Source organism: Pinus tabuliformis, chromosome 8 (assembly GCF_031772625.1).
Source record: "Pinus tabuliformis cultivar Carrire ecotype Pingquan chromosome 8, CPIR1, whole genome shotgun sequence".
NCBI classification, from domain to species: domain Eukaryota; kingdom Viridiplantae; phylum Streptophyta; class Pinopsida; order Pinales; family Pinaceae; genus Pinus; species Pinus tabuliformis.
The window spans coordinates 1,822,589,124-1,823,742,556 of NC_142294.1; the positions used below are offsets into that span (position 1 = coordinate 1,822,589,124).

A 1,153,433-nucleotide genomic window follows, 5' to 3' on the forward strand; every position below is an offset into this window, starting at 1 on the left:
AATATTCTATGTAGAGATGCGCTGCTTCTCCAATTTTATTCACTGACTCAATTAAATTTATTCCTCATTGTTCTTTTCTTAATTGTTTATTTTGTATTGTGTTAAAAACTACAAAAGAAAGAAATTAAATTTTATTCTAATTTTTGTTTACTTTTTATGTTGCGTTAAAAATTAAAATCTTAAAAAAATAAAAAAATTTATATCATCCAAAGTTCATACAAAAGCAAGACAATTCAAAAAGATTAAATCATGATTAAGTGAATCAAAGCAATAGATTGCATGAGGACATGCAATAACATAAGTTGGGCGGTATGATGGACCACCAAATTAACATTCACTTTCACTCTATTTTTCACCTTTATTCTCATTTTGTCACCTCATTCCATCACATTATCATTACATAACCCTACATTATCATTACTACATGAGTTCACATTTATATTTTCCAAAGTTATTAATTTCATGTATTTAGAATGAATTTATGATTAAAAGTTAGAAAAATAACATGTATTTTTTTATACCTAAAAATGGCTTGAGTTTGATGACATATGTAGACTATTTGAAAGCTTCCAAGGCACCCTTATGTGGCCTCCAATGCACAAATTCGAATTTCAACTCAAGAGGCGGACAATATTCCAAGTAGAAAGATCATGGAGATCTTGATGTGTAATGAGATTTCTATGTAGTATTTAGGGATAAGTTGAGACAAGTATGGATCTAGTAGACATTTAAGCGATCTAAATTTATTGAGTATATATCCCTAATTCATGTATAAATAAGAGGAACATCCGTCAAGGGAAGGTGAGCAGTTGTCAGTTTTTCACTAGCATCAGATTTATGATTGTTCATTGAACATGAATAATATTATTTTCTTGCAATTATGAGTTATGAATATCTCTCGATTCTTAAGGAGTGATTGTTGTTCATGTGTGTTCATTGAGGAATGGATAGATACCCATCAACCACAATTCATATATATCTATAACATATTTTAATTTATGTTATTTCCTTTCATGTAGGTGTGATTTACTTTCCACAAGTGTGTTTTTTATGAGAAGATTGATTTCCTTTCAATATATAGTTTTGATGTGAGAAGGACAACTAGGACTCATGAACAAGAGACTCTTATCCATGAGCTAAGAAATGAATTAAAAGCAATATTTACTTTCTTTCATTTATATACTTTCTTTTCTGCTTTATTAGATGTTTGGAAATATATTATAGAAAGATTGTTCAAGGACAACCAGGACTCTTGAACAAGAGACTCTTCTTTATCTTCTAAAGTAAACTAATTCCTTTGATCAAACATTTTTATGCTCTCATCAAATAGATCTGAATATTTTCTTTTAAAAATAGTTTAGATTTGTAATATTCATTTCCTTTCTTTCTTTCCATCCTAAACAAAATTTCGACAACAGTTTCATCTAAGGTCCCATATATTTCGGTTTGCTTCTAAGTTTATGAAACCCCCAGGTTGACATATTAAAATGACAAGGGATTTAACATACCATTACATCACCCTACAACCCTAAAATGATGATCATTCCTCCTATGAGGCTCAAAATTGTGATGGTTACATGTTTCATTGTACTTATCCAGCGATGGCATCACTCTGTTCCCTTGCATACCTGTGATGATCCCAAAAAGGTAATTCTCCTAAAGGAGATGTTATAGACATATTTCGGCACTACAATCTCAATCTTATATGTCGATAAACCAAGGGCTCTTTAACCCCTAAAAGTGTTGTTTCATACCCTAAAATATCATGGTCAATTGATTACTTCATTCCCCAAAAGTTCCACCTGAAAACCACTTAGAACTAGCCAAACCTGAACCATACTCACTCCTTCACTATCAAGGTGCGATGCATACTGAATTCTACACTAGCCAGGTGCAATGCATACTGAAGAGGCCTTCTGTAGGGTGCGATGGGTGAGGATGGACAAATGTCTGAGACAGTTTGCTAAGTGGATGCTCATGGAATCTTCCAAAAACTTCTCCTATGACACTTGCCTCTCTGAATTCGCCTAGGGATGAGTAAGAGATCCAAGAGATCTCCAAGTGGAACCAAGAACTACAAGTGGAATGACACTAATAAAAAACCTAGAGATGACTCACACCCTTGCAAACATCTATAAATGGATCCCTCCTCTGAGAGATATAGAGGCTGGAATTTTGTAATTTGTAAGGAAGTGCTAATAGTTTTTCTTTGAGAGAAGACATTGTATTGTTGGGTGATCCTACTTTTCATGAGGTGAAGAGGGCTTTGATGTTGGGAGGATGATGCTGGATCAGATAGCTGGATTTTAATTCTCCCTTCTAATATTAATAAAGTTCTTTGAGTTTCCCTCCATACAATCGTGTATTTGTGAATGTTGTTATTTGTGAATGCCATTGTATGTTCAATGTATTTCTGATTCTGCATTGTTTATGATATAATAGATCGAGATACTTTGATGGTGTTTTGTTACTTTTCCTCTACATGTATTGATTGAGTGCGATAAGTAGGAGAAGAAGTGCAAGCTTTATCAAGGGGGAGAGGAATCAAGCAAGGAGTCAAGCGGAAGATCCAGGCTGGTCCCTTTTCTTCTCTCTTATCTATCATACCTAAAGGAAATCACAAATTTCCTTGATTGTTTGTTTCTAGGATAGCTACTAATCCTAGTGGGACTAGCAAATTGAATAGACACTAGTTTTCCCAGAAACAAAATGGCGACTCTCCTGGGGAGTGAATAGTTTGTTTTTGTGTTGTCGATTGTTTGTTTTATATAGACAGAGCCTGAAGTTATCCAGATAGCCTTTGAACCACTTTTCCTATGCAATTGCGAAGTAGATGAATGTTGCTTCAGTCAATCTCTGATTTAGTTTATGACTTGAAAATATAACTTACAAACATCCTAGATGCCCAGTTGGTGGCTCAATAGCCTCCCAAGATCATACCCCTATACTTTGTTCTTTACTATTCATAATAGCTCATCCTAAATCACTGAAATCAACTGCAAATTTGAGAGAAAACCCACCTCAGTTTCGTTCCCTGGCCCATTGCACCGTCTATCATTAGAAGCTAGTATGCATAAAACCTCATGTTTTTGTGAAGCATAGGTGCGATCACTAAGCAATCCTATTTCTCTCCTTGAAATTTTAGTTTTTTGTCCTTGTTTTCAGCTCTCTTTAGTTGTTTTGTTTCTTATGAACAATATCTCATTGTTGAAGCCTCCTTCCTTTACATAATTCAGCCTCCATTGATTAGGATTAGTAAATGTTTTTATGTATTTGTCCATCATTTGCAATCCTTAGTAAAAAAGTTGCTTAAATCAAACTATTGTTTTGGTGCAAAAAAGTGTCGTAACTATCGTTTTGTATCAAAAAGTGAAGTGTCGTTGAGTCTTCCTTCCTTGGATAGTTGATTGAACTTTTTGTCATATATTTTGATCTAATTTGTTGATATTTTGAAGTTTCGAACACATTTTCTATTCAAAATCAAAAAGTGTCATTAAGTCTTCCTTTCATTTTGAAAAAGAAATTGTCGAAATGTCGCTTTGAAGAAAATATTTCAGATCTATACTCGGTTTTCCTTTTTGGTATTTCTCACATTAAGGGAACGAAAAAAAATACATGCATTTGCATTTTCATTTAGACTATGTGTGAAAAATGATTTAGGAAAAGTGAATTTAGTGTGTGTTGTTAGCTTTCTGTTTGAAAGAATCGTAATCTTCTTCCCTTAGTAGCTAGGATTTTCATTGCTAAAAATAAGCAATGATCATTTATCATTTTAGATTGCATATTTAGGAATTTTACATCTACATCACACGGTGAACCTTGAAAGACAAAATTCTAAGAAAGATCAATTGTAAAATAAATTTCAATGAACTTAATAATGCTTTGGAACCTAACGCAACACATCTATAGGTCTAGGCTAGAGACATGTTCTGACATCGTAAAATCTAGTAACTATCGTTTTCATCGAAGGTTGGGTGATTCCTCCTCTTCGATACGACAAGTGATAGCATGGACTTGTGCTCCCCGTACCATCGAGTATATATTGGGAGACCACAATAGGTTGATATCCTTTATCCATAGGAAGCCGTGTCTACAAGCCTATCAATCACAATGCACTGAGCACAACATTCAAGAAGATTGACTGTTGTACATAAGTCCCTGGTAATTTCTCTTTAATTTATCACCAAGGTGTATTTTGTAGTTTTGCGATTGGTTTGGTAATCCCTTTGTCTAGATCTCCAGAGTAGTCACTTTCATTCCTTTTCAACTCCTTAAAAGAAAAGGTCCATCTGAGAACTTGTCACTTCATGCTCATTAAAAATCGAAGGGGACTAGAGACATCTTTAGTTTTTTCTCGACTCTTAAAAATTGAAAAAGAAAAAGTTGTGTCAAAATGTCATTAAAATTTATTTAAATTCGGAATAATATTTTTCCCCTTAAATTTTGAGTTGATCTAGTAATCCGCAATCGTGGAGGAAAGTCAATCGAAACCCTGTCGTTCGCAGATACTAGCGAGTCAACTGTCTTTGACTCTAGAAACGAAACCATTCCAGGAAAAACGGTCTCATTTAACTGAGTCCAATTCACCTGATTTATTTGAAACTTGTGTTTCAACATCATCAGAGACTACAGTTACTCGATCATTTCTGGCACATTTTCCTTTGGAGAAGGAATTCTTCAGTTACAAGAGGACATTAGAACTGATCCTAGTGTAACAGTAGACACTTCTATACCTGAAATAGCTCCGGATAGAGCTAATCCAGAAACTGAAGTTCACTTACCTGAACATCTGGAAGTTGATTTCCAGAATTTAGAAGGTGTCACCCCTCCGGCATCTGTCACTGCTGAAGCAATACCTTCTTCGGCTCCAGAAGTATTTTACAAACCTGATGGTCTACCTCTTCCACCTGGACTGATTACAATAGAATAGATAGTAGGGGATCTTCCATCCAGTACCCCATTTCATTTTGGAACTGGGATTCACTTATATCCTTCTAATCCTGAAGTTAGTTCTTTTAATCATCCTTCATCGCAAGTTCCTGTTGAATCGCTAGAAAATATTTTGGATAGACTAAATATGTCTAAACAACCATCGACATCTAGAACTGTATCATCTGATACAGTTACAACAGAGCTTCCTACTGCCATTCCTACAATGTTTTCTGGTATACCATCTCTTCCGGCTAGTTACCAATCACTAGTTGGAGTCAATTCAGGGACTATTTAGATGACATGGTCTATTCCTATTTCTTCATCCGGAATTCCATCTAGTATTTCTTATGTTGAAACACAACAAATTTATCCTGCATGCCAGTATCAATTTGGGTAGACCAGTATTCAAGGACTGATATATCCTTTGAACACTAAACTACCGCCATATGGAGGGCAGTATGCTTTTTCATTGTTCCCTCCTAGAGAACAACCATATCAGAGTTTACAACAAAATTCAGGTCAAACTAGAATTACATCCAGTGGTTGGGTACCAATACTACCTCAACAACCAAGGGTTGTATATTTAATGCAACCAACCCAACCTGTGTCAAATATTCCCACTACACCTACTATTGTGATTATGTCGCAAGTACAAGCACTACCCATTCTATGTGAACCTCAAGTCTCTCAAGTTGCAATACAACAACCTCTTGTCTCTACGGCTCAATCACAACCTCAGGTTAGTGCTTCATTACCTGGAATGACTCAGGCCCAAACGGGTATGATCACTCTGCATCTTGGTCAATCTTCCAGTATTGGGCAACAGCAAATGGTCCAACAACCATGGCTGGTATAATACCAACAACCACAATTACAGCAAACCTACAGAGGACTTGAGAAACAAAGCTTTGTAGGTAATGGACAACTGCAATTTCAAAACGGTTATCAACAATCATACCATAATGGTTATGTCCAACAACCTTATCAAAGTTACCAGCATCAGATACACTATGCGGGTATGCAAAGACCTACTACTTAGGCGATTCCATCTTATCCTGGGTATGCTTCGCCTAACATGAATCAACAGTTGCCTTTTGTGGCAACTCTACAATTACCAGATTTGAGCTGACTGACAAATGATCTAATTGCTTACGGCCCTTGGTGGCTAGCGATTCCTCATAAACTGCCCTCTGATATTCCTAAATTTAATGGAAATCCAAGTGAAGATCCATCGAATCACGTAATGACCTTTCATTTGTGCTGCTCATCTAACACCTTAAATGATGATTCCATTAGGCTTCACCTTTTTCAGAGAACGCTCACTGGTTCGACAACAAAATGGTATATTGAATTGCCTAGAGCTTCGTTCGATAACTTCAGCACCCTTGCCACTACCTTTTTAACCCATTTTTAGTTACCCATAAGGTACGAAATAGGGACAGAACTCCTTACCAATTTTAAACAGACAACAACCACTCACATATCTGATCATATTCATGAGTGACGAGATCGTCGTCAAATGGTAAAGACATATGTTCCAGATCAACTTTTAGCTAAATGGTTTATTAAGTCATTATTGCCCTCTATTACAGAGGATGTTGCTAAGGGAGGAGTTGTCATTGAAGAGCAAGTCATTGCTCATGCAAAATATTTAGACTTGACCTATACTCAGTCTGGCACGCTCTACGACAAAATTCCTAACACTCCTAGACCAGAATTTTCCGTTCCTCCCCCTCCTAAATCAAACAAGGACTCTCATGCTGGTGATGGTGTGATCGGTACCATGAGCATGAAAACCACAAATGCTCCATCTAAAAAAGCCCTTGAAATTTCTAGTCAAAACGAAAATGAAGAACCTCTTGCCTCGGAGATTAATGCCATGTCATCTGACAAGGGAAAAAATCCAAGGCAACCAGGGGGCAAGAAGAAAGTGAAAAATAATAAGAAGAAATAGGAAAGTTCATCTCCTAAACAATCTTTTGAAAACCATACTGAGCAAAAGAAACCTCATCAACCATGTTTCATATGCGACGATGAGCATTGGATGAAAGATTATCCACATAAAGCTGAGGTTATGAAATTTTAAAAACTTCAAAGGTCTTGACTGATCTGCTTTCGAGCCCAAAAACCAATTTGGTTGCTAACGATCATGCTTCCCCATCCCAAGTGCTTATGATATCCATCTCAAACTATCAAAATGATGCTCTGATATCAACAACGAATAAAGATTATGGGAATCCACAGTTGTCAAACAACAAGGCTACAAATCAACCCAATAGTTCGACAAAAACTTCGCCTGAAGTTGTTCCGCCCATCATTCCTGGACTAATTATAAAGCCGCCAAAGGGAGTAGTACATAAATTGACATTTAATCCTCATGCTCGAGCAGCACAGAATTATAATATAGTGGAGGATTTGGCTCAATCGCCATCTGCTATGTCGACACTAGAAGTACTACAGAATTGTCCCACCCAAAAGCAGCCTTTGTTATCAGCAATAGGTGGGATTGACCCAGCGGATTCCATTCTTGTGTCCTTCAACCATAAAGGATATGAACCTCAGTTACCAGCCCAACTCGCTTTCCTTATCATCAACGACATTAAAACTGCTCGATGGAAGAACATACACACCATATGGAATATTAAGTAACTTGCAAGTTGAACTGGGGGGCAAGACAACAGAAATGAAACTCGAGGTCATTAATGAAAACCTTGACTACAATATCCTGCTAGGAAGGCCCTAGATTTATGCTATGGCCGCTGTTGTGTCAACATATTTTAGAAAGATTGCATTTCCCTTCCAAGGTGGAATTATAATCGTTGACCAACTAACCTTTTTCCAAAACAGTTCACAAGGTACTGGAAGCATTCCATTGATCCATGGAAGTTCTCAATTGCATCAAAATGTTGGAGTAGGTCTCCTAAAAGACCCTTCCTTAATGGGTACTTTTTCCCTCTCGCCTTCAAGTAATCTGGTAGAAATGGCCATAGTAGAAACCTGTCATATGATCTCTTCTACATCATCTAAGATTAAGAAGAACTCTGACAATTTTGATAGTGTGGATCACCACGAGGTTTTCATAGTTGAAAATCCGACTGACTTAACTGAGCAGTTGGTTGAAAAACCTATCATTGAAAATAAATCTTCTAATTCCACACCAGACCAAAGTCAACAGGTCGAGATGACAGTTGACCAAGTCTTGACTTCAGAAGATCCACCTTCAGATGATATCATTCTCAAAGAGAGTGAGAATGATACTATTCAAATTCTTTTGTCAATTTAGAGCCAGATGAACTTGGGGGCAATCCACCAGTTCCTTCACAACAGGAAGGGAATCTACCAGTTCCCGCTACTCAGGGGGTTATTTTAATAGTTTATTTGGTACCCCCTCCAAGCAGTCTGATCGTTTCCTTTGATTGGAATCGATTAGAAAGATATCGCCTTCCTTATAATATACCATTCCAAATCATAGTACAAGTTTATAAAATGATCATGTTTGGCACTATCATATATGAAGGGGCTTCAGTGAGTATCCTTTCCTCAACTGCTTGGAAAGCACTTGGTTCACCAACGCTTATGCCTGGTAAATGAAATTTGTCAGGCTTTAACAAAGGAACCAGTCGACCGTTAGGGATCCTTCCTAAGTTGCCGATAACTTTGAGAAGGAAAACCGTTCACTTGAACATGATGGTGGTCCAAGGGCTGTTAGATTGCAATCTACTCCTCGGATGTTACTATGTTTATAACATGCAAGCTATTGTTTCCACACTTTTTCGGGTGATGTGTTTCTCGCTTGAACGCAAAATTGTCCAGCTTATTGACCAACTTTCATTTCCCGATTCAAACACAACGGCAACCCAATCGTCATCCCTAAATGGTATTTTTGAGTCAAGAGTGTCTCTTCAACCTTCATTCCATCCACCTATTATCACAAGTAGTATAGTGAATGTAATAAAGCTTAGGGGGCATGTACCCTTGTCTATTTTGTAGACAAACCCAGCTGTAGAGATAAGTTTCCCTATAGGTTATCTAATTGTTCTGGGTGACCTTTCACCTTTGTCTATTTGGCAGACAAAGTGTAGGAAGTGTTTTGTCTAAGTATTGACAGAAAATCATCTTGCTTAACCACAGTAAGTTTCCATATGGTTAATGAAGACTTTTTTTTTTTTATTCTGGGGGCATGCAAAACTTTTTATGCAAGCAAAAAATGACCAGTTTCATTTTTTAGCTTTTTAGATTTTTAGCTTTCTAGTATTTCAACTTCTTAGGTTAAGTGATTGGTCTAACACACCATTCACCTTTGTCTATTTTTCGGTCGAAGCAAAGGAAGGGTTTTGTATAAACAAGTTGATAAAACCATCCTACCTAACCTCAATAGTTCCTTAGCTTTAATAGTTTTTTTTTTAGCTTTGTAGTTTGGTCGTTGCTAGCTTAAATAAAGAGGAAACTAAGCATATGTTATCCTAGAGTTCAAGCTCACTAAAAGTGAACCTACCAATGAAGAACATCTTTGACTAAATGAGCATACTTTCTGCAAGGTTCGAGCTCATTAAAAGATGAACCTGCACTCCATGAGAAATGTTATCGTATGGTTCAAGCTTGTTAAAAAATAAACCTACCAATGAGCATATGTTCCCCCAGAGTTCAAGCTCGTTAAAAAATGAACCCACCTTCAGTAAATAACCTTTGTGATTGCCACTATGTTAGCCTTTTGAGCCTGGTTGTGTTCCTGCCATCACCTCCATTCTTTTGGCCGATAATTACGCTTCCACTTGATTGTTTACCATTTTGGGGAACAACTGCGATGAGTGGTTTTTTTAGCCACCCTCTTCACATCACCATGTTTTGAGAAGTTCCAAGATTACACGGAACCAGTTGCTACCCTGGATACCACTTGTTCCTCAAAAAATGAGTCCACTTTAATCCCTTTTCATACTCGCTAAATATGAAAATATTGTTGAGAAATTGGCCTCTCCAGCTCGCTAAAGTGCTTGGAAGTACCATCCCTCCTGTGTGTTTCAAAATTTTCAGACCTGAGGGATTATCTCATGAAAAAGTTCAAGCGCTTGTCTTTTTTGGCTCGCTAAAGTGATCGAAAGTCATCCCTTTTGTATTATTTTAATATTTTTTGGACTTAAGGGATTATGTTACAAAAAAGAAATACTAGAGATCTCTTTTTGTCCCTTTTTAAACTCTCTAAATATGAAAAGGATCGAGTTTTCTTTATCATTAAACTCGTTAAAATAATAGCGACAAACTTGTCCACTCAGATAAGAATGAGTTTCACTGTCGCTAGGCTTGCTAAAACATAGCGACAGGTTTGCCGAAAGGGAAAATTATAGAACAAGCATATGTTATCCTCCTCAAGCTTGAAAAAAATAAAGAGGTACTGGTCAGCAATGACTGGGGAAAAAGGGAAGAAAACTTGAAGAATTTTATGGTAGCAGGTCGCTCCTGAACATGACACTTTCACTCCATCACCATGATTGAGTTAGGTTAGGTTATTCCGTTCACCTGTCATATCACCATTGGTCCTCCATACCATCCATCTTTTGGGGTTAACGCTACCAATCCATCTTAGTGTCGTTGATATGTTCAAGAGAAGTCATTCAGAGAATTCACCATCCACCCAATGCCTCATCCACTATAATACCTTCACCCTCTATTTTTCATGGCCACCATTCCTAAACCTTGTATCACCAGATTTTTTTCACCTCCAGAAATTCATTTTCTCTGTTTCGTGTTGTAGATGTGGGATACATTAAGGCCTTCCTATGACAGGTCACTTCTTTTTGACATCAACTCATTATCCAAGAATTTGACTTAGAAACAACCCTTTCAGTACTTTGAAGCTTGCAAGCCTCAATGGCAAGTTTCTCACTTCCGGCGACAAGTTTACATCAATGGCCTTCGACCAAAGGATTTTTTGTGGTGTTTGACATCGGATCCTATATTCGCACTATGTGAATTGTACTGTAGTACCTTGAGTGTCATTATCATTATCGGTGATTCCTCTTGCGCCTGTTGTTACAGGGAAAGTGTCTATTTAGAACTGCTCTATCCCACTAAGGTGTGACAGCTGCCTTAGAAACAAACAGAGAAAAACTACTTTTGTATTTCCTTTATGAATTATAGATAGAGAGGAATAGAAAGAACCAACTTGTGTCTTGAGCTAATCCTTTTATCCAATCCCTCTCTTCTTTGATAGTCTCCAGCTACCTGCTCCCTTACTTGCCCAGCTTCACAAAGTACCTGTAAGATCACAGAAGAAGAACATTATACAAAGACATGGATCTATATTCATAAACAACTTAGGATTAGATTTAAGTTAACCATACAAATGTAACAAGCATCAGTGATACAAAATCATGGAGGAAAAACTCAGATGGTTTTTATTGATAAACAAGAAAAGATCCAGGAGGAGTTACAACCGGTGGTTCCTGAACCAGTATCAACCTCCCAGCAAAGAAGCCCCTCTTCACCTCAAACAAAGCATAGATCACCCAATACTCTGATGTTTGTCTCAAAAACCAACAACAATTCCTTACAATATGCAAATTTCCAGCCTCTAGATCTCTGGGATGAGGGATCCATATATAGATATCCGTAAGGAGGATGAGTCAGCTTGTGATTTGATTAGTGTCTTCTCTCTATCAGTTCTTGCTTCCACTTGGAGACTGAAGGCCTCTTACTCATCCTTGGTCGAATTCAGTGAGGCAAGTGTCACAGGAGAAGATTCTGGAAGCTTCCATTGTCTCTCCACCTCGCAGAATGACACTGCCATTTGTCATTTCTCGTCCATCGCACCCCACAGAAGGGACTTTTGAAATGTAACGCACCCTCACAGTGTATTTATGTGCAATGCAACATACCTAGCCAGTGGAGAAGCTGAAATGATACTGTTTTGACTTATTCTGAGCAGTTTCTGGTGGAGAACTCCTGGGAGAAGCTGTAATCTGTTGACCTTGTTCCTTTAGGGGTTAGAACAACAGTTTTAGGGACTTAGGAGCCCTTGGTTTATGGAAATTTCATGCTTGGAGTTGTAAGGCACAAAAATGTCTATAACAGTTGCCCCCTAAAGTATGAGGCCGTTAACCTTTTGGTGTCGGGTGAAATACTTTATTATGAGGATCCGAAGTTATTTCAATGCTGGGAGGAGACCTGTAATAAGATACAATACAATACATTATCTTCATACTATTTTCATGATCTAGCTGAGGCGGGCATTCCCATGCTCAGCTTTATAAATTCATTTTCATGTACATAGGATAGACAATCGTCTAAGGGTAGACTGATGATTCTGATAGAGCCATCATCCTTTTGGTAGGATGATTATCTGTGCTGCAATGTTGTACATTTGATGTCTTTATTTCCCTGAATATATATCGCAGCCCAGATGGATGAAACTAGATCCGGGGTCTTCAATCTCGTCCGATCTTTACTCGAAGTACAAGTCGATCCATGTGAGAAATGTTTTGAAGTCAAACATGGAAAGGCATCACCTGATTACCAGTCAATGATGTAAACTGTTAACAAGCGCGAGAGGAATCACCGATAATGATAATGGTCCTCAAGGTACTACAGTACAATTCACGTGGTGTGAATAAAGGACTTCGCGTCGAACACCACGCAAAATCTTTCGGTCGAAGGTCATTGATGTAAACCTGTCGCCGGAAGTGAGAAACTTGTCATTGAGGCATGCAAGCTTCAAAGTACCGAACGGGGTGTTCCTAGATCAACTTCTTGGATAATGAGCTGATGTCAACAAGAAGTGATCTGTCACAGGAGGGCCTTAATGAATCCCACATCAATGACACAGAATGGAGCAAATGATTTTGATAGAGGTGAAAACGATCTGATGATATAATGTTCAGGGTGGCGGTCATGAAAGAATGGAGTATAATGTATGGTAGTGGGTGAGACACAGGTGACTTCTCTGGATGACTTTTCTTGAACATATCAGCGACACTGATGTGATGGATTGTTAGCATTAACCCAAAATGTGGATGGTATGGCATGACCATGGCGATGTGACCAGTGAATGAAACAACCCAACCCGACTCGGACACGGAGTGGAAGTGTCATGTTCAAGAGCGACTCACTACCAACAAAATTTCTTTGAGTTTTCTTCCCAATTTTTCCCCAGTCATTGCTAACCAGTACCTCTTTATTTTTGTCAAGCTTGAGGAGGATAACATATGCATGTTCTATAATTTTCCCTTCAGGCAAACCCATCACTATGTTTTAACGAGCCTAGCGATAGTGAAACTTGTTCTCGTCTAAAGACAAGTTTGTCGCTATTAATCTTTTTAACGAGTTTAACGACAAAGATAACTCGGTCCTTTTCAATTTTAGAGAGTCTGAAAAGGAACGTAAAGGTAACTCCAAAATTCCTTTTTCGTCATCTAATCCCTTAAGTCCAAAAAAGTATAAAACAATACAGAAGGGATGAATATTTGATAGTTTTAACGAGCCAAACAAAACAAGCACTCAATCTTTTTGTGTAATAATCCCTCAGGTCCAAAAATATTAAAATCTAGATGAGGGATAGCACTTCCTGTCCCTTTAACGAGCTGGAAGGCCAAGGACTCGGCAATATTTTCATATTTTACGAGTCAGTTGAAAAGAGCTTAAAGGAGACTCGTCTTTTGAGGAACGAGTGATAAAATGGTTAGCAGCTGATTCCAGGTAAGGTTTGGAATTTTCCAATCACGGCAGTGTCACAAGGATGGCTAGTGAAATCATTCTTCGTAGCTATTCCTCAAAATGGGTAAACAATCAAATGGAGGTGAATGATCGGCCAATGAAAAAGTGGAGGTGACAGTGCAAACATGACCAAGGCTTTAATGGCTGAAGTACTACATTCACGGTGGTTATTTACCAGGGAATAGTTCATTTTTTAACGAGCTTAAACGCGGGTGGAAACATTTGCTCATGTCTTATGTTTATTTTTAATGAGCTTGAACTATGTGCTAAAACTGCTCGATTAATCCAGTCGTATGATAAGAATGTCTCATATAAAAACGACAGCTTTTAGAGTTTTGCCCCACATCCTTTCTTTATGCAAGTTAGGAAACGACCAATCCAAAAAACAGATAAATGATCACTCTTTGCTTGCACTCCAAAAGGTTTGCATGCCCCCAGGTATAAAACAGAGTTTCAAGGTTACCCCTTCTTTATTCCGTTAAAACATTTGTTTTACTGAGAGAGGCCTACCTCTTACAGGTTACCCAAAGATTGTTCTATTCACAGCACAAACAAAACACTTCTTCGGCGATGTCTACCGAGATAAACAAAGGTGAGCGGCGATGCCCGCCAACTCACATAACTTTGACAAGAGAATCTTGTTCTAGAATAACCCCCTCTTCCAATCACGGACGGGGGTACAGACTAGTCATATTCTCCCATGGAAACCTACCTTATACCCGAAGTTTTCCTGCCGAAGCAGACCAGGGTGCGTGCCCCCTAGGTTTCAGTCATATCCCTCCGAATCACTCACCCTCATTGGGAGGATGGACTAGAGATTGAGACATTTCTTGTGTGAAAAGACCATTCAGGGATGGTATATGACTATTTTCTATGCCTGATCCGGGAAATGAAAGCTGGCCCACGAGCTTGACCACTCTTCCTTTGTGCGGAAAACACATCACTCTAAAGAGGGATGAGACAATGGCTCTCATGCAATAAATATAGTCTCATCCAAGGAGTAGATTGTAATCCAGGGTTCCTTGAACTACCATCACGTTCATGTGAATGGTTTTCCCTCTAAATGTTATGGGCACATTGGGAAGGATCCCTAACGGTCGACTGGTTCCTTTATCAAAGCCTGTCAGATTTCTCATCTCAGGCAAAAGCGATGGTGAACCAAGCGCTTTCCAAGCAGTTGAGGAAAGGATACTCACAGAAGCCCCCTCATCTATGATGGTACCATCCATAACCATTCTATATATTTGAACAATAATTCACAATGGTACACTAGCTGGTAAACGAGGTCTGCCTAGTTGATTCCAGTCAAAGGAGACAACTAGGTTGCTTGGAGGTGGGACCGAATAGACGGCTGGGTACGACTCTGATGAACTTCCTTCCTGCGGTAAAGGAACGGGTGAATTGCCCCCATGTTCGTCGGAGTCCATGTTTATGAAGAGAATTTGGACGGTGTCATCCTTGTTCTCTTCAGTGATTGTATCATCTGAAGATGAAACCTCTGAAGGCAAGACTGGGTCAACTGCCGCCTCGACCTTTTGACTTTCATCTGGTATGGATCCAGATGGTTTATCTTCAATGATAGGTGCTTCAGCCGACCACCTGAGCGGGCCAGCCGGATTTTCAACTAGTGACGGACTCGGCAAGAGTTTTTTATATCCAGGAGGAAGTCGTGACGGTGAAACCTGACGATCGTCCAAAACTCTTTTAGCCTCATCTAAGAAGGGACAATGGTGGATGGCATGATCGCCTTCGCATAGTTTACAAGGAAATGTATATTTTCCTTTTTGTCTTGGGGCTTCACTTTCACTAGTTGACGGTGTGTTTTCAACATGATCATCAGAGGTTGACGACACTGGGTTGTGCAAACGGGGAGACCAGTCCCTTAAGATCCGAGGGATGAAAGGACAATATTTGTGATAGTGGTCTCCCTTGCAAATGACACATGGTGATTTAGGCCTGGTCGGTGCAGTGTGTGGATTTTCGTTAGATGACACTCGTTTGCCCCCATTTGCTTTTGGCTCCTTCTTCTTCTTCTCTTTCTTCTTCTTTTCCTTCTTCTCCTTAGGTACTTGACTTTTGGCTTTAGTAGCCCCATCAAGCGAAGAGGAAGGAGGAGAGGAAGAATTAGAGGAAGAAGAAGGTTGGTGGGTAACTCTGGACTCGTCTAATTGCTGATTCGATTGTTCAGGAAAAGTGGTGTTCTGAACGACAGAGGTTGAGAAGAGCCATACAGGCAAACCAATTGTCAGTCCTGGAACCGACAATGTGGCCATATGGGGTGCACCAACATCTCCCCAAGACGAGAAGGGACTAATATTTCCTCCAAGGGGAATTCCTTGGTTGGTGGACTCCATTTTCTCAACCCAAGATCAACGTAGGAAAGGGGTAATGAATATTCCGTTTAAAATAAATTTTAGACGCTTTGACACAACTTGTTTTTTCATTTTTTAAGAGTTGAGAAAAAACAAAAGATGACTCTAGTCTCCTTCGATTTTTAATGAGCCTGAAGTGACAAGTGCTCAGATGGACCTTTTCCGTTAAGGAGTGTTAAAAGGAACGAAATGGACTACTCTGGAGATCTAGGTAGAGGGAGTACCAAAACAATCGCAAAACTGCAGAATACTTTTTACGGTACGACAGTCAATCTTCCCGAATGTTGTGTTCAGTGCATTGTGATCAATAGGGCGGCAGACACGGCTTCCTATGGATAAAGAATTTAAACCTATAGGGGTCTCCCAAAATATACTCGACGGTACGTGGGAGCACAAGTCCGTACTGGCACTTATCGTCTCAAAGTGGAGGAATCACCCAACCATTAGTGAGGACAACAGTTACCAGGCTTTACGACGCCGGAATACGTCTCTAGCTTAGACCTCTAAAAGTTGTGCGTTAAGTTCCAAAGCGTTGTTAGATTCATTGAATTTATTTTAAGTTGATCTTGTTTATGAAGTTTTCCTTTCGGGTTCACCACGAGATGTAGATGTAATTCCTAAAATGCAATCTAAAGATGATAAACAAACTTTTATCTCTTTTGTGCAATGAAAATCCTAGCTACTAGGGGAAAAGAAAGACACAATCTGTTCACAAAGAGCAAAGAGCACACAGTAGATGCACTTTCCTAAATCAAGCCAAACAGACTGTCTATATGCAAATGCACATGCATGTATTTGTTTTCGACTTTCTTAGCATATGGATGCTAAAAAGAAAGTTGATGCACAAATCTGAATTTGTTTTCAAGCGACAAACACAAACAAGCTTCTTTTGGAAATCAAAGGATAAAGACGATTATGACACCTTACGATTTTGAAATGAATACTCGTTTTTGACACTAGAAAATCACAAATCCAGACCAAAAGCAATAGTAACAGGATAATCAACCATCAACAGCAACCAAACTCTTTCCAACGATTGAAATCGACACTTACGATAGATTCAAATCAAAGGACGACAGTACGATTACGCTACTTCTGCTAAGGAGAACTGTAAATGACTCAACAAACACACAAAAACATCTACAGTTCTTTTGTACAAAGGAGGTGAAATAACAGCAAAGAAAAGGGGTTTCAAACAGACATATACTGATCACAGGAAACAAAATTCAGAGATAGAACTGGAAAGAATGAAGCACAAGAACCACAACTGCACAGGGCTAGTCTGATCAGCGCACCTCTAACACAGAGAATCTGAAATGCAGTGCAGGTTACCCTTTTGGGAAGTGTGCTGAAATTCAGGATCTCTTAACAGTACCTGCGCTGGGCCAGAAACGAGAATCTGTCTGGGTTCCGGGTCACAGTTTGCAGTTCAGTCTTTGGTTTTTGGCCGAGTAAAAGCAATCAGTAATTCAACAATCAGGGGTAGATCTAAGGAGGATCTAAGAGCTATCACAAGGGCAATCAGATAGTTTGTGAATCAGTTGTTCAAATCATAAACAGATCCAGTGAATGGATTGAAGCAACAGATGTCTACTTTGCATTTGTTATGGCAAATGCAGTTCGAATGCCACTTATAAGTTTATCAAAAAAACAAACAAAGAATGATAAACAAACAAACTAATTAGCTCCCCAGCAGAGTCACCATTTTGTTACAGGGAAAAGTGTCTATTTAGAACTGCTCTATCCCACTAAGATGTGACAGCTGCCTTAGAAACAAACAGAGAAAAACTACTTTTGTATTTCCTTTATGAATTATAGATAGAGAGGAATAGAAAGAACCAACCTATGTCTTGCGCTAATCCTTTGATCCAATCCCTCTTTTCTTTGATAGTCTCCAGCTACTTGCTCCCTTACTTGCCCAGCTTCACAAAGTACCTGTAAGATCACAGAAGAAGAACACTATACAAAGACATGGATCTATATTCATAAACAACTTAGGATCAGATTTAAGTTAACCATACAAATGTAACAAGCATCAGTGATACAAAAGCTTGGAGGAAAAACTCAGATGGTTTTTATTGATAAACAAGAAAAGATCCAGGAGGAGTTACAACCGGTGCTTCCTGACCCAGCATCAACCTCCCAGCAAAGAAGCCCCTCTTCACCTCAAACAAAGCATAGATCACCCAATACTCTGATGTTTGTCTCAAAAACCAACAGCAATTCCTTACAATATGCAAAGTTCCAGCCTCTAGATCTCTGGGATGAGGGATCCATATATAGATATCTGTAAGGAGGATGAGTCAGCTTGTGATTTGATTAGTGTCTTCTCTCTGTTAGTTCTTGCTTCCACTTGGAGACTGAAGGCCTCTTACTCATCCTTGGTCGAATTCAGTGAGGCAAGTGTCATAAGAGAAGATTCTGGAAGCTTCCATTGTCTCTCCACCTCGCGGAATGACACTGCCATTTGTCATTTCTCGCCCATCGCACCCCAAAGAAGGGACTTTTGAAATGCAACGCACCCTCACAGTGTATTTAGGTGCAATGAAACACACCTAGCCAGTGGAGCAGCTGAAATGATCCTGTTTTGACTTATTCTGAGCAGTTTCTGGTGGAGAACTTCTGGGAGAAGCTGTAATCTGTTGACCTTGTTCCTTTAGGGGTTAGAACAACACTTTTAGGGACTTAGGAGCCCTTAGTTTATGGACATTTCATGCTTGGAGTTGTAAGGCACAAAAATGTCTATAACACCTGTTAACAACTTACATTATTGGCTGGTAATCAGGCGATGTCTTTCCATGTTCAACTTCAGAACATCTTTTCACATGGATCAACTTGTACATCAGGTGAAGATTGAATGAGTTTTGAAGACACCAGATCTAGTTTCATCCATCCAAGTTGTGATATATTCAAGAACATAAAGACATCAAATGTACATAGAAGCTGCATAGATAGTCATCTAACCCAGGGAAGATGACTCTTCATATGAAGAATCACCAGTCTGTAACAACAAACAGTTGTCTGTCCTATGTACTTGAAAATGAATTTATAAAGTTGATCATGGGAATGCCCGCCTCAGCTAGATCATGAAAATAATATGATGATGATGTATTGTATTGTATCTTATACAAGTCACCTTCCAGTTCAAATACCTCAAATCCTCATGATAAAGCATTTCACCCGACATCAAAAGATTTACGACTTCATGCTTTAGGGGAAACTGTTATAGACATATTTGGGCACTACAAAACCAATATTATATTTCAATAAACCAAGGGCTCTTTAACCCCTAAAAGTGTTGTTTCATACCCTAAAAGATCATGGTCAACTGATTACATCATTCCCCAAAAGTTCCACCTGAAAAACCACCCAGAACTAGCCAAAACTGGACCATATTGGCTGCCCTACTGTCAAGGTGTGATGCATACTGACTTGTACACTAGCCAGGTGCAATGCATACTGAGGAGGCCTTCTGTGGGGTATGATGGGCGAGGATGGAAAAATATCCGAGACAGTTTTCTAAGTGGATTCTCATGGAATCTTCCAAAAACTTATCCTACGACACTTGCCTCTCTGAGTTCGCCCGGGGATGAGTAAGAGATCCAAGAGATCTCCAAGTGGAACCAAGAACTAAAAGTGGAATGACACTAATCAAAAACCCAAAGATGACTCACACCCTTGCAGACATCTATAAATGGATCCCTCATCTGAGAGATCTAGAGGCTGGAATTTTGTAATTTGTAAGGATGTGCTGATAGTTTATCTTTGAGAGAAGACATTGTATTGTTGGGTGATCTTGCTTTTCATGAGGTGAAGAGGGCTTTGATGCTAGGAGGATGATGCTAGATCAGACAGCTATGTTGTAATTCTTCCTTCTAATATTAATAAAGTTCTTTGAGCTTCCCTCCATACAATCATGTATTTGTGAATGTTGTTATTTGTGAATGCCATTGTATGTTCAATGTATTTCTAATTCTACATTGTTTATGATATAATAGATCAAGATGATTTGATGGTGTTTTGTTACTTTACCTCTATAGGTATTCATTGAGCGGGATAAGTAGGAGAAGAAGTGCAAGCTCTATCAAGGGGAACAGGAATCAATCAAGGAGTCAATAAGAAGATCGAGGTTGGTCCCTTTGATTCTCTCTTATCTATCATACATAAAGGAAATCAGAAATTGCTTTGATTGTTTTTTTCTAGGATAGCTGCCAATCCTAGTGGGACTAGCAGATCAAAAAGGCACTAGTTTTCCTAGAAATAGGAGATGAAAAGCTTCATGATCTAGAAGCTTCTAGGGCAGTGAGCTAGAGGTTTTTTCGCATAGATGAGGTTGAATCCTCTCATATCAGCATGTTTGTCCTATCCCTATGGGCTACCTCCATGAGATGAGGGTGTAATCCTATATTTGGAGAAGTCCTAAGTCCCCCTCCCAGCCTATAAATTCATCCTCTCCCATTTCCAAATGGTTGGTCTATGTCTATTTGCACCCTTATGCTAAGCGTGTGCTTAGAGGCTATTCATTAGAATTGGAGAAGGAGTGCTTGGTGAGTTCTTGGCTTGGACTTGGACTACCACTCAAGGAGAGCCATTCAACATCAAGGCTTTCGTTGTAAGGTTCCCTTTATTTGCTAATAATATAAAACTTCTGGTTCATCTTCCCAAAATATATATGTTCATGTATTATTTATCTTAACATTCCTTGATGAGGTAAGGAGGTTGTTATTGGATTTTCTATTGGTTTTGGCATGCTTTGTTGTCTATTGATCACTTGTACAAGCACATAAACACTGAGAGAAGTAGGAACAAGTCCATGACACAAGTGTTTTCAGGCCCTCAACAAAGGAACTTGGAATATCATCAGAATGAGGTAGGTCATCTCTTTCATTATACTTTTCAATTCTATCCTAGGAATATGTCTATTTGATTGTCACTTCAGTTGCTAGACGAACTCATTGGGCTAGATGGATCGTCTCTGTCCACAGAGAGAATTAACCTTGTCAACAAAATGGAGACTCCGTTTGGGAGCCTATGATCCTTTCCTTCCCTTTCTTCACCTTGTATTTTGACGATTTTGATCAACCATTCATTCCTAGACTTCATTTCTTGTCTACAGTCAGTCTCAGTTGTTCTTGAAGATTTTGTGGTTTTTCTTTGCTTTTCTCGCCGATCGTGTTTTTATCCCTAATAATCATGATGATATCTAGGTTTTGTTGATTACGTTAGTGATGATCACTACTTTTCTCTTAACAGGTGCGATGATTTCAGAAGTTAAACAAATTTAGGGTTTGTCTTCTTGTTTTCAGTTCTTTTTTCCTTCTCCAAGTGATTTAGGAGTGTGATCTTAGTTGGCACTTTTATTGTCAGATTGCAATCACCTCTGAACTTTATCAGAGTGTGCTTGAATTTTGATTAGCATTTTTAGGGTTTCTAGGTCTTCTAGGTCATCCTTCATCTGCTTGTTGGTCTTCTCATGAGAGCTCAATAACCTGTATTAAAGAGTCTTTTGTGTGTTCGGACATCCTTTGTAGATCACTTTTGGTTCTTGTGTCTTAACTTGTTTTCATTAGTATAGATACTGTGAAAGTCACTTAAGTTTTGTTTGACAAACAATAGATTACAAATTGATTGTCTCATGTGAATCAAGAGGAAGTGTTTTCTTTGAATTTTGTGTTTCGAAAAGTGAAAGTGAATGTGTTTATCTTTTCATAGTTTTTGAAGCATTTTGGGTTACATTAAAATCATTAATGTGAAATATATTTTCATATTTGTTGGCTTTCTTTCATTCTCTTTTACTTTTTCACTAGATTATGTTGATTACATTTAAGTGAAAAATAGAAAAATCATCATTATATCTTAGGGTAGTTTTTCTTTAAGGTTTTTTTTGGCATTGCATTTTCTTATCATATGAAAGATTAGATTTCATATTTTTCATTTATCATTTGAAGATTGTCATGGATGCACTTTTTCATTTGGCTTGATGCATGATTTGAGTGACCTTCCTCCCTACGTAGATAGCTTTCATCGAATTGAAGAATTTCATTTCGTCATCTACTTGCATTTTAAGGCCTTGAAATTGAAACATAATTTCCAAGATCAACTTTAAAATATAACAATTAATATAAGGATAATTTGAAATATTAACATTCATACTTAGTGGTCTAGGCTAGAGACATGTTTGGTGTTCCGACATCTATAAAACTTAGAAGCTATTTTTTGCTTCAGCATTAGACAATGCTAGCACAGACTTGTGCTCCCTCTACTGCCGCATATATAAAGGGATACCCCCATAGGTTTTAAACCTTCATCCATAGGAAGCCAAGTCTACCACCCAATACATTTGATACACTGAACACAACATTCAAGGAGATTTCCTGCTCGTAAGTCAAGTCCTCGATAAATTTATTTGTTGAGGTGTATATGGTAGTTCGTCGTTACTTGGTACTCATTTTACCTAGATTCACCTGAGTAGTCATTTCAATCTTTTCTAACTCTTTAAATTTCAAAATATCATCAGGAAAATTGTCCTTTCAAGCTTGCTAAACCATCAAAAGTGACTAGAGTCACCTTTTCATCCTTTTCTCAACTCTTAAAAGATGAAAAGGAAAAGTTTTTGTTTCTAAAAATAACTACCCACGATAAACATGTTGAAGCTAAGCAGTTGCTTCTTGGACCAATATTGAGTAATTCCCTATTAATTTCAAGTTTTTTAAAAGCCCTAAATGAATCTCCTTTCCTTTTTTGATTTTGAGAGGAAGTCATTGTGGCTGAACCATTGATTTCATCTCATAGTTCCCCTTCATTGTCTGATACTAAAGGGTCCTCCCAAGGAGTTCATCTAAAGCTTTGTCAGCCACTTGAAGCTCAAGGTTTTAATCTTAGGATTATTCCAAGTATCTGACCTCTATCTTCTCATCCACCTCCATCCAATTCTTGGTCACTTCAAGAATCTGATCCTAATACAACTGATAATCCTATTTAGACCCCTGAGAGTTCGCCGACTCTTGAGAGTCTGCAGAGGCTTATTGTCTATTCATCAAATCCATTATTCGATTATGTTGTGATATCTCCTCAACATCCTTACAAACATTACGATTATCCTGGTATTCCTCTGTAGTTATCTCCTCATACATCGCGGGTTCCCCATCACTAGTTGTTTCCATCTATGGACTTAGAAGGTCAAATCCCAACCTCTTCTCTAGGTCATTTGAAAGTTTCGACTATCCATACTCGTCATGTCAATGATGAGAAAGGATATGAATTTCCTCCAAAAGGATTTCCTTATGTAGGGAGAGTCCTATCTCTCACCTTTCATTAAACTACTAGACCCATGTTACCACATGGTTATACCACCTTAGCTCAGTTAGTTTCGGGTACTCCTAGTGCTTCATCATTGTATCAAAACACCATTTGGTCTTCCCATGTTATGCCTACATCCAGTCCTTTCATTCCAAATGTGACCTCTCAAACTTTTGTAAAAATTGTTGTCACCTCATCTCCTGTTCAATCTATGATTCTATCACAACTATTTCAGGTTAGGCTTTGATTAGTTCTTCAACCTTTCCATCAAGTGGACAGAATGTGCCACCACCTAGGGGTAAATATCTAAATACTCTTCTTGTGTCAATCGAAACCAATGTGAGTGGATTACAAACTCACATTGTTGGAGTTAATCAACCTTATTATGGTAGTATTCCTAACCCCGTTAGTCCATCCAGGTCAGGAAACATCCAATATCACTAGCCTCATATGGCTGAGATTCCACTTCAACGAACTTATGTCCAATATGGTTCGCAAGCCTTGGTTAATCCATCTTACATTCCTCAAGCAAGATCCTATGTCTAGCCTGGTCAATCCACTATTCCTGGTGGGTTGATCAGATTCATTTTGGGAATTATCAATACCGGTAGGGTATATCCCAAGGAACCGTCTAGCTACCCTTGAAGCAATAAGGACAACCTTTGCAATAGTAAGGGTAACGTTTGCAACAATAAGGGAAATATTTGCAGTAGCAAGGGAAAGAATTCAAGCAGTAAGGGAAATTGTTATAGTAGTAGGGGCAACCTTTGCTATAGCCACAAAAGCCTTTGGAGTTGCAAACTCTGTTTGTTCAATAGTCTACTCAACCTTTGTCCTCACAAGGCCAACCTTTGTAGTAGCAAGGTCAACCTTTACAGCAGCAAAGTAAACCTTTGCAGCAACAAGGTCAATCTTGGCAACAAGAAGATTTATATGTGTATCAATAAGGCTAGCCTTTGGAAGCCCAAGGTCAACCCCTGCAACAATAGGGTCAATCTCCTTTTGTCTAGGGTCAACAGGTTCAAAAACCTTACAACCCATATGATGTGTAGAATTCTTATCAATGGCCTATGGTGGGTCAATATCAAACCTTCCTTGGACCAAATCCACCTTATTGTCAAGGTAACCCTCAGTGGGGAAAAGATTAGGTCCCGTATGGAAAAAATCCTCTACTGTGAGGGAAGAAACCTTACCATCAAGGATGGAATCTGTAGCTTGTGTCTCCTCAAAGGCCCTAAATGCCATTTAACACACAATTGCCTTTCTTGACTATGTTGGAGTTGTCTAATGTGTCGAGGCTCACAAATGATCCCATTATTCATTTGCATTATTGGCCTCCAGTTCCAACTAAAATTCCAAGCGATTGTCCCAAATTCAAGGGAAAATATAAAAAGTATCTACAAGCCCATGTGATGACATATCACCTATGGTTCTCCTCCAATTCATATGTTGATGATTTGATCTATCTTCACCTCTTTTATAGAACCCTAACATATGCTTCTGCAAAATGGTATATCGAGTTGCCTCAAGGTACCTATGCTAACCTCAACTCTCAAGCTATGGCCTTCCTCACCCAATTCCAATTGTCGGTTCAATATGAAGTTGCCACTCATTTTCTCACATCCCTTAAGCAGGACACCACGATCCATATTTCTAATCATATCCATGAATGGAGATGTCAGCATCTCCTCATTAAATTTGAGATTTCTAATGAGTTGTTGACTGAATGGTTCACAAAATCATTCATTAATAAGATTGCTAAGGATATAGCTATGGGTGGATGTGTTACTGAAGAGAAAGCTATCACCTATGCCTAGTATCTAGACTTAATCTATTCATAATCTGGTACATTGTATGAGATTTTGCCTGATGTTCCGAGGCCATCTTCGGATCTAACAACATCAAAGTCTCTTGATGTACCACCTGTGGATGGTTTGATTAGTTTCATGTCTCAACTTCCACAAAAGCTTCTTCGAAGCATAAATCTATATTGAATAATGGTTCCAATAATCCCTCGAAGAATTCATGTAGTCCTGGTAAAACCTATAAGGTACATGTTTTTTAGTCTATCGCAGCAAATAAGGCCTCTAAAGGTAAGAAAAAGGGCAAAGGTAAAGCAAAAGTAAAATCCCCAAAATAGTACCCTCCTAAATCATCTGTTGATGATGCTTCTAAAAGAAATCCAAAATATCCTTCCCTCATCTGTTAGGAACATCATTACACCAAGGGTTGTCCCCAACATTCTGAAGTTAACCGATTATTGAAAGGGACTTCGGCTATCTTAAAAGAACCTTTTCCATCTCAACAGGCGCAGTTAGTAGACAAACCACAATCCTCTGCTTCCTCAGGTTCCCAGGATTTCGTGTTGGAAAGCCTTTAGATTTCCTTCTCTTAACCAATCCACAAACACTTTGGAGGCCTTTGATGGTAGAGGCTAACATTCATATGATATTCTCACAAAATTGTCGATTAGATTGGAAGGAAAGATCGTTGAATTAGAAGTAGAGGTTGTAGATGCCAATCTCAACTACAACCTTCTTCTCGGGGGAATATGGTCCCATGCTATGTTTTTTTGTGGTTTCTTCTTTGTTTTGTGTTCTTCGTTTTCCTCATGAACGAAAATTTTCCTTACGTGGGAAATTATGACATTCCTTATGAGAGTGTGGGGGCAGGTCTCTTCAAAGACTCTGATTTAGTGGGTAATTTTATTCTCCCACCTCTGCATGTTAATTCAATCAATATGATATCAGTCTCTACGTATCCTTGGATTATCCCTACCCCAAATCAAATTGATTCATTTGGCGATTCTATGCCTTTAATTCCAGTGGAGAAAAATTATCGAGAAATTGTCTTGGTTTTAGTGGCCGCTTTGGAAAGTCATACTGTTTTCAGTATGAACCTAGACACTTATGTGCCATATCCTTGGCTTGGTTCTTAGGATTCTCCAGATCCTTTGAACGAAACACTCCCCACCAATAAGAGTATCGTGGCAGTTATGACTCTGGACAAAAATCTATGGAACATTCTAAATCATCTTTCTTCATTTATTCCCAACCTTGATGAGATGCCTTCCTATATAGAAGCGTCCTTTTCTCATTGTCTCACACCTCCACTTCAAAGACATGTGCTGGTGCATGAATTCCTGTCAGCGGATGTTATGGGGAACATTACTGCAACCTTGCTTATTGACATTTCAGTTCACCCTAAAATAATTTAAGTCTTTCAACTGGGGAAACCTTTTCCTTGTCATGAGATCAATTTTTGCTCACCTCCTTTCATGAGATTTTTTCACCTCGTCTCTATCATTTTCCCATTATCGAAATGGGATTTTAATCTTATGACTCATAACCCTAACTCACCTAGGGGGCATGGGGTCATATCCTTTTATGAATTTTACTCTATTATTTGGCAGAGTAAATCCTTACATGCCATGTGAACAGTGAGACTTCAGTATTATTCTCTGTTGATTGATTATACGAGTGTGCAAATGGGCTCCATCTAAATTTTTTACACAAGGTCATTCGTGTAATTACTTTTTTACATTAGTGTGTTAATTCAATGCTGTGCGTTTTTTATTTTTGGTATGTTTGTTTGCTTTGAAAACATGTGTCTTTTTGCTTACCCTGTGTTCCACTTAGTTTGCAGATGTCATCAACACATTAAGTTTGTTTTACTTATGGTGTTTGTCATAGCACACATAACCTATCTCCCACAACATAGATACTCCATGGCCCTAATCACGAGTGATTAACTTACAAGGTATCTGCCTTGGTCGAACAACCAATAATATTGTTGATGACAGTGTAGTTATTGAGCTCCTATCACAAGAAATTTCTCTTGGCATTTAGGGATTTATTTGTCAAGCTCAATTCACAGCTCATTGTGTTACAGTTAAACAATCATTACTCAGTGATAAATCCACAAATATTGCATATGTATTTAGGTGTTAGATTGCTAGAAAGAAATTTTGATTTCATCACATATCAACAATACATTAACAAATGCATTTGCAATTTTTTTGTTGAGAGGCATTTTCATCATTTATAAAAATAATCATATTATGGACACATAAGTAGAAAATTATCTATATCTCCCTCTCTCTCTATATATATAGACATTATTTTTTGATATATTGATGTAAGAGACTCTGATAGATGTGATATATATATATATATATATATATATATATATATATATATATATATATATATATATATATATATATATCATGTCTATCAGAGTCTCCTACATCAAGACATCGAAAAATAAAGTGTTATGAGAAACTTGGCTTTCAAAGCCTACAAAATGTGTAAAAGAGATAGATAGACTATCAGCCTCCACAATGCTCATGAGAGCATGGGATCGCTCTGATCACTCAACCTAACAACTGGTAAAGTCTCGCAAAGACTCCTACTATGTGCCTCTTCCAATGCAATGGAACATCATTAATAGTGGCATACTCTAGGACTCCTTGAGTTAGCGCCTCTAGGTTGCGCTCCATCTTAGTTAAGGGATCTACCCCTTCTTCATGATTTGTGGCCATTATCTGATGTGAAACTCACCATGATATTCGAAACATGCCTGGTGGTCTCTATAGTCCAACATCTGCACATTTATCACAAGTTGAACTTCTCAGTTTACACTTTTAAAAAAATCATAAAACTTGAAAAAAATTCAAAAAACAAGTTTTTACCTATGACGATCCACTCTTTTGGTGGCAAAGGTAGATACTGATCCCACCCAAAATTGATGCCAGCATAAGCATAGTCGTCTACCATGAGTAGTTGGTGTTCTAGACAAGAGAAAAATTGTGGTGGGTAATCCATATGGCAACCCGTTCCTCCTTAACGCATGAGATGACTCCATCTCACGAGTCTCAGATCTCGGGGGGCAGGAATTAGTACCTCGTCCCACTGATACTAGAATAAGGGCACTCTCTATAAAAATAAGGTAACAAATATTGAGCTGAAGCCGAATTTCTTCAGGGTCCCATGCTTCTCCTTGGTCAGTTGCATTTCATATTTTCCAAAAGGCGTACACACTAGCTAAAAATGGCAGGGGTCAAACATGCGGTAGCATACTGGAACTAGGATTTTAAAGCCTCATCTAGGGCTCGTGTGCCAGATACACATGACATAGTGAACAAGATTTTTCACAAGACGAGGTTGTTGGTCATTTTACTACCTTCACCTTCCCTCCATTGGTCATTTTGGCACCGGGACAATGCCTCTGGACTAGAGTCCTTGTACCTCCACCTCCTTTGAGAGATGCAAAGAGTTGGATCACTTCTACTCGTCGTTACAATCTTGCAATGAAGTAGATATCCATCTCATCAATTTCTAGTTCCTGTCTTTTTATAATGAATATCTCTCGATCTACATCCCAGAGACTGACCAAATAGGGCAGCAATTCCATCTGGGCCCGTAACCCTGTAGTCTTGAAGAACTTTATCAACCCGTAATTCATCATAGCATTTATGCATTCAGGATCCTGAGCTGCTTGGTGGTATTTAGCCTCATGGCCTGTTTCTTTCAATTCCAAGACCATGATCTCCTGCAAAACATTATTTAACACCAATTAATGCTTTTTTCATGGATTAAAATCATCATTTTTTTGCTTTAAAAGAGGATTTTATTTCCAAACAATTTGCCTCGGTACCATTGCACCTATTTTTACAAACAAAGCAATCAAAACTCGAGAGTGTCTGGGCTCGAGGGTGACCATCATGGGTCAGATGACCATACCCGCGATGGTCACCAACACCCTAAAAATTAAAATACTCACTTATGGCATAAAAATTACCACTTAAAATGCATAAAGAAGTGATAAAATGCAAAAGCATGGATGGGCCTCTTACATGTTGCAGATGGTTTACAAAATGCCACTCTGGATCTCCCATAATAGCCACTTGAAAATCGAGATAATTAGGGGACAAATGCAATTTCACAGCTTACTGTGGTGAAATGGTAAAAAATGAAATCACTTTTGGCCATTTATAAGTTTTGCAAGTCATTTTTGTCAATCTTTTCCTAATATTTTAATGTTTTTCTCAATATCAGTGATGGGTGTGCTTCTTGTGTGGTTGCAGGTACCTTCAAAGTGAACAATGATCATTATTGATTGATTCTTGTGAGTTTTATTTTATCTCTTTTTCAGACTCATTAAATAAATGAAAAAGGAACCCCCCTCAAGTCATCTTTGAGCTCTTTTCTGACTCTCGAAAACTGAAAAGAATGTCAAGTACTTGTCGTTTTGAAATCGTTAAAGTAAATAAATCAACGTCACCTCAGTATACGTTTACCACATTTTTAGGCTTAGATTGGCTATTTACGAAAAAGGTACACCTTGATCTATGTGGTCAAGAGGTTCCCTCAAATATTGTTTTCTAACTCTTTAGATTCAAGGGAAAAATTACAAAAAGGAACATGACAAAATTTTCTTTTTTGTCTCTTTTTCAAACTCTCTAAACATGAAAAAGATACTGAATTATTCTTATGTCAAAATTGTTAAAACTCTATGACAAAAGACTCACCACCATGATCAGACCGAGCTTCTCCTTGCTAGGGCTCGTAAAACTTAGTAGGATGGATTCATTTGAAGAATGATCTTACATGAAAATCATATGTTATGCCCTTCAATCTTCTAATAAAAATAATTAGGGTACATGCTAGAAATATTGGGGGAAAATGAAGATGAAACATCCTTTGTATAGGCAGCATGTCTCTATTGAACATGACACACTTCCGCTCTTGCGTCAGGTTATAGGTATCCTCACTCAGTCACTTGTCCACCCTGTTAGAAAATTATATATTAAAAAGAAATGGAGCACATAAAATATTGTAGAAATATAAACACATAAAACACATAAAACAAGAGAGACGCAGATATACATGGTTCACCCAGTTTGGGCTACATGTATGGAGAAACAACCAGTACTTCCTTATATATTATCTAGCAAACTAAAGAGATACAACCTACAACATATCCATTGTAATTCCCTCTTCACTTTTAATCTCCTCGCTCTTCCTCACTTAAAATACATATCTACATAGACGCAATACAATTCCCTCATATATAGTGAGGGGTTGCCTTCTAGGGGAAAACCCTAAATTAAACATAACTTCTACCATCAGATCTCCGCCTAATGAACAACCTAGATTTATGATGAAATTACAACCTTTTACATGGCAATCTTACATCTATTTTTAACTTCAAGGGCGCTGCCCTCGATCCCCCCGCCAAGGTGGGGCTCCAAAATGTCGTAGTTGACCCTCCCCAGACCCCCCCTCCAATGAATATTTTACAGGCAGTGTTACCATCCCATTATGAACTAGGGTCCAATGTAGTGATACCTTTGAATACAGAAGAGAATCAGGCTCCACACCCAACAATCTCCCACTTGGAGACTAATTATATAAAATCCACTGCTGCTTCATTTGCTTGACAATGACTGCACTTTGGACCTGGCTGTTTCTCATCTTCTTCATCATAATTTAAGACAAATTGAAACTGAGAATATCCTTAGTTTCTCCCTGGTTACAACTTTTGTTAACATATCTACAAGGTTCTTGCTAGTGCGTATCTTTTCTAGCTTCAACTATGCATATTCCAATGCTGACCATATGAAATGGTACTTGAGATGTATATGTTTAGTCTTGGAATGAAATGCAGAGTTCTTTGCAAGATGTATGGCACTCTAGCTATCAATGTATAACCTGCCCAACTCCTACTTCTTACCGAGTTCATCCAGAAACCTTTGTAACCAAATCATTTCTTTAGTAGCCTCTATAGCAACAACATACTCTGCTTCTGTTGTTGAGAGTGCAACAACACTTTGTAGTTTTGAGACCCAACTGACAGTTGCTCCACCTACAACAAACACATACCCTATTGCACTCCTCATGTTATCTCTATCACCTGCCATATCTGCATCAAAATATCCCTGTCGAGAAATGTTTGAACCACCAAAGCATAATGCTTGATTTTTGGTACCTCTCAAATACCTGAGAATCCACTTCACTACCATCCAATGGTCTTTTCTTGGATTGTTAATGTACCTACTTACAACTCCCACTACATGTGAAATATCAGGCCTTATGCAGACCATTGTATACATTAAGCTTCCAATTGCTGATGCATATGGAACTTTAGACATATGAGCCATTTCCTCCTGAGTCTTGGGACACTCCTCCTTACTTAATTTGAAATGGCTAGCCAAAGTTATACTAACTAGTTTTTCATATTGCATATTAAACCTTTTCAACACCTTTCTACGTACTCACTTGCAGACAATGTTGATTTGCGATTCTTCCTATCTCTAGTTATTCTCATACCAAGGATTTGTTTTGCAGCACCCAAATCCTTTATTGAAAATGAGTTTGCCAATTTTATTTTGAGCACATTTATTTCCTTCATGTTAGAACTTGGAACAAGCATGTCATCTGCATACAATAACAATATAATATAGTTTCCATCATTTTTCCTTTTGAGATAAACACAATGATCAGAGTGACATCTAGTGTAACCTTGTTCAGACATAAACCTGTCAAATTTTGGATACCACTACCTTGGAGCCTGTTTTAAGCCATACAATCTCTTCTTCAACCTGCACACTAGTTTCTCCTTCCCTTTTACCTCATATCCTTGTGGTTGCTACATATATATATCTTCATCCAAATCCTCATGAAGAAAGGTCGTCTTTACATCTAACTGCTCAAGATGCAAAACTTCAGCTGCTACTAGACTTAAAATAGTTCTGATTGAAGTCATTTTCACAATAGGAGAAAATATCTCATCAAAGTCTATACCATTTTTCTGCACATTCCCTTTCACCACAAGTCTAGCTTTATACCTTTTTCTACCTTCATCTTCTTCCTTCAACTTGTAAACCGATTTATTCTATAATGTTATTTTACTTGCAAGCAACCTAACTAAGTCCCAAGTCTGGTTATGTGCTAAGGAGTCCATCTCTTCTTTCATGGCTTGCTCCCACTTCTTCTTGGTTTCTACCTATACTACTTCTTCATAACATTATGGTTCACCAGAATCAGTTCACAATACATAATATAATGAAGGAGAGTATCGTTCAGGGGGTCTACTTATCTTGGTAGATCTTGTAACACCACTTTTAGGTGTTTGAGGTGCTTGTTTTTGTTGTGGTTGTTGTTATGGATGTTGATCATTATATTTTTTTAGGGACCATCACTTTTTCTGTGATCTAATAAAGCACTGTGTATTCTCTGTTTTTTTTTTCCTGTTTCTTTTCCTGTAGTTGATCCTTATACAAAACCTTTTCATTGAACATGACATCTTTGCTCCTAATGATTTTGTGTTTTACATAATCATAAAAGCGATAACCAAAATTATTAACACCATATCCAATAAAGGTACATTTTTTATTTTTTTTTTTTGCCTCAATCTTTGTTCCATTTTCTTTATTAATGTGGACAAAGGCTTCACAACCAAAAGTCTTTAAAAAAGAGTAGTTTACCTTTTTACCTGTCCATGCCTCCTCTGGAATACCACCATCCAAGGAACTTGAAGGCCCTCTATTTATTAGATAAGCATCAATATCCACAGCATTTGTCCAAAATTGTAAAGGCAATCCTGCATGTAATCTCATGCACCTTGCACACTTCATGATTGTCCTGTTCATCCTTTCTAACACACCATTTTCTTGTGGTGTTCCTAGAACTATCTTCTCTCTATGAATTCCATTCTTTGAAAAGTACCTATCAAACTCTTTGCTCTAATATTCACCTCCATTGTTTGATCTTAGACACTTCAACCTTTTTCTTGTGTCATTCTCAACCAAAGCTTTCTATTTCTTGAAAGTATCAAATACATCAGATTTATTTCGAATAAAATAAATCCAGGTTTTTCTGGTTGCATCATCAATACAAGTAACATAATAATGAGAGCCACCAAGAAATGATACCTTAGCGGGTCCCCATACATCTGTATGCACAAGCTCTAATTTTTCGCTCTTCTTTTCTTTCTCGACTCTGAGGAATTTGACTCTCTTCTATTTTCCATGAACACAATTCTCACGAAATTTTAAATCAACATGCTTCAATCCTGGCAACAAATTTCTTGAGTGCAGAATCTGCATCCCCTTCTCATTCACGTGCCTGAGCCTATGATGCCATAATGCCATATCTTCTCTTGTAGAGGTTAAAGCATTAACAGAATCAGAAATACCATTGTATAAATACAATGTACCAAACTTTTCTCCCTTTGCTTTTACCAGAGATCCTTTAGTGACCTTCCAAGTTTTATCTGTAAAGGTAGTCACACAACTTTCACGTCCCAACTACCCTATTGAAATCAGATTTTTCTTCGGATTTGGAACATGCCTTACCTCCTTCAATAGCCATTGATTTTCATTTTGTTGTTTTATGAAAATTGTACCCATTCCAATGATTTTACAAGGTTTATCATCATCTAATTGAACTTGTCCAAAATCTTCTTTAACATAATCATGAAAATGTTTCCTATGAGGTGTGGCATGGAATGAAGCCCTTGAATCTACCACCCAGGCATCAATATTGTTTTATAAAGAAAGAAACAAAGAATCTTGCAACAAATCACCTATCACACTTGCTTCACGAATGATTTCTCGCTATGTGTCTCCTTCTTTTCCTTTCCGATACTTGCAGTCTTTCTTTAGGTGTCGTTTCTTCCTACATTTCCAACAAACTATCCCCAATCTAGACTTGGATCCGCCTTTTCTTGACTTATTGCGATATCCAGGGCTCCTTCCTCTTTCCAATTTTCTTCCTCTAGTCTCTGGAATCAAAGCATTACCTAATGTCTCATCAGAGCTTTTCCATCACAATTCCTCACTAAGGATGGCACCGACAACATCATAAAACTTTAAAGTACTAGATCCAGAGACAAAGTTACTAATGGCCATAACGAAACCATTCCAACTTTCTGACAAAAAGCACATAAATAACAAAGCCTTAATTTCATCATCAAAAGTTACCCCTATAGAACTTAACTGACTGGTAGCTGCATTAAATTCATTTAAATGATCAACAACAGATCTACCTTCTGACATTTTCATATTAAATAAATGCTTCATAAGGAATACTTTATTTGAGGCCAAGTGTTTTTCATATAGTGTGGCCAATGTCGAAATTAAACCCTCTGTCGTGGTTTCCTTTAAAATATTAAATGCTACTGATGCCGCTAGGAACAACTGTATTGTTCCAAGTTCCTTTCTGTCGAGAATATCCCATTATGTGTCTGTCATACTCGTAGGCTTCTTTGCCTTCCCACTTAATGGTTGGTATATATCTCTCTGGTAGAGATAATCTTCCATCTTCATCTTCCTTAGCTGGTAGTTTTGGCCATTAAATTTTTCAACCCTAAACATACCATCTTCCACCATTGCTCCCACTTGAACCAGGAACCCTTCTCGCCTACAAGTTTATAAGCCAAATGGACCTTCAGCTCTAATACTAGTTGTTAGAAAATTATATATTACAGAGCAATGGAACACATAAAATATTGTAGAAATATAAAAACAAAAAAATGCATAAAACAAGAGAGACACAAATATACGTGGTTCACCCAGTTTTGGCTACGTCCAAGAAGAAACAGCCAGTCCTTCCTTTTATATTATCAAACAAACTGAAGAGATACAATCTACAGCAGATTTGCTGTAATTCCCTCTTCGCTCTCAATCTCCTCTCTCTTTCTCATTCAGAATATAGATCTAAATAGATGCATTACAATTCCTTCATATATAGCGAGGCGTTGCCTTCTAGGGAAAATAATCCTAAATTAAACATAACTTCTACCATTAGATATTCGACTAATGAATGGCCCAGACTCACTATGAAATTACAACATTTTACATAGAAATTTCACATCTATTTATAGCTTTGGGGGCACTGCCCCTGATCCCCCTGATAGGGGGGGCTCCAAAAGGTCGCAGCTGCCCCCCCAGACCCCCCTGCAGTGAATAGCTTACGGGCGGCTTTTCCACCCCATTAAGATCTAGGGTCCAATGCGGTGATACCTTTAAATAGAGAAGATAATCAGGCTCCACACGCAACACTCCCAGGTTTGCATGATCCTTTTTCCCTCTCATTTGACTATTCCATTCTGGCATCGTGACTTTTAGTCCTATGTCAAGTCAAACACTGCCACACTCTGGAGTCGTGTCACTAATCTTCAAGAGAATTCCAATCTACATTTATTTACGTATACATTGTTTGAGTCATTGTTATAGTCTTTAAAATTATTCCACTTTATTCCTTGTTTCATGTCGATGATGGGGGATTCCTCATTACCCTCATTTCCTGTCGACTTTAGCACATTATCAAGATGTCTTAGAAACTCCCCTTAAGTACCTTAGCGCTGGCATGCCCTAATGGTCAGTTCTTCGCATCTGCTGACAAGTCTTCATCATTGGCTTTCCATCGGGTGATTCCACGAGTGTTCGACTTCAGCCTCATTATCACATTCAAGGATTATACTATTGTACCTTGAGAGCCATTGCCATTATTGGTGGTTTCTCTTGTACCTATTAATGGTCGGCATCACTGATCGGTAATTAGGTGGTTTTCTAGCATGTTCGACTTCAACACCTTTATTCGCATGTTAGGATTTGTACGTTGATTATGTCAGGATGGGGGGAAAGACCCTGAGTCTTATCTATTATGACTCAGGCTACATGGAATTATATGTCATTTATGATTATTCACATGTTTCTACTATACAGATGGTTGTGACCATACCGTGGGACTTTATATTTATGATGATCCTTGTTATCTCGATGGTTATGCCCATATCATGGATCTTTTCTATAGTCTTCATCATCCAAATAGCTGCATCCATGTTGTGGATTCATGTCTTGATCTCATATATGTATATGTATATGTGTCCTTGACTTGTAAGACTCCTAACAATGCGTGTCCTCATCCTTGCAAGATGTTGTAAAGGATCTCAGCTATTACTCCTCATTCTACATTCATGCTTTAGGGGCCATCTGTTACACAGTATTTTGTCAGGCGTCCTACAATTCCCTGTGACATACCCCGAAGTGCCTAAAACATGACCATTGTACATATACTCATCCATGTATATAGCTCAGATTCCTCCTAAGACTTTGTTTGGAAAATGCCTTGAGATTTCCCTAAAGAAATAACTCTTAAAAGGCTAAAATGAGGATCATCGCTATTATGAGGCTTAAAATCGTGATGGTATCCTGTTGCATTGTGCTTAGCCGACAATGGAATCTCTTTGTTCCCTGACATACCCATGATGATCCCAAAAAGTAATTTCCGAAAGGGGATGAGAAGCTTCGTGATCTAGAAGCTTTCGAAGCAGTGAGCTAGAGGTTATTTCACATAGATGTGGTCGAATCCTCTCATATTGGCCTCTTTATCTTATCCCTATGAGCTACCTCCTTGGGATGGAATAATCCTAACTTTGCAAAAAACAATGTAAACTTTGAAACATGAACTATAAACTCAAAACAAGAACTCTGGCCAAAAAACCCCGTAAAAACATCAAAAACAATGCTAAAAATGAAAAGTGTTGATGCTAAAATAACACCTTTTTTCTTTTAGGGTAAATTTTCAACATGTTTTAAAAATGGCGGTGAAAACCAATTTTTTGTGCAAAAATTGTCCAAAAAACACCCTCAAAACAAAGTGTTGATGCTCTAATAACACTGTTTTTTTCATTGGTAAATTTTGTGCAAAAACCATCCTCAAAATAAAAAGTGTTGATGCTGGGATAAGACCCTTTTTTTCGAGGGTAAAATTTCAACATTTCTAAATAATTGCATAAAATATTTTATCATGACCCCGAAAACATTAAAATTTCTAAAAAATAACGAAAACATAAAATAAAATAAAAAAAAAAAAAAATTAAAGCAATTAAAAAACACAAAACAAAAAAGGGTTAAAAAAATAACAAAACATAAAATAAAAATAAAAGACAAAAAGAAATCAAATATATAAAAAGAAAGACCAAAAAAAAATAAAATCAAACATATATATATATATAAAATTGTACAAACAAAAAAAAAACCTATAAAAGATAAGAGTTAAAAAACTAAAACTAAAACTAAAAATGATAAACAAATAAATAGTAAAAAAACATATTTAAAAAAAAAATGGAAAAATAAAATATCTTGTAAGCCAAAAAAAAAAATTGGCGAAAGAAAAAAAAAATATGGCAAAAAAAAAAAAAAAAAAATATGGCAAAAAAAAAAATTTAAAACAAACTTCAAAATTAAGTACATAAAAACAAAAAATTAAAAAAAAAACATTAACAAAAAAAAAAATTAAAAACAAACTAGATTTAAAAAAAATAGAAAATTAACAAAAAAAAATAGATAAAAACTACTAAACTTAAGATTAAAAAGTTGATTACTTTCAAAAACAAATATATATATAGAAAAGACAACAACAAAAATGTTTAAAAAAGAAAAATTATCTCATAAACCATAAAAGAAGTTGGAAAAAAAAAATACAAAATATATATATATATATATATATATATATATATATATATATATAGTAAAAATAGAAAAATTAAAAAGAAAACATTAACAAAAACAAGGGAAAAATAATTAAAAACAAACTAGATTAAAAAAGTAGAAAATTAACAAAAATAAAATTAAAAACTAGTAAAATTAATATTAAAAACATTTCAAAAAATCTAAAGAAACCAAAAATAAACTCAAATTTAGAAAAAAAAAAAAAGGAAGGAGAGCAAGAAGAAGAAGTAGTATTAAAATTTAAAAAATATATGTGTTTTCAAATTAGAAAAAAAAAAAAAACATTTAAATTTTATAAAGAAATATCTATTTTTTAATATATATGTTTATATATAATTTTATTCAACTTATATTTTTTATTTAAAATCAAAAAAATTAAAAATTTAACAAATTTTTTTCTTAATTAAAAAAAAATTATTTAAAAAAAAAATTAAACAAACATCATTTTTTTATTTAAAAAAAAGAAAAAGAAAAAATTAAGAAAATTATTTTAAATAATTTTTTTTATTTAAAAAAATCTATTAAAAAATTCAAAAAAAAAATGTAAACGAATTTCTTTTATCAAAAAAACAAAAAAATATCGCCCTCTGGTCACTCGTGATGCGCGACCCTAGGCGGAGGGTTTGTATGCAGGCCCTCTGCCCAGGGTCATGCCACCACGGGTGGTCGAGCAAGTGGAGGGGCGACCACCACCACGGGCAGGCAGGCAAGCGGAGGGGCTATTTCCATAATTGCCACTCCACCTGGCCAGCCACCCAGGACTATGCCACCATGCGCGACAATTTTTTTTTTTAAATAAGAAAAAAAGAAATAATTCAAAATTTAGAAATATATATATATATATATATATATATATATATATATATATATATATATATATATATATATATATATAAAGTTAAATTGTTTAACTTTTATAATTTTTTTTAAATAAAAAAAAATTGTTTAATTTTTTTTTTTATTTTTTAATAATTATAATTTTTTAAATAAAATAAAAAAATTTAAAATTTTTTAATTTTTATTTTTTTTGTTTTTAAATGAAAAGTGTAAAGTTTATTTTTATTTTTTTAAATAAAAAATACATATTTCTTTATAAACTTTAAATGTATTTTAATTTTCTTTTTAATTTGAAAAGAAATATATTGTTGAATTGAGGCTTCTGTGATCCATATCAATTATAAGAAGAGTTTCGGCGAAAATCACATGAAGAAAACCTTTGTCGACGCGTTTCGAACCAACTAGTGTGGTTCATCGTCAGGACAAGTTGAAGAAAGAGATCCAGCTTTGCATGTTAAATAGTCTGAGCAGAGCCTCCAACGGCTAACTTGACCAACGGCTAATTTTGACTTAGGGACCAGAGTCATAAAATCATTTTTATATAATTTCAAGGAAGTTAGTTATATTCGGTGACCATACCTTTAAAATATATATAAAAATATAAAAAATAATTTTAATTGGTGTTTAAGTTAATAGATAGTTAAAAAGTATCATTTAATAATTAAAAATTATAAGTTATTTGTAATTTAAATTTAGTTATATGGGAGATCTTTCTTTTAATATAAAAAGTAATTTCAAGATAAAAGTTAGTTAGAATAAATATATATTAGAACCAGAAAACAATAAAAAAAAAATTAAAAAAATAAGAATAAATAAATAAATCTAACTAAGAACATAGTTGGTAAAGGTTAAATTTAGTTGAAAAAAAAAACAAAAATAAAATAAAATAAAAATAAATAAATAAATATATATATATATATATATAATATAATAATACATACATATATATATATATATATATATATTTTTTATATAATAAAAAAAGAGGAAGGAGGGGGTTATTTAAAAAAGAATAATAGATAAGATTATAATTTATTAATATCCAATAGGAAAAAATATAAAAAGAAAGAGCAACACAAAATAAAAAGAAGGACAAGGAGAAGAAAAAGACCATTAGAAAACCACAGAGCAAGAAAGATAAACCCTAGGAGGAGGGAAAAGACAAGGCTCTAGGGGGAACAATGAAAGCTCGAAAAGGATTAAAAGGGGGCGGGAAAAGAAAAGAAAGACTAGGAAGAAAGGGTAGGGATCCAACAACTACTGATCTTCCAGCCATAATCTCTATTGAGATTGTTAGTCGTTCTTTCAATCTCAATAGCTTCCCTGAATTTACGATGATGGAACTGAGCAACTTTGGCAATAACCTTGGCCTCCTCTATACAAACCTAATGCTTGGTCTTTTCTGCATGCTCTGCTAATGCTGAATACTTGGTTCTCCCATGTCTTAGGTCAGCTGCATGTTCGCTAATCCTTTGATGGATGGAGCACTCTGTTTCCCCGATATAGGGGGTCCCACAAGAATAAGGGATCAAGTAGACACCCTTCATGTCCTTAGAGTCAACAGGATATTTCACTGATCGGAGGGATTTACGAATGGTGTTGACGGGCCTAAAGGTTGAGGGAATATCATAACTCTTAAGGATCCGAGCAATCTTGTCTGTGGTTCCTTGCACATAGGGAAGATGGACCCCTAGTCGGCGCTCCTTCGGTTCTTTTTTCATTAACGCATTTTTAGAGGCTTTAAGGAAAGACTTCTGACCTAGGCGCCTACTATAGTCATTCTCCACAAAGACATTAAGGAGATGGGATCTCTCTTTATCAAAGCTCTCATTATTAGAAATCCAAAGGGCACGAGAGGCGAGGGTGTTAAGAACACCCATCTTTTGAGCAGGGAAATGATGGGAATCGGCATGAAGATACTGCTTAGTATGTGTTATATATATATATATATATATATATATATATATATATATATATATATATATATATATTATATATATATATTTATTATATTATATTTATTTATTTACTTTTATTTTTATTTACTTTTATTAATTAATTAATTTATTTTTTAAATCTATTTATTATTATTTTCTCGTTCTAATATATATTTATTCTAACTAACTTTTATCTTAAAATTACTTTATATATATTTATATTAAAAGAAAGATCTCCCATATAACTAAATTTAAATTACAAATAACTTATAATTTTTAATTATTAAATGATACTTTTCAACTATCTATTAACTTAAACACCAACTAAAATTATTTCTTTTATATTTGTATATATATTTTAAAGGTATGGTCACCGAATATAACTAACTTCCTTGAAATTATATAAAAATGATTTTATGACTATGGTCCCTAAGTCAAAATTAGTCGTTGGAGGCTTTGCTCAGATTATTTAACATGCAAAGCTGGATCTATTTCTTCAACTTGTCCTCACAATGAACCACACTGGTTGGTTCGAAACGCAAAGGTTTTGTTCATGTGATTTTCGCCGAAACTCTTCTTATAAAAGACATATATTTTCAAAATTTTCATACTTTTTTGGTTTTTTTTTTCAATGTTTTTAATATTAATTTTACTAGTTTTTTATTTTATTTCTTCTTAATTTTCTAATTTTTTTTAATCTAGTTTGCTTCTAATTTTTGTTAATGCTTTTTTTTTTTATCTTTCTATTTTTACTTACTTAATTTGATATATTCTTTTAAATTTTGGTTTTTTCTTCTTTTTTTTTCCAAATTATTTTATGGTTTATGAGATAATTTTTTTTTTTAACATTTTTTTTTCTTTTTCTGTCTTTTTTATATATATTTTTATATTTGTTTTTTTTAGGTAATCAAAATTTAAAACAAAAAAAATAAAACAACTTGAAAATTCGTTAAGTAATCATAATTTAAAAAAAAAATGGACATAATAAATTTTAAAGTGGGAAAAGTAAGTCCTCTAAAAAGAAAGTATGCTGCATCAACACGTTGCATCAACACGTTTCAAAATCAACGTGAAAATCACAAACATTTAAAAACAAATATTTATATTTGATACATAAGAAAATTTAAAGTGTCAAAATTATGCTTCAAAAAAAAGAAGTGTATTCTCCATCACCACTTTTCAAAATCGGGTCACGTTTTTACTACCCCTACGAAACGGGTAATCGTATCAGCTATTTAAATTGCCAAAAACTATGCTCTAAAAAAATGTGTGTTCTGCATCGCCCCTTTTCAAAATTGCGTCAATTTTTTGCTATCTCTACAAAACGGGTAACACTATCAGTTCACATTTCAAATTTTACGTTGCTAGAAGTCCCAACTCCCTCTCTGAGCCTGTAAATTCATCCTCTCCCATTCCCAAATGGTTGGCCTATGTCTATTTGTAGCTTTATGCTAAGCTTGTGCCTAGAGGCTATTCATTAAACTTGGAGAAGGAGTGATTTGAGAGTTCTTGGCTTGGACTTGGGTTACCACTCAAGGAGATCCTTTCAACATCAAGGCTTTGGTTGTAAGCTTCCCTTTATTTCCTAATAATATACAATTGTTGGTTAATCTTCCCAAAATATATATGTTCATGTATTATTTAGCTTGACATTCCTTGATCAGTTAAGTAGGTAGTTATTGGATTTGCTATTGGTTTTGGCATCCTTTGTTGTCTCTTGATCACTTGTGCAGGTACATAAACAGTGAAAGAAGCAGTAAAAATTCCGTGACACAAGCGGTTTGAGGCCCTCAACAAAGGAAATCAAAATAGCATCAGAGTGAGGTAGGTCATCTCTTTCATTCTAATTTTCAATTATAACCTAGGTTGATTGTCACTGCAGTTGCTAAACCCACTCATTGGGCTAGAGGGACCGTCTCTATCTGCAAAGAGGATTAACCTTATTAATGGGGGTAGGGAGGCAGGGGGAGAAGAGAGATACAAAGAGCGGGAGGGAGGGAGAGATTGATAGTTACGAAGAGAGAGGAAGTGTATGTTTGGGGGGTGAGATAGAGAAACAAAGAAGGAGAGACAGAGGGTGTAACACCCCACCCCATATTTACCCACTTTTACAAGATCTTAAGGGTAAACATGAGCTGAGAGTTACTATGCATGACCCAACAATTAAGTTCTAGTTATGGAAGTGGTTCCTAATGTCTCGAAACATTACTGCAACCTGTCACGGACACCAGATCACTGAGATGTTAGACAAAACTTAGTGGTGATCCTTTCGTAAGAAATAGAGTCTCTTTACATGACTTTATAGTCCACTGAAACACACAAGCCATCCTTCTTACAGATAAAACAAAAAATCCTTAGTTTTGTGTTTGCGACCATGGGTTCAGTGCCTGAATTTCTGGTCTAGCCTATAGGCCACTGCCCAAAATTTCCTAGAATAAAGTCCTAAGATAATCACAAGTCTTCATAATCTATATTAGGGCTCAAATCTTACCCAAACATTTATAAAAATATATGGTAAATGTAGTAAGTAAAGGTCATGAATGCGCATGCAATCATTTTCTCATTAGATTCACCAGAGAATCATCAAGAAGGCTCAGTTCCCTTTGAAGTTAGTATCATCAAACACTTGTTAGCTCATGGACTCATATAACCATTTAGTAACATATCGAATCATGAATAAGATTTGTAACAAGAGAACATCATTTAGCCATGCCCGTAACTAAGATTTAACGAGAATGAGACCCTGATAAACAGTAATAAAATTAACACAATAACTAATACATGTTCTCATTGATATCAATATGAAATAACACATCATAACATATGCATAAATCCAACCAAGTGACAGCTTTCATTTACCACTTGACCATATATTGGGTTGAACCAAATTTCTCTTTTATCTAATCACCCTAGTGCCATATTCCAAGCATGAGTGTGGGATGTCATGGGATAAAACAAATATAACTAAAAATGGAATCCATGGGATAAACCACCTCCACCTTCAAGCCATACTGACCTCACCTAAACTCGTTTAGAGATCACTAAACTAACAGAAGCTTGGATCTGTAAGAATTTCTTCACCATACCTAGAGGAATTTTTTTGTCTCCACTCACCTGTCATGGGATTTCCGGAGAAAATCATATGCACCACCAACAGTTACGATTTTCCTAATATGACTTCACCTAGATCCAAAATATTTTGGTGATCCAAAACTCAACCAAGAATGAATCCCATCACATCATGGCGATCTAGGAAATGACAAGGAAAGTCTGAACACAGTGTCAAAATAGGAAATCCCATGCTAATGGAAACAAAATAATCATGTGAAACAAATGCATGCACCATGCATTCAAATCCCAACAAGGAAATCACACATGCAACATGTGACCTACAAAAAATCAATTAGTCCTTGATTGAAAACCTCTTCTCTTGGATGCAACTCCAATTCCTACCTGTTTCTCCTTTGTGTCTTGTCATCCTTGCCTATTTTCTTTCTTGTGCTCTCCCCTCTCTCCCTTCGTCTTGGAGTACAATTTATTCCTTAACAAGTAAAGTTTTCAAAATCTAAAAATTGATCAAAAGTTGTCAACTATTTCGTAGATGCTTTTTTATGATTGATGTCTGGTGTCTCTTCATTTCGCCTTTCCTCTTTTGTTTCATTTTCCTTTATTTCTTCTTTAATTTATTTTACGTTCATATTTCTTTTATCTCCATATTATTTTTCTTCTATTTTCCCTTTTTTCTTGAATTAATTTCCATTTATTTCCTTTTCCTTTTGCGAAATTAAATTCCAATTTCCATTATCATTAATTATCCACAAATGATGCCCACTTTAATGTTTTCCCCTCCATTTAACTTGAAATACATGTGCCATGACCTTAGTATTATTTTTTACTTTATAATGTCCTTCCTTTTATATGGATAATCAACATGGGGTTGTTAGAAACCCCTCCCCCTTGGGAGAACACCATCCTCGTTCTTTTTATGCCTCTTATGACTAGCTAGAACTACTAAAACAAAATACACTGCTTATTGGATATTCATAAACACAACTCGACAAGTTATTTACAATGATATATATATATATATATATATATATATATATATATATATATATATATATATATATATATATATATATACCAAAAACTCTTTTGCTTCAACTACCAAATAAAGAAGGATATAATGCATGCATCGGATTAACCATCTACCATGTAGCTTCATTGGGACCAAAGTGCTTCAACTACACTTTAACTTTCTCTAGTGCCTAGTTCCAAAGCATGAGCTATTTTCACTGCAATATGTATTGTGGCTCTAGCTATAACTCTCCCTCTTGTTCCACATGCAACTCAAATCAATCAATCACATGATCAGCATCTTGTACATATATCTTAAGCAATGAAACATTGGAAACATAATGGAATTTTATGGATGAAGGTAAATCAAGCCTATATGCCACTAGTCCAATCCTCTCGAGGACCTTAAAATTCCCAAAATACCGAGGTGACAACTTGGAACATGACCTAATCCTCAAGGAGCTCTTCTTGGGCTTGATAACCAAGTACAAATGCTCCCCAAATCCAAAAATCTTTGAACACCCTATGTTGATCTACATAGTGCTTATGCTTGTCCTATGTTCCCTTTAAATTCCTTTTAATAACCTACATCTCTTGATCCATATATACTAACATATCTAGTCCAATCAACACCATTTTCACTAGATCACTCCAGCTAATAGGAGTATTACAACTTCACCTATAGAGAGCCTCAAATGGATTGATATTCAAGGATTCCTGATAACCATTATTATAAGAAGAATGCACCAATGGAAGATACTCCTTCCACTTCCTTTGTTGATGCATCACAGACATCATCAATATATCCTCAAGAATCATATTAACCCTCTATGTTTGTCTGTATCTTTTCATATGATAAGTTGTAATGAAATATGTATGTGTCCCCAAGCTTGCAAACAACTCCTTCCAAATCTTGGAAGTGAACCTAGCATCTCTTTCTTATACAATCCTCTTGGGAAGTCTATGCAACCTCACTATATCCTTAGTGAATATTTGACCCACTTCACTAGATGGATTAGTAGACTTCACTGCAATGAATTGAGCTACATTTCTCAACCTATCAACCACAACCATGATGGTCCCATGCTGCCTTGATGTCATTAAAATCCTCTAATGAAATCCATGGAAATGACCTCCAATTTCAATTTTGGAATTGGAAGAGGCTACGACAAACTAGTTGGGTGCTTACATTTAGATTTTACTTACTGACAGTCTAATCACTTAGCAACAAACTCAACCACCTCCTCTTTAAATTTGACCAATAGTAGAACTTCTTGATAATTTTTAAAGTCTTCTAGTATCTTGGGTGACCTGAATATGGATTAACATAAAACTCTCTCAAAATAAGCTTCTTCAACTCATTGTTATCTCACACATATATCCTACTCTAGAATTTGACCAAGCCATTTGGGATGAGGTGATACACATCATCCTGGTTTCCCTCACCTTGATGCTGTAATTTCTACTTCAGTTGTTAATACTTCTCATCATGCTTCCATGTCTGTAAGATCTTCTCTTGTAACTTTGTCCCATTAGAGCCCATAGTTGAAATATAATTCACCTATACTCTCCTACTGAGAGCATATTCAACCCTATTCTCCTTTCCCTTGATGTACTTGATATCAAAATCAGTGTCACTGAGAGTAGCCAACCATCTAGATTCTAATCTCTGTCCTTAGACTCCTCAATGCATCTAATAGATCAATAGAATATTCCTCTCCTCGCTAGTCCACCGACTTCGCCTATTCCATTGTTTTCACTTTGGGCTTGTACGAGTCATGTGAACTGTAATACACCATTCTTCTCTTCATCTTTTGTCCTTCTATTTCCTACAAACATACCATGTCAGATAAACCACATAGAAGACATAAGAAAAATTATACTTTAATGTATCTCAGGGGATGCTATTACATCTGCCCCAGTTAGTCTAGATTAGCATAATATATAATAATAGCAAAAACATCTCAACATCATGCATCAATCAAGATGAAAATATAAAACTAAAACAATTACTACATGCATGATAACTATAACCATTTGAATTTATGTCGAGGTCCAATATTGTAAACCTTGCTTTTATAGCACTCTAGAATACCCATACGAGAAGAATGATTACATAGAACAAAACTATTATGATACCACCTTGTAACACTTGACACCCTATTCATCCATTTTTAGAAGCTCTTTAGGGTAACCATGAGCTGAAAGTTACCATGCATGACCCAACAATCAAGTTTCGGTTATGGATGTGGGGCCTTATAATGTCCTAAAACTTTACTACAACCTCCCAGGGACACATGATCACCCAAATGTTAGAGAACAACCACTGGTGGTCCTTCACTAAGATGGAAACTTTGTTTTTATTTCACTTTACAGCCCATCTGCATCTGTGCCAAATTATCCATGTGGCTAAAAGGCTCCAATTGCACACACAAGGCATCCTTTGTGCATCTACAATCGAAAGTCTGTAGTTTTGTGTTGGAAACTGTGGGTTCAATGGCTGAATTTTAAGGCTAGCCTATAGGACATTGCCTAAAACTTCCCAAAATAAAGTCTAAGATAATCAAAAGCCTGCATAATCTATACTAGGGCTTAGATCTTACCCAAACATGCCAAACACATGATAAAGATTTTTACAAACAGATGGTAAACATAGTTACTAAAGGTCGTGAATGCATATCTGATCATTGTCTCATTAAATTAGATAATCATCAATAAGGATCAATTCTGTCTCAAGTTAGTTGCCTCAAACACTTGGTAGCTCATACATTTATATAACTGTTCAGTAACTTATCGAATCATGACCAACATCCATAAAAAGAGTACATCATTTAACCATTCCTATAACAAGCATTTAACTAGAATGAAGCCATGCCAAACAAGTCACAAAATCAATAAAATAACTAATACATGTGCCCATTGATCTCAATAAGAAATAAACACATAATACCATATGCATAAAGCCAACCAATTCATGGACTTCCACCTATCACCTAACCATATATTAGGTCGAAACAAATATCTCTATCAACCAATCACCCCCATGCCATATTCCAAGCATGAATGTGGGATCTCATGGGATAAACCAAATATAACCAAATAGCGACTCTAGAGATGAACCCACCTCCACTTTGAAGCAATAGTGATCTCAGCTAAACTAGTCTAGAGATCATGAAATCAACACAAGCTTGGATGCCTCAAAATTTCTTCACCATAATTAGAGGAATTTTTCCTATCTCCATCCACATGTCAAGGGATTCCAAAAGAAAACCATCTCCACCGCCAACCCTTGGGATTTTCTTGAGACTGTTAGCCTCCTATACCAATAGGTTTCATTTTTCATGATTGGCATGGGAAGTTCCAAATATGTTCAGCTTTGATGCTGCAAAGACTCCATATTTTTGTGCACAAACATTCCTAAATGGTTTTTGGTACTCTTCATTTTGTTAAATGGGTGATCCAATAGTTCAATCTAGATCATGGCCATGGTTAAATTGATGTTATAGAATACAGAAAGAAAATCTGTCCAAACAGTTTATACTTGGCAGATTAGTAGTTAGGTAGAGAATAAAAGCGCCCAAGTGTGTAATCTGGTTCCTTGGAAGTAATAAGGGTAGTTTAGATAGCAAGTCATTTGATAAATAGAAAGAAAAAGAGCAAATGAGGGTTTGCAAGTCTAAGTGCACCCTCCCTGAAGTAACAAAAAATGCTAGGAATGTTAAGATGGGTAGGTAGCTAGGAGTTGCAGAAGTCTGATTCTCTTCAGTTTTGGCCTTGATCAAGAAGGCACATATTGGCACTCACAGAGGTATCTATGCAGCATTTTGATGACAAAATATGGAAGCATGTCTAACTTCCCCTGTTTCCCCAGAAAATCTCTTTCTAACATCCCTCCAATGGACCTTGGGATTTACCCAACAAGTCCTAGCATCGCTTTATCTTTTGAGAAATATTAAGCCAAAATGTTGGTTTCCGTCACACAAGAAAGCCACATTTCTTGTGTAAAATTATTTCTCACTCTGATCTGCTTCTAAATCTAAGTTTACTCCTTAAACTTAGCTCTCTGTTCCTCTTTCACATCTCCAATTCATATTGACTTCTAACCTTATTATATAACTCCCTAAGTGTTCCCCTCCCCCTACTATTATAACATTTTATGCAAAAACCCAAAAAATATGTACATACCCCCCCCCCCCCTTGGGCATTATAGTCATATATTTTAAAAGTTCGGGAAGTGTGACAAAATCAAAGACTTTAATGTATATAGTTCTCCATGCTATGTTTGGGGATTAAATTGACACCTGGTTAATTTAATAACCCTCACCCGCTATACACTTCATAATGTTAATTCCCTCTTTTCCGCATCACTTGTATAAAGTTCCCGCAAACCCACATTTACCTTTATCCAAAGTTTCATGTCTCCGTGCTTTATCAAAAGAAAACAATATAATAATGGTTGGGTCCCGCCGTTATCGCGCTGGCGGCTTGTCCTCCCGTCCGTCGTCGGATCTGGGCCCTCCCATCCGACGGTCCTCGGGAATTTCGGAACCCCTCCGCCATCCGTCCTTTACCGCCCGAAATTGTCAGTGGCATGACGTAGTGCCAGGGACGCGTGTCCGCTTTCTATTGTGTCGGGCGGCCACTGACCATTACCAGGCCCATACTAAAGGCGGTCCGATAATACCGCTTACCACCGTTTGTTCCCGCCCCTACATCCTCGCTCACATCAGCAGTCACGTCAACTGCCATTTCACTCTCAATCCGACATGGCCGCCGCGTCATCCATCCACGTCAGCCCGGTCACGTGTCACCACGTCATCCCACCGTACCTGGGCCCGACCAGTGATGTCATGCTGACGTCATTTGCAAAAAAGGTGCCAAATCCCATTTTTTTATATATTCGCCCAAAATCATCGTTTTCACGCATTTCTATTGGTCAATTGTTGTACTCCCTTGCATGTTGTTTTACGTCGTCTGTCCGCCAACTACAAAATTCGTTCCCTGAGCTGCTGGCGCTACAAATTCATCGACCTTCAACACCTTCGGCCTCACAGTCCCCAGGTATTTACCGATTTCCTCTACGTACCCTGGTCTTCCGAGTTCTCTGCATTAAAAAAAAGAAAAAAGCATAATAACTGCTCAAATTCCTAAGTACTAAGACCCTCCATCTGCTAGCTTAGCCCCAAGTTCATCTGAAGGAGGTCCCATTGTTCAAATTTCGCTGAATTCCCACAGCTTCTTGCACATCTGTGGCTTAAAATCATTAGCAGACAAATTCCACTGTAAAAACAGCACTCACTCCCAACATTGGCTCCTTTCACTTTCTCAACAAAGCTGTTGCCCCCTGTTCACCTAATTCACCCCTTTCTCTTTCTGTAAATCACTCCACCCCTCATAAACCACTGTTCATGCTCTTTGTTGAAATCCAAGTGTAATTCAATTCTAAGTCATAATAAAACGATGGAGACTCCTGTGGTTCTAAACGTTGCCCCTCTAAATGCCCCACATAAGAGTTTGGAGTGGTTACCCCTGGCTGACAGGGATTACCAAATGATGGAAGTGATTGAATTATCCAGTAGATACCACATTCCAGTCATTACTGAGATAAGAGAAAAACACAGAAATGGTACTGACATCTTGGGAATCTGGAAGTCCCACTTACCAATCTATTATCTCCCTCAGGTGAATGTTTTCCCTGATTTGATTCACCAATGCTGCACAAATTATGACCCCAATCAAAGGGCTATTCTGAGTCCTTCAGGCTCTGTATTATTCCATATCACTCCTGAAGCCATCAACCAAATGCTACAGTTTCAGTCAGCAAAGCCACTAACTCCTCTTTCTATGCAACTTTTGCTGGAGCAAGGTGCCAAGCTGTCCAGCTCACAAATTACAAGAATTGCTCAGTTGTTCATGCGGCCAGATTCCCAACCTCAGCAGCCTCCTCCTTTCCTGCATGAATGGTTCAATGACATAGGCAAACTCCTAGTGAACATGATGTCCTACATCTTGGGGTACAACACCAGTGAACATGTGGATGAAACAATCTTGGTCATGCTATCTATGTTTACCCCAGGAAGGCCTCCTGTTGTCCAATATGACTATGCCACATTTATAGCCGACAAGATTCATGAACAGTTCATGAATTTGGAGAGGGAGAGGGTATTCAAATACACCTCCTATATATATCATCTGCTATTGTACAATCAGCCTGATAGCTTTCCTATTTTCCTCAAGAAGTTAGATGCAAAGGGAAACAGAAGATCTGTAATATTCTGGTCACCAGTCTTCCACCATATCTTTCACTCTCCATACAACTACTGTGAGTTTATTGATCGGTTCATCCACCCAGCCCTGTCCTTGCTGATGAGTTCTCCTCCTCCTAGACTCACAGATGAAATGCAGAAGATTCTCCAGCTCTCAAAGAACTATAGCATTGGTGATTGGTACTTCTACCAAGATCACACAGTAATCAGAATATATGGCTGTGAGCTAGCCCCATACAGACTGCCCAAGTATGTCCCCATGAGGCTTTTTGCCTTGGAATACTTTCGGCAATTTGGCAATGCAGACATGGTTCACTTCCATAGCAAAAATAAGAAAGCACAGCTCAAAATCAAGCACCAACTAGGTCCATTCATTTTTAATAAGAGAGAGGAAGCTTGGGAAGAGGCAGATAAAATCCTAAAAAGCTTCCAGCTGGAAACAAGCTTCTATTGGGCACCATATGACCCTAATCATTTCATAAGCCTTAGGAGAATCAAGTACAGGCTTGCTAGCTATGACCACTTTAGCATTCCACAAATTGAAAAATATGCTAACCAACTAGAGTGGATAGAAGGTACATTAGTTGAAGATTATTCTGCAGAGGAATTAACACAAAAAGCAATTAAGGGGCTTGAAAAAGCAGTTGACCTAGAGTATGTTGGACAGGTATTTTCCTCAGCCCCTGGGCATCTTGGAGAAAGCGCCTCCTCTTCCACCGTTCCCCAGCAATCTGCCCAAGCAGTTGCCCAAGCATCAGCCACAGCTAAAGGAAAGGAAATACAGCAAGAGGAGCAGCTCCCCAATTTGGAGCAACCAGAAGAAATGGCTGAACAACCAGCCTCCACAGATCAACAAGCTTAAGGGAAAGCCCCTCCAATGCAGGAAATAATAGTTGAAATCCCAATTTTGCAAACACCAATAAATGAAGAAAGGATCAAGAAAAGGGTTAGGCAAGAGGAAACTCCTCTAACTACCTCAACAGATCAACTAGGGGAAAAGCGACAGAGGCTAAATCCCTTCTCTGAGGATGAAATTCTTGAAAGACCAACTGATACTATGCTCCCTGCTAGCATTGAAACATCGGCCAGCTCCTTACAGCAAGAACAAGAAATGCAACAATGAGTAGAAGTAAGTTCTTCAAGGCAGTGAACCAAGGTAGACTCTAGTATCAAGAAGCAGTTCATAGACATCAAGGTAAGAAATGAGCCTCTCAGATACCATCTCTACAATCAGCTCTTAAAGATGGTACCAACTAATCAGCAGAGGCTAACGTCATCTTATGATATTCAAGAAGGAAAAATGACTCTTAGTCATTTTAGGCCTACTCTGCAGCAACCTCAATCAGCTGCAGACTATATTAGAACCAATTTGGAGGTTTTTGCTAAAGACATACACCCCATAGATCAGATTGAGCTACACAAGCAAACCGGGGAGATGGTCTACTCAACCTTGGCTGATAAAACTCTGTTGGCACACAGGTTACAAAATTCTCTACATAATATTGCTGGTCAGCTGGAACTAGAAAAGGCATCATCTCAAGCCAAGGACAACAAAATTAAGTCCTTGGAAGAAATTATTATAGAGCTAGGACATGATCCAAATGATCCTAAGGGTGTGCAGGCCTTGATGAAGAAAAAAGATGAGGATATAGCAGCTTTGAGAAAGCAGATCAAGCTACCACCTACCCTTCACCCTCAAACTGAAGGGGTTGCAGAACAAAAGAAAGACCAAGATGTGGTTGCTCTACTCTTGGCCTTGCATAAAAGATTGGTAGAAACAGAGGGAGCCTTGGAAGCAACATTAAAGGAAAAACAAGGTGAACAAGCACCTCAGCCACCTCTAATAACCACAGCTATTGATGATGCACCTCAAATAACTACTTCAGCAGGTCCTCCCACTGGACAAGCATCAGAGACAGGCCCTTCAGGCTCAGCACCAGCTCCAGAAGTGACAGCACCAGCAACAACATCAGAACAGACACCCAGCCTTAATATGCAAAATATGATGAAAGAACTTGAAGCTCTTGAAGCTCAGATGGCAGAACTAAAGGAGGCTAAAGAGAAATTGGCTATGCTTGAAGAAAAATATGACAAATCAAAACAGAATATTGCTGAGAAAACAAGAGAGGTAAGGGCTCTTGAAAAAAGGATAAAGGAACTAGAAAAAGAGCTTACTCTTGATAAGGCTATAATTGAAGTTAAGAAGATCCTATGGGCCAAAATTGGTCAGTCCATCACAGACCAATGGCAATCCATTGAGACCATCCATGAGCAAATAGATCTCATAAACAGGGCTCAATTTGAAAATCAAAAAGCCAGGGCATCTTTAGGGAGTATGCCTGAGCTAGCCAACAGAATGATCCAAGTCCTCAACAATCGTACTGGCCCTCAGCTAGTAGAAATGGGTATCAGAAACAGGACAGATACCATCCTACTGATAAAGAGGGTGTTGACCTTGAGGAATTATGTGCAGGCATTGGACAGAAAGTGCCAGGAAATGCAAGCAGAAGTAAATGAATTTATTGCCAAAATTACAGCATTACATAGTAGAGGGCTTCCCAGCTTGGTAACCAGTGCAGGAAGGTTATTATCACATGAACATTATGCCAAGAGGGTCAACAATTATGCCACCAATCAAATCACAACATCCTCAGCCACCTCAGAGGAAGCAGGGCCCCCATCTGGACAAAGTCTTTATGATAAGCTGGAGAATCTATTTTTTATTGAGCATGAAATCAGACATCTTTTTGAAGTGCCACCAAATTATTATAAATACACTGAGGCTGATGAAACTTTAATCAAATTACAGAGGCACCAACTCCCTACAGAAGAATGGTGGAAAGGCATGATAGAAACATTACTCTGATGAAACAAGTTTGTTGATCAAAATCCTTGGATCACTCACAAATCAGCATTTTCAAATGATTCATATGTTTAAGTCTACCTGGAGTGGCAATAAAAAAAGGGGGGGAGCAACTGAATGACAAGGATGATGACTAGGCACCAATGGATGAGTACAAATGATGTGACCACAACAGCAGCATCGTGGCAAAGCAGCAAGAAAGCAAAGACTCCCGAAATGAATGCAAATCAGTTGGCCGGCCCAGTTGGTTTCAAAGTCAAGGATCTCTGACAAAGATAAACAGCTGTTTATTAATCTTTTTAATAGCAATAACTTTTTGTATCTACTATTCGTAGAAAGTTGGTAAGGAAAGTTATGAGTTAATGACTCATCTTTCAGATATTTTGGCTCCACCTTTTGTATATATATCCCCTTGCTGAACGCATTTGGGGTTGTTGATTTTTCTTCTGAAGAGCTATACTGTAATTTCAGACTTTGAATACAAGAAGCTGATGAAGTTCCTGAAGTTCTGCGTTGTTTGATGTGTTGTGATGAGATTGCTTGCTGCTGCAGGATTCCTGCGTTATTTCATGATACAATAAGTTTTCTGAACCGTGTCTTTATGTTCTCTTCGCTTACAAAACCCGCATATGTTGTATGTTTAATGGTCTTAGCATCAGAGAAAAGGAATAGTTCAGGATTTGTTTATTAAACACCCTAAGCTCAATCTCTGCTGTTAATTATGTTTTCTTCAGAATTAGTTATGAATGTGAAATTCTTAATTGCTCGCATTTACACTGAATCTTCATGGTGAATACTGTTCAGGAATTCTGAGTTGCTCCTGAGCAATATTTCATTTCTCCATCTCACCAGCATAGTGAAAGAACCTTAATTGCCTCTCACTGACTGATTGCAATCCATACTACCCAAATTTGAAGGTTTGTTTCATGAATGCCCATCTGGCTCTGCAATATCATCATTCTCACCAAATACCTCAAGCAACACATAATCACTGACTCCAATGCCCAATCGACTAAAACCCTCTGAACATTGCATTTCCCTCTGTTAGAAGATATCATCCAACCAAACTTTAAACAAAATTCAGTGCATCATAACTAGCCTAAAGCATAACCAAAACAAAGCTAAACTCTAAAGAGAGAGCCCTCTCTGATTGCAGGTGGGCTAGAACTTGTAATCCAAAGATTGGTTTGTGGTTACCTCGGCCGTATTCCCTTAAGGAGTCATAGGGAACAACCTGAGTGATAACAGAGACCACCTCACCTGGATCCAAAATATTCAAGCAATCCAAATCTCAACCAAGAATGAATCCCATCATACCATGGCTAGCTAGTAAATGGCAACAAAAATATGAACAGACTACCAAACTAGGAAAACCCATGGCAATGACAACAAGATAATCTTGTAAACCAAATTCATGCACCATGCAATCAAATCGTAGTAAGGAAATCATAGATGGAACTTGTTACATGAAAATTGTCAACTATTCCTTGATTGAAAACCTCTTCTCTTGGTTGCAATTTCAATTCCTCTATGTTCCTCCTTCTCGTCCTGTGTTCCTTGATTGCTTGCTTGGCTGTCTTTTTCCCTCTCTCTCCCTCTATCTTAGAGTATGATTTCTTCCTTAAAAAAAATAAAGTAGTCTAAAGCTGAAAACTAATGAAAAGTTTTCAGTTATTTCTCAAATTCGTTTTTATGATTGATGTATTGTGTTTGTTCCTTCCCCCTTTCCTATTTTCTCTCGTTTTCCTTTATTTCCGTTTTAATTTCCTTTTCATGCATATTCTTGCCTCTTCGTCCTTCTTTTCTCCTATTTTCCTTTATTTCTTGAACTAGTTACCATTTATTTCCCTTTTCCTTATTCCAATGCCAATTTATATAGTCATTAATTAACGAAAAGTGATGCCCACTTTAATGTTTTCCCTCCATTATGCTTATAATACATGTCCCATGGCCTTGGTCTCATATTTTCCCTTATAATGTGCTTCCATTTGCATGGAAAATCAACCTGGGGTTGTTACAGAGGGATATCTATATATATATATATATATATATATATATATATATATATATATATATATATATATATATATATATATATATATATATATATATATATATATATATATATACATGTGTGTGTGTGTGTGTGTGTGTGTGTGTGATGGGGGGAGAGAGAGAGGAAATAAGAGGGAGGAAGAGAGAAGGAAGGAGACGTGGAGTGAGAAATGAAGATGTGGGAGAGAGGGAGGGAGATATATGTACATTATATGTATGATGTATGATGTGCATTGATTTCAATGTAAGCACAAAAAAATTATTGAAAACATGCATTGATTTATGTGTTACAATAATTAAATCATAAATAAAACACGTGAATTTTAATCTTAAATGAAATGTTCACTTACTTGAAATGATTTCTTCTTGAAACTATAAACTATATTTAATTGCCTACAATCATATTATTCCAATTTCCATCATTCATCATCGTTAGTCACTTTGCATTCAAATGAGGTAACATAGAAAAACTATTATTGAAACTTACTTCAGATTTAACACTCCATAATTCACAATGATTGACTATGGAGAAAGATATTATTAATATTGGAGAGAAAGAGAGACAATGTGTGGAATTTAATAAAATATATCAAGTTAAATATTTTAATGATCTATGTTTTCGATCACCCTTTTCATATGATCGATATGAAATGATGGTGAAACTAATAAGTTTGACATTAAGAGCAATAAAATAGAATAGTTTTAGATTCGTCACAATAAATACTATATGTTACTGCTTACATTCTTATTATTCACATTTTCTATCATTCAAGACTATTACATTGTCACTTTACATTCAAAATTTCTATTTCAACATTTTCCATCATTCAAGTTATGAAAAGTATCTATCATCTCAATAAATTGAGGTGATTGAGAAAACATGGTAGAAAAATGATGAGATTAATCTTACCCACATTTAAGATGTTTAAAAATATCAGAATAATTAGATTTTCAACAAATTTTTTTGGACCAAGTATGCTTGAAATCAACCTAGATCCATCTTAACTCTAGATATATCATGTGCTAAGAGGTATCAATCTCTCAAGGTGCAAATCTCTTTTTTGAGTGTAAAACTTGAGGAAAGTTTTGCACCTCAAAAGATTTGATTCCTCTCGCCACTTGATAGATCTGGAATTAAGATGGATCTATGTTTTATTGATAAATAATTTATTTATTAGTTATGTCAAACATTTTTATCGAGTGAAATGGAAATACACTAATAAATCATTTATTTGTGAATTGTTTTCAGTAATTAATTCAATAAATCATTAGTTTTGAGATACCTATTGGAGCCTCAAAAATTGGTGCGAAAACATGGGGAAAGCCACCCGGTCTTGACCTTGAAAGAAGCTCCTTTTCAGTTTGGTATAGTGGCTCCGACTGGGGATAATGGGACTAGTTTCCCATAAATGGATAATTTGATAATGTTGATGGAATGATATAAGATGTAACAGGTAATGATTCAGCTCAGTGTAATCTAATATAACTACTAAATACATGCATATATCTTAATCTAAAATTATCTAATTATAAATATACTCGAGAATAAAATACGATATGCGATCTACAATAATGTCTTACAGCAATTGGTAATAAAGGTCATTCAACTTCCAAAAGAAATGAAATTGTTTAACGATAGTTTTTTTTGATAAATAGTTAGACAAAACAATTGACGGAAATATATCACATATGAAAATCATTCATGTATTCAAAACAGAATCAAACCTAACATCATACAAAAGTGAAATAATTCAAAACTATGATTTTGACTTTCATACATAAAACAATTGAAAGAGTTAGTATTGCTTAATATATGAATAAAACACAAGCATACGATAAAAGTACTATATATGATATGTCTTTCTCATGTGATTCAGAAATATTCACCCAATTTCATTCAATCCAACACATTCTAAGAGTACAAAATTGCATTTCAGTAGAGCATGCTAGATATTTAAAGAAAAATAGATCTCGTTCCATTCATTTCATCAAAACCTCCTCAAAAGTACATATGTGTAATGTCTTGAAAATTGTTTTTATTAAAATTTATGGACACCTCTCTAAATGCATGAGAGGGTTTTAAATACTAAAATATATGTCTCAAAATATATTATTACAAAAATAGTTGAGGAGGTTTCAAACAACCTTCCTAAGAATGAGAAAAAATAAAACTAAAACTAAACTAAATTAATGACTAGCTCCTTTGAACTTGATCTTTGAGGTCGTGAATATCAACCATGGGCTTGAGCTAAGGAGGCTAGTTGATTATAGATTTTAATCTCCGAGTAAATATGGTATATGTCAATGTTGGCACCATTTTTTGTGTAGAGGTTGTTAAACACCTCATAGTCATCCACTGGCTGTGTGGTTTTACTAGAAACTACCAATATGCCTCTCAATTTAGGCTTGTTAACTCTTTAATAGCCTCTTCCTTTTCCTACACTATCTATTTCCATTTATTCTTGATGAGCCTCGGTATTGCAACAAGAATGTTGCAACTCCCAAAGCTACCGACTTCAATTATTAACCCAGGGTTCATACAAAATTAAGAGGTATCGGCGCTATATGTGTAGCATACAGTGTGTCCTTCCTTTGCTGTCATGAGAGAAAAGGAATGTTGCCTATTTGCAGTAATGAAAGGCTGAATTTAAAAATGCTTGTAAAAGTAACATGAAATCCTCTATCTACTTATTAACACACTTGGCTTCCAAAAGAACCCTATTTTAACCCTATTTGTCACATGTGATGTTTTGACTAATCTAAGCATGAAATCTGATCTAGAGCATAGTAACAATTGTGTGCATGTGTAAATATAAAAGAACACATATTTTTAATATTTTTTCTTTATAAATGCAAATGCTAATCTTTCCCTGATCTTCGGCAGGGGAGACAAGTGAGGAGGAAGAAAGGTACAATGATTTTTATGGCTTGGAGGTAAAGTAGGGGCCTAATCCAAGATTCAATGATGATCTTTCTCAATTCGGGCTCAAAACAGGCTGCTACAGGATTTCCTATAGGATGTACTAGTTCTCCTATAGGATCCCCTAGTTCTCCTACAGGATCCCCTAGTTCTCCTACAAGATCCCCTGTTTTACTACAGGATGTTACAGATTTAGTATACAAAATTATAATTCATGGAATGACCAAGAAAATAAAATCCAAATTTCATCGGAATTTTTTTTATTGACTAGGATGTCTTAGGTCCTCGTTCCAGGTGGAATCACTCAAAAATACCTCTATTAACCGATGCTAAAAAATAACATAAAATGACTAGGCGAAAATATAGAAATTCAAGAACTAGTGCGCTAGTAAATCTATAAAATTCCTAACCTAATCAACTGAAAATGCAATGGGGTAATTTTTTTATGAAGTAGAATGGTTTTTTATCTAATGCAAGTGGAATCAAGTTGATTGAAGCTCGTTAGCATGCTCTTAAAAAAAAAGCAAAAATTTACTGCTATTTGCCACAAAGGAGTTCCAGAAATATAGATTTGGGAATAAGAAGACTAATCCAATTAGATAAATGATTCTATGACCTTCCAAATATTTTCCAGGGATGAAATGATGCTTGTGAGCTTGAAAAATAACTTACATCAACCATTTAAACCAATCCTGCAACAATAAATCATTAATACTAAATGCAGAAATAGAAAGAAATGAAAACAAGAGATGCATGTGAATAAGAAGTGAAAAGAAGGAAATAAAATGATACAAAAGGGCTCCGAGGCTTCTAGGATGGTAAAACCCAAGGAAAATCAGAGACCTATGGAGGAGAACAATATTTATAAGCTAAACATAACACCAATATTTATTATTTTCATCAATACAATTATATCCATGTAAGAAAATACAATGGAACCGCAGAAATAGGAGTTCTCTCCACAAGAACACTAATGAAAATATCCCCCTAGAGGAAAATTTGACTTGGTACTTAGAAAAAATTATTGGGAATCATTTCCCATGAAATGAGGAAACTTTCCCCACTAAAATTGCTTGATTAGTGGATCTGGTTCCCAATACTAGGAATTTGCATTAAATGGCAATGAACACATTCCTAGATTTTCTTAATCATTGGAGTTCCATAATCTATGCCATAATTCCATAATATCCTGTTGATTTATTATTTAATAGTGATCCTAATTTGTAGAAGGAAACAAGTCCATAAATTATCTCCTCCTCCAAATCTTCATAATCTGCCCAATATTCTCATAATATTCCACAAAAATAAATAATATTAGGCACAATATGCAATTATTCATAAACCTTCCTAATGAATATATTAAAGTTAAAAATATATTATCTAATGCAAAAAGTGAGGTTTAATATGTTGAAGTATTGTTTGATGAGACTCAATTTATTCTTAATTTTAAGACATGGGCCTTAACTTATGTCTAATTTAGAGGCCCATCATACCTCCTTGCTGAAAGTGTTGCTCATCTTTTGAGAATTAGTGACTTCATTGTGCCTCATTCACGGCCCTGGTGGCCTGTCTCTTGTGCATTAAGTGTCTTGGCTGTAAGTTCTACAAGGACAAGCCCAAAAACATATTTGTCTAAGGAAAAATCATTGTTTCCTAAGACTACTAGCTGGCCTTCTTCTTTTCTTTTATGGCCTAGATGGTTGCCTAATGGCCTTGGAGTTATCTATTTTGATTAGGTCTCTCTTAAACACTATTATTTTTTGTTTTAGCACATTTTTTTCTTTCTTCCCTCTTGTAGCAGCATTCTTCCTTCCTATAGTAGTCATTCCTTCTTCCTTCAGAGTCTTCTAGCTGTATGGGAGTGATGAAAAATGATGTAGGTTTGTGAAAATGGAGAGGATGCTCTGTTTTATTTTTCAAAAAATTTTCAGGGTGAGATATGGTTTTTTCTTGGAATTATGAAATGGGATGGATTAATGATTCATATATAGTGAATATGAAGTGGATGGAGGGCTTGGAGTGTTGTAGTGACTTGGCCTTTGCAAAAAATTCTTCTTTTAATTGTTGTCCTCGTTCCTTGAAATCATCACCCTTCATAATTTGACGTTTGAACATTGCATGAGTGAAGGAGTGAGCGGAAAATAACTAGTTGAAGGCAGCTGAGACTGTTGACTGATCCTTAGCTTAAAAAAACTCATCTCTCATGTGTTGATGTTAGGTCCCTATAATACTAGTGATTACCCCATTACTATTGTAGTTGTATCCCTTATTAGTATTGTTGTGCCCCTATTGTCCCCATATTGTTATTAATGTGCCCCATAGAATCCCTCTGTTGTTATTTTTGTGGCTTTATATTATTATTTTTAGGTTGGCTGGGTTATATTGTGACTCCTTAGACTCCTATATATAGAAAGGAGGTTTTGTCATTTAAATCATCCAAGAATTCTTCATCTATGTAATATAAAGGAGGCTTCCCCCTCGAAGAGGCTGAATTTTAAGGCGTTGATCTATCCATTCTATCTTTCTTTGAGCTAGTTTCATAACATTTGGTATCATAACTTTGGATTCTAGGGTTTCGCTGCTCCAAACAGGTGATCGTGGCATTTTCGATATAACTTTTTTCTGCGACGTTTCAAAAGCTAAAAAAAAACCATTTGAGAATCTAAGATAAATGGCGCAGAATATAAGATAAAGTGCGTGGAGGCTAAGATGAATGGCATGGAAGCTAAGATGGACAATTTTAAGATAGATTTAAAGATAGACATGGAAGATTTGAAGACAGATTTGAAGACATATTTAAAAAAGTTTCTACAAGAAATGCTTACTAATGGTGAAAGGGTAGTAAAGGAAACTCATGATGAGAACAAAAGAAATGTTAGTCATGATTTCATAGACTCTAATGTTGGACCGAAGACCCACCATATTCCAAAAATCGATATGAGTAACTTTGATGGCAGGGATCCCGCAACATGGATATTACAAATGGAGCAATTTTTCGATCTAAATAATGTGCAAAACATAGAAAAGGTACGTATTGCAACTTTATATTTGGAACCAAATCAGTTTGTATGGTATCAATGGCTTTGCTCTCGTAAACAAATTATCACTTGGGAAATTTTTATGAAAGAATTGACAACACATTATGAGGATACAAAAAGCAACACTTTTTTTAGCCAATTGATAAGTCTCAAACAAAAGGGTTCAATGATGGAGCACATTGAGGAGTTCCAAAAATTGAACATAAGGGTAAAAAATATTCTAGAGGAGCATAGAATTGATGTGTTGATAGAGACTTTAAAGTATAATATCCAACATGATGTTCGCCTTTGGGAACCTGATTCATTAGAGAAGACATTCAAGTTAGCAAGAAAACCGGAAAGCAAAATTATGGCAACTAGGAAGCATACCACTCACAACTATAAAGATGGAAGTGTTGTTGCCCCTAGTCTTCCACAACCTATAAGGTTGACACCAAAAAATTGGAAGAAAAAATAGCAAAAGGAATTTGTTATAGTTGTGATAGAAAATACACTAAAGGTCATAAGTGCGCTAAGAAGAAAAAATTCTACACCGATTGTGAAAAGGAAGAAGAAAAGGAGAAAGAAAGGTCAAAAGAAGAGGATATACTCCATGAACAAAGCCTAGATAAAGAAGAAATGAATCCGACCATATCTTGTAATGCATTGGCTAGAATTACCACTCCTCAAACCATCAAGATAGAAGGACAAATCAAGAAGAAAAAGGTAATAGTGTTGATTGATTCAGGAAGTACCCACAATTTTTTTCATTGTAAGACAACAAAAGAATTGAATTGCTTCCTATATCTAGCACCAGAGTGTCAAGTGATGGTTGCAAATGGAGGAATGATAAATTGCTTTGGAAAGTGCCATAATATCAAGCTATCCATGGGAGAATATGTATTGAATAGCCCAATGCTTTCCATTCCAATGGGAGGTGTTGATGTTGTACTAAGAGTCCAATGGCTACAATCCTTGGGTACAATAGCTTCTAATTTTCAAGAACGTTTCATGAAATTTTCTATGGAAGGAAAGGAAGTTCAATTAAGGTGTATTGCAGGGAAACAGGGAAAGGTAATCAGCTCTAACAGTATGACAAAGCTTCTAAAAAAGGAACAAACAGGTGTAATTGCACAATTATGTTCACTAGATGTTTCCACATTGAAATCATCTATTTTTCCATATCTCCAAAAAGTCTTGGACAATCATTCCAAGGTATTTGAGATTCCCAAAGGTCTCCCACCTATTCATGATCATGATCATGCTATTCATCTAATTCCAGGAAGTGTTGCTCCAAACATCAGGCCATACATATATCCCTATGCCCAAAAGACTGAAATTGAACGCATGGTTGCAGAAATGCTAGAGGCGGGTATAATTCAACCTAGTCAAAGTTCTTTCTCTGCTCCAGTAGTATTGGTGCACAAGAAGGATGGATCATGCAGCATGTGTCCGGATTATAGGGAGCTCAACAAGCTCACTATTAAAGATACGTTTCCCATTCCTATCATTGATGAATAACTAGGTGAATTGCATGGATGAATTTACTTCACCAAGTTGGATCTTCATTCAGGATATCATCAAATCAGAGTGAAGAGTAAAGACATTTCGAAAACAACAATTAGAACTCATGAGCGTCATTATGAATTTCTGTTCATGCCTTTTGGCCTTACCAATGCACCTTCTACATTTCAAGGTTTGAGGAATTCCATTTTTAAACCCTTCCTTAGAAAATTTGTGTTAGTATTTTTTGATGATATACTAATCTACAGCAAGTCTTGGAAGGATCATGTTGAACATGTTGACAGGGTGCTACAACTATTGGAGGAGAAACAATTATATGCAAAAAGATCCAAATGCTTCCTTGGAGTACAAGAGGTGGAATATCTGTGTCATATTGTATCTCATGAAGGAGTTAAGGTAGACCCTAGAAAAATTAAAGCAAATAAGGAATGGAAAATCCCCACATCCATAAAGCATCTGTGAGGATTTCTTGGGTTGACAGGGTATTATCGAAAGTTTGTTAAGAATTATGGGAGAATAGCAACACCTCTAACAACATTATTGAAGAAAGATACATTTCCATGGACTCCAGAAGCAACAAAGGCCTTCAAACATCTTAAAGAGGCAATGTGCCAAGCACCGGTCTTAGCTACACCAGACTTCACAAAAACCTTTATTGTGGAGTGTGATGCTTCAGGTGCAGTTTTAATGCAAGATGAAAGACCCATTGCTTTTGAAATTCGTACAATCAAGGGAAAGCTTTTGCACAAAGCTATTTATGAGAAGGAAATGTTGGCAATACTGCATGCATTTAAGAAATGGTCACCATACCTAATGGGAAGACACTTCAAGGTAAAAACAGATCATGATAGCCTTAAACACTTTTTAGAACAAATATTATCCTCTGAAGAGCAACAAAAGTGGGTCACAAAGATGCTGGGTTATGACTTTGAAATCATCTACAAAAAAGGGAAGCAAAATGTGGTGGCAGATGCACTCTCAAGAAACGATGAGGATGTGGAAGCATTGTTGTGCGCCATTTCTATTATCCAACTAGATTGGATAAACGAAGCAAGGGAGGAATGGAAGAATGATGAAGAAGTGTGGGCACTTATTCGAAAGTTACAACAATATTCCAGTACATCTCATACATTTAGCTGGCAAAATGATTCGTTATGGTACAAATATCACTTATACCTCTATAAGAATTCCCAACTAAAACAAAAGAATCTTATGGAATTGCACACTTCTCCCTTAGGAGGGTACTCATGATTTTAAAAACTTACCACAGGGTTAAGAAGGAATTTTTTGGGATGGCCTTAAATTGGATATTCAAAAGTTTGTGGCAGAATGTTTCGTTTTCCAAAAAAATAAAGTTGAAACAATTAAGACACTGGGTCTATTACAACCTTTATCCATTCCAAGCCAATGTTGGGAGGAGGTTTCAATGGATTTTATCACAAGTTTACCCAAGTCTGAGGGAAAGAGTGTCATCATGGTGGTAGTTGATATACTTACCAAGTATGCACACTTTTGTGCATTATCACATCCATTTAAAGCCAATATAGTTTCTACTGCATTTATCGAAACAATTCAAAAGCTACATGGAAACCCAAAGATTATTGTAAGTGACAGAGATCCCATTTTCACTGGAAATTTTTGGACAGAATTATTTTCTTGTCTTGTTACTCAATTAGCTCATAGCTCATCTTATCATCCTCAATCTGATGGGAAAACTGAGATAGTAGACAAATGTTTGGATGGATATATTCGTTGCTTTGTATCCAATAAACAGACACAATGGGTCAAATGGTTGCCTCTGGCTGAATGGTGGTATAACACTTCCTTCCATACAGCAACAAAAATGACCCCATTTATGGCACTTTATGGATATCAGCCACCATCCATCACATCATATTTAAGATAAAATTCTAAGGTTCAAGCAGTGGACCATCACATTGAACATCAACAACAAGTCCTCCAACTCTTAAAGGATAACCTTGTGTTGGCACAGAATAGAATGAAACAATAGGCATATCAACATCGCAGTGAAAGACGTTTTGATGTAGGTGATTGGGTCTTCCTACGGCTACAACCATATAAGCAAATGTCCCTCACGCAAACTAAGAATGATAATAAACTATGACCAAAGTATTATGGTCCGTACAAGGTGTTGCAAAAGATTGGTAGTATGGCTTACAAAATGGAGCTTTTTGCAACTTCTCGATTGCACCCAATTTTCCATGTTTCATGTTTAAAGAATGTTATATGCGACAAGCTCCCAGTTCAAACAATATTGCCAGAACTTGACAAGGAAGGAAAAATTATATTGGAACTGGAAGCAGTCACAAAAATAGGAACTCGATAGCTACAAAATCGATCAATTTTGGAGCATATTATCAAGTGGAAGAACTTATCTGCTAAAGATTCCACATGGGAGGATGAAGATTTTATACAGAAGGATCCAGAACTACTCAAGCATTGAGGACAACACTTTTTTGAAGGAGAGGAGCATGCTAGGGCCCTATAATACTCGTGATTACCCCATTACTATTGTAGTTGTATCGCTTATTAATATTGTTGTGTCCCTATTGTCCCCATATTGTTATTACTGCGCCCCATAGAATCCCTCTATTGTTATTTTTGTGGCTTTATATTATTATTGTTAGGTCGGCTAGGCTATATTGTGACTCCTTAGACTCCTATATATAGAAAGGAGGTTTTTTCATTTGAATCATCCAAGAATTGTTCATTTATGTAATGTAAAGGAGGTTGCCCCCTTGAAGAGGCTAAATTCTAAAGCGTTGATCTATCCATTCTATATTTTTCTGAGCTGGTTTCATAACAATTGACAACAAATTTCTAACTATAATATGATCAAGGGAAGAGGTCAATAATATTGCATACCTGTACCTACTTGATGGTTGTTGGAGAGACATGCATGCTACTGCCAAGTTGATGTTCTTGTGCTTCTCATGACATGGGTACATCTTCTTGACTACCTTTTTCTTCCCTTTTTTTAATCTTATTTTTCTAATGGGTTGTCTTCTTGTTGATGTGCAAGTGATGACTTCCTCTGTTTCCGTTGGTGATATTTTTTGCTACTACTGCGCTCTGGAGGAGATTCTTCATCCTTGGAGTCCTTGTTATGAATATGGATACAAACTAGGTGGTTTCCTTGTGGCATAGGTTGCTACAAGATTTCCTATAGGATACCTACAAGATGTCTTGTAGCTGCCTCTGCCCTAAACTTTCATACTTTATCTCACCTCTAAACCATAAGGGATCTTTAAATGAGTGGATATTTGAGATGGATGTGGTTGTGGTGGAGGTGAATGATAGGGATAACATGGAGTTGGGTATGTGTTATAGACATATTTGGGCACTTCAACCTCAATCACATATATCAATAAACCAAGGGCTATTTAACTCATAAAAGTGTTGTTTCATACCCTAAGGGATCATGGTCAACTAATTACATCATTTCCTAGAAGTTCCACCTGAAAAACCACTCAGAACTGGCCAAAACTAGATCATACTGACTACTCCATGGTCAAGGTGCGATGCATACCTATTGCTACGCTAGCCAGGTGTGATGAATAATAAAGAGGCCTTCTGTAGGGTGCGATGAGTGAGAATGGAAAAGTGGCAGGGACAGTTTGCTAAGTGGAAACTCTTGAAATCTTCTAGAAACCTCTCCCATGACACTTGCCTCCCTGAATTCGCCCAAGGATGAGTAAGAGATGAATGAAATCTTCAATTGGAACCAAGAACTATCAGTGGAATGACACTAATCAAAAACCCAAAGCTGACTCACACCCTGTAAGACATCTATAAATGGATCCATCATCTAAGAGATCTGGGGGCTGGAAGTTTGTAATTTGTAAGGAAGTGTTGCTAGTTTATCTTTGAGAAGAGGCATTGTATTGTGGGGTGACCTTGCTTTTCATGAGGTGAAGAGGGCTTTGATGCTGGGAGGATGATGCTGGGTTAGACAGCTAGGTTGTAATCCTCTCTTCTACTATTAATAAATTTCTTTGAGTTTACTCCATATAATCGTGTATTTGTGAATCTTGTTATTTGTGAATGCAATTGTATGGTCAATGTATTTCTTATTCTGCATTGTTTATGATATTATAGATCGAGATGATTTGATGGTGTTTTGTTACTTTGACTCTATAGGTATTCTCTAAAGTGGGACAACTAGGAGAGGAGTTGCAATCTCTATCAAGGGAGAGAGAAATAAAGCAAGGAGCCAAGTGGAAGATCCAAGTTGGTCCCCTTTGCTTCTCTCTTATCTATCATACATAAAGGAAATTGCAAATTTATTTGATTTTTTGTTTCTATGATAGCTACCCGTCTTAGTGGGACTAGCAGATAAAAAAGACACTTGTTTTCCCAGAAACAAAATGGTGACTCCACTGGGGATCGAATAGTTTGTTTGTTTATTATTCTTGTTTGCTTTATAAACTACAGACGAAGCCTAAAGTTAGCCAGATAGCCTTCGAACCACCTTTGCTATGCAATTGTGAAGTAGATAAATGCTTCTTCTGTCAATCTCTGGGTTGGTTTATGAACTAAACATCTGACTTACAAGCATTATAAGCACCCTTGTGGTAGCTCAATAACCTCATAAGATCGTACCCTATACTTTTTTCTTTACTGCTCGTAATAGCTTAGCCTAAATCCCTGAAATCAGCTGCAAATTTGACCAAAAACCCAACTCAGTTTCGCTCCCTGACCCATCACTCTGTCTGCAAGTGGAAACCAGTATGCATCACACCTCTCGTGTGTAGAAGGTGAGATACATCCCTGTTTCTCTAAAGCACAGGTGCGATGACTAAGTGATCTTATTTCTCTCTTTGAAATCTGGTTTTTTGTCCTTGTTTTCAGCTCTGTTTGATTGTGTTGCTGCTTATGATCAGTATCTCATTGTTGAAGCCTCCTTCCTTTACATAATTTAGCCTCCATTGATTAGGATTAGTAAATGTTTTTATGCATTTTTTCATCATTTACAATCCTTTCTCAAAAAGTAGCTTAAATCGAATTGTCGCTTTGATGCAAAAAAGTGTCATAACTATCATTTCGAGTCAAAAATAAGAGTGTCGTAAAGTCATCCTCCTCTAGATAGTCGATTTTACTTTTTGTCATGTATTTGATTTGAATTGCTAATATTTGAAGTGTCGAAAGAAGTTTTCTATTCGAAATCGAAAAGTGTCATTTAGTCTTACTTTCATTTTGAAAAGAAATTGTCTAAATGTCGCTTTGAAGAAAATATTTCAGATCTATACTTAGTTTTCCTTTTTGGCATTCTCACATTAAGGAAACGAAAAACAAATACATGCATTTGCATTTTTATTTAGACTGTGTGCGAAAATGATTTAGGAAAACTGCATTTAGTGTGTTCTCTTTACTCTTTGTTGAAAGAATCATAATCTTCTTTCCTTAGTAGCTAGGATTTTCATTGCTAAAAGAAAATAAACAATTGTTTGTCATTTTAGATTGCATATTTAGGAATTTTACATCTACATCATGTGATGAACCTTGAAAGACAAACTTCTAAACAATATCAACTTTAAAATAAATCTCAATGAACATAAAAATGCTTTGGAACCTAACGCAACACATCTAAAAGTCTAGGCTAGAGACATGTTCCAGCATTGTAAAACCTGGTAACTATCATTTTCATCGAAGGTTGGGTGATTCATCCTCTTTGATACGAAAAGTGCTAGTACGGACTTGTGCTCCCCATACCGTCGAGTATATATTGGGAGACCACAGTGGGCTGATATCCTTTATCCATACGAAGCCGTGTCTACCGCCCTATCAATTGCAATGCATTGAACACAACATTCGAGAAGATTGACTATCGTACATAAGTCTTTGGTAATTTCTCTTAAATTTATCACCAAGGTGCATTTTGCAGTTTTTCGATTCGTTTGGTAATCCCTCTGTCTAGATTTACAGAGTAGTCACTTTTCTTCCTTTTTGACTCCCTAAAATAAAAGGTCCATCTGAGCACTTGTCACTTTAGGATCATTAAAAATCGAAGGCGACTAGAGTCATCTTTAGCTTTTTCTCAACTCTTAAAAATTGAAAAAGAAAAGTTGTGTCAAAGCATCATTAAAATTTATTTAAATCGGAATAGCATCCATGTTCCTTCCTTCATCTTATGTTGAGATAATGGAGTCCACCAATCAAGGAACCCCTCTTGGGGAGAATCCTTGTCCTTTTTCTTCTTAGGGAGATATTTGTGCTCCATATATGGCTACATTGTCCCTTCCAGGATTCACAATTGGCTTGCCAGTATGGCTATTCTCAACCTCTATCTTTCAAAATACCATGATTCCTCAGCAATCGAATCAGTAACTAGATGATACTTTTGTTGTCCCTTCACCTTCTACTTTGCTTGTTTCTCCCTCCCCTTCTTCCTCTTCTCTTGGTGAAATTAGTGATACTAAAAACCAAGTAGCTGAGAAGAAGAAGAAAGTGATGGAAAAGAAGAAGAAGAAGTTAGTTAATCAAGGGGACAACCATGCATTCCGGTGAAAATCTGCACACCAAAATTTCCAAGCACAGATCTCCATGCATAATTTGCAAGGGAGACCACCTTCATCGAGATTGTCCTTGCATTCTACGGATCTTGAGAGAATGGTCTCCCTGTTCACACCATCTAGTGTCATCAACCTCTGGTAATCAGGTTGACAACACACCATCAATAGTGAAAATGAAGTCAATGGACAGAAAGGAAAGGTTAGATTTCCATGTAGGTTATGTGAAGGTAATCATGCTCTTCACCGTTGTCCTTTTATGGATGAATCCAAAAGTGTCTTGGATAACCATCTTGCTTCACCGCAGCGACTTCCACCTGGATACAAGAAACTCTCACCAAGTCCGTCGCTAGTTGAAAACCCGACTGGCATAACTCAATTGTCAGTCAAAACGCCTATCATTGAAAGTGAACCTTCTGAGTCCATACCAGACCAAAGTCAATAGGGCGAGATGGCATTTGACCCAGCCTTGCCTTCAGAAGGTCCACCTTCAGATGATACAATTTCCAAAGAGAATGAGAATGACATCGTTCAAATTCTTTTTGTTAATATAGACTTTGATGAACTTGGGGGCAATCCACCCATTCCTTTACAATAAGAGGAAAGCCCCCCAGTTCATGAGGTTCATCCATCCATTTATCTAGTACCTCCTCTGTTATGAAACTAGCTCAAGAAAAGATAGAAAAGATATATCAACGCCTTAGAATTCAGCCTCTTCGAGGGGCAACCTCCTTTACATTACATAAATGAACAATTCTTGGATGATACAAATGAAAAGACCTCCTTTATATATATAGGAGTCTAAGGGTTCATAACATAATTAGAGCCGACATAATAGTAATAATGTAAGGGCACAATAATAACAATAGCGGGCTTCTATGGGGCACAAGAGTAACAATATGGGCACTACATGGGTACATAAATAAATAAGGGGGTTGTACTACTAACAATAAGGGGTTACACTAGTAGTATAGGGGCCTAACATGCCGCTCTCCTTCAAAAAGCGTTGTCCTCAATGCTTGAGTAGTTCTTGATGCGTTCTATAAAATTCTTGTCCTCCCATGTGGAAACTTCAGCAGGTAAGTTCTTCCACTTGATGAGATACTCTGAAATTGATTGATTTCGTAGCTGTTGGGTTCTTGTTTCTGTGACTACTCCAGGTTCCAATATGATTTTTCCTTCCTCTTCAATTTCTGGCAATATTGTTTGCATTGGAATCTTTTGCAACTTTTGAATAAGTGGCCATACTTCTTTGTCCTTCTTCCATTCACCCCTTGCTTCGTTTATCCAATCTGGTTGGATAATAGAAATAGCACAAAACAATGCTTCCACATCCTCATCTTTGAAGAGTCTTCCCATTCGGTAAGGTCGCCATTTGTTAAGTGCATGTAGTATTGCCAACATTTCCTGTTGTTTCATTTGATTTTGCACCAAAGTGGCATTATCCTTTAAAAGTTGGAGAACTTGTTGTTGATGCTCGATGTGATCTTTCACTGCTTGAACCTTTTTCTTCTTGATATGTCCTTCAAGCTTGATAGTTTGAGGAGTGGTAATTCCGACCAATGAATTACAAGATATGGTTGGATTCATTTCTTCTTTCTTGATGTGATCTTTCACTTCTTTCACCCTTTTCTTCTTCATATGTCCTTGTATCTTGAGAGTTTGAGGAGTGGCCATTATTGCTAATAGTTTACAAGATATGGTCTGATTCTTTTCTTCTTTCTCTGGGATTGAGTCCTGGCATAAACCCTCTTCTTTTGATGTTTCTTGGTCCTTTTCTTCCTCCTCTTCATACTCTATGTAAAATAATTTCTTCTCGGCACACTTATGACCTTTAGTGCATTTTCTATCACAATTGTAACAAAGCCCTTTCTCTCTCTTTTCTTCCAATTGTTTTGGTGTAACCCTTGTAGGTTGTGGAAGGCTAGGAGAAACAACACTTCCATCTTTATAGTTGTGAGGGGTAGACTTCCTTGTTGCCATAATTTACTTTCCAATATGTCAAAAAGCCCTTTTACTTTTTCCAATTGCTGTGGTGTTGCTCTAAAGAAGGTGTTGCTCTTTGTATGCTCATAATGTGCTATCATTTCCTCTGTGAGAATTGACCATGTAACAAGTTGTTTACGAGAACAAAGCCCTTTATGCCATAAAAATTGATCTGGTTCTAGATATGAAGATGCAATACATACCTTTTGTAATAGTGGTACACCATGTAGATCAAAATATTACTCCATCTGAAGTATCCAATTTACTGGATCCTTGCCATCAAACTTCCTCATCTTGTTTTTTCTTGATTTTAGGACCTCGATATTGAAATGACTGTAACTCTGTAATTTCGGATATTTAAGTTCTGAAATTGCTACCTGTAGTAGCCCTCTGTGTCCTTTTTCCAATGCCACTAGTCTGATCCAAATTGGATTCTCCAAGAAAGAGTTATGCACAATCTCCCACTGTGACCTGCTTATAGACTAGTTCAATAGAGCGAACTTGTACGACGTACCACGAGTCACTGTTTTGACCTTTGGATCTGAAACATGCATACCAGAAACTACAGTCCATACTCTTTCTGTAACTTCTTATGAAATTTCAATCCGATCTCCAGAGAGAAAGTTATGATGATTTTCCCGAGGTCACCTGTTTTGAATGTAATTCAGGAGTCTGCAAAAAGACCAACTTCCTCAGATCATATCTCCGCAAATATCGCGCTAAAAGCTCTGAAATTCAGAACCAAGGTTTAGCGCGATTTCTTCTCAAATGGGTTTTTTTGCGACTTCTGAAATGTCACAGAAAAAATTTATAGCGAAAATGCCACGATGACCTGTTTGGAGCAGCGAAACCCTAGAATCCAAAGCTCTGATACCAAATGTTATGAAACCAGCTCAAGAAAAGATAGAAAAGATAGATCAACGCCTTAGAATTCAGCCTCTTCGAGGGGGCAACGTCCTTTACATTACATAAATGAAAAATTCTTGGATGATACAAATGAAAAGACCTCCTTTCTATATATAGGAGTCTAAGGGTTCATAACATAATCAGAGCCGAGATAACAGTAATAATGTAAGGGCACAATAATAACAATAGTTGGCTTCTATGGGGCACAAGAGTAACAATATGGGCACTACATGGGTACATCAATAAATAAGGGGGTTGTACTACTAACAATAAGGGGTTATACTAGTAGTATAGGGGCCTAACATCCTCCGAGCAATCTAGTCATTTCCTTTGATTGGAGTCAACTAACAAGGCCCTGCCTTCCGTCTAATGTACCATTCTGGATCATAGTACACGTTTACAGAATGATCATGTCTAGCACTATCATAGATGAAGGGGTTTCAGTGAGTATCCTTTCTTCAATTGCTCTGAAAGTGCTTGGTTCGCCATCGCTTTTTCCTGAGACACAAATTTGTCAGGCTTTAACAAAGGAACCAATTGACCATTAGGGATCCTTCCAAAGTTTCCGATAACTTTGAAAAGGAAAACCATTCACTTGAACGTGATGGTAGTCCAAGGGCCATTAGATTACAATCTACTCCTTGGGTGTGACTATGTTTATAGCATGGAATCTATTGTTTCCACGCTCTTTCAAGTGATGTGTTTCCCGCATGAAAGCCAAATGGTGTAGCTTATCGACCAGCTTTCATTTCCCGGTTGAAACACAGCTACGAGTTAAACATCATCCCTAAATGGTCTCTTTGGATCAAGAATGTCTCTTCAACCTTCATTTCATCCACCTAATTACTGCAGGTAGTTCGGTGTATGTAACAAAGCTTAGGGGGCATGCACCTTGGTCTGCTTCGATAGGCAAACCCAGCTAAAAAGATAGGTTTCCCGACAGGTTATGTGATTGGAAGCTCACATCATTCACCTTCGTCTATTTTGATGGACAAAGCCAAGGAAGTGTTTTTTGTCTACCACTGATAGAAACAATCCTGCCTAACCCTAGGGACTTCCATATGGTGACCTGGAAACTCTCCTTTTCTTAGTACCTGGGGGCATGCAAACCTTTGTATGTAAGTGAAAAACGACCAATTCCATTTTTTTAGATTTTAGAGTTTTTAGCTTTTTAGCTTTTTAGTTCAACTTCTTACGTTAGGTGATTGGTCTAATCCACCATTCACCTTTGTCTACATTGCGTAGACAAAGTAAAGGAAGTGTTTTGCCTCGACGAAGGACAAAACCATCCTACCTAACCTCAGTAGTTCCTTAGCTGTAGTGTAGTTAGCTTTGTAGTTTGGTCATTTCTAGCTTACATAAAAAGGAAATGAGCACATGTTATCGTAGAGTTAAAACTCACTAAAAAATAAATCTACCAATAAGAGACATCTTTAAACGACTAGCATGACCAATGTTTCCACAAGGTTCAAGCTCATTAAAAAATAAACCTGCCTATGAGCATAGTTTCTCCTGGTTCAAGCCAATTAAAAATGAATCTACCCTCGGTAAATAACCTTTGTGATTTCTCTGCTATCAGCCTTTTGAACCTTGGTTGTGTTCCTACCATCACCTCCATTATTTTGGCCGATCATATGCTTCCACTTGATTATTTACCCTTTTGAGGAACATATGCGATGAGTGGTCCTGTTAGCCACCCTCTTCACACTGCCATGTTTTGAGAAGTTCCAAGCTTATTCGGAACCAGTTTCTACCCAAAACACCACTTGTTCCTCAAAAAAAGAGTCTCTTTTAAACTCTTTTTAGACTCATTAAATACAAAAATATTGTCGAGCTATTGGCCATTCTAGCTCATTAAAATAAAGGGAAGCACCATTCCTCCTATACATTTTAATCTTTTTGGACCTGAGGGATTATTAAACAAAAAGATCAAGCGCTTGTCTTTTTCAGCTTGCTAAAGCGATCGAAAAGTCATCCCTTTTGTATTATTTTATACTTTCAAACTTAAGGGGTTATGCTACGAAAAAGGACTTCTGGAGTTTCCTTTTCATCCCTTTTCAAACTCTCTAAACATGAAAATGAACAAGTTCTCTTTGTCATTAAACTCATTAAAACAATAGCGACAAAATTTTACATTTGGACAAGAACGAGTTTCACTGTCGCTAGGCTCGCTAAAACATAGCAACAGGTTTGCCCAAAGGGAAAAATATAGAACAAGCATATGTTATCCTCCTCAATCTTGACAAAAATAAAAAGTTACTGGTCAGCCATGACTGGGGAAAAAGGGAAGAAAACTTGAAGAATTTTATTGGTAGCAGGTCGCTCTTGAACATGACACTTTCACTCCATCACCGTGATTGAGTTGGGTTGGGTATTCCATTCATCGGTCACATCACCATTGGTCCTCCGTACCATCCATTTTTTGGGGTTAATGCTACCAATCCATCTTAGTGTTGCCGACATGTTCAAGAGAAGTCATTCAGAGAATTTACCATCCAGCTAACACCTCATCCACCGCAATACTTTCACCCTTCCTTTTTCATGACTGCCATTCCTGAACCTTGTATCATCAGATCATTTTCACCTCCAGAAAAATAATTTGCTTCGTTTTGTGTCGTAGATGTGGGATACATCAAGGCCCTCCTACGGCGGGTCACTTCTTGTCAACATCAGCTCATTTTCCAACAAGTTGACCTAGAAACAACCCTTTCAGTACTTTGAAGCTTGCATGACTCAATAGCAAGTTTCTCACTTCCAGCAACAGGTTCACATCAATGGCCTTCGACCAAACGATTTTGCATGGTGTTCAACAACGGAACATATATTCACACCACGTGAATTGTACTGTAGTACCTTGAGGGTCATTATCATTACTGGTGAGTCCTCTCGCATCTATTAACAGCTTACATTATTGACTGGTAATCAGGTGATGTCTTTCCATGTTCAACTTCAGAATGTCTTTTCACATGGATCAACTTGTACATATGGCAAAGATTGAATGAGTTTGAAGACCCTAGATCTAGTTTCATCCATCCGAGCTGCAATATATTCAGGAAAATAAAGACATCAATTATACACAGAAGCTGCACAAATAATCATCGAAGCTAAGGGATGATGACTTTACATATAAAGAATCACTGGTTTGCAACAACAAACAATTATCTGTCCTATGTACATGAAAATGAATTTATAAAGTCAAGCATGGGAATGCTTGCCTTAGCTAGATCATGAAAATAATATGATGATGATGTATTTTATTGTATCATATATAGGTCACCTTCTAGTTTGAATACCTCGGATCCTCATGATAAAGCATTTCACCCGACATCAAAAGATTTATGACCTCATGCTTTAGGGGGCGATTGTTAAAGACATATTTGGACACTTCAACCCCAGTCACATATGTCGATAAAACAAGGGCTCTTTAACCCCTAAAAGTGTTCTTTCATACCCTAAACGATCATGGTCAATTGATTACATCATTTCCCAGAAGTTCCACCTGAAAAACCATCCAGAATTGGCCAAAATTGGACCATACTAGCTGCTCCATGGTCAAGGTGCAATCCATACTGGCTGCTACACTTTCCAAGTGTGATGCATACTGAAGAGGCCTTCTGTAGGGTGCGATGAGCGAGAATGGATAAGTGGAAGAGACAATTTGCTAAGTGCAAACTCATGGAATCTTCTAGAAACTTATCCCATGACACTTGCCTCTCTGAATTTGCCCGGGGATGAGTAAGAGAAGAAAGAAATCTCCAAGTGGAACCAAGAACTATTAGTGGAATGACAATAATCAAAAACCCAGAGCTGACTCACACCCTTGCAAGACATCTATAAATGGATCCCTCATCTGAGAGATCTGGGGGCTGGAAGTTTGTAAATTGTAAGGAAGTGTTGTTGGTTTATCTTTGAGAAGAGGCATTTTATTGTGGGGTGATGTTACTTTTCATGAGGTGAAGAGGGCTTTGATACTGGATCAAACAGCTGGGTTGTAATCCTCTCTTCTACTATTAATAAAGTTCTTTGAGTTTTCTTCCATATAATCGTGTAATTGTGAATCTTGTTATTTGTGAATGCAATTGTATGGTCAATGTATTTCTAATTCTGCATTGTTTATGATATTATAGATCGATATGATTTAATGGTGTTTTGTTACTTTGACTCTATAGGTATTCTCTAAAGCGGGATAAGTAGGAGAGGAGTTGCAAACTCTATCAAGGGAGAGAGAAATCAAGCAAGGAGCCAAGCAGAAGATCCAGGTTGGTCCTTTGCTTCTCTCTTATCTATCGCACATAAAGGAAATCGCAAATTTCTTTGATTGTTTGTTTCTAAGATAGCTACCAATCTTAGTAGGACTAGCAGATTGAAAAGACACTAGCTTTCCCAGAAACAGTATGGAAGATGTTGAGGAAAATATTGAGGATATTATGGATGGCTCCCATAAGTTCCTTGCCAACCTTGTTGCAAAATTGGTTTTAGGGTTGAGATGGACAATGTTGCCAAGGAAAGGGTGTGTTCCAATTACTTTGATATGGATGCGCATAAGATTGAAATTGTGAATTAGGCTCTTGCATTATATCAGAATGAATAAAATGTCATGGTACTCTTGGAGCTACATAACATAGTTGCATTGGCAATTGACTTGGTCCATTGTCCTCTTGATGAACTTCCTTCAACCCTGGTAATGAGGAGAAACATTTAACATCATGTGATTCAGCATGAACAACACGAATATCACCATCTTCTTTTTTCTCATTTTGTATTCTTAACATTTCTACTTGTTCGCTTAGATTGCAAAAATTCCACTTCAAAGTTATCAAGAAAATTTCCAATTTTAGTTTGACTTACCAATCTTGATGTTGATTTACCTACTCTTTCCCTTCCACTTGATATGTGTTTGCATGCTTTACAAATTTCTTCATATGATAATTGGTATACATCACCTCTACTAATGAGATCAAGGAGATCAATCCACTCATCCCTAATTGTTCTAAGAGGGTTTTTAGTGTGTGGGATCATAAATGATGTAGTTTTTCCCTCTTAACATTATACATGAACCTCTCTATTATATCCTCAATGCTCTCATCTTCTCTTTGATTCATTTTAAATATTTCTTCTTTAAGATCATGATTTTTATATTTTTCTAAAAATATGTTTTTCATATCATTCCATGATCTTATTGAATTTTTCCCTAAACTCATGAACCATTTAAGAACTATATCCTTCAATGTTGCTAGAAACAATCTTAACTTTTGAGTGTTTAATAGGTAAGCATAACATCTACAAACAATTTGAAATTCAAAGAGAAAAATTTTCAGAAGCTCTCACCTTAGACCATGAAATTTTGGAATAAAATATGGAGGGATGTTCTTCATGTGCACACTACCATCAATTTCTTGAATGGGAAATATGAGAGAATCTTCCTCATTGTCATCATCTCCATCGATCTCTTCTACATTCTTTGCCATCTTCTTCTTCTACCTACAAAAGTCAATGGTGATGTGGCTCTCACTACACCACGTGATCAAATTGGGGGGGTTTGGTGTTGGAGATTTTCTTGTTTTTATGATTGAATGGAAACACTAATGCAATGCACTTTTCTATTTCTAAAATGAAATATGACTAATGAAAATATTGTTTGTTTATTTTTAAATTAAAAAGAAAAGAATGAACTAGGGAAGAAAAAATGCATACTTTGACACCTCCCTCGCAATGGCACCAAAAAGTGATGATCCTTGCTATTGCAACAAGAATGTTGTAACTCCCAAGGCTACCAACTTTGTTTATCAACCTGGGGTTCGTAGAAAATTAAGAGGTATCCACCATATATTCATAGCATACAATGTTTCCTTCCTTTACAGACATGAGAAAAAAGAAATGTTGCCTATTTGTAGGAATGAAAGATTGAATTTAAAAATGCTTCTAAAGTAACATGAAAACCTCTATCTACTTATCAACACACTTTTCTTCCAAAAGAACCTTATTTTAACCCTATTTGTCTCATGTGATGTTTTAACTAATATAAGCCTGAAATCTGATCTAGAGATTACTAACTTCTGTGTGGATGTGTAAATATAAAAGAACTCATTTTTTAATCCTTTTCCTTTATAAAAGCAAATGCTAATCTTTCCTTGATCTTTGCCGGGGGAGACAGGTGTGGAGGAAGAGGGGTACAATTATTTTGATGGCCTGGAGGTCAAGTAGAGGCCTAATCCAAGCTTCAATGATGATTTTTTTCAATTCGGGCTCAAAACAGGCCGCTGCAAGATTTCCTACAACATGTACTAGTTCTCCTATAGGATCCCCTAGTTCTCCTATAGGATCTGTTGTTTTACTACAGGATGTTACATATTTACTAAACAAAATTATAATTCATCGAATGACAAAGAAAATTAAATACAAATTGGATGAGACAAATTTTTTTATTGACTACAATGTCTTAAGTCCCCATTCCAAATGGAATCACTTGAAAAGACCTCTATTAACCCATGGTAAAAAATAGTAGAAAATTACTAGTTGAAAATCTAGAAATTTGAGAACTAGTGAGCTAGTAAATCTATAAAATTCCTAACCTAATCAAGTGAAAATGCAATGGGGAATTTTTTTTTATGAACTAGAATTTTTTTTTTGATCTAATGCAAGTGGAATCAAGTTGATTGATGCTCATTAGCATGCTCTAAAAAAATAGAAGAAATTTGCTGCTAGTTACCACAAAGGACTTCCAGAAATCTAGATTTGGGAATAAGAAGACCAATCCAAGTAGATAAATGATTACTATGACCTTCCAAATATTTTCTAGGGATGAAATGATGCTTTTGATACTGAAAAGTAACTTACATCAGCCATTTAACCCAATCCTACAACAACAAATCATTAATAGTAAATGCAGAAATAGAAAGAAATAAAAACAATAGATGCATGTGGATAAGAAGTGAAAAGAAGGAAAGAAAATGATACAAAAGGGCTCTGAGGCGCTTGGGATGGCCAAGACCAACGAAAATTAGAGGCCTATGGAAGAGAACAAGATTTATAACCTGAACAATACGCCAATCTTCATTATTTTCATCAGTACAATTACATCCCTGCAAGAAAATACAATGGAACTACAGAAATACGAGTTCTCTCCACAAGAACACTAATGAAAATCCCCCCTAGAGGAAAATTCGACTCGGTACTTATACAAAATTATTGGGAATCATTCCCCTTGAAAGGAGGAAGGTTTCCCCACCAAAAATCTTTGATCAGTGGATTTGGTTCCCAATACTAAGGATCTACATTAAATGGCAGGGAACACATTCCTATATTTTCTCAATCATTGAAGTTCCACAATTTGTGCCATAATTCCATAATATATTGTTTATTTATTATTTAATAATTATCCTCCTATATTTTGGATCAAGTCCCTAAATTATCTCCTCCAAATCTTCATAATCTACCCAATATTCTCATAATAATCCACAAAAATAAATAATAGTAGGCACAAATATGCAATTATTCATAAAACTTCTTAATGAATATATTAAAGTTAAAAATAAATTATATATTGCAAAAACAGAGGTTTAATACGCTGAAGGATGGTTATATGAGATTTAATTTATGCTTAATTTAGAGGCATGGGCTTTAATTTATGTCTAATTTAGAGGCCCATCACTGCTCCAGTTACTTGATATTTCGTAGAAACCCTCGTACACACTCTTTCACAAGATTGGCAGCATGAAGGTTTTCACTTACGACCTCTATTATGTTGCTTTCTACTCCCGTTGATATCGTTGTTTCCTTTTCTTCCTGCTTCAACCGAGAATCACAATCCGTAAACATAATATCTTTTTGAGACTCCTCTAGCTTTGGTAGGTCAGCTTTACTTCCATCTCTTGATTCTTGCCACTTGATAAATTCAGAAACCTTTTGTGTATTTATTTGTACTCAAGCCTCATATCAATTATTTGGTTCATCAATTTATCATTGGTTTTGTAGTAAGGATTTATTTGCAAAATGTTTTGGCAGAATACTTCCTCTTGTTGCATTATTAGGGGATCGAGGTTGTCTGCTTCTTTAATGAATTCGTCAATTTACGGGTTGGATTTGAATTTCTCTATCATGGCTTGTATTTGTGAATCATTTTCTTAAGCTAGCCTAGTGCTCCATCCTCATCTGCTTGAAATCTCTTTGAAGTTGGGCTAACTATAATTCTACTTACTGATTAATTTTTTCTTGGGCTAATTATTGTGCTAGCAACATAATTTCCTATTCCTTTTCCTTCAACAGCATTCAGACTTCAATCGCCTTATCGATGGTGATTATGGCATAATCTCTGGTGAACTGAGACAACTTTGTGAGATTCTCTTATGGGTCGATACACATGTCCTTTCACACAATATCTATTGGTTCATTTTCTAGAGTCGTAAGAGCAGTGGTGTCTAGTTTCCTTTTCTTCGTTTGTCTTTTTACTACAGCCTTGTGGGTAGGACTGTAGAATATATCTAATGAAGGTATTTCCTCAATTCTTAAGACAATTTTGGAAGTAGGAATAGCACGAATAACCTCAATGTATTGGGTACTTGTAGCTCCTTCCCCTATTGTTTCTGGGTTTTCTTTATGCTCGGTTTTCTTGGGAGTTTTTAGTTCAGATGTTTGCTCAATATTTGTGTTTGTATGGTGATTTTGATTGAATTGCTCCAATTCCTATTCTAGGTCAATGTTTGGAGCTTTTCCTCACTGAGTTGAAGTTAAGCTAGCCTCTTCCTTTTCCTTTGCCAAGGCTTTCTTAGCAATCTCCTCTGTACTTCTAGCACTGTCTTTCTCAACCCCTTTATTTGTGTTTCCTACCCCATTTAGAGATTATCTCTCTAAGTTGTTTGAATCGTGAGTTGAATTCTCTTGTGTTTGTCTTTCAAAATTTTCTTTGGAACTTCCTTCCAAGCTTACGCTAGGAGTTTTCTCTCTTGTTGGCTTAATCTATAATAGTTCCAATAGGACCTTTGACAGTCTCTTATTTATGTACACATGGAAAGCATTAACATCTTCAGTCATCAAAAGTAGTGATGCCATATGTAGAACTTGTGAAAAAATTTCTACTTGTAGGAAGATGTCATCAAAGGCATCCTCTTCATTAGTGAATTGCTTGAATTTTACCATAGTAGTAAATTCCTTAACAATGCCATTTGGGTCGCATTGCCTTCTTGGAACTATAGCCAATTTTAGAGACATAATCATATGTACTTCCTTTAATGCATGTCCATAATCGTGTAGTGCAAAAGTGCCACATTGTAATGGGAAGGTCAGCGAAATGGCTTTCTTCTCCTCTTTCAGTCCTCTAGTTAAGCCACCTTCCCTTTCAATCTGGTAGGCTATTTCCCTTGCCAAAATGTTGTCGAAGAGATAATTTGGGAGGACATGTGGAGAAGAAATGCTCACAAAAACTCTAATGTAGGTGAATGTCTCTTCCCCAAACCATCTGGCTACTAGAAAGATATCTACTTCAGCCTCTTGAGAAAACCTAGGTGTTATTTTATCAAAAATTGCTTTATGAATAGCGAACATAACACCTTGACAGATTTTATAAAAATGGGTGTGGAATTGGGATTCCCACAAAATTTTATGGTATATCTGGATGGGAAGCGGGTTTTGTACAGTCCATTTCCATCCCATATTAAGAAACTGAGAACAAAAACAAATTTCATCCATAACAAAAGAGATGATAAAGAAAGGGCGAAAAATCCTTAAAGAATGACTTCCTTTCCTTCTATATTCGACAATGGTCTTTGCCAAATTGTTTGATAAAATTTTTGCACAGTTCATAATCATTGCATTAACTGCTGCATCTATTAAGGGGAGCCATTCTATGTAAAATTTGGTGCTATCGGGTCTACCAAATAACCTACATATCATTTCTATTGCGAAACAATGAGGGGGAGAAATGAATTCCATTGAGTACATACCCATTTTATCCCATTCGAGTTTTCCTCCTCTTGATCATAAGGTCTACATAATGTCTGATGAGTCCTCATTCTATTTGGTGAATTGCTCAAATAATAGTTTGTTCTAGAGCTTTTGAGGCTTTGGTATCTGGTACATTATTCTTAGGTTGTCTAGTGAGAAAGACCCCATGACCTGTTGCCCTTTATTCTTGAAGGTTCTGTCTGAGATGTCTACCTCATCAATTATCCATTTCACCATATCCGTGTATGGTATTATCTTTGGTCTCGCAAATATTCGGTGCAAGAATGAACATCTTGTTTTGAAGTGGGAGGTGCCAGATGACTCCTAGGGATCAGTCATGGCCTTTGTTACCAGTGGCTTGGGCTTCTCTTCTTCTAATAATTTATACGTCACTTCCCATTTCATGGCTCCTCTATTCTTTCTTCATGTGGTATCAGAGAAAAGTGGTACCATGTATGATTTCTCAGATGCAATGGCCTTTCCCTTCTCACAATTCTTTCTAACGATGTTTTCTGTGGAGGTTTCCTGAAATGGACCAAATGGAAGTTATCGGATAAACACAAGAGAGAATGAAAGTGGGAATTAAATGATACAGTTAACCTCAAAAGGTGATAATAAAAGAGCTTTTATTTGAAATGCAGATGAAAAGATATATTATCACGTCGAGTCATTCTTAACCTAAATGTCATTAAACTTATTTACTACCCACTAAGGTCTCTTATCATTTCCTTTATTACTCATTAAACTACTGCATCGCAAATGCGAAGGGAAGAACTTTGAAGGTGGCGATTTTAAAATGAAAAAATGTTGATTTTGCGATTGCGATAAGATTATCACAATACCACGAATCACACTATCACATTTTGGTTGTGCGTTTTCCCAGAGCTGTTTAGAATTCTACGGGATGCAAGATGAGTGGCATATTCTTTATCGTTTAGAGCCTACTTTTCCTAAATTAAAAATTACTTTATAAAGTGATTTTTACTAAGTTCCAAACTTAACTTATAGTTTATAATATATGTTTTTATCAAGTCCGGGTTCTATCGGACTTCATAAACTCTTGCAATTAAAAGGATTGGCTTTTAAGTAAATTGGCACGGTGCGATAAGTATTGGCTCACTCTGCCGCAATATTGCATTTCTCAGAGTACGACATGCTTTTTGAGTTGCATATTTTGTGAAAGCTGATATGCGATTGCGATAAGCACTTCATTTTACAATGAATACCTTAAGTCTTAATTTGAATGAAAAGGCTAATAATATCATAATTTAAATGCGGTGATCGCTTCCATCACAATTCACAGATTTTGGTTGTTAATTAACCTTTGACACACTTGGTCCGACGATATGTAAAAAAAATTGAGAATTTCTAGTCTTGAAGTGATTTGACATGATATCTTGATTTATTTCTAGAGATTTAAAAGAAAGCACCGAAATGCTAAATTTTTTTTGGAGGGTTTTTAATAAAGGGTCCCCATTTACTAATAGAATATTAACTATTAAATCAATAAATTCTAGGGGGGTTGTTGAATAGTAGAATAATTGGCGATTCATTGGAAGAACCATTTATCTCTGATAGTTTCTTGAAATTTCTAAAAGTGACAAAATAAAGGTAGTTCAAAAAATAGGAAATACATGAAATATAAGATAACTAACATTTCTCTGAACAAGAAAAAAAATCCACCTAATTATAATCCATTTCATTATCCTCTTCAAAATGAAAATTCCTTTGTCTACATCAATCTTTACTTGGTTTAAAGATAAAGAAAGGGGCCCTTGCAAATTAGCTTTTAGATGTAGTCATTTGTCACAGGTAGAGCCTTTGTTGCTAGCAGTTCTCCATAGCCTCAACAAGGTTACCTTTTAACAAGCAATGATTCATTATCCCATCCAAATAACAATGCAATTTTTAGATATGACTTCAGATTCATATACTTACTCTTTCTTCTTTCTTTTCTAAACGTTTTACCTTTTCTTTCTTTTCTAAAGAATTTATTTTTTCTTTTAAATTTTTTCATTTTTTCTACTTAAATGTCACTGTCTTGGTTTGGTGGCCAAAATTGACAATGCCATTCAACGGTTGTAACTCAACTGAACAGGATGGATCATGATGAGACCCCTTGTCTCTTGATTAAAATAATCTCAAGCCATTACCCTGTTTTGATATGCAGTATTGGCAATGTCAGTTTATTACTTCCCTATGAACATGGTAAGTCAGCTCTTGATGAGACCTCATATCCTATAATTTTAAGTATATTTTAGAATTACGCTATAAAAAGAGAAACATTTACTAGATGGGGAGAATCATTGATTCCTTAAGAGATTATGGATGACAATTATAGAGTTGAATATGCTTATCCGCAGAAAGTCTTTGCTTTGTTAAAGATACATTTCTTGACTGATGGTAAAAAAAAATTTCTTTATAAAGTTGAGGTTTTGCAAAGCACAAAAGATTTTGGTTGAAAACAAGCAGGTTTCATAGAAAAAAAATTTAGTTTATGTCTCAAAATGTTAAATTTATCTTCTCAGTAATCTCTACTTATACAAGTGAAAAGTCAAAATGTAAAAGAGATTATTATTGAAAGGCCAAAAGTAAATGTAATTTAACTTTTATTTTCGTAGAAAAAGTAAAATTAGTAGTGTACAGGGACAAAAGAGGTTATATTCTATGAAAAATATTTCTTCAAAATCTGCCCATTGACAGGTAGAGAATCTCTCTTGCCTGATCATTCTTGGAATAAAAAGATTGATGGGCCGATTTGTTCTGTAATTTGAAATGGACCAAGCCACATTCTTTTCAATTTGCTATGCTTACATTTTTCCTTGTGTGATTTATCCCACATCAATACAAGGTCTCCGAGTTGAAAGGATTTAGGCCTTACAAAATTTGCATCAAATGAAGATTTAAGTAATTGTTGATGATGTGAATGTATGATTTTGTATTTGTCCCTTTCTTCTTCGAGCTTGAGAATTTACGATTGCCTTAATTGCATAGAAGAAGGAGCTTATTCAATAAACTGAACCAAGGTTAGAGTTGGAATTTCTACATTTGTAAGGAGAACAACCTCTTTCCCGTAGACCAAATTAAAAGGAGAAGTGCCTATTGAGGCCTTCTGCATTATTCGGTCTGCCCATAGAGAAAATGTTAAATATTTGTGCCGGTTTTTTTGACTTTAATCAACGATTCACTTGTTAATTCTTATGAGATTTTTTTTGTAGATTTGGCCAAACCATTTCCCTAAGGATAATAGTTAACATAATATTTAATTTAAAACCTCTTTTAAGAGAAAATTTTATCATAGCATTGCCTGTGAAATAAGATGCATTGTCAAACATGAGGGAAGTTAGTAGACCAAATCTGATGATAATAAACTAGTCAATGAATACAATGATTTTTTTAGGATTGGCTACCTTAAGGGGAATTTACTCCACCCATTTTTTGAAGTAATCAGTTGTTGTAAGGATATATCTATGCTAATTTTAAGAGTGAGGAAGGATATCACCTATTATGTCCAGCCCGCATTGTTCAAATGGTTGTTCAATGTTGACAAGATGCAATGGGTGAAAATTTTTAAATTTCCTTACATATTCTTGTGCATCTTTGAATAAGGTTGGCCAATAATAGCTAGCATGCAGGATTTTATGTGTTTTTGTGTCTCCTCTAAAATGTCGACCACCTGGTCCATCATGGAGTTCCTGCAAAAACTATTCTGCCTTAAATTTTTCAATGCATCTAAGTAAAACATAATCATAATTTCTCGTAAACAAAATACCTTTGATGATTTCATATTTCTTAGCTTTTATCCTCAAAGCCCTTTTTCTTTTGTAACTGAGTTCCATATGGGCATATACATTTTTCAAGTAAAAGGTCATATCAGAATATTTAGATTCAATATCGTTGAGGCTTACCTCACATATTTGTATATCGTCACCTGAGTCTTGTAGTGTTGGTAAGTTGGAGTCCCTCTAGCATTCTATAAAAACCTTGACCTTTAAAAATTTTAGCTGGTCAAATCTCAATGCCATATTCTTGTAGTGTTGTTACCCAATTTTCTCTTTTCTCACCTACTTCTCTTTGTGTTAGTAAATTTCTTACTGCAGAGACTGGGTCTACTACCTTACTGTGAGTTTTGAGAAGAAAGGGTCTAAATTTTTTTATTGATTTGAAAAGAACAAAATCTTGTTTTTCAACGTCTATATAATTTAATTCAGCCCCCATGCAAATTGGAGCTAAAAAAAAGAAATTGGTGCTTCAATTTTTTCATCATTGACCTGTGTCAATATAGTTGGATATGATGTCTCAGAAGAAAATGTATATAAAATGAAATGATTAGAAAACTTTGGAGTTGCTAAAGACAGAGAGTTTATGATTGCTTATTTAATTGTATTAAAAGCTTCATGCTCAGTATGTCCCCATTTAAAAACATAATTTTTCTTAATCATAGATTAGAGGGGTAAAACAATTCATGAAAAGTTAGGGACAAATCTTTCGACAAATTTATTTGGCCTAGGAAAGATTGCATGGATTTTTTGTTATGAGGAAAAGAGATTTCATAAATTTCTCTTATCCTCTCAGGATCGATGTGAATTCCTTCTTTAGATATGATAAATCCAAGGAGCTTTCCTTCACTCAAAGAAAAGAAAAACCTATTGGCATTGAGAGAAATTCCATATCTCTAACAACACTCAACGATTTGTTTTGAATCCTTTAAATGATTACTGTAGTTTTTTGAATACACATTTATGTCATCTAAATAAATTACCACTCATTTATTCACCAAACCTTTGAAAGCTATATCCATGGCTCTCTGAATTGTTGCACTAGCATTGATCAACCCAAATGGAATTTTTTGGTAGGCATAGGTTTCCCATTTGGTTCGAAATGTGGTATTTAGCCAATCATCTGGATGTACGAGAATCTGATTATAACCAGAAAATCCATCGAGAAAAGACATAAGTTCTGAGCCTGCAACTAATTGGAGTATCTGTTCCATAGGAGGTAATGTGAAGTTGTCCTTTTGACAAGCTTTGTTGAGATTATAAAAGTATATACATATTCGAATATCACAATTCCTTTTTCTCACTGGAACAAGGTTAGAAACCCGCCTTGAATGCCTAATCGAGAAAATTATTTTGGCTCTGAGAAGCTTATTCAATTCAGATTTGATCCGATTTTCTAAATTCAAATGAATATTTCTCAAACTCTGTTGTACAGGATTTTCATCGGATATCATGGGAATGGTATGTTGAATGATGGAATCATCATATGTATTAAGATCTTCATAGTTCCAAGAAAAAACATTTTTGTATTTCTTTAACAAATGAATAAAGGCTAGTCTATTATCAGGTGTAAGACCAAGTCCCAGATTAATATTTTGAGGTTTAAGGTCAGTTCTAATATTAAATAATTCAAACCTCAAAGTTGAACTCTGAATTTTTGAGTTAGTGGGTTTCTTGAATGTGTCCTTAAGACCATATAAGTCTTTTGGCTTAATCACAGATTTAGGTATGGAATTTGCAGTTATTTCTTGCTTAAGCTGGTTGTCACGCTGATCTTCATCTATTATCTGATCATCAAAAGAGCCTTCGGATATTAGAAAAATTATGATATCTAGATCATTATTAAAAATGTCCCAATTGGTGATATTGTTGGAAAAAGAACGCCTAAAAGTTAATTCAATAGAAAAGCGATCGGGGCTATAATCTCCCAATGGAATGAGATTCGATACAACATTAGCCAAAAGATTGGCACTTGTATTTTGAAGTCTTGGGATAGGGTAAATGTTAAATGCTATAAAATGGGAGGTGAGGTCTTGGACTAGTGATTGATAATGTTTCAAATATCTATAGGGATAGTGTATAGTGTTCCTCACCTGTTTAATTACAATTTCTGAATCTCCAAGCACTTGAACATATTTGATATCAAGGCCGATGGCTTTGTACAACCCTTGAACTAATGCTTCATGTTCGACAGTGTTATTGTTGCATTCAAATTCAAGCTTGCATGCTAACAAGTTTTTTCCCCTTCAGAGCTACCAATATGCAACCTGCTCCAGCTCCATCACTAGATTTAGATCCATCAAAAAATAAGTTTCAAAATAAAGACTCAACTATAGGTTTATCTAAAAAATTTATACACTTAGAAGAATATGTTTGATAATAATTTTCGACTTGCGATATAACATAATTTTCCAAAAAGGGTGAAGTATTTTCTTTGAAATTGCCTAGAAATGATTCAATTGAATAATTTCCAATGATATTGTTGTTGTATGTGATGAGCTCATTTTATCCCTCTCGTTTTGTAGCGATATAATTTTGATGTTTCTCACAGTCAACCCTTATTTGATTTGGATTATAATTATAAGGAAGCCACATATGGGACTAGTCGGTTACGAAATATGCATGAAGCTTTTTTGACCAATCTCTACTAAGGATCAAGCTATAGAATTCTGGGATATTGACCACAAGAATGTCAATCTCTTGACATACTTTCGGTTTTTATTAGAGTCTAATAGTGACCTGATTTAGTTCTCCTATAACTTCGACTTGAGATCAATTTAACTGATTGATGCGAAAAATAGATTTTTTAGGTTCCACATTAAATTTTGCACAAACTGTTTTTGGTAGAATGTTGGATGAACCTCCATAATCAACTAAACAATTGTGCAAATTCTTATTGAAAACGTCAAAAGTAAGAAGAAATGGAGGTGTATGGGATTTGGATCTTCCACCTATTAGAGCAATATTAGTTGAATTGATTTTCTTTGATAAGGTAGTAGGAGGCCTTCTCATTTCTTGAGCAACTTGTGAGATTACAACAACTGGAAGAGGAGAAGTAGGGACTGCTTTAGCTCTTTGAGAAATAGCTCCTATTGATGTTTTAACTTGCTAAGCTCATGGAATTTAATATTATTCCTATTATTTTACATATCTTCAATGATGTTGTATTCGATTTCATCAAATACTAGCGGGGTTTTAGCTGAAGGTGAAGAATTTGATTGAGGAGGAGTCGTTTGAGTGGATTTGGGGAAAGATTTCTTACCCGTGGCTTTATTTTTGGGAGTTGGAATTGACGTTTTCTGTTTTTGATTTGTTTGTGGCAAATGAATGGTTCTCCTTCTCCTGGTTGTGATAGGTAATTTTTCTTGTGATTCTTCACTAGGAAGAATGAAATCCCACATTCCTTGCAATTCAACCACTTCTTGGTCAACAAATTTCTCTTCAGCTGTTGAGATTTCCTCTTCCTCCACATCTAATTCAACATTTGATATTGTATTTGGAGGTTTAGGATCACAACAATGATTTCTTTTGTAAGTTCTGTAAGCTTTGCTTGAAGAAGCCTCAACTACCTATTTTTTAATGTCAACCATTTCATTGGACATAGTTTTAAGGATCTTTGTAGACCTTCAAGATTAGAAGGATCTTTAGGTGATTTTTTCTTGGATTCATCCATGAAAGTTACCTTTTTGGATTTTTGTTCTTCTAATGCATTCTTCTTATCTAAAACTAAAATTCATTTTTCTACAATTATGGCTTCTTTCATGTTTTCTACAAAAGTAGCTTGGGAAGCCCTATCGGCAAAAATAATTGCATTTGAGGGAAGAGAAGAAATGTACCATTTAATTTGAAATTCATAATTACGTTTGGATTCCATTGGGATCTTATTCAATAACTTATTAAAACAGGAATTTATGTCCTTAATTGGTTATCTAGGTTCAGCTTTCAAGTTGGAGAGATCATTGAGAAGAGTAGATGTCGATCGGTCATCTCCAAACATGGTTAGGAACTACTCTTGAAAGCATCCCAACTATTAATGGAACCACATGGTAATGAAAAATATCATGATATGGTTGATCCATGTAAATTATAAGGGAATTATTTGACAACTGCATCTTCTTCTACCACTGCATTTAGATTTGTGGATAACATGAAGTTATTTATGTGTTCTTGAGTGGATAGACCATCATCAGGGTTGAATTTTGGAAACCATTTCATTGGATGTGTAGGTAGTGGACGTAATGGTCTTGCCATTTTAACAACTCCTGGATTTTTCCATGGTATTTGAGCCGGCATGGGTATCTATGTAGAGGAAGATGTTCTAGTAGTTGAAAGTGATGGATTAGAGGAGGCTTGTTTTCTAGTACCAATGTAAATCATGATTTGGAGTCGTGAGGTGGATGACTAATTTTTTGAGGAAGTGGATGGAGTTGACTGATGGTGTTTCAGGTGATGATGAGAGAATCTCACTATGATCTTCAGATTTTGTTTTCTTAGTTTTCCTTCTAGGGTGAGGTAGAGGAAATTCAAATGGGTGAATCCCAAATTTTTCGCTCGGTGACCTGGTTAACCTTTGGGAGGAAGGAAAGTGAGAAGAAACACTAGCCTGGGATAATTCATATTCTTCTTGATATAGAGAAATCCCTTGTAGTTTATGGATTAAAGGTTGAACTTCAGGAGTTTCTATAGAAGAAGATTGATCTAATTCCTTTGGGAAAAGGAATAGTGGATTATAAAGATTCCTTTACAACTTCATGCCTAGGATTTGGGGACTTCAAATGTGACAGAGAAGTTGGAGGTGATGGTGAGGGAGTTTTACTCTTAGAATGGCTTTCCATTCATAGTTAGTCCCTCCTTCTAATGCACAAATGTTGAAGCCTCGGAAATCATTGTGACAACATGGAGAAAACCTCTCGGTCCAGACCTTGAAAGTAGCACACCTTTGCCATTTTGTATAGTGGCTCTAACTTAAGATAATGGGACCAGTTTCCCAGAAAGGGATGATTTGATAATGTTGATGGGATGATATAGGATGTAACGGAAAATTCTTCAGCTAAGTGTAATCTAATATAACTACTAAACACATGCACATATCTTAATCTAACATTATCTAATTATAAATATACATGGGAATAAAATGCAATATGAGATCTACAATGATATCTTACAACAATTGGTAATAAAGATCATTCAACTGCCAAAATAAATGAAATTGTTTAACGATGATTGTTTTGGATAAATAGTTAGATAAAACATTTGAGTGAAATATATCGCATATGAAAATTGTTCATGTATTCAAAACGAAATTAGAGCTAACTTCATACAAAAGTGCAATAATTCAAAACTATAATTCCGACTTTCATACATAAAACAATTGAAACAAGAAGTATTGCTTAATACATAAATAAAACGTAATCATATGATAAAGGTATCATATATGACAAGTCCCGCTCATTTTGCTTCAACAATATTGAGCCAATTTCATTCAATCCAACATATTCTAAGAGTACAAAAGTGAATTTCAGTAGAGCATGCTAGATATTTAAAGAAAAATAGATCCTATTCCATTCATTTCATCAAAACCTCCTCAAAAATACAGAAGCATAATGTCTTGAAAAGTGTTTTTGATAAAAAATTTAGACCCCTCTCAAAATGCATAAAAGGGGTTTAAATATTAAAATATATATCTCAAAATAGATTACTACAAAAATAGTTGAGGAGATTTCAAACAACCTTCCTCTGAATGAGAAAAAATGAAACTAAAAGTAAAATAAATTAATGACTAGCTCATTTGAACTTTATCTCTGAGGTCGCAAATATCAATCATTGGCTTGAGTTGAGGCTACTGGCTGATTGTAGATTTTAACTGCGTAGCAAATATGGCATCTATCAATGTTGGCAACATTTCTTTTATAGAAGTTGTTAAACACCTCAGAGTCATCCACTAGCTATGTAGTTTACTAGAAACTTCCAGTATGACCCCCAATTCAGGTTGGTTAGCTATTTAATAGCCTCTTCCTTTCTTGCATTGTCTATTTCCATTGCTGCTCTAGTTGCTTAACGTTTGGTAGAAACCCTGGTACACACTCTTTGAAAAGATTGGCACCATGAAGGTTTTCATTTATCGCTTCTATTATACTGCTTGTTGTTCCTACTACTATCATTGTTTCCCTTTCTTATTGTTGCAACTGAGAATACCAATAGGTAAAAAGAATATCTTTGTGAGACTCCTCTAGCTTTGGTTGGCCAGCCTTTCTTCCATCCTTTGATTCTTGTTAGGTGATAAATTCAGAAACCCTTTTCTGGATTTCTTCATACTCAAGCCTCATATCAATTATTTGGTTCATAAATTTATCACTGGTTTCGTAGTAAGGATTTATTTGTGAAATATTTTGGCATAATAATTCCTCTTGTTTCTTTAATAGGGAATTCAGGTTGACTACTTCTTTAATGAATTCGTCAATTTTCAAGTTGTATTTGAATTCATCTATCATGGCTTGTATTTGCGAATCATTTTCTGCTAAGATGGTGGTGTTGCATCCTCATCTGCTCAAATTCTCTTTGAAGTTGGGCTATGTGTAATTATGCTTGCTGATTATTTTTTTCTTGGGCTAATTAATGTTCTAGCAACATAATTTTATGTTCCTTTTCCTTCAACAACATTCAAACTTCATTTGGCTTGTCAATGGTGGTTGTGGCATAAGCTCCTGTGAACTGTGACAACTTTGTGAGATTCTCTGATGGGTCGATAGGCGTGTTCTTCCACACAATATCCATTGGTTCATTTTTTGGAGTCGTAACAATAGTGTTATTCTATTTTCTTTTATTCCCATTTCTTTTCACTACATCCTTGTGGGTAGGACTGTAAAATATATCTAATGGAGGTATTTTCTCAATTCTTAAGAGAATTTAGGAAGTAGGAATAGCAGCAATAACCTAAATGTACTGGGTACCTATAGCTCCTTCTCTTGTTGCTTCTGGATTTTCTTTATGCTCAGTTTTCTTGGGAGTTTGTAGTTCAGATGTTTCCTCAATATTTATGGTTGTATGGATCTTTTTATTGAACTGCTCCCATTCCTATTCAAGGTCAACGATTGCATATTTTCCTAACTGAGTTGAAGTGAAAGTGACCTTTTCCTTTTTCTTTGCCAAGGCCTCCTCGACCATCTCCTGTGTACTTCTAGCTGTGTCTTTTTTGGACTCTTTATTTGTTTTTCCTCTCCCATTTTAAGATTTTTGTTCTGAGTGCTTTGACTCATGAGTCAACTTCTCTTGGGTTTCTTCTTCACAATTTTATTTAGAACTTCCCTCCAAGCTTACGCTAGGAGTTTTCTCTCTTATTGGTCCAATCTGTAGTAGGTCCAATGGGACCTTTGACAGTCTCTTATCTATGTACACATGGAAAGCATTAATATATTCCATTGATCTAGGTGGATATTGGTGGGCACCCGCCAATTCCACTTGGACCCCCACCATTTCTTCTTTCAGTTTTTCAGTTTCCTTAATTGTAGCAAAATTTACTATTTTTAGTATTTTTTCAGGTCCTAAACTTTCGGAGCTATTTTGAGGCCCTAAATGATGTTCCTAAACAATGTTTTCTTGGAAATCCACCACTAGTGATTTTCTGTCTAAAATCGTCTTTTTCGTCATAGTCCTAGGAGATATTTTTCCAACGGGCTATCATGCTTGTCAAACGGAGATAATATGACCAAGTCACGACCCCGGGAATTTGGCTGTCCAAGTCACCCCAATGGGTCCCATAAACTCTTGGTGTTACATCTCCTTGGGTTAGGGTTTTGGTTGTTTAGGGTTTTCTCTTATTGTTCAATAATAAAAAGGCCCTTGAGCCTCATTGTAAGGTAGTTTAGAGGCATGTAGCCGCCACATCTCTTCTCAGATATAAGCTACCATCGCCCTAGCTAGTTTATTTCCATTCTTGTTTAAATTTGGATCAGTGGTATCAGAGCAATTTGCTTTTCTTCTCTTTTTTTCTTTGCATGTCCCCAATGAGATCGAGATATAAGTAGTTGGGGCTTGAACTGGTTGAACCTTTGCAAGACTAGCCTCACAAATCCTGACAGCATACCATGGCGGATGAAAAGAAAGACGAGGAGGCAGGAGATCCTATCAAAATCTTTCTCGAAGAAGCCCTCGAGCGACAAAGGAACACAACGATGGACAACTTTGCCGAGATCCTTCAGTGGCTACCCAGTGGTGATGCATTGGCTTCCAACAGCTACTCTGGAAACGCCACATTGTTTAAGGTACAAGTTAATTTTGAAATCCCCATATTCAAGAGTTAGATAGACACAGATGTCGTTGATATAAGGTTAAATGTGCTAGAGGGTTATTTTTCTGTTCATAATTTTTCCAGTCAGGAAGAGATTATTTGCGCTTTTCTCAAAGCAACCCCCCATGTCAAGGATTGGTGGGAAACCTACTACGAGCAAAAGGATGAGAGTACAAGCTCACTATTTTTAGGTGCACCCACTTGGAATTCATTCCATGATGCCATCAAGGAGCAGTACTACCCTATCGGAAGCTATGAGGATCAATACATAAAGTGGACCATGCTGCGGCAGGGAAGGGACTAAGACGTGCCAGATTTTACCAATATTTTCCATACCCTTTGCACAAAGTTGGGTATCAAGGATATGGAGCAGCATTTGGTACTCAAATATCATGGCTGCCTACACAAGTACATCCAAGAACAAATAGAATTCCTGATCATCTCCTCGCTCGACATGGCATACCAATATGTTGTCAAGGTCAAGAAAAAGTTTGAACAAAAGAAGCGAGACTTTGGATCTATGAATTTTAAGCAAGGGAAAGGTGCCCCCAAATTGTAGAATAAAGGACAAAGAAAAGGCGAGGCAGCCCAAGAAAACCTATGAAAGCTGCAAGCAAAGAACAACACAGCGAAGCCGAAAAAGGACACAGGAAAGTGGTCTGAGTTCCATAAGAGCTCCACTCACAACACAAGTGAGTGTCGGGCCAAGTAGTCATTGGTGGCTGAGCTAAAGGTTTAAGAATTAGATGGATGTTTTGACTCTGAGTCAGAACCTGATAAGCGGAATGACAAAGGGAAGCAGACTATTGATGCAGAGACCAACATCACTATTGCCACCACAAAGATCCAGAAGGAGGAACCTGAAGATCTAGAGGAGGAGGAGCATCTCTTCCACTCCCATATGTGGGTAAAGGGATCCTCGCTACAGTTCCTTGCCGATAGCGGGAGCTAAAATAACCTCATTTCGACAAAGGTTGTGAAGCAGCTGGGCTTACTGACCACAACACATCTGCAATCGTACACCATCGGGTGGCTTCACCATGGACGGGATCTTTGTGTGAGCTAGTAGTGTCGCCTTCCATACAACATCAAGCCCTTCACGGATGAGGTGTCATGTGGCATTTATCCCCTTGAACTTTGTGATGTATTATTAGGACAACCATACTTTTGGAAGCGACATGCTATGTATGAATCAAGGCCCCGTGCTCTTATTGTTACTTTGGGAAATACGTTGTATAGGATACCAGAAGTAGCACCACCTATTGCCATCTCTTTGGTTACTGCAAAACAATGGAGTAAACTCATTTCCAAAACCAGGAAATTTGTTTTCTTGATGATACACCCTCAAGGAAAGAAGAAGATGGTGGTGACAATATCTAGACAGGGTCCCTCTACATGACAACTACAGATGGATAAGGTCATGGAGGAGTACGAGGACATCTTCACCTCCCTCGCAGTGGTTCCTTTACACTCTCAGGTCAAGCACTCCATCATTCTAACCCCAAGTGCGCCACTGCCCAATGGACCAATCCATCGACACTACATTCTAGAGAACGATGAAATCAAGAGGTAGATTTAGGAGTTACTACAAAAAGGCCACATCTTTTTGAGTTCGTCGCCTTGTGGGAGCTCGATCATGTTGGTACAGAAGAACGATGGGACTTGGAGACTCAGTATTGACTATTGAGCATTGAAAAAGATCACTATCCATAACAGGTACCCGACCCCACTGATTGATGACCTCCTACACAAGCACAAAGGGGCAAAATATTTTAGCAAGATCAATTTGAAGTCAGGATATCACCAGGTACCAATTGAACCCTCCAATGTGTGGAAGACTGCCTTCAAAGCCAAGGAGGGAATTTTTGAATCGTTCATTATGCCTTTTGGATTGACAAATGCTCTTGCAACCTTCATGAGGCTAATGGATGACATCTTGCAGCCATTCACCAACACATTTGTAGTGGTACACTTGGATGACATCCTCATCTTCAGCCAGAGTTGGGAAGAGAACCTCTACCACATCCGACAGGTTCTCCAAACACTACGGCACCACAAGTTATGTTCCAATTTGGAGAAATGCACTTTTGGAATGACCCGAGTTCAATACCTAAGATAAATTGTTGATGAACAGGGGGTGCATGTGGATCTAGCCAAGATCCAAGTCATTCAGGATCAGCCATCTCCAACCACTCTGACAGAGCTTCGTAGTTTTCTAGGTCTTGCCATCTTCTATCGTAGGTTCATGTTGGGATTTGATCATATCATTTGGCCCTTAAGTCAAGTCAACAAGGGAGGAGAGAAAGAAAAATTCTTTTGGTCTGAATCTCAACAGAAGGAATTCACACAGTTGAAAGATCGCCTCTGCTCGGCACCAGTTCTCGCATTACCAGAATTGCAACAACCATTTTAGGTTGAGACAGACGCCTCTGACTATGCTATTGGGGCAATCCTTACTCAACAAGGGCATCCAGTGGCATACCATAGTGAGACACTTTCAGACACAGTCTAGAAGTATCCCACTTATGACAAATATATGTATTCCATTGTGTAGGCCTTCTAACAATGGAAGCATTACATTTTGGGGAAGGAAAAGGTCATCCACACAGACCACTGACCCATGCAGTTCATATAGAACCAAGGGAAATTGTAGAATGATCACCATCAGAAGTGGTCCACATACCTGCAGCTTGGCATTATGACACAGGCTTGGCACTATGGCATAGGTATTGTCCTTGATGGAAACTCACTTTGAAAATCACTTAGATGACAGTTCAGGATCACAGGCTCTCAAAATAAAGGAAAAGGAGGTATACGTAGGTTCCGTTGATCAAGCCGCGTATACACGTGAATTCATAGACCGAAATATGCGTATGAGTATACACGCACTTTCACGCACAGAAAAGCACGTACTGTTTGGAAAACTCAGTTTTTGGTCCTTGGTATTCGGTCTTATGGTTTTGGACCACGGTATCTCATCCGAAGTGTTGAACCTAGGTATTTGGTCCCAAGTATTGGTTCTAAGTGGTTTTTGACCATGGTATTGAGCAAGGCCTAAGACTATAAAAGGGGAAGGATATCATTAGGAAAATGTACTCAAGGATTGAATATCTTATGAAGAACAAGATCTAAAATACTAGTCATTGGGTTATGGTGCATAGCTGGATCTGAATCAAGGAGGAACCTGAGCGCAAGGAGAAGGATAAGTTCTATTGATGTGTCAAGATCTTAAGGCTTGAAGAGAAGTATCTTTGTGTGATTTTGATCTGTTATATTTTGCGCATGACTTGATCTATAAATATGATGATCTAGATATAACTGATGTCCAAATAGCTGAAAAGGATAAATTATCATTTATAGATCTATTCGCAGGTTTAGCATATGAAAGGCACGTATACACGCTGTTTCGGTAATTGAAAATCACGTATACACATGCTTGCCATAATATAACAACGTATGCACACGGGTTCTACATATTGAAGTAACATAGGTCTCATAAAATATGTTTTAGCTACTTCTGTTTATTGTTGTAGTGTTCTGGGTTCAAGATTGGCTTCTGGTTACTGTTACTGTATTCTAGTTACAACCTTCAGAGAAGTGACTGCTTGATTCAGTTTTGGTTAGTGCATGGGAGATTGATTGATGCAGATATATTTTGATGTTTGATTGATTGTATTGATGGATCCAGTCTGAAAATTTATGAAACATGGTCCTTGGAAGAAAAGAGAAGGATGTAACCTTCTGTAGGCCTACATCTACATACTAGTACATCAGCTAGTACAAGAGCTAAGGGGGTTGTAGCTCCCTTCAAGGATAATTTGGAGAACGAGAGACGGTTGTACCCTTCTACAGGTAGAATCTTGCATACTGGTATAAGACTGTACCAGTACAAAAACATTGTAGAAAGAAGTTTCTTATTAAAAGAAGATAGAGATGAATTGCAGCAAGTGGTTTTCACCCACATTGGGTTTCCACCTTATATCTTGTGTTCTTGTGTGTGACTGTCTGCACTGTTTTACTATACCTGGATACTCTTTATACAGTTCTGATGCATAGATTAATGATCAACATCTCAAGAATAAATCAAATTATAAGTCTATAGGTTATACATTAGTTTCTTCAACTACAGTTGCGTATATACGCAGTTTTCACTAACTGAAGTAGCGTATACAAATCTGATTGTGAAATGAAAAATAATTGAATTGCTAATACTAATTCACCCCCCTTCTCAGTATTATTTCCAACACAATTCCATTTGAATATCAAGAATAAGAAGGGCTGCACCAATAATGTTGCAGATGGCCTCAGTCGACCACCGATCATGGCGTTAACTACCGTGCTCAACTCTTGTGGGCACGAGACTTCTGATTGGCCACTTATCCACAAAAGCAACCCAGAGTTCAGCCACACATAGCAGACACTCTTGGAGGCTCAGCATGTTCCATATTTTCACCTCTAGGATGCCTTACTATGCCACATGGGTCACCTTTTTGTTCCTTCAAGCGACTGTGCCAAGATGATTTGGGAAGCGCACTACAGCTAGCTGATGGGCATTTCAGGGTCGAGAAAACGGTGGAAGTATTGCAGAAGTATTTATATTGGCTAAATCTTAAACAATATGTTGGGAAGTACATCAGATCATGCACTGCCTGTGCCATTCCAAAACCGCCATCAAGAAGAAAGGCCTCTATACCCTACTACCTACCCCTAGTCGACCTTGGGAATCCATATCCATGGATTACATGTTAGGCCTTCCTTCCACTAAGCATGGAATGACTGTGTTTCTATGGTCATCGACAGGTTCTCAAAGATGGTCATTATGGCAGCCTGCAAGAAGAATATCACAGCAGAAGCCATTGCTAAACTCTTCTTTGAACGAGTGTGGGTACACTTTGGGATCTGATAGTATATCATCTCAGATCGGGACAGCAGGTTCCTTAGTAAATTTTGGTCTTTTCTTTGGTCAACGCTAGACACCAAACTCACTAATTCCACGGCTTTCCATCCTCTTACTGATGGCCAGATAGAGTTTGTCAATAGAATTATCATACACATTTTGTGCATGTAAAACTCAAAGCATCCATTCACATGGGACGAGAGCCTCCCCTATGTTCAGTACAGCTATAACCAGGCTCTCCACAGCTTGACTAGCCATAACCCTTTTCAAGCAGGCTTGGGATTCTATACACTATGTCCAATTGATGTGGCCATGCTATTTGCAACTACTCATGTAGATTTAGCTCATGTCCAGTCCAAAACAGATAAGGCAAACAACTTCATTGAGCACATCCAACATATTCTCCAGCAGGTCCATGACATTATGGAGAAATCAAATGCCAAGTACAAGCAGCGACATGATCAACATCAGGTGCCACACAAGTTTCAGGTGGGTGACAATGTTTGATTGCATTTGCAAAAGTAATGCCTTACCAGAGCCTATCGGAAACTCAGACCACTCCAATATGGTCCTTACACCATTACCAAGGCTATGGGAGACAAGGCATTTGAGCTCAACATTCCCCCATTCCTTGGCCTGCACCTAGTGTTCAATGTGGACCACCTTCAACCATACTTTCCACCATTACTAGACACATCTGAGATTGCAGAACAACTCACACCCATAGAGTTAAATCCAGATTTCATGGAAAAAGTTACAACTGATTGGATCGTGACCACACAGATCAAGCACACTCACCAGCAGAATATCCAACTGTATCGAGTTGTTAAAGCATGCCAACTCCTTCACCAAGGCGAGTGCCTCACCAAGGACCAAGTTCAATAGAAGTTCCCTCATCTCATGGAGGACATCAACGCAATGGGGACCATTACCTCCTAAAGGGGAAGAATGATCCAGGTGGATATTGGTGGCCACCCACCAAATCCACTTGGACCCCCACCATTGCTTCTTTCAGTTTTTCAGTTTCCTTAATTGTAGCACAGTTTACTATTTTTAGCCGTTTTTCGGGTCCTAAAATTTCAGAGCCATTTTGTTGCCCTAAATGATGATTTTTTGGAATCTGTCGGCAACAATTTAGTGTCTAAATTAAACTTTTTGTCATAGTCCTTGGAGAGATCTTTCCAACGGGTTATCATGCGCGTCAAACGGAGATAATATGACCAAGTCACGACCCCGACAAGTTGGATGTCCAACTCACCCCAATGGGGCCCATAACTCTTGGTGTTACATCTCCTCAGGTTAGGGTTTTGTTTGTTTAGGGTTTGCTCTTATTGTTCAATAATAAAAATTCCCTTGATCCTCGTTGTGAGGCAGTTCAGAGGCATGTAGCTGCCACATCTCTTCTGAGAGATAAGTTACCATCACCCTAACTGGTTTATTTCCATTCTTGTTTAAATCTTAATCATTCGTGGTCAAAAGTAGTGATGAAATATCTAGAACTTGTGAAAATGTTTCTTCTTGTAGGAAGAGGTCATCAAAGGCATCCTCTTCATGGGTGAATTCTTTGACTTTTACCATAGTAGTAAATTCCTTAACAGTTCCATTTGGGTCGTATTTCCTTCCTATAACTATAGCCAATTTCAGAGACATAATAATATCTTCTTCCTTTAATGCATTTCCATAATTGTGTAGTGAAAAACCACCACATTGTAATGCGAAAGTCGGCGAAATGGATTTCATCTGCTCTTTCAGTCCTCTGGTTAACCCACCTTCCCCTGCAGTCTAGTAGGCTATTTCTCTGGCCAAATGTTTGTCGGGGACATAATATGGGAGGACATGTAGAGAATAAAAGCTCCCAAAAACTCTAATGTAGGTGAATGTCTCTTCCCAAAACCATCTAGCTACTGGAAAGATATCTACTTCGGCCTCTTGAGAAAATGTAGGGGCTGTTGGATCAAAACTTTCTTTATGAATATGCAGCATAACACCTTGATAGATTTTATAAAAATGGGGGTGGAATTGGGATTCCCACAAAATTTTATGGTATATATGGATGGGAAGTGGGTTCTTTACAGTCCATTTCCATCCCATATTTAGAAACTAATAACTAAAACAAATTTCATCCATAATAAGAGCACTCATAAAGAAAGGGGGAAAAATCCTTAAAGAATGACTTCCTTTCCTTCTATATTCCACAATGTTCTTTGCCAAATTGTCTGATAAAATTTGAGCCAAGTTCATAATCGTTGCATTAACTGTTGCATCTATGAACAGGAGCCATTTTATGGAAAAAAATTTGCTATCGATTCTACTGAATAACCTACATATCATTGCTACAGTGAAACTATGAGGGGGAGAAATGGATGCCATTGAGTACATACCAGTTTTATCCCATTTGAGTTTTCCTCCACTTGATCTCCAAGTCTACATAATGTTTGACAGGTCCTCGTTCTCTTTAGTGAATTTCTTAAGCAACTATTTGTTGTACAACTTTTTATGCTCTCGTAACCGGTACATTAGTCATAGGTTTTCTGGTGAGAAAGACCCCATGACTTGTTTCCTATTATTCTTGAGGTAATGTAAGAGATGTCTACCTCATGAATTACCCATTTGACCATATCCGTGTATGGTATTATATTTGGTCTCCCAGCTATTTAGTGCAAGAATGAACATGTTGTTTCAAAATAGGAGGCATCAGATGACCCCTGAGCATCAGCCATGGCCTTTATTACTAGTGGCCTAGGTTGCTCTTCTTCTAACAAGTTATACATGGCCTTCCATGTCATGCTTCCCTTGTCCTTGTTGGATGTGGTATCAAAGAAAGTGATACCATGTCTAATTTCTCAGATGCAGTTGTCTTTCCCTTATTCGCCAGTCTTTCTAACGATTTTTTCTGCAGAGGTTTCCAAAAATGGAGCAAATGGAAGTTATCGAATAAACACAATCTAGAATGGAAGTGAGAATTAAATCATACAATTAACCTTAAAAGGTGACAAGAAAGGATCTTTTATTCAAAGCACAGATGAAAAGATCTTATATCTGATCCAAAAATGGATCCTGGATAAACCCCTAGGTCTAAAAGACTTCATGTAAGAGGTAAAAGGTGCCAAATGGCACAATTCCTTTGTAAATCAGAGGGAAATGAAAGTCGTAGGTTTCTCTCAGACATAGTCTCATTGCAGGGACCCCTCCATTCTAAATCCAACGCAACTTGAATAGGCGAAAATAGATTTCAGATGGGAAAGCTATCATAAAATGAAGCTACCCTTTCTCAAAGGAAAAAGAGGCAAAATCCCTTGAAAATGGGTCTAAAAGAACTCTAATTCTTCCAAATCTCCCAAACGAGAAAAGCAAGCACAAAGGAGGAGTTATGGACTCATCGGATAACACTATCGGAGGCTTAAAACATGAGAAAACATTGAAATGAGGCATATCGGGAGGCTGACACAATGAATGTATAGGGGCCGTCAGATCTGGCCAATCAACGATCCAAATCTAATTGACGTATTGCATCGGTGGTGATCAACGGGTCTGATCGGGGACATAGCACGATGGACCGGGGTGATGCATTGGAGCAATCACCAAAAGTCAGTGGATCACCATTGGTGAACAATGGAGCGACCATATTATATGTATATGTGTGATAGTCCGATTACAATTGTCGATATTGGTAGATCGTCATCGGTGATACCAAAGGGGAAGCCAAAGCGTTGTTGCGACTAGTGATGTGATATGGCTGGACCCAATAGGGTTCCGGAATGGAAACATATATATTTTGAAATCCACCAAATGTGATTTTTAATGTATTTCGCCTGTTTCATTTATTAAATGAAAAACAAAGGGGCATGCCAGTTGAAATTGTGATAAGTGATCCCCAAGCGGACCTGATAGGGATATAAAGCAGGATTATAGAATATTGAAGCCCGAAACTGTGTGTTCTGCAGATTCTTCCTGTGTGTTTGTAACATTTTCCTATGTAGCAGAAAACAACTGTTTCAAAGGAATTTTAAGCGTTGATTGCCCTGTCCATTACCAAATAGGTGGCATCCATCTCAGGAAGCATTTAGCAATGATTGCTAATGCTCAGAGGAGGAAAATGAAGGGACTGTGGCCGAAAGTTGCAGAGCCTGAGAGGGGAGATAAACAAGTAGCGCGATTTGGCTTAAAAGCCACAGAACGACAGAGAACAGGGGCTACTAGGTTATTAAACGGTGGTCGAGTTGTTGTTGAAAATTGTTTATTGCTAAAAGTCAAGCCAAGGAAAAAGGAGTAGCATAGAAGCCAAAGGAGGCAGCGCAAAAGAAAAACGAGAATCTAAGGGAGCCTTTGGGGCCACCTGAAGTTCAAGGGGAAAGCTAGAGAGCTGAAGGTTGTAGAACACAGAAAGGAGCCAGAGCAGGAGAGCCAAAAACCAAAGAGCCTGAGCCAAAGAGTCAGAGCCAAAGCCAAGAGCCAGAACTAGAGCAAAAGTGCTAGAGTCAGAGCCAAGAGCCAGAACCAAGAGCCAAAGAGCCAGAGCCAAAAGCCAGAGCTTCAAGAGCCAAGGGATAAAAGGTGTCTGAACCCACTGTTTATGTGTAGAATAGTAGGAGTTGAGCCAAAGAGCTTGTAAAAAGACATACACCATAATCCCAGAGAGCCAAGTCAAATTGAGAAGAGCTCACGGAGACGTATCCCAAGAGTTGTGGGTGAACTCCAAATTAATATTGTTGTTTATGTGTTTTCTTTATTGCTGCATTATTCACTGTTATACGTATTTATATTTCAGTTTAAGCACATTCACATATCAGCACAAACAACAAATTTTAAAGTAAATAATCAGCTGAAACAAATGCAAGCATACACCCATATTTTCAAGCATTTCTTAATTCTGCATTGGTTAATTAAATAGACTTGGGAAAATTCAAGTTTTGGAAGTGGGAGAGGATCTTGTAAGCTAGACAAGAATCCTTAAGAGCCCCATTTTCAGATCAGGTGGTATCGGAGCTTAAGATTGATTAACCACACCTTTAAGAAGGTTATATCAGAATGCCTGATTGACAAAGCAAAGACTGCTTGTCTGAAAGGTGTTTAAACAGTCAGAGGTTGATTGTATCCATGTTTTACAGATTGATTATTGTTTGAGTTTGCATAGGTGAAAGGAAAGCTATTGATAGCTTAGTCTAGGAAGGACAAGAAGAAAGAAGAATTCATTGGCATAATGACAACTTCTACAAATGAGTCCTCGAATTTTGTTCTCTTCACAAGATTCTTTGATGAATACATGATGCATGAATTGTCCACCATGATGGATTTGGTGAGAGAAATGTATGAGGATGGAATAAGGAGCAGTATTCTTAGAAAGAAGTTGAATTCCATGAAGGAAGAGAAGCAGTTGCTTGCTGACAAATTGTAGGAAATGGAGAGGGAACTTCATATTGGAAATATGAACCTAAAGAGGATGCACGAGTTTGACACACAACTATTTGTTACGCAAGAAGCCTTAGTCAAGTACCAGCTTGAAGAAGAGGTAAGCCATTCCAGTTTGTATTCAAATTCTTCTAAAAATGCTTATGTTGGTTCTTTTGAGAAATGTACTAAAGGCATAGGTTCCAAGCTAATGTCCAAGATGGGCTATGAAGGAAAGGGCTTGGGAAAGCATGCACAAGGTATTGTTGAACCAATAATGGTTGAGGAAAGGCCTAAATATTTGGGTCTTGGCTATGGATAGTCTTATGGAAAGAATTCCAAAGCTACCATGAAAGCCATTGAAAAAATCTCGAGAAGGAGTTTCATTTCATGTCCTCTACCTCAAAAGTGTGAAGGTTGTTTCCAACAGGAATACAATAGCTTGAAACATCAATTGTAGGATGCAGGTGTTTAGAAGCACACAATTGAACCAAAGAGTTGGGGAGACTCTAACAACCTTGAAGAGTTTGATGGTGTTCCAAAGGAAGCCACTTTTTCATTTGCTTCACCTCTTTATGAGGGCAATAAAGGTGAAAAAGGTAGGTATAAATCTGGTTCTAATTATATTCCTTTTGATTTTGCAAAGCATGATAAATTTCCACATAAGTATGGGGAAAGAGTTGCATGTTCCTTTCATGGTTTGGATAACCATGATGTTTCTAGATGTTGGAAGAGGATGGCTTCATACAGAAAGCAAAAGAAGGAAAAGAAGCAAGAAACCAAAGGTCCATTGGACAAGGCAAATCATGTTGTCAAGAGGATCCACATGTAGTGAACTTACTACCATAAGTAAGGACATCTTGCTACAAAGTGTTGGACACTGAATCCAACAATGCTTCCACCAAAGCTGAAGAAAGTGGAAAGAGAAGATGGCAAAAATGGAAGTGAAGGTTCGATGAATAATGTGTCTCAAATGATTTAGATGATGATGCTAATGTGCAGGAAAAGATAGTACCTTTGAAAGGGATTGGTAAGGAATAGTTAGAGTTCTTATCTAATTAAGATTGCATGTCTATTGATGCATCTACATTATATTTCATTTCAGCTTTGAAAGTACAGTGTGCTTAAGTGAAAGTTGATAGATGAAATGCATGCATTTCATGTGATGCCATGTTGACTTGAAAGAAGTTAACTTGGTCTCCAAATGGAGATAATGATGAAAGTTTCATCTTTTGGAAAAAGAGTCCTAATGGTCTTTTTCTACATGCTTGACTCGAAGGATCATTTGTTTAAATCCATGTTTTGTGGGCTTGTTATATATTCATCATTTGTATGTACATGTAAGACATGGATGTGTTCACAAAATGTGAAATCTATTTCCTTTATTGAAGCAAGAGTTTAGGTCATCTAGTTGTTGTCTATATGCTTGTTGTTGTTAACAGTTGTTGTTGGCAACTTGTCAGACAGGTACAAATGAAATTTTTGCGGAGCAAATGTACTTCACATTTGTTGAGCCACCTTGGATCAATGATTAAGGCAAAGAAGCTCAAACTACCTTCTGTGACCATTTTGGTAGAAGTTCTACATGAAGGCAAGGACAAAGACAATTCTTCTCAGGAAGACTAGCCCATCCAAGAGAAGGGAAGTGGTAAAAAACTTTGGTTTAGAGGCACTATGCAAAGGCAAGTGTAGGGAGGTTGAAAGAAGAGGGTGAGTCACTCTTGTTTACTACTCAGATCAGTATATCAGTCTTTTGGAGACCATAATTTCTTTTAGTGGGAAGGCGTGACCCAAAATGGATCCTGGATAAACCTCTGGGTCTAAAACACTTCATGCAAGAGGTGAAAGGTGCCAAATGGCACAAATCCTTTGTAAATCAGAGGAAAATGAAAGTCACGGGCTGCTTTCAGACATAGTCTCATTGTAGGGATCCCTCCATCTGAATCCAATGCAACTTGAATGGGCGAAAATGGATTTCAGATGGGAAAGCTATCATAAAATGAAGCTGCCCCTTTTCAAAGGAAAAAGAGGAAAAATCCCTCGCAAATGGGTCAAAAAACCCTCTAAGTCTTCAAATCTCCCAAAAGGGAAAATCAAGCGCAAAAGGAGGAGTTATGGACTCATCGAATAACACTATCAGAGGCTTAAAAACATGAGAAAACAACGAAATGAGGCATATCGTGAGGTTGGCACAATGAATGCACAGGGTCCGTCAGATCTGGCTGATCAACAGTCTAGATCTGATCAACATATCAAATCGGCAGTGATCAATGGGTCTGATCGGAGGCATAGCTCATTGGACCAGGGTGATGCGATGGAGTGATCGCTGAAATTGGCAGATCGCCATCGGCGAATAATGGAGCGGCCATATTATATGTATATGTGCGATAGTTCAACTGCGATCACCAATATCGGTGGATCAGTGTCGGTGATACCAAATGGGAAGCCAAAGGGTCATTGCAACTAGCCATGCAATATGGCGAGACCCGATAGGGTTCCAGAATGGAAACATTTATATTTTGAAATCCGCCAAATGCGATTTTTAATGTATTTCACCTGTTTCGTTTATTAAATGAAAAACAAAGGGGCAAGCCCATTGTGATTGCGATATGCGATCCCCAAGTGGACCCGATAGGGATATAAAGCGGGATTATAAAACTCTGAAGCTCAGAACTGTGTGTTTTGTAGATTTTTCCCGTGTGTTTGCAGCATTTTCCTGTGTAGCAGAAAACAACTGTTTCAAAGGAATTTTAAGTGTCGATTTCCCTAGCCGTTACCAAATAGGTGGTGTCCATCCTAGGAAGCATTTAGAAATGATTTCTAACAATCAGATGAGGAAAATGAAGATACTATGGTTGAAAGATGCAGAGCCTGAAAGTGGAGATAAACAGGCAGCGTGATTTGGCTTAAAAGCCACAGAATGACAGAGACAGCTGCTAGGTTGTTGAATGGTGGCCGAGCTATTGTTGAAGACTGTTTGTTGCTAAAAGCCAAGCCAAGGTAGCAAGCCAAGGGAAAAGGAGCAGCGCAGAAGAAAAAGGAGCAGCTAAGGGAGCCTTTACGGCCACTTGAAGTTCAAGGGGAAAGCCAGAGAGCTGAAGGTTGCAGAAGGCCGAAAGGAGCTAGAGCAGGAGATCCAAAGAGCCAAGAGCCCAAGCCAAAGATCCAAGAGTCAGAGCCAAGAGCCAGAACTAGAGCCAAAGCGCCAGAGTCAAAGCCAAGAGCCAGAACCAAGAGCCAAAGAGCGAGAGCCAAAAGCCACAGCTTTAAGAGCCAAGGGATACAGGGTGTCTGAACCCACTATTTATGTGTAGAACAATAGGAGTTGAGCCAAAGAGGTTGTAAAAAGACTTACACCATAATCACAGAGAGCCAAGTCCAATTGACAAGAGCTCACAGAGATGTAGCCCAAGAGTTGTGGGTGAACTCCAAATTAATATTGTTGTTTATGTGTCTGCTTTATTGCTGCATTATTCACTATTATATGCATTTATATTTCAGTTTAAGCACATTCACATATCAGCACAAGAAAATCAACAAATTTTAAAGTAAACAATCAGCTGAAACAAATACAAGCATACACCCATATTTTCAAGCATTTCTTAATTCCGCATTGATTAATCAAATAGAGTTGGGAAAATTCAAGTTTTGGAAGCGGGAGAGGTTCTTGTAAGCTAGACAAGAAGCCCTAAGATCCCCATTTTCAGATCAATATCACATTGAGTAGCTCTTAACATAAATTCCATTAAACTTATTAACTGCCCACTAAGGTCTCTTATCATTTCCTTTATTACTCATTAAACTACCGCATCACAAACGGGAATGGAAAAAATTTTAAGTTGGTGAGTTTAAACTGTGAAAATGTCAATTTTTCGATTGCGATACAATTATTGCAATATCGCAAATCACACTATTGCATTTCCTTTTTGCGTTTTTCTAGAGTTTTTAGAATTTTGCAGGATGTGAGATGGACGTCATATTCATTATCGTTTAGAGTGTTCTTTACTTAAATGAAAAATTACTTTATAATGTACTTTTGACTAAGTGCCAGACTTAACTTATAGTTCATAATATTTCCTTTTATTGGGTATAGGTTTTATCACACTTCGCAAACTGTTCATAACATTGGATTTTAAATAAAGTTTCGCGATGCAATAAGTATTGGCTCGCTTTACCGCAATATTGCATTTTTCATATTACAACATGCTTTGTGAGTTGCGTCTTTTGTGAAAGCCGATATGCGATTGCGATAAGCGCTTCATTTTAAAATTAATACCTTAAGTTTTAGATTTTAATGAAAAGTATAATAATATCCTAAGATAAATGTGCTGATCCTTCCATCTCAATTCATGGATTTTGGTTGTTAATTATCCTTTGACACACTTGATCTATCGATATGTGAAAAAAAATTGAGAATTTCTAGTCTTTAAGGGATTTGACTTCATATCTTGATTTATTTCTAAATATTTAAAAGAAAGTTCCTAAATGCTAATTTTGTCTTGGTGGGTTTTTAATAAAGGGTCCCCATTTATTAATAGAATATTATCTATTAAAGAAATAAATGGGGGGGTTGTTGAATAACACAACACTACCTAAATAAAGGTCATTAACCATTAATTTATATATTTTCTTCATAGAAATAATAATAAAATACCAAATTTAATATATTTTGATTTCGTCCAAAAAATATTTTTTAAAATCTGACCTCATGAAATCTAACTAGCATTTTATTATAAATAAGAGAGACTTTTATCCTCACTTCACAATGAATCATTTTTTGCTGTCAAATTTATGATCCTAAGCCATTTGAGTTTTCTCCATAAGTGAGCTTAAATCTTTTCTTCTTCTTCTTTATTTTCAATTTACCTTTGGAAAGAGGGATACCATTACTTGCATATAGGATTTCTAATCAACCCTTTCATGTGTGAGGCCTTCAAAACCACCATTTAATAAGATCTTCTCACAAGTGAAATCTTTTATTAACAAAAATGATCCATATTTGGGTATTCATTATTTTTTTATTTTATTTTATATGTTTCATTTATGATCTATTTCTACAATAATTTCTATCAGAATTGTTGTAATATAAATATTTTAATGAAAAAATAAAAATAATATAGGGTTTAAATAATATTTCCTCAAATTTCCTTCTGGGTCTATTTTCAACCCATATTTTAGATCTTTTTGGTAACCCATGTTGAAGGAATACATAAACAATTGAATCAAAAGATGCATAGTTAATATAGTAATCTCATCCCCCTATGTTCATTTCTTAAAATTTTGACTCCTACAATTATGATTTTTGGGTTTATAGTATTTTTTTGAGAGTCCACATGTTGCTACCCTGATATTCATGAGAAAGGATGTTGGCAAGACATCGTCTCGTATAATGGTGCTCAACATGGTAGGTCAACTTGCAAGAGATAAATTTTTCTTATGACATTTTACTGACATAATTTTTGTCCCATTGGAAAGTTCACTAAGTTTCAATTTGTTTTAGAGAAAAATCAGAAATTTTAGACCCAAAAAAATGTGATTTGATATCTAAATATGGCTCTAAAATGATTCAAGTCACAATTTCCTATATTGGTACTTGCCACTAAGTCAACCCTCCAAGATAATTTCCTGCAATTGTTTCCACTTTCAAAGAATTAAGATAGATAAAAAATAATATCATGATCCAATCTATATCATACATATAACTCATGGTCATTAATTCTAATGGCTCACCTACAAAACTTCATGATGGACATGGGGTATTATTACCCAACTCCTCATTCCAAATATAAGAGTTGTTGGGCATATTCCTCTCCACATAACTAACATAAAACAATTAGATATTCATTGACAAATCAATATACTTAGTTTTTTCTTTCCACACAACTCTTTGGGTAGAAAGGTGAAATTCCTGGTACATCCATTGTCCATTGACCTTCATAATAGTTTCTGGTCCAAGTTTCATTTTTTTGTTACAACTTTGATTGTAATCCTCAAAATTTTCAAGCCATTCAATATTTTCCAATTATATTTCTAAATATTCCATTGTTGTTAGTATGTGTTCTAGTTGTATTATACCACTCTTAAAAATTGAGGATTCCATGCTCACAATGTGCTCTTAATGATGTGTGACAACATGAGGTTTTTTATAGAAGTGGCTACCTTAATCAACCTCACTAGCGACATTCTAGGGATCAATAACAACTTCCTCCTGATTGTCATGGGCACAAAAAATGTTTTACTTTTTCCAAAAAACATCAAACAATTCTAATGTGATAAAAGAATTACTTTATCAAGTCTAAGAAATTCACACTTGAATACCACACTGTGGTTTTCCAATAAAGCCACCATCAAGCATAAGTTCCCAAACAATACCCAACTTTCAAACAATGTTGAGCGACTCTCTCATTCTATAATTTTGACCTCTATGTTGGCCACCTTGAACATTGTCATGGTACTCTCAAGCTTAAGATGACGTGATGTAACAATCTCCTCACAGACAAAATTGTGGGCTGCATTGGTCTCCACCAATGTTACCAGCATCAACCCAATTACTACGAAACCCAAAAAACAAAGTCCTTATGTTCCTTTATATTTTGGATAATTTCCATGCTCTCCCCCCCCCCCCCCCCCCCATTGTAAATAATCTTAGACCTAATATCAAGGCATTCACCCCTTTAAAAATTTGATTGGAAGAATATAGTACTAAACTCATCACTTCTAAGTTTGCAATATTTGTTCCTCCTATCATCCACACATAGGATTCTTCCAAGTTGACCAAATTTTTGTTTAAGGTACAATTAATTGTGAAGTGGTTTTGATAACAAATAAAAAGCATTATGAATTTACATATAGATTTAATTTAGTTTCTCCATTAAAATGCTATTGAATTCTTGGGCATCCTTCTTCGCAAGGAATCTCATCATTGTCAAAGGTTGTACCTATATTTTCGATGATTTCAACATTTTCATTCAATATTTTTCCCATGCATGGATATACTATATCTTTAGCAAGTGAACTTGGTACAGAAAGTAAGTGTCATGTTCCCATCTTTCCAAACTCCTTGTCATAGAATTTATCTTAGACTACCACTACTCCTCATCTAGGACCTCCATTTCACATCTCAAAAGGAGTAATTCTTAAGAGACATCATAGGAATTGATATAGGTAACAAAACTTTGGTCAATTTTCTATGTACAACTCACCCAAGTATTTACTGGCTTGTGCCAAGGCCTATTGCTTGGTCCTAATTCTCTCACTTGTCTAGTGGAGAATCAAAACTAACATGAAAAATACTATGATACCCACTATAATAGAAGTGGCGTTAATGAAAAAAATCTCCACAATTATCATTGATGCAATTATCATTAACTTGTAATCACCATATATTTTGTTTTTCAACTCATTGTGCCAAAGTTGTTTTGGCACTTGTGGTCTTGTGGCACACCATTGTCCTAGGCACAACAACCTGACCAAATATTGTAAGTTGTAATAAGAATGAAACCCTTTGTCTAAGGTCTTTCCATGACTTGATCTAAACTATAGTGTCCCAAATCTTACTTGAATTAGTCTTGTGTCTCAAATACATATTGCACACATCCATCAATCACCTAAGCCTTCCCAACAATACATTTTCAATTAAGTCCTAGACACAACATAATCATAGTACAAAGACTAACATAATTTAAAACATAAAGAATATTACCATGGCTCATACAATGAGGTAGTAACGAGGTGGTAAGTAATGCACTTCTATTCAATATGGAAGAATGTTACAATGTTACAAGAGGGGAATTTATGATTACATGCAACTCACTATAATGTACAAAGGACTCCAACATGAGTCACGCACTAAAATTTCCTTCTTTATACAAACCAACCTCATTGGTACTTCGTGCAACCCACTACAATTTACAAAGACTGCATGGCAAGTCACCTTCGAAATTTTCTCTCTTATTTATACTAACAAACTTATTTGGTACATCCTCGACCCTCCTCCTATAAGTTTTATCCATAACTTTGTTACTTATCTTGTTCATTACCTAAAATGAAAATGTTTATACAAGACAAACACTACCTTTTTATTGGCCTCCCTCCCTCCCTCCCTCATCTAAGTTTCATGCCTTATTAGGTTCACCTCACAACTAGGTAAGGAGTGGATTTGGTTACTTGGTGTAGTATGGGTCAAGATCTGGAAGTCTACATAATCTATATTAGGGCTCATATCTTACCGAAACATTCCAAACACATGATAAACATTTAGGAAAATAAATGGTAAACGTAGTAACTAAAGGTCATGAATGCAAATATGATCATTGTTTCATTAGATTCGACATAAAGTCATCAGGAAGGCTCACTTTCATCTGAAGTTAGTTACATCAAAAACTTGTTATCTCATTCATTCATATAACCATTCAGTAACCTATCAAATCATGAATAAGATCCATAACGAGAGAATATCATTTAACCATGACTATAACTAAGATTTAACTAGAATGAAACCATGATAAACCAATCATAAAATTAACACAATAACTAATACATGTGCTCATTGATATCAATAATAAATAACACATAATAACATATGCATAAAGCCAACCATGTCATGGGCTTTTGCATACCACCTGACCACAGATTGGGTTGAACCAAATATCTCTTTTAGCCAATCATCCCTGTGCCTTATTCCAAGAATTAATGTGGGATATCATGGGATAAATTAACTATAACCTAACATGGAATCCATAGGATAAAACACCTCCACCCACAGGCCATAGCGATCTCACTTAATTTTTCTAGAGATCACCAAACCAACACAAGCTTCGATGCCTCATAATTTCTTCACCATACTGAGAGGAATTTTTTCTGTCTCCATCCACCTCTCAAGGGATTTCTAGAGAAAATCATATCCACCCCCAACCCTTATGATTTTCCTTAGACCACCTCACCTAGATCGAAAATCTTTTGGTGATCCAAAGCTCAACCAAGAATTAATCCCATCACACCATGGCTATCTAGGAAATGACAAGAAAAATCTGAACAAATTATCAAACTAGGAATTCCCATGCTAATGGAAACAAGATAATCATGTAAAACAAATTCATGCACCATGAGTTCAAATACCAACAATAAAATCACATATGTGACCTGTTACCTACAAAACTTCAGTTGGTCCTTGATTGAAAACCTCTTCTCCTGGATGCAACTCCAATTCCTACTTGTTTCTCCTTCATGGTTTGTCATCCTTGCATGTTTTCTTTCTTGTGCTCTTCCCTCACTCTCCCTTTCTCTTGGAGTACAACTTATTCCTTAAAAAATAAAGTTTTCAAAAGCTGAAAACTGATCAAAATATGTCAATTATTTACGAGATGCCTTTTTATGATTGATGTATAAGTGTCTCTTTGTTTCCCCTTTCCTCTTTCCTTTCATTTTCCTTTATTTCTTATTTAATTTCACTTACATTCATATTATTGTATCTCTATATTATTTTTCTTCTATTTTCCTTTATTTCTTGACTTAATTTCCATTTATTTCCCTTTGCCTTCTGTGAAATTAAATGCCAATTTCCATTGTCATTAACTATCCACAAGTGATGTCCACTTTAATGTTTTCCCCTCCATTCAGCTTAAAATAAGTGTCCCATCACCTTAGTATTATTTTTTCCTTATATTGTCCTTCGTTTTACATGGAAAATAAACACGGGGTTGTTACAAAACGCCCCCCCCCCCCCCGCCTTGGGAGAATACCATCCTCTGTGTTCTTATGACTCCTATGACCAACCAGAACTGTTGAAACAAAATACACTACCTATTGGAGATTTATAAACACAACTTGATGCGATATTTACAATGACATACATACATACATACATGCATACATACATGCATACATACATACATACATACATACATACATGCATACATATACATACATACATACATACATACATACATATATATATATATATATATATATATATATATATATATATATATATATATATATATATATATATATATATATATATATATATATATATATCTGTGTGTGTGTGTGTGTACACCAAAAAAAAATTTTCTTCAACTGGCAAATAAAGAAGAATATAATGCATGCGACTGATCGACAATCTTCCATGTAGCTTCATCGAGACCAAATTACTTCCAATACATACATACATACATGCATACATGTGTGTGTGTACACCAAAAAAAATTTTCTTCAACTGGCAAATAAAGAAGAATATAATGCATGCGACTGATCGACAATCTGCCATGTAGCTTCATCGAGACCAAATTACTTCCACTACAATTTAATTTTCTCTATTTCTTGGTTCCAAAGCATGAGTTATTTTCATTGCAATATGCATTGTGGCTCTGGCTAGAAGTCTCCCTTTGGTTCCACGTGCAATAAAAATCAATAAATCACATCACCAACATCTTGTAGATGTCTCTTAAGCAATGAAACGTGGGAAAAATAATGGAATTTCATGGATGGAGGTAAAGCAAGCCTATATACCCCTAGTCCAATCCTCTCAAGGACCTCAAAAGGCCCACAATACCAATGTGCCAACTTCGAAGATGACCCAACCCCTGAGGAGATCTTCTTGGCCTTTATAGGTAAGTACACATGCTCCCCAACCCAAATCTCTTTAAACACCCTATGTTGATCTACATAGCTCTTATGATTTTCATGTGTTTCCTTTAAATTCCTTTCAATAGCCTACATCTATTGATCCCTCTATGTCAACACATCTAATCTAATCAACACCTTGTTCACTAGATCACTTGAGCTGATAGGAGTATTACAACTTCACCCATTGAGAGCCTCAAATGGACTCATCTTCAAGGATTCCTGATGCCCATTATTATAAGAAAACTTCACCAATGGAAGATACTCCTCCCACTTCCTTCCTTGATGCATGACATACATCATCAACATATCCTTAAGAATCTTAATAATACTATATGTTTGTGTGTCTATCTATGGATGATAAGTGGTAATGAAAGCTAGATTTCTCCCCAAACTTACAAACAACTCCTTCCAAAAATTGGTAGTGAACTTGTCATCTCTTTCTGATACAGTCCTCTTGGCAAGTCTATGCAACCTCACTATCTCCTCAATGAATATTTGATCCACTTCACTAGCTAGATTAGTAGACTTCACTGCAATGAAGTGAGCTACATTGCTCAAACTATCAACCACCACCATGATGGTCTCATGCTGCTTTGATGTCATTAGAAATCCTGTAATGAAATCCATGGAACTGACCTCCCATTTCAACTTTGGAATTGGAATAGGCTGTAACAAACCAATTTGCTACTTGCATTTATATTTCAGCCACTAACAATCTAATTTCTTAGCAACAAACTCTACCACTAATTTCTTTAAATTCGACCAATAGTAGAACTTCTTCATAATTGTTAAGGTCTTCTAATATCTTGGGTGACCTGTATATGGCTTAACATGAAACTCTCTCAAAATAATCTTCTTCAACTCTTTGTTATTTAATATATAGATCCTACTCTTGAATATGACCAAGCCATCTACGATGAGGTGATACTCGTCATCTTGGTCACCCTCACCTTGATGCTAAAATTTCTTCTTGAGTTGTTGATACTTCTCATCAAGTTGCCCTGTCTGTAAGATCTGCTCTTGTGAATATGTCCCATAAGGGCTCACAGTTTAAATATGATTCACCTATACTCTCCTACTTAGAGCATCTACAACCTTGTTCTCCTTTCCCTTGATGTACATGATATCGAAATCAATTTCACTGGGAGTAGCCAACCATGTACATTACCTTGCATTCAGATTAAGTTGGTTAAAACAAGTATCTTAGTCTACTATGATCACTTAGAAAAGAAAACCTCTTGCTAAGGAGATCTTTCCTCCACATCTTCAATGTATGAATTATGGCTTCCAAATCAAGATAATGAGTCACATAGTCATGCTCATGCTCATTCATCTCTCATTATCCATAACAAACCACCCGCCCTTCCTTGATCGGGACTACATCAATTTTTTCATTTCATGCATTTGTACAAACCACAAACTCCTTATGAGGATCTACAATTCTCAAATCCAGAGTATTGGTAATCAATAGCTTCAACTAATGAAAACTAGATGCAGACTCAACAATCCATTCAAACTTCTTTCTCAATTGAACCCTTTTGTTTGAGATTTATCAATTGGCTAAAAAAAGTGTTGCTTTTTGTATCATCATAATGTGCTATCATTTCATCTGTAAAAATAGCCCAAGTGACAATTTGTTTACAACAACAAAGCCATTGATACCATACAAATTGACTTGGTTCCAAATATAAAGTTGCAATGCATACCTTTTGTGTGTTTTGCACATTATGGAGATCGAAAAATTGCTCCATTTGTAGTATCCATGTTCCAGGATCCTTGTCATCAAAATTCCTCAAAATGATCTTTGGAACATGGTGGTTCTTTGATCCAATGTTAGAGTCTATGAAATCATGATTAACGTTTATTTTGTTCTCATCATGAGTTTCCTTTACTACCCTTTCGCCTTTAGTAAGAATTTCTTGTAGAAACATTGTCAAATCTGTCTTTAAATCTTCCATGCTTTTCTTCAACTCTGTCTTCAAATCTATCTTCAAATTGTCCATCTTAGCTTCCACGCCATCCATCTTAACTTCCATGCTGTCCATCTTAGCTTCCACATCATTCATCTTAGCTTCTACACCTTTTTTTAAACCAGCCATCTTAGCTTCCATGCCTTTATTTAAACTATCCATATTAGCTTCCACGCCATACATCTTAGCTTCTAAGTCTTTCTTTAAACCATCCATCTTAGATTATGTTACTTTTTGTGCGAGTTACATTTGTTGCACTTGGTCTCGTAATTTTGATATATCATGTTATATTTCCTCCTCTTCTTCATGAGTCATGCTAGAGCTTTCAGGTTGATTACTAGGTGTTTCCATTTCCTTTCTTCGAGGCATCAATTACCGATAATAATGATTCACTATTCACTTTGAATTCCTTCAAACTATTTTTTCAAACCAAGCTTATGTAAAAATCTAAAAAAACACTACACACCTGTTTTTTCACTTTGTAGGATCTTGATATCGAATCTGATGTATTTATGTAATTTTGGATCTCCAAGGTCTAAAATTTCTTCTCTTGGTTACCCTACGAGTATTATTTCTAACTCCACAAGTCTGATCAAGATTGGATTCTCCAATGAAGAGTTATTCTAATTCTCCCATGATGACCTCAGTATGGACTTGTTCTGTAGAGAAAACTTGTATGACGTCTCGTGGGTCACTGTTTTAACCTTAGGTTCTAAAATTAGTACCCAAAAAGCTACAGTCTGTACTCTTTCTACAACTTCTTACAAAAATTCAATCTGATGCTCAGAGAGAAAGTTATAACAATTTTACCATGGTGACCTATTTGAAATGTAATTTGGGGCTCTAAAAAAACTGTAACTTCCTCAGATTATATCTCCGTAAATATAGTGAGATAGGATCTAAATTTGGAGCTGAGGTTTAGACCAATTTATTCCAAAATGGGCTTTTTGTTTAATTTTTGAAAATTCATAGAGAAATCACTATAGCGAAAATTCCACGATGACCTGTTTTATATGAAATTACGGAGCTTGCAAAATTCCTAACTTCCTTAGATCATATATCCGAAAATATAGCGAGACAATATATGAAATTCGAACCCGAGGTTCAGCAAGATTTCTTCTCAAATGGGTTCCTTTTCACTTCAGAAACATTGCATAAAAAAAGTTATATCGAAAATTCCATGATGACCAGTTTGGAGCAGCGAAACCCTAGAATCGAAAGCTCTGATGCCAAATGTTATGAAACTAGCTCACAAAAATATAGAAAATATAAATCAACGCCTTATAATTCAACCTCTCTGAGGGGGAACTTCCTTTACATTACACAAATGATCAATTCTTGGATGACACAAATGACAAAACCTCCTTTCTATATATAGGAGTCTAAGGGGCACAATATAACTAGGCCGACCTAACTATAATAATATAAAGGCAGAAAAATAATAATAGTGGGATTCTATTTGGCACAATAATAACAATACGGGATACAATGACAATATTAATGGGGGAATTGCTAGTATTATAGGGACCTAAAAACCTCCTCATTCTTTCAATATACCAATATATCATCAACAAAGGCTATCACAAAATTATTCATATAAGGGTGCGACACACTATTAATCAAACACATGGAGGTGGTTGGAGCATTGGTAAGACCAAAAGGGACCATCACAAACACATAGTGCCCATACCTTATACTAAATGCAGTCTTCTAGATGTCTTATTTTTTTATGTGCACCTCATGGTATCTTAATCTCATATCAATATTTGAAAATATTTCTACTCTATTCATCTAATCAAACAAATCATTAGTTTGAAGCGATGGATACATGTTCTTGATAGTCCCCTTGTTCATCTAACTATAATCAATGAACAATCTGAGAGTGTCATCTTTTCTATTTACAAACAACACTGATGCACACCAAGGGGACACACTTAGTCTTATGCATCCCTTATCAAGTATATCTTTAAGTTTCAACTTCAATTCCACCAACTGAAGAGTTCTCATCCTGTATGGTGCCTTAGATGCTAGTGTTTCTCCTGGTATTAACTCAATAGAGAAACCCACCTCTCTATGAGGAGGAAACTCTAGGATCTTTGTAGGAAACACATCCTGAAACTAATACAAGACATGATAATTCCTCAAGACTTCATCATCCTCAACATCGTTCCATTTGTCACTAGAATAATAAAATACAAATAATAGATGCCCTTTCTTGCAGTTGGGCTTACCTTGCATAGTTGTAACCATTCTCACTAATGTAGGCTTCTTTCTCCTATCAAGGCTCTCTTTTCTGTAGGTTTTAACCCTGTATAGAAATCACCTGCATACAAATTCTAAAACACATAATTAAACAATGTGAGAGCATAACACATAAAACACATATACATAGAGATTTTTCCCTGGATCCCAAAACCAGGATTACTAGCTTGATTTTTCATTATGTTCCTTTCAATGTTATAATACATATTTATACATGACGAAGCATCCAATACCATGGACTAAAAACCAACGCATCCAAAACGATGGACCAAAAAACCATCGCATCCAAAAAACATGTGTAAAATTCATTCACAAAACCATATATGGGTCTGCCCATAAAGTGGGGTTACCTGCACCCCTCAAACCCATAGTTAACTACGTGGGCTAGTCGTGGAAATAATATAACACAACCCAACATTCTCCCACTTGTTGTTTTCTTTACACAGGGGGCCACATCAGAGATTAGTAATTTATCTAGCCCTGTAATTCCCATTGTTTCTCTACACCAAGAGAACTTCTCAGAGCTCATAGATTTTGTCAATGCATCGACAATATTCTTCAAAGTGTCAACCTTTACCAGCAACACCTTTTTGTCTTTTATCATATCCCTCACAAGGTGATAATGAACATCAATATGCTTTGTCTTTAAATGATATACAGGGTTCTTTACCAAGAAAATTGCACTTTGGCTATCACAGTCTATCCTTATAGATCCCTGTACTAACCCCATACTTGAACACAATCTCTGCAACCAAACTGCTTCCTTGCTTGCATGAGTGGCTGCCATGTATTTTGCCTCTGTAGTTGATGCTGCCACCACAGACTATTTCTTACTCATCCAACTGACTGCACCTCTAAATAGGTTAAACACATACCCACTTGTAGATCTTCTCGGAGCCAGATCTCTACCCAGTCTGCGTTAAAAAAGCCATGAATATCCAACACTCTGTCCAATCCTAATCTTCCTTGGTAGCACAAACCATAATCACTAGTGCCACACAAATACCTGAAAACTCGTTTCACTGTTGTCCAATGCTCCTTCCCTGGTTTTGACATAAACCTACTCAATACTCCCACTGCATGTGCAATATCTAGTCTAGTACAGACCATTGCATACATCAGGCTACCGACTGCACTTGCATATGGAACACGGGACATGTCCTCTTCCTCTTCTTGTGTCTTGGGACACTGTTCAGCAAATAACTTCCCACCTATAGGAATAGTAACCTACACTGGTTTACTATCCTGCATATTAAACCTTTACAATATTGTCTCGACATACTTCCTCTGGTTTAACCAGAGCTTCCTCTTTGTATGGTCTCTTTTAATTTCCATGGAAAAAATACAGTTTGCAACACCAAGATCTTTCATGTCGAATTTGGAGGATAATTGGGTCTTCAAATATTGGATAATTTCTTTGTCATTTCCATCCAGCAACATATCATCCACATAACATGGTCATCAATTAATTTAAAATACACACAGTGATATAATTTACTTCTGGTGAAGCCAAGTCCCCATATAAATGTATCAAATTTCTGATACCACATCCTTGGTGATTTTTTTAACCCATACAGAGACTTCTTTAACTTGCATACTAGTTCTTTCTTACCTTCATAGCAAAGCCTTCAGGTTTCTTCATGTAGATTTCCTCTTACAGACCCCCATGAAGAAATGATGTCTTCACATCCATATGTTCTACCTCAAAATCAAAAGTAGCAACAACAGATAAAAGTAACATAATAGAAGTTACCTTGGCAACAGGAGAAAAAATATCACCAAAATCAATTCTCTACACCTGGGAATAACCTTTTTCTACCAACCGAGCTTTGTATTTCTCCACCTTTCCTTCTGCATTTGTCTTCTTCTTGAACACCCATTTGCTGCCATTGGGTTTCCTTCTAGCCAACAACTCCACCAGATCCCAAGCCTCATTTTTGTGCAAAGATGTCATTTCATCAACCATGGCCTCTTTTCCAAAGTTTTCCATCGTTTGAATCTACTGCTTCTTTCATAGTTTTTGGGTCATCATCAGTAATAGATAAAGCAAAATTTTCACAAAAAGCAGACGGACTATACCTTTCTGGCTGCCTTCTTTCTCGAACTAATCTTCTCATAGTCGGAGTTTGTGGCTCTTCATCTTCTGATTCCTCCTCTGCTGTAGAGTCTGATTCTTCCTCCTTTAGCTCAAACTCTATCTTCTTAGGTTCCTTTGGTTGAACTTCATGTTTAATAACATCTTTCACCTCTTTGAACACCACATCTCGGCTGTACACAACCTTCCTTGTTACTGAGTTCCAAAGCTTATAACCCTTTAAAACATCCTTATACCCAATAAGGATGCACTTTTTAGATTTACTTTCCAACTTCATTCGTTTCTCCTTTGGAACATGTACATATGCATCACATCCAAATACCCTCAGATGTGAAAGAGAGGGTTTCTTACTAGTCCATACCCCTTGTGGAGTTTTATCCTCCAACGCTAATGAAGGTTATCTGTTGACTAGGTAACATGCAATATCCACTACCTCTACCCAGAATTCCTATCCTAACCTGGCATCACTGAGCATGCTTCTTGCCCTTTCCATCAACATCTTCATTATTTCTGAAACTCCATTTTACTGAGGTGTATATGGAGTAGTCTTCTTCCGTGCTATACCACACTTCTTGTAGAATTCTTCAAATTACTTACTGCAAAACTCTCCACAGTTATCTGTCCTCAGCACCTTTATCTTCTTATCTGTCTGGTTTTCCACCAAAGCCTTAAATTCTTTAAACCTATCAAAGACTTCAGATTTCTTCTTAAGGAAATATATCCATGTATTCCTTGAGAAGTCATCTATAAATGATACATAGTACACAAAATTACCTAGTGATGGAACCTTGACAGGTCCAAAAACATCACTGTGCACAAGCTCTAATATCTGTTTCACCCTCTTACCACCAGAGGGCAAACTCACCCGATTCTACTTCCCATATACACAATTTTCATAGAAATCAAAATCGAGAGGGCTATTACTCATACCTTCTACCATACCTTTACCATGAAGTATTCGAAGGCCATTTTCTCCAATATGTCCAAGCCTTTGAAGCCACAACATGGTTTTTTCTCCAGAGACCACTAGATTTTCTGCTCCACTTTTAGGAACCACAGAACTATTGCACCCATCAATAACAATGCTACCTTACAGCTTGTATAGAGTCCCAATCGGAACTCCCCACATCAATACCAGTGCTCCTCGAACCATCCTGTAGGTATCCTTCTCCAACACTATTTTTACACCTGCATCATCCAGCTTGCTTACAGAAATCTGATTTCTGGCCAATTCAAGAAGATGCAGAACACCTGGAAGTGTTCTAACCCTTCTAGCTTGCAATTTCAACTTTACTTTTCCACGACCAATGAATCTAGCCTTCCTATCATCCCCTAAGAAAACATCACCGCCATCATATTTCTCATACTCGTAGAACCACTCTCTATGGGGAGTGAAGTGAAAGTATGCACCTGAGTCAATCAACCATGCCTCATGATCTACATGTGTACTTGAAGAAGCCAAGTACACATCCCTACCTTCATCTAAGGTGGTTTTTGGCTCTGCAAAAGGAGCATCATTAGATCCCTTTCGTTTATCAAGAGCTTTAGATTTACAATCCCTTTTGTAGTGCCCTTCCTTTCCGCATTTCCAGCACACCACCTTTACAGGTTTTCCTGGAGATTTAGATCTCCCTCTATATTTAGATTTCCCACTCGATGACTTATTTTTATTTCTGTTATGGGACTATCCTCGTATAAACAAGGCATCACCATTATGTCTCTCCATATTTTTCCATCTCATCTCCTCCTTCAACAAGGATGAGACTATTTCATCAAACTTCAAGGCAGTTGCATTAATACCTATTGCAATAACCAGACTATCCCATGAATCTATTAGAGAACACAACAAACTGATGCACTTATCTTCATCTGAAATTTTAATATCAATAGATGCTAATTGACTTACCATAATATTAAATTCATTCAGATGCTCTGTCATAGAGTCTCCATCTTTCATCCTCAGGTTATACAGCTTTTTCTGTAGGAACAGTTTATTCACCAGAGACTTAGATTGGTACAAAGTCCCTAACTTGTCCCACAAAGCCTTCATCATAGCTTTCCCTGATACATTCAACAATACTGAATATGAGACACACAATCGCATTTTGCTCTTTTCCTTTTCATCCAACTTCCTCCATTCTTCATCGGACACTCTCGTTGGTTTAGTACCCAAATCTACCACAATCAATTGATATTTATCCACCAACAGATCCTCCATCTTGAGTTTCCACATCTCAAAACTCTGACCATTAAATTTCTCTATCTCTATCTTTCCATTGCTCGCCATATTCTTTCACCACCAGAATCGATCTTGCATATCTCCCACTGAATAGGATCTACCATAGGATTGATCGAAACCCCTCAGCAACAAATGCATCCCCTTGAAGAAAAAACAACTTTGATAACAAATGTAGGTTTTAACCCGGTACAGAAATTACCTACATGCGAATTCTAAAACACATAAAATAAACAATGCAAGAGCATAACACATAAAACACATATACACAAAGATTTTCCCCTGGATCCCAAAACTGGGACTACCAACTTGATTTTTCATTATGTTCCTTTCAATGCTATAATACATATTTATACATATCGAAGCATCTAATACCATGGACTGAAAACCATTGCATCAAAAATCATGGATTGAAAAACCATTGTTTCCAAAAAAACATGTGCAAAAATCACACAAAACCATAGGTGGGTTTGCCCAACCTAACATATGTTCAAAAACCAAAATTTTTCGAAGCGTTGCCCCGGACCCCATAAAGTGGGGTTACCTGCACCCCTCAAATCCCCAGTTGACTAGTTGGGCTAATCATGGAAATAATATAACACAACCCAACATTTTGTCCATCATCATCTAGGCACTCAATGACCTTCTCGTTACAATCCACCTTGGTCTTATGAGTAAATAGTCAATCCATCCCCAAAAACATGCTATATGCACCCAAAGGAATCACATTTAGGTGTGTTGTTGTAGGCATTCCATTAAGATAAAATGCAAAATATCTCACCCAGTGCAGAAAAATTTTCTTGGTCATACTAGCCAACTTCACCAATCGAGATTATGCGTGCACTTCATTATTCAAATGATTCTGATCCACCAAGTTAGGACTAACATAGCGATAATTATATTCAGGATCAATCAACATGGAAACAAATAGATCAAGAAGGTTACCTTCCATCTCAATAATATATTCCCAATGGTATGTCTACCTGTTATCAAGTACTACAAGGATCAGGGGAATTCTTTGACAAACATTCCCAACTATCTGTGCCTCCTAATCACTATAGATTTGTGCCCTGCCACCCTGATATAATGGAAAATCCTTCTTATAATGGTTTTTACCACAAATCCATTACTTAAATGGTTCCCTACCATTTCCTTTATTCTACTTCTCTTCAAGATGAAACCCATGTCCTTTTTTAGCTACATTAAACTTCTTATGACGAGTTACATTTTCCTTCCCACATGCATCCTAAGATCTTCCTCACTTTATGGGCCATTTTCCTATAATATTTTTATTACCCTTCCAATCATGCTTAAACTAGGGCTTGCACTCTAAATACTCATAAAAATGATTTAACTTTTTAATAGCTTCCTCCAATGATCAAGGCTCATCACACTTGATCTGGTCTTTGAATGATAATGAAAATCCAATAATGAACCTTTGGATCTTTGCTTTCTCATTCTTGAGATTTCTTGAGATAGGGCACGTACCTCAACAACTCCAGAAATTTAGTTCTACACTCTTAGGTTTTCATGGAACCCATCCTAATCTCATAAAAATCCTTCGCTTTTCCATCATAATACCTCTTATACATGTACTTCTTCTTGAATATTCTTTCAAACTCATCCCAAGTTGGCTTCTCCTCTAATGCCTGTGACATTCATAATATTTTCCCAATAGATGATATTTTCTTTTCGTTTAAGACTGAAGGTGGCTCTCTTAGCTTTCATGTTCTCTAAGTAATCATGAAATCTACAAAATTTCCTCTTCCCAAGCCATGCCTTGGCATCTTCTGATTTCTTCATTTCCCAATCAAAAGTAAGAGGTCATGATTTCTTGAATTCCTATGGAAAATATTAACTCATTCTATGATTTCCAAAGTGATGACAATGATATTTCCTAGAAGAAAACATGGAATAAAAACCATGCATGCCATTCCTCTTCTCAAGTGTATCCAAGCATCTTCCACCCTTCATTGTATGATAATTTTCCATCCTATACCTTTTTTGAGACCTAATTCCATATGCTCCATTAGTCTTTTCTTCTTGTTTCTCCCCATGACTAATCCCTAGCTACTCCTTTTGTATGTGTGAAACACTTTGAAGAATCATTGCAGTGACTTCAACTTTGTTTTCTTGAGCATTTTAAAGTCTTTCCTATGCCTTAATCAACCTGTTACTTTTATTTTTTAGCTTCTAATCTCTACCCTTCGACTCCTCAATGTATCTATTAGATCACGAGAATATTCTTCTCCTTGCTACTCAACTGACTTCTCCCATTCCATGTTTTCACTTTGCGCCTGTATGAAGAGCCATATGAACTATAATACACCATTCTACTCTTCACCTTTTGGCCTTTGATTTCCTATAAACATATCATGTCAGATAAAAAACATAGAGGACATAACAAAAATCATACCTCAATGTATCTCAGGGGATGTTATTACATCTGCACAAGTCAATCTAGATTATCATAATTTATAATAATATCAACAACATATCAACATCATGCCTGAATCAATATGAAAACATAAAACTGAAATAATAACTACATGCATGATAACTATAACCATTTTGATTTACCTCAAGGTCCAATATTGTAAAACTTGCTTTGGTACCACTCTATAATACCCATAAAAGAAGAAGGATTATAGGGAACAAAACTACTATGATACCACCCTCTAACACTCCACCCCATATTTATCCATTTCTACAAGTTATCTAAGGTAACCATGAGCTGAAAATTACCATACATGACCCAAAAATCAAGTTCTAGTTATGGAAGTGGGGCCTAATGTGCTAAAACTTTACTAAAACCTCCCACGAATACCTGATCACCCAGATGTTAGAGCACACCCACTAGTGATCCTTCGCTTAGTTGGAAGATTTATTTTTAATTAAATTTACAGTCCTTCTACACCTATTCCATGTTATCCATGTGGCTAAAAGGCTCCAATCACACACACAAGCCATCCTCTGTGTGCCTACAATCGAAAATCCTCAATTTTGTGTTGGTGACTGTGGGTTTAATGGATGAATTTTAGGGCTAGCCTATATGCCATTGCTTAAAACTTCACAAAATAAATTCTTAGATAATCAAAAGCCTGTATAATCTATACTAGCATTAGATCTTACCCAAAAATTCCAAACACATGATAAACATTTTTACAAACATCTGGTAAACATAGTTACTAAAGGTCATGAATTCATATCTGATCATTGTCTCATTAGTTCGCTAGAGAATTATCAAGAATGCTCACTTCCCTCTCAAGTTGGCTGCATCAAACACTTGTTATCTCATACACTCATATAATTATTAGTAACTTATGAAATCATGAATGAGATACATAAAAAGAGTACATCATTTAACCATGCCTATAACAAGCATTTAACTAAAATGAAGCCATGAAAAACCAATCAACAAAATCAACAAAATAACTAGTACATCTGCCCATCGATCTCAATAAGAAATAACACATAATAATATATGCATAAATCCAGCTAAATTAGGGACTTCCACCTATCACCTAACCATAGATTCAGTTGAAACAAATATCTCTTTCAATTGATCAAACCCACACCATATTACAACCATTAATGTGGGATCTCATGGGATAAACTAAATATAACCAAATATGCACTACATAGGTGAAACTACATCCACTCTCAAGCCACAATGATCTCACCTAAACCGGACTAGAGATCACCAAAACAACATAGGCTTGGATGCCTCAAAATATCTTCACCATAATTAGAAGAATTTTTCCTATCTCCACCCACATGTCAAGGGATTCTAGAAGAAAACCATCTCCACCCCCAAACATTGGCATTTTCTTGAGACCTCACTTGGATCCAAAATCTTCCAACAATCTAAACCTCAACAAAGAATGAATCCCATCACACCATGGTTATCCAAGAAATGGCAAGGAAAATATGAACACACTATCAAACTAGGAAAACCCATGGCAATGACAACAAGATAATTGTGTAAACAAAATTCATACACAGTGCATTCAAATCGTATTAAGGAAATCACAGACGCAACTTGTTACATGAAAATCCTCAACTATTCCCTAATTAGAAACCTCTTCTCTTGGTTGCAAGTCCAATTCCTCTGTGTTGCTCCATCCTGACTTGTGCTCCTTGCTTTCTTGCTCGCTTGTGTTCTTTCCTCTCTCCCCCTCTCTATTGGAGTATGATTTATTCTTTAACAAAACTAAAGTTGTCTAAAGATAAAAACTAATCAAACATTTTAAATTGTTTCTCAAATTCCGTTTTATCATTGATGTCTTGTGTCTCTTCCTTTCCCCTTTCCTCTTTTTTCCCATTTTCATTTATTCTCGTTTTAATTTCCCTTGCATGCATATTCTTGCCTCTTCATCTTTCCTTTCTCCTATTTTCCTTTATTTCTTGAACTAGTTACCATTTATTTCCCTTTCCTTTTTCCAATGCCAATTTCTATAGTCATTAATTAACCAAAGGGGATAACCACTTTAATGTTTTCCCCTCCATTATGCTTAGAATACATGTCCCATGGCTTTCATCTTTTTTTTTCCCTTATAATGTGTTTCCATTTACATGGAAATTCAACATGGGGTTGTTACATAGGGATATATATATATATATATATGATGGGGGGGAGATAGAGGAAATAAGAGGGAGGCAGAGAGAAGGAAGGAGAGGTGGAGCGAGAGATGAAGATGTGGGAGAGAGGGAGGGAGATATATGATGATCCTAGGTATTGCAACAAGAATGTTGAAACTCCCAGGGTTATCGACTTTACTTCTCAATGTAGGGTTTGTACAAACTTGGAGGTGACAGTGGTATATGCACATGTAAAAGTGAAGGTACTGCCTAATGTCACTGCTCATCTAGCAGGGGACCCCAGGGGCTCCAAGCCAGAATTGTATAGGGTAAGAAGAAGCTTAACTCTTTGATGGAAGAAGATATAATATATCCTAAGGGAGAGCTACTTCTAATGTAGTATTGAAGAAAACACCACACACCATAGACTAACTAACCAATTAAACAACCATGCTAAGCAGAATTGCTAAAACAATCACTAATCCTAAGGCTTCTATCTAAGTTACAGAAGTAAATAGCATCAAACTATCCTAAGGTGCAGGAAAAAAAAAAAAGCTGAATTGGTTTTCAAATGCGAAAAGCTGTTGGAGATCGAAATTGGTGAAAGGAGGACATAGGGATGTAGTACCATATGGACCGTTGGATCTATCAACGAATAGAAGATGGATGATGGAGATCTTATCATGGGACTTTAAGAAAATAAATAGATGAACGAGGTGAATGAACAAGATGAATGGTGGAGATCGTATCGTGAAGGCTTAAGTGAATGGATGGATGAACAAGGTAATAAAGAATATGAATGGCCGAGATCTAATCATGGAGATTAAGTGAATGGATGGATGAATGAGTTTAACAAGGCAGATGAACGGTTGATATCTCATTGCATGGATGAAGTCAAAAGATCGAGGATGGAGATTGTATCATAGGAAAAAGAAATGTGTGGAAATGATGGAGTGGGTTTCTAAGGCGGTAAGTAGTTTTTCGTGTGCCCTTTAGGCTGTAAGCTTTATTTTGAAATTTCATGCGATTAGCCTAACTGCATGACACGTAGCATGAGAAAAGAATTTTTCTCCCATGCTCTCAGGTGGATAATGGCCGTGCACTAATCCACATGAGATTGAGCGATAGTCGTTAGATTAAGTAGGGCTAATCAACGGCAGAGATTGGCCAAGCTAGTTGGCGATCGGGTGAAGCGAAAACCATTAGATCGAGTGGGGTTGATCAATGGTGGAGATCGACTAAGCTAGTTGGCGATCGGGTGAAGTGACAGCCGTCGAATCAGGTGGGGCTGATCAATGGTGGAGATCATCGAAGCTAGTTGGTGATCAGGCAAAGTGACAATTATCAGATCAAGCGAGGAAAATTGACAGTGGGGACTTAAAGCGCATAAAGTAAGTGGTAGTTGCGAAAAATAATGGATCGGGCAGTGATTGCGAAGGTTTTTTGTGGATCAGATTGATGAGCCTCGTAAATTGGTAATTATATGGGCTCATTTTACATCTTGACTGAGTCAAACCAACCATTCTCTTAGCTTATTCCATGATTTTTTGATTATATTTATGCTTATAGAGTGAGTTGAGTTAGTTATTGTGCCATGTGGTCTAATGTGTATTTAATTCAGATTATTGATGATTTTCGAAGTCAAATTCAAGGATCCAGTGGAAAAATGGTAGAAATAACTTGAAGTGGATAGAGGAGAGGAGTTATAGGAGGGAATCCCCCTCATTTATTACTCTTCACCTTGAATTCCTCTTCATTCAGCTCGGAGTACAAGAAACTAAATCATGTACTAGAAGGCAGCCGAGCAAGTGGAGGAAGACTGAGATTATCTCTAGTTTTGGGAGCCAAGCCTCCCTGACTTTAAGGAAGATATTGGTAGCTTCATTTGTAAAAGTAGAGAGGCCTATGGCCTCACTAGGGTTAGATTTTAGTTGGATTTTTGTTTATGTAAACTCTGATCAACTTCGAGCTTATTATTTTGTGACAGCTTCATGTAATCTTGCTATTGTTTTTGGAAATAAAGATGGAATCCTTTTTGAGCTAGCACTAAGTTACCTTAGAGGGCTGAAGCTCTTGGGTTAGGACCCAATCCAAATAGCCAAGCTCCTCTTTACTTGTATTTGTATGTTTTATTTCAATTTGTAGATTAGGTTGTTGTTAGATGTATTTCTTTTATGGTTAAGAATGGGTTGCTTATGATGATTCAGTAGTTTGCTTCCATTTGTGCTTTATATAGTAGATTAAGTAGTGATAAAAATAAGATTCAAAAGGCTAGCAATAGTGCCTTCAGTTCTCTTCCTCCCTTTGCGACCATGATTTGAGGCAAAGACCCTCTTGCTGCCCCAAAAACCCAGATTTTCCTCATTCATAGGACTTCTAGTGTTTGTAGCTTTTTAGTAGGTTAATAGTCCATCTTTCCATTGCTTCAGATCTTCTTCATCATGATCACTTATTTATTTTCAATATTATTCTGTCATGTTTTTCCTTTCTGGCAACATTTCTCAGCATTTCCTTTCGTAGATCATAGTTTAGACTAGTTTGATGCAAAACTCTGTTTTTCCAGATGCACTCATTTCATTACTTGCTTGATCTTATTGGTGGATTGTCAGTTCCTTTGCAGCATATATCTTCTAGTAGTAGGCCAACCTATTAGCCATCACATCCTCCATCTGATCCATGCCCTACAGGTTTTCTAAACCTCACCTCAATTCTTCATTAGTTTCCTGCATTCTTCCTAGAACTTCTTCCTCTCTCCTTGAGCAAATCCAACCATGTTTCTCTCTCTTGGTGGTTCATGGTAGACCATAGGCACCATAAAACCTCATTCCAACCTTCATCCATATTCTTAACCCACTCTCACACCCTCAAAATAGTGAAAACTACTCTCAGCCTCCTCCTGTAGGCCTCCTGTAGAACGTTGTTTTTCCTCTAGTAGATTTCCTGTGTCCTCCTGTAGATTTTCCTATAGGCTTTCTTTTGAAGGCCAAGTGTGGGAAATGCCTCTAGAAGGCCACCTAAGACCTCCTACGACTCATCCACACCATCCTACATCCTCTCAAGTACCAAAAGCACCCTCCAACGCTACCTATTCGCTGCCACACTCACACACAATAAATTACATGCATGTCAATTTCACATAAAAATACATAAAAATCCAAAAATATGTTTTTTGCTTATTTACTTCCAGAAATAGTTTAGTTAGATGTTGTTTACTTCCTCGAGTAAGTAATGGCATTCCTTTCATGGTTTTCATGTTGCTTTCTGCAAAAGTAGGATTAGTTGGTTAAGTAGGGTTTACTAGGTTAGCTTTACATTTCAGTCTTTCTCCTTTTTGCAGTTAGAGTAGCCTTTGTAGAGTAATCTTCCTTTCCTTTCATCATATATAGAGCTTATTCTAGAATCCATAGAAGTTAGCTTGAGCTGCTAGTGATATTGCGCTGGCTAATCAAGTGACAACCTGCAATGAGAACTAGTACTTGTGCATACAACACCACTGCTTCCAAGTTTGTTACGAACTATCGGGTTGATAAGAGTAAAGTAGGAAGCCCAGGAGTTGCAGCATTATTGCTACAATACTAGTGCTCACCACTTTTTGGCAGCATTTCCAGGGAAGCGTTAGAGTATTTTGTGATTACTGCTTTCTTCTATTTTCTATTGCGACATTCTGCTAATAGTTTATTTAAGAAAAGGTAGACTAGTCCTTTCTTTTCCTTCATTTCTGCATTTCCTTGGTTTCGTTTTCAATTCTGTAAATTTCATTTCAGTAAGTTCATTTCAGCTGGTTGAAATTTGTTTTGTTCAATCAATTTCAGTTTCTCTAGGTACTATCAGTGTGGAAAAAAAAAAGAAACAAAAACCAACCAAAAAGATTTTCTTTCATGCCTCGTAGGAATAGAGATAACTCAGGAAAATTTTCACCCAACACCCCCACTACTTCACACAACCAACCTTGTCTCTTCTTCAGTGGCTGAAATCAAGAAGAACCCTTAGGTGAACAACAAGACATATTTGAAGAACTTATAGGAAAAGAAGAAGAAGAAAACATTCCTCTGGAGCTAATGGCTAAAAATAGAAATGCTGGGGGCAATACCTTTTCTTCCAACTCATCTATTAAAGGTGAAATTGGAAACATGCTAGAAGACTTCAAGAGTGAGATGTTGTAGGTTCTTACCATGAAAATGGATACCTTACATATCAAAATAAAACAAGAGGAAGCAGAGAGGGCTTTGGCCATTTTTTTCCCTAGATGCACCAAGAGGCATCCTAGGAATGAATGCCCATTGAATTCTATAGAAGTTTGTTCAGTCTATGAAGAAAATGATGCTACAGATAAGTGCCCTTCCTTGCCCAGACTTAAAGTTATATACCAAGGGGCCGAAGGAGCCACTGAACAAATCTATTACATAAACCAAAGGAGGCCGCATGGACCTAGACCATACCAGCAGGGGATACAAGGGACATCTCAGGTATACTACAACCCCAACCAAGTCACCTCCATACCTTCTTGGGGTCCCCCTACTCATACTTCATGGTTGATGCCTCCTCCTTGGTCCTTCACATCTCAATATGATGCCGAACTAGCCACCCATTCATTTCAATCCTATGCTCAGCCACAACCTCAATGGAATGCATCTCATCAGGGGTGGAGGCCCTAATACAACTCTCGTCCTACTCTTTGGCCTCCATAACTTGCCCAGCCATAACCCCATCCACAACTATCTCAAATATACACTCCCACTCAACTACCTATACCACCATTTCCAAACCCACACATTGAAGTAGCTCAACCCATTTACAATGCTGAGGTAAAACACTTCCAAACAACTCCTCTTAAGCTCAAAGGTATTCACCATAACTTAGGAAGAGTATTGAAAAAAATATATTATATTGATATCATTGAAGGACCACCTCCAGAAGAAGAAGATTCAAAAGAGAAGATCAAAGAACCATGGGCTACACTTGATGGAGAGAAGACATCAAAATCAAAGATCGAGGGAGCTCCCTCATGGTTACCATCAAATACTCCATGTATTCAAGAGAAAAATCAGCAAAAAGAGGAAGATGTGAAGGTCATGGTAGAATAAGACATGAAGAATGATTCAAATCAGAAAAAGGACCAAGGACATCACATCTATATTGAAATATGGTTCCAGACAGTCACTAACTTGCAACATCACTCTCTTCCTCAACTATGCTTGATCCCTTGAAAGTCAAATCATTTGGTCTTTGAAATCCAAGTACATGTCAGAGCATACATTTCAAGCCTCCACATCATTCTATCTATCATATTGATGTGCACATGCCTCTATTGGAAGTATTCTTATACTTGAAAGTGATTTTTCTTTTCAAGTAGGGTAGGGTAGGAGAAAAAAATAAAAATCTAAGGTGACAACCTCCTTAGAGGCCCCTCGGATTGGCTCGTTGATTGAAAACCTCCATGGGACAGTCAATGGGTTGGAAAGAAGAAAAAGATAAAAAGATCCTAGGTGAAAACCTCCTTTGAGGTGCCTAGATAGACCTACTAGTTGAAAACCTCATTGAGGCGGCTAATAGGCCTAGAAAAAAGAAAAAAGAGAAAAAATAAAAATCCTTGCTCCATGCATGGATGTACTCTCCAACATCTGCAAGTAACAAGAACAAGCTGGTACCAAAAGGAAAATTGGTCAAACCTAGTCAAAAGAAGTCAAATTATGACTTTCTCCTACTTCGCTCAAATTCTCCAACAAGGCTAAGGCCATGCCAATCCATCACCATCATCTATTTTCACCATCTACCCATCTTTCTCGAGCTTCTACCACTCATTTTCCTTGTTCTCCTAAAAACTACAGGATGCTCTGTTTCACTATAGGATACAAAAATACATAGATGAGAAATCTATTTTTTCCCTAACTTGAAAACCGTGCATCCATTTAAAAAATTGTTTCATGGGGAGATGCATATGGATGATGGTAACATGCTTAAGCAATTTCAGCAAATTCCAGTGCACGTTTACCAGGAAATTGGCCTCCATCACCTTCAGCCATTTTTTCATTTTCTCAATATCCGTGCATCCATTTAAAAAACTATTTCATGGGAAGATTCATATGGATGATGGTAACATGCCCAAGCAATTTTAGCAAATTCCAGTTCACGGTTTCCAAGAAATCAGTCTCCATCACCTTCATCCATTTTTATTTTTTTTCGAGATCCATGCATCCATTGACCAAAATTTTTCTATGGGGAGGTGCATAGTGATGATGGAAATATGCTCATAAAGTTTTAGGTCAATCTAGTCTACTGTTTGGGAGATATGGACAAAATAAGAGCTCCTGTAGGAATTCCAGTAGCAGCTGATCCCATAGAAGTCTAGCATCAACAGTAAGGGACAACACATGTAGCTCAACTCCAGCAAGAGAAGAACCTACAACAACACACAACAATACATCAGCAAGAAGAAACAACATGCATAAAAATAAATAAAGGCATGCAGTAGAGAAAGCCACAGCACCTCACAGCGAATGAATTCGGATCACAAGTAAGTAACTAAGTCACTCCTCTATTTGCACTTGTGTAATTAGAAGTCATGTAAAAGCAACGAGATGGTTGAGGTTGAATAAGGGAATGGTGGCCAGTTAACTTGGCCACCTTCATCTAGTTGACTCCACTCATTCGAGATGTCACCCACACATGCGCACTGTCAACTCGAGCACAAGATGCCGAGGACAGGTAGTGGAGGAAGTGTGAACTCCAATGCAATGGTGGGAGATGATTACGAGGAGAGGCCATGATGACCAAGTAGATGGGGACCAATGGTCCGAATATGGCCAACGTATAGCTTGCCATCTCACCCCTCATCACCAAAAATATGCATAAAGGGTATTAAGTACTCCTCGAGCATTCTCACCACCTCTTCCTTCATTCTCTCCTCGTAACTTAGCTACAACAGTCTCCTTGTGCCCCCACAGCCTTGCAACCATCGTCCTCCATAGATCTCTCCCATATTATTGCTCTCGGAATTTTCTACAAGAGCACCTACAGGTTCTACAGGAGCACCTACAGGAATTCTATAGGAGGGACAACAGGCTTCTACAGGAGGGGCAGTGAGTCGTTTTGAACAGAGAAAACAAAATTTTTTGCACGATTTTCAGTCTAAAGAGGTAGGGTTCATGCATGCCACCTATTGAATATCAAAATATGAAATAAGTGGGTTCAATTTGACGAGGAAATAAAGCCTTTAGGAGGAGAAAATACATAAAAATAATTCTACTTATTTAAAAAAAAAAAACACGGTCTCCTCTATTTCTCTGTTTTTCTCAAAAATTGTTGTCTCCATTTCCACATTTGGTTTCCCAAAAGAGTATAAACAAAATGACAGGAGGGTTTATGAGAAAGGAGCCCACCAACTCCACTAGGCTCCATGCACATCCACAAGTGGTGGACATCTTCGCAAGGGGAAATTGCATGAATCTCTTTGAGAAATTCTGAGGGTTTGATGAGGAGATTGCCTAAGAGTTTGCTCTCTCTCTCTCTCTTGTACCCCACACAAGAACTCATGCCACTGTCACCTTCAGAGGCCTTTCGATGGAAATAGCCACTGAATTTATCAGTAGGGTCACTACCCTTCCTCTTTGGGTGCCTTGGAGTAAGGATGAGAAACCAATTTGCCAGGCTACCATGAATTTTTTTTTCCAAAATAATGAAACCCCTAGAGAGGATAAAAATGGCATTAAAAGGGCTAGCATATCATATCCTTGTGATGATGTTAGCAATCAAATAATCAAATACATTTCTTGTGAGGGGAGGTACAACATTGTCTATGGTTATTATTTTAGAATCCTCCATCAATTAAGGTATGGCATGGGCACTCCAGCACCTCAGAAGCTCAGTATCCCCTACATCCTCTTGTAGTCCCTCACAAACTCTAGCACTAATGTTCAAGCAGGAAATTCAGAGTAGCTAGCTCACCATGCGTTAATCAAAATCCTAGTGGAAGAAGCTCTCCATACATTTACACTCCCTATAGCATGGGAAGTCATCCGAAACATGATAGCTAAGGATGATATAAAGGACTTAACTTATGATGTCAGACCTACTAGCAGTGAGGAGGAAGAGAAGCAAGGGGGAGAAGGTGAAGCCACTAGTGACTTAGTAGAACAAGAAAGGAAGGAGCAAGAAATTGAAATAGAGGAAGAGAGAGCTGAAGAAACAGAGCAGAAAGAGACAGAAAAAGAGACACAAGGAGGAGAAAAAGAGGCAGAAAAGGCAAAACAAGGAGAAGAGTCCCCTAAGACTCTAGAAAGGGAGGTAGCAGCTGCCCTTACTGTCCTCAGTACACTAATCAAGCCAAAGAAAAGGAGGAAAAGACAAGCCTCCATGTATTTCAGCGCTAGGAAGAGCACAAGAATCAAAGCAGGCAAACCTCAGCCCTCTTCAAAAGTGCCAATTACAATTGAAGATTCACGCTCTACCAAGGGGAAAGAATCCCCTTCCAAGACACCTATCACATATGAAAGGGGGACTACTAGATCTTCCACATGGAAGGAAAAGGTAGTACTACAGGACCCAAAGACAGTCCTACATGAGGCTTAGATAGTTGTACAGGAGACACTGTCAAAACTACAGGAGACCCAATAGCTTGAGAAAAGGATAGAAGAATAGTTGTAGGTGAAGGAGGAATAACTAGAGATACAAGAACTTGATCCCCAGCCCAGTCTGGCTTCCTATTACAATCTGCTTGAGGGAGGACCACAAAAAATTGCAACTCCACTATTCTTTGAATTAGAGAAAGAGAGAATAATAACAAATAGGTGGATGAAAATAGCTAAATCCAAAGGAGTTGAGCATGTTGGCCATATGGAAAACAAACTCAGAGAAATGGGCAGAGAGTTGAGTGCTCTCAGAGACAGGGAAGAAATTACAAGAAGCCACCTTCAAACCAAAAATGAATTGTTAAGGAGGCAGCTGCAAGAGAAAGAGACTCAGTTGGCATGCATGGCCAACTTAACCATGGAGGCATTGCAATGTAGAACACTAGCAAAATCCTATGGCCTGTATCTCAAGGAACAATGGTTACAATTCCAGATAAAGACTTTGGCACAAAGAGGCATAATGCCTATCTAAGATTACAGACAGTTTATGGATCTGTGTGACCAAAGCACATTAGAGGATAAGGCAAAGATGCCAGAATTCTCCCTACATAACATGGCCCTCACAGACATTAATGTGTGTGACCCCAATGCCAAGTTAGGGGACCTACAATTAATGACCATGGCCTCCTGGATGAACCATGAAGAAATGAGGGTAACAGAAATAAAAAGAGTGATGGTAAAGGAGCAGAATGAGCCACTAATGATAAGAGCTGAGCCATTAGATCTTATGGCACTGATCAACACACACAACCTACTTCCTAATGACCCTCAGATTGCTCATAGATATCTCACCAATTAGGCACATGCCATTGCACACTTTGAGGATATGTAAAGGCTACTTGGGGATGACTGTGTGCCTACATGCATGAGGAGATGGAACACCTTATTGCATAGTTTGTAGATCAGGGAATATCATTCCCCCATGAGGCTAAAGGAGACATTGAGAAGAGTACCAATGTACAAGCACTCCATGCAGAGGCCGAAGGTCAACTCGATTGGCCTCAAACTGAGTCCCCCACTATTGCTAGGCATGTTGGAAGGTGGAAGGGAAGAAGAAGAGGAAGAGGAGTAGAAGGAAATACGCAGGAAGGTAGGATTCTATGGTAAAGAAGAGAAGACCACATTAGAAGCCTGGGATGCTAGGGAGGCCACCAGGGCCATAAAACATGAGGAGATTGACTAAGTTGCTCAGAGGATGAGAAACACTTTCAGTAGGGGGTGATGATGAGCCTCATAAATGGGTAATTATATGGGCTCATTTTACCTCCTAACCGAGTCAAACCAACCATTATCTTAGCTTATTACATGATTTTTTGATTATATTTATGCTTATAGAGTGAGTTGAGTTAGTTATTGTGCCATGTTGTCTAATGTGTATTTAATGCAGATTATTGATGATTTTCAAAGTCAAAGTCAAGGATCCAGTGGAAAAATGGTAGAAATAACTCGAAGTGGACATAGGAGAGGACTTATAGGAGGGAATCCCCCTCACTTATTACTCCTCAATTAGAATTCCCCTTCATTCAGCTTAGAGTACAAGCAGTCGAATCATGCACTAGAAGGAAGTTGAGCAAGTGGAGGATGACTGATGATTATCTCGAGTTTTGGGAGCCAAGCCTCCCTAATTTTAAGGAAGCTATTCGTAGCTTCATTTGTATAAGTAGAGAGACCTTGGGCCTCAATAGGGTCAGATTTTTGTTGGATTTTTGCTTACGTAAACTCTACTCAACCTCGAGCTTATTATTTTGTGACAGCTTCATATAATCTTGCTATTTTTTTTTAAATGAAGATGGAATCCTTTTTGAGCTAGCACTGAGTTAACTGAGAGGACTGAACCTCTTGGTTTAGGGCCCAATCCAAGCAGTCAAGCTCCTCTTCACTTGTATTTTTATGTTTTATTTCAGTTTTTAGATTAGGTTGTTGTTAGATGTATTTCTTTTATGGTTAAGAATGGGTGTCTTTTGATGATTCAGTAGTTTGCTTCCATTTGTGCTTTCTATAGTAGGTTAAGTAGTGATAAAAATAAGATTCAAAAGGCTAGAAACAGTGCCTTGGCCTCTCTTCCTCCCTTTGGGACCATGATTTGAGGCAAAGACCCTCTTGCTGCTCCAAAAACACAGATTTTCCTCATTCATAGGACTTCTAGTGTTTGCATATTTTCAGTAGGTTAATTGTCGATCTTTGCTTTGCTTCAGATCTTCTTCATCATTCTCACTTCTTTATTTGCAATATTCTTCTTTCGTGCTTTGATTTCTTGCATCATTTCTCAACATTTCCTTTCATAGATCATATTTTAGACTAGTTTGATGCAGAACTCTGTTTTTCTAGATGCACTCATTTCATTGCTTGATGGTTCTTATTGGTTTACTGTCAATTCCTTTGCAGTGGATCTCTTCTAGTAGTAGGCTAGCCTACCAGCCATCACATCCTCCATCTGATCCATGCCCTACAGGTCACCTAAACCTCACCTCAATTCTGCCTTAGTTTCCTGCATTTTTCTTAGAACTTCTTCTTCTCTCCTTGAGCAAATCCAACCATCTTTCTCTCTCTTGGTGGTTCATAGTAGACCAAAGGCACCCTAACACCTCATTCAAACCTTCATCCATCCTTTTCACCCACTCTCACACCGTAAAAATAGTGAAAACTGCTCTTGGCCTCCCACTGTAGGCCTCTTGTAGAACGTTGTTTTTCCTCTTGTAGATTTCATGTGTTGTCCTGTAGATTTTCCTATAGGCTTTCTTTTGAATGCCGAGTGTGTGAAAATCCTCTAGAAGGCCACCTAAGACCTCTTAGGACCCATCCACACTGTCCTACATCCTCTCAAGTACAAAAACCACCCTCCAATGCCACCTATTCATCGTCACACTCACAAACAATAAATTACATGCCTGTCAATTTCACATAAAAATCCAAAAATATGTTTTTTTCTTATTTACTTCTAGAAATAGCTTAGTTAGATGTTGTTTTCTTCCTTGAGTAGATAATTCCATTCCTTTCATGGTTTTCATAGTGCTTTCTGCAAAAGTAGGATTAGTTGGTTAAGTAGGGTTTACTAGGTATGCTTTACGTTCCAGTCTTTCTCCTTCCTACAGTTAGAGTAGCCTATGTAGAGTAATCTTTCTTTCCTTTTATCACATATAGAGCTTCTTCTCGAATCCATAGCAGTTGGCTTGAGCTCCTAGTGATCTTGCACCGGTTGTTCATGTGACAATTTGCAGTGAGAACTAGTACTTGTGTATACAACACCGATGGTTCCAAGTTTGTTACAAACTACTGGGTTGATAAGAGTAAAGTAGGAAGCCCAGGAGTTGCAGCATTATTGTTGCAATACTAGTGCTCACCACAGACGGTGAGGAAGTGATACACGAAGAACGTGGTGAAGGATGTTTTTAAAGGAAAACGAAAGAAAAAAAAAGTGAGGTGAACAAGTAATTGCATCAAATGACAAAATCCATAGCTCATGCGAGAACCAGAAACCTGTGTTTTTGGGGCTGTGGAAGGGTCCCTTCTTCAAGTCATGGTCTCAAAGGGAGGAGATGAGACCGAGATACCTACGCACAACCTGATAGTGATTTTTTTCACCTAGCTAACCTATAAACTAAAAGAAGGCACAAATGGAAGTAAACTATAGCACAATTGATCTAACCTACACTACTTTAATGAAAATCTAGCTACCTAAGCAAAGAACTAGAAAAATCAATAATCCTACTTAAGTAACTGAATAGAACCAAAAATATATTTAAACAAATGAATAATGAAAACTAGGAAACTATGCTAGCATACATGTACAGTAAAGAGGAGCTTTGGATTCTTGAGTTAGGTAGTAACCCAAGCGCTTCAGCCCTCGGAGTTAACTCAGAGCTGCCTTAAACATAACTCAATTTTATTATAAAAACCATGGATTACAGAACAAACTATCACAAGTATTGCAGCTCATAAATAAAGTAGAGTTTTTACAACAGAATTCTGAATCCTACTGAGCTCCTACGCCTCTCTATTTATACATTTAAAGTCTCTAACGACTTTCTTCCCATTAGGGAGGCTTGGCCTCTAACTCAAGAAAAACTGGTTTCTATCCTTTTCACATGTTTGGCTGTCTTCTAGTCTTCAAATTGATGGTTGTTTGTAGTCCATGCTAGTGGAGGAATATTCGAATGGAGGGGTATTAAATGAGGAGGATTTACCTCCTATAATTACTCTTCCTTTTCCCATAGCTCCTTCCTTTTATCCTTTGTATCTACATTTTTCTTTACTTTTATCCTTTATTCCTGCATTACATGCACATTAGACCAGAAAGCCAAATGTCCAACTCTAACTCATTTCATAAGAAAAATATAATCAAAATTATGCCATAGGTGGTGAGAATAGTTGGTTTGACTAAGCTAGGAGGTGAATTAAGGCCAATTAATGCCCATTTACTTAATGATGAGGCTCATCATTACCCCCCTACTAAAAGTGTTGCTCATCCTCTGAGCAACTTAATCAATTTCCATGTCCTTCATGGCTCTGGTAGCCTCCCTGACATCACATGTTTTTGTTGTGGTCTCTTCTTCATGTTCATAGAAGCATGCTTTCCTTTATACTTCTTCCCACTACCTCTTTTCCTCTTCTTCTTTTCTCCCTTCTAGCATTCCTAGGAGTAGTGGTGGACTAGTTTTAGGCCTATCCAATTAACTTTCAACCTTTGTATTGATTGCTTCTACATGCATGTCCTCTTGAGTGCCTCTCTCAACCTTTGAGGGGAGTCATGTTCTCTGATCTTCAAGCTTTGTGGCAGTGTGTTCAATATCCTTTAGCAAACCTACATATTATCATCTCTTAGCAGTCTAAACATATCCTCAAAATGTGAAATTGCTTTCTCTTGGGTAGTAAGATATCTAGGTGCCAGCTAAGGATCATTTGGAATTAGATTATGGGTACTGATTAGGGCCATTGGGATTTGATTATTCAGCTCTGATGAAAAAAAGGTTCATTTTTCTCTCTGGCCAATATTCTTTTCATCATTGCATCCCTTGAATTCACATGGTTCATTGATGATGCCAAAGCCATTAATTGTAGATCTCCTACCTCTAGATTAGGATCCCAAATATTCATGTCTGTGAGGGCCATGTTATACAAGTAAAACTCAGTTAGTTTAGCCCTATCCTTTAGTGCACTTTGATAATAAAGATCAATAAACTATTTGCAGTCTTGAAATGGCATGGTGCCCCTTTGTGCTAGTGTTTTAACCTTGAAGTTGCTGCCATTGTTCTCTAAGGTAAAGAGTATAGGATTTACTTGGCATCCTACACTAGATGGCCTCCAAGTAGAGGTTGGCAATATATGCTAGTTGGTCTTTATTTTCCTGCAACTGTCCTCTCTGTTTTTCTTATCTTCTTCCTTTTTCTATTCTTTCGCATCTTCATCTGTTTCTTCCTTTGTTTCCTCCTCTTATTGCAACATCATCCTCCTTGTCTTCTTTCAGCACGTTCCTCTGTATTAGTTTCTTCTTCACCCATCTCATCCCCATCCATCTCTATATATTCTTCTTCGTGTTTTGACTCATCCTCACTGACAAAAGGATTAACATCATAGGTGAGGGTTTTGATTTCATCCTTTGCTGGTAAGTTTCTGAGGATTGACCATGTTATTGGGATCCTGAGGCTTTGGAGGGTATCCTTAATGAGGATTGTAATCAACCCATGGTGAACTAACTATTGGGAATTTCCTTCCTTTACTTTGCTGTTGGAGTCTATAAGTGATTGCATCAAGAAATACGGTATGCTGAGTCTTTGGTGAACTGGTGTTTCTACCCCAAATATTAATTCTTCAAGTATTCTAAAATGGTTTCCATAACAATACTATATCTATGGACTCTTGCATTCTCTTTTTACTTATTAAAGAATTTCCTTTTTGCCACCTTTTCACTTATAAACCAACTACCTCTTAACCTTTACAACTTTTGATCAAATGATGCATATGAGTGAGTGAGTGGGATACTTACCTATGGTCTTGGTGCCATGTTGCAGTTGTCAGAGATCAGAGGTGCTACTGATGTAGGTTTTAACCCCATACTGAAATTTCCTAGATACGAATTCTAAAGCACAGAAAATAAACTTTGCGAGAGCATAACACATAAAACACATATACACAGAGATTTTCCCCTGGATCCAAAAGCCAGGACTACCAGCTTGATTTTTTCATTATGTTCCTTTCAATGTTACAATACATATTTATACATGCTAAAGCATCCAATACCATGGACCGAAAACCATCGCGTCCAAAACCATGTAAGAAAAACATGCACAAAACCATAGTTAGGTCCACCCAACCTAATATAGGGTCCAAAACCAAAATTTTCCATGGTGCTGCCTCGAACCCCATAGAGTGGGGTTACTTGCACCCCTCAAACCCCCTGTGAACCACCTGCTATGCAATCAGTGCAATGAAAGGGGGGCTCTGTCCCCCTTCTAACCCCTGGTTAACTACGTTGGCTAGTCATGGAAAGAATATAACACAATCCAATAGCTGATGGTCATTCTTCTTCCTCCTTTGCTATCTGTCGATGGCTTCTTAGATTTTGGAGGTGTCTGTGACTAGAGATCTGATGTTTTTGCTACTGTGAAGATCATATATTTGATGTTGTTGCTTTTGTAGAGCTCCTAGATTACCACTTCGCAATGTTTGGTGTGTCCCTTAGAATTTCTTGATCATGTTGCTGGCTGGTGCTATGAGGATGCTGTAATGAATGGATAGAGGGAGTAGGAGTGGGTGTAGGGATGATGGTAATGGATGAGGTGATTGGTTAGATCATGTCTAGTATGAATTTTGGGACCTAACCAATCTACCATTCAGGGGATCCTATAGAAAATACAATATTTACCTGAATTAAAGCAATGAAGTGCAAAATAATGGAATTGATGGAGGGATGCATGGTAAGGAGCAGCGGAGATAAATATATGTGAGGCAGGGTTCCATTTGGATCTTCTCTTCACTCCATGATTGTCTTTCTCACCCACCTACAAATAACAATTACATTTTTTTAATTTATTCTTATATATATATATATGGATTTTAAAAACACCTAGACTGCCTCAAAGAGGTTTTCACCCTAGATATCTGCCCTGGGCACCTCAAGGAAGGTTTTCACCCAGGAATATTCTTATCCATTTCATTTTTCTCATCGTTGGGCCACCTCATGAGGTTTTCAACCCAAATATGGGACTCAGATGCCTCATGGAGGTTTTCACCTAAATCCTTATTCTTTCTTTCCTTTCTGGGTGGCCTGATGAGGGAGGAGCTAGAACTTGCTCCACCATCATCACTGTCTTATTGACATTGTCAATGAACTCTTGTTTTGATAAAGACCTCTTGTAAATTTTCAATCGATGTCCATTACCTAGCAACGGAATGGCTTCTTCATTAATAGTTCTGATTTGCACTGAACCATTGTCATGGCATCTTTCCACCACATAAGGTCTGAGCCATCTTGTCCTTAGCTTGCCCTTGAAGTCTTTATACCTTGAATCACATAACAATGCCAAGTCTCCCTCTTGAAATTGCTTCTCCTTAATATGTTTGTCATGCTAGATTTTCCTCTAAAGTTGAACTATCTATGCATGTAAGAGGGCCTACATTTTGAATTCATCTAAGCCATTCAAATGTTACAACCTTTTTTCTTATGCATGACTGAGATCCAAATCTAGTTGGGTTGCCATCCTCAATGTGTTATATTCAAACTCAATGGACAACAAAACCTTTTTCCTATAGACCATATCATAGCATGTAAATCAAGTGGTGGTCTTCCATGTTGTATTATAGGCCCAGGTAGCCTCAACTAGTCTTTCTGCCCAATCTTTCCTGATGTTACTCACTACCTTGGTTAAAATTTTCTCCACTGCCCTATTGGTCACCTTGACTTGCCCATTAGTTTGTGGATGATAGGGAGTGGAGGTCCTATGCTTGATTTTGTGATGGCTAGGAAGTTCTTCAATCATGCTGGAGGTAAACTGGCTGCCTTGGTCTGTGACTAGCTCTCTAGGGTACCCAAATTTGTAGAATACATTCTCCCTTAGGAACTATGTCACCTTCTCTTCTGTTGCTGCCTTAATTTCCTTGGTTTCAACCCACTTAGTCAAATACTTAGTGCACACAATGATGTGTTGTTTTTTCTTTGAAGGAGGGTTGATAGGCCCAATGAAGTCCATGGCCCACTTTTCCAATGGCTTGAAAGTCACTTGAGGTTGTAGGGGAATTTCATCTCTTGGAGTAGGCTTTCCCATCCTCTGACACCAATCACACTGACTAATGTACTTTTTCACATCCTGATGAACAGTAGGCCAATAATAGACTTCTTACAACACTTTGAATGATGTCCTTTTTGCTGCAAAGTGACCTCCACAAGGCCCATCATGACAGGGCAGAAGGATTTCAAAGAACTCCTCCTCCCTTAAACACCTTCTCAAGATTTAGTCTAACCCAAGTTTGAACATATTTCCACCAATCTAGGTGAAGGGGGCGCTTTCCCTGAATATATTTCTCTTTTATTTGGAGGGAAAGTTTGGTGGGAAATATACTGATACCAGATAGCTTGTTATATCAGCAAACCATGGGGAGAAAACTGAAATAGAAAACAAATTCTCATCTGGTAACTAGTCATCCACCATTACTTCTTCACCGACAGGCAGATTCATCCTAGATATAATGTGAGCCACAACATTTTCCTTACCAGGCTTATCAACAATAGTTAGATCAAACTGCTATAATAAAAGCAACCACGTTATAATCCTAACATTCACATCTGGTTTTTTCATTAACTATTTAATTGCAGCATGATCATTATGCACAAATGTTTGATATCTTGTAATGTAATGCCTAAATTTTTTTAATAAATGCACAACATCTAGGAGTCCCTTTTTGGTCACAGGATAATTTAGCTCAGCCTTTGACAGGTTCTTACTGATAAAATAGATGGCATAGAGAAATTTCTCGTCTTCCTGACATAAGGCTGCTCCTATGGCTTCATGTGAGGCATCAACATGAATATGAAAAGAGAGGGCCTAGTTTGGGCCTCTAAGGATTGGTGCAGTGCTTAACTTACCCTTTAGAATGTCTAAGGCCTCTTGAAAGCTCTTTGACCATATAAAATTAGAATCTTTGGCCAACAACCCGAACAAAGGAGAGGCCAACTTGCTGAAGTCATTTATGAACCTCCGAGAGTATCCAGCTAACCCTAAGAAGCTCCTTACATCTCTCTTCTTTTGTGGAGGTGGGACCCTTTGGATGATGGCTATTTTGTCTTTGTCCACTTGTAGTCCTTGCTGAGATATTGAATGACCTAGCACAGTTCCTTCAGTCATTAAGAATTCATATTTTTCTAGACTAAGAGACAGGTTCATTTCAATGCATTTGTGCAATACTTTGCCTAGGTTAGTTAGGGCTTCTTGAAAATCATAGCCATAAGGTGTAAAGTTATCCATATAGATTTCCACAACATAATGCACTAATTCAACAAAAATACCCAAGAATTCTCTCTGCAAAGTGGCAGGAGCATTGCATAGGCCAAAATGAAGGACCCTATAGGAAAAAGTACCCTAAGGATAGGTCAATGTGATCTTATCCTAGTCTTTTGGGAAGATTTGGATTTGGTTGTACCCACTGAATCCATCTAGGAAGGAGAATAATTCTTCCCTGCCAAGCCATCTAGCACTTTGTCAATGAAGGGTAGGGGAAAATATTCCTTCTTTGTAGCTTTTTTCAACTCCCTATAATCAACACAAATCCTCCAGTTACCATTTTTCTTGGAAACTAAAACTAAAGGAGAGAAACACTCACTGTTAGAGATAGGGTAAATGAATCCTGCATCTAGCAGTTTTTGTAGTTCCTCTTTGACTATGTCTTTAAGGGAAAGATTCATCCTCCTTTGTGGTTTCCTGACTCTCTTGCAACCTTCTCTTATGTATATGTGGTGAGTACACACTCAGGAGTGTACTCCCTTCATTTCCTTGTAACTCCAAGCGAAGGCTTCTAGGTTCTCTGTCAACATGTTTCATAGCTTTTCCTCTTCTAAAGCAAAAAGAGATGGATTAATTTTCAAAGTTTCCTCTAGGTCAAATTCTATTGTTTTGACATGGAGCGGGTTGGAATTGGCCAAGAATAAGTCAATTGGATGATTGTTCTGGGTTTCCATTACTTCTTCTTCTAATGGTAATGAAGTAGGAGTTGGACTTTGGAGTAGGTGTTCAATTAAGTCATCCTCATCTTGTTGTCCTCCTCCTATGGTTGCTTCCAAAGAATAAAGTTGGGTAGAATAAACATCATATTCTTCCTCCTCCTCCAACCATAAAGGTAAATCATGCTTTTGGGAAGGTTGAGCAGGAGGGTATAAGACTAACTGTTTGGACATATGCCCATTCTTGATGGTCATATTCCCAGCTTTGCAGCTAATGTAAGCATCAATTGTGGCCAACCATGGCCTCCCAAGGATGAGAGGGTAACTAGTAAGCTTAGCCTTACGTTGGAGAACTAGGAAATCTACAGGGTACTCCTAGGAGTCAATGGAGACTAGCACATCCTCCACAATTCCCTCAGGGGTGACTATGGAATGGTCTGCAAGTTGCAGAACTATTTTGGTCTTCATCAATGACCCTTGGAGGTTGATCTTGAGCATGGTGTCCTTGGTCATGATAGTAATGGTAGTACCAAGATCAATCAGGGTGTGTGGGACAATGGTGTCATTGATGTGCACATCTACTACAGGGCTTCTAGGGTCCAAATATTTTGGACATATTACCTACCCCAGCATTAAATCAGATAACTGCCTGATGAAATTAATGGTACGGTCATCCCTTTTTCTTCTTCCTAGATGCTTGAAGCATTTATGCTTAATCAACTTATTCTAAATGGGAACATCTTTGATTGCTTGGACAAGGGGGATCTTTACACATAGATTTTTCAATTCTCCTAGAAGTTCAATTTCTTCTAGGGTAGGCTAGATTGGTTGGGTTAATCTCTCAAGAAAGGGTGGATTTACTTTAAGGTTGCTTTCCTCTCTTTCTTCCTTAACCTCCATATGTGGAGAGGGAGGTTGGTTATCAAGGAGAATTCTCCTAGATCTTAGGTTGATCTCCTGGATTTCTATACTATAAGATGAGTATGATGTCTCTCCATTGTATACTTGTTGAGCTTACCTATTGTTTGGGTTCGTATTTTGCTGGGCAGGCATCTGGGGTTGCTTAGGTGGAGCAGCGTGCAGGAGTTATGGTTGGATAGGTGGTGGAGGTAATAGGGCTGGAACATTGTTGAATTGGGGCCTTCACCCCTGGGGTGGGTTATTCCAATGATGTTTTGGTTGAACATAAGGTTGAAATGACTAGTTGACTAGCTTGGAATGATACTAAGATTCATAGGACCAATGAGGTGGTGTAGATGAGGAAGGATGAGCAGGGGGTCCCCACGAAGGTATAGTTGTGGTTTGGTTGGGGTTGTAATATGCATGGGATGACCTTGGCATACCCTGCTGGTATGGTCCAGGCCCAGGAGGTCTCCTTTGGTTGATGTAGAAAAGCTTCTCAGTGACCGGTTCAGCTCCTTGATATACAGATTTGAGTCAAGGTAAATAAGGGCACTTGTCTCGGGAGTGGTTTTCTTCATAGATGAGCAAATCTTAATATAGTTCAATGGACATTTGTTCCTAGGATGCATCCTAGTGCATCCAGGACAAAAGATGACCAAGGCTCTCTCTGCTTCCTCTTGCTTCCTTTTGATGTTCATGGTGTCAAATGCAAGGCAAGGGTTTGTAGCATATCACTTTTGAAATCTTCCAGCATATTTCCAATTTCATCCTTGATGGATGAGTTGGAGGATGATGTACTGGCCATAGGTTGACTACCCCTACCCTTTTTCCCGGTTTCCCTAGAATGGTTTCTAAAGACAGTCTTAATATGCCCATAGGGTAATTGGTACATAAATCCTCCTTCTATCATATGTAAGGTATCTAGAAGATCCTCCCTTACTCCTCTACGTAGGACTAGCTTCAATGAGTTAGGGTCAAGTGTGCACCTGGCCCTTTTGTAATTATGTTGGAATCTTTCTTCATGGTCTTCTAAGGATTCATCCTGGCCTATGGTCATCCTGAAAATATCTTCTTTTGTGTCCTTTGACCTATAGTAGTCCATATATTTGTTGTTAAAAGTGTGTTTCATTTGAGCCCAATTTGTGATGCTATCTCCAGGTAAACTCGTGAACCAGTGCTTTGTTGCATCCTTGAGGGTAAATGGAAATAGTTTAAACTTTTTCTCACCATCTGTATAGTCAAAGGTTTGACATATAACATCAAAGTCAAATATAAAATTATCAGGGTCCTCTGTGGTCAGGTCATGAAAATGAGGTAGAGTAGAGGGGCTTATATTCTTCATCTTAGTGTCCCCATTGGTCTCCCTAATGGGGAAGGCACTCTCAATTCTCTTTTATTTCCTCTATCATTAGGTTTTCAGCCATTGGTTCAGCAAGAATGGGTTCTTCCTCTTCTTCCTCCTCTATAGGTTCTTCAAATAGGTAAGGTTTCTCACCTAAAAGATCTTCCAATTCACCATCACTGAAGAAGAGCGAAGGTCGATTGTTGGATGCAGTGGGGGTGTTTGTCAAGAATTTCCATAAATTGTCCCCATTCTTATGAGGCATGAAAGGAAATGTTTTTGGGTTGGTTTTTGTAAGATTTTATTTTAAAGCTATAAAGTACTTGTATAATGGAAAGGAAAGCATATAATGACAAATGAAAGAAAGGAAGTTAGTAGATTACTTTTGCAGAAATGAACTAATGGAAGAAAATTGAAGACTACAAGTAGAAGAAAAGAATGTTGGAGACTAGAAATAGATGAAAGTAGTAATTAATTCTACTTAGAAACCTCCCTGGCAATGATGCCAAAAAGCGATGACCCTATGTATTGCATCAAGAATGCTGCAACTCCCAGGGCTACCAGCTTTACTTATCAACTAGGGGTTCGTACAAACTTGGAGGTGACAATTCTATATGCACATGTAAAAGTGAAGGTATTACCTGTTGTCATTTCTCATCTGGTAAGAGACCCTAGGGTTTCCAAGCCAGACTTCCATAGGGTCAGAAGAAGCTTAAATATTTGATGGAAGAAGATCAAATATATCTTAAGGGAGAGCTACTTATACTATAGTATTTAAGAAAACACCATACACCATAACCTAACTAACCAATTAAACAACCATGGTAAGCAGAATTGTGAAAACAATCACTAATCCTAAGGCTGCTATCTATGCTGCAGAAGTAAAGAGCATCAAAATATCCTAAGGTGCAAGCAAAGAAACTAAGCTAAATCGGTTTTCAAGTGGAAAAAGCAGTTGGAGATCGAAATTGGTGAAAGGAGGATGTAGGGATGTAGTAGCACCTAGGGACCGTTGGATCAATCAACGAACAAAAGATGGATGGTGGAGATCTTATCTCAGGGCTTTAAGTGAATAAATGGATGAACAGGGTGAATGAATAGGATGAATGGTGGAGATTGTATCGCGAAGGCTTAAGTGAATGGATGGATGAAAAAGGTAATAAAGTAGATGAATGGTCGAGATCTAACTGCGAGGATTAAGTGAATGGATGGATGAATGAGGTTAACAAAGTAGCTGAACGACTGAGATATTATCATGTGGATGAAGTCAAGAGATGAATGGTGGAGATCTTAAAGCGGGAAAAGAAAACATGCGGAAATGATGGAGCAGGTTTCTAAGGTGGTAAGTAGTTTCTTATGTACCCTTAAGGCTGTAAGATGTATTTTGAAATTTCACACGATTAGCCTAACTGTATGACACATAGCATGAGAAAACCACTTTTCTCTCATGCTTTTAAGCAGAAAACGGTCATGCACTAATCCACACAAGATTGCACGATAGTCGTTGGATCAGGCGGGCTTGATCAACGGTGGAGATTAGCCAAGCTAGTTGGCAATTAGGTGAAGCAACAACCATCGAATCAGGTGGGGCTGATCAATGGTGGAGATCAGTTGCGTGAAGCAAGGGCCACCAAATCAGGCGAGGCTAATTAATGGTGGTGATTGGCCAAGCTAGTTGGCGATTGGGTGAAGTGATAGTCGTTAGATCAGGCGAGGAAAATCGACTATCGGGACTTGAAGTGCATAAAGTAAGTGGCGGTTGGGAAAACTAATTAATTAGATGATGATGGTGAAGGTTTGTTGTGGATTGGACAACGAGGAAATGATGAATGAAGAACGTGCTGAAGAAGGTTTTTAAAGGAAAATGATAGAGAAAAACAGTGAGGTGAACGAGTAACTACATCAAAGGACAAACTCCATAACTCATGTGAGAACTAGAAGCCTTTGTTTTCAGGGTTGCTGAATGGTCTCTTCCTCATATCATGGTCCCATAGGGAGGAGATTAGGCCGAGACACCTGTGCACAACTTGATAGTGATCTTTTTCACCTAGCTAACCTATAAATTGAAAGAAGGAACAAATGGATGTAAACTACAACACAACCGACCTACTCTACACTACTGTAATGAAAATGTAGCTACCTAAGGAAATAACTAGAAAAACCATGAATCCTACTTAAGCAACTAAACAGAACTATAAAGCTATTTAAACAATGTTGGGTTGTGTTATATTCCTTCCACAACTAGCCCACGTAGTTAACTGGGGGCTTAGGGTGGGGGGGTGAAGCCCCCCCTTCATTACGCCGATTGCATAGTAAGGGGGTCACAAGGGGTTTGAGGGGTGCAGGTAACCTGTCTCTATGGGGTCGGGGGTAGCGCCCCAGAAAATTTTCTTTTTTGGACCCTATATTAGGTTCGCTGGACCTACCTATGGTTTTGTGCATGATTTTTGCGCATGGTTTTGGATGCGATGGTTTTCGGTCCATGGTTTTGTATGCGATAGTTTTTGGTCCATGGTATTGGATGCTTTGGCATGTATAAATATGTATTGTAACATTGAAAGGAACATAATGAAAAATCATGTTGGTAGTCCCGGTTTTGCGATCCGGGAGAAAATCTTTGTGTATATGTGTTTTATGTGTTATGCTCTTGCATTGTTTATTTTCTATGTTTTAGAATTCATATGTAGGTAATTTCTGTACGGGGTTAAAACCTACATTTGAATGAACAATGAAAACCAGGAAACTATGCTAGCATACATGTACAATAAAGAGGAGCTTTGGCTGCTTGGGTCGGGCCTTAACCCAAGAGCTTCAGCCCTCGGAGTTAACTCAGAGCTGGCTTAAACATAACTCATCCTTATTATAAAAACCATGAATTACAGAATAAACTATCACAAGTCTTGCAACTCAGAAATAAAGCGGGGTTTTTACAATAGAAGTGTGAATCCTAGTGAGGTCCTAAGCCTCTCTATTTATACATCTGAATTCTCTAACGACTTCCTTCCCATTAGGGAGACTTGGCCTCTAACTCAAGAAAAACTGGTTTCGGTCCTTTTCACTTGCTCAACTCTCTTCTAGTCCTCAAAGTGATGGTTGTTCGCACTCCGAGCTGGTGGAGGAATATTCGAATGGAGGGGTAGTAAATGAGGAGGATTTACCTCCTATAATTACTCTCCCTTGTCCCATTCTAGTTGTACCAAGGTCTTTGCCATAGTTCCTTGCTTTTATCCTTTATACTTTCATTTTTCCTTGCTTTTATCCTTTATTCCTGCATTACATGCACATTAGACCACAAAGTCGAATATCCAACTCTAACTCATTTCATAAACAAAATATAATCAAAAAGTATGCAATAAGTTGTGAGAATAGTTGGTTTGGCTAAGCTAGGAGGTGAATTAAGGCCAATTAAGGCCCATATAATTACTCAATGATGAGGCTCATCAATATATGTACATTAACTATATGTATGATGTATGATGTGCATTGATTTCATTATAAGCACAAATTTTTTATTGAAAACATGCATTGGTTTATATGTTACAATAATTCAACCATAAATAAAATACTTGAATTTTAATCTTAAATAAAATGTTGATTTGCTTGAAATGTTTTCTTCTTGAAACTGTAAACTATTTTTAATTGACAACATTCATATTATTCCAATTTCCATCAGTCATCATTGTTAGTCACTTTGCATTCAAATGAGTTAATATAGAAAAGCTACTATTCAAACTTACTTGGGATTTAAGACTCCATAATTCACAATTATTGACTATGGAGAAATATATTATTAATATCGGAGAGAAAGAGAGACAAGGTATGGCATTTACTACAATAGCTCAAGTTAAATATTTGAATGATCTATGCTTTCAATCACCCTTTTCATATGATCAATATGAAATGATGGCAAGACTTATATGTGTGACAATAAGAACAATAAGAGAGAATAGTTTGAGATTCATCACAATAAACACTATATGTGACTGCTTACATTCTTATTATTCACATTTTCTATCATTCAACACTATTACATTGTCACTTTGCATTCAAAAATTTTATTTCAACTTTTTTCATCATTCAAGTTATTAAAAGTCTCTATCATCTCAAAAAAATGAGGTGACTGAGAAAATTTGGTATTAAAATGATGAGATTAATATTACCCACATTTAGCTTATTTAAAAATATTAGAATAATGAGATGTTCAACAAATTTTGTTGTACCAAGTGTGATTGAAACCAACCTAGATCCATCTTAACTCCATATCTATCAAGAGCTAAGAGGTATCAATCTCTCAAGGTGCAAACCTCTTTTTTCAGTGTAAAACTTGAGGAAATGTTTGCACCTCAATAGATTTATTTCCTCTCGTTGCTTGATAGATGTCAAATTAAGAAGGATCTAGGTTTTCTTGATAAATAATCTACTTATTAGTTATGTCAAACCATTTTATCGAGGGAAATGGAATTACACTAATAAATCGTTTATTTGTGAATTGTTTTCATTAATTAATTCAATAAATCATCAGTTTTGAGCTAGTTACCTAAATAAAGGTCATTAACCATTATGTTACAGATTTTCCTCGTACAAATAATAATAAAATACCAAATTTAATATATCTTGATTTCGTCCAAAAAATATTTTTTTAACATTTGATCTCATTAAATCTAACTAGAATTTTATTATAAGTAAGAGAGACTTTTCTCCTCACTTCACCATGAACGATTTTTGTTGTCAAATTTATGATCCTAAGCCATTTGAGTTTTCTCCACAAGTGAGCTTAAAATCCTTTCTTCTTCTTCTTTATTTGCAATTTACCTTTGGAAAGAGGGATACCATTGCTTGCAGATAAGATTTCTAATAAACCCTGTCATGCAAGAGGTCTCCAAAACTACCATTTAATAAGATATTCTCGCAAGTGAAATCTTTTATTAATAAAAATGATCCATATTTGGGTATTCAATATTTTTTTACTTTATTTGATGTGTTGCATTTATGATCTATTTCTAAAATAATTTCTATCAAAATTTTTGTAATATACATATTTTAATGAAAAATTAATAATAATATAGGGTTTAAGCAATACATCCTCAAATTTCCTTGTGGGTCTATTTGCAACCCATATTTTAGATCTTTTCACTAACCCTTTTTGCAAGAAGACATAAACAATTGAATCAAAATATTCATATTTAAGAAAGTAATATCATCCCCCTATGTTCATTTCTTAAACTCTTGACTCCTACAGTTATGATTTTGGGTATTATAGAATTTTTTTAGAGTCCAAATGTCTCTACGGCCATATTCATGAGAAAGGGGATTGGCGGGACATCCTCTCGTACAATGGTGGTCAATATGGTAGGTCAACTTGTAGGAGACATAATTTTTTCTTATGAGATTTTATTGACATAATTTTTGTGTCATTAGAAAGTTTGCTAAGTTTCAAGGGATTTTAGAGAAAAACGAAAAAATTTGGACCCAAACAAATGTGACTTGATGCCTAAAAATGGCTCTAAAATGTTTTGAGTCACAATTTTATATATTGAGACCTCCCCTTAAATTTACCCTGCAAGATAATTCCTGTAATGTTTCCACTTTGAAAGAATTAAGATAGATGAAAATTAATATCATGAACCAATCTAGATCATACATATAACTCATGGTCATTAATTTGGATGGCTCACCTACAAAATATCATGATGGACATGGGGTATTATTCCCCAACTCCTCATTCCAAATCTAAGTCTTGTTGGGCATATTCTTCTCCTGACTACTGACATAAAACACTTAGATATTCATTGAGAAATCAATCTAGTTAGTTTTGTCTTGCCACAAAACTATTTGGGTAAAAAGGTGAAATTCCTCGTACATCCATTGTCCATTGACCTCCATAATAGTTGCTAGTGCAAGTTTCATTTTTCGGTTACCACTTTGATTGTAATACTCAAACTTTTTGAACCATTGAATATTTTCCAATCATATTTTCCAAAGATTCCATTATTGTTAGTGTGTTATACTTGGATTATGCCACTCTGAAAATTCAAGAATTCCATGCTCACAACAAGCTCTTAATGTTGTGTGACAACATGAGGTTTTTCTATAGAAGTGGCTACCTTAATCAACCTCACTAGTGACATTCTAGGGATCAATCACAACTTCCTCCTCATCGTCATGGGCACAATAAGTTTTAACTTTTTCAAAAAACATCAAACAACTCTAGTGTGATAATAGAACTACCTTAGGATGTCCAAGAAATTCAAACTTGAATACCACTCTATGGTTTTCCAATAATGCCACCATCAAACATAAGTTCCCAAAGCAATACCAAACTTTCAAACCATGTTGAGTGAATCTCTCATGCTATAATTTTCACCTTTATGTTGATCACCTTGAACATGGTCATGGTACTCTTAATCTTAAGATGGGTTGTTGTAACAATATCCTCACTCATAAAATTGTCGGTTGCATTGGTGTCCACCAATGTTTCCACCATCAACCCAATCACTATGGAACCCAGAAAACAAAATCCTTATGTTCCTTTATGTTTTGGATAATTTCCATGCCCCCATCGTAAATAATATTAGAACTAATATCAAGGCATTAACCCTTTCAAAATTTTATTGGAAGAATATAGTACTATACTCATCACTTCTAAGTTTGCAATATTTGTTCCTCCTCTCATCCACACTTAGGATTCTTCCAAGTTAACCAAACCTTCCTTTAAGGTACAATTAATTGTTAATGGTTTTGATAACAAAGAAAACATGCTATGAACTTACATCTAGACTTAATTTAGTTTCTCCATTACAATGCGATCGAATTCTTGGGCATCCTTCTTCCCATGGAATCCCATCATTGTCAAAGGTTGTACCTGGATTTTCAATGATTTCAACATGTTGATCTAATATTTTTCCCACATATGGATCCACTATAGCTTTACCAAGCGAACTTGGTACAAAAAGTAAGCTTCATGTTCCCATCTTTCCAAACTCCTTGTCATATAATTTATCTTAGTCTATCACTACTCCTCATCTAGGACCTCCATTTCACAACTCAAAAAGAATAATTCTTAAGAGACATCACATGAATCTATCTAGGTATCAACACTTTGGTCAATTTTCTATGTACAACTCATGATGTGTCAAATCCAACTCACTTTTACCATTTTTTCCTTCCATATCTTGATGCCTACTACACCAAGGCACCAAATACAATCTTTACCTAGTTGTGAGGCGAACCTATTGTTTACATCTTTTTTCCAAAACTTTTAGCTCCATTTCAAGTCTATGAAAAAGGATTGTAGGACTCTTATGAAGATATTGATGTCACTTGCTATAGATATGTCCAAAGTAAATATGCTTGAAGTATATCATGTCAAATTTGTGACCCGATCTATGGTTACTCACCCAATCATTTGTTGGCTTGTGCCAAGGCCTATTGGCTGACCCTAATTCCCTCACTTTTCTAGTGGAGAACCTAAACTAACATGAAAAATACTATGATAACCATTATAATAGAAGTGACATTAGTGAAAAAAAATATCCACAATTAGCTTTGATGCAATTATCATGAACTTGTAATCAACCTAGATTTTGTTTTTCGACTCATTGTGCCCAAGTTGTTTTGGCACTTGTGGTCTTGTAGCACGCCATTATCCTGGGCACAACAACTTAACCAAATAGTGCATGTTGTAATAAGAATGAAACCCTTTGTTTAAGGTCTTTCCTTGACATGATTTAAACTATAGTGACCTAAATCCTACTTGACATAGTCTTGTGTCTGAAATACATAATGCACACATACATCAATGACCTAAGCCTTCCCAACAATACTTTTTCAATTAACTCCTAGACACAACATAAGCATACAGAGACCAACATCATTTAAAACATAAAGAATATTACCATGGCTCACATACTGATGTAGCCACAAGGACGTAACTAACACACTTCTATTCAATATGGAAGAATGTTACAATGTTACAAGAGGGGAGTTGATCATTACATGCAACTCATTACAATGTACAAAGGAATCCAACATGAGCCACCCACTAAAATTGCCTCACTTCTTTATACAAACCAACCTCATTGATACATCGTGTAACTCATTACAATCTACAAAGACTGCATGGCAAGTCACCTTCAAAAATTGTCTCTCTTCGTTATACTAACCAACTTCTTTGGTACATCCTTGACCCTCCTATAAGTCTTATCAATAACCTTGTTACTTATCATTTTTATACTAACCAACTTCTTTGGTACATCCTTGACCCTCCTCCTATAATTCTTATCCATAAATTTATTACTTAACTTATTCATTACCTAAAATGACAATACTTATACAAAACAAACACCTGTCTCCCACCCTCCCTTTCATGCCTTATCTCATTTATCTTTCTTATCCATCATTTAGCAAGTCAATTCTCAGGAAATGGACCAAGTCTCGTGAAGTGGACCTAAGCCTCTTGACGCCAACTCATTCTTGCTTAGCTCATTTAGGCATCTCTCTATACCTTGCCCATCATTTAAGAAGTCTCGTGAAGTCGACCCAAGCCTTCTAAAGCTAACTCATTCTATAGCATGTGCCCATCCACTATGATTCAGTCCAAGCCCATCATTTAGCATGTCTCGTGAAGTCGACCCAAGCCTCATAAAGCTAACTCATCGTATAGCATGTGCCCATCCACTATGATTCATTCCAAGCCAATTTAATGTATGGTTTGCCTTAATTAACAAAATTATCTATGACCAAGTGCATCCAAGGCCAACTAATTCACAACTCCATTGTCCACCTATTAGGGGAATAGGCTACCTTTCGACGTACAAACCCAACTCATGTGACTAATGTGTCGAACTGACTATGTGATCATGAAACTTGTGCCAAGGTAGTCCACCAAGTGAGTTTCTCCGTTAGCTTGTACCCATGAAACGTGTGTCTCTATAGTACTCCACCTAGTGAATGTGCTACATGATGATGTCCACTGCTACTTGTGCTCCAAGGCATCCTAGACCACCAGATTATACTTCTGACCGTGACGATCACTCAATTGGGACGTATAAGTGATGAGATATGAAGTCATTTTTCTTGCTAACTCCGTTCAACTTCCCCGGTGCGACCAACTTTGACTCATCCACCTTTCCGTCCCGCCTCTGGCCGACGGGCCAAGGAAATCGTTCGGTGCACACCTTGCAAGGGGCCAAGGCGTTTTGATCGACGAAACCGTCTGTCTGCGTAGGCTAAAGAAATTCCCTACCCACCTCAGCATTGATGTGATCAAAATTGATCAATGAATCATAATTTTATTCGTGATTTGGCAACTGTGAGAAAACAATGATTTCCATTTGGTTTATACATTCTCAAAGAAGTACATTGCATTTCTATGCAAATGGTAAATAATTTAAGAGGCGACATATTTGGGTTTTACCTCTAAGGGCGGAAGATTCAAGTTTCAGTTGATGTTCTAGTCTAAGCAATTCGTTGTCTACTTATATTTTATGGTTTTGTTTAATTATTTTAGTTTTAACTATTTTAGGTTTCGGTGTTTTTTATTGAAATTAGGGTGATATTTTATAGCTTTGTTTAATTATTTTATGTTTAACTATTTTAAGTTTTGGTGTTTTTAGCTGAAATTAGAGTGATATAATTGTGGGTGGGATTTTGGTTTTGGATGATTTAAAATTATTTTACAACTTTGTTTATTTATTTTATGTCTAACTATTCTAGTTTTTGATGGTTTAGTTGAAATTAAGGTGATACAATTTTGATTAAGATTTTGATATTAGGTTATTTTAAATAAGTTGACTATATAAATAGATTAGAGACTAAATATCTGAATTTTGCAAATTACACAACTCAAACATAATTCAAATTTGCGATTTTAATTTTTTTTTATTAAAGTCTATTATATAGTTTTTTTACCAAATTTCTAATAAAAATAAATTCATAATATACCAAAAAAACTCTAAAATTTAGAATACTTGATTTTATGTTATATACATAAAATCATTATTAATCCTATCTACTTCTCCACAATGGTTTGAATTAAATTTAGTTATATGTACACATTCATTTTGGATAATTTGGAATTGGAGTTGAACCCTAGCAAAGAGCTTGATGAAGTGTTATATTGGGTCCATATGCTAGAAGTTAAAAGTTTTGAAAGTTTTTATTTTTGGTTTTGTGCATAATTTGGAATATTTGATATACATGATGAAAATAAAATAATTTACTTTACTCATGTTTATTAAAATTTCAAAATATACTATCAATATAGAAATGTTTATAGAATGAGAAGGTGGAAAGACCTATTCATTATGAAACGCATAAAAAGTTAAGGAAGAAAGAAAATTAGCCTCTCACTTCAATAGAAAGGCTCAACTTGTATAGAGGGAAGGTAGACTCATTTTCTTACTCCCTAGTTTAGAGAGGTAAGAAAGCAAGAATGTTTTCCCCTCATACTTCAATAGAAAGCATGCTATAGAAAGCATGCTAGAAAGCATAAACAATGTTTTCCCCTTGTATAGCTTGTCTACAAAAGCTTAAATAATGTTTTATATGGAGCACGGCAGATGTTATTCAACATCTCTATCAATGCGTTGGGGCGGTTACTTGAAGCTTCTGAGTTTCACTGGAAGTACATTCGATCCTGCTTCGTGGTTTTGCCACCATTCTTGTCCAATTGCCTTTACATCTATGGTAGCACAGTCAAATTTTTCAATGTCCGTCCATCTTAATATGAAAAATATACTCATACTTTTGGTCCAAGAACCTGACATTTTGAAGTTGTCAATTGAATGTAGTTAGGTAGCTATTGAATGTAGCTAGGAGGTTAGAAAGAGTTTAATGATAACTTTCTTATTAAATAGGTCGTTGGAATTGAATGTAGCTAGGTGGTTAGAAAAGGTTTAATGATAACTTTCATATGCAAGTGCGAGTCTCATTTATATAACGCATGATGCTCCAAAAAAATTACTCCTTTGAAATTGGGTCATGTAAAGCCAGTGACCAGCTGCACTTTGGATATCAAAATTGGCCCTCTGAGTCGCGTTGCTGTTTGCATTCCCTGTGCATCCATAGTAAGCAAAGATCCATTGTATTTGAGATTGCCTCGAATTCTGCATTTTAATTTTGCATGGTTTGCCTGACTGTTGAAATCACTAAGTAATCACTTGAGGAGCAGCCGCCAATTCAGATTAAGGTTCAGTCGCCTTTTTTGAGAATACGAAGAAACTGGGCATTCGCTAGGATGGAGTTCGTGACAAGATAACATTGAAGTCTCACTTTTAAATCCAAATTGTTTTATACTTTTGATATAGTTTTTGTTAGTTAGATTTCTGAATTTTCTCAAATTTTGTAAGCTGATAAGTTTGAAGCTGTGGTAATTTAACTAGATTGTAAATCAGGAGTATTTCAAAATTTTATGGACAGTATTTCTCAAAATTAGTAATGTAAGTTGGAAGCTACCGTCATTTTAAGTAGATTGTAACTTCTAGGAGTATTCTAAGTTATGATCATTTTAATTTGATTGTATATTTCACAATTACCTGGTTTTAGATGGTATATTTCACCGTTGATAAGTTTGAATTTGAATTTATAAGATACCATAAAAGTAAAAGCTTTTATAAAAAAATTCAATTTTAAAAAAATTATACTGTTTTTCATGTAATAACCGTGCATTGTCATTTCCTTCTCATTCATTTTGAAATTTAAATATTTTTAAAATTAATATAAATAATTTTAAAACTGCAATTCACATACCAAAACCACAACGATACTCGTCTTATCTCGAAAATATCTTTCCTTTTCAGAACTCAAAACTTTCTTCCCTACTTTCAAAACTTATCTAAAATCTTTTATGATCAATAATTATTTAAAAATTAAATATTCAAGGCTCAAAACTACATCCTCTTAATTTCAAATTTTATCTAAAATCTTTTGTAATTAATATCTATTTAAAAATTAGATATTCCGAAACTTATATTTATAAGATTCCACTTCATATAAATATATTTTAAAAATCAATTATCTTCTATAAAGATTTTATAATTAATATCTATTTAAAAATTTGGCAAAGATTTTTGTAAATCCAAAAGCTACAACTGTTAAACTTCACAATTTTAGGTGTTCTAGATGTTTTTGATGGCGCTGAATCCATTTCCCCCATCAAAAACACGATTCAAACACTGTCTCTACAAAATTTTTATAATTTTATAATTATTAAACTGTCCTAACAATTTCTGACAACTCCTTTAAAATTAAATATCCAAAACTTATCTTTATAAGATTACACTTCATATAAATATATTTTAAAAATCAATTGCTTTTTATAAAATTGAAATTTACTTAACTTTCTTTCTTTCTGGTTTATATCAATGTTTGAAACCATTTGAAACAACACTGAAATTGAAAATTAGGAAATTTTGGCTACTCACAATTAGTTATTTCCTGCCGGCAATCCCTCAACCTTTCCATTTCCTACTGCGATTCCACAGCTATCTATTTTTTGTTTAAGAATCGCTCCACTTACTATTCCACAGCTATCTATTTTGTGTTCGAGAATCGCTCCACTTACTATTCCAGCGATGCAAATTAAGAAATCCCTCTAACAAAATATAAACGTGAATTTTCTGTCATCCACGCCCAACCACCATAAACCTAATCGATTTTTTTGAGCCTAATCGACTTTTTATCGAATTATTCAACCAGAATTTCCGAGACTCTGGCGAATTTCGTAGCCATGGTATATTCCAGGAGCATTTCAAGCTATGCCTACTTAGATTCTTAATTCCAGGAATATTTCGAAATCTAATAACCAATATTTCCAAAATTAGCCATGCAAATAAAGATAACCACTGTAATAACAATTTGGTAGATGCCCAGATACTAAAATGACTTGACCTCTTTTTTTGGGTTAGAAATATGTTTAGAAATCTACTTTACATGTCAGAATACTCAAAACAACACACTGTTCATGTTCTCCTTACTTTCTGAGTTATGGAATCCTTCGTTACAAATCATATAGGATTGATATGACGGATTGTACATTGGTGTTCAATGGTCTTCTTCTGTACAAGCCAAGTGACATTCTAACCACATATGCTCGCAACTTTACCCGCTGACCATGTAATGCGATAAGACGCACACATTTCACATTGCGACACAAACGAACAACTCTATATATATACGGACAATGATTGACTACAAATTTCACATAAACCAACCATATTTGAAATAATTGAGCATCTAAGTGCTCCTTTGCAATACTGATCTCTGTGTCTTAACAGTCGGAAGCACATATCAACTTGAGACATCTTGGGAGCATCTTTCTAGTCAGCAAATCCGTGATTAGACACTAAGCAATAGATTTTAACATTGGACATATACCAACAAAATTTGAGATAATTGAGATAACAGTGGTTGATTAGGTGCTTCTGGTTGACAGCATCAGTGTACTTTATACATTTAAATATAACCTAAAAACTTTATGTTTTTTCTATTTCTTGGGTCATATTTTACCTAGAGCTTACAGTAATTATGTTTCCCTTTATGAGAATATTAATTACGTTTTTTTGTAAGTTAGTTCGCTTGGCCAACGTGTTATGTAAGTACTGAGGTCTTTGGTTCAATCAATCCATATCGTGTTAGTGCAACACCAAGGCCATCTAAACCCACCATAATCGATGCTATGTTGTTTTCTATCACATATTTTCATAGATGCTTTTAAGATCATTGAAATGATGTTTTTCAGATCCTTCCTTAATCTCAAATTAATCATGAGTAAAAGGTGATTATAAATCTCATTTTGGCTTGACATTGAGAGCAAATTATTATTATTGAATATTTAATCATAATTTTATATTTAAATAGTTAATCATCAATTTATTAAAAATATATATATTTTTGGCTTGACTTTGAAAGTAAATTATTATTATTGAATATCCTGTCATAATTTTATATTTAAATAGTTAATCATCAATTTATAAAAATTTATATATATATATATATATATATATATATATTTGTTTTTTAGTTTGTTTATGACAAAACAAACCCTCTAAAACCGATCATACTAGATAGACATTTTGTTAAAGTTGCTTGTCTTACACTTACATGAATACTTCACCATAATCTTCGGGAAAGATAAAAACATAAAAAAATCATTATTTAATAAATTATTTTTGAAAAATATTTATTTATAACAAAAACAAATCAATTATTAAACCATTTAAAAATAAATGTAAGTAGTGTAGTCATATAAATTAAATGGTTCATAAATGTCCATAGACATATCAAAACACTTCATCATACATCACTTTGTTGAAATTAAAAAGATCATAAGAATTAAATAATTATAACTTTATTTAAAATAATATTAATTATTATTAATGATAAAAATAATTAATATATAAGTTAAACATATATACATTTTAAAAAAGCATGTAACAAGATTCTTAACTATGGAGATACTATGGAGATTCACCCCCGTTTATCATGGAAATTCTTAATCTATAAATAGGCTTTCTTATAACACCATTGGCAAGTACCATGGCTTATTAATACCACATGCCCAAAAAAATATCAGTCATTTCATATCACAATAATTCATATGATTTTTTTTTAATGAATGAATTTAATTAAAAGGGGAAAATGAATAACTACTTTGGAAATAAATCACATGATTTTATTTGTGTAAACCACCAAGAATATTCTATAATATTCTATGGAGATTGTTGTTGGAAATACTAAGAGGGGGTGAATAAGTATTTCTTTCCAATTAGTATATTTTTAACTTCACATAATATTAAATGTTATTAGCATTAGATAAATATAAACATTACCAACATTATTCAACAATGCACATTAATAATGACAGTGAACACATATTTTCAGGTGGAAAGCATTCCAGTTTAGAAACCATTGAACACTTTTTAATATTTGTCTTTAAAAGATTTACATCATGTTTTTAGCTCCAACTGCATAAGGACTTGATCTCATGATTCACAGGCTTCAACCTATAGCATGCTCTAGCACCCTATTTACCAACTCCAACTCGGAGAGAACTCTAATGCTTTGGTTCATAGGCTTCAACCTAAAGGTTCTCCAACACCATCTATACCATCTGCATCAGGATGGATGCTCTAGCACCTTCTGCAGGCTCTAACCTACCTTAGCACCCACCTGTTGCCCTAAAATGTTCTTAGGCTCCAACCTAAAGATGACTCCAATCACCTTCTTCACAGTACCCAACCACCTTGATAAGATAGACCACGTTTCACAGTTTTCATATTGAACCCACCTGTGCTCTGAATCAATCCAAAATATACTGAAATATGACCATTGTTATTTCAATTCAGTCAATCCTATTCAATCTCAATAATAATTTTTACTGTTAAACAAATGCCAACAAATAGATTTTCTTATGCACAATCTGTACCACAAACTCTCCTTGTCAACATCAACTAACTGTTGCACAACACTGCCACACTTTCCCTGCTCAAATGAAAAAAATCTCTATAAGCATCATTATCAAGTCTTAACACCATCACTCCCATAATTCCATTGGACACCATCACATAATCACTATGTATCATATATAGTGTCAAAGTTCATTGTGATGTCATCCACACACTATTATTTCAAAAATTCATTGTCTATTATACATCATTGACACACTCTCTGACTGTAATAAATGTACAAGATTATTTCCATACAATGTATAAACCATATGTGAATCTCTAAGTACAACCAAGTCAATATTTCCAAGCAGCCTGTGACAATTAAGGACTTGTTTTGTAAATACATACTTAGTCACTATCCAAAGTTAATGCCAATTCACTATCGAATGTTGTTTTCAACTAGAACCCAGCCTCAATATTAAAATACTACTTGATCGCTTAACATCAATATAGCTGTAACATTGTATCAAAATATTGCCACTGTTATTGTCAACTATATTCAAGGAATTGTCATGTCATATCAAATCAATGTCAAATTCATCAAGGTGGCTATCATACTATAAGTGTATAATGCATTTGTTGTCCCTAGTATGTTGCTAACTATATCATAAACATCAAGCTTCAGAACTTTACTCGAATGTCATCAAGTGCTATTCTATATCAACTTGAATTAGTGCCCCTTCAATATTTCGAGACCACAAAGGTTAGGATTAGATCATATGTCAATCCAACTATCCTTAGATGAAAGTGCACCAGTGATATAACCCTTCAACTTATAATAAAACTATGTTACAAGATGATGAAACACTCTAACCAAAACTACCTTAATACAATGAAATCCCAAAGTGATGAGATTGGTGATGATAAAAACTCCCTTGAAACAACTATGTTTGAGCTTGGTAACCTCCCTCATAAATAATGAGTTAGTTGTTTACTATGATATGTGTGCAAAAAGTGACTATCTTGCAATTCTTCTGCTTCTGCTTCAGTAATCATGACTAACCTTAATAGTTAAGACAAATTTACAATAGAATATCTAAAGGTCTACTTTTACTTCCTTTGGTAGGGAATGGAGCAATTATACCTAATAATGTGTTCAATAATTAGGGTTGAAACCACTGAATAGAGAAATTCCCTAGCTCCTGGAACAATTTATCAAATTGAAGCTCTAGAAATATGTCATACACTACTTCATATCAAAAATATTTTCACACCAAAGAGCTATGCCTCTCCAAGGTAGATGGTTTAAATTTGATGCTCGACATAGTGACATTGCCTAAGGCCAAGGAGTAGAGAGTAAATAAAATGATCCTTGTTTTGAGGTGCAATAATTGTGACTCTTCATGCATAAAAATAAAGCCTAAATGAGGACTGAAATTTCCAGTTTAGTGCATAAGAAAAATAACAAAGATTAGGGCACGCTCTTGTCAAGACAAACTTTTATGCTGGCTCTTAATTTTGCAATCCATAGAGACTTAAGAAACTAGCCACGCTCTTTTAAGTGTTTGGATGGAGTTTGTATAGAAGCCTTAGTGATCTGAGTCAAGCCCTAGTTGGGGGATAAATTATTGAAATTAAGGCTACCCAATAAAACCACAAAAAGGTAGGTTGCACATCAAGCCATTCTAAGCATACCTTTTCATAGAAGTTTTACCCTAGAGAGGGCAAAAAATATATACAATTGTGCAAAGGGACTTGTAACCAAATTACCTAATGAACTAGGATGTATGATTAAGCTTCTACAAACCCATGTTAGCCACAAATATAATTTCTTGCCTAAATGAATCCATGAACAAAATAAAGCATAAAAGATCAAGAATTCCCAAACCCTATCTTCTGATTTCTTCGCTAACTCAACGAAGGCCAAATTTCAAAGAAAGTGATATGAACTGATAATCACTCAATTCATACTTTTTGGAGGTGAATATGAATTTATTTTATAGACTTATAAGGGGATTTTAAGGGTAACCATTGGAGCTGTTTTAGGGCTTAATCCATTTCTGAAATATTAGATTTTCAAATAATATTTCACTAATTTTGGACCATAATTTAATTTAACACTTTATTAAGGATCTAGACCTTGGTCAACTCACAAGTTTTTTCTCAAGGATTACAATAATGATGAATGTAAATTTTGACTACTTCCTTCTTTATGTGTTATTTCTCAACCAAAACTAAATTTACACAACATTAACTAATCATATTTCTCCACCTCAGCAACCCCTTTGGGATTTTGAGCTAGAAATTTGGTCTTCAACTTTAACTAAGAATTTCTTTCAAAGCCTGAAGACCCACAATATGCTAAACATATCACTAGAATCAACATGATGATTAGACTCTAATCGTGATGTTATATGAGGAGAATTCAATAATATTCCTTTCCAAAATACTTTTACAGCTGTGGAATCCATTCATTATCTAAGGAATCCAAACCCTAGAGCTAGGGTTTCTTGCCTAGTTTAATGGAGCTTCCAACTTGATGCAAATTAGACAAATATTAAGAGCGTTCATTAACAAATGTTGGAATCAATGACAACACCATTTAACAATATTCCCCTTTTTCATTGATGGAAACATATGCATTCCCCTTCTAATCACTGGTCCTCTTGACTTCGTGCCTGAATCTTCTACTCTTGTTTTCTCTCCCCCTTTGACATCAACGGAAAAGGGTTACTCCCCCCGACAATCTACCAGATTTTGTGGACATGTAACCTACTTGTGCTCCCCCTATCATGTTATCCTTCATACATATTCCCACTGTTGACTCTACTTGTCAATATGGATCAACTTTTCCTACAAAAAATACTATACTAAAACTGTCTATAATAGAGAAAGATTTCATATTTCCCATAGTGTTAATCGAAATATGTCTACATTTCGAATCCCAAAGTGGATCTATCTGATCCTCATTGGGATGCGAAATGTCAACATATTTCACTTAACGCTGTGGGAAATCTAAAATCTTTCTCTATAACGGAGCCCCACAGAAGTTTAAAATTTAACACTATCTATAATGCTTCCTCATATCTACCTCTTGTCAACCTATTAATAATGGTTCTTTAAATGTGTAGCTACTACTACATAGACTCCCCCTCTTTAATATTCATGGAGTCATCATATTTGATTGTTCAAAGTAATATATGAGCTAGCTCTTCAATCAAATCATCCTGAATCTTGTCATCATCTAGTGTACGTGTTGATTCCTCATGATATTTTCCTTTGAAAAATATAAAGGCATTATTGTTGAGAGTTTCTCCTTTTCTTGGCCTTCTTGCATATGTTGTCCTTTTTATACATTATATTAGGTTTGTCATTCATGGAAAGTTCCATCTCATAGTTGAAATATTGAGCTACATGCCTATAGCTATGGAATTTGTAGCATTCAGTGTTGGGTAAAAATAATAGAGAATACGACACATATTTCCTACTATCAAAGTCATTATGAAACCTGTCTCATGATTTTGCAAACCGACTTCTAGGTTTTTTATTCCATTGATAATATCTTTGCTAATTGTACATTTCATAAGCTTTACAATATCTAGCCATATGTCAAAAGTTAGTACATGAAGAAAAATAACCATTAAATAAATTATCATATCTGAATGAGTTATCTTGTTTAGATGATATTCTATATCAATTCTTTCTTGGAGGAGAAATATCCTCTGGTTTATCCTGGTCCTTGATTGCTTGAACATGATTGCTTGGAGCACCACCATTTTTTATCTTATTTGATCCTTTATTTTGATTCACATTCTAACTATTACTGAGCTCATCCAATGCTCTAGAGTTTCTTACCAAGCTCTGCTCAACATTTTCATTCCGTTCTTTCATCTGTAGGTAGAATTAAATCTTCCCTTAATTTGTTACTTTCTTCAAGTTATCTTTTGAGTGAATATCTAATTTTTCTGGCTTCTTCCAATTGTACTTTAAGGTTGATAATGAATTCCTTTGATTCATCATTCTTGTTATTTAATCTTTTGGAATTTCATTTTTCTATCTCCAATTTGAATTTGAGAGATTTTATGTTTCCTGTTTCAACCTTAAGCTCCTTTATAACTCTCGCCATTTCATTTTGAAATTCAATCTTGTTCATATCCTTTTCATTTCCTTATCCTTTAAGAGAGATTCCTTCTTGTTGTCCCTTTCCATGAATAATACTCTTTGTATGTCATTTTATTTGTCATTGTCTCTTTCTTTTTTAGATGAGAAGCTATTTCTTTAGAGAAAAATGTTTTCTTAAAGCCTCGCCTTTTACCTTGCTTATTGAATCTTCTTTGACCGTTTGCTCCTTTCTAGCTTGTTTCATCTTTGTTACTTGAGTCCTTATGAGGGAATGTATCTTCAAAGTGACCAATATCACCACAATGGAAACATATTAATGGAAGTTTACCTTTGAAAATATGTGTTCCACTTTTCAATTATCTCATAAAGTTAGAAATTTCTTTATCTGAGTATTCTTCTTCTTAACAACAACTAGAGCTTGGTTTTAACTGATTTTTGTCTCTCCCGATATTCTTGGATGTTGTGAATTCTTCTTCTCTATTAGATGGAAACCATTTTCCTTTCCTCATTTCATATGTCATAACTATTCCATGAAATTGGTCCATGGTGAGATTGTCCAAATCATGTCCTTGTTCTAGCACATATACTTTAGCATCAAATATCTCTAGAATAGATCTTAGAACCCTTGAGACAACTAACTTTTTTTCCATTATTTCTCCCAATGCTTCTATAACATTCAGTATTTCATAAATATATAGGAAGAATTTTGAAATGTTCTCCACTTAATTCATTCTTAGTTGCTGAGATTGTGGATCTAGAGCTTGGCCTCCTTTACCTTCTTATCTCCTTCATATGTATTTTGAATCTTGTCCCAAACTCCTTTCACTGATTTAGTGCCTTATTTTGACATAGGAATTTGTGACACTAGACATAAAGGAATTCATAGCCTTAGCATTACCCTCATAAAGCCTTCAGTTGTCATCATCTGAGGAACAAGTTGAAGGTTGATTGTATTCGGTTAATACACTATTCCAAACATTAAATTATTGTGCTTAAAAACCAAAAACCATCGACCGCTTCTTAATAATTTTCTTTAAAATATTAACATCAAGATTTTAGTTTCAACTGAAGGATGCTTCAATCCCCTAATTTACAAGCTTCAACCTATAGGATGCTCCAACAACTTGTTTACCAAATGCAACTCGGAGGGCGCTCCAATGCCCTGGATTATAGGCTCTAACTTGAAGGTCCTCCAACACCCTGTGGACTAGATACAAGTGGATAGATGTTGTAATGCCCTGTGTAGGCTCTAACCTTGCTTAGCACCACCCTACCACCCTGAACTATTATCATGATCCAACTTGAAGGTACCTCCAACCACCTTCCTTACACTACCAAAACACCTTGATCAGTCGATGGACCATGTTTCATAATTTTCAGACTGAATCCACCTTTTCTCTGAATCAATACAAAATATATTAAAATATGATAACTACTACTTCTTAGTCAACCCTGCTCAATCTCAGTAACAATTATGACTGTTGCAAAACTATAAAGAAACAACTTTTCTTTTTCTCAATCTGTACCCCTATCAACATCAACTAACTACTACACACCACTTCCACACATTCAATTCTCAAATGTCAAAAATTACTACAATCGTCACTATCAGGTCTTAAAACCATCACTCCCATGATCCCACATGACACAATCACATAATCATTATATTTCAGATATATTATCAAGGTTCATTGGAATGTAATCAATAAACCATTTTTTCACAAGCCATCCATGTCTATTATATGTCACTAACACATTATCTCATTATAATATTTGTATACAACGAAGTTAACATTTCCAAGGGGACTATCATAATTAAGGACTTATTGTGTAGCAAGGTCAATACATACCAAGTCACTATCGAAAGTCAACACAAATTCACTATCCAAGTTTCTTGTTAACTACAAACTAGCCTCATTGTTAAAATATTACTGGAAGACTTAACATCAATATCATTTTAACACTCTATCACTACATTGTCACTATTACAGTCAATTGAATGCAAGTTATTTTCATCCATATGAATACAATGTCAAATTCATGAATATTTCTATCATACTATAAGCGTACAACACATTTATTGTCAGTAGTATGTTTCTTACTATAGCACAGACATCATGCTTCATATTTTTATTAGCATGTTATCAACTTTTGTTGTATAACAACTTGACTTATGGTCTCATTGACTCTATGATCAACACCTTCCAATTTTTTTCCTACACTAAAATTTTGGAGCTTGCTAGGGATCTTACAATATGTCATTCCATGGTTACTTCCTCATCAATTGATGTTTGTTAACTGTTTATGACTTCCTTTGATATTCTAAGTGTCAAAGTCACTTGCTCACACATGTTTAGCCTCTTATGAATCCATAAGGGCACTTCCTTTATGCAAGTTTGAACAAGCATAACGCAATTTTTAAAGATAACGATTTAATAACCTCCAATAGTGTGTACGGAATGCTTGGTTACAATCCTTGTGCGATCACTTATTATATTGATTGTGCATTTCACAAGCACAATAAACGGTGTAGTATATGTCAATAGTCAGTAAGAACTCTCCATCAAGAGTATCCCTCTCACATCGACTATAATTGTATTACTATTTCAATGAGTTTTCTCAACTGTCACCTTTGCGCACCTTCACTTTCACAAGTGTCAGTTTCACATTCGTGACTATCACTTTTATTATTTTCACTTTAACAAGTGGTGTTTACATGTTATCCTCACTCTATCATGTGTCTCTTTCAATTTCTTCAACTTTTGTAAGTGTCATTTTCAAATTTTCTTATTGTCAAAAATGTTGCATCTAACTATTTTCACTCCTCTATGTGTTGCAACTTTTCACATCACTAGAGGTATCTCCAACACACTCTTCTATATTATATGATCCAACATATCATAATAATATGTGTTATACACATTCCTACAACTTAGCACACTTTCTATTCATAGTCAACCCTTGTGTTGCAACTTGTTTTCTAAGTGTCACAATGTGGTGTTTCAACTATCGCACCTTGAAATAATTGTTGTTTTTTTGTCGTCTGAAGGTCTCATTCATGAACATCAGCCATGTACATATTACTAGCTTATATTGATGGCATTTAAGTGTGTGATATGTTTTTCAGTCTCATTTCAATGCTTCTCCATCTCTTACTCTATTGGTCTCACACTTAGAGAGTTTGGAGCTCCTCTTGGCCCTCTTGCCTAATGCAAGTTTTCAATACAAGGACCCTCTTCTACTTGATGACGAAAACGTATGAATGGGCCTCATTAATCATACCTCCTCCCTAATATAATTGTGCACTCATAACTCTTTATGTTCATCTACTATTACTAGTAGAAAATGAGAAATTAGTGACTAGGTGACTAAAAACATTAGTCACCACAACTTTTCCAAGTGAAATACTACCAAACATGAGAAATCTTAAGTGAATGAACTAAAAACAACTAACATAAATCACTAATTTAGTCATCGGTTACAATATGTGACTAGCTAATAAGTAATATAACTAAAAATGACTAACATGAATGACTAATTTAGTCTAAGAACAAAAATACAACTACCTAACAAGTACTACAATAATATGAATTGTTTTTTGATGTTAGTCACCTTAATTGTGTCAAGCAATCTAAACATACAAGTGATACGAGATTAACATGTTGTTAAATATTGGTTGAAAGTTTATCCTTCCTTAAACACTTCTTCATACTCACATGGTGTATAGGTGAGCCAACTTTGCATTATTTATCTCTAATAATTTGTAATTTTAAAAGTATGTTTTTTAATTAAAAAAACCATTCTATGTATATTTTAAAAATCTATTCATTGAAATCTGAAATTAATTTGAAGAGAACTTTTAATTTTTAATACTATAATATCAAATAAAAACTACTTTGATTCAATATTAACTGACCTAGAGCCATCTTAACCTCGGATCTGTCAAGCACCGAGAGGGATCCAATCTCTCGAGGTGAAAACTTTTTTTTCTAGTGAAAAACATGAGCAAATGTTTTCACCTCCAGAGATTGGATCCCTCTCGGCACTTGATAGTTATAGGGTTAATATATATCTAGGTTGGTTATATAATACTATATAATATCTATATTTATATTTATGTCTCTTTGTTACTCCCTCTCTCTATCTCACCCCCAAACATACACACACACTCTCTCCCTCTCTTCCCCTTCTCTCTCTATCACTCTCTTCCGCTTCTCTCCCTCTCTATCTATATCCTTCTGTCTGTTCCCTCCTGCTCTCCTCTCTCCTTTACTCTCTCTCCTTGACTCTGTTGTCACCCCCCCTCTCTCTCTCCACCTTTCTCCCTCTATGTTTTTCTTATTCCCTCTCTCTCCTCATCTCTATCTTCCTTCCTTTCTATCCCTTATCTCCCACCACCCTTTATCTCTCCCCCCAAATCACTCTCCCTCTCTCTATCTCTCTCTTCTGTCCAAATCTATCACTATCTCCCCCCCCTTGTCCTTCTCCATCTCCATGTCTCCATCTCACTCCCTTCCCCTTCTCTACCTATACCCATCCTCTCATCTTCCTTCTTTTCCCTCTTCTACTATCTCCCTCACTCTCTCGCGATCTATCCCTTCTCTCTATCCTCTCTCTCCACCTCTATATCTCTATGTTTTTGTTGTTTCCTCACTCTCTCTCCCACTCCAAATCCATCTCTCTCTCTCTCTCTCTCTCTCCTCTCTTCCTTCCTCTCACTCCCTCTCTCCTAGCTCACTTTCTCTTTCCCCCATCACTCTCTCTTTCTCTCTCTTTGTGCCCTCCAACTTTTTCAATATCTCCCTCCCTCTCTTGGGCCCCTCCCCAACTCTCTCTTAAATTTGATCACATTGTATTGTGTTTAAGAAATTATCTAAATTAAAAAAGCTTAATTGGTTGTAAAATATTAAACCTATATTTTGGATCAATCATGTCAAAGAAAATAAAACAATGAAAAGCTTAAAAAAATCATGCACTATATTTAATCTATTATAATTAGTCAATTTTCTTGCTCTCATCCCTTGGGTCCTTAGCTAAGATATATATATATATATATATATATATATATATATATATATATATATATATATATATATATATATATATATATATATATATATATATATATATAGATAACCAACATAGATCCATCTTAGATTAATTTTATTAAAACCTTAATTTAATTTCTATGGGAATATTTTTAGTAGTCCGGAGGGTAGAGGGTTTAGATATATCTCAATTGTAACATTTTCCATTTTATATTCAATTAAAAAAATGATGTAAAACTAAATTAAAATAAAATATTTTAACTATGAAATAAGTTATGGTTTTTTGGCATGTGGTATTTATAAGCCATGGTATTGGCCCATGGTATTGTAATATAGCCAATTTACAAGTTAATATTCATTGTAAAGTGAGGGTGAATATTCGTGGTTAACAATCTTGCCATATTGTTATAAAATATTTTGATTGTGAAATAATTTATGTTTTTTCGGGCATGTGGTATTGATAATCCATGGTATTGTTACAAAGGCTATTTTTTACAAGTTAATAATATTTACCATAATGTGGGGGTGAATATCCATTCTTCACAATATCATTTTTAACTTTTTCTCATTCTTTTTTATTTAGTGTGTTACGCAAAAATAACAAATTGATATTAAAAAAAATCATTTAACCCAATTGCAATTTATAAAATTTATTTTATATTATAAATATTTATTTTACTTTTTCCATTATAAATATTTCTTTTCTTTTTCATTTCCAGTTTAGCATTGGGTTCAAATAAAATATTCAAAGATTACAACATCACATTGTAGCACTACATTTTTCTCTGCCTTGTTGATATCTTCCTGAAAATGCCAGAAGAAGGAATACCATCTACGTGATCTATGGATTTCATGGGTTTCGAACCCCACATGGAGTTTGCATGGGAAACACCTTAGGAGAGCATCAACTATTAGATGGAGGAATGGCAAGGTCATCGGACATTGAAATTTTGGCCATTTGTACATGGGTATGAATTTTGACTCTGGAGAGTTCTTCCTTTTTAATAAAGATGATTTTTGTTCTTATGGGTAAGAAATTTCGAGGGTTTATATAATCAAAGCATAAATTTCATCTAGAGTTGAGGGTTTAATGATTATGATAATGCAGATCTTGATTACGGCCAACAATTCATCAAAAGACAATGCACAAGTAAGCATTTTGCATGTGCTTATTGTAAAAAGGGTTTAATGATTCTGATAACACAGACCTTGATTGCGGCCAAAAATTCATCAAAAGATGATGGAAAAGTAAGAATTTTGCATGTCCTTATTGTACAGATCAGTTCTCTCCTCCCTAACTTGTCTAGGGTTAGAATGCATGAAATTTTATTTTTTCTTTTCACCTTTTTTTAGTGGTGGATTGTTTGGGTAATGGACTTTACCGTGCACAAATTCAAAGGGCTCAAGTTATGCAAAAAAATTATATGGTAGGATGCAAATACTAGACCTTCCTCAAACTTTGTTATATGAAATTAAAATTTCTTGTTATCATGAACATAAAATCTTTTGTATTTCATCCTTAGATTCTGATCTCAATGCCCACAGTTTTGAACCATGTTACTATATTTTAAGTAGAATATAATTAGATCCATTAAACCTTACAACTCTCCAAAGCTTAGGCTAATTTGAGCTAAAAAGAAGGAACCTAAATGGCTTTTGCAATTTAGACTAAATGCTTACACGAAATGATTAAAACTTTGAAGAACCCAAATGGTCTGATAACTTTTACCCACCCATCAATTTCCAAGACCTTTTTTATTATTCTGATCCTAAATAGAGAGACTAGAAGAAGAAGAGAAGCCTAGATGGGGTGGACCCTGACCTGCTTGATACCTTTCGAAAGATGGGCACGCCCTTGACTAGAGGAAGAGATTGACCAATGTTGTTATAGATGTTGTTTTTCGCAATCTTTTCATTACTACCATGCATAGGTAGAATCTATAGGTAGTTGAGGTTATCTTTTGTTCCTTATAAGAGGTAATTCAGAAGTAGATTGATCTAGTTAGGAAGTAGCTGGAAGGGTTGTTCCTCCCGTTGATAGCTATTATGCTGCATTGTAATTATTTTTTAGTGATACCTCCTTCTATTAAATCCCATAGCACACTTTGTCACCCATGGAAATATCCACTTATTTCAGGATGAATGAGATGGAGACCAATCATTTTGAGAGGACTCTTATTATTGTAGATGAGAGGAGTTTTGTGAGCTAAGAGGAGTTCAATGATATATATGAAAGGATGCACTGCACCATTTTATGAGACCATTCATCTCCATGCCACAATAGTGGATCTCTATTGCACCAAGGGAGCAACGATAAAGTATTCCACTATAAAGAATTTGTATGTCGGGAATGAGGAATCCAAATATGAGATTTATAATTTTATTCCGAAAAGGGTCTTGTGCGATGAAGTCAAATCAAGCATTTTGTGGACCTGAGTAGAGACTGGTTTGACAATCACCTAGAAATACTCAAACATTGTTTTGAAAGGCGGTGATGCAATTGGAGAGTTCTATTATGCTGCCTTGAAATATAACTATGAATAGGGGGGGACAAAGATGATCCATATAGGGAAGAATTGTAGGTGTAGGATTGTTTCTAAAATTATATCTATAGGAAAGTCAAGGAACTACTACAGAGGATTAGTGAAGATGCAACCAAATTTTCATAATGTAAGGAATATTTGGTAGTGTGATTCGATGCTAATCGGTGATCAGGAAACTGAAAATACTTATCATTACATTTAGGTACAATTTGAGTTGCATTCTAAATTCTCTAATTTCATTTATTGATAGTCCTTCTTGTGTCCTTGTCTCTCTTAATTTCATTGTGGTAGGATTGGAATGGGTTAAAAAATCAAGCATATCATTAAGTAAAATAGACACCCACATGTCGCTACATTTCATTGTGCATACTCTCTATTTTTTATACAATTAGAAGTAAGCAATATGATGTGTGCACAGTTAAAAATCCTAGCAGGCATGATGGATCTAGTCTTAGCATGGAAATCGAAACCAAGAATCATAAAATATCAATAAATTTGTGAGATGGAGTAAAAAATACATAAAATATTCTATGCCAACCATGTTTATTTAGTGCAAGATACTACTAATATTTCATAATTTTCAAATGTGGTGGATGTCATGAAGATGCCCTCAAGCAAAGTTACTAACTTGAAGATAAGATGGTCAGTGAAACCCTTTACTTTAAATATGCTAAATTTAGGTAATTAACACAAGTTTGAAAATCACTAGAAACACCACCCCTGTTTATTTTAAACGAGCTAAATTTAGGTAATTAAAATAAGTTTGAAAATCACTAGAAACACCACCCCCACATCATTTTATTTCAAGTTGTACAAGATCATATTGAATAAAATTATGAGCACTTCCATTCAAATTGACCATACATAAAATAACAAACAAGGTTGATGCTTTTAAAAGCTATATCCATGATTAAATATAAGATATGAAAAGGATGGCTCATAATTTTAAAGGCTATATCCATCACAAATTTAAGATAAAAGTTAACGAGAAGATAAAAATTTTATCTTGATATAAAATGTAAATGTCATATTACTTATACCTCATGAATATTGTATCTTATTGTGCATATGTTAATTTTATAACTTCAATCTAGGTAATTTTTGACATTTAAATTGTCAAATATGTGGAAGTTACATTACACTAGCTTAAATCCGCACACAAATAAAATATTAGAAATATGGCAAGGGAATGAGTAAGCATTTTCACACTGGTTTAAAATTTCCCCTTGGTTGGTGAAGAACCACTTCAATGTTATTTTTGGTGGAGTATTAAATTATTAACCGAAGATAAAAAAATGTTAGTCTCTTAAATGACTGAAAAACGATATTTAGAATGTTATATAGAAGTTACATTTCACATAGCTATATCTACCGTAACGTAACTATAATATTCCAACTCCATTTTTTTATGTAGAAGTTACATTTCAGGTAGCTAAAGAAGTTATATTTATGTATTTTAGGTAGAAGTTAGATTTTACATAGCTATATCTACCTTGATATAACTATACTATTCCAACTCCATTTTTTCACACTTTTCAACCTTTTAAAGATTTTTCTATTTTAGTGTGATTATGAAATTAAATAGTTGATATTATTTAAGACATCTCCTATTTGAAACATTTTGAATTCTTCAATGGGATCTTGGATAGGTTTTTTCTACTACCATATATCATGTTTTAAGTAGATGGTGTTTTATAATTCACCCAAGAGACTTTAGGAGCAATCTTGAATTGCATGTTTGTTTCCATTATACATCTAATAGTTGCAACCTTTTCCTCGTGAAGAACCTAATAGCCCAATTTGAGCACGAAGAAAGTAACTCAAACATTGGGGAATATTAGTTCTTTTATTTCCATAGGGGGATAGATCTAGAGAAGGCAATTACAACGACCAAAAATGGCTTTTATCAAGTTGTATTTAATGAAATCCCACTAGAATTTGCTACTAAAGTAAATCAATTGATGAATTTGAAGCTTGAAGATAGTGTTGAATAGGTGTTGCAAGGTATCTCTAAAAAACTATCTATCTACATAATTCTAATGGCATGATATGGTGTCTCAATAACACTATTGTCCAGTGATGGGTGCTAGATCTAGATAGCTTTCTCATGTTCTACAAGTAAATTGTATCATTATATTTCTATGAAATCTTGGAATGTGTTCAAAGTTTGTCTCAAATAAGAAAATATGTATGTAGTCTTGAATTTATATATGTTTTATTAAGATCAATAATGTATTTGTCATAGAAAATAATTGGGATCTACCATGTAAGTTTACTTTACTACATGAAATTCTTGATTTGTTAGATCCCAACTTGTTAGAGTTGAATTTATTTTTGTTGTAATGAAATTCAGAATAATGTTTTCATTTTAATCTCTGAAATCTACCATGTAAGATTTATTCACTACATGAAATTGTTTATTTGTTAGATCCCAACATTAGGATTATGAAGAGTCATCTTTCATGACAATATTTATGAATTCTCTATTCTTGCTCAAAAAATTAGATATTACAAAAAGGTGAAAAATAAATGAGATGTAGCTGAATGGATTTTGTTTTAAAATGTGTGTAGGGAGTATAAAATCATTTTTAGTTGAATTCAAATATTTTCGAGCACCCACTAAAGTGCTTCATTTTGCTCCTAGTTAATTCCACTTCTACTATCCCAATGCTTCTAGAAGTCCTCCAAAGTGATCTCTTAACTATCTTGAAGGGAAATTGATTACTTGATTGGAACCCACAGATTACAATTTGATTAGGAGAAAGGGATGAGAAAGATTAATATTCTTCAATATATTCCGCAAGTTAAAAGCATATCAAATGATTTTCTTTCTGTTTAATTGATACAACAATCACTCGAGCATTTGTTAGGATTTTGAGTCCTTTTTCAATGATTTCTTTTTTAAAGTTATGTTGTCAATTAAATAAATTAAAGAAAAGGTGAAAATGATGCAATGAAAGGATTTCTTGTTTTAGTGCCTAAGAATGCCTTGCTAATGTGAAGGGCTTGGTATTTTCTTGACTCAAGATTAGTCAAATTTGACTTGCTAGCAATTATTTCAATTTCATTTTTTTTGTTTGTATTTCTATCTTTGAAGTTGGTGATCTATTGTGTGTGTAATAGGAATAATTAAATACTGAGCACTCTCAAAGTTGATTTTGACCGATGACTAACTTTAAATGTCCCTACTTGACACTTTAGTATTACATGATCATGCAAATAAATTATTAACCAATATTAATGTGAATATGATTAGCGTGCAGTGTTTCTTGTCTTATCATATAATTACTTCATTTTGGACCTGAATAATATATTTGGGACTACTTTTTGGTTGCTACTTGTGGAGCTTCCCTTTGGCTCAGAACAACATTGAGGATAAATGTCCATTGCATTTGCATTGGACATCATCAAAGAGGAATTCACCGAAAGAAGTAGAGGACATGGGAGAAATTGGTACAATGAGCGGATAACTGCTAGAGAAACACCGAGGCACCATAGTTTCTTGTGTATTTACATTCACTCGAAATTAACTAGTCACAAAAGGTACCTTCTTTTTCTTTTCTGAATATTTTCATGTATATAGAAATACTAAAAACACAATTTTAGACTAATTATTCAAACTAATAATTATCATATAGTCATAATTTATGATTAAATAGTATGATATGATTAATATTATATGACACAACTATATGGTCTGACTATGAGGGGAATTGTTACAATATATGTACTTCTCATTGTATTAGACAACCATCCCTCAGAGTCTGATATCCATCCAACAAAATTTACTCCTAGAGGCCATTGTGGGATTGAAACTTTTTCTTCCAGTGGAAAATTCATGATATATTTTCTTAGGCCTTAGTGTTCTGTTTCCCTAACGTTTTGACACTACTCACAGCTAGCACCTTCATTCAACCAAGTGAGGTTCTCATCTTGGAAAGTTGAATCATTTTGTCTCCACAATCCAATATGAAGTTGGATCAATCTCATGATCCTAAGAACATAGGTCATAATAGCAAAGAACTTTTACCGTGGGAAAAGTAATATCCAAATTTAAGGAACATGACTCTCTTAGAACAAGCAATAAGGATATTTTTTACACACATCTTTTTTTTCCATTTTTTTTCACAAGTTATATATTTCCTCATATTTCTAACATGTAACTTAGTTGGTATGATTGTCCCTAAGGTTTTGTTGAAGGCTAAATACTAAGTTCCTAGGGTCTTATTTTATATCGTGAATGTTGGCTTCGTGGGCCCTGACCCAAGTTCAACGTTAGTTAGAAAAACAAATCCCTACACTACTGGCCCTTTCGGCATCAGCCTGTGGAGCGCAAATCGAAGTCTCACCAGAAGAAGTATTGGGGGATGCTGGAACCAAGTTTCTACACCCTGAGATGGTCATGGTGTTGGTTTATACCCTCTGCCCCTACTTTCTTGCAAGTCGCTAAGCCTTAGGGCTATATCATTCTATGCTTTATTCCTCCCTTCAGTATCTCCACGAAGGTGTATGATTGACCTTCGTGCAGCCCTAACCCATGGTCCAAGTACTTTCACGTAGCTATGAAAATGTATTGTATAGGTTGCCAAGTTATCCCAAGTATTTTACTTATCTTACTATTTAATCACAGTTAGTGCCGCGTAAACTAATATCCTTACTTGCATTCAATTAACCGATACAATCACATATATTTGTGCATTAAATAAACATTGTAAATTAAACCCAAAATGCAATATAATTAGATGCTTTAACATGAGCTAAATACTTAGTAATTGGATAATGCTTTTCCTTATTGATATCTTCCAGTTTAATACAAACTCTATCCACCTTGTGCACACAGCTGCAGGGGTCCGTGCACTCAGCTGTGGACTTCCACCTTAGGCTTCTGTGCACTCAACTATAGAGCCTCTACCTATGCTAAGACTCGAGAACACTTATAATTCTCTACTCTAATTCTCTACTTTCTTCCTTCCTTTTCTCTCTCTCTCTCTCTAGAGCTTACTTAGCTCCTTTTTATATGGGTAGATCTTTATAACTAAATTTACACTTTACAAAATAAGGGCAGACAACCCTCTATGACTCTTGACACCTTCACGCTTCGCGACCACAAAATGTGGAGACTTTACAACTTTATTACAAAATTGTCCCAAAACATGGGCTTTTAGCCCCAAAACATCCCTTGAGGGAACCTGTTCCTAACAGGCCCCCAACACAAACATGGGAACTTGTCCTCGAGTCACTCTACAAGCATGGAGATCTTGGCATAAAGACATCCCAACTCGACATGTATGACAGTAACCGCGGTTGTGCACTGTGTGGCTGCCTATTTTACTTCTTCAACCAACTGCTTTCTCGCTGGTCTTGAACTGTCAACCTGAAGCTTATACTTGCTAATTAGCAAGCCTGCCTTCAATGGAGATGGCGACTGAATAAACTTCATCCAACTAGGGCTTCAACTGCTCCTTCAGCACTGCCTCTTCGTGTTGCACTGTATTAACCTGTTCCTTCAATGTTTTTCCTTCTTGCAGCTTCGCCAGTCTCTCTGTGAGAACGACGGTGCATGCTATAACGTTTACTTCATCGTAGTGCTGCTGTAGTTCTTATGCCTCTGTCTCCAGCTGCTGCACATTAGGATCCTCCTGCAGACTTGTTAGGACTCGAACAACTGTTAAAAAAGTCGTGTGCAATCTGCTACTGCACTGTCTACCACTGTTATCGCCTCTGTGACAGCAATTGTGCACTGCTCCTTTACTTCTAACAGAGTTCAAGGCTAGGCCTTTAACTATAAATCTACAATCTGTAGGTTCAGATCCAACTGAACCTTAGCCAACTCTGTGCGAGTTTTGCACACCCCTGTAGAAAGCCTGTAAACCTGTTCATCTACCTCTGCATCCTCAGGAATGGCCAATGTGGGGACCATTTGGAAGGCTTCCCTCATGGCCTTAATCATACGCATATTGGTGTTAGTAAGTTCCACCATGGATGTGAGGGCAGTGTCTCACTCCAGGGCCATCTATACATTATTAATCTTCTGCTCATTGATTAGCTGCAAAGCGCACTATTCACCGACCCTCAGCTTCACGATCACTCCATCATGTAGTAGGTGGAGCACCTCACCAGGAAGCACTGCCAAGTTCAACCCGACTCCCTTAAGGGTGCTGATAGCAGGCTTGTCAACTTCATTTTCTATAGTGATTGTTTCATCTCATAGAACTATCGTTCAGGAGTCCTTCGCACGTAGCATCTCGACAGATTCTGAAGTACTGATAGCGAGGTTGGTGGACACCATGCTAGCCTCTGATGCACGAATTTGTAGCTCATGCAGACCCGTTTGGATGGCCCACAATAGTTGTTGTTGCTTCCTCTTGAACTGCTGCAGTACCTCCATGGTTACATCTCGCACCGTGTCTCCAATATCAGTCAAATCTCCCTCTGTGAGGGTGATTGGGTCTAGAGACGTCTTACTGGCCTTGGATTTCCTTCACGACCCCACTTTTTCTTATTCTCTTGGACGTTTGATGTGGTATGATGTCGTCTATGCATCCACTCCATGTTTCTATGTTTTCTCGTCCGTTTCTTCCTCTATTTCAGGTGAAGGAAACCTGACAACTTGTTAGAGCCACGCTCTATTTTGCCTGTATACTTTTATGCCTACTGGGAAACATTGTGCTCTACCTGGGCCTTGATAGCAGCCTCCTTCTTCCTCTTATTGGCTAGCTGCACCATCTTGAGTTTGGCATCCTCCTTTTTGCACTACGCGGTGGACTTGATCGACCCTAGCACCAAGTCTGAGGCAGTGCACCACTCTACTGGCCAGTGATCAAGAACTGCATCAATCACGTCATCTGTTGCCAAGTAAGGCAAGTCGTGCCACATCTGCTTAAGGTCCTTTCATTCCTTGATCGATACACACTAAAAGTCTACCTTGAACTCTACGTACTCCTGCAGTTTGGAAAAAACAATAGGCGACAATTGCAGTTTGCGATTGATGGCCATGCATATATTCATTTCCATCAACATCCATAAGATCTTTCTATCCTTGATGCGCTGAGCATCCTTGGTTGCCCACAGTGAAGCATACTTCACTGCTTCTGGTAGGTCTAGTGTGACCGAGGTGAATTTACTATCTTTCGATAGCGCCCAAGCTACCAGCACAATGGAGCGTAAGAGCCACGCATAGTGGAAGTTCTTGCTGAGCTCCTTTGCCTCGTGGCAGTTCACAAGGAACTCACCGCAGAGGTAGCATACCCAGTTAAACTGGACTCCTTCGGTGCATTGGGTCGCTAGAGCGACGACTGGTGCCGGCACTTCATCTATGTGACACTTCCTCATAACTTTTCCTACCAAAATCTGCATGGCCACCTTAACCACAGGATCGCAGATACAACAGATGGCATAGCCTCGTGGCTTCTTCACGAGCTTGAATTTCTCCTTCATGGCCTCCACGAGGGCCTGTTCGCCACCTTTTTAGCCAAACATCATGGTCATATTTTCCCCTGTATAGGGAAGCCATGTCATCCTATGGATCAACCTGTTGGTGATGGGTATCGGCTCCTCCAGCCACAGACAACCATCGTGCACCAAGCATAGTAGTTGCTTGATAACCAATACTGTAATGGGTGTGTGATTATAGTGTAGCACCCATAGTAGATTGAGCAGACCTACCTTGTCTACTCCCCTGAGCCACTTCCATGGTTCCAATGTAGTCATCCCAGTGGTTGTGTGAATAACGTGGTGCATTAATTGTTTTGTCGCCAAGTGTGGGAACTTCTCATGATCAACTAAGTTCCAATCTTCCAGTTTCAACAGCGGAACTTGCCCTAACCGTGGTCCTTCAAAGACAATCACGTCTAGTAGTAGAAGTATGTGCAAGGCAACCTTGCTTTCGTCAATGCCCTTTGGTACCTTGGTGTTGCCCTTACACGGAGGGACGTACTTGGGAAACTTAGTGGTAGGGTCAGAACCCTCGACATGAACTTCCTCCACTTCCACCCTCGAATCCTCATCATCCATCAGGATGTCCTCAATTTCTTTCTCATCCAGCTCCAAGTTAATGGTTTTTCCCTTTTCCTGTGCGGTGGACTTGTCCTTCTGTGGGTTTCTTCTACGCGATGTGCACACCAGTATCGTAGCCTTCTTGTCATTCTTATCCTTCGCGCTCTCCTTGGTTGGGGTAGGCTTCGGCCTAGGCATCTGTGGTGACTTGGGGACGTTAGCTAGTACCTCTGCAACCTTTGAAGCAACTCCCTCTGCCTCCATAACAACCTCCGGCATAGCCCCCTCGGCCATCACTACTTTGGCGTCCATAGCTTCGGATCCTGGGATAAAATCACAGATGAAATTACAGTTGGACTCTAGAAACTGACCAAACAAAGGGTAGTCAAGAAATTCTTCGAAGAATGCATGGGTCATGCACATCTAAGAGCTCACAAACTCAATGTTCAAAATGCAAAGTGTTTTTTGTTAGGCCTCCGCCTATAATTTATAGGTCATTTTTAATTCAAATTTGACCATTCCCCCCACATTCGGTTCATTAATGCCGGATTGGCAGCAGATTTCCAAGGATTTTACCCATAAAATTTTTCTTAAATGCCAGTTGCCCGCTCTGTTTGGCCGCATTCTTATCATCAAATCATGAACAGTGACTTTAATAGTCACTTTCTGGCTGACCTGTGTGATTTCTCCCTGGGTGGTGCAGCTCACTCGCACTGTCGTGAACCTTGTGACATCTCTTCATTCCACACAATCCTCCAATCATGCAGTTCCCCAACCCAGGTAGTGTAGTTTACAATCCCGCGCCTCCTTTCAGTTGCATGGAGCACTAAGACTATGCTACCTTCATATAGTCACCTGGCCAGATCACCGGTGTATGGCTTCAATCGGTTGCCATTCACCTTTCTTGGGAATGGATCTCCGTTCAATTCAACCAACTAAACCGCTCCACCGTCGGTAATCTCCTTAATGACATCGGACCCTAGCTAGTGCATTTTGAATTTCCTTGTAAATTTATCAAACTTGTTGTCATATAACAAAATATGACAAAACCAGATCATTTACCTTAAAGGTACGCAACTAATGTGTTGACGCTGTCGTGCTTTTTCGTGCTGCTTTTGGACCTGTTGGTGAAATCCAACCAAAAATCTTTCTTCCTTAGGCTCATCAAGCTGTGCGAGCCTCTCTTCCAGGGGTCCACGATCCATCATACCCATGAGTGTCGCTATGCATAGACTAGGCACAATGTATTCCATGAACATCATTGCTTCGACACCATATATCAGCCTAAAGGGTGTTTGTCCAGTCAACTTTTTGCATGTTGTTCGATAGGCCCATATGGCGGGTATGCGCAGGTCCCAATCACTTCACTCAATATTGCAAACCTTGGTATGTGCATTCTTCAATACCTTATTGGATGCTTCCACTATAGCATTAACTTATGGGTGATAAGGCATGATTTGCTGGTGATATACCTGAAATTCCTCCATCAGCGCGTTGATCGTTTCGTTCAGAATGTGCATACCACCATCACTCATCAAAATATTTAGTCACCCAAATCATGTCAGTTCATATTCAAAGAGAAACTTTGTAGTGGTCGCACCTGTGCAGTCCTTCACAAGCTGTGCTTCTACCCATTGAGTCAAATACTCAGTCGTGGTGATAATGTACCGCACTCGGGTTTTCTTTCCTTGAGCCTGAATGGGTCCCACAAAACCTATTGCCCATTTCTCTAAAGGATATAACACCATCTGTGGGTTCAAAGGTTGCTCATCTCTCTGCGATGGCCTACTAGTCCTTTGCCACTATTGGCTTGATGGGGCCTGATCGAGGTTCAGAGTGCTTTAGCCAAACAAAACTCGAACTACCAGCCCTTTTGGCAACAGCCCACGGAGCGTGGACTGAGATCTCACCCGAGGTAGTATGGGAGGGTGCTGGAACCAAGTTTTCACACCCTGTGGATGTCTGGATGAGGTCTGGAAGGTTTGGGAATAAATCCCTTGCACTGCGCTACTTTGCCACACCTGTCTATTCAAAGCAACTACCTTTGCATGGCTTGAAGGACGAGCGTGAATTCTCTTTACCCTTTATGTGCTTAGTATTATTATAGATCTTGAATTAATTTAAGTAGGCACAATACTTACACTTACTAATTAACATAAACAGATATGCGCACAATCATAAATGGTAAACAGATGAATAAATAGCAATAGAGCAACAGACATCCGATATTCAAAACCCAATTTATCTTTATTAATGCTTTTCTCGGTTAAAATCCACTTTCTACCCTATGCACACAGTTGTAGGGGTATGCGCACACAGGTGCAAACTCTACTAGGCCTCTGTGCACACAGCTGCATAGCCTCTTCTACGACCTGCAAATCACACTTACAGAATTCGATCCAATATTACTTTCTAAAACCCATACATTTACTTATCTCCTTCCCTAAAGCTACCTTCTACACTTAAAACCTCACTCTATTTATACATTCCCATTGTTCACGGACCATGGGTAGGCCGACACATTCTAGATTAAATTACAATACTTTAGGGTGGACTACCCTTTGACTTGACTCATTACCATCCGCACTTCGCGGAGCTTTTACAATACCATTACCCAAAATTGTGGGCTTTAGGCCCCAAAACGGTTACGCGAGGGATCCGCTACCCAACAGGCCCCCAACACAAATATCGTGACTCATCCCGAGTCACTTGGCTGGTGTAGTGATCTTTGTACGAAGTTCATTCAACAATCTCTGCACTTCACTTATGTCTGCCACACATTCCTCCACCGTCTGCTGTACCCATTGTGCGTGTAGCTCCTATGTTTTGTTGTCCAGTGCAATTCCTTTCTTGATTGCATATATGCCCTGCATGTGTGCCAGCTTTGCCTTGATCTTGGCGGTGACTGTGAATGCTTCCTTGAGCCAAGGTTGAATATGTTCTTTAAACCCTGCTTCTTTTTGAAGCGCAGTGTCCACCTGGGTATTTAAAGCCTGGGCCTCCCTCATCTTGGTCACCCGCTGAGTAAGGGTGACTGTCTGCGCGGTCCCTTAGATATTATCATAAGCCCGTTGCAGGTCCCACGCTTCTGTGTCTAACCACTAAAGTGTTGAGTCTTCTTGTAGTGAAGTGAGGGTGATGAGTGACTAATCTAGCAAGCTGGTGCAATCCTGGATGGTGCACTCTATTGCTTCCAACCCTGCTTGAATGGCCTGCTACTGCTGCTCTCGGACCTTCGATGGCGTAGCAGGTTGTGCCTTGAGCCTCAACTTTGCAATCTGCGAGCTGAGGTCCAACTGGATCCTCGTTGCTTCCTCCTTTGCCTTGCAGAATCCACTGGCCTGCTTGTGGATCCGTATGCCTATAGGTAAATCTACTACAATCTCGAGCTTAGGGGCATGACAACATGCTTCCTTGACAATTTGCTCCAACTACCGAGTCTGTGCTACTTCTTCATCGTGTTGGAGGTTCAACTGCTCGATGTTTATTTTTTGTTCACTCAGCATCTGTACCACACATCCTTCCCTAGTGCGAAGCTCTGTCATTGTGTCATCCTGTAGTTGGTATAAGCTTTCTCATGGGAGGGCAACCAAATTTAATCCAAGTATGTTGAGTTGACCTACCACAGCTCTGTCCTCCGCGTTGTCTATTGTCCATGCTCCTACCAGGAGTGCGATAGTATTAGCTATTTGGGCCCGTAGCAACTGCTCAATTGCTAATGTACCCGTAGCCACATAGGCAGATACCATTCCCGGCTATGGGGCCCATGCTTGAAGTTCTTGCAGTTGCATCCTGAGTGCCCCAAACACAGTCTGCTGCTCCGTCATTGCCTCTTCGATTGCCTCCCCGGTGACTTCGCGAACTATATCACGGATGTCACATAGGTCACCCTCGGTCAGTGTGATAGGATCCCCATCCAACTTGGACGCCTTGGTCTTCTTCCGTGGCCCTGTTTGTTCTATCGCACGTGGCCATTTTAAGGGTGTAGAGGTAGTGCTTGAGTCTGCACCTTTCATCATTTCATCCATTCTCAGACTCGTAGTCACATTCGGGCCCCTTTCTTCTTTTGTCCAAGTAGCTCCTCATGCTGCTTTGTTTTTTTTGGTAGCCTTCGCTGCCTCCTGAGACGCGTGAAATTCCTCAGCAAGCTGGTCATTTCACTTTTGTTGTGTGAGAAACTTGGCGGCAGCCTTCTGTTTTTGAATCTTTGTCTCATCGCGCACCACCGCATCTGTTGCGTACCATTTTGGTGGCCAGGTGTCCAGCATGGCAAAAATAGTATCATCTATTACCATGAAGGGGAGCGTGGTCCAGTTCTGCTCTAGATCCTTCCGTGCCCTGATACACACATGGTGCATTTCTTCTTTAAAGTCTGCAAAACTCTTCACACTATCTTATACTAAGTTGTATAGGTGTGGTTGCTAATTCATCCACAGTCGTATGCTTGCTTCCATTAGTATCTAGAAAATCTTGGCTTCGTGGATTCTTGTGGCATCCTTTGTAGCCCATAGTGACACGAATTTTGTAGCCTCTGGCCACTCCTAGTCAAGGTGGGGGAACTGACTATCATCTGGAAATTCACATGTAACCAACAGGATGGATAGGAGAAACCACGCATAGTGGAAGGTCTTACCCTACTCTTGGGCCTCCCTGAAGTTCATTATGCATTCGTCGCGGAGGAACTGCGCCCAATTGAACCGTACCCATTCTGCACATTGCTCAGCCAGCGTGATGACCATTGTTGCTACCTCATTGCCCTGGCATTTTCGCATCACCTTTCCTGCCAACAACTAGGTAGCAATGCAGACCACTTTGTTCTGAATACTATTAATAGCGTACCCTCTCTACTTTTTCTCCAACTTATATTTCTTTTTCATGGGTTCCGCAATCGTCAAGTCTCCACCTGTGCCAATGATTTCCACAGGGTCCCTTCCTGCACAAGGATGCTGAGAGATCCTATGAATGAGCTCTGTCATGATGGGGATGGGCTCTTCCAGCCATAAGTGCCCATCATGCAGCAGGGAGAGTAGTTTCCTGATGAAAAATATCATGATTGGGGCCCGGTGAAAATGTGGAATTGATATGAGGTGGAGCAGCCCCAGCCTCCCCCACCCCACGCAGCCAAGTATGTGACTATAGTGTCGTAATGGCCCTCTTCATTCTTTGTTCCACTAGCTCACTAGTTTCCAAATGGGGAAACTTCTCGCTATCTGCAAGGTCCCAGTCTTCAAACTTCATATTGGGAATCCAGCCTACAACCATTCCTTCGAGTAGAACCCCCTTGGGGAGGGACAGGGTGTTAAGTGTGCTTTTAATGGCATCCAAGTTTTTAGGTACGTTTACCCTTCCTTTCCATGGAGGGACATACTTGGGTAGTTTTGTTGTAACATGTACTGGCTGGATGTCTTCTTCCATATCTTCCTCTAGTTCCATCTCTTTGACAAAGGTCGGATGATCCTCTTCCTCATCATCGCTCTCAATATTAACTATTTTTCCCTTTTCTTCCATCGAAAATTTGTTGAACCGCAGATTTAGTGGTGACATACTGACCAGTCCGCCTACCTGTGGGTCCTTCTTGGATCTCGATGTTTGGGGTGATTTACGGATTTCGGGTGCATCCCCTACCAGCGACGTAGGATTTTGCGTGGCTCCCTTGGTGGATGACATGACTCTGATCAGGGACTCTTGTGTATCCTTCGGCAATGCTTTAAACAATAGACTTGCTCTTACGACCTCCTCATTCATCCTGTTCATGCCCCTTGATAGCATAACAATTTTATTCTCAAGTTTCCAAGGGTTGTTTGGAGGAGCGCCATCTGCAATTTATAGGTTTGTCGGAATGCAAATTCAACCATCCCCTCATAGTTGGGCTCATTAATGCTAGAAGGTCGATGGACCTTTTCAAATCTAATTCTAACATCATGCCTTAAATTCCCACTGCCCACTTCTTCTTTCCTTAACTTGGATATCTTGTCATGAACAGTGACATCAACGGTCATTTCCTTGTTTTCCCACATGGTAGCGTAGCCCCTTCTGTGCGACCACGACTCTTGTGACCTACCAACCTTGGGCACATCCTTTTTGTTGTGTAATCCCTTAGTAGACTATTTTATAGTCCCACACTCTCTTTCAACTAGCGGGAGTGTTGAGACTATCTCCTCTTCGGCTAGTGAGGTGGTCGCACCTTTCTTATGCACCGCTATCATCCTGGAGAGAAACTCGCAACACAGTCTCTATTGTTGCTACTACACATACTGTTGGATGCAACGCGCTTTCCTGATTCCCCCCAAGAGTGAGGTGTTACCTTAACCACGTAATTCGATCCATTACCTCATGGTTATACTCCTCCAATTCATCCTTAGGTTTGTGCGTATCTGGCTGCGACTTTATAAGTTTTTCGTTCAGAAAGTCCTCCTTTAGTTCTTTTTCCAGCCGTTTAATCTTTGCATCCAGCATCATATTCTTCATTCGAAGTAGAATCCTGTCCTGTTCTGGTTAATGAAGTTGCGCACTCCCTAGCCGAATAGCTTTCTAAATCCTTTCATATTCTTCACAAGAGCTTATGAATTTTGTAGTCCGGACTTCACACGCTGCTTGCTTTACCAAAATTGCTACATTCGTAGCCATCTGTGGAGGTTCTTCAGGGACCTTAGTTCCTATAGCATTCTACAGCTTTTTCGTGGCCCGGTTCTTGCATAGCCCCGTGTATACCCCTCTAAAAACTGGGGTGTGTAGGTTCCTTTTTCTACCTTGTATCCATGGATCCTTATTCTTAACTTTGCGTATCTTGGTGAACGTTCCCCTTCTCGCAATTGGTAGTGCGATCCTATTCTTCCTGTAACATGTCCTGTCTGAGTCTGCTACTATGATACTGCAGCGCACTAGAACCATCCGTTCTATATAGGTCTGGTGTGCTTGCAAGCTGTTCTATCTTTTCCCACCACTCCAGCTTAGTTGGGGTCTGCCCAATTGTAAGTGCATACGTCTTCTACATTCATGCCACTTTTCGATATTTTTTTGACATATAAACCCCCATCGTGCAGACGTCGCCCGCAACACGCATTTGAACGAATCGTACTCTTGTCGTTCAGGCACATTACCTTCAACCTTGTCTACAGGTCCATTCATTCTGGGTTCCCAATCATCTGCCAACATTTCCCTTACTTCGTTTGCTACGTGCCGTAGTGATCGAGTCATCATATTATAATTTAGCGTTGTGACTTCGTGCAGCTGGTTCTACTAGCATTCTACTTCTTCATCTGAATTTGAAGTACAGGAACTGTAATGCTCCCATGAAATTCTCCCATCTTTAGTTAGGTTCACCTGATCGTGGTCTTGCACCATTATCTGATAAATGAAATCTAGCTCATCATCGCTATCAACTTGGTGCACAGGTTCAATGCAGCGTGCTCCATTGGCTAGGTCTAGCAGGACTACTACGCGTAGGGACGTTTTCTCAAAAATCATTTTCCGCTTCTTCAGGTTGATGACCCCATCTATATCCATGGCCCAGTCAATCCCTAACAGCATAGGGTAGGGGTTACTATCATCCAAAATATCTATTACTTCAAAATCGGTCTGTGTGCTCGCACCTTTGATATCCACTGTCACCCCTTGCAATCTTCCCATGGGCACAATCTTTTGTTGGTTCACCATTCATAATTAAATAGGAGACCATTGTAGCATGGGCTTGCCCATGTGTTCCCATGCCTATTTTGGTAACACATTTGTGTTTGAACCTAAGTCTAATATCATCTGATCCATTTCATACTCGCCAATCTGCGTTGTCAATCTCATTTCCCTCCCGGTGCGTAGTACATGCCTTCCCAATTTTTAGACTATGCGCGGTTCACCTGGTCTTGCACACCTAACAATCAGCTGTTGTAGTCCCTTAACTACCTTATTGTCATGTAGTGTCTTCATGCATGTCTCTAAAAAGGTATTAAGCATAGAAGGATCCATTCCTGTCTTTGGTTGATCCTTACTACCTAAAGCAGAGGCCTCTGCGAAGCTCTTCTTAGCTTCCGTAAACGTTTCTCTTGCGCGCTCCAAGTCAAACTCATGTTCTTTTGTAGGAGCCTTGCGTACCCAAGTATCTTCTTCAAGCTGCTTCCCCTTATCTTTCCCTGTGGTTGTGCCAGTTCTGAGCATCACGTTCATGTTGGGGTCTTCTTGGCATGGTTCAGACCTCATCATTTGGATATTTTGCGTCAGAGTAGGCTGCAACACCCTTTTTCACGCATTTGTGCGATCAACATCAGACAATCTATCATTTCATGATCAAACCGTTCACAGTAAGGGAAAGATATTCTTGTTGGGTTGGTAGAATCGCGAGCGTAGTGCTCTGGTCCTCTGCAAGTGTACTAGATTAGCTATCCATGCCCTCATCTAGGTCCCATTCCTCCTCGTCCTCATCCGCACCCTTGGAATCCAACATACGCTATAGCTGCAGCTAGATCTTGACCTCGCACTTCGATCTGCATCCTGTACATAGGCATTCGATCCATTAATAATTCATAGCTCTCACAGTTTTGCTTATCATGGCCTACTAATCTATAGAAATTACAAAATAGCTACTGCAGCGTCTGTGATTACTTCTGCAATAGGTGACATTTGTTCGTAGTGTGCTTTCCTCCCACTTGATAGATCACACACCATAGCATAGGTGGAACAGTTGGGTCTGCCTGTGCCTCTGGCCTCAATGGCATCAGTCCTCCTCCCATTGAATAGTTTGTAAATATGGGGCAGTGATCCTTATCATGACCCTAGCCTTTACATTTTACGCACCACACTTCTTCGCGTGCTTCCAGCCGAGTGGTCCTAATCTGCTTCAAACTCTACATTTCCAAGCATAGGTTTTGTAGCTGCACGTGGATTTGTTGGACTCCTAACCCTGGATCCTGTATCAGTGTCTCCTACAACCTCATCTCCATTTCCAATGCTTCTGCTTGGGTTGAGAGCTTCTGTTGAGACAGTGCCATTCCCAAGTGTGGTGTCAAAGACGCCACAAACCATGCGCAGTGTTGTGCATCTGTTAGTGTCATATTAGCCTCGCTGATTGTACTTTTCAACCTCTAATCCAGATCCCATGGGGTTTCACCTGGAAGCATTGTGATCTCCTTGAATCAGATGATCGACTGCGTTTCCAATTTTGACCGGCTAAATTCTTTGTTCAATGCAGTCTAGATCTTCACTATTCTAGCATTCAGGTGATCATTCGAGTGCTTAATATACCATGTTAGCACACGGTCCTGCAACGTGCTTACCAATTTGGCCTTCTTAATATCATCATCTGTAACCCCGTGTGCTTCCCATACTGCTCTTACTACAAACCAAAACTAATCTGGATCTTCATTCCCTACTCCTCTGAATACAGGAAACTTGATAGCGCTTGCCATGCTAAACTGTTGCTTCGGTGGAGGCGGTGAGGGTGATGTTGGAGGTGAAGAAGGTGACAAGAGTGGTGGCATTAGCAGGGACGATAACTGCAGAATGCGTTGCCTGATCAAACTGACCGCACTCCTTGGCGAAACCCGAGTGCACTCTTCGTCACTTGCTCGCAGAGGTGAAATTAAAGGATTGTTTCCTAACCCTTCGATCCCTTTGTAGACCTTTTCACTCCGCGTAGTTCCACTCATTAATGTATTCACATCACTTGTTTTTTCACATAACAACATCTTAATCCACGTATTCAAATACTTGATGTATTTACATGCGATCCCTTGAGAAAACGTCTCTCTACTTCACTATAGCTGACAGTTGTGTCTATGGAAAATTTAGTGATAAACCCTCCTATGATCCGATCTAGCCAATGGTCTTCAACCCAAGCGATCTTATCTTCACATGCCTCTAGCCTATGCACCAACTCTGAATTCCACACTATGGGTTGATCGAGCTTGCACCTTCCTTGGTTGTCTGCTAGCCTTGCGATCCAATCATACAGCTCTGAAGAGAAAGACGCAAAGAAGATCTTGTTGATTTCCATATACACGTAGAAATCCAACAACCTCTTCTCAGATATCTGTGGGGTTTTTTTTCCTGTACCATGAACTTGTGAAGCTTCTCTTCCAACCAATCTTCAATTTCCTTCTTCGTAGGGTTCTATCATTCCGACATCAGACATCCCTTAGGCAAATCCCGGTCCTAGCAACGGAACCATTTGTTGGCTTGATGGGGTCTGACCCAAGTTCAGAGTGTTTTAGCCAAACAAATCCTGAACTACCAGCCCTTTCGGAAATAGTCCGCAAAGCGTGGAATGATGTCTGTTACACTAAAATTTGTCACCATGACTATTTGCAGTTAGTATGGCTCCATCAACTGTCATACTATCCTCCTTGGCAAGTCTCATACCTCTGCTCTCCATGTCAAACTCCAAGAAAGAGAGAAAGTCTTTAAAAATCTATATATCTCTGGGTACGCAGTTTCTCTTAGCCTTACCTGCATGTATGCACCCCAAGTTCACAATACCTGCGTACTTGTACGCTCTGTCTATAAAGGGGAGGGTGCGTACTCCTGTAAAGGTCAAAAGGCGCAAGTTTCACTCCAAAAAAGTTACTTGTGGTCATTTCTAGAGCATTCTAGAAGCTTGTTTGACGTGTATGGAGCGCCTCCAGATGGTTCATGTATCCCTATGAAAGAGGAACTAATCCCATCAAGAGGGGAGCTATCCCACCCAAAGAGGGGCTTGTCCCATTGATGGTGGACCTGATTAACTTCCTCTAGAGCACTATAAATACAGGCATTGGGCCAGAGGGAGGGGAGGTTGAAAGCTGAACATTCCTAAGGGTAGATGCTGCTGAAATTAGGACTCCCTTGTAAAGCTTGAGAGGAGAGATTCCCATCCTTTCCTAGCCTTATTTGGAAGTGGGTGAGCTGATCAAAGTAAAGGAAAACTCTTGCTGGACCCTAGGAGGGACCTACACAACACCAAGGCTCAGGTTGTAATGGTTTCTTTTGTTTCCACTTAATACAAATGAACTCATTTTTCTCAACAGATTGTTAATCATGATTTGTTTCATATACTCCTTGGTCTGTATGATGAATATGTGTTCTTTTATAAGTTTATCAGGTGCTATTTAATTTTTTGGCTTGTTAGTGAATGCAGGTTTCAAAGAGAAGGAGGAGCTCATCCGGATCGGCGAGGTTGGACTACTACAAAGCGTTGGACTAAAGGTATGTTATAATCACCTGATTACTTGTATTCTAAATGCATGTTTAGAGAAAGGTAGTGTTTATTTGTCTTGTTTGTCACTAGAAAGCCTTAGCTTCTAGGGAGGTCGGTTTTGTCCGCAAAATCGACTCTTTCCGCATGACAAAATGGCGACTCCACTAGGGAATCCATTGGTGTGAATGATTTTTCCTTTGTGTGAAACTTTGATCTGAGAAAATTCGTTTGTTTTTTGGTTTTTGGTTGTCTGACTGTGTATTTGGGTGGGCTAGCTTAGGGCTAAATTAGATTTTAGTTTTTCTTAGTTTTGCTAGAAGTACGCAGGCACTGCGTTGAGCACAGTTCGTACCTGTACGCACTACAGCTTTGTGCACAGAGCATACACGCACCTGTGCAAACAGGTGGCCTGCGTACCCTGTCAAAATTGAGAAAATTTCAATTTTCTTCTTTTTTGCCTCTTAGATTTTGTTTTTAATTTGTTTTTTCTGCCCAGATCCATTGGTTATCTGCCATAAATCTTCGCCTAAGCTTGTTTCATCAGTGTCAAGAGTTTTAGTGAAATTAATAGAGATTTTGCCCTAGGGTTTGATTTTTGCATTGGTCCTGTAGTGACTTTGGCTTTAGAAGTTGTAAAACCTTGGATCTCTCTGGTTTTTTCAGTCTTCTTAGGAGTCGGACCTGTCATAGAATCCACCCTTGTGAGAAACCTACCTTTGTGTTGTCTCTTTGCCGAATCTTGAAAAAGTTTGGTGATTGAACTTTGAATTTTATTCTTAAGAAAAAGAAAAAAAGATTTTGATTTTTGTTTTTGACTGGTTTTTTATTCTGCATTAACTAGTCCTTAGTTAAATCTTGACTGAGTAAAACATCCTGGAATCATACTTAGTAGGCTTTTGCCTCATTAGGTTTATTTTTAGGTGAATTTCTCTTAGATTTGCATTTGAGTGAAATTGAGTTGATTTGATTTCCATAGATTTTTTTTTAACTTTGATTTCTGTTAAAGTAAGTTTTACATGCTTTGATTAATATAGAGAAAAATACAAAAAAAAAAACTCTTTTGAAGAAAAGTTTGCTTTGGTAGCATTTGAGTCTTTGAAAGAAAAGGAATTTTCGTGAAAGTAATTAGTGGTCATGTGTTGTATGTTTTGGAAAAGATAAAGAGTTTGTTTCTTTGATTTTCATTGCCAAGAAAGTTGTCATTATATCAATTTTGCATTCTCCAACTCTCTTAGCTAGGGAATTCATTGAAAAAGAAAATTAGTATAAGTCATCGTAAGTGCATCTTTTTAGTGGATTTGAGTCGATTCTACACACCATCAGTTTCATCTCCACTACCTTTTGTCTTAAAGAAAAGCCATAAAAATTAACGCTTAAAGTAAAGTCAACTTAGTAATTTTTATTTACTAGGGCTCTGAAACGCCAATATAGATCAGGCTAGTGTCTTGGAGTAGGAGAGTAATTAACTCTCCAAGACAGTAAAACCAAACAAGTAGCTCATCTTGTGGTAGGATAAATCCAACTGTTTCATTTGTACTCTGGGAAAGCTCCTCTTAAAGGAGAAGCACAAGACCGTGTCCGAACCAGTGAGGGGATCAATCCTCCTTCATTGGGAAAGACGCCAGATATGCACGTACTACAAACAGTAAACCTCGGATTATTGTCGAGGAGCCTGGGGTCACTTTTCGGTAAACCTTGGATTATTGTCAAGGAGCCGGCAAGGGGATTGAGCTTGTTACTCTACCTTTGCATGATATCGGGTCGTAGACTATTCCCCAAGGTATATTTGTTGCTGTTGGTAACCTTAGTGACCATTATCTTTAGGATTCTACCGAGGTGACGGTGGAGGGAAGATCCCACTGTACCTGGAGCAGACGTCGGCTAGACTCACTTGGATTTTCCGGGGGGTTCACTTCACTCGAGACGGTTAAAGTGGAGGAACTTGTGCTGGTCTATTCATTAAGCAGGTTTCCGGGGTAACTGTTCCACCCACCACTTCTGTATTGAATTCGGCGATGTTGGGTTTCATCTCCAACTAGTGTTTTCAGTCCGGAAGGCTACTGTTTGTGTATGGTTTGACGCCCTAGATTCTTTAGGCGTGTGATTCGAATTTGTTTGGTTCTTTAGAGACTTTAGGCAGTTTGCTTTGAGATTTTACTTTGTTTGCGTGTGCAGTAGTTAAAAGTTTTTAATTGTGGCTGAATTACCGAGACAGTCTCGTAGACTTCGGGGCAAGTCTCCTGAGATTGTTACCGTGGCCGATTTGTTGAGGAAGTCCCGTAGACTTCGGGGCGAACCTCCTGAAGACATCCTGGGTCATTACGAAGGTTTGAAAGTCCTTGTAACTCCTAGTGGCAGTAAAGTAGGTTCACCTAAAGAAGGAGAGTCGTCATTGGTAGTCCATCTAGATTACCAAGGTCTAGAAACAGGTTATAATCCTGAAGCTGTTGCAGTTTCCGAGCTTGCTGGTAGTTTTTCATCTACTAGTGATATAGGTGAAGAACCTGAAATATCTGAACCTGTTACTCCAACTTCTAGTGCTCCTGATTCACCTAGGGTAGAAAGAGTCATCACCGAAAATCTTCCTGCTGGTTTAATAGCTATTGAAGAACTTGCTCGAGAAGAAGAATTTGGCGTCTCTATCCTTGAAGATCAACCTACTATTGATCTAAGGGAGCGTGAATCCATCTTTTACAGTCCTCCTAGAAGTACTACTTGGTACCTTTCGTTAACCAATTATTTGGACAACTCAGGGTCAAGTTTTTCTCCACCTCGTACTCCTTTTCCACCTGGAGGTATTTACACTCCTGTAAATATGTCTGGTCAGTCGTCCGTGTTCACTCAATCTCCTGAATCTTTCTTGTACGGTGTTCCTTCTGTTCCCTCTGGGTATCAGTCACTTTCTGGTACTTTTGCGGGAGCATCTCCTCAACCCATTGAACATGGGTTATTAGTTGGAAACAATGGTAATAAACCATTGGGTGTAGGAGACATTTACATGATGTCAGGTTCAGTTCCCGGTTCTCAACCCCAAGGTGGCCAGTTACCGCCTAGGGGGCAGCCTCAATTAACGCCTGGGGGGCAACCTCAAGGTACACAAATTGCGTCTGGGGGGCAACCTCAAGGTACACAAATTGCATCTGGGGGGCAACCTCAAGGACAGTATGTACCCATAGTACAATACATTCCTCAAGGTCAACCCCAGCCTCAATATGTACCCCAAGGTCGACCTCAGTATCAATTTATCGCTCAAGGTCAACCCCAGTATCAGTACTTACCTCAAGGGTAGCTACCTCAAGGTCAGTACTCGAGTCAAGGTTATCAACCACCCCAAGGTGAATCTTATGTTCAAGGTACGGGAAATGTACCTTTCAATTATCAATCCTACCCTCAATCTAGTTATGGATCTCAATATCCTCAACCTGTCATGGGTCAGTACCCCGGAATGAACATAGTGTGGGATCCATCGCAAGTTCAACAAGTGTTGCAGCCAAGCGTAAAGTTGTCATCTCAAGCTGGACAACCTTTAGTTTCTGGTTCACCCCAGCAACCAGTCCAGTCTAATGTTCAAACTTCTGTACCTTCGGTAGTTACTCAGTCGCCCATTGCACCTAGTACTCCATCTCAAACGACTGCTACAGCTACCGCAACATCTGTTCCTTCCACCACACTTACTTCTGGAGTATCGATAGCTCCTGTTTCTACTGTCTCTGCAACTACTCCTCAGACATCTTTACCATTGTCTGGATCTACGATTCAAACTACGGTTTAGATGCCTGTAGGAAAACCTGGTTTAAGTACGGTTGTTACTAGTCAACCACAATTCGTTTACCAACCGTACCAGGGACAGTACCAATATGGGCCTGCTGTCCAGCAGCCAGTCTACCAGTATCAACCGTATCCTGGGTACACTTATCAACAACCTCAGCAACCCCAGTACGGTTCAGTTAATCCTGGTTTTCTAGGAGGATACAATATCCCGAATGCGAATCCTATTCCATGTTATCCTGGATATCCTCCTCCTGGGACTGGTCTAGTGACCCAGAGTTTTAGGGATCCTAATCGGCAATTGTCGTTTATCGCAACTTTGGATTTACCAGACTTGTCACGCCTAACGAACGATCTAATAAATTATCTTCCGTTTTGGCCGCCAATGCCAAATAAGTTTCCCAGTGACATTCCCAAGTTTGAGGGTAAGTCTGGAGAGGATCCGTCAAATCATGTGATGACTTACCACCTCTGGTGTGCTTCAAATTCCATCTCAGATGATTTGATCTGCTTACGTCTTTTCCAGCGTACGCTCATTGGTCTCGCGGCCAAGTGGTACATTGAGTTACCACTGGCCTCTTTTTACAATTTTAGTCAGTTAGCTACCTCGTTCCTAACTCATTTTCAGTTGCCGGTCAGATATGATAATGGCACGGAGCTACTAACTTCACTAAAACAGTCGATGTCCACTTATATTTCCGATCATATACATGAATGGAGACGTCGAAGGTGATTAGTGAAAGTTTTTATCCCGGACCAAATCTTAGCTGAATGGTTTGTTAAATCATTGTTACCGAAGATTACTGAAGACGTAGCTAAGGCCGGAGTAGTTACTGAGGAGCAAGTGATTGCTCAAGCGCAGTACCTTGACTTAGTTTACACTCAGTCAAGTACGTTACACAAAAGGATCCCAGATCTTCCAACGTCAAATCAAATCGCTGCTGCTCCTTCGGGATCTCATGCTGCTGATGGAATGATTGGTACGGTAAATACTAAAAGCAAGAAGAAGTCTTCAAAGAATTCTTCAAAGAATTCTTCGCCCATTATAACCTTACCAGATTCCCCGACAGGAGAGTCTTCTCCTGAAATTTCCGCTGATATCCACGCTGTAGAGTCATCTACGGCTAAACCAAAAAATGGTGGGAAGAAGAAAGGTAAGAAGAAGAATAAAGCAGACAAGACTCCAAAGGAGAAAACAGAAAAGTCGGAAACCAATGACGAAAAGCGCAAACCTTGATATCCTTGTCTTATTTGTGAAGAGGATCATTTTACAAGAGATTGCCCTCATCGGGCCGAGGTTGTGAAAATCGTCAAGGGTTCTCCAACTCCTGCTGTTTTGAAATATCCATTTCAAAGTAGGAGAGTAAGATGATAGGTTCTTCCTCGAGTGCCAGTGAAGAACCCATATTGATGATGTCTCATGTAAGGATTGTGACTCGATCGCAAGATTATGGTAGTAAAAGTCTTGTTGATGGATCGAAAGAAGCAGAATCTTCTCATTCAAATCCATCAACCTCGGCTCCCAGTTCCGATCCACTGCAAATCGAGAAACCTAACCCTGACCTAGTAATCAAACCGCCCGCCAAGGGTGTACTTCGAAGATCTGCTTTCAATCCACATGCGAGAGCGACCCAGAATTACAACATTGTTGAGGATTTAGCTGTTTCACCCTCAGCAATGTCGGCTTTGGAAATGCTACAATCATGCTCAGCACAATGAAAATTACTTTTGTCAGCTATAGGAGCTGTTGATGTTCAGGACCCGAACCTAATAATCTTTGATCTAGAAAATAGTACATCGCGTTTGCCTCATCAGATGGCTTTCCAGATCCTAGTGATAGTCAAAAACAGGCCTATTCATCGGACTAAGTGGGCCGAGGCGATGCCTACATTCGAGGCAGACGACAAGACAGCTGCAATTTTCGTATTCAATCACATTATTGCTAGGTTTGGTGTCCCACAAGCGATAATCACTGACCATGGGCGCCATTTTCGAAACGTTATGATGACAGAACTTACATGCCAGCTTGGTTTGCATCACGATAGCTCAACTCCTTATTATCCACAAGCCAATGGCCTGGTTGAGTCCATCAACAAAGTTTTAGTTATCATGATCTGGCGAATCATTGGTATTCATCGGTCGAATTGGCACAACATGTTATTTTCTGCGCTTTGGGCGTATCGAACCTCAGTGAAAACATCAACAGGGTTCACTCCTTTCCAACTTGTTTATGGTTTGGAAGCAGTGTTACCCATTGAATGTGAAATCCCGTCACTTCAAATGGCTGTCGAATTACTTCCATCTACTTCCGAAGAGGAGAAGCATCTATTATACTTAGCTCAATTAGATGAGACTCGACGTGACGCTGCATTGGCAATCGAGACTCACGTAAAACGGATGAAAGCTCAGTATGATCGCAACGTGACCCCTCGAAATTTTTCGGAAGGAGACCTAGTGCTATTATATGATCAAGCTAACGATAAATTAGGTGCTGGAAAATTCGTTCCTATGTGGCATGGGCCCTACATTGTCAAGCGAAAGCTAGCAAAAGGGGCCTATGAGCTAGTAGATTTTGATGGGGACTCTTTGGGTAAACCCAGAAATGGACTTTACCTAAAGAGGTATTATGCTTAAATGATGGGTATGGAGATTTAGTTAGGGTAGTTTTTTCTTTCTAGCTGGTGTGTTTGTTAGTATAAACAATGTGCTTAGCTTAGAGAGTGTGTTTTTCGTCGTTATTCTGGCTTATCTTGGTTTTACTCTTGATATTGCAGATGTCGACGCCTCTCCAAACGTACATTGGATTCGCTGATGGTGCTTGTCGTAGTACATGGAATATCTCTTCCGCAGCTTGGGTTATCTATTCACCCTCTGACGAGTTAGTTTCTATGCATGGGGTGAGCCTCGGTCAAACAACAAACAACATTGCAGAATACAGTGCAGTGATTGAGTTATTGTCTGAATCTATTTCGTTTGGGATTCAGAGTTTGATAGTGAGGTTAGATTCTGAACTCATTGTATTACAGCTTAATAGAGTATATGCCATTAGAAATCCAGTGTTATTAAGGTTATTTTTGAGAGTGCGCCTCTCAGAACGTGAATTTGATTACATTGAATATCAGCATATTCCAAGGTCATTAAATACATTAGCAGATGCAATTGCTTCTCGAATGTTAGACAGACATTTGCGATAATCATACATGTAAATTTAAAAACATTTCATCACACATGTTTAACAAGATAAGCCGGTAATAATGATATATATAGATAGGAGTGTGTCAAAAAATACATCGTCTTCGATCATAGGTTGAAAAACACCTTATGATCGGCAAAAATGATAAGTACAAAAAACCAAAATGTCACATGTGTCTACAAAAGTGACCATCCAATCACTGGTGGTGCTCTCTATACGACACCACTGCACGGGCTACCCTACACAAGAACCTCCTAAAAGGTCCTGGGACTGCGACCACATAGCGCTGAAGTCTGATAGGAATATCATCTATAGTCATCTCTGGTATGTCTGCCGTAAGACGCTCTAGGTCTTGTTCCAACTTAGCTAGGGTCTCTGCGGCCGTGTCCTGTGGGGCTGGTGCTGGTGCAATTGGTACTCTTCTCTTGAAAGGCCAGAGATTGGCCGGACGCTGTGGGCCTACATCTGCATTTTGAAAATTATCACTGTCAGTTTTGAGACGATATAAAAAAAAATATATATATATAAATAATTTAAAAAACTTGTGAAAAATGAAGTACCTGTGTCGTCCCACTGTTCTCCCGGTGGAAGAATCATGTCCGAATCTCCACGAAAATCAACTCCGGCATATGGAAAATCCTGTATCGAGAAGACCTGGTTCTCTAACCAGTGAAAATACTCCGGTCTAAATCGGACAACCTCTGTGCCCTCGTCAGGATGACGGGCCATCACCGCAACCCATCGCATCAACTTAGGCTCTCGGGGAGGCCTAACCTCAACAGTGAGCTGTTGTGGGATCAGCATCGGAACCCTCTCTAGGGAAAAACTCACAACTAAAGGCCCATAACCAAAAGTCTTCAGCTGTCCGTTTTTGGTCCTAGTCAGTTGGCCCTTTAAGTTGGCCAACACAGCATCGCACCAGTTGAAAATGGTGCCCTGATAGCAATCAATCGCCATCTGCATCTGGGATCCAGTGGAAATGTGCAAAGCGGCAGCCCCACAAAGTCTGGTAACTGTAAAGGCAATTACCATAAGTTCAGGTCGGGATATCTTTTTGATTTCTATCCCCTTATTCTGGTTTTGGTTATTACACCACTCTAGCCGGAGGCTAGCAATGGACTGGCCACCCGGCCTAGTCCCGAACAGAGTCAATTGTTCGCCCCTCTTGGGCAAACCAGTGAGAAAGTAAATATCAGAGGGCTCTATCTCGAGCTGGTGCCCTCCAATGTAGAAACACTGATCCTGAACGTTCCACCTTTCAACCAGCCACTCTAGAAAGCGCACTTGGGTGCTCATGCCAGGTATGGCCCAGTATTTGTAAAGACCGCATGCCTTCAAAGCATCAATGGAAGGTTGATGATTAATCGTGGCCAAATCAACATCTTCGTGTTCTCTCTCGCGCCAATCAAGCATGGTGGGCAATCTACACACCATAAAACATCTGTTAGAGTCCATAAAATTGAATGTTTTTTGTTCATTTTGGAGAAATGAGGGTTTCAAAATCCATTCCGCGGTGTACGCAGCCCGTGTTTAGAGACAAGGCGTATGTACGCAGGTTCTGTTAAGGAAATCTGCGTACGCCCGACATTTTCCAAACTGAGAAAATGTCGGGGTATGCAGGTCACCCATGGGGCACCTGCGTACCCCGAAAAGCGGACCTTGAAAACCCCAAGGCCTCCAAAAAACAAAACTAAAGCTTAAAAACAAATTCTAAACTGATGGAAATGCAAGGGAGGATGTTGTAGAATACCTGATGAGACGGCGTTCGATTTCGACGGTCGGATTCTCCGTAGTGTCCACGGGAAGTTTCTTGCCAAAAGCCCTTTTTCTCTCCTCAACAGTAAAATGGTAAAAATGAAATGGTAAAAGCCCTTTTTATAGGTTTTTTGAGTAAATGAATGTCAAATTTGTTTATTTTCCACCATGAAAAGGTATTTTTCAAGTATTTTTATCTATCTTTAAACAGGTATGAGTAATGTGTTGGTTTTTGTGCAGGATAAAAGGATTTTTAGGGAAAATTGTCATTTTTCACAAAACAAAAACATCAGAGTCATCTTTTAAGCCCTTTTCTGACTCCTAAAACATGAAAATATTGCCGAGCGTTTCTTTTACACTCGTTAAAATGGAATTAAAAGACGGTCCCCTTATAGCCCTTTTCTGACCGTAAAAACAGGAAAAGATTGCCGGATTTTTGTTGTTTCAAATTTGATACTGGAAATAAAACGACGTGTCCTTGATCGCTTTTTACTTTTCAGGTCAAAGACACTAATCATGAAAGTACTCCTTGGTCGCAAGATCAAGCGGTTCTCTCAAGTATTATTTTATACTTTTTCGGACTTGGGAGACACAAATTTACAAAAAAGTTCAACCTGGAGTCTTCTTAAGTTTTTTCAGACTCTCTAAAATTGAAAAACACCGAGTTTCTCCTATACTGGACTCGTTAAAATTTCACAGTAAAGGACCTGTTCGATTACAAACAGGAACGGACCACTCCTTCTTAGGGTTTGAATCAAAACTAAGTTGGACTCATCCGAAGGATGAGCTTATAATCAAGCATATGTTATCCTCCTCAAGCTTGTAAAAAATAAAGAGGTACTTGCCAGAAATGGTGGGGGAAAAGAGAGAAAAATGAGCCTATTTGTTATCCTTTGTCTCAGAAGAAGCCTTATCACCACTCTTGAACAGGACACTTTTCATTCACCTGGGTTGGGAAATCCTTTGCCTCACAGTTGATCAAACCACATTGAAAGTCTTCAGTCGGGCATTAACTTTGGGTCAAATGTCACCAAGACATCTATTGTGTTGTTATGTGTTCAAGAGGTCACTGCAAATAAACCATTCATCTGCAAACTACTCGTCATCCATCTTGACCATCCCTGAGTCAGTCCTTACAGCTACATTTCTTCAACTTGATCTATGATTTCGTGTTGTGGGCTTGCCTACATCGGGTCGCTTTCCATCGACATCAACACATTATCTAGAAAGATGACCTAGAAATCGTCAGCACCTTGAATTCTGCATGCATCAATGGCAGGTTTCTCGCCTTTGACGACGGTTTACATCATTGACTTTCGATCGAAGGATTCCGTGAAATGTTCGACATCAACAAATTCATTCACATCTCATGGATTGTACTGGGTACTTTGAGAACCATTGACATCACTGGTGGTCTCTCTCACACTTGTTAACAGTTTACATCATTGACTGGTAATCAAGTGGTTTCTACCATGTTCGACATCAACTCATTTATTCGCATGGATAGAATCGTACCTGTTCGGGAAGTAGAAATCAAGACCCTGGATCTAGTTTCCACCATCCAGGCTATGAGGAGTTTTGTATTCATTGTATAGTAGACCAACTATAAACAGATGGCTGCGTCCATACTGTGTCTACACAAAGTCTATGATTATGATGTACTGCAAAATCATTCCTGTATCAGAGCAGTAGTTAGTTTGTTAGATAAAGTTTTCAATCTGAGTATGGGAATGCCTACCTCAGCGATGATATGATCTTATATATGTATTTTGTATTGAATACTTGCAGGTTCCGACTGGGCTCTCCACAAGATAATCCTTGAAATGATAAAGTACTTCACCCTTCCTAGATGAAATGAAACCCTAATCTACTACAGGCTTCGCACTTTAGGGGGCAATCTGTTACACTAAAATTTGTCACCATGACTATTTGCGGTTAGTATGGCTCCATCAACTGTCATACTATCCTCTGCTCTCCATGTCAAACTCCAAGAAAGAGAGAAAGTCTTTAAAAATCTATATATCTCTGGGTACGTAGTTTCTCTTAGCCTTACCTGCGTGTACGCACCCCAAGTTCACAATACCTGCGTACTTGTACGCTCTGTCTGTAAAGGGGAGGGTGCGTACTCCTGTAAAGGTCAAAAGGCGCAAGTTTCACTCCAAAAGAGTTACTTGTGGTCATTTCTAGAGCATTCTAAAAGCTTGTTTGACGTGTATGGAGCGCCTCCAGATGGTTCATGTTTCCCTATGAAAGAGGAACTTATCCCATCAAGAGGGGAGCTATCCCACCCAAAGAGGGGCTTATCCCATTGATGGTGGACCTGATTAACTTCCTCTAGAGCACTATAAATACAGGCATTGGGCTAGAGGGAGGGGAGGTTGAAAGCTGAACATTCCTAAGGGTAGATGCTGCTGAAATTAGGACTCCCTTGTAAAGCTTGAGAGGAGAGATTCCCATCCTTTCCTAGCCTTATTTGGAAGTGGGTGAGCTGATCAAAGTAAAGGAAAACTCTTGCTGGACCCTAGGAGGGACCTGCACAACGCCAAGGCTCAGGTTGTAATGGTTTCTTTTGTTTCCACTTAATACAAATGAACTCATTTTTCTCAACAGATTGTTAATCATGATTTGTTTCATATACTCCTTGGTTTGTATGATGAATATGTGTTGTTTTATAAGTTTATCAGGTGCTATTTAATCTTTTGGCTTCTTAGTGAATGCAGGTTTCGAAGAGAAGGAGTGTTACACTAAAAAAATGTCACCATGACTATTTACAGTTAGTATGGCTCAATCAACAGTCATGCTACCCTCTTAGGCAAGTCTTATGCCTCTGCTCTCCATGTCAAACTCCAAAAAAGAGAGAAAGTCTTGTATAAATGTGTTTATCTATGGGGACGCAGGTTCTCTCAAGCCTTACCTGCGGGGACGCTCACAATGTTCACAAAGGCTGCATCCTAGGATGCTCTGTATGTTAAGGGACAGGTGCGTCCTTCTGTAAAAGGCAAAATGCGCAAGTTTCATCTTAAAAAAGTTACATGTGGTTACTTCTAGAACTTTCTAGAGGTCGGTTTGATGAAATGGATGCGCCTCCAGTTGGTTCATGTATCCCTATTAAGGAGGAACTTATCCCATCAATAAGGGAGCTATCCCACCCAAAGAGGGGGATTATCCCATTGATGGTGGACCTGAATAACCTCTTTACAACACTATAAATAAAGGCATGGAGCCAGAGGGAGGAGAGGTTGAAAGCTATACATTTCTAAGGGTAAATGCTGCAGGAATTAGGACTCCCATTTAGAAGCTTGTGAGGAGAGATTGCCATCTTTGCTTGTTCTATTTGGAAGTGGATGAGCTTTGTCAAAGTAGAGGAAGACTCTTGTGGACCCTGGAAGGAGCTTGCACAACACCAAGGCTCAGGTTGTAATGGTTCCTTTTGATTACCTTTAATGCAAATTGGTCCATTCTTCTCAATAACTTGTTGTTTATGAGTTATTTCATGTACTCCTTGGTCTATATGTTGAATATGCTTTGTTTTATGTTATAATCAGGTGCTATTTAATTGTTTGAATGTTGGTGATTGCAGGTTTTGGAGAAAAGGAGGAGCTCATCCAGATCAACAAAGCTTGGACTTCTACAACAGCGTTTGGATAAAGGTAAGAACGAAACACTTGATTTCTCATATCATAATGTATGTTTAGAGAAGGATAGTTCTAGTTTGTCTTGTTTGTCATTAGAATGTCTTAGACTTCTAGGAAGGTCGGTTGTGTCCGCACTTTTGACTGATTCCGTGTGACAAATTGGTGACTCCACTGGGGAGTCCATGAATGAAAAAGATTTTTCCTTTGAATGAACTTTGCTCTGAGAAAATTGATTTATTTTTCTGGTTTTTGACTGTGTGAATTTGTGTTTGGGTGGATTAGCTTAGCAGTAAAATAGATTTAGTTTTTCTTGATTTTTACAGTAGGACGCACCCTCTTAGTATTGCACAGTGCGTCCCTGGACGCACTGTTGCTGTGTGCACAGAGCGGGTACGCACCTGTTCTAACGGGTTGCCTGCGTCCCCTGCTAAAATTTGAGAAAATTCCATTTTTCATATTTTTTCCTCTTAAATTTTGCTTTTTTATAGATTTTGCTGCCCAGATCCATTAGTATCCTGTCAAAGATCTTCACCTGAGCTTGTTTCATTGGCATTCCTACTCTAAGCTTTCATCAATTGGGTGTTTTGAGTCTCTTTTTTGAGAAATTCTTGATTTATTTTCCTTTGGTCATTACTTGGAGGTTTCTCTCAGTCTTTTCACAATTTTGCATCTTTTTGCTTGTGTTTTTGCAAAACAAATTCCCCCTCATTCGCCGGGGGGGGCTAAATTGTGTATGAGTGTTAATCACCTTTAAGTGTTTTTTATTTTTTGATCTTTGGAACTCTCACCCAATTTTCTCGACTTGCACTTGATTGGTTCTTAGATTACATTAGAATCGTCTTGTGTTTGAGGATTCTCTTGCATAGATCACCTTTGCATAATTAGAATTCTCATTTTCGGAATATGAATGAAAAATGTGCATAGATTACATTTGCATACTTTTCAAGTGAATTGTGCATAGATTACGATTGCATAGTTTACATTCTGAAAAATCAATCGTAGATTTAGATCAGCTTTCTTTGATTTGAATTTAGACAAAAATAAAAATAAAAATTGGTTTGGAATTGACTTGCATTAGTTTTTCTTGATAAAATTAGTGCATTAGAGAATTTGTTATATTTTCTCTTAGTGATCAATTTTTTCCATTGTCAGAAGTGAATGGAAACTCTCTCCTTACTTTAGTTAGGATTCATCGAATTGAAAGGATTACATTATCATATTCGATTGCATTCAGTTGAGTCGGGTCATAACACCATTGGTTTCATATCCATTTACCCATTTGAGTAATAACAGCCTTAGTAACACAGCGCTTAATTAAAATTCATCTAGTAATTTTTACATTTCTAGGGCTCTGAAACACCAACATAGCTTAGGCTAGTGTCTTGGAGTAGGAGAGTAATTAACTCTCCAAGACAGCAAAACCAAACAAGTAGCTTATCTTGTGATAGAATCAAATCCAATTGTTACATTTACACTCTGGGAAAGCTCCTCTTAAAGGAGAAGCACGAGCTCGTGTCCGAACCAGTGAGGGGATCCATCCTCCCTCGTTGGGAACGATGCCAGACAGTACGTATTACAAACGGTAAACCTCGGATTAACCATCGTCGAGCAGCCAGGGGTCACTTATCGGTAAACCTTGGATTATTGTCAAGGAGCCGGTAAGGGGATTGAGCTTGATACTCTGCCCTTGCGTGCTGTCGGAGTTTAGACTGTTCCCCCAGGTGTACTTGTTGCTGTTGGTAACCTTAGTGACCATAATCTTTAGGATTCTACCGAGGTGATGGTGGAGGGAAGGTCCCACTGTACCTGGAGCAGACGTCGGTTATACTCACTTGGATTTTCTGGGGGGTTCACTTCACTCGAGACGGTTAAAGTGGAGGAACTTGGTCCAGTCTATTCATTAAGCAGGTTGCTGGGGTAACTGTTCCACCCGCCACTTCTGTACTGAATTCTGCGATGTTGGGTTTCATCTCCAACTAGTGTTTTCAGTCCGGAAGGCTACTGTTTGTGTATGGTTTGACTCCTAGATTTGATAGCGTGTGTTAATTTGTTTGTTTTTACTTTTAGAGACCATAGGTGTGAATTGTGAATTTTAATTGTTAGGTGTGAATTGTGAATTGTTAATTTTAGTTTTAAATTGTTAATAAAATTCACTGAAGTTGAATATAATGGCAAATGTTCCAGAATTTATCAACCTAGGAACCCCTCCTAATGAGAATCCTAGTACTTTTCCTTACTTTGGAAATGTTGGTCCTCCTTATATGGCTACTTTGTCATTACCTGGATTTACAATAGGATTACCGATATGGTTATTTTCAACTTCGTTGGCCCAAAATACTCCAATTGTTCCATCTCAACCGGATGCTTCACCTCAACAGAGTTCACCATCTCAACATCACCAACCTTCTGTTGACCCTTTACCTTCTTCGCCTAATTTTTCTTCCTCCATTTCTTCCTCTTCGCCTGGTAAAAGCCTTGATGCTAGTAACCAGGAAGCTAAGAAGAAGAAGAAAGGGAAGAAGAAGAAGAAGAAGAAGAAGCAAGATAAGAAAGGGGTCAACCAACCGACCATGGCTGTAAGTGTTGGTTGTGTTGAAGAAAATTTCGACATGCATCGTAAACCCAAATACCCTTGCAAGCTTTGTAAGGGTGACCACTTCCTTGTCAATTGTCCTGGTATTCCAAAGGTCTTGGAAGTATGGTCAGAAAAATCTCATCAACTTTCCATTGATCCATCAACCAGTGATAGTCAGGTTCCTGGGAAAAAGGGTAAAGTTAGGTTTCCTTGTAAGTTATGCAAAGGGAGTCACCAAACTCACATTTTCCCTCACATAGATGAAGCCTCAACATTGTTGGAAAACCTTACTATTCCACAGCAAGAATTTCCAACTGGTTACCGTAAACTTTCTCCCAACCTACCATCAACTGACGGAGTGGTCGATTCAATTTCACATTCGGTCCATCACACTCTTCCATTGGAGAGTGAAACTCATGTCACTCAGGTTGATGATCCATTAGTTGATCAAGTGGTCGATTCAACTTCACATTCAGTTGATCACAGTCTCCCTTTCGAGAGTAAATTTCATACCGCTGATGTTCTTCTTGTTACATCGGATTCTTCTATGCCGGGGGGCATTTCACCTGTTTCTACAAAACCCCCCCCAAGCACTGAGGTCTTTTCCTTTGATTGGAATAGACTGACAGAACCTCGTCTTCCTTCCTCCATCCCTTTCCAAATCGTTGTCAAGGCTGGTAGTAGGGACATACATCGTACTTAGGTAGATGAGGGTGCTTCTGTTAGTATTTTATCCTCAACTGTTTGGAAAGCTTTGGGTTCCCCTCAACTTGCGCCTATTACGCAGAATCTGAAAGCTTTTAACAGAACCATTAGTGAACCTTTAGGGATCCTTCCTAAGTTTTCTATTACCTTGGAAGGTAAAACTGTCTGTATTGATCTTATGGTAGTTCGAGGTCCCTTGGATTTCAATTTACTCCTTGGGCGAGACTATGTTTATGCAATGAAAGCTGTCGTATCGACACTCTTTCGCGTGATGTCTTTCCCTCACAATGGCAGTATTGTGACTGTAGACCAGCTTTCGTTCCCTAGTCTTGTTTCGACTACCAATAATATGACACCCCTAAATGTTCATGATTCTAAAGTGGTATCTACCCTGCCACGGGTTAATTATGTGGCAACTGGTCCCATGTTTTCAGTTACCGATGTAAGTGAGTCATCTTCCTTTGATTTAGATCCGATAATTGACATGGAAAACTCTATGGGATTACTTGAACACGATGTTCTTATCCCTTTTGAGTCCCTTGACATGTGCTCCTTCCAAAAGACTATTCTTCCTTCTGATGAAGACCTTTTGGAAGCCATGATCAAGGTGTGTCCATTGACATGTCTTTCTTCCAGTTGGAAGCCATGATCAATGTGCCGAGGAAAGTTCCTTTTACTGTGTCAACCTCGTTAAAAAATGAATCAGTGTGAGTGAGGATAGTTTCTTCTAGTCTCAACCTCATTAAAAAATGAAACTGGAAGTCATGAGCATAGTTCCTTGTCTTGTGTCAAGCTCATTAAAAAATGAAACAAGGAGTTGCGAGGACAGTTCCTTTTCCTGTGCCAACCTCGTTAAAAAATGAAACAGGTGTCCATGAGGAAAGTTTTTTCCTGTATCAACCTCGTTAAAAAATGAAACAGGCTGTCAGAGGATAGTTCCTTGTCTTGAGTCAACCTCGTTAAAAAATGAATCAGGAGCGAGGATAGTTTTATCCTGTATCAACCTCGTTAAAAAATGAAACAGGCTATTGTGAGGATAGTTCTTTTGCTGTGTCAACCTCGTTAAAAAATGAAACAGGGAGTAGCGAGGATAGTTTTTTCCTGTATCAACCTCGTTAAAAAATGAAATAGGCTGCCACGAGGAAAGTTCCTTTTACTGTGCCAACCTCGTTAAACAATGAATCAGTGAGTGTGAGGAAAGTTCCTTTTACTGTGTCAACCTCGTTAAAAAATGAATTAGTATGTGCGAGGATAGTTTGTTCCCGTCTCAACCTCGTTAAAAAATGAAACTGGATGTCACGAGGATAGTTTTTTCCTGTATCAACCTCGTTAAAAAATGAAGCAGGCTGCATGCGAGGATAGTTTTGTTCCTGTGTCAACCTCGTTAAAAAATGAAACAGGGTTGTCCGAGGAAAGTTCCTTTTACTGTGTCAACCTCGTTAAAAAATGAATCAGTGTGAGTGAGGATAGTTTCTTCTAGTCTCAACCTCGTTAAAAAATGAAATAGGAGGTCATGAGGATAGTTCTTTTACTGAGTCAACCTCATTAAAAAATGAATCAGCTAGATTTTAGGATATTTAGGTAGATTGTAGAAGCTAGGGTTTTGAGGATAGTTCCTGTTACTGAGTCAACCTCGTTAAAAAATGAATCAGGTATGAGGATAGTTCCTGTTACTGTGTCAACCTCGTTAAAAAATGAATCAGGTATGAGGATAGTTCTTTTCTTGTGTCAACCTCCTTAAAAATGAAACAACTCCCTTTTCAAGTTAAATATTGAAAGTAAACCTTCATTCCATCCAGCCGGTTGAATGCAATGAAGCCTGGGGGGCATGTACCTCGTTTTGCATCATTATACTGGGGGCATGCGAACTTTTTGAGCATAGTTCCTTGTCTTGTGTCAAGCTCGTTAAAAAATGAAACAAGGATAGGTTAAGTAGGTATATTGTAGAGAGTAGTCATGAGCATAGTTCCTTGTCTTGTGTCAAGCTCATTAAAAAATGAATCAAGGATTTTAGAGCATAGTTCCCTGTCTTGTGTCAAGCTCGTTAAAAAATGAATCAAGGTTTTTAGAGTAGAGTTTTTGTTAGGTAGATTGTAGAGAGTAGTTACGAGCATAGTTCCTTATCTTGTGTCAAGCTCGTTTAAAAAATGAAACAACTCCCACGAGTCTTTCGAAGATCTTGAAAGTAAAGCTTCATTCCATCCACCTCATTGAATGCAATGAAGCTTGGGGGGCATGTACCTCGTTTTGCGTCATTATGCTGGGGGCATGTGACTTATAACAAGCATAGTTTTTCGTTTCAAGCTTGCGTAAACATGAAACCGAATCCGAGCATAGTTCTTTTCCTGTGTCAAGCTCATTAAAAAATGAAACAAATCCTCCTCTACTTGAGTCGAGAGATTGACTAGATCTCATAAATGTTAAGTTTTTAGGTTAGTTATTTCAGTTTTTGCGTAATTTTCTTATAGTTTTAGGTCGAGTCTTTCAAATGATCTCATTCATGAACCTTCATTTCATCCAACTGGTTGAATGAAATGAAGCTGGGGGGCATGCCCTCTAGCAGTTAAGCTTAGGGGGCATCAAGCACAGTTTTTTCTCTGTTTCAAGCTTGTGTAAAAATGAAACTACTTTGAAGCATAGTTTTTATCTGTTTCAAGCTTTTGTAAAAATGAAACCTATCTCGAGTCAATTTCAGTTATTTTCAAGACTCGTTAAACTCATGAAAATCTCGAGATTATTTTGCTATCTTTCATTCTCATAAAACAAATGAAAATGCCGAGTTCTTTCCGTCTTTTCCTGCTCGTAAATTAAATTGAAAGTCGGCCATATGAGTACATTTTTATCATTTTTTCAAACTCATTAAAATTTATGAAAAAATGAAAACCATGAGTACATTTTTATCCCTTTTTCGAACTCGTTAAAACTTACAAAAAAGTGAAACCTTGGAGTTCTCTTTTAAGCCCTTTTCAGACTCTCAAAATATGAAACGATTACCGAGCGTTGCTTTTACACTCGTTAAAACGGAATTAAAAGACGGTCCCCTTATAGCCCTTTTCTGACCGTAAAATCAGGAAAAGATTGCCGGGTTTTTGTCGTTTCAAACTCGATACGGAAATAAAACGACGTGTCTTTGATCGCTTTTTACTTTTCAGGTCAGTGGCACTAATTATGAAAGTACTCCTTGGTCGCAAGATCAAGCGGTTCCCCCAGGTATTATTTTATACTTTTTCGGGCTTGAGGGATACAAATCTACGAAAAAGTTCAACTTGGAGTCTTCCTAAGTTTTTCAGACTCTCTAAAATTGAAAAACACCAAGTTTCTCCTGTACTGGGCTCGTTAAACATTTCACAGTAAAGGACCTGTTCAATTACAAACAGGAACGAACCACTCCTTCCTAGGGTTCGAATCAAAACTAGGTTGGACTCATCCGAAGGATGAGCTTATAATCAAGCATATGTTATCCTCCTCAAGCTTGTTAAAAATAAAGAGGTACTTGCCAGAAATGGTGGGGGAAAAGAGAGAAGAATGAACCTATTTGTTACCTTTTGTCTCAAAAGAAACTTTATTACCACTCTTGAACACGACACTTTTCATTCACCTGGGTTGGGAAATCTTTTACCTCACAGTTGATCAAACCACTTTGAAAGTCTTTAACCGGGTTCCGGGGATTAACTTTGAGTTATTCGTCACCAAGCCATCTGTCGTGTCGTTATGTGTTCAAGAGGTCTGCAAGCAAAACTTTCATCTGCAAAATACTTGTCATCCATTTGACCATCCCTGAGTCAGTCCTTACAGCAACATTTCTTCAACTTGAACAATGATTTCGTGTTGCGGGCTTGCCTGCAACGGGTCGCTTTCTATCGACATCAGCACATCATCTAGAGAGATGACTTAGAAATCGTCAGTACCTTGAAGTCTGCATGCATCAATGGCAGGTTTCTCGCCTTTGACGTCAGTTTACATCAATGACTTTCAATCGAAGGATTCCGTGAAATGTTCGACATCAACTCATTCATTCACATCTCATGGATTGTACTGGGTACTTTGAGAACCATTGACATTACTGGTGGTCTCTCTCACGCTTGTTAACAGTTTACATCATCGACTGGTAATCAAGTGGTTTCTACCATGTTCGACATCAACTCATTTATTCACATGGCTAGAATCGTACCAATTCGAGAAGTAGAAATGAAGACCCTAGATCTAGTTTCCACCATCCAGGCTGCGAGGAGTTTTGTATTCATTATCTAAGTAGACTAATCATAAACAGATGGCTGCGTCCATACTGTGTCTACAAAAGTCTATGATTGTGATGTACTGCAAGATCATTCCTGTATCAGAGTAGTTAGTCTGTTAGTTAAAGTTTTGATCTGAGTATGGGAATGCCTACCTCAGTGATGATATAATCTTATACATGTATTTTGTGTTGAAAATTGTAGGTTCTGACCAGGCTCTCCACGAGATAATCCTTGAAATGATAAAGCACTTCACCCTTCCTAGATATTACAAACCCTAATCTATTCCAGGCTTCGCACTTTAGGGGGCAATCTGTTACACTAAAAAAATGTCACCATGACTATTTACAGTTAGTATGGCTCAATCAACAGTCATGCTACCCTCTTAGGCAAGTCTTATGCCTCTGCTCTCCATGTCAAACTCCAAAAAAGAGAGAAAGTCTTGTATAAATGTGTTTATCTATGGGGACGCAGGTTCTCTCAAGCCTTACCTGCGGGGACGCTCACAATGTTCACAAAGGCTGCGTCCTAGGACGCTCTGTATGTTAAGGGACAGGTGCGTCCTTCTGTAAAAGGCAAAATGCGCAAGTTTCATCTTAAAAAAGTTACTTGTGGTTACTTCTAGAACTTTCTAGAGGTCGGTTTGATGAAATGGATGCGCCTCCAGTTGGTTCATGTATCCCTATTAAGGAGGAACTTATCCCATCAATAAGGGAGCTATCCCACCCAAAGAGGGGGATTATCCCATTGATGGTGGAACTGAATAACCTCTTTACAGCACTATAAATAAAGGCATGGAGCCAGAGGGAGGAGAGGTTGAAAGCTATACATTTCTAAGGGTAAATGCTGCAGGAATTAGGACTCCCATTTAGAAGCTTGTGAGGAGAGATTGCCATCTTTGCTTGTTCTATTTGGAAGTGGATGAGCTTTGTCAAAGTAGAGGAAGACTCTTGTGGACCCTGGAAGGAGCTTGCACAACACCAAGGCTCAGGTTGTAATGGTTCCTTTTGATTACCTTTAATGCAAATTGGTCCATTCTTCTCAATAACTTGTTGTTTATGAGTTATTTCATGTACTCCTTGGTATATATGTTGAATATGCTTTGTTTTATGTTATAATCATGTGCTATTTAATTGTTTGAATGTTGGTGATTGCAGGTTTTGGAGAAAAGGAGGAGCTCATCCAGATCAACAAAGCTTGGACTTCTACAACAGCGTTTGGATAAAGGTAAGAACGAAACACTTGATTTCTCATATCATAATGTATGTTTAGAGAAGGATAGTTCTAGTTTGTCTTGTTTGTCATTAGAATGTCTTAGACTTCTAGGAAGGTCGGTTGTGTCCGCACTTTTGACTGATTCCGTGTGACAAGGAGGAGCTCATCCAGATCGGCGAGGCTGGACTACTACAAAGCATTGGACTAAAGGTATGTTATAATCACCTGATTACTTGTATTCTAAATGCATGTTTAGAGAAAGGTAGTGTTTATTTGTCTTGTTTGTCACTAGAAAACCTTAGCTTCTAGGGAGGCCGGTTTTGTCCGCAAAATCGACTCTTTCCGCATGACAAGGTCTCACCCGAGGTAGTATGGGAGGGTGCTAGAACTAGGTTTTTTCACTGTAGGGATGTCTGGATGAGGTCTAGAAGGTTAGAAAATCGATCCCTCGCACTGCACTACTTCTTAACAACCATTTGTTCAGAGAAACTACCTTCACGTGGCTTGAAGGACGAGCACAAATGCTCTTTACCCTTTTTGTGCTTATTATTATTATCGATCTTGAATTAATTTAAGTAGGCACAATACTTTCAGTTACCAATTAACATAAATAGATATGCGCACAATCATAAATGGTAAACATATGCATAAATAGAAACAGGGCAACAGACATGCAATATTCCAAAACCAATTTATCTTTGTTAATGTTTTTCCCAGTTACAATCCACTTCCTACCCTGCACACACGGCTGCAGGGCTCCGCGCACACAGTTCCGGACTCTACTAGGACTCTCTGCACACAACTGCAAAGCCTCTTCTACTACTATGACTAGTGACTCAGACTTATATACTTCGATCCGATATTACTTTCTGAAACCCATACATTTACTTATCTCCTTCCCTAAAGCTACCTTCTACACTTAGAACCTCACTGTATTTATACATTCCCATGGTTCACAGACCATGGGTAGGCCGACACATTCTAGATTAAATTACAATACTTTAGGTCGGACTACCCTTTGACTTGACTCATTGCCATCCATGCTCCGCATACTTAGGGGAGCTTTTACAATACCATTACCCAAAATTGTGGGCTTTAGGCCTCAAAAATGTTACGTGGGGGATCTACTGCCCAACAGGCACACATCGCACACCCTGCAGTAGGCTTTTGAATCTTGATGGAGGGTTGGCCACCACAACCTTACGTGTAGGATATTTTGTGCAGTCACCCTTCCTATGTAATGCCCTCTCGCGGCACCCCCATGAGCTTCCATAAGGATACTGCTCCTTTCAAACTCTAGTACATATCATCGTAATACTTCATAAAACCCCATTTTGTACAGATGTCCGACAATGATGCAAAAGTCTGCACCGTGTACCACTAACTCCTTTTTCTACTCAGTGGTGTAGCCTTTCGATGTAATTCCTATTGTTAGGAAGTGTATGATGTCTTCAAAGTGACCATTCATGACGTGCACTGCAAATAGCTACATGTCAGGCAATCCCTCCTCCAAATTAGTGGGTTCTTCCCCCGTTTTGATGCACGATAGATGGTCTGGTCCTGCATTCAGTCATCTAGGCTTCATAATAACTTCAAAATCATACTCCTGGAACAATAACAACCACCTACAGATTCTCCCCCCCAATGCAGGCTTATTGACCAAGTATTTCAACACAAAATGATCCATATACATCTTAAAATGTCCACCTAGCAAATATTGTCTAAACTTTTGGAGCATGTATACCATGGCTAATCCTTAACACTTGGTGGTGGAATAGTTATTCTCAACCTTGGATAACCTCCTACTTATGAACACTATAGGATGGTCCAATTCTCCTCCACCGACCTGTGTCGGTATTGCTCCCAGTGCTATACATGACGCGTATACATGTACATGAAATTCCTTCATCCAATCTAGGAAGACTAAAATTGATGTGGTGACCATTTTTACTTTCAATACATCCAAGCTTTTGTGATAGTCCTCATTCCAATAGAACGTGACATCCTTTTTATACAAATTGTCCATAGGCACCGTGATCTAGGTGTATCCCTTGATAAACTTCTTGTAGTACCTAGTACGTATCTGTTTCACATTCCTTGACACCTCCAAGTTAAGTATCACTACAATCTTCATAGGATCTACCATCAGTCCTTGTCTACAAACGACATGGCCCAGCAGAGTCTGTTACACAAAAATATCGTCATCATGATTATTTACAGTCAGTATGGGTCTATCATCACTTGTACTGTCCTCCTAAGCATGTCTCAGACCTCAGCTCTTCAAATCAAGCTTTGGAAATGAGAGAAAGACATTAAAAATCAATGTAACTCTAGTTCCGCACTTTCTCTCATGGTCACCTGCGTCCCGCACCTTATGTGTACAAAAGCTGCATACCTACCCGCTCTGTCCCTAATGGTGTAGGTGCGAACCCCTGTGAAAGTCAAAAGGCGCAAGTTTTATCTTAAAAAACTCACTTTGGGTTAATTCTAGAGGTTTCTAGAAGAAATTTTGACGTGGATTGTTCGCTCTGAGGTGGTTCATGCATCCCAAAAAAGAAGGAGCTAATCCCTTGATGAGAGGAGCTATCCCTTTGAAGGAGGGCTTTATCCCTTTGAAGGAGGACCTAGTAACCTCCCTCCATTGCACTATAAATACAGGCATTGGGCTGGTTGCTAGGGAGGTTAGAAGCTGAACATTTTGAGGGTAAATGCTGGTGAAATTAGGACTCTTTGGTTGAGCTTGAGAGGAGAGATCACATACCTCTTGGTTCCATTAGAGAGTGAGTGAAACTTGTTAAAGTAGAGGAGACATCTTGTTGGACCCTGGGAGGAGCTTGTACAGTGTCAAGGCAAAGGATGTAAAGTTCTTCTTCTTTTGAATTAATACAATCAAACTCATTTTTCTCAACAAGTATCTTATGTTATTTGTTTCATAGACTCCTTGACTTTCATGTTAAATATGTTTTATGCAATTGGCTTTTCAGGTGCTATTTAATTTGTTTTCCTTGTTTGTGTTTGCAGATTCGCAAAAAGGAGCTCATTTGGATCAAAGGAGCGAGGGCATCCACAAGCTTGCGTTGGACCAAAGGTAGGCCCTAAAAACACTTGTTTGCTATTGTTTATCAAAGCATATTTAGAGAAAGATAGTGTCTAGTTGGTTTGCTTGTCATTAGGTCTTCTTTAGATTCTAGGAAGGTCTATCTTGTCCACAAGATCGACTCATTCCGTGTGACAAAATGGCGACTCCGCTCGGGACTTGATTGTTTTCCTTGGTTTTACTTTGACCTGAAAAACTTTGCTTTTTGTTTCTGTTTTTGGCTTGTTGTGTGTAAAATTTGGTATAGTTTGTAGATCCAGGGTTATTTTTCGTTTTTCATAGCTTTGGGAGAGGACCGCACCCTATCCTTTTGACACAGTGCGTACCTATCTGCACCTTTGATTTTAGCACAGAGCGGGACCGCACCTGTGTTAACTGTGGACCTGCGGACCCTGTCAAAATTTCGAAAAACCTAAGATTTCCTCTGTTAGTCAGCTTAGTTTTTTATTTAGATATTGTTATCCACTGCCCAGGCCTGCATATGACTTGTTAAGAACTTTCCTTAGGTTAATTCCATTGGCATTCTCGTTTTAAGCTTTTATCAATTGGGTGTTTTGAGTCTCTTTTTTGAGAAATTCTTAATTTTATTTCCTTTGGTCATTACTTGGAGGTTTGTCTCAGGCTAAATTGTGTATGAGTGTTAATCGCCTTTGAGTGTTTTTTTTTTTTTTTGATCTTTGGAACTCTCACCCAATTTTCTCGACTTACACTTGATTGGTTCTTAGATTACATTAGAATCATCTTGTGTATGAGAATTCTCTTGCATAGATCACATTTACATAATTAGAATTCTCATTTTCAGAATATGAATGAAAAATGTGCATAGATTACATTTGCATACTTTTCAAGTGAATTGTGCATAGATTACAATTGCATAGTTTACATTTTGAAAAATCAATCGTAGATTTAGATCAGTTTTCTTTGATTTGAATTTACACAAAAATAAAAATAAAAAAACTATTTTGAAATTGATTTGCATTAGTTTTTCTTGATGAAATTAGTGCATTAGAGAATTTGTTATATTTTCTCTTAGTGATCAATTTTTTGCATTGTTGGAAGTGAATGGAAACTCTCCCCTTACTTTAGTTAGGATTCATCAAATTAAAAAGATTACATTATCATATTCGATTGCATTCAGTTTTGAGTCGGGTCATAACACCATTGGTTTCGTATACATTTACCCTTTTTAGTAATAACAGCCTAAATAACACAGCGCTTAAGTAAAATTCATCTAGTAATTTTTACATTTTTAGGGCTCTTTCCACCAATCTAGCTTAGGCTAGTGTCTTGGAGTAGGAGAGTAATTAACTCTCCAAGACAGTAAAAACAAACAAGTAGCTATATCTTGTGGTAGGGAAGAAATCCAATTGTTACATTTATGCTCTGGGAAAGCTCCTCTTAAAGGAGAAGCACGAGATCGTGTCCGAACCAGTGTGGGAATCAACCCTTCCTCATTGGGAACGATGCCAGATATTCACGTATTAAAAATGGTAAACCTCAGATTAACCATTGTCGAGGAGCCTGGGGTCACTTGTTGGTAAACCTTGGATTATGTCAAGGAGCCTTCAAGGGGATTGAGCTTGCTACTCTGCCCTTGCGTGCGTATCTGATCATAGACTGTTTCCCCAGGTGTATTTGTCTTAGTTGGTAACCTTAGTGGCCATATTCTTTAGGACTCTTCCTAAGGTGACAGTGGTGGGAAGATCCCATTGTACCTGGAGCAGACGTCAGCTAGACTCACTTGGATTTTCTGGGGGGTTCTCTTCACTCGAGACGGTTAAGTGGAGGAACTTGTGCCAGTCTATTCATTAAGTAGGTTGTCGGGGTAACTGTTCCAACCGCCATTTCTATATTGAATTCCGCGATGTTGGATTTCATCACCAACTAGTGTTTTCGATACGGAAAGTTACTGTTTGTGTGTGGTTTGACTCCTAGATTTGATAGCGCATGTTAATTTGTTTGTTTTTACTTTTAGAGACCATAGGTGTGAATTGTGAGTTTTTAATTTTAGTTTTAAATTGTTAATAAAATTCACTGAAGTTGAATATAATGGCAAGTGTTCCAGAATTTACCGACCAAGGAACCCCTCTTAACGAGAGTCCTAGTACCTTTCCTTATTTTGGAAATGTTGGTCCTCCTTATATGGCTACTTTGTCATTACTTGGATTTACAATAGGTTTACCGATACGGTTATTTTCAACTTCGTTGGCCCCAAATACTCCAATTGTTCCACCTCAACAGAGTTCACCATCTCAACATCACCAACCTTTTGTTGACCCTTTATCTTCTTCGCCTAATTTTTCTTCCTCCATTTCTTCTTCTTCGCTTGGTAAAAGCCTTGATGCTAGTAACCAGGTAGCTAAGAAGAAGAAGAAAGGGAAGAAGGAGAAGAAGAAGAAGAAGCAAGATAAGAAAGAAGTCAACCAACCAACCATGGTTGTAAGTGTTAGTTGTGTTGAGGAAAACTCCGACATGCATCGTAAACCGAAATACCCTTGCAGGCTTTGTAAGGGTGACCACTTCCTTATCAATTGCCCTAGTATTCCAAAGGTCTTGGAAGTATGGTCAGAAAAATCTCATCAACTTTCCATTGATCCATCAACCAGTGATAGTCAGGTTCCTGGGAAAAAGGGTAAAGTTAGGTTTCCTTGTAAGTTATGCAAAGGGAGTCATCAAACTCACATTTGCCCTCACATGGATGAAGCCTCAAAATTGTTGGAAAACCTTACTGTTCCACAGCAAGAATTTCCAACTGGTTACCGTAAACTTTCTCCCATCCTACCGTCAACTGACGGAGTGATTGATCTAATTTCAAGTACAGTCGATCACACTCTTCCATTGCAGAGTGAGACTCATGTCACTCAAGTTGATGATCCATTAGTTGATCAAGTGGTCGATTCAATTTCACATTCGGTCGATCACACTTTCCCTTTAGAGAGTGAACTTCTTACCACTCAGGTTCTTTTTGTTACATCAGATTCTTCTATGCCGGGGGGCATTTCACCTGTTTCTACAGAACCCCCTCCAAGTACTGAGGTCTTTTCCTTTGATTGGAATAGATTGACAGAACCTCGTCTTCCTTCCTCCATCCCTTTCCAAATCATTGTCAAGGCTGATGGTAGAGACATGCATCGCACACAGGTAGATGAAGGTGCTTCTGTTAGTATTTTATCCTCAACTGCTTGGAAAGCTTTGGGTTCCCCTCAGCTTGCGCCTATTACACAGAATCTGAAAGCTTTTAACAGAACCATTAGTGAACCTTTAGGGATCCTTCCTAAGTTTACTATTACCTTGGAAGGTAAAATTGTCTGTGTTGATCTTATGGTAGTTCGAGGTCCCTTGGATTTCAATTTACTCATTGGGCGAGACTATGTTTATGCAATGAAAGTTGTCGTATCGACACTCTTTCGCGTGATGTCTTTCCCTCACAATGGCAATATTGTGACTGTAGACGAGCTTTCGTTCCCTAGTCTTGTTTCAACCACCAATAATATGACAACCCTAAATGTTCTTGATTCTAAAGTGGTATCAACCCCTCCACGGGTTAATTATGTGGCAACTGGTCCCATGTTTTCAGTTACCGATGTAAGTGAGCCTCTCACTGTTTGCTCATCTTCCTTTGATTTAGATCCGGTAATTGACATGAAAAACTCTATGGGATTATTTGAACCTGATGTTCTTATCCCTTTTGAGTCCCTTGACATGTGTTCCTTCCAGAGAACTATTCTTCCTTCTGATGAAGACCTCATGGAAGCCATGATCAAGGTGTGTCCATTGACATGTCTTTCTTCCAGTTGGAAGCCATGATCAGCAGGTACGAGGACAGTTCTTTTCTCGTGTCAACCTCATTAAAAAATGAATCAGTTGCGCGAGGATAGTTTTTTCCTGTATCAACCTCGTTTAAAAGTGAAATAGGCTGTCACGAGGATAGTTTTTTCTTGTATCAACCTCGTTAAAAAATGAAATAGGTTGTTATGAGGACAGTTCTTTTCCTGTGTCAACCTCGTTAAAAAATGAATCAATTGTCAGAGGATAGTTCCTATTACTGAGTCAACCTCGTTAAAAAATGAATCAGGTGTGAGGATAGTTTTTTCCTGTATCAACCTTGTTAAAAAATGAAACAGGCTATTATGAGGACAGTTTTGTTCCGGTATCAACCTCGTTAAAAAATGAATCAGTTGGTTCGAGGAAAGTTCCTTTAACTGTGTCGACCTCGTTAAAAAATGAATCAGTGAGTATGAGGATAGTTCTTTTCCTGAGTCAACCTCGTTAAAAAATGAATCAGGTGCGAGGATAGTTTTTTCCTGTATCAACCTCGTTAAAAAATGAAACAGGCTGTTATGAGGACAGTTTTGTTCCGGTATCAACCTCGTTAAAAAATGAATCAGTTGGTTCGAGGAAAGTTCCTTTTACTGTGTCGACCTCGTTAAAAAATGATTCAGTGAGTATGAGGATAGTTCTTTTCTTGTGTCAACCTCATTAAAAAATGAAACAACTCCCTTTTCGAGTTGAGTCTTGGAAGTAAACCTTCATTCCATCCACCTGGTTGAATGCAATGAAGCTTGGGGGGCATGTACCTCGCTTTGCATCGTTATGCTGGGGGCATGCGAACTTCTTGAGCATAGTTCCCTGTCTTGTGTCAAGCTCGTTAAAAAATGAAACAAGGAGTCTTGAGCATAGTTCCTTATCTTGTGTCAAGCTCGTTAAAAAATGAAACAAGGAGTCTTGAGCATAGTTCCTTGTCTTGTGTCAAGCTCGTTAAAAAATGAAACAAGGAGTCTTGAGCATAGTTCCTTATCTTGTGTCAAGCTCGTTTAAAAAATGAAACAAGGGTTTCGAGGAAGGTTCCTTTTACTGTGTCGACCTCATTAAAAAATGAATCAGTGAGTATGAGGAAAGTTCTTTTCCTGTGTCAACCTCGTTAAAAAATGAATCAATTGGTTCAAGTATAGTTCCTGTTACTGAGTCAACCTCGTTAAAAAATGAATCAGGTCTGAGGACAGTTCTTTTCCTGTGTCAACCTCGTTAAAAAATGAATCAATTGGTTCGAGGAAAGTTCCTGTTACTGAGTCAACCTCGTTAAAAAATGAATTAGGTTCGAGGATAGTTCTTTGTCTTGTGTCAACCTCATTAAAAAATGAAACAAGGATAGGTTATATAGGTAGATAGTAGAGAGTAGTCATGAGCATAGTTCCTTGTCTTGTGTCAAGCTCGTTAAAAAATGAATCAAGGATTTTAGAGCATAGTTCCTTGTCTTGTGTCAAGCTCGTTAAAAAATGAATCAAGGTTTTTAGAGTATAGGTCCTTGTTAGGTAGATTGTAGAGAGTAGTTATGAGCATAGTTCCTTATCTTGTGTCAAGCTCGTTTAAAAAATGAAACAAGGGTTCTGAGGATAGTTCTTTTCCTGAGTCAACCTCGTTAAAAAATGAATCAGGTATGAGGATAGTTCTTTTCTTGTGTCAACCTCCTTAAAAAATGAAACAACTCCCCTTTCAAGTTAAATATTGAAAGTAAACCTTCATTCCATCCACCTGGTTGAATGTAATAAATCTTGGGGGGCATGTACCTCACTTTGCATCATTATGCTGGGGGCATGTGAACTTCTGGAGCATAGTTCCTTGTCTTGTGTCAATCTCGTTAAAAAATGAAACAAGGAGGCTTGTGCATAGTTCCTTGTCTTGTGTCAAGCTCTTTAAAAAATAAAACAAGGATAGGTTATATAGGTAGATTGTAGAGAGTAGTCATGAGCATAGTTCCTTGTCTCGTGTCAAGCTCGTTAAAAAATGAATCAAGGATTTTAGAGCATAGTTCCTTGTCTTGTGTCAAGCTCGTTAAAAAATGAATCAAGGTTTTTAGAGTATAGTTCCTTGTTAGGTAGATTGTAGAGAGTAGTTATGAGCATAGTTCCTTATCTTGTGTCAAGCTCGTTAAAAAATGAAACAAGGGTTGTGAGGATAGTTCTTTTCCTGTATCAACCTCGCTAAAAATTGAAACAACTCCCACGAGTCTTTCCAAGATTTCGAAAGTAAAACTTCATTTCATCCACCTGGTTGAATGCAATGAAGCTTGGGGGGCATGTACCTCGATTTGCGTCATTATGCTGGGGGCATGCGAACTTATAACAAGCATAGTTTTTCGTTTCAAGCTTGCGTAAACATGAAACCAGATCCGAGCATAGTTCTTTTCCTGTGTCAAGCTCGTTAAAAAATGAAACAAATCCTCCTCTAATTGAGTCGAGAGTTTGACTAGATCTCGTAAATGTTAAGTTGTATATTTAGGTTAGTTATTTCAGTCTTTTTGCATAATTTTCTTACACTGTTAGGTTGAGTCTTTCAAATGATCTCATAACTAAACCTTCATTTCATCCACTTAGTTGAATGAAATGAAGCTGGGGGGCATGCGCTCTAGCAGCTATGTGTAGGGGGCATCAAGCACAATTTTCTCTCTATTTCAAGCTTGTGTAAAAATGAAACTACTTTGAAGCATAGTTTTTCTCTGTTTCAAGCTTTTGTAAAAATTAAACCTATCTCGAGTCAATTTCGGTTATTTTCAAGACTCGTTAAACTCTGAAAATCCTGAGATTATTTTGCTATCTTTCATTCTCGTAAAACAAATGAAAATGCCGAGTTCTTTTCGTCTTTTCCTGCTCATAAATTAAATTGAAAGTCGGCCATATGAGTACATTTTTATCATTTTTTCGAACTGATTAAAACTTACGAAAAAGTGAAAACCATGAGTACATTTTTATCATTTTTTCGAACTCGTTAAAACTTATGAAAAAGTGAAACCTTAGAGTCACCTTTAAGCTCTTTTCTGACTCCTAAAACATGAAAAGGTCGCCGAGTTTTTCTTTTAAACTCGTTAAAACGGAATTAAAAGACGGTCCACTTAAAGCTCTTTTCTGACCGTAAAAACATGAAAAGATTGCCGGATTTTTGTCGTTTCAAATTCGATATTGGTTATAAAACGACGTGTCGTTGATCGTTTTGTTACTTTTTCGGATCAGGGGCACTAATTACGAAAAGTACTCCTTGGTCGTAAAGATCAAGCGATTCTCTCAAGTATTATTTTATACTTTTTCGGGCTTGGGAGCCACAAATTTACGAAAATGGTTAACCCTGGAGTCTTCTTAAGTTTTTTCAGACTCTCTAAAATTAAAAAACGCCGAGTTTCTCCTATACTGGACTCGTTAAAATTTTACAGTAAAGCACCTATTCAATTACAAACAGTAACGAACCACTCCTTCTTAGGGTTCGAATTTAAACTAAGTTGGACTCATCCAAAGGATGAGCTTATAATCAAGCAAATGTTATCCTCCTCAAGCTTGTCAAAAATAAAGAGGTACTTGCCAGAAATGGTGGTGGAAAAGAGAGAAAAATGAGCCTGTTTGTCATACTTTGTAACCACTCTTGAACACGACACTTTTATTCACCTGGGTTGGGAAATCCTTTGCCTAACAGTTGATCAAACCACATTGAAAGTCTTTAGCTGGTTTCTGGGTATTAACTTTGGGTCAATTGTCACCAAGTCATCTGTCGTGTCGTTATGTGTTCAAGAGGTCACTGCCAATAAGCCATTCATCTGCAAAATATCTGTCATCCATCTTGACTATCCCTGAGTCAGTCCTTGCAACTAAATTTCTTCAACTTGATCTATGATTTCGTGTTGTGGGCTTGCCTACGACGGATCTCTTTCTATCGACATCAGCTCATTATCTAGAAAGATGATCTAGAAATTGTCAGTACCTTGAAATCTGCATGCCTCAACGGTAGGTTTCTCGGCTTTGACGACAATTTACATCATTGACTTCCGATCAAAGGATTCCGTGACATGTTCGACATCAACACATTTATTCACATCTCATGGATTGTACTGGGTACTTTGAGAGCCATTGACATCACTGGTGGTTTCTCTCACACTTGTTAACAGTTTACATCATTGACTGGTAATCAAGTGGTTTCTACCATGTTCGACATCAACACATTTATTCGCATGGATAGAATCGTACTATTTCGGGAAGTAGAAATGAAGACCCTGGATCTAGTTTCCACCATCCAGGCTGCGAGGAATTTTGTATTCATTGTGTTGTGGACTATTTATAAACAGATGGCTGCGTCCATACTGTGTTCACACGAGTCTATACTTGTGATGTTTTACAAGATCATTCCTATATCATAGCAGTAGATAGTTTTCTAGTTAGTTTTGATCTGAGTATGGGAATGCCTACCTCAGCGATGATATGATCTCATATATATATCTTGCATTGAATGTTTTTACAGGTTCCGACCGGGCTCTCCACAAGGTGATCCTCGAAATGATAAAGTGCTTCACTCTTCCTATATGATCAATGAAATCCTCATCTACTACAGACTTCGCACTTTAGGGGGCAATCTGTTACACAAAAATATCATCATCAGGATTATTTACAGTCAGTATGGGTCTATCATCACTTGTACTGTCCTCCTAAGAAAGTCTCAGACCTCAGCTCTTCAAATCAAGCTTTGGAAATGAGAGAAAGACATTAAAAATCAATGTAACTCTGGTTCCGCACTTTCTCTCATGGTCACCTGCGGTCCCGCACCTTATGTGTACAAAAGCTGCATGCCTACCCGCTCTGTCCCTAACGGTGTAGGTGCAAACCCTTGTGAAAGTCAACAGGTGCAAGTTTTATCTTAAAAAACTCACTTTGGGTTAATTCTAGAGGTTTCTAGAAGAAATTTTGACGTGGATTGTTCGCTCTGAGGTGGTTCATGCATCCCAAAAAAGAAGGAGCTAATCCCTTGATGAGAGGAGCTATCCCTTTGAAGGAGGGCTTTATCCCTTTGAAGGAGGACCTAGTAACCTCCCTCCATTGCACTATAAATACAGGCATTGGGCAGGTTGCTAGGGAGGTTAGAAGCTGAACATTTTGAGGGTAAATGCTGGTGAAATTAAGACTCTTTGGTTGAGCTTGAGAGGAGAGATCACATACCTCTTGGTTCCATTGGAGAGTGAGTGAAACTTGTCAAAGTAGAGGAGACATCTTGTTGGACCCTGGGAGGAGCTTGTACAGCGTCAAGGCAAAGGTTGTAAAGTTCTTCTTCTTTTGAATTAATACGATCAAACTCATTTTTCTCAACAAGTATCTTATGTTATTTGTTTCATGGACTCCTTGACTTTCATGTTAAATATGTTTTATGCAATTGGCTTTTCAGGTGCTATTTAATTTGTTTTCCTTGTTTGTGTTTGCAGATTCGCGAAAAGGAGCTCATTTGGATCAAAGGAGCGAGGGCATCCACAAGCTTATGTTGGACCAAAGGTAGGCCCTAGAAACACTTGTTTGCTTTTGTTTATCAAAGCATATTTAGAGAAAGATAGTGTCTGGTTGGTTTGCTTGTCATTAGGTCTTCTTTAGATTCTAGGAAGGTCTATCTTGTCCGCAAGATCGACTCATTCTGTGTGACAGAGTCCAAAAGGAACACAAAATAGACATTTCTTTAGACTGAGAATCTGGTACCTTCGACAAGTATCTAGCATTAAGCATAAACTTGCCACATGGTGTTTTACCAACCCAAAGACAGTCCAATCATCAAAGTACACCTATAGAAACATATGGACGAAGTCTTTGAATGCAGCAATGACTACATGCAAAAAAATTGTAGGCAAATTCTTGCATGCAAAAGGCATTACAATGTACTAAGAACATCGCCATTGAGTCGCAAAGGTCGTCTTGCTTCTATCTTCAGGCAAGATTTTGATCTGATGGTACCCAGAAAGCCCATCAGTGAAGGACTATGCTTTGTGGCCACCTACATTAACCAATACCTCATCAGTGAATGGAGTCAGGAAAGGATCATGCACACAAGCATCATTCAACTCCCTGAGATCTACGCATATTCTTCTTTCATCCTTCTGCTTCTTTTCCTGTACCACCATTGGGCTTACCCAATCAAATTCTTCTATTGGCTCAATGATGCTTGACATAAGCATCTTATCTAACTCTAGGTGGACCTTCTCCTTATACTTCGGATTGAGATGGTAAGGTCTTTCCTTAACTAGCTTTGTGTCAGGTTTTAACGTCATCTTCATAACTCCCAGGTCTCCTATTATCCCCTTTAACTCCATAAAATTGGTAGGGAACAAATCTTGGTATTTGTGGAGCAATTCAACAACCATATCTACTATTGTGTCATCCCAGTAATCTCCAATCTTCGCAAGTTTGGGCTCTGCCTCCGCACCAATATTTACCTCTTTTGTTTTGAGTGGCACAGTTATATCAGGATACTCGATCTGCGATCCCTTCACCTTGCGGTGACCCTCAGTTTTAGGGATATTAATATTTCATGGGTCATCTTCTTCTTCTTTATCAGTCACGTTATTCCATTCCAGCATGTGGCTCAGCTAAGTACTCCAATTGGGTTGAACCAGATCCAAAGGATCCTGCGGTATCCTAAAGATTACTGCTTTAACTTCTTGTAGTGCTTCGTCAATACAGTCAAACCCATCTTCGAAGTTGAGCATCATTATGAACCATTCGCGTAGAATATCTCATTTTCCTGTGCCATGGTGGAGCTTTGTCTCCAAGTACCAGTTCATCGTTATGACATTCAAGGTGTGATAGAACAAGTTAACCCATTCAGGTTGGGGCTTCACTCCATAGGCCTTAACCCATTTGGCCAAGTGTGCGTGCAGATCATCCTTCCTGTCATACTTGTCTGTCACTCATACCTTTGGCTTCCCAAAGTGTGTTCTCATCATCCTCCTACCCTCGTGCCAATCATCAAAACTACCTTTATGCGTACCCAACCATGTTGCGGGTGTAACGTGCAGTGCCCAGTCTAAAGTCTAGAAGCGTTGCTTCTTTGCTACTTCCCTCTCAAATGCATCCAAAGACACATCCACATCATTCAAGCCATTATAAGTGGGTAGCTTTCTTACATCTGACGACACGCAACACAGTGACTAAGTCATCATGTTACAACTCACCGTGATTACTTCATGTAGTAAATTATGCCAGCGCTCTAATTCTTCGTCCGAGTTTGAGTTGCAGGAACTCTTGTGATCTCATGTAATTCATCCATCTACTCTTGGATTCACCCAATATTGGTGTCACACTATTATCTTATATATGCAGTCCAAATCGTCATCACTTTCATAATCGCTGATTGGTTCTGTATAGCGTGATCCTTTAACAGGATCTAGGGGTACTATTATGCGAAGCGATTTCTTTTCAAATATAATATTTCGATATTTAGGTTGACTACCCTATTCATGTCAGTAGCCCAGTCAATGCTAAGGAGCATAGGCTAGGGTTGTTGTCATCCACAATTTCTATTACTTCAAAATCAGCTAATGGACTCGTGCCTTCAATATCTACAATTACTCCTTGCAGTCGTGCCATGGGGATGATATTCTGTTGATTTTCCATGCTTAAATGAATCGGAGGCCACTATAGCATGGGTCTCCCCATCTGCTCCCAAGTCTGCTTCGGAAAAAAATTTGCGTTTCGCCTGAGATCTAGAATAACCTAATCCATTTCATATTCTCCTATCCGCGCAGTGAGTCTCATCTCATGCCTTGTCCTTGCTTTATGCTTACTAATATTCTGTACCACGCGTGGTTCACCTAGAGAATTTCTGACACATCTATTTATAAGTTCCTATAACCCCTTCAGAGCCTTCTTATCGTGCAATAGTTTCATGCAGGTCTCTATAAAGGTCGTAAGCATAGAAGGGTCCATTTCCTAAATAAGCTTATCCTAGCTCCTTGAGGTAGAGGCCTCAGCGAAGCTCTTTTTTGCTTCCATGAACGTTTTGTGTACACACTCGAAGTCAAATTTAGCCTTCTTCGCTAGAGCTTTGTGAACCCATGCACTATCCTGAGGTTCTTTCCCCTTATCGTCGCCCATTTCAACTCCACTTCGGAGCACTATATTCACATTCGGATCCTCTTCACAAGGCCCAACCCTCATCATCTGCAGGTTCGGAGTCGGCTGCGGTGGTAGGATCCCTTTGTCACACATCCTCTCTATCAGTGTATGACAGTCCTCCATCTCATGATCAAATTGAGTACAATATTTTCATGACAGACGCGTTCGGTTAAGTGCATTCACAGGCATAGTGTCCTGGTCCTCCACAATTGTAACAAATCAGCTATCCCCAACCTCTGCTAGGTACTCCTCTACCTCAGCCTCGTCCACACCCTTGAAATCCTATTCACCCCATCCTAGCGCTCTAGTTAGGGGACCGCATTTCTTCGTGAACTCTATAGGTGGGTGTTCTGTCCATCATCAATTCATAACTTCGGCAGTTGCACTCTTCATGCCCTATCGACCTAAAAAAGTTGAAGAATAGTTGCTACAGTGTTTGTACAAACTTCTGCAGCAAATGAAAATTATCAGTCGTATGTTTCCCTACTACTTGCAATAGAGTGCACCACAAGGTAGGCCCCGCGCTCGGTCCTACTTGGGTTTCTGGCCTCAAATGCATCGATCCTCCTCCTGCAATATAGTTCACAAAGACGGGACAATGGTCTTTGTCATGCCAGTGACCTTTACATTTCAAGCATCATATCTCTTCGCATGCCTCCAGTCGAACTGTTATGTCTTGCTTTAAAACTCTAAGGTTTTAACCCCATACAGAAATTACCCACATACAAATTCTAAAACACAAAAACTAAACAATGCGAGAGCATAAAACATAAAACACATATACACCGAGATTTCCCCTGGATCCCAAAACCGAGACTACCAGCTTGATTTTTCATTATGTTCACTTCAATGTTACAATATTTATTTATACATGTTGAAGCATCTAATACCATGGACCAAAAACCATCGTGTCCAAAACCATGTGCGAAAAATCATGCACAAAACCATAGGTAGGTCCACACAACCTAATATAGCGTCCAAAAACAAAATTTTCGGAGGCACTGCTCGAAACCCCATAGAGTGCGGTTACCTACACCCCTCAAACCCTTGTGACCCCCCCCCCCCACCTCGCTATGCAATTAGCGCAACGAAGGGGGGGTTTCACCCCCCTTCTAACCCTCCAGTTAACTACATGGGCTACTCGTGGAAAGAATATAACACAACCCAAAATTCTCCCACTTGTTGTTTTATTTCCACAAGGGGCCACAAGAGAGCTTAGTCATTTATCCAACCCTACAATGCCCATTGTTTCTCTACACCAAGATAACTTCTCAGAGCTCACATATTTTGTCAATGCATCTGCAATATTCTTCAAAGTGTCCACCTTTACCAGCAACACCTTTTTGTCTTCTATCATATCCCTCACAAAGTGATACTGAACATCAATGTGCTTTTTATTTGAATGATATGCAGGGTTCTTTGCCAAGAAAATTGCACTTTGGCTATCACAGTCTATCTTTATAGCTCCCTATACTAACCCCATACTTGAACACTATCTCTACAACCAAAATGCTTCCTTTCTTGCATGAGTGGTTGCCATGTATTCTGTTTTTGTAGTTGATAGTGCCACTATAGATTATTTCTTACTCATCTGACTAACTGCACCTCTAAATAGGTTAAACACATACCCACTTGTAGATATTCTCTGATCCAAATATCCAACCCAGTCTGCATCAACAAAGCCACAAATATCCAACACTCTATCCAATCATGGTCTTCCTTGGTAGCACAAACAATAATAACTAACACCATGCAAATGCCTAAAAACCTGCTTCACTGCTGTCTAGTGCTCCTTCCCTTGTTTTGACATAAACCTACTCAATACTCCCACTACATGTGCAATGTCTAGTCTAGTACACACTGTTATCACTCAGGTTGTTCCCCAAAAGCTGTGAGAAAAGGGAATATGGCCGAGGCAACCACAGACCAATCTTTTAGATGCAAGTTCTAGCCAAACTACATCCAGAGAGGGCTCTCTCTTTATAATTTAGCTTTGTTTTTAAGGGTATATTGGGCTAGTTATGAAGTACAAGGGTTTGTTTTGTTTTTGGATGGTGACATTCAAAAGAACAGGGGTGTAAATATGAGAAGTTTAGTCCATTGGGCTAATGGAGTATATGAAGATGAACTGCTGGATATGGTTTCTTTGACAGAGGGAGGAACTACAGAGCAAGGTAATTAATCATGGAACAATTTGAAAGCTGGATTCAGGTGAAATGAGGTCAGGAGGTGAAGGGAAATCAAGAATCCTTCATCATGTTGACAGAGGGAAAGTGGATGAATATTACTAGGCAGCAGTTAAGAATTCCTTGGCTGTATTCAAGATGTAAGAACCAAGGAAAACAGGAGCAGTTAATTATTCTTGCTTATGCCAATTCTGAAGAAAACATAAAAAATAACAGAGACTGAACATAGAATACAGTTAAGCAAGTTCTGGGTTATTCTTTTTCCCTGTTGTTCAGATCATGAACATAGATGATATATAAAAACATAGAAACTATAAAACATGAGTTAAAAAGACCTATTGATCTATGAAATAATTCGAGAGTTCGTCAACATAGTCCTTTGCCACTAATTCCACAACCAGAGAGTTCAGTAACAATGCATTCCAGAAACCTTTTATTCAGAAGAGTTCTCAGAGTTACAGCGCAGTTCCAGAACCGTATCACCAACCTCTAATACTTTGCTTGGGGAGGTATTTGTACAAAAATGTTTACAAAATATCTCAATGAGATAATATCTAGCAATAACTTCTTCTACCTACTCTATAGGAGAAGTAAATGATCTTGAAAACCAAGAGAAAAGAATTCAGAAGTAAATGTTGCTTGTGCTGGACACTGAGTTGGTAAGATGCATTGACTGCTTGCTTAGTGAGTCAGCTGGCGGATGCTTTCGCTGATATCCCACGCTTTAATTCCTCTTTAATAGACCGCTGCCCAGTGCGATTTTCACCCGTTGCTTTATGATATCTATCGTGTTCTAGGATAAAACAAGAGTTTGAAATCTGCCTACAAAATTTCCAGCATACTTTGCCACCACTGCTCTTCTGGAAACTGATGTCTTTGCTGATTTATCAAAGTTTCATCAGCATCTGTGTACTTGTAGAAGTTCGGCTAGGCTATAAAAATATGTTGTACCTCATGCTTAATATAAAATAGACTTTCCAAGTTGCTGTATAGAGATTGGCCAGACGAAAGGGTCTTCTCTGCTGGAGTACTTGATGATGATGCACTTTGTTTATCAGCAACATGTCTATTTAACTTGATCTGGTACTCATCTTGTCTCAACATCCGTTCATTGTTTCCCACCAGACTTGGAAAGCACCTTTCCTACAAAACTGCAAATCTTTTCATAAAAGAGTCTACCTCCACCTGCATATCCTGGTTCTTTCTCTCCAAATTCTACATTAGATTTCTCATGGTCAGGACTCTTTTGATTGTTAGGATGGTGCTTGTCCTGTCTCTGATGTCCAATGCTGCTATTTCTTCCATGGTTTTAGTGTTCGAAAAATGAATTAGCCTGTTGGCCTGTTCGGGCTTATGTCCGAATAAATTTCTAGCCCTTTGAATTTCTACCTGGGTTGCTGCTATCAAATCAATCTGTTCATATATAATTTGAATGGATCTCCATACATTATTGATTAACTCACTAATATTACCCCACAAAATGCCCTTGATTTCTCCCAGAGGCTTGTCTAAAGAGAGGTCATTTTCCAATGCCTTTACTTTGTTTTCTAGTGCCTTCACCTCTCTTGTCTTTTCTGCCACAGTCATTTTAGATTTGTCATAGCTTATTTCCAACTTGGCCAATTTTTCTTTGGCTTCTTTCAATTCTGATACTTGGAGTTTTAAATCGTCCATAGCCTTTATCAATTCCTTAGTGGTCATGGTAGTGCTGCTGCGTGTTGTTGTTGTTGCTGAAGTAATTGGTGTTGTTGATGCCGGGACAGTGGGAGGGACTACTGTTGTGAATGTAGAAGAAGTAGTTGTAACTGTTGGAGCTGTTTGAGATGGCTGGGAGGTTGACACTCCCTGCTTTTCCTGCAATGCCTTCTCCAATTCCTGCTCTGTCTCATTTAACCTTTGATTCATTTTCATTAGCAAATCCATCATGTCTTCTTCTGCTTTTTCTTGCACAACCTCTGTGGTTTGTGGATGCATAGTAATTGGCAACTTCTATTATTTCTTGAGGGCATCTATGTCATCCTCCTTTTTCTTCATTAATGCTTTTATTCCCTTGGCATCCTTGGGATCATGTCCCAACTCAATGATAATTTCTTCCAAGGAATTTATCCTGTTGTCCTTGGCCAAAGAAGATGTCTTTTCCAAATCCAGTTGGGCAGATGTCTCGTTTAATGAATTTTGCAGTTGTTGAGCTAGCATTGCTTTGTCTGCCAATGTGGAATAGACCATCTATCCAGTTTTCTTGTGCAACTCAATCTGGTCCACAGGGTGAATGTCTTTGGCAAGAGCCTCCAGATTTGTTCTAATATAATCAACGGCTGACTGTGGCTGTTGCACTTTAGGCTAGAAGTGGCTCAAGATCATCTTTCCTTCCTTAATGTCATATGCAGACATTAACCTTTGTTGTTTTGCTGGGGTCATCTTGAGAAATTGATCATAAAGTTGCAGTCTTATTGGCTCATTTTGGGCCTTGATGTCCATGAATGTTCTTTTGATATCAGCACCTTGCTTGCTTTGCAGCCTTGAGGACGAAACTTCCACACTATGTTGTTTCTCCAATTGCTACCTATGAGGACTGGTGGATGTCTCTACCACTAGAGATGTCTGTGGGCTGGTTGCTCTCTCACCCCTTGGACTTTCTATGATTTACTCACTGATTTCCTCTTCAGGTAGAGGATCTATTCTTTTCCTTTTCGCTCCTGGTTGTTCTGCTAGCCCACTTACAGGTGTGGTCTCTTCTCTGTCCCTTTTTCTGCCCTTTTCCTCATTTAGAGGAGTCTGCAATGCTGGTACTTGTGGTGCTTTGGTCTGGGCAAGAGGAATTTTCCCTTTGCCTTGTTGTTTTGATGATGTTGGCTGATCTGTCATTTCGTGTTGCTCTGTATGCAGCACTTCTTTGCCTTTAGATGTTCCTGCAACTGGTGTAGCTCTCTCTTAGGCAGGTTGCTGTGAAGTTGCAACAGTTGATGTGCCCACTTCAGTTTGCTGAGGCAATTTGAAAGAGACCTGTCCAAAAGAGTCTAGGTCAGGAGTCTTTTCAAGATTTTTCATTGCTTGTTCCATTTTTTTTCATCAATAAGTTGCTCTATCAATGTGCCCTCTACCCACTGATCTTGATTAGCATACTGCTCTATTTCAGGTATCCTACAATGATTATAGGCTGATAGCCTATTTTTTACCTTTCTATCACAGATGAATCCATTTGGGTCATAGGGTACCCACCAAAAACTCCTTTTTAATTTGAGTTGTTCACCCAATATCTTTTCATCATCATGCCATCCTTCCTTTTTGTTAATGACGAAGGGGCCTAATTGGTTTCTTAATTTTAGCTGACCCTTTTTCTTGGCAGCATAAAAATGAGTCAAATCTGAGCTGATAAATTGCCTGAAGTATTCAAGAGCAAAGAGTCTAATAGGCACATATTTTGGCAGTTTATAGGGGCACAACTCACAGCCATATATCCTGATCTCAGTGTGATTTTGGTAGAAGTACCAGTCACCTATTTTGTAGCTTTTGGAGAGCTGTAAGATTTTCTGCATGTCACCAGAGAATCTGGGAGGAGGAGTTCTTATTAGCAGAGAGGAGACTAGATGTATAAATAGATCAATAAACTCACAGTAAGTGTAGGGAGAGTTATGGACTTCATGGAAGACTGAGGTCCAAAATATTAGAGACCTCCTTTCTCCTTTACTATCCAATTTTTTGATAGGAAACTGAAAACTGTCTGTTTGATAGTACAAGAACAGATGATAGATATAAGAGGTATATTTTAAGACTCCTTCTCTGTCCAGCTTTATGAATTCATCATGGATCTTGTTTCTAATGAGGGTAGCAAAGTCAAATTTGACAGCAGGAGAATGTCCTGGAATAAACATGGACATCAAAGCTAAAATGGTCTCATCAACATATTCACTTGTTTTAAATCCCAGGACATAGGATATCATATCAATAATCACTTTTCCAACTTCATTGAACCAGACATGGTGAAAAGGTGGTGACTCTCTGGGCTGGCAATCTGGTCTCATAAATAACTTGGCAATTTGGCCTATTTCTGCTATGGATAGTTTAGATCACTCATCCACCAAATGTCCCATGGAAAGAGGAGCCAGAGGCTGACTAGGTTTGAAGTGTAGCATTCAATTGATTGAGTCAGGAGTTATATAGAAAAGGACAGTTCCAGTTGGAGACATGACTGCTCTCTCAGTAGGTTCATAATTGGCACAGCACAGGCGAATGACATCTGGGAATACATTTACAGAAGGGAGATAGTATTTGGGCATATTGGATTCCCATATCCCATAGAGATTAGCTTTGTTTAGGTGACTATTGCTGATTTCACAGAATGCTTGGAGATGGTTGTTTTCACCAATTAAGTCTTGTATTTGAAAATCCCTATCAGCTAGGGGCAACCACTACAAATCCTTATGAGGAGCATTAAGGGGAGCAATATTCAGGGCCACTGGAGCTTCCATTGGTTACTTCTCTATGATTTTTCAGTTGAGATTTGGGCTTTTGCAATAAAATAGGTAAAATGACAATTGTGGGGCTTTTTTCCGGGAATTGCAAACCACAGTGAGTTCTATTTTTAGCTTGTTGGGTGAATTTTGTGGGGAAAAACGAAGTTTGAGGGATTTCTTGGTAAAATGGGCAAAAATAGTGGTTATGGTGCGCCTTTTTGCAGGTAATTTGATGAATTTAACTCAAATTTGCACGTTTCTGGAGAATTTGCAGAGGAAACTAAAAAGGAACAGGGTTCAAGAATGAAATGTATTTAAATACCTGTTTTAACCCGTGGACTGTGCGATTTGCAGGTGGGGGACCGAGCTAGAAGACCGGTTTGCTGGCTTTATTTGGCCTGGTGGCGGATGGTGTGTTTAAACACTGCTTTGGATGTGAAACAACATGCAGAGGTCACGCAGAGACAATAAGCAGAAATGAACAAAAATAACGTTTTTATGCCTTTTTGACGAAAAATTTGATTTTGGCGGGTTTTGGCGCATTTCGGTTGGGGTGAAATTAGCATGACGCGGTATTTTGTCGTGTAGCAGGGTGACATGGCGCTAATGTAGTGCTGATGTGGTTGTCACATCAGCAGATGATGCAAGGGTGTCAGTGGGGAGGGAGCATGGGCGTTAAGCGATTTGGCCCCCGCACCACTTTTGGGCAATGGTGGTATTGGAGGGGGGGGCAGTGCGCAGTATGGGAGGCTGCCACCTATCCCAGGGTATGGTGGAAAAACCACCATCCCTCGGGCACTAATCATCGGGCAAAGGAGGGCTCATGATATGGATTGGACTCAGCGGCGACTGGGATATGGCGGAGGCAATGGCGCGGGGACCCACCATATAAATCAACGAATTTATAATGTTTTGCGGGTATAACCTTTTGTTAGATATGTGGGTCTGGTTCTTCATTTAACGAAATGTTAAATGAATTCCAATGTTTTTATGCACGAAGGGTTATTAATGGCTGCGAATGGACCACTAACTCCCATAAACATTACCATATGGCTATAATAAGTCGGGGGTCGGGATATTTACACCTTTTGGGGTTTTTCAAATATGTTATATATAATACGGGCATGAGGAAAATATGAGGGTTTATATAGTATAGTGAATATGTTAAAATGGGTTTATGAGAGGTAGGCACCAAGTTTACATGGTTAAGTTAACTTAGGCTTTGGGGAAATGGATGGGATCCAAGCTATGGACTTGGAGAACTTAGCATAATGGAAGAAAGGCATTTTTACACAAGAAATGTGGCTTTTTAATGTCCTAATAAAAACAGAGTTTCACTTAGTCTTTTTCATGAAATGAAGTGAACTGGGAGAATTGAGTAGATCCCAATGTCTTTGTGGGGATGTCAGTAAATGTTCCTTGGAGAAATGAGGGGGGAAGTTAGTCATGCTTCATCTGTTTTCTAGCCACCTTGCCATGGCACTTATGATATCCATGAGATAAATCAGCTTTAAAAGACATAATTGCTCATAAAATTGCTTCTGCAACATCAAAACTGCGTACCCAACCTATAACACCTAACATTTTTTCTTCTTTTTGATTGGGTGCATTTGAACTAGCAACCTCTCTTCTTTTCTTTCAGCTGCAATCCTATCTAAGTTTGCCCTTATTTCCTCCAGGGGCTCAGATTTAACTGTTGAGCACCCTTTGCTTCTCTACCTAACTAATTATCTGCCAAGCTTGAACTATTTGGACAGATTTCACTCTCTAACTCTAAAACAAGAAATTTAAACATGGACTGGCCAAGATTGAGATGTCTAGCTATCCATCAACTGTGACAGAAGTCACCTAAGTGCACACATTGAACTTCTTTGCAAAAATAGGATAGTAGTTGTATTTTGGACTAGCACACTTTCCTGGTCCTTGCTTTGGGGTTCATTTTCTTTCTTTCTTGACCATTTATTCTTTTTTCCCTTTGATTTTTCTTTTAGGGCATACCCTCTTTTCATTTTTTAATCTTTTTGGTTTTTTCAAAATATGGAACCTTTGCAGCATGGAAATGATGAACATATTTGGCACTTCAACAGTCAATCATGAAATATGACACCTATTGGTATAGGAGCATAGCACTGGCTCCACTTGGGGATCGATTTTCCTGGTGGAAAGCCAAGAACAACAGGTCAGATGGCCTTATATTCAATTCTTGCTGCAATCTGAAATTTCTCCTTTGCTGTAAACAAACAACACTGTACCTCTGCAACATATATACATTTTTCATAAGCTGATTCAAATAATTGCAGCTCTATTTTTGATATTTTATCTGAATGCTTGCCATCATATTTACAGCTCCCAAGTCTTCTTCTTCAATTCTTCTGATAAACTGAAAGGTATTATAAAAAGGTAGCAGAGTTCCTTGCCTTTTTCTCAAAATTTGCTACATATTCCTTCTTATCTTGTTGTTGTAATAAACTACACAAAATAAACACTCTTATGTACAAGTTGTAGTCTTGACATCTCAACAAAGTGGATCAAAATAATGCTTGAGCATTCGACCATTAATTGGCCCATCTTCTGCTTCTGTACCATCCAGGCTTTTCAAAAAGTAAGTGTTGTTTCCTTGTGAAGCCTGAATAAAAAAAGGTCCCTTCCATAGGAAGTCAAATTTCCCATGTTTTCCTTTATCTTCTCTTCTGGAATCCCATTTCAGTACTTTGTCTCCTATGAAAAAATATTATGCCTTTGTCCTCTTGTCAAATATCTTCTTAATTTTTTCATGTAGAACTTGAGACCTCTGATACACTTCTTCTCTAGTTTGCTGTAAATAAATAGTCTGATAGATTCTTCTCTGAATGTCATTGGGTTCTGCTTGTATTTCCTGCAGCAATTTTATCACAGGGATTCCCAAAGATGAAGGGAACATAGCCTCCATGCCATAAACTAATTTAGAGGGGCTTGTTCCGATTGATCTTTTTGTGGTCAATCTGTCTGCCAAAAGTGCATTGATAAGCTTCTTATGCTAGTTTTTCTTGTTTTCCTCCAATATTTTCCTAATGATATTGATCAAGCTTTTATTGGATGATTCAGCTAAACCATTACCTTGAGGGTAGTAAGCTGTGGAGTGGCCTAAGGTAATATGGTATTTGTGACAAAAATTGATCATTATTTTGGATTTCAAAGTAGCAGCATTGTCAGTTATAATCTTTTCCGGACTGCCAAATCTAGATAGGATATTGGTTTCTAGGAATTGCATGATTACTGAATCATTAGCTTTTCTACAAGGGATGGTTTCTATCCACTTGGTGAAGTAGTCTGTGGCAGTCAAAATCCATTTATCCTGGTCAGAAGAGGAAGGGTGAATTTCCCCAATGAAATCTAAACCCGAATGTTGAAATGGTCTTTTAGTGGAAATTGGTTTGAGGGGTAGGGGTAAAAGCTTTCTCTTGCCTTCAAAGATTTGACATTTTGTTGGAAATAATACTGAGAGGGGGGGTGAATCAGTATTATTAGGCAATTTACCAAATCTTCCTTATTTGATCTTTTGAATTATTCTTGCATATCAGTACCATAAAATAATGAGCTTGAATAAAGAAAATAGACAGTCACACCAAAGAACACAAGATGTAAGGTGGAAACCCAATGCGGGAGAAAACCACCTGCTGCAATATGTCTCTATCTTCTTTCAAGAAATTCTTTTACAATGATTTTGTACTGGTGCAGTCCTTTACCAGCACGCAGGCTGCAACCTGCAGAGAGCTACAACTCTCTCTCGTTTTCCAGTTTCTCCTGGAAGGGAGCTACAACCCCCTACTTCTTTTCATGAAGAATCAAATGATCAACAAGTATATAACAGATACAGTCCACTACAGATATCAGATCAGTAATTACAGAAATAACCCAGAACACTTTATGAACAGAAATATACAGTCAACAGATCATCTTAAGACAGGGACGCATATTTTCTTTCTGTGGCCTGCGACTGGACGCAGTCTACCCTCCGCTGTTCTGCGTGCAGACGCACTGTTCCTCTATGCTTTGCTGCGACCGGCGCACCCCGAAACACTATCGCGCCGCGTCTTTTGCTTCAGAGACGCACCCAATAACACAGTCGCACCGCGTCCTTTGCCTCAGAGACGCCCCTGAGCCTTTACTGTACTGCGTCCCGGCGCACTTGCCCTTCACTGAACCTGCGTCCCTTCAGATATAAAAGATATGAGGACTTCAGAACCAACCCAAACACTCAGATCCACAGATCTGATCATGCGCCATAGAGATCACAGTCCATTAGAAGATTCGCCCTCATAGATCTGGACTAGATCTCACCAAAAGATATTCAACCAAGATGATGCTTAATCCAAATGAACTCCTTTGCTTTATATAGGCAAGCTTCTCCCCAAAACATGGAACAATACCACGAGCCGACACCATAGAAACACAAAACCGTCGGCTAGATACCACGCAAGAAACCCCCACGTGCTTTTCTCTGCCTTGAAATGTGTGCACTGGGCGGACGCACCTCCTGAACGGCTGGCCGGCGTCCCTGGACACGGGTTCTGTATGGTATACCTGCGGGGACGCACTTGCTGAACATATTTCCTGCGTCCTTCTTGATTTATCACCTGAATGGGTTTGCCATCAAGGACAACACCTGAATCATAATGCCAACACATTTATGGCAAGAAACTACAAATTTCTTTACATCAGCAAACAGGGAGGGCCAATAAAATCCAGCCCTTAGGATTTTATCCGTAGTTGATTTCCAATACAAATGTCCACCACAGTCCCTTGCATGAAATTATTTAAGCACATTGTTAGTTTCATCCCTTGTTAAGCAGCTTAGTAAAATGCCTTCATGATTTTTCCAAAATAGAACATTATCTACGATACAAAATTTTGAAGCTTTCATTTTCAGAAATCTCTTTTTAGTTCTGGATAACCCTGGAGGAGCCTGCAGGTTTAACAATACATAAATTTTATCCGCATACCAAGATGATTGTAAAAAGGCTTGATTGATCTGTGGAGTCGCCATCTCATGTTCGTTATCCAGTTCATTGATGTCGAGGGCTTGAAAGTTGGTTTCAGTCATCATTTTAGCTAATCCTTGGCCTTTTATCAGCTTTTTTGGTTTAATTTCAATGTCATATTCTAAAATGTTAGCTATCCATTTGCCTCTTTTGCCTTCAATTCCTTCTTGAGTTAGAATATCCTTGACCACAATATTTGGCACATAAGCTATTACATGAGAGTATAAAATGTAAACTCTGAAGTCCTTAATAGCTTTTACAAGGGCATAAGCTTGTTTTTCCATGATTTGATATTTTAAAGGTGCATCTCTAAGTGCTTTGCTGAAAAAAGCTATGGTTTCTTCACACCCCTGATCATCTTTCTGTAGTAAAACAACAACAATAGTATGTTCAGATGGAAAGGAAAAGATCATAAACTCTCTTCCAAATTTTGGGCTTGTAAGAACTGGTGTTTTAGTTCAAGCTATTTTTATTTCTTCAAAGGCTTGCTTGGCTTCTATTGTCCATTTGACTTTGGAATCTTTCTTCAGCATGTTATTCAGTAATCTTATTAGTTCAGCCAAGTTGGATATGAATCTTCTTAGAAAGTTAATTTTCCCTAGGAAAGCTTGCAGTTCTTTGATATTTCTAGGGTGAGGAACTTGTAAAATGGCTTGTATTCTATCTGGGTCAACTCTAATGTCATCTTTTGAGATTATGTGACCTAAAAGTTTGCCTTCTTCTAGGCCAAATAATGATTTCTTTGGGTTCAGTGATATGCCATAATTTCTACAAATTAAAAACACTTGTCTAAGATGTTCCAAATGCTCCTAATCTGATTTGGAAAATGCAGTAAGGTCATCTAGGTATATGACAAGAAAATCATGAATCTCCTTTGCAAAGGCTATGCCCATGGCTCTCTGAAATGTTGCCCCCGTTTTCTTCAGTCCAAAAGGCATTTTTACATACTTGAAGGTTCCCCAAGGCGTTGTAAAGGCAGTCTTATCTTGATCATCGGGGTGAACTAAGATCTGATTAAAGCCTGAGAATCCATCTAGCAGTGAAATTCTAGAGGCTCCCACTACCCTTTGTAAAATGTGGTCCATCTTGGGTAAGGGGTAGTGGTCTTTTAAAGAGACTTTATTCAGATTTCTCAAATCAACACATAGTCTTATTTCTCTTGTTTTCTTCCTAGTGGGCACTAAATTTGAGATCCATTCTGAAAATCTGATGGGTGCAATTATTCCAGCTTCATACATTCTCTTGACTTCTTTTTCAATGAGAGGAAGGAGTACAACATTGACTCTTCTGATTTTTGTTTGAAAGGTTTTTTATTTTCTTTTAAGGGTATAGTATGCTAGATCATTGAAGTATCATATGACTTAAGGTCTTCATAGCTCCATGCAAAAACATCTTGAAATTCTTTGAACAATTCAATATATTTCAGCTTTTGGATAGGTGGCAATGTGTTGGACAGTTTTATCATCTTAGGATTTTCTGTAGCTCCTATATTATAGTCCTCAAATTCTATGTTTAATGGCTGTATTTTTTGTTTTCTTGGAATATCATTAGAGTCAAAAATATCCTCCAGAGGAGTCAAGCCTGTGGGTAAAAGATTATCCTTTAAATCAATCACTTCAGACTCTCCTTCCACAGTTTCATCAAAGTCTATTTGTTTTAGCTCTTGTAATTCTTTGCTGGTAAATTTTGTTGGATGTAACATTTGATTTATTGTTTCAGCTGAAAGATGAGTTTCAATTCTTTCCATTTGATGATCTTCACAAATGTTGCTTGTGTCTATATTTGTACTGGCAAATTCTTCTTCTAAAGTCAAGAAATTATTGATCTAAGTGTCACTGTCAAACACCTACCAATTTTTTACATTGTCTGGTATAGTCAGCGTGTGTTTAATTTCAGCAGTAAAATGATGATTAGGCTCAAACGGCAGTTTACAAGTGCTGGCAAATGTTGCCAACTGTGAGCATGCAAATTGTGGTTCCTTGAAATTTTAGTAAGTTGTGATTCTAGGAAGGTATTGAGTATTTCAATTGCTGCCCCTCTATAAGCTCTTAACCTAAGATCATTTGTGACAAAGTTTCCTTTCATCTATTGAATAACAAAATCAAAGTCTCCTAAAATTGATATCCTAGCTGTCCCTAGACTTTTGATCAATTTGAATCCTAGCGGGAGGGCTTCATATTCAGCCATGTTATTTGTACATCTAAAATTCATCCTGTATGCATGTCCTTCAGCATGATTAGTTTGCATGTTATGTATCCAAATCCTTGCCCCTGCTCCTAGTTTACTAACTGATCCATCAAATTCTAAATACCATAGGATTTCTTGATTGAGGCCAGCATCAAGAGTCTTAAAAACTTTCCTAGTGGGCAAATTTGGATTTTCAAACTCATATGGTTTCCCTTGTGTGTCTGTTGTGTCAATTATTTCAGTAATTTCTAGATCTTGAGCAATAGATTCTTCATTTATGCTTCTTCCTTTTGCTGATTCTAGAACCTTGTCATTAGTTTTGGGACAAATTTCAGCATTGTATAGGATGAAAGAGTCCATATTAGAATGCATGGAATAAATGGGGAAATTTTGGGGTTTCTCTTGACTGCTGACCACATATTTCATCAAAGTTTCCTGGTACAATCTCTTCGGTTGGCCAAACTGAGATGGTAGCGTAAGACATGTCCAACTATAAAGATCCCTAGAGCTTTGCACCCCAAGATCTAGACAAAAGAATTCCATATTTTGGTGGGATATCAGCTACCACCACATCCATTAAAATTGTCTTGGCAGGGTATTGCACTAGAGATACACATAAATCTTTGATTATGCCTAGACATCTGACCTAGCTAGAATCAAAAGAGAACACGTCTTTGTATGGCCTGGTGATATCTAGGTCCAATTTTTTCATCACCAACTTAGGCATTAGATTATGGGAAGCTCCCGAATCAAACATTGGATTGTCAAGTACTTTATCGTGAACATTTAGAATTACATAGAATGGAGGAACACCTCCATCTACTGATTTACCATTTACTTCAGGGCCAAAAATTAATTCTGGCTGGTCATCTAGGATGTTCACCGCATCTCTGCTTTATGAAATTTGAAGTGACCTGCTGATTTGTTCTCTATTTACATCATGTTTAGCCAACTCGGACAGTGGAATGGCTATTTTTAACATGGCTATTTCGGTTTCAAGATTGAAAGGTTTTTCTATTTGAATTCTTGCATTTTGGGCAACAAGCTTTTCCTTTTCTGCTACGTTTTCAATGTTTTTTCCTTTATCAAGAGTGTTGTTAAGAACTGAATCTGCTTTAAAATTAATTTCAGGAGATTTTTTTGCATTTTCTTTGGGAGGAAATATGGTGGATGGCTGACTGTTTAATGGTAGGCCATTTGATAGGTCCTCAACTGTGGGTTCTTTTGGGTTGAGGTCTGTTCTAGCAGGGAGTTCTATAGGGGAAGTATTAACCTTTGCTTTTTTAGGCTGCTTGGTGTCTTACTTCTTGTTGGTTTCAGGGACATCTATTGTTCTGCTCCTTAATTTGTATTGTTTATGAACCTCATAGATAGCTGCATCATATCCCTCTCTAAAATCAAATGATTCCCCAGATTTGGTTTGAAATTGATTAAAGGTGTGAGCTTCTTGATCATGTTGCGTCAAAAAGATTTGTTGTTCAGTGTTTAGACCCATTAAGTTAATTTGGGTGTCCTCTGTTCGCTCACTAGAGATTGAAGCTTCAACATAGTTTTCCTAGAATGGAGGTCTAATGTTATGGTCAGGACCAGCCTTTCCAGCATTGGGGTTATGATTTTCCTGAAGTTTGGATTTCTTGCGGTGTTACTTGGTTGACCATACCAAGAGGGTTTCCTTTCAATTGTTTCTATTCTATCACAGTTTTTGCTCAAATGTAGAAGGTTCTTCTTTGAAGGGAGTCCTTCTTTCAGCTCTAGCACGAGCTCGTTTAGAAATCAGATTGGCCTCTACACTGACAGCTATGCTCTGCATGTCTTCTAACATTGGAGGAGCTCTTTCCCTAAGTTGGTAAGCCATGTCAGAATCAAATCCATCAAGGAATTTGATCAAGGCCAAGTCTGGTGGAGGTCTAAGGTTCTGAGGAATAACATTGTACACATTATTGAATCTGGCACAGTAATCTTGAACAGTTTCTTGTGGGCCTCTTTTCAAGCTTTCATATTTTGATAGGATGTGTAATGGGTCCTTCTTCTTTTCCCATCTATTTAAGAAAGTTTGATAAAGGGCATCTGGGTCAGCAATAGTGTTTACAGGGAGTGCCCTAAACCAGGTCCTAACATCACCATTTAAACTCCGGACAAAAATTTTCATTCTGACATCATTATCATCAATCTCATAGTTTTCAAAATAATCTGTCATTTTCTTAGTATGTTTTTGAGCTATATAGGTGCCAGTACCATCAAAATAGGTAATTTTTCTTTGATAATCTTGAGGCATAGCCCCTGGATTTGCAGGTAACTAGAGGGGTACATATCGGTTTACCATATTTACAGGTATAAATGGAACAGTTAGAAGAACAGGGATAGCAGCTGAGATATATGCAGTGGATGGGGGAGTGGAAAAGATGTTTTGAAGTGATGATGGTGAACTAGAAGAAGCTACAACAATGAAAGGAAAGACTGCTACTTTTCTGGGAGTAAGCTCATATTGGGTAAGGTTCTGCTGAGGTGTGTCAAAGTTTAAATCAGTAGAATTTTCTTGATTTTCTCGGCTCCTAATGCTCTTTGGGATCAAATTAGGATTTTCAAAGATAGGTGGAGGATTTGGATCTGGATTCGATCGAGTGTAATGGATTTTCTTCTTTGGAGCCAGCTTCTAAATATATTTTTGGTATTTTTTGGAAATATTCTTAAGAACACAACTTTGACAATATCTTTCAAGGAAATTATGAATTGTGAGAGTCTTGAATTTTCCTGAAGATCTTTTGAAAACAAAAGGAAACTGATCAAATTTTTGAGATAGCTATTCAAAGCCTAAAACTAAACTGGAGATAGACTGAAGTAGCGTTTATTTACTCCTGTAACTGCATAGCAAAAACAGTTTCAAAGGCTGCCTGGCTAACTTCAGGCTCCATTTGTAGCTTTAGAAAATAGACAGCAGTAACAAACAGTCATTCAGAATCCCCAGTCGAGTCGCCAATGATGTTATCACTCAGGTTGTTCCCCAAAAGTTTTGAGAAAAGGGAATACGATAGAGGTAACCACAGGCCAATCTTTTAGATGCAGGTTCTAGCCAAATTACATCCAAAGAGGGCTCTCTCTTTATAGTTTAGCTTTTTTTTTAGGGTATATTAGGCTAGTTATGAAGTACAGGGGTTTGTTTGGTTTTTGGATGGTGACATTCAAAAGAACAGGGGTGTAAATATGAGAAGTTCAGTCCATTTGGCTAATGGAGTATATGAAGATGAACTGCTGGATATGGTTTCTTCGACAGAGGGAGGAACGACTGAGCAAGGCAATTAATCATGGAGAAATTTGCAAGCTGGAATCAGGGGAAATGAGGTCAGGAGGTGAAGAGCAATCAAGAATCCTTCATCATGTTGACAGAGGGAAAGTGGATGAATATTACCAGGGAACAGTTAAGAATTCATGCTTATGCTAATTCTGAAGAAAACATAAAAAATAATACAGACTGAACACAGAGTACAATTAAGCAAGTTATGGGTTATTCTTTTTCCCTGTTATTCAGATCATGAACATAGATGATATATAAAACACAGAAACTGTAAAACATGAGTTAAAAAGACTTATTGATCTATGAAATAATTCGAGAATTCTGCAACATAGTCCTCTGCCACTAATTCCACAACCAGAGAGTTCAACAACAACGCATTTCAGCAACCTTTTATTCAGAAGAGTTCTCAGAGTTACAGCGCAGTTCCAGAACTGTATCGCCAACCTCTAATACTTTGCTTGGGGAGGTATTTGTACAAAAATGTTTACAAAATATCTCAATGAGATAATATCTAGCAATAACTTCTTCTACCTACTCTACAGGAGAAGTAAATGATCTTGAAAACAGAGAGAAAAGAATGTAGAAGTAAATGTTGCTTGTGTTCACCACTGCGTTGGTAAGATGTGTTGACTGCTTTCTCAGTGATTCGGCCGATGGATGCTTTCGTTGATATCTTGCGCTTTAATTTCGCTTTAATAGACCACTGCGCAGCGCGATTTTCGCCCGCTGATTTATGATATCTGTTGTGTTCTAGGAAAAAACAAGAGTTTGAAATCTTCCTACAAAATTTCCAGCATACTTTGCCACCACTGCTCTTCTGGCAACTGATGTCTTTGCAACTTTATCAAAGTTTCATCAGCGTCTGTGTACTTGTAGAAGTTCGGCTGGGCTGCAAAAAGATGTTGTACCTCATTGTTATAGACATTTTTGTGCCTTACAGCTCTAAGCATGAAATGTCCATAAACCAAGGGATCCTAAGTCCCTAAAAGTGTTGTTCTTACCCCTAGAGGAACAAGGTCAACCAATTACAGCTTCTCCTAGAAGTTCTCCACAAGAAACTGCTCAGAATCAGTGAAATCAGGATCATTTCAGCTGCTCCACTAGCTAGCTGCGTTGCACAACACCGCAGTACACTAGCTAGGTGCGTTGAAACGCACCTAAATGCACTACCAGGGTGCGCTGAGTGGGAAATGACAAATGGCAGTGTCATTCCGTGAGGTGGACAGACAATGGAAGCTTCCAGAATCTTCCCCAATGACACTTGCCTCACTGAGTTCGACCAAGGATGAGTAAGAGGCTCTTAGTCTCCAAGTGCAAGCAAGAACTAACAGAGAGAGGCTACTAGTCAAATCATAAGCTGACTCATCCTCTTTGCATACATCTATATATGGATCCCTCATCCCAAAGATCCAGGGGGCTGGAATTTTGTACATTGCAGAGAATTGTTGTTGGTTTTGAGATAGAGATCAGTGCATTGGGTGATTTATGCTTTGTTGGAGGTGAAGAGGGGATTCCTTTGCTGGGGGGTTGATGCTGGATCAGGAATCATCGGTTGTAACTCCTCCTGGAACTTCTTGTTATATCAATAAAACTATTTGAGTTTCTCCTACATGCTTGTGTATCAATGATGTTTTGTTATATTTGCATGTTTAGCTTAAATCTGATCCTAAGCTATTTATGAATGTAAATCCATGTCTTTGTGTAGTTTTCCTCTTCTGTGATCTTGCAGGAACTTTGTGAAGCTGGGCAAGTAAGGGAGCAGGTAGCTGGAAGCTGTCAAAGAGGAGAGAGATTGGATCAAAGGACTAGCACAAGACATAGGTTGGTTCATCCTATTCCTCTTCGTTTACAGTTCATAAAGAAGAATACGAAAGTAGTTTTTCCTCGTTTGTTTCTAAGGTACTGTCACACCTTAGTGGGATAGGGGTGTTCTGAGTAGACACTTTTCCCGTTAACAAAATGGCGACTCCGCTGGGGAATTTGTCTAGTTAGTTTTTTTGTGTTTCTATTGTTGTTTGTTTCATAAACACAGAAGTAGCAATCGAATTGCATTTGCCATTATAATAGACACCTGCTACTTCAATCCATTCACTGATTTGTTTATGATTTGAACAGTTGATTCACAAATGATCTGATTACCCTTTGTGATAGCTCTTAGACCTCCTTTAAATCCACCCTCTGATTGTGCATTACTGATTGCTTTTGCTCGGCCAAAAACCTTAGATTAAACTGCAAACCGTGACCCAGAACCCGGAAGGAATTCTCGTTTCTGCCCCAGCGCAGGCTCTGTGAAGAGATTCTGCATTTCAACGCAGTTCCCGAGAGGGATACCTGCGCTGCAATCCAGTTTCTCTGTGTAACAGGTGCACTGATCAGCCTTGCCCTGTGCAGCTGAGGTTCTTTGCTTCATTTTTCAGTTTTGTCTCTGATTTTTGCAGCCTGTAATCAGTGTGTTTCTGTTTAAAAACCCATTTTCTTTGCCTTAATTTCCTCCTCCTTTGTACAAAAAGGTTGTAGATTTTCTTTGTGTGTTTGTTACATCATTTACAGTTTTCCATTGAAAAAGTAGAATAATCATACTGTCGTCCTTGGATTTAGATCTGTCGTAAGTGTCGATTTTGATCTTAGGAGAAAGTTTATTTGTTGTTGACAGTCGATTATGCTTGTACTTTTGTCTATGGTTTGAATTTGTCACTTTCTAGTGTCGAAACGAGTGTTTATTCCAAAATCATAAAGTGTCGTAACCTTCTCTACCTTTTGATTTCGAAAAGAAGCTTGCTTGTGTTTTTCACTTGAAAGCAAATTCAGATTTGTACATCAACTTTCTTTTTAGGCATCAATATTAAGAAAGTGAAAACAAATACATGCATATGTGGATTTTCATATTGATAGTCTGCTTGGCTTGATTTAGGAAAAGTGCATCTACAGTGTGCTCTTTACTCTTTGAGAAAAGATTGTGTCTTTCTTTTCCCCTTGTAGCTAGGATTTTCATTACTGAAAAGAGATAAAAGCTTGCTTATCATCTTTAGATTGCATTTTAGGAATTACATCTACATCTCATGGTGATCCCAAAAGGAAAACTTCTAAGAAAGATCAACTTAAAATAAATTGAATGAATCTAACAACGCTTTGGAACTTAACGCACAACATTTAGAGGTCTAGGCTAGAGACGTATTCCGGCGTCGTAAAGCCTGGTAACTGTTGTCCTCACTGATGGTTGGGTGATTCCTCCACTTTGAGATGATAAGTGCCAGTATGGACTTGTGCTCCCATGTACCGTCGAGTATATATTGGGAGACCCCTATAGGCTTAAAACCTTTTATCCATAGGAAGCCGTGTCGGCCGCCCTACTGATCGCAATGCACCGAACACAACATTCGGGAAGATTGACTGCCGTACCGTAAAAAGTATTCTGCAGTTTTGAGGTTGGTTTGGTACTCCCTCTACCTAGATCTCCAGAGCAGTCCCTTTCATTCCTTTTCAAACTCCTTAATGGAAAAGGTCCATCTGAGCACTTGTCACTTCAGGCTCATTAAAAATCAAAGGAGACTAGAGTCATCTTTTGTTTTTTCTCGACTCTTTAAAATTGAAAAAACAAGTTGTGTCAAAGCGTCTAAAAATTTATTTTAAACGGAATATTCACCCCTTTTCCTATGTTGATCTTAGGTTGAGAAAATGGAGTCTACCAACCAAGGAATTCCCCTTGGTGGAAATCCTAGTCCCTTCTCCTCTTGGGGAGATGTTGGTGCACCCCATATGGCCACATTGTCGCTTCCAAGACTGAAAATTGGCTTTCCAGTATGGCTCTTCTCAACCAATGTCGTTCAGAACACCACTATTCCTGAACAATCGAATCAGCAACTAGAAGAGTCCAGAGTTGCCCACCAACCTTCTACTTCCTCTAATTCTTCCTCTGCTCCTTCCTCTTCACTTGATGGGACCGGCAAAGCCAAAAGTCGAGTTCCTAAGGAGAAGAAGGAGAAGAAGAAGAAAGAGAAGAAGAAGAAGGAGCCAAAGGAAAATGGGGGAAAACGAGTGTCGTCTAACGAAAATCCACACACTGCACCGCCTAGGCCTAAATCTCCATGTGTCATTTGCAAAGGAGACCACTTTCATAGAGATTGTCCTTGCATCCCTCGGATACTAAGGGACTGGTCTACTCGTTTGCACAATCTGGTGTCATCAACCTCTGATGATCATGTTGAAAGCGCACTGTCGACTAGTGAAAGTGAAGCCCCAAGACAAAAAGGGAGAGCTAGATTTCCCTGTAAACTATGCGAAGGCAATCATGCCGTCCACCGTTGTCCGTTCTAAGATGAAGAGAAAAGAGTTTTGGATGATCGTCCGGTTTCACCGTTACGACTTCCTCCTGGATATAAAAAACTCTTGCCGAGTCCGTCGCTAGTTGAGAATCCAGCTGGCCCGCTCAAGTGGTCGGCTGAAGCACCTATCATCGAAGATAAACCATCTGAATCCATACCAGACGAAAGTCAAAAGGTCGAGGCGGCAGTTGACCCGGTCTAGTCACTGAAGAGAACAAGGATGACACCATCCAAATTCTCTTCATCAACATAGACTCCGACGAACATGGGGGCAATCTACCCATTCCCTTACGCCAGGAGGGAAGTTCGTCAGAGCCATACCCGGTTGTCTACTCGGTCCCACCTCCAAGCAACCTAGTTGTCTCCTTCGATTGGAATCAACTAGGTAGACCCCGCTTACCAGCAAGCATACCATTCCGAATTATCGTTCAAATATATAGAATGGTCATGGCTGGTACCATCATAGATGAGGGGGCTTTTGTGAGTATTTTTTCCTATACTGCTTGGAAAGGACTTGGTTCGCCATCGCTTTTGCCTGAGATGAGAAATCTGACAGGCTTTGATAAAGGAACCAGTCGACCTTTAGGGATCCTTCCTGATGTGCCCATAACATTGAGAAGGAAGACAGTTCAAATGAACGTAATGGTTGTTCAAGGACCCTTGGATTATAACCTACTCCTTGGACGAGACTATATTTATTGCATGGGAGCCATCGTCTCCTCACTCTTTAGAGTAATTTGTTTTCCGCACGAAGGAAGATTGGTCAAGCTCGTGGACCAGCTTTCATTTCCCGGATCACGCATAGCAAATAGTCATATACCATCCCTAAATGGCCTTTTCACGCGAGAAATGTCTCAATCTCCAGTCCGTCCTCCCGATGAGCGCGAGTAATTCGGAGGGATATGACTGAAACCCAGGGGGCATGCATCCTGGTCTGCATCGGCAAGAAAACTTCGGGTATAGAGTAGGTTTCGGCGGGAGAATATGACTAGTCTGTACCCCGTCCGTGATTGGAAGAGGGGTTATTCTAGAATAAGATTCTTTTTTCAAAGTTATGTGAGTTGGCAGGCATCATCGCTCACCTTTGTTTATCTCGGTAGACATCGCCGAAGAAGTGTTTTGTTTGCTGCGTGAATAGAACAATATTTTGGTAACCTGTAAGAGGTAGTACCCTTCCTGATAAAACGAATGTTTTGTCAGCTCGAATAAAGGGTGATCCTTCCTGATAAAATCAATGTTTTGTCAACTCGAATAGAGGGAGACCTCGAAACTCTGTTTTATACCTGGGGCCATGCAAACATTTTGGAGTGCAAGCGAGGGGCGGCTATTTATTTCTTTAAAAATTTTAGGACCTCTAACCCTTTAAACTCGTACGATTAGTCATCACCTATCTTGCATAAAGAAAGGATGTGGGGCAAAATTCTAAAAGTTGTCGTTTTATATGAGACATTCTTATCATATGACTGGATTAATCGAGCAGTTTTAGCACATAGTTCAAGCTCGTTAAAAAATAAACATAAGACATGAGCAAGCGTTTCCACCCGCGTTTAAGCTCATTAAAAAATGAACTATTCCCCGGTAAATAACCACCGTGAATGAAGATTTCAACCATTAAAGCCTTGGTCGTGTTTGCACCGTCACCTCCACTTTCCCATTGGCCGATCATTCGCCTCCATTTGATTGTTTACCCATTTTGAGGAACAGCTGCAAAGAGTGATTTCACTAGCCATCCTTGTGACACTGCCGTGATTGGAAAATTCCAACCATTACCTGGAATCAGCTACTACCCATTTTATCACTCGTTCCTCAAAAGATGAGTCTTCTTTAAGCTCTTTTCAACTGACTCGTAAAATATGAAAAGATTGCCGAGTTTTGGCCTTCCAGCTCATTAAAGCGACCGGAAGTGTTATCCCTCCTCTAGATTTTAATCTTTTTGGACCTGAGGGATTATTGCACAAAAAGATCGAGCGCTTGTTTTGTTCGGCTCGTTAAAACTATCGAAAATTCATCCCTTCTGTATTGTTTTATAATTTTTTGGACTTAAGGGATTAGATGACGAAAAAGGAATTTTGGAGTTACCTTTACGTACCTTTTCAGACTCTCTAAAAATGAAAAGAACCTTGTTATCTTTGTCGTTAAACTCGTTAAAAAGATTAATAGCGACAAACTTGTCTTTAGACGAGAACGAGTTTCACTATCGCTAGGCTCGTTAAAACATAGCGATGGGTTTGCCCGAAGGGAAAATTATAGAACAAGCATATGTTATTCTCCTCAAGCTTGACAAAAATAAAGAGGTACTGGTCAGCAATGACTGGGGAAAAATTGGGAAGAAACTCAAAGAATCTTTATTGGTAGCAAGTCGCTCTTGAACATGACACTTCCACTCCGTGCCTGAGTCAGGTTGGGTTGTTTCATTCACCGGTCACATCACCATGGTCACGCCATACCATCCACATTTGGGGTAAATGCTACCAATCCATAATATAAGTGTCACCGACATGTTCAAGAGAAGTCATCCAGAGAAGTCACCCGTGTCCCATCCACTACCATACATTATACTTCATTCCTTCATGACCGCCATCCTGAACCATATATCATCAGATCGTTTTCACCTCCATCAAAATCATTTGCTCCGTTCCGTGTCATTGATATGGGATTCATCAAGGCCTTCCTTTGACAGATCGCCTCTTGTTGACATCAGCTCATTATCCAAGAAGTTGATCTAGGAACAACCCATTCAGTACTTTGAAGCTTGCATGCCTCAATGGCAAGTTTCTCACTTCCGGCGACAGGTATACATCAATGACCTTCGACCGAAAGATTTTGCATGGTGTTCGACGCCAAGTCCTTTATTCACACCACGTGAATTGTATTGTAGTACCTTGAGGGTCATCATCATTATCGGTGATTCCTCTCGTGCTTGTTAACAGTTTACGTCATCGACTGGTAATCAAGCGATGTCTTTTCATGTTCGACTTCAAAACATTTCTCACATGGATCGACTTGTACTTTGAGTGAAGATCGGACGAGATTGAAGACCCCAGATCGAGTTTCATCCATCCGGGCTGCGATATATATTCAGGAAAAATAAAACCATTGACATGTACAGCATTGCAGCACAGATAATCATCCTACCAAAAGGATGATGACTTCATCAGAATCATCAGTCTACCATCAGACGATTGTCTGTCCTGTGTACATAAAATGAATTTATAAATCTGAGCATGGGAATGCTCGCCTCAGCTAGATCATGAAAACAGTATGAAGATAATGTATTGTATTGTATCTTATTACAGGTCTCCTCCCAGCATTGAAAGAACTTCGGATCCTCCTAATAAAGCATTTCACCCGATAAACGACCTCATACTTTAGCGGGCAACTGTTATAGACATTTTTGTGCCTTACAGCTCTAAGCATGAAATGTCCATAAGCCAAGGGATCCTAAGTCCCTAAAAGTGTTGTTCCTACCCCTAGAGGAACAAGGTCAACCAATTACAGCTTCTCCCAGAAGTTCTCCACCAGAAACTGCTCAGAATCAGTCAAATCAGGATCATTTCAGTTGCTCCACTAGCTAGCTCCGTTGCATAGCACCCCAGTACACTAGCTAGGTGCGTTGCAACGCACCTAAATGCACTACCAGGGTGCGCTGAGTGGGAAATGACAAATGGCAGTGTCATTCCGCGAGGTGGACAGACAATGGAAGCTTCCAGAATCTTCCCCAATGACACTTGCCTCACTGAGTTCGACCAAGGATGAGTAAGAGGCTCTCAGTCTCCAAGTGGAAGCAAGAACTAACAGAGAGAGGCCACTAGTCAAATCATAAGCTGACTCATCCTCTTTGCATACATCTATATATGGATCCCTCATCCCAGAGATCCAGGGGGCTGGAATTTTGTACATTGCAGAGAATTGTTGTTGGTTTTGAGATAGAGATCAGTGCATTGGGTGATTTATGCTTTGTTGGAGGTGAAGAGGGGATTCCTTTGCTGGGGGGTTGATGCTGGATCAGAAATCATCGGTTGTAACTCCTCCTGGACCTTCTTGTTATATCAATAAAACTATTTGAGTTTCTCCTACATGCTTGTGTATCAATGATGTTTTGTTATATTTGCATGTTTAGCTTAAATCTGATCCTAAGCTATTTATGAATGTAAATCCATGTCTTTGTGTAGTTTTCCTCTTCTGTGATCTTGCAGGAACTTGGTGAAGCTGGGCAAGTAAGGGAGCAGGTAGCTGGAAGCTGTCAAAGAGGAGAGAGATTGGATCAAAGGACTAGCGCAAGACACAGGTTGGTTCATCCTATTCCTCTTCGTTTACAGTTCATAAAGAAGAATACGAAAGTAGTTTTTCCTCGTTTGTTTCTAAGGTACTGTCACACCTTAGTGGGATAGGGGCTTTCTGAGTAGACACTTTTCCCGTTAACAAAATGGCGACTCCGCTGGGGAATTTGTCTAGTTAGTTTGTTTTGTTTCTATTGTTGTTTGTTTCATAAACACAGAAGTAGCAATCGAATTGCATTTGCCATTATCAAATGCAAAATAGACACCTGCTACTTCAATCCATTCACTGGATTTGTTTATGATTTGAACAACTGATTCACAAATGATCTGATTACCCTTTGTGATAGCTCTTAGACCTCCTTTAAATCCACCCTCTGATTGTGCATTACTGATTGCTTTTACTCAGCCAAAAACCTCAGATTAAACTGCAAACCGTGACCCAGAACCCGGAAGGAATTCTTGTTTCTGCCCCAGCGCAGGCTCTGTGAAGAGATTCTGCATTTCAATGCAGTTCCCGAGAGGGCTACCTGCGCTGCAATCCAGTTTCTCTATGTAACAGGTGCGCTGATCAGCCTTGCCCTATGCAGCTGAGGTTCTTTGCTTCATTTTTCAGTTTTGTCTCTGATTTTTGCAGCCTGTAATCAGTGTGTGTCTGTTTAAAAACCCCTTTTCTTTTCCTTAATTCCGCCTCCTTTGTACAAAAAGGTTGTAGATGTTCTTTGTGTATTTGTTACATCATTTACAGTTTTCCATTGAAAAAGTAGAATAGTCATACTGTCGTCCTTGGATTTAGATCTGTCGTAAGTGTCGATTTTGATCTTAGGAGAAAGTTTATTTGCCGTTGACAGTCAATTATGCTTGTACTTTTGTCTATGGTTTGAATTTGTCACTTTCTAGTGTCGAAACAAGTGTTTATTCCAAAATCATAAAGTGTCGTAACCTTCTCTACCTTTTGATTTCAAAAAGAAGCTTGTTTGTGTTTTTCACTTGAAAGCAAATTCAGATTTGTACATCAACTTTCTATTTAGGCATCAATATTAAGAAAGTGAAAACAAATACATGCATATGTGCATTTGCATATTGATAGTCTGCTTTGCTTGATTTAGGAAAAGTGCAACTACAGTGTGCTCTTTGCTCTTTGAGAAAAGATTGTGTCTTTCTTTTCCCCTTGTAGCTAGGATTTTCATTGCTGAAAAGAGATAAAAGCTTGCTTATCATCTTTACATTGCATTTTTGGAATTACATCTACATGTCGTGGTGATCCCAAAAGGCAAACTTCTAAGAAAGATCAAATTAAAATAAATTGAATGAATCTAACAACGCTTTGGAACTTAACGCACAACATTTAGAGGTCTAGGCTAGAGACGTATTCCAGCGTCGTAAAGCCTGGTAACTGTTGTCCTCACTGATGGTTGGGTGATTCCTCCACTTTGAGACGATAAGTGCCAGTACGGACTTGTTCTCCCACGTACCGTCGAGTATATATTGGGAGACCCCTATAGGCTTAAAACATTTTATCCATAGGAAGCCGTGTCGGCCGCCCTACTGATCGTAATGCACCGAACACAGCATTCGGGAAGATAGACTGCCATACCATAAAAGCTATTCTGCAGTTTTGCGATTGGTTTGGTACTCCCTCTACCTAGATCTCCAGAGCAGTCCCTTTTGTTCCTTTTCAGACTCCTTAATGGAAAAGGTCCATCTGAGCACTTGTCACTTCAGGCTCATTAAAAATCGAAGGAGACTAGAGTCATCTTTTGTTTTTTCTCGACTCTTTAAAATTGAAAAAACAAGTTGTGTCAAAGTGTCTAAAAATTTATTTTAAACGGAATATTCACCCCTTTTCCCACGTTGATCTTAGGTTGAGAAAATGGAGTCTACCAACCAAGGAATTCCCCTTGGTGGAAATCCTAGTCCCTTCTCCTCTTGGGGAGATGTTGGTGCACCCCATATGGCCACATTGTCGCTTCCAAGACTGACAATTGGCTTGCCAGTATGGCTCTTCTCAACCAATGTCGTTCAGAACACCACTATTCCTGAACAATCGAATCAGCAATTAGACGAGTCCAGAGTTGCCCACCAACCTTCTACTTCCTCTAATTCTTCCTCTCCTCCTTCCTCTTCGCTTGATGGGGCTGGCAAAGCCAAAAGTCGAGTTCCTAAGGAGAAGAAGGAGAAGAAGAAGAAAGAGAAGAAGAAGAAGGAGCCAAAGGCAAATGGGGGAAAATGAGTGTCGTCTAACGAAAATCCACACACTGCACTGACCAGGCCTAAATCGCCATGTGTCATTTGCAAAGGAGACCACTTTCACAGAGATTGTCCTTGCATCCCTCGGATACTGAGGGATTGGTCTCCTCGTTTGCACAATCCGGTGTCATCAACCTCTGATGATCATGTTGAAAGCGCACCGTCGACTAGTGAAAGTGAAGCCCCAGGACAAAAAGGGAGAGCTAGATTTCCCTGTAAAATGTGCGAAGGCAATCATGCCGTCCACCGTTGTCCCTTCTTAGATGAAGCAAAAAGAGTTTTGGATGATCGTCCGGTTTCACCGTTACGACTTCCTCCTGGATATAAAAAAACTCTTGCCCAGTCCGTCGCTAGTTGAGAATCCAGCTGGCCCGCTCAAGTGGTCGGCTGAAGTGCCTATCATCGAAGATAAACCATCTGAATCCATACCAGACGAAAGTCAAAAGGTCGAGGCGGCAGTTGACCCGGTCTTGCCTTCAGAGGTTTTATCTTCGGATGATACAGTCACTGAAGAGAACAAGGATGACACCATCCAAATTCTCTTCATCAACACAGACTCCGAGGAACATGGGGGTAATCTACCCATTCCCTTACCGCAGGAGGGAAGTTCCTCAGAGCCATACCCGACCGTCTACTCGGTCCCACCTCCAAGAAACCTAGTTGTCTCCTTCGATTGGAATCAACTAGGCAGACCTCGCTTACCAGCAAGCATACCATTCTGAATTATCGTTCAAATATATAGAATGGTCATGGCTGGTACCATCATAGATGAGGGGGCTTCTGTGAGTATCCTTTCCTCTACTGCTTGGAAAGCGCTTGGTTCGCCATCGCTTTTGCCTGAGATGAGAAATCTGACAAGCTTTGATAAAGGAACCAGTCGACCTTTAGGGATCCTTCCCGATGTGCCCATAACATTGAGAAGGAAGACAGTTCAAATGAACGTAATGGTTGTTCAAGGACCCTTGGATTATAACCTACTCCTTGGACGACACTATATTTATTGCATGGGAGCCATCGTCTCCTCACTCTTTAGAGTAATGTGTTTTCTGCACGAAGGAAGAGTGGTCAAGCTCGTGGACCAGCTTTCATTTCCCGAATCGCGCATAGCAAATAGTCATATACCATCCCTAAATGGTCTCTTCACGCGAGAAATGTCTCAATCTCCAGTCCGTCCTCCCGATGAGCGTGAGTAATTCAGAGGGATATGACTGAAACCCAGGGGCCATGCATCCTAGTCTACTTCGGCAGGAAATCTTTGGGTATAGAGTAGGTTTCCGCGGGAGAATATGACTAGTCTGTACCCCGTCCGTGATTGGAAGAGTGGTTATTCTAGAATAAGATTCTTTTTTCAAAGTTATGTGAGTTGGCGGGCATCATTGCTCACCTTTGTTTATCTCGATAGACGTCGCCGGAGAAGTGTTTTGTTTTCTGCGCGAATAGGACAATCTTTGGGTAACCTGTAAGAGGTAGTACCCTTCCTGATAAAACGAATGTTTTGTCAGCTCAAATAAAGGGTGACCCTTCCTGATAAAATGAATGTTTTGTCAGCTCGAATAGAGGGAGACCTCGAAACTCTGTTTTATACCTGGGGCCATGCAAACCTTTTGGAGTGCAAGCGAGGGGCGGCTATTTTTTTTTTTTTAATTTTTAGGACCTCTAACCCTTTAAACTCATAGGATTAGTCGTCACCTATCTTGCATAAAGAAAGGATGTGGGGCAGAAATCCAAAAGTTGCCGTTTTGTATGAGACATTCTTATCATATGACTAGATTAATCGAGCAGTTTTAGCACATAGTTCAAGCTTGTTAAAAAATAAACATAAGAAATGAGCAATTGTTTCCACCTGCGTTTAAGCTCATTAAAAAATGAACTATTCCCCTGAATAATCACCGTGAATGAAGATTTCAGCCATTAAAGCCTTGGCCGTGTTTGCACCATCACCTCCACTTTCCCATTGGCCGATCATTCGCCTCCATTTGATTGTTTACCCATTTTGAGGAACAGCTGCGAAGAGTGATTTCACTAGCCATCCTTGTGACACTGCCGTGATTGGAAAATTCCAACCATTACCTGGAATCAGCTGCTACCCATTTTATCACTCGTTCCTCAAAAGACGATTCTTCTTTAAGCTCTTTTCAACTGACTCGTAAAATATGAAAATATTGCCAAGTTTTGGCCTTCCAGCTCGTTAAAGCGACCGAAAGTGCTATCCCTCCTCTAGATTTTAATCTTTTTGGACCTGGGGGATTATTGCACAAAAAGATCGAGTGCTTGTTTTGTTCGGCTCGTTAAAACTATCGAAAATTCATCCCTTCTGTATTGTTTTATATTTTTTCGGACTTAAGGGATTAGATGACGAAAAAGGAATTTTGGAGTTACCTTTACGTACCTTTTCAGACTCTCTAAAAATGAAAAGGCCCGAGTTATCTTTGTCGTTAAACTCATTAAAAAGATTAATAGCAACAAACTTGTCTTTAGACAAGAACGAGTTTCACTATCACTAGGCTCATTAAAACATAGCGATGGATTTGCCCGAAGGGAAAATTATAGAACAAGAATATGTTATCCTCCTCAAGCTTGACAAAAATAAAGAGGTACTGGTCAACAATGACTGGGGAAAAATTGGGAAGAAACTCAAAGAATCTTTATTGGTAGCAAGTCGCTCTTGAACATGACACTTCCACTCCGTGCCTGAGTCGGGTTGGGTTGTTTCATTCACTGGTCACATCACCATGGTCACGCCATACCATCCACATTTGGGGTAAATGCTACCAATCCATCACATAAGTGTCGCCGACATGTTCAAGAGAAGTCATCCTGAGAAGTCACCCGTGTCCCATCCACTACCATACATTATACTTCATTCCTTCATGACCGCCATCCTGAACCATATATCATCAGATCGTTTTCACCTCCATCAAAATCATTTGCTCCGTTCTATGTCATTGATGTGGGATTCATCAAGGCCCTCCTTTGACGGATCGCTTCTTGTCGACATCAGCTCATTATCCAAGAAGTTGATCTAGGAACAACCCATTCAGTACTTTGAAGCTTGCATGCCTCAATGGCAAGTTTCTCACTTCCGGCGACAGGTATACATCAATGACCTTTGACCGAAAGATTTTGCGTGGTGTTCGACACGAAGTCCTTTATTCACACCACATGAATTTTATTGCAGTACCTTGAGGGTCATCATCATTATCGGTGATTCCTCTCGCTCTTGTTAACAGTTTACGTCATCGACTCGTAATCAAGCGATGTCTTTTCATGTTAGACTTCAAAACATTTCTCACATGGATCGACTTGTACTTTGAGTGAAGATCGGACGAGATTGAAGACCACAGATCGAGTTTCATCCATCCGGGCTGTGATATATATTCAGGTAAAATAGAAACATTGACATGTACAGCATTGCAGCACAGATAATCATCCTACCAAAAGGATGATGACTTCATTAGAATCATCAGTCTACCATCAGACGATTTTCTGTCCTGTGTACATAAAACTGAATTTATAAAGCTGAGCACGGGAATGCCCGTCTCAGCTAGATCATGAAAACTGTATGAAGATAATGTATTGTATTGTATCTTATTACAGGTCTCCTCCCAGCATTGAAAGAACTTCGGATCCTCCTAATAAAGCATTTCACCCAATAAACGGCCTCATACTTTAGGGGGCAACTGTTATAGACATTTTTGTGCCTTACAGCTCTAAGCATGAAATGTCCATAAACCAAGGGATCCTAAGTCCCTAAAAGTGTTGTTCCTACCCCTAGAGGAACAAGGTCAACCAATTACAACTTCTCCAAGAACTTCTCCACCAGAAACTGCTCAGAATCAGTCAAATCAAGATCATTTCAGCCGCTCCACTAGCTAACTGCGTTGCATAGAACCCCAGTACACTAGCTAGGTGCGTTGCAACGCACCTAAATGCACTACCAGGGTGCGCTGAGCGGGAAATGACAAATGGCAGAGTCATTCCGCGATGTGGACAGACAATGGAAGCTTCCAGAATCTTCCCCAATGACACTTGCCTCACTGAGTTCGACCAAGGATGAGTAAGAGGCTCTCAGTCTCCAAGTGGAAGTAGGAACTAACAGAGAGAGGCCACTAGTCAAATCATAATCTGACTCATCCTCTTTGCATACATCTATATATGGATCCCTCATCCCAGAGATCCAGGGGGCTGGAATTTTGCACATTGCAGAGAATTGCTGTTGGTTTTGAGATAGAGATCAGTGCATTGGGTGATTTATGCTTTGTTGGAGGTGAAGAGGGGGTTCCTTTGCTAGGGGGTTGATGCTGGATCAGGAATCATCGGTTGTAACTCCTCCTGGACCTTCTTGTTATATCAATAAAACTATTTGAGTTTCTCCTACATGCTTGTGTATCAATGATGTTTTGTTATATTTGCATGTTTAGCTTAAATCTGATCCTAAGATATTTATGAATGTAAATCCATGTCTTTGTGTAGTTTTCCTCTTCTGTGATCTTGCAGGAACTTGGTGAAGCTGGGCAAGTAAGGGAGCAGGTAGCTGGAAGCTGTCAAAGAGGAGAGAGATTAGATCAAAGGACTAGCGCAAGACACAGGTTGGTTCATCCTATTCCTCTTCGTTTACAGTTCATAAAGAAGAATACGAAAGTAGTTTTTCCTCGTTTGTTTCTAAGGTACTATCACACCTTAGTGGGATAGGGGCGTTCTGAGTAGACACTTTTCCCGTTAACACTCATGCTCAATATAAAACAGATTTTCCAAGTTGTTGTACAGAGATTGGCCAGACGGAAGGGTCTTCTCTGCTGGAGTACTTGATGGTGATGCACTTTGTTGATCAGCAGCATGTCTATTTAACCTGATCTGGTAATCAGCTTGTCTCAACAGGCATTCATTATTTCCCACCAGACTTGGCAAGCCCCTTTCCTGCAAAACTGCAAATCTTTTCATAAAAGATTCTACCTCCACCTGCATATCCTGGCTCTTTCTCTCCAAATTCTACATCAGAGTTCTCATGGTCAGGACTCTTTTGATTGTTAGGATGGTGCGTGTCCTATCTCTGATGTCCAATGCTGCTATTTCTTCCTTGGTTTTAGTGTTCAAAAAATGGATTAGTCTGTTGGCCTGTTCAGGCTTAAGTCCCAACAAATTTCTAGCCCTTTGAATTTCTACCTGAGCTGCTGCTATCAAATCAATTTGTTCATATATAATTTGAATGGATCTCCATACATTACTGATTGACTCACAGATATTAGCCCACAAAATGCCCCTGATTTCTGTTAGGCCCCTATACTACTAGTGTAACCCCTTATTGTTATTAGTATAACCCACTTATTATATTGATATACCCATGTAGTGCCCATATTGTTATTATTGTGCCTTTATATTATTATTGTTAGGTCGGCTGGATTATATTGTGACTCCTTAGACTCCTATATATAGAAAGGAGGTTTTTTCATTTGAATCATCAAAGAATTCTTCATTTATGTAATGTAAAGGAGGTTGCCCCCTTGAAGAGGTTGAATTCTAAGGCGTTGATCTATCTTTTCTATCTTTTCTTGAGCTGGTTTCATAACATTTGGTATTAGAGCTTTGGGTTCTAGGGTTTCGCTGCTCCAAACAGGTCATCGTGGCATTTTCGCTATAACTTTTTTTCTATGACGTTTCAGAAGTCACAAAAAAACCCATTTGAGAAGAAATTGCATTGAACCTTGGTGTTGTGGGGAAAAATGCCTATGCAGGACGATCCTATCCACCTAAGGTGTGACAGTGCCTTAGCAACAAACAGAGATAGCTATTCTAGTATTCTTCCTTTATGAATTAAGAATGAAGAGAGATGGATGGACTAACCAGTGTCTTCCGTTTGTCCCCCGATCCAGTTTCCCTTCTCTTTGAGAGTTCCCAGCTACTTGCCTTCTCGCTCGCCCAGCTTCAAGAGGTTTCTGCAAGATCACAAGAAGAGAACACTAAACAAGACATGGATTCGTATTCATAACTAGTTCAGGATTAGAAATAAACTAAACATACTAATGCAATCATACATAAAAGATACACCAGTATATAGGAGAAACCAAGATAGCTTTATTTATGAATAACAAGGTTCAGGAAGAGATACAACCCAGAGGGCTCCAATCCAGCATCTCCTTCCCAGCAAATGGAATTCCTATCTTCACCCCCTTCAAAGCATTAAGCACCCAATGATTCCAATCTCAAACCAACAACAATTCTTTGCAATAACAAAATTTCAGCCTCTAGATCTCATGGAGGAGAGATCCATATATAGATGTTTGGAGAGAGGATGAGTCAGCTTGAGATCTGACTAGTGTCCTCTCCCTCTGTCAGTTCTTGATTCCACTTGGAGGTTCTTGCTTCCACTTGGAGATAGGGAACCTCTTACTCATCACCAGTCGAATTCACTGAGGCAAGTGTCCTTGAGGAAGATTCTGGAAGCTTCCTGGGTCTTGACACCTCTTGGAATGAACTTGCCATTTGTCAAATCTCGCTCAACGCACCCTGGTAGTGCTTCTACCTGCGTTGCAGTGCAGGTAGCCAGTGTTGACTTTGACATTCAGCGCAGACAGCTAGTGGAGCCACTGAATTGATCCTGAATTGACTTGTTTTTGAGCAGTTTCTGGTGGAGAACTTCTGTGAGTTGCTGTGGTTTGTTGGCCTTGTTCCTCTAGGGGTAGGAACAACATGTTTAGGGACTTTGGATCCCTTAGATTATGGAAATTTCATGCTCAAAGCTGTAAGGCACAAAAATGTCTATAACAGTTGCCCCCTAAAGTATGAGGCCGTTTATTTGGTGAAATGCTTTATCAAGGGGATCCAAAGTTCATCCAATGCTGGGAGGAGACCTGTAATAAGATACAATCCAATACATTATTTTTCATACTGCTTTCATGATCTAGCTGAGGCGGGCATTCCCATGCTCAGCTTTATAAATTCATTTTTCTGTACATAGGACAGACAATCTTCTGATGGTAGATTGATAATTTTGATGAAATTATCATCCTTTGGGGTAGGATGATTATCTGCTACAATGATGTACATGTCAATGTCTTTATCTTTCCTGAATATATATCGCAGCCTGGATGGATGAAACTAGATCCGGGGTCTTCAAACTCGTTCGATCTTCACTCTAAGTACAAGTCGATCCATGTGAGAAATGTTCTGAGGTCGAACATGGAAATACATCGCTTGATTACCGGTCAATGAGGTAAACCGTTAACAAGCGTGAGAGGAATCACCGATAATGATAATGACCCTCAAGGTACTACAGTACAATTCACGTGGTGTGAATAAAGGACTTGGCATCGAACACCACGCAAAATCTTTCGATCGAAGGTCATTGATGTATACCTGTCGCCGGAAGTGAGAAACTTGCCATTGAGGCATGCAAGCTTCAAAGTACTGAAGAGGTTGTTCCTAGATCGACTTCTTGGATAATGAGCTGACGTCGACAAGAAGCGATCCGTCAAAGGAGGGCCTTAATGAATCCCACATCAATGACACGGAACGGAGCTAATGATTTTGATGGAGGTGAAAACAATCTGTGACATATGATTCAGGGTGGCAGTCATGAAAGGATGAAGGATAATGTACGGCAGTGGATGGGACACGGTTGACTTTTCTGAACGACTTCTCTTGAACATATGGTGACACTGATGCGATGGATCGGTAGCATTACCCCAAATACGGATGGTATGGCGAGACCATGGATGTGACCGGTGAATGAAACAACCCAACCCGATTGTGGTACGGAGGAAAAGTGTCATGTTCAAGAGCGACTTGCTACCATCAAAGTTTTCTTGAGTTTCTCCCAAGTTTTCCCCAGTCATTGCTGACCGGTACCTCTTTATTTTTGTCAAGCTTGAGGAGGATAACATATGCTTGTTCTATAACCTGCCCTTCGGGAAAGCCCATCGCTATGTTTTAACGAGCCTAGCGATAGTGAAACTCGTTCTCGTCTAAAGACAACTTTGTCGCTATTTAATGATTTTAACGAGTCTAACGACAAAGATAACTCGGTTCTTTTCATTTTTAGAGAGTCTGAAAAGATACATAAAGTTAACTCCAAAAGTCCTTTTTCGTCATCTAATCCCTTAGGTCCGAAAAAGTATAAAACAATACAGAAGGGATGAGTTTTCGATAGCTTTAACAAGCCGACTAAAACAAGCACTTGATCTTTTTGTGCAATAATCCCTCAGGTCTAAAAAGATTAAAATCTAGAGGAGGGATAGCACTTCCTGTCCCTTTAACGAGCTGGAAGGCCAAGGACTCGGCAATCTTTTCATATTTTACGAGTCAGATGAAAAGAGCTTAAAGAAGACTCGTCTTTTGAGGAACGAGTGATAAAACGGGTTAGCAGCTGATTCCAGGTACAGGTTGGAATTTTCCAATCACGGCAGTGTCACAAGGATGGCTAGTGAAATCGCTCTTCGCAGCTGTTCCTCAAAATGGGTAAACAAACATATGGAGGTGAACGATCGGCCAAATGGAAAAGTGGAGGTGACGGTGCAAACACGACCAAGGTTTTAATGGCTGATGATATTACATTCACAGTGGTTATTTACCGGGATAGTTCATTTTTTAACGAGCTTAAACGCGGGTGGAAACATTTGCTCGATCTTATGTTTATTTTTTAACGAGCATGAACTATGCGCTAAAACTGCTCGGATCTTGCGTTTATTTTTTAACGAACATGAACTGTGTGCTAAAACTGCTCGAATTACCGAGTCATATGATAAGAATGTCTCATTAAGATTCTATTTTTTATGGAGCTTCATCTCACAAAGCTATGCCCCGCATCCTTTCATTATGCAAGTTCGGAAATGACTAATCCTATGAGTTTAAAGGGTTAGACCTACAGGTTTAAAGGGAAGGACCTAAAAATTTAAAAAATAAATAGCCGCCCCTTGCTTGCACTCCAAAAGGTTTGCATGCCCCCAGGTATAAAGTACGATTTCAAGGTTACCTCTACTTCCTTTTCGCCAAAACATTTGTTTCACCGAGAGAGGCCTACCTCTTTCAGGTTACCCAAAGATTGTCTCGTTAATCTTTCAAACAAAACACTTCCTCGGCAATGTCTACCGAAATAGACAAAGGTGAGCAACGAAGCCCGCCAACTCACATAACTTTGACAAAAGAATCTTATTCTAGAATAACCCCTCTTCCTAGACGGACAGGGTACAGACTAGTCATATTCTCCTGCGGAAACCTACTCTATACCCAAAGTTTTCCTGCCGACGCAGACCAGGACGCATGCCCCCTGGGTTCCAGTCATATCCTCCCGGATTACTCGTGCTCATCGGGGGGATGGACCGTGGGTTGAGACATTTCTTGTGCGAAGAGACCATTTAGGGATGGTATATGACTATTTGTGATGCGTGATTCGGGAAATGAAAGCTGGTCCACGAGCTTGACCACTCTTCCTTCATGCGGAAAACACATTACTCTAAAGAGTGAGGAAACGATGGCTCCCATGCAATATATATAGTCTCGTCCAAGGAGTAGGTTATAATCCAAGGGTCCTTGAACGACCATCACGTTCATTTGAACGGTCTTCCCTTTCAATGTTATGGGCACGTTGGGGAGGATCCCTAAAGGTCGACTGGTTCCTTTATCAAAGCCTGATAGGTTTCTCATTTCAGGCAAAAGCGCTGGCGAACCAAGCGCTTTCCAAGCAATAGAGGAAAGGATACTCACAGATGCCCCCTCATCAATGATAGTTCCAGCCATTACCATTCTGTATATTTGAACGATAATTCTGAATGGTATGCTTGCTGGCAACTGGGGTCTGCCTAGTTGGTTCCAGTCGAAGGACACAACCAGGTTGCTTGGTGGTGGGACCGAATAGACGGCCGGGTATGACTCTGACGAAGTTCCTTCCTGCGATAAAGGAATGGGAAAATTGCTCCCTTGTTCGTCGGAGTCTGTGTTGATGAAGAGAATTTGGACAATGTCGTCTTTATTCTCCTCTGTGATGGTATCATTCGAAGATAGAGTCTCTGAGGGCAAAACTGGGTCAATTGTCGCCTCAACCTTTTGACTTTCATCAGGTATGGATTCAGATGGTTCATCTTCAATGATAGGTGCTTCGGCTGACCACCTGAGTGGGCCAGCCGGGTTCTCAACTGGTGAAGGACTTGGCAGGAGTTTTTGATATCCAGGAGGAAGTTGCACTGGTAAAACCGGGCGACCTTCCAAAACTCTTTTAGCCTCGTCTAAGAAGGGACAACGGTGGATGGCATGGTCACCTTCACACAGTTTGCAGGGAAATCTAGTTTTCCCTCTCTGTCCTGTGACTTCACTTTCACTAGTTGACGGTGAGCTGTCAACATGGCTATCAGAGGTTGACGCCACCGAATTGTGCAAACAGGGGGGACCAGTCCCTTAGTATCCGAGGGATGCAGGGACAATCTCTGTGGAAGTGGTCTCCCTTGCATATGACACATGGCGATTTAGGCCTAGTCAGTGCTGTGTGTGGATTTTTGTCAGACGACACTTGTTTGCCCCCAGTCGTTTTTGGCTCTTTCTTCTTCTTCTCCTTCTTCTTCTTTTCCTTCTTCTCCTTAGGAACTTGGTTTTTTGTTTTACCAGTTTCGTCAAGCGAAGAGGAAGGAGGAGAGGAAGAATTAGATGAAGTAGAAGGCTGGTGGGCAACTCTGGTCTGGTCTGACTGTTGATTCGACTGTTCAGGAATAGTGGTGTTCGGAACGACATTGGTTGAGAAGAGCCAGACTGGCAGGCCAATTGTCAGTCCTGGAAGCGACAATGTGGCCATGTGGGGTGCACCAACATCTCCCCAAGAGGAGAAGGGACTAGGATTTTCACCAAGGGGAATTCCTTGGTTGGTGTGCTCCATTTTCTCAACCTAAAGATCAACGCAGGAAGAAGGGGTGATTGTTCCGTTTAAAATAAATTTTAACGACGCTTTAGACACAACTTGCTTTTTCAATTTTAAAGAGTCGAGAAAAAGGTAAAGATGACTCTAGTCTCCTTCGATGTTTTAACGAGCCCGAAGTGACAAATGCTCGGATGGACTTTTTCCGTTATAGAGTCTGAAAAAGGCCAAAAGGAACTGCTCTGGAGTTCTAGGTAGAGGGTGTGCCAAACTTTTCGCAAAACTGCAGAATACTTTTTAGGGTACGGGTGGTCGATATTCCTGAATGCTGTGTTCAGTGCATTGCGATCAGTAGGGTGGCCGACACGGCTTCCTAAGGATAAAGGTTTTATGCCTATAGGGGTCTCCCAATATATGCACGACGGTATGTGGGAGCACAATCCGTACTAGCGTTATCGTCCCTCAGGAGGAATCACCCACCATCAACGAGATCGACAGTCACTAGGCTTTACGACGCCGGAACACGTCTCTAGCCTAGACCTCTATGTTGTGCGTTATGTTGCAAAGCGTTGTTATGTTCATTCAATTTATTTTAGGTTGATCTTTTTAGAAGTTTGCCTTTTGAGGTTCACCATGAGATGTATGATACAATTCCTAAATGCAGTCTAAAGATGATAAGCAAGCTTTATATCTTTTCAACTTTGAAAATCCTAGCTACTAAGGGAGAAGAAAGACACCATCTTTTCTCAAAGAGCAATCAGCACACTCTAATGCACTTTTCCTAAATCAGACATGCAAACTATCAAAATGCAAATGCACAATGCAGGTGTTTGTTTTCCGCTTTCTTAGTATTGAATTCACTTTTAAATGAAAAATACAAACAAGTTTACTTTTCCGAAATCAGAGAGGGTAGAAGAGATTACAAAACTTAACGATTTCCGAAATGAACACTTGTTTCGACACTTAAAAAGGACAAACTCAAACCAATAAGCAAAAGCAAATGTATAATCAGCTGTAAACAGCCAATGAACTCTCTCCTAAGATCACAATCAACAGATCTGAATCAAGGGCTACAGGATGATTATTTCACTCATGCAAAGGAAAACTGCGAATGACGCCACAAACACATAAAAACACTCACAGTCTTTTTGTACAAAAGGAGGCGGAATTTAAGCAGAGAAAAGGAGTTATCAGACTGGTACCTATGCTAGTTACAGGCTGCAAAAATCAGAGATCAAAACAAGGCAAAATAGAGCAGAGAACCCCAGCTGCACAAGGCCTAACTGGATCAGCGCAACCTCAACACAGGGGTTTTGACATTCAGCGCAGGTAGCCTTCACGGGACCTGTGTTGAAATGCAGAACCTCTTCATAGGGGTCGCGCTGAAGGAGAAACGAGAGTTTCTCACTGGGTTCTGGGTCACAGATTGCTGATTAATCTATAGTTTCAGGCCAAATCAAAGCAACAAGCAAGGTACAATCAAAGGGATGCTTTGAGGGAGTACTAAGATCTATCACAAAGGCTCATCAAATCATTTGTGAGTCCATTGTTTAGATCATAGACAAATCCAGTGATTGGATCAAACCAGCAACTGTCTACTTTGCATATGAGAATAGCAGATGCAATTCGATTGTTGCTGTTGAGTCTATGAAAAAAACAATGATGGAAACAAAAATAAAATGACTAAACAGATCTCCCCAGTGGAGTCGCCAATTTGTTGTGGGGAAAAATGCCTATGCAGGACGATCCTATCCACCGAAGGTGTGACAGTGCCTTAGCAACAAACAGAGACAGCTATTCTAGTATTCTTCCTTTATGAATTAAGAATGAAGAGAGATGGATGGACTAACCGGTGTCTTCCGTTTGTCCCCCGATCCAGTTTCCCTTCTCTTTGAGAGTTCCCAGCTACTTGCCTTCTCGCTCGCCCAGCTTCAAGAGGTTTCTGCAAGATCGCAAGAAGAGAACACTACACAAGACATGGATTCGTATTCATAACTAGTTCAGGATTAGAAATAAACTAAACATGCTAATGCAATCATACATCAAAGATACACCAGTATATAGGAGAAACCAAGACAGCTTTATTGATGAATAACAAGGTTCAGGAAGAGATACAACCCAGAGGGCTCCAATCCAGCATCTCCTTCCCAGCAAATGGAATTCCTATCTTCACCCCCTTCAAAGCATTAAGCACCCAATGATTCCAATCTCAAACCAACAACAATTCTTTGCAATAACAAAATTCCAGCCTCTAGATCTCATGGAGGAGAGATCCATATATAGATGTTTGGAGAGAGGATGAGTCAGCTTGAGATCTGACTAGTGTCCTCTCCCTCTGTCAGTTCTTGATTCCACTTGGAGGTTCTTGCTTCCACTTGGAGATAGGGAACCTCTTACTCATCACCAGTCGAATTCACTGAGGCAAGTGTCCTTGAGGAAGATTCTGGAAGCTTCCTAGGTCTTGACACCTCTTGGAATGAACTTTCCATTTGTCAAATCTCGCTCAACGCACCCTGGTAGTGCTTCTACCTGCGTTGCAGTGCAGGTAGCCAGTGTTGACTTTGACATTCAACCCAGACAGCTAGTGGAGCCACTGAATTGATCCTGAATTGACTTGTTTTTGAGTAGTTTCTGGTGGAGAACTTCTGTGAGTTGCTGTGGTTTGTTGGCCTTGTTCCTCTAGGGGTAGGAACAACATGTTTAGGGACTTTGGATCCCTTAGATTATGGACATTTCATGCTCAAAGCTGTAAGGCACAAAAATGTCTATAACACTTGGGTCCGAATTTTAGAGCTTTTCGCGCGATATTTGCGGAGATATGATCTGAGGAAGTTGGTCTTTTTGCAGACTCCTGAATTACATTCAAAACAGGTGACCTGGGGAAAATCGTCATAACTTTCTCTCTGGGGATTGGATTGAAATTTCATAAGAAGGTACAGAAAGAGGACAGACTGTAGTTTTTTTGTACATCTTCTTTACATCCAAAGGTCGAAATAGTGACACGCGGCACTTCATACAACTTCGCTCTTCTGGAAAGGTCTATAATCAAGTCATCTTGGGAGATTCTGCATAACCTTTTCTTAGAGAATCCAATTTGGATCAGACTAGTGGCATTGGAAAGAGGACACAGAGGGATACTATAGCTCACAAGTTTAGAACTTAAAGATCCAAAAGTACAGAATTACAGTCGTTTCAAGGTCGAGCTCCTAAAATCAAGAAAAATCAAGATGAGGAAGTTTGATGGCAAGGATCCGGTAAATTGGATACTTCAGATGGAGCAATATTTTGATCTACATGGTGTACAACTGTTACAAAAGGTATGTATTGCATCTTCATATTTAGAACCAGATCAATTTTTATGGTACGAAGGGCTTTGTTCTCGTAAACAACTTTTTACGTGGTCAATATTCACGAAGGAAATGATAGCACATTATGAGGATACAAAGAGCAACACCTTCTTTAGAGCAACACCACAACAATTGGAAAGAGTAAAAGGTCTTTGTGACATAGTGGAAAGAAAAATTAGGGAAACTAGGAAGCGTACCCCTCACAACTATAAAGATGGAAGTGTTGTTTCTCCTAGCCATCCACAAAAGTAGTTTTTCCTCGTTTGTTTCTAAGGTACTGTCACACCTTAGTGGGATAAGGGCGTCCTGAGTAGACACTTTTCCCGTTAACACTCATGCTCAATATAAAAAAGATTTTCCAAGTTGTTGTACAGAGATTGGCTAGACGGAAGGGTCTTCTCTGCTGGAGTACTTGATGATGATGCACTTTGTTGATCAGTAGCATGTCTATTTAACCTGATCTGGTAATCAGCTTGTCTCAACAGGCGTTCATTATTTCCCACCAGACTTGGCAAGCCTCTTTCCTGCAAAACTGCAAATCTTTTCATAAAAGATTCTACCTCCACCTGCATATCCTGGCTCTTTCTCTCCAAATTCTACATCAGAGTTCTCATGGTCAGGACTCTTTTGATTGTTAGGATGGTGCGTGTCCTGTCTCTAATGTCCAATGCTGCTAGTTCTTCCTTGGTTTTAGTGTTCAAAAAATGGATTAGTCTGTTGGCTTGTTCAGGCTTAAGTCCCAATAAATTTCTGGCCCTTTGAATTTCTACCTGAGCTGCTGCTATCAAATCAATTTGTTCATATATAATTTGAATGGATCTCCATACATTACTAATTGACTCACGGATATTAGCCCACAAAATGCCCCTGATTTCTGTTAGGCCCCTATACTACTAGTGTAACCCCTTATTGTTATTAGTATAACCCACTTATTATATTGATGTACCCATGTAGTGCCCATATTGTTACTATTGCACCCCATAGAAGCCCACTATTGTTATTATTGTGCCTTTATATTATTATTGTTAGGTCGACTGGATTATATTATGACTCCTTAGACTCCTATATATAGAAAGGAGGTTTTGTCATTTGAATCATCAAAGAATTGTTCATTTATGTAATGTAAAGGAGGTTGCCCCCTCAAAGAGGTTGAATTCTAAGGCGTTGATCTACCTTTTCTATCTTTTCTTGAGCTCGTTTCATAACATTTGGTATTAGAGCTTTGGATTCTAGGGTTTCGCTGCTCCAAACAGGTCAGCGTGGAATTTTCGCTATAACTTGTTTTCTATGACGTTTCAGAAGTTCCAGAAAAAACCCATTTGAGAAGAAATTGCGTTGAACCTTGGGTCCGAATTTTTGAGCTTTTTGCGCGATATTTGCGGATATATGATCTGAGGAAGTTGGTCTTTTTGCAGACTCCTGAATTACATTCAAAACAGGTGACCTGGGGAAAATAGTCATAACTTTCTCTCTGGGGATCGGATTGAAATTTCATAAGAAGGTATAGAAAGAGGACGGACTGTAGTTTTTTTGTATATCTTTTTTACATCCAAAGGTCGAAACAGTGACACGTGGCACTTCATACAAATTCGCTCTGCTGGAAAGGTCTAGAATCAGGTCATCTTGGGAGATTCTGCATAACTTTTTCTTAGAGAATCCAATTTGGATCAGACTAGTGGCATTGGAAAGAGGACATAGAGGGCTACTATAGCTCACAATTTTAGGACTTAAAGATCCAAAAGTATAGAATTACAGTCGTTTCAAGGTCAAGCTCCTAAAATCAAGAAAAAGCAAGATGAGGAAGTTTGATGGCAAGGATCCGGTAAATTGGATACTTCAGATGGAGCAATATTTTGATCTACATGGTGTACAACTGTTATAAAAGGTATGTATTGCATCTTCATATTTAGAACCAGATCAATTTTTATGGTACGAAGGGCTTTGTTCTCGTAAACAACTTGTTACGTGGTCAATTTTCACGGAGGAAATGATAGCACATTATGAGGATACAAAGAGCAACACCTTCTTTAGAGCAACACCACAACAATTGGAAAGAGTAAAAGGGCTTTGTGACATAGTGGAAAGAAAACTTATGGAAACTAGGAAGCGTACCCCTCACAACTATAAAGATGGAAGTGTTGTTTCTCCTAGCCGTCCACAAAAGTAGTTTTTCCTCGTTTGTTTCTAAGGTACTGTCACACCTTAGTGGGATAGGGGCATTCTGAGTAGACACTTTTCCTGTTAACACTCATGCTCAATATAAAACAGATTTTCCAAGTTGTTGTACAGAGATTGGCTAGACGGAAGGGTCTTCTCTGCTGGAGTACTTGATGATGATGCACTTTGTTGATCAGCAGCATGTCTATTTAACCTGATCTGGTAATCAGCTTGTCTCAACACGCGTTCATTATTTCCCACCAGACTTGGCAAGCCCCTTTCCTGCAAAACTGCAAATCTTTTCATAAAAGATTCTACCTCCACCTGCATATCCTGGCTCTTTCTCTCCAAATTCTACATCAGAGTTCTCATGGTCAGGACTCTTTTGATTGTTAGGATGGTGCATGTCCTGTCTCTGATGTCCAATGCTGCTAGTTCTTCCTTGGTTTTAGTGTTCAAAAAATGGATTAGTCTGTTGTCCTATTCAGGCTTAAGTCCCAATAAATTTCTGGCCCTTTGAATTTCTACCTGAGCTGCTGCTATCAAATCAATTTGTTCATATATAATTTGAATGGATCTCCATACATTACTAATTGACTCACGGATATTAGCCCACAAAATGCCCCTGATTTCTGTTAGGCCCCTATACTACTAGTGTAACCCCTTATTGTTATTAGTATAACCCACTTATTATATTGATGTACCCATGTAGTGCCCATATTGTTACTATTGCACCCCATAGAAGCCCACTATTGTTATTATTGTGCCTTTATATTATTATTGTTAGGTCGGCTGGATTATATTATGACTCCTTAGACTCCTATATATAGAAAGGAGGTTTTGTCATTTGAATCATCAAAGAATTGTTCATTTATGTAATGTAAAGGAGGTTGCCCGCTCAAAGAGGTTTAATTCTAAGGCGTTGATCTATCTTTTCTATCTTTTCTTGAGCTGGTTTCATAACATTTTGTATCAGAGCTTTGGATTCTAGGGTTTCGTTGCTCCAAACAGGTCATCATGGCATTTTCGCTATAACTTGTTTTCTATGACGTTTCACAAGTCACAGAAAAAACCCATTTGAGAAGAAATTGCGCTGAACCTTGGGTCCGAATTTTAGAGCTTTTCGCGCGATATTTTGGATATATGATCTGAGGAAGTTGGTATTTTTGCAGACCCCTGAATTACATTCAAAACAGGTGACCTGGGGAAAATCATCATAACTTTCTCTCTGGGGATCAGATTGAAATTTCATCAGAAGGTACAGAAAGAGGACGGACTGTAGTTTTTTTGTATATCTTTTTTACATCCAAAGGTCGAAATCGTGACACGTGGCACTTCATACAAGTTCGCTCTTCTGGAAAGGGCTAGAATCGGGTCATCTTGGGAGATTCTGCATAACTTTTTCTTAGAGAATCCAATTTGGATCAGACTAGTGGCATTGGAAAGTGGACACAGAGGGCTACTATAGCTCACAAGTTTAGAATTTAAAGATCCAAAAGTACGGAATTACAGTCGTTTCAAGGTCGAGCTCCTAAAATCACGAAAAAGCAAGATGAGGAAGTTTGATGGCAAGGATCCGGTAAATTGGATACTTCAGATGGAGCAATATTTTGATCTACATGGTGTACAACTGTTACAAAAGGTATGTATTGCATCTTCATATTTAGAACCAGATCAATTTTTATGGTACGAAGGGCTTTGTTCTCGTAAAAAACTTGTTACGTGGTCAATTTTCACGGAGGAAATGATAGCACATTATGAGGATACAAAGAGCAACACCTTCTTTAGAGCAACACCTCAACAATTGGAAAGAGTAAAAGGGCTTTGTGACATAGTGGAAAGCAAAATTATGGAAACCAGGAAGCGTACCCCTCACAACTATAAAGATGGAAGTGTTGTTTCTCCTAGCCATCCACAACCTACAAGGGTTACACCACAAAAATTGGAAGAAAAAAGAGAAAAAGGGCTTTGTTACAATTGTGATAGCAAATGCACTAAAGGACATAAGTGTGCTGAGAAGAAATTATTTTACATAGAATATGAAGAGGAGGAAGAAAAGGATCAAGAAACATCAAAATAAGAAGATATACGCCAGGACCCCACCCCAGAGAAAGAAGAAATGAATCAGACCATATCTTGTAAAGCATTGGCAAGAATTACCACTCCTCAAACTCTCAAGATAGAAGGACATATCAAGAAGAAAAAGGTGCAAGAAGTGAAAGATCACATCGAGAAATAAGAAATGAATCTAACCATATCTTGTAATTCATTGTTCGAAATTACCACTCCTCAAACTATCAAGATAGAAGGACATATCAAGAAGAAAAATGTTCAAGAAGTGAAAGATCACATCGAGCATCAAGAAATGAATCCTACCATATCTTGTAAAGGATTGGAAGAAATTACCACTCCTCAAACTCTAGAGATAGAAGGACATATGAAGAAGAAAAAGGTTCAAGCAGTGAAATATCACATCGAGAATCAACAACAAGTTCTCCAACTTTTAAAGGATAACGTCACTTCGGTGCAAAATCAAACGAAACAATAGGTAGATCAACATCGTAGTGAAAAATGTTTTGATGTAGGTGATTGGGTATTTTTACTGCTACATCTCAAGCAAGCTATTTATGAGAAGGAAATGTTGGCAATACTACATGCACTTCAAAAATGGCTACCTTACCAAATGGGAAGACTCTTCAAGGATGAGGATTTGGAAGCATTGCTTTGTGCTATTTATATTATCCAGCTAGATTAGATAAACAAAGCAAGAGAAGAATGGAAGAAGGACGAAGAAGTATGGCCACTTATTCAAAAGTTGCAAAAGATCCCAATTCAAACAATATTGCCAGAAATTGAAGAGGAAGGAAAAATCATATTAGAACCTGGAGAAGTCACAGAAACAAGAACCCGACAACTACAAAATCGATAAATTTCAGAGTATCTCATCAAGTGGAAGAACTTACCCGCTGAAGATTCCACATGGGAGGACAAGAATTTTATACAGAAGCATCAAGAACTACTCAAGCATTGAGGACAACGCTTTTTGAAGGAGAGGGGCATGTTAGGCCCCTATACTACTAGTGTAACCCCTTATTGTTACTAGTATAACCCACTTATTATATTGATGTACCCATGTAGTGCCCATATTGTTACTATTGCACCCCATAGAAGCCCACTATTGTTATTATTGTGCCTTTATATTATTATTGTTAGGTCGGCTGGATTATATTGTGACTCCTTAGACTCCTATATATAGAAAGGAGGTTTTGTCATTTGAATCATCAAAGAATTGTTCATTTATGTAATGTAAAGGAGGTTGCCCCCTCGAAGAGGTTGTATTCTAAGGCGTTGATCTATCTTTTCTATCTTTTCTTGAGCTGGTTTCATAACAATTTCTCCCAGAGGCTTTTCTAAAGAGAAGTCCTTTTCCAATGCCTTTACTTTGTTTTCTAGTGCCTTCACCTCTCTTGTCTTTTCTGGCACAGTCATTTTAGATTTGTCATAGCTTATTTCCAACTTGGACAATTTTTCTTTGGCTTCTTTAAATTCTGATACTTGGAGTTTTAAATCCTCCATAGCCTTTATCAATTCCTTAGTGTTCATGGTAGTGCTGCTGCCTGTTGCTATTGTTGCTGAAGTACTTGGTGCTGTTGATGTCGGGATAGTGGGAGGGGCTACTGTTGTGAATGTAGGAGGAGTAGTTGTAACTGTTGGAGCTGTTTGAGATGGCTGGGAGGTCGACACTCCCTGCTTTTCCTGCAATTCCTTCTCCAATTCCTACTCTGTCTCATTTAAGCTTTGATTCATTTTCATTAGCAAATCCATCATGTCTTCTTCTGCTTTTTCTTACACAACCTCTGTGGTTTGTGGATGCATAGTAATTGGCAACGTCAATTGTTTCTTGTGGGCAGCTATGTCATCCTCCTTTTTCTTCATTAATGCTTTTATTCCCTTGGCATCCTTGGGATCATCTCCCAACTCAATGATAATTTCTTCCAAGGACTTTATCTTGTTGTCCTTCACCAAAGGAGATGCCTTTTCCAAATCAAGTTGGGCAGATGTGTTGTTTAATGAATTTTGCAATTGTTGAGCTAGCATTGCTTTGTCTGCCAATGTGGAATAGACCATCTCTCCGGTTTTCTCGTGGAACTCAATCTGGTCTAGAGGGTGGATGTCTTTGGCAAGAGCCTCCAGATTTGTTCTAATATAATCAATAGCTAACTGTGGCTGCTGCACTTTAGGCTTCAAGTGGATCAAGATCATCTTTCCTACCTTAATGTCATATGTAGACATTAACCTTTATTGTTTGGCAGGGGTCATATTTAGAAATTGATCATAAAGATGTAGTCTTATTGGCTCATTCTGGGCCTTGATGTCCGTGAATGTTATTTTGATATCAGCACCTTGCTTGCTTTGCGGCCTTGAGGAGGAAACTTCCACACTATGTTGTTTCTCCAATTGCTGCCTATGAGAACTGGTGAATGTCTCTACCAATGGAGATGTCTGTGGGGTGGTTGCCCTCTCACCCCTTGGACTTTCTATGATTTCCTCACTGATTTCCTCTTCAGGTAGAGGATCTACTCTTTGCATTTTCGCTCCTGGTTGTTCTGCTGGCCCACTTACAGGTGTGGTCTCTTCTCAGTCCCTTTTTCTACCCTTTTCCTCATTTAGAGGAGTCTGCAATGCCGGTACCTCTGGTGCTTTGGTCTGGGCAGGAGGAATTTGCCCTTGGCCTTGCTGTTTTGATGATGTTCATTGATCTGTCATTTCGTGTTGCTCTGGATGCAACACTTCTTTGCCTTTAGATGTTCCTGCAGTTGATGTAGTTCTTTCTTGGGCAGGTTGCTATGAAGTTGCAGCAGTTGATGAGCCCACTTCAGTTTGCTGAGGCAATTTGAAAGAGACCTATCCAAAAGAGTCCAGGTCAAGAGTCTTTTCAAGATTTTTCATTGCTTGTTCCATTTTTTCTTCCTCAGTAAGCTGCTCTATCAATGTGCCCTCTACCCACTCATCTTGATTAGCATACTACTCTATTTCAGGTATCCTATAATGATTATAGGCTGATAGCCTATTTTTACCTTTCTATCATAGATGAATCCATTTGGGTCATAGGGTACCCACCAAAAAATCCTTTTTAATTTGAGCTGTTCACCCAATATCTTTTCAGCATCTTGCGATCCTTCCTTTTTGTTAATGATGAAGGGGCCTAATTGGTTTCTTAATTTTAGCTGAGCCTTTTTCTTGGCAGCATAAAAATGCGTCAAATCTAAGCTAATAAATTGCCTGAAGTATTCAAGAGCAAAGAGTCTCATAGGCACAAATTTTGGCATTTTATAGGGGCACAGCTCACAGCCATATATCCTGATCTCAGTGTGATTCTGGTAGAAGTACCAGTCACCTATTTTGTAGTTTTTGGTGAGCTGTAAGATTTTCTCCATGTCACCAGACAGTCAGGGAGGAGGAGTTCTCATTAGCAGAGAGGAGACTAGATGTATAAATAGATCAATGAACTCACAGTAAGTGTAGGAAGAGTTATGGACTTCATGGAAGACTGAGGTCCAAAATATCACAGACCTCCTTTCTCCTTTAGTATCCAATTTTCTGATAGGAAACTGAAAATTGTCTGTTTGATAGTACAAGAATAGATGATAGATATAAGAGGTATATTTGAAGACTCCTTCTCTGTCCAGCTTTATGAATTGGTCATGGATATTGTTGCTAATGAAGGTAGCAAAGTCAAATTTGACAGCAGGAGAATGTCCTGGAATAAACATGGACATCAAAGCTAAAATGGTCTCATCAACATATTCACTTGTTTTAAATCCCAGGACATAGGATATCATATCAATAATAAATTTTCCAACTTCATTGAACCAGACATGGTGAAAAGGTGGTGACTCTCTGGGCTGGCGATCTGGTCTCATAAATAACTTGGCAATTTGGCTTATTTCTGCTGTGGATAGTTTAGAGCCCTCATCCACCAAATGTCCCATGGAAAGAGGAGCCAGAGGTTGACTAGGTTTGAAGTGTAGCATTTCATTGATTGAGTCAGGAGTTATATAAAAAAGGACAGTTCCAGTTGGAGACATGACTACTCTCTTAGTAGGTTCATAATTGGCACAGCACAGGCGAATGACATCTGGGAATACATTTACTGAGGGGAGATAGTATCTGGGCAGATTAGATTCCCATATCCCATAGAGATCGGATTTTTTTAGATGACTGTTCCTGATTTCACAGAATTCTTGGAGATGGTTTTTGTCACCAATTAAGTCTTGTATTTGAAAATCCCTGTCAGCTGGGGGCAATGACTCCAAATCCTTATGAGGAGCATTAAGGGGAGCAATATTCAAGGCCATTGGAGCTTCCATTGGTTACTTCTTTGTGATTTTTCACTTGAAATTTGGGCTTTTGCAATAAAATAGGTAAAATGACAACTGTGGGGGTTTTTTCCAGGAATTGCAGACCACAGTGAGTTCGATTTTTAGCTTGCTGGGTGAATTTTACGGGGAAAAAAGGAAGTTTGCAGGATTTCTTGGTAAAATGGGCAGAAATAGTGGTTATGGTACGCCTTTTTGAAGGTAATTTGATGAATTTAACTCAAATTTGTGTGTTTTTGGAGAATTTGCAGAGGAAACTAAAAAAGAACAGGGTTCAGGAACGAAATGTAGGTAAATACTTGTTTTAACCCATGGACTGTGCGATTTGCAGGTGGCGGACCGAGCTAGAAGACTGGTTTGCTGGCTTGATTTGGCCTGGTGGTGGACAGTGCGTTTAAACACTTCTTTGGACGTGAAACAGCATGTAGAGGTCGCGCAGAGAAAATAAGCAGAAATGAACGAAAACGACTTTTTTACGCCTTTTTGACAAAAAATTTGATATTGGCACGTTTCGTTCAGGCGACGTCAGTATGACGCGGTATTTTGTCGTGTAGCGGGGTGACGTGGCATTGACATAGTGCTGATGTGGTTGTGACGTCAGCAGATGATGCAAGGGTGACTTCAGCGGGGAGGGAGCATGGGCAGTAAGCGGTTTGGCCCTCGCACCGCTTTTGGGCAATGGTGGTATTGGAGGGGGGGCAACGAGTAGTGCGGGAGGTTGCCACGTGTCCTAGGGTACGGTGGAAAAACCACCATCCCCCGAGTGCTAATCATCGGGTAGAGGAGGGCTCACGATATGGATTAGAGTTGTTGATTGGGCCAGCCCCAATCCAATGGTTGGCGATGACTGGGATATGGTGGAGGCAACGGCGTGGGGACCCACCATATAAATCAACGAATTTATAATGTTTTGCAGGTATAACCTTTGGTTATATATGCGGGTCTGGTTATTCATTTAACGAAATGTTAAATGAATTCCAATGTTTTTATGCGCGAAGGGTTGTTAATGGCCCCGAATGGACCACTAACTCCCATAAACATTACCATATGGCTATAATAAGCTAGGGGTCAGGATATTTACACCTTTTGGGGTTTTTCAAATATGTTATATATAATACGGGCATGAGGAAAATATGAGGGTTTATATAGTATAGTTAATATGTTAAAATGGGTTTATGAGAGGTAGGCACCAAGTTTACATGGTTAAATTAACTTAGGCTTTGGGGAAATGAATGGGATCCAAGCTATGGACTTGGAGAACTTAGCATAATGGAAAAAAGGCATTTTTACACAAGAAATGTGGCTTTTTAATGTCCTAAGTAAAAAGCGAGTTTCACTTAGTCTTTTTCATGAAATGAAGTGAATTGGGAGAATTGAGCAGATCCCAATGTCTTTGTGGGGATGTTAGTAAATGTTCCTTGGAGAAATGAGGAGGGAAGTTAGTCATGCTTCATCTATTTTCTATCCACCTTGCCATGGCACTTATGATATCCATGAGATAAATCAGCTTTAAAAGACACAATTGCTCATAAACTTGCTTCAGCAACATCAAAACTGCCTACCCAACCTATTACACCTAACATTTTTCCTTCCTTTTGATTGGGTTCATTTGAACTAGCAAACCATTACTCTCTTCTTTTCTTTCAGTTGCAATCCTATCTAAGTCTGCCCTTATTTCCTCCAGGGGCTCAGATTTAACTGTTGAGCACCCTTTGCTTCTCTACCTAACTACTTATCTGCGAAGCTTGAACTGTTTGGACAGATTTCACTCTCTAACTCTAAAACAAGAAATTTAGACATGGACTAGCTAAGATTGAGTTGTTTAGCTATCTGTCGACTATGACAGAAGCCACCTAAGTGTACACATTGAACTTCTTTGAAAAAATAGGATAGAGTAGCATTTTGGACTAGCACACTTTCCTGGTCCTTCCTTTGGGGTTCATTTTCTTTCTTTTTTGACCATTTATTCTTTTTTCCCTTTGATTTTTCTTTTAGGGCATACCCTCTTTTCATTTTTTAATCTTTTCAGTTTTTTCAAAATATGGAACCTTTGCAGCATGGAAAGGATGAACATATTTGGCACTTCAACAGTCAATCATGAAATATGACACCTATTGGTATAGGAGCATAACACAGACCATTGCATACATCAAGCTACCAACTACACTTACATATGGAACACAGTACATGTCCTCTTCCTCTTCTTGTGTCTTGTGACACTGTTCAACAAATAACCTCACACCTACAGAAATAGGAACCTTCACTGATTTACTATCCTGCATATTAAACCCTTGCAATATTGTCTCGACATGCTTCCTCTGGTTTAACCAGAGCTTCCTCTTTGTCCAATATCTTTTAATTTCTATGCCCACAATATAGTTTGCAGCACCAAGATCTTTAATTTTGATGTTGGGGTCCAAGTATGAACAATCTATTCACCCTTTTTCCTACATTAATTTATCAATTTGGGTGTGTATCCTTTCAAGGAAACACACAAAGTATATGCAGGGGCAAGGTTACCATCCGTTACCGACCAAGGATTCACAATTAATATTCAAAACATTGTTGTCAAACTGAACTAGATACAATACTCAAGAAAAGAAATTGCAGGATTTAACAATCTGTAACAGCAACCATAAAATAATAAATAACACACAACATGAAATACGCAACACCTGATCAGAAGAGCGGGCCCAACTCTCTGATCAGGGATGCATTAATCACAACAGAGATTGGAGCAACAAAAGAGATGATATTTTATTAATTTAGAAAGAGCTATTACAATATCGATGGGGAGTGCCCCATTTACAGGAATATCCTATCTTTTATACACAGTGAAGGAGAACAACATCTTTCCCCAAAACCAAGTAACCGTATACCTAGAAATATACATTAGTTCAGAATGGCACCAACACCAGATAAACAAGATCAGCGAATGGTCCAAGAACGGTTCAGGGGTCTACGATTCCAGCTACACGACTTCCTTATGGATGGTCATTGCTATGAATTGTGGATTTGCTACATGATGCTGAAAGATCGATTACTGTTCTCCAAATGGTGCAGTCAAACATGCATTTTAGTGCTATGAATAGGCAAAACCCGGTGACTTTACTTCATAAATAAAATATTCCAATAGATAGGAAAGGGGTAATTACCTTTCAGATTTAGCATTGTAAACATAGGTGAATAAGTGCAAACATGACAAAAAGAGAGATGGAAATGCAATAGAAAGATAGCCCGATTTGGTGCCAAACATCTCCCCCCAACTAGCCTTCTACATGTCCTCATGTAGTTCGCCACCCCCACAGGTATGGGTATTGTAGACAATTGGCTTCTTGGAGCTGAGCGAGATCATACTCTTCGGCCATCTCTATCCCTCAAACTTTAAAACCTTTTGGGAGGAGGATTTCCTTCCACCAATCACTTAGAACATTATATGCTAGGGTGTAATTTTCCACTAGCAACCAGATGGTGGGGAACTGGAACCAGATCCCCATCCACCGAACCCTGCATGTTTGGACACACACCACATACCTGGACAATCTGGTGACTGCTCGTGCAAAATTCGGTGCTCTAAATGATTCCCTGTTCCTGATAGCTGTAGGTGACATCATCCACCTTTTTTGACAGTAATCAAGGGTTTCATCTTGAAATGTGCCTAGTTGTTTGACACAATGATCAAGGCACCATTTTTGTGCCCTTAGCATTATTTCCCTATTTCCCTCAATTCTCAAAAAGGTTTTGTGTTTAGTGAACATGGTGATTGACCTTTCATGTTCTCCTCTTACTATAAATGGCTTTGTAACCTGATTGGACTCAAATGTATTAAAATCTTTCTACCAACTGATTGGATTAAAAGTGTAAGAGGTGAGAGCCCTTAAATGAATGTCTCCCACATATGGGACCAGGTTAAATCCTCTGTCCATGTGCAGTAGATACCCATACAGGTAAAACTCACACATCAAATGTTGAGTTGGCACGTCATGGCTCCTCAATATGCAGAGGAATTGTACACCATCCTCTATTTCATAACTAATCTCGTTCTTCATGCTCTCCATGCAGAATAAAAGAAAACATTCATGCAAGAATAAAGAATAACAAGAAGCAGGGTAATGACATGTCATCACCTCTTGTGCTAATTAAAACATTTTCTCCTTATCAGCCTTCAACTCTGCCACTTTCCATTCGAGCTGCTCCATCTTGAGTTGCTACTTTGCATGCCTCAATCTCATGATGTCTGTATACTCCACATATTCAAAAATGATTGTGGAGGTTCGTTCCTAAGTTCTTTTGACCTCGCTTTGATACCGAGCTACAATGGATTTCCAAGTCTGCACTTCGGCTATTAGGGCATATTCATGGTCTTCAAACAGTGGCTCGACCGAGTCTGTTTGAGTGGCAACAGAAGTTGTGGCTATCTGGTCCACTTGAGTCTCAGCTTTTACTACTGTGGCCTTAGAATTTTTGGCCTAACGATTGTATTTCTTTACCTGCTTCTATAATTTGTGTACCTGCTTCCTTAATTTCCTAATCGCCATCTTAAGCCGCATTGTTTCTTTAAATTGCAGCTGGTACTTTTGTTTGACAGGTAGTCTTTGCTATTCACACAACTCCACACATTCTTTCTTAACCAAAACTTCCTCAGTTTTGGCAGCTAGAGGAAAATCCCCCGAGACAACTTCTGCTACACCGACTGTCAGCTTTCCTTCCACTACCCATTCTTCATTGATTATTTCTTGTTTTACGGCCTTCTCTCCTGGCATTACCACTAGCTCATTCGTCGGGGCCACCTCCCTTGGTCCCTCCTCTTTGCCAATGGTTGCTTCCCTTTGTTGTGTGATCACCACGACTAGTGGTGCCCTTGTGAGATGATCACCTGTTAATGTGTCTACTGGAACCCCTCTCAGTTCCCCTTTTTCAGGGATTTCTGCCTCTTCTCCCCTTTCAGGCTCTGAAGTTCTTGTCACCTAGGTAGCATCTATCCCACCCAGTTGTGGTGTTCGTAATAAATTCAAAGTAGGATGAACGGAGATGTTCTCTTCTGTGTGCCGAGGGGAATGAGATACCCTTGCTCCTCTTGGGATAGAAGAGAAAAAGTAAACCTGTAGGGTTCATCAGTGTTTGGTCCTGAGGTTGACACTGGTTCTTGTGGAGTAGCACCAACCTCATGCCCTAGTTCTTCCAGAGCTTCCTGCATAAGTTCCATGGTTCTCCTAGCTCCAAGCTCCTCTTGTCCCGATTCATCCTCTTCCATTGGTCCTATGGTCATGGTGTTCCTGACCTCTTCTTCATTTGGGTTTTCTTCCTCCATCGGCTCCATAGTGGTAGGAGGTCCTTGTGGGGTACCTTCGGCTGTAATTTCAACCAATTCACCCATCCTTACGTGTTGTGGTGCTTCCTCTGTTGTTGTCATGCTATTAATTTTCTCTTCTAGCTCCATAGTCGAGGCTGGTTCTTGTGGAATAGCCTCGACCATGGCACTAATGGTCCTTTCTATGTCGACTCCTGCATCTTCCAAAGGTTCTATAGTTGCGTCTTGCTCTTGAGGGGCAACCTCTTCTTCAAATTCTTCAGCTTCCATTTCCATCTCCTCTGTCTCCTCCTGATCCACATAGTCATCTCCTTCTGCACATTCTTCCTCCATTGCTTCTGGTTCATCTTCCCTGGTGACCATAGCAGCTGCTATCTCTTCCTCCATGGAATCTCGAAATAGATACCATGGAATTGGAATTTGTCTGATTGCATTCATCACCAGTAGCTGGACCAGCCCATGGTGGGCAATGACCACCATCACCTATTGCGACCGTTGAGAAGAATGTGGCATCAGCTGAAGGCTCCTTAGTAAGAAATAAGGCATATTTAATGAAAAGGCCTCTGTTTGGGGAAATCGGAGGTGAGCTAATATCTTGAGATGGTATTTAAACACAGTGGAGTATCTCCCTTCACAAGTTATATATTTTATGCAAACTATGCTACGTCTCCCCATGGATGTGGTAACGAGTTTTGGCCATATCCTTGACCCTTTTGAGCAATGCTTTCTCCTGGCTGAAAAAAGACTTCGGGAAACTCCAGGAGGGAAGTCCTTCTTGAAAACCATCTCTGTCCATTTTGAGGGAGCTCGCTAACATCTGCAATGGCTTCCTCTATAATAGGGACTTCTATCCCGTGGACTCGAGAATCTCTTCCAGGTTGAGTGCGAATTCTACCACAATTTCCTCATTAGACCCCCTCAACCTATCAAAGTAGACATCCCAACCTATGTTTTCGAACACTTTCCATACCTTGCGACTATTCCAAACTCTTGTTGTATCTTCTGGCTTATGCCGCACAGACCATCCACCCATCACTGTAGAGGTGGGATCAGCACGATGAATATAGTTAGTTGGTATGGGAAAATGACAGGGACCCAAACCGTTGGTAGCAGTAATAACGTCATGGTCACCTCAGTAAAAAGGATGGTAACAGTACTAGTATGTTTGAAGAAATCTTAGAGAATGATGGCGAGTTATGGCAGTACAGCTCGATATTTTTAGTGGTTTAATGTAGCACGTTGGGGAGGTGACTGGTTATGATTTTTTGTGTATGAATACCAATTCTAATGCATCGAGGTCATGATTACGAAATTCCATAATCACTAGATTTAGTTTGGTGTGAATATTGTGACATGAATTCCTTTTTGTTGGCACGCTGTCGTTTATTATGAAGGGACCCCCCAACTTAATTATGGCCGTCCGTGGCACATATTGGTGTCTTTTTGGAATATTTTAATTAAATCCATAAAATTCAATGGACACGTACTTGGGGACCTACCTTGTGGTGGAGTAAGAACATAGTAAGTGTCAGGCCAGGAGTAACTCCATTTTGGCAGAAAAATGATTCATCTTATTCCATTAGGCATGTTATTGTTATATACAAAAAGATGTGACTGTTCAGTTCATCTTCTGATGACTGTCCACATTCCTAATTTAATTATTTACATGAATTCACCCAATCATGAGGATTAGGTGTCAACATTCACCCCCTAATCTGAAGGGATGTTGGTAAGTCCAAGCATCATTCTGAATCTTTCAAGCTTTTCCCTTCCAAGCGCTTTGGTGAATATGTCTGCAATTTTCTCATTTGTGGAACAATGACGGAGATGGATTGTTTTGGCCTCAACATGATGTCGGATCAGATGATATTTAGTATTAATGTGCTTTGTTCGATCATGGAATTTTGGGTTCTTGGCCAACTTTATTGGAGAGGTGTTGTCAACCATGAGTGGAGTTGATTGTACTTGTTTTACCTGCAAATCTTCAAGAATTTTCCTGAGCCACACAATTTCTTTTGTTGCTTCAGCTACTGCCACGTATTGTTTGCATGATCTCCAGGAGACAGCTCCTGATCCAAGACTCATAGCATATCCTAAAGTTGATACCCTAGTTTCTTTGTCTCCATCGAAGTTTGAATCAGAGTATCCAATCAAACTGAAGTTATCCACCTGTGTGTACTTGATTCCAAAGCCTTGAGTTCCCTTCAAGTACTTTAAAACTTTTTTTGCAGCAGACCAATGTCCCTCACAAGGCTTTTGCATAAACCTGGAGAGGATTCCAACAACAAATGAAATGTCTGGTCTGGTAGTAGTTAGGTAGTTGAGACTTCCTACAAGCTGTCTATACTTTGTTGCATCCTCAAATTCCTTTCCTTCAATAGATGTGAGCTTCAAGTTTTCTTCCATTGGAGTAGTAAGAGGATTGCATTCTGTCATGCCAAACCTGTTCAACAAATCTCCAATGTATTTCTTTTGAGAAAGAAATATGGACTTTGGATGTTGGGTTACTTCAATGCCAAGATAGTAATGAACGTAGCCCAAATCAGTCATTTCAAAACTTTTTCCCAATTCCTTCTTTATGGATGCAATGTAGCTTTCATTGTTCCTTGTCATTAAACGATCATCTACATATACCACAAGATATACAACTATTTTGCCAACTTACTTGACAAATAAAGTTGCATCATCAAGATCAAAATGATTGAAATTGAGTTTCAGAAGATGCTCGGTTACTTTTTCATACCAGGCTCGCGGTGCTTGTTTGAGGCCATACAAGGACTTCACAAGTTTGCATACTTTATTTTCATGTCCTTTCATAGCAAATCCTTCAGGCTGGGACATAAAAACATTCTCTTTTAGATATCCATTCAAGAAAGCAGTTTTTACATCCATTTGATGGACTTTCCAACCGTTCTGAGCTGCTAGTGCAAAGAGTGTCCGGATGGTGGCCCATTTTGCTGTGGGGGAAAAAGTTTCCTCATAATCGACCCCTTCCTTCTATGAAAAACCTTTTGCCACAAGCCTAGCTTTGTGCTTGTCAAGTGAGCCATCATCTTTGTACTTGTTCTTATAGACCAACTTGTAGCCAATTGGTTTGGTTCCAAATGGAGGGTCAACCAGCTTCCAAGTGTCGTTCTTTATGAGGGAATCATACTCCTTTTGCATCACTTCTTTCCATTCATCATGAGAAGCAGCTTCTTTGAAGGTAGTTGTTTCAAAATCTGTATACAAGTTCAATTCACAATCATAAGAAACATCCATATCAACAGGTGAATTAGAGTCATCTACATCACCTCCATTTTGTTGGTTTGAATTTCTGGTTCCTGTTTTTCCAATTTCATCAGGACGAACACTTTCAAGTGTCTTTGTCAGCCACTTTGGGGGACCTTTATGAGATGGTCCAGGCTGCTCTGTAGATTGAGTTGGGACTGAATCAAGATTGAGTCTCCCAATTCTATCAATTACATCACTTAAAGCATCATCCGTTGTTGGAGTTTCATTTGGGGAAGAGTGTTCTTCAGAAGAAGATTCCACATGTTGATCTAGAATAGGAATCCCCCATTTAAGATGTGGAATCTGATTATCAAATTCTTGAAATGATTTTGTTTTTGTGAATCTATCCAAGCGATCAAGTTGTCGGTCAACAACATTGTCAGATTTGGATGATTCAAGAAAAATTACATCTCTAGATACAACAAACTTTTTATTTACTTCATCATAGAGGCGGTATGCTTTGGAGGTGTTTGAATACCCCAGGAAGATACACTTACGACTTCTAGCACCAGGTTTGTTTCTATGTACCTTTGGTATCAAAGCATAACAGGTGGAACCAAAGACCCTGAGATGTTTTACCGAAGGAACATGTCCATACCACAATTCATAAGGAGTCTTGTTTCTTATAGCATTAGATGGACATCTATTCTTTATATATGCAGCACATAGAATAGCATCAGCCCAAAACATTATCTTTACATTTTTGAAGAAAAGCATGGATCGTACCATATTCAAGATTGTTCTATTCATTCTTTCAGCTACACCATTCTGTTGGGGATTATAAGGCACAATTGTTTGATGTTTGATCCCATGTTGGCGAAGATAGTTTTCAAATTCATTTGATGTATATTCTTTTCCATTATCAGTGTGAATAGACCCAATATGAGATTGTGCATCATTTTCAATCCATTTATGAAAATTCTTGAATGTTTGAAAAGCATCAGATTTGTTCTTCAATAAATAAACCCAACACATTCTGGTGTAGTCATCAATAAATGTCATGATATATTTATTTCCATTTGCATAAGGAACACGCATTGGACCACATAAATCTGAATGAATAAGTTCAAGCTTCCTTTCTACTCTTGAATGTGAATCATGAAAAGACTGTTTGCTATGCTTTCCTAGAATGCAAGCATCACATTGCTTAAGTTTTCTAGGAATTGTAGGCAAACCAACAACACCATTTTTCTTCAATAAGTGGAGACTGTCATAGTTTAAATGTCCAAATCTATCATGCCATAATAAACTTGATGGAAGTGTACCTTCTTCATGATGAGAAATGTATGAGAAATGTTGTGCATGAGCAGAGGTTCCTTGCAGTTTGAGAAGCCTTTCTTCTTCTATTCCCCTCATGACAAGTGAGTGGTCAGATGCTTTTCTTACCTCAAGCTTGCCATCAAACATATGAATGGAATGACCTTGCTGACGGATGTGGACCAAGGACAACAAGTTTCTCTTGAGCTGTGGGAGATATAGAACATGATCCAGAAGAAAGTATGGAATACCAGGCAGTTTAAGCCTGATTGTGCCAAGCCCTGATGGCTTGATTTTTGATTGATCTGCAAAGTATACTGCTCCATCAACATTGTCAGTGAAATCTTCAAAAAAATATTTTCTATGAGTCATGTGACAAGTTGCTCCTGAATCAAGCAACCAATCATTTTTCCATTAAGCAAGTGAAGCATTAAACAAATCTTCATTTACACCAATGTTACATTGTGCCTCAACATAGTGAGCAGATTCAGGTGCTTTACCTTTGTCTACATCATCAATTTTACCTTTCTGTTGATTTCTTTTCTGCTCAATTTTGTCCCATGGTAGCTTGCATGTAGAGGCATCATGTGATCCATTTCTTTTGCAGTGAAAGAAGTGCAGATCTGCCTTTTCTCCTTGAGAATGTCTGCCCCCCTGCCTCTGAAATATCTTCCTCTTTCCCTTCGTCCACCTCTTCCTCTTGTAGAATCTTGAGCAGGATGCTTTTCTTTATGAGCAAGGCACACAGTCTCTTCAGAAGATTCAGGGGCTGTCTTCTTTCCAAAATCTTTCTCTCTTTCAGCACACTTTTTCACAAGAGAGTCAAAGGTTATATCTTTGAGATTTCCATTTGATTGCAATGACTCAAGATAATTGGAGTAAGTAGGATAAAGTGCCTTGAGAAAAGCAATAAGAGGGATATCCAGCTCAACCTTAGTGGATTTGATATCATGCATTATAGACTTTACTTCAGATGCAAGAGCAAGAGGATCATTATTTTGCAGTTCAAGAGTGAAGAGTTTAATCATGAGTTGAACAACTTCAAGTGCAGAATGTGAGTCATAGAGTTCTTTCAGCTTTTGTAAGGCTTCAAAGGCAGTTGAATATGACGAAATATGGTGACGCACCTCTTCATTTATAGATGCTGCAATTAATGCATAAGCCTTGTTGTTCTTGTTTTCCCAAATGACGAGTTCTTTGTCTGAGGTAGGCTGTACAGGGTCATTGTCTCCTTCTCCGACACACACTCCTTTCCACAACTCATTGAAAATGAGGGTGTGTTTTATCATCCGGGACCATTCGGGATAGTTCTCCTTGCCAGTGAGAACTATTCCCACAATAGATATGATTGAATGCATTGTAAAATCCAAGATCTGTAAAAATACTTCTGCTGCTAAGAGAAAATTGATTATGATATCAAAATGTATTCTGGCCTCAAATTTAAACAGAGTCCAACGCAAGAGTGTTAACTATGTTAGTCACTTTGAAAGCAGCTTTACAAAAGAAAAACAACACTATGGTAGCCCAATAGCGTGGTATATATTTCAAGCAACCACAACAAACCCTATATACAAAGTGTATTAAATTCATCCAAATGCAATTGATATACTATTGATCATTGGAAGGCATGAATAGAGTTCTGCTGCACTAAAGATCTTTACCAAACAAAATGCTTTAAGAGTATCAAACGCTATTCATAAAATATGAATATAATTCTGTTTCAGGTAGTGTTCACCGTGTCTCAAAATTAGTGTTCAGGGAGCCAAAACCCACAGGTCATATCAACAACAACATTAAACAACATTCAAAACTCCAAAACATTAAACACACGACGACAATTTTCAATTTAAACGTGGAGTATTCAAAAAATTTTAATATTACTGTATTATTCAGACCTTGAGAAAGGCAAAAGGAGAAGAATCAATTTGGAATGTGATACCAAACTTTGGAATAGAACGGGTCTCGATTCGCCAGAGAGCACTTCCGCTGCGCCACAACAGTTGCAAAACTTTGGAATAGAACGTGTCTCAGTTCGCCAGAGAGCGCTTCCGCTACCCAACAACTAGCACCATGCTTTTGCTTGGCAGAGAAGCATCCACAACTCCGTAGTTCGATCTTACGTGGAGGCACCAGCTTACCAGAATTCGATAGTTCGAACCAGCTCAAAAAGGGTTCTTATGCACTGGAGTTCTTTTTTATAAAAAAAATTGCGCGACCAGTAATGACCGAAGGTCCACCAAGGATGAAGATATGTAGTGCTCAACAGATGGAGCACCAAGTCGAGGAAGGGCCGATGGCTTATAAAAATGGCAATAACAAGTTATATGAAGGTATTTGATATAACATCACAGTGCATGCATTCCGCAGACAGAGACAACATGAGACCATCAACAATAGTCTGTGGACATACTTCCGCATCAAAGTGAGGTGGGAGTCCTTGGTTCTGCTCAAAGGAACCTACAACGAGTGGGAGATGCTGGGGATCTGCACAGTTATAGTATGCAATGATACCATGTCAGGCGCAGTTACCATGTCAGAGACGTTTATGAATCAGTCAGTGAACTGAATAGTCAGATAGGACAAAGTAATCAGGTGAATGCAACTCATGCAATGGAGGTGCAGATGCAATAACACTTCTCTTTTTTTGTTTATGAATCAGTCAGGCAGAGGGGCAGTGAATTTTATGAAGAACCTGCTCAGCTATATGAAGAGCAGACAGGGAGTTACAAGGGACACAAAGGCTAAAAAGAGCTGGCTCTGATACCATGTCAGGCCAGGAGTAACTCCATTTTGGAAGAAAACTGATTCATCTTATTCCATTAGGCATGTTATTGTTATATACAAAAGGATGTGACTGTTCAGTTCATCTTCTGATGAATGTCCACATTCCTAATTTAATTATTTGCATGAATTCACCCAATCGTGAGGATTAGGTGTCAACAGTAAGTAACAGTAGCGACGTAGTAATGACAATGATGGAGTAACAATGGCAGAGTAACAGCAACGGTGGACTAATAGCACCGACAGAGTAACAGCACTGGCGGAGTAACAACATCGATGGAGTAACAAAAACAATGGAGTAACAGTAATGGTGGAGTAACAACACTGGTAGAGTAACAACAATGGTGGAGTAACGGCAACGACAGAGTAACATCACTAGCAAAGTAACAACAACGGTGGAGTAACGACAATGGCGGAGTAATAGCAACGGCGGAGTAATAGCACCGATGGAGTAATAGCACCAGTGGAGTAACGACAATGGCGGAGTAGCGACAGTGGTGGAGTAACAACAATGGCAGAGTAACAACACTAGCAAAGTAACAACACTAGTGGAGTAACAACACCAGTGGAGTAATAGCACCAGTGGAGTAACAGCACCAACAGAGTAACAACAATAGCGGAGTAGCAACACTGGTGGAGTAACAGCACTAGTGGAGTAACAGCACGAGTGGAGTAACCACACCAATGGAGTAACAAAAATAGCAGAGTAGTAGCACCGGTGGAGTAACAACACCGAATGTTACATTTCTCCTAGCCATATTCCTTTGTTATTCCTGCAAAATACAAATAAGTAATAACATTTCTTTTTTTCTTTCTGTATATATATCCACACACACACACACACACACACAGATATATAGAGAGAGAGAGAGAGCAAAGTGAGAGTGTCCTTTATACCGACAACCATTAAACTACATGAATTAGAAAGGTGTTTGACAAAGGCATCTCTAGAGGCTGGACGATGGTATAGCTTTAGACGGTGTCCATTTACTAAGAACGAGGTATGATTCCCATCTATTGTAATTAGTTTAACTGTTCCATTGTCAAATATTACGTCCACTTCCTACGTTCCCATCCAAGAAGTGTGAAGCCTGCCTTTGAAATCTTTAAAACTGGAGTTGTAAAGTAATGCCCAATCCCCTTCATGAAGCACCTTGCTCTTGATAAATTTATCATGCCATTTCATTCTCTATTGTTTAACAGCAGTGGTTTTTTGGATAGCTACTGCTCAAATCTCTTCCAACTCATTTAGCTATTCCATTCGGTGTTTCTGTGGTTTTGATAGGTCTAGGCCTACTTCTAAAGCTATTTTGAGCATGTTGATCTCAAATTGTACCAGAAATGATTTACCATAGACTAAATCAAATGGAGAAAACCCAGTCGTGTTCCGCCATGCTGTTCTATACACCCATAAGGCTTCTGGAAGTTTCTGTGCCCAGTCCTGGCGATGACTTGATACTATTTTTGTCAAAATATTTTCCAATATCTTGTTTGTGCTTTCTACCTATCCATTCCCTTGGGGATGAGGGGTTATCACTCTATGTTCAACCCTGTATTTCTGCACCAACTTCCCTATCATGTGAGATGTGAACTGCAACCCTCCATCTGACACAATTTCCCTTGGAGTACCATATTGAGCAATTTTTTCTTCAAAAAGGAAGTCTGCCACTACTTGCTCTGTTATTCTTGCGACCACTCTGGCTTCTACCCATTTAGTCACATAATATTGTAGACCAAGATGTGAGATTTCTAATGAGAAGGTGGATTGAAAGGTCCAACGAAATCAATAGCCCATTTCTCAAAAGGTTTGAGGACTATCTGGGGTTGTAGAGGCATTTCATCTGCTTTCCGAGGTTGTCCCATTTGTTGGCAACTATCACATCTACAGACATAATCCCAAGCAGCACGAAAGATGGAAGGCCAGTATCCCATCTACAGCACTTTATGGCATGTTCTCTTATCTGCAAAATCTCCTCCACAGGGGCCATCATGGGTGGCCTTTAATATCTCATAGATGTCGTCCCTTGCCACACAACGCTGAATTTGTTGGTCAACCCCTGTATGAAAGAGATACCCTGCCATCCATGAATATTGGGTACTATGATGAATAATCTTCCTATGATCCTTATATGACAAATGACGAGGTACCTTCCCTGTAGCAAGATAGTTATCAATATCTGCATACCACGAAGTGTTAGCAGAAACTACAAAAAGATGTTCATCTGGAAAATTACCTTCAATTGGTGTATTCTAACCATAATTTTCTATCCTAGATAGGAAATCTGCAACCACATTGTCCTTCCCTGGTTTATCTACTATAGTAATGTCAAATTCTTGTAGTAGCAAAAGCCATCTTGTAACGCGACCAGGGGTAACAGGTTTATTCATTAAATACCTGATAGTTGCATGATTCATATGTACAAAGGTTGGGTACCCAGTAATGTAATGCTGGAATTTTTTGATGGCATAAATAACAAGAAGGAACTCCTTTTTAGTCACTGTGTAATTTAATTCAGTAGGGGCCAAATTCTTAATAACATAGTAAACTACATATGGTACCCTATCCTCTTGCTATCATAATACTGCACCAATTGTTGTCTGGGAAGCATCCATGTGAATGTGGAAGGGTAATGCCCAGTCTGGCCCTCTAAGGATTAGAGCGCTACAGAAAAATTCCTTGATTTTGGTGAAGGCTACATTGCAGTCATCTGTCCACACAAAATCTACATATTTTGTTAGCAATTGAAAAAGTGGATGTGCTACTTTAGCAAAATTTTCTATAAAGCGCTTGTAATAACCAACACACCCAATGAAGATGCATACCTGCATGGGTGTTTTGGGTATTGGAAAGTGTAGAATTACCTTTATCATAGCTGAGTCCATCTGAATTCCTTCAACCAAGAGAAAATGTTCCAGAACAATTCCTTCCTCCATCATCATGTGGCATTTTACCTTAGTTAAGGAAGCACGTGCTTGTATGCACCTTTCAAGAGCTTTCTATAAATTTTTCAACCCTTCTACAAATGAATCCCCGTATGGAGTAAAGTCATCCATGTGAATTTCAACACTATCGTCCACCAAATCAGAGAAAATCCCGAAAATTTCCCTCAGGAATGTTGCAAGTGCATTACACAGGCCAAAAGGAAGGACCCGGTATGCGAATGTTCCCTAGGGGCATGTGAAAGTGGTTTTGTCCTGATCTTCAGGAGCTATCTGGATCTGGTTATACCCACTAAATCCGTCTAGGAAGGAGAAGAACTTTTTGCCAGCCAATGTGTCCAGAACTTGGTCAATAAATGGTAAAGGAAAATGATCTTTCTACATTGCCTTATTTAATTCTCTATAATCCACACATATCCGCCATTTACCATTTTTCTTGGGGACCATTACTAATGGAGAAACCCATTGGCTATCTGAAATGGGGTAAATAAAACCTACGTCCAGTAATTTCTAAAGTTCTTCTTTCACAACATTTTTAAATGCAAGGTTCATCCTTCTCTGAGGTTGCCTCACAGGACATCAATCTTCCTTAATATATATATATATATATGGTGGGTACATAAATTAGTAGGAATCCCCTTCATGTTGGAGTAATCCCAGGCGAAAGCTTCTTTATGTTTCTGAAGGACATCTACAAGTTGCTTCTTCTGGGATTCTGATAGGTTAGGGTTAATTTTCAGAGTCTTTCTTGGTTATAATTCCACTGGGGATACTTCCATGGGGTGCATCTACGGGTAGCTCCTCCGATCATTCTGCTATTTCAATAGCTTCCTATGTTTCACAGCTTAGGATGGATTCTAGGATTTGTTGATTTGGCTCTAAAACGGAGCAAGGATCATCCCTAAAGGAGGTGATTACATCATCCTCCGATTCCATTTTTAACTAGAGGGCCTACCCAATATTAAGGACTGGTCTTAATTCCTCCTTTTTTGTTTTACGCTCCTTCCTGGATAAGATTTTCTTGCTATCTGTTGGTTTTGTGGATGGGTTTGGTTTTGCAGGTGGGTATAACACTAAACTATTAGTGTTATGCCCATTTGAAATGACCATGTGCCCTAAACTACATCAAATATAAGCATCTGTAGTAGCTATCCATGGCCTACCTAAAATCAGGGGATGGCTGCCAACTGAAGATTGCGTATGTAAGACAAGGAATCTATGGGATAGTGCCATGAATCCACCAAAATTGTTACATCTTCTAACTTACCTACTATTTTTATTGTAGATCAATCTGCTAGTTCTAACATTGTAGGTGTATGTTTCAAGTTATGAAGACCTAATGTATGCACAGTTTCAGTGGTGATAATGTTGATGGTAGCACCTAGATCTACCAACACATTCAGAATTCCTACCACATTAATTTGTACAGTCAGAATTGGGTTCCGTGGATCTCCATACTTTACAGGCATTGACTTTCCCATCAAACAATCTTATAATTTTCCCATGACATGAATAGTAAGGGGGTCTTTGGATTTCTTTGTAGGCTTCTTTGAATAGTATTCCCTAATATTCTTTGCATATATCGGTACATCCTTCATAGCTGTAACAGGAGAATTTTTAAAAATAGGTTCTATAATTCACCTAATAAGTTGAATTCAGCCAGAGGGTTTGATTTACTCAAAGTCAATCTCTCTAGATAGGGCGGTTCAGATTGATGTTGTTTTGCAGAAGGTGCCTAGTTTCTACCAATTTGTCTTGGTTCCTTATTAATTAATTGTGATTCCTTACCTTCACTATCAAGTTGTTCAATGATAATTGGAGGATGTTGAACATTGACTGTCTACCCTGAGCACAAATTCATTTCATACAACTCTGCAGTGGAAATGCTATACAAAGGTAGGTTAAGAGTGTCGATTTGATGAACTCCCTTATTATTCGGATTCGATTTAGGTTGGATTGGAAGTTGGGGATGGATAGGTTGACTACCAGGGGGCACATTAGAGGGTAGTTGAAGTTGCTACTGTGGCATTAGTTGAGGAAACTGCCGAGGAGAAGATCCTCGCCAACTTGGAGCCCATGGGGAGCTCGAACCGGCTTGAGGGTTCCACTGTTGCCAAGGTGGAAACTGGTATTGTGGCCACATGGGTGGATAGGTCATGGACTGAGGATTCATATTGAAATTACTGAAATATTGAGATGGGTCTGAGTACATACCTTAGTTTCCCATCAAAGGTTGAGGCTGCCATGGCTTTCTAGACCCCATGAGGTACAGTTGCTCTATGTCTTCTCCTATCCCTTGAAACACTGCTTTTAGGCCTTGCAAGGAGGGGCATGAGCTTGTTGCATGATTTAATTCATATATTGCACATTCCTCTATGGAGTTTAATGGACATTCCGTCCCTGGATGCTTCTTTCTAAACTTCGGGCAGAATATAGCCATGCTCCTGTCCAATTCTAGTTGCTTCTGTTTTACTTGTAGTGTATCCATCTGTGTCGATAGAGTACTCACGATATCCGTTCCCAAGTTGTCTAGCATGTTTCTGATTTCTGCTTTTGTAACACCCCCGCTAGATACCTTTGCTGAGTGAATCCCTTGTCTATTTCTTGCGAGCCCCCTCGAGCACTGAATGCATAGTTCACAGATAACCTCGAAGCTTTCCTTAGTGATATCTCCCTTTCCTACAATGTTCAACAATTCCAAAGAGTCGTCATGAAAAGCCCAGAGGAGGATAATTTTTAGAATCTCCTTATCCAGGTCGGAGTGACCTGACCTCTGTAATGTGTACTTAAATCATTCCACATAGTCTTCCAAGCTCTCGTCTTCTTTTGTGTGAACAGGAAAAGTTCCTCTGATGTTTTGGGATTTGCAGTAATCTTGGTATTTTTCCAAAAGAGCTGTCCGCATATCATCCCATGTGGAAATAAAACATCCTCCAAGGCCCATGAACCATCGCAAAGCTGTCCCTTTTAACGTAACAGGGAAAATTTCTAACTTATGGGCATCCGTCATGTAGTCATATCCCTAACACACTATGTCAAATTCGAATTAAAACATGTCGGGGTCTTCTGAAACAAGCCCATGAAAGCTTGGTAAGGCTGCTAATGGGATAGGCTTCGTGGGCGCACCAGCTCCTAGATCCCAGATCGGAAACTTGATAGTGGAGGTTATAGGAGCCATAAATATCCTCCAATAACCGCTGGGTATTTCAACAGGCTCTGTGGAAGATGGATGAGGATTCCTTACCACTTGGGTTCGAGTTGCTTTGACAGCACTTCCCCGGTGCCTTGGTGATGCAAGTTCCCCTTTGTTTCCTTCTCTTGCATCCTAATGACTTGATCCCTCAGCTACGACCTCCTTTCCTCTGTTGGAGTGGCCTGACCTTGTCGATGTTCTGCTTGCAACCTCTTCCCCTTCTATTACTAGCATAGTCTTCCCCTGGTTAGGTATACTGTTGGATGTCTCCTCAACTATTGGAGGGGACGGTTGTGTCAAATCGCCAAAGAATTATGTAGACAGCACTGGTTGATCTACCATTTGTCCTTCAGATTTTACTCTCCATGCACCTGGCCTCACGGCTGCATGAGAGGATGCTTTTGATTCAGCTTTCCCTATAATTTGCTGGATGTAAGTCTTTCTTCCCAAGTTTGGTCCTCCCCTCTTTGGGGCTCTTCTTCTTCCCCTCTTATTTGGTTCCGTGTTCATACAAATATTGATATAACAGACGGTCTTGGTGTCAATCCTACAACACTCTAGTCTTGAAGTAAGGTGTCAAAAGCTATTCCTTCTCCAGGAAAAAAGAGGTTACGAAAAGAGAGACAGCTAACAAAAACATGAATCTAGGGTTTAGGGCCCAGAGGAGGGCATGAAAGGACTCCTCCCTCCCCAGGACAAGAACCAGGAACAAACACACACCTTCGAGAAGACCTAATACTTTCGGATCTGAAGTAGGGTGTCAAAACACTCCTCCCTCCTCAGGGTAAAAGCTAGGGTTTCCTGAAATTAAAACAGGTAGGGTTTGAAAGAAATAAATCTAACTCAGGGCTTGAAGCAGGGCGTTAAAATACTACTCCCTGCCCAGGACAAGAGGTCGACCCTATAGAAATAGGAAAGCAATAAAAACAAGCATAAAGAAACACCTACACTCAGGACCTGGAGCAGAGTGAGAAAACACGTTCTCTCCCCAAGACAAGAGATTGACCTTCTAGTTGGTTTGGATTGTGTCTTTCACCTTGTTAGCCTCCCCTGCAATGGCGCAAAAATGTTGGGGTCTAGGTATGAACAATTTATTTACCCTTTTTCCTACATTAATTTATCAATATGGGTGTGTATCCGTTCAAGGAAACACACAAAGTATATGCAGGGCCAAGGTTACCATCCGTTACCGACCAAGGATTCGCGATTAATATTCAAAACATTGTTGTAAAATTGAACTAGCTATAGTACTCAAGGAAAGCAATTGTAAGAATTAACAATCTGTAACAACAACCATAAAATAATAAATAACATACAATAGGAAATATGCAGCACCTGATCAGAAGAGCGGGCCCAACTCTCTCATCAGGGCTACGTTAATCACAGTGGAGATTGGAGCAATAAAAGAGATGATATTTTATTAATCTAGAAAGAGCTATTAAATATGGATGGGGAGTCCCCCATTTGCAGGAATAACCTGTCTTTAATACACAACGAAGGAGAATAACATATTTCCCCAAAACCTGTAACCATATACCCAAAAATATACATTAGTTCAAAATAGCACCAACACCAGATAGACAAGATCAGCGAATGGTCCAAGAATGGTTCAGGGATTTGTGACTCTAGCTACATGGCTTCCTTATGGCTGTTCGTTGCTATGAATTGTGGATCTGTTGTGGGATGCTAAAATATCGGTACGTGTTCTCCGAATGCTGCGGGCAAAAATGCATTTTAATGCTGTGAATAGGCACAACCTCGTGACTTTACTTCATTATTAAAATATTCCAATAGATAGGAAAGGGGTAATTACATTGTCGATTTAGCATAGTAAACAGAGGTGAATAACTGCAAAAAGGACAAAAAGAGAGATGGAAACGCAACAGAAAGATAGCTCGATTTGGTGCCCAACAGTCGAATTTGGAGGACAAATGGGTCTTCAAATCCTGGATAATTTCTTTGTCTTTCCAACTAGCAACATATCATCCACATACAAGACCAGATAAATAACATAGTCACCAATTAATTTAAAATACACACAATGATCTGCTTTGCTTCTAGTGAAGCCAAGTCCCCATATAAATGTATCAAATTTCTGATACCACATCCTTGGTGACTGTTTTAACCCATACAGGGACTTCTTTAACGTGCATACCAGTTCTTTCTTACCCTTCATCTCAAAGCCTTCAGGTTACTTCATGTATATCTCCTCTTTCAGATCCTTGTGAAGAAATGATGTCTTCGCATCCATCTGTTCTACCTCAAAATCAAAAGCAGCAACAACAGATAAAAGTAATCTAATAGAAGTTACCTTGGCAACAGGAGAAAAAATATCACCAAAATCAATTCCCAGCACCTGTGAATAACCTTTTGCTATCAACCGAGCTTTGTATTCTCCACCTTTCCTTCTGTATTTGTCTTCTTCTTGAACACTCGTTTTCTGCCAATGGGTTTCCTTCTAGCCGGCAACTCCACTAGATCCCAAGCCTCATTTTTGTGCAAAGATGCCATTTCATCAACCATGGCCTATTTCTAGAGTTTTCCATCCTCTGAATCTACTACTTCCTTAACAGTTTTAGGATCATCATAAATAATAGATAAAGCAAAATTTGAACAAAAATCAGATGGACTATACCTTTCTAGTTTCCTTCTTTCTTGAACTGATCTTCTCACACCGAGAGTTTGTGGCTCTTTAGCTTCTAATTCCTCTTCTATTGTAGAGTTTGAATCTTCATCCTTAAGTTCAAACTCTATCTTCTCAGGTTCCTTTGGTTGGACTTCATATTTAATAACATCTTTCACCTCTCTGAACACCACATCTCGGATGTACACAACCTTCTTTGTTATTGGGTTCCAAAGATTATAACCCTTTAAACCATCTTTATGCCAAATAAAGATGCACTTTTCAGATTTACTATCCAACTTGGTTCTTTTCTCCTTTGGCATATGTACATATGCATCACCTCCAAATACCCTCAGATGTGGAAGAGAAGGTTTCTTACCAGTCCATACCACTTGTGGAGTCTTATCTTCCAATGCTGATGAAGGTGATCTGTTGACTAGGTAACATGCAGTCTCCACCACCTCTCCCCAGAATTCTTGTCCTAACCCAGCACTACTGATCATGCTTCTTGCCCTTTACACGAACGTATTGTTCATTCTTTCTGCAACTCCATTTTGCTGAGTTGTATATGGAGTAGTATTCTGTCATTCTACAACACACTGCTTATAGAATTCTTCAAATTCCTTACTGCAAAACTCTCCACCATTATCTGTCCTCAGCGCCTTTATCTTCTTCTCTGTCTAGTTTTGCACTAGAGCCTTAAATTCTTTAAACCTGTCAAAGACTTTAGATTTCTTCTTAAGGAAATATATCCATGTATTCCTTGAGAATTCGTCTATAAATGATACATATTACATAGACTTACCCAGTGATGGAACCTTCATAGGTCCAAACACATCACTGTGCACAAACTCTAATATTTGTTTCGCCCTCTTACCACCAGAGGGGAAAGTCACCCAATTCTGCTTCCCATATACACAATTTTCACAAAAATGAAAATGCAGAGAGTTATTTCTCATACCTTCTACCATACCTTTACCATGAAGTATTCGAAGGCCCTTATATCCAATATGTCCAAACCTTTGATGCCACAACATGATCTTCTCTCTAGAGACCACCAGAGAAAATTTTAGGGGCGAATGTTCGCCCTTTGGCGAAATTAAGGGGTTTTAAATTTTTAGTGGGCGAATATTTTGTATCATAGTACATTTTTACAAATCACCTCAAATAGCCCACCTTATTTTAATGGAGAGGGTAAAGAAGGTAAATTTAGCCCTTGAAATTAGGAGCTACAACCTTCCATTCGCCCATTTTCAAGAATAGGTTTTATTTAAGTGAATCCATTCGCCCATTTTCAAGAATAGGTTTTATTTAAGTGAATCCTATGGGCCAAATACCATATTTATAAAAGAGGTATGGTAAATTAATAAAAATATAAATAAATGAGAAGTATGGTAAAATAAAAAAAAAAAAATTATATTTACACCATAAGTCACCTTATATACATGCAAGGGTGTAAACAAATAAAAATATAAGTAAAGTGGAGGTATGGTAAATAAATAAAACATCTTTTTATACTTACTCAAAAGGTATGGTAAATAAATAAAATATAAATAAACTACCATATGGTAAATAAATAAAACCTCTTTTTATATTTAGTCCATAACCCTCGTTCTATTTATGAAGGCTCAAGAAAGAGGTTTTATTTAAGTGAATCCTATGGGCCAAATACCATATTTGTAAAAGAGGTATGGTAAATTAATAAAATTATAATTTATGAAGGCTCAAGAAAGAGGTTTTATTTAAGTGAATCCTATGGGCCAAATACCATATTTGTAAAAGAGGTATGGTAAATTAATAAAATTATAAATAAACGACAGGTATGGTAAACAAATAAAACATTTTTTTATATTTACTCCATAAGTCACCTTATATTTACGAACACTCAAAAAATGCATTATATTTAGGTGAAACCTATGGGCAAAATACTATGGGACAAATACCATGGACTAGATTGTCATTAATACCATGAAAAAAAAACATTATTAACCCTAACATTAGTATTAATAAAAATAAAAATGGCACATGGTATTGACCCATGGTATTCACCAAAATGGCACATGGTATTGACCCATGGTATTCACCTGGAATGTAGCCTATTTAAATGGGGGAATTAAACCAGCATAGATCCATCTTTACTCTGGATCTACTAACCCTCGAGAGGTATCAAATATTGTGATATCAAATATAGTGAAAAAATATTTGATCCCGCTCGGGGGATCAAGAGTAAAATGGATGTTGTAATTTAATGTATGTTAAACATTTTAGCTTGGTTAAAATAAAAAATAAAATAAAAATCAACTATTAATTTTATTAATTTTTATAAATTACTAATTGTAATTTTTAAGCTCTAGGTTTATGATAACCCATGGTAATACCAAGATCTTACAAGATTTTATAATTGAGTAAAATATTCGCCATGCCTAGTGAGAGATTCGCCAAAAAATTATATATACATATTATATTATTGATAAAATCGCCTTCCATTTTTCCTATATACCATGGAGATTCGCCCATTTATTATACTTATAAATTTAGGGGGGGTTCTTAAAATTTTCCCTGGAGACCACTAGATTTTCTACTCCACTTTCAAGAACCACAAAACTGTTGCACCCATCAATAATAGTGCTACCTTGGAGATTGTACAAAGTTCCAATTCAGACTCCCAACATGAATACAAGTGCCCCACGAACCATCTTGCAAGTATCCTTCTCGAACACTATTTTTACACCTGTATCATCTAGCTTGCTTACAGAAATTAGATTTTTGGCCAATGCAGGAATATGGAGAACACTCGGAAGTGTTCTAACCCTTCCACCTTACAACTTCAACTTTACTTTTCCATGACCAATGATTGTAGCCTTCCTATCATCCCCTAAGAAGACATCACCACCATCATATTTTTCATACTCGCAGAACCACTCTCTATGTGGAGTGAAGTGAAAGGATGCACTTGAGTCAATCAACCATGCCTCATGATCTACATGTGTACTTGAGGAAGCCAAGTAAACATCCCCACCTTCATCTGAGGTGGTTTTCGCCTTTGCAGAAGGAGCATCATCAGATCCCTTTCCTTTATTAGGAGCTTTATATTTACGATCCCTTTTGTAGTACCCTTACTTTTCGGGTTTCCAGCACACCACCTTTACAGGTTTTCTTAGAGATTTAGATATCCCACTTGATAACTTATTTTTGTTTTTGTTCTCAGACCGTCCTTGTCTAGACAAGGCATCACCATTCTGGCTCTCCATATTTTTCCATCTCATCTCCTCTGTCAGAAAGGATGAGACTATTTCATCAAAATGCAAGGTAGTTGCATTGCTACCTATTGCAATAACCAAACTATCCCATGAATTTGGTAGAGAACGTAGCAAACTGATGCACTTATCATCATCTAAAATTTTAATATCAACAAATAATAACTAACTTACCATAGTATTAAATGCATTCAGATGCTTTTTCACCGAGTCTCCATATTTCATCCACAGGTTATACAACATTTTTCATAGGAAGAATTTATTCACCAGAGACATAGATTGGTACAAAGTCCCTAACTTGTCCCACAAAGCGTTCACCATAGCTTCCCCTCATACACTCAGCAATACTGAATCTAAGACATGCAATCGTATTGTGCTCTTTGGTTTTCAATCTAACTTCTTCCATTCTTCATCGGACACTCTTGTTGGTTTAGTACCTAGATATATGCGATCCACCAATATTTATCCACCAACAGATCCTCCATCTTGAGTTTCCACAACTCAAAAATCTGACCATTAAATTTCTCAATTTCTATCGTTCCACTGCTCGCCATCTTCTTTCACCACCAGAATCGATCTCGCAGATCTCCCACTGAACAGCATCTACCACAGGCCCGAGCGAAACCCCTCTACAACAAAGGCATCTCGTTGAAGCCAAAACAACTCTGATACCAAATGCAGGTTTTAAACCCATACAGAAATTACCTGCATATGAATTCTAAAACACAGAAAATAAACAATGCGAGAGCATAACACATAAAACACATATACACAGAAATTTTCCCCTGGATCCCATGTCACACGGATTTGTCAAGGGTGCGGACACGACTGACCTTCCTAGAAGTCTAAGACGTTCTAATGACAAACAAGACAAAATGGAGTGATCTTTCTCTAAATACACCTTTTACAACATGAAAACTACAAGTGTTTAGGCTTACCTTATTCCAAAACGCTGTTGTTGAAGTCCGTTCTTGACGATCCGGATGAGCTCCTCCTTCAAGTCAATTCCTGCAACCACAAACAATCAAACAATTACCAAGCACTTGCATTTCATATAATAAAACATATATTCAACATGCAGACCAAGGAACACATGAAATAACTCATTAACACAAGCTATTGAGAAAAATAAACCAGTTTGTATTAATAACGAAACAAAGAAACTCTTACAACCTGGCCTTGGTGTTGTGCAAGTTCCTCCCAGGGTCCATCAAGGGTTTTCCTCTACTTTGACAAAGCTCACCCTCTCCCAAGTAGAATCAAGTGAAGACAATCTCTCCTCACAAAGGCTCTAATGGAAGACCTAAATCCTGCAGCATTTACCCAAAGAAAATGTATAGCTCCAACCTCCTCTCCTTCTGGCTCAATGCCTTTATTTATAGTGCTGTAAAGAGGTTATTCAGGTCCACTATCAATGGGATCATCCCCCTCTTTGGGTGGGATAGCTCCCTTATTGATGGGATAAGTTCCCCCTTAATAGAGATACATGAACCAACTGGAGGCGCATCCATTTCATCAAACCGACCTCTAGAATGTTCTAGAAGTAACCACAAGTAACTTTTTCAAGATAAAACTCGCGCATTTTGCCTTTTACAGAGGGACGCACCTGTCCCTTAACATACAGAGCGTCCATGGACGCAGATTTTGTGAACATGGTCAGCGTCCCCGCAGGTAAGGCTAGAGAGAACCTGCGACCCCAGAGATAAACATAGTTTTTACAAGACTTTCTCTCTTCTTTGAGTTTGAGATGGATAACAGAGGCATGAGACTTGCCTAAGAGGGTAGCATGACTGTTGATTTGAGCCATACTAACTGTAAGTAGTCAAGGTGACATTTTTTAGTGTAACAGATTGCCCCCTAAAGTGCGAAGCCTGGAATAGAGTAGGGTTTTGTAATTCTAGGAAGGGTGAAGCGCTTTATCATTTCAAGGATTGTCTTGTGGATGGCCTGGTTGGAACCTGCAATTTTCAACACAAAATACATGGATAAGATTATATCATCACTGAGGTAGGCATTCCCATACTCAGATTCAAAACTTTAACTAATGGACTAACTATTCTGATACAGGAATGATCTTGCAGTACATCATTTTATAGACTTTTGTAGACACAGTATGGACGCAGCCATCTGTTTATGATTAGTCTACATAGATAATGAATACAAAACTCCTCGCAGCCTGGATGGTAGAAACTAGATCCAGGGTCTTCACTTCTACTTCCCGAATTGGTACGATTCTAGCCATGTGATTAAATGATTCGATGTCGAACATGTTAGAAACCACTTGATTACCAGTCGATGATGTAAACTGTTAACAAGCGTGAGAGAGACCACCAGTAATGTCAATGGTTCTCAAAGTACCAAGCACAACCCGTGAAATGTGAATAGATGTTTTGATGTCGAACACTTCACGGAATCCTTTGATCGAAAGTCAATGATGTAAACTGACGTCAAAGGCGAGAAACCTGCCATTGATGCATGCAGACTTCAAGGTACTGTCGATTCCTAAGTCATCTTTCTAGATAATGTGTCGATGTCGATAGAAAGCGACCCGTTGCAGGCAAGCCCGCAACACGAAATCATTGTTCAAGTTGAAGAAATGTTGCTGTAAGGACTGACTCAGGGATGGTCAAATGGATGACAAGTATTTTGCAGATGAAAGTTTTGCTTGCAGACCTCTTGAACACATAACGACACAACAGATGGCTTGGTGACGAATAACTCAAAGTTAATCCCCGAAACCCGGTTAAAGACTTTCAAAGTGATTTGGTCAACTGTGAGGTAAAAGATTTCCCAACCCAGGTGAATGAAAAGTGTCGTGTTCAAGAGTGGTAATAAAGTTTCTTCTGAGACAAAAGGTGACAAACAGGTTCATTCTTCTCTCTTTTCCCCCACCATTTCTGGCAAGTACCTCTTTATTTTTAACAAGCTTGAGGAGGATAACATATGCTTGATTATAAGCTCATCCTTCGGACGAGTCCAACCTAGTTTAAATTCGAACCCTAGGAAGGAGTGGTTCGTTCCTGTTTGTAATTGAACAGGTCCTCTACTGTAAAAGTTTTAACGAGCCCAGTATAGGAGAAACTCGACGTTTTTCATTTTAAGAGAGTCTGAAAAAACTAAAGGAGACTCCACGTTAAACTTTTTCGTATATTTGTGTCCCTCAAGCCCGAAAAAGTATAAAATAATACCTGGGGGAACCGCTTGATCTTGCGACCAAGGAGTACTTTCATAATAGTGTCGTTGACCTGAAAAGTAAAAAGCGATCAAGGACACGTCGTTTTATTTCCTTATCGAGTTTGAAACGACAAAAACCCGGCAATCTTTTCCTGATTTTGCGGTCAGAAAAGAGCTAAAAGGGGACCGTCTTTTAATTCCGTTTTAACGAGTGAAAAAGAAACACTCGGCGATCTTTTCATGTTTTAGGAGTCAGAAAAGGGCTTAAAAGATGACTCTGATATTTTTGTTTGTGAAAAATTACAATTTCCCTCGAAATCCCTTTGTCCTGCACAAAAGCAACACATTACTCATACCTGTTTAAAATAGGCAAAAATACATTCAAAAACATCTTTTCATGGTAAAAAATGAACTAATTCATCCAAAAAACCTATAAAAAGACCTTTTACCATGTCATTTTTACCGTTTCACTGTTGAGGTTGAAAAAGGAGCTTTTGACAAGAAACTTCCCGTGGTCGCTGCGGAAAATCTGACCGTCGGAATCGAACGCCGTCTCATCCAGGTATTTTACACATCCTACTCTGCATTTCTATCCGTTTAGAATTAATTTTTAGGTCTTAGTTTCATTTTTTTGGGGGGGTTTTGGTTTTGGAATGCGCCTCTCGGCGGACGCAGGTGCCCTTCGGGTGACCTGCGTCCCCCGACTTTTTCTCATACGGGAAAACGGTCGGAAGACGCAGCCCGCCTTCAGGCCAGCTGCGTCCGGGCGCCCTGTGCTACAAAGCCGGGGTGCGTCCTCCGAGAAACGCGCATTTCAAAACCCCAACTCTCTCAAAAAACCACCAAAAATTCCCAAATCAATTTCTAATTGCTATTTTTGATATGCAGGGCATTAATCATGTTAGACTGGAGAGAAAGAGAGCATGTAGAGGAAGATGAAGCTGCAATAAATCATCAACCTTCCCTGGATGCCCTAAGAGCATGCGGATTATACAAATATTGGACCATACCGGGCATGAGGGGCCAGGTAAGATTCTTGGAATGGCTGGTTGAGCGATGGAACGTACAAGAACAATGCTTTTACATAGGAGGGCACCAGCTCGAGATAGAGCCCTCGGATGTATACTTTCTCACTGGCTTGCCAAACAGAGGTGAGCAACTCAGTCTTGCGGGGACTAGGCCGGGTGGCCAATCCCTTGATAGTCTCCGCGAGGATTGGTGCACACGTGGGGCTCACCATTCAAAAGGCATAGAGATAAAACACATCACTCTACCGGAACTCAAAGTCATAGCGTTCACGGTTACCAGAATTTGCGGCGCGGCCGCTTTACACATTGCTTCCGGATCCCAAATGCGGATGGCAATTGACTGTTACCAAGGCACCATTTTCAACTGGTGTGAAGCTGTGTCGGCTCATATGAAGAGCCAACTGACCAAGGCAAAGAACGGACGACTAAAGACTTTTGGATATGGGCCTATAGTCGTGAGCTTTGCCTTGGAGAGAATTCCAATGCTGATCCCTCAGCAACTCACTGTTGATATCTTGGGTCCTCAGCAGCCAAAGCTGATACGATGGGTTGCGGTGATGGCCCGGCATCCTGACGAGGGCGCGACAGTAGTTCGATTCTCAGATAGTTATTTTGACTGGTTAGAGGGCCAGCTTTTTGTGATACAGGACTTTCCGTATGCCGGAATGGATTTCAGAGGTGATCCGGACATGGTTCTTCCACAGGGAGAACAATGGGACGACAGAGGTACTTTTTATTTTCACAAGTTTTCTAGTTATGTATTTTTTGTATTTTTTTTATATATATCGTCTCAAAACTAATAGTAAATCTTTCAAAATGCAGATGTTGGTCCACAGCGTCCAGCCAACCTCCGGCCTTATGATAGACTACATCCAGCTGCACCGGTACCGGCCCCACAGGACGCGACAGCAGAAGTACTAGCTGAGTTGGAGCATGATCTAGAGCGTCTCACGGCAGATATACCTGAGACTACTATGGACGACATTCCTATCAGGCTTCAGCGCTTCGTAGTCGCGGTCCCTGGACCGTTTAGGAGATTTTTGCGTAAGGTAGCCCGCGCAGTGGTGTCGTACAGAGAGCACCACCAGTGATTGACTAGTCACTTTTGTAGTCACATGTGACATTTTTGACTTTTTGTACTATCATTTTGCCGATCATAAGGTGTTTTAAACCTATGATCGAAGACGATGTATATATTTTTTGACACACTTCTATCTATATATATCACTATTACCGGCTTATCTTGTTTAACATATGTGATGAAATGTTTTTAAATTTACTTGCATGATTATCGTAAATGTCTGTCCAACATTCGAGAAGCAATTGCATCTGCTAATGTATTCAAAGACCTTGGAATATGTTGATATTCAATGTAATCAAATTCACGTTCCAAGAGACGCACTCTCAAAAACAACCTTAATAACACAGGATTTCTAATGGCATAAACTCTATTAAGCTGTAATACAACAAGTTCAGAATCTAACCTCACTATCAAACGTCGAATTCCAAATGAAATAGATTCGGATAATAATTCAACCACTGCACTGTATTCTGCAATGTTATTCGTTGTTTGACCGAGGCTTACCCCATGCATAGAAACTAACTCGTCAGAGGGCGAATAGATAACCCAAGCTGCGGAAGAGATATTCCGTGTATTACGACAAGCACCATCAGCAAATCCAATGTATGTTTGGAGAGGCGTCGACATCTACAATATCAAGAGTAAAACCAAGATAAGCCAGAATAATGACGAAAAACCACACTTGCTAAGCTAAGCACACTGACTAAACTAACACACTTGCTAGCTAGAAAGGAAATCTAACCTATCTAAAAATTTCTCCATACCCATCATTTTAAGCATAATACCTCTTTAGGTAAAGTCCATTTCTGGGTTTACCCAAAGAGTCCCCATCAAAATCAACTAACTCATAAGCCCCTTTTGCTAGCTTTCGCTTTACAATGTAGGGCCCATGCCACATGGGAACGAATTTTCCGGCACCTAGCTTATCGTTAGCTTGATCATATAATAGTACTAGGTCTCCTTCCGAAAAACTTCGAGGGGTTACATTTTTATCGTACTGAGCTTTCATTCGTTTCGCGTGAGTCTCGATAGCTAAAGTAGCGTCACGTCGAGTCTCATCTAATTTAGCCAAGTATAATAACCGTTTCTCCTCTTCGGAAGTAGCTGGAAGTAATTCGACAGCCATTTGAAGTGATGGGATTTCGCATTCAATAGGTAACACAGCTTCTAAGCCATAAACTAGCTGGAAAGGGGTGAAACCTGTTGAATTTTTCACTGAAGTTCGATATGCCCATAGCGCCGAAAATAACATGTTATGCCAATTCGTTCGATGGATACCAATGATCCGTCGAATCATGATGACTAGAACTTTGTTGATTGACTCAACCAAACCGTTGGCTTGCGGATAATAAGGAGTAGAGCTATCGTGGCGCAAACCAAGCTGGCTTGTAAGCTCAGTCATCATGACGTTTCGAAAATGGCTCCCATGGTCAGTAATGATTGCTTGTGGGACACCAAACCTAGTTATGATATGATTGAATACGAAAACTGCAGCTGTCTTGCCGCTTGCGTCGAATGTAGGCATCGCCTCGGCCCATTTTGTAAAATAATCAACCGCGAGGATGATATACGCATGCCCCCCGGCCGAGTGAGGGTTACAAGTAATAAAGTCAATGCCCCATTTGGCGAATGGACCAGCGGCAATTATAGGGTGGAGAGGAGCAGGTGGAGCGCGCATCTTTCGATCAAACACTTGACAGTTGTGGCATGTTCTGACAGCAAGGATACAATCTTTAAACATAGACGGCCAGAAATAGCCAGCGCGCAACACCTTCTGAGCTGTGGCATACCCAGACATATGACCGCCACATGCTCCAGAGTGACAATCATTCAAAACTCTCTCAGCCTCTTCGTGAGTTAAACAACGTCGAAAAACTAAGTCTGCCCCCCGGCGATAAAGTGTATCTCCAATAATTCTGTATTGCTGGGATCGAAACCGAATTTTTCGACGGTCTTCCTTGGAAGCTTCAGGCCGAAAGGTTTGGGTTTGGAGATAGATGATTATATCCCCATACCACGGATCTAAAGTGCTAATAAGAAACAAAGATTCGTCCGCAATGGACTCCTCTGCCACAGTCTCTGTGTCAGCACTCGGGAAATCACACATCAATTCCGCAAAAACTAAAGATTTCTTAGACTTGGACTTCTCGAACTCCAAGTCGAACTCTTGCAGGATAACAATCCATTTAGAGTACTTGCCCCCTAGCAGTTGTTTTGTCAAAATATAAATCATAGGGTTGCAATCCGAAATAACTGTAGTCTGCGGAGAAGAATGTAGTGACGAAAACGCTGGACAGCTTGAACGGCTGCCAGGGCCAATTTCTCCACATGCGAATATTTTAACTCAGTGGGATTTAAGGTTCTACTAAGATAATATATCACATGCTCTGCTTTGAATTCATCTTCTTGAACTAACACCATTCCAATGGTGGAATGCGAAGCTGCGAGGTATAAGAAGTAGTCCTGGTTGTAGTTGGGAGGATGCAATAACGGTGCATGGGTCAACGCGTGTTTTAATGCATCAAAAGATTGTTGGGCAATCTCGTCCCAAAAGAATTGTGCGTTCTGTTTCAACAACCGTGTAAAACCTTTAGTGACCTCGGCGTAGTTTGGGATGAATCGGCGTAAAAAGTTCGCTTTCCCTTGCAAACTTTGGAGTTGGCGCAAACTCGAAGGAGGAGGCAATTTGATGATAGCCTCGACTTTCGAGGGATCGACGCGAATGCCGGCTTTTGAAACAACAAATCCCAGCAATCGACCTGTTTCTATACAGAAAACACACTTGTGGGGATTCAACCGAATTCGATAATGCCTACACCTCATAAAGATTGCTCGTAGGTGGACAAGGTGATCAGCTCGTTGTAAAGAATGAGCAGGCAAATCATCGAGATAGGGTTGCACAATGTGCTTGATGTCATGAAATGCATAAGACATCGCCCGTTGAAAAGTGGCCCCGGCATTCTTAAGTCCAAAAGGTAATTTGCAATAAGCAAATGTCCCCCATGGACAAATGAATGCCGTTTTTGGTTGATCGGCAGGTAGAATATTGATTTGATTATAGCCTGAGAAACCATCCATGAAGGAAAACATCTCACTTCCGGCACAATCATCAATAATTTGATCGATATAAGGCGTAGGATAGTTGTCTTTTGGACAAGCTCGATTGATATCCCTATAGTCGATACAGATTCTTATTGTTCCTTGTTTTTTATTGACGGGAACAATATTCGATACCCAATCCGTTAACGGGATCGGATAAATGAAACCTGCTTTCAACAGCTTTTCGACTTCTGCTTTAATCGCAGCCGCTTTTCGAGGGTGAATCTGACGCAACCGTTGCCGAATGGGTTTAGCATCCGGGTAGGTTTTGATTTCATGAACAACAATGGCAGGATCAATTCCCGGCATTTCCTCGTAAGACCAGGCAAACACGTCGCGGAATTCTTGGAATAGGGCCTTGTAAGTTTGGATTTCTTCTTCAGTACATGCGGCACCTATATGAATGTTCTCCTCGATTCCGGGCTTCACTGAAATATCAATGGGAATAGTACGAGAAATATTCCCTAAATTCAGCTCTGAATCAGAATGTTTCGTTGGATCCTGAGCGTCTTTGACATATTCAGCGGTAAAGATAGATGAAAAATCATTTTCAAATGCATCATCCTTAGGTAAAAACGAAGATCTGTGATGGAGATCTTCCCATGGTAGATCATCTACACTTAGGATTTCGCGAAGTTGTTCGTCAGATGACACTTCTTCGGGAAACGTTATCCGTTCTAAGGGTGAGGTGAAAAGTGACTCTTCACTGACCACATTCATTTGGTCGGTTTCGGTTGAATGAAAGTCGGTAAAAGACATAAGAGCTTCATAAGCAATCTCATACGGACTCAACGGCATAACATCACCGAGTGAGTCTAGCTCAGAGTCAGAGGGAACATACCAAGGATCATCATAAATAATGTTTTCTGACGTGATCATATGAATTGTTGCAAACGAAGGGTCTGCATTGAGTGGAGGGAGAGGAAAAGTTCCCAGTAAACCGGAATCCTTAACTAAACCTACACCAATGTCCCTATAAGGGATTGTCGTTTTACCAACATGCTGGATAGTTTCTGAAGAGGTTGGGTCGGATGAAAAGTATGTCAGCTGATCAATAGTCACGATCTTACCGTTATGTGGAAACTTAATGACTCTGAAGACCGATGAAACGACCGCTGTCATAGCATATGACCAACTTCGACCCAAAAGAAGGTTGTAGTCTAGAGGGGCATCAACCACTTCCACATCCAGACTAACGGTTTTACCTTCGACCCCTATAGGCAATTCTTGTAGAATACCAAACGGACGGAACCCACGGCCATCAAAGGCCTTAAGGATGGTGGGGGATTGGTTCAACGAAGGAGAACCAAGCGATCTCCAACATTGAATCGACATAATACACGTAGAAGCTCCCTCATCAATCACAGTCCGATGAATAGGCCTGTTTTTGACTATCACTGGAATTTGGAAAGCCATTTGATGGGGGAGACGCGGTGTACTACTTTCTAGATCAAAGATCATTAGGTTCGGGTCCTGAACATCGACAGCTCCAATAGCCGACAAAAGCAATTTTCGTTGCGCTGGACATGATTGCAGCACTTCGAGTGCCGACATTGCTGAAGGTGAAACAGCTAAGTCTTCAACAATGTTGTAATTCTGGGCTGCTCTCGCATGTGGATTGAAAGCAGACCTTCGAAGTACACCCTTGGCGGGCGGCTTAATCACTAAGTCTGGGTTAGGTTTTTCGATCTGTAGTGGATCGGAACCAGGAGCTGAGGTTGATGGGTTAGAGTGAGAAGATTCTGCTTCTTTACCATCAACAGGAGCCTTACTACCATAATCTTGCGATCGAGTCGCAATCCTGACATGAGACATCATCAAAATGGGTTCTTCACTGGCATTCGAAGAAGAACCTATCATCTTATTCTCCTGCTCTGGAAATGGATTTTTTAACACAGCAGGAGTGGGAGAACCTTTGACTATTTTCACTACCTCGGCCCGATGAGGGCAGTCTCTCGTAAAATGATCTTCTTCACAAATAAGACAAGGATATCGAGGTTTGCGTTTTTCGTCATTGGTTTCCGACTTTTCCGTTTTCTCCTTTGGAGCCTTGTCTGCTTTAGCCTTCTTCTTTCCTTTCTTCTTTCCACCGTTTTTTGATTTGGCCGTAGATGACTCTACAGCGTGAATGTCGGCGGTAAGTTCAGGAGGAGAAGACTCTCCTGTCGGAGAATCAGGCAAAGTGATAATTGGAGTATTGGAGGTCTTGGAAGACTTCTTCTTACTCTTCGTAGTCACGATACCAATCATACCATCAGCGGCATGAGATCCCGAAGGAGCAGCAGCGATTTGGTTTGACTTTGGAAGATCCGGAATTTTCTCGTGTAACGTACCCGACTGAGTGTAAACTAAGTCAAGGTATTGTGCCTGAGCAATGACTTGCTCCTCAGTAACTACTCCGGCCTTAGCTACATCTTCAGTAATTCTTGGTAATAATGATTTGACAAACCATTCAGCTAAGATTTGGTCCGGGATAAAAACTTTCACTAATCTTCTTCGACGTCTCCACTCATGGATGTGATCAGAAATGTACGTGGATGTCGATTGTTTTAGCGAAGTTAATAATTCTGTACCATTATCGTATCTGACTGGTAACTGAAAATGAGTTAAGAACGAGGTAGCTAACTGGCTAAAGTTGTAAAAAGAGGCCCGTGGTAACTCAATGTACCACTTGGCTGCGAGACCAATGAGTGTACGCTGGAAAAGACGTAAGCGGATGGAATTTGATGCACACCAGAGGTGGTAAGTCATCACGTGATTAGACGGATCCTCTCCAGACTTACCTTCGAACTTGGGTATATCGCTGGGCAACTTATTTGGCATTGGCGGCCAGAACTGAAGATATTGAATTGGATCGTTCGTTAGGCGCGTCAAGTCGGGTAAATCTAAAGTCGCAATAAACGGTAACTGCCGGTTAGGATCTCTAAAACTCTGAGTCACAATACCAGCCCCAGGAGGAGGATATCCAGGATAACTAGGAACAGGAGTCGCATTTGGGATATTATATCCTCCTGGAAAACCAGGATTAACCGGACCGTACTGGGGTTGCTGAGGTTGTTGATAAGTGTACCCAGGATACGGTTGATACTGGTAAACCGGTTGTTGGGCAGCTTGCCCAGGTTGATACTGTCCCTGGTACGGAGGTTGAACAAATTGAGGTTGAGTAGTAACAACCGTACTTGTACCAGGTTGGCCTGCAGGCATCTGGACTGTGGTTTGAACCGTAGGTCCAGACAACGGTACAGATGTCTGAGGAGTGGTTACAGGGACAGTAGAAACCGGAGCTGCCGATACTCCAGAAGTAAGCATGGTAGATGAAGCGGTAGTTGCTGCAGCCGTGTGAGGTGGAGTACCAGGTGCAATTGGCGGCTGAGTAACTACAGAAGTTACAGGGGTCTGAACACTTGACTGGACAGGTTGCGGTTGCTGGGGTGGACCAGGAACTGCAGGTTGTCCTGCTTGAGGTACCGACTGTATACTTGGTTGCGACATCTGTTGACCCTGTGACGGATCCCATGTTAACATTCCAGGGTATTGACTCGTAACAGGTTGAGGATACTGAGATCCATAGCCGTATTGAGGATAGGGTTGATAACTGTAAGGTGCAGTCCCATATGATTGCCCTTGAGGTGGTTGATAACCTTGACCAGGGTATTGACCCGTAGGTTGATAACCTTGAGGTAAATACGAATACTGGGGTTGACCTTGACCTTGAGGTTGGTATCCTTGAGGTTGATACCCTTGGGGTTGATACCCTTGGGGTTGCCATCCTTGAGGTTGCCATCCTTGAGGTTGATATTGATACTGAGGTTGACTTTGGGGTACATATTGAGGCTGGGGTTGATACCCTTGGGGTTGATACCCTTGAGGTTGCCCCCCAGTCACGAATGAAGTACCTTGAGGTTGCCCCCCAGGCATTAACGAAGGTTGCCCCCCAGGCGGTAATTGGCCACCTTGAGGTTGGTTAATGGGAGTTGAACCTGACATCATATAAACGTCACCTATACTCAATGGTACATTACCACTGTTTCCAACTAATAACCCATGATCAACGGGTTGAGGAGATGCTCCCGCAAAGGTACCAGAAAGTGATTGATACCCAGTAGGAACAGAAGGACCGCCATGTAAAAATGATTCAGGACTTTGTGAAAACACAGATGACTGACCAGACATATTTACAGGAGAATGAATTCCTCTAGGTGGAACCGGAGTACGAGGTGTAGAAAAACCTACTGAGTTGTCTAAAAAATTGGTTAATGCAAGGTACCAAGATTCACTTCTAGGAGGACTGTAAAAGATGGATTCACGCTCCCTTAGATCAAGGGTAATTAGATCTTCAGAATCAGAAACGCCTATTTCTTCCTCTGGAACAAGTTCTTCTATAGCAATTAATCCAACAGGAAGATTTTCGGTGATAATTCTTTCTATTCTTGGTGAATCAGGAACACTAGGAGTTGGAGTAACAGGTTCGGAAATTTCAGGTTCTTCGCCTGTTTCACTGGCAGATGAAAAACTACCAGCAAGCTCGGAAACTGTAACAGCTTCGGGATTGTAACCTGTTTCTAAACTTTGGTAATCTGGATGGACTACCAAGGAAAATTCTCCTTCTTCAGGTGATCCTACTCTACTGCCACTAGGAGGAGTTACAAGGACCTTTAACCCTTCTAAATGACCCGGAATGTCTTCAGGAGATTCACCCCGCGATTTACGGAGTTTTCTTAACAAATCTATTCCGGTAACAATCTCAGGAGACTTGCCCCGAAGTCTACGGGACTGTCTCGGTAATTCCGCCACAATTAAAGATTTTAACTACAACACACGAAAACAAAGTAAAAAATTTCAAATCAAACCACCTAAAGTCTTCTAAAGAAGCAAACAAATTTGAAGCACACGCCTAAATAATCTAGAGCGTCAAACCACACACAAACAGTAGTCTTCCGGACCAAAAGCGCTAGTTGGTGATTAGGCCCAACCTCGCAGGATTCAGTACAGAAATGGTGGGTGGAACAGTTACCCCGGCAACCTGCTTAATGAATAGACTGGACCAAGTTCCTCCACTTTAACCGTCTCGAAGTGAAGCGAACCCCCCAGAAAATCCAAGTGAGTATAACCGACGTCTGCTCCAGGTACAGTGGGACCTTCCCTCCACCGTCACCTTGGGTAGAATCCTAGATATTATGGCCACTAAGGTTACCAATCACAACAATTACACCTGGGGGAACAGTCTAAACTCCGACAGCACGCAAGGGCAGAGTAGCAAGCTCCAATCCCCTTACCGGCTCCTTGACAACAATCCAAGGTTTACCGATAAGTGACCCCTGGCTCCTCGACAATGGTTAATCCGAGGTTTACCGTTTGTAATACGTACTGCCTGGCGTCGTTCCCAACGAGGGAGGAATGATCCCCTCACTGGTTCGGACACGAGCTCGTGTTTCTCCTTTAAGAGGAGCTTTCCCAGAATGTAACTGAAACAATTGGATTTGTTCTACTCAAGATAGACTATCTGTTTGGTTTTGTAGTCTTGGAGAGTTAAGTACTCACCTACTCCAAGACCCTAGCCTAAGCTATGTTGGTGCTTCAGAGCCCTAGAAAAATAAAGATTACTAGATTGATTTTAATTTAAGCGTTACTTTTAAGGTTGTTTCTTAAGTCAAAAGGTGATGGAAGTGAAACCAGTGGTGTGTTGACTCGACTCGAAACCACTACAAAATGCACCTAGAATGATTTATCCACTACTTTACTTTTTCGATGAATTGCTTAACTAAAAAGTTGAGAGAATGCAATCTTTATAAAAGCAACTTCTTAATTGAAGACAATCAAAGAAACAATTCGTTTGTCTTTTCCAAGCATAAAAACATAACCTCTCTTTACATGCACGAAAAAACTCTTTTCTTCTTTCGAAAACAAAAAGCTACTTGAAACAAGACTTTTAAAGAAGATGTTTTTGTATTTTTCTTTTAATAAAGCAAATAAATCTAATATAACCAAAAATCAATCTTAACAACTCTTAAAATCTATGAAAATGCACTCATAAGCAAACTAAGGGCAAATTTACTCTAAGCAATCTTAACGAGGCCAAAACTAACAATGATTATTTCTAAGGTGTTTTACTTGATCACAATCAAATCAAGGACTAGCTTATTGCAGAATCAAAAACTAGCCAAAACAAAATTCTAATCTTTTTGTTCTTTTTGTAAAATGGAAATCAATACTTTATAAACAAGCAAATCGAAATTTGACCCAAAACAACTCAAATGGCAAGTTGCTCACAAAAGGAGACTTTACGACAGGCCCGACTTCTAAGAAGGTTGACTAACCAGAGAGATCTAAGGCTGGACAACTTTCTACTATCAAAGTCACTACAAAGCCTTTCCAAAAATCAAACCCTAGGTCTAAACTTCGTTGAAAACCACTAAAACACTCAAAGCTCACAAAACTAGTTCAGGTGAAAATTCTTGACAGGGTACTAAAGGATCTGGGCAGAAAACACTAAGGAAAAACAAAATCTAAAAGCAATTTAAAGCAAAAATGGAATTTTCTTAAGTTTTACAGGAAGACGCAGGCAACCCGTTGTCACAGGTGCGGCCCCGCTCTGTGCAGACGGCAACAGCGCGTCCAAAGACGCACTGTGCAGTACTCAGAGGGTGCGTCCTTCTGGAAAAATGAAGAAAAACCAAATCTAACTAAATCTAAAGCTAAGCCACCCAAATACTAATTCTCACAGTCAAAAACCAGAAAATAAAAATGATTTTCTCAAAGCAAAGTTCATATAAAGGAAAAGACTCTCTCATTAATGGATTCCCCAGCGGAGTCGCCAATTTGTCACACGGAATTTGTCAAGGGTGCGGACACGACTGACCTTCCTAGAAGTCTAAGACGTTCTAATGACAAACAAGACAAAATGGAGTGATCTTTCTCTAAATACACCTTTTACAACATGAAAACTACAAGTGTTTAGGCTTACCTTATTCCAAAACGCTGTTGTTGAAGTCCGTTCTTGACGATCCGGATGAGCTCCTCCTTCAAGTCAATTCCTGCAACCACAAACAATCAAACAATTACCAAGCACTTGCATTTCATATAATAAAACATATATTCAACATGCAGACCAAGGAACACATGAAATAACTCATTAACACAAGCTATTGAGAAAAATAAACCAGTTTGTATTAATAACGAAACAAAGAAACTCTTACAACCTGGCCTTGGTGTTGTGCAAGTTCCTCCCAGGGTCCATCAAGGGTTTTCCTCTACTTTGACAAAGCTCACCCTCTCCCAAGTAGAATCAAGTGAAGACAATCTCTCCTCACAAAGGCTCTAATGGAAGACCTAAATCCTGCAACATTTACCCAAAGAAAATGTATAGCTCCAACCTCCTCTCCTTCTGGCTCAATGCCTTTATTTATAGTGCTGTAAAGAGGTTATTCAGGTCCACTATCAATGGGATCATCCCCCTCTTTGGGTGGGATAGCTCCCTTATTGATGGGATAAGTTCCCCCTTAATAGAGATACATGAACCAACTGGAGGCGCATCCATTTCATCAAACCGACCTCTAGAATGTTCTAGAAGTAACCACAAGTAACTTTTTCAAGATAAAACTCGCGCATTTTGCCTTTTACAGAGGGACGCACCTGTCCCTTAACATACAGAGTGTCCATGGACGCAGATTTTGTGAACATGGTCAGCGTCCCCGCAGGTAAGGCTAGAGAGAACCTGCGACCCTAGAGATAAACATAGTTTTTACAAGACTTTCTCTCTTCTTTGAGTTTGAGATGGATAACAGAGGCATGAGACTTGCCTAAGAGGGTAGCATGACTGTTGATTTGAGCCATACTAACTGTAAGTAGTCAAGGTGACATTTTTTAGTGTAACATCCCAAAACCAGGACTACCAGCTTGATTTTTCATTATGTTCATTTCAATATTACAATACATATTTATACATCCCAAAGCATCCAATACCATGGACCGAAAACCATCGCATCCAAAACCATGTACGAAAAATCATGCACAAAACCATAAGTAGTTCCGCCGAACCTAATATAGGGTCCAAAAACAAAATTTTCCAAGGCACTACCATGGACCCCATAGAGTTGGGTTACATGTACTCCTCAAACCCCCTGTGACCCCCCTACCATGCAATCAGTGCAATGAAGGGGGGGCTCCACCCCCCTTCTAACCCCCCGAGTTAACTACATGGGCTAGTCGTGGAAAGAATATAACACAACCCAACAAACCTTGCATTTCGAGGCAAAGGTTTTGAAACTATGCCTCGATCGGTTGAACCCCTAGATTCAAATTTTGCATTGGTGTTTCATGTCAATCTCCAAGATCTATGCCTAAGAGGCAATATTCTATTGTGACAGTGCAACCCTTAGGTGAGGCAGGAGCGAAGCCACGAACCAATCCTAGTGTTGTCCATATGCTCAGTTCATATTAGCTTCGCGAATTTTACACTTCAATCTCCAATACAATTCCCAAGATGTCTCACCTAGTTTCATCGTGATTTCCGTGAACCACTTAATTGACTGTGCCTTGGATTTAGGCCTACTAAATTCATTATTCATCACAGTCTGGATCTCTGCCAACCTAGTGTTTAGGTTATCATTAGAGTACTTGATGTACCAAGTTAACACACAATCCTATAAAGCACTAACCAATGTTTCCTTCTTCATGTGATCATCTGTGATGCCATAAGATTCCTATACAGCTTTTAGGATGAGCCAGAACTGGTCCAGGTCCTCATTTCCCATAACCCTTAAATAAAGGCAGCTTCACTGAATTCGCCATTTTGAATTGTGGTGGAGATGGTGGTGGTGTGGGCCAAGTCACAGGGGGCGATGGTAGTGAAGGTGGAGGTAGTGTGGGTGGAGCTGGCAGTCATGGGAACCCTCATTTTATCAACTGAACTGCACTACGTGGAGGAGCTTGTGATACTCCTTCTTCGTCACTCAAAGGAGGTGAAATCAATGGGCTATATTTGGGACCCTTTCTTTTTTTGTTCTAGTAATTCTTTCCACTTCGCGTAGCTCTGAACATCAAGGTAGCTGCATAACCCATTTTTCGCACAATAACATCTTAATCCAAGTGTTTAAAGACTTCAAATACTTACCTCGTGGACCTTTTGAAAAGCACCGCTCCACCTCGCTGTAACTGACTGAGGTATCAACCGCAAATTCTGTCACAAAACCCCCTATGATACGATCAAGCCAATGATCGATAGCACGGGTGATCTTATCCTCAGAGGCTTCTAGTCTCTGTACTAAATCCAAGGTCCAGATAATACGATCGTTAAGCCTCCACCTTCCTTGGCTATCCGCTAGCTTCACAATTCACTCATATAACTCAACTGGAAAGGAACAGAAAAGGATCTCATGGGTTTCTAAATATAGGTACCTGTCTAGCCACTATTCCTTTGTTAACCATGGATTTCTGTTCTCCCGCACCACAAATTGGTGGATCTTCCTATCCAAGCAGTCTTCCACCTCTTTCTTAGTTAGATTCCAGTGATACGACATCACACATCTCTCATGCAGATTCTAGTCCTGGAAACGGAACCATTTTTTGGCTTCATGGGCCCTGACCCAGGTTCAGCGTTAGTTAGCCAAACAATCCCTACACAACTGGTGCTTTTGGCATCAACCCGTGAAGCGCAGATGAAATTCTCGCCTGAAGTAGTATGGGGGGATGCTAGAACCAATTTTCCTCACCCTGAGATGATCGTGATGTCGGTTTATTCCCTTTGCCCCTACTTTCACGTAGGTCACTAAGCCTTAGGGCTCTACTAGTCTTCCCTTTATTCTACCCTTCAATATCTCCATGAAGGTGTACAATTGACCTTTACGTAGCCCTAACCCATGGTCTTGCTACTTTTGTGCAGCTATGACAATGCATTGTATAGGTTCCCAAGTTATCCTAAGTGTTTTAGTTATCTTACTACTCAATCAAAGTTAGCGCCATGTAAACTGATATCCTTACTTGCATTCAATTAACCAATACAATCACATATATTCACGCATCAAATAAACATTGTAAATTAAACCCAAAACGCAATATAATCATATACTTTAACAGGAACTAAATACACAGTAATTGCAGAATACTTTTCTTTATTGATATCTTCCACTTTAATACAAACTCTATCCACCCTATGCACACAGTTGCAGGGGTCCACGCACTCAGTTGCGGACTCCCACTCTAGGCCTTCGCACACTCATCTACAGAGCTTCTACCTACGCTAAGACCCGAGAGCACCTAAACTTCTCTACTCTGCTTCGCTAATTTATTCCTTCCTTTTCTCTCTCTCTCTAGAGCTTACTTACTTAGCTCTTTTTTATACAATCCCATGGTTTGCGGACCATGGGTAGATCTTTACAGCCGACTTTACACTTTAAAAAATAAGGGTTAACAACCCTTTATGACCCTTGACACCTTCATGCTCTGCGACCACAAAATGTGGAGACTTTACAACTTTATTACAAAATTGTACAAAAACATGGGCTTTTAGCCCCAAAACACCCCTTGGGGGAACCTGTTCCCAACTTTGATGTTTTATTTGCTTTATTTATACAGGCCATCTAGCCGCATAGTGGCCACTATCGAATGTTGAGGTAATAAATCTTTTACAGTCTACTTTATTTTATATTCAAGTATTCATTGTCTTTCATGTCTTATACTCTGTATTGTATCTTCTTTCATTTTCAAGAGAGGAACTCAATCTTGATGGTAAGAAGAAAAAATTGATCAAAGAGGAGAAAAATAACACTAGAGCGACATATGAAAAATGAGAGAGAGAAGAGAATATGTCTAGTGATACCCTTTGAGACAATATCTTGTATAAGACACACTAATAGAGATTGATGGTCAAGCCTTCAGAGTTGGTAAATTCACTTGAAATGCTTTGGCAACACAGTGATAATGTTTTGAAATTATGAAACAATATTTCATGTGTAAATTGTACTCCAACTATTATTAAGTTGGAAACTCATATTGTAATACTTGATATTTTATATAATAAAATTTAATGGTTGAAATTATTTTTATTTGCACTTGATATTATTTGGTCTTGTAATTAACATATGTAACTTTGCGTTATCATATTAGATAAACATGCACATTGTATGGATTTTTTTTTAAATTTAGTTGCAAAATCATACTAATTAATTTATGTTGATTAATAATGAACACATAAAATCAATCTAAAACTACTAAATTAGTAGTTTATATTAATTAATGATGAACACGAATAAAATGAATATATGATTAAACTAGCCATTTATAATGATTATTAATGAAATTAAATGAAATGAATAGAAACTACTAAATCAGTCATTTATATAATGAATATGGAAATACCAAAAAGAGAAAATGACCACTGCAAATAATAATTTTTTTATTAAAATGATGACTAAATTTTTCATATATATGAATACTAGTAGCTAATTTACAATATCTTATAACACGACTAAAATTTAGTCATATTTCTTTAGTCATTAATTGGTTTTAAATGATGACTAAAATGTTCATATATGTGACTATTAGTAGCTAATTTACAATATCTTATAACACGACCAACATTTTATTCATATTCCTTTGGTCATTAATTGGTTCTCTCTAGGATTCAGATAGTAATATATTTTGTTGTATATTTGGTCATTAATTGTGACAATTAATGAATAAAGCAATGAAAAATTAATGACCAAATTTACAACTAAATATACTACTAGATGGTAAAATTGAGGAAACAAATTAATGACTAAGCTAAAAATGGCTAAAAGTGGTCACGTTGTAAGATACTATACATTAGCTACTATTGGTCACCGACTGAAAAATGGTCGTTTATATGCAAATTTTAGTTTTTTTTTAATAACTAATTAGTCATTTTGTACTAGTGTATCATTGTGCATTGAGAACCCTCAAAGCATGGTCACTAACCCTTGTTGCACTCGCTAACTCACTCCACTGAGATTTCGGAAGTACTGCCTTGTATAGCACATGGATCATTTATGCCGACCCTCTGGAAAAGAAAACTATGCCATAAAAGGTCTTCTCCCTCTCATAGTGAATTAATCATTTCTTAGGAAAATGGCTTACCTTATGATGCTTACCTCAGTGAATTGTGTAATCTCCTCTTCTAGTGAGCCTTTCTGAGCATAGGTCACATTTTTAGTAGACAAATTGTCATTGTAGAATCAAACTACACTAACATATAAGTCTACCATCAACAAAAACACATTTCACAGTTCTAGTTCCTAGTTCTAAGTCCTCTCCGAATTGAAACCCCTCACTGCACCATGCATTGCTCTACTTTGCCTTTTGTTGCATGCCACATTTTCTAGTGGACAATGTAGCCTCTCTTAGGTCACTCGTAAAGAAATTGTGCTCTTCCTAAATTTTTTCTCTCAATCATAGTGCATGTCATAGTTTTTGTGAGCAAGGAATCAACCGTTGTTCACTAGACTCCCTCATTGTGTAGTTATTGAATCCTACATTTCCTTCCTAAGCATATATCATATTTCTAGTGAACAAACAATTAGTTGGAAGCTCAACTACACTATCACTATCACCTGATCTCCTTTAACCCTATGCATTACATACGTTTAGTTAGCAAGCTCATCACACTTTCTCTTGCACTTTACTAGTGTGTTGAACCTTGAAGAACCCCTCCTTATACCACATGGAATAGTTTTAGTGAACAGTGGTTCCTTCCTCAACCATTGTTGAGCTCAATTATGCTATCCCTATCAAGCCTCTCCCTATCAACTTTGACATAGGTTTATCACAAGAATATTCTTCCATGACCAAGATAGAGATAGGATTGATTTTTTGAACACTAATTTTACCTTGTCATGAGTGACCTTCATTGGAAATTTTACCATCTCAGCATGACAAGGTGATGCTAAAGAAATATTCTAAAGAGGAGATGCAAAGAGCCACTTGTAGAAAAGAAGCACAAATAAGAACCATCATGGAGACGTGGAGAGATACTGTGCCAAGATAGAATTAATACATTTCATGATGACTCAGAAGATTCGAATAATGATCTAGGACCCTTCTAAGGGTGAAGATGAAGAACAAAGTAGATTGTTCATCAAAATTGATGACAAAGTAGCAAAGGGAGCAGCTTCCAATTGCCACATCATCGTGAAGTTATGTGTCATCAATTCCAAGTCATGACTTGTATAAGTGTCATCACATAGTCCAATGGTGTTAATGTTTCTTAACACATGATGTAATTATGTATTTTCAAAGAAAATCACAAAATTTTAATATGTGGAATTCCAAGAGTCACATATGGAATATGAAAAGTCATATGTATACCGACTAGTATTATAGAAGTTCAAAGGTCATTTAGGAGTCCAAGAGTCATGATGGTAACTCAAGAGTCATAGGGGATATGAAAGGCCATTCCTTTTGTTATAAAGAAAACTTCATAATCAAGAAAATGCCCTTTGGAGGCTTATACTTTAGAGAGTTAGATTTTCCTTCTCTAGCTTGACATAGGAGAGAAGATCAATCCCTCGAGAAGCAAGAATTGACTTAATGTTCCACTATTGGAGCTAGTGTCTCACCATTGTAATTTTGTACTTGGATATTTCAATTAATATTTGAAACTCATTGAGCCAACAAATTTCCATGCATGTATAATGAATATTGTAAGACTCTTCTTTGGATGTTTGCGATATATGTTATTTTCATATATATTAATGAATTTGAACTACTTCATTGAATTTGGTGCTTATCTTATTGAATGTGTGTTGTATTTTCTTTAATGATCATTTTTCCTATGTGAACTACTTCATTATATTACTAAAAAATATTTCCCTTCTCTCGTGTGACTCTCTTAGGATAATACTATTACTTTCCTTATAGAGAATCACCCTTGTATCCCCTCTCCTGAAGGCCTCCTTTTACACATTGAAATTGGTGTTTGAAAATGTAAACTTACTATTTGTTCAAATATTATGTGTATAATATCTTATGTTATCCATTGAAACCCAGGAAAACCTTGAGTTATGTTGGTTGGGTTGATACTCCAGATTGGGCTCATAATAACGACAAGAGGTATAATTGGGACTTCACATTGAGGATATGTACATTGGTGGTATCCAACACCGTCAACATTTTGGAACTAGAAGGAGGTATAGATGACAAGTTGTGCCCATTGAGTCTGTGTTAAATCTCTTATCTTAAATGGTCCATCCCAAAATCATACTCCTAGGGTGTTTTTCCAATAGATCCATTAGTAAACTATAATTCCCTGATGAACCCATTTATAACTTGTCTCAATTAAAGTTTGATGGTGAGGGTGATACATCTCAATAGCGGGCTTATCTTTGATTTTTTCAATTTTTTTGAATCTTATGAAGTCTATTATGAACATCTCGTTTGTGTGATTTTCTTCCTCACTCTTGAAGGTCAAGTTAACCTATGGTGTCATACCCTACCACCTACTACCATTCATTCATTTGAATAATTCCTAAAGGATATTCATCAAGCCTTTGATAGCTGTGATTATTGAGATGTTTATAAATGAATTAATCAACATAGAATGAAGTCCAATGAATCAATAGAATATTTTGCTAACATATTTCTTCACTTATGCTATGAGTTTCCTGAAGAATATGTGGATTGGGATTAATTCAAGGAAACGTTTCAACATTTCGCTCAAATTTCTTTGAAACAATTGAAATCTAAATCCTTCGCTAATAGTTCTCCCCCAACTTTTTCAAACCATGAGACACCTCTAATTTAAGATGGGGAACATACTATTCCTTCTGTTCCTTGTCCTCCTCCTTTCTCAATACCAATTTGTGTGCCTCCTTGTGATGAAGTTGAAGTGGGGAAATTCATAAATCAAATTTCTAATCCATATCTTTAACCTTCATCCACTTTCCATGATCTATATCTGATGGAGGAAATCTTGGAATTGTTCATGGAGCATATTGTGAAGACTAATCCATCCATTTCTCAAGATGATATTAACAGTATGGGGGATTTACGCAGTGCATTATATTAGATATCATTTTTGGGATTCAACTGCATTAAGTAAGTCATTCAAACGTATGACCATTTCCATGAGAGGTAGTCGTAACTGACTAATTTCTCATGATTTTTGAATAGTTCATAACTTCAATGTTGAATCTCATTTAATTGAAAGTGTAACATATTCAAGGGTTTTTTGTCTTTATCTATTATCCCATTCTCATAATCCCTTGTTCCTTGATCTACTTGATCAGTCCCTTTCAAAATCTTATGATTTTCAGTTTTCCAATCCAAACAATGATTAGGTGCAATGTAGTCACACTTCACAAGTACAAGAGTATAAAGGTGAAGACTATTTCAATATTTCATCTCTTTTTAAAATTCCTTAGTGTCAACATAAACATTAGGGGAATTTTGAGGTCTAAAATGGACCTCCTAAGTAAATTATAAAATAATAGTGGAAATAATAAAATAAGATTAGATTACATAATCAAATTTTAGAGGGAAAAAAGAAAAAACTATTTTTTCAACTCATGTTTTCAACTTATCTCGCAATGGGCTTACTCACATTTTGAGAGAAAACACTTGTTAGATGTAAAATTTGATTCCTCATTCAAGTGGTGCCCATCTTGAATGAGCTGGTTTCATAACATTAACTATAACATAAATTTTCATATATGAAGGCAAATCCAACCTGAAGTCATTGTTACCAATCTTTTCCAAAATTTTGAATGGACCATATCTAATTGGTTTTAGGTTTTTACATTCTCCTTGGAGCCACTCTTTGTTAATCTGAAGCCAAAATTCATCACAAACTTCGAACTTGTGATCTTGGTGATTCTTTTCATGCCTTTCTTTTAACTTTCCTTGGCTTTTCTCAAGCTGATCTCGAACCTTTTGTTGTAGTAATTATATTTTTTCAATGAACTTTATTGCTTTGTCTATGTCTGTATGACCTTCAATATAAAAATAATTTCCAAACATAAAATCCAAAGGAGATTTAGTAAAGTATCCCAAGCATGCCTCAAATGGTGAATTTTGAGTTGAAGAGTACCTGTCTCGGTTGTAAGCATGCTGAATATAGTGCAAATGTTCATCCCACAACTTAGGTTGCTTGCTACAATACCCATGAAGAATATGTATCATTGTTTTGTTCACCACTTCTGTTTGACCATCTATTTTTGGATGAAAAGTTTTACTCTTTTTCAATTTTTTGTCCATGAATCCCCACAAGCTTGACCAAAAATTCCCAACAAAGGAAGAATCTCGATCACTAACAATGGGTGTGGGCAATCTAAAATGCACCCAAACATTCTGAAAGAATAACTAAGCAGTTTGTTTAGCTCTAACTTGTTTATTACATGGCATCAAAATACACATTTTTCTAAACCTATCCACAACCACATACAAATAATCATGACCTCTTTTTGACAACGCAAGACCTCCTACAAAATCCATAGAAGCAATCTACCAGGGTCATGTAGGAACCAGAAATGGTGTGTATCATCCTAACTTCCTATTGTTAGGCTTACCAATTTCACATAATGGACATCCTTTAATAAAATGAGACACACTATCGGGCATGCGAGGCCAATAACAATGCCTTCAGAAGTTTAGCTTCTTGATTTCGGGAATGAATAATCTTCGGGCTCTCGGCAGACACACCAAAATGTTATATCAAAATCAGACCCTGGAAGGCTGCTAACCAGGAAGACCTTAAGTAACTATTTCAAACCTACTTTAGGCTGAGGCTTAGCCTCCTCAACCTAAGAGGGCTCTCTCAAAAGGATTAATGATATTGATAATGGATTAGATGGCTAACTCTATGGAAAATTCGAACAACAATGCATAAATGGTTGAAATACCAATTAACAAACTTCCATTGGGCTATGGAGTCAAAGTGTGTTTCAGTACAACAACAAGATCAATTTCACATGGAAGTTAGGGCATAGAGGGTTTTAACATAAAAGAAAAATAGAGATATAATATAGAGAACACAGCCTACAAACACATGAAGGAAGTTAGAGCATCACCAAATGAATTCTAAGTAACATGTGTCTATACCACTGCAAGTAAGTATATGAAGGAAGCCATGAGGAAAATAAAACATTGAAACCCTTTCTGAATCTTGAGTAGTGAAAGCATATCTTTGTATTAACGTGAAAACATACAGTCATATATAATAGCACAATGTGCTTGTTTCTTTCAAAATTGCCAACCCCTAGTGCATTACATATCTTGTCATATATAGAGTTAATTACAAGCTTGGATTCCTTCCTCCATCATAAGGGGAATTCGAATTTTCCATCAGTGACACCTATTCTAACCATAAAACAAACCTTTAAATGCATTTTACAACTAACTGGCAGTCCTAGAGACCTAATACAACTAGGAGTGTAACTCCTTATCATGATTACAACAACCTTATCTAAGAATTTAAAGCATTATTGACAACCTGCAACCTCAATAAGTCAAATTTTATGAAGCCTCCCACGTGGTCATCTGACTGTTGAAGACAAACCCTAGAAATTAGGGAACATGTTTCCCTATTTTTAGGTTTAGGATCCCTGAAAATGGCACGTGGGCCAGAGCCTTTATCTCCTCATCCATGACACATTTTTCGAAACTGAAGGAGGTTTTTGTATTCCATTCTGTATAGAACAAAAACCTATCTTGGGTTTTTAAAAAAATTTTCCAGCTGTCCAGAATCTGTCCTTGAAACACACATGTCAAACAGGAAAAATCCGTTCTCTGAATTCTGGGTTTAAAAGAAATCTTATTATCTCCCAACTGAAAACACTTATGAAGAAATTGAGATAGGTTATTGTAGATGGAGATGTGATGAAGAGAAACCTCCTTCCGAATTCTAAAATACCTTTTAATGTCACCATAAACTGATATTGAAAAAGACTGCTAAAACCAGAAGACCAAGCTTGACTTTCAGCAGTTTCGTAGCACAAGTTTAACCATAAATTCCTCCCACCTCAAAACGAATATGAAGAAAATGAAAGAGGTTTTTGTACTTTCGTATGTTAGGAAGAACATCCTCTTTCAGTGTTCAAAATTGAGTTCTCAGCTGCTCAGGACCCCTTCTGGAAGTTGACTAGTAAACGCAGAAAGCAGAGTTTTTTATGCTAAAACAGGGTTTTTCAGGGATTTCGTAGCGCGCTATGAAAACTCCTAGTTTAGTAATTTCATAGCTAGCTTCAAAATTTCTCCAAAATGATGTGAGATATGACTTCTAAATACCTATTAAGGCTTCTATAACATGGAATGAGGCTGTCAAACATTATTTGGAAAAGAGATATGACCTTAAAAGACTTCTAACCTTATGACCTAACCCTTAAAGCATGAAATGACCTAGAGACCCTTTAACACCATGACTAGAAGAATGGTTTGTAAATGAGAATGACACTAATTTTGATGAGATGATTCAAAACTTATAAGACTATGACTAGAAACAAGGAAACTTTCCAAAGCTTAGAGACAAAGATTTTAGGGTGATAACACATCACATGCATGAATGTAGCGGGAGCATTACATAAACCAAACGACATAACCATCCATTCAAACAAACCCTGTTTTGTTTTGAATGTTGTCTTCCAAATGTCTCCTTCAACTATTATAAGTTGATGGTAGCCACTTCTTAAGTCAAACTTAGTAAAATACTTTGCATCTTTCAATTGATCATGTAAATCATCTATTCTAGGTAGTGGGTAATGGTTTTTTACCGTAATTTTGTTCAATACACAAAAGTCCACACACATGTGCCACATTCCATCCTTCTTTGGAACCAAGGTAATTGGTGAACCACATGATGAGGAAGATGTTCTGATGATCCCTTTGTTCAACAAATCGTGAATTTTCTTCTTAATTTTTTCACTTTCCATCACTGACATCCTATACATGCCAATGTTAGGAAGAGGACAATATTGTTGCAACTATATCTCATGTTGGATTCCTCTCTTGGGAGGTAATCCCTTTGGTTCCTAAAACATCTCGTCATATTGGTTAACTACGTCAACCAATTCAGATTTCATATTTGAATCACAACCTTTAAAAGCTTCATTATCAAATTCATCCTTGGGTTTGATCGTTAGAAGCACAATATGTTTGCTAGAATTCACTAGTATTTTCATCTGTCCTCCATTTACAAGAGAAAGATTTGTTTTCTTTCTATGAGCTCTCACAATATATTCTACTCCATAATTGAATAAATGATATTTATTTTCATGTCTGTGGAAGATATTTCTTCTGTCATAAAGGTATGGGCTGCCCACAACTATGCCATAGATATCTAATGGCACAACATCAAGCTCCACTTCATCTAAGAAATTTGCAGTAATAGATAATTTTTGTTTACGCATTTTAGTAACCTGCAATTATGCATTGTCACACACCCATCCAAGTGGATACTATTTATGATGTGGAATGGTTTCCAACTTTAAAATTTTGACAATGTTTTCAGAGATAAGATTGGCTTGAGAGCCACTATCAAAAGTGTATCAATCTTGTTGTGTTTCTATATCACCCTTATGTGACAAAGTTATATTCTCCTCTTTTCATTTAGAGTTTCATTTTGTGAGTCTGAAGAACTAGTGCTAGCAATCGATTCTTTTCCTTTCAACCCCACGGTTGAGATTTTAGTTTCATCCATTGAATCGGATCCCAAATCCTATTGAGTGGTTGCAGTTGTTTTTTGTTTTCCCTTGTTTTTTTTTTCTTTGGTCTCATTTTAGGATGAAGCTTCCAACAGTGAGCTTCATCGTGACCCTCTCTAGAATAATGATTTCATGTAACTTTCTCTCCTTCTTTTTTGATAGATGCATTTTTATTTTCATTCACTTTGAAAGCCTTTTCCTTTCATTTACTCTTAAATGGATTTTTACTACCTTCTTCTCAAGTGTTTTTCCCTCTTGCCTCAAGATGATTGGCTTGAACACACACATCATCTAGATTATTGGGATTAAACATTAAGATAGTATGCCTAAGGTAACTGTGTAAACCCCTTATGTACTTCAGAAATGTGTCTTGTGATTGCAAATCTACACCTAACATCAAAGACCTTTTTCTAAATTCTTGGGTGTAATATTACACATTTTGTCCTTTAAGATGTCTAAAGTTCTGCCAATTCATGATGTCTTTATGAATATAAGCTAGAGGGTATAATTGTCTTTGGATTGCAGCAATGAAATCAATCCAAGAAATTGAGATCTTACTATTTTTTTTAAACTCCTCTTGGGTCTTTGATTCCCACCAAACTAGTGTCGCACCCTCCATTCTCAAGAAAGCTAATTGGATCTCTATGTCATCCTCTTGAAGGTTTTGAATCCTACAATAGATCTCCAACTGATGAATCCAATTATTAAGCTTCTCTACATTCACTTCACCATTATACATGGGCAACTCAAATTTAACGTCACATTTTAAAAAAGGTGATTTACAAGTTCCTTTTGAAGTATGATGATGTGTATGAGTAAGGGTTGTGTTAGTGGAAAAGGGTGAATATTCTTGTGAAGAAGAAGATGAAGAAGATGGTCGAGAGGGTGGTGGTTTGTCTCCATTCCATTACCTCCTCCTGAAGAGCCTTCTCCTTTGGGATGTTCGGAACTTTCCCCTTGCAACCTGGTATTCCTCTCTTAATAGAGGACCTTCACCATCTCTGTCATGTTAAAGAAAGCCTTTCTGAAGGTCTTCTCATATTATGTCATGTCTATAGGTTCTCCTTCATGAGATATGATCTTTGGAGTCTCACCTACAACTCAAGGCTAAACTGGTGTTGGAGATTGTGGCAACCTTTCTCTCCTTCCCCTTGAGCCAGCTTCAGGGCTTTCAACCAGCTTTATTTAACCTCTTTTTAGTTTTAACCTTGTAATCATGACATAAACTTGAAAAAAAAAAAAAAAACTTTTTTCACAAAGAAAACCTAGTGCTCTGATACCAAAATGGTCCGATTTAGAATATTAGATTGTTGTGTTAAGACCCTGCTCAGATTAGAAACAAAATTCTTTCATTATTCTTAAGGATTCATGAAATTTTGGAAGGGAAATGATGAGTTTTTATGTTAATTTTATCAACAATTTAACATAAATAAGAGACTGAACAATAGCATAAACATGTAGAGAACATCATCAAAAACACATTAGAACAAGAATATGATAAAGGAGTTCGCCCCTCCTCGGATACGTCTCGTTGGTCCAGCTTCCAATGGCTTGGGCCTCTCTATTATGCTCAAATGTAAAAAAAATATGTGTTCACAATTCTCAAATTATTCTGAAACCTGCTCCAATCAGCCCAAAATACTCAAAATTTGTACCCTAACCTCTTTTTGCTCCTTCTTCAGTCAAAACTTCCTTAGTTATGACTTTTGTCAGTCTCTCCACTGTTGGCCACGGAGCCTGATTATCTTCTGTATTCAAAGGTATCGATGCATTTGGACCCTAGTTTGTAATGTGGCGGCAAAGCAGCCGGTAAAATATACGTCGTAGGGGGGTCCAGGGGGGGGGCCTTGTAAAATGTTGTAATTTCATAGTCAATCTAGGTCGTTCATTAGGTGGAGATTTGATGGTAGAAGTTATGTTTAATTCAGGTTTTTTTCCCTAGAAGGCAACCCCTCACTATATATGAGGGAATTGTACTGCGTCTTTGAATATCTATATTCTGAGTGAGGAAAAGAGAGGAGATTGAGAGCGAAGAGGGAATTACAGCGGATCTGTTGTAGATTGTATCTCTTCAGTTTGCTGGATAATATTAAAGGAAGGACTGGCTATTTCTCCATGGACGTAGACCAAACTGGGTGAACCACGTATATCTGTGTCTCTCTTGTTTTATCCATTTTTTGTGTTTATATTTTTGTAATATTTTATGTCTTCCATTGCTATGTAATATATAATTTTCTAACATCCACAATTTTCTCGTCTAAATCTAGCTAACTGCTAGTTAAATTCATTATGTGGAGCTAATTATAGCAGTTCCACCTAAATTAGCAGTTCAACCAACTTCCCCACCTATCTAGCAGTTAATGCCAAGTGATCACATAGTGGTCAGGTTTGGTGATTAAGGCGATGGTTTTGGAAGCTCCAATGCAAATCACAGTCGAAGAGAACCAATAGTCTTATTGTTTGTGCATGTGGCGAGGTGATTTGAGATTGTGATATGGTGGATCGGGCGATACTATTAACTGTAACCCTTAGCTGCATCGCATCTGTGATTATTTTGTAAATTTCCATTGGCAGAGAAACATTGGTAACATAATGTGGGACTCTACCTTCTATGGTGTGCGATTGTGATATGCAATTATGATTATTGCATTGCAACCCAGGTATGTCGGGGGAAAATTTATGTGATGCCTTCCCTATTGCAAGGTGAGATTGTGATTTATTGCATTGTAACCCTAACATTTCTTAGGGCCGATTGTTTAACACAACCTACCTATGATTTACAATTTGTGAAATGCGAGGGAAAATGGCAGCTTGGCACTTTGCAATTCCCCATTCATTGAAGGACCTTGCCACATCATCTTTTCCCGCGATCTGTCCAAGTCAAACCTGAAATTTGACTTTCTATAACTTCTTCATACAAGCTCGAATTCAAGTTCCATTTGCACCATTGGAATTAAAATGATGAGAGCTTTGACCTAAAGCTAATTTTATTAATATTTTGGCACTTTGAGTTTTGAGTTGAGCACCTGATCACTTGGGAAACCATCATTTTGATGATGTTGACTCTATCGATATATATCGTGATGAATTCCCAAGTGCACCAACTCATGTTTCAATTTCTCAAGAAGATATTGGTTTCAAAGATGTATATATAGAATCCAATCCATTCAAAGAAGATCTTCTTGTGGAAACTTCCTCTTCACCTCACTATCACTTGTGCTCTATTTTCTATAATGCGTTAACATGTGAAGAAAGTACTCCATGCTCTTCAATTTCATCATCTAATGAGTTGAATTTTTTATTAACACAAGGTAGTGAGGTTATACATTATGAAAAGGAAAATGAACCACTCATCAAGTATCCATTCCATTACTTATCATTTGCAGTCTCGCATGACAAAAATTCTCCATTTGAGATTACTCTTGAGACTGACCCAATATACCCATCCTTAAATGTTCCATTATAATAATCTTATCACATGGGTAATTTTTCTATTCAAGTTAGGAAGTATGATCAAATTAGTGATGCAGATGTCTTCTAGCTAGATAATAGTGGTCTTATTGAAACAAATTATAGTATTTGTCCACATACCATGCATGAACTGATCGAATCTTTACAATGCAATTCTAGAATCCTTGAAATTTTTATGAATTGTCAGGCAGTAAAGAACTTCAACAACCTTTAATGGTTATGTATGGTTTTCACAATATTTGTGAGATTCCCGAACTAATTCAGATCTATATTTTCTCGTAAATTCTTTTCTTTCCATGGTTTAACTAAATGCAATTCCCTTCTTAGAAGATCTTTGGTATTTTCAATATAGCCCTTTTAACCTTCAATATTTGTTTTTTTATAGGATTTAAAATTTTGTTTCAGATATTTCATATCCATGCAAATATCTTGTGTCAAACTCGAGTTTTGGAGTGTATACCTTTCATGGATGAACAAAGTTGTGAGACTGGTCATTTTAAAAATTATCATTGGATAAAGTATCTATACCTATTAGATTCTTTTGAAAATAAGCAACTCCTAGTTTTTCTTGTGAATGTTATGATGCTAATCATTTTCTTCATGGCACAATATATCCTCTTTAGTGCTAATGAATGATTGTGTTATTTTATGAATCAAGTTCCTCTTTTTCACTTTGACCAGTTTCATATATTTTCTATACTAGCATTCATTTTCAATTATTTTGATGATTTTAACTAGTTACAAGTAAATGGTTTGTCATGTTTAACATGTGAGGAAGATAATTCTATTGTTCAAAGCATTTACAATTTTTTTCAAACTTATCTACTCTTATCTACTAACTGAGAATATTATGCCTTAATTGGTCCATCTAAACATAATTCTAGTCCTAACAATTGCCATTTTACTAATCATTTTCCCATTAGTGTATCTAATGATGGTTTTTTACATTAATTGACATTTATGGTTTATATCCTCACAATTCAAATACTTTTCAAGTAGTTGACGTACTTCAACGATGGTTATTCTAGGTCCTTGCTATCTTGACAATCCTTGTAAATGTGATCATATTGAATTTCCCTTACAAGATTCTCATCATGATTCCATGCCCTTAATTGAAAATTTAACTTGTTAGAGATTTCAGGGTTTTCAAAAGGATGATATTTAAATTCATGAACCAATATATGATTTCCTGGAAGCATCTTACTTAGAAAGCCCTTATGCTAATAAGCTATGATATTTCTTGACATTTGCTAAGAAGAAAAACAAAGATGTAGGTACATTCACGGGTAGTTTTTGAGGTTTGTTTGAATATTTTTGTAATAAAAAAGGTAACATGGTAGGTTGGTTAAGGTTACTTTTATGGAAAATATCTCTATATCTAGCAAAGACCTTCTATCTTTTCTGCAAGTTATTCAAGTTCTTATATTTTATTTTGTGCATGGTGTTATATCAGTTTTAATCGCTTATATATTTTTTTTTGTAGGTCGGGAACTACAATGGCTACATTGGAAATTTCATTACATGTATCCCTAGCTTCTATCCAATTATGTTAGGAGTAGTTTTAGTTGCATGCTAGTTTCCATTTTGCACTCATCATGTACTTGATATCCATTAGTCTTTCCTTGGTTATATTATTTTTGTCTCAAATGTTACTTTTTAGTTCAATAATCCATTTTCTTTGTTATTTTGATATTGTTCCCTTGTTCTGTCATGCCTTTTATTTTGTGCTTTATTTAATAATACCCTCCATTAAAGATTCTCCTTTTGGCTTGAAAGACAATGTTGTTAAAGATCCATTTGGGGACATCAACCCCAACCTATAGATCAGTATTATTATGGCCCATCAAACACTAATTCACTTGTTACATGCCCTAAAGAAGTCAACCATCAGAATGCCTAGCTTCCCAAGAAGTTCCATGACTGAAATCATCCAAAAACTTCGTCTAAGAAGATCAGTGTAGGCAAGCCTTCATTAGGGTGTGCTGCAATGTAGTCCATACACTAATACGGTGCTATGTAGTGCACTTGAGCCCTCTTTGACCTGCGCTGGGTGAATTTGATTGAAATTTCATTGCGGTTTGGGAATATTATTATCCATTTGATGCATCTAGAAGTTTCCCAAGTTTATCTACTCCTTTGAGATCAAATTTGGATGAGGTATGGAGTTCAGGAACATCAATCCCTTTATCCCTTCCTCCATGGAACTAAATTCTAAGTTTGGGAGGGAATTCATTATCACCATTTATGGCATAACTTCCTTCATTCACCTATAAAAAGACCACTCATCTAAGTGATCAGGGGCTTGGATGGAAACCATTGAATTATAGGGAAATGCTGTTAGTATGAGACTTGAGTTGATTTCAAGTGTTGTAATGATGTCAAAATGTCTTGCTTGTTATGAGGAGAGGATGGGATTGAACTGGAGGAGTGATGTTAAATCAAGAAAATTGAGTTGTAACTCTTCCTTTTACTAATAAAGTGTTCAAATCTTTTTCCATATTCTTGTGTTATTCATTGATGCTTTCATATGTGTACTATGTACTTGATTCCATGTTATATTTAATTTATAGATCATTATCATATGCTTTGATCGGGTTTTGTCTTCTGTCTGTATGTAGGTACTCTTCAAGCGAATTAAGTACGGAAAGGAGCGACATAATTGGTCAAGGGAGATGAGTAAGAGAAAGATACAGGTAGTCTTCTTTACCTCTTATTTAATGTATTGGTCATAGAAAAAGTAGAGAATGCTTTGCATTGTTGTTCTAGACTTAGCTACTAGTCTAGGCATTTCAATGTTTATCCATAGACACTAAAAATTTCAAAAAGAATTGGCGGCTCCACTGGGAAGCGATCATCCATCTTAGTAGCTCATAAGCCTCTTAAGACATTTCTACATACTGTACTTGTGGTCGTTGATTGAATTTCAGTGTTCTTTCACTGAAAATTGAGTTAAAACTGTGCCAAATTGCCTTCAAAATGGCTTACTATCACCAGTGCAGCCCAATCAGGGACATAGTGCACTGCAATGCACTTCCTGCATAGATCCAGTGCACTTTAACACACTGCCTCTCACTGTTTCCTGCGCTGATCGCTTGAGGGTCAGTTTCGCATCTAGGAGCTGAAGTTTTTTGCCAATTTTCTCCTGTTTGAATGATTTGCTATATGTCAATGATGTCTTGTCTCTAAAAACAGTTTTTCATCTCCTTACCTGCCCTACTTAGACTAGGATTAATAAATGTTTCTTATGTATTGATTTTATCATTTTCAATCTATAGTCGAAAGTTAGTTTTTCGGTTGATTTATCTTTGTCGAAAGAAAGTGTCGTAAAATCGTCTTTTCATTCGAAAATTGAATTGTCGTAAAGTCCTCATTCATGAAAGATCAATTGATTGATGTATGCATATGATTAGTATTTTCATTGAAAGTGTCGTAATTCCTCATTTATTTGAAAATCAAAGTATCGTAAAGTCTTCCTTTCCTTGAAAAGAAATTGTCGCAAAATCATTATTTTTATGAGAAGAGTTTATTCATAGATTGTGCGTTAGTTTTCCTTTCTTTTCATTCACACTAAGGGAAATCAAAAATAAATACATGCATGTTGCATTGAAAAATTTTGTGTGTGCTGATAGGAATAGTGTAGGGAATTTTCATTTAGGTTGTGTTCTTTGCTCTTTGATCAAAAGAAATCTGATTGCTCTATCCCTAAGTAGCTAGGATTTTCATCACTAAATTGAATGGAAAGAATGCTTATCATGATATTTGCATTCCTATGAATTTCAAAATACATCACGTGGTGAACTTGAAAGGAAAATTCCTAAGAAATATCAACTTAAAATAAACATCAATTTACCTAATGGAGCATTGTCATTAACGAGAACATTTAGTGGTTCTAGGCTAGAGATGTGTTCTAGCGTCGTAAAACAAAGCAGTTGTCACTAACTTGTCTACAATACATCCTGAGTGTGATACCTCATTCCATGTACGTGACTATATCATAGCTCATCCACGCACCTTCGGGTATATAGGGTGGTGTTACAATACATAAAGCATATGGGAATGCTCTCACTGTGCGGTTTTGCATTAGACAACGCTTATACGGACTGGGCCTCCACGTACCTTTGGGTATATATGGGAGGACAAATCTAGGTTGCTATCCATACTTAAGTAACTGAGTTGGTCGCCTTGTCAACTATGATACACCAAACAGAACATTCGGGGAGACTGCCTACCCGTATTTCTTGGTTTGCCAGGAGGTATTCTGCAATTCACAGTTTCTTGGTAAACCTTTTTCCTACTATACCACTTTTTTGTTTATTTATTTTTTGATAATAAAATTAATCAGCAATCGTGGAGGAACATCAACCCATACCCCGTCATTCGTGAAGAACAGCAAGAAAACTGCCTTTGCCTCTCGAAGCGAGACCAATTCAGGCAAAGTGGTCTCACTTAACTGAGTCTAGTACATCAAGAACTCCTAGTTCTTCATCTGATTTACCTGAATCATCTATTTTTGTAAGTACAGAGACTCCAGTTACTCCAACTATTTCTGGTACATCGATTCCTAAAGAAGAAGTTTCAAAATTACCTGAGGACATTAACACTGGTCCTAGTGAAATAGTAACCAAAGTTGTTAAACCACAAGTTGATTCTCAACTTGAAGTTGCTCAACAAGAAAGTACTTTTGAACTTGAATCAGTTCAACCAGAAGTTAATCTAGAATTTATCCCAGTTCAAATAGAAGTTACATCTGAACCTGAAGTTGTTCGGGAACCTCTCACTGAAACTGTTGTTCATTTACCCAAACATCTGGACTTCAAATTTGAACATTTAGAAGTTGTTACTTTATCAGAAGATGATCAACCGATTACCCCTCAGACATCAGTAACTATTGCAACTTCAACTTCATCAACACCAGAAATCTTTTACTGACCTGACGGTGAAGTTCTTCCACCAGGTTTGATTGCCATAGAGGAGGAATTAGAAGAAGATTCCACACCTGGAACCTCGTTTCACTTTGGAACTAGGCTTTATCTTTACCCTAATACTCCTTATTTCTTTGCTTCATTTGATCCTACTTCTTTTCAAGTATTCGTTGAATCTTTAGGACAATTTTTGGGTTAGTTAACTATGGCTAAACAACCGTCAACATCTCAAACTGTATCATCTGATGCAGTTGCAAAAAAATATTCTATTGTAACTTCTTTGATATTTTCTACCACACCTGAGTCACACCTATATGGTGAATCATCTGTCCCAGTTGGTTACCAATCATTTTCTGGAACCCACTTCTACACCATAGTCATCACCCATGTCCTCAAGTGGAATTTTACCTATTTCTTCTCTAATGGGAACTCAACAGTTTGATCCTGCATATCAATATCAAGCTAGGAAATCTTGTTAACAAAGACCTATGTACCCATTAAATACCATATTTCCACCATATGGAGAGGAATATGCTTATTCACCGTATCCTCCTTATTCTGGGGTACTACCATATGGTAATATCCCACAGTATTCAGGTCAATCCGGAATTAGAGTTTGTCAATGGCAACCAACAATGCCCATTCAACCAAGGCTTGTGTATCCAACACAACCAATGCAAACTGTGTCAGCTATTCCTACTACACCTGTTGTTACTACTGTACCATAGTCACAAGTTCAAACTGTTGCATCTCAACATGTTCAAACTGATCGTTCTACCTTCCAATCAAGAGTTTCAAGTCAAGAAGTTAAAGTCCCTCAAGTTGTAGTACAACAACCACTTGTTTCTGGAGTACAACGACAACCTCAGGTTAGTGTACCCTTATCTGGACTAACCTAGGCTTACACTGGTATATTTTATTCACAACCTGGCTAACCTTTCATTGCTCGACAACAACAACCGTTAAATCCACAACAGTCGTACCAACAACAACAGTTGATTCAACAACCATGGCAGCCTCAATTTCAACAACCCCAATTCCAACAATTCCAACCATAGTTTGGATTTGTTTCATAGGCTCAACCTTGTTTTGGTCAATCTCAAGCTTACCAAGGTCCTGGTCAACAAGGCTTTGTAGGTTATGGACAACCACACATTCAACCTAGTTATCAACAACCACCTTATACTGGTTTTGTTCAACAACCATACCAAGGTTACCAAATGCAAATGCCCTATGTTGGCATGCAAAGACCTATTGCTCAGGCAATTCCATCATATCTTGGGTATGCTCAACCTAACATGAATCGACAGTTGCCACTTTTAGCAACTTAGAACTACTAGATTTAAATCGGCTCACTAATGATCCAGTCTTATATGAACCTTGGTGGCTAGTAATTCCACATAAGTTACCATCTAACATTCCAAAGTTTAACAGAAATCCTGGAGAAGACCCATCAAATCATATTATGACCTTTCATTTGTGGTGTTCATCAAACTCCTTAAATGACAATTCGGTTAGACTTCGTCTTTTCCAAAGAAGACTTACTCGTCCAGCTGCTAAATGGTACATTGAATTACCAAGAGCTTCTTTCGATAACTTAACCACTTTAGCCACTACTTTTTTGACCCACTTCCAGTTACCTATCAGATACGAGACTGGAACGAAACTCCTAACCAACTTTAAATAGACTACTGCTACCCATATATCAGATCATATTCATGAGTAGCGGCATCATCATCGAATGGTTAAGACATATGTTCCCGATCAGCTTTTAGCTGAGTGGTTCATAAAGACCTTGGGTATATGCTATGACTGCTGTGGTTTCCACGTACTTTTGTACTATTGCATTCCATTTTAAGGGCGGAATCATAGTCATTGATCAGCTAGCCTTCTTTGCCAATAGTTCATAGGCTATGGGAAGCATTTCGTTGGTACATAGACCCTCGCTATCACTTCAAAGTGTTGGAGTAGGTCCCTTTAAAGACCCTTCCCTAATGGGCACTTTTACCCTCATATCACCATCTAGTTTGGCGGAAGTGGCAAGAGTAGAGACTTGCAACATGATTTTCTCCACCTCATCTAATTTAAGGAGGATTTCCAACCAAGATGAAGATGATAGTTATATGGAAGTGTTGTTGTTAAGTCCCATTGAATCATCATAGCAATTAATCTTTCAGGCTTGTGCGGCAAACCCAAATCCGCACTCAACTTTTGTATCGGTAGATAGGTCATTAGAATATGGTACCTCTTCGGATCCTTTTTCACGTATACATTATAAAAATGAAGGAATCATCCAATCAATGATGATAGGAGAGGAACCATGGGAATATTATCATCATTGTTCCCATCTTCCAGATGACATCGAACATTATTCAAATGAACTAAACCACCCATCAATTGTTTATTTATTATCGAATTTTGTTAGGATAGATACTGTAGATTCTGAGCGTAATTTGTCAAACATAGAAGAAACAATTTCTATAAACATTTCAACCAAGCCTAACATTGTAGAGAACATTCATGTCAGCAAATATTGTTCTCCATTGGAACTTGATAATTACCATGCTCTGTTTCATGAACTTAGAGATATTTTTGCATGGTCTTATGAGGAGATGCCAGGAATTGACTCAAGTATTGTTGAACATGAGATTAAAATGTACCCTGATGTCAAACCAGTACGACAACGTCTTCGACCTTTTCATCCTAAGAAAGTCGTTGCCATTAAAGCAGAGGTTTAAAAACTTTTGTTTGCTGCCTTCATTTTCCATGTACCTCTTTCCGACTGGGTATCTAACATTGTTCCAATTATGAAAAAACAAGGGAAAATTTGAGTGTGCATCGATTATAGGGATGTAAATTAAGCATGTCCAAAAGACAATTATCCTACACCCTTTATTGACCAGATTATTGACGAATGTGCTATATGTGAAATCTTTTCGTTCATGGATGGATTTTCTGGCTACAATCAAATCAATATGTGCCCATAGGACAAATCTAAAATAGCTTTTATTTGTTCGTGGCGCACATTCCCTTATCAAAATTTACCTTTTGGTTTGAAGAATGCAAGGGCTACATTTTAGAGAGCAATAAACTTTACCTTCCATGACATCAAGCACACTGTTCAACCTTATCTTAATGATTTACCTGCTCATTCACGAAAGCGGTCTGATCACCCACAACATTTGAGAGCAATATTTTTACGGTGCTGACACTATAATATAAGACTAAATCCATACAAGTGTGTGTTTTGTGTCAGCTCTGGTCAATTGCTTGGATTCATAGTCTCAAAAGATGGAATTTGACTCGATCCAATTAAGGTTTAGGCAATCCTTGACTTTCCTCCACCTTCAAACTTGTTACAGTTACATAGACTTCAAGGGAAGGCAAACTTTCTGAGGAGGTTCATTCCAAACCACGCTGAGTTAGCTAAAGGTTTTATGTATCTATTGACGAAATGGGTACCCTTCTATTGGCATCAGGTTGTGCAAGCTTCCTTTGATGCTCTTAAAGATTCCCTGATTAGAGCATCATTAATGTATGCCCCAAACTATCAAAAAGACAATTACCTGTATCTCGCCATTACAAATACAACCATTGGCATGGTTTTAGTCCAAGAAGAAAGTGGAATTGAACATCCTATTTATTACTTGAGTCGTAATCTCAATGATACAAAAATTAAGTATTCCTATGTCGAAAAGTTAGCTTTGGTAGCCGTTCAAGCTGTGTAGAGATTTTGTCATTACATCCTCCTCCGTAAAACTACCATTATATCAGATTGCAACACTATGACATACATTTTGTCACGTCAATTGTTGGGGGACAAATATTCCAAATGGATAGTAATTTTGTTGGAGTTTGATTTGGAATTAATCAAATCTAAATCAAAGAAATCTCGTCTTCGCCGAGTTACTTTGCGATCTTCCCTCATCCTCCAATGATTTAACATCAGAAGCATCAATCTTGGATGAGTCTCTGTTTCTTATCTCGAAAAGTGATCGATGGCATGGAGATATACTGGTCTATCTCCAGACCCAAGTTTTTCAACCTAAAACCTCTCGCTCTGAAAAGTGATGTACCCAATACCAAGCCAAAGATTATCTGATGATTGGTAATACGCTTTATCGTCGTGGTGTCGATACGATATTACGTAGGTGCCTCACTCATGAGGAAGCTAAAAAATATTTGAATGAATGTCATTCAGGTGCTTGTGGTGGACATTTATCTGGTTATGCTACCGAGTGGAGAATTCTCCATGCTAGTCACTTCTAGCCAACCATATTGAAAGATTTCATTATTGTTGTCAGAAGTTGCCATGATTGCCACTTATTTGACCAAAAAACTAGATTACCACCTGCACCATTGCATCCAGTCATTGTTGATGGCCCAATTTCCAAATTTGGCATTGACTTTATGACATGTAACCCCACCTCGGCTGGGGGGTATGGGTATATTATAGTCATCGTTGACTATTTTATCAAATGGGCTGAGGCGATGCCAACATTGAACAACAGTGGTGAAATGATTGCTTTATTTTTCTTCGACCATGTGGTTGCTAGGTTTGGTGTACCACAAGCCACAGTTACCAATCATGGATCACATTTTCGCAATCAAATGATGGTTGAGTTGACCACCAAGTTAGGACTGTCACATGATAGTTCTACTCCATACTACCCGTAAGCTAATGGACAAGTTGAGGCTATCAACAAAGTCCTTAAGCGCATGTTGCAAAGAATGATTGGAATTCATAAAAGAAATTGGCATTTAATCCTATACTGAGCTTTGTGGGCATATCGAACCTCGGTAAGAAATGCAGCCAGATTCACACCCTTTCAGTTGGTGTATGGTTTGGAAGCATTCTTACCAATCCAATGTGAAATCTCGTCTCTCAAACTTGTGATTGACCTGCTACCCCACACTTCTAAAGAAGAAGCTTGTTTCTTAGAGTTAATCTATCTGGATGAAACCCATCGTGATACCACATTGGCTAACGAAGTGCATAAGAAATGTATTAAGGTGCAATATGATAAGAATGTCAAGCCTCGTGTCTTCTCAGAAGGTGACCTAGTCTTGCTTTATTATCAAGAATCTGATAAACTTGGCGCAGGAAAATTTGAACTACTATGGATGGGCCCTCATATTGTTAATCATTTTTTGATGAAACGTGCCTACAAGTTAGTGGACTATGATGGGATTCCATTGTTGTAGCCCCAAAACAGGTTGTACCTTAAACGTTACTATGCTTAGCTAATTGTAGTAAAACTCACTATATATATGCTTTGATTGCATGTGTGTGTGTGTTTCTTTTTAAAGTTCTTATTTGGTTAAGTAATCCACTCTTCATTTGTTGCAGATGTCGAAATTTTTGGAACCATTTGTTGGCTATGCCGATGGGGCTAGTTGTAGTACGCAAAATCTATCCTCTGCAGCATGGGCCATTTTCACTCCAAGTGGTGAGTTACTGAGTTTTACAGGGATTTGTATTGTTCTATCGAAGAACAACATTGCTGAGTATAGCACGTTGATTGAAATTCTCTCTAATGCCATTTCACTTGGCATATGCTGAATCATCATTAGGCTAGACTCGCAACTCATTGTACTACAACTTACTGGCATTTATACTATCCGAAATCCAACAATTCATCACATGTTCCTTAGAGTTCATACTTTGCAAAGGTATTTTTAGTTTATTCAATATCAGCATATTTCCAAAAATCTAAACACATTAACTAATTCTCTAGTGTATTATGTGTAAAATAGACATTTGCGACATATGTAAAGTAAATATTTTCAATTCACATCATTAGTTGAATAGGATTGCATCACTTAACCATAATAAAACTCTCAAAGTAAAATAGATAGTTGTTTTAAAAATTTTTACAAACAGTTTGTATCCAAGACAAAAATTGGTCATCTGACCCAAAAACTCAAAATGTATTTAGAAAAAATCTAAGTAAACTAGTGTTGCTCATGGTAACAGGTCGTAGCCTATGCTATCATGCATAAAAGTCTCATCCAACGACTTGGCACACCAATGGTTTGGTGTTGCAGTCGCATAGTAAACTCCTTGATCCGGACATCTAGAATGCCTAAGGTAAAAACCTCTATGTGATCCTATAGCTCAGCCAATGTCTCAGCTAAATCTAAGTCTCGGAGAACTGCTCTCCCAATAGGTCTGTGAGCTAGCCCACCTGCCTCTCATTGGTGCCCCACAGGTTGAACAGGTCTAGCATCTGCATACATAAAAAATTGTTTTTCTTAGTCTTGAAGTTAATAAAAAAACACAAAACAAAACGTAGAAACTTTGAAACCAAAAGCACTTTGCCCAAACAATTTAGCTATAGCACCCCACTGTGTTCCAATGGGTAACATCAAGTCTAGATCACCACAGAAAACCATTCCTGAATATGGATATTCTGTGATTGCCATATCCTGTCGATCAAACCACTCAAAGAATGTAGGGGTAAATGAGATCAATGACTGACTAGCATGCCTAGCCATAAGATCTACCCATGTTTGCATCCGTGGATCCCTAGGTCCAGATACACCCAATGAAACAAGCTGTGGCTGCATAAGTGGAATTCTCTCCAAGTAAAAAGAAATCAGGATCGACCCATAGCCAAATTTTTTTTGTCTTTCCACTTTTCACCTTGATCAATTTTTCTTTCGTGGATGAAAGAACTGCCTCACACCAATTGAACACTTTTGGCTTTAAACACTCTAAATCATACTGCATGTATGATCTATTTGCCAAGTGTAGTGTTGTGCTTCCAGCCAATTTGGCAATGGTAGAGAGGATAGACCTAAATGGTAAATCACTAACATCCCTGATGTTAATCTTTCCATCTCTGCTAGGTTGTGCATGTTCCCGGTAGAACTATCGTATGTAGTCTCTCACTGATTCACCCCCTTTGGAAAATGTAGATAGTGAGATGGGGGCAGCCTACCTTGACAGTCCAGTCAGAAATTGGATGTCATTGATGGTAAATGGGATCACTCTATACCTAATCTAAAAGGCTTGATCAGTAGGATCCCATAAACGAACAAGGAACTGTTAAAGCTCAATCTGTTGTTGCATGCTAGATAGTCAGAAATACTTGAGTAACTCGCAATTCCTTAGGGCATCAACCATACCATGATTATTTAGGGCAATCATATATTGTTATTCGTGCTGTCGTTATCTCCATATAATCACCATTTTTATCTGATGGATGTCTAAAATACAACCATTAGACAAATTAGGATCCATTTCTCGCAAAAAAAAGAGAAAAAGTTTGGAGAAAATAGCTATGTGAATTTGGGTTTTGCGCCTAGTGCACGCCTACCTTAGGGATAGTGCGCTGCAATGCATGCAGCCTTCTATGTCTGTGCAATGCAGTGCACATTTCGATGTTGAAAGGGTGCGCTAATCCCAGAGTTCAAAATTGAAACCCTATGGGACTCAAAAACACAATCTTTTTACTTGAAACTAAAAATGAATGGAATGAAATGAAAAAGAATAGAGATAGCTCCTAACTGGTTTGGACGGCACGAGGAATGGTCCACTGAATCCTCTGCAATCAGCTGGTGAACTTCGAGGTAAAAACTACTCCAAAGCACCAAAATCAAAGGGTAAAAGTGAAATGGTAAAAATGGATGGTAAAACTTGTTTTTATGTTTATTTCTTGCACATTAATCAAGTAAACATTAGTTTTTATTCATTTTATCCATGAAACAAGTATTTTTAATCTATTTTGATGGTGTTTTGAGAAGGCTTAAGAACTGAAATGCAGAATTTAACATGCTGAAATGTAAACTGAACATCTTTAACCAGAAAGCAAACTTTTATCTCTTTTTCGAGCTTTGTTAAAAACGAAAAAGGAAGCCCCTTGGAGTCCTCTTTAAGCTCTTTTCAGACTCTCTAAATATGAAAAGGTTCTTGAGCGCTTGTCTTTTCCAGCTCGTTAAAGGATTGGAAACAATATCTCTCTTGTATAATTTTACACTTTTTCGGACTTGAGAGATTAATTTACAAAAAATAACTTTTGGAGTTTCCTTTTTGTCCCTTTTCAAACTCTCTAAACATGAAAATGACCAAGTTATCTTTGTCATTAAACTTGTTAAAAACAACAAATGGCGACAAACTTGTCCATCTAGACAAGAGCAAGTTTCACCTTCGCTAGACTCATTAAAACATTCAAATAGTGATGGATTCATCCGAAGGATGAAATTACACAACAAGCATATGTTATCCCCCTCAAGCTTCATAAAAATAAATAGTTACTAGTCAGCAATGACTGGGGAAAATTGGAAAAAGGGGAAAACACTTTATGGTAGCAAGTCGCTCTTGAACATGACACTTTCACCTCATCACCGTGACTATGTGAGTAGGGTTATTCAACTTGATGGTTATCACACCACTGGTCTATCATACCATCCATTACTTTGTTTTGGTTCAATGCTACCAATTCATCTTAGTGTCGCCAACATGTTCAAAAGAAGTCATTCTGTTCAAACTTCCTCCATTGCAATACCGTAAACCTTCATTTTCATGACCACCATTCCTGAACCTTTTTGTCGTCAGTCGATTTTTCATCTCAAAAATCATTTACCTCATTTCATGTCATTGATGTGGGATACATCAAGGCCCTCCTGTGACAAGTCGCTTCTTGTCGACATTAGCACATTATCCAAGAAGTTGACTTCGAAACACCCCTTCAGTATCTTGAGGCTTGCATACATCAATGGCAAGTTTCTCACTTTTGGAAATAGGTTGACATCACTGGCCTTTGACCAAAAGACTTTGTTTGGTGTTCGAAATCAAATCATTTATTCACACCATGTGAAATGTACTATAATACCTTGAGGGTCATTATCATTATCAGTGATTCCTCTCACGTCTTTTAACAACTTACATCATTGGCTGGTAACTAGACGATGTCTTCCCATGTTTGACTTCAAATCATCAATTCACATGCTTAGACTTGTACTTGATCAAAATATCAAATGGGATTGAAGACCACGAATCTAGTTTCATCCATCCGGGCTGCGATATTTTCAGGAGTACTAAATTAAATGTACAATGAACTTACATTCATGGTCATCAATTCATGGGTCTATATCTGTAGACGACTATATTTGTACATGTAATGAAAGCTTATATGCTGAGAATGGGTATGCCTTCCCAGAGCAAGTTCATGAGAAAAAATAAAATTATCATGATATATGTATTGTAATTAATGCAGGTCACCTTCCACTTCGAAACCTCCTCTCCACATGATAAAGCATTTCACTCGACATACATATTTATGACTTCATGCTTTAGGGGAAACTGTTACAGATCCATTTGGGCACATCGACCCCAACCGACAGATCGGTATTATTAGGGTCCATCAAACACTAATTCAGTTTTTACATGCCCTAAAGAAGTCAACTATCAGAATGCCTAGCTTCCCAAGAAGTTCCATGATTGAAATCATCCAAAAACTACCTCTAAGAAGATCAGCGCAGGCAGGCCTTCATTAGGGTGCACTGTAATGCAATCCATACATTGATAGGGTGCTATGCAGTGCACTTGAGCCCTATTTGGCCTGCGCTGGGCAAATTTGAGAGAAATTTCATTGTGGTTTGGGAATATTCTTATCCATTGGATGCATCTAGAAGTTTCCCAAGTTTATCTACTCCTTTAAGCTCAAATTTGGATGAGGTAGGGAGTTAAGGAACATCAATCCCGTTATCCCTTCCTCCATGGAAATAAATTCTAAGTTTGGGAGGGCATTCATTATCACCATTTATGGCATAACTTCCTTCATTCACCTATAAACATACCACTCATCTAAGTGATCAAGGGCTTGGCTAGAAACCATGGAATTATAGGGAGATGTTGTTAGTATGAGACTTGAGTTGATTTCAAGTATTGTAATGATTTCAAAATGTCTTGCTTGTTATGAGGAGAGGATGCGATTGAACTGGAGGAGTGATGCTGAATCAAGCAAATTGTGTTGTATTTCTTCCTTTTACTAATAAATTGTTCAAATACTTTTCCATATGCTTGTGTTATTCATTGATGCTTTCATATGTGTACTATGTACTTGATTCCATGCTATGTTTAATCAATAGATCATCATCATATGCTTTGATCGGTTTTTGTCTTTTGTCTATGTGCAAGTACTCTTCAAGTGGATTAAGTACGAAAAGGAGCGATAGAATTGGTCAAGGGAGAGAAGGATTAAGCGAAAGGTATAGGTAGGATTCTTTACCTCTTATTTAATGTATTGGTCATAGAAAAAGTAGAGAATTCTTTGCATTTTTGTTCTAGACTTAGCTACTAGTCTAGAGGTTTAAGCGTTTATCCGTAGACACTAAAACTTCCCAAAACAAATGTGGAAAAACTTGAAAAGTGTAGTTGTGATGATGAACAATGCTTGGTAATAGGTCATCCTCTTCTTTTTCTTGGTTATATGTCTTTAAATTCAATGATTTCTAGATGAAAAATGTGATTCGTTTCAAACAAAAATCCTTTACCCAAACCTTAAATCCCATATTTTTATTAGGATCTTCATTACTAACTTAGCCTTGTATTGGATGGTGTTTTGACCCTTCCACTCATCCAAGTAGAGAGGGAAATAAAAAATAAAAATAAAACAAACATACTAACATTAGTTATCTTTAGAATCCCTTAAACAAGGAACAACCTCTCTTACAAAAAAATAAGATCAGATGCCTCTTCCACCTTCAAAATAAATAAGTGTGCTTTCACATTCTATTAGTAACTAAATAAAGAGGTGAAGAAGAGAAATACTTCCTATGAAAAGAGCTGAAGTAAGAAACTTCATCATGGTACTTAGCACGCCTAATGGTAGTGAATCAATGCTTGTGATTCCTTGACATGACTCTATCCAGGGACTAAAAATGATCTCTCATAGTACAGAAACACCAGGGAATGTGCATAAATTTAATTATCAAAATCTTGGTATACTTACCATCCTTCTCCCCTATCAAAACAATTAAGTTATGACTAGTCTTGTAAATGTGTTTGAAGCTGAGAAAGGGAAATAAGAGACTATATATTTAAATGGGATAATTAGAAAAGCTGGGGAAATCTACATGGAGACTCAATACTTCCTGATAGGAATCTGTATTTTAATTAAGGATAAAATGTGGACATAGAAGTAGCATTTCTACTTGTGTGTCTCCAAGTGTTGACACTACGATCAACACCCTCCAAAAAGTTTCGTACACTTCAATACTAAGAATTTTACGATGTGTCGTTCCATTGTCACTTAATTGTACATTGTGTTTGTTAAGTGTTTAAGCCTTCTTCTCAGATTATAAGTGTGAAAGTCACTTTCTCACACAATTTCAACCTCAAATGAATTTATAAGTGCACTTCCTTTGTGCAATCTTGAATACACATAACATAGTTTTTGAAGATAAGACTTGTTTAGCCTCCAAGAATAGTGCATGCACAATGTTTGGTTACAATTCTCGAAAAATCACTTTTGATTGTGACTGTGCACTCCATAAGCATTGTGAAATGTGCAGTGTATGTCGACATTCAATGCACACTCTGCATCGATAGTGTCTCTCTCTCACTTTGGTTATAGTTGTCTTATTATTTAAATGACTTTTCTTAAATTATTGCCTTTGTGAACCCCCACTTTTACAAGTGTCTCTTTCACATTTGGAAGTCTAATTTTTTCTTTTTTTCACTTTAAAAAGTGGTTCTTTCATCTTATCCTTTTCCCCACATGTTCCACTTTCAATTTATTTAGCATTTGCAAGTGTCACTTTCACATTTTCTTACTATCACAAGTGTTTCTTCTAACTATTTTCACTCCGCTATGTGTCACACCTTCACACATCACTAGAGGCATCTCTACCACACTCTTCTCCATTATATGGTCCTAAATATCATAATTATATGTTCTATACACATTCCTACAACTTAGCACACTTTCTAGTCATAGTTGACCCTTGTGTCACAACTTGTATTCTAAGTGTCGCAACATGGCATTTCAATTGTCCAAATATAAATAATTTTCACTTTGCTATTGTTTCATGGTGTGATTACTTACCATGAGTCTTGTGAATTTTACTGGCTTGTATTGATGGAATTTAAGTGTGTTATTTGTGTTTCATTTGGATTCTCCTCCCTCTATTACTCTACTAGTTTCACACTTAACCATTTTAGAGCCCTTACTTATCCTCCTGCCTAGTGCAAGTTGTCAATACATGAACCCTCTCCCAGGCCATGAGAACAACCTATTCATGAGCCTCATTTATTAGATATCATCCTCCCTAGAATTGTGCACTGAGTCCTCTGTAAGGCAAACTCCTATAACTATGCATTGACAACCCTCAAAGCATGGTCACTAACCCTTTGCATGCACTAACCCACTGCACTAATATTTGGGAAATCCTAGCTTCTATAGCACATAGAGAATTTCTATTGGCCCTCGCCAAAATAAAATTGTGCCATACAAGGTCTCCTCCCTCTCATAGTGCATTAAGCATGTCCTCGATAAAGTGACTTACATTTCGATGCTTACCTTAATGAACTATGCAATCTCCTCTTCTAGCGAGCCTTCCAAACTACAAGTCACATTTCTAGTAGACAATTATTGTAACACACTGCTCCCAAATCCACCCAATTAACCATGCCAACCAGGGTAAACATTAGACACGAGGCTACTATGATCATATTTGACCTCCGAGGTGACCTTAAGGAAGTGGAATCAATGGAACATCACACATAGTCATTCAACATCATCAACTGAACCCTCTCGAGACAATTCAACCACACAGACAGCTTGTCCATGGGTCCCATTGTTGTTCTGGACCTCTTAGGCCATAGTCACTCTCATGCTATGGGAAAGGGAGTGACCAGAGACATAAATTAATTCTCATAGGCCTACATGCCAGTGACTGTGAACCAAAGTTTCTAGTTCTATGCTCACAACCCTCGGAATGAAGCCACTTTTTTAGGCCTAGGTCCCAGGCCACTACCCAGAATGGAACGATAACTTGAAATCAAGGAAATTACAGGAAAACAATGCAGAAAAAGCAATAATCTCAATAAGATCTTCACCAAACTGCTACTAGCCATGATAGGAATTTTTTCAAACATATCATCGACATCTAACCTACATATATAAACAACATAATTAAGTGGATGAATCTCATACTTATCTAAGAATTGCAATAAACCATTGTTCCCTCTTGTCATTCGTTACATATCTTTTGTAGTGTTTTCTTCTCAAAGATGTATGAAATGAACCAACTTAAGATTGTGGATGAAGAACAATGTCAAAATATAAATGGCTACTAAACATTGTAGATCTGCAACAACTAATAGAAACAAAACCTGCCAAAGTCCTGATTTATGCCACAATCATAGTTAAACAACAAAAAGAAATAGTAATAACTCCAATTGTCCAATGGAAACTAGATATACAAAGAATGGTTTTATTATAACACTTGCAAAGGGAACAAATAAATGTTACCAATCCTCCTTTATGGGATGGCTTCTCAGCCATCCTCAAACGTCTTCAGCTTGTGTAGAGTCTCTCTCCTGTATAATGTGTAAACCCAACAAAATTATGGTGTGCGACAATGAAAATAATCGAAGTTACAACAGTGAGTGAAACAATAAAAATAATCAAAAGTGAATAATAAATGGAAAACCCTTCTATTTATAACAAAATATTGAGTTATCCTTCAATAATTACCAATAATAAAATATTATTAACCCCATTCTTGGAATAACGACTTGGAATATTTTATTATATTTGTTTAGGAGGGAAAAAGTATTTAAACTTTTATTTAGAAATAATAAATAAATAAAAGATTTATTTATCATCTCAAGAAATTATTTAAGGAATAATAAACAAATAATGATTTATTTAATTATTCCTAAGGGATTTAATCAAATTTGACAAAGAATAATAATTAATTAGTAATTAATTAATTATTCTTATAGAAAAATAAGATAATTAATGATTTATTTGTTTATTTTTCATGATTTGGTCAAATATGACAAGGAATAATAATTGAACAATGGTTTAATTAATTATTCCTAGAATAGAATCAAATAAATAGAGATTTATTTAATTATTCTTCATGGGCTTAAATATAAATTACTTAACAAAGGTGGTTTATTAAGTAATTTCTCTCAGTGAAAGCAATTTTACTATGGTAAAATTAACTTTACATGGTGTACTTCAATCCATCTAGTAAATTAGGCTAGATGATCAATTTTTTGGTGATAACAGATTTCCCCCTAACGTACGAGTGTTAGGAGAAAAACATATGTCCGAAGTACATTGTAAAGAAACAATCACTAGACAACACAGTGGAGTCCGAGAGAGAGAGAGAGAGCAAAAGATATGAAGTGACAGAGGATAGGGATAGAGGGGGCGAGACTAATGCAATTCTCCTTTTATGTTGTGGTACTGGAGTTCAATGAGGCAGGGTAGGCATACCCATACCCGTTGAGATAAATTAGTACAAAAATAATGGTGTGCCAAGAAACATAAAACTGAGCATTGAAGTACATGCTGAATGGCACATGATATGCTAGCATAACAGTGAAAGAAAATAATACAACGTGTACCATATACATAATGCAACTTGAAAAACATGAGCCAGGACTGAGTACAATAATATCTTAGTACATGAGATATAAAGGCCCTTCCCTCAAAAAATGGGTGGGAGGGAGGGTAAAACAACTGAAGAAGCCATGTTGAATAGGGAAGGGCTCTATAAAACGGAATGGATCATCTGAAGGAGACGTGCATTCTATGAACACTGCGATCAGTAGGAACCGAACCCATCAACTCTACGAAACTGCATCTAAGGCTGTAGCATAATAGGAATGCATCCAGGCATGTGGGGGGCTACCTGAAGGGCCACCCCCTCATGAGATATGGAACATCTCACACACACCCAGGAATCACTAGTACAATCTGCTGCATGACTAGACCATCAAGTGTATATATCATGAACATGAAACGAACAAGTCAAAGGGAAATAATGAGTCCCTCTACTCGATCCAAGGCACTGAACAAGAATGGAAGTTGGAACCAAGATATACTACCCCCTAGGCTGTTCTTCTAGAATAAATGAGCTGACATCGACAGAATAGGGCCTGCGATAGGTGAGGCAATGAGGATCGTCAACAAAGGCATGAAGGAAAATAGTAATTTGACAGATGGACTAACACCAGGGATGGCGGGGAAAAGTGGGATTGAGGGACAAACAAACAACTTCTCTTGTCAGAGCATAAAGTGCATGGTTGAACTTGCAGCGACTGACTCAATCCCAGAGGGGATGGGGATAGTATGACTAGAGGTCAAAATGAGCAAGATAAGATGAATGGTATGCAAATATAGATGGAATATTGTGACATGATACAATGGGATGTGGAACATACTCCATGGATGCAACGATGACTCATCGCGGATGCTCTAAGCAAGGGTGACTTGATGACACTGTGGTGGGCCCCAGTATTGCAACAATAATGCTGCAACTCTTGGGGCTCCCTTCTTTACTTTTATCAACCCGGTAGTTTGTAACAAACTTGGAAGCGACAGTGCTATATGCACAAGTACTAGCTCTTGCCGCGACTGTCATTTGATCAGCTGGCATAAGTCCGCTAGGAGCTTAAGCCAACTTCTATGAGCTCTTAGAAGAAGCTTTTAACTGATGGATGAAAGCTAACTCGAAGGAGGCTAATCTACTTGCAGAAAGAAACTAAAAAGTTGAATGGAAATGCAAACCCTAGTTTTACCAACTAGCCCTACTGATGTAAGAAAAAGGATGAAAGCTACGGTAAAAGATGCCATTGATTCCTTGGAAGGTTAAGTGCATGTGTCTAAGCTACTTCTGAAGTGAAATCTAAAAAGAAACATCTTTTTGTATTTTTGAGTAAGTTGGCAGAATTATTATGCATGTGCTTTAACTGTTTTTGACTGTGCAGAGGTGGATTGGCGAAACGAAATGATTGCAGGAGGTTGGGAAGGTTAGAAGAGGGCCTAAGGGGTCCCTAGCACCCTTCCAAAGAGTTTCACAGTGATTGGATCTCAAGAAACCGCTTTCGTGAGCTTCTACAGGAAGTCTATAGGGGTTCTACAGGATGTACTGTAGCTTCTACAGGATGTTTCTACAAGAAGAGCCGAGAGATGATTTTTGAGGGTTTATGGAGGAATAATTGGTGGGAAAGTGGAAATCGAGGTTGGATGAGGCTGTGAAGAGGTCTAGGACCTGGTGCATGAGGCTGAGGAGTGGTTAAGGCGATCGGATTTGGTTCAAGGATGGAGGGAGAAAGGTTGCACAAAGATATGGAAATTAGGGCAAAGTGAGAGAATGTGGCAAATGAAAGGCAAGGATCTGAGTTAGAGGATGAAGCAATGTATTGATGGAGTAAGGGTAGGAACAGAGATATCACAGGTGTTATGCACGTTATTTTCCAAAACTAATCGACAAAGACTAAGAAAACCAAATATCTAGCTATTTTGACCTAATTTGAACTAGAAACCATAAGCATGATGAATAGAATTTTATTGGCAGAAAATCATGTAAAACAACTATGGAAACCAAGCAAGAATGGATCTAAGCATGTAATCACAACTAGTACTAACTTTTGCAGCTAAGAATCTAACACTAGAAATTGCATGAAGAAGCAAGAACAATGTTATTATGGCAGCAAGTATGCCTTGGTCTCAGCGCATGGTCCCAAGGAAGGAGAGGTGAGATCAAGGGTTGCTTGATGGCCTTTTCTGAAGATATTTTCTATTACCAACCTATCCAATCAACCTAAACATGAAAAGCTAATTTAATCATCAAAAACAGCCTAAGTAACAAAGAAAGATTTTAATCTAAATAATAGATTTTATTCTAAAAATGCAGCAAAGACACATAAAAGTACACAAAGGAGGTACTAGGCACTTGGGTTGGGCCCAAATCCAAGAGCTACAGCCTCCTAAGAGAGATTAGAGCTGGTGCAAAGCTGGATTCATCTTTATTGAGCAAGAAATAATAGTTACAACCCATAAACTGTCTACAAGAAAAAGCTTGAAAATGTGCCTAAAAAATGACTAAAAAATGATTAAAATCGAACCGCCAACTAGCTAAATAAAATGAGGCCCTAAGCCTTCTTATTTATACAAATTGAGGACCCCAAAAACCCTCCTAAACTTTAGGAACTCGGCTGCCAAAACTTGCAGTTAACAACAACTTTACTAGCCCTTGCTCGGCTGCTCTTGTGATAATCGATGTGGTGGCCCTTGAACTCCGAGCTGCTGGTGGAGAATTCGAGGTAGAGGCTCATAAATGAAGGGGACACTTTCCTACAAATCCTCTCTACGAATCTGGCTGTCAAGTGCTCATTTAAACCCTTGATTTTGTCTCCAAATTAACCAAAAAGACTACATAAAACACACATTAGACTTGTTGGCATAATGACTAACCCAATTCACTCTATTAGCATAAATATAATAAAAAACATGCAATAAACTAATGAGAATGTTGGATTAAGTCAAATTAGGAGGCTGAATGAGCCCATATAATTACTCATTTTTGGGCTCATCATCACCCCCCTACTGAAAGTGTTGCTCATCCTCTGAGCAACTAATCTATCTCTTCATCTTTGATGGCCCTGGTGGCCTCCTTATCATCCCAAGCTTCTGATGTAGTCTACTCATGTGTGCCATAAAATTTTGCCTTCTTGTCCATGTCCTTCCACTGCTTGTGCTCTTCTTCTTCTATAGCTGTTTTGTTAGCGCCTCAACCTCAGCCTACAACTTGTCCTCTTCTTGCTATCCAGCAGATGCTTCCTTGCCTGATGGAGGTCCCTCTTGCTGCTGTTGTATTCTCATTTCAATATCAGGCTGTGTATCTTCCCTTCGTTGTTGTTCCTCTACTATTTCCTAACCTACGAGGGAACCTTACTATGGTTGCTACTCTTCAGAAATCTGTGTTATGTCTGCCCTTTTGAGTTTCCTATAGAGAATTCTCAGCTTCCTATAGAACTGTCTTTGAGTCCATCATCTTAATTCTCTTTCTCTAGTGAAGGTTTTTGGCTTCCTCATTCATAGGTGATGGTTATATTTGAAGGAGACTCCTCCTTTTATTTAGTTGTGGTGTCCTTAATGATAATTGGCTCCTTTCACTATGGTTGGGGTCTGCCCACTTTTATCCGTGTGCTCCTTCTTGCTTTAAAGTACATGGATGTTGCCCTTTTTCACCTCCCTTTTTGTTTTGGAGATGTGCTTAGGGAAGCAAGCACAGTTTCTACCTCCCTAGCCAATATCTCGTGTGATTTCTCCTCTTGCTACTCTCTTTCCCCGCTTCCTGTAGAAATCCCTGTTCCTGTTTCTACCTGTTTTGCTGACTGTGTTTTTCTCCTTTTGTTTCTGTGTGGTTGCTTTGGCTGTGACACTCTTCAGTTGGAATTTTTCATCTCTCTTGGCTCTACTCTGCAATCATTTTTCCCTGGGGGTTTGTCCCGTTGTTCCTCCCACTGTTTTGGGCTCAGCAATTTGGCCCTTTCCCTCTTTCTCTTTCTGTCCTGCTTGTGCTTGTTTGTCCTTTGTTTCTTCACCATCAGTTTTCTCACCTTTTTCAATGTGTTCTTCTTCCTCACTGCTTGATGGGGTGATATCTTCAGCCAAAACTCTGATATTGTCGTCCCTAGACATGTTTTGGAAGATTTCCCATGATATGGGGACAGTGTAGGTGTGCAGGGCATCTTCTACTAATAATTTAATGAGCCTATGATGGGTCATCTGGTCTAGAATCCCTTCATTCATTTTTGTCTCACATTCAACCATTGACTGAAGAAGAAAATAGGGAATGCTGGTTTCAAGACTGTTGTGACTCAGCTCTCAGTTATCTGGTTATGAAAGGAAGAGTTTTGCTTCTACAGAAAGAGAATAGACACCAGGTTTTGTTCTCATGACACATTCAGATATGCAAATTTTAAAATTTTCGCCCACAAGTTGGCTCTCACAGCTGCATATGCCTTCCTTATAAGAGAATATTGAAGAAGGATGGGGAGATTTTAAATGCAAAGAGAGAAGAAAACTGTGTAGACTCAGGGAAATTTACAGGCAGCCTTTCACTTTTTCAATACACAGGTAGACTTCCACTTTTTTTCCCAATCTACTGCCATGTTCAATTTACCCTCTTACTCAAACAAATCATGCATAGAGGAGTGTTCTCGAGCCTACCTCATTTTGAGCTCAAAGTTCATTGAAAGTCCAAGGTTTTCTTTCTGCACGGCTGTTTTCTGCGTTTCCTGTAGAACGAAACTGCGCTTCCTGTAGAATGCCGATAGGCGGGAGATTTAAAAAAAATGGTCGAGAAAGACTGGTTCGCTACTATGGAGCTAGTATGGAGCTTGTTGCAGCTGTAGGGACGATGATAAAATGGAAACAATGGAGGTGAGAGTTCGATTGGTTGTTTATGGAGACTTTCGTTGATGGAGGGTGAGTTGGCCAAGTGCACATTGGCCCCATGTAGTCCGTTTAAACAACCACCATTAATCACATCCATCACGCTCACCAGACGGTTTGTTCTCTACCTGTAATCACGTCCATCAATCATGCTAGAGTTTTACTACCTGTTTTAATTTTTCTTCCTGAGATGGCTGAGCACACGTGTCATATTCACCCACCGATCACTGGTTGAACTGGATGAGGGTGGCCAGTTAGCTGGCCACCAATTTTTTTAATCACAACCATCTCATTGTTCACACAGTTCTCAAATTACATTCATGCAACATAGGAACCAGTTTAGTCACGTACCTAGAAGTCGAATGCATTTGCTGTGAGGTGTTGTGGCCTTTCCTTCTACTACATGCCTTTGTTTCTGTGGTTGCATGCTGGCTTGGTTGCTGATTCATGGCAATTTTTCTTGTGCAGATATCCTTTGGCTGGACCTACATTGCAAGATCCTGCTTCAACGTTCACATTTGCACCCTCAGGCTATTGACGCTGCATTTTTACAGGACCGCAACCTGTTTTCTCCATTGCTTCCAAATGATAGATCAGATTGAGCTGAAACTTTCCGAGCATGCTTATATCATTGTTATGCACCTCCCATAGCAAAGTTGTGGTCAACGGATGCACTAATATCGAGAAAAACTGAAAATGGCTAAAGATTACAAGGGTAAATTTCTCGGAAACCAGGCATCAGAATCGGCTGAAACTGTTTGGGTAGGTTACTATCACCTATATGCATCTCCCCATGAAACAGGTTTTGAAATGGATGCACGGATATGGAGAAAATACAAAAATCGCTGAAGATGATGGAGGCTGATTTCTTAGAAACCGTGCACGAAATTGGCTAAAATTGTTTAGGCATGTTACCATCATCTCTATACAACTCCCTGTAAAACGGTTTTGTAAATGGATGCACGGTTTTCACGTGAGGGGAAAAACAAATTTCTGTTCCATGTATTTTTGCTTCAAAGCATTCTGCAGGCGGTTTGCACAATAAGAAAAATGAGCTTGGGCTATAATGTAGACTTGGAATTGATGGGGGAGAGGTTTGAGGATTGTAGTAGGACTTATGAACCCTTTAGGAAGCTATCGTTTGCCAAACTCCCTTTTTAAAATCCATTTCTAGCTTCCTGTAATTTCTACAGGAACTTCCTGTAGAACACATAGTTTTTAGGAAAGAAGCACAATGAGATGGAAAAAATAATGGAGAAGGGTGAGGGATGGAAACATGGATGTGTGCAGGCCTCATGGACATATTCCCAGCCTTCGGGTCCTCTTTAGAGATCAATTTTGGCTTGTTTGTAGGCTTCTTGTAGAAGACACAGAACTTCCTGTAGAAGACACAAAACTTCTTGTAGAAGGCACAGAACTTCCTTTGTCTTTGTTTTGAGTGATCCTCCTAACCTGTAATTTCCTTGCTACAACCTGCAATTATTCAATGTAAATTAGGTTAATTTTTCTTTTTCTCTTCTCTTCTTTCTTTTTCTCTTTTTTTATTGAAAACAACTAGGGCGCCTCATGGAGGTTTCACCCTAATTGCCTACCCTGGGCGCCTCCAAGGGAGGTTTTCACCCAGGGACCTTATTCTCTTTTTATTTTCTCTTCTTTCCAACCCATTGACTGCCTCATGGAGGTTTTCAATCAATGAGCCAATCTAAGGCGCCTCCGAGGAGGTTTTCACCTTAGATTCTTATTTTCTTCCTATTTTCTTTTTTTTCTTATTTTCTTTTTTTTCCTACCCTACCCTACTTGAAAAACAAAATCATTTTCAAGTATAAGAATACTTCCAATGGAGCCATGTGCACATTGAGATTAGAGACAAAATGATGTGGAGGCTTGAAATGCATGCTTTGACAGGGATCCAGATTTTAGAGACCAAATGACTTGACTTTAAAGGGATCAATCATAGCTAAGGAAGAGAGTACTGCTGCAACTTAGTGACCGTCCAAAACCATATCTTAATATAGCTCTGATATCCTTGGTCCTTTTGCTGATCAGGATCACTCTTCATGTCACCTTCTACCATGACCTTCTCATCTTCCTCTTTTTGTTGATCTTTCTCTTGACTACATGGAGGATTTGATCGTAACCATGAGGGAGCTCTCTCGATATTTGATTTTGTTATCTTCTCTTTATCAAGTGCAGCCCATGGTTCTTTGATCTCCTCCTTTGAATCTTCTTTTGCTGGATGTGGTCCTTCAATGCTTTCAAGATAATCTCTTTTTTGCAATACTCTTCCTGAGCTATGGTGAATATCATTGAGCTCAAGAGATGTTGTTTGGAAGTGTTGTACCTCAACTTTGCAACTGGGTTGAGCTACTCCAATGGGAAGGTTTGGAAATGGTGGTACGGTTAGTTGAGTGGGGGTGTATATTTGAGATGGATGTGGATGGGGTTGTGGTTGGGCAGGTGGTGGAGGCAAATGAGCGGGAGGAGAGTTGTATTGGTCCTCCACCCCTAATGAGGTGCATTCCACTAAAACTTTGGCTGAGCATAAGAGTGAAATGAATGAGAAACTGGAGAAGCATGGTATTGAGGAGGATACGACCAAGGAGGGGGTGTGGATCAGGAAGGATGAGCAGGGGGACCCCAAGAAGGCATGGAAGTGGCTTGATAAGGGTTGTAATAGGTCTGGGATGTCCCTTGCATTCCCTGCTGGTAGGGTATGGGTCCATGTGGCCTCCTTTGGTTCATATAATAGAGCGGTTCAGTGGCTCCTTTAGCCCTCTGATATGCAGCTTTGATTCCGGGCAAGGAAGGGCACTGATTCGTAGGATGGTATTCTTCACAGATGAAACACATTTCTAGGGAGTGCATTGGACATTCGTTCCTAGGATGCTTTCTAGTGCACCTAGGACAAAAGATGTCCAAATCCATCTTGGCTTCCTCTTGCTTCCTTTGGATCTGTAAGGTATCCAGTTGCATGGCAAGAAACTGCCTCATCTCACTCTTGAAATCTTCCATCTAATTTGAAAATTCATTTTTGGATAAGGTACTGCTCCCAACATTTTTGCTTGTAGCCATTTGCTCCAGAGGAATGTTTTCTTCTTCTTCTTCCCTTGAGGTTATTCAAATATGTCTTGCTGTCCACCTAAGGGTTCTTTAATCACAGCCATCGAAGAAGAAAGAAGGTTGACTGTATGAAGCAGTGGGGGCGTTGTGCAATCATTTTTCTAAATTATCTCTACTCCTACAAGGCATGAAAGGAAATCTTTTTGGTTGATTTTTGCTTTTTTTTTCTGCTTGTACCTACAAAAATAAAATAGATTGAACTGCAACTAAGTATCTTGCTGAAATGAATATGCGGAATTGAAATGAAAGCAAGAAATGACTAATCTATTTTGCTAAAATGAAATTGCAGGAATGAAATGCTAGGCTACGCTTGCAGAATTGAAATTGCGAAATTGAAATGCTAATCTATGAAAGCAGGAAATGCTAATCTACTTTCGCAGAAATGAAATTACAGAATGGAAATGAAACAATCTACTTTACGCTTGCTGAAATAAACTACTTAGCAAAAAGTTGTAGTAAAAAATAGAAGAAGAGCAGCAATCACCAATACTCTGACGTGTCCTTGTCAACGGCGCCAAAAAGATGGTGGGCCCTAGTATTGCAACAATAATGCTGCAACTCCTAGGGCTCCCTTATTTACTTTTATCAACCCGGTAGTTCGTAATAAACTTGGAAGCGACGGTGCTATATGAACAAGTACTAGCTCTTGATGCGGCTGTCACTTGATCAGCTGGCACAAGTCCGCTAGGAGATTAAGGCAACTTCTATGAGCTCTTATAAGAATCTTTTAACTGATGGATGAAAGCTAACTCAAAGGAGGCTAATCTACTTGTAGAAAGAAACTAAAAAGCTGAATGGAAATGCAAACCCTAGCTTTACCAACTAGCCCTACTGATGCAAGAAAAAGGATGAAAGCTACTGGAAAAGATGCCATTGATTCTTTGGAGGGTTAAGTGCATGTGTCTAAGCTAATTCTAAAGTGAAATCTGAAAAGAAACATCTTTTTGTATTTTTGAGTAAGTTGGAAGAATTATTATGCATGTGCTTTAACTGTTTTTTAATGTGCAGAGGTGGATTGGCGAAAGGAAATGATTGCAGGAGGTTGGGAAGGTTAGAAGAGGGCCTAAGGGGTCCCTAGCACCATTCTAGAGAGTTTCACAGTGATTGGATCTCAAGAAACCACTTTCGTGAGCTTCTACAGAAAGTCTGCAGGGGTTCTACAGGATGTATTGTAGCTTCTACAAGATGTTTCTACAGGAAGAGCCGAGAGAGGATTTCTAAGGGTTTATGGAGTACAAATCGGTGGGAAAGTGGAAATGGAGGTTGGATGAGGCTGTGAAGAGGTCTAGGACCTGGTGCATGAGGGTGAGGAGTGGTTAAGGTGATCAGATTTGGTTCAAGGATGGAGGGAGAAAGGTTGCACAAAGATATGGAAATTAGGGCAAAGTGAGAGAATGTGGCAAATGAAAGGCAAGGATCTGAGTTAGAGGATGAAGCAGGATGTGTTGATGGATTAAGGGTAGGAAAAGGGATAACACAGGTGTTCTGCACGTTATTTTCCAAAACTAATTGACAAAGACTAAGAAAACCAAAGATCTAGCTATTTTGACCTAATTTGACCTAGAAACCATAAGCATGATGAACAGAAGTTTATTGGCAGAAAATCATGTAAAAAAACTATGGAAACCAAGCAAGAATGGATCTAATCATGTAATCACAACTGGTACTAACTTTCGCAACTAAGAATCTAACACTAGCAATTGCATGAAGAAGCAAGAACAATGTTTTTATGGTAGCAAGTATGCCTTGGTCTCAGCTCATGGTCCCAAGGAGGGAGAGGTGAGATCAAGGGTTGCTTGATGGCCTTTTCTAAAGATATTTTCTGTTACCAACCTATCCAATCAACCTGAACATGAAAAGCTAATTTAATCATCAAAAACAACCTAAGTAACAAAGCAAGATTTTAATCTAAATAACAGATTTTATTCTAAGAATGCAGCAAAGACACATAAAAGTGCACAAAGGAGGTACTGGGAACTTGGATTGGGCCCAACCCCAAGCGCTACAGCCTCCTAAGAGAGATTAGAGCTAGTGAAAAGCTGGATTCAACTTTATTGAGCAAGAAATAATAGTTACATCCCAAAAACGGTCTACAAGAAAAAGCTTGAAAATGCATTGAAATGCAGAGCTAGCCTACTACCTAAAAAATGACTAAAAAATGACTAAAATCGAACTGCCAACTAGCTAACTAAAATGATTTCCTAAGCCTTCATATTTATACAAATTGAGGACCCCAACAGCCATCCTAAACTTTGGGAACTCGGCTGCCAAAACTTGGAATTAACAACAACTTTACTAGCCCTTGCTCGGCTGCCCTTGTGATAATCAATGTGGTGGCCCTTGAACTCCAAGCTGCTGGTGGAGAATTCGAGGTAAAGGCTCATAAATATAGGGGACACCTTCCTACAAATCCTCTCCACGAATTTGGCTGCCAAGTGCTCATTTAAACCTTTGATTTTGTCTCCAAATTGACCAGAAATACTGCATAAAGCACACATTAGACTTGTTGGCATAATGAATAACCCAATTCACTCTATTAGCATAAATATAATCAAAAAAATGCAATAAACTAATGAGAATGGTGGATTAAGTTGAATTAGGAGGCTGAATGAGCCCATATAATTACTCATTTCTGGGGCTCATCATGCTGCCACACATAATAGGCCTGGTGGGGACCATCATAACACGGGTAAATTATGGTTACTCATAATGAAAATAGACACATGGTATGACACGTATTAAGAGGAGGTGCACCTTGAAGTATAAGTGTCACTTTATGAAGGAATTCGATTTTGAGAGGCGATGAAGCGACCCTTCTTTGAAAAATGACTTCCTAGTGAAGTGTCAAATCATCAAATGCTAAGAAGGACCCATTATAGTACTCGATGAGAGATTTCCAATGGTGTTGATGGTTTTTTGAACTGAGCTATGATTTGGTCGCAATGTGGGACAGAATAACTATTTGTTTTCCTATACAAGTGTGTTTTCCCTCCAACTTGAGAGGAGGTGAAAGCCCTAAATCTTGTGGAGATCATAGCGAAAAAACCAACCATCAGAATTGGAATCTGTGACCTTCAGAAAAGTCGCCCTACTTGTCTAAAGATGGCCTTAATTCTTCTTATAATGATGGTTTCAGGTGAAGAATTAAGGGAAGAGGAAAACAAGAATGAACTACTAGAGGAGGTCTAGAATCATCCTCACCCACAAAGTCAAACTTGGGGACTATGTGGAAATAGAGTAGAAGATTTGAAGATATGGTACCAAACATCTACGATATGTGATGTGATTATAGCTCACCGGAGAGGCCGTTAGGAAAAAATATCCAAGGAATGGGAGGATAATCGACCATACCTAGATTTGGCGGGATCTAGTCTCAGACTTAATTGAGAAGATGGCCGGGGGGAAGCCACCATGCCCCTAAGCATGGGATACTACCCACAAACATATGTGATGGAGTGGATTGATATAGTATGGAAAGATGAGAATGATTCCCCCTAGCAGGAGGAGTTTGTGGAGCGCCATCATGTTCCGAGTGCTTGAAAAAGAGATTCAAGCATCTCAACCCAACGAGGCACGAGATCCTCCAAAGGATGATAATGAGATGTAGGGGCCTATGTGACCCCCAAGTATGTTATGGGCATACTGGATGTATTTAGAGCCATGGGCTCCAAACACTTTTATGATACATAATACAATTATGCTTTTTTATATAACGATGATGGTTCCACATGTGTTACGTTTATGGTTGTCTTCTGTGGTATACATGTGATAAATGCCAATCTAGAATGTTATTTCCAATGGCATGTACATTGTTATTTTGGGTTATAGGAACATGACTGAAAGTAATGGTTTCAAATTCACGTAGCAACAGCTTAACTAGTAGATATTTTCTAAATAGGACTTGGTTATGCACATGATACACACATTTCAATTGCATGACAAGTATCAAGGAATATAAACAAACATGAAGATGAAGGATGTGATGAGCAAGCACATCAACTAAAAAAACTATCATTGCATCATATTTGTCCTAGTTATTGGTGGCATATCCAATGCACATGCCATTCGAAAGGACTAACATATGCAAGGGGGTAAAAATTGCCTAGGCTACCGAGGCTAGATTCCAGGAGAAGTGACTCGCATCATCAGCGTGACCTATATACGGTGTGGATGATGGATCCATCTGAAAGGTCAAAAATATGATGGATGAGATGGTGCAATCAAACTAACTTCATGGAAGATATAAAGAAACTCAAATCAAATGGATATGCAATGAACGACATTTCTTGAGGTAGAGTGCATTGGGAGAATTTGGAAGGAGATGGCCTTCAGAATCCTCCAAAAAATATGCCCCCTTGCCTATGTGGAAGGGTAATTAGGGGTAGACATAGCTTTCATGATGTCGTCATTAGAATGGAATATGGGTGGATGAGAGGAGGACAGAATACATGATGTGATGGCATTACCCAGTGGATAAACCTGAGAAAGAAGGTTCACATACACATCATCTTGAATGGGAGACAATGAGTTGGTAGATTGAGGATCCACAGATGTTGAGGCCTAGGATTCTGTCGAAAGAGGTTCAATAGAAGCCCATGCAGAACCTTAGAAAGGTTTGCCTGTGAGGAACTCTAGGATGATGACAGGTAAACGATATGGCTTGTGGTGTCCATCATCTAGACATCGGGGAGGAGAGATCACAATGGTGGGATCAGAGTCCCCCTAGTCTGGCGTACTAGTGGTACTAGAATCCATGGGTAGATGAATAGATAATCCACTATGAGTGGCCTTGTATTCTAGAAGTGCCTCAAGGAAATCATGAAATTCGTCAAGACAAGGGAAACAATGGGAATAGTGACCATGATGATCACATAGGGCACAAGGGTGATTTGTGCACAAAGTTTTGAGTTTCTTGGATGGAACTAGAAAGTTAACATGGACTTTAGAGATATTTGACTCAAAGAATGTTTCGTGAACCAAAGGTTTTTGTTGAGAAAGTTCAGGACAATTGTTGGTGGCATGCCCAACAACTTTACATAAAGTGCACAGAGGTGATAACTCTGGGGCCTTAGGGGCTGGAGTAGCTTGGGAAGCCTTGTCCTTAGGCTCTTTCTTCTTACCCTTTCCCCCCTACCTAGATGCTTTCGCAATAGGAGTGGGTTCCTATTGATGTTGTGATGGAACTGAAGTAGCAGCAGGGCCGTAGGGACTAGTTGAACCGGCATCAAAGCATGATAAGGTCTTAGATGACCAGGGAAAATGCTTGCAGGGGGATCAGTGTACCATAATAGGATCCCCAAAGTCATATTAGGAAGGACCAGCAAAGCCATGATACGGATAGAAAATACTCCCAGAGGGGGAAGTAAGAAAGGTATCTGGTCTGTAGGATAATGTCCCAGCGGAATAGCTCCTAGATGGTTGAGACCTCGAGGAATAGTTCTCGATGGAAACATAGGAGAGACACCCACAAATGAAGGAAGTCCTGGGGGGTTGATCTAAAGGGCTTGGCTAGGATGGAAACAACAGGGTTCTAAGGAGCTAGTTGTTGATCAGATGTACTAGACTTCTTGAGAGAATCTCGTGAGACATATAACATGAAAACACTCATAGAGTTAGGCTCTAAGATGAGAGGAAGAGGACCAGGGAAAGCACCCAATAATGAGGAATCTTTATAGAATCCAGGTGAAACACTAGGGAGAGGACTTAAAGACTATTTATTTGACATTGAAGAGATAATGGACTTGGGGGAGGTCACGAATGTCAGCTCATAGTAAGTCGACGGATCGATGGTAACGATCTTCCCTTCATGGGGGAAGCACATCTTGTCGAACACCATAGACATGACGACTAACATGGCATATGTGTAACTATGACCTAAGAGAATGTTGTAATCTAAAGGGGAATAAATGACTTCATTGTTGACATGGACAGTCTTGCCTGCAAGGGTCACTGGAGGGTTGCGGTACATGCCAAGAGGTATAGAGGAGTGTCTGTCCCAAGCACACAAAGTGATGATGGAAGGGGAAAGCTTAGGTGACTTGATTTGTTTCAAAATGGAAGTGGACATCACATAGGTGGATGCGCCTTCGTCAATAATGCATCAGCAGATGATGGCATTACAGAATCTAACTAGTATTTGGAAAGCAATGGATGAAGGAAATGGGGGACGTTCTGATGTATCAACTGGGAAGACAATCAAAGGATCATCAGAAGGATCTACTACACCCAAGGTAGTTAGTAGAGCTTTTTTTTGAGATGGGCATGACTGGAGGACTTCCAGCGTTGATATGGCAATAGGTGATTGCACCAAGTCATATACTATATTGTATGTATGGGAAGCTCAGTTAGAAGCCACATTACAACGTAATTGTCCTGTTGGGATCTTGGGAATGGCCTCAATTTTACATTGAGGGATCTGTAATGGACCATTTGGTGTCGTAAGAGGCTCAACAGATGCTTTGGTTTTGGACTCAGTGGCGGATGAAGTCAACGGGTTGTCATATAGACACGACCAACTTTGCAAGTTTATATCAGAGGGATTAACCTCATCAGAGTTCATCATAAGGTTTTGGTAGTTAGTAGGACCAAAATATTGAGGGAGATGGGTTACTTGACCCAGCTAAGGTTGAGCATCAAAAAATCCTTGCGAAGAGAAAGGATTTGTGAGCACTTCCAGTTGAGATGGTGCAAGATTCTGAGGTGATTGTTGACCTCTAGAAGCGGCTTGAGCTTCCCACATTTGTCACATCTAGGGTAAGAGAGGGAAATCATGTCTATCATGGCCATGTACACCACAACATGCACAAGGCTTGTTTGTACAAATAGACTTGTTCTGCTAGGGCTTGCTGCCTTGTTTCTAGTTGTTGGTGTTAGATTGTTTCCCCTGGGGTTCACTAGGTTGATTACCTTGATTACCTTGGCTATCTTTTTTACCCTTCCCCTTTTTTGTTTTCTTCAAATTTTAGGGATTGGTTGCACTATGTTGCACAAAAACCTTACCTAGAGGGGGCAATGGTTGTTGGGTCTATGGTTGCATGGAAGGCTGTAGCGTTAATGCCTAAGGAGTTGGAGCGCTAGGCTATGCATAAGGAGGAGCAACAGTTTGGGAGAAAAATTGGGGCCTTGAAAACACATTGCTAGCAGAAGGGGAATAAGTGTTGGAGGAACTTGTTCCTCCCTGCGGATAGCCATAACTTTTCTCAATATATGATGAAGGGTGTGAAAGGGTTCCATCGATACCATCGATGACATGAGATTCGCTGGGTGCATTGGCAGTTACAGGATGAGGGAGGTCTGGAATGACGGTATAGACATAACTAGATTGCCCATAAATCAGGTTATATCTCAGAGAAGTTTGGAGAGCTTCTTCATTGGTCTGAGGAAAATGGGACATGACATCTTTCCCATTGGGTGATAAAAGGCTCCTAAGAAACTAATCTAGGTAGACATGGTCTTTGAAAGGTGGGGCACGACATGTGCTCTTCCTTCGGCACCACTCTTAAACATGGTAAGATAGGTGATTTGTAGAGTACTAATGGAATGAGGTCAATAGCTTCGTAACAGTGTCGTAATGGAGAGGTAACTAGAAATATGAAAGGAACGCTTTAGCAAGCATCACGAAAATGGAAGATGTGGTGGGCTGGTCTACATACCATTTTGCAGCATCCAGTGAGTGTGCATTGGAAAAGTCGAAGATGAATGGACTCATCAGTAATGGCGTTGGATGAAAACCACATGTGGAAGGATGAGACATGGTTCATGGGATCCTCTCCACCATTACCCTCAAACTTTGGGATGTTTGAGGGAAGCTTAGTGGGCATAGAAGGCCAAACAACATCGTTGTGTATAGGGTTGTTTATCAACTGCATAAAATATGACAGACTTAACCTAGCCATAAATGAAAGCATGGGGGCTACCCAAATGGCTCCTGAGGTTGTTCTGCTTGATGTGACCATCGGGATAGAACAGGAGTCAACACCAGGTTGGGTTCCTGCACCAGCTGTGGGTCTAGACATGGTGATGATATGTGATGAAGGAGGCTCGGAATCAGATGAACCAGGAGAAGAGTCAGTGTGGCAACTCAGAGGGCTATGAACTCGAACTTGATGTGGAGTGGTAATATGACCAATCAGAAACTAGGGGTGAAGGCCTAATAGTCTCTGCGACAAATGCCTTGGTGGCGCAATGGCGGCAAGAAACACGTGCATGAAAATGGTGAAGGGAGATCAACAATATGTCTTTTTCTCAATAAGGGGAGATAAATTTATTATGTTAAGTCTTGGCTTGGTGGTGTAAACCAAGCACTCTTCACTTAAGGTGTGCTTGTGTGTGCAAGTATAGTTATTGGTTAAGCCCAGATCATGTTTGTAAAAAAGAAAAAAGCTTGTTGAAAATAAATTGAAATTAACAACAAAAAATGGATAACAAAACAATTAACAAAACCCCACGCAAACTAGGTTTGCAAACACTGTGCTAGTTGGTGGCTAACTTGATATAAAATACACTAAAATGGTCAAGAGATATAAATGTCGATGTGACTGGGATCAATTGACACTAAGTTGTTGGAAAGTGGTGCAGCAACAACAAAAAACCAGAGAGGAAGATCGCTGCAAAAGCATAGGGAGATGGGTGAAACACCTAGGGCAACCGATGTCAATCTAAGGTGAGGGAGCAAGAAAGTTGTAATATGAAACTATGGATGGTGACAACCTATCTTTATAGATCTGAAAGAAGAGGGTGTAGATCTAGAAAATATGGCTGAAAGTGCTACAGAAACTCAGACTACTAACTCAGCTAAACTCCTATAAAGGTCGAAGAGTACTAGAAGACTTGGGGTGGCTAAATTTGACTTTGATGAGTAACTCATAGTAGATCAAGGCCTAAGTGGGATGAGACAGAGCTCAGACAGCCCATCAGACAGCTCTCTACAAAACTTAGAAACATATCTGAGAAAAACCTTAAAACCCAGAAATCGAAGGTATTGACATGCTTCTCAAGTAGGATCGCACCTTTTGGGCTGATAAGTCTGGCCTGGTGTCCATATCGCGATGTTTGGGCTAAAAATTCTGATTTCTACTCCATGGATCTTGGTCGACAAATCTCAGAAAAAACTGCCACCTTTGTCGCAGTTGGTTCGTGTGACCTGTGGAAAAGACCAGAAAGTTTGCAGAAGTTGGAAATTTAACAGATCTATGGTTAAGAAACTAAGAAAAATTAAGACAATTGAAAAAATAAGAAACCCTAAGCTGAAAACTGAAGGTCACCTATGCTTCTGGATCTAAAGTATAAAACCAGTGGAGTTGCCAATTTTGTGATTGGCAACAATCAGTAAATCCCTAGCAGAGTCACCAATTTTTTGTAGTGTTTTCTTCTCAAATATGTACGAAAAGGACCCACTTAAGATTGTGGATGACAAACAATCTCAATAATATAAGTGCCTGCTAAAAATTGTAGATCTCCAACAACTGATAGAAACAAAACTTGCGAAAGTCCCGATCTATGCCACAGTCATAGTTAAACAACAAAAAGAAATAGTAATCACTCTAATCGTCCAATGGAAACCAGATATACAAAGAATAGTATTATTATAACACCTGTGAAGGGAATAAATAAATGTTCCCAGTCTCCTTCTATGGGATGGGTTCTTAACTATCCTCAAACGCCTTCAGCTTTTATAGAGTTTCTCTCCTCTATAATGTGTAAGCCCAACAAAAAATGGTGTGCAGTAATGAAAATAATTAGAGTTAAAACAGTGAGTGCAACAATGAAAATAATCAGAAGTGAATAATGAATGGGAAAACCTTCTATTTATAACAAAATATTGAGTTATCCTCGAATAATGAGCAATAAAAAAATATTATTAATCCCATTCTTGGAATAAGTACTTGGAATAGTTTATTATATTTGTCTAGGAGGGATAAAGTATTTAAACTTTTATTTAGAAATAATAAATAAATAAATGATTTATTTATCATCTCAAGAAATTAGTTAAGGAATAATAAACAAATAATGATTTATTTAATTATTCCTAAGGGATCTAGTCAAATTTGACCAAGAATAATAATTAATTAATTATTCTTATAGAAAAATAAGATAATTAATAATTTATCTGTTTATTTTTCATGATTGAGCCAAATATGAAAAGGATTAATAATTGAACAATGGTCTAATTAATTATTCCTAGAATAGAATCAAATAAATAGTTATTTATTTAATTATTCTTCATGGGTTTAACTATAAATTACTTAACAAAGGTGGTTTATTAAGTAATTTCTCACAGTGAAAGCAATTTTACTATGGTAAAATTGGCTTTACATGGTGTAGCTCAATCCATCTAGTAAATTAGGCTAGATGATCAATTTTTTGGCGATAACAATATTCATCTATTAGGTTATAGACGCATTATCCATTCATATACCAGTAAAAACATGTTGATAGTTGTTATCCATGATAACCCCTAGAAATAATTTGTTAGTTTGATTAATCAATTGCATATGTCTACTACTTTTCTAAAAAAGCTTGTTGTGTTTTGTAAATTGGAGATTAAGGAAGGAAGGATAGGTCCAGTCTAATGTTTTTGGAGAGATTCCCATATTCTCTAAAAACCCATTCCTTTCAAAAACTTGTTTTTTCCCTTTGTATATCCCTCTAGCAGAATTTCCATTTTGTTTATACATTGAAACTCTAACCAAAATCCATTTAATATTCTAACTCTAGTTGTGATCCCCATTCCCATTTATTTTTTTTTCATAAACCATTCACCATTCTTTTTATTATATATATTGCATTATATATAATATAAACCCCGAACCGCTCCCATTGCAAATAAACTAGACTCGCAAGGCACGTGTCAGCATTTTGCACAAATCATAAATCCCTCCTTCCCTGATATCGCAAAGTTCTGTCTCCCTTCACTGTTTGTGATATTGCATAAGTCCCATCACTACTTGTTATAGACATTTTTGTGCCTTACGGCTCTAAGCATGAAATGTCCATAATCCAAGGGATCCAAAGTCCCTAAAAGTGTTGTTCCTGCCCCTAAAGGAACAAGGTCAACCAATGACAGCTTCTCCCAGAAGTTCTCCACCTGAAACTACTCAGAACTAGTCAAATCAGGATCAATTCAGATGCTCCACTGGCTAGGTGCGTTGCAACGCACTTGAATGCACTACCCAGGTGCGCTGAGCGGGAAATGACAAGTGGCAGAGTCATTCAACGAGGTGGAGAGACAATGGAAGCTTCTAGAATCTTCTCCAATGACACTTGCCTCACTGAGTTCGACCAAGGATGAGTAAGAGGCTCTCAATCTCCAAGTGGAAGTGAGAACTGACAGAGAGAAGCCACAAGTCAAAACATAAGCTGACTCATCCTCTCTGCTTACATCTATATATGGATCCCTCATCCCAGAGATCCAGAGGCTGGAATTTTGTACTTTGCAGAGAATTGTTGTTGGTTTTGAGATTGAGATTAGTGCATTGGGTGATTTATGCTTTGTTGGAGGTGAGGAAGGGATTCCTTTGCTGGGAGGTAGATGCTGGATCGGGACTCACTTGGTTGTATCTCCTCCTGGATCTTCTTGTTATATCAATAAAACTATTTGAGTTTCTCCTACATGCTTGTGTATCAATGATGTTTTGTTATATTTGCATGTTTAGTTTAAATCTGATCCTAAGCTATTTATGAATGTAAATCTATGTCTTTGTGTAGTTTCTCTCTTCTGTGATCTTGCAGGAACTTGGTGAAGCCGGGCATGTAAGGGAGCAGGTAGCTGAAAGCTGACAAAGAGGAGAGCGATTGGATCAACAAACTAGCGCAAGACACAGGTTAGTTTATCCTTCCTCTTCGTTTACATTCCATAAAGAAGAATACGAAAATAGTTTTCCTTGTTTGTTGCTAAGGCACTGTCACACCTTAGAGTGGGATAGGGGCGTTCTGAGTAGATACTTTTCCCAACAACAAAATGGCGACTCCGCTGGGGATCGTGTCTAGTTAGTTTATTTGTGTTTCTATTGTTGTTTGTCTCATAAACACAGAAGTAGCAATCGAACTGCATTTTCCATTATCAAATGCAAAGTAGCTGCTGCTTCAATCCTCTCACTGGATTTGTTTATGATTTGAACAGCTGATCCACAAATGCTTTAATTGCCCTTTGTGATAGCTCTTAGTCCTCCTTTAAATCATCCCTCTGATTGTACCTTACTGATTACTTTTACTCGGCCAAGAACCATAGATTAAATAGCAAACCGTGACCCAGAATCCGGATAGAAGTCTCGTTTCTGCCCCAGCACAGGCTCTGTGAAGAGGTTCTGCATTTCAACGCAGGTCCCGAGAGGGCTACCTGTGCTGCAATTCAGTTTCTCTGTGCAACAGGTGCGCTGATCAGCCCTTGCCATGTGCAGCTGAGGTTCTTTGCTTCATTTTGTTCAGTTTTATCTCTGATTTTTGCAGCCTGTTATCAGTGTGTGTACCTATCTGAAAACCCCTTTTCTCTGCCTTAATTCCGCCTCCTTTGTACAAAAAGACTGTAGGTGTTCTTTTTGTATTTGTTACATCATTTACAGTTTTCCATTGAAAAGTAAAATAGTCATACTGTCATCCTTAGATTTAGATCTGTCGTAAGTGTCGATTTTAATCTTAGGAGAAAGTTTGCTTGCTGTTGACAGTTGATTATACTTTTTACTTTTGCATTTGGTTTGAATTTGTCTCTTTCTAGTGTCGAAACGAGTGTTTATTTCAAAATCATAAAGTGTCGTAATCTTCTCTACCCTTTTGATTTCGAAAAAGAAGCTTGTTTGTGTTTTTCACTTGAAAGCAAATTCAGATTTGTACATCAACTTTCTTTTTAGGCATCAATATTAAGAAAGTGAAAACAAATACATGCATATGTGCATTTGCATATTGATAGTTTGTATGGCTTGATTTAGGAAAAGTGCATCTACAGTGTGCTCTTTGCTCTTTGAGAAAAGATTGTGTCTTTCTTTTCCCCTTGTAGCTAGGATTTTCATTGTTGAAAAGAGATAAAAGCTTGCTTATCATCTTTAGATTGCATTTAGGAATTACATCTACATCTCGTGGTGATCCAAAAAGGCAAACTTCTAAGAAAGATCAACTTAAAATAAATTGAATGAATCTAACAACGCTTTGGAACTTAACGCACAACATAGAGGTCTAGGCTAGAGATGTGTTCTGGCGTCGTAAAACCTGGTAACTATTGTCCTCACTAATGGTTGGGTGATTCCTCCACTGTGAGATGATAAGTGCCAGTACGGATTGTGCTCCCACGTACCGTCAAGTATATATTGGGAGACCCCTATAGGCTTAAAACCTTTTATCCATAAGAAGCCGTGTCGGCCACCCTACTGATCGCAATGCACCGAACACAGCATTCGGGAAGATTGACTGCCGTACCGTAAAACGTATTCTGCAGTTTTGTGATTGGTTTGGCACACCCTCTACCTAGATCTCCAGAGCAGTCCCTTTCGTTCCTTTTCAGACTCCTTAACAGAAAAGGTCCATCTGAGCACTTGTCACTTCAGGTTCATTAAAAATCGAAGGAGACTAGAGTCATCTTTTGTTTTTTCTCGACTCTTAAAAACTGAAAAAACAAGTTGTGTCCAAGCGTCGTAAAATTTATTTTAAACGGAATATTCATACCCTTTTCCTACGTTGATCTTAGGTTGAGAAAATGGAGTCTACCAACCAAGGAATTCCCCTTGGTGGAAATCCTAGTCCCTTCTCCTCTTGGGGAGATGTTGGTGCACCCCATATGGCCACATTGTCGCTTCCAGGACTGACAATTGGCTTGCCAGTCTGGCTCTTTTCAACCAATGTCGTTCAGAACACCACTATTCCTGAACAATCGAATCAGCAGTTAGACCAGTCCAGAGTTACCCACCAACCCTCTACTTCCTCTAATTCTTCCTCTCCTCCTTCCTCTTCGCTTGATGGGGCTGGCAAAGCCAAAAGTCAAGTTCCTAAGGAGAAGAAGGAAAAGAAGAAGAAAGAGAAAAAGAAGAAGGAGCCAAAGGCGAATGGGGGCAAACGAGTGTCGTCTAACGAAAATCCACACACTGCACCGACCAGGCCTAAATCGCCATGTGTCATTTGCAAGGGAGACCACTTTCACAGAGATTGTCCTTGCATCCCTCGGATACTAAGGGACTGGTCTCCCCATTTGCACAATCTGGTGTCGTCAACCTCTGAAAGCCATGTTGAAAGCACACCGTCAACTAGCGAAAGTGAAGCCCCAGGACAAAAAGGGAGAGCTAGATCTCCCTATAGACTGTGCGAAGGCGATCACGCCATCCACCATTGTCCCTTCTTAGACGAAGCTAAAAGAGTTTTGGATGATCGTCCAATTTCACCGTTACGACTTCCTCCTGGATATAAAAAACTCTTGCCGAGTCCTTCGTTAGTTGAGAATCCAGCTGGCCCGCTCAAGTGGTCAGCTGAAGCGCCTGTCATTGAAGATGAACCAGCTGAATCCATACCCGACGAAATTCAAAAGGTCGAGGCGGCAGTCGACCCGGTCTTGCCTTAAGAGGTTTTATCTTCGAATGACACAGTCACTGGAGAGAACAAGGATGACACCGTCCAAATTCTCTTCATCAACACAGACTCCGACGAACATTGGGGCAACCTACCCATTCCTTTATCGCAGGAAGGAAGTTCGTCAGAGCCGTACCCGGCCGTTTACTCGGTCCCACCTCCAAGCAACCTAGTTGTCTCCTTCGACTGGAATCAACTAGGCAGACCCCGTTTACCAGCAAGCATACCATTCAGAATTATCGTCCAAATATATAGAATGGTCATGGCTGGTACCATCATAGATGAAGGGGCTTCTGTGAGTATCCTTTCCTCTACTGCTTGGAAAGCGCTTGGTTCGCCATCGCTTTTGCCTGAGATGAGAAATCTGACAGGCTTTGATAAAGGAACCAGTCGACCTTTAGGGATCCTCCCCAATGTGCCCATAACATTGAAAGGGAAGACAGTTCAAATGAACGTAATGGTCATTCAAGGACCCTTGGATTATAACCTACTCCTTGGACGAGACTATATTTATTGCATGGGAGCCATTGTCTCCTCACTCTTCAGAGTAATGTGTTTTCCGCACGAAGGAAGAGTGGTCAAGCTCGTGGACCAGCTTTCATTTCCCAGATCACGCATCGCAAATAGTCATATACCATCCCTAAATGGTCTCTTCACGCAAGAAATGTCTCAACCCACGGTCCGTCCTCTCGATGAGCGCGAGTAATTCGAAGGGATATGACTAGAACCCAGGGGGCATGCGTCCTGGTCTGCTTTGGCAGGAAAACTTCGGGTATAGGGTAGGTTTCTGCGGGAGAATATGACTAGTCTGTACCCCGTCCGTGATTGGAAGAGGGGTTATTCTAGAATAAGATTCTTTTGTCAAAGTTATGTGTGTGGCGCTCGGTGTCACTCACCTTTGTTTATCTCGGTAAACATCGCCGAAGAAGTGTTTTGTTTGCTGTGCAAATAGAACAGTCTTTGGTAACCTGAAAGAGGTAGGCCTTTCCTGATAGAACAAATGTTTTGTCTGCAAATTGAGGGGTAACCTCGAAATTGTATTTTATACCTGGGGGCATGCAAACCTTTTGGAGTGCAAGCAAGGGGCGGCTATTTATTTTTTAAATTTTTAGGTCCTCCCTTTAAACCCGTAGGCTAACCCTTTAAACTCGTAGGATTAGTCGTTTCCTAACTTGCATAAAGAAAGGATGTGGGGCAAAAATCTAAATGTTGCCATTTTATATGAGACATTCTTATCATATGACTGGATTATCGAGCAGTTTTAGCACATAGTTCATGCTCGTTAAAAAATAAACATAAGACCGAGCAAGTGTTTCAATCCGCGTTTCAACTCGTTAAAAAATGAACTATCCTCCGGTAAATAACCACCGTGAATGTAACATTATCAGCCATTAAAGCCTTGGTCGTGTTTGCAACGTCACCTCCACTTTTCCATTGGCCGATCATTCACCTCCATTTGATTTTTTACCCATTTTGAGGAACAGCTGCGAAGAGTGATTTCACTAGCCATCCTTGTGACACTGCCATGCTTGGAAAATTCCAACCCTTACCTAGAATCAGCTGCTACCCATTTTATCACTCGTTCCTCAAAAGATGAGTCTTCTTTAAGCTCTTTTCATCTGACTCGTAAAACATGAAAAGATTGCCGAGTTTTGGCCTTCCAGCTCGTTAAAGCGACCGGAAGTGCTATCCCTCCTCTAGATTTTAATCTTTTTGGACCTGAGGGATTATTGCACAAAAAGATCGAGCGCTTGTGTTGTTCGGCTCGTTAAAACTATCGAAAATTCATCCCTTCTGTATTGTTTTATACTTTTTCGGACTTAAGGGATTAGATGACGAAAAAGGAACTCTAGAGTTAACTTTACAAACCTTTTTAGACTCTCTAAAAATGAAAAGGAACGAGTTATCTTTGTCGTTAGACTCGTTAAAAAGATTAATAGCGACAAACTTGTCTGTAGACGAGAACGAGTTTCACTATCGCTAGGCTCGTTAAAACATAACGATGGGTTTGCCCGAAGGGCAAATTATAGAACAAGCATATGTTATCCTCCTCAAGCTTGACAAAAATAAAGAGGTACTGGTCAGCAATGACTGGGGAAAAATTGGGAAGAAACTCAAAGAACCTTTATTGGTAGCAAGTCGCTCTTGAACATGACACTTCCACTCCGTGCCTGAGTCGGGTTGGGTTGTTTCATTCACCGGTCACATCACCATGGTCTCCCCATACCATCCACATTTGGGGTAAATGCTACCGATCCATCACATAAGTGTCGCCGACATGTTCAAGAGAAGTCATCCAGAGAAGTCACCCGTGTCCCATCCACTACCATACATTATACTTCATTCTTTCATGACCGCCACCCTGAACCATATATCATCAGATCGTTTTCACCTCCATCAAAATCATTTGCTCCGTTCCGTGTCATTGATGTGGGATTCATCAAGGCCCTCCTTTGACGGATCGCTTCTTGTCGACATCAGCTCATTATCCAAGAAGTTGATCTAGGAACACCCCATTCAGTACTTTGAAGCTTGCATGCCTCAATGGCAAGTTTCTCACTTCCGGCGACAGGTATACATCAATGACCTTCGATCGAAAGACTTTGCATGGTGTTCGACGCCAAGTCCTTTATTCACACCACGTGAATTGTACTGCAGTACCTTGAGGGTCATCATCCTTATCGGTGATTCCTCTCGCGCTTGTTAACAATTTACATCATTGACTGGTAATCAAGCGATGTCTTTCCATGTTCGACTTCAAAACATTTCTCACATGGATCGACTTGTACTTCGAGTGAAGATCGGACGAGATTGAAGACCCCAGATCTAGTTTCATCCATCCAGGCTGCGATATATATTCAGGAAAAATAAAGACATTGACATGTACAGCATTGCAGCACAGATAATCATCCTACCAAAAGGATGATGACTTCATCAAAATCATCAGTCTACCATCAGACGATTGTCTGTCCTGTGTACATAAAAATGAATTTATAAAGCTGAGCATGGGAATGCCCGCCTCAGCTAGATCATGAAAACAGTATGAAAAATAATGTATTGTATTGTATCTTATTACAGGTCTCCTCCCAGCATTGAATGAACTTCGGATCCTCCTAATAAAGCATTTCACCCGATAAACGGCCTCATACTTTAGGGGGCAACTGTTATAGACATTTTTGTGCCTTACGGCTCTAAGCATGAAATGTCCATAATCTAAGGGATCCAAAGTCCCTAAAAGTGTTGTTCCTGCCCCTAAAGGAACAAGGTCAACCAATGACAACTTCTGCCAGAAGTTCTCCACCAGAAACTACTCAGAACTAGTCAAATCAGGATCAATTCAGATGCTCCAAGTGGCAGAGTCATTCAACGAGGTGGAGAGACAATGGAAGCTTCCAGAATCTTCTCCAATGACACTTGCCTCACTGAGTTCGACCAAGGATGAGTAAGAGGCTCTCAGTCTTCAAGTGGAAGCAAGAACTGACAGAGAGAAGCCACAAGTCAAAACATAAGCTGACTCATCCTCTCTGCTTACATCTATATATGGATCCCTCATCCCAGAGATCCAGAGGCTGGAATTTTGTACTTTGCAGAGAATTGCTGTTGGTTTTGAGATTGAGATTAGTGCATTGGGTGATTTATGCTTTGTTGGAGGTGACGAAGGAATTCCTTTGCTGGGAGGTAGACGCTGGATCGGGACTCACTTGGTTGTATCTCCTCCTGGATCTTCTTGTTATATCAATAAAACTATTTGAGTTTCTCCTACATGCTTGTGTATCAATGATGTTTTGTTATATTTGCATGTTTAGTTTAAATCTGATCCTAAGCTATTTATGAATGTAAATCTATGTCTTTGTGTAGTTTCTCTCTTCTGTGATCTTGCAGGAACTTGGTGAAGCCGGGCATTTAAGGGAGCAAGTAGTTGGAAGCTGACAAAGAGGAGAGCGATTGGATCAACAAACTAGCGCAAGACACAGGTTAGTTTATCCTTCCTCTTCGTTTACATTCCATAAAGAAGAATACGAAAATAGTTTTCCTTGTTTGTTGCTAAGGCACTGTCACACCTTAGAGTGGGATAGGGGCGTTCTGAGTAGATACTTTTCCCAGCAACACTACTCCTCTGTAGATATTGCAATTTCATCCTCTTGATTGGGATATCATAAGGTCCATCCCACCCACCGATTATGATGTCCCAATCAGGGATTTCTCAAGTCACAAGTTCCTCCTCCATTGAACTCCCTTCTGACTTGTGATTGCGATGGACCCGAAAGGTTATGCATTATGGTTTTCTGAAATTTTAGGTCTAGCATATTTAGAAATCACCATAAATCAATGTGAACACCCCTTCTTCGATCTTAACGGTGATATGCAAAGTCCTAGTTTCAGATTCGATATTCTATGTGCCATGATTTATTGAAGTTTCGTGTCTGGAAAGTCGGTGAACACTATGGAATATGGTAAAAGGCCCCCATCTTGTATTATGATTGCAATAACAATAGGCTGGGAGTCAACCCGAAACAATGATCCAGATCAACGAAAATTAAAATATCCATTTCACTTCCGCTTAGTGGGACATCGAGGGTGCTTTTGAGCATATATATAGCAACATGGTCATCAAACAGAATGTAGAGAAAAAAGGACAGCAAGACACAGAGGATAATGAAGGCACTCTCAAACACATTTTAATAAAAAAAAAACACACTTACTAGTAGGACAAACAACATTGCTCATTTAAAGGCCTAGAAACAACATTGTCGGATATGAAATGCCCGTTGTTCTCAGTTTCCACAAATATAGTGCCAACATTACAAACAATTGGATTTTTTTCCTAAATTATTGTAACAATTAGATAAATTATATTTAGATGTGACTCCTATTTGTATTCAAACTCTGTTAGAATAGAAAATCCCTATGAAAATGCTTTTACTTAGAAGAAAATTAGGAATATGTCTCTAGAACAATCAATCGAATTTGGCCTAGGTTGTAAGATATGTAAAGAGATCTTTTCTCTATAAATAACTAGATTTTCGACTCTGAGAAAGGATGGAGAATGTGAGGAATTGACCTTCTGTAATATTTTGATCTTTGAATAGAAAATATACAACAACTTTGTTTTTGTACCTGAGATTCATGTCATGGCCTTTATGGGTTTTTATCATATTGTTTGAAGTTTTACATAGTATTTTGATTACTTGTAAATTTGTCAAGCTGCTCCAACTTCCTTCATTTACCATTTATGATTGTGGGTGTTTATTTGTATCATTTTCAAAGCCATAGATACCTCAGATTCCATTAAACACTATTGTTGATCATAATTTGTTTTAGTTTTCCTCCACACCCAATGGTGGAAGTCATCACATTTTTCTTCACCTACAAAAGTATAAAAAGACATGAGAGTTAGTCATATAAATTTTGAGTTTATCACAATCATTTATAAATATTTTGAGAGAGCCCTCTTAGATTGGAAGGACTAACTTCTAGTCAAAATTTCATTTGAAATAGTTACACTTGGTTGAAGGTTGATACAGTCCAACCCTTTCCATCCCAGTGATAACAATAGCGATACATAGTTGTTGTCACAAAATGTACATATAACCAACATAGTAGGAACCAAAACACAATAAACATATTAGCCATCAAAATCCATATATACATCAGTAAATTTACTCATGAAAATAAAGGAAATGAATTTCTCATTAATCAATGCAATGAACTAGCGAAAGATGGGACTACCACATTCCACCCAACCATAGAATGGTTGAACCAAATCTCTCTTTATCCATTCACCCTCGTGCCATATTCCAAGCATGAATGTGGGACTCAAACCAAAAGAACTCAACCAGGGAATACCGAGGCTAAACCACCTCACCCTCATTAATAGAAACCAATATTTACTGTAATCCATCCTGGATCACTAAGCCAACACAATTAACACATCATAATAGGATTTTCTGTGATCTCCACTTGACTATTAGGCCAAACAAGCATGGATGCCACCAGATTTCTCCACCTACACCATGAGGAATTTTCATGTCTCCTAGTCTCTCAAGCTTTACCACAATCCCAACCTAGATCACTAGGTCCTAAACCAACACCCACTCTCTAGGATTTACAGCATATCCTAAAACTGGGATTACTAGGCCCAACGTAGAGAAAACCACCTTTAGGCTTTACCTTATATCCTACCATTCACCAGCAAGGATTCCTAGGCCATTCGAGGAAAAAAAAAATTCAGCTTTACTGCAACCCATAGTACAATTCAGGGGTTACTAGGCCATGTTTTCTATCATTTCGGAGATTCAGCTCACTGAAATTTGAATCCATCCAGAAATCCAGCTCAAACAAACATGAGAACCCCATCACACCATGGCTATCCGAAAATGGCAAGGCTAGGCTAAAAATATTGTCACACCTAGAAAAAACCATGCCATGATAGAAAAGAACCACATGAAATACCATGCATGCCATATCTATCAAGGAAAATACACATCAAGTCGATACCTAGAATGAAGCCTATTGTAGCTGCTTGATCCTTCCTATCCTTGCTTGATCTTTGCATCCTCTTGCCTTCTTTTCCTTTCTTCCTCGAATGCCATAATGCTCCAAGAGAACTCTAAGTTTCCAAGAGTATGAGAGAGAGAGAGAGAGAATAATGATATTTCTCCAAAATTAAAGTGACAAAAATGTTACCAACTAATCCTCAGAAGCCTTTTTATGAATGAGGCCTCTATTTTCTTCATTTTCGATTATTTTACTTCATTTTCCTCCTCACATGCAACCTGTGACATTTCACCTCCTTTTTCTCTTAATTTCCATTATTTTCATAAATAATTGTGCCAAAATGCCATTTTGCCTTTCCAAAGCCTTAGCCATTACCTTTGTGAATTTAAATAGCCATAAACAACCAAACGAACACCCCATAGGATGTCCTGCCCAACTTTCAGCTTGGAATAGGTGTCTCATTCATCCGTGGTTATTGCCTTTTAAATTTTATTAGATGGAATTTTCACCAGGGTTGTTACAGAGCCCTCCCCCTTGGGGGACATCATCCTCAGTGTTCAATCCCACATCTGCCTCGGGAACCTGCTGAAAGAGCACATACTTCTTATGGATCTTTATAACACATCACATTACAGTATTTACAATTATCATCCTACTGAGTGGCAACTGATATAACATCATAACATCATGATAACATAACCACATGATAACATAATAACATGATAACGTAATCATAGTGACATGACACGCATACCGCATAGTGGAGCTTTATAACACAACTCATTGCAGTATTTACATCCATATAGATGGGTATATATAGTAATATCACCATAAATATAGGTACCCAAACATATGTCAAATCATATACCAAACCATATATCAAAACATATAGTAAACACCATATCTAAACATATATCAAAACATCATATAACATATATCAAACCATCATAAGGCATATATTGAACTACCATAAATCATATACCAATCACCATAAGCAAATACGAAAGCAGCATAAGAAAATATGGAACCACCATAAGAAAATACCAACCGACCATAAGAAAACACCAAACCACCATGTCAAGATCCTTTTCCTCAACCAACCAACAAGGAAGGATACATGGTCCACATATGAACTTCCATCTCCCATTTGGCTTCAGCGGGCCCAAAGTGCTTCCATTTCACTTTAACTTTCTCGATTGCTCAGTTCTAGAGCATGAGCACTTTTTTATCCAATATACACTAAGGCTTCTACTAGAATTCTCTATCTGGTTCTACCTAGAATACAGATGAGTCAATCACATGATCAACATCCTTAACATATTTCTTAAGCAAAGATACATAGAAAACATCATGTAATTTCATTGTAGGAGACAGTGAAAGTAGATATGCTACTAGACCATTCCTCTCAACAATGCTGAAGGGTCCAAAAAACCATGGTGCCATCTTAGCACACGATCCAATTCGCAAGGAGCTCTCCTTTGATTTGATGCGCAAGTACACCTGTTCCCAAACCTGGAACCCCTTCAACAACCTATTTATATCTTCATAAATCTTCTCCCAATCTTATGTTTCCTTTCGATTCTTCTTGATTAGTTGCATCTCCTGGTCCATGTCTACCAACATATCTATTACAATCAATACCTTTCTAACCGGATCACTCCAACTAATGGGAGTGTTAAAAATCTGCCATACAATGCCTCAAAAGGAATCATCCTTAAAGACTCCTAATAACCGTTTTTGTATGAAAACTTGACCAAATAGAGATACTCTTCCCACTTCCTCTATTGATGCATCACATACATCCTCACCATGTCCTCTAATATCCTATTAACCCTCTTTGTCTATCTATCTATCTGTGGATGACAAGATGTGCTAAAGGACAACTCAGTGCCCAAACCTACAAATAACTCCTTCCAAAACTTGGAAGTGAACTTTGCATCCCTGTCTGACATAATATTCATTAGAACATCATGTATTCTAACCTCATCGCTGATGAATATATGTGCCACATTACTAGCTGAGAATGTAGACTTCATCAGAATGAAGTGTGAAACCTTTTTTAACATGTGTTACAGGTCTATTTGGGCACATCACTCCCATCATTTAGATCAATACTTTTAGGGCTCATCAAACCCTAATTCATTTTCTGCATGCCCTAGAGAAGTCATCACATTGAATTCCATCATTCCTGAGAATTTCTTGGCCTAAAAACATCTTGAAATGACTCCTTGATGGACTAGCGTAGCCTTGGCAAGGAGTAAGTGCATTGCAGAGAACTTAGGCCCATTCAAGCCTGCTCTATAGAGAACCTAGGCCCACTTTTACCTGCGCTAGACGAGATTGAGTGAAACCTTCATAGGGTTATGGGAATATTCTTATCTTCTGGAGAATTCTTGAAGATTCCCACACTTATCATCTCCTATGAGCTCGAAATTGGATAGGGAGTGAGTTAAGTAACATCTTATCCTCTCATCCCTTACTCCATGGAAACTAACTCTAAGTTTGGAAGGCCATTCAATACCCTCATTTATGACCAAACCACCTCCATTTTCCTATAAATTGAGCACTTATCTAAGTGATCAAGGGGTTGGACTTTGAGAATTTTTAAGGAGATATTGTTTGTGTGAGGTTTGAGATTGTAAGCAAGTATTGTTATGCTGCCAGAGTGTTGTGATTTTGATGTGATGTTGGATGGAACTCAAGTTGGAGGAGTGACATTGGATCAGACTTCATGGTTGTAACTCTTCCTTCTACTTAATAAATTTGTTTACACCTTTTCACATATTCTTGTCTTTATGTATGATGATTATATGTGTAAATGCTTTCGATTCCATTTTCTTATCGTAGATAGATCTCTTGCTTTGATTGGTTTTTGTCCTCTATTTATGATTGCAGGTACTTGTCGAGCAGATTCAGTTCGAGAAGGAGTGACGAGAGCCATACAAAGGAGAAAAAGGGAAAGCAAAAGATAACAAGTATGTCCCTTGCCTGATTTATCTTCTATAGAAAGAGGTTAAACACTTTAATTCTATTGTTCTAGGTGTAGCTACCCACCTAGGGAAATTGTGTTTATCTGTAGATGCAAAATTCCACATAACAAACTGGAGACTCCACTGGGGAATGATCATTGCTCCAGGTAGTTTACCTTCATCCTAGTACATCCTAGTAGACTTTACTTACTTCCATTGATCTTCTTTCAGCCTTTTTGAAGTATTTTTTGGTAAACATTGTGCTTGAAAGCCCCTAGAATGGCCTGTCTTGCACCAGCGCAGGCTTGGTCAGGACACAGAGTGCTCCAGAGCACCCTTGGCTTGAGGACAGTGCTTTAAAGTGCATTTTCTCCCATTCATGGTGGTGTTGATCCTCCTTAGGTCAAAAATCCCACCTTTGAATTTATTTTTCCCAAATTTCCTTCTATTTTTGCTTGCTGAAAGATCAATGGTTGTTGTGTCTCTGAAATACATTTTTGTTTCCTTTCCTAGCCCTACTTTTGCCTTGATTGTTTAGTGTTTCTTAAATTATTTCTCTATCGCTATCAGTTCATTGTCAAAGTCAGTTTATAGTCAATTAATATTTTCTCAAAAGAAAGTGTCGTAAAAGTCTTCATTTCTTTCGAAAGGAACTGTCGTAAAGTCTTCATTCTTGCAAAAAGATAGATTGATTGTATGTGCATTAGTTTCCTTCTGTTCATTTCAACATTAAGGGAATTTAAAAGAAAAACTTGCATTTTCCATTGAAAAGTTTGAGTGTGCTCATAATAATAGTTTAGGGAAATTGCATTAGATGTGTTCTTTGTTCTTTGATTAAAATAATTTGAGTGCTCTATCCCTACTAGCTAAGGTTTCCATCATTCAAATTGAATGAAAAGAATGCTTATCATATTAGTGAATTCTAGGAATTTCATAGACATCACATGGTGAAACTTGAAAGGAAAATTAAATAATCAAGATCAACTTAGAATTAATCTCAATTAACCTAATGGAGCATTGTCACCTAATGCAAAACATTTAGAGGTTCTACGCTAGAGATGTGTTCCAATGTTGTAAAACATAGCAGATGTCGCTAACTTGTTTCTGATACATTCCAAGTGTGATACCTCATTCCACGGACATGAGTATATCGTAGCTCGTCCACGTACCTTTGGGTATATAGGGAAGTGTTACAGTACGTAAAGTATAAAGGAATGCTCTCACTGTGTAGTTCTGCATTAGAGAACGCTAATACGTATTGGGAATCTATGTAATTTCAGGTATATATGGGAGGAAAAAACTAGGTTGCTATCCATCCTTAGGTAACCGAGGCATCCCCCTTGTACACTATGATACACCGAACACAACATTTGGGGAGATTGCCTGCCCGTACTTCTTGGTTCTCCGGGAGGTATTCTGCAGTTCACAGTTGCTTGGTAAACCTTTTGCCTAGTTTACCTCTTTTTGTTTATTTCTTTTTTTTGTAATAAAATCAATCAACAATCATGGAGGAACATCAACCCTTACCCTGTCGTTCATGGAGGAAAGCGAGTAAACCTCCTTTACCGGCCTAAGCTACACTTATCCAGTCAAAGCGGTCTAGTTTGACTCAATCCAACACATCGCAAACTTCTGGTTCTTCATTTGAATTACTAGAAACACCTATACCAATAAGTACTATGACCTCATTTACTCCTATAGTTACTGGTACACCTATAACTGAAGTGGAATCTCCATAATTACCTAAGCACACTAGAACTCAATCTATTGATATAGCATACCAGACTGTGTATACATATCATAGAGCATATGATTCCTCTGCTTCAGCTAGGAAACCTCATTACCCATGTTTAATCTATAACGATGAGCACTTTACATGATATTTTACTCACCACTCTGAAGTCTTAAAGCTTCTTAAAACTTCTATTACATGCGCAGTGTTGACGGATCCTTTTCCAAAACTAGAGACACACATGGTTGCTGCAGACCGTGCTTCAACTTCCCAAGTGCTTATGCTATCTGACTCTAAGTTGAAAATTGACGTTTGGTGTCAACACGAAGTAAATATTATGGAAATGAACTGTCATCGTCGAATAACCAGGCCACTGATCAACCTAATTCTTTGACTTCGACTTTGTCAGGTCTTATTCCACCACCTATTGCACCGAAGTTAACAATAAAACTGCCTAAGGGAGTTGTACATAAATCAACATTTAACCCTCGTGCTCAAGCTGCACAGAACTATAACATAATAGAATATTTGGCTCAGTCACCTTCTACTATGTCGACACTTGAGGTGCTTCAGAATTGTCCCTCCCAAAAGCAAGCTTTGTTGTCAGCAATTGGTGGAATTGATCCAATTGATTCCAATCTGCTGGTTTTCAACCATGTGGCTTATATGCCACAATTACGAGAACAATTAGCATTCTTGATTCGAGTAAATGCCTTGAAAAAACTTATTCACTGAACCATTATTGACGAGGGGGCATCTACTTTTATTATGTCAATGAATTGCTGGAAAAAACTTGGCTCACCACCTTTGTCACGTTCACCAGTAAAATTAAAAGCTTTTGATAGTCACACATATACGCCTTGTGGAACCTTGATCAATCTACAAATCGAACTAGGGGGAAAATGATAACAGTTGAAGTTGAGGTTGTTGACGGACCCCTTGACTGCAACATTTTTCTAGGAATACCGTGGGGTTATGCTATGGCTGCTATCGTTTCAACATACTTTCGTACGATTGCATTCCCTCATAAAGCCAGATTCACAGTTATCAATTAACTCTACACCTTTAGTTCACAAGCTACTGGAAGCATTCCATTAATTCATGGACCACTGCTATCTCTTCAAAACAATGGTGTAGGTCTCCTCAAGGATTCTTCCTTAATGGGTACTTTTTCACTACCTTCACCATCAAACATGGTGGAAGTGGCAAAAGTTGAGACTTGCAACATGATATTTTCCACTTCATCTGATTTAAGGAAGATGACCAATAGTTCTAAAGTTAATAATAGTAATGGAATCATGTCACTAAGCCCCATTGAGCTTGCATAGCAATCAATCTTTTTGGCTTGCGTGGTGAACACAAAACCATCTTCTCCAATTGTATGGGTAGATCGTTCATTAGAATATGGTACTTCCTCTAATCCTTTTTCATGTATATTTTCTATTGATGAAGGAATCATCCAATCATGAGGACGAAAGAAGAACCATGGGAAGATTATCATCATTGTTCCCATCTTCCAGATCACATAGAAGATTTTTCAAATGAGCTTAATCACCCTTCAGTTGTTGATTTCCTGTCGAATTCCATTTTTATAGATACAGTATATTCTGAGAGAAACTTGTAAAATATCAGAGAAACTATTTCTATCAATATTTCGAGAAAACCTGAAGTTGTAGAAAACATTCATGTTGGCAAATCTTGTTCTCCATCATAACTTGATATTTATGTTCTCTTTTTTATGAATTCCAAGACATATTTGCATGGTCATATGAGGCGATGCCAGGTATTGACTCTAGTATAGTTGAACTTGAAATCAAAATGTATCATGATATCAAACCAGTGTAACAGTGCCTCTGTCCTGTTCATCCAAAGAAGGCTGCTGCCATTAAAATAGAAGTTCAAAAAATTTTCCATGTTGGTTTCATATACCCTGTTCCTCTTACTGATTGGGTTTCCAATATTGTTCCTGTCATGAAGAAACCAGGGACAATACAAATGTGTGTTGATTATAGGGATGTTAATCAAGCTTGTCTAAAAGACAATTATCCCACTCCCTTTATCGACCAGATTATTGATGAATGTGCCGAATGTGAAATGTTTTCATTCATGGATGGTTTTTCCAGCTATAATAAGATCAATATCCACCCATAGGACCAATATAAAATTTCTTTTATTTGTCCATGGGGCACATTCGCTTATAGGAAACTCCCTTTTGGTTTTAAGAATGCAGGGGCAACTTTTCAGAGGGCAATGAACTATGCCTTCCATGACATCAAACATATTGTTCAAGCATACCTTGATGGTTTACCTGCTCATTCATGAAATTGAACTAATCACCCGCATCATTTGAGAGCTATATTTTTACGATGCTGACACTACAAAATACAACTCAATCCAAACAAATGTGTGTTTTGTGTTGGTTTTGTTCATTTTCTTGGTTTCGTAGTGTCTAAGGAAGGAATTCAACTCCACCCACTTAAGGTTCAGATAATTCTTGACTTGCCTCCACCTTCAAATCTATTACAGTTACAGAGACTCCAACAGAAGGCTAACTTTATGTGGAGGTTCGTTCCCAGTTATGCTGAAATGGCTAAAGGATTTAGTCATCTTTTGAAAAAGGGTATACCCTTCCATTGGGATTAGGTTGCGCAAGCTTCCTTTAATGCTCTTAAAGATACCTTGATTAGAGCGTCATTAATGTATTCCCTGAATGATCAAAATGACTACTTACTTTATGTTGGCACTGCAGATACAACCATTGGAACGGTTTTAGTCCAAGAAGAAGATGGGATTGAACATCTGATATATTATTTGAGCCGTAATCTCATTGATATAGAAGTTATATACTCTTATGTCGAAAATCTAGCTCTGGCTGTTGTTTAAGCTGTACAGAGATTTCGCCACTACATCCTGATCCGAAAGGCCACTGTCATTTCATATTGCAGCCCTATGAAATATATTTGTCAATTGCTGGGGGGCAAAATAATCAAAATGGATCATCATTTTGTAGGAATTTGATTTGGAATTCATCAAATCCAAATCAAAGAAATCTCTAGTTTTCTTTGTGCTTCTTTGCGACCTTCCCTCGAATACCATCGATTCAACGTCACAACCATCAATTATGGATGAGTCTCTGTTCCTGATTTCGTCATCCAACCCATGGTATGGAGATACACTGATTTTTCTCTGGACCCAAACTTTCTAGACTAATACCTCTCGCTCACAACAGCGACACATCTGATACAAAGAAAAAGATTATTTGATCATTGCCGACAATCCTTACTGTCGTGGTATCGATATGATTTTACAGAGGTGCCTCACTCATGAGGAAGCTGAGAAAGTTTTGAATGATTTTGCATTCATGTGCTTGTGGTGGAAACTTATCTGGTTATGCTACTGCATAGAGAATTCTTTGTGCTGGTTACTTCTGGCCTATCATATTCAAATATTGTATTATTGTTGTCAGAAGTTTTCATGCATGTGATATATATCATTGTAAAGCTAGATTATCACCTGTACCATTTCATCTTGTCATTTTTGTTGGACCATTCACCAAATCGGCCATTGACTTCATGACATGTAACCCTCACTCGGTCAGGGGGCATGGGTACATTATAGTCATCGTTGACTATTTCACAAAATGGGCCGACGTGATGCCTACATTAAACAACAGTGGTGAGACACCTGCAATTTTATTTTTAAACCACATGGTTTCCTGGTTTGGTGTAACACAGGCTATAGTTATAGATCATGGGTCGCATTTCCCAATCACATGATGGCTGAGTTAACTGTCATGTTAGGACTTTCACATGATAGTTCCACTCCTTATTACCCGCAAGTTAATGGACAATTTGATGCCATCAACAAAGTCCTTAAGTGAATTCTTCAAAGAATGATAGGTGTTCATAAATGTAACTGGAATTTAATCCTGTACTCCTTTTTGTGGTCATATCGAACCTTGGAAAGGAATGCAACTGGATTCACACCCTTTCAATTGGTGTATGGTCTGGAGGAATTCTTACCGATACAATGTGAAATTTCCTCTCTTAAACTCGCAATTGACCTGTTACCCGACACTTTTGATGAAGAAGTGGAGTTCTTAGTACTCATCCATCTGGATGAAACCCGTTGTGAAGCTGCATTGGCTAACGAAGCACATAAGAAGCGAATCAAGGCGCAATACGACTGAAATGTCAAGCCTCACATTTTCTCAGAAAGAGACCTGGTCCTGCTTTATGGTCAGGAAGTTGATAAACTAGGAGCAAGAAAATTTGAACCACTATGGATGGGACTGTACTTTGTCAAGTGTGTTTTGGAAAAAGTTGCCTATGTGTTGGTGGATTATGATGGAATTCCATTGTTGCGGCCCCGAAACGGGTTGTATCTCAAACATTACTATGCTTAATTGGGTGTAGTAAAATCATTGTATATATGATTTAATTGCATGCATATGTGTTAGTGAGTCTTTTAGAGTTTTTTACGTGGTAAAGTAATCCGCTTTGCATTTTTTGCAGATGTCGCAATCTTTGGAACGATTTGTTGGTTACACTGATGGTGCTAGTAGTAGTATGCAAAACCTATCTTCTGCAGCTGGGCCATTTTCACTCTAAGTGGTGAGCTAGTGAGTTTTCAAGGGATTTGTAAGTTTGTTCTACGAAAAATATTGCTGAGTATAGCGCATTGATTGAACTTCTCTCTGATGCCATTTCACTTGGCATTCGCCGAATCATCATTAGGCTGGGCTCACAACTTGTCGTAATGCAACTAACAAACTTTTATACCGTCTGAAACCCAACTATTCTTTGTATGTTCCTTAGAGTTCATCTTCTGGAAAGTTATTTTGAGTACATTCAATATCAACATATTTCCAAAAACTTTAACACATTAACTGATTCATTAGTGAAATATGTGTTAAATAGACATTTGTGACACATGTAAAAGTAAATTTAAACGGAGGGACAAGGGAGAGCTGGGCAAACGAGCTGCACGAATGGGCACAAAGCCAACCTCAGGTCACAACTTAGCATTTGTGATACAGGCTCGTTCGCCCAGGCGTGCCCTCGCCCGACCCGCCCGAATGAATTTACATGGGCGCCCACACGACCGAAACGAAGCGACAAGGGAGAGCCAGGAAAACGAGCCACATGAACGTGCACAAAGCCAACCTCGGGTCACAACTTAGCATTTTTGATACAGGCTCGTCCGCCTAGGCACGCCCTCGCCTGACCCGCTCGAAAATTCACATCATTAGTTGAATGGTATTGCACATAACCATATATAAAAAATCCGAAAGTAAAAATAGATAGATTTTTTTTTAAGTTTTTACAAAACTTGTGTCCAAGACATGTTTTGTAATCTGACCTAAAAACTCGAAATGGATACAAAAAGAATCCTAAGTAGACATAGTAATGCTCACGATAACAAGTCACAGCCGGAGCTATCATGCACAATAGCCTCATCTAATGGCTAGGAACACCAATAGTATGGCTCTGTAGCCTCATAGGTAACTCCTTCACCTGAATATCTAGAATACCGAGATTTAACCCCTCTACATGATCCTGCAACTCTGTCAGTGTCTCGGTCAAATCCAAATCCCAGAGAACTACTCTCCCATCATTTCTCCGCACAGTTCCACCTACCTCCTATTGATGTCCCATAGGTCAAATAGTACCAACATCTGTATGTAAGAGAACAATTTTAGTTTAGTCTTCGAAACATTAAAAACAAAAAAACATATAGAAACTTAAAAATCAGAAACATTTGGTCAAAAACAATTTACCCATAGCACCCCATTGAGTGCCCACTGGTAAACTCTACTCTAGATCTCCATGAAAATACATCACTGCATATGGATTCTCCTCGATGAAAATGTGTTGTCGGTCGAGCCAACTAAATAATGTAGTAGAAAATGTGATTGATGACTAACCATGATGTCTAGCCATCAATTAGACCCAGGTCTACATTGGTGGATCTCTAGGGCTAGTTACACCCAGTGTTACATGCTAAGGTTTCATAAATGGAATTCTCTCTAAGCTAAAAGTGATTAAGAGTGATCCATAGCTAAAATTCTTCGTCTTACCGCTCTTTACCTTTGTCAGCTACTCTTTCAGTGAAGGAAGTATGGGCTCACATGAGTTCAATACAGTTGGCTCAAGACACTCAATCACATACTGCATGTATGATCTATGCGCCAGATGTGTTAGGGCCTAAATCTACCTCAGGCTGAGAAAGGAAGGATCTAGGGTAACATCAAACCATGCTTAACCTAGTAGCTAGCCCTACCGGTCGAGAGATGGCTCTCTCCTAGTCAATATCAGAAGAATATGATCAATAAGGCTTGAGATGACTAATGTGAAGACTGATTTTAGGCTAGATATATGCTTGAAGGATTTTGATTGAATTTAATTTTGGTTTGTTGGCTCAAATGTGAAAGGCAGATGTGGGTCCGGGGAATGGATAGAGTCTTGCAGAGATCTCTATGGAGCGAGATAGGAAAATGGTTTAGTAATTCAAATTGAGTGAGATGGAGAGCTTTAAGACTGGTGAGGAGTTGGAGAGGGCATGGAAGTCTCAAGGATCCTCTTCAAATAGTTGAAAACATAAATAACTAAACAAACCCTAGGTAGAGCACTGCAACATCAATGAATTATACCTTTATCCTTATTTCATTTAGTTAAGATGAACAAAGAGAGATGATGGCATACATAAACACATGTAAACTTGCAATTATAGAAGGAAAAACAATACCAAATCAAGTTGCCACAAGAATCCCACAAAGTGTTGCAAACCCTGGTCTATTCCTTTGCCAAACTGTAGATATGAATGTACAATAATGCTCAAAGAATTCACAAGAGTCCAACCATTTCCAATGACTAGAAAACTACTAGATATAGGCAACAAACAACTCATGGTAGGATTTAGGGATCGAATTCATGAGTTTAGGAGCTATTTCAACAAGATCTAAACTAAGAATTGAAAAGTAGGCGGTGGAACAACTTGCCTCTAAAACCTAGGAAACTGATTCATTCAGTTGCAAACTACCTTTTCATGATGTATCTACCTCCATGAGTGAAATTTTAGCATATTTACATCAAATTCCATCAAGCTACATCAAATTACATCATTAGTTGGACTATGAGAGAGAGAAAAGTCAAACTGAGAAAAAAGTAGGCGAAAAACAGAGTTTTTGGGCAAAAAGTCAATTTTCCATCCTGTGTGCCGCACCTCTGTCCTTTTGCACCGTGCCTTTTTGCAGTGGATTTTTGAGGCCTTCCTGTGCACCAAATTTTCTCCAAGTGGGCTTGTTGGAAAGGTCTATCTATCTACTTTCCATAATAGGTCGAATTTCTAAATTTGGTGTCCATTTGCCCCTCCAAAAATGAGGTCTCCCAACACTTCTACCCGTGTCGCTAAAAAGGGGCAGAAAGGGCATTTTTTTGGTGTTTTTGACCCTTTTGGAAGCTCAAAACTTGAAAAAATTTCTTGGCCATGTGTGGGAATTCATATTTTTTCTTGGGGAAACCAAAAATGTTGAGTTTTCCTCCAAATGAGGTCCGTAGCAAAAGCACGCGCTAGGTGGCGCAATGCACCAGGTAGAAAAACCTGTGTTTTGCTCCAAAAATTCAAAATTTACAAAATGTATCCCAAATTTCTTGAAATTTTGGTTGAGTGTCATGCATAAAGTGCTATGTTGGGGTAAGGAAGCCTCAACCAAAATCTAGAGCTTGTATTGCTCTTTTCTCTTCCTCAAATATTTCCTCAACTTGGCCTTCAAAGTCCTAATTCTCGCTTTGCAAACCTTGTTTCTCACCAAATAGTGGTAGGCCATGTGCCTCAACATATTTTTATCCTTTTTTGCCTTCTCCAGCATCTTTTCGAAGTGCATGTTTGTCCTCTCAAGCCAAGATTCATGATCAGCTTCAATATCTTGTTCAAGTGGTGTCAACTTGACTTTCTTCCTCTTGGCAGCTTGCTGGTTTTCTCTTATGATTTGGAGCTCCATGATGGTTTTCTGATCCTCTAACTATTTGTTCTTCTGCTCAAGATAACTGATTATCCACTTGGCTCTTTCTAGGTTGATAGACAAGTCATGAATGTCATACTATTGTTCCCGGATGATCTCCTTGAGCTTTGAGCTTTGGGTGCCCAAATCAGTGTCCTCATCCTGAATGAGAATGAAGTCTGCCTCTTGACCTTATGAAGGTCCCTCATCATGTAATGGCTGCTTATCCTTGTCTTATACCTGTTGTGGGGAAAAGTATCCGATGCGGATGACCCTATCCCTACTCTAAAGGTGACAGTCTTTAGCAACAACTGAAAGTAAAGTTTTGATGATTTCCTTTATGAAAGTACAGAGAGAATAAAGAAAGATTAACCAACCTGGTGTCTTTCGCTTAGTCGATCCTTGTCCTCTCTCTTTGTCTCTTGTTCCCAGTTCCTTGCTCTCGTTGCCGGTCCAGCTACACACAGATCCTGCACAAAACAAGAGAGCAAACTACAAGATACATGTACTCATAACTGAAGCATGGATTAGGATGAATCAAATATACATGTAAATACAATACATCAATGCAATACAAGTATATAGGAAAACATGCAAAACTTTATTGATAGAAGTAACAGGGTTCTAAGAAGGTTACAACCAATGATGGCTCCAATCCAGCAGCACCTCCCCAGCAGCAAGAACTCTCCTCTTCACCTCTAGTAAAACAATCACCCAATAGCTCTAACTGTAAACCAACAGCACCTCCTTGCTTTACACAAAATTCCAGCCTCCTTAGACCTCATAGAAGAGCTCTATATATAGGAGAGAAGAAGAGAGGATGAGTCAGCTTGAGGCTGGCATAGAGCTGACTAGTGTCCTCTCCCTCTTCAGTTAATCTTCAGTTCTTGAGTCCACTTGGAGATCCTTGCTTACACATGGTGATCAAGTACCTCTTACTCATCACAGGGCGAATCTCATGAACCAAGTGTCAGTTTGGAAGCTTCCTGGGCAGTTGACACCTTGCAGAATGACTGTGCCACTTGGCCAATCTCGCCCAGCACAGGTAGCCTTCATTAGATTTGACTTCCAGCGCAGGTACAAGGAGGAGCAGTTGCATTCCAGCGCAGATGCTCAGTGGAGCAGCTGACATGATCCAAAATTAGCCTGTTTTGAAGTGTTTTCAGGTGGAGAACTGATTGGAAGTGTTGTTGTTCGATGACCTTGTTCTTTTAGGGGTAAGAACAACATGTTTAGGGACTGAGGATCCCTGTAATTATTGACATTTCATGCTCCATGTCGCGAGGCACAAAAATGTCTATAACAATACCTACTTTACTATTGAAGGAAATGAGACCCCTTCCACCCAGATGGAGATAGAACTCGTTTTGCTGCTGCAAACAATCTCCTTGTGCCCTTTTGGTAAGTGACAAACACTGGCACACTAGTTGTTTATGTTTCATGCACCTCTTGTTGATGTGAAGGCTCTCCTGCCTCATGAAAAACTGATGGGGGCACTTGAGGGCTATAAATACCTCATGTGAAATGAAATCATCCCATGAAACATTCAGTAAATTAAGCTGATGCAAAACCACAATCTTGATTAATGTAAAGTGATAGATGTTGTTATACTACTGATGAAGAGGTTTCCTTTGCACCAATGTGGTCATTTTCTCAATATTCCAGCAAATGAAATAGGGGAGTTTCATCGTCCTCAGCCTAGTAAAATGCATCAACAATCTGATATGATAGGTTTATACGCGAGAAAATCTTCCTTCACAGCTAAAATATTTGATTATGATTTTCATAAGGGGAGCATATGTGTCCTGTAGGTACCTTAAAGGGAAGACCCTATTGACATGCCTCTGAAAACCAACCTTGATATAAGGCTCATAGTGATCTCTGTCCACCAGCTGTCCCTTGTTCCATTGTTCACCTACATTTGGAATACCAGTTTCTTAAGCTATAGTCTGAGGTGTTAAAGTGAATGTCACACCTGCCAAATTGACCTGGCCATTGTGAAGATGGAGCACAAAAAGTCTGGCAAGCTCATGGTGGTATTTGACTCTTTCCACCATCTCACAAAATTGGTAGCAAGATTGATGTTGGAAGAATGTTACAACAAGAGGGCAAGACAATAGCTCAGTAAGTGTAGTAGGCTCCTCCTAGTTATGTTTTCCACTTTTGTGAGGACTCCTTGGTGCATGAATTTCCTTGGAGGAGTCACTCACTGTTTCATCATTTCTGTCATAAGATGAATCTGACTCCATGTTTGCCAATGCTTGATTTTTCTTAGATGAGTATGAAGAGATTTTATAGTGTCAATAGGTATTTTCTGCTTAAACAACGGGGATTTGATCGTGAGGGAGAGTGAATAGGGGGTTTGGGATGCTGCTTGTAGGGTTATTGGAAATGGAAGGGTTTGGGGAATGATGTTTAGGGTTTAGGGATGTTAAGTATGGTTTGGGAGAAGTGAAGTTAGGTGTTAGGGTTATTAGTTTTAAGGATAGGGGGAACAGGTAAGTGTGAGTGAAAAAGGGAAGGAGAAAAGAGGTGAATGAAATGGTAGTGAGGGGATGTGAAAATGGTAGGGGTGAATAGGACAACAAAAATTGTAATTTGCAAACCCTAGGTAGTTTTCTCAATACAACTATGCAAGGAACTAGGGTTTTGTTTTTAACCTATTGAAACACCATAAAAACTGATGGAAACTCCTACATTGGCAATATGGAGGTGTTAACTTACTTGTGGAATGAAAAATTTGCAATTTTGGAGCTTTGGAGGAAGTTTTGGATGAATTTCGGGCCTTGAAGACTGGTGCACCGCGCCCACTCACAGGTGCACTGCGCCTCTCTGGTTTAATGTGCCAATTAGAAATTCAATGTAAATTTTTCTCTGTGTCTGCCGCGGCAGGCCACGTGTGCCGCACCTTGACCCCGGTGTGCTGCACCTCTAAATTTTTAGAGTTTAGCTGCAAAATCGCTCCTTTGGCTTGAAAACAAGATTTGCACTTGTTCTCATTCACTTGTGGACACAAATGAGCTCTTTGACATGAAAAAGACTTTATATACCAATGATTTTTATTTTTCACTTATGAAAACCCACTTTCCTAATGCTTGTCTTTCACTTTCTTTTTTAAAACTCTCTTTTGGGCAGTTTGACTTGCTTTTTGCCTGTGATGGACTAAATGCTTTGAAATTTTGATTCTTTTGCAGGAATTGGAGTGCATGGGCTTGGAAAGATGACCAGGTCTACAACTCAAAATTACATATAGAAAAAATGAAATTACATGAAATTTTGTACATAAAACATAAAAACTTTGTTTTTCCTCAAAACAGGGTTTTGAGGAAAAATCAATCACTGAGCATGTGATTTTTTAAATTTTTGTTGCTGAGACATTATTTGACCTCCTCATGTGCTTGCTAACCATTTTGAGCTTTTACAAGACCTTATTGACAAAACCCTAGACCGAATGAGACCTAAAACCCTAAAAATGACTTTTACAGATTTAAAGACAAAAAATGACTGCAAATGACCTAAATGTATGAAAATGGGCCAGCAGGTAAAGATCATGAGTGAAAATTTATAATATGCCACTACCATCAGATGATCCATGACCATAATTGAATGCATATGATCGGATGAGACACCTAACATGCAATGCAACAAGAGAATTTTATCACTGATGGAAGGATGAAGATACCGACACTAACAGAATGAAGTGTCACACTACCTGCCAGCTTTGCGATAATGAAAAAGATTGTTCTCAAAGGAAAATCATGTACATCACTGATGTTTATTTTCCCATCCTTGCTAGGTTTTGTACCTGGCCGAAAGAACTGTCGAATATATTCCCTCACTAATTCACCTCCACGGGCAAATCTTGAAAGAGAAATGGGAGCACCATGTCTCGACAACCCAGTAAGAAAGTAAGCATAATCGATCATAATAGGACCACTTTGTCCCTTATGTGAAAATCTCGATCTGTTGTATCCCATGCATGAACTAAGAACTGCAATAGTTCTAATTGTTGCTTCATCCCTGACAACCAGAACTATTTGAGCAACCCACAATTTCTTAGAGCCTCAACAGTATCCAGATCATTTAGGGGAACCATTTATTATTCCTCATGCTCTCTTTCTCACCAAGTAATAGACATTCTGATCCAATGAAAGCCTGAAATCAAACCATAAGCTTAGTTAGGATCCATTTCATGCAAAAAACTAGAGAACTTTTGGGCCAAACAAGTGAAACAAATTTGTGAAACTCACCCAATGCAACCTAGGAAAGGAGACAATGCACTGTAGAGTAGGTACCCTTTTGTTTGGGTGCTCTGTAGTGCAATTTTCGATGTGGAAGGCTGGGTTGATCCCAGGGCGAAATATTCTAAACCCAGGGTTGCTAAGAACCCAATTTTTTTTCCTAAAACTGTAAAATAATGACATGAAAAGAAAGAGAAGGTGTAGATATTCTACCTGGCTCAGATGAAGCGAGAAATGATCCAAAGAATCTCTTGCAATTAGCTGCTGAAGTTCAAGGTAAAAAACTAGTTCAGAGCATAAACTGAATGGTAAATATCAAATGGTGAAAATGACATGGTAAATTCTTGTTTTATGTTTATTTCATGATCATTAAAAGAGTAAGCTTTAGTATTTACCCATTTTTACCAATCAAATAGGTATGTTTGATCCATTTGGTATTCCTTTGAACAGATTTATAGTTGACTTATGGTGAATTCGGCATGCACAATCGTGGATTGTACTTTGATCACAGAGCATACTTTTATCTCCTTTTCGAGCTCTGTTAAACATCGAAAAAAGAAACCCCTTGGAGTCCTCTTTAAGCTCCTTTCAAAATCTTGAAATATGAAAATATTGTCAACTGCTTGTCCTTTTCAGCTCATTAATGGATTGGAAATGACATCTACTCAACATAAGTGTAATCCTTTTCTAGATTGAGATAGATTATTTATGAAAAAGGAATACATTGATCAAACGTGGTCAATAGGATCTCTCTTGTATTATTTTATGCTTTCTCGGACCTGAGAGACAAACTTCTGAAGAAGAACTTGTGGAGTTTCCTTTTTTCCCCTTTTCAAACTCTCTAAACATGAAAAATACCAAGTTATCATTATCTTTAAACTCATTAAAACATCAAATAGTGACAAACTTGTCCATCATGACAAGACCGAGTTTCACCTTCACTAGACTCGTTAAAGCATCACATAGCAATGGATTCACCCAAAGGGTGGAATTATACAACAAGCATATGTTATCCTCCTCAAGCTTGATAAAAAATAAAGAGGTACTGGTCAACAATGAATGGGGAAAATGGAAAAGGGGTAAACCACTTTATTTCAGCAGGTTTCTCTTGAACATGACACTTTCACTTCATCTCTGTGACTACTTGGGTTGGGTTATCTACTTGATGGTTATCATACCTATGGTCTATCATACCATCCATTACTTTGGTTTTGGGTCAATGCTGCCAATTCATTCGGTGTTGCCAACATGTTCAAGAGAAGTCACTCAGTTAAATTCATCCTTTGAAATACTCATAAACCTTCATTTTCATGACCGCCATTCCTGAACCTTGGGATGGGCCTCTAAATTAGACATAAATTAAGGCCCATGCCTCTAAATTAAACAATAACTTAAGGCCTATGACCATCCTTCAACACATTAAACCTCTCTTTTTGCATTAGATAATTTATTTTTAACTTTAATATATTCATTAGGAAGGTTTCTGAATAATTGGATATTTGTGCCTAATATTACTTCTTTTTGTGGAAAATTATGAGAATAATAGGCAGATGATGAAGAGTTGGAGGAGGAGATCATCTAGGGACTTGTTCCCTACTACTAGAGGATCAATAATAAACAATAATTCAATAAGATATTATCGAATTATGGCACAAAGGGTAGAACTTCAATGATTGAGCAAATCTAGAAATGTGTTCCACTAATAAAGGGAGTAGATCAACCAATCAAAGGGATTAGATCCACTAATCAAGGGATTTTGGTGGGGAAAGCTTACTCCATTCATCAAGAATGATTCCTAATCATCTTGTATAAGTACCAAGTCGAATTTGCCTCTAGGGCACTTTTTTTTTTGGGTCTTCATATTTTTAGATTTTGATTAGTGTTATGATATAGAGAGCTCGTAGTTTTGCAGCTCCATTGTGTTTTTTGGTAGAGATGTTATTCTTTTGATGAAAATAATGAAGATTAGTGTCATGTTCAACTTCTAGATCTTGTTCTCCTCCATAGGTCTCTGAGTTTCCTTGGGCTTGGCCATCCCAGGAACCTCAGAGCCCTTTTTGTATCATTTTCTTTCCTTCTTTTTATTGCTTATTCACATGCATCTCTAGTTCTTATGTCTTTCTATTTCTGCATTTAGTTTCTTGTTGTAGGATTTATTTAATGGTTAAGTGATAAAAATAGAGATTGAGTTTTCAATGCAGTAAGATAGGATTTGATTCATAAAAGAGGAAAGAATGTAATGACAGAGAGGTTAGATGATTGAGAATAGAGTTAGTAAGTGAGAGGTGTGACAGAGATAGGGTTCGAGATTGAAACAGAGGTTAGACAAACTCTTGTAATCAAGCCGAGAGGGGAAAGACTCTATAATTTCCATTTTGTTGAAAAATTGATTGAAATGTGGTGTGGACACGGTATTCTGGTGCAAGAACTCATTTGTCTCTGTGTATCAGCATTCTGGACCTTAATCGGGTGTTTTTCTCTGTTTATGTGTTTTATTGGTAAAATCACAGTTCATTAGCATTAAGAGTTAACACTGAGATTTAGTGCTAAACCCTTGGTTAAACGTCTTTCCTTAGGTTCTGTATCGATAAGCATTTAGACTTAACACTGAGAGTTAACGATAAAACCCTGGTTAAGCATCTTTCTTTAAGTTCTATATTGATTAGCGTTAAGAGTTAACCCTGAGATTAAGCACTAAGCCCTTAGTTAAACGTATTTTATTGGTAAAATCATAGTTCATTAGCATTAAGAGTTAACACTGAGATTTAGTGCTAAACCCTTGGTTAAACGTCTTTCCTTAGGTTCTGTATCGATAAGCATTTAGAGTTAACACTGAGAGTTAACGATAAAACCCTGGTTAAGCATCTTTCTTTAAGTTCTATATTGATTAGCGTTAAGAGTTAACCCTGAGATTAAGCACTAAGCCCTTAGTTAAACGTATTTTCCTTAAGTTCCCTATTGAGCACATGGGCGGTTTTCCAAGGATGGTAAGTGTTATCTCGGTGCCCTAAAGGTGGGAAGCAATATTTAGAAATTTCATGCGATTACCCTTAGCAGGCGACACGTAGCATAAGAAAACAACTTTTCTCGCATGCTTTTGGAGTATTAACGGTCATGAAATATTTCACGTGAGATTGCACGATAGTCATTCGATTGTACGGGTCGCACTAACGATGGAGATAAACTTGCTAGTTGGTGAGCGGGTTGTGCGATAGCCGTTGGATCGGATGGATCAGATCTAAAGGTAATCACATTAGAAGTTGCACGCAATTTAATCTAGATTTCATACGCTATGTTTTATGGACTTTGATTTAATCTAGTTGAATTCTCGATCGATCATAGCCGTTCATTATGAAAGGACGAGATCTGATGATAATTGCATCGGAATATGCACGCGATTTAATCTAGATTTAGGATGCAATAAAGTTTTGAATGTGATTAAATTTATTTGGGATCCAGTCATAATGTCAAAGAGTTGAGAAACACGATATCCGTTGGATCTGGTGAAGTGAGATCAATGGTGAGGACTGAAGCTTTTGATAAAGTCAGATAAGCGGGACCCTCTGGGTGAAAATCCACGTACAGAATCTATTTTTCCATGCTGATTGGTTACAAAGCTACACCGTAGTCAAATTATAGCCTACCACCTCATTTTCATAACACAAAACGACAAAAATAAAAACAAATTTATTTTATTTATTTTACATGTATAGTAGTAGAAGGTTTGATGGTTTGAATCCGCATGCTTAGGACAGTAGGATTGCATACATGTTAACTTAGCATTCTTTTGTAGCAAAGCCTCTTAGGAGTTAGTTAGAAAATGGTGTGTTTTAGCATTTGATTTCATTCTCTTTCCTTGTACTTTCTGTCTTGCAATAGGTTAAGGTTCCATTCAAGCATTTATCTTATGCAATTATTTTAGGATTTGGCTTCAGTACGTGCACTCCATTACATCATAAAAGCAAAGGAAGGACACATTGTATGCTGCACATATAGTGTCGATACCTCTTGAGTTTGTATGAACCCTGGGTTGATATTTAAGGTTGGTAGCCTTTGGAGTTGTAGCATTCTTATTGCAATACCATGGCTCATCACTTTTTGGCGTCGTTGCCGAGGAGGTGTCAAAGTATGCATTGTTTTCTTCACTAGTTGATTCATGTCTTTTCACTTTTTGCAAAAACAAAATATTTGCATTAGGCATATTTAATTTCAAAAGTAGAAAATTGCGTTGCATTATAGTTTTCATTCGATCATAAAAAAAAAAAAAAAAAAAAAAAAAAAAAAAATCTCCAACACCAACCAACCCCCCTATTTGATCACATGGTGTAGTAAGAGCCATATCACCATCCACTTTTGCAGGTAGAAGAAGAAGAATATGAAAAAGAATGGATAAGGAATTGATGGCGATGATGACAATGAGGAAAATACTATTGGATTTCCCATTCAAGATACTGATGCAAGTGTGCACATGAAGAACATCCCTCCCTCTTTTCTTCCAAAATTTCATGGTCTAAGGTCAGAGGATTCGGAAACCTTTCTCTTTGAATTTGAGATTGTTTGTAGATCTTATAGTTACTTATTAAAAGATAAAAAACTAAGATTTTTTCCAGCAACTTTGAAGGATAGATCTCTTAGATGGTTCATGAGTTTAGGGACTAATTCAATAAGATCATGGAATGATATGCAAAATATATTCCTAGAAAAATATAAAGATCGTGATCTTAGAGAAGAAATATTTAGAATGAATCAAAGAGAAGATGAGAGTCTATAGGATCTAGTAGAGAGGATCATGTATAATGTTAAGAGGGCAAATCTACACCATTTAGGATCCGACACGCTAAAAACCCTCTTACTTAGAACAATTAGGGATGAATGGATTTATCTCCTTAATCTCATGAGTAGAGGTGATGTATATCAATTGTCATTTGAGGAAATTTGTGAAACATGCAAACACATATCAAGAGTAAAAGAAAGAGTGGGTAAATCAGAATCAAGATCGGTAAGTCAAGCTAAACCTGGAAATTTGTTTGATGATTTTAAAATATAAATTCTTAGCAATCTAACAAAACAAGTGGAAATGTTAAGAATATAATATGAAGGAAAAGAAAATGTTGATATTTGTGTTGCAGAATCACAGGATGTTAAACATTGTACATCATTACCAAGGTTGAAGGAAGTTCACTAGGACAACAATGGAGTAAGTCAATTGCCAATGCAGCAATGTTATATAGCTCCAAGAGGACCATGGTAACCTATTCAGCCTGATATGATGCAAGAGACTAATTCCCAATTTCAAGGTTATGCATATCCACCTCAAATTAATTGGAACACACCTTTTCCTTGGCAACATTGGCTATCTCAACCTCAAAACCAATCTTGGCAACAAGGCTGGCAAGGAACTTATGGGAACCATCTACAATATCCTCAATATCCTCAGTATTTTCATCAATATCCTCCATACCAAACTCCATGTTATCATTACCATTCACCTCCACCACAACGACAACCCCATCCACATCCATCTCAAATATACACTCCCACTCAACTACCCATGCCACCATTTCCAAACCCACACATTGAAGTAGCTCAACCCACTTACAATGTTGAGATAAAAAAATTCCAAATATCTCCTCTTGAGATCAATGGTATTGACCATAACTCAGGAAGAGTATTGCAAAAAAGAGATTATCTTGATATCATTGAAGAACAACATGCAGAAGAAGAAGATTCAAAAGAGAATATCAAAGAACCATGGGCTGCATTTGATTAAGAGTAGACAACAAAATCAAGGAATGAGAAAGCTCCCTCATGGTTATCATCAAACCCTCCATGTGCTCCAGAGAATAATCAACAAAAAGAGGAATATTTGAAGGTCACGAAAGAAGAAGACATCTAAGATGATCCAAATCAGCAAATGGACCAAGGATATCACAACTGCATTGAAATATGGTTCCAGACAGTCATTAATTTGCAACATCACTCTCTTCCTCAACTATGCTTGATCATTTTAAAGTCAAATCATTTGGTCTCTGAAATCCACGTGCATGTCAAAGCATACATTTCAAGCCTCCACATCAATTTTTCTGTGACCTTGATGTGCACATGGCTCAATTGAAATTATTCTTATACTTAAAAGTGATTTTGTTTTTCAAGTAGGGTACGGTAGAAAAAAAATAGGAAAAAATGAAAATAAGAGAAAAAATAAAAATCTCAGGTGAAAACCTGCTTTGAGGCACCTCAGATTGTCTCATTGACTGAAAACCTCCATGAGGCAATCAATGTATTGGGAAAAAAGAAAAAGGAAAAAAGAAAATATCCTAGGTGAAAACCTCCTTTGAGGCACCTAGGTAGACCTACTAGTTGAAAACCTCATTGAGGCAGCTAGTAGTCCTAGAAAAAAAAGAAAGAATAAAAGAAATCCTTTCTCCATGTATCTCTTTGATAAATGCATGTACTCTCCAACATCTGCAAGCAACAAGAACAAGTTGGTCAATCCTAGTCAAAATAGGTCAAATTTTGACTTTCTCCTCCTTTGCTCAAATGATCCAACAAAACCAAGGCCATGCCAATCCATCACCCTCATCTATTTTCACCATCCACCCATCATTCTCCAGCTTCTACCATTCAGTTTGCTTACTGTCCTAAAAAACTACAGGATGCCCTGTTTTACTACAAGATACAAAAATACGTGGAGCATAAATTTGTTTTTGCTAGAACTTGAAAACCATGTATCCTTTTGCCAATATATTTTAGGGGGCGATGCATATGGATGATAGTAAAATGCCCAAGCAAATTTAGCAAATTCCACTGCACATTTTCCAAGAAATTGGCCTCGATCACCTTCAGCCATTTTTGCATTTTCTCGAGAGACATGCATTCATTGACCAAAATTTGTCTATGGGGAGGTGCATAACGATGATGGAAACATGCTCAGAAAGCTTCAGGTCAATCTAGTCTACCATTTCGGAGATATGGACAAAACAAGTCATTGTCCTATAAACCTACAGGATAAAGAGCAACACCTACAGAATTGGCAGTGAGTAGTTTTAAAGTAGATTTAGAGGTTAAAGAAGCTCCTCCACAACTTAGCACTAGCATCAGGATCATCAACGTCACCATCCAACACCTACACATCAACATCAACTTAGCAACACCATGCATGTCTCTCCAACAACCATCAGGTAGGTACAGGTATGCAATATTCTTGACCTCTTCTCTTGAGCATATTATAGTTAGAAATTTGTTGTCAATGCATGAGAGATGAGGTTTTATAAGCTAAGGATCGGTCAACAGTCTCAACCACCTTCAACTACTTAATTGTATCTCACTCCTTCACTCTTGCAATGTTGAAAAGTCAAAAGGGTGATGATTTCAAAGAATGAGGACAATAGCTAAAAGAAGAAATTTTTGCAAAGGCCAAGTCACCACAACACTCCAAGCCCTCCATCCACTTCATATTCACTATCTATTCATCATTCATCCATCCCATTTCATTCTCAAAAAAAAGAACAAGAGCATCCTCTCCATTTTCAAAAACCTATAGTACTCCCTTTGAGCCCTAGCATCATCATCCAATCTCTCTACATCATTTCTCATCACTCCCATACAGTTAAAAGACTCTGAAGGAAGAAGGACTGACTACTACAGCATGGCAGAATGCTGCTAAAAGAAGGAAGAAAAGAAAATTGTTCTAAAACCCTAAAATGATAGTTCCTAAGAGAGACCTAATCAAAATAGAGAACTCCAAGGCCATTGGGCAATCATTTAGGCCACAAGGAGAAGAAGAAGGCAACAAAAGGAAATAAGGCATTCACCAACAAAATATGAATCAAACTGCAGTGATGTTAGAGGTGTTCAAATGGCATAACAAGGTAGCATAAAGTTGATAAAGGTGTGGAAGACCTTTCCAAATTGAAAAATATTCAAGAACCAATCTTGAATAAGGATAAGAAAGCATGCTAATGGTCTAAAGAAAAAATAATTTTTCTTTTATGTTTTTGGGCTTGTCCTTCCAAAACATGCAACCAATATTCTTAATGCAGAATAAAGAGGCCACTAGGGCCATGGAGGAGGCACAACGAGGACACTAATTTGCTCCAAGGATGAGCAACCCTTTCAGCAGGGGGATATGATGGGCCTCTAAATTAGACATAAATTAAGGCCCATGCCTCTAAATTGAACAATATCTTAAGGCCTATGACCATCCTTCAGAACATTAAACCTCTCTTTTTGCATTAGATAATTTAATTTTAACTTTGAGATATTCATTACGAATGTTTATGAATAATTGGATATTTGTTCCTAATATTACTTCTTTTTGTGGAATATTATGAGAATATTGGGTAGATGATGAAGAGTTGGAGGAGGAGATCATCTAGGGAGTTGTTCCCTACTACTGGAGGATCAATAATAAACAATAAGTCAACAAGATATTATGGAATTATGGCACAAATTGTTGGAAATAATACTGAGAGGGGGGTGAATCAGTGTTATTAGATCAATAATTGTATTTCTCAAACAGATTTATAGGCACTACTTCAGTGAAGTGAACTACCATGTACACGCAACTGTGATTAGAGAAACGAACGTATATCCAAAGAACTTGTGATTTAGACCATTTATCATGTGTTGATCTTAAACCAGTACATCAGCAACTTATTAGACAATGCAGTGAAAGTAGAATAAAGCATCACACATAAGCAACACACATGAACACCAAGATTTAAGGTGGAAACCCAATATGGGTGAAAACCACCTGTTGTTGTCATCTCTGTCTTCTTCTAATAATAAGAAAATATGTTTACAATCTTGTACTACTGCAGACTCATACCAATACACAGGCTTCTACCTATAGAATGTTACAACCTTATCTCGTTCTCCAGCTTCTACTGGAAGGGAGCTACAACCCCTAGCTCTTGTACTAGCCAATATGTTTACTAGTACATAGGTGCAAGCCTACAAAAATCTCCACTCTTCCACCAGGGACAATGTTTCATGAATTTTTATACTGGATGCTCTTGGCACATATCAAGACATATGAAGACCTTGACTCATCAATAACCCATCAAAAATTTAGAAACTCAAACTTCATCAACCAACATGTAGTTAATCTGAAACAATTAGATCACTGTCATCAGAACACTGTGTTGAACCCAAAAACCTGTATCAACATTTAGAACCAACTGTAACCTCAAAAATTCATGTTTCAAACTCTATACGCTACTTCAATGAAGAAAAATTGCGTGTATACTCTACTTCCTTCAGCCTAACCTGCGTATACCTTTAAAGATTCTGAATCATAAAATATCTGAATCACAAACTGTACCAACCAGTAGTGTACTAAACATCTACTTTCAACTTACAGAAATTTACACAGGCAGGCAACAGAAAACACTTCTTGTCACTTATACAATCAATGAAATATCAACCTCCTTATGCATTCAGATTTACATTCATATCTAAGAAGACTTCATTAGCAGACAGTAGTAAAACAACAACACTGATCTGATAGATCAGTCATCCTTGAACATCAAGCTTTTCTTTTGCATACACTACTTGGAAGAGCTGAACCAACGTGTATACACACCTTCACCTAAGTGAACCACTATACATATCTGCAAATACTTACTTCATAACTTCGTTGCACCTCCGGACTTCATACATACTCAGATCAGAACATTTACAGTGTAAATCATGCATTAGCATTCAAATCTAGACTATTCGTGATGAAATCATATAATAATAATTCATTTTAGGTCTCATGATCATTAGATCTCATCCCCATCAACTGTTAAGGTTCATCCTTAGTTCAAATCAATCAAAGCACCATAAACCCATAACATGCATATTTTCTTTTGATCTCACTCTTCATAAGATATTCATTACTTGTGCCCTTAGCCCTTTGATCTTCTCCTCCTTATATACTTAGATCCTTTGTCAATACCTCGAACCGAAACCACTTGGGACCAATACCTTGGAAAAAATATCTCACACCAAATACCTCAAACCAAATACCGTGGAGCAATACCTTGGATCAAAACCTTGGTTTTCCAACATGTACATAATTTTCCTCTTGTGAGAGTGCGTGTATACGTATATAATATTTTTGTTCTATGGAACAAGGTGTATATGTCATTTTGACTAAATGGACATGCGTATACTTCTTAAACTCCTTTACATCAAACTTTTCCTTTACCTTCTTTATTCTGATCAGTAGACCTTAGTTCCATATTCCTGTTCTTTTGTATCATTGCCCTGTAACCCTGAATATACCTATTGTACCATGGGTTTCCTTTTACCAAAACTGAATTTACATGTGAGTGAGTTGCCTTCAAGGACAACACTTGTATCATAATGCCAAAAATCTCCCCATTTGGACTCGATGGCAACCGTGAAGGTGTTGATTTCTGAAAGCTGTAGAAACTGTTAGAGATAACAATCAACACCAAAATTCTCTCCCCCTTTGACATCAATGGCAAAGGGAAAACTAGGATACTCTTCATATCTAAACAACTAAATATGATCATGCTCCCCCTAGGCACATGCTGAATTCTATGATTAAACTCCATCTTTGTGCATGTTTTGATATCATTGTACATGATGTGATGCACTAACCATCCATGCTCCCCCTGATCACATACAGAGTCTGCAAAAATATTTTCCAAAAGAATAACATGACTCTATGACTCAACTATGTGAGTTTGACCTTCCTATCACCAATGACTCATACATACTTCAATCTCCCAATCAAGTGGGGAGATACCAAATTTGACTCATCCACCCAACCAAGTGGGGATATACCAATTGTTTATACATGACAGAAATACAATAAATATTACATCATCCATCCCATGCAAAGTAGGCATACAAATTACATCATTTGTCCAATAGGACTCATTCAAATGTATGAGAATTCATATCACACCCTAGACTTTTACATGACTTAAGCAAAAAATGGTATAAATATCTAAATCCATAGTTGGACTCAGTAACCATAATGCCAACAATGTGTAATGTGTGTGAAGGCTAATGCCCCCCTTGAACCTGTGCTACTTGTGCATTGTTAACAAGTCATTGATCAAGGCATCTTTGTTAGTTAGATAAAAATTAATGAACAAAACATATTTTTAGACTATAATCATCAACATCAGATAGAGCACCCATATCAGAGTTAGACCCACTATTTTTCCTGTAAAGAAAAAACATACACAACTATTCAGCCACAAAAATCCACGCGTATACATGACTATACTTCATGAAACCCACGTATAATAACCTTCCTCTGAAAAACTGGATTTAACACCAGGATGATGAAACAACTACTCCTAGCTTTTGTCTGAGATATTCAAATTTTTCTTTGGGCAGTGGTTTAGTGAATATATCAACAACCTTATCTTTGGAGGGGACATACTCGAATTTGACCTTTGTTCAAGAACTTGTTCTCGTAGAAAATGGTACTTGATGGGTATGTGCTTTGCCTTGGAGTGCATGACTGGATTCTTTGAAATAATGATGGCACTTGTATTATCACATAGAATGGAGATGGGTGGAGTACATGTGATCTGAATGTCTTGCAATGTTTTCATCATCCAAAGTAGTTGTGTGTAGTAATATGTAGCATCCACATATTCTGCTTCAGCTGTAGATAAAGCAATTGAACTTTGTTTCTTGCTGAACCAAGACACTAACCTGGAACCTATATAGAATTCACCACCACTAGTGCTTTTTCTATCATAAACACTTCCTATCCAATCTGCATCTGTATATGCATCAAGAGTAAGATCTACATCTCTAGGATACCGTAGTACAAAGTCCTGAGTTCGTTGAAGATATTTGAAAACTATTTTGACTGCCTAAAGGTGTGACTCCTTTGGATTTGCTTGGAATCTTCCAACTATTCCTACTGCATAAATGATGTCAAGCCAGGTACGTGTTAGAAAAAGTAGACTGCCAATCATGGGTCTGTAAGTTGGTTGATGTACTGTTGTTGATTCATCATTTGAGTTGAGACTGCATCTTGTTACCATTGGACTACATACAGGTTTAGAATCTTCCATTCCATACTTTTTCAAGATTTACTTGAGATATTTGGTTTGTGAAAGAAAAATACCATCTTTAGTTTGCTGAACTTGTAGACCAAGAAAATAGGTAAGTTCACAAAGCAAGGACATTTCGAATTCTTGCTGCATTACTAAAGCAAAATTCTGACTCATGGATTCTTCATTGCTACCAAAAATGCTATCATCAACATAAACAATAATAATTAGAAATTTATCATTTTCAATCTTTGTATATAAATTGCTATCTGCAAAACCTTTTGTAAAACCTTGCTGGTGTAGATATTTGTCAAGGCAGTAATACCAAGCCCTTGGAGCCTGTTTCAGACCATAGAGAGCCTTTTTGAGTCTGCATACAAGTTTTACATCATTTCCAAGAATGAATCCTTTTGGTTGTTCAATATAAACTTCTTCTTCTAAATCTCCATTAAGGAAGGCTCATTTTACATCCATTTGGTATACTTTGAATTTTTGAAAACTGGAAAGAGCAAGAAACATTCTTATGGCTTCAAGTCTGGCAATAGGTGCAAAATTTTCTTCAAAATCTATACCTTCTTGTTCAGAATACCCTTTATAAACAAGTTTGGCCTTGTTTCTAATGACTTCTCCATTTTCATTCATCTTGTTCATGAATATCCATTTAGTTCCTATAACATTATCATGAGGTCTAGGAACTAATTCCCAGGTGTCATTTTTTTCAATTTGCTCAAGTTCTTCATCTATGGCCTTGACCCAATATTCATCTTTGCATGTTTAATTTAAATTTTGAGGTTTGGTGGAGGATAGTAATGCTAGATAGCTTGTGGTCCCTATAATAGTTCTTCTTGTTTGTACACCAGCCTCCTTTTCTCCCAAAATTTGAGTTTCTGGATGATTTTTCTGAACATACCTGGATGGAATATTTTCTTCTACCATTATATCTTCTTCTGGTGCTTCATTGGTTTCTTCTTCAATATAGTTTTGATTTGATTTGGGAAATTAATCGCAATCTTCCTTATTATGATAATCTTCTGTTGATTTTATATGTTTTGGATTTCTGCATGCTTCATCAACTACAACATCAATGCTTTCAACAATTTTCCCAAGTCTTTTATTATAACATTTATATCCTTTACTTCTGGAAGAATAACCAAGAAGAATCCCTTCCTCTGCTCCGGGTTCGAACTTACCAAGTTTATCATCAGTCCTTTTTATAAAACATTTTCTTCCAAAAACTTTAAAATCTTTTACAGTAGGAGTCTTACCATACCAAAGTTCATGTGGAGTTTGAGTTCTATTTACCTGAACATTTGCTTTGTTGAGAATAGTCATGGCAGCAAATGCAGCTTCACCCCAGAAGGTTGCAGGAGTTCCAGATTCATCTAGCATAGCTCGAGCCATTTGTTGAACTATTATGTTCATCCTTTCTACCACACCATTTTGCTGAGGAGTTCTTGCGGTGGAGAATTGTCTTTTTATTCCATTTTGCTAACAAAAGTCAAAGAATTCATTCGATATAAATTCCCTCCTCGATTAGATCTGAGCATTTGATTTTTTGATCTAATTGATTTTCAACAAAAGCATTGAAGGCTTGGAACTTTTCAAATGCTTCACCTTTATGCATTAGAAGACCTATCCAACACATTCTAGAAAAATCATCAATGAAAAAAATAAAGTATTCTTCTCCATGAGGTGACTTTTTCCTTGTTGGTCCACATAAATCAGTATGTATAAGTTCAAGAACCTTACTAGTTGACCCTTTTTTTTCCATGAAGTGAACTCTAGTTTTCTTATCGATTTGACATGGTTTTCATATTGTATTTTCTAGGATGTTGATATCTAGAAGATCACAAACAACCTTGAGTCTGCATGCTTTCATATTTGAGAAAAGCTTAGATGTCCTGGCAATCTTCTATGCCATGGCCAGCTTTCATCATTTTTGCTTAGATAGTGTTGTTGTTGTCCTCCTTTGAGTATGTATAAGTTGTTTGGAGTTCTTGTATCTTTGATCATGGTCTCTCCTGTATCAAGCTCATGAACAACACATCCATTTGATTGAAACACCACTTCATTTCCTTGATAACGCATTTGACTGACAATCAATAAGTTATCTTTAAACCATCTACATACATAACATTCGAGCTGTAACCTTTTCTTTCAAGAAAATAGAACCTTTACCTTTTATGAAAGCTAGAGTGTCATTTCCAAATGAGACATTCTTTTCTTTTTCTAAGGAATTATATGAGTGAAGTTTCTCTTTGTCAACTGTCATATGTTTGGAGCATCCACTATCGATGTACCACTGATTTTTGTGTCCTTCTGCATACAAGTCTATACCCCATATTTCTGTTTGAGATTCTTTCCTTCTCCGTATCTTCAGATTTAATGGCATTTGCTCCCTTTGAGGTGTTTTCCGAAATTTTCTCTAGCATTCAGATTCTTCATGACCAAAGCTGTTACAAATCAAGCATTCTATTTCATTTTCAAGAGGAGAAAAGTTATTATAGGAACTTCTTTTGATCCCTGTTACATTCCTTTGGTTTCGTGATTCTCTACATGATGGTTTTGCAAGCAACACATTGAGAAGCTTTGTGCCCATAATTATGACATGGAAAAAATTGCCCATTAAAGAAGTTTCTGCGACTATCGAATCTATTTACCTATTGATTGTAGTTTCTATTGATATTCATCTTTGGAGAAAATTGAGTATGATTTGCCTAAGGTTGGTTGTGGCTTCTATTGATATCCATCCTTGGAGAAAATTGAGTATGATTTACTTGGTGATCAACTTTATTCCTTTGCTGACGATTGTCATAGTGTTTACTAGTCTTTGCTACATCAAGATAGATTTTTGTGGAGGTTAACGACTTCTGTGATTAAGATGCTTCTTCAATATATCGAAGATCAGTCTTTATCAGAGGAGAATGTTGAACTTTGATAATTTCATTTAACGTTTTTGATCCTTTAGCAAATCTAAGATTGAGATATTTTGTTTTCTCAGGATCTTTTCTTAGACCCACAATTTCACATTCTAGTTTTTCAATGTGTTTTTCCTTTTCAGCAAGTTGGTATGTCAAGGTATCTATGATCATATTCTTTTCTTATAAATAGATTTTGAGTTTAGATATTTCTTCATGAAATCTTTCCTCTTCTAAAGCATCCCAAAAGTCATCATTATCATAGGCCATGATAAGTCTATAATCACCACTATTAGATAAACCATCACTATCCTCTTCTAAACTATCCCAAAAATCATCGCTATCATAAGCCATGAGAAGTCTGTAATCTTGACCAGTTTCATCTTCATCACTATTAGATAAACCATTGCTATCTTCATGAGTATAGTAACTCCTTCTATTCACAACTTGTTTCCTATTCCATTTTGCATATTCCTTTACTTTTTCATATTTATCTTTATAAGGACATCTAGCATCATAATGACCAAGTCTACCACAAGCAAAGCATTTGAAAGATATCTTACCTCTGAATCTTCCAGAACCCTGTTGAAGCTTCTAGAAAAAATTTACCTCATCTTCTTCATCTGAAATGTGCCCTGATTCATTGTGTTCTTCCTTTTTTTTTCCTTTTTTCGAAGCTTTAAATGCGGCTTCTCTCATATCTGATGGACATCCTTTTCTCATCTCGAAGGCAGTTAGGATTCTCTGAAGTTGTGTCATAGTGATATTGTGCAGATCCTATTTTTCTTCTATGAAAGACACTTTTGTTTCAAATCTAACAGACAAGGATCTCAAATTTTTCTCAAATAAGGTAAATTCCTTTATTTATTCACCTAGATTCTTCATACAATTAACAACCTCATATATACGTAAGAAGTAACTAGCTATACTCTCACCACTATGCATCTTAAGAGTTTCATACTAAATTCTAGTAGTCTGAAGCTTAGCACATTTTACCTGAGCGTATCCTTCGTAGCTCTGAACAATTTTGTCCCATATCTCTTTGGTTGATTTGAGCTGCATGACTTTGACAAACTTTGATTGTGACAAACTTCCCAATAAAGTATTGACAACTTTGGCATTGGTTTCATATTGCTTTTTATCTGCCATGTCTGTAGCAATTGTTGTTGGAAATTTATATCCTCCTTCCACAATTTCCCAAACATCTGTTCCAAGGGATTGTAGATAGGCTATGGTTCTTATTTTCCAATAAACAAAGTTTCTCCCATCGAAGATTTCCGGTTTGATGGATCCCATGCTTTCATGATTATTCATCTTGATGGATCTTCCTTCAAGCAATCAAGCTTCTTCTGAAGGACTTGCTCTGATAACAATTGTTGGAAATAATATTGAGAGGGGGGTGAATCAGGATTATCAGATCAATAATTTTATTTCTCAAACAGATTTATAGACGCTACTTCAGTGAAGTGAACTAGCGTGTACACTCAACTGTGATTAGGGAAACCAGCGTATATCCTAATAACTTGTGATTTAGATGATTTATCATGTGTTGATCTTAAACCAGTACATCAGTAACTTATTAGGTAGTGCAGTAAAAGTAGAATAAAGCATCAAACATAAGAAACACACATGAACACCAAGATTTAAAGTGGAAACCCAATGTGGGTGAAAACCACGTGCTACTGTCGTCTATGTCTTCCTTTAATAATAAGAAAATATGTTTACAATATTGCACTGGTGTAGACTCATACTAGTGCATGCTTCTACTTGCAGAAGGTTAGAACTTTATCTTGTTCTCCAGCTTCTACTAGAAGGGAGATACAACCCCCTAGGACTTGTACTAGCCAATATGTTTACTAGTACGTAGGTGCTAGCCTACAAAAAACTCCACCCTTCCACCAAGGACCACGTTTCATGAATTTTCAGACTGGATGCTCCTGGCAAATATCAAGACATATGAAGACCTTGATTCATCAACAACCCATCATAAATTTTGAAACTCAAGCTTCATCAACCAACATGAAGTTTATCTAAAACATTCAGATCACTGTCATCAGAACACTATTCTGAACCCAGAAACCTATATCAACATTCAGAACCAAATGAAACCTCAAAAATTCATGTCTTAGATTGTATATGCTACTTCAATGAAGAAAACATGTGTGTATACGCTACTTCCTTCAGTCCAACCTGCGTGTACCTCTAAATATTCTGAATCATAAAATCTTTGAATCACAAACTGTAGAAACCAGTAGTGTATTGAACATCTACTGTCAACTTAGAGAACTTTACATAGGCAGGCAACAAAAAACACTTCTTCTCACTTATACAATCAATGAAATATCAACCTCATGCATTCAAATTTACATTCAGATCTAAGAAGACTTCATTAACAAACAGTAATAAAACAGCAGCACTGATATGATAGATCAGTCATCCTTGAACATCAAGTTTTTATTTTGCATACGCTACTTGGAAGAGCCGAACCAACATGTACACGCACCTTCACCTAAGCAAACCAGTGTACAAATCTAAAAATACTTACTCCATAACTTCGTTCCACCTCCGGAATTTAGACATACTCAGGTTAAAACATTTACAGTGTAAATCATGTGTTAACATTCAGATCTAAACTATCCATGATCAAATCATAAAATAATAATTCATTTTAGGTCTCATGATCATTATATCTCATCCCCATCAACCGCTAAGGTTCATCCTTAGTTCAGATCAAGCAAAGCACCATAAACCCATGACATGCATATTTGCTTTTGATGTCACTCTTCATAAGATATTCATTACTTGTACCCTTAGCCCTTTGATCTTTACCTCCTCACAAGGATAATTTTAGGGGCGAATGTTCGCCCTTTGGCGAAATTAACGGGTTTTAAATTTTTAGTGGGCGAATATTTTGTATCATAGTACATTTTTACAAATCACCTCAAATAGCCCACCTTATTTTAAGGGAGAGGGTAAAAAAGGTAAATTTAGCCCTTGAAATTAGGAGTTACAACCTTCCATTCGCCCATTTTCAAGAATAGGTTTTATTTAAGTGAATCCATTCGCCCATTTTCAAGAATAGGTTTTATTTAATTGAATCCTATGGGCCAGATACCATATTTATAAAAGAGGTATGGTAAATTAATAAAAATATAAAAATATGAGAGGTATGGTAAATGAATAAAACATTTTTTATATTTACTCCATAAGTCACCTGGTGTAAACAAATAAAAATATAAGTAAAGTGGAGGTACGGTAAATAAATAAAACGTCTTTTTATACTTACTCAAAAGGTATGGTAAATAAATAAAACCTCTTTTTATATTTAGTCCATAACCCTCGTTCTATTTATGAAGGCTCAAGAAAGAGGTTTTATTTAAGTGAATCCTATGGGCCAAATACCATATTTGTAACAGAGGTATGGTAAATTAATAAAAATATAAATAAACTAGAGGTATGGTAAACAAATAAAACATTTTTTTATATTTACTCCATAATTCACCTTATATTTACAAACACTCAAGAAATGGGTTATATTTAGGTGAAACCTATGGGAAAAATACTATGGGACAAATACAATGGACTAATTGCTATTAATACCATGCAAAAAACCATTATTAACCCTAATATTAGAATTATTAAAAATAAAAATGGCACATGGTATTGACCCATGGTATTCACCAAAATGGCACATGGTATTGACCCATGGTATTCACCGGGAATGTGGCCTATTTAAATGGGGGGATTAAACCAGCATAGATCCATTTTTACTCTTCTCTAAGAGTTCACAATGCTAAGATTCACTAGGACTTTACAAAGTTTTATTACTTAGTGAAAGACTCGCCAAGATCTTACAAGATTTTATAATTGAGTGAAATATTCGCCATTGGTGAGAGATTCACCAAAACATTATATATACATATTATATTATTGATAAAATCGCCTTCCATTTTTCCTATATACCATGGAGATTCGCCCATTTATTATATTTATAAATTTAGGGGGGGTTCTTAAAATTTTCCCTGCCTCCTTATATACTTAGATCTTTGGTCAATACCTCGGACGAGAACCACTTAGGACCAATACCTTGGACCAAATACCTAGGGTCAATACCTCAGATCAAATACCTCGAACCAAATACCTCGGACCAAATACCTTGGACCAATACCTTGGACCAAAACATTGGTTTTCCAACATGTACGTACTTTTCCTCTCGTGGGAGTGCATGTATACGTATACGCTCTTTTTGTTCTGTGGACCAACGTGTATACGTTTTTTTGACTAAATGGACCTACGAATACTTCTTAAACTGCTTTACACCAACCTTTTCCTTTACCTTCTTTATTGTGATCAATAAATCTTAGTTCCATCTTCCTGTTCTTCCGTACCATTGCCCTGGAACCTCTGAATATACCTGTTATACTATGCATTACCTTTTACGAAAACTGAATTGACCTATGAGTGAGTTTCCATCAAGGACAAAACTTGTATCATAATTCCAACACAAATAGTGGAACTACAATGATTAAGCAAATCTAGGAATGTGTTCCACTAATCAAGGGAGCAGATCCACCAATCAAGGGGACTAGATCCACTAATCAAGGGATTTTTTGTGTGTGGAGCATGATCATTCAGAGGTCTTTGTTTCAGCCGGATGTATACCCCAGGAAGTTTGTACACCCCTCCATGCAGGGGGGTGCAGGGGGGACTTGTCCCCCCCGCGGGGGTTCGGGGGAAACACCCCCGAAGCCAAAAATAGATGTAAAATTGCCTTGTAAAAGTATAGTAATTTCTAGTCAATCTCGATCGTTCATTAGGTGGATGATATGACGGTAGAACTTATGTTTAGTTTATGGTTTTTGCCCCAGAAGACAACCCCTCTCTTTGTATGAGGGCATTGTATTTGAGGCTGAGACATAGATGTGTATTCTCTAAGCGAGAAACAGAGAGGTGAGACTATGAGAGAAAACAAAGGATATTACAGTTCATCTATTGTAGGTTGTGTCTCTTCATTTTGATAGATAATAGAAAGGAAGGACTGGCTGTTCTAGGTGGATGTAGCCCAAACTGGGTGAACCACGTATATCTGTGTCTCTCTTGTTTTATACATTTTCTGTGTTTATATTTTTGCAATATTTGTATGTGTTCCATTGCTCCGTAATATATAATTTTCTAACAACTAGTATTAGAGCCGAAGGTCTATTTGGCTGATAAACTCACAGGAAAGAAGGGTTCCTCGTTCGAGTGGGAGCAATGGCAGAAGATGGTAAGTTTAGGGTCGAGAAATTTAACGGCCAAAACTTCTCGCTGTGGAAGATGCAGATGGAAGATTTTATGTATCAGAAATATCTGTACCTACCATTGGGCGGAAAAATAGAGATGCCGACAGGTATGATAGATGAAGAATGGAACCTTCTCGATAGAAAGGCACTCGGAACAATGCGGTTGTGCCTCGCAGCATCAGTCGCCTTCAACATTTCGAAGGAAACAATGACAGAGGGTTTGATTAAGGTGTTGGAGAAACTATATGAAAAACCCTCGGCCTCAAATAAGGTATTTCTCATGAAACGGTTATTTAATATGAAGATGTCGTAAGGTGGATCTATTGCAGACCATTTAAATGATTTTAATACAGTTACAAGTCAGTTATGTTCTGTAGGGGTAAAATTTGATGATGAAGTTAGAGCTCTATTATTCTTGTGCTCATTACCAGAAAGTTGGAATGGTTTAGTAATGGCCATTAGTAACTCTGTGTCTGGATCTAGTACTTTAAAGTTTGATGATGTTGTTAGTTCTCTCCTTAGTGAGGAAATGCGACGGAAAAGCTCCAGTGAGACATCGGGTAACTCTTTGAGTGGAGAGTCTAGGGGAAGAAAAATGGAAAGAGGAAAGAGCTCAGGATATCACAGTAAATCAAGGAAATGCAGATCAAAGTCCAGATCAGGGATAGTGTGCTGGAAATGTGGAAAGAAAGGATACCTAAAGAAAGACTATAGATCTCAGAATGGAAAAGAAGGAGATGCACAGCAAGAAAGCAATCATGAAGCAAATGTGATAGGTGAGGTGTTACAAGATGCGTTGATTCTTTCTTTCGAAAATATTATTGATTCCTAGGTGGTAGATTCAGGGGCCTCATTCCATGCCACACCTGATAAGAAATAATTTCATGACTATGTTCAAGGAGATTTTAGACAAGTTCATTTGGGTGATGATAAACCCTATAAAATTTTTGGAATGGGTAAGGTTCTTGTAAAACAGCAGAATGGAAACCAATGGCTACTAAAGGCGGTAAGGCATGTTCCAGATCTAAAGAAAAATTTGATTTCAACAGGGTAGTTAGGTGGTGAAGGTCGTGTGACAACTTTTATAGATAAACCTTGGAAGGTCACCAAAGGAGCCCTGGTAATAGCAAAAGGTGAAAAGGTTGGTACATTGTATTTATGCAATGCTATTTCTAACTCTGTTAGTGCTTTAACTTCCAAAGGAGTAGATGCAGCATTATGGCATAATTGGCTCGAACACATGAGCGAAAACGGGATGAAGATTCTTCACTCAAGGAATTTGTTGCCAGGTTTGAATAATTTTGATTTGGACTTCTGTGAGAATTGCATTTATGGAAAACAAAAGAGAGTCATATTTCTCAGAGTTGGGAAAGAAAAGAAGAGCTTAAAATTAGAGCTTGTGCATATAGATGTATGGGGACCTGCTTAGGTATTATCTCTCGGTGGCTCTCATTATTATGCAACTAGAAAAACTTGGATTTATTATATTAAGAATAAATCTGATGTATTTGATACTTTCAAGAAATGGAAAGCTTTGGTTGAGATTGAGACAGGAAAGAAATTGAAGTGTCTTAGATCAGACAATGGAGGTGAATATTGCAGCAAAGAGTTTGATAGGTACTGTTTAGAGCATGGAATTCGCAGAGAGAAGACAGTTCCAAGAACACCACAAGAAAATGGTGTGTCAGAAAGGATGAACAGAACAATCATGGAGTGTGCAAGGTGCATGAGATTGCATGCAAGATTTCCTTTACAGTTTTGGATAGATGTTGTAGATACTGTTATTTATCTAATAAACAGAGGGCCTTCAAGTTCCTTGGATGGTGGTGTTCCAGAGGAAGCATGGACAGGTAAAAAGGTAAACTACTCCTTTTTAAAGCCTTTTGGTTGTGAGACATTTGTCCATATTGATAAAGAAAATAGAACAAAGCTTGAGGCAAAGTCAAAGAAACGTACCTTTATTGGATATGGTGTTAATGATTTTGGTTATCGCTTATATGATTATGAAAATCACAAAATAATTAGGAGCAGAGATGTAATATTCAATGAAAAGGTCTTGTATAAGAATCAGTTGCAGGAAAAGAAGCAAGAAAAAGAAAACAAGGAATATGCAGTTCTTGACGAAATCACTGAAAAAGTAAAGGTGCCTGAAAATAATAATAATCAACAACCACCACAACAACAACAGGCACCCCAAACACCTAAAAGTGGTGTTAGAAGATCTACCAGGATAAGTAGACCCCCTGAACGATACTCTCCTTCATTATATTATTTATTGTTGACTGATTCTGGTGAACCTGAATGTTATGAAGAAGCAATGCGAGTTGAAAGCAGGAAGAAGTGGGAGGTAGCCATGGAAGAAGAGATGGACTCCTTAATGCATAACCAGACTTGGGACTTAGTCAGGTTGCCTGCAGCAAAAACTATATTGAAGAATAAATGGGTTTACAGGCTGAAGGAAGAAGATGGAGAAAAACAGAGGTACAAAGCTAGATTTGTGGTGAAGGGGTTTTCATAGAAGAAAGGTATTGATTTTGATGAAATATTTTCTCCTGTTGTTAAATTGACTTGAATCAGAACTATTTTAAGTCTAGTAGCAGCTGAATATTTGCATCTTGAGCAATTAGATGTAAAGACAACCTTTCTCCATGGGGATTTAGAGGAAGAGATATATATGCAGCAGCCACAAGGATATGAGGTGAAAGGGAAGGAGAAACTAGTTTGCAGGTTGAAGAAGAGCTTGTATGGCTTAAAATAGGCTCCAAGGCAATGGTATCTAAAGTTTGACAAGTTTATGTCTGAACAAGGTTATACTAGAGGTCACTCTGATCATTGTGTTTATCTGAAAAATCAAAATGATGGCAGTTATGTTATATTGTTATTGTATGTAGATGACATGCTTGTTGCAAGGTCTAACATGCAGGAAATAAATGTGCTCAAAAGAAAATTGGCAAATTCATTTTCAATGAAGGATTTGGGAGCTGCAAAACAAATCCTTGGTATGAGAATCACTAGAGATAGGAAAAATCGCAAATTAACATTGTCTCAGAATGAGTACATACAAAAGGTGTTGAAAAGATTTAATATGCACAATGTAAAACCAGTTAGTACACCTTTTGCTAGCCATTTCAAACTTAGTAAGGAAATGTACCCAAAGACCCAAGAAGACATGGATTATATGTCTAAAGTTCCATATGCATCAGCAGTTGGAAGCTTAATGTATGCAATGGTTTGCACAAGGCCTGATATTGCACATGCAGTGGGAGTTGTAAGCAGGTACATGAACAATCTAGGAAAGGAACATTGGATGGCAGTGAAATGGATTCGTAGATATTTGAATGGTACCACAAATCAAGCATTATGCTTTGGTGGTTCAAACATTTCTCTATAGGGATATGTTGATGCAGATATGGTAGGTAACAGAGATAACAGGAGGACCATTACAGGATATATATTTATTGTTGGTGGAATGGTTGTCAGTTGGGTTTCAAAAATCCAAAGTGTTGTTGCACTTCCAGCAACAGAAGTAGAGTATGTTTATGCTACAGAGGCTAGTAAAGAAATGATTTGGTTACAAAGGTTTATGGGTGAATTGGGTAAGGAGCATGATATGGGCACGTTATATAGTGATAGCCAAAGTGCCATTCATCTTGCAAAGAACTCAGCATTTCATTCCAAGACTAAACACATATAGCTCAAGTACCATCTCATATGATCAGTGTCGGAAGATGGGGATTTGAAGCTGGAAAAGATACACACTAGCCAAAATCCTACAGACATTCTTACAAAAGTTGTAACTAGGGAGAAATTGAGAACATGATCAGTTTCAATTGGTCTTCAAGGATGACAATGAAGATGAGAAATAGCCAGGTCCAAATAGGAGTTATTGTCCAGCAAATGAAGCAGCAATGGAGTTGCTACAATCATTCTCCAAGTGGGAGATTGTTGTGTGTGGAGAATGATTGTTCAGAGGTCTTTGTTTCAGCTGGATGTATACCCTAGGAATTTTGTACACCCCTCCACACGGGGGGGTGCGGGGGGGAATTGTCCCCCTCACGGGGATTCGGGGGTGACTTGTCCCCCCCGCGGGGGTCCAGGGAGGCTGATCCCCCCCGACTGGGGGGTCCGGGGCCAACGGTCCTCCGGCGGGAGTTCGGGGGCAGCACCCCCGAAGCCAAAAACAGATGTAAAATTTCCTTGTAAAAGTATAGTAATTTCTAGTCAATCTGGGTCGTTCATTAGGTGGATGATCTGATGGTAGAACTTATGTTTAGTTTAGGGTTTTTTCCCTAGAAGGCAACCCCTCTCTTTGTATGAGGGCATTGTATTTGAGGCTGAGACATAGATGTGTGTTCTCTGAGTGAGAAACATAGAGGTGAGACTGTGAGAGAAAAAAGAGGATATTACAACTGATCTGGTGTAGGTTGTGTTTCTTCATTTTGCTGGATAATAGAAAGGAAGGATTGGCTATTCAGGGCGGACGTTGCCCAAACTGGGTGAACCATGTATATCTATGTCTCTCTTGTTTTATGCATTTTCTGTGTTTATAATTCTGTAATATTTTTATGTGTTCCCTTGCTCCGTAATATATAATTTTCTGACAGGATTTTGGTGGGGAAATCCTCCTCCATTCAAGTGCAATGATTCCTAATAATTTTGTATAAGTACCAAGTCGAATTTTCCTCTAGGGGACTCGTTCTTTTTGGATCTTCAAACTTTTAGATTTTGATTAGTGTTATGATTTAGAGAGATTGTAGTTTTGTGGCTCCATTAAATTTTCTAGTAGAGATGTAATTATTTTGATGAAAATAATGAAGATTGGTGTCATGTTTAGCTTCTAGAATTTGTTCTCCTCCATAGGCCTCTGAGTTTGCTTGGGCTTGGCCATCTTAGGAACCTCAGAGCCCTTTTTGGTATCATTGTCTTTCCTTCTTTTTATTGCTTATTCACATGCATCTCTAGTTCTTATGTATTTCTATTTCTGCATTTAGTTTCTTATTGTAGGATTCATTTAATGGTTAAGTCATAAAAATGAAGATTGAGTTGTCAATGCAGTTAGGATAGGATTTGATTCATAAAAGAGGAAATAATGTAATGACAGAGAGATTAGATGATCAAGAATATAGTGAGTAAGTGAGAGGTGTGACAAAGATAGGGTTTGAGATTGGAGCAAAGGTCAGACAAATTGTTGTAATCAAGCCGAGAGGGCCAAGACTCTGTAATTTCCATTTTGTTGAATAATTGATTGAAGTGTTGTGTGGACATAGTGTTCTGGTGCCAAAATTCATTTGTCTCTATGTATCGGCATTCTAGACCTTAATCAGGTGTTTTTATCTATTTATGTGTTTTATTGGTAAAATCACAGTCGATTAGCGTTAAGAGTTAACATTGAGATTTAGCGCTAAAACCTTGGTTAAAAATCTTTCCTTAGGTTCCCTATCGATTAGCATTAAGAGTTAACACTAAGAGTTAGCATTAAAACCTTGGTTAACCAACTTTCTTTATGTTCCATATCAATTAGCATTATGATTTAACCCTGAGATTAAGCGCTAAGCCCTTAGTTAAAGGTCTTTTCCTTCAGTTCTATATTGAGCACGTGGTCAGTTTTCAAAGGATGGTAAGTGGTATCTCATGTGCCCTAAAGGTGGGAAACAGTATTCAGAAATTTCACGTGATTATCCTTAGTAGGAAACATGTAGCATAAGAAAACAACTTTTCTCGCATGCTTTCGGAGAATTAATGGTCATGCAAGATTTCGTGCAAGATTGCGTGACAACCATTCCATTGGATGGGTCACATCGACGGTGGAGATTGGCCTTGCTAGTTGGTGAGCGGGTTGTGCGACAACCATTGGATCAGATGGATCAGATCCAACGGTAATCGCGTCGAGAACTGCACGCAATTTAATCTGGATTTCGGATGTGATGTTTTATGGACTTTGATTTAACCTAGTTGAATTCTGGATCGATCATAGCCATTCGTTATGAAAGGATGATATCCGACGGTAATCACATCAGAAGCTGCACACGATTTAATCTAGATTTTAGACACGATAAAGTTTTGAATGGGATTAAATTTATTTGGGATTCGTTCATAATTTCAAAGAGTTGAGAAACGCGATATCCGTTGGATCTGGCGAAGTGAGATCAATGGTGAGGATTGAAGCACTTGATAAAGTTAGATAAGTGGGACCCTTTAGGTGAAAATCCACGTACAGAGTCTATTTGTGCGTGCTGATTGGTTACAAAGCTACACTGTATTCAAATTACAGCCTACCACCTCATTTTTTTAAGACAAAATGACAAAAATAAAAACAAAGTTATTTTATTCATTTTACATGTACAGAAATAGAAGGTTTTATGGTTTGAGCCCGCATGCTTAGGATAGTAGGATTGTATACATGTTAACTTAGCATTCTTTTGCAGAAAAGCCTCTTAGGAGTTAGCTAGAAAATGGTGTGTTTTAGCATTTGATTTCATTCTCTTTCCTTGTAATTTATTTCTTGCAATAGGTTAAGATTCCATTTCAAGCATTTCACCTTATGCAATTAGTTTAGGATTTGACTTCAGTACATGCACTCCATTACATCATGACAGCAAAGGAATGACACATTGTATGCTGCACATATGGTGTTGATACTTCATAAGTTTGTATGAACCCCAGGTTGAATTTAAAGTTGGTAGCCTTGGGAGTTGCAACACTCTTATTGCAATAACAAGGCTCATCACCTTGTGTCGTCAGGCACATTCCAACTCCAAAAATGATTACACTCGTTACGTTTCATTGGTGTGGGATACATTAAGGCCCTCCTACAATGAGTCGCTTCTTGTGAACATTAGCACATTATCCAAGAATTTGACTTAGAAACACCCTTTCAGTACCTTGAGGCTTGCATACATCAATGCTAAGTTTCTCACTTTAGGCGATAGGTTGAAATCATGGGCCTTTGACCGAAAGACTTTGTATGGTGTTCAACATCAAAACATCAATTCACACCATGCAGTGTTGAAATATGGCAACAAGAATATTCCAACTTAATTTGTCCTGGAACTAAATTGTGAATTAAAATCAAATTTAGTCTTAAAAGCTACTTGAGTACAATTAATTAATTAATTTTAAATTAATTAGTTGGAGAAATTCAAGTTGGAAGTCTTTCGGAAGCCATGCAAGAGTTATCCCTTAAATTAAGGAGATAAGATTGAGTTATATTTGAGTTGTAATTAGGTAACTCAGTTTACTAAGTTAAGTCTGGTGAAATTAGTTCCAAACTATTTGAGGAAATAATAGTAAGTTAAAAGTCAGTTGATTCATTAATGCACTCAACTAGTGCTATCCAGTTAACTGAAGATTCCCTCATCAGAAACTCATGCATGTCTATTATGAGAAAGACCTAGTTGATATTAATGTTCAAGGATAGTGTACTATCAGTTGCATGTGTTTTCTCATCGATAGAACTCATGCATGCCGTCAAGTATTCATCCTTGAGGATTGTGCAGTTTTGAAGGCTTGTTTTTCCACTTAGTAATAGGCTAATCATCCATAAGGAACAGTGCAAGGAAATAGGAGCTTGGAGGGCATAGAGGAAGGCTAGAGAGAAGCCAAGGTTACCTATGAGCATCTGTGAGGATTGTACTAAGAGCTAGCTAGCTGTGAGTGCTAAGGCTTTGTATAATTCCTATGTATTTCCACCATGTATGATATTACAATAGTGTGGGGTTTTCATCTGAGACTTTCCCCAAAGTATTTTCATGTGTATTGTGCCATTGATTCTTCTTCTTGTTGTTATATTATTCAGCTCAATCTTTAAGCTTCCGCAAATTGATAGTAGAAGTAGGTTATAGTATTCTTCTTTGCTTTATAATGCATTATTGGGTTAACATATCATAAATTTTCTACATGGTATCAGAGCTGTGAATAGTATACTAAGAAGAGAATTCAAAGTTTGAAGTTCAGGGTTGTAGATGCAAATCGAATTCATATCATAATTCAAGGTTATCCAATGGCGTTCTATGGATTGAGACTCGAGTATGCCTTGGAATGTAGCTTGAATTACATAGCATGGAAAGATAGAATGGAGGTTGTGTTACACTAAAAAATGTCACCGTGACTATTTGCAGTTAGTATGGCTCCATCCACTGTCATACTATCCTCCTTGACAAGTCTCATGCCTCTGCTCTTCATGTCAAACTTCAAGAAAGAGAGAAGAGTCATTTAAAGTCAATTATCTCTGGTACGCAGTTTCTCTTAGCCTTACCTGCGTGTACGCAACCCAAGTTCACAATACCTGCGTACTTGTACGCTCTGTATGTAAAGAAATGGGTGCGTACTCCTGTAAAGGTCAAAAGGCACAAGTTTCACTCCAAAAAAGTTACTTGTGGTCATTTCTAGAGCATTCTAGAAGCTTGTTTGATGTGTATGAAGCGCCTCCAGATGGTTCATGTATCCCTACCAAAGAGGAGCTTATCCCATCAAGAGGGGAGCTATCCCATCCAAAGAGGGGCTTATCCCATTGATGGTGGACCTGAATAACTTCCTCTAGAGCACTATAAATACAGGCATTGGGCCAAAGGGAGGGGAGGTTGAAAGGTGAACATTCCTAAGGGTAGATGCTACTGGAATTAGGATTTCCTTGTAGAAGCTTGTGAGGAGAGATTACCATCTTTGCTTGTTTCATTTGGAAGTGGGTGAGCTGATCAGAGTAAAGGAGAACTCTTGTGGACCCTGGGAGGGACTTGAACAACACCAAGGCTCTGGTTGTAATGGTTTCTTTTGTTACTTTTTAATACAAATAAGTCCATTCTTCTCAACAATTTGTTATTTATGAGTTGTTTCATATACTCCTTGGTCTATATGTTAAATATGTTTTATTTTATGTGATATTTAGGTGCTATTTAATCGTTTGATTGTTAGTGAATGCAGGTTTCGAAGAGAAGGAGGAGCTCATCCAGATCAACGAAGCTGGACTACTACAACAGCGTTGGGTTACAGGTAGGATCTAAACACTTGATTTCTCATATTGTAAAGGAATATTTAGTGAAGGATTGCTCTTATTTGTCTTGTTTGTCACTAGAAAGTCTTAGGCTTCTAGGGAGGTCGGTTGTGTCCGCACTAACGACTCTTTCCGCATGACAAAATGGCGACTCCACTGGGGACTCCATTAATGTAAATGTTTTTTCCTTTGTATGAACTTTTGATCTGAGAAAAGTTATTTGTTTTCTGGTTTTTGGCTGTCTAACTGTGTGTTTGGGTGGGCTAGCTTAGGGTTAAATTAGATTTTAGTTTTTCTTTGTTTTGCCAGAAGTACGCAGCCTTTGAGTGGAGCAGAGTGCGTACCTATACGCACTGTCGCCTTGTACACAGAGCGTACCCGTGCCTGTGTAAACAGGTCACCTGCGTACCCCTGTCAAAACTAAGAAAATTTCATTTTTCCTCTTTTTGCTCTTTAGATTTTGCTTTTAATTTGTTTTTACTGCCCAGATCCATTGGTTTACTGTCAGAGATCTTCACCTGAACTTGTCCCGTTAGTGTCGAGGGTTTTGGTGGAATTCATAGAGATTTTTCCTTAGGGTTGATTTTTAACTGGTCCTGTAGTGACTTTGGCGGTAGAGGTTGTCAAACTTTGGATCTCCCTAGTTTTGTTCAACCCTCTTAGGAGTCGGGCCTGTCATAGAATTCACCCTTGTGAGGAACCTACCTTTGTGTCTTCTCTTTACGAATCTCGAAAAGTTTGTTGGTTAAAGCTTTGAATTTCATTCTTGAGAAAAAAGAACAAAAAGATTTCGATTTTTTTTTTTGATTAGTTTATGATTCTGCATGAACTGATCCTTAGTTGCATTTTGACTGAGTAAAACATCCGGGAATTATCCTTGTAGGCTTTTGTCCTCATTATTTTTTTCTTTTTAGGTAAATTTCCTTTTAATTTGCTTTTGAGTGAATTTGATTTGATTGTCTTAGATTTGTTAAATTTGATTTGATAAATAGTTTTACATGCTTTATTAATATAGAAAAAACACAAAAATTCTTTTGGACAAAGTTTGCTTTGGTAGCATTTGTAGTCTTTTGGGAGAGAAAGGAAATTTCGTGAAGTAATTAGTGGTCATGAGTTGTATGTTTTGAAAAGATAAAGAGATTGTTTCTTTGATTGTCTTTGCCAAGAAAGTTGTTTTCTATAAAATTTGCATTTTCCAACTCTCTTAGTTAGGAGATTCATTGAAAAAAAAAAGTAGAGTAAATCATCTTAGGTGCATCTTTGTAGTGGTTGCGAGTCGACACTACACACCACCAGTTTCATCTCCACTACCTTTTGTCTTAAAGAAAAGCCATAAAATTAACGCTTAAAGTAAAATCAACTTAGTAACTTTTTATTTACTAGGGCTCTGAAACACCAATATAGATCAGGCTAGTGTCTTGGAGTAGGAGAGTAATAAACTCTCCAAGACAACAAAACCAAACAAGTAGCTTATCTTGTGATAGAATAAATCCAATTGTTTCATTTGTACTCTGGGAAAGCTCCTCTTAAAGGAGAAGCACGAGCTCGTGTCCGAACCAGTGAGGGGATCAATCCTCCCTCGTTGGGAACGACGCCAGACACGCACGTATTACAAACGGTAAACCTAGGATTAACCATCGTCGAGGAGCCAGGGGTCACTTGTCGGTAAACCTTGGATTATTGTCAAGGAGCCGGCAAGGGGATTGAGCTTGATACTCTGCCCTTGCGTGCTGTCGGAGTGTAGACTGTTCCCCCAGGTGCATTTGTTGTTGTTGGTAACCTTAGTGACCATTATCTTTAGGATTCTACCGAGGTGACGGTGGAGGGAAGATCCCACTGTACCTGGAGCAGACGTCGGCTAGACTCACTTGGATTTTCCAGGGGGTTCACTTCACTCGAGATGGTTAAAGTGGAGGAACTTGTGCCAGTCTATTCATTAAGCAGGTTGTCAGGGTAACTGTTCCACCCGCCACTTCTGTACTGAATCCGACGATGTTGGGTTTCATCTCCAACTAGCGTTTTTGGTCCGGAAGGCTACTGTTTGTGCTTGGTTTGACGCTCTAGATTCTTAAGGCGTGTGATTCAAATTTGTTTGGTTCTTTAGATACTTTAGGTGGTTTGTTTTGAGATTTTACTTTGTTTGCGTGTGCAGTAGTTAAAAGTCTTTAACTGTGGCTGAATTACCGAGACAGTCCCCTGGATCTCGGGGCAAGTCTCCTGAAGTTGTCACCGTGGCCGATTTGTTGAGGAGGTCTCGTAGACTTCGAGGCCAACCTCCCGAAGAGGTTCCGAGTCATTACGAAGGTTTAAAGGTCCTTGTAACTCCTAGTGGCAGTAAAGTAGGGTCACCTGAAGAAGGAGAGTCTTCCTTGGTAGTCCATCCGGTTTACCAAAGTCTAGAAACAGGCTATAATCCTGAAGCTGTTACAGTTTCCGAGCTTGCTGGTAGTTTTTCTTCTACTAGTGATATAGGTGAGGAACCTGAAATATCTGAACCTGTTACTCCGACTTCTAGTGCTCCAGATTCACCTAGGGTAGAAAGAGTCATCACCGAAAATCTTCCTTCTGGTTTGATTGCTATTGAAGAACTTGCTCCAGAAGAAGATATAGGCATCCCTATCCCTGAACATCAACCTACTATTGATCTAAGGGAGCGTGAATCCATTTTTTACAGTCCTCCTAGAAGTACTACTTGGTACCTTTCGTTAACCAATTATTTAGACAACTCAGGGTCAAGTTTTTCTCCACCTCGTCCTCCTTTTCCACCTAGAGGTATTTATACTCCTGTAAATATGTCTGGTCAGTCGTCCATGTTCACTCAATCACCTGAATCATTTTTGTACGGCGGTCCTTCTGTTCCCACTGGGTATCAGTCACTTACTGGTACTTTTGCGGGGGCATCTCCTCAACCCATTGAACATGGGTTATTAACTGGAAACAATGGTAATAAGCCGTTGGGCGTAGGAGACATTTATATGATGTCAGGTTCAACTCCTAGTTCTCAACCTCAAGGTGCGCAGTTACCGCCTGGGGGGCAACCTCAAGTAACGCCTGGGGGGCAACCTCAAGGTACACAAATTGCGTCTGGGGGGCAACCTCAAGGACAGTATATACCTGTGATACAATACATTCCTCAAGGTCAACCCCAGCCTCAATATGTACCCCAAGGTCAACCCCAGTATCAGTACGTGCCTCAAGGGTATCAACCCCAAGGTCAGTACTCGAGTCAAGGTCAACCCCAGTATCAGTACGTGCCTCAAGGGTATCAACCCCAAGGCCAGTACTCGACTCAAGGTTATCTACCACCTCAAGGTCAAGCTTATGTTCAAAGTATAGGAAATGTACCTGTCAATTATCAATCTTACCCTCAACCTGGTTACGAATCTCAGTATCCTCAACCTGTTACGGGTCAATACCCCGTAATGATAGTGTGGGATCCATCACAAGGTCAACAGGTGTTGCAGCCCAGTATACAGTTGTTACCTCAAATTGGACAACCCGTAGTTTCTGGTTCACCCCAGCAACCGCAACCTGTCCAGTCAAATATTCAAACTTCTGTAACTTCGGTAGTTACTCAGCCACCAATTGCACCTAGTACTCCATCTCAAACGACTGCTGCAACTACGGCAACATCTACCGCACTTACTTCTGGAGTATCGACAGCCCCGGTTTCTACTGTCTCTGCAACCACTCCTCAGACATCTTTACCGTTGTCTGGATCTACGATTCAAACCACGGTCCAGATGCCTGTAGGGCAGCCTGGTTTAAGTACTGTTGTAACAAGTCAACCACAATTCACTTATCAACAGTACCAGGGACAGTACCAATTCGGTCCTGCTGTCCAACAACCGGTTTACCAGTATCAACCATATCCTGGGTACACTTATCAACAACCTCAACAACCCCAGTACGGTCCGGTTAATCCTGGTTTTCCAGGAGGATATAATATCCCAAACGCGATTCCTATTCCTAGTTATCCTGGATATCCTCCTCCTGGAACTGGTATTGTGACCCAGAGTTTTAGAGATCCTAACCGGCAATTACCATTTATCGCAACTTTGGATTTACCCGACTTGACGCGCCTAACGAATGATCCAATCAATTATCTTCCGTTTTGGCCTCCAATGCCTAATAAGTTGCCCAGTGATATACCCAAGTTCGAAGGTAAGTCTGGAGAGGATCCGTCAAATCATGTGATGAATTACCACCTCTGGTGTGCCTCAAATTCCATCTCGGATGATTCGATCCACTTACGTCTTTTCCAGCGTACACTCATTGGTCTCGCGGCCAAGTGGTACATTGAGTTACCATGTGCCTCTTTTTACAATTTCAGCCAGTTAGCTACCTCGTTCCTAACTCATTTTCAGTTGCCGGTCAGATACGATAATGGTACTGAGTTACTAACTTCATTAAAACAATCGACGTCCACTTATATTTCCGATCATATTCATGAATGGAGATGTCGAAGATGTTTAGTGAAAGTTTTTATCCCGGACCAAATCTTAGCTGAATGGTTTGTAAAATCATTATTACCGAAGATTACTGAAGACGTAGATAAGGCCGGAGTAGTTACTGAGGAGCAAGTCATTGCTCAAGCCCAGTACCTTGACTTAGTTTACACTCAGTCGGGTATGTTGCACGAGAAGATCCTAGATCTTCCTAAGTCGAATCAAATCGCTGCTGCTCCTTCGGGGTCTCATGCTATTGATGGCATGATTGGTACGGTGAATACTAAAAGTAAGAAGAAATCCTCAAAGAATTCTTCTCCAATAATAACCTTACCAGACCCCCCGACAGGAGAGTCTTCTCCTGAAATTACCGCCGACGTTCACGCTGTAGAGTCATCTACAGCTAAATCAAAAAATGGTGGTAAGAAGAAAGGCAAGAAGAAGGATAAAGCAGACAAGGCTCCAAAGGAGAAAAAAGAGAAGTTGGAATCTAACGACGAAAAGCGCAAACCTCGCTATCCTTGTTTAATTTGTGAAGAAGATCATTTCACAAGAGATTTCCCTCATCGGGCAGAGGTTGTGAAAATCATTAAAGGTTCCCCAACTCCTGCTGTTTTGAAAGATCCATTTCCAAAGCAGGAGAGTAAAATGATAGGTTCTTCCTCGAATGCCAGTGAAGAACCCATATTGATGATGTCTCATGTACGGATTGCGACTCGATCGCAAGATTATGGTAGTAAGAGTCCTGTTGATGGCAAAGAAGCAGAATCTTCTCATTCTAATCCATCAACCTCAGCTCCCGGTTCCGATCCACTACAGATCGAGAAACCTAACCCGGACTTGGTAATCAAACTGCCCGCCAAGGGTATACTTCGAAAGTCTGCTTTCAATCCACATGCGAGAGCAGCTCAGAATTATAACATTGTTGAGGATTTAGCTGTTTCACCCTCAGCAATGTCGGCTTTGGAAGTGCTGCAATCATGTCCAGCACAATGAAAATTACTTTTGTCGGCTATAGGAGCTGTTGATCTTCAGGACTCGAACCTGATAATATTTGATCTAGAAAATAGTACACCGCGTCTCCCTCATTAGATGGCTTTCCAGATTCCAGTGATAGTCAAAAACAGGCCTATTCATCAGACTGTAATTGATGAAGGAGCTTCTACGTGTATTATGTCGATTCAGTGTTGGAGATCGCTTGGTTCTCCTTCACTGAACCAATCCCCGACGATTCTTAAGGCCTTTGATGGCCGTGGGTTCCATCCGTTTGGCATTCTACAGGATTTGCCTATAGGGGTTGAAGGAAAAACCGTTAGTCTGGATGTGGAGGTGGTTGATGCCCCTCTAGACTACAACCTTCTTTTGGGTCGCAGTTGGTCTTACGCTATGACCGCGGTCGTGTCATCCGTCTTCCGAGTTATAAAGTTTCCACACAATGGTAAGACCATGATGATAGACCAGCTAGCTTACTTTTCATCCGACCCAGCCTCTTCAGAGAGTATCCAGCATGTCGGTAAAACGACTATCCCTTACAAGGATGTTGGTGTAGGATTAGTTAAAGATTCCGGTTTACTGGGAAATTTTCCTTTCCCTCCAATCAACGCAGACCCTTCATTTGCTTTCATTCATATGATTACTTCAGACACTATTATTTACGATGATCCTTGGATTGTCCCATCTGAATCTGAGATAGACTCATTCAGTGATGCCATGCCTTTGAGTCCATATGAAATTGCTTATGAAGCCGTGCAGTCTTTTACCGACTTGCGTTCAACCCAAATTGACCAAATGAATGTGGTCCGTGAGGAATCACTTTTCACATCAACCTCAGAACGGATAACGTTTCTTGAAGTTGTGTCATCTGACGAACAACTTCGCGAAATCCTAAGTGTAGACGATCTACCATGGGAAGATCTTCATCATAGATCTTCGTTTTTACCTGAGGGTGATGACTTTGAAAATGATTTTTCATCAATTTTTACAGCTGAATATGTCAAGGACGCTAAGAATCCCATGAAACATCCTGATTCAGAGTTGAATTTGGGAAACATTTCCCAAACTATTGCCATTGACATTTCAGTCAAAACCGGAATTATTGAGAACATTCATATAGGTGCCTCGTGTACAGATGACGAAATTCAAGCATACAAGGTCCTTTTTCAAGAGTTCCGCGACGTGTTTGCCTGGTCCTATGAGGAAATGCCAGGAATTGATCCCTCCATTGTTGTTCATGAGATCAAAACTTACCCGGACGTTAAACCCGTTCGGCAACGTCTGCGTCAGATACATCCTAGGAAAGCGGCTGCGATTAAAGTAGAAGTCGAAAAGCTATTGAAAGCAAGTTTCATTTATCCGATCCCGTTAACGGATTGGGTATCGAATATTGTTCCGGTTAACAAGAAACAAGGAACAATAAGAATATGCATCAACTATAGGGATATAAATCGTGCTTGTCCAAAAGACAACTATCCCACGCCCTATATCGATCAAATAATTGATGATTGTGCCGGCAGTGAAATATTTTCCTTTATGGACGGTTTTTCCGGTTACAACCAAATCAATATTCTACCTGCCGATCAACCAAAAACGGCTTTCATTTGTCCCTGGGGGACATTTGCTTACTACAAATTACCTTTTGGACTTAAGAATGTCGTAGCCACTTTCCAACGGGCAATGTCTTACGCGTTTCACGACATCAAACACATTGTGCAACCGTATCTCGATGATTTGCCTGCTCATTATTTACATCGAGCTGATCACCTTGTCCACTTACGCGCTATTTTTATGAGGTGTCGGCATTATCAAATTCGGTTGAACCCACACAAATGTGTCTTCTGCATAGAAGTGGGACGATTGCTAGGATTTGTCGTTTCAAAAGCCAGTATCCGCGTCGATCCCTCGAAGGTCGAAGCTATCATCAAATTGTCTCCTCCTTCGAGTTTGCGCCAACTCCAAAGTTTGCAGGGGAAAGCAAACTTTTTACGTCGATTCATTCCTAACTACGCCGAGGTTACAAAGGGTTTCACCCGGTTGTTGAAAAAAAATGCTCAATTCTCTTGGGATGAGATAGCTCAGAAATCTTTTGATGCACTTAAGCACGCGTTGTTGCATCCTCCCAACTACAACCAGGACTACTTTTTGTATCTCGCCACCTCCCACTCCACCATTGGAATGGTCTTAGTTCAGGAAGACGAATTCGTTACGGAACATGTGATATATTACCTCAGTCGGACGTTGAATCCAACTGAGCTAAAGTACTCGCATGTGGAAAAGTTGGCACTGGCAGCCGTTCAAGCTGTCCAGCATTTTCGTCACTACATTCTTCTCCATAAAACTATAGTGATTTCGGATTGCAACCCTATGATCTATATTCTGACTAAACAATTGCTAGGGGGAAAGTACTCCAAATGGATTGTTATCCTGCAGGAGTTTGATTTGGAGTTCGAGAAGTCCAAGTCTAAGAAATCCTTAGTTTTTGCAGAGTTAATGTGTGATTTCCCGCGTGCTGACACAGAAACAGTGGTAGAAGAGCCCATTGCAGACGAATCTTTGTTTCTTATCAGCACTTTAGATCCGTGGTATGGGGATATAATTGTCTATCTCCAGACCCAATCCTTTCGGCCCGAAATCTCAAAGTCGGAGCGTCAGAAAATTCGTTTCCAGTCCCAACAGTACAAAATTATTGGAGATACTCTTTATCATCGTGGGGCGGATTTGATTTTTCGACGTTGCTTAACTCATGAGGAAGCTGAAAGGGTTTTGAATGACTGTCACTCTGGAGCATGTGGCGGTCATATGTCTAGGTATGCCACAGCTCAGAAGGTGTTGCGTGCTGGCTATTTCTGGTCGTCCATGTTTAAAGATTGTATCATTGCGGTCCAAAAATGCCACAACTGTCAAGTGTTTGATCGCAAGATGTGCGCACCACCTGCTCCTCTCATCCCTATAATTTCCGTTGGTCCTTTTGCTAAATGGGGAATCGATTTTATTACATGTAACCCTCACTCGGCCGGGGGGCATGCGTATATCATCCTTGCGGTTGATTATTTTACTAAGTGGGCCAAGGTGATGCCTACATTCGAGGCAGATGGCAAGACAGCTGCGATTTTCATATTCAATCATATTATCGCTAGGTTTGGTGTCCCACAAGCGATAATCACTGACCATGGGCGCCATTTTCGAAACATTATGATGACATAACTTACAAGCCAGCTTGGTTTACGCCATGATAGTTCTACTCCTTATTATCCTCAAGCAAACAGTTTGGTTGAATCCATCAACAAAGTTCTAGTTATCATGATCCGACGAATCATTGGTATTCATCGGTCAAATTGGCACAACATGTTATTTTCAGCGCTTTGGGCATACCGAACCTCAGTGAAAACATCAACAGGGTTCACTCCTTTCCAACTAGTTTATGGTTCGGAAGCAGTGTTGCCCATTGAATGCGAAATCCCATCACTTCAAATGGCTATCGAATTACTTCCAGCTACTTCCGAAGAGGAGAAGCGTCTATTATACTTAGCTAAATTAGATGAGACTCGACGTGACGCTGCTTTGGCAATCGAGACTCACGCAAAAAGGATGAAAGCTCAGTATGATCGCAACGTGACCCCTCGTAATTTTTCGGAAGGAGACCTAGTGCTATTATATGATCAAGCTAACGATAAATTAGGTGCTGGAAAATTCGTTCCTATGTGGCATGGGCCCTACATTGTCAAGTGAAAGCTAGCAAAAGGGGCCTATGAGTTGGTAGATTTTGATGGGGACTCTTTGCGTAAGCCCAGAAATGGACTTTACCTAAAGAGGTATTATGCTTAAATGGTGGGTATGGAGATTCAATTAGGTTAGTTAGGTTAATTTTTCTTTCTAGCTGGTGTGTTTGTTAGTTTAGACAGTGTGCTTAGCTTAGAGAGTGTGTTTTTCATCGTTATTCTGGCTTATCTTGGTTTTACTCTTGATATTGCAGATGTCAACGCCTCTCCAAACGTACATTGGATTTGCTGATGGTGCTTGTCGTAGTACACGGAATATCTCTTCCACAGCTTGGGATATCTATTCGCCCTCTGACGAGTTAGTTTCTATGCATGGGGTGAGCCTCGGTCAAACAACAAACAACATTGCAGAATACAATGCAGTGATTGAATTATTATCTGAATCTATTTCATTTGGGATTCGGAGTTTGATAGTGAGGTTAGATTCTGAACTCGTTGTATTATAGCTTAATAGAGTCTATGCCATTAGAAATCCAGTGTTATTAAGATTATTTTTGAGGGTGCGTCTCTTGGAACATGAATTTGATTACATTGAATATCAGCATATTCCAAGGTCTTTAAATACATTAGCAGATGCAATGGCGTCTTGAATGTTAAATAGACATTTGTAACAATCATAAATGTAAATTTATAAACATTTCATCACACATGTTTAACAATATAAGCCGGTAATAATGATATATATAGATAGGAGTGTGTCAAAAAATATACATCGTCTTCGATCATAGGTTGAAAAACACCTTATGATCGGCAAAAATGATAAGTACAAAAAACCAAAATGTCACATGTGTCTACAAATGACCATCCAATCACTGGTGGTGCTCTCTATACGACACCACTGCACGGGCTACTCTACACAAAAACCTCCTAAAAGGTCCTGGCACTGCGACTACGTAGCGTTGAAGTCTGATAGGAATATCATCTATAGTAGTCTCTGGTATACCCACCGTCAGACGCTCTAGATCCTGCTCCAACTCAGCTAGTGTCTCTGCAGCCGCGTCCTGTGGGGCCGGTGCCGGTGCAGCTGGATGTCTCCTCTCAAAAGCCCGGAGATTGGCCGGACGCCGTGGGCCTACATCTACATTTTGAAAATTTTTGCTGTCAGTTTTGAGACGATATATAAAAACAAAAAAAATAGATAATTTAAAACTTGTGAAAAATGAAGTACCTCTGTCGTCCCATTGTTCTCCCTGTGGAAGAACCATGTCCGAATCATTGTGAAAATCCATTCCGGCATAAGGAAAATCCTGAATCGCAAAGACCTGGCTCTCCAACCAGTGAAAGTAACCCGCAGGAAATCGGACAACTCCCGCTCCCTCATCAGGATGCCGGGCCATTACCGAAACCCACCGCGTCAACTTAGGCTCCCGAGGAGGCCCAACTGGAACAATAAGATGCTGGGGGATCAACATTGGAACTCTCTCTAGGGCAAAGCTCACAACTAAAGGCCCATATCCAAAGGTCTTCAATTGTCCGTTCTTTGCCCTAGTCAGTTGGCCTTTCATATTGGCCAACACAGCATCGCACCAGTTGAAAATGGTGCCTCGGAAGCAATCTATAGCCATCCGCATTTGGGAACCAGTGGCTATGTGCAAAGCAGCAGCACCGCAAAGTCTGGTAACTGTAAAGGCAATTACCATAAGTTCAGGTCGGGATATGTATTTGATTTCTATCCCCTTCTCCTGGTTTTGATTGTTGCACCACTCTAGCCGGAGACTAGCAAGGGATTGGCCACCCGGCCTAGTCCCGAATAGAGACAGTTGCTCGCCCCTGTTAGGCAAGCCAGTGAGAAAATATATGTCGGAGGGCTCTATCTCGAGCTGGTGTTCTCCGATGTAGAAACATTGATCCTGAATGTTCTACCTTTCAACCAGCCACTCTAAGAATGGCACCTGGGCCCTCATGCCAGGTATGGCCCAGTACTTGTAGAGACCGCATGCCTTTAAAGCATCAATGGAAGGTTGATGACCTATTGCGGCCAAATCGACATCTTCGTGTTCTCTTTCGCGCCAATCTAGCATGGTGGGTAATCTACACACCAAAAAACATTGATTAGAATTCATTAAATCAAACTTAAATGGTTAGGTTTTGAGTTTGGGTTTTGAAAATCCGCTTTGCGCGGAGTACGCACCCCGCGTTCAAAAAATAGAGCGTGGGTATGCAACTGTTCTGAAGGTGGGCTGCGTACTCCGACCATTTTCCCATATACGAAAATGTCGGGGTACGCAAGTCACCCATGGGGCACCTGCGTACCCCGAAAAGCGGACCCTAAAACCCCAAACCCTCCAAAAAATCAAACTAAAACTTAAAATGGAATTCTAAATGGATGAAATTGAAGAGGAGGATGTTGTGAAATACCTGAAAGAGACGGCGCTCGATTCCGACGGTCGGATTCTCCGCAAAGTCCACGGGAAGTTTCTTGTCAAAAGCCCTTTTCTCACCCTCAACAGTAAAATGGTAAAAATGACATGGTAAAAAGTCTTTTTATAGGTTTTTTGGATAAATGAATGCTAAGTTTGTTTATTTTTCACCATGAAAGGATATTTTTCAATGTATTTTTGCCCATCTTAAATAGGTATGAGTAATGTGTTGTTTTTGTGCAGGACAAAAAGACTTTACGGTAAAATCATCATTTTTCACGAACCAAGACATCAGAGTCATCTTTTAAGCCCTTTTCTGACTCCTAAAACATGAAAAGATGGCCGAGCGTTTCTTTTACACTCGTTTAAATGGAATCAAAAGACGGTCCTCTTATAGCCCTTTTCTGACCGTAAAAACAAGAAAAGATTGCCGGATTTTTGTCGTTTCAAATTCGATACTGGAAATAAAACGACGTGTCCTTGATCGCTTTTTACTTTTCAGGTCAAAGACACTAATCATGAAAGTACTCCTTGGTCGCAAGATCAAGCGGTTCTCTCAGGTATTATTTTATACTTTTTCGGGCTTGAGAGACACAAATTTACGAAAAAGTTCACCTTGGAGTCCTCTTTAGTTTTTTCAGACTCTCTAAAATTGAAAAACGCCGAGTTTCTCCTATACTGGACTCGTTAAAATTTCACAGTAAAGGACCTGTTCGATTACAAACAGGAACGGACCACTCCTTCTTAGGGTCCGAATCTAAACTAAGTTGGACTCATCCGAAGGATGAGCTTATAATCAAGCATATGTTATCCTCCTCAAGCTTGTAAAAAATAAAGAGGTGCTTGCCAGAAATGGTGGGGGAAAAGAGAGAAGAATGAACCTATTTGTTATCCTTTGTTACAGAAGAACCTTATCACCGCTCTTGAACACGACACTTTTCATTCACCTGGGTTGGGAAATCCTTTGCCTTAAAGCTAATAAAACCACTTTGAAAGTCTTCAACCATTTCTGGGTATTAACTTTGGGTCAATCGTCGCCAAGCCATCTGTCATGTCGTTATGTGTTCAAGAGGTCTCTGCAAATAAACCATTCATATGCAAAATACTTGTCATCCATTTTGACCATCCCTGAGTCAGTCCTTACAGCAACATTTCTTCAACTTGAACAATGATTTCGTGTTGTGGGCTTGCCTACAACGGGTCGCTTTCTATCAACATCAGCACATTATCTAGAGAGATGACTTAGAAATCGTCAGTACCTTGAAGTCTGCATGCATCAATGGCAGGTTTCTCGCCTTTGACGACAGTTTACATCATTGATTTTCGATCAAAGGATTTCGTGACGTGTTCGACATCAACCCATTCATTCACATTTCATGGATTGTACTGGGTACTTTGAGAACCATTGACATCACTGGTGGTCTCTCTCACACTTGTTAACAGTTTACATCATCGACTGGTAATCAAGTGGTTTCTACCATGTTCGACATCAACTCATTTATTCGCATGGATAGAATCGTACCAATTCAGGAAGTAGAGATGAAGACCCTGGATCTAGTTTCCACCATCCAGGCTACGAGGAGTTTTGTATTCATTATATAGTAGACTAACCATAAACAGATGGTTGCGTCCATACTGTGTCTACAAAAGTCTATGATTGTGATGTACTGCAAGATCATTCTTGTATCAGAGCAGTAGTTAGATTGTTAGTTAAAGTTTTCAATCTGAGTATGGGAATGCCTACCTCAGCGATGATATCATCTTATATATGTATTTTGTGTTGAATATTTGCAGGTTCTGACCGGGCCCTCCGCAAGATACTCCTTGAAATGATAAAGTACTTCACCCTTCCTAGATCATATAAAACCTTAATCTACTACAGGCTTCGCACTTTAGGGGGCAATCTGTTACACTAAAAAATGTCACCATGACTATTTGCAGTTAGTATGGCTCCATCCACTGTCATACTATCCTCCATGACAAGTCTCATGCCTCTGCTCTTCATGTCAAACTTCAAGAAAGAGAGAAGAGTCATTTAAAGTCAATTATCTCTGGTACGCAGTTTCTCTTAGCCTTACCTGCGTGTACGCAACCCAAGTTCACAATACCTACGTACTTGTACGCTCTGTATGTAAAGCAATGGGTGCGTACTCCTGTAAAGGTCAAAAGGCGCAAGTTTCACTCCAAAAAAGTTACTTGTGGTCATTTCTAGAGAATTCTAGAAGCTTGTTTGACGTGTATGAAACGCCTCCAGATGGTTCATGTATCCCTACCAAAGAGGAACTTATCCCATCAAGAGGGGAGCTATCTCATCCAAAGAGGGGCTTATCCCATTGATGGTGGACCTGAATAACTTCCTCTAGAGCACTATAAATATAGGCATTGGGCCAAAGGGAGTGGAGGTTGAAAGCTTAACATTCCTAAGGGTAGATGCTGCTGGAATTAGGACTTCCTTGTAGAAGCTTGTGAGGAGAGATTACCATCTTTGCTTGTTTCATTTGGAAGTGGGTGAGCTGATCAGAGTAAAGGAGAACTCTTGTGGACCCTGGGAGGGACTTGCACAACACCAAGGCTCAGGTTGTAATGGTTCCTTTTGTTACCTTTTAATACAAATAAGTCCATTCTTCTCAACAATTTGTTATTTATGAGTTGTTTCATATACTCCTTGGTCTATATGTTAAATATGTTTTATTTTATGTGATATTCAGGTGCTATTTAATCGTTTGATTGTTAGTGAATGCAGGTTTTGAAGAGAAGGAGGAGCTCATCCGGATCAACGAAGCTGGACTACTACAACAGCGTTAGGTTACAGGTAGGATCTAAACACTTGATTTCTCATATTTTAAAGGCATATTTAGTGAAGGATTGCTCTTATTTGTCTTGTTTGTCACTAGAAAGTCTTAGGCTTCTAGGGAGGTCGGTTGTGTCCGCACTAACGACTCTTTCCGCATGACAGGTTGTATTAGAAGACAATGGCTTGAAGGAATTCATTGATCAAGAAATCCCAAATCCAACTTCAACTAATGCACAAGAGTTGGCTAAGTGGAAGAAGTATGTGGTGAAGGTGAGACGGATCATCCTTGAGGGAGTTTAAGACCATATTGTCTCGATTCTCCATGGGAAGGATACTCCATTTTCAATGTGGAAGACATTGAAGGACCTCGACAAGAATAGTAGCAACCAAAGCAAATTGGAGCTCAAGGATAAGCTTTGAAGAATCAAGATGGAGAAGGGTGATATTATTTCCACATATCTAAACAAGCTCACCACTTGCAAAGATGAGCTTAGTAGTGTGGGAACAACTACTGCCAATGATGATATGGTTAGCCTCACTCTCCTTGGCCTTCCAAAGAGTTGGAATAGCTACCAGGACTTTGTGAATGGAAGGGAGAAACTGTCGGATTGGGAATGACTGTGGTCGGATCTTATGCAGGAGGAGATCAAGAAGAGCACACGAGATGGTTCTTCATCCAAGAATGATGATGAAGAAAATCTGGCCTTAGCAAGTAAGGAAAGGAAAGGGAAGGGTAAGGCTTCCCATTTCAAATCAAATTCTTCTCATGGAGGGAAGAAGGGTGACATGTCTAAAGTAAGATGCTTTAATTGTCACAAGATGGGAGATTATGTGACTAATTTCCCATCGAAGAAGTCCACGAAGGGATCCTCAAAAGGATTTGAAGGTGAGGTATTAGCCTCTCAGTTCGAAATGGACTTTACCCTCATCGTATGCATGGTGTCATCTATGATGGGTTGTGTCAGGTATCTTGACAGTGGAGCCTCATTCCACGTGACTGGAGATAAAAAAAAAAAATTAGTGCCTTGTAGGAGAAAGACTTCAAGATGTGCATAGAGATGGGTGATGACAGAAGGTATAGTGTTCTAGGAGTGGGCACGGTTGCTTTTTAGAGGGAGCATGGAGCTCCTCTCACCTTGAAAAAAGTGGTGTATGTGCCTGGACTGAAGAAGAACTTGGTATTGGTCACAAGGCATTCCTAAGACACATAGCCATGGGTCTGACCAAGAGGATAGGGATTCATGTGAAGAATCTGTATAAACTATAGGTAGATGATTGTGCAACATTGAGTACGAAAGCAGAATTGGTGCAAAGGCAAGACATTGGCGAGTTGTGGCATAGGCGGTTGGGCCATTTGCATCATGGGGTTTTGAAGATAATGCAGCAGATATCTACAGGAATTCCCAAAGGTAAACTTGAGAAAGTTGACACATGCAAAGGTTGTACCTTGGGAAAGTACACCAAGTATTCCTTTCATGGTTGAGACAGTCGAGCAGAGGCTATCTTAGAGTGAGTTCATATAGATTTGTGTGGACCATTCTCGGACGCATCCAAAGCGAAGCAAAGGTATTATGTGATTTTCATTGATGACTATTCTCGTAAATGCTAGATTTATTTCATGCAAAAGAATGAACAAACCTTCACAAAGTTTTGTGAGTTCAAAGCTTTGGTCAAGAAAGAGTCAAGGAAGAAAATCAAGGCCTTGAGAAGCGACAATGGTGGAGAATATGTCTCTCGAGAGTTCAAGGACTTCTGTGCATCGGAAGGAATTAAATGAGAGTTGATGGCACCTCATAACCCACAACAGAATGGGGTGGCTGAGAGGAAGAACCTAACTATTGTAGGGCAGCACAACCAATGTTTCATGACCAAGGCCTACCACTTCACTTGTGGGTTGAGGCATGCAACACAATGGTCTATTTGTAGAATAGAAGCCCGCATCACATACTTAGGATGAAGACAATAGATGATACAAAATGGATTTTGGATAGACTCCTAAGTCTAAGTGTTCCTCACAGAGGAAAATGAAAGTCCAAGGAAATTCCTAGAAATAGCCCCATGGCAGAGATTGTTTCATTCTTAATCTACTTCAACTTGAATGGGAAAAAATGGGCTTAGGATGCAAAAGTTATTGCAGAAAGAAGATGCCCTTTGTTCTTTGGAAAAAGAGGAAAAATCCCCTAAAAATGGAAAAAAACCCTTATAAAGGGAAATCACATCGGAGATGGTCTAAGAGGCGGACTTAAGTGAACGCTGAAGAGACCCTGATTAGCCAATCCAATGTATCAGGCCAGAGATAGGCCCGCATGTGATATCGAGACCTAGGCTACGCGATATGTTGATTGCTGATGATCAGATCGACAGATCAACATCGGCAATGGACAAAACCGCCAGGACATTCCAAATGCCATATGTGATAGCGATCGCGATGTCCAATCTTAGCCATCGGATTAGGAAAGGAATGGATAGCTAGGATTAAATCAACGATCAACAATCGATGAACCTCGATAGCAGACCTATATGAATTGCAATTGTGATAAGCGATAAAGGCTAGACCTGATGGTATTTAAAAGGCTAATTTCATAAAATTTGAAATCCGAGAATTCAGATTTTCTGTGTGTTAGTGCATTTCTTCTATAAAACTAAAATACAAAGGAAAATGCCCCGAAGTGATAAAATAGACCTGAAGGAATTTTAGAAATGACCCTATATTATTTGAGTTCGGTAAAGGTGAGATTTCAAGTGGGCCTTACGTGGAAAGTGGTATTGGGTTGGCCCCACCCGATCCCACACACTGGTCGACACGTGGCTGGCGGAGGAGAGAGGAAAACCACCTTTTTGGGCCGGTAACCTCTGTACCTTTAAGCCACCTGAAATTACATATTGACCATTAGATCGGGGACCCCATAGATCGATGGTGCAGCTTGCGATAGTATCTAAAGGCAGACCTTATGTGATTGTAGGGCGATTTCAATATAATTTGAAGTCCGATAAAAAGGATTTTGTCGATTTTTTGAATGTTTTCCCGTGTATTTGGGATCTCACCCAATACGTTAGTGTGATGTGATATAATGCCTAATGGTGGACCCGATAGAGATTTTAGGGGCGATTGAATGGGATTATTAGTCCGAAAATCACACCCGATAGTGTATTTTGTAGACATTCTATGTGTAATGGGATTTTCTCAATTTTTGGGTTTTTGCTATGAGAAGGCCCTGAAACCTCTGCAACCACTCTTGATCATCATGCCACACTACAAGCAGGTTTTTTTATAGGAAATGATGCATTTTGAAGTGACAGAGCCATAGATCTAGATGGCCAGTCTAACTGGCATGGAGCAGAGAAGTCGAAGAGGGATAATGAATCGCAAAGAAATGGCTGGGGTAGCCAAAAATCCAGAATAGTACTTCAAGGGAGCCAGAGAGCTCAATTGAGAGCAAAGCAGAAGTGAGAGAGTGAAAAGCTAATGAGTAGAGTAGCTGAGGGAGTCCTTGGAGTCACTTGGAGGTCAATTGAAAATCCAAAGAGCTAAAAGTTGCAAAAAGTCGAAGCCAGAGCCGAAGAGCCAGAGCCAGAGCCGAGAGCCAGAGTCAGAGCCAAAGCCAGAGCTAGAGCCAAGAGCCAGAGCCACGGGCCAGTGCTAGAGCTAGAGCCAGAGCAGAGAGCCAGAGCCAGAGCCAGGGGATAAGATGGTGTTCTGAACCCATTGTGTTATGTGTAAACCAGTGGAGTTGAGCGTTGACCTTGTAAAAGAACTTAGACCATAATCCCAGAGAGCCTAGTCGAGTTGACTAGAGCTCAAGGAAACGTAGCCCAAGAGTTTTGGGTGAACTCCATATTAAACTTGATGTCTTATGTGTGATGATAATTTGATGCATTGTTTCGCTGTTATATGTTTTATATCAGTTTAAGAAAATCAATTTACAACACATAAACAGTTTTAAAACAACCATAAGCATACACCTTATTTTCAAGCACATATTTAATTCAGCATTGGTTAATCATAAAGACTGGGGAATATTTAAGTTTTGGAAGCAGGAGGTTCTTGTAAGTTAGACAAGAAGCTTAAGTGCCCCATTTTCAGATTAGGTAGTATTAGAGCTTGAGATTGATTAACCACACCTTCAAAGAAGGTTACATCAGATTTCTTGATTGACAGGTCAAGGATTGCTTTTCTGAAAGGTGTGTAAACAGTCAGAGGTTGATTGTATGCTTGTTGCAGACTGACTATTGTTTGCGTTTGCAGAGATAAAGGGAAAGCTATTGATATCTCACTCCCAGAAGGACAAGAAGGAAGAAGGGCTGAAGGCATTATTCTATCCAAAGGACCTCAAGGAAATCCTTGAAGTGCAAGAGGTTTGTTGCAAAAGGTTGTTGAATAAGCTCTTTATTAATCTTGTTTGAAGTTTTTTTGTTCATTAGCATAATGACTACTTTTTCAAGTAAATCCTCAAATTCTTCTTTGTTCATCAAAAGACTCTTCGATGAAGACATGAAGAAAGACTCGTTCACCATGATGGACATGGTGAGAGAAATATATGAGGATGGAAGGAAGAGAAGCATACTTAGAGAGCAGTTGAATTTTTTGGAGGAAGAGAAGCAGTTGCTTTCTGACAAATTGTAGGAGATGGAGAGGCACTTCATATTGCAAATATGAACCTAATAAGGATGCATGAGTTGGAGACATAGCTCTTTGTTTCCCAAGAAGCCTTAGGCAAGTATCAGCTTGAAGAAGAGGTAAATAGTTCCCGTTTGTCTTCAAATTCTTCTAGGAATGCTTATATTGGTTCTTTTGAAAAACATACCAGAGGCATAGGTTCCAAGCTAATGTCCAGATAGGCTATGAAGGAAAGGGCTTGGGAAAGCATGCACAAGGTATTGTTGACCCAATTATGGTTGAGGAAAGGCCTAAGTATTTGGGTCTTGGCTATGGACAGTCTTATGGAAAGAGTTCCAAGGTTGCCACGAAGGCCATTGAAACAACTCCAAGGAGGAGTTGCATTGCAGAGTGTGAAGATTGTATTCAGGAGGAATGTAATGGCTTGAAACATCATTTGCAGGATGCAGGTGTTCAAAAGCACACACTTGAACCAGAGAGTTGTGGAGACTCTAACAACCTTGAAGAGATTGATGATGTTCCAAAGGGAGCCACTTCTTCATTTACTTCACCTCCTCATGAAGGCAATAAAGGTGAAAGAGAAAGGTATAAATCTGGTCCTAGTCATCTTCCTTTTCATTTTTCAAAGCATGATAAATTTCCACATAGATATGGGAAAAGAATTGCATGTCCCTTTTGTGGTTTGGATAACCATAATGTTTCTAGATGTTGGAAGAGAATGGCCACATACAGGAAACTTTTGAAGGAAAAGAAGCAAGAAGCCAAAGGTCCATTCGAAAATAATCATGTTGTCAAAAGGATGCACATGCAGTGCACTTAGTGCCATAAGCAAGGGCATCTTGCTGAGAGGTGTTGGACTCTGAATCCAACAGTGCTTCCACAAAAGTTGAAGAAGGTGGAAAGGGTAGATGGCAGAAATGGAAAGGAAGATTCCATGAATGATGTGTCTCAGGATGATTCAGATGTTGATGCTGATGTGCAGACAATGGTAGTACCTTTGAAAGGGATTGGTAAGAAATGGTTAGAGTTCTTATCCAATTAAGATCGCATGTCTATTGATGCATCTATTTGCATTTCTTTGTTAATGGAATGCAAGTTGCAGGATTTTACAAAGAAGGTGAATGGAGAAGTTGAGTAGGAGACTCACTTTGTTGCTGCAACATTATATTTCATTTTATCTTTGAAAGTACAGTGTGCTTAAGTGAAAGTTGAAGGATGAAATGCATGCATGAGAATGTTGCACATGAACATGGGGATGTTGATGATTTCCTTGTTTTTTAACATGTATGTATAATTAACTTGAAAGTTTGATTACTTTGTGTTGAAGCCCCAAAAATCGGGTCGACAACAAGGGGGATACCCACCCGGTCCGGACCTTGGTTGGCAGCTCCTTATCCGTTTGGTATAGCGGGTACGACTGGGGATAATGGGACCAGTTTCCCAATCTAAGGGTGTATGTGTGTGTGTGCAGAGTTGGATGTTGTTGATCTAAGAGTACTTAAAGCTAATTTAATTCAAACTTTTAAACTAACTCTATGCTATTGTAATCTAATGAGAAACAACACATCTAATCTACGCTAACCCGGTGTGTATTTCTTTTATTATGTGATCTAAAGAGATTTCAAACAATAACTGGTAATAAAGATCATTCAGCTATCATAAGAATAGAAATCAATTGAGATAAACCACTTTGCATAAAAAGTTAGGCAAAATACTTGTGAACATCATATCGCATAATAAGTTATTCATATATCAGACATAAATAAATGGCTCCACCGTACAGAAGTGCCAAATGGTAACTCATACATTCAGGCAGTAACATATAAACAACTGAAAACTGTATATCACTTTAAGAATATAAGCAGAAATGGCCCAGAGATAAAAGTACCATTTATGACTAATTCTACTCATAAGCTTCAAGCAAAAACGATTTATCTCTACTTGTTCTAACATCTACTAAGAGTACAAAAGTGCAACATCAGTAGCAGACATTAAAATGCAAACATTAATAAATCTCGATCCATCCATTCATCAAAACCTCCTCTGAGGGTGTAGAAGTGCATGTTCCGAGGACAAGTTTTTGACAAATTTCTGGACCCTTCTCTAAATGCATGAGAAGGGTTAAAATACTACTTCCTAATTCTAATAATAGTGTTTTTACAAAATTTAGGATGCGGTTTTCAAATGACCGTCCTTTTTCTAATCTAATTTAAAAGAAAAAACAACATTCTAAAATAAGGCTACTTCTGAACTTGGTCTTTAAAGATGCAAGTGTTCATCATGGGCTTGAGGAGAGTCGGCTGGCTGACTTCTGCGCTGAGCTGGGATGCGAAAACAGAATCTATGAGAGCTGGCACTACTTTTTCGGCTGCGTTTATGATGCATTTCACAGTCATCCATTGACTATGCGGCTTGACCAAGTATGCCCAATAACACTCCCAATTCAACCTGTTTAATGCTTGGATCACTTTTCCCTTTTCCTGTGCCTTCTGCTTCCATTCTGCTTCCAGTCGTAGCTTATTTGGTAGGTACCCAAGAGTGGTCTCTTCGATTAAATTGGCCCTGTGTAAATTCTCATTTACACAGTCGATAAGAATGCTTGCTTGTGTGGCCACTGTCTTCGCTGCTTGTTCCGCCTGCCTGATTTGATCGTCCCATTTATTAAAGAGCAATTCTTTATGATTCTCGTTTATTCTGGGTGCATTTTCTCTTTTTCCTTCCTCTTCATCTTGCCAAGCTAAGTATTCCGTCACTCGTCTGTCACTCTGATCATAGTCACTCCGCAAGTCTACCACTTGATTGGTGATTTTATCGCTCAGCTCGCAATAGTGACTCCACTGTGATATTTTACGTCCCAACTCTTCCTGTTGCTGCAGTAGTTGCTCATTTAAGCGAATAGATTCTAAAATAAATTCCGCCAGCTTAGGCTCATCTTTATGCATTTCTTGTAAAATTTGCAATTGTTTTCCTTTCTCGTCTGGACTTCTTTGATAGCCTATCTGCATCTGCTGAAAGTCTTCCTGCAACTTCTCGAGCTGTTTGGAAGCTTCAATATTAGCATTGGCTTGTTGCAATTGTCGTTGTAGTAGCTGTATTTGATCTTCTTGTTCTTTCAACAGTTGCTAAACTTCCGATGCCTTGTCAATAGTTGCAGAAGAATATGCTCCTGCGATCTGAGACAACTTAGTGAGATTTTCAGTTGGGTTATTGTTGGGGTCTTTCCATAAGACGTCCAAATGTTCAGCATCTTGTGATAGTGTATTTTCTAGTTTTCTTTTCTTCCTCTGTCTCCTTACAACTGCTTTATGTTGAGGACTATAGAATACATCCAGTGGGGGAATTTCTTCTACATTAAGTAGAAGTTCAGAAGGTGGAGCGATAGGAATGTGCTCTGTCTCTGTGACACTGTTGATTATGGTCGAAACCACTTCTTGCACTACCTGTGTATTGTTCATAGTTGTTCTTGGGGCTTGCCCTTCAAGATTGATTAGCTCATTGAAGGTTTCCCATTCTTTGTCCAGTTCTGTTGTGACGAGTGGCGCTTCAATGACAGGAGGGGGGACATCTCTTGGCGGGGAGGCGATATCTTGCTGTTGCGACATTGCACTTGACTGAGCTGTATCTTTAACTGTTTCTTTGTTTTTTCCTTGTTTGCTTCCAGACCCTTTAGAATGTTCAGGCACTCCTTGCGCAGTGTTAGATTTAGATCTGGAAGTGCTAGAGTTTCCACTGAGGCTAACGCTTGGAGTTGGTTCTCTAGTAGGCAGTCGCAGCTTCTCTAAAGGAACACTGGCCAGCCTTCTTTCCCTGTATAACATGAATCTTTGGAGGTCATCTGGAGACAACTTCGACCGAGCTTCCCGCAAAATTTCCTGGAGTGAGCTTCTACTCTGAAACAAGTCATCAAACAAATCTTTCTTTCCAACGAATACTTTTATTTTGACGTTCGTTGTGAAATGTTGGGCAACATCATTTGGGTCAAATGGCCTTGCTGGGAATTTAAATAATTGTAGACACGTCACATTCTCCACTTCTGTGAAAGCGTGTCCTACATCGAACAATGAAAAGGCCCCACAAGCTACAGGAAACTGAGGCCATATGGACTTCTTTTTGTCTTTTAGGTCTTTAGTCAGGTCGCCTTCTGAACAGGTTTGATATGCAATTTCCCGAGCCAAAAGTTTATCGGGGATATACAGAGGAAAGACATGTGGAGGTACAGTGCTTCCAAACACTCTAATATAGGTGAACCATTCTTCCCCAAACCATCTTGTGATGGGGATGATATCTATTTGTGCCTCGGGTGAGCACCTCGGGGGGTCTTCATCATACATCATTCTATACAAGGGTAAGATAAGCCCATGACAAATCTGGTAGAAGTGTGGGACGAACTGAGAATCCCATAACACCTTATGATAAACATGGATAGGTAATGGGTCCTGGGTAGTCCATTTCCAACCCATAGTGGGAAATTTAGACACATAACAAATAGAATCCATAACATATGCGGACAGGTAAAAAGGAGGATAGATCCTTTGAGACAAGGATCTTTTAGACCGGTAATTGCTAATAGCCGTATACAGATTATCAGAAAAGATCTTGGCCCAATCCATAATATCGGCATTTGTGGCAGCATCTATTAATGGTAGCCATTCAGATGAAAACTTATTGATATCCGGCGTCCCAAATAATCTACAAAGCATGGCCGCAGCAAAACAATATGGAGAGGTGAGGGAACCAGTGTTGTACATACCGTTTTTGTCCTTTTTGAGCGGCTCCTCTTTTCTGGACCAATCTTTGGTGGTCTCTGCTAGGTTTGGGTTTTCTGCCGCAAATTTCTTAACGAATTGTGCATTGTAAGTCGCCTGCGGTTCAGGAAGATGATACATAAGCTTTAAATCTTGCATAGTGAATGATCCGATGAGCCCATATCCTTGAACCTTGAATTGTATGTTGTTCATCTCTGCATTGTCAAGTATCCACTTGATCATATCCATATATGGTAGAATTTTGGGCCTTACTACTATCCAGTGAAGAAATGAACATGCTAGCTCCTCTAAGGACGCCTCGGAAGAGCGTTGTGAGCCCGCGACAGCAGCAACCTTGATTATTCTGGGATTCTCTTCTTCAAGCAGCCTGTACATGCTTTCCCATGTCGATATACTTGCGTCTCTATTACAGGCTGTGTCTGTATACAAAGGCACCATTTCCTTCGTCTTTTCCTTCGCCTCAAAGCCTTGAGCTTTATTTTTCTTTCCCATTTCTTCCTGCATTTGGCTTTGAATCGTCTTAGCTCTTCGTTCCTGTAGATTACGAGTGAAATGGAAATGACTGATCAAGAAAGGTGATGGGAGAGTTTTAAATGCAACAGATATATCAAATATGCCACCTTACATGAAGTAATTCTTTACAAAAGCACGCGTCCTCATTTCATTTAATAGCTGACAACTAATTCATTTACTATCATTAAAAACACATGATCTTGAGTCAGATTATGGTAAGTGGCTTTTCTTTGAATAGCGTGCCCGAAAGATTCGTGATGAAGTGATTTATGATTTGCTTACGTAACATCGCAGATCACGCTATCGCAAATCACACCATCATAGATCGCGCGAACATAATATCGCAGCGATCGCAACATCGCAGATCGCAGAAGTTTAATGTTTGTCGAATCTTGCCAGCTCATTTCTGCGATATGCGATCTTGCGATCGGCGTTATCGCAGATCGGCAAATCTTGAAGTTTTTCCTTATGAGTATTACTTTATTGCGATGCGATATTATGCTTAACACGAGAGTCTTGCGCATACCGATATTATAGAGAAATGGAGGCATTTCCTATCTTTTTTGCAACGCGGCTTTAAAGATATTTCCCTTATCATAGACTTAGGTTAAAAAATATTCAAAGGACCTTTCTAAGCTTATGATGGTAACCTTATTTTGAAGAAAGGAAACTCTTACTTTTTTCCTAAAATTTAACTAAGGGCCCCCATTCATTTAGTATTTTGGACAACACTTAAATGAACAAGGTGTGGGTGTTGCTGGCCACAAAAATTGGCGATTCACTTGGGAGAACCAGTTATCTATGATCTTCTATTGACGTTTTCAAACTTCCGAAACAAAAAATTTTCTCAGAGAACTTAAACTTTATTATAAAAAGATAAAGCATATTATACTTCAAACTGTCAATGATATTTCATTTCAACCTCTTTCTATTTTAATTACTTGTATCCTCAGCTTGTCCTTGCATTTACATCATCCATTACTTGGTCTTGTAAAACATAAAATAAAGTTTCCCCTGTGTAGAAGCCTTTTAAATTTGCTCCTTTGTCGTAGGTAGAGCCTCTGCTGCCAGTACGCGTCCATAGCCTTGACAGGGTTACCTATTACCCAGTAATGATCCTTTATCCTGCTTAAGGCTATTTACAACTTTTCAGAGAAAAACCCATTTTGACACTTTTTTTCCTTTTTTATTCTCTAAAGAACAATGTCTTGGTTTGGTGGCCAAATTATGACATAGTCATTCACTTGATTTACACTTTTGCTGAACAAGCTGGCTCGTGATGAGACCCCTTGTCTTTTGATTGCAACAATCTTGAGTCGTTGCCCTGTTTTGGTGGACAGTATTGGCAAAGTCAGCAAGTTATAATATCTGTGATCATGATTAGCTGGCTCGTGATGAGACCTCTTATTCTTTGAGATATAGTGTTTTTTCGGATTGTTCCTCTGAATGCTGTGATTTCCTTTAGCAGGGAGGAAGTCATTGTTTTTCCTTAAGAAAGTTATGGACGACAATAATAGAGCTTTTTGGAAATGGTTGTTTCTACAGGGAATCCTTATTTTGTTATTGATGCTTTTCATTGTACTGACATAAAACAATTTCTTCACTAAGATTGCTTTCTTCAAATTTCTTGGAGTTGAAACTAGTATCATATCAGGGTTAAAGTTCTATTGATAATAAAGATCAAGTTTCCAAAGGATTTGTTGTTCATAAAAGAAGAACTTCAAAATCTTGATAGAGAAAAGGTGTCTTTAGTAAATGTCAAATGCTGTTAACCATAGAAAATTTTATTATGGAGAAAAATATTTAACGAAATGATAGGTAGACATTCCCTAGGATTATGTACAGAATAGGGATAATCTCTTCTCTTATTTTGCCTACCAACTATTAAAAGTAAACCTAATAACCTAGCTAAATTACTCCTGCTCCTATTCTAACTATATACAGAAGATTAACTAGGTGAAATGATATTTCCAGTGGAACCATCTCTTCATTTTTATTCCTACACGTATGTAACTTTCAAACATCAGCGTTAAGAACAAAACTTTTCTTGGACTGTTAATGTTGGATGTGGAATAAGAATGTGTAACTTCAGTTGGAATTCTGTCTGAAATCTCTTTCTCATGAAAACTTCTTTCCAACTGGATACCTATTGGATCATAAAAATCAGGATGAATTTCTGTTATGGATTGATGATCTCGTAATACGAAAGATGACAAGCCAGGTTGCGAATATGATTTTTTAGTTTTAATGGCCTGTAACCAACTGTGCGTTGAAGTTGAGCTTTTAGCAATTTCTTGTAAAAGGAAAGTTTCCATATATGAATCACTAAATAAATCAATGAAGAATAGATGGAAATTTCTGGAAAGAGATTTATCAATTGGAGCGAATTGCCGACAAGTTTTGAAAGGTACTTTCCTTCGTTGATGGTGTTTTGGATGCCAAATAAGTTTTCTAAGGAAGTCTGATATTGATTGATCTTGGAATTCAAAAATTTCTATACTTCCTTGACACAGTTTAGCTTTCCAAAATGGTAGCACATCTTTCGAATGTTCTTTGATAAGGTGCTCAACATACCACAGTAATCTATCAAAAGTCTGAAAATTTAAAACACAATCCGATTTTGTACAAAATGAGTGCAAGTGAGAAAGAAAGAAATGATTATCTGTACAAATAGTGTTACAGCACAACTGGTATTGACTTGGAATATCTTGTTTTTCACAAGAACTGGCCAGAATTATGGGATTCGAGCAATTTCGAATTCCGTCTTGTGAATCAGAAGACAAGTTATGATTGTGAACAGGCATGGGGGTTTCCTCATGATATGAATCATAGATTGGGGTATTGTCTTGGATAGTAAAATCATGCAAATGATCTTTTACTTTGAAATGAGGATTGACTGATATGATTTCTGAATTAGAATATCTCTCATTATCTGAGCTTTGTTGAGTTACTTGGGATAAATCAACAACATCAGCTTTGTCAAAGTACCTATCATAAATGATTTTACAGGTTTCCCTAGATTTCTCTTTTTCTTCATATATTTTAGACAAGAAAGGTCAAGTGGTTCTTGTTTGAAAATGATCAAAGGATGTTCTATAGCTGTCTTTTTATCTTGAAAACCTAATGATGACTCATTTGAATAATCCTCTGTACTTTTTGAGATATCTTTAATATTGAGAGGGGAAAAATTATCATCACTAAAAACATCAGGATAAAGAGAAAAATGCGATTCTGGAACAATGCATTTGAAAATATCATCATGGAAAAATCTTTGTTCATCAGATTCATCATAGACATCGGGCTTTAGATCATACCTTTGTGTACTGATACTTTTTGAAAGAGAAATAGTTTTCTGTTCTAACCTTGGCATCTGCATTTGTTGATTTGCAACGATATTATCTGACCTTGTATCGAAGTCATCTCCTGGTTCCAAGGCAGGCTCTCCTCCAGCATTCTCGATTTTGTCTTCTTCCATTAGAGCATGCATGTCTCCTAGGCTTTGGGAACTTCCTTCATCATGGGTGATTTGTATATTCAAATTGGAATCCTCATTCACATTCGAAGAAAATGAGACAAAGCTTGAACTAATTTCTGCTTGATCAGACATAGGAGGCAGGGAATACTCAGCATAATCCAAAGATTCTTCATCCATGAGTTCACTTTCAAGATCATACTTTAGACAATTAAGATGAAATCACATATTAAAATTCCTAATAGATTCATCTTGTTTCCGTAGATAATCAATTTCATCGTATACCTGGTCATAGTCATAACAATCAAATTCAAAAATGAAAATCTTGACGAATTGGTCCCAGCTGTGAATTGATGCAACTGGGAGGGTTCTGCACCATTTTCTAGCTTACGCCGTGAATGTAAGAGTAAAAATTCTGCATAAAACGCCTTCATCAATTCTTTGAATAAATTGAAGAGCATGATTAAAAGCAGAAGAATTATTCTTACCATTGAATTTTACCTGAGACAAGAGTCTTACCACTTCAGGTGGAGTGTTGGAAGAGGTAGGAACATGGATGCAACTCGAAATGGGAAGTTTGTGAGCAGCCATCCTGATTCAGATGTTACAATTGAAAATCATTCCAATAGACACTATGTTCAGGCCCTCCTTCTAGCGCCAAATATGTTGAAGCCCCAAAAATAGGGTTGACAACAAGGGGGATACCCACCCGGTCCGGACCTTGGTTGGCAGCTCCTTATCCATTTGGTATAGCGGGTCCGACTGGGGATAATGGGACCAGTTTCCCAATCTAAGGGTGTATGTGTGTGTGTGCAGAGTTGGATGTTGCTGATCTAAGAGTACTTAAAGCTAATTTAATTCAAACTTTTAAACTAACTCTAAGCTATTGTAATCTAATGAGAAACAACACATCTAATCTACGCTAACCCGGAGTGTATTTCTTCTATTATGCGATCTAAAGAGATTTCAAACAATAACTGGTAATAAAGATCATTCAGCTATCATAAGAATAGAAATCAATTAAGATAAACCACTTTGCATAAAAAGTTAGGCAAAACAGTTGTGAACAGCATATCACATAATAAGTTATTCATATATCAGACATAAATAAATAGCTCCATCGTACAAAAGTGCCAAATGGTAACTCATACATTCACGCAGTAACATATAAACAACTAAAAACTGTATATCACTGTTACACTAAAATTTGTCACCATGACTATTTGCAGTCAGTATGGCTCCATCAATAACCATACTGTCCTCCTTGGCAAGTCTTATACCTCTGCTCCTCATGTCAAACTCCAAAAAAGAGAGAAAGCCTTTAAAAGTCAATATAACTCTGGTTACGCAGTTTCTCTTACTCTTACCTGCGTGTACGCACCTCAAGTACATAATACCTGCATACTTGTACACTCTGTCTGTAAAGGGGTGGGTGCGTACTCCTGTAAAGGTCAAAAGGCGCAAGTTTTACTTCAAAAAACTTACTTGTGGTCGATTCTAGAGCATTCTAGAAGACGGTTTGACGTGGATTGAGCGCCTCAAGATGGTTCATGCATCCCAATGAAAGAGGAACTTATCCCATGAAGAGGGGAGCTATCCCTTTGAAAGAGGGACTTATCCCATTGATGGTGGACTTGATTAACTTCCTCCAAAGCATTATAAATACAGGCATTGGGCTAGAGGGAGGGGAGGTAGAAAGCTGAACATTCCTAAGGGTAGATGCTGCTGAAATTAGGACTCCCTTTTAGAGCTTGACAGGAGATATTCCCATCCTTTCTTAGCTTCATTTGGAAGTGGGTGAGCTGATCAAAGTAAAGGAGAACTCTTGCTGGACCCTGGGAGGGACCTGCACAACACAAAGGCACTGGTTGTAATGGTTTCTTTTGTTTCCAATTAATACAATTAAGTTCATTTTTCTCAACAAGTTGTTATATATAATTTGTTTCATAAACTCCTTGGTCTTTATGATGAATATGTTTTATTATATGATTTATTCAGGTGCTATGTAATCGTTTGCTTGTTAGTGAATGCAGGTTTCAAGGAGAAGGAGCTCATCTGGATTAGAGAAGCTTGGCTGATACAAACAGCGTTGGACTAGAGGTAAGCCTTAAACACTTGGTTGCTTTTATTTTAAATGCATATTTAGGGAAAGATAGTGCTTGATTGTTTTGTTTGTCACTAGAAAGCCTTAGCTTCTAGGGAGGTCGGTTTTGTCCGCAAAATTGACTCTTTCCGCATGACAAAATGGCGACCATACTGGGGAATCCATGGATTTGATTGATTTCTCTTTTGATTGATACTTTGACCAGAGAAACTATATTTTATGTTTCTGTTTTTTACTTGATGATTGTGGGATTGGGTGAATTTAGTTAATTTTGAGTTAGTTTTTATTTTTCATAGTTTTGGGAGAGGTACGCACCCTCTGAGTTAAGCACAGTGCGTACCTATACGCACTTTTGCTTTGTGCACAGAGCGTAGACGCACCTGTGTAAACAGGTTACCTGCGTACCGTGTCAAAAATTTGAAAATTTTTAAATTTTTCTCTTTTTTATCAGTTTAGAATTTGTTTATAGGTTTTAGCCATTGCCCAGACCTGCTTGTTCCCTGTCAAAAACTTTCCTTGTTTAATTCCATTGGCATTCCTTCTTTAAGCTTTCATCAATTGGGTGTTTTGAGTCCCTTTTTTGAGAAATTCTTAATTTGATTTCCTTTGGTCATTACTTGGAGGTTTGTCTCAGTCTTTTCACAATTTTGCATATTTTTGATCTTGTTTTTGCAAAACAATTTCCCCCTCATTCGCCGGGGGGGGCTAAATTGTGTATGAGTGTTAATCACCTTTGAGTGTTTTTATTTTTTGATCTTTGGAACTCTCACCCAATTTTCTCGACTTGCACTTGATTGGTTCTTAGATTACATTAGAATCATCTTGTGTTTGAGAATTCTCTTGCATAGATCACGTTTGCATAATTAGAATTCTCATTTTCAGAATATTAATGAAAAATGTGCATAGATTACATTTGCATACTTTTCAAGTGAATTGTGCATAGATTACAATTGCATAGTTTACATTCTGAAAAATCAATCGTAGATTTAGATCAGTTTTCTTTGATTTGAATTTACACAAAAATAAATAAAAAAACTTTTTGAAATTGATTTGCATTAGTTTTTCTTGATGAAATTAGTGCATTAGAGAATTTGTTATATTTTCTCTTAGTGATCAATTTTTTGCATTGTTGGAAGTGAATGGAAACTCTCTCCTTACTTTAGTTAGGATTCATCGAATTGAAAGGATTACATTATCATATTTGATTGCATTCAGTTTTGAGTCGGGTCATAACACCATTGGTTTCGTATCCATTTACCCCTTTGAGTAATAATAGCCTAAATAACACAGCGCTTAATTAAAATTCATCTAGTAATTTTTACATTTCTAGGGCTTTGATACACCAACATAGCTTAGGCTAGTGTCTTGGAGTAGGAGAGTAATTAACTCTCCAAGACAGTAAAAACAAACAAGTAGCTGTATCTTGTGGTAGGAAGAAATCCAATTGTTGCATTTATGCTCTGGGAAAGCTCCTCTTAAAGGAGAAGCACGAGATCATGTCCAAACCGGTGCGGGAATCAATCCTTCCTCATTGGGAACGATGCTAGATATTCACGTATTAAAAACGGTAAACCTTGGATTAACCATTGTTGAGGAGCCTGGGGTCACTTGTTGGTAAACCTTGGATTATGTCAAGGAGCCTTCAAGGGGATTGAGCTTGCTACTCTGCCCTTGGGTGCGTATCGGATCGTAGACTATTCCCCCAGGTGTATTTGTTTCAGTTGGTAACCTTAGTGGCCATATTCTTTAGGATTCTTCCTAAGGTGACAGTGGTGGGAAGATCCCACTGTGCCTGGAGCAGACGTCGGCTAGACTCACTTGGATTTTATGGGGGGTTCTCTTCACTCGAGACGGTTAAGTGGAGGATCTTGTGCCAGTCTATTCATTAAGCAGGTTTCCAGGGTAACTGTTCCAACCGCCTTTTCTGTATTGAATTCTGCGAGGTTGGATTTCATCACCAACTAGTGTTTTCAGTACGGAAAGTTACTGTTTGTGTGTGGTTTGACTCCTAGATTTGATAGCGCATGTTAATTTGTTGTTTTTTACTTTTAGAGACCATAGGTGTGAATTGTGAATTTTAATTGTTAGGTGTGAATTGTGAATTGTTAATTCTAGTTTTAAATTGTTAATAAAATTCACTGAAGTTGGATATAATGGCAACGGTTCCGGAATTTACCGACCAAGGAACCCCTCTTAACGAGGATCCTAGTACTTTTCCTTTCTTTGGAAATGTTGGTCCTCCTTATATGGCTACTTTGTCATTACCTGGATTTACAATAGGATTACCGATATGGTTATTTTCAACTTCGTTGACCCCAAATACTCCAATTGTTCCACCTCAACCGAATGCTTCACCTCAACAGAGTTCACCATCTCAACATCACCAACCTTCTATTGACCCTTTACCTTCTTTGCCTAATTTATCTTCCTCCATTTCTTCCTCTTCGCTTGGTAAAAGCCTTGATGCTAGTAACCAGGTGGCTAAGAAGAAGAAGAAAGGGAAGAAGAAGAAGAAGAAGAAGAAGCAAGATAAGAAAGAGGTCAACCAACCAACCATGACTGTAAGTGTTAGTTGTGTTGAGGAAAACTCCGACATGCATCGTAAACCCAAATACCCTTGCAGGCTTTGTAAGGGTGACCACTTCCTTGTCAATTGTCCTGGTATTCCAAAGGTCTTGGAAGTATGGTCAGAAAAATCTCATCAACTTTCCATTGATCCACCAACCAGTGATAGTCAGGTTCCTGGGAAAAGGGGTAAAGTTAGGTTTCCTTGTAAGTTATGCAAAGGGAGTCATCAAACTCACATTTGCCATCACATGGATGAAGTCTCAAAATTGTTGGAAAACCTTACTGTTCTGCAGCAAGAATTTCCAACTGGTTACCGTAAACTTTCTCCCAACCTACCGTCAACTGACGGAGTGATTGATCTAATTTCAAGTACAGTCGATCACACTCTTCCATTGGAGAGTGAAACTCATGTCACTCAGGTTGATGATCCATTAGTTGATCAAGTGGTCGATTCAATTTCACATTCGGTCGATCCCACTTTCCCTTTAGAGAGTGAACTTCATACCGCTCAGGTTCTTCTTGTTACATCAGATTCTTCTATGCCGGGGGCATTTCACCTGTTTCTACAGAACCCCCTCCAAGTACTGAGGTCTTTTCCTTTGATTGGAATAAACTGACAGAACCTCGTCTTCCTTCCTCCATCCCTTTCCAAATAATTGTCAAGGCTAGTGGTAGGGACATACATCATACTCAGGTAGATGAAGGTGCTTCTGTTAGTATTTTATCCTCAACTGTTTGGAAAGCTTTGGGTTCCCCTCAGCTTGCACCTATTATGCAGAATCTGAAAGCTTTTAACAGAACCATTAGTGAACCTTTAGGGATCCTTCCTAAGTTTTCTATTACCTTCGAAGGTAAAACTGTCTGTATTGATCTTATGGTAGTTCGAGGTCCCTTGGATTTCAATTTACTCCTTGGGCGAGACTATGTTTATGCAATGAAAGTTGTCGTATCGACACTCTTTCGCGTGATGTCTTTCCCTCACAATGGCAGTATTGTGACTGTAGACCAGCTTTCGTTCCCTAGTCTTGTTTCAACTACCGATAATATGACACTCCTAAATGATCCTAATTCTAAAGTGGTATCTACCCTGCCATGGGTTAATTATGTGGCGATTGGTCCCATGTTTTCAGTTACCGATGTAAGTGAGCCTCTCACTTTTTGCTCATCTTCCTTTGATTTAGATCCGGTAATTGACATGGAAAACACTATGGGATTACTTGAACACGATGTTCTTATCCCTTTTGAGTCCCTTGACATGTGTTCCTTCCAGAGAACTATTCTTCCTTCTGATGAAGACCTCTTGGAAGCCATGATCAAGGTATGTCCATTGACATGTCTTTCTTCCAGTTAGAAGCCATGATCAGTGGACGAGGATAGTTTTTTCCTATATCAACCTCGTTAAAAAATGAAACAGGATGTGTGAGGAAATTTCCTTTTACTGTGTCAACCTCATTAAAAAATGAATCAGTGTGTGCGAGGATAGTTTTTTTCTTGTACCAACCTCGTTAAAAAATGAAACAGGCTACATCGAGGAAAGTTCCTTTTACTGTGTCGACCTCATTAAAAAATGAATCAGTGAGTTAGAGGATAGTTCTTTTTACTGAGTCAACCTCATTAAAAAATGAATCAGGGGTGAGGATAGTTTGTTCCTGTCTCGACCTCGTTAAAAAATGAATCAAGGATTTTAGAGAATAGTTCCTTATCTTGTGTCAAGCTTGTTCAAAAATGAATCAAGGTTTTTTAGAGCATAGTTCCTTGTCTTGTGTCAAGCTCGTTAAAAAAATGAATCAAGGTTTTTTAGAGTATAGTTCCTTGTTAGGTAGATTGTAGAGAGTAGTTATGAGCATAGTTCCTTATCTTGTGTCAAGCTCGTTTAAAAAATGAAACAAGGGTTTTGAGGATAGTTCTTTTGCTGTGTCAACCTCACGAAAAAATGAAACAACTCCCACGAGTCTTTCCAAGATTTCGAAAGTAAACCTTCCTTTCATCCACTTGGTTGAATGCAATGAAGCTTGGGGGGCATGTACCTCGATTTGCGTCATTATGTTGGGGGCATGTGAACTTATAACAAGCATAGTTTTTCGTTTCAAGCTTGTGTAAACATGAAACCGAATCCGAGCATAGTTCTTTTCCTGTGTCAAGCTCGTTAAAAAATGAAACAAATCCTCCCCTAATTGAGTTGAGAGTTTGACTAGATCTCATAAATGTTAAGTTGTATATTTAGGTTAGCTATTTCAGTGTTTTGCATAATTTTCTTACAGTTTTAGGTCGAGTCTTTCAAATGATCTCGTACATGAACCTTCATTCCATCCAGCTTGTACTTAGTTGAATGAAATGAAGCTGGGGGGCATGCTCTCTAGCAATTATGCTTAGGGGGCATCAAGCACAGTTTTAGGTCGAGTCTTTCAAATGATCTCGTACATGAACCTTCATTCCATCCAGCTTGTACTTAGTTGAATGAAATGAAGCTGGGGGGGCATGCGCTCTAGCAATTATGCTTAGGGGGCATCAAGCACAGTTTTCTCTCTGTTTCAAGCTTGTGTAAAAATGAAACTACTTTGAAGCATAGTTTTTCTCTGTTTCAAGCTTTTGTAAAAATGAAACCTATCTCGAGTCATTTTTAGTTATTTTCAAGACTCGTTAAACTCATGAAAATCCCGAGAATATTTTGCTATCTTTCATTCTCGTAAAACAAATGAAAATGCCGAGTTCTTTCCGTCTTTTCCTGCTCGTAAATTAAATTGAAAGTCGGCCATATGAGTACATTTTTTATCATTTTTTCGAACTCATTAAAACTTACGAAAAAATGAAAACCATGAGTACATTTTTATCATTTTTTCGAACTCGTTAAAACTTACAAAAAAGTGAAACCTTAGAGTCATCTTTAAGCCCTTTTCTGACCGTAAAAACATGAAAAGATTGCCGAGTGTTTCTTTTACACTCGTTAAAACGGAATTAAAAGACGGTCCTCTTACATCCCTTTTCTGACCATAAAAACATGAAAAGATTGCCGGATTTTTGTCATTTCAAATTCGATATTGGAAATAAAACGACGTGTCTTTGATCGCTTTTTACTTTTCAGATCAGAGACACTAATCATGAAAGTACTCCTGGGTCGTAAAGATCAAGCGGTTCTCTCAAGTATTATTTTATACTTTTTCAGGCTTGGGAGACACAAATTTACAAAAAAGGTCAACCCTGGAGTCTTCTTAAGTTTTTCCAGACTCTCTAAAATTGAAAAACACCGAGTTTATCCTATACTGGACTCGTTAAAATTTCACAGTAAAGGACTTGTTCGATTACAAACAGGAATGGACCACTCCTTCTTAGGGTTCGAATCTAAACTAAGTTGGACTCATTTGAAGGATGAGATTATAATCAAGCAAATGTTATCCTCCTCAAGCTTGTAAAAAATAAAGAGGTACTTTCCAGAAATGGTGGGGGAAAAGAGAGAAAAATGAGCCTATTTGTTATCCTTTGTCTCGGAAAAACCTTATCACCACTCTTGAACACGACACTTTTCATTCACCTAGGTTGGGAAGTCCTTTGCCTAACAGTCGATCAAACCACATTGAAAGTCTTCAGCCAGTTTCCGGGTATTAACTTTGGGTCAATTGTCACCAAGCCATCTGTTGTGTCGTTATGTGTTCAAGAGGTCACTGCAAATAAACCATTCATCTGCAAAATATCTGTCATCCATCTTGACCATCCCTGAGTCAGTCCTTACAGCTACATTTCTTCAACTTGATCTATGATTTTGTGTTTTGGGCTTGCCTGCAACGGATCACTTTCTATCGACATCAGCACATTATCTAGAAAGATGATCTAAAAATTGTCAGTACCTTGAAATCTGCATGCATCAATGGCAGGTTTCTCGCCTTTGATGACAGTTTACATCATTGACTTTCGATCGAAGGATTCCATGACATGTTCGACATCAACACATTCATTCACATCTCATGGATTGTACTGGGTACTTTGAGAACCATTGACATCACTGGTGGTCTCTCTCACACTTGTTAACAGTTTACATCATTGACTGGTAATCAAGTGGTTTCTACCATGTTCGACATCAACTCATTTATTCGCATAGATAGAATCGTACTATTTCGGGAAGTAGAAATGAAGACCCTGGATCTAGTTTCCGCCATCCAGGCTGCGAGGAGTTTTGTATTCATTATATAGTAGACTAATTATAAACAGATGGTTGCGTCCATACTGTGTCTACATGTGTCTATGATTATGATGTACTGCGAAATCATTCCTATATTAGAGCAGTAGTTAGTTTGTTAGTTAAGTTTTTGATCTGAGTATGGGAATGCCTACCTCAGCAATGATATGATCTCATATATGTATTTTGTGTTGAATATTTGCAGGTTCCAACTGGGCTCTCCACAAGATAACCCTCGAAATGATAAAATGCTTCACCCTTCCTAGATGATATGAAACCCTAATCTACTACAGACTTCGCACTTTAGGGGGCAATCTGTTACACTAAAATTTGTCACCATGACTATTTGCAGTCAGTATGGCTCCATCAATAACCATACTGTCCTCCTTGGCAAGTCTTATACATCTGCTCCTCGTGTGAAACTCCAAAAAAGAGAGAAAGCCTTTAAAAGTCAATATAACTCTGGTTACGCAGTTTCTCTTACTCTTACCTGCGTGTACGCACCTCAAGTACATAATACCTGCGTACTTGTATTCTCTGTCTGTAAAGGGGTGGGTGCGTACTCCTGTAAAGGTCAAAATGCGCAAGTTTTACTTCAAAAAACTTACTTGTGGTCGACTCTAGAGCATTCTAGAAGATGGTTTGACGTGGATTGAGCGCCTCCAGATGGTTCATGAATCCCAATGAAAGAGGAACTTATCCCATGAAGAGGGGAGCTATCCCTTTGAAAGAGGGACTTATCCCATTGATGGTGTACCTGATTAACTTCCTCCAAAGCATTATAAATACAGGCATTGGGCCAGAGGGAGGGGAGGTTGAAAGCTGAACATTCCTAAGGGTAGATGCTGTTGAAATTAGGACTCCCTTTTAGAGCATGAGAGGAGAGATTCCCATCCTTTCTTAGCTTCATTTGGAAGTGGGTGAGCTGATCAAAGTAAAGGAGAACTCTTGCTGGACCCTGGGAGGGACCTGCACAACACCAAGGCACTGGTTGTAATGGTTTCTTTTGTTTCCAATTAATACAATTAAGTTCATTTTTCTCAACAAGTTGTTATATATAATTTGTTTCATAAACTCCTTGGTCTTTATGATGAATATGTTTTATTATATGAGTTATTCAGGTGCTATGTAATCGTTTGCTTGTTAGTGAATGCAGGTTTCAAGGAGAAGGAGCTCATCTGGATCGGAGAAGCTTGGCTGCTACAAACAGCGTTGGACTAGAGGTAAGCCTTAAACACCTGGTTGCTTTTATTTTAAATGCATATTTAGGGAAAGATAGTGCTTGATTGTTTTGTTTGTCACTAGAGAGCCTTAGCTTCTAAGGAGGTCGGTTTTGTCCGCAAAATTGACTCTTTCCGCATGACAATCACTTTAAGAATGTAAGCAGAAATAGCCAAGAGATAAAAGTACCATTTATGACTAATTCTACTCATAAGCTTCAAGCAAAAACGATTTATCTCTACTTGTTCTAACATCTACTAAGAGTACAAAAGTGCAACATCACCAGCAGACATTAAAATGCAAACATTAATAAATCTTGATCCATCCATTCATCAAAACCTCCTCTGAGGGTGCAGAAGTGCATGTTCCGAGGACAAGTTTTTGACAAATTTCTGGACCCTTCTCTAAATGCATGAGAAGGGTTAAAATACTACTTCCTAATTCTAATAGTAGTGTTTTTACAAAATTTAGGATGCGGTTTTCAAATGACCGTCCTTTTTCTAATCTAATTTAAAAGAAAAAACAACATTCTAAAATAAGGCTAGTTCTGAACTTGGTCTTTAAAGATGCAAGTGTTCATCATGGGCTTGAGTAGAGTCGGCTGGCTGACTTCTGCGCTGAGCTGGGCTGCGAAAACAGAATCTATGAGAGCTGGCACTACTTTTTCGGCCGCGTTTATGATGCATTTCACAGTCATCCATTGACTATGCGGCTTGACCAAGTATGCCCAATAACACTCCCAATTCAACCTGTTTAATGCTTGGATCGCTTTTCCATTTTCCTGTGCCTTCTGCTTCCATTCTGCTTCCAGTCGTAGCTTATTTGGTAGGTACCCCAGAGTGGTCTCTTCGATTAAATTGGCCCTGTGTAAATTCTCATTTACACAGTCGATAAGAATGCTTGCTTGTGTGGCCGCTGTCTTCGCTGCTTGTTCCGCCTGCCTGATTTGATCGTCCCATTTATTAAAGAGCAATTCTTTATGATTCTCGTTTATTGTGGGTGCATTTTCTCTTTTTCCTTCCTCTTCATCTTGCCAAGCTAAGTATTCTGTCACTCGTTTGTCACTCTGATCATAGTCACTCCGCAAGTCTACCACTTGATTGGTGATTTTATCGCTCAGCTCACAATAGTGACTCCACTGTGATATTTTACGTCCCAACTCTTCATGTTGCTGCAGTAGTTGCTCATTTAAGCGAATAGATTCTGAAATAAATTCCGCCAGCTTAGGCTCATCTTTATGCATTTCTTGTAAAATTTGCAATTGTTTTCCTTTCTCGTCTAGACTTCTTTGATAGCCTATCTGCATCTGCTGAAAGTCTTCGTGCAACTTCTTGAGATATTTGGAAGCTTCAATATTAGCATTGGCTTGTTGCAATTGTCGTTGTAGTAGCTGTATTTGATCTTCTTGTTCTTTCAAAAGTTGTTGAACTTCCGACACCTTGTCAATAGTTGCAGAAGCATATGCTCCTGCGATCTGAGACAACTTAGTGAGATTTTCAGTTGGGTTATTGTTGGGGTCTTTCCATAAGACGTCCAAATGTTCAGCATCTTGTGACAGTGTATTTTCTAGTTTTCTTTTCTTCCTCTGTCTCCTTACAACTACTTTATGTTGGGGACTATAGAATACATCCAGTGGGGGAATTTCTTCTACATTAAGTAGAAGTTCAGAAGGTGGAGCGATAGGAATGTGCTCCGTCTCTGTGACACTGCTGATTATGGTCGAAACCACTTCTTGTGCTACCTGTGTATTGTTCACAGGTGTTCTTGGGGCTTGCCCTTCAAGATTGATCAACTCATTGAAGGTTTCCCATTCTTTGTCTAGTTCTGTTGTGACGAGTGGTGCTTCAATGACAGGAGGGGGGACATCTCTTGGCGGGAAGGCGATATCTTGCTGTTGCGACATTGCACTTGACTGAGCTGTATCTTTAGCTGTTTCTTCATTTTTTCCTTGGTCACTTCCAGACCCTTTAGAATGTTCAGGCACTCCTTGTGCAATGTTAGATTTAGATCTAGAAGTGCTAGCGTTTCCACTGAGGCTAACGCTTGGAGTTGGCTCTCTGGCAGGCAGTCGCAGCTTCTCTAGAGGAACAATGGCCAGCCTTCTTTCCCTATATAACATCAATCTTTGGAGGTCATCTGGAGACAACTTCGACCGAGCTTCCCGCAAAATTTCCTGGAGTGAGCTTCTACTCTGAAACAAATCATCAAACAAATCTTTCTTTCCAACAAATACTTTTATTTTGACGTTCGTTGTGAAATCTTTAGCAACATCATTTGGGTCAAATGGCCTTGCTGGGAATTTAAATAATTGTAGACACGTCACATTCTCCAATTCGGTGAAAGCGTGTCCTACATCGAACAATGAAAAGGCCCCACAAGCTATAGGAAACTGAGGCCATATGGCCTTCTTTTTGTCTTTTAGGTCTTTAGTCAGGCCGCCTTCTGAACAGGTTTGATATGCAATTTCCCGAGCCAAAAGTTTATCTGGGATATACAAAGGCAAGACATGTGGAGGTACAATGCTTCCAAACACTCTAATATAGGTGAACCATTCTTCCCCAAACCATCTTGCGATGGGGATGATATCTATCTGTGCCTCGGGTGAGCACCTCGGGGGGTCTTCATCATACATCATTCTATACAAGGGTAAGATAAGCCCGTGACAAATCTGGTAGAAGTGTGGGACGAACTGAGAATCCCATAACACCTTATGATAAACATGGATAGGTAATGGGTCGTGGGTAGTCCATTTCCAACCCATAGTGGGAAATTTAGACACATAACAAATAGAATCCATAACATATGCGGACAAATAAAAAGGAGAATAGATCCTTTGAGACAAGGATCTTTTAGACCGGTAATTGATAACAGCCGTATACAGATTATCAGAAAAGATCTTGGCCCAATCCATAATATCGGCATTTGTGGAAGCATCTATTAATGGTAGCCATTCAGACGAAAACTTATTGATATCTGGCATCCCAAATAATCTACAAAGCATGGCCGCAGCAAAAAAATACAGAGAGGTGAGGGAACCAGTGCTGTACATACCTTTTTTGTCCTTTTTGAGTGGCTCCTCTTTTCTGGACCAATCTTTGGTGGTCTCTACTAGGTTTGGGTTTTCTGCCACAAATTTCTTAACGAATTGTGCATTGTAAGTCGCGTGCGGTTTAGGAAGATGATACATAAGCTTTAAATCTTGCGCAGCGAATGATCCGATGAGCCCATGTCCATGAACCTTGAATTGTCTGTTGTTCATCTCTGCATTGTCAAGTATCCACTTGATCATATCCATATATGGTAGAATTTTGGGCCTTGCTGCTATCCGGTGAAGAAATGAACATGCTAGCTCCTCTAAGGATGCCTCGGAAGAGCGTTGTGAGCCCACGACAGCAGCAACCTTCATTATTCTAGGATTCTCTTCTTCAAGCAGCCTGTACATGCTTTCCCATGTCAATATACCTTCGTCTCTGTTACAGGCTGTGTCTGTATACAAAGGCGCCATTTCCTTCATCTTTTCCTTCGCCTCAGAGCCTTGAGATTTATTTTTCTTTCCCATTTCTTCCTGCGTTTGGCTTTGAATTGTCTTACCTCTTCGTTCCTGCAGATTACGAGTGAAATGGAAATGACTGATCAAGAAGGGTGATGGGAGAGTTTTAAATGCAACAGATATATCAAATATGCCACCTTACGTGAAGTAATTCTTTACAAAAGCACGCATCCTCATTTCATTTAATAGCTGACAACTAATTCATTTACTATCATTAAAAACGCATGATCTTGAGTCAGATTATGGTAAGTGGATTTTCTTTGAATAGCGTGCCCGAAAGATTCGTGATGAAGTGATTTATGATTTGCTTACGTAACATCGCAGATTGCGCCATCGAAAATCGCACCATCGCAGATCGCGCGAACATAATATCGGAGCGATCGCAACATCGCAGGTCGCAGAAGTTTAATGTTTGTCGAATCTTGCCAGCTCATTTCTGTGATATGCGATCTTGCGATCGGCGTTATCGCAGATCAACAAATCTTGAAGATTTTCCTTATGAGTATTACTTTATTGCGATGCGATATTATGCTTAGCATGAGAGTCTTGCGCATACCGATATTATAGAGAAATGGAGGCATTTCCTATCTTTTTTGCAACGCGGCTTTAAAGATATTTCCCTTATCATAGACTTAGGTTAAAAAATATTCAAAGGACCTTTCTAAGCTTACGATGGTAACCTTATTTTGAAGAAAGGAAACTCTTACTTTTTTCCTAAAATTTAACTAAGGGTCCCCATTCATTTAGTATTTTGGACAACACTTAAATGAACAAAGGGGGGGTGTTGCTGGCCACAACACTTTGTTGTAACATGCATGTAATGTTGACTTGGGAAAAGTTAACTTGGTCTCCAAAATGGAGATAATGATGAAGTGTTTCATTTTTTGAAAAAGAGTCATAAAGGTCTTTTTCTACTTGCTTGACTTGAAGGGTCATTTGTTTAAAGGCATGTTTTGTGGGCTTGGTATCTAGTCCATCATTTGTATGCAGATTTAAGACATGGAGGTGTTCACAAGATGTGAAATCTGTTTCTTTTGTTGAAGCAGGAATTTGGGCCATCCAGTTCCTGTCTATATTTCTGTTCTTGTTAACATTTGTTGTTGACAGCTTGTCAAATAGGTACAAATCAATTTTTTGTGGACCAGGTGTACTTCACATTTGTTTGAGTCACCTTGGATCAATGATCAAGGTAGAGAAGTTCAAGCTACCTTCTATGACCATTTCAGCAGGAGTTCTACAAGAAGGCAAGGGGGAAGGTAGTTCTTCCCAGGAGGACCAACACATCTGGGAAGGAAAGTGGTCAGAGACTTTGGTTCAGAGGCACCATGCAAGGCAAGTGTATGGAGGCTGAAAGAAGAGGGTGTTGTTACACTCATTTACTATTTAGATCAGTATGTTAGTATTTTGGAGACCAAAAGTTATTTTAGTGGGAAGGCATGATCCAAAATGGATTTTGGATAGACTCCTAAGTCTATGTGTTCCTCACAGAGGAAAATGAAATCCCAAGAAAGTTCATGGAAATAGCCTCATGACAGAGATATTTTCTTTCTAAATCTACTACAACTTGAATGGGCAAAAATGGACTTAGGATGTAGAAGTTATCGCAGAAAGAAGATGCCCTTTGTTCTTTGGAAAAGAGGCAAAATCCCCTAAAAAAGGAAAAAAAACGCTTATAAAGGGAAATCACATCAGCGATGGTCCAAGAGGTAGACTTAAGCAAAGGTGGAAGAGACCCCGATCGACCGATCCGATGTATCAGGTCGAAGACAGGCCCGCATGCGATATCACGACCCAGGCTGTGCGATATGCCGATTTCCGATGATCAGATCGACGAATCGACATCGCCAATGGACAAAACCCCTGAGCCATTCAAAATGTGATATGCAATAGTGATTATGATGTGTAAGCTCAACTATTGGATCGAGAAAGGAATGGATGGCCAAGATTAAATCAACGATCGGCGATCGGTGATCCCCAATAGCAGGCCTATATGAATTGCAATTGCGATAAGCGATAAAGGCCAGACCCAATGGGATTTAAAATCATGATTTCATAAATTTGAAATCTAGGAATTCATATTTTTTGTGTATTAGCGCATTTTTCTATAAAACCAAAATACAAATGAAAATGCCCCGAAGTGAGAAAATGAACCTGAAAGGAATTTTAGAAGTAGCCCTATATTATTGAGTTTTGTAAAGGGGGGATTTCGAGCGAGCCTTAGGTGGAAAGCAATATTGGGCTGGCTCCACCCGATCCCACACACTGGTTGACACATGGTTTGCGGGGGAGAGAGGAAAACCACCTTTTTGGGTCAGTAACCTTCGTGCCCTTAAGCCACTCGAAATCGCATATTGACCATTGGATTGGGGATCTTGTAGATCGACGGTGGGGCTTGCAATAGTGGCTAAAGGCAGACCTGAAGAGATTATAGGGCGATTTCGATATAATTTGAAGTCTGATAAAAATGATTTTGTCGGGTTTTTGAATGTTTTCACGTGTATTTGGGATCTCGCCCAATATGTTAATGCGATGCGATATAGCGCCTAATGGTAGACATGATAGGGATTGTAGGGGCGACTGAATGGGATTTCAAGTCCGAAAATCACACCTGATAGTGTATTTTGCAGACATTCTTTGTGTAATGGGATTTTCTCAATTTTTGGGTTTTTGCCTATGAGAAGGCCCTGAAATATTTGGAACAGCTCCTAATCATCATGCCACACTGCAAGCAGGTGTTTTATAGGTAATGATACATTTTGAAGCCACGGAGCCACATAGCTAGATGGCTAGTCTGATTGACAGGGAGCAGAGATGCCACAGAGCTGCAGAGGGACAATGAATTGCAAAGAAAAGGATAAGGTAGCCAAAAAGCCAGAAAAGTACCTCAAAGGAGGGAGAGAGCTCAATTGAGAGCAAGGCAGAAGGGATAGAGCAAAAAGCTAATGCGCAGAGTAGCTGAGGGAGTGTTTGGAGTCACTTGGAGGTCATGTGAAAAGCCAGAGAGCTGAAAGTTTCAAAAAGCCCAAGCCAGAGCTGAGAGCCAAAGTCGAAGCTAGATCCAGAGCCAGAGCCAAGAGCCAAAGCCACAAGCCAGAGCTAGAGCCAGAGCTAAAGCCAGAGCCGAGAGCCAAAGCTAGAGCCAAAGCCGAGAGCCAGAGCGAGAGCCAAAGCCAGAAAGCCAAGAGCTTTAGAGCCAAGGGATAAGATGTTGTTCTGAACCCATTTTGTTATGTGTAAACTAGTGGAGTTGAGTGTGGAGCTTGTAAAAGAACTTAGACCATAATCCCAGAAAGCCTAGTCGAGTTGAGTAGAGCTCAAGGAGACATAGCCCAAGAGTTTTGGGTGAACTCCATATTAAACTTGACGTCTTATGTGTGATGCTCATTTGCTGCATTGTTTCACTGTTATATGTTTTATATCAGTTTAAGCAAATCAATTTACAGCACATAATTAGTTTTAAAAAAACCATAAGCATACACCTTATTTTCAAGCACATATTTAATTCTGCATTGGTTAATCATAAAGACTGGGGAATTTTTAAGTTTTGGAAGTGGGAGAGGTTCTTGTAAGTTAGACAAGAAGCCTAAGTGCCCCATTTTCGGATCACCAGAGGAAGCTTTCTCCGGTAAGAGACCAGATGTGGGTCACTTCAGGATCTTTGGCTCATGAGTATGTTTCCATGTGACAAAGGATGCATGGAAGAAGCTTGAGCTGACAACAGAGTTGGGGATATTTGTGCGGTACACTGATACACCTGACAACTATCAGGTGTACTTTCCTACTAGTCAGAGGACAATGGTTTTGGGAGATCTCAAGTTTGATGAGAACAAGGCCATGCGAGTTTCCATTGAGAGGGAGCTCCAACTACAGGCTATGGAGGAATTGTTGATTCCTAAGGAGGAGGAGCCTCAAACTGATGTGGAGAAACCGCATTCAGAGGCTCTAGGAGTGGAGACATCCACTCAAGTAGAGTCTTCGAGAGATGGATGCAAGCACACAAGAGAAGCTGACAGATTGTTGGAGGATGTGAGAGAGAATGTGGGAGCACCATCTTCTTAGCATAGACAGAGGAGGTCACCAAAGAGGTACATTGGATACATGGACCTTGTTGGGGAATGTGTTGAGACCGAGCCATCTTCCTTTGAGGAAGTAGTGAAACAGCTGATTTGGGTTTATGATATGGTACAGGAGTATGACTCCATAGTTCGTAACAGTGTTTGGGACGTGGTTCTGAGACCGGAGAACAAGTCAGTTGTGAGTTCCCGTTGGCTTTACAAGGTAAAGCAAGCTGCTGATGGTAGTGTGGAGAAGCGTAAGGCAAGATTTGTTGCCTGTGACTTTTCATAGGTCGAGGGGATTGACTATGATGAGACTTTTTCTCCTTTCACAAGGTACTCATCTATCAGACCTATGTTGGCACTATCAGCACAGATGGGTTGGAAGATCCATCATATGGATGTGAAGACTGCATTGCTCAATGGCCAGATTAAGGAAGAGGTGTACATAGAGTAGCTGGAAGGTTTTGAGACCTTCAATCGTGAGTCGCATGTGTGCCAACTCAAGAGAGCATTGTAGGGGCTGAAGCAAGCACCTCATGCTTGGTACACTAAGATAGAAAAATACTTCATCGGGTTGGGCTTCACAAAGAGTGAAGCAGATGCGAACCTATACCACATCATGGTGAAACGTAAGCTATTTATCATCGTACTTTATGTTGATGATCTCATATTCACTGGTAATGATTATTTGATCGTTTCTTGCAAGGATGACCTTACAAGAGAATTCAAGATGAAATACATGGTTCTCATGCATTACTTCCTTGGCATGGAAGTGTCGCAGAATAATGGGGAGTTTTTTGTGTCTCAGGGCAAGTATTCCAACGAGATACTCAGGAGATTCCACATGGAAAAGTGCAAGCCCATGCAAACTCCTCTAGCAGGTAACTGGAGGAAGGAGGTTGCTACTTCAAGAGAAGTGGTAGAGGCTATTGTGTACATGCAGCTTGTGGGTTCACTGATGTACTTAATGAAGACATGACCATATTTGTGCTATGTGGTGAACCAGCTAAGCCAAGTGATGGTTCAGCCTACCAAGATGTTTTGGAAGGTGACAAAGTTTGTATTGAGATACCTCATAGGAACATCTCAGTATGGATTATGGTACAGATGGATAGAGGGAGTGAAGCTACAGGGATTCACTGATGCAGATTTTGGAGGTAGTCCATCAAATCGAAAGAGCACATCAGGAGGTATTTTCAACCTTGGGTCAGTAGCGGTTTTTGTTATTGTAGGAAACAAAGTTCAGTTGCACTCAACTAGGCAGAGGAAGAATACATGGCTCCAAGTCAAGCAGCATGTGAGGCTACCTAGATGTGGCAAATACTAGTTGGTTTGTTTGATCAGAGGATGGATCCAACTGTGATCTATTGTGATAATCAGAGTTGTACCAAACTCTCTGAGAATACAATATTTCATGATAGCTCCAAGCACATCGACATCTGGTATCATCATCTCAGAGACTATGTAGTGAGGAGGATCATGTTACTATAGTATATTTCAACAAAGGAGCAAGATGCTGACATTTTGACAAAGGCATTGTCAAAGTGTAAATTCGAGTTCCATAGAGACAGGATCGGGGTGGCAGATAATCCCTTTCTTGTTGAGAGGGAGTGTTGAAATATGGCAAAAAGAATATTCCAATTTAATTTGTCTTTGAATTAAAATTGAATTTAGTCTTAACAACTACTTGAAAATAATTAATTAATTTATTTTAAATTAATTAGTTGGATAAATTTAGGTTAGAAGTCTTTCTGAAGTCATGCAAGAGTTATCCCTTAAATTAAGGAGATAACATTGAGTTATATTTGAGTTTTAGTTAGTTAACTTAGTTTATTGAGTTAAGTCTAGTTAAATTAGTTCCAAACTGTTTGAGGAACTAATAGTGAGTTGAGAGTCAGTTGATGCATTAATGCACTCAACTAGTGCTACTCCAGTTAACTAAATATTCCCTCATCAGAAACTCATGCATGTCTATTTTGAGAAAGACCCGATTGAGATTAATGTTCAATGATAGTGTACTATCAGTTGCACGTGTTTTCTCATGGAAAAAACTCATGCATGTAGTCAAGGATTCATCCTTGAGGATTGCACAGTTTTGAAGGCTTATTTTTCCACTTGGTAATAGGCTAATCATCAACAACAAAAGGTGCAAGGAAATAGGAGCTTGGAGAGAAGAGAGGAAGGCTGGAGAGAAGCTAATATTTCCTGTGAGCATCTATGAGGATTGAACTAAGAGCTGGCTAGCTGTGAGAGCTAAGGCTTTGTAAAATTCCTATGTATTTCCACCATGTATGACAATACAATAGTGTGGGGTTTTTATTTGAGACTTTCCCCAAAGTATTTTCATGTGTATTGTGCCATTGATTCTTCTTCTTTTAGTTATATTATTTAACTCGATCTTCAAGCTTCCTCAAATTGATAGTAGAAGTAGGTTATAGTATTATGCTGTGATTTATATTGCATTATCAAGTTAATCTATCATAGGTTTTCTACATGCAGAATGTACTGCATTACCTTGAGGATCATTATCATTATCGGTGATTTCTCTCACATCTATTAACGACTTACATCATTAGCTAATAATTGGATGGTTCCTTCCGATGTTTGACTTCAGACCATATATTCACGTCGTTAGTCTCGTACTTGAGTGAACGATTGAGCGAGATAGAAGACCACAAATCTAGTTTCCTCCATCCGGACTGTGATTTTAGGATAGTACTAAAGAATCTGTACGATGGCTTTACACTCATGATCATCCCATCATGGGTCTATATCTATAGAAAACTATCTATGAACATGTAATGTAATTTTATATGCTGAGTATGGGTATGACTTACCCTTGAAATTCATGGAAAATCCAAAAATTCATGATATTAAGTATTGTAATTGATTCAGGTTACCATCCGCTTTAGAACCTCCTCATCACATTGTAAAGCATATCACTCGACATTATCATTTTCAACTTCATGCTTTACGGGGAAATTGTTACAGGTCTATTTGCAAACATCACTCCCATGATTCAGATCAATACTTTTAGGGCTCATCAAGCCCTAATTCAGTTGCTACATGCCCTAGAGAAGTAATCACATTGAATGCCATCTTTCTTGAGAGTTTCCTGGCCTGAAGACATCCTAAAATGTCTCCTTGAGGGACCAATGCAACCTTGGTAAGGGGTAAGTGTTCTGCAGAACACTTAGCCCCATTCTAGCGTAATCTACAGAGCACTTAGGCCCACTTTGACCTGCGTTGGATGAGATTAAGCGAAATATCATAGGGTTCTGGTAATATTCTTATCTTCTAGAGAATTCTAGAAGAATCCCACACTTATCATCTCCTATGAGCTCGAAATTAGATATGGAATGAGTTAAATAACATCCTATCCTCTCATCCATTCGTCCATTTAAACTAACTCTAAGTTTGGAAGGCCATTCAATACCCTCATTTCTGAATAAACCACCTCCATCTTCCTATAAATTGAGCACTCATCTAAGTGATCAAGGGGCTGGAATTTGAGAATTTGTAAGGAGTTATTGTTGGTGTGAGGTTTGAGATTGAAAGCAAGTATTGTTATGCTGCTTGAGTGTTGTGCTTTTGATGTGATGTTGGATGGAACTCAAGCTGGAGGAATGACATTGGTTCAGACTTCATGGTTGTAACTCTTCCTCTTACTTAATAAAGATGTTTACACCTTTTCCCATATTCTTATCTTTATGTATGATGATTATATGTGTAAATTCTTTCGATTCTATTCGCTTATAGTAGATATATCTCTTGCTTTGATTGGTTTTTGTCATCTATTTATGATTACAGGTACTTTTTGAGCAAACTGAGTTCGAGAAGTAGCAATGGGAGCCATACAAAGGAAACAAAGGGAAAGTGAAAGATAAAAAGTAGGTCCCTTGTCTTATTTATCTTCTATAGAAAAAGGTTAAATGCTTTAATTCTTTTGTTCTAGTTGTAGCTACCCACCTAGGGAAATTGTGTTTATCTGTAGATGCAAGATTCCGCATAACAACATGTCCACAATGACCATGATGAAATCATGCTACTTCACTTTCCTTGGAAACCTTCTAATGGAATCCATGGAAATAACTTCCCATTTCCACTCTAATCACAATTGACTATAGTAGTCCACCTGGATGTTTACACTCTAACTTCACTCACTGACATTCAAAGCATATAGCCACGAACTCTTCCACATCCCTCTTCAAATTTTGCCAATAGTAATATCTATTCACTGTGGTCAATGTCTTCTAATAACCTGGGTGACCTGAATATGCTTTTGCATGAAACTCCCTCAAGATCACCTTCTTTAGCTCACTGCTATCTGGTACATATATCTTGTCTCGGAACCTGAACAATCCATCGACTATGACACGATAGCCCATGCCATGTGCACCTACACCTGTACCTATAATTGTAATGCCACCTGTACCTGTACTTGTACCTGTACATATACATGTATTATCATACTATTGTAACCTTTGCACAAAATCCATATACCTCCCATCCTGTTGTCCTGCCTACAAGATCATAACTTGTAAGTCTGTCCCATAGGAGGTCATAGCTTCCAATTGATGTACCTATATCCATCTACTGAAAACATATGCGACCCAATTTTCCCTACCTTTGATGCACCTGATCTCGAAATCAAACTCATTGATCGTGGCCAACCATCTAGCCTAGTTGACATTCAGATTTGGTTGGTCAAACAAATCCCTCAACCGAATGTGACCACTCATAAGCACAAACTGCCTACCAAGAATATCATACCTCCACATCTTCATAGCATGTATAATCACTGGTAACTCAAGATCATGTGTTGCGTAGTTCTGCTCATGCTTGTTTAGTTTCTGGGACCCATAACATACCGCTTGCCTGTCTTGCATAACAACTCCACCAAGTCCTCTCCTGCAAGCATCTTTTCATAGCACAAACTCCTTTTCTGAAACTACAATTCGTAGCAATGGTTCATGTGTCAACAACTGCTTAAGTTTCCCAAAGCTAGCCTCTTACTCCTTTTTCCATTTGAACTTCTTACCTTTCCCTTCCAATGATTGAAAAGGATAATCAATCTGTGAGAACTTCTTGATTAACCTCCTATAGTAGCTTTCTATACCCATGAAATATTTCACTTCATCCACACTCTTAGGAGCTACCCACTCCATGATCGCCCTTATCTTCTCTAGATCGACTACAATGCCTTCCTTGGAGATAACATGTCCCAAGTAGCGTACCTCATTCTGAAAGAAACTACACTTGTTGAGCTTAGCATACAACTGATACTCTCTCAGCAACCTCAACATTGCTCCTAAATGATGGGCATGCTCTTCAAAATTTTTAGAGTATACTAGTATATCATCAATGAAGACAATAAAAGACTTATCCAAATATGGATGAAACACAGTGTTCATCAAACACATGAATGTAACTGGAGAATTAATTAAGCGAAATAGAACAACAAAAAACTCATAATACCCATACTTGGTCCTGAACGCAGTCTTGTAAATTTCCTCCAATTTGAAGCATACTTTGAGGTATCTGGATCTGAAGTCAATGTTTAAGAACATGACTGATCCATTCAGCTGATCGAACAAGTCATCAATCCTCGATAAAGGATATTTGTTCTTGATAGTCACTTTATACAAATCCATGTAATCAATGCCTAATGTATCCCTTCTCCAACATTTCCTTCAACTGTAACTTTAACTCAACCAACTCAGGTGTGCTCTTCCTGTAAGGTGCTTTTGATGTTGGAGTTGCCCCTGACACTAACTCAATCGAAAAGTATAGCTCCTTGTGAGGTGGTAACTCTATAGTGTCTTTAGGAAATACATCCTGAAACTACTACAACAATGGGTATCTACTCAACACATCTTCATCCTCAACCTCCTTAATGGTCCTCTAAATTAGAGATAAATTAAGGCCCATGCCTCTAAAATTAAATATAAATTAATACCTATGACCATCCTTCAACACATTAAACATCTCTTTTTGCATTAGATAATTTATTTTTAACTTTAATATATTCATTAGGAAGGTTTATGAATAATTGGATATTTGTGCCTAATATTATTTATTTTTGTGGAATATTATGAGAATATTCGGTAGATTATGAATATCTGGAGGAGGAGATAACTTAGAGACTTTCTCCCTACTACAAGAGGATCACTAATAATAAATCAAAAATCTATTATGGAATTATGGCACAAATTGTGGAACTCCAATAATTGAGAAAATCTAGGAATGTGTTCATTGCCATTTAATGCAGATTCCTAGTATTGGGAATCAAATCCACTCATGAAGGGATTTGGGTGGGGAAAGCTTCCTCCATTCGTGGGTAATAATTCCTAATCATTTTGTATAAGTACCAAGTCGAATTTACCTCTAGATATAGATTTTCATTAGTGTTCTTGTGGAGAGAACTTGTATTTTTGCAGCTCCATTTTATTTTCGTGCAGGGATGTAATTGTATTGATGAAAATAATGAAGATTGGTTTCATGTTCAACCTCTAAATATTGTTCTTCTCCATATTTCTCTAAGTTTCCTTGGGCTTTGCCATCCTAAGAGCCTCAGAGCCCTTTTGTATCATTTTCTTTCCTTATTTTCACTTCTTATTCACATGCATCTCTTGCTTTTATTTCTTTCTATTCTACATTTAGTATTAATGATTTTTTGTTATAGGGTTGGGTTAAAAGGTTGATGTAAGTTCTTTTTCAGGATCAAAAACATCATTTAATCCTTTAAAAATATTTGGAAGGTTATAGTAATCATTGAGCTACTTGGATTAGCTATCTTATTCCCAAATCTCGATTTCTGGAACTCCTTAGTGGCAAAGAACAATAAATTTCTTCTATGTTTTAGAGCATGCTAACGAGGTTTAATCAAGTTGGTTCCACTTGCATTAGAAGAAAAAAAATTCTATTTCATAACAAAAATTACCCCATTGCATTTTCACTTGATTAGATTAGGCATTTTATATATTTACTAGCTCACTAGTTCTCAAATTTCTATATTTTTGACTAGTAATTTTCTATTATTTTTTAGCATTGGTTAACAGAGGTATTTTTGAGTGATTCCACTCAGAATTGTGACCTAAGACATCCTAGTCAATAACAAAATCTGTCCCATCCAATTTGGATTTGATTTTATTTCTCATTAGATTAATCATAATTTCGTATAGTAAATTTGTAACATCTTGTAGTAATGGTGAGCACCAGTATTGCAGCAATAATGCTACAACTCCTGGGCTGCCTACTTTATGCTTATCAACCCGGTAGTTCGTAACAAAGTTGAAAGCGTTGGTGCTATATGCACAAGTACTAGTTCTCACTGCAGGTTATCACTTGGTCAACTAGTGCAAGATCACTAGGAGCTCAAGCAAACTTATATGGATTCTAGGAGAAGCTCTATATGTGACAAAAGGAAAGAAAGGTAGATGCTATTCTAACTGCAGAAAGGAGAAAGACTGAAATGCAAAGCAAACCTAGTGAACCCTAATTAACCAACTAATTCTACTTTTGCAAAAGGTGCTATGAAAACCATGAAAGGAATGCCATTACCTATTCAAGGAAGTAAACAACATCTAACTATGCTTTTTCTAGAAGTAAATAAGCAAAAGAAATATTTTTGGATTTTTATGTATTTTTATGTGAAATTGACATGCATGTAATTTATTGTGTGTGAATGTGGTAGAGAATAGGTGGTGTTGAAGGGTGGTTTTGGGACTTGAGAGGACGTAGGATGGTGTGGATGGGTCCTAAGAGGTCTTAAGTGGCCTTCTGGAGGCTTTTCCTACACACGGCCTTCAAAAGAAAGTGTACAGGAAAATCTACAGGAGGACACATGAAATCTATAGGAGGAAAATAGGGAATCTACAGGAGGCCTACAGGAGGAGTCCGATAGTAGTTTCCACTATTTTTAGGGTGTGAGAGTGGTTGAAAAAGGTGTATGAAGGTTTGAATGAGGTATTAAGGTGCCTAAGGTCTACCATGAATCACCAAGAGAGAAAAAGATGATTGGGTTTGCTCAAGGAGAGAGGAAGAAGTTCTATGGAAAATGCAGGAAACTAGGGCAGAATTGAGGTGAGATTTGGGAGACGTATAGGGCGTGGATCAAATGGAGGGTATGATTGCTGATAAGCTAGCCTACTAGTAGAGGAGATCTGCTACAAAGAAACATACATTTAACTAACGAAATCAAGCAACAATTGAAATGAATGCATTTAGGAAAAACAGAGTTTTACATAAAAATGGTCTAAACTATGATCTATGAAAGGAAATGCCGAGAGATGCTATAGGAAAGGAAAGAATGAAAGAAGACTATTTCAAATCAATAAGTGAGCATGATGAATAAGATCTAAAGCAAATCAAAGCTGGACTATTAACCTACTAAAAAGCTGCAAACACTAGAAGTCCTATGAAAGAGGGAAATCTGTGTTTTTGGGGTAGTAAGAGGTCTTTGCCTCAGATCATGGTCCCAAAGGGAGGAAGAGAGGCCAAGGAACTATTGCTAGCCTTTTGAGTCTTAGCTGATCACTGTTTAACCTACTATAGAAAGCACAAATAGAAGCAAACTACTAAATCATCAAAGACAACCTATTCTTAATCATAAAAGAAATACATCTAACAACAACCTAATCTACAAACTGAAATAAAAAACACAAATACAAGTAAACAGGAGCTTGGCTACTTGGATTGGGCCCTAACCCAATAGCTTCATCCCTCTGAGGTAACTCAATTCTAGCTCAAAAAGGATTCCATCTTTATTATCAAAACAATAACAAGATTACATGAAACTGTCACAAAATAATAAGCTCGAAGTTGGAGCAGAGTTTACATAAGCAAAAATCCAACAAAAGTCTTACCCTAGTGAGGCCCTAGGCCCCTATACTTATAAATATGAAGCTACCAATAGCTTCCTTAAAATCAGTGAGGCATGGCTCCCAAAACTCGAGATAATCATCAGTCATCCTCCACTTACTTGGCTTCCTTCTAGTGCATGATTCGGCTCCTTGTACTCCGAGCTGAATGAAGCGGAATTTCAACTGGGGAGTAATAAATGAGGGGGATTACCTCTTATCAGTCCTTTCCTTCGTCCACTTTGAGTTATTGCTGCCATTTTTCCATTGGATCCTTGAATTTGACCTCGAAACTCATCAATAATCTGCAATAAATACATGTTAGACCACATGCCACAATAACTAGCTCAACTCACTCTATAAGCATAAATATGATAAAAAAGGCATACAATAACCTAAGAGAATGATTGGTTTGACTAGGTTAGGAGGTAAAATGAGCCCATATAGTCACCCATTTATGAGGCTCATCATCACCCCCTACTGAAAGTGTTGCTCATCCTTTGAGAAACTTAGTCAATATCCTCATCTTTTATGGCCCTGGTGGCCTCCCTAGCATCCCAGGCTTTTGATGTGGTCTACTCTTCCTTTCCATAGAATCCTGCCTTCCTATATATCTCCTTCCACTGCTCCTCCTCTTCTTCTTTTCTTCTACCTTCCAGCATGCCTAATAGTGGTGGGGGACTTAGTTTGAGGCCAATCTAATTGACCTTCAACCTGTCCATGGAGTGTTCGTACATTGGCACTCTTTTTAATGCCTTCTTTAGCCTCATGGGGGAATGGTGTTCCCTGATCTACAAAATGTGTTGTAAGATGTTCCATCTCCTCATGCATGCATGCACACAGTCATCCCCAAGTAGCATTTTCATATCCTCAAAGTGTGCAATGGCTTGTGCTTGATTGGTGAGATATCTAGCGTAAATCTCAGGGTCATTAGCAAGCAGGTTTTGTGTGTTGATGAGTGCCATAGGATCTGATGGATCAGCTCTTATCATTAGTGGCTCATTCTACTCCTTTACCATCAATCTTTTTATTTCTATTACCCTCAATTCTTCATGGTTCATCCATGAGGCCATGGCCATTAATTGCAGGTCCCCTAGCTTGGCATTGGGGTCCCACACATTCATGTCTATGAGGGCCATGTTATGTAGGTATAATTCTTCCATCTTTGCCTTATCCTCTGATGTGCTTTGGTCACACAGATCCATAAACTACCTGTAATCTTGGAAAGGTGTTGTGCCTCTTTGTGCCAGAGTCTTTATCTAGAATTGTAACCATTGGTCCTTGAGATAGAGGCCATATGATTTTGCTGGTGTTCTACATCGAAATGCCTCCATGGATAAGCTAGCCATGCATGCCAGCTCAGTCTCTTTCTCTTGCAGCTACCTCCTTAACAATTCATTTTTAGTTTCAAGGTGGTTTCTTGTAATTGCTTCCCTGTCTCTGAGAGCACTCAATTCTCTACCCATTTCTCTGAGTTTGTTTTCCATATGGCAAACATCCTCAACTCCTTTGGATTTGGCTATTTGCATCCACCTATTTGTTCTTATTATTTCTTTCTCTAATTCAAAGAATACTGGAATTGCAAATTTTTGTGGGATTATCCTTCCTCCCTCAAGTAGATTGTAATAGGAGGCAAGAGTAGGTTGGGGATTAGGTTCTTGTAGCTTTGTTGCTTCCTCCTTTACCTGTGGCTGTCCTTCCATCGTTTTCTCAAGCTTTTGGGTCTCTTATAGTTTTGAAAGTGTCTCCTATAGAACTGTCTGAGCCTCCTGTAGGACTATTTTTGGGTCTTGTAGTACTACCTTTTCCTTCCATTTGGAAGATCTAGGAGTCCCACTTTCATATGTGATAGGTCTCTTGGAAGGGGATTCTTTCCCCTTGGCAGAGGGTGAATATTCAACTGTAATTAGCATTTTTGAGGAGGGTTGAGGTTTGCCTGTTTTGATTCTTGTGCTCTTCCTAGCCATGAAATACATGGAGTCATGTCTTTACCTATTTTGCTTTGGCTTGATTGGTGTACTGAGGGCAGTGAGGGCAATTGCTTCCTCCTTTTCTAGAGTCTCAGGGGACCCTTCTCATTGTTCTACCTTTTCTGCCACTTTTTCTCCTCCTTCTGTCTCTTTTTATATCTTTTCCTGCTTTGTTTCCTCAACTCTCTCCTCCTCTATTTCAGTTTCTTCCTCCCTCCTTTCTTGTTCTGCTAAGTCACCAATGGCTTCACCTTCTCTCCCTTGCTACTTTTCATCCTCACTGCCAGTAGGACTGACATCATAGGTTAAGGCCTTTATGTCATCCTCAACTGTCATGTTTCGAAAAACTTCCCATGCTATAGGGAGTGTAAATGTATGGAGGGCTTCCTCCACTAGGATTTTGATTAACCCATGGTGAGCTAGCTACTCTGAATTTCCTTCTTGAACCTTAGTGCTGGAGTCAATGAGGGACAACAAGAGGATGTAGGGGATACTAAGCTTCTGAGGTGTTGGAGTGTCCATGCCATACCTTAATTCATGGAGGATTCTAAAGTGATAACCATAGACAATGTTGTACCTCCCCTCATAGGAAATGTATTTAATTATTTGATAGCTAACCTCATCCCAAGGATATGGTATGCTAGCCCTTCTAATGCCATTTTTATCCTCCACAGGGGTTTCATTGTTTTGGAAAAAAAATTTCTTGGCAGCCTGGCCAATTGGTTTCTCATCCTTACTCCAAGGCTGCCCAAGAGGAAAGGTAGTGACCCTACTAATAAATTTAAGGGTTATCTCCATGGAAAGACCTCTAAAGGTGACGTTGGCATGAGTTCTTGTGTGGGGGACCAAAGAGAGGGAAAATTCTTGGGCAATCTCCTCATCAAAACCTCATAATTTCTCAAAAAAGTTCATCCAATTTGCTCTTGTGAATATGTCCACTACTTGGGGATGTGCATGGAGCCTCATGGATTTAGTGGGCTCCTTTCTCATAAACCCCCCTATCATATTGTCTATACTCTTTTGGAAAACAAAATATGGAGGTGGAGACAATGAATTTTGAGAAAAACAGAGAAACAGAGGAGACTGTGTTTTTTTTTAATAAGCAGAATTTTTTTTATGTATTTTCTCCTCTCCTAAAGACTTATTTCCTCCTCAAATTTAAACCACTTCTTACATATATTGATATTCAATAGGGGCATGCATGAACCCTACCTTTCAAGTCGAAAATCATTCTAAAACTCATGTTTTCTCCCTTCAAAACAACTCACTGCCCCTCCTGTAGAAACATGATGTCCCTCTTGTAGAATTCCTGTAGGTGCTACTGTAGAACCTATAGGTGCTCCTGTAGAAAATGTCGAGAGTAGGAATATGGGAGAGATTGATGGAGGATGATGGTTATGAGGCTGTGGGGGCACAAGGAGACTATTGTAGCTGAGTTATGAGGAGAGAATGAAGGAAAAGGTGGTGAGAATGCTCGGAAGGAGTACTTATTACCCTTTATGGATATTTTTGGTGATGAGGGGTGAGCTGGCAAGGTATATGTTGGCCATATGAAAACCATTGGTCCCCACCTGCCTTTTCATCATGGCTTTTCCTCATAATAATCTCCCATCATTGCATCGGAGTTCACACTTCCTCCACTACCTATCCTTGGCATCTTGAGCTAGAGTTGACTGTGCGCACGTGTGGGTGACATCTCGGATGAGTGGGGTCAACTAGATGAAGGTGGCCAAGTTAACTAGCCACCTTTCCCTCATTCAACCTCAACCATCTCGTTGCTTTTGCATGATTTCTAAGTACACACATGCAAACATAGGAGCGATTTAGTTACTTTCCTGTGATCCAAATGTATTTGATGTGAGGTGTTGTGGCTCTTTTTACTGCATGCCTTTATTTCTTTTGATTCACGTTGTCTACTTACTGATGTGTGGTTGTGTCTTGTGCAGGTTCTTCTCTGGTTGGGTCTGAGCTTCAAGTGCCTTCTCAACCTTCATGTGTGCATTCTCCTGTTGCTGGTGTTGGGTTTTGATGGGATTAGCTGCTATAAGAATTCCTACAGGAGCTCTTGTCGCTACTTCTCCCCTTGAAAAATCAGCTTCTTTCTATGCTTGGAGCTTTGAGGATGATGCCATAGGTGTATATAGAGATGGAGAGGTAGTAGGTAGGCTTTAGGTGAGGTGGACGGTGCTGCTTCCTCTCATATTTTTTTTTTTTTTTTTTCTTTTACTGAAAAACTATTTTTTTGTGTTTTTTTTTGGACAGGAAGAAAAATGATGCTTGGGGTGTGATACAAGCTTGGAAATGATGGGAAGGAGATTTGAAGATTGTAGGAGGGGTTATAGGTCCTTCATGAAGCTTCCTTTTCCCTCAAACTACCTTATGTAGCCATTTCTAGCCGTCTGTAATTCCTATAGGAGCCTCTTGTAGAAAACAAAGCCTCCTATAGAAAACACAGCTTTTGAAAAAGAGGTATAGTGGGGTGAAATAAATGCCAAATATGATGGAGGAAGGTGTGGAGAAGGTGAGATGGATGCTGGTGTGAATGTCAGGGTCCCCTTGGCACCTTCTTGTGCTCCCTATAATCCTTCTACAAACCTACAATGCAACAAAAGTTTATTTCTTTTCTCTTTTTTGTTTTTTTCTTTGTTTTTTGTGTTTTTCTTGAAAAACAAATAGGGCACCTCAGAGAGGTTTTTACGCTAATTACCTACCATCGGCACCTCTAAGGGAGGTTTTCACCTGGGGATCTTATTCTTTTTTCTCTTTTTTTTTTTTTTGACATCATTGGGCCACTTGAGAAGAGGTTTTCAACACAATGATGGGACTCAAGTGCCTCATGGAGGTTTTCACTTGAGTCCTTATTGTTTTTTATTTTTTCCTTCAGTGAGTGGGTGAAGTGGAAGCTAAGGCATGCTCCACTACCATCACTGTTTTATTCAGACCTTCAATAAACTCTCGCTTGGAGAGGGGTTTCTTGTAGACTTTCAACCAATGTCCATTTACAAGCATGTGGATGGCTTCATAATCAATGGTTCTGATCAGAATTGAGCCATTGTCATTACATTTATCCATAGTGTAGGGTCCCAACCATCTTGTCCTTAGCTTTCCTTTCAAATCTTTGTATCTTGAATCATAGAGTATTTCCCAATCTCCCTCTTATAATTGCTTCTCCTTGATATTTTTGTCATTCCATATCTTTCTCTGAAGCTGAACTTCCTTTGTATGGAGAAGGGCTTGTAATCTATATTCATCTAATCCACTGAGTTGAAGTAATCTCTCCTTTCGTGCATGGTTGAGGTCTAGTCCAGCTTAAATGCCATCCATAGTGTACTGAACTCAAATTCTATTGATAGCAAAGCCTTCTTCCCATAGACCAGTTCATAGAGTGTGAACCCTATGGTGGTCTTCCATGTTGTGTTGTAGGCCCAAGTGGCCTCAACTAATATGTCCACCCAGTCTTTTCTACTGCTCACTACCTTGGTCAGGATCCCTTCCAGTGCTCTTTTAGTGACCTCCACCTACCAATTGGCTTATGGATGGTAAGGGGTGGAAGTCCTGTGCTTGATTTTATGATGTGTGAGCAGGTCTTCAATCGACTGCCTTGATCTGTGACCAACTCTCTTGTATACCTGAACTTGTAGAATATGTTTTCTCTCAAAAATTCAGCTACTTTTTCCTCTGTCACTGCTTTGATTGCTTTTGTCTCTACCCACTTTTTCAGGTAATCACTGCACACAATGATGTATTGTTTCTGTTTTGAAGGAGGGCTAATAGGACCCATAAAGTCCATGCCCCACTTCTTAAATGGCTCAAAGGTCACTTGAGGTTGCATGGGCATCTCATCCTTTGGAGTAGGTTTCCCCATCCTCTGACACCGATCACACTGGCTAGTATATCTCCTCACATCTTGATGAAGAGTGGGCCAGTAGTAGCATGCTTGAAATATCTTGAAGGAAATTCCTTTTGCTGCAAAATGACCTCCACAAGGCCCGTCATGACAGGTCAAGAGGATGTCAAAGACTTCCTCCTCCCTGACACATGTTCTCAAGATCTGATCTAGGCCAAGTTTGAAGAGATTTCTCCCAATCCAACTGAAAGGGGTGCTTTTCCTTACTATCTTGCTCTTATCTTCTGAGGACAAGTGTGGTGGGAACTGTGCTGAAACCAAGTAGTTTGCCATATCAGCCAACCATGGAGGGAGAACTGAGATAGCAAACAGATTTTCATCTGGCATTTGGTCATCCACCATTCCTTTTTCGCCTGCAGACAAATTTACTCTAGACAAAAAGTCAGCAACAACATTTTCTTTACCAGGCTTATCAATAATTGTCAAATCAAACTACTGCGGTAAAAGCAACTATCTAATAATGTGAGAATTTACATATGGTTTGTTCATTAAATATCTAATTGCAGCATGATCAATGTGCACAAAGGTTTGATAGCCTGTGAAATAATGTCTGAATTTGTTTAAGAATGCATGACAGTTAGGAGTTCCTTCTCGGTCACTATATAGTTTAACTCTACCTTTGACAAGTTCTTGCTTATAAAGTATATGGCATAAGGTAACTTTTGATCAATTTGTCTTAAGGCTACTCCTATCACTTTGTTTGAGGCATATGTATAAATGTGAAATGGCAGGGCCCAGTTTGGGCCTCTGAGAATTGGGGCAGTCACTAGCTTGCTCTTTAAGGTATCTAGGGCTTCTTGACAGTTTTCTAACCATATGAACTCAACATATTTGCCTAAGAGGCCAAACAAAGGAGAGGCTAGCTTGCTGAAATCTTTAATGAATCTCTTGTAATACCCAGCTAAGCCTAGGAAACTTCTAACATCTCTAACCTTTTGAGGAGGTGGGACCCTTTGGATGATGACAATTTTGTTGGGGTCCACCTGCAGTCCTTGCTAAGATATTGCATGACCTAACACTGTCCCTTTAGTCATCAAAAATTCACATTTTTCCAGACTGAGGGATAGGTTCATCTCAATACACTTGTCTAGAACTTTTCTTAGGTTGGATAAAGCTTCCTGAAAGTCAGATTCATAAGGAGTAAAGTCATCCATGTAGATCTATACTGCATCATGAACTAATTCAGAAAATATACTCAATACCACTCTTTGGAAAGTGGCTAGAGCATTGCGCAAACCAACAGGAAGGACCCGATATGCAAAGGTACCCAAAGGAAAACTGAAAGTGGTCTTATATTGGTCTTCCAGGCTGATTTGAATCTGATTGTACCCGCTAAACCCATCTAGGAAAGAGAAAAGCTTTTTCCCTGCCAGACCATCTAAAACTTGATCTATGAAAGGTAAAGGAAAATGGTCCTTTTTAGTGGCTTTGTTCAATTCCCGATAGTCGACAAAGATTCTCCACTTACCATTTTTCTTTGGCACTAGCACCAAAGGAGAGACCCATTCACTGTCAGAGATGGGATAAATGGATCCTACATCAAGCAATTTCTGCAGTTCTTCCTTAACAATATCTTTAAGTGCTAGATTCATCCTCCTTTGAGGCTACCTGACTGGTTTGCAATCTTCCTTGATGTATATATAATGAGTACATACTGAAGGGTGTACTCCCTTCATCTCCTTATAACTCCAACCGAAGGCATCTAGATGTTTTCTCAGTAGGATACACAGTTCCTTCTCCTGGGAAGTGGATAGGGATGGATTGATTTTCAAAGTTCTTTCTGGGCCAAACTGTATATTCTTAACATGGAGAGAACTAGGATAGGCCACACAAAGATCAGTTGAGGGGTTGTTATGGTTTTCTCTTACTATGTATTCTAATGGTGATACACTGGGAGGTGGATTCTGAATCATATTTTCAATGATATCATCCTCATCTTGCTATTTTCCCCCCATGGCGATTTCTAATGCAAAAACTGGTGTAGAATAAACTTCATCCTCATCTTTCTCCTCCAACCAGAGAGGTAGATCATGTTCTAGGAAGGGCTGGGCAGGAGGATATAGGATTAACTACTTGGACATGTGCCTGTTCTTTACGGTCATGTTCCCAAATCAACAACTAATGTAGGCATCAGCTGTAGCCAACTAGGGTCTTCCTAGAATGAGAGGATACCCAGTGAGCTTTGCCTTTGGCTGGAGAACTAAGAAATCAACAAGGTACTCCCAAGAATCAGTGGAGACCATCACATCTTCCACAATACCCTCAGCGGTCACGGTGGAGCGGTCTGCTAACTGTAGCATGGTCGTGGTCTTCCTCAAGGAGACCTGGAGGTTAAGTTTGAGCATTTTGTCCTTTGTCATCACATTAATGGCAGCTCCCAGATCAATCAAGGTATGTGGGATCATGGTGCCATTGATGTGGACATCGACTACTGGGCTTCTAGGGTCCAGATATTTTGGACAGATTACCTGCCCTAAAATTAGGTCTAACAGTTGTCCTATGACATTGATGGTTGGGGCATCTCTCTTGCGCCTTCCTAGATGCCTAAATCACTTCTCTTTGATCAACCTAATGTAGATAGGAACATATTTTATGGCTTGGAGAAGTGGTATCTTTACACATAAATGTTTCAAATCTGCCAGGAGTTCAGTCTCTTCTGGGTAGGCTGGACTTTCATGGATAGTCTCTCAAGAAATGGTGGATTTGCTTTAGGTTTTCTTTCCTCTTTATCTTCCTCAACCTCCCTCAGTGGAGGCTAGCTATTTATGAGGACTTTCCCAGATCGCAAGTTAATTTCTTGAATATCCACAGCATAAGTTGGGCATGATGGTTCCCCACTATACACTTGCTGAGCCTGTCTGTTGTTCGAGTTTGGATTTGGTTGGGTAGGAATTTGGGGTTTCTTTGGTGGAGCAAGAGGTAACTGTTGTGGTTAGGTAGGTGGTGGAGGAAAAAGAGTGGGAGGAGAGTTGTATTGAGGCCTCCACCCCTGATGAGATGCATTCCACTGAGGTTGCAACTTAGCATAGGTTTAAATGAATGAGCAATTAGTTGGGCATGATATTGAGATGTGAAGGACCAAGGAGGAGGCATGGACCAGGAAGGATGAGTAGGAGGGCCTCAATAAGGTATCGAAGTGACTTGCTTGGGGTTGTAGTATGCCTGAGATATCGCTTGCATCCCCTGCTGGTATGGTCTAGGTCCATACAACCTTCTTTGGTTTATGTAATAGAGCTGTTCAATGACTCCCTCAGCCCCTTGATATATAGCTTTAAGTCTGGACAAGGAAGGGCACTTATCTGTAGAATGATTCTCTTCATAGACTGAACAAACCTCTATAGAGTTCAATGGGCATTCATTCCTAGGATGCCTCCTGGTGCATCTAGGGAAAAAACTGGCCAAAGCCCTCTCTGCTTCCTCTTGCTTCCTTTTGATATGTAAGGTATCCATTTTCATGGCAAGAGTCTGTAGCATCTCACTCTTGAAGTCTTCCAGCATGTTTCCAATTTCTCCTTTAATGGATGAGTTAGAGGAAGAGGTACTGGCTATGGGTTGACTCCCCCTACTTTTCTTTCTGGTTGCTCTAGAATGGTTTCTAAAAACAGTCTTTATGTCTTCATAGGATAGTCGATAGATGTCTCCCCTGGCCAGTAGATGGAGGGTGTCTAAAAGAACTTCCTAAATTCCCCTGACCAAGACCAACTTCAGAGACTCAAGGTCAAGTTTACACTCGACCCTTTTGTAACTGAGCTGGAACCTCTCTTCATAGTCTTCTAGGGACTCATCACTTCCTATGGTCATTTGGAATATTTATTCTTTAGTATATTTTGACCTACAATAGTCTCGATACTTGTTGTTAAAGTCTTGTTGCCTCTCAGCCCAAGTTTTGATGCTATTGCCAATAATCCCATGAACCAGTGCAATGCCGCATCCTTGAGAGTAGAAGGGAACAGTTTCAACTTTTGCTCATATTCTACATAGTCATAGGTTTGAAAGATCACAGAAAACTCAAACAAGAAGGTGTCAAGATCTTCTTTAGTCAGACCATGGAAATGAGGTAGGGAGGAAGGGCTTATATTCTTCATTTCGTTGTCCCCATTGGTCTCCCGAATGGGAAAGGTACCCTCTATTCTCTCTCCATTCCCCCTACCATTTTTGTTTTCAGCCATTGGCTCCAAAGGAATTTTTTCTTCTTCTTCTTCCCCTATAGGTTCTTCAAATATGTATGGATGTTCACCTAAGGGTTCTTCTTGATCATAGCCACCGAAGAAGAGAGAACGTTGGCTGTGTAAAGCAGTGGGGGCGTTGGGAAATTTTTTTCCTGAGTTATCTCTATTCCTACGAGGCATGAAAGGAAATATTTTTGGTTGGTTTTTGTTCCTTTTTTCCCACACTGAAGTACCTAAAAAATTGAAATTGATTGAACAAAAAAAATTGCAACTGACTGAAATGAACTTCTGAAATGGAAATTTGCAGAGTTGAAAAGGAAAGCAAGGAAATGCAAAACTTGAAAGGAAAAGAAATGACTAGTCTACTTTTGCTAAAATGAACTATTATCAGAATGTTGCAATAGAAAATAGAAGAAAGTAGTAATCACAGAATACTCTAACACTTCCTTGGAAATGGTGCCAAAAAGTGGTGAGCACCAGTATTGCAGCAATAATGTTGTAACTCCTGGGCTGCCTACTTTACTCTTATCAACCAGGTAGTTCATAACAAACTTGGAAGCGTTAGTGTTGTATGCACAAGTATTAGTTCTCACTACAAGTTGTCACTTGGTAATCCGATGCAAGATCACTAGGAGCTCAAGCAAACTTATATGGATTCTAGGAGAAGCTCTATATGTGACGAAAGGAAAGAAAGGTAGATGCTATTCTAACTGCAGAAAGGAGAAAGACTGAAATGCAAAGCAAACCTAGTGAACCCTAATTAACCAACTAATTCTACTTTTACAGAAAGTGCTATGAAAACTATGAAAGGAATGCCATTACCTATTCAAGGAAGTAAGCAACATCTAGCTATGCTATTTCTGGAAGTAAATAAGCAAAAGACATATTTTTGGATTTTTATGTGAAATTGACATGCATGTAATTTATTCTGTGTGAATGTGGCAGCGAATAGGTGGTGTTAAAGGATGGTTTTGGGATTTGAGATGGTGTAGGATGGTGTGGATGGGTCCTGGGAGGTCTCAGGTGGCCTTCTAGAGGCTTTTCACACACTCGGCCTTCAAAATAAACCGTACATGAAAATCTATAGGAGAACACAGGAAATCTATAGGAGGAAAACAAGGAATCTACATGAGGCTTATAGGAGGAGGCCGAGAGCAGTTTCCACCATTTTGAGGGTGCGAAAGTGGGTGAAAAAGGTGGATGAAGGTTGGAATGGGGTGTTAAGGTGCCTAAGGTCTACCAAGAATCACCAAGTGAGAAAAAGATGATTGGGTTTGCTCAAAGAGAAAGTTCTATCGAAAAATGCAGGAAACTAGGGTAGAATTGAGGTGAGATTTGGGAGACCTATAGGGCATGGATTAGATGGAGGGTGTGATTGCTAATAAGTTGGCCTACTGCTACAAGAGATCTGCTACAAATAAATAGAAATTTAACCAAGGAAATCAAGCAACAAGTGAAATGAATGCATTTAGGAAGAACAGAGTTTTGCATAAAAATGGTCTAAACTATGATCTATGAAAAGAAATACTGAGAAATGTTGTAGGAAAGGAAAGCATGAAAGAATACTATTGCAAATCAAGAAGTGAGTATGAGGAAGAAGATCTAAATCAAAGAAAAGATGGACTATTAGCCTACTAAAAAAAAGCAAACACTAGAAGTCCTATGATGGAGGAAAATCTGTGTTTTTGGGGCAGCAAGAGGGTCCTCGGCTTAGATCATGGTCCCAAAGGGAGGAAGAGAGGCCAACACACTGTTGCTAGACTTTTGAGTCTTTTCTGATCACTATTTAGCCTACTATAGAAATCACAAATGGAAGAAAACTATTGAATCATAAAAAACAACCCATTCTTAATCATAAAATAAATACATCTAACAGCAACCTAATCTATAAACTAAAATAAAACATACAAATATAAGTAAAGAGGAGATTGGCTACTTGAATTGGGCCCTAACCTAAGAGCTTCAGCCCTCTGCAGTAACTCAATGCTAGCTCAAAAAGGATTCCATCTTTATTATCAAAACAATAACAAGATTACATGAAACTGTCACAAAATAATAAGCTCGAAGTTGGAGCAGAGCTTACATAAGCAAAATTCCAACAAAAATATGACCCTAGTGAGGTCCTAGTCCCCTCTACTTATACAAATGAAGCTACCAACAACATAAAATCAGGGAGGCTTGGCTCCCAAAACTCGAGATAATCATCAGTCATCCTCCACTTGCTTGGATGCCTTCTAGTGCATTATTCAGCTACTTGTACTATGAGCTGAATGAAGGGGAATTCGAAGTGAGGAGTAATAAATGAGGGGGATTCCATACTATAAGTCCTCTCCTTTTTCCACTTCGAGTTATTGCTGCCCTTTGTCCATTGGATCCTTGACTTTGACCTTGAAAGTCATCAATAATCTGCATTAAATACATGTTATACCACATGGCACAATAACTAACTCAACTCACTGTATAAGCATAAATATAATCAGAAAATCATACAATAACCTAAGAGAATGGTTGGTTTGACTAGGTTAGGAGGTTAAATGAGCCCATATAATTGCCCATTTATGAGGCTTATCAAGTAAAATAGGGGATCCTGTAGGAGAACTATTAGATCGTATAGGAGAACTAGTACATCATGTAGGAAATCTTGTAGTGGCATGTTTTGAGCCTAAATTGAGAAAAGAATCATTGAAGTTTGGATTAGTGTTGATTTTGGGTAGCATTGGATGTGCTCTAGCCACGAAAGTTGATGGAGAGGTTAGGGCACATGAGATCTCCAATAGCTAGAAAAAATTTAGGCAGATTCTGAACAGTTCAAGAGATATTAAAATAATTAATATTTTTAATGGAGACCCTAAGTCTAAACTTGAGGAAAATAAAATATTAGTTTGTATTAATATGAAACTGTGTTAGGATGGTCCAAAGGACATGGATCTAGTACATATTGTAGGAAATCCGGTAGCAATCTGTTTTGAGCCCAAATTGAGAAAAATCATCATTGAAGCTGGGATTAGGCCTCTACTGGACCTCCATGCCATCAAGGCCATTTTAGCCCTCTCCCTCCACACTTGTCTCCCCCGCCAAAGAACAAGTGAGGATTAGCATTTTATTTTATGAAACAAGAAGATTAAAAAAATAGTTCTTTTATATTCACACATGCCCATAGTAGTTAATACTCCCTAGATCAAACTCCATGCTTAGTTAGTTTAAATCATCACATGTCATAAATAGGGTTAAATTAGGTTTCATTCACATTTAGGTCATGATCTTTATTTACTTATAATATGTTTCTTTCCTTGCACTTTATTTCTTGCAATAGGTTAAGGTTTCCATTTCAAGCATTTCATTTTCTACAATTAGTTTAGGATTTGGTTTCAGTACATGCACTCCATTACATCTTGATAGCAAAGGAAGGACACATTGTATGCTACACATATAGTGGTGATACTTCTTAAGTTTGTATGAAACCTGGGTTTATAATTAAAATTTGGTAACCTTGGGAGTTGCAGCATTCTTGTTGGAATACCGAGGCTCATCAATTTTTGGCACCGTTGCAAGGGAGGTGCCAAAGTATGCATTGTCTTCTTATAATTGCATTAGGCATATTTCATTTCAGAAATATAAAATTCCATTGCATTAGTGTTTTCATTCAGTCATAAAAATAAAAAATCTCCAACACCAATCGACTTGCCCATTTGATCACGTGGTGCAGTAAGAGCCACATAAGCATTCAATTTTGTAGGTAGAAGAAGAAGATGGCAAAGAATGTAGAATAAATGCATTGAGATGATGACAATAAGGAAGATCCTCTCAGATTTCCCATTCAAGATACTGAGGGTAGTGTGCACATGAAGAACATCCCTCCATCATTTCTTCCAAATTTTCATGGTCTAAGGTTAGAGGATCTGGAAACCTTTCTCTTTTAATTTGAAATTGTTTGTATATCTTATGATTACTTATTGAACACTCAAAAACTTATATTGTTTCCAGAAACATTGAAGGATAGAGCTCTTAAATGGTTCATAAGTTTAGGGACTAATTCAATAAGGTCATGGAATGATATGCAAAAGATTATTCTAGAAAAATATAAAGATCGTGATCTTAAAGAATAAATCTTTAGAATCAATCAAAAGGAATATGAGAGTCTAGAGGATGTAATAGAGAGTTTCATGTATAATGTTAAGAGGGAAAAACTACATCATTTAGGATCCGACACATGAAAAACCCTCTTACTTAGAATAATTATGGATGAATGAATTAATCTCCCTCATCTCATGAGCAGAGGTGGTGTATACCAATTATCATTTGCAGAAATTTATGAAACATGCAAACACATATCAAGAGGAAGGGCAAGAGTAGGTAAATCAATATCAAAATTGGTATGTCAAGCTAAACTTGGAAATTTGTTTGATGATTTTAAAACAGAAATTCTTAGAAATCTAACCAAACAAGTAGAAATGGTAAGAATCCAAGATGAAGAAAAAAAGTTGTTGATATTTGTGTTGTCCATGTAGAATCACATAATGTTAAAAATTGTACATCACTACCAAGGTTGAAGGAAGTTTACCAAGAGGACGATGGAGCAAGTCAATTGCCAATGAAGCTACCTTATGTAGCTCGAAGAGGACCATGGAAGCCTAGTCAACCTAGTATGATGGAAGAGCCTATTTCACAATTTCAAGGTTATGCATATCCACCTCAAAGTAATTAGAACACACCCTTTCCTTGGAAACATTGGCCATCTCAACCCCAAAACCAATTTTGGCAATAAGGTTAGCAAGGAACTTATGGGAGCCATCCACAATATCCTCAATATCCTCCATACCCAACTCCATGTTATCCTTACCATTCACCTCCACCACAACGACAAGCCCAACCACATCCATATGAAATATACACTCTAACTCAACTACCTATACCACCATTTCCAAACCCACACATTGAAGTAGCTCAGCCCACTTACAATGCTAAGCTACAACACTTCCAAATATCTCCACTCTATCCCAACGATATTCAACATAGCTCAGGAAGTGTATTGCAAAAGAGGATTATCTTGATACCATTGAAGGAACACATCCAAAAGAAGAGGATTCGAATGAGAAGACCAAAGAATCATGTTGCACTTCATGAAGAGCATACATCAAAATCAGAGATTGAGAAATCTCCCTCATGGTTACCATAAAATCCTCCATGTATTCAAGAGAACAATCAACAAAAACACGAAGATTTGAAGGTCATGGTAGAATAAGACGTGAATAATGATCTATATAAGAAATCAAACCAAGGGCATCAATTGAGGCTTTGTTCCAGACAGTCACTAAGTTCCAACAACACTCTCTTCTTCAATTGTCCTTGATATCATCAAATTCAAAGAATTTGATCACTCAAATCTAGGTACATGTCAAAGCATACATTTCAAGCCTCCACATCATTTTTTCGATCATCTTGATGTGCACATGGCTCCATTGGAAGTATGATTTTCCTTTTAGGTAGGGTAGGGTACAAAATAAAAATGAAAAATAACAGAAACAAAATAAAAATCTTAGGTGAAAGCCTCCTTCGACGTGGCTTAGATTGGCATATTGATTCAAAACCTCCATAAGGAAGTCAATGGGTTGGGAAAAAGATAAAAAAAAAAAGGAGAGAAAGAAAATATCCTAGGTGAAAACCTCCTCTAAGACGCTTCGGCAAACCTACTAGTTAAAAACCTCATTGAGGTGGCTTGTAGGCCTAGAAAAGAAAAAAGGAAAAATAAAAATCTCTTGCTCCATGTATCTCTTTGATAAATGTAGGTTCTCTCCAACATCTACAAGGAATAAAAACAAGTTGCCACAAAAGAAAGAAAAAATAGGTCAAGCCTATTTAAAAGAAGTGAAATTTTGAATTTCTCCTCATTTGCTCAAATGCTCCAACAAGGCCAACTCCATGCCAATCCATCACCCTCATCTATTTCCACCATCCACCCATCATTCTTAGGCTTTTCCCATTAAGTTTGCTTGTTGTCCTAAAAAACTACAGGAAGGCTCTGTTTTACTACAACAAACAAAAATACATAGAGAAAAAAATTGTTTTTACCATAAGATGAAAACCATTCATCCATTTGCCAAGTTGTTTGAGGGTGATATGCATATGGATGATGGTAACATTCTCAATCAATTTCAGCAAATTCTAGTGCACAGGTTTTGAGAAATGAACCCCATCACCTACAACCATTTTTTTATTTTCTTGATATTTATGCATCCATTTAAAAATTTATTTCATTGGGAGATGCATTTGGATGATGGTAACATGCCCAAGAAATTTCAGCAAATTCCAGTACATGGTTTCCAAGAAATTGGCCTCCATCACCTTCCTCCATTCTTAGTTTTTATCTAAATCTGTGCATCCATTGACCAATGTTTTTTTATGGGGAGGTGCATAAAGATGATGGAAACATGATGAAAAAGTTTCAGGTCAATCCATTCTACTGTTTGGGAGATATGGACAAAACAAGTCTGCTACAAGAGGCTATCCTGAATTACTATAGGAATTTCCTATAATACTATAGGAAGTTCTGATAATCTATAGGGAAGGCAGTGCAATGGAACAAATTATGATGCAGGCCTATTTTAGGATAGAAAAAAGGGACATTTACTTCACCACATCTCAACCAAAACCCATCATGACCATGTCACTGTATGGTCACACATTCCACTCATTCCAATAATTATTTACCCTCCAATATAGAAAGGACACAAACATTAAGAAAAGGGGGGTAGCTACAACAGCCTATTTGGAAGTAACAACAAGCTCCAAGCCTAACCTTCATCACCATGATTGAAAGAGGATAAGCATAACACAGGTACAATGAAACTCCTCTAGAGCTCAGTAGCAACAAAGGAAGCCATCACCTACACATCAACAAGAAGACAACCCATCAAAAAAGTAAGATCAACAAAAAATAAAAAGGTAGTCAAGAAGATGTACCTGAGTCACGAGAAGCACAACAACATCAACTCAGTAGGAGCATGCATGTCTCTCCAACAACCATCAAGTAGGTACAGGTATTCAATATTCTTGACCTCTTCTCTTGAGCATATTATAGTTAGAAATTTGTTGTCAATGTATGAGATATGAGGTTTTATAAGCTAAGGATGAGCCAACAGTCTCAGTGACCTTCAACTAGATAATTGTAGCTCACTCCTTCACTCATGCAATGTTGAAAATTCAAACTGTGAAGGGTGATGATTTCAAGGAATGAGGTCAGCAGTGAAACGAAGATTTTTTCTGCAAAGGCCAACTCACCACAACACTCCAAGCCCTCCATCCACTTCATATTCATTATCTATCGATCATTCATCCATCCCATTTCATAATTTCAAGAACATATCTTATCTCACTGTTATAGACATTTTTGTGCCTTACAGCATGAAGCATGAAATGTCAATAATCTGAGGGATCCAAAGTCCCTAAACATGTTGTTCCTACCCGTAGAGGAACAAGGTCAGCAAACCACAGCACTAAATATCAGTTCTCCACCTGAAAACACTCAAAAACAAGCTAATTCTGGATCATGTCAACTGCTCCACTGAGCATCTGCGCTGAATGTCAACTGCTCCACTCTGTACCTGTGCTGAATGTCAAAAGAAATGAAGGCTACCTGCGCTGGGCGAGTTTGGCCAAGTGGCACAGTCATTCCTCAAGGTGTCAAATGCCCAGGAAGCTTCCAAAATGACACTTGGATCAGGGAATTCGCCTTGTGATGAGTAAGAGGATCTAGATCTCCAAGTGGGAGCAAGAACCTCCAAGTGGACTCAAGAACTGAAGAATAACTGAAGTGGGAGAGGACACTAGTCAGCTTCATGCCAACCTCAAGCTGACTCATCCTTTCTCCAAAAATCCTATATATAGAGCTCTCTCATGAGGTCTATAGAGGGGGGAATCTTGTGAATGTAAGGAAGTGCTGGTGGTTTGAGTATAGAACTATTGGGTGATTTGCTTGAAGGAGGTGAAGAGGAGATTTCTTTCTGCTAGGAGGTGTTGCTGGATTGGGCCTCTTATGGTTGTAACACTCTCAGAACATTACTTCTTCCATTAATAAAGCATTTGAGGTTCTTCTATATGCATGTGTCTCTGTGGCGTATTGATACTTGTATATTTGATTTATTCTAATCCTTGAATCAATTATGAATGTATGCTTCTTGTAGTTTCCCTCTCTTGTCATTTTGCAGGATCTTGGTGTAGCTGGGCCAGTGAAAGAGCAAGGAGTTGGGAGCAAGCAGCAAAGAGAGAAGATTGGATCAACCATTAGCGAAAGATAACGGTTAGTGGATCTCTTTCTCCCCTCTCTTACATCTCATAAAGAAGTAATCTTGAATAGCTTTGCATTCGGTTGTTGCTGAGGTACTATCACCCTTAGAGTGGGATAGGGTCATTCCGTATTGGATACTTTTCCCAACAACAAATTGGTGACTCCGCTGGGGATCATATCTTGTTGGTTGTTTGTGATTTTGCTATTCATTTCATAAACACAGGGAGTACCGAATCGAACTGCATTTGGATCTTTCAAATGCAAAGTAGAGGACAGCTACTCTAGCTCAGTTTCTGGGCAAGTTTATGATTTGAAGAGCTGATCCACAAGGACTCTGAACAGCTCTTAGTGATAGCTTTTCATCCTCCTTTTCATCCCTTAGTGTGTACTTGACTGATAGCTTCTGATTTGGCCAAAAACTGTGAATTTTTGAGCAATCTGTGACCCGGAAACCAAGAGAAACGAAAGTTTCGTTCTTCAGTGCAGGCTGTGTGAAGGCTGTCTGCATTTCAGCGCAGTTCCCGAAGGGGCTACCTGTGCTGAAGGTCAAACTGCCTGTGTACCACCTGCGCTGGGCCAGTCTTTCCTTGTGCTACTGGGGTTTCCTGCTGTTTCTTGCCCTGTTTTCACCTTTGTTTTTGCAGCCTGTTACCAGTCAATGTACCTATCTGAAACCAACTTTCCTTGCCACTATTCCACCTCGGTTGTATAAAGAAACTGTATTTGTTCTTTGTGTATTTCTTGTGTCATTTACAGTTTCCCATAACGAAAGTGAACTAGTCTTGCTGTGGCCTCTTAGATCTAGACCTGTGATAAAGTGTCGTTTTGATCTTTAGAGTTAGTTTATTTGCTGTTAATAGCTGATTGAGCTTTTGCTTTCGTCATATGGTTTGAATTTATATATTTCTAGTGTCGAAACAAGTAAATCTTAAGGTGTCTTTTGATTTTGGACAAGCTTGTTTGCTTTCACTTGAAATTGAATTCAAAATTATACAACAGCTTTCTTTTTGTGTCACACAAACATTAAGAAAGAGAAAAGAAATACCTGCATTGTGCATGTGCATTATGACAGTTTGTATGTTGATTTAGGAAAAAGTGCATTAGTGTGTGTTCTATGATTTGTGTGAAAAGATGTTGTCTTTCTTTTCCCTCAGTAGTTAAGATTTTCAAAGTTGAAAGATTGAAAAGCTTGCTTATCATCTTAGACTGCATTTAGGAGTGTTATCATACATCTCGTGGTGATCCATAAAGGCAAACTGCTAAACAAGATCAACCTTAAAATAAATTGAATTTACATAACAACGCATTGGAACATAACGCAAACACATAGAGGTCTAAGCTAGAGACGTGTTCCGACGTCGTTAAACGTGATATCTTAGCGTTGAGTGGTTGGATGATTCCTCCACGATGAAGCGATAAGTATCAATACGGACTTGTGCTCCCACGTACCGTCACATATATATTGGGAGACCCCTATAGGAACAAAGCCTTTATCCATAGGAAACCGTGTCGGCCGCCCTACTGATCGCAATGCAGTGAACACAACATTCACGAAGATCGACCACCCGTACCGTAAAACGTATTCTGTGGTTTTGCGAAAGGTTTGGCACACCCTCTGCCTAGATCTCCAGAGCAGTTTCTTTTGGCCTTTTTCAAACTCTATAACTGAAAAAGTCCATCCGAGCATTTGTCACTTCGGGCTCGTTAAAACATCGAAGGAGACTAGACTCATCTTTAGCTTTTTCTCGACTCTTAAAAAGTGAAAAAGCAAGTTGTGTCTAAAGCGTTGTTATAAAATTTATTTTAAACGGAACATAATCACCTCCTATTCCTGCGTTGATCTGTAGGTTGAGAACATGGAACGCCCCAACCAAGGAATTCCACATGATGGAAATCCTAGTCCTTTCTCCTCTTGGGGAGAAGTTGGTGCGCCCCACATGGCCACATTGTCGCTTCCAGGACTGACAATTGGCCTGCCTATTTGGCTATTCTCAACCAATGTAGTTCAGAACACCATGGTTCCTGAACAGTCGAGTCAACAGTTAGATCAGTCTAGAGCTGCCCACCAGCCTTCTACTTCCTATAACTCTTCCTCCGATCCTTCATCTTCGCAAGGTAGAGCCGGCAAAAGCCAAGCTCCCATGAAGAAGAAGGAGAAGAAGGAGAGAGAGAAGAAGAAGAAGGAGCCTAAGGCGACTGGGGGCAAGCAAAAGACATCTGACAAGAATCCACACACAGCACAGACCGGGCCTAAATCGCCATGTGTCATATGTAGAGGAGACCACTTCCATAGAGATTGTCCCTGTATTCCCCGGATACTAAGGGACTGGTCACCTCGTTTGCACAATTCGGGAGCATCAACCTCTGATAACCATGTTGAATGCTTACCGTCAACCAGCGAAAGTGAAGGTTCAAGACAAAGAGGGGGAGCAAGATCCCCCTGCAAACTGTGTAAAGGCGATCACGCCATCCACCGTTGTCCCTTCTTAGACGAAGCGAAGAGAGTTTTGTAAGATCATCCGGTTTCACCGTTGAGACTTCCTCCTGGATACAAAAAACTCGTGCCAAGTCCTTCGTTGGTTGAAAATATAGCTGGCCCACTCAAGTGGTCAGCTGAAGCGTCGGTCATTGAAAATGAACCTACTGAATCCAGACCAGACGAAAGTCTAAAGGTCGATACGGCAGTTGACCCGGTTCTTCCTTCAGAGGTTTCATCCTCAAATGACACCGTCACTGAAGATTCATCTTCAAATGACACCCTCACTGAAGAGAATAAGGATGACACCATCCAGATTCTTTTCATCAACACAGACTCTGATGAGCATCAAGGCAATGCGCCCATTCCTTTATCGCAGGAAGGAACATCGTCAGGGTCATATCCGGCCGTATATTCGGTCCCACCACCAAGCAACCTGGTTGTATCCTTTGATTGGAACCAACTAGGCAGACCCCGGTTGCCAGCCAGTATACCATTCAGAATCATGGTCCAAATCTACAGAATGGTAATGGCTGGAACTATCATTGATGAAGGGGCATCTGTGAGTATCCTTTCCTCTATTGCTTGGAAAGCACTGGGTTCCCCGGAGATTTTGCCTGAGATAAGAAATCTCTCGGGTTTTGATAAAGGAACCAGTCGACCATTAGGGATCCTCCCCAATGTACCTATTACATTGAAAGGGAAGACCGTTCAAATGAACGTGATGGTTGTTCAAGGACCCTTGGATTATAACCTACTCCTTGGACGAGACTATATATATTGCATGGGAGCTATAGTCTCCTCACTCTTTAGAGTAATGTGTTTTCCACACGAAGGAAGAATGGTCAAGCTCGTAGACCAACTTTCATTTCCAGGATCACGCATCGCAAATAGTCACATACCAACCCTCAATGGTCTATTCACTCAAGAAATGTCTCCACCCCCAGTCCTCCTTCCCGATGAGTGCGAGTGATTCGGAAAGATGGGACTGGAACCCAGGGGGCATGCATCCTGGTCTGCTTCGGGCAGAGGAAACCTTGGGTATAAGGTAGAATTTCCGCGAAAGAATATGACTAGTCCGTACCCCGTCCGTGGATGGAAGAGGGGTTGTTCTAGAACAGGATTCTTTTGTTAAGGTTACTTGCTTGACAAAGGTCATTCACCATTGTCCACTTCGGTAGACAGTGCCGAGGAAATGTTTTCGTTTGATGGTGTTAACAAAACAATCTTTGGGTAACCAGAAAGAGGCAAGCCTCACCCTTTAAAACAAATGTTTTATCGGATAAGTAGGGGCAGCCTTGAAATTGTACTTTATACCTGGGGGCATGCAAACCTTTTGGAGTGCAAGCTAAGAGCGGTTATTTATCTGTTTTTTAGATTAGCCGTTTCCGAACTTGCATAAAGAAAGGATGAGAGGGAGCATAGCTTATGTGAGGTGCGAGCTCTATAAAAAATGGAATCTTGCAGGAGACATTCTTATCCTATGACTGGTATATCGAGCAGTTTTACCGCGGAATTTATGCTCGTTAAAAAATAGAAAAGCGAGATCCGAGCAGTTTTAGTACATAGTTCATGCTCGTTAAAAAATAAACATAAGATCGAGCAGTTTTACCATGGAATTTATGCTCGTTAAAAAATAGAAAAGCGTGAGCAAGAGTTTCCTCCAGAGTTTAAGCTCATTAAAAAATGAACCTATTCCGGTAAATAACCATTGTGATCGTAAATTTATTAGCCATAAAAAGCCTTGGTCGTGTTTGCACCCGCCACCTCCATTCCATTTGGCCAATCGTTCACCTTCATATGATTGTTTACCCATTTTGAGGAACAACTGCGAAGAGTGATTTCACCTAGCCATCCTTGTGACACTGCCGTGATTGTAAAATTCCAACCTGTACCTGGAATCTGCTGCTATCCTTGTTTATCACTCGTTCCTCAAAAGACGAGTCTTCTTTGAGCTCTTTTCTCCTGACTTGTAAAATATGAAAAGTTTGCCGAGTTTTGGCCTTCCAGCTCGTTAAAATGACCGGAAGAGCTATCCCTCCTCTAGATTTTAAGCTTTTTGGACCTGAGGGATTATTGCACAAAAAGGTCGAGCGCTTGTTTTATTCGGCTCGTTAAAATTATCGAAAACTCATCCCTTCTGTATTGTTTTATACTTTTTCGGACTTAAGGGATTAGATGACGAAAAAGGAATTTTGGAGTTAACTTTCTGTACCTTTTCAGACTCTCTAAAAATGAAAAGGACCGAGTTTTCCTCGTCGTTAGACTCGTTAAAATGATTAAATAGCGACAAACTTGTCTTTAGACGAGAACGAGTTTCCCTATCGCTAGGCTCGTTAAAACATAGTGATGGGCTTGCCCGAAGGGCAGGTTATAGAACAAGCATATGTTATCCTCCTCAAGCTTGAAAAAAATAAAGAGGTACTGGTCAGAAATGACTGGGGAAAAATTGGGAGAACCTCAAAGCTTTAATGGTAGCAAGTCGCTCTTGAACATGACACTTTGTTCTCCATATCACATCGGGTTGGGTTGTTTCATTCACCGGTCTCATCACCATGGTCCTCCCCAAACCATCCACATTTGGGGTAATGCTACCGATCCATCACATCAGTGTCGTTATATGTTCAAGAGATGTTGTTCAGAAAGAGTCAACCATGTCCCATCCACTGCCATACATTATCCTTCATCCACCCATGATCGCCACCCTGAATCATATTTCGCAGATTGTTTTCACCTCCACTAAAATCATTAGCTCCGTTCCGTGTCAATGATGTGGGATTCATTAAGGCCCTCCTTTGACGGATCGCTTCTTGTCGACTTCAGCTCATTATCCAAGAAGTTGATCTAGGAACAACCCCCTCAGTACTTTGAAGCTTGCATGCCTCAATGGCAAGTTTCTCACATCCGGCGACAGGTATACATCAATGACCTTCGACCAGAAGATTTTGCGTGGTGTTCGACGCCAAGTCCTTTATTCACACCACGTGAATTGTACTGCAGTACCTTGAGGGTCATTGTCATTATTGGTGATTCCTCTCGCGCTTGTTAACGGTTTACGTTATTGACCGGTAATCAAGCGATGTCTTTCCATGTTCGACTTCAGCACAATTCTCACATGGATCGACTTGTACTTAGAGTGAAGATCGAACGAGTTTGAAGACCCCGGATCTAGTTCCATCCATCCGGGCTGCGATATATATTCAGGAAATATAAAGACATTTGACATGTACATCATTGCAGCAGATGATCATCCTACTCAAAGGATGATAATTTCAGCAGAGAATTATCAGTCTACTATCAGACGATCGTTTGTTCTATGCACCAAAATGAATTTATAAAGCTGAGCATGGGAATGCCCGCCTCAGCTAGATCATGAAAGCAGAATGAAAAATAATGTATTGTATTGTATCTTATTACAGGTCACCTCTCAGCGATTGAATGAACTTCGGATCCTCCTGATAAAGCATTTCACCCGATAAACGACCTCATACTTTAGGGGGCAACTGTTATAGACATTTTTGTGCCTTACAGCATGAAGCATGAAATGTCAATAATCTGAGGGATCCAAAGTCCCTAAACATGTTGTTCCTACCCCTAGAGGAACAAGGTCAGCAAACCACAGCACTAAATATCAGTTCTCCACCTGAAAACACTCAAAAACAAGCTAATTCTGGATCATGTCAACTGCTCCACTGAGCATCTGCGCTGAATGTCAACTGCTCCACTCTGTACCTGCGCTGAATGTCAAAAGCAATGAAGGCTACCTGCGCTGGGCGAGTTTGGCCAAGTGGCACAGTCATTCCTCAAGGTGTCAAATGCCTAGGAAGCTTCCAAAATGACACTTGGATCAGGGAATTCGCCTTGTGATGAGTAAGAGGATCTAGATCTCCAAGTGGAAGCAAGAACCTCCAAGTGGACTCAAGAACTGAAGAATAACTGAAGTGGGAGAGGACACTAGTCAGCTTCATGCCAACCTCAAGCTGACTCATCCTTTCTCCAAAAATCCTATATATAGAGCTCTCTCATGAGGTCTATAGAGGGGGGAATCTTGTGAATGTAAGGAAGTGCTGGTGGTTTGAGTATAGAACTATTGGGTGATTTGCTTGAAGGAGGTGAAGAGGAGATTTCTTTCTACTGGGAGGTGTTGCTGGATTGGGCCTCTTATGGTTGTAACACTCTCAGAACTTTACTTCTTCCATTAATAAAGCATTTGAGGTTCTTCTATATGCATGTGTCTCTGTGGCGTATTGATACTTGTATATTTGATTTATTCTAATCCTTGAATCAATTATGAATGTATGCTTCTTGTAGTTTCCCTCTCTTGTCATTTTGCAGGATCTTGGTGTAGCTGGGCCAGTGAAAGAGCAAGGAGCTGGGAGCAAGCAGCAAAGAGAGAAGATTGGATCAACCATTAGCGAAAGATAACGGTTAGTGGATCTCTTTCTCCCCTCTCTTACATCTCATAAAGAAGTAATCTTGAATAGCTTTGCATTCGGTTGTTGCTGAGGTACTATCACCCTTAGAGTGGGATAGGGTCATTCCGTATTGGATACTTTTCCCAACAACACTCACCCTGAATATTTTTTGAAAAAGCAAATAGAGCATCCTCTCGATTTTCACAAACCTACATCATTTCTCATCACTCCCATACAGTTAGAAGACTTTGAAGGAAGAAGGAATGACTACTACAGGAAGGTTGAATGTTTCTACAAGAAGGGAGGAAGGAAAAATTGTGCTAAAACCAAAAATGACAGTGCCTAAGAGAGACCTAATCAAAACAGAGAAATCCAAGGCCATTAGGCAATCATCTAGGCCACAAGAGAGAAGAAGAAGACAACAAAAGGAAATGAGGCATCCACCATCAAAAGAGAACTCAAATTGTAGTGATGAAAAGAAGCTTTTCGAGAGGTCTCTAATCTCTTTCTAGCTTCTGTCTAAGGCCTAAAATATGTTATAGGGATGAGAGAAAAGTCAAGTTGAGATATTACCATCGGCTCATACTATCATTTATGCTCAAAACTGGTTTCATGTAGTTTTAATAGGGTTTCATGTAGTTTTGACAAGAATTACTACAAGATGTCCTAGTTCTCATCTAAAGGCACCTTGAAGGTTTTGGAGGTGTCCAAATGGTGGAACAAGGTAGCAAAAGGTTGATAAGGATGTGGAATACCTTTCTAAATAGAAAAATATTCAAAAACCCATCTTGAATAAGGGGAAGAAGGCAAGCTAATGGTCTTAAGAAACATTGATTTTTCTTTGCACAAATATGTTTTTGGGCTTGTCCTTGTAGAAATTACAACCAATATTCTTAATGTACAAGAGAGAGGCCACCAGGGCTGTGAATGAGGCACAATGAGGTCACTAAGTTGCTCAGAGGATGAACAACACTTTGAACAGGGGGTATGATGGGCCTCTAAATTAGAGATAAATTAAGGACCATGCCTCTAAAATTAAACATAAATTAAGGCCTATGACCATCCTTCAACACATTAAACCTCTACTTTTGCATTAGATAATGTATTTTTAACTTTAATATATTCATTAGGAAGGTTTATGAATAATTGGATATTTGTGCCTAATATTATTTACTTTGTGGAATATTATGAGAATATTGGGTATATTATGAATAAAACCCCCATACTTATATTATGAATAATTGGAGGAGGAGATAATTTAGGGAATTTATCCCTACTATAGGAGGATCACTATTAAATAATAAATCAACAAGATATTATGGAATTATGACACAGATTGTGGAACTTAAATGATTTAGAAAATCTAGGAATGTGTTCCCTGCCATTTAATGCAGATTCCGAGTATTGGGAACCAGATCCACGAATCAAAGGATTTTAGTGGGGAAAGCTTCATCCATTCATGGGGAATGATTCCTAATCATTTTTCATAAGTACCAAGTCGAATTTTCCTTTATATTTAGATTGTCATTAGTGTTCTTGTGGAGAGAACTCATATTGCTACAACTCCATTGTATTTTCTTGCAGGGATGTAATTGTATTGATGAAAATAATGAAGATTGGTGTCACGTTCAGCTTCTAAATCTTCTTCTCCTCCATAGGTATATATGTTTTCTTGGGCTTGGCCATCCTAGGAACCTCAGATTCCTTTTGAATCATTTTATTTCCTTATTTTCACTTCTTATTGACATGCATCTCTTATTTTTTTTCTTTCTATTTCTGCATTTAGTATTAATGATTTCTTGTTGTAGGATTGGGTTAAAAGGTTGATGTAAGTTAATTTACAGGATCAAAAGCATCATTTAATTCTTAGAAAATATTTTTGAAGTCATAGTAATTATTGAGCTACTTGGATTAGCTTTCTTATTCCCAAATCTAAATTTCTGGAACTCCTTTGTGGAAAAGAATAGTAAATTTCTGCTATTTTTTAGAGCATGCTAGCGAGCTTCAATCGAGTTGTTTCCACTTGCATTAGATCAAAAAAACATTTTGGTTCATAAAAAAAACTACCCCATTGCATTTTCACTTGATTAGGTTAGGCATTTATAGATTTACTAACTCACTAGTTCTCGAATTTCTAGATTTTTGATTAGTAATTTTCTGTTATTTTTTAGCATGGGTAAATAGAGGTCTTTTTGAATGATTCCACATGGAATGGGGACCTAAGACATCCTAGTCAATAACAAAATTTGTCCCATCAAATTTGGATTTGATTTTCTTGGTCATTCGATAAATTATAATTGCGTATAGTAAACCTGTAACATCATTTAGTAAAATAGGGGATCCTGTAGGAGAACTAGGGGATCTAGTAGGAGAACTAGTACATCCTATAGGAAATCCTGTAGTGGCATCTTTTGAGCTTGAATTGAGAAAAATCATCATTGAAGTTGGGATTAGTGTTGATTTGTGGTAGCATCGTATGTGCTCTAGCCACAATATTTGATGGAGAGGTTGGGGCACATGAGATCTCCAATGCCCAGAAAAGATTTGGATACATTCTAAATAGTTCAGGAGATATTAAAATAATTAATATGTTTAATGGAGATCCTAAGTCTAAACTTAGGGAAAATAAAATGTTAATGTGTATTAATATGAAACTATGTTAGGATGGTCCAAAAGACATGGATCAAGCCATATCTAATCTTATCCATTGATTAGAGACTTAATCTTGGTCGTTGATTTATCAATGAGGAAAGTATAAGACTAGGCTTAAGGGTCACTTGGAGGACACACTGAGGGAGACCAGTCAGTTCAATTTCTGGAGTAGGGTTTGCTGAGAAATTGAACCAGTGGTTTGGAGAGTAGTCAAGAGGCAACAATTACCGAATAGAGAAATGGGATATCAACACAAAGGAAAAAAAGACAGACGCAGAGCCAGATGAAACCACGTAGAGGCAATAGGGACTGCACAGAACCAGAAGGGCCTGCATCATCCATGCAAAAGTTGCAGGAGTGATGCAGAAGGCCAAAGAGATTGCATAGAGCGTCAGTAGGTTGACTCGAATGTAGTTTTTAACCCCATATAGAAAATTACCTACATACGAATTCTAAAACACAGAAAATAAATAATGTGAGAGTAGAACACATAAAACACATATACACATATATTTTCCCTGGATCCCAAAATCGGGACTACCAGCTTGATTTTTCATTATGTTCCTTTCAATGTTATAATACATATTTATACATGCCGAAGCATCCAATACCATGGACCGAAAACCATCTCATCCAAAAAACATGTGCGAAAATCATGCACAAAACCATAGGTGTGTCCGCCCAACCTAACATAGTGTCTAAAACCAAAATTTTCTGGGGCACTGCCCCAGACCCCATAAATTGGGGTTACGGGTGCCCCTCCAACCCCCTATTAACTATGTGGAAAAAATATAATACAACCCAACATTCTCCCACTTGTTGTTTTCTTTCTACAGGGGGGCACAAGAGAGCTTAGTCATTTTTCCAGCCCTGAAATGCTCATTGTCTCTCTACACCAAGAGAACTTCTCAGAGTTCATATATTTTCTCAATGCATCTGCATTATTCTTCAAAGTGTCCACCTTTACTAGCAACACCGTTCTTTCTTCTATCATATCCCTCACAAAGTGATACTAAACATCAGTGTGCTTTGTCTTTGAATGATATGCGAGGTTCCTTGCCAAGAAAATTTCACTTTGGCCATCACAGTCTATCCTTATAGCTTCCTGTACTAACCCCATATTTGAACACAATATCTACAACCAAACTGCTTCCTTTCTTGCATGAGTGGCTGCCATGTATTCTGCCTCTGTAGTTGACAGTGTCACTACAGATTGTTTCTTACCCATCCAACTGATTGCACCTCAAAATAGGTTAAACACATACCCACTTGTAGATCTTCTTTGATCCAGATCTCCAGCCCAGTCTGCATCAACAAAGCCATGAATATCCAACACTCTGTCCAATCCTGGTCTTACTTGGTAGCAAAAACCATAATCACTAGTGCCACGCAAATACCTGAAAACCCGCTTCACTGTTGTCTAGTGCTCCTTCCCTAGTTTTGACATAAACCTGCTCAATACTCCCACTACATGTGCAATGTCTAGTCTAGTACAGGCCATTGCATACATTAGGCTACTGACTGCACTTGCATATGGAACATGGGACATGTCCTCTTCCTCTTCTTGTGTCTTGGGACACTGTTTAGTAGATAACCTCACAACTACAGGAATAGGAACCTTCACCGGTTTACTATCCTGCATATTAAACCTCTGCAATATTGTCTCCACATACTTCTTCTGGTTTAACCAAAGCTTCCTCTTTGCCCAATCTCTTTTAATTTCCATGCCCAGAATATAGTTCGCAGCACCAAGATCTTTCATGTCAAATTTGGAGGACAATTGGGTCTTCAAATCCTAGATAACTTCTTTGCCATTTCCAACCAACAACATATCATCCAAATACAAGACCAGATAAATAACACGGTCACCAATTAATTTAAAATACACACAATGATCTGCTTTGCTTCTCGTGAAGCCAAGTCCTCGTATAAATGTATCAAATTCTAATATCACATCCTTGGTGACTGTTTTAACCCATATAGAGACTTCTTTAACTTAGATACTAGTTCTTTCTTACCCTTCACTGTAAAGCCTTCAGGTTGCTTCATGTAGATCTCCTCTTCCAAATCCCCTTGAAGAAATGTTGTCTTCACATCCATATGTTCTACCTCCAAATCAAAAGCAGCAGCAACATATAAAAGTAATCTAATAGAAGTTACCTTGGCAACAGGAGAAAAAATATCACCAAAATCAATTCGCGGCACCTAGGGATAACCTTTTGCTACCAACCGAGCTTTGTATTTCTCCACTTTTCCTTCTACATTTGTCTTCTTTTTGAACACCCATTTGCTACCAATGGGTTTCCTTCCAACTGGCAACTCCACTAGATCCAAAGCCTCATTTTTGTGCAAAGATGCCATTTCATCAACCATGGCCTCTTTCCAGAGTTTTCCATCCTCTGAATCCACTGCTTCCTTCACAGTTTTAGGATCATCAGCAGTAATAGACAAAGTAAAATTTGAACAAAAAGCAGATGGACTATACATTTTTAGCTTCCTTCTTTCTTGAACTGATCTTCTCACAGCTGGAGTTTGTGGCTTTTCATCTTCTGATTCATCCTCTACTGTAGAGTCTAATTCTTCTTCCTTTAGTTCAAACTCTATCTTCTCAGGTTCCTTTGGTTGGACTTCATGTTTAATAACATCTTTCACCTCTCTGAACACCACATCTTGGCCATACATAACCTTCCCTGTTACTGGGTTCCAAAGCTTATAACCCTTTAAACCATCCTTATACCCAATAAAGATGCACTTTTCAGATTTACTATCCAACTTTTTATTTTCTCCTTTGGAACATGTACATATGCATCACATCCAAATACAATCAGATGTGAAAGAGAGGGTTTCTTACTAGTCCATACCTCTTGTGGAGTCTTATCCTCCAACACTGATGAAGGTGGCCTGTTGACCAGGTAACATGCAGTATCGACCGCCTCTGCCGAGAATTCTTGTCCTAACCCGACACCACTGAGCATGCTTCTTTCCCTTTTGATCAACGTCTTGTTCATTCTTTCTGCAACTCCATTTTGCGGAGGTGTATATGGAGTAGTATTCTGTCATTCTATACCACACTTCTTGCAGAATTCTTCAAATTCCTTACTGCAAAACTCTCCACCATTATCTGTCCTCGACACCTTTATCTTCTTCTCTGTTTGGTTTTCCACTGGATCCTTAAATTCTTTAAACCTATCAAAGACTTCAAATTTCTTCTTAAGGAAATATATCCATGTGTTCCTTGAGAAGTCATCTATAAATGATGCATAGTACATAGACTTACCCAGTGACGGAACCTTCACAAGTCCAAACACATCACTGTGAACAAGCTCTAATATATGTTTCTCCCTCTTACCACCAGTGGAGAAACTCACTCAATTCTGCTTCCCGTATACACAATTTTCACAGAAATCAAAATCCAAAGAGCTATTACTCATACCTTCTACCATACCTTTACCATGAAGTATTCGAAGGCCCTTCTCTCTAATATGTCCAAGCCTTTGACGCCACAACACGGTCTTTTCTCCAGAGACCACTAGATTTTCTACTCCATTTTTAGGAACCACAGAACTATTGCACCCATCAACAACAGTGCTACCTTGTAGCTTGTACAGAGTTCCAATCTGAACTCCCCGAATCAATACCAGTGCTTCCTGAACCATCTTGCAGGTATCCTTCTCGAACACTATTTTTACGCCTGCATCATCCAACTTACTAACGGAAATCGGATTTCTGGCTAATGCAGGAATATGCAGAACACCCGGAAGTGTTCTAACCCTTCCACCTTGCAGCTTCAACTTTACTTTTCCACGACCAATGATTCTAGGCTTCCTGTCATCCCCCAAGAAGACATCACCACCATGATATTTCTCATACTCACAGAACCACACTCTATGGAGAGTGAAGTGAAAGAATGCACCTGAGTCAATCAACCATGCCTCATGATCTACATGTGTACTTGAAGAAGACAAGTACACATCCCCACCTTCATCTGAGATGGTTTTCGCCTCTACAAAAGGAGCCTCATCAGATCCCTTTCCTTTGTCAGGAGCTTTAGATTTACAATCCCTTTTGAAGTGGCATTCCTTTCCGCATTTCCAGCACACCACCTTTAGAGGTTCTCCTGGAGATTTAGATCTCCCTCTAGATTTATATCTCCCACTCAATGACTTATTTTTGTTTCTGTTCTAGGACCGTCCTCGTACAGACAAGGCATCACCATTTTGGCTCTCCATATTTTTCCCTCTCATCTCCTCTATCAGCAAGGCTAAGACTATTTCATCAAACTATAAGGCAGTTGCATTGCTACCTATTGGAATAACCAGACTATCTCATGAATCTGGTAGAGAACACAAAAAACTGATGCACTTATCTTCATCTGAAATTTGAATATCAACAGATGTTAACTAATTTACCACAGTATTAAATGCGTTCAGATGCTCTGTCACCGAGTCTCCATCTTTCATCCTCAGGTTATACAGCTTATTCTGCAGGAACAGTTTATTCACCAGAGACTTAGATTGGTACAAAGTCCCTAACTTGTCCCACAAAGCCTTTGTTGTAGCTTCCCCTGATACATTCAGCAATACTGAATCTGAGACACACAATTGTATTGTGCTCTTTGCCTTCTGATCCAACTTCTTCCATTTTTCATCAGACACTCCCATTAGTTTAGTACCCGAATCTACCACGATCCACTGATCTTTATCCACCAACAGATCTTCCATCTTGAGTTTCCACAACTCAAAACTCTTACCATTAAATTTCTTGATTTCTATCTTTCCACTACTCGCCATCTTCTTTCACCACCAGAATCGATCTCACAGATCTCCCACTGAATAGGGTCTACCATAGGCATGAGCGAAAACCCTCAGCAACAAAGGCGTCCCGTTGAAGCCAAATCTGCTCTGATACCTAATGTAGGTTTTAACCCTGTACAGAAAATTACCTACATACGAATTCTAAAACACAGAAAATAAATAATGCGAGAGCAGAATGCATAAAACACATATACACAAAGATTTCCCCTGGATCCTAAAATCGGGACTACTAGCTTGATTTTTCATTTTCTTCCTTTCAATGTTATAATACATATTTATACATGTCGAAGCATCCAATACCATGGACCAAAAACCATAGCGTCCAATACCATGGACCGAAAACCATCGCGTCCAAAAAACATGTGCGAAAATCATGCAAAAAACCATAGTTGGGTCCACCGAACCTAACATAGGGTCCAAAACCAAAATTTTCCGGGGCGATGCCCTGGACCCCATAAAGTGGGGTTACGGGTGCCCCTCAAACCCCCTGTTAACTACATGGAAAAAATATAACACAAACCAACAACAAAGCCTAAGTAGGCTGATGCAAAGCCTCACTAGGATGATGCAAAGCCTCAGTAGGCTAACGTAGAGGTTAGTAGGGCATACGCTAGGTTTAGAAGAAGTGCTGGAAATTTTTCGATCTCTGGGTAAGCCAGTTTGGCACCATGTTGTACTAGAAAATTGCTGAATAATAAAATCCTCCCTTGCTGCATGAGTTTTCCCACATTGGGTTTTTCCACGGACATTAGTCAAAAATAACTATGTCAATGTGTGGATTGTTTGTTTCTGTATTATGGTGTGATATCTCCAGCAGTATTTATTTTAATGTTTGTTGAAGTAATTTCCTGAATAACTTATGATGAAATAAGTAGGAAAATTAAATCAGTTGCTGTAGTGATAGAATTTTCACGTGGTATCAAAGGAAGTAAGTAGAGATAGAAATGGAAAATCAGTTATGGGTCGAGACCACAATGCAGAGGCATCCACCTCAAGGAACTCACCCAGATTTTTGGAAGATTGCACAAGAGAGAGAGATTTCGATTTCTCTATGTTGGCTTCTAGGTTGGAAGAATAAGTGGTGTGCATGACTAGTGTTGCATCATCAAAAGTGTGGTATATAGACAGTGGAGCCTCATGGCATATGATGGGAATTACGGAGTGGTTCTCAGAATATTGAGAAGAGAAGATGAATTTTCAGATCACCATGTGGAACAAGGCAAAGTGTACTCTAGTAGGAAAGGGTACCATAGTTTTTCAGACAAAATAAGGAGAACAATTCCATGCCACAAATGTGTTGCATGTACCAAGATTGGGGATGAACTTACTTTCTATTTCACAACTACAAGTCAAGGGCTATGATGTTTACCTCATCAAGGAAACTGTATACGTCAAACACCCAAGCTGGAAAAAGAAAGTGGAGATTGGGATCAAAAGTAATCGGTTGTATAGATTACAACTAGAATCTCCAATGGCACTAATATACAGTCATGGGGACAAAGACTTGAATGAACTATGGCACTGAAGAATGGATCGCTTGAACCATGGAGCTCTGAGAATTCTTAGAAGCACTATAACTGGAGTTTCAGATCTAAGTACGAAACAAGATGATGTATGTAGGGGATGCACTCTAGGAAAGTATGCCAAGGCAAAATTTCCTAGGAGCAACCATAGGGCTAAGAGTGTATTAGGATTTATACACTCAAATATCTACGGACCTATGTCTGTCAAATATCTCAGTAGTTCTGAGTATTTCCTTACCTTCATTAATGACCACTCGAGGAAAACTTGGATCTATTTTCTGAAAACCAAGGATGAGGTTTTCTGTCGATTCAAGGAGTTCAAGGCTCTAGTGGAGAATCTAAAAGGTAATAAAATAAAAGTCTTGCACTCAAATAATGGTGGAGAGTATTTCGATAAGGACTTCACTAATTATTGTGCTAAGGAGGGCAAAAGTCGACAACTCCCTACAATCTAGAGTAGAATGGGGTGGCAGAAAGGAAAACCGGGACTATTGTACAAGCGGCTAGGGCCATGATGTATGATCAGGATATGCCAAAATTCGTGTGGTTGGAAGCATGCTACACAACTGTCTACATTCAAAACATGACTCCTCATCGAGAATTGGGCAAGATTACTCTAGAGAATGTCTTCATTGGGAAGATGCCTGAAGTCAGTCATTTCAAGATATTTGGGAGTTTAGCATATTGGTGCATACATGAAGAAAAGAGGAAGAAGTTTGATCAGAATGTAGAAAAGGGGTATCTGGTAGGATATAGCGAGAATGCTAAGGCATACAGAATCTATTTTTTAGGAAGCAGGAAGGTAGTAGTACGATGAGATGTAAAGTTCATGTAGGATAGAGCTTTTATAAGATCTTGCGAAATGTCTTCCGAGGAGCAGTTAAAACAGGATCTGTTGGTCATGCCTCTTCAACCAACGGAACTAAAGAATTCTTCCTTAGATCAGTAAGATTCACAGGACGTTGAGGAGGAGCGAACAAAAGCACCTACTAGAAAAGGAAGAACCAACAGGGAACTTTGTCATATTCTGCATGATGCGTAGAAACTTAGCGGAGAGAAAACAAACAGTAAAAGAAAGCGAGAACAACTAGATAGGTATCAAGCGTAAGTAGCTCAAGTTGGGGAGCCTGCCAACTTCAAGGAGGTAGCTTAGCATCAAGTTTGGCTAGATGCAATGGTGGAGGAGTATAACTCCATAATAGTAAATGATGTCTAGGAGGTGGTGTCAAGGCCTCAAGACAGATACATGGTAGGTTCAATATGGATCTAGAAGATCAAATATGCTGTAGACGACAGTGTTGAAAAATACAAGGCAAAGTTTGTAGCTAAGGGTATACTCAAAAGGAAGGGATTGACTATGAGGAAACCTTCGCCCTAGTTTCCAGGTATAAATCTATTATGAGCCTCATCATTGGGTAGTTATATGGGCCTTAATTCATCTCCTAGCTTAGTCAAACCAACTATTCTCACAACTTATTGCATACTTTTGATTATATTTTGTTTATGAGATGAGTTAGAGTCAGATATTTTGCTTTGTGGTCTAATTTGCATTTAATGCAGGATTAAAGGATAAAATCAAGGAATTTTGGCAAAGACCTTGGCCAAAACTTGAATGGGACAAGGGAGCGAAATTATATGATGTAAATCCTCCTCATTTACTACCCCTCCATTTGAATATTCCTCCATCATCTCAAAGTGAAAACAACCAAATCATGAGGACTAGAAGGTAGTCGAGCAAGTGAAAGCCAAAGCACTAGTTTATCTCAAGTTTGGGAGCCAAGCCTCCTTAATTTTAAGGAAGTCATTGGAGACTTAAAATGTATAAGTAGAGAGGTTGAGGACCTCAGTAGGATTTGGATTTCTGATTGAAAAACTCTACTCTATTTTCGAGTTGCAAGACTTGTGACATTTTTTGATGTAATCCATTGTTTTGATAATAAGAATGACTTTCATTTTGAGCCACCACTGAGTTAACTCAAAGGGCTGAAGCTCTTGGGTTACATCCCAACCCTAGTAGTCAAGGCTCCTCTTTATTGTACATATATGCTAGTATAGATTCATAGTTTCATTGTTCATTTGCTTAGTAGTTGCATTTTCCATTACAGGAGTGTAGATTAGATTGGTTGTATGTTAGTTTGCTTCCATTTGTGCCTTCTTTATGTTAGCAGGTTAGAAAGAAGAAAAAGGATCACCATAAGGTTGTCAGCAGGTGCCTCAGCCTCACTTCCTTCCTCTAGGACCATGACTTGACGAAGAGACCCTTCAACAGCCCCAAAAACATATGCTAGTTCTTGCATCAGCTTTGGAGTTTGTTGCTTTGATTCAACATTTGGTTCATTTCATTGTCATCTTTTTCCATTACTCCAGTTCTGTAATAAGATCTCACTCATGCTTTCATTCCCTTCAGCACTCTCTTCATGCATAATATAGGCAACTGATTCATGCTTTTCTAGTTTATGAAAATATATCTTGTTGCATAGTTCTCGGAAAACACACATGTTTTAAGCACAAAAAGTACTTCAGGAGGAGATCCAAACTTCATCACCAGCAGCCACCTTCCACTTCATCCACCCTAACCATCTCTTGTTCCACAATCACCCTCACTATTTTTTTGTCATTTTTTTCATTGAAATTCCCCTAGATACATTAAGTGAATCTAGCCATCTCTGATCTTGGATATTGACTCCTGAGTGTTCCTAGACCTTCTAACATCCCATCCCACTCATCACACACCTTTTCCAAGCTTCCAAACACCTCCAACACCTCACAATTAGCTCTCGGCCATATCTTGTAGGATTCTTGTAATTCCTACAGGATCGTCCTGTAGGTTTCTAGTACATCTTGTAGGTTTTCCTGAAATAGACTATTTTGAAGCTGAATTGATGGGGAACCTTTAGGAAGTCACAAAAATCCTCCTAGGACCCTTCCACACCATCCAACCAGTCCATAAGCCTTTTAGCTATCCTTAATCACCTTCCATCCACTTGTCACATCCACAAGAATAGTTAATTTGCATATTTGATTTTGCCTTAGAAAAACCAAAAAAAATGAAAAGAGATTTAGTTTACACATTAGTATGGTTTGATTCTCTTTATTTTTGAAGCTTAGATAACAACATTAGGTTAGTGATGATTTAGCAATTCTTCATAGCACAATTGTTTAAATGGTTAATTAGGATATGGTGTAATGTAGCATTACATGTTGTTTTCTTCATTACTACAGTAGTGTAGCTCTCTTAGGAAAGATATTCTTTTCTTCCATCAAAGAATCGAGCTTCTTATGGCTCTATAGAAGTCTGGATTGGAACCCCTGGGGTCTCTTGCCGGGTGAACAAGTGACAACAGGTAGGACCCTCACTTTTACTTGTGCATATAGAATTCTCACCTCCAAGTTTGTACGAACCCCAGGTTGATAGGTAAAGCTAGTAGCCTAGGAGTTGCAGCATCCTTGCTGCAATACTAGCATTCATCACTTTTTGGTGCTGTTGTTGGGGAGGTTTCTGAGTACAATGTGATTACTGCTTTCTTTTGTTCTACTTCTTGTCTTTATTTTTTTGCCATTATTTTATTTCTACAAAAGTAATCTAGTAGATTCCTTTCTTTCATTTTTCATTATCTTCTTTCCTTTCCATTCTGCAAGTAGAATTTCAATTCAGCAAGTAGCATTTTTATTCTTTCAGTCATTTTCATTCAATCAGAAATTTCATTTCTGCAAAGTACTTTCCAGCTTAAATTTTTTTTACAAAACCAACCCAAAAACATTTCTTTTCATCTCTCGTAGTAATAGGGACAATTTAGGGAAGGTTTTTCCAAATATCCCCACTATATCCAACATACAACCTTCTCTCTTCTTCGGTGGCTATGAACTGGAGAAACCTTTAGGTGAGAAACCTGACATATTTGAAGAACCTACAGGGGAAGAAGAAGAAGAGTAACCCATTCCTACTGAGCCAATGGCTGAAAACCAAAATGACAGAGGGAATAGAGAGAGAGTTGAGGATGCCTTGCCCATTAGGGAAACCAATGGGGATACTAAGATGAAGAATATAAACCCCTCTGCCCTACCTCATTTCCATGGCCTAACCACAAAAGACCCTGAAAATTTCCTATTTGAGTTTGTTGTTATAAGCTAAACCTATGACTATACGAATGATGAGAAAAATTTAAAACTATTTCCATCTACCCTCAAGGATGCATCATTACGCTAGTTCACAGGATTACCTGGAGATAGCATAACAACCTGGGCTCAGATGCAGCAGGCATTTAACAACAAATATCATGACTACTGTAGGTCAAAGGATACTAAAGAAGAAAATTTTAGGATGACCATAGGCCACGATGAATCCTTAGAAGACTATGAAGAAAGATTCCAGCTCAGATATAAAAGGGATAGGTGCACACTTGACCCTCAGTCTCTAAAGCTGGTCATTCTTAGGGGAGTAAGAGAAGACCTTGAGGATACCTTATAATTGTTAGCAGAAGGTGATATCTACCAATTACCCTATGAGGATATCAAGACTTTCTTTAGAAACCTTTCTAGGGTAGCTAGGAAAAATGGTATGGGTAGTCAACCTATGGCCAGTACATCATCTTCCAACTCATCCATTAAGGGTGAAATTGGAAATATGATGGAAGATTTCAAAAGTGAGATGCTACAAACCCTTGCCTTGCAAATGGACACCATGAACATCATAAGGAAGCAAAGAGAGCCTTGGCCATCTTTTTTCCTAGATGCACAAGGAGGCATCCTAGGAATGAATGTCCATTGAACTGTATTGAAATTTGCTCGGTCTGTGAAGAGAACCACTCCACAGAAAAGTGGCTTTCGTTACCCAGACTCAAATTTGTATATCAAGGAGCTAAAGGGGTAACTAAGTAGGTTTGCTACATTAACGAAACGAGGCTTCCTGGGCCTAGACCATACCAGTAAGGCATGCAAGGGTCATGCCATGCATATTACAACCCCAACCAAAACCCAACTATACCTTCTTAGGGACCCCCTGCTCAACCTTGTTGGTCTACACCCCCTCCTTGGTCCTATGCATCTCAATATCATTCCCAGCCAGCTAGCCAGTGATTTCAACCTTACGCTCCGCCACAACCTCAGTGGAATACATCACTCTAGGGGTTGAGGCCCCAATACAACAATGCCCTAGGTCTATTGCCTCCACCACCTGCCCAACCACAACTCCCACACTCTGCTTCACCAAAGCAACACCAGCCACCTTCCCAGCCGAATCCAAACCCCAACAATAGGCAGGCTCAACAAGTATACAGTGGAGAGACATCATATCCAGCTTATGCTGTAGAAATCTAGGAGATCAACCTAAGATCTGGGAGAATTCTCTCAGATAACCAACCTCCCCCTCCACGTAGCGAGGTTAAGGAAGAAAGAGAGGAAAGTAACCTTAAAGTAAATCCACACTTTCCTAAGAGATTATCCCAACCACTCTAGCCTACCCCAGAAGAAACTGAACTTCTGGGAGAATTGAAAAATCTATGTGTGAAGATCCCCCTTCTCTGGGAAATAAAAGATGTTCCCATTTACAATAAGTAGATTAAGGAGAAATGCTTCAAGCATACAGGAAGAAGAAAAAGGGATTCCCCTACCATTAATTCCATTGGGTAGCTATCTGACTTAATGCTAGGGAAGGTAATATGTCCGAAATATTTGGACCTTGGAAGCCCTATAGTAGATGTGCACATCAATGGCACCATTATCCCACACACTCTAATCGATCTTGGGGATGAAATTAATGTGATGACCAAGGAAACCATGCTCAAGTGCAACCTCCAAGGGTCATTGAGCAAGACCACAATAGTTATACAACTTGTAGACCATTCCACAATCACTCTTGAGGGAATTGCGGAGGATGTGATGGTCTCCATTGACTCCTGTGAGTACCTTGTAGATTTTCTAGTTCTTGAACCCAAGGCTAAGCTTATTGGTTACCCTCTCATCCTTGGGAGGCCATGGTTGGCCACAACCGATGCTTACATTAGCTACAGAGCTGGGAATATGAGCATCAAGAAAGGGCATATGTCCAAGCAGTTAGTCCTATACCCTCCTACTCAACCTTCTCTAGAGAATGATTTAATTTTATGGTCGGAGGAGGAGGAAGAAGATGAGGTTTATTCCGCCCAACTTTATGCTTTAGAAGCAACCATAGGAAGAGGACAACAAGATGAGGATGACTTGATTGAACACCTGCTCCATAGTCCAACTCATTGTTCATTATCATTTGAAGACGAAGTAATGGAAATCGAAAATAATCATCCAATTGACTTATGCTTGGCCAATTCCAACCCACTCCATGTCAAAACCGTAGAATTTGGCCCAGAGAAAGCCTTGAAAATTAATCCATTCCTTTCTGCACTCGAAGAGGAAAATCTATGCAACATGTTGAAAGAAAACCTAGAAGCCTTCACTTGGAGTTACAAGGAAATGAATGGAGTACACCCCTCATTGTCTACTCACCACATATACGTCAGAGAAGGTTGCAAGCCAGTCTGTAAACCACAAAGGAGGATGAATCTAGCTCTTAAATATATAGTCAAATAAGAACTGTAAAAGCTACTAGATGCGGGATTCATTTACCCTATCTTTGATAGTGAGTGGGTCTTCCCTTTACTATTAGTTCCCAAGAAAAATGGTAAGTGGAAGATTTGTATCGATTATAGAAAGTTGAAAAAAGCCACAAAGAAGGATCATTTTCTCCTACCCTTCATTGACCAAGTTCTAGACGGCCTGGCAGGGAATTTTTTTTTTTCTTTCCTAGATCGATTCAGTTGGTACAACCAAATCCAAATCTGCCTAGAAGACCACGATAAGACCACATTCACCTGTCCTTGGGGTAATTTTACATATAGGGTCCTTCCTTTTGGCTTATGCAATGCTCTTACCACATTCAAGAGAGAAGTCTTGAGTATTTTTGCCAAATTAGTACATGATGTGGTGGAAATTTATATGGATGATTTCACACCATATGGCTGTGATTTTCAAGAAGCCCTGACTAATCTAGGCAAAGTACTGCACAAATGCATTGAAATGAACCTGTCTCTTAGTCCTGAAAAATGTGAATTCTTAATGGCTTAAGGGACCATGCTAGGTGTTAGGACCTAAATCTACCTCAGGCTGAGAAAGGTAGGATCTAGGGTAACATCAAACCACACTTAACTTGGTAGCTAGCCCTACCAGGTCGAGAGAGGGTTCTCTCCTTGTCAATATCAGAAAAAGATGGCCAATAAAGCTTGAGATGACTGATTTAATGACTGATTTTAGGCTAGGTATGTGTATAGAGGTGTGTGATTGAATTTGATGATGTTTTGTTGGCTCAAATGTGAAAGGCAGATTTGGGTCTGAGGAATGAGGCTCAATTTGGCAGAGATCTCTATGGGGAAAGGTAGGAAAATGGTTTGGTACTTCAAATTGAGTGAAATGGAGAGCTTTTAGATAGGTGAGGAGTTGGATAGGGCATGAAAGTCTCAGGGATCCTCTTCAAACAGCTGAAAACATAGATAACTAAACAAACCCTAGGTAGAGCACTTCAATTTAAATGTATTCTACCTTTTATCCTTGTTTAATTTAGTTAAGATGAAACAAAGAGAGATAATGGCATACATAAATCACATGTGAACTTACAATTATAGAAGGAAAACACAACACCAAAGCAAGATGCCACAGGAATCCCATAGAGTACTACAAACCCTGGTCTATTCCTTTGCCAAAACTGCTGAAATAAATATACAATGAAGCTGCAAGCTTCCCAAAAGTCAAAAAATGCTAATGACTGAAAAATTACAAGATATAGGCAACCAAAAACTCATCCTAGCCTCTAGGGGTCGAGCTCATAAGTTTAGGATCTGTTCCAACAAAATCTAAACAGAGAACCGAAAAGTAGGCAGTGGAACAACTTGCCTCTAAAAACTAGGAAACTAATTCATTCAGTTGCAAACTACCTTTTCGTGGATGAATTTCCCTATATGAGTGAAAATTTAGCATAATTACATCAAAATCCATTATGCCACATTAAATTACATTATGATTTCGACAATTAGAAGGAGAAAAGTCAAACTGTGAAAAAGCTAAGCGAAAAACAGAGTTTTTGGCCAAAAATGAGCAAAATTCCTCCAACGCGCTGTGTTGATTTCCCTATGCATAGCACCTTTTTGCAACTGACGTTGGAGGTCTTCCTAGTGTCCAACTTTGCTCCAAGTTGGCTTGTTGGGAAGGTATACCTATCTAATTTCCCAACCAAGTGGAATTTTTGAATTTGGCCTCCATTTGCCCCTCCGAAACTGAGTTCTCCCAACACTACTTCTTGTGTGTCCAAAAAGGGGCAGAAAGGTCATTTTTTAGGTGTTTTGACCTTTTTGGAAGCTCAAAACCTGTCAAAATTTATTGGCCATTTGTAGGCATGCATATTTTTCCATGAAAAATCCAAAAATTTTGAGTTTTCCTCAAGAGGAGGTCCCCATCAAAAGCGAGTGCCAGGTGGCTAGGCACATTGGGCAGAAAAACCCATTTTTTAAGGAAAAAATTCCAAAATTGCAAAAAGTGTCCCAAATTTCTTGAAATTTGGGCTGAGTGTCCTTCATCAAGAGCTGTGTTGGGCTAAGGAAGCCTTAGCCAAGATCTGAAGTCTATCTTGCTCTTTTCGCTTCCTCGATGTTTTCTTCAACTTGGCCTTCAAGTTCTTGATTCTTGCCTTGCACACTTTGTTTCTCGGCAAGCAATGATGGGCCATGTGCCTCAAAATATTTTTCTCTTGGTTGGCCTTCCATAGCATCTTTTCTAAGTGGATTTTTCCCTCTCTAGCCAATATTGACGATCAGCATTGATTTCTTGTTCAAGGGATGTGATCTTGGCTTTCCTCCTCTTGGTAGCTTGCCGATTTTCTCGTATATTTTGTAGCTCCATGATAGTTTGCTGATCCTTGAGCTATTTGTTTCTTTGCTCCAAATATTTGATTATCCACTTGGCTCTTTCTGGGTTGAGAGACAAATGTTGAATTTCATCTTGTTGCTCCTGAATGATCTCTTTAAGCTTTGAGTTTTGTGAGCCCAAATCGGTGTCATCATCCTGAATAAGAATAAAATCTGTCTCCTGCCCTCCTGAAGGCCCCTCATCATGTAATGGTTACTTTCCCTTGTTCTGTACCTACTCTACTGATTGAGGAAATGAGACCCCTTCCACCCCAAGTGGAGATAATACTCGTTTTGCTGCTACAAACAACCTTCTAGTGCCCTTTTGATAAGTGACAAACACTGGCACACTAGTGGTTTGTGTCCCATGAATCTCCTGCTGATGTGAAGGTCCTCCTCTCTCATGAAAAATTGGTGGGGGAACTTGAGGACCTGCGAAGACCTCATGTGAGATGAAATCCTCCCATGAGATTTTCTGTAAACCAAGCTAATGCATGACCACAATTTTGATTAGTGCAAAATGATATATACTGTTTAACTGTTGCCGGGAAATCTTTCTATGCACTAAGGTGGTCATCTTCTCAATGTTTTGGCAAATAAAATAGGGGAGATTCGTCATTCTCACCCTAGTGAAGTGCATCAACAATCTGATGTGATAAGCACATAGGCGAGAATACTGACCCTCACAACTGAAATATTTAATTATGAGTTTCATCAAGGGAGAATTTGTGTCCTTCAGATATGTGAAGGGAACAACTCTACTGAGATGCCTCTGATAACCAGCCTTGATGTAAGGCTCATAATACTCTCTATCAATCTGCTGCCTTTTATTCCACTGCTCACCAACATTTGGAATGCTAGTTTCTTGAGAAATAGTCTCGGGTGTCAAGGAGAATGTCACACCTGCCAAAGTGACTTGACCATTCTGAAGATGTAGCACAAACAATCTAGCCAACTCATGATGGTACTGGACTCTCTCTACCATCTCAACTACGAGTGCTGGTTCTTCTTCTTATATTCAATATCTAACTAAGAGGGCAATGCAAGCTAGGCAGGGAATGACGGACGCTGGACATATATAATAACTATATATTGATATATATATTCTAAAGATGAAACAACAGACCATGCACCCTATACATGTCATCCATGTGGGGCTATGTAGGCAGCTATGCGGGGTGGCCTTTTCCCTGTGGTATGTCTGTCGGCTATGTTAGGTGCTTTCTTCTGTCAGCTATGTGAGGCTATTTCTGAATGTTGTATGAACCTCAAATCACAGAACTGATAACAAGATTGGTGTTGAAAGCATGTGACAGCAAGAGGACAGGCCTGCAGCTCGACAAGTGAAGCAGGCTCCTCCCGTATATGTTTACCACCCTTGTGAGGTCTCCTTGGTGCATGCATTTCTCTAGGAGAATCACTGAGTGTCTCCTCATCTCGGTCATAGGAAGGATTAGACGCCATTTTTACCAATGTTTGAGTTTTCTTGATGAGTATGAAGAGATTTATGGTGTCTTTAGTTTTTTTGCTGTCAAGGATGAGAATGTATGAGGGACTGTGGAGGGAAAGTGTATGAGGGGTTTTGGGAATATTGTTGTCAAGTTTCTGGGGAATAGAAAGGTTTTAGGGACAATAATTAGGGTTTGGGGAATTTTACTAGGGTTTGCGATAGTGGAATTTAGGGATATAGGGTTAATAATTTAGGGATATGGGGTTTAGGGAGTGGGTAGATGAAAATGTAATGAGAGGGAGGGAATGTAAGAGTGAGGGAGTGAAATGGCTAGGAGTGAAATTGGCAGCAAAACATACAATTTGAAAACCCTATGCAACTGTTTTTGGCAAGAAATGCAAAGAGGTAGGGTTTTGATTTTTTCTCATTAAATCACCATAAACACCAAGGTAACTCATTCATTGGTCATGGGAGAAATGTTAACTTACTTGAACACAAGGAGATTGAGCAAATTTTGCAATTTGGAGGAGTTTGTGGGTGAAATTGGGCCTGAAACCTTGTGTGCCGCACCACAAACCTAGTGCACCGTGCCCACTCAATGCGTCGCGCCTGTGCTAATTTTACACTGCAGAGGGTGGCCCAATGTGCCGCGCTAGATGCATGTGCCACGCCACAAACCCAATGTGTCGTGCTCCTGAATCTTCAAATTTGATGTGATTTTTTGCCTCCTTTGTGATTTTTGACATTTCTCTTGCTCACTCCTTCTCTTTTGGATGAAAATGAGCCTTTTGAACATGACAAATGGTTTGTATACAAAATATTATAATTTTTCACTTATCAAAAACCCACTTTGTAATGTTTGCATTTGACTTGCTTTTAAACTCTGTTTTTGGGTAGTTTGCTTTATTTTTGCCTTTAATAAACTGAATGCTTTGATTTTTTGTGTGCCTTGTAGGGGATTGAGTTGTTGAAGCTTAGCAAGGTGACCAGTGTTGCCACTGAAGTTATTACATATGAAAAAACTGAAATTACATCAAATTTATACATAAAAACATAAAATACTTTGCTTTTCCTCAAAACAGGGTTTTGAGGAAAAATTAATCACTGAGTGAGTGATTATGGAAATCATTGTTGTTGAAACTTTATTTGACCTCCTCATGTGCCTGCTGACCGTTATTGAGCATTTTGAAAACCTTATTAACGAAACCCTAGACCTAATGGGACATAAAACCCTAAAAATGACTTTTATAGATTTAAAGACAAAAATTAACTGTAGATGATCTAGATGAATGAAAATGGGCCAGCACATGAGGTAAAAGGTATAATAAGCCACTACCGTTAGATGATCCAAGACCCTAATGGAATGCAGCTGACCAGGTGAGACACCTAACATGCAATGCAACAACAGAATTTGATCACTGATGGAGGGATGAAGATACCAACACTAACATTGGCTCCAATGGGGATGGTAGCTCCTTAGAGGTGCCAAGAACTACAGATATCTAGGAAATTAGGAAGTGCCTTCGTCCATTGGGCTATGGAGTCAATAACTTTGACAAACCAAAACCAAACCCTTGACTCAATTTCAGTACTGAAATCTGACTCAAAACTGACTCAATTTCAAGATTGAAATCGACTGAAAGACCTGACTAAAACAATCCAAACCAAAATTGAAATCAAACTTTAGTTTTATAGCCTTCACCTCGGGCCCCAAACTGAATGAATGATGACAGTACACACTTGCAATGAAATAAAATAAACCTGTATGTACAACGATACATATGACAATAGAAAACATTTTAGAAATAGTATTGTTTGAGCAACCGACTGTTGACCGGCCCACCTAAACAATCTTCTCCATTCATTTCTTTCAAAAGTAAAGCATTTTGGCCCCTATATGCAACAATTCTGAAAGGTCCTTTCCAAAGATTCTCAACTTTCCATGCTTACCTTTATCTTCATTTCTCGCATCCCATTTCAACACTATATCTTCTATTCGAAACTTGTCCGCCTTTGCCTTTTGATCATATATTTTCTTGATTCTCTTTTGTAGGTTGAAAGAGTTCTAAAAAACCTCCTGTCTAGTCTACTTTAAATGGATCATTTGATTGATTCTTTGCAACAAATGGTCATCCTCGTTGCCAGCTTCCTGCAGAAGTTTAATCACCGGGACTGTGAGAGAGGTCGGGAATACTGTGTCAACAACATACACGAGCTCGAAAGGGGACATGCCTATAGATTTCTTTTGACTTACTCTATCTGCCCAAAGTGCATTAACCAACGTTTTGTTCCAACTCTTTTTGTTCGTTTCCGGCAGCTTTTGTATAATATTGACCAAAGATTTATTTGAGGATTGTGCCAATCCATTGCCTTGTGGATAATATGCAGTTGAGTGCCCCAAAGTAATTTAATATATATTACAAAAGTCAATCATTATTTTAGATTTAAAAGCTACTGCATTATCAATGATCAGCTTGTTTGGACAACCAAAACGAGACAAAATATTCTTTTCAAGAAATGGAATGATTACCGAATCAGTGGCATGCCTAGTGGGAATCACCTCAATCCATTTGGTAAAATAGTCTGTCGCTGTGAGGATCCACTTGTTCTACACTGATGAAGTAGGGTGAATATCGCCAATGAAGTCCAAACCCCACTGCTGAAATGGATCACTTACTTCAATTGGCTTGAGCAGTAAACGCTGCAATTTTCTCCTACCTTGAAAAATCTGACATTTGTGGCAACTTGTAACAGGTTTGTACACATAAGCAAAAAGAGTTGGCCAATAATATCCCACTCTCAAAATTTTGTTGGCTGTTGTCTTCCAGAAAATATGACCTCCACAATTTCCCTTGTGAAAGTCTTCCATAACCTGTTTTTCCTCTTCTTCAACTAAACAATTGAGCAAGACACCACTGGGATCTTTCCAGTAGAGTGCATTATTCATGATACAAAACTTGGCAGCCTTTAATTTCAGTGTCCTACTTTTGTTCTTAGCCATTCCAGGTGGTGGTGATAGATTTTGGAGCACATAAACAATGTCCGAATACCAAGGAGAAAGAAGAAAAAATTTTGATACCTGAGCAGGTGAACTTTCTTCATCTTCCTTGGACATAGCAGCAATGAGATTAATGTCCAAGGCATGCAAATTTGACTCAGCCATTAGTTTGGCTAGCCCCTATCCTTTGATGAGCTTTGTTGGTTTGATTTCCACGTCATATTCCAACAAAGTAGCGATCCATTTGCCTTGTCTCCCTTCTGGATCTGTTTGCACTAAGACATCTTTAACAACAACATTAGGGACATAAGCAAGGATGTGAGAATGCAAAATATAGACTCGAAAATATTTTAATGCCTTTACCAAAGCAAGAGCTTGCTTTTCAATAATATTATACTTTAAAGCTGCATCTCTTATCGTTCTGTTGAAAAAAGAAATTGGTTTCTTGAGCTGGTCTCTTTTCTGCATTAAGACCGCTGCCATTGTATGATCAGAGGCAAATGAAAACAAAATGAAATATTGAGGATAATTCGGGCTTATCAAAAATAGAGCTAAAGAAAGGGCCAATTTCACCAAATTGAAAGACTTAATTGCTTCCTAGATCCACTTCACTACACTATCTTTATTTAACATGTTTGTGATTTCCCTTAAATGTTCTACAAGATTGGGCACAAAGCGATGTAAGAAATTCATCTTACCGTTGAATGATTGGATCTCCTTTTTACTTCGGGGAAAATCAATTTTCTGAATGGCTTCCACTTGACCTGGATCAATGTGGATGCCCTCCTTTGATTTAATGTGACCGAGAAGAATGCCTTCATCCATGGCACACCGACTCTTCTTTGGATTGAGAGATATACCATTCTTTCTACACTGCTGAAATACAATCTTCAAATGATAAAGGTGCTCTTCATCTGAATTAGAAAAAACTGTCAAATCATCAAGGTAAACAACTAAAAAGACATATTTTTCACTAGTAAATACAGTATCCATGGCCCGTTGAAAGGTTGCACCAGCATTCTTCAATCTGAAAGGCACTTGGCATAATGGAATGTTTCCCACGGAGTAGTGAACACTGTTTTATCTTTGTCATCCTCATGGACCATAATTTGGTTATAACCGGAATAACCATCAAGTAGCAATATGCAGGATGCTCCAACTACTCATTGAAGTATGTGATCCATCTTGGGAATGGATAGTTATCTTTCAAAGATACTTCATTCAGATTGCTGAAATCAATACATAATCGAATCTCACCTGTTTTCTTACGTACGGGCACCAAATTTGAAATCCAATCTGAAAATCTTATGGGGATGATTATACCAACTTTGTACAATCGATTCATTTCCTTCTCTATTAAGGGTAGTAGCTTTGGATTTATTCTTCTTAACTTCTATCGAAATGGCTTTTGATTTGGCTTGATTGGAATTATATGCTGAATTATGCTCATATCATATGCCTTCAAATCTGAATAGTCCCATGCAAATACATCAGTAAATGAAGATAATAAACTGATATACTTTTCTTTTACCTGTGGAGGCAACACCTTTGATAACTTGACCATTCTAGGATTTTCTGTTGATCCAATGTTCACATCCTCAACTCCTTTCTCGATTGGCAACAAGCTCGGTTTTCGAGCTACATCATCTTGATCGAACAACTCCTCTAAAGGTATTAGACCTTTAGGAATGACATTGTCTTTGAGCTGCAAAACTTCCATCTGATTGACTTCTATATCTGCTTCACCATCATCATGCTCCCCATCGATAGAAGTGTCTTTGAATTTACCTTCATTTTGCAGAAATTCTTCGATTTCTTTATCATCTTGAAACACCTGCCAATACCTTTGATTATCAGGGACAGTTGGGTGATGTTTCACATGAATCTCAAACTTATTGTTTGAATTCATTGGAATTTTCAAATTACTTGTTATTGTTGCAAGTGAATCTGCAATAACATTCTGAACACGAGGGACACATGTCAAAGTGTAATATGGAAACAATCTCAAGATATCTAATACCACATTGCAGTAGGCCTGCATTCGAGGATGCTTAGCTTGGTATTCCCCTTTCACTTGCTTGATAACTAACTCGAAGTCACCATAGACTGAAATTCTTTTAGCATTTAACTTTCTAAGGATTTTCAAACGAGAAATTAGAGCCTCATATTTAGCCTCATTATTTGAATAGTCAAAATCCAATTTATACGAACAGACCCTTACATTACTTGGCACATTGTTTGGGGAGAAAATAGGGCTGCGTATCCAAATGCCAATTCCAGCACCTTCCCTTCCTACTGCACCATCAAAGTCCAGGCTCCACAAGTAGGTTTTGTCCTCTTCCAAATGCTGAAATTATGTTTTCTCTTTTACTTTTCCCTGCTGTCCATCATTATTTTGTTGTTGTCAAAAGGCTGCTTGCTCAGCAGTACTACCAAGCCTTTGTCTTTCTTGCTTTAAGACTTCTCTGAAAATTTCACTGGTCTCTAGAATGTCTTCTACTTCAACTACTTGGATATTTACATCATTAAAGCTATCATAATATAAAACAAATGATTTTAAATCAGTATGTACATAGTTGATTGGATGATTTACCGGTTTTTCCTTGCTAGTGATCATGTACTTCATCTTTTTCTCCCAGTATAATTTCCTCATCTGACCGAACACGGGAATAGTTGCATAGGAGAAATCATGTTGCAATGTCCCTTTAAGTTTTTCTCCCCAATATCTAGAAAGAAGCATACCAAATCTAGGAGGAATATCCACCATAACCATATCCATCAAAACATTTTTTGCTGGAATCTAATCCAAACTGACCACCAAATCTTTAATAAGACTAATGCATCTTACTCAACCAGAATCAAAAGAGTAAAGGTCATGATACTTTCTGGTGATATCCAAACCCAATTTCTCCATGACTGCCTTAGGCATGAGATTATGAGAGGCTCCAGAATCAAACATAGCATTGTGTAACACATAGTCATGCACCCTAAGGCTAATGTAAAAAGGAGCTACATCACTATCTTGAGACTAACCTTCTAATGCTAGACTAAAGATCAACTTAGGTTGATCACCCTCCACATTTACCAATCAGATAATGGATCTAAATTCAAAATCTTAGACACCTGACCTTTATAGATGCTATTCTTCATCAACTCAGTCAAAGGAATAGATACTTTTAACTTAGCAATTTCATTTTCTAAGTTAAAAACTGATTTTTTCTCTACCTCTTTAGCTGAAACATCCTTATTTTCAGTTTTCTCCTTTAATATGCATGGCTGATTTAATCTTTCATTTGCTGATGGTGTTTTGCTGGTGGTAGGATCAGCTGTCTCTTTTCCCTTTTTCTGCACAATGGGAGGATCATTCTTTGGTGGTGTCACCTCCTTCCTTTTCTGGATTAGATTTATGGGTACATCTCTACTCCTGAGTGAATATTGTCACTGCTGAGCTTTCAAAGCATTCATGTAACCCCTTTGATATTCATCAAACTCTTCTTCAAGAGTTGTTTCATTTACCAAGATGAAATTTTCATCCCTTTGTACAGTTGGGCTCTCTGAATACTCTTCACCTTCAGTGATAAAAATTGGCATATCATCAAGTGTAAAGAAATGATTCTCCTCTCCAATTACGTTCTCCTCATCATTTTATTCCAGACCATGTACAAAATTCTACTGTAAGGGTGTCTTCACTTGCTGTTGTGCCGCTTGGTCTTATGCTCGTTGCTCTCGTTGCTTGATTCTGAATTGTGGTTGCTGTTGGCCACAAAAGTTTGGATTTCTAACTTGTGTTTCAGGCTTATCAACAATTGTGAGCCTATCAAACATCTTCTCAAGCTTATGGAGCACTTTATCTAATGTGGAAGCCTCTTCCTTTATCATTACCTTCTTTTCAGCCTTTTTTCTAGCTCTTTTGGCAAGCAGATTTGCTTCAACATTGACTGCAATTTTCTGCATGTCTTCCAAAGTGGCCGGATCTCTTTCTCTTAATTGATAGGCCATATCAGGATCAAAACCATCCGGAAACTTAACCAAAGCCAGCCCCATAGGTGGCTTTATATCAACAGGAATTGCTTTGTAAATAGTATTGAATCTAACACAATAATATTGGACACTCTCACCAACATTCCTCTTGATGCTTTCATATTCGGAAAGAATTTGAAAAGGGTTCTTCTTTACCTCCCAATTATCCAAAAACTATCTTTGAAGTGCCTCCAATGAATTGATTTTTCTAGCTGGCAATGCTCTAAACCACTTTCTGACCCTGCCTCCAAAAGTTTTCACAAGCAATCTCATTGTTACATTTTCTTCATCAATCTCATGGAGATCAAAGAAATCTGCCATCCTATCCACATGTTGCTGAGTTGTGATACCTTGAGGGGTACTGTCAAATAATGGAAATTTTCTTTCATAATCAGCGGGCATGTCATCCAAATTTTGGGGAAACACAAGGGGTGCATACCAGGTAGCCATTGCTCTAGGTGGATTTACGACTGGTCTTGGGGATGTAGGAGGGGTTGGAGTAGCTAACGTATGAGGTGTATGAGGTGTGGATGGAGGTGAAGAATTTTTTGATGTTTGAGGGGTGGAAGGAGTGGATGGAGGTGAGAACACTACAAATTTTTGATTAGAGATGGAAGGCTGCACGAGAATAGTGGGAATGAAAGGAGGTTCAGTAGGAATTTTTGAGCTAGACGCAATAGCAGATGACCCAAGAGTTGCAGATGTAGACTCTAAGAATTTAGGAATGTTTGTAGCCACAATGGAAGTTTGAAGTTTCAAAATATAATCGTCAATTGATTTATTGGCCTTTCTAGTTTCAAGATCTTTAACAAATTCTGGATTTAAGGCAATAGAACCAACAGAACTTTCAGATTTGGTCTCAAACAACGACAGATCAAACTGTTCATCAAACTCAAGATCTTCAAGATACTAAAAAATGACAGGACATGAATGAGATTTGAATACAGGAATCACAGAACTTTCTTGACAAAGGATTCTCGGAGTAAGATTGGGATTTTCATACACAGGAGGTGAATTAGGATCAGGATTTGCTCTGGTGTGTTTTCTGGAAGCCGGTGTTGAATTATTCCCAAAAATCAAATGGAAAAAATCAACTTATTCAGCCTATCAGATTCTAAACTCATCATCCAAAAGTCTAGAATTATCTGATGTACTAGGGCAATTTGCAAGTCAGATGTTTCTTTTATAAGACTAGACCGGAGATTTACTGAAGCAACTTTTATCTACTTATGCACTCGCAAAGAAATGTGCATTACATAGGCTACCTGGCATAAATTTAGGCTCCGTCTATAGTTTATAAAATGAAGAACACTAACAAACAAACAATCTCCTCCCCAGTATGTTCGCCACTATGTTAGGGCCTAAATCTACCTCAGGCTGAGAAAGGTAGGATCAAGGGTAACATCAAACCATGCTTAACCTAGTATCTAGCCCTACCAGGTCGGGAGAGGGCTCTCTCCTTGTCAATATCAGAAAAACATGGCCAATAAAGATTTAGATGACTGATGTAATGACTAATCTTAGGCTAGGTATGTGTAAAGAGGTGTGTGATTGAATTTGATGATGTTTTGTTGGCTCAAATGTGAAAGGCAGATTTGGGTCCGAGGAATGAGGCTCAGTTTTGCAGAGATCTCTATGGGGAATGGTAGGAAAATTGTTTGGTACTTAAAATTGAGTGAAATGGAGAGCTTTTAGACAGGTGAGGAGTTGGAGAGGGCATGAAAGTCTCAGGGATCCTCTTCAAACAGCTAAAAACATAGATAACTAAAGAAACCCTAGGTAGAGCACTGTAATTTCAATATATTCTACCTTTTATCCTTGTTTGATTTAGTTAAGATGAAACAAAGAGAGATAATGGCATACATAAATCACATGTGAACTTACAATTACAAAATGAAAACACAATACCAAAACAAGATGCCACATGAATCCCATAAAGTGTTGCAAACCCTAGTCTATTCCTTCGCCAAAACTGCTAAAATGAATATACAATGAAGCTGCAAGCTTTCCCAAAAGTCCAGCCATGATAATGACTGAAAAATTACAAGATATAGGCAACCAAAAACTCATCCTAGCCTCTAGGGATCGATCCCATAAGTTTAGGAGCTGTTCCAAAAAAATCTAAACTGAGAACTAAAAAGTAGGTAGTGGAACAACTTGCCTCTAAAAACTAGGAAACTGATTCATTTATTTGCAAACTACCTTTTCATGGATGAATCTACCTCTATGAGTGAAAATTTAGCATAATTACATCAAAATCCATCATGTCACATTAAATTACATCATGAGTTTGAAAGTTAGAAGGAGAAAAGTCAAACTGTGAAAACTAGGCGAAAAACAGAGTTTTTGGCCAAAAATGAGCAAAATTCTTCCAATGCGTTGCGCTGATTTCCCTATGCATAACACCTTTTTGTAGCCGATTTTGGAGGCCTTCCTAGTGTCCAAATTTTCTCCAAGTGGGCTTGTTGCAAAGGTATACCTATATACTTTCTAGAACAAGTAGAATTTTTGAATTTGGCCTCCATTTTCCCCTCCAAATCTGAGTTCTCCCAACACTGCTTCCTGTGTGTCCAAAAAGGGGCAGAAAGGTCATTTTTGAGTTGTTTTTGACCTTTTTGGAAGCTCAAAACCTATCAAATTTTTTTTCCCATTTGTAGGCATGCATATTTTTCCATGAAAAATCCAAAAATGCTGAGTTTTCCTCAAAAGGAGGTCCCCATCAAAAGCGAGCACTAGGTGGCACGGTGCATCAGGCAGAAAAACCTGTTTTTTAAGGCAAAAATTCCAAAATTGCAAAAAGAAGGAAACCTCAGCCAAGATCTGAAGTCTATCTTGCTCTTTTCACTTCCTCGATGCTTTCTTCAACTTGGCCTTCAAGTTCTTGATTCTTGCCTTGCACACTTTGTTTCTCACCAAGTAATGATGGGCCATGTGCCTCAACATATTTTTCTCTCGATTGGCCTTCTCAAGCATATTTTCCAAGTGGAGATTTGCCCTCTCCACCCAAGATTGACGATCAACATTGATTTCTTGTTCAAGGCATGTGAGCTTGACTTTGCTCCTCTTGGCAGCTTGCCGATTTTCTCATATATTTTGTAGCTCCATGATAGTTTGTTGATCCTCGAGCTGTTTGTTTCTTTGCTCCAGATATTTGATTATCCACTTGGCTCTTTCTAGGTTGAGAGACAAATGTTGAATGTCATCTTGTTGCTCCTGAATGATCTCTCTAAGCTTTGAGCTATGTGAGCCCAAATCGGTGTCATCATCTTGAATAAGGACAAAATTTGTCTCCTGCCCTCCTGAAGGCCCCTCATCATGTAATGGCTGCTTTCCCTTTTCCTATACCTACTTTGTTGATGGAAGAAATGAGACCCCTTCCACCCCAAGTGGAGATAATACTCGTTTTGTCGCTACAAATAACCTTTTAGTGCCCTTTTGATAAGTGACAAACACTGACACACTAGCGGTTTGTGTCTCATGAATCTCCTGCTGATGTGAATGTCCTCCTGTCTCATGAAAAGTTGTTGGGGATGCTTGAGGACCTGTGAAGACCTCATGTGAGATGAAATCCTCCCATGAGATGTTCTGTAAACCAAGCTGATGCATGACCACAATTTTGATTAGTGCGAAATGATATATACTGTTGAACTGCTGCTGAGGAAGCTTTCTATGCACTAAGGTTGTCATCTTCTCAATGCTTCGGCAAATAAAGTAGGGGAGATTCATCATTCTCACCCTAGTGAAGTGCATCAACAATCTGATGTGATAAGCATATAGGTGAGAAAATCGGCCGTCACAGTTGAAATATTTAATTATCAGTTTCGTCAAGGGAGCATATGTATCCTTCAGATATGTGAAGGGAAAAAATCTGCTGAGATGCCTCTGGTAACTAGCCTTGATGTAAGGCTCATAATGCTCTCTATCAATCTGTTGCCTTTTATTCCACTGCTCACCAACATTTGGAATGCTAGTTGCTTGAGAAATAGTCTCAGGTGTCAAGGAGAATGTCACAGCTACCAAAGTGAGTTGACCATTATGAAGATGGAGCACAAACATTCTAGCCAACTCATGATGGTAGTAGACTCTCTCTACCATCTCATAGAACTGATAACAAGATTGGTGTTGAAAGCATGCGACAACAAGAGGATAGGCCTGCAGCTCGGCAAGTGAAGTAGGCTCCTCCCGTATATGTTTACCACCCTTGTGAGGTCTCCTTGGTGCATGCATTTCTATAGGAGAATCACTGAGTGTCTCCTCATCTCAGTCATAGGAAGGATCACATGCCATGTTTACCAATGTCTGAGTTTTCTTGATGAGTATGAAGAAATTTATGGTGTCTTTAGGTTTTTTGCTGTCAAGGATGAGAATGTATGAGGGATTGTGCAGGGAAAGTGTATGAGGGGTTTTGGGAATATTGTTGTCAAGTTTCTAGGGAATAGAAAGGTTTTAGGGACAATAATTAGACTTTTGGGACAACAATTAGGGTTTGGGGAATTTTTACTAGGGTTTGGGATAGTGGGATTTAGGGATTTAGGGTTAATAATTTAGGCATATGGGGTTTAGGGAGTGGGTAGATGAAAATTTAATGAGAGGGGGGGAATGTAAGAGTTAGGGAGTGAAATGGCTAGGAGTGAAATTGGCAGCAAAACATACAATTTGCAAACCCTATGCAACTGTTTTTGGCAAGAAATGCAAAGAGGTAGGGTTTTGATTTTTTTCTCATTAAATCACCATAAACACCAAGGTAACTCATTCATTGGTCATGGGAGAAATGTTAACTTACTTGAACACAAGGTGATTGAGCAAATTTTGCAATTTGGAGGAGTTTGTGGGTGAAATCGGGCTTGAAACCCTATGCACCACGCCACAAACCTAGTGCGACACCCCCACTCAATGCGTCGCGCCTGTTTTAATTTTACGTTGTGGAGGGCGGCCCAATACGCCATGCCAGATGGATACACCGTGCCACAAACCCAATGCGCCGCGCCCCTGAAACTTCAAACTTGCTACGATTTTTTGCCTCCTTTGCGATTTTTGACCTTTCTCTTGCTCACTCCTTCTCTTTTGGATGCAAATGAGCCTTTTGAACATGACAAATGGTTTATATACAAAAGATTTTAATTTTTCACTTATCAAAAACCCACTTTGTAATGTTTGCATTTGACTTGCTTTTAAACTCTGTTTTTGGGTAGTTTGCTTTATTTTTGCCTTTAATGAACTGAATGCTTTTATTTTTTGTTTGCCTTGTAGGGGATGAAGTTGATGAAGCTTGGCAAGGTGACTAGGGTTTCCACTGAAATTATTACATATGAAAAAACTGAAATTACATCAAATTTATACATAAAAACATAAAATACTCTGTTTTTCCTCAAAACAAGGTTTTGAGGAAAAATCAATCACTTAGTGAGTGATTATGGAAATTATTGTTGTTGAAATTTTATATGACCTCCTCATTCACCTTCTGATTGTTATTGAGCATTTTGAAGACATTATTGATGAAACCCTAGACCTAATGGGACCTAAACCCCAAAAATGACTTTTAGAGATTTAAAGGCAAAAATTGACTATAGATGATCTAGATGAATGAAAATGATGCAGCACATGAGGGAAAGGTATAATAAGCCACTACCGTCAGATGATCCATGACCCTAATGGAATGCAGCTGATCGGGTGAGACACCTAACATGCAATGAAACAAGAGAATTTGATCACTGACGGAAGGATGAAGATACCGACACTAACACTAGGTCATTCAATATCTTAGTAGGGACTGCAGGTGGACCCGAACAAAATAGCGATCATCCAAAGGGTCCCACCTCTGCAAAATTAGGGAGATGTCAAGAGCTTCTTAGGGTTAGATTGATACTACCGAAGGTTTATAAAGGACTTCAGCAAGTTGGCCTCTCCTTTATTTCGGTTGTTGGCCAAAGATTCTGAGTTTCTATGGTCAAAAAGTTGTAAAGAGGTCTTAGACATTCTTAAGGGTAAGTTAACCACTGCACCAATTTTCGGAGACCCAAATTGGACCCTCCCCTTTCATAATCATGCTAATGCCTCACACAAAGCCATAGGAGCAGCCTTAGGTCAAGTAGAGGAAAAATCGCCTTATTCCATCTATTTTATTAGTAAGAACTTGTCAAAGGATGAGCTAAATTATACAGTGACCGAAAAGGAACTCCTGGCTATTGTGCATTCATTAAACAAATTCAATCATTACATTAGAGGCTATGAAAGATTTGTGCATACTGACCATGCTACAATCATATATTTAATGAACAAACCAGATGTGAATGCTCAAATTATAAGATGGTTTCTTTTATTACAATAGTTTGATCTAACCATTGTTGATAAGCCTAGTAAGGAAAATTTTGTTTCAGAATTTTTATCTAGGGTGAATCTGCCTGTAGGTGAAGAAGGAATGGTGGATGACCAGTTACCAAACGAGCACTTGTTTTCTATTTCAGTTCTCTCTCCATGGTTTTCTAATATAGAAAACTATTTGGTATCAGCACAGTTCCCACCAAACTTGCCCTCCAAAGAAAAGAGCAAGAATGTCGGGAAAAGTGCCCCCTTCACCTAGATTAGGGGAAATCTTTTCAAACTTGGCCGAGACCAAATCTTGAGAAGGTATGTAAGGGAAGAGGAAGTTTTTGACATCCTTCGGACATGTCATGATGGGCCTTGTGGCGGCCACTTTGCAACAAGGAGGACAACATTTAAAGTGTTACAAGCAGGCTATTATTGGCCCACTCTCCATCAGAATGTGAAAAAGTACACTAGTTAGTGTGATCGGTGCAAGAGGATGGGAAAACCTACTCCAAGAGATGAAATGCCCCTACAACCTCAAGTGACTTTCAAGCCATTTGACAAGTGGGGCATGGACTTCATTGGGCCTATCAACCCTCCTTCAAAGCAAAAGCAATACATTATTGTGTGCACTAATTATTTGACTAAGTGGGCAGAAACCAAGGGATTTAAGGTAGCAACAGAAGTGAATGTGGATGAGTTCCTAAGGGAGAATGTATTCTACAAATTTGGGTACCCTAGAGAGCTAGTAATAGACCAAGGAAGCCAGTTTGCCTCCAACATGTTTGAAGAACTGCTCAGCCATCACAAAATCAAGCATAGGACCTCCACTCCCTATCATCCATAAGCTAATGGGCAAGTGGAGGTGACCAACAGGGCACTGGAGGGCATCTTAACCAAGGTAGTGAGAAGTAGCAAGAAGGATTGGGCAGAAATACTAGTTGAGGCAATCTAGGCCTATAATACCACGTGGAAGGCCACCACTAGATTTACACCCTATGAGCTGGTTTATGGGAAAAATGCCTTCTTGTCCATTGAGTTTGAATATAACACATTATGGATGGAAACCCAACTAGATTTGGATCTCAGTCATGCACAAAAGAGAACTTGTTCCAATTGAATGGCTTGGATGAATTCAGAATGTAGGCCCTCCTACATATAGAGATAGTTCAGCTTTAGAGGAAGATCTGGCATGATAAACATATTAAGGAGAAGAAATTTCAAGAGGGTGATTTTGCATTGTTATATGATTCTAGGTACAAAGAATTCAAGGGCAAGCTAAGGACAAGATGGCTCAAGCCTTATGTTGTGGAAAGATGCCATGATAATGGTTTAGTGCAAATGAGAACTATAGATGAAGAAGGCATTATGTTGCTTGTTAATGGGAACTGGTTGAAAATGTACAAGAGACCTTTATCAAAACAAGATTTCATTGAAAATATCAATAAAACAGTGATGATGGTTGAGCAAGTTCTAGCTCCTCCCTCATCAACTCACTAAAAAGAAAAAAAAAGAATAAGGACTCAAGTGAAAACCTCCATGAGGCGCATGAGTCCCATATTTGGGTTGAAAACCTCGCGAGGCGGCCCAATGATGAAACAAAATAGAAAAAATATTAAGAATATCCCTGGGTGAGAATCTCCATTGAGGCGCCCATGGAAAATATCTAGGGTGAAAACCTCTCTGAGGCAGCCTAGTTATTTTTCACAAAAAAAAAGAGAGAGAAAAAGATAAAATTGTTATTTGTAGGTGGGCGAGAAAGAATGTCAAGGAACAAAATGAGGATCCAAAGGGAACCCTTCCTCACACATATTCATCTCCCCCACAACTCACCATGCATCCCTCCATCATTTCTATGGGTTTTCCACTCCATTGCTTCAAGTTGTGTAAAGACTGTGTTTTCTACAAGATCCCCTGTATTCCTATAGTATCCCCTAAAAAACCTATAGGATGATCCTGTAGGAATTACAGTGGCCCAGAAAACCTATAGGGAGCAGTCAGATGGCACATGGTAGGTTTTTTGGCTCCCTAAAATTCATCCTAGGCATGATCTAACACCTCATCTTGTCCACCATCATCATCCATGCATTGACCATTCAAAACAAAAAAAGATCAGTTTCAATAGTTTCTTCGAGTCATAGAAAAAAGAAAAAAGAAAAGCAGAGAGGAGTAAGAGCATTACCTAAGTGTCCTTTTCTCTACACACACTCCTACTCCCTATGTCCATTCATTGCACCATCCTCATAGCCCCAACCAGCAACATGATTAAATAATTCTGAGGGAGAAGCAGCTACAGGACATCCTGTGGGAAACCCTGTAGATCCTATCCCACAAAATGCCAATCAACAGCTACAAGTCTTCACTAAGATGAACTAGGAGCTCAACAATAGTAGCAACATCAGATATTTAGTCACAGATACTAGCAAAAGCTAAGAAACCATTAGAAGACAACAAGAGGAGGAAGAAGAATGGCATGCAACAAATAAACAACGCAACACCTCTGATCTTTGACACATGCAACATGACATCAAAACCATAGGTAATTATCCCTCTCACTCAGTCATGTGAATCATTTAATCAAAAGTTGTAAGGGTTATGAGATAGTTGGTTTATAAATGAAAAGGTGGCCAGTTAACTTGGACACCTTCATTCAGTCAGCACATGCAAACCGGGTTTCCTCTCACACGTGGCTGCAGTCAACTCAAAGATAGAGGAGGAGTGGGACAAGAAGTGGTTAAAATATGGATCTATGAGGTGGGAGCTGATTACAAGGAGTGGGAAATGATGTGGTGGTAGTGGGGACCAACAGTCCAAAAATGGCAATGTACCTCTGCTGCCAGCACACCACCTCACCCCGAAACACCATAAAGGGAAATAAAACATCATTCGCATGCATTATTACATTCCAACTCCTCGAAACTTTGTCACTCAAGTCACTCTCATAACTCTGGCCACCTAATAGAAGCAAAGATCCATCGTTCTGCACAGGAAATCCTATAGGAGCATGCACATGAATTCCTATAGGATACAGTCTACAAGAGAGACAAAGAAGAGTTCAAAAGGGATATCACAGGAATTGTCTACTGCCACCATTCTAAAGAGGTAGGCTCTAAAATTCCATCCCCATGTACAATCAAATGAACTAGAAATACTCTAAAATATAGTGAATTTAGCAACTGTGAGAGGTGAATTCCATACAGTCAACTCTTTTTTTCTCCTGCATTATTTTTTTTTTGTGTCAACCTTCTCATTTTTTCCTCAAGCTTCACAACCAAGATGATAGGAGGGTTAATAGGAGAGAGCCCAAAAACACTGTGAGGATACGACAACACCCCTAGGTGCTTGAAATATTCACAAGACACAACTGGATGGGTTTTTTTGAAAAATTCACAGGGTATGATGATGAGGTGGCTCAAGAATTTTCTTATTCCCTCACTCCACACAACAGAATCCATGCCACCCTTTTAGTTAGAATTATCACTATAGATCTCACTCCATAGCTCATCAGTATGGTCACAACACTTCCCTTAGTAATTCCATAGAGAAAAGAGGACAAAGGAGATAGTAAGGTGGAAAAAAGGAATTTCTTTTTAGAAGGTGAAGTACCCATGGAGGACAAAAATGGAGTAAGGAGGGACAGTCTGCCATACCCGTGGAGTGAGGTAGGCTACAAACTCATCAAGTATATCTCATGTGAGGGTAGGTATGGTGTTCTTTATGGCTATTATTTTAGGATCCTTGAAGAATTAAGATTTGGGGTGGAAACACTAGTTCACCAAAGACTCAACATACCCTATTTTTTGATGCAATCACTCATAGACTCCAGCAACAAAGTGAAGGAAGGGAATTCCCAATAATTGGCTCACCATGGGTTTATTAGGATCCTCACTCAGGATTCCCTCCAAAACCTCAGAATCCATATAACATGGTTAGTTTTCAGAGACTTTCCAATAGACGATGACATCAAAACCCTCACTTATGATGTTAGACCTATTGTCAGTGACGAGAAGGAAAAATAGGAAGAGGAAGATACAGAGCTAGATAAGGATGAGATGAATGAATACAAAGCTGACACAGAGGAACATGATGAAGAAAAATAAGAAAAGAGATAAGAGAAGTATGATGATGGTGAAACAGAGGAGGAAACTAAGGAAGGAACTGATGGAGATGAGGAAGAACCACAAGAGGAAGAAGGAAAGAAAAACATAGAGGAAGAAGGCATTGAAACACAGGGGAAAGAACACAAGGAGGAGTCACATATGGTGTCCCTAAAGGCCATTGAGAGAGGGGAAGTAGCTACGCTCACTGCTCTCAGCACCCGAGTCAAACAAAAAGGAAAAAGGAGTCAAACCCCCCTATATTTCAGAACAAGAAAGAGCACAAAAATCAAGCAAGGGAAGCCATAAATATCAACAAAAATTCCTATTGATATTTAAGATTCCCCTACTCAAAGAGACAAAATTCCTTCCCCTAAGTCACCAATCACATATATAAGGAGGCCTAATACTAATTCAACTTCCTCAAAGGGTAAGGCAATCCTACAAGATCCATAGCAAAACCTACAGGAATTAAAAACAATCCTACAAGATACTCTGTTGAAACTACATGAAGCACAAAGATTGGAAATAAAGGTATGGGAGTAGCAGGAAACAAAAGAAGAAGACCCAGGTACAAAGGCACCAAGCCCCCAACCTAACCTAGATTCTTATTACCAGTTTATTGAAGGAGGTATGGTAATACCTCAAAAAGTTTCCATCCCATTGTTTTTCAAACTTGAGAAGGAGAGGGCCAGAACCAACTGATGGATGCAAATCACCAAGTCAAAAGGGGTGGAAGACATTGGGAACATGGAAGAGAATCTCAAGGAAATGGGCAAAGAGCTAAGTGGCTTAAGGGACAGAGAAGCAATAATGAGAGATCAACCTGAGAGGGAAAATGCATGGCTGAGGGGACAGCTGCATGAAAGGGAGAAACAACTAGCATGTATGGCCAACCTCTCCTTGGAGGCCATCTAGTGTAGGATGCTGGCTAAATCCTATGCTCTTTACCTCAAAGAACTAGCAGAAAGAGGCACCATGCCATTTTAGGACTACAGGTAGCTTCTTGATATTTTTCATCAAAGTACACTAGAGGATAGGGCCAACATGGCTGAGTTTTATTTGCACAACATGGCCCTCACAGACATGAATTTTTGGGATCCTAATGGCAAGCTAGGAGATCTACAATTAATGGCTTTGGAATCATGGATGAACCATGAGGAGTGAAGGGCTATAGAGATGAAAAGAATATTGGCCAGAGAGAAAAATGAACCTGTTTTCATCAAAGTTAAACAATAAAATCCCTTGGCGCTAATCAATACCCATAATTTGATTGCAAATGATCCTTAGCTGGCTCCTAGATATCTTGTTACCCAAGAGCAAGAAATTTCACATTTTGAGGATATGTTTAGGCTGCTAGGATATGATAGTATACATCCCTACCTAAGGAGATGGAACACAATGCCACACAGCTTGAAGATTAGATAATATCACTCCCCTCAAAGGATGAGAGAGGCACTCAACAAGACACCTATTTATAAGCAATCAACGCAAAGGTTGAAGGTCAATTGGATAGGCCTAAAACTCGGTCCACCACTACTCCTAGGGATGTTAGAAGGGCAAAAAGAAGAAGAAGAAAAGAAGTAGTGGGAAGAGGTAGAAAAGAAATCAGGGTTCTATGAGCAAGAAGAGACCACAACAAAGGCATGGGATGTTAGAGAGGCTACCAGAGCAATGAAAGGCATGGTCATTGACTAAGTTTCTCAGAGGATGAGAAACACTTTAAGTAGGGGGGTGGTGATGAGCCTCATCATTGGGTAATTATATGGGCCTTAATTCACCTCCTAACTTAGTCAAACCAACTATTCTCACAACTTATTGCATACTTTCGATTATATTTTGTTTATGAGATGAGTTAGAGTTAGATATTTTGCTTTGTGGTCTAATGTGCATTTAATGTACGATTAAAGGATAAGATCAGGGAATTGTGGCAAAGACCTTGGTCAAAACTCGAATGGGACAAGGGAGAGGAATTATAGGAGGTAAATCCTCCTTATTTACTACCCATCCATTCTAATATTCCTCCATCAGCTCGAACTGCAAACAACCAAATCATGAGGACTAGAAGGTAGTCGAGCAAGTGTAAGACAAAGCACCAGTTTATCTTGAGTTTTACAGCCGAGCCTCCCTAATTTTAAGGAACTCGTTGGAGACTTCATATGTATACATTGAGAGGCCTAGGACCTCAATAGGATTGAGATTTTTGATTGAAAAACTCTACTCTATCTTCGAGCTACAAGACTTGTGACAGTTTTTGATGTAATCCATTATTTTGAAAATAAGAATGAGTTTTGTTTTGAGCCAGCACTGAGTAAACTAAGAGGGTTGGATCTCTTGGGTTAGGGCCCAAGCCTAGCAGCCAAGGTTCATCTTTATTGTACATGTATTCTAGCATAGGTTCATAGTTTCATTGTCCATTTGCTTAGTCGTTACATTTTCCATTATAACAGTGTAGATTAGATTGGTTGTATGTTAGTTTGTTTCCATTTGTTTCTTCTTTTAGTTAGCAGGTTAGAAAGGAGAAAAAGAATCACCATAATTTTTTCAGTAGGTGTCTCAGCCTCACTTCCTCCCTCTGGGACCGTGACTTGAGGAAGAGACCCTTCAACAGCCCAAAAACACAAATTTCTAGTTCTTGCATGACCTTTGGAATTTGTTGTCTTGATTGAGCATTTGGTTCATTTCATTGTCATATTTTTCCATTACTCTAGTTTTGCAATAAGATGTCACTCATGCTTTCATTCCCTTTGGCACTCTCTTCATGCATAATATAGGCAATTGATTCATGTTTTTCTATTTTATGAAAATATATCTTGTTGCATACTTCTTGGAAAACACACATGTTTTGAGCACAACAGGTACTTCAGGAGGAGACCCAGACTTCATCTCCAACAACCACCTTCCACTTCATCCACCCTAACCATCTCTTGTTCCACCATCTCCCTCACTAGTTTTTGGTCATTTTTTTCATTCAAATTCCCCTAGATACATTGAGTGAATCTAGCCCTCTCTGATCTTGGATATTGACTCCTGAGTGTTCCTAGACCTTTTAACACCGCATCTCACTGATAAAATACCTTTTCTAAGCTTTCCAACACCTCAAACACCTCACAATTAGCTCTCGGCCATATCCTGTAGGTTTCTAGTAGATCCCGTAGGTTTTCCTGAAACGGCCTGTTTTGAGGCCGAATTGAAGCGGAACATTTAGGAAGTCATAAAAATCCTCCTAGGACCCTTCCACACCGTTCAACCACTCCATAAGCCTTTTATCGATCCTCAATCACCTTCCATCCACCTGTCACATCCACAAGAATAGTTAATTTGCATACTTGATTTTGCCTTAAAAAAATAAAAATAAAAAGTAAAAATAGATTTATTTTAGTTTTCTTGCTTACACATTAGTATGGTTTGATGCTCTTTACTTTTGTAGGTTAGATAACAGCATTAGGCTAGTGATGATTTAGCAATTCTGCTTAGCATAACTGTTTAAATGGTTAATTAGGATATGGTGTGATTTAGCATTACATGTTGTTTTCTTCATTACTGCAGTAGTGTAGCTCTCTTAGAATAGATTTTCTCTTCTTCCATAAAAGAATCAAGCTTCTTCTGGCTCTATATAAGTTTGGCTTGCAACCCCTCGGGTCTCTCGCCAGATGAACAAGTGACAACAGGTAGGACCTTCACTTTTACTTGTGCATATAACGCTGTAACCTACAAGTTTGTACGAACCCTGGGTTGATAAGTAAAGATGGTAGCCCAGGAGTTGCAGCATCCTTGCTGCAATACTGGCATTCATAAATCTATTAGGACCATGATATCTCTTGCAGCTTAGATGGGATGGGAGATGCATCAGATGGATGTCAAGATGACATTTATAAATGAGGTAATAGAAGAAGAGGTATACATTGAATAACCAGAGGACTTTGAGACTCATGAGAAGAAGTCTCATGTGCGCAGACTGAACAAAGCCTTGTATGGGCTGAAGCAGGCACCAAGAGTGTGGTACGGTCGAATAGATGGTTACTTGTAGAATATGGGGTTTGTCAAGTGTTATGTGGATCTGAATCTCTACTATCTAATCGTAGAGAACGAGCCACTTATCTTAGTATTATATGTGGATGGTCTCTTCTTGACAGGATCATCTAGACTCATTGAGGACTGCAAGAAGAATATAGCCACATAGTTCTATATGAAGGATCTAGGACGAATGCACTATTTCCTAGGGTCGGATTTTTGGCAACAGCAAGGAGAAATTTTCCTTGGGCAAGGCAGGTATGCTACAAAAATCCTGAAAAGGTTTGGGATGGGAGACTGTAGACCTATGGCTACACCAATGATCACCAACTGGAAGAATATTGATGCATCAAAAGACAAGGATGTCGATCCCACCCTATACTGACAACTCTTCGAGTCCCTGATGTATCTAGTCAATATCAAGCCAGATATTTGATATGCTGTCAACACCCTTAGTCAGTTCATGGTGGAACCAAAGAGGGATCATTGGGCAGCAGCCAAATACGTTCTCAGGTATTTATAGGGAACAGTTGATTATGGGCTCTTATACAACCAGGGGAAGGATATCAGGTTGAGTGGATTTACTGATTTAGATTGGACAGGAAGTTCAGTGGACTAGAAAAGTACCTCTGGGTACTGTTTCAACATTGGATGAGGAATTACCTCCTAGTGTAGTAGGAAACCAAATTCCGTGGCTCTGAGCTCATCTAAGGTAGCATATATGGCAGCAAGCACAGCTTCATGTGAGGCCATATGGCTTAGAAAAGTACTGGTAAACCTATTCAAAAGAAATATCAAGGCGAATAGGATCATGTGTTATAATCAAAGTTGCAACAAAATCTATGAGAATCCAATATCCCATAATAGGTCGAAGCATATTGATATTCGGTGTCACCTTATCAGACATTATGTTGAACGAGGAGCTGTACAATTGAGCTACACTCCTACAGGGGAAAAAGTGGCAGATATCCTCACCAAGGCCCTTGGAAAGTCAAAATTTGACTACTTTAGGAAAAATATGGGGATGGTAAAGAACACCTTTCAGAAGTAGTGTGTTAGCAGCACGGATGAAGAGGGAGTTGCAGTGTAGATGCAGTGTTGGGAGAAAGGACCAGCAACAAGACAGATGCAGAGGGAGTTGCAGTGGAGATGCAGTGTTGCGAGAAAGGACCAGTAGTAGCACGGATGCAGAGGGAGCTATCGTACAGATGTAATAGTGGTAGTAGTAGAGTCATGGGTAGTAATATAGGATGCAGTAGTGGAGAGGATGTTGGGCAAGGAGGCTTAACATCAACACAGGGAGCAATGTCGGATGATCACGGTGATACTCAGTGAGGAGTATTACTAGAGCACAGTCCTTGCTAAGAGGGAGTGTTGTTTTTTGGTAGCATCAGATGTGCTCTAGCCACTAAATTTGATGGAGAGGTTGGGGCACATGAGATATCCAATACCCAGAAAGGATTTGGGCAAATTCTAAATAGTTAAGGAAATATTAAAATAATTAATATTTTTAATGGAGACCCTAAGTTTAAAGTTAGCGAAAATAAATATTAATGTGTATTAATATGAAATTGTGTTAGGATGGTCCAAAATACATGGATCAAGCCAGATCTAATCTTAGCCATTGATTAGGGACTTAATCTCAACCATTGATTTGTCAATGACGAAAGTGTAAGAGGAGGCTTGAGGGTCACTTGGAGGACACACTGAGGGAGACCAGTCAGTTCAATTTCTAGAGTGTGATTTGCTAAAAAATTGAAGCAGTGGTAGGGAGAGTAGTCAGGAGGTATTAAGTACGGAACAGAGAGATGGGACATCAACGTAGAGGCAGAAGAGGCAAATGCAGAGCTAGAGGAAGCCACATAGATGCAGTAGAGACTATGTAGAACCAGAAGGGTCTGCGTCATCCACACAGAAGCTGCAGGAGTGACGTAGAAGGCTAGAGAGGCTATGCAGAGCCTCAGTAGGCTGACGCAGAGCCTTAGTAGGCTAACATAGAGGCTTTTAGGCTAACGTAGAGGGTTGCAGGTTGACGTATAGGTTAGTAGGGCCTATGTTCGGTTCAGAAGAAGCGATGGAAATTTTTCTATCTATGGGTAAGCTAGTTTGACACCCTATTGTACACAGAAAGTTGTTGAATAATAAAATCGTCCCTTGATGCATCGGTTTTCCCACATTGGGTTTTTTCGAGGACATTAGTCCAAAATAACTGTGCCAATGTGTGCATATGTTTGTTTCTTTATTACGGTGTGATATCTGCAGCAGTATTTATTTTAATGTTTCTTGAAGTAATTTCATGAATAACTTATGATGAAATAAGTAGGAAAATTAAATAAGTTGCTACAGTGTAGAATTTCTAGATATTCGACTAGTAATTTTATGTTATTTTTTAGCGTGGGTTGATAGAGGTTTTTTTGAATGATTCCACTTGGAATGGGGACCTAAGACATCCAAGTCAATAACAAAAACCGTCCCATCCAATTTGGATTTGATTTGCTTGGTCATTCGATGAATTATAATTTCGTATAGTAAATTTGTAACATCATGTAGTAAAATAGGGGATCCGGTAGGAGAACTAGGGGATCTAGTAGGAGAACTAGTGCATCCTATAGGAAATCTTGTAGTAGCCTATTTTGAGCTTGAATTGAGAAAAGTCATCATTGAATCTCAGATTAGGTCTCTACTTGACCTCCGTGCCATCAAGACCTTTTTAACCCTCTCCTTCCATACCTGTCTCCCCTGCCAAATAACAAGTGAGGATTAGCATTTGCATTTATAAAACAAAAAGATTAAAAAAAGAGTTCTTTTATATTCACACATGCACATATAAGTTAATACTCCCTACATCAGATTCCATGCTCACTTAGTTTAAATCATCACATGTAATAAATAGGGTTAAGTTAGGTTTCATTTACATTTAATTCATGATCTTTATGTAATTAGAATATGTTTCTTTCCTTGTACTTTATTTATTACAATAGGTTAAGGTTTCCATTTTGAGCATTTCCTTTTCTGCAATTAGTTTAGGATTTGGTTTCAGTACATGCACTCCATTACATCTTGACACTAAAGGAAGGACACAATGTTCGACGCACATATAGTGCCGATAACCATTAAGTTTGTAAGAACCCCGAGTTGATAATTAAAAGTCGGTAGACTTGGGAGTTGCAGCATTGTTGTTGGAATATCGAGGCTCATCACTTCTTACGCATATCACTAGAATTGTGTGTTGCAAATATCTTGCACCCTTTTCTGTGGCGATGCTTTGCTTGCATATTTGTCACTATCCTAACTTATGTGGCTTTCTTCTTACCCTGCAAGACACTTGGTTCCCATTGTCATCAACACACTCGATAGCTTTGTCATAGTAGTCTATCTTGGCTCTATGTAGATACAACCAATCCATGCCCAACAAAATATTGTGTGACCCCAATGGTAATACAATCAAATGTGTTGTTTTAGGCATACCATTCAAGTCAAATGTGGAAGCTCTTACCTAGTGATGAACTTGCTTCTTTGTACCTCTATCCAACTACACTAACCAAGACTCTGCATGCAATTCCTTATTGAAACCACACTTATCCACCAAGTTAGGACTAGCATAGCTATAATTAGATCCAAGGTTAATCAAAATAGAAATAACTTGATAACACAGCTTATCATCCATCTCAATGATAGATGCCTAGTGTTATGCCTGCCTATTTTCCACAAATAGATAGATATGTGGAATACTCTCACGAACATCCCCAACAATCTGCGCCTCTTGTGTACTGTATATCTGAAGCCTAGCACCCTATTTCTATTAATAATCTCTCTTAAGGTTCTCCTCACCACATGTCCAACACTCCAACCGACCAATACGAACACATCTATGTTGTTGCTACGACTCATATCCCTGTCTAGTTGCATTAAATCTCTTTTGCGGTGCCACATTCACTTTCTCTTCTACATGCTGAGGCCTTGTTCTCTTAATCTTCTATTTACCATTAACTTTGTCCTTTCCTTTCCATTCATGTTGAGATTCATTCTTACACTTTGATTGTTCATAGAAATTCTTGAGTTTCCCAATAACTTCCTTAAGTGATTGACGCTCATCATACTCAATCTGATCTCTAAATGCTATTGGAAAACCACTGACAAACCGCTGAACTTTAGCCTTCTCATCGATAAGATACGGTGCATACCTCAATAGATCTAAAATGTTGGTTGTGTACTCTTCATCTTTCATCGATTCCATATCTAGCTCATAGAATTATTTTGCCTTACTGTCATAGTACCTTTTTGACAATTACATTTTCCTGAAAAGCCTTTTGAATTCCCGCCAGCTAAAGTCATCTATCCTAATGTCCCTAACTTGCAAAAAATCTTACCACTAGATGTCTACTTTACCTTTCAAGCTAAAGATAGTTATTTTTGCCTTCATGTTATTCGTGTACTCATTAAACTCAAAGAATTTGTTCATTCCAAGTATCTAAGCCTCTGCATCTTTTGGCTTCTTCATATCTCTGTCAAAAGTTGGTGGTCTTTCTTTCTTGAACTCATCTCGCAAGTATCCCTTATCATTCCAATTATAAGGATCATAACGATGATGATCATTATTTCCATCAAACCAGAACCAAAATAATACCTGTACTCATCGTCCCTCATTTTTGGAGTGTCCAAAAACCTAGCATCTCTCAGTGTATCAGATCTATCTCACCTATGTCTACAAGGAGATCTACTACCATATGCCCCATTCATTTTATCCTCATGTCCATGGCGGGCTCGAAGAAGACCTTATCACTACAAGTTTGACAAACTCTAAAGAAGTATAACATTCACATCTACCTTCTTCTCTTATGCATGTATGACCTAGACATTATCAGCCTTACAACTCCTTATCTCTTCCTTCAAACTTATCAATGTAACTGCCAAATCTAAAGAGTTCCCAACACCATACTTCTCTTTGGATTCATAGGGAGAGTGATCCAAATTTAAATAGGAACACAAGAAATTATAGATATAACCATACATAAAAATATGCACTAGAAATAACACTTCTTTTCACTAATATCAAATACTGAAATATGCTTACAAATAGAATGGAAATAAGACTAGCTCAAGCGATGGTAGCTTATCTCTGAGAAGCGATGTGGCGGCTACATGCCTATGAAATGTGTTACAATGAGGCTTAAAGGTCTATTTATTATTTAGAAACAATGGAAAACCCTAAAATATCCAAAAACCTAACCCTAGGAGATGAAGCGCCAAACTATGGGTCTCATTTGGGTAAATTGGTACATGAACTTCCCAGGGTCGTAACTTTGGCATACGATCTTCATTTGACATGCAAAATACCTCGTTAGAAATATCTATATCAGGAATACAACCTTTTAATGTTTAGGATCAATACATGAACCATGCTGGTCCTGGTTTTACCAAAAACATCGCTTAGGGCCTCAAAATAGATCCGGATGTTCAGGACCCGAAAAAATGCCAAAAATAGTAAATTGTGCTACAAATATGGAAACTGAAAAGCTGAAATAAAAAATTGTGGGGGTCCAAATGGAATACGTGGGTGGACACCAATATCAACTTGGATCATTTCTCCCCCCTTAGGAAGCAATGGTCCCCATTGTGTTGAGTTCCTCCATGAGGTGAGGAAACTTCTGTTGAACTTGGTCTGTGGTGAGCCACCAGCTCTCGTGAAGGAGTTGGCCTACTTTGACAACTTGATATAGATGGATCCTTTTCCATTGGGTGCTCTTGATCTATGTTTCCATGATCTGATTAGTTGTGGCTTGTTACATGTAATCTATATTTAACTGTGTAGGTGTGAGTTGTTATGCAATGTCTGATGTGTCTAGCAATGGTGGGAAGTATGGTTAAAGGCGGGCCACACTAAACACTGGGTGCAGGCCAAGGAAGGGGGGAATGCTAAGCTCAACTGCATTATCTTCCACAACCTTGGTAATGGTGTAATGAACATATCTTAGTGGTCTGAGTTTCTGATAGGCTTCGGTAAGGCGTTCCTTCGGCAAATGCAACCATACTTTATTGCCCATCTGAAACTTGTGTGGCACCCAATGTTGATCATGTAACTGCTTGTACTTGGAATTTTATTTTTCGAGAATGTCATCAACCTGCTGGTAGAAATGTTGGATGTGCTCAATGAAGTTGTTTTCCTTATTAGCTTTAGACTAAGAATGAGCCAAATCTGCCTGAGTAGTTGCAAACAGTATGGTCACATCAATGGGATATAGTGGTTGGAAGCCCAAGCCCACTGGAAAAGGGCTATGGCCAGTCGAGGTGTGGAGAGCTTGGTTATAGCTGTGTTGGACATAGTGGAGGCTCTCATCCCATGTGCATGGTTTCTTTGAGTTGTACATGCACAAAATGTGTACGATCATCTTGTTGATGACCTATGCCTGCCCATCAATTTAGGGATGGAAAGCTGTGGACTTACTAGTCTTGGTGTCTAGCATCGACCACAGACTGGACCAAAATGTACTTAGGAACCTACTATTCTGATCTGAGATGATAGATTGTGGGATCCCAAAATGTACACACACTCGTTCGAAGAAGAGTTTAGTAGTGGCTTCTACTATGATATTCTTCTTGCAGGTTGTCATAATGGCCATCTTTGAGAATGTGTCGATGACCACAAAAAAAAAATTGTTTTCATGGTTAGTAGAAGGAAGGACTGACATGTAATCCATGGAAATGGATTCCCAATGCTGACTAGGTGTAAGCAATGGAGTATAGAGGCCTTACTTATTGATGGTCAGTTTGGCAATGATGTAATAAGTGCAGTATCTGATGTACTTCCCAACATCCTGTTGAAGATTCATCCAATAAAAATACTTCTACAGTACTACCACCATTTTCTCAGCCCTGAAATTCCTAGTGGTCTGACAATAGTGCACTTCGCAAATCATCTTTGCATGCTCACTTGAAGGAGCACAAAGGTGTCCTAGGTGGTGTAATAGGGCATCCTAGAGGTGAAAATCTAGAACTCGCTGACCCTCCAAGCGCGTCTGGTATGTGCGGCCATATAATGGGTTGCTTTTGTAAAGAAGTGGCCAATATTAAGTCTCGTGCCCACAAGAGTTGAGCACAGTGGTTAACGCCATGATCTGTTGTTAGATGAGGAAGTCTGAAACATTATTGGTGCTTCCCTTCTTATAGTTGAGGTTCAAATGGAACTGTTGCAGGTATGTGGACCACTTCTAATGGCGATCATTGCAACTTCCCTTCTGTTTGAATGAACTGTAGGGGTCGGTGGTCTGTGTGGATGACCGTTTCCTTCCCCAAAATGTAATTATTCCATTTCCGGATGGCCTACACAATGTAATACATCTATTTGTCATAAGTGGGCTACTTTCAGACTGTGTTTGAAAGTGTCTCACTGTGATATGCCACCGGATGATCCTGTTGAGTAAGGACTGCCCCAATGACATATTCAAAGGCATCTATCTCAATCTCAAATAGGTGTCACAAGTCTGGTAATGTGAGCATTGCTGTAGAGCAAAGGTGATGTTTCAACTCTACGAATGCCCTCTGTTGAGTTCCAGACAAAAATATTTTTTCTCTTGCTCCTCCCTTGGTGCCTTGACTCAAAGGCCAAGTGATATGAGAGAATCCCAACATGAACCTGCGGTAGAAATTGGAAAGACCCAAAAAGTTGTAGACCTTTGTCAGAGTGGTTGAAGCTAGCCAATCCTGAATGACTTAGATCTTGGCTAGATCCACATGCACCCTCCGTTCATCAATAATGTATCGCAGATACTCAACTTGGGTCATGCCAAAAGTGAATTTCTCCAAATTAGCACACAACTTGTGTTGCTGCAATTTTTGGAGAACTTGTTGGATGTGATTGAGGTGCTCTTCCCAACTCTCGTTGAAGATCAAGATGTCATCCAAGTATACCACTACAAATGATTTGGTGAATGGTTGCAAGATGTTATCCATCAGCCTCATGAAGGCTATAGGTGCATTCGTTAGCCCAAAAGGCATAACAAACCATTCGAAAAGGCCCTCTTTGGCTTTGAAGGTAGTCTTCCACACATCGAAGTCTTCGATTGGTACCTGGTGATATCCAAAATTTTAGGTCGATCTTGCTGAAATATTTCCCCCCTTGACTTGGTCCAGAAGGTCATCAATCTGTGGGATCAGGTACCTATTCTGGATAGTGATCCTATTCAACACTTAATGGTCAATACAGAGTCTCCAAGTCCCATCCTTCTTCTATACCAACATGATCGGGCACCCATAGGGTGATCCACTCATCCGTATGTGACCTTTTTGCAACAACTCCTGACTCTACCTCTTGATTTTGGCGTTCTCCAGAATGGAGCGCCAATAGATTGGTCCATTGGGCAAAGATGCACTTGGGGTCCGATCAATGGAGTGCTTGACCTGATAATGAAAAGGCACACCTACGGGGGAGGTGCAGATGTCCTCATACTCCTTGATGACCTTGTCCATCTGTTGTTGTGGTGTAGAGGGGCCCTGTCTGGAGGTCGTGGCCACCGTCTTATTCTTTCCCTAAGGGTGTATCATCAGGAAAACAAATTTCCTGGTTTTGGAAATGAGCTTACTGCATTGTTTTGTAGTAACCAAAGAGATGGAAGTAGGCAATGCTACCTCTGGTATCCTATACAACTTATTTCCCAATGTAAGAATAATAGTGCAAGGCCTTCACTCATAAACAACATGTCACTTCCATAAGTATGGTTGGTCTAATAATACATCACAAACATCAAGGGGAAGAATGTCATATAACACCTCATTCGTGAAGGGCTTGATGATGTATGGAAGGCGACATTGTTGGCTAACGCGAAGATCCTATCCTTGGTGAAGCCACTAGATGTTGTATGATTATGGGTGTTTTGTGGCAGGTAAGCCTAGACACTTCATAGCCTCTACTGAAATGAGGTTCTTTTAGCTCCCACTATCGACAATGAAATGTAGCGGGGAACCCTTTACCCACATCTAGGAGTGGAAGAGGTGCTCCTCCTCCTCTGGATCTTTGGGTTCCTCCTTTTGGATCTTCATGGTGGAAAGAGTGGCATTGGGCTCCGTATCAATAATCTACTTCCCTTTGTCATTCCCCTTATCGGGTTCTGACTTAGAGTTGGAACATGCATCTAATTTTGAAGCCTTCAGCTTGGCCACCAGTGACGACTTAGCCCAACACTCACTTGTGCTATGAGTGGACACACTCACCTCTGTTGTGAGTGGAGCTTTTATGGAATTCACACCACTTTCTCGTGTCCTTCTTCTGCTTCAGAGTGTTTTTATTTGCTTGCAACTTTGGTGGGTTGACCTGGGCCATCTCGCCTTGGATTTGTCCTTTGTTCTGCATTTTGGGGCACCTTTTGCTTGCTTTGGATTCCTAGATCCAAAGTCTTGCTTCTTCTATTTAAACTTCTACTCGATATTGAAAACATATTGGCATGCCATGCCGAGTGAGGAGATGTCCAGGAACTCCATCTCATCTTGGATGTACGTGTGTAGGTAGTCGTAGTACTTGAGTACCAAATGTTTGTCATAATTCTTGATACCCAACTTCGTGCGAAGGGTATGAGAGACATTGGTAAACTCCAGAACATCTTAGTCCCTTCCCTATCGCAACATTGTCCACTTTATGTATTTATCCTCATAGCTCCCGAAAGGGTACTACGGTTCCTTGATGGCATCCCAGAAAGAATTCCAAGTGGGTGCAAATGAAAATAGTGAGGTCGTACTTTCGTCCTTTTTCTCACAATAGGTTTCCCACTAGTCCTTGATATGGGGGGCACTTTGAGAAGAGAAAAAGTAATCTTTTCTTGGCGGGAAAAATCATGAACAGAAAAAAATCCTTCTAGCATATTTAACAATTTATCTATGACGTCTTGATCTATTTGGCGCTCAAATATGGGAATGTCAAAGTTTATTTATACCTTGAAAGGAGTGGAACCTCCAGAGTGGTTTTTGGATGTGGATGTGCCACTAGTGAGCAATCGTTTAAGGATCTCGGCAAAGTTATCCATCATCATGTTCCCTTTTTCTCGAGGGCCTCCCCAAGCAGTATTTTGATAGGATCTCCTGCCCCCTCATATTTCTTTTCTTCTCCCATGGGTGGTCGTCGGGGTTTGCAAGGCTAATCTTGCAAAGGTTCAAACAGATCAAACCCTAACTCCTTACATCCCAACCTCGTTTGGGACATACAATGAAAAAAAGAAAAAAAGAAGACCACTCTATTACCACTAATCTGGATTTAAATAGGAACACAAAAAGTTAAAAATATAACCATAAATACAAAGATGGAGTAGAAATAATGCTTCATTTCATTAATATCAAATACTGAAATATGCTCACAAACATAATGGAAATAAGACTAGTTGGGGCGATGATAGCTTATCTCTGAGAAGAGATGTGGTGGCTACATGCATATGAACTATGTTACAATGAGGCTCAAATGCTTATTTATTATTGATAAACAACCAAAAACCCCAAAACATCCAAAAAACTAACCCTAGGAGATGAAGCACCAAACTATGGGCCCCGTTTGGGTAAATTGGTTCATCAACTTGCTGAGGTCGTAACTTTGGCATACGATCTCCGTTTGATGCACACAATACCTTGTTAGAAATATCTCTCCAGGGACTACAAATTTTGAATGACAAACATCGATCTAATACTCGTGATGGTCCTGGCTTTTCCAAAAATGCAATTTAGTGCCTCAAAACGGCTCCGGAAGTTGAAGACCCGAAAAGCTACCAAAAATAGTAATTTGTGCTACAATTATGGAAACAAAAAAATTGAAAGAAACAATGGTGGGAGTCCAAGTGGAATAGCTGGGTGACCACCAATATCCACCTGGATCACAGGGTCCTTGTAGTCAGTCATCTTGCTAGCCATTTGATTTTTCTTCATGCAATGCATAATATGTCAGATAAGCCAAATCACAATAAATTGACGTACCTCAGTATAGCTCGAGGAGGATACCTTGTCTTCAGGATAACAAAATCAGTGTGATACATGTATAACATAATCATAACATCATATTGACATACACAAGTAAATTTATGAACACAGAAAAATCACTCTAACTAGGATCCAGTCATCAATCCAAGGCCATATCAACAATGCATGTTATGACGTCATTCATGATAACTACCATTACATCACTATACACATTGCTACATGCAACCAACAATATGCATAAGCAATTCCAAATAAACTACACCTATGCATAACCACATGTAGTTGAGCATAATAGACCAATACTTGTAATCAACCTACCACACTGATACATGTAATCAAAATACTCAATGACGTAACCTAATATACAAGGATGAAATTATGTGATATAAAATCAACATGTTAGTGACATATAATCCATATGAAATCAGTCACGTACTTATGACAAATACATTCCGAAATATCAACATCAAATTCTCCATGATAACCATACTACAACCCTAATATATCATCAAGAAAATGCAACAAGTATAGAAGTGTAAGAGACACACATGAAATTGACATACATGCATGACCAACACATTCAACCGATCTAGTCCGAGAGTTGAATCATGCTCTGATACCACTTTATAACACCCTGCTCCCACATCCACCCAAGTAACCATGCCAACAAGGGTAAACATTAGACGAGAGGCAAATATGATCAGATTCAACCTCCCAGGTGACCTTAAGGAAGTGGAATCAACACAACATCGCACACAGTCATCCAACATCATGAATCAAACATCACACATAGTCATCCAACATCATCAACGGAATGCTCGGGAGACAAGTCAGCCACTCAGACAGTTAGTCCTTAGGTCCCACTATTTTTTTGGACCTCTTAGGCCATAGTCACTTTCATTCTATGCACAAGGTAGTGACCGGAGACCTGAAGTCGCTCTCATAGGCCTACATGCCAGTGACTCTGGACCAAACTTGTCAGTTCTTGGCTAGCAACCTCGGGATTTAAGCCACTTTTTCAGCCCTAGAGCCCAAGCCAATGCCTAGAATGGAATGATAGATTGAAATCAAGGAAAGTACAGGGAAAAAATGAATCAAAAGAAATAATCTCAACAAGACCTTAACGAGACCCCTCCTAGCCATGACATGCATTTAGTCAAACATATCATTAACATGTAACCTACATGTGTAAACAACATAATTAAGTGTAGGGATCTCATACTTATTTGAGAATCTCTATAAAAAGTTGTTCCCTCATGTCATGTTAGGATATTCTGACACATAGGAAATAGTTAAGTATAACTTGGTCTAGTGTAGAGTTAGGTAAAGTGTGTTTCTTTACTATGTACTTTTGTAGCTTACAATTTGACGGTCACAATATGTAGTGATATGACGGTTCATTCTCTCCTTGGTATTATCGACACTTGATCCATGGCTTAATGAGGGAAGCTTATGTAAGGTTTCATTCTTTTATTAATAAATTGCCTGAAGTGGATGCGTTGGCTTAGACCATGGACTATTTGCCTCTTTGAGGGTTTTAACCATGTCAAGAATACTTGTGTATTGATCTGTGATCTATTTGTGAGCAACGTCCTTTGGTGCTTTGTCTAAGGAACTTACCCTATAAATTCCTACATAGCATCCGAGCTAAGTTGAGGGCTGGATCCATTGGTGATCCAAATCTGAAGCCGATAGAACTACATCTGACTGTCGTTTACTAGATCTACTGTTTCTGACTGCTTTCCGGCTGAGAGGACTACTCTATTGTGTTAGGATCATTTGTTCCAGTGAGGAACCCCTTTCATTTCACGCGAAAAGGTTTTCGGTAGCCCTAGCTACGCCATTTTTAAGATCTGGAGGTATAGAATGTTTATTTGCAGTTTCTAGTTATTTTCTCTATTTATTTATTTGTTTGTTTTTATTATCGGATCTACACCTTTCACTTTTGCATATTCTCTTTGCCCCATGGCTTTGTGCAATCTGGGCAAATTAGAAATAGAAAGGAATTTTTTTTTCTCATGCGTATGCTCTTTTCCATTGCACCTTAGTGTGATCTTGGAAAACCAAACAATTGAGGAAAATTATCAGTTTCCGGGTAAAGCTAACTTCAAACCATAAGGTTTGTTTTTTTTTGTATGTCCATTTTGAGTTTTGGGGTTTTTTGTTTTGTAAGAAAAAAAGAGCTTTTTCAAGTAAGCACGCACCCCAAAACTTCGGTGACTAAGCAAAAAAAAAAAAAAAAAAAAAAAACCCTTCCTCTTTTCAAAAATTACTAACCTTTTAAACTAGCTCACTTTATCCAAAGTTACTTTATGAGAATAGAGGTCTTGAGTTCAAGTCTTTCCTTTTGTTGAGTTACTTTTTCAAAAAGCACATGTAACTTATGTTTTAAGGTTACTTTATGTAAAAATTTTCTCACCCATTATAAAAAGTGAGTCACTTATAATTCTGAAGTCTCTTTATCTTTTATTTAAGTTGCAATTTAGTTTGTAGCTCATAAAGTACCATTGTAAAAGTGACTTTCACTTATTTATAAAAGTGAGTCATATAATTTTTTTTTTTTAAAGTGAGCTATTTAGATTAAGATTAGAAAGGGAGCAGTTTTTTTTTTAAATATAACATTATCATTCATTTCCACACATTCCCGCACTTCGTTGGCATCGTCAACAACTTTTCTTCAAAAAGCCATAATTTCTTCATCCAGAAGCCGTTTTCAGAGCCCTTTTTTTGAATCAACCTAATTTTCCGAGATCTTTCCATTGGAACACTTAGTTTCACCATATATAGCTTTAGTTTCTGTTAAAATGGAAAGTCCATGCCAAGTTATTGTTGACAGCACCAACTACCTCCAATGGTGGTCGTACATTGTGGTTTTACTTAAAAGTAAAGGTCTTTACAGAATAGCCTCAGGCCAAGAAACCAAACCGAAAGATGAAGATAAGGCAGCCAAATGGGAAAGTAGGAAAGATCAAACACGCAGATTGATAGGGATGTCTATTTTTCCAGACCTTAGATTCCATATTGCAGAACTTGATACTCCTATCGAAGCAATGAAACATATCACTAAAGTTTTTGGAATTAAAAATGAACTTAGAGCCCATCAACTCGAAAATGAGTTGCTTACATTGGACCCCAATAATTTTTCTTCCATTGAAGATTTTTTGTCCAAGTTCAAGACCCTTAGACTTCTCTTGGAAGGTGTTAAGGTTAAGAAAAAAGATGGTAACCTTATCTATTACATTCTTACTATGTTGGGACTAGCCTACTCTATGTTTGTTTCCACCTTCCATTCTACAAGAGAAACCTTCATTTCTCAAGGACAAGACTACAAGTCCCCTTCCTTTGATGCCTTTTGTGATTCTTTAATAAGAGAACAAGAAAAACTCTTACACCTTGGTCTTCTTAATCTTGGAAATTCTTCTAAGAAAGCCTTAACTGCCTAGTAGAACCAAATTCAAAGAATCCTAAGAAGTCGTATCCTAAAAAGAATGGTTCTAAACCAAACAAGGGTCCTAAGCAATTTCAGTCTCAAACTAAAAAATCATTTCCACAAAATGATATGGAAATCAAAAACAAAGGGAAGAAAACTGATAGACATTTCCACTTTTGTAATCGAGATGGCCACTTAGAATCCAAATGCTTTAAGAAGATGGAAGCCTTGGAAGCAACAATGAGGAAGCATAACATCCATTTGGAGCACTCTTCAACTTCAACTTCATCTTCAGGAATAACACTTTCTACATGTGGTTGTTGAACATCTTGGTCTGGATATGCATTAAATGTATCTTCTTCTTCTAATTCTCATGAGTGGCTCATTGATTCTGGAGCTTCTTATCACATGGACAAAAACAAAGCCATGTTTTCTTCTTTAAATGATTGTAACACCAAAAATATATATGTTGGTGATGAAAGATGTCTTAGTGTTGTAGGGATTGGAACTGTTCATATAGACAATGGTCAATTTAATAATGTATTATATGTTCCAACCTTATCCTGCAACCTTCTATCTGTATATCAGATAACTCATTCAGGTGAAGGTAAAACCATTGAATTTTCACCTCATGATTTTGTAATTAAGGACCTAAGAGATCCTAGAGAGATTTTAGCTAGTAGCATCGCTGATGATTATACAAGGTTGTATAAGTTTAACAAATTTGGGTCATCAAATATTCCCTTGATATTTGTTTCTCATAATGATGAAGTGAGCAAACTTTGGCATGAGCGATTTGGTCACCTAAACTATCGCTCCCTTTAGAATCTATGTAAAGAAAATATGGTGACAGGTCTTCTAATGGTATCTTGCAGAGATGGTGTTTGTTCTAGATGTGTACTCAAACACATCATCGGGATAGTTTTGAAAAACGTGCCTCTTGGCACGCCTCAACCCCTTTACAACTTTTGCATAGTTATTTATGTGGTCCAGTTCCAATTGTTTCATTCTCTCGCTACAAGTATTTCTTAACTTTCATTGATGATTTTTCCAGATGCACTTGGGTATACCTTTTAAAACTAAAGAATGAAGTATTTAACATGTTCTTGGCCTTTAAGGCCTTTGTTGAAAAACAATTTGGACATCAAATTCTTAAGCTAAGATTTGATAATGGATGAGAATATGTTAACAACAAATTCATCAACTTTTGCACTGAGAATGGAATTCAAATGCAACATACTCTTCCATATACTCCACAACAAAATGGTGTAGATGAAATGAAGAATAGTATATTAAGAAAATGGCTAATTGTATGCTTCAATATAAAGGACATAGTCTTAATTTTTGGGCAAAAGAAATTAACTGTGCAAATTACATAATAAATTGCACTCCTATTAAGGTTTTAAAGAATACCACTCCAGAAGAATCATGGAGCTCAATTAAACCAGATGTAAGTCACTTTCGTGTTTTTGGAAGTGAAGCGTGTGCCCACATTCCAGATGAGAAACATAAAGCTTTAGAACTTAAGAGTGAAAAATGTATTTTTGTTGGAAATTCTGAAGATGTCAAAGGATACAAACTTATTCCACTTAAGTCCAAAGATGTTATCATTAGGAGAGATGTAAATTTTGCTGAAAATGTATTGGCCTATGAATCTAGTTCGATGGATGTGCCACCTCTCCCTATCCCTTCTACTTCTGGAAATATTTCTTCTTCAGATGATGACAGGGAGGATGAAAATCCTCCCCCACCTTTTTATCCGGATCCTCCTTTAGCTCCTCAGCTTCGAAAATGCATCCATGCTACTCGGGATGCAGCAGGTGCTCTTGTCAGTGAACGTACAGATCATCGATGTACACATTCTCAGTTCGATAGAGCCTCTTCTTTACTGGCTCAAGCTTCAGCTAATTATGATCCTAATGCCTTTACAGAAGCTTCAGGCAATCCAGATTGGGATGCAAATATGAACGAAGAATATCTTTCATTATTGGCAAATGATACATGGGATCCTATTCCCCTTCCAAATGGATGAAAGCTTGTTAGATGCAAATGGGTTTATAGAACCAAGTATGGACGAGATGGAAAAGGTGATAAACATAAAGCTTGTCTTGTTGCTAAGGGTTTTTCACAAGTTGAAGGTATTGACTATACTAAAACCTTCTCCCCTATTACCAAAATGAACTCTATCCATCTTGTTCTTTCCCTTGCTGCCTCTTTCAAATGGGAAATCCATCAAATGTATCTTAAATCTTCCTTCTTACATGGGGACTTGAATGAAGAATTCTATATGGAACAACCTACTAGCTTTATACAAATAGACTCTAGCCTTGTATGTCAGCTTAATAAATCCATTTATGGTCTCAAGCAAGCCCCTCAGGCTTGGTATGCCAAAATGGATAGCTTTCTTTTAGAAACTAGATTCTCTAGGTGTCATTCTGACAATACTATCTACACCAAGAAAGTGGGCAAGTCTCTTATCATTCTTATTCTTTATGTTGATGATGTTATCCTTACTGGTAGTGATCCCAACCTTATAAACCATGTGAAGTACAACCTTAAAAAGAAGTTTGAAATGACAGACTTAGGACACTTGCATTATTTTCTTGGTCTTCAAGTCTTGCAATCCAAGGAAGGTATTTCCCTTTCCCAGTCCAAGTATGCATGTGATATTCTATGCCATTTTTACATGGAAGATTGTAAGCCAGCCCCTTCTCCCTTTCAATCTGGAGCCAAACTTTTAGTCACTTGTACTTCCCTTGAAGTTGATGCTACCTTTTACCGTCAGCTTGTAGGAAAACTTTTATATCTGACCCATACTCGTCCTGACCTTTCCTTTGTTGTTGGCCTTATTGCTTGGTTTATGAAAAACCCAAATGAAAGTCATTGGAAAGCAGCTAAAAGAATACTTCCATATATTTGAGGTACAGTTCAATTTGGGATTCATTACAGTGTAGAAGCATCTCTTCTATTGGTTGGTTTCACTAATTCTGATTGGGCTAGTGACCTTGATGATCGAAAGTCTACTGCAGGTTATGTGTTCACTCTTGGTTCAGGACCTATTACATGGGATTTCATGAAACAAAGTGCCATTTCTATTTCTTCAGTAGAAGCAAAGTATCGTGGTGCCGTAGAAGCTAGTAAGGAAGCCCTATGGCTTCATCAGATCCTGTCAAAGTTTGGCTTTCAGCAGCAACATCCGACTACACTTTGGTGTGATAATCAAAGTGCCATTCAACTATGCAAAGATCCAGTCCAACATCAGTGCAAAAAACACATTGAATTTCACATACACTTCATCAAAGAGCTCATTCATGACCATGTCCTTGAAGTGTAATATTATTCAATAGATGATCAAGTTGCAGACATCTTTACAAAGGCTCCCACAAAGGCGAAGTTTATTAAACTTCAATTTATGGTTGGAGTTCAGGAAGTTGTACATCCTTCAATCCCGTCCCAAGTTGTTCTTAAGGGGGGATGTTAGGATATTCTAACATATAGGAAATAGTTAAGTATAACTTGGTCTAGTGTAGAGTTAGGTAAAGTGTGTTTCTTTACTATGTACTTTAGTAACTTACAATCTGATAGTTCATTCTCTCCTAGGTATTATCGACACTTGATCCATGGCTTAACACCCAATTGGTCCATGATATCTATTTAAAGAGCATGGAGGGTCATTTGTAGGGGAACCGTTCATGAGAGAAGCTTATGTAAATTTTCATTCTTTTATTAATAAATTGCCTGAAGTGGTCGCGTTGGCTCAGGCCATGACCTGTTTCCCTCTTTGAGGGTTTTAACAATGTCAAGAATACTGGTGTATCGATCTGTGATCTGTTTGTGAGCGGTGTCCTTCAGTGTTCTATTTGAAGAACTTGCCCTCTAAATTCCTACATGTCATTCGCTACATATTCATCTATTAGGTCATAGACACATTATCCATTCATATACAATTAAAAACATGCTCAGAGCCATACATAGATGTTATCACAAAATGTATATATAACCAACATAATAGGAACAAAAACACAATAAACATATCAGCCATCAAAATCCATATATACATCAGTACATTTACTCATGAAAATCAAAGAAATTAATTTCTCATTAATCAATGTAATGAACAAACCAGAGATGGGACTACCATGTTCCACCTGACCATAGAATGGTGGAGCCAAATCTGCCTTCAACCATTCACGCTCGTGACATATTCCAAGCATGAATGTGGGACTCAAACCAAAATAACTCAACCAGGGCATACTAGGCCAGCATAACGAACGCATCATAATAGGATTTATCATGATCTTCACCCGATCAATAGGCCAAACAAGCATGGATGCCACTAGATTTCTCCAACTACACATGAGGAATTTTCCTATCTCCTAGTCTCTCAGGTTTTACTGGAATCCAAAGACAGATCATAAGGCCCTAAAGCAAGACCCACTCTCTAGGCCTTATTGCATATCCCAAACCTAGGATTACTAGGCCCAGTGCAAAGAAAAACACCTCTAGACTTTGTTGTATATCATGTCATTCACCAGCAAGGATTCCTAGGTCATTTGAGGCAACAAAAATCCATCTTTACCGTAACCCAGAGTTCGGTTCAGGAGTTACTAGGCCATGCGTTCTATCATTTTAGAGATCCACATCACTTAGCTTCAGATCCATTCGACAATCCAGCTCATTCAAACATGAGAACCCCATCACACCATGGTTATCCAGAAATGGAAAGGATAGGCTGAAAACATTTTCACACCTATCAAAACCCATACCATGATAGAAAAGAACCATATGCAGTACCATACATGCCAGATATAGCAAGGAAAATACACATGCAATATGATACCTACAATGAAGCCTATTGTGGCTGCTTTATTCTTCCTTTCCCTACTTGATCTTTGCATCCTCTTGCCTTCTTTGGCTTTCTTTCTCCAATGCAAAAATGCTCCAAGGAAACTCTAACTTTCCAAGGGTATAAGAGAGAGAGAGAGAATAATGACAATTATCCAAAACTGAACTGACAAAAAGGTTACCAACTGATCGTCAGAAGCCTTTTTATGAATGAGACCTCTATTTTCTTCATTTTCCATTATTTTATTTCATTTCCTCCTCACATGCATCCTATGACCTTTCACCTCGTTTTTCTTATAATTTCCATTATTTTCATAAATAATTGCGGCAAAATTACCATTTTTCCTTTCTAAAGCCTTACCCATTTCCTTTGCCAATTTTCTTAACAATAAACAACTGAATTCACACCGCCTAGGATGTCCTGCCCAACATTCATCTTGGAATAAGTGTCCCATTCATCCATGGTTATTGTTTTTAACTTTTATTACATGGAATTTTCACCAGGGATGTTATAGTTAATCACCACTGAAGAAAACAATGCTAGCATAGAAGTCTTCCCTCAATCATATCACATGTCATAGTTATAGTGCCTAGTTCTACCTCCTATGGTAACTAGAGACCCTGATTGCACCATGCCCTATTTTTCTTTCCTTTCTTTCACATGCCATATTTCTATTGGATAGTGCAACCTCTCCTAGATCAGTGCTTAAGAAAATTGTGCTATTCCTAAAGAATACCTCTTACTCATAGTGCATGTCACAATTTTAGTTAGCACACCGTAAACCCTTTTTCGATATACTCCCTCTTTGCGTAGTTACTGAGTCTTACCCTACATTCCTGAGCACAGGTCACATTTCAACTAAAAAAACAATCACTTTGAATCTCAAACACACTATAACTATCTCCTTGTCCCATTTAACCCTATGCACTATGCAGTTTCAGTTGGAAATCTCATCACACTATCTCTTGCACTTTACGACTATGTTGGACCTTGAATATCCCCTCCTAATAGTGCATGGACAATTTCTAGTGAATGGTGGTGGCTTCCTCACCCATTTTAGAGCTCAACCACATTATCCCCAGCAAGCGTCTCCCTCTTAACTCTCATAAAGGCCTACCACAAGTAGTTTCTTCCATGATAAATATAGAGATTGGATTGATATTTTTAAGACTAATTTTACCTTGTCATGAGTGATATTCATTAGTAGGTGTACCATCTCAGCATGACAAGGTGGTGTTTAATAAATATTCTAAGGAGAAGAAGCAAATAGATAGCATGGAGACATGGAGGGATCTTAGGCCAAGACAGAATGAAGAAATTTCATGATGACTCAGAAGATTCAAATACTCATCATAGACCCTTTTAAGGGTGAATATGAAGAACAAAGTAGACATTTCATCAATTCTAAGTCATGCCTTATACAAATGTCATCACATATTCCAATGGAGTTAATGTGTCTTTGCACATGATGTAATTATATATTTTCGAAGAAAATTACAAAATGTAAATATCTAGAAGTTCAGGAGTCACATGTGGAATACGAAAAGTCCCATGTGGAATAAAGTGTCTTAAAGAAGTTAAAAGGTCATTTAGGAGTCCAAGAGTCATGAGGGTAACTCAAGACTCACATGGGATATTAAAATTCATTCCTCTTGTTATAAAAGAAACCTCATAACTCAAGCAAAGGACTTTTGGAGGCTTAGAATTTGGAGAGCTAGATTTCGCTTCTCTAGCCATACATAGGAGAGAAGATCATTCCTTTGAGAAGTGAGAAGTGACTTAATGTTCGACTATTCGAGCTAGTGTCTCACCATTGTAACTGTATACTTGAATCTTTCATTTAATAATTGAATCTCATTGAGCCGACAAAGTTTCATGCATGTATTATGAATATTGTAAGACTATTATTTGGATTTTTGTGGTATATATTATTTTCATATGTACTAAATAAATTGAACTACGTCATTGGATTTGGTTCTTATGTTGTTGAATATGAGTTGTATGTTGTTTAGTGATCATTGTGTATATCTAAAATACTTCACTAGATTACTAACGAATATTTCCATGCTCTCATGTGCCTCCCATAGGATAGTACTCTTGTGTTCCTTCTGGAGACTTACTCTTGTCTCCACTCAAGGCCTCCTTTTACAAATTGTAATTATTGTTTCACAATGTAAACTTACTTTTTTGGTCAAAGGCTATGTGTAGAATATCTTATATTATCCATTTAATCCAAGGAAAAACTTGAGTTATGGTGGACGGGCTGATACTCTGAATGGGGCTCCTACTCCAAACTATGTGAGGCTTAATTGGGATTAACATCAAGAAGATCGCCTTTATGTTGGTAGTATCCAACACCATCAATAAGTATCTTCTATATCTCAATATCATAAAGGTTAGGATTAGTACCATATGTCAATTAAATTATCCTTAAATGAAAGCACACCAATGATGTAACCCTTGAACTTATAATAAAATCTTATTACAAGATGGTGAGACACTCTAAGAAAAACAACTTCCATATAGTGAAAGTCAAAAGTGATGAGACTGATGATGATAAATAATCCCTTGAAACAACTATGTGTGTGCTTGGTAACCAATTTGCAAATTATGCGTCACATATTTATTGTGATATGTCTTTAAAAAGGGACTATTGAGCTATCCTTGTGTCATTGCTTTAGTACTCAAGATTGACCTTAAAATTTAATTATTGTTATAGTAGAATGTGTAAAGGTTTTCTTTTACTTACTTTTGTAGGGACTGGATCAAGTATACCTGATAATGTGTGGAAGAAGTAGGGTTGAAACCACTGAATAGAGAAATGCCCTAGCTCTTGGCCCAACTACTCAAATTGAAGCTTTAGAAATATGGCATACATTGCTTCAAATCAACAATATTTTCACACCATAGAGCTCGACCTTGCCAAGATGGATGATGTGAATTTGATGCCCACACAGTGACTTTCTCAAAGATCAAGGAGTAGAGGATTAATAAAATGAATCTTGTTTTGAGGACAAAGAACTATGAATCTATGCACCAAAATAAATCCCAAATGATGATCAAAATTTCTAATTTGGTGCACAATAACAATCACGATGACTAGGCCACATTCTGGTCAATACAAGTTGTTATATTAATGCTTAACTTTTCAATCCATGGAGACTTAAGCAACAATCAATATTCATTTCAAGGCTTGGATGGTGTCATGTATAGAAGCCTTGGTGGTCTGATTCAAGCCCTAGTTGGAGGAAAAATTATTGAAATGAAGGCTACCCAATTAAACTGTAGAAAGGTAGGATACAAGTCAAGATCTGTTGAGAGTAATTTTTCACAAAATTTGTGCCCTAAAGGGACCAAGAATATAAACAAGTGAGCGTAGAGACTTGTAACCAAATTACCCAATGAACTAGGATGTATGATTGAGCTTCTACAAAGCCGCCCTGGCCATATATATACTTTATTACTTCAATGAATCCCAAAACAAAAAGAGAAAATAGAAACTCAAGATTTCCTAAACCCTATCTTTTGATTTCTTCACTAACTCTATAGGGCGCTAATTTCAAAGAGAGAAATCTTACCTTATAACCATTCAATTCATACTTTTTAGAGGTGAATATGACCTTTTCTTTATCGACTTAGAAGGCTATTTTATGAGTAGCAGTTGGAGGATATTTAGGGCTTAATTTCTTTTTGAAATATTTAAATTTAAAATAACCTCCCACTTAATTTTGGACCATAATTTTATTTAATTATTTATTAAGGATCTTAACCTTGGTCAAACTGCACGATTCTTCTCAGGGATTACAATAATGTTGAAGGAACATTTTGACCAATTCCTTCTTTATGTGCCACTTCTCAACCAAAATTAAATTTCCACATCATCATCTAATCATATGTGTCCACTTGATCAGCCCCTTTGGGGTTTTGAGCCAAAAATTTGTGCTTCAACCTTGCTTAAGTGTTTCTCTCAAACTGTGAAGTGCCACGAGATGCTCCACATACTAGTAGAATCATCCTCATGTGTAAAATATAATGGATAAGGTATCGAAGGATAATTCAATGATATTAATTTCAAAAAACCTCTAAAAAGTGTGGGGTACAATCATTACCTAGGGAATCCAAACCATAGAGCTAGGGTTTCTAGCCATATTTCAGTGGAGCTTCCAACTTGATGAAAAATAGACAAATAATAAGAGTATTCCTTAACAGATGTTGGAATCAATTACAACACCATTCATCAATTACATCCCTACAATTTACCTAATAATTATTGATCATTAAATTAAAATTCTGGAAGTCCTATTCCAAAATAAGCATGCCTATTGACATAATATGATATTTTATTAAGGAACTCTGTAGCGAAAATCTTCTAAGTTTTAAAACTCCAAGGCACATGTCGATGTGGCCTAGGCCAGGTGAGGTTGAAAGTGACCTTGATAGCTTATATACCCTTGAGTTGTATTTTCTCAAGCCATAAGGGGGTCCCAATAGGTATGCAAACAAATTACCAAAAAAAATAAGTGAAAAAAATATTAGATAATGCAAACAAATTTTGCAAATGAATGATTCTAGTTACAATATTCATTATTCTCATAATCCAATAATGTATATTTTCATTCTTAGGATATAACTATTTCTATCAAATAATATGCACCAAATAGAGTGTGTTAAATGATGTATAGGTTGAAATATACACCCTTGAATCTAAATGTTGCATATTTTAATATATTTAAGTGTGTATATCTAGACATATAATATTGTTTAATACATTTCTACTAAGTGCATGTTATTTACACATAGTTTATTCTATATCTAAAATTTGAATGCAATGGTGATCCCATCGTTATTTTATTTTTGTTGAAAATGTTGTAGATATATGTTGTTCGTGGATTTGCAGAAGTTACAAATGAGGAGGCCTATATCCCATCATTTTTCTTACTATAATAATAGGCAATAGGTAGTACTATTGATATTTCATTAATGTTATAGGTTGAAAACCATAACATGCTTTAAATGGTGATATACTTGAAAAAGTGGATATGGTGTAATTAAAATGTGGTGTTATGTTCAATGATGTATTCCATGGATTTTTGTTATATCAAATGCAAATTGCTTCAAAAAGAGTTTGATTTATCACCTTGTTATGGTCATGTGTTTGTCATTGGAAGGCTATAGATGGTAGCTTGCAACCAATAAGCATTAAGTTGAGTTTCTAAAAGTCACTTAGAAATTATATGGGATTTATCTGAGACAATTATTAGATGTATATGAAAAATTGTTATACATGTTTTAAGAATCAACTTTTTCTTGATTGTCAGATGATGGTTTTATTGTCTAGTATAAAATTTTCATTTTCAAAAATTTGCACACAATCAAAAAATATATTGAAGATATTACATACACCTATTTTTACTTCGGTTAATCTAGTGGAGTGGAGTAATGGATGTCAGCCTCGTTATTATCACAAATAGGGAGCTCCACAAGTGCATGCATGAATTTTACTTCTCTTCACTTGCATGGGATAATTAATTGATGACTAGTTACTGAGACCAGGAGTTAGGATTCTTCACTACATTTCCACATCTCTCTAGATTCATTACAATTGCACATTAGTTTATATGTGTAGACTATATCACATTTAATTTATGTTATACCAATTTTTTGTGCGTGAAAGGAATTCGTTTGTTGACCTTGTCAATTGTGATTCTTCTTCTTTACTTGCAAGTTTTGTGCATTGTTTTCTAACGAGATGCATATGTGTAGGTTTAAATACAATTTTGAATCATATAATAGACAATAAGAGATAAGACGTAGGAGCATAAAAAACATTTTTATAGGTACTGAAGATTTGAGCTATTAGAAAAATGTAGTTTCCACCAAGGAAAAATTTAGGGGCTAATATTTGTGAGTGGGCTAATTTTCCATGGTTTTCCCCAAAAAATGAGTTGCTAATTGCCATTTTTTATAGAAATGATTTGCCCAACTTTTATCGTATAAAATTATTTTACCTTAAAGATCACAAAAATTATATAGGTATTGTATATATAATCATTATAAATTTCAATATTTTTACAAAGATATGGCCAAATATTTTATAGTTTTCATATTAGGGACTAGTAAAATTCACCAAGCTTTCTAAATTTTTAGATAAAATTCAATCCTTAAAGCTCTCCCTTATTTCCACCTTTTGCAACCCTCAAACCATACAACTATTTTTCATGCAAACCAAAGGCTCTTCCTTGGATCAAAAGTAGATGTTTGTATTTAATACCATGGAAACTAAGATTTAACCAAATGAGGTAGTTGAAAAATAAAATTATTTCAACCATGGATGATGCCTTCGCTCTTCTATTCTTATCAATTTCTCTAGAATTATTGTTCCATATCAAATCATGTACGACTCCAAATGAATCTTGAATGATTTTGGAGACTCTCTTTAGGACGCAGGATGAGGTATGTGATCACATCCTTGAATATGATATCAACCTGTCAAAGTCAATTACTTTTGAAAACTTTGAATGTTTCTTCACAAGGTTCAAAGCCTTGCTACTACAATTGAAAGGATTTTGAATTAACAAATCAAAGAAACAAATATAATTATTTATTTCCATATTGATTTGGATTTGGTCGCTATATTTGTTTTCATTCATTTTAATTCTTTTAGCATTGAAAGATTAGAGAAATCAACTTGCACACGTAGTTTTGGTCATGGCAGTTAGTTTGGAGAATTTGGGTCAAATACCTTTAGGGGCTATTTTGTGGACTTAGATGATGTTTTTTTGGAATAAAACTTTTTATCATAATTTTTGCACCACCTATGTTATTCTACACTCTAAGGCCCTTATACCAGTGCAAGAATCACACAAATCAATGTTCATATGAAAAATTTATATCTCCCCAAATTTGACTTTTCATATTTTACCACCACAATTGGAAAGGATGCCATGTCATCCCTCATTATGCATGGAGAAGGGGCTAACCACATGGGACATATGAAGAAGAATCTAGAAGGGTTAAGTTTTAACTCATTGATGGTTGAAGTGGGTCCATTTTAACCCGTAATTGGCTATTAGGTTCTAATATAATAAGATGCTAGAAGGAAAATGATTTTGTTCTTTTGTAGTTCATGTTGCTACATAATAGAGCATAGTAAATGAGAGTACATGGAGAGAGGAGAAAAAAGAGTGTTTGTCTCCTATAGTAGCTCACAAGCCACAAGTCTCACTCCTTTGTATTTTCATCCATTTATATTCAGAGAAAGAGAGAAAATAAGGCTCACATTCTTGCTAGTTTTTCTCCTAAAAGGGTTTCCCAAATCGTACGTGGATGTTCATTCTGATTGGTATTTGTTTGTATTTTATTTTCGTAAACTTTATTTCCACATTTTGCCTATTTCATGCATAATAAAATAAATCGTAAATTAATAAAATCTAGAAATATAAGGTAAAACAAACCTCATAGTATATATTTTACATTTCAGTCTATTTTTCATCACATCCATCGCGATAATTTATCCACCATAATATCTAGAGTAGTTTAAGGATCATATTGGTATTAGAGTAGGTTTCTTTTGGTATTTAATGTGAAGTTGTAGAGGATCTATACTAGTGTAAGTAGAAAGTCATAGAATCCCAAACATCTCCAAAGAATCTATTTTTAATAACGCTTGAGATATGCTAGAAGACAAATTAACAATCCTATAGGTATAGGTCACATATATAAACTATAACATGAACCTCATTATGGTGGCTCCAAAAAATAAGCTTATAAACAAGGAATATGAAGGTTCTAACTAAGAAGTAATATTAATGTAAAAATCACGGGATCGAGAAGAACTAGAGGATTCTAAGAAGGAACTAGAAAATGAGAAACTTAGTTCAAGTGTAATTAACCATTGATAGTCATTAGTCAACATACAAGTTAATGTAAACATCAATACATATCAAGGTGAAACTAATTCTTTTAAATTAAAGAATTAGTTGTAACAATTATAGGTTTATTTTAGTGTTCAACACATAGAGGAGGAACACATAATTTCATTTTCTCATTTGAAGAAAGTGGGTTGTTCCCTGTCCTAGTGCGAAAGGCACATGGAAACAATGAGCGTAAAAGGGGACCTTAGATTAACTAAGTGTAAGCATTTCGGAGCTCTCATAAAGTCCCAACTCTATCCTTTTGGGTATGTAGAGGAACAATGGATCCGGTGGCATTACTTGATAATTCAATTAGTAAAAAAAATATGTTAAATAGTTACTACTTAAGTGGTTTATCAAACCTTAAAATGGTTCCAATATTACCATAATTTTGATTACTTATGAGTAAAGAAAACTAATGTTGTCTTTTAGTTACTTATATATTAAATATTATATATATATATATAATAAAGATTAATCACAATTTGGTTAAAGGTAATTTTTTTACTAGTCTATTCTTGACTAGTAAGATTAGATTTTTGTTTAAGAAAACCCAATGAAGGCACATCTAAGTGGTCACACAACCATGAACATTGTACTAACAAACCCTCTAAAAGTAGTGATTTTGAAAATTACTTATCTTTTACTTATATATTGAAAACATAATCATAATATTATATTTCAATAAGGGAAAACAAAAACGAAATATTTTTAAAAATTATTTATCTAAAAAAATAAATAATTTATTAAACAACTTAAAAATGAAAGTAAAAATATCTTATATTAGGCACTCCCTAGTGAAAAGTTCATAGATATAAAAATCTTGGGGCATAAATCTAGTCATGCCAGTGTGCCCTAGGCTAGGTGTGATACTAACTGATTTTGATAGATTAGATGCCCTTGGGTTGCATTTTATTAAGGGGTAAGGGATTCCAAATAGGCTTGCAGATACATAAACAAATAGAAATAATGTAAAATGAATATTAAAGAATTCAAATTAATTTAGTAGTTGAACGACTCCTAATATCATAATATTTTTTCTTCTAATATTGTGATAATGCCTATTCTGGTACTGCTTAGGATCTAACTATTTGTGAGAAATAATATGCACCAAATATAATCTAATAAGTGTTGTTATCTACACTGGAATATAGACCCTTTAATGCAAATGTTTCATATCCCAATATATATAATTTTGAATAACTGAACTTACATAGAATTTAATACAATGCATTAGTGATCTCGTTGTTATTTTTACCCACAACTTATTACTTATCTATAACTTAGCTAGAATGCATTAGTGATCTCGTTGTTATTTTTATTTTTGCGAAAACATTTCATGGATGTCTTTTTAATGGGTGTATAACTTAGAAATGAAGAGGGTTATTCCCAGTCACATTTCTTGGTATAAAAAGTGTCGTAGGTAGTGGTAGTCCCTTCCGGATCTGAAAATCTTACCATACGTGCAGTAAGTTAATTTTATAGTTTTCGATTGGGACCAAAATTTTATAGTTTTCGCTTGGGAACAAAATTATGTTAAGTCTCTTTGATGTCGAAACGAAATAAGAGACTTCGATACATATAGTAGAAGCAAAATAAGAATATATTTTCCTAGACTAATTTTTTGTCAACATGATAGACTTCGTAACATTGTATATGTTTTTGTTTTTAATGAACGTAGCTCATATGTATGCAAAGTCATTAAGAGAACTCATATTAGATATCCTTACTATATAAAAAGTTTCCAATAAATGCGTTGGGGAGGAGCGAAAACACATCCGCTACAATACAATCCCTTCTTTAACCAAGATGCAATACAATAGCTTTGAAAATTAAGAAACACCTTAGTAAATGAAGCAAAAGCAGTCAATTAAGAATTTAAAGAAGTCCTTTTTGGTTAAAAAATATGTGGTTCAAGGTCAAGAACTACCTTTCTTACTTCTCCTGCTTGCTTTCTTCTTCCTTCATAATTGTTAGATCAATTCCAACCGGAAAAGATGCTCCTCTTACTTTTACTCTTGTCAGAATATCCTTGGAGGACGTGTCACAATATCTATGTTCCTCCAAGGGCTTTGGCCACTCTTTTAGTTTTATAACAAAGATCAAGCCCATCCCCATAAGATAAATAGACAAGTCTGAAATGAACTTGTGGGATTCTAGTCTACAAGTGGATTTATTAAAACTTTGTTGATAGACACTTGAAAATATTATCATTCATAACTACAACGAATAATTTTTATTTGTACTAGTTGGGCTCTCACATCTATTATTGAACCCCGAGTAGAAGAACATATTCAAAGAAATGGATTTGAAAACCACTATGAACTCGAAATAATGCTAGCCTAGAATCTATGCAATAGAAAAGACAAACAAACATAAATTTATCTCAATTATTTTTTAACCCTGAGCAGACCAACATATTAAAAGTAATGAATTTTGAAATGACTATGAACTCGAAATAGTGTTGGCCTAGAATCTATGAAATAGAACAGATAAAAAAACATAAAGCTATCTCAGTTAATTTTCAACATACATTTTTGTTAATGGATTTAGCAACAGGCTAGTTTTGTACTTCAAGGTTGGGGTATTGGAGATATTTATAAAGAAAAATTCTTCGTTAGTTATTTAGGGTCAGTCATGCCATATTTTTTCTAGGCTCTAATATTTCTTAGAAATTGAAGCCTCATGAGCTCAAAATTGCAATACCTGCGTACATAAGGCAAGAACACTTTAAAGTTTGGATAATAATGTGTGTCGTGCGATAGTTCTGACTCCCACCCCACCCCCAAAAAAAAACCCAAAAGAGGTGGGGAAATGGCCTTGAACTGCATTCTCATTTCTTGTTGACCATTGTAGGCCAAAGAACCATCATCGTTGAGATCCTAATCCTTAATCCAGACCTTTTGTTTCTCTCAAATACTATGGGAAGCAAATGTGATCCCATTTGCATCAAACATAGAATTCACGGGTGTTCAAGTCACCAGAGTTGGTTTATGATTCTCCCTATCAGGTTTAGCTTGAATGTTCCTTGCCTTTCCTAGATTCTTTCCCATCGATAACAATGGTGATGTACATGCACAACTATTGTCGGTGGAAAATAGTGGTGGCAGGATTCTTAATCGAAAATGGTGGAAATTCACATGCACAATTGTTGCAGGTGGAAAAAAGTGGTGGCAAGCTTATTGGTCACGAAAAAACTTTGGATCTAAATAAATCAACTACAGTGCAAAATAACTTTGCCTCAACTAGAATTTGGAAAAATGTTATTTCCCAATCTTCTTGCATCAGACCATGTGAAGTATGTCATAAGAGGTTGAATGTTTTTTGACCCAAAAAACGTTTCTTAAAATTTTGGTGAATTAAATTGCAAGCATTTAACTTTGGTTAAATGCAAGAAAGTGAAAAAAAAATGGTCAAAATGAATTAATGGGCACTCAATGATCAAGCAATCGCTATAGTCCTACTGAAACTAGGGACTAATAATACATAATATGTAGTACTTAATATTTCATACAATGTTATAGGTTGACTCCCATATTAGGGCTCAAATGGTGTTATACCTATGGATGTGTATATGGTGCAATTATAATATTGCATTATTCTCAATATTGTATACCAGATGTTAATTACTTGATAAAAAAATTGCTTTACCACCTTTTTACAGTCATGTGTTTGTCACTTTAGGGTTTAGATGGTAGCTTGCAACTAATAAGCATCCACTTGGATTTATAGAAGTGACTTAGAAAATAGACGGAATCTACCTAAGATAATTATTAGTGATAGAACATAAATATTATGTCTATAGGAAAAAAGATTTTTTTTTTGTTAATTATGCAATGATGGTTTTGCTAACTCGTATAAAATTTTCATTATAGAAATTTTGCACATATCACAAAGATATTGGAGATATTACATGCACTTAGTTATTCTCTTTTTATACTAGTGGAGTGGAGTTATGCATGGAAATTTCATTATTATCACCAAGAGAGTGCTCCACTAGTGCATGGATTTTACTTATATCCACTTGCATGAGACAATTAATTGATGCCTGCATGGCTAGTTCATTGGGACTAGGTGTTACTTTTCTTGAATGTATGTCCACATTCTCTAGATTCACTACTAGAGAACATTGCATTATCCATGCAGAGTATATGTAACTTCTATTATATCATTTTTTGAATGCATAAATAGAATTCATTTATTTTTCTTTGAATTTTCTTTCTTCTTCCTATGGAGAAGGTAAATTCTCAGTGCAGACACAAACAATTCCTCTAGCCCAAGAGAGCGGGTCTAGCTACAATCAAACAATCTATGGAAAATCTCCTTAAGCTAGAATCAAATAAGAGGGATTGGCCCTTAGAATGCCATTCCGCTTGGTGATGATCCTGCTTCCTTACTCCAACTATCTTTCATTTCCTTCCTTTGAATACTTGAAACAAGCAAAAGAACAACAACAACAATTGTGATAGCATACAATACTGTATTCAGCCTACTTAACAGGTCAAGGAACATTAAGCCATAAAGATGTAAAATAACACTTCATGTAGGAAATCAATTAATAGTTGTATTCATACAAATCAGAAAGCGATTACAACCAATGCCTTGACGTTGGTGGTCTCCTCCGACGTATTCGAGTTCCCACACTTCTGCTAGCATCTCATGGACAACCCCAACAATGGAATTTTTAACGCTTCTTCCCTTTAGTCTCAAACCAAACCAAAACACACTATTCTCCCTCAAACATACACTAGAAAGCTACAAGCTATAGATGTCTTGTTGATCATTCAAACTCACTCCAAAACTAGTTTAGCTTGGGAAAAGAGAGGTTTATATAGCTTGGATGGATGGGAGATGGTTGCTCTCATCATGGGAGAAGGTCTTATCTCTTAGGTTTGTTCCATCCTAATAGAGGAAAGGATCTCAAACTGACTTCCTCGGCTCCATCCAGCCAAACCATCTACCAAACTTCCCTTACGAAGCTTCTAGAGCTGGAAGCTTCGACTCCATATTTAAAAAAATATATATAAAAAGAGGATTGACGCGACTGAAACAAAGATCAATAGCACTGATCGGTGTTAGTAACAGTGTTAAACTCTGCATATCAGTGTCGGGGATGAACTGGTCATTAGCACCGGTCTTGTAAGTTGGGGTAAAAGGAATATTCTTGGGAAATGATGCAAAAGGGAAATGTTTTGTTCATGAAGAGGGACATAATTGGAGTTTCTTTGTGATGGGAAAACAGATGACGGTCACTATAGAGGTCCTCTAGGATTGTGGAATGGGGAGTACAAGGACAGTGAAAAAATGTTGTGTAACATTTCCATACTTGGAATTTTTATCCATTGTTTTCTAACTAGATACATTGTGTGGAAGTCGAATTAAAATTTCACATGGTATCAAAGTCCATGGAAGGTAGGGAGCACAAACAATATTTTTGTAGATATTGAAGATTGGAGATACTAGAAAGAATGTAGTTTCCACTGTCTGAAATCCTTATTTTATACATCTATTTGAAATTAGTGTCAGATATTTTTTTTTAGCTCAGAAGTAAAGGCTTGTATTATATAGCCTCAAAATTAATATTGAACCAAATTTCATAGATAAAAAATGCAAATACTTCAAATGGATTAATGAGGCCTTTAATATCCTATGCTTATAAATCCCTCTAGAATTATTGCTTCATATCAAATTATTCACCACTCAAAATGAATATTAGACCATTTTGAAGACTCCCTTTGAAAATCAGGGTGAGATGCAGTATCACATCCTTGCAAATGAGCTCGAGCTGGGGGTATGTGTTAGTCATGCCTTGTGCATTAACCTAGGTTGGAAATAAAAAGAACCAACAAATGTTTCTGTCATTGGCACCAAGGTTTGTGATAAAATGGGAGGTGAAATTATATAAAGGATGAAGTTGGAAAGTCCTTTGAAGCTAAGCTACACATGTTCGGTAGTGGTGAAATTGGGAGTTAGTCGATTAGCATTAGTAGATAGTTGCAGTGGTACATTTTTCCCAAGTTCTATGAAATTTTGTTTGTTGAGTTTGCATAGTTTCTTATGGAATGGATTCAAAATTTCAATGACCATAATAGATATTGGAAACTAGTTGGACCTAGAAGTTGGACTCTTGAGAAATTTCAAAGGCTTCATTTTTGGGGAAAAAATTACTTAAGCTGTTGAGTTATCGCTTTAGAGCATGATTGGAGGATGCATTACAAAATTTGCAGTCAAATTCATTATCTCATATATTGTTGTTAAAGGAACATTTGTGGGATGACCACATGGAAGATTTATTCAGGCATTGTTAGCCTTAATAAAGTTATTTTTGTGTGACAAAGGAGTGTTGAAGATGGAGTTTGATACTGTAAGAAGATCAACCCCTTCTCCATAAAGAGCAAGCTAACGGATGGCCAGGGAGCAATCTGAGGGAACTTGGCTAGGATAAAGGAGTAGGAGAGAGTACATGATGAAGGAGATATGGAATATCCTTGAACAAGATTATAGGAAGGGTATGCCAAGTAAGTTAAGCTAAATAATGCATTGAAGAATAAATATGACAAAGTTTGAAGGTGGTATTTTACACAATGATATCAGGCTTCAACATGGCAGTGATAGGAGAGAGAGTTCTACAATGAAGCATATCATCAATAAAAGTGCAGTGAAGGATATAGTGAGAGGTCATAAGAGAAGGAGGAACATTAGAGATCAAAGAAGATCAGATCAAGCATGCAGTGGCATACCATGGATAGAAGGAGAAAAGGGGAACCTTCATAGCCTAGGTTAATAATAGTTGAGAATGTGCATGCGAAGAATCCTACTCATAGTACTCCTTGTGTCAAAATTGCGACCCACACACACCTATTCATTTATAGGTAAGTTCCCCAAGTAGAATTTTACATACTCTATTAAGGAAAGGTGATGAGCCCCAAAAATGGGTAACTTATTGGGCTCATTTTACCTATTTTTCTTCATCAATCCACCATTTTTCATAGTTTATGCATGTTTTTTGAGTATATTTATGTTAGTTGAACGAATGAGGATAGTCACTTGACCAAGAAGGCTAACACGTGGTTATTGCAGATTTTTGGACAAATTTTGGACCAAAGCAAAGCAGTTATGAGCCAGATGACAGCCAAGCATGAAGGAACAAGGGTGAGGATTCGTAGGAAGGGTGTCTCCTACACTAAATGGCCCCTTCCTCGAAATCTCCACCCTTAGCTCGGAGTTCAGCAGGCCACTGAAAAGGATTCCTAAGGGCAGCCAAGCAGTTTTGTGTAAAGTGACTGATCACTGGTAGTTTGAGTAGCTGAGCCCCTCGAGTTAAGGAGGGTTGTTGGAGACCCTTGTAGTGCATAAATAGGAAGGCTTCCAGCCTTCGTACTTTACTTTTTGAACAATTGTATTTTGCACTATAGTGCTGCTAGTTTCTCAGCTCATTTTGTAGTTTCTGCTGTACAACTTTCTGGTGACATGGTTGTTTTTGAATAATGGAAAGCAGTTTCATTTGGCATCAGTCCTGAGCTTTTTTCTTAGGAGCCTGTAGCTCTTGGGGTTGGGCCCAACCCAAGTGCCAAGGCTTCCTTCTTGTACTGTTACATGTTTTGAATGTCTTTATCAAATAATTTATGTTAAGTAGATTACAAATTTGCTTGATTACATAGGTCATTGTTGATGATTAAAAAGGCTTTTCATGTTCAGATTGTTTTGATAGGTTAATAACAGAGAAGATCTTCAGAAAAAGGCCATCAAGCACCCCTGATCTCACCTCTCCCTCTGTGGGACCATGAGCTGAGACCAAGGTGTCCTTGCCGCTACCAAAAACACTATCTTTGCTTCATCATGCAATTGTTAGTGTAGATTCTCATCTGCAGAAGTTGATACCAGTTGAGGTTACATGTTCAGGTTCATGATTGCTTAGTTTTCATAGCTATTTCACATGATTTCGTTGCAATAAACTTCTACTCATTTGCTTTGCTCAGGTCAGATTAGGTTAAAGTAGTTAGGTTTTTGATTTTTCAAGTCTTTGTTTGAATAGTTTGGAAAATAAATTGCAGAGCACCTGTAAAACCTCTTTTCCTACCCCTACTCCATAAATACTGCCTGCTCCACCCTCCAACTCTGATTCTTGCCTCACATTTGCTACGTTCCCTCACTTTGACCTAATTTCCATATTTTTGTGCAACATTGCTCTACCCCTCTTTGAACAAGTCCAACCATCCTTGTTACTCACACACTTTGTTTGCCAGGTCCTGGACCATCCCACATCATCATCAACTTCCATACCCACTTCTTCACCTCTTTTCCATCATCAACCCTTCAAAAATCGCCTTTCGGAACATCCTGTAGAAGCCACAGAACATCCTGTAGAACCCCTGCAGACTTCTTGTAGAAGCTCACGAAAGCAGTTTCTTGGAATCTGATCACTATGAAACTCTCTGGAAGGGTGCTAGGGACACCTTAGGCCCTCTTCTAACCTTCCCAACCTCCTGCAAGCACCTACTCCATTTCCTTTCGCCAGTTAACCTCTGCAAAATAATCTTGACGAAGTACTCAAAAATGCAAAAAGATGTTTTCTTCATATTTCTCTTCAAAAGTAGCTTAGTCACATGCATTTTACCTTTCTAGAAGTCAATGGTATCCATTCCTGTAGCTTCATCCTTTTACTTGCACCAGTAAGGTTAGTCGGTAAAACTAGGGTTTGTTAGGGTTTGCGTTCCTTTCTAGCTTTCAACTTCTTTCTGCAAGTAGATTAGCCTCTGGTTGAGTTAGCTTTCATCCATCACCATTAAAAGCTTCTTCTGAGAGCTCATAGAAGTTGGCTTAAGCTCCTAGCGGACTTGTGCCAACTGATCCAGTGACAGTTGCGGCAAGAGTTAGTACTTGTGCATATAGCACCGTCGCTTCCAAGTTTGTTACGAACTACCAGGCTGATAAAAGTAAAGAAGGGAGTCCCAGGAGTTGCAGCATTATTGTTGCAATACTGGAGCCCACAAAAAGGAAGTGAAAGAAGTTAGAATAATAGTCAGAGTTGGACTAGTTAATTGGGAGGAAGTGGATAACAATAGATAATGGTTTTATCTAGTGGACGACCTTTAGGATCTAGTAAATAGAGAAAAGTGGAAAACACTCTAAATATGTTAGTTTTTCATGGTTTTGGGAACGAAGATCCCAAAAGTCAGTTATTTGTATGTAGGAAGTGTGGGTTTCCAAGAATGTATGTGATGAAAATGCCAATATTATGCAATTGGAGACTACTTTTATAGATTATCACTTAACTTGGTAAATGAAGTACAAGAATCCTGCTCCACCTAGAAATCCAATCTCATTACTGGACATTAGGAAAGCAATGTTCAAGGAGTTCCATAGGCCTAAGTGTATTTCACATTCCATAATAGAGCTAAAATAGATCACAAAGAGACTAGATGAATCCATTTGGTATTATAATTAACAATTTAAAGTAATGTTGGGAAAGTTGTCATTTGAAATTGTTGATGAGTAGTCTAAGGCATGGTTTATCAAATGAATGCTGCTACATATTCATATGCCATTAACTAAAAATAAAATTTAGACTCAGTCAAGCCTTGAAGATAGCATTAAAATTGGAAGCATTAACATCTGCCATAGTAGGAGGAGAGAGTTATGGTATAGCTCATTTTTAGTCACAAATGGTTGCACTCACTGTTTAGTTGAAAGATTTGGTGAAAGGGAAAGAAATACGTGCAGAAGTATGGTGAAAAATTTGTAGAAAGGAAGGACATCACATAAATGAATGACATGTGCTAATTGAGTATATGGTGACTGGTGTAGCTAATCCCATGGCATGGTGAAGTGGATTATGGTGCCAAATTTGTAGAGTGTGGGGTCATAGACCCCTAACTTTCATAATGTTGTAGAAATAACTACATCAAGAACATTGTTTTGTGACTCGTGCAATTTTTTTTTCACGACATTCATCATTTGATATCTTTAGAACTAGTGTAGGATCACACCATGGATTCTTACAAAGTGCAGTACGGCCAAGATGCTATGGCGTAGAACTATAATCAATCATGCAAATATAATTAGTTAGGTATAGGTTAGGGTATGATGGGCATAGAGATTGGAGGACCTAGATGGGGATGAGGATATTTTGGACAAGGAAGAGGACCAACCATCTATTATTATCTTGTCCAGCCTGAATATCTTTCTAGAGAATTTCCTAATCCTTGTTCAACATGCACATATTGTGAAGATTTAGATCATGCGAGAGAGTACTAGCCTTAGTTTCTCATGAACATCTAAGAGAAGTAGTAGAAGAACTTATAAAAATTTACTACACAACCACACCAAGATCAGTCACAGGTGAATGTTGTGACATATGGATGGACCAATACTAGGGAAGATGTTGCCAAATAGACCAATACTAGCACAATAGGTGCAAAAATATACAGACTCACCACCGAAGTTCAACCCTCAGAAGGAGAAGACTACCTATAATAAGGCACATACATAAATGGTTGTGAAAAAGTGGTATTACTTGAAAGATATTCCAATATATGATATTCCCTGGTTCTACGATAAAACTATTGTAAAGGACTCTGAAAGGGGAGACACATTGATTAAATAATTTTTGAAAACTTTTTTGGAGTTGAAGTATAATGATGGAGCCATGAAGAAGATTTGTTGGATGATTTATCAATGCACCAAGGAGCCAAAAATTGTTACAACACAAATACCAGGGCTCGTGGTAAATAAAGTCATGCAAAAGAAGGGAACCAGCTAAGAGTTTAGGGTTGATGCACAAATACGAGCTTATGACATGGATAATATTATTATTGTTTTTGGATTTGATGTCCATATTATGCCTAAGAATACTTTGGAGATGATGAGGATACCCAAGTTAGCTTGGTCCCCAATACAACTCAAATTGGTGAATCAGGATAGAATTTTTCCCAATAGTAAACTATCATATGTGGAGGTAGATATTGATGGGGTTATGAGTATGAAAAACTTAAAAGTTATTAATATTGTTAATGATACCGACCACTATCTAACTATTTTATGGATTTACTAAGACTTTAACAAACAATTTATCATTAATTTGAAGAAGAGGAAGATGATTTTCGAATGAAGTGATGTTCGAGTAACTTGCCATTAGATTCCAGTGAAGGAAATCAGTGCATGGAACCTATGGAGAATAGTTGGATATAAAGGCACTAGATAACCTTTATAATATGATTGTGTGAAGGTAGGATTACGTCAACCGCACTACAAACAATGTACTCAGTTGGTGCAACATTGGTTTACGTCGTTAGATTCTGAAGAAGGGTTGGAAAATTGGTAGAACTGGTTGCATGAAGTTTCTTCCTGCAGACGATCACATATAACTAAAGTAGCATGACAAGTAAATACATAAGTATGAGACCATCCAAGGAGTATGGAGAAAAGGGGAGGGATAACTTAGGAGAATAATTCTATATTCTGTCATACAACTAAGGTATGTAGTATAGATAAAGCTGACACCCTATGGAAAAAGAATCCTTTCCATTTGATGCTTAGAGTTATACTATGATTCGTCAAGCATGCAAATGTTCTTGAAGTGGAAAAGAACAGAAAGGTAGTGTTGATCGTATAGAAAGAGTAACAATTGTCATTAATATTATTGTGGAACATCAAAATTGGGTGGGTTTGTGCATAGGAGTTGCATCAATAGGTGGGGGAAATCGTTTCATTTGTGAGAGTACATTGTGTCATTATGTTGTAGAAGGGAGAAAGGTACAGTTTTGGGCAAACCTATGCTGGAATGGATAATAGGGGTTATGATGACAATAATAGTAGTAGTAGTAGTAGTAGTAGTAGTAGTAGTAGTAGTAATAATAATAATAATAATAATAATAATAATAATAATAATAATAATAATGTTTATTTTAATGTGAGTGTTGGTCATGTTAGTAGGGTAATTAGTTCTATTTAGTTTGAAAATATGTTTCCATAACTACCATGCAATATTTTAATGCCATGGAATGGATCAGAATATCAAAATCTATTCGGAAAACACCACCAGGATAGGATGAAATTTTCATCGAGGAAGGCAAAGTTCGTGTAGGAGGTTGGTGAAATATTAATTCATAAAGACCCTAAAATATTGTGTTAGAGATTAAGTCTTATAAATAGGTTTTTTGCATGAGGTTGGTGTGTCGGGTCAAGCAGAGATTTTAGAAAGGGATCATCACCAGTTTCAAGAATATGCGCAAACACCCCATACAAATAATCCATCTATTTCTATCCAACTGAGGATGGTGGAAGAATAGGTACCAATTATGGAAGAAAGGAAAACAATTGAAGCTTTTGGGTCATCATTGAACCCTAGAGGATTTGAGTCCAAACAAGAGTATATTCCACCCTACAAAGAATAATCCAAGCTAGTATGCTTAAAGAAGGACCTTAATTACATTTTAATGTATCCATAAATTTCGACAAGTGTTTTATTTCAGGGTGATTTGTCAGGTTATGTGGGAAGACTCATACATTATGAACATGACATTATGGATACAAAGAAATTCCTAGAGTTGGTTGAGTGCCAGAAGGGGGTGGAGCATCAGGATTATGTTGTTATCACACTCAAACCACAATACTAGTCTTTGGGGTTGCAACAATCAGGAATTTTAAAGTTGTTCAAGATCCCCCATTTCAAGCATAGTAATTAGAAAAATATTGTTCCTAAATTGTTATTGACATGTGTGCATAATGGATTTTGTGGTTGGATCAAGCTATCATTAGAGAAATTTTGACATATAAAATGGGCCTTAAAAAAAAATGTACAAACAAAATAAAATTTATAAGAACAAATAGGATTCAAGATGATGATGTCATCCATGGGGGATGATTCACCAATTTTTGAGTAAAAAATTAAAAAGATTAAAAATAACTACTTTTTCAACTCGAATTTTCAACTTATTCCCTACAATTTTACTCTAATTTTGAACCGGAGCACCCGTTGGATGCGAAATTTAATTCCTCATCCAAGGAGTACCCTTCTTGCATACTTTCTATGGAAATTAGTTGATGAAAAATGAGTTATACATGAAAAACGTGATTGCAATAATTTTTTTCATGTATTACTCATTTTTCATGTAGTGGGGTCCATCGAAAGTATGCAACATGGGTACTCCTTGGATGATGAATTAAATTCCACATCCAATGAGTCATCCTCGAAATTTGATAAAAACAATAGGAAGATAAGTTGAAAATATGAGTTGAAAAGACAATTTTTTCTTTTTTCTCTTTAAAATTTGATGATGTAATCTAATCTTATTATATTATTTCTACTATTATTTTATAATATTCTGTAGGTTGCCCATTTTAGAACTCAAAATTTCTCTAATGGTGGATCACCCCATAACTAATTGTAGATATTGTTGGTTTGCAGATATCATGAGAGAGCCTCGAATCCTTATTTTAAGATAATGTGAAGACCTTAGATGCAAAGGTGCAGAGTAGGTTTCATATGAAAATAGGAAAGCGAGAATTTGTATTCACTAAAATAAATGAACCAGTTGTTTAGTTTTAGACACAGGTGATTGCTTGCAAAATACTTTATAAGTGTAGATAAGAGGAAGTGTTGGTAGACAAGTTTATGGACATCGCCAAGTGTGTACGAGGTGTATCAATGAAATGGGTGCCCTTTATACTCAATTACTTTTTACTGAATTCTTAGGAAGTGGAATAGGCCAACATACAATTTCATTACACTTGATTTCTCATATTAATTTCTCTCACTAAGTGGAATACACCCAAAGATTTGTTAATGATGAAGCCACACACTTACAATATATGTGGGCAACTTCAATTCCTAACTGGAAGAGAGACATCAAGTCCACATTCTTTATTTTTCAGGCATGGCCAATTGGTAAATAAAAATAACCTTGTGCATTCGCATGATTTTTTGCACAGATATGAGAAAATTTCTTGGTTTAAGGATGACCCCAAAAACCTATATATTTATGCTAATAGAGATACCTATCAACAATGGGAGGCATGTAATTTTAGAATGACTGTTGAATATGTTTAAGAACATGTTGATGCTTAGGAAGAAGAATGGAAACAACTGATTGAAGTGGAGTCAGACATAGAAAACTTAGAAGGCAACGAAGACCAAGAGGAGCAACAACAACAAGGAGAGTCAAAACAAAACCATATTCAAGAACTAGAATAATTTGTGACTCCATCCATGAGAATAGAACTTGAATAATTCTATGCCATGATAAGCATAGGAGTGAAGAAGACTACTATAGAAAATGTCAAGAAAGGTACATCCTGCACTAGGAAGATGTATAAGGTGACTAGTGCCACTCAAGTGGCATCAATGTTTGAAGATGATATTGAGCACATTGTTGAACAACTAGATGAGGAAATGAAGCAAGCATTGAGTAGATTTGGCTAGTAGACAAGGGGGGCTCTCAAGAAAGTTTAGTGGGAAAAATAATGCACATAGGACAATTTGGATCATTTGTGGCTACTATGGGAAATTAGTAAGGGTGTAACTGCACAGATGAGTGCTACTAAGCTAGAAATATAGGAATAAGTCCAAAGCATGGATATATCTTAGAACTATGCATGGATATGTCCAATACTTATAGAGAATGTAGAGTACTCCAGGTCTCTCCTCGAGTAATAGAGTGTCCTATTGAATTTGTGTCATAGCAAGTAAGAAGTTTGATGCATATCATTTTAATTTTGTCTCAAGTGTCTTTGGATGGTTTACACTAGTTGCATGACAATGTTGCTATCAAATTATAATCAAGTTCTTAAGCTACCACACTAGATTTAATGGAAACCCTTGCTTCCTAAGAAGTATGTCAACATGCGAAAGAATAACTAGTGGAGGAAAAGCATAATGTCATCGATGGTGAGATAGAATTGTGCAAAACTATTGAAACTGTGTATAAGTAGTTCATGAAACACTCTATGGAGGAAATTAACATAGAATAATGCCATGTTATAAATATTAGTGAAGTGGAAAAAGCATTGAAATCCTAGGTTGACGAGCTAAGAGTACAAAAATGACCACCTACACCTCCTAAGGAATGACCATGACGCACTGAATCCAAGAAGGCCTTGACATGTTATACCTAACTACAACAATTATATAATCAATGTCAGCCTTTAAATGTAAACGTAGTGGTCATGTGGACTAGTATTGTATAAAATCAGGAGCTGAAGGATATTGCTTGTTAGGTTTAGAGCATAGATGAGAAGATGAAGAAACTTCTTACCAACTTACATCTTCTTCCCCTTGATGATTGAATGAATGGTATAATCGAGAAAATGCACTTGGATCAAGAGATTAAGTAACAAAAAAACATCTAACATAATATTGAATTCTAGGTAACGGGGTTAGAGGATGATTAACTTCAAATTATGAATGCAAATCAGGCCATCCAACAAGAGATTAAATCCATAATGATAACATGGAGAAATGGTCGACCTATGAAGAAATTTCCTTACAAGTATATTTTAAAATATATTAGTAGGTCGATGATATGTTCAAATCCTCTAATATGGTGAATGACATAGTCAAGAAGAATATCCCTTTAGTGAAGATTGGCTTACCAGCTCAAGACGACAATGGGTGTGTATTGGGGGCCCCTTGGAGGGAGTCGGTTGGTGGATCAAAGTGTACAAGTCTAAATAGTTTTTGGTGTGCGTGCATAAGGGTGGTGCTGAAGGTACTAGAAATCCATCAAACAAGGGGTCTCCCTAATGTGAAGTCCCAATTAGATCTCACATTGTTTGTAGTAGGATCCCCATTCAGATTATTGACCTGATTGCCATGTATTTTAAAGAGATGCCTTGGATCTGGTTTTCAACAAGAAAGAGGAGTGGAAACACATCTTCAAATAGAATAGGGTGTTCCTTGTGATTGTTTGATGATATGTGTGTCAAATTTCATTCACTGCAGAGTGGAGGAGAAGTGAGACTCTAAGAGAGAGGTAGTAGTAGCACCCTAATAGAGACACACATGAACAAGAAATATCCATACAACATCAAGTTCAATAGTCCACTGAGATTTGATGGTCATTACAATCAATGTAACAAGGAATATATGTCTAATATCTAGCAGAATAGTCCACAAGGATGCAACAATGACCATAGAAATTATATCACATTATGGATATGATAAATATCAAAATAACTGAAATACTTGAAATACTTTAACATAGATGAAAGAAAAACAAATTACGAACATGCACAGAATAGTCTTACAAATATCCATAATCCATGCATCAAGAACATGCTGACCCATAAGGCTTCTTATATTAAGTAAAATTTCCAAGACACATGTATACAATCAACATCACTAGCTCCAATAGAAGAGCATTCGAGCCAATCCTTGCTCCTCAAAATAACTAATATGTATCTCTAATGACTTGTGGGAGGAGCCAAGCTGAAAATTCATTTTCTCATATAATGAGGGTGTATATATAACCAAGACATGATGCTTCACCTTCCTTGTGACTCATTGACTACCCTCATGATTGATTGACTTCCTATGACTTTTTGACTTTATATGACTCTTCATATTCTGAATGTGTTCTTTAGACTTCCACTTACAATACATTTTGAATAGGTAATTACATAATCCACAATAATGAAGTGGCATATGATGAATTATGATAGCACATGACATGACACTGATGACGTGGATTACATGATGATGTGACAGTGCCAAGTTGTCCTTCTTGATGCTTCTTTAATTGTGTCTTGTTGAAAAGATGGTACATGTTCTTATTCTTCCTCCTCCTTATGACTTGAAGATGAGGAGTTTTCCATGTGATATTGATCTTTATCTTCTATTATAGTCTAGTGCTCCTTTGTCTACTCGTCTAATGATCATCTTATCTCTTGCCCTCCATATGTTTATTCTAGCATGTCATCCTTCTCCATCTCCCTCTTCATCATCTTGTTGTGGCATGATAAGGTACCTGTTTTTTCAATTCACTCATGATGAGACAAGATCAGCCCGAAAAACCCCTACTCTATGATTGTGCATATTTATCCATTGAATTAGCTGAAACTATGTGGAAAGCTTGGAAAGGGGCTTAGTGACTGCCTAGTTGCACAGTTCAAGCAGACAAGGGTAGCCTTGAGCCTTAAGACTGTGTATTGTGTAGTTAAGGCTAAGCTGAGGGAGAAAAGTACATAATTGTAGAGATCAATGTGACAGGTTGAGGGGATGTGCACTAGTAGAGCACATTGCATAGTTTCGAGAGACAAGGGAGACTGAACCATTGCACAGTTCAGGATCTCGATGATGAACTTGAGGTTTGAGACTATGCAAGGTGGAGTTTAGGCCTGGCTCAAAGGAATGATTGCGTAATTTTGGGCCTGAGCACTAACATTGTGAAATGTTCAATTCTAGGCTTGAGCATCGAGGTTGTGAAATGCACAGTTCTCGGCTTCAGCACTGACGTTGCGAAATGTGTAGTTCTAGGCTTGAGCATTGAGGTTGCGAAATATGTAGTTTACAAAATGTGCAGTTGTGGGAGGAAGATGTTGCGCATTGTGAAGTGCCAAGGGATAAGCTCACTTCTTGAGGGGTAAGGCTACGTAATGCATAGTTCAAGAGGGCTGGATGAGGCTAGTTTGCCATATTTTTTTTCGAAATTTGGCTTAGTGTGGGACCGAAGAGACCATTTTGAATTAGTGATATGACTTGAGTGTGATAACACACTTAAGATACTTTTATGACACACCAACATAGATCATCCTGAATATGTTAACACCATATTTCCCTCAATGTGACAACTTTGAAACAACTTTACGACAAGTGTGACACTAAAGGTACACATTGCGAGGACCATGACAACACTTGTGTGACAATACTTAAAAATTTATTAATGAGTCTGATTAAGGTTTACATGGTTAAATCAAGCAATTCACATAAATATAACCCCTTGAAACCAATAGAACAATCATACATACAATGTTGGACAACTAACATGCGAAGAGACAACAATTGCTAAAGTACGAATGACTCTTGCGATATGTGAGTCAAAAAATGAAGTAACATGTGACAGAGAAAAGATAACATGAAAATGCCACTAATTAAAGTGGAATAAAGTTAAATATATAGCCAAAGACATGAAAACCATGCCATGAAAATAAATGTGCACGAGAGTGACATTTTCAAAACTCATCGAAATGGAAGTACAAATGCAACTAGTATGTGAGAAATTGTTGTTTTTGGTGCACACTGACTGTTGACATGGATTGGACATCACACAAGCATAGTCTTGATGGAACATGCAATTCTTTTCCAAGATTTAATAAAAGAATACGCTCATGCACTAACTACAAATTGAGCATCCATGAGCAAGGGAATTCGACACTTCCAGTCCAAGAAGGGAGCTCAAAAAATCATCAACTGACCAAGAAGTGAATATGGAATGAATGATCACAAGATCCACAATAGGCTCCAAAATTCGAGTGTACACAAAATTTTGGAGCGTGTTTATCGCAACAATAGCACTTGGGGACACACTAGTACAACTCTAGCTTCTTTACCTTGGTTAATTATTTTGTGCATAGTCTATTTGTTCAGGAAGTATTGATTCATTTTTCATATTGCCATTCCTATCCAGCTTACCCCATGCATAAACATAGTCCCCTTCATACCTTTACTCGGTTAAAAACAAGCATGAGACCAATGATCACACAATGTTTCAAACTGGGATATGGTAATGAAGTTTGCAATTTTAGATTTTCAGATTGTATCTTTTTCATCTTTGGTGTTTCTCCACAGCCATTATGCTTGGACAATACCCCATCAGAGTCACTTCAAGAACACAAACATTTCTCTACTGCCAATAAGCCTGGACAGTACTTCAGTGGAGTTTCTTTCTTCACCTCTCTGCATAGGAAGGCTTTCTCTTCTTTTTCCTTTATTTATTTATCTATATATGATTGTGCATTGACACTTATTTATTTGATGGGTGGAAGAGGGATTTTATTTTTGAGAGCAAGAGAGGTTGTCCCTTCAAAGAAGCATATATAAGAACTATGATATTGGTTTTCTTGTTTATATTTTCCCCTTATCTTTCTCTACTTGCTTAGATCAGCCTGAAAACATGGAAACATAAAAAATTGAGTGTAGGCAGCTTTCCATAATAGACATGGAGGTCATGGTTCGAAAAGAGGATTTATTAATGCAAGGATCATATTTTATGTCGAAACATCATCAACCAAAAGATGTAACCAGGACAAGGAAGAAGGACATAGAGTTAGCCAAATGTTGTAGTGTTATAAATTCCTTTTCCATTTTGCCACATTCGCTTTAAGCCAACATAACATCTTCATGCATGGTCTCATAAAAAGAAAGGAAAGACAACACAACAAGGAAAAAAACAGAAGACAAGACATAAAATGGATAAATCAAAACCATGATGTGACACCAAAACAGAAAACATAAGGCAAACTATAGGAAATGAATGTAGGATGGATTTGCAGGTAAACTAAAATGCAACTGGACCTACTCCTAACCTAACCAGCTAGAAGGTCGGGGTCATGTAAAATTGAATTTTGAATGTAACCATCGTAATTTATCCTAAATTTCCATCGCAAAGATACTATCGATTAAAACAAAAATAAAACAATGTGCAATAGGAAAGATAAGAAATTGAATAGCTTGCAACAAAAATTGAAGGTCTTTCTTGTCAGCAAAAACATAGGCCATAACCATCGCTTCTAACTAGTTTATATTGTTACCTTCCTTATGAGAACCATCATTCAACAAATCTCTAAAGCTTCCTGTAAGTGTGTCTCCATCTACACCAAATTCCTTAGTAAGCATGAGGAAATATCGAAATGTTTTATTTGTGATGGAGCTTTCCAGGTAATAATGTTCCAACCATTCATTAAATGGATTCTAGAAATCATGATAATCCTCTAGAAAACCTTGAAATCTTTGAAAAGATGATTTTTCCATTAGAGGCACAGGATTACAATGGGAATATTGCGAGGGAAAATACAATTGACATAACCATCAATGAAAGCTGAATTGCCTCAACCGCTTAACAAAAATAATGAATAGTCAGATGTTGAATGATGTAGATCGAAGGATGTAAAGGAAATGTCATTGCATATACTAGTGGGAAAATTATAAAATAGATTAAAGTAATCAAGGAAAGAATAATGATCAGATGGGGTGATTAAAGCACCAGATTCCGAATTTGTAATAAAATAACAAAAATCAATTTGAATAGTTTTGCAAATGCTCTGAATAATATAATGCTCACTTGATGAATGTGAGAAAGTATTTCTTTGTAACTAGTAACAAACTACACTAATATCGTAATCATCGAAAGAAGTGAAAAGGAATTTCAGTACAACAAGCACATGAGACGAGTTAGGACATAGTGAATGGAGAAGATTTTGATTCGTAGAATGACTCATGCATTAATTATCACTCAAGAGGATTTTATGTGCGATGAAGGGAGAGATTTACAATATAACATTCAAGAAGAACTAGGAGTTGACTATTAAGAGACAAATCTAATAGGCATGATTTCTTTGGTGAAAAATGGTCTTTGGAATGATAAAAATATTAATTCCATGACTATGAGAGATACACATTCCAAACCCAATTTTGATGTGAGGGATTTTCTTGAAGATGAATAAACTAAAGTACATTCCTAAATCTGATCGAAAACCAAATCTTGAAAGTTTGAATGATTACATATGAAATACCAAATATATTTTAGAAAGCGATTTACATTGAGTGAAACCATCAAACGAGAAGGATTGTTCAAAAGAAACTAGATCTAGCTTAGTTTGGGGGGCTTACTACAGTCACGCGACCTTGACATAGCCATGAATGGAGGTCAAAGTACCTTGACTCCCTGACGAGTCCCGAAAGTATCAAGGATTGTCAAATCACATTTTGAAGACTGAATTAGATCATGTAGGGTGTGAGGATAACTGGTACCAGTGGTTTCAACAAGAAAACTACTCATCGGATGGAATCCATACTTGTCACCTATTTGACCGGATTTTTGAACTTCAGACACCAAATTACTCAAGTTGAAAGATTCTTCTGATCGCGAATTTGAAGAAGAATGAATCAGGGAAATTTCATGAGCAAGCTGATTTGAAGAGTTGTCTTCATGCAAGAGAGGAAATGATCAGGGAAAGGAAGAGTACTCAATGATTTGATCATTTTTATTTGCATCATGGATAATATCATCACCTTTTGTTGATTGACAAGTTAACTCATCAGATGAAGTACTTGAAGAGCATGGAGTGTCTCCATCGCGACTAGATTCATCATCAACCGTAGAGCATAAGGGATAGTGAGATGAAGAGGAAGTGTCCATAAGCACATCTTCTTTGATTGAATCATATTCTAGACCTAAAGTAACATATTCATGATAAACTCAAATATAAGATGATGCACCTAAGAATTCGTGATCGCATACATCGACAAAGTCATCATCATTACAATCATTTTTGCCCAATGCCATAGATTGATTGAGAGAATTTATTGCATTTGATTCACTACCGAGATTAGAAGAATGAGAATCATCCAAGAATGGAAGCACATTGTTTTTTCATGGAGGATTTTGAAAAAGAATAAGAGATATTGAAATAATCTTTACCTTCCTGCTCCTCTACCTGTGTAATGTGACTGCCTTGTATCTAATCGCAATTTGAAGCAACAACTCAAGGATCAAGAGAGTGGAAAACTTGTTGGTGGAGAAAATTGTTTGGTTGGATAAGGTACAAAGAGTCATGAGATGTAGATGATAGAGAATGAAAGAAGTGCAGATCATATTAGAGACTAGAGTTATGAACAAAAACATCATCTTACAGAATGGAGGAGTTAGTCCTCACCGTGGGCTTCATGAGCCATTCTAGGATTTTATCCATTGAATCTAAGTCATGACAAGCAGAAGAAAAATGAGAAGATGGATTAGGAATTTGAATTGTAGATCTCCCAACTTTATTATCACTGCACAGAGACACCTTCATCATAAATGGAAAAGGGGGAGGACAAAGAACAAAAGGAGTAGTAAATTCCTCCTCTAGAATTAGAGGTGCCATGATTCGCAAGAGTTGGGGAATTAGAAACATCATGTGGTTGATGTTCATCATGCAAAGAGACATGGACCAAACGCTGGAACTTTTGTTTAAAAAAATCCCAATCCACATCTTCTTCATGAAATCCATAACAAAGGTGAAGTAATCAATTAGAGAAATCCTCAACTTATTCATCAGGCTTCATTCTTAATTGATTGATTATTTTATAAACATCTTGGTAATCATACCTATCAAAGGCTTAATAAATATCCTTGAGGAAATGATGGAACTAATGGATGGAGGTGAGTGGTGAGGTATGGCACCATTCATTAACACGACCTTCAAGGGTGAGGAAGAAATGCACACACGAAAACTCTTCATCATCGATCTCATAAGATTCACAAAATTTAAGAAAATATGCAATATGTGCAGTCGATGTCCCATCCTCACCTTCAAACTTTAACTATGACAAGCGATAGAGAGGTTCATCGAAGATTGAAAATTGATAACTAGATAAATTAGAGAAACACGCCATAATTAATATTTGAGGATGAGCCGTTTGAGATAAGACATTCAAAACAGACACAACAAGAGCAACATCCCATTTGGGCCTCCTTCTAGAACCAATTATTGATGCTGTTAGAAATTCGTCAACCAAGGGGTCTCCCCGATGAGAATTCCCAATTAGACCTCACAATTTTTGGACTAGGAGCCCCATTCCGATTATCGGCCCAATTTCCATGCATGTTTAAATATATGCCTTGGCTCTGGCTGTCAGCAAGAGAGAGGAGTGAGAATGCACCTTAAAAAATCAAAGTGGTGTGCTTGGTGAGTGTTCGATTGTATGTGTGTCAAACTTCTTTCACCGCGAATGGGAGGATAATTGAGCCTTTAAGAGAGAAGTATAGTACCATCGTAGTAGAGACACATGAACAAGAATGATCCATACAACATCAAGTGGAATAGTACATAGAGATGTGACGATCATTGCAACCAACGTAAAAAGGAATATCTATCTAATATCTAGTGGAATAGTCGACGAGGATGTGACAAGGATCATAAAAATTACAACACATTTTCTATATGATAAGTACCAAAATAATTGAAATAGTTCAACTAGTTTAACACATATGAAAGCAAACACAAATTACAAACATTCACAAAATAGTATTACAAGTATCCAAAATCCATGCATGTAGAACATAGACCATAAGGCTTCTTATATTAAGTAAAATTTCCAAGGAAAATGTATACAATGAACATCAATAGCTCTAGTAGTGGAGCATTGGATCCAATCCTTGCTCCTCAAAAGCACTGATATGTCTCTTTAATGCCTTGGGGAGGAGCCAAGGTGAAATTTCCTTTTCTCATACAATGAGGGTGTATATATAACCAAGAGGTGATTCTTTACCTTCCTTGTGACTCTTTCACTACCCTCATGATTGTTTGAATTATACTTTACAATTCATTTTGAATAGGTAATTACATAATCCACAATTATGATGTGGCATATGATGACTTGTGATAGGACATGACATGACACTAATGACATAGATTTCATGATGATGTGATAGTTCCAAGTTGTCCTTCTTACTGCTTCTTTCCTTATATCTTCTTGAAAATATAGTACATGTTCTTTTTCTTCCTCCTCCTTATGCTTTGAAGATGAGGAGTCTTCCATGTGATCTTGATCTTCATCTTCTTGCTTGATGATCATATTATCTCTTTAGATTCATATGTGCCTTGTTGCATGTCCTCCTTCTCCATCTCCCTCTTCATCACCTTTCCATGGCATCATAATGTATCAATTTATATAATTCACTCAAGACGTGATGACATCAGCCCGAAAAACCTCTAGTATAAGATTGTGCATATTGATCTATTGACTGAGATGAAACTGGATGGAAATATGGGAAAGGGTATTAGTGACTATGCATTTACACATTTAAAGTAGCCAAGGGGAACCTTAAGCCTTAAGACTATGAAGTGAGTAGTTCAGGCTAGGCTAAGGGAGAAAATTGCGAATTTTGGAGATAAATCTGACAAAAAAAGGGGATGAGCACTTGGAGAGCACATTGCATAGTTTCGAGACACAACAGAGACTAGGCCATTGCACAGTTGTATAGTTCAGGAGCTCAAGGATGAGATTGAGGTTAGATATCGTGCAATGCTTAGTTCAGGCCTAGATGGAAGGCATGATTGCAAAGTTATGGGCTTAAGCACTAAGGTTACGAAATGCACAGTTGTGGCCTTGAGAACTGAGGTTGCGAAATGCACATTTCTGGGGTTGAGCATTGAGGTAACCGTGAAATTGGTAGTTCTAGGCTTGAGCGCTAAGATTATGAAATGCATAGTTCCAGGCTTAAACACTGAGGTCTCAAAATGCGTAGTTTTTGGAGGCGAAGACTGTGCATTGTGTAGTCCCAAGAGATAAGGTCATTTCTTGATGACTAAGACTATGCAATGTGCAGTTCACGAAGGTTGGATGAGGCTAGGTTGCCAGGAGTTTTTTCGAAATTTAGCTAAGTGTGGGTATGAAGAGACTGTTTTGAATCAATGATATGACTTGACCATGATCATACATTTAAGAAAATTTGATGATAGAACAACATAAATAATCTAGATAAGTTAATAACATATTTCCCTTAATGTGACAACATTGTGACAACTTTATGACAAGTGCAACACTAAAGGTACACTTTGCGATGACCATGATGAAAATTATGAAACAATGCTTAAAAATTTGGGAATGAGTGTAACCGATGCTTAAATTATTATACCATCTCATTCACAAAAAGATAACCCCTTGAAACCACCAGAACAAGCATACATACATTGTGGGATAGCTAACATGCAAACATCTGACAATTGCTAAAGTGCGAACGACTCTTGTGATATGTGAGTCAAAAATGAAAGTAACACATTCCAGAGAAAATATAACATGAAAATTCCACTAATTAAAGTGAAAGGAAGTGAAGCAACAACCAAAAACATGAAAATGGTGCTTGCGAAAATAGAGGAGCACGACAACAACAATTTGTAAAACGCATCAAACTGTAAGTACAAATGTAGCTAGAATGTGAGAAACTGATATTTTCGGTGCACACTAACTATCGACATGGATTGGACATCACACAGGCATAGTATTTATGGAAATTTTTATTCTTATCCAATATTTTGTAAAATAATGCACTCATGCATTGCTTTTAGACTCAGCATGTGTGAGCAAGTGAATTCGACACTTCCACTCCAAGAGGGGAACTCAAAAAAGCATCAAATGACCAAGAAGTGACTACAGAACGATTGATCACAAGATCCATAGTAGGGTCCAAAATTCAAGTGTATGCAAATTCTTGGAGTGTGTTTGTCCCAGCGACAATAGGTGGGAGCAAGAACAATGAACTAGAGCATTGCATAGTCTTGTCAGAATGTGTAGAATTGACATAGAGTGGAGAATCATGCATAAAACACATCATTTGAAATGACTAGGTGAGAGTCTTATGGTTGATAAGGTTATTCATTTTCCTTGAGTATATGTAATAAGAGTTCTTATGTAAATTGGAGTTTAGGTATTGTAGAGTGATAGCCTATCTTAGATTCCCATTACACTTATTTTTGTAAAAACCTATTTCTTATAGCCCCCATCAGTGCCTTTGGTCAGATTTCATCTATTTTATAGGTGTTTGCAAAAATGGGTCAGTATCCAATGGGGTCTTTTTTGGTTGTGTCTCGCAAATTAACTCAAGATAAAAATAAAAATCACCAACAAAACTATCAAGAAGTCTAAACACTATTTGATTGACAAGGAGATAGTCATCCATAGAGATCCCTAACCATTATAGTAGTTGTAGGCCAAGAGAAGGTTACACTATATGAGGAATTATACGTGAATGGGGTATTTATGGTCATTGAATTGAGTGACTGTTATCACCTGGATTGAATGTCAGGCTGAAGGAAGGCAATGCCATGATAACCACAAACCACGCTTAGCCAAGTAGCTAGCCCTACTAGGCCAGGAGAGGGCTCTCTCCGTAAGGATCTCAGCCAAGATGACTGGATCAAGAAAAGGATATTAGGCTAGGTATAGTAGCACAAGGTTTGTTTTTATTTTGAAAAGGTTTTTCTGGATCAGGAGGAGCCAGATAGTTAGGGCTAGGGAATTAGGTCAAAATTGCAAGGTGTTCAATGGGTCAAGGTAGACATAAGGTTTAGCACTCTACGGTTTTATGGGTGAGGTTTTTTAAGACTGGTGAGAAGCTAGGAAGAGCATGTGATTACCATGGATCCTTCCTAGACTGTAGAAAACATATAATGGTAAATATTTCCCCAAAACAGAGAAGTGATGTTATGAATTCTACCTATCAAACTTGAAAACATTCACTTAGAAGCAATGAAATTATTAATGAAGTAAAAAAAACATATTAACATATGATCACAAGAGAAGAAACTACACTAAAACTCCATACCACATGGATCCCAAAGAAATAGCTGCAATTTTTATTAATCTCCTGCTAAACTGGTACAAAATGATGTACCATCAAGGCATAAGCATCCAGCTGAGTCAAACCCTTTACAATGAGAAAGAAGAAGAAGATATAGGCATTGTTTCAACCCCTCCCATCCTCAGGGGTCGAATCCCTAAGATGAGGAGCTAATCTAACCAATACTAAACAAGAAACAGGAATATAGGCATCTTAACAACTTGCCTGTAAAAGTGAAAAATTGATTCATTTGAGCTCAAATTGACTTTTAATGTAATGAATCTACCCTCTACTACTAATTATCTATCACATTTACAAGCAAAGTCATCATTTACATCAGTAAAACATCCTCCATGAGAGAAAATCCATGAACATAGTTAGAACATAGAAAAATAGCCATCCTATGCAAAATTTGCCCTACACACAGCGCCACTGGCCCAACGTGTAGTGCCACTTTCAGATCCTTTTTGGAGGCCTTCCTAGAATCTAAATTGAGCTCATGATATCTCATTGGAAATTTCTTCAAGTCTACTTTCCAAAACACCTATAATTTATTCATTTGAGGCTCACTTGACCCCTCAAAGGTTGATTCTCCCAAGACTTCTTCTGTGTCCAAAAAGTGGTACAAAGGTCTTTTTTAGGGTCTTGTCTTACCTTTTGGTGGACTAGTTCTACCTCGAAAACATAGAAAATACGTACGGTGCATGTACTCATCGCTATGAATCCAAAAATTCAAGCCATTTTTCCATTGGGTTCCCCTAGGAAAGGCACAACGCTAGTGGCGCTGCGCGTTGAGCTAGATTTTCTGTGTGTGCAATTTCCAAAATTTGGAAAAAACAAAATCTTCTCCAAATCTTACCAAAATTGGTGAGCATCACCACCATCAAGCATCTTGATGAGACAAGGAAGCTTCAGCAAGAAACCTAAGCCTATCCTCCTCTTTTTTGCCCTTTAGAGCCCGCCTTAGCCTAACTTTCATCCTTCTGACCCTCATGTTGCAAATTTTCTTTTTGGTCTTGTAATGGTAGCCATGTGCTTGATCATCTGGTTATCCCTATTGGCCTTCTACAATAGCTTCTCTAGGTGAAAATTGACTCTCTTAAGGCAAGTATCTCTATCATCCTCAATTTCCTTCTCAATAGGTGACAAAGTGACCAGTGCCTCCTTGTCACCTTGTCATTTTACCTTGAGAAGTTCTAGCTCCATGAGGACCTACTTGTCACTCAACTGATTGTTCTTTTGTCCCAAATATGTGATGACATACTTGGCCCTGTCCAAATTTTCCATCAATGCTTGGACTTGAGCCTCCTTTTCCTATATGATGATGTCCTTTATTGTTTCTTCATCCTCAGTCTCTAAGTCAATTGTTTCTACGCCATGATGAGTATAGTGCTGCTCTGGCTTATCATGCTTTGTCAAATCAAAGTCGCCTTCTTCCTCATCATCAAGATCTTCAACCTACATCTTTTCCTTCTATTTGTGGAGTTGCTACACCTGTACTTGTTATTTTGATGAATAAGGCAAAGCCCCTTCCACATCCTATGAAGCTGGCATTTTCCTATGGGTTGATGAAGAAGGCAAGGTCCCTTCCACATCCCGTGGAGCAAACACTTGCCTATCAGCTGCAAAAAATCTCCTTGTGCCCCTCTGATATGTCATGTAGGTGCCGTTACCTCAGTATCTCTAATCTGTTTGGCCTCCTCATCTGTTTTCACCTGAGCACTACTAGAAGGTCCCACTAATTCTTGAGACACTGGTGGAGGAATTTGACAACCCCTGAAGATGTAATGAGCAATAAATGTCTCCCAAGAGATGTTGAGGAGGCAAAGACGATGAATCCAAATCATCTTGATCAGGGAATAATGATAGAGACTGCTCATCTACTGAGGGTATGGCTTTTTCTATACAAAATGGGCCATCTTCTCAATATTCCTGAGCAAGAAATAAGGGAGGTTTAATATCCTCACCCTAGTAAAATGCATGAAAAGCCTGATGTGATAGGTGTACAGCCTGGAAAATCTACCCTCACAAGTGAAATATCTCATGATGATTTTCATCATGGGGGCATACTTGCCCTCAAGGAATCTGAAAGGAAAATGTCTTTTCACTTCATTTATGTACCTGGGTTTGATATAAGGCTCATAATAATGTTCATCCAGGTCCTGTACCTTGTACCATTTGTCCCCTACATTCGGAATCCTGGTTGCCTCCAAAATAATGGAGGGTGAGACTGTGAATGTCACCCCAACAATCGTCTCCCTGTTGTCCTGAAGATTGGCTATAAAGAGCCTGGTGAGCTCAGGATGGTGTTGAACTCTCTCTACTTGCTCAAAGAACTCATATCACCCTAGATGTATGAAACAAGTGACAGCTAACTAAGAGGCCTACAATTATCAAAGGTTTGATGGCTCCTCCTTAATAATTATGCCTCCCTTGTGTGGTTTTCTCTGATGTCGAGGTCTATCTGTCAAACTATCACTGCCTGTGTTTTCCTCCCCCTCATAGTACTAGTCTTCTCTGTTCATGTTTGCAAGGTTTGAGGTTGTACACTCCAAGAAAAGGGATAAAGGGAATGAGCAAGAGTGATTTACGAGTGAGGGGATGGGAGATGACCTTATGAGGTATTATGGTAGACTAGAAAATGAAGGGAAGGATATGAACTATGAAAGTGAGGGAGAGGGGTTTGGGCCCATTTCGAAATATAACTTGTGGGATAAAGGATGAGGGGGTATAGATGTGATGGAGTGATGTATGGAAGGGGTTTAGGGTTTAGTGATAAGTGGTGGGAAAAATAGAGGGGATTAGGGTTTTTAGAATGTCATGGAGGGAGAAAATAGGGTTTCATATTTGGCATGGTAAATTCCTTCAAACCTTGCAATTGCAACTTTAATGATGAGGTAAAGGGAGTGCACTTACTTGTTTGAGAGATGAGAGGGTTGTTTGGAAGTTTTTATGAAGTTTAGAGGCTTTCTAGTCTTTCTACTCAACGTGCACTGCCAACCACAGATGCGCAGCTCCACCTCTCAAAATGTAGCATAGTGTAAATTTGCACTACGAAAAACCTCCAGATGTGCAACGTCGCCTCCTTAATGCATAGTGCCACTTCATGGTGACTTTTGATTTCCTTCCTGGTGTCAAAATTAGGTGTGGAATAGCTCGTTGGAAATATTGTCCTGTCTGATTTGCAGAACATTTTTCATTTTTCAATTAGGGGCTCATTTTCACTATCAAATGCTCAATCTCCCAAGACTGGTCAAAATGTGAAGAATGAGGCTGCCAAAATTCAGAGTGTTGTTGCAGTCAGCTTTTGGAGGTTTTTCTCAACTCCAAATTGAGCTCATGATAGCTCATTGGAAAGACCTCTGTGTCTAGTTATCATTTACTCATTAAACAAGTCATTTTGACAAGCCATCTAGGCGAATGCTTGATTTTTCAAAGGTTACTTCAGAAGTGCATCAACTCTCCTGAGGCAATTGATGTTTTGGAAATTTCTCCCAAACCATGAGTCCTGTGTAAAACTTGAAGGAGTTGTTTGTTCTTGGGTATATGGTGGACACAAACTTCTTTCACTTTTGTCAAATTTATCTTTTCTTGCTCAGAAACATCATTTGAATAAAACCTATCCCGATGTGTGGAACATGGGATTTGTAGAAATGAAGGGAAATGAAGAGGATGAGGGGATTCTAATTTCTTGAGAAAAATTTAGGAAGTAGGGAGGGATGTTAGGAGGTTGGGGAAACTGTAATTTCAAGGATTGAGTGAGGGGAAGGGGTCCTAAAGGAAAAAACACAGGCCTGACCTAGAAAAGTGTCAAATTGTAGAAATAGGCTAGGGTTTTTGGGAAAATAATAAATTTGAGGGATATTAGTGATGGGAAGTGTTTATGAGTGTTAAGATACAAGTTTTGTTGATGATTTGACCATCCAAGAAAAATTACCTTCGAAACCCTAGGAGAGGGAAATGAGCCTTACCTAAGCACAACTGAAGCACAAACAAGGTGTAAGATGACCCATTGGAACCTAAAATAATGATGAAAACTCTTTGAATGATGGTACACTCAGCCTAATAGTGACATTGACCAATACTTGGAAAATTTTGGAAGGAGTGAAAACAATCCTAGACCTAATACCTAGTGACCAAATTTTATTCTAAGACTCACTGAAATGACAAAAATTGACTTTGACACCCTAAGAACACTTTGTAAGAGCATGTTTAATAGCTGGTGGAAGGCTACAAAGACTAACACTAACAATGACCAAGTAAAATAAAGGAAACCAAAACAAGTTGGCCAATATGCTTTAAACACCACCAGTATCAACGATCATAGCTTTAGGGGTTTTAATGAACATGAAACATTTGATCTATGATGCATATAGAAAATCATATATAGTGGATGAGGACTTCAATTAGGTTTTCTGATAGTTATAGAATGAGATACATGTAGGAATGCAGATTTCACAATTTAATATCATCTCTACAATGGATTAATCTACAAGTTGGAGAAGTTATGTGTTCTCGAAGGTAAGCAACTACAACTAATCAGAGAGGATCACACCTCCACAGTTTCATAATATCTTAGTATAGAGAATATAGTGGAAACTTAAAGAGGTATTTGTGTTGGCCCAAGATACAAGAAGATGTATCTAGGTTCATAAGATGTTGTATGTTTTACTAGACCAACAAGTGTAGAAATGAGAAACAGTGTCCATACCATCCCTTACCTATATGCACTCATCCTTGGGAAAGCATTTCCATGGATTTTGTGGGAGCTTTACCAAGAAATAATAAGGGACATTCCTATCAATTTGTTGTAATTAATAGGTTTAGTAAGATTTTCATTCTCATGCCCTTTAAAAATACCATAAATGATCGAGAAGAAACAAAATTGTTCTTTAGATTGGCCTGGGGGCACTTTGGGATATCATGGAACATCCTTTCAAATAGGGACGCTAGTTTTATTGGTGCATTTTGGAGTACAATGTGAGAGAAAATGGAGATGAAGTTGAAGATGTATATAACATTCCATCCATATATAGAAAATAAAATAGTAGTCAACAAGACATTAGTGGAGCTTCTGAGGGGTAACAATCATAAGCATCTTAGTACTTGGAATGGAAATCTAATATATATACAACACCCTTATTTGAAAATTGTTTTAGATATTTTCACCTTAGGTTTTTTATATTGCATATCTGAAACAAGCAGGAGTGAGGGAGGATCTCATAGGGGATTCTTTAGGGGTAAAAAACATTGTTGATAAGATTAGTAAGATCCATATGAAGGTATAAGAGACATTAAATAATTTATAGCAAATTTTTGATGGCATTGGATCCGCTGACCTATCAGGGAATCTCCCTAGTAAGAAATCTCAACAAGACCTCAGACCGTTTGTTGTAGGAGTCCCAGCAGTGGGTCGTATGGTATTGCCTTGACCACCATTGCACATAGAGGAAACTCAAATGTCCTTGTTGGTAGCAAGGGTGTGACATGCACAACAAGCCAAGGAAGGTGTATGAATGGTTCTATCACATGGAGAGTGAGGTGAGTGCACCCCTCAGAAAGTTGTGGAAGAACACGGCTTGGACGGGAACACATGAGCAAAGATGCATCAAAAACTAGAAAGCAGGTAAGCTAATAGCCCAAAGTGATGGTTAAATCAACAAAACATGTCGGTAAGATTCATACATAGTTATATGGAGAGAGTCCATAAACGAATGCGTAAGAAGACATATACATATATCATTAGAGTAAGCAAGATAGGTGAAACACAATAACAACATATGCATGAAACATGTTGGCTCTGATTATATTAAGAGGTGAAAGTTCCAATCATATAGTACAACCATGACCAACCACTAGTCCCAATTGTGAAACGTTGCAATCACTGTCGCCTGCTGCTCCAAAGAGATATACTAGCTCTGCACTGTGGAGAAGCCAAGGCTTGTTACAATACTCTCCAAGATTTCTCTAAGATACTCCTATTAGAAGCTTGGCTGACCAAAAGCCTCTACAATGAGTTGTGATACTCTATTTATAGAGAAAGGTGGGCTAACCCTTGATATTTCCCTTTGTGACTCTTCAGATACCCTCATGACTCTTCACCTACCATATAACTGTTCCTTTCAACTATTGACACTTGGAATTTCACTTTACAAGATGTTACATACAATCTGCACATGTACCATGTGAGACAAAAATAGGCTTGAGCAAGCCATGTAAGACATAACTAAGACTCAAGTAGTTGTGGTGAGACCAACTCTCTAACATCCTTACGATGATCGATGATGGTGAACTGAAGCCAAGATTCATCGCCCATGACAATGTCCGTGTGCTCAATGGTGACATCCTGCTGAAAGCGAACTCTTGCCTTCGTTGCATCCGGGTACACTTCTATGGCTCCTCTATCAAACTCATCTGATAATATGCCCATCACATTCTTGAGTGCAACTGAAATAGAAATGTACTAATGCATAGTGTCTTTGTCGATCTTCGAGTGTGTTGGTGACCATGCTCATCAGCTTGTCAAAATACATGTTCTGCTCCAATCGAACTTGCTTCTTTTCTTCACCTTGGTGAGTGTGAAAAATGGGTGGGATCACATGCATGCACACAATGATGTCCATGATCCTGAATACCCTTACATGTGATCACCAACACTTCTCACCCTGTGTGCTCCATGTCGGTTGCTGAATGGATCTATAGTCTGTATGGGCACAGTTTCATCAGTCTATGGATGTCGCGCCTCCTACTGTACCTGTTCCTGCTACAAATCCTTATCTTGTCTATGTAGCTTCTCTTCTTCCTTGACTTGCTGCTTCAGCACCTGCAACTCCTCTATTTCTCTCTCTACCTTCACGTGATCCTCTTGTCGCATCGTCACCTCATAGCCTTAATTTCCAAAGCTGCTTTCATCACAGGTGGATCTGCTCGAGCTTGCAACTTTGTTCTACCTATGCGCTATCAACAACCCTCCTATTGAATTTGTTGCATGCAGGTGTGCTACCTTCTGCTGCTATTGATGGTTCTACTAGCTGTGACGTTGTTGTCATTTCATATTGATATCCTTGCCCATAAACAACTTGATGTCTTCATAGATAGGCAATTTCATAGACACTTGATCGACTTCATCCCTAGTTGTGCTCTAAACGGTGTCTTTGACTTTGCTCTCCTGGAATCCATTGTACCTGTGCTGCTGAGAGGTAGATGAACACATGTGATACCTAGATACATAGTATCACTCATGACAAGCAATTTGTTAGTAAAAAACAAAAACAAGCTAGAGGACTAACATGCAACATACATGTGAAACTGTCTGTGAATATTGCACAATTTTCATCGGGAGGGTGCGAGACTAACTACCACAAATGCACAAGGCATAGTCTAGGTTGTTAGGAGGCTAAATGACTGTTGGAACTACACAATGCATAATCCGGCCTGGCCTACTGAGGAATGAAAGTTCACATTCCGTAACTTCAGCCAGCAGTGACATGCAAACGAGCAAACTGCATTGCGCAGCTTCTGGGGCAAGCAAGGCATTTCCTCTTATAATTTCGCAATGTAAGCCTGGAGGTCATTCTGTGCTAGACTTGTGAAATTTCTGGAGGGAAGGCAGAGCCTTCACTTCCAGAAATGTGCAATACTAGCTAGGCAAGGGAAAGGTCTGGGCTAAAGCAGACTAGACCCGCCGACGGGAGACTGAAAACATGAGAAGTCTGAATGCATGATGATACTGAGAGTAAACAAGAGTGAATGATCATAAATCTAAACAACAAGTGCAGGATTCAGAAAACATGAAAGCATGCATGTGTGTGGAGCGAGTTTCCTCAAAGATGATCGTTGGTGTAAAAACAATGTCATGCATGTGAAAGTAGTGAGATGTGAATGAAAACTAAAACGATGCCTCTATGTCAAACTAACATACATCAAAATGACAGCAAGCGGTCATTGAAATTAGGCAGAAAGCAGTCACACAAAGCGAAACAAAAAAAGCAACAGAAACATAGTGCAAGACATGAAAAGCAGACTTACCCTGAAACAGTTAAGCTGAAAGTGTTGAAGACTCCTAGATGCACTGTTGGATATCAGAGCTGCAAGATCGATGTGAGGAATGAGCTTTGCAACATCCAGTTGATGATTTTTGGTAAGATCAAGGTTATGATGCGCATTCCACAAATCTAAGAACAAGCGACACTTGGCGAGAGGTTTCTAAAATGAACTTTTCATGTAACCTCCAACTACTAAAAATAGATCCCTAGATCTAGGGATGCTTTTTGCATGCTACCTTCTATTAGATCGAGAAGAGAAGCCCATGCATATAAATCATGATAGCTTAGTCTCGGAGGGGACCAGTCGACTTGAAGGCACATGCAATAGTTTGCAAGCCTGGGAGAGGGATTTACGCAGTTTTTGTGCTGAGCAGAGCTGGCTGTCCTAGACGGATTGCACAATTTCTACGAGGAACATGTGACTATCTCCCAAGATTGTGAAATTCCTCAGTTGAGCATCTATCCTGGGATGCATTGCATAATTTTTCAAAGGAAGCTTGATAGGGAGCATTGTGCAATTCCGGAGCTTAGTAGAATGGCGAGTTGATTTGCATAATTTCTGGAGGGAAGGTTGGTTCCCCTCCAGAATTACACAATTTTCTTGGGAAGCTGCTTGGCCAGCAAATGGTATAAGTATATAAAGATAGACTGTGAGGGAAGAGAATAAAAATAACATGCACAAGCTCGCAAGTTGTTGAAAAACCAATGAAGCCTGTGTACTTGACGGTACAAGACATGACACTAGGATGCCTGGTAGAGAGGCTCTGAAATGAAGCTAAGGAAAACTTTTGGAGGGTGGTTATAGCCACTACAAGACTTGGCAACGCACTGGTAGAACTCCATCTCTATGAATGGACCTTGTTCATGAAAATCAAGTCTAACAACTCCGAAATTATTGTTCAGTTTTCTATTCGTCTTGGTTTCCACACTTGCTTGATTGTAATATGTAGCATCTGCCAAGCTCTTGGTCGGTCGAAACACAGTGCAAGCTAAGCCAACATATTTTTTTCTATTGGGGATGAGGGGTATATTGGTGCACAAGCAGTATGGTCGTCAGAGTTTTAGCTTCATCTCTGGTGTTGCTCCGCTACCAGTAGGCCTAGAAAGTACCTCAGCGAAGTCACGCAGGAAGACAAGCATCACTCTACTACTAGTGAGCCTAGTTAGTACCATGATGTAGTTACTTGCATGACCTCTCTACGCAAGAAGCCTTTCTCCTCTTTCGCCTCATTCATTTTTCATTTTTTCGAGATTTTTTCACAACTATGCATAACACTTATTCATTTTAGAGGTAGACGAGGGATCCTGACTTATTGAGAGCAAGAGAGGTTGTTCCTTCAGAGAAGTAGTTATATATACTCTGACATGCTTTTTAATATTTCAACCATCACCTTACTCTACTTGACTGAGTTGACAAGGATCAACCCAAAAACAACTGACTAGAGTAGTTGACACTAGTTAGTGTGCAAGTGTTGTGTTTTCACCAAGGTTCACTTCGAACAATACATAATTTCTGTCGACATATCATGGACTGAGGATAACAAGTTCTTCATATAGAGGAAAGATGACAGATAACCAAGTATTGGTAACTTCACAAGTTCTCTTGTACTTTACCCAGCTTGTTTCAAGAGTCACACACGGTTTCATGCGAGACTAACCTACAAATATAAACAAGAAAATAACAAGAAAACAAAGAAAAAGTAGAAGTAACTGTGTAAGCAAAGTGAGTAAGAAAAAAAGTAAGCAAAGAAACAAACATGCAAGCAAGAAAACAAACCAAAAGCAAAGATTATTCCTGATTCGAAGCTAACGGTGCATGGTTCTTCTCATGTAAAGTGATACTTCCAATGCAACCATTGGTGGATTGCTCAACCCATGATGGTGAAGGCATGGTTCACGAACAACACATTTGTGTGAACCAGCACACATAAAATGTATAATAATGAAGTCAAGCACACTCCAAGTTTAATTGTTCCCACATAACATAAGTGAGTTCAAATGCGTGACATGCAATCCATGGACTTTCCATGGTAATGTTCTATACTACGTGTAAATGTTAAGCATATGTGCACGCTTGAGTGTGATATGCAGGAAAATGTGAGAAAGGTAGACCACTTATGTTGCACAAGTGTGCATGTTGGTGGGCTCCAGTATTGCAGCAATGATACTACAACTCCTAGGACTCCCTTCTTTACTTTTATCAACCCGGTAGTTCGTAACAAACTTGGAAGCGATGGTGCTATATGCACAAGTACTACCTCTTATTGCAGGCTGTCATTTGATCAGCTGGCACAAGTTTGATAGGAGCTTAAGCAAACTTCTATGAGCTCTTAGAAGAAGCTTTTAACTATGATGGACAAAAGCTAACTCAAGAGAGGCTAGTCTACTTGTAGAAAGAAGCTGAAAGATGAAAGGAAATGCAAACCCTAGCAAACCTTAGTTTTGTCGACGAACCCTACTGGTGCAAGAAAAGAGATGAAAGCTACCGAAATGGATGCCATTTACTCTTGGAAAGGTAAAATGCAAGTGACTAAGCTACTTCTAAAGGAAAATATGGAAAAATAATATTTTTGTATTTTGGAGTAATTTTGCAGAATTATTATGCATATGCTTTAACCATTTTTTACGGTGCAGAGGTTTATTGGTGAAATGAAATGGAGTGGGAACTTGCAAGAGGTTTGGAAGGTGAGAAGAGGGCCTAAGGGGTAACTAGCACCCTTCCAAAGAATTTCACAGTGATCAGATCTCAAAAAATTGCTCACGTGAACTTCTACAGGAAGTCTACAGGGGTTCAACAGGAAGTTCTACATGAAGTTCTACAGGAACAACTGAAAGAGGATTTTAGAGGGTTGATGGTGGAAAAATGGTGGGAAGGCAGAAATGAAGGATGGATAAGGATGTGAAGGGGTCTAGGACCTGGTAAATGAAGCTAAGGAGTGATGAAGGTGGTTGGATTTGTTCAAGGATGGAGGGAGCAATGTTACACAAGAATGTAGAAATTAGGGCAAATTGGAAAAGCGTGGCGAATGAAGGGAAGGAATCTTGGATTAGGGGCTAGAACAGGTTGGATGATGTAGGAAGGGTAGATAGGAATGTATTACAGGTACTTTGCACACTATTTTCCAAAACTGATCGAACAAAGACTAGAAAAACTAGAGATCTATCTATTTTGACCTAATATGACCTAAAAACCAAAAACATGATGAACAAAAGTTTAGAGACAGGAAATCGTGCAAAAAACCTGTGGAAACTAAGCAAGAACAGATATAAACATGCAAGTACAACTGGTATCAACTTTTCCGACTAAAAATCTAACACTAGCAATTGCATGGAAAGGCAAAAACAGTGTTTTTGTGGCAGCAAGTATGCCTTGGTCTCAGCTCATGGTCTTAAGGAGGGAGAGATGAGATCAAGGACTACTTGATGGTCTTTTTTAGATCTTTTGTATTACCAAACTATCAAATCAACCTGAAGCATGAAAAACTATCTTAATCATCAAAAACAACCTAAGTAACAAAGCAAGATTTTAACCTAAATAATAGAAATTATTCTATGAATGCAGCAAAGACACATAAAAGTACACAAAGGAGGTACTGGCACTTGGGTTGGGCCCAACCCCAAGAGCTACAGCCTCCTAAGAAAGATCAGACCTGGTGCAAAGCTGGATTTATCTTTCTTGATCCAAAAATAATAGTTACATCCCAAAAATTGTCTACAAGAAAAAGCTCGAAAATGTGTTGATATAGGGTTGCACTAGAGTGCGAAAATAGACTAAAAAAATTGACTGAAATCTAACTAAAATATAACTAACTAAACTGAGGCCCTAATACTTCTTATTTATACAAATTGAGGACCCCAACAGTCCTCCTAAACTTTAGGAACTCGTCTGCCAAAACTTGCAGTTAACAACAACTTTACTAGCCCTTCTCAGCTGCCATTGTGATCATCGATGTAGTGGCCCTTGAACTCTGAGCTGCTGGTGGAGAATTTGAGGTAAGGGCTCGTAAATGAAGGGGACACCCTACTACAAATCCTCTTCCTTGTTCTTCCACAAATTTGGCTGCCAGATGCTCATTAAACCTTTGATTTTGTCTCAAAATTGACCAAAAATCTACATAAAGCACACATTAGACTTTTTGGCATAATGACTAACCCAATTCACTCTATTAGCATAAATATGATCAAAAACATGCAATAAACTAATGAGAATGGTGGATTAAGTTGAATTAAGAGGTGAAATGAGCCCATATAATTACTCATTCCTGGGGGTCATCATCACCCCCCTACTGAAGGTGTTGCTCATCCTCTAAGCAACTAATCCATCTCCTCATCCTTGATGGCCTTGGTGGCCTCCCTATCATCCCAAGATTCTGAAGTGGTTTGCTCATGTGTGCCATAACGTTCTACCTTCTTATCCATGTCCTTCCACTGCTCCTCCTATTCTTCTTGTTTGAATTCTTGTGCTTTTCCCAGCCTTAAAATACATGGAGGTTTGCCTTTTTCTTTTTCCTTTTTGTTTTGTAGGTGTGCTTAATGCAGCAAGCACAACTGCTACCTCCCTTGCCAAGATTTCAGGGGATGTTTCTTTCTGCTACTCTTTCCCTTCAATTCCTATAGAAATCCCTATGCCCATTGTTTCTACTTGTGTCACTGATATCTCAGGGTGTGTCTTTTCTTTCTCTTGCTGGGTCCCTGCCTTGGTTGTGGTAGCCTTCTTTTGGGTTTTCTTAGCCTTTTTCTTCCCAACCCTTTTCATTTTTCCCTTCTCTGTTTTTGTTGTTTACTCCTTTGCTATCTTAGGTTCAGCAGTCTTGCCAAATTATTCTTTTTCTTTCTATTTTTCCTCTATTTTGCCCTCTGCCTGAATGTCCTGTGTTCCTTCATCAATGTTCTTCTTAGTTTCTTCAATTTTCTCCCCCTCATCACTGCTGGATGGGCTGATGTTCTCAGCGAGAGTTCTGATGTTATCATCCCTGGACATATTTCTAAAGATTTCCCAAGCTATGGGGATGGTACAGGTGTGTAAGGCATCTTCCACCAATAGTTTGATGAGTCCATGGTGGGCTAACTGATCTGGAACTCCTGTATTTAGCTTTGTGCCACATTCAATTAAGGACTGAAGAAGGAAATATGGGATGCTCAGTTTCTTAGCTGGTGGCAAGTCCATCCCATATCTCAATTCATGTGGCAACTTGAAATGATAACCATAAATGATACTAAACCTCCCTTCACATGTGATATACTTCATGATTTGATAACTGACTTCACTCAAAGACGAGGCAAGCTTGTCCTTCTGACGCCGTTTTTGTCTTCTACAGGATGCTCCTCGGGCAGAAAAAATGTTTTCTTAGCCACTTGTCCCAATGACTTCTCTTCTTTGCTCCAAGGGAGCCCCAATGGCAAACCGGTAATTCTACTGACGAAATCAGGGGTAAGTTCTAGGATCAAACCCCTAAAACTAAATGTGGCATTTGTCTTCGAATGTGGTCTCAGGGATATCAAAAACTCTTCAGTCACCTCCTCATCATAACCCTGAATTCTGTTAAAGAAGGATATCCAATTTTCCCTGGTGAAAAGGTCCACCACCTCAAGGTGTTCATATAGTTTGCTAGAGTTTAATGGTTATTTTCTCATGAATCCTCCTGGCATGGTGTTGAGTTTGTGTTTTAACCAGCAAAAATAATGCTCAGGTGGGAAAAAAATCAATCACTGAAATAGAGGAGAGTTGAATTTGTTTTTTTCTTAGATCAAAGGAGGAATTTCTCGTGTGCTCCTTATAATATCAAATGGCAATAATTCCCCTGTTTTAAACTACTGTCACTTTGAATTTGACTGTATGTTTATGAAAATATTTTTTTTTTACAGAACAGAGCATAAGGACACAGGTTCTTTTCTCATCACATAGATAGATATGTAAATTCGGTTTTTTTCACACACACATAGGCTGACCTCTACTACTGCATGTATCTTCCTTATACGAGAAATTGAAAAATGTTGAGGAGACTTCAGATGTAGAGAAAGAAAGGAACTGTGTAGACTTAGTGAAATATGCAGGCAGACTTTCATTTTTTTCAATGTGCAGGTAGACATTTATTGTCATTTTTCAATCTAATGTCGTGTTCAATTTGCCACCTTGCACAAACAAATCATGAATAGAGAAGTTTTCCCAAGCCTACCTCGTTTTGAGCTTGAAATTCTTTTCGTAGAGCTATTCTCTACCTTTCCTGTAGAACCCTTCCTGTAGAAGTCACCCAGCTCCTGTAGAATGAAACTGTGCTTCCTATAGAGTCTGATAGGTGGGAGATTCTCAAAAAATAGGTAGAAATCTGGTGGAGGATGACTAGTTAGCTGCTCTGGAAGTGGTAGATGGATACTCCAGTCAAGAACGTCGTGAGTGCAGAATGAACACAGGGTGGTGAATGTCTTAACTGAGTTGTTTTTTATCTGCGGGCGTGATTCATGGTGAGGTGATGAGGTAGCCGGACCGGACCGTTGATCCCCACTGCAGGGTTATTATGAAATTGTATGTTCTCTGCCTATTAATCTTGTGATCAATTGCGATAGAGTTCAAAACATCTGCCACTACCTGTTTTTTAATTTTCCCATGAGTTGAATATACACGTGTGCTGGGTGATCTCTGGGTGAGTGCAATCGAACCAGCTGGGGGTGTCAAGTTAACTGGCCAGCTTTCTGGCTTAATCCAACCATTTCATTCATTCATGCACTTTTGAATCATACAGATGCAAATAGAGGAACTAGTTTAGACACTTACCTATAACTCGATGTGCTGCTTGGTTCTTTTGTTGCTACATGCTCATATTCCATTGATGCATGTCCGGATTCCTTCTACTATATGCTTTTTGCTATATGATGTGTGGCTATTTTTCTTCTGCAGGTATCCTCTAGCTGGATCTAAGCTGCAGAAGTCTGTTTTATCCCTCAGATTTTCACCCTCATGCTGCTGATGCTAGATTTTGTAGGACAACGACTTGTTTTTCCCATAGCTCCTAAATGATAGACTGGATTGACCTGAAACTTTCTGAGCATGTTTCTTGACATCCGTGCATCCATTGACCACAATTTTGCTATGGGAGGTGCTCTTGTGCAGGTATCCTCTAGCTGGACCTAAGCTGCAGAAGTCTGTTTTATCCCTCAGATTTTCGCCCTCATGCTGCTGATGCTAGATTTTGTAGGACAACGACTTGTTTTGCCCATAGCTCCTAAATGATAGACTGGATTGACCTGAAACTTTCTAAGCATGTTTCTATCATCATTATGCACCTCCCATAGAAAAATTGTGGTCAATGGATGCACGGATGTCAAGAAAGATTGAAAATGGCTGAAGGTGACAGAGGTCAATTTCTCGGAAACCGTGCACTGGAATTTGATAAAACTAGTTGGGCAGGTTACTATCACCTATATGCATCTCCCCATGAAACAGGTTTTTAACTGGATGGACAGATATGGAGAAAATGCAAAAATGGCTGAAGGTGATGGAGGCTGATTTCTTAGAAATGGTGCACTGGAATTGGCTGAGATTACTTGAGCATGTTTCTATCATCCCTATACAACTCCCTATGTAACAATTTTTTAAATGGATGCACGGTTTTCAAGTTAGGGAAAAACAAATTTCTGCTCTATGTATTTTTGTATCAGAGCATTCTGCAGTTTTTTTTCGACAGTAAGAAAATGAGCTTGGGGTCTGATGCAGGCATGGAAATGATGGAAAAGGGTTTGAATATTGTAGGAGGATTTATGAACGCTTCATGAAGCTTCCCTGTTCCTAAAAATGCTTTTGAAGTCCATTTCTAGCTCTCTGTAATTTCTACAGGACCCTCCTGTGAAAAACACAGTTTTCAGAAAAGAAGCACAATGAGGTGGAAAGAATGTCAAAAATGATGGAGAAGGGTGAGGGATGGTAGGATAGGTGCTATTATTGGTTTCAGAGCTTTCTTGGCACCTGTTGCTGCTTCCTGAAGTTATACAAACCTGGAATACAACTAGAACTTCATTTTTTCTTTTTTTTTTCTCTTTTTCTTTTTTTGAAAACAACTAGGGCACCTCAAGGAGGTTTTCACCCAAATTGCCTGCCCTGGGTGCCTCCAAGGGAGGTTTTCACCCAGGGATCTTATTCTCTTCTTCTGTTCTCCTATTTCCAACCCATTGACCACCTCATGGAGGTTTTCAATCAATGGGCCAATCTAAGGCGCCTCCGAGGAGGTTTTCACCTTAGATTTTTATATTCCTCTTATTTTCATTTTTCTCTTTTTTCTTTTTTTTCCTACCCTATCCTACTTGAAAAACAAAAGCATTTTCAAGTATAAGAACACTTCCAATGGAGCCATGTGCACATCGAGATTAGAGACAAAATTATGTGGAGGCTTTAAATGCATGCTTTGATAGGTATGCGGATTTCAGAGACCAAATGATTTGACTTTGAAGGGATCAAACATAGTTGAGGAAGAGAGTACTACTGCAACTTAGTGACCGTTTGGAACCATATCTCAATATAGCTCTGATATCCTTGGTCCTTTTGCTGATTTGAATCATTCTTCATGTCACCTTCTACCATGACCTTCTCATCTTCCTCTTTTTGCTGATTTTTCTCTTGAATACATGGAGGATTTGATGGTAACCATGAGGGAGCTCTCTCGATCTTTGATTCTATTGTCTTCTCTTTATCAAGTGCAGCCCATGGTTCTTTGCTCTTCTCTTTTGCATCTTCTTCTACTCGATGTGGCCCTTCAATGATATCAATATAATCTCTTCCTTGCAATACTCTTCCTGAGCTATGGTGAATATCATTGAGCTCAAAAGGAGTTGTTTGGAAATGTTGTACTTGAGCATTGTAATTGGGTTGAGCTACTCCAATGTGCGGGTTTGGATATGGTGGTACGGGTAGTTGAGTGGGGGTGTATATTTGATATAGATGTGGATGGGGTTGTGGTTGGGCAGGTGGTTTCCCACTATATACTTGTTGAGCCTGCCTGTTATTTGGGTTTGGGTTCAGTTGAGCAAGAATTTGGGGCTACCTTGGTGGAGCAGGAGGCGATGGTTGCAGTTGAGCAAGTGGTGGAGGGAAAGGAGTGGGAGGAGTGTTGTACTGGGGCCTCCACCCTTGATGAGGTGCATTCCACTAGGGTTGTGGCTGAGCATAGGGGTCAAATGGATGAGCAGTTGGTTGGGCATAATATGGAGATGTGAAGGACCAAGGAGGAGTTGTGGACCACGAAGGATGAGCACGGGGACCCCGAGAAGGCATGGAAGTGGCTTGATAAGGGTTGTAATAGGTCTGGGATGTCCCTTGCATTCCATGCTGGTAAGGTATGGGTCCATGTGGCCTCCATTGGTTCATATAATAGATTGGTTCAATGGCTCCTCTGGCCCTCTATTATGCAGCTTTAATTACGGGCAAGGAAGGGCACTGATTCGTAGGATGGTCTTCTTCACAGACAAAACACACTTCTATGGAGTGCAATGGACATTCGTTCTTAGGATGCTTTCTAGTGCACCTAGGAAAAAATATGGCAAAACCCTCTCGGCTTCCTCTTGCTTCCTTTGGATCCGTAAGGTATCTATTTGCATGGCAATAGTCTATCTCATCTCGCTCTTGAAATCTTCCCACATGTTTCGAATTTCACCTTCAATGGATGAGTTAGAAGAAAAGGTACTGCTTCCAACATTTCTGTTTTCAGCCTTTTGCTCCAGAGGAATGTTTTCTTCTTCTTCTACCCTATAGGTCTTCAAATATGTCTAGCTGTCCACCTAAGGGTTCTTCTTAATCACATCCATCATGGAAGAGAGAAGGTTGGCTGCGTGAAGCAGTGGGGGTGTTGTGCAAACATTTTCCTGAATTATCTCTACTCCTACAAGGCATGAAAGGAAATATTTTTGGTTGATTTTTGTTTTTTTTCTCTGCTTGTACCTGCAAAACTGAAATTGATTAAACAAAAAATTGCAGCTAACTAAAATCTATCTTGCTGAAATGAAAATGCAGAATTGAAATGAAAGCAGGAAATAGCTAATCTACGCTTGCTAAAATGAAATTGTGGAATTGAAATGAAAGCAGGAAATGTCTAATCTACACTTGCTGAAATGAAATTGTGGAATTGAAATAAAAGCAGGAAATAGCTAATCTACGCTTGCTGAAATGAAATTCTGGAATTGAAATGAAAGTAGGAAATGTCTAATCTACGCTTGCTGAAATGAAAATTGCATAATTTGAAATGAAATAAACTACTTAGCAGAATGTTGCAAAAAAAAATAGAAGAAAGCAGTAATCACAAATTACTTTGACGCTTCCCCGACAACAGTGCCAAAAGGATGGTGGGCTCCAGTATTACAGAAATGATGCTGCCACTCCTGGGACTCCCTTCTTTACTTTTATCAACCTGGTAGTTCGTAACAAACTTGGAAGTGACGGTGCTATATGCACAAGTACTAGCTCTTACTGTCGACTGTCACTTGATTAGCTGGCACAAGTTCGCTGGGAGCTAAAGATAGCTTCTATTATCTCTTAGAGGAAGCTTTTAACTATGATGGATGAAAGCTAACTCAATAGAGGCTAGTCTACTTGCAGAAAGAAGTTGAAAGCTGAAAGAAAATGCAAACCCTAGCAAACCCTAGTTTTACCGACTAACCCTACTGGTGCAAGAAAAGAGATGAAAGCTGTCGAAATGGATGCCATTGACTCCTGGAAAGGTAAAATGCATGTTACTAAGCTACTTCTTAAGGAAAATATGGAAAAAGCATCTTTTTGTATTTTGGAGTAATTTTGCAGAATTATTATGCATGTGCTTTAACTATTTTTGACGGTGCAGAGGTTTATCGGCAAAAGGAAATGGAGTGGGAACTTGCAGGAGGTTGGGAAGGTGAGAATATGGCCTAAGGGGTCCCTAGCACCCTTCCAAAGAATTTCACAACAATCAGATCTCGAAAAACTGCTCACGTGAACTTCTACAGGAATTCTGCAGGGGTTCTACAGGAAGTTCTACAGGAACAACTGAAAGAGGATTTTAGAGTGTTGATGGTGGAAAAACGGTGGGAAATTGGAAATGAAGGATGGATAAGGATGTGAAGGGGTCTAGGACCTGGTAAATGAAGCTAAGGAGTGATGAAGGTGGTTGTATTTGTTCAAGGATGGAGGGAGCAATGTTGCACAAGTATGTAGAAATTAGGGCAAATTGGAAAAGTGTGGCGAACGAAGGGAAGGAATCTTGGATTAGGGGCTGGAACAGGTTGGATGATGGAAGAAGGGTAGGTAGGAATGTATTACAGGTACTCTGCACACTATTTTCCAAAACTAATGGAACAAAGACTAGAAAAACTAGAGCTCTATCTATTTTGACCTAATCTGACCTAAACACCAGAAACATGATGAACAAAAGTTTATAGATAGGAAACCATGCAAGATAACTATGGAAACTAAGCAAGAATAAATCTAAACATGCAAGTACAACTAGTATCAACTTTGCTAACTAAAAATCTAACACTAGCAATTGCATGGAAAGGCAAAAATAGTGTTTTTGTGGCAGAAATTATGCCTTGGTCTCAGCTCATGGTCCCAAGCAGGGACAGATGAGATCAAGGACTGCTTGATGGCCTTTTTGTAGATATTTTCTGTTACCAAACTATCAAATCAACCTAAAGTATGAAAAACTGTCTTAATCATCAAAAACAACCTAAGTAATAAAGCAAGATTTTAACGTAAATAACAGAAATTATTCTATGAATGCAACAAAGACACATAAAAGTACACAAAGGAGGTACTGGCACTTGGGTTGGGCCCAACCCCAAGAGCTACAGCCTCCTAAGAAAGATCAAATCTGGTGCAAAGCTAGATTCATCTTTATTAATCAAAAATAATAGTTACATCCCAAAAATTGTCTACAAAAAGAAGCTCGAAAATGTGCTAATACAGGGCTACACTAGAGTGCGGAAATAGACTTAAAAAATGACTGAAATCTAACCAAAATATAACTAACTAAAATTAGGCACTAAGACTTCTTATTTATACAAATTGAGGACTCCAACAATCCTCCTAAACTTTAGGAACTCGTCTGCCAAAACTTGCAATTAACAACAACTTTACTAGCCCTGCTCGGCTGCCCTTGTGATCATCGATGTGGTGGCCCTTGAACTCCAAGCTGCTGGTGGAGAATTTGAGGTAAGCTCTCATAAATGAAGGGGACACCCTCCTACAAATCCTCTCCCTTGTTCTTCCATTAATTTGGCTGCCAAATGCTCATTAAAACTTTGATTTTGTCGCAAAATTGACCAAAAATCTGCGTAAAGCACACATTAGACTTTTTGGCATAATGACTAACCCAATTCACTCTATTAGCATAAATATGATCCAAAAATGCAATAAACTAATGAGAATGGTGGATTAAGTCGAATTAAGAGGTAAAATGAGCCCATATAATTACCCATTCCTGGGGCTCATCACTTGTTGTGTAAGATTCATCTAATGGATGAGCGATGGGATCGTGTAGTTCGAGTGGAGGAAGCGAAATCTAAGTGTTAGATTGATCTTAATTACACAAAGATGAGTGATGAGGATCCTTGGATGTTTGAAAAAATTCCTGATCGAAAGTGAAACCAACCTGAGGATAGCAAGGGACTGAAATAACCATCAGCTCAGGCTGAAGTCCCTTGATAGTATTTAGGGTTTCGATTTCGCCGATAGATAGATCATCATAGACCAGTGTCTTAGGAAGGTTAACAATAGTTGAATCAATGTCATGATCGAATGAACAAGTAGAGAGATTATGAAAATCAAGATCAGAAAATTTAGGATGTTTGTCGGCATCCTCATGGTTTGATGAATCACACAGAGGGCTATATGAGAAGCAAGAATGTTCACCATCTACATTTACAGAAAAATCATATGAAAAATCATATGAAAAATCAAGTGGATTTTCAATTAATGATGGGTCCTCTCCATTGTCAGATGATGGGCTGACATACGATGTGTTCTGCGAATGATCAAAAATGGGTGCATCCGTGGATGAAGATACACATGAAAAATCAAGGATGGGAGGATCATCAAGGATGTCAGGAAAAAGTGGGGGAGGCATAGATAGAAAGGCATGGTCCTCTACTACCAGTGGATGTTTAAGCTCCTATTCATACTCTTCATGAATGACAATGCATGTTGGTTGTGCAACACCAACCCCATGAATGGCTTAATCCTCGTTCAAAATAAGTGTAGAGTCCGAAATGAAAGAACACAAGACAATGCCATTCGGAGGATCATCTGAGTATGAAGACGGAGGTTGAGGTACAAAATACATGTGAAAACCCAATTGATTCACAACCAAGCTTGCGCAAAAATCAGAAGGAGTGATGTCAGGAGGATGTGACAGTTGAACAGATGTATGTGCATATTGTCCCACATCACTCTATGATGGTGGATCTGTTTGATGAGGGGACGACAGATAGTCACTTGTGACAGCGACCACGCCCATCCATGATTGCGCAGTGGCATCACCAAAGTATGCTAAACAGGGCTTGATCTTGAACTTCTCCTTGTGATTAACTAATTTATTAAGATAGTATTTGAATCTATCCCAAATATATGGAAATTTCATCTGGATTTTCGAAGCTTCAAACTACAAATCACAAAAGCGCTGCCAAAAATCCATAGGTGATTCATGCAAGGCCTTTAGTTGTTGTAACATTTTTTTTGTCAAGAGGTTTTGGATCAAAATAATGGAAATTAGATTCAATGAGATCACAGAACTCGTCAAGTGAGTGCACACTACCGGGAGGAAGACTCTAGTACCACCATTGTCGGGATTCGCAAAGTGTGTATGATAGCAGTAGACTGAACTCTTTTGCATAGAACTCATCTACATTCTCAAGGAATACATCGAAGTCTTCTAAGTACTCAAGCTAGGATACCTCACCTTCACCATCATATGTTAATTCGGACAAGAGATCAACAAACTCCCTCGTGATGCTGAGAGGTTCGGCACACGAAAGACATCATCGAGGGATGAGTGTGATATAATCGATGATAGATGTGAAAAAGGTTCATAACAGGATGAGAGGACACAGCTTGTCATCTGTCCCTTCTTTTAGCTCCAAAAATGTTGACGGTGCTAGACCCACCAACATGTCAGGGGATCTCCCCGGTAAAAAGTCCCAACTAGAGCTCAAATCGTTTGGTGTAGGAGTCCCAACAGTGGGTCGTACGGTATCACGTTAACCATAGTTATGAGCAGAGGCAAGGGAAATGTCCCTATTGGTAGCAAGGGTGTGACTTGTGCAACCAGCCAAGGAAGGTGTATGAACATTTCTATCACATGGAGAGTGAGGTGAGTGTGCCCCTTGGAAACCTATGGAAGCACATGGCTCAGAAGGGAACACACAAGCGAAGATGCATCACCAATCGGAAAGCAAGTAAGTTATCAATCCAAAGTGATGGTTAAACAAACAACACATCCCAGTAAGATTCATACATACTTATCTAGAAAGAGTCCATACATGCATGTGTAAGAAAACAGATGCATATATCATTAGAGTAACCAAGATAGATGAAATATAATAACAACATATGCATGAAACATGTTGGCTTTGTTATATTAAGAAGTTAAAGTTCCAATCATATAGTAAAACCATGTCAAACCACTAGTCCCAATAGCGAAACGTTACAGTCAATGCCACCTGCTCCACCAAACAGATATACTAGTTCTTCACTATGGCGAAACCAAGGCTTGTTACAATACTCTAAAAACTTTCTCTAAGAAACTCCTATTGGAAGCTTGGCTAACTAAAGGCCTCTACAATGAGTTATGAGGTTCTATTTATATCAAAGGGTGGGGTGACCCTTGACATTCCCCTTTGTGACTCTTCACCTACCCTCATGACTCTTCACCTACCATATTAATGTTACATTACTATCGAAACATGGACTTTCACATTACAAGATGTTACATACAATTTGTACATGTACCATGTGAGAGAAAAATAGGCTTGAGAAAGTCATGCAAGACATCACTAAGGCTCGGATAGTTGGGGAGAGGCCAACTCTTTGACATCCTTGCAATATTCATTAGTGGCGAATTGATTCCAAGCTTGGTCGTCTGTGATGGTGTCTGTGCACTCAATGGTGACATCCTATTGAAAGCGAAATCTTGCCTCCATTGCATATGGGTACACTTTTATGGATCCTCCATTCAACTCGTTTGATAATATGTGCATCACTATCTTGAGTGTAGATGGGACAACAACATATTGATGCATAGTGTCTGTGTTGATCTCTGACTGTGTGCTAGTGACCATGCGCATCAACTTGTTAAAATACATGTTCAGCTCCAGTCGGGCTTGCTTCTTGTCTTTGCCTTAGTGAGTGTACTAAATTGGTGGGATCGCATGTGTGTGCACAATGATGTACATGCTCCTAAATACCCTTACATGCAATCGACAACACTTCTCACCCCTTGTCCTCCATGTCCTTACTGAATGGATCTATAGTATGTATGGGTGCAGTTTCATCAGTCTGTGGATGTTGCGCCTCCTTCCATACTTGTTCCTGCTAAAACTCCTTATCTCATCTGTTCAGCTCCTGTTCTTCCTTGAATTACTGCTTCAACACCTACAACTCCTTTTCTGTTTCTTTCTCTGCCTTCGCATGATCCACTTGTCGGGTCATCGCCCCATAGCCTCAATCTCCAAAGCTGCTTTCATCAGAGGTGGATCTATGTGAGCTTGCAACTTTGTTCCACCTTTGCGCTATCAACAACCCTCCTCTTGCATTTGTCGCATGTTGTTGTGTTGTCTTCTACTGTTGTTGATGGCGCTACTCATTGTGACGTTGCTGCCATTCCATCTTGATATCATTTCCCATGAACAACTTGATGTCTTCATAGATAGGCAAGTTCATAGACACTTGATCGAATTCATCCCCAGTTTTTCTCTAAACAGTGTCTTCAACTTTTCTTTCTTAGAAGCCATTGTACCTATGTAGCTAAGAGGCAGATGAACACTTGTGATACCTGGAGACCTAGCAACACTGAAGACAAGAAATTGGTCAGTCGAAAACCAAAACAAGCTGGAGGACTGACATGTAACATAGTTGTGTGATTGTCTATGAAGATTGTGTAATTTTCACCAGGAGGTTGGGGGACTGACTACCAGAACTATGCAAGGCACAATCCGGGCTATCAGGAGGCTAACTGACTATTAGAACTACATAATGCACAATCCAACCTAGCCTGTTGAGGACTAAAACTGTACAATGTGCAATTTTAGTCAGCAGTGACATACAAAGCAGCAAACTGCATTGCACCGTTTCTGGGGCAAGCAAGGAACTACCTCTCAGAATTGTGCAATGCAAGCCTAGAGGTCGATAGATCCCAAAAAATACCTTTAATTGAAATGTGATTATTTACTGTTATAAAGTGTTAATGCATGATTTTAAAACACCATTAAATACATGAAGGACTGTTAAGAAATTTTGTAACATATTAGAACAACAAGCCATGAGAATAAAAGTGACGTAAGGGATACGGAGTTTGGATATCTCGAAGCCTACATCTCTCGGCCAAGTCGTCAATGGGGAGGCCTTTATATCAAAACTTCAAAGCCCAAAAAATACATGAAAGTTACATCAGCAAGATCGTTGGCTGGTGCAACTGTTGTTTAATTGACCTCGGAATTCCAACGCAACTGACAGCTCAAGAAAAGACCTCTTACAACTCCTGGAATAAGCCTGCAAGGTTTCACCCCCAAGTCTTCAAAGTTGCTCTAAAATGCTTCTGCTGCATAGAGTGTTACAATTCCTCTCAAAGAACCAAGCTCACCTCTTCAAACAAAACCAAAGTCTCCCTTCCATGGAATTACATTACCATATTTATAAATCTTTTGGCTTAACCAAATATAGCAAAGAAATTAAATTACATATCACCTTTGTAACCATATAACAATATGCCTCTATAGTTAACATATTGTTTAGAACCACACCATATAAAACATTAAACCCTAGCACAATCCAATGTGATACATGGCATATGATATTATGCAACCAACCTTTTAAATATAACATAATTATGATGGCGGCATAAACTAGCGACCTGTGGCATAAATTGTTACAACCACATATCAAATATAGTATGCCACATGTGAATGATGGTTTCAAAATGGTGCCAAATCCTTTGCGGTCACGATGGAGCGGTAGCTCCCATGGCATAAAACAATTTGCATCCACAACATATATTCCTCTGACGGTGATGCCACATTCGTTGTTGTCGCACCATAAACTATATCATTATACCATAACTTTGCACCATATTACATGTGTTCAACCATATTGATGTACCCACCTTATATATGCGTTCAACCATGTAATGTACCCAACTTAGATATGTGTTTAACCATATTAATGTACGTTCACCATTTTGTAATGTGTATACTTGCACTAAGAAACTCTATTGACATGGCTTACGTTTTAATTTATGGTGTGTGGCTTAATCTTTAATACCATAACATATTTCAATATATGTTTTCTTTACACTACATCTTATATATTTCATAAGTCATGGTTGTGCTATGAGACTTCATCCCTTAATGAAGTCCTACACCCAAACTGAAGATGTTGTGCCTAGAACTATAAATTCCATGTACCAATCAGTAAAAATGTAACATGCACTGATTCATCATAAATTTCGACAAGCGATTTCTCATTCATCTAGAGGCCAGCTGGATTCATTCGAGTTGCATTCGAGTCATTTCTGCGAGATCTACACAATGGCGTTGCTTCCACTGAAATCTAGTAACTTTGAAGTTTAAGCATTTTCTAGATCCTTGATCATCCATTGATCAATTTTGGATCATTTCCTCCCCGCTTAGACCTTTTGGACCTCCAAAAGGTTTAAGTTCCATAAAACAAATGTGGGTTCCATTTTCCCACTTGGCTGGTATCTTTCCACTATGTTCTGAACCTCTACAATATACTCATCCATGCAATTGTCAGCAATACACACAGTTTGTAGAATATATCAAGTCCTTTCCACCCACATCTACATTCATATTTTCTGCTAATATCGAGGAAGCAGTAAACAATAATAAACCTATTAACAACATTGAAAGTATTCATATAGCTAAAACCATACCCTACTTTCCTCTCATAGCTGAAACAAAACTCAACCTATCATGCTGCAACTATTAATGATGTACATTCTTGGATTCCTTAAGTAGAGCTATCTATTTGTAATTAACTTTAATGATCTCTTGCTTAGGTTCTTTGGATTGTACAACAACATCTTTAATGGCATAAGCTCCTTGTTTTAACTGTTCAACTATAAAAAGAGATTTATCTACTTTTATGTGATGATAATGTACAACATATTTAATTCCTTTTTTGAACAAGTGATATTGATTATGTTCCCTGTAAAGGATCTCTTTTCTATCATATAAATATGGGCTATGCAAGACTACCCCACATGTATCTAGTTTTACCACATCACACATCACCTTATCCTTAAATTGAGAAGTCATTGCAAATGGTAACATGCATTACTCAATCACTCATAATTTATGATTTATTCTCATCCAAATTAAAGTATATGGTTTAAAATGCTTTATGGTTTTCAATCCCAATTGCTTAACCACTTTTTCTAAAATTCGGTTAGCTTGAGATGCATTATCTAACAATGTGTCGATATTTGTATGTTTAATAACAACCCTTATATGAAATTACTTGCCTCTACAATAGTTAGAATCATTACCTTCATCGGATTTACCAGTGATAATCGATGATGCGATCTCTGTCTCGTCACCTGAATCTTACCCTAGGTCCATCGGTTTCGATGTTCTTGCAACGTTTTTCTTCCCTTTTCTGATCCACTTCGGTTTCATTTTAGGATGAAATTGGTAACAATGATCCTCATCATGGTCCAATTTCTTGCAATGCTTACAAGAGATATTTTCAACCTCTTTCTTGTTGATGCTTACATTCTTCGCTTTCCCTTTTCCCTTGCCCTCCATTTTGGCTGTCGATTCTGATGATACCCCAATTCCCAACTTACCTTCTTCAATGTAAGTCGCTTGTACTTCATCCAAGTTAGTAGGACTGAACATAAATATAGTATTGTGAACATACTCAGGTAATCCTATTATGTATTTCATTAGAGTTTCTTGAGTATACAAAGGAATATCTAACATCAACGCCTTGTTATGAAACACATCTATATATTCCTGCACCGAATGACGTTTCCTAACTTTTAGTCATTTCCATTCTATTAAGTCTTTTTCCTTATATCCCAATGGACAAAATTTCTTTCTAACCACACTAATAAAATCAAACCATGATGGAAATATGTTATTGATATGCTCAGTAGCTTTCTATAACTTACTCTACCACCAGATCAATGATGTTCCCATCAAACAAAGTGATGCTAATTTGATTTTGACTTTATCTTCAGTGATCTGTTTCATGCTACAATATACCACCATTTTCCTGACCGAGTTGTCAAACTTCTCGACATCAACTTCTCCATTGTACATGGGTAATTTGAACATAACATCGAGTTTCAATAGTAGTTTCAAAGTTTTAGATGGATTCAAGAGACAAGTGATAGAGTATGTTTGATTGCTTTCATCTTCTCTTCTAGATTTTGATGGTTTTCCTTCTTCATCTTTAGGTTTTGTTGTATTAAACTCTCGATACATTTCTTTGACCATGGGTTGCAAGGTCATGAAAGCATCTATGAAGCATGCATCAGATCCAAATGGATGATCACCGCTTCCTTATTCAACCATCTCTTCTCCTCGAGTTGTCCTTCTTCTCAAGCCAACTTCTTGATCTCCTTCAACAAGTTCACCTTCACCAAGATTTGATTTGATCCTAGTGATCATGCACACTTCAAATCGCAGTTATCAACAACTTTCTCTGATACCAAATGATCCCCAAAAATATATTTAATTGAAATGCAATTTATTTACTATTAGAAAGTGTCAATGCATGATTTTAAAATACCATTAGATACATAAGCATGAAGGACTCTTAAGAAATTTTGCAGCATATTAGAATAGTAAACCATGAGAAGAAAAGTTATGAAAGAGATTCATAACAGAGTTCAGATATCCCAAAGCCTACATCTCTAGGCCCAATCTTCAATGTGGAGGCCTTTATATTAAAACTTTAAAGCCAAAAAAATACATCGAAGTTACATCAAGAAGATCCCTGGATAGTCTAGCAGTGTTCTTCTCAACCTCAAAACTCTGATGCAACTGACGGCTCATAAAAAGACCTCTTACAACCCTTGAAGTAAGCCCGCAATGTGTCACCTCCAAGTCTTCAAAGCTGCTCTAAAACGCTTCTTCTACATAGAGTGTTACAATTCCTCTCAAGGAACCAAGCTCACCTCTTCAAAGAAAACCAAAGTCTCCCTTCCATGGACTTACATTAACATATTTATAAATATTTTGGCTTAACCAAATATAGAAAATGAATTAAATTACATATTGCCTTTGTAACATAACAATATGAATCTATAGTTAACATATTGTTTAGAACCTCACCATATAAAAAATTAAACCCTCGTGCAATCCAATGTGATACATGGCATACAATATTATGCAACCAACCTTTAAAATATAACATAACTATGATTGTAGAATAAAATATTGAACCATGGCATAAATCGTTACAACCACATATCAAATATAATATGTCACATGTGAATCGTGGTTTGAAAATGGTGCCAAACCCTTTGCAGTCACAGTGGAGCGGTGGCTCCCGTGGCATAAAACGATTTACATCCAAAGCGTATATTCCTCTGATAGTGATTCCACATTCATTGTTGTCGCAACATAAACTACATCATTACACCATAACTCCACACCATATTATAAGCGTTCAACCATGTAATATACCCACCTTGTATATGTGTTTAACCATATTAATGTACGTTCACCATTTTGTAATGTGCATACTTGTGCTAAGAAACTTATGTTTTAATATATGGTGTGTGGCTTAAACTTTGATACCATAACATATTTTAATATATGTTCTCTTTACACTACATGTTCTATATTTCATAAATCATGTTTGTGCCATGAGACTTGATACCTTAATGGAGACCCGCACCCAAACTGAAGATGTTTCACCTGTAACTATAAATTCCATCTGTAGAGCAGTGAAAATGTGATGTGCACTCAATCATCACAAACTTCAACAAGTAATTTCTCATTGATCCGGAGGCCAAATGCACTTGTTTAAGTTGCATTGGAGTCATTTCTACTAGCTCTACGCAATGATGTTGCTTCCACTCGAATCTAGTAACATTTAATTTTATGATTTTTCTGCATCCTTGACCATCCATTGATCAATTTCAGATCATGAGTGCTGGGCTAAGCATGTGCAATTTATGGAGGGAAGGCAAAGCCTTCACTTCTAGAAATATGCAATGCTAGCTGGGCAAGGGAAAGGTTTGGGCTAAAGTAGTTGAGACCTACTGACAGGTGACTGAAAACATGAGAAGTTTGATTGCATGGTGATACTCAGTTTAAACAAGAGTGAACGCTCATGCATGAAAAAAACAAGTGTAGGATCTAGAAAATGGGAAAGCATGCATGTGTGTGGAGCGATTTGCCACAACGGTGGACGTCGGTGCAAAAACAATTTCATGCATGTGACAATAATGAGATTTGAATGAAAACTGAAACGGTGCTTCTACAAGCTAACATACATCAAAACTGCAACAAGCTCTCATTGAAATCAGGTAGACAACACTCACATAAAGAGAAAAACAAACAATGATATAAACGTAGTGCAAGACATGAAAAACATAATTTCCCTGAAACAACTATGCTAAAAGTGCCGAAGAATACTCAATGCATTGTGGGATGTCAGAGCTATAAGGTCGATGTGAGGAATGAGCTATGCAATGTCCAGTTGATGAGTTTTGATAAGATCGAGGTTATGTGGAACATGCCAGAAATCTAGGAAAAATGGACACTTAGTGAGAGGTTTCTAAAATGAGCTTTGCATTTAGCCTTTAGCTGCTAAAAATAGATCCCTAAATCTAGGGATTCCTTTTGCATGTTGCCTTCTGCTATTTCGGGAAGAGCAACCCATGCATGCAAATAAAGATAGCTCAGTCTTGGAGGGGACAATTTGACCTGAAGGCACATGCAACAGTCTGCAATCCTAGGGGACGGATTTACGGAGTTTCTGGGCTGAGAAGAACTAGCTGTTGCAGAGGGATTGCACTTTTTCTGGGAGGAACATGTGACTATCTCCCAAGATTGCGCAATTCCTGGGTTGAACAACTCTCTTGGGATGAAATATGCAATTTTTTAGAGGAAACTTGACGGGCAGCATTGCACAATTCTTGAGCTCATGAGGTTGGCCAACTAATTTGTGCTATTTTTGGAGGGAAGGTTGGTTGACATCCAGAATTGTGAAATTTTCTGGGGGAGCTGCATGGTGAGAACATGGTCTAAGTCCAAGAAGAGAACCTGTGAGGGGAGTGAAGCAAACTAACATGCACAAGCTGAAAAGTTGCTGAAAAACCAATGAAGCCTATGTACTTGACATTACACAACATGCTACTAGGATGGCTGGTAGGGAGGCTCCAAAATGAAGCTAAGGAAAAATTTTGGAGGGTGGTTGTAGTCACTACAATAGAAATGTACTAGGGCAAGCATTATCAACAAAAAGTAGGGAAATTATTTAAGGTGGGAGATAGAGTATGGTTACAACTGAGAAAGGAGAGGCTATAGGGTGATGGTAATAAAATATAGGCTCTATGATATCAACCTTTTGAGATATTTGAAATTATGGGGTATTATTCCTATACATTTATTATATCCCCATAAATGCTAATTTACTCCATGTTGAATGTAGAAGATATAAAACTCTATAATCATTCCATGATGGCTCATGAAGAGGAGAAGGTCACACCTTCTATAGAGGATTTAACATTATATTCTCAAGTATAATTTCCAGGGGATATATTTTTTTAAAGAGGTAAAGAACTACAAGAGTGTGGCAACATATCCTTTGAAATATTGCATTGAAAGGAGAGCTGCTAGCCAAAGATAAATGGAACTATAGGGCAAAGGTAGAGAAAACATTTCCTTACTTCATTTTACAAAGCTTTTGAGGGCCAAAAAACTCCAAAAATGGGGAGATATGATTTGCATTGGATTAATATATTGTTTTTCATCCATCTTGATTCTTTCGGGTTGGGAAAATATGAGAAATCAATATACAAGATTAGATTTAGTTGAGACCCAATTTTGAGAATTAGGCTTAGAAACCTTCCAAGGCCATTTTAGGGCCTTATATGAATTATTTTGGGACTAAAAATTTTCTACCTAACTGTCACACCACTTTCTACTATTCTATGCTTGAAGACCTTTCCCATGGTGAAATAATCATATGAATTAGAGTTTAAGCATAAAGTTTATGCCTCCTAGAAACTGACCTATCTTTTCTCACCACCATGATTCAAGAGGATGCCATGTCAGCCTCATTTCCCATTGAAAATGGAATATCAACATTGGAAATATGAAGATTATGTCTCTATAATGCTTGGGTTGCAACTCATATTGAGGATTTCATTTGTCAAATTTAACTGCTAGTTGGAAATTGAGCTATGTTTTAATAGGGAAAACAAGAGAAAAGGATGGTCCACTTTGTTCAAGTGCAATTTGTTTCATGTAGTAGAGTAGAGTATATGAGAGTAGTTATAGAGTTTTTTTCTTGTAGTATCCCATGCCCAAATTTCTTACTCTGTATTTTAATCCATTTCCATTCATAGAAAGATTGATGAGAGTGGCCTCACCTTCTAGGTAGGTTTTCTCCCAAATGGGTTTCCTAGGTCATATCTTGGTGTTCATTATGATTGGTGTGTTTTTTTATTTCAATATTCTTTATTTTATCTCCACATTTATGTATTGCATGTAAGAAAAAGAAAACAATAAATAATAAAAATCTAAAACTTTAAAGAAAATTAACACTCATAGTACAAATTTTAGGTTTTAGTCTAATTTTCATTGCATCCATTTTGAGGAACTGTCCAGCCAAATATCCATGGTAGTTTACAAATTGGGTCCATAGTATGTAGTTTTTGTTTCCACTTTACAAATAGTTGGGATTATGGCGAGAGCAACCTGGAATATGCCAACACTCAATGATTTTATTGATTTCCTAATGCATAAGTTAGATAAGCTCATAACTATGTGAACATTAAAAAGTTCCTAATCCCATGCACTTTTTATGCATGAAATTGGAAAGGCCAACTCAAAAGCTTGTCAGCTATCCAAACAAAAAGGAAAGGAAAATGATCCAAATCCAAGAAATGGAAGTAATCCTTACCTCTTGATGAAAATATCAGCTAAAAGGAAAACAAGGGCATGAAGGGCCATGGTTACTGCCTAGAAATAATTATTCATGAAGAATACCATTTAACTCATGGCACAAACTCTTCAACATAGTAATATTGGTAATTGTATTCTAGAGAGTTCCAAGAACAAGCATGGAGAAAGAGTACATGAAGCAAGAGAGAATGCACCTACATTAATTGCTACTAATTCTTATCATATGCATGGATCATAGACATAGAGGCTTCACATCACATGGAATCCACAAAATAAGCTCTCTCGCATATAAAAACATATGTTGTTTCTCCTATTCTCATGGGAGATGACTCTCTAGTAGAGGCCACTAAACAAGGGAGGCTAGACCTTGGAGATGGAAGTTTAGAGACTTTCTTACACATTCTAAAGCTCTAAGTAGGTATTATCTCCATGTATCAAATGAGACATACCAACACAAAACGAAGAGTTGAATTCATCCTAGATTTGATGAACATATATGAAATGCAAGATAACTCCAAAATTGCAGTTGGTAAGGTAAATCACTAGACTCATATGTACACTTTTGTTCTTCAATTGTTCCTCAATTAGATCTGCTTTATTAATTATGAATACAAATAACGATAATATAATTTGGCATGAAATATTTGGACATTCAAGTTTTACATACATGCTATGGAGTACTGAAGAAGGTATGTTTTACTGATTATTTTGTCATCTTTTCTTTAAAGACTTATAATCCCTTTGCATCATGAACTAGGTAATTAATAAGAAAATATGGCAAAATCTATGAGAATTGTATGTAATGCAAGATAACTAATAATCGCCATTTTCTTATTCAGAAAAAGGGAAAAATGAAATATTGTCGTCCCAAGGAAAAATACAGAGCAGAGTTAACTGTTGTCCCTGTGGCAGGAAACCATATGCAGACACGGAAATCCAAATTGAAGCATATCAGCCAAGGAAAGGAAAATGAGATATCGAATCGGCGCAAGAAAACAAAGGCATATATGAAATTAACAGTTTGGCAAATCCCTCAGGATCCTCTGATCCTAAGGGATCGCAATATTAACTGTTTTTGCATCATTGATATCTCCGCCCGACTGTTATAAAAAGGGGCAGCACTGCTAGCCCAGGGGATGGGTTGTTGTTACTTTTATGTAATTTCTCACTGTATCCAAAAATTTGATCATCGACTCTCATTGAGAAGTGATCCACTGTAACTCTGTTTTAATGCTTTAATATAAATCTGGTTGCTGTTCCATCTTTGATCCTAGAATAATTTCAAGCAGTGTGTCCCTGGAGGCTAAGGACCCGGCCCTAGTGGAACACTTTCTCCTGTACCATTATCTTTAGTTTGTGTGTGGCTTTCATTATCAGCGTTGATCGATAATCTGGTGTGTTTTGTTATTTTATATCACAGCTCTGTTATATTTACAATATCGTTCTTTGTAACAGGAAGGTCGTATTTTTCATTCTGACTTTAGAATGTATTGCTATTCCTTTAGGTCATTAATGTAACCTTACTGTTCTTCAAAGAATGCTATCATTGTTTAATTACAGAGTAACCAAGATGTAATATTCTTAAGTTGGTATTACTGTATTCGTATATGGTTTATACCTCATTACGAGTGTTGTTCAGTTGACATTACTGTTCCATTGTGAATTGCGATCGTTATCCTTTATAACTGAGATCAATATTTGTGGTATCGGAGTCAGATTACTATTTTCTCTGAATATCTATGTGTGTTGTGTGTGTTATTTATTTCGGTACTATATATTCACAATTGGCTCCAAGCGCTATTCTATATTTCATTGCTAATTGGTTTCCGTTCCATTTCTATTTGCTATCCAATTTATTCTTAGAGTAAGGATTGCTCTTTGATTTCTGTAGGATATGATTGCTGCCTTCATTTTCTTAGAGTAAGGTTTCGTTATTTATCAAGCCTATTTTCTGTTCCATTTCCTGTTATTTGCATTGCCATTGCATTGAACGATCTGAAACTGTAGTGAGAATTGACATTCATTGTCGAGTTCCCAGATTGATGATCTATTCCTTGATTGTCTTCAGTTACATTAGTTTACAGAGGGATGAGTTATTGTTACTGTACCCTTGACTGACAATTTACTTAGTCTTCTGAATGCATGATCTAGGCTTTAAAGTGCTTTGTTCTAAGTAGATTTTCTTTTAAGCATCCGTTTACTCTTGTATTTTTTTGAGCACTATACTACTAGCATTACTCTGAAAGAAGACTGCCTCAAACTGAGTACACTCTTTGAGATAGCAAATCATTCCTGGATTGACAAGTTAATGTGAGGTAATTAGAGGTGAAAAAGACCCTTTTTAGGGCTCAACATTTTGGCGCCGTTGCTGGGGAAGAGTGTAGCCATTTGTTTCTTTTCCAGAGTAATGTAAGAACTTGTTAGGAAAGAACTAGGTTTTAAAAACAGAAGGTAAGAACCTGCATGTGGAGTATGTAATAGCCCTGTTCCCCTACCCTCTTTCCTGCAGATTTGTTGTTGTTTTGTTTGGGTAGAACCTAGCAGTTGATTTGTGTGCACGACTAAGCAGAAAAAGCCAGAAAAGAATCCCAAACCTCTACCCAAGCCTGATAAAGCTAAGGGGCCGGTGACCCTTGGCCGATCGACCTTTATAGATGAAATCCTTAAGAAAGTAGAATCTCAGCCTTCGGTAGGACCTAGAAAAGCTACTTCTAGACAGCCTACTAGTTCCCTTCAGGCCACAGGATCACCATCTGTAGCCTTTACTGAGGTGGATAGTCAAACCAAAGAGCAAGATTTTCAAGAAATTGAAAATTCTAGCCCAAAATCATTACAGGAAGGGAACTTTAGCAATCTCTATGAAGGAAGAGGAGAAACAGGAGAAGCTAAAGAACCAAAATCTCCTCTTAGGGTAATTCAGCTATTAAGCAGCCCAGATAAGGGAAGTACTACAAAAATTGTTTATAACAAAGTTGAAGAAATTCAAAAACCTGAATCCCCCCAGACATTAGGCACTCTCATCATCCCAGATAAAGGAAGTGATGTCAAAGCCATTCCCATTAGATCCATTCCCCCTCGACAACTTAGGAATACCCTCCTAGATATCCAAGAAGGCTATTGGAAAATATTTGACCAAATGGCCCAGAACCAACCAAACACCCAAACCTCTACACTGCAATACCCCATTGTGGATACTGCAACTAATGCACCTATGAAAGTAATTCCTCTTCAGCATATCCCTACATTCCATGGCCTTACACCAGAAGATCCAGATGCATTCCCGTTTGAATTCGATGCACTGTGTAGAGGATATGACTACACCACCGATCCCCAGAAACTGAAATTATTTCCCTCTACATTAAAAGGGGCTGCTTTAAGATGGTTTATGGGATTAGGTGGTGGTGTTATAAATAATTGGGATCAAATGAAAGAGTCTTTTATAAAAAAATATCAGGACTATTGCAGGTCTCGAGAGTTAAAAGATGAAATATTTCAGATGGTAGCTAGACCAAATGAAACATTAGAAGAGTATGTTGAACGTTTCTAGTATAATCTTCAAAGATCTCCTTATGCATCATTAACCTTACCTGATAATGTATTAAAAACAACATTAATTAGGGGAATGAAGGAACAAAGGATTGAGACATTAAAGATTATGGGGAAAGGAGATATTTATCTGAAAAATTTTGCTAACATTATTGATTTATGTATCAGGAGCTCGAGACGCAGCACAAGACTAAAACCAGCAGAACATGATAGGTTTGTAAGAGATAATAGAATTTTAGCAGAAGGAGTAACTCGTGTAGAAATTGGAAATTTATTAGAAAATTTTCAAACTGACATATTGGGGACATTGACAACACAACTTGATATTATGCAGGCCAAACAAAAACAAGCAGAAGCAGAACAGAATTTGGCAATCTTCTGTCCTGGATGCAGAAAGAAACACAACCATAAGGAGTGTCCATTAGATGCAGTCCAAGTTTGCACCATTTGTACAAAAGACCACTCCACAGAGAGCTGCCCCTCACTTCCTAGATTGAAAGCAGTATACAAGGAAGCAGAAGAAGAGCCAGAATCGGTGTATCTACTTAATCAGCGCCGTCAATGGCAGTCGTGACAAACAGGTATGTTTTCAGACCCAGCTTCTTCTTTCTAGCCTCCGCAATATCATGCTCAACAATATAATACAATGTGGCAAAATCAACCCCCCTTCCCGAATTGGTCACAGCAATCATTCCCTTCATCATCTCCATGGCCGAGTCAAGCAAGCCAACCCAATTGGCCAAAGTTTTCCTATACCCCACCATATTGGCAAAACAATGTTTATCCACCACAATGGACCCCGCCTACTTCATAGAGTCAAACCTAGTAGACAAACTAGCAAAGACCGATGAATCAGCCAGTAGGAACCATCCCGCTCCCTCAACCTACACTGCTAGCCCTACAACAAAACCCCCAGTCTAACTTAAGGCCGCAACTCCCAGCCCAACCCAACCCCAATCTAAATAATAGACCGATCCAGTCCATTCAAATAATCGAAACACCAGAGATAGGAACCAATCTAAGGGAGTGTAATGACCTTCAATTAAGATCTAGGCGTATCATTGAAATAGAGGGAGATAAAATAGTTCAAGTTGAAAATCAGTTACCTGTAGAACAACCATTACAAGAAGAGGACGTGACTAGACAAAAGATTCATGATCCAGCAACCACATCCTCTCCTCCATTCCCAGAATGCTTAATTATACTTTGACCTATACAATATCCTGATTTTGACATTCTAGGAGAACTATTAAACCTGTACATTAAAATTCCACTCCTCCAAGCCATTCAAGACATCCCAATATATGAAAAGACTATCAAAGAACTATGTATAAAGAAACGAAGTAGGACAATAACAAATAACCCAAAAGTCCAAGTAGTTGGCACTTTATCTGACTTATTATTAGGAAAAGAAACACCCGTTAAATATGAAGACCCAGGGAATCCAATAACAATTGTACAAATCTATGGTCAAGCCTTCTCAAATGCCTTAGTTGATCTAGGAGCTGCAATTAACATCTTAACAACCACTACTTGCCAAAAACTAGGCATTACATTAGTAGAACTGACCTCCACTTTATTAGAATTGGCTGACTAATCTGTAGTTAGGCCAGAGGGAAAACTACATGATGTTATGGTATCCGTTGACTCCTCGGAGTATCTGGCCGATTTTCTCATAATAAACCCCAAAAGCCGACTTGATTGAAATCCATTGATCTTAGGCAGACCTTGGCTCGCAACTGCCGATGCTTATATTGGCTGCCGACAAGGCAATATGACCATTACTAGGGGGGCAAATATTAAGAATCTAGATTTATACCCCCTAGCGCAACCAAGTGTCACAATAATAAAAACTAACAAGAATCTTGTATCATACCTCACCGAAAATATTAGATCTCCATTATCCATACAATAGGCCCTTGATTTCAAAGACCAAACAGAAGATGATGCCATTAATAATTTTATTAGCCAAGCTAAACCCAGATCCCACATGCAATGTCACATGATAGAAGAAACATTTGATATTGTATTAGAAGAGGATCCTCTTAAAGATACACACGATCAAACAATACCTACTACTTCTGTTTCACATAGCAAAATTGTAGAAATTGAGCCAGGAAAGACTTTAAACATTAATGCCAACCTGACTTCCGAACAAGAAAAGAAGCTCATCCAACTATTGAGGAAATATAAAGAAGCATTTGCATGGGATTGCCCTGATATGAAAGGAATTGATCCCCAGTTATGTACGCACCACATTTATATAGAAAACGATGCGAGACCTATTCGCCAACCACAAAGGAGACTTAATCCTCATCTAAAAGACGTTGTAAAAGCTGAACTTAAAAAACTTTTAGATGTTAACTTCATCTACCCTATCTCCGATAGAAAATGGGTCTCTTCACTTGTTGCGGTACCAAAGAAGAATGGAAAGTGGAGGATTTGTGTAGATTATAGAGAGTTAAGCAAGGCAACACAAAAAGACCACTTTCCCCTTCCATTCATCAATCAAGTATTAGACACTCTGGCAGGAAAGAAATTCTTTTCTTTCTTATATGGCTTCAGTGGATACAATCAGATTCAGATTGCCCCTGAGGACCAAGACAAAACCACTTTTACTTGTCCTTGGGGAACATTTGCCTATAGAGTTCTACCTTTTGGCTTATGCAATGCTCCTGCCACATTTCAAAGAGCTATCCTCAGCATTTTTTCAGATTTAATAAATGAGGGGCTCAAAGTCTACATGGGTGATTTTACACCATACGGAGATGATTTTGACCTAGCATTGGACACACTGGAAAAAGTTCTGCAGCGCTGCATTGCCACCACACTTTGCTTAAGCCATGAAAAATGCTATATGATGATTAATGAAGGACTTATTCTAGGCCATTATATCTCAGCAGCTAACATACAAGTAGACCCAGCCAAAACTCAAATAATTTTGCTAATTCCCACTCCTACCACTCAAATAGAGTTACGCAGTTTTCTTGAATTCTCTTATTATTATAGAAGGTTTATAGAACATTTTTCACATATTGTTGCACCTCTATATGCACTGACAGGTAATGTTGACTTTCTTTGGACAGAAAAATGTGACCGTGCTTTTCAAGATCTAAAGAAGCTTGTGTCCACAGCTCCAGTCCTTCGAGGAGAAAATTGGGACCTGCCATTCCAAATTTCATTAGATGCCTCAGATATAGCTATTGGACCAGTCCTTGGGTAGGAAGAAGATAAAAAACCATATGCAATTTATTATATTAGCAAGAACTTATCCCCTGCTGAATTGAATTATACTGTTACTAAAAAGGAATTTTTAGCTGTAATACATGTTGTCAATAAGATCAGGCATTACATTACTGGATATCCTGTTATCTTATATACATATCACTCTGCCATAAAATATTTAGCAAATAAACCAATCACATATGGTAGAATAACTAGATGGATGATTTTATTGTAGGAATTTGATATTACAATCAAGGACAGACCCGGAAAAGAAACTCCTGTAGCTGACTTTCTCTCACGAATGCCAAAACCAGTGTATGCAGCAGCAGTTGAAGATCAATTTCCAGATGAGCATTTGTTTGTTGTCGCTGTTAAAACACCCTGGTATGATGATGTTGCAAATTACTTAGGAGTAGGTAAATTACTAGAACATCTGACCCCCAATGAACGAAAATAGATTGTCCAGCGAAGTGCTCAATTTTCCTGGATTGGGGGCTACCTGTTTCATACAGGAGCAGATATGCACATCAAGAGATGTGTCCGGGAGGATGATATTTTTGATATTTTGAAAGCTTGTCACAACGGACCATGTGGTGGACACTTTGCTGATCGGAGAACTGGACATAAGGTGTTGCAAACAGAGTATTATTGGCCTACGATCTTCAAAGATGCAAAGAAGTTCGTTCAAGCTTGTGACAATTGTCAAAGAGCAGGACACCCTGGTTAGTCCGACGAAATGATGCTAAACTCACAACTGGTTATTGAAACATTCGAGCGATGGGCACTTGATTTTGTTGGTCCAATTAACCCATCCTCGAACCAGAAAACATATGTTTTGGTGGCAACAGAATATGTCACCAAATGGGTTGAAGGAGAAGCATTTCCGAGAGCTACAGAGGATTCTGTCATACAGTTCCTGTTTCATATATTTGTGCGATAAGGGCTTCCAAGAGACATAATTACAGATGGTGGACCACAGTTTGTTGGTAACAATATTGCTGCAACACTTAAAAATTGTCATATCCAACATAAAATTACTACTCCGTACCACCCACAGGCAAATGGTCAAGTCGAAAATAGCAACAAAATAATAGAAGCAATCTTGACAAAAACTATTGCGTCACATAGAAGCGATCGGGTTGCAAGACTACCAGAAGCCTTGTGGGCCTATAGAACAACATGGAGAAGCACTACCAGCTATTCACCATAACAATTGGTGTTTGGAAAGCAACCCATTTTCCCTATAGAATTCGAAATCCAAACACTGTAAACAGGAAAAGAAGTCAGCCTAAATCTAAACGAGGCACATATTAATAGATTACACCATATCAATGAGCTAGATGAAATCAAGCTCTCTGCTCTTCAACACATTGCATTAATCCAATACCAGCGAGCTAAATGGCATGATGCTCTCATTAAAAAGAAAGTCTTCTGCGAAGGAGATTGGGCACTCTTATACGTTTCCAGGTTTCAGGATTTTCCCGGGAAACTTCAGACTCGCTGGTTGGGGCCATATGAATCCAGAAGGTACATGATAATGGCACCCTTACTTTAGTCATTATTAACATATCTAGACATACCTCTAAAGTAAATGGCCACCGAGTTTGATTATACCGCAAACCACTTACTGAGGAATCCTTCCACTAGCAACTACGCGAGGACTCCGATATGCAAATTTTACAGGAGGAAGAGAAATCTTCCTCACCTGTGATTCATTAAGTGATTCACCTATTTTTACACTTTGTACATAATTTCTTTGTTTTGTTAAATCAGTTTCTGTATATATTTTTGTTTTTGCATTTTTATGTTGTTCCTTTTTCAGAGGAAACAACATTGTCGTTTTTGCTGTTCCTTTTCTGAAGGGACAACATTTGTGTGCACTTTTATCGTTTCTGCTGTTCCTTTTCCAAAGGGAGAGCATTTTTGTTTGTTGTTCCTTTTTCAAAAGAAAAGAACCTTTTGTTTCAGCCGCTCCTTTTTCATTTTCATTTTGTTGTTCCTTTTCCAAAGGAACGACACTTTTGATTTTTGCTGTTCCTTTTACAAAGGAATGGCATTTGAATTTTCTATTGTTCCTTTTCTAAAGGAACAACACTTATCATTTTTTGTTGTTCCTTTTCCAAAGGAACAACATTTGTGTTTTTGCTGTTCCTTTTCCAAAGGAATGGCACTTTTAGCACTTGTGTTTCTGCTGTTTTGGTCTTTTGTTGTTCCTTTTCCAAAGGAACGACATTTTCAGCTTTTTCTATTCCTTTTCCAAAGGAACAACACTTTTAGTTTATGTTGTTCCTTTTCCAAACAAATGGCATTTGCGTTTTCTGCTGTTCCTTTTCCAAAGGAACGACACTTTTGTTTTTTTTCTGTTCCTTTTCCAAAGGAACAACATTTTCAATTTTTGTTGTTCCTTTTGCCAAAGGAAAGATACTTTCAGTTTCTGTTGTTCCTTTTTCAAAGGAACAACACTTGTATGCTTTTTCCCTTCCTTTTTCAAACGACAACATTCTCATATTCCTTTGACTTATTCTTAAAGTTACCTGTTGTTCCTCTTGTTTCAGGTCTTTTGGAGCATATCTATACACTCATGCAATGGATACAAAGCTAGATCATAAGAGGAAAGAAGAAAGGACACAATTATTCATCACTTTTGCTGTCATTATCCTACTAATACTAACATGATTGGTCATCTTTATCACGCCGGTTCTTTTTAAATTCCCATAATATTCTTTGATTATTATTAAGGAATAAGAAAAAAGGGTTTATATTTTTCTATTGAGATGTTAAGACTTCTTCCACCATTCCTACTCTTAAGGAGGGCTAAACCACCCTTTATGTATAGATAGGAAAGCATTTTATAAAAAAAGAAAAAAAGAAGAATGTTTTTTTTAGATGAATTGTCAAATGCAGGATAGGGGGTCTCATCAAGAGCTAGCCTACCATGATCATAAGGAAGAAAGTGAAGTGGCATTCCCACTATGGCCACCACACTAGGGATATGATCCAAGAGGCATATCAGAGAAAATAAAAGAGTCCTTGGAACAGGAGGTCTCATCACGAGCCGGCCTACCCACCTTTCACTCCTTCCTGGTGAATGGCATTATGATTTAACTGGTTACCAAGCCAGCATAATGACCTTCATTTTGACATTGTACAACACTTCCTAAGCATACAAAAAGGATCAGGTTCCATGGGTGAAATAAACAGCTCTGCCAAGGTTATGGACACCTGTCGGCAGCAGAGCTCTGTTAATGCTATTGAAGTCACATTCTTTATACACCAATAGCAATCATTAACACCCTTCTCTGTCTTATACCTTTGTAATCCATCAAATAAGATTATGTATATCACTTCCCCGAACCATTAAACACATGAAAAATCTATCATAACCAATCATGACGGAAAAGTGGATAATGACCACATTAGACTGGTTGTGCACATCAGCTGTCCTATCCTCCCAGCCTCACATCATATCACAACATTATCTTATTTGTTAAGCGATCCTATTATACACCTCGATTTCGGCAACCTGCTCCTTTTGTAAACATGGCATTTCCACATACGTTGTTCGTTTATGACTTTGTACCATGGCAGTTCGGCATGTTGCTCCCTCATTTGATGGCTAAGGATGACCTATCACATTGCAGGGGGGGAGGCTGACCTCATAATTTGCTGGCATACATGTCAGACTATTATTCGACAAACTTTTACTTGGGAATAGCAAGGCTTAACGGTATCTCATTTTTCAATTTGCATGCCTTGCTGTTCCTAAGCTATTTCCGCATTATACTCTGCATCAATTAGTAAGATTTGAACGAGCCTTGCTGTTTCGTTATTTTCTCTGTGTTTCTAACAGTTTGAACAGCTTATTGTTCCATTCTCGTCTTTGCGTTTTTATAGTGAGCTAATGTATGGGAGGAAGGTCAATTCGAAGAGAACCATAGGTATTGAAATTTTTTGATGCAGCACGGGAAATCCTGGCAAGGGCAGGATGGTTAGTCTATCTTAATCGTTTACAGGAATCCAACAATACAATTCTTGCAGAACTTGCAAGAATATCACTCCACAGTAAGGGAAAAACACATAGCAGTCACCAATGACGTAATTGCAGAGGTCTCGAGACTGCCAGCCACTGGACCTGTGTCGACTCTAAAGAAGGAGAGACTACAAAAGATCACGAAGATCTTCTAGGATGAAGGCCAGAACCTTTAGTCAAAGGAAAGGGAGTCCTACCAGCAGCATTAGGAGAGCCATGGGCAGAATTGGCGAAGATCATCTAGAGCTACATCACCTATGAAGGTAGGAAAGACGTGGTAAGACCATGATATCTTAAACTCTTAGCTGTATTAAAAGAGAAATGCTTTGTGAACCTACCTACATTTTTAAATTCATTACTTCATGATGTTGCCCGAAGCATGAAAAAAGGCACAACATGTAGAATCATTAGTAAGTCACCATGGACTAATACGGCTGATAGTTAACCATAGTCTTGCTCAGCAACAGAGCAGCTAGGAAGGGCTAATTGATACGATAGATGGGGCACCAACTCTGCTAGCCCCAAAATGAAAACATACTGCCAGTACACCGAATAGACCATCAAAACAAAGAAAATTAGTTAGATTGGAACAGATTAGAGGGAGGTTGGAAAATCCCCAAGGGAATACCAGCCAACCTGTGGAGATAGACGACTTAGGGGATGAGCAACCCCTGCAATTGGAAGGAGAAGAGAATGAGAAAGAATTGGGAGGAAATGAGGAAGGAGAAACAGAGGAAGAGACCGAGCAGCCTGAGCAGGTGGAGGCGGAGACAGAGCAATGCGAAGAGAGTCCATTTCAAAATCCATTGCAAGAGGACGAATTGGCCCAAATTCTGGCCAATATGGGCGAATATGCCCAACCTCTCAGCCCGCTAGGCCTCTAGATTGAGGAAGAACCAAAAGAGCATTCTGCTCAGGACAAAAATGCACCCGAAGAATTGCGCGACGAGGAAGAAAACGAAGAGAATCATTTTGTTCATGATGTAAGTATGACAGGAGAAGAAAATGATGAAGATATAGAAGGGGAACAATCTGCTCCCAGCCAGACTACACCAGAAGAATTGCATGAAGAAGAAGGGGTGGACAAAGAAGTTACCCAGGAAATAACAGAGCCAGCTAGGGTTTCTACTCCTGAGAAACCTGAAAAAAATAATGAAGGAGCACCCCAAGAAGAAAACCAGGGAATTGGCCAAGATAACAGTCCAGGCCCGAGTAAATAGACAACTGTTCCTTCTAAGGAAACAGAAGAAATTAAACTATTATGAAAAGAACAACAAATATTATTGAATGTGATAGCTCGACTAAACAACAAATCAGGGTTTTGAAAATGAGAAAGAGAGCAAAAAGGACTTCAGGGGTAAGACATGCAACCTCTCCTGTGAGACCCTCCAAGAAAAAGGTTCGAAGGACCCATGTTTAACCTGCTATTCAAAACCCTGTCAAAGAACAGTCTACTGTTCAAACCGCTGTTGAAGAATAGTTTGTTGTTCAAACCTCTATTGAAGTGCAAACTTTCGTTCAAAAGAAAAAGGAACAACATTCCATTGTTGCCCATCTTGAAGTGCAAACAGACGATATATCGGCCTGTGACAAAAAAGTTCAGACAGAGGCACATCCTTCTGAAGGAACGCAGACTATAAACACGAGGCAACGCAATAAGAAGATTCAAGTAAATCTTCCACTGGCCACTACTACGTGGGACAACGATCCAAGGACAGTAACCCTATGAGAGGGTTTGATGCAAGCTCAGAAAGCAGTAGAAAAACTCACAGAACAAACGGTTTCTTGAGAAAAGTATGAAGAATTACAACAACAGCTAAGGAATGTCAATTCATCTGAAAGCCAGGTCTTTGAAGGATGGTGAAAGGAAGAAGAAAAAGTCACAAAGGTAACTCATAGATTAGATGTATTTATCAGACAGATGGATACCTTATGCTCTTTGTACATTGACGTCCTAGCATGTAGAGCCCCTGCCAAGAATTATGCCTTGTTTTTAATGGAATGATATTTGCAATTGAAAATTAAGGCCATCAAAGCAGGAGCCCCTATACAAATTAATACCATTGATGATTTTATAAATTGTTTTAAGCACTATGGAGTAAAGGTTTAAAGACTACTGCGTGAATTCTATCTGCATAACCTCGTATTAGATCAGGAGACAGAGCAGAACACCGACCCTTTCGTTGGGGATATCCAACTGCAGGCATTTGTTTCATTTGGAGTTAATCAAATCAAATGGCTTAAAGCCTATAATGCCTTCCAAAGACAAGAAAATGGATTAGACTTATGGGTAATAGCTGAGCCTAGAGATCCATTACAATTATGGAACAAACACAGGAGCCTGATGAGGACTCCAGGTGTGATTGATGCAATAGGACCCATTCATACAACAATCAATCGGCTAGGGATAGAATACTTCTTTACCATTAAGGACCTTGCCATTGCAACTGCTAAATTTCGATATCAGACCTCTAATCCGAACATCCAACTCAAGGAACCATTTAATTATGAGAACTTTAAGTTAGCCGCTGATCTTTTGAGCCTCTATGGTGAACTTATCTTGAGGGCAGGGCCATCTTGGTTAGGATATAGGTTTCAAAGTCCGATTATTTGGCACCCTGCACCTAGATACCAAGCCTTGTATGAGATTCCTGAGGGCCAGACAGGCCATCTTTTTGAACACCTAGTTAGGCATCATGCTTATAGACCACCACATGAGATTCTGTCTCCAGCTTACTCTCTCACTTCCTTACATGTCAACTACAATGTTTTCATGACGGCATGAAAAAGAGTAAGCAGGGGGGTGTGTGGAGTACTGAAGAAGGCATGTTTTATTGATTATTTTGTCATCTTTTCTTTAAAGACTTATAATCCCTTTGCATCATGAACTAGGTAATTAATAAGAAAATATGGAAAAATCTATGAGAATTGTATGTACCGCAAGATAACTAATAATCACCATTTTCTTATGCAGAAAAAGGGAAAAACGAAATATTGCCGTCCCAAGGAAAAAGGCAGAGCAGAGTTAACTATTGTCCCTGTGGCAGGAAACCATATGCAAGCACGGCAATCCAAAATGAAGCATATCAGCCAAGGAAAGGAAAAGGAGATATCGAATCGACGCAAGAAAAGAAATGGATATCTGGAATTAATAGTTTAGCGAATCCCTCAGGATCCTCTGATCCTAAGGGATCACAATTTTAACTATTTTTGCATCATTGATATCTCCGCCCGGCTGTTATAAAAAGGGGCAGCACTACTAGCCCAAGAGACGGGTTGTTGTTACTTTTATGTAATTTCTCGTTGTATCCAAAAGTTTGATCATCGACTCTCGTTGAGAAGTGATCCACTGTAACTCTGTTTTAATGCTTTAATATGAATCTGGTTGCTGTTCCATCTTTGATCCTGGAATAATTTCAAGCGGTGTGTCCATGGAGGCTAAGGGCCCGGCCCTGGTGGAACACTTGCTCCTGTACCATTATCTTTAGTTCGTTTGTGGTTTTCATTATCAGCTTTAATCGGTAATCTGGTGTGTTTTGTTATTTTATATCACAGCTCTATTATATTTACAATATCGTTCTCTATAACAGGAAGGTCGTATTGTTCATTCTGACTTTATAACGTATTGTTGTTCCTTTAAGTCATTAATGTAACCTTACTATTCTTCACAGAATGCTATCGTTGTTCAATTACAGAGTAACCGGGCAGTAATATTCTTAAGTTGGTATTACTGTATTCATTTATGGTTTATACTTCATTACGATTTTTCTTCAATTGACATTGTTGTTCCATTATGAATTGCGATCGTTATCCTTTATAACTGAGATCAATATTTGTGGTATCAGAGTCAGATTACTGTTTTCTCTCAATATCTATGTGTGTTGTGTGTGTTATTTATTTTGGTACTGTATATTCACAATTGGCTCTAAGTGCTATTCTATATTTCATTGCTAATTGGTTGCCGTTCCATTTCTATTTGTTGTCCGATTTATTCTTAGAGTAAGGATTGCTCTTTGATTTCTGTAGGATACGATTGTTGCCTTCATTTTCTTAGAGTAAGGTTTCATTGTTTATCAAGCCTAGTTGTTGTTTCAATTATAGTTGTTGTTCCATTTCCTATTATTTGCATTGCCATTGCATTGAACGATCTAAAACTGTAGCGAGCATTGACATTCGTTGTCTAGTTCCCAGATTGATGATCTGTTCCTTGATTATCTTCAGTTACATCAGTTTACAGAGGGATGAGTTATTGTTACTGTACCCTTGACTGATAATTTACTTAGTCTTCTGAATGCATGATCTAGGCTTTAAAGTGCTTTACTATAAGTAGATTTTCTTTTAAGCATCCGTTTACTCTTGTATTTTCTTGAGCACTATACTACTAGCATTACTCTGACAAATGACCGCCTCAAACTGAGTACACTCTTTGAGATAGAAAATCGTTCCTGGATTGACAAGTTAATGTGAGGTAATTAGAGGTGAAAAAGACCCTTTTTACGGCTCGACACATGCAACATCTTCTCAAATAGAATATGGAAAAATTCCCATCTTCCATAGAGTTTTCCAGTGGAGTTTATGGGGGGTGTGCTCTTGGAAAGCATCCACAAGAAAATTTTGGGAATGGGTATGCATGGAGAACCTCCTCTATCTTAGATATTGTTCACAATGATCTTAGGGGGTTGTTTCCATATCCTTCCATGAATAAATCCATAAATGTATTAACATTGATAGATGATTACATGAGATACACATGGGTGTATTTTCTCAAACTCAAATCTAAAGTGTTTGGCCATATGAAGATTTTTAAAGTGCTTGCAACAAAGAAATATGGAAATATGATGAAGATCCTTCATATATATAATTGTGGGAGGATTGGGCATGTCAATAAGGATGTCGAACATCTTTTTGATGAAGCAAGAATATAATTACAAAAAAAAGTTCTGTACACTCCGTAATAGAACATGGTAACTAAAATAAAGAATAAAACTTTGAAAGAGATGATTAGTTTCATGTTGAATTCATGTTCCATTCCTTCCAAATTAGGCATTAATGAAATCAAGTGTGCCACATACATGCAAATAATATCTCCTAGCCAATTTTCTATAGAAAAACACCTTTTGAAGTATGGAGTGGAATGCAACTGAAAGTCACACATTTCTATAATTTTGGATGCCGCGTATGGGCTCACATTCTTATAGAAAAAATGAAGTCTTTTGAGCATCCAAGAAAAGGGTGCATCTATTTTAATAGAAAAATGGTGTAAAGTGATACAAATGGCTAGATCTTTCAACATAAAAACTCTTCATTGAGAGGAGTATATACTTGGAAGAAGGTCACCTAGATACATCTAAGGAAAAATGTGTAGAGTATTCTATGCTTCTTCATGTATCAAGTCTATGAGATAATGCATCATGCCATTAAGATTAGATTTCATGTCAAATTTTTGAATTTGATTAAGAATATCATCAACATGCATGCAAACCGTTTGATTCCCAACCACTTCCAGCATAGAAGTGGCACCTCATGAGTGATCCTACCATGAGATCTCAATTTGAAGAAACACCTCATGCACACATAGATATCGAACCAATTATTTCTATGTATTGGTACATGGTTCTATAATATAACCCTCATACTTATGTAGAAGCTACAATGAATATAAGTGAAACAACTATGGACAAGGAGTACAACTTCCTCATTAAGAACCAAACTTGGGACTTCATTGCACTTCCTTCAAAACATAAGCTTATCAAATGCAAGTGCTTCTACATGAAAAAAATAGCATCAAATGAACTTGTGTGTAGATACAGAGTATGATTGTTGGCGAAAGGCTTTCATAAGGTTCATGGTATAGATTATGATGAAAATACCACTCTACTGACAAGAATGGACTCTATTTGGTTAGATCTTACCATTGCAACAACAAGAAGGTGGGAATCTCACCACATGAATGTGAAGAATGCATTTTTTAACGGTGATCTCAAAGAGGAAATTTACATGGATTAGCTATGGGGTACATAAATAATTCATCTTTAGTTTTTTTACCACTAAACTCTCTTTGGCCTCAAGAAAGCACCTAGAGAATGGTATGCTAAATGGATTCCCATTTACACTCTCAAGATTTCTTTCCATATAGATATCATCGAAATTTTTATATAATGAGATCATATAATTCTTTCTTGATCATAGTAATCTATATAGATAGTTCAACCTCAACCATAGCTGCCATAAAAACTACTTTTCATAACATATTTTCCATGATAAATATGGGTTTGTTATGCTTCTTCCTTGGACTAAAAATCAACTAGAATGATTGAGGGCTCAAAACTACTTCGTCCAAGTATGAGAGAGATTTGTTGATTCATTTTCAAATGACCAACTTCTACCCAATAGCTACACATTTGTTATTAGGGGTAAACCTTTAGGATATAAAATATACATGATTAGTCGATTGCACCATTTAGAAATAGCTTGTGGGGAGCCACCTCTATCTAACATACTCTCATCTCGACCTCTCATATGTAATACAATCAATTTCTAGATACATTCATAAACCACATGAGCTATATTGGGAAGCTATCAATCATATACTAGAATATGTCCACTAAGCCATCTATAATGAGATTTATTATTCCAAAGCATGTACTTTGGATCTCATTGGACACACTAGTTTAAATTGGGTTGGTGATAACATTGATCTAATGTCCACTTCATGATACATTCTTAGTTTGGGATTCTACCATTATTTTTGGTTGAACAAAATACAACTAGTGATTTATTTTCCTGTAGAATATAGCGGTGTAGTCAACATTTCCATTTGGGTAATTTGGTCGTAGAAATTCCTCATTGATTTCCATCAAAAAATTGATAATCAATCACACTAAATTTTTGCAGAGAAGTGTAGCAAAAATTAATAAAACACAATCGAGACCCACTTGCACTACATCTAAAATTCGATAAATAATGGGATTATTGAGTTGCAATACTACCCCACTTCCTCAAGAGGACTTTCATAGTTTGGAAGTCTCACTTTCTACAAGATTACCATGGGGTGAAGGGCACAACTACCTATTTTTTTTTTTTTAAACATTGTATTTTAAGGGGGGCATTTGGGTGTTTTTCCCATGTGGTTTTCCCTCTTTCATTTTGTTCCAATTTTTTAATGTTACTTATATGCATTATACAATGGATAGCTTATATGCCTTTTAAAATGAATAGCTTACATGTCTTCATTGTGTTCTCCCTAGTAGTGCTTCAAGGGGGGTATTTGTGATATTGCATAAAGTTAGTGTGCTTCAGACTAGTGTGGCAGATTCATTTGTGGAAATCTGAGACGAGTGAAGTAGACTCATTTGTGAAAGCTTATTTAGTATCTCCAAGAAAGTGTTTTACTATGGCACATTAGTTCAGCCATGTGGAAGGTATCATATGTAATTTGTATTCTAACACTTATTTATTTTTTCTCAATTTCTTTCTTATTTCCAACTTACAATCTTTTCTTATTGTTTTTAGCTAAATCCATTTTATGTAGATTCAACTAAAATTTCATAAAAATACCATCATATCCAAAAATTCTCATATTGTCACAAGGAGGCCACCTATGAAAACTTGGTTTCGGTAGTGTGAATGGTACACTTATAGGCTAATAAAATTCTGGATTTTTTGCATTAAAAAAAATAAAACCCAAGTAATATAGTACTAGCTAGGTCATGCATTCCTAGCCAATGGAATCATTTTGTACTTATTATAAGATCTCTCTTTACTGGAAGTGTCCAAAGTGAGTTTCTCTATGTAATATGAGTTTGGCATTTAGAAGGAATAATTTCTTAAAGTGATAGAATCATTTTTATACATGCTTAGGACAAGTTATGTTGTTTTTTTATTTTAGTAAAAAATAATTTATTTTCAATTAGTTTTGAAATTTTTAAATAGATATTATAAAGTTTATTAAAGTTTAAAAAAAATTAACGATTAAACTTAATATTTTGAAAACTAAAATAAAGTTTGGAATTTTTTAAATTTAAATTTCTATTTTTTATTGGTCCATATAATTGAAGTGATATTTTATAATTAAAATGTTATTAACCACTTTTTGTTGATTTAAAAATTAAAATATGATGAAGTTCAGCTCACTTTCTAAACAACCATAAAATACTTACATGGAAGGTATAGCAAGCTTAGTAATCACACGTCCTTTTCTCACAAGAGGAATATTGGGTCATCAAAATGTCACTCTTTCAAATTAAATTATTAGGTGGCTTAGTTTATACCCTAATAAATGCATTGCATGATTATATAATTTGACTAAAATGAAATTTTAGTTTATGTGAAACTTCGTTCTATTGTCAATTTTGTAAAACAAAAAATATCATTAGATCTATTATCGAGTTTTGTAGCACAAATATCAATATAACCAAGTTGTTCGTTCCCTTTCGTCAAAAAGCTAAAAGTGAAGTGCTGAAGAATCACCCATAGTAATTGGTAAGTACTACAAACTCTATTGAACTTAAGTGACAATGACATAGTGAATGGTAAGTGCTGCAAACTCTATTGAATTTAGGGTGACCATGATATTCTAACAAATATAAGTAATGATACTTATTTTAATTTAGGTTTAAATATTAAAGTTGGAATATTTTTTTTTTTATGATTTTAAGTTACAAGAACATATAAGAATAAGTTGCATATGGATTGAATAGTAAAAGTTCACTATATATTTATTTTTTAAAAATTTTATTTAAATATATTCATTATATTCTGATCATCAAGTTTTGAGTTTATGTTTTAAAAAAAAAAAAAAATTAAATAACTACTGTGCAAAAAAAATAATTACAAAGCAAGTAAAGAATTTTATAAAAAAGTAATTAAAATTTTATAGTTTTGAAATATGATATTGTATTTTTAATATTTTTCTTAGTAAAATTTAACTATTTCTATTGAGTAAAATATAGTACAATCATGAGAGACAAGAAACCGACAGACCGGAAATGATAAAACTATCAACCTCGGTCCCAGAGAAGGAGTGAACCAATCACAGAGCTACAACAAATAACTTGAGAACAAAAACTGACTTTCACCTCACAGGGGCAAAAACCTCAACACGGTGTTCTTTCCCTTTCTTTTTATTGACTTTTATCCAGCTATCCTAGGGAATATGAGCTACAACAACTTGAAGACTCGAATTCTACATCAGGGGATCTCCTTATCTGATTCAAAAGAGGAGGTCTCATGAACGCGTTTCTGGGAGATTGTTGTGGCAGTGGTGTGCGCAGGAGTATCTGTGGAAAGATCCATCGTCTGAGGCGCCTAGTCCGGTTCTGAATCGCTCTCCTCATCTTCCGAGCTTGAGGAATTAGAGCTCAATGCTGTCGGCGGAGAACAAGGGGTCCAACGCTTTGGTTTCGTTTTTGCAAAGTTGCCCTTTTTCGATTTTGCAGCGAGCGATGGGCAAGAATTCTGCAGGTGCCCTGTTAGGTGACAGCGGCGGCAGCGGAAGGCAGTGTTTTCGTAATCCAGGTTCTGGGTCCAAACAGAGTCATTGATCTTGAGATTGATTTGCTCTAGCAGTCCCTTGCTCAGATCTAGCTCCACACATATTCTAGCATATGTGTAGAGACCTTGATGTTCCCGCCTGTAATCTCCCATTAGAAAGTTGCCCAAGGTGTTGCCTATCCTCCGATAGACTGCTGTATGCCACAGGTGAGCTGGAAAGTTTGGAAGTCTGATCCAGACAGGGGCTTTGGTGATGACTGCAGAGGCTGGGTCAAAATCTGGGAACCATGGAGTTAAGAAGAGTCCTGCTGAACCCATGAACCAGGGACCTTCTTCTAAGGCCTTTTCATAGTGCTTAGGACTGTCGAACAGAACTATAAAATATCCTTTTGAGCAGAAGAAAACCTTGCAATGGTGAGTCCAGTTGTCATTGATCCAGTCATAAAGGTCCTTAGAGCGAGGCCAAAGCCCATTTAATCTGCAAATGATGGCCCTTTCAGCAAATTTTTGAATGTCATCTGCAGGGTGAGGCTGGGAGATCTCAATAGAGGGAACCTCCTCTAACTTGTCAACCAGAAAAGGCTTGGGTTTGGGAGGTTCAGGGGAAATGGGTATCTCAGAGTGTACTGCAGCTTTGTAAGAGAAGGGAGGAGCGGAAGAAGATTGACCTGCAGCGCCACCTCTCAAATGTAGGGAAAACACTAAAGAGCTATTATTTTTGATGCCGTAAAAAGAGGGGAAGAGGATCATCATGTTGTTTACCTTGAAATATAAGTCTCTGTAGGGCAGAGGGGATCCCGAATCGGCATTCCAGATTTACTTTGAGATTCTGCACCAGATCTGAAGGGTATACCCATTGCAGAATGGTCTTGCCTGAGATCTGTGTGATTTGTACCTGAAAGGGGGCAGAGAGACTTTCAAAAACTTTCTGAAGCAACCCAGGGCTAGAGGCTGTTGGGTCTCCTATCTCTTGACGCACTGGAGGCGGAAGGGGAGGAGAGAGCGTCTGCCGATGGTAGCTTTCGCTCCAGCCCAGATCCGCTGCAAAGGATAGGGCTGTAGATCTGTAGAAAGGCCGCTGATCAATTGCGTCAGATCCACCAGTACCGTTGCCCCCTTTGAATTCACCGCCCTGGCACATGAACCCTGGCATTTTCTCTGAAAGCCTCAGAGCACCACAGAGCTTCGGAATTTGCCTGCGCCATGAAACCGCAAGAACAAGCTTGCAGAGATCATCTTTCGGAAAATCAACCACAATGCCGAAAGTAGCTACTAGCTGCAAGAATGCCTGGACCTCCAAGGGCTTGGCGGCATTGGCTGGATCCGCATCAACATCGATCCTCGACTTCCACTCATTGGCAATAACCCTCGCCTGCTCCTTAGTACTCGGAGACACAACGGGCCGCTCGGCTCCCATTGTAGGGTCTGCCAGGAGAGGAAGAAGTGATTCCAGCAACAAAGAACAGGCCCGTCTCTGGTCCCCGAGACCCGAATCCTTCATCTCCGTTTTCCCGGTACCCTTGTCATAAAAACCCTCGAGAGCCTGTAAAACCAACAGAGCGGGATCAATGGCACTCTCCAGCGCTGTCGGCAGCTCGGCCCTGGGTGTTGTAACGTCATTTCTGCGTTCCACAATGAATCTCCAGAAACCCTGGGCGTCCATTTTTTCGCAGAGCTCTCCGCCCAGAACAATATTCAAGTGACAATTCCATATTGTACTTTTAATATTAATTTCATTAAGAAAACTCAATGATCTGAACTTGATAGTATTTATTTTAAATTAATATCAAATATTGTGATTTGAAAATTATATTTTAATGATTGTAAATCACATGATGACATAGGAGTAGATTGCATATTGATTAACTAACTAAATATTAATATATTTTTATTTTTTTAATTCCTTTTGTGTACTAATTTTTTTCTACTTTGAAAATTATTTTTGGGATGAAAATAATTAAAATCTAAGCATAAAATTTTATGAATTTAATTATTTTATTTAATTATGTTGTATATTTTATAGCATATTGATACTCTACTTGTTATATATCATTCTCTCACACCTATACACAAACCAATCATCTAACTCAATTTCTCTATATGAAATTTTAGTTTTTTATCTATTATTATTATAACAATTTAAATTAATCAAGTCTTAGTCATTGAATCAAAAACATCATATTCTTTTTTTATTCAACATTAATTAGGAAAGTTATAAATTTGAAGCCTACCTTAAACTAAGGTTTATGATTAAGCTGTAACATATTATGGAGGTTAATGATTACTATGTAACATATTTTATATAAAGGGTTTGAAAATTTTTAACTCTATAGCCATTTAACTTAATCTAAAATAGCTATCAATTACTTTTTACATAAATGACAGGTACTAAACACCAATGCTAAGTATTAAAGTTGTTGCTACCTATTACAGTTATTTTTAATAGAATAACTCAAATCATTACTTTTCATATAACATATTAATATTTTTACTATAGCATTTTAATACATTTACTAGATTATCATTAATAATAAATTATTACCTTCTAGCAATTAATAAAATTAATTTAATTTTATAAATTATTACGGCCTAATACACACAATTGTATTATATTTCCACAAGATTTAATTGCTGTTTTCTTTGAATTGTAAATTAAAAAAATATATACTAAGAAAAATTATCAGGTCAATATATATGGTCAACACTACTTCAATGCTTGAATGGATTTGTAGAATTCGTTGTTATAGGTGATGTATACTAACTTCACCTCCGCTGGACCAAGTAACAGGCCACTGGGTGATATCCATGCTTGAAAATTGTGCCAATGGCGTATTATAAACCAAACTTCTCAATTTGGCCGTGGAAATCATAAGACTTCTTCGGAGAAGAACTGTTCTTTGAGTTGGTAGAATATGATCTCTTCATTCTTATTCCAAGCGAACAGATAACTTCTTCAAAATCCATGCCGAAATTTCTATAGAAGTTCATAATGCCAAAAAATTTAATGCGTTTAGAAGTGCCTCATTCGTAGAAATGGGATGGATACCTTCTTGATCGATAATGAAGGCCAAGTGTTCGCCGGGAAACGACTTTTCGCATTTTACTTGACCTGGTTGGCAACGAAAAGTTCCATAATTACCTTCAGTCGATGCTCATATTCTTCACATGTTGTGTGGAATAGCAAGATAAATTATCACAAATCGCCAAGTTTAAGTTATACGTGGAAGATTGAGTTTGTCTATTTGGGTGATAGGGCATTGCTAAGAGCCTGAGATGATATTAGATCAATAGAATGCTGAAGTGTTCATTGTTGAGGTACTCGATGGGTTATTGAAAATACACTGTCAGGAAGACTGGTGCTGATCGTCAATGATTGTCATGTGCATTCTGCACTGCCTGAGGCCTGGCTCAGGTTCATTGGGCGACTAAATGCTTTTCCGGTTAGGGTTGCTAAGGTTCACTGGGCGACCAAATGCTCTTGGAGTAATTCCAAAGCATGTTTAACCGAACATCATAAAGGCCGTGGCCATTATGCTTTTAGGGTTGGCCAAACGAGAGTGATAGCAGCAGGGGTTAAATTTGACGGGTGACCTTAACCGTCAAGGAATTTTTTTATGACGTTTTTATTTTTAAACTGCCCATCATATGACTTTTAAAATTTATTTGTACAAGTTTCATTTGTGCTATGTGAACTGGTTTGTTAAGAATAAAATCAAGCATAGCATATTTTTTTAATGGATTATTTATTTATTTTTAAACTGCTTCACAATTAATTTATAAATTGAACCAGACTAAAGTTGACTGGGCTGCCCCGTGGAATAGTAAAGAGCTTGAACTATGTAAATGTTCAAAAAGTATATACAATATCACCATGTACAGAAATTAAATTTTGGACAGTTTCACCAAAAGAGGTAATTGTCAAAACACCACTATTACAAACATAAAAATAAAAGTATCTATTTATTTATGTAGGTTTGTATTTTTTTTTTTTAAATCAATGGATGAGATTGAATATTCAGAGAATATGCTTCTCATTCATAATAACATGGAGGGTGAAAATTGAAATAATAACATGGGGTTGTGATTTCACCCTGCCCTCTTTTACCCCTGAAAATCCAAATTACCTTTTCAAATTTACTATACACATTATTAATATAACAAATAACATCTTGTAAATTCATCTTTTCAAATTCACCTGAAATTACCGTATTCAATTATCAAATTCATAAATAATATCCCAATCTACATAGATAAACATATACCAAGCAATTTTCACTTTTTTTATTTGTCTGCAAACACAGCACAAACGCTACGTTGCGGTCAGGCTACTGATATAGTACCAGAGGCTAAAAAAAAAAGCATAACCATTGAAACATGCGTCGCAGATAGCAAGCAAGTAAAATAATATGTTTCTGGCCTTACCAGATAATACATGTCGCTCACCCGCAGCCGCGCAAGTCCCGGAAGCCTCTCGAGCAGATTATCAACGAGATGGTTTTGTTTTCCCCACCAGTCATCAATGTCGAGCTTCTTCAATGTTTTGAAATCCCCTACTATCTCAACAATTCTCTCTACTGAAACTTGCAGTGTCTCGACATAAGTCAAATCCAACGACAATTCAGTAACATTGCTCCCACGCTGCATTTTAATTTTAGAGACTAAATGTGAAAGTTCGTGAAACAACACTCCATTTATTCTCAGATCACGTATGCTACTTAACTCCATCTCCACATTTCTAAGCTTCGGACAGTTCAACGTTAAAACCTCCAGCTTACCACGCCTCCTACGATGTATAGAGAAATGTGTAAGGTTGGGAGCGGAGATAACCGGCTTCGTTAGGCCAACGTAGAAGCGTAGGGTAAGTGTCTGAAGAAACGGGCTATGAGAGATAAAGCTGGATAAAGAGTTGTCTGTGAACTCCGTGTCTTTGAAGGAGCAAGCAATGAGATGGTTGAATCCGGAGAAATGGGAAGGAAGATTGGTAAGCTTGTAGTGGGAGAGCCTGAGAGTAGTGAGACGAGTGCATGAAAAGAGGGCAGGCGGCATTTCCATTACAGGGGTATAGGAATCGGAATCACGGTTAATATCTGGCGAATCACAGAGAGTGAGGTGTTGGACATTCCTAGAGGCTGCGTATCTCACCCATTGCCATACGCTTTCGCGAGTAAACTGTAGATAAGGGGAAAAGTTGTAAAGTTGTTGAACAAATGAAAAGCCTCAATATCTGGCGAATGCAACAGCAGAAGGTTGGAGATTATTTTCTCCACCGTTGCAACAAGGAGTGGATAAGGATATGGGTCAATATTGGACACAAGAAGAATGGGAGAGAGGGTGAGTTGGGGAATTTGGGCGTAGACAAATCTCCATCTCTTCGACAGAACGGAACATCTGACAGCTTCTCTTATTGGAATTTTAGAAAGGATGAGGCCAAGCAATGGGTCTGGAAGAGCGAAGCAAAGCACAAAGCAAATGACTAAGCCTCGACCCGGTGATTAATTCCTCGGAATGTCTGGAGGGCAAAGGGCGCGGAAGCAATCGTTGGTGCCGGGACTCGGACTCATTAATGGAATCTGATCGTATTAAAGTTTACAGGTGGTAGATTGAATGTAAAATCCGCAGTACCGCACCGCAGATCTGATACAGTGATACATCATACGGTGATCACTGTCACACGGTACACTATGCCATACGGTGATAGGCTGATAGCCATCGGATCATGTTACACGGTACACCATATAAAAACGCCATAGGCCCATAGGTTATAAATTTTTATATATATATAATTTATAAAAAAAAAATTTAAACTTTTAATTTTTAAACATGCCGGTCAATATGACGGTTTTGAAAATGAACGACAAGTTACGTATGACGTGGAGGTTTTAAATTAAAACGTATTTTACGGGGAAAAATGCCAAATACAGACATACGGGGGTCAAATTTAACCCCTGGATAGCAGTCTAGTTTAGTTACCGCACGTTCGGCGGTATCAAAGTATGGAGTAACGGTCATGTTGGACACAATTACTCTCTTTTACGTCACATTCAACCGTACCAAAGTAGGGGGTAACGGTCATGTTGGATATAATTGTATTCATTTTGCATGTACAGAGTTAAAAGGGGTAATGGTCATTTTGGATAGAATAATCCATCTAATAATTGCAGATTTATCAGGAGGGGAGAACGATCAAATTTCTCCATATATAATTTTTTCCTCAAATTATCAATCCACCATTATTAAATAATATAATATTATTATATAACATATTAATATTAATACTAAATTTATTACTAATAATAATAATTAAGCAAAACTTTTCTGTAAATATCACATAAAAAAAATATTTGGCTTACATATTTCAAACCAACAAACTTGGTTTAACAGAAATTATAGATCACATGAGCTTGAATACAGAAAATTATAATAATGTTTTAATATTAATATTAGAATTAACGATATTTTTTTACATGGCATGATTATAGAATTTATAATAAAACTACATCAAGTTAACATTTTTAAATCTTAGAATTTTGACATGGAAATATTTATGTTTTTAAATATTTTAATATATTATAGGATATGACTTTTCCTTTTAAATATTCATTTTAGAAATATTTAATTAAAAGAAATATTAAAATATTTTGGAGCAATATTTTAGATTCTTTGTGGTGAATTGTATTGTAATTTTTTATTTTTTTTATCTATATGGTTATTTTCATTTTTATTTTTTGGCTTACAATGATTTTTTTTATTTTAGTTATTATTTTATTTGAGGTGTGACTTACACATCCCCTCATTCACCGTTATAGAATGTGCCTACTCTCACATATAATTATTCTCACTTCACTTCCTTATTAGTAACATGTGAAGTGTTTAATTCAATTTAATGAGGATAATGTGTACCTAAACATGATTTTATAAATATATTTGAATAATTAAAAAAATATTTATTTATTTACGAGCTTAGATACACCTTAACCCTGGATCTATCAAGCAATCATAGGAATCAAATATCTCAACATGCAAACCTCTTTTTTGAGTGCAAAACATGAGGAAATGTTTTCACCTCAAGAGATTTGATCCCTCTTGGCACTTGGCAGATCCGGGGATAAGATGGATCTAGGCTAGTTTAAGTGATGCATGGTCATTTGAACATCTAATTATTCTGATCATTTTAAATGTGCTAAATGATCGAGACTGTTAGTAACTTAAATGATGAAAAAAGTTGAAAATAAAAATTTTGAATGCAAAGTGAAAATGTAACAATGTTGAGTGATGGAAAATGTGAATAATATGAATGTAGCCAATTACAAACAATCTTCATTGTGATCAATCTCAATTTATTTTCTTCTATTGCTCATATTGTAACACCTATCAGTTATGCCATCTTTTCATATCAAACATATGAAAAGGCGAGTTGAAATCATCGACCATTCAAATATTCAACTCGAGCTAATGTAGTAAACATCATACCATGTGTTTCTTGCTCTCCAATATTAATAGTAGCTTTCTACAAATACAATCATTATGAGTTATGGACTGTTAAATCCCAAATAATTTTCAATGGTAGTTATTTTCTATTACCTCGTTTAAATGCAAAGTGATTAACAGTGTTGAATGATAGAAAATAGGAATAACAAGAAAGAAGACAATTACAAATAGTGTTAAACCCCAAATAATTTTCAATGGTAGTTGTTTTCTAGTAGCTCATTTGAATGAGAAGTGATTAACAATGTTGAATGATAGAAAATGGGAATAATGAGAATGAAGCCAATTACAAATTGTTTACAATTTCGCGAAGCAAGCATTTACGGTAATTGAACATTTTATTTAGGATGAAAATTCAAGTATTGTATTTATGGTTGAATTACTGTAACAAATAAGTCAATGCCCATTATCAATTATTTTAATGTGCTTACATTGAAATCAATGCAAACTATTAATCTAATTACTTTTAAATTAATGTACATCATACATCTAGTTGCATCAAATCAAAAATCAACATCTACACTAAAATAAATGCATCTAGTGCAAAGAATCAAAGAGAATTAGCAATCAACATCTATACACAAACCAATGCATCTAGTTCAAGGAATCTAATAGGATTAGAAATCAATATATATGCTAAAACCAATGCATCTCTCTCTATAACTACCTCTCTTTCTCCCTCCTCTCTGCCTCTCTCTTCCTCCTTCCCTATCTCTGCCTCTCTCTTCTCCCCTCTCTCCCCCCTCCATCTATACCTCTATCTCTGAGTGTCTCTCCTCCTTTCTCTCTCCTTTTCACCCCCAAACATACACACTCTCTCTCCATATATATCTATCTCTTTCTCTGTCCCTCTTCCTCTCCCCCTTCTCTCTCTCTCTTCCCCTTCTATCCCTCTCTCTCCTCTTTCTCTCTTCCCTCACACTCTCCTCTATCGTTCACTATATTTCTATCTCTTCCTTGTCACTCCATCTCCCTCTCTACGTTTCTCTCTTTATGTCTTTCTTCTTCTCTCCCTTTCTCACCACCTCTCTTACCGCCTCCTCTCTCCCTCTCTCTCCACCTCCTCTCTCCCTCTCTCTCTCAAGTTATCTCTCTCTCTCTTCCTTACTCTCTATCCCTTTGTGTCCAACCTCACTCTCTCTCTCCCCTATCACACACTCTTTCTCTCCATTCTCCAACTCTATCACTCTCTCCCTCCCTTTCTCCTTCTCTCTCTCCCCTCCTCTCCTTCCCCCCACCCCACTCTCTCTCTCTCTTTCTCTCTCTCTCTCTCTGTCTCGCCCCCCCTTCTTTCCTTATCTCTATCCTCTCCTTTTCTCTCTCTTCCCCCGTCTCCTCTCTCCCTCCTTCTATCTTCATCTCTCCCTTCTCACTTCATCTCTCTCTCCACTTCTATCTCTCAATGTCCTTGTTCTTCCCTCCCTCTCTTTCCCCCTCTAAATCCATCTCTCCGTGCTTCCCTCTCCCCTTCTTCTCTATATTCCTTACTTTCTCTCCTTCTCTCTCCCGCCTTTGTCTCTCTCTCCCCCACTCTATTCCCTCTCCATTTCCATCAATCTCTTAAATCTCTTCCCATTGTATTTTACTTCAGAATGTATCTAAATTAAAAAGACATACTTGGTTGTAAAATATTAAGCCTATATTTTGGATCAATCATATCAAAGAAAATAAGAATAAAAAAAAACTAAAAATAATCATGCACTATCTTTCCTCTATCATTGTAAGTCACTTTTCTTTCCCTCCTTGCTTGCATCATTGGTTAAGATGCATGTATTTGAGTTCTTTATAATATTATTTATATTATATTAAAACCTCTATTTAATCTTTATGGGAATAACGAGGGATGGAGGGTTTAGATATACTCAAAAATAATTGTAACATTTTTGCTTTTAGATTTAATTAAAAAATGTCATAAAATTAAATTAAAATAAAATATTTTGAGTGTGAAATAAGTTATTGTTTTTGGGCATTTTGTATTGATAAGCCATGGTATTGGCTCATGGTTTGTAACACAATAATTAAAAGCTTAGATCCATAACATATAATTAATAGCCCATGGTATATCATGATATTGGCCCATAGAATTGTGATTTTCTTTTATCTAGAAAATTGTTGGTAATTTTATTAATAAAAACAAAATTAAACTATAACCAATTAAATTCTATTATTTTTTATTAATTGGCTCAAGTGACTTATTGCACTAGCAATAACTAAAAATAGATTAAAGAAAACATGAAGTATTGTGTTGTTTTTTTAAATTAACCTCTAACATCTCACATCTAACACCTATACATATACCATATAATAATTTTATTTTCAACAAGTTTAAAACATTAAAATTTCTAAATTACAGTTTTATTGTTGCATAGTTTTTAGATTTTATAATCATAATTCTGCTAATTTACATATAGAGTGGTATGAAACTAGAAGAGCCTAGCATATCAAAGAAAAATTAGAGGTAAGAGTTGGTTTTCAATATAGAAAAAATATCTTTTCACTGTTCACTACTGCCATCATCTGTGCACACCATCTATCTACAGGAAGACAATACCTTTTAATGAAGTAAGAAAACGTACAGGAAAACCACAAGGCAAGAAAACACAAACCATCTCTAGAAACCTTGGCTGCCACTTTCGCCAGTTTAGAGAGTGAAGACGAGAAGCCTTGGCCGCTGTGTAACCTACTTATTTAACTCTTTTTGCATTTAAAGATAGTGATTTGGATTTATGTCGACGAAATCTATTAGAAATTTGATTAATGAAAGTTGTGTAATTATAATTTAACTTGACTATTTTTCAAGTGATTGTTTTTTATTAATTAAAAAAAAATGAAAAAGGGGATTTTGGTTTTATTCCAATAAAATGGAGATATAGGTTTAAGTTAGTTTTATTCATCTATGATTTTTAGTTTTTATAAAAAACAAATTATAAATTTTTAGAAATTAAGATAAAGAACTTGTTACACTTTCAAGATGTTAGAAATCTTATAATTAGTGGCAATACAAATCTCAATAATCCGACACTTAAACAAGCCTCGACAAAAGCTTAGAAGGAACAACTCACAGAAAATAACTATAAGGATGAAAATACACCTTATGCCATCTAAAATGTCTTGGATGAAGTTATATTTCCTAAAATCTCACGATCTCAAAGACACTATGGGACATCTTAGAGACCAATTATTGAAACATTACTAAGGTAAAACCAGTTAAGTTATTGACATTAAGGATGAATTTTGAGACTTTGAAGATGGAGTTAGAGTGAGTATACAAGTCAATGATCAAAGTCATGAGTATTTTCAATCAACTAAGAATGAATGTTGAAGAAATTCCAAACCAAAATGTAGCAAACAAGATTATGAAATCATTTCCTAAGAAGTTTGATGCAATTTCTATAGCCATTGAAGATTCCCTCAAATCATTTCCTAAGAAGTTTGATGCAATTTCTATAGCCATTGAAGATTCCCTCAATTTTTCATAGCTATCAATAGATGAGATATTGAGATCCTTCCTATCCCATGAATCTCGAATAGAACAAATGATGGGTTTTAGAAAATGCATTGAAATTGTATGTTTGTATACGAACATCAAGATCAAGAGGAAAGGGCATGAACAATAGAAGCAACAACCGAAGAGATGGTTTAGAACCAGAAATAATACTAGATCAAAATTCTCATAGTTTAGAGGGTAGCACCAATAAAAGCTCACAATAAAATTAGTGGCATGATTAATACAAAGTTAAGCGCGTTATTATAATACTTTGGTTCATTATGCACATGACTATAGGAAGAAGAATTTTGATCTCAGTATGAACATTTCATAGTTGAAGATCGCGTGATTTATTTTTCATGAAAAGTCGTGTAGATTATTTGAAAACTTGACCTTAAAAGACAAGATGAAAACTATTCTAACACCTCTTAGACCCATGAAGACTCTTTATTCGTTACCTGTAATGCTATTCAAGAGACATCTAATGATATTTGGCTTGCATATAGTTATAACAATCATATTATAGGAAATAGAAGCCTAATTGTAGATCTCGATGAGGATTGAAGTAAAATTGGGGTCACACAATATTTTAATAGTAATGGGAAATGAATGGTCAACACCCTCACAAAGAAAATTCAGAAAAGACGGAAATCAATTATGTATCATGGTCTATGCTTTAAATATAATCTTCTTAATGTTGGCGAACTTAGTCAAAAAGGGTATACTTTAATCTTTAGGAGAGATGTTTGTTTCATCTATGATAAAACTCTTAGTAATATATTAATTTTCAAAGTGAGAATGATAAATAATAACTTATATCATCTTTCCATGAATTATTACAGACACGATGATCCATTTCTTGAAAAGGCATTTTGTTTGGATAATTCTTGGTTGTGATATTTCAGATTTGACCATTTATTTTTTGGTGGCCTAAGACTATTATAGTAGAAGAAGATGGTTAAAGGTTTGCATCCCATTCAAGGTCCATCCAATTCATGTGAGAGTTGCATTATAGCAAAGTAACACATGGAGAAATTCCCTAAGGGAGTTTCTGGTAGAGAAAAGGCAACATTGGACCTAGTTCATATAGACTCATGTGGTGAAATGAAAGCCCAATAACTTGGAGAAAGTTAACTCTTCCTAATCTCTATAGATGATTATAGGAAAAAAACCTCAGTGTATTTCTTCACAAAGGAATTTTAAAAATTTAAGATGTTTCGAGAATTTAAGGAAAATGTAGAGAAGGAAGTGGTTATTAGATTAAATTATTAATTCTAGATAAAGGAGATGGGTATGATTCAAATTATTTTCTTAACTTTCTTCAACTAGCACATGATCAACATAGATCTAAGAAAATAAATAGTTGAAAGGAAGAAGAAAACCATCATGGATATGGCTATAAGAATGTTGCACGTTAGGTCCTTATAATACTAGTGTATTACCTTATTATTATGGTCATTATCGCCCCTTATTGTTATTTTTGTGCCCATGTTGCCCCCATTTTGTTATTATTGTGTCCTGTAGAAGCCCACTATTGTTATTGTTGTGCCCTTACATTATTATTTGGCTCTCATTATATTATGACCCCTTAGACTCCTATATATAGAAAGGAGGTCTTTCAATTTGTATCATCCAAGAATTATTCATTTGTGTAATGTAAATGAGGTTTCCCCCTAGAAGGGGCTACTTTTGAAGTTATTGATCTATCTCTTTCTTCTATTTTGTGAGCTGGTTGCATAACAATTGGTATTAGAGCTTTGGATTCTAGGGTTTCACTACTTCAAACTGGCCATTGTGGAATTTTCACTATAAATTTTGTTTTACGAATCTTCCTATGCTGAAATTAAAACCCATTTGTGCTGAAATCATGAAGAAAATCATGACGAAATATAATATCTTGTCTCACTATAGTGTTGGAGATATGAAGTGAGGAAGTTAGGGTTTTTGCAGGCTCTCGAATGTGATCTCAAATAGGTAACCTTGAAAAAATCATCATAACTTTCTCCCTGAGCATTGGATTCAAATTGCATAAATAGTGATAGAACGAGGACATAATTTTGTTTCTTGGGTATCGTTTTTAGAGCCGAAGATCGAAACCATGACATGTGGCACATCATACAAGTTCGCTCTACTAAACGAGTATATAATTAGGTCATTGCGAGAGATTGGGCATAACGCTTTCTTTGAGAATCCAATCACGATAATACTTGTGGATTTGGAACGAGGACTCAGAGGGATATCATAGTCTGAAATTTGAGAACTTGGATATCCTAAATTACAGAGTTACAGTCGTTCCAAAATCAAGATCATACAAAGCGGAAAAAAAAATTGTAGTTTTTGTTTTTTTTTTTTGGATAAGTTTTGTGTAAGAAAGTAGTTTGAAGTGATTCAAAGGGAATTGTGAAGCATAATTATCATTCATTGATAACCGAAATAATAAAATGGAAATGCCTAGTAAGAAACCTAAAATCTCTACTATGACACAAGAAGAAGAGGAAGAAATGCAACATGATATATCAAAATTATGATAGCAAATGCAACAAATTTCGCTCTCACAAAAAGTAACTAAAGCTAAGCTGGATGGTTTAAAGAGTTGAATGAAAGCTAAAATGGATGGCATGGAAGCTAATATGGATGGTATAGAAGCAAAACTTAAAGACAACATTGAAGATTTGAAGATAGATTTAACAAATTCGCTACAAGAAATGCTTACTAATGGTGAAAGCATAGTAAAGGAAACTCATGATGAGAACAAAAGAAATGTTAGTCATGATCTCATAAACTCTAACATTGGATTGAATACCCACCATGTTCCAAGGATCGATATGAGGATGTTTGATGGCAAGGGTCCCATAGCATGGATACTACATATGGATCAATATTTTGTTGTCCTGTTAACGCTGCTAGACCCGCCAACATGTTAGGGGATCTCCTCGGTAAGAAATCCCAACTAGACCTCAGGCTGTTTAGTGTAGAAGTCCCAGCAGTGGGGTAGTATGGTATCGCCTTGACCGTGGTTGTGCATAGAGGTGAGTAAGATGTCCTTGTTGGTAGAAAGGGTGTGACATATGCAACAAGTCAAGGAAGGTGCATGAATGGCTCTAACACATGGAATGGGGAATGAGTGTACCATTTGAAAACCTGTGACAACACACATCTTGAAAGAGAACACACGAGAAGAGATGCATCACAAACTAGAAAGAAAGTTAGCCAAGGATTCAAAGTGATGGTTAAACCAACAACACAACTTGATAATATTCATACAAACATGTATAGAGAAATCCATACATACATGCATAAAAAAAACTTCATATATCATTAAAGTAACCAAGATAGCTCAAATACAATAACAACATATGCATGAAATATGTCAGCTTTGTTATATTAAGAAAGTGAAAGATCCAATCATACATACAACTATGACCAACCACTAGTCTCCATAATGGAACATTACAGTCACTACCACTTGCTCCTCTAAAGAGATATACTAGCTCTGCATTGTGGATAAGCCAAGGCTCAATACAATACAATCCAAGCTTTCTCTAAGATACACCTGTAGGAAGCTTGGTTCCCAAAAGCCCTACAATGATTTATGAGGTTCTATAAATAGAAAAGGGCGGGGTGACCCTTGACATTCCCCTTCGTGATTCTTCACCTACACTCATAAATATTCACCTATGTTGATGACCCTTCAACTACTACATGATTGCTACATTCGACTATCGACACTTGGCCTTTCACTTTTAGAACTTGTTACATTACAATTTGCACATGTACCCATGTCAAACAAAATAGCCTTGAGTAATTCATAGAATACATTAATAAGACTCGGACAGCTATGGGAAGACCAACTCTTTGACATCCTCGCAATGATCGATGGTGGCAAAATGATGCCAAGCTTGGTAGTCAATGATCGTGTGCATGTACTCTATGGTGACATCCTTCTAGAAGTGAACTCTTGCCTCCGTTGCATCCGAGTACACTAATTTGGCTCCTCTATCCAACTCATCTAATAACATGTGGAGAACAGTCTTGAGTGCATTTAGACCAGCAACATACTGATGCATAGTGTCTGCGCTAATCTCCAAGTCTCCTCTGGTGGCTATGTGCATCAACTCGTCGAAGTACATGTCCATCTCTAGTCAGACTTGGTTCTTTGTCTTCGCCTTAGTGAGTGTGCCAATGGGTGGGATCACATGGATGTGCACAGTGACATCCATGCTCCTAAACACTCGTGCATGTGATCAACAACACTATTCAACCTATCTTCTATGTGTCAGCTCCTAGGATGCGCCGATGACCTATATGGATGCAGTTTCATCAATCTATGCATGTTGTGCCTCCTGTTGTACCTGTTCTTGTCGTGCTTCCTTCTCTCCTCTGTGCAGCTCCTATTCTTCCCTAAGTTGAGGCTTCAACTCCTGCAACTCCTCTGTTTCCTCCATCCTCTGTTTCTATCTTTTCATTTGTGCGATCCTCTTATCACACTATCACCTCAATCTCCAAAGCTCCTTTCATCACAAGTGGGTCTAGTTCGAACTTGCAACTTTGCTCCGCCTTTGAACTCTCAACAACCTTCCTCCTGCCTTGGTCATGCGCAAGACTGCTACCCTCTGCAGCTGCTAATGGTGCTTCTCTCTGCAATTACACTACCATTACATATTGATATCCTTGTCTCTAAACAACTTGGTGTCTTCACAGATAGGAAATCTCATAGACACTCACACAACTGCATCTTCCGTTGTGCTCTCAATGGTGTCCTTTGACCCTACCCTTTGGGAGGCCGTTGTACCTATACTGCTAAGAGGGAAAGGAACACCTGTGATACCTGGAGACATAGCAACACTCATGGAAACAAATTTGTCGATTGAAAAGTAAAGCACATTGGAGGATTGACATGCAACATACCTATGTGGTCGACTATGAAGATTGCACAATTTTCACTGGGAGGCTAGGATACTGACTACCAAAACTGCGCAAGGAATAGTTTGGGCTATGAGGAGGCTCACTAAATACTAGAACTACATAATGCATAGTCCATCTTGGCTTGCTGAGGTTTGAAACTGCGCAATGCTTAGTTTTAGCTAGCAATGACATGCAAACCAGCAAACTACATTGCACAATTTCTGGGGCCAGCAAGGCACTGCCTACCATAATTGCACAATGGAAACCTGGAGGCTAGTGGTAGGCTAGATTTGCATAGTTTTCAAAGGGAAGGCAGTGCCTTTACTTCCAGAAATGTGCATTTGCTAGTCATGCAAGGCAAGGTCTAAGCTAAGGCAGCCCAGACCCGTCAACAGGCGACTGAAAACATGAGAGGTCTGAATGCATGGTGAAGTTGAGTGAAAACAAGAGTGAATGATCATGCTTGCAAGCAATGATTGAAGGATTCAGAAAATATGAAAACAAGCATATGTGTGAAGTGAGCCACCACAATGATGACCGTGAGTGTAGAAACAGTGTCATGCCTGTGACAACAATGAGATGCAATGAAAAATGAAACAATGATTCTACAAGCTAACATTCATCAAAATGACATCAAGCATTCATTGAAACCATCTAGACAACACTTACACAAAGAGAAATACAAAAAGCTACATAAACAAATCAAAACACATGAAAATCACACTTACCACGAAAACACTGAGTTGAATGTTCTAAAGACTCCTAGATGCGATGTGGGATGTGAGAGCCCCAAGATTGATGTGAGGAATGAGCTCTTCATTGGGTACATATTTTTTTCTAATATTGAGGCTTATGACATGCATGCCACAAATATAGGAAAAAGTGACACTTGGCACGAGATTTCTAAAATGGATTTTCCATGTAACCTCCAGCTACTAAAAATGGATCCCTAAAATCTGGGGATGCTTTTTCTTTTTTTCTTTTTTAAGGAAAAAGAAACCCATGCATGCAAATGAGGATTACTCAGTCCTGGAGGGAACTGGTTAACTTGAAAGCACATGCAGTAGTCTGCAAGCCTTGGTGTTGAGAGTTTTAATTAGCAATTAAACCTCCTAATATTTAATTGTCAACCAGGACTCGTAAACATGAGTTGTATTGTGTTTTTGGCTCAAGGTTAAGTAGAAAGTATGTAATTCTCCTTAGTAATGATCATTAAGTATAGAATGATAAAAACACTCTTCTATCAATTCATCAAAATAACACTCATATCGCTCACATAAAAAGAGTTCCTCACTTTAACATAATCAATCCAAAGGGAATCAATTAAACTCAACACATTATGTATCCTATTCAAAATTTCTGCAAACAAATTGGCAACGAAAAGAAAAACCCACTGAAACAAAAGGCTCAATCAAATTCAATCTAAGCAAAACTCTTAAAGTAAGACCTCTTCACTTTTCAAAGTAGGAAATTCAAACTCTAACTATTCAAAAGGCAAAGTCAAGCAATCATCTATCTTTAGGAAAACCTAATCTATGAGAAATATAAATGCAATGCTACAACTTGAAAAGAAAACTAAAATCAAATTCTAAACTATCACTCTCATTCTCTTTTGAATAGGCTATTCCTGCTTAGAAATAAAATGCATTCAAACCACACTTAAGCTGCTACAAATATTGATTTTTAGATCAGCTTAAATTGATCTATTCATCCTTAAAGGAAAACGAAATCTCAACGAAATTATCTGAGTTTATAAACGAAATTGAATTGCTGTCACACTACTATGAAATCAATCCATATGGTAATGTACTTGGAATGGAAATCAAACTTGTCCTATCATGTTGAAATAAAACTAAATTATCATGTGACATCTAAATGACTCAAAATGATGCTACTCTATAGCTTGAATCAAATCATACCAGAAATGCTCAAAATTAAATCACACTTCTTGAATTAAATCATAATTCTTGAAATCAATCACACGACTTGAACTAAACAATTGCTTCTTGAATTAATTCACTCAATTAAAATTGCGAAAATGAAGAATACAACACCTATTGCTACCAAGCATGAATTCATTTCCAACTGCATTCAATACCCTTCAAACTGTAAATCATTCACTCGAACGCACACAGGAAATCCATATTCAAACCCACGCCATACATCAAAACTCAGAAATCATTTATGTTCCTATATCGTGAATGCTCCAATTACAAATGTGAATATGCTCAGCTGTAATAAAAGAAACAGAGTATGACTCTGTATGAAAATATGAGCACAAATTGAGGGATTAATTGGAAATCTGCAAACTCAGGAAAATGATCCTTCAATCATTTGATTTATAATGCAACGATAGCTAAATGATGGAAAATCGAACGATGCATATTAAAAAATCACACAAGAAATGTTAGCAAATGTAACTCAACAAAAGCTTATACTATGAAATCACACACCTAATTATCCTACCTATTAATCAATATTATTTCCATAGGTGGTGGGCCCTCCCTCACCTAGAGTAATCTAACTTACTACAATAAAAGAGAGATTTAAAGCATTAAAAACATGACCCACAATCAAGCACACTAGAAAATGCTCTAGTTCACAACTTGGAAATAGCCATATGTATATAACTTCAGAACAGAGTCTTAAAACCAAATTACATAGATCACTGTATCTTGCTAACAACTAGCATTGTACTCTATTACATCGACCTTTAAAGACAGTTAATTAAATGTAAAACTAATAACGTGTCTAATTATGGAAATCTTCAATAAGCTAGAACTAATCTGAGCATGTTCGTTTTGCTTCAAATCGACTTTTCCTTGTTTGAAATGAATTTCTTCCCTTCGAGATAACTAACTCCTAGCATTAGAGTAATCTTCTCCTATTCCAATTTGGAAAGATCTTCAACTTTGAAAGCATCGAGCTCAGCATAACAAAATCTCCTTGAGCCGTGTACATTGATCTTCAAGAAGTCAAAAAGGAATGTGGAAGGAGTCCACCTGGCCACTACTGTCTTGAGTACAGATCAAGGACTGACTGTTGAGTACAAAAATGAGAATGATGTTGATGACAAGGCATCCTTTCCATCCTTGTGCTGACCTGCCAATCCTTCCACTTTTACGGCTAAACTCATAAATAGATCGTTAGCATATTAACAATATGACTCAAAATCCACTTAAACTTAATCATAAATAGAAAAGCAATGCCGCTTAGATGCATTTACCTCTGGTCATATATGAGAAAGTTTTAGGTATTGATGTAGGTGGTAGGGTAGGTGGAAGGAGTGCCTTTTTAGACAAAACATAGTTAAAATAGGGGTGAAGAGAAGAAAATTTGGGGACAAAAATGGGCGCCAACATCCCTCCCATGTCGATTCGAATGCATTCCCTCATGCATATTTCCATAGTATGCCAAAATAGTGATGATGCTATAGCAAAAGGATTCCTAGTCAAAGACCAACAACCTTAACCAAGCCCTCTAACCCAAGAATGAAACACTGTTTGAACTGTAAAGAAAGTTCTTGAGCACTTAACTTCTTGGTGGGTTTAAGTCTAGAGGCTTTCTAGTGCATCAACAACTTATTTTTTCACTTCACCTTATCATTTTGAGACAATAACCGATGATTATTATCCTTGATTCTATTATTGACTTTCGTGACATAATGAAATAAGAATTTATAGCTATTTTCTTGTTTATAGAGCTTAGAAATCCTTTTATGCAAATTTACTAATCGAATATTCATATTTTCTTCTTCAACGTGAGCTAGGGTTTTCATGGGTGTCGTGGACTACTGAGAGGCACTCCCTCCTGGTGCCTTATTGTTATCTTTCAGACATGAGGAGGCTTGTTGGACCTCTCTACTAAAATTTATACTAGGATCCTTTCTTTGCAAGGGTTGAACAAGTGACAGTGTGTCTAAGTCTTATGCAATATCAAAAGGAACCTCTGCCAAAGATGTTGGTACATGCGTTTCTTCCGGGAGTGGGTGTAACTCTTTCGAATCTAAATTGAGAGAAGAAAGAACATTAATGTGCTGAGAATTCACAACTTTAGATGCAATATGCTTATATTTATTCATGCTTCAAGTTCTGCGACGACCTTGGGACGATGTCTCTACCATAGGAATTGATGGTACTCGGGCTAGAAAGAGGGCTCTCTTTTGCTTAATCTTTGATTATTCCCCAGCATGAGCTTTGGGGTTTTTAGATGCAGGCTCTTCACCTTTTGTCTCCATAGTGTCACCCAGCTCAGGTTCATCTTCATGATCCCTTCTCACCTTGTTTTGTCGCTTCTTCTTTTTCTGTGTCTTCAAAGACGTCCCTTCTTCCATGGCGTTAGAACAAGGTGCCGATTCTTAAGGGGTTTTGGGGATAGGAGAGGTAGGGTTGATTATAGGAGTAGGTGTCACATCAGAATTTTGCGACAGAGCCTCCTCTTTATGTTTGAGTGACTGACCAACCAAGTGTTGTCGATGCTTGAATTAGGTTTCTTCTCCAGGAAATTTCTCTACCAAGGAGTATTCCCAAGACTTTTGGTGCTTGTTAAGCTCATCGATGATGATCACCTTAATGAGGCTATGGTAATATAGGGTTGTTTCAGAATTTTTTCTTTTCAACTGCACCCCTCTAGACATCTTACAAAAACTTAATCTGAGAAAATGTGGAATATTAACTTTACTATCCTCAGGAAAAGATGATAGCAAGAGAATGTGGTAAATAAACAACACAACACACCTCCCTTCACAAGTAATACACCGCTACAACATAGTAATCAAGGGATGACACTTCTCCTCTACACAGCTCTGCAGAACACGTTTCGCCCAACGGATCGATTGATAAGCTGGCTTGAGAAATGTGGCATAGTTTAGAATGCTCAATTATCCTCCCTTGAAAAATGGTTCACCCGAGGAGGGTAACCCTATGGCCTGACTAAGCGACTCTTCTATGACTTTAAAACTCAAATTTCCTATCTTGACATGTTCTCTATCCAAATTCTATGTGAACACGAAGGCTACCTTGTCATTGTATCCTTGGAATTTTTGTAAGAACAAAAACCATCCTTGTTCTTCCAAAATTCCCTTACATTGCAGATATTTAGGACTGTGGGAGAATTGGTCGAATGTAGGTTCCTGGCGGTCAGGCCCCATATCTATATGAAACCACAATCCTCAAATTCAACTGAAATTTCAACTTTAAGCTTACAACAATGCAGTAATAGTATGACTTGTAATTGATAAGCAAAAATGGTCGCCCTGATCCCTATGAGAATTTCCCCAACGTTTCAATGATTCGTCCCAAATTGTTCCTTCAGGAGAATGATCATCATAGTGGCGAGGAAGTGCAAAGGTTAAGGTGCGATGATGGCCCTGATTTGGATGTGATTTGAGTGGAGAGATTGATAATTATTTAGGATGAAAGGAAGGTTTACATGAGACAATAGGATTATCATGGATCTTTAGGAAATAATGATAGGGAGGGAGTAATAATTATAGGAAGGGGAGTGTAAGGACTAAGGTTATGAATCAGAAGAAAGGAAGAGTTAGGAAAGCACAAAAGATGCATGTCACTTGGCATATATTTTAACCATTCATAATCAAATCTAATTAAATCATAAGCACTTACATTTACTAACTTATAGTGGTATAGGGTGTTGGGCTTTAAAGATTATCCAAATCTATCTGATAGTAGCAGTGGGATAATGATCATAAAATAATGCTTGTGGGAATGAATCTTAGGCACAAAGTATCCTCTGCAAATGTTGTTCTTGAAATACTCTTGTAATGGCAGAACTTGATTTTACACAGTAAAGTAGAGAAAGTTGTTAGGTACAGAAAATTTGGAGTACAAAATCTCGAAATTCCTCTTTCCACAGTGTCATGTAATTTGCTAAATGTTGCTTCCACATCATAAGTAAACCTGCTCACCATCCCATGGATTTTAACCAGGCCGCGGATGATAACTTTCTGAGGCATTTCAAATTTAGAGAGCTTGAAATGGCTAGAAAGAAAGATCTAGAGGGGTTTATTTTCTGTAATTATTCTGCTGAGCCAAGAAAAGAATAATTATATGCTTAGTAGTTCCCTAAATACTACTACTTTATAGTTTTAATGAACCTAAAGTAGCCACTTCTCGAGGTATCCATATTTAGATAGCCTCAACCACCCAAATAAGACTCCAAGGTGCTTCTTTTCTGTAAGTATTTCCTTGAGTCTGGAAAAGAATAAATTTGTAGTCAAGGAATTCCTAGGCTACAATTGTTCCATGTAGTTTTTACGATCCTGGATCAATTACTACTCTGGAGTTTCAATTTTTGAGGTTCTAGAAATCATCCAAATATGGATCTGAAAGGCTCCTTCTCTATAGATAATTTGTCAAGTCTGACTAAAGGAATAAACCTACCCAAGATAGATTTGTCCTTTATTCTACATGGGTTGTGGGGAGAAACACCTAAAGATATGAAAAATGATAGTCCACTGATTCTTATTATTATTATTATTATTATTATATATATATATATATATATATATATATATATATATATATATATATATATATATATATATATATATATATATATATATATATAGAAAGAAATAAACCAGATGAACTAGCAAGAGGCTAGTCACTTTCATGGAACAACTCCATCCCTGGATCTCTTCTTACCTCCTGCAGAAATTGTTTTCGAGAGGGTGGTTGGTGATAGATCTTGAGTTGGTGGTGATTTGCTATAAAAGAGGTTTGACTGTCATCAATAGATTTAATGCGGACTGGGCGATTTTTGAAAACTTCATCCACCTCATAGGGACCTAACCATCTAGTGGAGAATTTTCCTTTGAACTGTTCGAACTTACTATCATAAAGCAAGGGCCATTCTCCTGGACAGAAATCTTCCTTTTGGTAAAATTATCATGTCAACGATCTCTCTGATCCTACACCAACATGGTTCAATGGAATGCATCCTGTCTAATCTCATCAAGCTCATTCAACTACATCAACCTTTTTTCTTGGGCTTCATCAAGATTCATCCTAAGTTGAGTGGCTTGAAATGTCTTCACTTGGAATTCAATAGGAAACAACACATTTTTAGCATAAATTAGCACATACAGGGTGTGTCCTATCACATTCCTCTGAGTTATGTGGTAAGCCCATAATTCCTCCAACAAATTGTCATCCCAATCCCTATGATGTAACTTAATGGTCCTTGTTAAGATGGATTATAACACTTTGTTTATGGATTCCACCTGCCCATTGTGTTGGGGGTGGTAAGGAGTAGATTTTTGATATTTGATTTGATATTGTTCAGTGAGATCCTTGACCAGTTTTGATGTAAAATGTGTTCCCTGGTCGATAACAATCTCTTAGGGTACTCCAAATCTAGTGAAAATATATTCAAAAATGAATTCCACTATTGCCTTTTCAGTTGTAGCATACAAAACCTTAGCATCCACCTACTTTGTAACACAGTCGGTGAAAACTAAAATGTACTTTTTCTTGCAAAATATAATGCCCACTTCTCAAAGGTTTCTATCGATATCCGTGTCTGAAGGGGCATCTCATTAGAAGGAAATAGCCTCCCCATCCTCTGACAACCATCCCAACTAGATATAAACTTTTTTGGAATATTTGAAGAGTGAGGGCCAATAATACATGGTACGAAGGAATTTGTACATGGTCCTTTTGTCTACAAAGTGCCCCCCACAAGGTTTATTATGGTAGGCCTTAAACACATCAAATATATCATTTTCTTGCATTCATCTCCTCATGATCAAGTGAGGTCTGGTGTCGAACAAGTCTCCATCAATCCAGGAGTATTTGGCACTATGTTGTACAATGTTATGCTTTTCCCTGGTAGACTAATTCTGAGGAAAATTCCTTGACACCAGGTAGTTGGCAACATCTACAAACCAAGGAGTAATGGTAGATATAGAAAACAATTCTTCATCTAGGAAATCATCTGGTACTGGTGTTGATACATTTCCCTGCACAACATTCATTCGAGACAAGAAGTCAGCTGCCAAATTATCTCGCTTGGGCCTATCAATCATGGTTATATTAAATTATTGCAAAAGCAGTAGCTATCTAGTAATCCTACCATTAATGATAGGTTTGTTCATAAAATATGTAATGGTAGAATGATTGGTATGGACAAAAGTCTCATAACCAGTTATGTAATGTCTAAATTTACCAATGGCACAAACAACTGCTAACAATTCATTTTTAGTAATTGTATAGTCCAGTTCAGCAGGGGAAAGATTCTTGCTAACACAATAAATAACATAAGGATAATGATCTTCCCTTTTTCCTAAGACTGCTCCAAGTGCAGTATCTGAAGAATCCATGAAAATGTGGAACGGTAAGGACCAATTTGGTCCCCTCAATACTTGAGCAGTGGATGACTTGTCCTTTAGTACCTGAAAATCATGTCGACAATCATCATTCCAAACAAAATTAGTGTCCTTGGTCAATAATTTAAATAAAGGTGTTGCAACCCTTGTAATGTTTTCAATAAATCAATGATCATAACTCGCATGTCCCAAAAAGCTCCTTACCTCCTTTTGTGTACGAAGAATTGAAATATGTGAGATTATTTCAATCTTGTTTGGATTGACTTTGATTCCTTCAAATGAAACATGATGTCCGAAGACTATCCCCTTACTTTGCATCATTTTACATTTAGTAATTCTAAGGGCTCGGTGGGCTTCTTGACATTGGATCTACAATTTTTCTAGATTTGTCATAGATTGGGAAAAATCATCTACATATACTGTGAAGTTGTCCATGTATACTTTTACACAATCATGGATCATGTCAGAAAATATGGCTAGGAAAGCTCGTTGAAAGGTAGATGGGGCGTTGTAAAGGCCAAAATGAAGAACTCGATAGGCATAGGTACGCCAAGGGCAAGTGAAAGTGGTCTTCTCTTGGTATTCCTCATCTATTTGAATCTAGCTATACCCACTGTACCCGTCTATAAAAGAGAAATACTTCTTACGAGAGATTGTGTCAAGCACTTGATCAATAAATCGTACCAGAAAGTAATCTCGTAATCTAGCTTTATTTAACTCCCTGTAATCAACACATATGTGCCAATTGTCGTTCTTCTTCAGAAGCACCACCAAAGGTGACACCCATCTATTGTCTGAAATAGGATAGATAAAGTTTGCAGCCAATAACTTTTGCAATTCATCTTTGACGATTTCTTTCAAGGTTGGGTTTATGTGTCTCTGTGGTTGTCAGATCATTCTCATGTCCTCATTAGTGTAGATTTGGTGGATGCATGTATTTGGGTGTATTCCTTTCATGTCGAAATAGTCCCAAGAAAAATATCTGGATTGTTCTTGAGCCATGCTCAATAATTTCTGCTTATGTTCTTCATTTAGTTCAGTACCAATATACAAAAATTTTCGTTGTCTGATTTCAATTGGTTACGTAGTAAGTTCATTGTTGTCCTCTAGTGCTCTAAATGAGGAAAATATAGCTGGATGACAAGCTTCCTGAAAATCATTATTGAAAACATGCTGATAACCATTAAAAGAAATAGGGTAATCAATACAAGAACTATCATATAAAAATTGCTGCAAAATATGATCTTCTGATTGTTCCTGGATTCCTCTAGATTGTTCTAATTATAATAAAGGAACTATACAATATTCATATCCACAAGGACTTTCTCACCATAAGGGTACTTCAACATCAGTTTGAGAAGGGGGAAAAATTGACAAGGTTTGATTATATGAACCATTAGAAATGACCATTTCTCCATTTCGGCACCCTATCACAACATCATCAATAGGTAACCAAGGGCATCCTTGGACTACACGGTGTCCTGGTTTTCAAAGAGAAATTACAATGAAATCGATGGGATACTTCCTGGAAGAAATTGTGACCACTATGTCTTCTAGAGTTCCCATGGGTTTAATAATGGATTTATCTGCCAACTCTAAATAATAGGTGTAGGTTTGATCCCTTGCAATTGTAAAGATATCATGGTTTCAAAAGTTATAGTGTTAATTGTTGCTCCTAACTCTACAAGGGTGTTTGGAAAGAGTACTCCATTGATTTCGATCGTTAATATGGGATTCCTTGGGTCACTATATTTTAATGGTAAATTTGAGATCATTTTGGACATTTCACTCATGATTTTCACATTTCGGTTCTTATGTCATTTTCTACCTGGTTTCTTAATACATAGACCTTGTTGGGCCTCAGTTTTGGTCTATTTTTTCTTAGGGAAACCTACTTAATCCTTATATTTTCCATCCATTTTCCATCACATCCATCTCATTTTGATGTATTTTATGCATATTCAGGTGTTTAATTTTAATTTTGCAATTTCTAGAAGTTTTTATGAAAATTGAGTTTCAAGTGCAATTTTGCACTGAATCAGAAATTCTCGTAATAGCTATGTGGATGACCTATTTGCAGGACACTTGGGCTCGAGTTTGATGCATGGATGGATAGCTTGTGAACTAGGACTAAGCTAACTCCACTTGGTTCGGCCAGAACAAGCTTTATTAGGCCCGGTCAAAGCTGGTCAAACATGACTAGTCACCAGAAAATCCCTAGGAAATAGGGCAGTTTTGAGATTTTATGGGATTGACCATATTTCTTGGGATGAATTGGATGAGTTCGACCTAGATAGGTGGATATGATTAGATATGAGTGTTAGAGATAATATAGATCAGTTTGTTTTATTAAACCTCTATTTAAAGCCAAGACTTTGATGGCTTTTGTAATGGAATTTGTATGTAACTGTTGTATAATTTGAGTTGGGAGCTAATTTGAAGAACTTGTTTCATTCCAATTTGTTGTTCATGCTTGGATGATTTACTAAAGTTGTTGTAGCTGAGATTTCTTCAAGTGTGCAAGGCAAGGGTGGAGGGCCCCCACACCAAGCTAAGTACACTTCTTGGTTCAATTTTCATAGTTTTCATAGACTAGTTTTTGTTTCAAATGTATTTAGATGTGTGATGATTGTTGAATGAATATTGGTTTAATTCTAATCTACATATGAAGGGACACACAAGAATTTAAGTTAAATTCTCCTTCTGTTTGATCTTGAACTAAAACTGAATTTCATTCTCCATTTCTCATTTGAATTTATTTATGCATTTCTGGTTTGAAGCAATGGTGATTGTGATATAGTAGAATTGTGAAGAAGGACAATCTAGACCTCCTTAGTTAGCAGCATCTTCTTCTACATCTTCAGCATCATAAACCATTGTTAATTAGTGCTCTTAGATTTATCTTCATGAAAGTAGTATTGTAGGGAAAGACAACCTGGTTCTCCTAAGTTAGGAGCCTCTTCCCTCATATATTACATAAGTGAATTAGAAATTGTTAAAATAGGTTTATATTTGTAATATGTACTTCTTTAAATCTTCAAATTTTATCTTCTCAACTTGATTATATATGATGTCCATATACAGTGGATTTGCCTCCAAGTTTTACAAACCCGGATTGATAATTAAATACTTGTGTTAATTTAGTCAATAAATTAGCCCAACAGACCTTTAATGATTTTAGTATAGATAGGAATGTCCCTAATGGCTTGTAATAGTGGAATTTTAACACAAACATTCCTTAATTCTAATTCTAAATCATATTCGATTGGGATCTCCTCCTTCTTAACAAGTAATCTTTCCGGGTAAGGAGGTTCATTTGGTTCTTCTTTTTGTTTTTGTTTTTCTTGTTGATGGTGTTTTTTAGTTTGTTCTTAAGGGGCCTCTTCCTGAATAATTACAACTAGTGTTTCCTTATTTACTGTTTTCCCAAATCGTAGTGGAATCTCATTTATTGGGACAACGATGATCATGTAGGTAGGAAAAGGTTGTACTTCCACATTTTGTATAGGTTGAGGCTATTTATTATGGTTGGGATTAGCTATGGGTTGTGCAGGCAACAAGGTAGGACGAGGCAGGTTAAATGATGGTGGTTCCTGTGAGGATGATGGGTTGGATGGTGAAGGTAAAAAGTGGTGTAAAGGAGGACGAGGCAGCAAGGGTTTTTTATAATGATTTGGTTTGTACCCTTGCTAATAAGGTTCAATGTTTGGATTGTAGTATGTACTAGGCATGTTTGTGGATGGAGGATAGGGTTGGTTTTGGGGCTGAAAGGTGTTTCTATAGGGATTTCCCCTCCAATAATGATTCCAAGGAGTGCTTTGTGATTGAGGATTAACCCAAGATGGGTAAGATGGCTGGAAATTACAAGGTTGATTTTGACCATAGCCTTGAAAACTAGGATCCTGAAACATGTTTTGATTTGGGCTTCTCCAAGAGAGTTTATTGTTTGTTTGCAAAAAGTCATTTATTTCAACATTTCCCTTATAGATAGCCTGTAAACTGGGAAGATATGGACACTTCTCGGTTTCATGTTCTAAAGCACAAATCCCATAAACCTCAATAACATTAATGGGACACTCCCTCTCAGCATGCCTATTTCTACATTTAGGACAAAAGATTGCCATGGAAGCCTTCTCATCTTCTTGTTTCTTTTTTAGTTTTATCGTGTCAAGATGGTCACCAATTGTTTTTAGGATATCTGTTTTGAAGTTTTGCATTAATTTTCCTAATTCAACTCTAGTGATACCGTTGGGTACAGATTTTTGATTTCTTGACACATAATCTTGGGAATTGTCTTGGAGCTTCTTGCCTACTTTAGCCTGACTTCGTGAGTAAGTGCAACATAGTTTGGATACTTCATAAAAAGGATTTTTGCAAACATGCCCACCACTTAGAAGATTTAAGGTTTCTATACATTTATCCCCTAGCCCCTTTAAAAGGACAGTTTTGACAGTCTTCTCATCTAGATTTTCCCCTCAGGATTTATAGAAATTATAAAAGAAACATTCAAGGTATTCTTTAAGTTCTTGTCTTCCAATTGTTGCATCCTAAGAATATCGTTAACATCCCTACTTTTGAAAAATTCTTGGTATTTCTTAGGAAAGATGGACTTCATATCATCGCAGGAGTAAATGGTGTGTTCACCAAGGCTCATAAACCATCTAAGGGTTGCATCTTTTAGGGTGGATGGGAATATCTTAAGCTTATGTGCATCTTCATAATAATTATAACTCCTACATAAAATGTCAAATTCAAGCAAGAAGGCATCTAGGTCCTTGGAGGACATACCATAGAAGAGCCAAAGAGATGTCATTGGTTTGTTTTTCATAGTGATATTCCTGGTTACATCAAGAATAGGAAATCCAAAGGTGGTTTCTTCTTCTTCTTCTTCTTCTTCCGGTCCTCCCCTCGGTCCATCATGGTTCCCTTCGAAAAGGTTATGATGCAGGGTTTCTCCTTCCCCCCGACGTTCCTCATTTTTTCTATTCTCTCCTCCTTGGCTAGCCATGTATACTACAGGTTCTTGAAGAGGTCTATTGATGATCACCCTTCAACAAGAGGTACTGAAAGGTGGTCCTTGATGTTATTTGATTCTTTCTTTGTGTGTTCTTGCAGCTTGACTGGTTCTTCCAATGAAATTCCTTTCGTACAACCAAAAATAATGTGTCCAATTGTTTCCTCGTCTTGATTCAGAATCTCCCTCTCCGAAGCCACTTTGCTATTGACACTTCCTTCTTTTTGCTTTATTCCTGCATACTGATTAACAGTATTGGTGATTAGTGTGGTTATTGGACCAAATTTTGTAGGAAATTTTGAGCTACAAATAAATCTTCCTTTAATATCTCTAGGCCTACTTCTACTTCTATGAAAAAGGAAAGGAAGGAAAAGTTCAAACATGAGAAAAATTGATCAGAATTTGGAGCAACCACACTATCGTGGATGCATGGTTCTTCACTCACGTCTTACCGTACTCTCTCCACCCTCTCACTACCCTGTAGTACCCTTGAAACTCTATAATAATAATCTTACCTAAACAAAAATACAACTCCTTGACAACAATGCCAAAAATGTTGAGAGTTTTAATTATAAATTAAACCTCCTAATATTTAATTGTCAAACAGGACTAGTAAACATGATTTGTACTACGTTTTTGGCTCAAGGTTAAGTTCAAAGTATGTAATTTTCCTCAATAGTGATCATTAAGTACAAATGATAAAAACACTCTTTTATCAATTGAGTAAACTAGCACTTATCTCGCTCACATAAAAATAATTCTTCACTTTAACATAAGGAATCCAAAGGGAATCAATTTAACTCAAAACATTTTGTTTCCTATTCTAAATTTCTACAATCAAATTGGCAACGAAAAGACAAACCCACTAAAATGAAAGGCTCAATCAAATTCAATCTAAGCACAACTCTTAAAGTAAAGCCTCTTTACTTTTCAAAGAAGGAAATTAAAACTCTAACTATTCAAAAGGTAGTGTCAAGAAATCATCTATCTTTAGCAAAACCTAATCTCTCGGAAGTAGAAATGCAATGCTACAACTTGGAAAGAAAACTAAAATCAAATCCTAAACTATCACCCTCATTCTGTTTTAACTAGGCTTTTATTGCTCATAAATAAAATGCATTCAAACCACACTTAAGCTACTACAAAGACTGATTTTGAAATCAACTTAAATTGATCTATTGATTCTTAAAGTGAGATGAAACCTTAACAGCATTATCTAAGTTTATAAACGAAATTTAATTGTTGTCACACTAATATGAAATCAATCCCTATGATGTTGTACTTGGAATGGAAATCAAACCTGTCCTATGATGGTGAAATAAAACTAAATTATCATGTGATATCCAAATGACTCAAATCGATGCTACTCTATAACTTGAATCAAATCATACTGGAAATGCTCAAAATTAAATGACATTAATTGAATTAAATAAGTGTGCTTGAAATCAATCAACTTGAACTAAACGATCATTTCTTGAGATAAATCACATAATTCAAATTGCGAAAATGAAGAATACAACACCTATTGCTGCCAAGCACGAATTCATTTGCAATTGCATTCAATACCATTCAAATCATAAATCATTCACTCGAACACACACAGGAAATCCATATTCAAAGCCACGCCATACGTCAAAACTCAAAAATCATTTATGTTCCTATATCGTGAATTCTCCAAATACAAATGTGAATATGCTCAGCTCTAATAAAAGAAATAGAGTATGAATCTATATTAAAACATGAGCACGAGTTACAGGATGAATTGGAAATATTCAAACTTAGGAAAATGATCCTTCAATCATTAAATTTATAATGCAATGATAGCTAAATGCTAGAAAATCGAACCATGCATATTATGAAATCACATAAGAAATGTTTGCAACTGTAATTAAATGAAATATTATACTATGAAATCACACACCTAATTATCCTACTATTAATCAAGCTTATTTCCAAACGTGGTGGGCCCTGCCACACCTAGTGTAAGCTAACATAATGCAGTAAAATAGAGACTTAAAGCACTAAAAACATGACTCACAATCAACCACGCTGGAAAACGCTCTCGTTCACAACTTGGAAATAGCCATATGTATATAACTTCAAAACAAAGTCTTGAAAAGCAAATTACACAGATCGTTGAATCTTGCTAACAACTAGAATTGTCCTCTATTACATTGACCTCTAAAGGCAATTGATTAAATGTAAAACTAATAGCGTATCTAACTATGGGAATTTTAAAAAGACTAGAACTAATTTGAGCATGTTCAATTTGCTTCAAATCAGTGTTGCCTTGCTTGGAACGAACTTCTTCCCTTTGAGATAACTAACTGCTAACATTAGAGTAATCTGCTTCTATTTCAATCTGGAAAGATCTTCAACTTTGAAAGCATCAAACTTAGAATAACAAAATCTCCTTAAGTTGTGTACACATATCTTCAAGAAGTCAAAAAGGAATGTGGAAGGATTTAACCTGGCCACTACTATATTGAGTATAGATCAAGGACCGACTATTGAGTACCAAAATGAGAATGATGTTGATGACAAGGCATCCTTTCCATCCATTTTCTGACCTTCCAATCCTACTACTAATCTTCGTAGCTAAACTCATAAATAGATCGTTAGCATATTAAGAATATGACTCAAAGTCCACTTAAACTTAATCATAAATAGAAAAAAAAATCCAGTTAGATGCATTTACCTTTGGTCATATATGAGCAAGTTTTAGGTAGTGATGTAGGTGGTAGGGTAGGTGGAAGGAGTACCTTTTCAGACAAAAGATAGTGAAAATAGGGGTGAAATTGGGTGCTAATAGTGGGGACGAGATTTGTGCAGTTTCTGGGCTGAGAAAGACTAGTTGTCCCTCATGCACTGTGCAATTTCTGGACTAAAGCCCTGGCTGATAGTCAGAATTGGGCAATTCTTGAGCTGAAGCTCAGTGTTGGGCTGGATTGCATATTTTGCATAGGGAAGGATGCCTGCTTGGATTGTGCATTTCTAGACCCCAGTAAGAAACCCAGCAAGATTGTACAATTTCTAGAGGGAAGGATGGTTCCCCTCTAGAACTACGCAATTTTGAATGGGAGCATCTTAGCCAGAAAAATGACTAAGTCTGAAATGAGAACCTGCGGGTGGGAGACAAACAAGTTTACATGCTTAGGCTGGAAAGCCACTAAAACTCAACTAAAGCCTATGTACTTACTTAGTGCAATACATGCTGCTAAGTATGGTTGGTAGGGAGGCTCCAAAGCTAAAGAAGAATTTTGGAGGGTGGTTGTAGCTGCTATAACATCTCCATAACGTGCAAAACACAAAAAAGGTACGCATTGCAACTTTATATTTGGAACCCAATCAATTTGTATGGTATCGATGGCTTTTATTGGGAAATTTTTACGGAATAAATGATAACACATTATGAGGATGCAAAAAGAAACACCTTTTTTAGCAAATTGATAAATCTCAAACAAAAGGGTTCAATGGTGGGGCACATTGAGGACTTCGAAGAATTGAATATAAGGGTAAAATATATTCCAAAGGAGCATAGGGTTGATGTGTTCATAGGGACTTTAAAGGATAACATCAAACATGAGTTTCACCTTTGGGAACTTGATTCATTGGAGAAGGCATTCAGGTTTGCAAGAAAAATTGAAAGAAAAATTATGGAAACAAGGAAGCCTACCACACACAACTATAAAGATGGAAGTGTTGTTTCCCCTAGCCTTCCACAGCCTACCAGGTTGACACCACAACAATTGGAAGAAAAAAAGAGAAAAAGGTCTTTGTTACAATTGTGATAGAATATAAGCTAAAGGTCATAACTATGTTGAGAAGAAATTATTTTACATAGATTGTGAAGAGGAGGAAGAAAAGGAGGAAGAAAAGGAGCAAGAAACATCAAAAGAAGAGGATACACACCAGGAACAAATTATATACAAAGAATAAATGAATCTGACCATATCTTGTAATGCATTGGCCATAATTACCACTCCTCAAACTATCAACATAGAAGGACACATCAAGAAGAAAAAGATAATAGTGTTGATTGATTCGGGCAGTACCCATAATTTTATTTATTGTAAGATAGACAAGGAATTGAATCTCTTCTTATATACAGCACCAGAGTGTCAAGTGATAGTTGCAAATGGAGGAACCATCAATTTCTCTAGAAAGTTCCATAATATCAAGTTATCCATGGGAGAATATGTGTTGAATAGTCCAATTATTTCCATTCCAATGGCTGGTGTTGATGTTATAATAGGAGTCTAATGGATACAATCTTTCGTTATGATAGCTTTTAATTTTCAAGAACTTTTCTTGAAATTTTTTTTGGAAGGAAAGCAAATTGAATTAAGTGTTGTCACAGGGAAATAGGGAAAGATAATCATCTCTAATGGCATGACAAAGCTTCTAAAGAAAGTACAACGTGGCAAGATTTCACAATTATTCTCGCTAGAGGTTCCCACATTGGAATCATATATTTCTCCATATCTCCAAAAAGTCTTGCACAATCATTCCAGGGTATTTGAGACTCGTAAAGGCCTCCCACCTATATGTGTTCATGATCATGCTATTCATTTGATTCCAAGAATTTTTCCTCCAAACATCAGGCATTACAGATATCCCTATGCCTAAAAGAGTGAAATTGAACGTATGGTTACAGAAATGCTAGAGGTTGGTATAATTCAACCTAGTCAAAGTTCTTTATCTGCTCCAATAGTATTGGTGCACAAGAAGGATGGATCATGCTGCATGTGTCCATATTATAGGGAGATCAACAAGTCCACTATTAAAGATAAATTTTTGATTCCTGTTATTGATGAATTATTTGATAAATTGCATGGAGAAAGTTACTTCACCAAGTTGGACCTTTGTTCATGATATCATCAAATCATAATGAAGGCTGAAGACATTTCAAAAACAACAGAGGGTCATTATGAATTTTTGGTCATGCCTTTCAGCCTTACAAATGCACCTTCTACATTTCAAGGCTTAATAAATTCCATTTTCGAACCCTTCCTTAAAAAAAAATTGTTATCATTTTTTGATCATATACTAATCTACAACAAGTCTTGGAAGGATCATGTCCAACATATTGGAGGAGAAACAATTATATGCAAAAACTTCCAAATGTTTCTTTGGAGTTCAAGAGGTGGAATAGTTGGGTCATATTGTATCTCATGAAGGTGTTAAGGTAAACCCTAGCGAAAGTAAAGCCATTAAATAATGGAAAATCCCCACATCCATAAAGAATCTACAAGGATTTATCGGGCTGATAGGGTATTATTGCAAGTTTGTTAAGAATTATGGGAGAATAACATCACCTCTAACAACATTATTGAAGAAAGATTCATTTTCTTGGACTCTAGAAGCAACGACGGCCTTTTCACATCTTAAAGAGGCAATGTGACAAGCACCAGTCTTAGCTATGCCAGACTTTACAAAAAACTTTATTGTTGAATGTGAAGCCTCAAGAAATGGAACTGGTGTTTTTTTAATGCATGAAGAAAGACCCATTGCTTTTGAAATTTGTGAAATAAAAGGAAAATATTTACACAAAGTTATTTATGAGAAGGAAATGTTGGCAATACTACATGCACTTAAGAAATGGCGACCTTACCTAATCGAAAGACACTTCAAGGTAAAAACAGATCATGATAGTCTTAAATACTTTTTAGAAAAATGGGTCACAAAGATGTTGGGTTATGACTTTGAAATCATATATAAAAAAGGGAAACAAAATGTTGTTGCAGATGCCCTCTCAAGAAAGGATGAGGACATGGAAGCATTTCTTTGTGCCATTTCTATTATCTAGCCAGATTGGATAAACAAAGCAAGGGATGAATAGAAGAATGATGAAGAAGTGTGGGTACTCATTCAAAATTTGCAGCAAGATCCTAATACATATGATACATTTAACTGGAAAAATGATTTGTTATGGTATAAGGATCGCTTATACTTCTTTAAGAATTCCCAAATCAAACAAAAGATTCTTCTAGAATTGCACACCTCTCCTTTAGGAGGGAATTTAGGATTTTTAAAAACTTACCACAGGGTTAAGAATGAATTTTTTGGGATGGCCTTAAATCTAATATTCAAAATTTTTTGGTTGAATGCTTGGTTTTCCAACAAAATAAAGTTGAGACAATTAAGATCTCAGGTCTATTACAACCTTTATCCATTCCATGTCCATCTTGGGAGGAGGTTTCACTAAATTTTATCACAGGTTTACCCAAGTCCAAAGGAAAGAGTGTCATCATGGTGGTAGTTGAGAGACTTACCAAGTATGCACACATTTGTGCATTATCTCATCCATTTAAATCTAGTAAAGTTGCTACTGCATTTATGGAAACAATTCAAAAGCTACATGGAAACCCAAAGATTATTGTAAGCGATAGAGATCCTATTTTCACTAGAAATTTTTTGACAAAATTATCTTCTTTTCTCGGTACTCAGTTATCTCATAGCTCATATTATCATCCTCAATCTGAGGGGCAAACTTAGAGAGTGAAAAAATGTCTGGAAGGATATCTTCATTTCTTTGTATCTGATAATCAAACACAATGGCTCAAATGGTTACCTCTGGCTAAATGGTGGTATAACACTTCCTTCCATACTTTAGCAAAAATGACCCCATTTATGGCACTTTATGGATATCATCCACCATCCATCACATCATATTTAAGATAAAATTCTAAGGTTCAAGCAGTGGAAGATCACATTGACCATAAACAAAAAGTTCTCCAACCCTTAAAGGATAATCTCACTTTGGCGAAGAATAGAATGAAAAAATAGGAAAATCAACATCGTAGTGAAAGATGTTTTGATGTAGGTGACTGGGTATTTCTACGACTACAATTATACAAACAAATTTCCCTCGAGCAAGCTAAGAAGGATAATAAATTATCACCAAAGTATTATGGTCCATATAAGGTGTTGAAAAAGATTGGTACTATGGCATACAAATTCAAATTTCCTGCATCTTCCTGAGCGCACCCATTTTTCCATGTTTCATGATTAAAGAAGGTTATAGGTAACAAGCTCTTAGTTCAAAAAATATTGCTAGAACTTGACGAGGAAGGAAAAATCATATTGGACCCTGAAGCAGTCACAAAAACAAGAACTCGACAACTCTGAAATTGATCAATTTCAGAGTATCTCATGAAGTGGATAAACTTACCCACTGAAGATTCCACATGGGAGGATGATAATTTTATACATAAGTGTCTAGAACTACTCAAGTGTTGAGGACAACACTTTTTTGAAGGAGAGGGGCATGTGAGGTGCCTTTAATACTAGTTTATTTTTTTATTATTATTACCATTGTAGCCCCTTATTGTTATTTTTGTGCCCATGTTGGCCCCATTCTTTTATTATTGTGTCCCATAGAAGCCCACTATTGTCATTTTTGTGACCTTATATTATTATTGTTATGTCATCTTTGATTATATTATGACCCCTGAGACTCCTATATATAGAAAGGAGGTATTGTCATTTGTATCATCCAAGAATTCTTCATTTGTGTAATGTAAAGGAGGTTTCCCACTCAAAGAGGCTACTTTTGAAGTCATTGATCTATCTCTATCTTCTATCTTCTGAGTTGGTTGCATAACGAGTCATGACATATAAATTGTATAACCCATTGAAAGCGAAGTTGATAGTTGGTAGGGGCATTGAATTTAGAGAAGGTGAAGCTTGAGATTCATCTCAATGATAATATTATTGGAGTGGTAATACCTTAATCGCATGATAAATAATAAGATAATATTTCACAAGAAGGATAAGAGATTCACAAAAAAAGTTGTCATTCATAAGTACTACAACAATAACTCCAAGAAATTATATTTAAGGTGAATCTTCTACTCCAACAACTGAGTATACTCCTACTAATTAGACAGGTAGTGAATATGGTCATATAATTAATTCTTGAAATATAGATACATTAAAAGATTTAGGGATATGTATTAATACTTATATGTGAATTCAAATATTGCATTATATACTTGTTTGCAAACATATTTTGAACAAGAAATTAAAGAAAATTGGAGTCAAAGCAATGAACAAAGAGATGGATACCATAGAAGAGGATGAAACATGGCATCCATTGGAATTACTAGAAGGTGAATATTATATTTGTGTAAAATTTGGTTTACAAAACAAAAGAAAACTAGAAAGGAGAAGTCAAAGAGTATAATGATGGACTTGTAGCAAAAAGTTTTGTTTATAGAATTAGAGTGGATTATGGTGAAATATTTGCACTAGCTGCAAGGTTAGTTATAGTGAGAGTTATCTTAGACATAAAAACTCAAAATAGGTTCAAAGTTTATAAAATGGATGTTAGCTTAGCATTCTTAAATCATATTTTGGAAGAAGAAGTATATGTGGAGTAGCCGCCATGATATGTGATAAAAGAACATGAATATAAGGTATAATGGTTCAAAAAATCTCCCTAAGGATTTAAGAAAACTCCTAGAGCTTGGTATAGTAGGATTAAATTGTATTAATACGCAATTGATTTAGAAAAATAATTAGTCGGCCTACATTGAATAAAAAGGTCAAATCCTAGTTGTTTTTTATTTTATTTTCATCATATGATATTCAAAAGAAAACTACTAGTTGACAAGTTTAAATCAACGATGTAGTAGTAACTTGTAAAGATTGATTTAAATTTTAATGATATTTTCTCTAAGTATTGAAATCATTTAATCAAATGAAAGTATTTTTATTTTTCAAGCAAGTTAGACCATTGATGTGCTAAAAAATTTAGGATGATTAATTATAAACCAACACCAACTCCAGTTATAATAAGAACAAATCTTAACAAAGCATATAAAAGATCCAACATAATTCCAACTCCATTCAAGAGATTGGTTAGAAGTATTATGCATCTCATTATGTAATACCTTTGGTAAATCAATTTTAAAATGAACTTTATAATTTTATAAATCTCACAAGTGGCTGAAAATCGAAACAATGAAAAACAAATATCTTATGAGAATGTAAATATTTATTTCCGTTAATAAAATGAAACTATGTTACTTACTATTATTTTTGGATACACAATTAATGTCACTGCATGAGAGCTTAGACTCCTAATTGCAAGGAAACAATGGGAATCAATTATGGTCTAAAAAGGGATTAGAAAAAACAAAGAGAAAAGAAAAATCCTCCATTTTAGGCTACAAAGGTTTTGTTTGCTAAGGAGAACACGAAGAAGATAACATGACTGTAGATAAATGTCATAGGTGGAAGCTATACAAAGATTACTACAGGAGATAAAGGAATTCATAACTAAGAGAAAACAATGTACTAGTGGGAGGAAAACACTGTACCTATACCCAAAATTAACTGGATGTTGCTTGGGTTAAGGAGGTGTAAAGTTGTGAAATATTTATGGTTTGTTTCCTAGGCGGAAAGGAACCTAAATATCATGAGGAACCACTGGAGCTATATTTCAAAGGTTGGGAGGAATGTGCTATCCTATGTTGTATTTCTAAGAATTCTAGATAGGTATATGAGTTATTATGGAATATGTTATTAAGTAGGTTAAGTTTCAAGTTCAGGAATGAGAATCGATAAAGTATTACTTTTTTATGATCATGCATATAACTGTGTATAGTAATGAATTAGAGTTTTTAACACTACTATTGATTTCTGTGGAAAATGTATGTATATTTCTCTATGTATTCTTCAATGCAAGAAGATTGGGAACTTACAACAAAATACTTAAGATGGACATTTGACAAGTTAAAATGCTAAATATTCTTCCTACTGTGGAAATTCGGGTGAGGGAAACCAAAATAGGATCCCAACACTATTTTGAATGTACAAAGAAATTTAGTCAATGGTTAATATAAAGTTATAATAGAAAAATGCCAGGGATGGCGTCATTAGGTTTTAACCCAAAATATAATAAATTTATTCATGTTTGCATACAACCTTATATGGATGGTGTTCAAAACAATATATATATTTACATTGTTCAAGTTTTGGAAAGAAAAATTGCAAGCTAGTCATTATAAGTAGAATGGGCATAAATATCGGAGCCAAGGTTAACATGCCCTTAGGTCTTAGCAAGAAAGAAAAATCCAATATGACTTGCAACAGGCATCCAGTCCTTTCCCATGATAAAAGTGGCTTTGTGGGAAACCCTATGTAGAAACCCATGACAAGAGTCTATAGGGTTCCCTAACCTATAGAATTTCTAACCATAGAAGTGTTACATATATTATTTGTGCAAGTATATTAATCATAATTAAGACTATTAATTAATGTACACTAAAGTAAAATTGGAACCAAATATTTTTGCATTTAGAGAATAATTGCCAAAGAAATAATAATACACATAATCAGACCATGGAAATGTGGTATCCAACATTTTTCATGAAACCATAACATTTTATGAAAAACACATGCAGTAGAGTCAAAATTATATAAGGTATAGGCATTATGCATACAAGATTTCAAACATTCAGCCATATTAACTCATGGGTGTAACCCAAAAATTAAATATAGTGATAATTCCTATTTGCATAAAGTGGAAACCCTCATACAAGAGATTATAGAACTATTGTAGCTATAGGGGTTAGCACATATGCCTTGTATCTAAACAAATATCTCAAAAATTATTCAATCAAATTGGAAAACCCTATGTTGTTCAAACTCTTTGTCCTAAGAACATCTCATAGAGAATTCAAATTTGATGGGATAGAGCCTGAGCATTGAAAAAACATGCTTTGAGACATGTGAAAGGTATATAAATGAATGTCTACATGGAAGTTTTCATAATAGAGACAACCAAACCCTTGCAAGAAAATAATTCCATGAGTGTGTCTTTTTTATTGAAACCCAAAATAAGAATCAAGGACTAACTTACAAGCATAGCAACCCATAATTAGACATATATGTATGAAGAAGTGATGAAAGAGTAACCCAAACAAAAATATCTCAAGAACAAGTGTGTTTACATTGAAACAATAAGAAAAATCTCCTACTATGACCAACCTACCCTACATTTCCCCAACTTCCCAAGCTTGCCAGGGTAAACATGAGATGAGTGTCACTATGATATGACTCGACCTCCATATTCTATTTATGGAAGGAGGGAGACAGATTGACAACTTACATACATCCCTTAGGGACTATGGACCACTCAAGAGCCTACAAACCACCCCAATTCATCAATCCTTATGTTGAAGCTATTTTCAAAAGGGAAACTCCCCAACCACATGCCCAACACAACAACAGTGCTTTTGTGAGGTCCGAGCCACACACAGAGGCCTAATTCCATGTGATTATGACATAAAAAATCTAGTTCTATGTCATTAGTTTTGAGATATGAGCCACTTTTCAGGATATCCTATTGACCACTACCAAAAATTGCATGTAACTTTCCGGAAACATAAACAAGATGACAACAAGGCTAACCAATCAAATCTCAAGAAAGAACTTCACTTGGACATGCCTAATCCATGATATAAATTTTATCAAACATATGGTAAATGTGAGAACTACAGGTCATGAATGCATATCTAATCATAGGAGTCTACACATCCTCTAAGAATCACCAAGAAGGTCTAATTCCCTCTCATGATATCTCCAATAACACTTGTTAGACCATACATTCATCAACTATTGAATAACTTATCAAAACATGTTAATATCCATAGATAGAATACATCATATAAACAACATATAACTAGCATATAAACATAGTGGAAGCCATGGAAAATTAGCCATAAAATCACGAGCATGATCATAAAAAATGTTCATAGAGTGCAATAGGAAAATAAATCATTTTAACGTATGAAAATGGAAACCAAGCCAAGGACTTATACATACCACCTGAGCATAGATTGGGCTGAACCAAATCTCTCTTTCATCAAATCACCCTCATTCCATATTCTAAGCATGAATGTGGTATCATAAGGGTTAAACCAAAATAAAACCAACCATGGCTTCTAGAGTCAAAACTACGTCAACCCTAAACCAAAGTGATCTCACCTATATGGTCGATAAATAATTAACATCAAGCAGATTAGTCTCTACCCAAGATGTCTAGGGCTCCAGGAACTAGTAACTCAACCCACAAGGCTCTAATGTGTTTGTCCCAACCTAAAGGCTTGAGGAACTAGTAACTTAACCAAAGTTATTCTAGGCATATAGAGTGCCTTTTCCAGCCCATGGCTATAGGGAACTTGATAACCAATGAAAACAACAATTAGAAAAATCACTACACCATGGCTATCTAGGAAATCGCAAGGTAAGTTTGAAACCACTATCAATCTAGGAAAATCTCCATGCCAATGAAAACATATAATCAAGGAATCACATGCATATACCATACATCGAAAACTGGGTAAGGAAATCACACATGCAACTTGTTACGTGCAAAGCAATCCAGTTGTAGTTGTTGATCCAAATATCACTCCCGTGATTTCCATTGCTTTCTTTCTCCAATGCAAGTGAATTCTAGAGTTCTCTGAGCATGCTCCAAAAATGATCTAAGTGTGCAAGAGCATGAGAGAATGAAAAGAGAAAGCCGTAACCTAGCCGACAAAAGATGTGAACATATTCTTCGATTTGTTTTTATTATTGATCTCCCTTTTTCTTCATTTTCTCTCTAATTTCCTTTGCATGCAAATTTGTGTCTCTTCACCTCCCTTTTATCGTATTTTCCTTTATTTTCATAATTATATGCCAATTATTGCCTCTTTTCCTTTGCAAATTTCCTTAGCCATTATTAAACCACAAGTGATGCCCACTAAAGTGTTTTTCCCACCATTCATCATGGAGTACGTGTCCCATGACATTGTTCTAAATTTATTTACATGGAAAATCAACTAGGGGTTATTACATCGACATTGTCAACAAAATTCAGATTTGTGCTTAGTAAGTATATTAAAGCAAGAAAGAAATATCACTGTCAATAAAATGGAGTTAGGGTATTAAAAAAAATGATCATTTCTATCCAAAGAGTATTAACTCTAAGAAGTCGTGAGAGCAGAGGGTGTGGATAAAATGCTCTGTAAAATCTAGTAATGGTGACCAAGGCCCTAGAAGAGGAAATCAAATCCCTCTACAAAGATTTAAAAAAACTATAAATAGGGGGTCAACCTTAAACCAAATGCATACATACCATTATATGGACATAAAGGAAAATCCTATAGAGAAAATGAAGAAATGATAAGGTAAGTGAGAACCTGACATTAAACCCTACCATGACTAACAGTTATGCAATCCATCTTACTTGAAAAGCCACTAAGCCGAAGCCAAATCCATTGACGTAGCTTTGTAGAAAGAGGAAATACCTCTCGGTTCAAGTTTCCATCATACATATAGAGCTCAACTCTCGAAGCAGGCAACCATAAATGACACAATTGGAAAAGGAGTAGGGGGTAGGAAGTTACCCTAAAGGTACCAGGTTTCATTTCCACCATAAAAAATAATGAATCAATCAGACCATCTGAGGTGTAGATCATGTTATTGAGGTGTGTCTAGTGTGTGGTCTCCTACTACATGGCCCAATCATGTGGATAAACAATAGAGTAACCCTGCATATGAGCAAAGGTGCCACAAGGACTCACAAATCACTTAGAACTTTACTAACTCAACACATATTTATATATCTAATGCATGAGATGAGACCAAAATAAACTTAATCATCATGGATCTTTTGTGCGGAGTGGTATAGTTATTATAAAGTCAATATAGTGGTTATACATATCAAATGAAAATAAATAATAATAACTGTCAAACATGTTATGTTTGGACTTGTACCAGGTCATTGATCTAGAATGGTAATCATACGTAGTCTACAAGGAGAATGTCTTGAATAAAAATTGGTGTTAGGGATTAATTTAGAGAGTTCACGTGCCATATCAAGTTTCTAAGACGAGATACGAATGAGATTTGTGAATAAAAAGAATAAAACAATACTTCATGATACAAAATAAAACTAAGATGATAAATTAGATGTTTCCTTTGAAGTGATATCATTTGATTAATAAGTTGTTTGTGGAAAAATTAAGTATGAAATTCTTTGGAAAAAAAATTTACTATGTAAATAGTGATTATTAATTTTTTGAAAATAGGGACATGTTACATATGGAATGAGAGAAAATAGGATGCAACGTTTTGGCCTATGAGCTTGAAAATGATTTTCTTTATCAAAATGAATGCATGTTTTACAATGAAGAAGAGTGAATAAAGAAAAAGAGAATTGATGGTAGACCCATGTTGGGATGGGGTCCCCCAGGATCAATTTTGGGGCAAAAGCCCTTGTTTTGTTGTATAAAATGTAAAGTCTCTGCAAGTTGTGGTCGCAGAGCACGTAGGTAGTTAAAGTGTCATAAAGGGTTTGATCCTTATTTTATGTAAGTGGAGTTGGCTTTTGAAGATCTACTCATGGCCCGCAGACCATGGGATTGTATAAATAGGTGTGTCTTAAGATGTCTAAGAAAAGTACTGATGATGAAGATGAATGTAATGGGTTAGTAAGAGTAAAAGTGAAGAAGCCTTAGAGTAGAAGGAAGGCTCTGCAGTTGTCTGCACACAAGCCAAGAGTAGAATTTGCAGTTGAGTGCGGGGATCCCTACAACTGAGTGCACAAGAGAGTCTTGAGTCTATAAGATTGAACTGATTATCAATAAAGAAGATTGTTGTAGAAATACTTGTGTTATCTATTTTACTTTTGTTATATGAATGCACCTTATGTTATAATGGGCTTATGAAACAAGGATGTATTGATGTGTGACTTTACATGATTTATATTAATACATGAACGCAATTACTGTTAACTCTTTACGCGAATAATATATTGTTGTATGTTGAAGTTATTGAACACTTAAGCCGATTAGAGTAATTACTAGGTTATGAATCATCTTTGATGCACATAAGTATTTGATCCACCTATTTGGAGTTCGCAAAGGACAACCATAACTATTCGCCGTGGTATGGAAACTCATTAAATGGAGTTACATCGATAAGCCTTAAAGGCTTATCGATCTGTGTGAAAGTATATTTAGGGCATAAAACGACATCACGATCATTGCTAGGTGCGGAAACTTGGTTCCATCATCCCTCCATACTGCTTCGGGTGAGACTTAAGTCTGCGCTTGATGGTTGATGCCAAAAGGGCCAGTAGTATAGGGATTTGTTTGGCAAAAGTAACTCTGAACCTAGGTCAAGACCCAATAGGCCAACAAATGGTTTTGTTGCTAGGACCAGGATCTACATAAATAGATGTGTGATGTCACATCACTGGAATCCAACGAAGAAAGAAATTGAGAAGTGGTTGGATAGAAAGATCCACGAATTTGCAGTGCAAGAAAATATAAATCCACACTTGATGAGATAAAAATGGTTGGAAAGATACCTATACATAGGGATACACGAAATATTCTTATGCATGCTCCCGATCGAACTATATGAGTGGATCGCTAAATTGGCAGATGACCAATGAAGGTGGAGGCTTGATGGTCCAATAGTGTCGACCCTGAAGCTAGTGCGGAGATTGGAAGCTTCTGAAGATAAAATCACACACATTGTCGATCACTGGCTTGATCGAGTCATAGGAGGATTTGTGATAGAATTTGAGGTCGATACCTCAGTCAGCTATATTGAAGCAGAGAGATGCTTCTTCAATGGATCACGAGGTAAGTATTTAAAATCTTTGAACACTTAGATTAAAATGCTCTTTTGTGAAAAGTGGGTTATGCCATTACCTTGATGTTTGGAGCTACACGAAGTGGAAATTTCTTTAGGGATAAATGGAGAACATGTCCTGAATATAGCCCATTGATTGAGCCTCCTCTGAGGGATGACGAGGGAGCAACATAAGCTTCACTGCAGAACGTTTTCCAGTTGATAAGGAAAGGGTTCTGGCAAGTAACTCATCCATCTACACCACCTCCACCTTCACCTCTACAACATACACCTTTCCCCATACCGCCACCACCCCCGCCACCATTCAATATGTTGAATACGACGAAGTTGTGTGTTTTCAAGGGCTTGGGAAATGAGGACCCAGACTAGTTTTGCTTCATTGTGAAGGTCGTGTGGACATCACAAAATATTAAAAATGATCATATGAAAAAAGCACAATCAGTTACTACTATATAAGATCGTGCATTGACATGGTACATTAAGTACTGCACTAATAACCTGATGGCATCATTAACGGACACTCAGAATGCTCTAAACAAGGAGTTAGGTATGCCTAAGTCTGAAACACAATTAGTAGTGGGATTCAATGAACTTGCAATGAGAATTGGTGAAACAGCTTGCGAACTGGATCAATGACTAAAGTGTGGAATCTGTGAATCCAATATGAATCTCATAGATAGTTAGCATCGAGATTGGTTTATAGCAATGCTCTTGCCCCACTTAAGAATTTCCTTGTCACAACAAAAGATAGGGACTTAGGAGGAAGCACTGGAAATCACAATGAGGTTACATGAGACACCTATCTAGGATATGATTTTGGGAGTTCAAAAGATTCATGAAGAGTTGCAAAATCTCTGCTTAGAGTTTCAAATCTTGAAAAGGGAGAAAGCGGCTTGGCATGAGGTGCGCGAAGAATTTTTCTGCCTTAAGTGTAAGAGCTAGGGGCATGATAAGGATCACTGCCCTATTTTCACAAATTATATGGTAAGAGGAGGCCCAATTCCCCTCAGGCAGGAAGCTTAAGCTAAACCAAGTGCAAAGCCTGCATTGTGGTGTGCTATCTGTCAAGTAGTAGGAAAAGCATGTAACAAACAATTGCCACTTGCTGCAAACAAAATTGTACAAATGCCACAACATTTATTCTGCAACTTTTATAAATCGGTAGGACATGATGAGTGTAACTCTCATATCTATGAGTTAAAGATGGAAAGAACACCTACATATCGGATGCAAATAGAAACTCGGCCTCTGGATCAAGGCATTGGGGGAGCTGGTGGAGGACATGAGGGATGCGAACGAGGCCAAGGAGGAGGAGGACCTGGTAGAGGTCGAGGACTAGTTATTTGCTATAATTGCAGAGTGCCAGGAAACTATGCGTGGGAGTGCTTAAGCCAGACACGATCTTGATGCCGATATTGTACTCAGGCTAACCATGTGATAGAGGAATACCCTATATTGATAGCTAAGCTATAGCAGAAGAAGGTGTAGCCTCAACGCCCTACCCAAAATCTACAGATGATGAGGGCTGAGCCCCACAAATAAGATCCCAACGTGAATATTGTGTTGTGAAGTGGGATGATGACCGGTGACGATAAATGAAAGCAACATGAAGAAAGTGAGTGGGTTCGTAACACTCTAGAAAATGAGGTGGGATTTTATCTGGAGCACAGGAGGGAAACATTAATGGAAGTGAAAAAAATCTTCATTGAGGCCTCTACCTCAGGAAGTTAGGATAATTTATCTGAAGAAGTTGACCCCTTTATGCTTACCACCTTTTTGGAGGCTTGTATGAAGCTACTGTATGATAGAAGGGATGTGAAAGGGAAACAAAAACTGATAAATAGGTATGTTGGTAAGGAAATTTCTCCTGAAGGGAACCACAAAGTCAAAAAGAGAGGCAAACACAAGATGAGAACAAGGTGTGAGATGAGGCTCACTGTGAAAATAGTAGAGTATGAAATGGACGAGGTTATTCTGGATTTGGGGTTAAATGTGAATGTTTTGCCTAAACAGACATGGGAAATAATGGGGAGACCTACGCTGCAGTAGTCTCCGATTCAATTAAGAATGGAAAACCAACAGAAGATTATCCCTATGGGAAGATTGCATGGAGTAATAGTAGACGTAGAAGGCGTGAATGCATTGGATGATTTTGAAGTGATTGAGATTGTTGACGATGACAATCCATACCCCGCACTCCTTGGAATTGATTCAGCTATTGACATGAATGGGTTAATCAATATGAAGAAGTGGAAAATGTCATTTGAGAGGAAATCGCTTTGCATTGTAGTACCTTTTGACCCTGTAGAAGGGTCGCGCTATACTGAACTAGCTTGCAATTATTAGGAAAGTGACGATGATTTCGACCAAATCTACAAAATAACAGTGCGAGATCAAGATTGGGTTAATTAGACCACTGATGGATGCATTACATGGGACTGCAAAAGTTTGTGTACATTAGATCCAGACGAGGAATTGGAACATTGGAAAAATATATTACACGAAGTATCTACTCTGCACTATAATGTGATGACTAAATCGTTGCATTGTGTGTCATTGGAGGTAAGAAGTTTGCCTTATTATGATGGTCTAACTGATGTAGATAAATTTTTGGATGCATTTTAAAGGGAAGGGCCTAAGAATCATCACTTCAAAGCACTAGATTTGGAACTACACACGATGCCCACAAGATGGTGGGGTACACATAAAGATAGTTTTTATGGGTGGTGTGAGTATAGAAAAATGATCAGATTCTAGTTTGGTCGATTAAAGGTTTGGTTAAAAGAGAAATATGATGTACGAAATGATCTGCACATTCATTTAGAAAAATGGACTGACGTTTATGGAACATAGTCGCAACCTGAGTGGGTGCATTTATTATGTCACACTTTGGATGTAATACCAATGAATTGGTACCTGGAAATAGAGCTCTGCCATGGTAGTAAAGAGTGACACATTTTGAGACAAGGATTCTTGATGACACTCAGCTTTGAGGAGGGGTTCGAATGCATTGATGAGGCGTGACAGGAGGTTAAGGCAGTGATCTTCATAATACCATAGGATCCTTTGGACTTGATTCAACCAGATTGGAGCACCCAACTACGCCATGCACTCGAGTGGTATAATGTGACTAGCAAAGATGAAGAGGAGGATTCAAGGAACATTAACCACCAAGAAGCAGAAGGCCACCACAAAGTTGAGGGACCGCACATAGAGAATCCAAATATCACTGCCACACTGAAAACTAGACAGGTAAACATTGGCACAAAGGCAGAACCAAAGTTTGCAAAGATAGGGCGATACTCGGATGATGCTACGGTGGACAAGGTTGCTGAGTTGTTTCGCGAATATCAGGATTTGTTTCCCACAAAATTTTTAGACTTAAAAGGCATCATAGGCAATTTGATAGTGATGAAAATAACTTTCAAACCAGACGTGAAACATGCTAAGTAGAGGCCAGATCACGTTAATTCCAAATACAAGAAAAAGGTTCGCTTGGAGTTGGATAAGATGATTGCAGTGGGTATTATTGACCTAATGGAGGAATATGATGAAATAAGGATGAAATAAGGATTTGCGTAGATCTCAGGAAGCTCAACAATGCTTGCATTCATGATCCTTTTCCAACTCCATTAGCAGAGGACGTATTGGATAATGTTGGCGGGAAGGAGGCCTATTCATTCACTGATGGGTTCTCTGGATACCATTAGATAAAGATCGTGCCAGAAGACAGGAGTAATACTACATTGATGACTGAGTGGGGATGAGTACGATAATTCCTTTTGGACTTAGAAATGCGCCAATGATCTTCTCGCACGTAGTCATCGCGATGTTTAAAGAGTTCATTCACAAATTTTTGGAGGTATGTTTTGACAATTGGACAATGTTTGTACTGGTAAAGTACCATGTAGCCAGCTTACACTTAATGTTGGATATGTGCTAAAAGTATCAGATCACACTAAACTTGAAGGAATTCTTATTTAACATCCCTTTTGGAATTTTGCTGGGTCATGTGGTATATAGGCAAGGATTAATGGTGGAACGTACTAAAATTATGGTTAAAATCAACTTGGAGGTGCCAAGGAGTGTTAAACAGTTGTGCACAACACGTGGTCATATGGGATACTATCAGAAGTTCATTAAAAGTTATGCTCAGATTACCGTGCCTATGGAAAAGATACTGAAAAATGATGCTACACTCTATTGGAGTGAAGAATGTCAGCAAAGTCTGGATGTATTGAAGGAGAAAATGGTCACCGCACTGATCCTAGTCTTCCCAAATTGGAAGAAGGAATTGTGGATGAGTCATGTATTATGCTAGGAACAGTGCTGACATAGGCCGATGAAGGAGAATTGGATCACCCTATAGCGTTTGCAAGCATAAAATTGTCTAGGGGTGAAAAGAATTATTCGACAACCAAGCGCGAAGGGTTGGCTATGGTATACGGGCTCTAGATGCTCTGACATTACCTACTAGGCAGACATTTTATGATGTACAGAGACCATTCTACATTGAAATATTTAGTCAATAAGCCTATGTTCGAGGGGAAAATATGAAGATGGCTATTTTTGTTTCAGGAGTATGGCTTTGAGGTGATTGTGAAGCCAGGAAGGTTGAATGCACGGCCAAATCATTTGTCGTGCATTGAAACAGGAGAGGAGCCCACCAATTTGGAGTAGGGGTTGCCTGACTCGTAGCTCTTCATGGTGCACATAGTAGATAATCACTTTGTAGACATTATACACTTCCTGACCACAAGAACGATGCCAGAGGGATACATGAGTCAAGAAAAGAAATAATTAGTAGTGCACGCGACAGACTTTTCAGGTATTACAGGGAATTTGTACAAGATGGGGTGGGACGAAATACTACGACGTTATGAGCTTGATTTTGAACGAAATAGTATCCTCGCTAAAGCTCATGGAGGAGTTGTGGGAGGCCATTATGCAGGAAGAGCGAAAGCACAGAAGATTTTACGCACTAGGTTGCGGTGGCCGACGCTGCATAAGGATTCCAAAGCATATTGTAGGGCATGCGATGTATGCCAGAGAATGGGCAGGCCATCGTGGAGGGATGAGTTGCCTCTGAATTCATAAGTGTCATTGCATCCATTTGAGAAGTGGGAAATTGATTTTGTATGACTAATTGAGCCTCCAAGCAAGAAGACAGGTGTGCGGTATATCATCACCATGACCAAATATTTGACCCGGTGGGTGGAGGAACAACCTATTAAGGATTTTATAGGGGAAATGACAGTGAAATTCTTGTTTGAATATGTGTTGACTAGTTGGATGCTCTAAGATTTTGATGAGTGATCATAGTATGCATTTTCTCAATGAAACGATTACCACATTGGCAGAGGAGTTCCAGGTTTATCATCAAAAGAGTATGCCATATCATCCTCAGCCCAACAGGACAGTTGAGGGTATTAATAAGATATTGGAGAATGCTCTGACAAAGATTTGCAATGTGCAGAGGAATGATTGGGATGTGCACGTACCAGCAGTGTTATGGGCTTAAAGAACTACCTATAAGAAACTTATTGGTCAAAACCTTTTAGGTTGGTCTATGGCGTAGAAGCTGTAATGCCTATGGAGTACATTGTGCCTAGTCTACGCATAGTGGCTTTCATAGGAATGACAAACTGTGGTGCTTTAGAAGAGAGGCTTGCGCAGTTGACAAAGCTAGAGGAAGATATGTTTTTGCCTGCATTCCATGAGCAGGTTTATAAGGAACATGAAAACGCTTGACACGATCGACACATCAAAGTGTGCACCTTCAAGGTAAATGATTTAGTTTTATTATATGACAGTAAGTTTGGTAAGTTTCCAGGAAAATTTCATATGCACTGGATGGGGCCATATGTTATCAAAGAGATTATAGATGGTGGAGCAGTTCACTTCACGAAGTTGAATGGAGATCCATTTTGGAGAAGGGTAAATGGAAGCCGATTGAAGCCATACACTGGGGATCTTACCCAATGACTGGATGATGGTAACATAGCCTTAGCGCTCCATGAAGCTGCAAGGAGTCCGGGACTATAAACTTCACTGCCCAGTTTATAGGACTATGTGACAAGGGTTCTGCGCGAAATAGGATGGTGTCAAAGTACTAGGAGAAGCACGAAGGGAGTTGCACTATAGGGTGAGAAACCACGCAGTGCAGCGAGAAAGTGAACGTTACCATCACTGTTCATGATTTAACAGTGAGGAGATGGTTAAGAGCACAAGGGGGGAATTTAAGGCATTTAAGGCTGAATTTATGAGTGAAATATTTGGAAATCTGCCACCAATATAGCATTTATGGACAAATTTTGGGTGGAACGGTCAAATTTGAATTTGAATTCGCCTATAAATTACACATGGCCATCCAGCAGAAAACACTTGCCATACTTAGAATTTTTGTGTTGTGTTGTCTAGAGCATATAAATCGTGAGTATTTCGAAGCTCTAATCACAAGCCCCACATTTGAGAAGTTGCCCGAGTTAGATCAAAAACTCATTACTGTTATCATGTTAGGAAAAAGTCTCGCTGAAACCGCTAGTGTTGGAGGAACTATCGCCTCTAAGGGAGCTGCTCCAGAGGTGATGAGCATGGATAGTGCCAATGGCATCGAGGTCACCTAGGCCTAAGCTTACATTTGTAAGGGACATCACCAAACCAAAGAAAGATAAGAAAAATAAACTAGTGTCAGTGCGTGAGTCACCAAGGAAGCAAGCCACTACACAGGCCTAGAGAAAAGAAAAGTTGAGCGTGAAAGAGAAGGGGAAAGTGGTGGATTTGGAGGCTAAGGAGAGCACAAAAGATACTAAGACCAAAGAGGTGGACCCTATATCTAATTTGCTAGAGTATATCCCTACACACAAGGGAAAAGTGAAGGTCCCTAAGGACCTAGATGCAAGGAAATTCCTCCTCAACACACCCCTGTTACCAGAGAACCTAACCTTTGAAGGTTTGCGCTTGGCGCGGATCTTGCATTTGAAGCTAGAAGATTGGGATTTGTAGACCACGAGCGACTCCCCCACCTTTCTACAGACACCTACATGAAGAGGTTCTTCTACAAAGAGTCTGGTGTCACCACGCTGGAGCTTGTGGAAAGGATTCGTGGAGTGAACCAGTTGGGGTTGTTAAACCTGTTGTGGGTGCCCCACTACCACTGCTCCAACATAAGGTTGATCATTACTAGGCAATTTTTGTGCCTAGTGTATGACAAGTGCTTGTCGCTGAACGTGCTGATCCCCATCACTGATACATTGATCCATCAGATCACACTATTTCCACATTCAAGGTTAAATCCAGCCAAGGAGTTTGGCGGAAAGACAAGCAAGCATGACCTCGCGGAGAAGATGAAGTATAAGTTCAAACTTGTGAAGAAGCCACGCGGGTACTTGATTACCTCAATTATTGACCCTGTGGTAAAGATTTCCATGCATATTTTGGCTGGCAAGGTTATGAGAAAGTGTCGTGCGGACGAGGTACTAGCACCAGTGGTTTCTTTGGAAGCATAGTGCGCAAAGGGCATACATTTCAACTAGGCGCGCTACCTATGTAGTGAGTTCCTCGCAAACTATGAAGAGGCACAGGATGAGAGTAAAACATTCCACTATTCATGGTTGTTTCTCTCAATTGTCCTGGTTGCCTGGGATTTACCAGAGGATAACCAATTTCCTCCCGTATAAAAAGATTTGTCGAAGGCTACAAAATTTGCATCTTTGTGGGCCAAAAAAGAAGCTGCATAGGTCACAAAGACCAAAGAATTTTCGATGCTGATGGAGGTGAGCATTCGCATGGCCATCAACCAGAAGCGGCAGTTGTCACCAACCATGTTTGAGTAGCTTTTAGGGTACACAGAGTTTAAAGCCAACTTCCACCATGTATACATCAGGGAACGAAAGGATCAGAGAAAAAATGGTTCGACCTACACTACCTTGCTACATATCATGCTATTAAGGAGGTCATCAAGTGTTGGCTGACAAATTGGCATTCTCCTTCTAATCTAGCTGCAAGGACTAGAAAGTCCGAGGAGAAGAAGAAGAAGGATGTGACCAAACAGAAGGTACAATAGTTGGCTGAGAAAAGGAGGAAAGAGGCCAAGGAGAAGGAAAGGGTATAGGTGGAGCACACTATGAAGAAGAAGGTAGAGCAGGAAGAGCGTAGCTCCGAGTAAAGTGACAAGTCCCCTTCACCCAAAATGGAGGAGAAAGAATAGTTAGAGTAGTGTTCAAGTGATTAGGAGGAGTAGGAGAGCACTCCCTTCCAGATCAAGAGATATAAAGACCAAGGGGAGGAAGGATCGCGAAAGAAGTCAAAGGTGACAAAGCCATTGCTAGATCTGATCACTTTAACATATGGTGACCTAGACGAGATAGGTGACAAGGTGTGAGATACTACAACAGAACTATTGTAGCAGTTTGAGCAACAATAAAAGTAGGCACCGAACGCCATATAGAAGGATCTATAGGAGCTCCAAATCTACGCTAATAGGATTCAAGTAGGCATAGGGAAAATCAACATTGCCTCAACAAGTTTGGCACTAGGGACCACTCAAGTAGCCAAGATGGTCCTTTCACTGGATCTCCGGGCAGTCGCACTGCTAGATTGATCTTTGAGCATTGACACAACTGCTAACAAGGCTATTGGCATCTCTCTGAAGAACATTGGCCTCAACTTGGCCATGCTCCCCAGTGAGTTTCTTCACACGCTACAAGCAGGTGTGGCTCGAGAGTAGTGTGCACTTAGCCTTATTAGTGAGTACAGAGTCAATAATGAATAGATGCTCGTTGAGAAATCAAAGGCGCTGGAGGAAAAAAAGAAAGTCCAAGCACAAAACAACTAGCTTGCAGTCATGGTGGCAGAAGCCTATAGAACAATACTTGAGCTGCATATACCAGAGGAAGCACCATTGGAGGTGAAAATTAGAAAGTTGGTTGCAGGCATGTGCAACGCCAAGACAGAAATGGCTAGAATTTAGTTTGAGCTGAACTTGAATATCACAAAGTTAGAGTTGAGGTCACAACATTCAACTCTACCAGAGATTAGGGAAGACCACGAAGTCATTGTGAAGTATGGAGTTGCAACAGTGGATGCTGCAGTGGCAGATTACACTACGCTCTTTGAGCAAGAAATGGAGGTAGTCACGGCTCTGCAGGAATATCCCACCCTGTAAGCCTTGAATACATAAGCTCGTGAAATCCAACAATAGTATGATGAAGTCAGAGAAATGACGTGCACCGTTGCTACCATACAATGCCTTTCTAAGTTGTAGGAGGCTAGGCAACTACATCTACAGGTGGAAGTAGCACAGAAGAAAGAGGTAGTCCTCACAACCAGATTGGGGGCCTTGGATGGGTGAGGCCTACATTATCTCCGCCAACATTCAAGAGAAGTTGACGAGCCTATAGAGCACACAACAGAAAATCAAGGAAGATAGTGCAGGACCAACAATAGAGCAGCTGGTGGAGCAGATCAAATAAGCAGCCACACAGAGCATGACTAATGTGGCAGTGGCACAAGTAGAGTTGGGGGTCTTCATAGTAAGATCTTTGTGCCAGCAGAGTGACTCAAAGGTGAGCCACGATATTTGTTTTTTGGGCCTCCTGAGATGGGGTCCCAAACAATCAATTTTGGGGCAAAAGCCCAAGTTTTGGGGCAAAATCCCAAGTTTCGTTGTATAAAATGTAAAGTCTCTGCAAGTTGTGGTCGCAGAGTGCATAGGTATTTAAAGTGTCATAAAGGATTTTACCCTTCTTTTATGCAAGTTGAGTCAGCTTTTGAATATCTACCCATGGTCTACGGACCATGGGATTGTATAAATAGGTGTGTCTTAGGATGTCTAAGAAAAGTATCGATGATGAAGATGAATGTAATGGGATAGTAAGCTTAAGAGTGAAAAATTCTTAGAGTAGAAGGAAGGCTTTGCATCTGTGTGAATAGAGGACTAGAGTAGAGTCTGCAGCTGAGTGTGCAGATCCCTGCAGCTGAGTGCACAAGGAAGTCTTGAGTTTGTAAGATTGAACTGATTATCAATAAAGAAAATTGTTGCAGAAATAATTGTGTTATCTCTTTACTTCTGTTATATGAATGCGCCTTAGGTTATAATTGGTCTATGAAATAATGATGTATTGATGCGCAACTTTACATGATCTATGTTAATACATGAATGCAATTACTGTTGACTATTTACGTGAAGAATATGTTGTTGTATGTTGAAGTTATTGAAAACTTAAGCTGATCAGAGTAATTATTGTGTTAAAAGTCATCTTCGATGCACATAAGTATTTGATCCACCTATTTAGGGTCCACGAAGGACAGTTGTAATCATTCGTGGAGGTATATAAATTGATTAAAGGGAGCTACATCGATAAGCTTTAAAGGCTTATCGATCTGTGTGAAGGCATATTTAGGATATAAAATGACATCACACTCATCTCTAGGTGCGTAAACTTGGTTCCAGAATCCCCCCATACTGCTTCGGGTGAGACTTCAGTCCGCACTCCACAGGTTGATGCTGAAAGGGCCAGTAGTGTAGATTTGTTTGGCGAAACTAACTCAAAACCTGGGTCAAGACCCACTAAGCCAAAAACCCATAGGGAGAAGCAAACATAGGTGAAAACTAGATTTGGGTACATCTGGGGGAATGATCGCAAGTGCGTACAATGGAATTGATGAATATACTTAGATATTTGAGAACTAAGCTAGTAAGCCTCTATGCAAGACATGATTTGTTTTTAAAATTTATCATGAAACATGAAAATATCATTAAAAATATAATAGATAGATTAAATCCTAAGGCGATGGACAAAGTAAAGGAGGAAGATCATAGAGGAGAGAATGGGAAATTTGAGGGGCTAATATTAGTATGTGGGCTAATTTTCCATTATTTTTCCAAAAAAAGGATTTGCCAATTTCCATTTTTTATAAAAATGATTCACCCAAATTTTACAACATAAAATTATTCTACCTTAAAAATCACCAAAATTATATAGAGATTATGTATACAATCATTTTGAATTTGAATAATTTTACCAATGAATCAATAAACATTTTATATTTTTCATATTAGGGACTAGTGAGATTCACCAATGTTTTTAAACATCAAGAGAATTTTCCATCGTTAAAATTTTACCTGGAGGAGCGACTTCCTAGTGTAATAATTATGACATTGTATTTGAAAGTATGGAAGCTATATCCAAGGATGAAGAGGGATGCAACTCAAAATAATTGCATCTGAATCAGGGGAAGAGACCAAACATAGAACTACAAGGGGAATTCAAGGAAATTAGATCCCTAACCTATGATGGAGAGTATGAAGAAGTGACATAGGCATGGCTACTTAATATCAGTTTTTATTTTCATGTCTATGATTACTCTAGTGCGTTAAAATCGAAATTAGCTACATACCAGCTACAAGGAAAATATTCCTCGTAGTTGTAGGAAGTTAGAACAATGCACAATTTGGAGAATAAGAATGTTAACAGGGAGGAATTTCAAAGAAATTTCAATGAAAAATATCTAACTGAACATTTTTATGATGATAAGTCCAAATATTTTCATGATTTGAAACTTAGCCACATGTTAATAGATGATTTAGTAACAAAAATTACTCAACTTCTAAGATGTGTGCCATATGTAGGAGACAAAATAGCTAAGGTAAAACACTTTATTAACTACCCTCTTCCTTTTAAAGAGAGAATTTAATATGATAACCCTAAAACAATGGATGAGGCCATTAGATAAGAAAGAATATACTATCAATAGGTTAAAGAAAGAATTGAAAATACAAAACCATCTCCTGATAAAAATAAATGCAGATTTGCATAGGGCGAAAGGGAGGATATCCTAGAATTTTTAAGAATTTTGGTAAGGACAACCATAGTCAAACTTTCAAAAAAATGAAAATTTGATATAAAGAGAATACACCCAAAATCAAACTACATCTAAGTATCTAGACTTGAACAATAAAGAACTTAGTGGAAAGGAAAGGGAACTGTTAAAATGTTGGTCTATCGAGAATCCCATCTTCTACATAATTTTCCTTATAATACAAGGTCTCTATATAATTTATAGAATATTCAAAAGGCATCCATGATCAATGATGTGGCCAAAAATATTCCCTATATTAATGAAAAATTAGAAGAGCTTCATGCAAATCATCAATCCACTGTGGTGGAGATAGAAGGTACAATTTTAAACCAACGTGTTTCTATTTTGATAGAACTGGTACTATTTTGAGATACATTAGTCCCCATAATATAGAAAAATGTAAACTAAACTTATAAAAGTAGAAAAACTCATGGTTGGTCAAGTTGGCTACTAGCACAAAGAGTAAAGTCACTAATTAGGTAAAGACATGTCTTGCTGATTTAAATGGAAATAAAACCACTATGAATCTGAATGTTATATCGTTAGGTTCATACATTTTAGTTCATATGATATACTAGTGGGGATAGTTTGGTTGGAGGGTCATATAGCGATTGTTAATTGTTTGTATAAAAGTAATACTTTCACATTATATAATGGAGAAGTTTGGGTTGTAAAAAGCACACCTACAGACATTTATGTTTGGAAAATATATGTTTTATAGTTAAGAAGAGCTAGAAGGAAAGGGTGTTGGTCATTTTCCATTCAAGTGGAAGTCCATTTATAGGAAACAAAAACTAAATCCTTGGATCATCTGAAAGTAATTTAGGATTACCAAGGTATATTCCCAGTTGAGATTCTTGGTTTTCCACGAAAGAAAGACATATATTTTTCTATAGACCTAATAGAAGGTGACACACCATTATCTAAGGAACCTTATGGGAGGAGTATGCTACAATTAATGGAGATAAAATTGAAACTCCAAGAGTTATTAAATAAAGGGTATATCGGATCAATTTTTTTTTAATCGAGTGCACTCGTCTTATTTGTTAAAATGAAAGTTGAAATATTTATATTATGCATTGATTATAAGCATATGAATAAATTAACCATTAACAAATATTACTTATTGCCTAGAATGGATGATATATTTGACCAATTGAGGAGAGAAACTATTTTCTCTATAATGGATCTAAGGTATAGATATCACCAATTATGGATTAAAGAAGAAGATATTTCTAAAACAACCTTCTAAACCTAATATGGGCCCTATGAATTTACAATAGTTCCCTTTGGATTTACAAATGCACCAACTACCTCTATGCGCTTGGTGAATAATGCTTTTAGCAGCTTTTTTGACAAATATATACTAATATTTATAGATGATATAATAATTTATTCGAAGAGACTCAAGGAGAAAAAAACACTTCGAAGTAGTGCTGCAACATATATGAGAACATTAGTTATACACTAAGTCTAGCAAGCGTGAATTTTATTAATATAAAATACAATATCTAGGACATTTGACATCTAAGGATGGAATAGTTGTAGATCTCGAAAAGGTAAAAGTAATTCTTAACTCGCCAATCCCTAAGGATGTGGCAGATGTTGGATCATTCATGAGTATCACAGGATACTATCACATATTTACAGACAGGTATTCCAAATCAGATTATGACATAACCTCTAGAAAAAAAAAGGATTAAACTTAAATGGACTCTGTTGGGCCACTCTTTTTTCTTTCCTTTTACTCGAAACTGCTCATGCTTTTTTTGAGTTTGAATGGTTATTGTCGCAAGTATTTACTATTTCCCCTATTTTAATGGAATTTAAACATCAATAATAATAGTTTGTGTGTTTCCAGGTTTAAAACTGAGTTGATCATGTTTTTATACATATGCTAATAGGCCTTGATCCTACATTTACCTTCCTGTACCATGCAACAGATTCTTGTATTGGGATTCCTGCACTTTGAATAATTCTTTCACCACACACTGCACATCAAAAACTAATACTAGAATATGGTTGTGAAAAGCTACTTATGTAGGCTTGGATGGAAGAGACAAAAGTTTCTAAATGTGATGGACATGATGACCGACCTTGGTAACTATTCTACAACACTGTTGGATCAACATATCAACTTTTGGGTAATGAATGTATTTCTTGTCAGTGAACCAAACATGTTCCCAATGTTTTATGACTATGGGCTCATTGGGGTTCTTCATGATTGGTGTAAGGAATTTGATACAAGAATTGCATTCCTCAAGATGTGGGCAATAGAGGCCATGCTCGATAACTACACTGATGTGAGCCTTCAACTGTCAGATGGCTCCAAGATCAAGGCTCATAGGGTTGTTATGATTAGTAAGTCCCCTGTTTTCAAGAAATTGCTAGAGAATGAAATGGAGGAGAACATGACTCATACAATAAAGATCACATATTTTAGCTATGAATTTCTCTGCCAATTTGTGCATTATTTATACACTCCTAAAATGTTTCTTGATGAGTAGATAGCTTATGATCTGCTAGTTCTGGCAGAAAAATATTAGGTTAAGCACCTGTAAATTGTTTGTGAAAAGTTTATAACATCAAGGGTGAACAATGACAATGCAATTATGAGCTTCACTTTTTCTCACCAGCATAATGTGAAACATCTTCGAGAGGTTGCATTGTCCTTAATTATTGAGAACATGCACAAATTGAAAACAAGGGAAAAATATCATGAGTTGGTTGACAAGGATCCAAGATTGGTGGTGGAGATCTACGAATCCTATCTAGCCAAATAGGTTAATACTGCCGCAAAGGAGTCTACATCACTTGGACAACAGTTTGAATCACAAGGAAGTAATTGATTGGTCAATATCACACTTAGTCCACCAACAACCTCATACCAAGAAAGGAGGAACGATTTACCAAAACAATCCCTTATGTACCAGATTCAGCTCCTTTATTCGACATTCAATTGCAAACCCAATTTTATCCATGGAAGACTGTTATGATTTGTAATTTGTCCCTTCTATATGTTGATTAGATTGTTAATAGCCCAATTTGTAATTCCAATATCTATATAAACTCGAAGATTGCCTGGAGCAAAGGGACATGCATGGAAGGAATGTGTAGAAGGAAGAGGGGAAGAGATGGTCCCAATATAGCATTATGTACGCATCGTTAGTCTGTGGGTCACCCCTGTTTGTTAGACTCTAATCTTTGGCTACATGATGTAAAGACTGTGATTGCAAACATTAATCATGGCATTTCAAGTGATGTTGTGTTTAATCATTTTATGCGTTTTATGATTTTAATTTGTGTGTGAACCAGGTCATTGATAGAGGGTGCGAGTTGGTTGGGTTTTCTACCAGACCAGCTCCACACTGACTTGAATCTTTTAGGATTAGGTTGGACTGCATTTAAATTGTCATTTGCGGTGTTGGAAATGTGTGGAAGATCAGGTTATAATATTTAACTATTTTCACTCTCTTTCCTTCTTTAAAATTGACGTCATTTGAATTGTTGTGTCGTTCTTGCAATTTAGAAATGTTTTTTTTTTTTTTTTTATATCGAATACTGGATCAGATTGCATATCATGAAATGTCCCTCAAGTGGTTTTGTATTCACAAGGTCAACTTACGCAATTCATACCCTGCCTCTATAAGTTTCTAATGTGCAATTCGAATTCTTTAAATTGGTCCAGATAGAATAGGTTCATGCTCCAGAATATGAGACTGATTTCCCTCTTTTTGAGTAATTAGGGTTTTGGAGGTATTGAAGTATTTATTAAACCTTAAATGACTATGCTTATAGACACCGCATATTACTCAGAAGCAGAGACTGCATATACAATTTTACAATTCGAAATTGTGATTCATGTATACTGCAGAGTTAACATTGATTAAAGGAAACTACATTATGTTGGAAATGGATCATGTTTCTCCCCATTGTATTTGCCTTTTGACCTCTGTTCAGCTTCCCAATATTTATTTTTAGGGACAATGAAGGCGAGAGAATTTATACAGGATCAATTTGTTTCAAAGATTTGTTTACAAAATAAATTTACTTGTAAAGCTTTAATCTATTGAAAAGGATTTCTTTATGCAGAGATAGATGAGGTAGAATTAGTATAGACTCGTTATGAGGTTTTCTTTGAATTTATCTTTAATTTATTCTATCATTTATAGTCTTTTTGATGTTATTCAGGCATTGCTTGGTTTCTAGTCAAACAATGGCTAGGATTTACATTCTGTTTACCCATAATTAGGATTTCCTTTCACAATTTCTAATAGTGCAGTATTTCCTTTTACTTTTCACATGATTTCAATTGTCAGGGTTGGTGTTCTCTAAAATCTCCTTTGAAGTGTAGAATTCCATTTAATTTGTTAAGATTAATGTGCAAGTTAGACTAGAATTTGCTTTGCAGGTTTCTAGGGGTTCTCTCTGGCATTTCCAGTGTTGCGCCACAAAGTTCACGAACTCCCAGATTGACAATTAAATTTCGGTACATTAATATGCACTATATTGCACCCAAAATTTTGGTGTTGTTGTCAAGGAGGGACTTAGGCGATTGACCTTTGTGACCTATTGCATTTGGCTTTTTCCTTCACCTAGTTTCTCTTGCAATTTTATGTGCTTTGAATTTATTTGTTTCATGCATATTGTTAGCCTCCTGTTGTAAAAGGTGTTCATCTTTCATGATTGACAGTTGAAAGTGCCAAATATGTCATACTTTGCATGCTGAAATGCTCCATATTTCCAAAAGAGGCCAAAGAAAAGGCCATGAAAGTGTGCCAGTCTAAATGCCACTGATGTATTCCAAATTTTGATGATTTAACCATTTTTGAAGAATTTTCTATTAAGGGAAGGCCAAACAGCTTAATCTTGGCCTCCCTAGGTTTCAATTTCTTGTTTTAGAATATAGAGAATCATTATCTATCCAAACATTTTATTCTTGGAAGATTTGTAGATAGGTAGAGAAACAAAGGAGCCCAACTGCTTAATCTGGGCCCTTGGAAGAAATAAGTGTAGATTTAGATAGGAGGACAACAAAAAGAAAAAGGATAATCAGGGTCTGCAAGTCCAAGTGCACCCATGCAAAAAGAAGAAAAAATGTTAGGTAAGTAGGCTGGGTAAGTACTTTTGTGGTTGCAGAATCAAGCTGTGTGATCCATTTCATGTTTTCAAGTGTTATATCTTTTCAGATCATAGTTATGATGCCGTTTTTCATTTGGAGGAGCTCAAGCAAGGCCTGTCTAACTCCCCCTTCTTCTTATTCCCCAAATCACTCACTAACATCCCCTTGAGGACCTTGGGATCTACCCAACCAGTCCTGTTATCACTTCATTTTTGTAAAGCACCAAGTCAAGCTTTGACTTTCTTCTGTGAAAAGAAATCACATTTCTTGTGTAAAATCATGTCTCCACAGTCCATTCACATCCTACGTTTAAGTTTCATCTCACAAACTTAGCCTTTCCCCTACACTTCACCTCACCAATTCATATTAACTCCTAACACTACTATCTAGCTCCCTAGATCATTTCCCTACTCCCTATTTTACTAAAAAGCTATATAAAATCCCAAAAATATTACATATTCCCCTCCCCTTGGCATTATAGCCATATTTATCAAGTCCGGGAAATAGTAGTCCATCTGGGGCTCCTACTAACCCTTCCGTGTCCTAACCTGGAGTTAGTCTGACATCTGGTCACACTAATAACCATTTCCCCTAAACCCTAACCCTACAATACTCATTTCCTGCCCTTATCCTAAGGTAAGGCATGTAAATATATTTCACCCCACTTGTATATAACCCAAAACCCACTTTCCTAAAGTTTTCCCCCTGCTAGCTTAAAACATTTAATAAAAAGCGACGTGGGCCCCATATCTATCCTTCTGCCATTTTGATCGTGCCGCCGACCGTCAGATTTGGCGCGCCCAAGATCTACGGTGGGCGGGTCTTTTTGTGCCCCAATGTGCCGAGGGTTAGCGTCCAGGAGATCGGCCGTTTTCCCATCGTACTCCCGCCACGCATCGCCCTCCCGGCTATGGCGGAGCCCCCTCCTCCGAAACCGCTTCTGCGCAAAAGTGGTGCGACATGAGACCGAATATCGCCCTCCTCTGTGTGACGGCGGTGCCACGTCATCATGATGTCATCATCCTGCATCGACCTCCTGCCACCGTGTCCTTGCCACGTCACTACCACGTCATCACCTCTACCGTACCACCACGTCACCGCTGTACTGGTACCCACCGCTGATGTCACGCTGGCATCATGCTGACGTCATCGTAAAAAAGGGCGTGAAGCGCAAATCTGCACCAACTGATGCTCGGAATGAAAAATCGAGGCAGTTTTTGATGCGCGATTAGCGCTTAATCGCGCATCGCTAAGGGAAATAGGCCAAAATGGAAAGCCCTTTCGTGGCTCGGCCACCAGTAGGCCCGAAAGTCGCAAAATGACAAGAATTTCTTCGCGCAAGATTCAGAAAAGGGGCAAAGACAATTTTTTAAGCAACGGAGGGCCGAACAACAGCCATAAAAGGTCGATGGGACAGATTAAAGTGTTCAGAAGACATTAAAGAGCCCAAGTTCAGTGAAAGTGTATCAAGGAAGCGGTAAAGAGTATCAGTTAAATGTTTTTGATGAAAATCTTTATTCCCAATGCAGGTGAACATTGAATGGCCTCCAACAAAGTCAAAGAAAGCGGTGAAAGCCCATCAAAGCTCTCCGATCACAGTCAAAGCATTTAAAGCCGCCGAACAACAATGGATCAAAACCCAAAGCATAGTTATGGCTAAGTAATCAGCACAGAGCCATAAAGACAACACATTAATTCTTTTTGATATAGCTGCCCCAGCATAGCTTGAAGATATTTTTTTTGCATTTATTTCAGACGTATGTTAGGTTAAAGACAATTATTACCACAGATCTGTCTAAGATCTGTTTTTTGTAGATATTTTACTTATAAAACCACCCTAATTCACTGTTTAAAGGGTTGGTTGGTTGGTTGTATAGCTCCAAGAGAGACTCGCTCTGTATACTTGATGTTTTCATTAATCAAAGACTGCTGAAAGCTTGGAGAATGGACTGTGTGCTATGTATTAATGTTTTGAAGAATTGAATGTGGAATTCTTGTGCTACAACATGACTCAATAAGTGCTTCCTATCTCTGTTTCAATTTCATATAGGTTTTATCATACATATATCACCATCTAAGTTACAGAAAGAAAGATTAGTTTAGAATTTGCGTGGCTGCACTCTATGCTCAGTTTCTGTGACTTCTATATGTTTTCTTCTTATTCAGGCATAAATATGAATTCCTCATGGCTCATATTTGCTCTGTTTCATTCATGTTTGACAGTTATCTAGGGATTCTTTATTGCTCCTAGATAGAGCTCATTCACCTTCCCTTTGTTAAGCTGAAAGAGAGATTCTTAACTGCCTCTCATTCCTTAGCCTTCAATCCATCTCCATTTAGCTTGAAAGTTGTTTCATGTGTAACTGTCTTGCTCCATATTTCTCTTGTGACCAGGAAAATGCACCAGCAGTCCTATTCCATGACTCCACGCCCAATGGTTTGAACTTATCATACTATGCATTTCCTCTCTGCTTGAAAGCATCATCCTTCCCACCAAACTTAAACAAAACCCCTTGAACTCAATAACTAGCCTAAAACCATCATCAACAAAGTTAAATTATAAAGAGAGAGCCCTCTCTGATTGCAGGTAGGCTAAGAACTGTAGTCCAAAGATTGGTTTGTGGTTACCTCAGCCGTATTCCCTTGGGATTCAAAGGGAACAACCTGAGTGATAACATAATGGCGACTCCACTGGGGATCAATGAATTTTCCAATTGGTATTTATTCCTTAAAACTACAGATGAAGCCTGAATGTCAGCCAGGGAGCCTTCGAAATTGTTCTTGCTTTGCATTTATAGGAATAAATAAATGCTGCTTCAGTCAATCTTCATGCTAGTTTTAAGTTATACATAGTCATTCCAACCTTTGATCAGTCCCTTGCTAATTCTAAAAAACATTCACAGAAAATACCAAAACAGGTTCAGAATCTGGCTCCCAAAAGAAACTCACATTATACAAGGTCAAATCCATACCCAAATCCCCCAGTTGCTTTTGAAAATCCCAATTTGATCCAAAGAAACCTTAGGAAGCTAGAACGAAGAGAAGATTTTGTTGATTCTAGCCCTGAAACAGTTCAGCCAAGCTGTGTTCCAACCCCTGTCAAAGTTCTATTTCGGTCAACCCCTACTTCCCCTTGTTCATCGTCCACCTCTCAAAGCACTCCTTCCACACCTCCATTTACTGCACATACTACCATTACCACCACTGTTGTTACAGCTCTTCCGACTGTTCCTTTTGTTCCATTTATCCCTGTGAATATGGCGAATAGATATCCACTCTTGCAATTACCTGCTAATCCAGGGGCTATGCCTCAGGATTATCAAACCAAAATCACATATTTTGATGGAACTGGTTCTTGCACATCCCTCCAACATACCAAGAAGATGCAAGACTATTTTGAGAACTACGGGATAGATGATGATAGCGTGAGAATGAAAATTTTTGTCCAAAGTTTGACAGGTGATGTCAGGACATGGTTTAGAGCACTCACAGCCAATTCCATAGCAGACCCAGAAGCCTTATACCACTCATTTATCAACAGATGGGAGAAAAAGAAAGACCCATTGCATATATTATCTGAATATGACACCATCAAAAGAGGCCCGCAAGAGTCTGTCTTGGACTATTGTGCAAGATTCAATAATGTTTATAATGCAATACCACAGAACTGAAGACCTTCACCTGATCTTGCTTTGTATAAATTCCCTGATGGTTTTGACACTGACATGGCTTATCAGTTGAGGGAAAGAGCCCCTCAAACCCTTGCAGACATGCAAAATGTTGTTGTTAGTGTAGAGGCAAATCTAATTGCCAAAAGAAACAGAGCTAGAACTGAGAGAAGAACCACATTTAAAGAGGAACCCTCAGCCTTAGATCAAAAGCTGGATGCTATTATCAGTGGCATGCACAGGTTGGGAGACAGAGTAGAGAGTGTTGAGAGGAAATCATCATGGGATGGACAACAACCTAATACCATAAGGAACCCAAATTTCCGGAAAACTCAGAACCCAAATGCTGGTAGGTCTTGTTAACACCCAGGTTGTTCCCTTTGACTCCCAAGGGAATACAGCCGGGGTAACCACTAACCAATCTTTGGATTACAACTTCTAGCCAAACTATAATCAGAGAGGGCTCTCTCTTTAAGGTTTAGCTTTGTTTGTGTCTGTTTGGTAGAATTTTTAGGCTAGCTATGATGCTCAAGGTTTGTTTTTGGACTTGTTTGGATGATGATTTCAGTCAAGATATATATGTGCTCACTAGAATGTTCTAGGCCATTGGGTATGGAGTTAGTGGCCCTTTAATAGTTTGGTGTGTTGTGTTGATACAGTAGTGATGCTGCAGGGCTGGATAAGTGTCTGAGGAACAATGCTTTGAAATTGTGATTAAGTGTGATGTATCCAGTTCATGAAAGGCAGTTAAGAATCTTCCAATAGACTGATATGCAAAAGAAGTGAGAATATTATTTAGAAGCAGTGAAGAATTTCTAGATATCATTCATATTTATAGAATTAATGAAAAACATGAGCATTTAAGAATTCATGTCCATAGTTAATTCTGAAGAAAACATTTACAGCAATAAAAGATTGAGCACAGGGTGTAACCAAACATATCTTGCACTATCCCTTTTCTCTATTGCTAGATTTAGTGAAACATGAGCATGAGTTAATAACATAAGAAGACAAAACAAAGATTAAGAAAACTTATTATTCCATCAGACAGCACAAGAATTCTGCAACAACACGCATGTCATCAGCAAGACATCAAATTTTCAGGAAATCACTGAGCTGATCCAGCCCTTTGTATTAGATGATCTGAAAGTGTACAATACATTTGCCTCAGAGTGAAAATCACCAACCCCTTATGCGTTGCTAAGGGGGGTATATATACAAAAGTTACATAAGGAAAATATCAAAGAAATGAGTTAATGGCTCATTAATGTTATGCCAACTCCTGAAGCCTTGTAGCTGAGAAAGTTAATGCTGTAATAACTCTTCAGTGCTTTAGCTATCCAAAATAGTCAGAAACTGTTGACTTGGTGGCTGTTGGAGTCGGTTGAGGTACGCTGTCCAAAATTTGCGTATCTTCTTATCCTTTGGGCTAGCTGTCATTCTCCATGTGCTTAGTCACCTTTCAGTTGTCTTAAATGCTAACTTTATTCTGCTGTTTGTCTTCTAGTGAGTTGGAGCTGGCAATGACCGAGCAATTGGAGCTATCGTGGTAGAATTTGAAGCATTGCCTGCCACCAATCCTCCTTGGGCAACTGATGTCTCCGAATTTTCACTAAAGTTTCATCAGCCTCTGTATATCTGTAAAAATTTGGAGGAATTTCAAAAAGGTGCTTAACCTCATTTTCAATAAAAAACAGGCCTTAAAGTTTATTGTATAAGCTCTGTCCTGTTGGAGGCCCTGTTTCCTCAGAAGTACTGCCAGATGCAGTGATTTGATTTTCAATGTAAGTTGCCATCCTGTTGGTATACTGCTCTCTAGAGATCAGTCTTCCTGCACCGCTTAGTAGGCTGGGCAGTCCTTTTGCTTGCAGTGCTGCCATTTTGTGTTGGTATTCATCCACCTCAGCCTGTATTTCATAGCACTTCCTCTCCACAGTTTGTACATAATTCCTGAGAGTGAGTACCTTCTTAGCTGTGAGGACAGCCTCTGTTCTGTTGACTATGCCAATGGCTGCCAGTTCCTCCTTTTCTTGCCTGTTCAAAATGTCTATCATTCTAATGGCCTGGTCAGGCCTGTTTCCCAGCGCTGTCTTGGCCCTTTGAATCTCTGTCTGTGCCTGGCCAATTAAATCCATTTGCTCATGTATGGTTTTAATTGACTTCCATTGCTTAGTGATGGATTGGTCAATTTTGGCCCATAGAATCCTTTTTATTTCAGCCATGGCGCTCTCCAGATTCAGCTCTTTCTCCAAGGCCTTTATTCTTTCCTTTAGGGCCTTTATTTCTCTGCCCGGTTCTGCCACAGTTATTTTTGATTTGTCATATTTGGCATCTAATTCTGCCAATTTTTCCTTGGCATGTTTTATTTCATTTGCCTGGAGCTCCATTTCTTTAACGGCCTTAGTCAATTCATCCACGCTTGTGCTGGAATCTAGAGCTGTTGTTGTCGCTGCTGCTTCTGTTGTGGGGGCCACTGCTGCCTCTGTAGTTGTTGCAGTGGTTGAAGTAGTTGGAGGAGCTTGGGATGTAGATTCTGCCTGTTTATCTTGTAATGCCCCTTCAAGCTCTTTCTCCAAATCGAGGACCTTCTGGTTTAGCTGCATTATGAGGTCTAGTTGCTCATCAACCTGCGTTTCCTTTTGTAGCTCTGTTGTTTGAGGGTGCTCTGTGGGCAACAGCTTTAACCTCTTCTTTAATGCATTGAGGTCATCCTCCTTTTTCTTCATAAGGGCCCTTACACCCTTAGGATCCTTAGGATCATGCCCTAGGTCGATAATAATGTCCTCAAGTGATTTTATTCTATTGTCTTTGGCTAGGGAGGACATTCTTTCAAAATCCAACTGAGTGTTGGTATTTTTTAGTGACTCTTTTAGTTCATGGGCCATGGTTGCCCTGTCTACCAAGGTTGCATAGACCATTTCTCCAGTCTGTTTGTGGAGTTCAATTTGGTCCATGGGATGGATGTCTTTGGCTAGGACCTCCACCCTTGTCTTTACATAATCTGCCGCCGATTTTGGATGGGGCACTGTAGGTTTGAAATGGCTGAGGATCATTTTCTCCTCTTGAATGTCATATACAGACATCAGCCTTTCTTTTTGGGCTGGTGTTGCATTTAGAAATTGTTTATAGACTTCCACCCTCAGCAAGTCATTCTGTGCCTTAATTTGCTTGAAAGAAGCCTTAGTGCTTTTGGGCTTCTTGCTCTGCTGAGAGGAGGAGGACACCTCCAAACCGAGTTGTAATCCTTGCTCCTGCTGAAAGGAGCTTGTACCTGTATGCTGGCTGCCCTCCCTGTCTTTCCTTGAACTGTCAAGGACTTCTTCAGTGATGTCTTCTACCTCTGGGGAGTCAGCACTTTGCCTTTTGGTCTGGGGTTGTTGGGAGGATCCACTAGCAGGAGTGGACTCTTCTTTGTCTCTTTTTGTACCCCTCTCCTCCTGTGCTGGGGTCTGCAAAATTGGAGCTGTTTGTGGCTCAGTTTGTGGAGGGGGAGTCTGCTCTTGTTGCTGCTCTGGTTGCTGCCCTTGTTGCTTCCCTTGTTGCTGCCCTTGTTGATGCCCTTGTTGCTGCTCTTGTTGCTGCTCACCTGAAGGGGCAAGCTTTTCTTTCATGATTTCTTCTTCAACACCCATTATTCCTTTCCCTTTGTCTGTACCTGGTGCTGCTGTAGAGGGTGCCTGGGTGGCTGGTGCAGTTCTTGAGGCCGAGGTCCCTTCTCCTACTGAGTGCGGTCGTTTGAAGGGTACCTGCTGCACAGAATCTAGGTCAAGAGTCTTTTCCAGTTCCTTGACATTCTTTAGCATTGTCTCTTCTTCAGTTAATTTTTCAATTAAAGTATCCTGCTGCCATTCTTGCTGGTTGGCATATTTTTCAATGTGTGGATATTTGCAATGCTTATAACCTAGTAGCCTGTACTTGACTCTTCTAGCAGTAATGAAGCCTTCAGGGTCGTAAGGGACCCACCGGAAACTATGTGATAGCTTGTATTTGTCTTTGAGGATTAGGTCAGCATCTTCCCATCCTTCTTTTTTATTCATGATGAAGGGGCCCACCAGGTGCTTGAACTTGAGATGGGCTTTCTTTTTGGAGCTGTGAAAGTGAGTGAGGTCAGAGTGAATTAACTGCCTATAATACTCCAAGGCAAATATCCTCATAGGCACATATTTTGGGAGCCTGTATGGACAGAGCTCACAGCCATAGACTCTGATGACTGTATGATCCTCATATAGGTACCAATCACCTATTTTGTAATTCTTGGAGAGCTGCAGGACTTTCTGTATTTCAGTTGATATTCTGGGAGGAGGGGACCTCATCAATAAGCAAGAGACAGGGTATACAAATTGGTCAATAAATTCACAATAGGAATAGGGTGAATTTTGGACTTTGTGATAGACAGATGTCCAGAAGATAACAGATCTTCTTTCCCCTTTATAATCCAGCTTTTTGATGTAGCATGGAAAAACCTCGGATTGATAGTACATGAAAAGGTGGTAGATATAGGATGAGTACTTGAAGACACCCTGTCTGTCTACTTTGCACAATTGATCATGAATCTTGTTAGCTATAAACTTGGCAAAGTTATATTTGCGGGCAGGGGGTTGGCCTGGGCTGTAAGCAGCTAGCAATACCAGCATTGTTTCATCCACATGCTCGCTGGTTCTGTATCCCAATACATAAGCAATCATGTCCAGCAATAATCTGCCTACCTCAGTAAAATAGACATCTAAGTAGGGAGGTGGCCCTGTGGGTTGGCATTCAGGTCTCATAAATGTCCTGGTGATCTTCTGAATATCCTCACTGGTCATCTTGGCACCAGTGTCCAGAATATAATTCATGGAAAATGGGAACAGCAGCTCAGTTTGATCAAAGTGGAGCATCTTGTTGATGGATTCAGGATTAATGTGAAAGAGGATGCTCCCAGATGGAGACTTGATAGCTCTCTGCTACACATCATAGTTTTCAGCACATAGGCGAATAATCTCAGGAAAAACATTGACAGAGTGGAGACAGTAGTATGGTAGATTTGACTCCCATATCCCATATGTATCCTGGCCATTCAGGTAGTTATCTCTTAATTGCCTGAAGGTCTGCAAAAATTCCCTGTTACCCACAAAGTCTTCAATGAGGTAGTCCCTGTCAGCAAGAGGCAAGGACTCCAGGTCTTTATTTGGTGCATTTAAAGGAGCAACACTAAGGGATGAGGGTGCAGGAGCAGCCATTGTGTAATCTGATTTTGAACAAGGTGAGTGCAATGGTTTGCAAGGTTCCTCAGAGCTTAAGTGACAGGCTTACTGTAGATAATGCTTGGAATTTTCTTCAAAGTGGGATAAGCAGGCTTGGCAGACTTGTCTCTGCTGTTTTTTGGTAAATTCACAGGGATTGTGAATTGATGAGGGTGATTGCAGAGGGTGTGCGGGATTCAATTTGGTGACATGCAGACTTGGGCCTCCACCCGGCAAAAGGGAACAATGCCGAGCAACTCGGGGCTAAATATTTAAATTTCAAGCCGTGAACTATGGTTTGAATGTCAAATTCTTGGAGCTGGGGCAATGCAGGTTGATTTAATTGCAAATTCAATAGTAGACAGTGTGTAATTTAGGATTTGAGCGATGCTTAGTGGAGAATTCGTATAGAAATGGCATGCATAGGGGCGGAACAAGGAATTTAAGGTGAATACCTGGAAAAATAGCACTGAACGTCCTCGGGCCGAGCAGGGGGAGCTCACTGCAGCTGGATTGACAAGTGATGGCAGCCGCAACTTTGAATTTGATGGCTCGGAGGCAATTTCGCGGTGAACCGGTTAATAGTGGCTGCATCCTTTTCGATTGAAAATGACAACAAACGGCTAGTTTGGCTGTTTTTAACGACAAATTTGGGCAAAAAGGGTCATTGGCGCTTTTTGCGCCAATGACGTCAGCATGACGTCATGGCGGGCCTGAGGTACGGAGGGTGACGTGGACGCTGAGTTGGAGGCCAGCGTGGACGGGCATGGTGGCGGGCGGAGAACAGTGGCAGGGCGACGTGGAGGGCCACGGGGCGCCGGGCGGGCGGAGGAGGCACGACGTCATGATGACGTGTGGGTGACGTGGTGCCGCAGGGGTGGTATTAGGGAGGTGGTAAGCGGTCTCCCCGCACCACCTTTGGTGATAGGCGATATCGGGGAGGGGGGCTCCGAACAACCCCAGCGCATGCCACGCGTCCTGGGTACGTCCCCCATTACCGCCCTCTCCCCGGACGTTAAAGGGAGGCAGGTCGGGATATGATATCGACCGCCCACCGTTAGATCTGGGGCGGGGGGAAGATCAACAGTTGGCGGGTATTTTTGATCAAAGGTGCAGTTTCGGGTTGGGTCCTGCCCAATTATTAAAATATTCAATTTAATTTTTGTGGCGCGGGACTATAGGTTTTGGGTTTTTAGTGGGTTTTTTCGGGGTATGGGTTTATCTGTGGGGGGAAAAATGGTTATGATTAGGTTTGATTGAAGGGAAAGGGGCTCTTTGATGGAATTCTTTAGGAAAAGAGGGGAGATGATGGATTAGGGGGAGGTTATTACTCTAACCAGAGGCTGGAGTAATCCTATGACAGGGTTGACCATAGTCCCTGGTGGACTAATGTCTCCCTTAAACAAATTTATTTAGCTATAGTGCTAACAAGGGGGGAATATTATACATGTTTAGGGGTTTATACACCATGGTGTTATAATAGTAGGGGGAAGGGAAACATAAGGGATTTAGTGTAGATAGAGTCAGTAGTTAGTACTAGGGGGAATGAGAATGGGAAATGGTGTTTACTAAGCTTTTTTGGGAATCAAACTTAGTCAGGGAGTAGATCAAAATGAAAAGAATTTTTACACAAGAAATGTGGCTTCTTTTCAAAGAAAGAAGTCATTTATGACATCAAATTTGTATAAATGAAGAGCACAAGGAGGAGTGGTCAGGCAGATCCTGAAGTCCTCATGGGAGGTTAGTAAGAAACTTTGAAGGGAAATGAGGGAAGTTAGTGATGACTTTAGCACTTTGTTACTTAGGCCACTGCTCTTGCCCCTTCTGCTGATGGCCACTTTGATTTGCTCCAAGTGATGCATTTGGATTTAGCTTTCTGCAACATTCCACTGCCTACCCTGCCTATTTCCTAGCATTTTTTGTTACTTCAAGGAGGGTGCACTTGGACTTGCAAACCCTTAGGTGCCTTTTCTTTTGCTTTGGCTTTTCTTTTGATTGTATATCTAAGGCTATCCTTATTGCTTCCAAGGTCCCAGATTAAACAGTTGGGAACCTTCTTTCTCTACCTAACTACTTTGTCTGCCAAGATTGAACTGTTTGGACAGACTTCTTTCTCTAATCTGTAACAAAAATTGAAACATGGCCTGACCCTGCTTAAGCTGTTGGATCACCCATTGGGAGATAGGGCAGCATCAACCAAATGTAAATGTGTGTCTTCCATCAGAATATGAGATCTTTGCATTCCCAAAGTAGATCATATTGGCACTTCCCATGCCAATCATGAAAAATGAAACCTATTGGTATAGGTAGCTAACAGTGGCTCCACTTGGGGATGGTTTTTCTTCTTGAAAGACCAAGAACAGCAGGTCAGAATGCCTTGGCTCTTGATCCGTTCTTACCAAAATTTGACAATTCTCTCTTTGTACTTCAAAACTGGAGGCTTTTACCTCTGTGGAATTTTTGGCATATAAAGCCCCTTTCTGCATATTTGTAGTAGCTTTTCAAACTGAACTATTTATGTGCTGAAAGAAAATATATACAGTTGATTACATACAGATGGGGAAACTCTGTTATATACATGGAAAGTAGTCGAAATAGTGCTTCAACATCCTGCCGTTTACAGGACCTTCACCTAAGTCAGTGCCATCCAAATTTTCCAGAAAATAAGTGTTATTTCCCTGTAGTGCTTGTATGACAAAAGGTCCTCTCCAAAGGGAGTCAAATTTTCCATGCTTACCCTTGTCTTCTCTTCTTGAATCCCACTTAAGCACTTTGTCCCCTATGAAGAAATATTCAGCCTTAGTTCTTCTGTCAAAGGCTTTCTTCAGCTTTTCTTGTAGGATTTGAACTCTGCTATACACTTGATCTCTGGTTTGCTGCAGACATATTATCTGATTGATCCTTCTCTGCATGTCATTTGGCTCAGCTTGACTTTCTTGGAGTAACTTCATGACCGGTACCCCTAGTGATGAAGGAAATTTGGCTTCTAATCCATAAACTAACTCATATGGGCTGACCCCAATGGACCTCTTGGTTGTTAGTCTATCTGCCCATAAGGCATTCACAAGCTTCTTATGCCAATTCTTCTTATTTTCTTCCAACAACTTCTTTATGATGTTCACAAGGGTTTTATTTGATGATTCAGCTAGGCCATTCCCTTGAGGGTAGTATGCAGTAGAATGGCCCAAGGTAATGTGAAATTTGTGGCAGAAATTCACCATCTTCTTAGATCTGAAAGCAGCAGCATTGTCTGTTATTATCTTATCAGGACAACCAAATCTAGAAAGGATATTGGTCTCAAGGAACTGAATGATAGTGGAATCATTTGCTTGTCTACATGGGATGGCCTCAATCCATTTGGTGAAGTAGTCTATGGCTGTGAGGATCCATCTATGTTGGCCTGAAGATGAGGGATGAATTTCCCCAATGAAATCCAAGCCCCACTGCTGAAACGGTCTCTCTGTTGCAACAGGCCTCAAAGGGAGTGGCAGTAACTTTCTCTTTCCCTCAAATATTTGACATTTGTGGCATGAGGTAGTAAATTTTTTAACATCAGAGAAGATAGTGGGCCAATAATAACCAGCCCTCAGTATCTTATCTACAGTGGACTTCCAATACAAGTGTCCACCACAATCACCTGCATGAAACTCTTCCATGATTTTGTTAGTCTCACTCTCAATTAAGCAGTTTAACAATATACCCTCATGGTTTTTCCAAAGCAAGTTGCCACCCATGACACAAAATTTTGAAGCTTTCATTTTTAGGAACCTACATTTAGTTTTGGACAATCCTGGGGGAGCACACAGGTTTTGTAACACATAACATATATCAGAATACACGGGGGATTGTTCAAAGGCTACGTTGATCTTTGGAGTCGCCAGCTCCGATTCACTGTCCAGTTGGTTAATGTCTAAGGCTTGAAAGTTTGCTTCTGTCATTAGTTTGGCCAAACCTTGCCCTTTTATCAGTTTTGTAGGTTTTATTTCAATATCAAATTCCAAGATGTTGGCAATCCATTTTCCTCTTCTGCCCTCTAAATTCTCTTGAGTAAGTATGTCTTTCACAATGGGACTTGGTACATAAGCTATAACATGGGAATATAGGATGTAAATCCTAAAGTCTTTGATGGCTTTGACCAAAGCATAAGCTTGTTTCTCCATGATTTGATATTTCAGAGGTGCATCTCTAAGAGCTTTACTAAAGAAAGCTATGGGTTTCTCATTTCCTTGGTCATCTTTCAGTAATAAGACAGCAGCAATGGTATGCTGGGAGGCAAAAGAGAAAATAATGAATTCTCTATCAAATTGAGGGTTTGTTAAGACTGGTGTTTGGGTAAGGGCCAACTTTATGCCTTCAAAAGCTTGATTTGCTTCTACCGTCCATTTTACTTTTGAATCCTTCTTTAGCATGTTATTCAGTAATCTGATCAATTCTGCTAAGTTTGGGATAAACCTCCTTAAAAAGTTAATCTTTCCCAAGAAGGCTTGCAATTCTTTGATGTTTCTAGGGTGGGGCATTTGCAAGATAGCCTGTATCCTATCTGGGTCAATTCTAATGCCATCCTTTGAAATGATGTGACCTAACAGCTTACCTTCTTCTAAACCAAACAGGGATTTCTTGGGATTTAAAGAAATTCCATACTTCCTACAGGTTATGAATATTTGCCTTAGATGTTTCAAATGTTCTTGGTCAGATTTTGAGAAAGGTGTGAGATCATCTAAATAAATGACAAGGAAGTCATGAATCTCTTTAGCAAAAGCAATATCCATTGCTCTTTGAAATGTAGCCCCTGCATTCTTCAATCCAAAAGGCATTTTTACATATTTGAAGGTTCCCCATGGGGTTGTAAATGCTGTTTTGTCCTGATCATCAGGGTGAACTAGGATCTAGTTGAAACCTGAGAATCCATCAAGTAAAGAAATTCTTGAGGCCCCCACTACTCTTTGCAAGATGTGATCCATCTTGGGTAAGGGGTAATTATCTTTCAAGGACACTTGATTCAAGTTCCTTAGATCAACACAAAGCCTTATTTCACCAGTTTTCTTTCTGGTAGGAACCAAGTTTGAAACCCAATCAGAAAATCTGATTGGTGCTATGATGCCAGCCTTAAACATTTTCTGTACCCCTTGCTCCATTGCTGGGAGAAGCATAGGATTGATTCTCCTCAATTTTTGCTTAAAGGGTTTTTGATTTGGCTTGAGAGGGATAGTGTGTTGAATAACAGAGGTGTCATAGGATTTTAAATCCTCATAACTCCATGCAAAGACATCTTGGAATTCTTTAAAGAGGTCAATGTATTTAGGCTTCTGATCAGGTGGTAAAGATGCAGACAATTTAATTATCTTGGGTTGTTCTGCAGTTCCAATGTTACACTCTTCTATGGTAGTATTGAGGGGTTGCAATTTTGGCTTCCTGAGAATATAATTTGAGTCGAAAATGTCTTCCAAGGGAGTAAGGCCTGTTGGGAGGAAGTTGTCTTTCAGTTGTATAATTTCAGCTTCATTATCAGCTATCTCCTCACAACTGATTTGTTTAAGTTCTTGTAGATTTTCTTTGTTGAAAATGGTTGGATGTACCATTTGGTTTGTTGTTTTGGGCGAAATACTTGTTTGGTGCTGTTCACCTAGTGTTTGTGAATCACTTGCAGCCTCCATATCAATGTTTAGCCCTGAAAATTCTTGCTGCAAAGTCAAAAATTGATTTATATGGGTATCATCCTCAAACACTTGCCAGTCTTTGACATTGTTTGGGACAGAAGGTCTGTGTTTTACCTCGGTTGTAAAGCAATGCTGGGGTTCAAAAGGAAGTTTACAAGTGCTTGCAAATGTAGCCAAGCTATGAGCATGCAGGTTATGGGTTCTAGGAATTTTGGTAATTTGAAATTCAATGAAGGACTGTAGCAGTTCAGCAGCAGCAGATCTATAAGATCTTAGTCTTTTGTCATTGGTGACAAAATTACCCTTTACTTGTTGGATAACTAGGTCTGAGTCTCCTAGGATTGAAACTTTTATGGCTTGTAAGGATTTTACTAGCTTGAGGCCTAGCAAGAGAGCTTCATATTCTGCCATATTGTTGGTGCATCTGAAGTTTAACCTATAGGCTCGGCCTTCTGCATGACTGTTTTGTTTATTATGTATCCAAACCCCTGCTCCTGCCCCTAATTTGTTGACTGACCCATCAAATTCAAGGAACCATAGGATATCTTGTTTAAGGGAAGAATTGTCAACTGTTGTGGGAGTTAGCATCAACAACTTGAAATCTTGTCTTACATTTGGCTTTCCTTCTTGAACTGCTTTGTTAATTGATTTCTCAATCATTATGTCTTGAACCAGTTTCTTCATTTATATGCTGATCTTGTTTGAGTGTTTGGTTTTCTCCATCATTTGTGGGACCTGTATTATCATTGAAGAGAATATAGGAGTCTATGTCAGAATGGACAGCATATATGGGAAAGTTTTGAGGTTTTTCTTCGCTGCTGACCATGTATTTCATAAGTGACTCTCTATATAACCTCTTGGGTTGACCAAAGACTGAGATGGTGGCATATGACATGTCTAATTGTAGGGAACCTTCGAGTTTAGCCCCCCATGATCTTGATAAGAGCATCCCATATTTGGGTGGGATATCAGCAACTACAACATCCATTAGAATTGTTTTATTTGGGTACTGAACAAGGGACACACATAAGTCTTTTATCAAGCCTAAACACTTAACTTGGCTAGAGTCAAATGAGAATAGGTCCTTATATGGTCTTGTAATATCTAGATTCAATCTCTCCATGACTGATTTAGGCATCAGGTTGTGAGAGGCACCTGAGTCAAACATTGCATTGTGTAGTATCTTATCATGAACATGTAGGCTGACATAGAAAGGCAAGATCCCTGTGACTGCTGTCTTTCCATCAACCTCTGGACCGAAAAGCAATTCTGGGGTGTCATCCAATACATTGACATTATCTTTATTGCGAGTAAGTTGCAGGGACTTCTTGATTTGTTGTTTATAAATGTCATTCTTGGCTAGTTCTGAGAGAGGGATAGCTACCTTTAATTTGCCAATTTCAGCTTCTAAGTCAAAGGGTCTATCAGATTGGATCTTGGTGTTGTGGGTGATAGCCTTTTCCTTGTTCACTAGGTTTTCTTCTTGATTCTTATCTTGATCTTGAGGCTTGTCCTTCTTACTCATCTCTTGAGGAGTGTTACTTGGAATGGGCTGCAAGGGTGATGTAGCCATAGGCTGTTGTTTTGAAGGCAATGGTTCAGTGACTTCTTGAACGGTTATTTCATTTGTAACTGAATCAGTTGTGTCATTTGGTTCTGTGACTATGGCTCTTTTGGGCTGCTGGCTATCCTTTGTTTTTTCAGGCTGTGTTACATTTATAGTTCTGCTTCTTAGCTTATATTGTTTATGAACTTCATAAATAGCTGTGTCATAGCCTTGTTTAAAGTCAAATGACTCACCTGACCTGGTTTGGAACTGCTGAATGTCATCATCCTTATGATCTTCTTGACTCAGAAAAACTTGGTGCTCATCATTCAGGCGCATCAATTTAATGTGGGTGTCATCTGTTTGCTCATTCGAAGTGGATGCCTCAGTATAGTTTTCGTGGAAGGGAGGTCTTATGTCTGGATCAGAACCGGCCTTGCCCACGTTTGGGTTTTGATTTCTCCTAAAATTGGGATTTCTGATAGGGTTATTTTGTGGTGCTTCCCAGGATGACTTTCTTTCAACTGATTCTACTCTATCACCCAATCTCTTCATACCAGTGAGTATTGCATCCAGTTTTTGATCAAAGGCTGAGGGTTCTTCTTTGACAGTGGTTCTCTTTTCCAATCTTGCCCTGTTTCTTTTGGCAATCAGGTTAGCCTCTACTGTGACAGCAACCTTTTGGGCATCTTCAAGGGTTTCAGGAGCTCTTTCCTTCAACTGATATGCCATATCAGGGTCAAAACCATCCGTAAATTTGTACAAGGCTAAATCAGGAGGAGGTCTTAGATTCTGTGGTATTGCGTTATATACGTTGTTGAATCTTGCACAATACTCCAAAACGGTCTCTTGAGGACCTCGTTTGATTGTATCATATTCATCAAGTATGTGCAGGGGATCTTTCTTTTTCTCCCATCTGTTAGTAAAGGCTTGATAAAGCTCATCAAGGGTTGTGATGGTATTTACAGCCAGTGATCTAAACCAAGTTCTTACATCCCCTGTGAGGCTCTGAACAAAGATTCTCATTCTCACAGTGTCATCATCTATTTCATAGTTCTCAAAATGGTCCTGCATCCTTTTGGCATGCTGAATTGCTGTGAAAGGGCCAGTGGAGTCAAAATATGAAATCTTGGATTGGTATTCTTGAGGTAGAGCTGCAGCATTAGCAGGCAACTGCAGGGGTGCATATCTATTAGCCATATTTGCAGGATTTATAGGATTGACAGGGATAGCTGTGATAACATGAACGAGTGGTACAACAGGGGTAGTGGGAACGGTAGAAACTAGAGTGTTGGTCAAGGGAATATGTGCAGTGGATGGAGGTGTGAAAGGAGGGCTTTGAGATGTGGATGGTGAACTGGGGGAATCAAGGGTAGACCGAAATAGAACCTTGATTGGAGTTGGAACAGGGTTTGGATAAGCTGTCTCAGGACTTAAATCAGCAAGAGTTTCCTGTCCTTGTTGCTTCCTAATGATTTTAGGGATTGTGTTAGGATTTTCAAAAACAGTTGGTGGATTGGGGTCAGGATTTGACCTTGTATATCGTGGATTCTTCTTGGGAGCCAGCTTCTAAACTGTTTTTGAGTATGTTTTTGGAATATTTGTGTCTACAAGGGCCAGACAAGATTTTGGAATGACTGTGTATATCTTAAAGCTAGCATGAAAATTGACTGAAGCAGCTTTAAGAAATATACAGAAATTAGAATATCCTGAGGAACTCCCCAGTGGAGTCGCCAATTATGTTAACACCCAGGTTGTTCCCTTTGACTCCCAAGGGAATACGGCCGGGGTAACCACTAACCAATCTTTGGATTACAGCTTCTAGCCAAACTGTAATCAGAGAGGGCTCTCTCTTTAAGGTTTAGCTTTGTTTGTGTCTGTTTGGTAGAATTTTTAGGCTAGCTATGATGCTCAAGGTTTGTTTTTGGACTTGTTTGGATGATGATTTCAGTCAAGATATATATGTGCTCACTAGAATGTTCTAGGCCATTGGGTATGGAGTCAGTGGTCCTTTAATAGTTTGGTGTGTTGTGTTGATACAGTAGTGATGCTGCAGGGCTGGATAAGTGTCTGAGGAACAACGCTTTGAAATTGTGATTAAGTGTGATGTATCCAGTTCATGAAAGGCAGTTAAGAATCTTCCAATAGACTGATATGCAAAAGAAGTGAGAATATTATTTAGAAGCAGTGAAGAATTTCTAGATATCATTCATATTTATAGAATTAATGAAAAACATGAGCATTTAAGAATTCATGTCCATAGTTAATTCTGAAGAAAACATTTACAGCAATAAAAGATTGAGCACAGGGTGTAACCAAACATATCCTGCACTATCCCTTTTCTCTATTGCTAGATTTAGTGAAACATGAGCATGAGTTAATAACATAAGAAGCCAAAACAGAGATTAAGAAAACTTATTATTCCATCAGACAGCACAAGAATTCTGCAACAGCACGCATGTCATCAGCAAGACATCAAATTTTCAGGAAATCACTGAGCTGATCCAGCCCTTTGTATTAGATGATCTGAAAGTGTACAATACATTTGCCTCAGAGTGAAAATCACCAACCCCTTATGCGTTGCTAAGGGGGGTATATATACAAAAGTTACATAAGAAAAATATCAAAGAAATGAGTTAATGGCTCATTAATGTTATGCCAACTCCTGGAGCCTTGTAGCTGAGAAAGTTAATGTTGTAATAACTCTTCAGTGCTTTAGCTGTCAAAAATAGTCAGAAACTGTTGACTTGGTGGCTGTTGGAGTCGGTTGAGGTACGCTGTCCAAAATTTGCGTATCTTCTTATCCTTTGGGTTAGCTGTCGTTCTCCATGTGCTTAGTCACCTTTCAGCTGTCTTAAATGCTAAATTTATTCTGTTGTTTGTCTTCTAGTGAGTTGGAGCTGGCAATGACCGAGCAATTAGAGCTATCGTGGCAGAATTTGAAGCATTGCCTGCCACCAATCCTCCTTGGGCAACTGATGTCTCCGAATTTTCACTAAAGTTTCATCGGCCTCTGTATATCTGTAAAAATTTGGAGGAATTTCAAAAAGGTGCTTAACCTCATTTTCAATAAAAAACAGGCCTTCAAGTTTATTGTATAAGCTCTGTCCTGTTGGAGGCCCTGTTTCCTCAGAAGTACTGCCAGATGCAGTGATTTGATTTTCAATGTAAGTTTCCATCCTGTTGGTATACTGCTCTCTGGAGATCAGTCTTCCTGCACCGCTTAGTAGGCTGGGCAGTCCTTTTGCTTGCAGTGCTGCCATTTTGTGTTGGTATTCATCCACCTCAGCTTGTATTTCATAGCACTTCCTCTCCACAGTTTATACATAATTCCTGAGAGTGAGTACCTTCTTAGCTGTGAGGACAGCCTCTGTTCTGTTGACTATGCCAATGGCTGCCAGTTCCTCCTTTTCTTGCCTGTTCAAAACGTCTATCATTCTATTGGCCTGGTCAGGCCTGTTTCCCAGCGCTGTCTTGGCCCTTTGAATCTCTGTCTGTGCCTGGCCAATTAAATCCATCTGCTCATGTATGGTTTTAATTGATTTCCATTGCTTAGTGATGGATTGGTCAATTTTGGCCCATAGAATCCTTTTTATTTCAGCCATGGTGCTCTCCAGATTCAGCTCTTTCTCCAAGGCCTTTATTCTTTCCTTTAGGGCCTTTATTTCTCTGCCTTGTTCTGCCACAGTTATTTTTGATTTGTCATATTTGGCATCTAATTCTGCCAATTTTTCCTTGGCCTGTTTTATTTCATTTGCCTGGAGCTCCATTTCTTTAACGGCCTTAGTCAATTCTTCCACGCTTGTGCTGGAATCTGGAGTTGTTGTTGTCGCTGCTGCTTCTGTTGTGGGGGCCACTGCTGCCTCTGTAGTTGTTGCAGTGGTTGAAGTAGTTGGAGGAGCTTGGGATGTAGATTCTCCCTGTTTATCTTGTAATGCCCCTTCAAGCTCTTTCTCCAAATCGAGAACCTTCTGGTTTAGCTGCATTATGAGGTCCAGTTGCTCATCAACCTGCTTTTCCTTTTGTAGCTCTGCTGTTTGAGGGTGCTCTGTGGGCAGCAGCTTTAACCTCTTCTTTAATGCATTGAGGTCATCCTCCTTTTTCTTCATAAGGGCCCTTACACCCTTAGGATCCTTAGGATCATGTCCTAGGTCGATAATAATGTCCTCAAGTGATTTTATTCTGTTGTCTTTGGCTAGGGAGGACATTCTTTCAAAATCCAACTGAGTGTTGGTATTTTTTAGTGACTCTTTTAGTTCATGGGCCATGGTTGCCCTATCTACCAAGGTTGCATAGACCATTTTTGCAGTCTGTTTGTGGAGTTCAATTTGGTCCATGGGATGTATGTCTTTGGCTAGGACCTCCACCCTTGTCTTTACATAATCTGCCGCCGATTTTGGATGGGGCACTGTAGGTTTGAAATGGCTGAGGATCATTTTCTCCTCTTGAATGTCATATACAGACATCAGCCTTTCTTTTTGGGCTGGTGTTGCATTTAGAAATTGTTTATAGACTTCCACCCTCAGCAAGTCATTATGTGCCTTAATTTGCTTGAAAGAAGCCTTAGTGCTTTTGGGCTTCTTGCTCTGCTGAGAGGAGGAGGACACCTCCAAACCGAGTTCTAATCCTTGCTCCTACTGAAAGGAGCTTGTACCTATATGCTGGCTGCCCTCCCTGTCTTTCCTTGAACTGTCAAGGACTTCTTCAGTGATGTCTTCTACCTCTGGGGAGTCAGCCCTTTGCCTTTTGGTCTGGGGTTGTTGGGAGGATCCACTAGCAGGAGTGGACTCTTCTCTGTCTCTTTTTGTACCCCTCTCCTCCTGTGCTGGGGTCTGCAAAATTGGAGCTGTTTGTGGCTCAGTTTGTGGAGGGGGAGTCTGCTCTTGTTGCTGCTCTAGTTGCTGCCCTTGTTGCTGCCCTTGTTGCTGCCCTTGTTGCTGCTCTTGTTTCTGCTCACCTGAAGGGGCAGGCTTTTCTTTCATGATTTCTTCTTCAGCAACCATTATTCCTTTCCCTTTGTCTGTACCTGGTGCTGCTGTAGAGGGTGCCTGGGTGGCTGGTGCAGTTCTTGAGGCCGAGGTCCCTTCTCCTGCTGAGTGCGGTCGTTTGAAGGGTACCTACTGCACAGAATCTAGGTCAGGAGTCTTTTCCAGTTCCTTGACATTCTTTAGCATTGTCTCTTCTTCAGTTAATTTTTCAATTAAAGCATCCTGCTGCCATTCTTGCTAGTTGGCATATTTTTCAATGTGTGGATATTTGCAATGCTTATAACCTAGTAGCCTGTACTTGACTCTTCTAGCAGTAATGAAGCCTTCAGGGTCGTAAGGGACCCACCGGAAACTATGTGATAGCTTGTATTTGTCTTTGAGGATTAGGTCAGCATCTTCCCATCCTTCTTTTTTACTCATGATGAAGGGGCCCACCTGGTGCTTGAACTTGAGATGGGATTTCTTTTTGGAGTTGTGAAAGTGAGTGAGGTCAGAGTGAATTAACTGCCTATAATACTCCAAGGCAAATATCCTCATAGGCACATATTTTGGGAGCCTGTATGGACAGAGCTCACAGCCATAGACTCTGATGACTGTATGATCCTCATATAGGTACCAATCATCTATTTTGTAATTCTTGGAGAGCTGCAGGACTTTCTGTATTTCAGTTGATATTCTGGGAGGAGGGGACCTCATCAATAAGCAAGAGACAGGGTATACAAATTGGTCAATAAATTCACAATAGGAATAGGGTGAATTTTGGACTTTGTGATAGACAGATGTCCAGAAGATAACAGATCTTCTTTCCCCTTTATAATCCAGCTTTTTGATGTAGCATGGAAAAACCTCGGACCGATAGTACATGAAAAGGTGGTAGATATAGGATGAGTACTTGAAGAAACCCTGTCTTTCTACTTTGCACAACTGATCATGAATCTTGTTAGCTATAAACTTGGCAAAGTTATATTTGCGGGCAAGGGGTTGGCCTGGGCTGTAAGCAGCTAGCAATACCAGCATTGTTTCATCCACATGCTCGCTGGTTCTGTATCCCAATACATAAGCAATCATGTCCAGCAATAATCTGCCTACCTCAGTAAAATAGACATCTAAGTAGGGAGGTGGCCCTGTGGGCTGGCATTCAGGTCTCATAAATGTCCTAGTGATCTTCTGAATATCCTCACTAGTCATCTTGGCACCAGTGTCCAGCAGATAATTAATGGAAAATGGGAACAGCAGCTCAGTTTGATCAAAGTGGAGCATCTTGTTGATGGATTCAGGATTAATGTGAAAGAGGATGCTCCCAGATGGAGACTTGATAGCTCTCTACTGCACATCATAGTTTTCAGCACATAGGTAAATAATCTCAGGAAAAACATTGACAGAGGGGAGACAGTAGTATGGCAGATTTGACTCCCATATCCCATATGTATCCTGGCCATTCAGGTAGTTATCTCTTAATTGCCTGAAGGTCTGCAAAAAGTCCCTGTTACCCACAAAGTCTTCAATGAGGTAGTCCCTGTCAGCAAGAGGACTCCAGGTCTTTATTTGGTGCATTTAAAGGAGCAACACTGAGGGCTGAGGGTGCAGGGGCATCCATTGTGTAATCTGATTTTGAACAAGGTGAGTGAAATGGTTTGCAAGGTTCCTCAGAGCTTAAGTGACAGGCTTACTGTAGATAATGCTTGGAATTTTCTTCAAAGTGGGATAAGCAGGCTTGTCAGACTTGTCTCTGCTGTTTTTTGGTAAATTCACAGGGATTGTGAATTGATGAGGGTGATTGCAGAGGGTGTGCGGGTTTCAATTTGGTGACATGTAGACTTGGGCCTCCACCCGGCAAAAGGGAACAATGCCGGGCAACTCGGGGCTAAATATTTAAATTTCAAGCCGTGAACTATGGTTTGAATGTCAAATTCTTGGAGCTGGGGCAATGCAGGTTGATTTAATTACAAATTCAGTAGTAGACAGTGTGTAATTTAGGATTTGAGCGATGCTTAGTGGAGAATTCGTATAGAAACGGCATGCATAAGGGTGGAACAAGGAATTTGCGGTGAATACCTAGAAAAATAGCACTGAATGTCCTCGGGCCGAGCAGGGGGAGCTCACTGCAGCTGGATTGACAAGTGATGGCAGCCGCAACTTTGAATTTGATGGGTCGGAGGCAATTTTGCGGTGAATCGGTTAACAGTGGCTGCGTCCTTTTCGCTTGAAAATGACAACAAACGGCTAGTTTGGCTGTTTTTAATGACAAATTTGGGCAAAAGGGGTCATTGGCGCTTTTTGCGCCAATGACGTCAGCATGACGTCATGGCGGGCCCGAGGTACAGAGGGCGACGTGGACGCTGAGCTGGAGGCCAGCGTGGACGGGCATGGTGGCGGGCGGAGAACAGTGGCAGGGCGACGTGGAGGGCCACGGGGCGCCGGGCGGGCGGAGGAGGCACGACGTCATGATGACGTGTGGGTGACGTGGTGCCGCAGGGGTGGTATTAGGGAGGTGGTAAGCGGTCTCCCCGCACCACCTTTGGTGATAGGCGGTATCGGGGAGGGGGGCTCCGAACAACCCCAGCGCATGCCACGCGTCCTGGGTACGGCTCCCATTACCGCCCTCTCCCCGGACGTTAAAGGGAGGCAGGTCGGGATCTGATATCGACCGCCCACCGTTAGATCTGGGGCGGGGGGAAGATCAACGGTTGGCGGGTATTTTTGATCAAAGGTGCAGTTTCGGGTTGGGTCCCGCCCAATTATTAAAATATTCGATTTAATTTTTGTGGCGCGGGACTATAGGTTTTGGGTTTTTCGTGGGTTTTTTCGGTGTATGGGTTTATCTGTGGGGGGAAAAAGGGTTATGATTAGGTTTGAGTGAAGGGAAAGGGGCTCTTTGATGGAATTCTTTAGGAAAAGAGGGGAGATGATGGAATAGGGGGAGGTTATTACTCTAACCAGAGGCTGGAGTAATCCTATGATAGGGTTGACCATAGTCCCTGGTGGACTAATGTCTCCCTTAAACAAATTTATTTAGCTATAGTGCTAACAAGGGGGGAATATTATACATGTTTAGGGGTTTATACACCATGGTGTTATAATAGTAGGGGGAAGGGAAACCTAAGGGATTTAGTGTAGATAGAGTCAGTAGTTAGTACTGGGGGGAATGAGAATGGGAAATGGTGTTTACTAAGCTTTTTTGGGAATCAAACTTATTCAGGGAGAAGATCAAAATGAAAAGAATTTTTACACAAGAAATGTGGCTTCTTTTCAAAGAAAGAAGTCATTTATGACATCAAATTTGTATAAATGAAGAGCACAAGGAGGAGTGGTCAGGCAGATCCTGCAGTCCTCATGGGAGGTTAGTAAGAAACTTTGAAGGGAAATGAGAGAAGTTAGTGATGACTTTAGCACTTTGCTACTTAGGCCACTGCTCTTGCCCCTTTTGCTGATGGCCACTTTGATTTTCTCCAAGTAATGCATTTGGATTTAGCTTTCTGCAACATTCCACTGCCTACCCTGCCTATTTCCTAGCATTTTTGTTACTTCAAGGAGGGTGCACTTGGACTTGCAAACCCTTAGGTGCCTCTTCTTTTTCTTTGGCTTTTCTTTTGATTGTCTATCTAAGGCTATCCTTATTGCTTCCAAGGTCCTAGATTAAACAGTTGGGAACCTTCTTTCTCTACCTAACTACTTTGTCTGCCAAGTTTGAACTGTTTGGACAGACTTCTTTCTCTAATCTGTAACAAAAATTGACACATGGCCTGACCCAGCTTAAGCTGTTGGATCACCCATTGGGAGATAGGGCAGCATCAACCAAATGTAAATGTGTGTCTTCCATCAGAATATGAGATCTTTGCATTCCCAAAGTAGATCATATTGGCACTTCCCATGCCAATCATGAAAAATGAAACCTATTGGTATAGGTAGCTAACAGGTCTAGCCCAGACCATGATGTAAGGCCTCCTTTTGATGAAAATTATGCTGAAGCATCTACATCTAGTGAACAGACAGAAGACACTCACGTGAATTTGGTGGATTTGAAGGCTGAACAACAAATTTTCCTAACTCAACAAGACCAAGATGAGCATGACCTTAATCGATTTCAAACTAAATCTGGTGAGTCTTTTGATTTTAAACAAGGCTATGATACTGCTGTGTATGAGGTCCACAAACAATATAAGCTGAGGAAAAGGACCATAGATGTGCCCGAAAAGGTTAATCCAAATGATACCAAGCAACCGAAGAAGATCAAAGAAAAGGTTTCCCTCATAGAAACTGCTGATAAAACAATCCCTAATCCAAAGGATGTCACCATAGAGGATGTCACAGACATGCAGTCCTCTAATGATCAGCCTCTGTCACCTTCATCCTCGAAAGAGAATTTGAACAGCGTTCCAAAAAGCTCTCCTAAAACTGAAAAACCACAAGCAATCAATTCCCATAACGCTGACAAACAAGAGCAAATTGCTGATACTCCAATCGAAAAAGGGAAGCCTGCCTCTCACAATACTAAAACCCAATCTAAAAAATCATTTGATTTAGAGGCAGAAATAGGTAAACTGAAGATATCCATCCCTTTATCTGAACTTGCCAAACATGATGTGTATAGGCCACAAATTCAAAGATCACTTCAAATGCCAGAAGTCAAGGATGATGTGAATGTTCTAGATGATACCCCTGAACTGTTGTTCGGTCTAGAAGTTAATGGAAATTCAACATACGGATCTGTTTTACCCTTTTATGTCAGTCTACATATACATGACAAAGTCTTGCACAATGTTATGTTTGACTCTGGTGCCTCACACAACCTTATGCCCAAAGCTGTAATGGAAAAGCTAAACCTTGATGTCACTAGGCCATACAAAGATCTATTTTCCTTTGACTCAAGTCAAGTCAAGTGTTTAGGCCTCATCAAAGACTTGTGTGTCTCCTTAGTCCAATATCCCAACAAGACAATCCTCATGGAAGTGGTGGTTGCTGACATTCCACCAAAGTATGGCATGCTATTGTCAAGATCTTGGGGAGCAAAACTCCAAGGATCCCTCTAATTAGACCTCTCTTTTGCCACTAGATTTGTCTTTGGGCAACCAAAGAGACTATATAGAGAAAGACTGATGAAGTATGTGGTAAATAGTGAGGACAAGCCCCAAAATTTTCCTATTCACTCAATCCATTCTGATATGGATTCTTTTATTTTATCTAATGATGAAACAAGTCCTCCCACTGATGATAAGCCATTGGATTTAGAACTAGACACACACATACAAGGCAACCAGCATACAAGAAGAACCTCCCCTAATAGAAAATTCAAATCTGCCCACTGCAAGAATGACTGAAACTCTTGATACTAACCACAAGCTAGAAATCACATGGTACTTAGAGTTTGATGGCTCTGTCAACAAGTTAGGAGCAGGGGCAAGTGTATGGATTCTCAATACTCATAACAATCATGCAGAAGGCCATGCCTATAGACTAAATTTCAAATGCACCAATAACATGGCAGAGTATGAGGCTCTCCTTTTAGGCCTTAAACTGCTCAAAGCTCTAGGAGCTACAAAAGTGTCCATTCTAGGTGACTCTGATTTAATAATACAACAAATGAAAGGCAACTTTGTTACCAATGACAATAGAATGAGGCCCTATAGGACTGCTGCCACTAATATACTCAATATATTCACTGAATCCAAGCTTGCCAAGATCTCAAGAAATCATAACATTCATGCACACAGCCTAGCCACTTTTGCTAGTACATGCAAGCTTCCCTTTAAGCCAAACCACCATTTCACTGCTGAGATAAAACATAGGCCTACTGTCCCAAATAATGTTAAAGATTGGCAAGTGTTTGAAAATGATGCCCAGATTAACAATTTCCTCACTCTTGAGCATGAGTTTTCAAATATTAACATTGACATGGATGCTATGATAGATGAACAACAACAAGCAAATGAAAAGCAGTAGGCTATAACAGATGTAATAGCCAAACAAATGCTGAAACCAACTGTTTTTGACAATGCAAACATAGAAGAGCTGAACAGATGCATTTGGAGGAAATAGCAGAAACAGAGGCCGAGATCGTTGATCTAAAGGATAACTTTCTCCCTCCTGGCCTCACTCCCTTAGAAGATATGTTTGATGCAAATGATGTTCCCAAAAAGCCAAAAATGCAGCCCTTAAATGCTACTATAAAAGAACACAACATTGGGACAGCAGAGAAGCCCAAAATGATCAAACTATCTCAATCTTTGCCACCCGATCAAAAGCCCAAATATGTTGATTTGTTCAAAGAATTCCAAGATGTATTTGCTTGGAGTTATGGAGACTTGAAGTCCTATGACACCTCAGTGATCCAACACACCATTCCCTAAAACCAAACCAAAAGCCCTTCAAGCAGAAACTAAAGAGAATCAATCCTGTGCTTCTCCCATTGATTGAAAAGGAAGTGAAAAGAATGTTTTAAGCAGGTATCATAGCACCCATCAGATTCTCTGAATGGGTATCCAACCTTGTTCCCACAAGAAAGAAGACAGGTGAGATTAGGCTATGTGTAGATCTAAGAAATTTAAACCAAGTCTCCCTAAAAGACCAGTACCCATTGCCAAAAATGGACCACATCCTACAAACAGTAGTGGGGTCATCTAGAATATCTTTGCTAGATGGCTTCTCAGGTTTCAATCAAATACTGGTTCACCCGGATGACCAAGACAAGACAGCCTTTACCAAACCGTGGGGAACATTTAAGTATGTGAAGATGGCCTTTGGACTTAAAAACGCTGGTGCTACCATTCAAAGGGCAATGGATATTGCATTTGCCAAGAAAATACATGATTTCCTAGTTGTCTACCTCGATGACTTAACCCCTTTCTCCAAATTTGATCAAGAACACCTAAAACATTTGAGGCAAATATTCATGACATGTAGGAAATACGGCATTTCCTTAAACCCCAAGAAGTCTCTCTTTGGCCTTGAAGAAGGCAAACTGCTTGGCCATATCATCTCAAAAGATGGTATTAGAATAGATCCGGAAAGGATCCAAGCCATTTTGCAAATCCCATATCCAAGAAACATAAAAGAGTTGCAAGCATTCCTTGGAAAGATCAATTTCCTAAGGAGGTTTATCCCAAATCTAGCCGAGCTGATAAGACTGTTAAGCAACATGTTAAAAAAGGATGCCAAGGTAAAATGGTCTCTTGAAACCAAGCAAGCCTTTGAGAGTATCAAATCTGCCTTAACCCAAGCTCCAATCCTCACAAGTCCACAATTTGATAGGGACTTCATCATATTCTCATTCGCATCTGATCACACCATAGCTGCTGTCCTTTTGCAAAAGGATGATCAAGGAGCTGAAAAGCCAATTGCTTTTTTCAGTCGAGCCTTAAGAGATGCCCCTTTAAAGTACCAAATCATGGAGAAGCAGGCCTATGCCCTTGTTAAAGCAATCAATGATTTCCGAGTTTACATTTTATATTCACATGTGATTGCCCATGTCCCAAATGCTGCTGTAAAAGACATATTAACCCAAGAGGGGCTAGAAGGAAATAGAGGCAAGTGGATTGCTAACATCCTTGAGTATGACATAGAAATAAAACCAACCAAGCTCATAAAGGGACAAGGTTTAGCCAAACTGATGTCCGAAACAAACTTTCAAGCCTTAGACATTAACCAACTGGACAATGAACAGGAGCTGGCAACTCCACAGATCAGTGAAACCTTTTTGCAATCCCCATGGTATGCTGATATATGTTTTGTATTGTTAAACCTGTTTGCTCCCTCAGGATTGTCCAGAACCAAGAAAAGATTTTTAAAAATGAAGGCTTCAAAGTTTTGTGTCATAGATGGTGCTTTATTTTGGAAAATCATGAAGGCATATCGCTTAATTGTTTAACCATGAATGAAACTAACAATGTCATGAAAGAATTCCATGCAGGGGACTATGGAGGACATCTATATTGGAAGTCCACTCCTGATAAAATTTTAAGGGCTGGTTTCTATTGGCCCTCTTTATTTGCAGATGTAAAGAAGTTTTCTATCTCATGTCATACATGCCAAATCTTTGAGGGCAAAAGAAAGTTGTTACCCTTCCCTCTTAAGCCCATCTCAACCGAGAAACCTTTTCAACAATGGGGTCTTGACTTCATTGGGGAAATCCATCACTCTTCCTCAGGCCAGCATAAGTGGATTTTAACAACCACCGACTATTTTACTAAGTGGATTGAAGCCATCCCATGTAGGAAGGCCAATGACTCCATCATTATCCAATTCCTTGAGTGCAATATCCTTTCTAGATTTGGCTGCCCTGAGAAGATCATTATTGACAACCCTGCTGCTTTCAAATCCAAAAAGATGATCAATTTTTGCCATAAATTTCACATTACCTTGGCCCATTCCATAGCCTATTACCCTCAAGGGAATGGCTTGGCTGAGTCATCTAATAAAAGGCTGATTAGTATTATCAAGAAGATCTTAGAAGAAAACAAGAAGAACTGGCATAAAAATCTCACAAATGCCCTATGGGCAGACATACTTTCAACAAAGAAATGCATTGGGATGAGCCCTTATGAGCTGGTGTATGGCATGGAGGCCAGATTCCCATCTTCTTTTAGCATTTCCATTATGAAGTTGTTACAAGAGGTTCAGGCAGAACCAAATGACATTCAACGAAGAATCAACCAGACTATTCAGCTTCAGCAAACAAGAGAACAAGTTTATGATAGAGCTCAAATTTTGCAAGAGAAGCTCAAAAAGATGTTTGATTAGAGAGCTAAGGCTGAGGATTTCTACATTGGCGACAAAGTTCTAAGGTGGGACTCATGAAGAGAAGACAAGGGAAAACATGCAAAATTTGATTTTTTATGGAAAGGGCCATTTGTTATTTCTGCTGTTCAGGGAAATAACACATATTTCCTCAAATCTGTAGAGGGAAGCACTGCTGAAGAAGGCCCGGTTAATGGCTGAATGTTAAAACATTACCATGATCCCTTTTAAGGGATACAATGCAGCTCTGTATATATCTCTTTGTACATTGATATTTGTATATATCAACACTTTGTTTTTATTTTGTATAAGCAGTCTGAGTGTTAGAGGAGCAGCAGCAAAGTTTGTGAAGACACAGCCAATGCAAGTATTCTATTTTCAAAAGCTCTATCTCTGCATTAATCTCAGAAAAACAGTAAGAGTAGCGCTGTCATATCACAACAATTCATGGTAAAAAGAAACTGTTTGTAGCTTGCAGTCTTCAGTGAAATAGTATCAGCAAGAGAGGAGCAAATTTTTTTTAGGTTCACATCAACAACTGTTTCTGGACCAAGGCTAAGGGAAATACATCAGTTTTGATCCATGTTTTGGATCTATTTTCAAAGGAAATGCTCAAGTAACATTGTATATAATATCAAGCTCGCAGAAGAAAGCAGGTAGTGCTATGTATTTCACAATATTTCAGTTGAGGAGAGGGCTGCTCATATTTAAAAGTTTCAAATCATTTAGTAACCAACACAAAGAAATTTTTCAGTCCACAACAACAATAGCAGATCAAGGCAGTCTGACCTGTTGTTCTTGGCTTTTCACCAGTAAAAGCCATCCCCAAGTGGAGACACTGTTAGCTTCTTGTTGCAACAAGTGTTCATCTTTCATGATTGACAGTTGATAGTGACAAATATGTCATACTTTGCATGCTGCAACGCTCCATATTTCCAAAAAAGGCCAAAGAAAAGGCCATGAAAGTGTGCCAGTCTAAATGCCACTGCTGTATTCCAAATTTTGATGAGTTAACCATTTTTGAAGAATTTTCTATGAAGGGAAGGCCAAACAGCTTAATCTTGGCCTCCCTAGGTTTCAATTTCTTGTTTTAGAATATAGAGAATCATTATCTGTCCAAACAGTTTAATCTTGGCAGATTTGTAGATAGCTAGAGAAACAAAGGAGCCCAATTGCTTAATCTGGGCCCTTGGAAGAAATAAGTGTAGATTTAGATAGGAGGACAAAAAAAAGGAAAAGGATAATCAGGGTCTGCAAGTCCAAGTGCACCCATGCAAAAAGAAGAAAAAATGTTAGGTAAGTAGGTTGGGTAAGTAGTTTTGTGGTTGCAGAATCAAGCTGTGTGATCCATTTCATGTTTTCAAGTGTTATATCTTTTCAGATCACAGTTATGATGTAGTTTTTCATTTGGAGGAGCTCAAGCAAGGCCTGTCTAACTCCCCCTTCTTCTTATTCCCCAAATCACTCACTAACATCCCCTTGAGGACCTTGGGATCTGCCCAACCAGTCCTGTTATCACTTCATTTTTGTAAAGCACCAAGTCAAGCTTTGACTTTCTTCTGTGAAAAGAAGCCACATTTCTTGTGTAAAATCATGTCTCCACAGTCCATTCACTTCCTATGTCTAAGTTTCAGCTCACAAACTTAGCCTTTCCCCTACACTTCACCTCACCAATTCATATTAACTCCTAACTCTACTATCTAGCTCCCTAGATCATTTCCCTACCCCCTATTTTACTAAAAAGCTATATAAAATCCCAAAAATATTACATATTCCCCTCCCCTTGGCATTATAGCCATATTTATCAAGTCCGGGAAATAGTAGTCCATCTGGGGCTCCTACTAACCCTTCCATGTCCTAACCTGGAGTTAGTCTGACATCTGGTCACACTAATAACCATTTCTCCTAACTCCTAACCCTACAATATTCATTTCCCACCCTTATCCTAAGGTCATGCATGTAAATATATTTCACCCTGCTTGTATATAACCCAAAACCCACTTTCCTAAAGTTTCCCCCCCGCTAGATTAAAACATTTAATAAAAAGCGCTGCAGGCCCCGTATCTATCCTTCCGCTGTTTTGATCGTGTCGCTAACCGTCAGATCTGGCGCGCCCAAGATCTACGGTGTTCGGGTCTTTTTGTGCCCCGATGGGCCGAAGGTTAGCGTCCGGGAGATGGGCGGTTTTCTCGTCGTACTCCTGCCACGCGTCGCCCTCCTGGCTGTGGCAGAGTCCCCTCCCCCGAAACTGCTTCTGTGCAAAAGTGGTGCGACATGAGACCGAATACCGCCCTCCCCTGTGTGACATCGATGCCACATCATCATGATGTCATCATCCTGCGTCGACCTCCTGCCACCGTGTCCTTGCCACATCACTACCATGTCATCACCTCTACTGTACCGCCACATCACCCGACGTCATCCTGCTGACGTCACCCTGCCACGTCACCGCCATACTGGTACCCACTCCTGACGTCATGCTGATGTCATCGTCAAAAAGGGCACGAAGCGCAAATCTGCACCAACGGATGCCGGGAATGAAAAATCAAGGCAGTTTTTGATGCGCGATTAGCGCTTAATCGCGCATCGTTAAGGGAAATAGGTCAAAATGGAAATCCCTTTCGTGGCTCGGCCACCAGCAGGCCCGAAAGTTGCAAAATGACAAGAATTTCTTCGCGCAGGATTTAGAAAAGGGGCAAAGACAGTTTTTTAAGCAACGGAGGGTTGAACAGCAGCCATAAAAGGTAGATGGGACATATTAAAGCGTTCAGAAGACATTAAAGAGCCCAGGTTCAGTGAAAGTGTATCAAGGAAGCGGCAAAGAGTATCAGTTAAATGTTTTTGATGGAAATCTTTATTCCCAATGCAGGTGAACATTGAATGGCCTCCAACAATGTCAAAGAAAGCGGTGAAAGCCCGTCAAAGCTCTCCGATCACAGTCGAAGCATTTAAAGCCGCCGAACAGCAATGGATCAAAACCCAAAGCACAGTTATGGCTAAGTGATCAGCACAGAGCCATAAAGACAACACATTAATTCTTTTTGATACAGCTGCCCCAGTGCAGCTCGAAGATATTTTTTTTGCATTTATTTCAGACGTATGTTAGGTTAAGGACAATTATTACCATAGATCTATCTGAGATCTGATTTTTGTAGATATTTTACTTATAAAACCACCATAATTCACTGTTTAAAGGGTTGATTGGTTGGTTGTATAGCTCCAAGAGAGACTCACTCTGTATACTTGATGTTTTCATTAATCAAAGACTGCTGAAAGCTTGGAGAATGGACTGTATGCTGTGTATTAATGTTTTGAAGAATTGAATGTGGAATTCTTGTGCTTCAACATGACTCAATAAGTGCTTCCTATCTCTGTTTCAATTTCATATAGGTTTTATCATACATATATCACCATCTAAGTTACAGAAAGAAAGATTAGTTTAGAATTTGCGTGGCTGCACTCTATGCTCAGTTTCTGTGACTTCTATATGTTTTCTTCTGATTCAGGCATATATATGAATTCCTCATGGCTCGTATTTGCTCTGTTTCATTCATGTTTGACAATTATCTAGCGATTCTTTATTTCTCCTAGATAGAGCTCATTCACCTTCCCTCTGTTAAGCTGAAAGAGAGATTCTTAATTGCCTCTCATTCCTTAGCCTTCAATCCATCTCCATTTAGCTTGAAAGTTGTTTCATGTGTAACTATCTTGCTCCATATTCCTCTTGTGACCAAGAAAACACACCAGCAATCCTATTCCATGACTCCACGCCCAATGGTTTGAACTTATCATACTATGCATTTCCTCTCTGCTTGAAAGCATCATCCTTCCCACCAAACTTAGACAAAACCCCTTGAACTCATTAACTAGCCTAAAACCATCATCAACAAAGTTAAATTATAAAGAGAGAGCCCTCTCTGATTGCAGGTAGGCTAGGACCTGCAGTCCAAAGATTGATTTGTGGTTACCTCAGCCGTATTCCCTTGGGAGTCAAAGGGAACAACCTGAGTGATAACACATATCATTGTTTCTTTAAGGTTTTTCATTTTCTCTAGTGTTGAAAGAACCCCCCCCTACATATATATATATATATATATATATATATATATAGATACAGTATTGATGTGCTAACATATGTACCAGTTGGCTTGTTAAAAACAAGAAAATGGTATTTTGTGGAAACATTCAATGAGGGGTTTTGATGTTGCTACAGAGACATACAACTCATCCAATCAAGAATTAACAAGTGCAGAATTTAATATTTTGCTTGAACATAAAAGTAATATTATTAAATCTTTGATTTCAAAATTGGATGATTTGCAGGAGGAACAAAAGAAGGATGACGAACCACTTCTTATATTTTGCACCAAGTGTAGAAAGAAACACTTCCTTGGAACATGTCCACTTAGTAGCTGAAAAGTTTGTAAAATTTGTCAAGAGGATCATTTAACATAACATTTCCCATTACTACCAGGATTACTAAAGGTACTCGGGAAATCAGGTAAGGAATATAATAAACTACCAGGTATAACTCAAAACTCATCACCATTTGATACTTTTAATAATTTTTATTATCCTAGGCAAGTTCCTCAACATGTCTATAATCAAGCAGTTTCATGAAAAATATTAGTACTTCTCCAAATGAACACCTTACTTCATGGCCATAGCGGTCCTATCCTTAGCTCTCTTCCTCAAGCCAGATATTCCCATGGCCTCAAGAATGGTTTGGATCCTTCTCTCTACGGTAATCTCCCATGCAAATTCAATTACATGAGTATCAACAACCAACCAAAATTTCTTTCCAATGCATCACCAAGTCATCATCCTCTAGGGTCCTAGCTGCATGTGCAACCTTACCCTAATCCTATCCCATACCCTAATCCATACCCTAGAGCTAGCCCTAATCGATATTCTAGACATAATCCTAGCCCATACCCTAATCCATACCCTATACTTAGCCCTAATCCATACTCTAGACCTAACCCTAGTCCAAAGCCTAATCCTAATCCACATATAAATCTTAGTCCAAGACTTAACCAAAACCCTAGCCCAAACCATATCCTAAACCCTAATCTAAACTATTAGGTTGCACAACAATTTGAAACACCTATTCTTCCCATTGATTCCCATATTGAACAAAATGTTACACCTTCCATGTTGGGAAAGGGAATCTTTTTGGAAACTTCCCCATTACCGTACACCATTCACCGTGGGAAGATATAATTCAAAGACCACCAGAGGAGAAGTCTTTCATTGGAACCTTTTCTAAAAATGTTGATGAATCTCAAAACCCTAGAATCTCTCTCAACCATTCTTATCAATCTAAAAATTAGATATTTGAGCCCAAGTTTGAGGGATTTATCTTTTCTCTTTCACCAAATCCCTTGGGTCTCCAGGAGAGTGACTATCAGACTGTGGAAAGTCAGCATCAGTTAGAGAATCATAAATATGTGGATTCCATTAATCCTAGTTTCAGGTAGTCATCTGCCCACCTTATTTCCTCATCATTCAGAAACTCTTAGTACCATGTCAATTAAAGCAACTCATTTCTCATACTTTGGTACATCTTGAATTTTATTATTTAAAACTAATTGTGAGTATATTCAACATTCTGTTACACACATGGCTACATTGGAAGTACGAATACACTTAAAGGTGATATTTCTCTCTTTAAAATAGGGTAGGTTAATAGTAGAGTAATGAATAAAGATTTATAACAACACCCTTGAGACTGTGATTCCCTAAAAGCACAACTTTTGGAATTTCTATTATTATGCACTCTCGTGGTAAAACTTGTTACAAGAATTTCACACTTTAATGCCTCATATTTTATAAAGTGACCTTGATTGTTGATCAATATGTCAATGAAGGGTATTGTTATAAGTTACATGTAATACTTTTCTCCTATTCTAACAAACTATCGTGGAGAAAACCTTTTCAAGTCCCTCTTCAAAGGGATTGATGAAAAACCTCCTATGGTGGACAACACCTACAAAATTCTAATAAGCTTTCATAAGGACCCTAACATGACCAACTTGAGGAATCTTTTTAGTCATTAGCTAAGGGCTTTTTCCTAAAACAAGTCTTTAGGGTAGCACAACCAATGACTAAAGAGTAGTAATTAAAAACTTTTCACACCATCTTGCACTCTTAAGAAGTAGATTTTTTCCCCCACCTATTAAGTAACATATATGAGGTTAATCATAATCAGAGTTTTGTTATAAAAACATAAACAAATTAATTAAGGGATAAGAGGTCTCATTACGAGCGGACCTAATATGATCATGGTTCCTAAGGAGAATGACATTACCACTACTAGTCACCAAGCTAGGGTAATTTCTTTCAGTTAAAAGTTGGAAGACAGGAGGTCTCATCACTAGCCGACTTGTTCATTTTTTTTAGTTCTTGTGAGTGGCACTATCATTAGCTAGTTACCAAGCTGGGACAATGACCTTCAATTAATTTCTAAAAAGGGGAAAAATTAAATGCTCTTAAATGACTCTAAATCTATATCCAATAGGTGGGACACAAGCATTTCATGGGGTTAAAAGGCATCCGTATCGAGGCTATAGACGCCTGTTGGTAGCAAGGCCATGCCTATGGTATTAAAGTTAGTTTTACATTACAATTTACCATGTTGTTTTTTTCTTTCCTTGAATTGATTATCATATCTCTTTGAGAATGGCTTTAAAATCCTTCTAGTGTTATGTCTGTTATGGCCTAAATCTACCTCAGGCTGAGAAACGCAGGTCTAGGGTAACATCAAACCATGCTTAACCTGGTAGCTAGCCATACCAGGTCAGGAGAGGGATCTCTCCTTGTCAATCTCAGGAAAATATAGCAAATGAGGCTTGAGATGGCTGACGTAAAGACTAATTTTAGGCTAGGTATATGCTCAGAGGAGTTTGATTGAATTTTATGGTTGATTGTTGGATCAAATGAGAAAGGCAGTTTTGGGTCCTGGGAATGAACTCAGTCTTGCAGAGGTTTCTATGGGGCGAGGTAGGAAAGTGATTTAGTAATTTAGATTAGGTGTAATGGTGAGTCTTGAGACTGTTGATGAGTTGTAGAGGTCATGAAAGTGTCATGAGTCGTCTTCAAACAAGTAAAAAACATGTAAAGCTAAACAAACCCTAAGGTAGAGCACTGCAACATCAATGATTTCCACCTTTATACTTGATTCATTTAGTTAAGTTGAAAAAGAGAGAGATAATGGCACACATAAACACATCATAACTTGAATTATAGAAGAAGAAGTAATACTAAGTCACCTTGCCACAAGAATCCCGCAAAATGCTGCAAACCCTGGTCTATTTCCATGCCAAACTGCAGAGATGATGTACAATAGTGCTCAATGCATTCACAAGAGTCCAACCTTTACAAATGACTGAAAAAATACATGATATAGACCTCCAATCCACCTGTGCTATCCATCAGGGGTCGAATCCATGAGAAGAGGGGTGGTTTCAACCATATCTAAATTAGGAACACAAAAATAGGCAGTGGAACAATTTACCTCTACCTAAGAAACTGATTCATTCACCTCAAAACCACCTACAACTAATGTATCTACCTTATCAAGTCAATTTTTGTCATTTTTTAATCATAGTACATCAATTTACACCATGTCACATCATGAATTTGAGAATAAGAGAGAAAAAGTCAAACTAGAAGAAAACTAGGCAAAAAATAGAGTTTTTGAGCAAAATTGGCACTTTTTCATCCTATGCGTAGCGCCATTTTTTTGTGCGTAGTGCCTTTTCCAAGCTTCTTTTGGAGGTCTTCCTGACGTTAAAATCAGGTGTAGGATAGCTTGTTGGAAATCCTTGTGAGTCTACTTTCTAGAACAAGACTACTTCCTGTGTGGCCAAAAAGTGTCAGAGAGGGCTTTTTTTGGGTGTTTTTGGCCCTTTTGGAGGTCCAAAACTTGTCAAAATTTCCTAGTAATTTCTGAGCATGCATAACTTTTCATAAGGAATCCAAAAATGCCAATTTTTCTTCAAATGGAGGTCCCTACCAAAAGCGAGTGCTGATGGCGCTATGCACCTGCCGCAAAAACCTATTTTTTCCATGAAAAAATAAAAAATGTCAAAATGTTTACCAAATTTCTTGAAATTTGGCATGAGTGATCTATGTCAAGTGCTATACTGGGCCAATGAATCTTCATCCAAGATCTTGAGCTTATATTTCTCTTTCTTGCTCCTCAAAGCTCTCCTTAATTTGGCTTTTAGGCTTCTTATCCTTGTTTTACAAATTTTGTTTCGGGCCAAATAGTGATAAGCCATGTGGCGCAAAATCTTTTTCTCCTGATTGGCTTTGTCAAGTAGCTTCTACAAGTCCATATTCACCTTCTCTAACACATATTCCCGGTCATTTTCCTTTTGCTCAATGGATGTCAACTTTCCCTTTGCCCTCTTGGACTTTTGTCTGTTTTCTTTAATGACTTGCAGCTCCAGGAGTTCTTGTTTGTCGGTAAGCTGCTTGTTTTCTTGCTCAAGGAAGTTGATAATCCACTTAGCCCTCCCAAGGTCAAGTGATAAGGCATGGATTTCAGCTTCTTTCTCTCTAATTACCTCCTTAAGCCTTCGGTTTTGGGAGACCAAATCAATATCCTCCTCCTGAATCAAAACAAAATCTCTCTCCTGACCTTTAGAAGGCCCTTCATCATGCAATGGTTGCTTCCCTTTATCCTGTACCTGCTTTACTGAAGAAGAAGAAAAATCCCATTTAACCCCAGGTAAAAATAGCATTTTCCTGTGGTCTAATGGAGGAAACGAGACCCCTTCCACACCAGGTGGAGATAATACTCGTTTGGCAGCTGCAAATAATCTCCTTGTGCCCTTTTCATAAGTGACAAATACTGGCACTGTTAGCTCTGCTACACTTTGTGACATTTGATGGATTGAAAGCGGGTGTGGTAGTGTTGTTTCATGCCTAAGGGAGCTCGCAGCAGTTCATTTCATCCTCCCCCCTTCATTTGCTTTATACCCTTATAACTCCCGCTACCCCGTTTTACACCAACATTTTGCATAAAAGTTGTGTTTCCTTAGCTCCCGGGTCTTTTTGTTTAAACATTATAAAACCCCGATAACCTGTCTAAACCCTTTCACAAGCCTTTCTCACGTCATTTCATTTAAAAAACTTGTGCGTCAAAGCTCGGCCATCCGATCGTCTGCCACAAGATCTGACGGTGTTCGCATGCCTGACCACGCAATCTGCTCGCATGTTAATCAGCGGGGAAAGTGGTTTCCCTCCGGTCATATCAGCCACATTTCATGTGATGTATGGGATCACGCCCCCAATGTACGTTTACTGCCATGTTCGATAAGCGGTGCAGGGAAACTACTCACCGTTGTCCTGTATAGTCCCCGCCTGTTATTTTCTGCATGCTTTTCACACCGGATCGCCGTCGGATCTGCCCAACAGCGATCTGATGGCTCACAATCATCTCCACCCGCTTCCTCCAGATCGCTCCCTCTGATTCAATCTCCGACATTCGTCTGTTGGATACAACGACTTTTGTTTGTTCCCCAACCTGCTCCCATCTCCGCCATATTATTCCTGTTCATAGTTTGTTATGTTCTCCCGAAAGACGAAGGTGGCCAGCTGCCTGTACCCGGCACAGTTAGTCTTCAACCACCTTATTCAAACAGCCGTATGGCCGAAGGACAAGAAGGACAAGGCTCGAGCAGTTAAAACATTTATCAGGAATGGAATTTCATCCATATTTCATTCCATTTGCTCAATAAGGACAACAGAATGTCAGAAAAGGTCGATTTGTTCATTAAAGTAGCAGATCATATCAGAGACCCATATCAGAGAATTAAGGTGGTTGGTGGTCCATTATGACCCCTCCATGCATAGGATAGTAGATATTTTGTAAACAAACTCTATATATACCCAAAAACAAGATTTAATGAGGGTTGATGAATGTTATTTTGATGTAAAGTTCAACATCTAGAGACTGTAACTACTGTGATACGTGCAGCGTCTGGTCTTCATTTTCAGCTAATGCAAGCTTCTTTTGCTGTTAATTGCTCACTTTCCTCTTCTTCTTTGTCCAGGCTATGCCAGTTATGCATTTTTTATGTTCTCTTGATGTTTAGCATTAGAGGGGTTGTCATCCCACCTCTGTGTTAAAATCTAGTAAGTATTATTAAATGTGTATGCAGGTTTCTGTTGTTTTAATGCTAGAGAGCTGTCATCCTATCTGTGCATTAGGAAATAGATTTGTAGACCTCTTTACTACTTGCAGCTGGCCATCACAGGGTCCTGTGCTTCTACTGGTGTGATCAGTATTCTCCATGTTCACTTATTCCTCAAATTGTGAGTAATTGGTGGTCTAAAGCCTTGTAGTCCGGGGGTGTTCACCCATGTCTGGGGTTAAGCATAGCATAGTAGAAGTGGTTATCTAGCTTGAATATGCATCATTCTTTCCATTCATCCACCATTTTCCAACATTTTTGTTGAGTTTGTAATGTTCCCAAGCATCTCTGAGATACAACCTAGGAGCGTTTCTTGGGGTGATAACATTAATTGGTGCCATTGCTGGGGAGAGGAGATTGAAGCCCAGCTTCCCTGGGAGAATGAAATAGTTCCAAATTTTTATAATAGACAAGGTCTAGCCACATTTGTGGTTGTAATGATCTATCTGGCGACTCCACTAGAGGAAGACCAGCATTTGGCGACTACACATTGAAGTTCTGGCTCAGTTTGTGAGACATACTCGAAGAAATCCTCAGAAATCACCAGCTGAACCAGTGCCTGACTCTGAGAAGATTGTTAAGTTGAAGGAAACATCACAGAAAGGGGCATCAGGATCAGGTAATCTCAAGAAATCTTATTCATCTCTGTATGAGGAGTTTTTAGTTGAAAACACACAATTTGAAGACTTAGAGCCTAGCGCTGCTAGTGAACAAACACGTGCAGAGATTAATAGAGCCCCTTGTCCATCTAGTTCCCCTTTGAATCTCAGTCCAAAGAAAGCTTCCCATCCAGTCTAAAACATCCCTTTGTCTCTACCATCCATCACATTACTTCCTACCATTCAATCTGCCATTATCCCTCCACATATCCCAATCATGGCAGGCCAACAAGCACCTACGAAGATAGAAAGAATTGTTGCTGCAAGATATGGACCTTCGGTCTTGCCTGTCCCTTTGAATCCTAGGCATGTGGGAAAATATCAGAAATATATGCCTAAGTTCATTGGCACAGAGGGAGTGACAGAGGAAGAAAACCTAGAAGCTTTTTACAGTTATACTGATAACTTAGATATAAGTGAAAATGATGTGTGGATGAGAGTTTTTGTCCAGAGCCTTGATGGAGAGGCCAGGAAGTGGTTCAGAGAATTACCCCAAAGATCTATAATAGATATTGAAGCCTTAGATGATGCATTTTTGAAGCACTGGGGAGATAAAAAGGATTTGCTATATTACCATACTGAGTTTGGTAACCTGAAAAGGCAAAATGGGGAATCATTGCTTGAATTTAATAAAAGATTCAATTGTATGTATAGTAAGATACCAGCTGAGGTAAAGCCTACCCACACCTCTGCCAAACTCACTTATGCCAATGCTTTTGACTCTAATTTCTACCTACTGTTGAGAGAAAGGAGATGTGCTACTCTGGCAAACATGTAGGATACAGCCCTAGAAATAGAATCTAATATCATGGCTGCAGAAAAGATTAAAAGTCAAGTTGACAGAAGGAGGTAGAGAGGTCAAGCTTCTACATCCTCTGCATCATCTTCAGAACCTAAATTAGATAAAATGACTAAGATGATAGAGTCATTGGCTGCTGAAATTTCTAAGCTGAAGGTTGAGCAGAATTCAGGAAAGACAAGGCAGCAGAACACATTTGCTCCAAGAAATTCAAATCCATTTAGAAGAGAAAATGAATAGTTGCAAATAATTCAGAGGGGTGAAGAATCAAAAGAATAACAGAAAGTTAAAGCTCCTTTACAAAATGTAGTCATGGAGGAGGAACAATTTGAAGATGAGGATGAAATTCACTGCATGGAAGATAAAGGCGTCGCTGCATTTTTGACATTGGCTGCTTATGAACAATCATTGTTGCAAGAACAAGACGGTCAGAAGTGGGACAGTGAGGCTATTCTACAAACTGGTGGGCAGCGAAGATATAACCTGAGGTCGAATGCAAAAAATGCCAAAGAGAATCCTGCCCAAAGAGCTGCTGTCTAAACAGAATCACAAAATATCAGACAGAGAAGACCAGCAGCTGAGCCAGTCATCCTCAAAGCTCCAGTTCAAGAGGTAAGAGGTTCTGATAAGTTACCTTCCTCATTCAGCTTTGAGTCAGAAGTCCAGAAATTAAAAATATCTATGCCCCTGATAGAGCTAGTGAAGAGTGAAGTATTTAAAAAACCTATCCTTGAATCCCTTGAGCTGGAAACCACACAAACCTCCACTGACTCTGTCAATTTGTAGGATGACAAGCCTACCATTGTGCTTAGCCCTATGATGGAACCTGCTGATAATAATTCTCCATCTTTTTATGTCTCCTTAACCATTCATGACAAAATCCTCTGCAATTGCCTACTAGACACATGGGCCTACCACAATTTAATGGCTAAAGCTGTCATGGAAGAGTTAGGCCTTGATATCAATAGACCATACCATGATTTGTTTTCTTTTAATTCAAGAAAGGTGAAATGTATGGGATTGATTAAAGATCTAGCCACTACCCTAACTCAACTGCCCATGAAGAGTATGATGATGGATATCGTGGTAGCAGATGTGCCTCCCAAGTTTGGCATGCTGTTGTCTAGAGGGTGGATTAAGAGGCTAGGTGGGACATTAAAGAATGATCTATCTTATGCTACTGTCCCAGTATTTGGAGGAGAAAGCGGGAGGTTGTATAGAGAAGCATAATTGGCATACATTATCAGTGATGAGAGGCATCCTACTAATCATCCTATTTATGCTGTGGACACTGATTTTGGAGCATGTATTCTCCAAATAGAAGAATCTGAGAAGGCTTAAATGCAGATCAGGAAACCCGTCAATCAGGCTGAAGAAGAGCAAGGAAGTCAGGTTTGGGAGATGTTCTTTGATGGAGCATATTCTAGGGAGACTGCAGGAGCAGGGGTGGTGCTAATATCTGCACAACAGAAGAGCACACAATTATCTTTTAAGTTGGCTTTTCAAGTCACAAACAATATAACAGAGTATAAGGCTCTGCTATTGGGCCTTAATGCAGCAAAAGGCAGAGGAATCAGAAGCATAAAGGTATCTAGAGATGCTAATTTGATCATTCAGCAAGTAAATAAAACATTTTAGGAGAAGAACCCAAGGCTGAAAGCATACAGAGATGAGGTATGGAGACTCAAAGATTCCTTTGAAAATTTTTGTATTTCATATATTCTTAGAGCCCAAAATCAGCTTGTTGATTCTTGTGTTGTGTTTGCTAGTCTATTTATCCCTCCATTGCCTCCGAGACTGGTTTATGAAGTCCAATTGAAATATAGACCATCCTTGCCTGATAATGTCCAACATTGGAAATTTTTTTATGATGAGGATGAGATAAATAGGTTTCTGTAAGTCATTGATGAGTTTTCTGAAATGAAAATTGACCAAGAGAATGAAGGCTTGGAAGAGAACCCCCAAGTTAAACTTAGAAATAAAATTGGTAAAGATAGCATTGTACAGCTTCCCAGCAATCATATTCCTAAGGGTTTAATTCCTCTAGAAAGACTGTTTGACCAAAATGATGTGCCTTATAAAGTTGCCCAAACAGAAGGTCAATCTGCACTCTGTAAGCATGATATAGGGAGTCCAGGTCAGCCTAGATACATAAATTTGTCCACACATCTATCAGCTGACCAAAGTTATGAATACTGGAAGTTAATGAAGCAAATTGCTAATGTGTTTGCCTGGGAGTATAGTGACCTAAAAATGTATGATAAGAAGATAATCCATCATAAAATCCCTCTTGAGAAAGACATTATTGCTTTCAAACATAAGCTGAGACCAATAAATCCTATGCTTCTTCCTCTAATTGAAAAGGAAATAAAAAAATCACTGGCTGCCAAGATTATAGTTCCTCTTAGATATTTAAAATGGATAGCGAACCTAGTAGTGGTGAGGAAGAAAAGTGGAGAAATTAGACTATGTGTTGATTTCAGAAACTTAAACAAATGCTCTAAGAAAGACAGCTATCCTCTACCAAAGATGGAGCATTTGCTACAAAAAGTCTCAGGAGCCAAAGTAATGTCTTTCTTGGATGGTTTTTCAGGCTTTAATCAGATTGTTGTGCATCCAGACGATCAAGAGAAGACTGCATTTACCACTCCTAGGGGAACTTTTATGTATGCCAAGATGCCTTTTGGGTTGATGAATGTTGGAGCCACTTTTCAGAGAGCTATGGATATGGTATTTGTAGAAGAGTAGGATAAATTTAACCTTATCTATCTTGATGACATAACAGTATACTCCAGTAGCCATCAAAGTCATTTGTAACATTTGAAAAAAGTGTTCCTGAAGTGCAGAAGATTTGGGATTTCAGTCAATCCTAAAAAGTCACAATTTTATTTAGAAGAAGGCAAGTTGTTGGGACATGTTGTTTCTGCTGTAGGTGCCCGAATTGACCCAGAAAGAGTAAAAGAAATACAGACCCTATCTGTCTCGAGGTCAAAGAAGGATATACAGTCCTTTCTGGGCAAGATTAACTTTGTAAGGAGGTTCATCCTGAATTTTGCTGAATATGTGAAGCATATTACCTCCATGTTGAAGAAAGGATCAGAGGTCAGATGGACTAATGCAGCGAGAGGATCTTTTGAGTCCATTAAAAAAGCTATTATAGAGGCTCCCACTTTAATAAGCCCAGATTACAGCAAGGAGTTCCATATATTTTCATTTGCCTTTGAAGATACCATTGCAGCAGTTCTATTGCAAGCAGATGAAGAAAATTCAGAGCATTCAGTGGAATTTTTCAGCAAAAACTTAAGTGATGGTGAACTGAGGTATGATATTATTGAAAAACATGCATATGCCCTTATCAAATCCTTGAAAGCTTTTAGAGTTTATATGTAGAATTCCAAGATAATTGCATATGTACCCTCTATTGCAATAAAAGATGTCTTAACAAAACCTGATGATGATGGAAGAATGGCTAAATGGATTGCAAAATTGATTGAATTTAATATAGAACTTAAGCCCACCAAGCTAGTCAGAGATCAGGGTCTTGCCAAATTACTGGCTAAAGAAAATTATAGATGATTGGATATTGATTTCCTTTACACAATTGCAGAAATTGGTCAAACAGAAGAAGAAGAAGTAGCTGAATCAGAGAGAAAGCAGTCAGTGGCCGAAAATCTAGCTTCATGTGATTGGTATTCTGCAATAGTTAATTTCTTGCTGAAGCTAGAAATCCCTTAAGAACTTACTCAAAGTCAAGCCAGAACCATAAAGCTTAGGGTACCTAAGTATTGCATTAATGAAAATCTGCTCTATTGGAGGGATCCATCTGGAGTGCTTTTAAGGTGTCTGGATAAAGAACAGTTAATAGAAGTCATGCAATAGTTTCATTCCGGCATGTGTGGAGGGCACCATTACTGGAAGACTACAGCCCATAAAATCCTTAGAGCTAGATACTATTGGCTCTTTATTTTCTAATGTATTTTCTTTTGTTAAATCTTGTGACAGGTGCTAAAGATTTGAAGGAAAAGAGCAGTTGAAGTCCCTGCCCTTAAAACCAATATAGGAAAAAGGACCTTTTCTGCAGTGGGGCTTGGATTTTATTGGAGAAATCAATCCACATTCTAGCGGCCAGCACAGATGGATATTAGTAGCTACTAATTATTTTACTAAGTGGAATTCCTACCAGAAAGGCTGATCATAATGTGGTCATGAAGTTTTTAGTTGAAAATATCTTTACTAGGTTTGGTTCTCCACATAAATTAATCACAGATAATGCGGCAGCCTTCTGGGAAAAATAACTGGTGGAAATGTGTGATTCAATGGGTATTAAACTGGTTCATTACACCTCATATTATCCACAAGGAAATGGTCTGGCAGAATCCTCTAATAAAAGCCTGATAAGGATAATTAAGAAGTTGTTAGAGGACAATAAAAAGAATTGGGATTCTATGCTCAAGTATGCACTGTGGGCTGACAGAGTGACCATTAAAAAATCCACAGTAAATTCTCCTTTCAAGCTAGTGTATGGTACTAAAGCTGTTTTCCCAATTCAGCTAACTCTCCATGTGGCAAAATTCCTTCAAACAGAATAGAATGAGGAAGAAGAAATGGAAAAGAGTATCACTGATTTAGCAGAAGTACATTATATTAGAGAACAGCTGGTTGAAAAGGTTGCAGCACATCAGAGAAAGATCAAGGAAGTTTTGGACAGGAAGACAAAGACAGATAATTTTCAGGTTGGAGACTTGGTGTTGAAATGGGATGCACTAAAGGAAAAGAAAGGAAATCATGGGAAGTTTGATGCTTTCTCAATAGGCCCTTTCATCATTTCACAGATTCAAGTGAACAACCCCTTCATACTAGAAAGTATGGGAGGAGAGGCAGTTTTTGATGGCTCAATTAATGGGCGCTTTCTGAAAAATTATGTGGTTTAAGGTCTTTGGCCTTAAAAGTTGTAAATATTTGGTTTTTATCAGTTTTGTATAGGAAAAGTAGAATCCATGCCCAATGGGACACTAGGAATTTTGGCCAAGTTTCTTTCAACTGGAAAGGCATTGATCTGCAGGTTCTTGAGACCTCACAGGGAGGATCTCATCCCCAGAAGGAGCCAGTGTTAGCTTTGCTACACTTTGCGACATTTGATGGATTGAAAGTGGGTGTGGAAATGTTGTTTCATGCCTAAGGGAGCTTGCAGCAGTTCATTTTATCCTCCCCCTTCATTTGCTTTATACCCTTATAACTCCCGCTACCCTATTTTACACCAACATTTGGCATAAAAGCTGTGTTTCCTTAGCTCCCGATTGTTTTTGTTTAAACATTATAAAACCCTGATAACCCGTCCAAACCCTTTCGCAAGCCTTTTTCACATCATTTCATTTAGAAAACTTGTGCGTCAAAGCCCATTCGTCCAATCGTTCGCCGTAGGATCTGACGACGTTCACACCTCATGACCACGCAATCTCCTCGCATGTTAATCCGTAGGGAAAGTGGTTTCCCTCCGGTCATGTTAGCCACGTGTCGTGCGATGTATGGGATTGCCCCTCCACTGTACGTTTACCACCATGTCCGATAAGCGGTGCAGGGAAACCACTTACTGCTGTCTCGTATGGTCCCCGCCCATTATTTTCCACGTGCTTTTCTCACCCACTCACCGTTGGATCTGCCCGACAGCGATCCGACGGCTCAAAATCATCTCCACTCGCTTCCTCCCGATGGCTCCCTCTGATTCAATCTCTGCCATTCATCTGTTGGATCCAACGGTTGTTGTTTTTCCCCGACCTACTCCCACCTCCGCCATATTATTCCTGTTCTCCCGAAAGACGAAGGTGGCCAACTCCCTGTACCCAGCACAGTTAGTCTTCAACCACTGCATTCAAAGAGCAGTATGGCCGAAGGACAAGAAGGACAAGCCTCGAGCAGTTAAAACGTTTATCAGGCATGGAATTTCATCCATATTTCATTCCATCTACTCAAGAAGGACAACAGAATGTCAGGAAAGGTCGATTTGTTCATTAAAGTAGTAGATCATATGAGAGACCCATATCAAAGAATTAAGGTGGTTGGTGGTCCATTATGACCCCTCCATGCATAGGATAGCAGATATTTTGTAAACAAACTCTATATATACCCAAAAGAAAGATGTAATGAGGGTTGATGAATATTATTTTGATGTAAAGTTCAACTTCCGGAGACTATAACTACTGTGATACCTGCAGTGTTTGGTCTTCATTTTCAGCTAATGCAAGCTTCTTTTGCTATTAATTTCTCACTTTCCACTTATTCTTTGTCCAGGCTGTGCCTGTTCTGCATTTTTTATGTGCTCTTGATGTTTAGCATTAGAGGGGCTATCATCCCACTTCTGTGTTAGAATCTAGTAAGTATTATTAAATGTGTATGCAGGTTTCTATTGTTTTAATGCCAGAGAGCTGTCATCCTGTCTATGTATTAGGAAATATATTTGCAGACCTCTTTACTGGTTGTATCTAGCCATCACAAGGTCCTGTGCATCTGCTGGTGTGATCAGTATTCTCCATGTTCACTTATTCCTCAAACTGTGAGTAATTGGTGGTTTAAAGCCTTGTAGTCTGGGGGTGTTCACCCATATCTGGGTTTAAGCATAGTAGAAGTGGTTATCTAGCTTGAATATGCATCATTATTTCCATTCATCAACCATTTTCCGACATTTTTGTTGAGTTTGTAATGTTCCCGAGCATCTCTGAGATACAACCTAGGAGATTTTCTTAGGGTGATAACATTAATTGGCGTCATTGCCAGGGAGAGGAGATTGAAACCCAGCTTCCCTGGGAGAACGGCACACTTCTAGATTTTGATGATAGACAAGGTCTGGGCACATTTCTAGTTGTAATCATCTATCTGGTGAATCCACTGGAGGAAGACCAACCTTTGGCGACTCCACATTGAATTTCTGGCTCAGTTTGTGAGACATACTCGAAGAAATCCTCAGAAATCACCAGCTGAACCAGTGCCCGACTCTAGGAAGATTATTAAGTTGAAGAAAACATCACAGAAAGGGGCATCAGGATCACATAAGCCCAAGAAATCTTATTCGTCTCTGCATGAGGAGTTTTTAGTTGAAAATACACAATTTGAAGACTTAGAGCCTAGTGCTGCTAGTGAACAAACACCTGCAGAGATTAATAGAGCCCCTTGTCCATCTAGTTCCCCTTTGAATCTCAGTCCAAATAAAGCTTCCCATCTAGTCTAAAACATCCCTTTGTCTCTACCATCCATCACATTACTTCCTACCATTCAATCTGCCAGTATCCCTCCACATATCCCAATCATGGCAGGCCAGCAAGCACCTACGAAGATAAAAAGAATTGTTGCCGCTAGATATGGACCTTTGGTCTTGCTTGTCCCTTTCAATCCTATGCCTGTGGGAGAATATTAGAAATATATGCCGAAGTTCATTGGCACAGAGGGAGTGGCAGCGGAAGAACACCTAGAAGCATTTTACAGTGCTGATAACTTAGATATAAGTAAAAATGACGTGTGGATGAGATTTTTTTTCCAGAACCTTGATGGAGAGGCCAGGAAGTGCTTCAGAGAATTACCCCAGAGATCTATAACAGATATTGAAGCCTTAGATGATGCATTTTTGAAGCACTGGGGAGATAAAAAGGATTTGCTATATTACCATACTGAGTTTGGTAACCTGAAAAGGCAAAATGGGGAATCATTGCTTGAATTTAATAAAAGATTCAATTGTATGTATAGTAAGATACCAGCTGAGGTAAAGCCTACCCACACCTCTGCCAAACTCACTTATGCCAATGCTTTTGACTCTAATTTCTACCTACTGTTGAGAGAAAGGAGATGTGCTACTCTGGCAAACATGTAGGATACAGCCCTAGAAATAGAATCTAATATCATGGCTGCAGAAAAGATTAAAAGTCAAGTTGACAGAAGGAGGTAGAGAGGTCAAGCTTCTACATCCTCTGCATCATCTTCAGAACCTAAATTAGATAAAATGACTAAGATGATAGAGTCATTGGCTGCTGAAATTTCTAAGCTGAAGGTTGAGCAGAATTCAGGAAAGACAAGGCAGCAGAACACATTTGCTCCAAGAAATTCAAATCCATTTAGAAGAGAAAATGAATAGTTGCAAATAATTCAGAGGGGTGAAGAATCAAAAGAATAACAGAAAGTTAAAGATCCTTTCCAAAATGTAGTCATGGAGGAGGAACAATTTGAAGATGAGGATGAAATTCATTGCATGGAAGATAAAGGTAGTGCTGTAATTTTTACATTGGCTGCTTATGAACAGTCATTATTGCAGGAAAAAGACAGTCAAGATTGGGACAGTGAGGCTGTTCTGCAAATTGGTGAGCAGCGAAGATATAACCTGAGGTCAAATGCAAAAAATGTCAAAGAGAATCTTGCCCAAAGAGCTGCTATCCAAACAGAATCACAAAATATCAGATAGAGAAGACCAGTAGCTGAGCCAGTCATCCTCAAAGCTCCAGCTCAAGAGGTAAGAGATTCTGATAAGTTACCTTCCTCTTTCAGCTTTGAGTCAGAAGTCAAGAAATTAAAAATATCTGTGCCCCTGATAGAGCTGGTGAAGAGTGAAGTATTTAGAAAACCTATCCTTCAAGCCCTTGAGCTGGAAACCACACAAACCTCCACTGACTCTGTCAATTTGCAAGATGACAAGCCTGCCATTATGCTTAGCCTTATGATTGAACTTGCTGATAATAATTCTCCATCTTTTTATGTCTCCTTAACCATTCATGACAAATTCCTCCGCAATTGCCTGCTAGGCACAGGGGCTAGCCACAATTTAATTCCTAAAGCTGTCATGGAAGAGTTAGGTCTTGATATCACTAGACCATAACATGGTTTGTTTTCTTTTGATTCAAGAAAGGAAAAATGTCTGGGATTGATTAAAGATCTAGCCATTACCCTAACTCAGCTTCCCATGAAGAGTATGATGATGGATATTGTGGTAGCAAATGTGCCTCCCAAGTTTGGCATGCTGTTGTCCAGAGGGTAGATTAAGAGGCTATGTGGGACATTATAAAATGATCTATATTATGCTACCGTCCAAGTATTTGGAGGAGAAAGCAGGAGGTTGTATAGAGAAGCACAGTTGGCATACATCATCAATGATGAGAGGCATCCTACTAATCATCCTATTTATGATGTGGACACTAATTTTGGAACATGTATTCTCCAAATACAAGAATCTGAGAAGGCTTCAATGCAGATCAGGAAACCAGTGAATCAGGCCAAAGAAGAGAAAGGAAGTCAGGTTTGGGAGATGCTCTTTGATGGAGCATGTTCCAGGGAAACAACAAGAGCAGGGGTGGTGCTAATATCTCGACAACAGAAGAGCACACAACTGTCTTTTAAGTTGGCTTTTCAAGTCACAAACAATATACCAGAGTATGAGGCTCTACTATTGGGCCTTAATGCACCAAAAGAAAAAGGAACCATAAGCATAAAGGTATTTGGAGATGATGATTTGATCATTTAGAAAGTAAATAAAACATTTCAGGTAAAGCACCCAAGGCTGAAAGCATACAGAGATGAGGTATGGAGACTCAAAGATTCCTTTGAAAAGTTCTGTATTTCATATATTCATAGAGCCCAAAATCAACTTGTTGATTCCCTTACTGTGTCTGCTAGTCTATTTATCCCTCCATTGCCTCCCAAACTAGTTTATGAAGTCCAAATGAAATATAGACCATCCTTTCCTGATAATGTCCAGCATTGGAAAGCTTTTGATGATGATGATGAGATAAATAGGTTTCCGCAAGTCATTGATGAGTTTTCTAAAATGCAAATTGACCAAGAGAATGAAACCTTGGAAGAGAACCCCCAAGTTCAGCTTAGAAATAAAATTGGTAAAGATAGCATTGTCCATCTTCTCAGCAATCATATTCCTAAGGGTTTAATTCCTCTAGAATGATTGTTTGACCAAAATGATGTGCCTTACAAAGTTGCCCAAAAATAAGACCAATCTGCACTCTGTAAGCATGATATAGGGAGTCCAGGTTAGCCTAGATACATAAATTTGTCCACTCATCTGTCTGCTAACCAAAGTTCTGAATACTGCAAGTTAATGAAGCAATTTGCTGATGTGTTTGCCTAGGAGTATAGTGACCTGAAAACGTATGATAAGAAGATAATCCAGCATAAAATCCCCCTAGAGAAAGACACCATTCCTTTCAAACAGAAGCTGAGACCAACAAATCCTATGCGTCTTCCTCTAATTGAAAAGGAAATAAAAAAATTGCTGGCTGCCAAGATTATAGTTGCTCTTCGATATTCAAAATGGATAGCCAACCTAGTAGTGGTGAGGAAGAAAAGTGGAGAAATCAAACTATGTGTTGATTTCAGAAACTTAAACAAATGCTCCAAGAAAGACAACTATCCTCTACCAAAGATGGAGCATTTGCTGCAAAAAGTCCCAGGAGCCAAAGTAATGTCTTTCTTGGATGGTTTTTCAAGCTTTAATCAGATTGTTGTGCATCCAGATGATCAAGAGAAGACTACATTTACCACTCCTTGGGGAACTTTTATGTATGCCAAGATGCCTTTTGGGTTGATGAATGCTGGAGCCACTTTTCAGAGAGCTATGGATATAGCATTTGTAGGAGAGAAGGATAAATTTGTCCTTATCTATCTTGATGACATAACAGTGTACTCCAGCAGCCATCAAAATCATTTGCAACATTTGAAAAAAGTGTTCCTGAAGTACAAAAGATTTGGGATTTCAGTCAATCCTAAAAAGTCACAATTTTCTTTAGAAGAAGGCAAGTTGTTGGGACATGTCATTTCTGCTGTAGGTGTCTGAATTGACCCAGAAAGAGTAAAAGCAATACAGACCCTATCTGTCCCAAGGTCAAAGAAGGATATACAGTCCTTTCTATGCAAGATTAACTTTGTAAGGAGGTTTATCCCTAATTTTACTAAATATATGAAGCATATTACCTCCATGTTGAAGAAAGGATCAGAGGTCAGATGGACTAATGCAGTGAGAGGATCTTTTGAGTCCATTAAAAAAGCTATTATGGATGCTCCCACTTTAATAAGCCCAAATTACGGCAAGGAGTTCCATATATTTTCATTTGCCTCTAAAGATACCATTCTAACAGTTCTATTACAAGTAGATGAAGGAAGCTCAGAGCATCCGGTGGCATTTTTCAGCAAAAACTTAAGGGATGCTGAACTGAGGTATGATATTATAGAAAAACATGCATATGCCCTTATCAAATCCTTGAAATCTTTTAGATTTTATGTCTTGCATTCCAAGATAATTGCATATGTACCCTTTGCTGCAATAAAAGGTGTCTTAACACAACTTGATGCTGATGGAAGAAGGGCTAAATGGATTGCAAAATTGATTGAATTTGATATAGAACTGAAGCCCACCAAGCTGGTCAGAGATCAGGGTCTTGCCAAATTACTGGCTAAAGAAAATTGTATATCATTGGATATTGATTTCCTTTACACAATTGCAGAAATTCGTCAAATAGAAGAAGATGAAGCAGATGAACCAGAGAGAAAGCAGTCAATGGCCGAAAATCTAGCTTCATGTGATTGGTATTCTGCAATAGTTAATTTCTTGCTGAAGCTAGAAATCCCTTCAGAACTTACTCAAAGTCAAGCCAGAACCATAAAGCTTAGGGCAGCTAAATATTGCATTAATGAAAATCTGCTCTATCGGAGGGATCCATTTGGAGCGCTTTTAAGGTGTCTGGACAAAGAATATTCAATAGAAGTCATGCATCAATTTCATTCCAGTATGTGTGGAGGGAACCATTAGTGGAAGACTACAGCCCATAAAATCCTCAGAGCTGGATACTATTGGCCCTCTTTATTTTCTGATGTATTTTCTTTTGTTAAATCTTGTGACAGGTGCAAAGATTTGAAGGAAAACAACAATTGAAGTCCCTGCCCTTAAAACCAATACAGACAAAAGGACCTTTTCAGTAGTGGGGCTTGGATTTTATTGGAGAAATCAATCCACATTCCAGTGGCCAGCACAGATGGATATTAGTAGCCACTGATTATTTTACTAAGTCGATTGAAGCGATTCCTACCAGAAAGGCTGATCATAATGTGGTGATGAAGTTTTTAGTTGAAAATATCTTTACTAGGTTTGGTTGTCCACATAAATTAATCACAGATAATGCGACAGCGTTCAGGGCAAAAGAATTGGTGGAAATGTGTGATTCAGTGGGTATTAAATTGGTTCATTCCGCCTCATATTATCCACAAGGAAATGGTCTAGCAGAATACTCTAATAAAAGCCCGATAAGGATAATAAAGAGGTTGTTAGAAGACAATAAAAATAATTGGGATTCTAAGCTCAAGTATGCACTATGGGCTGACAGAGTGACCATTAAAAAATCCACAAGGAATTCTCCTTTCAAGCTGGTGTATGGTACTGAAGTTGTATTCCCAATTCATCTAACTCTCCCTCTGGAAAAATTCCTTAAAACAGAACAGAATGAGGAAGAAGAAATGACAAAGCGGATCACTGATTTAGCAGAAGTACATCAGATTAGAGAACAGCTGGTTGAAAAGGCTGCATCACATCAGAGAAAGATCAAGGAAGTTTTTGACAGGAAGGCAAAGATAGATAATTTTCAAGTTGGAGACTTGGTGTTGAAATGGGATGCACTAAAGGAAAAGAAAGGAAATCATGGGAAGTTTGATGCTTTCTAGACATGCCCTTTCATCATTTCACAGATTCAAGGGAACAACACCTTCATACTGAAAAGTATGGGAGGAGAGGCAGTTTTTGATGGCCTAGTTAATGGGCGTTTTCTGAAAAATTATGTGGTTTAAGGTCTTTGGCCTTAAAAGTTGTAAATATTTGGTTTTTATCAGTTTTGTATAGGCAAAGTAGACTCCATGCCCAATGGGACACTAGGAATTTTGGCTAATTTGTTTTCAACTGGAAAGGCATTGATCTGCAGGTTCTTGAGACCTCACAGGGAGGATCTCATCCCCAGAAGGAGCCAGTGTTAGCTCTGCTACACTTTGCGACATTTGATGGATTGAAAGCGGGTGTGGCAGTGTTGTTTCATGCCTAAGGGAGCTCGCAGCAGTTCATTTTATCCTCCCCCCTTCATTTTCTTTATACCCTTATAACTTTCGCTACCCTGTTTTACACCAACATTTGGCATAAAAGCCGTGTTTCCTTAGCTCCCGAGTGTTTTCGTTTAAACATTATAAAACCCCAATAACCTGTCCAAACCCTTTCGCAAGCCTTTTTCATGTCATTTCATTTAAAAAACTTTTGTGTCAAAGCCCGGCCGTCTGATCGTCCGCTGTAGGATCTGACGGTGTTCGCACCTCATCACCATGCAATCTGCTCGCATGTTAATTGACGGGGAAAGTGGTTTCCCTCCGATCATATCAGCCACGTGTTGTGCGATGTATGAGATCCCACCCCCACTGTATGTTTACTGCCATGTGCGATAAGCGGTGCAGGGAAACCGCTTACCACCATTCCGTACGGTCCCCTCCCGTTATTTTTTGCGTGCTTTTCGTGCCCGATCACCGTCGGATCTGCCCGACAGCGATCTGACGACTCACAACCATCTCCGCCCGCTTCCTCTCGATGGCTCCCTTCGATTCAATCTCCACCATTCGTCTGTTGGATCTAATAGCTGTTGTTTGTTCCCCGACCTGCTCCAGCCTCCGCCATATTATTCTTGTTCATAGCCTGTCTTGTTCTCCCGCAAGACAAAGGTGGCCAGCTACCTGTACCCGACACAGTTAGTCTTCAACCACCACATTCAAAGAGCAGTATGGCCAAAGGACAAGAAGGACAAGCTTCGAGTAGTTAAAACATTTATCCGGCATGGAATTTCATCCATATTTCATTCCATCTGCTCAAGAAGGACAACAGAATGTCAGAAAAGGTCGATTTGTTCATTAAAGTAGCAGATCATATCAGAGACCCATATTAGAGAATTAAGGTGGTTGGTGGTCCATTATGACTCCTCCACACATAGGATAGCAGATATTTTGTAAACAAAGTCTATATATACCCAAAATCAAGATGTAATGAAGGTTGATGAATGTTATTTTGATGTAAAGTTCGACTTCTGGAGACTGTAACTACTATAATACCTGCAGTGTTTGGTCTTAATTTTCAGCTAATGCAAGCTTCTTTTGCAGTTAAATTCTCACTTTCCACTTCTTCTTTGTCCAGGTTGTGCCCGTTATGCATTTTTTAAGTGCTCTTGATGTTTAGAATTAGAGGGGCTGTCATCCCACCTCTGTGTCAGAATCTAGTAAGTATTATTAAATGTGTATGCAGGTTTCTGTTGTTTTAATGCCAGAGAGTTGTCATCCTATCTGTGCATTAGAAAATAGATTTGTAGACCTCTTTATTGGTTGCAATTGGACATCACAGGGTCCTATGCATCTGCTGGTGTGATCAGTATTCTCCATGTTCACTTAGTCCTCAGACTGTGAGTAATTGGTGGTCTAAAGCCTTTTAGTCTAGGGGTGTTCACCCATGTCTAGGGTTAAGCATAGTAGAAGTGGTTATCTTGCTTGAATATGCATCATTCTTTCCATTCATCCACCATTTTCCAACATTTTTGTTGTGTTTGTAATGTTCTGAAGCATCTCTAAGATACAAACTAGGAGAGTTTCTTGGGGTGATAACAGGCACAACTGTATTTTGAGTCTCATGAACCTCTTGCTGATTTGAAGGCCCTCCTTCCTCTTGAAACACTGATGGGGTCACCTAAGGTCTTTTGAAAACCTCATGTGAAGTGAAGGTATCCCATGGAATGTTCAACAAGCTCAGCTGATGCAAAACAATGATCTTGATCAATGAAAAATGATAAATGTTACTGGACTGTTGAGGAAGAGGTTTCCTTTGCACCAATGTAGCCTTTTTCTTAATATTTCTGTATATGAAGTGGGGAAGGTTCATCATCCTCACTCTAGTGAAATGCATCAATAATCTAACACGGTAAGTGTACAAGCGAGAAAACCTCCCTTCACAGGTGAAGTATTTGATAATGAGCTTCATGAGTGGAGCATAAGTGTCTTGTAGGTATCTGAAAGGAAAGACCCTACTGATTTGCTTTTGATAACTAGCCTTGACATAAGGCTCATAATGCTCTTTTCCCACAAGTTGTCCTTTGTTCCACTGTTCACCCACATTTGGAATACATGTTGTTGCAGCTATGGTTTCAGGTGTCAAAGTGAAGGAAACACCTGCTAAGTTAACCTGGCCATTGTGAAGATGAAGGACAAATAGCCTAGCAAGTTCATGGTGGTATTTCATCCTCTTTGCCATCTCACAAAACTGGTAGCAAGACTGATGTTTAAAACATGTTACTGCAAGAGGGCAAGCTAGTAACTCTGTGAGTGTGGTGGACTCCTCCTAGATGTGTTTTCCTCCCTTATGTGGTTTTCTTGGTGCATGAATCTCTTGGGAGGAATCACTCACAGTTTCCTCATACCTTTCATAAGCTGAATCTGTTTCCATATTTGCAAATGTAGAATGCAGAATGATGAGTATGAAGAGATTTTCTTGAAGTATAGGTGACTGTTGTTTTCTTCTTTCAGATTTGATGGTCTGACTGATAATATAAGTACAGAGGAGGGTTTTGATGATGGCTGTAGGGTTTTTAGGGAATGATAGGGTTTAGGAAAGGGGAATTAGGGTTTTGGGAATAATAGGAAATATGTATAGGGTTTAGGGTTTGGTGATAGAGGATAAGGTAAGTGTAAATGGGAGAGGGAAAGGGGAAGTGAATTAGGGAAATTTAGTGCAGGGGGATGGGATGTGGGAAAATCATACAAGGGAGTAAAAACAACAAGAATGACAAAACCCTAGACAGTTTTGTAAGACAACTTTGAAGCAACTAGGGTTTGATTTTTCACCATTCAAATCACTATGATGTATGAAAAAAGCTCTTGCTATGGTAGATGGGAGGGTGTACTTACTTGAAGAGGTGATACTTGCAAATTTAGAGGCTTAGAAAATCGATGGCATGAATTTTTTGGCTTGGCTGACGGGTGCGCTACGCCAATGCCCAGGTGTGTAGTGCCTGGCAGGTGTGTAGCACCCATTGAAATCTCTTTGCAAATCCTGCACTGGGTGCGTAGCACCTAGCAAGTGCGTCATTCCAGTGCGCAGTTGCGTCGCGCCGAGAAAAATCTTGAAATTTGCTACAACATTCCCTCTCTATCCTCCAAATGTGATTTTTCTTCTTGTTCTCTCTCTCTCTTTAGCACGAAACGAAGTCTTCTAACACAAGGATTACTTTATATACATTTCGACTCTAATTTTTCATTTAGAAAAAACCAACTTTCTAAAGTTCCCTTTTCACTTTTCTTTTAAAAACCCTATTTTTGCAGTTTGGTTCTTTTTTGTCATTTGATGATCTGATCGCTGGATGTTTTTTGTTTCTTTTGTAGGAGCTGGAGTGCTGGAGTTTGGCAAGGTGACCAAGGGCTATAGATTATGCTTTATTACATATGAAAAAAATAAAATTACATAAAATTTGTACATGAAATAGAAAAACTCTGTTTTCACCTCAAAACAGAGTTTTGAGGTAAAAACCCTTTATGGAGCCAATCATCAGTAGAATTTGTGATTTTATGAATTTATTTAACATCCACATGTCACTACTGGCCTCTTACTGAATTTTTTGAAGACCATGGTGGTAAACCCTAGACCTAATGAGACCTAAAAACCCTAAAATGATTTTTGCAAGTGTAATGGTAAAAAATGACTGTAAATGACCTGAATTTGTGAAAATAGGCTAGCAGATAAAAACCATGAGGGAAATTTGATACTGAACCACTACCATCAGATTATCCATGATCCTAATGGAATGCAGCTAATCGGATGATACACCTAATATGCATGCAAAAGAAAAATTTTGATCACTGATGGAGGGATGAAGATACCGACACTAACAATGTCTTAGAGTTCTACCTTTTTTAGAATGAATTTTTATGAACGTGGGACCCTTAGTGCAAGTAATTCACTATGCTCAGACAAGAGGAGCCTCAACTATACATGGATAATGGTAAAATGGCTATTGTGGGAAGGTATTATTATGTCTACTTTTAATACCATGGCCTTCAAATCATGTCACTCATATTTACAATGAGGATATTAAAGTGAAACTTCTGATCAAGGATGCCTTCGAGATATTTTTGGAAATTTTTGAAAGATAGCAATTTTATTCAAGCAATAACACCATCCTTGCAATTTAGAATTCCTATGTCAGCCCTTGTGCTAGATCTGCTTGAAATTAGTCTAAACAAATAAAGATCTCGGCAAACACTCTATTTTTAGAACAAGCTCTATCTAGTGCAGGGAATGTTGATCACACATAATTGCAGGAACATCATTACGAATGCCTATAAATATTTTTAATTTTTTTTTTTGCAAGGGTGAGACAATACAACAATTGATTTCTTTGCATGAGGAAATGCAAGATGGTCAGCATGGGGGGATGTTGGGCCTCTGTTTTGTCTTACATTTTACTTGAAATTCCTCATGCTTTTGTTTAGCTTGAATGCTTATTATTGAAAGTATTTATTATTTCCCTTGTTTTAATGGAATTTAAAAATCATTAATAATAGTTTGTGTGTTTGCAGGTTTAAAAATGAGTTGATCATGTTTTTATACAGATGCTAATAGAACTTGGTACTACATTCACCTTCCTATACCATGCAACAGATTGTTGTATTGGGATTCCTGCACCATTTTACGATGGCTTCTTGCAATCTAAAGAATTCTTGCACCACGCACTGCACATCAAAAACTAATACTGGAACGTGTTTGTGAAAATCTTCTTATGTAGGCTTGGTTTGAAGAGACATAAGTTTCTAAATGGGATGGACACGATGGTCGGCCTTGGTGAGTATGCTATAGCACTGTTGGATTAGCATAACAACTGTTGCCTAATGAATGTATTTCCTGTCAGAGAACCAAACATGTTGCCTATGATTTATTACCTTGGCCTCATTGTGATTCTTCATGATTGGTGTAAGGAATTTGATACAAGAATTGTGTTCCTTAAGATGTGGGCTTTAGAGGCCATGCTTGATGACTACACCAATGTTAGTCTTCAATTTTCATATGGCTCCAAGATCAAGGCTCATAGGGTTGTTTTGATTAGCAAGTCACCTATTTTCAAGGCGATGCTAGAAAATGAAATGGAGGAGAACAAGACTCATACAATAAAGATCACAAATTTTAGCTATTAATTTCTCGCCAATTTGTGCATTACTTATACAGGGTTTAATCTTTTCCAGATGAGCAGATGGCTTATGATCTGCTTGTTCTGGAAGAAAAATATTAGGTTAGGCACCTCCGAACTGTTTGTGAGAAGTTTATATCATCAAGCATGAAGAATGGAAATGCAATTATGAGCATTGCTTTTTCTCACCAGCATAATGTGAAAAACCTTCAAGAGGTTGCATTGTCATTAATTATTGAGAACATCCACACCTTAACAACAAGGAAAGAATATCATGAGTTGGTTGACAAGGATCCAAGATTGGTGGTGGAGATCTACGAATCCTATCTAGATAAAGAAATTAATACAGCCACAAAGGAGGCTACAACACTTGGCTGACAGTTTAAATCATAGCGAAGCAATTGATTGGTCAATATTGCACTTGGTCCACCAACAACGTCATACCAAGAAAGGAGGAAGAATTTACCAAAACAATCCCTTATGTACTATATTCAACTCCTTTATTCAACATTCAGTTGCAAACCCGCTTTTATCCATGGAAAACTATTATGATTTGTAATTTGTCCCTTCTAATAATAATAATAATAATAATAATATCCATTTTTAAGGTCACAGTCAAGCCAGACACCAAATTGGTGTATGAGACCCCCTTGTTTGTGGGACAAGGGACCCACCTCCGCGCAGCGATTTGACTGCTAAGTCTACGAAGGCATACATACTTTACCCCCCTCTGGTTTTGAACTTGTGACCTCTTAGGAGGAAACACATGCTCTTAACCATTAGGCCCACTCAAGCTGATATTTTGATTGGCTTGTTAACAACCCAATATTTAATTCCAATATCTATATAAACTCAAAGATCACCTAGAGCAAAGGGAAATGCACGGAAGGAATGCGTTGAAGGAAATTGGAGGAGACGTTCCCAATGTAGAACTACATAGGCATCGTTAGTCTATGGGTCACCCCCACCATTTGTTGTAGTCTAATATTTGCCTGCACTATCTAAACACTGCGATTTCAAAGATTAATCAAAGCATTTCAAGCAATGTTTTGTTTAATTATTTTATGTGTTTTATGATTTTAATCTCTGTGTGAACCAGGACATTGATAGAGGGTGTAATATGGCTAGGTTGGACATCAGGCCAACTCCACAGTACTTTGAATCTCTCAGGATTAGGTTGTATTGCATTTAGATTGTCATTTGCTATGTCAGAAATTTGTGGAAGATTAGATTATAATATTTAATTATTTTCAGTCTCTTTCCTTCTTTAAAATTGATGTCGTTTGATTTGTTGTCTTGTTATTGCAATTTAGAAAGGTTTCTCTTGATATCAAATACTAGATCAGATTGTGTATCATGATATGTCCCTCAAGTGGTTTTGTATTCACAAGGTTGTCTTATGCCATTGATACCCTACCTCTATAAGTTTCTAATGCGCAATTCAAATTCTTTAAATTGATCCAGGTCCAATAGGTTCATGCTCTAGAATATGAGATTGATTTACCTCTTTTTGATTAATTATGGTTTTGGAGGTATGAAAGTATTTATTAAATCTTAAATGACTATGCTTAGAGAGGCCACATATTATTCAGAAGTGGAGACCGCATATACATTTCTGTCATTCAAATTTGTGATTCATCTATGTTGCAGAGTCAACATTATTGAAAGGAAACTACATTATGTTTGAAATGGATAATGTTTCTCCCCCATTGTAGTTTCCTTTAGACATCTTTTCAGCTTCCGAAGATTTATTTTTAGGGACAAAGAAGGCAAGAGAATTTATCTAGGATCAATTTCTTTCATAGATTTGTTTGCATAGTAAATTTACTTGCCAAGCTTTAATTTCTTGAAAAGGATTTCATTACAGAGAGATAGATGAGGCAGAATTTGTACAAACTCATTATGATGTTTGCTTTGAATTGATCTTGAATTTATTCTATCATTTACATTATTTTCAATGTTATTCAGGCATTTCTTGGTTTCTAGTCAAACAATGGTTAGGATTTACCTTTTGTTTTCCCATAATTAGGATTTCCTTTCGTAATTGCTAATAGTGGAGGATTTCATTTTACTTTTCGCATGATTTCAATTGTCAGTATTGGTGTTTTCTCAAATATCCTTTGAAGCGTAGGATTCAATTTAATTTTTTGAGATTAATGCAAAAGTTAGATTAGAATTCTCTTTGCATATTACCATGGGTTCTCTCTAGCATTTCCAGTTTTGTGCCTTGAAGTTCACGAACTCCCGTATTGACAATTAAACATTGGTACATCAATATTCCCTATACTACACGCAACAGAATCCAAAATGTCAAGAGAGTTTTGAACAATTAAAGCATCTTGTCACTATTGTACCTATGCTAAAAATAATAGACCCTGATAAATATTTTATAGTTTGTATTAATGCTTTTTTAGAAGGTTTGTGAGGAATACTAATGTAGGAGAATTATGTGGTATCTTATGAATCTCGAAAATTAAAAGATCATGATTTTTTTTTTTTTGCAATTTTTCACCTTGAATTAGCTACATCCATTCATGCACATAAGGTGTGAGGGAGCTAGCTAATTGGTAATAAGTTCACTTTAATTATTGATCATTTGGGTTTACAATTATTTTTCATCCAACTTGACCTGAATGCTAAGAAAGCTAGATGGATGAATATCTTGAGTGAATATGAATTTGAAATTAACAATATAAGAAGGAAAAAAGTGGCAAACACACTAACTCCAAGTCTGAAGCATAATTATGAGGTAACTGTAAGTAGTGATAAAACCAATTTCATAGAACAAAATAAAGACTACAACTTTAGAAGATAAAGATTATAATCGGATTTGTGAAAGATTGAAAAATAGAATTGATTATGGAGAACAATAAAAATATGCAATTAATGAAAATGATTTACTAACATTTAGAACCAAAATACATGTTCCTAATGTGTCAAGAATTAAATGGATGATACTATATGAGCACCATAAAAGACCATTCTCATCCCACCCTAGTTATTAAAATATCACTATAGATCTTAGGAAGGAGTTTTTTTGGCTTGATATGACGAATGAGGTATTTGAGTACCTAGAAAAATGCCAAGAATGTTATCAAGTAAAGGTAGAGAACCAACACCCGGAATGGTTGCTAAACCCCCTGTCTATATCAAAATGGAAGTGGGAGGTAATTTCATTATATTTTATTTATTTATTTCCAAAAACTATAAAACAACATGATTTGATTATCATTGTTGTAGAAAAATTAGTGAAGGTTCTTGATTTTATAACTATTTAGCATACCTATAAAGTTGCACAGATGGAAAAGGTTTTAAGGAAGGAAATATTTATACTAAATGGGATATTGAAGACTACCATATCTGACAGCGATGAAAAAATTACTTCCAACTTTTGGAAGGAATTTTTTACCATAATGGGAACACAACTGAAATTTGGCACTATGTATCACCTAGTGTTTTTGGAAGTTTTAATGTCTAAAGATAAACGCTTAAACCCCTAGACTAGTAGCTAAGTCTAGAACAACAATCCAAAGCATTCTCTACCTTTTCTATAACCAACAGATTAAATAAGATAGTAAAGAAGCCACATGTAGCTTTCACTTACTCCTTATCTCCCTTGACCACTTTTGTCACTCCTTTCCGTACTTAATTCACTTGAAGAGTACCTGCACACAGACAAAAGACAAAAACTGATCAAACCATATGATAATGATTTATTGATTAAACATAGAATGGAATCAAATACATAGTACACATATGAAAGCATCTATGAATAACACAGCCATATGGAAAATGCCTTGAACACTTTATTAGTAAAAGGAAGAGTTACAACCCAATTTTCTTGATTCAGCATCACTCCTCCAGTTCAATCCCATCCTCTCCTCATAACAACCAAGACATTTTGACATCATTACAATACTTGAAATCAACTCAAGTCTCATACTAACAGCATCTCCCTATAATTCAATGATTTCCCCCACCTGATCACTTAGATGAGTGGTCTTTTTATATGTGAATGAAGAAAGTTATGCCATAAATAGTGATAATGAATGCCCTCCCAAACTTAGGATTTAATTCCATGGAGGAAGGGATAAAGGGATTGATGTTCCTTAACTCCCTACCTCATCCAAATTTGAGCTCAAATGAGTAGATAAACGTGGGAAACTTCTAGATGCATCCAATGCATAAGAATATTCCCAAACCCCAATGCAATTTCGTTGAAATTAGCCCAATGCAAGCCAAAAAGGGCTCAAGTACACTGCATAACATCCTAGCAGTGTACTGGACTGCACTGCAGTGCACCCTAATGAAGGCCTTCCTCCACTGATCTTCTTACAGGCAGTTTTTGGATGATTTCAGTCATGGAACTTCTTTGGAAGCTAGGCATTCTGATGGTTGATTTCTTTAGGGCATGTGACAACTGAATTAGGGTTTAATGGGCCATAATAGTACTGATCTCTAGGTTGAGGTTGACGTGCCCAAATGGATATGTAACAGTTGCACCCTAAGGCATGAAGTCATAAATATGTATGTCGAGTGAAATGCTTTATCATGTGGAGAGGAGGTTCCAGAGCGGAAGGTGACTTGCATCAATTAGAATACATATATCATGATAATTTGATTTTTTTCTCATGAACTTGCTGAGGGAAGACATACCCATGCTCAGCTTATAAAATTTCATTACATGTACAAATATAGTTTTCTACAGGTATAGACCCATGAATGGATGCCCATGAATGTAAGGCCATTGTACATTTGATTTAGTACTCCTGAAAATATCGCAACCCAGATGGATGAAACTAGATTCGGGGTCTTCAATCTCGTTTAATCTTTTACTCAAGTACAAGTCTAACCATGTGGGTAGATGATCTGAAGTCGAACATGGGAAGATATCATCTGATTACCAACTAATGATGTAATCCATTAACAGACGCAAGAGGAATCACCGATAATGATAATGACCCTCAAGGTACTACAGTACATTTCACATGGTGTGAATAAATGGTTTGATTTTGAACACCATATAAAGTCTTTCGGTCAAAGGCCAGTGATGTCAACCTATCGCCGGAAGCGAGAAACCTACCATCGATATTTGCAAGCCTCAAGGTACTGAAGGGGTGTTTCTAATTTAGCTTCTTGGATGATGTTCTGATGTCAACAAGAAGTGACTCGTTGCAGGAGGGCCTTGATGTATCCCACATCAACGACACGAAAAGAGGTAAATGATTTTGGAGATGAGAAATCGACTGACGATAGAAGGTTTAGGAATGGTGGTCATGAAAATGAAGGTTTACAGAATTGCAAAGAATTAAGTTTGAACTGAATGACTTCTCTTAAACATGTTGGTGACACTAAAATGAATTGGTAGCATTGACCCAAAACAATGTAATGGATGGTATGATAGACCAACAGTGTGATAACCATCAAGCTGAATGACTGAACCCACATAGTTACGATGATGAGGTGAAAGTGTCATGTTCAAGAGCGACTTGCTACCATAAATTGTTTTCCCCTTTTTCCAATTTTCCCCACTCATTTTTGACCACTACCTCTTTATTTTTTATCAAGCTTGAGGAGGATAACATACGCTTGTTGTATAATTTCACCCTTCAGGTAAATCCATCACTATCTGATGCTTTAATGAGTCTAGCAAAGGTGAAACTTGGTCTTGTCTAGATGGACAAGTTTGTCACTATTTGATGTTTTTAACGAGTTTAATGACAATGATAACTTGGTACTTTTCATATTTTGAGAGTTTGAAAAGGGACAAAAAGAAAACTCTACAAGTTCTTTTTCGTAAAATAATCTCTCAAGTCTAAAAATGTGTAAAATAATACAAGAGAGATATTGTTTCCAATGCTTTAATGAGCTGGAAAAGACAAGTGCTTGACAATCTTTTCATGTTTAGAGAGTATAAAAAGAGCTTAAAGAGGACTCCAAGGGGGTTCGTTTTTCATTTTTAACAAAGCTTGAAAAAGAGATAAAATTTTGCTTTGTGGTCAAAGATGTTCAATTTACATTTGAGCACGTCAAATTCTACATGTTAGTTGTTAAACCTCCTCAAAACACCATCAAAATAGATTAAAAATACCTGTTTCATGGATAGAATGAATAAAGACTAATGTTTACTTGATTAATGTTCAAGAAATAAACATAAAAACAAGTTTTACCATTCATTTTTACCATTTCACATTTACCATTTGATTTTGGTTCTTTGGAGCAGTTTTTACCTCGAAGTTCACCAGCTGATTGCGGAGGATTCAGTGGTCCATTCCTCATGTTGTCTGGACTAGGTAGAAGTTATCTCTATTCTCTTTCATTTCATTCCATTCATTTTCAATTTGAAGCAAAAAATTTTAGTTTTTGAGGCCCCTAGGGTTTCAATTTTGAACTCTGGGATGAGTGCACCATTTCATCATTGAAATGTGCACTGCAATGCACACACATAGAAGGCTGCATGCATTGCATCGCAGTGCCTCTAAGGCAGGGGTGCACTGGGTGCAAAACTCAAATTCACATACCTATTTTCTCCCCAATTTTCCTCTGTTTTTCACAAGAAATGGATCCTAATTTGTGTAATGATCTTATTGTAGACATTCATCAGATCGAAATGGTGATTATATGGAGAGAACGAGAGCATGAAAAACAAGATATGATTTCCCTAAATAATCAAGGTATAGTTGAGGCCCAAGGAATTGTGGGTTACTCAAGTATTTTTGACTATCTAGCATGTGACAACAGATTGAGATTTTACAGTTCCTTGTTCATTCATGGGATCCTATTGATCAGGCCTTTCACATTAGGGACAAAGTGATCCCATTTACCATCGATGACATCTACTTTCTTACTAGACTGTCAAGGCAGGGTGCCTCCATCTCATTATCTGGATTTGCCAAAGGGGGTGAATGAGTGAGAGACTACATACAATAGTTCTGTCGGAAGGTGCGCAACCTAGCAGAGACGGAAAGATTAACATTAGGTATGTTAGTGATTTACCATAAAGGACAATCCTCTTTAACATTGCCAAATTGGTTGGCAGCGTGACACTACACATGGCAAACAAATCATACATGCAGTACGCTTTCGAGTGTTTAGAGCCAAAAGTGTTCAACTGGTGCGAGGCAATACTTTCATCCACGAAAGAACAACTGATCAAGGTGAAAAGTGGAAAGACAAAGAAATTTGGCTATGGGTCAATCCTCATTTCTTTCGCCTTGGAGAGAATTCCACTTATCCAGGCACATCTTGTTTCAATGGGTGTATCTAGACCTAGGGATCCATGGATGCAGAGTTGGGTAGATCTTATGGTTAGGCATGCTAGTCAGTCATTGATCTCATTTACCCCTGCATTCTTTGAGTGGTTTGATCAATAGGATATGTCCATCGTAGAGTATGCATATTCAGGAATGGATTTTTGCGGAGATCTAGACTTGATTTTACCAGTTCGAATACAACGGGGTGCTATAGGTAAATTGTTTGACCAAAGTGTTTTTTGATTTTAAAGTTTTTACGTTTTTTTGTGTTTTTTGATTAACTCCAAGACTAAACAAAAGCATTTTTTTTGTATGTATATGTTGGACCTGTTCAGCCTGTGGGGAACCAACAAGAGGTAGGTTGGCCAGAATAAAGACCTGTTGGGAGAGCAGTTCTCCGAGACTTAGATTTAGCCGAGACATTGGCTGAGCTACAAGACCACATAGAGGGTTTGACCCTAGGCATTCCAAATGTCCGGATCAAGGAGTTGCCTATGCGACTGTAGTGCCACACCATTAGTGTGTCTAGTCATTGGATGAGACTTTTACGCATGATAGCATAGGCTGTGACCTGTTACCATGAGCACCACTAGTTTACTTAGATGTTTTCTGCATACATTTTGAGTTTTTGGGTCAGATGACCAATTTTTGTCTTGGACACAAACTATTTGTAAAAATTTTTAAAACAACTATCTATTTTACTTTTAGAGTTTTATTATGGTTATGTGATGCAATCCTATTCAACTGATGATATGACTTGGAAATATTTACCTTACATATGTCACAAATGTCTATTTAACACATAATTCACTAGAGAATCAGTTAATGTGTTTAGATTTTTGGAAATATGCTAATATTGAATAAACTCAAAATACCTTTCCAAAATATGAACTCTAAGGAACATGCGATGAATTGCTAGGTTTCGGACGGTATAAATGCCAGTAAGTTGTAGTACAACGAGTTTTGAGTCTAGCCTAATGATGATTCAGCGTATGCCAAGTGAAATGGCATAAGTGAGAAGTTCAATCAATGTGCTATAATCAACGATATTGTTTGTTGATCGACCAATACAAATCCCTATAAAACTCACTAACTCGCTACTTGTAGCAAAAGGGCCTATGCTGTAGAGGATAGATTTTGCATACTACAACTAGTCCCCTTGGCATAACCAACAAATAGTTCCGAAAAGTTTGACATCTACAAAAAATGAAAAGCTGATTACTTAACCAAATAAAAACTCTAAAACAAACACACACACACATGCAATCAAACCATATATATAGTTAGTTTTACAATACTTAACTAAGCATAGTAACATTTAAGGTACAATCGTTTTTGGGGCTGCGACAATGGAATCACATCATAGTCCACTAACTCGTAGGTACCTTTCATCAAAAAATTCTTAACAATATAAGGGCCCATCCATAGCAGTTCAAATTTTCCTGCTTCAAGTTTATCAAAATCTTGATCGTAAAGCAAAACTAGGTCACCTTCTGAGAAGACACGAGACTTGACATTTTTATCATATTGTGCCTTAATACATTTCTTATGCACTTCTTTAGCCAATGTGGAATCACGACGGGTTTCATCCAAATGGATTAACTCCAAGAAGCATGCTTCTTCTTTAGAAGTGTCGGGTAGCAGGTCAATCACGAGTTTGAGAGATGAGATTTCACATTGGATTGGTAAGAATGCTTCCAAACCATACACCAACTAAAAGGGTGTAAATCCAGTCACATTTCTCACTTAGGTTTGATGCGCCCACAGAGCTGAGTACAGAATTAAATGCCAATTTATTTTATGAACTCCAATCATTCTTTGCAACATGCGCTTAAGGACATTGTCAATAGCCTCAACTTGTCCATTAGCTTGTGGGTAGTATGGACTAGAACTATCATGTGACAGTCCTAACTTGGCGGTCAACTCAACCATCATGTGATTGAGAAAATGCAATCCATGATCTGTAAATATGGCTTATGGTACACCAAACCTGGCAACCACATGGTTGAAGAAAAATAAAGCAGCCATTTCACCACTTTTGTACAATGTTGGCATCACCTTAGCCCATTTGGTAAAATAGTCAATGGCGACTATAATATACCCATGCCCCCTAGCCGGGGTGGGGTTACATGTCATAAAGTCATTGTCCCATTTGGAAAATGGGCCAATAGAAATGACTGGATGCAGTGATGCAGGTGGTAATTTAGCTTTTTGGTCAAATATCTCGCAAGCATTGCAACTTCTGACAGCAATAATAAAATCTTTGAATATGGTTAGCCAGAAGTAACCATCACGGATAATTCTCTGCATGGTAGCGTAACCAGATAAATGTCCACCACAAGCACCTGAATGACATTCATTCAAAGATTTTTCGGCTTCCTCATGAGTGAGGCACCTATGTAAAATTGTATTGACACCACGATGATAAAGCGTATCACCAACAATTAGATAATCTTTAGCTTGGTATCGTGTATGTCGTTGTTCAGAGTGAGAGGTATTAGGCTAAAAAGCTTGGGTCTGGAGATTGACCAGTATATCTCCATACCATGGATCACTTGATGAGATAAGAAATAGAGACTCGTCCAAGATTGATGCTTCTGATGTTGAATCATTGGAGGATGAGGGAAGGTTGCAAAGTAACTCGATGAAGACAAGATATTTCTTTTATTTAGATTTGATGAATTCCAAATCAAAATCCTATAAAATAACTATCCATTTGGAATATTTCCCCCCCAACAATTGATGTGACAAATATATGTCATAGGGTTGCAATCCGATATAATGATAGTTTTACGGAGGAGAATGTAATGACGAAATCTCTGCACAGCTTGAACAACTGCCAAAGCTAACTTTTCAACATAGGATTACTTACTTTCCGTATCATTGAGATTACAACTCAAGTAATAAATAGGATGTTCAATTCCACTTTCTTCTTGGACTAAAACCATGCCAATGGTTGTATCTGCAACAACGAGATACAAGGAATAGTCCTTTTGATAGTTTGGGCATACATTAATGATGCTCTAACCAGGGAATATTTAAGAGCATCAAAGGAAGCTTGTGAAACCTGATCCCAATGGAAGGGTACCCCTTTCTTCAATAGATGCATAAAAATTTTAGCCAACTCAACATAGTTTGGAATGAACCTCCTTAGAAAGTTTGCCTTCCCTTGAAGTCTCTGTAACTGTAACAAGTTTGAAGGTGGAGGCAAGTCAAGGATTACCTAAACCTTAATTGGATCAAGTTGAATTCCATCCTTTGAGACCACAAATCCAACAAATCAACCAGAGTTGACACAAAACACACACTTGTGTGGATTGAGTCTTATCTTGTAGTGTCAACACTGTAAAAATATTGCTCTCAAATGTTGCAGGTGATCAGTCAGTGTTCGTGAATGAGAAGGTAAATCATCAAGATAAGGTTGAAAAATGTGCTTGATTTCATGGAAGGAATAATTCATTACCCTCTGAATGTAGCCTTTGCATTCTTCAAACCAAAAGTTAACTTCCGATAGGCGAATGTGCCCCACGGACAAATAAAAGCTATTTTGGATTGGTCCTATGGGTGGATATTGATTTTTTTGTAGCCAGAAAATCCATCCATGAATAAAAATATTTCACATCCGGCACATTCAACAATAATTTTGTCGATAAAGGGGGTAGGATAATTGTCTTTTTGACATGCATGATTTACATCCCTATAATCGACACACACTCGGATTGTCCCTTGTTTTTTCATAACTGGAACAATGTTAGATACCCAGTCGGTAAGAGATACAGGGAAAATGAAGCCAACACGCAAACGTTTTTCAACCTCTGCTTTAATGGCAATGGATTTCTTACAATGAACAAGTCGAAGCCGCTGTTATATTGGTTTGACATCAGGGTACATTTCAATCTCATGTTCAACAATGCTTGAGTCAATTCCTGGCATCTCCTCATAAGACCATGCAAAAACTGTTGGCATTATGATTCAGGTGTTGTACTTGATGGCAAAAGCTTTCAGGTGGTAAATCAAGAAGGACGCAGGAAATTTTGTTCAGCAAGTGCGTCCCCGCAGGTATTCCATACAGAACCCGCGTCTAGGGACGCCGGCCAGCCGTTCAGAAGGTGCGTCCGCCCAGTGCACACATTTCAAGGTAGAGAAAAGCTCGTGGGGGGCTTCTTGTGTGGTATCTAGCCGACGGTTGCGTGTTTCTATGGTGTCGGCTCGTGGTATTGTTCCACGCTTTGGGGAGAAGCTTGCCTATATAAAGCCAAGGAGTTCATTTGGATTAAGCATCATCTTGGTTGATCATCTCTTGGTGTGATCTAGTCCATATCTTTAAGGGTAAATCTTCTAATGGACTACGATCTATATGGCGCATGATCAGATCTGTGGATCTGAGTGTTTGGGTTGGTTCTGAAGTCCTCTTATCTTCTATATCTAAAGGGACGCAGATTCAGTGAAGGGAAAGTGCGCCGGGACGCAGTACAGTAAAGGATCAGGTGCGTCTCTGAAGCGAAGGACGCGGCGCGACTGTGGTATTGGGTGCGTCTCTGAAGCGAAAGACGCGGCGCGATAGTGTTGATGTGTGCGTCGGTCGCAGACAAGCAAAAGGAACAGTGCGTCTGCACGCAGAACAACATAAGGTATACTGCGTCCAGTCGCAGGCCACAGAAAGAAAATATGCGTCCCTGTCTCAAGATGATCTGTTAACTGTATATTTCTGTTCATAAGGTGTTCTGGGTTGTTTCTGTAATTACTGATCTGATATCTGTAGTAGACTGTATCTGTTGTATACTTGTCGATCTTTTTGAAAAGAAGTAGGGGGTTGTAGCTCCCTTCCAGGAGAAGTCTGGAAAACGAGAAAGAGTTGTAGCTCTTTGCAGGTTGCAGCCTGCGTGCTGGTAAAGGACTGCACCAGTACAAAATCATTGTAAAAAGAATTTCTTGAAAGAAGATAGAGACATTATTGCAGCAGGTGGTTTTTCTCCCGCATTGGGTTTCCACCTTACATCTTGTGTTCTTTGGTGTGACTGTCTATTTTCTTTATTCATGCTCATTGTTTTATGGTACTGATATACAAGAATATTTCAAAAGATCAAAAAAGAGATTTGGTAAATTGCTAGATAATACTGATTCCCCCCCCCTCAGTATTATTTCCAACAATTGGTATCAGAGCAGGTCCTTCAGAACAGCTTGATCGCTTGAAGGTAGATCGTTCATCATGAGCAACTACGAGAGAGAAGCATCAATCAGGCCACCCGTCTTCGATGGAACAAACTTCAATTATTGGAAGGTAAGAGTTACTGCATATCTTCAATCTCTTGGTACAGAAGTTTGGAACATTGTAGAATCAGGCTATGCCTTTCCTTCAGTTACTCCTACAGATCCAACTGAGAAAAAGCAGTATGAAACAAATGCAAAAGCAGTCAGTACTCTATTAGGAAGTATATCTCAAACAGAGTTCATGAAGGTCATGCACTTCAAATCAGCAAAAGAGATATGGGACAAAATGATCACTAGCTATGAAGGAGATGAACAGGTAAAAGAAGCTAAACTTCAAACTCTCAGGATTCAATATGAGACTCTCAAGATGTATAATGATGAAAGTGTGGCTAATTATTTTCTTCGAGTAGATGAGATTGTTAATTGTATGAAAAATTTGGGTGAAGAAATAAAAGAGACTATAGTAGTTCAAAAGATTCTAAGATCTTTATCTCCCAAGTTTGAATCTAAAGTATCTGCAGTAGAAGAAAAGGAAAATCTCCGTGTTCTCACTATGTCTCAGCTGCATGGAATTCTAACTGCTTATGAAATGAGAAAGGGAGGTCCATCAGATAGAAGGGAAGCTGCTTTTAAAGCATCAGGCAAAGAAGATCACTATGAAGCATGTCATGTTCCAGAAGAAGAGGAAGAAGAATCAAACTTTGTCAGAAATCTTCAAAGGGGTTCTGGAAGGTTCAGAGGTAAGCTACCTTTCAAATGTTTTGCTTGTGGAAGAGTAGGTCATTATGCTGCAAAATGCTCTTATAAGGATAAAGGAAAGGAACCAGTTAGATGGAACAAGAAACAGGGTACAAATAAGAAAAGCTACTACACCCATGAAGATAGCGATGGCTTATCAAACAGTGATGAAGATGAACAAGGTAACAAATATAGATTGTTAATGGCATTTGAAGATGATAATTATGAGGATGCTATAGATGTGGATAACCTTTATGATGAAATTACTAGACTCAAGAGATGTATAGAAGAAAAGAACATGATTATTGATACTCTACAATTTCAGATTGATGAAAAGGAAAAACATCTTGAAAAATTAGAAGGTGAAATTGTTGGTCTTAGAAAAGAAATTGAGAAAACAAAAACTATTAATCTCAAGTTTGTCAAAGGATCTGAAACGTTGAATGAGATTATCAGTGTGCAGCGATCTCCTCTAAATAAGACAGGTCTGGGCTACAATGGAGAAACTTCTCAAGCTTCCACTTCAAAAAGTTATCTTGATGCCGCAAGAAGAAATGAGCAAGAACACAAGGAAGATCATCAGGTAAAGCAGGGACAAACTTCAAACTATCAGGGGCAATCCAGCTTAAGGGTGAACAAAAGTCACAACCAGCCACAGGTAAAACCTTCTCAATTTGGTTCAAGAATAGATGAAAATAGAAATTACAATCAGTCGGCTGGTAGATTCAATAATCGCAGAAACTTCTTCAATGGACAATGCTTTTCTTGCCATAACTTTGGTCACAAAGCAGCCCAATGTGTTGCGTATAAAACAATCATGACTAGGGAAGCTCAAAAACAAAGAAGCATGACAGGGAATACAAAAAGGACCTATAACAATTTTTCAGCTCTTGAAAATGAAGTTGAATGCTCTATTTGCAATAATTTTGGACATGAAGATGTTGAATGCAGAAGCAGGTTTCCGGAAAGAAAGATACAAGAACAAAAAAGGGAACAAACCTCAGGCACCAAAACATGGAAAATAAAGGAACCTCAAACAGAAAGATGTGGGATAGCATTCTATGCAGAAGGACAAGAAAATCTATGGTACATTGACAGTGGATGTTCAAAGCACATGACAGGTGATAAAGAAAAACTTGAATCTTATTCTAATTTAGAAAAGGGAAAGAAAGTCTCTTTTGGAAATGATACTCCTGCAACTATAAAAGGAAAAGGTATTGCTCCTTTAAAAGAAGATGTTAAGGCTGGAAATGTTTTGTTTGTTGATGGACTAAAACATAATCTTCTAAGTGTAAGCCAGATGTGTGATCAAAGAACCGAGGTTATATTCAGATCAAATGGATGTCTTGTTCGTGATCTTGATACAGGTAAAACAGTTCTCAAAGGAAAAAGAACTTCAAATAATCTATACATTTTTGATGAAGAACAACAACAATGCTATTTAAGCAAGGATGAAGAGCACTGGTTATGGCATCGAAGATTGGGACATCTAAGTTTCTCACAAATAAGGAAAGCTTGCAAATATCAGGCAGTTCGCGATCTTCCAGATATCAAAATTCCTGACAACACCATGTGCAGATCATGTCAGTTTGGAAAACAGACTAGAACTAACTTTCCAGAGAAAGAAGGATCAGCCAGTATGCCTCTGGAGCTAGTACATACAGATGTATGTGGACCATTCAGAAAAAGAACACCTAGAGGAGAGGAATACTTGATATTATTTATTGACGATTTCTCCAGGTTTGTTTGGTTGGGACTTATGAAGCACAAAGATGAAGCTTTCGAAAAATTCAAATCCTTCAAAGCCTTGGCTGAAAATGAATCAGGTCACAAAATTAAGTGCCTCAGATCCGACAGAGGTGGAGAATTTACTTCAAATGAATTTTTCGATTTCTGTGATGAACATGGAATAAGGAGAGAATTTTCTACAGCTAGAACTCCTCAGCAAAATGGAGTAGTGGAAAGAATGAACAGAACAGTCCAGCAAATGGCTCGTGCTATGCTTGATGAATCAGGAACTCCTGCAACCTTCTGGGGTGAAGCTGCACATGCGGCAGTTATTATTCTCAACAAGACAAATGTCCGAGTGAACAGCACTCAAACTCCTCATGAGCTCTGGAGTGGTAAAACTCCTTCAGTAAAGCACTTCAAAATCTTTGGGAGCAAATGCTATATCAAAAATACTGAGGAGCAGCTTGGCAAACTTGATCCTAGAGCAGATGAAGGAATTCTTCTTGGCTACTCTCCACATAGCAAAGCATACAAATGCTACAATAAAAGACTTGGCAGAATTGTTGAAAGCATTGATGTAGTGGTTGATGAGAAAGGATACATTCCTAGGCAAATACATCGTGAAGACATTGAAGAAGATGAAAGCTACCCTCAAAGACAGAATGATGAAGAAGAAGAACCGCAAGAACAATTTCAAGACGGACCTCACGAAGAAGCAGAAGAAAGAACAAGAATAGAAGAAAAGACTCCATCCAGATATGTTCAAAAGAACCATCCAGAATCTCAGATCATGGGACAAAAGGAAGCAGGTATACAAACTAGAAGAACTGTTGCAGAAGCTTCAAGTTATTTGGCATTACTCTCCTCTACTGAACCACAAAATGTGAAAGAAGCATGCAAAGATGAATGTTGGGTGAAAGCAATGGATGAAGAACTTGAGCAAATCGAAAAGAACAATACTTGGGAGCTGGTTCCTAGACCAAAGGATAAGAATGTTATCGGAACAAAATGGGTTTTCAAAAATAAATTGAATGAAAATGGAGAAGTAATTAGAAACAAAGCCAGACTTGTTTGTAAAGGGTATGCACAGCAAGAAGGAATAGACTTTGAAGAAACTTTTGCTCCTGTTGCAAGACTTGAGGCCATCCGAATGTTTCTTGCTCTCTCAAGTTGTCAGAACTTCAAAGTATTTCAAATGGATGTGAAATCAGCTTTTCTGAACGGAGACTTGGATGAAGAAGTATACATTGAACAGCCAGATGGTTTCATCCTTGGAAACGATCCAAATCTTGTATGCCGATTAAAAAAGGCTCTCTATGGTCTCAAACAAGCTCCAAGGGCTTGGTACTACCGGTTGGACAAATATCTTCATCAACAAGGTTTTTCAAAAGGTTCAGCAGATAGCAATCTTTATATAAAAGTTGAAAATGACAAATTACTAATACTTGTTGTGTATGTAGATGACATTATTTTTGGCAGTAATGAAGAAGCTATGAGTCAAAGCTTTGCCTCAGTCATGCAGAAAGAATTTGAGATGTCCTTGCTAGGAGAACTGACATACTTTCTTGGTTTGCAAATCCAACAAAAGAAAGGAGGAATCCTTTTATCTCAAACCAAGTATCTCAAGCAGATTTTGAAGAAATATGGCATGGAAGATGCAAAACCAGTATGTACACCCATGGTTACAGGATGTAGTCTCAGTGCAAATGACGAATCTGCAGCAGTTCATCAACCAACCTACAGATCTATGATTGGAAGTCTACTATATTTGACAGGTACCCGACCAGACATCATGCATGCAGTTGGAATAGTTGGAAGGTTTCAGGCAAATCCAAAGGAGACTCATCTTCAAGCAGTAAAGAGAATCTTCAAATATCTTCAAGGGACTCAAAATTATGGCCTATGGTATCCTAGAGATACAGATCTCACTCTTCATGCTTATACAGATGCAGATTGGGCCGGAAGCGTGGATGACAGGAAAAGCACAAGTGGTGGTGCATTCTTTATGGGTTCTAGACTGGTATCTTGGTTCAGCAAGAAACAGAGTTCAGTTGCCTTGTCTACAGCTGAAGCGGAATATGTTGCCGCTGCATCTTGTTGCACCCAACTTCTTTGGATGATGCAGACTTTGCAGGATTATCAAATCACTTGTACACCTCCTATTCCTATCTTATGTGACAACACAAGTGCAATCAGCATCTCAAAGAATCCGGTTATGCATTCAAAAACCAAGCACATACCAATCAAGTACCATTTTCTCCGGGAACAAGTACTTGAACAGAAGGTCAAGTTGGAGTATGTTCCTTCTAAGGAACAAGTTGCTGATATTTTCACCAAACCGTTGCCCAGGGACACTTTTGAATACCTCAGGCAAAAGCTGGGGGTTGTTGATGCATCATCTCACTGTTGACCATCTTCCTATTGATGGTATAGGCTCAGGGGGAGCACATAATGCATTGTTGGCATTATGGAGAAGGAGATCTTGGAAATAGCTGCAATATGTCTCTGTCTCCTTCATGATGGATTTCTGGTTACAATTCTGGAGAAGCATGAGCATAGGGGGAGCATACCCTTTGCTCTTGATGTCAAAGGGGGAGAATGATGAAGCTGAAGATTATGTGGTTGCCATCAAGTCCAAAGGGGGAGTTTGTTGGCATTATGATTCAGGTGTTGTACTTGATGGCAAAAGCTTTCAGGTGGTAAATCAAGAAGGACGCAGGAAATTTTGTTCAGCAAGTGCGTCCCCGCAGGTATTCCATACAGAACCCGCGTCCAGGGACGCCGGCCAGCCGTTCAGAAGGTGCGTCCGCCCAGTGCACACATTTCAAGGTAGAGAAAAGCTCGTGGGGGGCTTCTTGTGTGGTATCTAGCCGACGGTTGCGTGTTTCTATGGTGTCGGCTCGTGGTATTGTTCCACGCTTTGGGGAGAAGCTTGCCTATATAAAGCCAAGGAGTTCATTTGGATTAAGCATCATCTTGGTTGATCATCTCTTGGTGTGATCTAGTCCATATCTTTAAGGGTAAATCTTCTAATGGACTACGATCTATATGGCGCATGATCAGATCTGTGGATCTGAGTGTTTGGGTTGGTTCTGAAGTCCTCTTATCTTCTATATCTAAAGGGACGCAGATTCAGTGAAGGGAAAGTGCGCCGGGACGCAGTACAGTAAAGGATCAGGTGCGTCTCTGAAGCGAAGGACGCGGCGCGACTGTGGTATTGGGTGCGTCTCTGAAGCGAAAGACGCGGCGCGATAGTGTTGATGTGTGCGTCGGTCGCAGACAAGCAAAAGGAACAGTGCGTCTGCACGCAGAACAACATAAGGTATACTGCGTCCAGTCGCAGGCCACAGAAAGAAAATATGCGTCCCTGTCTCAAGATGATCTGTTAACTGTATATTTCTGTTCATAAGGTGTTCTGGGTTGTTTCTGTAATTACTGATCTGATATCTGTAGTAGACTGTATCTGTTGTATACTTGTCGATCTTTTTGAAAAGAAGTAGGGGGTTGTAGCTCCCTTCCAGGAGAAGTCTGGAAAACGAGAAAGAGTTGTAGCTCTTTGCAGGTTGCAGCCTGCGTGCTGGTAAAGGACTGCACCAGTACAAAATCATTGTAAAAAGAATTTCTTGAAAGAAGATAGAGACATTATTGCAGCAGGTGGTTTTTCTCCCGCATTGGGTTTCCACCTTACATCTTGTGTTCTTTGGTGTGACTGTCTATTTTCTTTATTCATGCTCATTGTTTTATGGTACTGATATACAAGAATATTTCAAAAGATCAAAAAAGGGAGATTTGGTAAATTGCTAGATAATACTGATTCCCCCCCCCCTCAGTATTATTTCCAACAAAAACATCTCTAAATTCATGAAACAAAGCATGGTAATTATCAAGTTCCAATGGAGAACAACATTTGCCAACATGAATGTTTTCTACAATGTTAGGCTTGGTCAAAATGATTATAGAAATTGTTTCTTCTATGTTTGACAAATTACGCTCAGAATCTGTAGTATCTACTCTAACGGAATTCGACAGGAATTCATCAATTTATGGGTGGTTTAGTTCATTTGAATAATCTTTGATTTCATCTAGAAGACGGGAATGATGATGATAATCTTCCCATGGTTCCTCTCCTATCATCACTGAGTGGATGATTCCTTCATCCGTAGAATGTATACGTGAAAAAGGATCCAAAGAGGTACCACATTCTGATGACCTCTCTATCCATACAAAAGTTGAGTGTGGATTTGGGTTTTTTGCACAAGCTCGAAAGATTGATTGCTATGATGATTCAAAGGGGCTTAACTACAACACCTCCATATTATTATCATCTTCAACTTGGTTGGAAATCCTCCTTAAATCGGATGAGGTGGAGGAAATCATGTTGCAAGTCTCTACTCTTGCCACTTCCACCAAATCAAATGGTGATGGGAGGGTAAAAGTACCCATTAGGGAAGGATCTTTAAAGAGACCTACTCCAACACTTCAAAGTGATAGCGGGGGTCTGTGTACCAATGGAATGCTTCTCATAGCCTATGAACTATTGGCAAGAAAGCTAGCTGATCAATGACTGTGATTCCACCCTTAAATGGGAAAGCAATAGTACGAAAGTACGTGGAAACCACAAGAGCCATATCATATACCCAAGGCCTTCCCTGTAAAATGTTTTAATCGAGGGGTTCGTCAACTACCTCAACTAGAATAGTAACCATTTTTCCCCAAGTTCGATTTGCAAGTTACTCAAAATCCCACATGGAGTATATGTTCTTCCATCAAAAGCTTTCAACATGGTTGGTGATCGTGATAATGGTGGTGAACCAAGTGTTTTCCAGCAGCTCATGGACAAAATGTAAGTAGATGCCCCCTCATCAATAATAGTTCAGTGAACATTCTTATTGAGAGATTTTACTTGGATTAGTAAAGCTAATTGCACTGGTAACTATGGTGAATATCCTGCATGGTTAAAAACCACAAGATTTGAATCCATAGGATATATTCCGCCTATTACTGATAGCAAAGCCTATTTTTGGGAGGGGTAATTTTGCAACACCTTGAGTGTTGACATAGTGGAAGGTGATTGAACAAGATCTTCTACTATGTTATAGTTTTGAGCTACTCGAGCCTGAGGGTTGAATGTCCATTTATGCACAACTCCTTTTGGTGGTTTTATTGTCAATTCAGTTACAATGGGTGGAACAACTTCAGAGGAAGTCGAGGTCGAAGGATTAGGTTGATCAGTGGCCTAATTATTCGATGACGATAGATTTCCATAATCTTTGTTTCATGTTAACACCAAAACTTCATTTTGTGGCTTTGTGATGGATAAAATGAGTACTTGGGATGTGGAAGCATGGTTTGTTGCAACCAAATGTGTGTCCAGGGTTGGAAATGGATCAGTCGACACTGTTGATGTGTTTAAAGTATTTAAAAGTTTAGATACCTCAGAGCGATCTGGAAAATCTCTTGTATAATGCTCGTCATTACATATCAGACATGGATAATGAGGTTTCCTCGCTGAATTAGAGGAATCATATGATTTCTATGGAGGGGAATTTTCTTGTTTCCTTTTGCTTTTCCCCTTTTTCTTGCCTGCTAGTTGCTTTGGATTTTTTCCTTTGTTAGATGACACGGCATTAATCTCAGAGGCAAGAGTATTTTCAGATGCATTGGTAGTTTGATTGGAAACAACAAGAGTTTGACTAGATGGTCTTCCTATTGATTGTGTGCTTGAAGAACCAATCACACCGTTGCTGGCATGAGAGTCCTTACTCGATTGTGGAGGAGGTGGAACAGTGAAAGATGGTCAAGGTGCATTGGGAATTTTATCATAAAGCATGCTGAATTATGTATAAATCAAATCCAATTGTTGGGCACGAGCAATGACTTGCTCTTCTATGACAACTCCACCTTTTACGACATCCTTAGTGATTGATGGCAACAAGGATTTTATGAACCACTCAGCTAAATGTTGATCGGGAACATATGTCTTAACCATTCGATGATGACATTGCCACTTATGAATATGATCTGATATATGGTAGCAATAATATGTTTAAAGTTGGTTAGGAGTTCTTTTATAGTCTCGTATCTGATAGGTAACTGGAAGTGCATCAAAAAAGTAGTGGCTAAAGTGGTGAATTTATCAAAATAAGCTCTTGGTAATTCAATGTACCATTTAGCAGCTGGACCAGTAAGTGTTCTTTGGAAAAGATGAAGTCTGACTGAATCATCATTTAAGGAGTTTGATGAAAACCACAAATGAAAGGTCATAACAGGATTTGATGGGTCTTCTCCAGGATTTTCATTAAACTTTGGAATGTCAGATGGTAACTTATGCGGAATTACCGGCCACCAAGGTGCATATAAGATTGGATCATTAGTGAGCCAATTTAAATCTGGTAATTCTAAAGTTGCTACAAATGGAAACTATCAATTCAATTCAGGTTGAGCATACCAAGGATATGATGGAATTGCCTTAGTAATAGGTCTTTGCATACCAACATAGGGAATCTGCATTTGGTAACCTTGGTATGGTTATTGAACAAAACTAGTATAAGGTGGTTGTTGATAACCAAGTTGAATGTGTGGTTGTCCATAACCTCCAAAGCCTTGCTGACCAGGACCTTGGTAAGATTGAGATTGACCAAAACTAGGTTGAGCTTATGAAACAAGTCCAAAGTGGGGTTGGACTTGCTGGAATTGGGGTTGTTGAAATTGAGGCTGCCACGGTTGTTGAATCAACTGTTGTTGTTGTTGGTACAACTATTGTGGATTGAACAGTTGTTTTTGTCTAGAAATGAAAGGTTGGCCAAGTTGTGAATAATCTATACTAGTGTAAGCCTAGGTTAGTCTAGATAAGGGTACGCTAACCTGAGGTTGTTGCTGAAATCCAAAAACAAGTGGTTGTTGTACAACAACTTGAGGAACTTGAACTTCTTGACTTGAAACTTGTGATTGCAAGGTAGAAGGATCAATTTGAACAGGTTGAGATACAACAGTTTGAACTTGTGACTATGGTACAGTAGTAACAACAGGTGTAGTGGGAATAACTGACACAGTTTGCATTGGTTGTGTTGGATACACAAGCCTTGGTTGAATTGGCATTGTTGGTTGCCATTGACAAACTCTAATTCCAGATTGACCTGAATACTGTGGGATATTACCATATGGTAGTCCCCTGGAATAAGGAGGATATGGTGAATAAGCATATTTCTCTCGATATGGTGGCAATCCAGTATTTAATGGATACATAGGTCTTTGGTGACCAGATTTCCCAACTTGATACTCATATGCATGATCAAAACATTGAGTTCTCATTAGAGAAGAACCAAGTAAAATTTTGGTTGAGAACATGGGTGATGACCATGGTGTAGAAGAAACCCTTAAGTGGGATCCATATAATGATTGGTAACCAACTGAGATGGACGATTCACCATACAGGTGTGACTCAGGTGTGGTATAAAACATCGAAGAAGTTATAATAGAAGATTATGCTGTAGCTGCATCAGATGATACATTTTGAGATGTTGATGGTTGTTCAGCCATAGTTAACTGACCCAAAAGTTGTCCTAAATATTTGACGGGTACTTGAAAAGAAGCAGGATCAAATGAAGCAAAGAAATCAGGAGTATTAGGGGAAAGATAAAGCCCAGTACCAAAGTGAAACGGGGTTCTAGGTGTGGAATCTTCTTCCAATTTCTCCTCTATAGCAATTAAACGTGGTGGAAGAACTTCACCATCAGGTCTGTAAAATATTTCTGGTGTTGATGAAGTTGAAGTTTCAATAGTTACTGATGTTTGAGGGGTAACTGATTAATCGTCTTCCGGTAAAGGAACAACTTCTGAATTTTCAAATTTGAAGTCCAGATGTTCAAGTAAATGAACAATAGTTTCAGTAAGAGGTTCTTGAAAAACCTCAGGTTCAGATGTAACTTCTGTTTGAACTGGGATAGATTCTGGATTAACTTCTGGTTGAACTGATTCAAGTTCATAAGTACTTCTTGTTGAGCAACTTCAAGTTGCGAATCAACTTGTTGTTGAACAACTTCAGTTACTATTTCACTAGGATCGGTGCTAATGTCCTCAAGTAATTATGAAACTTCCTCTTAAGGAACAGATGTACCAGAAATAGTTGGAGTACTTGGAGTCGCTATACTTACCGAAATAGATGATTCAGGTAACTCAAATGATGAACTAGGAGTTCTTGATGTACTAGACTTAGTTAAAAGAGACCGCTTTGCCTGAATTGGTGTTGCTTTAGGAGGCAAAGGCGGTTTGCTCATTTTTCTCTACGAACAATGGGGTATGGGTGGATGTTCCTCCACAATTTCTAATTAATTTTATTATCAAAAAAGAAATAAACAAAAATGGGTACACTAGGTAAAAGGATTGGCAAACAACTGTGAACTGCAGAATACCTCTTGGCGAACCAAGAAGTACAGGCAGGCAGTCTCCTCGAATGCTGTGTTCAGTGTATCACAATTTACAAGGTGGTCGACTTGGTTACTTAAGGATGGATAGAAACCTAGAGTTGTCATCCCATATATATGTGAAGGTACATGGAGGCCCAGTCTGTATAAGCATTGTCTAATGCAAAACCACACAGTGAGATCATTCCCATATACTTTATGTACTGTAACACCACCCTATATACCCAAAGGTACGTGTATGAGCTACGATATACTCACGTATGTGGAATGAGGTATCATACTCGAGATGTATTGCAGACAAGTTAGCGATAGCTTCTTTGTTTTACGACGCCGGAACATGTCTCTAGCCTAGAACCACTAAATGTTCTCATTAATGACAATGCTCTATTAGGTAAATTGATGTTTATTTTAGGTTGACCTTGCTTAGGAATTTGTCTTTCAAGTTCCCCACGTGATGTATTTTGAAATTCCTAGGAATGCAACTATCAGGATAAGCATTCTTTCCATTCAATTTAATTATGAAAATCCTAGTTGCTTAGGGATAGAGCAATCATATTTCTTTTGATCAAAGAGAAAAGAGCACAATCTAAATGCAAATTCCCTACACTATTCCTATCAGCACACAAAATTTTTCAGTGCAACATGCATGTATTTAGTTTCGATTTCCCTTAATGTGAATGAACAAAAATTAAAACTAATGCACAATCAATCAATAAAATCTTTTCATAAAAATGACGATTTTGCGACAATTTGTTTTCAAGGAAAGGAAGACTTTACGACACTTTTGTTTTCAAAGAAATGAGGAATTATGACACTTTCAACAAAAAGACTAATCATATGCATACATCAATCAATCGATCTTTCATGAATTAAGACTTGACGATAATTCAATTTTCGAAGGAAAAGACAATTTAACGACACTTTCTTTTGCTAAAGATTCGACCAAAAAACTAACTTTCAACTATAGATAGAAAATGACAAAGAAAATACATAAGAAACATATATCAATCCTACTCTAAGTAAGGCTAGGTAAGGAGATGAAAAACTATTTACAAAGACAAGACATCATTGACATTCAACAAATCATTCAAACAGGAGAAAATTGGCAAAAAACTTCAGCTTCTAGATGGGAAACTGACCCTCAAGGGATCAGTGCAGGCAGCAGTGAGAGATAGTGCACTTCAGTGCATTGGCTCTATGTGGGAAGTGCATTGTAGTGCATTTTTTCCTTCATTGGGTTGCGCTGGTGACAGTAAGCCATTTTGAAGGCAATTTTGACACAATTTTGACTCAATTTTCAATGAAAGAAGACTGAAATTCTATCAACGACCACAAGTATACTATGTAGAAATGTCTTAAGAGGCTGATAAGCTACTAATATAGATGATCGCTCCCAAGTGGAGTCGCTAATTTGTTTTGTGAAGTTTTAGTGTCTATCGATAAATGCTTAAACCCCTAGACTAGTAGCTAATTCCAGAACAACAGTGAAAACGATTCTCTACCTTTTCTATAACCAATAGATTAAATAAGATAGTAAAGAAGCCTACATGTAGCTTTTTCTTACTCCTTATCTCCCTTGACCAATTTTTTTTCTCCTTTCCATACTTAATTCACTTGAAGAGTACCTACACACAGACAAAAGACAAAAATCGATCAAAGCACATGATAATGATCTACTGATTAAACATAGAATGGAATCAAGTACATAGTACACATATGAAAGCATCTATGAATAACACAAGCATATGGAAAAAGCTTTGAAAACTTTATTAGTAAAAGGAAGAGTTACAACCCAATTTTCTTGATTCAGCATCACTCCTCTAGTTCATTCCCATCCTCTCCTCATAACAAGCAAGACATTTTGACATCATTACAATACTTGAAATCATCTCAAGTCTCATACTAACAACATCTCCCTATAATTAAATTATTTCCCGCATTTGATCACTTACACGAGTGGTCTTTCTATAGGTGACTGAAGGAAGTTATGCCATAAATGGTGATAATGAATGCCCTCTCAAACTTAGGATTTAGTTCCATGGAGGAAGGGATAAAGGGATTGATGTTCCTTAACTCCCTACATCATCCAAATTCAAGCTCAAAGGAGTAGATAAACTTGGGAAACTTCTAGATGCATCTGATGGATAAGAATATTCCCAAACCCCAATGAAATTTCACTCAAATTCACCTAGCGTAGGCCAAAGAGGGCTCAAGTGCACTCCATAGCACCCTAGCAGTGTACTGGACTACACTGCAGTGCACCCTAATGAAGGTTTGCCTGTGCTGATCTTCTTGGAGGCAGTTTTTGGATGATTTCAGTCATGGAACTTCTTGGGAAGCTAGGCATTCTAATGGTTGACTTCTTTAGGGCATGTGACAACTGAATTAGGGTTTGATGGGCCCTAATAGTACTAATCTATAGGTTGGGGTTGATGTGCCCAAATGGATCTGTAACACCTAGAAATAGACAGGAAACCCAGAAGGATGAATAAGATCCTTGAAGACATGTTCCACATCTAGGTAATGAACCAACCCATTAAATGAGGGGGTTTTCTTCATTTAGCTAGATTTCCCTAAGATCATAAGGTTAGGAACACAACAAAGCTTCTTTATTGATGAATGCAAATAATGTGGAAGAATACAACTTGATTTGACAACCTCTGCAAGCGAAACCTTCCTCCAGATCCATTCAGCCTAAGCCTCAACAAACCTTTTTCAAATGCATACACATAGATACCATATAAAGGATATGGACATCTCTATGAGGGAGCAATGGTTTCCTATAGCTAGCAGTGTAGAAGGCACAAGGATAAATCAGTCTTGATTAAGGACCAATTGGATATAATATCAATATCCTCTCATTCCCTCCCCTTTAGGCCTTCCCATGACGTGTATTTATATCATTTTAAAAAAAATATTTTAGTTGGGATACAGTTAGGCCACAGGATCCTACAGGTGGGCTTCCAGTGTAACCCGTAAACCTAGCCCATAAAATAGGTATTTATAATTTTTAAATAGTTTAAATCATATACACAGGCTAGATATAGATGGACCCACATGTGCACATGATTTTTGAAGGGTAGAGTCACGTATGGAATTTAAAATAATGGTTTTTAGTAAATGAACCAAATCTGAAGGGAAAGGCTTTCCCAAGGCCATGACTTAAAGCATCAAATATACCAGGGTGGTAAATGGTGCTATAATATATGCCCCCTAATATATGAGGTCAGAAAGGGTGCATTATGACCAGAATGTATTAAGTGTATAGAAAGAATCATGCGAGGACATGGGAGGAGATGACCGGATTCTAGCCTGCCAAACCAATGGAAGAGAATAGAAAGAAACCTCATGTCTGAGGTGGGCATAGCCATGCACAGATATAGTAAAGCACAGCTACATATCAAGTGTATATTGGATCCAATATGTATACAAGTACAAAGGAAACTGAGAAATACATAGTGGATCATCATATCACAGCCGTAAAAGTATATACTAAGTCCATGTCACAATATCACATATAAAAGAACGGATCAATGATACCTAATCATTGGTGTCACATAACTGATCCTAAAAAGTACCAAGTCAAAATGTGGAATAATGTTATTTTATGCAACTCAGGTGCCAACATATGAAATGTTGTTGTGATGAGCTGCAACATATAAGGTGGACGGTGTCACTGGCAGCAGACTGGAGGAACTAAAAATTAAACCAAAAAATGTTGATGCAACTCGACGTTTTCATCGACTTCCAGGTACATTTCTACACTCTGGGAATAAATGAGCTGAAGTCAACCATGTGAGAAATCATTTCATTACTGGTCATTGATGTATGCTATTAGAAAATGTGAGATAACTCACTGATAATGATGATGAGAGTCAAGGTACCCCAATAGAATGTAACAAGTGAGAATAAATGAGTTGAAGTCAAACACTTGAGAGAATATACCAATCAGTAAACATTGATGTATTCTCATTGTCGATAGCAGAGTCTACCACTGATGACGACAAATGCTAAGGTACTGGAAAAGGACTCTAGAACTTATTCCCAGAGAAATGAGTTTGAGTCGATGGGAAAAGATTTGTTGGAAGGAAGACATTAAGGCATCCCACATCAATCCAGCGTGAGTGTAACCTGCAGGCCAATAATTTGGAAGGAATCAGATGAAGACAGATGAAGAAACCATACTAAAGCAGATTTATGGCATGCACAAGATGTGTCTAGTGCACGACAGAAACCCTCTAAACCAAACAATAATGAAAGATGACATAGTCCCGGGGAATCCACCAATAGGGTCAAATGAAAACCAAGGTACCGCATGACTACAATTGTGTGACAATGTAAGCTGGCATCAAACACAAGGGAAACCACTCAGTCAAAGACCCATGATATTGATCAATGTTGAGCACATGGTCACTTATCAATTATAGAAATAGGGCTAGGGTTGAGCACTAGGCCTACTCTTAAAGAAATTTTTCGAAGTCGATAAGAGAAGACCTACCAACTAGAAGTTAATGGATAGCTTCTTAACTAGCATGGGCAAAGGAACAAATTGCTTATGTGATATTGAACATAACCTTGACAGACCAGGCATGGCCGACCAAAAATGAGTCAAGGGACACCACAGAAAGGCTGACTCAAATTTACTTCACTTGAACAAAAGCACAACTCAAATGTGACTGTGTGGCAGCATATGATAACTTTGTATAAGTTTGTCATGTAGGAGGCATAAAAAAAATCTCCATATGATTTGAAGAGATAACCAACCTGAGGAGTATGACTCAATAACAAGGCTATGTCTCTCCTAATTCAAACTAAAGCCCATTCCAATGGAGCAAAGAATTACTTTGAGTGCTTTGTTCAAGGGCAACACAAATGACTCTTACTGCCATCAATTATGGAAGTAAAGTCCCGTTCCCACTCTTTTTTGGAATACATAATATTTTATCTTCTTCATATTTAAAAATCCTAAAAAATAATAAAAGAATTCCTATGGTACAGTGGAAAGAATGAGTGTCCAAATATAGATGCTCCAATTCTTGGGAGTGGAACATTCCTATGCTCAATGCAAGGTGACAAAACTCGTCAATGGAACTCAAAGGAATGTTCTTTCCATGGGCATAAGGTGTCAAGTTTCAAAGTCTAAGTGATTGCAAGGTTGATTCTATAGAAATTCATGGTTGAAAAGTGCTTATACATGACTCCATGTGAAGTCAGCTTAAGGCCAAATGGTACAAATAATCAACATGAAATGTAGGAGTAGAACTCATCATGTGGGAGGCTATAGGGTATAAAGCCAAGAAGATAGCGAAGAAGAAGGAGAATCAAGATTCATCACAAAAGTCATGGAGGGACTAAAGAGGTCTCCCGATCCTACTCAATCTTTGTAGCAGGGGAAACATATGCTAGAGAGGATCTAACTAGGAAGCCCATATAAAGGATGGTTCTACCATCATGTCAAGATTTTATAATTCGGTGAGTGAAAATGGTGTAAGAATCATAACATAATGGGGTCAATTGTATGGAAACATATCGTAGTATGGAGGCTAAAATGAAAAATGCAACAAAAAATGTGTTCTTCCCTAACCGATATGCTAGTCACAAAAACGATACCTACCATGACGGGTTAGTGATCATGGAATCAAAGTGGTAGAAAAAATCTCAAAATATTCAATTTAACCTGAAAAACAACCTATCCCAGCAATCAAATCCAAAAGTTCACAAAGTTTATAAAATTAAAATAAAACATAAACTTTGTAAAAGTGGGTTTTTTTAAGTTTTTGAAATCACAACTTATAAATAGACCTTTTGACTTACCAAGCCTCAATTGTGTTTTAGCAAATTGAGTGCAAGAGATCTGGAGCAAAATCCAACAATCAGAATCCACACAATTTCTTAGCTAGAATAGCTATCGATCTTCTAGGTAATCTCCTAATTCGATTTCTTAATGAAATTTTGTATATTTCAAGTATTTTTTCAACAGTTTTACTGTGAAATATTTATTTTTGGATTTTTACTCTACATGTGCATGGGTTGGGTATATCAAAGTCACATATTTGGAAGCCCTATAGGTGAATATGTATAAAGCGAACCCATGTGCGTGCAGTGAAGAAATTTAAATCACGGATTTAATGGATGAAAATGCTTGACATTGCAGGATGTGAATTACTTGGAAGGAAAGAGACCATAGTGCAATAGACAATGAAGTTATGAATGATCCATTAACACTAGATGCACTGGGAGGATATAGATTTTTGAAGCTTTTCAAAATTCCAAATATGAAAACCAATACAAGGTTGCTGGAAATGCTCATCAAATACTTGGATCTAGAAGAAGATGCATTCGTGATTGATCAGATGCTCCTAGGAATTGAGGTAGAAGAAGATGCATTCGTAATTGAACAGATCTCCCAAAAACAATGAGAAGGTAGGGACACAAATCCCAATCAAGAATGTGGAAATTCCACCCCTAAGGATTCTCCTTTTTACCGTTGTGAAGGTAGCAGGATCATCCTCATTGCACCAAGCTTCTAGTTTTACAATGAGCTTAGTAGTATATTTCACTACCACATTTTTCTATTGGTGCACAACCCTCCTTCCCAACATGAAAAAAAAACTTACTTCCATCAAGAAGAGTAATACCAAACATTTTGGGCATGGTACTATACTTTGCACTTTTTTCATTGAGAGACTACTAGGACTTTGACCCAAAGTGATTTCCACCATCAGCAACCCAAGAGATCCACAGATAGGTAGATGGGCTAACTTAATAAAGAAACTAGGGGGTGGTGAGGTTCGTATAATGGCATGTGATGATGGGTCTTTCCTTTGGTGGGAACAATAATTCATTTATATTAAGGACTACCCATATGCAGGCATGGATTTCAAATAGGATCCAGATCCAGGGATTGCACTCGGTGTTGCATGGGGTGCCATTGGTAAAATTGTTTTTAAGTTTGTAATGTTATTTTATTTTTTTGGATTTCAAAATTATGAATGGAATTTTTTTTTTGATGAGACAAAAAATCTTACAAAATTGTTTGATCATGATACATATGTTGGACTGGTAAGACCTGAGGGTCTACCCAGGCATAGGCATCGTGGAAGACACACATTAGGTATCGCAGCTAAGACTGAGATAGTTCTCCATGTTGTAGAGAGGAACTTGGAGAGATTGAATCACCAGGTACCTTTGGCAACAATAGAGGATCTATGAGAGGCAATGCAAAGACGCGTTGTAGGAGTACCATGAGATTGGGTGCGTCTTTTTGATGGGTCGCTACTGCCATCGTCTTCTTCTAAGATGCACATCCAGAGCAGGGCCCACATATATAGATTAGAGATGTCTTGATATTTTTGATAGACATGATTGGGCTTAAGCCCTAATGTTTTAGGATATTTTGTCCAGAGCTTGTATAATATATTGAACATATAACTTATATCTATATACAGACTATTTCATGATGTAATGGCATATATACAAATGATTTTTTATTATTTTTTATTTTAATGTGATGAATGATTATTATGCCAATATAATTCTTGATAAGCTACAGAATAAGCAAATGAGTTTTCTGATCGTGGAATATGAATAAATGTGATAAAATTAAATGGTATTTAAACAAACTCTCAAAAATTGGCAATATAATGAAGGATATCTCACACTATAAGTTGTTGTTTAACTGAGACACCACTAGTTTTTAATCCAAGTATACTACTAATGAATCAATACCAAGAGATACTACTTCAGATAGTAAGTTAAAAAAAATATATATATTCGGCAACATTGTTTGAAGAAGGGTCGATACATATGCCTCTTGAAACCAACAACTGAATGGATGGATAGTAAATCACTGAAGCCGTGAAAGCCAAATTCTGAGTATGTTGACTAGCAGCATTGGTGAACCCTAGCTATACCAGATCATCCATCGATACCTACCAAAGAATATAAAAAATATTAATATCACTATGAAACCTATAGACAATTATGCACAACATACACAATTTTTACAACCAATAAAATGCTAGGTAGAAGCCTAGGCATAATATTTTTTAAGATAGAGCCCATTTTAGGGCTCCGCAAGCTTGTTTCTATCAAAATCAACCAATTCGTCAGCTCCTTTTTTCATTACCTTTTTAACGATAAAATGACTGTACTAGAGGGATTTTAACTTGCCTACCCCTAAGGCATCATTTTCTTGGTCATAGACCAGGACAAGGTCACCTTTAGAGAAAACCCTAGGACACACAGCCTTATCATATTGAATCTTCACTCTCTCTTTATGAGCTTCGTTAATTGTGGCTACATCTTGACACTTCTCATCAAGTTGCTCCAAATAAACAAGGCGTTCTTCAAAACTGGAAGTGTTTGGAACAAGTTCTATAGCTAATTGAAGAGAATGAATTTCACATTCCACAAGGAAGAATGATTCGAAATGATAAACTAGTTGAAAAGGAGTGAAACTTGTACCAGTCTTAATCGACATCTGGTATGCCCAAAGCATAGGATATAACATGATATTCCAATTGCATCGAGCTTTATTAATTGTCCCTTGCAGGATAAGTTTCATGGATTTGCACCTGACCATTGGCCTGAGAATAGTAAGGAAAGGAGTGCTTCCGCCAGAAACACAACTTGAGAGACAATTCAATGACAATCTCCTTTGGAATACCAAAATGAGAATGAATTGGTTGAATAGAAATAAGGGTTGTTGTTTCACCATCATTACGAAAAGTGGGAATAGCTTTGGCTCACTTAATAAAGTAGTCCACTACTACAATAATACACTTATGACCGTTTGTCGAAGGTTGGTTACAAGTTGTAAAATCAAAGCCCCACTTTGTGAACAGACTGAAGATAATAACAGGAAATAGCAGATTTGGATGAGTGCACATTTTTTGAGTATAAACCTCACAAGGATTCCATTTTTTGACTACTTGGACACAATATTTGAAAATTGAAGGCCAAAAATGACCTTCACACAAGTTTGTTTGGGTTGTCACAAGCCCAGATAAATGACTATCAAAAGCTCCATTGTGGAAATCATTCAGCACTGACTCAACTTCTTCTAAGGTTAATCAGATTCGAAGCATTGAATCAACCTCGCAACGATATAAAGTGTCACCGATAATAACATAAATTTAAGATAAGTGATGCAATTTTCTTCACTCGTCTTTTGAAAAAGTGAGAGGAAACTTTGATGTCTGAAGATATATTGTAATATCTCCATACCAAGGATCTTGTAAAGAAATAAGGAAAAGATGTTAATCAAGGAATGATTCCTCATAAACCATTTCTTCTTCACAAGGAAACTCCAATATTGTTACATAGTAATTTGTCACCATTGGTCACCGTCCCTGTTACCCCTTTCCCGCACTTTGGAGGACTCATTCTGGGACTTGTGAGTAGTGACATAACTTGAAAACACTTACATTATGTTCCCCTAAGTATGGACTTCATATGCCTTGAAGACATCTCCTGCAAAATATCCTTAAAAAGTCCCCTTTTTCCATTAGCGCGGATCCACAATGTATCACCCACGCCAATGAAGGAAATTCTCCAAAAAGGGCGCGCTCATTGGCGCTCTATCTTAGAGTCTTACCCGCGCCAACCAAGTTTGGAAAAGTTTGTTCACAAACGCATGCCCGAGAGTTTTTTCCTTTTGACTCATGTGGCTTTTCAGGGATAATGTCAATCTCATGGAGGTCGAGAATCATCATCCACAATAGCTTTTTGAGGATAATGCTTATCCCATGAATGTCTAGATTCATTGTATCTCTTCCTCCTCCTCCATCTATAAAAGTTTTTTCTGGTGCATTTGACAAGCTAGTTTGGAGTATAGGGAGAATGATACTGTCAGAAGTCTAAGAGATTGTTGTTGAGTCTTCTTTGCATTCATAGTCAAAGAGAGAGAGAGAGGCTTGTTCTTGATCCCGACAAGCTTTGCAAGACATGTGTAGCTGATCACCCAACCAAAGGAGGATTTGACGTCAGAACTTCGGTTGTATACTCCTTTGTTGATTATCAATAATAGATGACTATCATTATGGTTCCATTCTTACTGTTCATTATAACGATGATTGAATTATATCTTTTCTGACCGATATATAATTGCATCTATTGGATTTTATGCTTGTATTCGTATCGTTCTTTGCATGTGCAGATGTCCATTCACGGAGATCATGAGGATCGTGACTGGCCGGAGCAAAGGAACGGGAGCGTCAACTCTCCTACAACACTAGCGTTGGAATCCAAGTAGGTTCTCGTAACCCACTTTTAATTTTCAATTAGGAACTTGCATGATAGTATTGTTTGATTGTTGCTAGACCCATTTTGGGCTAGTGGGATCGCCTCTGCCCGCAGAGGGGATTTACCTCTCCAACAATTTGGCGACTCCACTGGGGAAGCTATTTGTTGTTTGATTCTTAAACTTTGGACGGAGCCTGAAGTACGGCCAGGTAGCCTTCGAAACGCTATTGCTTTGCATTAGCGAAGTAGATCAATGCCACTTCAGTCAATCTCCGGTTTGGTTTACGAATCAAAAATCTTGGAGTTTGTCTTGAACTTTGGTTTTCTCTTGTTTTGATTGCTTAGATAGTTTTCTGGTTTGGATTTTTAAGTTGTTTCTTGCTGCCTGGTCTGTCTGGATACTGTCGATCAGACCCTGGACTACTTGTTTTTTATTTTTAAGCCAGCAAACTTTATTAGCATGATTTTTTACCTGACAGTCGCGCCAGTGGGCGCAGGTTGCACAAAAGAAACTCACGCTAATCCCTTAATAGCGCGAGTTACAGACTGACAGTCGCGCCAGGCCTGTGAACTTTGCCAGTTTGCCTGTTTGGAAGCCTTCTGAACTCAGATTTCTGTCTTTTCACATCTTTTTCAACTACTGGAGTGTGTCAGAGCCCTGTTTGACTGGTTTTTGACCTTCATCCTTCGGGTGTTTGCCTCTTTCCATCGATCTCATATCCCAGCCCTAGAGCATCTAGTGGCTTTGTACATCGAGCCTTCCATGGGAGTTTTTGGTTCTTTGATTGTCCAGTCGACTTCTTGGCTATTTTTTGCACTTGTCTAGTGGTTGTCAAAACTTTTTATTGTGTGCTTTGAGCAATCTACCTCTTGTTCATTTGGATTTCGCTTGGCTTCATTTGGGCTTAGATCACATAGCTCATTGAGGTCTTTGTGATTCTTCTTGGCTTGACAGATTGTCTTGGTATTTCAGACTTGATTCTATTTTCATTGAGTGAAATTTGTTTGTTTACTCTTTGTTATCATCTCTCAAAATTTGTTTAAGTGCATTATGCCATTTAAAAAAAAAACAAACGATATTTTTGCATTGCATTAGTTAATGGAAGTTAGCATTCTTCACTATTATTAGCAATTAGTCACTTTTAAAAAAAAAGAAAAGAAAAAGTTTCATTTATTGCAATTAGCTGCATTAGAATCTTTGTTGATTATTTGATGATCATTTTGTTTGTTTGAAAGATCTCAACTCTTCTGTAGTTAGCATTCATCGAATGGAATGATATATTTTGGCATATAGTTTGCATTTAGGAAATTGTGAGAGATCACATACGGTAGGACCTGAAAACTGAAACATAATCAAAGATCAACTGTAAAATGAACTGAATGAATCTAAAAATGCATTGGAACTTAACGCATACATTCTAGAGGTCTAGGCTAGAGACGTGTTCCGGCATTGTTAAACCTAGCCACTGTTGTTTCACATTATGGTTGGGTGATTCCTCCTTTTGTGACTCGATAGTGGTCTAGCACGGATTTGTGCTCCCACGTACCATCGAGTATATGTGGAGACCCCACTAGGTTATCATCCTTTATCCACACGAAGCCGTGTCTGCTGCCTTACAAGTCGTAATGCACTAAACACAACATTCGGGAAGATTGACTGTCGTACAGGAAGTCCTTGGTTTTCATCTGATTGCCAAGGTGTATAAGCAGTTTTACGGATTGTTTGGTAAACCTTTTTCCTAATTCTCTAGAGTAGTCACTTTTGACCCTTTTCGGACTCCCTAAAAGAAAAGGTTCACCTGAGCATTTGTCACTTCGGGCTCACTAAATATTCAAAGGAGACTAGAGTCATCTTTTTGTCCTTTTCTCGACTCTTAAAACATGAAAAGGTCAAGTTCAGTTCCTGTGTCTTAAAATTTATTCGGCCACGATTCACATTTACCCAGTTAGGTCTTGTTTGCATTAGTTTGAGTAGAGTCCTGTCTCGTTAGATTCCCTAGGATTTTTTGAAGTTTTCATCCTGGCGGAATTACCAATTTCGTCTTCATCCATTGCTGAGATACCGGTTGTGAGTGAAACTCTTCCTGTTATTCTGAGTATACAACCGATTAATTCTTGTGCTCGAGGTGACAAGACTTACGAGTTTCATTGGAACCCCATTTGGGAACCTTCTGAGGATGGTATCCCTTTTTGGAATACACTTCCCCTCGTGTTTCAACCCCACTATTTTCTTCCGACATGGAGGACGTATCCCCTACTTCGACTAAAGAATCCGTTGCGACGAGCGGTCAAATTCCCACTGCAACGAAACCTATACTTGTTAGTAGTACCCCTACTATTGGGAGACTACCTCCAGGCTATAAAGCGATAAAGGATGTTATGTCCTCTGGAACTCCCTTCACGAGTTCTATTTGGTCACAACTCGTTTTTCCCACCACGGAGCCTTTTACTCCACAAAGTCGCAGTACGTCTATTACCTCAATCCCAACCATTCCAACAGTATGTGTAGCTTCTTCGACTCCTATTTTTAGTCGTCCTTCGGCGTCTATATTCGGAGTCTTTGATCCTACGTCAAACGTCCCAGCAGAGGGGCCATATGATCAGTATTTACCACATCTTGGTAGGCCTTTGTCGTCTCAACTGACTGTTAAGATTTCAGTCCCGCTGTCAATTGATTGGGGCCCCACCTCTTATCATGGTGGCCAAGTATCGTCTGCACAATCCCAAATACCACCTCATCAAGTCCAACAAGGACAACCCTTCAAGGGACAACCTTTCGCCTCTGGTGGTCCATCTTTCATCCCTTATGCTCAACCTTCTGGTAACTCAGGTCAATCTTCTGTTCAACAAGGCCAACCTGGTATCCAGCAAGGTTATCCTACTGGACAAGCTGGTCAATCGTATGTTCACCCAAACCAACCTAATGTTCAGTATGGTCCAACATCTGGACAAGCTGGTCAACCATATGGTCAGCCCACCGTCCACTATAGTCAACCTTCTGGGCAAGTCGGCCAGCCTCAAATCCAATCAGGCCAACCAACTACCCAGCCCACTCGGCCATCTGGTCCGTTAGGACAACCCTCAGTTGTACAACAACAACTTCACCCCCAGCAAGTACAACCTTCTGAGCAGGTGGGCCAACCTCAATGTCAACTAGGTCATCCTTCCGGCCAGATAGCCCAACCTACAGGACATCCTTCTGGCGCCGCTCAACCTGGTTTTTCGCCCTAGGCTGGACCCCAGGCACCATCCAGTCTTCAAATGCAAGTTGGAATTCAATCCCAACCAGTCTATCAAACTCAGCCTATTTCTCAAACTCAGTTTGGCGTCCAGCCACCGTATGGTTACCAGCAACCTCAAGGGCAACCTTCGTTTGCTCCATATCCAAATTATCAACAACTGCAGGCAAATCCTTATCAGAATTATCCGCAACCGTATGGTGCTCCTGTAGGACAGTTTGGTAATCCATGGAACGCTGGGGGGCAGAACCAAAATCCCTACGGACAAAACCATATGGGGCCAAATCCGTCCGGACCAAGCCCATCGGGGCAACCGCCAGTTGATTGGAACCCTGGTGCTCCATCCTACCAGCAGCCCCAGATGTCCTTCAATCCTTAGTTACCTTTCTTAGCGACTTTAGAATTACCGGATGTGTCCAAACTAACCAATGATCCTATTCTCCATAATCCGTATTGGCCTCCGGTTCCAACAAATATTCCCGGTGACTGTCCAAAATTTGATGGTAAAGCTAATGAAGATCCTCAAGCTCATGTCACGACCTATCACCTGTGGTGTTCATCCAATTCGTGGCTTGATGATTCGATTCGGCTTCCCCTTTTTCAAAGGACTCTCACTGGCTCTGCAGCTAAGTGGTATATTGAGCTCACTCGCGGATGCTTTCAGGATTTCAACTCGTTGGCTATGGCATTCCTCACTCATTTTCAGTTGCCCATTCGATATGAAATGGGTACACACCTCCTGACATCCTTAACGTATATCTCTGATCATATCCATGAATGGAGACGGCGTAGACGTATGATCAAATTTTGGATTCCCGACCAACTTCTTACCGATTGGTTTACGACTTCGTTCGTTCCTCCAATAGCTTGGGACATTGCCATGGGGGCATGTGTCACTGAAGAGCAAGCTATCGCGCGCGCTCAGTATCTTGACTTGGTTTATTGTCAGTCTGGTACATTGTATGATTATTTGCCTGATGCCCCGAGACCAGGAACATCCAAAGCCCCGCCAACACCAACTGTTGACGGTATTATTGGTTCTGTAAACTCATCCTCGAAGAAAAATTCCGCGAACCCTGGGAAGCAAAAATCAAATTCTTCAAATGAACACACTTCTCAGATAAAACCCACTTCGAATATTACTTCTGAGGTCAATTCCGTCCAGTCCACCACGGCAGACAAAGCCTCGAAAGGAAAGAAGAAAGGAAAAGGGAAGAATAAGCTAGATCAACCTAAACAAGACTCCCCTAAACCTCCGCCCGAGGAAGGTGCCAAGCGCAAACCCAAGTATCCTTGTCTTATCTGTGATGAAGATCACTATACCAAAGACTGCCCTAGGTGGTTTGAAGTTAGTCGTTTGTTGACAGGCGCTCCCGGGACTCCTGCGGTGCTCAAAGAACCCTTTCCCTCGCAACAAACTCAAATGGTGGCTGACCCCTCTCAACCTCCATCTTCCTTCGGTTCCCAAGTATTTATGGCTGGAACAATACATGTCCACATCAGTACTCGAACAAACGAATATCCGTCATCTACCGGGAAAGAGCCTGAGGTCCCCTCTAGTGCTCCTCCGTTCAGTTTAGGCCTGCTCCACATCGAGAGACCTAGTAATGAGACGCCTATTTGACCCCCTCCAAAAGGAGTACTCCGGAAATCTTCTTACAACCCAAATGCTCGTGCTGCACAACACTACAATATCGTTGAAGACTTAGCCCAGACTCCATCGGCTATGTCCGCTTTAAAAGTTCTCCAGATCTGCCCTTCTCAGAGGAAGTCCTTGCTATCGGCTATCGGTGGCATAGAACCGGCCGACTCGGATTTGATTACATTTGACTTGGAACGCCATACGCAGAGACTGCCTCCCCAAATCGTATTCCTCATACAGGTTATTATTAATTCCAAAATGATTCATCGTACAGTCATTGATTAAGGTGCTTCAACTTGCATCGTGTCTATTGCCTGTTGGAAAGCTATTGGATCTCCGACGTTGAGCCAGTCTCCCACAACCTTGGAAGCTTTTGATGGAAGAGCATCCCGTCCTTATGGTATACTCCAATGTTTTCCCATCTCTTTGGAAGGGAAAATGGTCCAGATGGAAGGTGAAGTTGTTGATGCTAATCTTACCTACAACCTCCTTCTCGGGCGTAGCTGGATATACGCGATGCAAGCTGTAGCTTCATCTTTGTTTCGTCTCATCCCTTTCCCTCATCAAGGGAATATTGTTACCGTAGACCAGCTGTCATTCTTCGCTTCCTCTTCTGAAGGAAACATCCCTTTTGTGGAGCATACCTCCAAATCATCTCAGAGTCTGGGAGCCGGGCTTTTCAAAGATCCCGCCCTCATGGGTGTTTTTCCACTCCCACCTCCTAACTTCGCTTCCGTCAATATGATTACTACTTGTTCTGGTTCGTGGATCCTTCCTCCCACCAATCAAGTAGATTCTTGGGGCGATCAGATGCCATTGAGTCCTGCCGAGCTCAACTATATCGAAATCATTGCTGCATCGGCTCCCTCTTCTGAACTTGCTCCTTTGAGCAAGGTTCTCGACTCGTTCGCTCCATCCTCATGGCTTCTAGATGAGACTTCTTCGGACCCTTTAAAAGAACCATTCCCTTCCGACGAAGCCATTATTGAGACTATGTCTCCCAAGGAACCTCCTTGGCATGATTCTCACCATCGTTCCTCGTTTCTTCCTGCCCATCAGGATATGCTTACTTGTCTCGAGAGGTTTGCTCCTTGTCTCCCATTTCAAACCCTTCAAACATCTATCCAAGTTTATCAAGTGTCCTCTGAAGGAAATATGGCGAACATCACGCAAACCCAGCCCATCGACATCTCTGTGAAACTAGGGATTGTCGAACATTTGCACATTGGAGTCTCTTGTACTCCGGAGGAGATTCGACTCTATACCAATCTTTTTCGCGAATTTCATCACGTCTTTGCATGGTCGTACGAAGAAATACCCGGCATTGATCCTAGTATAGTGGTGCATGAGATAATCACGTACCCGGGTGCTAAGCCTGTTCGTCAATGTTTACGCCCTGTACACCCCCGCAAGGCTACAACTATTAAGGCAGAAGTAGAGAAGCTTCTTAAAGATGGTTTTATTTATCCTATCCCACTCATAGATTGGGTCTCCAATATTGTACCTGTGAATAAAAAACAGGGTACCATCTGTGTTTGTGTCGATTATCGTGATATTAATCGGGCCTGTCCTAAAGATAATTTCCCCACACCATTCATTGATCAAATTATTGACGAGTGTGCCAGAAGCGAAATGTACTCTTTTATGGACGGTTTTTCTGGATATAACTAGATCAATATTTCTCCTGCTGATCAACACAAGACCGCTTTTATCTGTCCATGGGGCACTTTTTCCTATAAGAAGCTCCCTTTCTATCTCAAAAATGCCGGTGCTACCTTCCAACGTGCAATGTCCTATGCTTTTCATGACATTTGACACATTGTACAGCCATACCTGGATGATCACCCAGCTCATTCAGCCAAACGTCAGGACCACCCTACTCACCTTCGTGATATCTTTCTTCGCTGTCCACACTACCGAATCAGACTCAATCCTCACAAATGTGTCTTCTGCGTTGAATCCAGCCGACTTCTCAGGTTTGTCGTCTCCCGAGAGGGCATCCGTTTGGTTCCCCTTAAAGTCAAGGCTATAGTGAATCTTCCTCCCCCTGCTTCATTACAAAAATTGCAAAGCTTGCAGGGTAAAGCAAATTTTCTAAGACGATTCGTTCCAAACTATGCCGAGGTGGCTAAAGGTTTCACACGGTTGCTAAAGCGAGATGTCCCTTTTCATTGGGATACCATCACTCAGGAATCTTTTGAGTGTCTCAAGGGTCTCCTTGTTTCCGCTCCATTGCTTCTTCCTCCGAACTATCATCGCGACTACACTCTGTATTTGGCTACCACCGACACCACTATCGGCATGGTTCTCATTCAAACTGATGATGATGACACTGAGCATGTTGTATATTATCTCAGCCACAACCGTTTAGACACGGAAACTCGATATGCTTATGTTGAGAAGTTGGCTTTGGCCGTCATTTGTGCTGCCCAACGCTTCCGTCACTATATTTTGCTGCACACTACTACCGTGGTTTCTGATTACAACCCCATGACGTATATTTTGTCACGCCAGTTACTGGGGGTCAAGTACTCAAAGTGGATTGTCATCCTCCAAGAGTTCGACTTGGAATTTACCACTGCCAAGTCCAAGAAATCCCTTATGTTCGCTGAGTTACTTTGCTCTTTTCCATCTTCTTCCCCGCCCTCTCACTCAGAGGATCATATTCCAGATGAGACTTTGTTTCTCATTAGCACCCTCGATCCCTGGTACGGAGATATCATCATATATCTGCAAACGTCCTCCTTTCGCCCCGGCGTGTCCAAAGACGCTCGGCAAAGGATTCGTCATCAGTCTCAACCATACCGTATGATTGGGGACACATTATATCGCCTCGGCGCCGACTCTATTCTCCGTCGATGTCTAACTCTCGAGGAAGCTAAGCATGTCTTGAATGACTGCCACTCTGGTGCCTATGGTGGTCACATGTCCGGATATGCTATTGCCCAAAAAATCCTCCGTGCTGGCTACTTTTCGCCCTCTATCTTTAAGGATTGCATTCTTGCCATCCACTCTTGTCACGAGTGCCAGATATACCAGCGGAAGATGCGAGCGCCTCTCGCTCCATTGCACCCTGTTGTCACCGTCGGCCCTTTTGCAAAATGGGGCATTGATTATACGACCTGTAACCCTCGCTCGGCCGAGGGGCATGGGTTTATTATCGTTGTCGTCATTTACTTTACTAAATGGGTCGAGGCGATGCCTACATTAACTGAAGACGGTCACACAGCGGCGCAATTTTTATTCAACCATGTTATCTCATGATTCGGCGTCCCTCAGGTCGTTGTCACTGATCACGGGAAGCATTTTCGTAATCATATGATGATAGAACTAACAACCCAGCTAGGCTTACAGCACGATAGTTCGACTCCATACTACCCTCAGTCTAATGGCCAAGTTGAAGCTATCAATAAGATTTTGGTTACAATGCTTCAGTGTACCATTGGCATGCATAAGTCTAACTGGCATTTGATGTTGTTCCCTGCCTTGTGGGCCTACCGAACCTCCGTGAAGGATGCCACCGGTTTCACTCCATTTCAACTAGTTTATGGACTAGAGGCTACCCTTCCAATCGAGTGCGAAATCCCTTCATTAAAATTGGTTGTTGAGCTACTTCCCAACACTACTCTGTTAGAAGAACGCCTTCTTTACCTGGAACAGATAGATGAGACCCGTCGCCTAGCCTCTTTGGCCATCGAAACACAAAAGAAGCGAGTCAAGACTCACTTCGATCAGACTGTCCATCCACGTTCTTTTGTTGAGGGAGATTTAGTCCTGCTATACGATCAGGCAAACGATAAGCTGGGAGCAGGGAAACTCGAGCCTATGTGGCTAGGCCCTTACATTGTCAAGAAAGTTTTGCAAAAAGGGGCCTACGAGCTAATTGATTATGAAGGGAACCCTCTCGGGAAGCCCCGAAACGGACTGTACTTGAAAAAGTACTATGCATGATGCTTGTACACTTTATTTTGTACATACATGTACTTTAGCAGGTGTGTTGTGTGTGTGTGTGTCAGTTTTAAAGGCATGACTGCCACTTATTGTGTCTTTCGCTTCTTGTGTAGATGTCTGATGCACTTTATGTTGGTTTCGCTGATGGTGCCTACCGCAGTACTAGCAACTTGTCTTCTGCGACGTGGGTGATCTGTGATCCTCATGGCAAGTTGATATATTTTCAAGGTGTGTGTTTCGTTCGTACCACTAACAATTTCGCCGAATATTGTGCTATAATTGAGCTACTTGCTGAAGCAATTAATCTCGACATTCGTGCATTGGTAGTGAACCTAGACTCTCAACTTGTCGTCCACTAGCTCAACGGGCGATATTCCGTCAGAGACCATCACATTCTAAGGTTGTATTTTCGTGTGAGATTGTTAGAAAGGAACTTTGACTTTATCACATATCAGCATATTCCACGATGATTAAACACATTATCTGATGCATTGGCTAATCATGTATTAGATAGACATTTGCGTAATTTATAATCAAAACATTATACAAGCAAGCACATAAAAGCACAATAATAAACCATAGGCATATGTATATATATATATGTGTGTGTGTCATAATGTTTGCACTGCGTGCGTTACATAGTCCAAAAAATAATACATGTTCATCCTGATACATCCTGGGACAACATGTCCCTCAAAAAATATGCATGAAAGAAGCCTAGAAGTCTAGTCGTCGTGGTGCTCATGATAGCACGTCACCGCAAGCACCAATCGTCTCAACAGACGATGGATACGAGTCGGCACTCCCACTGTGTGCCTCTGGTATGCAAAGGGCACGTCCGCCAGTCTAGCGTAACCCGGAATCCGTTGGGTGTGTCCCTCGAGATTCTGCACCAGCTCTTCCCCCACGGCACCCCTTGCTTGAGGGTCGGTTGCGGGTTGGCCCCTCCGCGCTATAGGAGACAAGCCGGCTGGTCGCTCTAGGCCTACATCTGCATGTACATATGACTGTTATCAGAACATGCATGTATTAACAAAAAAAAAATGAAAATACATAAAACATCAAAAAAATGAAGAAATCATACCCAGTGCCTCGTCCCATTCCTCTTCCTCTGGCAATGGGAGGTCTGGATCCCCCATGAAATTAGTCCCCGCGTATGGCCAATCCTCCACTATGATCAGCTGACGACGGAGCCATATAAAGAACTCGGGCCGCCAAGACATCTGCTGGCCCCCTCCTCCTCTCGGCATCAATGCTGCCCAGCGAGTCATCCTAGGCTCTCGTGGCAATGGATCAACCACTACAGCTCCCTGAATCTGAAATAGGGGTAATTGTTCCCAGAAGAACGACACCACAATTGAGCCATACCTGAACTGTTTCACTTCTCCGCGCTTACACTTTGTAAGCTGCCTTTTGATGTTGGTAGTCACCGCTGTAGCCAGGTCAAAGATGGTGGGGCTGAGGCATTCTGTCGCTAGTAACAGATGATTCTTGCTCGCCTCATGGGGCGCCTGTACCCCAGCTGCACACGTGATGGTGAACAATATCACCTTAAGAACCAAATCCTGGATGGTGGCGATATCCACCTTGGCACTGTTTCTCCCAAATTGTGCCTCTGGACACACTCGGGCCTTCACTTCACCTATCTTCTCACATGAAGGTCTGCTTCAGGTCAAAATAGGGCCCGCCCCTCTCCGTGACAGCCCAGTAATGAAATACACATCAGATACATCCAGCTCTAAGGTTTGGTCCCGTAAGCGAAATACTTGGTCATCAACATCCCAAGCATCCACTATGAACTGCAATAACTCAGGCTGAGCTCACAGATAAGATGTGAGGAAGAACTTCTTGAGCCCACAGTCCCTCAAAGCGTTCATACATCCCTCATCCTCGATGGCCAAGGCATCCACGACATCATGTTCCCATTATTTCCATTCCACCATCATTTTTGCTTGTTTCCTGCACCCACAAGGATGAATAAATCATTATTAGAACACTGGTGAGATTCCAAACCGAACAAATTTCAAAAATAATGATGAAATTCAAGGTAAAAATTAGGTCGCGCGGTTGGCGCGGCTGTTTCTAAAATAGTCACACCAATGGCGCGGCACCTTTGGGTAAATCACCCCATTGGCGCGGACCTGTGCCGGATACCCACGCCAATGGGGCGCGGCCTTAAATTCTAAATTCCTCCTTACAGAGACTCAACCAGGGGAAAAAATGCATAAAAAAGGAATGGAAATGAAGCTAAGAGAAGTGCCTCTTACCTGGAACCGACGAAATCTTGAATGGTTACAGGGATTGGCTGTAATCACCGCCTGAAGTTCGCTCCCCAAACATACCACTATTACTATTCAAGAGGTAAAATGTAAAAAGTAATTCTATTTTTTACATTTTCACCATATTTATAGACTTTTTGACTTATTTTTAGGTTTAAAAAGTTACTTTTTCAATATTTTAATATATTTGTGGTCGAAAATGGATTTTATGATTGCTTCTTGTGCAGTGACAGGTCTTTTACGCAACTTCGATGGCGAAACGAGTTGTATTTTATACTTTTTCGGACTCAGTAAATACACGAAAAAGTCACTTTGGAGTCATCTTTCAGCTCTTTTCTGACTCGCTAAACCTGAAAAGATCGCCGAGTTATCCCTTTTTACTCGCTAAACGTAAATAAGAGGTGGTCGTCTTTAAACTCTTTTCCGACTGTATAAAAACGAAAAGATCGTCGGACCTTTGTCGTTTTAGGTTCGTTAACGGTTTCGAAACGACATGGTTTTGATCACTTTTTTACTTTTTCAGGTCGAAATCACTACTTATGAAAAGTACTCCTCGATCGTAATGGTCGGGCAGTTCTTTCGAGCATTGTTTCATACTTTTTCGGGCTCGAGAGACACAACTTTACGAAAAAGGACACCCTTGGAGTTTTCTTTTCCGCAGTCTTTTCAAACTCTCTAAGCATGAAAAGACGCCGAGTTTTTCCTTTGTCAGACTCGTTAAAACTTGATGACATTGGAGTCCGTCAAGATGACGTTACAAGCATATGCTATCCCCATCAAGCTTGTAAATAAAAATAATTTGGGTAATCGCCAGAAATGGTGGGGGAAAATGGAACCATAATTATTGTCGTGTCGGCAGTATGTCGCTCTTCAACATGGCACTTGTCTGCTTTCGTGTCTGGGTGGGAACATCTCATCTCATTTTTCACTTGCCTCCGTGGATTTGGGTAATCCTGTTTGACCTCTCATCTGCTCATTGCCTCGTCACCATGACCTTTGATCCATTGATGTCAAATACTGCCAATTCCACTGTTGTGCCGTCGATATGTTCAAGAGAAGTCGACCTCTGTAGAATAACAACCTCCTTCTGATAGCTCACACAATTTTGATCCACCACAACATTCTTTCTCTGTCTCATGTCGATGATGTGGGAAACACTATGGCCCACCTTCGATGAAGGTCACTTCTTGTCGACTTCAGCTCATTATCCATGAAGCTGATCTAGAGACTCCCTTCCGGTGCCTTGGAGCCTGCATGCCTCAATGGCAGGTTCTTCATGTTCGACGTCAGGTTTTCATCATTGGCCTCTGATCGAATGATTCTACGGGTGTTCGACGCCAGCTCACTGATTCACACGCCGTAGATTGTACCTATAGTACCTTGAGGGCGATTGTCATTATTGGTGGTACCTCTTGCGTCTGTTAACAGTTTTCATTATTGACTGGTAATTAGACGATGTTCATGCATGTTCGACTTCAGCTCATGTATTTGCATGCTTGAACTTGTACTTTTGTTCGGGTCGAGATGGAGCGCAAGACCCTAGATTTTGTCTGTTGGAATCCAGGCTGTGATTTTGTGGATTCTTGTTACATGACTCATTCACTGGATGGATGCAACCATGCCTGAGTCTATTCATTGATCCTAACCAGATGGCTGCGCCCATACCATGGATCTAGATTATTATGTACTCTGTTATGGATGGCTACGACCATACCACATATATCATGTACTTGAGCTATCAGTTGTATCTCTCTATGCAGATTCTCCGGCGGCAGCTGCATGTGTTCTTGTAAAGCATTCACCCCTCTCTCTCTCTTAGGCCTCATGCTTTAGCGGGCATCTGTTACACAGTAATTTGTCACCATTGGTCACCGTCCCTGTTACCCCTTTCCCACACTTTGGAGGACTCATTCGGGTACTTGTGAGCAGTGACATAACTTGAAAACACTTACATTATGTTCCCCTAAGTATGGACTTCATATGCCTTGAAGACATCTCCTGCAAAATATCCTTAAAAAGTTCCCTTTTTCCATTAGCGCGGATCCACAGTGTATCACCCGCACCAATGAAGGAAATTCTCCAAAAAGGGCGTGCTCATTGGTGCTCTGTCTCAGAGTCTTACCCGCGCCAACCAAGTTTGGAAAAGTTTGTTCACAAACGCACACCCGAGAGTTTTTTCCTTTCGACTCATGTGGATTTTCAGGGATAATGTCAATCTCATGGAGGTCAAGAATCATCATCCACAATAGCTTTTCAAGGATAATGCTTATCCCATGAATGTCTGGATTCATTGTATCTCTTCCTCCTACTCCATCTATAAAAGTTTGTTCTGGCGCATTTGACAAGCTAGTTTGGAGTATAGGGAGAATGATACTGTCAGAAGTCTGAGAGATTGTTGTTGAGTCTTCTTTGCATTCATAGTCAAAGAGAGAGAGAGGCTTGTTCCTGATCCCGAAAAGCTTTGCAAGACATGTGTAGCTGATCACCCAGCCAAAGGAGGATTTGACGTCAGAACTTCGGTTGTATACTCCTTTGTTGATTATCAATAATAGATGACTATCATTATCGTTCCATTCTTGCTGTTCATTATAATGATGATTGAACTATATCTTTTCTGACCGATATATAATTGCATCTATTGGATTTTATGCTTGTATTCGTATCGTTCTTTGCATGTGCAGGTGTCCATTCACGGAGATCGTGAGGATCGTGACCCGCCGGAGCAAAGGAACGGGAGCGTCAACTCTCCTACAACACTAGCGTTGGAATCCAAGTAGGTTCTCGTAACCCAATTTTAATTTTCAATTAGGAACATGCATGGTAGTATTGTTTGATTGTTGCTAGACTCATTTTGGGCTAGTGGGATCGCCTCTGTCCACAGAGGGGATTTACCTCTCCAACAGATATTAATTTTGAAAATAATAAATATTCCTTAGATTTAGAAGACAAGAACTCGAGATAAAATTCATGTAAAGTAACAATCCATCTGTTATATTTTCCCCCAATCACTCGCCTACTAAGAAAAAACTGAAATGGGTTGACATCTGATAAGACAAAAGTTTTTCTAAGAAGAATATAGTGTCGAAGTTGCTGGATAACATGAAAAACGAGAAAAGATAATTTCTTTACAGGAGAGTATCATAACTCAAGAGCAACCAAGCCTCAGCTCAAGTAATAAATCATGTTGTCATGGAGAACATCATCTTCCGAAAGTAGAACCATACTGATGGTTGATTATGCCGTAGCGAGATATAAGAGGAAATCCCTTCTATAATCGAGTGGACTGAGTAAAGGAGAAGAGTTCAATGCTTTTTTCAAAGCATTGAATAAGAGCTAAGAGAAATCGTCCCATAGAAATGGAACTCCTTTTTTCAACAATCTCATAAATCCCTTTGTTATATCAAAAATAATTGATGGTAAACCCTTAATAAATTGGCTTTTCCTTGGAGACTTTGAAGTTGACGGATGGTACACGGGAGAGGAAATTGAATTATTGCCTCAACCGTGAAAGGATCTATGTGAATCCCTTCATTAGATATGATGAATCCCAATAACCGACCGGACGTGATAGCAAAAACACATTTATTTGGATTCGACTAGATTTTATAATGACGACATCGCTAAAAAGCTAATCGAAGATGATGAGGATGACAAGTTTTCTTTCGTGAACGAGCATCTAGGTCATCCAGATAAGCTGCGATGATATGTTTCATATCGTGGAAAGTGTAGGACATGGCCCGCTGAAAGATCGCTCCATCATTTTTAAGGCCAAAAGGCATATTTTTGTATGCAAAGGTATCCCAGGGGCAGATAAAAGTTGTCTTATGATGATCTTCAAGATGGATAGTAATTTGATTATAACCCAAGAAACTGTCCATGAAGGAGAAAATCTCATTTCCTACACATTCATTGATAATTTGATCAATAAACGGTGTGGGGAAATTATCTTTTGGACAAGCCTTAAATTCGTAATGTCTATGCATGCACAGATCATTCCTTATTTCTTATCAACCGGGACTAGATTTGAGACCCACTTAGTCAATGGAATGGGGTATTTGAAACCCACCTTAAGCAACTTATCAACCTTGGCTTTGATAGCTTCGGCTTTCCTAGGGTTTACCGACCGAAACTTTTGTTATATATACTTCACATTCATATAAGTCTTGATCTCATGTTGGACTATTGATGGATCAATTCCAGGAATTTCCTCATAAGACCAAGAAAACACATTACAAAACTCTTTAAAAATATCGGTATAAATTTGAATTTATTTATGGGAGCATTTGGCTACGATGAAAACATTCTCAATTATATTGAGATTCCTGGAGATGTTCACCGGAACTATTTATGAAATGACATACATGTTACCTTTGACAAAACTTTGTTCTGGAGCTAAAGAGTTTAAAATTGTGTGAACACTAACAGTTGATGAAGGACTGGACAACTTGATTCTACTTGATGCAAGTCTAGGAGAAAATATGACCGATGATGCAAATCATCCCATGGTCTTTTTATACTCGTCATTTCTTCTAGGATTGCTTCCTCATATGGTATAATAGTGTTAAGGTAGTCTACACAATAAGTAGAGGCAGAAGTCAAAGCCAGAGCCTGATGAACGCTAGTATTGCAGCAAGGATGCTGTAACTCCTGGGCTACCAACTTTACTTATCAACTTGGGGTTCGTACAAACTTGGAGGTGATAGTGCTATATGCACAAGTAAAAGTGAAGGTCCTGCCTATTGTAACTGTTCATCTGGCAAGAGACCCCAGGGGTTCCAAGACAGACTTCTATAGAGTTAGAAGAAGCTTGATTCTTTGATGGAAGAAGAGAAAATCTATTCTAAGAGAGCTACACTCCTGCAGTAATGAAGAAAACAACATGAAATGCTAAATCACACCATATCCTGATTAACCATTTAAACAACTATGCTAAGAAGAATTGCTAAATCATCACTAACCTAATGCTTTTATATAAGTTACAGAAGTAAATACCATCAAACCATACTAATGTGTGAGCAAGAAAACTAAACTAAATTTGTTTTCACTTTTTTTGGGGGTTTTTTAGGCAAAATCAAGTATGCAAATTAATTGTTCTTGTGGACATGACAGGTGGATGGAAGGTGATTGACGATGGCTAAAAGGCTTATGGAGTGGTTGGACGGTGTGGAAGGGTCCTAGGAGGATTTTTGTGACTTCCTAGAGGTTCCCCATCAATTCAGCCACAAAACAAGCCGTTTCAAGAAAACCTACAGGATGTACTAAAAATGTACAGGATGATCCTATAGGAATTACAGGATATTGCCAAGAGCTAATTGTGAGGTGTTGGAGGTGCTGGGAAGCTTGGAAAAGGTATGTGATGAGTGGGATGGGGTGTTATAAGGTCTATGAAAACTCAGGAATAAATATCCAAGATCAGAGATGGCTAGATTCGCTCAATGTATCTAGGGGAATTTTAATGAAAAATGACAAAACAACTAGTGAGGGTGATGGTGGAACAAGAGATGGCTAGGGTGGATAAAGTGGAAGGTGGCTTCTAGTGATGAAGTCTGGGTCTCCTTCTAAAGTACCTGTTTTGCTTAAAACATGTGTGTTTTCCAAGAACTATGCAACAAGATACATTTTCATAAACTAGAAAAGCATGAGTGAATTGCGCATATTATGCATCAAGAGAGTGCTAAAGGGGATGAAAGCATGAGTGAGATCTTATTGCAGAAATGGAGTAATGGAAAGATATGACAATGAAATGAACAAAATGCTGAATCAAGACAACAAATTGCAAAGCTCATGCAAGAACTAGAAATCTGTGTTTTGGGGGCTGCTGAAGGGTGTCTTCCTCAAGTCATGGTCCCAATGGGAGGATGTTTTGGAGAATTTGGTATCTACGGATAAATACTAATTCCCTAGATAAGTAGCCATATCTAGAAAAACAGTTTAAAGAACTTTATCCTTTTCCTATAAGCAATAGATAAGACAAAGAAGATGAGAAGACCTACTTGTAGTTCTGCTTTCCTCTTGTCTCCTTTGTATCAATCATGTCACTCCTTCCCATGCTTAAAATGCTTGAGAAGTACTTGTAAACATCAACAAAAGACAAAGAACCGGTCAAAGAAAAATATCTATTAAATACAAGTAAATGGAATCAGATACATTCACACATATAAGCATTATATAACTAAATAAGCATATGGGAAAAGGTTCAAATACTTTATTGAAATAGAAGAAAGAATCACAACCATCAAGTCTGATTCGAAGTCACTCCTCTAGCTTTGGTTCCATCCACATCACATTTATGACAATCCAACAACATAATGACACTACCAATAGTCTTAATTCTCAAACTAACATTATCTCCCTACAATCATAGATGTCCAGCCCCTGATCACTTAGATGAGTGGTCAATTTATAAGGATACGAATGAGGTTATGTCATAAATGGTGGTATTGAATGGCCTTCCATACTTAGAATTAGTTCCATGGAGGAAGGGATGAGAGGATAGGATGCATATTAACTCATTCCTCATCCATTTTCGAGCTCATAGGAGTTGATAAGTGAGAGAACCTTCTAGATTACTTCAAAAGATAAGAATATTCTGCAAACCCTATGTGAATTTCACTCAAACTCACCCAAAACAAGATAGAGGAGGCCTAAGTACTCTACAGAGCACCCTCGCATGGACTCAACTGCTCTGCAACACACCCTTACAGGGGCCTACCTAAGCTGGTCCCTCCAGAGGTCATTTCAAGATGTCTTCATGTCATGAAACTATTTGGGAAGGAGGCATTCAAAAGGGTGACTTGGTTAGGGCATGGAGCAATTGAAATTAGGGTTTGATGAGCCCTAAAACACTGATCTGGATGATAGGAGTGATGTGCCCAAATGGATCTATAACAAACGAAGTGAGGCTGAGACACCTGCTTACAACCTTATCATGATCCTTTTTCTCCTTGCTAATCTGCTAATTAAACGAAGGCACAAATGGAAGCAAACTAACATACAACCAATCTAATCTACACTGCTTGTTGGAAATACTAAGAGGGGGGTTGAATCAGTGTTTCTTTTCAATTTTTATTTTTACCAGTTAAATTATTTATATTTAGAACACAAAATGAGCAATAGGAATAAATTCTTTTATTAATATAATCTTTACAATAAATCAAGTACAATATATATAAGCCTCCAATCTATCGCCAAGCACCAACTTGGTCATTTGTGAGGCTCCAACCTCTAGGGCTCCAACCCTATCTTCTCAAGGCACCAACCTTGTGTTTAGGAGCAACAACTCCAAGGACATCAATCCTTCCATGTTGGGTCCCTATAATACTAGTGATTACCCCATTACTATTGTAGGTGCATCCCTTATTAATATTGTGGTGCCCCTATTATCCCCATATTTTTATTACTGTGCCCCATATAATCCCTCTATTGTTATTTTTGTGGCTTTATATTATTATTGTTAGGTCGGCTGGGTTATATTGTGATTCCTTAGACTCCTATATATAGGAAGGAGGTTTTGTCATTTGTATCATCCAAGAATTGTTCATTTATGTAATGTAAAGGAGGTTTCCCCCTCAAAGAGGCTGAATTATTAGGCGTTGATCTATTTTTTCTATCTTTTCTTGAGCTGGTTTCATAACATTTGGTATCAGAGCTTTGGATTCTAGGGTTTCGCTGCTCCAAATAGGTCATCATGGAATTTTCACTATAACTTTTTTTATTCGAAGTTTCAAGAGCTAAAAAAATAACCCATTTGAGAAGACATCATGCTGAACCTCGGGTCGAAATTTCAGAGCTTTTCACACTATATTTGGGGAGATATGATTTGAGGAAGTTGGTCTTTTTGCAGACTCCTGAATTACATTCCAAACAGATGACCTGGGGAAAATCGTCATAACATTCTGTCTGAGCATCGGATTGAAATTTTACAAGAAGTTTCTAAAAGAGGACAGACTGTAGCTTCTTGTAGATATTTTTCAGAACCAAAGGTCGAAACAGTGACTCGTGGCATGTCGTACAAGTTCGCTCTACTGAACTAGTTTATAATCAAGTCATTGTGGGAGATTTCACATAACTCTTCCTTGGAGAATCTAATTTGGGTCAGACTGGTGGCATTGGAAATAGGACATAGAGGGCTACTACAGGTCACAATTTCAGAACTGGATGATTAGAAAGTACATAGATACATCAGAGGCAATATCGAGCTCGTACAAAGTGAAAAAAGGTGTGTAGATTTTTTTAAATTTCTGCTTAAGCTTAGTTTGAAAATTTATTTTGAAGGAATTCAAAGGGCATAGTAGAGAATTGTTATTAGTATGCCCCAAGGAAAGAAAATGAAAACACCTAGTAAGCAACTTGAAAGCTTTAGCATGACTCATGAAGAAGAGGAAGAAATGCGACATGATATATCAAAATTACAAGAACAAGTGCAACAAATGTCACTCTCACAAAAGCTAACAGAAGCTAAGATAAATGGCATGGAATCTAAGATAAAGGGCATGGAAGCTAAGATGGACGATTTGAAGATAGATTTGAATATAGATTTGAAGAGAGACATGGCAGATTTGAAGATAGATTTGAAGACAGACATGGCAGATTTGAAGACAGATTTGACAAATTTTCTACAAGAAATACTTACTAATGGTGAAAAGGTAGTAAAGGAAACTCATGATACGATCAAAAGAAATGTTAATCATGATTTCTTAGACTCTAATGTGTGATCGAAGACCCACCATATTCCAAAAATCGATATGAGGAAGTTTGATGGCAAGGATCCCGCAACATGGATATTACAGATGGAGCAATTTTTCGATCTCAATAATGTGCAAAACACACAAAAGGTACGTATTGAAACTTTATATTTGGAACGAAATCAGTTTGTATGGTATCAATGGATTTTCTCTCGTAAACAAATTATCACTTGGGAAATTTTTACGGAAGAATTGACAGCACATTATGAGGATACAAAAAGCAACACTTTTTTTAGCCAATTGATAAGTCTCAAACAAAAGGGTTCAATAATGGAGCACATTGAGGAGTTCCAAAAATTGAACATAAGGGTAAAAAATATTCTAGAGGAGCATATGATTGATGTGTTCATAGGGACTTTAAAGGATAATATCCAACATGATGTTCGACTTTGGGAACTTGATTCATTAGAGAAGGCATTCAGGTTAGCAAGAAAAATGGAAAGCAAAATTATGGCAACCAGGAAGCATACCACTCACAACTATAAAGATGGAAGTTTTGTTGCCCCTAGTATTCCACAACCTATAAGGTTGACACCACAACAATTAGAAGAAAAAAGAACAAAAGGGCTTTGTTATAGTTGTGATAGCAAATACACTAAAGGTCATAAGTGTGTGAGAAGAAATTATTCTACATAGATTGCGAAGAGGAAGAAGAAAAGGAGCAAGAAAGGTCAAAAGAAGAGGATATACTCTAGGAAAAAAGCCTAGATAAAGAAGAAATGAAACCGACCATATCTTGTAATGCATTGGCGGGAATTACCACTCCTCAAACCATCAAGATAGAAGGACAAATCAAGAAGAAAAAGGTAATAGTGTTGATTGATTCAGGAAGTACCCACAATTTTATTCATTGTAAGGTAGCAAAAGAATTGAATTGCTTCTTATATCTAGCACCAGAGTGTCAAGTGATGGTTGCAAATGGAGGAACAATAAATTGCTCTGGAAAGTGCCATAATATCTAGCTATTGATGGGATAATATGTATTGACTAGCCCAATGCTTTCCATTCCAATGGGAGGTGTTGATGTTGTACTAGGAGTCCAATGGCTACAATCCTTGGGTACAATAGCTTTTAATTTTCAAGAACTTTTCATGAAATTTTATGTGGAAGGAAAGGAAGTTGAATTAAGGGGTATTGCAGGGAAACCGGGAAAGATAATCAGTCTAATGGTATGACAAAGCTTCTAAAAAAGCAACAAAGCAGTTAATTGCACAATTATGTTTGCTAGGTGTTTCCACATTGCAATCATCTATTTTTCCAGATCTCCAAAAAGTCTTGGACAATCATTCCAAGGTATTTGAGACTCCCAAAGGTCTTCCACCTATTCGTGATCATGATCATGCTATTCATCTGAATCCAGGAAGTGTTCCTCCAAACATTAGGCCGTACAGATATCCCTATGCCCAAAAGAGTGAAATTGAATGTATGGTTGCAGAATTGTTAGAGGCTGGTATAATTCAACTGAGTCAAAGTTCTTTCTCTGCTCCAGTAGTATTAGTGCACAAGAAGGATGGATCATGGTGCATGTGTCTGGATTATAGGGAGCTCAACAAGCTCACTATTAAAGATAATTTTCCCATTCCCATGACTGATGAATTACTGGATGAATTGCATGGATCAATTTACTTCACCAAGTTGGATCTTCATTCAGGATATCATCAAATCAGAATGAAGACTGAAGACATTCTGAAAACAACATTTAGAAGTCATGAGGGTCATTATTAATTTTTTTTCATGCCTTTTGGCCTTACAAATGCACCTTCAACATTTCAAGGTTTCATGAATTACATTTTCAAACCATTCCTTAGAAAATTTGTGTTAGTATTTTTTGATGATATACTAATCTACAGCAAGTCTTGGAAGGATCATGTTGAACATGTTGACAGGGTGCTACAACTATTGGAGGAGAAACAATTATATGCAGGAAGATCCTAATGTTTGTTTGGAGTACAAGAGGTGGAATATCTGGGTCATATTGTATCTCATGAAGGAGTTAAGGTAGACCCTAGCAAAATTAAAGCCATTAAGGAATGGAAAATCCCCACATCCATAAAGCATCTGCGAGGATTTCTTGGGTTGACGGGGTATTATTGCAAGTTTGTTAAGAATTATGGGACAATAGCAGCACCTCTAACAACATTATTGAAGAAAGATGCATTTTCATGGACTCCAGAAGCAACAAAGGCCTTCAAACATCTTAAAGAGGTAATGTGCCAAGCACCTGTCTTAGCTACACCCGACTTCAAAAAAAACTTATTGTGGAATGTGATGCTTCAGGAAATGGAATTGGTGTTGTTTTAATGCAAGATGAAAGACCCATTGCTTTTGAAAGTCGTCCAATCAAGGGAATGTTTTTACACAAATCTATTTATGAGAAGGAAACGTCGGCAATACTCCATGCACTTAAGAAATGGCGAACCTACCTAATGGGAAGACAATTCAAGGTAATAACGGATCATGATAGCCTTAAATACTTTTTAGAACAAAGATTATCCTCTGAAGAGCAACAAAAGTGGGTCACAAAGATGTTGTGTTATGACTTTGAAATCATCTACAAAAAAGGGAAGCAAAATGTGGTGGCAGATGCACTCTCAAGAAAGGATGAGGATGTGGAAGCATTGTTGTGCGCCATTTCTATTATCCAACCAGATTGGATAAACGAAGCAAGGGAGGAATGGAAGGATGACGAAGAAGTGTGGGCACTTATTCGAAAGTTACAACAAGATTATAGTATGTATGATACATTTAGTTGGAAAAGTGATTCTTTATGGTACAAAGATCGCTTATACCTCTGTAAGAATTCCCAACTAAAACAAAAGATTCTTATGGAATTGCACACTTCTCCCTTAGGAGGGCACTCAGGATTTTTAAAAAATTACCGCAGGGTTAAGAAGGAATTTTTTTGGGATGGCCTTAAATTAGATATTCAAAAATTTGTGGCGGAATGTTTGGTTTTCCAACAAAATAAAGTTGAAACAATTAAGACACCGGGTCTATTACAACCTTTATCCATTCCAAGCCAACGTTGGGAGGAGGTTTCAATGGATTTTATCACAGGGTTACCGAAGTCTGAGGGAAAGAGTGTCATCATGGTGATAGTTGATAGACTTACCAAGTATGCACACTTTTGTGCATTATCACATCCATTTAAAGCTAGTACAGTTTCTACTGCATTTATGGAAACAATTCAAAAGCTACATGGAAACCCAAAGATTATTGTGAGTGATAGAGATCCCATTTTCACTGGAAATTTTTGGACAGAATTATTTTCTTGTCTTGGTACTCAGTTAGCTCATAGCTCATCTTATCATCCTCAATCTGATGGGAAAACTGAGATAGTAAACAAATGTTTGGAAGCATATCTTCGTTGCTTTGTATCTGATAAACAGACACAATGGGTCAAATGGTTGCCTTTGGCTGAATGGTGGTACAACACTTCCTTCCATACAACAACAAAAATGACCATAAAAACAAAAATGACCCCATTTATGGCACTTTATGGATATCAGCCACAATTCACCACATCATATCTAAGAGAAAATTATAAGGTTCAAGCAGTGGAACATCACATTGAACATCAATAACAAGTCCTCCAACTCTTAAAGGATAACCTCGTGTTGGCACAAAATAGAATGAAACAACAGGCAGATCAACATTGCAGCGAAAGAAGTTTTGATGTAGGTGATTGGGTATTCCTACGGCTACAACCATATAAGCAAATGTCCCTCAAGAAAGCTAAGAAGGGTAATAAATTATCACCAAAGTATTATGGTCCATACAAGGTGTTGCAAAAGATTGGTACTATGGCATACAAATTGGAGCTTCCTGCAGCTTCTCAATTGCACCCAGTTTTCCATGTTTCATGTTTAAAGAAGGTTATAGGCGACAAGCTCCCAGTTCAAACGATATTGCCAGAACTTGACGAGGAAGGAAAAATTATATTGGAACCGGAAGCAGTCACAGAAACAAGAACTCGATAGCTACGAGATCGATCAATTTCAGAGTATCTTATCAAGTGGAAGAACTTATCTGCTGAAGATTCCACATGGGAGGATGAGAATTTTATACAGAAGCATCCAGAACTACTCAAGTGTTGAGGACAACACTTTTTTGAAGGAGAGGGGCATGTTGGGTCCCTATAATACTAGTGATTACCCCATTACTATTGTAGTTGCATCCCTTATTAATATTGTTGTGCCCCTATTATCCCCATATTGTTATTACTGTGCCCCATAGAATCCCTCTATTATTATTTTTGTTCCTTTATATTATTATTGTTAGGTCGGCTGGGTTATATTGTGACTCCTTAGACTCCTATATATAGAAAGGAGGTTTTGTCATTTGTATCATCCAAGAATTGTTCATTTATGTAATGTAAAGGAGGTTGCCCCCTCGAAGAGGCTGAATTCTAAGGCATTGATCTATCTTTTCTATCTTTTCTTGAGCTGGTTTCATAACATTCCAATTCTAAGGCACCAACCCCAAGGGCTTCGACCCTATAGATTTTCTCTGTAAAGAAATGTTTTGATTGTATTAAACTACTCTTAAAATATTCTTCACTATGTTTTGTCAATCTACAGCTTCACTACTACATCAATGACAACCTGTCTTCATATGAAGGAGTCTTCACAATTCTTCATATTGCCCACACAAAGTATACAAAGTTACGTTATGATGATTTCAAATAGGCATCATGATATCCAATAATGTCTCCAAGATCTGTGTTGCGGTAACTGTTTTGGGAGTGACCGCTTCTTATTGTTGCGATATCTTACTTCCAAGAAACAAACTGACAATCACTTCAATGTTGGTGTTGTCTACTGCTCCTTTCAAATGATGAAAAATGAAACTTTATTTCCTTTAACATAATTGTTATTCAAAATTTCATTTTGTACTTATTCCATCAATAAATTTATCACACATCTGAGCCTTTTTAAAGATTAACCCAGTCAACAGAACGTTTTTACCTTCGTCTTCCGTTGGCCCTTCGGCATCCTCTATGCTCACTTGACCTCCGCCTTTCTTTCTACCATTCGTTCGACCTTTGGCTTCCTTTCTTATGCTAATTCACGTTCATGAGTTGTAAACTCTCCTTCCTCTCCACATGGAGTTCCCACATCCCACGTCATCACCTTTAATCCCACAAACACAATTTCATAAACAATTAGAGGTTTTACAAGTGTGCACATGCTCTGTCTTCCGATGGAGCTAATGTGATATTCAATGAATTTTTTTTAATGAATCCATTGGGTCCACAACTTTATCAGAATTAGAGGTTTGCAGGACTTCTACTGGCACATGGAATAAAAATGGCATTAACCCCCATAGTTGACCAAGATCTAAGGGTTGACTATGAGATCAGCAGTTAGGATTGACTGCGGGACTTCAGCCATGATTAAGGAAGTTCGTACTTTCATACCCCTGCTCTTCCAATAACTATTTCTCCTCTGACTTCTCTTCACTCTTCTGCTCTTCTCATAGTTTTCTTCTTTACTCCTCTGTTATCATTGTTGCTCTTTGTTCTTTCGATAACACTTACACTTGGGCATATGCGATAATTTTCTTCTCTTGCTCCAATGACTTGTTTCTTTGATGGATTTTGATAAACTCTTCATCTTACTCTTTGGCTTCTTGCTCCTGTTGCTTTAATGGATCTACTGCATCATTTTTTGTTCAATTGATGTTCCATTGATGTTCAATTGTTGTTCAATTGCTGTTCAACTACTGTTCCATTGACCTCTTGTGTCATCTGTTGTTCAATTGTTGTTAATTTGACTTCCTGCGTCATTTGTTGTTCAATTGACCTCTTGATGTTCAATTGTTGTCCAATTGACCTCCCACGTCATTTGTTGTTCAATTGACCTCCTACTATTCAATCCACTTGGGTCCTCCATCTCATCATATCATCATATATCAAACTTTCATCATTATGAACATTATGATCAATGGGAAATCATGTATCAAAGAATTTTCCATCACAAACACTGCTATATTGACATGAATGACAACCGAGATTAACAATCTCCCCCTTTGTCATTGATGGCAATATTCTTCTTCTCTCCCCCTTTGACATCAATGGAAAAGGAGTGCACAAGGACTCCCCCTGTCGAACTGCTCCCCTGTTATCGAGAAATCTAGTGTCTATGTAGAGCTCCTAGTCCCACTAAGGCTGGTAGCTACCTTAGAAACAAACAAACTAAAACCACTTTCATTTTCCTTTATGAGAAGCAAATAAGAGGGGAAAGAAGGACACCAACCTTTGTCTTGCGCTTGGTTCCTTGCTTGATTCCTCTCCCTTTTGATAGACCTTTGCCACTTGCTTCCTCATTTACCTAGCTTCAAAGAGTACCTATAGAATCAAAGTAGCATAACACTATCCAAGAATAGAGATCTACTATCATAAACAATATAGGACCAGATATATATTGACCACACAAATACATATATCATCAATCATACAAGAATGCGGAGGAAAACATGAATAGCTTTATTAATAATCAAGAATAGAAAAGAGGATTACAACCAACTGTTCTAACCCAGCGTCATCCTCTCAGCAAGAAAGCCCTTCTTCACCTCATGAAAAGCTTAGATCATCCAACACTATGATGTTACACCAAGAAATCAGCAGCACTTCCTTACAAGATACAAAATTCCAGCCTCTGGATCTCTGGGATGAGGGATCCATATATAGATGTTTACAAGGGGGGCTGAGTCATCTTTTGAGATTTGATTAGTGTCCTCTCTCTTATAGTTCTTGATTTCACTTGGAGATTGATGATCTCTTACTCATCCCTGGTCGAATGCAGAGAGGCAAGTGTCACAGGAGAAGTTTCTGGAAGATTCCATGATCCTCCACCTCGCAGATTGACCCTGCCATTTGTCCACTCTCGCCCATTGCACCCCATAGAATGGCTTTTCAGTATGCATCACACCTCCCATGTGCATTTAGGTGGGATGCAGTGCACTTCGACCATGGAGCAACTGAGATGGTCCAATTTTGACCAGTTCTGAGTAGTTTTTCATGGAGAACTTCTGGGAGATGATGTAATCAGCTGACCTTGTTCTTTTAGGGGTTAAAACAACACTTTTAGAGACTTAAGAGCCCTTGGTTTATGGACATTTATGATTGGGGTTGCAGTGCCCAAAAATGTCTCTAACAATTGCCCCCTAAAGCACGAGGTCGTTAATCTTTTGATGTCGGGTGAAATGATTTATCATGAGGATCCGAAGTTTTTTCAAGATGGAAAGCGACCTGTAATAAGATACAATACAATACATTATCTTCATAATATTTTCATGATCTAGCTGAGGCGAGCATTCCCATGCTCAACTTTATAAATTCATTTTCATGTACATAAGACAGACAATCGTCTGGGTGCAGACTAATGATTCTGGTAGAGCCATCATCCCTTGGATTGGATGATTATCTATGCAGTAATGATGTACATTTGATGTCTTTATTTTCCTGAATATATATCATAGCCCAGATGGATGAAACTAGATCTGGGGTATTCAATCTCATTTGATCTTCACTCAAAGTACAAGTCGATCCATGTAAGAGATGCTCTGGAGTCGAACATGGAAAGACGTCACCTGATTACCAGCCAATGATGTAAGTTGTTAGCAGGTGCGAGAGGAATCAACGATAATGATGATGACCCTCAAGGTACTACAATACAATTCACGTGGTGTGAATAAGGGACTTGGCGTCGAACACCACGCAAAATCTTTCGGTTGAAGGCCATTAATGTAAACCTGTCGTCGGAAGTGAGAAACTTGCCATTGAGGCATGCAAGCTTCAAAGTACTGAAAGAGGTGTTCCTAGATCGACTTCTTGGATAATGAGCTAATGTCGACAAGAAGCGATCCGTCATAGGAGGGCCTTAGTGAATCCCACATCAATGACAGGGAACAGAGCAAATGATTTTAATGGAGGTGAAAACGATCTGATGACATAAGGTTCAGAGTGGAGATCATGAAAGAATGGAGCGTAAATTTATTGCAGTGGATGGGACACAGGTGAATTCTCTGAGCGACTTCCCTTGAACATATCGGTGACAATGACATGATGGATTGGTAGCGTTAACCCTAAATATGGATGGTGTGATGGACCAACGGTGATATGACCAGTGAACGGAACAACCCAACCTCACTTAGATGTGGAGTGAAAGTGTCATGTTCAAGAGTGACTTGCTACCAATAAAGTTTCTTCAAGTTTTCTTCCCAATTTTTCCCCAGTCATTGCTGACCAGTACCTCTTTATTTTTGTCAAGCTTGAAGAGGATAACTTATGCTTGTTCTATAATTTGCCCTTCGAGCAAACCCATCACTATATTTTAACGAGACTAGCGATAGTGAAACTCGTTCTTGTCTGGATGGACAAGTTTGTTGCTATTCGGTTTTAATGAGCTTAACGACAAAGATAACTCGGTCCTTTTCAATTTTAGAGAGTCTGAAAAGGGACGTAAAGAAAACTCCAATAATCCTTTTTCGTCCTATAATCCCTTGAGTGTGAAAAAGTATAAAACAATACAAAAGGAATGAATTTTCGGTACTTTTAACGAGCCGAATAAAACAAGCACTCGATCTTTTTGTGTAATAATCCCTCAAGTCAAAAAAGATTAAAATCTGAAGGAGGGATAGCACTCCCGATCACTTTAACGAGCTACAGAGGGCAATTACTTGGCAATCTTTTCATATTTTACGAGTTAGTTGAAAAGAGCTTAAAGGAGACTTGTTTTTTTTAGGAACGAGTGATAAATTTGGGTAGCAGCTAATTCCAGGTACGGTTTGGAATTTTCCAATCACGGCAGCGTCACAAGGATGGCTAACAGGATCACTCTTCGCAGCTGTTCCTCAAAAAGGGTAAACAATCAAATGGAGGTGAATGACCGGCCAATATAGAGTGGAGGTGATGATGAGAACACGATCAAGGCTTAAAAGGCTGATGATAATGCATTCACGATGGTTATTTACCGAAAATTGGTTCATTTTTTAATGAGCTTAAACTTTGGGGGAACATTTGCTCATTTCTTATGTTTATTTTTTAACGAGCTTGAATTCCGCATTAAAACTGCTCGATCTAGTCGTATAATAAGGATGTCTCATTTAAAATGGCATTTTTTAAAAGTTTTGCCCCACATCCTTTCTTTATGCAAGTTAGGAAACAACCAATCCTACGAGTTTAAAGGGTTAGAGGACCTACAAATTTAAAAAAATAAATGGTTGCTCTTCGCTTGCACGCCAAAGGGTTTGCATGCCCCCAGGTATAGCGAAAAAATTCTAGGTTACCAAAGATTGTTCTATCCATACTTCAGGCAAAACACTTCCTCGGTGATGTCTATCGAGATAAAGAAAGGTGAGTGGTGCAACTGGTTCCACTCACATAACTTTGACGAAGGTATCTTATTCCAGTTTAATCTCATAAACTAGTCATATATCCTTCGCGGAAACTTACTCTATACCCAGGGTTTTCCTGTTGAAACAGGCTAGGGTGCATGCCCCCTGGGTTTCAGTCATGTCCTCCGAATCACTCGCGCTCATCAGGTGGACGGACTAGGGATTGATGAGACGTTCCTTGCGTGAAAAAACCATTCAGGGATGGTATTTGACTATTTGCTATGTGTGAACCGGGGAATGAAAGCTGGTCTACGAGCTTGACCACTCTTCCTTCATGTGGAAAACACATTACTCTAAAGAGTGAGGAGACAATGGCTCCCATGCAATAAATATAGTCTCTTCCAAGGAGTAGATTATAATCCAGGGGTCCTTGGACTACCATTATGTTCATGTGAATGGTTTTCCTTCTCAATGTTATCAGCACATTTGGAAGGATCCCTAACGGTCGACTGGTTCCTTTGTCAAAGCCTATTAGATTTCTCATTTCAGGTAAAAGCGATGGCGAACCACGCGCTTTCCAAGCAGTTGAGGAAAGGATACTCACAGAAGCCCCTTCATCTATGATGGCACTAGCCAGGACCATTCTATATATTTGAGCAATGATTTGAAATGGTACACTAGCCAGTAAACGGGGTCTGCCTAGCAGATTCCAATCGAAGGAAACAACTAGGTTTCTTGGAGGTGGGACCAAATAGACGACCGGATAGGACTCTGACGAACTTCCTTCCTGTGGTAAAGGAACGGGTAGACTGCCCCCATGTTCGTCGGAGTCTGTGCTTACGAAGAGAATTTGAACGGTGTCGTTCTTGTTCTCTCCAGTGACTGTATCATTCGAAGATGGACCTTCTGAAGGCAAGACTGGGTCAACTTCCTCCTCTACCTTTTGACTTTCATTTGGTGTGGATCTAGATGGTTTATCTTCAATGGTAGATGCTTTGGCCGACCACAATGGCGTGTCAGCCAGATTTTCAACTAGTGACGGACTCGGCAAGAGCTTTTTATATCCAAGAGGAAGCCACAACGGTGAAACTGGATGGTCGTCCAAAACTCTTTTAGCTTCATCTAAGAAGGGACAACGGTGGATGGCGTGATCGCCTTCACACAGTTTACAAGGAAATTTACATTTTCCTTTTTGTCCAGGGGCTTCATTAGTTGACGGTGTATTCTCAACATGATCATCAGAGGTTTATGACACCGAATTGTGCAAACGAGGAGACCAGTCCCTTAGGATCCGAGGGATGCAAGGACAATATCGATGATAGTGATCTCCTTTGCAAATGACACATGGCGATTTAGGCCTGGATGGTGGAGTGTGTGGATTTTCGCTAGATGATGCCTGGTTGCCCCTTTTCGCCTTTGGCTCCTTCTTCTTCTTCTCCGTCTTCTTCTCAGTTACTTGATTTTTGGCTTTATCAACTTCATCAAGCGAAGAGGAAGGGGGAGAGGGAGAATTGGACGAAGTAGAAGGTTTGGAGGTAACTCTGGTATCATTTAGTTGCTGCCTTAATTATTCAGGAATCACGGTGTTCTGAATGACAGAGGTTCAGAAAAGCCATACAGGCAAGCCGATTGTCAATCCTGGAAGCGACAATGTGGCCATATGGGGTTCACCAAGATCTCCCCAAGAGGAGAAAGGACTAGGATTTCCTCCAAGGGGGAATCCTTGGTTGGTGCACTCCAGTTTTCTCAACCTAAGACCAACATAGGAAAGGTGATGTTTATTCTGATTAAAATAAATTTTAGACGCTTTGACACAACTTGTTTATTCAATTTTTAAGAGTCGAGAAAAAACAAAAGATGACTCTAGTCGCCTTCAATTTTTTAATGAGCTTGAAGTGACAAGTGCTCAGATGGACCTTTTCCTTTAAGGAGTCTGAAAAGGAATGAAAGAGACTACTCTGGAAATCTAGACAAAGGGATTACCAAAACAATCGCAAAACTACAGAATACCTTTTACGGTACGGCAGTCAGTCTTCCCGAATGCTGTGTTCAGTGCATTGCGATCGATAGGGCGGTAGACACGGCTTCCTATGGATAAAGGATAAAGCCTATTGTGGTCTCCCAATATATACTCGATGGTACGTGGGAGCACAAGTTTGTACTGGAAGTTATCTTCTCAAAGTGGAGGAATCACCCAACCAGCAATGAAAACAACAGTTACCAGGTTTTACGATGTTGGAATACATCTCTAGCCTAAACTTCTAAATGTTGTGCGTTAGGTTCCAAAGCGTTTTTAGATTCAATAAATTTATTTTACAGTTGATCTTGCTTAAGAAATTTTCCTTTCAGATTCACCATGTGATGTAGATATACAATTCCTAAAATGCAATCTAAGATGATAAACAATCGTTTAATCTTCTTTTTGTAATGAAAATCCTAGCTACTAAGGAAAGAGAGATGATATTCTTTCAACATAAAGCAGAGAGCACACACTATATGCACTGTCCTAAATCAAACCAACAAACAGTCTAAATGCAAATGCACATGCATGTATTTGTTTTCAGCCTTCTTAATATGTGAATGATAAAAAGAAAGCTAAGCACAAATTTGAATGATTTTTCAAAGCGACATTACTAACAAGCTTCTTTTCAAGACAAAATGAAGACAATGACGACACTTTGCGATTTGGAATTGAAAACTTGCTTTCGACACTTGAAAAACTATCAATTCAAATCAAATACAAGAGTAACAGTGTAATAGACCATCAAGAACAATCAGATTCTCTTCTATGACTGAAAACGACACTTGCAACACTTCCAAATCAAGAAACGACAGTTCAATTACGCTACTTCTTTGTACAAGAGAACTGAAAATGGCTCACAATACCTAAAAACATTTACAATTCTTTACACAATGGAGGTGGAATAATGGTAAGGAAGGGGGTTCCAATAGAGGTATACTGACTACAAACAACAAAACTCCTGAATAGAGCTGAAAAGAGTGAACACAGAAACCAAAATCTAAGAGCAGAAGAGGTCTTGTCTGATCAGCGCACCTGTAACACAGGGAAAGTGAGATGCAGCATACCTACTACACATGAGAAGTGAGATGCATCCAGATTCCAAAGAAGAGATAGTGCGATGGTCCAGGGATGAGACTTCAACTGGGTTCTGGGTCACAGTTTGCAGCTCAGTTCATGGATTTAGGCTGAGCAAGTGGTAATCAGTAAATAAATGATAGGGGTAGATCTAAGGGGGTTACTAGAGCCACCACAAGGGAAATTAGAGAGCTTGTAAATCGATTGCTCAATTCATAAACAAAACTCAGAGATAGACTGAAGCAGCATTGATCTACTTTGCACTTGCATATAAAATGCAATTTGAAGGCTAGCTGGCTTGACTTCAGGCTCCATCTGTAAGTTTATAAAGAAAACAAATATAGAAAAACAAACAATCTATTCGCTCCCCAGTGGCGTCGCCATTTTGTTATCGGGAAATCTAGTGTCTATGCAGAGTTTCTAGTCCCACTAAGGCTGGTAGCTACCTTAGAAACAAACAAACTAAAACCACTTTCGTTTTCCTTTATGAGAAGTAAATAAGAGGGGAAAGAAGGAGACCAACCTCTGTCTTGCACTTGGTTCCTTGATTGATTCCTCTCCCTTCTGATATACCTTTGCCACTTGCTTCCTTGTTTACCTAGCTTCAAAGAGTACCTATAGAATCAAGGCAGCATAACACTATCCAAGAACAGACATCTACTATCATAAACAATATAGGACCAGATATATATTGACCACACAAATGCATATATCATCAATCATACAAGACTGTGGAGGAAAACTTGAATAGCTTTATTAATAATGAAGAATAGCAAAGAGTATTACAACCAATTGTTCTGACCCAGTTTCATCCTCTCAGCAAGAAAGCCCTTCTTCACCTCATGAAAAGCTTAGATCACCCAACACTATGATGTTAAACCAAGAAACCAGTAGCGCTTCCTTACAAGATACAAAATTCTAGCCTCTGGATCTCTGGGATGAGGGATCCATATATAGATGTTTGCAAGGCGAGGTGAGTCAGCTTTTGAGATTTGATTAGTGTCCTCTCTCTTATAGTTCTTGATTCCACTTGGAGATTGATGATCTCTTACTCATCCCTGGGCGAATGCAGAGAGGCAAGTGTCACAGGAGAAGTTTCTGGAAGATTCCATGATCCTCCACCTCGCAGTTTGACCCTGCCATTTGTCCACTCTCGCCCATCGCACCCCATAGAATGGTTTTTCAGTATGCATCGCACCTCCTGTGTGCATTTTGGTGGGATGCAGTGCATTTTGACCATGGAGCAGGTGAGATGGTCCATTTTTGACCAGTTCTGAGAATTTTTTCATGGAGAACTTCTAGGAGATGATGTAATCAGCTGACCTTGTTCTTTTAGGGGTTGGAACAACACTTTTAGGGACTTAAGAGCCCTTGGTTTATGGAAATTTATGATTGGGGTTGTAGTGCCCAAAAATGTCTATAACATTCCCCTGTCATGCAACATCTTTATGAATAATCTTAATGTGATGCTAGAGAAATAACCTCAATCTTTTGGTGAAGATATTCAAATGCTTCTCGAGGAAGAGGTTTTGTGAAAATATCAGCTATCTACTCCTTAGTATTGATATGTTCGAAGATTATGTTTTGTTCAGCTACTTGTTCATGAAGGAAATGATACTTGATTGGTATATGTTTGTTCTTTGAGTGCATCACAGGATTTTTGCTGAGACTGATAGCACTTGTGTTATCACAATAGATGGTGATTGGTTGATTTGTACCTATGTTGATATCTTTCAGAGCTTTCTTCATCCATAATATTTCAGTACAAAAATTTGCAGCAACTATATACTCAGCTTCAACTGTAGATAGTGATATGCATGTTTGTTTTTTACTGAGCCAAGATATGAGACAATCTCCCAGGAAGAATGCATTTCCATTATTACTTCTTCAATCATTGACACTTCCGGCCCAATCAGCTTTGGTGTATGCATTCACAATAAGATTTGAGCTCTTAGGGTACCAAAGACCAAAATCAGGAGTTCCTTTCAAGTATCTGAGAAATCTTTTTACAACCAACAAATGGGATTGTTTAGGAGCTCATTGAAATATTCCCATCATTGCTATTGCTTGGATAATGTCAAGCTCATAGCAGTTAAATATAGGAGGGCTCCAATTATTGACCTGTAATGAGTTGCATCTACCGAAGGAGAGTCATCAACATTGCTTAATTTGCAATCTATGGTCATAGCTGTGCTCATGGGTGCACATTCTTCCATTCCATATCTTTTAGGCATGTCTTTAAGATATTATGCTTGAGATATGAACATGCCTATCGTGGTTTGAGATACTTGTGGTCCAAGGAAGTAATATAACTGTCATATCATCAACATCTCGAACTATTTTGACGTATTTTGAGCAAACTCATGGCTCATCTCATCATTATTACTAACAGAAATCAAATCATAAACATAGACAATAGTGACTAGTAACTTATCCTCATCCATATTTATGTAGAGATTACTTCTTGCCAACCCCTTCTTGAAGCCTTGTTGTTGTATATAGTAATCCAATCTTGCATACCAAGCTCTAGCATCTTGTTTCAACCCATATAATGCCTTTCTCAATATACAAACAAAGTCTTTTCGTTCTGCTAGATTAAACCATTTCGGTTGCTCCATGTAGACTTCTTCATTGAGTTCCCCATTCAGAAATGTTGATTTTACGTCCATTTGATAGATTTTAAATACTTTTGAGTAGGAAAATGCCAAGAACATCCCTATAGCTTCCACGCGAGCTACTAGTGCAAAGGTTTCTTCAAACTCAATTCCTTCAATTTGTGAATAACCTTTACAAACAAGCCTTGCCTTATTTCCGATGATTTGTCTATCTTCATTCATTTTGTTTTTGAACACCCACTTGGTTCCAATTATATTTTTATCCTTTGGATAAGGTACCAGCTCCCATGTCTCATTCTTCTAGATTTGAGACATTTTTTCTTCCATAGCTTTTACCCAATGTGGATCCTTATTTGCTTGAGTAAATGTTTCTGGTTCTATCATAGATAGGAGAGCAACATCATTTTTCTTTGGTGTACTTGTAATCCTTCTTTGGGTTTCTATCCCTTCATCTATATTGCCAATAATCTGCTCTTCTGGGTGATGTTTTTGGAGAAACTTCATCTTTGAAGGGGTTTGAGATGGTTCTTTTTCCTTTTATTTTTCATGATCTTTTTCCTCTTTTTCAGGTTGTTATCTAATGAGAGTGTCAAATTCATGATCTTCAATTTCTTTTTCTGGAAGGTCTTCATCAATCTTTACAGCAATGCTTTCCACAATTTTCTGTAGTCGATTATTGTAGCACTTGTAGGCTTTGCTCCTTGTAGAATATCCAAGTAATATCCCTTTGTCAACCTGAGAATCAAATTTTCCTGATGAGCCATCATTGATTTTTATGAAGCACTTGCTTCCAAAAGTCTTGAAGTATTTTACTGAAGCAGGTCTTCCTTTCCATAATTCATAAGGAGTCTTCTTATTACTTGGTCTTAGTTGAGTTCAATTTAGGGTATAAATGGTTGTCATGACTGCTTCTCTCAAGAATTTTGGCTGCAAGTTAGCTACTATTAACATTGTTCTTGCCATTTCTTGAACTGTTCGATTTATTCTTTCAACTACCCCATTTTAATTAGGTGTTCTGATAGCAGAGAGTTCTCTTTTGATTCCATGTACTTTATAGAATTTGTCAAATTATTTTTATGTGAATTCTCCCCCTCTATCCATTCTAAGACATTTAATATTAGAACCCTTTTCATTTTCTACAAGAGCTTTAATATTCTTAAAATGCTCAAATGCTTTGGATTTATATTTTATGAAATATACCCACATCATTCTAGTATAGTCATCAACAAATAAAGCAAAGTACATTTCTCCTTGCAGTGCTAGAGTTCTAGTTGGTCCACATAAATCAGCATGGATGATCTCCAAAGGGTTTGATGTAGAAAACTCCTTGGTCTTATGGTTGGTTCTAGTTTTATTTCCATGTTGACATCGATCACATACTCCTTGATTTGGCTTGAATAACTTTCGGATGTCTCTTACTGCATTAATCTTGCTGATATTGATCAAGTTATCGAAACTTGTATGTCCAAGTCGCTTGTGCCACAGCCAAATTTTAACTGTTTGACTTAAGTAACATTTATCTTCTTGAATTTTGTTCAGGATGTAGACGTTATCTGATGTTCTAACTCCTTTTGCCACAAGTTCCCCTGAAGAAGAGTTTATTATTTCACAATCTTTAGTGCTAAAGACAACATTATGTCCTTGGTCACCAATTTGGCTAACACTCAGGAGATTGTGAAATAATTATGGCATGCACAAGATGTGGCTAGCGCATGACAGAAACCCCCTAAAGCAAACAATAATGAAAGCTGACATAGACCTGGGGAATCCACCAATAGAGTCAAATGGAAACCAAGGTATTGCACGAATCCCATTGTGTGATAATGTAAGCTCACATCGAACACAAGGGAAACCACTCAATCAAAGACCCATGATATTGATCAATGTTGAGCACATGGTCACTTATCAATTATAGAAATAGGGCTAGGGTGTAGCTCTAGGCCTACTCTTAAAGAAATTTTTCGAAATCGATAAGAGAAGACCTACCAGCTAGAAGTTAATGGATACCTTCTTAACTAGCATGGGCAAAGGAACAAATAGCTTATGTGATACTGAACATAACCCTGAGAGATGAGGCACGGCTGACCAAAAATGATTCAAGGGACACCACAGAAAGGCTGACTTAGATTTACTTCACTTGAACAAAAGCACAACTCAAATGTGACTGTGTGGCAGCATATGATAACTTTGTATAAGTTTGTCATGTAGGAGGCATAAACAAACTCTCCATATGATTGGAAGAGATAACCAACCTGAGGAGTGCTGACTCAATAACAAGGCTATGTCTCTCCTAATTCAAACTAAAGCCCATCCCAAAGCAGCAAAGAAATGCTTTGAGGGCTTTGTTCAAGGGCAACACAAATGAATCTTGTTGCCATAAATTATGGAAGTAAAGTTTTGTTCCCTCTCTTTTTTGGAATATATAATTTTTTATCTTTTTCATATTTAAAAATCCTAAAAAATAATAAAAGAATTCCTATGGTACAGTGGAAAGAATGAGTGTTCAAATATAGATGCTCCAGTTCTTGGGAGTGGAACATTCCTATGCTCAATGCAAGGTGACGAAACTCGTCAATGGAACTCAAAGGAATATTCTTTCCATGGGCATAAGGTGTCAATTTGCAAAGGCTAAGTGATTGTAAGGTTGATTCTACAGAAATACATGGTCAAAAAGTGCTTATACACAAGTCCAAGTGAAGTCGGCTAAAGGCTAAAAGGTACAAATAGTGAACATGAAATACAGGAGTAGAACTCAACATGTGCGAGCCTGTAGAGTATAAAGCCAGAAAGATAGTGAAGAAGAAGGAGAATGAAGATTCATCACAAAAGTCATGGAGGGACTAAAGAGGACTCCTGATCCTACTCAGTCTTTGTAGCATGGGAAACATATGCTAGAGAGGATCTAACTAGGAAGCCATATAAAGGATGGTTCTACCATCATGTCAAGATTTTATAAATTGGTGAGTGAAAATGGTTTAAGAATCATAACACAATGGGGTTAATCGTCTGGAAACATATCATAGTATGGAGACTAAAATGAAAAATGCAATGGAAAATGTGATCTCCCCTAACCTATAATCCAGTCACAAAAATGATAACTACCATGGCGGGTCAGTTATCATGGAATCAAAGTGGTAGAAAAAGTCTCAAAGTTTTCAATTTAACCTGAAAAACAACCTATCCTAGCACTCAAAGGCAAAAGATCACAAAGTTTATAAAATTAAAATAAAACATAAACTTTGTAAAAGTGGGTTTTTTAAAGTTTTTGAAATCACAACTTATAAATAGACCTTTTGACTTACGAAGCCTCATTTGTGTTTTAGCAAATTGAGTGCAAGAGCTCTGGAGCAAACCCTGACAATCACAATCCACCCAATTTCTTAGCTAGAATTGCAATCGATCTTCCAGGTAATCTCCTAATTCGATTTCTTAATGAAATTTTGTACATTTCAAGTACTTTTTCAACAGTTTTATCGTGAAAGATTTATTTTTGGATTTTTACTCTACACTTACGCAGGCTGGGTATATTGAAGTCACATATTTGGAAGCCCTATAAACGACTATGTATAAAGCGAACCCATGTGCGTGCAGTGAAGAAATTTAAATCATGGATTTAATGGATGAAAATGCTTGAAATTGCAGGATGTGAATTACTTGGAAGGAAAGAGACCACAGTGCAATAGATAATGAAGTTATGAATGATCCATTAACACTAGATGTACTGAGAGGATATATATTGTTGAATTTTTTCAAAATGCCACATATGAAAACCAATACAAGGTTGTTGGAAATGTTCATCAAATACTTGGATCTAGAAGAAGATGCATTTGTGATTGATCAGATGCCCCTCGGAATTGAAGTAGAAGAAGATGCATTTGTAATTGATTAGATGCCCCGAAAACAATGAGAAGGTAGGGACACAAATCCCAATCAAGAAAGTGGAAATTCCATCCCTAAGGATTCTCCTTCTTACCATTGTGAGGGTAGCAGGATCATCCCCATTGCACCAAGTTCTAGTGTTACAATGAGCTTAGCAGTATATTTCATTACCACATTTTTTTATTGGTGCACAACCCTCCTCACCAACATGAAAAAAAATCTTACTTCCATCAAGAAGAGTAATACCAAACATTTTGGGCATGGTACTATTCTTTGTACTTTTTTCGTTGAGAGACTACCAAGACTTTGACCCAAAGTGATTTCCATCATCAACAACCCAAGATATCCACATATATGTAGATGGGCTGACTTAATAAAGAAACTAGGGGGTGGTGAGGTCTGTAGAATGACATTTGATGAGGAGTTTTTCCTTTGGTGGGAACAATAATTTATTGACATTGATGAGTACCCCTATGCAGGCATTGATTTCAAATAGGATCCAGATCTAGTGCTTGCACCCGGCGCTGCATGGGGTGCCATTGGTAAAACTGTTTTTAATTTTGTAATGTTATTTGCTTTTTTGGATTTCAAACTTATGAATTGAAATTATTTTTTTTATTGAGACAAAAAATCTTACAAAAGTGTTTGATCATGATACATATGTCGGACTAGTAAGACCTGAGGATCTACCCAGGCATAGGCATCGTGGAAGACATACAGTGGGTGTCGCAGCTAAGACTGAGAGAGTTCTCCATGTCATAGAGAGGAACTTGGAGAGATTGTATCACCAGGTACTTTTGGCAGTAGTAGAGGATCTACGAGAGCCAATGAAAAGATGTGTTGTAGGAGTACCATGATATTGGCTGTGTCTTTTCCTATGGGTGGCTACAACCATCGTTTTATTCCGAGATGCACATCCAGAGCAAGGCCCACATATATAGATTAGAGATGTCTTGATCTTTCTGATAGACATGATTGGGCTTAAGCCCTAATGTTTTAGGACATTTTGTCTAGATTTTTTAAAATATATTGAACATATAACTTCTACCTATATACAGACTGTTTCATGATGTGACGACCATATATACAAATGATTTTATATTATTTTTTATCTTAATGTGATGAATGATTATTATGCCAATATAATGCTTGATTAGCTACGAAATGAGAAAATGAGTTTTCTGATTGTGGAATATGAATAAATGTGATAAAATTAAATGGTCTTTGTAATAAATGAACTCTCAAAAGTTGACGATATAAAGAAGGATCTCTCACACGATAAGTTGTTATTTAACTGAGGCACCACTAGTTGTGAATCCAAGTATACTACTAATGAATCAGTACTAAGAGATACTGCTTCAGATAGTAATCTAAAGAAAAGAAAATATTCAGCAACATTGTTTGAAGCAGGGTCAATACATATGCCTCTTGAAACCAACAACTGGCTAGATGGATAGTAAATCACCGAAGCCATGAAATCCAAATTCTGAGTATGTCGACTAGCACCATTGGCTAACCATAGATATACTAGATCATCCATCAATACCTACCAAGGTAGATAAAAAGTATTGATATCACTATGAAACCTATAGACAGTTATGCACAATATACACAATATCTACAACCAAAAAAATGTTAGGTAGAAGCCTAGGCATAATACTTTTTAAGATAGAGCCCATTTCAAGGCTCTGCAAGCTTGTTTCCATCAAAATCAACCAATTCGTAAGATCCTTTTTTCAATACCTTTTTAACAATAAAATGACTGTACCACAGGGCTTTTAACTTGCCTACCCCCGAGGCATCATTATCCTGGTCATAGACCAAGACAAGGTCACATTCAGAGAAAAACCTAGGACACACAGCCTTATCATATTGAATCTTTACTCTCTTTTATGAGCTTTGTTAATTGTGTCTACATCTTGACACTTCTCATCAAGTTTCTCCAAATAAACAAGGTGTTATTCAAGACTGGAAGTGTCTCGAAGAGGTTCTATAGCTAATTGAAGAAAATGAATTTCAAATTCCATAGGGAAGAATGATTCCAAAGCATAAACTAGTTGAAAAGGAGTGAAACTTGTACCAGTCTTAATCGAAATCTGGTATGCCCAAAGCACATGATATAACATGATATGCAAATTTCATCAAGCTTTATTAATTGTCCCTTGCACGATAACTTTCATGGATTTTCACCTGACCATTAGCTTGAGGATAGTAAGGAGAGGAGCGCTCCTGCCAGAAACCCAACTTGAGAGACAATTCAATGACAATAGCCTTTGGAATAAAGAAATGAGAATGAATTGGTTGAATAGAAACAAGGGTTGTTGTTTCACCATCATTACGAAAAGTGGGAATAGCTTTTGCTCACTTAGTAAAGTATTCCACTACTACAATAATACACTTATGACCCTTTGTCGAAGGCTGGTTAGAAGTTGTAAAATCAATGCCCCACTTTGTGAACAGACCAATGGTAATAACAGGAAAGAGCAGATTTGGATGAGTGCGCATTTTTTTAGTATAAACCTCATAAGGATTCCATTTTTTGATAGCTTGAACACAATATTTGAAAATTGAAGGCCAAAAATGACCTTCGCGCAAGTTTGTTTGGGTTGTAGCAAGCCCAGATAGCCGACTATCTCAAGCTCCGTTGTGGAAATCATTTAGCACTGACTCAACTTCTTCTAAGGTTAATCAGATTTGAAGGATTGAATCAACCCCATGATGATATAAAGTGTCACCAATAATAACATAACTTTAAGCTAAGTGATGCAATTTTCTTCGCTCATCCTTTGAAAAAGTGAGAGGAAAATTTGAAGTCTGAAGATATATTATAATATCTCCATACCAAGGATCCTGTAAAGAAATAAGGAAAAGATATTAATCAAGGAATGATTCCTCATAAACCATTTCTTCTTCACAAGGAAACTCCAAGATTACTTTTGAAAATACTAAATATTCCTTAGATTTGGCAGACAAGAACTCGAGATAAAATTCTTGTAAAGTAATAATCCATCTGTTATATTTTCCCCCAATCACTCACCTACTATGAAAAAACTGAAATGGTTTGACATCTTCTAAGACAAAAGTTTTTCTGAGAAGAATATAGTGTCGAAATTGCTGGACAACATGAACAATGAGAAAAGATAATTTCTTTACATGAGAGTGTCGTACCTCAAGCCCAACCAAGCCTCGGCTCAAATAATAAATCATGTTCTCATGGAGACCATCGCCTTCAGAAACTAGAACCATATTGATGGTTGATTCTGCCGCAGCAAGATATACGAGGAAATCCCTGCTATAATTTAGTGGATTGAGTAGACCAGAATAGGTCAATGCTTTTTTCAAAGCATTGAATGAGTGCTAAGAGAAATCATCCCATAGAAATGGAACTCCTTTTTTCAACAATCTCATAAATCCCTTTGTTATATCAGCATAATTGATTGTAAACACTCAATAAATTGGCTTTTCCTTGGAGACTTTGAAGTTGATAGATGGTACACGAGAGAGGAAATTGAAGTATTGCCTCAACCGTGAAAGGATCTATGTGAATCCCTTCATTAGATACGATGAATCCCAATAACCGACTAGACGTGATAGAAAAAAGAAATTTATTTGGATTCAACTAGATTTTATAATGACGACATCTCTAAAAAATTAATTGAAGATGATGAGGATGATATGTTTGATATCGTGGAAAGTGTAGGACATCGCCCACTAAAAAATCGCTCTAACATTTTTAAGGCCAAAAGGCATATTTTTGTATGCAAAGGTACCCCAGGGGTAGATAAAAGTTGTCTTATGATAATCTTTAGGACGGATAGGAATTTGATTATAACCCAAGAAACCGTCCATGAAGGAGAAAATCTCATTTCCTACACATTCATCAATAATTTGATCAATAAATGGTGTGCGGAAATTATCTTTGGGACAAGCCTTATTGAAATTAGTAAAGTCTATGCATACATGGATCATTCCTTATTTCTTATCAACAGGGACTAGATTTGAGACCCACTTAGTCAATGGAATGGGGCATATGAAACCTACCTTAAGAAACTTATCAACCTTGGATTTGATAGCTTCCGCTTTCCTAGGGTTTACTGACAAAAGCTTTTGTCATATATACTTCACATTCACATAAGTCTTGATCTCATGCTGGACTATTGATGGATCAATTCCAAGAATTTCCTCATAAGATGAAGAAAACACATTGCAAAACTCTTTAAAAATATTGGTATAAATTTGAATTTATTTAGGGGAGCATTTGGCTACGATGAAAATATTCTCAATTATATTGTGATTCCTAAAGATGTTCACAAGAACTATTTCTGAAATGACATACATGTTACCTTCGACAAAACTTTGTGCTGGAGCTAAAGGGTTTAAAATTGTGTGAACACCACTAGTTGATGAAGGGCTAGACAAACTTGATTCTACTTGATGCAAGTCTATGAGAAAATATGACCAATGATGCAAATAATCCCATGGTATTTATATACCCATAATTTCTTCTAGGATTTCTTCCTGAGATGGTATAATAGTGTTAAGGTAGTCCATAAAAGAAGTCAGGAAGGATTCCAAGCCAGAGCCTGATGAACGCCAGTATTGCAGCAAGGATGTTGCAACTCTTGCGCTAGCAACTTTACTTATCAACCTGGGATTCGTACAAACATGGAGGTGATAGTGCTATATGCACAAGTAAAAGTGAAGGTCCTGCCTGTTGTCACTGTTCATCCGGCAAGAGACCCCAGGGGTTCCAAGCCAGACTTCTATAGAGTCAGAGGAAGCTTGATTCTTTGATGGAAGAAGAGAAAATATATTCTAAGAGAGCTACACTACTGTAGTAATGAAGAAAACAACATGAAATACTAAATCACACCATATCCTGATTAACCATTTAAACAACTATGCTAAGCAGAATTGGTAAATCATCACTAACCTAATGCTTCTCTATAAGTTACAGAAGTAAAGAGCATCAAACCATACTAATCTGTGAGCAAGAAAACTAAACTAAATAAGTTTTCTGTTGGGTCCCTATAATGCTAGTGATTACCCCATTACTATTGTAGTTATACCCCTTATTTATATTGTTGTGCCCCTATTACCCCCATATTGTTATTTCTGCGCCCCATAGATTCCCTCTATTGTTATTTTTGTGGCTTTATATTATTATTGTTAGGTCGGTTGGATTATATTGTGACTCCTTAGACTCCTATATATAGAAAGGAGGTTTTGTCATTTGATTCAACGATGAATTGTTCATTTATGTAATGTAAAGGAGGTTGCCCCCTCGAAGAGGCTAAATTCTAAGGCATTGATCTATCTTTTCTATCTTTTCTTGAGCTGGTTTCATAACATTTGGTATCAGAGCTTTGGATTCTAGGGTTTCGCTGCTCCAAACAGACTCCTGAATTACATTCAAAATAGGTGACCTGGGGAAAATCGTCATAACTTTCTCTCTGGGAATCAGATTGAAATTTCATAAGAAGGTACAGAAAGAGGACGAACTATAGTTTCTTGTATATCTTTTTCAGAACCAAATATTGAAAATTGTACACGTGGAACTTCATACAACTTCGCTCTTCTGGAAAGTTCTATAATCAGGTCATCTTGGGAGATTGTGCATAACTCTTTCTTGGAGAATCCAATTTGGATTAGACAGGTGGCATTGGAAAGAGGACACAGAGAGCTACTACAGGTCACAAATTCAGAGCTAGATGATTGGAAAGTATAGAGATACATCAGAGGCAATATCGAGCTCCTACAAAGTGAAAAAAGGTGTGTAGATTTTTTTAAATTTTTGCTTAAGCTTGGTTTGAAAATTTATTTTGAAGGAATTCAAAGGGCATAGTAGAGCATTATTATCGGTAACTGATGCCCCGAGGAAAGAAAATGCAAACACCTAGTAAGGAACCTGAAAGCTCTAGCATGACTCATGAAGAAGAGGAAGAAATGCTACATGATATATCAAAATTACAAGAACAAGTGCAACAAATGTCACGCTCACAAAAGTTAACAAAAGCTAAGATAAATAGCGTGGAAGCTAAGATGAATGGCATGGAAGCTAAGATGGACAATTTGAAGATAGATTTGAACACAGATTTGAAGACAGATTTGACAAATTTTCTACAAGAAATACTTACTAATGGTGAAAAGGTAGTAAAGGAAACTCATGATGAGAACAAAAGAAATGTTAATCATGATTCCATAGACGCTAATGTTGGATCAAAGAATCACCATATTCCAAAAATCGATATGAGGACATTTGATGGCAAGGATCCCACCACATGGATATTATAGATGGAGCAATTCTTCGATCTCAATAATGTGCAAAACGCACAAAAGGTACGTATGGCAACTGTATATTTGGAACCAAATCAGTTTGTATGGTATCAATGGCTTTGTTCTCGTAAAAAATTTATCACTTGGGCAATTTTTACGGAATAATTGATGGCACATTATGAGGATACAAAAAGCAACACTTTTTTTAGCCAATTGATAAGTCTCAAACAAAAGGGTTCAATAATGGAGCACATTGAGGAGTTCCAAAAATTGAACATAAGGGTAAAAGATATTCCAGATGAGCATAGGATTGATGTGTTCATAGGGTCTTTAAAGGATAATATCCAACATGATGTTCTCCTTTGGGAACCTGATTCATTAGAGAAGGCATTCAGGTTAGCAAGAAAAATGGAAAGCAAAATTATGGCAACTAGGAAGAATACCACTCACAACTATAAAGATAGAAGTGTTGTTGCCCCTAGTCTTCCGCAACCTACAAGGTTGGCACCACAAAAATTGGAAGAAAAAAGAGCAAAAGGTCTTTGTTACAGTTGTGATAGAAAATACACAAAAGGTCATAAGTGTGCTGAGAAGAAATTATTCTACATAGATTGTGAAGAGGAAGAAGAAAAGGAGCAAGAAAGGTCAAAAGAAGAGGATATACTACAGGAACAAAGCCTAGATGAAGAACAAATAAATCCGACCATATCTTGTAATGCATTGGCGGGAATTACCACTCCTCAAACCATCAAGATAGAAGGACAAATCAAGAAGAAAAAGGTAATAGTGTTGATTGATTTAGGAAGCACCCACAATTTTTTTCATTGTAGGGTAGCAAAAGAATTAAATTGATTCCTATATCCAGCACCAGAGTGTCAAGTGATGATTGCAAATGGAGGAACAATAAATTTCTTTGGAAAGTGCCATAATATCAAGCTATCCATGGGAGAATATGTATTGACTAGCCCAATGATTTCCATTCCAATGGGAGGTGTTGATGTTGTACTAGGAGTCCAATGGCTACAATCCTTGGGTACAATAGCTTTTAATTTTCAAGAAATTTTCATCAAATTTTCTACGGAAGGAAAGGAATTTGAATTAAGGGGTATTGCAGGGAAACCAGGAAAGATAATCAGCTCTAATGGCATGACTAAGCTTCTAAAAAAGGAGCAAAGAGGTGTAATTGCACAATTATGTTCGCTAGATGTTTCCACATTGGAATCATCTATTTCTCCAGATCTCAAAAAAGTCCTGGACAATCATTCCAAGGTATTTGAGACTCCCAAAGGTATCCCACCTATGAGTGATCATGATCATGCTATTCGTCTGATTCCAGGAAGTGTTCATCCAAACTCAGGCCATACAGATATCCCTATGTCCAAAAAAGTGAAATTAAACCTATGGTTGCAGAAATGCTAGAGGCTGGTATAATTCAACTGAGTCAAAGTTCTTTCTCAGCTCCAGTAGTATTGGTGCACAAGAAGGATGGATCATGGCGCATATGGCCAGATTATAGGGAGCTCAACAAGCTCACTATTAAAGATAAGTTCCCCATTCCTGTCATTGATGAATTACTGGATGAATTGCATGGATCAATTTACTTCACCAAGTTGGATCTTTGTTCAGGATATCATCAAATCAAAATGAAGATTGAAGACATTTTAAAACGACATTTAGAACTCATGAGGGTCATTATGAATTTTTGGTCATGCTTTTTGGCCTTACCAATGCACCTTCAACATTTCAAGGTTTGATGAATTCAATTTTCAAACCATTCCTTAGAAAATTTGTGTTAGTATTTTTTTATGATATACTAATCCACAGCAAGTCTTGGAAGGATCATGTTGAACATGTTGACAGGGTGCTACAACTATTGGAGGAGAAACAATTATATGCAAAAAGATCTAAATGTTTCTTTGGAGTCCAGGAGGTGGAATATTTGGGTCGTATTGTATCTCATGAAGGAGTTAAGGTAGACCCTAGCAAAATTAAAGCCATTAAGGAATGGAAAATCCCCACATCCATAAAGCATCTGCGAGGATTTCTTGGGTTGATAGGTTTTTATCGCAAGCTTGTTAAGAATTATGGGAGAATAGCAGCACCTCTAACAACATTATTGAAGAAAGATTGATTTTCATGGACTCCGGAAGCAACAAAGGCCTTTGAACATCTTAAAGAGGTAATGTGCCAAGCACCGGTCTTAGCTACATCGGACTTCACAAAAACCTTTATTATGGAATGTGATGCTTCAGGAAATGGAATTGGTGTTGCTCTAATGCAAGATGAAAGACTGTTAAAATTGGAAACCAGGGCAAAACTTCATGTGGGTCATCTTATTCATGGCTAATAATATTTTTATTAGATTCCTCTCGTCGAGAGGTGTAGGATTGATATAAATATCATCCAATTCCGATAAGTATTCATGGAGATATGAATTTATTTTGATTATGGAATTATTATCAAGCCGACCTAGAACTCATGTAGGCTCAGATGCCCAACAGTCGCATCTATTCACCCACCAACGTTGTGTATAAATATAAGAGGACTTTTCCTCATTTGGACTCACTCATCTCATCACATCTCTCTCTCTCTACTGTGCAGATATGAGTCTCTTCTCTACTGCGCTGAAATGGGTCTCTCTCTCTCACACATGTGAAGCCGGAAACTGCTGAAACTGAAGCTGCAACTGCAGAAGTAAAGATTGACTTGCGTGGCCTAGAATATATCCTCTTTGGAATTGCGCTATAGGTTCATCTGAACCTCCTTTGAAAGCCACAACATTTGGTGGTGGAATGAAGTCAATCCGACGAACGGTTTGCAAGATATCGATTGCCCTAGTTTGAAGCCTGAAACTGCTGAAACTGAAGCTACAACTGCAGAAGTAAAGAGTGACTTGCGTGGCCTAGAAGATCTCCTCATCTGAATTGTGTTGTAGGTTCATCTGAGCCTCCTCTGGAAGCTTAAACTTTTGGTGGTGGAATGAAGTCAATCCGACTGTCGGTTTGTGAGATATGGTCTGCCCTAGTTTGATAATGAAGCCGCTAATGCTGATGCTACTGATCTAGGGTTTGCTATATGAATCAGATTTATTGTACTATTTCTCTCTGCTGAATTATTGAAGATAAAAGAAGATTTGATCAAAGGGTTTCCCCACACATTGTGGGGTTTGTCCCTGGCTAGCCGCCACATCTTGTGTCTCTTGTCTTGGCTTGCTTTCTGTCGATTGTTTAATGTTCTATCTGCACTTTACTTTATGTACATGTGATTGCTAATCGGTGGAATATAATAAGAAAAAGAAGTAAACTGTTATAAGCATAGAACATACCATAACTTAACATGGTATCGGAGCTGAGGTGAAGACAAAGCCCGAGCAAGAGCAAGAGAAATCATTGAAGAGAAGATTGGCAAGGCTATCCTAAAAGAACTATGGGGTCCTCAACACTCTTTCCTGCTGAAGACAAGCTCTGTGAGAAAGCTGACTATCACGGATGAAAGATGTCTATCGATCTAACCCTTGAAGATAAAGGAGTGCTGGACCATGAAAGAGTCAATATTGTTGAGCCTTCATCAAATGCATCTGCTGCTGCCTGGATCAAATGGAAAAATGGAGAAGTCAAAACAAAGAAGATCATCCGGGACTCTATCGACAAGCGCTTGGTGGCCTACATCTCTGATCTAGACACCTCCAAGGAAATCTATGACAGACTAGTGAGTTTATTTAAAGTTAATGATGCAAATCAAGTTTTGTTTCTTAGAAATAAGCTGAGGGAAATCAAGAAGGGTAAAGATGAAAGTATGCAAGCATACTTCTTAAGAATCACCGAGATCAAGAACGATCTCCTATCTATTGGGGAAACTATTACTAACAGAGAAATGGCACTCACAACTCTTGAAGGATTACCATCTGAATGGTATGTGTTCAGGACTACTCTTCTGAACTATAATGTAATTCCTGGTTTTGAGGAATTAATGGCTAGATGCATTCAAGAAGAAACGAGGGACGAAGTGCAAGAAATACCCATGCCTAAAGGTCCTCCTGCTGCCTTTTCTTCTCATGCAAAGAAAAGAAATAATTCCGGGACTAAATCAAAAGGAAAGGCTGGACCTAAGGCTAGAAGAAAATGGTGATGTTACATTTGTGATAAAGCAAGTCACTATGTATGAGATCTGAGCATCATGATGAATGAGATCATGGACATAAAGGGCAACATGAGGTCGTGGACATATAGGATAGCATGATGATGATGCACACTAGTTTGAGCAGCATTATGATGGATAAAATCATGGACATGGGCAGCATGATGATAATCATGATTAGAGAAGCATGGTACAGTATGCAGTGGTGCAACTCGAAATCCCTCTGATGGCAATCAAAGGAATGACAAATTCAACAGCAAAGGTAAGAGGAGAGCTGGGAATCAAGGAAGAGGACAAGCATTCAAGAAGGCTAGAAATTCTAGGATGTATTAAATGCACCTGACCTCAAAAGGAATCTAGTGTCCATCTTGGCAATGGAAGACAGAGGCTGCAAGGTAACCTTCAGCAATGGCAAGGTATGTATATGGAAAAATAATGTTAAAGATGCCTTTAATCTTGTGTTTAGTGTTGATTCATTATATCAGGTCGATGGAAGTCTGCTAGGTGTCATGTCTTGTGACACAACTCTTTAGTCCGAACTTTGGCATCGGAGGTTTGCCCACCTTCATTACAAAGCTCTACCCGATGTAAGACAGATGGTAACAGGGATGCCCGAATTCCAAGTAGAGAAAGAAGGTGCATGTCTGGGATGTGCCAAAGGAAAGCTCAAAAGGGGACCATTCCCCTCAATCCAAAGCAAGAGCTCCGATATATTACAATTGGTTTACTCAGGCATACCTGAGGTTGGCATCAAGAGGGAGACTACTACACCATATACTCCTGAACAAAATGGTGTGGCAGACAGGAAGAACCGCACAATTATGGAAGCTGTCCGGGCCATGTTACATGATCAAAGTCTTCCTAAGTTTCTATGGGCTGAAGCTGCAAACACTTCCGTATATGTACAAAATCGATGCCCTCATCAAGCATTAGGTTCCAAGACTCTTGAAGAAAAATTCACCGGTAAGAAACCTGATGTTTCTCATTTTAAAATTTTTGGAAACCCTGTATACTTTCATGTGCCGAAAGAGAAAAGAAATAAATTGGGAGCATCTGGAAAGAAGGGAATTTTCGTGGGCTATGGTGAAAATACTAAAGGCTATAGAATCTATGTAGTCGGTCAAAGGGAAGTCATAATCAGTCATGATGTCACCTTTGACGAAGATATGGATCTCAGCAAGGCGATCAATCTTCTGACTTTGAGGAGCTCTCAAGAAGCCGACACCAGGGAACCGAAAGAAAAGGATGATGAATCAATGCTTGATGTAGAAGAACCCATGGATCCGATTGATCCTCCTCCATATGAGCCTTCCTCTTCTAGGAAGAAGCCTTCATGGCTTAAGGGGGATACTTGATGATGCTAAAGGACATGCTGCACCCTGAGGAACCTTCCGTCAAAGTAAGAAACTTAATAAGTATCAAGGATACCTGACCATCATGAGCACGATCATTCAAAATGAGCCTTCGTCATTCTCAGATGCCGTCAAGCATCAAGTATGGAAGGATGCTATGACTGTAGAATATGAGTCTATTATGGAGAATGATGTCTGGGAAGTAGTTCCCAGACCCTGGACAAGACAATTGTTACTTTAAAATGGCTTTACAAGATAAAGCATGCAGCAGATGGAAGCACGGAAAAGTATAAGGCTCGTTTTGTTGCTCGAGGTTTCTCCCAAAAGGAAGGTATAGACTATGATGAGATATTTGCACCTGTTGCTAGATATACGACCATCCACTCGATCATATCCCTTGCCGCTTCACAAGGATGGAACCTACATCAGATGGATGTCAAGACTGCGTTCTTGCATGGCTCGATCAAAGAAGAGGTCTACGTGGAGCAACCCGAAGGATTTGAGATTTATGATTGAAAATCTCATCTATACAGGTTGAAGAAAGCTCTATATGGGCTGAAGCAAGCACCCCGAGCATGGTATGAGAGGATCGATAGCTACTTGATGAAGCTGGGATTCACTAGGAGTGAAGCCGATCCTAACCTTTACTTTAAGGTTGAAGATGACAAGCCTCTCATACTGGTATTGTATGTGGATGACCTCTTTCTAATAGGTGAAGACCCTCTCATTCAGAAATGTAAGAGGGAGCTGGCATCTGAATTTGAAATCAAAGACCTAGGACTGATGCACTACTTCCTAGGACTTGAAGTATGGCAGAAGCCAAGGGAAATTTTCCTATCTCAAGGGAAATATGTGGTAAAGATATTGAAAAGATTTGGTATGATGGACTGCAAGCCTGTGACTACCTCGAGGATCTTAAATTTTAGAAGTTATATGGTAGTGATGTCGGACCAAATTTGGGAAATGCCTCTGAGTTTGATAAACTCATTCGCATTGATGTTCTTGGTGAACCTCCATCCAAACATATTTTTTGCAATTAGCATTGTGAGCTCATATTTGGTTGAGCCTCACTGGATTGATGCCAGGAATCTTCTGAGATGTCTTCAGGAAACAATCTCTCATGGATTAAGATACATTGCCGGAGATGTGAGACTACTTGGATATACTGATGTTGATTGGGCAGGTAGTGTGGTGGACCGTAAGAGCACTTCTGGGTGCTATTTCACCTTGGGATATGCTTTGATATCCTAGATGAGCAGGAAGCAGAAGTCGGCGGCTTTGAGCACTGCCGAAGCAGGATATATTGTTGCTAGCATAACCTCGTGTGAGGTAGTCTGGTTGCGAAAGCTCTTCAGTGAGTTGTTTGGATTTACATTGGATACCACTGTGATTCTCTATGACAACCAGAGGTGGGATTCGATTATTGAGGAATCCCGTATTCGTCGATTGCTCCAACAGATAGACATCATCTTGGATATGGTAAGTTGATGAGCAAGGAGGCTCCATCGCATTAAGATGATGTACAGGTTGATACACCTTGCAAAGCCCCGAGGAAAGATCTAATCTGTGATTTCCCAAACGACTTGGAGTCGGTAAGAAACCCTTGTACAAGGGTCCTGCATGTTGCATACATTGAGCTCTAGGAGCTCTGAGGTCTTGCGGTTATTACTGGAGCAACATACGACCACAGGGTGACTTACCCTCCCCTGATGGTGCACACTGGAACAAGATGATTCGCTCTCTTGTGGGACAAGATGTTTCGCTCTCTTGTGGAAGAGGATGATTCGCTCTCCTATGTAGCAGGATGATTAGTTCTCCTGTGAGGCCTGGATTGATGTGTTCTCCATGGCGATTGTAGCAGGATTGATGTGTTCTCTTGTGAGGCCTGGATTGATGTGTTCTCCATGGCAATTGTAGCAAGATTGATGTGTTCTCCTGTGAGGCCTGGATTGATGTGTTCTCCATGGCAATTGTAGCAGGATTGATGTGTTCTCCTGTGAGGACAGGATTGATTAGTTCTCCTGTCGAGGCATCCTACCCATTCAGTCTGGGACTCATGGGAAGTACCTCTCATCTGATCAATGAGCAGGGAAATGAAGTTAGGGACCATAGTAGTACCGATGGACGCATCGTTGTAACTACCGTACTCCCTACGCTAGGATGACCTCCATTGATCTGGGATCAATGATACTGGTCTGGGACCAGTGGTAGGAGTTGTACCATACTATGACGCTGACTTCGGGTCGGTTGAGACTGGTCTGGGACCAGTGGTACATACTCTGAGACTGACTTTGAGTCAATGGAGGATGATATTGGTCTGGGACCATTAGAGTTGTACTCACTATGACACTGACTTTGGGTTGGTTGAGACTGGTCTGGGACCAGTGGTACATACTCTAAGACTGACTTTGAGTCAGTATGATACATCCTCGATCATTTCTTCTTCTTCATAATTCGGACAAAAGCAGAGCAGAACAGAACAATGCAAGAGCATAGCAGAACAGAGCAAAACAGTACAGATCAGTGCAGGCAGAACAAGAGAAAGCAGAACAGGCACAATAGAGCAGAGCAGGGCTAGGGTCAGGCTATACAGGGCAGTGCATTTGATGGATGAATAGTAACAACCGATAGACAGATTGCAGATGAAGTTCTCCATGGTTGAGAGGGAGTGTTAAAATTGGCAACCAGGGCAAAAATTCATGTGGGCCATCTTATTCATGGCTAATAATATTTTTATTAGATTCCTCTCTTCAAGAGGTGTAGGATTGATATAAAGATCATCCAATTCCGATAAGTATTCATGGAGATATGAATTTATTTTGATTAAGGAATTATTATCAAGCTGACCTACAACTCATGTAGGCTCAGAAGCCCAACAGTCGCATCTATTCACCCACCAACGTTGTGTATAAATATAAGAGGACTTTTCCTCAATTGGACTCACTCATCTCATCACATCTCTCTCTCTCTACTGCGCAGATATGAGTCTCTTCTCTACTGCGCTGAAATGGGTCTCTCTCTCTCACACATGTGAAGACGGAAGCTGTTGAAACTAAAGCTGCAACTGCAGAAGTAAAGATTGACTTGCGTTACCTAGAATATCTCCTCTTTGGAACTTCTCTATAGGTTCATCTGAACCTCCTTTGAAAGCCGCAACTTTTGGTGGTGGAATGAAGTCAATCTGACGAACGGTTTGCAAGATATCGACTGCCCTAGTTTGAAGCCGGAAACTGCTGAAACTGAAGCTGCAACTGCAGAAGTAAATATTGACTTGCGTGGCCTAGAATATCTCCTCATCTGAACTGCACTGTAGGTTCATCTAAACCTCCTCTGGAAGCCGAAACTTTTGGTGGTGGAATGAAGTCAATCCGACTGTCGGTTTGTGAGATATGGTCTGCCCTAGTTTGACAATGAAGCCGCTAATGTTGATGCTACTGATCTAGGGTTTGCTACTGCTGATATGAGTCAGATTTATTGTACTATTTCTCTCTGCTGAATTATTGAAGATAAAAGAAGACTTGATCAAAGGGTTTCCCCACACATTGCCGGGTTTGTCCCTGGCTAGCCGCCACATCTTGTGTCTCTTGTCTTGGCTTGTTTTCTGTCGATCGTTTAATGTTCTATCTGCACTTTACTTTATGTACATGTGATTGCTAATCGGTGGAATATAATAAGAAAAAGAAGTAAATTGTTATAAGCGTAGAACATACCTTAACTTAACAAAGACCCATTGCTTTTGAAAGTCATCCAATCAAGGGAAAGTTTTTAAGCAAAGCTATTTATGAGAAGGAAATGTTGGCAATACTCCATGCACTTAAGAAATGGCGACCCTACCTAATGGGAAGACACTTCAAGGTAAAAATGGATCATGATAGCCTTAAATACTTTTTATAACAAAGATTATCCTCTAAAGAGCAACAAAAGTGGGTCACAAAGATGTTGGGTTATGACTTTGAAATCATCTACTAAAAGGGAAGCAAAATGTGGTGGCAGATGCACTCTCAAGAGAGGATGAGGATGTGGAAGCATTGTTGTGTGCCATTTCTATTATCCAACCAGATTGGATAAACGAAGCAAGGGAGGAATGGAAGAATGACGAAGAAGTGTGGGCACTTATTCAAAATATACAACAAGATTCCAGTACTTCTGATACATTTAGCTGGCAAAATGATTCGTTATGGTACAAAGATCGCTTATACCTCTGTAAGAATTCCCAGCTAAAACAAAAGATTCTTATGGAATTGCACACTTCTCCCTTAGGAGGGCACTCAGGATTTTTAAAAACTTACCACAGGGTTAAGAAGGAATTTTTTTGGGATGGCCTTAAATCAGATATTCAAAAGTTTGTGGCGGAATGTTTGGTTTGCCAACAAAATAAAGTTGAAACAATTAAGACACCGGGTCTATTACAACCTTTATCCATTCGAAGCCAACGTTGGGAGGAGGTTTCAATGGTTTTTATCACAGGTTTACCTAAGTCTGAGGGAAAGAGTGTCATGATGGTGGTAGTTGACAGACTTACCAAGTATGCACACTTTTGTGCATTATCACATCCATTTAAAGCCAATACAATTTCTACTGCATTTATGGAAATAGTTCAAAAGCTACATGGAAACCCAAAGATTATTGTAAGTGACAGAGATCCCATTTTCACTAGAAAGTTTTGGATAGAATTATTTTCTTGTCTTGGTACTCAGTTAGCTCATAGCTCATCTTATCATCCTCAATCTGATGGGAAAACTGAGATAGTAAACAAATGTTTGGAATGATAACTTTGTTGCTTTGTATCTGATAAAGAGACACAATGGGTCAAATGGTTGCCTCTGGCTGAATGGTGGTATAACACTTCCTTCCATACAACAACACAAATTACCCCATTTATGGCACTTTATGGGTATCAACCACCATCCATCACATCATATTTAAGAGAAAATTCTAAGGTTCAGGCAGTGGAACATCACATCAAACATCAACAACAAGTCCTCCAACTCTTAAAGGATAACCTCGTGTTGGCACAAAATAGAATGAAACAACAAGCATATCAACATCGCAGTGAAAGAAGTTTTGATGTAGGTGATTGGGTATTCCTACGGCTACAACCATATAAGCAAATGTCCCTAAAGCAAAGTAAGAAGGATAATAAATTATCACCAAAGTATTATGGTCCGTACAAGGTGTTGCAAAATATTGGTACTATGGCAAACAAATTGGAGCTTCCTGTAGCTTCTTGATTGCACCCAATTTTCCATGTTTCATGTTTAAAGAAGGTTATAGGTGACAAGCTCCCAATTCAAACAATATTGCCAGAACATGACGAGGAAGGAAAAATTATATTTGAACCGGAAGCAGTCACAGAAACAAGAACTCGACAGCTACGAAATAGATCAATTTCAGAGTATCTTATCAAGTGGAAGAACTTATCCACTGAAGATTCCACATGGGAGGATGAGAATTTTACGCAGAAGTATCCAGAACTACTAAAGCGTTGAGGACAACACTTTTTTGAAGGAGAGGGGCATGTTGGGTCCCTATAATACTAGTGATTACCCCATTACTATTGTAGTTATACCCCTTATTTATATTGTTGTGCCCCTATTACCCCGATATTGTTATTTCTATGCCCCATAGAATCCCTCTATTGTTTTTTTTGTGGCTTTATATTATTATTGTTAGGTCGGCTGGATTATATTGTGACTCCTTAGACTCCTATATATAGAAAGGAGATTTTTTCATTTGAATCATCGAAGAATTGTTCATTTATGTAATGTAAAGGAGGTTGCCCCCTCGAAGAGGTTGAATTCTAAGGCGTTGATCTATCTTTTCTATCTTTTCTTGAGCTGGTTTCATAACATTTTCACTTTTTTTTGGGGCTTTTAGGCAAAATCAAGTATGCAAGTTAATTGTTCTTGTGGATGTGACAAGTGGATGGAAGGTGATCAATGATGGCTAAAAGTCTTATGGAGTGGTTGGATGCTGTGGAAGGGTCCTAGGAGGCCTTTTGTGACTTCCTATAGGTTCCCCATCAATTCGGCCTCAAAACAAGCCATTTCAGGAAAACCTATAAGATGTACTAGAAATCTACAGGATGATCCTGTAGGAATTATAGGATATTTCCGAGAGCTAATTGTGAGGTGTTGGAGGAGTCAGAAAGCTTGGAAAAGGTGTGTGATGAGTGGGATGGGGTGTTAGAAGGTCTAGGAACACTCATGAGTCAATATCCAAGATCAGAGATGGCTAGATTTGCTCAATGTATCTATGGGAATTTTAATGAAAAATGATAAAACAACTAGTGAGGGTGATGGTGGAACAAGAGATGGCTAGGGTGGATGAAGTGGAAGGTGGCTACTGGTGATGAAGTTTGGGTCTCCTTCTGAAGTACCTGTTGTGCTTAAAACATGTGTGTTTACCAAGAACTATGCAATGAGATACATTTTCATAAACTAGAAAAGCATGAATGAATTGCCTATATTATGCATGAAGAGAATGATAAAGGGGATGAAAGCATGAGTGAGATCTTATTGCGGAAATGGAGTAATGGAAAAATATGACAATGAAATGAACAAAATGTTGAATCAAGACAACAAACTCCAAAGGTCATGCAAGAACTAGAAATTTTTGTTTTCGGGGCTGCTGAAGGGTGTCTTCCTCAAGTCATGGTCCTAGTGGGAGGATGTTTTGGAGAATTTGGTATCTACGGATAAATACTAATTTCCTAGATAAGTAGCCATATCTAGAACAATAGCTTAAATCACTTTATCCTTTTCCTATAAGCAATAGATAAGACAAAGAAGATGAGAAGACCTACTTGTAGTTCCGCTTTCCTCTTGTCTCCTTTGTATCAATCATGTCGCTCCTTCCCGTGCTTAACACGCTTAAGAAGTACCTGTAAACATCAACAGAAGACAAAGAACCGATCAAAGAAAAAAATCTATTAAATACAAGTAAATGGAATCAGATACATTCACACGTATAAGCATCATATAATGAGATAAGCATATGGGAAAAAGGTTCAAATATTTTATTGAAATAGAAGAAGGACTTACAACCATCCAGTCTGATTCGAAGTCACTCCTCTAGCTTTGGTTCCATCCACATCACATTTATGACAATCTGGCAGCATAATGACACTTGAAATAGTCTCAATTTTTAGACTAACATTATCTCCCTACAATCATCAAAGTCGAGCCCCTGATCACTTAGATGAGTGGTTAATTTATAGGGATATGAAGGAGGTTATGTCATAAATGGTGGTATTGAATGGCCTTCCGTACTTAGAATTAGTTCCATGGAGGAAGGGATGAGAGGATAGGATGCATCTTAACTCATTCCTCATCCTTTTTCGACCTCATAGGAGTTGATTAGTGAGAGAACCTTCTAGATTACTTCAAGAGATAAGAATATTCCCCAAACCCTATGTGAATTTTGCTCAAACTCGCCCAAAACAAGTGAAAGGAGGCCTAAGTGCTGTCCAGAGCACCCTGGCATGGACTCAACTACTCTGCAGCACACCCTTACATGGCCCTAATTGCACTGGTCCCTCTAGAAGTCATCTCAAGATGCCTTCATGTCATGAAACTATTTGGGAAGGAGGTGTTCAAAAAGGGTGACTTGTTTAGTGCATGTAGCAACTGAAATTAGGGTTTCATGAGCCCTAAAACACTGATCTAGATGATGGGAGTGATGTGCTCAAATGGATCTATAACAGATGAAGTAAGGTTGAGACACCTGCTTACAACCTTATGGTGATCCTTTTTCTCCTTGCTAACTTGTTAATTGAACAAAGCCACAAATGGAAGAAAACTAACATACAACCAATCTAATCTATGCTACTTGTTGTAAATACTAAGAGGGGGGGTGAATCAGTATTTGTTTTCAATTGTTATTTTTACCAGTTAAATTATTTATATTTTGAACACAAAATGAGCAATAGGAATAAATGCTTTTATTAATATAATATTTAAAATAAATCAGGTACAATATATATAAGGCTCCAATCTATCACCAAGCACCAACTTGGTCATTTGTGAGCCTCCAACCTCTAGGGCTCCAACCTTATCTTCTCAAGGCACCAACATTGTGTTTAGGAGCACCAACTCCAAGGACACCAATCCTTCAAATTCTGAGGCACCAAGCCCAAGGGCTCTTACCCTATAGTTTTTCTTCGTCAAGAAATGTTTTGATTATATTACACTGCTCTCAAAATATTCTTCACTATGTTTTGTCAATCTATAGCTTCACTTCTACATCATTGACAACCTGTCTTCATATGAAGGAGTATTCACAATTCTTCATATTGCCCACACAGAGTCTACAAAGTTACATTATGATGATTTCAAATAGCCATCATGATATCCAATAATGTCTCCAAGGTCTATGTTGTGGTAACTGTTTTGGGAGTGACTGCTTCTTATTGTCGCGATATCTTACTTCCAAGAAGCAAACTCATAATCACTTCAATGTTGGTGTTGTCTACTGCTCCCTTCAAACAATGGCAAATGAAACTTTATTTCCTTTCACAGAATTGTTATTCCAAATTTCATTCTGTACTTATTCCATCAATAGATTTATCACAGGTCTTAGCCTTTTTAAACATTAACACAATCAATACAATTTTTTTACCTTCGTCTTCTCTTGGCCCTTCGACTTCCTCTGCGCTCACTCGACCTTCAGCTTTCTTTCTACCATTCGCTCGACCTTTGGCTTCCTTTATTATGATAATTCAAATTCACAAGTTGTGAAATCTCCTTCCTCTCCACATGGGGGTCCCACATGCCACGTCATCACCTTTAATCTTGCAAACACAATTGCATAAACAATTAGAGGTTTTACAAGTGTGCACATGCTCTATCTTCCGATGGAGCTAATGTGATATTCAATGAATTGTTTTTAATGAATCCATTGGGTCCCCAACTTAATCAGAATTAGAGGTTTGTGGGACTTAGACTGGCACATGGATTAAAAATGTCATTAACCCCCATAGTTGACCATGATCTAAGGGTTGACTATGAGATTGGCAGCTAGGATCGAGTGTGGGACTTCAGCCATGATCAAGGAATTCCATACTTTCCTACCCCCCCTCTTCCGATAACTATTTCTCCTATGACTTCTCTTCACTCTTCTGCTCTTCCGATAGTTTTCTTTACTCCTCTGTTATCACTGTTTCTCTTTGTTCTTTCAATAACTCTTACCCTTGGGCACATGCGATAACCTACTTCTCTTGCTCCAATGACTTTTTTCTTTGGTGGCTTTTGATAAACTCTTCATCTTACTCTTTGGCTTCTTGCTCCTATTGCTTTAATGGATCTACTGCATCATTTGTTGTCCAATTGATGTTCAATTTTTGTTCAATTGCTGATCAATTGACCTCCTACATCATTTGTTGTTCAATTTTTGTTCAATTGACCTCTTGCATCATTTGTTGTTCAATTGACCTCCTGCTATTCAATTGTTGTCCAATTGACCTCCTACATCATTTGTTGTTAAATTGACCTCCTACTATTCAATCCACTTGGGTCCTCCATCTCATCATATCGTCATATATCAAACTTTCATCACTATGAGCATTATGATCAATGGGCATCAATGGGCAATCATGTATCAGAGAATTTGTCATCACAAACAGTGCCATATTGACATCAATGACAACCTAGATTAACAATCTCCCCCTTTTTCATTGATGGCAATATTATTCTTCTCTCCGCCTTTGACGTCAATGGAAAAGGAGTGTACAAGGACTCCCCCTGTTGAACTGCTCCCCTTGTCATGCAACATCTTTATGAATCAACTTAATGTGATGCTCTAGAAATAACCCCGATCTTTTGGTGAAGATATTCAAATGCTTCTGAAGGAAGAGGTTTTGTGAAAATATTAGTTATCTGCTCCTTAGTATTTATGTATTCCAAGATGATGTTTTGTTCAGCTACTTGTTCATGAAGGAAATGATACTTGATTGGTATATGTTTGTTCTTTGAGTGCATCACTAGATTTTTGCTGAGACTGATAGCACTTGTGTTATCACAATAGATGGTGATTGGTTGATTTGCACCTATGTTGACATCTTTTAGAGCTTCCTTCATCCATAATATTTCAGTGCAACAATCTGCAGCAGCTATATACTCGGCTTCAATTGTAGATAGTGATATGCATGTTTGTTTTTTGCTAAGCCAAGATACTAGACAATCTCCCAAGAAGAATGCATTTCCACTATTACTTATTTGATCATCGACACTTCTGGCCCAATCAACATTGGTGTATTAAGTCACAGTAAGATTTGAGCTCTTAGGGTACCAGAGACTGAAATCAGGAGTTCCTTTCAAGTATCTAAGAATTCTTTTTACAACCAACAAATGGGATTGTTTAGGAGCTGATTGAAATCTTCCCATCATTCCTACTACTTGGATAATGTCAGGTCTCGTAGTAGTTAAGTATACGAGGGCTCCAATTATTGAACTGTAATGAGAGTCATCATCTTTGATTAATTTGCAATATGACCATTTGCAATATGTGGTCACAGTTGTGCTCATGGTTGCACATTCTTCCATTCCATATCTTTTAAGCATATCTTTCAGATATTTTGCTTGAGATATGAACATGCCTGCCGTGATTTGAGATACATGTAGTCCAAGGAAGTAAGATAGCTCTCCTATCATCGACATCTTGAACTCTTTTCACATATTTTAAGCAAACTCATGGCTCATCGCATCATTATTACTAGCAAAAATTAGATCATCAACGTAGACAACAATGACTAGTAACTTATCCTCATCCATCTTTATGTAGAGATTACTTCCTGCCACCCCCTGCTTGAAGCCTTGTTGTTGTAGATAGTGATCCAATCTTGCGTACCAAGCTCTAGGAGCTTGTTTCAACCCACATAATGCATTTTTCAACTTACAAACAAAGTCTTTTCCTTCTGCTAGATTAAACCCTTCTGGCTACTCCATGTAGACTTCTTCCTTGAGTTCCCCATTCAAAAATGCTGATTTTACGTCAATTTACTAGATTTTAAATCCTTTTGTGCAAGAAAATGCCAAGAACATCCTTATAGCTTCCACATGAGCTACTGGTGCAAGGTTTTCTTCAAAGTCAATTCCTTTAATTTGTGAATAACCTTTACAAACAAGCCTTTCCTTATTTCTGACGATTTGTCCATCTTCATTAATTTTGTTTTTGAACAACCACTTGGTTCTAATTGTATTTTTATCCCTTGGATGAGGTACCAGCTCCCATGTTTAATTCTTCTCGATTTGAGACAGTTCTTCTTCCATGGCTTTTACCCAATGAGGATCCTTACTTGCTTGAGTAAATGTTTCTGGTTCTATCATAGATATGAGAGCAACATCATTTTTCTTTGGTGTACTTGTTATCCTTTTTTGGGTTTGTATCCCTTCATCTATATTGCCAATAATCTGCTCTTCTGGGTGATGTTTTTGGAGAAACTTCATCTTTGAAGGGGTTTGAGATGGTTATTTTTTATTTTATTTTTCTTGATCTCTTTCCTCTTTTTTAGGTTCTTCTTCAATGAGAGGGTCAACTTCATGATCTTCAATTTCTTTTTCTAGAAGGTCTTCATCAATATTCCCATCAATGCTTTCCACTATTTTCCGTAGTCTATTATTGTAGCACTTGTAGGCTTTGCTCCTTGTAGAATATCCAAGGAATATCCCTTTGTCAACCTGAGAATAAAATTTTCATGATGAGCCATCATTGATTTTTATGAAGCACTTGCTTCCAAAAATCTTGAAGTATTTTACTGAAGCAGGTCTTCCTTTCCATAATTCATAAGGAGTCTTCTTATTATTTGGTCTTAGTTGAGTTTGATTCAAGGTATAAATAGTTGTCATGACTGCTTCTCTCCAGAATTTTGGCTGCAAGTCAGCTACTATTAACATCGTGCTTACCATTTCTTGAACTGTTTGATTTCTCCTTTCAACTACCCCATTTTACTTGGGAGTTCTGGCAGCAGAGAGTTCTCTTTTGATTCCATGTACTTTACAGAATTCATCAAATTCTTTTGATGTGAATTCTCCCTCTCTATCCATTCTAAGTTATTTAATCTTAGAGTCCTTTTCATTTTCTACAAGAGCTTTAATATTCTTTAAACACTCAAATGCTTCGGATTTATATTTTGTGAAATATACCCACATAATTCTATTATAGTCATCAAAAAATAAAGAAAAGTACATTTCTCCTTGCAGTGTCGGAGTTCTAGTTGGTGCACGTAAATTAGCATGGATGATCTCCAAAGGGTTTGCTGTAGAAAACTCCTTGGTCTTGTGGTGGGTTCTAGTTTGCTTTCCATGTTGACATCGACCACATACTCCTTGATTTGGCTCGAATAACTTTCAGATGTCTTGTATTTCATTAATCTTGCTGATATTGATCAAGTTATCGAAACTTGTATGTCCAAGTCCCTTGTGCCACAACCAACTTTCATCTGTTTGACTTAAGTAACATTTATCTTCTTGAATTCTATTCAGAATGTATAAGTTATCTGATGTTATAACTCCTTTCACCACAAGTTCCCCTGAGAGTTTCTTATTTCACAATATTTAGTGCTAAAGACAACATTATGTCATTGGTCACAAATTTGGCTAACACTCAGGAGATTGTGTTTAAGACTGTTTACTAGCAAATATTTTTGAGCCCTTCCTTTTCCATTAATAATGGTAATAGTTCCTTTTCTAGCAATTTTGGCAGATCCAATTCCAAAGGATACTTTTCCTTCCTTTTTGTTCAATGATACAAACTTCCTTTTGTCCCCTGTTATATGTCTAGAGCAGCCACTATCCACAAACCAATGATTTTCATCATTGTGAGCACATAGAGCTAGGCCACATTTATCCATGTTGGGATTCTCATTTTTTATTTTCTTCTTTTGAGGGGGCAATTTTGTTCATTATGTCCATTATCATTACATAATGAGCAAATTGGATCAAATTTGGCCAAGGGATCAAAAGAGTTGTAGGTCTTGATTTGTCCTTTCCCTTTGAGGCCATATGTTTTGTTTGTTTGATCCTTCAATTTTGGTTTTTCGTTCTTACGTGCTATGCAATGTTTAGCTTGATGACCAAAATTTTTACAATAAAAACAATGCCCAAAAAATATAGTTTTGTACCTATTGTAATAGCCATGATTTGAATCAACATTCTTCCTTGGAGTTACTCTCTCTTCATTATTTGGATTTGAGATGGGTCTTTGATGAAATAATATTTCTTCTTTTGGGTTGCTGGAAAGCATGTCGGCATAGCTTTTCTCATTATTCTTAGTACTTGATGATTCTCCTTTAAAACCTATCCCAGATTTGTCATGTTGAGGTTTTTGATTATTTAGGATAATGTAAGTGTTTGAGAGCTTTCTTAGCAATTTTTGACTTGCTTCAATTCCTTCCTCAAAGATATTATTTCAGCTTCACGTTCTTCACAAATTTCTTTTTTTTCTTTTAGCTTATTTTTCAAGAGGTCTTCCCTTCTTTTTGTTTCCTCATAATTTCTCATCTTCTTCAATGGCGCTCATTAACAATTCATCTACATTTCCTTCTAGACCTGAATCATCATCATTTGTGAATGCCATGAATAATACTTCATCGCTTCCAGCATGGTCATTTTCTTCATCTGATTCATTATTACCTCCTTTGCAGTGAGGGCACTAATTAGTTGATTTCTTTATGATGACTACAAATTCACCTTCATCAAACTCATCTTTCTTAGAGAATAAATTCTTCTTATTGAACCCTTTCTTTTTGTATACCATCCTTTTATAATTTTCCTCACCATCACTATCATGCTTAAGAGGACAATTTGCACCATAATGACCTATTCTTCCACATTTGAAACAAATAAGAGGGTACTTACCTTTTAGCTTAGATCCTTTCTTTAGTCTTTGTACAAATTGTGCCAATTCAGATTCAACATCAGAGTCATCACTACTGGTATTCCATTCTTTCCCCTTTTTTTATTTTGAGTCCTTGAATGTTGTATCTTTGGAACTTGGGCTTCCTTTTCTAATCTCATAGGCAATGAGGATTCCATGAAGTTCATCGATCTTGAGAGTATCTAGGTCCTTCATTTCTTCTATATCACTTACTTAGGAGTCAAATATGTCTGGGAGAGATTTTAAGACCTTTTGAACAATAGTGGTTTCTTTAATGTTTTCTTCCAATCCTCTAAGAGAGCTGACCACTTCAGCTACTCAGAGAAAGTATGATGCAATATCTTCTTCATCATCCATTTTCGGACTTTCAAATTTTCTTCTATGGGTTTGAAGCTTTTCCTTCTTAATTTTGGAATCCCCATCATATAAGCTAACTAGCTTATCCCATACTTCTTTGGTCGAGTCACAATTCATGACTTTTGTAAATTCAGAATGAGTGATTGCACTAGTGATGGAATTTAAGGATTTTTCATTTGCAATGTAAGATTTCCTTTCGTCTTGATCTGTTGGAAGAGTGGAAGGAGCTATGTACTCATTTAAAACCAAATTCCAAACTTCAGGTCCAAGGGACATTAAGTAGTAGGACATTCTTTCTTTCCAAAAACCAAAATTTGTGCCATCGAACGGAGGAGGTCTTCCTGAAACTTCTTGCTTTCTCATTGTGACTAAGAATCCTTCTTCTAGCTATTAGGCTGATATGAAGAAGATGGCTCTGATAGCAATTGTTGGAAATACTAGGGGGGGTGTGAATCAGTATTTCTTTTCAATTGTTATTTTTACCAGTTAAATTATTTATATTTAGAACACAAAATGAGAAATAGGAATAAATGATTTTATTAATATAATCTTTACAATAAATCAGGTACAATATATATAAGGCTCCAATCTATCACCAAGCACCATCTTGGTCATTTGTGAGGCTCCAACCTCTAGGGCTCCAAACCTATCTTCTCAAGGCACCAACCTTGTGTTTAGGAGCACCAACTCCGAGGACACCAATCCTTCCAATTCTCAGGCACCAACCCCAAGGGCTTCGACACTATAGTTTTTCTCGGTCAAGAAATGTTGGCACCAACCCCAAGGGCTTTGACCCTATAGTTTTTCTCTGTCAAGAAAATTTTTGATTGTATTACACTGCTCGTAAATTCTTCTTCCCTGTGTTTTGTCAATCTACAACTTCACTACTACATCAATGACAACCTGTGTTCATATGAAGGAGTCATGGAAAATTTTAGGGGTGAATGTTCGCCCTTTGGCGAAATTAAGGGGTTTTAAATTTTTAGGGGGAGAATATTTTGTATCGTAGTACATTTTTACAAATCACCTCAAATAGCCCACCTTATTTTAAGGGAGAGGGTAAAAAAGGTAAATTTAGCCCTTGAAATTAGGAGTTACAACCTTCCATTCACCCTAATTTTTAAGAATAAGTTTTATTTAAGTGAATCCTATGGGCCAAATACCACATTTATAAAAGAGTTATGGTAAGTTAATAAAAATATAAATAAATGAGAGGTATGGTAAATAAGTAAAACATTTTTTATATTTACTCCATAAGTCACCTTATATAGATGCAGGGGTGTAAACAGATAAAAATATAAGTAAAGTAGAGGTATGGTAAATAAATAAAACATCTTTCTATACTTACTCAAAAGGTATGGTAAATAAATAAAAATATAAATAAACTAGACGTATGGTAAATAAATAAAACCTCTTTTTATATTTAGTCCATAACTCTCGCTCTATTTATGAAGGCTCAAAAAAGAGGTTTTGTTTAAGTGAATCCTATGGGCCAAATACCATATTTGTAAAAGAGGTATGGTAAATTAATAAAAATATAAATAAACGAGAGGTATGCTAAACAATTAAAACATTTTTTTATATTTACTCCATAAGTCACTTTATATTTATGAACACTCAAAAAATGCATTATATTTAGGTGAAACCTATGGGAAAAATACTATTGGACAAATACCATGGGCTAGATTATTATTAATACCATGCAAAAAAAACTTTATTAACCCTAATATTAGTATTAGTAAAAATAAAAATGGCACATGGTATTGACCCATGGTATTCACCAAAATGGCACATGGTATTGACCCATGGTATTCACCAAAATGGCACATGGTATTGACCCATGGTATTCACCAAAATGGCACATGGTATTGACCCATGGTATTCACCTGGAATGTAGTCTATTTAAATGGGGGAATTAAACCAGCATAGATCCATCTTTACTCTAGATCTACTAACCCCCGAGAGGTATCAAATATCGTGATATGAAAACTAGCATAGAGTGAAAAACTATTTGATCCCTCTCGGGGCTTGGTGGATCAAGAGTAAAAATGGATGTTGTAATTTATTGTATGTTAAACATTTTAGCTTGGTTAACATAAAAAATAAAATATAAAATCAACTATTAATTTTATTATTTTTTATAAATTACTAATAGCACTTTTTAAGCTCCAGGTTTATGATAACCCATGGTATTGACCCATGGTAATACCATGGTATTCATGTGAGCATAGACTATTTAAAGGGGAAATTCTATCATCTTAGATCCATCTTAATTCTAGGTCTACCAAGTGCTCAGAGGGATAAATAGATTTCATCACCCTAAGAATGGCAGATGTGGAGTTAAGATGGATATAGGTTGGTTTTTAGGATAATGAAGATATTAAATAGACTTAGGAAATTATATTGTAAAAACATCTTAAGGTGAATGATTAAAGCATAGACATTGGACAAGTATATTTGTATACTTCTATTTTAAACTCAAACAAATCCAGGGCTAAAAGGAATGGATTGATTGCACTAGTCATCCTTCTATAACTTTCCAACATAGGCTAGAGTAAACAGATTGTAATTTGGGTAATTTTTCTAACTACAAACAGGAACATACTTGTGTATTGGCAGGGTGGTTACGAGGTCCCTAAAAGTGATGAATTTGAATTTTTCTTGGTTTTATATATAGTATTAGGTTTTTTCTCATGCTTTTTGTGAATGACACGGGTGAATTTTATCCTACACCCACTAGGTTATCGATATGTAATTTCGGTAATTTTGATTTCAAAAGATATTTTAAAGAAATGCAGTGATTTCATTTGTGTATTCAATAAACACAAAATTCTAATGGAATTCTGCATCTGTGGTTTACCTATATAGATTCCATGGAGAAACATTAGTGGTGTGACATCAATTGTCCTCAAGCAGAGGCTTTAGTTTTATTCTTTTCTCGAAGAAAATACTTTCTTCCAACATTTTTGAGTTCCATGAAAAAATTGAAAGTCCTAATAGTATTTAGTTATGGGTTCAAGAGAGACATAGTATTCAATTATGGGTTAAAGGGATCCACACTGAATGATCTATCGACCTTATCTTCACTTAGTTTAGGACTATTCACTTGGAGAGGCTGCATGTGCCCCCACTTCAAGAGCATAGTAAAGTCATGTAGAACTTAGAGAAGCTATGTTTAAGCTTTTAGTGAAGATTGGAAAAATTTCTGGGTTCAATAACACCCAGTCGAGCATTAAGCTTCCAATAATGCTAGATTTTAACCTGGAGCACTTTTGTGATTTGGAGGAGATGCCCCCTTGTATTTGTGACACATCTTCAGTTGTGAATTGGACTATTACTAACTATCATTTCCTTCGAAATTTACCTGATGACTTGGGGAACCTCAACTCTTTAAGAATGTTAAGGAAGGAAAGAAAGTACATTATGCTAAGTTCTCTTATGCTTTTCAAGTTTTTCTTGGATATCTACAATGTTTCAGGTAGGAAAGTACATTCTGTTAATGAAAATTTGTCTTGATAGAAAGGCCCAATTTCAAATTCCGATGATTTAAAAAAACATGGTATAACTGTAATGTTTCTAAAAGGAAAGCATATTTTTTCAATTTAAGTATCATGAACCCATATTCCAACTTATTTTTCAGTAAGCCATTAGCTTTGTAGCTTTGAATAAATCCATGTCTTTTGATAAGATCCTCTTCCAAATTAGAATGCAATTTCCTTTTGGCAATAACCACATAAAATGTCTTGATTTTTTTATTGAGAAAATAGAGGTTGTGAAAAGAGTCTGTGCCATACAAGGACTTGATTCATTGATTATGTATCAATTATGGTTCTTGATGTAACAATGTCTTGATTTTGTTGCTTGAAAATAGAGCTTATTCTTTACTACTTCACATAATTTCTTACAATATTTCCATAAGTATTGATTTGTGTTCTTAGTCACTGAGGGATGATAGTAATGAAAAAGGTAATATTCCATGGTTTGAAGTTCCCCTATTACTAAATATTTGAATATATCACCACAATTTAACTGTTAGTTAAAGGAATTGTATTTGATTTGTAAACAATTCATTGCTTGATTTATAGATTTTGATTTTTTCCCTTTTTTATTTTTTTCTCAGATTTGGTATGAGATATCTTCCAAGATTTGGGTTCCCTAGTTTCCCCACCATAGTGACGAGGTTAAGATGCTATCACTAAATATTCTCGGAATGTTACAACTTTTCTAGTAAGTGTGCTTTGAAACATTGTTGTTTCTTTTCCATGGTGTTAATGCAAATGAGCACTACAACTAGTGCCATTATTTAGATTAATTTCCGAAATCTAGGTGGTCCTGTAATGATGGAGTGATTGTTTTCTAGCTACTAGGCCATATGCATTTTTATCTCATATGTTTTCCTGAGCTATTCAAATTCAGAATAAGAATTGAGGTCTCGTTTCCACTGTAGATTGCAGTAAGTTTCTTGAACATAATATATAGTAGATTATCTTTTACTAATCAACTGTGGATGTGATCCCTTGCAGGAAAGGAAATTCAAAGTGACTTTGATTTCACATTGATTTTTCAAAACATCCATACAGGAAAGGAGATTAAAAGTGACACTGATTTTACACTAATTTGTCAAAATGGAGGCAAGAGAAAAGGAAACTTTGTATTCAACAATGCTCTTAATTTCATATGTACATGCGCAGACATATTAGTTGAAAATATTGAAGGGTTGCCTAAGTAATATTTTCCATTCCACTACATTCTTTACAGCTTGTAAATAAATAACTCGGAACAATTCATTACACTACTTGTTATTCTTTATTAATCAGTGGTTAAGCTTTTGATATTGAACTGGCTAAGATTTTTCTTCCTTCTGTGAAATTGTGTGTTCTATAATGCTTCTTTTCCATTCACTATGTATAGCATATAAAGTGTGTCTAATGGAGTCAGAAGATTGGAAAGTCTTGTGATCCTTGAACTATGTTAAAAGGCATAAACCCAACGGAGCAGGGTAGGTACATCCCCACAAAGGGGTCACAAATACCAGAGTTGGTATTGGCTAGTGCCTTGAGCTAGAAAATTTCCTTTACCCTTATATTAACAGTGAATCTAGAGAAGATTCTAATATTGTCTTTATAAGATTTATATCAGCTAAGGTTGATGTCATGAGACATGAGCTAGGATGTCCTTGCAAGGTGATTATTGATTATTGGAAGCTATGATGGCCATTATGTCAGGCCAAGTGGTCACACTCCCTTGATTGTGAGCACGATTGTGATCAAGATGGAAGACTTCATAGTCTAGATTGATTGTTTAGCAGTGATAGTTAGTGGACTCAATAACAAAAGCTTCTATTTCACTAATCCTTCTTATAGAGTTTTCAGATTCAATTTCCAAAGGTTTTAATTACACTATAGAATTGAGTTCTAAGAGAGTTGTGATTCACAGTGTTAAGTATAGCAGCTATGACACTTGAATGAAGACAAGCATAGTAGAGGTATCAGACTCTGTTATAAGCTTACCTTCATATTATAAGGGACTTGGTTGGATTTTTTATAATTTTATAAACAAGTTCCATGTCGTGGAAATGTGAAAAAAAAATAGTGATATTGCCACCATGTGGCTCTTGTCATATACGGTTTTATACTTTTTCAAAAAATTCTCTAAGAGTTCACAATGCTAAGATTCACTAGGACTTTACAAAGTTTTATTATTTAGTGAAAGACTCGCCAAGATCTTACAAGATTTTATAATTGAGTAAAATATTTGCCATGAATGGTGAGAGATTCACCAAAAATTATATATACATATTATATTATTGATAAAATCACCTTCCATTTTTCCTATATACCATGGAGATTCGCCCATTTATTATACATATAAATTTGGGGGGGTTCTTAAAATTTTCCCTGGAAAGAGTCTTCACAATTATTCATATTTCCCACACAGAGTCTGCAAATTTACCTTATTATGATTTCAAATAGCCATCATGATTTCCAATAATGTCTCCAAGATCTGTGTTGCGGTAATTGTTTTGGGAGTGACTACTTCTTATTGTCGTGATATCTTACTTCCAAGAAACAAACTCACAATCACTTCAATGTTGGTGCTGTCTACTGCTCCCTTCAAATGATGACAGATGAAACTTTATTTCCTTTCACAGAACTGTTCTTCAAACTTGTGTTCTGTACTTCTTCCATCAATAAATTTATCACAGGTCTGAGCCTTTTTAAAGATTAACCCAATCAATAGAATGTTTTTACCTTAATCTTCCAGTGGCCCTTCGGTTTCCTCTGCCCTCACTCAACCTTCGACTTTCTTTCTACCATTTTCTCAACCTTTGGCTTCCTTTCTTATGCTAATTCAGGTTCACGAGTTGTGAACTATCCTTCTTCTCCACATGGAGGTCTCACATGCCACGTCATCACCTTTAATCCTGCAATCACAATTTCATAAAAGATCAGAGGTTTTAAAAGTGCACACATGCGGTGTCTTCCAATGGAGCGGATGTGATATTCAATGAACTATTTTTAATGAATCCATCGGGTCCACAACTCTATCACAATCAGAGGTTTGTGGGACTTCGACTGGGACATGGATTAAAAACAACCTTAACCCCCACAGTTGACTATGATCTAAGGGTTGACTATGAGATCGACAACTAGGATTAAGTGCAGGACTTCAGCCACGATCAAGGAAATCCGTACTTTCCTACCCTCGCTCTTCCAATAGCTATTTCTCCTATGACTTCTCTTCAGTCTTCCGCTCTTTCGATAGTTTTCTTGTTTACTCCTTTGTTATCGTTGTTGCTCTTTGTTCTATCGATAACACTTACCCTTGCGCATATGTGATAACCTACTTCTCTTGCTCCGATGATTTGTTTCTTTGATGGCTTTGGATAAACTCTTAATCTTACTCTTTGGCTTCTTGCTCTTGTTTCTTTACTGGATATACTGCGTCATTTGTTGTTCAATTGTTGTTCAATTGCAGATCAATTGACCGCATGCGTCATTTGTTGTTCAATTGTTTTTCAATTGACCTCCTGCTATTCAATTGTTTCTCAGTTGACCTCCTGCATCATTTGTTGTTCAATTACTGTCCAATTGACCTCCTGCATTATTTGTTGTTCAATTGACCTCCTGTTGTTCAATCCACTTGGGTCCTCCATCTCATCATATCATCATATATCAAACTTTCATCACTATGAGCATTATGATCAATGGGCATCAATGGGCAATCATGTATCAAATAATTTGCCATCACAAACACTGCTATATTAACATCAATGACAACCTAGATTAACACTGCTATAATGGAAATGCAGTTACTAAGAAAATGAACAATTATACTATGAATCTATGCTAACATAGATGTATAATAAATAGGAGCCTTGGTTGCTAGGGTTGGGCCCTAACCCAAGAGCTTCAGCCCTCTGAGTTAACTTAGTACTGGATTAAAACAAAACTCATTCTTATTATCAAAACAATGGATTACATCAAAAACTCTCACAAGTCCTGTAGCTTGAAAATAGAGTAGAGTTTTACAATCAAAAATCCAAATCCTATTGAGGTCATAGGCCTCTCTACTTATACATCTGAAGTCTCCAACAACTTCCTTAAAATTAGGGAGGCTCGGCTCCCAAACTCAAGATAAACTTTTTCTTTGTCTTTCGCTTGCTCGACTACCTTCTAGTCCTCATGATTTGTCTATTTGCACTCTGAGCTAATGGAGGAATATTCAAATGGAGGGGTAGTAAATGAGGAGTATTTTACTCCTATCATTCCTCTCCCTTGCCCCATTTGATTTTTTACCAAGGTCTTTGCCAAAATCCCTTGCTTTTATCCCTTAATCCTGCATTAAATTCACATTAGACCACAAAGAAAAAAAACCAACTCTAACTCATCTCATAAAAAAAATATAATAAAAAAGTGTGCAATAAGTTATGAGAATAGATGGTTTGACTAAGCTAGGAGGTGAATTAAGTCCCATATAATTACCCAATGATAAGGCTCATCATCACCCCCTACTAAAAGTGTTTCCCATCCTCTTAGCAACTTACTCAATATCCATGTCCTTCATGGCTCTGGTAGCCTCTCTGATATCCCATGCTTCTACTGTGGTCTCTTCCTCTTGTTCATAGAAGCCTTCTTTATTTTCTACTTCTTCCCACTGCCTCTTTTCCTCTTCTTCTTTTCTCCCTTCTAGCGTCCCTAAAAGTAGCGGTGGACTGAGTTTTAGGCCTATCTAATTGACCTTCAACCTTTGCATTGATCGCTTATACATAAGTGTCCTATTGAGTGCCTCTCTCAACCTTTGAGGGGAGTGATATTCTTTTACTTCATGCTGTGTGGTAGTGTGTTCCATCTCCTTAGGCATGCATGTATACTATCATCTCCTAGCAGCCTAAACATATCCTCAAAATGTGAAATTTCTTGCTCTTAGGCAGCAAGATATCTAGGTGCCAGGTGAGGATCATTTGAAATCAAATTATGGGTGCTGATTAGGGCCATGGGATTTGATTATTCAACCCCGATGAAAAGAGCTTCTTTTTTCTCTTTGGCCAATATTCTTTTCATCTCTGCATTTCTTCACTCCTCATGGTTCATCCATGATGCCAAAGCCATTAATTGTAGATCTCCTAACTTGGCATTAGGGTCCCAAACATTCATGTCTGTGAGGCCATGTTGTGAAAATAAAACTCAGCCATTTTGGCCCTATCTTCTAGTGTACTTTGATCACAAAGATCAATAAACTGCTTATAGTCCTAAAATGGCATGGTTCCCCTCTATGCTAGTGTCTTAATTTGAAACTATAGCCATTGTTCTTTGAGGAAAAGAGCATAAGATTTAGTTGGCATCCTACACTGGATGGCCTCCAAGGAGAGGCTGGCCATACAAGCTGGTTGGTTCTCTCTTTCTTATAGTTATCCCCTTCACCATGTGTTTTCTCTCTCAAGTTGACTTCTCATGATTTCTTCTCTGTCCGTTAAGCCACTTAGCTCTTTGCCCATTTCTTTGAGTTTCTCTTCCATGTGCCCAATGTCTTCCACCCCTTTTGACTTGGCAATTTTCATCCATTGGTGGGTTTTGGCCCTCTCCTTCTCAAGTTCGAAAAACAATGGGATGGAAAATGTTTGAGGTATTACCCTACGTCCTTCAACAAACTGGTAATAGGAGTCTAGGTTAGGTTTGGGCTTGGTTCCTTTGTCTCTGGGTCTTCTTCTTTTGTTTCTTGTTGTTCCCCTACCTTGCTTTCCAATTTCTGCGCTTCCTATAGTTTCAACAGAGTATAATGTAGGGCTGTTTTTGTTTCCTGTAGGTTTTGTTGTGCATCCTGTAGGATTGCCTTACCCTTTGAGGAAGTTGATTTAGTATTAGGCCTCCTTACGTGTGTGATTGGTGACTTAAGGGAAGGCATTTTGTCTCTTTGAGTCGGAGAGTATTCAATCTTGATAGGAATTTTTGTTGATATTTGTGGCTTCACTTGTTTGATTCTTATGCTCTTTCTTGTTCTGAAATATAGGGGTGTTTGCCTCCTTCTTTTTCCTTTTCTCTTGATTGGGGTGCTCAAAGCAGTGAGGGTAGTTGTTGCATCTCTCTCAGTGGCCTTTGGGGACATCCTAGTTGACTCCTCCTTGTGTTCTTTCCCATATATTTCAATTCCTTCCTATTCTATGTTTTTCCTTTCTTCTTCCTCTTGTGGTTCTTCCTTAGCTTCCTCCTCTGTTTCACCATCATCCTCCTTCTCCTCTCCCTATTCTTTTTCTGCTTCATCATGTTCCTCTATGTCAACTTGCTCTTCATCCATCTCATCCTTATCTAGCTCTGTATCTTCCTCTTCTTGTTTTGCCTCCTACTCACTGACAGAAGGACTAACATCATAAGTGAGGGTTTTGATGTTATGCTCTGCTGGAAAGTCTCTGAAGACTGACCATGTTATAGGAATTCTGAGCTTTTGTAGGGTGTCCTCAATGAGGATCCTAAAATGATAGCCATAAAAAACACTATATCTACCCTCACATGAGATATACTTGATGAACTGGTAGCCTACCTCACTCCATGGGTATGGCAGATTGTCCCTCCTTACTCCATTTTTTTCCCCAGTGGGTTCTTCACCTTCTAAAAAGATTTTCCTTTTTTCCACCTGACTGTCTCCTTTGTCTTCTTTTCTCCATGAAATTCCTAGGGGAAGTGTGGTGACCCTACCGATTAGATCTGGTGTGATATATATAATGAGGCCTCTAACTAAAATAGTGGCATGTATTCTGCTGTGTGGAGTGAGGGAATGAGAAAATTATTGAGCCACCTCATCATCATAACCTGTGAATTTTTTGAAAAACCCCATCCAGTTGTGTCTTGTAAAGATTTCAAGCACGTGGGGGTGTTGTTGTATCCTCACAGTGTTTGTGGTCTCTCTCCTATTAAGCCCTCCTATCATCTTGCTTGTGAAGCTTGAGGAAAAAATGAGAGGGTTGACACAAATTTGTTTAAATGCAGGAGAAAAACAAAGTTGACTGTGTATGGAATTCACCTCTCACAGTTGCTAAATTCACTAGATTTTAGACTATTTTTGGTTCATTTGATTGTGAATGGGGATGGAATTTTAGAGCCTTCGTCTTTAGAATGGTGGCAGTCGACAATTCCCATGATATTCCTTCTTGAACTCTTCTCTACCTATCCTGTAGCCTACCTTTGTGTATCCTATAGACTGTATCATGTAGGAATTCCTATGCATGCTCCTATAGGAATTCTTGTGCAGAAAGATGGATCCTTGCTTCTGGTGGGTGGCCAGAGTCATGAGAGTGACTTGAGTGAACGAGTTTCAAGGAGGTGGAATGCACTAATGCATGCGAACGATGTTTTATTTCCATGTATGGTGTTTCAGGGTGAGGTGGTGTGCTGGCAATAGAGGTACGTTTCCATTTTTGGACCATTGGTCCCCACTACCACCTCATCATTTCCCACTCCTCGTAATTAGATCCCAGCATTTAACCACTTCTTGTCCTACTCCTCCTCTGTCTTTGACTTGAATGCAGCCACAGGTGAGAGGACACTCGGTTTTGCATGTACTAACTAAACAAAGGTGGCTAAGTTAACTAGCCACCTTTAAATTATAAACCAATTATCTTGTAATGCTTACAACTTTTGATTAAATGATGCATATGAGTGAGTTAGCGGGATACTTACCTGCGGTTTCGATGCCATGCTGCAGTTGTCAAAGATCAGAGGTGTTGCATTGTTTATTTGTTGCATGCCATTCTTCTTCCTCCTCTTGTTTTCTGCTAATGGTTTCTTGGCTTTTACAAGTATCTGTTACCGCAGATTTGATGTTGCTGCTGATGTTGAGCTCTTGGATCATCCTAGTGAAGACTTGTAGCTATTGATTGGCATTCTATGGGATAGGTTGCTACAAGATTTCCTACAGCGTGTCCTGTAGCTGCTTCTCCCTTAGACTTCTTTAATCATGTTGCTCGCTGGGGCTGTGAGGATGGTGCAATGAATGGACATAGGGAGTAGGAGTGTGTATAGAGGAAAGGATACTCAGGTAATTCCATTACTCCTCATTTTTTTTTTTTTTTTTTTTCCTTTTTTTTTTTATGACTGGCTGAAATTGATCTTTCTTGTTTTAAATGGTGAGTTCAGTAATGTGATGGTGGATGAGGTGAGGTGTTAGATCATGCCTAGGATGAATTTTAGGGACCCAACAAACCTACCATGTGCCCTTGGATTGCTTCATGTAGGTTTTCCGGGCCACTGTAATTCCTGCAAGATCATCCTGTAGGTTTTGAGGGGATCCTGTAGGAATACAAGGGATCCTGTAGAAAACATAGTCTTCAACTAAATCAAACAAATGGAGTGGAAAATCAATAGAAATGATGGATGGATGCATGGTGAGGAGTGGGGGAGATGAATATGTGTGAGGAAGAGTTCCCTTTGGATCCTATTTTTGCTCCTTGACTGTCTTTCTCGCCCAACTGCAAATAACAATTATATATTTTTCTCTTCTTTTTTTTTTTGAAAAACAATTAGGCTTCCTGAGAGAGGTTTCCACCCTATTTGTTTTCCTTGTGTGCCTCAATGGAGTTTTTCACCCAAAGAACTTATTCTTTTTTCTATTTTTTTTCATCATTGGGCCACCTCACGAGGTTTTCAACCCAAGTTGGGACTTAGGCACCTCATGTAGGTTTTCACCTGAGTCCTTATTCTTTTTTTCTTTTATCAGTGACTTGATGAGGGAGGAGCTGGAACATTCTCCACCATCATCACTATTTTATTGATATTGTCAATGAACTCTTGTTTTGATAATAGTCTCTTGTACATTTTCAATTAGTGCCCATTAACGAGCAACGTAATGGCTTCTTCATCTATAGTTCTGATTTGCACTAAACCATTATCATGGCATCTTTCCACAACATAAGGTCCAATCCATCTTGTCCTTAGCTTTCCCTTGAAGACTTTATACCTAGAATCATATAACAATGCCCAATCGTACTCCTGAAATTACTTCTCCTTAATATGTTTATCATGCCAGATCTTCCTCTTAAGCTGAACTATCTTTGTATGTAGGAGGGCCTACATTTTGAATTCATCCAATCCATTCAATTGGAACAATATCTCTTTATATGCATAACTGAGATCCAAATCTAGTTGGGCTACCATCCTCAATGTGTTATATTCAAACTCAATGGACAACAAGGCCATTTTCCCATAGACCAGCTCATAGGGTGTAAATCCAGTGGTGGTCTTCCATGTGGTATTATAGGCCTAGGTGGCCTCAACTAGTATCTCTACCCAATCCTTCCTGTTGTTGCTAACTACCTTGGTCAAAATGCCCTCCAGTGCCCTATTGGTCACCTCCACTTGTCCATTAACTTGTGGATGATAGGGATTGGAGGCCCTATGCTTGATTTTGTGATGGCTGAGCAGTTCTTCAATCATGTTGGAGGTAAACTGGCTGACTTGGTTTGTGACTAGTGCTCTAGGGTACCAAATTTGTAGAATACATTCTCCCTTAGGAACTTAGCCACCTTCTCTTCTATTGCTACCTTAATTGCCTTAGTTTCTGCCCACTTAGTTAAATAATCAATGCACACAATAATGTATTGTTTTTGCTTTGAAGGAGGTTTAATAGGCCCAATGAAGTCCATGCCCTAGTTGTTAAATGGCTAGATAGTCACATGATGTTGTAGCGGCATTTCATATCTTGGAGTAGGATTTCCCATCCTCTAGCACCGATCACACTAACTAGTGTACTTTTTCACATCCTGATGAAGAGTGGGCCAATAACAACCTGCTTGTAACACTTTGAATGTTGTCCTCCTTGCTGCGAAGTGACCTACACAAGGCCCATCATGACAGGTCAGAAGGATGTCAAAAGCTTCCTCTTCCCTTACACACATTCTCAAAATTTGATATGGGCCAAGTTTGAAAATATTGCCCCCAATCTAGGTGAAGGGGGCGCCTTTCCTGAATATCTTGCTCTTTTCTTTGGAGGGCAAGTTTGGTGGGAACTGTATTAACACCAAATAGTTTGCTATATCAACGAACCATGGAGAGAGAACTAAAATAGCAAACAAGTGCTCATCTGGTAATTGGTCATCCAACATTCCTTCTTCACCTGTAGGCAGATTCACCCTAGGTAAAATGTTTGCAACAACATTTTCCTTACTAGGATTATCAACAATGGTTAGATCAAACTACTATAATAAAAGAAACCATCTTATAATTCGAGCATTCACATTTGGTTTGTTCATTAAATATGTGATTGCAACATGGTTAGTATGCACAAATGTTTGATAACCTTTAATGTAATGCCTGAATTTTTTTAATGAATGCACAATAGCCAGGAGTTCGTTTTTGGTCCCTGTGTAATTTAGCTCAACTTTTAACAAGTTCTAACTGATAAAATAGATGGCATAAGGTGGTTTTTCATCTAACTAACCTAAGGCTGCTCCTATGGCTTTGTGTGAGGCATCAACATGAAAATGAAAGGTGAGGGCCCAGTTCAGGCCTCAGAGAATTGGTGTAGTGGTTAACTTACCCTTCAGAATGTCTAAGGCCTCTTGATAACTTTTTGACCATATCAACTCAAAATCTTTGGCCAACAACTGAAATAAAGGAGAGGCCAACTTGTTGAAGTCCTTTATGAACCTTCGGTAATATCCACCTAACCCTAAGAAACTCTTGACATCTCTCTGTTTTTGTGGAGGTGGGACCCTTTAGATGATCGCTATTTTGTTCGGGTCCACCTGTAGTCCCTACTGAGATATTGAATGACCTAGCACGGTCCCCTCAGTCATTAAGAATTCACATTTGTCAGGAATGAGAGACAAGTTCATTTCAATGCATATGTGCAATACTTTGCCTAGATTATTCAGGGCTTCTTGAAAATCACAACCATAAGGTTTAAAATCATCCATATAAATTTCCACCGCATCATGTACTAATTCAGAAAAAATACTCAAGACTGCTCTCTGGAATGTGGCAGGAGAATTGCAAAGGCCAAAAGGAAGCACCCTATAAGTAAAAGTACCCCAAGGATAGGTAAATGTGGTCTTATCCTATTCTTCTGGGTATATTTGGATTTGGTTCTACCCACTGAATCCATCTAGGAAAGAAAAAAACTTTTTCCCTGCCAGGCCGTCTAGCACTTGGTCAATGAAGGGTAGGGAAAAATGATCCTTCTTTGTGGCTTTGTTCAACTCCCTGTAATCAACACAAATTCTCCACTTACCATTTTTCCTGGGAGCTAACACTAAAGGCGAGACCCACTCACTATTGGAGATACGGTAAATGAATCCTGGATCTAGCAGTTTTTGCAGTTCTTCTTTGACTACATCTTTAAGAGCTAGATTCATCCTCCTTTGTGGTTTCCAAATTGGCTTGCAACCTTCTCTGATGTATATGTGGTGAGCACATGTTGAGGGGTGTACTCCCTTCATTTCCTTGTAACTCCAAGCGAAGGCTTCTAGGTTTTCTTTTAACATGTTGCATAACTTTTCCTCTTCGAGAGCAGAAAGGGATGGATTAATTTTCAAGGTTTTCTCTAGGTCAAATTCTACAGTTTTGACATGGAGTGGGTTCGAATCATCCAAGCATAAGTCAATTGGATGATTGTTCTGGGTTTCCTTTATTTCTTCTTCTAATGGTAATTAACCAAGAGTTATACTTTGGATCAGGTGTTCAATCAAGTGATCCTCATCTTGTCCTCCTCCCATGGTTGCTTCTAAAGCATTAAGTTGGCCAGAACAAACCTTATCTTATTCCTCCTCTTCCAACCATAAAGGTAATTCATGCTCTAGAGAAGGTTGAGCAGGAGGGTATATGACTAATTGCTTGGACATATGCCCATTCTTGATGGTCATATTCCCAACTCTATAGCTATTGTAAGCATCAGCTGTGGCCAACCATGGCCTCCCAAGGATGAGGGGATAACCAGTGAGCTTAGATTTAGGCTGGAGAACTAGAAAATCTATAGGAAACTCCCAGGTGTCAATGGAGACCATCACATCCTCCACAATTCCCTTAGGGGTGACTTTGGAACGGTCTACAAGTTATAGAACTATTGTGGTCTTCCTCAATGACCCTTGGAGGTTGGGCTTGAGCATGGGGTCCTTGGTCATCACATTAATGGAAGCCCCAAGATCGATCAGAGTGTGTGGGAAAATGGTGCCATTGATGTGCACATCTACTACAGGGCTTCCAGGGTCAAATATTTTGGACATATTACCTACCCCAACATTAATTCACGTAGCTTCCCAATGACATTAATGGTAGGGGAATCCATTTTTCTTCTTCCTGAATGCTTGAAGCATTTCTCATTAATCAACGTATTGTAAATGGGAACATCTTTTATTGCCTGGAGAAGGGAGATCTTTACACATAGAATTTTCAATTCTCCCAGAAGTTCACATTTTTCTGGGGTCTGTTGGAGTGGTTACGCTAATCTCTCAAGAAAGGGTGGATTTACTTTATGGTTGCTTTCCTCTCTTTCTTCCTCAACCTCTCTATGTGGAGGGGGAGGTTGGTTATTAGGGAGGACTCTCCCAGATCTTAGGTTAATCTCCTAGATTTCCACATCATAAGTTGGATATGATGTCTCTCTTTTGTATACTTACTGATCCTACCTATTGTTCAGGTTCGGATTGGGCTGGGCATGAATCTGGGGTTGCTTGGGTGGAGTAGAGTGTAGGATTTGTGGTTGGGAAGGTGGTGCAGGCAATAGAGCTAGAGCATTGTTGTATTGGGCCTCCACCCCTGGAGTGGTGTATTCCACTGAGGCTGTGGTGGAGCGTAAGGTTGAAATGACTGGTTGGCTGGCTGGGAATGACACTGAGATGCATAGGACCAAGGATGGGGTGTAGACCAGGAAGGATGAGGAGGGGGTTGTCAAGAAGGTATATCTATGTTTTCGTTGGGGTTTTAATATGCATGGGATGACCCTTGCATGTGTTGTTGGTATGGTATAGACCCAGGAGGCCTCCTTTGGTTAACGTAGCAAAGTTAATTAGTGACCCCTTCAACTCCTTGATATACAACTTTGAGTCCGCGTAATGAAGGTCACTTCTCTGTGAAGTGGTTCTCTTCACAGATCGAGTAAATTTAAATACAATTCAATGGACGTTCGTTCCTGGGATGCCTCCTGGTGCATCTAGGACAAAAGATGGCCAAGGTTTTCTCTGCTTCCTCTTGCTTCCTTTTGATGTTCATGGTGTCCATTTGTAAAGCAGGGGTTTGCACCATCTCACTTTTGAAATCTTCCAGCATATCTCCAATTTCACCCATGATGGATGAGTTGGAAGATGATGTACTGGCCATAGGTTGACTATCCCTACCCCTTTTCCTGGCTTCCCTAGAACGATTTCTAAAGATAGTCTTGATATCCTCATAGTGTAATTGGTAGAGATCTCCTCTTCCTAACAAGTGTAAGGTATCGAAAAGGTCTTCTCTTACTCCCATGAGTAGGACCAGGTTTAGTGACTCAGGGTCAAGTGTGCACCTAACCCTTTTGTAACTGAGCTGGAATCTTTGTTTGTAGTCTTCTAAGGATTCAACCTAGCCTATGGTCATCTTGAAAAATTATTCTTTAGTATCCTTTGACCTATAGTAGTCCCGAAATTTTTTGTTAAAAGCCTACTGCATCTGAGCCCACATTGTGATGCTATCTCCAGGTAAGCCCATGAACCAGCACAAGGATGCATCCTTGAAGGTAGATGGAAATAGTTTTAACTTTTTCTCATCATCCGTATAGTCATAGGTTCGGCATATAGCAACAAACTCAAATAGGAATGTGTCAGGGTATTCTATGGTCAGGTCATGGAAATGAGGTAGGGAAGAGGGGCTTATATTCTTCATCTTAGTGTCCCCGTTGGGTTCCCTAATGGGGAAGGCACCCTCAACTCTCCCTCTATTTCCTCTGTCATTTCCATTTTCAGGAATTGGTTTAGTAGTAATGGGTTCCTCTTCTTCTTCTTCCCCTGTAGGTTCTTCAAATATGTCAGGTTGCTCACCTAAAGGTTCCTTCAGTTCACAGCCACCGAAGAAGAGAGAAGGTTGGCTATTCAATGCAGTGGGGGTATTTGGAAAAAATTTCCCTAAATTGTCCCTATTCCTATGAGGCATGAAAGGAAATGTTTTTGGGGTGGTTTTGTAATTCTTTTTTAAGCTGGAGAGTACTTTGCAGAAATGAAATTGTTGATTCAATGAAAATCACTGATAGAATGAAAAAGTTACTTGTTGAATTGAAATTCTACTTGCAGAATGAAAGGAAAGAAGATAATGAAAAATGAAAGAAAGGAAGCTACTAGATTATTTTTGTAAATATAAATTAATGGCAGAAAATTGAAGACAAGAAGTTGAAGAAAAGAAAGAAGTAATCACAATCTACTCAGACACCTCTCTGGCAATGGTGAAAAAAAGTGATGAATGCCAGTATTGCAGCAAGGATGCTACAACCCTTGGGCTACCATATTTTTTACTTATCATCCCAGGGTTCATACAAACTTGGAGGTGATAGTGCTATATGCACAAGTAAAAGTGAAGGTCCTACATGTTGTCACTGTTCATCTGGCGAGAGACCCCATGGGGTTCCAAGCTAGAATTCTATAGAGTCAGAAGAAGCTTGATTCTTTGATGGAAGAAGAGAAAATCTATTCTAAGAGAGCTACACTACTGTGGTAATGAAGAAAACAACATGAAATGCTAAATCATACAGTATCCTGATTAACCATTTAAATAGCTATGCTAGGAAGAATTGCTAAATCATCACTAACTAAATGTTGCTATCTAAGCTATATAAGTAAACAACCTCAAACCATACTAATGTGTGAGAAAGAAAACTAAATTAAATATGTTTTCACTTTTTTTTGGGTTTTTAAGGCAAAATCAAGTATGCAAATTAATTGTTCTTTTGGATGTGACAGGTGGATGGAAGGTGATCGACGATGGCTAAAAGGCTTATGGAATTTTTGGATGGTGTGGAAGGGTCCTAGGAGGATTCTTGTGACTTCCTAGAGGTTCCCCATCAATTTGACCTCAAAACTGGCAATTTTAGGAAAACATACATGATGTACTAGAAACCTACAAGATGATCCTGTAGGAATTATAGAAAAACCTACATGATACAATCGAGAGCTAATTGTGAGGTGTTGAAGGCATTGGGAATCTTGAAAAATTTGTGAGATGAGTGTGATGGGGTGCTATAAGGTCTAGGAACAATGAGGAGTCGATATCAAAGATCTGAGATGGCTAGATTCACTCAATGTATCTAGGGGATTTTTAATGAAAAATGACAAACAACTAGTGAGGGTGATGGTGGAACAAGAGATGGCTAGGGTGGATGAAGTGGAAGGTGGCTGTTGGTGATGAAGTCTGGGTCTCCTCTTGAAGTACTTGTTGTGCTTAAAACATGTTTTTTTCCAAGAACTATGCAATAAGATACATTTTCATAAACTAGAAAAGCATGAATCAATTGCCTATATTATGCATGAAGAGAGTGCTAAAGGGGATGAAAGCATGAATGAGATCTTATTGCAAAAATGGAGTAATGGAGAAACATGACAATTTTTATCAGGAAATCCAGTGTCTATTCAGAGCTTCTAGTCCTACTAAGGCTGGTAGCTACCTTAGAAACAAACAAGCTAAAACCACTTTCGTTTTCCTTTATGAGAAGTAGATAAGAGGGGAATAAAGGAGGCCAACCTCTGTCTTGCACTTGGTTCCTTGCTTGATTCCTCTCCCTTCTGATAGATCTTTGCCACTCGTTTCCTCGTCTACCCAGCTTCAAAGAGCACCTGTGGAATCAAAGAAGCATAATACTATCCAAGAACAGAGATATACTATCATAAACAATATAGGACCAGATATATATTGACCACACAAACGTATATATCATCAACCATACAAGAATGTGGAGGAAAACGCGAATAACTTTATTAATAATTAAGAATAGCAAAGAGGATTACAACCAATTGTTCTGACCCAGCATCATCCTCTCAGCAAGAAAGCCCTTCTTCACCTCATGAAAAGCTTATGTCACCCAACACTATGATGTTACACCAAGAAACCAGCAACAATTCCTTACAAGATACAAAAATCCATCCTCCAACCCCCAGATCTCTGGGATGAGAGATCTATATATAGATATTTGCAGAGATGTGAGTCAGCTCTGGGTTTCTGATTAGTGTCATCTCTCTGATAGTTCTTGATTCCACTTGGAGATCTCATTGATCTCTTACTCATCCTTGGGTGATTCTGAGAGGCAAGTGTCATAGGAGAAGTTTCTAGAAGATTCCATGATCATCCACCTTGCAAATTGTCTCCGCCACTTGTCTATTCTCGTCCATCACACCCTATAGAAGGACTTTTCAGTATGCATCACACCTCCCGTGTGCATTAGGTGGCATGCATCGCACTTTGGCCATGGAGCAGGTGAGGTGGTCCAATTTTGATCAGTTCTGAGTAGTTTTTCATGGAGAACTTCTGGGAGATGATGTAATCAGCTGACCTTGTTCTTTTAGGGGTTGGAACAACACTTTTAGGGAATTAGGAGCCCTTGGTTTATGGACATATATGATTGGGGTTGCAGTGCCCAAAAATGTCTATAACAGTTGCCCCTTAAATCATGAGGTCATTAATCTTTTCCTGTCGGGTGAAATGCTTTATCATGAGGATCCGAAGTTTTTTCGAGCTGGAAGGCGACCTGTAATAAGATACAATACAATACATTATCTTCATAATATTTTCATGATCTAGCTAAGGCGGGAATTCCCATGCTCAGCTTTATAAATTCATTTTCATGTACATAGGACATACAATCGTCTGTGTGCAGACTGATGATTCTGGTAGAGCCATCATCCCTTAGATTGGATGATTATCTATGCAGAAATGATGTACATTTGATGTCTTTATTTTCTTGAATATATATCGCAGCCCAGATGGATGAAACTAGATCCGGGTCTTCAATCTCGTTCGATCTTCACTCAAAGTACAAGTCGATCCACGTGAGAGATGTTCTAGAGTCGAACATGGAAAGACATGGCCTGATTACCAGCCATTGATGTAAGTTTTTAACAGGCGCGAGAGGAATCATCGATAATGATGATGACCCTCAAGGTACTATAATAAAATTCAAGTGGTGTGAATAAGGGACTTGGCGTCGAACACCACGCAAAATCTTTCGGTCGAAGGGCATTGATGTAAACCTGTCGCCGGAAGTGAGAAACTTGCCATTGAGGCATGCAAGCTTCAAAGTACCGCAAGGGTTGTTCCTAGATCGACTTCTTGGATAATGAGCTGATGTCGACAAGAAGTGATCTGTCATAGGAGGGACTTAGTGAATCCCACATCAATGACACAGAATGGAGCAAATGATTTTAATGGAGGTGAAAACGATCTGATGATATAAGGTTCAGGGTGGCGATCATGAAAGAATGGAGCGTAAATGTATTGCAGTGGATGAGACACAGGTGAATTCTCTGAGCAACTTCTCTTGAACATATCGGCGACAATGACATGATGGATTGGTAGCGTTAAACCCAAATGTGGATGGTGTGATGGACCAATGGTCATATGACCAGTGAATGGAACAACCCAACTCGACTCGGATGCGGAGTGAAAGTTTCATGTTCAAGAGCGACTTGCTACCAATAAAGTTTCTTCAAGTTTTCTTCCCAATTTTCCCCAGTCATTGCTGACGAGTACCTCTTTATTTTTGTCAAGCTTGAGGAGGATAACATATGCTTGTTATATAATTTTCCCTTCGGGCAAACCCATCGCTATGTTTTAACGAGCCTAGCAATAGTGAAACTCGTTCTTGTCTGTATGGACAAGTTTGTCGCTATTAGGTTTTAATGAGTTTAACGACAAAGATAACTCGGTCCTTTTCAATTTTAGAGAGTTTGAAAAAGGACGTAAAGAAAACTGCAACAATCCTTTTTTGTCATATAATCCCTTAAGTCTGAAAAAGTATAAAATAATACAAAAGGGATGAATTTTTTGTGATTTTAACGAGCCGAACAAAACAAGCGCTCGATCTTTTTGTGTAATAATCCATCAGGTCCAAAAAGATTAAAATCTAGAGGAGGGATAACACTTCCGGTCACTTTAACGAGCTGGAGAGGCCAATTACTTGGCAATTCTTTCATATTTTACGAGTCAGATGAAAAGAGCTTAAAGGAGACTAGTTTTTCGAGGAACGAGTGATAAATTCGGGTAGCAGCTAATTCCAGGTAAGGTTTGGAATTTTCCAATCATGGCAGTGTCACAAGGATGGCTAACAGGATCACTCTTCGCAGCTGTTCGTCAAAAAAGGTAAACAATCAAGTGGAGGTAAATGTCGGCCAAAATAGAGTGGAGGTGATGAGGAGAACACGACCAAGGCTTAAAAGGCTGATGATAATGCATTCACGATGGTTATTTACCGGAAATTGGTTCATTTTTTAATGAATGAGCTTAAACTCTGGGGGAAACATTTGCTCACTGCTTATGTTTAATTTTTAACGAGCTTGAACTCCACATAAAAACTGCTCGAGGCGGGTTTATTTTTTAACGAGCTTGAACCCTACAGTAACACTGCTCGTGATAAGTTTGCATGCCCCTAGCATAATAACACAAATCGAGGTGCATGCCCCCCAAACTTCATTGCATTCATCTCGGTGGTTGGAATGAAGGTTTACCTTTGAGATCTTCGAAAGATTCGACTTTGATTTTACGAGATCGTAATCAAAGACTCAATTTGGAAAGGGAGTCGTTTCATTTTTTAATGAGTTTGACACAGTAAAAGAACTATCCCCATGAATCCTTGTTTCATTTTTTAACAAGGTCGACACGAGATAAGAACCATCCTCGATATCCACCGTATTTACAGTATTTGATAGAAAATCAAAAACTGAAGGATGATTAAGGTTGCTGGAATACTCTTTGTGGTGATCCGGAAGACGGGAAAGTCGGTGGTGATTTTCCCATGGTGCCTCTCCTATCATCATTGACTGAATGATTCCTTCGTCTGTAGAACGTACATGCAACCAAGGATCTGAAGAGGTACCATATTCCTTAGACCTATCTATCCAAACACTTGATGAGCGTTGATTTGGGTCTGACCCCCAGGCCAAGAAAATTGATTGCCACAATATTTCTAAAATGGCAATGATCCATGCTGTCAAAATGTTCGGGAATCTTCCAAATCCATTAGATATAGAAGATTTCATATTTTAGGTTTCCACTGTGGCCACTTCCGCCAGATTACTCGGAGGCGGTAGGGCAAAAGCACCCATTAAGGCAGGGTCTTTTAGGAGGCCTACTCCGATATTTTGAAACCAATGATTGCTTCCATGGATCATTGGAATGCTTCATGTAACTTGTGAGCTATTGCGGAGAAATGTTTTTGGTCGCGATTGTAATTCCTCCTTGAAAGGGAAATGCAATCTTCCTGAAGTAGGTCGACACAACTGCGGCCATGGCATATATCTAGGGCCTTCCCAGTAGGATGTTGTAATTGAGGTTTCCGTCGATTACTTCAACATCAATTTCTGTTGTTTTGCCCCATAGTTCAACTTGCAAGTTACTTAAATTCCCGTATGGAGTGTATGATCGTCCATCAAATGCTTTTAACATCGTTGACGATCGCGACAAGGGTGGTGAGCCTAAATTTTTCCAGAAACTCATCGACATAATACATGTAGATGCCCCCTCATCAATAATTGTTCGATGAACAGTTTTGTTGAGGGATTTCACTTGAATAAGGAAAGCTAGTTGAGCTGGTAACTGAGGGTCATATCCTTTATGATCAAAGGCCACAAGATTGGAATCCATTGGGTCAATCCCACCTATTGCTGATTGTTATCACTTAGGTTGTCCTTAAGCTCCGGAAAAGGATATGGCTGAGGTAACCACATACCAACTTTGGACTGCAGGTTCTAGCCAACCTGCAATCAGAGAGGGCTCTCTCTTTATGATTTAGCTTTGTTGAAAAGGATTTTAGGCTAGGTTTTGGGTTCAGAGGGTTTTGTTTTGTTTTTGGTGGGAAAATTGATGTTTTTAGACAGAGAGGCAAGGAATAGTCTGGAAGTTTCAAACCATTGGGCATGGAGTCGAGGAGGAGAACTTCTGGTGCATTTCTTCGGTCACAAGAGAGGGAAAATGGAGCAAGATAGCTGAGCGTGAAACAATATTTCAGGTTTAAATGATGGGAAGAATGCTAAGTAATGAGAGGCAATTAAGAATCTCTCAATCAACTTAACAGATGGGGGTAACAGAGCTCTACCTAGGGGCAGTAAAGAATCCCTAGATCATTGGCGAACACAGGTGAATTGGGGTAAACATGAGCCAGGAGGAATTCATATTCATAACCAATTCAATTAGAGGAAAACATAAAGAAATAGCAGAAATTGAGCATAGAGTGTACCTAAACAAATTCTAAGCTATTCTTTCTTTCTGCTATTTAGATAGTGGTAAACAATAAACAGAGGTAAGATGCACATATTGCTTCATACTGCAGCACAAGAATTCCATCTTCATGTCTCCAAAACATTCCTTTACAGCAGACAGTTTGCTCTCCAAGCTTTCAGCAATCTTTGATTATAGAAAAAACTCAGGTATACAATGCGGGTCTCTAGTGAGAATTTTCAATTTTCCAACCCTTGAAACAATGTAGAGGGCGGTATATATAGGGAAAAACTCTCTACAACTTCTTTTATTACAATTTGACCTAAACAGGTTTGAAAGAAAGATGATTACTTAACCTAATCCTATCCAGAAATAAATGCAAAAAATATCTCAGGCTGTGCTCAAGGCTTCCATATCAAAACTGAGTAAATGATGTAGTCCTTGGCGGCTTGGTGCAGTGTTTCCTGCAATAAATGTGTATGGGTTTCTACTTTTTTGCTATCTGTCTGCATTTAAAGCTTTAACTATGATTTGAGGGCAAGGATGGGCTTACGCCTCTTGATTTGACTTTCTGGGGGGCTCATCAATGTTCAGGTGCTTCGAGCCCCTAAAAAAAATCTTCGGCTGATACTCTTTGGCTCTTCTTCTTCCTCTGATACTCTTTGGCAATAAACCGAGGCTCTTCTAACGTGCTGTGGGTCTAATAAAAAATTAATGGCCACTGTTCGGCCTCTGTTTCCTTCAAAACTATTTTCTGCTCCTTTATGAGTGCTTTGCGAAGAACAATGGTTCATTTGGCGCCTTTCGGGCTTCCTGGGGGCTGCAAAACGAAAAGATTCCCTGAAGATTCCCCATTCTGGCCCAAAAAATCTAGCGATCAAAAACTGCCTCAGAAACTGATTCCAGGGCTCCGAAGTGCGATTTTTGCTCCTTCGCGCCAAAAAGTGCTGATGATGTCAGCATGACGGGACGTTGTATGGTGGGTGACATTAGCGATGACGTCAGCATGATGACGTGGAAGGATGACATCAGCGGGTGACGTCATCATGTACAGACGGTGACGTGGCATGTACAGTGGCAGGGTACGGTGGCAGGAGGCCACGTGGCTGGTGACTCGGCGGTACGGTGGCAGGGGGGTGACGCGGCAGGTGACGTGGGGCTTACGTCACAGGGGAGAGCGGTAAGCGGTTTTGGGCACACCGCCTTAGCGCCTGGGCGGTTTTGGGGGGAGGGGCTCCGCCACACCCCAGAGCTTGACACGTGGCAGGAGTATGGCAGGTAATACCACCCATCTCCCAGACGCTAAAGCTCTGGCAGTTGGCGCGTGAAAAGGTCTGCCCACCATAGATCTGGGACGGGCCAGATCTAACGGCTGGTGGGGCAGACAAAGAAACGGAGGGTTAGGGCGGGGGAATATACAGGGAATATCCCGTTTTTAATAATGCGCGCGGGGGTTTAGACTTAGGGAAAGGGGTTTTATGGGTTTTAAAATGAGCACGGTTAATGTATTTGCAGTTGGGGCTTAGGGATAAGGGGTAAAGTATGGTTTTTTGCGCGCGGGTTTAAAGATTTATGCACAAAACTTTGGTTTAGGGGCGGAAAGAGGGTTTTTTGAGGGTTTTTAGGGCTAGGGGAGAGGTTGTTAGCATGACCAGGTGTCATCTAACCCCTGTTATGACTCGGATGGGCTAAAAACAACCCCGGATGGACCATTTTTTCCCGGACTTATAAAAAATATGGCTATATTGCCAGGGAGGGGATATTTACATAGGGGAATTTTATATACAAAGTTTTAGTAGGGGAAGGGGTAAAACTGATAGGGAGTTATATAATACTGTTAATAGTTAATATGAAGGTGATCATCAAGTGCTAAGGTCAGGGACCTTAGGCTATTTTGGGGAAAAGACCTTGAAAAGAAATAAAATCCTTGAGTGAAGCAGATCTTCACCAAGGCAACTGATATGGATGATGATGAAACTAAGAGGAATCAAGCAGATCTTGACCTCTTTGGGATGTTAGTAAGTGATTTTGGGAATTAGAAGAAAGGGGAGTTAGTGATGTCCACCTTTGAGCTCTTGTGAATGCAAAACTGCCTGTACTATGATTTGTAAAGATATAACACTTCAAAACACAAAGTTTATCATAAATCACCATTCTGCAACCTCACAGCTACCTACTCAGCTTACTCACCTAACATTTTTTCTTCTTTTTGGTTTGGGTGCACTTAGACATGCAGACCCAGATTTACAAATTTTCTTTTGAATGTTTCCTATCTAAATCTGCACTTATTTCTGCTAGGGCCCAGATTAAACAATTGGGTCCGTTTAATTCTCTACCTATCTACAAATCTGCCAAGATTAAACTGTTTGGATAGATATCATTCTCTATATTCTAAAACAGGAAATTGAAACCTAGGGAGACCAAGATTAAATAGTTTGGACCTCCCTTAAAGGAAAACTCTTCAAAACTGGAACAACTCATCAAAATTGGAATCAGCAGTGGCATTTGGACTAGCAGACTTCATGGCTTTCTTCTTTGGTCTCTTCTGGAAATATGGAACACTGCAGCTTGCAAAGTATGACATATTTTGCATGTAAAAATGTCAATCATGAAAAATGAAACCCTGTTGCAATAGGAGGCTAAAAGTGGCTCCACTTGGGGATGGCTTTTCCTTGTGAAAAGCCAAGAACAACACGTCAGAATACCTTGATCTTCTGTGATTGTTGTAGACTGGAAACATATGTTCTGGCTGCTAAAAATATAAACTTTGAACTATGAACAATCTCCTCCTCAACTGAATTACTGTGAACTGTACAACATCGCCTGCTTTCTTCTGCGTGCTTGATAATTATGTTCCAGCCTTTGATTGCGGATAGTTCTTTTCTACCATGAATTGCTTGTGATGTGACAATTTTCCTTTTACTGTTTTGTGCATTGGTGCAAAGACAAAGTTTTCAGAACTGGGGCACTTGCATCAGCTACGTCTTCACAGAATTTACTGCTGTTTTTTAGATAATCGGCTTGCTTATAAAAAAGAAAACAAAGTGCTGATATATACAAATAAGACTGTACAAAGACATATACAAAATTGCATTGTGTCCCTTTAAAACGGGTCATGGTAATGCTTCAGCATACGACCATTGACAGGGCCTTCTTCAGCAGAACAATCCTCTACAGATCTGAGAAAATAAGTGTTATTTCCCTGAACAACAGAAATAACCAATGGACCTCTCCATACAAAATCAAACTTGGCATGTTTGCCCTTGTCTTCCCTTCTTGAGTCCCATCTTAGAAATTTGTCACCAACATTGAAATCCTCAGCCTTAGCTCTCTTATCAAACATCTTTTTGAGCTTTTCTTGCACAATTTGAGCTTTGTCATAAACTTGTTCTTTGGTTTGCTGTAGATGGATGGTCTGATTGATTCTTCTTTGAATGTCATTCGGTTCAGCCTGAATCTCTTGTAACAACTTGATAGTAGGAATGCCCAGGGATGAAGGAAATCTGGCCTCCATGCCATATACTAGTTCATAAGGGCTCATCCCAATTGATCTTTTGCTCGAAATTTTGTTTGCCCATAGGGCATTTACCAGCTTTTTGTGCCAGTTCTTCTTGTTTTCTTCCAGCACTTACCTTGAGGGTAATAGGTTGTGGAGTGGCCCAAGGTAATATGAAATCTGTGGCAAAAATTGATCATCTTTTTAGACTTAAAGGCAGCGGCATTGTTAGTGATGATTTTCTGAGGGCAACCAAATCTAGAAAGGATATTGCACTCAAGGAATTGGATAATGATGGTGTCATTGGCTTGTCTACAGGGAATGGCTTCAACCCACTTAGTGAAATAGTCGGTGGCTGTTAGGATCCACTTGTGCTGGCTTGAGGAAGAGGGATGGATTTCTCCAATGAAGTCAAGACCCCATTGTTGAAAAGGTTGTTCGGTTGAGATGGGCTTAAGGGGCAGGGGCAATAGCTTTCTCTTACCCTCAAAAATTTGGCATTTGTGACATGACATGGCAAACTTCTTTACATCTGCAAAAAGAGAGGGCCAATAAAAACCAGCCCTTAGAATTTTATCAGCAGTGGACTTCCAATATAGATTTCCTCCACAGTCACCTGCATGGAATTCTTTCATGACATTGTTAGTTTCATTCATGGTTAAACAATTAAGCAATATACCTTCATGATTTCTCCAAAATAATGCACCATATATAACACAAAACTTTAAAGCCTTCATTTTCAAAAATCTTTTCTTGGTTCTGGACAATCCTGGGGGAGCACACAGGTTTAACAATACAAAGCATATATCAGCGTACCATGGGGATTGTAAAAAGATTTCACTGATCTGTGGAGTCGCCAGCTCCGGTTCATTGTCCAGCTGGTTAATTTCTAAGGCTTGAAAATTTGTTTCGGACATCAGTTTAGCTAAACCGTGCCCCTTTATCAGCTTGGTTGGTTTTATTTCTATGTCATATTCAAGGATGTTTGCAATCCACTTGCCTCTTTTGCCTTCTAATCCCTCTTGAGTCAATATGTCCTTTACAGCAGCATGTGGGACATAGGCAATCACGTGTGAATATAAAATGTACACTCTGAAATCCTTGATGGCCTTAACAAGTGCATAGGCCTGCTTTTCCATTATTGGGTACTTCAAAGGGGCGTCTCTTAAGGCTCTGCTGAAAAAAGTGATTGGTTTTTCAGCTCCCTGTTCATCCTTTTGCAAAAGGACAGTAGCTATAGTGTGATCAGATGCAAACGAAAATATGATAAAATCTTTATCAAACTGTGGGCTAGTTAGGACAGGGGTTTGTGTTAAGGCTGATTTGATACTCTCAAATGCTTGCTTGGTTTCAAGAGACCATTTTACCTTGGCATCCTTCTTTAACATGTTGCTTAACAATCTTATTAGCTCAGCTAGATTTGGAATAAATCTTCTCAAGAAGTTGATTTTTCCAAGGAATGCTTGTAGCTCTTTAATGTTTCCTGGAAATGGGATTTGGAGGATGGCTTGTATTCTTTCGGGATAAAGTCTGATCCCATCCTTTGATATGATGTGGCCAAGTAATTTGCCTTTTTCGAGGCCAAACAGAGACTTCTTGGGGTTCAAGGAAATGCCATATTTCCTACATGTCATGAAAATTTGCCTGAGATGCTTGAGGTGTTCTTCATCAGATTTGGAAAATGGGGTCAAGTCATCAAGGTAGACAAATAGAAAGTCATCTATTTTTTTGGCAAAAGCAATATCCATTGCTCGTTGAAAGGTTGCACCAGCATTTTTAAGATTGAATGGCATCTTTAAATACTTAAATGTTCCCCACGGTGTAGTAAAGGCAGTTTTGTCTTGGTCGTCTAGGTGAACAAGTATTTGGTTGAAACCTGAAAAACCATCTAGAAAGGAGATTCTAGATGATCCCACTACTCTTTGCAAGATGTGGTCCATTTTAGGCAAAGGGTAATGGTGTTTTAGGGAGACTTGATTTAAATTTCTGAGATCTACACAAAGTCTAATTTCGCCTGTCTTTTTTCTCGTAGGAACAAGATTGGAAACCCATTCAGAAAATCCGATGGGTGCTATTATGCCTGCTTCGAACATCCTCTTTACTTCCTTTTGAATCGGGGAAAGGAGCATAGGGTTAATTCTTCTAAGTTTCTACTTGAAGGGTTTCTGGTTTGGTTTTAAAGGAATGGTGTGTTGGATCACCGAGGTGTCATAGGATTTCAAATCCTCATAGCTCCAAGCAAATACATCTTGGAACTCTTTGAATAAGTCAATATACTTGGGCTTCTGATCAGGCGGTAAATTTTTGGACAGTTTGATCATTTTTGGCTTTTCTGCTGTCCCAATGTTGTGTTCCTCTATATCAGTGTTTATAGGCTGCAATTTTGGCTTTCTTGGCACGTCATTAGCATCAAACATGTCTTCTAATGGGGTTAGGCTAGCAGGCAGAAAGTTATCCTTTATGTCAATGATGTTTGCCTCTGTTTTGGCTATATCTTCCAAGTGTATTTGTTTCAGCTGTTCTATGTTTTCTTTGTCAAAAATAGTTGGTTCCAAGATTTGCTTGACTGTTGTAACCATTATATCTTGCTGATTTTCATTTGTTTGGTGTTGGGAGCCATTCATAGCATCCATGTCGATGTTAATATTCGAAAACGCATGCTCAAGGGTGAGGAAGTTATTGATCTGGGCATAATTTTCGAATACTTTCCAATCTTTAACGTTATTTGGGACAACGGGCCTATGTTTTATTTCAGCTGTAAAGTGATGGTTTGGGTCAAAAGGAAGCTTGCATGTACTAGCAAAGGTGGCTAGGTTGTGTGCATGAATGTTGTGATTTCTGGAAATCTTGTCAAGCTTGAATTCAGTGAATGCCTGGAGTATATTAGTAGCAGCGGTCCTATAGGCTGTCATTCTGTTATCATTGGTTACGAAATTGCCTTTCATCTGTTGTATTATTAAATTAGAGTCTCCTAAAATAGACACTTTTGCAGCTCCTAGAGCTTTGAGCAGTTTAAGGCCTAAAAGCAGAGCCTCATACTCTGCCATGTTATTTGTGCATTTGAAGTTCAGTCTGTAGGCATGGCCTTCTGCATGGTTGTTATATGTGTTTTGAATCCATACACCTGCCCCTGCTCCTAACTTGTTGACAGAGCCATCAAACTCTAAATACCATGTGATTTCCTGCTTGTGGTTGATGCCTAAAGTGTCAGTCAGCTTAGGATTGGGCAGATTCGAAACTTCTGTTTGGGGAACTTCTTTTGATAGGCTGGTTGCATCAACTGCTGTGACAGTTTCATGGGTATGTGCAACCGACTCTTCGTTGATGTGTGCTTGTTGCTCTAGAGTGAAGGGCTCATTATCAATTGAAACATTTGTATCATCATTAAACAAAATAAAGGAATCCATATTAGAGTGGATTGAGTAAATGGGAAAATTTTCAGGCTTGTTCTCACTACTTACCACATATTTCATGAGCGTTTCTCTATACAGTCTCTTTGGTTGCCCAAAGACTGAAATGGTGGCATAGGAAAGGTCTAATTGAAGGGATCCTTGGAGCTTTGCTCCCCATGATCTTGACAGGAGCATACCGTACTTTGGTGGAATGTCAGCAACCACTACATCCATGAGGATGGTCTTGTTGGGATATTGGACTAAGGAGACACACAAGTCTTTGATGAGGCCTAAACATTTCACTTGACTTGAGTCAAATGAGTACAGATCTTTGTAAGGTCTTGTAACATCAAGATTCAGTTTTTCCATAACTGCTTTGGGCATAAGATTGTGCGATGCCCCTGAGTCAAACATAGCGTTGTGCAAAACTTTGTCATGTATATGCAAACTGACATAAGAGGGTGGGACCGGTCCATGTGTTGATTTTCTGTTAACTTCTGGGCCAAATAGCAGCTCTGGGGTGTCGTCTAAAACATTTACATCATCCTTAACCTCTGGCATTTGAAGTGATCTTTGAATTTGTTGCCTATATACATCGTGTTTGGCAAGTTCTGAGAGGGGAATGGATATTTTTAACTTAGCTATTTCTGTCTCTAAGTTAAATGGCTTTTCCAGTGGAGTCTTGGTGTTGATAATGGCAGTTTTTCCTGTTTCATTTGAATTGTCTGCGTTTTTCTCTTGTTTATCAGCGTTATGGGAAGTTTTTGCTTGCAATTTTTCAACTTCAAGAAAGTTTTTTGGAACCCTGTTCGAGCTTTCTTTCGAGGAAGAAGGTGGAAAAGGCTGATCTTTGGAAGGCTGTATTTCTGTTATGTCTTCTACAGTCACTTGATGCGGGTTTGAAATAGGTATATCAGCTGGTTCTGTTATGACATCCTTGCCTTTAGTCTTGTTGGGTTGTTTGCCTTCCTTTACTTTACTAGGTTCGGAAATGTCAATGGTCCTAGTTCTCAGCTTATATTGTTTGTGTACTTCATCCACAGCGGTATCATAACCTTTTTTAAAATCAAAAGACTCACCAGACCTAGTCTGAAACTGATTGTAATTGGGTTCATTTTGGTCTTCTTGGGATAGGAAAGTTTGATGCTCGCCCTTTAGATCCATTAAGTTCATGTGAGTGTCCTCTATGGGTTCACTAGAAGTAGATCCTTCAACATAATTATCTTGGAAAGGGGGTCTTATATCATGGTCTTGGTTAGGTCTACCAGCGATTGTGTTCTGCGTTTTTCTGAAATTTGGGTTCCTTATGGTATTAGACTGTTGTCCTTCCCATGATGCTTTTCTCTCCACATTTTCTACTCTTTCTCCTAGCCTTTGTAGGCCACTGATGATAGCATCAAGCTTTTTATCAAAAGCTGAGGGTTCTTCCTTAAAGGTGGTTCTTCTTTCCATTCTAGCTCTATTTCTTTTAGCAATTAGATTGGCTTCTACGCTAACAACAACATTTTGCATGTCCACAAGGGTTTGAGGAGCTCTTTCTTTTAACTGGTATGCCATATCAAGGTCAAAACCATCAGGAAATTTGTATAAGGCCAGATCAGGAGGAGGCCTTAGGTTCTGTGGTATTGCGTTATACACATTATTGAATCTTGCACAGTACTCCAAAACAGTCTCTTGAGGACCTCGTTTAATCGTATCATATTCAGCTAGTATGTGCAAGGGGTCTTTCTTTTTCTCCCATCTGTTGGTAAAGGATTGGTAAAGCTCATCTGGGTGGTTATGGAATTTGCAGCAAGTGATTTGAACCAAGTTCTTACATCACCTATTAAACTCTACACAAAAATTCTCATTCTTACACTATCATCATCTATCTCGTAGTTTTCAAAATAGTCTTGCATCTTTTTGGTGTGCTAAAGGGCTGTGAAAGGACCGGTGCTATCAAAATATGTGATTTTAGATTGGTACTCTAGAGGTAAAGCCCCAACATTAGCAGGTAGTTGCAGGGGTGCATATATATTAGCCATATTGGCAGGTATAAGTGGAACAACGGGGATAAATGGAACAACTGGAGTAATGGGGATCACAGGAGTAACTGGAACGCTGGAAACAACAGTAGTGTTAGTATGTACAGTGAATGAAGGTGTGGAAGGAGTACTACGAGATGTAGATGATGAATTAATGGAAATAGGGGTTGAACGGAACAAAACCTTGACAAGAGTCGGAATACAGCTAGGGTAAGTTGTTTGAGGGCTAAAATCAGCAACATTTTCCTGTCTTTCTTGCTTCCTAAGGATTTTCGAGATTATGTTAGGGTTTTCAAAAACAGCTGGAGGGTTGGGATCTGGATTTGATCTTGTATATCGTGGATTTTTCTTGGGAGCTAGCTTCCGAATTGTTTTTTGGGTATTTTTCCTGGGAATGTTTTTGTAATCAACAAGGGACTAATTAAAATTTGGGACAGCTTGTTTGTAACTTAAAACTAGCATGAAGATTGACTGAAGCAACATTTATTTACTCCCGTTAATGCAAAGCAAAAACAGTTTCAAAGGCTTCCTGGCTGACATTCAGGCTTCATCTATAGTTTTAAGAGATAAACAGAAATTGGAAAGTTTGATTTATGGTCTCAGCGGAGCTTTCTTACCTTCTTTGTGAAACTATCTGAGGAAGTTCCCCAGTGGAGTCGCCATTATGTTATCACTCAGCTTGTCCTTAATCTCCGGAAAAGGATACGGCCGAGGTAACCACAAACCAACTTTGGACTGTAGGTTCTAGCGAACTTGTAATCAGAGAGGGCTCTCTCTTTATGATTTAGCTTTGTTGAAAAGGATTTTAGGCTAGGTTTTGGGTTTAGAAGGTTTTGTTTTTTTTTTGGTGGGAAAATGGATGTTTTTAGACAGAGAGGCAAGGCATAGTCTGGAAGTTTCAAACCATTGGGCGTGGAGTCAAGGAGGAGAACTGCTGGTGCATTTCTTCGGTCACAAGAGAGGGAAAATGGAGCAAGATAGCTGAGCATGAAACAATATTTTAGGTTTAAATGATGGAAGAATGCTAAGTAATGAGAGGCAGTTAAGAATCTCTCAATCAGCTTAACAGATGGGGGTAACAGAGCTCTACCTAGGGGCAGTAAAGAATCCCTAGATAATTGGCGAACACAGGTGAATCGGGGTAAACATGAGCCAGGAGGAATTCATATTCATAACCAATTCAATCAGAGGAAAACATAAAGAAATAGCAGAAATTGAGCATAGAGTGTACCTAAACAAATTCTAAGCTATTCTTTCTTTCTGCTATTTAGATAGTGGTAAACAATAAACAGAGGTAAGATGCACTTATTGCTTCAGACTGCAGCACAAGAATTCCATCTTCATGTCTCCAAAACATTCCTTTACAGCAGACAGTTTGCTCTCCAAGCTTTCAGCAATCTTTGATTATATAAAAAACTCAGGTATACAATGCGGGTCTCTAGTGAGAATTCTCAATTTTCCAACCCTTGAAACAATGTAGAGGGCGGTATATATAGGGAAAAACTCTCTACAACTGCTTTTATTACAACTTGACCTAAATAGGTTTGAAAGAAAGATGATTACTTAACCTAATCCTATCCAGAAATAAAGGCAAAAAATATCTCGGGCTGCGCTCAGGGCTGCCATATCAAAACTGAGTAAATGATGTAGTCCTTGGCGGCTTGGTGCAGTGTTTCCTGCAATAAATGTGTATGGGTTTCTGCTTTTTTGCTGTCTGTCTGCATTTAAAGCTTTAACTATGATTTGAGGGCAAGGATGGGCTTACGCGTCTTGATTTGAGTTTCTGGGGGGCTCATCAATGTTCAGGTGCTTCGAGCCCCTAAAAAAAATCTTCGGTTGTTACTCTTTGGCTCTTCTTTTTCCTCTGATACTCTTTGGCAATAAACCGAGGCTCTTTTGACGTGCTGTGGGTCTAATAAAAAATTAATGGCCGTTGTTCGGCCTCTGTTTCCTTCAAAACTATTTTCTACTCCTTTCTGAGTGCTTCGCGAAGAACAATGGTTCATTCAGCTCCTTTCGGGCTTCCTCGGGGCTGCAAAACGAAAAGGTTCCCTGAAGATTCCCCATTCTGGCCCAAAAAATCACTCATCAAAAACTGCCTCAGAAAGTGATTCCGGGGCTCCGAAGTGCGATTTTTTCTCCTTCGCGCCAAAAAGTGCTGATGACGTCAGCATGACGGGATGTTGTACGGCGGGTGACGTCAGCGATGACATCAGCGTGATGATGTGGAGGGATGACATCAGCGGGTGACGTCATCATGTACAGACAGTGACGTGGCATGTACAGTGGCAGGGTACGGTGGTAGGAGGCCACGTGCCTGGTGACTCAGCGGTACGGTGGCAAGGGGGGTGACGCAAAAGGTGACGTGGGGCTTACGTAACAAGGGAGGGCGGTAAGCAGTTTTGGGCGCACCGCCTTAGCGCTTGGGCGGTTTTGGGGGGAGGGGCTTCGCCACACCCCAAAGCTTGACGTGTGGCGGGAGTACGGCGGGTAATACCGCCAATCTCCTGGATGCTAAAGCTTGGGGAGTTGGCGCGCGAAAAGGTCTGCCCACCATAGATCTGGGACGGGCCAGATCTAACGGCTGGCGGGGCGGACAAAGAAACGGAGGGTTAGGGTGGGGGAATATACAGGGAATATCCCGTTTTTAATAATGCGCGCGGGGGTTTAGACTTAGGGAAAGGGGTTTTATGGGTTTTAAAATGAGCATGGTTAATGTATTTGAAGTTGGGGCTTAGGGATAAGGGGTAAAGTATGGTTTTTTGCATGCAGGTTTAAAGATTTATGCACAAAACTTTGGTTTAGGGGCGGAAAGAGGGTTTTTTGAGGGTTTTTAGGGCTAGGGGAGAGGTTGTTAGCATGACCAGGTGTCATATAACCCCTGTTATGACTCGGATGGGCTAAAAACAGCCCCAGATGGACCATTTCTTCCCGGACTTATAAAAAATATGGCTATATTGCCAGGGAGGGGATATTTAAATAGGGGAATTTTATATACAAAGTTTTAGTAGGGGAAGGGGGAAAACTGATAGGGAGTTATATAATACTGTTAATAGTTAAAATGAAGGTGATCAGCAAGCGCTAAGGTCAGGGACCTTAGGCTATTTTGGGGAAAAGACCTTGAAAAGAAATAAAATCCTTGAGTGAAGCAGATCTTCACCAAGGCAACTGATATGGATGATGATGAAACTAAGAGGAATCAAGCAGATCTTGACCTCTTTGGGAAGTTAGTAAGTGATTTAGGGAATTAGAAGAAAGGGGAGTTAGTGATGTCCACCTTTGAGCTCTTGTGAATGCAAAACTACCTGCACTGTGATCTGTAAAGATATAACACTTCAAAACACAAAATTTATCATAAATCACCATTCTGCAACCTCACAGCTACCTACCCGGCCTACTCACCTAACATTTTTTCTTCTTTTTGGTTTGGGTGCACTTAGACTTGCAGACCCAGATTTACAATTTTTCTTTTGAATGTTTCCTATCTAAATCTGCACTTATTTCTGCCAGGGCCCAGATTAAACAGTTGGGTCCCTTTGATTCTCTACCTATCTACAAATCTGCCAAGATTAAACTGTTTGGACAGATATCATTCTCTATATTCTAAAACAGGAAATTGAAACCTAGGGAGACCAAGATTAAACAGTTTGGACCTCCCTTAAATGAAAACTCTTCAAAACTGGAACAACTCATCAAAATTGGAATTAGCAGTGGCATTTGGACTAGCACACTTCATGGCTTTCTTCTTTGGTCTCTTCTGGAAATATGGAACACTGCAGCTTGCAAAGTATGACATATTTGGCATGTAAAAATGTCAATCATGAAAAATGAAACCATGTTGCAACAGGAGGCTAACACTGATAATAAATCTTTCTTTTGGGAGGGGCAATTTTTTGGTATCTCAAGTGTCGACATAGCGGACGGCGATTGGGCCAAGTCCCCTACTATATTATAATGTTGTGCTTCTCTGGCACGAGGATTAAATGTCAATTTTTGTACTACTCCCTTTGGCGGCTTTATCGTTAGCTCAGGAATGATGGGTGGCACAACTTCGGTCGAAGTTGTTGTCGAACTACTAGGTTGATCTTTATCCTTGTTGTTCGACAGTTGTGGATTCCCGTAATCTTTATTCCTTGTCGATATCAAAGCATCATTTTGGTGCTTCGAAATGGACAGCATAAGTACTTGGGATCGGGAAGCATTTTCACTAGAACCATATTTATTCCTGGATTCAGAAGCGGATCAGTTAATACTACCGAGGTTTTTGTATTCTTGAAGAATTTTATAAGCTCAACTTTATATGGACAATCTGATGTCCAATGATCCTCATCGCATATAAAGCATGGATGATTTGGTTTCCTATTTCCAGAAGGGTTTACAGAAGATTTTTCAGGAGATGACTCCTCCTGTTTCTTCTTCTTCCCTTTCTTTTTCTTCTTGCCCCCTAGTTGCTTCAGTTGTTTGCCCTTGTCGGTCGACACGACATTTACCTCCAAGGCAAGAAGTTCTTCATTTGCATTTTGATCAGAAATCTTACAAGCTTTCTTAGATGTAGCCTTTGTAGATTTCGTGCTTGTCGTGCCTATCACGCCATTGCCGGCATGAGAGTCTTTGTTTGATTTAGGAGGAGAAGGAACAGAGAATTCTGGTCTAGGAGCATCAGGGATTTTATCGTAGAGCATGCCAGACTGAGTATATATCAAGTCTAGATATTGCGCACGAGCAATGACTTGCTCTTCAGTGACGACTGCTCCTTTTGCCACATCTTCCGTAATAGAAGGTAATAAAGACTTAATAAACCATTCAGCTAGCAGCTGATCAGGAACATATGTTTTTACCATTCTGCGACGACGTCACCACTCATGAATATGATCAGATATGTGAGTGGCCATTGTCTACTTGAAATTGGTAAGAAGTTTTGTTCCCGTTTTGTACCTTATGGGTAACTGAAAATGCGTTAAAAAGGTTGTGGCTAGGGTGCTGAAGTTATCGAATGAAGCTCTAGGCAATTCGATATACCATTTTGCTGCTGGACCAGTTAGCTTTCTCTAAAAAAGGCGAAGCCTAATCGAATCATCCTTTGTGGTGTTTGATGAACACCACAAATGAAATGTCAGCACATGATTCAACGAGTCTTCACCCGGATTCCCATTAAATTTAGGAATATTTGACGGAAGTTTATGCGGAATCGCTCGCCACCAAGGGGCGTAAGCAATTGGGTCGTTTGTTAGCCGATTTAGATCCGGTAACTCTAAAGTCGCCACAAAGGGTAACTATTGATTCAGGTTTGGTGAAGCATACCGAGGATAAGATGGAATTGCCTGAGCAGTTGGTCTTTGCATACCAGCATAATGCATTTGACGCTGGTAACTTTGGTAAGGTTGATGGGCATAACCAGTATAGAATGGTTGATTTTGACAGTTTTGAATATACGGCTGCCCATTATTTGCAAAGATTTGTTGTTCAGATCCTTGGTATACTTGTTGGAATTGCGGTTGTTGATATTGCACCAGCCATGGTTGTGAAGCCATGTGCTGTTGTCCAATACAGGCCGTTTGACCAAGATGAGGGGTAATTGTACCCATTTGGGCCTGTGTCATTCTACTAGTTGGCGATTTTGGTTGAGTCGCAGGGAGAAGAGGTTGTTGCATTACAACCTGAGAAACCTGAGGTTGGCATACAATAGGCAACGCTTGTACCTATGACACCGTCACAATAGCCGGTGTAGTTGGTATATTTGACATAGGTAAACATTGTTGCATCGAATATACAACTCTTGGTTGTTGAGGCAGTATTGGCACCCAACCGGTAGATGTAATTCCAGCATAACCTGAATTTTGTTGTGAACTCTCGTATGGTTGTCCTCCCAAAGGAGACAATGAAAGGGTATATTGCCCCCCATACGGCGGTAATCTGGTACTTAAAGGAATGGTTTTCCCTTGAGGACCGGACTACCCAAATTGACACCGTGAAGGATCAATTTGCTGAGACTCAACATAAGAGTTCCCGGATATTATTCCGGATGAACAAACGAGAATAGACCATACTGTCGAAATAGCCCCTGAGTGGGCCCCATCTAGCGATTGAGAGCTATTTGCGATAGATGGTATGCCGGCGAACATTGTTGGAGTGATAGCAGGAAGTTCTTCCATCGCTGTGTCAGATGACATAGTCCTAGATGTCGACGGTTGTTCAGACATTTCTAGTCTATCCAAAAGATTTCCTAGCGATTCTACAGGAGCTTCCAATAACGGTAGACTAATTTCTGATGAAGAAGGATATATGGTGATCCCGACTCCAAATTACGATGGAGTACTAGATGGAGGATCCCCCACAATCTCTTCTATAGCAATCAGACCAGGTGGATGAGGAAGACCGTCAGGTCCGTAAAATATTTCTGGTGCCAAAGAAGGTATAGAATCTGCAATGATAGATGTTTGGGGGATAACACCTTCCGAATCAGCTGTAGATGGAGCTGGTTCAGTAATACAAGTGTTTACCTTCACACTAGGATCAGTTCTACTATCCTTTGGTGGCTGCGGAACTTATTCTGTAAAGGCAGGCATACCAGAAATGGTTGGAGTAACCAGAGTCTCTGATGGTGTTGGAACACTTGTTCTAACTTTACCAGGGGATTTGGAACCGGTTAAACGAGTTCGCTTCGTCCGTAACAGTTTTGATTCTGGAGACAAGGACGGTTGACTTGTAAGCCTCCGCGAACAATGGGGTTTCAATTGAATTTATTCCACGATTGCGGATTACTTGATCAACTAAAAATCAAGGGGAAATATGTTTCCAAATTAAATGAATTTTAGATGCTTTGACAAAACTTGTTTTTCAATTTTTAAGAGTTGAGAGAAAACAAAAGATGACTCTAGTCACCTTCGATTTCTAATGAGCCTGAAGTGAAAAGTGCTTAGATGGACCTTTTCCTTTAAGGAATCTGAAAAGGAACGAAAGAGACTACTCTGGAAATCTAGACAGAGGGATTACCAAACCAATCGTAAAACTACAGAATACTTTTTACGGTACGACAGTCAATCTTCCTGAATGCTGTGTTCAGTGCATTGCGATCGATAGGGCAGCAGACATGGCTTCATATGGATAAAGGATAAAGCCTATTGTGGTCTCCCAATATATACTTGACAGTACATGGGAGCATAAGTCCGTACTGGCCCTTATCATCTCAAAGTGGAGGAATCACCCAACCAACAATGAAAACAATAGTTACCAGGCTTTACGACGCTGGAATACGTCTCTAGCCTAGACTTCTAAATGTTGTGCGTTAGGTTCCAAAGCATTTTTAGATTCATTAAATTTATTTTACAGTTGATCTTGCTTAAGAAATTTTCCTTTCAGGTTCACCGCGTGATGTAGATATACAATTCCTAAAATGCAATCTAAGATGATAAACACTCGTTTAATCTTCTTTTTTGCAATGAAAATCCTAGCTACTAAGGAAAGAGAGACGATATTCTTTCAACATAGAGCAGAGAGCACACACTATATGCACTGTCCTAAATCAAACCAACAAACAGCCTAAATGCAAATGCACATGCATGTATTTTTTTTCAGCCTTCTTAATGTGTGAATGATAAAAAGAAAGCTAAGCGAAAATCTGAATTATTTTTCAAAGCGACATTACTAACAAGTTTCTTTTCAAGACAAAATGAAGACAATGACGACACTTTGTTCTCTGGAATTGAAAACTTGCTTTCGAAACTTGAAAAAACTACTAATTCAATTCAAATACAAGAGTAACAGTGTAATCGACTATCAAGAACAATTGGATTCTCTTCTATGACTGAAAACGACACTTGCGACACTTTCAAATCAAGAAACAACAGTTCAATTACGCTACTTATTTGTAAAAGAGAACTGAAAATGGCTCACAATACATAAAAACATTTACAGTTCTTTGCACAATGGAGGTGGAATAATGGCAAGGAAGGGGGTTTCCAATAGAGGTATACTGACTACAGACAACAAAACTCCTGAATAGAGCCAAAAAGAGTGGAAAAAACCAAAGTCTGGAGGCAAAATTAGCCCTTTCTGATCAACGCACCTGTTACACAGGGATTCCAGTATGCATCCCACCTAGAGCACACGGGAAGTGCGAAGCATACTAATATCCTTGAAGAGAGGGTGTGATAGTACATTGCGATACTTTTGATCTAGTTCTTGATCACAGTTTGTAGCATAGTTCAGGGATTTAGGCCGAGCAAGTGGTAATCAGTAAATAAATCACAGGGGTGGATCTAAGGAGGTTACTAGAGCCACCACAAGGGCAATTAGAGAGCTTGTAAATCGATTGTTCAGTTTATAAACAAAACCCGGAGATAGACTGAAGCAACATTGATCTACTTTGCACTTGCATAGCAAATGCAGTTCGAAGGCTAGCTGGCTGACTTTAGGCTCCATCTGTAAGTTTATAAAGCAAACAAATATATACAAACAAACAATCTATTCGCTCCCTAGCGGAGTCGCCATTTTGTTATCGGGAAATCTAGTGTCTATGCAGAGCTGCTAGTCCCACTAAGGTTGGTAGCTACCTTAGAAACAAACAAACTAAAACCACTTTCGTTTTCCTTTATGAGAAGTAGATAAGAGGAGAATAAAGGAGGCCAACCTCTGTCTTGCACTTGGTTCCTTGCTTGATTCCTCTCCTTTCTAATAGATCTTTGCCACTCACTTCCTTGTCTACCTAGCTTCAAAGAGCACCTGTGGAATAAAAGCAGCATAATACTATCCAACAATAGAGATCTACTATCATAAACAATATAGGACCAGATATATATTGACCACACAAACGCATATATCATCAATCATACACGAATGTGGAGGAAAACTTGAATAGCTTTATTAATAATCAAGAATAGAAAAGAGGATTACAACCAATTGTTCTGACCCAACGTCATCCTCTTAGCGAGAAAGCCCTTCTTCACCTCATGAAAAGCTTAGATCACCCAACACTATGATGTTACACCAAGAAACTAGCAGCACTTCCTTACAGGATACAAAAATCTAGCCTCCAACCCCCGGATCTCTGGTATGAGAGATCTATCTATAGATATTTGCAGAGGTGTGAGTCAGCTCTGGGTTTCTGATTAGTGTGTTCTCTCTGACAGTTCTCGATTCCACTTGGAGATCTCATTGATCTCTTACTCATCCTTGGGTGATTTTGAGAGGCAAGTGTCACAGGAGAAGTTTCTAGAAGATTACATGATCATCCACCTTGCAAACTGTCTCGACCACTTGTCTATTCTTGTCCATCGCACCCTATAGAAGGACTTTTCAGTATGAATCACACCTCCTGTGTGCATTAGGTGGGATGCATGGCACTTTGGCCATGGAGCAAGTGAGATGGTCCAGTTTTGACCAGTTCTGAGTAGTTTTTCATGGAGAACTTCTGGGAGATGATGTAATCAGCTGACCTTGTTATTTTAGGGGTTGGAACAAAACTTTTAGGGACTTACGAGCCCTTGGTTTATGGTCAATATGATTGGGGTTGAAGTGCCCAAAAATGTCTATAACAACAATGAAATGAACCAAATGCTGAATCAAGACAACAAACTCCAAAGCTCATGCAAGAACTACAAATTTGCATTTTTGGGGCCGCTGAAGCATCTCTTCCTCAAGTCATGATCCCAGAGGGAGTAAGTGAGGTCGAGACACCTGCAAAAAACCTTATGGTGATCCTTTTTTCTCCTTGCTAACCTACTAATTGAAATAAGGCACAAATGGAAGCAAACTAACATACAACCGATCTAATCTACATTGTTGTAATGGGAATGCAGCTACTATGAAAATGAACAATTAAAATATGAATCTATGCTAGCATACATGTACAATATAGAGGAACCTTGGCTGCTAGGGTTGGGCCCTAACCAAAGAGCTTCCGCCCTCTGAGTTAACTCAGTGCTGGCTCAAAACAAAACTCATTCTTATTATCAAAACAATGGATTACATAAAAAACTGTCACAAGTCTTGCAGCTTGAAATAGAGTAGAGTTTTACAATCAAAATTCTAAATCCTAATAAGGTCCTAGGGTTCTCTACTTATACATCTGAAGTCTCCAAGAACTTCCTTAAAACTAGGGAGGCTTGGCTCCCAAACTCAAGATAAACTGGTGCTTTGTCTTTCACTTTCTCAGCTAGCTTCTAGTCCTCATGATTTGGTTGTTTGCACTCCGAGCTGATGGAGGAATATTTGAATGGAGGGGTAGTAAATGAGGAGGATTTTCCTTCTATAATTCCTCTCCCTTGTCCCATTCTAGTTTTGACCAAGGTCTTTGCCAAAATTCCTTGCTTTTATCCTCTAATCCTACATTAAATGCACATTAGACCACGAAGCAAAATATCAAACTCTAACTCATCTCATAAACAAAATATAATCAAAAGTATGCAATAAGTTATGAGAATAGTTGGTTTGACTAAGCTAGGGGGTGAATTAAGGCCCATATAATTACCTAAGGATGAGGCTCATCAAAGCCACATCTCCATCCAAATCCTCTCGTGAAAGAGGTGAAGGATCAAAATCTGCAGTATTAACTAGAAATTGATAAGCAATTTTAGTTGTAGACATGGGATATGCCATTCCACCCACTTTCCTTTCTTATTATATGGTGGTAGAAGAGGGTAAGGGCCAAGGATCTAAAAAATAACGAGTTATAAAGAATTCTCTTGAACAGTGGGCCTTGGATGATGAAATCAAAATTATTCAAGAAATAGGAGAAGGAAGGTCCAAAGTACCCATCAACAAGGAATACATTCTGGCTCCTCAATTCTCAACAGGTTGCTTGGGATTTTTCACCAAGGGAATGGAATAATTAGAGGATGCATTGGATCCTTTCGGAGAATACTCTATTTGATCAACAATAAGAATTATCCCTTCATGGGGAAAGCATAGGATGGAAATAATGATGATACAATGGCATCCATTTCATAAATCCAATTTCGTCCCAATAGAAGATTATAATCCAAATTTGCATTGACTATTTCCACCTCGATATTGATAATGTTTCCCCAACACAGATGCGAATGGCTGGAAAAATTCCATGCAGCCTATCATAATGACCATCAAATGTATTCAAGAGAGTAGGTGAAGGAACAACCTGAGGAGATTTTATAGCTTTCCAACATGAAATTGATATGACACGTGTGGAATCTCCCTCATCAACTACAGTTCCAAAGATATTGGTCTTTCAATATGTAGATTTAATTTGGAAAGCCATTTGATGAGGTAGTATCTTCCTAATATTTGACATGTCGAATGTAATAATAAGAGAGCTTTTCAGATCTATTGCACCAATCACAGTGAGCAATGCACTCCTTTGTGATGGACATGACTAGAGTACCTCTAATGTAGAAATCACAAAAGGAATTTGAGCCAAATCTTCAACAATGGAGTAGTTCTGGGAAACTCTAGCATTAGGGTTAATCGTCGAATGTTTTGCAAAGCCTTTCGGCATTCGAGGTCTAGGCTCAACTGCGAGCCTCTCAATATGGAGTGGCTCTAGAACATCCAAAGCAGCCTTAGCCTTAGATGATTTTGGTTCACCATAATCATGTTATCTTTTTGCAACATCAACATGAGAACTCATCATGCATACATTCGATGGATTTTCCCCTTCCCCGTTTCCCCCTGTGGGGGTTCCAGTATTAGCATTCATGCTAGCAAGCATTTGATGCCCTTAGGGAAAAGGGTTAGTCAGAACAACCTGCGAGCTAGAAGAATCTTGCTGCACTAACAAGCACTAAGAATCCTGAATCTTAGGGAAAGGATGAGTTAAATGGTCTCCATTACAAAATTTGCAAGGAAATTTAAATTTCCTTTCAGACTCCTTTTTACCCTCCCAAGTATTATTACTAGGTTTGTTTGCATTACCCTTCCCATCCTTATCTTTCTTCTTATCACATCCATTTTTCTTGGCATCGGATTATTGACTTCCTTTGGGGTTAGAAGTTTTGACAACTTTAATAGTTAAAGGTTGAGAAGGTAGAGGCACTAAGGACGATGGCTAAATCGAAGAAGCAGTTTGTAAAGACAACAGATGTAATTGACTTAACAGGTTAGCCATGTTGTTATTGATCGATCAAATTATCTGATCAGAATGGGAACCTCACTTTGGGTTGGCTAAATCGATCTTGAATCGAGGAGCATCACGAAAAATCTTTTCAAGAATCCCAGACTGAGAATCTATAAGTCTTAACTTCTATGCTCTAAAGATAGTTTGTTCTTTGGTGAATACCCCAGAGAGTGATACATCCCTAGAAATTTCTGGCTGTAAGATTTTAAAAACCATTCGATAAGGAATTCATTAGGAATATAAGCTTTGATGAGCCTCTTCCATCTTCGCCATTCTTGAATATGGTCAAAAATGTGCGTTGCCTTATTTTGTTGGAAACTAGCCAACAACTTAGTTGTAACATCATATCAAATGAGAAACTAAAAATGGTTCAAAAACATAGTAGCCAATTCAGAAAATGAAGAAAAACGTGCCCCCACTAAGCTCTATATACCACTTGGCAGCATTTCCAGTTAAGGTACATTTGAAAAATCTCAACCTGATTGAATCGTCAATTAGGGAATTATATGAACACCATAAATGGAATGTTCTTATATAGTCAGTTGGATCCTTCCCAGATGATGCGGGAGCATCCAACTCAAAGGGAATTATTGTAAATAATAGACATAGGGGTCATGCATTAGTTTCTAAATTCCAAGCAATTAGATATTCTCAAATAAAACTAGGAGAGCTTTTAGGCATAAAGGAGTGGATGTGGATCATTAAGTGATAAGGATAGCTTTTCTATTTTAGAATAGGAAAAAGATAGAATAAAGCTAAAAAGGTGCTTTTGCCATATGTATGCATTGCATGAGCTTTAGTTGAGTGATTTTAGGATTTTCTTATTGTGCTGAGTTTAATAAATTAGGGAGCCTCAAAGGCATTGAAGGCAGAGAAGAGTGTGAGGAGTGAGTGAAGAGTGAGCAAGGTTTCTCCTTGGGAGCCTTCGGGCAGTTTGTAAAAGGGCCATGGATTTGTATATCTGGCCATGAATAGAACTTTTGTAAATGCTTGTTTTATGTAAATATGAGTATTTGAATTCAATTGATATGGATGTGTTTGTGTTTAATGAATTCTGAGATGGTTCTGTACATGATGGCAGAAATCGATGTGGTATATGGTTCTTATTTGTTTTCTCATGCGCTCTCTGCTGTGTAATAATGATGAATCGGTTTCTTTTTCGTTTGATATATAAACAGGCTTGGGTTTATATGGCGCACATATATGGGTGTTATATAGTGTTGAAATTGTGAGCTGCGGGTGGTTCTAGTTATTCATCATACAACTGTTGTATATTAATCTGTTGGTGGTGTTTTCCGATGTGAAATGGGTATATGTATTGACTGCTGATGTATTGAATGGTTTTCAGTGCAAATTTGTTATGCGCCTCTGCAGATATAGCCGAGAGCGACCTTGTGCATCCCATATATTGGAGCTGTTCCATATACGCATATACGCTTCCACACCCACGCATATTATTCAACCCTTCCAAGCGGAACATAGACCGAGAGCAGCTGGATGCGAACAGTATAACCGTGTATCTGTCAGCGTCGAAGAACTCAGGAGCTCAGACATTGAGCGATAAAGGGTTGACTGAATATGTGTAAAGTTACATAATTTCAGTTATATATATTTACAAGGAAAGTTCTGAGTGTAGCTGGCAGATCAATTGCGTTGATAAAGGGTGTTGAACAAAGTCGGAAGCCGTCCACGCCACGGCATACAAGTGCCAAGGTTTGGTCGAACATATGGTGGTATATGTTTTATACATATGCAAACGAACAGAACGTGACTGCTATAAGTTATATAACTTCGGCTGCAGCGATATATTCAATTCCGGTGCGTATTACAATTATAATATTGTGTAAGGCGCACTCTTTAATTGTGCTCAGCTAATATATTTTGAGGTTATGGAAATATATGCTGCTGTATATAAGGTAGTATATACATATCTTGTGTAAACCGCCAGTCAGAAGAATTCTTTTAAGAAAACATGGAGCGCACCGTATTAACCAAGCATGGGTTTTTTTATCATGATATTACAAGCCAAGAATCAAGCATTATATGCATGATGGGAGAAAGATCCTGGTAGTAGCGGCTTGGGAGTGGCCTGGGCTGCATCAGGTGGTATCAGAGCGGGAATATTTTGTTGAAGAAAGTTTGTTTTTTTCATGAGTACAGTCGAAATCTGAAGTATGTTTCTTTGAATGTGTGATGAATGATTTTTTTATTTGATATGCAAACTACAAAAGTGAATAGGATTGCAGAAGAGGAAGGAGGACAAGATCATGTAAGGTCTTAAGAGGTGAGATTATTTTTCTGACTTGAAATTTGTAATTGAAGTTTATGGTTGCAAAAAAGTGGCAGTGAACCTGAAGAATCCAATAAGGAATTGGATAAAGAGGACAACTGGAGTGTTCTCAGGAGAGAGAAGGAGATTGCAGAAGCCTAGAGGGAGCAAAGGTGTTGCTCAGAAGAAGGTTCCAGAAAAAGGGACCGTGCTTACCAAAAGACTAAGTAAGGAGAGCTTAGTGAGGTAAGATTGCAGCCAGGAGGACTAGCTATTGCAGAGGCTTGTTGCAAAAGAAGATTCAACAGAGGTTGAATAAAGTTGCAGATGAGAGAAGCCTGAAAGAGCAGTAGAGGATGCTCGAAAGGTTCCAGCAGAGGACCAATGATTACCAAAAGACCAGATCCGGAGGGAAGGATTGGTGAGGTAAGTGGCAGCAAGAGAGTTTGCTGTGGTAGAGGCTTCATGCAACTCATAGGTGAGGAACTCATGGCGAAGGAGAAGATGACTACTGATAGTCATAGCAGAGGTTCAGGAAAAAGCCACGGTAGAGGACATAAGAAAGAGGATGCCAAGGTAAATGGCAAGAAGATGAGTCCAGAGGAAGTTGAAATGGAAGAATACATTTGTGAACCAGAACAAGGAGAATTTCTGGGAGATAGTGAAGATGAAGGCTTGAAGACTGAAACTTCAAGTAAGACCAAAGGGTCATATGGTTTTAAATCTGACAATTTGTGGATGTTTGCAGGTGAAAGACAATTGGCTGATACTGTCATGAAGAAGGAAAAAGACCAGCAGAATCAAAATTCTGTTCTGGAAAAGCAGAAGGTAGATAGGCCTTATATACAGCTGGAGAAGGTGATCATGGAGAATCAGAGAAGAGATCTAGAGAAATGGCACAGAAATGGGATGACTGCAGGAGTTCGAGAAAGAGAGATTGCAGTAATGAAGGTACAATTGCAGGTACTGGAAGAATGGCTGCAAGAGCAGAAAAATCAAAATGGAAAATGGATCTTTCCACTGAAGGGAAAGAGAGTGATTTGACGACAGTTGTAGAGGAGGTTGAGGCAAATTGTGATTGCCTTGCTGAAAAAGGGACTTAGAGTTCTTGCGCCAGAGTTGGAGTTTGAAATTCCCACATGCAGATATATTAAAAGAAAAATGTTGAAGGAAGCAGTCAAGACTGAAAAGTCTTGTGGTTTTAAAACTAATGAGTTGCGCATGTTTGCAGGTACAGAACAGGAAGATAAACAAACTTTAGAGTTTGTGCAATAAGAGTTGAACTTGAAAGCTGTTCAGATCGATAATGAGTTAGCAAGATCTCAAAAGCAAATGGAGAAGGAGTCTAATCAGGATGTTAAGGCAGAAAGAGAAGGACCAGCTGATGATTGGTCAAAAACTAGTGGAGGTATAGAAAATCATGTGAAATTTCCAAGGTCTACTCCTAATGAAGTTGTTGAATTGTATAGGAAACTAGATCTCCAAAGAAGAGAGTTGGAGAGACAGAGGACTTATTGGATGGAGAAACAAGGGAAGAGACTATTTATGAATGACAATCATAAAGCTGAAGATGGTAAGAAGGAAGCACTAGCTAACAGTCTCGTGGTGAAGGCAAATCAGCATACTGATGTGCTGATTGGGATGAAACAACATACTGAGATACTGGCAGAGGGAAGTAAGGCACTGATGCCTTGTGATTTTTGTTTTAACATTTGTTTTGTGAATGCAGGTATGGTCGCCAGTGCTGAGAAACATTTGACTCAGCTGAACAGTCAATTAAAGGAGAAAGAAGTTCTCTGTTCCAGAAGACAAGAGAGGGTGGATGATTGGGTGGCAGTCAGAACAGAGACCAGCATAGACGCAAGAAATCAGCAGCTTGAAGATTTATTGGACAAGGAAATTGAATTAATCAGAAGAATCATGCTGAAAGTGTCTCAGAAAAAGACATCAGCAAAGAAGAGAAGTAGCAGAAGCAGCAAGAGGAAGACAACAGAAGATTGCAAGAGTGCGGCTAGTGGAGCAAAGCAGCATAAAGTGTGGAGACCTCGAGAAGAACAACAGATAAAAGCAGCGGTAAATGGAAAGTTACAACACAAGATATGGGATCCAGGCAAACATAAAGCTGAACACATGATCGGGAGATCATGAAAAATTTCTACCTTGGGAGTATGATGCGGGAGCATCCAACTCAAAGGGAATTATTGTAAATAATAGACATAGGGGTCATGCATTAGTTTCTAAATTCCAAGTAATTAGATATTCTCAAATAAAACTAGGAGAGCTTTTAGGCATAAAGGAGTGGATGTGGATCATTAAGTGATAAGGATAGCTTTTCTATTTTAGAATAGGAAAAAGACAGAATAAAGCTAAAAAGATGCTTTTGCCATATGTATGCATTGCATGAGCTTTAGTTGAGTGATTTTAGGATTTTCTTATCATGCTGAGTTTAATAAATTAGGGAGCCTCAAAGGCATTGAAGGCAGAGAAGAGTGTGAGGAGTGAGTGAAGAGTGAGTAAGGTTTCTCCTTGGGAGCCTTCGGGCAGTTTGTAAAAGGGCCATGGATTTGTATATCTGGCCATGAATAGAACTTTTGTAACTGCTTGTTTTATGTAAATATGAGTATTTGAATTCAACTGATATGGATGTGTTTGTGTTTAATGAATTCTGAGATGGTTCTGTACATGATGGCAGAAATCGATGTGGTATATGGTTCTTATTTGTTTTCTCATGCACTCTCTGCTGTGTAATAATGATGAATCGGTTTCTTTTTCGTTTGATATATAAACAGGCTTGGGTTTATATGGCGCACATATATGGGTGTTATATAGTGTTGAAATTGTGAGCTGCGGGTGGTTCTAGTTATTCATCATACAACTGCTGTATATTAATCTGTTGGTGGTGTTTTCCGATGTGAAATGGGTATATGTATTGACTGTTGATGTATTGAATGGTTTTCAGTGCGAATTTGTTATGCGCCTCTGCAGATATAGCCGAGAGCGACCTTGTGCATCCCATATATTGGAGCTGTTCCATATACGCATATACGCTTCCACACCCACGCATATTATTCAACCCTTCCAAGCGGAACCTAGACCGAGAGCAGCTGGATGCGAACAGTATAACCGTGTATCTGTCGGCGTCGAAGAACTCTGGAGCTCGGACATTGAGCGATAAAGGGTTGACTGAATATGTGTAAAGTTACATAATTTCAGTTATATATATTTACAAGGAAAGTTCTGAGTGTAGCTGGCGGATCAATTGCGTTGATAAAGGGTGTTGAACAAAGTCGGAAGCCATCCACGCCACGACATACAAGTGCCAAGGTTTGGTCGAACATATGGTGGTATATGTTTTATACATATGCAAACGAATAGAACGTGACTGCTATAAGTTATATAACTTCAGCTGCAGCGATATATTCAATTCCGGTGCGTATTACAATTATAATATTGTGTAAGGAGCACTCTTTAAGTGTGCTCAGCTAATATATTTTGAGGTTATGGAAATATATGCTGCTGTATATAAGGTAGTATATACATATCTTGTGTAAACCGCCAGTCAGAAGAATTCTTTTAAGAAAACATGGAGCACACCGTATTAACCAAGCATGGGTTTTTTTTTTTATCATGATATTACAAGCCAAGAATCAAGCATTATATGCATGATGGGAGAAAGATCCTGGTAGTAGCGGCTTGGCAGTGGCCTGGGCTACATCACCAGAATTTCCTTCAAATTTTGGAATATCTGATGGAAGTTTGGTGGGAGAGAGAGGCCAACACATTTTATATTGGATTGGATTATTTGTCAATTTTGAGAGATCTCACAAATTTAGGGTTTTTTTTTTAGCTTAGTCTGAGAGTACCCACAATAGAAACCATATTTGTCAACGTTTCAAATCCCAACAGGAATCCATAATCAGGACCAATCTGAATAATGATAGAGGAAGAGCTTTGTGATAAGATAAATAGTTAAAGAAAATATTTTGATTGAAGGTCAGCTAACAATTTTTATTTTTATTTTTATTTATAATAATTATTCATAGTAATAAAAGTTTTTATCATAATCTTTAAATAAATTGTTTCTTATTATTGATTTAATTGAATGAATTTTATAAAAAAATCTTAATACATTTAAATTATTATTTTTATTTGTATTTTTATTTATATTAATAATAGATTTTATAGTAGATGATGTGATTAATTAGTTCATTAATTCTAATCAAAAAACTAATTTTTATTCTAACTAATAAATAATAATAGTCATTATTATTATCATAAAGAAATTATTATTAATAATAATTTTAATTGTTTAATAATCAATAATAATAATAGTTAATTAATTCAATATAGTTTAAATTTTAATTTTATGTTCTTAATTCTCAAAAAAATTCTTATTATAATTAATTAGTAATCATTATTATTATTATTATTATAAAATTCCTTATCAATAGTCTTTATATTCTCTATTTTTAATGATAATTATTATTATAAATATTCAATAATAATAATTATTAGTAAGGTTAATAATTTTATTTTAATTTTTAAAATATAAGATTAGATAGTTTTTTATTATATTATTATTACCTAATAATATAATAATATAAATATCGATAATATTATTTAATTTTTGATATTATAATTAAAAACTTATTCTTATTATAAATTATTATTATTATTATTATTAATAAATTAGTATTATTATTATTATAAATAATCTTTATATTTAAATGATAATAATTATTATAAAAACATAATAATAATATCTATTTTAATTTTATTCTTATGTATTAATAATATAATTATATAGTTATAAGATTAGATAGTTATAAGGACAGGAGAGGAAAAACAACTACCTGATTACCTGGGATGTTTTGGTGGTTCTAACCCCCTAATTATGGGAAGCCAAATTCAACTAATCTCAATACCATTGTCCCTATTGAGATTATGTGGATGTTTTATAATCTCAAGAGCCTCCCTGATCTTCCTTCTTTGATATTTCTCTTCCCTCGCAATAATTGAGGCGCTTTCCAAACAAACTTGATGTTTTATTTTTGAGGAATGCTCCGCAATGGCCAAAGTACGAGATCTTTCGTTCTTAATATCAACTCCATATTCTTTCAGTCTTTTCCGCAAAGAAAAACATGTTTCACCAATGTAACTTTTTCCACAAGAACAATCAATTTTATAAACTCCCTTGAGTTGATATCTATCAATATCATCCTTTATAAACCTCATACCCTGTTTAATTGTTCCAGGTGCTAAGAACTGTGTGACTATGTCTTTCCTTCTTAGGACAATGGCAATCTTATTTGTCACCCCTTGAATATATGGTAGGAAAGCTCTACCACGCTAGTTTAGGTCTTGGGCCTTAGGTATCTGAGATAGCACCCTCCTTTGTGCTCTCTCTATGACTTTCTTAATTTCTTTTTCTTTGTAGCCTATACTCTTAAACACTGAAGATAAATGGTCCATCTCTTCCCTAAGATGTTTAGAGTCAGAAATTCGAAAGGCCCTAATGGAAAGAGTGTTAAGCACACCAAACATTTTGGATGGATTATTGTAGGAATCAACGTGGACGTACATTTCTGCGTGAGTGGATTTCCTAAAACCTTTATGTCCTAAAGAGATATCCATTTTTCTAATGGTTAGAATGTCTAAGAATGGGATACTATTGTTTTCCTCTAGCTCCATAGTAAATTTTATTTTGGGACAGATAGAGTTTTGGTGCACGAAAAACCTATCAAGTTATTCCCTACCATGGGTCCATTTTAGGTTGGTATCATTAACGAATCGTTTCCACCAAGCTAGCCTAAAAGGGAATGATTCAAGGGCCTTCTTTTAAAAGTATTCCATGTATAAATTGGCCACAATTAGTGAGAGGGGTGATCCCATTTCCACCCCAAATGTCTGCTCATAATATCCTCCTTGGAATGTGAAAATGGTAGACTGTAAGCAAATCTCAACAAGTTTTTTAGTTTCTGGGTCAATAACCTCCTTTATAACCTGAATAGTTTCATCCAAGGGAATCTTGGTGAATAACAAAACCACGTCAATACTTACCATGATGTCATCATGGTTTACCCTCTCATTTTTTTATAATATTCACAAAATCATGGGAGTCCTTAACAAAAGAATCAGTATTCCCAACCAGACGTCTAAGAATTTTAGCAACATACTTTGCGAGTTCATAGGTTGCGGAGCCAATAGTATTAACTATTGGTCTAAGAGGAACCCCTTTCTTGTGGATCTTGAGCAACCCGTAAATTCTAGGGATGGTTTCATAGGAAGGAGTTAATCTCTTCTTTAATTTTTCCTCAAGGATGGAATCTGAAATTGCCTTGTTGACCTCTCTCATAATCTTAGTAATTGGATTAGTGCTAAGCCTCTTATAACTACCACATTTGAGGTGTTCATTCATTTTACAGATGTAGTCTTCTTTATCTAGGATCACCATTGCGCCTCCCTTGTCTGCCTTAAGAACCACAATTTTGTCATTATTTCATAGGGACCTAAAGGCAATTTGTTCTTCCTTACTTAAATTACTCTTGGGAATTCTAGGCTTCCTCATTATTAGAGAAGATTTTTGTCTCAATGCCTACTTATCTTCCTGTTGATGCCTCAAAAATCGCTGCAACAACATTGGGGGATAACCACCTGGTCCGGACCTTAAAGCAACTCCTTTTCCGTTTGGTGTGGTGGCTCCGACTGGTTTAACTAGGTCCAGTTACCTTCTCCCTATTGCTATTGGTTTATGATGTATCTTTACATACCAATGGACAGGGATATCAGATCACTTCTTCTTGCTGATCAGGCAAGAGAATGACCCTTAAGCTGATTTTGGTTCAGCCAAGCCACAACTAAAGTTTTGCCTCTTTGAGGAGAGGACTTAAAAGAATGTAGAATTTACTCTAAATGCAAGCTTATTCTATGATGCAAGCAAACGAAACTAATCTAAATCCTATCTTAATTAGGCAGATATAGATCTAACCCAACTAAGAGCAATATAATAAAAGTATTGAGATTTAAATATGTCTTGTTTATAATGAATATCAAGTTAATGAACTAGTTCAATTAACTGATATTATAGTTACCAAAACACATCCCATTGAGACCTCTTAACTGAAATAATAAACCAACAACATTCAAGAAGTAGTTCATAAAAATGATATTAATTATCAAATCAGTAAATCCAATAATTGAATAATGATATGTGGAAATAGTTCACAACACATTACCATTCAATAAATCAGTTTTATAAGACAGATTTATGAGTAAATAGTTACTCAGAAAATAGATTTTAATTCATAAGAATAGAGATACCTAATAACAAGATTGAGACAAATTACCCATATTGACAATAGTGCACAAACATGAATAAAATGAGACATTCCTGTTACCATAAAAATGAAACTGATATTTGAAACAGTAGTATTAAAAATACCAATTTATTGCATCCATTTCTCTGATCTTGGTCTCCAACAGTCCTTTACATTGCTTGAACTTCTGCCTTCAAAGCTAAAGCCACAATAGTGAAAACTCTGCCCCTCATACATAATTCAAGATACAAAGGAAAAATCCTCAATAATCCCCAGATATGAGATTTTCTCTCCTCTCTCCTACAACTCTAAATTCCTATTACACTAGTGCTTTTAGAAGTCTAGCATTGCAGAGGAGAGAAGCCCCTTATTACATTCTGCAATCTGTTATTTATAATATTTGTCAAGGAATTCTTGAGAGAAGAGTTTGTTGAAGAGAAATCTGCTAAATCCAATTTTACTTGCTCAAAATTCTGATCTTCAATTGCTGGAGCATTCTCATTGATTGAGATCTTTTCCTCCATATTCCTTCCACTGTTTTCCTGCAGAAAGAAATCAAAATAAATTAACATGCAACAATAAAATCAATCATGGCATTGTTGGCATTTAAATCAAATCCAATCAAATTCTATTTAAATAAATAATTGAAAATATAATATAAACTTTCTCTTGATGCCTGGGATGGTTTAATTGGCCAGAGATATGATTAACCAATGGGTCTGCAATTATAAGAGGTTTTTGACAAATGAAAATGAAGAAAATAACTCAGAAAATTGATTTTGTTTTCAAAATTCAGAGCTTGATTTTCTGCCTGATTTTTGACCCAATAAATGACCAAATCTATTAGTGAAACCTCCTCAGAAATATTCTCCTTGATTTTATCTTTCCAATGAGCCATCTTGGGCCTCATTTGGCCAAGTATAACTCAATCTATAAGCCTCCAAAGTTGATGGATCAAATCTGGCATGAATCTGGAAATTTTGTTGCTGGGCTAAAAAGAGAATTTCAATTAAAATTTTAATCCTAAATTAGCATTCTAATTAATTCTAAATTAATTGTTAATTATAAACTAAACTAATTATTTAACAAACTATTATTAATTAAAATTAATCTAACTAACTAATATAATTAATTATTTTATAAACTAATTAACTTCAATCAAAATAATAATTAAATTTTAATTTAATTAAATTAATTAAATTCTATATATTAATTAATTTATCTAATTTAAAATTTGATATATTTAATATTTAAACATCCTAAACTAAACCTATCTCACCATATGTTAATATATTCAAACATACTAAATTAAACCTATCTCACCATACGTTAATAGATGAACCATTTTAAAACCATGAATGGAGTTATTAATATGGAAGTCAAAGATTGACTTATCGGATCGGAGGAAGTGGTGTCGGGGCATAAGATTTGTATTTAGTGAAGACCCCCGATGCGATTTGTTCAAACCAATGGGTTTTAAAGTTCAGTTAATGCCTTATTGTCATTTAGTTAATCGGAGGTTGGCGCATCGAGGGTATCGACAATCGCAATCGGGGAGGTATCGGGGGTCTTAAGAAATGAGCTCATTTAAAAGTCCCGATGCGATAACTTTTCAGTTAAGCATTTCAGAGATCGGAGGTATGAAATGACATGCGCCGATATAAATCCCCGATCCGACTAAAAGCCCCGACGTGATCGGAACAATTTTTATTATATGTTTTTTTTGTTTTAAATTTTAATTTAATTAAATTAATTATATTTAATATATTAATTAATTTAATTAATTTAAAATTAAATTTTAAACATAAATTTTTATTTTGGTTTTATCTTTATGAATGTAAATTTTTAAACTACAGCCACTTTAATGAAAATAAAAAATAAAATTACAGCCACTTTGAAGTTTTAGATTTTCGAGATTAATAATTAATTTGGGAAATTAGAGCAAATTACTAAAATCTCGATAATTCATGATTTGGCTGAAAAATGAAAAATGTTAGTAAAACTCTCTACGAGTTAATATTTAAAATGAATGCATTATTGAACTAATTTATTTACAAAATGCGATATTGTACATTTTATGCATTTTTAACCCAGGCTACATAAATAATCAGACTTTCAAAGGAGTGCCATTTTCAAACCAGTTGACCAAATGAGGCGAAACAAGCGTCAATGTGAAGCTTATAAAAAATCGATTCTAACAAAGCAATCAAAACAAGAATCCAAAGAAAATTAAAAATTAACAAAAGCGTAGGGCAATCAACTAAAATAAAAATCCAAAAAGGTATTTGGCCAAATTTTAATAGAAAGGGTCCCCATTATTCGAAGTGGACGCATCAATAATGGGGGGGTTGTGTTTTTACCACAACAATGGCGACACACGGGAGAAGAACCAGTTATCTCTCTTTGTTATGAATGAGATTTTCCTAAAATTAAAGTAAAAATAATTAAAGAAGAGAAAATTTTGCGTGAAATGCTTGACTAGGTTCATTAGTGTGAATAAAAGCAAGAATTATCTAACTGTAATTTTTCTTAAAATTTTTCATAAATTAAAATATTTCAAAACTCTATATCAGTTCTTAATTAGTTGTAAAGATAAAGCAGGGGTCACTTTATAGCTTAGCTTTCAAAATATACTCGTTTGTCACAGGTAGAGCCACTGCTGCCAACCAACATCTATAGTCTCGACAGGGTTACCTTTTAATCATCAATGGTTCAGAATCCCATCTCTTTAAGAATTATTGATCTAGAGATAAATCCATTTATAAATGTTTATTTTCTTTGAATTTTTATTTTTTATTTTTCTTAAAAGCCATTGTCCTGGTTTGGTGGCCAGATAGTTGACAATGCCATTCACTGGTTATAATCGGACTGAACAAGCTAGCTCGTGATGAGACCCCTTGTCTTATAATTGTTTGCAATCATAAGCCATTACCCTGGTTTGTTTAGCAGTGTTGGTAATGTCAGCCTATTTTTCCCCTATGATCATGGTAAGCAGGCTCATGATGAGACCTCTTATCTTTTAAGTTTAAATATATTTCTGGATTATACTCTAGAAAAATAAGACTCTTTGGGACAGGGAGAATCATTGACTCCTTAAGAGTTAAGAATGACAATTTCAGAGTTAAAGGTGCTTTGCTGTAAAGTGTCTTTACTTGGTTATAAATAACTTTCCTTGACTGATAATAAAACTTTGAAAGATCTTAATAAAATTTTGAAATCTCAAAATGATTACAATTTGATGAAAAAGAAATTTTCAGATTTTATGATACTTTTCCAACTTCTCTTGATTGGTAATCTCTTCCTTAAATATGTTTACCTTTATAATAAGAAAATCAAACTCTACTAAGAGATTTAAGAAAAAGCTAATAGATGACTATTAACAATTTTTCTCCATGTATCCTGACCATTGTTAGGTAACAAACAGGCCTTCCATATAAATAATGACAAAGTCACCAAAATCAAAATTGAAATCCAAAGAAATTAATTCTTATGCTAAAATGAGAAAAGAAATCATCGAACAAAAATTAAAGCAAAAAAAATCTCTAAAAATGGAAAGGAAAATCCAAGTTTCGCAAGATAAACTCAAACAAGAATGTTTATACCAATGTCTCCAACAATATGAAGAAAAAGAAAATAAGCATGTAATCATTCCTTCTTATGTTGAGATTTAGAAAAACATACCTTGTAGAGTTGTGAATGCTTTAGGCTTTTAGCTAACAGTGATTGTAAAATTCAGCCACAATGAATAATTTCTGTTTGATATGAATCTTCTTATTTCTAAGCATCATCTTAATCATTTTCTAAAAAGGAATGCTTAAAGAAACAAACTAAAGGTTCAGAAATTCCCTGGTGTAGCTGTTTTGACGAAGACTATCGCTGCTTCTTGAAATAAAGCTAGGAGAAGAGTATAAGACCTTGAAAATATGATTCGGCAGAAGATTGAAAGATTTTATGAAGAGCTGCAAAACAGAGTTTTATATCAGCATAATTTAAAAACAAAAATGAAACTAGAGTGATGAAATGGAAATTAATGAAAGTGGGTACATGAATCTTACCATTGGATAATTGCTTTTGATCTTACCTGAAAATTATTAGTTTCTCCAAGCTAGCTGACTTCTAATTTTAATTAGCATTCAAAACATAAAGAAGTCAAACGAACCAAAATCCTATAACCCAAAACCATTATTTATTTTATTTACACTAAAGCAAGCAGTAAAATGTAAAAATGGAATGCTTAATGCTCAAGGGAGTTGAAATTAAAACAAATGCATCAGAAATGAGAATGAGAATTTGTAGTAATGACTGTTTCTCAAAATATTATTAGTTTCATATACAAAATCAAGACCAAATCCAAGATGATAAAATTTAAATATGAAAATAGAGAGGTCTTGAATTCCATTTTTAATTATGGACTTATATATTTGAAACTGAAATATATCAAAATGATTTAAATGTACTGCAAATTCGTCATTAACTGCTTTCTTACCATAATTATTACCCAAGCTTGCTTTTAAAATAACACATCGTTGTATCAGATGATTCGCATCAAATGTCTCTTCACCATGCTTGAATTTTAATTTGCAAGACTTCACTTTTGTTGCTATGCCATATATTGATTATATGTTAATGGCTCAAAGGCATGCATTGGAAGCTATCGCATCGGAGATTGCAATGGCAAATTACTGATAAGAACATGTGCAATGAAATGAAGCGATCACATCATTAAAGAAATATTATATCGTTGATCGGAGAATTAATTGCATCGTGCTTCCCATATCACAAAACGCACATCGTAGATTCAAAGAAGTGATGTGAGCATAAAAAATGTGATGAAACGATTGCAATATCGACGATGCGATGGATGACGTAGCTAATCGGCAATCGACAAACTTTGGGTACCCGTTGTAACACAATATAATTCCTGCGATGCTGATATATGATGAAGAGCAGACTCGATAATTTTTTATGATGGGATTTTAATAACATATCGGATCCGAGACATTGGGCCCTTTTAAAGTTATGCTCCTACCATTATTGCGATTGAGTAGACGCAATATTTTATGAATTTGATTTGAATTTCATATCGGGTCCGGAATTATGTGTTTATCGCAATATCGGTAAAGTCGATTATCGGAGATCGACGATTCATGTTCATGGAAGTATACTTCACTTGGAAAGCTCCGATATGCGAAATGCAATATGGCATATGAGTAAGATAATACATTGGAGGTCTTTGATGAACAATTTGTTATCAAAAGAAATACTAAGAACTACTTCCGATGAAATCTTATGATGCGAATGGTCTTATGATATTTCTTGAAATTTCAATTGGGTTTTCTAATGAATGAAAGCAAAGCTACAAAAATGCTTAAATTCTAATGAATCAGAATTGAATTTCCCTGAACCTGTTTGCAAATTTGAAATGAGTTTGCTGCTTACTTCAAGTTTTGAAAAGAAATAAAAACCTGCAAATAAAACAGAACACGAATCAAAAATAAGCTAAGAAAAATAGAAAGTAATAAGAGATGAGAACGAACTTGTAAATGCGTACCTGGAAGGAAATTGTCTGCAGATTTTACCTCATAAATCTTCAAATTCTTCCTTTGGTTTATCAAAAATTTTCTTTCGTTTAAAATCACCTCATTATTTATTCTAAATCTAAGTGTGTAATCAGTCTAAATAAAATCTGTTTATTGATGTCCATGGAATATAAAATTTACCAGAAATAAATATGAAACTATGCTTCCCTTTCGAAGTGAAACAACAATTTATTACCTCTGCTCATTCCGAATTAATCTTGAGAAAAATCTGTATTGTTATAGTGACTGTTCAATAATGCCTTTAGTAAATAAACATGATGCATTTTACAGCATCAGATAATAAACTAAAGATTAGAATGAGATTAAGCCACTAATTGTAGAAAAATATCAAAACAGATTTAAATGTGTGCACTCGGCAAAATGGACATCCTTAAGATCAGCTTTTGGCAAATTCCGAGGAAGATAATATGAACTTCATATGATTACCGTGACAGGTTAGACTGACTAATAATGATTGAATTAGAATTAGGCTTATCATAGTCAATCATACATCTCATGGGATAATGGGATCATGAAGCTTTTATATCCTCAAATCCTTACCATATAAATTTCAAAAGAAAATCTTAGAAGGAAATCTTGAAATAAAGAAAAGTGGCTTTGAGGCAATCGATACCAAGTGCAACTTTAATTGAATTTAATCAAGACATTATTCAAAATAGGCAGAGTAGAGATATCGCTATAAGAAATTTCAAAAAGGAAAGCAAGAATTATAATTTTCTGATAAGGAAAAATGTTTCCACTGAACGTGTACGAGAAGGCTGATTGCTTTGTTTTATTTTTTAATCTACAGAACTATTGCAAATAACTTAACTACATAAAACAAACTAACTAAATTAATTCTACTCCTATTCTAACCATATACATGAAAATGACTAGGTATAGTCATATTTCCAGTGTAGCCATTTTCTCATTTTAATTGCTGCATGTATGTATAGTTCAAATGTTAGTAATAAAAATACAAATATAATTAAACTAAGAAAATTAAATATGAAATCACAATGTACAGTTAGTGTTAGTAAGTTGATTAAAATCTTCTTCTCTTGAAATTTGCTTTCCAATTCAATACCAATTGGATCACAAAAATCTGGATGGATTTCCATTAATGATTGGGAAACGTTCAAAAGAGGAGATGACAGGCCGAATTGTGGATATGAGTTTTCAAATTGAAAGGCCGGGAAAAAATTGTTAGTGTTATGTACAAGTGTTAAGCTATTAACAATTTCCTTTGAGAGAAAAATTTCCAAATATTTTTCAAATGAATTAATGAAAAATGGATGGAAATCTTTCAAATGGAATGGAAAATTATTAATTGAATTGAATTGCTGGCCAGATTGCAAAAATACATTCTCTTGTTGACATTGCCTTTGAAAAAATAGAAGCTCTTGATGAAACATTAGCATTGATTGAAATTGAAATATTGATATCTTTTGATGCTCATGATTATAATATGAAACTTCAATTTCCCAATCAGGCAATGCATCAATTGAGTGTTTGATAGTAAGGTGTTCAATATGCCAGCGAAAAGTGTGAAAATTTTGCAAAATAAAATCAGAAAATAAATCTAAGTTTAAACAAAATAACTGTGAAAGAAAAACTAAAATGAAATCACTATTTGTACAACTAATGTTACAACACAATTGGGATTGTTTTGAAATAATTTCTCTTTCACAAGGATTGGCTAAAATTATGAAATTTGAGTAATTTTGAATTCCAACTTGTGAAATAGAAAACGAATTATGATTATGAATAGGAATGGGAGTTTGATCCTCATATGAATCATAAATTGGAATGTTTTCTTGAATGGTGAAATCATGAAGATAATTTGCTGCTCTAAAATGAGGATTAGTTGGGATAATTCCTAAATTGAAGCATTCCCCAGTCTCAGATGTTATCCGAAATTTATCATGAGGATTCTCTTGAAAAGAATAGAAATCAACATCCTCACTGTCAAAATAATTATCATAAATGACTTCACAATATTATCTACAATTCCCTTCTATCTCATCCAATATATCCAAACAAGGCAGAACAAGAATTTCATGTTCATTAGTGGCAAAAGAATGATCAATAATTGCTTCTCTATCTTGATAAAAACTTAATGGTAATTCATTTAGATCAGCCTCTGTATTTTCTGAAATATCATTAATAACAAGAGGGGAAAAATTACCATCATTAAAAATATCAGGATAAAGGGAAAAATGTGAACCTGAAACAATGAATTTAAAACTGTCTCTATTTGAGAGCTCTTGTGCATTATGCTCATTGTAAATTTCAGATTGCAGATCATTCCTTTGCATACTCATGCTTTCTTGAAGAAGGCTACTTTGCTGCTGTGATTTCGGCATTTGCTCATCATGGAGAAATTCAGATATTTGTACAACAATTTGCATTTTGATTGCTACTTGTACTTGCTGATTTACGATTTGATTTTCCGAATTTACTTCAAAGTAGCTTTCATATTTCAAGGTGGCTTTTTTTCCAAAATTGTTGCTATTGTCTTCTTGCATTTAAATGGAAATATTTTCCAAGCTTTGTGAAACCACTTCATGACAATTTATTTGCACATCCAAATTGGTATTCTCATTTATATTGTAATGGGATGGAACAAAGCTTGAACTAATTTCATATGGATTGGGAATGGGTGGAAGAGAACAAATATATTCAAACCAATCTAATGATTCTTCTTCCGTAGGTTTATCTTGATCTTTAAATCTTAAGCAATTCAAATGAAATCTAATATTAAAATTATTGACAGACTCATTTTCAAACCTTCGTATATATTCAATTTCTTCACATACCTGTTCATAATCATAGCCGTCGAATTTACACATGAAAATTGTAACAAATTGATCCCAGCTGTGGATTGAAGCAACTGGAAGAGTTCTGCACCAGCTTCTAGCTTTTGCAGTAAATGTTAAAGTAAAAATTCTGCATAAAATGCCTTCATCAATTCCTTGAAAATCATATTTTGAAACATTATGTAGGATCCCCTGCAGACTTCCTGTAGAAGCCTGCAAACTCGGTTGCTGAGCATCCGAACGTGGTAGACTTCTGTGGATTGATTCTAGGGACCCTCTGGGACCTCCCCTAGCCATCCTGACCTTGCCCATGCTTTCCTTCCATTCCAACCGCTCCTGCACAACCAAACCCTAATCAAAAGCATCATCATAATAAATCCAACCACTTAATGAAAAAATACAAAAACATGTCTTTTCAGATGCAAGTAGCTTAGATGCATGTATTTCAGTTCCCTGCAAGTAATGGCATTATTGGTAGTGGTTTCATTCACAGTTTTGCATAGTTAGGGTCTAGCCTAGTCAAATTAGGGTTTACTAGGGTTTTCATGCTTTATTGACTTTCAGTTTCTTTCTGCAATTAGACTAGTCTCCTTTGAGTTAGCTTTCGTCCATCATTCATAAAGCTTCTTCTGTGAGCATATAGAAGTTGGCTTGAGCCCTAGCGGACTTGTGCCAGCTGACCAAATGACAGTTGCGACAAGAGCTAGTACTTGTGCATATAGCACCGTCGCTTCCAAGTTTGTACGAACTACCGGGTTGATAAAATTAGAGATAGGAAGCTCCAGGAGTTGTAGAATTATTGCTACAATACTGGAGCCCACCATATAACACCATGGAAGCTATAAGTTTAGTGAGGATATCTTCTTCAAAGTATTCTTAGCTTTATTGTTCTTCTAGGTATTCTTTGGCTTTGATGTCAGCATTCTCATTTTCAAATTCCTTGATGGGTTATATACTTCCCTCTTGCTTTCCATCATCTTCTTGACTAGAGGTCATGGTCAATGCTCCTTTTGAGTGAAGGTCATGTAGTTTGTCCCATATATCGTTTGCTGAGGAACATTTTTCCAAATTGGCCTTTATATAATTTTGTAGCCCATTCAAAATTGTTTTCATTTCACTTGTATTGTACTCCTTGGATTCATTGTCCATCGTGATATTAGTAATCACTGATTCCCATACTCCAACACATTGATCCATTGAGAAATTTCTCATTTTGACCTTCCATATGTCAAAGTTTTAATTGAACACTGAAACTTTCTCAATTTGATTGTATTCAGTTTTGATGGTTGATGAAGAGACATATTTAGGAGGATTAGAGGCTTTCTTCCTTGGCATTTCAATTTGTGTTCTAAGGATCAACCTTCAGGTTGGTAGGCTTTGAGTGAAGGCACTGGCTCTAGTAGGAATTGTTGGAAATACTGAGAAGGGGGATGAATCCGTATTTATTTTCAATTTTTACTTTTACCAGTTAGATCACTTATATTTAGAACAAAAAATGAACAATAAGAATAAATGATTTTATTAATTTCTTCTTTACACTAAATCAAGTACAATTATATAGGGATCCAATTCTAGATGAAGGCACCAATATTCAATCTCCTAGGCTCCAAATTGTATTTTCCCACCACCAACTTGGACTTCAAAGGCTCCAGCCTTATCAATTTTGAGGCACTAACCTCAAGGGCTCCGACCTAGTTTCTTGAGGACTCTGATCCTCTAGGGCTGTAACCCTATCCTCCATGGCACCAATCTTGTCTTTTCAAGGGTCCAACCTCTTGGGCTCCAACCCTTAATTTACTTCATCAAGATGTATTTGTTTATACTTCACGGATCCCAATGTCTTCTTCAACAAGCCTTATGAATCTTTAGTTATGCCTTCCCTTAGTCTCCACATCACTTTATCAATGACAACCTTGTCTTCTTAGAAGGTATTGCCACTACTCTTCATGTCGCCCAAAAAAAAATTCTGAGGTTACCTCATTATGGCTTCAGTGCATCATGGTCTTCAATGATCTCCAATACTGCACAGAGGACTGCCAGAGCAAATGTCAGGCTTGAAAAACTCTCTTTACGGTGAATTAGAGCAGTTCGGGTTCAAAGTCCACGAATGCGCGGACAGACTGTGTTTTTAGGTAAATTTAGCTAAATGCAGGTTCTGCAGGGGAGTTTTCGACTTAACAGTTGAAAATGGAGGCTAGCCACCGAGATTTCTTGGTAGGTACTATGTTTTTCACTCTTTTAAGCTAGCTTCGGACAATTTATGGATAGAAAACCAGGCGCAGAGGAATGCTTTGGATAAATACCTGGTAAACTGTCGGCAATGGCTACAAGTGTAGGTGGACTGCAAGCGCCGGTGGTCTCTGGGTCGATTTCTGCAGGTTGGCAACGAATGAACGTAATTTTCATGCAGAGAAAAATAGTTCTTGCTTTTTCAAAAAGTGAGAAAAACCGCGTTTTTCGACAAAAATATGGACTTTTGGGATTTTGGTGCTTTTTATGGATGACGTCAGCATGACGTCATCAGGTGGGGTCAAGGTCGGATGGCGTCAGCATGACGTCATCGAGTGGCGTGGCGGCCTATGAGTGGTCCACGGGGATGGTGAGGTGGCAGACAGGTCAGAGCAGTGGCGGACAGGTCAGAGCAGTGGCGGACAGGGGCGCTGGCGCGGTGGTGATGTAGCAATGACGTGGGGCTGACGTGGTAATGACGTTGGCATGGCGGGTTCACACAAAACCAGAAACGGTAAGTGGATTTTCTCGGACCGCCCTCGATACGGAAGTTGTATTGTCAGAGGGCGACCCTAGAAATTGTGGGGGCGACGCGTGGCAGAGGCCTCACGTCACCCTCTGACAGTTTCTCGGGTGCTATCTTCCGGACATCGGGCCCGACCCGATATGCATGTGGGCCGTCGGATGAAAAGAGCTAGATCCGACGGTCGACGGATCACTAAGGCGCCAGGACGATACGGCAACGGGCGGGGATTATTTTAATATTTCTTTTGAAATCTGTGCCCGGCGGGGACTTAGGAGTTCGACGGATAATATGGGTTTTCAATGTAATTTTTATAAAAATGTGTATTGGCACCAAACTTTGGATAAATCTAAAAAAGTGGGTTTTTGATGTGTTTTTACAAATAAAGTAGGTTAGGGGTGAAAGTGGGGTTTTCTTACAAGGTTCTTTTGCAAACGAAGGGGCAAATGGCTTAAATGATTTCTGGAGGGAAAAGAGGGGTAATGCTTAGGCTGTTAAACTGACCAGAGGTCAATTTAATCCCTGACTTTAGACATATGGCTATAATGCCAAGGGGGGGGAATATTTATTGAATGCTTGGGGTTTATACACCATAGTGTTTATAATAGTAAGGGAAAAGGGGAACATAGGGGATTTAAATAATAAGAAGTTAGGGGTTAATATGAGTGGAAAAGGTGAATGAAGAGTGATAACACTAAGTTTATATGAAAACAACTTAGCTTAGGAAGTAGATCAAAATGAAAAGAATTTTAGACAAGAAATGTGGCCTTTAGAGAAACAAGAACCAACATAAAGCCTTGAATTCTTTCATGAACACAACTGGTGATGGGATTGTTAGCAATGAATGTGAATGGGGGGAAACAGGAAGTTAGACATGCTCCATTGTGTTGCTGCAAATGATAGAGAAGAGGAGCTTTCTCCTATCCATTGATGCTTCCTTTATGTTAGACCAGCTAAATTCAGTTGAAAGGAATGACATTTCTGCAACCCCATCTACCTACCCATCTACTTGCCTAACATTTTTTGTTTCTTCATGGAGGGTGCCCTTAGACTTGCAAACCCTCATGTGCCTTTTCTTTTCTTCTGGCTTTTTCTTTTGATTTTCTATCTAGAACTACCCTTATTGCTTCCAAGGTCCCAGATTAAGTAGTTGGGAACCTTAATTCTCTACATAACTACTGGTCTGCCAAGATTAAACAGTTTGGACAGACTTCCTTCTCTATTTTACAACATAAAATTGAAACATGGCATGATCCAGATTAGGCTGTTGGACCATCCATCCAAAATTGAATCAACATCAAGCTATGTACACATATTACCTTCTCTTGAAAATATGGGATCTTTGCATCACCAAAGCAGAGCATATTTGGAACTTTCTTTGCCAATCATGAAATATGAAACATATTGGTATAGGTAGCTAACAGTGGCTCCACATGGGGATGGTTTTTCATTTGAAAGACCAAGAACAACAGGTCAGATTGCCTTGGCCCTTGGTTTCTTTTATCAAAACTTGGATTATTGGTCTTTGAAATCTCAAAATTGTGCTCTTGCCATCTTGGTAAATCTCTGAACTTATTTGACTTTTGCTGATAACTTACAAAACTTGGGAAACTGCATTTTTACATGTTAACAGAAAGTAATATATACACCTGAAAGAAAGTAATATATACACCTGAGTATGTACAAGGGAGAATTAGGCTATACTCATGGATTGTAGTCAAAATAGTGCTTCAACATCCTGCCATTCACGGGACCTTCATCCAAATCAGTTTCATCAAGATTCTTAAGGAAGTAGGTGTTGTTTCCTTGTACCGCTTGAACAGCAAATGGTCCTCTCCAAAGGGAATCAAATTTTCCATGTTTTCCTTTATCTTCCCTTCTTGAATCCCACTTGATGACTTTATCACCAATGTTGAAATCTTCAGCCTTAGTCCTTCTATCAAAAGCTTTCTTTAACTTTTCTTGTAAAACTTGAACTCTGTGATAGACTTGGTCTCTAGTTTGTTGCAAACATATAATTTGATTTACCCTTCTTTGCACATCATTTGGTTCAGCCTGGCTTTCTTGAAGAAGTTTCATGACAGGGATCCCTAGTGATGAAGGAAATTTGGCTTCTAATCCATAAACTAACTCATATGGGCTGACCCCAATTGATCTCTTGGTTGTTAGTCTATCGGCCCATAAGGCATTGACCGGCTTCTTATGCCAATTCTTCTTATTTTCTTCCAACACCTTCTTTATGATGTTTACAAGGCTTTTATTTGATGATTCAGCAAGGCCATTACCTTGGGGATAGTATGCAGTAGAATGGCCCAAGGTAATGTGAAATTTGTGGAAGAAATTCACCATCTTCTTAGATCTGAAAGCAGCAGCATTTTCTGTTATTATCTTATCAGGACAACCAAATCTAGAAAGGATATTGGTCTCAAGGAACTGAATGATAGTGGAATCATTTGCTTGTCTACATGGGATGGCCTCAATCCATTTGGTGAAGTAGTCTGTGGCTGTGAGGATCCATCTATGTTGGCCTGAAGATGAGGGATGAATTTCCCCAATGAAATCCAAGCCCCATTGTTGAAAAGGTCTCTCTGTAGCAATAGGCCTCAAAGGAAGTGGCAATAACTTTCTCTTTCCCTCAAACACTTGGCATTTATGACATGAGGTAGTAAATTTTTTAACATCAGAGAAGACAGTGGGCCAATAGTAACCAGCCCTCAATATCTTATCCACAGTGGACTTCCAATACAAGTGTCCACCACAATCACCTGCATGAAATTCTTTCATGACATTGTTAGTCTCATTCTCAATCAAGCAGTTTAACAGTATACCCTCATGGTTTTTCCAAAGAAAATTGCCATCCATGACACAAAATCTTGAAGCTTTCATTTTTAAGAACCTACATTTAGTTCTGGACAATCCTGGGGGAGCACATAGGTTTTGTAACACATAACATATATCAGAATACCAAGAGGATTGTTCAAAGGCTGCATTGATCTTTGGAGTCGCCAGCTCCGGTTCATTGTCCAGTTGGTTAATATCTAAGGTTTGAAAGTTTGCTTCTGTCATTAGTTTGGCCAAACCTTGCCCTTTTATCAGTTTTATAGGTTTTATCTCAATATCAAATTCCAATATGTTGGCAATCCATTTTCCTCTTCTGCCCTCTAAGTTTTCTTGAGTGAGTATGTCTTTCACAATGGGACTTGGCACATAAGCTATAACATGGGAGTATAGGATGTAAATCCTAAAGTCTTTAATGGCCTTGACCAAAGCATAAGCTTGCTTCACCATGATCTGATATTTCAGGGGTGCATCTCTAAGAGCTCTACTAAAGAAAGCAATGGGTTTTTCATTTCCTTGGTCATCTTTCTGTAATAAGACAACATCAATTGTATGCTGGGAGGCAAAGGAGAAAATGATAAATTCTCTGTCAAATTGAGGATTTGTTAAGACTGGTGTTTGGGTAAGAGCCAGCTTTATTCCTTCAAAATCTTGATTTGCTTCTACCATCCATTTCACTTTTGAATCCTTCTTTAGCATGTTATTTAGTAATCTAATCAATTCTGCTAAGTTTGGGATAAACCTCCTTAAGAAGTTGATCTTACCTAAGAAGGCTTGCAATTCTTTGATGTTTCTTGGGTGGGGCATTTGTAAGATAGCTTGTATCTTGTCTGGGTCAATTCTAATGCCATCCTTTGAAATGATGTGACCTAACAGCTTACCTTCTTCCAAACCAAACAGAGACTTCTTGGGGTTTAAGGAAATGCCATATTTCCCACATGTTAAGAATATATGTCTCAAATGTTTCAAGTGTTCTTGGTCAGACTTTGAGAAGGGTGTGAGGTCATCTAAATAAATAACAAGGAAGTCATGAATCTCCTTGGCAAAAGCAATATCCATTGCTCTCTAAAATGTAGCCCCTGCATTTTTCAATCCAAAAGGAATTTTTACATATTTGAATGTTCCCCATGGGGTAGTGAATGCGGTTTTGTCTTGATCATCAGGATGTACTAGGATCTGATTAAAGCCTGAGAATCCATCAAGTAATGAGATCCTTGAAGCCCCTATCACTCTTTGGAGAATGTGATCCATCTTAGGTAAGGGATAATTATCCTTGAGGGACACTTGGTTCAGGTTTCTAAGATCAACACAAAGTCTTATCTCACCAGTTTTCTTTCTTGTGGGCACTAAGTTTGAGATCGAGTCTGAAAACCTGATTGGTGCTATGATGCCAGCTTTAAACATTTTTTGCAGCTCTTTTTCAATTGAAGGGAGAAGCATGGGATTGATCCTTCTCAATTTCTGCTTAAATGGCTTTTGATTAGGCTTGAGAGGGATAGTGTGTTGGATAACAGAGGTGTCATAGGATTTTAAATCCTCATAACCCCATGCAAAGACATCTTGAAACTCTTTGAAGAGGTCAATGTATTTAGGCTTTTGATCAGGAGGTAAGGATGTAGACAATTTTATTATCTTGGGTTTCTCAATGGTTCCAATGTTGCATTCCTCAATGGCAGCATTAAGGGGCTGCATCTTTGGTTTTCTAGGGATATCATTTGAATCAAAAATGTCCTCCAATGGAGTTAGGCCTGTTGGAAGAAAATTGTCCTTCAACTCTATGATTTCAGCCTCTGCACTAGCTATTTCTTCACAACTGATTTGTTGAATTGCTTGTATGTTGTCTTTGTTAAAAATTGTTGGATGTAGCATTTGGTTAGCTGTTTTGGGTGATATTGCCCTGTGGTTCTGTTCACTAAGTATTTGTGATTGACTTGCTCCCTCAGTGTCAACGTTTAGTCCTGCAAATTCTTGTTGCAAGGTCAAGAAATTATTTAATTGTGTATCATCTTCAAACACTTGCCAGTCTTTAACATTGTTTGGGACAGAAGGCTTGTATTTTATCTCAGCTGTGAAGCAATGGCTAGGTTCAAAGGGTAGTTTACAGGTGCTTGCAAATGTGGCCAAACTATGAGCATGAAGGTTATGGGTTCTAGAGATTTTGGTGATTTGAAATTCAGTGAAGGAGTTTACTATTTCAGCAACAGCACATCTATAAGATCTCAATCTTTTGTCATTAGTGACAAAATTACCCTTTACTTGTTGGATAACTAGGTCTGAGTCTCCTAGGATTGAAACTTTTATGGCTTGTAAGGATTTTACTAGCTTGAGGCCTAGTAAGAGAGCTTCGTATTCTGCCATATTGTTGGTGCACCTGAAGTTTAACCTATGCGCACGGCCTTCTGCATAACTGTTTTGTTTATTATGTATCCAAACCCCTGCTCCTGCCCCTAATTTGTTGACTGACCCATCGAATTCAAGAAACCAGAGGACTTCTTGGTTAAGGGAAGAATTGTCAACTGTTATGGGAGTTAGCTTCAACAACTTGAGATCTTGGCTTACATTTGGTTTTCCTTATTGAACAACTTTGTTTATTGATTTCTCAATCATTATTTCTTGAACAACAGTTTCTTCATTCATATGCTGACCTTGTTTGATTGTCTGGTTTTCTTCATCATTTATGGGACCTATATTATCATTGAAGAGAATATAGGAGTCTATGTCAGAATGGACAACATATATGGGAAAGTTTTGGGGTTTTTCTTCACTGCTGACCATGTATTTCATAAGTGACTCTCTATATAACCTATTGGGTTGACCAAAGACTGAGATGGTGGCATATGACATGTCTAATTGTAGGGAACCTTGGAGTTTAGCCCCCCATGATCTTGATAACAGCATCCCATATTTGGGTGGGATATCAGCAACTACAACATCCATTAGAATTGTTTTGTTTGGGTACTGAACAAGGGACACACATAAGTCTTTTATTAATCCTAAACACTTAACTTGGCTGGAGTCAAATGAGAATAAGCCTTTATATGGTCTTGTAATATCTAGATTCAATATTTCCATGACTGATTTAGGCATAAAGTTGTGAGAGGCACCCGAGTCAAACATTGCATTGTGTAGTATCTTATCATGAACATGCAGGCTGACATAGAAAGGTAAGATCCCTGTAACTGTTGTCTTTCCATCAACCTTTGGACCGAAAAGCAATTCTGGGGTGTCATCCAACACATTGACATTATCTTTATTACGAGTAAGTTGAAGGGACTTCTTGATTTGTTGTCTATAAATGTCATGCTTGGCTAGTTCTAAAAGAGGAATAGCTACCTTCAATTTGCCAATTTCAGCTTCTAAGTCAAAGGGTCTTTCAGATGGGATCTTGGTGTTGTGGGTGACAGCCTTTTCCTTGTTCACTAAGTCTTCTTCTTGATTCTTTTCTTGATCTTGAGGCTTGTCCTTCTTACTCATCTCTTGAGGAGTGTTACTTGGATTAGGCTACAAGGGTGATGTAGCCATAGGCTGTTGTTTTGAGGGCAATGGTTCAGTGACTTCTTGAACGGTTACTTCATTTGTAACTGAATCAGTTGTGTCATTTGGCTCTGTGACTATGGCTTTTTTGGGCTACTGGCTATCCTTTGTTTTTTCAGGCTGTGTTACATTTATAGTTCTGCTTCTTAGCTTGTATTGCTTATGAACTTCATAAACAGCTGTGTCATAGCCTTGTTTAAAGTCAAATGACTCACCTGACCTGGTTTGGAATTGCTGAATGTCATCATCCTTATGATCTTCTTGACTCAAAAAAACTTGCTGCTCATCATTCAGGCCCATCAGGTTAATGTGGGTGTCATCTGTTTGCTCATTCGAAGTGGATGCCTCAGTATAGTTTTCCTGGAACGGAGGTCTTATGTCTGGATCAGAACCGGCCTTGCCAATGTTTGGGTTTTGATTTCTCCTAAAATTGGGATTCCTGATAGGGTTATTTTGTGGTGCTTCCCATGATGACTTTCTCTCAACTGATTCTACTCTATCACCCAATCTCTTCATACCAGTAAGTATTGCATCCAGTTTTTGATCAAAGGCTGAGGGTTCTTCTTTGAAGGTGGTTCTCTTTTCCAATCTTGCCCTGTTTCTTTTGGCAATCAGGTTAGCCTCTACTGTGACAGCAACCTTTTGGGCATCTTCAAGGGTTTCAGGGGCTCTTTCCTTCAACTGATATGCCATATCAGGGTCAAAACCATCAGGAAATTTGTACAAGGCTAAATCAGGAGGAGGTCTTAAATTCTGTGGTATTGCGTTATATACATTGTTGAATCTTGCACAATACTCCAAAACGGTCTCTTGAGGACCTCGTTTGATTGTATCATATTCACCAAGTATGTGCAGGGGATCTTTCTTTTTCTCCCATATGTTAGTAAAGGCTTGATAAAGCTCATCAGGAGTTGTGATGGTATTTACAGCCAGTGATCTAAACCAAGTTCTTACATCCCCTGTCAGGCTCTGAACAAAGATTCTCATTCTCACACTGTCATCATCTATTTCATAGTTCTCAAAATGGTCTTGCATCCTTCTGGCATGCTGAATTGCTGTGAAAGGGCCAGTGGAGTCAAAATATGAGATCTTGGATTGGTAGTCCTGAGGTAGAGCTGCAGCATTAGCAGGCAACTGCAGGGGTGCATATCTATTAGCCATATTTGCAGGATTTATAGGATTGACAGGGATAACTGGGATAACATGAACGATTGGTACAACAGGGGTAATGGGAACGGTAGAAACTAGAGTGTTGGTCAAGGGAATATGTGCAGTTGATGGAGGTGTGAAAGGAGGGCTTTGAGATGTGGATGGTGAACTGGGGGAATCAGGGGTAGACCGAAATAGAACCTTGATTGGAGTTGGAACAGGGTTTGGATAAGCTGTCTCAGGACTCAAATCAGCAAGAGTTTCATGTCCTTGCTGCTTCCTAATGATTTTAGGGATTGTATTAGGATTTTCAAAAACAGTTGGTGGATTGGGGTCAGGATTTGACCTTGTATATCGCGGATTCTTCTTGGGAGCCAGCTTCTGAACTTGTTTTTTGAGTATGTTTTTGGAATATTTTTGTGTCTACAAGGGCCAGACAAGATTTTGGAATGGATGTGTATATCTTAAAGCTAGTATGAAGATTTACTGAAGCACCTTTAAGAAATATACAGAAATTAGAAAATCCTGAGGAGCTCCCCAGTGGAGTCGCCAATTATGTTAACACCCAGGTTGTTCCCTTTGACTCCCAAGGGAATACGACCGGGGTAACCACTAACCAAGCTTTGGATTACAGATCCTAGCCAAACTGTAATCAGAGAGGGCTCTCTCTTTAAGTTTGAGCTCTGTTTTGTGAAGATTTTAGGCTAGTTATGAGTTCAGTTTTTGTTTGAGGTTTTGGTTGTGAACTGTTGATTGAGAAGGGCATGGAATGTTTGAGGAATTTCTAGTCCATTGGGCTTATGGAGTCAGAAATTGAGTAGGTCCTGATGTCTGTGATGGAGAAGGAGTTACTGTAGAGCTAGACAGCTATTCACGATACAAATATTGGTTGATAAATGAAACAGAGTGAAATGGAAACATATATATAGTGTGACTGTATGTTGAAGAAGGGTAGAATGTGTTCAGTAGCATCTAAGAATTACTGCACATATACTGTCAAAGATTTATAGTAATTTGGAGCATTTAAGAATTCCAATTTAATAGATAAACCTGAAGAAAACATTTGTAACAATGAAAGACTGAATTCAGGGTGCCTCCATAGACAAATCCTGAGTTATTCTTCTACTTTCTTGTTAAGATTAGATCACATACATGAGAAATGAAATACATAAATAACACATAGACAGAGATAGAGAAACTTATTGTATCAAGCTATAGCACTAGAATTCTGCAGCATTCAATGGTTCCAACACAGTATACACCAGAAAAGACAATCTCTGAAATTCCAAAAGCTCCTTTGTATTATATCTCCAAAATTACAGCCGACTTCTCTTTCTGAACAAGTAACAACCACCCCTCCGAGCTTATGCGAGGGGGAATATATACAATCGGTTCTACAAAAATATCTGAACCGTTGAGTCATCTGAGAAATAAATACGTTCACCAACTTTACAAAATAGCAGATAAAGAAGTTATTACTGCTATGAATACAAAATGAATGCTCTTTAATACTGTCAGAAGACTTTTTGACCTTTGGAGGCCACTGAGTCAGTTGAACGTTTTGTTATAAATGCTGAATGATGTGTCTTTATGTCTTTGTCCTGCTGTAGCCTTTTCGGCCCTGTCATCTGTAACTGTCGGTGTTGTCTTGGTGGCCTAGTGGGTTTGCTGAGTTGGCTCAGCCCATTCTTCTATTATCATACTGTGTGCATCACTTTTCCTGAAGGTGATGACTTATGTCTTTTGATGAAAGGCTTTTGATTACAGTATCATCTATATCATTTTGGTCCACCATTCTTGTGTGGGCAATTGATGTCTCAAAATTGCATCCAAGGTCTCATCTGCCTCTGTATATTTGTATAAGTTTGGAGGCACTTCAAACAAATACTTGATCTCATTCATAATAAAAAATAAATTCTCTACTCTATCATAGAGATTTTGCCCAGATGCTAGCTCTGTTTCTTCTGAAGTACTTGGCGTTACAGTGATCTGATTTGAAGCAAATGTGTTGACCCTCTTTGCATAGTTCTCATGCGAAAGTAGCCTCCCTGCATTGTTCAGTAAGCCAGGAAGACCTCTGCCTTGTAGCACTGCAAATTTGTCCATGAACCTGTTCACTTCTGTCTGCATGTCCTGGCTTCTTCTTTCCAGTGTTTGCACCAGGCTTCTTAATGTAAGGACCCTCTTTGTCAGCAAAATGGTTTCAGTTCTGCTGGGAATTCCCATTGCTGCCAGCTGAGGACCTGTACGGTTGTTGAGCACATTAATCATTCTATTGGCTACCTCAGGCATGTTGCCTAGAGATGCCATTTCTCTCTGGATTTCTCTGTGTGCTTTTCCTATGAGTTCTATTTGCTCATGAATGGTCTCAATGTATTGCCACTGATCTGTGATTGATTGGCCAATGTTGGCCCATAAAACTGTCTTGAGCTGAGCCACCACTTTGTCCAGGGTGAGCTCTTTTTCCAGCTCCTTTATCTTCTCTTTGAGAGCCTTTATCTCTCTTCCTTTCTCAGCTACGCTTTGTTTTGACTTGTCATATTTCTCATTTAGCTTAGCTAGACTCTCCCTGGCCTCATTTAGTTCTGTCATTTGGGCTTCCAGGGCTTGGATTTCACTCTTCAGCTTCTGCATGTCCAGGCTTTGAGCCTGCTCTGTTGTTGGTGCTGGTGCTGATGTAGATGGTGTTGTCTGTTCTGTGGGAGGAGCAGTAGTTTGAGGAGGTTCCTCAAGATTGATTATCTCTGGAGGGGGCTGAGAAGTTTGGCCTCCTTCCTTCTGTTGTAATGCTGCCTGCAGTGCAGCCTCTGATTCTCCCAATTTCTCCTCAGTTTGGATCAGCTGTTTATATAATGAGATCAGCATAGCTGATGCATCCTGGTCATGTCTCAGCTGGGCAACCTCTTCTGTTTGGGGATGAAGAGTTGCTGGGATCTTAATCATTTTCCTCAACGCTGCCATATCTGCATCCCTTAGTTTCAATAGCGCTTGAACAGCCTTGATGTCCTTGGGATCATGCCCAAGCTCTATGATGATGTCCTCCAGCGCTTTGATTCGGTTGTCCTTTGCCTGGGAGGAAGCCTTTTCCAACTCAAGTTGGGCAGCTGTATTATTTAGGCTATTTTCCAGCCTAAGATTTACCAATGTCTTGTCTGCCAAAGTGGCATACACCATCTCACCCGTTTGCTTATGCAATTCAATTTGATCCATTGGGTGGATGTCCTTGGAAAGGACCTCAAGGTTGGTCCTTATGTAGTCGGCAGCTGACTGTGGCTGCAGCATGGTTGGCATGAAATGACTCATTATCATTTTGCCCTCATGCACATCGTATGCAGACATCAACCTCTGTTGATTTGTAGGGGCCATCTTCAATAAGTGGTTGTAGAGCTGTATCTTAAGTGGCTCATTCCTCTTTTTGATATCAATAAACTGTTGTTTGATGCCTGCTTCAGCTCCCTTTTGGTGGCTTGAGGAGCTGACTTCTCCTCCAACTGTCCTTTGATGTTCCTGCTGAAAGGAACTTGCAGATGCCTCCATACTTGGTGGGCCTATGCCCAAAGATTGCCCTATAGGCATTTCTTCCTCAGAGAGGGGATTCATTCTATGCCTTTTCTCCCCGTGAGTTGTGGAGGTGGTGAGGGGAGTCTCTCTGTCCCTCTTCCGATTTCTGTCCTCATTTTGTGGAGTTTGGAGGACCGAGGCCTCCACTGTAGTCTCCTGCCTAGGAGGCAGAGTGTCCTGTGCTTGCTGCCCTATGGATATTGGGGCCTCTAATGTTTGTTCTTGCTGCCCTGATTGCTCTTTTTCTTGCTATTTTTTCTGTTGTACCTCTTGTTGTTGTACTTCCTGCTGCTGTTCTGTAGAAGCTAGCTATTCTGGCTCCATCTGTTTCTCTTTGCCCTTGCTGGAAGTTTGATGAGTAGTTCTGGCTTCTTGCTGATGTGCTGTGGAAGATGATGCAGTTGCTCCAAGCTGCCTTTGATATGAAGAGGGAACCTGTCCACAAGTTTCCAAGTCAGCCTCTTTCTCAATATTTTTTACTTCTCTTTGTAGTATTTGCTCTCTAGTCATTGGCTCTTCTAGGGTGCCCTCTTTCCAACTTAGTTGATGGGCATATTTCTCAATATGAGGCAATCTGACATGAGGATAGCCACCCAATTTATGTTTTACCCTTCTGAGAGAAATGAAATGATTAGGGTCATAAGGTATCCATTTGAAACTAGTTTCAAATTGGAGGGCATCTAGCATGCCATCTGCTTCCTTCCATCCCTCCTCCCTTATGTTGTAAAGAAAAGGGCCTAGTTGGTTCCTGACCTTCAATTTCACTTTCTTGTTTTTACTATGGAAATGGATCACGTCTGCATTTCCAAACTGCCTAAAATACTCCAAGGCAAATAGTCTCATGGGGACATATCTTGGCAGCCTATAAGGGTCCAACTCACAGCCATATATTCTGATTACTGTGTGGTGTTGGTAAAAGTACCAATCACCAATGTTGTAGGACTTAGAAAGATGGATAATTCTTTGCATTTCATCTGTTAATCTTGGAGGAGGAACACCATATAGCAAGGTCAAAGCCGGATGAATGAAAAAGTCTATGAATTCAGAGTATGTGTATGGTGAGCAAGAGGTGTGATGAAAAACTGAGGTCCAAAACACAACTGACCTTGGATTTCCCTGGGCATCAAGTTTCTTGAGAGGAATAGGGAAACTGTCAGGTTGATAAAATAAGAACAGATGATATATGTATCTGGTGTATCTAAACACCTTTTCCCTTTCTAGATTCAACAGTTGCTCATGAATCTTGTTTGCAATGTATGTAGCATAATCATAGTGCACAGCAGGAGGCTTTACAAGAGAAAATATGGACAGCATAGCCATAATGGTGTCATCAACATCCTCAGTTCCCTTGTAGCCCAAGACATAGCTGATCAAATCTACAAGCATTTTGCCAAAGTCATTGAGGTATGGATTTCCAATAGGAGGCATTCTCATAGTTTTAGAGCCTGGCTGTATGAATAACTGATTGATTTTGATGATCTGGGCACTGGACAGGTTGCCCCCCTTCTTTAATAAATCTAGCATGGAGAGAGGAGTCAATGGTCTTGCAGAATGAAAGTTGAGCATTTGATTTATGGCCTCAGGGGTGATATGGAACAAGACTGCACCTGAGGGATTGAGAACAGCTCTCTGGCATGGATCATAGCATTCACAGCATCTATGGATTAAGTCTGGAAGGGCATTGACTTGAGGGAGGTTGTAAATGGGCAAGTTGGAGTCCCAAATCCCTAAAATATCAGCTCCACTGAGGTGTTGGGCCTTTAACTCATTCAGCAGATGGATGTTAAATTTGGAATTCATTGAAAATGAGTTTATCATCTGATAATCCTTATCCCCCAGGGCCTTCCATTCTAATTCTCTTTGTGGGGCATTCAGAGGTTGAATATTCAGGGCTACTGGTGTCTCCATGGTTAATAAGGCCTCTGATTTGTATGTGAAGTGGTTTTACTGAAGAGAGCAGCACAAAGGGGTATCTTTAAAGCAAAGAGGTATATTGCAAAGGAACAGAGGGTAAATTGTAATAGCAGAAATTGAAATACTGCACAGAGGACTGCCAGAGCAAATGTCAGTCTTGAAAAACTCTCTTTACGGTGAATTAGAGCAGTTCGGGTTCAAAGTCCACTAATGCGCGGGCAGACTGTGTTTTTAGGTAAATTTAGCTAAATGCAGGTTCTGCAGGGGAGTTTTCGACTTAACAGTTGAAAATGGATGCTAGCCACCGGGCTTTGCTGGTAGGTACTGTGTTTTTCACTCTCTTAAACTAGCTTCGGACAATTTATGGATACAAAACCAGGTGCAGAGGAATGCTTTGGATAAATACCTGGTAAACTGTCGGCAATGGCTACAAGTGCAGGTGGAATGAAAGCGCCAGTGATCTCTGGGTCGATTTCTGCAGGTTGGCAACGAATGAATGTAATTTGCATGCAGAGCAAAATAGTTCTTGTTTTTGCAAAAAGTGAGAAAAACCGCGTTTTTCGACAAAAATATGGACTTTTGGGATTTTGGCGCTTTTTATGGATGATGTCAGCATGACATCATCAGCTGGGGTCAAGATCGGATGACGTTAGCATGATTTCATCGAGTGACGTGGCGGCCTATGAGTGGTCCACGGGGATGGTGAGGTGGTGGACAGGTCAGAGCAGTGGCAGACAGGGCGCTGGTGCGGCGGTGATGTAGAAATGACGTGGGGCTGACGTGGTAATGACGTTGGCATGGCGGGTTCACACAAAACCAGAAACGGTAAGTGGATTTTCTCGGACCGCCCTCGATACGGAAGTTGTATTGTCAGAGGGCGACCCGAGAAATTGTGGGGGCGACGCGTGGCAGAGGCCTGACGTCACCCTCTGACAGTTTCTCGGGTGCTATCTTCCGGACGTTGGGCCCGACCCGATATGCATGTGGGCCGTCGGATGAAAAGAGCCAGATCCGACGCTCGATGGATCGCTAAGGCGCCAGGACGATACGGCAGCGGGCGGGGATTATTTTAATATTTCTTTTGAAATGTGTGCCCGGCGGGGACTTAGGAGTTCGGCGGATAATATGGGTTTTCAATGTAATTTTTATAAAAATGTGTATTGGCGCCAAACTTTGGATAAAGCCGAAAAAGTGGGTTTTTGATGTGTTTTTACAAATAAAGCGGGTTAGGGGTGAAAGTGGGGTTTTTTTACAAGGTTCTTTTGCAAACGAAGGGGAAAATGGCTTAAATGATTTCTGGAGGGAAAAGAGGGGTAATGCTTAGGCTGTTAAACTGACCAGAGGTCAATTTAATCCTTGACTTTAGACATATGGCAATAATGCCAAGGGGGGGGGGGAATATTTATTGAATGCTTGGGGTTTATACACCATAGTGTTTATAATAGTAAGGGAAAAAGGGAACATAGGGGATTTAAATAATAAGAAGTTAGGGGTTAATATGAGTGGAAAAGGTGAATGAAGAGTGATAACACTAAGTTTATATGAAAACAACTTAGCTTAGGAAGTAGATCAAAATGAAAAGAATTTTAGACAAGAAATGTGGCCTTTAGAGAAACAAGAACCAACATAAAGCCTTGAATTCTTTCATGAACACAACTGGTGATGGGATTGTTAGCAATGAATGTGAATGGGGGGAAACAGGAAGTTAGACATGCTCCATTGTGTTGCTGCAAATGATAGAGAAGAGGAGCTTTCTCCTATCCATTGATGCTTCCTTTATGTTAGACCAACTAAATTCAGTTGAAAGGAATGACATTTCTGTAACCCCATCTACCTACCCATCTACTTGCCTAGCATTTTTTGTTTCTTCATGGAGGGTGCACTTAGACTTGCAAACCCTCATGTGCCTTTTCTTTTCTTTTGGATTTTTCTTTTGATTTTCTATCTAGAACTACCCTTATTGCTTCCAAGGTCCCAGATTAAGTAGTTGGGAACCTTAATTCTCTACCTAACTATTGGTCTGCCAAGATTAAACAGTTTGGACAAACTTCCTTCTCTATTTTACAACAGAAAATTGAAACATGGCATGATCCAGATTAGGCTGTTGGACCATCCTTCCAAATTGAATCAACATCAAGCTATGTATACATATTACCTTCTCTTGAAAATATGGGATCTTTGCATCACCAAAGCAGAGCATATTTGGAACTTTCTTTGCCAATCATGAAATATGAAACCTATTGGTATAGGTAGCTAACAGCTACATCTAGGTGTAATTAACATCCTTGTGCCAATTTATTCTACATGCCACCTTGCCTACCCATGATGGGTGTCTAGAGGCTAGGACACTAGCATTCAATGCTACATTGGAATGTGATTTGGTGGTTAATTTTGCACAAGGAATGAGTTGTAGTGTTGAGGCAGCTATGAGGATGAACAACTATAAATAAGGAAACTCTCATTTTATTTCCATGATTTGCAAAAAGGGGTCAATCTAGGCATGGAAGCTTAGGAAGAGGTTGTCTGCCTCAAATCTCTTAGCTTAGGGGAATATAGATTCGATCAGGATATCCCAAATTATATAAGATATATTGTTATGAATAAAAATATATATAATACAAATAATGTAAAACTATAATAATAATAATAAATAATGATTAATAAGTAACTAATTAATGGAAAGGTATGTCCCTAAGGACATAACCGGATATGAATAAATAAATTTGGGAAAAGAGATACTGAGGGTTCATTTCCTGACTTGTTGAAGAGGTACCTAGCTAGGGTATATAAGCAGGCCCTCACCCTCATTGTAATCATATCTCATATCAATTTAGTATAAACTATTCAAGATGCATTACTTGTCCTACAATAGATTTGTTTTTCTTTGAAGTATTCTGAACATTATTGCGGGTATATGAAATTTGTTTTCTACATAGATGGTGGCTAAGATGGAAGCAGATGACACTGGAAATAGAGGAATTGGTTAATGAGCATTGTGTAATCTATTGAGCAGGCAGATGCAAGATCAAGAAAATTCTCTAAAGATCATGGAACATTACATCACTAGCATAGAATTCCGCCTTGTCCATGCAAGATCTTCCCTACATGTCCTAGTTGTAGCACTTGAAATCTAGTTTGCCCCTCCTCCCCTGCCTCTTGCGACATCCAATTTTTTAGGAAACCTAGGCTCCCTCTCCGAGTCCCTAGAACTTGATTCTTCATGGTACTTAGCCTCCCAATTAGGGCATGCTATAGTCACCAAAATGGGTGGAGAGAAACTGAAATAAATTGGTACTATTGAATAATCTAGGGAAGAAGTCCCGCACTATTGGCTAGGATGTCACTGCTAAAAATATCAAGGGAGAGAATTTGTAATAGATTTTCGTCACCACAACTAGCTTCAAAGCAATGAATATGGAATGAGAAAGACCTCCCTAGTTTCCAGAAGGTCAAGAAGAAACCTTTTGTTAGCTTCAAGAAGGTTCAAGAGTGCCCTCACAGGGAAAGAAACCACCTTCTTCATTTAGTCTTTTTGCATGTTTTGTTTGTTTTAGAGGATTAAATTTTTGCTAAAAGATACCCAAGGAAACCATTTGGTTTTATATTTATTTGTTGATGGTCCTCACTAACATGAAACTATGCAAGTTTCAATTTTCCCAAGATCATCCCAGTATGGTAGAAATGTTGTAATGTAATGTTTAACATTTTGACTAAGTCAAATTATATAAAAATAAAAATTAAATTAAATTATAAGTAGAAATAAAAAAAATACAAAGAGCAATGTAATGTAATCTAAACATTTTAACTAGGTCAAAATAAAATAAAAAAATAAATATAAATATAAAAAATAAAAATAACTCTAAAAAGAAAATAAAAATAAAAATGACCCATGTTATTGGCCCATGATATTCAAAGCGTGTGGTATTGACCCATGGTATTCATGTAGAATATAGCCTATTTAAAGGGGGGAATTAAACCAACCTAGATCCATCTTAAATCAGATCGACCAGAGAGAGAGATCAAATCCCTTGAGATGCAAACCACTTTTAGAGTGAAAAGAAATTTGATCCCTCTCATGGCTTGGTAGATCCAGAGTTAAGATGGATCTAGGCTGGTACTAACGAAGGTTCACATACATATATGCATTCTGGTAAACTCCGTAAATTTCTAATAATATAAAGCATTCTAAAAACAAAATATTTTATACAAGTTAATTTAATTATTTTTTAAAGAATTTTTTTAATCATATGATTTAATTTAATTATTGAAAAATAAAATTATGTTATTAGAAACACTACATTATCTCTAAATTATGATTTGAGTATTTAATAAAAGCTAATTATAATGTGCGACACTCTACTTATGACAAATTGGAATGAGTGCATGGTTATAAAATTTTTGAGATAACGTTTTTCTATTAAACAATTCACGTAATAAAAAAGAAAAGGCAAAATAATGGGAAGATTAATCTATTGCCCTAAGAATAACAATGTCTTGTTCTTGTAACTATGTGATTCATTAATAATATGTTATTATAACATTGACATATACTAAGAACAATTAAGCATGTGTTGTCTTACAATTAATTGATAAAGAAGTGACCGATTTTATTGGATTTTTAATAGATATCTATTGGACTTTGATTTTTTTTTTAGAATAAATCCCTACAGGCCACTCTGTATTGTTCTGTAGCATTCGATCAAGTGTTAGATGATTGAAACATCTTTCATTGTGTGAAACATATTTCATTGTGGGATCCCACCCTTGTAATTTCGAATTTCAACTGACTCCTTAGTTCACACTAGTTTGTTCAACCTTAAAAAAAAAATTGGGAGGAGTTAGAAGAGGCGGCCATATTTTGTATCCAAAGTTTATGCATGGGTGCCCTAGACCATACTTTCTTGGAGAGAAAGTTTGGCATTGAGGTTCTTAAGAATTTTCATTATGGGATTAAGTAAGAGTGACATGGTCTCCACACACCAGTAGTCATATTTTGTTTTTATTGCAATGATTGACAAAATTCGAGGTGTTTAATGATTTGTGTTATAGGTGAGGCTCTTTCCCTTAAGGTTTGAATGCCCATTTTATTTCTAGTTAACTTGTGGTTTACCTCTATTACCAATCTAATGTGTTCAATTACCACAACAAATCTCTGTTCAAGTAGACGGGTCAGTAAAAATGACATCAGAGCTCTATTCATAGTTAAACCCTTTCGACTAGGTTCAAGAGTTTGTGCTCCAAAGCTAACTCACCCTTTGAAATAGGTACCAAATCGTATGATAGTTGTATGCATTTTATTTTCTGTTATATTCTATGAATTTAGGTTTGAGGTTGATGATTATTTAGTTTGTTTTGTTGTTGCAGATGATGTAATTCAGAATTCTCTCACTGCAGCTACTACCTAGGTAAGTTCTCTTATAACCCTATGTCTAAGTAATTTTTTTATTCAAAATATAAGTTCCAACCCATTATTCAGCTTACTACAACTATGGATTGACTACCATTGGTTTCTACTGTTACTAGGTTTGTTGTTTCCACTTAGGATGCCATTTTCGACTAGGACTTGATTAAAAATTATGGCCATTGGCCCAATTCTAATTCGGCTATTCAGAATTCTTACAAGTCAGTACTTTGAGCATCACTTGGTAATTTGAAAGTTTGTAGTCCCTAAGTTAAAACATTAGAATGTGGCATGTTTTAGGGTGTAACTCTCCAAATAACTTCTAAACCAGTCCTTAAAGGATTTGACAAGGTATGAGAAGCATTGCAAAAATGCCTCTAAGATTTTGCATGATTGTTGGTGGGTGAATTTTCTCTATGACATGTGGTTTACCTCTATTACCAATGTAATGTGCTCACTCCATACAACAAATCTCTAGTCATGTAGAAGGGTTAGTAAAGAGGACATTGGAGCTCTTTTCTTAGTTAATCCCTTTCAGGGAGTTTTCAAGAGTTTGTTCTCTAGAGTTGACTCACCCTTCAAAACAAGTACCAACTGATTTGACAGTTGTATGCATTTTATTTTATTCTCTATTTCGCAAATTTAGGTCTAAATTTGTTGATTCTTTAGCTTTTTTACTGTTGTAGATAATGTAATTCACCGTTCTCTCACTTTGTCTACTGCCTAGGTAAGCTCTCTTACAACACTTCATCCAAATAAGTTTTTCATTCAAAATTTAAGTTCCACCCTATTATTTGACTAACTGCATCTACTGCTTGAATAACATTGGTTTCTATTGTGAATAGGTATTGTTTTTTGTACTTGGTATGCCACTTTCGACTAGGATCTAATTAAAACTATCGGCCATTGACTCGGTTTCAATTCGGATCTTCATAATTCTTATAGGTTGGTACTCTAAGCATCACTTGGGAATATGAAAATTTTTAGTCCCTAAGCTAGGAATTTTTTTCACTTTTGAGGCTCTCAGAGGTAGGATTATAGACATTAAAGAAAAACTACTTACGAATGTGGTGTTAGGGTTTGTAACCCTGAACTACTTTGTGCAGTAATTGTCTTATTACTATTAAATTTTGAGACAATGTAACGTGTACCTTCTCGCACGGGTCCCTCTGGGGTAGACTCAACACTTAGTTTTTTTTCCTTCCATGCGATAATAGTTATACAGAGTTTCAGGACCGTCCTATTGATTTATGAGTCATCTGAATTGGATCCATGAAGAATAATCAAAACACCATGACTATAACAAATCAGGACAAAACTTCGAATTCAAGAGCACAAAGCGATCAGAAAGACCTCTGGACAGTGGCAGTTGGCAACCAGCGAGGAATGACGAGGACCTCAGTCAAAGCGCACTAACTAAGGCCCATGGAGACTGTGCAGGAGGCCAAACTAGCAACTGGGAAGCTCGGATCAGAAAAACGAGGCAGTTTCTGATGTGAAATCACTCATCATTGGGCAAACCCCCTCGAGAAGGAGAGGCCTCGAGTGCTTGGTCACATGGAAGTTGGGAAAATCGTGGGGGGAAATGCTAAACACTTAAGGCAGGACCCATGCTCCAAAAATTGGCGGTATTTATTGAAGGCACCCTTAGGTGGTAAGAAGAATTGAAGAAAAGTGAGTGATTCCACTTAGCGCCCGACGTGTGGCAAGCGGCGGAGAGAGAAAACCACTACTCATCGCGCGCTAACATTCGAGCAAGAAAACCACCCGAAACAAGTGAATGGCGTCGAATCTAGGGGCTCCAGATATAGCGGCTGAGATCACACACAATGGGGAAACCAGATTTAACAAGGGATCAAAAAGACAGAGAGCCAAGCTAACCTGCAGCATAAGGCAACATTGAGCCATCCCATTGAGGATTAGTCAGGGAACTGAGAACCACATTGGGCTCCTTCCATTGAAGACCAGAGAGGTCTAGAGCTGGTAAGAAAAAGTGTTTGTGCACTCTGGTGGCTTGCGGAATCCAAGAAACAACCCTGCCAGGTAATTCTGTTTCAGGAGACTCAGATTAAGCTCCTCATTATAATTCTCTGCTTTAAAGACACAATAAAAGAAGGCCACCACTGAAAGCTGGACCAGAGACGTAGCCCTGGAGGATAGGGTGAAGTCCTTATTAATTTGTTATGTTCTTATTTTTGCTTACTGTGTTTCTTTGCTATTTTCCATTTTCCAGTGTCTCTGTATTTTGCAATCTGATCGATATGTTGCCTAAAATGACATAGACACACACTAGCACATGAGTCTGTAATACCTTCATTCAATAATTCTTTAACTGTGGTCACTCAAGGGTGATTTTTAGATCAAGTGGTATCAGAGCTCTAGGCTGTTAAGGTTAGACAAGCTTGTGTTGGTTTAGCTATTGAATGCTAACTAGATTAAAGCTCAAATTAGGAGGAGGAGGGTTGGTTGAAACTAATACTGAAATTGGGAGAATCTATTCTCAGAAGACAGTGTCAAAAGAAGGCTCTGTAGGGCCAGACCCTCAATTCATAGATAGTTTCCTAGCCATAAAGTCCATGGTAGAAGAAATGTATAGGGACTTTAGAAAACATAAGGATGAAGATCCATTAGGCTCTAAACAAGACAAAGGAGAAGATGAGTCTCACTTCCATGACCACTCCAAAGGAAGAGGGAAAGAGGAAAGCTTTCTCACACCTCCTAATAGCCCTGCACATAACAAGAAGGCATATTTGATTAAGCTAGATGTTAAATTTGATTTGCCTATATATGATGGAGAGTTAAATGCAGAAAAGTTGGACAATTGGATTAGACAAATTGATGTTTATTGCAGAGTGTAGAGTATTGATTCAGACAAGAGAAATATTCAGCTGGCAAGCATATGCCTTGGAGGCACTGCCTTGGTTTGGTGGGAAGGTAGAACCCAAGTTGACCTAAAGAGACATGGTAAGACCATCTCTGTCTAGAGTGAATTTGTTTCTGCAATCAAAAATAGTTCTATCCATTGGCCTACATGCAACAAGCCATGATGAGTTGGCAAACTCTTCGGTAGTTGAAAGGGAAAAGTGTGCAAGGGTACACACCAGAATTTAGGAAGAGAGCATTGATTTAGGCATCTCATTAGACTCACCAGAAACTCTTTATAGATGAGGTATCTGTACAAGCTACTCATCTTGAAGCTAGAGGAAAAAATGGAAGTCCAAAAGTTGGGGGACCATCCCAACCCACTGCAAGCAAGAATAAGGAGAAAAGAAAGCAAAAGTGGAAAGCAAGGAAGGCTAACACTGCACAGAAAAGCAAGGCTTCGTGCACTCACTGTAAAAAGGATGGTCATGATGATGAGCATTGTAGGATTCTGCATCCAGAGCTGAGACCTAAGAAGTTCGAGGGCAAGAAGAAGAATACTGCTATAGCTATTTAGAAATATTTGGGGTCAAACTCAGGAGATGAAACCACTATTGCAGCCACAGGTATAAAAGGTTGTCTACTTTATAGAATGTTGAAATCAAGAAGCAGGTGCAGGAGTTGCTCGAGAAAGGGTTCATCAGACCTAGCACATCACCATGTGGGTCACCAATCGTTTTGGTGAGAAAGAAAGATGGCTCGTGGAGAATGTGCATTAATTACCGAGCACTGAATAAGATAACAATAAAAAATCGTTATCCCCTTCCTCACATACATGATCTTTTAGATCAATTGAAAGAAGATGTTTATTTTTCCGAGCTAGACTTGCACAGTGGATACCATCAGGACAGAGTTGCAAAACAATATGCATGGAAGACTACTTTCAAAACAAAGCAGGGATTGTATGAATGGCTGGTTATGCTTTTTGGCTTAACTAATGCTCCTGCTACTTTCATGAGATTAATGAATGATGTACGCAGAATTTTTCTTGATGATTTTGTTATTGTGTATCTGGATGAAATTTTTATTTTTAGCAAAACATGGGAAGAACACTTAAAGCATGTTAAGCAGACATTAGATTTTTTGAAAAGAGAAAAACTTCATGTTAAACTCTCAAAATGCGAATTTGGAAAAACATCTCTAAATTATTTGGGTCATATAGTAGGGGGTGGTGAATTGAAGATAGATCCCTCTAAAGTGGCAGTCACTGTGAACTGGCCTAAACCCAAGTCTGCTACAGAAGTGAGAAGCTTCTTAGGGGAAACACAATATTGGAGAAAGTTCATTTCTAACTTTTCCTCAATTGCAGCTCCCTTACATGCTTTAACAGGATTGAATAAGGTGTTTCAGTGGGGAGGCAAACATCAGAAAGCTTTCGACACCTTGAAAGAAAAGATTACTACAGAACCTGTACTAGCACTACCTGATCTTCAAAGACCATTTGAGATCCAAACAGATACTAGTGACTATGCCTGGGAGCAGTGTTGACACAGCACAGTAAACCCATATGTTATCATTCTGAGACTTTTAATTCTACGGTAGTTAATTATCCTACATATGATAAAGAATTGTATGCACTAGTTCAGAGTGTGAAGAAGTGGAAACATTACTTAATGGGAAAAGAGACAGAAATACATATTGATCATCAATCACTTCAATATCTACACCTCCAAACTAAATTGCAGCAATCAAGACACTACAGATGGACGGGTTTCCTACAACAGTTTCATTTAGTCATCAGATATAAAAGGGACATACATAATAAAGTTTCTGACATGTTATCTAGACCCATTATAAGTGCATCTACTATACTTAAGCATAATTCTATGCTACATGAAAGCTACATTGAACAATATGCTAAAGATATAGACTTTAAAGATGTATATGCAACTTTAAGTCAAGGCAAAAGAGTAGAAGAATTGGACTATGATGTAAAGGACTGACTCTTATACCATTGTGGGAAGTTATGCATTACACAAACTGAGAGAGTAAAGATAATTAGAGGAGCACACACTTCTCTGATATTAGGTCACTTTGGGGTAAGTAAAACAGTTGCACAGTTGCAAAGATTTTGTTATTGGCCAGAAATGAATGAGACGGTTTCTAGATATGTAAGAGGATGTACTATGTGTGCTAAAAGGAAGCCCAGTAATAGAAAACTAGGCTTGTACACTCCCTTACCAGTTCCTTCTCACCCTTGGGAAAGTGTTGCCATGGATTTTGTTGGAGGACTGCCTAAATCTAGGAAAGGTCATGATTATCTATATGTTGTTGTGGATAGGTTCATCAAAATGTGTATTTTGATACCTTGTAATAAATAGATTACAGCTGAACAAACTGCAAAATTGTTCTTTGAACATGTATGGGTTCATTTTGTATTACCCACTTCCATTGCATCTGATCGAGACACTTGATTTGTGGGGAAGTTTTGGTCAAGTCTGTGGGAACTGATGGACACCAAACTGAAGAAAAGAATAGCTTTTCATCCACAAACTGATGGCCATAGAGAAGTAGTTAACAAGACAGTGATCCAGTTACTTAGAGGATATTGCAGCAAACATCCTAAGCTTTGGGATGAACGTTTGTGTTATGTATGGCACGATTACAATAGAGAAAAACATTCTTCTACATAGAGATATCCTTTGAGACCTGTTTTGGTTTCACACCAAGGTCTCCTTTGGATTTTGTCTTTGGTAAATATACCACAGTTGAGGGACATAGTGATGTGGACAAGGAAACTATGTTCATTGAACAAATCCAGGAGATCCACCAGGCAGTACAGGAACAGCTAGAAAAGAGCCAAGCCAAATACAAGGCAAGGCATGACAAGCATCAGATGGAGCATAGTTTTCAAGTTGGTGACCAAGTCTGGCTATACATCAGCAAGGACAGGATGCACTATGAAGGTTGAAAGTTGAAGCCTATCAGGTATGGACCTTTCAAGATACTTGAGAAGATTGGTAAGAGTGCTTTTAACCTTGATCCACCAGCTTACATGCACATCTACTCAGTCATAAATGCAGATTGCTTGAGATTGTTTAAACCTTCACTGGTTGAGGATCTCGAAGAGCAGAGTCAATTGCCTTCTATTGATGATCTACTACTTGAATATCTTAATGAATTGTAGGAGGACACAATTCTGGACAAGAAGGAGAGGAAAACACGTAGAGGAGATGTTGAGTACCTCAAAATTATGCTCAAAGGTTCAAAGCCGAGCAGTGCAAAGTGGATTGAGATTGGACAAGTGAGACAGTTGTACCCTCACTTATTCGATGCTTAAAAACCAACTTCTGGTGGTCCAAAAGCTTTTTCAATTGGAAGGTTGTGATCTGAATTGAATCCATGAAGAATAATCAAAACAACATGACTGTAACAAATAAGGAAAATACTTCGAATTCAAGAGCACAGAGTGATCAGAAAGACCTCTAAACAATGGCAGTTGGCAACCAGTGAGGAACGACAAGGACCTTGGTCAAAGCGCGCTGACCGAGGCCCATGGAGACTACACAGGAGGCCAAACTAGCACCTAGGAAGCCTGGATCAGGAAAAGGAGGTAGTTTTTGATGCATGATCATGCATCAATGGGAAAAACCCCTCGAGAAGGAGAGGCCCCGAGCGCTTGGCCACATAGAAGCCAGGAAAACCATGGGGAAAATTCTAAAGGCTAAAGGCGGGACCCGTGCTCCAAAAAATGGTGGTATTTATTGGAGGCACCCTTAGGCGGTAAGCGGAATTGAAGAAAAGTGAGAGATTCCAATCAGCACCCAATGCATGCCAAGCGGAGGAGAGAGAAAATCGCTAATCATCGTGTGCTAACAGTCGAACAAGTCAACCGCGTGAAATGAGCGAATGGCGTCGGATCTGGGAGCTCCAGATCTAACGGCTGAGATTGTGCCCAAAGGGGAAACTAGATTTAATAGGGGATTAAGCCATGATGTATAAGGATTTGAGGTCCGATTTGACCACTGAGGTGGCGGACGAGTCATTTCCCAATGTAACCGAAGAAACAAACTGATGAGGAAAAGCTGGCGCAGTTCGTAGGAGGACAAGTGGCCACTCCCTGTGAGTCATTGAGGAAGATGCAAAGACAGGGAATCCCAAGCGAGCAGCAGCAGGCAACCCGATGGGGGGCGGAAGGGGAATCAAGCAGTCATGAGATCGATTGGCTTCAAAACCATGAATAGATAGAACAGAGACAAGACATAGAGAGAGAGAGAGAGGAAAAGGAGAAAAGAGAACGAAGAGACAGTGAAGCAAAGAGTAGAAAACAAAAAGACAGAGAGCTGAGCTAACCTGTAGCATAAGGCAGTATTGAGCCATCCCATTGAGGATCTATCGGGGAACTAAACACCACATTAGGCACCTTCCATTGGAAACCAGAGAGGTCAAGAGCTGGTAAGGAAAAGAGTCTGTGCACTCTAGTGGCTTGGGGAATCGAAGAAACCACCCTGCCAGGCAATTCTGTTTCAGGAGACTCAGATTGAGCTCCTCATTGATATTCTCTGCTTTAAAGACACAATAAAAGAAGGCCACGACTGAAAGCTAGACTAGAGACGTAGCCCTGGAGGATAGGGTGAAATCCTTATTAATTTGTTGTGTTCTCATTTTTTCTTACTGTGTTTCTTTGCTGTTTTCCATTTTCCAATGTCTGTGTATTTTGCAATCTTACCGATCCGTTGCCTAAAATACAATAGACACACACCAGCACATGAGTCTGTAATACCTTCATTCAATAAATCTTTAACTGAGGTCACTCAAGGGTGATTTTCAGATCAATGAGAAGGTTCATAATTTAATTCGTATTATGTAATGTGTTTTGAGTGCAATATTTTTCTTGCTTCATAGATAGCCACCAAATATGTAACAACCTTTTAATTTTCTTAGATAATTCATCCAGACCAAGCATTAGTCATTCTAATATGTTGTAGTACTATTTTTACAATGATCATTTGTTTGGCTTATGATTCTTGTATCATTTATTATTCCTATATTTCTATATTTAATAATTTATGTTTTTTAGTTATTCCTACCTGAATGGAACAACATCCCCTCTCAATTTTTTTGAGTTTATGTTGCATCATCACAATATGAAAATGAAAACTAGACAAATATTTCTGACACTATTTGGGTTTCTCCAGGTTATGGAGAGTGGAAAGAAGGAGAGACATAGAACTAGTTGATATAGTGGCACACATAAAAGTTTAAACTATTTGGAAAGTTATGCGAGAAAATATGGAGGATTTCACCAGTTGTGGGAAAAATTGTGAAGTATGTTCTAAAATTCCATTAGAATGTGGCGCGTTTTAGGGTAAATCTCTCCAAATGACTTCTAAACCAGCCTTTAAAGGATTTGAAAAGGTATGAGAATCACTGCTAACTAGCTGCTGAGCTGTTGCATGAGAGTTGGTGAGTGAATTTGCCCTATGAGTGGCTCAAAGATATTATTGAGAGAATTAAGGGCAATGATATCACCTCGCTTGCACGGGGGAACATTATGGTTTGTACTGGCACGTGAAGAACATGCAAGGAAATTATTAAGCAGATTATGAAACTATCACTGCTATCTAGATTGCTCATAGTTCTTATTTCCTTGAAACAGGTGAGATATTTTCACTTTCTTGATTTTTCCCCTTTTCTCTTTTCCTCTTTTATGTTGTGAAAATGCAATTTCATTTATGAAATATGTTATTTTATACATATCTACAAAATACACTTATTATATTTTTCCACCTCTTTCGAATACACTTATTTTTTTATTTATCTTTTAATGCCCCATTAAATATTTAATCCCTCATACTACTATCTCTGCATTTGTTTATGGGTTTATGAATGTTTACAATTAAGATTTGGTTCCTTTTATAGCTGCCTGATTTCATAGGTTTCATTTTTTTTTTTTTTGGAGGGCTTTATTGTTTATGCCAATAATATATTTACATTTCGTAGTACTTTGATTGTTATTTGGATTGTTTAATGCATTCTTAGAGTCATTTAGTCCTTAATAACCACCATAGTGACCAAAAAAAAATGAAGAGTTACATAACAATCACTTGCTTGAATTCAAACCCAAGTACAAATAATAAGCAAATCCAGTCCTATCTTGCTTGATAAAACATTGCATTGGTGAATCTTTCGGTCCACGATGAAACCAAACAAATGGAAAAAAATGTAAATCAAATTGATCAATAATGAAATTGAAAGGTAATTGGGAAATTTTAGATAAAAATAATCATATGGTAGAAACAATAAATAAAGTGCACTTGCATTTGGAGAAAATTTGAAAACTACTATTAACTGTAGAATTTAGACTTGACTAAAAGGGAACCGAGTGTGTTAGGACATAAAATATATATTAATAAGATACATCTCAAATACCATAAAGGAAAAAATTTAGACCAATTCATTGTTTTCTAGGTTTTCCTCTTTCTATAATATTCATGTACACTATCTTGATTTTTTCTCCCATGATTGTCATCAAACTAGAGATGTAGATCATCAAAGATGCATATCATCAGTCAATAACAATGGAGGTATGAGGTAAAATCGAAAAACATAATATTTTTATGTTAATTGATCCAAGAGATACTAACAATTTCATTACATCACTAATAAAAATGAAATGTTGATTGAAATGAAAAAGGGATGTGGAATCTTGGGTAGTTATGAAAAAAAATCAAGGTGCATAATGGTTTGTCAATGTGGTTATAAAATTTTGAAGCAAATTTTGAAATTTTCAATAGAATGAACAATTGCATCAACCTTCATGTCACCCAATAGGGCTCTTATGGTCATTGGAATGGATAGGCTAAGATATTAACATGCAAAATTGTATAAACACCTTAAAGGATTTGGTTATATATATGATGCAGGTAACCCAATAGTTTTTTGAAGGTATCTCAATATTGCAAGTTAAGAAAAAGCATATAGGTGTATGTTTCTCATAACAACAATCCTGCAACTATTAAACGACCAAATACTACAAGAATACCCACCACTTTTGCAAATGTGTTCCCATATTAACTACAAAAGGTACCGCCTAAGACCAATGTAGATTTTCCCAACAATTTGTTTTCGGAAGTAAAACATGTCCTTTTCCAATTTTTCTACTAAGAAGGAACCATATATGTAAAACAAACAATTGTGTGATAGTAAGAGCTAAGGAAATATTTATTCCCCCTCTGAATATATGCTAGTAGAGAATAACATTCATCTAAAATACCATAAAGGAAAAACTTTGGCCCAATTCATTGTTTTTTAAATTTTCCTCTTTCTATAATATTGATGTACAATATCATGACCTTTCCTGGTATATTTCTTATGTTTTGTGTTTGTTGGAATATATTTGATGGGAGAAATCTGCTCAAAGAATAATATTCAAGTGATAAACATGATTTATGTATATGTAGCCTTCATGGTCTGAGTGGAAATTCAGTTTTTGTCTTGTGCATGTTTCACTTAGGCTATAAGTTCTTTGTATATTGGTTTAATCCTTTATTCAAGTAACTTTGATTTCACATAACTTGTCAATAGTTACAAATAATAGACAAGAAAAACATTTTCTTGGGGCTTCCCAATCTCTTTTATGAACATGCAAAATAAGCTCCATAGCTTCAAACCCATGCAAGCCATAAGTTACTTCTATCTACATTGAAAATGTTACTGTATATTATTTTGTTTCACTTCATTTAATAATTTTGTACTTCCACTTATGATGCAAGCTATGTTTTATTTGAAAATATGTTTTGTTTTTTCTCTAAAATTTTTATACTGAAATATGTTTTTTTCTATGGAGTAGAGGTTAGAGTAAAGTAATCCACTACCACACAAATGGCTCTACTCTCATCATGATGAGGGAGGATGAAGGGAGTGCAGTCACCACTTGGTTTACAAGGAAACTAGGACCAAGATGGGGGAAGGAGGAAAGACAGAGGGAAGCCCCTAGGTTAAGTATTAATCTTGGGTTAGTGTTCATCTAGGGTGCGGTTACAAGAGATATTGGATTTTTATATCAATAAGGTAAAAATATTGCAAAAAAAGGTAAAGCATCTAAACTATCCACTTAGGAATAGTGGTTGTAAGCCTTTTCAGAATATTAATTATACGAAAATCCTACAATGGCAACATAATAAGAGGCCACACCTTTGAAAGAAAATGTAGCACATACTTGGTATCCAAGCTTGCTCCTAGATGTTGAATGTATGTCTACAAGTGCATTATGCAATAGTCCAATCCATTGTGAACTATAGAATCGTTAATTATCTTTCCATGTTGAAGATCTTATATGCTGAGACATACGAGAAGAATGCTAACAAGGTTGCAAAGTCCAGTTTCACACCTACAAGTTCCATCTGATTTAAGTCATTCGAAGTTTCGTGGTGATTCCCATTATCAAAATAACATGATGTTGCTTCTTCAAAATTTTTAAGAAATCCATGTGATGGGTGGAAAAAACAACTCTTTAATCACTTTTCATTTGAAATTGAAAATTATGTTTTTCCCATGGACCATGTGAATATCCTTGGAAAGTATAGTATTCATAAGGTTAATTCATGGACTGATGATAGGAGCTCCATTGGGAGTAATATTTATGGATCTATCATCCACAGGGCTATAGAGGGGGTCCAGTGACCAACCCTCATTCAAAATACCTACAGAGATGCAAGAAGATAAGACACTAGTGACAGCGATGTAGTCTAGATTCACACTTTCTTGTTCCATTCCATAGAAGAGTGCTAAAGATTTCATTCAACCCCCATGCATTCAATATCCTACAATAATAACACTATATAATAGAAAACCTTATTTAGAAAATTTATTAAAGAAATGGTGTGTAACCTCTAAACTACCAGACTTGAAAATTGATAGATGCATATGAGGGCATCACCTAAAAAAGACCTGTGTAGCTCATTCCATCTCTGAAGGTGAAGTTAATTTGTCTTGTATAGAATGTGTAAGTCCTGCTAGGAAAATTTGTGGCAATATCTGCTCTCATGGTCATGTTGGTCATGATAACATCGACAACAAATTCCTTTGGATACCAATTCATAAGCAGTATACAACGTACAACATAGATAAATCCATGCCTCAATGGGTGTACCTTCAGATGTACCTATGGAAAGGATTTAAAAAATTGGCTCTCTAGTGAAATTTAGCATTATTTTAACCCTGATGGGTAGCCTAATTCGTTACAACTCCCCTTGGAAATTCAATGGCCCTCTGTCATTGGCAAGGCTAGTATCAAAATTGCAAAAACATTTGGTGTGTGACTGAGTGAGATGCTAAGAACTACGAGGAACTATTTGATAACCTAAGTCTCTTTATAATTCAACAATTTGATGTTTAAATATTTACCTGGATTGTATTCTCCAAAGATCACATCTATAATGGCAGCTGCTCCAGCTTCTCCTGGAGAGCCCACCGAGAGAATACCTAAAAGCTTGTCACTATTCTTAGCAAATGAAATATCAAAAGGACCCCTAACATAATCAAAAGAATTATAGGTTTCTTTGATGCATCTGCAACTTGGGTTACTAGCTACTATTATTGCCCAAATATTAACAAAATTGTTTGATCAAAAGACTCTTCCTCTAGTGACAAGTCTCCACCTACTATTGACATTGTTGCATCAACACTGCTTGCTGTCTTGACCACCCCAATAATTTTCTTTTTGCATTTTTGTAGATTCGACTTATGTATCTTATCACTATAAAGAATAGGGTGTGCTTGTTCGTGATGACAAGTATGTGAAAATTCCTTTTGGCTCTTTTCTCATTAGTGTTTTAATTTTTCTACATTATAATTGTTGTGATATTGATGTTGAATAATCATGGTGGTATATTTGAGATCTTATCTTAGCCAGTTCAAAATCAGAAATCTTTGAGTTAATTACTTTGAATTCCATTGTGAAGAATCTTGTGTGAGATTTTATCTATGATGGATGTACACTTGGGAATGAATTGGCTCATAATATTGAGCAAGAATGAAACATTTAGGTATTCTTTTCTTCTCACCCCTCGTTTTTCCTCTTGGAATCTTAATTTGGGCATCTTTTTGTTCTTATTCTTCATCTTAGTTTGAACAAATTTTGCAAAGGTGCATTTGATAGGTTTGATCCCACCATTGTGGAAATCTTCAATCGAGAAAAATTGTATTAATTAGTGTAGAGCATGATATCATGGATGTAGCCAAAATCAGAGAGATAATTGAGAATTCCAAAAACATTGTTGAGGTAACTCTTCTAGCTAAATATTGTTTCTTGTTTTTCAAAAGTGAGAAGTCAATATTGTAGGGATATTAAGGTATTACAATTAGCAATTTGTGTCTATATTATAACTATTTGAAAGTTCTGATGGTTTCTTACATATTTTGGGGACCGACAATAGACATTGTATTTGCATTGCATGCCTTATTTTCCTATAAGATTCCATCTGGATTAGCCTACAATGGTTTTTAATATCTTTTTGGTACTAGCTTTTAGATATCCCCTTTAAGTTGTTTGTCCTTTTACCATATAAACATTCATCTTTTTCTCCCTCTTTAAATAATTTGTATTCAAAAATCTATTTTATTCTTCTTCTTCTTGATTTTGTTTTGTTTCTTAAATAGTCTTTCCAAGGCTCAAATATCTCTGAGATCTATAGTTTGAGATGTTTTCATTCAGCTCTATTCATATTGAACAATAATTCAGATCATTTGATAGATACACATGGCATTAGTGAATTTTAAGCCCATTGTGAACAAACAAAAGTATGCAAAGACCATTTCTTTGAAGTCAACCAAAGAAAAAACTATTAGAAAGGATCTTGTGAAGTGAAATTTCCACTTTATTGGCCCAACAATCACGTACTCCTTCATGGAAGTTGCAGTCATGACTAATTATCATCTTGCAAATTGCTTCAGACATGAATAATGCCTTAGACTACCACAACAACATAGTTGTAACTAGAGTGAATTCTAGTTACTAATGTTACAAATTCAACTAACTCTAATGTTTTTAACTAGGATATTAAGATGCTCATGATAGAGGTTTCTCTTAGTGAATATCCATCTACATATTTGAACAAATGTGAGTGGAGAGAGAGACTTCTACTGACCTAGTGACAGAAGCAATAATTGGTGTGAATTCTTGGATTGAATTCTTTGTATGTGCTAAGTGTTTTACTCTACGTGTTGTCCTCTATACAAAACTAGAAATAAATATCCATAGCTCTCAAGAAATACAAATAGTTTCAACTGTGTTTCTATTTGTTTTTAATGAACAAAGTTTCTATACCCACAATAATCTTCAAAATACTTCGAATACCAAGGCATACATTGTAGGAGAGGTAATTCATATTGAATAGTTTATATTGAATTGATATAAGATATGCTTACAATGAGGGTGAGGACTTACTTATATACCCTATGCAAGTACCTCTTTAACAACGGTTATGTCCTTAGGGAGATACCTTTTCATTAACTGGTTACTAATTAATAATTATTTATTATTATTATAGTTTTACATTATTTATATTATTTTATATAAATACAGATCATAATATTGTCTTCCTCTTCAAAACGATTTGTCCTCAAATCTTACTAATGAAAGGGCTTGATCTATTTTCATGTTTCGAATATATTCATGTCTCTAAACTTTCATCTTTGTTGATACAAGATAATACGATGTTATGAAACAACTTAAACCTTGAAACAAGAACTGATATTGTTACCCGTTTCGTAGAGATAGCAAAAAATTGACTCGATTTTGAAAAGGGGCGATGCAGAACACACATATTTTTTTAGAACATAGATTTTGGCACTTTAAATAAGCCAAAAAGTGACCCGATTGTGAAAAGTGGTAATGTAGAATACACTTCTTTTCTTTTGGAGCATATTTTTGACACTTTAAATTTTCTTATGTATCAAATATATATATATATATATATATATATATATATATATATATATATATATATATATATATATATATATATATGATGTTAGTGATTTTCATGCTGATTTCGAAACTTGTTGATGTGACATATCTTTTTTTTAGAGGGCTTATTTTTCACACTTTAAAATTTATTATGTCATTTTTTGAAATCATGATTACTTAACGAATTTTCAAGTTGTTTTACTTCTATTTTTTTAAATGTTGATTACTTAAAAAATATATATAAAAAAGACAAAAATAACATAAAAAAGGTAAAAATAAAATAAAATAAAATTATCTCATAAACCATAAAAGATTTTGGAAAAGAAAAAAAAAAATTAAAAACCTATAAAATTAAGTAAAAATAGAAAATTTTAAAAAAACATTAACAAAAACAAGGAAAAAAATTAAACAACAAAAATAAGCTCAAATTAAAAAAAAAAAACTAAAAAAAATGAAAATTTTATAATCTCTATCTATATATATATATATATATATATATATATATATTAAATTTAAAAAAAAAAGGTTCAAAAAACATTTAAAGTTTAAAAGAAATATCTATGTTTGATTTAAAAAAACAAAAATTAAACATTTAACTTTTTTTTAATAAATAAATGTTTTTTATTTAAAAAAAATTAAAATAATATGCGAATATTTTTTATTTTTTTTCCAATAACAAACATTTAAGGTTTGTTTTTTAAATAGGACTCTTTTATTTTACCAGAAAAAAAAAAAAAAAAATTAAAGTTTAATTAATTTGTAAGCATTTTTTTATTTTTTCAAATAAACTTTAAAAAAAAATTAAACAAATTAACTTTAAAAGATTTTAAACAAATATTTTTTAATTTAAAAACAAAATTGATTCAGCGTGATCAAACATGGTGGCGTGGCCGTGGGTGGAGGCGCTGGATGTAGCCCCTCTGCCCACGACCGCGCCACTATGGGCGGTCGGGCTGAATCAATTTTTTTTTTAAACTAAAAAATATTTGTTTAAAAAAAATTAAAAGTTTATTTAATAAAAACTCGTTAATAAATTTTGTATTTTGTTTTAAATAAAATATTTTTGTTTTTAAAATGGTTTTGAATTTTTTATTTTAATAATTTTAAATCTTTTCTTAATAAAAGATATATATATATATATATATATATATATATATATATATATGTTTTAAATTTAAATGTATTTTTTTTCATTTGAAAATACATATATATTTTTTACTTTTTAATTGGATTTTGGTTTTTTATTGTTTTTTAATTTGAGTATGTTTTTGTTTTTTTTTGTTAATGATCTATTTTTTTTTTTTTTTAACTCTAGTTTTTTTTTTCTTTTTTTCTTTTTTTATTAAAGTTTTTTGTTAATGTTTTTTTTAGTTTTTCTATTTTTACTTACCTTATTTTATAGTTTCTTTTATTTATTTTTTTTCATATTTTTGTTTTTTTTTTCCAATTTTTTGTATGGCTTACGAGATATATATATATATATATATATATATATATATATATATATATATATATATATATATATATATTACATTTACTTTATGATTGATTTTTCTTTTTTTTACAGTTTTATAATTGATTTTTTTTTGTCTTTTTATATATTTTAATTTTTTTTTAATACATATTTTAATTTACATTTTCTTATTTTTTAAACTTTTTTGTTTTGTATTTTTTCATTGTTTTATTATTATTATTATTATTATTATTATTATTATGTTTTCATTATTCTTTTGAAATTTTAATGTTTTTCAGAGTCATGATAAAATCTTTTACGCCATTATTTTGAAATGTTGAAAATTTTCCCTTGAAAAAAAAAATCTTATTCTAGCGTCAACACTTTTTGTTTTGAGGGTGTCTTTTGCACAAAATTTACCATTGAAAAAAAAGTGTTATTCGAACATCAACACTTTTTGTTTTGAGGGTGATTTTTGGACAATTTTTGCACAAAAAAATTGGTTTCACCAACATTTTTAAAACATGGTGAAAATTTACCCTAGATAAGAAAAGGGTGTTATTCCACCATCAACATCTTTCATTTTTAGCACTGTTTTTGATGTTTTTATGGGGTTTATTTGCCAGAGTTCCAGTTTTGAGTTTATAGTTCCTGTTTCAAAGTTTATATTGTTATGAGTGATAAACAAAATTGTTGGACTCAAAATCGATCAAACCATCCTAGATTAAACCTTTATGGAATCTTCTGACCACTAGTAGTTTGTCATGAATTGTTATCATAGGGTTGGATTATGGAAACCTCAGTATTTCTCGGAAATTAAATTTATTGTTTCCATTATGAATGGTTCAAATATGTAAACTGACTTAGTTTCCTACTCTTGTGATTCAAATGTCAATAAGGAGTTCTTGCAATTTGCTTTTGTCTTATCACGTGTGTAGCAACTTCCTGATTCACTTCAAATACTGATGTTATTTAGTTGGCTACGGAATCATCACTTGCAATTTCCATTGGTTGAACTCCAACATCTGAATATGTTTTAAATTATGTGGTTTTTCATCTTCTTGAGTTATGATATTAAATCGATCGGTCTTTGTTCTTCTATCTTCACCCTTGACTGTTATGAGTGGATATTTCAATACTTATTCTTGAGTAAGTTGTTCTAACTTGTCATTTAGTGACTTCTTGTTACTTTATAAATGTTTGATTATGATTCCTTAGACGTAAAAGTTCATTATTTTCCTAGTCATTGACTTTGTCCCTAGTATCCTTCTCTTTATCTTTTATATTTTTAATTTGTTCTAATAACCTTTGATTAAGGGTTTTTAAGTGAAAATTTTCTTCTTCCTTCTTCGATAGATTCTCGTTCAATTTGTTCTTAGAGGTTTTATTTTCTTGCTTTAATTTTTGCTTCTTAACCTTAGATGTATTGATCTGTTCAAATAATTTCTTATTATGGTCCCTTAGGTGCAAAATTTCCTTGTCCTTTTCTTTTCACTTATTGTAAAATATGTCTTTGAGATCTCTATATTTCCTTTCTGAAGGCATGTTTTTTTGTTCAAGCTCCGCAAATTCTTCCTCTTATATTTTTCTTTATGTTCATGTATTACCTCGGTTCTCTTCGGTACTAAATAATCTTTCACATGCTAGGCAACATAAATTTCACCTTTTTTTAATCTATGTATATCCAATTTCATTTAGGAAACTTCGACATTGAGTCCAAAATAATGATTATTGTGTGGAACTCGTCTTGACTTCCTTCATCATTTTTGAATTGGACTCCATTTTATATCCGTCAATGACTTTTCCAACATGCTTTGACCACAAAGTTTATATTCTCTTTTGATATTTTCAAAATTTCCTTATAATTCTCTTAATCTCTTTAAACTCTTAAATTTGATCTTGAATAGTAAAATTACTAATGTATAAAATCCCTTTGTTATTCTTCATATTTAATTACTCGGCTCCCTTTTTTTTATGTTTTTTTTATATATATATAACTTTTATATTGATTTTGTTATATGTATTTTTTATATATTCTTGTAGTTTTTGTATTTTTTTATTTTTTTACTAACTTAATTTTTTTTTTAATTTCACTCTTCAAAATATAATAAATGCCCCTTTGTGCCCCTCTTTATAACTGGTACGAAAAAATGAATTTTATTTAAAGTAACTTCTCTTAAGTTACCATTTATATACTTTATAATACTATTTGGTAACTTTATTCCTTTAAATGAGAGTACCTTACTATTTTATTTAAAATTTTATTTATGTACATGACTATTTCAAGACAGTCATGATTGTACAAAAAACTTCATTTTTTTTTCTTTTCACTTAATTAGGTTCCAACTTTTGTGTTTATGGTTGGGGATAGAGTGGAGCAGGGTATAAAAGCATGACTATTGTGGATGATGAAAAATCAACTGATGGCCAATTGTCACGCCCATACACTGGCGGTACTCTTCCAACTGCACTATAGCAAGGTGCGGCACTACCAACCATTTTCTTTTCACCAATACTTACGATTGTAGACTACGCCTAACATTCCATACTTAGTTTATTTTTTTCATTACCAAGTATTATCTTTGTCCTTTATATAGTGAAAGCCCATAACATTCACATAAACAACATTATACAATAGAAATGCACAACATTATAAAGGGAGGGGCAACTCCCTACAATATGAGTATGCCCGAATCAATATATATAATCTTCTTTGATAAGTACAAGTTAAATCTTGAGAAACCCCAAATTTACACTTAGCCAAATTTCCAACTTCGGAAAACTCGATTGCCTAGCTCGTCGGTGCCTTCATACGGTCGCCGCATGACACACCAACCCTTTTTTCACCTCGTCACACGATCGTGTTGTTTGCCCAACTTGGGCACGCCTCATCGTAACCAAGTCACCACACAAGGGTGCCTCCACACGAGTCACACATTTGTTCACAACCTCAACACTTCATCATTTCCACCATTTCTTCGTGCACAGCACGTCGTACCCAAGTCGCCCATCCGCATGATTCTTCATTTCGGTGTGCATGGCGCACCCTCGCTCGGCCGCCCGTCTGCACGTCCACCCAAACTCGTTCACCCGAACAACTTCACCCAAGTCGCCACACGACTTCACCCAGGTCGCCACACGACTTCACCCAATTCACTCGAACAACCTCACTCGGGTGGCCACACGACTTCACCCGGCTCACCTGAACGACTTCACCTGGGTTGCCCAACGACCTCACCTGGCTCGCACAAACAACCTCACCCGGTTCGCCCGAACAACCTCGCCTGAGTTTCCTGCCCGACGACCTTGCCTGAGTTCTTCTTGAACGACCTTGCCCGAGTTCTGCCTGATGACCTCGCCCAATTTTTTTGCACGAGTTTTTCGCCCGAGTTTTCTGCACAAGTTTTTCACTCGAGTTTCTCACCCGACATTTTTGCATGAGTTTTTTCACCCGAGTTCCGCCCATCATGCGGGCTCATCCACGCACTACAGAACTCCTTTGATCGAACTCGTGATGATCGAATGATGATTTTCCTCCACAAACCATCCACTAATATATATGGGCAGGCGGCGGGTTATGTCACCTAACCGACCCACCCCCAACGCCCAAAGCTGACTCGTTCAACATGTTGCCTTCACCCGAGTGGAAGGTCGGCCCATCGAACTCATGGGACCGCCCTATCAACTCGCCCAACATCATATAAACTCATCTCTTGGTCGTTCACTTCTCGTTTCGCACATCCTTCGCATGGTGGAGTCGCCCTACCCATCGCATAGACCATAGGTCCTTACACTAGTGATGGGAGAGTCGATCGTTACAGACTGGTGTGCATCTCACAGGAAGTGGATATGAATCACATGGCTGCAACTATTGTTGTCGAAGGAGTGGCTCGTAAATGTCGTAGTGGTAACGACTGCAATGTAAGAGGGCAAGACATGGAAGATAGTTGGGCATCAATGCACATCTATGCGAATGGCACAGTATCCAATCTGGTCATTGGGGTGAACATAATAGAGTTGATGATGGTTGCTGGAGTGTGTAGCTAGGTGGTGAGGCAACGAACGTTGTATTGCGACTATAATCGAAGGGCATGGCGGTGGCATGGACTATAAGGAAGGGCTACCGGTTGGAGGCTTAGGGCAAGCTGTGGTGCCATTTGATAGCTGGTCAACTACTTGGTTGCTAATTTTGTTGTTTAATTTTGTTTTTTTCGTTAATTTATTTTCTTTAAATATAACTTTTCATTTATTTTATTTTTTTATAATTTTAATTTAATTTATTTTTTCCTTTTATTATAATTTTATTATTATTAACATTATTTTTGAATCATTTGAATTTTTTTTTGTAATTTTTTATTTTTTTGGTTTTCAAATTTATTTTCATTATTTTTAATGTATTTTACTTTTAATTTTGTGACTTTTGGGATTTTTAATTTTTTTTTTTATTATTAGTAATTTTTTTTGTTTATATTTTTTTGAAATTTTGCTTCTTTTTTTAAGAACTTTTTCTTTTAATTTTTTAATTTTTTATTTGTAACCTTCTTTTTTAGTAATTATATAGCGAAAGGCCTCATTGTGAAGCCAACAAAATGGGGAACCTACAATTATGTAGTTAGACATTTGAATTACGACACCATTAATGTTGATGAATACTTTAATGGCCATCGGTCAAGATTGAAGGATGCGGCTTTGGTACCACTGTAACTAACAAAGTTCATATACCTACAATAATCTTCAAAATAATTGAAGACAAAGACATCCAGTGTATAATTGATATTGAATTGATATGAGATATGATTACAATGAGGGTGAGGGCCTTGCTTATATACCCTAGGCAGGTACCTCTTTACAAATGATTATGTCCTTCGGAACAAACCTTTTCATTAACTAGTTACTAATTAATCATTAATTATTATTATTATAGTTTTAAATTATTTGTATTATTTTATATATATATTTATTCATAACATTGTTATTTTAAGATTTATATAGCTTGACATTCTCTTTATACCACCATATGTTGGGAGGGGATCTGTAGTTTCTCCCGTGTGATGTAATTTTCGTGTTGTAGTAGTGTTTCTTAACTTGACCACTAAGGAAATGACCTTATACTTTGTACTTTGTTGATGATAGAATTGGTTAATCTTATTTATAATGTTGTTTACCATAACGAATATGGCCTTATTGCATTTTCATGTGTCTTATGTTATATAATTGCTCTGCTTCCCCTTTAAAAATTTTGTTAATATCTTTATCACTTTTTTCGTGGGTTCTATGCTCCAAATATCACATCTGCAATGGTATATCCTCCAACTTCTCCTAGATATTCCACCTAGAGAATACCTAAAATCTTGTCATTATTCTTTGAAAATTAAATATGAAAAGGACCCCTCACATAGTCATAAGAATTACAGGTCCCTTCGGCAGATCTGCAACTTGGGTTACCAGTTGTCGTTGAAGCCTAGGTAACTACAAACTTGTTCAGTCTACAGACTCTACCTCTAGTGACAAGTCATGATTTAATATTAATATTTTGGCATCAAAACTACTTGTTGTCTCGATTGCCCCAATATTTTTCTTCTTGCATTTTTGCAGATCGAGCTTATGTAGATTTATCATGATCCAGAATGGGGTGTGCCTCGTGATGATGAAAGTATGTGGAAATTATTTTCCATTCTTTTCTCATTGACATTATAATTATTTTACTTTGTAATTGTTGTGAGATTGGTATTGAATAATTGATCGAAGTGGATCCAAAAATAAAAGTGGCCTTGAAAATAACTCAAAATCAAATTCAACAGATATAAGTGAAACCAAGAAGAGATCATACTGCTCATCACCCTAATTCTAACAGTGTGAATGACACTCAAATCTGAGATTGTATGCTCAAGTTATAGTTCGTCAAAGTTGTGATCAAACTAGACCAAGTGGCAGTGACCGACGAGGCAATAAATTGGCAGAGTCCCACCACATGGAATCTAGCCACTTGAATGAGTGAATTTGTCACCTACCCAATTTGTCTAATAACCCTTAATTTCGGGCAGAAAAATTCTAACTGTATGGTTATAAAAAAACAATAAAAAATCATTTTTGGGGTGGCGAGCAACCAACCCCACAACCCCACTCAAGGGTATTATATATATTGTATATTTAAATTGGGCAAGCAAGCCACCCTCAGTAGACCCGCTCAAACCCTTTGGAGCCACATATTATATAACCTCCATAAGAATCCATATATTAACCACTTGTTAAAATAAATAAAGTTGTAATGGTTACACACCATGTTTGGGGCGAGCAAGTTTTGAACCTGACCTTCCCCCATGATATTTTCCAATAGCACCAAGGGGCCAACGAACCTACGTTAAAAAGTCTACCAAAGCATAATATTTAAACACACGTTTTCCAATTTGAACCAGACTGGCAAAGGGTGGACAAGAGGAATCCTGAGCGGCTAGGAGAGTAAGAGCCATGAGCGAGGGATCTATTAAGATGTTGAAAAGATTCCTTTAGAGGGCTAGAGGTACCAGTGTGAAAATTTGACAATTTTATAGTCATTTTTACATGCTTCCATACTAGGAATCCAACCATGCAGTATGTTTCTCTAGTCAAGGTCTACATTTTCAGGCCATCATCTGAATTGGAGGTATAACGGTCATTTTTGTAAAGTTTCTTGTCATTCATTTCTTTGCTACAATTTAATGGAAGAAGGCCTCCCAACTTTGAGCAGGGCTTGGAGATGTAGCCCACATTGGGTTAAATCCATAATCAAATCATCTGTGTGCCTTTGATCTCATGGTTGTTTTATGATTTCCACTTATATTTCATGTGTTAAGTTACTTGGTTAATTTTCTTTTCATATCAAATTATGTATGCATCCATGAATTTAAATGGTCTGGATCAAGTTTCTTACTAGAGTAGGTCTTCTTGATATGAGTTTCATGATTGAATGCCTACCAGGAACAATCTTCAAAGAGGAGGAGTAAAACTTAAATCCTTTGATCTCAATGCAGGGCATGCACCAAGAAGACAAAACATGGTAGATGAGGAAGCTTAAATGGAGGAAGAGCAAAATTATTGTATGATCTTCTTCACCATGGCAGAGAAAGTTGACAAGTTTTTTGTAGAGTATGAGAAGACAATCAAGCCTGAGAAGAAAGAGCTAGATAACCATGCATCAGTAAATCATGAAGGTGGAATAGGGCAACCTCTTGAACTGAACTCTCCATCTTCTAGTGATAGTTATTCTTCTTCTTCTTGTCATCACTCTAACAAGAATCATAGGAATACATCTAAGAAGACAATTTTTTAAGCTAGATGTAAATTTTGATTTACCCACATATAATGTAGAGAAACTAAATAATTGGATTAGATAGATTGAGTCTTATTATTGGATTCAATAGATTGAGGAAGATGAGGCAAAGATCCAAATAGCATCTCTTTGGCTTAGTGGTACCACTCTTCTCTGGTGGGAGAGAAAGTTGCAAAAAGGCAGCAAAAACTTGGCTAATCTACTTTCTTCGTGGTATAATTTTTTTTTTCTGCATTAAAAGAGTAGTTTTATCCTTTGGGTTATCGACATAATGCTTTAATGGAATGGCAATATTTAAGGCAAGTAAAGGGTCAAAACATACAAAGCTTCACATAATATTTTAGAAAGAAAACATTGAATTTGGGCATTTCACTAGATTCACTTGAAACTATAACAAAGTATATTTGTGCTTTACATAGTTACATCAGACATTCTTTGTTATTATTTGAGCCTACTACTATTGATGTGGCCAGCGTGAAGGTTATTCACCTTGAAAATAGGGGCAAGAATGATAAGGAAGAGCAACCAAATAAAACATCTCTTGAACCTCACAATGGAAAGTTCAAAGGGAAAGGAAAGGGAAAGGAAAAGAAGGAGGAAGGAGAAAAGCCATCTTGCACACATTTCAATAAGGAAGGCCATGATAATGAACATTGTTGGAAATTTCATTTAGATTTGAAGTTAAAGAGATTTGGTGGGAAGAACAAGTAGAATACGGTGGCAACCTCGCAGTAGGACCCCAGACCTAATTTTGATGATAGGACATTGATCACAACAGTGGGCACACAAGGTACTATTTCTCTTCATGCTAATGAGAAATTTAAGTTACATGCAAGTACAAGTTCTTCAAATGAGAATATTGTTAACGAATGAAAGAGAATTGAATTATTGCACATTAGAGTCATAATGAAACATACTAAAGTGTAAAACTTGTTTGATCCAGGCTCACAAGAAAATTTGATTTCAGAATCCTTGGTTAAAAAGTTAGGATTAGAGACCAAGCCTCATCCAAAACCATATCCACTCCGTTGGGTGTGTGATAAGGAAAAATCACATGTAACCAAGAAGTGTAGAGTTAGATTTGTGATTGCATCCAAACTAGTAGATGAGGTTGATCTTGATGTTGCACCCTTGCGTATATGTAGTATTGTATTGGGGAGTCCATATTTGTATTATAGGAAATCAATTTTATTTCTCCATGAAAACAAGTATCATCTCACGAAATATGGGGTGGAATACATTGTTATAGCTTATCACACCAAAATCAGTGCCACTCTTGTAAGTGCAGGTCAGATGAAGAGATTGATTAATTTTAGAAAAGGGTGCATGTTCATGGTTGTGAGAGAAAAATATGTCGAGACATGTTAAACTTTCCAAGGTTTTGATCGCACTCGTAAAAAGGAACTGTATGAAATTGTTTCTAACTATGATTGGATTTTTCAGGAAACAAGTGGCTTTCCTCGAAAGCATGAGATCCAACATGAGATTCACTTGCAGCAAGATGCTCCTTTACCCAACATTGTTATGTAAATGTTGTCAGCCATTGAGATGGAGGAGATAAAGAAGCACGTATAGGAATTGTGGAACCAACGGGACATAAGGCCAAGTTCTTCTCCATGCAGCTCATTTATCGTGTTAGTGCTGAAGAAATATGGTAGATGGAGGATGTGCATATATTACAGGGCACTCAACAAAATAACGGTGAAGAATCAGTACCCTCTCCCTCAAATTGATGATTTATTAGATCAATTGGAAAATGCCATCTATTTCACAAAACTGGAATTGCTTAGTGGTTATCATTAGGTAAGGATTGTAAAATATGATGTATGGAAGACTTCATTCAAGACAAAAAAAGGGTTGTTCAAATGGTTAGTGATTCCATTCGGACTATGCGATTCTCTAACCACATTCATGAGGGTGATGAATGATATTTTCAAGCCTTTTCTTAATGAGTTTCTACCTATGTATCTGGATGGATTTCTTGTTTATAGTAGGACATGGGATGAACATGTGAGTCATCTTAAAAAAGTTCTTGATGAAAAAATAAAAATTGTATGCAAAAATAAAGGAGTGTGAGTTTGGGAAAACCTATTTGGTTTACTTAGGTCACATTATTGGAGGTGGACAATTGAAAATAGATCATTCTAAAATTGATGTGATTGTAAAGTGGCCTAAACCCACAAATGTTACAGATGTTGTAGGTTTTTGGGTGCAATACAATAATGGAGAAGGTTCATTTCCAACTTCTCTGTCATTGCATCCCCCTTACATGCATTGACAAGTACGAAGAAAACCTTGAAGTGGGGAGGAAAGTAGTAGAAAGCCTTTGATTCACTGAAAGAGAAGATCAGTACCGCACCATATTTTTCCTTACTTGACCTCTAGCAGTCTTTCGAGATCGAGACCGATGCCAGTGGATACACCATGGGAGCAGTATTGATGTAGCAAAGGAAACCTGTATCTTATCATTCAGAGACATTATGTCCAGCTATTTTGAACTATCCCACATACAACAGGGAGTTGTATCTCTTGATTCAATGTATGAAGAAGTGGAAGCACTATTTGATTGGAAAGGAGACCATCATTAACACAAACCACCAGCCCTTGTAGTATCTCTAATCGCAAACCAAGCTTCAAAAGGAACGCCATTTCAGATGGATGGGCTTCCTTCAACAGTTTCACATGGTAATAAAATACAAGAAGGACACCAGGAATAAATTGGTATATATTATTTCTCGTCCTCCTATTTCTGCATCTATAGCTTTTCAAAATGCCTCTTTACCTTTTGAATGTTATGATGAACAATATGATGATGATGATGATTACTTTAACGAGATTTATGCAAAGCTAACTCATGGATCACAGGTGGATAGTTAACATTTGTAGCCAAGGTTGTTGTATCACGTTGGTAAACTTTGTTTCCCACCAATGAACGAATACATGTAATGAGAGAGGCACATACCTATCATGTGTCAGGTCATTTTGGTGTAGGGAAATATTTGTGTCATTTGTAGAGGTTGTGTTATTACCCTCATAAGAAAAATGTTGTAACTCAATATGTAAATGGATGTGTGCTGTGCTCAATTAGCAATCCCACTAATAGAAAATTGGGGCTTTACACACCTCTCCCTATTCTGAGTCAATCATGGGGAAGTGTGTCAATGGATTTTGTAGGTGATTTTCCTTTGTCTAGGAGTGGTCATGATTATTTGTATGTCATTAGGGATCGATTTAGAGAAATGTGTGTATTAATGCCTTGTATAAGGCAGGTCACTATAGAGAAGACTGCTCATCTCTTCTTCCAATTTATATGCGTCCAGTTTGGGTTGCCCACATCCATTGTGTATGATCAAGACTCTCCCTTTCTTGGAGAAATTTGGACTAGTTTGTGGAGAATGATGGAGAGAAAGTTGAAGAGGAGGATGGCATTTCATCAGTAGACCGACAGACAAACAAAGGTTGTCAACTGCACAATGATACACTTACTCTGAAATAATCCCAAGTTTGGGGAAGAGAAACTTCCTTATGTAGAAGATGCATACAAATCGACAGTACATTCATCCACTCGGAGCTTACCATTCGAGACATGCTTTGGTTCTTTAGCAAAGTATCTCTTAGACATGGTATTTGGGAGAGATGAAGATTCTAGTGGCAAGATGACAGGGACAAAGCACAGAAGTTCATTCAGTGGATTCCGATGATTCACCAGGTAGTGTAGGTGTAATTGGAGAAGAGTCAAGCTCAATACAAAGCTTGACCTGACAAGAACCGAGTTGATCACAAATTCTAGTTTGGAGAAAAAGTGTGGCTCCACATCAGAAAAGACATAATGAAAGGGGAAGGAAAGAAGTTGCAACCAATCCAATATGGCCCATTCACCATCTTAGAGAAGATTGGAGGCAATTATTTTTGTCTCGTTTTTCCAGAATACATGTAGCTGTACTCAGTGGTGAATGTTGAAAATTTCAAGCTTAATGAGCCTCCATTGATCATGGACACCGAAGAGGTTGGATAGGTTCCTACAGTGGACAATTTTTCACCTGTTTACTTCGAAAATCTATAATAGGACATCCTTCTTGACAGGAAGATCAAGACTTCACAATGGGGAGATGTGGAGTATCTTTTTATTGAATTCAAAGGAATGCATCCTAGTAAGGCTCGATGGATGGAAAAGGAGAAAGTGAAGGAGAAATTCCCTCACTTTCTAATTAACTGAAAGATATTTTACTACTCCAAAAGCTCATTAGTGGGGAGGAATGATCTAGGTGGATCCAGAAATAGAAGTGGCCTTGAAAATAGAATAAAAATGAAAGTCATTAGGTGGAAGTGAAACTAGGACCAGATTATATCACTCATCGCTTTAATTCCAATAATGTGAATGATCCTCAAATCCGAGTTCATATGCTCAAGTTATAGCTGGTCAAGGTTTTAGTCAAATTGGGCCATGTGGCAGTCACTAACGAGGCAACAATCCCAACGCGTAGAATCTAGCCATGGGAACGAGCGAATTTTTCTCCTCCTTAATTTGTGTAATAACCCTTAAATTTCGGCCGAAAATTTTGAACTATATGGCTATAAAACAATAAAAATAAATTGTGGTGGTAGGAACCCTATTGGATTGTGTTATATTCATTCCATGATTAGCCCATGCGTGGGGTAGGGTCTAGGGCAGCGCCCCGGGAAAATTGTTTTTGGATCCTATATTAGGTGGGCGAACCTACCTATGGTTTTGTGCATGGATTTTGCAGATGGTTTTGGGTGCGATGGTTTTTGGTCCATGTTATTTTGTAGATCTAGTTAAGGGAACTACGATTATGTTCTAATCTAGAGTTAATGGATTAGGGTTTATGGATGATTCAACATGTATATATATTTATTGTAACATTCAAAGGAACGTAATGAAAAATCAATCTGGTAGTCTCGAGTTTGGGATCTAGGGGAAAATATTGTGTATTTTTGTTTTATGTGTTATGCTCTTGCCATTATTTGTTTTATGTTTTTAGAATTCGTATGCAAGTAATTTTTTTACGGGGTTAAAACCTACAAACCTTGCCACCCCACCAAACAATATTATATATATCGTATATTTAAATTGGGTGGGCAGGCCACCCGTAGTGGACCTTCCCAACCCCAATGGATCCATGCATTATATAACCGTCAAAGGAAACCATATATTAATCGCTTGCTAAAATAAACAAAGTTGCAACAGTTACCATCAGGTTTGGAGCGGGCGAGTTTTGAACCTGACCCACCCCATGATATTTTCCAACGACACCAGTGGGTCAACGACCCAATGTTGGAAAGTATTCCGACACATAATATTTAAACACATGTTTTCCCATTCGAACCAAAACGATGACCGGCTGACTAGTGGAACCCTGAGTGGCTAGGAGGGTTGGAAACATGAGTGAGGGATCTATTAAGATGATGAAAATATTACTTTAGAGGGCCAGAGGTGCCAGTGTTAAAATTTGACAAGTTTACAATAATTGTTTCACGTTTTCACACCAAGAATCCAATAGTGTAGTCCATTTTTCTAGTCAAGGTCTCTATTTTCAGGCCATCATTCGAATTGGAGGTATGAGGGACATTTTTAAAAGTTTTTTTTAATTCATTTCTTTGTTGTAATTTAATGAAGGCCTCCCCAATTTGACTAGGGATTAGAGTTGTAGCCCACATTGGGTGAAATCTATAATCAAATCATTTGTGTTCCTTTTATCTCATGGTTCCTTTATAATTTCTACTTATTTTTCATGTCTTAAGTTACCTACTTAATGTGCTCTTTACTATGCAATTATCTATGCATCCTTGAAGTTAAAAGATTTGGTTCAATAACCATGGTGGTATCGTTCAGCTCTGAGCTTAGCCAGTTCAAATTCATAAATCTTGGAACTAATTACTTTTAATTCCATCATGAAAAATGTTGTCTGAGCTTTTATCTATGATGAGTGTACAAGTGGCAATGAATTGGCTTACAATATTGAGCGAGCGTGGACCCTTTAGGTATTATTTTCTTCTCACCCCTGTTTTTTTCTCCTAAAATATTGACTTGGGCATCTTTCTTTTGTTATTTGCATATGAGTTCGAACAAATTTTGCAGAGATGCATTTTCTAGGCTTGATATGACCATTGTGGAAACCTTTAATGAGAGGAAAATTGCATCAATCAATGCAGAGCATGATATCATGGATGTAGCCAAAATCAAGGAGATAATTGAGAATGTCAAACACATTGTTGAGGTAACTCTTACCTTTAGCTCAAGATTGTTTCTTTCTTTTCAAAAGAGAGAAATCAATATTGCGGGGCTAATAATTTATTGCAATTAGCAGTGTATGTTTGTATTATAAAGCTTTGAAATATCTGATGTTTTCTTAGATATTTTTGGGATTGGCGTTAGACATCCTTTTTGCATTGCATGCCTTATTTTCGTATAAAATTCCATCTAGATTAGCTTACCATGGATTTTTATATATTTTCGATACTGGAATTTAGATATCCCCTTTATGTTGTTTGTTCTTTTTCGATATAAACTCTCATGTTTCTCTCCCTCCTTAAATAATTTGCATTTAAAAATCTATTTTCTTCTTCTTCTTCTTCTTGATTTTGTTTTGTTTCTAAAACAGTGTCTCCTAAGGTTCAAATTTCTTTGACACCTATAATTTGACATATTTTCTTTTGGATCTATTCAGATTCAACAAAAAATTGGATCATTTGACATATACACATGGGAATTCATGAATTTAAATGAAATTGTGAACAAACACAAGTATTCAAGGACCATTCATGTGAATTCATTTAAACCAAAAACTATTAGCAAGGATCTCATGAGGCAAAATTCCTGCTTCTTGTAAGATGCATGCCTCACTAATGATCATGTTGTAAATTGCTTCAGTCATGAAGAATACCTTATACTTTCCCAACAAGAAAGCTACAACTAGAGTGAATTCTAGTAACCAATGTACAAATTCAGCTAATTGTAATGTTCTTAACTAGGCTATTGAGATGCGTATGATAGAGGTTGCTCTTAGTCAAGATCCATCTCCATATTTGAACAAATGTGAGTGGATAGTGAGACTTCTACTAATTGGTATTGAATTCTTTGTATATTCTAAGTATTGTACTGTAGATGTTGTGCTATATACAAAAGTGAAAACATATATCCATTGCTATATACAAAAGTGAAAACATATATCCATAGCTCTGAAGAAATACAAAAAAATTTAGCGGTGTTTCAATTTGTTATTTTAATATTTTTACAACTTGACATTCTCTTTATACCACTGTAAGTTTGGAGAGGATCTAGAGTTTCTCTCATGTGTTTTAATGGTGGTAATGCAGTAGTGCTCTTTAACTTTGAAATGACCTCGTACTTTGTACTCTGTTGACGACATAATTGCTTAATCTTATTTCTAATGTTTTTCACCATAATGAATCTTGCCTTATTTCCTTTATCATGTGTCTTGCATTCTATAATTTCTTTGTTTTCCCTTTAAAAAAATTTGTAAGATCTTTATCATTCTTAAAATGATTTTTACCTCACAAAGATATGAACGATTTGTGTGGAAATACAATTTTAAGGGATATATTTTTTAAAAATATCATGCCATTTGCGAGGTGGATTATAGTGCTCCTTGCCAAGATAACAATATAATAGGGCATCAGCCTTTGCATAATTTCTAAGAACATTCAACCATTAAGAACTAGCCAAACGAAAGAAAGAAATAAACTCTCTTTGAGATATCTAATTGGTTCCAGACCTCGAGAGACTCGCTAGGCAGGAATTTTGATTGGCCTCCACCTTCCTTGTGTCTCTCCATGTATGAGACAAGTTTCTAATTTCTTATTGATGATGTTAAGGTTCTCAAAAAACCAACTTTGGTCTCACTGTTGCATACGAGGCCCTTAAAATGTAGAATACTTCTTAATGGAAAAATCAACCAACTTTAATGTTATATTATGTAAGCTTAAATATGAAGGTTACACTTTTTGTTTATTATACGCTCAATCATAATGCTATGCTCATTAATTCTATTAAATTAATAATCGTATAACAATTTTATAATCATAATGTTATGTTTGTGAATTTTATTAAATTAATAATTGTATAACAAATTTATATTGTATTCTTATGAAAGTCAATATGATTTTCGTTTAAGCTCTTTTTTATCTATAATTAAAATTTATTTTTAAAGATTTTAATCATATTAATTAGTTTATTTCTAAAATTTAAAATTGTATATAAAATTTATATTTAATATAAAAGAATATATATTTTTGAAGTGAAAGTTGGAGTTATTTTTTGTTTGATGCGTTGGTTATTATCAAATTGAGAAAAAGTAATATCATAGTTTGAGTAATTTTTTATTAAGATTTGAAATATTCAAATTAAAAATAATTAACAAATAATAATTGACAAAGTATATTAAAAATATAATTTTGTAATTTTTTTCAAAAAATATATATTTTAACCCAAAAAAAAGAAATTTAAAAACAAATTAGGCTTACAGGGTTATATAATTAAAGATAATAAAAAAATAAAAATAGATGTAAAAAAATATTTCAAACTTTTATCAAACCTTACACAAAGTAACCATAAAAGGTTTTTAATGATAACACTGACAAAACAAAAGTTATGATTATCAAATCCAAGAATGACACTTACGCTAATTTTATGTATGACAATAATAACTTGGAGGAAGTGTATTCTTACAAGTACCTAGGAATTGATATTCATCACAAGCTCAACTCGAACCATAGCATTGAGAAAAGGATTAATGGGGGGTGGAAAGCTTACTTTGGTCTTGAAAATAATTGTAAAATAGAAAACCTTGTAATGTGGGATAAAAAGAAGTTCCTCTTTGAAACTTTAGTCACTCCTGTTATCTTATATGGCTGTGAGGTTTGGGGTTGCAGCATCTCCAGAGAATCATGGAGAAAGATTGAGCAAATCCAGAAGCGTTTTATAACTTATAACCGGAAAATTAAAAGTAATACACCCTATCCTATTCTCCTTATAGAAGCAGGTCTTTCCCCTATTGAGAGCCTAGCTATGCTTAGGTTTCTGTTGTACAAGCACAAAATCAGTAACATAGACGATCATAGACTTCCTAAGCTAGCTTTAAATTCTAGCCAAAACCACCTAAGGCTCAATCGAGGGTGGCATAAAGACACAAGGGCCTGGTTAAGCTATTGGGAGATCAACGAAAATGATGCATTGCAAAACATAAATAACATTAAAGATATTGTTACTTCTAAGTTCAAAGAAAAAATGTGGTGTGAGAAAGACTTAGCAGCTAAAAGAAAATTAAGTTATTATAAGAAGGTCATCAACCCCACCCTAGAAGATCAAAAGTATCTCTCTATTTTAACTAGCTGAAAGAAGAAAATTAATATAGCAAAGATTGGAACGAATTCTTATGAGCTCCATAGTGAAACAGGTTGTTGGGCAGTTCCTAAAACGCCATGGACGGAAAGGATCTGCCATATATGTGAGAATAGGAACATCGAGGATGAAAACCACTTCCTCTTAGAGTGCCCCGCGTATAACCACATTAGATCTTAGTTTCACAATCTTTGCTACAATACTGACCTTCCTAGCCTTTTACAATGTCAAAATTATAGTGAGCTCGGGAGGCTTCTCTCCAAGCTTTTTGAGCATAGGAATAAAATATTAAATCAAAATAGATAATTTGTTTCTTTAGGTCTGATAGACCATTATTTGGTCTCAGTGGGTGTTAATCATCATCATCATCATCATCATCAATAAATATGTTTGTGACACATTTATTATGAACCACTTTGTAGACAAAAATACTTTCATTTTTAAACATTATAAGAAAATAAAACATTTCTATACAAAATTAAAACTTCAGCGAAAATAAAATAAATAAAATTGAATAACAAAATTACTTCTATTTTCTATACTACTCTTTTGTAGGCTCTAGCTTTATGGCATTTCCCTTACAACATGTGGTGCAATTTATAGTATAAATGCTTTTACTAAATTTTGGATGGGTATATATTTTTATTATTTTTTTTTTATGAAATGATTTTAATTGATTGATTGATTTAATATATTTACTATTAGTCTTAAAGTTATTTTCAAATTAGACCTCAAATTGGTGTATGAAATCTCCTTATTTGTGGTACAAACGACCCCTTCCCACTAATTGTTCCCCATTATCTATGGATGATTTGGCTTTCTTTTACTAAAACCTACCACCATATGATCCATGGATTTTTTCTATAAACCTCAATGAATACTTCTCCATGATCCATGGATGGTGAACCAATTAAAATCAATCTTTCCAATGAGGACTGAACTTCAAAGAGCAAGAGATGTTGTAATGTCTTGTCATGTAAACATGACTAAGTCAAAAAAAATAAAATAAAAATAAAGCTATGTTAAAATAGAAATTCTATGTTATTATTTTTTAAATCAAATTTTCTTGGTTAGAAGGTAATTGAAATAAAAATAAAAATAACCATATGTCAAAATACAAATTATGCATTTTTATTTTTTTATTAATTTCTGTAGGGTACTTAAGGTAAAATTGACTTGATCAATTTACCGTTGGTTTTTGAGCTCCATGTTTATGAAAACTCATGGTATCTCCCATGGTATTCATATGGAATATAACATATTTAAAGTGAGAAATTACAATAGTCTAGACCATCTTAATTCAATATCTATCGAGCCCCAAAAAGGATTAAATCTTTTTGGATAATAAGATATGCAAAATATAATATATATATATATATATATATATATATATATATATATATATATATATATATATATATATATATATATATATATATATATCTGTGTGTGTGAGTGTTCAATTTAACAAATAAAAATAATCATAAATATGTATTTAATTATTAATTATGACATTAAACTTTTATAGCATATTTTTTTATACCTGTGGGAAAACCTATCATAACTAAGTTGTCAAATGAGCAATGAGAAGGCTCACTTATTACTTTTATTCAAGGAAAACCAAGCTACCTTAGCCAAACAAAAGTACTTTTAAAGCATACTTCAAATCCACTTTATAATATAATATTACTTTACTATCTTTTTATTATTGCATATTTATTCAATTATATATATTTAATTTATATACTAATTTTTCTTATAATTGATAATAATAATATAATTAAGATAAGTGTAATAATTAATATTCACTTATATTTATAAATAAATTTAAATTACATTGAAACTTTCAGTGATTTTCTACTAATTATCCATTCCACTAAAGGAAAAAGTCAAAGTTCACGTTCTCAATTTTGGTATGGGTTAGATAGTAACGGATTCTTCCCATGATTATGTTGAGAGGGAATTGAATGATTTTGCCAACACGTTATCTAAAGAAGCTCACAATCTATAAATTAATAATCATGTGGAAGGGAACCTTTTCTCTTAGTCCAAAAATAATGTGTTAAACCTAAAACAATTATATGTACACAATGTGCTGAATCTAAGATAGTTGTATTTACACAATTCTATGTTTTGTCTAAATTTGGCCATGACTTTATAAAATATCTAAAAAGGGGATAGTATATTGGTTTTGTATGAAATGATTAAAATCTGTACTCCAATCTTAAGTAGTGGGTAAGGTAGGCTTCCGTATGATAGTTGTTTTTGTATTTTTTTCATTATATTTTTAATATACTTTTAAGTTAAAAAAATTATATTTTAATAGCATAATTTTTAATATTTATTAGCATAAATGTATTTTAATTTTGGAATTATTATTTATTAAGAGGATAAATTTCTTAAGATACAAATATCTTTTTCACCATAAAATTTGAGCAAAAATTTACATTTTTACAAATTTGGTTTTCCTAAGTAAATTTAGAGCTAAAATAATATATAGTAATTTTTAATAATATCATTTATATTTATATAATTTTGTGTATGGAAATATTCTTAATTTTAATTTTATTAGAACTTCATAATACTTAGTTATATGTTTCATATTTTTTTAATTTAATTTTTTTTATGTGATGTGCCTAGCATTATATATATATGATTTAAATAGAAATTTATGAAATGTAATAATTATCATTGCATATAAATTGTTATATTTAAAGTATTTGTATTTTTAATTATACTATTTATTAATTAAATTTATTAAGTTTTATTTGTTTATTAATTATCTATTTTGAAATATGAATCATTATTTTAATGTCATATGTAAGCTATGAATTTTTGGGGGTATTGAAAACAAAATTACAATATAACACATTGAAATGGATCCTCCTTCTCTTCTTCCTCATACTTCTTTTTATAAACATTACAACATATTTCACATTATCCTAACTTTTAAATGTTTACATTAAACAATAAAAAATATTGTTTAGTTTCTTAGTTTCAAAAATCAATAAAAATAAATAAATTTTAAACCATCTAAAAAATAATGAAAATATATATTATAGATATAATTTTAGATAAAAAATCATATTTTATGATGAATGATTTTTTTGGTAATACCACAATAATAATTTAGAAATTTAATACCCTAATGTGGTGGTTGATCTTACAAAACATGGCACTAATACTAAGAGCCATGCACATCTACTGGTTCACAACATTTGTGTGTCATGGCATGAGGAAATGGTGGGTTCGTGAAATAATGAAGATTAGATAATTATGGAAGGAAGAGGGGTAATATAAGTTTTTTTCACTCATTTTTATTAATGATGATATAAAATTATGATTAATGTAAGTGGGTTTCAATTCATAGTAGGTTAATAGCTTAAAAAATGATAAGATTTGATCTTTAGTTGCCACGATAGATAAAAATAGATGATGGGTGCATGTAACACCAAGATAGATGCAATGAGATAGAGGCCCCAACATGATGGTATGATAGCAAGCCAATGGCATTACCTAACATTCTGAACTTTAAAACAGTTCCCTTGACCTCAAAGGGGAAATAACTAGAAGATTACAATGGAAAGAATGGTTGAAGAGGAATCCCATAGTGGTGATCATAGCACATTTCCAAGCATATCTTTTACTAGATTAAATCTAAGAGAGATAAACTCACTATATTTGTAGCTCTATCCAACTCCCTTTCCATCACCAATTCTATTGATCTTAGATTTATTGCTATTGTAAGGAGATCTTTAGACATAGAGGTAGTGAAACAATTGAGAGCATTCATGATAGAGAATCATATACAAGTAACTTTGGTCCAACCTACAACTTGCAACTAGTGTTAGAAGGACATACAACCATTTTTTATAGGAAATCATCGACATGGCACCATAAAGAGGCCTTGCCACTAAGGTAAATACCAGCCATAGCCAAATGAGACCACAAGTAAGACCAAGATCTATGAGCTCATTACAAGTGATGAGAGTGGAGAAGGAAGCAGCCATTGCCTAGATTGTATTCCTTCATGGTGCCATGCAACAGCTAAGGCTAGAATAATGATATGGAGGAGGAGATAAAATTGTGGAGGATCAACTTATCAAACATTGAATTGCTCACTCTCTTGGGTATATGGAAACTGAAGGATCATCAAGACCAAGAACTTCTATCTTGTGGATACTTATTGGCTAATAAAAACTATGGTAATTCAGATGATAGCTCTAGAATAAAATGGTAAAAGATACATGACCTCAAATAAATAATATGCATCTTCTAAAATAAATTTGAAAACATTTACAAAGGTATATTTGACATCGTCATTACTCTAATCATCAGTCCATTATTATAAGTGAACCAATTGATGAATAATAAAACGATAATTAAAAGCTTAAGCGAAAGCAAAGCCCATATCGAAAATTGCTTTGGAAAAAAGTCGTTTGACATATCTTCCTTCATTGCATCATCTTCCTTGGGTGGAGACCAGTGTCACTATTGGTACACTTTCTATATTTTGGTATAAATAATATGCAATAAAAAGATCTCTTTTTAATTAATATAATTTCCTAATTTAACACTTACGCAATAAAAAGGATCTCTTTTTAATTAATTTAATTTCCTATTTTAACACTTCTTAAAATAAGAGGATTAATACACTTAATAATTTGCTCTATGGTGTTTACGAAATATTGATGCTTAATAATGGTTTAATATATTATTAAAATTAATTGTCGATGTCATTAAATTATTGTGGTACCCAGGGATTTTTAACCAATAATGCCAAAACCTAATCTTGATACAAACATGACATGAACAATAGCACCAAGATAGAGATGTTCATTGCGATATAGATACAGCGACCCTAATAATTAATAATAACAAGACGTTGATTGTGATATAATCACAGCAACCATAATAATTCAGATTGAAGATCGAAGAACTTTATTTGATTTTGAAAGTTGGAAAAGAAATAGACATGACATTAACAAATAACAACAAAATAAAAAAGTTGATGGAGAGATAAAAGAGCAATTTGGGCCATGTTTGCATGTGCAACCATGTGGTATGTCAGTACAAGAGTCCACTAGCCATTAGCCAATATTGATTTTCCCCGCTTTCCCTACTCTATTATATTGCTTTCAATATGATTCCTTTCATGTGCTTCACTTAGGATCCTTTCTATGTCTTGGAAGGCAAAACTCCCAGAACTTCCACTGTACTTTGTATCGCTAATAAGTAGAGGTTCAGAGAGCTCATCAATTATCTCCATTGGCAGAGTAGTAAAATTATAATCAATACCATAAATTCTTCTGCTTTTGATGGGTACATATGTGGATGAGCTTGATGAATGAATTCATATAGATATATTTTTCTTTACTTTTTCAGTTATATGACATTGCGCTCTTGCTTCTCTGCAGCCTAACATTAAAGGCAGATCACTGCCACAAAATCTTCATACATTGTAACACTGCAATAGTACTTCCTGTTCTGTTTTCTTATGCTTCACAGTGAAGTAGCATTAAGCGGTATATAGCAGACCTAAACATATATATATATATATATATATATATATATGCGCTGTGCTCATTAGATATGAATATCTCAAAATGCATGTCAAGCGCTTTCAGAAGGGTATACACAAGTAAGCTTCTTAGAGCCCTTTGCATAATCGATGGACTGAGCAGATATAAGGAGCAATTGACCACAGTGAAACGAATGAGAAGAATCAAGCTTGCATCAGACTTATCTCTGGCCTTGACATCTAATGCTACTGTTTGGAGCCATGCTCTCCTAACAAATTATATTTCACAACGGAAGACAGACAAGCGCCTTGTCAAGGAGATTGTAGGAAAGAAAAGATTCAATGACTTGATGAGAGTTAAGATATCACATGCTTATTATTCTAAGCATCAACTTCTCTGTTCTCATGGGCTGGCTAGCAGAAGGAAAAAATACATATACACTCCCAGGATCCTGAGCCGGAATATTATTCATAGAAGTATGCATCGGAAAAATTCAGTCTATGATTCTGTTGGGAGTTGTCCTCGTAAAGTTGCATTGAAGAGTATTGTCTATGAGAGAAAATTATTAGAACTCAAAAGAGTCATTCCTGGTGGGGAATCAATGAAGAGCTCATCTTGTTTCTTAAGAGACGCAGCAGATTATATTGTTTCTCTAAGAACTCAGGTACAAGTCATGCATTCTCTTGCATATCATTCTTCTACACAACCGCTCTCATGACATATCCATATTAGGTTTCATGTATTGAAGGTTTATATATATTATAAGCTGCACTGTGAGACTTTTTTGTTTTTAGAGGGCTTTTTTCTCTTAGCAAGTGGTTAGAGTGATGTTGACATTAAGATACCAGTTTTCATGTATATTCACTTATGTATTTATAATTTTCAAAATAACAACAATATTCATAACCACTAAGCTATTACTATAATATTTATCAAAGCATTATAATTTATCCTATTATTTAATACATGGATGTTAATAGATTGTTTATTTCCGCATGTATATTTTATCAACTTTACAAAAAAAAACACTATTTTATAATACAAAATTTTCCAGTGGTATTAGGGGCTTCCCTCTCTCAGTTAGTGGTTAGAGTGAAGTTGTCAGTACCAAACCAATCCATAACCAATCCATATGTATATTCACTTAAAAATTTATAAAGTTTAAAACAGTGACAACAATATTCGTAAGCACTAAACCATCACCACTATATTTATGAGAGCATTATACCTTATCCTATCAATTACTACAAAAATGTCATTAAATGGTTTACCCCTATATAAATATTTACCAACTGGTTTACCCCTATATCAATATTTACCAACTTTACAAAAAAAACAATATTGTACAACACTAATTTCAATATTATATATATATGATTTTTAAGAGTATCTTATGCTTTGTACTAACTTCATCAACAATGTGCGGTTAATGATTTTATATTCAAAGTTACAGTGTTAGTCTAATTCATCATATCTATCCCTACTGTAAAGGAGGTGATCTCTGGAGAGAATCTGTCATTCACATAGTTTGAAAGGTTTCATCCATGCCGGGCGATGTTTGGTGCATATAGTATGTTTTCTGTCATAGTTGCATTATGATATTTTCTGACTTTTACAGATGAAGCTTTTAGGATAGAATTCTCCTAATTGTTGAGTATTCATCAACCGCACAGCATAGATACATTATCAAGAGCTTCAAATATCATTCTTTATATTTTGTGGTTAATTTTGTTTGTAGTAAGTGTATATTTACCGCTTTAGCAGATATCATATCGACTTATATTAATTTTTGTATTAAGTGTATATTTACCGCTTTAGCAGATATCATATCGACTTATATTAATTTTTTTATTAGAATAAAATCTTAATTATAATTTTGTTTGAAATGAATCTAAATAAATATATTTCAAACTTCAAATTTTAAGTAAAATTTTGATCATTATAAGAATTTAAATTATTTTATTTAAAAATATTAAAAATATGTATTTCAACTCTATAATATTTCTTTATATTTATATAATATAACATAACATAACAATTATTTTATATAAATAAATACATGTAAAAACTGTCTCCGTCCCCTTACATGTTTCAAGTGCTATTGCCATTTTCTCTGTCCATCCCCATCGAATTGGTTCCCAACCTATACTTATTTTCATTCATGAGTCTTGTTCTTTATAATTGTAATCTAATAGTTTTAGAATTTCAGCATTTTATCACTTTGTTTTTCAGATGTTCGTCAATCTTTAGCTTTGGGTTTATGTTTTTCTTTCTTTTTAATATATATATATATATATATATATATATATATATATATATTTTGAGAATTTCTTGCTAATATTAATATTCGCAATTTATTAATTCAATTTATATCTATTTTTAATATTTCTAGTGTTTTGAAAATTTAATAGCTTTCATAAATGTTTTAAAAATAGCTTTGAGAGAAGTGATTAAATGGCCATATTGAAAACAAAAACAAAACAAGAAAACAAAAAATTGAAACAAAGTGTACTTCCCCATTTTTTGTTCAATTTGAATTCGAGGTAAGAGGCAAGAGACTTTCAATTTGTGACATGAAAAAAGTTGGAAACTATCTACTTCATTTCCTCTAGTAACATAGGAAGCTATTAGAGTTCTTAGGTAACACGTTAACTATTTTTAGACTAGAAGGGTACATCCAGAGCTTCTTATCCTCCATGAACATAACTCAAGAAATGATAATGATCAAATTGTTGGTTGTTAAGCCTAACTATCCTTTCAATTTAGAGGTATTGTCTTTAGCCATGATCACGAGCGGTCTAGGGGGATAGTGATAAATCTTTGGAGCCCCCCTTGGTGGTAGTTAAGGGGACGTTTCCTAAGAGGAATATTTGAAAAAATTACCTTGTCAATATTGTAATTTCATGGTCAATCTAAATCATTCATCATTAGGTTGTATATGTGACCCTAAATGTTTCGCTAGGGCCTTTTGCGTACAAGTCAACTTTATGAGGGAATTGTAATGCAACTATATACTATTGAGATAACATTGTAATTGATAGAGACAAGACTATGAGAAGAGAACACGAGGTTGTAGTGAATGTGATACAAGTTGTAATCACTTTGTTTTATTGGATGGAAGAAAAGGAAGGAGTGGATATTTCTTCATGGATGTAGCTAATCTCGGATGTGACAAGAATGAGACTAAATATCGACAATAAAATATGTGGAAAGTGAATAAAAATTTAATGTAGAGGAAGAATAATATGAAAATAACTTCTTATTTTTTATTGAATGATAATAATTCCATAAGACTACCTAATGAGAAACTTCATGGTACTTACAATGGCGAAGGCCAGCATTTATATTATCTATGGGTTCCCTTTCACGTAGAATCTTGCAATTTTTTCCTATTTAAAAAACTATGGGTAAATATCAAACATTACAAAAAGAATCATTGTTGAATACCATAGATCATTATGGTAAAAAGTAATGAATGGTTTTATATGGTAAAAGCTAATTGTACAAATAGTTCTTTATATTTTTTTCTTCTACCTTTCAAATACCATCAATGGATTTCATGGTTTGCTTAAACCATGGGATTGTAAACCATCAATAGTAGAAATAACTTATGACCATGGAAATTCAAAAAAATCATATGGATCAATCCTCCGCCCTTATGAAGTAATGATTTCCATTGCATCAAATTCCCTCTTAAGGTGGGAAAGCTTTTGCTCAGTTTTGCTACTAGTGATCAACTTCCCTTAGTGAAGAAGCTTCCTCATTTTGACAACCCGATAAAGTTGTATGCTCTTCTAGTGAAAATCCTTCATCTTCACATCCATGATTTAATACAATATAACTTGAAACTTATGTAAAACATCACTTTGGTCATGTCATTGTTTGTACTTGGCATTGGATTTTTGTAAGACATCATGAACCTATTGCTCGAAGCATTGGATCCATATAACAATTTTTATTTCTTGATCTACTTCAACCTAAGCATGGAAGAGTTTTTTGGTGAAGATGAAATTGAAAGAGTGACATGTATAGTGGTTGTTGGCTAGAACTATAAACATGACTAAAAAGAGCTATGGCTAATAGAGTTGTGAATAATTTTTTTATAGCCATGCTAAGTATATGGAAGGTTGTCATCCCATGTATGTTGATGTTTGAATCAAACCTATAGAAGCACCCTTATAAGTGAGGTGAATATGTCTCTACACCCTTCTACAAGCTTCTCCACATGTTTAAGTTTTATAGAGAGAGCTCATGCTAACATTGTGGTGGTTATAATTGTTAATTTCCCTTTGTTGTATGTTATTAAAATCACTTAGCCCAATATTTTCTTCAATTAACAATCAAATTTAGATATTCCAATGATAAATAGAAATTGTAGATAGAATAGTAAATGCAATGTACAATAGAAGACAATCAAGAGCAATAATAAGAGACAAAATGTTTGGTCAAATACCAGGGAAAAACCCCACTAGGTGGAAAACCTTTTCAAATTCTTCTTCTATTAAATTTTAATCAAATGTTCAACAGAGAGATACAATGATTCAATTCACCAACAAAAAGAGTAAAAGTCAATTCTTTGGTTATCCAAGAGATCAACCAAATAATATCCAATATATGAGCCTTAAAACCAAATATAATTAACATGTTAATGTCTGAAATTTTCCCATAGTCAATAGTAGAAAAAGATGCCCTAACCAATCCTTAAGTCAATGGTCAGAATCCTCCAATTAGCTTAGTGAGGGTAGAATCAAACTCTGCCTTCACAAATTGGTCAAAGCCATCAAAATTAGTTAACAATAACTCTGTCAAAGGACAGAGAAAATGCATAGTCAAACTTCTAATTCGCTTTCATCAAAGTCTATGATCAACATAAGCCAAACTTCCTAGAAAACCTCAATCTTTGTTCCAAAGAATGTGGCCTCTCAAAACAGATCCAAATTAGGTCAAAACAAGTCAAAATGATAGGTAAAATTTAGTTAACAAGCTAGTCAAATTGTCCCAAATAGAAGTAAAACTTCAACCAACTGAAAAAAAAAATACCTCCTCCTCCTCATATGTGTGAAATAACCTATAATTTTACGAGTTGTACAAACCATAGAAGAGAATAAATGAATGTGTTGAGGATGATCCAAAGTGATGTGCCTTGAGGTGTATTTATATGGGTTTTGGGAGACCTAATTTGTCTTTAAAGTTGACCTAAACTTTTAATGCCCATATGGGTTTTACGTTAAATATATATTTTTCCTTGACCAAATTAAATTCTTCCATAGTAAAAAAGGATCTTCTCTCGATGAGAAAGACTGTCTAAAGGAGGGAGTTTATCCTTGAGCTTCCAAATTAACAGTCCCTCTTAGCGAGGGAGAACTTTTTTACCTCACTATAAGTCCCATCTCAAATGTCTCTTAATCATCAAGTAAAATTTCATCTCTCCTTATCTCTTCTCATCTTCTAAACACTCTTGGATCCGAAGAAGAAGAATTTGATATCATAAGGGAGCTTAAGCTACCACGCTCTGTCCAAAGACAATAGGGGGGATACTACTTACCATGAGGTAAGGATCACACTTTATCTTATTGACCGGTGACAATAGGTAGGATACCACTTACCATAAAGGCAAGGATCGCACACTATCCTATTCACCTACCATAATAAGTACAATACTACTTATCATAAAGGTAATGATAAGAGACTATCCTATTGTCTATTGATCTTCCCAACTTGACCCTCAAGAGTTAGTCTAAGAATACCATCATCCCATCACTTAAGAAGGATACCACTTACTATGAATAGCAAGGATCATAGAAAATCTAAAGTATGCTCACTAATTGGCCAGATGGGGAGAAGCAATCCCAAGAAGCGTAGCTTGTGGGTAGGATGCCAACTAGGGAATACTCTTTAAATAGAAAAGAGATATAATAAGAAGGATACGAATTACCATGGAAGGAAAGGATTAAAAACAATGCTATTGCTTTACAATACGTATGATATGACTTACTTTGAAAGGTAAGGATCACAAATTATCATATTGTCCATAGTTCCCTTAACCCCAGGATCTCTGAGGCTCAATTTCTCTCCCTATGAGCTCAAACAAGGGGGGAAAGAGCACACCTTAGTTTTATTGATTAGATGGTACCCTTACTCAGGAGGTTTAAATCATTCAATCCAATTTTCTCTCTAAAGACCAATAAATTCCCTTTTGACAAAGCCTTCATGAGTGTATATATTATCTAATTAGTCAAAACGTGATGACATCTTATTGCTCTTCTCTACACCATATCTCTAATATAGTGATGCATGGTCTCAATATGCTTTGGATTTTCATAAAACACACAATTCTCTAGTAATCATATCCCACTCTTATTGTTGCAATATCACCATTGTATCTAGAAAATGCTCAAATAGGTTGTCAAAAATATTCCTCAAGCATATTGCCTTGAGGACAACCATGCTAGCAGAAATATATTTTTCCTCGGTCGATATCAACACTATAGACTTTTGCTTCTTTCTCATCCATGATATAATGGAAGAACCCAAACTAAAGCAGCACCCTAATGTGTGTTTCTTGACAATAACATTTCCAACCTTGTCAACATCAACATATCCATGAAGTCTCGTGTCTTTGACAGTATATATCAAATCAAGATTGATCATCCCATGCAAATATATCTACACATGCTTGGTAGCAAGACAGTATGCATGAAGAGGATCAATCATTAATTGACTCAAAGTGTTAACTGCAAAACATATCTCTCGCTGGGTGTTCACTAGGAACATCAATGCCCCAATCTACTATCAATACTTATAGCGGTTTTCCAAGTCACGTCTAGCAACATATCCACATAACTTCTTCAAGTTCATTTACACTGGAGTGGGCATGGACCTGCATTTCTACAATTCCAAATATTTCCAATAGTATCATAGCCTATTTTCCCTGAGAAAGGAAAATCTCATTGGGTCATTGTCACACTTCTAATCCCGGGAAGTAATGCATCAAACCAAGATCCTTCATTTCAAACTCAGAGGCCAACTCCCTCTTACATTCAAGCATCTGAGGCTCATTACCTATCGATAATAAATTTTCAAAATGTAAAACAAAAATTGAAGCCATACCTTGGACATCTTTGAAATAGAGGTTCAGGTCAACACTACTTCTTAGGAATCCAATCTTCACTAGGTAAATCTCAACGCAGGAATATAAGGCTCTAGGGGATTGCTTAAAAAGGTATAGTTCTTTCATAAACCTACAAACATGAGTGTTCATGCCCTTCACTTCAAGTCCTTGAGTTTTCTCAACATATACTTCTTGTAGTATTCCATGAAGAAATGTAGTATTCACATCCATTTGCTAAAGCGTTCATCCTTCACTAGAAATAAGGGAAAAAATCATTTGAATGGTGGTGTAGCATGCCATGAAACTTACCTTATATTTCCCAACACTCCCATCACCTTCATTATTGATCTTGTATAACCACTTTAATGTTATGACAAACTTTCCTTTGTGTCTTGGATCAACATCCCACACATCATTCTTTATAATATACTCATACTCTTCAGCCATGGCATCCTTCTATATATGCTCCTTCATTGCTTCTTCAAAAGTAGGAGGCTCAGCTTGAATGTTAATTTTGATATCTATAACGTACCATTGCTATCGACATGGCTTCTTGCTTTCTCTAATTCTACCTCTGGAAGCAACATGTATTTCAACATATTGTAAAATATCATGAAGCAAAAGGGGTACTTTCCTAGTAGGCGGATCATTTGGATGAGATTCAACGGGTCCACAAGCTCCATGGGATCATAAAAAATATGCTTCTTAGATTCTAGAATAGAAGGACCTTCTATTAGGTCCATTTCATCATCTTTCTCTTCACGAGGAGGAGGCAAAGAAAGGTCCCTTACTTTTCCAAGGGAAACATCTTCCTCAAAAGTTACATCCCCTCTAAACACAACTTTTCTTTGACTATATATATATATATATATATATATATATATATATATATATATATATTCTAAAGACTTTAGAATTTTCACAATATCGAACAAATGTACCTTTCTTTCTCGTGGCTTCTAGATTGTTACTTTTTTCCTTTCGCAGAGGAAAGTACACGGGGCAACCAATTATCCTTAGATGTCCATCATCGAGCTTCACACATGTTAACACTTCTTATAGATTCTTGTTACCCACGGCTTGATGAGGAACCCTATTTTGAATATAGAATGTTGTATTTGTGGCTTCTTCCCAAGGGAACTTTGGAACTTTTAATCATGCAACATGGCTCAAGTAGCTTCTATTATAGACCTGTTATTTCTTTCAAACACTGCATTTTTCTTAGGATTATATGGTACAATAATATGTTTCTTGATGTTAGGTCCCTATACTACTAGTGTAACCCCTTATTTTTATTAGTGCAACCCCATTATTATATTGTTGTTCCCAAGTATTCCCCATATTGTTATTATTGTGCCCCATAGAAGCCCACTATTGTTATTGTTGTGCCCTTAAATTATTATTGTTATGTCAGATTTCATTAAATTATAACCCCTTACAGTCCTATATATCGAAAGGAGGTTTCATTTGTATCATCCAAGAATTTTTCATTTGTGTAATGTAAAGGACGATTCCCCCTCGAAGAGGCTGATTCTGAAGTCATTGATCTATCTTTTCTATCTTTTTTTGAGCTCATTTCTTTGAGCTCTTTTTTTGAGCTTCACTATAACATTTTATCTATGAAATTTCAAAAGCTAAAAAAAACCCATTTGAGCCGAAGTTGTTCTGCACCTCGGGTCAGAATTTTAGATCTTGTCTTGCTATATTTTCAGGGATATGATCTAAGGACTTTAGGGTTTTCACATGCTCTAGAATTCCATCTCAAACAGGTCATCATTGCATTTTTGCTATAATGTTTTTTCTTCGAAGGTTCAGAATCTGAAATTAAAAGCCATTTGAACTGAAATCTCGGTGAAGCTCGGACCCCAATTTCAGATCTATTTTCTCTACATTTGCGGAGATATGGTCCAAGACATTTAAATTTTTTGCAAACTCCCGGATTACATTCCAAACAGGTGACCTTGGGAAAAGCATCATAACTTTCTCCATGAGCATCAAATTGAAATTCCATAAGAAGTTATAGAAAGAGGATAGCCTATACTTTTATTTATATGTCTTTCATGTCTAAAGGTCAAAACAGTGACACGTGGCAGGTCATACCAGTTATCTTTACTAAAAAAGTCTATAATCAAGTCATTATAGGAGATTTCACATAATGCTTTATTGAAGAATCGAATATTAATTAGACTAGTGGGGTTAGAAAGAGGACTCAAAGAGCTACCACAAGGAAAAATTCTAGAACTTGAATATCTAAAATTATAGAGTTATAGTCATTTAAATATCAAACTCCTAAAAGTAAGAAAAATAATGACTCGAATCAAGAAAATAGAAACACCTAGTAAGCAAGGTTAGATGGACGATTTGAAGAATGCGATCAAAGCTAAGATAAATAGTTTTATATGTGACATGGAAGCTAATACCAATGGTATGGAATCATATTTGAATAAAGGCATGGAAGATTTGAAGAAATACATGGAAGGTTTGAAGGAAGGTGGGACAAAGTTGCTACAAGAAAGGCCTCCTAATGACGAAAAGGTAGTAGAGGAAACACATGATGAGAAAAAAATAAATGTTAATCATGATTTCATGAAATCTAACATTGGAGTGAAGACCCACCATGTTCCAAAGATCGATATGAGGAAGTTTGATGGCAAGGATCCCATAACATGGATACTACAGATGGGGAAATATGTTGATCTACATGATGTGCAACTGTTACAAAAGGTACGTATTACATCTTTATATTTAGAACCGAATAAATTTTTATGGTACAAAGGGCTTTGCTATTGTAAACCACTTGTCAATTGGTCAATTTTCATGAAGGAAATGATACCACATTATGAGGATATAAAGAGCAACACATTCTTTAGCCAATTAATAAATCTCAAACAAAAGGGTTCAATGGCAAAGCACATTGAGGACTTCCAAAAATTGAATATAAGGGTAAATGATATTACGGAGAAGTAGAGGATTAATGTATTCATATGGAATTCAAAGGATATCATTCAACATGAGGTTCATCTTTCAGAATCTGATTCATTGGACAAGGCCTTCAAGCTAGAAAGAAAAATTGAAAGAAAAGTTATGGCAACAAGAAATCCTACCACTCACAATTATAAAGATGGAATTGTTGTTGCTCCTAGCCTTCCACAAACGACAAGGTTGAGACCACAACAAATGGAAGAAAAAGGAGAAAACGACCTTTGTTACAGTTGTGATAGCAAATACACTAAAGGTCATAAGTTGCTGAGAATAAATTATTTTACATTGAATGTGAAGAGGATGAAGAAAAGGATCAAGAAACATCAAAAGGGGAGGATATACGCCAGGAACCAACCCCAGAGAAAGAAGAAATGAATGCAACCATATCTTGTAATGAATTGGCAATAATTACCACTCCTCAAACTTCAATATAGAAGGACATATCAAGAAGAAAAAGGATAACCTCACTTTCATGCAGAATCCAATGAAACAACAGGAAGATCAACATCAGAAGGAAAAACGTTTCGATATAGGTGACTGAGTATTTTTATGAATACAACCATACAAACAAATGTCCCTCAAGTAAGCTAAGAAGGATAATAAATTATCACCAAAGTACTATTGTCCTTACAAGGTTATGCAAAATATTGGTACTATGGCATAAAAGGAGTTTCCTACATCTCACCGAGTGGCCCAAGTTTTCCATGTTTCATGCTTAAAGAAGGTTATAGGTGACAAGGTCCCAATTCAAACAATATTGCTAGAACTTGACGAGGAAGAAAAATCATATTGGAACCTGACGCAATCACATAAATAAGAACCCAATAGCTATGAAATCAATTAATTTGATAGTATCTCATCAAGTGGAAGAACTTACATGTTGAAGATTCCACATGGGTGGACGAGAATTTTAGAAGCATCGAGAACTACTCAAGCATTGAAGACAACACTTTTTGAAGGAGAGAGGCATGTTAGGTCCCTATACTACTAGTGTAACCCCCTTATTATATTTTTGTGCCCATGTAATCCCCATATTGCAATTATTGTGCCCCATAGAAGCCCACTATTGTTATTGTTTTTCCCTTACATTTTTATTGTTATGTCAACTTTGATTATATTATGACCCCTTACACTCCTATATATAGAAAAGAGGTATTGTCATTTGTATCATCCAAGAATTGTTCATTCGTGTAATGTAAAGGAGGTTTCCCACTCGAAGAGGCTCATTATGAAGTTGTTGATCTATCTTTTCTATCCTTTTCTAAGCAAGTTTCTTAACACTTGATTCTAGCCTCCTTATGAAAGTCAATGAACTCATTTGAGGTATATTCTTTACCATTGTAAGAACTAAAAACTGTGATTCTCTTACTTGTTTGATTCTTTATTAGCACCTTGATGCCCTTGAACATGTGAAATGCTTCATCCTTATGATTCAAATAGAATATCCATGTTTTATGTGAGAAGTCATCAATAAAGATAATATAATAGAGGTAGCCACCAAGGGAGTGCATAGACATGGATCCACATAGGTCATAGTGGATGAGTTGAAGAAAATCATTAGTCCTATTTCTTCTAGAGGGAAATGTTCCGCTTGTCTTCTTTCCACTAGCACACCCCAGACATACAACATAATGACTAGATTGAACATCAGGTATCCCAGAGACCAACTTTCATACTTTAGCCAGGGATTCATAATGTATATGTGCCAACCCTCGGTGCCATAGCTCACTTTTGTGATTGATACTATGGACCATAGCTCACAGAGGTATTCAATTCACTCTACGGAGTCCTTAGATTCTAGATCCCAACGTCAAAGCATCCCTCATGCGAGATTCCATAGGCTAGGTGAGGAAATTTCTTCTTATGAAAGAAACTCTCATTCATCTATCTTCAAAAACATATATGGACACCAAATTATTCCCTAATCCTAGAATATACGTAACATTGTGAAGAAGAATAGATTCCCCAGAGTCCAAATGAAGTTTTAAAAAACCAAATCCCTTCACATGATGATTGGATTTGTATCGATATATTATCTTTAGATTCTCTCTCTCAAATAGATTTGAGAGGAATTCCCAGAGAAATATATAAAAGACCCACTATATGCTAACCATCTATCACAAGAATCTAGAGGATAAAGCCTAGAAAGAGTAGAAAGAAGAGTATATTCAGATTGAATAATAACATTATTTTTTTCATACATTGACTGCCTTGATGTCTCTTGGAGACGATAACGTTGTTCATGATTATCAGGGAAATCTCTCCTTATTTGATCATATATACATCTTCTATCATCACCTCTTCTTCTATCATTGTATATTCTTCTATCATTGAAATTTTGTTGTTGAATCCACAATTCGACCTTGGAGCATCTCTCTTTTTTAGATAGTCTTGGGAATAGTGACCATGCTTGTGACAATTGTAGCATTAAATATTCCTTAATCTTCTATTCGAGTCTTTTGATTCATGAGAAATATTTCTTGAACTAGATGGTAACCCTCTTCCTTTTCTCTTCTTTCGTTGTGTAGTAAATGTAAATGGCTCTCTTTCTTCCTATTTTTTAATTCTCCCTCTAGAGATCACCCTACTTTCTTCTTGATTACACTTTCCAATGAGCTGAAATTATCATTGTTGCTAATAGTATTAATGAAGGTTTTCTAGATAGGATGAAGACCTTGATAAGTGACCAACACCAACTCTTTCTGGGATATAGGCTCATTAGTGGTCTAAATTTGATCCCTTAGTTGGCATATCCTCGTGACATACAATTTCACAGATTCTCCCTTATTCATTTTCATGTCATTGAGTTTTGTTTATGGTGCTAGTCCTACCAAAATTTAAGGGGTCTCCCCTATATATGGTCCCAATTATACCTCACACTGTTCGGATAGGAAGCCCATCCAGAATATGGCTCGGTTGTTGGTTGTATTAAATATATTCCTTGGATCTAACTTTTAACAAGAGAGGGGTGAAAATGTGCCTTCAAAAAGAAAAGGGGTGTTCCTTGTGAGTGTTCAATCGTGTGTGTGTAAAATTTATTTTACTGTGAAGGGGGGAAGGAGAATTGAACCTAAAAGAGAGAGGTAATAGTACCACCCTGGTAGAGACACACACAAACTAGAAGAATTCGTTCAAAATCAAGAAGAATAGTCCATAGAGATGAAACCGTCATTATAGCCAATGCAACAAGGAAGATCTATCTAATATCCAGTGGAATATTCCATGAGGATGCAACATCGATAATAATGATTACAACACATTCTCAATAGGATAAGTACCAAAATAACTGAAATAGTTCAACTACTTTAACACAAATGAAAGCAAACATGAATTACAGACATTAACATAATATTCTTACAAATATCCTTAATCCATGCATGAAGAATGTGTTGGCCACAAGGCTTTTGATATTAAGTAAAATTTCTAAGACACATGTATACAATGAGCACCACTAGCTCCAACAGTGAAGAGTCAAAGCCACTCCTTGCTACTTAGAAAAACTAGTTTGTCTCTCTAATGCTTTGCGATAGGAGCCAAGGTGAAAATCCATTTTCTCATACAATGAGGGTGTATATGTAACCAATGAGGTGATGCTTCACCTTCCTTGTGACTCTTTGACTACCCTAATGACTCTCTTAATTCCTGACTTTTCAAATTTAGATGACTCTTCATATTCTGAATGTGTCCTTTCCACTTCCACTTTACAATACATTTTGAATAGATAATTTACATCATCCACAACATGCCGTGGCATGTGAAAACTCATTATATGACATGTCAAGACACTACTAACATAGAATTCTTAATGATATGGCAATTTCAAGCCACTCTTTTCACTCCTTGCTATGTCTCTTCTTGAGAGTGTTCTTTTATCCACATTTGTATGACTTGAAATTAAAGAGTCTTCAATGATATTGAATATTGAGTTATGGTCGTAAATTGGTTCCCCTTTGCTTTTCTTGGTCGATACACTTTCATACTCAGTTACAAAGAGGTATTTTATCATTTTTACATTCTTAATATCCTTCTTTGTCATCTTTCCATGGCATGACAAAGTACCTACATGTGCAATTCACTCATGGTGAGACAACATTAGTGCGACAAAACCCCTAGTCTGAGATAGTGCATGTTGATCCATTGACTAAGTCAGAAGCAAGTGACACAATGGGAGAGGGGCTTAGTGACTATGTAATTAAATAGTTCAAGTATTCATGGGTGAGCCTTGAGCCTTGAGACTATGCCATGCTCAGTTGAGGCCGGGCTGAGGGAGTAAAGTGCACGATTTTTAATGTCAATGTGACAAGCTGAGGGGATGGGCATTGAATCAACCTATTGCATAGTTTCAAGAGACAAAGGATATTGGGCCATTATTAAATTATGCATATCAAGGGCTCAATTGTTTTTTTTGAGGCTAGGGATTGTGTAATGTGTTGTTGAAGGCAAGATGGGAAGGTAGATTTCACAGTTCTGGGAGGCAAGATTTGGGCTTGAGCACCGGAGCTATACAGTGTAGCGGTCCTAGGAGGCAGGAATTTTTCATTGTATAGTTTCAAGAGGAACGGTCGCAATTAGTGGGTTGATGTTATGTAATGTGAAGTTGAGGAAGGTCGGATGAGGCTAGGTTGCTTTCTCAAAAAAAAATTAGGAATTGACTAAGTGTGGGATCAGTGAGGCTGATGTGAACAATGATAAGATGTTGATTGTGATCACAAACTTAGAATACTTGACGAGATGACAACATAAATCATCCTAGACATGTGAACAAAAAACTTACCTTAGTTTGATAGCTTTATGACTACTTACGATAAGGACGCCACTAAAGATACACTTTGTGACGACCGTGATGACACTTGTGCGATAAGGCTTGAAACTTTTGAAATGAGTGTGATAGATGTTTACATGGTTAGATTAACTCGTTTACACAAAGGTAGACCCTTGAATCCACTAGAACATGATTATACAAGTTTTGTGAGAGATAACATGTGAAAAGACAACATTTTGCCTACCTTGCAAGGGGGACCAGAATACTTCAAGAAAAGACATGCAAAGAGTTTCAATGTTTGCAATGAAAATGTATAAGACAAAGGAAGGTTCTGAAATTGAGCACTAGAAAAAATTTGGAGGGTGTTATTGCAGTGACAAGAAGTTGATTCTTTAATGAGAGGATGTGATTCAAATTTTTGACCTCATATATCCCAACCAAGTTATCAATAGTATCCTTAGGCATCTTCAGTTTTCCATCATAAGTAAGAAAATGATCTTTCAATGAATCAATGAGAATTTTCTTCGCTTTGATCTCACCTTTATTATTTTTGGGCTTAGCAGTAATAGGATCAATTTTTGGCAGTGTGGGTTCTTTTCCTTGCACATATTCTAAAACATCATTGTGATCCATAATGACTTCTAACCTAATATTCAAAGAAGAAAAGTTAGATTAGTCACTGAGCTTCTCAGTTTCCTTGAAGTGCCTTGACCAAGTCAAATAGGCTATTTTAGATTCTTTCAAAGATGATTTCTCATTTCTTAATTCATTGGGCTTGTATTCACCTTGTCTCTAATTCCATGTTTAGTTTCCCCTATTATATGTTATTACAATCCTTATCCCAGTCTTTTATTCAATGAGAAATCAAATTTAATCTTCCAATGATAAATAAAAATTGTAGATAGAACAGTAAATGAAATGTACAATAGAAGACAGTAAAGAGTAATAACAAGAGACACAAGATTTGGTCAAAGACTGGGCAAAAACCAAACTACGAGGAAAATTCTTTCAATTCTTCTTCTATTGGATTGTAATTAATTGTTCAGTGGAGAGAAACAATGACTCACTTTATCAACAAAAAGATTCAAAATAAGTTATTTAACTATCCAAGATATTAACCAACCAATATCCAATAGATGAGCCTTGAAGTCAAATATTCCCTAACCGATCTTTAAGTCAATGTTTAAACTCCTCCAATCAACTTGGTCAAGGAAGCATCAAACTCAGCCTTTAAAAATCAATCAAAGCCATAGAAAAGAATCAGCAAGAACTTTGTCAAACGAAAGAGAAAATCCATTGTCAAACTTCAAATTCCCTGTAGTCAAAGTCTGTAGTAAATAGAGATAAAATTTCTTAGAAAACCTTAATCTATGTGCCAAAGAATGTAGCCACCAAAAATAGATCCAAATAAGGTCAAAACATGTTAAAGTGACAAGTCAAAATTGGTTAACACGCTGATCAAATTGTCCCAAATAGAAGTCAAACTTTGACCGACTGAAAAATACCTCCTACTTGCACGTGTGAAAATAACCACCAATTTTTAGAGATGTATGAGCCATATAAGAGAAGAAATTAATGTCTTGATGATGCTCCAAAGTGATATGCCTTGATGTGTATTTATATATATTTTAGGAGGCCCAATTTGTCTTTAAAGTTGACCTGAAATTTTGATGCCAATATAGGTTTTACATTAAAAATATATTTTTCTTTTACCAAATGAAATTCTTCCAAGGGAAAATAGAGTCTTCTATGGATGAGGAAGGTTATCCAAAGGAGGGATTTTTCCATGAGCTACCAAATTAATAGTAGCGGACTTTTGTTCTCCTTCTATCCAAACCATGATGAGGACAAACTTGTAGGAATGAGAGGCTAATTTGTCCTCTAAATCATTTGGAAACTTACCTACTTCTAATTCACCCAACCACCCTTATTGTTATCAAATTATTTGTCACCCTTAGGTTTGGAATAACCTAGATTTAACTCACGTTAGTTCTAGGCAATAAAAATTCTCCAATACAAATTTGTCTTAGGAAAAGGGGTGATGAAGGGTCAAATATTCTATAATTTAGTTTCTCAATATGATCTACTGGAACTTGGATAAGATGACCTAGAAATGGAACAATAACTAAAATTTTTATCTAAACTTCTCTTGGGCCTAGGTGCCTCAATTCATATTCCTAGATCTATGAAAATCATATGTGAATCATATATAATGATGCACTTCATCACCCCTTTTCTGATGACACCTTTTTATTAGAGGAGTTGCAACATCCCATTGTAATTGATATAGAGATAGTCAATGGAATATTCCTAAGGATAGGGGGTGATGAGGCCTAAAATTGAATATTTTTAGGATATGGGAGTGGAACATCATACCTCAACCAATGTGAGTTAAAAATGGGTTATTTTTCATCCCTAAGGGTGATAAACAAGTTGATAACACCTACCCATGTTGGTTTGAATTTGTGTGGCATCTTGCACATTTTTTGACATGTTCCCTTGTTTATTTTTCTTACTCCTTCCTCTAATTTACTCACGATTCTTTAATGAGTGGATTTTACCAAATACAACTCAAATGTGTGGTAAAGGTCCATATTATTTCTAATGTTGGGCACAATAGCTGGGGATTGTGATGACAAAATCATGTGGCCCAAATGTGTAGAAAATTGGCTTATAACATTAGTGGATAAGTAACCAACCATATCATTAGCATGTGGCCCTATTATTTTACAAGGAGGAACAATCGTTGGTTTGGGAGCATGGGGAATAAAGTCATATAGAGTTTCCAATTAAGAATAAATCAATTCAATATGTTAGTATGAATTCCTCCACCATCACATCTTCGGCAATTTGGGGAAGCAAGGATCCAGGTAACTAATTTTTCAACAATCAATCAAGAATATTAATGCTAATAAATCATTTGCGTAGCTTCCTTTCATGAATATGATTGGAAATGAGAGTGTATATTCCTTATTTGAAGTTTGATTTGAGATTGTTTCCATTATCTTGCTATGAGGGTAATTGAAAACCTTTTAGGAACATATTTTTCCTGTACCATTGGTTAGCATACACTGTAAGAGATGCAAATAAATAATATCATCCACCAAGTTATATTAATACCATAAATGGTAAGTTGTGATGTGTGAAACATTTTACACTTTGTGCTTTCCATTTAACTTTGGTATGTCAAAGGGTAGTTTGACAAGCATATGTGACCACCATGGGTCATGGAATTTGGGATAATTTGTGAGTTTGTCCAAATCCAGTTACTCAAGAGATGGTATAAATGAAGGTTGCTTCTAATAAAATATATATAGAGGAAGAGATGGTACCCCATATGGAACTTGTGATTCTCCCATGGGATAGTTTCCATAGGTGGATGGGTTACCAAAGCATTATGTCTCCCAAGGTTCTAGGGTTATAGATTAAATATACTAACAAAATAACTATCACCCTCATAGAGATTTCACCTAGGGACAAAAGAACTCCCAAAGGCATGAATATTATAGGGACCATATATGCCCCTATGAGGATAGCTCCTAGAAGCAAAAGCACCTCATATGTAGAGACATTTCCAATATACATGGTACTAGAAAGGAAACTTCCTATAGACTACTAGGCACTCTTGAAGAAATTAGGGCCTCCAAGAAACGATATTCCTCTTAATGTATAATTCTCCCATGGATTACTAAATCCTCAAAAAACACTATTGCACCCAACATAACTAGGAAGAAGCATATAACCCTTTGTATACCTCCCAAAGATGATTGTCCAAGACTTTCCAAAGATACATTTGCTCTATTTATAGTAGAGTTAGGTGGAACCACTTGAATTTAGGTTGATAGCTTGGATTCTTCCCTACACCAAATATGAATCTGATGGATGATAGGGAAACCCAGATACTAGGAATACTAATAGGGGTTATGGGCACAACTATTTGTATTGCCCAAAGAGGGAATGTATATGAAGTATATGTTGAACACGTTGGTCCGATCACACTTATTTTTAGTAATGAGCAGATCGTGAGGGAAATTCCTATGAAATTTAGTGAAGATGATCCTATATTCCCCATGATAGATGTGCCACTCTAATGAGTCATCTAATTAGAATAATGAGAATGTGGAAAAATATCACATAAATTTTCACGTGCTAAGAGTGGAATAGGGTCAAGAGGGCTCATCAAGGGAGGATTGGTATTTACTAGTGGATTTTTTTCTACCACTTCAAAAATAACTTATGCCTCTCCTTTTAAACCAAAAATAACCCTCGTGGGTGCTACTATGTCTAAGTCCTCCATTAAATGATTTATCTTATATCTATATCATGGTGGGAACTCCTTTTCTAGAGGAAATTTATGAAGTATTCAAAAACAATGGATATTTTTTTTATCCATAATGAATATATGTGTTTATGAGTGAAACAAGGCCCCACTATGCCCAACTAGACCTTGGACCAAATGGAACACCTAGTAGGTATAAAGATACACAATATGAAAACTAACGAATGTAAGGGGCCTTTCAAAGATCAGCATCATATGATGATGAAACAAGTTCAATCAAATAAGGTAACATAAATAGTTACGCTAACCCCTTATACTATGTATTGTTGGCACAAGTGTCCATGTAAGTAGCATGAAGATTCACCTCTGAGGACATAGAAAATGAATATTCACCCCTGAGGACATAGAAAATGAAGATTCACTCGGGAGGACACATAAAAGTTTACAGGTGAAATTTTTCCCATGGGGAAATTAAGGGAGTTTTTAATTTGGTTGGCGAATATTTTGAAAAGAGGAGTTTGATTATGGATCACTGAATATTCATTTAAATAAAAATAGTTTTAAAACCAATAGCTCATAGGAATTTGATTCGCACGATTTTTTTGATAATGGTAACTACCATGATATATTTCACCCTAATTTTATGAGAATACAAATTGTTTGGAGTTATTTCACATTATGGAATCTGTTTCTACTCTTATTTTATTTCATGCTAGAAATTTGTTTAATTGTAATTTTTTATGGTTAAATTTAGCCAAAAATTCACCCTACTTTTATGAGAATATAGATTATTTAGAGTTATTTCATATCATAGAATTCATTTTTACTCTATTCTATTTTTTTCATGCCCCATATTTGTTTAAGTGTATTTATTTATGGTAAAATGTAGCCAATAATTCACCATAATTTTATGGGAATATAAATTATTTAGATTTATTTCTCACTATAGAATTAAATTTCACTCTATTCTATATTTTCATTCCTCAATTTGTTTAAATGTATTTTTTTTATGGTAAAATTAAACCAAGACTTCAACCTAATTTTTTGAGAGTATAGATTATTTAGATTTATTTCACATTATAAAATTCATTTTCACTCTATTCTATTTTTTCATGCCGTAGATTTGTTTAAATGTAGTTTTTTATGGTAAAATTTAGCCCACTTCATGGATTCTAGGTTTTATAGGAGAGAAGTTCCATACCTATTTAAAGGAACATCACAAAGAAGGTTGATCCAAAATATAGATTAATTTTTCATTTCCTTTTGTGTTATTCAACATTAATGGAAAATGTCACTATTCAACCTTCTATATCTTAATTTGATAAGTACTCAAATCCATGTTATTTTTCAAATGAACAAAGAATGTAATTATTAAAATTTTACGTTGTGAAAAATATTTTGAGCTAAATTGTTATGGTTGTTTCTTATTTTAAAATTTTATATAAATAGTAGGAACTTTCTTATTCTTATGTAGAGAATAAGAAAGAATTGAGCATTGCCTAATCTTTTGAGCTCTATATTGGTGAATGATTCATCTCTTTTAACTAGTAAGAATATATCAATACATGTGTTGACACGGATATAACCATATATTTTATATCTCTCATTCCCTCGATACCAACCTAAGATGATCATATGCTCTATTTTTTGTGTCCTATGAGCTTGAGTTCAGGCATACTTTTTCGTAGTTTTCACATTAGCACATGCAATCTTTTAAAATGGCTATGCACTTATACACCATTTGTAATTTTATTTTGAACATGATATTTAATTTTAAAATTCAATTTTTGTTTATAATATTTATTAATAGATATTTTTGATACAGATTTAATTTTTAATATATAGAAAACAAATCATATTTAATTTTAAAATGCTAAATATCAAGTTGTAGGGAAACAATTATTTATTCTTAAGTGTATATTTCTTCTTTGAACCAGGCCACATATAATGTCATTGATTTATGAGAAATTTCAAGAATTAAACCACATCATATGTACTATATTAACTATTTTGACAGGTAAAATAAGAAAATAGTATAACAGTAAATAATTTTTAAAAAAATTGAGGAAATGGTTAGAAAAGTAAAGCTAAGAAATGCATGAACAACAGTTAAAACTAAAATTCATCGATAAAAAAAACTCTTGGGAATGAAAAAACCTCATATATTATGTTCTGAATGACTCTCTTAATGCAAAGAGTTGTGAGAACTCTCTGGTACAATTAATATTTCATACTATCAAATTTAATTTCATTCAGATTCATCATGGCCTCGTGTAATTGGATATCTATATGACATCCATTAACTATTAGATATATAGCTAAAATGAAATTTTCATTATAATATAGATATTCAAAATTATATTTTTATTTAACTCTACCAAGAAAGTATTATGTGTGCCTAATTGTTAAATAATTCAACATTTTCTCTAGCAGTAGATGACATATCCTTGCTTAAAATAATTTCTTTTAAGATAAAATTGAAAATATTGTTTTACATTTTATTGGTTTCGATGTATAATGTGTTTTGTTGTTACGTTTCGTTAATGTTTTCTATGTGGATGGTTTTCTCTCTATCTAGACACTACAAATGATCCACACTTTATGACTCACCATGTAGAATAATCATAATTTATTATAAGATAAAATTGAAAATATTGTTTTACATTGTATTGGTGTAACACCCTCTATTGCACAAAGATTTATTTTTCTTACCAAGTTTTACGTATTACTTCAAAAACATTTATTTTGCTTATCACAGTTTGTTAAAGAATTAAGGCTCGAAAGCTAGAACATTATAATATTTCTATTTAAGGAATTTAAACAATTTGTTAAGAGAACTGAATGAAATAGTTACATAACTCCTTGGATAGTTAGAAATAGTTGCCCATCTTTCCTCCCCAAGAGGGGAAAAGAATAGGAAAGAGGGGGACAAAGAAAGTAGGGAAGGTTGCTCATATCTTGCCTTGAGTTGGGCACAAGTAACTGGTCGGAAACAAAACTATGACTAACAGTCCAAATGGTATGTGGCTTGAGGCTTGACTATAGTCCTAAAGCCAAAGATATCGTATGTATTGGCCTAGTAAATGTAAGGAGCACGAAGTGCTCGGAGGGGGATGCTAGACGTAATTGCAAAGTCTATTGCTGGGTGGTGAGACCATCCAGGAAAATAAAAAGTATTTATACAACTCTAAAACAAGCATAGATAGATAAGTGACCAACTCTGGGCTTATTAATTATTTCTAGAAAGGCATTATTTTCAACCAGGAATGAAAAATCATTGTTATAGTTAAATTTTAAGTATATTTTGTTGTGTGAAAAATAGAAATGTAGTAAGTAGGTTCTATCTTCTAGTAGGTAAAGTAATGATACGATCTTATTAAACAGATGAATAAAATATATATATACACTTATAACTCCATTACTAGCTTCAAACTATTTATTCATAGGAATAGTAAGATAAATAGCACAAAACAGTCTCAAGTAATGATGGAGAGAACAATTTCAAAAACTCTTATAAGATAATTCTTTCTTCTAAAAATTTTGAGATTATAGCATTAGAATTAGTTTAAGAATGATAAGAGACAAAAGATATATTATAACAGAACCACAAATCATATTAATTCAATGCATGAAGTGGATTGAACCCATATCTCTACAATTAATCAACATTAGAATACATTCAACATTCGAAGGGTGACAATTAGTCTCCAGCCATCAAACTTTTCTTTCATTTAACCATTAATCAAGATGTTGAATACATACAAAATCATGATAGAGTAGTTAAGGTCTGTGTCAGCTCTCAATCGAACCCAGAAGGAAGGACCGAAAGCCAACTGACCTCGTAGCAATGGAGTTTAAATTAACCCATTGAAAACAATAAACTTCAAGTAAAGGAGGGAACAATATGCCAAGCATAATAATACAATTTATAAACCGTTTGAATCATAGATATAAATACATAATGAGGATATTTTGCAGTCAGGTTAAAAAACCCATAAGTAACCAGAAAAGAAAATAGCTAAGCAAAGCATCGAGGCAACCCTCTTAAGGAAAAATGAAAACTATTTATGTGGTGAAGGACTAGTCGAGCTTCAATTTAAGGCTAGCAAACCCTCTCATGAGCTAGGTCATCAAAAAAAATAAATTACTTTCAACATTAGACAAAAGCAAAGTAAATTCCTCTTTTGAGAGCTGTTGGAGGGTTTCATGGAAGACCAACTTGCAGACACAGAAGATGAGTTCTTTGTTAAGATGCCTTCTGCAGCTACACTTTGAGAAAGATGTTGGACATAGGTTTACCTACAATGACAAGCTAGAGGATAAACCTTTGGAATTCATAATCATTATTAAACCAGATGTAAGACTGAACACTTCAAGTTCCCTTCTTACCTAAGAAAGTGTTGCACCAGGCGAGGCAGAGCTGAAGGCCTATAGGCACCATGCAATAGTTAATACCTAAACCTCTATATAGGAAGAAAGAGAAACATAGGAATTCCCAGTGCAAACCTTAAGCCTTTACCTCTACGGGAAGACCATCCTCATGCTTCATGATTCAGCTGCAGGAAACAAAGTAGCAGTTGGAGAAAACATCTGCAACAAAGGTAACCATTAGTAGTATTCGTCTAAGCGAGGAAGACAAACCTGAATGTAAAGTATGTGCAGAAAACTCTTACAATCTTACCTGTGTATTTTCTAGAAGACGAAGGATCATGGAGGGTTGGTGTCATTATAGTATCCTCTATCAACCCTAAAAATAATTGTAGAGTCACCATGGTATTCCTTCCCAACCTTCAATAGAGTTGCAGAGCCGCACTACATGATAAATGCCATGTCCAAATGAGAAATGAGAAATATAGACAAACGAAGGTAATTCTTAGGTTTAGCGGGAAATGTTGGAATAGTTGGATCCATCCACCCCATATCTTACAATGGAGAACCCTCACAATTAATGCCTTTTCCCTTTGGCAGCAGGTCAGACTTTTAGCATTAAAGTCGACCCTCTGGTGGCAGTGCCACACACATTATACCATCCTGATGGTATAATTGCAACAATTATGATGCTAGTGCCTGGTGGCGCAGATCCAATGGCTCATAAAGATTCATCAGACAATCATAGATTAGAACTTAATGAACCCTTCCCAATCAAACTATATCCATTTAATTATATGCATAGGACATTATAGATAAATGAATGCACATATATTAGTATAATATTCGGTAAATGATATAAGGTAACAGTTCAATAAATAAAAAAAATTATATTATAGTGTTGAGTGTTACAAATGGTATCAGATCCCACGCTCACACACTGAGACTTTTGGGATAGATAAGTACACATTTAATTGAGTTACAATATGCTTATATCTATGCAATAAACAACTGAGTTTGGTGATTGTGAACACAGAAACCGAAGTTAGCACCAAAGAATAGAAATGCAGAGGAGCCCTTGATTATCAAACTAGCCAGAAGTGCCTTACATTGAGGCCATCCGGATATATGGATACAACTAGGAGAAGAATCTCAAAAAGCCAACACTACCCTGGTTGAAACTGTGCAACAACTACGTGTAGAAATTATGAACTTGATTATGGATAATGAATGGCTAAGGGAGGAGAAGGAAAATATTCTCAAAAGTCTATCTGACAGAAAAAACCAATGAGGACCAGACCCCAGTATGCAGCATAGGGAGAGGACCCCAATAGCCCACCATAGTGAGGAAAATGCAGAATTAGAAGAGGGAGATAAGAAGGATGAAGAGGGGCGTTTGGATAATGTTCTGACTAAAGACACACCAAAATATAGAAAATGGAATTACATGGTGAGTTCAAAAAAATATAACCATCACTTTTCGAAGGAGAATCTAAAGAGGCAGTTGAAGCATGGTTGGTTGACATGGGTAAATATTTTCAAATTTATGAATATATTGACAAAATTAAAGTATATTGGCAGTTTACCAATTAAGAGGAAAGGCCACCCTCTGGTGGGAAGAAATTAAAATTTTGATAAAAACTGATGAAGAACAAGTGATGTGGCAAGAATTGCAAAAACATTTTAAGGACAAATATTTGATCAAACACTACTATGATGAAAAAGCAAAGATGTTCCATGAGATAAGGTTGGGTACCTTGACCATGGACAAATATGTGAAGTGATTGACTTCCTTGTTACGATATGTCTCATACATGTAGGAGGAAAAATCCAAAATTCAGCAGTTTATTAGTAGTCTACACAACTTTATGAAGGAAAAGTTACAATTTGACTATCCTAAAACAATGGATGATGCAATGTGAAAGGCCTGTATCTGTTATCAGCAAATGAAATAGAAATGTGAAGGGCCCAAAGGAGCCTCAGGGAGGAGAATGAGGAATTTACCCCCAAATAGAAACATAAAGTCATAAATGGAAGGAGTAATCAACAAAGAAATTTTAGGAAATTTACAAGGAACCCATCTAAGGTCCCAGCATACACTGAAAATAGACAAACAAAAGGGATTAGTAAACATGTGATTGATCAACTGCCAAAACAACCTTTCCAATGTTGGGGATGTGGGGAATCTCATTATTATAAGAAATTCTCGCACAAAAATCGAACATAATAGCTTTGAAATATGCAAGAAGCCTTCAGAGTTGGAGATTTAGCAAGAAGTATGCACATAATTAATGCTCCTTTGGATGACCATCAAGAAGAATACCAGCCCACCATGATCGAGTGTGAAGGTATGATTGTTGATCACCCTGTTTCTATTTTTTGTCAACCAGGTGCTAGCCTAAGCTACATTAGTCCCAAAGATTTAGAGAAATGTCAGCTACAAAGTAACAAATTTAAGAAATCTTGGCTAGTTCAGCTAGCCGTCGGAACTAAGAGAAAGGTATCTGTGAAAACATAAAATTTCCATATAACAGTTTCAGGACAACACATCCATGTTGATCTAGATATACTTCCCTTAGGTTCATATGATGTACTAATAGGGATGGACTAGTTTGAAGGGTGTTGGTCCCTAGTGGATTGTAAAGAGAAATCTGTAAGCTACCTCACAGAGTCAAGGTAGAGAAAGGAAATTCAAGGAATCAAGATAAACATTAAATTACATCCTATTACTGCTAACTAGCTAGGAAAATGCATTAGAAAAGGCTGCCATATTTATTTTGTCCAAGTAGGATACTCTAACGATGGAAATAAGATGACTTCATTAGAGAATATTCCCATAATTCCGGATTTTGTGGATGTGTTTCATGAATCCATCACCGAATTGCCACCTAGACGTGATATTGATTTTACCATTGAACTAATACCTAGAGCAACTCCTATTTCGAAAGCTCCCTACTACATGAGCACTCCTGAGTTAACAAAACTCAAAATGCAGCTTCAGGAACATTTGGATAAAGGTTACATTCACCCTAGTGTATCTCCTTGGGGAGCCCTTCTGCTATTTGTTCGAAAGAAGGACGAAACCTTAAGGCTATCCATCAATTATCATCAGCTAAATAAACTGACCGTAAAAAATAAGTACGCTTTGCCTGATATTGATGATTTATTTGATCAAGTGTAGGGGGACAACGTATTTTAAAAAATTGACCTAAGGTCTAGATACCACCAGATCAGAAAAAAGTATGAAGACATTTGCAGAACTATATTCCAAACTCGTTACAGTCATTATGAGTTTTTGGTACTGCATTTTGGCCTTACCAATGCTCCAACCACTTTCATGAACTTAATGCACAACACTTTTCAGCCTTTTCTAGATAAATCTGTACTGATTTTTATTGATGATATATTAATTTATTCAAAAAATCAGGAGCATGAGAAGCACTTGAGAATAGTCTTGCGGACTTTGCAAGACAATCAGCTGTACTATAAGTATAACAAGTGAGATTTTTACAAAAATCAAATTTAGTACTTAGGCCATGTTGTATCAGCTGTGGGAATAGCGATAGATCCAAAAAAGATCAAAAATATAATGGAATGAGCAACTTCAAAAAATGTTGCTGACATTAGATCCTTTTTGGGTCTGGTAGGTTATTATTGTCGATTCATTAATGGATTTTCAAAAATAGCTTTTCCTATGACCTCGCTACAGAAAAGGGGGCGTGCCTTCCACTGGAAATCAGATTGTCAACAAAGGTTTGAGAAATTAAAGCAATTACTTACCACTGCACCAAAGCTAAAGGTAGCAAATCCGGAAAAATCATTTACAGTGGTATGCACAGATGCATGTAAGGAGGGTGTCAGTGGTGTATTAATGCAAGAAGGGAAGGTCATAGCCTATGCATCACGTAAACTGAAGGACTATGAGCAGTGATACTCTGCACACAATCTGGATTTAACTGCAATAGTGCACGCACTCAAATGTGGCGACACTACCTCCTGGGAAAGAAATTTATGTTATTAACCAATCATAGTAGCCTAAAAAATTTCTTTAATCATTTTAGTTTAAATGCTCAGGAGGCCAGGTGGACTACATTCCTGAGCGAATTTGACTTCGAAATGAAGCACCTTAAAGGAAAAGAGAATTGATTGGTCGACGCATTAAGAAGGAAAATGCATTGCATCTACGAAATACAATTCACTTAAATACAATCTAACCTTCTTGAAATCATCAGGGAATCATCCCTCAAAGACCCTAAATATGCGTTCCTTTAGCAGCAAGCATCGAAAGATAAAAAGAGGGGGAAACAATCTGATTATGTTATAAACTTTAACAAATTGTTAACATTCAAAAACAAGATTTATGTCCCCAATGAAAATTTTGTCAAACAATTGTTATTGGATGAATTTCATAGGAAGCCTTACAGCACTCACCCAGGATACCAGAAAATTTTTCAACCATCCAGAAAAAATATTTCTTCCCAAGTTTAAGAAAGGATGTTGTGGAATACTTATCAACGTGTTTAGAGTGTCAGCTGGTGAAGGCAGATAATTAACAACTCGTCGGTCTATACAGTCATTACCCATTCCTCAGTGGAAATGGGAGACGATCACTCTAGACATCCTCACAGGACTACCTCACACTAAGAAACAACATGAATCAATTATGGTGATGCGGGAGCATTCAATCCAAGGGAAAATCGTTTATTTTAGTAGACATAGGGGGGTCATGTATTTTCAAGGAAGTTGGATTCCTATGTATGAAATCATTAATGTTTAAGTGATTAGCATAGTAATTAATTAGATAATGGGATGTTTGTAAATTCTCTTGAATGAAGGAGAACATGAGTGGTTAATAATGATGAGAGAGTTAGAAGTCAATTATAACCCTTAAGGTAGTTTCATGATTCGAGGAACTAGAGGACATTTAAGAGTCAATTCAGTAGATTAAGGATTTAAACTAGGTGATTGGTTATAGAGTCCTATGTATAAATGTAAGCCTACGGGCAGAGTAAGGAAAAAGAGGCCACTGATAACGAAGATCAGACCTGAGAGACAAAGAGTCTCGTCTGTAATGGTTGTGTATATTTATAAATATAGAGGTTAATTTCAAACATGTATAAGTGTGTTTCAAGTGTTGAATTATAGTGAATTGGAATTTTGAAATAGTTGTATGCAGGTAGAGTTGAGGTGAAACACAGAGAGGAGAATGATTCAGAAGAATCATAAGAGATCATAGAATCCAATTGAAGGATCACAGTGAAGCTCTAGAGAGACTGTGACGTGAGAATTCATAGAAGCTAAGCTCAGAAGAGAGCATGCAATGGAGTAGCGGAAGAATGAAACCTTGAAGAAAAGTCAAAGCCACGAGAAAACACTGGGAAAATGAACTAAAGTAAAAGATATGGACGAAGAAAAGGTGAGTTGCCGGTGTATAGGAGCCGTCGGATCTCAAAGATCAATGTTTCAGATCAAAACACAGAGGAACCAGAAGGAACCATTAGAACTGTCTGATGGAAGAAATCGATGATCATCACATGGTGGTGGAGTGCAGAAGTTAATTCGTGACGAAGGCCGGTTTAGTACAGAAAGTGGTATTTCGAGTGAGTGAGAGGTGGTAAGTTTCGTTTCGAGGAAGGCACTCGATACCACTCAAGAAATGACATGTAGTAGTGAGGAGGAGAGAGGAAACCGCTTTCAGCGGTTAATCCTCATTCTTGTTGTCTACTAGAAATCTTTGACAGTTGTTGAATCCATTAAGTGTAGATCAACAATATATGACCATCAAGCAGCTCTGGTGATTGGGAAAGATAATGACCATCATATCGGGAACTAGATCGACGGTCAAGATTTGATCACTAATCAGATGTCAGGAAGGTTAAGGACAATGAAACAATGATACGTTGATGGCCAATTTAGCACTAACCGTTAGATATAAGAAGTAATGAATGACGGAGATTGATTCACATCACAGTTATTAAATGGTGTTGTATTGGCGAGAAGTAACACGACATGCAAAGTCATTGGACCCGATATGGTATTAAGCGTAGTTTTATATGATTTGAAATCTAAAAGGAAGGTTAATCACATATCGAAGGTGGAAAGAGTCCTGTGTTAATGTGAACCACGGACTATGGCAATTGCGATTGGGATAAAGTGTAGCATCAATATCTGTGTAGAGGCCGTACTAAGGTGGAAAAGGTAAGTTATTGTGTGTTTGTGGTTATTTATATTATAAATGGATTATAATAGAAATATAGCATGATAAAGAAGGTTTATGTGGTAATTCCATTGTCTACCATAGTTATGAAGTGGGGTTTGGTATATATGTGGCTTATGGGTTAATAAAAGGTTAATGAAGATTTAAGCGAGATGATTGAGTTTTGATATAAAGAAAAAGGTGGATTAATGATTATACTTTGTTAGTCTATCAATAATTTCGCAAAGTTTTCGAAAGGGGCCTTAAACCTTAAAGATTGAAGATTTGACTCTTTAGAGAGTTAAATTCCTAGAATGAATCTGCTTATGCATTTTAACATGCATACTGTGGGTGTAAGCAGGGGTAACCCTACATCATTTGGTATCATAGCAAAATTGTAATTGAAACAATTGGTGTTAAAACAGAACAAAGAAATTATATGTGAAAGAATTGAGAACAAAGTTATGTGTTAAAGATGTTTATGTAGGCAAGGAAGGATTAGATTCTAATCTGACAGAAAGTAGACACACATAGGTGATGTGTAAAAAAATTTACAGATGCAGGAAACAAGGGGCAATCCATTCAAGGTACAGGTGGAATGGTGGAACAAGATCATGCAGAGATGTTGAAGGTGAGCTGATACGTTGTGCTTTGATTTGATTGTAGAATGTGTGTTTGTACATTGATGCACAGATAACGACAAAAGAAGGTGAGAAGGTTGGAACATTTAGAGCAAGGAGTACTTGAATTGGTTCTAGAGGAAAGAACCAAAGAGATTCTAAGAGGCTAAGCTCAGAGGAGAGAAGCTTAGTAAAGCATATGGAGCAAGAAGGAGAATTGTTACTGTGGAGGTAGTGTTGCAGTTCACAAAGCTAATTCCACAGAGGATGTGGGTAGAATTTCTAAGTAATGAAGGAAGCTGGTAAGACTTCCTAAGGGAAAGAAGAGGTGGTCAGAACCAAGTATTTCATGATGATTGAAATACAAGAGGACAATTGTGTTCCTAGGAAATGAAAAAGATTTGAAGCCTAGAGGGAGTAGATAAAAGTGCTCAGAGAAGGTTCTAGAGATAGAGAACCAAGTTCTTGCCAAAATACCAAGCCTAGAGGAAATCTTGATGAGGTAAGTTGCAAGAAGGAGGAATTGTTGTTGGAGAGGCTTTAATGTAGCTCATAGTGAGTGAGTAAGGAGCTCATGAAGATAGAGAAGATGAAGATGGCTACTGATAGTCATAACAGAGGTTCTGTGGAAGACCACAAAAGAAGAAAGATTAAGAAAGAGGATGCCAAGGCAAATGGAAAGAGGATGAGTAAAGAGGAGCTCGACAAAGAGACTGCAGAGTTAAAATAACAACTCGATGCATTATGGAGGATACTTGAGGAAATTCAGAGAATAGGTTGGGTCTTGAGGAAAACGCCAGTGAAGTGGCATAAGTTACAAAGAAGGCTACAGCAGAGGAAAGTAAGGTGGCTGATGGAAAAACTCAGAGAAGCTGAGTTGGAAATGAAAATGGAAATTTCCATTTGTGAAGCAAAACAGGGTGAAATTTGGAGTGAAGGTGAAGAGTTGACTACTGAAGCTTCAAGTGAGGCCAAAGGGTCACATGATTTTAAATCTGACAATTTGTGTATATTTGGAGGTGAAACATGTAAAGAAGGACAATTTGCTGATATTTTCATAAAGGAGGAAGAAGACAAGCAGAATCTAAATTTTGTTTTGGAAGAAGATGAGATAGAGAGGTCTCATATATAGTTGGGGAAAGATATCAAGCAACGAAGCAAGGGACTTGAGGAGATCTAAGAGGAGACCATCGAAGAATTTTGAGTGACAAAGAGAACTTGGAACAACAAGGAGATATGATGGATGAAACATCAAGTGGGACTACAGGGTCTTATGTTCTTAAGACTGATAGTTTTTCTGTGGATGCAGAATAAATGTAGGAGAATATTAATGCAGATAGTGAGACAAGGATAGCTCTTGGAGAAGGTAAACAACAAGAGATTAAAGGAAAACTTGAAGAAGAGACTATGTTAGATGAAAACATAGTAAAAGATCATTGGTTCATCATGATGACAGGGACAATGGAAATAACCATGGAAGTTGTTGATACAATCAGTAAAAAAGAAGGACATCTACTGAAAGATGTTAAGAAGGAAGAAACATATGGAAAGGATTTAAGCTTGGGAGAAAGAACATATGATGATTGGTCATTAACAAAGGAGGGTTTTGTAGAGAATGAGCAATCTTTTGAAGTTGTCAAAAAGATGGAAAAGTATATTTCAGAAGATAAAAACTCTAAAGTAAAGAAGGATGGAGAATGTCTCTGAAATAAGAGAAGCAGTGATTTATTGCAGCAGAAAGAACTTAGTGATGAAACTGTTACCACACGGACAATTTCTTGTGGATAAAAGAGATGAAGTTCAGTTTGAAAAAATGATATGTGAAACAACAATTGAAACTATTAAGCCTTGTAATTTTCAAACCGATAACTCATTTACAAATGTAGGGATTATAAATGATGATGAAGTACTTGCGAAGTGTCATAGAGAAATTGCATTGCTGGAGTATTTGCTGGGAAATTCATAGTATGACAGTGTGATTGCAGAGGAAGGAGTTCACTACACTGGAAAAGAATAGAAAGATATCGTTAGAGAAGATGATGTGGAAGAGAGACTAGTTGACAGTCTCATGAATTCCTTTGAGAATTCAAAACAACATACTGATGTGATGATAGAGGAGAGAGAAATAGAGCAGAAAATTGAATTGTTGCCAAAGGAAGATAAGGCACAGAAACGTTATGTTTTTTATTTTGACAAGTGTTTTGTGAGTGCAAGTTTAGTTGCAGATGCTGGAGGAAATTTGGCACAGATGAGCAGCCAAATAAATATTAAAGAAGAAGGATCTATGGAAAAGTTTGATCCGTGGAACAAATATATTATACTACTGAGAAAATATGCTGGGATTGATGAAAAACATAGTGTTGTATTTGAAAGGAGTCAAGTACAAAGGAAATTGGAGGAAATTTTACTTTTTGAAAGTAAATTTATAGAGATGGAACAGAGGTTGTTTGGAACACAATAAGAGGGTAAGGATGAAAGGGTGGTAGTAAGAATCCAACAACTTCAAAGAGAAGACAGAAATTATCAATCAAAAGATATAGTGGATAGTGAGATCAAAATGATAAGAAGGACAATGATAAAAGTGTCTCAAAAGAAGACAACAACAAGAAATCAAAGGAGCAACAGGAAAAGAAGGACAACAACATACTGTGAGAGCATAGCCAGTGGGACAATGCAACATAAAGTATGGAAACCTGAAGAACAACAAAAACAATAGCAGCAACCAAAGACAAATCACAAAACAAAGTATGGGATCTAGGAAGACAAAGATCACAAACACATGATCAGGAGATCATGAATATTTTCTACTTTGGGAGTCTAATGCAGGAGCATTAAACCCAAGAGAAAATCGTTGTATTTTAGTAGACATAGGGGGTGATGTATTTTCAAGGAAGATGGATTCCTATGTATGTAATCATTAATGTTTAAGTTATTAGGATAGGAGTTAATTAGATAATGGGATGTTTGTAAATGCTCTTGAATGAAGGAGAACATGAGTGGTTAATAATGATGAGAGAGTTAGAAGTTAATTATAACTCTTAAGGTAATTTCATGATTCGAGGAACTAGAGAGGACATTTAGGAGTCGGTTCAATAGATTAAGGATTTAAACCTGGTAATTGGTTATAGAGTCCTATGTATAATGTAAGACTACAAGTGGAGTAAAGAAAAAAACTTTACTGATAATGAAGATCAAGCTTAAGAGATAGAGAATATCGTTCTATAATCATTGTGTATATTTATAAATACAGAGGCTAATTTCAAACATGTATAAGTGTGTTTCGAGTGTTGAATTATAGTGAATTGGAATTCTACAATAGTTATATGCAGGCAGAGTCGAGGTGAAACACAAAGAGGAGAATGATTTGGAAGAATCATAAGGGATCATCGAATCTAATTGAAGGATCAAAGTGAAGCTCTTGAGAGACTGCGACATAAGAATTCGCAGAAGCTAAGCTTAGGAGAGAGTGCGCAGTGGAGTAGTGGAAGAATGAAACCCTGAAGAAAACCCAAAGCCACTGGAAAACACTAGGAAAATGAACTAAATTCAAAGCAAAGGGACGAAGAAAAGGTGATTCATCAGTGTATAGGAGCTGTTAGATCACCATCAAAACCGTCCGATGGAAGAAATCGACGGTCATCACATGGTGTTAGAGTGCGGAAGTTAATTCGCGGGGAAGGCCAGTTTAATACAGAAGGTGGTATTTCAGGTGAGTGAGAAGTGGTAAGCTGTATTTCAAGGAAGGCACCCGATACCACTCAACAAGTGACACGTAGTAGTAAGGAGGAGAGAGGAAACTACTTTTGGGAGGTTAATCCTCGTTCTTGTTGTCTACCCGAAATCCCTGACAGTCATCGGATCCATTAAGTGTAGATCAACAACAGAGGACCATCAAGAAGCTTTGGCAATCGGGAAGGATAATGACCATTAGATCAGGAACTAGATCGACGGTCAAGATTTGATTTATAATCAGATGTCGAGGAGGTTAAGGACTGTGAAACAACGATACGTCGATGGCCGATTTAATGCTGACCATTAGATCTGAGAAGTAATGTCTGGCGGAGATTTATTTGCATCGTATTTATTAAATGGTGTTGTATCAGCGATAAGTAACACGACATGCAAAGTGATCGGACCCGATATCGTTATAAGCACAATTTTATATGATTTGAAATCCGAAAGGAAGGTTAATCGCATATCGGAGGTGGAAAGAGTCATGTGTTAATGTGAACTGTGGACTATGGCAATTATAATTGCGATAAAGTGTAGCATAGATATCTGTGCAGAGGCCGTACTAAGGCGGAAAGGTAAGTTATTGTGTGTTTTTTGTTATTTCTATTATAAACAGATTATAATAGAAATATAGCACGATAAAGATTGTTTATGTGGTAAGTCCATTGTCTACCATAGTTATGAAGTGGGGTTTGGTATATATGCGGCTTATGGCTTAATAAAAGGTTAATGAAGGTTTAAGAGAGGTGATTTAGTTTCAATATAAAGGAAAAGGTGAATTAATGATTAGACTTTGTTAGTCTATAAATAATTCCGCAAAGTTTAAGAAAGGGGCCCTAAACCTTAAAGATTGAAGATTTGACTCATTAGAGAGTCAAATTCCTGGGATAAATGTGCTTATGCATTTTAACATGCATACTATGGGTGTAAGCGAGGGTAACCCTCCGTCATGGTAGTGGATAAGCTAAGAAAAAATTCCCATTTCATACCTATGAAATACACCTACAAGACTGTAGAAATCATAGGTATATTCATGAGGGAAATTTCCCGATTACACGGGATACCGAGGGTATTAATTTCTGACAGAGATGTAAAATTTACATCCACATTTTGGAAAACCCTCTTTGTTGGGTTAGGCACTAAGATTCAGTTCAGTGCTTCCTACCATCCACAAACGGATGGCCAGATAGAATTAGTGAATCAAGTCTTGGAAGACATGTTGAGGATGTTCATAATGCAACAACCACACAAGTGGGAGGACTACCTCCACCTGCTACAGTTCACCTATAACAATGGCCATCACGAATCATTGGGCATGAGCCATTTTGAGGTGTTTTGTGGAAGAAAGTGTCGGGTACCCACAAGTTGGAATAGTATGATTCATAAGTTAGCATTGGGTTCAGATATTTTAGATGAAATGGAGGCCATAGTTAAAAAGGTCTGCCAGAACTTAAAAGCCTATCAGGATAGGAAAAAGATTTATGCAGATAAAAAAGGGACTCATAAAAAATTTTAGTTGGGGGATCATGTGTATTTGAAAGTTAAACCCTGGAAAAGAACTTTACAATGGAAGGGTTGTGCCAAACTGGCACCCCAGTACTGTGCACTGTTCCAAACACTCGAATGAATTGGACCAGTGGCATACAAAATAACACTTTCTGACCACATCCGAGTCCACATTGTCTTCCATGTCTCTTTGCTAAAAAATTATCTATACAACCCTTAGCATACAATTAATTGCAAAAATATACAGGTCAATCCAGAGGGAGAGTTTCTGGCAGAACCTCTTCGTATTCTCGATCGGATAGAAACCACCTTGGGTAAGCGAGACATCACCTAGGTTAAAGTCACTAGTACAAAATGGCTAATTAGTTACTAAAACAATGACTAATTTTTTTATATAAATGACTATTTTTCAGTCGGTAACTAGTAGTAGCTAATTTACATCATCTTATAACACGAACAACTTTTAGTTGTTTTTAGCTTAGTCATTAATTGATTGTTTCAATTTTATCATCTAGAAATATATTTAGTCATTAATTTGGTCAGTAATTTAGCTATTGAATTAGTCATTAATTGTCATAATTAATGACCAAATATACAACAAAATATATTACTATATGATCATCTGAGAAAACCAATTAATGACCAGAATGTTGGTCGTGTTATAAGATACTATAAATTAGCTACTAATAGTCATATATATGCAAATTTTAGTCGTTTTTTGGAACCAACTAACGACCAAAAAAATATGATTAAATTTTTGTCGTGTTATAAGATACTGTAGATTAGCTACTAATAGTCGTATATATGCAAAATTTAGTTGTCATTTGTAATGAAAAATTAATCATTTGCAGTAGTCATTTCTATTTTTTTGGTAGTTTCATATTCATTATGTAAATGACTAATTTAGTAGCTTATATTCATTTCATTTATTTTCATTAATAATCATTATAAATGATTAGTCATATATTCATTTTATCTATGTTCATCATTAATCAATATAAACTACTAATTTAGTAGTTTTAAATTGATTTTATGTTTTCATTATTAATAAACATAGATTCATTAGTATGATTTTGCGACTAAATTAAAAAAAACATCATACAATGTGAATTGTTTCATCTAATATGAAAATTCAAAATTACATATGTTAGTTAAAATACTAAACAATATCAAGTTCAACTATAAATAATTTCAGCCACATAAATTATATTATATGAAATGTCGAGTATTACAATATGAGTTTCCAACTTAACATTGGCTAGACTACAATTTACACATGAAATTTTGTTTCATCACTATAAAACATTATTATTGTGTTGTCAAGTCATTGCAGGTGAATTCACCAACTATCAAGACTTGAAAATCAATCTCCATGTGTGTGTCTTATGCGGGATATTGGCTTTAAGGATACCACTAGACAGGTTCTCTTCTCTCTCTTTTTTCATTTTTCGCTCTAGTGTTAGTGTTATCTTTCTTCAAATCCTGCTGCTTACCATCAATACTGAGTTCCTTTTCTAAAAACAAAAGAACCTAGAATGTAGAGTGTAAGACATGAAAGACAATGAACAATAGAATATAAATGAAAGTAGACTATAAAGGATTTATTTTACATATACCTCAGCATCAACAATGTTAAAGCCATTCCTCCCCATAAGAGCAAGTAACTAAAACAAGTTTTTTTCAGTTGAGAAATAGTGGCCACTATGTGGCAAGATGACCTATATAAACAAAGTAAATTCACCATAGAAAAGAACACCTTAGTAACTTAGAATTGAACCTTTAGGGAAAGCTCTGGCACAATCATGCCAACTAAGTTACATGCTAAAAGGCTCAAGCTGTAAGTAACTTGTTAAAATAAATAATCTGAGGTGTGATGTCTAATCCTTATCATTTTATTTGCAACAAAAATTTGTTGTCTAATGCATGAAATTGGTCATGTATATAAACAACTTGTTCTCAAATAACAACATGAAAGTAAACTTTTATAATAATCATGAAAATATTTCAATACAAAATAGTTAAAAGGATTTCAATCAATATCATGTAATATTAATTTCATCTTCAAGCTTTGGTTGTTGTTTAAATACACATAATACCAAGTACTTTCAATTTCATAGTTAAAATACAAAGAAAAATTGAAATAAATATTCCAAATACAATCAAACAATAAAGAGAGGATATCATGGAATGGACATTGCAGTTATAAAAAAATTGTTTACCTGTCCATCGATATCTTATCACGCATTCCTAAAACCTTTTCTTGCCCAAAATAAGCATGAGGTGAAAGGATCACAACATTAAAACTATATAAATACTTACTAGAAACATTTCCAAAGTCGATGGCTGAAGTGCCTTAAGGATCTCCAACAACAAATGAATCATATCCAAGACATGATCTCTATATTGTCTCCCCATCCTTTTTCCAATCACATTTCATGTAACCTTCCCACACCAAAGTCAGGTAACAATCAATTCAAGGAATTGACATTTTTTTTTATCTTATATATGTATAAACTTTGAATATAATTTGTTTTGGTAACACATTAATTAGTATTTAAAGCCTTCCTCTCATGAGAATGTATCGATCAATTAGAACATGATGCAGGAGCATTCAGACTTAGCCAGTAATGTGATTGTATGCTCACATGTTGTGGCTAAAATGAGATGAATTTCATTGACCTGAGTGGTCAAAGTCAATTTTAGTATAAAGGGTTGGACCTCTCGAAAATGATCTTTACTTCATTATTGTAATAATTAGAATATTGTATTATCTTTAGATTAAGAGATAATTTGTTAGTATAAGTGTGTAACAGAGCTTGAGAATAGAGATTTAGTTCTTAGATCGATTAAAATAGGGATCTAGTTATTAATGCAGTTAGGATTGGATTCAATTCATAAAAGAGAAAAAGAATGTAATGATAGAGATTAGATGATGGAGAACATAGTTTTTAAGTGAGAGTTTTGAGTGATAGAGATACGGTTTGAGATAGAAAAAAGGTTAAGAAACAATCGTAATTGGGCCGAGAGGGCCAAGACTCTATAATTTACATTTTGTTGAATAAAGGATTAAGTGTGGCATTGAGTGTTAATCTTGGAGCAAAATTTCATTTATATATGTGTATCGACGCTTAAGACTTAATCAGGTATTTTCCTCTGTTTAAATATTTCTTTTATAAACCACAACTATTTATGTGTTTTATCGTTGATCACAATTGATTCGTGTTTAAGGGTAATGTTGTGGTTAAAGTGCTAAACCTTACTTAAAGTGTCTTTCTTAAAGTTAAGTAATAAACACTTCGGTTGTATTTGATGAGCGGGAAGCGGTATCTCGCATGCCCAAATGGTGGTAAGTAGTATTATTCCAAGTCCACGTGATCATCCTTAGTGCTCAACATGTAGCACACCAAAATAGGTTTTCTCATGTGCTCTCAATTTGATAACAATCGTGCTAAAGTTCACACAAGATTGTGTGATGACCATTGGATCAAGTGGGGTAAATCGACAATCGTGATTGTCCAGCAAATTTGCGTGTGATACAATGCGATAGTCATTGGATCTAGAAAAGTGAAATCGATAGTATAGATCGAGGCACTCTCTTCTAAGGTAAAGTTAAGTTGCACCGACGGTGATTAGTTGATAAAGCAAAAACCTTAGAAGGAAAGTACACGTAAAGAACTTGTTTGCGCACACCTGATTGGTTATAAAGTTAACCATAAGTATAATCAAAAGACTACCACCTCATTTTTCATCAACCTCCTACGTTAGAACATCAGAAAAATTGATCTTAATGAGGTCCTCTAACAATTTCTACAGTATCAATATTTGTCTTGCTTTGACATCTTGGATAGAAAAAAGAACATATTTGCAAATGCAAAAGCCATATATTACTTATGCTCAAACTATGTATATGGTGTATTCTTCGGTAACTTTTTAAGATGTCCCTCTACCTTTACCAAAGTAGATTGTAGCTTGGTTAAACTCTTTATCCTTTCACTCAACATCAATTTTTGCAAGACAAATGTCACACATTATTCTTTCACATTTCTTAACATGCTAGATATGATAAATTGAAAGTCACATAAAACCAAGAGAAAACCATTTTCTATCCAAAACAAATAAACAAACAATCCCTCTAATAAAACTTCACATCTCAGAAATTACTCTACCACATGCTCAGACTAAAGGTGATATTCTTTGAATCATCTTTAGGTCATATTTAATGGGATATTCGTATTTTTACCATGATTTCAATTTGGTGCTAAAAGAAATATATAAATCTAGGTTATTATCAGTGTACTTCAAGTATAATTCAAAAAAATGATGTCATTATAAGGTATGGAGAGAGAAACATCTTCATAACTAGGATTCTCTATTTTAGTTTGGTTTGAGTTGAGTTGCTATTTGAATGTATAGTTTTCTCTAAAGAAGTGAAATATAAAGATGAGAATCGAAATAACCCTGTGATTTTTAAATTAATTCATATTATATATCTCTAAAACTGCTAGGTCATCCTTCTCTGCTCTTTGATAGAGATTTATTGGCATAGAATAATAATGAATCACTAGCAGAAAATGGTGAAGTTAGTGACTAGGTGACTAAAAACGTCAGTCATCACAACTTTTCCAACTGAAATACTACCAAAAATTAGGAATATTAAGAGACCCAACTAAAAATGACTAACATAAATGACTATTTTAGTCACTAGTTAAAATATACAACTAGCTAATAAGTAATACTACTAAAAATGACTAGCATAAATGACTAATTTAGTCTAGGAAAAAAATATAACTGCCTAACAAAAACTACAATAATATGAATTTGTCATTTATGTTAGTCATTTTAATTGTGTCACTTCAACAATCTAAAATTACAAGTCATAGGGGATTGAAAGGTTGTTTTAGATTAGGTGAAAGGTTATACCTCCTTGTACACTTCTTTAATGGATCAAAAGATGATTAAAATTATGGAGATTATTAGAATCTTTAGGGTCAAATCATTTGATCACATTCACAGGGAATCAAATTCAAAGGTTGAAAATTTATTGAAAAGGGGAGTGGGCTAACACCTCCTTTTGCAACATGACATGACCACCTATATATGTTGCAACAACCTTTCCATCTTATTTAGTTGGTTGCACATATTTTTCACATTTCTTCTTCATCTTGCAAAGTGGTGGTGCTAAGGAGAGGGTATGAACTTTGATCAAAGAATGTTCACTTAGTACCACTACCAAATTTCCTTCATGCAACTTGCATGGTGATAAATGGATGACATTTGAATGTTACAAATGTGTAAGTAGTCCACATTCAACTTTGTTGTCTTCATTGTCATTAGCAAGAATGACAAGTTTGAATATTTCCTTTATTTATCATCGTGAACACATAACTCTTTGTTGTCCCAAACATAGTTAATATTGTTGGTGTATGATATCTTAATTGTGGAATGGTCTATTGATGATTATAACGAACCCTTAATCTCCAATGCTCATGCATACGATGAATCTATGATATAATGCGTTACCTGTATACACAACTTATTATTCATTTCTATTTTTATTGTGCCATTGTATATATACTTCACTAGCATCTCACGTTATATGGTTAATTGAGCAAGCTTTATCTTTCATTTTTCAAGTATAATTTGTTTGCATGAATAAGCGTAGTTGTGTAATTAAAATCATTCAAAATTTGTTAATAATTCATGGTTTCTTGGACTGTTCGCACACTTGTCCCTGACCTTTTACTTTCAGAGTGAGTAGTGTCAAATCACTAGTCTTCATTAAGGAACTTCCTTTCATTACTCAATGACCTAGCTTAGCTCGATATTTAAGGATTCCCCCCTAGATAAGGATATTCTTCTTGTAGACTAAAGAGTGAGAGAAGGCCACCAAGGTGACATTGGGTGGCTTGCTTGATGTGTGGGGTCAAGAAATTTTTTCTATGAGATTGTTTGAGTGGAGATACAATTTAGAAAATGCTTGCAATAAAATTTGTTTCATTTATTTCCATCACCTAAACTACTTCCAATAAAATCATGTTCTTTTAATAAAATCTAATTTTGATAAATAATTAATTCAATAAAATTAAAAAAATAATAATATTATTATTATTATTGTTATCTTTTTTTATATGAAAGAATAGAAAACTATGGCATGTTTGTACTTAAGGATCGATTCTATCCACTACCACAATCACCTCCAAGTGTACCCACATTGCCTCACATGTGGCACACTGAGCTAATTGATGTTTAAACGAATAACATCATAACAAATGCCTTAACAACCCATTCTATCATCAACTAATCTACACCATGGGGCAAATTAAAAATAAATTTTAATATTAAAAAATATAGCCAATTTATTTTATCTGAAAAAACAATTTTAACATCTAATTTGATGAAACTCTATAAAATAAAATTTAATGTGAAAAATGTTAAGAAAAATAAAGTTGGGGTAAATTATAAAAATAAAAATAAGTAAAGTGAAATATAAAATTGATAATTATAATTATAATTAATAATTCAATCATATTGCTCCTAATTTACCAAGTGTGAGAGGCATAAAATCTCTTCATATACAAACCTTTTTTAAAGTGAAAAGAGATTTGATCCCCTCTGCCCTTGGTAAATCCAAAATTAAGACATAAAATTAAGACAGATCCAATGTAGTTTTATATCAATTTATGTAATTGAAAGTAAATAATTAGTATTTTAATAAAAAGTTACTTTCAAAAATATTTGTAATTTCCTCAATTTTAAAATAAAGCTAGCCTAGTTCCATCTTAACTTTGGATCTATCAAGCGACTAGAGGGATCACATCTCTTAAGGTGCAAACCTCTTTTCTGAGTGCAAAACTTGAGGAAAGGTTTGTACCTCGAGAGATTTGATCCTTCTCGATGCTTGATAGGTCGAGAGTTAAGATGGATCTAAGTTGGTTTCAGTCATGTGCAGCCAAAGAAAATCTAACGAACATATGATTAATTTTGTCAATAATACGTAAATTCATCTAATATTAATATAATCATTTTAAATATGCTAATATGTCTTAGATTAATATGTATATTTTAATTTTAAAAATTTTCTTAGTTGCCTAAGTTTTTTGTGATGATAATAACTTTAATGTTGAAAAACTATGAGATATAAATTTTCAATGTAAAGGGACAATGTAATAGTGTTGAATGGTAGAAAATGTGAATAATAAGTATATATTCAATTACAAATAGTCTTCCTTGTGGTTAATATAAAACTATTTTCTTCTATTATTCTTATTGTCACCCTTTTTACTTTTGTCATCTCTTCATATTGATTGTCATATTTTGATATCGATTATATGGAAAGGATAGGTTAAACCATAAACCATTTAAATATTTAGCTCAATCTATTGTAGTAAACATCATTCCTTGTCTCTCCTTCTCTCTAATATTAATAGGTTGAATTACTATAACACAAAAATCAATGTACATTGTCAATAATTTTTTGTGCTTACACTGAAATCAATGCACAATGTTAATCGAATCACTTTAAAGTTAATGTACCATCATACATCCAATTACATCAAAACAAAAATCAATATTTACACTGAAATTGATGAATCTAATGCAAGAAATTAAAAAAGATTAGAAAACAACATTTACACTAAAATCACTACATCTAATGAAAGAAATTAAATAATATTAGAAATCAACATCTACAGTCAAATCAATTCATGTAGTGCACGTAAGAAAATTGGATTATAAACCAACATCTACACTGAAATTAGTGCACCTAGTGAAGGTAAGAAAATAGGATTATAAAACAACATGTACACTAAAATCAATGCATCTAGTGCAAGCAATCAAATAGGATTAGAAATCACCCTCTACATTGAAATCAATGCATTTAGTACAAGCATTCAAATAAGATTAGAAATCACCATCTACATTGAAATCAATGCATCCAATGAAAGAAATCAAACATTATTCGAAATCAACATCTACATTGAAATCAATGCATCTAGTGCAAGCAATAAAATAGGAATAGAAATCACCATCTACATTGACATCAATTCATTTAGTGAAAGAAATCAAATAGGATTATAAAACATCTACATTGAAATTAATGCATCTAGTGGAAGCAATCAAATATCATTAGAAATCAACATCTACACTAAAATCAATGCATCTAGTGCAAGAAATCAAATTCAATTATAAATCATCTTCTACACTAAAATTAATATATCTAGTGCAAGAATTATTCTTCCCTCTCCCCACCCCCCCTCCCCCCCGTCTGCCATATATATCTATATCTCCCTCCATCTCTCCTTATTTTCCACTCTATCTCAACCCCTTAAAAACACATTCTATTTCACTTCATATCTATCAATCTCTTTTTCCCTCCCTCCCTCTCTCCCTCTCTCTCTTCTTTCCCCTCTTCACTTTCCATCTATATCTCTATCTCCATTTGCCTCTCTATATCACTGCCAAAACATACACTTTATTTCTTCTATCTATCTACCTATCCCTCCCTCCTCTCTCTCTCTCTCTCTCTCTCTCTCTCTCTCTCTCTCCCCCTATTTATATCCCTCTTCCCTACTTCTTTTTTCTCTCCCTCTCTCTCCACCTTTCTCTCTATATTTATTTCTTCTTACCTCTCTCTCCCCCCCACCAACTCCATCTCTCTTTCCCTCCCTCAATCCACTCTCTCACACCCTCTCTCTCTTCCTTCCTATCTTTCTCTCTCTCTCTCTCTTACCTTCAGCCTCCAACCCTATTACTATATCCCTCCCTCTCTCCTTCTCTCCCCCATTCTCCCCATCTCTCCTTCTTTATCTTTATCTCAACCCCAAACATACACTCTCTCTCTCCATCTCTCCATTGTTACTCCCTCTCCCTCTCCACTTCTCACTCTCTATGTATTTCTTCTTCCCTCCCTCTCTCCCCCTCCAACTCCATCTCCGTATACATCCCTCTCTCCTCCTCTCTCTCAAATATTCTCTCTTGTGCTTCCTCTTTCTCCCTTTCTCTCCTACCTCCCTCTCTCTTCCCCCATCTCTCTCTCTCTCTCTCTCTCTCTCTCTCTCTCTCTCTCTCTCTCTCTCTCTCTCTCTCTCTCTCTCTCCCTCCAATCCTATCCCTTTCCCCATCTCTCTCTCTCTCTCTCTCTCTCTCTCTCTCTCTCTCTCTCTCTATTTTCCCTCCAATCTCATCTCTTCCCCCATCTCTCTCTCTCTCTATCTCTCTCTCTCTCTACCTATGTTACTATAGCCCTCCCCCCTTCTCGCTATCTCTCCTTATTTATCTCTTTATCTCACCCCTAAACATGCACTCTTTCTTTCCATCTCTCCCTTGTCAGCCCCTCTCTCTCCACTTCTCACTCTCTATGTATTTCTTCTTCCCTCCCTCTCTCCCCCTCCAACTCCATATCTCTATCCCTCCCTCTCTCCTCCTCTATTCCCCCATCTCTCTCTCTCTCTCTCTCTCTCTCTCTCTCTCTCTCTCTCTCTCTCACTACCCTCCAATCCTCTCACTATCTCCCTCCCACTCTCCTCTCTCTTCCCCCTCCATCTTTGTGTCTCCCTCTCCCACTTTTACCGTTCTCTACCTCTCTCTCTTTTTTTTCCTACTCTCCCGTCTCCTTCAGCTTATATCCATCTCTCCCTTTTGATTCCCTCTATCTCTTCACCAACTTTATGTCTTTGTTCTTACCTCCCATAAATATAGAGTTAATATATATCATGTTAATATATATTATAAGATAACAAATTTAGTATTGGATTAAAACAAAGATATTATATTTAATAATATCAATATTATGATATATTAATATGAATATTAGATTTAATAATAATAATAACAATAATAATAATAATAATAATAATAATAATAATAATAATAATAATCTCTTAATATTAATATTATGGTTAATAGTATTTTTGCATGGTATTAATAATAATTTGGCCCATGGTATTAATAATTGTGTCCTCTCGGATTCACCTAAATAAAACCTATTTATTATTTACCATACCTTTGGAGTAAATATAAAAAAAGTGTTATGTATTACCATACTTGTGGTTTATTTATATTTTTATTTATTTACCATAGCTCTTTTTTTTATTATTCGTAAACCTCTTTATATTTTAAATTTATGTTGTGTTTATACAAAACAATAATTATATTAATTTTTAAATAGGGCCGATATTAGATTAGAAATGTTAAATGTTAAATATTACGTTTACATTTACATTTACATTTAAGTTTACATGTTTATGTTTTTACGTGAGATCTACCCCATGGGGGCAATAATTATTTTATTTTTAATCTGAAATTACAAATAAATTTGAAAAATAGATATAAATAACCAAAAATAATTTTATATTAATTAAAATAAAATAAATTTCAATTAATTGAAAGTTAAAATAATATTATTTGAAAGAAAAATTGCTTTCTATTTTCAAACAGAGTAAAGAGATTTATAATTATTTTATTTAAAAATTGAATTACAAATAATTTAATGATTTAATAATTTAAGTTGCTGTAAATTTGGGGTTTTGGGTGATTTTTCCCTAAACCATAAGGATTATAGATCATATTGTCATGATAATTGGTAATGTAAAGGCATTGTTTTACATTTGGAACTGTTTCTACCAGGGTAACACCTATCCAAATCTCTCGAAAGATAAAACTAATCCAGAGCATGCGGCTGTATTTTCAGTGGATCCATGTGTTTGGTGCCCTTGAAAACCCACATCTGAACCATCATAGTGATTTCAGATTCTATGGGCATTGAACTAGCGACAACTAGTTGGGAACTAGAGAAAGAGAGATGCATTTTTAGTGGATCCATGTGTTTGGTGCCCTTGAAAACCCACATCTGAACCATCAGAGTGATTTCAGATTCTATGGGCATTGAACTAGCGACAACTAGTTGGGAACTAGAGAAAAAGATATGCAGTGCATTGCTCAAACCTGAAAAAAACTAATAGGATTTTAGATTCAAAGTTCCTTGTAATGGAGAAATTTAATGGAGACATGGTAGGTTCTTCAGATATTGGCCACTACCGACGGATCAACGGATGTTGAGGTTTCTTTGAAAGTAGGTCTTTGACAATGTTAAGGAAACCTTCAGATCTGATGCTTGATTACTCTCACATTATTGTTGAGCTAAATCAAATATTGAGCTTGTAGAATGATTGATCCAATGGTTAGGCACTGTGGCAAAGGTCAAATATCTTGCTTGACTGAGCTAGACCTAGTGAAGTAACTCTTAACAAAGTATGAAAAAGGATTTCGTAATTAATTTTAGATTTTCTCGAGTATTTCCATATTAATTTTTTTTATTAGATTACATTTTTCATCTATATCTGGAAGATGACATTGGATGGTTCCAAACTTAGATTTGACATTTTTCAATTATTTAAATCATATTTATTTGATTTTTTGGAGCTTCTCTACATTATTTATTTCTCTTGGGAGATCAGATCTTCCATATATGTTTTCAAAACTTTTACCAAAAAACAATTATCCTTTTTCTCTTAAATGTTTTTTTTGTTGAATTCAAATTGTAGATATCGACATACATGGTTTCGAATGAAACTTTAGTATCCATGGCCAAACACCCAAAAAAGAATGGCTTAAAGGTTTATCAGGTTTCTTCTTCGATGTTAAATCCAATAACAATTCAAGAATTTTTAAAAATAATATTTGAACATATTTAATGTAATCCCTACATTGATCGCAGATGAAACCCAGTAAAATTGTTGAATAAATTGATCTGTGTTAATACTATGGAGAATTATGGGCAGGCTCTTGACACAACGATTAATTCCCCAAAAACTGTAAACAATGTAAGTGGTAATGATACTCTATGTTTCTTACTCAAAATTTTGATGAATATAAGTGGAATTTCAAAAGTTAAAAATTTACTCCTGCAAATTTTACTTTTACTTTGCATATAATTTCTTCATATAATATTTGTTCAAGGAGTATATTGGTTATTTAATCTAACGAATTATTGATTTACCATAATTATAAAAGAAAATACATAAAATGAATCATTGCAAATTGATAGTCATATTGTAGATAGTAGGGATATCAAGATCATCTACAAAATATATGTTACAACAATTAAAGCACCTGGAAAAGTTCTACGAGCCATATGCATTCTACGAAGGAAGGTGAATTATGTGCAATGGAGATGAAATACAAATTTATTGGTGTTGTATTGTTTTAAACATTTTGATTGGTAATCAAGCAGCATACATTAATAATTTTTTTAATATATTTGTGCAAATTCGATACAATTCTGAAAATTTGTATTCTGAAAAATTCTTTAAAGAGCTCTTTGAAGATGAATGAGTCAAATTCAGATTTGATGTGAAGATGAATGAGACAGTTTTGGATTTGATGTTAAGATTATGGAGTGGAAAAATTACATCCGAAATATTCATATTCCTTGACTTGGTGAATATATCTTAAATGTGTGAATAGGTATGAGTGGATCACAATGGTTGCAATGGCCATGAAGACATCAATTTTCACTTCACTGGGTTCACTATTTTTGGGAGAGTGATGGGGAGATTGGAGCAAAAAGTTGTCCAGATATAAATGGAGGTCGTGCCAATGTGAACATTGAACTCATTTCCATGAGCAATGATCTCATTAATGATTTTTTTACATCACACGGAGGCAGTTACATTTTTAAAAATATTACTCTAAGGAAATATAGGCTGGTTGCTTCCCACCGTGAATACATAAACGTCCTCAATCCTTGAGTAGTATACAAATATCAGGTCATATCAAAGGCCACTACATTTTTTTTCAAACAGAAAAGGCCATGATATTTTTCTCTCTTTACATTCATTTGATATGTAGAATAAGTTTGGAGATTCCTTAAGGATGAGTGTCTAGAGGATAGAGTAGCACTCCATGAAATCAAATGTGAAGAAATGGAAAGAGTGGACTCTATGAGCCAGTTGTTAAATAGAGGAAGAGGATACAATGTCATACCTAATGTCGATCCTAGCTAGGATGGTGCTACACATTTGATACAATGATTGAGGTTTATATAGTATATTTTCTATAATATTTTCTTTCAAATATGTGATTCTCATGCTCTATTAACAATTGTCCAAAGACGCTCTTGAGAGATGGAGTTGGGCTTTGGAAATCTGGTAGTAGATGACATTTTTTATGTCCCAAGTTATGATATCGATGGCTTATTTGTTTCTTAGGATAACCCTATTTTGGGTGTTCATTTATACCTTTATTCAGATGATGTCCATGAGGTGAAGTGCCCTCAAAGAAGCTCCTTCGCCAAATCAAGTGCTTTGTCATGCAATATATGATGCATATGGGAAATTTTCTTTTAATTTTATTCCATGTGGAAAATAAAGGTTGTTGCCATTCTACAAGGGTGAGAATACAATATTTGATGTTTCACTTCCATCTATAGAGGTTCTTGTTGAGCACAGTCATGTTAATATATCTCAGCCATTTCAGGTCACTGGATTCTCAGTTGGAGGACTTGTAGTGACTTCTGAAGGAGTGTTTTTTGAAGGTGTTAAGATATTAGGTGATGGATGAGAAAAAGCTACAATAGATGCCCAAGGATATTACAAACTTGATCATGCAACATCAACATGCTACACAATCAATGCTAAGAAGGATCACTTCGAGTTTATCATTTTGGAGAATTTCATGGTTGTGCCAAACATGGCTTCAATCCCAAAGATAGAAGAAAAACATTATAATATTTGTGGTTCCCTAAAATTAGTGACAAATGGCTATTATGGCAAGTGTCAAGTTGGCTTGACACATGGGCCAGACAATGTTAAGCCTCAACTAAAGAAGATTTATGATATGGGAAACTTCTTCTTCGAGGTTCAACCATGTTAATATCAAATATCCCCGCTGACCACAACAATAGAACATGATTATGGTCTTCAATTTTCACCTTCACATATTGATGTGACAGTAACTAGACCAATGTTATGCATTGAATTTATAAAGTCCATTTTTGATATCCGTTGATTGGTGATATGCAAGGAAGGATGTTAATGCTCGGTTTCTATACGACTTACTTCTCTATTTGTTGAGTTCAAGGTTCACAGAAGCTTAACTCTTTAAATTTAACAAATGAGAGTAGAGACATCATATTTGAATACCTAGTGCATTGTTTCTTGAGGTAAAACATGGACCTTCATCTGATTTGTTAGATTGGGATGATGACTGGTGTTGGGAGAGAAAGATTATTGATGTCAATGTTCGTGTTTCTGATCATTCAAAGATAGTGTTTATCCAAAAAGCCTATTGGTTGTGTATTATGTCTACTCATTCTGTGGATTCTTATATCGTACATCCGAACAAAGAACCAATGAATTTGTTTATTGAGAAAGGATGGTAGAAAATTTGCTTAGAAGCTTCTCATGTGCAGATGCTTCATTTCTAGAACTCGTGCATTTTCTTTGGATTGTCTTCATTAGAATTCAATGTATTGAACCATAAGCCTATATATTTGACTGGTGAAAAATATCTACTGAGTCGTGAAATACATGTTGATTCAAGTTCTTATCCCAAAGCAAATGAGTTGTCTCAAATCATTATTGTAGACATATGGCAAAAGGAGGGTGCACTTATAGATATTATCAACAATGTCAAACTTGTTTCAAGTGCTAATGGACCAAGCAACATTGTTGTATATAAGTACACTCAGTGGGTCAATCTTGAATATGAAATGGTCTTTGTTCTCAGATAAAAGGAATGCTAGCGACAAAAATAGTTTTGAAAAGGTCTTGTTTTATCTAAGAAGTCAGCACATTGATGTTAAAACTGATGGGTCCCAACCTGATATTCCTTCTTTTGTGGGCTGCCTAGGAAAGTACATTCAAGGTTAGTGCTACTAGCAATCATAGGTGTTGACATTAAACTAATTTCTCAAAATAACAGTAGCAATGGTCTTCCAAAAAAGGGTGACTTGGTTCTTCAAACTTTGACAGGATCAGATGATCTGTTTTTGGGTGGTCCTTTGTATGATGATACTGAGTACTATGTTGAAGTTTCCAAGGGATATCATTTAAAAGAACTTGCATAGGACCCCTTTTGCAGCTTAGCTCTACGCTAATCCAATTTGATTGGATGCCCCACTCGACTAACCAAACCATAAAGAATATTTGATCGTCAGTATTCAACATTCTATGTATTCCCTGTGTTTGTGGTCCTCAATAGAGGAATCAGTGAATTTGCATCAAACATCCACTAGATATGGACAAAACCTCTTCAATCGCATTGCTTCAAACTACAACCATGTAAGTTTGTATTTTACTATTAGTTTCAACGATTTATAATGAAACCAGTGTAAATGCAGGTTGTATGTGGATAAAATATAAACCACTGTAAACATGGGTTCTCTTATATGTGTATGCAAGGGAATACATGGTAAAATATTTGAGAGTGAATCGGATATTGTTTCAAGAGCTTTCATTCTCTATCTTGAGACTCAATATGCAATATGGAAGTAATTTGACCGTACTGGAAATGGACTCATATCCCGAAAATTCATAAAATTTCTTTGTGGACATATTGATTGAGATGATGAGGAGCTTTAAATTATTAAAGGAGCTGGTCATATGTGTTGTGCCTTTTCTTAAAGAAATATGTGTCTTCTCAATTTGTTGTTCAAGAGGCTTCCTAATCTCCAATGTTTGTTAATGGGTGACAACTTTATCTTTGTAAAAGCAAAAAAAATTCTTTTCTTTTACATGTGCAATGAACACCATGTTTCAATGTTTAAGAATGTTTGAATTTGCTACTTAGTTGTCAGGTATATCATAAAAAAAAGTTATACAAAGCATATACTGATGTAGGTTAGGTTGACTATTACATTTTGGTTCATTATTATGTCGAGTTTGCAGATTCATTATATCTAATAGATATGAAACAAAACTAAGTGACGACTTTGTTTCATATCTTTTCCTTAATGAAAATCTACACTACCTAAATTAAAAAATTTAACCTGCTATAAGATGTGAAAAGACTATAGAATTCTTCCATGGTTCTTTTCCATGATGTTCATAATGAATATTTATGTCTTTTACCTCATAAATGAGTGTAGAGTTGGCTTATTCTAGTTTTGAAATGCGATGCAAGAACTTTCAAAATATCCCATACCTCGACATCTGAGATCCCCACTCTCTCATCTCCGTATATACATGTTTATGTAGACATAACTAAATTTCATGATATGGAAATCAATGTGTTAGGTTGCTTTCTTCAGAGCACCCCTACTCTAGAGATGATAGAACTTTTTTTAATTGATTACTTGAATTATGACGATCCATGATATGTAACATTTTTGGAGGAAGTGATGTATTTGAATAGAGTTTCAAAGAAAGCAAGGGTATTGGTATGAGAATCATCTTTTTAAATACAGGCTTCAAAATATTTAAACCATTGACCATTAAAAAGGCTTTTGGGCTTCATTTTCTTTTATTTTTTTTCTTTACGGAAGGGTATGATGAATGCAAGTTGTATGTGGATAGAAGGATGAATTCTACTATGGATACGAGGATGTGGACACTAGTGGAATGACCTGCTTAGTCTTGGGCAACATTGAGTATCAAAGCGGACGGTAGTCTCATGGAGTGGGTATGCAACATTTTGCCCCATTTTCATTTTGTTTATCATTTGTTGTTTGTGTTGGTTCTAAGAGTATATTTTAATTATTTATATTTTTGTCATTTATATCATTAACATTACATGTTTCCCGGGCAAGGTGACATCTTTGGTTTCTTTAGATGAGCAACCTGTAGGATTAGGATGTTCCCAACGAGTTTTGAACATTTTTCCAATATGTCTTGTCGATTTTGGATTCTCATTGCGGGTTATCGCTTTAATTATTATTCGGTTGGAACTTTGATTGACAACGAAAGTCCATGATTTCATAAATTAGTTTTATGTTAATTTCTAAAAGCATTTAAGAAATTTGTCTTCACTAGACACACTTCAAACAATGGATTTCACACTACTAGGTTTAAGGTTTGGGTTATGTATTTGGTTAAAATTTCCCAAGATTTATATCATATCTCAAGTGTGAGGTTTGGGTTATGTATTTGGTCAAAATTCTCTAAGATTTATATCATATCTTAGCTTTTTGAAATCCATGCATTCTTGTCATTCGAATGTAACACATCATGACAAGGATAAGCCCTATTAAGCTCACCAACTCTGTTACTATGCTTTATGAATCATAATTCAAATGGACTCTGAATTTGGTTCTTTTCCTTGACTAGATAGTATTAAGAAATACCCTCTCACTCAAACTCAACCCCAAGTCATACTCAAAATCTTGACATGTGAATAGCATTGGCTCGGTAGCAAGTTTGACACCCCAGTCCTTGCAAGTCAAACAAGACTATCCATTAAAAAAAAATGATCATATCCTTAGATTGTTAGCCCTTAGAGTCCTTCATTAAAGAAAAGATCATTCTATGATCTTGATAATTGTTCTAACAAAATGTGGATGGGGCGAAATATGAGTTAAGGAGTAGAGAAAGAAATTTTCATTGACATTACCTAGAATACTTATAACTTTTGGGGGCACATGATGTGAAACTACCATCAGGAGAATAACATTTTTTGGTAGAGTTCCACTGTAAGAGGCATCCACTGATTCACGTTCCATAACCTATGACCATAAATATGATTCTTCCTGAACAATTTTTTCTAGATGATGATAATGATATATAGTCCTTATCATCATAAAGTATGGATTTTCTTTCTTCACTCGTGCTCCACCTTCCCCCTCCCAACCGTATATAAGCATCAGTTTCTCTTGCATGCTTCCCTCCGATTGCAAAGTTATACCCATACCTGAAATCCTTGTCTTGATCTTGGTTCTTATGCTTCTCTTCTTCTTTGAAGCTAAGAAATTAGAAAAACATTACCTCTCTACCACCGCAAATAGATAAAACATTTTTCCTACACTATCTTTCAAGCTCCACAAGAGGAATACTAAACAATTCTTGAGTTGTTGCTCCCTCTCGAGTCACCATAGCAACATCTTGATTTGGACTAGATCTAGCCTTTATGTCTATAAAATTGGATTCATAACTATCAAGGTCCTTCAATGGTGGGGCATCTCCACATATTGAATGAAAGGGAGGGACACCTAAATTTCCAAACTTAAGAAAGGTAGCTCTCCATCCATTCACATAAGAATATGAAAGGAGAAACTAGTTTGACCAAAACCTAGAGAACTTTCATCACTCTCTCCTACAAGGATGCCATAATATAAATGTAAAAAAATTCATAAAAGGATCCACATAGTTGTTACACTAATCATCATATTTTTTTTACGAGTAAAAATTACGAGCCACCTTGCTAATTCATGACCAATAAGGTGCTTGATCTTAATACATGATCTATTTTCATCATTACTATCCTCAACATGTTCTATTATTTAGAGTGAGATTTCGTGAATTGGTAGGCGTTTTTTTCTACATTTCTATTTTTATATCCCACGCAATTGGAATCCTTCTACATTTGTCCTCCTTTACTTCCGTATGCTACATGTGTTAAAGAGGGTACAAAACACTAATGATATGTTCTTTTTCCATAAGTACTCCTCATTTTTTGGATGAATTCTGCGGAAATTTTATTCATGCCAATTATGTGGTAGGAAATAATGTTCCATTATGCCTTTTTATCATCTCTTCTTTATGAGTTAGCATGCTTCTATTGTAGTAGTTCATTATGACTATATCATGTAAAGACCAAGTTGAGTGGGTTTTACAATTGATTTCCATTGTTGTCAACAATTGAATATATAAGTTTTCTTTACGTTGAATGATGGGACAACACACTTTGATTTCCACTAGTGGTCTCTTTTTCATATACTATCACAAGTGCACAAATACAAACTCACTTTTCTTTTTACCTAGATAAGCAAAGGATGACAACTTTTTGTTTTGTAGTGACAAGGATAACTATGTATTGGAGCTATATCATGGGCCCTTCAATTCATCCTTTCCTTACCCAAAACGACAATCTCCTATTGGTAACGGAGTTCAATTTCTGAACCAACATTTGTCTTCAATACTATTTCATGATAAAGGAACAACACAACCATTGTTGGATTTCATTCGAGAACACAAATACCAAAGCCATGTCATATTTCCTTCCTTGGTTAATATATTGCATCATTGTGATTAATAGTTAATTAATGCAATGGAAGCACTTTGGCCTGGAAGAGGCTACTTGGGAAGAAGAGGAAACGATGCAGAAACCATATCTGACATTATTTTCTTAAAAGAACATGAGAGATAGTGTTCCTCATAAGGGGGGAAATTGTAACAACCTTTGTTGCACAAATAGTTATTTTTCTTACCAAGTTTTACGCATTACTTCAAAAACTTTTCTTTTGCTTAACACAGTTTGTTAAAGAATGAAGAATGGAAAGCTAGAACATTATGATATTTTTATTTAAGGAATTTAAATAGTTTGTTAAGAGAACTAAATGAAATAGTTACATAAGTCCTTAGACAGTTAGAAACATTTGCTTATCTTTCCTCCCCAAAAGGGGAAAAGAATAGGAAAAAGGGGGACAGAGAAGGAAGGGGAGGCTGCTCAGATCTTGCCTTGAGTGCACAAGTAATTAGTGGGAAACAAAACTATGGCTAATAGTCCAACTCGTATGCAACATGAGGGTGGACTATAGTCTTGAAGCCAAAGGTACGAGACTATATTCACCTAGTAACTGTTAGGAGTAGGAAGAGCTTAGAGGGAGACAGTGGACGTAATTGCTAGGTTCGTGGATGGGTGGTGAGATGTTCAAGAAAATTAGAAAGTATTTATAAAGATCTAAAACAAGCATAAACAAATAAGTGACCAACTATGGGCTTATTAATTATCCTAGAAAGGCATTATTTTCAATGAGGAACGGAAAATCATTGTTATAGCTAAATCTTTAAGTATATTATGCTATGTGAAGAATAGAAATGTAGTAAGTATGTTTTATTTAGATTAAGTTCTCTTGCTTGGGGTAAACTAATGATACTATCTTACTAAATAGATGACATATATATATACATTGTTAACTTCATTACTAGCTTTGAATTGTTTATTCATATGAACAGTAAGATAAATAGCACAAAGGAGTCTCAAGCAATGATTGGGAGAACAATTTCAAAAACTCATGTAAGATAATTTCAAAAACCCATGCAAGATAATTTTTTCTTCTAGTAATTCTAAGATTATAGAATTAGAAATCGTTTAAGAATGATAAGAGACGAAAGCTATCTGATAACATAACCATAAATCATATTAATTCAACACATAAAGGCAATTGAACCCATATCGCTACAATTAATCAACATTAAAATTCATTCAACATTCGAAGGGTGACAATCAGTCCGAAGCCATCCAAATTTTCTTTCATTTAATCATTAATCAAGATATCGAATACATACAAAATCATGAAAGAGAAGTTAAGGTCTGTCTTCGCTCTTAGTCAAATCCAAAAGGAAGGACCGAAAGCCAACCGACCTCATAGTAGAGGAGTTTAAATTAACCCATTGAAAATAATAAACTTCAAGTAAACGAAGAGACAGTATAAACAAGCACAATAATACAATTTATAAACCATTCGAATCATAGATATAAATACACGGTGAGGATATTGTGCAGCCAGGTTAAAAAACCCAGAACAAACCAGAAAAGGAAATATCCAAGCAGAGCATTGAGGCAACCCTCTTAAGGAAAACTGGAAACTATTTATACGGTGAATGGTCGAGCTTCAATTTAAGGCTAGCAAACCCTCTCCTCAGCTAAGTTATAAGAAACCATAAATTACTTTCAACATTAGAGAAAAATGAAGTAAATTCCTCTTTTTCAAGTCGTTGGAGGGTTTCACAGTAGACCAACTTCAAGACACAGAACATGAGCTCTCTGTTAGGATGCCTTCCGCAGCTACAATTTAAGAAAGATACTGGATAGAGGTTTACTTGCAAGGGAAAGCCAGAGGTTAAACCTTTGGAATTCATAACCATTATTAAACCATATGTAAGACCAAACACTTCAAGTTCCCTTCTTACCTGAGAAAGATCCACAATAGGCGAAGGAGAGACAAAGGCCTATTGGCACCATGCAATAGTTAATACTAAACCTCTATATAGGAAGAAAGAGAAACCAAGGAATTCCTAATGCAAACCCTAAGCCTTTACCTCTACAGGAAGACCATCCTCATGCTTCGCGATTCAGTGGGAGGAAACGAACTAGCAGTCAGATAACACACTTGCAACAAAGGCAACCATCAGTAGTATTCATCCAAGCGAGGAAATCAAACGAAAATGCATAGTATGGGTAGAAAACACTTACAATCTTACCTGTGTATTCACCAAAAGACGATGGAGCGTGGAGAGTCGGTGTCGTCGTAGTATCCTTTATCAACCATGAAAATAATTGTAGAGCTGCCATGGTATTCCCTACAAACCTTGAATAGAGTTGTAGAGCCACACTACACGGTAAATACTGCATCCAAATGACAAATGAGCAAGATAGACAGACGGAGGTAATGCTTAGGTTTAGCGAAAAGTGTTGGAACCGTTAGATCTTATGGTGGAGAACCCTCACCATTAATTCCCTGTCCCTCTGGCAGCAGGCCAGACTGTTAGCATTAAAGTTGAACCTCCGATGGCAGTGCCACACACACAGTCTACCATCTCGATGGTGTAATTGCCACGATTTTCGCGCTACTGCCTAGTGGGGAAGATCAAATGGCTCATAAAGATTCGCCGGACAACCGTAGATTAGAACTTAATTAACCCTTCCCAATCGAACTATATCATTTTAACAATATGCATAGTACATTACAGATAAATGAATACACTTAGATTAGGACAATATTCGGAAAATGCTATATGGTAGTAGTTCAATAAAAAATATATATATATTATAGCGCTAAGTGTTACAATTGGTTTCCATGTATTATGTGTTTTGCTGGTAAGTTTCATTAACATTTTCTATCTGGATAGTTTTCTCTCTATCCAGAAAGTAGAAATGATCCACACTTTATGACTCACCATATAGAATAAGCAATGCTTAGCACATGAAATTTTCATCGCACCACGTGGAGTAAAAATCAAGTGCCATGGATTTTACTTCTAGGAAACCATATGTTCTTTCTTAACCATTTCATACAACATATCTCTAGGACATGATGAAATTAATTTTCCTTATGTTATTTTTTTACCGTCTTGTACAACAACTCTCTCGGGGATAATGAAATTAATTTTCCATATGTTCTTTTTGTATGGCACAACAACTCTCTCATAGATGATCAAATTATTTTTTTCCTTCTTTCTTTCCATGATATGATTTATTTTCTTTCATGGTTTCAGTAAACTAAGTAAATTATAGCCTAATATGATTTAAGTTACAAATTTTAAAACATAAGTTACAAATTTTAAAACAATTAAGCATCGTTATTTTTGTAATCATAAACATAAACATAAATTGACTTTAATGATCACAATTTAAAATTAAATTAAATTTATTAATATAAATATTATATTTGGATGAAGAAAAAGTCAAACAAAGAGTAATTAAATTAGATAAAAAATAAATCATATATATTAAAATAAATTAAATCAATGGAATTAATTTACTATAAAATAGTTTTATATCTTAAATTGAAATTTACATTAAAAATAAATAACAAAATTACTAATGTTATCATGTTTAATGTTATGCAAAACTAGTGTAGATTTGAATCCCTATAATATATGGAAATACTTTCTAATTTACTATTATAATTGATGTTAAGGAGTTTCTACTTGTAAATATTATGTGATTTTAATATAATGTAACAATGAATAATATAATTGATATAGATTTTCACGTAGTAAATAATACTTATTGTATTTTATTGTAGAATATATTTACACTAATAATGCATGTATGAGTAATAGTGTTAACAATATAGAATTTATAGTACCTATTTATTAGTGATGTAATTATGTTTATACACTTTCTTATTGTACTATGTATATAGTTGAGTATATGAAATATTATATAATGAACATATATATAATATGTTCATATAACTAATGCAACCATACAAACTAAATGGCTAGTAAAGAATATTATGAATCAATCCATGATAAGCATCAAAACACTTAATTTATGACACATCTCTTGTTCCTAAAATTTAAAAATGATCAAATATAACTAAAATATGACTACTTTGTTATTGTCATAATTATTATCATTATAGAAATAATTAATATATAAATTGAACATATAGACATTTAAAAAGAATATGTAAGAAGATTCTTAACAATGGATATTCATCTCCATTTTTCCATGAAGATTCTTACTATGTGAATATGCTTTGTTACAATACCATGGCTTATTAATACCACATGCCCAAAAAGACATAACTCATTTCACATGACACTTGTTCATATTACATTTTTAAAAGTTAATTAGTTTAATTAAAAATGAGAAAATGTCATAACCACTTTGGAGATAGACGTTAACCTTTGATTTATGAATACTTTTGAAAATATTTTAGAATATTTCATGGAGGTTAAATCCATACCATTCCGTTTGATAAGTACTCAGATTTGAATTAAAATTTAGGAAGCCCTCAAGGGACTTTATTTATCTTGGATCTTCCTAGTAGATGGCCATATGATAGTATATATAGTGAATAAATGTTATAATATAAGAATTACTTATGTAAAAATGTCGAGTTGTTAGATATTAAGTTATTGATTGATGAATATTTAAATAATCACTGAGTTAATTTGTCTCTATAAATAATAATTGATCATTGAGGTGTAGATGATTTGGTGATAGAGTACATTATTAAGGAAATATTTGTGACATAATTGGTTCAAACCTTAAAAATCCATGAGCATGATATGAAGTAGGTTTCCGTGGTCACTACAAGCAAGGTGGTTCAATCATTTTTTGTGAACTATGTGAAGAAATCGACAAATAGAATGGAGCATCATTCACAAGAATACGACACCTTGATTTGAGAAGGAAATATCCATTCTAGAAGGGTAAGTACCTATATGTATGTATGTATTTATGTATTTATGTATGTATAAGCATTTGACTTATTCCAAATCCATGTTTGGATATATAAATATCAATTTTATAATGAATGAGGATCGTAAAATTTACATTAAGAGAAATGTATGAGGGAATTTGTATTAGATAAGCATTCTCTCATTTTAGACAAATCAAGAGGAAGTTAAAGATAATTTAGGAGGTGTTTCTAAATAAAATAGAGAAACAAGGCAAATTAAAGTTCAAGTTACATCAAGATTATTGTAATTAAGTTGTAATTCAAAAAAGCATCATAAAAATTTCACGTTATAAATATTTAAATGGTCAAAGTGATGACATCCTCGTGAAAATTAGTGTAATTTGTTTTAAGTGCAACATAAGTGGAGATGACAAGTAAATATCAATGTAAATTCATCATTGAGTTTTATTATCCAACAAGGTGAGCTTTGACACATTAACATAATACTTTTCTCTTCTACAGTCTCACTCATAAATGAGGAGGAAACTAGGGGCACTTTCAGGATAAATGGGGACAAGATTATGTGATGTATGAATATATACAAAGTAAAGCCTTTTAAGCGTGGCACCATAATACTATATCCTGATCAGTCTTGTAGTTCTTGAAGTGCATGAATGGACTTATTTTTTTTTTTTATATTAGCCTTCTATACATTAGCTATTTATAATCTATAATTTCTTTTATTTCCAACCTACATGCATGCATATATTAAAGGAATTTGCGGACACTATATGAAGTTATAAAATCCCATTAAGAAAGACAAATAAAGACAATTAATTTTTCTTTATGGTATTCTTCATATTTTCTATTGATTTCCCATGCTTCTATATTAATATCACATTTAAATAGTTTTACAATGTTCTTACCTTCTCAACTCTAGTATTAGCTCAAAAATGTTTGAATTTTCATCACATGGATTTAGATCTAGAGAATAAAATAGGCCTTATGGATAGAATCTTTGCATTGGGACTGAAATATGGTAAAATTCCATAGTTTGACCCTCCAAGAAAAGTATCATTACCTAATCCATTCTTGAAGGTCAAGGGTTATACTAAATTCTTGCTTGATACACCACATGTTGCTGCGTATTTTCTTTGTGCTTCCCCTTCTAGATCTTTTGATTGTTGAGAAAAACTGGAGAAAACCCTTGCCTTTAGATGGGTAAAAGGTCATGGAATAGCTAATCAAGTTACATTTCCCTAGAAAATGGAATTTACTTCATTAGTTTCATTAAGAAATTCTTGGTAGCATGACATTATCTCTTTAATGTTCATTCTTTATAATATATTTGTACTAGAATCAAAATGTACAAAACCCATATATAAACATTAACTTCACACATTCATACCAAAATAAAGTATTACATAACTGTGTTATTTGGTTTTTATTCATAATATTAATATTAAGGTTAATAACATTAACATGGCTATTAATAATATTGCTAATATTTATATTAGATAAATAATAATTACTTATCAATAAGGTTTAATAACTTTATTAATAATATCATTTAAGCCTTATTAACTTTATAATACTAGACTAATAATTGTATATCAATACATTTATCTACACATAATAACACCCTAATAATATATTTAGATATACACTAACACATGTCAATCATGGTTTACATGGTCAACCATAATCAACATAGACATCATGCTCAACAATGATTATCCATAGACACCATATACATTAGGTTTATTAATAATAAGGTTTAATAATCTTTCTTAATAAGATATAATAATAATAATAATAATAATAATAATAATCTATTAATAAAATTAAGTTTCATTAATAACATTAATATTAAGATTAATAACATTAATGTGGTTATTAATAATGTTAATAATATTTATATTAAGGTTTAGTAATTATTTATTAATAAGGTTTAAGGTTTATTAATGATATTAATATTAGGATTTATTAATAATAACATTTATTAGGATAGTAATGAGGTTTTTAAATAATTTTGTATTATTTAAACTATTATAGCTTTGTAATAATACATTATCAAGTATGCATCAATACATTAATATATGCATTAACTCATGCCAATAACCTCATTAACCATATTCAACACTGACATAGACATTATGCTAGTCATTACACTTAATCACTTTAACTTTAATAGTTCTATATAACAAATTTAATATGGGTTTAATATTATTTAATATTTAAGTTTTTTCAATATTTAACTTTTAATATAAATTAATAACTTTTACTAACCATACAACTATATTCACCATGGTTAAACCAATTCAACAATTGTCAAGCATGATCAATATAGTTGACATGGTTTATCATTGTGAACATGGTCAACTATATTCATTTCTAACTAAACATTAAAAAGTATGTTCAACAATGTTCACCAAGAGTTTTAGCAACAACATGTAGCTTAATAGAAGTTTCTTTTCTTTTTAATTGATTTTTCCTTCCTTAATATATCTCTTGAATGCATATGGTTATTTTTTGATGTTTACCTAAACTTTCTTTTGTTGCTTGATTGGTTTCATCTAATTTTTATTGATCTTAAAGTTAAAGACCTTTTTTGAGTAAAGAAGTCATGTGTTTACGTTTTTATCATGTTTATTTAAGAAACAAATGAGATTAGGCTTAATATATCATTTCAATTATTGTGTGTGAATTCAATGTGCTTATCTAAAGTCAAGGAATCATAGAAGTATCTAGCTATTAGAGAAGCAATGTACAATAAACCAGAAGAATTTTATGAAAATATTTATGATCTTAAAATACTTATTGATCGATATTATTTGCATCTAAATCCTCTAGAATCTGAATTACATAGAATGTGACTAAGTTGTTTGAATGTGACAAGACCTAGTTTGAGCAAAAAAACCTATATTGTTCAACATTGTACACTTTTGGGAGTACCTCTCTAAATTGTTTCCCATTGGGTGGTAATAAGAATTTTGTGATTAAAAATGATAAAATCACAAAAAGATATTTGCAAGAGTTTATAATAACAAAATTCACAAAAATAACCCATGATGTTTCATTTCTCAAACATGGAAAATGAGTATATTATAGTTTAAATTATTTTTTCTTATTACTATATATATATATATATATATATATATATATATGAATGATTTCATACATTATGAATTACTATCCAAAATTTTATGATGTTTTCTAATTTTGTGAAACATTTATCAATCTTTTGTTTTATAAATCAGTGAAAAATTCACCAAGATTTAAAAAGATTTTATAATTCGCTCAAAGATTCACCAAAAAACTATACATGCATATTATAACATTAATAAAATAGATTATACATTTTCCTATGTACCATGGGGATTTTCCCATTTATTATACATATATATTTTGGGGGGTTTCATAAAATTTTCCCTACCCCATGAGAAATGGTATGGTGATGTAGTGTCCATATTAGGTACCAAAAATACCTTCCACCTATATTCACCTAGGAAGGCTGACCGAAATAATGGCTCCTATGGCACCACCTCACAATAAAATGACCAAACGAATGATTGTGTATTAGGACCACATGTGTGGATAGGGAAACTAAGAATGAAAATTCTATATGGGATTTCCCAATAGAAATTTTCCCTAAAGTGATTCTCATACACATAGTAGCCCAAAAAACACCAAAATATATGGAGAGGAGATATCACTCCACATGTCCTAAATGTGACTTTAATCTTAACTCTTGTGGTATAGGACCTTCCAAAAGGTGACCTATGTCACACTGGATTTTATTCAATACCTAGTGATATTCAGTTTCATGTTTATGCCCTTGGAAAGTTAAGTCTCCAATCCTAATCCAAGAACCCACACCCTAATATAGTTTTGGTTTTCTATGTAAACAAGAGATTCCTAGATAAATTTTATTAATGCTAGGCTTTAATATTTTTGTCACTCGAAATGTATGGAGTGAAATTTTAACAAGATACAATTGACATTTTACCAATCCAATTGTATACAATTTAAATGATAAATGTAATAGTTCAATTAAATGAAAACTATCTATGGAAATGTAGGAGACACGTGTTCCTTTTTCAATAGAATTTTATATAGATCACACTCCCTCAATGAATGCTCAAAATCATCTAATTATTATAAAGACTTTTTTCTAAGTTTCACGTGTCAAATCCAAAATTTCCAATGAATCTACTAGAAAGAGTACTCAAAAGCAATAGAAAAAACTTTATTACAAATGATATGTGATAATTCACCTATAAAATGAGCAAAAATGACACATAAATAACTATCAAAGAAATTTTTGCATTGTAAAACAATGTTGGGAGTTAAGAAGCTAAAACCCTCCAATATCACTACAAGGGAACGCACCTAAACCAAATACGTAAGATTAAACATATGAGAACTCAATTCTTCCTAATCCGTCTTTTAAAATAAAATAAAATCGTACTAATCACTCAACCAAATAAAACATCAATACGTAAGACCCTAATCAAATCATCTTTCACCGAAACGTTCATTCAAATAACCAAATCAAAGGCACGCAATCCTAAGAATATCAAAAGAGACAAAAATTCATAAAATATAATGAGATATGAGAATAATAGGTATTTTTGATCTAAATCACATAGGGATCAAGTCATTCAATGGCTATTGAATCCAAAATAGATATAAAATAAGGAGGAAATAACTCAAAATTTACCCAAAAAGGCCTCTTACAAACACTATCACTCTATCATACAATATCCTAAATGATGGTCAAGCCACCATCACTTGATGAAAAGGTTTATAAAATGATGGAGCTACTAATATCACTCTATCCGGGAGGGGATATAATGAGAGAGGAATAGAGTGACAATTTCCACTCAAAATAACCCTAGATTTAAAGGATTAGGGGTGGATTTATAATAAAAACAACCTAACGAATATAGAAACAACAAATAGACCAATAACTAACAATAAATTGATGATAAATCGAAATTATTCATCCCTATTTGTGTTTTCAATTTTGTTATATGGAATTTCCTCTTATGGTTAAAGAGTTCAACTCCACAAATCTTTCTTAGTTGCAATCATAACCCCTATATACATCATCTAATTTCCTTACATGCATGAAATGGTAAGGAATAGGGAAGGAATTGTACCTATTATGGTGAAGGTTGTGAGATTCCTAGCTAATGATGAATGATAGAGATCCCATTCCTTCCTTTGAATTCCTTAATGCTCACTCTTACATATACAAGCTTCAAATAAACAACAACACTAAGATATCTTTAAAAACACAATGTTAAGGAAATATGATCTAATATAAATATCCTAAACTAAATATCAATAAATTTTCATGGATATTCCACTCGATAGCTCAACACAATATACGAGATAATGAAAATATATTGAAATATAAAATATGAACTATGTATGTTGATTTTCATTAGATTTTTGGGTTTATTAATGTTAAAATTGGCAACCAGGGCAAGACTTCATGTGGGTCATCTTATTCATGGCTAATAATATTTTTATTAGATTCCTCTCGTCGAGAGGTGTATGATTGATATAAAGATCATCCAATTCCGATTAGTATTCATGGAGATATGAATTTATTTTGATTATGGAATTATTATCAAGCCGACCTACAACTCATGTAGGCTCAGAAGCCCAACAGTCGCATCTATTCACCCACCAACGTTGTGTATAAACATAAGAGGAATTTTCCTCATTTAGACTCACTCATATCATCACATCTCTCTCTCTCTACTGCGCAAATACGAGTCTCTTCTCTACTGCGCTGAAATGGGTCTCTCTCTCTCACACATGTGAAGCCGGAAGCAAGGAAAATTTTAAGGATGGAAAAATTTCTTGAAGTTTAAAAACATTGGCGAATCTCACTAATCCCTAATATGCAAACTATAAAATGTTTATTGATATATTTGTAAAATTATTCAAATTTATAATGATTTTATATATAGCCTCTATACAATGTTGGCGATTTTTAAGGTAACATAGTTTTATATTCTAAAATTTGGGCGAATCGTCCTTTATAAAATTGGAAATTGGCGAATCTTTTTTGTGGAAAAATCATGGAAAATTAGCCCACTGGGTGAACATTAGCCCCTAAAATTTTCCATGGCCGGAAGCTGTTGAATTTGAAGCTGCAACTGCAGAAGTAAAGATTGACTTGCATGGCCTAGAAGATCTCCTCTTTGGAACTGCACTGTAGGTTCATCTGAATCTCCTTTGAAAGTCGCAACTTTTGGTGGTGGAATGAAGTCAATCCGACGAACGGTTTGCAAGATATCGACTGCCCTAGTTTGAAGTCAGAAACTGCTGAAACTGAAGCTGCAACTGCAGAAGTAAAGATTGACTTGCATGGCCTAGAAGATCTCCTCTTTGGAACTGCGTTGTAGGTTCATCTGAATCTCCTTTGAAAGCCACAACTTTTGGTGGTGGAATGAAGTCAATCCGACGAACGGTTTGCAAGATATCGACTGCCCTAGTTTGAAGCTGGAAACTGTTGAAACTGAAGCTGCAACTGTAGAAGTAAAGATTGACTTACGTGGCCTAGAAGATCTCCTCTTTGGAACTGCGCTGTAGGTTCATCTGCATCTCCTTTGAAAGCCACAACGTTTGGTGGTGGAATGAAGTCAATCCGACGAAAGGTTTGCAAGATATCGACTGCCCTAGTTTGAAGCCGGAAACTGTTGAAACTGAAGCTGCAACTGCAGAAGTAAAGATTGACTGATGTGGCCTAGAAGATATCCTCATCTGAATTGCGCTATAGGTTCATCTGAACCTCCTCTGGAAGTCGAAACTTTTGGTGGTGGAATGAAGTCAATTCGACAATCGGTTTGTGAGATATCGTCTTCCCTAGTTTGATAATGAAGCCGCTAATGCTGATGTTGCTGATCTAGGGTTTGCTACTGCTGATATGAATCAGATTTATTGTACTATTTCTCTCTGCTGAATTATTGAAGATAAAAGAAGATTTGATCAAAGGGTTTCCCCACACATTGTGGGGTTTGTCCCTGACTAGCCGCCACATCTTGTGTCTCTTGTCTTGGCTTGTTTGTTGTCGATCGTTTAATGTTCTATCTGCACTTTACTTTATGTACATGTGATTGCTAATCGGTGGAATATAATAAGAAAAAGAAGTAAACTGTTATAAGCATAGAACATACCATAACTTAACATGGTATCAGAGCTGAGGTGAAGACAAAGCCCGAGCAAGAGCAAGAGCAATCATTGAAGAGAAGATTGGCAAGGCTATCCTAAAAGAACTATGGGGTCCTCAACACTCTTTCCTGTCGAAGACAAGCTTCGTGTGAAAGCTGACTATCACGGATGAAAGATGTCCATCGATCTAACCCTTGAAGATCAAGGAGTGCTGGACCATGTAAGAGGCAATATTATTGAGGCTTCATCAAATGCATCTGCTGCTGCCTGGAACAAATGGAAAAATGGAGAAGTCAAAACAAAGAAGATCATCCGAGACTCTATCAACAAGCGCTTGGTGGCCTACACCTCTGATCTAGACACCACCAAGGAAATCTACGACAGACTGGTGAGTTTATTTAAAGTTAATGATGCAAATCAAGTTTTGTTTCTTAGAAATAAGCTGAGGGAAATCAAGAAGGGTAAAGATGAAAGTATGCAAGCATACTTCTTAAGAATCACCGAGATCAAGAACGATCTCCTATCTATTGGGAAAACTATTACTGACAGAGAAATGGCACTCACAACTCTTGAAGGATTACCATCTGAATGGTATGTGTTCAGGACTACTCTTCTGAACTATAATGTAATTCCTCGTTTCAAGGATTAATGGCTAGATGCATTCAAGAAGAAACAAGAGAAGAAGTGTAAGAAATGCCCATGCCTAAAGGTCCTCCTGCTACCTTTTCTTTTCATGCAAAGAAAAGAAATAATTCCGGGACTAAATCAAAAGGAAAGGCTGGACCTAAGGCTAGAAGAAAATGACGATGTTACATTTGCGATAAAGCAAGTCACTATGCAAGGGAGTGCCTTGATAGAAAGGACTCACTCTAGGACGATGATCAAAATCCCTCTGATGGCAATCAAAGGAATGACAAATTCAACAGCAAAGGTAAGAGGAGAGCTGGGAATCAAGGAAGAGGACAAGCATTCAAGAAGGCCAGAAATTCCAGGATGTATTAAATGCACCTGACCTCAAAAAGAACCTAGTGTCCATCTCGGGAACAGAAGACAAAGGCTACAAGGTAACCTTCAGCAATGGCAAGGTATGTATATGGAAAAATAATGTTAAAGATGCCTTTACTCTTGGGTTTAGTGATTCATTATATCAGGTTGATGGAAGTTTGCTAGGTGTCATGTCTTATGACACATCTCTTCAGTCCGAACTTTGGCATTAGAGGTTTTCCCCCCTTCATTATAAAGCTATACTCGGTGTAAGACAAATGGTGATAGCGATGCCCGAATTCTGAATAGAGAATGAAGGTGTATGTCCAGGATGTGCTGAAGGAAAGCTAAAAAGGGGACCATTCCCCTGAAGCCAAAGCAAGACCTCTGATATATTACAATTGGTTCACTCAGGCATACCTGAGGTTGGCATTAGGAGGGAGACTACTACACCACATACTCCTGAGCAGAATGGTGTGGTGGGAAGGAAGAACCGCACAATGATGGAAGCTGTCTGGGCCATGCTACATGATCAAAGACTTCTGATGTTTCTATGGGCTGAAACTACAATCACCGTCGTATATGTACAAAATTGATGCCCTCATCAAGCATTGGGTTCCAAGACTCCTAAAGAAAAGTTCACCACAAGGTGAACAATCTTTCGACTTTGAGGAGCTCTCAAGAAGCCAACACCAGGGAACCGAAAGAAAAGGATGATGAATCAATGCCTGATGTAGAAGAACCCATGGATCTGATAGATTCTCATCCACATGAGCCTTCCTCTTCTAGGAAGAGGCCTTCATGGCTTAGGGGGATACTTGATGATGCTGAAGGACATGCTGCACCCTGAGGAACCTTCTATCAAAGTAAGAAACTTAACAGGTATCAGGGATACCTGACCATCATGAGCACGATCATACAAAATGAACCTTCATCATTCTCAGATGTCATCAAGCATTAACTATGGAAGGATGCTATGACCATAGAATATGAGTCTATTATGGAGAATGATGTCTGGGAAGTAGTTCCCAGACCCTTGACAAGATAATTGTTACTTCAAAATGGCTTTACAAGATAAAGCATGCAACAAATAGAAGTATGGAAAATTATAAGGTTCATTTTGTTGCTCGTGGTTTATTCCAGAAGGGAGGTATAGACTATGATATTTGCACTTGTTGCCAGATATATGACCATGCGCTTGATCTTAGCCCATGTGGCTTCACAAGGATGGAACCTACATCAGATGGATGTTAAGACTGAGTTCTTGCATGGTTCTATCAAAGAAGAGGTTTATGTGGAGCAACCTGAAGGATTTGAGATTTATGATTGAAAATCTCATGTATGCAGGTTGAAGAAGGCTCTCTATGGGCTGAAGCAAGCACCTCGAGCATGGTATGAGAGGATTGATAGCTACTTGATGAAGCTGGGATTCACTAGGAGTGAAGTTGATCCTAACCTTTACTTTAAGTTTGAAGATGACAAGCTTCTCATACTGGTGTTGTATGTGGATGACCTATTTCTAACAGGCGCAAATCCTCTCATTCACAAATGTTAGAGGGAGATGGCTTTTGAATTTGAAATGAAGGACCAAGGACTTGAAGTGTGGCAGAAGCTAAGGGAAATTTTCCTATCTCAAGGAAAATATGTGGTAAATATATTGGAAAGATTCGGTATGACGGACTGCAAGCCTGTGACTACCTCGAGGATCTTAAATTTTAGAAGTTATATGGTAGTAATGTCGGACCAGATTTGGGAAATGCCTCTGAGTTTCATAAACTCATTCACATTGATGTTCTTGGTGAACCTCCGTCCGAACATATTTTTTGCAGTTAGCATTGTGAGCTCATATTTGGTTGAGCCTCACTGGATTGATGCCAGGAATATTCTGAGATGTCTTCAGGACACAATCTCTCATGGATTAAGATACACTACCTTGATTGGGCAGGCAGTGTGGTGGACCGTAAGAGCACTTCCGGGTACTGTTTCACCTTGGGATCTTCTTCGATATCCTGGATGAGCAAGAAGTAGAAGTCGGTAGCTTTGAGTACCGCCGAAGCAGGATATTTTATTGCTAGAATAACCTCGTGTGAGGTAGTCTGGTTGTGAAAGCTCTTCAGTGAGCTGTTTGGATTTACATTGGATACCACTGTGATTCTCTATAACAACCAGAGGTGGGATTCGATTATTGAGGAATCCCGTATTCATCGATTTCTCCATCGCATTAAGATGATGTACAGGTTGATACACCTTGTCAAAGCCCTGAGGAAAGATCTAATCTGTGATTTTCCCAAACGACTTGGAGTCGGTAAGAAACCCTTGTACAAGGGTCCTGCATGTTGCATACATTGAGCTCTGGGAGCTCTGAGGGCTTGCGATTATTACTGGAGCAACATACCACCACAGGGTGACTCACCCTCCCCTGGTGGTGCACACTGGGACAAGATGATTCGCTCTCTTGTGGAATAGGATGATTCGCTCTCCTGTGTAGCAGGATGATTGGTTCTCCTGTGAGGCCTTGATTGATGTGTTCTCCATGGCGATTGTAGCAGGATGATTAGTTCTCCTGTGAGGCCTGGATTGATGTGTTCTCCATGGCGATTGTAGCAGGATTGATGTGTTCTCCATGGCGATTGTAGTAGGATTGATGTGTTCTCCTGTGAGGCCTGGATTAATGTGTTCTCCATGGCGGCCTAGATTGATGTGTTCTCCATGGAAATTGTAGCAGGATTGATGTGTTCTCCTGTGAGGACGGGATTGATTAGTTCTCCTGTCGAGGCATCCTACCCATGCAGTATGGGACTCATGGGAAGTACCTCTCATCTGATCAATGAGCAGGGAAATGAAGTTAGGGACCATAGTAGTACCGATGGACACATCGTTGTAACTACCGTACTCCCTACGCTAGGATGACCTCCTTTGATCTGGGATCAATGATACTGGTCTGGGACTAGTGGTAGGAGTTGTACCATACTATGACGCTGACTTCGGGTCGGTTGAGACTAGTCTGGGATCAGTGGTACATACTCTGAGACTGACTTTGAGTCAGTGGAGGATGATATTAGTCTGGGACCATTGGAGTTGTACTCACTATGACGCTGACTTTGGGTTGGTTGAGACTGGTATGGGACCAGTGGTACATACTCTGAGACTGACTTTGAGTCAGTATGATACATCCTCGATCATTTCTTCTTCTTCATAATTCGGACAAAAGCAGAGCAGAACAGAACAATGCAAGAGCAGAGCAGAACAGAGCAAAATAGTACAAATCAGTGCAGGCAGAACAAGACAAAGCAGAACAGGCAGAATAGAGCAGAGTAGGGCAAGGGTCAGGTTGTACAAGGCAGTGCATTTGATGGATGAATAGTAACGACCGATAGACAAATTGCAGATGAAGTTCTCCATGGTTGAGAGAGAGTGTTAAAATTGGCAACCAGGGTAAAACTTCATGTGGGTCATCTTATTCATGGCTAATAATATTTTTATTAGATTCCTCTCGTCGAGAGGTCTAGGATTGATATAAAGATCATCCAATTCCGATAAGTATTCATGGAGATATGAATTTATTTTTATTATGGAATTATTATCAAGCCGACCTACAACTCATGTAGGCTCAGAAGCCCAACATTCGCATCTATTCACCCACCAACGTTGTGTATAAATATAAGAGGACTTTTCCTCATTTGGACTCACTCATCTCATCACATCTCTCTCTCTCTACTGCGCAGATATGAGTCTCTTCTCTACTGCGCTGAAATGGGTGTCTTTCTCTCACACATGTGAAGCCGGAAGCTGTTGAATTTGAAGCTGCAACTGTAGAAGTAAAGATTGACTTGTGTGGCCTAGAAGATCTCCTCTTTGGAATTGCGTTGTAGGTTCATCTGAATCTCCTTTGAAAGCCGCAACTTTTGGTGGTGGAATGAAGTCAATCCAACGAACGGTTTGCAAGATATCGACTGCCCTAGTTTGAAGCCGGAAACTGCTGAAACTGAAGCTGCAACTGCAGAAGTAAAGATTGACTTGCGTGGCCTAGAATATCTCCTATTTGGAACTGCACTGTAGGTTCATCTGAATCTCCTTCGAAAGCCGCAACTTTTGGTGGTGGAATGAAGTCAATCCGACAAACGGTTTGCAAGAAATCGACTGCCCTAGTTTGAAGCCGCAAACTACTGAAACTAAAGTTGGAACTGCAGAAGTAAAGATTGACTTACGTGGCCTAGAATATCTCCTCTTTGGAACTACGCTGTAGGTTCATCTGAATCTCCTTTGAAAGCCGCAACTTTTGGTGGTGGAATGAAGTCAATCCGACGAACGGTTTGCAAGATATCGACTGCCCTAGTTTGAAGCCGGAAACTACCAAAACTGAAGCTGCAAATGCAGAAGTAAAGATTGACTTGTGTGGCCTAGAAGATCTCCTCATCTAAACTGCGCTGTAGGTTCATCTGAACCTCCTTTGGAAGCCAAAACTTTTGGTGGTGGAATGAAGTCAATCCGACGGTCGGTTTGTGAGATATCGTCTGCCCTAGTTTGATAATGAAGCCACTAATGCTGATGCTGCTGATCTAGGGTTTTCTACTACTGATATGAATCAGATTTATTGTACTATTTCTCCGTTCTGAATTATTGAAGATAAAAGAAGATTTGATCAAAGGGTTTCCCCACACATTTTGGGGTTTGTCCCTGGCTAGCCGCCACATCTTGTGTCTCTTGTCTTGGCTTGTTTTCTGTCGATCGTTTAATGTTCTATCTGCACTTTACTTTATGTACATGTGATTGCTAATCAGTGGAATATAATAAGAAAAAGAAGTAAACTTTTATAAGCATAGAACATATGATAACTTAACAATTAATTTAACATTTCCATTTATTATGCATGACATATATCCAATGAATAAAATATATAAAAATTAAAAAGCACACACACACACCGATCATAATGAACACCAAATATGACCTACGAAACCATTTCAGGAGAAAACCCAATAGGAAGGAGAGTTTGTTCTACTCTTTGTTCCTCTAGATGGAAATGATGTGAATACAAGGGAGTGAAACTCATGGCCCTTTGGATGAAATAGAACACAAATGATCTTGGTCCATTGCTTTGTCTGTTTTCTCTCAAATACTTTGTCACACTATGGAATAAAATGAAGGAAAATAGAATGGAACTCCTTTCCCTCCTATTGAACCAATTATACAACAACCTTATAGCTAGCTAGGGATCAAATTTGACCCATTCAACCCTCAATATTAGTTAAAATTTGACTCTTATAAATTATCATTCATCGGGCCCATGTGGATAGCCTCTTTTCCATGAGTAACAAGAGTTTACAAGGCATCCTCTCAAGTTATGGTAGTCCATTGCAATAGGTCAACTTCTAGGGGGCATAACATTTGAATTTGAAATCTAATTGACACAATTATTTAACTCTTGGAAAGGTATTTGAGTGTAGAATACTTCCACTAGGTGCTATTATTAGGATACAAAGTTTTACCTCCAAAATATTCATTTTATCCCTCAAAATAGTCCCAAAAGGTTTCTAACCCCAATTATCCAAATTGGATCCTACCACTAAATCTACTTATGTAAGCTAATTTCTATAATATTTCCACATTAAAAGAATCAATATCAATGGAAAATAATTTAATGATCTAATCTCGATAAAACCTCCACATTTTGGGAGGCTCTTAGTTCCTAAAATCTTTTACCAAATGATGTAATGAATTTTTTTCTCTACCTTTTCTCTAGAGTACAATTTAGGCTTATTTGGAAGTTGTCCTTTCAACTCAATCTACCAAAGGCCATGCTACCCTTATCTTCTAGTTTTATACCGATTCTACAAAATTGTACCTCTATAAACTCTACTGGGCATATGGTGTTGAATCCTCTATAGAAGATAGTACCTTCTCCTCTTCTTAATCCAACATGCAAGGCTCATAGATTTTTATATTTTCCACATTTGCTATAGAGTAAACACACATATTTGAGGATATTATAAGTATATTAGGAATTATCTTCCACTTTTTCAAGTATCTTGAAAGGGTTGTATCATAAAGCCCTAATTTTCTTACCAAGACTTCTAACCTCTCTTTGTTCAACAATAATCATTATTATGTCTCCCAACTTGAATAACTTCTCTATTCCTTGTTAATAATTCATTAGGAATTATCTTCCACTTTTTCAAGTATCTTGAAAGGGTTGTATCATAAAGCCCTAATTTTCTTACCAAGACTTCTAACCTCTCCTTGTTCAACTATAGTCATTATTATGTCTCCCAACTTGAATAACTTCTCTATTCCTTGTTAATAATTCATGTCCTTGTACATTTATTATGACTTATTTAGTGTCTCATCTACTCCACATCTACTCACAGATGGATTTACTTAATCTTCTCAACAATTTTCTCTTCCCTTAATGTAACCCCCCTACTTGACCCCTGGATTCTAAACGACATGTACATATGAAACATAGGCTGGTGAGACTAAACATTTTAACTATGTTAGTGAGAGCCAAGATTTTCTTTTGGGATGGGTTCACTAATTTGCATGTGTATTCTTATGTTTTAGGGCTAGTATGCTCATGTGTATATGCAATTTATATATGTTTTCAGGATAGAAAACCTAGTATTTTAAATATATTATCTTATGCATGTTAATAAGCACATTACAATTCGATGCATAATCGAACAAAAGGAGTATGGGGGGTTATGACTTTATGGGAATATAAAAATATGCTCATATGATTTAATAATCATTAGAAAAGCCACATTCCATTAAGTGACTTTATATAGTTTCAAGTGTCAAAGAAAATGCATGCACATCAAAATAAAAGTTTATGGTACTATGGGAATTAGTCAATGGGATACCTTGGATGATAGTAGGAATTCTTGGAGCCCCAATGCTAAAAGCATCCTTTTCCAACCGATTTAGACATCCTAGAGGTGGTGTCATAGCCTAAGGGACTGTAGATGTAAAGAAGGGTGTGCATAAATTAGGTATGGGATGATGGGTGACGTGACCCTAGAGGTTGGAAGTTGTCACGGTTTGATATGAGGACTTGGAGGGTACCTAGAGACCTTGAAAGAGTAGTAGTAAATCCTAGGACCATCAGAATCTAAAAATGTCCTTATTTGGCTAATTAAGAATCCTTGGAGGTAGTGTCATAACCCGAGGGCCTATAAGTGCAGAGAAAGGTGTTCACTACTGGGTGCATGTTGATGGGGGGTGTGAGCATATAGGTTAGAGATTGTTGGTGTTTCGTACCTTTGTTGATTAATGGTACTAGACATGTACCAAGGATTGGGCTAATTAATGCCCCATGGATTTGAATCTCTAAGTCATGGTTGACCCACTATTGAGTAAAATTGAATACTGTGGTATATGGCTAGGAGAAACATTGAAATATTGCAACCACTTTGTCACTTTAATAGATAAGTACATATGTTAAAATTGAGTTAATTATGATGAAATTAATCATGTATTATTTCTTGTGTTGTGTGTGTGAATTTCTAATTTTTGTGTGCAAAGAAATGAATTGGGAATTATTTTTCCTATTATGAGTAGTTACATTTAGAAAGCATTTAAATATTCATTCCACTAGCCTTGAATTTTATAGAAAAGGGAAAATTTCCTAGGAAACATTCTATAGTTGTAATGGGCATTAAATTAGGCCTTAGTTAGAAATTGGAATAAGCTATTAGTGTGTTGGGTTAATTACACTCAAAGTATACCCTATGAGACCCTATTTCACTCCTCCTTGTTTTCTATATGCAATACGAAAAGGTGAAGGTGGAAAATATCCAAAGGAAGTTTTAAGTGGGTACTTGTAGTAGAAGTGTGGACTTCCTTGTCATCAGAGTGTTGTGTATATACCATATTTTCATCCCAATTTTTCTAATGCTTCTTATTATAAACCTCAAAATCTACACCAAATTCATTTTTACTACTTCAATTTACCCATTTTTCTATGGATGGAATGTTGTATACTGCTTCAAATACATGTCCATATTCTCCCATAATATAGTGCAAAAAGATCCAACAAATCTAGCATCCCTTTCTAAAATGATGCTCCTTGGAATCCAAAATTGCACCCAAACTTGTCCAAAGGACAATTTTGTTGCTTCGTTCCAACTAATGTTCTTATTATAGGACATGCGAATCCACACCTTGTTGAGCTTATCAACTACCATGAATAGGTAGGCATGTCCCTTACTAGTTATTGGTAAACCTCCCAAAAATTCTGTGGAAATTATTTCCCATGAATGAGTTTGTACAAGGGATGGTCTATACCTTGTTTTGTATAAATATTATTGTTTGTAAAATGAAGAATACATCCTCTTCTGAACTTAGATACATATTCTTACATCTTGTTTTGGTACATACCTTTGTAATTTGGACACTCTCATCAATACACCAAAATTCCACACAAAATTGCAATTATGAGACTATAATTGGTTATAGTATCTCACCTGTAGGAACACAACTTATCTAGCCTACAAAGAAATATATTATGCGGATGATATCCAATTGTGTTATCAACATTGTGCACATGAATTTCGCTCTGCAACTATTAAACCACCTCGTCTAAATTATTTATCCTCTATATATACCTCTCTATATGTATCATGGGTGAAATGATCCATGTGAATTACAGTTCCGAAAGTTATGATCTTTGATGTGGGTGTCGTTAAAATCATTTCAACCAACTTATTTGAATTACCATTCTCGTACTTAATTAATAAAGGAAATTGTTATAAAATTATGATCCACTTGTAATCCTAGTCTATTCTACCTTACTGTAGTCCTATAGGTAATGTAGAAGTTGGTGATCTATGTGGATGATGGTCTCCTTTCCCATCACATAGTGTTTCCACTTTTTGAAAACTTAACTATAGCATAGAGTTCCTTGGAGTAGGCAATCTTATTGATAAGAACCCATTAAACACTTCATAATGGTAGCATATACCTTCCTCCCCATATCATGACCACTTCCATAAGATACTAATCCGAGAGGATCTATAAGTACAAGTGTAGCTCAAAAATTAAACTCATTTGATGGATGTGAAACCACAACCAAATCATGGTGCTCATCGTCTTGATTCCAACGATGTGAATAGAACTCAAATCCGAGTTTGTATGGTAAAGTTATAGCTGGTAAAATTTTTGGTTAATGTTAGACAAGTGGTAGGATTAAGGAGGTGAAAAAATAACAAAAACCTAGTGCACAGAATATGGCTACTGAAATGGTTGAATTCATCAAAATGTTAATTTGTCCAGTGACCCTTATCTTTGGCAAATTGAAAAACAACTATGTGGTTTTAAAAAATTGAAAAAAATATAATATTAGAGGTGGTGGGCTACCACCCCCGTCGGCCCCACAAATGGTTATTGTATTAAAATAAAAGTTTGGGGTGTTAGGCCACCATCCCCACTAGCCCCCAACAGTTAGATCATCAAAAAGGGGTGTGTGGTGGGAGGGTCACCTCGAGTAGACCCACCCGACCACCAACAAACGTATATATATATATATATATATACATAGATACATTTGACCACTATATTAAACCACTGATAGTTAATATTTGAATAACCAATGCCTAAGTTTAATGTAATCGATGAGTACACCGAAACTATTGAAAGATATAAAATTAAATCATCAAATATTATGGGAGGAGGGGGATTCAAAACTGAGACCTTCATGGACCTAGTCGGCTATGCCACCAACGAGCCAGGGGATCATGCCTCCGTGGTTCCACCCAACATATTTCATTTAAACTCAAACTCTTCATTCCATGAACCAGCAGAGGCAGAGGGTGGACGATGGAACCCTAAACAGGTCCAGGGTGTAGAACCCAAATCGAGGGCATCGACAAGATGCTTTGAAGATTCCCTTAGATAGTCAAAGGTGAGAGTGTTAGAATTGGGCAAGTTTATAGTCAATTTTGCATGTTTTTGCACTGGGAATTCAGTAGTGATGTCCATTTCTCTAGCTGAGATCTCCATTTTTAGGCCATCATCCCGACTGGAGATATAAGCGTCATTTTTGTAAATTTTCTTGTAACTGATTTTTTTGATGCCACTTAATAAAAGAAGGCCTTCCCACTATTGAGTAGGCCCCAGAGACATAGCCCAAATTGGGTGAGCTCCATAATCAAATATTTGTGTCTTTGAAATCATGATTGCTTACATTTTTTTTATTCTTTTCATATGGTTTGAATTTACTTGGTTAACATGCTTTCTTATATGTAATTCTAAATGCATCCATTAATTTAAAATATTTGGATCAACTTTGATATTAGAACACGTCTTCTTGATGTGAGTTGCATGAGTGAATGCTAACCAGGAACAAGCTCCAAATAGGTGAACGAAAGCTTAAATCCTTTGATATTGAATAGGGAATGCACCATAAAGAAATAACATGGCATATGAGGAAGCTCAAATTGAGGAGGAGAGAAATTAGCGCAAGGATTTCTTCACCATGGCAAAGAAAGTTTTCAAGCTATTTACATACCATGAGAAGACAATCAAGCTTGAGAAGAAAGATCCAAATTACCATGCATTGGTAAATCATGGAGGAGGTGGAGAAGAGACTCCTCCTGTCCATCATATAGCAATAGTTCCTCTTCTTCTACTTCTCATCACTCTAACAAGCATCAGAGGAATCCATCTAAAACTCCCTTTTTTAATTTGGATTTCAAATTTGATTTACCTATATTTAGAGGAGAATATAATCCAAAAAAGCTAGAGAACTAGGTAAGACAGGTTGAAGTGTAGTGCTTCATACAAAAAATCAAAGACGATGAAGCCAAGATATAGCTAGCATTCCTTTGATTGAGTGGCACCACTCTCGTCTGGTGGGAACGCAAACTGCAGAAAGGTAGTAAGGGCAGTCGTAAACTTCTTTCATCTTGGTCTGAGTTCATTTCTACTTTGTGTTGGATATCAGATGCACAGCAAACATAAAAAAACATATACACAGCTATTAAAAACATGCACAGGAGACACAGCTTTTTAACGTGGTTCACCCAACCCATCTGGGCTACGTCCACCAAACATAGGCATCGGCAATCTTTATTAATCAAACAGGAGATTACAAAATTAATCAAATCCTCACAAACTCTCACACCCAAAAACAATCCGTATGGATACCTGTTTTATAGCAAGGAGAATCTAACTACCTCATAAATCCTCTCAACTCAAATTTAGGTTGCATTAACTCCCTCCCAACAACCTAGATCTAATCTAGCAACAAATTCCTATTGTTGTCATCTACTGAGATTTTTGCCTATTTTACATAAGAAAATCTCAACAATCTCCACCTTGACAACAATTAGCCTCATGCCCTGTTTGTTTATTATTTTATCTTTTCTGCAAGCCAAGAGAAGCCAAACACCAGCGTAGCTTCTCCAACAAAACTGGTTTCGTGAACATGTCTGCACAGTTTTCCTTTGTATGCACCTTTTCAAGAGAGACTCCCCTTTCAGTGATAACCTATCTTACAAAATGGTACTTAATTAGAATATGCTTTGATTTACTATGATAGGCCGGATTCTTAGCCAAATGTATTGCACTTTGACTATCACAAAGTAACTTGATGTTGTCCTGTAACCTACCAAACTCACCAAGCAAACCTTTCAACCAAACCGCCTCTTTGCAAGCATGCGAAGCAGCAATGTATTCTGCTTCAGTAGTGGATAAAGCAACAATGTTTTGTAGCTTTGACATCCAGCTAATAGCTCCACCTGCAAGAGTAAAGACATACCCTGAAGTTGACCTTCTCTTATCCAAATCACCTGCAAAATCCAAATCAACATATCCGCAAACAAATTCACTACTCTTATTGTAAGTAATACAATAACTACTTGTGCCTCTCAAATACCAAAGCACCCATTTCACTGCTGACCAGTGTCCTTTACCCGGATTTTCCATATACCTACTGACAACCCCAACTACATGTGAAATATCTGGTCGCGTACACACCATCGCATACATTAAACACCCTACTACATTAGCATATGGAATTCGAGACATAAATTCCTTTTCTTCATCTGAATTAGGACATAAACTCGAAGAAAGATTGAAATGGGAAGCAACAGGGACTGACACAGCTTCACGTTATTCATACCAAACCTCAAAAGTATTTTCTCAATATACTTTTGTTGTGATAGCCATAGCTTACCATTGCTCCTGTCTCTAAAAATCTCCATGCCCAAAATCTGTCTTGCTGCTCCTAGATCTTTCATATCAAATGTCCTTGCCATCTGAGCCTTCAACCTGTTGATTTCTTCTATTCTTTTGCTTGCTAAAAGCATATCGTCAACATACAATACCAAGATAATGAATATGCCATTATTTAATTGTTTAAAATAAACACAATGATCATATTCATTTCTAACATATTTCTGACTCGGCATGAAAGAGTCAAACTTCTTATACCACTGCCGAGGCGACTACTTTAGGCCATATAATGACTTCTTGAGCTTGCAGACAAATTTCTCATTGTGATGCTGAACAAACCCTTCCGGTTGTTCCATATATATTTCCTCATCTAAGTCTCCATGTAGAAATGCAGTCTTAACATCTAATTGCTACAACTCTAAATCAAGAAAAGCCACTAATGCTAACACAATTCTAATTGAAACAATTTTAACTACTGGTGAAAAAATCTCATGAAAGTCAATGCCGGCTTTCTGAGAAAACCCTTTTGCAACCAGTCGCGCTTTGTACCTGTCTTCCGTATCATTCACACCACGTTTCAGCTTGAAAACTCATTTACACCCCACAGTTTTCCTGTCTTTCAGAAGCTCAACCAAATCCCATGTGCCATTCGTACCCAAGGCCATCATTTTGTCCTTCATGGCTGCTTTCCACTTGTCACTTTTCAAACCTTCTATTGCTTCTTGATAGCACAGATGTTCATCTTCATTAGCAGTAAATGCAACTAAAGTAACATAATCATCATACCTTCTCGGTGGCCGTTTGATTCTTGTCGACCTCCTTAAGGATGTTTCTGGCGCTTCCTCGATCGCTGACTACCATCTGTAGGAACTTCTTGACGATCAGTATCTGAGACCTGTTCATGATCTATACCTGAACCTTGTTCATGTTCTGATTCTGAAACCTGTTCATGACTTGTATCTGAACTATGGCCATCATGACTATCACTAGAAATGCTATGAAACTGAATGTGCTGAAAGTCAGATACATCATCCTGTTTCAATCTACTATCTACATTTAACTGTACAAGAGAGGATTCATTAAACTTTACATCTTTGTTGATGATGATTTTGCGGGTAGTAGGATCCCACAATCTATATCCCTTTGTTCCAACACCATACCCAATAAAGATATACCTTTTAGACTTTGGATCTAATTTAGTTTGCTGATGTTTAGGCACTAGAGCATATGCATCACAACCAAACACTCTGAGTTTAGAATAGTCACAAGGGTGTCCTTTCAATACCTCTTGCGGAATCTTGCAGCCTATCGTCGTTGATGGAGATCGGTTTATCACATAACAAGCTGTTGCCACCGCTTCCGTCCACAACTCCTTTTGCAACCCAGCGTTACTCAGCATACTCCTTGCTCTCTCTAGAAGAGTCCTTTTCATGCGTTCAGCAACTCCATTCTGCTGAGGAGTATAAACCATGGTCTTATGTCTCTCGATCCCTACATCCTTTCAATAGCTGTCAAACTCCTTGGAAGTAAACTCACCACCATTGTCAGTTCTTAAACATTTTATTGTTCTATCAGTGTTGTTTTCTACCAATGCTCTAAACTGCTTGAAAACTGAAAAAACATCAGACTTCCTTTTCAACATGTAGACCCACACTTTCCTAGAAAAGTCATCAATAAATGATACAAAATAAGATGAGCCACCATATGAGGTTGTAGGGGCTGGTCCCCAAACATCTGAATGGATATAATCAAGTATGCCTTTACTAGTATATTTGTCTGTTTTAAATTTTTGCTTACTTTGTTTTCCAAACAGACAATGCTTACAGAAATCTAACTTTCGAGACTTTAGATTTGGAAGTAACTTGCGATCAGCCAAAATTTTTAACCTTCTTTCACTCATATGCCCCAACCTTTGATGCCATAAGTGAATGGAACTACTGTCATGTTCAGACATTGTAGACACATAATCTGACCCTGTACTTCCTTCTAACTGAAATAGATTTCCTACCTTCTTAGCTTTCATAACTAGTAAAATACCTTTGTAAATTTTCATTACTCCACCTTGAATTACAGTTTTATATCCATTTGAATCAAGTGCTCCTAATGAAATCAAATTTTTCCTTAAATCTGGAACCTGCCTCACATCAGTTAATATTTTTGTTGTCCCATCAAACATTTGCAGTTGTATACTCCCAATCCCCACAATGTTACATGTTACATCATTACCCATGTACACAACACCATCATCAATTGATTTATATGTCTTAAACCAGTCTTTATGAATACACATGTGGTTTGATGCACCGGAATCTAACAACCAATGTTTCCCATGATTTGACACATTAACTGATAATACTTCATCACTCATACCTGAACCTGATGCCGAACCTGTATCTGTAGTATTTGCCTCCTTCTTCTCTGTCGAAGAATCTTCTTTTGAAGTTTGTTGTTGTCGCTTCCAACAGTCCTTCTTTAAATGCCCTGATTTGCCACAAAACCAACACTTTAGCTTACTCTTCTTCCCTTTCGACTTTGAACGTGAGTCGCTCGGCCTCCTGGGGCGTCTTTCTTTTGAACGACCTCTAACCATCATAGCTTCTGATGTAGAGGTTTCTGAATGCGACCTTCTCCTTGTTTCTTCCGATAATAAGGATGCAACTACATCATCAAACTCAATAGTTTCTGATGAACTAAGACTTATAGAAGTAACAAAATGATCCCATGATTCGGGTAATGAGCACAATAAAGTAATATATTTATCCTCAGATTGAATATTTACTTCTATACTTTGTAATTGCACAAGAAGAGTATTAAAAGCATTTAAATGATCAGCAATTGATGTACCTTCCTTCATTCGAAAATTGTACAACTGTCACTTCAGGAGAATCCTATTGGTTAAGGATTTAGTCATGTACAGTTTCTCCAGTTTTGTCCACAAACTAGTAGTTGTTGTCTCCGACACGATATTAAACAGGACATCATCAGCCAGACACAGTCGAATTGCGCTTATTGCTCTTTCATCCATCTCGGCCCACTCATTATCTGTGATGTTGTAAGGCTGTTTGGAGTTGCCCAACAAAGCCTTTGCCACACCATGTTGGGCAAGCAAATCATACATCTTCACCTTCCTGATTTTGAAATTATTTTTGCCATTAAACTTCTCAATTTCAAACCGCGCACTCCGAGTTTTCGCCATCTTATATCAACCAAAAAACACAATAATCTCCAAAATCCAACTTTTAAATACCAGCAATTAAAAAACTGCCTATGCCTTATATGCCTTTGCTTTTCTAAAAAAAGAAAAATTGTTTGTTTGTTTACTGTGTGCAAATTGGGCAATAAAAAAAAATAATCTCAAAACAAAACTCTTGTTTTATTTGTGTTGTGCATATTATAGCACACAACCGAGTAAAGCAAAGTGCAATGGAGCAATGCGCATTCTCAACACGCACCACAAAACCAATCCAATACGCACCAGCAAAACCAATCAATACGCACCAGCAAAACCAATCAATATGCACCAGTGATCAATACGCACCAGCATCAATTGAAAGCTCCAGCAATCATATACGCACCAATTCAACTGCACCAGCACCAATTGAAGGCCCCATCAATCATATACGCACCGGCAACCTCCACGCAGCTAGTTACAGCAACACTCCACGCAGGTAATACGCACCAGACAGCAATGAATTGTAATATGCAGGTTTGTAATACGCCTTTGCGCTCCACCTCCAGCACGCAAGTGAATACCACCAACAATACTTCTCACCTCTAGGCAGGTTGGACAGCAGTCCAACACGGCCACACACCAGCAATGAATTGGAATCCACGCAACAACCGAATACCATACGCTCCACGCAGCACTCCAGCGATACTACGCACGCAGCAACACCATTCCATGAACACGCAGGTCCACACAGGCACGTCAACACGGTGTTTTTCTCTACGTTGGAGGTCGTAACAGGTATATATATATATATATATATATATATATATATATATATATCAGCACATATATATAAGCCGATTCACGCACCAGCACCATTCCAGTTCTACACAGCTTACGCACTCCAGTTCTACGCACAAAACAACCTCCTTCCACTGCTCCATTCAACGCACCAGCACTCCAACATCGCTCTGATACCAATTGTTGGAGATCAGATGCACAACAAACATAAAAAAAAAACATATACACAGCTATTAAAAACATGCACAGGAGACACAGCTTTTTAACGTGGTTCACCCAACCAATCTGGGCTACGTCCACCAAACATAGGCATCGGAAATCTTTATTAATTAAACAGGAGATTACAAAATTAATCAAATCCTCACAAACTCTCACACCCAAAAACAATCCGTATGGATACCTGTTTTATAGCAAGGAGAATCTAACTGCCTCATAAATCCTCTCAACTCAAATTTAGGATGCATTAACTCCCTCCCAACAACCTGGAGCTAATCTAGCAACAAATTCCTATTGTTGTCATCTACTGAGAGTTTTGCCTATTTAAATAAAACAAAAAATCTCAACACTTTGAGAGGACAATTTTATCCATTGACTTATATATAGAAAGCCATGATGGAATGGAAGCATTTGAAGCAAAAAAAGGGCAAACTGCTCATAATTTTATAGAGGAGTTTAGAAAACAAGCATTAGCATTGAATTTTCCACTAGACACTTATGAGACATTGATGAAATATATTGGTTCTTTGCATAGTTATTTGCATCATTCATTGTTATTATTTGAACCTATGTCTATTGATGAAGCTAGTGTGAAGGTTGTACATATTGAAAGCAAGTTGAAGCATGAACAAGATAGCCACCCAAGGAGGGTAGCAACAACTAAGAGAAGAGGAGAAAGGCCCTCTTGTACTCACTATGAGAAGGAAGGACATGATGAGGAGAATTGTTGTAAATTGCATCCAGAATTGAGAGTTAAGAGGAACGACACAAAAGAGAAGCAGAAGAGAGTTGAAAACATGCACAAGGCCAAGAATTTGAATCAAAGGATGATGAGAAGATCATAGTTGAGGGATTTGTAGGCAGTGGACCAGTTGACCTGGGATCAAATTTAGGGAATGAAATGAATATTACAGCTCTTGGAATTGCAGTAGATGGACCCATCAACTTGGGTTCTGATTCGGGCGATGAGACAAGTATTACAACCGATGTTATGCCAAAGATGAAAATGACACCAAATTAAGCATGGCTCTAAGAACTCAAAGAAATGAACCAAAGAATTCAGGTGGAGAATGTTGAATTAAGGAGGATCCTACAAGAAGAAGAGAAGAAGAAAAAAATGTTGCAACATCAATTACAATCCAAGGAAGGGGCATTGGAAAAGTTTAAGCATAACAAACTTGAGGTAAAAAGTGATTCTTCAATTTCATGTACTTTTTATGATGATGATTTTTTTTCTTTTGAGAGACATACTACAGGGATTTCCCCATTATTCAGGAATTAGGTATGTCAAAAAGGAAGTTGGGGAATGCTCCAAGACATCTAGTGACCAACCAATGACAGATAATGATAACACTTAATCCTTGTGCTTGAAAATCAGTTTGTTTGAGTGGGAAACCTCCTTTAAATTACACAAATGAATAATTCGATGATACAAATGACTCAATATGCTTTCTGTATATAGGAGTCTATGGGGTCTAATATAATCAAAGCCAACGTAACAATAATAATATAAGGGAACACCAATAACAATAATGGGCTTCTATGGGGCACACTAATAACAATATGGGGACAATAGGGGCACAATTATTAATAATAATAAGGGCTACAATGACAATAGTAATGTGGGAGTCACTAGTAATCTAGGGACCTAACATGCCCCTCTCCTTCAAAAAGTGTTTTCCTCAATGGTTGAGTAGCTTTGGACCCTTCTGTATAAAATTCTCATCCTCCCATGTGGAATCTTTAGCAGGTAATTTCTTCCACTTTTTTATAGAAATTTTTGAGCATTGCAACCCCAATCATAAATGTCCATAAACCAAGGGATCTTAAGTCCCTAAAAGTGTGTTCTGACCCCTAAAAGAACAAGGTCAACTGATTACATCTTCTCCCAGAAGTTCTCCATGAAAAACTCCTCAGAACTGGTCAAAACTGGACCATTTCACCTGCTCCATGGTCAAAGTGCACTGCATCCCACCTAAATACACACAGTAGGTGCGATGCATGTTGAAAATCCCTTCTATGGGGTGTGATGGGTGAGTGTGGACAAATGGCAGGGTCAATTTGAAAGGTGGAGGAGAAAGGAATCTTCTAGAAACTTCTCCTATGACAATTGCCTCTCTGCATTCGCCCAGGGATGAGTAAGAGATCATCAATATCCAAGTGGATTCAAGAACTATCAGAGAGAGGACACTAATCAAATCTCAAAAGCTGACTCACCCTCCTTGCAAAGATCTATATATGGATCCCTCATCCCAGAGATCCAGAGGCTGGAATTTTGTATCTTGTAAGGAAGTGCTTCTGGTTTCTTGGTGCAAGATCAGAGTGTTGGGTGATCTAAGCTTTTCATGTGGTGAAGAAGGGCATTTTTGCTGAGAGGATGATGCTGGGTCAGAAAAATTGGTTGTAATCCTCTTTGCTCTTTCTTGATTAATAATAAAGCTATTCAAGTTTTCCTCCACATTTTTGTATGATTGATGATTTATGCATTTTTGTGGTCAATATATATCTGGTCCTATATTGTTTATGATAATAGATCTCTGTTCTTGGATAGTGTTCTGCTACTTTGATTCTATAGCTGCTCTTTGAAGCTGGGTATACGAGGAAACGAGTGGCAAAGATCTACCAGAAGGGAGAGGAATCAAATAAGGAACCAAGCGCAAGACTGAGGTTGGTCTCCTCTATTCCCTCTTATCTATTTCTCATAAAGGAAATCGAAAGTAGTTTTAGTTTGTTTGTTTCTAAGGTAGCTACCAGCTTTAGTGGGACTAGCAGCTCTGCATAGACACTAGTTTTCCTAATAACAAAATGGCGACTCCGCTGGGGAGCAAATAGATTTTTTGTTTATCTACATTTGTTTAGTTTATAAACTTACAGACAGAGCCTGAAGTCAAGCCAGCTAGCCTTCGAACTGTATTTGCTATGCAAGTGCAAAGTATATTAATGGCGCTTCAGTCTATCTCCTGGTTTTGTTTATGAACTGAACAATTGATTTACAATCTCTCTAATTGCCCTTATGGTGGTCTGTAGTAACCTCTTTAGATCTAACCCTATGATTTATTTACTGATTACCACTTGCTCAGCCTAAATCCCTGAACTAAACTGCAAACTGTGACCCAGAACCTAGCTAAAGTCTCGTCCCTGGTCTAGTGCACTGTCTGTTCTGTGAACTCCAGATGCATCGCACTTCCCGAGTGTAGTAGGTGCGCTGCATCTCTGTTTCACTGTGTTACAGGTGCACTGATCAGACAAGGCCTTGCTCCTAAATTTTGGTTCCTGTGTTCACTCTTTTTAGCTCTATTCAAGAGTTTTGCTGCTTGTAGTCAGTACACCTCTATTGAAACCCCCTTCCTTGCCATTATTCCGCATCCATTGTGCAAAGAACTGTAAATGTTTTTATGTATTTTGAGTCATTTTCAGTTCTCTTTTACAAATAAGTAGCGTAATTGTACTGTCATTTCTTGATTTGAAAGTGTTGCAAGTGTCGTTTCCAGTCATAGAAGAGAATCTAATTGTTCTTGATAGTCGATTACCCTGTTACTCTTGTATTTGATTTGAATTAATAGTTTTTCAAGTGTGGAAAGCAAGTGTTCAATTCTAAATCGCAAAGTGTCGTCATTGTCTTCATTTTGTCTTGAAAAGAAACTTGTTAGTAATGTCGCTTTGAAAGTAATTTAGATTTGCGCTTAGCTTTCTTTTTATCATTCACATATTAAGAAGGCTGAAAACAAATACATGCATGTGCATTTGCATTTAGACTTTTTTTTGGTTTGATTTAGGACAATGCATATAGTGTGTGCTCTCTGCTCTTTGTTGAAATAATGCCATCTCTCTTTCCTTAGTAGCTAGGATTTTCATTCCAAAAAGAAGATTAAACGATTGTTTATAATCTTAGATTGCATTTTAGGAATTTTACATCTACATCATGCGGTGAACCTGAAAGGCAAATTTCTTAAGCAAGATCAAATATAAAATAATTTTAATGAATCTAAAAACTCTTTGGAACCTAACGCACAGCATCTAGAAGTCTAGGTTAGAGATGTATTCCGGTGTCGTAAAGCCTGGTAACTGTTGCTTTCACTGTTGGTTCGGTGATTCCTCCACTTTGAGACAACAAGTGCCAGTACGGACTTGTGCTCCCATGTACTGTCGAGTATATATTAGGAGACCACAATAGGCTTTATCCTTTATCCATAGGAAGTTGTGTCTACAGCCCTATCGATCACAATGCACTGAACACAACATTCGGGAAGATTGACTACCGGACCATAAAAAGTATTCTGCAGTTTTGCGATTGGTTTGGTAATCCCTCTATCTAGATTTCCAGAGTAGTCCCTTTCGTTCCTTTTCAGACTCCTTAACAGAAAAGGCCCATCTGAGCACTTGTCACTTCAGGCTCATTAAATCGAAGGCGACTAGAGTCATCTTTTGTTTTTTCTCGACTCTTAAAAATTGAAAAAACAAGTTGTGTCAAAGCGTTTAAAATTCATCTAATTCGGAAACATACTTCCCCTTGATTTTAGTTGATCGAGTAATCCGCAATCGTGGAAGAAAGTCAATTGAAACCCCATCATTCGCGGAGGCTTACGAGTCAACCGTCTTTGTCTCCCAAATCGAAATTGTTACAGACAAAGCGAACTCATTTAACAGGTTCCAAATCCCCTGGTAAAGTTAGAACAAGTGTTCCAACACCATCAGAGACTCCGGTTACTCCAAACATTTATGGTATCCCTGCCTTTACAAAAGAAGTTCAGCAGCCACCAAAGGATAGTCGAACTGATCCTAGTGTGAAGGTAAACACTTGTGTTACTGAACCAGCTCCATCTACAACTGATTCTGAAGGTGTTATTCCCCAAACATCTATTGCTGCAGATTCTATACCTTCTTCGGCACCAGAAATATTTTACGGACCTGCGGTCTACCTCTTCCACCCGGTCTGATTGCTATAGAAGAGATTGTGGAGGATCCTCCATCTAGTACTCCATCGCGATTTGGAGTCGGGATCACTTTATATCCTTCTTCATCAGAAATTATTCTACCGTCATCAGAAGCTCCTGTAGAATCGCGAGGAAATCTTTTGGATAGACTAGAAATGTCTGAACAATTGTCGACATCTAGGATTGTGTCATCCAACATAGCGATGACAGAACTTCCTGCTGTCACTCCAACAATGTTCGCCGGCATACCATTTCTCCCAACTAGCTTTCAATCGCTAGAAGGAGCCCACTCAGGGACTATTTCAACAGTATGTTCTGTTCTTGTTTGTTCATCTGGAATAGTATCCGGGAACTCTTATGTTAAGTCTTAGCAAATTGATCCTTCAGGGTGTCAATTTGGAAAATCCGGTCCTCAAGGACAAATAATTCCTTTCAGTGCCGAATTACCGCCATATGGGGGGCAGTATACCCTTTCATTGTCTCCTCCATGAGGACAACCATACGAGAGTTCACAACAAAATTTAGGTTATGCTGGAATTACAACTAGCGGTTGGGTGCCAATACTGCCTCAACAACCAAGAGTTGTATATTCAATGCAACAATGTTTACCTATGTCAAATATACCAACTATGCCGACTATTGTGATGGTGTCGCAGGTACAAGTGTTGCCTGTTGTATGCCAACCTCAGGTTTCTCAGGTTGTAATGCAACAGCCTCTTGTCCCTACAACTCAACCACAATCGCCAACTAGTGGAATGACACAAGCCCAAACGGGTACAATTACCCCTCATCTTGGTCAAACAGTCAGTATTGGACAACAAAACATGGCTGCATAACCATGGCTGGCACAATATCAACAACTGCAATTCCAACAATTATACCAAGGATTTGAGAAATAAATCATTGCAAATAGTGGGCAGCCGTATATTCAAAACGGTCAAAATCAACCATTCTACAATGGTTATGCCCATCAACCTTACCAAAGTTACCAGCATCAAATGCATTATGCTGGTATGCAAAGACTGACTGCTCAGGCGATCCCATCATATCCTGGGTATGCTTCGCCAAACCTGAATCAATAGTTACCCTTCATGGCATCTTTAAAGTTACCAAATCTAAATCGGTTAACGAATGATCCAATTGCTTACGCCCCTTGGTGGCCAGCGATTCTGCATAAACTTCCATCAGATATTCCTAAATTTAATGGAAATCCGGGTGAAGACCCGTCAAATCATGTGATGACCTTTCATCTATGGTGTTCATCAAACACCCTAAATGATGATTCAATTAGGCTTCGCCTTTTTTCAGAGGACGTTAACTTTTCCGGTAGCAAAGTGGTACATCGAGTTACCCAGAGCTTCGTTTGACAACTTCAGTACCCTAGCCACAATATTTTTAACCCATTTTCAGTTACCGATAAGGTACGAAACGGGAACAGAACTTCTTACCAATTTCAAACAAACAACAGCCACTCACATATCCGTTCATATTCATGAGGGGCGACGTCATTGTAGAATGGTAAAAACATATGTTCCTGATCATCTTTTAGATGAATGGTTTATTAAGTCATTATTACCTTCCATTGCAGAAGATGTGGCAAAAGGAGGAGTCGTCACTGAAGAGCAAGTTATTGCTCATGCCCAATATTTAAACTTGATTTATACCTAGTCTGGCACACTCTACGATAAAATCCCTGACGCTCCCAGACCAGAATTTTCCGTCCCTCCTCCTCCTAAATCAATCAACGGCTCTCATGACAGCATTGGCATGATTGGTACGACAGACACAAAATCAACAAAGCCTACATCTAAAAAGGCCCGTAAGATTTCCAGTCAAAATGCAAAAGAAGAACTTCTCGCCTCGAAAGTAAATGTCGTCTTGATTGATAAAGGAAAAGAAACTAAGCAACCAGGAGGCAAGAAGAAAAACAAAGGGAAGAAGAAAACATAGGAGGAATCATCACCTGAAAATTCTTCTACAAACCCTCCTAGAGATAGGAAACCAAAAAATCCATGCTTAATATGTGATGACGATCATTGGACAAGAGATTATCCACATAAAGTTGAGCTTAAGAGATTCTTTAAGAATTCAAAAACCTTGGCGGTATTGATTGATCCGTTTCCAAATCCAGGTACAAATTTTGTTGCTAGTGAAAATGATTCCCCATCCCAAGTACTAATGTTGTCGGTTTTGAAGAAACAAAATGATGCTTTGATATCGACAAGGAATAAAGATTACGGGAATCCTCAGTTGTTGAACAACAAGGATAAGGATCAACCTAGTAGTTCGACAACAACTTCAACAGAAGTTGCACGACCCATCATTCCAGAGCTAACAATAAAACCGCCAAAGGGAGTAGTACACAAGTCGACATTTAATCCTCGTGCTAGAGCAGCGCAGCATTATAATATAGTGGAAGATCTGGCCCAATCGCCATCCGCTATGTCGACACTTGAGGTACTGCAAAATTGCCCATCCCAAAAGCAGGCTTTATTATCGGCTATAGGTGGGATAGACCCAAAGGATTATAATCTTGTTTCCTTGAATAAAAAAGGATACGATCCTCAATTACCAGCTCAACTAGCTTTCCTCATTCAAGTGAAAGCCCTCAACAAAACTGTTCATCGAACAATTATTGATGAGGAGGCATCTACATGTATTATGTCGATGAGTTGCTGGAAAACTTTAGGATCTCCAACCATGTCAAGATCTTCGACGACATTAAAAGCATTTGACGGATGAACGTATACCCCATATGGTATTCTAAGTAACTTGCAAGTTGAACTAGGGGGGAAAACAGTAGAAATAGATGTCGAAGTAATCGACGGAAACATTGATTACAAAATCCTACTAGGAAGACCATGGATATATCCTATGGCAGTGGTTGTGTCGACCTACTTTAGGAAGATTGCATTTCCTTTTCAAGGTGGAATTATGATTTTCGACCAACAAACACTTCTCCCCAATGGTTCCCAATTTACGGGAAGCATCCCGATGATCCATGGAAGCCCTCATTCGCTTCAAAATATCGGAGTAGGCCTACTAAAAGACCCTACATTAATGGGAACTTTTTCCCTTCCGCCGCCAATCATTCTGGCGGAAGTGGCGATAGTAGGAGCCTGCAATATGATATCTTCGATTCAAAAGATCTCAAGAAACGATATTAACATGGATCATCCACAGGTATTGCCTCCAAGCCCAATAGAAATATTGTAGCAATCAATGTTTTGGGCATGGGAGGCAGACCCGAATCAATGCTCATCAAGCGTTTGGATAGATAGGTCTAAGGAATATGGCACCCCTTCAGATCCTTGGTCGCAAGTGCATTACACCGATGAAGGAATTGTTCAGTCAATGGTAATTTAAGGGGCTCCATGGGAAGATTACCACCATCGTTCCCATCTTTCGGATTGTCAAGAAGATACTCTTGATGACCTTCATCATCCTTCAGGTTTTGATTTCCTATCAAATACTATAAACACGGTGGATTCCGAGCGAAACTTGTCCAACATTGAAGAGACTATCACCATAAATATCTTGACTAAAACAGATGTTGTAGAGAATATTTATGTTGGCAAATGTTGTTCTCCTTCAGAACTGGAAATATACAACGCTCTTTTTCGCGAATTCAAAGATTTCTTTGCATGGTCATACGATGAAATGGCAGGCATTGACTCAAATATAGTTGAACACGAAATAAAGATGTATCCAGATGTCAAACCAGTACGACAATGGCTGCGGCAAGTGCACCCCAAGAAAGTCGCTGCTATCAAGGCAGAAGTTGAGAAACTTCTCCACGCTGGTTTTATTTACCCGGTTCCTCTAACCGATTGGGTATCGAACGTTGTTCCTGTAATGAAAAAACAAGGAACGATTAGAGTGTGCATTGATTATAGGGATGTAAATCAAGCTTGTCCGAAAGACAACTACCCTACACCCTTTATTGACCAGATAATTGATGAATGTGCCGGATGTGAAATATTTTCATTTATGGATGGATTCTCCAGGTATAATCAAATAAATATCCGCCCACAGGACCAGTCAAAGACTGCATTTATTTTTCCGTGGGGCACATTTGCATATCGCAAATTACCCTTTGGTTTAAAGAACGCAAGGGCAACATTTCAGAGGGCAATGAATTATGCCTTCCATGACATCAAAAACATCGTTCAAACATATCTCGACGACCTTCCGGCTCATTCGCGAAAGCGGACCAATCATCAGTAGCATTTGAGAGCAATATTTCTACGTTGCCAACACTACAAGATAAGACTCAATCCACACAAATGTGTGTTCTGTGTCAGTTGTGGTCGTTTTCTTGTCTTTGTAGTCTCAAAGGATGGGATTCGTCTCGACCCATGTAAGGTTCAGGCAATCATAAATTTTCCTCCACCTTCAAATTTGCTTCAGATTCAGAAACTCCAAGGGAAAGCAAACTTTCTGAGGATATTCATTCCAAATTATGTCGAACTTGCTAAAGGTTATACATGTTTATTGAAAAAGGAAGTACCCTTCATCTAGGATCAGGTCGCGCAAGCTTTCTTTGATGCTTTAAAAGAGTCCCTAATGAAAGCATCATTAATGTACGCCCCTGATTATCAAAAAGACTTTAACCTGTATCTGGCTGCAGCGGATACAACCATCGCAATGGTTTTAGTTCAAGAAGACAACATAATTGAACATCCTATATATTATTTAAGTAGGAACTTAAATGATACAGAAAGCAAGTATTCCTATGTTGAAAAGCTGGCACTCACAGCTATTCAAGCGATACAGAGATTTCGACACTATATCCTCTTTCGAAAAACTAGTCTGTCAGATTGCAACCCCATGACTTATATATTGTCGTGACAGTTGTTGGGGGGAAAATATTCAAAATCGATAGCAATTCTTCAAGAGTTTGATCTAGAATTTGCAAAAACCAAATCGAAGAAATCCCTGGTATTCGCGGAATTACTATGCGATCTCCTGTCGTCGTCCAACGATGAAACATCCGAAGAAACCATCGTGGATGAATCTTTGTTTCTGATATCTTCAAGCAATCTGTGGTATGGAGATATAATAATTTATCTCCAAACCCAAAAATATAGGTCTAATACCTCTCGCTTGGAAAAAAAAAAGTATTTGATACCAATCAAAAGACTATATGATCATCGGTGATACACTTTACCGTCGTGGTGTCGATACAGTTCTGAGGAGGTGCCGCACCCACGAGGAGGCCGAAAAAGTCCTAAATGATTTCCATTCAGGCGCGTGTCAGGGGCATCAATCTGGTTACGCTACAGAGCAAAAAAATTTATGAGTAGGATACTTCTGGCCAACAATGTTCAAATATTGCATAACAGCAGTCAGAAGTTGCCATGCATGTCAAATTTTTGATAGCAAAACCAGAAAACCACCCGCACCTCTGCAACCAATAGTTGTTATTGGGCCATTCGCCAAATGGGGCATCGATTTCATGACATGTAACCCCACCTCGACCGAGGGGCATGGGTATATCATAGTCGCTGTAGACTATTTTACCAAATGGGCCGAGGCGATGCCTACATTAGATAACACTGGTGAAACAACTTCCCTTTTCTTTTTCAATCATGTAGTCGCCAGATTCGGCGTTCCACAGGCTATAATCACAGATCATGGATCACATTTTCGCAATCACATGATGGTCGAATTGGCTGCTAAATTAGGGTTTTCCCACGACAGCTCTAATCCATATTATCTACAGGCAAACGGACAAGTTGAAGCAATCAACAAAGTCCTGAAGCGGATGCTGCAAAGGATGATTGGAGTCCACAAAAGGAGTTGGCACCTGATCCTGTACTCAACCTTGTGGGTATACTGAACATTGGTAAGAAATGCAACTGGGTTCACACCTTTTCAACTGCTGTATGGCCTGGAAGCAATCTTACCAGTTCAGTGTGAAATCTCGTCCCTCAAACTCGCAATCGACCTTCTCCCCGGAACTTCAGAAGAGGAGGCTCGTTTCTTGGAACTAATCCAATTGGATGAAACCCATCGTGATGCCGCTTTGGCTAATGAAGCCCATAAGAAACAAGTCAAGGCGTAGTTCGACAAGAATGTCAAACCCCGTGTCTTCTTAGAAGGTGACTTGGTCTTGTTGTATGACCAGGAATCCGATAAATTGGGAGCAGGTAAGTTCAAGTCTTTATGGATGGGCCCCTATATTGTTAAGCGAGTGTTAGCAAAAGGATCCTATGAGTTAATGGATTATGACAGGATTCCACTGGCGCAACCCTGTAACGGGTTGTACCTTAAGCATTACTACGCATAATTCAGTGTGCTAAACCACATGCTTTTGTTACATTTTTGTTTTCTCTAAGGGTAATTGTTTTGGTCGAGTAATCCACTTTTTACATTTTTCGCAGATGTTGAACCCATTGGAATCTTTTGTTGGATATGCCGACGGAGCGAGTCGTAGTTCGCGAAATCTATCTTCTGCAGCCTAGGCCATTTTCGATCCAAGTGGCGAGTTAGTAAGTTTCAGAGGGGTATGTATTGGTCGGTCAAAAAATAACATCACTGAATATAGCGCATTGATAGAACTTCTCTCTGATTCCATCACACATGGCATAAGCCGACTTGTTATCAGGCTAGACTCAGCTCGTCATACTACAACTCATTGGTATCTACTCCATCTGAAATCTAGCTATCTATCACATGTTCCTAAGGGACAAGATTTTGGAAAGGCAATTTGATTTTATTCAATATCAGCATATTTCTAGAAACTTAAACATATTAACAGACTCATTGGCAAATTATGTGTTAGATAGACATTTGCAACATTTATAAAAAGAAGCATTTCATCAGTATTTTCATCAGGATCATATAACTCCACCAAAATAAAACTCTGAAAATCAAAAATATATATATAACTGTTTATGGTTTACACATAATGTTCTGTAACCAAGAAAAAATTGGTGAAATGATCCAAAACTCAAAATGCTAGGGGGCACCCTAGTCTAATGATGCTGGTGATAACAAGTCACTGCGTGTGCAATCATGCGTAAAAACCTAGTCCAATGACTCGACACACCAGTAGTATGTCGCTGCAACCTCAGGGGTAGCTCATCGGTCCTCACGTCTGGAATACCAAGAGTAAGGCCCTCGACCTGATCCTGCAATGCTAAAAGAGTCTCGACCACATTAAGGTCGCGAAGGATAGCCCTTCCCGCACCCTCTCCTGTTGGAGCGATAGCTGGCACTCTCAGGCGCACTACTGGTCGAACTGGTCCAACATCTGCATGAGCACATGAGTTTTGATTAGTCCTGATAGAAGAAAGCACAAGAACATTGTAAAAAGAAACGATAAACAGAGATATGGTCAGAGAGTTTACCAATGACGCCCCACTGCTCGCCAGCAGGTAGTACCAAATCGAGATCATCCTGGAAATCCATACCAGCATATGGATACTCGCAAAAAACCATCTCCTGACAGTTGAAACACTCAAAAAAGGTATTAGAAAAGGGAATCTGGGACTGACTAGCATGTCTAGCCACAAGGTCAATCCATCTCTGCATATGTGGCTCAGTCGGTGGAGGTAAACCAAGTGAAACATATTGTGGCTGCATCATCGGGATCTTTTCCAAGAAGAAAGCTGTCAACATAGAACCATATCCAAAGTTCTTCAATCTTCCATTTTTCACCTTGGTCAGTTGTTCTTCCTGAGGACATCCATTTTTCACCTTAGACTGGTTAGGGACTTAAGAGCCTTAGTGGGACAAACAAGAGAAGAGTCAAGATCCTGATTTGGTGAAAAACAAGCAAAAAATTCCATGAAAAATTGTGCACAAATTTCCCTCCTTCTGCCCATCGCACCCCCAACAGTGTTCTTGGTGCGTTGCATGCTAACTGGCCAATGGCCAAACCAACATGCAACGCACCTTTCGATACAGAAAGGGTGCGATGGAGCCAGGGCGAGTTTTTCAAACCCCAGGGGCTAAGAAAAACCAGAAAACATGCTTAGAATGAAAAATGGAAAGGATGAAATTAAAGATCTCAGGTTTAGCTCCTACCTGCTCTAGACGGCGCCGAGAATCGTCTACAGAATCTCCTGGAATCAGCTGGTGAAAATCAAGGGGGAAAGCACCTCCAAAGCTCCAACAAACCAAAGTTCAAATGAAATGGTAAAATGAGAGGTAAAAACACTTTTAAATTACTTTTCATGTAATTCAAGTAAAATATTAGTGTTTTAACTCATTTTTCAAGCATATATTGTTTGTTTCTAACTATTTTGATGAAGCAATTGAGCAGGCAGTACAACCTTTGAAAGAACAAAGTTGTCAATGGTAAAATCAAGACAATCAATGACCATTACATCGAGCAGTTTTAACGCGGAATTCAAGCTCGTTAAAAAATAAACATAAGCAATGAGCAAATGTTTCCCCAAAGTTTAAGCTCATTAAAAAATGAACCATTTTCCGGTAAATAACCATTGTGAATGTATTACCATCAGCCTTTGAAGCTTTGGTCATGTTCTCATCATCACCTCCATTTGACTGTTTACCCCTTTTTGAGGAACAACTACGAAGAGTGATCCGGTTAGCCATCCTTGTGACACTGCCGTGATTGGAAAATTCCAAACCTTACCTGGAATCAGCTGCTACCCAAATTTATCACTCGTTCCTCAAAAATAAGAAAAAAAAGAAAAAAGTGAGTCTCCTTTAAGCTTCTTTCAACTGACTCGTAAAATATGAAAAGATTGTCGAGTGATTGGCCTCTCCAGCTCGTTAAAGGGACCGGAAGTGCTATCCCTCCTTTAGATTTTAATCTTTTTGGACTTGAGGGATTATTACACAAAAAGATCGAGCGCTTGTTTTGTTTGGCTCGTTAAAAGTACTGAAAATTCATCCCTTTTGTATTGTTTTATACTCTTTCGGACTCAAGGGATTATGTGATGAAAAAGGATCATTGGAGTTGTCTTTACGTCCCTTTTTCAGACTCTCTAAAATTGAAAGGGACCGAGTTATCCTTATCGTTAAACTCGTTAAAGCCAAATAGCGACAAACTTGTCCATAACAGACAAGAACAAGTTTCACTATCGCTAGGCTCGTTAAAACATAGTGATGGGTTTGCATGAAGGGAAAATTATAGAACAAGCATATGTTATCCTCCTTAAGCTTGACAAAAATAAAGAGGTACTGGTCAGCAATGACTGGGGAAAAATTGGGAAGAAAACTTGAAGAAACTTTATTGGTAGCAAGTCGCTCTTGAACATGACACTTTCACTCCGCATCCGAGTCGGGTTGGGTTGTTCCATTCACTGGTCACATCACCATGGTTCCATCACACCATCCATATTTCGGGTTAATGCTAGTGATCCATCATGTCAGTGTCGCTGATATGTTCAAGAGAATTCGCTCAGAGAATTAACCTGTGTCTCACCCACTGCAATACATTCACGCTCCATTCTTTCATGACCGCCACCCTAAACCTTATATCACCAGATCATTTTCACCTCCATTAAAACCATTTGTTCCGTTCCGTGTCATTGATGTGGGATTCACTAAGCCCCTCCTATGACGGATCGCTTCTTGTCGACATCAGCTCATTAGCCAAGAAGTCGATCTAGGAACAACCCTTTCAGTACTTTGAAGCTTGCATGCCTCAATGGCAAGTTTCTCACTTCCGGTGACAGGTTTACATCATTGGCCTTCGAGCGAAAGATTTTGTGTGGTGTTCAACGCCAAATCCTTTATTCACACCATTTGAATTGTACTTTAGTACCTTGAGGGTCATCATCCTTATCAGTGATTCCTCTCGCGCCTGTTAAAAGCTTACATCATTGGCTGGTAATCAGGCGATGTCTTTCCATGTTTGACTCCAGAACATCTCTCACATGGATTGACTTGTACTTTGAGTGAAGATAGAATGAGATTGAAGACCCCAGATCTAATTTCATCCATCTGGCCTGCGATATATATTCAGCAAAATAAATACATCGAATGTACATCATTACTGCACAGATAATCATCCAATCTAAGGGATGATGGCTCTACCAGAATCATCAGTCTACACTCAGACGATTGTTTGTCTTATGTACATAAAAATGAATTTATAAAGTTGAGCATGGGAATGCCCACCTCAGCTAGATCATGAAAATATTATGAAGATAATGTATTGTATTGTATCTTATTACAGGTCTCCTTCTGGCTTGAAAGAACTTCAGATCCTCATGATAAAGCATTTCACCTGACATCAACAAATTAACGACCTCATGCTTTAGGGGGAAAATGTTATAGACATTTTTGGGCACTGCAACCCCAATCATAAATGTCCATAAACCAAGGGTTCTTAAGTCCCTAAAAGTGTTGTTCGGACCCCGAAAAGAACAAGGTCAACTGATTACATCTTCTCCCATAATTTCTCCATGAAAAACTGCTCAGAACTGGTCAAATTTGGACCATTTCACCTGCTCCATGGTCAAAGTGCATTGCTTCCCACCTAAATACACACAGTAGGTGCAATGCATGTTGAAAAACCCTTCTATGGGATGTGATGGGCGAGAGTGGACTAATCGCAGGGTCAATCTGCAAGGTGGAGGAGCAAGGAATCTTCTAGAAACTTCTCCTATGACACTTGCCTCTCTGCATTCACCCAGGGATGAGTAAGAGATCATCAATCTCCAAGTGGATTCAAGAACTATCAGAGAGAGGACACTAATCAAATCTCAAAAGCTGACTCACCCCCCTTGCAAACATCTATATATGTATCCCTCATCCCAGAGATCCAGAGGCTGGAATTTTGTATCTTGTAAGGAAGTGCTGCTAGTTTCTTGGTGAAACATCAGAGTGTTGGGTGATCTAAGATTTTCATGAGGTGAAGAAGGGCTTTCTTGCTGAGAGGATGATGCTAGGTCAAAAAAATTGGTTGTAATCCTCTTTTCTCTTTCTTGATTATCAATAAAGCTATTCAAGTTTTCCTCCACATTTTTGTATGATTGATGATTTATGCATTTGTGTGGTCAATATATATCTGGTCCTATATTGTTTATGATAATAGATCTTTGTTCTTGGATAGTGTTATGCTGCTTTGATTCTATAGGTGCTCTTTGCAGCTGGGTATACGAGGAAGCGAGTGGCAAAGATCTACTAGAAGGGAGAGGAATCAAATAAGGAACCAAGCGCAAGACTAAGGTTGGTCTCCTTTATTCCCTCTTATCTATTTCTCATAAAGGAAAATGAAAGTAGTTTTAGTTTGTTTGTTTCTAAGGTAGCTACCAGCCTTAGTGGGACTAGCAGCTCTGCATAGACACTAGTTTTCCCGATAACACACTTGATGAGATGCTTTGAAATTGATCGATTTCATAGCTGTCGAGTTCTTTCTTCTGTGACTGCTTCAGGTTCCAATATGATTTGTCCTTCCGTGTCAAGTTTTGGCAATATTGTTTGAATTGGGAGCTTGTCACCTATAACCTTCTTTAAACATGAAACATAGAAAATTGGGTGCACTCCGGAAGTTGTAGGAATCTCCAATTTATATTCCATAGTACCAATCTCTTGCAACACCCTCTATGGACCATAATACTTTGGTGATAATTTATTATCCTTTTATCTCTCTTGAGGGACATTTGTTTATATGGTTTTATCCATAGGAATAACCAGTCACCTACATCAAAAGCTTTTTTCATTACGATGTTGATCTGTCTATTACTTCATTCTATTATGCGCCAAACTGAGGTTATCCTTTAAGAGTTGGAGAACTTTTTGTTGACGCTCAATGTGATCTTCCACTTCTTGAACCTTATAATTTTCTCTTAAATATGATGTGATTGATGGTGGATGATATCCATAAAGTACCATAAATGGGGTCATTTTTGCTACAGTATGGAAGGAAGTGTTATACCATCATTCAGCCAGAGGCAACCATTTGACCCATTATGTATGTTTATCAAAGACCAAGAAACAAAGATATCCTTCCAAACATTTTTTTTCTATCTCATATTTCCCATCAGATTGAGGATGATAAGATGAGTTATGAGCTAACTGAGTACTGAGACAAGAAAATAGTTACATCTGAAAATTTCTAGTGAAAATGGGACCTCTGTCGCTTACAGTAATATTTGGGTTTCCATGTAGTTTTTTAACTGTTTCCATAAATGCAGTAGAAACTATACTTGCTTTAAATGGATGAGATAATGTACAAAAGTGTGCATAATTGGTAAGTATGTCAACTACCACCATGATGACACTCTTTCCTTTGGACTTGGGTAAACCTGTGATAAAATCCATTGAAACCTCCTCCTAATGTTGGCTAGGAATAGATAAAGGTTGTAATAGACTTGGGGTTTTAATTGTTTCAACTTTATATTGTTAGCAAACCAAACATTCCGCCAAAAACGTTTTTATATCTAATTTAAGGCCCTCCAAAAAGAGTCCTTCTAAACCCTGTCGTAAGTTTTTAAAAATCCCAAGTGCCCTCCTAAGGGAGAAATGTGAAATTCCATAATAATCATTTTTTTGAGTTGGGAATTCTTACATAGGTATAAGTGATATTTGTACCATAATGAATCATTTTTGCAACTAAATGTATCAAATGTCCTGGGATATTGTTATATCTTTTTAATGAGTGCCCACACTTCTTCATCATTCTTCCATTCCTCCCTTGCTTCGTTTATCCAATCTGGTTGGATAATAGAAATGGCACAAAGCAATGGTTCCACATCCTCATCCTTTCTTGAGAGTGGATCTGCCACAAAATTTTTCTTCCCTTGTTGTAGATGATTTAAAAGTCATAACCCAACATCTTTGTAACCCATTTTTGTTTCTCTTTTGAAAATAATATTTGTTCTAAAACGTATTTAAGACTATCATGATCCATTTCTACCTTGAAGTGTCTTCCCATTAGGTAGGGTCACCATTTGTTAATTGCATGTAGTATTGCCAACATTTCCTTCTCATATTTAGCTTTGTGTAAATACTTTCCTTCGATTGGATGACTTTCGAAAGAAATGGCTCTTCCTTCTTCCATTAAAACAACACCAATTCCATTTCTTGAGGCATCACATTCCACAATAAAGGTTTTTGTGAAGTCTGGCGTAGCTAAGACCAGTGTGTGGCACATTACCTCTTTAAGATGTTCAAAGGCCTTTATTGCTTCAAGAGTCCATGAAAATGAATCTTTCTTCAATAATGTTGTTAGAGGTGCTTCTATTCCCCCATAATTGTTAACAAACTTGCGATAATAACCTGTCAACCCGAAAAGTCCTCACATATGCTTTATGGATGTGGGGATTTTCCATTCCTTTATGGCTTTAATTTTTCTAGGGTCTACCTTAACACCTTCATGAGATACAATATGACCCAGATATTCAACCTCTTGTACTCCAAAGAAACATTTGGATTTTTTTGCATATAATTGTTTCTCCTCCAATAGTTTGAGCACCCTATCAACATGTTGAACATGATCCTTCCAAGACTTCTTGTAGATTAGTATATCATCAAGAAATACTAAAACAAATTTTCTAATGAAGCATTTGAAAATGGAATTCATCAAATCTTGGAATGTAGAAGTTGCATCATTAAGGCCAAAAGGCATGACCAAAATTTCATAATGAGCCTCATGAGATTTAAATGATGCTTTTATAATGTCTTTAGTATTCATTTTGATTTGATGATATCCTGAACGAAGATCCAACTTGGTTAAGTAAATTGATCCATGCAATTCATCCAATAATTCATCAATGAAAATAATGGGAAATTTATCTTTAATAGTGAGCTTGTTGAGCTCCCTATAGTTTGGACACATGAACCATGATCCATCCTTCTTATGCACCTATACTACTGGAGAAGAGAAAGAACTTTGACTAGGTTGAATTATAGCAGCCTCTAGCATTTCTGCAATCATACGTTCAATTTCACTATTTTTGGCATAGGGATATCTATAAAGCCTGATGTTCAGAGGAACACTTCCTACAATCAAATGAATAGAATGATCATGATCATGAATAGGTGGGAGGCCTTTGGGAGTCTCAAATACGTTGGAATGATTGTCGAAGACATTTTGGAGATCTGGAGAAATAGATGATCAAGTTGAGAACATATATTATAGTAGCTCATAGGGTAAGAATCACTATAATGGAAACTTCGGGCTGAGCTGATACGAAATGAATGGAGACAAGTTATGCCTGAGAGCATTTACTGAAATATGTTCATGAGTCCATTTAATTTGGGGACTTCTAGTGAACATAATTGTACAATTACGCCTCGTTGTTGTTTCTTTAAAAGATTTGTCATTCCGTTAGAGCTGATTATCTTTCCTAGTTGCCCTTCAATGCCCCTTAATTCAACTTCCTTTCATTCCGAACAATATTTCATGAAAAATTCTTAAAAATTAAAGGCTATTGTACCCAAGGATTGTAGCCATTGGACTCCTAGTACAACATCAGCGCCACCCATTGGAATGGAAAGCATTGGGCGATTCAGTACATATTCTCCCATGGATAGCTTGATATTATGGCACTTTCCAGAGAAGTTGATGGTTCCTCAAATTAAAACCATCACTTGACACTCTGGTGCTAGATATAGGAAGAAATTCAATTCCTTGGCTATCTTACAATGAATAAAATTATGGGTACTGCCTAAATTAATCGACATTGTTACATTTTTCTTCTTGATATGTCCTTATATCTTGATAGTTTGAGGAATGGTAATTCCAACCAATGCATTACAAGAGATGGTTAGATTCATTTACTATTTCTGTAGGGTTTTTTCTTGGTGTCTATCCTCTTCTTTTGACGTTTCTTGTTCCTTTTCATCCTCCTCTTCAAAATCTATGTAAAATAATTTCTTCTCATTACACTTATGACCTTTAGTTTTTTTTCTATCACAACTATCACAAAGCCCTTTTTCTCTTTTTTCTTCCAATTGTTGTGGTGTCAACCTGTTAAGTTATGCTATGTTCTATGCTTATAACAGTTTACTTATTTTTCTTATTATATTCCACAGATTAGCAATCACATGTACATAAAGTAAAGTGCAGATAGAACATTAAACGATCGACACAAAACAAGCCAAGACAAGAGACACAAGATGTGGTGGCTAGATAGGGACAAACCCCACAATGTGTGAGGAAACCCTTTGATCAAATCTTCTTTTATCTTCAATAATTCAGTAGAGAGAAATAGTACAATAAATTTAATTCATATCAATTGTATCAAACCCTAGATCAGCAGCATTAGCATTAGTGGCTTCATCATCAAACTAGGGTAGTTGATATCTCACAAACCAACCGTCAGATCGGTTTGATTCCACCACCAAACGTTGAGGCTTCCAGAGGAGGTCCAGATGAACCTATAGTGCAGTTCAGATGAAGAGATCTTCTAGTCCATGCATGTCAATATTTACTTCTATAGTTGCAGCTTTAGTTTCGGCAGTTTCCGGCTTCAAACTAGGGTAGTCGATATCTTGCAAACCATCTATTGAATTGACTTCATTCCACCACCAAAAGTTGTGGCTTTCAGAGGAGATCCAGATGGACTTACAATACAGTTCTAAGGAGGAGATATGATGGTCAACACTGGTCAAACTTTGGATCTGCAGTTGCAGCATCAGGTTCAACAACTTCTGGTTTCACATGTGGGAGAGAGAGACCCTTTTCCGCGCAGTAGAGAGAGAGAGAGAGAGAGAGAGAGAGAGAGAGAGAGAGAGAGAGAGAGAGAGAGAGAGATGTAATGAGATGAGTGAGCCAAAATGAGGAAAAGTCCTCTTATATTTATACACAATGTTGGTGTTTGAATAGATGTGATTGTTGGGCTTCTGAGCCTACATGAGTTGTAGGTCGGCTTGATAATAATTCCATAATCAAAATAAATTCATATTTCCATGAATAATTATCGGAATAAGATGATATTTATATCAATCCTACACCTATCAATGAGAGGAATCTAATAAAAATATTATCGGCCATGAATAAGATGATCCACATGAAGTTTTCCCCTAGTTTCCAATTTTGACACTCCCTCTCAACTAGGGAGAACTTCATCTGCAATCTGTCTATCGGTCATTACTATTCATCCACCAAATGCACTGCCTTGTACGGCCTATCCCTCACCCTGCTCTGCTCTATTCTCCCTATTCTGCTTTGTCTTGTTCTACCCTATACTGATCTATAATGTTTTTCCCTATTCTTCTTTGCTCTTGCATTGTTCTATTCTGCTCTTCTTTTGTCCGAATTATGAAGAAGAAGAATGATCGAGGATGTATCATACTGACTCAAAGTCAGTCTCAAAGTATGTACCATTGGTCCTAGATTAGTCTCAACCAACCCGAAGTCAGCATCATAGTGAGTACAACTCCTTTGGTCCCAGACTAGTATCATCCTCCACTGACTCAAAATCAGTCTCATAGTTTGTACCACTGGTCTCATACTAGTCTCAACCGACCTGAAGTCAGCTTCATAGTAAGTACCACTCCTACCACTAGTCCCAGACTAGTATCGTAGTCTCATAGAGTGTACCACTGGTCCCAGACTAGTCTCAACCAACCCGAAGTCAGCGTCATAGTATGTACCACTCTCACTGGTCCCAGACCAATACTGCACTAACACAAAGTCAGTCTCAGAGTATGTACCATTGGTCCCAGACCAGTATCATTGATCCCAGATCAATGGAGGTCATCCTAGTGTAGGGAGTACGGTAGATACAATGATGCATCCATCGGTACTACTGTGGTCCCTAACTTCATTTCCCTTCTCATTGATCAGATGAGAGGTACCTCCCATGAGTCCCAGACTGCATGGTTGGATGCCTCGACATGAGAACTAATCAATCCTATCCTCACAGGAGAATACATCAATCCTACTACGATCACCATGGAGAACACATCAATCCATGCTGCCATTGAAAACACATCAATCCAAGCGTCACAGGAGAACAAATCAATCCTACTACAATGGTCGTGGAGAACACATCAATCCAGGCCTCACAGGAGAACACATCAATGCTGCTACAATGTCACCATGGGGTGTACATGCATACCACCAAGGGATAGTGAATCATCCTGTGGTCATATGTTGCTCCATGAAGCACCCCGCACCCCCTGGAGTTCCCAGAGCTCAATTCATCATACTTGACCCTCATCGGAGGGTCTTTGAACAACTCCAAGTTGTTCTTGGAAAATAAAAAATTTTACTTTCCCAAGGGGTTTTTTCGCAATGTCAGCAACTTGTTCATCTGTACCAATATGTTGGAGCCTTATAGCTCCCCACTACACCATATCTCAAATATAGTGGTATCTGATATTGATATTCTTGGAGCGATCATGAAATATGGGATTCTCTGACAAACTAATCCCACTCTGGTTGTCACAAAGGATCATGGTGCTATCCAATGCAAATCCAAACAGCTGACTGAAGAGCTTTCACAACCAAACTGCCTCATAGGAAGCCATGCTAGTAGCAATATACTCTACCTTAGCAGTGCTCAAGGCCACCGACTTCTTCTTCCTGCTCATCCAGGATATTGAAGTAGATCCCAAGGAGAAACAACACCTGGAAGTGCTCTTACAGTCCTCCACATTGCCTACCCGGTTAGCATCTATGTATCCAAATAATCTCGCATCTCTGGAAGTGTATCTTAAGCCATAAGTGATAGTACCACGAAGATATCTCAGCAGATTCTTGGCACCAATCCAATGTATGTTGTGGGGTTCAACCATTTGTTGACTCAACGTGTTGACTATGAAGCATATATCTGGAGCGGAGTTCACTAAGAACATTAATGCTCTGACGAGTTGCCGATAATCAGTAGCATTTCGTAAAACAGGTCCAGCAACACTACCGCTTAACTTCTTAAGTTCAAGCTCCATCAGGGTAGTTACAAGCTTGCAGTCCACCATAACGAATCTTTCTAATATCTTCACTACATATTTTCCTTGAGATAGGAAAGTTTCTCCTGGATTTTGCCACACTTCAAGTCCTAGGAAATAGTGCATCAGTCCTAGGTCCTTCATTTCAAATTTAGAAGCCAACTCCCTCTTACATTTGAGAATAAGAGGGTCTGCACCTATTAGAAAGAGGTCATCCACATACAACACCAGTATGAGAGGTTTATCATCTTCAACCTACATAAATGAGATTTTCGATCATAAATTTCAAATCCTTCAGGTTGCTCCACGTATACCTCTTCTTTGATAGAGTCGTGCAAGAACACAATCTTGACATCCATCTGATGTAGGTTCAATTTTGTGAAGTGACAAGGGCTATGATCGAGCGAATGGTCATATATCTAGCAACAGGTGCAAATATCTCATAATATTCTATACCTTCCTTCTGGGAGAAACCACGTGCAACAAAACGAGCCTTATACTTTTCCGTACTTCCATCTGCTGCATGCTTTATCTTGTAAAGCCATTTGGAAGTAACAAATGTCTTGTCCTAGGGTCTGGAAACTACTTCCTAGACATTATTCTTCATGATGGACTCATATTCTTCGGTCATAGCATCCTTCCATACTTGATGCTTGACGGCATCTGAGAATGGTGAAGGCTCATTTTGTATGATCGTGCTCATGATGGTTAGGTATCCCTGATACCTATTAGGTTTCGTACTTTCACGAAAGGTTCCTCGGGGTGCACTGTTATGAAACCAGCTCAAGAAAAGATAGAAAAGATATATCAACGCCTTATAATTCAGCCTCTTAGAGGGGTAACCTCCTTTACATTACTTAAATGAACAATTCTTGGATGATTCAAATGAAAAAACCTCCTTTCTATGTATAGGAGTCTAAGGAGTCACAATATAATCCAGCCGACCTAACAATAATAATATAAAGCCACAAAAATAACAATAGAGGGATTCTATGGGGCACAGCAATAAAAATATGGTGGCAATAGGGGCACAAAAATATTAATAAGGGGTATAACTACAATAGTAATGGGGTAATCACTAGTATTATATGGACGCAACATGCCCCTATCCTTCAAAAAAGTGTTGTCCTCAATGCTTGAGTAGTTCTGGATACTTCTGCATAAAATTCTCATCCTCCCATGTCGAATCTTCAGCGGATAAGTTTTTCAACTTGATAAGATACTCTGAAATTGAATGATTTCGTAGCTATCAAGTTCTTGTTTCTGTGACTGCTTCCGGTTCTAATATAATTTTTCCTTCCTCGTCAAGTTCTGGCAATATTGTTTGAAAGGGGAGTTTGTCGCCTATAACATTCTTTAAACATGAAACATGGAAAACTGGGTGCAATCGAGAAGCTGCAGGAAGCTCCAATTTGTATGCCATAGTACCAATATTTTACAACACCTTGTACGGACCATAATACTTTGGTGATAATTTATTATCCTTCTTAGCTTGCTTGAGGGACATTTGCTTATATGGTTGTAGCCGTAGGAATACCCAATCACCTACATCAAAACTTCTTTCACAGCGATGTTGATCTGCCTGTTGTTTCATTCTATTATGTGCCAACACGAGGTTATCCTTTAAGAGTTGGAGGACTTGTTGTTGATGTTCGATGTGATGTTCCACTGCCTGAACCTTAGAATTTTCTCTTAAATATGATGTGATGGATGGTGGTTGATACCCATAAAGTTCCATAAATGGGGTCATTTTTGTTGTTGTATGGAAGGAAGTGTTATACCACCATTCAGCCAGAGGAAACCATTTGACCCATTGTGCCTATTTATCAGATACAAAGCAACGAAGATATCCTTCCAAACATTTGTTTACTATCTCAGTTTTCCTATCAGATTGAGGATGATAAGATGAGCTATGAGCTAACTAAGTACCAAGACAAGAAAATAATTCTGTCCAAAAATTTCCAGTGAAAATGGGATCTCTGTCACTTAAAATAATCTTTGGGTTTCCATGTAGCTTTTGAACTGTTTCCATAAATGCAGTAGAAACTGTATTGGCTTTAAATGGATGTGATAATGCACAAAAGTGTGCATACTTGGTAAGTCTGTCAACTACCACCATGATGACACTCTTTCTATCAGACTTGGGTAAACCTGTGATAAAATCCATTGAAACCTCCTCCCAATGTTGGCTTGGAATGGATAAAGGTTGTAATAGACCCGGTGTCTTAACTGTTTCAACTTTATTTTGTTGGAAAACCAAACATTCTGCCACAAACTTTTGAATATCTGATTTAAGGCCATCCCAAAAAAATTCCTTCTTAATCCCGTGGTAAGTTTTTAAAAATCCTGAGTGCCCTCCTAAGGGAGAAGTGTGCAATTCATAAGAATCTTTTGTTTTAGCTGGGAATTCTTACAGAGGTATAAGTGATCTTTGTACCATAAAGAATCATTTTTCCAACTAAATGTACCAGACGTACTGGAATCTTGTTGTAACTTTCGAATAAGTGCCCACATCACTTCGTCATTCTTCCATTCCTCCCTTTCTTCATTTATCCGATATGGTTGGATAATAGAAATGGCGCACAACAATGCTTCCACATCCTCATCCTTTCTTGAGAGTGCATCTACCACCACATTTTTCTTCCCTTTTTTGTAGATGATTTCGAAGTCATAACCCAACATCTTTGTGACCCACTTTTGTTGCTCTTCAGAGGATAATCTCTATTTTAAAAAGTATTTAAGGCTATCATGATCCATTTTTACCTTGAAGTGTCTTCCCACTAGGTAGGGTCGCCATTTCTTAAGTGCATGGAGTATTGCCAACATTTCCTTCTCATAAATAGCTTTGCTTAAAAACTTTCCCTTGATTGGACGACTTTCAAAAGCAATGGGTCTTTCATCTTGCATTAGAACAGCACCAATTCCATTTCTTGAAGGATCACATTCCACAATAAAGGTTTTCGTGAAGTCCGGTGTAGCTAAGACCGGTGCTTGGCACATTGCCTCTTTAAGATGTTCAAAGGCCTTTGTTGCTTCCGGAGTCCATGAAAATTCATCTTTCTTCAATAATGTTGTTAGAGGTGCAGCTATTCTCCCATAATTCTTAACAAACTTGCAATAATACCCAGTCAACCCAAGAAATCCTCACAGATGCTTTATGGATGTGGGGATTTTCCATTCCTTAATGGCTTTAATTTTGCTAGGGTCTACCTTAACTCCTTCATGAGATACAATATGACCCAAATATTCCACTTCCTGGACTCCAAAGAAACATTTGGATCTTTTTGCATATAATTGTTTCTCCTTCAATAGTTGTAGCACCCTGTCAACATGTTCAACATGATCCTTCCAAGACTTGCTGTAGATTAGTATATCATCAAAAAATACTAACACAAATTTTCTAAGGAATGGTTTGAAAATTGAATTCATCAAACCTTGAAATGTTGAAGGTGCATTGGTAAGGCCAAAAGGCATGACCAAAAATTCATAATTACCCTCATGAGTTCTAAATGTTGTTTTCGGAATATCTTCAATCTTCATTCTGATTTGATGATATCCTAAACGAAGATCCAACTTGGTGAAGTAAATTGATCCATGCAATTCATCCAGTAATTCATCAATGACAGGAATGGGGAACTTATCTTTAATAGTGAGCTTGTTGAGCTCCCTATAATTCGGACACATGCGCCATGATCCATCCTTCTTGTGCACGAATACTACTGGAGTAGAGCTTTGACTCGGTTGAATTATACCAGCCTCTAGCATTTCTGCAACCATACGTTCAATTTCACTCTTTTGGACAGTGGGATATCTGTATGGCCTGATGTTTGGAGGAACACCTCCTGGAATCAGATGAATAGCATGATCATGATCACGCATAGGTGGGAGACCTTTGGGAGTCTCAAATACCTTGGAATGATTGTCCAGGACTTTTTGAAGATCTGGAGAAATAGATGATTCCGATGTGGAAACATCTAGCGAGCATAATTGTGAAATTACACCTCTTTGCTCCTTTTCTAGAAGCTTTTTCATACCATTAGAGCTGATTATCTTTCCTGGTTTCCCTGCAATGCCCCTTAATTCAACTTCCTTTCCTTTAGTAGAAAATTTCATGAAAATTTCTTGAAAATTAAAAGCTATTGTACCCAGGGATTGTAGCCATTGGACTCCTAGTACAACATCAGCACCTCCCATTGGAATGGAAAGCATTGGGCTAGTCAATACATATTCTCCCATGGATAGCTTGATATTATGGCACTTTCCAGAGCAATTTATTGTTCCTCCATTTTCAACCATCACTTAACACTCTGGTGCTGGATAGAGGAAGAAATTTGTTAAGATTAGGTATGTTCTATGCTAGAGAAATTTATTTAAATTTTCACAGATAGCAATCACATTACGATAAACTACAGATAGAACATAAATATAAAATGCAGAAGACAAGCCAAGACAAGAGGACACAAGATATGGCGCGAGCCAGGGACAAACCCATAATTTGTGGGGAAACCCTTCGGTCAAATCTTCTTTTATCTTCAAAGTTCAGTAGAGAAGGAGAGGGAGAGAGAGTACATTTACAACAAAAGTCAATACTTTGACTTATCTAGATCTAGCATAGATGATTTCATATGATGAGATCAGTTGAAGACATTCTGCTTCAACTGATTCTCAAGGTGACTCCTTCACCTATCATCATGCTGCATCTCGTCCATTTGCTGCACCTTACTATGTAGCACCATCATGCTCCCCATGATCATCATGCTGCTCATGCTCTCATACATCACTGTGCTGCCCATGATCTTCATCATGTTGCCCATACATCATGCTGCCCATGATCAATGTGCTGCCCATACATCAAGATGTCCATGACTTCATACTTCATGCGGCCCATGATCTCATCATTAACACACTGCCCTTTATGACAGCAACTTCCAGCCTTACTAAAAGAAAAACCCTTAAAGCCTGAAGGCTATCCTATGTGCCACGTTGTCACCTACAATACTCAAAGGTTTACTTGTTGTCCATCTAGACTACTTCACGCTGTCAACATGCTTGTGACAACGTTTGAGAGACTCATCCTTAACGAGATCAGGATTGCATCTTAGAGTTCTGATATTATAACCAAGAATTACTACTGAGGGTGTATCAGCTAGCAGGAGCTCAGATCAATACACAAATATATACTGAACTATACGTATGCCAAAATATACTTTGGCCCAGAACGTAGGAGAGTTCTAGCTGCATATATTGACAATGTATATGGTGCTCTCCATGCGTATGGCACTATTACAGGACTGCGTTCTTCATTAGAGGACTCCGTTCAAATGACATGACAACATAATTTCATGCTATGCGTATATTATGACTGTCTTCCTTTACAGCAGTACTACAGCGTGTATATTACTGTGTATATATATATTGCCATTTGCTACGTATATGCACCTTGGTTATATTACAATTTCCGCGTATATGTACCTCGGTTATATTACCAATTGATGGGTATATGTATCCCTATTGCCTTGTGTATACATAGTCATGAACCCATACTACGTATACATAGTTATTGCCAGCATAGTCATGAACCCATACTGCGTATATAGTCATCGCCAGCATAGTCATGAACCCATACTACGTATACAGTCATCGTCAGCATATATATGAACCCATATTGCCTATACAGTCATCGCCAGCATATATATGAACCCATACTGCGTATACAGTCATCGCCAGCATATATATGAACCCATACTACGTATTTGAACAGCATATCCCTGTCCCATTGACCTGTGTATGTTTTATTGGACAGTGGAATATATACCTGCGTATATGTCTAAAGTCTACATATACCTGCGTATATGTTTCCATTTACAGCGGAATGTCTTCATGATGAACAACATGAATTTTCTCTTCATGAACTGTGCGTAGGTTAGGGCTTGCATACCTTGTATTGGGTCTGATTGTTGTTCATCCTCATATGCTTGCGACTGGCTAGGGCATAACAGCGATTAGGGCATCAATTGACTTCATTTTAGGGAAGCTTAAAACAACGAGTTAGTTCATGACTACGTTCTCCATTTAGGGCATCATCATGCATTGGTGGGGCATCATCTTTGGGCCAGCATGTGTTTCTCTTGATGTCTCACTCCTCCTCCCAAAACCCAAGACGTGGAGAGGAGGAGATCACTCAAGAGTTGTGTGTAAATGATATCAAATCCTCATCTATTTATACCACAACAAGGATGATGAATAGACACGTCGGTTGGGCTTCTAGAGCCTACATAAGAGCTGGTCGGCTTGATAATAATCACATAAACAAAATAAATTCATATCTCCATAAATACTTATCAGAATCAGATGATCTTTGGATCAATCCTACACCTCTCGATGAGAGGGATCCAATAAAAATATCAGCTGCCATAAATAAGCCAACCCATATGGATTTTGGCCATAGTTGCCAATTTAACACTCCCTCTCAACTAGGGAGAAATCCATCCATTGATCCATAAGTCCGACTGTAGTATCTCTACCATCAATGTCCTGCACTATTCTGCCCAACTCTGCTCAGCTCTGTTGGCTCTGCTCTACTCTGCTTTGCTTTATTGGCTTTGCTCTACTCTGCTCAGCTCTGTTGGCTCTGCTTTGCTCAGCTCTACTCAGTGCTACTAGCTCTGCTAGCTTTGCTCAACTCTACTAGCTCAACTCTGCTCAGCGATGCTGGCTCTGCTAGCTCTGCTCTGCTCAACGCTGCTGGCTCTGCTAGCTTTGCTCTGATCAGCTCTGCTCAGCGCTGCTGGCTCTGCTAGCTCTGTTCTACTCAACTCTGCTGTTGAACTATGAAGAAGAAGAATTGATCGAGAATGTCTCATACCATTCTCGACTGACCCAAAGTCAGACTCAGAGTGTGTACCACTGGTCCTAGACCAGTCTCAGCGAACCCGAAGTCAGCGTCATAGAATGTACCACTCTCATTGGTCCTAGACCAGTACTGCACTGACACGAAGTCAGTCTTGGAGTATGTACCACTGGTCCCAGACTAGTCTCAGCCGACCCGAAGTCAGCGTCATAATATGTACAACTCCTACCACTGGTCCCAGATCAATGGAGGACATCCTAGCGTAGGGAGTATGGTAGATGCAACGATGCATCCATCGGTACTACTATGGTCCCTAACTTCATTTCCATGCTCATTGATCAGATGAGAGGTACTTCCCATGAGTCCCAGACTGCATGGGTAGGATGCCTCGACAGGAGAACTTAATCAATCCTGTCCTCACAGGAGAACACATCAATCCTGCTACAAACACCATGGAGAACACATAAATCCAGGCTGCCATGGAGAACACATCAATCCAGGCCTCACAGGAGAACACATCAATCCTGCTACAAACGCCATGGAGAACACATCAATCTAGGCTGCAACGGAGAACACATCAATCCAGGCCTCACAGGAGAACACATCAATCCTACTACAATCGCCATGGAGAACACATCAATCCAGGCCTCACAGGAGAACTAATCATCCTGCTACACAAGAGAGCGAATCATCTCATTCCAATGTGCACCACCAGGGGAGGGTGAGTCACCCTGTGGTCATACGTTGCTCCAGTCGAACTGCAAGCCCCCCAGAGCTCCTAGAGCTCAATGTATGCAACATGCAGGACCCTTTTACAAAGGTCTCTCGATGACTCCAAGTCGTTCGAGAAAATCACAAATTTGATCTTTCCTCAGGGCTCTATCCTGTATATCATCTTAGTGCGATGGAGCTTCCTTGATCATCAACTTACCATATCCTAGATAAGGTAGTATTTGATGTCTATCTGCTGGAGCAATTGTCGAATACAAGATTCCTCAATAATCGAATCCCACCTCTAGTTGTCACAAAGAATCACAGTGGTATTCATCATGTGTACAAATAGCTCACTAAAGAGCTTCAGCAACCAGACTGCCTCACAGAAGGCCATACTATCAACAATGTATTCTGCCTTGGTGGTGCTCAGAGTCACCGATTTCTGCTTCCTACTCATCCAGGATATCGAGGCAGATTCCAAAGAGAAACAACACTGAGAAGTGCTCTAGTGATCCTCCATACTGCCTGCCTACTGATCATTCGAATAATCATGTGGTTTCATATTTCCGGCAGTGTATCTCAATCCATGAGAGATTGTGCCCTGAAGATATCTTAGAAGATTCTTGGCACCAATCTAGTGAGGCTCAACCAAATATGAGCTCACCATGCTAACTGCAACACAGATGTCCAGACAGAGGTTCTCCAAGAACATCAATGCGAATGAGTTTATGAAACTCAGAGGCATTTCCCAAATCTAGTCTGACATCATTACCATATAACTTCTGAAAGTTAAGATCCTCGAGGCAGTCACAAGCTTGCAGCTTATCTTTCCACATTCAGAATCCAACCCCCTCTGTCTCCTATAAATGAGAGGGTCTGCACCTGTCAGACATAAGTGTCGGTATGAGAGGTTTATCATCCACAACCTTCGAGTAATGGTTTGGATCAGTTTCACTCCTAGTGAATCTCAACTGCATTAGATAGCTATCAATCCTCTCATACTATGCCCGAGTTATTTTTCTTTAAGCGATAGAGGGCTTTCTTCCACTTGTACACATGATATTCCTTGATCATGATTCTCAAACTCCTCGGTTTGTTCCAAACCTTTGAACCTGCTGCATGAGGGGAATGGTCCCCTTATAATATTTTCCTTCGGTACATTTCAGATATGTACCTTGATGCTTCCTTTTGAATTCAGGCATCCTAGTCACCATCTGACTTACAGACCTCCGGAGCTGAGTTAATGGACATGGTCCCCAGTGGACTTCCTGCAACTTGATACAACCCTGAACTCAAAAACATCTTTAAAATATCTATTTTCAAACACGTACCTTTCCATCGATAAGTGCCACCCTGTAACCTTTGACTTCCATTTCCAAGATGGACATCAGGTTCGATCAGGTACATAAAAGAGATTTTGGGGTTCCTTGCTTTCGTGGAAGAGTCGACCATTTCCTTGATGACCTGCATTACCAGTCATTCTTTTGATCATTGAAGATGTCCCAGGAATGATTGTTATCTTCATCAAGAGATGTGTCTTTGCCATTCGGACACTCCTTCGCATAACAACCGAACTTATTTCAACAAGGCATCTGCCTTTCCTTCCACCCTTAGATCCGAACTTACTAATGAAGTGATCTTAAGATGGACCATCAAAATCTTTTGCTGCGCCATTCTGATAACATTCTCTGCTTTGACTTCACCCTAGGTGAATTATGAGGAACCCATTGATCCTTCTATCTTGTCCCAACTGTCTTCGGTGATTGCTCTTTCACTCTTGCTTGGGCATTGTCTTCACCTCAGCTCTGATACCATGTTAAGATTAGGTATGTTCTATGCTAGAGCAATTTATTTAAATTTTCACAGTTAGTAATCACATTACGATAAACTGCAGATAGAACATAAATATAAAACACAGAAGACAAGACAAGACAAGAGGACACAAGATATGGCACGAGCCAGGGACAAACCCCACAATGTGTGGGGAAACCCTTTGGTCAAATCTTCTTTTATATTCAAAGTTCAGTAGAGAAGGAGAGAGAGAGAGAGAGAGAGAGTACATTTACAACAGAATTCAATACTTTGACTTATCTAGATCTAGCATAGATCATTTCGTATGATGAGATCAGTTGAAGACATTCTGCTTCAACTAATTCTCAAGGTGACTCCTTCACCTATCATCATGCTGCATCTCATCCATTTGCTGCACCTTACTATGTAGCACCATCATGCTCCCCATGATCATCATGTTGCTCATGCTCTCATACATCACTGTGCTGCCCATCATCTTCATCACGTTGCCCATACATCATGCTGCCCATGATCACTGTGCTACCCATACATCAAGATGTCCATGACTTCATACTTCATGCTGCCCATGATCTCATTATTAACACACTGCCCTTTATAACAGCAACTTCCATCCTTGCTAAAAGAAAAACCCTTAAAGCCTAAAGGTTGTCCTATGTGCCACGTTGTCACCTACAATACTCAAAGGTTTACATGCTATCCATCTAGACTACCTCACGTTGTCAACAGGCTTGTGACAATGTTTGAGAGACTCATCCTTAACGAGATCAGGATTGCATCTTAGAGTTCTGATATTATAACCAAGAATTACTACTGAGGGTATATCAGCTAGCAGGAGCTCAGATCAATACATAAATATATACTAAACTATACGTATGCCAAAATATACTTTGGCCCAGAATGTAGGAGAGTTCTAGCTGCATATATTGACAATGTATATGGTGCTCTCCATGTGTATGGCACTATTACAGGACTACGTTCTTCATTAGAGGACTCCGTTCAAATGACATGACAGCATAATTTCATGCTATGTGTATATTATGATTGTCTTCCTTTACAGCAGTACTACAACATGTATATTACTGTGTATATATATTGCCATTTGCTGCGTATATGCACCTTGGTTATATTACAATTGCTGTGTATATGTACCTCGGTTACATTACCAATTGCTGCATATATGTATCCCTATTGCCTTGTGTATACATAGTCATGAACCCATACATAGTTATTTCCAGCATAGTCATGAACCCATACTGTGTATACAGTCATCGCCAGCATAGTCATGAACCCATACTATGTATACAGTCATCGTCAGCGTATATATGAACCCATAGTGCATATACAGTCATCGCCAGCATATATATGAACTCATACTACGTATACAGTCATCGCCAGCATATATATGAACCCATACTGCATATTTGAACAGCATATCGCTGTCCCATTGACCTGTGTATGTTTTTTTGAACAGTGGAATATATACTTGTGTATATGTCTAAAGTCTACATATACCTGCGTATATGTTTCCATTTACAGCGGAATGTCTTCATGATGAACAACATGAATTTTCTCTTCATGAACTGTGCGTAGGTTAGGGCCTACGTACCTTGTATTGGGTCTGATTGTTGCTCATCCTCATATGCTTGCGGCTGGCTAGGGCATAGCAGCGATTAGGGCATCAATTGACTTCGTTTTAGGGCAGCTTAAAACAACGAGTTAGTTCATGACTGCGTTCTCCATTTAGGGCATCATCATGCATTGGTAGGGCATCATCTTTGGGCCAGCGTGTGTTTCTCTTGATGTCTCACTCCTCCTCCCAAAACCCAAGACGTGGAGAGGAGGAGATCACTCAAGAGTTGTGTGTAAATGATATCAAATCCTCATCTATTTATACCACAATGAGGATGATGAATAGACACGTCGGTTGGGCTTCTAGAGCCTACATAAGAGCTGGTCGGCTTGATAATAATTACATAAGCAAAATAAATTCATATCTCCATAAATACTTATCGGAATCAGATGATCTTTGGATCAATCCTACACCTCTCGATGAGAGGGATCCAATAAAAATATCAGCTGCCATAAATAAGCCGACCCATATGGAGTTTGGCCCTAGTTGCCAATTTAACACAATTCAATTCTTTTGCTACCTTACAATGAATAAAATTGTGGGTGCTTCCTGAATCAATCAAAACTGTTACCTTTTTATTTTTGATTTGTCCTTCTATCTTGATGGTTTGAGGAATGGTAATTCCCGCCAATGCATTACAAGATATGGTCGGATTTATTTGTTCTTCATCTAGGCTTTGTTCCTTGAGTATATCCTCTTCTTTTGACATTTCTTGCTCCTTTTCGTCTTCCTCTTCACAGTCTATGTAGAATAATTTCTTCTCAGCACACTTATGACATTTAGTGTATTTGCTATCACAACTGTAACACAGCCCTTTTGCTCTTTTTTCTTCCAATTGTTGTGGGGTCAACCTTATAGGTTGTGGAAGACTAGGGGCAACAACACTTCTTTCTTTATAGTTGTGAGTGGTATGCTTCCTGGTTGCCATAATTTTGCTTTCCATTTTTCTTACCAACCTGAATGCCTTCTCTAATGAATCAGGTTCCCAAAGGCGAACATCATGTTGGATATTATCCTTTAAAGATGCTATGAACACATTATTCCTATGCTCCTCTGGAATATCTTTTACCCTTATGTTCAATTTTTGGAACTCCTCAATGTGCTCCATTATTGAACCCTTTTGCTTGAGACTTATCAATTGGCTAAAAAAAGTGTTGCTTTTTGTATCCTCATAATGTGCTATCAATTCTTCCATAAAAATTGCCCAAGTGATAAATTGTTTATGAGAGAAAAGCCATTGATACCATACAAACTGATTTGGTTCCAAATATAAAGTTGCCATACGTAACTTTTGTGTGTTTTGCACATTATTGAGATAGAAGAATTGCTCCATCTGTAATATCCATGTGGCAAGATCCTTGACATCAAACTTCCTCATATCGATTTTTGGAATATGGTGAGTCTTCGATCCCACATTAGTGTCTATGGAATCATTATTAACATTTCTTTTATTCTCATCATGAGTTTCCTTTAGTACCCTTTCACCCTTAGTGCCCATTTCTTGTAGCAACTTATTCATATTTATCTTCAATTTGTCCATGTCTATCTTCAAATCATCCATCTTAGCTTCCACGTCAATCATCTTAGCTTCTACGCATTTCTTTAAACAATCCGCCTTAGCTTCTACATATTTCTTTAAACCATCCATCTTAGATTCTGTTCCTTTTTGTGTAAGGGACAGTTGTTGCACTTGGTCTTGTAATTTTGATATATCATGTTGCATTTCTTCCTCTTCTTCATGGGTCATGCTAGAGCTTTCAGGTTCCTTAATAGGTGTTTGAATTTCCTTTCCTCGGGGCATCAGTTACCAATAATAATGCTCTACTATGCCCTTTGAATTCCTTCAAAATAAATTTTCAAACCAAGCTTAAGCAAAAATTTAAGAAAATCTACAAACCTTTTTTCACTTTGTAGGAGCTCGATATTGCCTCTGATGTATCTATGTAATTTCCAATCATCTAGTTCTAAATTGGTGACCTGTAGTAGCCTCTGTGTCCTCTTTCTAATGCCACAAGTCTGACTCAAATTGGATTCTCCAAGGAAGAGTTATGTGAAATCTCCCATAATGACTTGATTATAGACTAGTTCCATAGAGCGAACTTGTACGACATGCCACGAGTCACTGTTTCGACCTTTGGATTTGAGAAATGCATAAAAGAAACTAAAATCCGTTCTCTTTCTATACCTTCTTACGAAATTTCAATCCTATCCCCAGGGAGAAAGTTATGACGATTTTCCCCAGGTCACCTGTTTGGAATGTAATTCAGGAGTCTGCAAAAAGACCAACTTCCTCATAGCATATCTCCGCAAATATAGCACAAAAAGCTATGAAGTTTGGACCCAAGGTTCAGCATGATTTATTCTCAAATGGGTTTTTTTTGTGGCTTCTGAAACGTCACAGAAACAAAGTTATAGGAAAAATGCCACGATGACCTGTTTGGAGCAGCGAAACCCTAGAATCCAAAGCTCTGATACCAAACGTTATGAAACCAGCTCAATAAAAATAGAAAAGATAGATCAACGCCTTATAATTGAGCCTCTTCGAGGGGGAAACCTCCTTTACATTACATAAATGAACAATTATTGGATGATTCAAATGACAAAACCTCCTTTCTATATATAGGAGTCTAAGGAGTCACAATATAATCCAGCTGACCTAACAATAATAATATAAAGCCACAAAAATAACAATAGAGGGATTCTATGGGGCACAGTAATAACAATATGGGGGCAATAGGGGCACAATGATATTAATAAGGGGTATAACTACAATAGTAATGGGGTAATCACTAGTATTATAGGGACCCAACGTGCAGCATGCCCTTCAGCATCATCAAGTAGCCCCCTAAGCCATGAAGGCCTCTTCCTAGAAGAGGAAGGCTCATGTGGAGGAGGATCAATCGGATCCATGGGTTCTTCTACATCAGGCATTGATTCATCATCCTTTTCTTTTGGTTCCCTGGTGTTGACTTCTTGAGAGTTCCTCAAAGTCGAAAGATTGTTCACCTTGCTAAGAACCACATCTTCGTCAAAGGTGACATCATGACTGATTACGACTTCCCTTTGACTGGATACATAGATTTTATAGCCTTTAGTATTTTCACCATAGCCCATGAAAATTCCCTTCTTTCTAGATGCACCCAATTTATTTCTTCTCTTTTGACACATGAAAGTATACAGGGCTTCCAAAAATTCTAAAATGAGAAACATCAGGTTTCTTACCGATGAACTTTTCTTCAGGAGTCTTGGAACCAAATGCTTGATGAGGGCATCGATTTTGTACATATATAGCAGTGTTTGTAGCTTCAGCCCATAAAAAATTTGGAATTCTTTGATCATGTAGGATGGCCCAGACAGCTTCCATAATTGTGCAGTTCTTCCTTTATGCCACACCATTATGTTCAGGAGTATATGGTGTAGTAGTATCCTTCTTGAAGCCAGCTTCTTTACAAAAATCATGGAACTCATTAGATTCATATTCAGTCCCATTCTTAAGATATCGATCTTCTTTTCGGTTTGATTCTCGATTACGGCTTTGAAGTGTCGAAACCAAGAGAACACTTCATCCTACTTTTTCAAGAAGTATATCCAGGTCATTCGAGAATAGTCATCAGTAAAAGTGAGATAATATGAATATCCTCCCAAGGAGTTCATAGGCATCATACCAGATATGTCTGAGTGAACTAGTTGTAATATATCAGAGGTCTTGCTTTGACTTGAAGGGAATGGTCCCCTTTTGAGCTTTCCTTCGGCACATCCTGGACATACACCTTCTTTCTCTACTTGGAATTTGGGCATCCTTGTTACCATCTATCTTACATCAAGTAGAGCTTTGTAATGAATGTGGGCAAACCTCCAATGCCAAAGTTTGGACTAAAGAGTTGTGTCACAAGACATGAGACCTAGTGGACATCCACCGACCTGATATAAAGAATCAACTCAAAACCCAAGAGTGAAAGCATCTTTAACAATATTTTTCCATATACGTACCTTCCCATCACTGAAGGTTACCTTGTAGCTTTTGTCTTCCATTGCTGAGATGGATATGAGGTTCTTTTTGAGATCAGGTACATATAATACATCTTGTAAGTGAATCATATTACCTTGATACAATTTGAGAGAAACATTTCCTACACCTTTCATGGGGTATTTCATGTCATCTCTAAGGATAATTTCTAGGTTAGTTTCTTTCTCTACCAGATTATGGAGTACTTCTTTGTAACCAGTGAAGTGCCTTGAGGCACCACTATCAATGAGCCAAATTCCCATTGAGTCCGAAGGAGTGGAGGTAGATAGAGCAGCTGGTAGATAATATTCAGCCTGCTTATTGTCAACAGTGTTAGATTCATACCTAGAATTTCTAGCCTTCTTGAATGGTTGGCCTCCTCCTTGATTTCCAGCATTCCTTTTACCTTTTCTGTTGAATTTTCCATTCCTTTCATTACCATGAGAGGGATTTTGATCATGATCATGGTGGGAGTCCTTTCTATCAGGGCATTCCCTTGCATAATGCCCTGCTTTATTGCAAATGAAACATCATCCTTTTCTTCCACCCTTAGATCCAACCTTTCTTTTCGATTTAGACCCAGAATTAATTCTTTTCTTAGCATGAGAAGAAAAAGCAGCAGGAGGATCTTTAGGCAAGGGAATTTCTTGCTCTTCTACCCTTGTTTTTTCTTGAATGCATCTAGTCATTAATTCCTCGAAACCAGGAATTACATTATTGTTCAGAAGAGTAGTCCTGAACACATACCATTAGGATGGTAATCATACAAGAGTTGTGAGTGCCATTTCTCTCTCAGTAATAGTCTCCCCAATAGATAGGATATTGTTCTTGATCTCGGTGATTCTTAAGAAGTATGCTTGCATACATTCATCTTTACCCTTCTTGATTTTCCTCAGCTTATTTCTAAGAAACAAAACTTGATTTGCATCATTAACTTTAAATAAACTCACCAGTCTATCATATATTTCCTTGGAGGTGTCTAGATCAGAGATGTTAGCCACCAAGCGCTTATTGATAGAACCCTGGATGATCTTCTTCACTTTAATTTCTTCGTTCTTCCATTTGTTCTTGGTAGAAGGAGGTGCATTTGATGGAGGCTCAACAATATTGCCTCTAACATGATCCAACACTCCTTGATCCTCAAGGGTTATATCGATAGACATATTCCATCCGTGATATTCAGCTTTCTCATGGAGCTTGTCTTCTGTAGGAAAGAGTGTTGAGGACCCCATCATTCTTTTAGGATAGCTTTGCCAATCTTCTCTTCGGTGATTGCTCTTGCTGTTGCTTGGGCTTTGTCTTCATCTCAGCTATGATACCATATTAAGTTATGGTATGTTCTATGCTTATAATAGTTTACTTCTTTTTCTTATTATATTCCATAGATTAGCAATCACATGTACATAAATTAAAATACAGATAGAACATTAAACTATCGACAGAAAGCAAGCCAAGACAAGAGACACAAGATGTGGTGGCTAGCCAGGGACAAACCCCACAATGTGTGGGGAAATCCTTTGATCAAATATTCTTTATCTTCAATAATTTAGCAGAGAGAAATAGTACAATAAATCTGATTCATATCAGCAGTAGCAAACCCTAGATCAACAGCGTCAGCATTAGCGGCTTCATCATCAAACTAGGGCAGAGGATATCTCACAAACTGACCGTCGGATCAGCTTGATTCCACCACCAAAAGTTGTGGCTTCTAGAGGAGGTTCATATGAACCTATAGTATAGTTCAGATGAGGAGATCTTCTAGTCCACATAGGTCAATCTTTACTTCTGCAGTTTCAGCTTCAGTTTCGGCAGTTTCCGACTTCAAACTAGGGTAGTCGATATCCTGCAAACCATTCGTCAGATTGACTCCATTCCACCACCAAAAGTTGTGGATTTTAGAGCAGTTCCAGATGGACCTATAGCGTAGTTCTAAGGAGGATATATGATGGTTAATGCTGGTCAAACTTTGGATCTGCAGTTGCAGCTTCAGGTTCAACAGTGTCCGGCTTCACATGTGTGATAGGGAGACCCTTTTCTGCGCGGTAGAGAGAGAAAGATGTGATGAGATGAGTGAGTCCAAATGAGGAAATTTCCTCTTATATTCATACACAACATTGGTGTTTGAATAGATGTGACTGTTGGGCTTCTGAGCCTACATGAGTTGTAGGTCAGCTTGATAATAATTCCATAATCAAAATAAATTCATATCTCCATGAATAGTTATCGGAATCGGGTGATCTTTATGTCAATCCTACACCTCTCGACGAGAGGAATCTAATAAAAATATCATCATCCATGAATAAGATGACCCACATAAAGTTTTTCCCTAGTTTCCAATTTTAACACAACCTTTTAAGTTGTGGAAGGCTAAGGGCAACAACACTTCCATTTTGATAGTAGTGAGTGGTAGGCTTACTGGTTGCCATAATTTTGCTTTCCATTTTTCTTGCCAACCTGAGTTCCTTCTTCAATGAATCAAGTTCCCAAAGGTGAACCTCATGTTGGATGTTATCCTTTAAAGTCCCTATGAACACATCAATCCTATGCTCCTCTGGAATATCTTTTATCCTTATATTCAAATTTTGGAAGTCCTCAATGTGCTCCATCATTGGAAAATTTTGTTTGAGATTTATGAATTGGTTAAAAAAGTTGTTGCTTTTTGTATCATCATAATGTGCTATCATTTCTTCTGTAAAAATTCCCAAGTAACAACTTGTTTATGAGAGAAAATTCATCGATAGCATACAAACTGATTTGGTTCCAAATATAAAGTTTCAATGCATAGCTTTTGTGTGCTTTTCACATTATGGAGATCAAAATATTTCTCCATCTGTAGTATCCATGTTACGGGATCCTTGCCATCAAACTTCCTCATATCGTTCTTTGGAGAATGGTAGGCCTTCAATCCAATGTGAGAGTCCATGAAATCATAATTAACATTTTTTTTATTCTCATCATGAGTTTCCTTTACTACCCTTTCACCATTAGTAAACATTTCTTGTAGCAACTTTGTCAAATTTGTCTTCAAATATTCCATTTTTCCTTCCATCTTAGCTTCCACATCATTCATCTTAGCTTCCATGCCTTTCATTAAACCATCCATCTTGGCTTCCATGCCATTCATCTTAGATTCCATTCCTTTCTTTAAACCATCCATCTTATCTTCCATGCCATCCATCTTAGCTTTTGTTATCTTTTTTGAGAGTGAATTTTGTTGCACTCGGTCTCATAATTTTGATATATCATGTTGCACTTCATCCTATTCTTCATGAGTCATGCTAGAGATTTCAGGTTTCTTACTAGGTGTTTCCATTTTCTTTCTTTGGGGCATCCATTAATGATAATTATGATTCACTATGCCCTTTGAATTCCTTCAAACTAATTTTTCAAACCAAACTTATGCAAAATAAACATAAAAAACTACACACATTTTTTCACTTTGTAGGAGCTTGATATTGAATCTAGCGTATCCCTCAAATTTCAGATCTCCAAGGTCTAAAATTGCAAACTAGGGTAGCCCTTTGAGTCCTCTTTCCAATGCCACCCATCTGATCGAAATTGTATTCTCCAAGAAAGAGTTATGCCCAATCTCCCAAGATGACCTGATTATGATGATGATGATGATGATGGTTAACGTCCACTGAGACCAAATTGGTCTATTGGACCTACAATTTTCTTAATTTTTACTTGTCTGACTCCTCGTCTTTCTTGGCGAGATTGGTGTTGTAGCTTTCTTTCTTTTCTCTACGGTCTTCCAACTTCCTTTGTCTTGCATCTCCTTCATCTCTTCTGGTTCTTGGGACATTGGTGTCTTAGCTTCGCGATCTATAGTCGGAGAAGTTTGGTTTAGGAGATCTGCTTTGATGTTAAATGAAGGTTTATTTTCTGCGGTATTCAAATCCTCATAACTGTTGATTTGTTGGGGCGGGCTTTCTCCTTGCTTACTTTGAGAGTTGTTTCCTTCTTCCTTGATTTCTTGCGACTCAGAGTTTTCTCTAGAATATTCTTCTTTGATGACAGTGTAGTGTTCTTTTTGTGCTCCTTCCCACCATGTAGATCTGTGGTGGTTTTTTCTAGCAAAATTTTTCTCAGAGGCTTTTGGGCAATTTTTGGCTAGATGCCCCGTCTCAAAGCACGATCGACATCTGAAGAGGACACTTTCGTAATCAAGCTTCTGGTTCCACACATAGTCTTTACTTGTTAGGTTTATTTCAGCTAGGAATCACGGCTTCAGTGGTTCGAACTTCTATGAATTGCCACGTGTCACTGTTTCAACCTTCGGACCTTAAAACGATGCCCAGAGAACTAAACTCCATCCTCTTTCTCTAACTGCTTATGAAATTTCAATCTGATACTCAAAGAGAAAGTTATGACAATTTTCCCAGGGTCACCTATTTGGGATGTAATTCAAGAGCCTGCAAAAACCCTAACTTCCTTAGATCATCTCTCCGAAAATGTAGCGAGAAAAGATCTAAAATTCTGACCCGAGGATCATCACGATTATGGCTCAAATGGGTTTTTGTTTTATCTTATGAAACATGACATTAAAACTGTTATAGGGAAAATTCCATGATTACCTATTTAGAGCAACAAAACCATAGAATCCAAACCTTTGATACCAAATGTTATAAACCAACTCACAAAAAGATAGATCAACGACTTCAAAATCAATCAGTTTGAGGGGGAAACTCCTTTACATTACACAAATAAAAAATTCTTGGATGATAGAAATGACTAAACCTCCTTTCTATATATAGGAGTCTAAGGTGTTCAATATAATCAAGGTCAACATAACAATAGTAATATAAGGGCACAACAATAACAATAGTGAGCTTCTATGGGGCACACTAATAACAATATGGGCACAATTGGGGCACAATAATAAAAATACAGGCTACAATGATAATATTAATGGGGGAATCACTAGTATTATAGGGACCTAACATCACCACTATCATCTTAACATATCTAAGCCCCCACTTGAATTCCATCTTGCTTTAGGGTCTTCTACATATTTGAGAGAGAAGAACAAGATTGATGAAGCATAAGGACATCAAAAGGACCCATCCCACGGACGAGGATTTATAGACCCATGTTGTAGATCTTCTTCACCAAGTGTTCCAATAAAATTATTATTCATTTGAAGTCTTTCTATTGGGTTATTACACTTATTTTTACTATTGCTATATGTTTTGGGCTTGCATCATATATTTTCTTACAGGTCTTTGCCACTTTCATTACAAATATGAAGCATAATAAGTGACCACATCATATTGTTAGGGTCACTTGTCACCAGTGACTTAAGTGAAGTATTTTTGGTACACTTTTCCAAAATATTTACACTAACAGAGAGCTTGTAAATTTGTGTTGAATGGTATGCGTACATCAACACATATAAATTTGGTTTCTTTGGGTTCATATAATATGCTTTTGGGTATGGATTGGTTGTTTACACATAAGGTAACTTGTTATGAGAAATATATTCAGTTCTTGGATGATGATGGGGAAAGAAGAATCTAGTTGCATAAAATGAAGCCTACATCAGTGATAATTGTTACAACTATGCAGGTAAAACGCAGTTGTTGGAAAGAATGTGTATTGTTTGTAGTTCAAATTTGTAGTGACAAAGGGAAGGATTTTGAGGATGATGAAGCTTTGAGGAAGTATCTTATTTTGCAGAAGTTTCAGGACATGTTTCCCACAAATATCTCAGAGTTATCGCCTCATAGGGAAGTGTAATTTTCTATTAAGTTGATGCCAGCAGCAGCACCAACATCAAAGGAACCTTACATGATGAGCATTCTATAGTTGGTGGAATTGAAGTTATAGCTTAAGGAAATACTTAATAAGGGATACAGTAGGCCAAGAATATATCTTTGGGTTTGACCATTCTTATTTGTGAAGAAGAACGATGGTACTCTTAGGTTGTGCGTTGATTATAGGAAATTGAACAAAGTAACTATTAAGAACATGTATGCTTTACCACATATGAATCAGTTGAAGGGAGAAATGATATTCTCAAAGATTGACTTGAGATCAGGATATCATCGGATGTCAATCAAATAAAAATATATTTACAATGCTACATTTCATACCAAGTATGGCCATTATGAGTTCATATTGGTTCTTTTCAATCTTACTAATGCTCCAACTACATTCATGTGTTTGATGAACAATGTGTTGCATCCTTATCTAGACAAGTTTGTGATCATTTTTATTTATGATATATTGATATATTCTAATAATGAGGAAAAGCATGTACAACACCTGGCAGTAGTATTAAGATTTTTAAGAGAACAATAGTTATATGCTAAGCTCAACAAGTGTAGTTTATTTCAGACTAAAGTTCATTACTTGGGACATGTTGCTTCCAAGGAAGGAATAGAGTAGACTTGAAAACTATTAAAGCTATCATGGAGTGGCCATCTCCTAGGAATTTGGATAAGGTCAGATCATTTATGGGACTAATAGGTTACTAGAAGAGGTTCATCAGGAACTTCTCGTGGATTTCTTATCTCATTACATATTTGAATAAAAAAGTAAAGAAGCATGAATGGATTGAGCAGTGTGCAACTAGTTTTGAGCAATTGAAGCATTTTCTTACAAATTCTTTAGTCTTGAAGATTGCATATCCTTATAAGGAGTTAATGGTATGCATAAGTTCTTGCAAGAGAGGAGTTGGTGGAGTACTAATGCAGGATGGAAAGGTGGTATGCTATCATTACAGTAAGCTCAATGAGCATGAGAAGAACTATGTGACTCATGATCTTTAGTTCGAGACATTATATTCTCAACAGGAGGTTCGTCTTTCTGAGTGATCATAGTGGATTGAGGTACTTGTTTGACCATCCTAATATAAATGACATGCAAGCTAGATGGATGGCTACTCTGAATGCATTTGACTTTGAGAGTAGATACATCAATGATAAGGAGAACAAGGTTATTTATGCTCTCAGTAGGAGATTCTAGGTGAATAATATTGTAGTAGTAAGTTCTTATGGGATCGATTTGTATGAGTAGATCTTGCAGGTTGGGCAACATGATGACAGATACTAGCAACTAAAGCAGATATTGTAGTAGCAGGGTGAAGGTGATAGGGATGAGTAGTATCACACCACAATAGATACCTTGGTTAGATTCAGGAACAAGATTTATGTGTTGGATAATAGAGAGCTTAAGAAGCTTTTCTTAGGGGTGTTTCATGGAAATCCATATTCAGGTCACCTGGGATATTAGAAGTCATTGAAAATAGTGAATAATTTCTATAATTGGCAGAACTTAAAGAAAGAGGTGGTTGAGATTGTTGCTAGATGTTTGGATTGTCAGTAATTTAAAGCAAAGTGTAAGCATACAACTAATTTATTGTAGCCTATTCTGATTCCAGAATGGAAATTTGAGGCCATTTCCATGGAATTTTCCAAGGATATCAAGACAGCATGATTATGTCATAGTTTTGGTTGAGAGGTCAAGTAATGTAGCTCGCTTCATTTTAGTGAAGTCTACAAATTTAGTTAGTGAGGTATCTTAGATATTCATGAGGGATATGGTGATATTGCATGGTATTGCTAAGAATATTATATCAGACAAAGATGACAATCACACTTCCAGGTTTTGGAAGGAGTTGTTTGTAGGATTGGGGATAGAGTTGGCTTTGAGTACAAATTATCATCCTCAGATAGATGGACTGATAGAGAGGGTGAATAGGTTCTTGAGGACATTTTGAGGATGTATGTCATGCATCAGCAATAAAAGTGGGAGGAGTATCTTCCACTGGTGGAGTTTTTATATAATAATGGGTATGAGGAATCCTTGAGGATGAGTCCATTTGAGGAACTTTATGAGTAGAGTTGTAATACTCCTATTAGCTAGAGTGGTCTAGTGAATAGGGTGTTTATTGGACCAGATATGTTAGCTAGGACGAGAAGGATATGCAAGTTATTAAAAGGAATTTAAAGTTAGCACAAGACAAAAAGAAGAATTATGCACAGTGCCATAGAGCATTCAAGGAGTTTTAGGTTGGAGATCATTTGTACTTACACATTAAGCCGAAGAGGATCTCTTTGAGGATTAGATCATGTGTCGAGATGTCACCTCAGTGTTGTTGGCCTTTTGATATCCTTGAGAGGATTAGACCAATGGCCTATAGGCTTACATTGTCATTAACAATGAAAATTCATGATGTCTTCCATGTTTCATTTCTTAAGAGATATGTGTAGGATGTTGATGATGTGATTGATTGGTTGGTATTATAGGTGGAACCAAAGGGATAATTCAAGTGAAAAACTTAGTAAATTTTGCAATGAAATAAATTTATGCTATCAAACTAAGAAATCTAGGAAGTTAAAGTGCAGTGGAAGCACTTTGGGCCCGAGGAAGCTACATGGGAGATTGTTGATCAGATTCGGATTATGTATCCTTCTTTATTTGTTTCTTCAGCATATGAGTTTGATTTATGTGTTTTAGTTTATGTTTATGCATATGGGTATTGTATATAGTGCAATGAGTTGTGTTATAAAGCTCCAATAAGTACTATGGTGTTCATGGTTTCAGTGGTTTGGTATGATGTAAATACTACATCAAACTAGGTTATAAAGCTCCATGAGTAGCATGTTTTGCTAGTAATAAGTGTCATTGATCACTGAGGACAGTGTTCCCCCATGGGGGAGGGGTTTGTAACAACCCCTAGTTAATTTTCTATGTAAATAAAATAAGACCAAGGTCATGGGACATGTATTCCAAGCTAAATGTTTGGAAAAACACTTTAGTGGGTATCACTTGTGATTAATTAATGGTTATGGAAATTGTAAATGGAAATGGAAAAGGAAGAGAGCAAATAAATGACATTTATTTATGAAAATAAATTAAAATAGGATAAAAGGAAGGTTAAGAGACACAAATTTGCATGCAATGGAAATTGGTGGAAAAATGAAGGAACATGAAGAAAATAGCAAGATCATTGATAAAAATACATTAGAGAATCAATTGTTATCATTTTGATAGTTTTCAGTTGAGCTCTCCTTTCCACTTTCATTCTCTCATACTCTTGCACACTTGGTGCATTCTTGGAGCACTTTGGGATTCACTTGGATTTGGAGAAAGAAGTAAAAGGAAAGAAGGAAGCACAAGGAAACAACTAGATCAAGAACTAGAGTTGAATTCCTTTGTAGGTTATAGGTCTCATGTGTGATTTCCTCGTTGGTGTTTGGATGCCTGTAAGATGCATGTGGTTAATTAGTTATGTGTTGTCAGTCGCATGGATATTTTCCTTTATGGTCAATGATTTCATCATTGCCTTTCCATTTCTAGATAGCCATGGTGTTATGGGTTTTTTCATTTTTTTTTTTTTAAATTTCCTGATTGGTGCTCAGGTTCCATATGGTTGTGGGTTCGAGCAAATGCTCTAGAAGCCCTGGAACAACTTGGGTTGAATCACTAGTCCCTAAAGTCGTAGGTTCGAACCAACGCTCTGAAACCTTTGGTGGGTAGAGTTACTAGTTCATGGAGTCATAGTTAGAACAAACTCTCTGGAGCCCTCGAAGAATGTGGGTTGAGTTACTAGTTCTTAGATTCATAGACAGCTTGGGTAGAGACTGATCTAGTTGATGTTAGTGATTTCTAGACCATAGAGGTGGAATCATTATGGTTGAGGGTTGAGGTGGTTTGACCTTTGGGAGCCGTGATTGGTTTTGTCTTGGTTTAACCCATGAGATCCCATATTCATGCTAGGAATATGGCGTGGGATTATTGGATGAAAGAGAGATTTGGTTTAGCTCAACCTATGGTCGGGTGGTGTGTGGAAGTCTTTGACTTGGTTGGCATTTGCATATGTTAATGTGTTATTTTCCCATTGTGATTTATGAATATTTGTATACGTTATGATGTTGATATTATGGTTGATTTTCCATGGTTCCTAAGCTAGTTATCTATTGGTTATATGTTGGTTATGTGATGTATTCTATATATGGCTCTTGTCATGTTTTGGTAAGTATCTGAATGACTAATGAATGCATTGACTAACAATTTTTATTATAGCTAGCTAAAGAGGGATTAGATCCTTCTTGGTGATTCTCAAATCAAGGCTATTATTTTCTGATCAGATATGCATTCATGACCTATAGCTTATATGTATGCCACATATTTGACGAAATGTATATCATGGATTAGGCATGTTTAGGTAAATTTTTTACTTCAAGTTTGGATGTTTGGCATTATCTTCATGTTAATTTTTATTATGGAAAGTTACAAGAATTTATGGGTAGTGGTATGGAATCTAGCCTGAAAAAAAGGCTCAAATCGTAGAACCATTAGCACAGAACTGGAGGATTTATGTTTTAACCACATGGAAGTGGGATTATGCATGTGGTTGGGGCCTCATAACCGCACTGTTTCCTTGTTTTTCATGTGTTTGGGGTTTTAGGTCAGAGAAAAAATGTTCCGACTAAAGGATTTATTAGTTGGGGAAGTTGTTCAGCTCTTCAGTGATCTATAGTACCTATAGAATGGCATTAAGTCTTTAATTTGTAGGCCACAATTCCTTAATTAGAATTTGGACATTAGGGCATGTCATAGTGACACTCGTCTCATGTTTACCCTAGCGAGCTTGTGAATTTAGGTAAATGTGGGAGGAGACAGTTACAAAAATTATGTATTTTTTACTTTAGATATTCCCTAATAGACTATATGAAGACTATCTCATATCTTTGTCACATTATTAGCTACTAAAACCTGGGAAAAATTGAATCTTCTATCCCTTATTGGATGAGTCATAATGAATTTAAATAATTATTTATGATTTTATAGAAATTTGTCTATCCACATTTGTCCTTTCCTTTAAGGTTTCATGATCTAATTCTATGAATTGACTTACTATAATATCCTAATATTCCTCAAAACAAAGGAAATTCTTCATTTTTATTAAGAAGAGGTCATAACTCATTCTTATATAATCAAGCCCTCTAATTTTCCTTTCTCTTGGATGCCATTGGCTCCTTCCTTTTGTTGATTTTTCTGTGGGAATATTCTAATATTCCTCCCTTGAATTAACTATCAATATTTTCCTTAAATTCCTCTCTTTCATGGTTCCCTTCACTTAACATGCATGGCCTCCTTTCCTTAACATGGAAAGTTATTTTGTTGGTTAATTGACCTCTATTTCTAATTTTACTAACCCACCACTTCCTTTTTCTTACCAAAAAAAACTAAATGATTTTCCCTTTTTTTTTTGTAATTCGTCGTCATTTTTTTAAATAAAATATTTTCCTAAAAATATCTCCAGAAATTTTATAATATTAAATATTTCAACTTTTTTTTATAAAGGAAATTTATACACCTATTTTTTTACTAAATCAACACCTCATCATAACTACGATTTTCATCATTCTTAATACGTTGATCTTAAAACTGAGACACATTTAAACGATATTTAATAATTTCCGCATTCTTTTGTTTCCCTTTCTTCAATAAACAAATATTTATAAATTAATTAAATCAACTTAGTATGGTTGCTAGGTAGAACATTTCTCACTATATTTTATTTGAGTTCCTTTATGGCAAGGATCAACTAATAGTGTCGATGACTTCAGTGAGATGCAACATATTTTCAGCCAGTTTCTTCTCACTAGAAAACTCTTTGTTCTCTCACACTCCCCAATGCCAAACCCTTTGTTATCTCACACTTAAACCCTAAGCATTGTGCAATAAATGGCTCAATTTTTATTCTTACGAGCTTATCATATACATCTCTTTGATGTCTCCAATATTTCTATATGAGGGGACCTTTCATAAGAATCCATTTCCATGAATTCAGAGGATACTTTTTCCATTGATGTGTTCAATGACTTCACTTTCTTCGAGGACTATGCCTATTCTCCTCTTCCATGCAAAGAATTTCGATGACCTAACCATCTTATAGATCTCCTTGCAAACACGAAGTCATTTTACCAAATTGATTAAAGAATGAAAGATAGTCACTTGACAAGTGAAGATGAAATCTTCAACTTGATCACCTTAATGATGGTTGAAGAAGATGTATTAGTGCTCCCTTTGGGATGATCTTCTTCCAAATGAAGAACCCTTCTTCAATGAGAGGAAATTGCTCCTTTTATAAAGACAATGCATTTAGATCTAATCTCTTGTCTTCTAAGAAACTTAAACCTACTCTCATACCATAACAAAATTAGAGAGCAACAAAACATTAAGATAATCAGCCAATACAAAAATCAATCTACAAAATAAATAAGCTTTTATATATATATATATATATATATATATATATATATATATATATATATATATATATATATATATATATATAGATATATATTCTTTCGAAAAATGCCTAAACTAACTCTCTATATATCTTTACAAAATTATTCAAATTTAACTAATTGGCATAATCAACTTTTAAAAAATAATCTATTTAAAACTTTATAAATAAAACTAAACAAATTATAATATGTAATAATTTTATTTTATTTTAAACATTCATATAAAGATTTAAACTTCCATGTTATTTATTAGTTCATGCCTTGCCAAGGACTATTGCATTCACCTCGCAGTCAAAATGTGTTGACTCTATATTATTTTGTTGTATCTTTTGCAGTTTTAACCAATGTTTTGGGAAAATGTTAAATATTTCTATTTTCTCGTCAATCCAAAAATAATTTTCTAATTTTCTAGAAATCTTATTTCTAATTTTTTATCGATCGAGTGAGATCTAGTGGGACATAATTCCCCTTGTCGAGGGTGTTTTATTTTCGGTATTTGTCAATGCCTGTCAATTCATTTAAAATAAAAAAATAAAAAAATTTGAGTGGCAGTTATGTTGGTGAGTGTTATGACACTGACACTATTATGTTACTTCTCTACACAATTATGCCATAAATCACACAGTTTAAAGTCCTTTACATAGGCCGGGGGGGTGTGGAGTTGGTGCAAAACAAATATCCATAATGTTGATACATTGTGTAGAGTGCTTCTATAATACTACAATTTGTTGCTTGGAATTCTAAACTTCTACCTCAGGAAATTATGTAGCAACAACAAATCACTTAATACCCAAGATGAGGTCATCATCAACCAGAAAAATAAGTGGTTGTGACAATGAGTACATTCATTTGGTCATCTTCTCTATGTCAATGTTGGCATTATGACAAATGTGTTGTCCTTGATGGAAACCTACTTGATAAACATGTCAACATGATGGTAGGAGGATGAGTGTTCAGGCCAGTACAAATGTGACAGAAAGATTGGATAAAGGAATATCAGTTCATAATCAAAGGAATGATAAAGATGAAGTTTGAAGAATTTTACGCGGGTTCTGTGAAACAAAGTCACATACATACTCGGGTATGAAGAAGAAAAGGCACTTACAATTTCTGCACCATGGTATTCTAAATACCAAGGGTCTTTACCATGGTATTGACCCATAGTATTCAGCCTAGAAATGGATATTTGATCTCGTCAAAGAATACCATCGACATTAGTGTGATTTTGACCTCTGGTATTGGATAAGGGCTAAGCTATATAAGGAGATGAAGATCAAAGTACTTGAGTATGAAAGTGTTGAATATTTCATGAATAGTTAGATCTAAAGAAAGTGTGCATGTAATGAGCTATTAATGAATTGTTGATTTGAAACTAAGTATTCCCCCAGGAATTTGATGATGGATCAAATCCCATAGATCTGAAATGACTATATTGATACTAGATTGGTTTCATATGTGATATTATATATGATGCATGTTTTACTATGTATGCTGAGAACTGGGTTTGTTCTGAAGGTTTGATGTGCAGTGAAGATATAAGTCAATAATTGCATATATATATGTGTGTGTAAGTATATAATTGCATGTATGTGAGGTGATAATGCTACTAGCTGTATATGATTGAAGATCTATGATGGTTATGTGATTATTTCAGAGTAATGCAATGGTTTAGGGTGTAACTCAGTTTTTGTTTTAGAATGACAATGATTAAGTTTCACGGTTCAATGTTTTGAGATTTGTATGTGGGTATGCTTCAAGGAAGTCACATATACATGTGTATTTGCTAAAGTAAAGTAGCATATATATTCAGATATTTTATTAATCAAGGTTTCCAATAAGTTGATGCAGTGTTTGTGTTCAGTATTGGCATTATGATTACATTGATCTAACTTCTTTGGTTGTTTGAGAATAAGTTCATTGATTTGGGTCTTATTTGGTTCAATGATTGGTTGATTCAGTTGGTTCGATGATTGTGTGATTTGTTGCAGTGATTAGTTTCAATTTTGATGTTTGGTATTGGGCTTAAATGATGGTATTGGGTCCATGTTAGAACTAGTCTCCTAGGCTCAATTTTGGGGTTAAAAGCCCAAGTTTTGGGGTTAAAGGCCCAAGTTTTTATAAAGAATGTAAAGTCTCCGCATTTTGTGGTCACGGAGCGCGAATACGTAAAGAGTCATCAAGGGTCTCCACCCTTAGTTTATGTAACTTGTGTTGGCTTTACGAGATCCACCCTTGGTCCACAGACCATGGGATTGTATAAAAAGGGAAGTCTTAGAAGAGTCTAAGGGGGCGGGATTCTGAGTTCATAGTGGATGTTGATGAATGTAATGGTCTGTGAGAGCTAAGAGTGAAGAGTCTTAGCGTAGGAAAGAGGCTCTATAGTTAAGTGCGCACAGACCTAGGGTAGAACTCTGAAGCTGAGTGCACGAACCCTGCAACTATGTGCACAGGATAGTCAAAGTCTGTAAAGGATATTTGAACATCAATAAAGAGAATTATTCTGGAAATACCTGTGTATGAGCTCTTTTACTTCTGCTATGAATGTATGTGATTATGTTATGTTGAATACTGGGTTTACGATTTAATGTTGTATTGATGCACAAATCTATGTGTTTTACTTTGTTATATGAATGCAAGTAAGAATATATGTTTACGCGAAGATAATCATAATGCATGTTGAAGTTATCCATCAGTTAAGCTAATTTGTGTAAACATAGCAATAAGAGTAGTCACAAAGGCACATAACTGTCTAAATTTCCTATTTAGGGTACGGATAGGATGATTGTAGACCTTCGTGAAGGTCTCAAAGCCGAATAAGAGAAGTATATAGATAAGCCCAAAAGGGCTTATCAGTCTGCATGAAGGAAGGGTTAGGGTATAAAATGACATCACTACCATCTCAGGGTGCAGAAACTTGGTTCCTGATTCCCCTCATATTGCTTCCGGTGAGACTTCAATCTGGGTTTTGCAGATTGATGCTGAAAGGGCTAGTAGTGTAGGGATTTGCTTGGCTAATTAATGTTGAACCTAGGTTAGGGCACATCAAGCCAACAAATTGTTCTATTATGGGACAACACAACACAGTGTCAAATATATTGCCACCTGGGACCTCAAACACAGCGTAGCTAGTCTACTCGTTGGATCCCTAGGCTATCGTGCTACTAGATGGAGCATTAACTACAAAAGTGGAAGTCGACAAGGCTACCGTCAGCACCCTCAAGAAGGTTGGTTTGAACTTGGCCATGCTACCAAGTGAAGCCCTTTACACCTTGCAAGACACTGTGATCACAGAGCTTCGGGCCAGAGAGTATTGCATGTTGAATGTGATCAATGATAAGAAGGTCAAAAATGCCTAGATGTTCATAGAAAATACTTCTACGCTTGATCTTCTTAAGAAGATCACAGAGAAGAATGAGCACACCACAACTGTGGTAGCTGAGGCCTGCAGAACCATTCTAGAATTAAATATCCCAGACAATGCGTGAGTCAACGTGAGAATTCGGAAGCTCGATGTGGGTGTGCGTGATGCAAGGATGGAGTTGGCTAAGGTTTAGTTTGAGATGAACCTTAAGATCATGGAGCTCGAGTTGATGGCCCAACCTTCGATTCCACCAGAAGTCAGAGAGTAGCACGAGGCAGCTGTCAAGAATGCAGTTGTCACAGTAGATGCCACAGTGAAAGAGTGCACTTCACTCTTCGAGCGGTCACTCGAAATAGTTACCATCCTGCAGGAAGATCCCAACATACAATGGCTAGAAATAGAAGCAAGGGAACTACATCAAAAGTGTGATGAGGTAAAAACAACAACATGCACCATTGCCATCACACAGAGGCTATCGAAACTATAGGAAGTGAAGGCACTAAAGGAACAAGTGGACAGATCACAGTGGAAGGAGGCAGTACTGAAAGCCAGGTTGGGGCCTTGGCTAGATTAAGGCTATGTGCTCATGGCCTCCATTGAAGGAAAATTAGCTAGTCTGCAGGAAACAAAATAGAAAATATATGGATATAGCATAGGACCAGCAATGGAGCAGTTAGTCGAGTAGGTTAAGCAAGCCACAACACAGTGTACCACCTGTTAAATGGAATTTTCATCTATAGATAAACACATTTACCCTAGGTGGGTGACTACACCTAGAACAACAGAAAGAAATTAGTTTAACCTTTTCTTATAGAAGATATATGAGATGGAGGAACTTACTTGTAGTCTTTCGCTTCCTTGATCTCTTTTGAATCACTCCCATCACTCCCACTTGAACTAAATCCGCTCAAAAGGTACCTGTATCAAGAGAAACAGATACAAGAAATGATCAAAGCATACATGATCTATCTACTATAAAATAATGGAATCAAATACATTGAAACATATAATCATCATAGATATGAACAATAATATGAGAAAAGGAATAAACTATTTATTAATGTAGAAGGAAGAGTATCACCCAATATAGTTCAATCCTATGCCACTCCTCCATCTTTAGTCCAACCCTTGCCACAATAAAAGCACAACAATCTAGCAGCATAACATTGCTCAACATAAACTCAATTCTAAAACAAACATAATTTCCTTGAAAACTTCATATTTTAGCCTCTTGATCAGTATGATAAGTGCTAAATTTAGAGGAAATGGAGGTGGTTTTGTCATGAATGATGGTATTGAATGGCCTTCCAAACTTGGCGTTAGTTTCCATGGAGCAAGGAATGAGAGTATAAGAAGTTAACGGATCCTCAGTCTATCCAATTTCAAGCTCATAGGAGGAGATAAGAGATGGGATCCTTCTAGAATCATTTAGAATCAAGGAATATTTCGAGAACCCTATGAAAATTTCACTCAATCTTGTCTAGCACAGGTCAAGGAGGGCTTAAGTGCACTGCAGTGTGGACCAAAATGGGCCTACCTGCTCTGTACTGGAGTTACCCCTGACCAAGGCTGCGCTGGTGTCCCAAGGAGGCATTTCAGGAAGGCTTCAAGCCAGGAAAATTTCATAGAAGGAAGCATTCAATGAATTGGCTTATGTAGGGCATGTAACAACTGAATTAGAGTTTGATGAGCCTTAATAGTACTGATCTAAATGTTGGGATCGATGTACCCAAATACACCTGTAACAGTTTCCCCTTAAAGAATGAAGCTGAAACTGATAATGTCGAGTGATATGCTTTACGATGTGACAGAGAGGAACTGAAGCAGACAATGGCCTGCATCAATTACAATACATAACGTCATGATATTTTGATTTTTTCATGAATTACTAATGGAAGGCATACCCATACTCAGCATATAAACTTTTCATTACATGTACATAGATAGTCGTCTACAGATATAGACCCATGATAGGATGACCACCTGTGTAAAGCCATCGTACAGATGATTTAGTACTCTCCCAAAATCATAGCCCGGATGGACGAAACTACTTCGGGGTCTTCTATCTCATCCAATTGTTCACTCGAGTATGAGTCTAACCATGTGAATATGTGATCTGCAGTCAAACATGGGAAGACACTGTCTAATTACCAGCCAACAATGTAAGTCATTAACAGACGCGAGAGAGATCACCGATAATGATAATGATTCTCAAGGTACTACAGTACATTCTGCATGGTGTGAATAGATGTTTTGATGTCGAACACAATACAAAGTATTCCGGTCGAAGATCATTGATGTCAACCTATTGCCGGAAGCAAGAAACTTTCCATTGATGTATGCAAGCCCCAAGGTACTGAAAGAGTATTTCAAATCAACTTCTTGGATAATGTGTTGATGTCGAAAAGAAGCGACTCATCACAGGATGGCCTTGATGTATCCCAAATAAATGACATGAAATGAGTGTAATGATTTTGGAGATAGAATGTGATTGATGACACAAGGTTTAGGAATGGTGGTCATGAAAATGAATGTTTATGAGTATTGCAAAGGACGTAGTTGTACTGAGTGACTTCTCTTGAACATGGCGGTGACACTGAATGAGTTGGCACCATTGACCCAAAACCAAAGTGATGGATGGTGTGATAGATTATAGGTATGATAATCATCAAGCAAATAACCCAACCCAAATAGTCATAGAGATGAAGTGAAAGTGTCATGTTCAAGAGCGACTTGCTACCATAAAGTGATTTATCCCTTTTCCCAAGTCATTGTTGGCTAGTACCTCTTTATTTTTTAACAAGATTGAGGAGGATAACATATTCTTGTAGTATAATTCCACCCTTCAGGTGAATCCATTGCTATGTGGTGTTTTAACGAGCCTAGTGAAGGTGAACCTCGGCCTTTTCATGATGGACAAGTTTGTCACTATTTGATGTTTTAACAAGTTTAACGACAATGAGAGCTTGGTCCTTTTCATGTTTAGAGGGTTTGAAAAGGGACAAAAAGAAAAATCCACAAGTTCTTTTTCATAAGTTTGTCTCTCAAGTCTGAAAATGCGTAAAATAATATAAGAGAGAACCTATTGACCATCTTCGATCAACGTATTCCTTTTTCATAAATAATCTATCTCAGTCTGGAAAAGGGTTAAACTTATACTTAGTAGATGTTGTTTCCAATCCATTAACGAGCTAAAAAGGACAAGTGCTCGACAATATTTTCATATTTTGAGAGTCTAAAAAGAGGTTAAAGAGGACTCCAGGGGGTTCCTTTTTCGATGTTTAATAGAGCTCGAAAAAGAGATAAAAGTATGATCTATGGTCAAAAGTACAATTCACCATCATGCACATCAAACTCACTGTATCAGCTGTAAATCTGTTCAAAGAAACACCAAATGGATTAAAAATACCTATCTCATTGGTAAAAATGGGTAAAAACTATAGTTTATTCATTAAATGAACATGAAATAACCATAAAATAATTGTTTACGAAGTCATTTTGACCATTTGATATTTACCATTTAGTTTTGTGCTCTAAACCAGTTTTTACGTCAAACTTCAGCAACTAATTACGAGAGATTCTGTGGATAATTTGTCACGCCATTAGGACCAGGTAGGAGATCTACCTTTTCTCTTCCATTTAAGTCCATTCTTTTGCAGTTTGAGGGAAGTTTTTTAGGGTTTTTGGGTCCCTAGGGAAAATATACCTCACCCTTGGATCAGTGTAGCCTATCACATTGAAAAATACACTTCAATGCACCCAAACAAAAGGGTATCTTCTCTGCAGTGCATCATCTCAAGGCTTAGGTTGCATTGGGCGCATTTGATAAATTTGTTTCTCCCGTTTTACACCAAAATCCTTCCATTTTTTACACGAAATGGATCCTAACTAAGCTTATTATTTTATTTTAGGCTTTGATTGGATCAAAATGACAATTACTTGGCAAGAAAGAGAGCATGAAGAATAGGATGTGGTTTCCCTTAATGATCCAGGTACTGTTGAGGCCCTTAAAGACTGTGGGTTACTCAAATACTTCAGGTTATCTAGGATGAGGCAACAACTAGAACTATAGCAGTTCCTAGTTCATTCAAGGGATCCAACTGATCAGGGTTTTCACATGGGGGCAAAGTGCTTCCTATATTAATAGATGATGTTTACTTCCTTACATGATTATCAAGACGTGGTGCCCTTATATCTCTTCTAGGTTCTGCCCATGGGGGTGAATTAGAGAGGGACTACATTCGACAGTTCACTCGGCCAGGTACACAGCCTAGCAAATATGTTAAGATCAACATTAGGGATGTTCATGATTTTCCTTTACAAACAATCCTTTTCACTATCACAAATTTGGCAGGTAGTGCGACACTTCATCTGGTGAACAAATCATATATGCAATTTGTACTTGAGTGCCTTGAGCTAACTACATTCAGCTGGTGTGAGAAAGTTCTCTCTTTGATGAAAGAGCAGCTGACCAATGTAAAGAATGCTAAGACAAAGAATTGTAGCTATGGTTCGATCTTGATTTCCTTTACCTTAGAGATAATTCCGTTGATGGAACCTCAATATGTGTCACTGAGTTTGACTAGTCCTAGAGATCCACGGATGCACAGATGGGTTGAGTTGCTGGCTCGACATGCTGGTTAATTATCAATCTCATTTCCTCCTACATTCTTCAGTTGGCTCAGTTGATAACACATTGTCATCGAGGAGAATCCATATGTAGGGATGGACTTTCATGGAGATCCATATTTGGGGTTACCAGTGGATGCCGAATGGGGTGCTATAGGTAAATTGTTTTGACCAAGTGTTTTTAATTTTTTAAGTTTCCACATGTTTTTGTGTTTTTGATGTTCCCAAGACTAAACTAAAATTATTCTCATGCATGTATATGTTGGTATTGTTCGATCTATGGGTCATCAACAGGAGGCAGCTGAACCAGCACAGAGAAATGTCGGAAGAGTAGTTCTTGAGGATTTGGATTTGACCAAGACACTAGCAGATTTGCAGGATCATATAGAGGGGTTAACTCTCGGTATTCTAGATATCTAGATCAAGGATTTATCGATGAGGCTTCAACGCCATACTATTGGTGTACCTAGCTGTTGGATGAGGATATTGCGCATGATGGCTCAGGTTGTGACCCGTTATCATGAGCATCATTAGGTCTCCTTAGGATGTTTTTCTATATGCATTTTGATTTTTGAGGTCAGATGACCAACATGTCTTTGACACTGAAAAAATTTAAAACATCTATCTATTTTTGACTTTCAGTCTTTTTTGTACATGGCTATGTGCAATCCTATTCAACTATCGATGTGAATTGAAAATTTTACTTTTACATGTGTCGTAAATGTCTGTTTAACAAATAGTTTGCTAGTGAATTAGTTAATGTGTTAAAGTTCGTGTAAATGTGTTGATATTGAATGTAATCAAAATGTCTTTCCAGGATATGAATTGTAACAAACATACGATAAATTGTTGGATTTAGGATGGTATAAACATTTGTTAGTTGCAGTACAACAAGTTGTGAGTCTAGCCTAATGATCATTCGTTGAATGCCAAGTGAAATGGAATTAGAGAGGAGTTCGATCAATGTGCTATACTCATTGATATTGTTTGTAGAACGATCAATACAAATACCTTGAAAACTCACTAACTCGCCACTCGGAGCAAATATGGGCAGCACTGTAGAAGATACGTTTTGCATACTATGACTAGCACCATCAGCATAACCAACAAATGGTTCCCGACATCTACAACAAATGCAAAGCGGATTACTTGACCACATAAAAACTCTAAAAGTCACATTGTAACACACAAACATGCAATCAAAGTATATATACAGTGCTTATTACTACGCAAAATCAGGCATAGTAATGTTTCAAATACAACTTGTTACGGGGTGTGACAATGGAATTCCATCATAATCAACTAATTCATAAGCACCTTTTGCCAAAACACACTTGACAATATAGGGGCCCATCCATAATGGCTCAAATTTCCCTGCTCCTAGTTTATGAACTTCCTGATCATAAAGAAAGACCAGGTCACCTTCTGAGAAAATGCGAGGCTTGACATTTTGGTCATATTGCACCTTTATTCGTTTCTTATGTGCTTCGTTAGCCAATGTGGCTTCATGACATGTTTCATCTAGATGGATGAGCTCTAAGAAACGTGCTTCTTCTTTAGGAGTGTTGGGTAACAGGTCAATCATGAGTTTTAATGAAAAAATTTCACATTGTACAAGTGTTGAGCTAATTTATTAACACAAATTAACACAAGTATTTCATTATCAGTTGAAGTTTGTAAAACTTGGAGGCATGTCCAAAATTTATGGATATCAGATGTAGTCAAGCTTAGAAGATAAAATATGAAGAAGTAAGGAAATACATATTATAAATATAAATCTAATCAAATAATTTCTAATTCACTTCTACAGTATATGTGAGATGAACTGGCTCTTAACTTAAGAGGTTCATTTGTGTCCTTCTTCTACAATATTACTTGATGAATAGAAATCAAAAACCATTAATTGACAATAGCTTAAGATGAATAAATAAACAATGAGGGAGGCTTCTAGCTTAGGTGATTCTTGATATTCCTCATCACAAATTCATTCATCATTATGCTATTGTTAGGAAACTAGAATTGCATAAAACTACTTGAAATCAAGAAAGATGAACTCTAGTTTTTATTCATTAATCTAGTAGAAGGAGGGTTCAACTAAACACTGTGTTGTCCCTTCATATTAAAATGATAAATATACCAAGATTCAATCATCGCACATCAATTCAAGTAAGAAAATCTGAAGCAAAACAAGTAAACAAATCTGAAGCAACTAGTTCATGAAAATCAAGCTAGTTTAACAATGAAGTGTACTTAGCATGCAGTGGTGGCTCTCCACCCTTGCTTTCCACACTTGAAGAGTTTATCAACTATTGCAACTTCATTCAATCATCCACACAATTGAACAAAAAAATGAAAGTAGAATAGGTTTGTTGGCCTAAGGGGTCCTGACCCAGGTTCATCGTTATTTGGGCAAACAAATCCCTACACTACTATCCCTCTCGGCATTAGCCCGCGAAGCGCAAACTGAAAACTCACCCGAAGCAGTATGGGGGGATGAAGGAACCAACTTTCTGCACCCTTGTGATGGTTTTGATGTCATTTTATCTCTTCTTACCTGCCTTCGCGCAGGTGATCTCTCTCCAGGGCTTGTAATACAAACCCTCTATTCTGACTTTCAATAACTCCACGAAAGTGCATGATTGACCTTCACGTATCTCTATCCTATAGCTCAGGTACTTCTGTGCTGCTATAGTAGCATTCTATGTAGATTCATCAATTATCCTAAGTGATTTGCTTATCTTCTCAAATTCTTAAAGTTGTCACCGCGTAAGCAGATATTCGTGATTGCATTCAATTTTTTCATGTAATTGCACTCATTCGTGCATCATATAAGCATAATAAAGGAAATTCGTACACAACATATCCAAACCTATTAACAGAACAAATACACAGAAATTGTAGAATAACTCCTTTTATTAATATCTTCCAACTATTACAGACTTTGTTCACCTTGCGCACATAGCTGTAGGGGTCTGCGCACTCAGCTGCGAACTTCTACCCTAGGCCTCTGCACACTCAGTTGCAAAGCCTCTACCTATGCTACAACCCAAGACATAGACTTGTTTCTCTAAATCTATGACTCTTTTCCTTGTTCCATTGATCAATTGATGCCTCTAACTACTTAGAGCTTAGCTCTTTTTATACAATCCCATGGTCCATGGACCATTCGTAGATCTCTTACAGCTGACCTTACTTTACAAAACTAAGTGCAGACTACCCTTTGTGACACATAATACCTTCTCTCTCCATGCCCACAAAATGCAAAGTCTTTACAATAATATTACAAAAACATAGGCTTTTAGGCCCAAAACTGCCCTTGGGGGATCCCGCTCCCAACGGGCCCCCAACACAAACATCGTGACCCGCCCTCAAGTCACTCAGTAGGTGCAGAGATATTTGTGCGAATCTCGTCTAGCTCGACCCTAATGACTGCAATTTCGGTTGTGCACTGAGCTACTGCCTGCTTCAAATCTTCGAGTGTCTTCTCAGTTACTGCCCCTATGCTGTCAGCCTGAAGCTTTTGTTGCGTCACTTGTAGAGTCGCAAGCTTGACTTCAATGTTTCTTATAACTACATAATCTTCCTCCAGCCAGGGCTTCAGCTTCGCCTTTAGCATTGCTTCTTTGTGTAGTGTTGCATCCACCTGTTCCTTCAGCTACTTGGCTTCCTGTAGATTGGCTAACCTCTATGTCAGCGTGATAGTTTGCACTGTGCCCTTAACTTCCTCATAGTGATATTAGAGTTTGCGTGCTTCCATCTCAAACCATTGGATGTTTGGGTCCTCCTGAAATCTAGTCAGGACTTCAAATGATTCTTCAAACAACTATGTGTAGTCTGCTACTGCACTCTCCACTGTCGTGACTACTTCTGTGACAACAGCCACCCGCTGTTCCTTTACCTCCAGTGGTGTCGAAGGCTAAGCCCTCTACTGGAGCTCTGTAATCTACAAGTTCAGCTCCAACTGAACCCGTGCCATCTCCGTCCAAGTTTCGCACACCCCTGTGGCCAATTTGCAGATGTGGACCACGACTGGCTCCTCCTCTGGAATGGGCAATTTTGGGACCATTCTGTAGTCCTCCTCCATGACCTTTATGATCTTCTATCTCTGGTTGGTCACCTCGGCCTCAGCAGTAACGACTGCATTCCTCTGTAAGTCCATTTTATCATTGTTTATTCTCTGCTCGCTGATCACCTGGAGGGCACGGTTCTCGCAAGCCCTCAACTCTACAATTGCTCCATCCTACAAGGAGTTGAGTGCTTCATGCGGGAGCATTGCTAGGTTCAATCCTACTCCCTTCAAGGTGCTAACTATTGTCATTTTCATCAATGTCCTGTTGGGAGCTACGAAAAACTCTGGGTCCATAGGCACCTAAGAGATCAACAGGTGAATACTAAAAATTCCAAGAATTTCTTGTTGGATAACCACTGGTAATTTATAGGGAAATTTGAATTCAAATCTAGCCATTCCCCCGAAAATCGGCTAATTAATGTCGGATTGGCGGTAGATTTTGAAGGATCTAAGCAATAAATTTTTTCTTAAATGTTGGATGCTCGCTCCATTTGGCCTCACTTCTACCGTCTTTTCATGAACAATGACCTTAACAGTCACTTTCCAGTTGACCTGCATCATTTCTCCTAAGGTAGCATAGCTCCCTCTGCACTATCGCAGACCCAGTGATACATACTTGCTTCGCACCATCTTCCAATCGCGTTGTTCCCAAACCTGGGTAGTGTAGTTTATAGTCGTACACCTTCTTTCAACTACTTGGAGCACTAAGACTATGCTACTTTTATTTAGTCACCTAGCCGGGCCACCGATGTATGGCTTCAAGCGACTACCATTAACCTTTCCTGGGAAGGGTTCTCCATTTAACTTGACTAGCTATACCACTCCTCCATCGGTAACCTCCTTAATAACATAAGGCCCTAACCAATGCATCTTGAATTTTCTGTGGAATTTATCAAACTTACTACCATACAAAAAAACCAGATCATTTACCTTAAATGTGTGCAGCTTGATGTGTCGATCATGCCATGCCTTCTCTCACTGCTTTTCGACCTGCTTGTGAAATCCATGTAAAAATATTTCTTCTTCGAACTCATCCAACTATGAGAGCCTCTCTTCCAGGGCTCTGCGATCCATCATACCTATGAGCACTGCTATGCGTAGACTAGGCATGATGTATTCCATAGGCATTATGGCTTCCACACCATAGACAAGCCTAAAAGGGGTTTGTCCTGTCAACTTCTTGCATGTCGTTCGATAAGCCCACAATATTGTAGGTATGCGTATGTCCCAATCACTTCGTGAGCATTACAAACCTTCTTTAGTGCATTTTCAAGCACTTTGTTGAACACCTCCACTGTCCCATTAGCCTGTGGGTGATAAGGTGTGATCTTCTAGTGATATACCTGAAATTCCTTCGTTAGTGCGTTGATCGTACCATTCAAGAAGTGCATACCACGATCACTCATCAACATCCTTGGACATCCAAATCAAGTCAGTACATGTTCAAATAATAATTTTGCGGCCATCACACCCATGCAATCCTTCACCGACTGCGATTCTACCCAACGAGTCAAATACTCCATCGCAGTGATAATGTACATCGCTCCTGTCTTCCCTTGTGGCTAAATGGGTCCTACAAAATTTATTGCCCACTTTCTCGAAGGGTTGCAACATAATTTTTGGATTCAAAGGCATTTCATCCTTCCATGATGGCCTGCTTGTTCATTGACATACATCACACACCCTACAATACTCTTTTGAATCCTGATGAAGGGTTGGCCACCACAACCCTACGCGTTGAATTCTCTGCGTGGTTGCTCTCCCTGCATAGTGTCCTATTGCGGTGCCCCCATGAGTGTTTGCTAGGATTCTGCTTCGTTAAAGCTCAGGTATATACTGTCGTAATATCTCGTTAGTCCCCATCTTGTATAGATGCCTAGAAATGACAGAGAAATTTGTCGTGTGCATGACTAATTCCTTATTTTGCTAGATAGAGTATCCTTTCGGTTGTTGGGTTATGTTATATTCTTTCCACAACTAACCTACATAGTCAACCACAGGGTTAGAAGGGGGGACAAAGCCCCCTCTTCGTTGTGTTGATTGCGCAGTAGGGGGGTCACAGGGGGGGCAGGAGCTCCCCCTATCTGGGGGTTTTGAGGGTGTTGGGTAGCCCCCCTTTCTGGGGTCTGGGACAGTGCCCTGGGAAAAGTTTTTTTGGACCCTATATTAGGTTGGGCGAACCTACCTATGGTTTTCGTTCCATGGTTTTAGACATGATGGTTTTCGGTCCATGGTTTTGGACATGACAGTTTTCGGTCCATGGTATTGGATGCTTTGGCATGTATAAATATGTATTGTAACATTAAATGGAAAATAATGAAAAATCAAGCTAGTAGTCCCAGTTTTGGGATCCAAGGGAAAATCTCTGTGTATATATATTTTATGTGTTATGCTTTCGCATTTTTTATTTTCAGTGTTTTAGAATTCGTATGCAGGTAATTTCTGTACGGGGTTAAAACCTACATTTGGTATTAGAGTTGTTTTGGCTTCAAGGGGGTGCCTTTATTGCTGAGGGGTTCCGCTTGGGCCTGTGGTAGACCCTCTTCAGAGGGAGATCTACGACATTGATTCTGGTGGTGAAAGAAGATGGCGAGTAGTGGAAAGATAGAGATCGAGAAATTTAATGGTCAAAGTTTTGAGTTGTGGAAACTCAAGATGGAGGATTTGTTGGTGGATAAAGATTAGTGGATCACGGTAGATCTAGGTACTAAACCAACGGGAGTGTCCGATGAAGAATGGGAGAAGCTGGATTGGAAGGCAAAGAGCAAAATATGATTGTGTGTCTCAGATTCATAGTGCTGAATGTATCAGGGGAAGCTACAACAAAGGCTTTGTAGGACAAGTTAGGGACTTTGTACCAATCTAATTCTTTGGTGAATAAACTATTCCTGCAAAAAAAGCTATATAACCCAAGGATGAAAGATGGAGACTCGGTGACAGACCATCTGAACGCATTTAATAATATGGTAAGTCAGTTAGCATCTGTTCATATTAAAATTTAAGATGAAGATAAGTGCATCCATTTGTTATGTTCTCTACTAGATTCGTGGATAGTTTGGTTATTGCAATAGGTAGAAATGAAACTACCATGCAATTTGATGAAATAGTCTCATCCTTGCTGACAGAGGAGATGAGACAGAAAAATATGGAGAGCAAGAATGGTGATGCCTTGTCTGTATGAGGACGATCCCAGAACAGAAACAAAAATAAGTCATCGAGTGGGAGATCTAAATCTCCATGAAAACCTGTAAAGGTGGTGTGCTGGAAATGTAGAAAGGAAGGGAACTACAAAAGGGACTATAAATCTAAAGCTCCTGATAAAGGAAAGGGATCTAATGATGCTCCTTCAACAGAGGTGAAAACAAGCTCAGATGAAGGTGGGGATGTGTACTTTGCTTCTTCAAGTACACATTGTAGATCATGAGGCATGGTTGATTGACTCAGGTGCATCCTTTCACTTCACTCCCCATAGAGAGTGGTTCTGCAAGTATTATAAATATGATAGTGGTGATGTCTTCTTAGGGAATGATAGGAAGGCTAGAATTGTTGGTCGCGGAAAAGTAAAGTTGAATTTGCAAGGTGAAAGGGTTAGAACACTTCTGAGTGTTCTGCATTTCGTACATTAGCCAGAAATTTGATTTATGTACGCAAGTTGGATGATGAACGTGTAAAAACAGTGCTTGAGAAGGATAACTGCAAGATGGTTCAAGGAGCACTGGTATTGATGTGAGGAGTTTGGCCTAGAACTCTGTACAAGCTACAAGGTAGCACTATAGTTGATGGGTGCAATAGTTCTGTGGTTCCTGAAAGTGGAGCAGAAAATCTAGTGGTCTCTGGAGAGAAGACCATGATGTGGCATAAAAGGCTTGGACATATTGGAGATAAGGTCTTTCGAATACTTCATGGTAAAGGTATGGTAGAAGGTAGAAGTAATAGCTCTCTAGATTTTGATTTCTGTGAAAATTGTGTATATGCCAGGGAAGCAGAATTGGGGAGTTTCCCCTCTAGTGGTAAGAGGGCGAAACAGATATTAGAGCTTGTGCACAGTGATGTGTTTGGCCCTGTGAAGGTTCCATCACTTGGTAAGTCTGTGTACTATCTATCATTTATAGATGATTTCTCAAGGAATACATGGATATATTTCCTTAAGAAGAAATTTGAAGTCTTTGACAAGTTTAAAGAATTTAAGGCTCTGGTGGAAAATCAGATAGAGAAGAAGATAAAGGTGCTCAGGACAGATAACGATGGAGAGTTTTGCAGTAAGGAATTTGAAGAATTATGTAAGAAGTGTGGTATAGCATGGCAGAAGACTGCTCCATAAACACCTCAGTAAAATAGAGTTGCAGAAAGAATGAACAAGACGTTGATGAAAAGGGCAAGAAGCATGCTCAGTGGTGCCAGGATAGGACAAGAATTCTGGGCAGAGACAGT

At 38.0% G+C, this 1,153,433-nt stretch overlaps 1 protein-coding gene and 2 pseudogenes across 1 annotated transcript; all 3 read left to right on the forward strand.

The window, feature by feature from the left end:
* The first annotated feature begins 719,127 nt into the window (after nt 1-719,127).
* Nucleotides 719,128-719,958, forward strand: LOC149243558 (BTB/POZ domain-containing protein At4g08455 pseudogene; annotated as a pseudogene).
* A 61,708-nt stretch (nt 719,959-781,666) lies between these two features.
* LOC149243559 (BTB/POZ domain-containing protein At4g08455 pseudogene) lies at nt 781,667-782,310 on the forward strand (annotated as a pseudogene).
* Nucleotides 782,311-1,002,586: 220,276 nt separating this feature from the next.
* LOC149243560 (transcription factor IBH1-like 1) lies at nt 1,002,587-1,003,532 on the forward strand. The gene has a single exon (XM_089367830.1). It carries the CDS (start codon nt 1,002,884-1,002,886, stop codon nt 1,003,529-1,003,531), a length of 648 nt encoding a protein of 215 aa, XP_089223956.1. The 5' UTR covers nt 1,002,587-1,002,883; the 3' UTR covers nt 1,003,532.
* The last annotated feature ends 149,901 nt before the right edge of the window (nt 1,003,533-1,153,433 follow it).

What these genes read in the sequence shown, in the direction of transcription:
- LOC149243560 (XM_089367830.1), top strand. Translation starts at nt 1,002,884, where the DNA reads ATGAATATCTCAAAATGCATGTCAAGCGCTTTCAGAAGGGTATACACA.